The 1129765-nt window shown below is 54.7% G+C and overlaps 17 protein-coding genes and 1 long non-coding RNA gene across 45 annotated transcripts; 9 read left to right on the top strand and 9 right to left on the bottom strand.

Annotated features, from left to right (window-relative positions):
* Positions 1–18930: 18930 nt before the first annotated feature.
* Positions 18931–32988, top strand: RBBP8NL (RBBP8 N-terminal like). The gene is made up of 14 exons (XM_036901786.2): positions 18931–18983; positions 24188–24332; positions 25295–25337; positions 25760–25855; positions 26161–26273; positions 26713–26785; positions 27277–27407; positions 27558–27640; positions 27728–27894; positions 28436–29141; positions 29386–29512; positions 29954–30024; positions 30123–30249; positions 31588–32988. The coding sequence occupies exons 2-14, from the start codon at positions 24239–24241 to the stop codon at positions 31710–31712; spliced, it is 1956 nt and encodes a 651-aa protein (XP_036757681.2). The 5' UTR covers positions 18931–18983; positions 24188–24238; the 3' UTR covers positions 31713–32988.
* A 1264-nt stretch (positions 32989–34252) lies between these two features.
* On the top strand, positions 34253–46838 carry CABLES2 (Cdk5 and Abl enzyme substrate 2). Of its 2 annotated transcripts, XM_036901787.2 has the most exons (11): positions 34253–34706; positions 41301–41372; positions 41478–41570; positions 42762–42839; positions 43244–43352; positions 43882–44047; positions 44424–44527; positions 44801–44907; positions 45508–45712; positions 45863–45964; positions 46448–46838. In XM_036901787.2, exons 1-11 carry the CDS (start codon positions 34279–34281, stop codon positions 46601–46603), a joined length of 1620 nt encoding a protein of 539 aa, XP_036757682.2. In that variant the 5' UTR covers positions 34253–34278; the 3' UTR covers positions 46604–46838. The 2 variants fall into 2 exon arrangements, with proteins under 2 accessions (XP_036757682.2, XP_036757684.2); XM_036901789.2 differs by lacking the exon at positions 46448–46838 and having other exon boundaries at positions 45863–46086.
* A 1228-nt stretch (positions 46839–48066) lies between these two features.
* Positions 48067–49220, bottom strand: RPS21 (ribosomal protein S21). 4 transcript variants are annotated; one of them, XR_005027991.2, is made up of 6 exons: positions 49114–49220; positions 48935–48997; positions 48786–48849; positions 48602–48673; positions 48219–48404; positions 48067–48142 (listed from the first exon to the last, which is right to left on the bottom strand). XR_005027991.2 is itself a non-coding variant. In XM_036901790.2 (6 exons), the coding sequence occupies exons 2-6, from the start codon at positions 48982–48984 to the stop codon at positions 48093–48095; spliced, it is 399 nt and encodes a 132-aa protein (XP_036757685.1). In that variant the 5' UTR covers positions 48985–48997; positions 49114–49220; the 3' UTR covers positions 48067–48092. The 4 variants fall into 4 exon arrangements, 3 of the variants coding, with proteins under 3 accessions (XP_036757685.1, XP_036757686.1, XP_057359123.1); XM_036901790.2 differs by having other exon boundaries at positions 48219–48381; XM_036901791.2 differs by having other exon boundaries at positions 48219–48274.
* A 51-nt stretch (positions 49221–49271) lies between these two features.
* LOC130684002 (basic proline-rich protein-like) lies at positions 49272–49925 on the bottom strand. Its single transcript, XM_057503293.1, has one exon. It carries the CDS (start codon positions 49923–49925, stop codon positions 49272–49274), a length of 654 nt encoding a protein of 217 aa, XP_057359276.1.
* A 15841-nt stretch (positions 49926–65766) lies between these two features.
* LAMA5 (laminin subunit alpha 5) lies at positions 65767–109550 on the top strand. 4 transcript variants are annotated; one of them, XM_036901793.2, is made up of 80 exons: positions 65767–66112; positions 70270–70422; positions 77706–77823; positions 78562–78680; positions 78765–78935; positions 79027–79124; positions 82628–82743; positions 82953–83071; positions 83209–83299; positions 83509–83643; positions 83743–83805; positions 85700–85840; positions 85923–86060; positions 86157–86291; positions 86375–86509; positions 86666–86803; positions 87282–87334; positions 87545–87650; positions 87775–87827; positions 87914–88019; positions 88394–88493; positions 88589–88745; positions 88850–88988; positions 89127–89269; positions 89342–89448; positions 89542–89695; positions 90086–90246; positions 90347–90455; positions 91705–91802; positions 91884–92085; positions 92162–92288; positions 92796–92935; positions 93492–93607; positions 93687–93898; positions 94257–94461; positions 94670–94814; positions 94965–95105; positions 95229–95390; positions 95556–95657; positions 95758–95841; positions 96497–96727; positions 97245–97358; positions 97548–97675; positions 97865–97945; positions 98042–98256; positions 98583–98683; positions 98771–98903; positions 99026–99175; positions 99643–99794; positions 99863–99973; positions 100159–100270; positions 100842–101012; positions 101185–101381; positions 101545–101661; positions 101748–101902; positions 102179–102320; positions 102425–102527; positions 103096–103206; positions 103859–104038; positions 104128–104276; positions 104359–104529; positions 104634–104770; positions 104847–105000; positions 105121–105254; positions 105331–105493; positions 105641–105763; positions 105850–105998; positions 106081–106213; positions 106291–106434; positions 106513–106643; positions 106768–106932; positions 107005–107143; positions 107231–107376; positions 107448–107640; positions 107716–107880; positions 107980–108142; positions 108243–108376; positions 108451–108544; positions 108719–108838; positions 108989–109550. In XM_036901793.2, the coding sequence occupies exons 1-80, from the start codon at positions 65819–65821 to the stop codon at positions 109150–109152; spliced, it is 11061 nt and encodes a 3686-aa protein (XP_036757688.2). In that variant the 5' UTR covers positions 65767–65818; the 3' UTR covers positions 109153–109550. The 4 variants fall into 4 exon arrangements, with proteins under 4 accessions (XP_036757688.2, XP_036757687.2, XP_036757690.2 ...); XM_036901792.2 differs by having other exon boundaries at positions 98771–98951; XM_036901795.2 differs by lacking the exon at positions 85923–86060 and having other exon boundaries at positions 98771–98951.
* A 151-nt stretch (positions 109551–109701) lies between these two features.
* ADRM1 (ADRM1 26S proteasome ubiquitin receptor) lies at positions 109702–115507 on the bottom strand. Of its 2 annotated transcripts, none has more exons than XM_036901798.2 (11): positions 115398–115507; positions 115091–115142; positions 114453–114666; positions 113720–113836; positions 112118–112241; positions 111679–111765; positions 111130–111211; positions 110702–110955; positions 110329–110486; positions 110105–110207; positions 109702–109927 (listed from the first exon to the last, which is right to left on the bottom strand). In XM_036901798.2, the coding sequence occupies exons 3-11, from the start codon at positions 114663–114665 to the stop codon at positions 109824–109826; spliced, it is 1242 nt and encodes a 413-aa protein (XP_036757693.1). In that variant the 5' UTR covers position 114666; positions 115091–115142; positions 115398–115507; the 3' UTR covers positions 109702–109823. The 2 variants fall into 2 exon arrangements, with proteins under 2 accessions (XP_036757693.1, XP_036757694.1); XM_036901799.2 differs by having other exon boundaries at positions 110702–110934; positions 115398–115505.
* A 6909-nt stretch (positions 115508–122416) lies between these two features.
* Positions 122417–167300, bottom strand: OSBPL2 (oxysterol binding protein like 2). Of its 3 annotated transcripts, none has more exons than XM_036901801.2 (14): positions 167179–167300; positions 152752–152917; positions 149437–149581; positions 147615–147690; positions 136200–136334; positions 135666–135763; positions 132215–132397; positions 130402–130509; positions 129674–129763; positions 128059–128182; positions 126463–126591; positions 124782–124905; positions 123845–123935; positions 122417–123095 (listed from the first exon to the last, which is right to left on the bottom strand). In XM_036901801.2, exons 2-14 carry the CDS (start codon positions 152786–152788, stop codon positions 122993–122995), a joined length of 1443 nt encoding a protein of 480 aa, XP_036757696.2. In that variant the 5' UTR covers positions 152789–152917; positions 167179–167300; the 3' UTR covers positions 122417–122992. The 3 variants fall into 3 exon arrangements, with proteins under 3 accessions (XP_036757696.2, XP_036757695.2, XP_036757698.2); XM_036901800.2 differs by lacking the exon at positions 167179–167300 and adding an exon at positions 161901–162089; XM_036901803.2 differs by lacking the exon at positions 167179–167300 and adding an exon at positions 153941–154086.
* A 1040-nt stretch (positions 167301–168340) lies between these two features.
* LOC118920616 (uncharacterized) lies at positions 168341–174710 on the top strand. Of its 3 annotated transcripts, none has more exons than XR_008998052.1 (2): positions 168341–169602; positions 170908–172812. XR_008998052.1 is itself a non-coding variant. In XM_057503137.1 (2 exons), exon 2 carries the CDS (start codon positions 173449–173451, stop codon positions 174409–174411), a length of 963 nt encoding a protein of 320 aa, XP_057359120.1. In that variant the 5' UTR covers positions 168341–169602; positions 172820–173448; the 3' UTR covers positions 174412–174710. The 3 variants fall into 3 exon arrangements, 1 of the variants encoding a protein (XP_057359120.1); XR_008998051.1 differs by lacking the exon at positions 170908–172812 and adding an exon at positions 169876–170898; XM_057503137.1 differs by lacking the exon at positions 170908–172812 and adding an exon at positions 172820–174710.
* Positions 174711–180638: 5928 nt separating this feature from the next.
* On the top strand, positions 180639–185399 carry HRH3 (histamine receptor H3). Of its 7 annotated transcripts, none has more exons than XM_036901809.2 (5): positions 180639–181179; positions 182236–182402; positions 183436–183839; positions 183942–184358; positions 184926–185399. In XM_036901809.2, exons 1-5 carry the CDS (start codon positions 180933–180935, stop codon positions 184954–184956), a joined length of 1266 nt encoding a protein of 421 aa, XP_036757704.1. In that variant the 5' UTR covers positions 180639–180932; the 3' UTR covers positions 184957–185399. The 7 variants fall into 7 exon arrangements, with proteins under 7 accessions (XP_036757704.1, XP_036757703.1, XP_057359115.1 ...); XM_036901808.2 differs by having other exon boundaries at positions 183436–184202; positions 184278–184358; XM_057503132.1 differs by having other exon boundaries at positions 183436–184202; positions 184278–184375; positions 184946–185399.
* An 11271-nt stretch (positions 185400–196670) lies between these two features.
* Positions 196671–210775, bottom strand: MTG2 (mitochondrial ribosome associated GTPase 2). 3 transcript variants are annotated; one of them, XM_057503136.1, is made up of 8 exons: positions 210730–210775; positions 202680–202817; positions 201717–201844; positions 200218–200277; positions 199443–199558; positions 198685–198903; positions 198312–198450; positions 196671–197553 (listed from the first exon to the last, which is right to left on the bottom strand). In XM_057503136.1, exons 2-8 carry the CDS (start codon positions 202694–202696, stop codon positions 197171–197173), a joined length of 1062 nt encoding a protein of 353 aa, XP_057359119.1. In that variant the 5' UTR covers positions 202697–202817; positions 210730–210775; the 3' UTR covers positions 196671–197170. The 3 variants fall into 3 exon arrangements, with proteins under 3 accessions (XP_057359119.1, XP_057359118.1, XP_036757712.2); XM_057503135.1 differs by having other exon boundaries at positions 200130–200277; positions 201717–201926; positions 202680–202783; positions 210730–210760; XM_036901817.2 differs by lacking the exon at positions 210730–210775 and having other exon boundaries at positions 202680–202872.
* A 2437-nt stretch (positions 210776–213212) lies between these two features.
* Positions 213213–240176, bottom strand: SS18L1 (SS18L1 subunit of BAF chromatin remodeling complex). Of its 7 annotated transcripts, XM_036901821.2 has the most exons (11): positions 239887–240168; positions 228744–228820; positions 227934–228018; positions 226433–226577; positions 225739–225936; positions 224572–224736; positions 224068–224172; positions 223031–223123; positions 216536–216655; positions 214247–214374; positions 213213–213794 (listed from the first exon to the last, which is right to left on the bottom strand). In XM_036901821.2, the coding sequence occupies exons 1-11, from the start codon at positions 239953–239955 to the stop codon at positions 213768–213770; spliced, it is 1212 nt and encodes a 403-aa protein (XP_036757716.2). In that variant the 5' UTR covers positions 239956–240168; the 3' UTR covers positions 213213–213767. The 7 variants fall into 7 exon arrangements, with proteins under 7 accessions (XP_036757716.2, XP_036757717.2, XP_036757718.2 ...); XM_036901822.2 differs by lacking the exon at positions 214247–214374 and having other exon boundaries at positions 239887–240172; XM_036901820.2 differs by lacking the exons at positions 213213–213794; positions 214247–214374 and adding an exon at positions 214391–215291 and having other exon boundaries at positions 239887–240175.
* A 132-nt stretch (positions 240177–240308) lies between these two features.
* On the top strand, positions 240309–248096 carry PSMA7 (proteasome 20S subunit alpha 7). The gene is made up of 7 exons (XM_036901826.2): positions 240309–240540; positions 242289–242415; positions 243009–243133; positions 243721–243843; positions 246707–246826; positions 247485–247547; positions 247906–248096. The coding sequence occupies exons 1-7, from the start codon at positions 240445–240447 to the stop codon at positions 247996–247998; spliced, it is 747 nt and encodes a 248-aa protein (XP_036757721.1). The 5' UTR covers positions 240309–240444; the 3' UTR covers positions 247999–248096.
* Positions 248097–249642: 1546 nt separating this feature from the next.
* LSM14B (LSM family member 14B) lies at positions 249643–260665 on the bottom strand. Of its 2 annotated transcripts, XM_036901827.2 has the most exons (10): positions 260424–260665; positions 258592–258755; positions 257327–257456; positions 256456–256572; positions 254337–254504; positions 254039–254116; positions 253673–253834; positions 253190–253340; positions 251462–251647; positions 249643–250827 (listed from the first exon to the last, which is right to left on the bottom strand). In XM_036901827.2, the coding sequence occupies exons 1-9, from the start codon at positions 260548–260550 to the stop codon at positions 251476–251478; spliced, it is 1269 nt and encodes a 422-aa protein (XP_036757722.2). In that variant the 5' UTR covers positions 260551–260665; the 3' UTR covers positions 249643–250827; positions 251462–251475. The 2 variants fall into 2 exon arrangements, with proteins under 2 accessions (XP_036757722.2, XP_036757723.2); XM_036901828.2 differs by lacking the exon at positions 254039–254116.
* LOC130683918 (atherin-like) lies at positions 260561–262309 on the top strand. The gene is made up of 2 exons (XM_057503139.1): positions 260561–261157; positions 261273–262309. The coding sequence occupies exons 1-2, from the start codon at positions 260685–260687 to the stop codon at positions 261298–261300; spliced, it is 501 nt and encodes a 166-aa protein (XP_057359122.1). The 5' UTR covers positions 260561–260684; the 3' UTR covers positions 261301–262309.
* A 22904-nt stretch (positions 262310–285213) lies between these two features.
* Positions 285214–289656, top strand: LOC130684001 (basic salivary proline-rich protein 2-like). The gene is made up of 3 exons (XM_057503292.1): positions 285214–285315; positions 286866–289457; positions 289549–289656. The coding sequence occupies exons 2-3, from the start codon at positions 287835–287837 to the stop codon at positions 289654–289656; spliced, it is 1731 nt and encodes a 576-aa protein (XP_057359275.1). The 5' UTR covers positions 285214–285315; positions 286866–287834.
* On the top strand, positions 289562–355684 carry TAF4 (TATA-box binding protein associated factor 4). The gene is made up of 15 exons (XM_036900562.2): positions 289562–290902; positions 326398–326564; positions 327874–327993; positions 330496–330591; positions 331461–331583; positions 333418–333507; positions 334132–334377; positions 336293–336440; positions 336823–336937; positions 338551–338720; positions 339056–339186; positions 340886–341011; positions 341470–341526; positions 341974–342093; positions 354224–355684. Exons 1-15 carry the CDS (start codon positions 289666–289668, stop codon positions 354389–354391), a joined length of 3114 nt encoding a protein of 1037 aa, XP_036756457.2. The 5' UTR covers positions 289562–289665; the 3' UTR covers positions 354392–355684.
* A 14992-nt stretch (positions 355685–370676) lies between these two features.
* On the bottom strand, positions 370677–841818 carry CDH4 (cadherin 4). The gene is made up of 16 exons (XM_036901831.2): positions 841580–841818; positions 839246–839357; positions 511085–511311; positions 488351–488536; positions 432235–432390; positions 425555–425699; positions 415389–415561; positions 399274–399411; positions 389633–389818; positions 381961–382214; positions 381194–381336; positions 377980–378213; positions 376848–377081; positions 376368–376507; positions 375448–375612; positions 370677–374142 (listed from the first exon to the last, which is right to left on the bottom strand). The coding sequence occupies exons 1-16, from the start codon at positions 841634–841636 to the stop codon at positions 373939–373941; spliced, it is 2754 nt and encodes a 917-aa protein (XP_036757726.1). The 5' UTR covers positions 841637–841818; the 3' UTR covers positions 370677–373938.
* LOC130683917 (uncharacterized) lies at positions 796349–800496 on the bottom strand. The gene is made up of 3 exons (XR_008998049.1): positions 800272–800496; positions 799372–799438; positions 796349–796736 (listed from the first exon to the last, which is right to left on the bottom strand). It is a non-coding gene; the product is annotated as an uncharacterized LOC130683917 (long non-coding RNA).
* Positions 841819–1129765: the final 287947 nt, after the last annotated feature.

Here is a 1129765-nt window from a genome sequence, read left to right as displayed (position 1 = left end):
TTCCCCGTCCCACCCCGCATCTGGCAACCCTTCTCCTGAGGACCCCTCCCAGGGGCCCCTCAAACAGGAGCCACTGTCCCTGGCTCTGCGTCCAGGGAGCCTGACCTGATGGGCCCCCAGGAAGGTGGAACGAAGCCCGTAGGACCCAGGGGCACAAAAGACCACTCAGGACTCGGCGTCCCCAGCACAGATGCCTCCTGGCCTGGGCTCCCAGCCCCGAGCTCTACCAGCCTCAAGCATGAGCGGGATTTGGGACCCCTGCACACTAGGTCCAGAGCTGGCTCCCAATCCCCTCCCCCACACCAGGTGATGGGCTGAATGGTGTCCCCACAGCGCTCCCATTGAAGCCCTAACCCCTGTCTCAGGACACAACTCTATTTGGAAAGAGGGTGGTTGCAGATGGAATTCGTGAAGGTGAGGTCATCGGGGTGGGCTCTGATCTGCAGGACCAGTGTCCTTGTAGGAGGGGGACACTGGGACACAGACACATGGGTTGTGTGAGGACGGACACACAGATGGGGCAGTGCTTGCAGCCTGGGGAGGTGGTCAGACAGTGCCTGCCCCCAACCCACAGATGAGGAAACAGGCCCAGAGACAGGAAGGCAGGGTCCCAAATGCAGGCCAAGGTGGGTCAGTGACTGCCCCCGGGGCTCTGCCCACCCCAGTCCAGGGAGGGTGGGGCTCTGCTCTGCATCGGAGAGAAACAAGGCTGCGCCCTGCATGCAGTCCCAGCGTGTCACTGTCATTCCATCTGGCAGTTCCTGCCACCTGAAACGTCCTTGTGACGTGTCTGCCTGCTGGTCCAGCCGGCGCTACCCAGTGCAAATGGGACTCATGCCACACATGTGATTTCAGCGTGCTAGTGGCCACATGAGAAAGGAAAAAGGAACACACAAGACACACTTTAGCATGATTTTTAACCCCCGTGTCCAAGTATTATCATTTCAGACATCACTGCAGGAAGTGCTAACGCAATCCCCGTGTCCCTGTGCTCGTGCTGGGGCTTTGCTCGTGCCGTGGGCGCTCCACACCACCGCGCCGCTCAGCTGGGACCAGCCCACGTGACCGGGGCCACCAAGCTGCACAGCGTAGCTGGAGACAGGAGGGCCCCGTCACCCTCGTTCCCCATCTTCATCCCCAAACCAAGCCAAGGGTGAGGCTGACGTGTTTGCTGACTGAGTGAGTGGCCACATGGGTGGATGTGCAGTGGCCCAAGCTGGCTGTGGTCTGTGCCTGGGAGAGGGCAGGAGGCAGGGTGTGGTTTGTGGGCAAATAGCACATACCTGCTTCAAGGTGGGACAAGACCTGGGACAGGGTCTGGGTGCAGGGAAAGGGAGCTGGCCCGTGGAGGCACGGGAGAGGAAGAGAGGAGGGGAGAGCCTGGGCCTCCTCAGTCCTCTCCGTGACAGCTGCGAGGAGCGGGGAGTGCAGCCTTGCTGATCTGAACCCAGCCAGCCGGCCTCCCGCGGTTGGTATCTGCCATAAAGAAGAAGGCCAAGCCAGCATCTGGAGGTAAGGCCTCTGAGGACAGAACTCCAGGCCCGTAGGCACTGCACCCTGTCAGTGATGGATGGGGTGGGTTTTCCATGTGGTTTCCTGGAGGACACCCTAGAGAAGTCTGGTCACCCAGGTGGGGTGGGGGTCATGCCAGTCCCTGCTGCCAGGCAGAGGTGTCTGCTGATGTCCCTGGGCAACGAAGGGGCCTGGAGGGGCGCCAGCAGGAAGGTGAGGGGAGACTCACATTTTCCGAAGAGAGTCCCATACCCAGAGCTGCCAAGGGCCTGGCTGACGAGGGGGGCCTGCCTCCGTGAGTGGTGGTCAGCTGCAGCCATAGAGGGAGGGGAGAGGGAGGGCATGCCCAGGGGTGTCCCGGACAGCAGCCAGCTTAACGAGGGTCCGAGTCCTTTGGCGGGCAGCCTCCTCAGGGCCCTGGCCAGCTCCAGCACCAGGAAGGCAGCCCTGGGAGCAGTTCTCACCACCCACGTGCACGAGGCCAAACAGAGAACATGAGTGAGGTTTGAAGGAAGGAGTAGGTGCAGACACACAGTGCCCCCAGGGAGCACCTGCTCTGGCCACACGTTGAGGCAGCAAATTCGGCATGGGCCTCACCAGAGGCCAGCAGCCGGACAGTGGTGAGCACGGACAGCTGGCCCTAGCCCCAAACAACCAGGATCCTCTGCACAACCAGGGGGAGCCCTGGATGGATGGACCCCACACCCACATGTAACATGCCATCAGAGAGGGGCAGGTACAGGCCACACCCCAGCTCCACACGTCCTAGCTGTGTGGCCTTGGGCAAGTCACTTAACCTCTCTGTGTCTCCTGCTTATTACCTCAGAGATCAGAAGCCCCCAGGGCTATCAGCGGGGGGCCTTTCAGCAACCACAGCCAAGGGGTCCGATTCATGCAAAACACGGAGCTGCTGGATGGGGCCTCTGACCAAGCACCACTTCTCACGGTACAGGGCAGACGTGCATAGGAGGCCCTGGCAGGATGCAGTTGAGGACAGCGGTGAGGCTGTAGGTCACGTCACAGCCATGTTGGGACCACGGTGCCCGAACACCTTCCCAGAGGCCACATGGTTCAACAGGCAGAGATCCCAGGGCTCAGGAGATGTGCCTGCGCCCGGCACAGGATGCCCCTACCTATCGCCTGCAGGGTTCACCCTGCCTCAAGCCCCACTCTCCCCAGGAAGGCGCACGCACATGGCAGGCTCTATGGGCAGTGTCACTCTGCCCCTGGACGGCCAGGCAGAGCCCAGGGCACCGAGAAGCAGGCCCCACCCGCCAGCAGCAGGCCTGGGCTCGTGTGGCCAGCAACCACCAGCAGGGGTCCTCCCCACAGCGGCAGGGCCAGTGGCTGGGAGGACAAAGAAGGGGCCACATTAACCAGAACATTCTCTCTGAAACCCCAAGCCAGCTGGGCTTTGTCGCTCTCCCCAAGTACAGAAGCTGGGTGTGAGGCTCCGGTCGTCAGCCCCAGGCCCTGGACCCTGAAATAGGCTGGGCCAGCTCCTCCCCTCCCCCCACATGCCCCTTGGTTCCCCTGACCCAGGTTCAAGGGGTGCAGCAGACACCCCGTCGTGGGGCAGGAGGGTCCTGGGTGTGAGGCTGTGCAGCAGGGGAAGGCCTGGCTGCCCCAGGGAGCCCCCAGGGATTCTGTGGGCTGGGGTGCGGGTGCCAGACCCCACCAGGCCAGCCCAAGGAGACCAGACTGGGCAGCCAGGTTCCCCGGCCAGCCGGCCTTGCTGTGGCTGCTGACAGCAGTTAAATGGATGCTGCGTGTCCTCAGCTGTTCCTTCACTCGGAGCCTTTATTAAATGCCTATTACGTGCTATGCTTGTTTCCCAGGGCTGCCGTAAGAAAGTACCTTAGGGCTCAGGGCGGCAGAAATTTATTCTCTCCAGAAATCAGGGCAAGAGCAGGCCAGTCTCCCTCTGGAGGCTCCGGGGCCAGCCCTTCCCAGCCCTCCTGGCCTCTGGTGCCGCCAGCGGTCCCACAGCCCTGGGCTTGTGGGTGTCTGTGCAGCCTCTGCCTCCGAGGCCACGGGCCTTCTTGACTCTGTGCCTTCAGAGGCCTCCTTATGGGGCACCACCACTGGACCCGGGCCCGCCCACCTCACATCTGCAAAGACCCTACCTCCAAGCCAAGTCACTCAGCCAGGTTCCGGGGCTTAGCACTTCAACTTTTGTGGGAGGACAGGTCACCCCACAACAGGCTCCAGTCCAGCTGGCACTGTGGAGGCGACCCCGTCTTGGAGGAGGGGTCATCCGGCAGCAGGGCAGTGCTGCCTGCCGAGGGGACGGGCCACAGCATGGCCGGTGGGGCACAAGGGAGTGGCGGGGCCCTGTCCCTCCCACCGCCCCTGGAAGGCCTGTGGAAGGACATGTCCTGGGGGGACGCGCTGTTCCCGAGGGCCTCTGCAGCTGTGAATGGGGCACCCGGAGGCAGAGTCCCGAGCCCAGGAGTGGTCAGGGGGTGACTCCCTGGAATCTCTGGGCCGAGAAGCCTGCACACAGGGCCAGGGGAGCAGGCGCTGTGGGAAGAGGCCCGGCGGCCCTGGACTGAGGGCCCCGGCTGCCTGAGCCCCTCCTGCAGGAAGGGCCTCTTTCCCATCCCTCTCTGCTCTCTGAAGAGGGTGCCTTTCATCTTCCATAAAGTGCCCCCACTTCTGCTCCATGCCGGCCATGACATTGACAATTGTTTATTAGTTCTAAAATAGCTGAAATTCATGTCAAACATTCTGCATGTTAGAAAAATGTTTATGAAGTGTTATCATGGTTTATGTAACTGTGCATGTTTGGGAAAGCAACATAGGCTGTAACAGACCACACAGGCCTCCGGCCTCAGCCCCAGGGCCACGCCTCCCCCGGTGAGGGGGGCACAGGAGCTGAAGCCGGCCTCCCCTGGCCTGCCAGGAGGCAGATGGCCCACCCTGCTCTGGGGGCTCTCGCCACCTCTCAAGGTCAGGGAACTGTCCCCTGGGCCACCTGCAGACTCCCCAGTGTCAGGTTCAGGGGAAGGAGGAGCCTACCCACCTCTGCCTATAAAGCAAAAGGCCAGGGAGGGTCCCTTCCTCCCTGAGGAGAAGGACCTTATGAAGCTTCAGAGGGTCTCCCTCTGGGCTGTCCCCATCCCAGTATTGGGGCAGCTATGCTGTCCTGCTTGTCTCCCAGATTCTGAAATGTCCACTTACAGTCCCCTTGAATGTGCCTTTCTTTGGAAGTGGACGCCTGGCTTCCTCCCTGGTACTCTGGACGGGTGATGAAGTCAGGTGGGGTGTCCCTGGAGGGTGGGTTCATACCTGGAGGGCAGATAGCCTAGCTGGTAGCACCCAAGAGGCCGCTCAGGCACTTCTGTTTCCATGATGCTGCCAGGCCCCCCAGCCAGGTGTCAGGTGCGGCCCAGGCAAGTCTCCAGGGTGACAAGACAGCCATGGTTTCTGCCCTCCTGGGTCGTCCTTTTCAGCAGGATGGGACCTTGTCAAAAGCCACTTGCTGTCATTTCAAAGGTGTTATTCGCACAAGTGCCAAGGCGGCCATAGGGCCAAGATGCATTGCTCCCAAGAAGGATTCAGCCAGGTGAGTGGACGACGGGTAATGTCTACCTGTAGGAGGGAATTCTGCTCAGCCAGAAGGAATGGCTGCTGGGAAAACAGCTGTGTTGGTGGACCTCTGACCGCATTGCTCTGAGCAGGAGAAGCTGCACATGGTATGGCTCCTTTAGAGCGGATTCTGCAGGAAGAGCTCTTCAGGGGAGTACTTGCAACCTCTAGCTGTTTGCTCAGCGTCCGGGGCGGGAGGAGTTCCTCTGCTGGGGTCTGGGGGTCACATTGCTGTCCACATTCTTCAGAACTGACAGCCTCGGACTAAGCGCGCTGTGATGTGAACTGCCTAGGGAAACACCTGGGTGCTCAGGGAAAGCCACTGGTCCGCAGCAGCCCCAAAGGATAAGCAAGCTGTGGTCCATCCACGGGAGGGAACACGTGTCAGCCATGAAATGGAGCAAAGCGCTGACACGTCCCCAAGTGGGGAGCCTCGCAAACACGAAGCTCAGCGGGAAAGCCAGACACGAAGCCTGCGTGCTCTGGAACCCATTCACAGGAAGCGCCCAGAAGGGGCAGCTCCCTGGAGGCAGCAAGCAGACAGGGGGCTGCCAGGGAGTGGGGAGGGGTGGGGGAGTTCTGCTCATGGGGGCGGGTCTCCTTCAGGAAATGATGTTTGTCAATAACACGGGAGAGGTGGCTGCACAGATTCGTGAGTGCTTTAATCTTCACTGAATTGTACTTCTTTAAATGGTTCTCAAAAAAAAACAAAACCTGAGCAGAGTTCTGGAAGATCCTAACCCTGGGTGGGGTGTCCCAGGGCACCTGGGCAGCCTCCCCACCCTGGCCTGGAGCTGTGAGCAGAGCTCACGACTGTCCCTGGCAGCCTGTGTGCGGCAAAGCCTCAGGAGGGACACAGGGTGACCAGACAGTCCCCGTCGTTTGTCCTCAAGAGTTCAGCCCCCACTGCAGGCAGCACCCTGGGGTCCCCACCATCTGCAGGACCTTCTATGTCCCCTCAGTTGTCTCCTTTGCTGTGGGTCATTCATGCTGATCCATAAAATAAAGGTTGAAACACCTTTAAATACAATTTAAAGATGTACAATCCATCCAACACTATGGTTCATTACCAATTGACAAGGAGCACATGGTAGCCAGGATTTCCTTCTGGAAATTTCTGTGCTGAAAACCAGTCCTCAGAACTTCCTGGCCGCGCCTGGAGCTGGGGGGCCACCCTTGTGGGGCCTGGTGGCGGCTGCTGGGCCCCCACCCAGGACACGCTGTGAGGTTCCCCCTCCTGAGCCTGCAGCTGCTTGAACATTCCCAGCTCCCCTCGGCCTGGATTCTTCCTTCCAAACTTCCCCGAGGAGGAGGCTCCTGCTGGCCTGCAGGGTCACAGAGGGGCTGCCAGAGGTCGGCCAAGTTCATCGGAGACTAGTGGCCACCTCCCCACCTTGGCTCCGGGACCCCAAGGCCGACTGTGACAGGTTTTCTTCATCTCCCTTCCCACGTCCTCATTTAACTTTTTTGGGGGGGGGGGGCCGTAAAATTCTGGCCTTTAATATTTTCAACTCTTGTTTCTCATAAAACAACAATATTAGTATTTCTTTAAAGACACATGTACCATTACTGGATCTTTATGATGTGTGCAGGATCCATGGTGCATGGACCGTGGCTTTCTGACATCACACTCCTGGCCACGAGGCATCGGTTGCAACATCTCGGCTGCACACAGTCTCCCCCTTCCTTACACTACAGGAAGATGTGGTTTTATTAGCTGTGATGTGCCAGCAGACAGCCCAGCTCAGGGCTGGGCTCACTCCCATCAGGGACACCTCCACGCCCCTCGTCCTCTCCTAAAATCCTGGATCAAATCATCCTGAGCGGCACTGATTTACAGTCCCCCACAGGCCCCTGTAAGTCCCGCGGCAGGAGGAGGCGGAGGCCATCCTTTGCAGACCCTCGGGGCCTGGAGAGCTGTCACGTCCAGGAACAAGGATGCAGAAAAACAAGCTTCCAGCTTCCCGGAGTCCAGCAAGGAGGCTGAGAACCGCTGGGCCGGCTCCAGGCAGGGCCTTGAGGGGAGCATCCCCCTCGGAGTGATCAGGGCATCATGTCCAGAGGCAACACAGCCCTTCTGAGACCCTCAGCCCCCTGGCCAACAGCTGAGGGGTCTGGGCCCTCCCCAGCCACTGGCCCCCAAAACGGCGAGGGAAAACAGTCTCAAGACTGCACAGTCAGGAGGCTGGGGAGGGCCGGGTACTGGCCGGACATCCCACGCCATACTTCTCCCATCCAAGCACACCAGCCAGCAGACAGCTGCAACCCCAGTCCCCCAAAAGCAGCTGGGGCACCAGAGGTGGGAAACAGCCCAAGGGGTTTGCCCCAGGCCCCTCTGCCCCCTTCCCACCGTCCCTACCCCACGGCCAGTGAAGGCTGTTTGGGGAGAGTGTGGAACCAATAAAATGCAGAACCAATAAAAACCCCATAAGTTATTTTGTGAATATGACAAACTATTGATTTTGAAGCATGTGTGGAGAGGAGACAAAGGCCCAGAACACGGAAGCAGAAGAACAAAGCCGGAGGACTGACAGTACCTGAACCTCAAGACTCACTCTGAAGCTGCAGGAACCAGGGCAGCGTGTGTTGGAGAAAGAAGAGACACACTCGTCAGTGGAACGGAAGAGCGGGCCGTTGCGTAAACACAGTCAACTGCCCTTTGACAAGGAGCAAAGGCAACTAATGGGGCAAAGACGGTCTCTTCCGCCAACGGTGCTCCAGCTGCTGGATGCGGAGAGAACGAGCCCAGACACAGACCCTGCACCCTGCACAGAGTTAACTCAAGTGGGCCACAGACCTGAATGTGAGACGCTAAACAATAAAACTAGACGGTAACACAGAGAAACCTAGGGGACCTGGATATGGTGATGACTTTTCAGATACAGCGGCAAAGGTGTGATCCCCGAAGGGCAGAACTGACAAGCTGCGTTTCGGTGAATCAAAGACATCTGCTCTGCGGAAGACACTGTCAAGAGAACAGGAAGACAGGCCTCAGACTGCAAGAAAATATTTGCACACACACATCTCATAAAGGACCATTATCCAAAATACACAGAGTTCCTAAAACCCAACAACAAGAAAGTAAACAACCTGACTTAAAATGGGCCAAAGATTTTAACAGACGCCTCACCAGAGAAGACATACAGGTGACAAACAAGCATGTGAAAACACGCTCCACGTCCCATCATCAGGGAAACGCAAAGCAAACAGCAGGGACACACTGCACACTATCAGTCTGGCCAAAATCCGGGACCCTGACGACACCACATGCGGGCAACGACGTGGGGCCGTGGGAGCTCTCACCCGGGCTGGGCCAGTGCAAGAGGCGCGGCCACGCTGGAAGGCAGGTCGGCGGTTTCTTACAAAACTGACAGCCTCTCACCGTATGATCCAGCAATCACACCCCTTGGTTTTTACCCAAAGGATCTGAAAACTTGTATCCACACAAAAACCTGCACATGGACGTTTACAGCAACTTTACTCATAATCAACCAAACTTGGGAACAACCTAGATGTCCCCAGCAGGTGATGGATAAACGGACTGGTCCGCCCAGATGGTGGGGCATTATTTGGGGCTGAAAAGAAATGAGCCGTCAGGCCAGGAAGAGACGTGGAGGAAGTTTACGCGCACACCACTGGGTGAAGGAAGCCCACCTGGGGAGCCATGCGTTGTGAGATGCCAGCCCCATGACACCCGGGAACAGGACTGTGGAGACAACTTAAAGATCTGTGATTGCAGAGGGCGAGGCAGGGGAGACGAACAGGCAGGGCACAGAGGATTTAGGGCAGTAAACCCTCCCTGAGTGAGTCCACAGTGGACACACGCCATTGCGCATTTGTCCAGGCCCATGGAATGTGCAACACCGAGAGTGATCCTAATGTGAACTTTGACTGAGCCTAATGGACTTTGATTACAATGTGTCAGTGTCAGCTCATCCTTGATAAAAAATGTGATATCTGGTAAGTGAGGTTGATAATAAGGGAAACTATGCATGGGGGGGCGGGAGTATCTGGGAAATCTCTACCTTCTCAATTTTTTTGTTAATCTGAAACTGTTGTAGAAATCATCTTTATTAAAAAAAGAAAACAGCTCTGTTCAGAAGTGAGCTATGCAATATACTAGATTTTTTTTCCTTTCTTGCACAACTTTTTGAATACCTGGAATTAATGGTTGTCTTTTTTTAATTCTATCTTCTTATCAGCAAATAACTCCCAAACCTGCCAACAATTGTCTACCTCTCTCCTCATCCGTCCAGCTCCTTCTCAGGGACCTCCTCCTGGGCCGCCTCAGTGCCCCACCCCTGCACCTGTGGCTCCCACACCTGGGTGTCTTCTTCCCACGCCCACTTCCATCCTCGGCGAGGACCCCCCTGTTCCGGAGGCCAGCCCTGCACTCCCTGCGCCCTGACTGCCCCGTTTGCTGGAACACAGACCCTGCAGCTTGTCTAGAAAGGCTGAGTCGCGCATAAGCACTTGATCCCATCCCAGTGCCTGACGGGTGAGCTGCTGGGTAGATAATTCTAGGTTGGAAATCACGGTCTTGAGGATACAGACTCGTCCACCGCCCGCCAGCCCTCAGAGTCACTGAGGACAAGTCTGAAGGCATGCTGAGTCCTCACCCCCGCCTCGGACTTCTTCCTTTCTTCCCAGAAGCTTCCAGAAGTGGTCCTGATTCCCGGTGCTTGTAAATGTTGTCCCAAGATGCCCAGACATGGGGCTTTGCCCATTCCACTGCCCTGGACCCTCGGGCATCCTTTCCTTGCAGACATGTATATCCTTCCATTTAGGGAAATTTTCACATTTCTTCTATGTTGGACAAAATCTGCTGGGGTTGGAATCTCCTCTGGAGTGCCCACCCCATGCCAGGTGGCAGGACTAGGAGATGGCATTCTGAAGTTACCCTGATAATCAAAAGCAGTCGCCACTGAGCCCTGCACTAAGCAAGCTTGGGAGAGAAGAACCTGACTGGGACTGCAGTCAAGGAGGGCTACCCTGAGGAGGTGGTCTTGGGGCAAGGCTTCAAGGATGCCTAGTAATTGGCTACAAGAAAGGTGAGAGCTGGCTACAGAGGGCTCCTGTCAGGTGGGCATCAGCGGGCCCACAGGGGATCAGACCCCGTGGCTTTGAGGAGGGCACTGGCTGGAGCCACCAGTAGCAGGTAGAGGGCAGCACATGTCCCACTGAGGGGACCACCCACCCCTGCCCAGCCCAGGGCTTTGGGGCTAAGGTACCCAATCTTTAGAGCAATCTGGTGAGTGGGAGCATGGTCAGCCCCTCTACAGATCAGTAAACAGAGGCCTGAGCCCAGCAGCTGCTCAGGGCTGCACAGGGCACCGTAGCCGATCCCACTGCGTTTGTATAGCTTGAGGGGGTGTGCCTTTCTCCCCTCGCCTTAGTCCTGGCTTCATTTAAAACTTCAGTATCTTGTTCATACTGGATTTTTTCCATTGACTTTGATCTTTTCAAATATTGCATTAAAGTATTATGGGCCATTTCTTCAAAAACTAACCATGCAGCTACCGTATGGCCCTGCAATTACACTCCTGGGCATTTGTAAGTCCGGGGAGAGGAAATCCCAGGGCAAAATACCTCTAAAAACAGATCAGTCAAACAAAGAACTAAAGTTTAAAACCCGTTTATTGCTTACAAACTGCAGTCGAGCGCCGCCTCTCTCTCCCCCTGCTCCGGAAAAAGCAAGCAAGCAAACAAGCCCCTCCCCTTAACCTTTCAGGTTCAGACACGCCCTCGGTTGCCCAGGTAATTACCCATTGATATGGAGATGACTTCTCTCCCCACCTGAGAGTATGCAATGAACCGAAGCCAGGTGAGATACTCTGGAAATGCTACAATTTTACCCACAGCATTTATCCCAGAGAGATGCAGATGGGTTCACGCGGAGCCCTGTGCATGAGGATTCACAGCCGCTGGGCCCAGCTGTCCTTCGACACGCAGTGGTCCCTTCACGCCGCAGAGCTCTGCTCAGCAACAGAAAGAAGCAGCTGTTGAACAGACATGCGGCAGCTTAGGGCTCCTCGGCTCCGTGTGCTGAGTGAGAACCAGACCCAGAGCGTATACACGCTGTGATCCCATTAATATAACATGTTCGGAATGATAATTCTAGAAGTGGAGAACAGATTAGTGACCGCCAGGGTTTAGGGAGGCGGGGTGGAGGGGGTGTGGTCATAAAGAGACAAGGGGAAAGTCCTAGAAGGCTGGTGGCCCAGGTCCCTCCAGGCCAGCCGGCTCCTCTGCCTCAGAGCCCCCCACAGCCCAGCACAGCTGGGCATGCAGCCCTGCCGGCCCTGGGGAGGGCGCTGGTGCGGAGTCTACCCCAGCACTTCGCGCCTCCACTCTCTGCAAGAATGGGCTGTCCTCCTGCTCAAGGAAGGGGGCCTCGCCGCACTTTGTCATAGGCCAACAACAAAACAAACCCCAGAAAGGGCAGCAGTCTGAACATCTATGAGCGGGGAGTGGCTAAACGCACTGAGGATATTCATATTTGAAGGGTGCCTTGGAGCCGTTACAAGGGGATGAGGGGATGGGGCTTCTAAGACATATCAGAGAACTTGCTAGCACTAGATTCCAGGCTACACCTCTGACCTGCTGATTCCCTGTCTCCAGGGCAGGGCCTGGAGACCAATCAGTGCACCCAGCTATCCATCCAGCCATCTGTCGAACTACCTACCCATCTATCCATAGTCCTGTCTGTCCATGCATCTATCTACCCAACTATCTGTCTAGCCATCTACCTGTCTCCTGTCATTCCTTGACCTGCCCTTCACGCTCTACCACAGGTACACAACTGTTGGTCTCAATAACACCAGGTGACTCCACCATCAGGGCATGCAGGGCAATGGTTCTCGTTAGCTGGGTAACCATCACCTGGAGAGTTTTACAAACTCCTGAAGCCTTTGGCAGTTCCTCAGAAAGTCAGAGCTACCGTATGACCCATCACGTCCACTCCTGGGTGGACACACCCAAGAGAACTAAAGTAGGTGTCCAAACAGAAACTCATACATAACTGTTCATAGCAGCACTGTTCACAGTAGCCAAAAAGTGGAAACAGCCCGAACGGCTGGCAACTGGTGAATAAATAAACACAGTGTGGTCTGTCCATTCAGCGGGATGTTATTCAGCCTTTAAAAAAGGAATGAAGTGTTGATATTGTACGATATGGAAGAACCTCAAAAATATTATGCTCAGTGAACGCAGCCAGACTCAAAAGATCACATGTTAAAGATTCCGCATATATGAAATGTCCCAAACAGGCAAACCTATAGAGACAGGAAGCAGTTCAGTGGTTGCCAGATGCCATGGGGAGCCGGAGCTGATAAGGATAAGACATTTCCTTTGGGGGTGAAAATGACCTGGTGTCAGACAGCAGTGCCGGGTGCACGGATCTGTGAGCGCCTCCGATGCTGATGAACTGTCGCTTTAAGACCCTTAAGATGCATAGATAGGTGGTTGCTCAGAGAAAGATCTGGAGGTAGACGGCCACCCCAAGCAGAGTTACTCTGGAAAGGGGATTAGGTGACAATAAAAGGGAACTTTGGCCTTATTTGTGATGTTTTAGTGCACAGCAAGGTGGGTCATCCCTACAGTCTGTGCGTCATCAAAAAGTAATTTTAAAAATAAGGTTTCTAGTGTGGAGGCCATGGGGAGTGAGGATTGAAGGGGTGCCTCACCCACCCCCCAGGAAATCCCTAGGCCCTTCCCATCTGTGCTGCAGTCTGCCCCAGGCTGGGCCCAGCCTGCTGTCGTCAGGAAGGCCCTCCCAAGCGGGGTTCATCAGAAGCCAGTGTGCAGGGAGGGTGGGGACAAGGGCCTCCGCCATCACAGAAGGCAGCTTTGCCCCAGCCGGCCCCCCGACAGGGCCACATTAATAGGTGATCCATTTATCTGGGGGCCAGGGCTGGCCTGGCCACAGCCCACACCCCCATCTATCAATCCGGTAACACAAACAGAGGGCAGGACAGGCCTGGCTTTTAAAGGTGCATTTGCAGAGGCCTTTGAAGCCTTATCTCCACCTCTCTCAGCCCAGGGATAAAAGCCCCAGAGAACAGCCTCACTCCTGCTGCCCCAGGAAGGAGGACTGGGGGCCCCCCAGGGAGCCCTCAGGTGTGGGGGGAGGGCTGCCGGGTCCAGAGCAGCCCTGGGCTGGGTTCTGAGAGCTGCCCCTCTCCCTGCAGCCCTGCCGCGGGCCTCTGGGCCTGCTCCAGGCTGGCCTCTAGCTGAAGAAGGGGAGCTGTGGAGCCGCCCGCAGGGTCTGACGCCTGGCCGGTTGGCTGGGTGGTGGCGTGAGGGTCTGTGGTGCCCTCGGTGTGTTTACTGTGAGGACGTGGCATCCGAGGTGGCGCTGCCTGGTCAGTGCACCGCACTCCCCGGCACCTGGCTCCTAGGGCTTCAACAAACAAACGGATGAATGGATGCCGAAGGAGGCTCTCACTCAGTCCTCACGCCTTTTTCTCTGGTTTACAGATTAGTAAATGAGCTCAGAGAGAGTCTTCTGTGTGCCCAGTTCTGACAGCCAAAATCTCCTAGGCAGGAGGGCCTGCCCCCTGCACTGCACACCAGGCCTCACCTGGGCAGGGAGGCGAGCTACACTGGCCCTTCCATTGCCTTGCCACCCCGACAGCTCTGGGAAGGGGTGGCCTGGTGTCCCTGGCAGCGGGCACACACCCAGGGGTGCAGCCAGTCCTCGGCTAGCCAAGGGCATAGCCTGGGCTGGGCCCACGCACACAGGCCTCCATGTCCCTGCAGCTCAGCTCTCCCACTGGGCCCACTACAGCATGCCTGCAGGGACACCCCCGGGCGGCATGGGGCCGCCCTGCTGAGCTGTGCCATTCTGGGGGCACTTTCTGTGCCTGTGGGCAGCTGCACTTTGATGCCCCCTGAGCTGACCCAGCCTTCCTGGGCAGGTCTGGGTGACAGCCAGCCACATGGCCAGGGAAACTGAGGCTCAGCCAGGCTGTCCCTGTGGTTCAGAGGCAGCTGGACTGAGACCCAGGGCTCCCGGCACCCAGCCTGATGGGGGGGGGCACAGCCTCCCCTGACCGCCACGGTTTGGGGCAGGATCGTGGGACTCTCCCTGATTCCAGGTCCCTGCTCCGACCTCACGGCCCTGCCCGGCCCCACACACAGTCCCCACCGCACGGCCTCACCCCCTCTGCCCGCGCCCCGTGTCACCCTCCCAGCCCTCTGCGGATCCCGCACCCCTCCTCCCTCAGGCCTCAGAATGCCACTTGCCCTGCACCCCACCTCCGGGCTCCCTCACCCTGTCGCTGGTCAACCTGCACTTGCTTTTCCCCATCGCGCTGACCTGAGGACCCGTCCAGCAGGGTGGCCACAGGAGATGCTCTGCAGACAGCTGCCAGTGAGCGCGCCCAGGTGAGATCGAAGGCTGCTGCATTTTCCATCTCACCTGCACCCCAGCTGGTCCCACAGCTCCCTGACCCACGTGGCACTCGGTGAACACGTGACTGCATGAACACACGAGTGACACGTATGCTCAGTCAGGGTACATGTCTGGGTGGAGGGGGTGAGCCGGAAGGAAACCACAGGGGGCCCAGCCCTCCCGTCGCCCCTGCCCCAGGGATGCCTGTTTCTGCCCGGTGGTGGCAGGGTAGGCAGGCAGGGTCCCCTGGGAGGCACCGAGAGACAGGCCCACGTGGCTGCCACCTAGCAGGACCACAGAATTTTACTGTCTGCCTCCCATGACTCCCACAGACCCTCAGCCCTGACCCAGCCCAAGGTCAAGGCCACTTCCCCAGAGGGGCAAGGCCAGTGGCTGTGATTTCCAACCTCCTGTCCAGTGGGGACAGTCCTGGCCTCCCGGCTCAGCCACGTGGCCTGCCAGACCCTCTGCAGCTCTCTGCAGCCTTCTACCCCGATGGTGGACACTGCCGTCGCCTCCATCTTCAGGGCTGGGAGAGGCCGCAGGGAGGGCTGGCAGAGCGCGCTGGTTGCACAGCCCAGCTCCAGAGGGCGTCTTGGCTGCTTCCAAGGACAGTCTTCCCTGCAGGGGGAACCAGGACTCGGTCACCTTGGACCCATAGGCAGGGTACATGGGTGGGTGCCAGGGACACCATGGGGGTGCTGGGAGGTTGTCCTGGGAAGGCCTCCAAGAGGGGCTCATGTGGGCATCTGAGCCAGGTGGTAGCACCTGGGACCTTATCAACAAGAAAAACAAAATTTATGGAGTGCCAACTGCATACCTGTCTGCATGAGGGCTGGCACTGACCAGGTCAGTCAGGAGGAGCTGAGCCCTGGAAGGGGGCTGGACCCCTGTAGATGGGGAGGTGACCTGATCTGACCAGCAGAGCCTTGCAAAGCAGCCCCAACGCCTCCCAGCCCCTCCTAGAACAACAGGCATACCCACTCCCTCACCCACTCTGGGGTCCCATACCCTCCACCCCACCCCATAGCCCGTCACGGACCCCAGGTCAGGAGCTCCTGGCCAGATTTGGACAAGAAGAGGTGGGGAGGGAATGTTTGACAAAGACTTGTGGGGTCTTCAGGCAGGATGGGTGGAGCCTGGGACCCCAACCAGGGGACACCCCCCACCCAGTCGCGAGGCCTGACTCCCCATCTGTTGGGAGGGCCGCCTAATGGCGGGAGCATAAATGCTGCCCTCAGACAGACCCCGGCCCAAATCCCTCGGGAGCTGCCCTGGGAAGGCAGCTCCTCCTGGCCTTCCCTCCCCACCTGAAGCCAGACAAAGGTGAAGGGGCTGGTGTGGGGAAACACTCGGCCTCTGGCAGCAGTCGAGGTCAAGGTCAAGTGTTGTCCTTGCTCTGGTGAGACCAGCTGGAACAGGGGACCCTGGGTGCAGACTGAGGCACCTACTTGTCCTCCGGCACCCACCCACCGTGCGAGCACTTGGTCCAGAGGGAGGTGACAGGGTCCTGTTGGGGGCATCCGGGCCGGCTGCTCACGGCCTCGGGGCCGCACCAGAACCCAAGAGTGGCCTGGGAGAGATCGGGCCAGGGCAGAGCAAATGGAAAACGAGGCCAGTGGCAGCTCAGCTGTCCTGCCCCAAGGCCAGGCTGGGGCTGTAGCTGACCAGCACCCAAGGGAAGAGGCAACGCCACAGGGCAGATGCCTGCGCAACAGGCAGTCACACCTCCTAACCCTGGAAAGCATTTTAGCCTTTAAAAATATTCTTACAAAACTAAACATCCTCTGAGAATGTAATCCAGTGGTCATGCTCCATGGCTTTTACCCAAAGGAAAATTTGTATCCACACAAAAACCTGCACATGGACATTTACAGCAGCTTTACTCATAATCGACCAAACTAGGAAACAACCTAGATGTTCCCCCAGCGGGTGACAGATAAACGGACTGCTCCGCCCAGACGGTGGGGCATTATTCGGGGCTGAAAAGAAATGAGCTGTCAGGCCAGGAAGAGACGCGGAGGAAGTTTACGTGCACATCACTGGGTGAAGGAAGCCCACCTGGGGAGCCACGCGCTGTGCGATGCCAGCCCCACGACACCCGGGAACGGCCCAGACACACCAACCATGGAGGCATCAGTCGCTGCCGGGGTTGGGGGTGAGCAGGTGGAGCACGGGGGGTTTAGGGCAGTGACACCCTCATGGGTGACACTGTGATGGTGGTGTCATCGTGTGTTTCCCACGCCCACGGAGAGCACAGCCCCGAGGGTGACCCTAACGCAACCCGTGGGCTCCGGGGGAGGCTCAGCTGTGACAAACATGCCATCTGGTGGGGGTGTGGACAGTGGGGAGGCTGTGCACGTGTTGGGGGTGTATGGGAATCTCCGTGCCTCCCTCTCTATGCTACTGTGAACCTGGAACTGCTCTAACAAATAGTTTATTAATTAGAACAACTTTATGGAGATACGATTTGCATAAAATAAAGTTCATGTTTTCAGTATGCATTTGATGGGCACTGTGAACAAGCACTCCCCCATAACCACCACCACAGCAAAGGTACAACCTTTCCTCGGGCTCAGAGAGTCCCTCTGCCCATTTGCCTGCCCCAGTCCCGACCTCTGACCTGGCCCTGGCTGCTAAGGGCCAGAGGGTCCTTCTGGGGTCCTGCCAATGGCCCGGATAGTGCCCTCTGCTGCGCAGCCGCTCTCCCCAGCGGAATGCTCCCGCCTGCCAGGCATGGCTGGGCGTACTGGACGCTGGTGTGCCGAGCCCACCGACTGCTCCTCCCCGTCTTCATGGTGCAGTTGGGATGACAGCGAACACCGCAGCTGTGAGCCTCATGGGCCACCGGGTCATGGGGCAAGCGTATCTACCTGTGAGGAGCTTACAGCTTTTGTTCAATCACCAGTGCGGTCTGCACAGAGCTGCGGCCTATCAGCTGGCCAGCGCCTTGAGCCCTCCTGCAGCAGACCCGGCTCAGCCGCCACCGTAAAGCTCACCGTGCAGATGAGGCCCTGGCCCAGCACTCAAGGGGCAGTCAGGACTCAAACCTGGCTGAGGTCAGGGGGCAGGGCACAGTTAGGCCCACCCTGGCCGGTCTGAGGGTCAGCAGTATGGAGGGAGGGTCTGAAGCTGTCCCTACCTCTGTGCAAAACCACAGCTGTGCACACACCATCCCTGACACCCTGTGCACACAGTGCGCCCAGCTGCACACAGTAAGCACACGCTTGAACACACAGGAGCTGACCCGCGTCCAAACAGTGGCAAAGGCGGGCCTCATGCAGGAGGCATCCACAAAGCATCAGGGCCTGGCAGAGCCTGGCACAACCCTGGCTGGCTGCTTCCTCCATCTGAGAGCCATGGGCTAGGCCACGGCCGCTGGCAGGGGCCTCACCAGGGAGGAGGAAGTACCTCCCGGGACCTCACCAGGCCTGCTGGCCTGCAGCCCAGGTCCTCGTCTGAGCCCTGGGCACTCCCTGGGATTCACTCAGGTGCCCTCGGGGGAGCCTGATGGCTGAGGAGGGGGATGTGGGGAAGGGGGCCTGGGGAGGGGTGCTCCAGGCAGTGAGGGGGACGCGGGGTGGCTGGGAGCACAGGATGGGGGCACGTGGAGAAGGTGTGGGGCAGGGGTAGGGGCGGGCAGGCACGTGGGCAGCCACAGCTCTCAGAGGCCAGCTCCTCCCTGCCTGAGCTCAGCCACAATGTCACCGTGCGGAGAACAGACACGGAAAACCGCAGCCCCGCGCCTTGGGGTACCCTGTCTCCTCCAGCACCTGGGTGGCCCCCGGACCCAGCCCCAGTGGGTGCCCCAGCCTGCCCTGGGACCCAGAGACGCCCACCCACCTTGGCCACGCTGCCTGCTCTGCTCTGGGGTGGGGGGTGGGCAGTGTTGGGCAGGGTTCCCTGGGACCCTGCATGACCACTTCCAGGAGCAACTCAGGGTTCCTGCCCACTGAGCCCCAAGAAGGAAGACCGACGCTCGTGACCCCCCAGTTCATGGACAAGGAAACCGAGGCCGGAAAGGCCAGCCCTCCCTGAGCAGGGCCACGAGGCAAGAGAGGACACTGCGAGCCAGGGCCCCTCCGCCGCCTCCGCCCCAAGGCGCAGGAGCAAGTCTGCTCACCGCCCCCCACCCCGCCCCCTTGTGCCAGAGCCCCTTCCCAGCCTGTGCTGGAGGCCCGATTCTCCTCGTCAGCTGGCCCCCCAGCCAGAGGCACAGCCCAGCCCGCAGTAACTATGGGGAAACAATCCCATCTCTATGTGGGTTCCGACCCGACCTGTTTGGCCACTTTCTGTGCTGCGGCAGAACCCGCCCGGTGGCTTTGGGCAGCCTCTGCCTCCTTTCTGCTCCCGGCCGGGAGAATCGAGAACCCGTCAGGCAGGTTTGGCCGAACATGTCTTGTCGTCTGGGCAAGTTCACACGCTGCTGGGGAGCATTCCAGCGCGGCATGGAGGTGGACGGAGGGCAGTGTGGGCGAGGGAGCGTGTGAGTACCTGGGACCCCGGGGCTGGGCAGCCCGGGCGGGGCTGGGGTCGCCATGGGGGTCATCACTGCAGAGGCAGGGACCCCAGGCCCTGCTCACTGGGCAGGAGGCCTGGGCGGCAGGGCTGCAGGAGGGGGGATGGCCACCTGTTCTGGGGCATCTGTCCAGGGCCCAGCCGGGCAGGGGGCTCCGTGGGCTTCCTAGGAAGAGGGGCTGGGTGCAGAGAGGCGAGGCCACGTCTGACACCGCTGCACCAGGAAGGCCTGTTGCCTGGTGAGTGCCTGGGGACCCCAGGAGTGGGTGGCAACCAGGCCTTCCCACCCTGGACTGGCTTCACTTCCTAGACCCTCAAAGGGCAGAAGCGGTACAGCCATGGGTTGAGGGGTAGGGTCCAGGGTAGCCACCTGCAGCTCAGTGCTGGGCACTGTGGGACCCCTCGGTACTCCCAACTTGAAGTCCCCTGGGAGGCAGCGACGAGCAGCTCCTGAGGGATACAGGTCTTGCTCCCCCCAACGCACCCCAGCCCGGGCTCAGGGAGGCAGCCTGCAGAGGCCCAGCGGTCAGCAGCCACCCATCCTCAAGGGGTCAGGTTGCAGGGCCCACTGTTACCTGAGCAGCAAAACAACACCTCCTCCCACCGAGGGAGCACACCCCTGCCCTTTCCTCTGTGCATGCATGCATGTGCACGTGGGCCTTAGAAGCAAGTGTGCACACAGGCATGTGTGCTTGTGCATGCCTAGCTGTCCCTGGGTCTGGGCAGTGCTGTGTACCAGCTGGGAGCAACCTGGAGGAGGCACACGTGGGCACAGCTTTGTGTGTTGAGGTGCACACAAATGCGGGTTACAATACTGTTAGGATCCTGCTGCATCCATATGTGTGAGTGTGGTGTCACACATGTGCATATGTGCCATGGGCTTGTGTGTCTGGCCAATGTGCCATGCCGTGACACCTCTTTGCGCGAGACCTGCCGCTCAGAACTGGTCCGGGAGGTTGTAAGGAGGCTAGTTTTCTACTTAGGCTATGCCCTTTGCGAGCCAGTGGCCATGGATAGGTGCCTCAGCTGCCCAGCTATGAACCAGGTTGCTGTCACTGCTTCATGCTGAGTGCCAGGCCCAGGGAGTCCATGCCATGAAGCTTCGCTCAGTGCTGCCACCCGGGGACCCCCAGGCTGGCCCCTGGCCACCTGCCAGGCCCTGGAATGCCCACCCTAACCCTAACCCTAGCCCTAGCCCTAACCACATTTGAGAAGTACCCACAGCCCAAGGTCACAGACTCCCCCCTGCTTTCAGGAGCCCATCTTTGTGGACAGGGACACAGGCATGGCCAGGCAAGTGACTCGGCCAAAGTTGCCCTGGAGAGGCCCTGTGCATCACCACAGAGGCAGCTGGGAGGCCGGGCAGGCACCCCGGAGCCTTGGTCTGCTCCGAGCCTCAGTGCCTGAACCTGCGGAATGGGACAAGCTCGAGTCACATGTGCACGCCAAGCCTAGCACACAGTAGGTGCTCCATAAATACTCATGCCAAGAACATTTAATGGGCTCTCATGGTGTGCCTGGCCCCATACAGGCTGGGCAGCAGTGGGGGGCGGTCACTCGCGGGGGCAGGTGGAGTACAGAAGGCGCCTCAGGCAGCCTCCACACTCTGCTTCCCCAGAGGAGCTCTGGGGTAGCTTCAGCAGCCCTGCGGCAGACACTGGGCCCCTGCGGGTGCGGAACACCCGGCGCAGCGCCCAACACAAAGCACACTCGGGAAGGAGCAGCCACTGCTGTTGTCACTCTGCGCTGTCGTCGTGTATGTGGGGAGGTAGACAGACTGATGGCAGAGGAGCAGAACCGGGGGGCCTGCTGGAGCAGGGGTGGCCCCACAGGGGGGTGGCCAGGGGGCGAGGGGCCCTGCTCAGACCAAAGCAGCCTGGGGCCCCCGCTGGCCCAGGAGCAGCTCGAGAGCCCACGCCACCACTGCCCACGGGGAGCTGCCTGACGGGGGTGCCGGTGGGCCCGCAGGGGTGCACACGGGGTCCTCATCTGGTCAGGCGAGTGCTCGACCTGCGAGCTCGGGGCTGAGTAATCACCACCTGGACAGGGGTTGCTCGGTGGGAGCCTCACAACAAGCAGGTGGGGGAGGGTTGTATTACCCCCAGATGAGGGAACTGAGGCTCAGAGAGGTAAAACCACGGCCCAGGCCATGTGGGGATGCACCCCACATTGTCAGCCTGGACACCCGTGCTGTTAGCCCTCTGCCCAGTGAGAGAGGCAGGGGGCAGGGTCAGCAGTGTGGCTGACCCACGTGCCCTTCCCTCCCACCTGCTCTTCCAGGGGCCCAGTCCCAGCAGAGGCCTTCCAGCCGGGGCATGTGGAGGGGAGGGCGGGGGTGCCCCTGGGCCTGTCTGGGAGCCCTGAGGAGCAGAACTCAGGCCTCTGCCTCCACCTACCCAGCAGACAGCTCAGGCCGCTGCCCTGGGCACCGCACCGCCACAGCCTCCACCCCAGGCCCTGGCATCTGTGCCCAGATGTATGTACCCAGGCCTGGGGCAGAGCCACCCCACCTTAAGTTCCCTGAGCCTAGCAAACAGCAGCCCCAGGGAGGGCTGGGCTGCAGACCCCCTGGCAGGAGGCCAGGTGCGTGAGTCCCACCCACCGCCGCCAACTTCTTCCCCAAAACACGAAAGCTTATGACTCACCCACCCATCGCCTGGACCCTCCCCACACTCCAGGGGGGTGGAGGCCAGATAGGGTGCCACCCCAGGGAACTGACTCTGTCCACCTCACCTTGGCAGATGCCTTTGCCTCCTCAGGAAGTCGCATTGTCCCCACTAGCTGTTGCTCACAGCTGGGCGGCCCTGGGCCTCCTGAGCAAACGAGGGGCTCCCAGCAGGAGGTGTCCCTTCCAGCTCTGCCTCCAGCCACAGGTGCATCCTGCCCAGAGCCCATGTCTGTGCCACTCCCCTTCCCTTGCCAACATGTAGTAGGCTGTCTCCTCCTGTCCTTCAGAGACCCCGAGAGGATCAGGCAGGTGGGGCCATAGGGTTTGGGAGGCAGAGAGGAGCCTGGGGGTGCGGGGACAGGGCCTCCAAACCTCAGAGATGTCATAGGGAGCAATGCCCGCCTCTTACTGCACCCAGAGCCAGCACAGGCCTCTCCCGGCCCACTGGCCCTGCAGGTTCCCTCGGGCAGCTCCTTGACAGGCTTTGGGCAAGACCTGCCCGTTGGGCGGGTCTGGGTAGAATCTCGGGTGCTGAGGCTCCGCCCCTCCCTGGCCCCCCTCAGCTCCCCAGCTCTCGCCCCTGGCCCCTGGCCGGCGCAGGGGGCCCAGCAGGGCCGCAGGGAGCACGTCCCTGGTCCGCCTAGGGCGAACTCCAGCTACCACTTCCCCGGGTCAGGAGCCCATGGGGCCTCACCTCCCCATCTGCAGGGTGGCTCCTTGCGGTGTGGCCGGGGTTAGACAGGCTGTCGTGAAAGAGACCACGAGTGCCGTGCTCAGGAAATGGGGCCGGGTCGTCATTCCTGTCCCGCCCAACCCTGGCCTCACCGGATTCTGGATTCAGAGTCTTGTCTCCCAAACTGCAAGGACATCCCTCAGTGGGGAAGCTCCATCTCCCAGCCTCGAGGTGGGGTCCTCCCACCCTCCCTCATTCCCAAAGCCCTCACCCACCCAACACACAGCCACCCAACAGACACCCCCTGCCCTGATCGCCCAGGAGCATCCCCTAGCACAGGCGGGTCTTCCAAACGAGTTTGGGGAGCCCCACCTTCCTGCTTCCAGCCCTCCACCACACCCTGGCCGCCCTGCCCAGCAGGCTCTGTGGCCACACGGGACACTGGTCAGAGCTCTGTCCTCCAGGAAGTCGAGGCTTCTGAGTTGACCCTGGGTGTGAGGACCCGCTGAGAGCCAGACTCCACTGTAAAGTGGCAGACTTTGAAATGCAGATGATCCCTCCGGTGTGGTGAGGACTCAGGCAGGGGGCCCTGGGCAGATCCTAGCAGTGGTTTGGAGGGCACACTGCCGCAGGGCATAAAGACGCAGACTGGGGGGGCGGGGGGGCGGGGAGGCCAGTGCAGTGGTCCGGGAGCTGCATCAGCTCTCCAGGGGTGGGGTGGGCCTGGGTACAGCAGAGGAGGGAAAAGGGAATTCTGGGTGTTTGCAGAAGGCAAGGCCAGAGGTACTGCCGATTCATCAGGGTGGGATGTCAGGAGAGGCATCAGGATTGCCTAGAGCCCAGCCACCTGTTTGTGGGTCCCAGTGGACCCCAAGGGCTCTGTGGCTGAGGACCAGGAGGAGCCACCGCCCCTGGCCCGGAGGTGAGATGCAGAAAGGAAGAAGGTAGGCTCTGGCCCCGGGTGTGCCCGGGGTGGGACCCACTGATCTTCTGAGACTCAGGGAGCTGAGCCGACGTTCAGGGCACAGGGCTCTTGGTCCATACGGCTGGGAGGGGACCCCAGCCCTGCCGCAGTGACGGAGCAGCAAGGCTCAGCAGGCGCAGACGCAGGCCAGTGTCAAAATGAGCATCATGGGGCTCACCCCGAGGTGGGGCCCCGGAGAAGGACGGCTGGGCCTCGGCAGCAACACACACACACACACACACACACACAGAGCACCTGCCTGGCCCGGGACAGAGCACAGCCTGGTGAAGTGAACTCGAGCCCGTGCAGAAGTCTGAGCTGGGGCAGCTGGCCATGTCCCCCTGCCAGAAAGACCTGCAAGAGAGACTTCCCCAGTGGGCTCTGCATGTTGCACCCAGCTAATGGGTTCACAGAGAGTGTAATGGGTGCCCCTAGCCACTCCTGTCCTGTGACCCAGCCTCCCAGGCCTGGGGCCAATCTGCAGCCGCTGGGGTGGGGGAGGGGGGAACCACAGCCCCGTGAGTTCACTCCTCCCAGCGGCCACCGACCAGGGACCTCTCCAGAAGCAGGGTCTTGGAAGGGTGTTAGGATGAATGTGCCCAGGCCCCAGGCTCCTTAATTCTGGCCTCAGGAGACAGCCCTGGAGGTGGGTACTTCCCCACCAGGTGCCTCTGAGGATCCCTGTGGGGGACCCCTGCCCCTCTTTGGTACCCTGTGGCCTCTCAATATAGGGCCACTTGCCTGGTCACATGGGGCTGGTGTGCGTGTATTTCTGTGTGTCTGTGTCTGCATGTATGCATAGGGACCCTGCAGCCCACAGGCCCTCCCTAAACCAGTGAGACCCTCTCCTCACCTCCTCCTCCACAGGCTGGTAACAGAGGCACAGTAGAGGCCGAGGGTGGTACCCGCTCCCTGTGCATGGGGAGGCCTGGGCCAGGGCTGTTGGGAGCCATGGAGACCTTCATGGAATCGCTCAACAGGCTGAAGGACGCTCATGACAGCGAGGTCCAGGGTGAGCAGGCCTCCACCACCCTCACCTGGGCTAGGCCTGGGCACCCCCACTGTTACCTCCAATTCTCACCAAACCTGAGGCCCTTGCCTTCCAGACCCAGAGTCCAGAGCTGGGAAGTGGCCAGGTGCCCAGCCTCAGACCTGGGCCTGGAGCATGGCCCTGGAGGGGTGTTGCCCAAAGGGGTCAGCCCACAGCAGAGCAGAAATAAAAAAAGCTGGGCCCATCAAAAATCTCTGGCAGAGATGGTCCCTCAGCATTCTCCAGAAGGAAGGCTGCCCACTTCTGAAAATGGGAGCTCATGGTTCCGGAAGCCCATGTGTAATGTTCTGGGCCATTCTGGTGTGTGGACTGAAATCCCTCTGCTTCCCTCCAAGACACCCAGACCAAGCTCTGCCCAGCCCGCCTGCGTGTTCCATCCCCCAGTTCCCTGACTCCAGTGCCCGGCAGACTTTCCTGAGACCGTTCCCACAGTTCTCACACACACCCCTGAGGGCCCAAAGGGCTTGGGGCGCTTCCCCAGTGACCAAGAGAGGCAGGGACTATGTGGGCCAGTGGGCCAAGCCGCACCCCGACAAGATGGCGGGAGAGGGTCCACTGGAGTTTCCCCACGAGCCCATTTTATTTCAACACTGGCTGTGCCCCCAAAATATCCCTTCCAGGACTTGGTCAGGTGGCTGGTCACTCCCAGCATCAGGCTCCCTCCAACGTCCAGACAGAAGCCAGAGCCAGAGACCCCATGAGAGGCGTTACTGGGCCCAGGCCTGGGGTCCCAGGCAGCCTCGAGACCAGGAAGATGGGCGCCCACTGGGTGGAGCTGTTCTGGGGAGTCAGCGAGTGGCCCGGGCAGGTGGCAGGAGTCTGCAGGGGCCCCGATGACAACCAGAGACAGGAGGCACCTGGGCTCTGCCGCAGGGGTGGCAGTGGGGCCGGGCCTGATCCCTGCCCCCTCTTTGCCCCTCCAGCCCTGCAGAACAAGCTTCTGGAGCTGAACTCGGAGAGATGCCGGTGAGTCTCCACAGGCCCTGGCCCAGTGGGAAGAGAAGAGAAAGCCAGTGGCCCATTCCCCTGCAGCCCAGGGCACAGGTGCCACCACCACCCCGCAGTGCTCGGCATGGGGGGTGGGGGTGAGTCATCTCAGGCCCACCTGAGTGAACAGGGACCCTCCGGGGCTGGGCAAGCTGTGCCTGCAGTAGTTATCAGTAAGAAGCCCTCAAGCCCTGCAGGGCAGGCTCCCCATGTCCCCATTTCACAGAAGGGGCTGCAGTTCTGTGTCTCCACATGGCACACAGACACAGCAGAAGTCACCAAGGTGCTGTGGACTGTGGCACTTGGGCAGCTGCGTTAAGCGCTGCCCTGGTAAGGCTCTGCTTTGAATGGAAGGCCCCCCAGGCAGGGCAGTGCCTCTACCTTGGCCTGTCTCTGCACAGGGACGCCCAGAGGGTGGAGGAGCTCTGTGCCAAGAACCATCAGCTCCGGGAGCAGCAGAAGTCACTGAAGGAGAACGTGCGTGTGCTGGAAAACAGGTGGGCTTCTGCAGCGGGGGAGGGGAAGGCGCGGCGGGTTCTGGGGAGGACGTGGGAAGCTCTGCAGCAAACTAAACCAGGCAGGTCTCTCCACTGCAGGACTTCTCAGAGCCTTAAGTAAACTGCCTTGCCAAGTGTCCTTCCCAAACTCAGCGGAACACCGACCTTAGTCCACAGGGTAGGGGAGGGAGCGGGGCTCCAGGGAACACAGTTTGGGAAAGGCAGGGCACATCCTGGAACCAGGGCAGCGGGGCTCCAGGCCGGTGTGCCACCCCCAGAGCAGCCTCTCGCCCCCACCCCCGCAGGCTGCGGGCCGGCCTGTGTGACCGCTGCATGGTCACCCAGGAGCTGGCCCGGAAGAGGCGGCAAGAGTTCGAGAGCTCCCTCCTGCAGAGCCTGCGGCACGTCTTCATCCTCAGTGAGCCTGGGGGGGTGGGGGGCTTTCAGGGAAGGGCGCGAAGGCAGCCCTGCCCCAGGCCCCTGTGTACAGACAAATGGTGCCAGCCCTCGGCCGATGGTGGCTCACCCCTCACTCACCTAGGCTGGGGGCCTTCCCACCCTGCAGGGCCCTGGCCCTCCGGTCCTGCCAGTGAGGACGAGCCCCTATCCCTTGGGGGTGCCCCAGGGACAAGCTTGGTATTGGGGCCCCCATCACTTTTCACAGTCTCAAGGTGGTGCTGTTTACTCAACACCACCCCCCACTCACGCAGCATTTGTGGGCACCTGCCTTAGGCCAGGCCTGGGGCCAAGTGCTGGAGCCACAGCTGGGGACAGGAGGGACTCACCTGGTGCTGTGAAGACCCTGCCCTGCCCAGCCTCCCCTCCTCCAGGCCTTCACTAATCAGTGCCTCTTGCAGCCAACGAGCTGAACCGGCTGCAGGGGGAAAACGAGGCCTTGAAGGAGGAGGTGAAGCGGCTTCGGGGCCTACGGTGAGTGGGGTACCGGCCCCAACACCCCAGTCCATGAGACGCCACCCACAGCAGGTGCCCAGCGCATGTCCACAGGGCACCAGGACACACGGTGCAGAGGGGAGGGGTGCAGACCCCCAAGCAGGACCTGGGCTGGGGGCGGGGCTCCTGCAGGCCACTAGCGCAGCAGGCTTCCGACCTCCCGTAGTCTGCAAGCTACCCCAGCTTGGAACAGGAGCCCCCACGGACACCCTGGACACGGAGCTGGCCACCCAGCACCCTGGCAGCTGACACTTGAGGCTGCCCCGGGGGCACCAAGCAGGCGCTGCTTAGCCCTGCAGCATGGCTGCTGACGGTGGGTCCCAGGCAGTGTCAAGCAAGCTGTTTTTCCTGGTCACCTGGGTGTCCCCAAGCAGAAGCCTGCCCCCTAGGAGGGTGCCCTGGCCTTTCTGGTCATCCAGGGGCACTGCCCTCCCTCATCCTCCCTGTCTTTGCCTTCCCCCTGGAGACAGGCCCAAGTCCCAGTGCAGAGAGGGCACCTCAGACCCACCCTCACCCCTGCTGCTCCCCTCCCCGGGCACCCGGAAGGCTGTGACCGAGAAGCTACCAGGAGCCCACGAGGAGCCTGAGGACAACCACCCAGGTGGGGGCCCGTGGGCAGAAGGCGGGCAACCGGAGAGGCCAGGGGCTGAGCACAGTGGGACCACACCATGGGGCCCTCTGCCCAGGGGCTGGCTGCCTGCCCTTCCGAGCACCTCCCAGCCTGCCCTGCCCTCTGCTCCTCCTCCCACAGGAAAGCCAACAGGGTACAAGACACCTCCAGTGGCCAAAATCTCCCCAGGAGCCAGCCTGCCTGAGTCACGGACCCTGGACACGGTGAGGGCTACAGGGACCCAAGCCCACTCCTGTGAGGTCAGGAGACCAAGGGCAGAGGGCAGCAGCTGACCTGTCCACCCTGTGCAGAGCCCTCAGCGCATTTCCAACCAGCTGCATGGGACCATTGCCGTGGTGCGGCCAGGGTCCCGGGCCTGCTCCACTGATCGTGGCTCTGCTGGTGGGACACCCCCACTGCCACCCGCCAGGAGCAGCCCACCCAGCCCGCCCTATGCACACAGCCTCTCCCTGGACAGGTAAGGCGCCACCCACAGCCCCCACTGCAGTGGCCCCACTCTGCGGGGAGGGGCAGGAGCCCGGGGTCCCTGTGATCAGCCCTCCGGAGCCCGTCTTCTCCAGGTACCCTGCCTGGAGCAAGTTCCCCTGTGGACACGTACTGAAGGCCAGGACGGTATGGGGTCAAGGGGTAGGAGATGGGGACTGCTCCTGGGCACCCCACAAAAGTTCCCATAGTGTCTGGGAGGAGTGTGGGTGGCCTTAAGGCGGGTACACAGGGGGGCTGGGGCACTGTGGGTGACAGGGCAGGTAACTGACTCCCAGAAGGGAGACAGGCCTCAGTGTCCAGGTCCCCACAGAGCCCCAGACCCAGGTCACCTCTGGGCAGGTCCAGGGCTGCTCACTTGGCTTGGCCTCCAGACCCAGGGCCAAGGAGCCTACCCCTCTCTGCCACTGGCCCTGTGCCCTAGGGCTGCTCCCTCACCTCCCTGGGCCCAGGCCCTCCCCTGTGAAACGGGGGCCACCCTTGGGCCATGGTCCTGGACTTCTCCTCACCCACAGCGTCCTGCGGGCCTCCCGGCCCTCTGCCATGGCCTGCCAGCCCCTGAAGCACTCCCTGCAGGCTGACAACCTCTGCCTCCTGAACCGCCGCCTGCCCCTGCACCTTCGGAGCCCCCATAGCAGCCCACAGGGCCCTGCCATAGGCCCTGGCAGCCCCCAGCCACAGGGCCTGAAGGCCAGGGAGACAGAGGCCTGGGTGGAGCCCACAGGCCTGCTAGGCCTTCCTGGCGCCCTGGTGGACCTGCAGGACCCACGGCTGGAGGGGGCACTGCACCTGCTCCTGGCCCAGCAGCTGCGGGCACAGGGACGGGCAAGCAGTGCGAGGCAGAAGGGCCCAACCACCCTGGGGGAGACACCACCCTCCCCACCAGCCGGCTCGGACTCTGAGGCTGAGGTGACCCGAGCAGACTTGACCGGAGGACAACACCCATGGCCCACAGGCCCAGGCGGCCCCCCGGGGACAGAGGTCACAACTGCACAGGACTGTGTCCCGGACAAGCCACTGGACCTCTCAGAGTGGGGCCGGGGCCGGGATGCCCCCAGGCCCTCTGGCCAGCCAGGGTCACTCAGTCCCCCAGCTGCCTGTGCCCCCAGCCCCAAGCCTCCCCAGGGAGTGGAGTCACCTGCCCAATCTGGACCCTGGGGACTCAGCCATGACAGCAAGGGGGCCAGAGTGCCAGGCCTGGAGGATGCCCTTACTCTGCTGGTAAGGGGCCTGGCCCTGTTCTTGGTCTCCACGTACCCCCACCCACCCCCAGCCAGTGGCCAACTTTCCCTCTGCCCCACCAAGCCAGTCCCCAGTGGGAGAGCCTGGCTGCCTGATTCTCACTAGAGAGGAGATGGCTGACCCTCCCACTGCAGCCCCAGCCAGGGTCACCCAGGCTGCGCCCAAGGCTGGGTTGGCGAGGGGGCAGACGCAGCAGATGGACTCCAGCCACCTGTTTCCCCAGGACCCCACACACACTGTTCCAGGGCCCTACCGCAGCCTGCCTTCTCCAAGCAGGATGGGAGATGAGGTCAGCGGGAGGCCAGAACCACACCCCTGCCCACAGAGGCCTGATGCCGATGGCCGCCCAGGTAAGGGTGAGCTCCCGGGGTCACGAGAAGCAAGCAGGGCCCTAAGAGGGAGGGAAGTGCAGTGGTCAGTGTCCAGTCAGGGGACCTATCCCACCTGGGCCTGACTGGCCAAACCTGGGTCTAGGTCTTAGATCCCCCCAGCTGCAGACCCAGAAAGGGGGTGCGGGCCCAGGGCAGCACATCTGTGACCACAGGCAGTGAAGAGCTTCCTGGCAGTCAGGGCTTGAGGACAGAGAGTCCAGTTCCCTGTCACACAGCAACATCCCAGCTGGTGGGGTCATATGGGCACAGGAGACCTGGGCCTAGGTTTGACCGTAGGGCAGGTCGTTTGGCAGTCTCCTTATCTGCAGAGTTGTCTAGTCTGGCAGGCCAGGGAGGCCTGGACTTCTGCTAGACTCCCGGGCCACAGACCTGGCCTCACCCTCACCCTGAATCCTGCAGAGCTCAGCAAGGCTGAAGCACAGCAGCAAGAGTCAGACGAGGTGGACGAGCCAGGCACCCCGGACAGTGAGGTGGGACCCACACACACGTTGGGAGGGGTCCATTGTCCCAGGGCTGCCACAGCCTGGGGGGAGGGTCCTCACCCTGACCATACCCCCACACCCCTCAGGTGGCCCTGAGCTCGGAGGAGGCAGGGTCCGCTCAGCGCACACCAGGGGACAGGCCCAGGTGCTTCTGCACCAAGGAGCAGGGCCTGCAATGGAAGAGGAAGCAGGCCTCAGACCTGAGGGGCAAAGGTGAGCCCTCCAGGCAGGCAGGGATGGAGTGGGGTGGGGGGCACAGCACCCCCCACCTCACCTTTCTGGCTGCTTGGAGCTCAGAAACCAGCCCTCCAATCTCTCCTGGCACAGGCCCCATAAGAGGGTACCCCAGAGTCAGGCATGCATGCACCCTGACCCTACAACCTCTCTGTGAAGCCAGGCAAGCCCCTTCAACCAGAGCCAGGGTCTCCCCCAAGAAAGGGGGTGACAACAGAGCTGCTGACAGATTTCAGTGGGATGGGACTGGGCAGTCACCATCTTCTCCCTGGGGGACAAGGGATGTCCTGGCCTGCAAGCAGGCCCCAGGCCCGGTGGTCCTAAACCCCTGCCTCTCTCCCAGTCCCACCAGGGAGTAGAGAGCGGGGACTCCTGAACCCCCTTGTCCACCTTCAAAGAGGAGCAGCGGAGAGGGTGCAGCCCTCGGGGTGTGGGGTGTGCTTGCTCCTGCTGGGGCAGTTAGGGGCTGCTCAACTGTTTGCCAAGGGTAGGGCCTGTGGTCACCCCCCAGTAGGGCCACGGGGCATCGGGCCCTGGCCTGAGGATATCAGGGTGACCCCCGCATTTCCTGCTCTGGCCACAATGGCAGCTCAGCCAGCCAGGCCTCCAGGTGCCATAAAAGCCTTTGAACGCCTGAGCTAATAATGGATGCCACCCTGGTGTTTGTCCAAGCAGGCCCACAACATGGCAGGCTGGGCTGTGGCTGCCGCAGTACGCCATTGCAGCTGGGAAGGTGACCACGGACTGTGTTTGCTCGGGTGAGGGGGAGGAGGCCAGCACACCTGCCTCATTGCGAGGCACTTCCTCTGGGGCATATTTGGAAAGTGACTAGTAGGCACAGTCCACAGGGTGCCAGTGTCCACCCCACCCCCCAGCTAAACCAAGCCTGCCCCCCACATCCCCATCCTCCCACTCAGGCCAGGCCAGTGGGAACAAGGCCCAGGAAGGCCCACCACCAGTGTCTGGGGGATTCTGAGGGTGGCTGCCCAAAAGCCTGGTTTATCCAGAATGTCCCGTGTCCTCTGCAGCGAGGGAGGCGCCAGGGCCAGGCTGTCTTCAGGCTGGGGAGAGGGTCCTCCCTTCCATCAAATTCCCACGGCTCACCCTCCAGCTGGGCCACCCCTGCTGCAACGTCCACTGCTGTCAGCAACAAGCCGACTTTGCCAGTGTGGTGCTCAAGCGCCCAGCTCCCTATGCCCAGAGACTGCCCTCGAGGCCTGGGTGAGAGCCCAGTGCCACCGAGGTGGAGGACACACAAGCACCCCCAGCCCACCGCAGAGCCGCCCTCCCAGCCTAACCGCAGCCCACTTTCCACAGCCTCCAAGAAGCTCTCCCAAGGGAGAAGGAACCCCGGGGAGCCCCCGATGGTGGGGCCTGGGAGCCCAGGAGACCCTGAGGACAGCAGCCCCTCACCCAGCAGCAGCAGCTGGGAGGAGACCTAGCAGGCCCTGCTCAGGGGGAACAGACTGCCCAGACGTGGCTCCCCACCCGAGTGCCCACAGCCACAACAAACCATGCCAGCAGCAGCATAGGGCAGGAGGGGACTGGGTCCTGGCCCACATCCAGAGGGCCTGGGAAGGCTGAGACAGGGTCTTTGGCTGGTCTTTCGAACCCTTCTATCTCCACCCATCTCAGAAATGACCCACTGGCCCTGCCACCTGATCCTCACTCCAGCATCTGCTCCCTTGGAAGAACTAGGGGTCTGGGGGCACGGGTTGCTCAGGCCCCAGCCCAGCCCAGCCCGATCCCTGCTGCACCCAGACAGCCCCTCCTGCGCGGAGTCCCCACCTTTGACCATCCCAGACTCCACCTGTGTCCGAGATCCTCCTGGGATCCTGCCCACCTGGCCACCCCTTCCCTGATGGGGCATGGAGCCCCAGTGGCGGTCTTGGGCGCCCTCTCGTGGAGTCCCACGAATAGGCGCCAGGGGCGAGAGCAGAGGAAGGCTGGTGGGCTCGCGCCCTCAGAGAGGGTCTCCAAGAACAGGCAGGTGCAGCCTATACCTGCCTGGCCAGGCCACTCAAGAGGCTCTTGAATGCATCCAGGAACGGGGATGTCACTCTCAGAAGGGCAGGAACAAAACCAGGCCCGTTTGCTGTGGGTTACAAGGAGCAGGGCACACTGGGAGGGCCACAGGGAACAGAACCGAGAATGGGCACCAGCCGGCACACAGCCCCCTCCTCACTGACACTCCTGAGTCCCTTGCCCCATATCTGCCCTCACCAGCCAGCCAGCCATCTGCAAGACCCCAGGGCAGCTCACTCCGGATTCCACCCTCCGCACTCAGGGACCTGCTCCCCCAGCCACTGTCACTTTAGGAGCGCCTCCATGGGAGGACCTTACACAGGTCCCTGGGCCCCACCCCGGCCCACTGAATCCGGATCTTCAGGTAGGACTGGGGATCTCCCAACGGTAACTCCTAGGCACGTGAGGCTTAAGAACCGGCCCTCCAGAACAAAGGCAGGGCGTAGGGCAGTGACTGGGCCGGCAGAAGCCTGCAACAGACTGGGGTAGGGCCCCCACCTTGTTCCCCACAGCCCACCTGCACTGCCTCAACAGGCCAGAGGGACTAAATTCCCAAGAAGGCAAGTCCAGGGGCGCATGTATGTGTGCGCACACGAGTGCGTGTGAAAAATCTTTCCGTTGTTAAAGGTTGCTTTCATTTTCCTGAAATCAAATAAAACAAAGCTTGTGTGCTCCGTTCACATCTGGCTTGCAGGCCAGGTTTGGCCCCTGAGCATCCATCTCCAACATGGGTGGTAGGGAAGCCACGTGGGACAGAAGCCCAACGACAGAGGGCACAGACAGGGATGACGACCACAGTCCTCCCCAGGGGAACCCACAGAGCTTCACAGTGCCAGCTGGCAAAGGAGAAGCAGCTGCAGGACCAGCTCCGTCATCGCACAGCAGACAGCACGGTGCAGGGCTGAGAGCCCCAACTGACCACAACAGTTCGCTGCGCTTGCGATGGGAAACGCTCACCCATTGTCATATTGCACGTCAATACCCATTAAGCAGGAGCTTGCAGGCCTGGGCTGTGTGCCCACCCCATCCCCTGTCCACCCCTGCACATAAGAGATGCAGGATGAGTGAGAACAATAAGTAGCTACACACCGAAGCAGTGTGTGGGCAGCCTACCGGCTAGTGCCGGGTCTCTGGCACACAGTGCCCCTGGCACTGGTGACGTCCCCTTCCTGAGAGTAAACCTGACAGTACCCTGCGGTCCGAATCACTGTCCCAGGCAGAAGGCTGGAGAGCAGACAAGTGGCACAGAGGTGGCTGCAGGACCCTGTCCCCCAAAGATACAGATGGGCTCCAGAAAGTGGCACCTAACCTTCATGCCACCAGCTCTGAAGTCAGGGGGACCTGGGTACAGAAGAGGAAACAGGCCTAGGCCCCACTCCAGCTCAGGGTCACTTTGCTGCAGAGGGACGAGCAGGCCTCTGCCTGGAGCTGAAGCCCAGCACTGTCCCAAGCTTCCTGCGACCCCAGGCAGGTGCCCTCTCCCCTCAGATCCTCGTCCCTTCTTCAGCCAGCGAGGGAGGCCAGGTGGCCCGCCGGCCATTTTCGGGAGCCCGGGGCTCCTCGAGCGAACTGCCCTTTGTAAACCAAAGGGCCACCCAGCTTCAGCCCCCGCACCCCAGCCCCGCAAGACACACCCCGAGGAGAAGTGTGCTGGGGCCCAAAGACGGGTCGACGGGGCTGCGGGCCAGCGGGGGGAACAGAGACTCGAACCCGGGCGCCGCCGCCGCCGCCACTCGGCCCCGGCCAGTCCTCGGCCAGGCTGGCGGGGGAAAGCGCGGACGGCGGCGGCTCTCCCGGGCCGCGTCCAAACCTCCTCCAGGACTCAGGGCGCCGTCCGCGAGCCGGAGGCCCGCCCACAGCGCCGCGCTGGCCAATGGGCGGGCGCGACGGCGCAGCATCTACGGGTGGGCGCGCCGCGGCCAATGGGCGGTGCGCGCGTGCGCGTGCGCGTGCGGCGGCGGCGGCGGCGGGCTCAGTTGGAGGATGGCCGCGGCCGCGGCGGGTGGAGCCACGGGCCCGGCCCCCGGCCCCACCAAGGCCCCGCCGCCCTCCGGTCCATGCTCCGGGCCGGCCGTCAGGGCCCCGCCGCAGGCGCTGCGGAGGCGCGGAGACTCGCGGCGCCGCCAGGCCGCGCTCTTCTTTCTCAATAACATCTCCCTGGACGGACGGCCCCCCAGCCTGGGCCTGGGCGGCGAGAAGCCCCCCGCGCCGCCGCCGCCGCCCGCCGAGGCCCGTGAGCTGCCGCCGCCGCCGCCGCCGGGGCCCCCGGGGCCCGAACCCGCGCCCCCGGCCGGCCTGCCCGGGCTGCCCGCTGGCCGGGCCTCGGCGCCCCAGGGTCTGCTCAGTCCCGCGCCCGCGCCCGCCAGCCTGGGGCTGGGGCTGGGACTGGGGCTGGAAGGGCAGCGCCAGAGGTGAGTGGGGCCGAGGGCGGCCTGGGCCGGGTTAGGGCAGGGACGGGATGACGCTGGACGTCAGCCCAGGGCCAGGGCAAGGCGGCCTGAGGAGAAGAGAGCCCAGGACCCAGGGGTTAGGGTGACGTGGGGGGGCTGGGGAACGGCAGCCCAGAGCCTAGGCAAGGTGGCCGGGGGGGCAGACAGCCCGGGACTGGGGTCGCGGTGACCTAGGAACGCCAGTGCCATGGACAGCAGGCAGGTGTCCCTGGGCTGGGTCAGCTCATAACATGGGGTTGGGATGGCCTACATAGGGTCCGGGTGACCTGGGAGTCATCAGCCCAGGGGACGGCAGGGTGGGTCAGGGCCCCATCTGCACAGACTTGGGGATCAGGGACACCTGGGTCAGCCCAGGGGATGGGGTGGGAGTGGCCTGTCAGAATAAGACCTGGGGGTCAGAAGGTGACCCTCTCCCTGTAAGCCCCAGACACAAGGTTGGGATGCCCTCAAAGAACCCTGACAGCCCTGTCAGCTCTGGACACACCTCTCCCCAGCCCACTTCTGTCAGTCTCCTAGACACAGGACTTGCACATACACCTTACACATCTCCCTGTATCCCCTGAGCCGGGTGACTCCCCCGTGTGACATCTAGGCTCGGAGTCTTCTGCACCAGGCCAGACTTCCCAGTGCACTGCACCAAGGCTGCTGGCACTGGTACCCCCCTGATGCCCTTTCTCAGCCACCTCCGAGCTGCAGCTTCCAGTGCCCGTGAGCAGTGGCCGCCAGGTGACCCTGCCTCCTTGACCCGTTCCTCTGGCCCCTGGGGCTGTTCCCCATCCTGGGTCCCCGGGCCCAGGAGCCAGGACTGGCTGCTCAGTGCGGTCCCTTCTCAAAGGCCACTGCTTGCCCTTTTGTGAGCAGTCAGAGCCGAGGGCTAGGCTCACTCGGAGGCAGGCCTGATGGGTGTGCAGGGAAGGGCTGCATGCAGAGCCCTGCCACTCAGGCGCCCTGGTGTCAAAGGCGACTCTTCCTACCTGAGGTCATCTCAGGGGCACTGGCTGCAGTTGCCTCATACCCCTGCCCTCGGTCCTTCCGGGGGTCTCTGGTTAGGGGAGCTGAGTCTAGAACATGGCGCTTTGTTGCCAGAGTTCTTGACATTGTGTTCAGAGGTGTGAGCAGCATGAGGATTAGGCCACTGTTACACTCCCAACTGTGGGTCAGGCCAGGAGGGCCTGTGGGCCTGACTCTGGACACACCAGGCCTGGCTGAGGCCCCAGAGATGGTTGTGGGTGGATTGGGGCCAAGGGCTCCGTCTGCCTAGAATGTGGCTGCCAGGCATCACGCTCCTGGAGAGGTGGAACTGCTTAGAGAAGAAAAGACTGATATTAAGAAAAAACAATTCTGTGGATGGAAATCAGCCCATTTTAAAAACAGAGCCCCAAAGCCTGCTTGTGTTTGGCTGACAGCCATCTGACACACACGGCCTCCTCTCCCTCAGGCAGGTGTGAGCGCTGGGCAGAATGCGCGTCCCTTTAGGCTGCCCACTCAGCAGACGGTGGGGCATCCGGCTGTGGGCCAGGCCCCATGAGCAAGACGGGCCGGCAGCCTGCTGCGGAGCTGTGCCAGCGGGGGCACTGGGGCGTGGGTGCCATGAAGACCCCTGCCCGGAGCCCTGTGTGGCCATGGTGTACATGGGTGCCCCACCACTGTCAGTTTCTGAGGAGCGCGTGTGCTGCAGCCTGGGCTCGGGAGGGCCCTGGGGCAGGACAGGATGCCGTGTGAGTCGGGCCCTAGGGTCCCCCCGGCTTGGCCTGTTTTTAGGAATGGAGAGAATTCATGGGGTCTCTGCCCAGGTATGTATTGTGAGTGCAGTGATCTGACCCAGGCTTTGGGAAGAACAGGCCTGGCTGTAGCCTAGCCTCATCACTCAGCAGCTCTGTGACAGGTGGCGCGGCCCCTCGAGCCTCGGATTGCTCCTCTGTGAAATGGTTTGCGTTGGTCACTATCTGCCTGAGGGGCTCTTGTCAGGGGCTGGGGTCAGAGGGAGTTGGGGGCTCCACGAGGGGCAGCAAGGGCCAGGGTCGGGTGAGTAGAGACTCTTGGCTACGGCCCAGTTGCCCGGAGTGCTTGCCCATGGCTCAGTCCACATCCGGGAATCAGGGCTCCATCCGCCGAGGCATTTTCTGCTTAGCCAACGAGCACATTGTCAGAATCTTGATTTTTTTCCTGGTACTTCTAACAGTGTTTATTTTCATTTCAACATCGTGGTCACATGATGCTTACCAGCAGGCTAGGTTTCTGAGCTTCTCCGCCTGGTGGACCTTGCCAGGCTGCTGCCCTGCTCCACCGTCACCTTGGTGCTTCTGTCCTCTCCTGGAAGGCCTGTGGGAGGCCCGGCAGATTCCCTTGCAGTCCTGGAGAGTTTGCGTGGGGACAGTCTGAGAAAGAACCTGGGATTTCAGCTGCGCCCTTGGCCAGGAGCCACCTACGGTTCTGAAGCCGCTGAGCGCCTGGCCCAGTTAACCAAGTAGTGCAGCGTAGCATCTGGCCATCTGTTCACAGCTCTTGACTGGGGATCTGTTGCCTTCCAGGTGGGAAGCAGCTGCAGGTGGTTGGATGGTTGGTGGCTAGAGGTTCATTGCCAAGTCATGGCCCAGAGCCCTTGCTGAGACCGAGGCCGGGCCCCCGGGGACCACACGTTGGGTCCCAGCACTGGAGTTGCTGAGGGCCTCTCGGAGGAGTCGGCTGGAATCTGGGGTTGTGCTTTGCCTGGCAGGGACTTGGCATGCAGGGGATCTAGGACCACCCACTCATTGGACAGGCCTGTGCCAGGCACTCTGCTCAAGTGCGGGCAGAGGTCAGCCCAAGGGGACCCTCGCCACACCATGCTGCAGCCAGCGGACACAGACAGGAGGCCGCTCGCTGGGGCTGGCCCGCCCTCAGGGCGTCTGATCCGTGGGTAGCAGGCCCTTCACCCAGCCCCTTACTTGGTTTGGGCGGCCTCCAGACCTCAGACAGGAGCTCCTCCTCCGAGATGCTGCAGGTAAAAAGTGAAGGAAGCCTATCAGACACTGGAAACAATGTTTATGAAATAGCAACTTTTCTTCCTGTCTGCATGAGCTTTTCTGGAGGGGAGGGAAGTGGGTTGCTGTGCCAGAGAGGGGCAGTGCTGAGAGGGAGCCAGGGGGGCGAGCAGTAAATGCAGGGATCACCTGTGCCCTCTTGACAGCCACGCCAGGCCTCTGGCCCTTTCTTCCCAAAGAGTGCAATGCAGGCAGCCTTGGGCCAGTGGCTGTCACACGGGGGGCACAACATGGCCAGAAGACGCCATCCTGTGCAACTTGGATGTGGCCCAGCAGCAGAGGCTTCCTGGACTCAGGGGTGACTCTTTGCCCAGACACCCAGAGCTGGGGCAGGGGAGACTAGCTGAGGTGATGGAGAGCTCGGTTTGTTCCTTGTAGTTGTGTGTCCAGCATGTTTAACCTGAGTGTCTGGTGCACTGCATTCATGGGGTACACACACCAGGGGCCACCAGTCCAGGATACACACCCCTCCCCAGGCCTTCTGGCAGCACCCCACACTGAGACGCCCAGCTCCATCAGTGGGTAGAAGGGAGCCACCCCGAGCACTCTGCAGCTGGACGCATGCTGGGGGCCCTGCTGCTGCAAGCGGAGCGTCCACTGCTTGCCTTCCAGTGGGGGCTGTTCCAGGTACAGCTGCTGGATGCATTTCTGGGAGGCCTGGGCGGGTGCGTGGTCAGCATTAGGATTCTGGCTGTGTCTGGAGTGGCTGAGCAGGGCACCAGGCAGGAAGAGGAGAGGGCCGAGAGCAGCACCGCCTCACCAGGACAGCCTGCTCTGCAGCCCAGAACTCAGGTGCTGTGGCCAGCGCTGTGACGGGCTTTGCATCCAAACCCAACGGCATCACTGGGAACAGAGGTCGCGTGGAGACAAGGAGCACCTGAGAAAACGGTGCATGAGCGGCCTTGATTCCCGCCCCCCTGACGTCAGGAGGGCAGCAGGGAGGCTGGTGACAGAACCCGGTGCAGGCCCCAGCTCCACCTCTTACCTGCTCTGTGAGTCACCTCTGTGCCTCAGTTTGGCCACCTGTGAATGGAAGGTGACTGTCCTGCCCTCCTGCAGAGCTGTGAGGATCGATTTTACACATAAACATCTACCGAGGAGGGGCAGGCAGAAGGAAACCACGTGGAGGGCCCGGCTAGTCATAGGCTCAGTGAGCTCAGGGTGTTGCTCTTCGGCAGCCCGAAATGAATGGGGAGAGTGGACCAGGCCGCAGGCCAGCGTCCTGCCAGGTGGGCCACCCCACTGGGTGCCAAGCCACTGGGCAGTGTGCGTGCTGCCTTGGCCATGGCCTGGGCCCTGTGGATGAGGTGCCAGGCCTGCAGGAGCCATCGGGCATCACCTGGGAGGTCACCTGAGGACATGAGCCTGAGCGAGCCACTGGGGCTCTGCCACGGGCCTCAGCCCAGCCCTGTGGGGCAGTACACAGGCACCTCCAGCTGGCTGTCCTCTCAGAGCAAGGCCTGCTGCGTCAGCCAGCCTCCGGCCTGGGCCTCTTAGAACTCAGGGAATCTGCCCAGCGTGCCCGCCTGCCGCCCTCTGAGCAGATAGGGGCCCCTGATCGCCCCCTTGGCCTCTACCGCCACCATCCTGGCCATTCCCTGGGCCCCCTTACCTGACCCACCTGCCCACTCCCATCATCTCCAAGTGTACCCCCTCTGGCCCAGTTGTGCCCCCCATTACAAGCCGTGGTGGGTGGGCAGACAGCTCCTCTTGGGAGATGGGGCCACTGCGGGACACCCAGTATTTCACTGGAGTTAGTCCTGTGTTCAGTTCTACTTTCAACCAGTTCTTGTTGCTTTTGTCATGGAAAGACCTAAACAGAGCATGGACTTGGGCGTCAAGGTGCCAGCGTTGGGAGCCCCCGGGTCGGCCGCAGCTGTGGGGCTTGGGCAGGTGCTGAGCCTCTCGGGGGCATGTGTGCAGTCAGCACCGGCACAGGTGGCCTCGGCCCCCAGGAGCCTCCTCCTCGGGGAAGTGTGGGGATAGCAGGGCCCGGCCTCACGGCTCTGTCGTAAGCAGCCCCCGCGGTGAGGCACGACTGTTGACCCTCAGGACCAGGAGGCTGACAAGTGACCAGAGGTGGCCTTGGTGCCGCTCACCTGGCTTTGTGATCTTGACCTGAGGGTGCAACCCGCCAGGGTTTCTAAGCCTTCAGGCTTGAGAAGCCCCCAGCGTGGGGTGGGAGGCCGCTGTCCTGAGCTCCCCAGGGCTGCTGGCTCGGGTGTGTCCTTCTCGGGCTGGTTTCTAATCAGCCCCAAACAGCTCATCCTTGAATTCAGTTTGTTTTTAGGACAAGCACAGCACTGTGATCACACCTCCAAAGACCAGTAGGAACCCCTTAATGTCATCAAATGGCCAGTCCTTGGTCATCTTCTGTGGGCACCAAGGACCCACACCCACCGGGCTGTCAGCACGTTTGGGGCTTCTAGGCTCCGCCCCCAGGCCTGAGCCGAGGCCATGTGTGCCCCTCCCAGGGAGCTGCTGACTCCGTCACCACAGCCACAGGCCTTCCACATAGACTCTCACACCCCTGACTGTGCAGCCATAACACCCCTCTTTGGGAAGAGCATTTATTCAGACCCTGCTCAGTGCTGGTGCCTAATTCAGACCTACTAAAAGTGTTTGCTGATAAGCCACGAGTCAGGAAACATCTTCTCCCTGTCACTGGATGACGAGCAGCAGTCCAAGGGGAGCGTCCCGGCCGGTCCGGAGGCGGGGCTGTTGGTGGGAGGGGGTCCGCCGGCTCCTCTGATGCCCAGGAGGTGGGAGGGCAGGTGAGTACGAGTGGGCGGCAGGCACACGCACAGCGGTGCACACACGCCCCGAGCACTGTCACAGCACAGCTGGTGTGTGCCCCAGGGGGAGCGTGGGCAGCCCAGGGACGGGACCCGAGTCGGGAGGACGCTGCCGCAGGAAGGCTGGAGAGAGTGTTTCAGACGGAGGGAGCAGCCCCCGCGAGGGCCACAACGGGGAGCAGGGCCCAGGCCAGGAGGAGGCCGTGCGTGCTGGGCACCCCTGCCCATCTTGGCCATCCCAGGCCACACCCCCAGCTGCTCCTGCCACGGGTGGTGTGGCCACCATCAGCGTGGGCAGGACGGGGAAGGGTTGGCAGACTTGGGCCAGTCTCCGGAGCTGCAGAGCCACGACTGGACCTGTCTGGCCCACCACACCCCTTCCAGGGCCTTCAACCAGGTCTCTCCAGCCTGCAAGGGACCTTCCAGAAGCCTCATCGCGCCCACAGCCTGCTGCACTGGTCCTGGGCCTGAGAGGGCTCGGGACCCACAGGGCTGGGCTCTGGGGTGCCACCAACCACCCCTCCCAGCTCCAGGGCTCCACTCAGATTGTTTTGGCAAACTCTTCTATTGGGTGGCTGCCTGAGGATGACCTGGCCGTAGGCCAGTGAGGACCACGTTGCCTGAGAGGCCCAGGAGTGTGGCTGTGGGTCCAAGCGTGGCCCCACGGTCTGGGCTCGGAGCAAGGGCCCTCCCAGGCACCCTGGGTCTGCTCTGAGGCCTCGGTGTCTCCTTCACAGAAGGCGTGTCACCTCCCAGCGCTGCTCCCTGGAGTTTCTGGAAGACACGGTGGGATGTGCCTCGGTTCAAAGGTAAGAGGCCTGCCGGTCCAACGTCTTGTGCCCCTCCCGTGCCACCCTTCCCCTTGGGGGCCAGAAGGGCCCAGCAGGGAAGAGTGGCCTGTTTCTGCCTTGCAGAGCTAAACACATATCCGGATCCCCAAGACACAAGGGCCTGAAGAAGACGCACTTCATCCGGAACATGAGGCAGTATGACACCAGGAGCAGCAGGTAGCCGGTGGGCGCTGCAAGCACACGGCCACCGGAGGCCTGGGGTCGGTCCGGGGCCCGCGCCCCTGCACCCCAAGGCCTCCCACAAACCTGGCAGGGCCAGGGCTCCCCCTTGTCCATGGCTCTCCCTCTCAGTACACCAGGCTCAGGGCCACAGCCCATCCCGCATCCCTTCAGAAGTGGACCCACCTTCCCCATATTCACCCAGCACTGGTCCCTCCCTGGCACCTGGGGGAAAAGCCCAGGTGTCACTGGCCTTGACTGGAGTGCTGCCGTGATGGGTGGTGTCCAGGAGGGAAGGGCTTGGTTTTATTTGGGAAGCACAGGGTGGAGGCTGCACTAATGGCCAAGATGTGGCAGCCCCCCAGGGAGTGCCCTCCCAGGCTCTGTGTCTGTAGGTGCTGGATGGGGGCCTCAAGGCAGGACCACCTCCACTGTCCCCCATACCCGGCCCTGAAGCGTCTGACCCAGAGGGTCCCCAGACTGGGCCCCTTCCCGCTGGAGGCTGTGCTCCGGTCTACCCACAGCCCTGCTCGGGGGCTCTGTCTTCCTAGCAGCAGCCAGTCCCAGAACCCCCACTGCCCGGGCACGGCTGTTCGCATGAGGGGTCTGCCTGCTGCCAGGGACCAGGCCCCAGGCAGGCCTGAGTGTGGGGCTTGTGCAGTGGCCCCCACCAGAGAAAGGGTGTCCACCACTGTTCCTGCTGGACCAGGGCTCCAGTCCGGTGGGGGAGAGGCCATCCCTGCTGCATGCTCCCACGCAGGGGCACCTCAGGGGCCACTTAGGCTCAGGACACAGAACTGGACACCTTTTGAGGCTATGAGGCCCCCACCTCTCCAGGATGGCAGAGGACAGGCCCCCTGACCCGATTGTTCCTCTGGGTACATGCCTCTGTGTCCTCCAAGCCTGGCCGGTCTGGTGACCTACAACCCCAACTGCTGGCCTTCACCTGGCCTGCCTTTGTGTGCAGCACATTGCAGAGAGGGGGACACACTCACCAACAGGACGGCACACCCTTATGGGCACCTGGGGGGAGCCGGCGAGAGCTGGGGTGGCCAGCTGACAGGACCCAGCCACCGGGCTGCAACCCCAGAGTCCCCTGAACACCTGGAGCCATTCCCACCCGAGTCCAGGCAGGAGGGATCCGCCCTGGAGCGCCTGCGCCCTGTTCTGACCCCACCCTTTCCACAGAATTGTGCTGATTTGCGCCAAGCGGTCCCTGTGTGCAGCCTTCTCTGTCCTGCCCTATGGAGATGGCCTGCGGGTCAGGTGCGGACCTAGCAAGCTCACAGAGGTGGGGAGGTGGGGGGTATCAGTAAGCCTACCCCCACTGAAGCTCGCTGGGGGCTTTGAGGACCCCGGGCGTGGTTCTCAGGTGGGAGCGGTGGCACCTGGGTTGGTCCTCCTGGGGCACTGCTGTGCATCCTGGGCCAGTCCAGGCAACTGTGCCCCATGCCTAGCTATAAATAAGAAGAACGGCCATCAGGGTGGGGACATAAAGTCAGGAGGGAAACCTGCCCAGTGTGGCCTGAACCAAGTTGGCCCAGCACGTGGCCACAGGCTTGAGGCAGGAACCCCCCAGGGCATCCCTCTGGCAGAGCACGTCCTCAAGCGGGCAGGCATGGGGGTGCCAGCCCCAGAGGCTCTGCTCCCAACAGCCCTGTCCGTTGCAGTGACCTGAGGGTGGACAGCCAGAAGCAGAGGCACCCATCTGGTGGCGTTTCCGTCTCTTCAGAGATGGTCTTTGAGCTGGAAGGCGTAGAGCTGGGAGCTGATGGAAAGGCAAGAGCCCGGGCTGTACGCGGTCGGGACGGGGGTGGGCACAGAGCTCACGGTTACCGAGGCAGCAGCACGTGAAGTTGTTTCGCTGTCATCTAAAATGCGAGGTGTGCGTGAGAGGAAGACACGCCGCCTGCAAAATCAGGCCTGATGGGCTGCCCAGCAGCTGGGGAGCAGAGCCACCTGAGCTGTGAGGGCGTCCTGGGGCTTCCTCTGCCCTGGTGGTCACAGGGCAGGGCTTCAGAGGCAGGGAGGGCATTCCTGTGCCAGAGATCCCAGACCAGGGGTGTGTTCTGGAATGATGATGTTACTGGGGCACTAGGTTCCGTGAGCAGCACCAGCCTGGGGCTGTGAGGGACGTCAGTTCACAGGGGCTCCAGCTGCAGTGGCTTCTTCCTGCCCAAGTAGGGGGAGCTTCTAGGGGCCGCCCTGCACCAGCAAGGAGTGAAGCAGTTTGCTTTGCTCCTGGTCTGGCACAGGGGCCGTGGGGCCTGGACGAGCAGGACTGAGGTCCCCGTGCTTGCCTCTCCAGGTTGTGTCCTATGCCAAGTTCCTGTACCCTACCAACGCCCTGGTCGCACACAAGACCGACGGCCACAGCCTGCCGCCCCAGCCCCGGCCCAGCGTCCCCCGGGCTCTGCTAGGGCCAAGACACAAACCTGCCCCCACGAAGCCAGCACCAGCCGGCCCAGAGCTAGGTAGCCCACACGCCCTGACCACATGGAGGGGTCCAGAGTCACCACATGGCAGGCAGACCAGAGTCACGTTCGAGCCCAAGGTCCTCAGTGCACATGGAGTGGGGCTCAGGGAGCGGCGTCAGGGCGGGGGCCAGCCTCTCAGGAGAGAAGGGGGGCCTCGACAGCCCCCAGCCTCTGCCTCACCTGAGCAGGCAGTGGAGAGAACCTGTGTCCACAGGCGACCCTGGGGGCCCCTCCCAGACCCCAGGGGTGCCAGGGCCCTTGTTTTGAGATGACCCCTGGGTGCCCGATGGGTTCTGGCTAAGGCTTGGGTCAGCAAAACCAGGTGAGTGGAGCTCAGGGCTTGTGATGAGCCGGGGCTGTGCTCTGCCCACAGGGAGCGACGGGGGAGATGCCCTGGAGTATGACCCTAACCTCCTGGACGACCCCCAGTGGCCCTGCGGCAAGCACAAGCGGGTCCTCATCTTTGCGTCCTACATGGTATGGTGGCCCCGCCAAGTGTCTAGGGTTGGGCTGTGGGCAAGCTGCCAGGGCAGGACCGACATGCCCACCCTGGGGCCCCAACCACACAGCCCTGGGTCAGTCCTGCCCTCGGCCCAGTGCTTGGCAGCCCCAGTCTTAGCCTTGTGTCTCCGGCACACTGTCCTGGCAGATCTGGGGCCTCTTGGCAGCCCCCATGCGCCCACCTTTGCCTAGGCCAACGTGGAGCTGCCCCCAGTGGCGGCTCCCAGCCTGCGGCCTTATGACTCACAGACCACGGTGATAGAGTACGTGAAGCCCTCTGACCTCAAGAAGGACATGAATGAGACCTTCCGGGAGAAGCTCCCGCACATCAAGCTGACGCTGAGCAAGATCAGGAGGTGAGGAGGGCCGCGGTATACCAGTCCCTCCGCCATGACGGGTCATCCCCAAGGCCGTGGGCTTCTCGTCTCCCATTTCCAGTGATTCCTGGGCTAGACAGATCCAGGCCCTCCCAGCCCCTGCCATCTGACCACACCTACTGGGCCCCTCCCACCGATGGACGGGGCAGCCCTGGCTGACAGATGAGGAGGTGGAGGGCTGAGGCAGCCAGCTCAGGGCCCCAGCAGGGACTCTAGGCAGCCTGGCCCAGTGGAGGCTGGCCATCGCTGCCCTGCTCTGGGGTCCTGCCCTGCTGTGTCCTGCTAACCACCCCCCAGTGGCAACAGGGCTTTGCTGACAGCCCAGGCACCACCGCAGTCCGCCCACACTGTCCCCTGGCGCTGCCACAGGAGAGCAGGAACTCTGTCCTTGAGGACAGTGGGGACCACCCAGGACGGTCGGAGGGTTGCCACGGGCCCCAGCTGCGGGGCAAGGGAGGCCAAGAGCAGCCTGCCTGCCCACCCACCCAGTGCAGGCCCAGGCCCTGGGCCCTGCCAGCCTGGAGGAAACGGTGCCTGCTGCTCAGTCCCAGAGCGCGAGGCCTCCGTGTGAACCCGCAGTCTGAAGCGGGAGATGCGGAACCTGTCTGAGGAGTGCGGCCTGGAGCCTGTGACGGTGTCCATGGCCTACGTGTACTTCGAGAAGCTTGTCCTCCAGGGCAAGCTCACCAAGCAGAACCGCAAGCTGTGCGCCGGCGCCTGCGTGCTTCTCGCCGCCAAGATCAGCAGCGACCTCCGCAGGGGCGAAGTGAAGCAGCTCATTGACGTGAGTACGTGCGTCCCAGCCGGAGGCCCCCCGCGCTGCCCCAGGGCTAGGGCCCCGGGCTGGCCTCGGCCGGCAGCGCCGGTGGGGTGGCAGGCTTATCCCAGGTGGGAGGCAGGGCGGGGCGCCACTTACCTTCTATTTTCAACGCAGAAGTTAGAAGAAAGGTTTCGGTTCAACAGACGGGACCTCATCGGGTTCGAGTTCACGGTGCTCGTGGCCTTGGAGCTTGCGCTCTACCTTCCTGAGAACCAGGTGTTACCTCACTACAGACGCCTCACGCAGCAGTTCTAGCCGAGGCTGGCCTCTGCTCAGCGGGCAGGGGCCACGCTGCCAGGCTGCCCAGCGCACCCACGTGCATCTGTGAGCCCGAGGGGTGTTCCCGGGCACGGAGGTGCACAGCACTAGGCATTGCTTCCGAGGAGGGCGCTGCTTTCATCCCACACCGCAGACACCGCCACAGTATTTCTGAGAACCTTCCTGCATCCTTAACGTGAAGAGAACGGGGGGTTGTCGTTCCTCCTCCGCGTGCCTGAGACTGGCCCGGCCAGCAGGACTCCGGTGCGTGCAGGGGTGAGCCCGACCACACAGCTCCCTCTCCCTCCTGGCTTCACCTTGTCTCCCCAAACCCTCACAACCACTGTGTGAAATTCGAGACAGAGATCAGGGTTCCACGTCTTACTGAACACCTGAAACTGCTGAAGTGAACATACTGAAGCATTAATCTTGGCTTTTCAGATGGGGAAACTCAGCACTGTGGAGTGCATGCCCCCAGCCTGCCCCTTGGCTCCCTCCCAGCCCAGCCAGACCCCTGGGTTGCCACCGCAGCACCCCCACGGGCCGTCCACAGGCAGGGCACTGGCACCAGGTTCAGCTGAGTCAACTCCGGGTTGATTCTCTTCGTTCTTGGACCTCTGTACCGCGTATCGTGTCACTGTGAAATCCTGATGCCGCCATGCACACCAACAGGCTCCTCAGCAGGGCACCAGCCTGCCCAAGAGGCCTGTCCTTCACCCCTCCCACAGGAAAGCCGCCTTCCTGCAACACTGGACTGTAGGCATGACTGGATTGCTTGCTCTTGATCTCTATAAGCAATACTTGGAGAAAAACAGCATATTGTCATTTGGGATTTGATTCTGTGGGTTTTTTAAGGGTATGAAACCTGGTCAAATCAGGTCTGAAGTTGTGGCTTGAAACCACTTTACCCGAGCAGGGAGACTGACCACAGCCGCCACACCAACCGTCTGCCTAGGAGACTCAGTGTCCACGCCTTTTCCTTCCTAGGCAAGTAGAAGCTGGCAGCCGGTCTGGCCACTACAGCCTGTAGCCATCACTTCTGTGCCCAGCCCATCAGGCTTGCTCAGCTTTCCCAGGTTTGTGTCCTTCCTGCACGAATTGTGTTGTGCAGTTGTCCAGCTTGTCACCCCATCAGAACACTTAGCCACCAAGGACTGTTTCCTGTTAGATGATCTTGAAAATGACCATGTCAGTTAGGCCATGAAGCTGCTTCCCTACCACTGTCCTGCAATCACCGCAGGGCTCTGGGACCACCTCGCCCTGTACTGTCCATGCAGACTGGTGTCGTTACAGAAAGGAGCCCCCAGTCCTGCTCACCACAGCCGACACACCAGCACACTGCCTGGGCTGCAGGATGAAGGGCAAAGCCCACGCTGAGCTGACCTTATTGTGGGATACTTCCCTGTCCACTCCTAGATGGCCCCTCACCCCATGCGCATCTGCGGTGGAACACATGCTGCTAGAGCCCCAGGCAATTCTTGAAAGCCACCTGTCCTGCCCCCACAGCATCTCAAGGATTCTTCTCGTTAAAAACACTGCAAGGGACTGACTGCCAGGATATCCTGGTTTCCAGCTTAGCTTCAAGTCACCTCTCCTTAGGGAATTCCGTAGGTGTTGGAGGGACAGCTGATAGTGACTTAAGTGTGCATGCTTAGTTCATATTTACCAAACTTATTTGTAACCTTCCCACATCCTTTTAAAAGATGTCAAGACTGCCACTGTGGTGCTCCAGTCACTGCAGCGAAGCCAGTATTTAAGCCAATTTCAGCCAAACCTCATCCTCTAGAATAGGCCCAGACAACAGGGGCATCCAGGGCCCAGTGCCACCCACTCAGTACCACAGTTGTGGATTTACGTGTGTGAGCCACTCTGACCTCAATGTCAGTCGTTTGTATCATGTGTCTGCAGTACTGTGTGCTTTTAAGTAAAATGTGGTTTTGCAACAAATATCTTCAGTTTGCCTCCTTTTGGGGGGCCAGCCCCTCCCTCTCAACCACTCACAGCAAAATGTCAGCCCTGACCTTCCTCATCCCAGAGCAACATGCTGTAGGCACACAATAAGCAAACCAACACGGGTAGGCTTTATTTATTTATGACAGATCTTCCATATATGTGGGCATCTTTCATCAGAAGTTCCTAGAACGAAAGGACAATGTTCACACTGTACTTCTAGAGAAGCCCCAGGCCTCTGCCCAAATACAAGCCCTCTTACTTTGAGACGATGCCATCAGCCTTGGCCAATCGAAGGATGGAGTCATCTGACTCACCCTAGAAAAGATCACGTTGGGGCTCTCTCCCTGCCGCCCCGAGCTGGCAGAGGTCCAGCCGCGAGGCAGTCCCAACTGAGCGGAGGTGGGCTGGCCACGGGCAGACGTCTGTAACACAGCCTCACACCTGACTATGGGACCCGACACACCTGCAACCCCAAGGTAAAGGCCCCCCAAGCACCCCCTTTTCACCCCCACCATGGGGCAGGCAGCCAGCACTGTCCAGTCCAGTTTGTCTGCCAACAGATCCACGCAGGCCTGAGGAAAGGGGGGCAGGCACCGCTCCGCTCGAACACCCGCCTGGGGGACACAGCGCAGGGGCACTCACCATCCTGCGAATGGCCCCACAGATGGCGTAGGTTTTAAACTGGCCGTTGAACCTGCCTGTTGCTTTGTCAACCTAGGAATCCAGAGTGAGGAGTCAGAGCGCCCAAGCGCCCTCAGCGCCAAACCCGGGCTTTGGAACCCGCCACCCGGCGAACCCAGGCCTCGCGCCCTCCCGCCCGGCTCACCTCGGCCACGTTCATCTGGATGGACGCGTGGTCCTTGGCGCCGATGATGCGGTTGCTGGCGGAGCTGCGGGGGAGCGCAGTGAGCGGGGAGGGCGCGGGAACGGGAACGGGAACGGGGCCGGGGCGGGGGCGGGCGGAGCGGGGCTCACCATTTCCGCGGCACGTACAGGTCCACGAACTCGCCGGCGTCGTTCTGCATGTCGAGGGCGGGCCTGCGGGACCCGCGGGCCGTGAGGACGGCCGCGTCCTCCTCGACGCTCCCCAAGCGCGCGCCGCGTCCCCTCCGCACCCTGACCCCGCGCCCCTGACCCGCCCGCCGCGCACCCACCTGGAGAAACCACGACGAGCGCGAGGGCAGAAAGGAAATACCGCCCCCCCCGGCAGCGATTTTGCCGGGCGGGGCGGGGCCTCCGCGAGTGCTTCCGGGTCCCGGCGAGCCGCGCAGGTCGGTTTGGATCCCTCCCGCCCCGCGCCGCTCCTTCCGACTCACTTCCGCTTCCGGCGGGGCCGCGGGCCGGGATGCGGTGCCGGGAGGGGCTGCGGGGGCGGGGCTCCGGGTGGGCACGGGCCCGGGGGCGGGGCTTGGACGGTGTTTGGGGGAAGGGGCTGCGGCGCCGGAACCGGCGGCTGCTTGGTCTCGCGGCGCGGACTCGCGAGGCGCCCGGGTCCGCGTCCCCGCAAACGTGAGGTCCCGCCCAGGGCCGAGGGGGCGAGGCCGCAGCTCGGCGCAGGGCGGCCCCGGGCGCTGGGAAGGCGTTCGCTCCGGCCCAGGGAGAGGCTCGAAGCGCCGGCGGGAGAGCGGCGCGGGCCCACGTGGTGCGGGCCCAGACCACCTTGGAGACGAGCAGAGGGGTCTGCCACCGCGCTGCGGCGCAGACCCCGGCCCGGACCCACCCCGAGGACACAGCGGAGAGGCGCAGAGACCAAGGCCCGGGGGCAAGGCAGAGCCCCAGGGGGAGCCACAGCACCGGCGCTGGGGTACAGAAACCAGCCCACGGGCAGGGATGACCGTGGCCAAGGCAGCCGGCCGAACCAAGCCAAACCCGGCCTTTGCCCCGCATCACCCGCCCGCCACCCAGGAGCCTCTTCCCCCTTCCTCTCCCAATCACCCGCCCCATTCCTCCACATTGCCAGGCGCATTCTCAGTGCCAAGGGTCCATTACTGAAGATAATGGGAAAATCCCTGACTGCAGAGGGCCTTAGAGTCCCCCGCCCCACATTTCTGGACTGCAAGGCAGGCCCTCAGCTTAAACGTCTGGCTGGGCTTCGTCCAGATGAGACACCAGCCCTTTGATCATGGGCTTGAGACCAGGTACATCCTGCCTTCTGCACAGGGGCTGGGCCTTCAGAAACAGGAGCCTGGGAAACCCGACTGCCCCTTTGCCTGGCAAGCCTTCCTCATCCACCAAGTCTACACTCCGACGTCACTTCCTGACCCAAGTCTGCGTCAGGCTGCGCAGGTAAGGACTCTCCTAGGGCTCAGTCCACTCACACTGTGGGACTGCACGTAGGTGCCCAAAGTTGAGTGCCTGTGCAAACAATGCCTGTTAGCCTGGCCACATGGCGCCCTGTTCAAGTCACTGCCAACTTCATAACAGCTCTGGGGCCTGGCTGGAGCTGAAGCTGCAAGTCCCCTCATCCCTGGAAACCAGTGTTGGAGTGGGCAGTGTGTCTGCTACTGATTCCACTGTGTTCTAGAAGCTAGGCATCAGGAGTGAGGTCACTGAGGCCAGAGCCTTCCAGAAGGTCATTCCTTGTTTGTGCAGGCCCTGGGAGGTGCGTGCTTGCTCCAGGATCCCCAGCAGTCATGACCTGTTTATGTTTGTGGTTGGGGATTTGCACAGCTGGCCTGCCGGCCTGCCTCCAGCAAAGCCTGGTGACCAAGAGATCTTTCTGTAGCTGGAAGGCAGGAGACAGAAGCAGCTAGACTATCAGAACACCAGGAAGAGGAGAGTGGCAAAGAGAGGTCTGCAGACCGTCTTTCGTGAGTATGCAGCAGAATCAAGAGCCCAGAAATAGACACTCACCTACGTGGTCAGATGATTTTTTGACAAGGGTGCCAAGACCATCTAAGGGGCAAAGGACTGTCTTCAACAAATGGCGCTAGAAAAACTACATATCCACGTGCAGAAGGACAAAGTTAGATGCTTACCCAAAACCATATACAAAAATTAAATGGATCAAGGACCTAAATGCAAGGCCTAAAACTATAAAGCTCTTAGAAGAAAACATAGAGCACAGACCCTATGACATTGGACTTGGCAGTGACTTCTTGGGTGTGACACCAGAGGTACAGACAACAACAGGAAAACAAACTGGGCTTCATGAAAATTTTTTAAATTGTGTACACCAGACGCTATCACCAGAGTACAAGGGCAGCCCACACAATGGCAGCAAATATTTGCAAATGATACATCTGCTAAGGGATCAATATACAGAATGGAGAACTAAAATTCAACAAAGAAGAAAGAACCCAATTCAAAAAGGGGCAAAGGGCTGCCTAGACATTTCTCCAGAGAAGATACAGATGGCCAAGAAGCCCGTGACAAGATGTTCCACATCGCTAGTCAGGGAGATGCAAATCACAACCACAGTGAGATGCCACCTCACACCCAGTAGGAAGGCTACTGTCAATACATGTATACGGGTATATATGTGTGTGTGTGTGTGTAAAAACAAAATAATAAATGGTGAGGATGTGAAGTAATCAGAACCTTTGTTCATTTTTGGTAGGAATGTAAGATGGTACAGCTGTGGTTGAAAACAGTACAGTGACTCCTCAAATAATTAAAAACAGCATATGATCCAGCAATTCCACCTCTGGGTATGAACCTGAGAGAACTGAAAGCAGGGTCTCCGGGGGTATTTGTGCGCCATGCTCACGGCAGCAGCCAGCAGGCAGAGACAACCCGAGCGTCTGCTGGCGAATGGACACATGAGCCAGGTGGGGCGTATCCATTGGGAGTATTATTCACCTTTAAAAAGGAAGGAAACTGACACGTGCCTACAGGTGAACCTTAAGGACTTGTTACGTGAAATAAGCTAGTCACAAAAAGACAAATACTGTGTAAGCCCACTTCTATGGTGTACTTTGAACAGTTAAGGTCAGAGTAGAACGGTGGTCGCCAGGGTCGGAGAGGATGAAGGGTCTAGCGTTTTAATGGGGGCAGTTTCAGTTTCACCAGATGAAAAAGTTCTGGAGATGGATGGTGGTGACGGTACATAGTATATTTAATGCTATTGAACTGTACACTTACAAATGATTAAAATGGTAGATTTTATGTGTATCACAATAAAAACACTTCTTTATAGGGCACGTGGGCACACACACATGGTGTCACGGTCCTTTCCCTTAGGGTGGAGTCCCAAAGCCAAGTTCTTCAAATGGGAACTTGGTGCCCCACCCCCTTGAGCCCATGAAATCTGCATGAGTCCCTCAAGAAATGCTGTCCAAAGTCTCAGATCCCACAAGTAGAGGAACGAGTGGTCCCTCGGGGACCCCCTGGGGGTCCTGACATCTGTAGGTCGTGGGGCAGCCACTCAGGCTGGAGCGGCAGGCTGCCAGGTGTTGGAGCCTAGGGAGAGATGTCCCCTCGTGCCACCTCCAGTGTCCCCAGGAGCTACTACAGGGGCTCCAAGAGTGGCGTCTGGCTCTGCATACCGCCCTTGGAGGGTCCCAAAGCAGGGCTCGCCTGTCTGCTCCTTGCCCGTGGCCCTGTTCTCTGGCCCCTCACCTGTGGGACGAATTGTTGGTTGAGCTTACTGTGGGGGCTCCAGATTGGGAAAAGGCCAGAGAGGGTGGGCTGAAGGGGGTACGGGGCAGGAGGACCTAGCATTTGAAGACACTGTCAAGCTGAGACATTCTTCCAGATCCAGGGGCCCAGAACAGCAGCTGTTGGTCTCAGTCATGGTCTCCGAGTGCCCCTGTGTCTACACCAGCACATAATGCTTATTCCTGAGGCCACTCCACTCCCCAAGTGCTCTAGATAACCTTGAATGCCAGTATCACGTTAGGGTTGTAGGCAGTGTGTCCTGTCTCTCTGCCTCTTAGATGTATGACCTTGGACAAATTACTTAGCTGCCTCTTCCTCCCAGGTACAAAGGGGACGATGGTAATAGAGCCACACTGCAGGGCTGGGGCGGTCTGCGTTCAACGGGCTGACGTGAATGCAGTGCTCAGGATGTGTGGCACTCGGGAGACCCTCAGCGTGCCAGCTATCTCCGTCACCGTCACCACCATCGTTGTTTGTATGTTGTGGCCCCACGTCAAATGGCTTGATTTGATTTCCAGGGTTGGTGACTCTGAAAACTGTACTGTAACCACACCAGTCTTGTCCAGGGCCCCGTTCTGGCTGCCAAGCCAGTAACAGAGGCCACGGTGTTTGGTCAGTGTCTGTGTGCAGCAGCCCCTGCCCGTTCCCCAGCACCATCCTGCAGGCCCACCTCACAGACGGGTAACAGGTAAAAGAGGCTGTCAGACACGTGGTAGGGCAGCCTTTGAGGGGAGCCTCCCTCCTCCCAGAGCAGCAGCTTCTGGACTAGGCAGGGCCAGGCCAGCCCGAAGTGCATTGTGTGTGGAAGGGAACCAGCCCCAAACCAGGAAACCCTCCTTCCGGGCCTGGGCGGGGGCCCAGGGTGAGCAGCAGGTCAGGGCCAAGGGACAGGCTTTGCCCCAGCAGACCTGACCTGGAGCTTCGGCCACCAGCCCCTCCCAGCCACCAGACGCTCTTCCAGGAGAAGGCCTAGCTCAGGACATAGTGCTGCTTCCGAGGGACTCCTGGGGGCAGGGAGCATGCAGGCTTCGGGAGCCACTGTGGGCCCGGCCCTCTACCTCCCAGCTGTGACTCAGCGCCATGCCCTGGGCTATGGTCAGCAGCCCTCTCCCGTCACAGGGAGGCTCACAGGAGGCCATGGGGGCGTGCGGCCTGCTGCTCCAGCCCGAGTGGCTGCCCCCCCCACCTACAGATGTCAGGACCCCCAGGGGGTCCTCGAGGAACCACTCTTTCCTCTACTTGTGGGATCTGAAACTCACTGGTGTTGGGTCAGGGTCTGGGTGGCCCAGTCCCCTTCCCCACCCGGCTCCCAGCAGGCTCCCACTGACCCCTCCCCAGGTTATAGGTGAGGGTACTTGGAGCCAGCGAGGGGACTGGCTGGGCGCTGCGGGCCGGGCCTGTGCACCTGGAGAGCTGGCCGACAGTGACTCTTACTGGGCCCCACCCAGGGAGAGACTCTGTGAGGTCAGAAACACCCAAGTCTGCCCATCTTCTGCCCACCTCTCCTGGAAGCTGTCTGCGGAGGACTGGGCGAGCAGGAAGAGGTGCTTCCAAGCACTCACAGCGTCCCCCTGCTCATCCAGGCCGGCAGGGGGGAGTTGCAGGTTCCCAGGGAAAAGGCGCAGTAAGGCCCACCTCCACCCCAGGGCCAGGCCCCCCTGCAGGAGCCAGTTAGGCCCCCAAGCTGACCTCTGACCTGGGCCGTCCACCAGGAGGCGGGGCAGCGAAGTAATGGGCAGAGCCAGGGACCTCCACCCCGGCTTTGTCCTCTCAGCCTCAATTCACCCACCAGGAGGTTGACTATGTCCTGCCCAGTTCCGGGGGGTTGGGGGTGGAAGTGGGGGCCCACAGGACGGGGGCCGCTGGGGCCTGTGACTTCAGGGGGAAAATGTGTTTCCAGCCCAGGGCGAATAAATCACCACTGACACCAAAATCAGCCGAAGGAAAAACTAGATGGGGAGAAGGCCTTTTACCATTTACAAGAGTCCTGGTTCTTCCCCTGCAGGCCCGTTTCTCTCCCTTCCCGGCGGGGAAGACTCCCAAGCCTCTGGGGCCCAGCGTGCGCTCACCTCTTTGCCCGCCCCTTGTAAGCACCTATTGATACAGAGATCGATTAAGGCCAGGCAAGAGATTCTGGAAATACTGCCATTTTACCCACAGGGCCTCACGAAGGGCAGGGAGCTGTGCAAAGGCTGCACTGCATCTGCAGCAGCAGCGGGTAGGAGGGCACCCTTAGGCCACCCCTTTTCTGCAGCCTTTGGGCACCACCATCATGCCCCTGGAGGGCCGAGCCGTGTGTAAGGCCCAGCAGGCTCCGTGGAGCCGTGACTCCAGCCAGCACGTCCTCAGCAGTCTCGCTGAGGGTCACCACCTCTCTGGGGGGGTCCTGACCCCAGGCCAGGCATGGCGAGGCCCCATGGAGGCCACATGGCAACCTGTGAGGAGGCCCAGTGTGAGCCCATTTTACAGAGCAGACTTGCAAGGCGGTCCCCCAGAGACTGTGAGGGTGTGGGGGGTTTCAGAACCCAGGAGTGCAGGGCTGAGATGCACAGCCAGGTCAGGCCTTTGGGCTGGGGGGGAGCCCCATGCCGAGGGCTGATGGTGGTCTTCAGGCATGGGCACATTCAGAAGCTCTGGTTTGGAGGTTCCTCGTCTCCCCTCCCCACTGCTGACACCCACAGGGGCTGAGATGGGTGGGGAGAGGCCCTGCTCCCAGCACAGCCTGGCTGTCTAAGCACCAGGCCAACTGGGTATGCCAGCGGCTGCCAAAACATGCCCAGTGGCAAGGCCTTGTTTGGCCTTGAAAGCAGAGGGGGAGAGTGACGGGATCCACATTCCTGTCCCAGGCCTGGCCCAGGCTTGTCTGGCTCAGCCCGGCCCCAGTTCCTCTCGGCTCCGGGCAGCCTCTCCCCCCTGCCGGACTCTGCAGTGCTCTGGGACTCTGAGGTCCCAGCATGTCCAGGAGTGCCCTCCACCTGCTACAGTCTCATGCAGGTGACTCTGGGCAGGCGGCTATGCAGGGCAGAGGCTGTCCTGGACCCCAGGTGGGCACTAGGCCCTGCAGGGTGCAGCATGGATGGTCCCTGTCCCCAGGGGACAGGGGGCAATACGCATCTCATCTCAGGAGGGTCCAGGGCAGGCCTCACCCGGGGGCATTCCCCCCAGGACATGGGTCAGTGCCAGTCTGTCACAACCAGGGGAGAGCTGGGACGCTGCTCAGCACCCCATGGTGCCTGCTGTAGGGTTTTGAAGGGTGGTGGCTTCGCTGAGAGCTTGTAGGCTGGGTGGTCCCCCCAAGGAGGTGTCCCAGAGGTCCTTTCACCTCACACTGGGCAGCCCAGCGCCCCTGCAGCCAGAAGAGAGAGCGGGACGGGGAGAGGCAGGCAGGGAGTCCAGAGGCAGAGGCCAGGGCACCGTCCCTCCCTCCAGGCCCTCAGCTCCACAGCCCTGCCACATTCCTCCCCAGTAGGGCAGGGGTCGGGGGTCGGGCGCATTCCTGGTGGAGATACGGGAGGCCTGGGAGACAGTCTGCATCAGCTTCCCTCACCAGGGGACCCAGATAACACCCTGCAGGCTCCGCCCCTCTGGCTCGTGGGTGGGGAGGGCACGTTGGGGGGCCTTCAGAGAGCATGTGGGCGCTCAGCCAGGAGTGAGCCTTCCAGGACGGGGAGTGAGCGCCTTGCAGGTACCGTCAGGACTTACCAGCCCGAGGTGGCCAGCTGGCAGCCGCCCGACCGGCTGGGGCAGAGCCACACAGGGCCACAATAAGGCAAGAAAACACCATCAGCCCCATTTGCTCAGGGGTCCGTGGCCTGAGGGTGCGTGGCAAGCCAAGATGGTGCCGGGAACCTGGGGAAGCAGGGGAGCTGGGCTCCGAGGGGCAGCTGCCGGCCCCTGGCCTTCCCTCCATCACACCATCCCAGGTTCTTGGAAGGAGCTCCAGGGAGACCAGGCACAGACCGCCAGGCCCCTCTCAAGAAGGAAGCTGGGTTCCCAGTAGACCCCACCACCACTGGTGGCCTGGGGGGGGACTTGGTGTGTTTACATTCCCCCAGGAAATGCTTCCCCAGAAGAGCCTCAGGACAAATGTTTTATAAATGTTGGAATTTTCAGCCTAAAGCGGAGTCCAGCCACCAACCTCTCCCCACAGGCCCAGGGAGGGCCCAGGGGGGGAGTCCTGGAGGGGAACCTCATCACCCACCCGCCACCTCCCTCCTAGCCAGCCGAACTGAGCTGGTGGCTCCCAGGACTGACCGGGAGCAGGCCTGGGCAGGCAGCATGCGGCCCAGGGCCCACGGGGTGCAGCCAGGATGTTCCCTCCCATGGGGCCTCCCTGTCCTGGTATTCCATAGTCCTCCCTCTATGAGATGGGGATGACAGCAGATGGATGGGGTTGAGTGTCACCTGTGTTTGATAGGGGAGCCCCCAGCCAGGCCCCCTGTGCTCAGGCAGATTCAAATTCAGGCCCCTGAGGCACAAGCCTACAGGCTGACCTTTACTGTGACCAGGGGCCTGGTGGGGAACTTGCTGAGAAGGGGGAGGGAAGGGCCACGACCCAGCTAATGCAGACAGACCATGAGGTGTCTCATGCACCAGGCTGAGTCAGTCTCCCGTTCAGGGCTGGGCCTTGGGTTCACTGCAGCCCTAAACACAGGTCCACACCTCGGGCGTGTAGGTGGTCCACGGGCACCCTAGGCAACTCTGCCTCCACCTGCTGCACCTGAAGGCCTGTGGGCACACATTCCACCCCAGCTGCACCTCCACTGCCCTCCAGGGGTCTCCATCCAGCTGAGCCTCCCAGACACTTGGAGAGGCCAGTGGCCAGGCCATCCCACACTCGCTCCTGGTCCCTGGGTGTCCTGCTCAAAGAGCCCACCGCCTGAGGCTTGGTGTGTTAGGGCAGGTATGGGGACCTTGAGCCTTTTTTATGGCTGGACTGCGTGCACTTATTTATCCACTTGTCCACTGGTGGGCCTTTGGGCTGTTATGCACTGAGTGACCACAAGGCTCGTGGACAAGACTTTGTGTGGACACATGTTCACCTCTGTCTCAAGTATGTGCTCAGAGTGGAAGTGACTGGGTATTTACTCTCTGCAGAAGCACCAGGCTGGTCCCCACACGGGTGCCCCACTGGCATCCCACCTGCAGGGGAGGGGCCCTGCTCCTCGGCCTGCGTGCACACCTCTGCTTGTCTGCTGTCGATCTGCTCAGTGGCTGCAGTGGCAACAGGATACACCTGCTCAGCCCAGAACTCCCATGCAAAACAAAGAGTAAAACAATAAAATTAAAGGAAATAAATAAAAAATTTTAATAGTTGTTGAATAAATGAAGGAAGAACATATCACAGACTGTACACTCTGTAGGGTGGGCTCAGAGCAGTGGGGAAAGGTCCCTGCTGCCACGGAAGGACACGAAGCCTTTCCGAAGGTGGCAGGGAGGCTGGAGCTCTGGCAGCCGGAGGCCAGCTTGAGATGGGCTGCGGGGCGGAGAGGTGAGGGCCTCGGAGGATGTGGGACTGAAGCTTGGGCAGAAAGTAGGGCTGAAGGGTGACAGGGCAGCTTGCCTCAGAAAAGTCACCTGACATGGCAGGCAGAGAGCAGCAGAGGAGGGACCCCTTGTCACTGCTGGGGACTGTAGGACAGTAGGTCTCGGTGAGGCAGGAGCCTGGCAGTGAGTTCCAACCAGAGCCTGGGGCAGGTCAGACCTCCCGGCCTGTTCCAAGGTGGGGCTGGTGCCAGGCCAGGCCAGCCCAGGAGGAGGAGCCCCTTGCTGAGGGCTGGTGGCCTGGCTGGGCAGGCACAGAGCAGGGACTGCAGGACCCAGGCCCTCCTGGCAGGGGGCGGGTGTTTGCATGGTTTGCGTGTTGCCATTAGGGACAGGCTGACTTGATTGCACCCTTGCCAGGAGGCAGACCCAGCAGTGTTCAGTGAGCCTGCTCCTCCTGCTGCAGGGGACCCCCAACCAGGTGACCCAGCACCGGGGAGGAGTCTGAGCAGAGCTGGCTCCCCGCGGGAGGCTGGGGTGCAGGGCCATTCCAGGCACTCCCATGCTCACAGCAGCCTGGGTCCCTGCCCTTCTCTGGGGGATCAGATTCCTTCTGGGCGCAAGGCCTCCAGGCCATATAAGGCCAGCTGTGGGCACTCCTGGAGAAGCTGCAGGGCCCTCACCCGCCCCATCCCCCATGGGAACCAGAGCCTGGCCAGGCCCCCAAGTACTGGGGCGGGGGGAAGGGGCTGATAGAGCTTCGGTCCATGAGGGAGGGCAGGCTAGCCTGTCCCTGGGTGCCACCCCGTCCTCCGTGCTGGAGCCCCCACCCCTTGCTGTTTTCCCCAGGGCTGTGCAGCCTGGGGTACAAGCAGAGGGGTGGTGAGCGTGGGGCAGGGGAGTCCTGGGGCCAAAAATCAAATAGAATAAAAAAGACTTTAGCCAACTGGGCATCAGGTGTGGGTGCTGGAGAGGAATGTGGTCGGTGCCTCCTGCACCCTGATGAAGTCCACACGAGGGAGGCGCTGGGGCTGGGGTCCTAGGAGCAGTCCCAACCTTTGCCCTCCCAGACTATGGCACCAGAGAGACTTGGGTTTCTGGAGAGGCCCCAGGGGTGGTCCCTCCCTCTGGGTTCTCAGGGCTGCCACCCAGCCCAATCCCCACTTGAGGCTGGAGCCTGCAATGAGCTGCTGAGGCTTCTTCACCGAGTCCAGGGAGGGGCCTCTAGTGAGCCAGCGTTGAGGGGTGTTGTTTAGAAAGGATGCAGACGCATAGGCCCAGCACAGGCAGTGCCCCTCCACATACCCCCACTCCCAGCAGGGGCAGCTTTTTCCAAGCAAGCCACCCTTCCAGCTCACAGACCCCATGCCTAGAAGGGGCACAGGCCATTGGGGCACAGAACTGAGGGGCTCTTCCTGGGAGCCTAAAGCTCCCTCTAAGCCCCCCAGGGTTCAGGGCCTGGGGAGATGAAGCCAAGAGGCCATACCTTCATGTGGGGGGCACTGTCTGGCCCCTACTCTTTGTCAGGCAAGGACATACATACAGCAAGGCAGATAGGCAGGGTTTAATTTAGTTAGACAAAATGGATGTATCCTAGATATCAGGCCAGGGGAACACTGATGGCTCTCTGGGGTGGTACCTGCAGGCCTAGACCTGAGACAGGTGGCCAGAGGGCATAGGGGCTTATGTGTCCTGGGGCCTGGGGCTGGGGGAGTAACAAAGCCAAAAAGTCCTGTATGAGAGAGAGGACAGGTTGCTGGCACACAGGCATAGCCGGGAGGCGCCCAGCTCTGCAGGACCTGGAGGATGAGTGGGGGGGTCTGGCTTTCATCCTGAGCCTGGAAGATGGGTGAGGTGCAGCACCAGCTCAGAGCCCAGGGCCCAGCAGGTGCTCAGTACCTGGAGCTGTTATTATAAAGGTTCCTGCCCTCAAGGGAGAATCTCTGACAATGGTGACCTTTCCAATAATTCCTCTAGCTCATGGGCCACTGCACAGAACCAGGCATCACAATGTCAGCCGAGGGAGGGGCTCTCACACACTGAGCAGAAGCCCCTGCGGCTGAGGACAGGGCCTGTCCAGCCAGAGCCTGGGCTCTGCATTCCTGACCCAGGGTCATCTGCACTTTGACAGCATGTTGGTCACTCCACGGAGAGTCATGAAGCCCCATTATTCCTGAGCATCCTGGGCTTGTGGGCTTTTGATAGGGTCATGCCTGCCCATCCAGGGTGCCAGCTGGGAAGAAGGCAAGCCAAGTGGGGAACAGGAGCTTTGGGGAACCTCTTCAGAGGGCCCAGGACCTGGGGATGCTGGCCAGCCAGGTGTCCTGGCACCTGGGCCACCTAAGCCAGTCTGTGCCCCCTCTGGTGTGCAGACCCACCTTCCCCCATCAGGATGCCTATAGGCAGACCTGCAGTAGGCACCCTGGGGAGTATGGCCTGCGAGTTGGGCATGTAACAGGCAGATGGGGACCCTCCTGGAACTCTGACGTCAGAAGGCTCCCACAGAAGCGCTTTGGCTGGGCGATTCATAGGTCGAAACCATCTTTCCTGGTTGCGGTCACCCCGGAGCCTGGTGGCCTCTGAGGTTTCCCAGAACCACATGCCCTAGAGGCGGGGAAGAGCCCTGTGGTGGCCCAGCTGGGGCTGCAGGAAGCATGTCAGAGCAACAGCAGGACCTGTCCCTGTCTCCCCATGCCAGAAATGCCAGGAGCTCCCTGGCACCACCCTCTGAAGGCAGCAGTCCTCAGTGGGGTGGAGACAGGCAGTGGCCTGGGAAGGGAAGGGGCACTCCTGGCCCAGGAGAGGGGCCAGCCAGTCCCCAGCCCATGGCCTCCTTTCCTTGCGCCAGCCCTCCAGGCTCCCAGGCTCTGAGCTATCTCAGCAGCTGTGCCGGCCAAGGGCCCCGGGAGGCTCCTGGCTGAGCAATGGGCATAGAAACCTGGGTGCTTGCCTGGCCCTGTTGGGTGTGCAACCTCCAAATGAGGCCTTCTCCCAACTGTGAGTCCTCAGGGCACCCAGCCAGGCTGTGCCCCCTCCTCAGGACCCAGCTCAACCAGGGCTGAGCGTAGCCACCAGAATCTACCTTGCGCCATGTCCCAGGTTTCTCTGCCCTGTGGATAGAAGCACATTCTTGCCAGCTGGGTCCCTGAGAAAGGAATCAGAGCAGTCCTGAGAAAGGGAATGTGGCCTCTGCTATTCCAAACCACAGTGCCAGCTTCTCCTGAAACCCTCTTTCTGCTGAAACCAATATTCCCATAAGGGAGAAGAAAGCCACCTGGCCTCACTCACCCTGAGCCACGGGGCCACCTCATACAGAGCCACATGGCCCTGCTTCCTCTGTGCAGCTTCCTTAGGGCTGCAGGCCCAGGGTGCAAGCTGGCTCTGGGGACAGGAGGTCCGGCACAGTCATCTGTTGCCAACTGGCTGTGACGACACAGTACAAGGGGCCAGAGCCTGGCTGGTCAGGGAGGAAGGCTGCCTCTGCGCCCCTCCCCCGTGAGCCGACTCCTTTGACTGCCAGCCCAGGACTGGGTGTCCTGCTCCTGTGGGTTCAGGACAGAGCGCTGTGGCTGCAGGGCTGGCTGGGGAAGGGGGCACATTAGGGACTAGTGCCCAAAGCATGCTCAAGAAATGCTGGGGAGAAAACGATTCACGGGTCAATCCCTTCCCTTTCCTAGCTCTGTACTCTGGACCGGCCCTTGGACCTTTCGGCCTCGGTTGCCCCATTGGCAAGTAGGGAAGGTGGCTGGTTGACCCAGAAGTGGGGGGAAGATGGGAGACACCCTTGCTGGGCCATGTGGGGATGGCTTGCTGGAAATGTGACATGGGCAGCAGGGTGGAGGTGGGAAGAGATAGGCCTCCCCTCCCTGGCCCCCTAGAGGCCCCGTGTGCAGCCCACTGGGTTAACACCTCGGATCTCCTGGCTGCCCCAGGGGGTCTCTCCCCATTGGGGCCACCAGTTGGCACAGGCTGGGGGTGCAGAGTAGTAGACTTACCCAGCCCCTTTCACCACACTCCCCTCTGCCCATTTCACCCCCTCTTCCCCACTGGCCGTGTCCTGGCCCCACCTTGCCACCACTTGTGCTGGGGGCAGCTGTCTGCCAGGAAGCCGCGGGCCAGGGATTAACTCTCCCTGTCCCTCTGCTGTCTCTTTGCCCTTGGACAGCGGAGGCCTGGCGGCTATGGGGCTCAGAGGCCTCCCACCTGACATCTCTACAGGTGGGCCTCTCCAGCGATATTGGGAAGCAGACATTCAGTGCAGGGTGGGGAGGGTGGAGGTGGGAGGGAGGGTTCCCAGCCCAGCACCCAGGCCGCCAGGGTCCCCAGCTATCAGAGGGTTGCCAGGGTATCTGCTGTGCTGTGATGTGAGGATGGGGGCCCTCTGGGCAGTAGGGAGGGCAGGGCAGGGGCAGGGCAAACCCCCATCTGGGAGCCCTGCTACTGCCCAGACTCGTCTGACACTGGAACGATCGTAAATTAGCTCGTGAGCCTGTGTGAGACTTCAGTTCAGACAGGGAGGTTCTTGACGCTGATCCAGAACAGATTGGACAGTTTTAAGTAAGGAAGGAATTTATTAAAGCGAGAGTAGCAGCAGGGAAGAGCAGAGGGAGGAAGGGGCAGCTCACTGAGCTCCTGCCCGGCCCAGGGCAGGTCCCTTGCCGACCCCTAAAGCCACCTGGTGTTCAGTGTCTGTGTGGATCTGCACGGGGTGGGAACTAAGCCACTACCACCCCAGGATGTGGGGGAGCCGCAGAGCCCTGGATGGAGCGAGTTTGCGTTCTGAGAACTTCCTAAGCGCCAAGGAAGGAGATCTCAGGCAGGCTGCTAAAGAGCAGGATCGTCCGGCTGCAGTCCTGCCTGGGCCACCCAGGAGACGGGAACTCGCAGGCCCAACCCAGAGCTCTCAGCCCTGTCCTGCTTGTCTGAAGGAGAACAGAGAGAAGACCTGTGCTTAAGACTAGAATATTGAATGAAACAGCAAAGTAACAAAAGATGATTACTACTAGAGAAGCTGGAAGACAAGATGCAGTAAGTTGGGCAGCAAGAAGGCTTTATTTTTTATTAATTTATTTTTTTTTTGAGAGGGCATCTCTCATATTTATTGATCAAATGGTTGTTAACAACAATAAAATTCTGTATAGGGGACTCAATGCACAATTATTAATCAACCCCAAGCCTAATTCTCAACAGTCTCCAATCTTCTGAAGCATAACGAACAAGTTCTTACATGGTGAACAAGTTCTTACATAGTGAATAAGTTCTTACATGGTGAACAGTGCAAGGGCAGCCATCGCAGAAACTTTCGGTTTTGATCACACATCATGAACTATAAACAATCAAGTCAGATATGATTATCCATTTGATTTTTATACTTGATTTATATGTGAATCCCACATTTCTCCCATATTTTTTTTTAATAAAATGCTGAAGTGGTAGGTAGATGCAAGATAAAGGTAGAAAACATAGTTTAGTGCTGTAAGAGGGCAAATGTAGATGATCAGGTGTGTGCCTGTAGACTAAGTATTAATCCAAGCTAGACAAGGGCAACAAAACATCTACGGATGCAGAAGATTGCGAGAAGGCTTTATTTAAGGTAAAGTACACACTCTAAGAAAAGGGAGAGTTGTGGGCAGCCTCAGATAAGAGGTGTGCTTAAAGTTTAGGATTCATGTCTTTTAAGAATCTCAAGAATGGGGCGAAGGGCCAGGGAAGGTGCACAGGCCAACTCAGGGCGTCCGTCTCCAGGGAGACACTACACTGCCATCCAGTCAGCCCTCTAGAGATTCCGTGAGATAAACTTAACACAGGAATTTATTGATCCTGCTCTTCTCCAAGATAGTGGTCACCCTCAAGCAGTGGGGACATACCATTTAGGACTGCTTGTACTGCCTTAAGATAAGGTCGGTTGGTTATTGGCTGGTTACCGTAAAATATGTTAGGATTTACCTCCTAATTCCCTGGCTACTAAAAGGGAACGTTAGCCTTAAGATGGGGTCCCTCCTGTTCTTACCGTACTGTTTATATCTCAGCATTTTTCATCCTAGGCAGGAAACATTAACCCTGACGCTTACCCCAGGTCCCCGCCCACCTCAAGCCAGCCCGCCTGTGAGGAGCCTCGGATTCCTCCTCTCCCTGCCGCCCTCCGGGTCGGCCCCTCCCCACCCGGAGGCGTCCTACAAAGGGGGCCTATCTCCTCTTCCTCTAGGTGGAGAGGCTAAAGGTGAGGCCTCCGAACTGTGAGGGGGGTAGGGGGGTAGGGGGGGCTACGGGAGCGGAGGGTCATCCCACTGCCCTATTTCCCAACCCCAAAGAGAAGGGGCAGCTCAGCCTGGAGGGGTTCACGATTCGCAGGAGGCCAGGGGCAGCCAGGAAGATGTGGTGCAAACTTCAGGAACAGCTTCAGGCCAGGACCCCTGCCAGGACCAGCTGGCCGTTGCTTTGCACACTCACCCAGCCACCCAGGACTGTCTAGGGGGGTCCCATGTGGGACACACACCCGCTGTCCTGGCTCGGAGAACAGGGGAGCTGCCAGTCCGGCAGCTGCGTTCCCCTGCCATCCCCCACGGACTTCCCTCCAGGCCGATTAGGGCCATGAGCCTGAGGGGAGGAGATCCAGTGGCCAGAGCCATCCAAACGCAGAAACAGCTGAGACACAACCCTTAGCTCTGGCCTCTGGGTCCGGACCCATTTCATGGGCGACCTTGGGAGCCCCGTGCAGGGGAGTGGCCCTGAGCCAGAGGGCTCCTGGACAGAGATGGTGGAGTCCACACTGACCCAGAGCAAGGTGTTCGCAGGCAGAAGGGCTGGCTCATTACCCTCCACCCCCAACCCCCAAGACAAACGTGCACACAGCAGGTGCTCAACAGATGTCCTTTTGGCCATCGCCATCGTCCTGGCCCTCAGGAGGCCATCAGCATCCTCCCTTTGCCACAGGGGCCCCATAGGTGGGCACGCAGGGTCCAGCCCCCCCTGGTCCATTTCCCTATTTTAGAGTATTTTTAAGGCCAACCCAGGGCAGGCAGGAGCCAGGCAGGGGTGAATCTGGCCTGGCTGCCCCAGGGAAGCACGGGGGCTCCCGGTCCCTTTGCAGATCATATTCCCTCCAGGCCCCCACCCGCGACCACTCACAGCTAGCCGCGTGCTCATGTGGTACACCTGCAGGATGCGGCTCTGGCCGTCTGAAGGGGAGAAAAGCCCAAAACTGGCCCAAGGAGAAGGGTGGGCCTGCGCGGGGCCTGCGGGAGTCCCTCGTCAGGCCAGGGGGACCCAAGCGTCCAGGCTCCCGTGCGCTCGGGGCGCTGTGCCGGTTTTGGCCGAGGGTGGGACGGGCTGGGCGTTAATAGGGCAGATGTCCAGGCTGGACCCAGGGAGAGCGTGCCCTGGTTGGGGCCACAGCGTCGGCGCCAAGGCCGCCGGGCACGCTCGGCCCACAAGAGGTGCCCAAAGTTAGGGAAACAAAGAGTGGAGCCGGGGGGGCTGGGAAAAGCCAGTCGGGCGCGCGGGGCCGGGCGCTGCCGGGCCCGGAGCCACGCCCTGGGGCCCCGCGGCGCCGCGTTCCCAGGGCCTGGCCCGGGGCCAGCAGGTGTCCCTTCCGGGAGGCCGGCCGGGGCAGGAAGGGTTAAGGCCCCAACTGCCCCTCCCGTCCCCTCCCCCTCCGGGGCGCGGGGCTCGGGCCCGGGCGGGCCGGGGCGGGGCCTAACATTCGCGGGCGGGGCGAGCTGGCCGCCGCGCCGCACTCCCGCCGGGCTCCCCCACGCCGCGGTCCGGAGCTGGAAGATGGCGAGGCCGGGAGCGCGGCTGTGCGTGCGGAGCGCGACCCGGGGCCCCACGCCGCTGCTGCTGCTGGGCGGGCTGGCGCTGCTGGGCGCGGCGCGGGCGCGGGCGGCGGCGGGCGGCGGCTTCAGCCTGCACCCACCCTACTTCAACCTGGCCGAGGGCGCCCGCATCGCCGCCTCGGCCACCTGCGGCGAGGAGGCCCCGGCGCGCGGCGCCCCGCGCCCCACCGAGGACCTCTACTGCAAGCTGGTGGGCGGCCCGGTGGCCGGCGGGGACCCCAACCAGACCATCCAGGTGAGCGCGGCCGGGGCGCCGGGGCCGGAGCGGGCTCGGGCTCGGCGGGGCACGCCCAGGTGCGGACCGAAGTCCCAGCGTCTCGGCCGGCAAGGCGGCTCGGCATTCCGGCGGACGGAAGGGACCCGGCTCGGCCAGAGAACCGCGCGTCCCTTCGGGAGGGCAGGACGCAGCGTCCCCACCGCGGGCCTGGGGCGGCCGAACGCCCGTCGAGTTCGGCGGCGGTGGCACGGCGGGGGAGGGGGCTGGTGCCCAGTCCCTGGCGGCCCCAAGCCCCGGGATTCCGGGAGGGCGGGACTTGGCTGCCGCCGCCTGCAGCCCGAGGGGAGGGGGCGGACCCGTTCAGCCTTCCCGCGGGACAGGCTGGAACCTGCTGGCGTTGATGGGACAGGGGTGGGGGTGGGAGCAGCTAGGGTCCCTCGCCTTAGGGGCCATGCACTGGAGGTCCGCACTGGCCCGCGGCAGAGGGTTAAAGCCCTCCCCACTGGGCGTCTAGGGACTCAGTGGGACCCTGAAGGGGGCAAACATCGGCATTGTTAACTGGGGATGGGAATGTGGAGCTCCAGGTCAGCATCTCTGCCCTGAAGGTGGTGAGGTCCCTGGGCTTCGGTCTCCCTGGGAACATGTAGTTTCAATCTCCTGAAGACCCTCTCCGGGGCATGTCCACCCAAGCCCCGAGCCTGTAAACGGGGAATGGGTTAGGTGGCCCCATGCACAGAATCCCGACCAGGAAAGCAGGGCTGTTGAGAGGCTGTGGACTTAGGTTGGGAGCGGGGGTCCTGGGAGGCTCCTTGGTGGGCAAAGCCTCCAGGGGCCTCCTCCATGCCAAGCCCGTCTCCCCACCCCTGCCGAGCCTTAGGAAGAGTCTGGGGGTCCCAAGGCTGATGTAACCTGAGCTGCCACCTTCATGGTCCGCATAGCTGGGGAAGTGGGGTTGGGGAGGGTGTTGCTCACATGGGTGATGGATGAAGGCCCCCTTCACTGTCTGCCCACCAGCTTGCTGCCTTGACCCTCCAGTGGAGGGAGGGACTGAGAGGAGCCTTCATACAGCAGAGCCATCCTGGGTCGTAGTGGCACTGCCCGCAGGCTCCTAGGTTGCCCGCATGCCCTCAACCACACCCAGCGCAGCTGGGACAGGAAATCTCAAAGCCCGTATTTTAGGTGGGGAAACGGAGGCCTGGAAAGGCACAGACACCTGCTGAAAGCCCGATAGTCAGACCCAGATCAGACCCAGATCCGGAGGGTGAACAGTGGAAACCTGTATCCCTGCTGCATGCCTTTGGGGCATCTGGTTGACATCAAGGTGCCAGGGGCAGGGTCTCCAGAAGGAGCTTGTGTGGGGGTTTTGGAAGCTGCCCCAGAGGGCCTGGCTGAGCCCCTGCTGCCCCTCCTCCCTGCCCACCCGTGCTGCCCGGCCTGGGACCAGAGACCCTTAAGAAGGCGTGGCATCCTGGAAGGGCCCTTTATTGCCCCCTTATAGTGCTTAAAGGAGCCGCCTGGGGCCACATCCCCTCTCCTCTCCCTGAGGTTCAGGCTCTGGTCTGTAAGGTGGGCACAGTGTGAGGACCTGCCTCACCTGGGGTTGTGAGCCTGGCCTCAGGAGCCTGGGAAGCCACCTGTTGGCAGCTGGAGTGTCACATGAGAAGCAGCTGCCCTGAATTCGAACCGTCAGGCCTGCCCTTCCAGCTCGTGGTCTGGCGAGGGAGAGGTGAGAGCTTCCCTTGGAAAGGCTGGAGCACCTAGCAGGGCATGGCAGACAGACAGACATGTGCTGACTGGCTGGGTGGCCTTGGGGGAGTCGCTGGACCAGCTGGCCCCCACCTTGGCTGGGGCTGGTGCCTGAGCTGAGTGACTGGCACAGGAGGTGCCAGGGACGTGGAGCCTACCTTCTCCATCCCAGGAGCCCAGTCTTATGCTGGCATAGGGGACAGATCTTGGAGGATGTGGGGCCTAATGCTAGAGGCCCTCAGCTCCCAGGGTCCCCCTAGAGGAAATGAGACAAAAGTTGGCTGGGGGGGGTCTCCCAGCTGGGGCTGGGGGTGAGGTGTGCTGGGCAGCCGGAGCAAGCAGGCGGCCACTTGGGATCCCGGCCTTCCCAGCCTCAGGTGGGCATCAGAGGAGTTCCGGCTGGCCTGGGCCCCACAGGGGAAGTTGGGGGCTCAGCTGCCAGCATGGTGACTCACTGGGAGGGGAAGTCCTTATCGCTGCCCCGTGTTTCCTTGCTGTTCCCAGTATAGGACCCTCTGCAGCAAAGGGGTGGAGGGAGCCCGGCTTCCCCAGTCCAGCCCACTATGAGCCAACACTGGGAGGGAGGCCCTGGTACCCGGCCCCTGCTGCAGCACATGGGGCCTGGAGTCGCCTCTCCCTGACTCTCTGGGGGAGCCTGAGCAGAAACTTCCCTGGTGCCCCTTACCCCAGCCTTGCCCTAGTGCTCACGGGCATGGGAGGGTCTTGACCACAGGCAACCTTCTCTGGAAGGCCTGCCACCCTGGCCAGATGGCACTGCCCGCCTCCTTCAAGAAACCTCCTGACTACCCCCACCCACTCCAGACCCCTGGCGACCTGCACCCATGTGCACGGGGCTTTCAGTGCCCCTCTTGAGCTCCCTCCCCCGCTCACCCCTGTGAGGTCCTGCAGACCAGGGGGCCAGAGCCCAGGGTTTCAGTTTGGAGGTCGCCATCTAAGCTTGGGGGTACAGCCCATGCAGGTCATGCCTCTTCCTGGGTGTCCTCTGTCGCTCCTGCCCATCAGTATGGCAGCTCCAGACGTAGCTGAGAACCAAGCAGATGTGGCCCCCACACCGCCTAGCTATAGCCCCTGGGGACGGAGGGGGGAAGCTAATAGCCAGAGAGTTTCAGGGCCCTCTTGGCAGAATGAATAAAGCAGGTGATGCCTGGGCGCCTCATCAGGTTCGCGCCATGGGTGGTCTAAGCCCTGGAGCCCTGCTGAGGGTGTGATGTCTGAGCCAGAACAGAGCGCATGAGATCTGGGTGCACAGGCTCCAGGCAGAACAAAGTCTGAGATGGGGCAACCCAGAGCACCCCACACAGGGCTCCTGGGAGCCCGTGGGATGGGAGGCTGGGTGCCAGGATGCACGGTGGGGGCCGGGGGCAGACATACCCAGGGGAGGCAGGGGCACGTCATCTACCGAGGGCTTCGCGGCTGCCAGGCCTGGGCTCCTACCTCCAAATCCTAGCACAGAGCCCGCCCACCAGCACCAGGGGGCTGGGAGGGGTGGGGCCCAGCTCTGCCCCCGTGTACACCCCAGGCTCTCAGCACCTGCTGGTCCTCAACAGGGACCTCCTCTGTCCTCCCAGAAGACAGGCCCCAGCAGGTGGCTGGACCGTGACAGAAGCAGCTGTCAGGCCCCGTGTGGGAGCCGTTAATCCTGTGGTGGCTGAGGCAGGTGCCAGCATTGCCCCACTCTTCGGATGGGGACACTAAGGCTCAGTGGCTGCCATGCCTTGGCCCCGGCCACAGGGCTCGGAAGTGGCAGAGCCAGGAGGGCCAGGCATCGCCTGCCAGCTGCCCACATGCCTTCACTGTGGGGCCTGTTCCGACAGGCTGCTGTTCTGGCGTGGCTTTATTCTCTGGAACCCTAATCCAGACAGCCCTGGGTGGGAGCCTGGCAGGGGGTTTGTGAGGGACGGGCCAGTGGAAGAGGAGAGGGGGCCTGGTTCTCATGACCATTCTGGCTACCTGGACCGCTCACCTCCGGGTGACCCCCACTTGCGTGTCTGTACCGGGTGTGTGACTCGCCTCTGGACCAGCCCATTTTCCTCCTCAACTCCAACCACACTGGCCTTCTTGCTGTCCGGCCCGTGGCTCTTTCTGCCACAGGGTCTTTGCACAAAAAGCCAGACTGCCTGGAGCACAACCCCCTTACCGTGCTGGCTATAGATGCTACTTCCTCAGAGAGGCCTGCCTTGATTTCCCCCACCCAAATAGGGGGCCCCTCTCCCTTGCTCTTCTGTTTCCTCTGTAATGGGTGTGACCATTGCTCACACGGGCCATAGGCACTCAGTACGCGTTTGCCAAGAGAATGCATGAATGGTGGGTGAGAGCATCGGGGTGAGACCAGTGTGATGGGGTGAGAGGGTGATGGAAGGGGGCAAGCGGTCCCAGCCCTTCTCACCCACCAACCACACCCCCTGCAGGGCCAGTACTGTGACATCTGCACGGCTGCAAACAGCAACAGGGCACATCCTGTGAGCAACGCGATTGACGGCACAGAGCGCTGGTGGCAGAGCCCGCCGCTGTCCCGCGGCCTGGAGTACAATGAGGTCAACGTCACCCTGGACCTGGGCCAGGTAGAGTCCCTCTTTCTCCTGCCACAGCGCTCACCCCTGTGCCTCTGGCTGTAGGGCTCACCTTGGCGCATGGACCGAAGGTGGGGTCTCCGCCCAGAGTGAGGTCTCGGGGGGCTGGGCTCAGACGGGCTGCCAGGGGCAGGCCTAGCACCTGCTCTTTCAACATCCCTGTGGCCGTGGGGAGAGGGGGCTGGGTGGGGGCTCACTGGAGGTCACCAGAGCTGAGGGGTGGGCTGCCCGGTGCCAGGCCAGGCCTGGTGTTTACTCTGAGGAATTCCTGTGCAGGGAGCCAGGCCCTGGTGGTGTGGGAGGGGCCCCAGGAATGCAGAGGCACCGGAAGTGGACATTCCTAGGATACCTGTGCTGCAGAGAGGACACCGTGCAGGCAGGAGGGCAGGCATTTCCCAGTGGTGGGCCTGGGCTGTGTCCCACCTCCTGTGTGGCTTTGTGAGATGCCTGGCCTTGGTGTCCTGGCTTGTGAAATGGGCCAGCAGACCCCGTGCCTCCTGGGCCGAGGTGGGGGAGGGCAGAGAGATGAGGCAGAGCCTGGAAGAAGCCAGCCTGGGGTTCGGGGCTACAGGATCGCTCCTGCCTGAGCTGCATCCTGTTCATGGGCGACAGGTCAGGCGCCTGAGTCTCGGCCGGCCTCGCCACTGTCTGGGAGGGTCCTGGGGGTCTCTGCCCCTTTTGAGACTACCTTGCTGTAATCCTGTCAGTTGAGGAGGGGTGAAGTGGCTAGGAGGGTAAGTTACCTCTTGCTCCTGGCCAGGAGGCCTATAGGCCTGGCCCACTGGGCATGTGGGCAGTGGGTGCCAGTCCCAGCAAGTGGCCTGGAATTCCCAGGGCTGTGGATTAGCTGCTGTGCCCCAGAGAGAAACGGCCGAAGTGGTAGGGGCAAGGGGCTGGGCTGGAGGAGGGGGCTGCCCATAATGGGCTCCCTGCCTGGGGCTCCCCAGGGCTGTGGGGCCTCACCAAAGGTCACCTGGAGCTGGGGGGCCTAGGTCTGCATGGGGCTTCGGCTCACTGGGTTTCTCCATGTCTCTGCCCGCCGCCCCTAGAAGCCTGGGAGGGGCCCTGAAGCCCTGTGGGACCCTGGGGTCCCCTCCTCCCTGGCACTGCTGTGGGGGTGCCCTTCCCTACCCAGGGCCAGTCAGAGGGAACTTGTGCTGAGCTGGCGGGTTCTTGTCCCTCCTGCCCCTCGTGCAGTGCGGCAGGCCCTGTCTCCATGGCAACCCCAGGGTGGCTGACTGCGCGGAGGTGCAGTGGGCGACCCGAGGAGGCGCCTGAAGCCCTGCCCCTTCTAGCCCTGCAGCCTGAGCCCCGTCTCCTCATCTGAAATGGGCGGAATGTCCAGGCAGGTGGCCTGTTTGCTCTGTAGGCTGGTCCCAGGCCAGGGAGCAGGCCTCACTGGCTGAGCACCCTGCCTCTCCAGGCCCGGGTTCCCCAACTAAAATGTGACGAAGAGGAAGGGGACCTTTTCTAGCACTGTCTGGGGGGGGGGGCTGACTCACCGTTCACCTGTCACACTCCCCTCTCCCTCCACCCTTCCTTCCTTTTTTCCACCCACCCATCCCTCCCTCCCTTTTTCCGTCTACTCTTTCCTCCCCGCTCCCCTTACTGACTGCGGACGGACCCACCAAAGCCCCTGCCTCGTCTGAGCTAGGGGGCCGCCAGCCTTGACCGGGTTTGGGGCAGGGCGCATAGGGACTGCCCACCAAAGTGCTCTGGAGTTGGGTCGGGTGGATGGACCCAGTTTCCAACTCCGTGGGTGAGAGAAATCTCTTTCCTGGGGATGTTTCCCAGCCAGGATGGAACTCCGGAGGAATTCCTGCATGTACTACCATCCCTTTCAGGAAAGGAGCCCGCTGCCCTTTCTGTGAGCCACTGAGCCGTGCCCAGGTCCCTTCTGATTGGATGGGAGCCCTACGTCTTGAGGTCCTGCCATTGGTGCCCCACCTGGGGGCAGAGGAGCTCCCCTTCGGGCAGGAAGAGAATAAAGATGGGTGCAGGTGGCATGGGCTGGAGGTAGGGGGAGGCTTTTGGAAGAGAGGGCCTGGAGCTTCTGATTGGCCCTCGATGTGACCCTGGGGTCTGTGCTCCCAAGCCTCCCCCCATTCTGGTGATGGGAGCAGCTAGTGCCCACAGACTGGAGAGACCCTGGGGCAGGACCCCCCAAGTGTATTTGCTGGAGCAGATGGGGTGACAGGCCTAGCACGAGGGACCTGGCTATGCGGGCAGAGCCCACGGTCCTGACCCAATTGGGATCCTCCTGCTTTGGGGCCAGGCAGTCCTTCAAAGCTGGGTGGGGCTAGTGCTTCGCCAGGAAGTCAAGCCAAGTGGGCAGTGGGTCTGGGTACTCCCCCAGTGGCAAGCTGCCAGTGCCCTTTGTTCTAGGATCAGGAGTGGATGCCCTGGGAACGGGGGTGGGGCAGCTGGCACTGGGCATCACGAAGCCTTCTTGCCCTGGAATGGCCTGGAAAGGAGCCGGTGGGCTGTGACTCAGCTCCCAGCTCACGCTTGGTGGTGGGCCTGGGGCTGGAGGGGTCTGGTCCCTGGGGTATCTGTCTGGGGGCAGCACGTCCTGCGGTCACATGTCCTGTTCTAACCTTTCTCATCGCAGGGGAAGGTGGGGGGCCATTAGACCCTCTTCTTTCCCATTTTGCAGATGGAGAAACAGGCTCCAGGCGCAAGGTCCTGGTTGGGAACAGGATGGATGGTTTGCTGGGTGGCCCTCAGCCAGGAACCCCCTGAGCTGAGGGGCCGGAGCCCATGGCGTGAGCCTTGGAGAGGGCCCTCCTGCAGGGCGGGGCGCAGGAGGGCTCTGTGGCTGGGACTGAGGAGCAGCTGTCTGTGTCCTGCAGCGGCCTGCCGGCGCACCCCATGCCGGGGGCTGGAGGCTCTTATTTCTCTGCTGTCTCCTCCAGGGCCTCCGGTGGCTTGAGGCCCCCCCTTCCCTGCACCCCAGTTGGGGGGATACCACTTCTGACGGCCTGGGTTCCGGCTGCACGGCAGGATGGGACCTGACATGAGTGTCCTGACCCCAGCAGGGGCCTTGCTGTGGGGTCCCAGGTCCTGTTCCGCTAGGCCCAGTGGTCTTAAGAAGCAGGGCAAAGGGGGTTGGGACTGACTCTGGCGGGCACAGGCCCGAGGACCCACTGGCTGCTTTGGCGGTAGGACCCTGTGTAGCCTGCCTGCCCGCCCACCTCCAGGCGGCTCACCCTCAGAGGCGGCCAGCTTGGGACTCGCAGGGCAGGCTTCCACGTCCTGGTGTGCCTGCCGGCTGCCGGGTTACAAGGCTGCAGCTGCTGGCCTGGCTGTCCAGGTTCAGCTGGGCGCTCGGCCATGCCAGTGCCCTGGGAGGGTCAGTGGGGTTGCTGGAAGGAAGCGTAAGTGCCAGCCAGGCTCTGGTTGCACAACCCAGTGGCCCAGACAGGTGCGGGGCTGGGCTCTCTGGGGGAGGACAGCAAGGCAGGCCCAGTGGCTGGGTCAGGCACCCTCCCCGGCTCAGGCCCATCGCCTCAGGAGCCCTGAGACTGTGTCTGCTCTTCCTTTGCCCGGAGGACAGGGCCAGAGGGCTGCCCGTGCTAGGGCAGAGGGCCATGCGCCCCCGCCCTGCGCAGCCTTGGGCAGCCTCATGTCTGCTCACTCTGGGCACACACAGACCCACCACCTCACGCTGAAAGCCCAGGCCCTGGCAGCCTCCAGGGGCTCCCGTTTTCCCTCTGTTTTGAGGCAAATCCCGCAGCACTGGCCTCTAGCAATACTGTTCACCACTGGAGACTAAATTGTTTGGGTTTCAGGATCCCCTTGGGATAAACTCTACTTCCTGTGGCCTGGGGCTGACCATCTGGCTGGACCTGGGCAGGGCTACCCGGAGGAGGGGACAGAGTCAGGGATCTCAGGCCTAGGGGCCTGAAACAACCCTTGGGTGGGTGGGAGTCCGTTGAGGTGTGGGCCGCTCCGGGCATTTGCCCCCCTTAGCCGGTGAGGCCTTCCCCTCCCCTCCCTGAGGGCCCTGCCTGCTCCGGACCCCTGTGTGAGTCAAGTCATCCCCCTTCCCCGGCTCCATCCTCCGCATTTCCGCTGTCTAATGTTCTGCTCCTATCTCCTCTCCGTGATCCCAGTGTGTGAAAATCTATGCTTATTTACCCAGTTGGGGGCCTGGGTAGACACACCCGCCCTGCCCCACCCTGGCCCAGATGGCCTCTGCTGCCGCGTTTATCTCCTTATCGGGGCTTCTGGATGGGGTCTCTGCTGAGAGGCCGGCACATTCCGGAGAGGGCAGACCTGGGGGCCTGGGCTGGGGGGTCCAGCACTCCCCATCAGCCAGGGTGTCCGGGAGGTCCGCGTGCACCCGCTCACTCCGCGGAGACCAGCCAGGGAGCCTACCCGAACGCCTGGGCTAGGAAGGGCTTCCTGCCTCCACCCGCCGTGGCCTGGGACCCTGGTCCGTCCACACGAATCTAAGCAGGGCCCTGCTTCCTGTGGGGCCGGGGCTGAGTCACAGCCTGCCCGGTGATTCACGCTGCCCAGCTCCGGTGTGTGGGGGCAGGGCCCTGTACTCCCTGAGGATGGGGCGCAAGGGCCCCACCAGGGTCTCCGCGGCCCCACGGTGGGCCAGGGCAGAGGTGGGGCATGCTGGTCCTACCACCCTGGGCTCCTGCAGGTTCCAGCCCTATCTCTGTCCTTGGTGACCTGGGTACCTGAGTCCAGAAGGCTGCCAACCCTCTGCCCCCCACCTTTCCCAGGGGCTTCAGAGACTCTGGTGGGGTCTGTGGCACCGAATTTCTCTCTAGCTGGACCCCAGCTCTGGCCCCTGTGCACTTGTCCTTCTGGACAGCAGAGGGCATGGCATTAGGTGCCCTCTGCCGCAGCCTGCCAGGTGGTGCCGACTTCTCGCGCACCTCAAGGGATGGTGGCATCTTCCTAGTGGAGGCTCTCGGAGCTGTCACGCTGTCCTGAAAGTCACTGTGCCCTGCCCCACACCTTTGCTGCGTTTGCCTTCCCACTGCCCCATGTCCAAGGAAGTGACCATGCTTCCACTGTGGCCCAGGGCCCACCCTGGGCCCTCTGGGCTCTTAGGACCCCCATCAGGCAGTGGTCACCAGGGCAGATTCTCTCCAGGGAGCCCTGGCCCTCTGTGGTCAGGCTGGGTGTGGGGGCCCGGGGGTGCCTTGGCCAAGGGGTGGGCCCGGCTGCTGTCCTGGAGACGTGCCTGCCCTAAAATAGCCAGATTTTTAAAAATAACTCGGGAGGCTTTTGTTTGGCTTTTGCTTTAAAAGACATTTTTTTCCTTCTGTACAGAACTCTAGCAGCGGGAAAGGTCAGCCTGAGTTGGCAGCGAGCAGAGCTCAGCGGGCAGGGGGAGATCTGCGTCCAGGGAGGCCAGGGGTCTGCACCCTGTCTCGGGGCAGGCCCAGGGTGTCTCCTGGCCCAGGGAGCCGGGGCCAGCTCAGGGGCAGCTGGGGAGAGCTGGGTGTGTGCCTGTCTCCCCTCCAGCCTGGGCCAGGGCCTCTGTGTGACAGACAGATGGCCAGTGGGCAGACGGACAGAAAGCAGGGGTCTTAAGTGCATCCCAGCGTGCCAGGCGTGGGGTCCCAAGTCTCCATGCTGTCCCTGTCCCGGCTGCTCAGTGCCGTCCAGTGAATGTTTGTGCAAGTGCTATCAGCTGGGAAAAATGCAGCTGGCCCCCCACCTTGGGGAGGGACAGAGCCGGCCAGCCGAGGGTGCAGCCTGGTGGTCTCGCTCAGGGAAAGGCGGGGGTGGGTCCCAGGGGCTTGGAGGGAGGGAGCCTTTAATCTCCTTGGGGCCGTTGGTGGGGGCAGTGCCGCTGGCCCCCCAGGGTAGCTACCACGTATCTTGTGCACACCCAGGCCCCCCTTCCTCTTCCTCATGAAGACCCCTCCGGGCACGGGGGCCATCCGAGGACTCCTGGTGCCCCTGGAACGCCTGGCGGGTGGCCAGGATGCCAGGCTGGTTGTAGGTCTGTCCCCACAGGGGCTCAAGCCCTTTCCCTGACTGGTTGGGGTGGAGCCAGAGATGACTTCAGAGCCTGGCAGTGGGTGAGCAGGCCTGTGCCCTCCCACCCTGGGGAAAGGCCGCTCTTGGCTGACCAGGGCCAGGCCTCCTAGGAAGGGACTCCGAACAGGCATGTCCCGGGGCTCTGGGACCTTCCCCTCTGCCTGGGTTCTGAGCAGCCTGTGCCTTCTGAGGGCTGGGCATGAGGGGCCCGTGGGCCCCCCGCCATCCCTCCAAAGGGTTTCCACAGCAGCCCCAGGCTCACGAGGCGGTGGGGGCAGCTGTGGGCCTCGGGCAGCCCTAGAGGGGACCCCCGGCCCTGCTCCCTGCGGCCCCTATGCTCTGGGCCTGGGTGGCCAGTAGAAGCCCAGCCAGTCTGGGGCAGAAAATCCAGCCGACAGCAAAAGGGGCTGCTCCCCAAGGCCAGGCAGGCACGTTCCCCAGACCCGCTCTGCCCTTTGTCGAGGGCCTCGCACCCCTCCCGAGTGCCTGGCCCACCCCTGCAGGCCGGGGGTTCCATGTCCCCCTGCCTGCTGCGAGCCCAAACGCACCTGCACGGCGCCTGACCTGCATGGTGGCCCCATCCCTCTGTGTTCCCTCGGCTTTGGGGCAGTGGGGAGGGCAGGGGAGGCTCTCAGTGGTCTTCAGGGTGTGGAAACCATAGTTCCTGCCCTGTGGTCAGCATGTAGGGGAGGCCAAGGTCAGGGTGGGCACCGGGGAGCCACGCCCAGGGGCGTGAGGGTGGAGCCGGTTCAGGTGCCGGTCCTCTGGGGTCGTGGTGGCCCAGCCTTGTCATTGAGGCCCAGGCGGGCAGGTGCTTCTGTGTGAGCCCCCAGGCTGTTCTTGGGGCAGAGCCGTTTCCTGGGGCCGTGGCCCAGGGCCATGAACTCTGGGCACTAACACCGGGACCCCCACCACCTCCAGGCTGTCTGCCGCCTCAGAGCCCAAAGGACCGGTGTGACTCTCTGACCTCCTGGGGCAGGGATGGGGGAGGCCGATGGGTCTGGGCCCTGGACCAAGGCACCCCCAGGACCAGGAGGGGAGCCCTTCAGAAATACTGGGTTCCTTTATTCATCGGTCACTGACATGGGTCTCCGTGGCCATGAGCTGCTCCCCAAGCCAGCTGGCCCTCCTACCCACCCTTGCATGTGCACCCACAGATGTCCTCTGTGGGAAAGGGAGCCCTACCTCACAGGGTGGGGGTGGCCCTTGAGGCCAAGCAGCGTGGAAGGAGCCTCAGGCTGATGTCCTCACTGCCCTCCCAGGTTTTCCACGTGGCCTACGTGCTCATCAAGTTCGCCAACTCCCCGAGGCCGGACCTCTGGGTACTGGAGCGGTCCACAGACTTCGGCCACACCTACCAGCCATGGCAGTTCTTCGCCTGTGAGTCCCCTGGAGCCAGGGGCTGGCCTGGGTGTCCCCTGGGAGGGGCCTTGCACTCTCCAGGTGTCTGGACACCAGGCCTGCCCTCCTGCCAGCTTCTGCCTACGTCAGCACTGTGGGGGACACGTTTGTGAAGGCAGGTGTGGGGGCTCTCTCCTGCCGTTTCTTGGCAGCCTCTGGCTTCACAGTCTGGCAACTCCTGAGGGGGCAAAGGCAGCCAGCTTAGTTGCCCGGTCAGGAGGCACAGAGCACTGCCCCCACGCTCACTGGCTGGCCGTGTCCCGGGCCAGCCTGCCCAGCACGTTGATGGCATGGTCCGATTGGGGAGTCTGGCCCAGGTGTCCTGCCCCAAACTTCACAGCCCAGGACTGGTGGCTGGGCAGTCCTGTAAGGGGCAGTTGGGAATGGTCCCCCAAGGATGGGGTTGAGGAGGTCATCTAGGGGGACGTGCATTCTGCAGAGACAGGGACAAATGGACAGACACAGCAAAGGCCCGGAGGGGCCGGTTCATGTGTGTGAGCGAGTTCAAAGTCAACGCGCTGGCGGCCTGGGCAGGGGCCAGCTCGGGCTGGTGGCCGGCATGCCACTCTTTCTAAAATGAAACCCTGCAGGCTTGGCAGGGTGACCCGTAGAGGCAGGCGCTGTTCCCATGTCGGGGCTGAGGTGTGCAGGGCCCTGCCATGGGGGCCAAGGCCTCTCCCAGGCCCTGCGCCCTCACTGTCCGCCGGTGTCCCACAGCATCCAAGAGGGACTGCCTCGAGCGATTCGGGCCCCAGACACTGGAGCGCATCACATGGGACGGCGATGTCATCTGTGCCACGGAGTACTCTCGGATAGTGCCCCTGGAGAATGGCGAGGTGAGCCCCCAGTGGATGCACAGCGGCGGTCCGTGGTCCGATGGAGGCAGCCGGGTCCAGCCTGACCCTCCACCCCATCCACAGATCGTGGTGTCTCTGGTGAATGGGCGCCCTGGAGCCACGAACTTCTCCTACTCGCCCCTGTTGCGTGACTTCACGAAGGCCACCAACATCCGCCTGCGCTTCCTGCGCACCAATACGCTGCTGGGCCACCTCATGGGCAAGGCTCTGCGGGACCCCACGGTCACCCGCCGGGTGAGCACCAGGCGGGGCTGTCGCGGGGTAGGGGTTGGGGGGCGCACAGGGTTGGGGCACGGGGCCGGCTGCTCATGGCCCGCGGGGACAGTACTATTACAGCATCAAAGACATCAGCATCGGTGGCCGCTGTGTCTGCCATGGCCACGCGGATGTCTGTGACGCCAAAGACCCCACAGACCCCTTCAGGTGAGGCCTGCCCCTGCCCAGTCCAGTGGGGAGGAGCCTGGCCCCATGGCCTCCCATGCCTGCACTGGCCAACCCCCCCTCCCGTGGCCTCAGTTCCCCCATGTGTAGGGTGGGTGGAGGGGCAGCACCACGTGCGGCCTCCCTGGGGCACCCTGCGCCTGGGTCGGGCTGTTTGCTGGCGGAGATGGGGTTCTCGCCGGACCTCGGCCCAGAGGAAGCCCAGGGCCTGCGTACCGGAGCTGGTGAGACAGGTAGTTGGCCCCCAGCTGGCACGCGCCTGTCCTCCAGCTTCCCCGCCTTCCCTCAGGACACAAGGGCCACATTGCAGCGTCCACCCCGAGAGCCCCACCCAGCTCGGCACAGACTCCAGGCTCCCTCCCCCGGTCCTGCCAGGGGGGAGCCCAGGAACCTGCATCTGTGACCGCCTGCTGGTGGATGTGTGCCCAGGGGGCTCCAGGCTCCCTGAGTGCAGCAGCACGTGCTCACCTGAGCCGTCAGCTGGAGCCTGGCACTGGGCCACGGCTGTTCGGCCTGGTGCAGCCTGGACACCAGCTGTCCCACGCCTCCCTCTGTCAGCAGCTGTGTGGTGCTCACACCCGCCAGGCTCTGCTCCTGCTCCGGGGGCTGGGGTGGGCATCCCACCCCGCCCCAGGAGCACCTGTTCTGGGGAGACGGGGCACGTGTAGACCTGTGCCCACTCAGTGGTCCCTACAGGCTGAGTGCAGTGGGGCCACAAGGCATGGGCTGGACTGAGGTGCCACGGGAGGCCTGGCAGAGCCAGTGATGGGGAGCCTATGTTGAGCTTTGACCCCCACCCACTGCCAGGCTCCCCAGCAGGGAGCTCGTGAGGTCCCCTGCTATTTCCCTGGCCTCAAAGTCACACTGGCTCCGGTTTGTGCTTCTGGATTCTGGGCCCATGCCCACCACGTGCTAGGGTTCCATTGCTCTGCCCGTGCCCCAACTTACAGGAGAGGCAAATGAAGCCCGGACAGCGCAGGAGCCCATCCCCATTCTCACTGTCAAAGCCACACCACAGGGTGAACCCCAAATCTGATGGGTCTGGAGGGGCTGTGCTGTCACCTGGCAGTGGGCTTCCACCCACGGCTCATGACTTGGGGGGATTAAGTGCGGAGGGGTCCTGTGCTGGCTGGGCGGGGGCCCACGGGGAAGCCAGATTGGCCCCGAGGAAAGGCGGCCTGTCCTCGCTGGTGGGAAGGCACCAGCAGGGCCCCTGGGCGTTGGGCACAAAGGACGGCTAGGGCTGGCCCCTCCCCTCACCCCGGCACACCCCAGCGTCTCCCAATGCCAGCTGTGTGCGCTCCCTGCACACGCGGCTTCTCCAGAGGCCCTGCCCCTCCAGCTAGCTGGGCTGTGCCCCTGCACCCTGACCTCCCCCACCTCCACCTGACCAGCTGCAGCCCCACCCCATCACCTGCCCACCTGGCTGCGTGCTGAACCCCTCACTCCCCTGTCCCCTTTCCCTTGATTTGGGCATTATGGGGTTGTTTCTGTGGGTGCTGTGACAGGACACAGGCCAAGGGGCTCGTGGGTGACAAGCGTGCTCTCACAGTCTGGAGGCTGGTGCCGCCCCTCCCCTGGGTCCGAATCTGCGGAGGGGCAGGGAGCTTGCTGGGGTCCGTTTATGAGGACACCAATCCCATTCGTGGGGGCTCGCCCGTGGCCGTCACTCTGCGTGCTGTTGCCGTGGGGCTGGGGCTGCACGTGGGTTTTGGGGCCGCATTTGGTCCAGCAGCTGCTTGTCTGTTGCGCTCTGTCCTAAGGTAGCCCTTGGTCTGCCCAGCCTACCTGGCTCGGCCATGCCTGGGGGCAGCCGGCTGCTCTGATAGCCCAGGGCCCGAGAGGCTGCACGCACACACGGCGTCTGTGCGTGGCGGAGCCGCCCACTGGCCTGTTCTCCTTCCCCGGCTCCGGTCGCATCCCTGGGCCTCCTGTGGCTGGAAGAGCCTGTGAGCCGTGGTCTGCGGTGGCTGCTGGGCGCTCACCCTTGGGCGATGGGTTAGCTGGCAGTGGCATCCTGGTTGATGGCCACGTCTCGGCCCTTCAGAGCGGTCACCTCGCCATCTCTTGGCATCTCTCTGTGGCCGGGAGTCGGCGGCACCTGAATGGTCGGCCCGCATGGGCTGTCTGCCTCTTCGGGATGTCTCTGGCCCCTTGGGAGTCTGGGACTGACCCTGGCAGGAGGAGTGAACCTACCTTCTGTCCTCACGCGTTCCAGGCTGCCAAGGCCGTTAGCTGTCTGGCTGCCAGCTCGCCCCTCCGCCTACTCCTTCTGGAGCCCGTTGCCCAGCCGGGAGCTTCTGACAATCTCCTTCTGTCTCAGAACTTTCCACATGCCCACCTCCGCCTTCTGGGTAGTTTTTCAGCTTGTGTCTCTCCAGCTGCATCTGAGCCGTGTGCCTGTCACCGCCTGCTCTGCTCTAGGTTCCCCTGGCCAAGCCCTTCGCAGCCTCTGCCCTGCTCCACCAGAGAGGTTACTAGGGCCAAGCTGTGTCTGTCATGTTTCCCTGCAAGTTCTTAGGCCAGGCTTCCCCGGGACAGTGCCCAGTGCCCCGGGTCAGAAAGAATCCCTGCAGAATGGTTTAGTGAGGGCTTTTGCGCAGCACTTTTTGTGTTAGTTTCTTGGCTTAGGGGTGCCCTGACTGTGGAGATTGTCAGAAGGTCAAACACCAGCCGCAGGCCCTTGGTTACGGAGCCTCGGGCTGAGGTGGAGGCGGCGGGCTTGCTGGGGTCATCCATCTAGGGCAGGTTTTCCCTACCTGCTCTTCCACAAAGGCCCTCCGGATGTCCCCGGACCCTGAGGGCAGCAGTGCTGACTCCCAAGTTCCTGTGGACCCTGGGGTGGGAGGAACCAAGGGCACGTGATTTGGGGCTCCATCTCACCTTCATGGACTGGCTTCTGGGGTCCTATTCAGCACATGTACAGCCCTGCAGCCACGAGGCCAGGCCAGGACCTTGGGTCAAACTCCCAGAGATGGGGCTGTGACCCCAGTCAGCCTTGGCTGAGGTGTGGAGATGTGTGTGGGGGCAGGACTTTGGCGCGGGTGTCCTGGGGCCACTGCCTCCGTCCTCAGCTACGGCCAGCTGTCCCCCTGCCCACTGAGCCAACAGGAGCCGTTCCCAGGACAGCAGACAGGATTCCAGCCCCTGACTGGTGCCCACCCACTGGAAGAGGAAGCAGTTCTTGGCCGCTGCCCTGGGGGAGATGCTCTGGGTGCATGGGGCGTCTGGCTGAGCTCACACATGCCTGCTGCGTGGGACCTGGGCCTCAGAGGGGGCCCAGAGGCCGTGGGCTGGCCATTGGAGCCTGGCCATGGCGGGGAGGGCATAGCTTGGTCCTGAAGGACCCAGGGCTCCAGGCTGGCCTGCAGGCAGGGACCACCTGCACTGATTGCTCCATGCCCTGCCTCAGCTTGCCATCCACGGAGGCCTCTGCCTCCTGTGTCTGGGCACACTGAGCCCCTGCTGCACCATTATACCCCCAGGCTTCAGTGCGCCTGCCAGCACAACACATGTGGGGCCTCCTGTGACCAGTGCTGCCCCGGCTTCCACCAGCAGCCATGGAAGCCGGCGACCATTGATAGCGCCAATGAGTGCCAGTGTGAGTGTCGCCCCCATGCCTGTACCCACATGTTCTGACATGTCACATACAAATGCATGCCCGCATGCATGCCCTTCCTCAGGTGGCTGGCATGTACTACCACCCAAGCTGGGCCTCATCTGGGTCACCTCTGGCCTGGGGGACGTTCCCCCAGGGGTCCCAGCCAGAGGGGTTCATGGGCCTGCTCACCTGGGCCCCCTTTTCTCCAGCCTGCAACTGCCACGGCCATGCCCACGACTGCTACTATGACCCTGAGGTGGACAGACGCAACGCCAGCCAGAACCAGGACAACGTGTTCCAGGGAGGGGGCGTGTGCATCGACTGCCAGGTGGGACAGCGTGGCTGCCAGGCCTGCGAGGGGGGCACTGGCTGACCCGGTGCCCTTGGGGTGGGCGGGCCTCGTGCACAGGTTGGGTGCAGGGCAGGGCGGGAATGGCCCTGGACTCTGGCCCTGCTCCACTGCAGCACCACACCACTGGTATCAACTGTGAACGCTGCCTGCCTGGCTTCTACCGCACCCCCGACCACCCCCTGGACTCGCCCCGGGCCTGCCGCCGTGAGTGCACCCGCCGGCTGTGGCATCCCGGGGACGGGTGCCCCAGGACCAGGCTCTGCCAGGGAAGGGGGTGTCCCAGGGTCCCCGGCTCCCCGCATCCCTGAGGCCCTCAAGTTGCTCTGGGTGGCCTGGCCGCGGCTCTCATCCCGCACTGTGTCCTGGAGCTATTGGCCCCGCCACGGGATCCCAACGCTCCCGGCCCCGCCCAGGCTGCTCCTGCGAGTCGGACTTCACCGATGGGACGTGTGAGGACCTAAGCGGCCGCTGCTACTGCAGGCCCAACTTCTCCGGGGAGCAGTGTGACTCGTGCGCCGAGGGCTTCCTGGGCTTCCCCAGCTGCTACCGTGAGGGCCCAGGCTGCCTGTGGGGCGGGGGTGTGGGCGCCCCTTGGTCCCGCCCACGGCCGCAGCTGTGCACCTGGCTGATGCCATCTCCTCCTCTAGCGGTGCGCCCCCTTGCCCCCAACGACACCGGGGAGCAGGTGCTGCCGGCCGGACAGATTGTGAGTGAGTGTCCCAAGGGCCCCAATTGGGAAGGAGGTTTTCGTTTGGGTCCCCATGGTTCTGGTTCTTTCATTGTTTTGCAAATAATACGCTGCTGTGCTAGAAAACCTTCAAAATACAGGTAAGCTTAAAGTGAAAGAAAACCATCATCTGGGCCCCCACCACCTGCACCCCGCTGCCTCCCGGGGGAGCCTTTCTGAGTACACAGTTCACAAACGTTGACGTGCTGTGTGCACCCGCTGGACTCCTGTAAACGTGGCATTCGTGTTCTGCTCTACAGGACAGACGGAGCATTTATTTACCAAACCCCAGTTGTTGGACATTTAGGTTCTTTCCAATTTGTTTAAAAATACTGCTACGATAAACATCCTGGCAGTTAAAACTTTCCATAAATTCTTAATTATTTCTGTAGGACAGTTTCCTGGAAGAAGGTTCTGTGTCACTAGACATGCATGTTTGGGGACAGTTTTGGCTGGAAGTTGCCAAATCGCTCTCTTAAAATATTCTGCTGCCGGGAGTGGAGGCGTGTGGGCCGCATTCACATGCTAAGTCACTGCCGTGGCTCCATAGTGACACCTGTGGCCATCGAAATGTTCTCACCCCTTGGAGGCAGCCGCCCCGGGGCCTTAGCGTCTACTGCGTGCTGGGTTGGTGCTGGCACCCCTCTCTAAATAGTGCATCATCTCAGGTTCCGCCTTCCCCTCGACCTGATTTATTTGGAAGACTCTTCGTTCTGGGTGGTGAGGTTTCCTATCTGCCTTTGTTTGATGGGCCAGTCCTAGTTTCACAGCACTGTGTTCAGATCTGGTAGCCTGATAATTTCTGCTTTTTGTCTTTGGAACGTGAGGTTTTCTTTGTCTCTCGTGTGGAATATGATCCCTTTTAGATCATCCCATGCACGTTTAATGAGAGGGTGTGTTCTTCGGGACAGGTTTCTGTGTATGCACCTATTAAACGCATGGTTTAATTAAGCTATTGAAATTCACTCTGTCTTTGCTTAATTCTTGCTACCTCGTGAGAATGGCGTGTCAGTCTTTCTCTCTGGGCTGCGGTTCTGCCGGATGCTCCTTGGGCAGTGTCCTCAGCTGTGGCATCAGCACCTGGAGACCAGGCATGCCTCTCCAGGCTGCCCTTGGTGCTGCCCACTTGCCCTCTTGCATCTCTGGGCCTGCTGCCCCTTTGTGAAGATCTTTGTTTTGAGACATATCTGTTCAAGAGGAGGCAGCCGGGTTTTCCTTCAGGAGGCAGATGGCCACCTTTGGGTTTTATCTTGGAAAAGGGATGTGGCCTGACAAGGTCTGGCTCCTGGCCTCATGCGTCATTCTGCATTTCTGCTTTCTTGCTGGGCTGAGCAACAAAACATGGTGGTTTTTTAGTTTGGGCTGGTTCGTGTCTCCCACTCAGGCCTGCGAGCTCTTGTCTGTCCTCTGGCTGGCCCATGGTTACCCTTACTCTCTTGACAAATATCCAGTCGATATTTTCCATCAGTGATGAATTAAATACTATGTATGGCCTTCTCTTCATGCATTAAGTTAAGATGTTTAGTGTCCTCTTCCTTATTCCAAACCCCGAGTTATTTACAAAGACTAGAATCTTCTTGGCGCCTTGTTATGATTCTGGCTTTACATTTTCTCCGGTTGCATTAATGCCTGCAGTTGACTTGGCATCTACGTAATAAATGACATATTGTATGTATTTACAGTCATCATAATCTCATTACCTGCCACGGCTTTCCCAAAACATCGTTTTTCCTTTCTTGGGATTTTTATTGTCTTTTGGTTTTGGGTGATGCAGTGTGAAAGCATAAGCAGTTGAGTTTGTAGGGGGGGAGCCTTCCAGCGGGAAGCGCGGTGGTCCGCAGGGCATCTGAGATCCCCTCTCGCCTACCACTCTGTAGATTGTGACTGCAGTGCCGCGGGGACGCAGGGCAATGCCTGCCGGAAGGACCCACGGGTGGGACGCTGCGTGTGCAAACCCAACTTCCAGGGCACCCACTGCGAGCTCTGTGCCCCAGGGTTCTATGGCCCAGGCTGCCAGCGTAAGTCCATCCCCACCCTACCTTGCACTGACTCTGGGAGCCTGGCCCCCGTCTGACCAAGCGTGGCCACCTCTCCCTGCAGCGTGCCAGTGTTCCAGCCCCGGAGTGGCAGATGGTGCCTGTGACCATGAGTCGGGCCAGTGCACATGTCGGGTGGGCTTCGAGGGGGCTGCATGTGACCGCTGTGCCCCCGGCTACTTCCACTTCCCTCTCTGCCAACGTGAGCGAGCCTCACCCAGTGTACACGGGTGGGCCTGGGCCGGGGGGTGGCCTGCCTGTGCACCTCAGGGCCCCTGTGCTCCCCTCCGCTATGCAGTGTGTGGCTGCAGCTCGGCCGGGACCCTGCCTGACGGCTGTGACGAAGCTGGTCACTGCCTGTGCCGGCCTGGCTTTGATGGCCCTCGCTGCGACCGCTGCCGGCCTGGCCACCACAGCTACCCCCATTGCCATGGTGAGCGGGGGCTGGAGCAGAGCCCGGCCGGGGCGGGAGGGCCACCTGCAGGCGCCCAGGACCTGACCCTACATCCCTCGCAGCCTGTGCCTGTGATCCTCGGGGCGCCTTGGACCAGCCCTGTGCCGCGGGTGGGGCATGCCACTGCCGACCTGGCTACGCGGGCACCGCCTGCCAGGAATGCAGTCCCGGCTTCCACAGCTTCCCCCACTGCACCCGTGAGTGCTCCTGTGGGTGGCAGGGGCATCCCCGCTGCACCCCTGCCCCGCCCCCTCCCGTCCTGCTGTGCGCCCAGGTGCCCGCGTCCACCCTTACCCTCTCCAGTCCCCACCCCCTCCCGTCCCTGCGGCGTGCCCACACCCACCTCTCCCCAGCCTGCCACTGCTCCTCTGATGGCTCTCTGCACACGACCTGCGACCCCCACAGCGGGCAGTGCAGCTGCCGGCCCCGTGTGACAGGGCTGCGGTGTGACACGTGTGTGCCTGGTGCCTACAATTTTCCCTACTGCGAAGGTGAGGCTGGTGTTGTGCACACGCCATGTGTTCTGTGTCCACGTGTCATGTGTTCCTGCAGCTGTGAGCTCTGTGTTCATGCATATGCTGAGTAGCCACTTTTCTTGTGCCTCTCTGTGCATATCGCATAGTTCTTGGATAAGCTTGTCACCTGCATGTGTTCACATACTGTGCGTGGCCCATGTGTGTTTGTGAGCTTTGTGCATTTGCTCACGTGACTCATCACATGCTTGTCCACACACGTGGTTGTGTGGTGTATGTGCTTGTTGCATAACCATGGGCTGTGTGGTGGGTGTGCACCAACTCCATGGCTGTAGGGCCGAGAGCATGGAGGCACACGTGTTTCCATGCCTGTTCATGCGTATGGGAGGTGTGTGCTCTCTCCCATAGAGCCATGGGTCCTGGTCAGGCCTGGGAAGCCCTCGGCCTCCAGAGCCGGTGAGCGAGGAATGACCTTGGCCTGGGCATCTCTTCACAGCTGGCTCCTGCCACCCTGCCGGCCTGGCCCCCGCTGGTCACAGCCCTTCTGAGGTGAGCCCAGGCCAGCACTTCCAGCAAGACCATCATTTTTCCTGCTGCTCGGTTGCCCTGGCACCCTCAGGGCCAATTTGTTCCCCAGGCTGGTCTTCTGTCCCCGCTCCAGGGGCACCAGGGATGGGGCAGGGGCAGGACTCCAGGGCTGAAGATTTGTGGGTAGAAGGGCAGGGACCCACTCTGAACCTCACTCTCATCCTCTCCCAGGCACAGGTCCCTTGTATGTGCCGTGCTCATGTGGAGGGGCCAAGCTGTGATCGCTGTAAACCTGGATTTTGGGGACTGAGTCCCAGCAACCCTGAAGGCTGCACCCGTGAGTCTGCCCAGAGGGGCTACTGGGGGTGCCGGGAGGTGAGGCCAGCCCCACGGAGTCCCGCTGGGGATGGAGACCAGGCCCCCTGCCCCTCCCTGCTCTCAGGCCCACTGCCCCTCCTCAGGCTGCAGCTGCGACCCTGGGGGCACACTGGGTGGAGTTGCTGAGTGCCAGCAGGTAAGTCTGGGCTGCGGTGCTGTGACTGTGGGGGAGGCGGTCAGGACCCTCCTTGGCCTGCCCCCACCTTCTCCCTTGGCCCCCAGGGCACCGGCCAGTGCTTCTGCAAGCCTCACGTGTGCGGGCGGACCTGCGAGGCATGTAAGGATGGCTTCTTTGGACTGGACCAGGCTGACTACTTCGGCTGCCGCAGTGAGTGCCCGCGTAGCCCTCGGGTCTGGGCATGTAAGGCCCAGTGTCGGACTGGCTGTTTCCAGATGCCTGGCCAGGCCTGTGCTGGGTGTCGGGGAGGAGGCACAATTTTTGCCCTCTATCCTCCTCCACCCTGAGCCCCCGGCAGACATCACTAATCAATCTCCGTGCTCCTGCCCCAAGCCTAGACTCAGACCCCATCATCCAGAGCCCTGGGCAGCCCCTAGAGGTAGGGGAGGGGTTGGCTCCTCAGCCCGTCGCTCTCAGAGCCGGAGGCCTGTGTGTGAGGCCCAACAGGGTCCTGAGGCAGCCGGGGGAAGAGCCCGAGGCAGGGCGGGGGCCGGGCAGCGCTGACCTCGCTCCTCCCACTGCAGGCTGCCGGTGTGACGTCGGGGGTGCCCTGGGACAGGGCTGTGAGCCGCAGACGGGCACCTGCCGGTGCCGCCCCAAGACCCAGGGTCCCACCTGCAGCGAGTGGGTGCCCCTCCCCGACGGGGCTGTGTGAGCTGGTGCACTGGGCTTCCCCTGGGGCCCGGCGGGCTGCCCCTGACCACCCCTTCCGTGGCCAGGCCAGCGCGGGACCACTACCTCCCTGACCTGCACCATCTGCGCGTGGAGCTGGAGGAGGCAGCCACACCCGAGGGCCATGCCGTGCGCTTCGGCTTCAACCCCCTCGAGTTCGAGAACTTCAGCTGGAGGGGCTACGCGCAGATGGCACCCATCCAGGTGGGCGGCCCTGCACACCCCAGGGCTCCCCGTGGAGCGGCCTGTGTGGCTGGCCCCTGAGGTGGTGTCACCAGGACCGACCCTGATCTTCCATGGCCCCCCAGCCCCGGATCGTGGCGAGGCTGAACGTGACGTCCCCTGACCTCTTCCGGCTCGTCTTCCGATACGTCAACCGTGGGCCCACAGGCGTGAGCGGGCGGGTGTCTGTGCGGGAAGAGGGCAAGTCTGCGGCCTGTGCCGGCTGTGAGTGTAGGGCTGCTGCCCGCCACGCGCCCCTCCCTGCGCCCCTGCCTGGGCGGGGAGGCCTGTCTGCTGGTTCTGGGCCAGTGCAGCCCGGGGTGGCCTGTGGGCTGTGTCCTGTCTCACTGTCCCCACCCCCAGGCGCTGAGCAGAGCCAGCCCGTGGCCTTCCCGCCCAGCACGGAGCCTGCCTTCATCACTGTACCCCAGAGGGGCTTCGGGGAGCCCTTTGTGCTGAACCCCGGCACCTGGGACCTGCTCGTGGAGGCCGAAGGCGTGCTCCTGGTGAGGCAGGGGCTGAGCGGGATGGGGCACGGCCTGGGCAAGCCACAGCACCCACCTCCTGCCCTCCGCCAGGACTACGCGGTTCCGCTGCCCAGCGCCTACTATGAGGCCGCCCTCCTGCAGATGCCGGTGACCGAGGCCTGCGTGCTCCGGCCTGCTGCCCGGCACTCCGGGGAGAAGTGAGGGCCGGCCCAGCGGGGGTGGGGCCCGACTCCCACTGTGCCCAGGCCCCCTGCCCCATGCCGACCTCAGTGCGTGTCTCCCCCTGCCAGCTGCCTCCTCTACACCCACCTGCCCCTGGACGGCTTCCCCTCGGCCTCTGCGCGAGAGGCCCTGTGTCGCCATGACAACAGCCTGCCCCGGCCCTGCCCCACGGAGCAGCTCAGCCCCTCACACCCACCGCTGGCCGCTTGCCGAGGCAGTGACGTGGGTGTTCCCGGAACCCCGTGGAGGGCGGGAGGGGTCGAGGCGTCGGGGGAGGGCCCACACTGCAGGGACAGGACGGGGGTGCGGGACAGGAGCGGCTTGGGCAAGGCCGCGGGTTTGGACTTGGGAGGTGACACCCTCAAGCCTCAAATACGCACGGGAAGTTGGTGGCCCCAGCTCTCCAGCTACCCCTGGGGGGCAGCATGTCTGCTGTGCACAAAGGCCTGGCACTCAGCAGTGAAGAGCCAGAGGCCTCCAGTGGGCAGGGGCACAAGGGGCGGGGGCTGGGAGTGGAGGGCAGTAAGGCTGTGTCCCAGGGTGTCCGGAGAGCCCGTGGGGTCCTGTGCAGGGGGTGCTGGGGCGAGGCCTCTGATGAGCCCGTCCCCCCAGGTGGATGTCCAGCTCCGGGTGGTGGCGCTGCAGCCCGGCCGCTACACCCTGGTGGCGGAGTATGCAAATGAGGACTCCCGCCAGGAGGTGGGCGTGGCCGTGCACACCCCCCGGAGGGCCCCCCAGGAGGGGGCGCTTACCCTCCACCCCTGCCCGTACAGGTGCGGGCGAGTGGGAGGGAGGAGTTGGGGGGGCAGATGGGGGGCTCGGGCCCCGGGGCGGCCCCCCCACCCGCCCCTGCTGACCACCCCTGCCCGCCAGCACCCTGTGCCGGGGTGCTGCCCTGGATGCCCAGCGCCACCTGGCGGTCTTCCACCTGGACACGGAGGCCAGCGTCCGGCTCATGGCCCAGCAGGCGCACTTCTTCCTGGTAGGCCCTGACCTCTCACCTGCTCAGGTGTGGGACCCCGCTGGGTTCAGGGTTTTCGGGAGATTTTAAACACACACAAAAGTAAAGAGAAGCATGAGAGGCCCGGTGCGCCTGCTCAGCGCCACCGCCGGCGTGTGCCCGGCCCCCTCACCTGCAGGTGTTCTCCTCTGAGTCCAGGACGTGTATTAGGTGACGCCCATGCCGCGTGAGGGGGCATGTGCTGCCCTGGAGTCGTAGTGGAAAGAAACGGTGGTCCTAACCAAAGGCTGCTGTGTGGTGTGATTTGCAGAACATGTCCCCGTGTGAGCAGAGCCGCCCCGGGGTCCTGAGGCTGTGCTTCATCAGCCTCGTGGTGCTTGTTCTGTGTCCGCTCCACAGTGGGAGCGTCACGTCACAAGCCTGCGGCTCTGCAGGCCTGTTTTGTGATTGTTGGACTCCGCACGTGCGTGGTTGCTCGGTGAAGGACTCGGGCATTGTGAGTGTGCACCAGAGCGTGCTGTCCCTGTGCCGGCGCCCTGGGCCCTTCAAAACCTACCAGAATACTTCAGGCACATACCTTTCTAAAAGCTTCCATTACTGATAAGAGACCCCGCGCCCCCAGCACGTCTCCTAGTGCCACCGCCCAGCGTTTCTGAGTTACCAGAGAGGAGGGACGTGGCTCTTCCCTGCTCAGCGATGGCCCACGGCACGTGACCATGGCCGAGCTTATCTGAAACTTTTGTGGAGCTAATTCATGCAGGAAGGGCCCGTGGTACCCCGCCCGGGGCATCGTTCCTGGGCCCCCAGGCCCCAGGCCAGGAAGCAACACCACCCACCCAGGCACCCCGCAGGCCCCCACGGCAGCCACCTCTGACAGGGACAGCTCCCTTCATCTGCCTGTTCTGGAACTTTCTGTAACAAATCACACAGGGCTCTCCCGCGCTGCGTCTTTGGCCGACCCTGTCGGTGGCAGATCATGGTGTTGCTTCAGTCCTGTGGTCTGCGCTATAGGGGTTTTCTAGACAAACTGCGATGTCCAGTGCCCTATTTGTCACGTGTGCATTACATCTTAGTCGATGGCGCGGCAGAAACGTCTGCTCACAGGCCCACAGCCTGGGTGCCTGCCGTCCGGAGCATTCCTGGGGCAGGGGGCTCACCCTGCAGGGGAGCAACTACAGATGACGCTGGGCTTGGGCAGCAGGGGCAGGGCCTTGGTGCAAAGAGCAGGCCTCGGGTGGCCTCACGCCCCTGCCTGGCCCTCTGCCCACAGCACAGCATCACCCTGCTGCCCACGGACACGTTCAGCTCGGAGTTCGTGGCGCCCCGGGTCCGCTGCATCAGCAGCCACGGCGCCTTCAGCCCCAGCAGGTAGCGGGGCCAGGAGGGGTCAGAGTGGCTGGCTGGGCTCGCCGGCCAGCACACAGGCCTTCACCTCCACACTCTCCCCAGTGCCGCCTGCCTGCCCTCCCGCTTCCCGAAGCCGCCCCAGTCCATCGTCCTCAGGGACTGCCGGATGCTACCGCTGCCCCCCGACCTCCCGCTGATCCACTCGCAGGACCTCACGCCGGGCGCACCCCCATCCGGGCCCCAGCCCCGGGTCCCCACTGCCGTGGACCCTGACGCGGACCCCACCCTGCTGCGCCACCCCCAGGTGAGGGCCCTGGCCAGGAGGGATGAGGGCTTGGGTCCCCCCCTCCCCGCCTGCTCACTGGAGCCTCTCCCTGCAGGGCACCGTGGTCTTCACCACTCACGTGCCCACCCTGGGCCGCTATGCCTTCCTGCTGCACGGCTACCAGCCAGCCCACCCTGCCTTCTCTGTGGAGATCCTCATCAACGGAGGCCGTGTCTGGCAGGGTGAGTGGCTGGGCTGGGCAGCGGGGGGCCGATCCCAGACTAGGAGCCTGCTGAGGGGCTCATCCACATGACCCCTCATGAGGTCATCACACACAAGGACCGACCACATGTGGCTCGTGTGGACCATGGTGCCTGTTCTCTGGCGTGAGCGACAGGCCCACCCATCCCCGTTCCAGCACCAGTTCTCAGACAAGCCGCCCGGGGCCCACGCAGGCAGCAGTCCCGGCCTCCTGGCCCCTTCTAGGCGGCTCCTCGATCGGTTTCACAGACCAGGGTTCACCTGTCCCACGAGTAACCGCGGTTCACTGCTCCTGGCAGTGTCCCTGGGCCTGGGCCTCTGCGTGCGTCCACGCCTCGTATGTCACAGGTGCACGTGCCTTGGTTGACAGGGTGCCGCTCCCAGGCCCTTGCCTTCTGGAGACTCCGGGCCTGCCGTGGCCCGGGATGAGCCCGTGGGGCCAGGGCGCTCAGTGTGCGGGGTGCTGACCCGCCCTTCGCCCCCTTCAGGCCATGCCAATGCCAGCTTCTGCCCGCACGGCTATGGCTGCCGCACACTGGTGGTGTGTGAGGGCCGGGCCGTCCTGGACGTGACCGACAGTGAGCTCACAGTGACTGTGCGTGTGCCTGAGGGCCGGTGGCTCTGGCTGGTGAGTCCGGAGGCTGGCACCTGCATGTGGAGGTCCTGAAGCTGCTCAGGGACCAGCCGTCTTCACGCCTGTCGCGTCCCATTGGTCAGTCAGGGTGGGCCCTGCCTGGCTCAGCCCAGTGCCGTGCTGGATGCCAGGGCAGCAGCCTCTGGGGACCTCCTGGCCTACCACGTGAGGTTCCCGGGGGCTCCGAGAGCCAAGGTGTCGCCCACCAGCCTCCAGGGCCCTGATAGCCAGGGCAGCCTCCCCGGGGGATGTCTGGGGCCTGGAGGCTGGAGAGGGAGGCTGAGGGCCGCCTCCTCGCACCCCCTGTGCTCTGTGGGGCCTCCGCAGCCAGCCTCCCTCCTGAGCAACCCAGCTGGGCACCCGGCGCCCGCCAGTCTTGCTGGGGCCAGGGCTGTTGTGTGATGCCACACCCCAGTCTTAGCTGCCCGGCTGACCCTGGTCAGTTGCAGAGAGCCCCTGCTGCCGTGGCCCTGATGTGAGGCTCAGGCACACTCCCCGACCCGGGCCCTCTCCTGGGCCCACGGGGAGGTGACAGGCCCCGATGCCCTAGGATTACGTGCTCGTGGTCCCTGAGGACACCTATAGCCCCAGCTACCTCCGGGAGGAGCCGCTGGACAAATCCTACGACTTCATCAGCCACTGTGCCACCCACGGGTACCACATCAGGTGGGCGGGGCTCGGGGCCGGGGCGGGGCGGGGCTGGGGCGGGCGGGCAGCCACTCTCACCTCCCGGCCCTCGCCGCAGCCCTTCCAGCTCGTCGCTGTTCTGCCGCAAGGCCGCCGCTTCCCTCTCCCTCTTCTATAACAACGGGGCTCGGCCTTGTGGCTGCCACGAAATGGGTGCCGCGGGCCCCACGTGTGAGCCCTTCGGGGGCCAGTGTCCCTGCCGTGCTCACGTCATTGGCCGTGACTGCTCTCGCTGCGCTACTGGCTACTGGGGCTTCCCGAACTGCAGGCGTGAGTACCTCGGTCTGTGGGCGCCTCGGAGGGGGGGGGCGCCTCATCCCAAGGCGTCTTCCTGGCGGAGGAGGGCCCACCGGCTCAGAAGAGTCATCTGGAGCCCGGTGGACCAGCCCTTACGTCTCGTCCACAGGGCCTTGGGCATCTGTGGCCCAGGCTCAAAGATTGTCCAGAAGGTTCTGGGGCCTGGACAGTGCTTCTGGCAGCTGGCCCCACATCAGAGGACCTGCCTCGGCCTCAGGGCCCGGAGCTGGGTGGAGTGGGGTGCCCCTGGCCTTGCCCCTGAGCCACGTTCCCCAGGCCACAGCGTGGTCTTACAGGGGCCACGGCCGTCAGCCTGTGCACGCTCCTGCAGCCTGCGACTGCAGCGGCCGCCTGTGCGAGGAGCTCACCGGCCAGTGTGTCTGCCCACCGCGCACCGTCCTGCCCGACTGCGTCGTCTGCCAGCCCCAGACCTTCGGCTGCCACCCTCTGGTCGGCTGTGAGGAGTGTAACTGCTCAGGGCCTGGGGTCCAGGAGCTCACGGACCCCACCTGTGACATGGACAGCGGCCAGTGCCAGTGAGAGCTGGGGGTGGGGTGTCCCCATAGCCACAGGCCGGCCTGGCTCAGGGGCGGCGTTTCCACCTGCTGCGAGTCCAGAGCCCATGCCCACCCATGCGGGTGCCCTGTGTTCAGGGATGCTCTCCCCTTCAGTTCTCAGGGTGGGGGGCCACTGCAGAGTGAGGGCTCCAGGTGGAGGGGGCAGCCTGCTCTGATTGCCTCACAGGTGTAGACCCAACGTGGCTGGGCGCCGCTGTGACACCTGTGCTGCTGGCTTCTACGGCTACCCCAGCTGCCACCCCTGTGACTGCCACCAGGCGGGCTCTGCGCCTGGCGTGTGCGACCCCCTCACAGGCCAGTGCCGCTGCAAGGTGAGGCCTCCCTAGCTGAAGTCCGTCTTCCCGTGTGGTTGGGCTTCCTGGAAGCGTTGGGGCAGGTCAGCCGCTGGCGAGGGGGTCATGGTGAGCGGGGCTGGTCAGGCGCCGTGGCACATGGCCAGCTGCCCTGCCCCCCTTCCCCAGGAGAACGTGCAGGGCCCAAGGTGCGACCAGTGCCGCCTTGGAACCTTCTCCCTCGATGCTGCCAACCCCAAAGGCTGCACCCGCTGCTTCTGCTTTGGAGCCACGGAGCACTGCAGGAGCTCAGCCCACGCCCGCCGGCAGGTGTGCGGTGGGGCCGGCCTGAGGGTGGCAGGACGGAGACACGTTGGCCCCAGCTGGTGGGGTCTGGGACGCAGGATGGGGCTCTGACACTCGTGTGCCCCGCTTTCGCCATGTGCCCTGCAGCTCGTGGACATGGAGGGCTGGGTGCTGCTGAGCAGCGACCGGCAGGCGGTGCCCCACGAGCTGCGGGTGGAGGAGGAGCTGCTGCGCGCAGACCTACGGCACGGGCCCGAGGCCTTCCCTGAGCTGTACTGGCAGGCGCCCCCCTCCTACCTGGGGGACCGAGTGAGCAGGCCCAGCAGCCTTCAGCAGGGTGCCATGAGGGCCAGGGAGGGGTGGGGGCTCTGAGGTGCCCGGGCCAGCCCAGCTCCCAGCCTGGAGCACCCAAGACCGTTGCTTTTGATGGGCCTGTGGCCGGGTCTGGTCAGGTCCCCCCGTCTCTGCCTCCAGGTTTCTTCCTACGGCGGGACCCTCCGCTATGAGCTGCACTCGGAGACCCAGCGGGGAGATGTGTTCATCCCCACGGAGGGCAGGCCGGACGTGGTGCTGCAGGTGGGGGGCTCGGTGGTCCCAGGGTGGCCAGGTGTTGTGCCGAGCCGGGACCAGCGGGCAGCCTGTTCGCTGGCCCTCATCTGCCCACATGCCTCCCCAGGGCAACCAGATGAGTGTCACGTTCCTGGAGCCGGCGTACCCAGCACCTGGCCACGTCCACCGGGGGCAGCTGCAGCTGGTGGAGGTGAGTGCGGTCCATCCTGGACCCCGGCACGAGCCAGGGAGGGCGAGAAAGGCAGTGGGTGGAAAGGGGTCCGAGAGAAGGGCAGCACCATCTTCTCCACACTGGTGTTGCCACAGTGCTTTTCCGGCTGCCCCTTGGGTAACGTGCATGGCTGCGTCCTGGCTCGTGAATCCCCAGTGGGCGGGTGGCTCCCCCTGTGAGCCTCCTGACTGTCTTGGCCCACTTCTTTCTCGGCTTGTGGTCTTACCTTCTCAGAGGAGTGGTGTGTCCCTCCTGGTATTTGCCCCGTGCCCAGCGTGGGAGCAGTAGCCACCCGTCTGCCCTCTCTAAGATGGCTTTTGGTGACCAGGGGCTCTCACACTCAAGCTTACCGTCTCCTCATCTGCATTAGTGCTCTGGGTCTTGTTCAGGGACGTGCTTGTCTCCCCGTGATCTGAAGGGTGCCCCCGTATATTTTTCTAAAAGCTCAAACTCTCTTTGTATCTGGAGTTGGTTTTGTACGTGCTGTGAGGTAGGGAACCAGATGCTGGTTTTCCCCCTAGATTCGGGGTTTTTCCTGCCCCATGTGATCTCAGCACTTTGGTCCCTGTGGGAGGGTCTGGGCCCGTTGTGCCCATTGCATGGGGCCCACTGAGGACCTGTCATGGCACCACAGGAGAACTTCCGGCACACGGAGACCCACAGCGCGGTGTCTCGCGAGGAGCTCATGATGGTGCTGGCTGGCCTGGAGCAGCTGCATATCCGTGCCCTCTTCCCCCAGATCTCCTCGGCCATCTCCCTGCGCAGGGTGGCCCTGGAGGTGGCTGATGAGGTGGGCGGGGGGCCTCCGGCCAGCAATGTGGAGCTGTGCATGTGCCCTGCCAGTTACCGTGGGGACTCATGCCAGGTGAGGCGGTGGGGTGGGCACCTCCAGGGTCAGCCTGTCCCCCGCAACCAAATCTGTCCTTCCCTGGCCCCCCATCCCTGTCTCACCCCCATTCATCTCCCCTCCTGCCCGCTGGGGTCCCCCTCCCAGCAACCCTACCTGCCTGCCCCAGGCTGAGCCTGCCCGCTGAGCATCTCTGTCCATCCGCTGTTACCACGGTCCTTGCCCGGCCCCTGGGCACATGCTGCTTTATCTGCTCCCTGCCTGGCCTGCCCTGGTCCTCTGGCTTGCCCAGGCACGGTCCCCTCGCCACCATCCCCTCGCTCCCTCACCAGCATCATCGGCACACCTGCTAACCTGAGGCATTTTGAGGTCGAACACCCACTCCCAGGTGTCCATGGGGCTTTGGCTGTGCATGCCAGCCCCCGGGCAGGATCAGGCCCCGAGGGTCTGACCTGTGAACGTGGCCTCCGGCCTGTGCCCACGTGGAGCTGGCTCTGCCTCCTCTCCTGACCCCCAGTGCCCCCCTCACTCCCAGGAATGTGCCCCTGGCTATTACCGGGATGTCAAAGGTCTGTTCTTGGGTCGCTGCATCCCCTGTCAGTGCCACAGCCACTCCGACCGCTGCCTGCCTGGCTCCGGGGTCTGCGTGGTGAGTGGGGCTCCAGCAGAGGTGGGGCAGGCACCCCAGGCTTGGACGAGGGAGACCCAGGGGCCTTTGGGGCTGGAGGCCTGGGGAAGGGAGCTGTGCTGGGTGGGGCACCACTGGCCTTGGTCCCCGGGTCTCTGGCAGGCCCACCCCCTCACCCCTGCTGGCGTTGACTTGCCCCTTCCGCCTCAGGGCTGCCAGCACAACACCGAGGGCGACCACTGCGAGCGCTGTCGGGCCGGCTCTGTGCGCAGTGGGTCCGAGGACCCTGGAGCCCCCTGCGTCAGCTGCCCCTGTCCCCTTGCCGTGCCTTCCAACAAGTACGCTGGGCCGGCTCCGCAGAGCCCCGAGTAGGGGCCATGCTTCATGGTCCTGGTCTAGGGCATGGTCCCCACCCACCCTTGCCGTTGGGTCGGTGCTGCCGTCCTTGGGGCCCAGGGCGGGCCCATGCGGTGGGACCCCAGCACCTGGCGCTGGCCCAGCCGAGCCCAACCACCCCATCTCTGCAGCTTCGCCACAGGCTGTGTCCTGAGGGGTGGCCGTGCCCAGTGTCTCTGCAAACCTGGCTACGCAGGGGCCTCCTGTGAGCGGTGAGCCAGGCCAAGTGGCCCCAGTGGCCATGCGCGTGGGCCCTAGGCTGCTGGGCATAGATGGGCAAAGACTACTGACTCCCCCACCCCCACCAGGTGTGCACCCGGCTTCTTCGGGAACCCACAGGTGCTGGGCAGCTCATGCCAGCCCTGCGACTGCAGCGGCAACGGGGACCCCAACATGCTGTTCAGTGACTGCGACCCCCTGACGGGCACCTGCCGTGGGTGCCTGCGCCACACCACAGGGCCCCGCTGTGAGGCCTGCGCCCCCGGCTTCTACGGCAACGCGCTGCTGCCTGGCAACTGCACCCGTAGGCAGGGATGGGGGCACTGGGTGCCTGGGGGGCGGGCTGTGGGCATACCGCCTAGCAGGGGCTGCTCTGGGACTCTGGCTGCTGAGTGAGGGGTCCCTGGGGGGCTCTGACCAGCCCTCTGGCTGAGCGTGGGCTGCAGGGAGGAGGGCAAGGTGGGACCAAGGGCAGGCAGCTGTGGGTCCAGGCCAGGACACAGCAGGGGTGGTGGTGAGAAGTGAGGCTGGGGGCTCTGCTTGGGGCAGGATGACACCGGCATGGAGAGGTGCTGTCAGGAGGGAGGAGGCTGGGGGTCTGGGCTCTTGCCGCAGCCCCTTTGTCTGCAGGGTGTGACTGCTCCCCATGCGGGATGGAGGCCTGCGACCCCCACAGCGGGCATTGCCTGTGCAAGGCGGGTGTGATGGGCCCGCGCTGCGACCGCTGTCAGGTAGGGCTGCCTGGGGCGGGGCCTCAGGGCTGGAAGAAGCCCCGGGTGAAGGCTGGGCAGAGCCGTGACTGAAGCCTGTGCCCGCAGGAAGGACACTTCGGCTTCGAGGGCTGTGGGGGTTGCCGTCCGTGCGCGTGTGGACCAGCCGCCCGGGGCTCCGAGTGCCACCCCCAGAGTGGGCAGTGCCACTGCCAGCCGGGGGCTGGGGGGCTCCAGTGCCGCGAGTGTGCTCCTGGGCATTGGGGGCTCCCAGAGCAGGGCTGCAGGCGTGAGTGTGGGGCCCTGTGGGGCAGGGGGCACCCTGGGACCCCTCTCAGGTCCTGACTCCGCCTCCCCCTCCAGGGTGCCAGTGCCAGGGGGGCCGCTGTGACCCACACACGGGCCACTGCACTTGCCCCTCCGGGCTCAGCGGGGAGCGCTGTGACTCCTGCAGCCTCCAGCACCAGGTGCCTGTGCCGGGCGGCCCCGGGGGCCACAGCGTCCACTGCCAAGGTACTGTCCCGCCCGCCCCCGCCTGCTCCCCACGCCCTCCCAGCTCTACTCAGGGGAGCAGGGGTCCCAGCCCACACTGACCTGGGGACCCTAGGTTAACCTCAACCTCCGGAGGAGCCCTGGGGACCCAACTCTCCTTGGTTTTCTGAGGAACCCCGCCCCACGCCTCTCTTAGCATTGGCCCCAGGACCCCATGCTCACCTCAGTCGCCCTCTGACCCCAAGTCCTGGACTCCCACACTGACCCCCACCACACCTGGACCCTGCCCAACTGTGGACTCACCCCAACCGTGTGCTGACTTCGTGGTGCCTGCCCCATTCCCTGTTGGTCTCCTGACCCCGTGCTGACCTCTGACCTCCGCTAACCTCATCACCTTCAGCCTGGCTCAGTACCCATGTGCCAACGTCACAGTTCTTGGCTGACTGTCCTGACTGCACTGACCCCATGACCCTCCCCCTGGCTTGCAGTGTGCGACCACTGCGTGGTCCTGCTCTTGGACGACCTGGAGGGGGCTGGCGCCCTCCTCCCCGCCATCAGGGAACAGCTGCACAGCGTCAACACCAGCTCCATGGCCTGGGCCCAGCTGTTCAGGCTGAACACCTCCATCGCTGACCTGCAGGTGCTGCATGGCCCGGGCACCCCGCCTCTGCCCCCGGGCTGCAGGCCCTCACCATCTCCTCCCCACAGAGCCAGCTCCGGAGCCCCCTGGGGCCCCGCCACAAGACAGCACAGCAGCTGGAGGCGCTGGAGGGGCAAAGCAGGAGCCTCGGGCAGGACATGCAGCAGCTGGACCGCCAGGCAGGACCCCGGGGTCTGAGGCCCTCTCCCCCAGAGCCCCTCCCAAGGCTCCTGAGCTGCTGCTCCCCCAGGGCCCAGACCAGCTGCTGCCACCCCTGACCTTGACTCAGGCCTGTGGTCCCTTCTGAGGCCCCAGCTTTCCCCATTGGCGGAGGCTGGGTGCCAACGGGGTTCTGTGTCCACAGGCCACAGGGGCCCTAGCACAGGCCAGCCAGCTGCTGGACAGCACAGAGGCCTCGCTGGACCGGGCACGGACGCTGCTGGTGGCCATCCGGACCGTGGACAGTGGCCTGAGTGGTAGGGGCTGGTCCAGTGGGTGGGGATGTGGGGTCAAGCAGAAGGGTGCTCAGGGCCTGGGAAAGCTGGGCTGCCCCAGGGGCTTGGCCTTGAAGAACTGGCAGGTCTGGAGGCTCAGACAGGGAGATGGTGCCTTGACAGAGTGGGCGAGGTAAGAGAGGTGGTGAGCGTGGCCAGAGCCAGGGCAGGGGTGCCTTGGGAGATGAACCAGTGACCCCTTGTGGGCACCCTGCCTCCCTGGGAAGACTTGCTGGTGAATGGCTGAATTACACACTGAGATGCGTCCCTGCAAAGAGATGGAGGGGCACCTGGCCCAGCGACCGGGTCCAGGAGGAAGTGAGGTCTGAGCTGAACACTAGTCCTGGAGGAGAGGAGGCCAGGGAAGCTGACTGAGCAGAGGGGTTGTGGGGCGGGGCTGTGGGGCAAGGGGTGTGGGCAGCCATGGCCTTGAGCAGGAGCTCTGGGAACTGTTCGGGTGGGAGGGTCGTGTCAGGCTTGGAAGGTAGTGAGCAATCCGCCTGGGCGGCAGGCTGGCCCTGAGCCCTGCTGGCCCCCTCCCCACCCCCTCCAGAGCTGGAGTCCCAGACAGGCCGCTTGTCACCCACCAATGACTCAGCCCCTTCGGGCGAGCAGCTGCGCCGGACGCTGGCTGAGGTGGAGCGGCTGCTCAGGGAGATGCGAGCCCGCGACCTGGGGGCCCCGAGGGCGGTGGCTGAGGCCGAGCTGGGCGAGGCCCAGAGACGTGAGTGGTGGTGTCCGGCAGGGCAGGGATGGGGAGTGGGGCGGACTGGGGTCAGCATGGAGCATGACGTGGCGGCCCGGCGGCCTCAGAGGGCAGGTGGGGGCTGGCTGTGCCCCAGGCGGGAGTGGGAGTCACTGTCCAAGCAGCTGCCCCCATGCTGGGTCTTGGCCAGTGCTGGCCCGCGTGCAGGAGCAGCTGACCAGCCACTGGGAGGGGAACCAGGCACTGGCCTCAGGCATCCGAGACCAGCTGGCCCAGCACGAGGCCGGCCTCATGGACCTTCGGGAGGCGCTGAACCAGGCAGTGGGTACCACGCGGGAGGCCGAGGAGCTCAATAGCCATAACCAGGAACGCCTGGAGGAGGCCCTGGTGAGGGGCCCCTCCCAGCCCCCCTCTCCCCCTTCCCCCCTTCCCCTTCTGCTCCCCACCTTCTCCCTTCCTGCCTGCCCCCTCCCCTCCTCAGCCTGCGGCCCCACAGCCCCGCGCACCTCTGGGTTGCTGTCACTCACTCCTCACTCCCCATCGCCTCTAGCAACGGAAGCAGGAGCTATCCAGGGATAACGCTGCTCTAAGGGCCACTCTGCAGGCTGCCAGGGACGCCCTGGCCCGGCTCTCTGAGCTTCTGCACGGCATGGACCGGGCCAAGGAGGTGAGTGCGGCCCCTGGGGTCCCAGATCAAGTGGGAGCGAGAAAGGGATCGGTTTGAGGGGCTCACCTGAGCTCGCCTGCCCCCAGGAGTACGAGCACCTCGCTGCCAGTCTGGATGGGGCCCGGATGCCGCTGCTCGAGAAGATGCAGGCCTTCTCCCCAGCGAGCAGCAAGGTGGACCTGGTGGAGGCGGCAGAGGCCCACGCGTGGCGGCTGGATCAGCTGGCACTCAACCTGTCCAGGTGCGGGTGGGCCGAAGCGGAGTGCCCTAGGGACTCAGCCAGGTCCCTGGAGGACCATGGCTGGTCTGGGAGGGATCCTGGAGGGAGAGGCCCTTGTCCCCACAGAGGCCAGGCAGAAGTCTGGGCCCAGATTGGCAGAAAACAGCAGGAAAGGCACCCCTGGCAGGTGGCAGGGCAAAAGCAAAGCCAGGAGGCTGGCGCGGGCAGGCAGGCCGGCCTGGCAGCTGTGGGCTCCCTGTCCCCGTGCGCTCTGATGCTCCCCTGCCTCCCCCACAGCATCATCCACGGAGTCAACCAGGACCGCTTCATCCAGCGGGCCATCGAGGCCGCCAGCGCTTACAGCAGCATCCTCCGCGCTGTGCAGGCTGCCGAGGGCGCCGCCGGCCAGGCGCTGCAGCAGGCGAGCCACACGTGGGCGGTGAGGCCTGACCCTGCCCTTGGCCCCAGCAAGAGCCCTTGGCCCCGCTGCCAGCTCCCAGCAGGCAGGTATGAACTGTGTCCTGCCTGCCCCCGTGTCTGCAGATGGTGGTGCAGCAGGGCCTGGCGCCGAGAGCCCAGGAGCTGCTGGCCAACAGCACCGGCCTGGTGGAGGCCATCCTCGGGGAGCGGCAGAGGCTGGGCCGCGGTGAGTGCTGGGGGTCCATCTGGGGTCTAGGCTCCCCAGCTACGTGCCAGCCAGGGTGATGGCTCCCCTTTGTGGGACTCCTGCCACCCACCATCTTGGCCCTAGGAGGCCTGCCGAGGCCCACTACTCGCTCAGGCCCTGTGACAGGACCCTGGGCTGTGGACACCCCGGGGGAGGAGGACCCAGGACTGGCTGGCGGGGTTCCCTGCGGTCCTGGCTGGAGGGCTGTATGCGTGCCAGGCTGTTAGTTTATGGGGGTGCACAGCACACACCCTCTGCCACCAGGACTGGGCTGCTGGCAGCTGTGGGCGGCAGCTTGGTCCTTCAGAGCCTTCATTATTTCATTCCTGACATGGGAATGAGTATATTTGCTGTGGGACCAGGCAGCTGCTCTGAGACTCCGAGACTCCGAGACTGAGTGCCCCAGTGCCTCCCCTGTGCCGGGGGCCCTCGTGTCGGGATGTTTCCATCTGCCTGTGCCTGTTGGCCCTGGCCAGGAGGGCCGAGGTGGGCTGCCCTGTGCCCTGGGGCGGGGGGCTCCCCGGGGCTGACGCTGCCTCCCCTGCAGCCTGGGCTGCACTTCAGGGCACTGGGGCTCAGCTCCAAGATGCCCGGACCAGGAAGGAGCAGCTGGCAGCCCGAGTCCGGGAGGCACAGGCCATGCTGGCCATGGACTCAGGTAGGCTGGGCCCTGCCCTTGTCTTGGGTGCTCGTCCTGGAGGGGAAGGGGTGCTTGTCCTTCACTCCAGCCTGTCTGGAAGGGCTCTGACGGGGACTCGCTCAGACCCGAACCGTCCAGAGGGCGGCCAGGGCAGCCGAGAGGCTCCACGGTGGATACTGCCAAACATTAGCCCCAGAGCAACTGAGGAAATGGAAGGGACAGGAAGACCTTTGGAGAGAAACGGGAGGGTGGTGTGTGGCAGGGACGTGGGGGCAGGGCCTGTCAGCGGGAGGTCCTGGGAGGGTATACCTGGTTGGTGAGCACACAGTCCGGTGCGGCTGGAGCCGAGGGCTGGGGGAGGGCCTCGGGACAGCAAGTGATGCATGTCTACCCAGGTTTGCAGGGCCCCTGTGGCTGCAGGCCCCAGAGTAGCATGCCCCAGCAAGCCTGGGCATGGGGGCCTCAGGGGCTTGGGCTGGGCCCTGGGACCGGAGAGAGTGACCCCGGGGATGCCGGGAGAGAGGACTGAGCTGACTGGGGAGGCAGATGGGCAGCATTCATGGGGCTGGTCCTGGGGTAGGTGGGTGACGTGGTGCCCCCACCAGATGGGAGGTGAGGCCAGGATGGTCCTCGCCTGCACCCTGCTGAGTCTGCCCACTGCCTGCCACAGGTGAGACGCGTGAGAAGATCACACATGCCAAGGCTGTGACCGCTGAAGCCCAGGACACCGTCGGCCGCGTGCAGGCCCGGGTGCAGGCCATGCAGGAGACCCTGCAGCAGTGGCAGGGCCAGTATGGAGGCCTGCAGAGCCAGGACCTGGGCCGGATGATGCTGGATGCGGGCCACTCAGGTGGGCGCCTGGGCCGGTGCCTCAGCAGAGGGTGGCCCAGAGTGGAGAGGTAAGGCGCTCAGGCTGCCCTCTCCTCCTGCTCCCTGCAGTGTCCACCCTGGAGAAGACGCTGCCGCAGCTGCTGGCCAAGCTGAGCCTCCTGGAAAACCGTGGGGCACACAACACCAGCCTGGCCCTGTCTGCCAGCATTGGGCGGGTGCGGGAGCTCATTGCCCAGGCCCGAGGAGCTGCCAGCAAGGTGGGCATGAGTGCCAGGGAAGATGGACACCTGGGAGACCAGGCAGTGGATGCTGATGGGCTGTGCACCCACATCCCCACAGGTCAAGGTACCCATGAAGTTCAACGGGCAATCAGGGGTGCAGCTGCGTGCCCCTCGGGACCTCACAGACCTCGCTGCCTACACCGCCCTCAAATTCTACCTGCAGAGCCCAGGGCCAGTGCCTGGCCAGGTTGCTGGGGACCACTTTGTGCTGTACATGGGCAGCCGCCAGGTACTGGGTGGGCTCAGCAGGCTGGCAGGGGCTGGCACCAGGTTGGAGGTTGGAGCAGTGGGTGGTGCTGGCTCCCTATCCCACTGGGTCTCCTTCCACCACAGGCCACTGGTGACTACATGGGCGTGGCTCTGCGTGAGCAGAAGGTACACTGGGTGTACCGCCTGGGGGGTGCCGGCCCTGCAGCCCTCAGCATCGATGAAGACATCAGGGAGCAATTTGCAGCAGTCAGCATTGACAGGTGGGAGGCCTGGCCCTGCGCTCTCCCTCCCCTGCCTGGTGGGGTCCGGTCCTCACCCCCTCACCTTTGCCGTCAGGACCCTCCAGTTTGGCCACATGTCCGTCACAGTGGAGAAGCCACAAGTCCAGGAGACCAAGGGTGACATCGTGGCCCCTGGGGCTGAGGGGCTGCTCAGCCTGCAGCCCGATGACTTTGTCTTCTATGTGGGGGGCTACCCCAGCAGCTTCACGGTAAGCCTGGGCGGGCCTGCGGGCCTGCTTGGTGTCTGTTCGGTGCCCCCCACAGCCTGAGCTCTGCCCCTTGAGGCTGTCCTGGGTGGGGAGGTGCCCTGATGTGCGCTGTGCCCGCAGCCCCCCGAGCCCCTCCGCTTCTCTGGCTACCGGGGCTGCATTGAGATGGGCACGCTCAATGAGGAGGTGGTCAGTCTCTACAACTTTGAGAAGACCTTCCAGCTGGATACAGCGGTGGACAAGCCCTGCGCCCGGTAGGTGTGGCCTGGGGCCGGAGCCTTTCCTTCCCTCTCGGCCCAGCCGGCTGACGCCACACCCTCTGACCTGCAGCTCCAAGGCCACTGGGGACCCGTGGCTCACGGATGGCTCCTACCTGGACGGCTCTGGCTTCGCCCGCATCAGCGTGGAGAGTCAGATCGGCACCACCAAGCGCTTTGAGCAGGAGCTGCGCCTCGTGTCCTCCAGCGGGATCGTCTTCTTCCTGCAGCACCAGGCGCGTGGCTACCCGCCCCGCCCACCGGTCCCCATCCTGTCCCATCCCCGTGCTACCCCGCCCCACGCCAGCCCCTGTGCCCCGCTGCCCCGCCCACCCAGCGTCCCCGCCCCACCCTGCGCTGAGCTGACCTCCCTGTCCCCTCAGGGTCAGTTTCTGTGCCTGGCCTTGAAGGAGGGCCGCCTCCTGCTCCTCTACAACTTTGGCTCAGGCCTGAAGGAGGCCATCCCGATGCAGCCCCCGCCGCCCCTGACCGCGGCCAGCAAGGCGGTAGGCCGGGGCTGGGGAGGGCCGCCGGGGGCTGGGGGCTGCGGGAGCACAGCTCGCCCTGAAGCCCCTGCACCGGCGCCTTCCAGGTCCAGGTGTTCCTGCTGCGGAGCAACCGAAAGCGCGTGCTGGTGCGCGTGGAGAGGGCCACGGTATTCAGCGTGGAGGAGGACAACATGCTGGAGCTGGCCGATGCCTACTACCTGGGGGGGGTGCCGCCCACCCAGCTACCCCCGAGGTGGGAACGCCGGGTGCGCAGCGGGCGGCGGGCCGGGGAGGGGGCGCGGGGGACGGCGGCCCTGACACCAGGCCCCCCACAGCCTACGGCGGCTCTTCCCCTTCGGAGGCTCGGTGCGCGGCTGCGTCAAGGGCATCAAAGCCCTGGGCAAGTACGTGGACCTCAAGAGGCTGAACACGACGGGCATCAGCTCCGGCTGCACCGCAGACCTGCTGGTGGGTGACCGCGGTCGCCCCCAGCCCCGCCCCTGTCCCCGGCGGCGCCGCTGGCTCTCACGGTCGCCCTCCCTCAGGTGGGACGCGCCGTCACGCTGCATGGCCACGGATTCCTGCCGCTGTCGCTGCCCGACGTGCCGCCCCTCACGGGGACCGTCTACTCCGGCTTTGGCTTCCGCAGCACCCAGGACAGCGGTCTCCTCTACCACCGGGCCTCCCCAGTGCGTTAGTGGAGGGCTTGGGGCTGGAGCGGGGAGTCTGGGCCCCTGGCTGGCCTCTGACCTGGCTGCTGTCCACAGGATGGGCCATGCCAGGTGTCCCTGCAGCAGGGCCATGTGACACTCCGGCTTATGAGGACAGAGGTGAAAACACGAGGAGGCTTTGCCGACGGTGCCCCCCATTACGTGGCTTTCTTCAGCAATGCCTCGGGGTGAGCCCCCCCCACCTGGCCTCTCCATGCGTCTCCAGGGCTAGGGGTGGCGACAGAGCTGGGGGGGGCGTTGGGTGCAGCGGGTGGTTGGAGACCAAGTGGGGTAACACTGCTTTCCCCCCAGGGTCTGGCTCTACTTGGATGACCAGCTTCAACAGATGAAGCCACACCGGGGACCACTCCTGGGGCCCCAGCCTGAGGGACCCCCACAGCTCCTCCTGGGAGGTTTGCCAGGGTCCAGCGACTTCCGGAACTTCAGGGGCTGCATCAGCAATGTTTTCGTGCTGCGGTGAGCTGGGTGGGCGTGGAGGGGGCGGGCCAGCCCCCCCCTCCACTGCTGACCTGGCCCCTCCCTCTGTAGACTCCTGGGGCCTCAGCGAGTGTTTGACCTGCAGCAGAGCGTGGGCGGCGTCAACGTGAGCTCAGGCTGCGCCCCGGCCCCCGACACGCAGACTCTGGGACCAGCGTCACGAGGACTGCGTGCTGCAGCAGCTCGGAAGGTGGGGCCCCGGGTGGTTTGCAGGCCAAACCGGGGGTAGGCAGGTGGTGGCTTCCACACACCCTCCATCCCTATCTGCTGCCCCCAGGCTTTCCGCCGCAGCCGCCAGCCCACCCGGGACCCTGCCTGCACACTACCCCGGACCCTCAGGACCATCCAAGATGCCTACCAGTTTGGTGGGGCCCTGTCCAGTCACCTGGAGTTTACAGGCCTCCCGGCACCCCCAGGGGACCGGTAAGGCCAGGTCAGGTGGGGAGGGTGGGGAGGGGCTGCCCCCCTGGCTGACAGCCCTGCTTGGCCTCCAGGTCACACTTCTCTCTGCTCATCCGCCCTCACGCCCCGCGAGGACTCCTGCTCCTTGCAGTCCCCCTGGCGGCTGGCAGCCCCTCACTGGCTCTCCTCCTGAGCCGCGGACACTTGGTCGCTCAGACAGAAGGCCCTGGGCCCCAGGTCCACGTCCGGAGCCACCAACGTCTACGGGCTGGCCAGTGGCACACGGTGAGGGGTTGGGAGAGGGGACACGGGCAGGGCCCCGGGAACAGCAACCCTGACGTGCCTCTCCCCTGCCGGCAGGTGTCTGTGCGCTGGGAGAGGACGCGGATCCAGCTGGTGACAGATGGGGTCCGGGCCCAGGGCCAGGAGGGGCCTGGCCAGCAGCATCAGGAGGCAGACGGCCCTTGGCCCCACACTCTCTTTGTTGGGGGCCTCCCTCCTGGCAGCCGCAGCCCCAAGCTCCGGGTGAGAACTGCCCGACACCAGCTCCCGTCTGGCCGCAGGCAGCCCGCCTCCTCAGCACCCTGGGACCTGACCCCTTGCCCACCCATCTGTGCTCCACAGGCAGCCCTGAGCAGCTCCAGGTTCAGCGGTTGCGTGAAGAGACTGAGGCTGGATGGGCGGCCCCTGGGGGAACCCTCGAGGATGGTGGGGGTCACACCCTGCTCCTCAGGCCCCTTGGAGAAGGGCCTGCTCTTCACAGGCAGTGGGGGAGCTGTCACTCTAGGTCAGTCAGAGGCTGGTGTGCCCTCAGTGTGTGCCCCTGGTGTGGGGGGGCCCAGAGGGAGGGGCCAGGGCCTTCCTCCCTTCGTGGCCTCTCCCCACAGACACCCTGGGGGTCACTCTCTCTGACGTGGGCCTGGAGCTGGAGGTGCGGCCCCAGACAAGCAGCAGCCTCATCTTCCACATGGGTAGGGTCCAGGCACCCCCCTACCTACAGCTGCAGGTGCTGGACAAGCAGGTAAGCTGTGTGGGGGCTGTGCCCTGGGGTGGGTCTGGGCTCCGCAGGGCACTCCTGACCACCCCCTGCCCCAGGTCCTGCTGCAGGCCAACGACGGTGCTGGTGAGTTCGCCACATGGGTGACATGCCCTGCGGCACTGTGTGATGGACAGTGGCACCGGCTGGCAGGTGAGCTGGGCCCTCTCACCTTCTGCAGAGGGCTTGGGAGGAACCCTGAAGGGGGCAGCTGCAGGCCCGAGGCAGGGGGCTTGAGGGGCTGAGCAACACAGCCAGCCAGGAGCCCTCCCCACACGGCTGGTGAGGGGTCCCCTCCGCCCATCCACAAGGAGCCTGTATCTGCAGTGACTAAAGGTGGGAACGTGCTCCGGCTGGAGGTGGACACCCAGAGCAACCACACCCTGGGCCCTGAGCCAGCGGCCTTGGCTGACACCCTGGTCTCTCTGCACCTTGGGGGCCTGCCTGGTGAGTACGGCCTCAGCCCCTCGAGGACCAGGCTCTGGGGCCACCCCACCCTCCTGTAATGGGATAGTTGGGAACCCCACAGCTTGGTGGTGGTGGAGGGGGAATGGGGCACTGGTCTCTGCTCCAACCTGTCTCCTCCCACACCCCCAGAACCCATGGATGCACAGGCTGGGCCCCCCACTTGGATGCGCTCTCGGCCTCAAGCCTATCTTGGCTGCATGAGAAATCTGGGAGTGAACCAGTCCCCGGTCACCCTGCCTCACTCTGCACGTGTTCAGGGGGCAGTGGGGGCCAGTGGCTGCCCAGCCACATAGCACAGCTGCCCATGGAGCCCAGGCTGCCCCTCCAAAAGCCATGCAGGAGAGTCTTCAAGGTTCCCTGGAGCCCGGAGCCCATGGGTGGGCTGCCCTAGGCCGGCAGGGTCTCGCCTCTCAGACCCACAGCCCCTTCACTGTACCCTCAGCCCCTCTCCCAGATGTGTGTATTCATCTAGATTCCAGGTTCTACCGGTGATAAATCTTCCTTCTGGAAATGGTTTAAGTTATGTCTGACTTACCAAACGAATGGGCAAAATACTGTAAAATGGGTTTTTTATACTTTTTATCTATCAGCTTAATTATGAGGTTTTCCTTCTACCATTTTTCACAGGAGAGAGCTGTAAATCACTGGCCCCTGCTGCTTAAAACAAAAATTAAAAAGTATCTTTTATTAACTGAGTGTTGATTTAAATGTGAGACAGGTCTACGTCTGGCACTGGGAACCAGCCAAGGGCTCCTGCAGGAGGTGAATGCCCGGGGAGGGGGCTCCCTGAACCATGGGCACCTCCCGCCTGTGCCAGGCACACACAAGCTGGAGTTGGCACATACAGGAAAAGACTTTTATTTCTTCGAAACTTGGAAGAGAGGTGTGAGAGTACGCAACGGATCACGAATGTCACTACTAAAATCACACAGCCGAGCCCCTTGCCCCGGAAAGGAGCAGTCGCTCAGTCTAAGCTCATGTCCTCCTCTTCATCCTTCTTGTCCTTCCCGTCGCCCTCCTGCTCAGGGCTGGCACTGTTCTGCATTGCTTTGGCAAATGCTTCCACATCTAAAACGCATTTAAAAGTGTGGGGTGACCTTTCTAGACCCTGGCCCGGGACTGCTGAGCAGAGGGGACAGGAGGCAAGCAGCAGCCCACAGCCTGGGGCTGCCAGGACGGCCAGCCCTGCTTTGCGAACGGACAGGCTTGTTTTCGCACGAGGAGAGCAGATGAGCAGGTACTCACCGCCCTTGTTGGCAGCCTCCACGGCCTCAGCAGGAAGGCCAAACTGGCACATGAGGGGGCCCAGCTGCCCCGAGGCCAAGGCGGCGCTGAACATGCCCAGGGCCTGCGAGGAAGAGCCAGGACCCCTAAGTGTGCCTTCGGCAGAGTCACTCGGACAGCTACAGCGCGGGGACACCGGGTGACAGGCACTGAGGGCAGGCGGGGCGCCCAGCCCCTGAGGCTACCTGCTGGAACTGGGGTGAGGTCAGCGTGTTCTGGATCTCCTCTGCGGTCTGCGGCAGTGACTCCCCGGAGGGCAGGTAGGGCAGCAGACGCTCCTGGACGTCTGCGTTGGCAAGGATAGGCGCCATGATCTCGGGCGTCAGCACACTGGCCAGGTCAACTAGGGTGCGAGCATGGCCATCAGCGGCTGGAGGCCACTCGGATGCCCACGTGGGAGGACATCCGCAGGCTCCCGGGCCATGGAGCTGCTGGGGGGGTGCGGTGATGCGCAGGCAGGGCAGCCCAGGGACGTGCCCGACACGCCTCGGAGAGCCAGCAGGCAGGCGGGGCGGCAGGCACCTTCACGCCCGCCTGGAGCTGAGGGGCTCCTGTTACCTTGTTGGCCGCCTCCGGGCCCGGCCGGCACGCTCATCGTGGCTAGAATGCTCTGGAGGTCGCTCAGCTGGATGGGCTGGGCTGGACTGGCTGCTGTGCCGGTTCCATTACCTGAACTGGGCGCGGGGCTAGGGCTGGTGGCCGAGGCAGCTGCTGGAGCAGAAGGGGCTGGGGTGGTGCGGGCAGAAGAGGTGGTGGAGGACGGGGTGACTGCGGCGGACTGGCTCCGGGAGCTGGGGAGAGCGGGGGCAGCGCTGGAGTGGCCACGCGCCCACAAAGGTGCCCGTGACACGTCAGTCCTGCCCCAGAGGCCAGGGAGAGTCTAGACCACAAAGGGGACCCTCCCGGGTACCCTCTTATGTCCGGTCTCCTTGAGGCAGAGGACCCTGGGGGCATGTGAAGGTGGGTGGGGGCCGGGTGAGGCTCACCTGGAGGAGGAGCTGCTTGCCGGAGGCCCTCCACTCCCCAGTAAGCTGGCCAGGCCTGGCCCGGTCAGGGCCCCCAGTCCACCTATGAGGGACAAGGAGACAGGAGCGCAGATGTCACACGCACCTGGAGAGCCCACCTTCCCCTGCCTAACGAGCAGAAACACCCCACACCAAAGCCAAGGGACGAGCAGGGAGTGGCGACCACAATGGCGGGGTGAGGGCAGCAACTACTCAGATGGTAGTAACAGATCACTTCTGTTCATCCTGTTACATTATGAATGCATTTAGGTTCAAGGTGACGTGTAGTCTAAATCTGGTACATAGAGTATTTCTTAAATGTCCACAAAGCACACCCAACCCAGCCCAACCAGTGCACGCTGAAATTCAGGGCTGGGTCCAGCTCCCGGCTCCAGTGGTTGGCACCAGGCCCTTCCCTAGGGAGGCCAGTGCTCAGACAGAGCCAATCAGAAGACAGAGACTTGATCAAAAGCAGCCACTGCTGAAGGCTGCCTGATGCGTGACCAAGGCCCCTGACGGTGGGCGCCTTACCCAGCCCCCCGAGGCCGGCAGGTCCAATGAGCTGCATCAACTGGCTGTGGCTCATGTTCCCCAGCAGGCTCTGCAGGCCGCCCTCACCTGGAAGACAAGGTGCTCAGACGTGGGGCCTGCCTGTGGCCGGGGCGACCCACAGTGCCACGGGCTGGGGCTCCTGGAAGGGGCCTGAGGTGCCAGGGGCCTCCAGCACAGGCAGTCGACATCCCCCATGGTAACGTCCCTACCTCCAGCAACCCCGACTTGTACAGTGAACAGGGCAAAGCTCAAATACTGCTTTGTCACAGGAGGATGGCAGTGGGGACTGACTTGGAACCTGTAAGGGGGGCTCTTAATTTGGAATCCTCCATTTGCACTTGCAAATAAGCAGCCTATCCTGTCAAGACCCATTCACAGACTCCCCATGGACCTCGCAGCACCCCGAGGGTGGCCGTACCGCCCAGCGCAGACAGCTCATGGCCTCCGCTCCCACTTGTCCCCAGTGCTCCGGGCATTGGGGGGTTGTTCAGGTACTCGTTGACCTTCCGGCAGTGCTCCTCGTCCTGGTCTGTCTTGGGTTCCTGCAGGGAAGGACAGACACCTGCAACAGAGCCACTGCCCCGACTTATAGGGGAGGGACCAGAGGCTCAGGTGAGTCACCTGTCCATGGCCAACCTGAAGGACCAAGCAGGACTGACAACAGTAGTCGCAGTGACAGTGCCCATCTTACAGGCAGGGAGACGGAAGCCCCACGAGCAGGCCACATGCACAGGGCCAGGCCCTCTGATCCCTTGAAAGTCAGTTCTACATTTGATGGTCTACAAACCATAAACCCTTTCTCCAACCCAGGTGATGCAATGGAACGACCCTTTGGCCACATCACTGCCCACGGAACACCATGGCCTCAGGATTACTTGGGAACTACACAAGGCAGGAGGCCAGCACGCAACATTAGCAGCGGCAAGGCAGGGGTAGAGTGCGCTGTCAGAGCCACTCAGGGACAGATGCTGAGGTGTGCTGTGGCCCTGCAGGGTGCTGGCGACATAGGAGAAGGACAAGATAGACACTGTCCCAGCCTCAGGGCAAAGCGGAGGAGAGGCGCCAACCAGGCAGCATCAGGAAGAACAGAAAAGGTTGGGCACTGTGAGCCTAGTAGCTCCTAGCAGAACCGTGGAAGAACAAGTTCTGCGCCAGTGGTTAGCAGCCACAGCCCCGCCTGTGTTTGGAAATAAAGCTTCACTGGAACAGGGCCGTTCTCACTCATCCACTCACTGTCCACAGCTGCTTTCCCACTACATGGCAGAGGGGAGCAGCGGCGACACAGGCCATCAGGCTCACGAAGAGGACTTTCCGCCCTGCTCCAGACAGGGCTCCAGGCCCTACCTCTGGGGAGGGGCCATGGCAACATCTGTGTCAACTGCACATGCACACGTGTACCCCCTGGCCCAGCAAGCCCCCTGGGCACCCAGATTACCCTTCTTACAACAGAGACAAGCCCCTGGCCTACAGAGGGTAGAAGGAATGCCGGATGCTCGGCTCAGGCAACACTGCAGCTTGGAGAGAGGCCGCACTGGGGCACACGGACACCCACAGATCCCAGAGCACACATCCAAGAGCCAGGGGCAGGGCTCAGCAGAGCTGAGAGGGGGCCCTGTTTCTATAAAACAGAGCAGGGAGACTACTGTGGTCCTCCTTGCTTCTGCTCTAGGGCCCTCACGACCCCTGAGGGTCACTGGGAGAAAAAGGCAACCAGAGGCCAAGGGCCCATCAATGGGGTGAGACAGGCCCAACCCAGGAGGCACTCTTGTCAGTCTGCCGGGGAATCCCATACCTGGAATCCCTTACTGGGAGCCCAGCCACAAGTGTTTGGGCCCTAGAAAAGCACCCCACCCCAACGCCCCCTCCAGGAAGTGCACCATAATTCTTAGGTTCTGTGGCAATCATATTCGGTCGAGCCAGCTGGTTTGTCAAAGCGCACTCTACCATCCAGCAAGCCAGTGTCTAATCTAATTTCGTGAAGGTGATAAAAAGATGTAGTGCAACCAAACCTTCTGCATACCTGCATCCAAAAGAAGAGCCGTTTGGACCCTGCCTTAAACTTGAGCACGTAGACCCTCCCGCTGGGGCATTGCGGCACACGCTTGAACTCACAGTCATCGGGGAAGATAATCAGATCCTACAGAGAGCCACAGAAACATGCATGCTGGGGTCCTGGTACCTCCCGGGAGTAGATGCTGAGCCCCAAGTCTGAGTGTGTGGGTTGGGGACACAGGGCAGAGATGAGCAAGCCGCCAAGAGCCTCACCAGCAGGGCCTCCCCCGAGCAGGTTCAGACACACCCCAGAGAGGGCCTCAGAGCAGCGAGACGGACTTGGCACTGAAAAGGGGAAGGTGGGCTTTTGGCTTTTGAAGGGTTTTTAATAGAGACATTTGGGGAACATTCCAAGTTGAGTAAAAAAAAAGTCAACCCTGAACTGCTAAAAGAACAAGTCAGTCTGAGGAACAAAGAACCCTACGTAGAGTGGCCACCGCAGGCTCTCTGGGGTGCTGGGACAGAGGCCAGGGTTTGTGCGCGGCTCCTGCAGTTGCAGACACCTAGTTTTCTGCTCAGAGCATACCGAGTGACGGCAGGAATCCACAGTCATCGAGAGGAGGACCCACAGGCAACGCCAAACGTACAGCGCCAACCGGGCACCGGTGATTCCCACCGATCCCACCGACCGTGCTCCATGGGGGAGCAGTGGCCGCGCGCCGGGACCGCAGTGACGCAGGTCCAGGCGAACAGACACTTACGTCCTCCACGTTCCCAGATGTCCTGTCCTTCCAGCAAAAGTGAATGAGGGAGTCATCCGTCTGCTGAATGTACACAAGCCCTTTCCGTTTATCTGGGGTGACGGTGGTTCCTTTTAACGACATTTTTCCTGCCCGAAACTCCACCAAATACTTGTTGGAGGACCCACGGGAGCCTGGCACCAGGCTGGGGAACAGAGCGCCGGAAGTCGTCATCCTGGAAGAGGGGCCAGCACGCAGGCCCGGTCACTACCGTGGAGAACCTGACTTCCTCCTCAAATGTTACGCTGAACCCGCAGAGTGAAAGCGTCCCCCCTCAGCCTCCCGGCCCCTACCACGCACGGGGCACCGGAGCCCCCAGGCCAGGCTGCTCAACGCCCCGCAGAAAACTCCCCCTGGGCGGCCCAGAGCCGGGCCGCACCTGGGCAAACGGGGCCAGGTGCCAAGGCCCGTACGGCAGCTGCTCTCGCGTTTCACGGAGCGAACTTAACCTCTGCCCCCAAACTGCACCACTGCCCGGGCGGGGGCCCCTCCTCAGCCTCCCCTTCGGCGCTTGCGGGCTGGGGCTCTTGGGGCGCAAACGCTCGAGCAGGCTGCAGACCCAGCTGCCCCATCAGAGGGGACCCAGGCCCGGCCGGTACCTGCTTTCCGTCGGACGCGGCCCGGTAAACGGCAGCACGGCAGGTCGGCTCCCTTAAAAAAGAAAAACCGAGCTCTTGGGGACGCGCGGCAAGCCCACGGCCGGGTCCAGCCGCCCCCCGGCGAGCAGCCTCGGCGCGGCGTGAAAGGGCCCCCGCATCCCGCAGGCCTCACAGCGCGGCTTGGTGCTGGGCGGGGGCCGGGGCAGCTCGGCGGCCGGGCCGGCCCGGACGGCGAGGGCTGCGAGACCTCCGCCCGCGCGCGGCCGCGGCGCCCCCGTAACCGTCCCCGCCCCGGTGTCCCCCGCACCTGGCCCGCGCCGACACTCGGCCGAGAGTCGCCGTCCGAGTTCGCTCTTCCTCCTCAGCGCCTGCCGGGCCCCGCCGGAAGCTCCCTCTCGCCCCGCCCCTCCCGCCGGTCCTGCCGCCGATTGGGCCTCGTCAGGGGCGGAGCTGGAGCTGAGCTGTGAGCGATTGGTAAGAGAGGCCGTCCATCGTCCCTTTCCAGGCCGCCCCTGCGCCGGCGGCTCCCTTCCGGCGGAAGCGCGGGCGGGCGCCGCGCGGGCCAGAGCGGCCCCTATTGTTGCTGTGTCATGGGGGTGCGGCGGCGGCCCCTGGAGGCGGCGCCGGGAACGACGGCCCAGGCGGCGCGAGACCGTGTGCGTACTGGGGGCGCGGGGCGGCAGCTCTCGGGGTCACGGTCAGTGCGAGCCTCCTCGTCCCGAGACGCGGGGCAAATGGAACCGAGTCGGGGAGGGGGGTCTTAGGACGGAGGCTGGGGAGGATCGGCTTCGCGTCCCTCAGGGAAAGATGACGCAACCACAGACAGGACTAGGGTTCGTGAGCGCAGCGTCCCCCCATTCTCCCGGGGTCCCCCAGGCCCGCCGCATGGCCGCTGACACGGCCGCCCCCCATTCTCCACAAGGCCGGTCAGAGCAGAGTGGAGGCAGCCGACCTCCCTCAGGTCAGGCCGGTACAGACGGGAACGTCAGCGGGGCCGAGCCCCTCCCCTTGGCCCCCGTTCGGCCCGGGGCTCGGAGCCGGGAGCTGCCCCGCCGGGCGGCCCCCCAGCCCTCGCCACCCCTCCCTGCCCCACAGCGGGCGCCCTGACTCACGTCGCCACCCTGCTTGACGGCTTACGTGTACGTGAAATTTGTTTTCAAGCTTTTTATATACATAAGTGAAAAATACGTTTTATCGAATGTTGGTTTTAAGATTGATCTGCGTTGGTGTGCGCGGCTCTGACCCATTCATTCCAGCGCCTGCCGCATCCACTGTCTTGTGAGCTAAAGATTCCCTATTTTTGTTTTGGGAAATAGAGCTGTTTTTTATTTAAAATGTTATTTATGTTAATAAGTAATGGGTTTATTTTCTAATTAGTTAATGAATATTCCTAAGTTTCTTCATTTTAATTTCTAATATGGTAAATATCAATCAGTAGATAAAACCCACATACAAAGGCTCTCGGGCTCCGGGTACGTTCTGAAGTCTGAACGGTTCCAGAGACGCGAGGAGAGGAGGGGGCTGGGGGACGGCAGGGAACCTGGGGGTTGTGACCCTCCTGGTGGTGCCACGGAACCAGGGGGGAGCCCGGAGAGGAAACCCGGCCTGGCTTCCCTGAGGAGGCGCCAGAGACGGGCGTCCTTCGTTCAAAGTCATGGGAAGTTAAAAGGCTGCCACCAGTGCCCGCAGGGCACCCAGCCCCCCAGGGCCTGAAGGCTGGGCTCCCTTCCCGCAGTGACCTGGGCGGGGCTCTCCGCCAGCACCCCCTCCCCGCAGGCCCGGGAGCCTGTATCCTGGGGTGGCCCCCAAACCCCAGCTTTATCCACTTCCAGCACTTCCCGTGAAAAACCTACAGTAAGGAACACGCCCCAGGTGGACGTGCGCTGTGGGGCCGACTGCGGGCTGCGTGGATGGGCAGCTGCGGCGGCCCCGCCAGCGCCCGCTGCCCGCGGTGGGCGCCCCACGCCAGCTCCCCGGCGGCGCCCGCAAACAGCGCGCCCGACAGCCCCCGGGGCCGCGCGACAGGCGGGCCGCCAGCGACCGCAGCACAGGCTGTCCCGGGACGCGTCGGCGCGGGGTGCACGGAGGGCCCTGCGCGCGGGAAGAGGCGGCCGCGCCGTCGTTCCCGGGGGAGACGCGCGCCCGGAGGCACCTGCTCCGGTAGTTGACACGGAAAAGAACCCGCCAATCCCGAGGGCCGACCGGGGAGTCCCCGGTGCGAAGATGAGAGGCAAGGCCGCGTGAGAAGAGCCGTTTGCCGGGTGGTTTTGTTGTTGTTTTTTCTGCTTTTAATGATAGGCTTGCTTTTGTAGAGCAATTTTAGGTCCCCACCAAAACTTAGCGCAGGGCTCACCTGCCCCCCACACACCAGCAGCCTCCCCCGCTGCTGACTCTGCGGTTTGGGGTTCAGACAAACGCCCAAGGCCGTGCCCGCCAGCAGCACATCAGCCGGGCGGTTTCATCTGCGTCAGCCTGACCAGCCCCCCTTCCTACTCAACCCCCGATGACTTTTCCACTGTTTTTAAAATTGTGGTAAAATACACATAAAATTTACCGTTTTAGCCATTTTTAAGCATACAGTTCAGTGGTATTAAATACGTTTGTAATGTTTGAAACCATCACAACCACCTTCAGACTCTTCATTCTGCAACTGGAACTGTCCTGTCCCCCCCCACCCCCGCCCGGCCTCTGGCCCCCACCGTTCTGCTTTCTGGGTGGCTCTGGCCGCTCTGGGCGACTCAGTAAATGGAACTTCGTAGCAATGTTTGTCTTCCCCTGACGGCCTCATTTCACTTAGCGTAAGGCCCTCAGGGCTCACCGTGTGGTGGGTGTGTCGCAGCTCCCTGCCCTCCCGAGGCTGATACTGCGTGTGTGTGTGTGTGTGTGTGTGTGTGTGCGCGCCCCGCACCTGGCTCATGCGTCCATCCGCCAGGGACGCTCGGGTTGCCTCCGCCTGCTGGCTGCTGGCTGCTGCCGTGAGCATGGCGCACAAATACCCCCGGAGACCCTGCTTTCAGTTCTCTCGGGTTCATACCCAGAGGTGGAATTGCTGGATCATATGGTAACTTTTTGTAATTGAGTAAATGCCATACTGTTTTCAATGGCGGCTGCACCATCTTACATTCCTACCAACAATGCACAAAGGTTCCGATTTCTTCACATCCTCACCATTGGTTGTGATTTGCATCTCCCTGACTAGTGGGAGCATCTTGTCACGGGCTTCTTGGCCATCTGTATCTTCTCTGGAGAAATGTCTAGGCAGCCCTTTGCCCCTTTTGAATTGGGTTGTTTCTTTTTTGTTGAGTTTTAGGAGTTCTCTATTCTGGATATTCATCCCATAGCAGATGTATATCATTTGCAAATATTTTCTCTCTGTGGGCTGCCCTTTTTTGTACTCTGATGACAGATAGTGTCTGACACGCAACATTTATAAAATTTTCACGAAGCCCAGTTTGTCTGTTTTTTTCTATTGTCTGTGCCTTTAGTGTCACACCCAAGAATCACTGCCAAGTCCAGTGTCATGAAATTTGTGCTCCATGTTTTCTTCTAGGAGTTTTATTGTTTTAGATCTTTCATTTAGGTCTTTGATCCATCTTGTGTCAATGTTGTACGTGGTGTTGGATAAGAATTAATTTCATTCGTATGTGTGTGGATGTCCAGTTTCCCAGCACCATGTTGACAAGACTGTCCTTTCCCCACTGAATGGCCGTGACATCCTGTCAGTTGACTGCATATGCTGATTGTGGTGTTACAAGATGGTAGGTGCACATCTTGTGTGCACACAAGGGTGAGCTCCACTGTAAGGTTTTGAGTCCCACTTCCTCCACTTCCCTGCCACCGGAAAACCTCTGGCAAGCCCACCTCTTCCTGCCTGCACCTCCTCTCCCTCCTGTGTGGGTCTGGCTGGATGGTAACTGTGGGAATTAAGCACCCAGGAGACAGTGCCTGACAAGGGCTCTGGCGGGGCTCAGTGTTCTGTGGTCCCCATCATCACACATGGAGGCCCACGGGGGATCTCCGCATCTGCAGCTGGGGCATTCTGGGAGCATTAAAATCTTGTGGACCATTTGTCCCTCTGCTCAGAGCCACTATGGCTGCTGGGATGGCCACCTCCATTCCTGAGACATCTGCAGCTGCTGGCCGCACAGGGCAGCAGGGACCCTTGAGTCAAACTAACACTGTGTTCAGGGCCTTTCAATGCTCCCAGCCAAGAGCTCCAATCCCCAGGAGAGAAGAGAGATGGCCAGTCGGAGCTGCTCCCTGCTCGGCAAGCCCACCCAGCGGCGGTGCAAGTGTCCCCAAGTCCCTGCTCTCACATGACAAGCAGTTTTCCAACACAGTCCACTTGCTGGGCCAGTCCTACAGAGCACACCGTCCGAACACTGGACACCCAGGCCTGGGACTTGTCCACAGCCCATCTGCAGCCCTTTCCAGGGAGGCCAGAGCAGCCGAGTGATGGTCAGTCAGTGCAAAATGTGCTACTACGAGCATTGCCAGACCGTCTTCATTCAGAGCTGGGGCTTGACATTCATCCCCACATATCTGTACCAGCCTCCAAGACTAATCTAGAATGGTTGACTGTGGACAGGCACCGACCCTGCTTACAGGGGTGGGCACCGACCCCGTTTCCATGGACGAATACCGACCTGGCTTATAGAGACGGGCACTGACGGGCACTACAAGGCACACCCATTCACTAGCATGCTTTGTGCTGCACTGGTGGGACAGGGATGTTGCTGAGGCCAGCCAGGTACGCGTGGCCATGGAGGAGGGGCCCTCATCTGTGTCGTCACCCTCTGCAGGGACCAAACAGCCTTCCCTCAACATCCGATCTGGCTCAGGACAGTCTGGCTCTCAAAGAGGAAAAGGAGTGGCATGCCCAGCGCAGGCCTGACTGCCCAGTAAACTACTATCGAGAGACCCCGAGGCGCTGGCTTCCCTTTGAGAAACGCTCACACTGACGGAGGGGCACAGCGAGGCCCCAAGTCCGCACATAGAGGACCGCCATGTGACACGCTGCAGGTCTGCCTGCACGCTCTTTACCAGGGATCCTGATCCCTGTACCCACTTTGGACACAGAAGAGGCCTTGGAAGATGTTAGAAAGTCCCAACATTGAGGAGAAACCAGGACTAGTACGAACTTGCCACCGACCGAGCTCTGTTCCAGTCCAGCCGTTCTCCGCGCGCCCCACCCCAGCCCTCATGACCCAAGGGTGGACAGGGAAAGGGCGACGGGGGCTTCTGGACTGTCGGAGCTTCGTAGCATTCTGTTTCTTGATGTGACCTCTCCTCACGGGTGCGCAAGACTCATGGGGCTGTGAATCACCATCTCTGTCAGGGAACGTTTTCCCAGAGGATGGGTGTCCTGACAGGGGGCTCACAGCTGGGGCTGCCTGGGGGGCTGCCTCTCAGGGATCCTCCTGGCATTTCCCATCCTGCCCCGATTTCCTGACCTTGTGTTCCGATGAGGACCAGGGAGCAGATGGCATGTCCCCCACATGTGCAGTATATGGTTTCCCAGCTGGACAGCTCCAAGCGCATGGGACAAGGGGCAGGGTGTCAGCCGGGCCCCTGCCTGTGGCTCCTGGAGGCCGCAGGGCCGCACCTGGTTCTTCCCCAGGTGCCAGGCCAAGGGGTCTGACGTGTGCTTCCCTGCTGCAGATCGATATGTCCGCAGATGTGCAGGCGGTTCCTTCCACGAGCACAAGCCTTGGGGATAGAGTCCCGAGGGGGCAGTGGTCAAGAACACCAATGGCCCTGCCCTCCCAGGCCACTTCCTGCCCTCCCTTGCATCTCGTTGTGGGGCTTCAACAGTCTGCTAAGAGCATGGGGCATCTGTGAAATCGGTTCCATTTACTCCCTTTACAGGCAGCGTTTTGGAGGGTTCTGGCCCTCGGGGCAGCCTACATCTCCACTCCCTCAGGACGGGAAGTCACACCCAGGTGATGCCCTGGCCACTTCTAGGACAGGCCCACACCAGTCGCGCCACCGAGGCACGACTTCATTCCCAGTATGAGGCAGCTTAGGAGACATACTGAACCAGCATTGGTGTGCCCCATAACACTAATGTACACTTTACACAAAACATACTCCAGGCTGTCCTCGGCAAATCTCCAGTGGCTCTGGATAAATGTTCACTGGCTCTGGACGCGTACCTGACCCCTAACTGCAAGGGGAGCAGACGAAAACGTGTGGTTCTTGGGGAGCATGCCCTACTTTTCACTCCGCAGGGACACTGAGTTCCAAGATCACAAAGCACCTGGGCCCTTATGCCACAGGCACACCACACCAGTGTGGCCACAGGAAGGCTGGGCATGTGAGCACAGCAGCAGCACACTGAGCAAAATGGCCAGCCTGCAGACGCGCTGTGCCTCGGGGCCACGGCCTCACCCCTTCTTCTTCGGCTCCTGAGCTGGAGTGAACTTGCACAGCAATCAGCTGTGGGGCCGCCACTGTGCGGAGCAGGCCACGGACACCTGGCCTTCGGGGAGGACTGAGCAAGGCCAGCCTTGTTGGCCCAGCTCTGGAGGCGGCAGGAAACGTGGTCCCCGAGAACCTGCAGCCTGCCCTGAACACAGTGGCCTAAATGCGTCCTAGTTCCGCCCCCAGGCTCTCTGCTTGCCTCCTCCCTGGAGGGTGGGCTGGTAACGTGCACGGTCCTCCGCCAGAGGTTCCCCATCCTAACGGCCCAATACTTCAAAATCTCTCTGAAATAATGTCAAAATAGTAAATCCTCAGATGCCTCTGCATGTAGCCAGTGGCTCCGTGTGGGTCCCTGTCAAGCAGACACCGCACTCAACTTCAACACCACAGCCTCCTGTTTCCAACACAAAATCAAGCCTGCAGAACCAGTATTCGCTTTTAAAAGTGCTTTAATTACAAATGTGGTTTTGAGCCTGGACACAGTGACAAACAACTCTCACTGAGAACCTGCCACTCCTTTAACTGCATGTGTGCATGTATGCACGCGTGAGAACCCTCCATCCATACAACTGTGTGTGTGCATGCGTGTGCCCAGCAGCCTGTCTTCCATTCAAACAGCTCCACCGTGATCTACGGTGTTGACATTCCTAGAGAGAGAGCAGTCACTTGATAAGGACGTGTGCTAACGTGCACGTATGCCTGCTTTTGTTAAATGACTTTAATTACACAGGGGCTCCTGTCAGGCCTGAGCCCCCAAGGTTGGTAGCAGTCTGGGGCCTTGGCTCTGCCAGCGACCCTCACTGCCCTGGCCACCGTCGGTCGCCGTGGTGAAGCTTCACTTTGGACAGTATATATTTCATGATTAATGCATACCTTGCTCTTCAGCAAATTACTATTCAAGTCGTTTAACTTAAATATTTTAAAAGTAATCTTTACATTATTGAAGAGTGGTAAAAAATACAGAATCTGACAACTTTTCATTTCATTCAATATGCTGCTTCACAGATCTTCCCTTGGGCACCGCCACGGTTCGGGAAGTTCCCAGCCTGTGTGAAGCTCTTCGCAGGATTATTTTCAAGATTCACCCTTTACCTCTGACACCCTTGCCACTGCATGATAAGGAGAAAACAAACCCCTTCCTACTCTTCCTTTAGTTATAAATTTTATAATTAAGAGGGCACTGTAAGCTAACCAAGCCCCCACTCATTTTCACCCCATAAAGGGAGCTGTAAAAACGATTCCTTTCCAAACCTTAATGAAAACATGATGACCCCATGTGAAGCTGTATGAAGAGACTGCAACAGTAGTAAAATGTTTGGCAATCAAACGTTAATCAGAATTAAATCCTAGACCAGGGATGGCGCTAGCTCCACGAACACGGTCGCTGGAAAAGCTGGCTTCTGGCACGGCCAGGCTCAGAGCAGCCACTTGACGGAGTCCAGCCTTTCAGTGTCCAGGTCCCGGGGCCACTCCTGTCCCTCAGTAGATATCTGGGCAGCCTGAGAAATCCCGCTCAAAGTAACACCCTGTGTACAACCAGTCGGGTGTCCCGGTGTGCGGGTTACTGCCTGGGCGGAACCACCTGCAACACAGAGCGGCAGTCAGGAGAGGCTGGCTGCGGGTGCTGCCATCCGCCTGCCCTTGGGCTCAGGGCTGCATCCCCGACGAGGCGGCGTCACATCCAAACAGGCCCCGGCCCTGCAGCCCAGGGTGACAACTCAGTGGAGAGGTGCCAGTCACGTTTTCACTCCGCCACTGTGCCCTGAACAGCGCCTGTGCCTCGCACGGGAAGGGGCAGCGCCCACGCCTCCCTCAGTGACAGCAGCGCCTTTTGTTGGGTCGGCCGGGGAGGAGGAGAGATTCGGGGTAGAGAGGAGATGGGTGGCATCCCACCCCGCTTCCGGCAGCCTCGCCGGGTGGCAGCGGCTGCTACCCACCAGCTCCCAGCTCCAGCGCGGGGCCACCATAGGCATCCTTGGCACAGTGACGGCGGCGTGGCACGCTGTGACATGAAGACAGCCACGGACGCTTGCAGTTTGCCACAGAGTGAATTTTGGGGGACCATAAAGTATTTATTTTCTTTGGACAAAATATCATTACTTTCAGAACGTATTCTTCAAAAGGGCCACTTTAGAACATCAACAAAGGCTGGTTACTTTCCAGCTGTCTTTTTCCAGAAGAAGCCAATTCCAAATATCAAACTACTAAAAAAAGGCACGACATGAAGTAGAATTGGAAGCCCAAGCACCCACACCTGATTTTAAAAACATCAGTGGCATCAGAGTCACCAGAGGTCACGCTGAAGGCCCGCCCACCCCCGCAGCGCCTCACCTCGCCTGCCACTCGGCCTCGTCGCGGGCGCGCTCCCGCCGGGCCTCCCTCTGCTTCTCCTCCAGCCGCTCCTTCTCCTGGCTCGCCAGATCTAGGGGCCGCATAAGGCAGTGAGGTGGGGCAGCAGCCCCAGGGCCACGGCCACACTTCGCCTGGGAAACCGTGCCCTGTCAGAGCCGGGCATAAGAGCCGGGCATAAGCGCCGGGCCGGCTGCCCACCGCCAGGCGCCTGAGGCAGGGGTGGGAGCACACGCTCTGGAATGGAAACCGGTTCCAGGGCGGCCCCCAGGGCGTGTGCACACCCACCAGGCGTTCGCAAAAGACACACTGTGTTCCTGCCCGACCTGCCGGGTGGGCACAGGTGGCTCCCGCACTGAGGTGCCCCTGCAGGTGTGTGTGGGGCTGAGGTGCCCCACCCTGCCTGCAGCGCTGCCCTGAGAGGGTTCTCACTGAACACCAGCTGCTGAAGCAAGACTCACCATGGGCAGACGTCAGTGAGCAGTGTTGGTGCTGAGCTGACCCAGAGCCGTGAGTGAGTGGGCGAGAGGACAGTGCCCTGGCGTGCCACACGCTCACCCACTGTGCACACCTGGCTGGACACGGACTCTTAACAAACATGTCCAGTGTGTGAACTGTAACAGCACTGTCTGTCGAAGCTAATAATAAAAATCGGGGCCTGTATTCTGCATTCATTCTTTCATTTTGTTTTCTTAGTAAATTTTATTGTATTTATAAAAGGATTGGTCTGCAACAGGCTAGAAATTTTTGAAAAGCTTTCACCACAGCAACCTTGGGAAGTGCCATTCTGGGAGCCCAACAGCTTGTTTAATCAGAGGAGCTGGCATTGCCCCTGTGCCAGTCCCCAGCCACCCACAGCAGCACCCAGGCCTCCAGCCGGCGGGCACCCACACTAGGCCCCCCACCATGAGGCACGCACCCATGTCACCGTTCTCCATGCCTCGGATGTCAGGGCGCAGGCGGCAGTCTGTGGGCGCCAGGACCGCCTCCATGCCGTCCTCCAGCTCGTTGAGGCTGACGGTGAAGCTGGTGAAGTTATACATCTGGAGGAGCAGGCACAGGACCATCATTCCATGGCCCTCTTCTCTGTGTGCAGGTCAGTTCTGAAGCCAGACATTCCTTCCAAACCCCCCATCACCCGCTCACCAGAGAGTTCATCAGGGCCGCCCAGCACAGGGGCTCCTTCCCGCCGAGATGCACTTGTGCAGCCCCTCCTGCCTCAGTCTCCCCTGGGGGCTCCACCTCCCCTGCCCCTACAGGTGCAGCCCCAGGGCCTGGGCCTGGGCCCTCTCCCTTCTCAGGGTGCCTGACCCTCATCTGGACCCCCGACTTGCATAGCCGTCCCCTCAGCACCCCAGGAGGTCTGAGAGCCTCCATCTGCAGCCAGCCCACTGCCTCGCCGGACCTCTATACTCGCCTCCTACCTGCCTCCCATTTCTGCTCCTGCCCCTCCTGTGGTTTGTCTCCACAAGCAGCCAGAGGGGCCCACTGGGTCCCTGGTGCTCAAAGGCCTCCAGGGCACCCCATGTCAGGGGCTCCTGCCCCAGCCCATCGCCCCTCTACCCTCACTCCCAGGGCCCTCGTGCTAGCCACCCCTGGGCGCTCTGCCTGAGTGGCTTGCCCACACCTGCCTCAGCTCCCACGGAGGCCCACCACCCTCCCTCTGCAGCACTGAGACCAGCCCCCCGGCCATGCTGGCTTGTCCCCAGCACCTCCTGACGCACAGGCAGGCCAGTGGGGGTGCGGAGCCCTCACCCACCCTGTCCTCCAGTCCTGCTCCTGGGACCCGGCCCGCCCAGGGCCTGGCAGGCAGGGGGACTCATGGAGGCTTACTGAACAAAGGCTGGAGGCACGAGTGTTATTTTAAAAGGAATTCTCTGAAAAATGTAAGCTGTCTATTCATTAGACTATTTCACGCTCTGCTAAAATTGTAACAGGCTGAGTGGAGGCAATGGGTCTCTAGGTGGGTGTTCTGTCCCCTTTTCACACATGCTCCGCTATGTTTATAGGGCTAACAACACAGTGTTATATGTGTTGTTTATGTCATATATAATTTACAATATTAAAACCAATGGTTACATGTTATTATATAATTATTTTTATATTACATGTTTATGTATGTAATAAGCTTATTATATTAATATAAACTATAAGTGCACTTTTCAAAAGTATCAAATTGCATTTAAGCATCAGAATTGACAAGTCAGAAAAATGACCCCTCCAGCCTGGTCTGGAAGTCCCTGTGAGCAGGCTGCAGTCGGCACAGACCTGTGAGGGTGTGCAGGGGGGCACCCAGCGGCGGCTGCGTTCCGTGCTGTGTGCACAGACACATGAGTGTGAACGTGTCATGTCGACAGGGTACTGCCTTTGCTGCAGAGGAGGCCAGGTGGAGGTCAGTGCTGGGATGTCACTCTGGTTGGGCCTGAAGCCCTCAGAGGCTCAGTCTGATCAGGTGGCGGCGGGCCCCTCCATCTGCTGGGACAGCAGGCTGAGGTGGCATGGATGCGTGGCCAGGGTACAGCCGAGGGGCCTGGCCAGGATGGATGCACAGAGAGGTGGGACTTACAGAGGGCTGGGAGTCAGGGGTGGGGAGCACGGACCTGCGCAGAGTTGGGAGGCCGGGTGTTGACTCTCCAGAGCAGCTTGCTGCCCGGAATGACCTGCACAGTGTCTTGAACCTCAGGCATGGCATCCATCGCGTGGCCATCAGCCTTCTCGGTGCCATCGTCCTGAAACAGAACCCCAGGCAGGTCAGCCCGTGGCCGAGCTACTCTCGGAGCTGCGTCCGCACTGGGCACGGCTCCCGGGCAGAGTGAGATGGCCTCTCAGTAAAGGAGCATAGGCTCCTCTCCCAGTCTGTGGCTGCCTGTCCCTCAGGACGAGCAGAGGGCTGGGCCCCTGCCTCTGGGTGCCCATGTTCTCTTAGGGGCTCCTTGAGCTGGGTCCCCAAGAGGTTGGGAAGTCAGCAGAGGACACGGCTCTCCTCTTGGGAGAAGCACACACAACAGAAATGGAGCTCCACTGAGTCTGACCACAGTCTGATGGGCAACACCTTCTAAAAGACACTTTTTCTGAGCTGACCTCCCAAAGGGTGTGCTTCTCAGATGAGGAGACTTTCCCACATGCTGTTATTCTGCCCTCAACAAAAGGTGGTTCATCCCAGGTGATTTCACGGTATTTTGCATTTCTAGACTAAACCCCAACTGGAAATCACATCTTCATGAAGAGAAACTGCTACATTTAGTTTTCAAAATCAGTGGGACCTGGAGAAAAAAAAGCGATTCTTCATGCAGCTGCTCCAGAGGACACTTACGATGAGGCAAAGCCAGCCGTGGCTCCCCTACCTGACTCCATAACAGGGCTCCCTACTGCCAGCGGGACGGGCAGTTTGGTGCAGAAGCCAAACAAAGGCAGCTCAGGGTGAGCACCACAGGCCTCTCTCCTGTCTCAGTCACCCAGGGGAGAGCTGAGCTGACTCATTAAAAGACATCACTGAGTGGAGTTAACATTCCTGTTTGGCCGTTCAATGGACGTTTACTTTTTTGTAGTGAAAGAGCATTACCAGAGAAGATGTCCAACAGCACACACAGAACGTCACACTGCAGAGACACTGAAAACCCTAGCAGAGGTCGCAGACTTTTGCTAAGTGAACACGGAACCCCTCGGGGCTGGCACATTCTGATTCAGTGTCTAGGAGAACAGAACACCCCTGAAGGGCGACTTCCGGTTTCTTCAGAGTAACTGCACAGCCCCAGGCACACTTTCCGGCTATTGAACATCTTTCCTGGTACTCAGAACTAAAAACACAGAAGTGACATTTGCTTGATTTTTTAATAGTTTCAAGCTAACAAGGTGCAGGAAGACAGATTTATTAGATGCACCCAGAACAAGGGGTTTCCAGAAAGAAATGGAGGTGTACTCCAACTGTGCCAGGCTGGAGGAGGGGGCAGACACTGCACCACCAGGAAACCCTGCCCTGCGCTTCCTGACAGCAGCCCCTGTGCTCGGCATGCAGATAAACCCCCCACCAAGCAAGACCCAGAGGGACAACAGAGGCTTTCTCACACTGCCCTTCCCAGCTGGGGCCGGGGAGGGGCACCGACGTCCCGGTGCCCGTCCCTAGCAGCCTGGGAGTCCCAGGCCGCCGCTGGGCGCTCAGCATCCTCGTGGGGCGCCTGCCGGGGAGCAGCACCTACCGGCTTTGCCCTCTTTGGGTGCTCGCCCCGCCTCTCCTGCTTCCTGAAGGACTCATACGCCGCCGGCTCTATGCCCCACAAGCACTCCGTCCATTTGCCGTAGATCATAAAGAGCTTCTTTTTGCTGTCGTCAAAGGGATTTTTAAAACCAAGTGAACAATTGCGAAAAAACTCATATAAACATACAGCACCTTGATTCTGACCATGGAATGACTTCCTGCTCTGGTTTGTCTTCTTAGGAACTTTAGGGAAACTCTGGACATAAATGTGAAGATGAAAACGTGCATTTTAGGGTCTCTACTCAAGTCACTTGAGACTATTCGTATTGCCAACAAGCAAAGCAGAAAAGATGAAAGCCTAAAACCTCAAAGGGCGGACCTGGGCTGTGGAGACAAAAAGGGGCAGAGGGAGTGAGTGTCCGTCTAGCTTGAGCCCAGTGTGCCTGTGTGGTCACCTTCTCTAAACCCGCAGAACTGCCCTGCGCTGCCTCCTTCGGGCCTTCCCTGGCACTGCGAGCAGCCCCCATCAGCTGACACTGGGGGCTCTATCTCCACAACCACCATCAGACCACAGAGCCATGACCCGCCTGCTTCTTTCATTTGCTAACACCTCCGGGATTCTTTCCACACCAGCCACCAGAGCCCTCTGCCTGATTCCCAGTCAGTGACGCCAAGTGTTGCACCTTTTCTTCCTTTCTTTGCATCCTCCTGCAGGGATGGCACACAGCGGCCACATGCTCCTGGCGTGCTGCTCTGCCAGCCCCGCGGCATCCTGGGAGGCTCAGCCTGGAGGGCTCCCTGAGGGCTGGTCGCCGTGAAGGGGCCTAGGCGGTGCAGCTTGGCCCCGCCCCCAGCCCGGCTGCGGACAGCTGCCCACGGTGCCCCTGGGTCCCCCTCACCTGCTGGCAGGGCCCTCCTCAGGGACAGGGCTGCCGCCCTGTGCAGCCCACACACCCATTCTAACTTACTTCAGTGGGCAAAGCAGTCAGCGTCTTAGGCCTAAAGGTATCTTACAGGTTTGAACAGGTGAATCTCCAGGCCCCAGTGGGAAGGGATGGGAGCCACGCTCCCAACTGCCCTGTGCTGGGAACTTCTTTCTAATGGGGACGTATAGCTTTTGGGAGCTGGAAGGGACCTCATGACATGATAAGGTCCAAATTCCCTTTGAAAGAAAAGAAATTTGAGACCCAAAACATAAGGTACCCAAGGGGGTTAAAAGATAAAAAAAACTGTTAAAAACTACAGACCATTTCTCTGCTCATGGAAGCTTTAAAAGTCCCTAATGTACAGACTGGAATGACCCAGTTGCATGCAAATGACACCCACGCAGCTGCCCTGTGAGCCTTGCCTGAGCCCGGGCAGTGGGTGCTCCTGGCAGACAGAAGGCAACGCATGGCCACGACTTTGAAACCTCAGTTCTGCTTGGAAACTGCAGTCACTCACCCCCTAGAAATGACACTTGGCACTTATCCTTCACCCCCTCGCAGGCTCAGCAGGGGGAGGTCTTCTCGAAACAGAAAGTCCCGACTGTCCCCACCGAGAGCAGACACCCCTGCAGCTACACCTGGCTGGCAGGCCACGAGAGCGCGCGGGAACGAGTCTGGATGGGGACCTACTTTTTGTCTTGAATGTGCCCCTCCACCTTGTGAAGCTCTTTTCCAAACAGTCCACACGGCCGGAAGTGAAGCACACACTTATCTCCAGTCCTGCGGGGACACAAGACGGCAGCGGGCAGGGTGAACGAGGGGAGGGCGGGCAGGAGGCCGCCTGGGGCGGGGGCCTGGGAGAGGCTGCCAGCAGGCGGCGGCCCTCATGCCGCCTTGTGCTCAGGGTTGCACAATTGCGTGAATTTATTAAAAATCAGTTAAGTGCCCACTTTAAATGGGTGGATTTAGGATATGCAAATTATATCTCAATGAAGTTCCAGGAATAAGACTCCACAGCTGGGGACGGGCAGGACTTAGGGGTGGGCACTGTTTTCACATCTTGCAATCTCAACTGTAGTGTTTAAAATACCAAAGTCAGTCAGCAACTGGGGCTGAAACAAAACTCACATCGACGGGGCACTGATGCTGACCAGAGCCGGGCCCAGCCCCCATCAGGCCGGGTCTCCCTGCGGGTGAGGCCTGCCTGGACGCCAAGGAGCACGAGGGGCCAGGAAGTGGGCCCTGCCTGCCCAGGGGGTGCGTGGAGGCCAGCAAGGGGTGGGGCGGCACACAGCAAACGCTCACGGAGTGCAGAGTGAGACGTGTCCTCAAGTACCTGGCAGGCACCCTGGACACTGTGGTTTGCCTCACCCATCGCCTCCCATCTTTGATTATTACATGACAACCAGGCCTGTTACCTGTGGTTTAAAATCTCCACCGTCCCGTACTGCTCTATCCACAGCTTCCCAATAATCACATTGTGGACACAGCAGGTGGGGTTCGTCCAAGTGTAGGCCTCATTATGTCTGCGAAAGATGCCAGAAAGCAAGCAAATCAGACGCAGCAAAGATGCTGTGTGGCTTACACGCAAACCAGACACGCCCAGCCCAGCCACCATGACCCACTGCACAGCTGGGAACCAGACACGCCCAGCCCGGCCACCACAACTTGCCGCACAGCTTGGTATCCTTTGAAGTCCCTCAATCAGTGGCTGGTTGCTTAGCATTTGTTTGAAATTTATTTCTTCTTCCCTTTGTATCATCAACAAAGCTTTCTACTTAATGTCAAGACAAGTTAATAAGTGATAAAAGACTGAAAGAGTGGCTTCCCTCTGATGCTGTCAATGGAGAGGCAACTTCAGCAAACAGGCAGAGTGCAGGCCCGGCGGCCATGGGCCGAGGTGGGCAGGAAAGCTGGGGCGCGCTCTGCAGCGCAGAACAACCTCCACACTACTTCCCTTTCACGCCTCACCCTCCCTGCAGGGCCTCACCCAAGGAGGAAGGAAACCCCACAAATGTGAAGCGAGCAGATCACCAGGCCTGTCTTGAAGGAGGCTGCATCAAGAGCCATAATCAAGGGCAAAAATCAGCTCAGTGCCAAGCGTTTCTCGGCAAATGTCTGGAATGCCTTCAGTTCCCAGGTGGAACCTAAATGTACGAATCAGTGAGGCCTTGCCCCGAGAAAGCCACGACCGCGGGAAACAGGCCAGTTCCCACCCAGGGGCAGCCCCCGGGCCCGGTGCCCTCGCCAGCCCCGGGAGGCGTGTGCTGGGGAGACAGTGCTCCTCCTGCTCCTCGTGGTACGCTCTGCACCCAGCCAGGCTGGACGCACAAGAAGCAAAAGCACATGGAATGCCTCACTGTGGCAGGCCGCACTCCGCGAGGCTCCCGCCCGAGACCCGGCTGCGTGCCAGGGCCTGGGTGGGCGCAACGGCCAGGCAGCCCCCGGGGATGTGGTTCATGCTCTGAGGTGTCTGGGCAGCACGGACTGGGGAGCACTGAGGCTTAGAATATGCCCCTGATGTTCCTCGCCTCCTGGAGTCCAAACCCTCCGTCGTCCCCTCCCACGTCGACCGCAGCTGGCCTGTGTGGCCAACAGCACAAGCGTGCGGCAGGAGGTCCTGAGATTAGGTCACAAGACACTGTGGCTTCTGTCTTGGTGGTGCCTCCCCGCCTCAGGTCCCCGGCTCTGAGCGATGCTAGTGCCACGTTGTGAGCAGCCCCACGGGAGGCCACGAGGCAGGGAAGCAGTAAGGCCCTTGCCAAGTGCCACGGATGTGAGCCGAAGGTCATGCCCGCCCAGCCATCTTCAGGACACAGCCTAGCCCAGGTCCTGACGTCCTGAGTACAGCCTCCTGGGACCCTGAGCCACAACCACCCCGCACGGCTCCCGAGGCCCCGCCCCCAGCAAGTGCAGGAGCCAGCGGCGCCCGCTCTCAGCTGCCAGGCTCGGTGTGCCGCCGACGCGGCCACTCGACCAGAGGCTGGACGTGTGAAGGCCCAGGGGGAGGGGCGCGCAGGCCCAGCAGCAACTGCGAGAGGAGTCCCTCGGGGTCGCCGCGGCCCCGCCAGCAGCCCGGGGGGCCTCACTCAGGACAACCTGCCGCGGGGAGGCTGCGGCCTCGGCAGGGAAGGCCTGCCGGGAGGGGGGGAAAGAGCCTCGCCCTCGTGGGGGGACCCCCGCCCGCACAGCAGCGCCCCGGCCTCCGAGGCGGCCCCCCGGCCCGCTCACCCGAGGAGCTCCAGCGTGATGGTGCCCCGGGGCTCCGCCTCCACACTCTTCCCCCAGAACCTCAGCTTCGGGTAGATGGAGCCGTGGAACAGGAAGTCCTGACTGAGGCCTTCCGAGTAAAACGCGCTGATGGGGGGGTGGTGGCTGACCTGTTCGGATATAAATCTGAATCCTAAATCTTCCCTAGGTACAAAGAGAAAAAAGAGAAAAAGGGGACGTGGGGACAGAGAGCCACGTCAGTGACTCGGAGTCCCGTACAAGGCGCCGCCTCCCTCCGGGTGGGGCCACACAGCTCCGGGCTCCCAGGGCCCACGCGACCCTCGAGTCCGGAAGGGGCACCGGGAGACGGAATCACTCCACACCGGGACAGCTGGCACTCGCCCTGCAGTGTCACACTCACACACACCTGTGCCTCCAGGGCAAATCTGACCACCACACAGAACAAGCGGCAGCAGGGAGGGGCCCTCCGCCCCGACCTCCGCTGGGCCACCCTGACCCCCTCCGCCAGTGACTCTATCACAGCGGTTCCCCAGGGAAAGGCCGTGCCCGGCAGGCGCGGCAGGCGCAGCCCTACAGCGTTTCTGAAGGGAGTGCTTCTGGCTTCCTTCTAAGGCTCCTGAAGTTTTGTGATGGAATGTCTTCAGCCCCAAGATATTCCTGGCCAGGAAACAGGATTTTTAGTACACTTTCCTTTTCAATAAAAACGTCAGTTTTTAATTGTTCCGGAACTGTGAATACACCTACAGTTGTATTCATTAAAAATTATAAAAGCCAAACCACATAATTACTAACTTAACTGGAATCAGAATTTCCAATCATTCCAGAGGAAGGAAAGTTGAAAAATTAGATTTTAAAAGGTTGCCTACCAAGGTATGTAATTTACAAAATGAATACTTGTCTAAGAAAAGAAAGTGTTATTTTCAGCTCCGCAAGAGCGATCTGAGGGTGCGGCCCTGGAGAGCGACTCGGTTCAGAGACGCGGCTCCTCAAGCTGGGAGGCTGCTGGGGGCTCGCCGCACACCGTGCGGCAGACCCGGGGCCTGGGCGCCGCAGTGTGCCGGGGTGCGGGAGGAATGCCAGCATCCGCCACTGGCCTGTGGGACTCCAGTTCAACCCCGGCTTAAGTTCCTGGAAAAGACTCATGAACAGGCGTCACACTGCATTCCACATCCTGGGCGGGTCACACTCCTTTAATTCATGCTGCTTATTGCACATTGTCTAGAACTTTTTCCCATTGTGCTTTCATTTCTCTTTTCAAGATACTTTAATGATGCTTCTTAATAAGCTAAAATGCTGATACTTTTTAACAGCTACATAAGGCCAGAATCCCAAACACGGGCACTGACATATGTTGACTGGAGTGGGGTAAGTGTTGCTCAAGAGTAATACCGAGGAAAGGAAGAACACTGCACGTGAACTCAAAGATTCCCTCAGAGAAACCCTGTGGGCAAGGCGCTCCCTCGTCTGGGCCTCAGTTTCTCTGTTTCTAACCTGGGGAAGCAGGGCTGTTCCCTGCAGTCGCTCTTGCTGTGACGTGCTGCAGCCCACGGTCGCCTGCTGGACCTCTGCCACTTACAGTGGAGGCCCACGGAGCGCACATGCTCTCCCCTGCTGGCTCCAGCTTCCGTTAAGGTAACGAGACCTCAGTACCACGGCCCCACCCTGCAGAGCCAGGCAGCATCTGGACCATGGTGAAAGCCTGCAGGTGGCACTCCCACACCAGCCATGCCAGCTGACCTCACTGTACTGCGTTTGCTTCATTGCACTTTGCACATGTTGTGTTTTTTTACCAATTCAAAGTTTGAAGCAGGTCAATTGGCACCATTTTTCCAACAGCATCTGCTCACTTCACATTTCTGTGTCTGTTTTGGTGGTTCTCACAAGGATTTGAAGCTTATTATTATTATTTTATTGTGATGGTGCCTGTGGTCAGTGTTTATGACTCACTGAGAGGTCAGACGATGGCTAGTATTTTTTAGCAGCATTTTATATGCACTGGAAACCAAAAAATTCATTTGGCTAACTTTCTGGCAGTATTCACTGTATCGTGGTGGTTTGGAACTGAACCTGAGACACCTCCAAGGTGTGCATGTGGGGAAGGGGCCAGAGGCTGGACCATCAGGATGAACCAGAAACAGATCAGAATTTGAAACCAAAACACAAGTGATTCTGCACAGACATGCAGCCAGCCTGGGTTCCTGGAGATGACACCCTTTCAAACCCCATGGCCCCCAGGACTGCTGACTTTGGCAGTGTCTCCAAGCTCCACAATCACTTACTCACCTTTGAAAAACTCTTAATCACTAGTAACACCCATTCAGTAAGGGCCCAAGAACTACCATCTAAACGATTCTGTGAATCCAGAATTCCACTGATTGCACAACACACCAGAGAAAGAAAAAATGCTGCAAGTGAAGCAAGGCCATCCAGAAACGCTAGAACACAAAGCAGGCATCCTGGCATCTGTGAAGTACTATAGTTCAGAAAAGCTTTTCATATTGTAGGGAAATGAATATGGCATAATGTTAACTGAAAAAGGATACAGTTAAAAGATCACATTAAGTAAACACACATGCAGGGAAATCTACCCAAGCGCTCACACTGATTATGCTTCACAGGGTCATGTCCCACCCGTCTCCTCACTTCTCTCAATTTTACACTTTCAAAAAGAGCTCTTGTAATTAGAAACAAATGCTCTTAAGTAAAATACCCAGCAGACTCTCAACAGGACCCGAGGGCAGGTATAGCAAGCTACCCCAGACGTCCTCAAAGGGGCTGTGCACATTTGCACCCCAGGATGCCCGGCCCGGCCGACTACGCTGGGGCCTGGGGAGCTGCGTCGCACAGGTCCCTGTGGGCGGCCACCAAGGTGCACAGGCCCACAGACAACTTTCTAAGTGTACAGCCTGTGAGGCAGTGAGGCCAGGGAGGGAGGCCCACGTGAGCTCCCAGGACCCACGGAGCACACCCGCGCCCCCGCCCTTTGGCCCTTCTCAGGCCTGCGTGCTGGGGGACAGGCTGAAAGCAGGAGATGCTCAGAAGAAAGGAATTTCAGTGGCATTTAAAATTGGCCAGTGCCGCAGGCCCCACCTCAGACCTCCGTGGAGGCTGCAGAGGCCTCTTAGCAACGACTGTCCTCCTTCAGCTGCGCTCTCCGAGCACTAGGGCAAGGACGCTAGGGCAAGGTGGCTGGTCCCCTATGAGCAGGTTTCCATCCAGCTCAGAACGAGCGCCCTGCCCGCCCACCCCCCGCGCCACACGGGCACCTCGTGCCTCCTCTCGCGGTCTGATACCCAGTCCACCTGCGGCCGGCCCGTGCAGTACTAAGGCACCGCTCCCCGCACGCCCCACCTGCAGGGGGCACCCCGGTGGCAGCCCGTCCCGCCCACAGGGCAGAGAAGTCAGCGGCGGGAGGAGTTCGCACCCCAAGCTCGGGCACCTGTGCTCTTACCTGATCAGCTCGAACGTCTCCCCCAAGAGCGGATTGAACGGCTTGCCGGTCCTCTCCCACTGGGAAGCCACGGCCGAGACCGCGAAGGCAGCTACACACTGCGAACGGCGCAGGGGCGGGGTCAGACCTCAGCCCCTGCGCCATCTTTCACGGTCGCTGACCCGCCGCCGCTTCTGACAGGCCGCACGACGAGGGGACCTGGGGACGCCGCCATCAGCACCACTGCCCCGGAGCCCGGAGCGGGCGCCTGCTGCTCCCCACCCCCGCTGGGCCGCCGGGCAGGCCCCGTGGTGCGGGCGCTGCCATTCTGAGGGTTGCGCTCACACACCGCGGGGGGCAGCGGAGGGGCCCCGAGGCGAGTGGAGGCGCACAGGCGCGTGACGAGGGCCTCAGGCGCCGGGAGGGCTGTGCCGGCTCTCCTCCGGGCCTCCCCCCGCGAGGCGCCCGGTCCCCACTGGACTTGGCCGGATGGTGCGGAGGCATCACGCGCATCGCCTACCGCCCGGAGCGCCCCCCCCCCCCCCCCCCGCCCACCTGCATCCTCCCCAGGGCCTGGGGCTGGCGGGAGGCTGCACGGATCAGCCGAACGTGCTCCATGTACTCTGTGATCCGCTGCAGGAAGCTGAGCGGCTCATTGAAGGCGATCGGCATCGTGATCTTGGACAGCTCCTAGGAGACGCCAAGAGACCCGTTACCAGTCAGCTCTCCCCAGAAACTGGAGCCCCCACACCCGCCCCTACTCTGAGGATCACCTCGTGGGGCCGCAGACACCTGCCCTGGACAAGGTCTGAACGCTCTGCGGGTGGGCCCAGCCCGCCCCGCTTCCTGCATGGAGGCGCCCAGGACCCCTCTGCCTCCCCACACCCCATCCCCCTCCCAGGCCGGCATCACAAGCTGAGACCGCAGGGGCTCCAAACCGCACGCCAGCACGCTCGTAGAGCTGCGTCCAGGGCCGGGTCCCAAAGCGCCATCCACAACAGCCGGAAAAGCGCCACCAGCTTCTCATCACCGCCCGGGGCATGTGGACACTCCTTAACCCCCGTGGGCTTTGCCCAAAGGCCTTCCGAAGCCAGCAAAGGTGTCTCGAGTACCCGCTGTCAGGCACGGTACAGGCCCAGCGCTGTGAAGGTGCTAAGGGGACACACGTGCAGGGGGCACTCTGTGCTCTGTGTCCAGGGAAGAGGCTTTGGCAGACTTAGATGAGGCAGAGGCTCTTTCAGGAGAAGGTCTGGCTGAGCAGGGCAGTAAGGCCTCCTCAAGGAAGGACCAGAACGGGGGCTGGGCTCCGGGGGCTGGTCAGCAGGGAGGGGAGGCAGGCGGCAGAGGGACACAGCTCGCCTTCAGTGCAGGGAAGATGCCGGCCTGATACACATCAGAAGGAAGGAAATCAAACCCTGTGGCGGTCCCACTGCTCACCCGCTCGCGTGGAGGAGCCCTCCGCCTTCCCCATCCTGCTGGCAGGGATGCAAAACAGTGCCCCGCACCGGGGATGTGCCCTGTCGGCCAGTCTACGCCTGCTCTGATCCTCTGGCCAGCGGCCCCAGCTCCAGGGGCCTGCCCCACAGACCCCCAAACATAGCAAAGGGCCAGAAATGATACAACCATCCACCAGGGCCGTCAGCACACTGCTGGTGGCAACACAGTGACCAAAGGACAGGAGGGGCCCTGTGGCTATGGCTGCACGATGGTGGAAAAAGGTAGAGGAGAGCCTTGCTTCCTCTGCAGAAATGGGGAGGAGATGCAGCCGGCTCGTGGGACCTGGAAACACAGACTGGAGCGTGTTCTGAGGGCTGCCCTAGGGGAAGGCAGACAGCAGGGAGAGGACAGGCACAGGAAGCTGAACTCTGGGACTATCTCTTGTTTGAGAGGTTTGGCTTTGGATTTATAAACTTAAAACAAAATTAAATTTAGAAAAGCTATCTCTGAACATCAAGAATAAAATGAAATAAATGAACCCATACAATCCCTTTAGGACACAATCACTCAAAGACCCACTGCAGGGACTTTAAGGTGCAGTGACCTGAGACGCAGCCCAGGACGAATGCCAGAAGGCACGTGCTGCCTCACTAAACATGTAGTTGGCGGCAGAGTTGATCCTGTCCTCAGAACTGCTGGTGTGAGATAAAGCAAGTGAGTCATTAATTATGTGCTAGTCTAAATCCGTCAGCGCTGTCGGTGTGGGAGAAGAGACCCAGACACCACAGAGGAGCGGCTGGATAAACCCTGCACCCCCGATCTGAAGCACTGCTGGAACAAACTGAAACAGTTCCTAACGCTCTCCCCAAAAAGGCCTAGAAACAAGACTGCTCCACAGGCTCCCTGGGGCCCAGCTGTGGTCCCGAGCTCCCTCAAGCCCAGGACAAGTGGCTCATCCCAGATCCTGGACCATGAAGGCTCCAGATGAGCCAGAAGCATCTTTTGTAAAGGACTTTGGGACAACTGGAAGAAGCCATTACCTGCCAAAGATGGAACGCCTTGAGGACCAGAGCACATCAGAGGCTTAACTACCTGACTTAAAAAAAAAAAGACAAACTAGTTGGTTTTATTGGTCATGCTGGGTGATGCTAGTGACCCAAACACATAATTTGGAAGTGGATAAAGAGAAAGGACTACTCATTGACCCTGACTTTCATACGCAAACTGCATTCACAACAGAGGAGAGGAGCTCTCTCATCACAGAAATGCTAGTTATAAATGAGAGTAATATTATTGGCATAGCTCCAATTCGCAGCTCAAACACTGGGCATCAGTAGCCCTTAAATTCTGAAGAAAAGCAACAAAAAGGTCTCCCGATGGAAGGATCAAAACAAGTTCCACATACATAGCTGCAAAAATACGAACAAGAGAACGATGCTTCAGACGGCTGGAAACTTGAAAACAGAGTGGACATTTGATGATACTGAAGAATTATATTATTCTTAAAAGAGGATAATAGTACTGTGGTTGTTAAAAAAGAATCCTTACCCCTTAGCAATGTATAAGAAATATTTACAAATGAAAAGATATCTGGAATTTGGTTCAAAATTCCCAGGGAGGAGGTGCAGTGGGCCCTGGTGGGTCTGGTGGGCCCTGACAGCCAGGGGTGCTGGTGAGGGGCACAGTCGCATGATCTTGTCTCTCCTGTGAGTGTCTGACATTGTTCACACTAGTCTGTTGCTGTTTCAGTGAGCTGGTGAGTAGGAAGAAGGGAGGAGAGTCACCTCTTTGGAGGCATGTCTAAAGAGATAAGCCTCTCAAGGGGTGAATCCAGCATATCCGTGGAGTGGCAGAGTGAGACGGCCTCCATTCTGAGAACACTGCGCATGTGCCAGCACTGTGTGCTCAGGTGCAGCTGTGGTCTGCATGCCGCCCACAGCCGCTGCCATGACATCACCTTGCTGATGAGAGGCCTCTGGCGTCAGACTTCTCAAGAGTCCAGATCAAGTTGCTTTTCGTGTTCACCTCATATCCCAGGTAGACACTTCCATCCAGACCTGAGTGTTCAGTTAAAAATGTAGGAGATAATATGCTAACAAATCCTGAGAAAAGTCCTGAATGTGTTATTTTAAAACACAACAGGAGACTGTACAGAAATATGTGTATGCGCAGGCAGAGATGAGTATGCACATTGGGGTCTCCAGCCCTGCCCGCTGAGGGGCCTGGAGCAGCGATGCCCCAGCAGCGACGAGCACGCCGAGTGTCCAGGTCTTGGTCTCTAGACGCATCCTCTTCAGAGAACAAAGTGAGAACCAGGGAGAGCCATGGCAGCCGTGCGGGTCAGGTACCCACCATGCTCCAGTGCGAGCCCTGGTGCGTCCACTGGACTGCGGGTACCACACGAGACGGGAACATTACAGGAGGCTGGGGGAAGGGCATGCAGGACTCACTGTACCGCTTTGCAACTGTCTGTACGTCTAAAATTATTTCAAAATAAGAATTTGAAAAAAAGATGAAGATTCCTTTGGGAAAAAAGAACTGAAATGGGTAAGGGCAAAAAATAAGTGGCATTTCAGATGACATAATACTGTACATAGGAGACCCTAAAGACCTGACCAAAAAACAATTAGAACTAAAAAATAATTCAATAAAGTTGCAGGATACCAAATCAATATACAGAAATGTGTTGTATTTCTATATACTAAAAACAAACTAGCAGAAAGAGAAATTAAGAAAACAATCCCATTTACAACTGCATCACAAAAAAAAATCTAGGAATAAATTTAACCACAGAGGTGAATGACCTGGACTCTGAAAACTATAAGATACTGATGAAAGAAACTGACAAAGACACATGTAAAAGGAAAGATATTCCATACTCATAAACTGGAAGAATTAGTATTATTTAAATGGCCATGCCACCCAAAGTAATCTACAGATTGAACATCATCTTTATCAAAATACCAAGGGCATTTTTTACAGAACTAGAACAAATAATCCTAAAATTCATATGGAACCATAAAAGCCCCTGAATAGCCAAAGCAATCATGAGGAAATACAAAACTAGAGGTAACACAATCCCTGATTTCAAGCTATACTACAAAGTTACAGCAATCAAAACAGTACAGTACTAGCACAAGAACAGACACAGATCGACAGAGCAGAACAGAGAAGAGCCCAGATATAAACCCGTGCATATATGGTCAGTTAATATACGATAAAGGAGCCATGGGTATATGATGGGGAAAAGAGAGCCTCTTCAACAACTGGTATTGGCAAAACTGAACACCTATGTGCAAGACGATTAAACTGGACTGCTTTCTTGCACCATACATACAAGTGAACTCAAAATGGATTAAAGACCTAAATGTAAAACATGAAACCACAAAACTCCTAGAAGAAAACATAGGCAGTAAACTCCTGAACACTGGCATTAGTAACTTTTCTCAGGACATGTCTCCCAGGCAAGGGAAACAAAAGTAAAAGTGAACAAGTAGGACTACATCAAACTAAAAAGCTTCTGCACAGCAAAATAAACCATGAGCAGAACAAAAAGGCAACCTAGGGAATGGGAGAAAATATTAGTACTGAGATTAAAGATGGCAGCATGAGAGGTGAGACAGAGAACGCCTCCCAAAACCACATATAATACAAAAATACAGGTAATACAACTAATCCTAAAAGAGCAACAGGAAAGAAGTTTGCGCCAGACTGCACACACCTGGAGAAAAGAGCAGAACTTACGAAACGGTAACATACCAAAGCCTTGACTTGGCGGGACCCATGCCCTTCCCACAGCTCACTGGTAGGGGGAAGAGAAACGAGGCGGGGAGGGGGTGGAGGCCTGGGACTGCTGAACACCCAGCCCTGGAGATCTGCTCTGGGAGCAGGAACCTACATTGCATGGTGCTCTGGAGATTGGTGGGGTTGGAAAGCTAAGACAGGGGGAATGCTTGGAAAGACTGAGATTCCAGCTGTTTGTGGAAAACAAGGATCCACATCCAGCCGCTCTGGGACAAAAGAAAGGCGGGCAGACTGAGAGACTTCCTAACAGTGAGAGGGCTGCTAAAGGGGCAAGGATTGAACAGAGCTTGCTGCTCAGGAGAAAGGACAGGTGGATAAGGTTGTCCAGGCACGCTCTGCCCAGCAGGTTGGGAACTTTCAGGAGCTTCAGGTGCTCCGTCCCCCTGGCTGGATACTCAGCTCCAAGGCCCCCCACCGTGATACGCAGCCTGCTGTGCCTTCCTCCGGGCCTGCTGCCACCAGCTCACAAACCAGCAGTCCCTGCCCTGGCGTCAGGCCAGCCAGAGGGAGGCTCCGCCTATGGCAGCTACACATGCAAAGCATAGAGGCTACTCCCTGTGTGCTCGGCCCACTGGTTCTGGCAGTGGAGGCAGGCGCTGCAGCCAGGAAGCAGGAAACAGCTCTTTCCTCCCCCCAGGCACCAGCTCTGCTCCCCTGCGACCCCCGACATCACTCCAGGGGCTGAGCAGCTCCAGAGACCAGAGCTTCTGGGCACTAGAGGGCACCACATACAAACTGAAATGTCAAAGGAACCTGGTTCAAATTAAATCCCACAAACACCAGAAAAAGGGGCAAGTGAAACTGAACTCACCAATCTTCCTGAAAGAGAGTTCAAAATAAAAATCATAAACACGCTCATGGAGGTACAGAAAAATATTCAAGAACTCAGGAACAAATTTAGGATAGAGATTCAATCATTGAGAAATTCTATATCTGAAATGAAACATACAATGGAGGGACTTGAAAGCAGATTAGATGTAGTTGAAGAGATGGGAAATGGAACAGAAATTAGAGAAGAGGAATACAAAGAAGCTGAGGCACAGAGAGAAAAAAGGATCTCTAGGAATGAAAGAATATTGAGAGAACTGTGTGACCAATCCAAGTGGAACAATATTCACATTATAGGGATACCAGAAGAAGAAGAGAGAGAAATAGGGATAGAAAGTGTCTTTGAGGAGTAATTGCTGAAAACTTCCCCAATCTGGGAAGGAGACAGTCTCTCAGGCCATGGAGGTGCACAGATCTCCCAACACAAGGGACCCAAGGAAGACAACACCAAGACATATAATAATTAAAGTGGCAAAGATCAAGGATAAGGACAGACTTTTAAAAGCAGCTAGAGAGAGAGAAAAGATCACATACAAAGGAAAACCCATCAGGCTATCATCAGACTTCTCAACAGAAACCTTAAGGGCCAGTAGAGAGTGGCATGATGTATTTAATGCAATGAAACAGAAGGGCCTCAAACCAAGAATACTCTACGTGGCAAGATTATCATTTAAATTTGAAGGAGGGACTAAACAATTTCCAGACAAGCAAAAGCTCAGTGAATCTATCTCCCACAAACCACCTCTACAGTGTATTTTGGAGGGACTGCTATAGATGGAAGTGTTCCTAAGGCTAAATAGCTGTCACCAGAGGAAATAAAACCACAGTAAAGAAAGTAGAACAATTAATTACTAAGGAGATGCAAAATCAAATAAACTAGCCCCAAAGTCAGTCAAGGGATAGACAAAGAGTACAGAATATGATACCTAATATATAAAGAACGGAGGAGGAGAAAAAAAAAGAACCTTTAGGTTGTGTTTGTAATAGCATACTAAGTGAGTTAGATAGATAGTAAGGGAATTACTCTTGAACCTTTGGTAACCACGAATCTAAAGCCTGCAATGGCAGTAAGTACATACCTACCGATAATCACCCTAAATGTAAATGGTCTGAATGCACCAATCAAAAGACACAGCATCACTGAATGGATAAAAAAACAAGACCCATCTATATGCTGCCTACAAGAGACTCACTTCAAACCCAAAGACATACACACTAAAAGTGAAGGGATGGAAAAAGATATTTCATGCAACTAATAGGGAGAAAAAAGCTGGAGTTGCAGCATTTGTATCAGACAAAATAGACTTCAAAACAAAGAAAGTAACAAGAGACAAAGAAGAACATTACATAATGATAAAGGGGGGTCAGTCCAACAAGAGGATATAACCATTCTAAATATCTATGCACCCAACACAGGAGCACCTACATATGTGAAACAAATACTAACGGAGTTAAAGGAGGAAATAGAATGCAATGCATTCATTTTAGGAGACTTCAACACACCACTCACTCCAAAGGACAGATCAACCAGACAGAAAATAAGTAAGGACACAGAGGCACTGAACAACACATTAGAACAGATGGACCTAACTGACATGTATAGAACACTTCACCCAAAAGTAACAGGATACACATTCTTTTCAAGTGCACATGGAACATTTTCAAGACTAGATCATATACTAGGCCACAAAAAGAGGCTCAGTAAATTAAAAAAGATTGAAATTGTACCAACCAGCTTCTCAGACCACAAAGGTATGAAATTAGAAATAAATTACATAAAGAAAATGAAAAAGACCACAAACACATGGAGGCTTAACAACATGCTCCTAAATAATCAATGGATCAATGACCAAATAAAAAGAGATCAAGCAATATATGGAGACAAATGACAATAACAATTCAACCCCGCAAAATCTGTGGGATGCAGCAAAGGCCGTGCTAAGAGGGAAGTATATTGCAGTACAGGCCTATCTCAGGAAAGAAGAAAAATCCCATATGAACAGTCTTAAACTCACAATTAACAAAACTACAAAAAGAAGAACAAATGAGGCCCAAAGTTAATAGAAGGAGGGACATAATAAAGATTAGAGCAGAAATTTTTTAAATCGAGAAGAATAAAACAATAGAGAGAATCAATGAAAGTAGGAGCTGGTTCTTTGAGAAAATAAACAAAATAGATAAACCCCTAGCCAGACTTATCAAGAAAAAAAGAGAGTCTACACACATAAACAGAATCAGAAATGAGAAAGGAAAAATCACTATGGACACCACAGAAATACAAAGAATTATGAGAGAATAGTATGAAAAATTATATGCTCACAAACTGGATAACCTAGAAGAAATGGAAAACTCTCTAGAAAAATATAACCTTCCAAGACTGACCCAGGAAAAAACAGAAAATCTGAATAGACCAATTACAAGCAACGAAATTGGACTGGTAATCAAAAAACTACCTAAGAACAAAATTTTCGCTGGACCAGGTGGTTTCACTGCTGAATTTTATCAAACATTTAGTGAAGACCTAATACCCTTCCTCCTTAAAGTTTTCCAAAAAGTAGAAGAGGAGGGAATACTCCCAAACTCATTCTATGAGGCCAGCATCACTCTAATACCAAAACCAGGCAAAGACACCACAAAAAAAGAAAATTACAGACCAATATCCCTGATGAACATAGATGCAAAAATACTCAACAAAATATTAGCAAACCGAATTCAAACATATATCAAAAAGATCATCCATCACGATCAAGTAGGATTTATTACAAGGATCAAGGATGGTACAACATTCGAAAATCCATCAACATCATCCACCACCACATCAACAAAAAGGACAAAAACCACATGATCATCTCCACAGATGCTGAAAAAGCATTTGCCAAAATTCAACATCCATTCATGATAAAAACTCTCAACAAAACGGGTATAGAGGGGAAGTACCTCAACATAATAAAGACCATATATGACAAACCCACAGCCAACATCATACTGAATAGCGAGAAGCTGAAAGCTTTTCACCTAAGATCGGGAACAAGACAGGGATGCCCACTCTCCCCACTTTTATTCAAACATAATTCTGGAGGTCCTAGCCACAGCAATCAGACAACACAAAGAAATAAAAGGCATCCAGATTGGCAAGGAAGAAGTTAACTGTCCCTATTTGCAGATGACATGATATTGTACATAAAAAACCCTAGACTCCACTCCAAAACTACTAGAACTAATATCTGAATTCAGCAAAGTTCCAGGATACAAAATTAATACACAGAAATCTGTTGCATTCCTATAGACTAATGATGAACTAGCAGAAAGAGAAATCAGGAAAACAATTCCATTCACAATTGCATCAAAAATAAAATACCTAGGAATAAACCTAACCAAGGAAGTGAAAGACCTATACCCTGAAAACTATAAGACACTCTTGAGAGAAATTAAAGAAGATACCAATAAATGGAAATCCTGTGCTCATGGATACGAAGAATTAATATTGTCAAAATGGCTATCCTGCCTCAAGCTAGGCCATTAAAAGAGCCTCAGTAAATTCAAAAAGATAGAAATTGTACCAACTAGCTTCTCAGACCACAAAGGTATGAAACTAGTATGAAACTGCCTAAAGCAATCTATAGATTCAATGTAATCCCTATCAAATACCAACAGCATTCTTCAACAAACTAGAGCAAATAGTTCTAAAATTCATATGGAACCACAAAAGACCTGGAATAGCCAAAGCAATCCTGAGAAGGAAGAATAAAGTGACGGAGAGATTATGCTCCCCATCTTCAAGCTCTACTACAAAGCCACAGTAATTAAGACAATTTGGTACTGGCACAAGAACAGGCCCATAGACCAATGGAACAGACTAGAGAGCCCAGATATAAACCCAAGCATATATGGTCAATTAATATATGATATGGATATACAATGGGGAAATGACAGCCACTTCAACACCTGGTGTTGGCAAAACTGGACAGCTACATGCAAGAGAATGAAACTGGATTACTGCCTAACCCCACACACAAAAGTAAACTTAAAATGGATCAAGATCTGAATGTAAGTTATGAAACCATAAAACTCTTAGAAGAAAACATAGGCAAAAATGTCTTGAATATAAACATGAGCAACTTTTTCCTGAACGCATCTCCTCGGGCAAGGGAAACAAAATAAAAAATGAACAAATGGGACTATATCAAGCTAAAAAGCTTCTGTACAGCAAAGGACATCATCAGCAGAACAAAAAGGCATCCTACAATAAGGGAGAACATATTTGTAAATGACATATCCGACAAGGGGCTGACATCCAAAATATATGAAGAACTCACAAGCCTCAACACCCAAAAGGCAAATAACCCTATTAAAAAATGGACGGAGGATATGAACAGACACTTCTCCAAAGAAGAAATTCAGATGGCCAATAGGCACATGAAAAGATGCTCCACACTGCTAATTATCAGGGAAATGCAAATCAACACCACAATGAGATATCACCTCACACCAGTCAGAATGGCCACCATCCAAAAGACAAGAAATAACAAATGTCAGCGAGGATGCAGAGAAATGGGAACCCTCCCAGACTGCTGGTGGGAATGTAAACTGGTGCAGCCACTGTGGAAAGCAGTATGAAGGTTCCTCAAAATACTAAAAGTAGAAATACCTAATGACCCAGTAACTCCACTTCTAGGAATTTACCCAAAGAAAACAAAATCCCTGATTCGAAAAGATATATGCACCCATGTTTACTGCTGCATTATTCACAATAGCTAAGATATGGAAGCAACCTAAGTGTCCATCGATAAGATGAATGGATAACGGTAATGTGGTATATATGCAAATGGAATATTATTTAACCTTAAAAAAGAAGGAAATCCTGGCATTTGTGACAACATGGTTGGACTGAGAGGGGATTATCCTCAGCGAAGCAAGTCAGACAAAGGAGACAAATACCACGTGATCTCACTTACATGTGGATTCTGAGGAAAACAAAACAAACAAAACACAGAAACAGGCTCATAAATAGAGAACAAACTGGTGGTTGCTGGGGTGGGGAGGTGGGTGAAGGGGATCAGGAGGGACAAACTCCCAGCTTTAAAATAAGTAAGTCAAGGGGATAAAAGGTACAGCACGGGGAACATAGTCAATGATGTCGTAGTAACTGTGTGGTGACAGATGGCAACTACACTTAATATGGTGAGCATTCCGTGACATACACAACTGTCAAGTCACTATGCTGTACCCCTGAAACTAAGGATGTTAACTATACATCAATACAAATTTAAAAATAAATCAATGGCATAAGAAGACTGGGTGAAGAACCTCTAAGAAACTGTGAACAGTGACCCTCTGAGAACTGGTGCTTCCTCGTACATCATTCAGCCTGAGTCTGAGTCACCAAATGCCAGCCCTGGATGGGCACACTGCAGACTGTGCACGGGGGCTCCCTGCCTGCCTGAGAGGGGCAGCCAGCAGGGCCCTCACAGGCAGTGAGGCCAAAAGAGGAAAAGCCAAGGGCTCCTGAACACTAATCATCCTACAAGTTCTTCTGGCACAAACTCTGTGCAACTGAGCTCCACCTGCAGCCCAGCCTGAGGGTCAGTCAGGAACCCCGCTGAAGCCCCCATTTCACACAGGTCACCCAAAGGTGGCTGGCTACGAGCACATCTCAGAACCCCAAGGTAAATGGGAACCCATGTGATGAGTCTGATGTCAAGAGTCTGTAGAACTATTTCCTAACCATCTATAAATAATTGAGCTTCTCCACCTCTTGCCCTCACATACTGGCCCTTTACTATTTGATTATCTTTACTGCATGGTGTTTATAAATATGCAAAGCGCATTTTCCTAAACGACCAGCAGTGCAATACACTCACAGGACTCAAAGATGTTTATGCTTCAAGTTTCTAAACTTACCAAGCCGATGCACTTTTTTAAGATACTCCACACACTGAAGTCACTTCTCGTAAACATTGGGGCAGGTAGTGATGTCCTGCAGGAAGCAACCAGAGACGTGTATTTACTCTTCCAACATGAGATTCACTTATGACTGGTGACTTTGCTCAAAGACCAATGTTTCCTTTAATTTTCATATCTAAACTTTAGCATTCTCTGTGCTGCATGCCTAGGGAGAAAAAAAACACTAGACTGCTGTTTAAGTCCCAAAGAGAAGTTTCTGCATTGATTTTTTGGAGGACCTCCCGGGAAACGATCATGCCACACAGACGACCTTCCTTCCACAGGGCTGCATCCAAGGTGCAGAGACAGGTGCTTGGAGCAACCTCAGGACCACGGACAGAGACCAGGCCATCAGGCCACCTAGAGGGAGCCAGGCTGAGGAAAACTTGGCAGAAAACAGCTGTCAACCCTTTTAACACATGTTTGAAGAGGCTTGGTCCTTCTCAGGCTACCCTCCCACCAGCTACAGGGGAGCCCAGCAATCATTCTGCCCCATGAGGTCCTGTCCACAGACGACGGGGTGAGGGGACCCTGGTCTCCATCCTGGAACTCTGGAGCTGGGATGAGAAGCTGTGCCTGTCTGGGGAGGAAGGGCCTGAGTGGGATGGAAATCTGGTGGGGGAAGCGTGCTGGACCCATGCGCACGGAAGTCAGAGCCCCGGCGGTGGGGCACTGGCTGGGGCGCCACCTGGCCGCTGGCCCACGGCTGCCCAGGCTTCCCTGAAGCTGGCTCCACATCTGCGGTTCCTGTGCTCACAGCAGGGCCACCTCCCTCCGGTGTCCACACCTGCTCCCGCCCAGCCGGGACCTGGTCCTTCCTCCTGGAGCACATTAGGGCAGCTGGTCAGGGCATGCTGCTTATTTCAGGAGCAAGAGGGAGAGGAGAACAGGCAGCTGGGGAGAGAGAGGGGAAAAAACCACCCAACTGGGAGCTCAGTGCCAGGCTCGTGGGTGCCTGTGAGGGGGCGTGGCTCTGCAGGCCAAGTGCACATGGACATGAGAGGCAACACAGGGGAGCCGGATCGTGGGGAGGGCTGGGGCCGGAGGAGGGGGCAGGGCCGGCCCAGGGCCAGATTCAGGGCACTGACGTCCAGTCAGCAGAGCCTGGTCTGCTCCCGGACTGGCACCTGAGCAGGAGGCATGGGAGGACCATCTGAGGGCATGAGGGGCACCTGAGCCCAGAGGTGGGCACATCCTCTACACTGAAGCTCAGAGCAGGGTGGGGAAAATCAGAGACAGATGAAGATGGCATGGGGTAGAGGGAGGCCCGCCTGCCCCACCCTCCTGGGGCTCCACTGACAGATGCTCATCCCACCTGTGTCCCTGTCACCAGAATCTACTTGCACAGAAACCAAATGCTATAGGGAGAGAATGGAAGGATGTCTTCTGTGTAAACAGCCCTCCCTGTGCTCAGGGCTGAGGGGCCAACACCTCGCAACACAGCACAAGGGGATCTGTGTGAAACGAATCAACAACTCAGGTGGGCCCTGCCATGTGCCAGGCCCTGCATGCGCCAGTCCCTGTGTAAAGTGCCAGGCCGCCACGTACCAGGCCCCCAGCAGCCCTGGGGGCAGGTGGCCAGGTGACAGGCACAGCAATTGAAGAAGGGCAATCGCTGATCCCCAGGAACCACACAGAGAGGCACTGAGTCTCAAAATCTCTGGCTGAACAGGGCGCCTGAGGAGCCACCCCAGGTGACTCTGAGTGGGTGCTCCTGCATGTTTGGGGGTGATCAGAGATACCCAGGAGGGCCCTGAAACACACGTGTGGGCCAACATACCTGTGCTTCTGAATTCCATTCTCTCGCAGGGGCTTCTCCCGAACTCGTCCAATCCCATTGCTTTTGTGGGTGTCCACATGAGTCACTCCAGGGTGTCTCTGATTTGCCTCTGAAAACTCCCCAGAAGAGTTATCAGAGTCAAAGCCTGCACGAGACAAGCAGAAAGGTAACTTGCACAGGACCTGGGAGCTCTGAGGCCCTCCAAGAACTGGCTATGTGAGCACAGCACCTGACACTCTATCATTCTGATCAGCACGTTTCAGAGTAATTCACCCTGCTTCCCAGGAGAATGTGGGTGCCTCCAGGAGCTCCAGGTGAGAACATCCACTCTGCCCCTGCCGGGTGTGCTGCACACTAGCTGGGTCCAGCCTTCAGTCCAGAACATGGGTGTCCAGTGTCTCAGTCGGTGCCTCCTGCCCTTCGGGCAGCCGCCTCTCATCGTGCAAGCCAATCTCAAGGCTGCTACCTGCTCTGTCTTGGCATGAGGTTGGCGGCCCTGCTCTGCACTTGTCCTAGATACAGCCCACCAGAGCGGTTTCTAAGGACCAGCAGCCACGCCATGCAAGCGCCCTGCTGGGATAGACCGGGCCAACGAGCAGCAGCGGAGGACTTAATGACGGGCCTGAACCAGAGAGCACGCCATGCCAGCAGAGCTGGGAAATGGACCCTTGGGAGCTTGTGTGAAATATGTTGTGTGTCCTGGATGGCTGTGCCTGTGGCCTTTCTCCACTAGGAAGACTTTCTCCTCAAGAAACAGGTAACTAGCAGGAAAAGGAAAGGGTGCTTCCTTCCACGTCAGCAGCACAATTCACTGAGGCACTCAAGTTCTGCTCAGAGCGGTCTGGGACAGGAGCTGGGCTGCTGGGCTGAGCCCCGCCCAGCCAGCGGGGCAGGACACAGGCTCACGTGGAGTGTAGGGCTTGCCTGACAGCCCCTGACCTCACAGAAAGGAAGGCCGGGCCCAGGGCGAAGGCCAAGAGGGTAACTGTGTCAGACTCAAATGTAAAACAAACTGCTGGCAGGCTTCCCTGAGAACAAGCAAAAATACCTTCTTTCAGATTCTTCTGTATTGACAGGTTCACAAATGTAGTACTGAGGTCATATCACACAATGATTTTGGAAGGATGTATTAAAAACAAAGCTCTTAAGTGATCAATATTTTCTGAAATAGCCCGTCACCTCTCATTTTCCCTACCTATCCCAAAAGAAACATCTACTTACTCCCCAGCCTAAACTTAGCTTGAAAACATTCTCACCGTGGAGAAACTGCGTCCTGCAGAATCTGCCCTGGGCCCTGCACCGTGTGGCCCTGTCTCCACAGACCTCCGCCAATGCCAAGAGACCCCAACAAGAAGGACGCTTATTTAAATTACAACCCAGACACATGCCTGGGAAAACGAGGCAGCACAGCACACTTGCGTTGAAGTCTTGTCTCAAATTAAGCCAATGCTATGTAAGCAATTTAAACATTTTAATATAAACACATATTTATTGTAGAAAAAAAGAAAATACAGAGAGCAAGGAGGGACTTGAGATCCCTGTAATTGTATCCCTCACAGAGTCCCTTTTACCTGGGCAATGTGAATTTCTTAGGCCTCAATCTGCACATGTGTGTCATGGACTTAAACCTTTCACTCTAACAGTACTGATTCTTAGAGGAAGTGATTCCTACTCAAGCCACTCATTTAGTAACCACTGGGTTTAAGTACTTCCTGAGTTAGAGCTATAAAGTAAGACTGAGTCTACAGACAGTGAGGCAGCCGGGATCCTGCACTTTATGCGGGTATTTCACTGCCTTGGAAGCCTCAGCACTTTTCTTCTTTCTGTTAAATTACTTGTTTTCAAACCAAAGGGCTGGGGTGAGAAGTTACTCCCACTGAGACAGTCGCCTCCTGTACCCCCACCTCAGGGAAGTGCTCCCATGCACAGAAGCAGAGATGGGGGTCGTCCAAACACCGCGGTGCATAAAGAGCAAGTGATGTCAGGACAGTGGGGCACACAGGTTCCATGTGGCAGGGGACTGGACATGAGACGCAGGAGAGGCCCATGCCCTGGCTGGCTCCCCTGGCCAGACAAGGTCAGCCAGCAAGGGCCAGGTGGCACAAGGACATGATTCCCTGATGCCCACTCCAGCTGGTGGGGCTCCAGCTGCAAACATTACTGGTGAGTGTGAGGTTAAGGAGACAAGCCTGTCTCCCAGGGGCACAGAGCAGCTCTGAGCTCATGAAAGACAACTTCATAATTCAGCCTTGGAGAACCTAAGCAGATCACAGCCTCCTGCTCCTTGTGTCTCAGACAAGCATAAGCTGATCATCTTGGGCTGCCGGTCCATCAACCTGCTACAATTCTGTCTTGGGAGAAGCATGGTGGCTGTCCATCAGCCCACCACACGGTCACAGCGAGCGGGAAAGGCCCTTTCACAGGGCCGGGCGCCACTCCGTTGGGGCAATCTAACAGAAGTGGCTCTGACTACACTCGGAGAGATCATCAGTAAGAACCAGGGAAACATTTCAAAGTTACTGTTTTTCTAGTCTTACACCTAAGGAGGAAGGAATGGACTTAGATGGTCTCATGAAATTCCTTTTCACCAAGAAACATCCTCTACAGAAAAAAAAAAAGTGACATTCCAGATGCTGTCACGGGGGATGGAGAGTGGGCAGCACGGCCACCTTGAGCTCCAAGGGTCTTCGGGCCACCTGGGGTCACTGCACGTGTGTTCCTTCGAGTGTTCAGGGCTTCCTCCCAGTGATGTTCTGAGTGAGTGCGCTGACCCAGCTCCACCGGCCCCCAGCCCCCGCCGCACACATGGCCCCGCAACATGCTATGTGCGGTCAGACAAACACTCCTGTCTCCCCAACTACAGGCTGTGACCACTACATGAACCGGCCATGTGAAAGCGAGAATAGCTGAACTCGAGGCGGTAAAGGCTGTCGTGAAGCACATACAGCCACTTAATCTTGGTGCACTTTAAGTGGTGCAAACACACCTTATTATGGGACAATAATGTTTTGATTATTATGTATCAATACTATAAGATTATATCTTACTTAGGACCCAAATATTTATACCCCAGGGTAACCCTTTTAAAGACCAAACCCCAGAGGCCCTTTCTTGTTATCTCCTATCGTCCAAAGTAAGGCCTTGGACCCAAACCTTGGATAGGCCATATGCTTTTACTAAAAGTCAGTACCTGGGGACACGTCCCATCTCTCGCTGTGTGGCTCTCCTGAGCCACCCTCACATCCCAAGGGCTAAGCCTGAGACCCGGACCTGGAGTTGCACTGTGTCCCCAAATCATCCCCTCTTCCCACTCACCTGTGACCGCATCGAAGAACTCCTCCTCGCCGTTCATCCTTCGGTAGCCAGGCTCCTCTGCCGCCTGGCCTTTCACGGAGTCATTGTACTGGATCTACATTGAAAGTGTAAGTAACTCTAGGCTATGCGCTTTGTTTTAGGTAAAAATCCAACAGGCACTGGAGATCTAAAGGGAAAGAAAACATTTTGGCCTACTTAGCCTCCAGAATCTTAGGGTTTAAACACATCTTTTAAATGCCCATTCACCATTCTTGAAATCAATCTCAACTATATCTGAACAAAGAAACAAAATGATCTCATAACAAAGGCATGATTTCACCAACATCAGTGAACCACCCACAATACAGACATCCACCAGAGAGCAACAGGCACACAGGGCATCATTATTTGAAGAGTTGTTTAAAAATCATCATCTACAGTTGTATGAGAAAACAACAAAATGATCAGTCAGGGGCAAGCTGTGGGCAGGCTGACAGGCAAGGCGGTCTCAGGGAGGCACTCGGACGTCAGGGGCCGGACACATCTCCGCGAGCTCTGCCAAAGGTCACAGTGAATCTTTACCAGACTCTTCAATAGGTGATTATAAATAAATACAAAATTACATTAAGATATTTATTTCACATCAACCTTAAACCAGTTTTCAATCCTAGAGAATTAAGACTGCTGTGTAAGCTACTCTCAGCATGAACAGAAATCAGCTTGAATTTTCCCAAAATTCTTCTGGTGCACTGTTTTGGAGGAGCTCACATCAACTCCAGCTGTGACAGAGAGCGGCTATTTCATAAACGGCGGGAGACTGAAACAAAAGGCCAGCCTGGTCCCCACAGGTCTGACTTTGTGAAAATAAGCAGAGCCCTGTATTTATTATGTCAGCGACACAGGGATGGAGGCCCAGACTTCTCCGCCCAGTCCTGAGGGCAGGAAGGAGAATGTGGTCCTCAGGCAGGGGCCTGGCCTCGGAATGGCTATGTGGTGCTTGCTGACACCGCCAAGTGGCTCAGCCCCGGACTCCGCCCAAGGGTCTGCGAGCTTCTGCGCTCAAGACAGACTGGCAGACAAAGTCGCCGAGCCGGGCACCGTGCAGCTTTGGGAAGCACGCTCCAGCTTGCTCACTAGGCCATGCCCCGTCTTCCTGTGCAAAGCAGAGAAGTTGCTACTCCTAACTCCTCTCTGCCCCTGCGTGTCCCACCTCTAACATCCAGCAGTTGGCTCTGCCCTCTAGATGCCACTGAAAGGAAGCGGGGTTCCCTGCAGGAGAAACAGCCGAGTCCGGGACTGAGGTCTCCCTACAGCAGCGAGGAGCTGCTGTTGAACAGCACAGGGTGGATCCCAGGGGCTCCAGCTGCAAGAACGGGGGTGATTTAAGCTCTGGTAAACTGCAAGGGGCTGAAACACATCCAATCCACTGAAGTCCCCGAGGTCACAGAGACGCTGAAGAAGAAATTACTTGGTCACCACTAGGTGATGCCAACACATTGTTCTGAAGACTAGTAAACACGGGGGAAGCACCAGCCTTGATATGCCTGCCCTGTGCAGGCTGCCTGAACCTGAGGGCAGGTTGTGTTGCTTTACAGAAGTGTCCCCGCAATTCGCGAAGAAGGTGTGTGAGCAGCACACAGCACAACACCGACCCCCACGGCCGCCGCCATCCTGGGACTGGGCGCCTCCCAGCGGACGAGTGTGCCGTCACCTCTGGGGTGGTTTTGCCAAGAAAATCAGGCCAAACATGACCCAGCCTTCAGCTTCAGCCACCAGGGTAAGGAGCAGAGAACAGAGGGACACGCTGGACTCACTGGGGCAGCCAGCACATCCCAGCCACAGGGAGTCCGCTGGGCAAAACCCCTCTCTCTGACCAATAAAGCACAAAGGAAACAGCTGGGGGGGACGCCTACGGCAGCTGGCGAACACGTGGGTGTGCACGTCACGTCAACCACCCGTCAAACTAGTCCTGGGGAACCATCAGCAAGACCAAGACGGGACAAAAGAGGCGAGTTTCATGGTGTACACGGACACAAAACTTGCTCTACACCTTAAATATGTGCAGTTGTGCCTGTCAGTTACACCTCAAAAACGGGCATTAAGAAGGGCACAGGGTCAGGATAGCAATTTTTAAAAGAAGCCTTATCTTTATATCTACACATGGAAATACATGTGGATGAGATGCTATCACATCTGGGATTTTCTTCAAAATAACTCGGGAGGAGTGGGTGGGCTGAGTCATGAACAAGACGGACAGCGGTGGCCGACTCGTCCCCAGGCCCACAGGGCTGTTGTGGTGTTATTCTGTCTGCTTCTCTGTATGCTTAAAATCTCCCGTAACAAGAGGCATCGAGAGCCATGGCGTTTCCTTTACATGCGTCCTGACCCACAGCGGGCGTCCTGATACTAAGAGGAAATGAAGCAACCCGTGATAAGTCTCTGGAATGAGAGTGTAAGGGACCAGGCCGGCTGATGCCAGGGACCGTGAGGGACTGAAGCCCTGCCTGGATGCCACGCGGACCATGAGGTCCCGCCACCACCTCAGACCTGCGCCTGCCCGGGGAGGCCTTTCCCGTAAATGCCACACAAGCCCCCCACCCGGTCACTGCCGACACAGCTGCAGCAGCGGCCAGGCTCGCTCACATAGGGCCACACTCAGAACTGATTTCAACACGGTCTCTGGGCAATTCCTGAAAGGCCCGCCTGGCAAGGCCACACACTTTGTCTTCCTCAGTTGCTGGGTGACAGCTACCCTCTGCGGCAGACTGCCAGCATAAAACCACAGTGGTCACCTTCATTCCTCCGACAAACATCTGCCAAGTAACCCTCGGTGCCAGGCCTCGGGCTGGGGCTCCGAGGACGGCCCCTGCTGGGCAGGCGTCCAGGGGAGTGGCTGTGATCGTGGCAGGGCAGTGTGCTCCCCTGCGGCACAGCAGATGCCCATGTGGGAGAGCGTTGGCCCGGCCTGTTCCCTGGTCCTTCCTCACATTCGCCTGCCCACTTGATGCCTCCTGGGAAGCCAGGCCCAGAACCCTGGGCCCAGCTGCCGGGAGCCGGGTGGCACTTCACAGCCCCCAAGTCCAGCCAGCACCACCTGGAGGGGAGCATGGGGCTGAGCGTGGGGAGCCCTCCTGGGTAAGAGCGCCATGAAAACAGGGAATCAGGCTGTGTGACTCAGCATCTCACCCAGGTGTGGGAACATAGAGAGCAACTGTTACGGAAACAGCATCAACAAAAGGCAGAATTTAGCACTTTCTGAATATGTTCTTCTTCACGCGTATTTTACTGTGCACTCAGAAGAGAGGCGGGGCCCACTCCCCCCACACGGGGACCCCCTCCTTGCAGGCTGGGTGAGCGCTCGCCCCCAGCCTCCTCAGCGAGCAGCAGCACAGGACGCCCGGGCACCCCCAGGCCCCATGGGGCTGTGGCCCACTCCCCACAGAGGGCCCCACACAGCTCTCCTGGAGCCCCCTTCCTGCCGGTCCCGTCAGGCACTCTGAGGACGGTGGCTCAGAACAGAACATCCCGCAGCCGCGTATGAATGACTGCACTCAGGTCTTGAAAACCTATCCTTACATTTTTCTTAGAAAACAGATCCGGTTGCTTAGGAATAAGTGGCTGGCTAAGGGGCCTGGGCTAATCTCCATGGTCTGCTCACAGGAGGGTCAAATGGGGCATCATTTCTCTTCTCTGTGAAAACCAGGCAAGGCAACCAGACGTGACCTTCACACAGAAAGAAAACTCAGGCACACCTCCTCTGACTGCACATTGCTTTACCGCGCTTCACAGACACTGTGTTTTTTATACACTGAAGGTTCAGGCCTACCCTACATCAAGCAAGTCACTGATTTAACAGCATTTGTTCTGGGTCTCTGGGTCACATTTTGGTAATTCTCACAATATTTCAAACTTTTTCATTATGTATTTATGGTGATTTGTGGTACTGTAGTGATCATTTAATGTTATTACTGCAATTGTTTTGTGGTGCCGTGAACGAAACCCAGATAAGACAGTGAACTTGATTGACAAAAACGTCTGTTCTGACGGTTCTGTCTCTCTGCCTCCCGCTGGTGGGTGTCCCCCCCTGAGGCACAGCAGCACTGAAGCCAGGCCCATTCGTGACCCTGCAGTGGCCTCCATGTGCTCAGGTGAAAGGAAGAGCCACACATCTGTCACTTTAAACCAAAAGCTGGAAATGATTCAGCTCAGTGAGGAAGGCATGCCGAAAGTCAAGAGACGCTGGAAGCCGGGCCTCTTGCATGGAGCAGTCAGCCAAGTTGTGAATGCAAAGGAAAAGTTCTTGGAGGAAATTAAATGCATTCCTCCAGTGAACACACAAATGATAAGAAAGCAAAACAGCCTTAATGCTGATACAGAGAAAGTTTTAGTGGTCTGGATAGATCAAACCAGCCACAATATTCTCTTAAAGCAAAGCCTAATCTAGAACAAGGCTCGCACTATCTTCAATTCTGTGAAGGCTGAAAGAGTAAGGAAGCTGCACAAGAAAAGTCTGAGGCCAGCAGAGGTTGTTCATGAGGTTTAGGGAAAGAAGTCATTTCCATAACATAAAACCACAAGGTGAAGAAGTAACTGATGTAGAAGCTGAAGCAAATAATCCAGAAGATCTAAGATAATTAATGCAGGTGGCTGCCCAAAACAACAGATTTTCAATGTAGATGAAACAGCATTATGCTGGAAGAAGATGCTGTCCAGGACTTTCAGAGCTGCAGAGAGTCAGTGTCTGGTTTCAAAGCTTCAAAGGACATGCTGACTTATTAGGGGCTGTAACTGGTGACTTTAAGTTGAAGCCAATTCACATCACTTGCCCTTCTGAACACAGATGCAAAAATCTCAACAAAATATTAGGAAGCTGAACACATTAAAACATTGTTGGCAACATATTAAAAGGATTATACACAATAACCAAATGAGATTTATTTTTGGAATGCAAGGATGGTTCAGCACATGAACCTTGATGTTATATATCACATTAACAGAATGAAGAAAATAAACGACCATCTCACTTGGTGCAGAAAAATGATTTGACAAAATTGAACACCTTTCATAATAAAAATACTTGACAAACTAGCAACAGAAGGACACTACCACAACATGTAAGAGCTATATATGAAAATCCAACAGCCAAAATCATACTCAGTGATGAAAGCTTTTCTTCTAAGATCAGGAATAAGGCAAGGATGACTCCTTTCACCAACTCTACTCATCATAGTACTGAAAATTCTAGCCAGAGTAATTAGGCAAGAAAAAGAAATAAAAGACATTCAATTGGGAATGGAAGAAGTAAAATTATGTTTGCAGATGATATGCTCTTACATACAGAAACTCTAAAGACCCACAAAAAACTGTTAGAATTAACAAATTCAGCAATGAAGTGGAATACAAAGTCAACATACAAAAATCAGTTGCCTTTCTCTACATTAACAATGAACTATCTGAAAAGGAAATTATAAAAACAATTCCATTTATGATAGCATCTAAAAGAATAAATACTTAGGGATTAATCAAAGAGATGACAGACTTGTGAAATGAAAACTTGTACAATAAAACATTGCTGAGAGAAATTAAAGGAGACATAAGTAAATGGAAACATCCTGTGTTGAGGGATTAGGAGACTTCATATTGTTCAGATGCCTATGCTATGTACATATGCCAAAGCAATGTACAGATTCGGTACAATTCCTATCAACATCCCAATGATGTTTTCTTTTGTGGAAATAGGGAAAAAAATCCCACAATTCATACATAACCTTGAGGGACCCTGAATAGCCAAAACAATCTTGAAGAAGAAGAACAAAGCTAAAAGACTCATACTTCCTGATTTCAAAACTCACTACAAAACTATAGTAATCAAAACAGAGTAGTACTGGCATACAGACATAAAAGCCAATGGAATTGAATAAAAAGCCCAGAAGTAAACCCTCACATACATGATCAAATTGATTTTTGACAAGGGTGTCAAGCCATTCAAGGAGGGGAAGGACTGTCTTTTCAATAAGTGGTCTGGGAAAACTGCACATCCATACGCAAAGGAATGGAGTTAGATCCCTACCTCACATCATAATGCAAAAATTAACTCACAATGGACGAATATAAGATCTAAAACTATGGAACTCTTAGAAAAAAACATAAGTGCAAAAGTTGCACAACACTGGATTTGGCAATGATTTATTGGGTAAGATGGCAGAGGCAATTAAGAGTAAAAAAGCAAACTGGACTTACTTTATGAAAATTTTAGAAATATGTGCATCAGACACTATCATCAGAGTACAAAGGCAGCCCACAGAATGGAAGAAAAAAATTTGTAAATCATACATCTGATAAGGGATTAGTATCCACAAGGGAGAACTCCTAAAACTCAACAGCAACAACAAAAACCTGGCTCAAAAAGGGTCAAAGGGCTGCACAGACATTTCTTCAGAGAACGCAAAGGTGGCCAAGCCTGTGACGAGATGCTCGACACCTGTGAGCATCAGGAAAATGAGAAGTCAAAGATACAATGAGACCCCACCTCACACCGAGGATGGCTACTATCAAAAATAAGTCAGTGCTGATAAGTACATGAAGCCAGCACCCTTGGGCATTGTTGGTAGGAAAGTAAGACGGTGCAGCCACCTTTGAAAACAGTATGGCATTTACTCAATTAAAAATAGTTACCATATGATCCAGCAATTCCACCTCTGGGTATGAACCCGAGAGAACTGAAAGCAGGGTCTCTGGGGGAAATTTGTGCGCCATGGTCACAGCAGCAGTCAGCAGCCAGCAGGCGGAGGCAACCCGAGCGTCCGCTGGCGAATGGACGCATGAGCCAGGTGCGGGGCGCGCGTGATCAGCCTCGGGAAGGCAGGGAGCTGCGACACACCCACCACACGGCGAGCCCTGAGGGCTCTGTGCTCAGTGAGCCGAGACACCCACCACAGGGCAAACACTGTGCGATCCCACCCCGGGAGGCGCCTAGAGCCGAACCCACAGAGACAGAGGAGAGTGGTGGTGGCCCGGGGCTGGGGAAGGGGGCGTGGCGTTCAAGGGGGACAGAGCTCAGTTTGGGAAGATGGTCAGAGGGAGATGGTAGATGGTGGTGGTGGCCGCACAAGTGTGAATGTATTTGACACCACAAAATGGCATGTTATATGCATTTTACCACAATGTTTTAAAATGGAAAAAAATAATCAGCAAGCAGTACAAAGAAGAAACCATCCATGATGCACAGACCCGAAACGCATTGGGCACTGAGCTGACACCGTGCTGGAGGGAAAGCTGTGCTGTCCCCGGTGACAGGACGCTCCCGCGAGGAGCCCCAGGCCCCACAGAGCACGGGGGGTTCCGGGGGGCATCTTCCCATCAGAAGGCGCAAAGGGATGCACGCCGACTTTCCAGCTCTTTCCCACCGCGAGTCACAGCCGGCTGGGCAAGACAGGCCGCTGCACGGCCGTGCGGGGCACCGACTCAGGAAGGGAGGCGGACTGTGGACCAAGTAGGGGTTGAGGAAGAACTGACCAGGGAGCTCACAGAGAAAGGACTCCACGAGGCCTGGGCCCTCGCCCCTGAGAGGTCATGCTCAGAGGGCCATCACCCCAAGAGGAACCGCAGGTATGGCCTCGTGAGGGTCTAGGCTGCAAGGCAAGCTTCACTCACTGGGTACTTGCTCAAGCCACAAACACAGAATTGGGTCTCCATCACGAACAAGTCAGAAACAGGGCACGGCACGTGGCGCCTGCTGTCTTCGGGTACACCACCACCGTACCCTTGGGAGAGCGATGCTCTGTAGGGCTCTCGCCACCCTGCAGCTCTCAAGGTCAAACCCAAACACTTCCAGAAACAGAGCAGAGAACCCTGATGGGCCTGAGACCAGGGACGGCACCAGCCAAAGCTGCAGCCACAAGCCCACGGAATCCCCCCAGGGCTTGGGGGCTGCTCCCTGGGATACCCACTGAGAGTGTGAAACTAGTGTCACCTATGAGCATGAAAGCCTCAGAATCTGACACCTGATGGACACCCTTAACTCTCACCAGGAATGAAGGGACAGAGGTGGGATGGGAGAAAGGAACCCAGCTGCTCGGGGACACTGACATGTCCCGAGGACAGCGCCAGCCTTGGAGGGCAGCTCGGGGGCTCTCTCAACCTGGCCCCTGCTAAGGAAGGTGGAGGGGCCCACAGCCACGGGGCCTGGGGCCTCACTGAGCAGCACCCCTTCCATGACAGCAGGGCCCTGAGGGTGCGCGGTGCTTCTCAGCCGAGCGGCCTTGGTGGACACCAGGCTTCAGATGTCCACATGCAACAGCAGCCCCCGCCACCTGGGTGCCTGATGGCCCTGCCCTAGTGGGACCCTCTATGCCACCATTCCCAGTTTCTTTCCTGCACACAAAAAACAAAATCAGTGGGAGCAAAGACTCGGCCTGGACAGGCTCCAGAGCATGCGGCAGGGCCTCGCCGCCTTGGCAACGCTCTGATGTGCTCAGTCCAACAGAGCAGCCGCCGGCCGCAGGTGAGTCTGGGCACTGGAGACGTGGCTGGGGTGGGAAAGGAGGGGAATGCTTGCCTTTAAGTAATGCTTACTAACTGAATTCGGTCCTCGCCAGCTGCCATGTGTGGCGGTGGTTTCTGGAAGAATGGGCTGAGACACCACAGGGACTTCCACACTGATGACCCGGTGGCCATGCCAGGTGGCAGTAGGAACATGGGAAGGAGGCAGCAGTCGAGCAGGCAGGTGCTCCTGGCCTCCCTTCCGAGCCCAGGCGCGTGTGGCCTGGGGCGGCCGCCATCCAGAAACCGTGCTGCTGGGCTCAGTACCAGCTGTCAGGCCCAGACCTATCGGTTATCCTCACTCCTCAGACCAACACTCAGCCCTTTGCTCACTGCTGAGGAAGCATGGAGCCTAGGATGCCTGCGGCGAGGCTGCTTTGCGGCAGGATCACCGTACAAGCCCAACTCACCCACAACACACCACTCGGAAAGGCTAGCGTGCGGCTGTCTCCGGCCGGCCCCCTACAGCGCCCCCTCACACACTCACGTCTCAGTGACACAGGAAACAGAGAGGGGCCCTTGGACACTGGCTCCCTGTGCTTGGGAGGAATGCACTGATGCCCAGCTGTCCATGGCTTGGAGGGCGCAGGCCCTGTGCCTTCCTCCCCGCAGCTCCCGCCATGTCTCACCTTCCCCTCACCTGTGTGACCTTGCTGGGTTCGGGCTTCATCACAAAATCAGCTGCCTGATACTCTACAGAATTTAGAGCTGCTTCACGGACGGCAATCTCAGCTCTTCATTCTGGCGAGTACACAGATCGGACTTAAGACGTTGCGTGACACACACACCAGCCGAGCACACTCACCGGTCACCGCACAGGGCTGTGACTTCGCTAGGGGCTCAGCAAGATATCTAGAATTAAGGAAGGTAAACGAACCTATCACACTACATAAACAACCGCATTAATCACTGGCTGTTTACCACTGGCCAGGCCAACAGGGTGGCCCTGAAAGGCGGGCAGAGGCAAACCAACCAGGCCCAGGGAGCAGCCACAGGAGCCACACTTCCTGCTGGGATCTGACAAGTGGGAGCCTGGAGCCTGGAGCCCACCGTCCACGGGCAAGCCCCTCCATGCCCCTTCCCTCCACTTCACTCTCCAGGGAACATGATCTTACACTCTGACACCAAGTATCTCCAGATACACAGGAGAGGAATGGAAGCCTTTCCTACAAACACTTTTGTTTCAATCAACCTTGTCGAACTGTAACACAGGAGGAAGTGGCCCAGATGCAGCCTAAAGCGCAGGAAAGCTCTGCACAGGGAGCCCTTCACACCGCCGCCGCACAGGGTGGCAGAAATCCCACAGTCAGGAGGGCCACCTGCTGGGTACTTGTCCATCTTGATGAGCAGAAGCAAGGGCCCTGGGCAGCAAGGGGGCAAGGGTGGCAGCCGGAGCAGTGAGTGCTGCCCCTCCAGGGCCGGCTGGACAGGCTCGCCCCTTGCCTGCGTCCCTCCCCCGCGGCGGGTGCTGCGGGTTGCCTCCTCCTAAGTCCAGCCTGCTCAGCCCCTAACTGGTTCCTCTGCACTGAGAGCTGCACCACCTCACATCACCCTGCCCCAGTCACTCCCACTACACTTCCCGGGGGGGGGGGGGGGGGTATTTAAACTAAGGTCACGGAAATCCACAAATTTCTAACCGGACCCTGCCAAAAGAGAAAGCAACGAAAAGGGAAAATCTGCCAAATTCTGTCTGTACTCATTTCATTTTCCCAGGAAGATGTGACTCAGATTCTTCTTTAAGTTACCAAAAGGGTCCGTGATTCACAGCCGGGCTATGACCCCACAGTGGACGCACAGTAATGCTGGTGTGCACGCCTGCCGCCTCAGACTCGGGGTGCACAGACACCTCGTGGGCCCCTCTCGGGGAAGCCCAGGTCCAGATCTGGGGCTGGGCCTTGAACCTGTACTTTTTACAAAGTTCTCCAAGTTTTTCTCATGAGAAGTCAGGGCTGAAAACCCTTTGATGTTAACCAAGGAGCTTCTGCCCTCGCAAGCCTCAGCACGCAGCCCAAAGCACATCCTCTGAGACAGGACCCTCGGCCACACCTGGGGAGTGACAGGGACCCCACCTGCTGCCTCCTCCCCCTCAGCACCTGTGCCTCTGTCCTGCTCTACCACCCCCCACAGCTACCATTTCTTTGAAAGACAGGTGTTCAGGGCCTGACTTCCTGAGGCAGAGACAAGAGAGCCTGGTCGTTCCCCTCCCTCCCCCGTGTCTGGTCAGGTGACCCCATGCCCTGTTTACGTCCGTCACTGCTTAATCCTTAATGGGGCTCCTTTCCATGCTCCAAAGGGTCCCGGTTTGGGCAGCAGATCCCATGGTCCCCCTGGTTTAAGGTGACAGTGGAGGTCACTTTCCAGCCAGGCACCATGGCACAAGGTGCCGGGTTACAAGTGACCTTGCTCATGGCTGGCCTTTGATCAGCCTCTGATTGTTCAGAGAAACACACAAACAAACAACAGCTGGATTGGGTACAACTTCCCTACAACCATTCTCATGCCACACTCTCCCCCAACCAGCCTGGGCACCTTTTAAGGCTGGTGGTCCTGCCCCTCTGGTAAAGGTATGAGCTCAGAGGTCAGACAGGTCTGCCAACCCAAAAGCCACCCAGACCGTACCCACTGCTGACCACCCGCACCAGCAACAGGGTGGTTTACCAAGCAGAAGATGAGGGACAGCAGAATGCTGCCTGGGAGACAGTGCTGGGTCCACAAGCCTCCACAGGTGTGCAACCTCCCCGCTGCCCCTCATTCTCCAGGCCCCAGGCCATGCAGCCGGAGCAAGCTCAGGACTGATCCCAGAGTTCATATCTCAAAATAAACCTGCAAGTATTTGACCAGCAAAGGGAGAAAACAAGCACAGAGACACATATACATAAGGCAAAAGTCTCTGAACATCCGTGTTCTCAAAACACGCCCTTCCTAAAGTCTTATTTCCAGAGATGACACCTCGGCACAGAGCTGACAGTGTTTGCACCACCAGAAGATCCAGGGAAAGGATGGTGATGCTTTGAAATTCTGCCAAATAACCCTAAGGTTTTTCTGGATTTCGAAAGAAAAGGAAAGGAGCTCCATAAATGTCACAGGCAGGTCTAAGTGACCACATTATCACTGGTTTATCAAGGATGCTGCACAACGGGTGGTACGCCACACCATACTTCTAAGGCAGGGCTTGACCCCAATGAGAGTGTGACGCATCTGTACCCCAACACCTGAGATTTATGAGCAAGACACTTTGAAAAGGTGAAATTACAGCAGGGACACAAATTAACCACTGTATGTGGAAACTGCATTTACAGTGTCAAACTAGAACCTAAAATATTCTGAGGATTTAAGTATATTTTAATAGCCAATTGTATTCAGATACTAACTTCCTTTCCCTCTCAATAAGCTATAAATCACCCACAAATACACCATGCTTTGGAACTGAGTCTGAGAATTACTGCTAAACTAAATAAAATGACAACCTGCCACGGTGGCACAGTGACCAGGGATGAGCACAGCGCCCCCACCGTCCAGGGCACTCCTCAGAGTCACAGGGACCATCTTGGGTCCAGGGGTCTTTTTCTAAGTACAACCTAACCTGAACAGTCATAATTTGAAAGTATTACTGGAACCCATTTCAACAGAATGAAAACCTGCCTGCCAAAGATCTCCTGGGCTTCACTTCTAAACTGCGCCTAAACCGGACACTCTCTGTTACACTTCCACATACACTCCTCACAATGACCCATTTTCCTGGCAAAGACCCTGGGGGCAGGAATAGATAAGTAACTTTCCTCCCATCAAAGTCAGAGAGACAGAGTCACCCAGACTGTGCCCTCCTCACTTACTCCAAGCCTCCTTCAGAAAGAGTCTTAAACTCTTGAAAGAAGAGGTTGCCACTGTGGACCATGACCACTGTTTCTGCTCAAAGACGTGAGCTCCACATGCCTCATATCCATTGCAGCCAAACCCTTAGGAAAACACAGGCCATGGCTTTCACAGGAATGCCAGAGAAAACGTTTTCAAGAGACAGCTAACACCCTGCCTCAAAATGGTAGAAGAGTACATAAAAAGTCAAAAAAAATTTTTCCCTACAAAAAGAAAAACACCACTTTTGTAATTAGATGAGTGTAATAAAATGTCAACAGTAGAGCAAGCTTTCAGTTCATATCCAACTCATTTGCTAGCATTTCCTGAAGGCATGGTTAAGAGATGGTAGGTTGCAAGTCAAGGGGCACTTTCCAAATATTAAATAACTCTGCCCATCAGGTGTTAAGAGTAAGAGTCGGCCCTCTACATGCACTCGAGTGGAGCAGAGGCTGCCCTGTGCGTACGCTGCATGGCTAACTGCACAGTGAGGGCTCGCTCAGCACTGAGCCCAAAACTGCCACCTCACATTTCAAATTCAAAACACACCTCACACTCCGGCTTCACCCCTGCTCCTCAAGCTTACCCTTTTCACACACCGAACACCAGCCACTTCACTACTAACCCAGGAACTGGGTGGCGGGCAGAGTATTCTGACAAAATCTTGGATAATCAGGTGAAGAACTACTTTATTTTGGGAGAAATAAAATGGTTTTATAAACATTCATGCTCAGAGAAAATGAGAATCTATTAGTTATATTTGCTGCAAGAAACACAGCTGGCGCATGGTAATGCTGCACAATTAGAACGTTCTAAGGAAAAACATTAAGAGGACGTTGTAAATGAAAACTTTGGTTTTAAGAGGCACTATAGAGGGGTATTTAAGAGGGTGAGCTCCCGAGCCACACTTACTACTGTGTGATTTAGAGTCAGTTAGTTAGTCTCTGGTCCTCAGCCTCCGCATGAATAAAGATGATGCCAGGTGGGTCTCGTAGGCTGCTGGGAAGACTCCACGAAAAAAGCGAAAATATAACGTGCTTACAGCTGACCCGGAACAATCGTTGCGTACATACTATCATCGTTTAGGTAAGAGCTGTTGTTGACAGAAGGAAGTGTGAGGCAAACAGGAAAGGCACATTCTAAGGCAGATTCGGTCATCCATGTCCCGTGGTCCTGTTTCAAATGACAACACCCGTGCCAGGCGCCGCGCTGGACAAGGAGGAAGTGCCGCAGCGGGCTCCTGCCCTCACCCCGGCAAGGGAGCTACCGACGGCGCGGAGCCCCTGCGTGCCGGGCGCTGGCGGGCCTATGGTGCGCGCGCCCCCCGCGAGTCCGTGTCCAGGGCGAGGGAGGCAGGCAGGGCGCCCCCCACCCGCCACCTCCGCCTCTGGCCGAGTCCTCCACATCGCGCGCAGCCGGGCACACGGGGCGTTCCAGAAAGTCTGTTGAACCAGAGTGAACGAGCCCATGTCTCCAGATGCGCGCGGCCGCCCCGAGGAGGCACTGGGCACGAGCCGTCGGCTCGGCCAGGCTGGTCCCCGGCGACGTTCAGGACGGGGCCCGGAGCGCGAGCCCCTCCCTGGGAGGTGGCGGCGCGGGGACGGTAACACCACCGGCTTCCTGCCGCGCCGGGAAGCCTCGTCCGCCCGGGAGTCTGACGCCTGCTCCGCGCGGGGAGACGCGACCCTCCGGCTCACCAGGCGCGGCCGGCCGCGAGCCAGACAAAGCGCCCCGGGCGGGCACCACACGCAGGAAGCGGCCCCGCGCCCCCGACCCAGGGCCGGCCCGCCCCTATCCGCTTCCAGGCCGGCAGGCGGCCCGGGCGCAGCTGCCCAGGGACGCGGGGTCTTGGCGCCCACCGGGACCCCGTCCGCGCCGCCAACTTTCCTCCTGAGTTTCCTCGCGGCTGGGCTGGGGCCGAAGCCTGGCCGGCGGGCGGTGGACGCGAAGCACCGGCGCGCCCCGGGCCCGGCCCGGCCTCCCCGCCGCCCGCCGCCGAGGCCGGGGCCGCTCCCCGCCGACGCCGGGTCAGGGTCGAGGCCGGCGGCCACTCACCTGGACGATCTCTCCGGCGCCAGAGGAGCCTCGGGGCCCACCCCGCCCCCGCCCCTTCCCCGCAGGCGCGCGACCCGCTGACACCGAGGCGGAAGTGTGACCGGCCGCCCAGCCGACTGACAGCCTGCTCCTGCCACTCGCTGCTCTCGGCGCCGTTGCGTCAGCCACCGCCCACCCAATCAGCGCCAAGCCCGAGTTCCGCGCCGGGAGGCGGAACTATGCTAATCACTTCGCCAAAGGTACACCTCCCCCCGCCCCCTGGAGTCCCGCCCATGCCTAAGAGTGACGATGCAGTCAGCCGATCACAGCATGAGAGGCGGGGTTATGCAGATGTTGACCCGAAAGGGGCGGAAGACTGGGAGGAAGGGGCGTGGCTGGGCGAGCTGAGTTTACAAACAGCGAGTCAGGTGGCTCCGGCGCGACGCAGAGCGGGGCCGTGGCTCAGCGCCCGCGGCGCCCAGCCCACCCTCCCAAACATCCTCCCGAAGCCGCCTCCCTCAGATCAAGCATCTTGCGGGGCTTCACGCCGTCCACTTTCCTTGGCATGCCATTCACCCGCTCACTAAAACCCGGCGCCAATTTACTCTCCGGCTGCATCCCAAACCGTTCACTCCCCCGTTTAGAACCCTTGGATTCTCCCACTGACTAGTGATCCGTGGCTAAATTCAGAAGCCTGGAGTCAGGTCCAGAGCCTGCAACCCTTACCGGCTGTGTGGCCTTGGGCAAGTTATCTTACGTCTCTGAGCGTGTGAGCACCCTGATTTTCCTTTGCAAACCAGGTTTCTCCTGTTCTCATCCCATTTGAATCATGGGTCTGGTTTTGTCTGGGTGGAGGAGCATGAACCATGCTGGCTGCTCAGAGCCACAGCGGGTGGTTCACGGGCCAGCAGATGACTCGCCCTGGCCAGTGAGGGCCAGCCTGAGACTTTTGCTGGGGGTCAGAGCCCTCGGGCCACAGGGAAGGCTGAGGGCAAATGGCTCTCCCATCTGCCCACAGACCTCCCCACAAATGGGCTGGGTGATAGATGACTGTCTGGGGCTACCAACAGGCATCTTGCCACCCTGAGTGGAGGGGGCATATGTGAATGAAGCTGACTCAGGGGAAAGCAAGAGCCGACCCCTGTGGGGCACCTGGAACCAGCTGCACCTCAAGCAAGCGCCACCCTAGACTTTTCATTTTATTTTCTGCTTAAGCCAACTGAGGTGGAACCAAAGAGTACAAGGCCCCTGCAACCCCAGGAGTGCTGGCAGATTACCGGGGACCATGTGGCACTCATTGCTACCTCTTCTGCAGAGCCAGAGCCACCTGGGCCTCTGCATTCCCTCCTCAGAAGATGTTTCCCTTTTTCCAGCAAGGGGGCAGGGGGGGTGACACACAGGTCAGCGGGTACAGGCCTTGGCTGCCCCTGTAGCCCCCGTAGCCTCTGTACACGCTTGTGCCCTGTAAGTATGAGGCTGAGAGGACAGGGTCTCTGTGGCAGGGGCTGGCCCCAGCTCACTGGCGAGCCTGCTGTTGCTGGGGCTGCAGACGTGCCGGGACTGAGAAGGAGCTCTCCCAGCCTCTGCTGAAGAGGAACCGGGAGGGAGACGGGAGACAGGGCCAGGCCTCAGAAACAAAGGCGTTGCCATGGTAACCTCTAAAAAAACCGACTCCAGCAGGCAAGGGAGGGGTGCAGCGTGCAGGCCCCCAATCCAGGACAAGGACAAGGCCAGTTGCCACGGAGATGCTCCAAAGCTTCCCTTGTGGACCTGGCTGGCGTCCAGCTCTGGGTCGGGAAACCCACCACCACCCTCCATGCCTCTCACCCCCATAAGTCTCTAAGACTCTGACCTCTGTGCAGAGCACATGCCCCTAAGGGGTTCAACCTACCTGCCCACCCCTTGGCCATGAACTCTGGGTAAGCGCAGCATCAGAAAACGAGCCAGGGGAGAGGCCACATTGGAATGAGCTTCCTGTCTGCCAATAGGCCACTGCAGCTCTGAGTGTGGCCTCCTGCACCCCAGCCTCAGGAGGGGGTAGGTCTGATCCCGAAGGGGCCCTGCAGCTGGGAAACTGGTTTACCTGCTTTTAACAGATGCAATAAGCTGGGCTCCAAGGGCTTCCTGGTCCCTGAGGCTGGGACTGGGCGGGAATCCCTCTCAGCTGGAAGGAGGGTGACTTTGGACCAACTCAAGAGGGCTTTTCATGATTTTCACTGAGGTCAAGAGGCCAATTCCAAAGGCAACATTCTCCAGGAATGGAATGGAAGACAAGAGCAGAAAGGGAGGCAGAGGGTCCAGGGCCATGCGGTCACCATGATGAGGAGCAGGAAGAGGGTGGCGGCCGGCGTTATCCGGTGCCTGGCAACCTGCGTGCCTCACCCAGTTTCACTTTTGCAACAGCCGCTGAAGCAGATACTATGTGTCATCATTCCCACTTTACAGGTGAGCAGACTGAGCCTTGAGTAGGCAGTGACTCGCCCCAGCCTGCAGCGAGGAAGTGGCCCGGGCACAGTGCCGCCTTGAGGACCAGGGGCTGGGCAGGGCCGAGGAGCTCATCAGAAAGGCAGGGCCCCCTGGGCAGCGGCCAGCTGTCCCTGCGGACAGGAAGCCTGGTGGGCTGGGGTCTGGAGGTGCCGGCTGTGCGGGAGCACATGCCCTGGCTTTATCCTCAGGAAGCACATTCACATGCACTGGCCCTTCCTTCCATCTCACCAGGAAGCAGAGACGACCCGCCCCCTTCAGATGGGGAAACTGAGGCTCAGAGAGCAGAGTGGCTTGCCCGTGGCCTCGCTGCCAGGAGGGGCAATGCTCTTTGCCCGGCTGCATTCTCACCTCTCCCCAGGGTTTCTCTGCCCAGGCTGACCTCTTTATCCAGGTCTGCGGCCAGTTGCCCACTTAGCTCCAGCAGGGCCAGATGTGCAGCAGTGCAGATGCCCAGCCTTGCTGACCTGGCCTTTGCCGCTGGGGAGGCCCTGCCTGAGGCTCACTCCTTGCTGTCTGCACCCCAGGCCTTGCTGAAGGACAGTCCCTTCCGTGGAAGGTTGGGACTCTTCTATATGGATACAGCCTGGGCACCCGGAGGGTGGCGGACCCCTGCAGCCCGGCCCTGGCCCTCACGTGGCCTGAGCCTGCCCTTCCCCTGCAACTTTCAAGGCTTCTCTGCAACGTGACATTTGGCTTCCCTATCTTCGGAAGGAAGTATTTTTAGTTTTGAACCCACCACGTGAAGAGACAAGTTATCAATAGCAGCCGCAAAAGGGCTTTTTCTTTTTTTTCCCCGTGGCTTTGGGACCTGAGCAATCTGCACCCGTTAAATTCTGCCAAAAGAAAGACCTGTACCCCTCATATAAACTTGTTACCCCACAGCTTTCTCACTGCTGCAACTTTGCAAACCAGCTTTTCCGGTGTTGACTCTGCCCGACTCAGGCCCACAGCCCCCTGGCTTCTGCGGGAGGAGATGGGCAGGGAAGACTGGTCTGCCCCACGAAGGGCTGGGCAGAGAGTGGGCTGCGGCCCAGCAGCAGAGGGCAAGGGTGGGGCAGCGACAGCCCGGCGCAGGCAGGAACGGGGAATGGGAGGCCGGTGGGCCACACTCCCATGCTCAGAGTTGGCCTGGGCCCACTTCTAGCTTCGGCCCAAGCACTTACTGAGCGCTTGTGCGTGACCAGCACTGGGCTGAGTGCCTCTGAGCATCTGTCACAGCTGCATGGCTCCATCACCCTCTGAAGGAAGGTTTTCCCAAACCAGGTGCCATGGAAGCCTGAGGTTGGTCCGGCTTCCACCTTCCTGCAGCCCAGGCTTGAGACATGGACAACACTTGAAGGGCGAATTTCCCATGACTGCCTGGGAGGAAGGGGCAGCCCCAGATGTCAGGAAAGGCTCCCAGGTCATAGCCTCTGACCCCATGCCGCACACAGCCTGTGCCCCTACTGCGCTCCCCAGCATGGTGCCATGCAGGGAGCCTCAGCCCTGTGCATCCCTCTCAGCTGTACCCCAGCTGCTGGCACCCCAACTTGCTTCTTTCTGTGCCTATTGGGTGCCTGCTGCTCTGCTGACCCTGGGCTGGGCACCAGGGTTCTGCCCTGAGTGGGCATGGGCCCAGGGGGCTACAGGAACCCCAGGACAAGTGGGGTGGGGTGCTGGTCCTTCTCTCTCAGCCTGCTGCAGGGGCTCATGTGCAGTGGGAGGGGTGTGGGCATAGGCACCGCAGTGCAGTGTGGGGACCAGACACGGAGGAAAGACAGCTTGGGCTGGTTAAATTTAAGTGCTGGAGCCACTGGCTAAGCTGTAACACCAGGGAGGCTGCCAGGCACAGGTGAGAGGGAGGCAAAGTTTAAACATGCCAGGGAGCGGCAACAGTGGGCACGGGTGCCGAGGTAGCAGGGAGGGGCTGGCCTCAGGGGCCGCCAGCCTTTCTGTAGGGGCACTCTCGCTCCAGCAGGCAGGGTCAGGAGGCCAGGGAAGTCAGCCCGGCATTTGGGTTCTTGCAGAGGACGCATGCTGCTCCCTTTCCATCCCTGGGAGAGGAAGGCAGGGGAGGGGACAGCGAGCCATCACGAGCCAGGCCTGCCCCAAGGTCACTGTGCAGAGGGCGCCAGGCGGCCCCGAGGGCTGCACTGTGCCCAGGCCGGGAGTGTCACACTCAGAAGCACAAGTGGGCCACCTGTGCAGTCCCGTGAGGCTCAGTTCACCGCTCTGTAGTGCTGCCTTGAAACTCTTAATAATTCCCAGGGAGGAGCCCACTTTCATTTTGCCCCGGCCCACACATGTCCTGAGAGAGGGGGCCGGTTGGCTCGGGAAGGATGAGAGGCCCTGTGCGGGGCACTGCTCATGCCACTCCTGCTGACGGAAGCAGGCTTCCCAGGGTTCTCCGAGGCACCCGTCGGAGACAAAGCTAGCCTGGCACCTCCACCCATTCCTTGACTTTGGGAACTATGCAGATTTCTGGACTCCTAGCCAAGCTGCACATAGTAGGTGCTCAGTAAATGAAATGCCCCTGGGTGCTGGCAGCAGGTGGGTGCAGGTGGTCTGGGCAGATGGCCCAGAGCCAGGATGGATCCTGGAGCTCCACGTGAGTCCAGGCCCCACCACTTGCTAACAGGTCGCTCCAAGCCTCAGATTCCCCAGAGCTGTGCGAGGAGACAAGGCATGTGAACACCCTGCAGGGGGAGCTGTGCAGATAGGCTCCGAGGGCAGACAGCATGCACGTGGCCCCCTGGTGAACCTCTGGTGCTCTGCCCAGCCGCCACCCCTGTCTTCCAGAAACAGCTTGAATCCTCCTACAGGGACCCTCACCCACAGACTGACCCCAGCCCTGGGCCCAGGCAGTGGCACATGCCCGGGACCCAGGACATCACTACATCACTTTGGGATAATCAGTGAGCCCATGCTTGGGCTTGGGCATGAGGCCTTGCATTCACTCCTGGGGCTGTGAGCTGTGGGATGTCTGCCTGGCCGTGCTAGGCAGTGGGGAGCCTTGAACGGGGAGACACAGGCTCTGATGAGAGCGTCCGGACTCCTTGACCCAGCCATGCCTGAAGGAGGTGCTGCAGCCAGAGGACCCTCAGATACATGTCCTGTGAGCCAGGGTTTCCATGCCCCCTTATTCATGCACTGGGAGGACAGGACAGGCCTCTAGACCCCTCCTCTCTCCAGCAAGGCTGGGACCACCCTTCTGGACGACACACAGGTGACTCACTCAAGGACAGACTCCAAGGAGACCCAGGACAGGAGTCTCCCAGTGAACTTCACGTCACATGGGGGCTTTCAACTCTGCCTGAATCAGAGAAAATTTAGATAATGTGAGAGGATTATGCAATGCACAGAAAAGGTAGGTCCAGGTGAGGTCCGGCAGGGGCTGGGAGAGCATGGGGGTCACCCTGGGATAACAGGCGCCTCTTCCCCAAAGCCGTGGGGAATCCCGGTGGCTGTGCTGTGCCCCTGCAGACGGCAGGTCTCTGGTCTGGGGCTGGGGGCTGGGACTCCATGGTCCTTAGTCAGAACCCAGCACTGCCGCTCTTGGCTCACAGCCCTGGTCCAGCCCCTGGTGCAGCTTCTCTTAAGGACTGAGGTGATGTCCCCATGAATCAGAGCCAGAGGCCCCAGCCCCAAGCCAGCTGCTCATTTGCTAGTTTCATGACAGGAATGGGCTCCCCAAGGAGCCACCCTGAGCCTTAGGGACTTGGAATAAACAGAAGTGCCAAGTTGGGGCCACGCTCTGTCCTATGTGCAGGAAGCAGCCCCCTGGGTAACCCCGAAGGGCACAGGCTCCGCCCACAGGGCACACACATGGGGACATGTATGTGCACACACTCCTGTTCTCAGCCCCAGCGTTGGGTTCTGAGAAGAGTCCAGGCAAGGGCGGGAAGGCCTGAACTAACCCCACGGCTTCTGGGAAGGGAGGGTGGCATGGAGCCCCGTGGGGGGATGTGCCAGGTGGGCTTGATGGGCAAGTGTCTGGGCAGGGGTGTGGGGGGAGGGGCATGTGGCCAGGCTTCAGTTTCCAAGGCTCTGGGGGCCCTGACGAGGCCCAGGCCTGACCCCCAGAGCAGAGCGGGGCAGCAGCCACACAGGGGAACAGCCCGCACAGCAGTCAGACCCCCAGGGAAGCCCCCAGCATGGGCCTGTCCCCTGCCCCAGAGAGACTACCACCCTGTGCTGACCCCACTGTGCCATCCGAGGGGAGGGTGTCACCCGCCCATGTGTGGAAGCACACAGGCCCCAGCCCAACCTGCCCACATCGAACCCCCAGCCTGGGGTCTGCAAAATGGACTGGGTGACCAGGCCCACTCCCCTGGCCACCACAGGAGAGTCCCAGTGGGGGACCGGAGCCCTGAAGTGAGGGCAAGGCAGGAGACGGTCAGGCCAGGAGGACACGTTTCAGCTTCAAGGTGCTGTGAGGGTGACACTGCTGGGTGGGGACAGCAGGGCAGGAACACACAGGCAGCAGTGGGCGAGCTGCTAGCCGGGGCTCCAGACAAGGGAGCGGCTCAGGCCCCCTCCCAGCCAAGGCCGAAGGCAGGGAGGGCCCCAGTCCACAGCACAGAGCTCAGGGTCAGGGTGCCCAGGCTCACGGTCCCCCCAGGACCCCGCCTGGGCCCCTCAGGCACTGCCAACAAGAGCACTGTTGGGAGAAGGGCGAGGTGCCTCTGGGGACCCCCAGCTGCAGCTGCAGGGGACTGCCATTTTACTGACCCGCTGGCCATCCCTTCCATCCTTCCCCCACTCTCCACAGGGCTGGGACTTAAATGACGTCAGCCCATGCTGGTGTGAGCTCAGCCACCATGACTGTCTGAGCCAGGCCATGGTGCTAGTCCTGGGGGCCTGTTGGCCACCCCCTTTTCCTCTAGGGAGTAGACGAGAGCACAGGAGAGCAGCCTGGACTGCAGGGGGAGATCTTAGGGAGACATTTCCTGCAGGAATAAAGTGAACGCAGGGAAAAGACAGATGGAAAAAAGCAGCTGTTTTTTGAGCACCTGGATACAGCTCTGTCTGAAACCCACCCCCTGGAATCTTTGGTCATGGACAACAATAAATAATCTTTTCCCTTATGGCTTTTTGAGTTGGATTTTGTCATTTGCAGCCAAACTACAGCAGCTATATCCCTGGTTCTCCTGTCCCTTCTCCTTCCTGCCACCTGGGTCCTGGACGCAATTTAGCCCTGTCCCTGAAGGCAAGGAAATCAGAGTTGGCTTTTATTCCAAATTGGTGGCCTTGGAGCCATTCAGATTATACCCAAGCCCGGAGCTCATCAGGATGCACCCAGAGCTGGCTCAGAATGTCACCAGGAAAAAAAAGACAAGGAACAAAAAAAGAAAAATCTGCATTCCAATATTCAAATGAGCTCCTGCAGAAAGAGAGAAAGCAAAGAGCGGTTCCTTTGAAGAAGTGTCGCAGCGCTGGGCCCAGAATCCTGCTAGGTGCCCCAGCAAACACTCCGTGGCTGTACCTGGCAGGACAGTCACCTTGCAGCCAGCCCTGGGGCCGCAGTCCCTCACTATCATGAGTGGGCCACGTCCCTGTGCAGGCGGGGCTGAGTTCTGCTGGCGACAGCACTGGGCATGAAGTTGGTGGAAGGAGAAACATTTTTCTAGCACAGTGAGTAGGGCTGGAGGCAGAGCCTGCCACCCTGTGACAGCCCAGGTTGGGGTCATTCTGGTCTGAGGCAGGACACACCCAGCTTTGTTTCTTGGGTCCAGAGCTCCCTTTGCCCCAGATCCAGAAGGCTGTGGGTGGGCTGCTGCTGGGCCGGGCTTCAGATTCCAGGGCTGGGCTGGGCTGGGCCCATGGGGCCTGACAACCTTCTCCAGAACACCCACCAGGCAGTTCGATTCCAGCGCGCTCAAATCAGCACCCATCATCACTCGACCGCAGACATCCTGGCTCTCTGTATCACGCCATCCTCCGAGACGTTCGAGACAGAACCCTGGAGTCAGCCTTGACCTGTCTTTTCCCCACACACCTGGTGCGTCAGCCTGGAGGACGCCCAGAATCCAGCCAGGTCTCATGCCTCCACTGCCACGTCTGGCCCAGCCACCATCATCCTCACCTGGGGCAATGCGACAGTTGCCCCACGGATCTCTCTGCCTCGGCCCTCACCCACCAGAGACTTCTGCACTGAAGCAGGGGATCCTGCCACTGTGTCTCCCAGAACCCTCCTGGGGTACCCCCTCAGCATCCCTACCTCTCCCTGCACCCTGCTCCCTTCTTTGGGCTCCAGCCACGGGCAAGCTCCCACCTATCCTTTGCCCCTGCAGTTCCCTCTGCCTGGCCCACTGTTCTTCCAGATACCCACCTGCCTGCATGCCCCCCACCCCCATAGGTCTTTGCTCCAGAAGCCCCTTCTCAGAGGATTCTCCTGACCATCCTCAGAAACTCAGAGCCTGGCCTGTGTGCACTTGGGTCGTCCGGGGGGCAGAGGTCAAGGCAGGGCTCACGGCTCAGAAGTCAGTGGGGCTGCCTGTGAATGATAAAGGGGCAGGAGAGGAGACTTCACCTGCGCAGAGGCAGCCAGAAGGAAGGTGGGTCGGAAGGGCAGGCTCCTTGAAGGAAGGGGCAGCCGGCGGCACAGGAGCCTGAGCCCATACTGCCTGCAGAGGGGTCCCATACAGCGACCAGGCCCCGTCCCCACGTGCTCAGCCCCAGGGGAGTTGCCTGGGAAGAAGCCACTGTCAGCGGTGGCCCAAGGTGGCAGAGGCCATCACACTGCCCTTCTCAGGGCAAGTTCTACCTGGAAAGGACATCCATACAGCACTTCCTTCTTCCGAGGCAGCTCCTCTCCCAGCACGTGGGGCTCCTCCAGGGCCCCCACCTCGGTTCCTGGGGGGAGACTGACAGGAAGAGGTGGGCGGGTGAGCTCAGCCCCCAGCTGCCTCCTCTGCAGGTCTTGGGGGCCTGCCTGAGGGTGTGACCACCCACATTCCTGGGGGTCTGAGTCCCGGGACTGTTCCTGCTCAGGTTGGGGTGGCTGAGCTGTACAGTCGCAGTAACTGTCACACAGGGGGCATCATGGCGCCAGGGGGTCCTGCGTGCCAGCAGCCTGCCTCCTGCTGACAGAACGCTGGTCTCTCCACCTGAAAGCTGCTCCCTAGGTCTGGGGGGCTCACGGTGCTGGGGAGGCAGCCACAGCTGACAGGTCCAATGGGACTCTTCCCACGTCCCCTGGTGAGAGTGTGCACACTGGGGAGGGGACTGTAACCCTGCAGAGCCCAGAGTATGCCACTGGGTCGACTCCTGTACTCTTCCTGTTGGAAAGGCAGTGCCATATAAAGGCCTCTGGTTAGTTACACTGCACCCTGCACCGTGCAGCATGGCAGCCGTCCTGACACTGGGAAACCTTTGGCAGGGTCCCTTGCCAGGAAGCGGGCCCAAGGCTGGGATTCTGGGCCTGTGGATCTGGCCTCCATGAAGCCCTGGATTGTGGTGCAGCCTCTGTGAGCAGGGAGGCCAGGGCACAGCTGGGCAGGCACACGAGGACCGCCTGGCGTGGAAGGGCCCAGTGCGGTTACCTCACCACCAGGGGGCGATTTGTTCTCCTTGAAGAGCATGCTTTGCGGGCGCTCAGGGCTGCTCTTTTGCTGGCAGGTCAGACACTGAGATGAAGCAGCAGCCAGATTGGCCTCAGCAGGTGTGGGGCACGCTCCTGGCCCACCTGGCCTCTGGCATGACCACTCCGTCTGTGCTAGCATGTCAGCTCTGGGGTGGCCTATGACAGGGCTCGCTAAGCCACCTCTCCCTAGTGGATGCTTCCTGGCGGGTGTTTGCTGGGACACAGAGCCCTCGCGCCGGTGCCCACGTGTGCAGCCACTGGTTCCAGCCCCAAGCTCTTGTCTCCACCTCAATCCCTTTCTTTCCAGGCCCTGGCCAGCCCACCAGGACACTGACCACAGATGTTCATATCAAATCCACAAATAGTCTCACCTGGGCCACATCCCTGTCCACACAACAGTAAGACCAGGTGCTTGACGCTCCCCACCCCTGGGAAGATGTGTCCATCAACTCAGCTCTCACTCAGCAGACCCCAAAGGTGATGCCACTGGGGGCTGTCAGCTCACAGCCCCTCACACAGCAGGTTCTCTCGTGAAGGGAAGCTGAGTGGCACTCCACAGGCACCACAGCCCTGGGCCTGGCACTCTGCCATCCCTTCCTCGTGTCGTTGCTCTCCCCAAACTTACGAACATCTGGCATATGCGTTACTGATGGCCTGCGTGCGTCTGCCTCCCCACGCTAGAGCCACTGGCCATAGTACCTGACGTTTTGTAGGCGCTTGATGAGACCTTGTCGAATGGATGGTCCACCCATGGCTGAGCCATTTCCTATGTGAGGGCTTGCAAGGGATCCAGTTCTGTTGACCTGGCTAGGGCTTGTGTGAATGGGACATTTGCCCAATGGCCATCTTGTTGGACTAGACATTTTGCACCCCAAATGCCATCTGTTTCAACAAATGGATAAACTGGGGCCCCAGGTCTGCGTGAGTCAAGAGCAGGGGCCTGGCCTTGTCCCCAACCCTTAGTCAGCCTTTCCCAGGGTCTTAGGTTCTCTGGCTTCCCAGAGATGGGATACCCACTTCTTGGGGCAGCCCTGAGCACAAGATGTCCTGAGGTCAGCCACAGGAGGGTCTGCCTCATGCACCCCAAACTCACCTTGGCCGAGTTGGTGTCCTAGAGGACACCAGGCTTCTGTCTGGCCAAGGTCAAGGTTTGGTACTTTTGCTGGCCATTAAGAGAGGGTCCTCTGGCCTTGTGTGACCTTGGGCAGGTGGCTTCCCCACTCTGTAAAGGAGCCACTGGTCCTATCCACCTTGCTGGGTGCAAGGGGTCTAATGAGGTCATGTGTGTAAGTGCTCACCCTTGGCCATGGCTGCCCTCAAGCCTCTGGGCCAGCCCTGAGGGCCTCAGTTAACAGAGGAGGGTATCCCTGCTCAGGGACATCTGGTAACGCCCCTGAGTCATACGGCTGGCCCCCAACCCTGGGTCTGAACTGATTCCATGCCCCCTCCAGCTGCTGTGGGGCAAGGGACCACCAAGGAAGCTCCAGAGGACTGACAGCCCCCAGGATGGCCATGGCTCGGCCTCGCTGAGACTTCAAAGGGGCCGCCCTCTCCAAAGACTCCTCCTTGCTTCAGCCTTCCACCCTGGACAATGAGCAACATATATTCCCCATTCCAAGGTGGGGACACCGAGGCTGGGGTGGGGGGGGCTCCCAGACAGTGAGTGAGAGAGCCAGAGACCTCTCAGCCCCCAACCAACTCCAGCTCCAGAAGCCAGGTGGAGGGCGCACACGCAGCCATGCTTGTCGGGGCCCTGCTGGGTCCACTCAACCCAAAGCTGCCGGCTGAGCATAGGAGACAGTGGGACCTGACTCAACACCGAAGGCACAGGATGAGGGGAGCAATGGGGCCCAGTGGCACCCCGCTGCTCACTCCAGGAGCTCTTCATCTTGGGCTGGTCTCATCACCAGCTAGCTGCCTAGCCCCTGGCACAGCCTCACCAGCCAGGTGCGTTGGGGTGGCGAGGGGAGGCTTGCTGGTGGAGGAGAAGGATACCCAGGCATCAGAAACAGCTTGGCCAGCAAGGGCTGGAGCCACACCCCTTCCCCAGCGCAGAAGCCAGAAACCAGGGAATACTGGTCTGCTGGGAGAGGGGCTGGGCTCTCCCCCCTGCAACCAGCCCTCAGGAGGTGGTGGAGCCCAACCCCCAACGCCCCAAAGTTCTTAAAGGGCCTTGTGTGTCTAGGGGGAGGGTGATCGGGGAACTACTGTAGGGATGGGGTGCCTGTTTGTGCCAGGGCCTGGAGTCCCGTTCGCAGCTCCTCCCCACCTAGCCTGACGGTCCCCACACCCCCCACACAGACGCGCGCACTTCTGTCCTCCCTGAGGCTTCCACAGCTGTGCGCCGCTGGCGACTGAGCGGAGAGTCGCTGCTTCCCTCCCCCTCGGGCATGTTCCCTCGCTGTCTGCTGTCTGATGTGTGTGTGTCTGACTGCGGCTCGTGGGTCTCCAGCCCGACGCTGGGTGGCGTTCCCCTGGTCTGTGGGTGTCTGTGTGCGCGTGCGGGCGTGTCTGTCTGTCTGGCTGTGAGTGTCTCCGGCTGAATCTGCCCTTGACCTGTCTATCTGAGCGCGTGTGCCTGGGGGGAGGGGGTGCTCCCCCCCCTCCTCCCCCCCCTCCCGCTAGGCGCTAACGCAGACGCTGCAACCTTGGCTGCGCCAGGAGCGCAGTGACCTCGTCTGTCCCTGCAGCAGTGACCACCGCACAGCGGTGCCCGCCGGGGGTACCCGTGGCCAGGCTGCGAGCCGCTGGGCCCTTGGCCCTCAACCTGGGGCCGCCTGAGCCCCGGGTGGGCGCGCTCCCCTTCCGGCTGTGCCCGCTGGGTCCCCATCTTCCCTTATGTAACTCCACATCTGTCTGCGCCTTGCGGGTCACCCTGGACCCTATGCTGGGCCCTGCCACGGGGAGATTGAGACCCGGAGTCCCACGCATATGGGGGGGTGGAGCGGACCACTGACCAGGACACCCGCTCTCGCAAACCCCTCCCATCCTTCCTCTTCGGGACGTTCCTTCCCGCGAGACCCGCTTGTCCAAAGCAAGAAACAAGGGGGTCCCGGGGGCAAGTTCCTCTGAGCGCCGGTGCGGGTGCTTACCCCCACCCTCACTCCAAGTGCCTGCAGGCGCCCCCACTGTCCACGCGGGCTGACCAGGGGTCACCGGGGCGGGTCACCGCCCAGAGACCAGCTCCTGTGAGTGCGAGCCGGCGGACAGCGGCGAGCCCCCAGCCCTGGCGTCCGCCTCGCCGGCCGGGCTCCCCGCCAGCCGCCGTGCACACCCGACTGGGGCTCGGGCGGCCGGCGGGCACGCGGCGCTGTCCGTGGTGCTGCTGGCGCCGGGCGGGGCGGGGGCGGGGCGAGGGCGGCAGCCAATGGCGGGGGTGCTGCGCGGGGCGCGGGGGGCGGCGGGCTGCGCGCGGGGCGCACTCGGCTGCGCGCTGCACTCCGAGCGCACAGACGCTCCGGTGGCGGCCCGGGCTCCCGCGCTGCTCCGGGTCCGCTCGGGCTGCCCGCGTCGCGCTGCTGCTCGCATTCGGCTGGGACTCCGCCGGGCCCCTCGGCGCCGCGCTCCCCGACCCCGGCCTCTGCGCCCGCGGACCATGCGCCGGGCACCCCTGGGGGAGCCCAGCCGGGCCGAGAGCCCGCAAAGACCAGGTTCCCGCGCCGGGGCCCCTCCCGGCCGCCCGGCCTGCGGTCCGCGCCCTGGTGCCGCGTGAGCCTGGGGGGCCATGGAGCGCTCACCGCCCGACGGGCCGCTGAACGCGTCGGGGGCGCTGGCGGGCGAGGCAGCGGCAGGAGGGGCGCGCGGCTTCTCTGCCGCCTGGACCGCGGTGCTGGCGGCGCTCATGGCGCTGCTTATCGTGGCCACGGTGCTGGGCAACGCGCTGGTCATGCTCGCCTTCGTGGCCGACTCGAGCCTCCGCACCCAGAACAACTTCTTTCTGCTCAACCTGGCCATCTCCGACTTCCTCGTCGGTAAAGCCCCCAGCCCCGGCCCGAGCCCAGGAGCGCCCAGTCCAGCGTGGCCAGCGGGGATTGGAGGCGCACCTAGGGTGCCTTTTGCTCAGGCACACGCCCCGCTGGGGGCCCGACCTGGGGAGGGGGCGTCCGGGACTCGTGGGGCGGTGGGTGCAGGCGAAGTTCTTTGGCTCCCCGGCTGCGGGACCCGGAAAGGATGTCCCCGGGGAAGGGGTCGCACCGCAGCTGGCGGACACGCTCAGCGTGGCGCGAGGCGCAGCGGCCGCGGGTGCAGCGCTGGCTCCTGCGCCGCCGTAGCCAAACAAAGGCTGCGGCGGACTCAGAACGCGCGGGGTGGGGGTTGGGGGGAGAGCTGGGGGAGAGCTTGGGGAGTCTTGGGGGAGGGGACATGGAAGGGGGTTTTAGAGCCTTCTTGCAGGAGGAGTGGGGGGTAGGGGAGAGGCTCCGAGGAGCGCGCTCTCACGTGTCTGTGCGCTGCTGCGGGCAGGGGGGCGGGGCGCGGAGGGGGCCGGAGTGCCAGACACCTGTTGGGGCTGCGAGGTGCTTCTGCCAGACGCTTGGCGGTGGGAGCGGCTGGCTCGGCCCGGCCAAGTGCCCTCTGAGTCAGGAGAAAGGCTTTCTCCGGTTCCGAGCTGCTGAGGAAGAGCTGTCCAAAGGCCAGGCCAGGGGCCGGGGTCTGCGGGCAGCAGCGGGTGGGGGAGGAGGAAATCCCCTCTCTTCCTCCCTTTGGGGGCTGGGAGTGGCGGACACCCGGGAGTCTCAAATCAAGGCTGGGGCTCTCCTTGTGCCCATAGGTCCCCAGCCTGGATCTTCCCTCCTGCCCTCAAGTCCAGGGACACCAGTGGGGCTGAAGGCTGGGCAGGGGTTGAAGGCCAGCCACAGGGTAGAGGGTGTGCCTAGGCAATTTGGGTGGATTGGGAGGGTAAGGCGAGGTCTGCTGACCCTAGTAAAGTAGCCACTGTGTGATCCCCAGGTCCTACTGTCTCTACTGTGGTGGGTCTGAGCCCAGGTCCCTGTCCAGCTGTGGCCCAGCATGGCCCTCCTCTCCCACAGGGGCCTTCTGCATCCCCCTCTACGTGCCCTATGTGCTGACAGGCCGCTGGCCCTTTGGCCGGGGCCTCTGCAAACTGTGGCTGGTGGCGGATTACCTGCTCTGTACCTCCTCTGTCTTCAACATTGTGCTTATCAGCTATGACCGCTTCCTGTCTGTCACCCGTGCTGTGAGTCTGGGGTGCAGGTGCCCGTGGTCACTCTTGGGGGGGTGGCAGGAGTGGCCACAGGAGGCACCAGGCAGGGGACAGCCGGTCAGGTTGTGGCAAGCTGCCCACTTAACAGCCATTTGCTGCCCAAAGAACGGGTCTGGGGATAGGCAAAAGGCACAGTCTGAACCTGGCACCAGATATTCCTAAGGAAGGGGGGGTCACTTCAGCCTCCACCCTGAGCAGACCCAAAGTCCCTGGAGCTCCTGGAGGGACCATCTGGGCCAGAGGTCCTTGGTGGTACCTGCACAGGTGTGTGTGTGCACATGTGTGTCCCGGGAATACACGCACAGCTCCTGGTTCCACAAGCTTCCCTTGGGGTGACTGGCTTCCAGGAGCCGGGGACCCTGGCCCCCCTGGGCTTCCTGTGTTGGCGCCGGACACACAGCCAGCAACTGGAGCAGAGGTCCCTCCTTTGGCCTCTTGTCTTCTTCCCGAGGAGCTTTGTCAGGCACACCCAGGGCCCTCTGCTGAGGTGGGGGTGGGGGACACTTGTGTCCCAGTCTGGAGAGGCCATGGGCCTGCTCTATGGGCCGGCCATCTTGAGCTGGGAGCACCTGTCAGGGTCAGACAGACTTGGGTCTAGCCCAGCTCTGTTCCTTGAACTGATGTACCTGGGCCACCAGGAAGGTGGGGGTCGTGAAGGAATTGTGTGGGGGGTACACGAGATGTCCAAAGGCTCTGAGCATGGAGCCTGGCACGGGGCAGGCACTCAGTAGATGGGGACAATTGCAAGACCCCCAAGGGGAGCCCACAGCTGGAGGGGGTGGTAAACAGGCAGCCTGGCACAAGGTCAGCATTCGGATTGATCTGGGGGACTTTCTGAGGCTGTAGACAGGGCACCACCAGCCCTCATTCGTCGGGCAGAGAAGGAAAAAGCGCTGCTGTGAGGGAGCTGTGCACGTCGGCCCGGAGGCTGCTGGGAGCTCCGCGTCCAGTGCTGCCGCGGGCCCGGCTGGCCTGCACCCTCCTGACCGAGCTCATCTCCCCGCAGGTCTCCTACCGGGCCCAGCAGGGCGACACTCGGCGGGCAGTGCAGAAGATGGTGCTGGTATGGGTGCTGGCCTTCCTGCTCTACGGGCCGGCCATCTTGAGCTGGGAGCACCTGTCGGGCGGCAGCTCCATCCCCGAGGGCCACTGCTATGCCGAGTTCTTCTACAACTGGTACTTCCTCATCACGGCCTCCACGTTGGAGTTCTTCACGCCCTTCCTCAGCGTCACCTTCTTCAACCTCAGCATCTACCTGAACATCCAGAGGCGCACCCGGGTCCGGCTGGACGGGGCGCGAGAAGCAGCTGGCCCCGAGCCTCCCCCTGAGGCCCAGGCCTCCCCGCCGGCAGTGCCTGGCTGCTGGGGCTGCTGGCAGAAGGGGCGTGGGGAGGCCATGCCGCTGCACAGGTACGGGGTTGGGGTCGGCGAGGTGGCCCCTGGCACAGAAGCCGGGGAGGCGGCCCTTGGGGGTGGCAGCGGTGGGGGCGCCGCAGCCTCACCCACCTCCAGCTCAGGCAGCTCCTCTCGGGGTGCTGAGCGGCCGCGCCCGCTCAAGAGGGGCTCCAAGCCGTCGGCGTCGTCAGCGTCGCTGGAGCAGCGCATGAAGATGGTGTCTCAGAGCATCACCCAGCGCTTCCGGCTGTCCCGGGACAAGAAGGTGGCCAAGTCGCTGGCCGTCATCGTGAGCACCTTCGGGCTCTGCTGGGCGCCCTACACGCTCCTGATGATCATCCGGGCCGCCTGCCACGGCCGCTGCGTCCCCGACTACTGGTACGAGACGTCCTTCTGGCTGCTGTGGGCTAACTCAGCTGTCAACCCTGTCCTCTACCCGCTGTGCCACTACAGCTTCCGCCGAGCCTTCACCAAGCTGCTCTGCCCCCAGAAGCTGAAGATCCAGCCCCACAGCTCCCTGGAGCACTGCTGGAAGTGAGCTGGCACCAGGGGTGCCGGGGTAGGGCCTCCCCACTGCACCCTGTTCGAGGCCCTGGTTTCCTGGGCATCTGGGCCACGCCATTCCACACCTGGCTGCCCCCCGTGGGTGAGCCACACCCTGTCTCCGGCCCACCCTCACTTAGACCATCCGACAGCACTGGAAGCAGCTTGGCAGGATGGCCAGAGGGGCCCTCACTGCGGGCACTACCACCCAAATCCCAGCTCCGCCCGGGGTCCCAGCCCCGCTGTCCACCCATGTGGACAGTACGATGGCCAGCGGTATCCCCCCTTGCGCAGTTACTGCTTGGTGTTCTTCCCATAGCAAGCACGTGGCGTGTGCTCTGTGCCTCCTGCCCGGCGGTCAGCCTGCACGTGCATATAGCCGCACACACCTGCCCACCTCCCTGCCCCTGATGAGCCCAGGCCACCAGCTTTGCTCCCCTGCTTGAGCCTTGGGCCCAGCTCCTTCATCTGTCTGCCCCCCAACCCTCTCAGCCCCCAAAGTGCCAAGTCCCCCGGGAGCCTCGGGCCATTCTCTGCTTTTCATTCTGGATGTTTCAGGAAGACAAAGAAGAAGAAAGCACGTCCATGAACCCTGTGTTCCTTGGATGTTTAATCAAGAGACAAAATTGCTGAGGAGCTCAGGGCTGGATTGGCAGGTGTGGGCTCCCACGCCCTCCCTCTCGGCTGCCGCTTCCGGCTGAGCGGCGCCAGCTGCCTCAGCCCACCCCACCCCCGGGCTCGGGGTGCTGGGCCCCAGCCGGCGGACTGGCAGCTCTGACTCCAGCCGGCCGGGCAGGACGCCTGCTTCCCAGAGGCTGCCCCTCCCGCTCTGCGGCCCCACTGGGGTCCTGGGGTTGGTGGGGAGGAGGGGCCCCGGCTGAGCCCTGAGGTCCCGAGGCTGGTGGGGGTGCCCCGTGGAGGGGCTGCTTTGCTGCTCCCCGTGCCCGGTCGGCACTCTGCATGCCCTGCTCCCTGAGCCCGCTGTGCTGCCCTGCAGACCCTGAGCCCGCAGTAAAGCCTATTTTTTTATTGGTGCTGATTCCTGAGGACTTTATGGGGTTGGGCTGAGCTCTGGGGCCTGGAACACACATCGCGGGTTCACTCGTCACCCCCCGTGCACCTGTTCAGATGGGTGGTGTGGCGCTGGACTTGCCAGGGGGCATGGGGGCCGGAGCTGAGCTCTGGACTGAAGGGGAGGGGAGGGGCGTCATCTCAGGTACAGGGACCATGCTGGGCGAAGGCCTGAGATGCACTGAGGGTGACAGATGGGGACGTGGAGAGGCCTGGCAGAGGATGGTGCAGGTGAGCCTGTGCCCAGCAATCAGTCCTGCGGGCCCCACAGTTGGCGTGGACACAGCCCTCACCCAGGTGCTCAGAGTCCACTTAGAAAGACCATAAGACTAGCCCAACTGAGGGGAGATGTCACCTCAGGTGGGTTACGTGAGGCCTCCTCCGGGAAGCCGCCTCTCCTCTCTGGCGCTGCGGCCCTCCCTGCCCTGCCCTGTTCCCTCTGCCTGTGTTGGCCCTGCCCCCACACCCTGTCTTCCCGTGGGTGCAGGTATACGCCCACCCGTGCAGTCTCACACCTCATGGCATGCACAGCCAGATGCAGGGGGTCCTGTCTGCAGGTGCGTGACTTAGGTCACCTGTGCAGGCGAGGGGCTCACTGTCACATTGATGCCATGAGCCTCCCGCCTCCAGACATCTCACCCCATGGCTCACCAGCACCACAAGTCTCTAGGGCCCCAAGAAACCTCCTCCAGACCCCCAGCTAGTACCCCTTCCCCTCTGCTCTCACCCTCTGCCATGAGGGACTCCTCTGGCCAAGGCAGGGCCTCCTCTCAAGCGCCCTCTGTAGTGACCTGACATGGCCAGCTGGGGTCCCCACAGGGGGCTGAGGGCTGTAAAGAGCAGAGTTTGAACCTTGGGGCAGCAAGGCTGGGTGGTAGCAGGCACCCCAGGCACCACTGCCTGGGGGCTCAGAGCTCAAGGAAGCTGGTGTAGTTCTGTGTGCCCTGCGGTGCCACCAGCAGGATAACCATTGTCACCCGCTGCCCTGCATGACCCGGCCCAGCGTCGGCTGAGCCCAGAGCTGCTCTGGGAAGGACAAAGGGTCGCGTCCCCACAGCGGCAGGCACTCCCGTGCCAGGAGCACAGCCGGAGCCGCGGCAGTGCCTCTGCTTGGCCCTGCCGAATGGCCACAAACTGGAGGGTCAACACACAGGCTTCCAAACAGTTCTGCCTCCAGCCTCGGAACTGCAGCTCCCAGGCTGCTGCAAGGGCACTGAGGAGACGACAGCATCGACTGGGCCCTTCTTTCAGCAAACAGAATGCCAAGGGGCTTTCCCCTTGAATCACCACGCTGGGAGGAGACAAAGCCGGCAGGCACAGGGCAGGAGCTGAGGCTCAGCTGCCGTCACCGAGCGCCCACTGTGTGCCAGGCACTGTGCTGAGCAGCAGACAGCAGAGCAGTGAGCACGGCCATTTCTGCAGGTGTGCGGACTGCAGGGGGGTAATTGGGACCAAGGGGGGTGGCCCGGCTCCTTCGCCAGGGATGGGGAGCCTGTCTGAGGAGGTGGAATTTCATTCATTCTTTCCACAGCATTCAGGCCTGAGGGCTGGAGAGAGTGTGCAGGCAAAGGGGGTGGGGGTGGAGGAGCCTCAAGGCAGGAAGGGCCAGGGATGGGCAGGAGTGGGGCCGGGGGCCAGGCCAGCCTTGCTTCTGAGGAAACGAGGCATCCGGGGAGGAAGGCTTGGGCCTGGAGTTGCGTATCACCTGGTGACCTGCCTGTAAGTGGTGGTTCAGCTGTGCTGTGCTGTCAGCCTGGACCTGCGGGCAGGACCAGCTGAGGAAAGGAGTGGAGACTGGCAGAGGCACGAGGCTCAGGAGGAGGTGGTTCTGAGGCACCCGGCGACGCCTGGAAGCAGGGTTCTGCCCTGGGCACGTGTGCATGGCCTGGCCCCCATCAGGGCTCTGTCGGCCCTTCTGGTGCGTGGGAGTCTGCAGCCAGGCTGGCAGCGTGGGGGACCAGCTCTCGAGGCTTAGGGGTTCAGGGTCAGCAGAGCTAGTGGGTCTTCTCAACTGGGCCTCTCGGGCTGGCACTGGCCGCACGTGCTCAGCCACCTCACCTGCCCTGGCGCTGACTCTGGCGGTGCCCTCGGGAACATACCCTGGGTGTGGCCCGGGTGAGGGTCCCTCCCAGGCTGGAATGGAGACTGTTCTCAAGGAGCCTAACGGGCAGCCCCCGATCCATCTGCCAAAGTCATCCAATGGTTCCTGTGGGGAGCCGAGGCTGTGCGGGGGTCAGCGGGGGCTCCCGGGCAGGGCCTCTGGGGCCCCGCCATGTGCGGGAGCCGTCACCTCCTGCTAGCCAGCCCTGACATTCGTGGCTGGCCTTGGGGGTGCAGAGAACCTTTCCACCAATGTTTACTGAAGCGCCCTCTGTCCTCACAGTCACCCCGAGGCGTGCTCACACCCTCCCTCAGCAGGCAGTGGAGCCAGGACCCCACTTCCCCCTCCAGGGGCCCTCCCCGGGGCACCACAGGGGCTGCAGCATGTGAGCTGGTCCCCACAGCACTGAGCCTTCTGGGGTGCTGTCTCTGCCCCAGGACAGAGAGCACAGTGGGGAGACACATCAGGAAGGACCTCAGCTCTGCAGATCCTAAGGGAGCCATGTTGGGTGCCTGCCGTGTGCTCTCCGCTGTGCTGTACCCAGGGAGCTTGGAAAAGCGGCCCCAGCTGAGCCAGGAAAGTGAAGGAGCAGAAGGGAGAAGAGGAAGGGTGGGACTCCGAAGTCCCAGTGTCCAGCTGCCAGACTGGCAGACTGGGCGGACACCCAGGCATCTGAAGGGGAACCCAGCCCTCTGCCCTTCCTGTTCCAGGGGCCTAAGGGGTCAGGCAGGGTCTCCTAGGCCTCCGTCTCTACCTCCACATTATAGGCTCAGCCCAGCTCGGTGGGGGCTGGAGCTGCGTCACCGAGGGACCAAGGGGCATGGCTCCCTCTCTTCATGCAGCACCAAAGCTGCCTGGTGTTGGTGGCGCTGCCCCGCACCCAGTGACAACCCTGCCCTAGCCTGTCAGGCAGCACCTGGGCCTCCTGTGTCCTGGTAGGCATGGCTGGCATGAGGGGGGTGGCTGGAGGGGGCGGAGACAGTCCCCACTGCGCCCACCCCTAGAGGGGCCACCTCTGCACCCCCACCCGTCTTTCCCTTCTCACGGGGTGGGACAAGCACAGACCTGGAGTCAGCTAGGTGCAAGGTCATGTGAGCTGTGCCGCTTCCTGGCTTGGCAGGTTCCTCAGCCCCTGCAGGTCAAACAGTCCCTCACCACCAGGGCTGGGGCAGTCAGAGGGACGTCTCTCCGATGCCTCAGACCCCTCCTGGCACATCGGCGACCAGCACAGGGTGGAGCCGTTGAGGAGCTGGGGACCCCAGAGGAGGGGTCACGGTCAAGCCCCCGAGGGGCCTGGGTTTCCGCTGGAGGACGCACAGGAGCCAGCTGTGGGGTGGAAGGGGCAGTAAGGCTGGGTCTGCAGGTGCAGGTAGGAGGCAGGGGGGGGGGGGGGAGGTGGAGCCGGGCAGGCCCGAGGCCCCCAGGGCCACCGAGGGATGTGCTCAGACCCTGATCATAATTAACGAAACAGCTCCTGGTGTCACCAGTGGTTCCAGGCACCACTCCCAGTGCCCTGGCTCTCGGAGGTCACCTGCTCTTCCCTCTCTGAGCCGGACACCCCGGGCCCCTGGCTGGGAAAGCGCGTGCTCCTGAGTGGCCCACGGCCTCTCTCCACGCTGCCCTTCTCTGGTGACAGCAGCCCCTGCTCGTTCTTTGGGGCCCATTCTCCCTTCACCCCAGTGGGCCATGCAGGGCCAACCCTACCATCGGGCTCCAAGTCAAGCGTGGGTCCCAGGCATGGCCAGTCAGAATCACTGTGATAGGCTGGGGTGGTGCATGCCGAGCCCAGCCAGAGCCAGCAGTCCTGGGGCCTTGGCTGGGACCCTGGGCAGCGGGCACGCTCCTCCAGCAGGGGTTGCTGGCCCAGCAGCCTCTTGCGCTGTCCGCACCAAGGCCATCCTGTGCAGGAGCGCTCCTGCTGTAGCCCAGGCAGGGCAAAGGCACCCGGGAACGCAGGGAGGCCGCCCCCCACATGCTGTCTGAGCACCTGGATCCAGCTTTGCCTGAAGCTGTCCCTGGATCGCTTTGTTCCAAGAGTCACCACACACCCCTTCCTTCCCAAAGCCAACACAATGGAAGATTCTGTGATGTGATGGGAAGTGTCTGGCCCAGAGCTGCTGGGCCCAGGCTGGCCCTCTCTTCCAGGGTCGGGGGCAGCAGATCACTTTTGCCCACAGGAGGCCTGTGTCTTTGGTTAATAAACAATGCGGAGATGAATTAATTATTCAGTAAATAATAGTTGTAGTGGTTGCTGGTAGGAAAGCAATATTTCAACACACTGGGCTCTGAGGTTAGAAAGGTCAGGAAGCCAAGGCCATAGGCCTGTGACATCCTTCCTGGCCACAGGGTGCTACCCAGGGCCCTCAGCCAGCCACTCTGCTTGGACTTAGACTCTTTACCCATTAAACGGGGCATCCCAGAGGGCACTTGGCACTGGCCCCCAGGGAGGCAGGCATTGTGTCCAGAGGCGGTGCCTCACACAAGTTAGTGAGACACAAATCTCAGAGAGGCACAAAAACACCACAGAGTCCCCTTACCTGCAGGGCACGTGTTCTAAGAACCCAGTGGAAGCCAGAAACTATCCGTGGTTAGTCCTCGGCCCCTGTATATACTATGCTTCTTCCTATTCATACATGCCTGTGGTAAAGTTTAATTTATAAATTGGGCACAGGAAGAGATTCACAACCACAGTAATGATAAAATAGAATAATTTTATAACCAGATCCTGTGATAACAGTTCCGTGAACATGGCCTCTGCCTACGTCCCTCACTGCCCCGCACTCACCCCTGTGTGGTGATGTGAGATGATAAAGGGCCTGGAGCGGGGGTGGCCTGAGGTGAGAGACGCAGGCGCTGACGCAGCGCCCGGCTCGGGCTGGCCTGCTGACCACACCCAGGAGGAGCATCTGCTTCTGACCGTGGTGACTGGAGCTGAGGATCAGGGGGCCCGCTGCAGCCTTCAGAAGAGGAATGAGAAAGAGAGAGAAGGGTGGAAGGAGAAGGTGTAAGGAGAGGAGGAGGTGGCGAGCATTTGGAAACGGCTCTGGGCTAAAAGCACATCTGTGACACTCCCAAGTCACACCAGTTTCCAAATTCAAACATGACAAATTTGATGATCTTTAAATGCCTCCACTTTAAATGCTGGGTGCTCTTTAAGGAGCCCAGCAAACCCTTGCTCGGAGCTGAGGCCTAGGGGGCACGTGGTGCAGCGAACGGGGAAGGTCCTGCCCCCTGCTGCCCTTCCGGGACGGGACCCCCGGCTGGGAAGAATCACAGATTCCCAAGAAGCCAGGACGGTGGGCAGGTGGGTGGGCTGCTTCCTCACTGGCCACTCCCTGGTGTCCCTCAGGGCCCGCAGGCTTCCTTTTCCTTGGCTGAGGCTCTGCTCCGGCCTGCTCTGGCCCCAGGAACCACTTGTCCCTGTCCTAGTCTCTCCAACCCACTAATTCATACCAAAGTGTGGTGGACTGCCTATTACAGGAGAGGTGGAGATGTAGATTTTAATAGAGGGCGATCTTTAAGTCCGGATGAGTCAAATTCTAATGCAGGTATTTCAGGCATGAAGAGTGGAGGAGGGGACAGTATCGGCAAACTCTTGAGTTCCTGCCTGGCCCAGAGGCAGACGCGGCCTTCACCAGGGATTCCAGATCTGTCCTGCTAAGGGGTCAGAGCCCCACAGTCCTAATTCCTGGGCGGAACCCCCCTGGTGTGACAGTGGCTCTGTGGGGGCCACTGGGCCATGGGGACCTATGGGGGCCACATAGATGCTTCTTGGGACCAGAATTTCTAGATGGCTCCTTTAATCAGCTGTGGCCCCAGACATTCTGTGGCAGTCCCAGTGCGCCGCCCCGGGCTGGCTCCTCAGAGTCACTTGGGAAGGTGTCCACTATCTTAGGGGGGGGTTGCTACTGCTGGGATCACCCCAGAAACACCAGAGGGGCAGCTGATTCCAAGTGAGCAGCCTGGAGCTGTTCTGGCATGGCTGGGCAGGTGCAGCCATTGGGCGTTTCTGACTATCCCTTCCCCACTTGGGGCCTCCGTTGGCCTTTGTTAGCAAGGGCCTGTCCCTTGGGCTGCAAGGGACCTCCCTGAGGGACATGGCAGGCAGAGGTGTGGGAGGGGGCCTTCCTGGCCCCATGGCTGAACTTGGCATGGCCAGGGTGGTCAGTGTGAAGGCCAGCAGTTAGGGAGTGAGGTGGGGAGTCTTGGGCAGGTGAGTGCCACCCTCAGGACACCCAGGAGAGGGCACCTGCCCTGGGCCCAAGGCCACCCCTCTGCTGCCCCAAGGGCCCCCCTGCAGGCGGGGCATCAGTGATGGTGGTGGCCTCCATCCGGCTTTTGTCCCCTCCTCCTCCCCCCTGCCTTACGCCTGACTTGGGGCTGTCAGATAAAACCCAGGAGTCCTGTGCAATCTGGATTTCAGGTGGCAACAAAGTTTCCGCATAGGCAGGTCCCTGTACTGTGCCCTTTGTTGTGAATCTGAAATTTGAATCAATGTACCTGGAGACCTTCCCTGTCCGTCTCACAGACAGGGATGCTGTCGGGGTGGGCGCTCGGCTCTAAGGAGCCATCCAGCTCTTCATGAAGGACAAGAAGGTACTAGTGCTGGGCAGGCCAGGACACCAGTGGCACTGCTCTGCTGGGCCTTACTGTCCCAACCGCACAGAGGAGGGCATGGGGCTGGGGGGTGATGCCCCCTCCCCCTCCAGAGCTGAGCGTCTGGGAACAGTGACCGAGGCAAAAATCGGGAGGACTTCCTGGTTCTGGGGAAAATATGGACCTGCTGGCGCCCACTGATTTTTTTTTTTTTACAAAGAAAGGCTTTTTCTCTGAAACCAAATGATTACAAGGCAGAAGATTACCTAGATGCCCCATCCTGGGCACTCCCCAGGCAGCCCTGGCTCAGCCCCATCCGTTCGGAGGCCTGTGGGGGGCATGGGGACACTAGGTACAGGTGGTAAGGTCACCACAACTCCTCCAGACTGTGTGGCACTTGTGTGTGATGGACCAGGTGACCTGAAGGTCCCTCTGCCCCCTTCGGCCTTTCTCAGCATGGCCCTTTTCAGAAGAGGCCCATTGGGTCACACCAACCACCAGCCAGGCCTGGCAAGAATGAGCACATGAGCAGTGTTGGTAAAGGACAGTGCCTGGAGCGCTCTGGGTATCCCATGTGGGCTCCTTGACCCTCGTGGCGCCGACGGGCATCTGCACATTCCAGGAGGGGCAGGCCCCTGCAGAGGCCTGACACCGAGGCCTGTTGGCAGCAAGCAGATGGATTTATTATGTGCTCATTTAACTTCATGTGTGCATTCTTTCAACAAACATTCATCAAGTGTCAGTTACGGGGACACAGAGGGGCCAGTGTAGGCCTGACCCCTCCGTCTCGCCAGCGTCATTTCTGGTTTTCTTTTCCTTTCGAGGTGCTGTAGACTCACAGGCAGTGGTGAGAAGTGACACACCAAGACCCCGAGAGCCTCGCCCACCGGGACTGCCCCATGGAACCGGGATCTCCCCAGGACATCGAGACGTGCATCCACTGGCCTCACTCAGGTTTCCGTCTGGCCTGCACGCCAATGTGTGACTGTGTAATTGTGTGTGTATGTGTGTATGAGTGTGTGTGAGTTTGGCTGATTAATTTTATGTACATAAAATCTAGCCTTCTACCTATTGTAAACATGCAGCCCGAAGCACGAGCACAACCAGCCGAGCAGCCGCCCCCGCCACGGTCCCCAGAGACCTCCACCCTCCCAAACTGAAGGTCATTTTCCATCAAACACGAATTCTGTGAGATCTTATCACACGGGCCCACTCACGCGACACAGGGCGGCTCCATCACAGCCCCTTGTGCCGCCCTGGCCACCATGGATCCGCCTCCATCTCTGCACTGCTGTCCCAGCGCCATCTGCCGGAGGCCCCGCATGCGGCCCGAGTAGCGCTCTCCTCCCCACTGGCGGTCTTGGCTTTCCTCTCCGTCAGCAAACACGCTGGCATGCACCTCAGCATATGTGTCCGCACTTATACAAGCAGATCCACCCCACACGTATGTCCTCCCACCTCCTGGGACACCCCGCACCCGTGAAGTGCCTGTCCTCAGGAGCTCTGTGGGGGCGGAGGTGGTGCACATTGTCCAGCAGTCTCGTGAGCTGACAGGGCTGGCAAGGCCTGGGGCGGGCCTGCGTCGGTGCAGCTGGCTTTGATTAGGGGTGGGGGCATCAGGGAGGCCTCCCCGTTGGAGGGCATTTCCCAGGGCATCTGGGGAAGAGTATTTGGGTCCCAGGGATCAGCAGCACAAAGCTGGGTGTCAGGAATGTCCTCTGTATGGCCAAGCGGCAGCTGGAGCAAAGGAAGGGGCAGGCTGGGCCAGGTGGGGACTGGGTTTTGCTCCAAGGGAGGGCAGCCCAGAAGGGGTGGAAAGAGGGTATGTGACCCAGGCACCATGCCATGTGAGCTGCCGTGTGGGGAGGATGAACGGGCCTGGGCACATTATAAGTGTATGCATCAGACATAAAATAGGGTGCCACACTAGTTTGCACAGCATCTCCTGAAAGCCCATGTCCCCAGAACCTCAGCATATAACCTTATTTGGAAATAGGGTCTTTGCAGATGGGATTAAAGTCCTCAGTGAGGTCATCCTGGATTAAAGGTGGCTGTGAATCCAATGACTTGTGTCCTTGCAAGGCGAGGGGACATACAGAAAGGAAGCCCTTCGACCACAGAGGCAGGGCCGGCCCCTGCAGGGGTGCAGCTACAAGCCCAGGATCTCGGGGGACCACCAGGAGCTGGCAGAGGCAGGAAGGGCCCTCCCCTCGGGCCTCGGAGGGAACATGGCCCGGTCTGTACGCTGATTTTAGACTTCAGGTCTCTAGAGTTGGGGAAGAATACAGTTCTGTTGTTTTAAGCCCCCCGTTTGTGGAACTTTGATATGGCGACCTGAACAGACTAACAGAGATTTGATAAAACTTAATACAGAACAAACACCCTGCTCCTCCTGGGGTCACTGGCCTGTCCCTGGGGTGGTGCTGGGCCTCTGAAGGCAAAGCTCGTCTCCAGGTGGGGTGGCACTTGGCGCCAGGGCTGCAGGGCCTCAGGGGGTGCCTTCGGGATCCTCCACTGGGCTGCCCGACAAGGAGCCCCAGGCCATCAGTCCTGGGATGGCTGAGCTGGGGGTCATGGGGGGCCAGACCCGACCAGGCCATCGGGGGGTCCAGCGTCACAAAGCGCTGGTGGGAGAGCCCCACCCTGAGGCTCCTCCTGCACCTAAGCCAACGATGTGAACTACAGCCCACAGGCCGCTCCACGCCTCTGGCTTGAAGCAACCAGCGGCTCAGATTCCGCAGGCGGCCGTTACGGATGGCTTGTCTTCATCTCAGCAGGGCCCACCACGGCCAGCAGGACCGCCTGGGCTTAGTCACATGCCGGGTCCCGGCAGGGACCAGGAGGGCAGAGGGAAGCCGCAAGGCCCGGGGGCCTTGGCGGAAGCCGGGCAGATCCTTCCCCAGGTTACACGTGGGCCCGAGCTGAAGTGGGGCAGGCGGCACCGGCTGCAGGCGGGCACCACGGAGCTGTGGCCTCTGCGGCTCATGATTGGGCTGCCTGCTTGTGTTTGTGTTTAGTTACACGTGCTCCCGGGCTAGGATTCCACTTTGGATGAGTGCGTCAGCCTGCCACAGCTTTACTAGGCCTTTACCACACCTGTGCACAGGTGAGGCCCCCTGGCTCCTACCTGAAGCCAGCCCCACTACGATGACAGGAGAGCAGGAAGGAGGGAGGAACCTGGGAAGAGGGGAGGGCAGACAGCTTTTCCTGGAGGCACAGGGCAGGGCCAGGCGGGGACCGGGCTGCACCCTTAGAGCCCACGGAAGCCTGGAGGGGTATTCCTCGGGCAAGCGCACACCAGAGCTCAGAAACTGGGGTGCCAGTCTTAGGGCTGGAAACTGGGGAAGCTTGCACCCTGAAGCTTAGGCCCGTGAGCGGCCAGGCGACAGCCTGAGACAGCTACTCAGAGAGAGCCATCGAAGGGTGACACCACGCGCAGGGGAGCGTGAAGCGAGAGGGGAGACGAGGGAGGCAGCCCCTGCTGTACCGTCCCTGCAGGCTCCGGCAGCCGGCCACGTGGGACAGGAGACCGTGGGAGAGGCCATCTCCACCGCAGGAAGCCGGCCCGCTGGGGAGTCTGGGAGACGGCGGGACCCGTAGGGAGGGCCAGAAACAGACATCCAGAGGTAGAGAGAGAACAAGGCAAGTAACCATGGTGGACATCAGTTCCAGGAAGAGCCGGGGGCTGGACACCAGCGGTGTGGCCTGCCCACAGTGCCGCCCCATCAGCCCGACATACAGGCCCCAGGCCTCCCGGAGCTCCAGAAAGCGGGCTCCCTGTCCACGGTGAGATGCCAATGGGTGGTGCCCTGGCCTGAGAGTGAAGCGCAGCCGAGTGATTCTCAGAGTGGACAACCGCTGAAGGAGACGGCTAGAGGCGGTGGCCTGGTGTGCTGCTGGGACTGAAGGGAGGCAGTGCAAGGAGAGCCTCTTGGAAGCGTTTTCAAGCTAAGAGACCTGAATCCCTGCGCTACCAGCCACCGCACCTTCTCATTCCACAGTATTCATCGCAAGTCTTCTCTGGGTGGGGTCCGAGGAGGCTGCTGGCACAGGGCCGAGCAGACGCAGCCTGCCCTCCAGGGCTCTCCGCCACCCCCCAGGTGCTCCGTGACGGGGCCAGACACAGGGAGGCATCGAGTGTGCCCCCTCCACAGAGTGCTGTATGGCAGGGCCACAGCGACGGAGATGAAAGGCCATGGGTAATTAAGGCTACTCAGACCTGGCTTTGCTTACGGAATCCTTTGTGGTGGCCTGAGAGAGAGCAAACAGATGCAAAACCCATCTCTGGTTTCTAGAACACGAGGCCTGAAATTATAAGACATTAAAATACAGCTTCGGGTAAAGGGCTCTTGTTCTACAGCAGCTCTGATGTCGTCAGATCAGAGCGAAGCGGCTCTCAAAGGCTCAGCCACTGGCTCAGAGCGCAGCGGGGCCCAGCCCCCGCGCAGAGGCACACGGCAGGCGGAGGACGTCCATGGTTTCCCGATGGCCTTTGTCCCCTCCACTTTATCCCATTAAGGGCCCTCAGGGACAAGTCAGAAGCAAAAGACTTTATTTGGGGAAAACAGAAGTCTCTGCCTCAGCTAATAACCGGCGTGCATGCTGGCAGTCAGTGCTGTGGCCTGGGGGTGCAGGCAGTCTGGGCACAGTGGGAGGTGGCACCCTCTGCCCCACAATGGCCTTGAGCAGCATTGCCTGGGGCAGTGGGGCAGAGCCCTGCAGAATGCCCCTCTTTAAGGGTGAGCATGTCCCTGGAGGTCAAAGGTCGGCCTCTGGCAGCTGCATGTACAGGTGAGTGTCCTCAATGCCCAGTGGCACTGGATGCCAGTCTGCAGTGTGGCCGCTGACGAGGGGTGCTCACGGTCACAAGCCAGCCTGTTGCACACATGGAAGTGCTGGGAGCAGGCTGTTGGGGCAGAGGGTCAGCTACCAGGTGACCGGCGAGGATGCGCCCCACATGGGCTGAATGCAGAAGCCTGACTCGCGGCTCTGGGAGCGGCCCTCTGGTCTCTGTGCAGAGCTGGTGGCGGCCAAGCTACCAGCGCAGCATCTGGGGCTCGGCGGCCGCATGCAGATCATGGAGCTCCTTCAGGCGCCACAGCAGCGCCTCCAGGTTCTCCCCGGTGACTGCAGACAGGGCAATGGCCTTCCCGCCCAGGCGAGCCTGCAGCCGTGGCAGATTGGCTCTGGCGCGAGGGAGATCGACCTTATTGGCGACGACGGCGTGGGGCCGCTCAGCCAGGCCTGCTGAGTACTGCTCCAGCTCGAACTTCAGGTCGTCGACCTGAGTCCAGGGCTCTGGTGCCGAGAGGTCCACCACGAACAGGAGGACACAGCAGCGCTCGATGTGCCTGAGAAAGGACGCCCCCAGGCCCCTGTTCTGGTGTGCGCCCCGGATAAGGCCCGGGATGTCGGCCACTGCGGACACAGAGCAGACAGTCTGCAAGGGGACACCCGGGCTGCCTCTGTGGCCTGGCTCCCCGCGCCCCAAGACTTTCCTTTCAAGGAACACCTGGAAACAGAGGTCCTTCAATTCCCTGCCTCAGGCCACCAGGCCTCTGCCCCCGAGGCACGTCAGTTTCCAGTTTTGCAAAGGGCTTTGAAATAAATGGCTTACAGCCATGATGTCAGATCATCTAATAAGGAGTATGTAACACACGGCACTCTTTCTGGCTTCAGAAATGATTCAAAAAAGGGGAAGATGGCTTCCTGTAATCTACTAATAATTTGATTACCTATAGAAATTGTTACAGAGTACTGTGCAAATATAAAGTGCCACACAAATGACATTACCAGCAGGCTTACTATTTTTAATGGGTACATTATCTTCTGGGAAAAAGTTTTCTCCTCTCAAAATGGCACAGGGGAAGCTTTTTAAATCACACCTTGTCTACATGACTGATGCTGCCGAGTTCCCCACAGATGGGAACAGAGGTGGCGAGGACTTAACCTCCTCAGGTCTGAAGGTGAAATGCAAATTCCTGAGCTGTGGCTAACAGATGCCTGGGGATGAGGTGGGGAGCAGACCTAAGCCCTGATTTTGATGGAGGACTACAAGGGTTTACACTGGGAAGAACGGTGCCACACCGTGAACGGCACCTGCACGTGAGGGACATATCACGGTTCTCAGTGACATCCGTTGCACCTGACCTCTTGAGATACTCCTGCAGTTCTACCTGCTATTTGCTTGTGGTCCTCGTAATGAACGATCCCGACGTGGGGGTTTAAGGTGGTGAACGGGTAGGAAGCCACAGCGGGTTTCGCATTGGAAATGGCCCGGAGCAGAGAGGACTTCCCTGCATTGGGGTGCCCGACCTGGAAGAAAGGTGGAAGTGGTCTGTCCCCTCGGTGCCTGGAACTGCCCGAGACCGGAGCTTGAGGACCAAGAGCACAGGACCCTGATAGGTTCACAGCAACAGGACAAGGTGAGCTGCCGAGCTGCTGTGCTCAGCTAGGCCAGGCACGTGCCCTCTCAGGGACCACAGACCTCCCGCAGCCCGGTGTATGAACAGTGCCCCCGCCCCCCATGAAGCCTCAGGTGACACCCACCAGCCCTGCGTGGGCCACTGTCTTGAGCTCCAGGAAGAGGACCCGCTCCTGGCCAGGCTGGCCGGGTGTGCAAGTCACGGGGGCACGGCTGTTGTTGGCCAGGAAAAAGCGGTTGCCCTTGCCCCCGGCCCCGCCCACAGCGGCGACATACTCCTCTCCTGGGTGCGACAGGTCGGCCACAACTTCACTCCCCTCCTTCACCAAAGTGCCCACGGGGACCTGAAAGATAGTGACGTGTGTGCAGGTCTGAAGGGAAACCACAAGGAGGGCAGCCCAAGGACCCCCAGGGCCGCAAAGTGCCAGGACAAGGTCCCTCGTGGGGCTTGGGGCTGGTTATGCACCTGCACCCCGTGGGAGTGGCTCTTTCAAACAGTTTCTACAACATTGGGGTGACCCAGAGCACCTGGAAAACGCTGAGACAATCTGAGAGAAGAGCAAATGGTCCACTCACAGGGGAGTCCCCCCAGGGGTAAGGACAGAGGCGCTCTCAGAGACGGGGGCAGGGCGGGGAGAGGAAGGGAAGACCCTTGGATCACCTCTTTTTAAATATAATTAAATATAAATATAAATAAATAAATAAATAAAATAATTGAATGGCTCAGGCATGCACAGTATAAAATCAGCACAGAGGCCCAGTCCCGGCTGAGCCTCATAGAAGGCGCTGCGTGCTCTGCGCTGGGTGCCCTGTGGACGCCACCAAGAAGCAGAGTGGGGGGCTTGGCAGCCCGGGCCTGGGGGCCACGTGGCCCTCGGCTTACCCGGATGTAGAGGGGAGAGCCACTTCGCCCGAAGCAGTTTTTCCTGCCGCCGTCTTCCCCATCAAAGCCCTGATACCGGGACAGGACGGAGGACAGTGACTTGACTTGCTGGTCAGCTGAAAGGGAGGGCAAGACCGTCATCTTCCTCGCGCTGAAAACAATCGCTGCCCATTGTTAACTTCCTTCTGATCAATTTGAGAGTGTCAGGAGGGCATGTGGAAGCAAGCCACGAAGCCATGGCAAATGTGATTAAGCGAGCAATGTGATTATTTAGAAAGCCAGATTCTCATTTTCCTTCAAAAAATACGATGACTTCTGAAGAGCTCACAATTACCCATAATGCCACCAGCTTTACTTCCCGGTGGTGTGACTGTGACGTTCACCAGTTTACTGAGCTGCGTGCCCAGCACGTGCGGAAGGTGACCAGCATCGTCCCAGCACCTACTGGGACAGTGACCTGGGTTCACCTCTGATGTGCGTGTGACATGAGCCAGAATGTGAGATTCCCAGACAGGGACTGACTGGTTTGGGCGCTTGCTGTGAAAGTGAACATGTACATAATTTAACGAAAATGACATCCACACATCAATTTTTGGATTCAAATACCTGTAAGGATAACAAGGTGGAAACTCCCACCCCAGAGACTTGGGGCCAGGCCAACCCCCTGAGCCCCCCAAGGACACGTGCCTTGCAGGAGGACGTGGCCGCCGTTGCCTCCGTCACCACCATCGGGGCCTCCAAACTCCTTGCGGGGCTCACTGTGGAAGCAGCTCACCCCGTTGCCCCCGCGTCCCGCTTGGACAAGCACTCGGCGATGGTCCACAAAATGCCTCTTCTGCAGAGAGCACAGGGGCCCGGGTCAGTACCTGCAATGCCCTCTGGGGCCATGCAGCCCTGCGGTGCACCTTTTCTACCTGGGACGGGCCTTGGAATGAGAAGCTAGGGATGTTAATATTGCTCATCTCTCCTAAAACACAAACCTAAGAACGTTCCCTCATGTCACACTATCTGCAGGCTGTACACCAACAGTGCGGGTGTCAGAGGTGGTCAGTGTGGGACACACACCAGTGACAGCTCCCATCTCCACCCTAAAGAAAACAGGGATGGCTTAGCAAATGTTCCTGGACTAAAGGGTCTTTCCAGCTCTTTTCAAATAGACACACATTATGGAAATCAAGGTTTTTACTGATGAAAAGCTCCCCTTCCTTAAGATGCAGTAATAAAGCGAGAAGAGTACTTGGTGGCGGTCGGGCCGCCAACTCTTAAGAAAGGACATTTTCTGCAGCCTCCCTGAAGAGGGCTTATTTTCTAAACGTGGCAATGGGAAGAGAACCCCTTAACAGAGAGTGTTTTTTTCCAGGCCCCTGAGGGAGACAAACTGTAGTTAAAGAATTGGAACTAACTAACCAACTTAATGTTTAATCAACACCACCTCATACTACCAGAAGTTTGGCTCGGACGTGCCAGGGTGCAGTGTGGAGACGCCACCCGTACCCGAGGAGCTCGCCTGTCCACAGACGCGGTGCCCTGCGCAGCCCCACCAGGACCCAGGGCACTGCATGTCCATCCACTACTCCATTCCCAGATTTTTTTAAGAAATATTTTTTAAAGAAATATACACAAATATTTTAAGGTTCTTAGGCACCACCACATGGAGAAACCATGAATTACTATTTGAAAACCTCAGCGTTTAATTCTGCTGTGAGCCGACACAGTCAGACCAGCCTGATGGGTGAGCATGGCCTGGCAGGGGAGACAGGCCCCAACCCCACCCCTGGGGAGACACGGCCCCAGGGAAAGCGGGGGTGTCTGAGTGCACACCGGCTGCCAAGGTGTGTTCCACGGGAAATACCATCTGCCCTCGTGATGCTTACCTGGGACCTGCCCCCCTGTGCTTAGGGGGGAAGGAAGTGGGCCATAAACACTATTTTTCTTGAATTTAAAGATCATTCACGTTTTAAATAGGAGGTTTTGGTAAACAAAAAAACAAACTTACAGGCTTACAGAATTACAAAACTAAAGGTCTGTCAGCCCTCCTCCCACAACGTTGAGGATTAAGAGAGACTCGTGCATGCTCAGCACATCACCCGATGCCAGACACGCAGGCTGGTGACAGCCCGGCACTCGGCAGTCCCCCCACAGAAGCGGAGGGAGCCCCGGCAGGATGCACGGCCCGCAGCACGGGCCTGCATCCTCACTCCCATGGTGCCACACGTGTCCCTTTGGTACCACAGTCAGGACGGCCGAGGGGAGCCGCGGGTTCAGGAGTCTCACCAGTTTCTTCTCGGAGAGCAGTCTCTTCCTGGGGGGCTCGGGGTTCTTGGCGCGGCCTGCGCAGCCCATGGAGAGCGGCCTGGGAGCTGCCCGCTGCGGGAGGAGCTGGCTGGGCCCGGAGGCCAGGCCTGCAGGCAGAGTCCAGTGCCGCACGCCCTCCAATGCAGTCCGCCCGCCCGCTGAGAAAAGCCTGGAGGGCATCATGGCTCCCTGACAAAAGTCAGGTGGGCGACATCAGAGGCCTGGTTTAAACCTCAACATCACCCGAAACTAAGGCAGAGTGCCTGGCTCACAGTCTAGGTTTGTGTTCTTGGGCAAATAAATGAACCAAGGCACACAACCTTCTTTCTCCCTGTCCATATTCAACCCCAGGTCAGGAAGGGTCACCTGCCCCATCAGCTTATATGCTACTCAGGGGCAAGATCTGTGCACAAAGGACGTCGTAAGTCACTCCATATCCTGCAACCCTGGACAAACTCCCTTCACAATATCAGCATCTCCTAAGTGGAAATGTTGGAAAAGAAGCCTGAGCATCAAATAAAAATGTCTTAAAAACAAAAACACCCATTTACTCAAATGCTGTGAAGGAGTCAGTTTAAAAACATCCAGACCCAAACAGGGAGGCCCCAGCGGAGTGCAGCGCTGCCCCCGCCCCCAGGTGCCCGGGACAGCTCCCTCCCCTGTGCACACGGGCAGCCTTCCACCACCAGCCAGCAGCCGCTCACCCGGCCTCATGCTTAGGTGGCTGGGACAGCGACGTGCCTGCAGGTGCCAAGGATGGAGGCGACGCGGCCTGGGACCCGGCCCTCCTCCCTTTGCCGTGGGCACTGACCCCCGCCTGCTCCCAGATGCCCCTGCTGTGGACACTTCACTTGTGCATCACATAAAAGAAACCTGAGAGGCTTTCCTCCCACTTTTAAGTACGAAATATGTACACAGAAAGGGATATAAATGTGCACGTACTGTTTAAAAGCCACCATGAGCAGACACAGCAGGCGATGAAGCGGAAGTCGCCTTGTCCTGGAGGGTCCCTCTCTGTGCCTCCTGCTCCGCACCCCTTGCTTCTCCTGAAAGGGGACAGTTTCTTCGCGAGAATTCTTCCTTCGCAAGGCAACAGGAGTTTTGCTTTTCATTTGGAAACAAAGTTATGGCCAAGCTGGAGTGCAGTATAAAGAGCCCCCATCTCCCTGCCCACCCCACCCCTCCCCATGAGCCCTGTGGACATGCATCCTGGGCAGCACCAGGGGTCACAGCTGTGCCCAGGCCCCCTGGAGTCTGGCTGCCCATCCCAACGGCATCCAGCTCAGTACCCCCGCCGCGACCCCGTCTCCCGGGCCTCTCCCTGACACCAGAGCTGGTTCGCAGAGCGTCCTCACGCCAGTCCTGCTACTGTCCTTGTACGAGTTGAGCTGCAGCGCACGTCTAAGCAGGAACTTCACCCAAGTCCCGAGGCCTCGCTCGCCGCTGCCCACAAGGCCTGGGTCTCGTTGGTCCCTTAGTGACGTGCACTCTGAGTCCAGCCTGGGGTCCCTGCCCGGCTCCCCCATAGTCAGGGTGCCTTCCCCAGTGTGGTGAGAAGACCTCAGGAGGTACCCTGAAATTGCACACCCTTCCCTCAGAAACTGTCCATGTACTCACTTCTGTGGGCTCACGGTTCCCTAACCTATCAACAAGCTACTCTGTTACTACCCTTGAGATGCTCAAATTGTCTCGTTGGGCCAGTGGACGCCCAGCAGATTGGCTCCCGGGCCCGCCTGACACGTGCCCATCCGTCTCTGCGTACCCCCCTGCTTGCCGGCACAGAATGGCTCACCCTGTACTCTCTCCCTGGCCGTGAAACCAGCCTTTCTCAGGAAGCCCTAGCTCCCTGCAGTGGGGATGTGGGCGAGCTCAGGGCTGGGTGCGGCTGCTCACCGGCGCTCAGCGGACAGAGCTGCGGAACAAATGGGGGCGCACACATCCACATGTACAACATTCACTCCGCGGCCCGCCCGCACCTCCCCACCCGCCGCCTGACAGCAGAGCCACAGGGCACGGCTCGCTCCGGCTGCCCTCACCGTGGGACTCCGCGCTGACGGTGGGGTCCTGGGCTCTGTGGCCCTCAGCACGCTCCCTGCCTACCGCTCCGCCTGCACGGGGACGGAGCAGCCGCCCCCTCCACACTGGTGCCCCACCGCCCCCGCTGGCTGGCTGCCCCTCCATGGCCACACCCTGCTCTTGCTATCTTTCTGTAGATGTATGTTCTTAAATAAACCTTTATTTTGGAATGACTTCAGATTTACAAAAATGTGAAGGATATTCCCATATGCCTCCTATCCAGTGTCCCCTAATAATAGCATCTCACATGACCAGTACAGTTGTCAGTATGAAGAAACCAACATTGGGACATTATTATTAAGTAAACTCCAGATGGTATTCAGATTTCACCAGCTTTTCCCCAAGCCATTTTTCTCTTCCAGGACCCAATCCAGGCTCAGTCTTGGAATATGTCTTAAGTCGTGAAAGAAAGATGCTGCGGCGCAGGGCTGCACACTCCGGTGAGCTTCAGGAGGGGCGGGGCAGCGAGCACGTGGGACGGCGGGGAGCTGGGGGGCTCTTGGCCCCGCCTGCGCTACGAGGAACACTCAGCAAAGTCTTCAGGGTGGAGGAGAACAGAACCAGAGGGAGCCCTGACCTTTAGGAGTGGAGGACAGCAACAGAAACGGTAAATACAAGACCATCATCCTTTAAGGGTTTGTAACGTGTGTGACTGCAGAGAAACGACTTACTTGTAACTCTGCCCATTGGGTTTCCTGGGCACCTGAAGGAATGAGGTCGGGCGGGCGCTGAAGGGACCCAGAGAGCTGCAAGGTTTCCAGACTGCTGCCAAGAGCGTGACCTGGACCCTAAGCCGACTAGGAAAGGTTAGCAACATGTACTGTCGCCTCTACAGCAACCACTAGAGCATAACACGAGACGGAGCCCCAAAGTCAACAAACAGGTGATCTAGAGGGCTGAAAAGCACCCCAACAATTCAAAAGGAAAGGGGTAATGGTGCAGAGAGTGCAGAACAAAAACCAGGAAACAAACAAAATGGTGTATCTGACCCTAATAGTACATGTAATCCAGATAAAACCAACTTCCTGAAGAAGAGTATTACTAAGATGAAGACAGGTGTATTTGATACAGACAAAAGGAATAATTCAGCAGGAAGCCCCAACAACCGGTGTGCTGGGCCTAGTAAGAGCTTCGAAACACACAAGGCAAAATTTGAAGAATAAAGGGAAACAGACCATTCCATAGTGATGGGGGGGATGGGGGAGGGGCGGCAGTTAACTCTTTTAGGAAGTGATAAAAAGTCACTGAAAAAAAAATAGTCAAAAACAGTAAAGATGTAGAAAATCTGAACAATACTACCAACAATACTGATCCAACTGACAGAACAGTATATCTGACAGCTGCAGAATACACATTACGTTCAGGTGTCTGTGGGACAATCTGGGTCATGAATGAAGTCTCGATGAGTTTAAAAGGGCAGAAATCAGTTTCACCTAGGAAAAACCCAACTTCCTGGAAATTAAACACTCTTCTACATAATCCAACAGGTAAAGAAGAAATTAAAAGAGGAATCAAGGAATATTTTGAGCTGAATGGTAGACAATATACAAAAATGTATGGGATGGAGCTAAGCAGTGTTTCGAGGGAATCTCATAGCTCTACATGCTTATAGTAGTAAAGAAGGAAGACCTAAAATCAATGACCTAAGGCTCCAAATTAGAAAGAAAAGAGCAAAGTAAGGGGAAGAGAGGAATGAAGAGCAGAAATAAATGACATGGAGAACCGACAAACCACAGAAAGCAAGCACAGCTGGAGAACTGGCTCCCTGACAAGCAGAGCTGACCGCCCTCCACTCCAGCCAGACTCCCTGGAAGAGGACCCGGATCACCAAGGTCAGGAACTCAAGCCGGGTCCCCAGTACCAATCCTGCACACATCAAAAGGCAATGAGAACACGAGGAACAACTTTTTGCCCACAGATTCAACAACTTATGTGAAATAGATACATTTCTTGAAAAATGTAACTTACTGAAGGAACAGAAAACCTAAATAGTCCTTTACCCACTGAAGAAACTGAATTAGTTATAAAAGAACATTCCCAAAGAGAAGACTCCAGACTCAAACTGTTCTACTGGTAGAGTATGAAACATTCTCTGAAGAGGTAAGAGCGGTCTTTCACAAACTTTCTCAGAAGACAGAAGTGAGATCATTACCCTATTCACTTTTTTTTTTACTACGACTCATTCTTACCTACTTATTTCTGCATGCATCTCCCTTTTCCTTCCTATTACAATGGAGGGCTAATTTCTTTTTGTTTTTGCATTTTTCTTTTTCTTTTTTATTAAGGTATCATTGATATACACTTTTATGAAGTTTTCACAAGAAAAACAATGTGGTTATTACATTCACCCTTATCATCGAGTCCCCCCCCATACCCCATTGCAGTCACTATCCATCAGTGTAGCAAGATGTCAGAGTCCCTACTTGTCTCCTCTGAGCTACACTGTCTTCCCCGTGACCCCCCCACACCATGTGCACCAATCATGATACCCCACAATCCCCTTCTCCCTCCCTCCCCACCTGCCCTCCCCCACCTCTCCCCTTTGGTAACCACTAGTCCCTTCTTGGAGTCTGTGAGTCTGCTGCTGTTTTGTTCCTTCAGTTTTGCTTCGTTGTTATATATACTCCACAAATGAGGGAAGTCATTTGGTATTTGCCTTTTTTCTGCCTGACTTACTTCACTGAGCATAATACCCTCTAGCTCCATCCACGTTGTTGCAAATGGTAGGATTTGTTTCTTTCTTATGGCCGAATAGTATTCCATTGTGTATATGTACCACCTCTTATTTATCCATTCATCTGCTGATGGACACTTAGGTTGCTTCCATATCTTGGCTATTGTAAATAGTGCTGCGATAAACATAGGGGTGCATATGTCTTTTTGAATCTGAGAAGTTGTATTCTTTGGGTAAATTCCAAGGAGTGGGATTCCTGGGTCAAATGGTATTTCTATATTTAGTTTTTTGAGGAACCTCCAGACTGCTTTCCGCAATGGTTGAACTAGCTTATATTCCCACCAGCAGTGTAGGAGGGTTCCCTTTTCTCTGCATCCTCGCCAGCATTTGTTGTTCCTGGTCTTTTCTTTTTTCTTTCTTTCTTTATTTTTATTTTGTTATCATTAATCTACAATTACATGAAGAACATTATGTTTTCTAGGCTCCCCCCTTCACCAAGTCCACCCCCCACACCCCATTACAGCGTAGTAAGATGCTGTAGAATCACTACTTGTCTTCTCTGTGTTGCACAGCCCTCCCCATGCCCCCCCCTCCACATTATACATGCTATTTGTAATGCCCCCTTTCTTTTTCCCCCACCCTTATCCCTCCCTTCCTGGTCTTTTCCATGTTGGCCATCCTGACTGGTGTGAGGTGATATCTCATTGTGGTTTTAATTTGCATTTTCCTAATAATTAGTGATGTGGAGCAACTCCCTTATTCATTTTATGAGGCCAGTGAAACCCCAGCACCAAACCTGACCCTCATGAATTTAGATGCAAAGAATCCTGAACAAGAGTGTCCCACTGAGTCCAGCGATAGAACTGGGCCTGCACCTCACCCAGCAGGAGGGCTGGTGGGCACTCGCCCACCTCACACCACCCATCACATGCCTGACCAAGTCAGCGCCTATTCATCCGTAGGAAAATACAAGGTCCCAGCAAACCAGAAACGGAAGGGCACATCCCCAGCCTGACAGAGGGAATCTACAAAAGGCGACTGCTGACACACTGACAGGAGATGACCTAACTGTTACCCCCAACAGGGAGCAAAAGGCGGTGCACACTTCCAGCACGTGGTACAGCCTTCCAGACACTGCAGCAAAGAACTGGAAAAGAAATGGAGAGGTAACACTGCGGGAAGATACGGTTGTTTCCATAGAAAAATCTCAGGAAATCTATGAAAAGATGGTATGGATTAATAATGGATTGAGTGAGGTTATAGGTTACAAGGTTAATACATACTGTATTCTTACTACTAGCAGCAAACAACTGGAAAATGAAGACAAGCTCGTTTACAGCAGCGCCGAACACAACAAATACCTCCAAGCACGTGACAATGAACTTCGGTCTCCGCCTCTTACTGCCTGGTGCTGTTCTCAGGGTCTGCCGGGGGCCAGCTCACGCCCCAGCTCACGCCCTCATAACGACTCTGCGAAGTACTTTTATTATTCCCACTTTACAGAAGAAGCACCTGAGGGGAAGCACCACTCTCGAGGTCACAGTGCCATCAGATGAGGGGCAGGGCTGCAGTGTGACACCATTTTGCCCTTTGGTTTGGAAGAACAAGCCGGACACATGCCTGAATGATGTGGCTGTCCCTTGCTAGTGAACAAATTCAACTTGGTTTCACATTTCTGTCTGCTCTTGATTTTCCTTCTGCTATACCTGCACTGCCCAATGAGGGAGCCACTAGCCACATGAGCCAATAAGTCTAAATTAATTAAAAATTTAAAAAATATAAAAATGCAGTCCCTTGGTCCCACAAGCAACATTTCGAGTGCCCACAGCCATGTGCGGCCACTGGGTAGCATCTTGGACAGCTCAGATCAGAATATTTCCACCATTACAGAAAGTTCTACTGGACAGCACTGGTCTATACTGCCCAGTGGGAATCCTGAAAAGTGAACCTAAATTCCTCCTAGGAGCATGTTTCCTGAGCCCCACTCAACAACTACAAAGGGAAAGACAACGGTGATGTGGAGCTGGTGGACGTCATGATCCCAGGGTGGGCCTGAAAAGTGCTGGGAAGGCCCTTAACACACGGCAAGCCTCCACCACAGCTGGCACTACCGTTCTACAATGTGTGAAGCTCAGTTCTACTGGCCCACAGAAGTTACTACTTGCCAGGAACCTCTTCTAAACCTTCACCAGAAATTTAAACTTCTCCCTTACAACAACCCCATGAGGGGTAATATTGCCCGCTGGGCATCTATGTTCGCTTCTCCAGACCCACCTTCCATCAAGCTCTATTTCAAGAGCCTGCCCTGTATGCCTACCTTCTGGCTGCCCTGCCCTCTGCCAGAGACTGGAGCACAGGACACTGACTTCCCTGCTCCCCTCAGACCCCTGGACTGAACACCACACTTTGGTCAAGGAAGCCCTGTCTACCCTGCTCTCCTCCGGTTCTGGTTCCTGCCCCTGTCCTGTTTCTTTGGCACCAGGGGCAGAGGCCACGTCACTGACCAGCTCTAGGGTGCAGCTGCAGCACTGTCGTCCTCCCACATGCTCTTTCTTAAGCAGTCCCTTTAAAAATTCTCCTTGAGAGAAATCTTCTGCATACGTGGATGTTTTGTTGCCCTGGTCTGGCTTGGATTAACACATAGTCTACAGGCACACACCTGATCATCTACATTTGCTCTCTTACAACACTAAACTATGTTTTCTACCTTTATCTTGTATCTGCCTACCACTTCAGCATTTTATTAAAAATAATAACAATAAAGAGAGAAATGTGGTATCCACATATAAATCAAGTATAAAAACCAAATGAGTATTCATATTTGAACTGACTGTTTAGAGTTCATAATGCATGAGCAAAACCGAAAGTTTCTGTGATGACTGCCCTTGTACTGTTCACTATGAAACTTATTCATTATGTAAGAATTTGTTCTACATGTAAGAACTTGTTTGTTATGCCTCAGAAGATTGGAGACTGACGAAAATTGGGCTTGGGGTGGATTAATGATTGTGCATTGAGCATTGACTCCCCTATACAGAATTTTGTTGTCGTTAGCAACCATTTGATCAATAAATATGAGAGATGCCCTCACAAAAAAAAAAAAAAAAAAAAGGACAGACTTCCAATGGTAAAATAAATAAGTAACCGGGATGTAATGTATAGCATAAGGAATATAGTCAAGATATTGTAACAGCTTGGTAGGGTGATAGCTGGAACCTAGAATTATGTATATAAATGTTCTACCACTGTGTTGTACACTTGAAACTAATGTAATGTAATACTGTGCGTCAACTACCCTTCAATAAAAAATAATAATTAAAAAAAAAAAAAATTCTCCTTGAAATACCCGAATGTGAAGGTGCCATCTGATTTCTGACCTGACATTCTTTACGTTCAGTTTAAAACCGGAGGCTGAGTCTCTGAGAGCCACCTGCCCAAAGTCACACAGTATCCTCTGGCCTCTCTGACGCATTGCTGCCCCTGTCGTAGCAGGAATATTCAAACGGAGGTAAGAGACAATGACCTTTAGGGGCAACCAAGGCAAGGATAATTCTAAAGAAATCAATTTTCTGCTTCTGAACTTTTTATATGTTCTCTTTGCTAAAGCAGAGGGGCCAGAGAGCAAACCTGCATTTAAAAGAATTGAGTTCTCCATTCTCCTAAGAAGGGTCCTCTCCTTTCCAAAAAGACATACACTAATGATGTGGCCAAGTAAAATGCCGTAATTCCCACCCCGCATCCGTGTGAACAAGATTCCTCAGTGTCCACAGCCTCGAAAACAAACAGGAATGGTAGTGCTGACAACCCTGCGTTCCTCCGCAAATTCCACCTTGGGGAAGACAGCTAAGAGGGAAGCAATCTCTCTCGAGGGTATATCCACACCAAACTTTCCTGTTTAATGAGATGTTTATTAAAATGCACGTATTTCCGCTGTTTTGTGCAACTATGTACTACTAACAGTTACAAAGAAACAGCCAGAAGGAAACGTCTTAACTTAGGACGTCGGGCCAGAGAGGTTTCTCGACGCCTCACGTGGGCGCTCACACGCGTGCCCGCAGCAGAGCGCCGGGAGCGCCGGAGGCTCTGCGCGCGCCCGCCCCGGACCGGGAGTCAGGCCCAAGAGCCGGAGGCGCCGAGCCAGCAAGCCCGCGGCGCGGCCAGAGCCCGGCGGCAGGTACTCTGACCGCCGCGGCTGCGCCCTGCTTCCCGCAACGACCCCCGCGCCCCCACGCCAGCACTCACCCTCGCAGTCGGGCACTCCACTTCCGGGCCTGGACCGCAGAGGACTACTTCCGGGGTCGGCCCGCCCCACCCCTCCTGACCCCGGCCCCGGCGCGCATGTGCAGAAGGCGCAGTCGAGCGCGGCTGCGCCCGGGGTCTGCGCCGCGGCCGGGGTCCCCGCTGCCGCTCCGGCCCGGTCGGGGTCGGGCCGTCCCCCCCGCCCCCCCGCCCCCCCGCGGAGACAGGACTCAGACCTGCCACCTCGCCCGTCAGCCGCGTCCGAGAACCCAGCACTCACTTCTAGGCTGACTTCTGCAGAATCAGTTTATTGATAGATTACACCAAATCATGAACAATTTACACGCCAAATGCCGACTGAAAAAATTGAACTGATCGGATGTCTTGCAAGAAATGTACTGTGCTCCCAAATAAGACGCATCTGACCCGCTCAGTAAAGAGAAATGAATGGCTAAAGATTTTAAATGATAAGGGGTCTTCCTCTGTACGATTCTGAATGGATGCCCAAGCTCAAATCTATTTATTACAAAAACTGACAAAATCAGAGGCTCAGGCTCCAACTACGTGGACGCGTTAAGGCAGTCCAGAGGTCCCAGGGCCCGTGTCGCCGAGCACCGTGTACTCGGCCGTGGCTGCAGTGCAAACTTAACACTGGTTCCACAGCAAGCCCTGCGGGCGCGGAGCTCTACAGTCCCAGGAGCAATCTGTCGGCACTCCTCACCGAGGTCATCGTCTTCCAGACTGATGACCCGCCTGGTGTCAGGGACACGGGGGAAGGATGCGCATGGACTTCCACCTTCCTCGGCATCTTTACCGGCCTCCTGTAGAAGCAGTCCTAAGAAAGCAGAGCACCGTCACCACATCACACAGTTTAGCCTAAGCCTTTGCAAACGTTATAGAGAAGATACCATACAGGTAATGAAAAAGAACTGCTGGCATCACTTTTCCCCCACGAATAAGTAATAACATAAAAATGAGCAACACGTTAAACATTCTGTTATTAATCATTAAATATATTAACACCAAAAATCATGTATAAATTAGGAAATAAATGTACAAACTATCTCACAAAGTGCTTTTTAAAATATATACACAACATTCAAGAAATTCTTAATGTAAGACATTTCAGATTGAAGTTTTGGGATAGTTAAGTATCCTTTTCTTTCAAAAAGTATTAACAAAGCACTTAAAAAAACATATGCACACACAAAAGGCATATTTCCTTCTGGCAAAGAATAAAAATAAACTATTTTCACAGTTATCTGAAATGTTTAACATTTTCAATGGGGTATTTTAGTCCCCAGTGGAGTTTGCAAATTAGTACTATGAAAACTGTCAGCAAAAAATGTACAGAACAAAATCAAAGGTGATGACTCTAAATAAAATTGCTAATGTCTGCATGGTTTAGTAGTCAAGAACTCTCACATCAGTAATTCAATATAGGTAAGTATTTTTAAGCCCTTACCAGCGTTAAGGGTTTTTAAAACCCATATGCGTACAAAATAAATACTTGTATCCCAATGTAGGTGTGATTTTTGTCTCCACAGAAGAGGGGAGAGCATCCTAGAACTGGTACTTGACTAGGGCAGTACTTTGAGCCTCGGTTGCTCATCTGTAGAATGGGAACAGTAATTGCCTCCATGTTGACCAGTGTGGACTGTCAGGATTCATTCAAGCAAAAAAGAAAAAAAATCAAAGTATCTTATAAACTTGGGATAAATAACTACTTTAAAATTTTTAAACATAAAACTTCTCAACTAAAAACATCATCTTCTACAGGCCTGATGTCAAGAATTGGGTATTTGTGTTGTATCTTCTTGGATGTTTTCAGAAACATGTCAGCATTTATCCAAAGATGTTTTTAAAGAACTTGTAGTGAATATGAACATTATTTTTCAGAGATAAAGGCTGATAAAATGTATTAGTTGTTAGTGAAACAGAGGATTTTTCCTTTGACCATACTTTTCCAAGGGAGCTTTCTTTTGTTTGCAGAGTTTAAATGGAATTTATTATACTGGGGATGTAAAATTAACTCAAATTTCTCTATGTAAAACCTTCCCTTTCTATTAAGAAAACAGTAAAGTTAGTGGGGCTGTTTTTAAAAAAATTTCAGATACTCCTAAAAGAAAAGGAACTCTTTGCTTGGAGATCTGAGTTGGCAGGTCCTGGAGGAAATAATATAAAACTTGCCAACTGTTTGAAAATCTGGTATCAGTATCTAAAATTATAAATTTAGAATTGGGCATATTAAATATTCAAATCCCAGAAGTGACCATCAGATAAACAAGGGCAAAGCCAAAGTAACCCCAGAGAAGTACCCTCTCTCCCTGGACAATGTGATCATACACTGCCTTCGTGGATTCATATATATTCAGAGTATTGATCCCTCTTTACTTTTTAATACAAAAACATAACATGTCAGGTATATGGCATTAGCAAGAGACACAGGTAACAAGTGAGCTCTGGAAATGACGTTTCACAGCCTCTCCAAATGAAGCAGATTTTATCCTTTTCATCGTGTAACAGAAACCGACCCAAAACACAGATGCTGCCTCTCACCACCATGTCGAGGCACAGGGACAGGCTGCCATCCAGGCGGCGCGTGTGCATCCAGCTGAGGTGTAGCCAGTGAAAGACAAGTCACAAAAGCACATTACAACAGACCTGAGGCTTGCTTCTATGAACACAGAGACTCTGGCATTTTGTAGATATGTCCCATCACTGGGCACAGAATACTCTGGTGATAAAAGGACCCCTAAAGCTAGCTAGAAACATGGGGGAAGGGGGCAATAAAGGGACAATCTCTCCGTTGTATGGAACACAACACTATACACAGCACCAAATAAGTCACACCATCAGAGCGCTGTCTCGCGCCAGCAGTGCACGCCTGGCATCATCCCTAGCATGCAATGTGCACGCTTCACATGCAGATGCTGCGCGGGGCAGAGGGCAACCAACAGGTCACAGGTCATCTGAACTGCCACTGCCCGCCTGCCTGGACGGACATGCCACTGGAAGGCTCCACCAAGAAGGCTTGTCCCTCACTGCTGGTAGTTTCCATACTGGCCCTGCAAGAGACCAAGACAAAGATGATACTTTGTAGTCCTGAGTAAAAGGGTCCACACCCAGAGGCAGGGCAGACCCCGCCCAACACACATCCAGGGTGAGATGCGAAGAGGCACAAAAAGCCAGCCATCAGCCTTCTGCCCAGTTCCACATGGCAGGGAGGTCGCTGGCTTTCTGAAGGCCACCCTCCAAGCCTGTGGCTAATGACTGAGATCAGAGGGTCAGCAAGGCTCTACCAGCTCCCCCACCGCCAGCCCCCCACTCTGGCCCGATGAAGTCACTCAGCCAGCTGTGTCTGACCAAGGTGAGCACACAGAGGCGACTTTTAAAAACCTCACAGGCTCAGAGAGTTAACATTCTGGAAGGGGCTGGAAGCCAGTTAGTTCGTCATCATTCCTCGTGACCGCAAGAGGCTTTGGTGTGTTCGGACAGACACGGTCTGGGACCGTCTTGCCTGTTCGTAGCCGTAGGGCCGCTGCTGCTGGGCGGACGGGCCCGTCTGTGAGGCTCTGTAGCTCCCGTACTGCTGGCCTTGTCCCTGCTGGTAGCTGGAGTACTGCGAGGGGGCTCCCTGGGCAGGCCCTGGGGACACACAGCAGCACCCATGAGACCACCCCACATGCTCCAGGCCGCTGGTGGTACCCGTTCTCTCATGGCACAAGTCCCCCACAGCCAGGGTGCTCAACCCGAACCGAGCTCTCGGGCCCACCTGCTTCCTGGAAGCAGCTTCTGTCAGGTAAGGTGGTGGCTGTAAGCACGTGAGTTAAATGTCACAGCAGTTGGTGAAGACGCACATGCAAGAGACAGTGATCGTTCCCGTGGAAACCAGGTTGAAGGTTTTGGAAAGAACTGATCAGGGCTGAGTAATTTTTCAAGAAATGCTATTTAATTAGTCCTGGCTGCAAAATGGCTATCCCTCCTTACCAAGCATCAGAACCACCTGTGAGTTCAATGACACCATCCACCTGGGCACCTTGTTTTTTTCAGTTTCCCAGGTGATTCTAGGGTGTAGCAAAGGGGGAGGACCACCAGCCTGGATGTGTGTCCACAGAGGTCAAAGCCACCATCAGGGGTCCTGGGGCGTGTGGTCTTTGGAAGATCAGGGCCCGCTCTGGGCGCTGAGGGAACGCAGGACTATGTCTAAGTCAAACCAAGATGCTTCAGGTGTGGATGGCTGGATGCTACATGAAGACTCACTGAACCCAGTCCCTTAATGAGCTGATCACTTACCCATGCAGGTCGCATCAGCAGGACGGCCCTTTCTGTGATTTTAAGTGGGAACAATTTGCAAGGCCATCACATGGTGGGAACACTAGCAAGCTGCCTCCTGACAGCAGCGCCATGAAAGCGCAGGCGTGGTGCCCGGTTCTGGACAGCAGGGCCCAGGTGCCATCCTGGGAGTGGGTTTGGACCTTGGAAGAGGTTTGGTTCATGTGGTCTTGGGCTCTTGGCAGACACAACCCACAGGCAAGGGGTCAGGGCCGCAGTTTCAGGCAGACCTGCGGGGGGGGGGGGACGAGCCTGTAGGGACTGGGCAGATGCGAGGGAGGGTCACCATCCTGGGGCAACCTGCTCTGGGAGGCGGCCGGCCTCAGGGACACTGCGCCTGCCTTCTGCTGCTCTTCTCTGGGAGGCAGGACCTCTCCCTCTGGTGTCCTGCAGCTCACAAAGCTCCCTCCACCCACCTGCCTGTCTCCTGGGCTCCCCTGGATGGTCTGGCAGAACCACCGCCCCTTTACACTTTTGTGGGTCCTCGCGGGGTGAACAAAAGCCTACGAAAGGGCAAGCACTTCTAGATGCTGCTGCCAGCCTGACCCACACGTGGACTGTCTCAGGTGAAAACAAAGTGGAAATGGGCTTAGGGAACCCCCACCCACCCAGGGAACCCCCACCCACCCCTAGACCTCGGTTGCTAATGCCGTTCTCCTGTGAAGGAACCAGGCCTCCTTGGGGAAATGGCTGCTTCTGCAGCTGGGGCTTCCAGAGCCTGAAATGAGGGAATGTTCAAAAACAAAAGGGCGGGGCGGGGCAGGGGGACACAGGGGCCGATGGGAAGCTCCTGGGGGCAAGGCTGGGGTGACATGACCAGACAGAGAGCTCTTTGACCAGTGGTACCGCTGCTACTCCTTACCGGTGCCCAAGTCTGTGTCAGCACAGTGATTAACTACTAGGTAAACGGGGGGGAAGAGCCCGGGTGTCCTTACAGAAGAATACCAACCTGTGTAGATAGTCCCAGCATTAGAGCTGCTATAACCGGGCCCAGACCTGGACGATGCCCCTGGTCAAGTGACCAAGGTCAACATCTGAGGACACCCACATTGGCACAGGCCAGTCATAGGGCACTTCACCATGGTCTCCTTTCCAAACCCATAACCCAGAGCCCCGAGGAAAGCCTGAAGGACGGTCCAGGTACCCGCGACTCCAGTCCTCCGTGACAGCCAAGGCCCAGGGGGACGGGGATTCTGGAGCAGCTGTCCTGGCCCAGAGGAGCCGAAACCAGATGTCTCCTGGACAGAGAAGGTCACCGGGAACCAGTGCCATGGGGCTGACGTGAGATCAGACCGCAGTCGGGCCCCAGTGTAAGCTCTAGTTGCAACACTGCACCCCGATAATGCAGGCTGCGACAGTGGGGGACACTGCACTACCCTGGCAGCCCTTCCGGGAGTCAGACCACACCAAACCCAGAGGGCATGGTGTGCCCCCCCACTCGACTGGCAGTGTCACCAGGCGCCGCGCTCCTTACCATAGCCTGGCTGCTGCCCGGCGTAGCTCTGCTGGCTGGGGTACTGCTGCTGGGGGTAGGTCTGCGGCGGGGCTGTGCCTGGCTGGTACCCCGCCTGCTGCTGGCTGTACTGCGAGTTCCCTGCGGAGGGAGGACACGGAGCTCAGTCCCAGAGCCTGGGCACTCCTTCATGGCACGGGCACACTGACCGCATCTCTGCTGACCACATCCCTGCACCCGCCTACTGCCTCGGTGCCCGTGCTTCACGAGTCAAACCTTCCATTACACTTCTCCTGAAACACAGGTGCAAGCCCAAAGCAAACAGTCACTGCAACCAAGACAAATACCGGTGTTGTGGGTTGGACTGTGTCCCCCAAAAGATGATGGCAGCCTGACCCCAGGTGCCTGTAGACATGGCCTCATGTGGGAACAGGGTCTTTGCAGACGTGATTATTAAGGTGAGGTCTTACGGATAAGGGTGGGCCCTAAATCTGATGCCTGGCATCCTCCCAGGAGGGCAATCTGGGCACAAACACAGGGAGACAGACATGTGATGGCGCAGGCAGACTGGGGCCCTTTCCCTACCTGGAGCCGGGAAAGGCCCCCAGAAGGAACCAGCCCTGGGACAGCTTGCCCTGGGGCCTCTGGTCCAGGTCAGTTCCTGCCGCTCTGCACCCGGTCACAACAGCCCCTGGAGACTGACAGCCAGGAAGCTGAAGCAGCCAAAGTGGAGACGCGGGAGGGCACATGAGCAGCTGGTCGACGGGCCCAGTCGCGAAGGAAAAGAACAAAGGAGGAGCGCACCCACAGAGCCACAAGCCCAGCCCAAGGCAGCAGTGATGGAGGACATGGTGAACCCTTGCCATCTGCACCGAGCCTCCGTGCGGACAGCGCACGTCAATGTGTTTTATACACCAACACACAGAACGCTTGGTGTTTATGCCCACAAATTTATTTCAAGAAAAATCTAGTAGGTCAATTACTGAGAAATATTTTCTCACTGATCAGGAAATACTTTGCAACAATGTCCGGTGCCCACAATGTCCCAGGCAGGCGACACAAAGTGTCTGTAAGCACTACCACATGCCCACTTTACAGACAGGGACACTGAGGCACACGCAGAAGCCAGCAGCCCGGAGCTGGGGAGACAGGAGCAGGAAGGACATGAGCCCACCGAGGAGGCCCAGAGAGCCACAGCAGCAAGACGGTGCTCTCTCAGATGGCAACCCCTGAGGAAGTACTCCAAGGTCACTTTCAAGAGGATCCCTAAGTCTCAGGACACTTATTTTACTGGCAAATGTGCGGCCAAGGGCATGTGATTCAGCTCGGACCAGTGATGGGCTGTTCTCTGACTTCATGAAACTAGCGCCTCAGAGGATAAAAAAGGCAGGTGTTTACCTATTGCTCTTTATCTGTGTGTTGGGAAGCCCAAGAGATATTGTAGATTCATTTATTCTTTTTTTCAGAGAATGCCAACTCTTATGTTCAAAAATCTAACTTGCTGAACAGCACCCATGCCAAAAGCCTCATCATTTTGGAAGAAAGCTTGCAGTAGGAAAAGTAATTTAGGAGAGCAATGTATGTATCACCAAATAACCACCCAGAGTTAAGAGGGGATATTAACAACCATTTAACAATCTTCCTACGAGGTCTTGTCCAATGGTGGCCTCAGGAGCTGCCACTCACATTCAGCACAGAGACTAAATTCCATTCATGGTTTTCAAACACCTTTATAGAAAGACCACTTTAAAGTCTCATTTCATCTTTTGAACAGAGCTTTGCTCTTCAAAACCATACAAAGTACATGGCCTTTAACTGGCGATGTGCTGGGTCCTGAGTGTGCATAAGAGCCAATTCTCCAGCAGAAGGGAAGAGGGGATGGATGGGACCCAAGAGCGCATCCCCTTGTGGCACCGGACAGGGAACGGAAAGGGTGCCTCCCCCTTTCCATGGGGGATGTGACCCACCCCAGGGGATGCCTCGAGCCACAGGTAGTATCAAACCCCATATATAATGGTTTTCCTTCTATAGACACCTAACCATTACAAAGTTTAATTTAAAGTTCAATTTATTATGCTTAAATTTAAATCAGGCAGTGAGGGATTCACAAGTGACTCATGATGAAGTAGGACTGTTACAATGACGTGCTGTCGTAACAGTTCCATGAATGTGGTCTCTCCCTACATACCTCACTGCCCTGCCCTCACCTCCTTGTGACGTGAGATGATAAAGGGCCTGGTGCGGGGGTGACCCGAGGTGAGAGACGCAGACGCTGACGCAGCGCCCGGCTGCTGTGGTCCTTCTGACAATTTGGCAGGAGGAGCACCTGATCCCAGACTGGGGTTAACACTGGGTAACCGGAACCGCAGACAGAGACCCCGCAGATGAGGGGGACCACTGTAGTTGTTCTTGTTTTAATCAAAACATGTCCCAGAAATAAGCAAGTGGAGGCCAGATTATGCAAACTGGTAGCAAAAGAATCCATTTTTCTACTTTATTTTTCCAGTTGTAAGTAACTTTCCTTTCTGGGAGCTGTAAAATACAAGTGTTTAAAAACTGGGTCCTGGTTAGGGATTTTCTTAAGTAACAGCTTTACTGAGATCTAATTCACATTGGAAAAGCTTAAAACCCTATTAAGGAAATTCAATTTGCAGTTTGAAAGAACAATGAGTGAACATGTGCTCTGATCAAAAGGTGGCTGCCTCTCTATGTGGACTGTTGAGATCCTGTAGCATCTCCCATCGTTTGCCCCCTAAGGGAACAACCTTGAGCTCCTTCCTCGCAACTGACGCCGGGTCCAGCAACAACGATAGAGGCCCAGCTTTGCCATTTCAGAAACGGGGCGGGTTTTCTCCAGGGCTTCGGGCGCTTTGGTCAGCCTGCCCATTCCCACATTTCAAGGCCCTATTTACTCTCCACGTGACGACAGCTAGAGAGCTAATTCACGTGCAAGTGGCTGGCTGTGGCCGGCACCAGCAATAGGAGGACCTTGCCGACAACACCTCAGCTCAGCCCCCCTTCTGCCCAATGTCCAGTCCTAGTAGAAAAGGGACCCGGGTGAGGAATGTGGTGGCAAAGCAGCTATGGAACAAATGAGGGATCACCTCACTGTCGTGTCCCACACAAACCACAGTGATGGAACTCGGGGACACTGCAGGCCGTTCTGACCTCAGCTACGGGTGGGGGCTCTGACTTTCAAAGACAGCCCATGCTTGGTACCTTCAGGCTCAACTTCTGAGTAGCACATACATTCATCTGATCTGGTATCATGAAAACTAACCAAGCCCGCCTTCAAGACGTACAGGGAGGTGGGTCCCCATCACAGCCATTCCTGTAGTGTCCTGGGTGTTTTTCCAGAGTGTTACATGGTGTGCATGTGTATGCATGGATGTGAGTGGCATCCTGCTTCCCTTTGTTTTTACAGAGGGCAACACTCAGACACCCTGAGCCTCCACACGACCACTGCGGCCACAGTGCCCACTGGACATGTCACAGTGGACGCTGGTTCTGTCCAGTCGGACAGCAAACCTCATGGCAACAAAATGTGACAGGACCTCAAGGCTCCCAGGTCATGCCTGGCGGGGGCCCTGATGGTGACCTGTGCCCCACCTGCCTCCGTGGGCCACATCCCCTCATCCTGCCCAACTCGGTCATCTGTGCCCAGGCCACTTCCCAGCACTGGTTCTCTGTATACTAGTGCTCTCTTGTCCTCTGGGACACCGCTTCTTCTGACAACCCCATGACCCGCCACCTGCGCCCCACAGGGTTCCTCATCCCGTGTGGGACAGATCCACTTACTGCAAAGTTTTCTATATTGGTTTTGATCTGTGCCCTTATGGCTTCTGCTCAACATCCCCCATCCTCGGGGGCCACAGGCCACTTATCCACACCCCAGCTTCTCAAAGCAAACACCCATGCCTCACTATACACGAGACCTTAAGTCTAGAAGACAAGGCCATGCACCCCAAACAAGGGCACAAGTGCGCACCTCCAGCAGCAAGTCCTGAGCGGGCCGTGGGTGGTCACTTCTGCCCGAACGCCCTATTCTCTTAGGACCCTCCCTCGGACATGGTAGAGCTGGCGTGAGCAGAGCCCCCGAGGACGAAGCTGAACCCCAGCAGCCCAGGAGTGCAGGGGGCGGGGCAGGAGGAGAGTGGTTTCCCGAGAAACGGCCAAGGTGTCAGACACATGGCACAGAGTGCTCATCGACGCCGATCTTAGCAGCGAGGACAATGGTGGAAATGAGCCTGGGTTCCCCCAAGAAGACAGTGTTTGCGGTGTCCGTAAGCGGTTCCCTGCAGGCATCAGGGGCGGGGGCAGGGAGGGGTGCTGAGGAGGTCATGGCAGACTATGGGGGGATGGAGGGGGAGGTCATAGGCAGGTCACAGGCTGGGGGGCTGAGGTCATGGGTGGGTCACGGCAGGGCCCAAGGAGGTCATGGGCAAGTCACAGAGGAGAGCCTGAGGTCACTGGCAGGTCACACACAAGTTCTCTGTGTGGAAGGGGGGAAGCTGAGGTCATGGGCACATCATGAGGGGGCTCAGGAGGTCACGGGCAGATCACAGGGCAGCCAAGGTCACGGTGGATCACGGCAAGAGCCCAAGAATGTCAAGGAAAGGTCACAGTGGGGAGGCCAAGGTCATGTGTAGATGGTGGGAGGAGGCTGAGGAGGTCACGGGCAGGTCACATACAGCCATAGTCCTGACAAGAGGCAAGGCCGGCTGCCTGCAGCCTGACAGCTGCCCAAGTCGCAGTGAGGGAAACAGCACAGAAGCCACCTGCTCATGAAGGCAGGCGTCACCTGATGGTCAGTTTGTGAATGCATGGGGAGAACAGCTGCTCAGAGGTGGATGGGAGGCTGCTTCTTGCCGCCTGGTCACCATCAGTTCTGATCCACCAGGGCCATGGCCAGGTCCCTGCAGCTGCTCAGGGCTGGCTGCACGGGCAGGGACCCCCAGGGCCCAGACCCCAGGGCTGGGAGGCTGGGTCTGAGCCCACTTTAGTGAGCCAGTCCCCAAACATGTGAGCAGAGAAGCTACTGCAGGGACACTGGCAGTGACTGCAGCACAGCCTTCTGGGTCACTTCCTATATTTTCCAAATTGTCTATGAGCTCATATCCTGCATAACTACAAAGCTTACCTGCACTAAGGAAGCAGGGTGGTGGCTCTTCAAACATTGTAAACAGCAACAGCCCTTCTGGTGTGAGCCCAGAAGAAATGAAGGAAGGACACAGATCGGTACACGGCCTTCACAGCAGCCAAAGGGTGGCAGCAGCCATGTCCACCAGCGGACGGATATGCAAAATATAGTCTACAAGGCCACGGAGTGCCCTTCAGCCTTAAGGAGGACAGTCTGATCGCGGTGTTGGTTGATAAACACGCATACCCTCCCCTGGGGGTCCGCAGCTCTCAGTGGGTGTCAGCTCCCGCTGCCCAAGTAGGAGAGGGACTGGGACTGAGAGTGGGCCACTTGCAGCCACAGGGCTCAGACACGGGCAGGCCTGCAGATGTGTGCGCGCGGGAAGGCCGGGCACAAGGACTGTGCAGGTCCCTGTAGCTCCCTTGAAGCAGATTCATAGAGAGCGAAGGGATCTGGGGGCTGGGGGTGGCGGTGAGCGTTTAATGGGGTCGATCTCAGTTCAGGACCAAATCGCCCTGGGGACAGTGGCGATGCTGCAGTGTGATGTGGGGATGCCCACCACAGAGCCACGCCCTGAGAGACTGTCAGACAGTGGATTTTGTTACGTGTTTCTACCAGTTTTTAAAAATGCTACCAAAAAGCCCTGTGATTACACATCACATGTTCCACATTTATTGTTTGTCTCCTCCCTCGGGGCTTTCCAGCACCACCCCACCTTCTCCATGGCTGTTTTCCAGACAGGAGCCAGAGTTGGGGTGCCTGCTGGCCTGCAAGTCACCCTTTTCCCTCAGGGCCCCCAGGAAGGACCAGGACCTCTGCCTGCAGCTGGGCAGCGGTCACCCACTCAAGAGCCCACTGCATACTCCTGCCCAATGCCATATTTGGTGGCATTGAACTGTCAGCCAGGGTGGGAGAATTTGCTGCAGAGAAACGGGCGGGTGCTCCAGACGTAGGCTTTGTTTGGAGGGCCAGCCCCTAGCAGGTCTCAGCTGCAGCCCCTGTCTGCTGGGCAGCCCTGGTGAGGCCCCATGGAGAGCGCTGTACAGGGACCCAAAGGTGCACTCTGTGTGGCCAGCTGGTGTTTGAAGAAATGCCCAGGCCATACCCTACAAAGCCACGTGCCCCATGTGCATTACCAGCCTGGACCCCTGCTGGCCAACCTGGTTTGGACGACTGCCCACTGAGGAGGCTCTGCCACCAGCTCACAGGCCCCAAGCAGGTCAGCTGGACCAGGTAGTGGGGACTGAGGCCAGCCAAACCCTCTCCTGTTCCATGAACCCACACGAGGCAGGCGGGGACCCAGTGGCCAGCCTACACCACATAAAGCCCCATGAGCACCCAGTGGCAGCGAGGCAAGGCTGAGGCAGGCTCCTTACCTCCCTCATAGTAGTGTTGCGTGGACTCCTCAAATGACCGGTCATAGCCCTGCTCTGTGTACGATGGCTGCTGGTATGTGTAATCACCATGTCCTGCAGGCAAACAGAGGCGACCTGCAGTCAGCAGAGACCTGGCCACCCAGACCCTGGATACACGGCCGTGAATGAACAGGCAACGCTGTCAGGTTGGGGGAGTCCAGACCTGGGTGAGGTTCTGGCTTCCCCAGGATGACCAGCTCCTGCGGGAGCTCTGCAGGCCTCTTGCCTCCACCCCTTCCCTCAAAGTGCAGGCTACTGTCCTGCTTTCAGCGGGGTGAGTGGTGAGCGGATTCTGGCCGAGGGGATAAAGAGGAGGGAGGATAGCTGGTGCCTGAACACAGGCCCCCGTGGCCATGAGCCACCAGCACCGCTGCGTGACTGCCATCCTGCACCTGCTCTGGGGGCATCTGGCCCCACAGGAGGTGTGTCGGCAGCATGCAGGGCGCACAGTGTGCCTGCACCTGCCTTGGCCAGCCCACCCCATGCTTGCTCACGCAGGTTCCCTGCCCAGGGTCATCCTCCTCCCGAGATCCCACCCATCCTCTATGACCATTCTGAAGGCCACTTCCTCAAACCTGGACTATTTAAAAATGACTGAAAGGTGGTAATTTAAAGGAAAATCCTTGGCAGAAATGATAATGAGCAGCTGGGACATGAGTGTTACACAGACGAACAGCAGGGTCTAGCAGCTTCCCGGAGGCACCTCACAATAAAGCGTGTGTCTTTTAACATTTAAATCCACCTATTCGCAGGATTGCACAGCTCAGCCTTGAACTGCTACTGCCTCCCAGGAAGGGACAAGAGCAGCCTGAGGGAGGCAAGGGGCTGGGCCAAGACCGGCCCTCACCCCTGCCCCCAAACAAATGCAGGTACAGGGACCCTGGACACCCTGCTGGCGGACAGCAGCCATGACTGGTCTGAACTGGGAGTGGCTGGGAGCAGTGGTCAGTGACTGCGGTGACATGCTGCCACCGTGACAGCGCGGGGACAGGCCTCACCGTCGGGGTAGTACTGCTGGCCCATGGGCTCCGAGGCCGCCTGGCTGTGGCCGTACTGGTCACCACCGTAGTACTCCTCCTGGCCCAGGTACTGCTGGGACGGACCTGGGGGCAGACAGTGCACACAGGCGTTAACTCAGGAGGCTCTCCCCTTATGTGGGGACCCCTCAAGGACCTCAGATCGGAGAATACCCCAGGATACCAGGGGACTCTCCCCCACATCCAGCCCCCAATACCCTGGACTTTGTTCTACAGCACAGCCTCCCCCTGGCCCCCTATGCCTGACCCCGACCCTGACCCCACACAGTGGGGCAAGGAGGACACTTCCTTGTCCTCCAGGAAGGCACCGCTTCCAACATCCATGCTTCGTTAGTCCCACTGGCTTGACCCCAACACCCCTGCTTGACCCTCACGGACAGGCAGAGCTTCATGCCCTGCTCCAGGGCAGCTGGGCGAGACCACCCTCCGGCCGCAGGACCGGGGGCAGTGCGGGCCTGGTGTTACCTTGCTGGGAGGGCCGGTAGGGCGCCATGGGCCGCTGCCCCATCATGCTGCTCCCCTGCCCACTCTGGCCCATCATGGCGATGGACGACTGGCCCTGGTAGTGCTGGCTCCCGCCCTGCGCCGAGGTGTAGTGGGACGAGGCTGCCTGCTGGTGCATCAGGGACACTGGGCGACACGACAGACCCCGAATAACCCTGAGAAGCTCGCAGGGCAGGCCCCGGCCCCTCACCACAGGCCCCGTGGCACCCTTCTCTGGTCTCCTGCAGCTCCTCCAACGGATCGCCCTTCGACTCCAAGTTACCCCTCCCACCACCGAAGCTGGGCCGTGTTCAGAAAACGTCAGCAAGCAAGTCGTATGGCTCCCAGAACCCTCTCACGCACAGAAACACGAGTCCTGTCCTCGCTGCCCCTAATTCCCCAAGGCTGGTGACAGAAGAGCTCTGCCTTGCCCACCCGAGACCTGACCTCTAAGGCTCCTGGTGGCCCCCACCCCGACCCTTCTGCTCACGGCAGCCTGCTCGGAACCCCCTCGAGCAAGCGCTGTCCGACAGTGGGATGTGAGCCACATCAATCAAGTAAAAAGAAACAGGTGGAATCTATTTTAGTAACACATTTTATTTGATGGAATATGTCCAAAATAGATTATTTTCCATATGTAACTAATATCAAAAAAATCAAAGAGCTCCTTCACATCCTCTTTCTGTACTAAGACCTTCCACTCCAGTGTGTCTGGCACCCACGGGGCCTCTCGCTTTGGACCCAATGCCTCCCCAGTGCTCACTGGGACACGAGCCAGCAGGGACCCTTGGCTCGGCATGTGCAGCCCACATCCTACCCGCTTCTGTGCCCGAGGCTGCCACCCCAGCCTCATCCTGTGAGCCTAGCCTTACCCTCCCAGCAGGGCACAGGCCACTACCCCTCAGGTTTCCCTGAAGCCCCTCAAAGCTGGCCCCACTTGGTGTGTGCCCCATGCCCTGCCCTTCTGGAGGCTCTGGGAGGAGGGTGGCCTTCAGATTTACCCTGCCCTCCTGCCAGCAGCAGCCCAGCGCCCAGCAGTAGGAGGGCAGCCCCTTGGGACCAGGTGGGTGGACTGCACACATTTCAGAGGGTTCGGGGGACAGGCCCAGGGTCAGGTGGGGGCGGTCCCAGGGCCAAGCAGGGTGGTACCTGGGTTGGACTGCATGTTGATATTGGCCCGAGACACGTAGTTGCCGATGGCACCTTGCCCCTGCAAGGGCACGCTCTGCGAGGTAGGTCCCGAGTGGCTGTAGCCAGGCCCCGAGCCGTGGCCGCTGCCCGACATGCTCATGGAAGTGGTGGGCAGCGTGCTCTGAGCAGTCTGCTGCATGGACACGTGGTTTGGACCTGCCAGGAGGGACAAGGAGGGGGGCCTTAAACCCATCTGAAACCTCTGGGTGGAAGGCCTGGCCTCATTGCCAGACACTGTTTCCTGGTGGCACAGGCCAAGTGACAGTGGGGAGGGAGGCTAGCTGATGGCCAACAGCACTTGGGAGTGAAGTGCACGGTTAAGTGATTAAAAAAGTAATAAACACACATGCCGCCAAAGTGGACGAGCTGCCTGCTTACTGTCACATTGTTAACTAGCTCCCAATGGCCATTTCCATCCAAAGGCCAAGCACTTTGCTCGTTAGAAAATCCACATGGAGCCCCCGACTGAATGGTCCCTAATTTGAGTGTCAAAGTAGAATAATGGCTTTATTCCCTCTACATGTTTTGCCCTGCACAGGACCTCTGGGTCTCCCATGCTCGGCCCCACAGGGCCTGGGCTACACTGTGGTGACAGCCGGCCGCCTGGGAGCCTGCCGAGAACCAGCCCCACTCCGGTGCTCAGCCTGCTCACCGTTGCTGATCTGGCCCTGCATGAGAGAGGGCGGGGGCAGGCCTGAGCCGATGGCATCGCTGAGGCTGCCCTGGGAGTGCAGGCCTTGGCTGGAGCCACTCTGGGACAGCGCTCCGGGGCCCAGGTTCATGCTCTGAGTTGGCGGCTGTGGAGACAGGAAGGTTACAGAGGACGGTCAACCACCAGGAGCCATCCAGGACTCGGCAGCCCGTGGGATCTGCAGCTACATTCCATGGTCACCTGGCAAATGTCTGTGATCAACTGCTGCTCTCACACTCGGCTGGATGCCACAGGTTATCAGGCCTGAGCACCTCAGGCCATGATGGAGATGAGACACCGAGTTTTCTATGTAAATCCTCAGAACTTAAGACAAGTACCAAGTATATCAATATGCACGTGAGGGTCCAAAGCTGGGTTCCCTACTCCTGGGGGACAGGGAACCACTGCACAAGGCCCAGCAGGCTGCGTCCACCTCGTCTTGCTCCACACGCCCCCCAGCCCCCTCAGGCTCAGAAGGCCAGGCATCTCTGCTCCTCATCCACACCCCCATGGGGTCCCCCATGCCCCAGGGCCTTTGCACAGGCTGTTCTGTGCCTCAGCAGCTGCATTCCCAGGATACTCCACCTGGGCAGATGCTCTGCCCCCTCCCCACCCCTGCAAGCCCACCTCTGATCACAGGACACAGAAGGGAGACCAGGATTACAAGTGACCCTTCCCACCCTCATCTCCCAGATCTACATCAAGCGGTAGCTCCAAAGGCTTGGACACAGATGCCTCTACACCTAACCAAGAAAACGAAGTTTCTAGCAAGATCTGCTGGGATCTCCAAGGTACAGAATCCCAATTTGATAGGTCAGTTAAGGCTGGTTTAACATGTTCAACAACAAAACACATTCTGACATTCATTATGTCACCACTTTCCAGGGGACAAGGGGGCATCAGGACGTCAGCCATTCTGGTGACACTTTTGTCCTGGCACCTCCCTGCCCACCACAGTCAACAAAGGCCACCAGGCTCACCATGAAGGAGGCCTGAGGCAGCAGTCGCTGAACCCTGCCTTTGGACCCGTAATCAAATTTTAGGAAAACATGTTTGCAGAAAATGAAATATCAACATTTGAGTTGTATGGTGTACTGGGTCAGACGCGCTCTGGACCCAGCGGAACACACTCGTGGCCCATTCTACAGGTCGCTCAGAAGGCTCCACAGTGATGACCCCAAGCCACTCGTCATTCTCCCCAGGACCTGCCTCCCGTCGTTTCTGAGTTTGGTCCCTCAGGGGTCACCTTCCTTTGCTAAAGAGGCTGAGGCCACGGTCTGACCAGTCCATGCCCCACACCGCCTGGCCGACCGCCCCTGTGACGAGGGCACTCCCTCGTCCCACTCCTGTCACCTTGGACACCCCAGGGGAGGCTCAGACCTCTGCTGCGCCCTGGCGCTTGCAGGCAGTGCCTGACTGTCCTGGGCGGGGATGGGAAGCCCTCCCACCCCGAGGCACTCACTGCAGGGAGCAGGGACTGCATGTTCTGGTTGGAGTCCGCGATGGTGGCCAGGTAGACGAGGTTCCGGTGCAGAATCTGCTGGTACCTGCAGGCAAGGGGTGTGCGGTGAGACTGCAGCCAACCCAAAGTGGAAGTAAGGTTTACCCAACAGCCTTGCCCTGCAGCCAAGCCCCAGGGGGAAGCTGACCCCAGGTGATGCCCAGGGACAAGGCGGGCCTCACAGCGGGTGGTGGCGCAGGATGAGGCCAGGCAGGGAGCAGGATCCTGTCTGACGACAAATGCCACGAAGACCCCATGGTGGTGGCTAAGGGGGAGGTGACACAGGGTCTTTTCAGATGGTGGAATAGAGAGTGGGTCAGAGGAGGCGGGGCCAAGGGAGACACCAGAGGGGAGGCCAGAGGACAAGCCCTCCTCCAGCTGGCCTGGCACCAGGCTGGCTCCATGTCTCCAGCCCCCTGAAGGGGCCTAGAAGGAAACGGGGAGCTCAGTCCCACGTGGGAAAGCCTCCGGGCTGGGGGTGGGGAGTGGCCCCTCACACCTCTCTGGAGGGTGTGACATCCTCTCACACACCCGTGCCTCTGATGCCAGCTCGTGCACCTACTCTGTGTCCAGCCCCAGACGTCACTCCAAGCCCGACCCACAGGAGCTCGCTGCTGCGTCTGTCCGCCCGCTGCCCGGAGCCGCCAGCTGAGCCCTCGCCTCCCACACTCCCCTTTCCTGCAGAGCCTCTCCACACCGTCTTCCTGGGGAACACCTTAGTGGGGGGGGGGGCCTGGCGCCCGGACACCCAGGTGCCGACGCGACGCTTACTGGGCGCACTCTGCTGTCTTGCCCTTGCTCTGGTGGTCCAGGATGCACTGTATCAGGTGGTGGTTCTCGTCCAGCATCTGAAGGAGAAGCAGAGTGAATGAGGGAGTGGGAGCCGTCGGCTGGTCCCCTGCGCGGGGTTCCAGGGAGCCAGCTGGAGTTGCACATCAGATGCGCAACGGCAGCTGTCATCGGCGTGGTTTGTGTACATGCTGCCATTCTTACATATGGCCTCAGTCCCTGTGCAGAGCGCGTGGCCCTCCACGTGCCAGGTCGATCCCCTGCAGCCCCAGGGCAGGTCCCAGGTTCTCAGCCACCCATGGAAACCCACAGCCCGCAGGTGCCCCTCTTCTAGTGCCCTTGGCCACAGTGCGCCTGTCAAGCTCGTGTGGCCGATGGTCTACAGCTGGGGTCCTGGGCCCCTAAGGCCCTGTCTGGGGGATGTGAGACCCCCAGGTCATGGCCACACAGGCGGGCGCACTCCTGGGGGAAGCAGCTCACATCCCTTCAGGGCGTCACAAGAACTTCATGGACCAGCTCTTGAGGACGGCCACTTGGGCACCTGGGATGGCTGCCAGAGACCCAGAAGGTGATGGAAGGCGCGGGAGGGGGAGGAAACCTAGTGGGGACGCCGAGGGGGCAGTGTGTAAGTGTGCACACACAGCAGAGGGCAAGGGCAACCAGCCTCAGCTGGCCCACCCGGCGGCCCGTCCACACGGAGGCCAGCCTGCTGAGGCAGAGGACGCTGGCTTACCCGCCACCTGTCCGTACAACTGGCCTGCCCGCTCTGGATGCAGGGGAGAACCAAGCCCCAGCAAATGCTGCTTTCCATAGAAAGGCCTTTGCCTGGTGACTCACTGAAGCAGCATCTATGCCTTTTGTCTGCGAGCCGCCTCGGCCCGGGAGGCTGCTGAGTGGGCTCAGCCTGCAGGCCTGCGCCAACACAGGGGCGCATCAGCCTGCCACCGTCCCAGTGATGCAACATGCGGGGCCGAGGGCCACCCACCTTCCCCTCCCTGTGCAACACGGGCCCAGAGCTGTGCTCTGACCCTGGGATCCCGAGGAGGGGACAACAGGGCGCAGAGGGCCTGGCCCCGACACCCTGCGGGGCCTGGGCCACCGGAGGCCCTGCAGATCAACCACCCTAGCTCAGCTTCTCCCTCTGCCACCTCACGGCTGGCTTCTCTTGCTCCGTTTTTTTAAGTTACAGCTTCCTCCTCTCTACTCTCTGATTTCTCCTCGCTATGGAGGTGATGCCCCAAACGGAGCACCTCCTTTGAGCTGAGGAGCCGGCCCAAGGCAGGGGGCCACCAGGGGGCGCTGTGGGCCCGGAGCGCGGCCAGGGGTGGGGGCCTAAACATCAGGAGAGGGCGAATCCCACCATCCCCACGTTAGGACTCTTTCTCCAGGTAGATTAAGGAATCAAAGCAGCTGAAAACTGTCTTTCTTTCCCTGTGAATGCCGCCCTTCAAAGGCTTCAGAGCCTCAACTTCCCTGACCCATGATTTCCAGCAGGAATTCTCTCCTAAGGACACATACTACATACATTTGCACAGGATGCTCATTTCAGGACCACTCTTAATACTCAGAAAAGACAGGAAAGTTAATAGTCAATAACAGAACCACTGGAGCCTGTGATGGCACAGCCATCCACCGCCAACCAGCGCCAGACACGTTTTCGTAGCTTTGTAAGTGTGAGAAAATGTTACACTGTTAGGTTGTTAAGAGAAAAAACCATGGTACAGAGCACTTTCTCAGCTGAGTCAAAACAGGCCAGAAAGAGGCCAGGGCACATCAGGTGGACGTGCAGAGGGACACACAGCGTCCCAAATCCTGCAGATGTGCAGTAAGTTAAGGACGAAGAAGGTAAAAAACACACGTAAGAACAGGAGGACTGGGCTGGGAGGGCAGCGCCAGCAGGGGAGCTACGGGGCACGAGTGGTCAAGGTGTGGGTGTGACACTGGGCCGCCTGTGAACCCTCGGGCTCCAGAAGGCTGAGACTCCTGGACCTTCCCCCCTGCTAACCTGGCAGGACCACGATGGGGAATGTGGAGGCACGGGGGTGGCGACCAGCCTGGGCAGAAGGTGCCAGCATATGGAAGGCTGGCCAGCACCTCCACTGAAGCCACAGATCAACCCACCTGAGCGCCCAGCGTCCCCCAGCCGCCCCAGTGCTCGTGGGAATCCGTGACTTAGACAAACAGACAAACCAAAGCCAGCTACCGAGGCCAACCTGGGGGAGATGAAGAAATAAAGAGGGAAACTTGAAAAACAAGCCACCAGCATCACTGATCTCCAGGAGGCAAGAAAGATCGTTACGCCCACAGAGATCCTGTGATGCGGCGACGACCTGGGGACAGCTGTGGGGCCTCGGAGCACCGACGGAGGCAGAAAGCCAACAGAAGAGCTGCGATGTGAAGCTGAGGGCAATTCCTAGAAAGCATATCGGAAAACCAACAGAGAAAATAGGAAAGATAATGAAAACAGAACACTCCAAGCGGCCAAAACCAATTCTTTCAGGACAACGAGGTGTGCGAGTTGATGAGGGAGGCCCCCTGACCAGGAGTGGGGTGCCTCCCAGGAGAGAGCATGGGAGACTCTGGGGAGAGGCGACCTCGCCCGGAAGGAGACATCTCAGGACATCCTCCTTCCGGGGAGTCTCCCACAGGGAAAAACCAACCCTGAGGGAGCCCCGAATTCTAGTCGGCCAGACGCAGACCTGGTGTGAAGGCAGAATGATGCACCTTCTGAAACACAGCTTGGGAAGATGCTCTTCCACCTGCACTGGCCCCCGTGACTGACTAATACTCTTCAGAAGGCCAACGTCTTAAAGACAAAGAAGACGGAAGTAACCCTTCCTTACCCTGTGACCGGGGACACTAGTGGGACACACAGGTAACTGCGTTCAGGGCTGCAGGTCAGCGAGCAGTGCTATACCAACGCCGGCCCCCGATGGTGGTTCCTGCATGTGGTGATGACTACGTCACGCTTGAGGGTCTGTGAGTAAAAGGGCATCGTGGCTGCAGCCTCCTCTCAGTGGCTCAGGGAAAAGCGACCCGCTCACACAGGGCGGGGGGCGGGGGGCAACTGAGTGGTGAGCAGCTAATGCTGGGGGACCTGGGGGAGGGAGTGTGGGGGTTCTCTCCCAAGGTCCGTGTCCCATCCCCCTTTCCTCAGGAAGCTACAAAAGGATGCAGCTCACCACAAGGGAGCAAATGCCAGAGTGGGGACACCTGAGACCCCACACAGGCGCAGGGAGAGACTGTGGGGTGATGGTGGAGGGTCACCCAGGGAGGCCCAAGAAGAGCGGCCCAGAGACTAAGAACCTGACAAACACCGGAGCTAAGGAGGCTTCCGTGGCTGGAAGGGGTCTGGTATAAACTGGCAAGACAGGACTAGAGAGATTACCGCCTCCAGGGAAAATAAAAGGCTAGGCAGGAAGGCCGATGAGGTGAGCCTGCCCTCCTGTCCCCGCCTCTGCACCCAGCAGCCCTGTGGACCCCATCCTGACGAAGCCCTCTGGGTGGGGGAGCAGGAGTGCAGCATGTGGCCGGGGACGGGTGTGAGGAAATCCCTGCTTGCCGTCATCACGTGAAACCAACAGGTGTTACAGACCGAACATCTGTGTGTCCCCCAACTCCTATGGAGCCCTAACCCCAATGGGACAGTTCAGGAAGAGGGGCCTTGGAGAGGTAGTTAGGGTCAGACGAGGTCACGAGGGTGGGATCAGTGCCCTGGCAGAAACACGGGTTTGTTCTCCTGCACGCGAGGACACTGCGGCAAGGTGGTCGTCTGTAAGGCAGGAGGCAGGCCCCCACAGGAACCATGCCTGCCGGCACCTCACCTCAGACGTCCAGCCTCCAGAACAGTGAAACGGGGCTGCTGCCGCAGCTGCCTGGACTGCGGTGTTCTGTTACAGCAGCTGGAGCTAAGGCAACTGACAAAGCCTAGAACTAAAAACATTTAAGGAGTCACTTAGTGTGCAATGAGGACAGCAAGAGGGTGCTGCTGGGAAGTGGGAAAGAGTGGGGCTGGATGAATTCATCTTGGTTAACATGCGCCCCACAGTGCCGTGTCTTGCCCAGGACGTGTGTGCCGATGAGTGTGAACTCTGACCTGCAAACCAGCAGGTAAGTGAGAGAAGGAAACCCGGGCCCTCTCCGGGTCGGAGATCAGCGATGTAGATTTTATTCCGTTTATGCATTTGTGTTTATGCACATTTGTAGGACAGGCATTTGTTAATGTCATCATTTGAAGACTGACTTTAAAGAAGCCTAAAATAGGTCTGGGATTGGCTGAGTCAGGAAGGCCCAGGGCCTCATGTGACTCTTCTACACAGTACGTGTCTCCAAAAACGTGTGCCCATGACACAAAGCTGAAACCAGAGCCACTTACACCGACTGGAGGACCCAAGATGCACTTTGGTGCTCATCACCGTCCCACAGGCAGTTCTATTTCCCGTCGGAGCCACACCCTCACACTTGCTCTCTTGGGAAGACTGATTTTCTGCAGTTTAGGGATGCCCTGGGCGGGTGCCATCTGAGGAAGGGGTCTGAGGCTCCTGAGGCGTGCAGCCTGGATCCCGAGGGCCAGGTGTGGCCTGCGCCTCCTGAGGAAGGGGTGCTGGGGTAGAGAGCTGAGTAGCGGGCAGTGCTGCCTGGAGGAGCTGCGGTCATCGTCGAGGCCCACGGCTGGCGGGTGTTGGGGAGACCCCATCGCCCGAGGCCCATCCCAGCCCGAGGCAAGTACACAGGGAGGAGCACGGGCCCAGCTCCTGCTCACGATGGGGCCGGCAGCAGGTGGCTGGGGTCTGGCAGAGACGGAGCAGCAGAGGGCTGAATGTAATCTTGGCGGCAGGGGCCTGGGAGGTGCCCAGGAATGACAGCTTTGCTGGAGCTGGAAGGCAGAGACCAGGAGTGTACAGGAGAGGACGGGAGAAAGGGCACGGCAGGGAGCGGCATGGGAAAAGCACGGCAGAGCAGGACACAGCCAGGAGTGGAGACAAGTCCCAGGAAGCTGGATACGAGGTGCAGCGCATCGGAGCGGCAGGACCCGGGGGTGAGAGGTAGGGCCCCTGTGCCCAGAAGAGTGAGGGTGACTTTCTCAACTGCAGCCTGGTCTGATTGCAGAGGCCAGTGGGACCAAGGTCATAACATAGGCGGGGGCATCTGTTGCCCCTGCTGCATAACAAACATCCCAACGCACTGTGATTAAGGCAAAAATTGTAGTTCTCAGGGTGCTGGGCTGGCTGGGCAGATCTGCCGCTGGTCTCCCGTGGGCTCACCACCGAGGCCAGCCGGGACGCCGATGCTTCCTTTTCCAGGTGGTCATCCTGGTGACCTCGTGCACAAGCACATATCGAGCCTCTGCTGTGTCAGGCTGGCTGATGTCCCAGGGGTCAGAGTGCCATGGGGCCGAGCCCCACATCCACATGGGAGAAGAAACGTCGGGGTAGGAGCTAGGGAATGCCGCTCCTTCGCTGCTGCTTCTGTAACAGCCTACCACGCGGGCTCACAAGGGACTGGAGTTGGCGCGGAGACCTGCTGGCCAGGGCAGGGCTCGGAAGGCCCAGAGCAGCCCTTCTCACCAGCACCACTGGCAGTGAGGACACGAGGTGTGTGGGGCGGGCCCAGGCTGAGGAGCTGCAAGTGGGTCCTGACAGGGTGAGTGTGGGGGCAAGGATGGCGATGGGGAAGGGGAGGACACGCATCCCAGAGCCACAGACAGTGGGTGCCAGGGGCGGCCACCAGGGGAGGCCTGTGTGAGGATCTCTGAAGGGGGAGTGCCTCCCTACCCCCGACAGCCTGGTGTGGCCCCGGAAGGCCTGGGATCCCTGAGGCTGACTGCTGGGGGTTCATAGGTCACCCTATGATGGACGGGAAGACCCCTCACGTCATCCTGGTGGCCACTCTTCTAATTAGTAGGTTTGTGGCCTTCTGTACAATGGGAAGAGGTTCACAGATGTGCCAAGGTACAGACAGCCCCAAGTGGGGGGCAGGCCCGTGCCTCCCACCCAAGGCCGCCAGGCCAGCCAGCTCCGCTCCTTCTGGAGGTACAACAAGCCCGAAAAGTTCCCCCAACAGGTGCATGTCCATCCCTTCCCTCTCTGATGTCTCGGAGGTTGTCCTGTGTCAGCACATGAAGACCTCACCTCACTGTCTTCTAAGCTCCAGAGAATCCTGTGTGGTATTGTCAGCTTGCTGTCTTCTATGCTACAAACAGGGCTGCCACACATGCCCCACCCTTGGGGGGATGTGCACAGGAGCTGAATTACTGGGAGTCACCCTGCTGGCTCACCAGCTGCTGGCTAAGCCCTGCCAGGCAGTTGATGTAGTGCTTGGCACTCTAACCCCTCTGCCCACTCTGTCCTCAGGGCAGACACTGCTAATCCATCAGGGCTCCTGCCCCAGGCCCTGGGGGCAGCCACTGGAGGACAGGAGGTCTGCAAGCGGCACCACTGACTCCTCTGATGCAAGCTAGTGGGGCCCAAGAACCAGGAGCCTCCAGCCCCATGAAGTGTCCCAGGGAGGGGCTGGGCCCTGCCTTGTAGTCCTCTCTCTGCATCTGATACACGTGTCCTATTTCCAAAGACTCTAAGGACATGGTAACACGCTTCCTCTTCCTTAGGCCACACGGGGGTCGATTCCTGTCTTCGGCGCGTGGGGTCACCTACAAAGGCCAGTCACCACGTGCAGCACAAGTGTCTGCCTCCATGGTGCTTAAGAGGTGCTCATGTATTCAACACCCCTCAGCTGGCCGCGCCTCACCCACGCCCCAGCAGCTCCCTTTCCTCCTCCACACACCCCGGGACTTGGGCCGGTTTCCCACGGTCACCTCCCTGCCTGTCCTGATGCCAGTGGCAATTCCAGCCAAGCATCTCATGAAAGGCAGCAGACCTTTGGTCCCTCCGCCCGGCACTGTCCTATGCAAGGCAGACTCGTTTAACTGCAAGCACAGCCTGGAAGGAGCTCACAGCACCCTCCTCATCACAAACAGGAAACTGAGGCACAGAGCAGCTTCTACCAGTAGAGTAAGAATCTGAGCCCAGGTAGCCACCCCGCCCATCTGCAGCTGTGAGGTCCCATCCGCGCCCTTCACCCCAGCAATCTCGAGGTGAAAAGGAATGGAGACAGCCCACTGCCCCTGGCAAAGTGGATGGGCCACCTCACAGGGGCCCAAGTGGCAAGCACCCAGCCCTTCTCCCCGGAGCCTGCCGCCTCCAGAGCCACACACAGGGCAGGGTGGGCAGTCGAGTGTCTGCTGGGGATCAGGTGGAGGAGAGTGGCCGACCACCTCCCAGGTCCCCTGGGCATGCTGGGGACCCTAGTGCTGGTGGGCGTGGCAGCTTCCCACTCACAGTGGGGCACCTGAGTGAGCCGCCCTCTGGCTCCAAGCACACAGAGGCAGGTGCCGAGGCCTGGGCCCACTGGCCCATGGGACACCTGTGAGCAAGTCACGCTAGAGCCCATTGCTGTCCCCCCCTTGGCCTCCAGGCTGCACCCCCAGCTACTGCGAGGACAGATGTACGTGGGAGGAGGCGGGAGACGGCTTTAGGAAGGACAGCGTAGGAGGGAGGTGAGGTGGGTGCTGCCCTGTACCCAAATGCTTCCCTGTCCTCCAGGCCTGAGGGCTTCCGAGGGCCCAGGGTTCAGGCTGGGAGGACATCTTCTTTGGAGGGGCACCCAGCAGGGGGGCTTACTGCCAGGTTTTACTGGGCCATTTACTGCCAGGCCTGGCCACGGCTGTTCTCTCCTGGAGAACAGAGGACACGCTTCCTCAAGCATCCCCACCCACAGGGGCTCGGGGCCCACTGCCCAGGTTAAGGGCACTCAGTGCCTCGCAGGACAGTACCTTCCCTGGGGTAGCCACAAAACACAGAGAGCCCAACCAACAGCCGCCAGCCTGCAGCGCCCCAGGCCCGGCCCCACCAGGATCTGAGTGATGGAACACTGCCCCTCCTGTCCCTGGGGATGGAAAGACGGGCACTGAGCGCCCCTTCCCTGGGGCCCCACTCACTGGAGGCAAAGAGCTTTCGGCAACAACTGCCTGAAGCTGTCAATTAGCCAAGCTAAGGGGAGGCACGGTGTCTCCATGCCATTTGCAGATGTGAGGACAACTCTACCTTTAAAACAACCAGACCCCTGTGCACCCACCCCCTTGGGTGTGCAGGGTCACGGCCCCCCAGCTCTCAGACCCTGGGCTTAGCAGTTGCCCATGCTGGCCTCGCCTTCCTGTTCCAGACCCGCTCCGGCGACCCCGCCCACCCAGCTACTGGCTCTGTCCCATTCCCGTGGGGCTGTGTCTCCCCCACACGAAGCGCTGGGGGATCAGACAGACAACACACTATCCCCGCCCTCTGGCCAATGAAACAAATCAAGAAAACTGATACAAACAGTAACAAAAGAACTTACTTTTATTAGGCAAGTACTGTGTGCAAAGCACCTGTATGCCCGCTGAGGCCTGGCACCCAGGGGCCCCTCCAGTGTGCCCAAGCCAGCCACAGCCACGAAGCTGTCCTGCCAGCAGCACTGGGGGTGCAGCACTGGACAGGGGTCGCCCTGGTCCCAGACCAGGGGAAAGCAGTGTGGGGCAGGTCACAGCCTTTGGGCCAACTGGTCTGTCACAGACGGGGGTCACTGGTCTGCTGGGACACTGCCCATCTCCACCCCAGGTCCCTAGCAACATCATGTCCTGTGGTCCCCACAGAAGTGCAGTCCCATCTGTCTCCCCGGCTCTGAGGGGCTTTGGGTCCCACACGCCAAGGCTCCTCAGCAGTGGCTGGGCTCCCCAGAGCAAGCTGGCTCTCCCTGCCCCGCCAGCAATGGCCGCCGTGCCTCCACACAGACCATGGGCAGGGCCCCCTGGGACTGCTTCAGTCTTCCGCACCCCTTTATGCAGGCCACGTATGGACCCCCTGTGACTCCCTGACCCTTCCTACATCTGCTCCTTGGTTCTCCTTGTCTGTAATACCCCCCCACACCTTCATGTCCTGCTAACAGGTTAAAACATATCCCTCAAAATGACCCATTAGAGTTCTAATCCCCGATGCTTGTGAATGTGCCCTGATTTGGAAACAGGGTCACTGTAGATGCAATCAAGTTAAGATGAGGTCACACTTTAATATGGGGCCCAATCTAGTGACTGTGTCCTACTGAGGAGGGAGATGTGGACGCAGACACACATGCAGAGAATCTACACCAGACGGGTGATGTGTCTGCAAGTCAGCAACAGCAAAGCTCGGAAAAAAACCTGGAACAGACCCTCCCCTGGAGCTCCAGGAAGTAACAACCCTGCCAACACCTTGTCTTCTGGCCTCCAGAACTGTGAGAAAATAAAACTGCTGCCGTTTTCAACCACCAAGTTTGCGGTAATCTCTTACGGCAGCCCCAGGAAAGGAACACATCTACCTACCCTAAACACTTCCATGGACAGAACTGGTGCCACACGTGCTCCAGTGTGCACGGGCGCTGACTGTGCCAGGCACCGGGCCACAGCAAAGAACAGGTCAACGACACACTGACTGGGACCCAAGTAATGTGTCCAAGCGCTATGCTTATCACATGACCGCCAAGGGAGCACAGGATGGGGACATCTGAGTGGGGCCTTGAAGGCCGAGTAGGACTCTGCAGGGCAGACCCCTGCCCAATACTCTGAGGGCACGTGTGTACCCCTGCTCTCTTGCTTCTGAGGCACCTTTTCTCAACGCTGTGAATGTGAGTGACATGCACCTCATGCCCTTCTCAGGCTGCCAATGAAATAGCCCCAAACGCATGTTCACTGTCAAAACACAAGGTGAGTACACAGACTGCTGGCCCCACCAGGTCAGACGGAGGACCGCCTCCACCGAAGACCCTCTTTCAATGGTCAGCAGGTTGACTTTCTGCCCTGGCATGCAGCCGGCACGTGTCCCTTTCTGATCTGATGTTTGGGAGTGTGGCTCTAACACATGCCATTGCCTGGAGAATTGGGGAGCTTTAACAGGGAGTAGGTGCAGAGTGCAAATACCCGGATGAATGTCGAAGTCAAAGGTGCCTCTCAGAACAGTAAGTGTGCTCGTCACACTTAAGCTTCAAAAATGTCAGGAGACCCTTTGGATTGCCGACGTGTGCCTCTGAGGCAAACACCTGACCCTCTGCCTAGACAAGTGTTCTCGGATCAAGTGTCACGGTCACCGCAGACCCCTGGCTTCCACTCCTGCCTCCACCACTCCCACAAAGCACTTAGCCTCCACATGCCTGTTTCCATATCAATAACTACCCGAGAATTAAATGAGTTAAGATCTGCAAAGTCCTTAGAACAGTATCTGGCATGCAGTAAACACCACATAAATAGGCCACAATATTAAGTCTGTATTTAATTCTTTTCTCAAATTGCCTCTTCCCTGGTAAGCGTTTGCTGGGGGCTCCTCACTGGTCAAAACCAGAGATGACGGCAGTCTGGAAAGAGGCACGAAGCTGAGGACAAGGTCCACAGGGTCCTGGTGCATCAACATGGAAAACCCCGCGGGGAAAATGAGGCTCGTGGGCACCGAGCGACACAGCTGCCGAGCCCAGGAGCCTAAGGTCAGAAGGGGAACCACGCAGCTACCAGACATCCAGAAAATTCAAGCGGGAGTGGTTAAAACCGATTTTCTTCTGAACTTCTAAAGAGAGACAGCGGAAAGCCTACCATCTCAATCCCGAAACTCGAGCTTTTGTCAAAGGTGCCCCAACCCGTACAAACGTTACCGCGAGGAAACCATGTGGCCAAACCTGCAGGGCGCTGAGGAAAGGCCGCCAGGCGGCTCCGTGAAGTTTGTCGGGTGAGGAGCCGGCCGCTGTCACCGCAAAGACGCCCGGACACTAGGGGCAGCGGAGCGTGGTCGGCAGGCCTGGCCCGAGGAGCCGCGCGTCCGCTCAGGGCTCCGGGCCGCCGGGACCCACGCCCCCTGGGCCGTGCGCGGGCCTGCGCGGCGGGCGTGGCGGCCGGGTACGGTGCCGGGGCTCGCTCCTCGGGCCTCCTCGCCGCGCCGCCCCGGGCAGCCGCTGCCCCTGCCGCCGCCGCCGAGCGCGCGCGGGGCCCGGCGGGTGGCGGCCGTCATGCGCCCGCTTTGTTCGCACCCCGCGCCCGGGCGCCCGCCCCGGCCCCGCGCGCCCGCCGGCCCACCTTCTGGATGGTCTGCTGTGTGACCTCCCCTTTGCCGCGCGGCCGGGCGGACGCGAAGGCCACCGACATGGTCGCGGCGCGGGCTCAGCCCGAGATCATCGGGGCTCCCGCTCCCGCGACGCGCAGCGGCCCGAGGCGCTCATTCTCCGCAGTCGCTGGGGGGCGGCGGCGCGGGGGACACCGCGCCATGGGCTCGCCCGCCCCGCTGCCGCCGCCACGCCACCCCTGCGCCCGCCGCGCTTCCGCCCCGCGCGCCGCCAGGCCGCGAAGGCGAGCCCCGCGCGCCCCCCCTGGGTGGCAGCCCCGCGCCCCGCGCCCGGCCCCGCGCCGCCGCGCCGCCCCCGCGCCCGGTCGCCGGTGGTTCGGCCCGGCCCCGCCCCCACCGCGCGCACGTCTCCCGGCGCTGCCCGACGCTGCCGACGCCGCCTTACGCCGACAGCGCGGTCGGCGGAGCCGGGGGTGGGCGGGCTTGGCGCTGGCGCAGCGGCGGCGTAAGGCGCGAGCCGCCCCTGCAGTGAGTGTGCGCTTTTCCCGGACCAGCCGCGCCGCGCTGCCGGCATGAGCTACGACCGCGCCATCACCGTCTTCTCGCCCGACGGCCACCTCTTCCAGGTGGAGTACGCGCAGGAGGCCGTGAAGAAGGGCTCCACCGCGGTGAGCGGCGGCCGCGGGCCCGGTCCAGAGGGCGGGGGGCGAGCAGCGGGCCTCCCGGCGGCGGCGGCGGCGGCGGCGGAAGCCGCAGCGGAGCCGGGCCCTGGCGCGAGGCCCCCTGGCTCCGCCCGAGCAGCCGCGCGCCCAGCCCCGGCCGAGGGGCGCCTTTGTCGCGTTAGCCGAACGCGGAAGTCGCGGCAGGAGGGCGGGTCGGGGCGGAGGGCTGGTAGTTTTGCTCCCCCGCAGCTGGGTTTTCGCTCCAGGCAGCGGCGCTAGGTGTGCCCGGGGTTTCCGGCAGGTGCCCCGAGGCGGAGCGTGCGCGGGGAGCCCCCGAGGCCCGGCGCCCGCGGGGTGCCCGCTGCTCCAAGCGGCGGCCATGTTGGCGGGCCACCCGCGCGGGCGCCGGAATGCGGGGCTGGCCGGGGACTGGCTGGGTGAACGTGCTCGGAGGAGGTGCCGTGGGCACACTGCGCCCGGCCCGGTTAGGGGACCTCGTGGTCCAGGTGGGCTTGGGGAACAAAGGGCAGCGTGCTCGGCGCACCAGCCTTGCAGCTCCCGGGCGCAGGCCGCACCTGCTGCCCGTGCTCCTGCTGGTGTCTGAGCACCTCTCTCTCCCTTTGACCACCATTTGAAATTTAAGCTCGTGACCTCTTTGAGGCACCTATTAGCTTATCAAAAACCGTGATGGTTTGATCATTTGGTATTTCAGAGGTTTGAATGGGCAGACCACACACAGATTCTGTGAATTCTTAAGTTTTCATTTCCTGAATTTTCTAATGAAATTAAGGTCTAAAGTCCGTCTTGTGACCTACCTGAGCACAGCACTGGAAGAGGACTTGGCTGCCACACACACCCGTACTGCCCCAGGCCAGCCACTTTGCTTAATCCACCTGGCGTCTCTGGCCTGGCCTTCTTTCCCTCAGGGAGGGCTTTGAACTCAAGTAAGGCAGTACCTGGAAAAGGTCCTTGAAATCTGAAACACCGCAGACCAGTGCTTTCAACCAGGGGGCATTTGGCAACGTGTGGGGCACCTTTCCTTGTTGGAGACCATAGAGAGTGCTGCTGGCATCTAGGGGTAGACAGGCCAGGGAAACTGTAAACACCCTACAGTGCATGGGACAGCCTGCAGTCGAAGAGTTAGCAGCCCAAATGCCACCGTGCTGAGAATAAGTTTTTTGAGTTGTCGTTGAGCCGTTTCTCTGCTCCTGCATTGATTGGGGCAGGAGGCGGGTACCTGCCTACAGGTGATCTCCCATGGTTTTAACTCTCCCCTCTCCACAATCAGCCCTAACAGAGCAGTTGGCCTGGTGGTAGTTGAGCAGCTGTCCTCCCCACACTGCTGTTCCTGGGTGCAGGACAGAACAGGTGGGTTCTAGGGCAGGTTCACAACTGCACAAACGCTGCTATCATAACAGGGAGCTTGGATGTTAAAGGCCTTGGGTTTGACCCTTAGAATCACTGGGTTGAAGTGAGGGTACATACACACCTGCTACACTAGTTGCTACTTAGTTGGGTTGTAATTGAAACTATGTCACTACTTTAAAAGCATTGCAGTGGGCACCCAGGACGTGACACCTGGACCAGCTCTGCCAGCAGCCAAACCTGTGGTTTGTGGGGGGTGGTGCCCACAGCAGTGGAGGGGAGAGGTGTGCCTGGTCTGCTACTCCAGGGTGTTTGCAAGGTGTTAACAGTCGCTCCTAGTGCTCTACCTGGTGACAGAACCCCTCTCTCTCTGAATACTGTTAATGAAGGTTGGTGTTCGAGGAAAAGACATCGTCGTTCTTGGTGTGGAGAAGAAGTCGGTGGCCAAACTGCAGGATGAAAGAACGGTGCGGAAGATCTGTGCGCTGGATGACAATGTCTGCATGGCATTCGCAGGTCAGTCTGCGGGGACTCCACGGAGACCACCACCTTCAAGGTTAACCCAGTGGGCTGCGGGGAGACAAACTAGGTCAACTAGTCCTTTAAAAGCAATAGCTTTGGGCTTTTTTAAGAAAAGGATGGGTCACTGATTCTTGGCGGGGGGCTCTCTGCTCAGTGGTGAAGCACAGAGGCTGAGAGAGTGGACACCCCAGGACTAGGGGCTCGTACTGTTGTACAGGCCAGAAAGGCCGGGCTTGCCGCAGCTCACCGTGCTGGTGGGCTGCCCTGCTGTTGGGAGTGCTGTGTACTTCTGCACTCTGATGGCTGTAGCACTCCCTTGGGGTCCGGTTCAAGAAGGTCCAGTTTGCCTGAGCTAAACTTGGGGTTGATGGGCCGCCTCATGAGATTAGTGCGCTAGGCGTGGTCTGGAATGCATTTGTAGCACGCCAGCCTTCTTGGGAGCTCAGAACGATCTGGGGGCTGGGTGTAGGGGGACAGGTTTTGGAGTCCACCAAAGGCTGACTGCTCCCTGCCTGTGTGATGTGCTGTCCTCAGTCGGAGCAGGCAAGGTGTGGCTCAGGTGGAACTTCCGCTTCACTCTGTTGCAGGCCTCACTGCCGACGCTAGAATAGTCATCAACAGGGCCCGGGTAGAGTGCCAGAGCCACCGGCTGACCGTGGAGGACCCTGTCACTGTGGAGTACATCACTCGCTACATTGCCAGTCTGAAGCAGGTGGGTATCCACCTGCCTGTGGCTCAGCTCTCATTGTGGAGTGGTCCTGCTCCGTTGTGGAAGGTGCCCTGCTGCGGGACTTCACGTAGGTGTTTGCGTGTCACTTCAAGAAAATCAACCACGCTTACTGCATGTGTGGCCCTGGTCTTTACTTCGTACATGTGTGACTCACTATAGTATATCTGTTTCTGTGGCATTGTTCTCATAGTGGCCTGGAGCAGTCCCATTTCTGATTTCTGGAGGGAAGTGACCCCTTTTTGTTGTCCTGCTGTTCTGAATACTGCTCACCAAGCACATGGGGGGGAGCTGAAAACCACCGCCATTCCATGGTGGAATCTTAGAAACCAGCTGTGTAGCCAGAGTGCATGTCTGAGAAAGCAAAAAGGGAAGGGGGTGCTGAAAACTGTTGTCTGAGGTTATTTATTGTTTGAATTGCAAATAACCTCAAAGTGGGCTGAGCGACAGATTTTCATCCCATCACTGAACGCACAGTGGTTTGGATTGTTGTGCATTTCGCTCGGGGTGGGCTCTGGGGAGCTGCTCGGCTCTGGGAATGCTGACGGCATTCATGTTCCTTTTCCCCACAGCGCTACACGCAGAGCAACGGGCGCAGACCGTTCGGCATCTCCGCCCTTATTGTGGGTTTTGACTTTGATGGCACCCCCAGGCTCTATCAGACTGACCCCTCAGGCACCTACCATGCCTGGAAGGTGAGTCGCAGCTAGTCCTGTGGAACCTTAAGTGTGTTCCGTGACGCTTCTGGAGTGGGAACACAGATGTTTACGTTGCCATTTAGAAAAAGGCCACACAGCAAAAAGTGAAATCGCCCATGTGTTTTTCAATGAAACAGAAGTAGAATCCCATTCGTGTTAAGAATCATCGACTCCAAATTCCCTTTGCAAAAGGAAGCCATAAGGATGTGAACAGTTCCCAGGAATGTGTTGTTTTAATTTGTCTGATTTTTCTCAAACTATTCAAATTCAGTTGGACAATATCCATCATATCATTGATAAGTTTTCACAAATGCCTAGGGTGCCTAACTGGTTTTCTTGGTTTCACTGAAGATGGCTGGTAATTGTAGGTCTGCTTTGGTTATGTAGCTGTATTCCTATTATGTTAATGTGTGCGCACAATTTAATTAGTAGTTTAAAACCTATACATGCTTATGTTACTCTACAAGATGATATGTCAAAGAAATAATCAATCTTCCCATGTTTTCTTCCATGTGCTACCTCTACAGCTTTTCTTCTTCCTTCCTAATTACAACCCTTAAGTAGAATTCGTGCCTCATAACGAAATTACCCAGTATCATAATTCTTCCAAGTGGTAAAGATACCTCAAGACAAATGCTGGGCATAAAAGCCACAGGGCATAAATATGCAAAGAAGTAAAAAGCTAACCTTTTCAAACAATAAGGCTTCTCTCTCACTTACCAACTTTACATTTCCCTGTATGGCCCCAGAAGATGACTGGTTAGCCAGAGACGGGTAAGATTCCTCAAGGGAGGAACAACCTAAGACAGGCACAGTCGCAGGGGGGCCATCAGGTGAGAAACTGGGGATCAACAGAGGTGAGGCTTAGAACCTCACCCCCCTGTTCTGAGAGAAATCTTCTGCATCCGTGGATGTTTTGTTGCCCTTGTCTAGCTTGGATTAACACATAGTCTACAGGCACACGCCTGATCATCTACATTTGCTCTCTTATAGCACTAAACTATGTTTTCTACCTTTATCTTGCATCTACCTACCACTTCAGCATTTTATTTAAAAAAATAATAATAAGGGAGAAATGTGGGATTCACATATAAATCAAGTATAAAAATCAAACAGATATTCACATTTGACCTGATTGTTTATAGTTCATGATGCGTGATCAAAACCAAAAGTTTCTGTGATGACTGCCCTTGTACTGTTCACCACGTAAGAACTTATTCACCATGTAAGAACTTGTTCATTATGCTTCAGAAGATTGGAGACTGTTGAGAATTAGGCTTGGGGTTGATTAATGATTGTGCATTGACTCCCCTATACAGAATTTTATTGTTGTTAACAACCATTTGATCAATAAATATGAGAGACACCCTCTCAATAAATAAATAAATAAATAAATAAACAGAAATACTCTAAAAAAAAAATCATTTTCATTATAGCAAAGCCCTAGGCACATGTTTAACTGTCAATAGGTATTTTAAAGTATTCTAAACACATATATAACATAGTAAATGACAGTTATTATTTCTGTATTATTTTTAGTTACTTTATGTAATCGGCAAGTTTGGAGAAACTTTGTGCTAGGCATTTTTTTAATATTACACATTTAAGCTAACATTCACAATCTCAACAGATAAGTAAAAATATTCAAATTTTGATAAAAGAAAAAATACAGGTAATACATGTCAGGAAGCAAATCAGGCTCACAGTCTTTTACTTTAAAAACAAATAATTTGTCCCTTGTTCCATCATACTGGATACTAGTAGAACAGTTTACTCAGGACATTTTCATCATTTTATCACACAAAAGGACTTTTCAGAACAAGATTAGGGTACATGAAATGGCCACTGAGTGTTGGCCTTACTGTTGGTGGGACAGCTGCATTTTCCAGGGAGAGCAGCAGGTGACCTGGGACACTTGCAAATTTTTCTTTGTGGCCTGACATCACTGGAATTTTGCTGGCAGTCTTTGAGGTAATAATATAGCCACCATTACCAAGTGATTCATACTTAACTTGTTTATTAAAAGGCACACAGAAAAAAATATTTTCCTTATTATTATCAAATACAGCAGTTCCCATAAAAAGACTAGATCCTTTTACGTAAAATGACAGGGCTAATGAAAGCAAGATGCTACACCCAAATAAGTTGTTCAAATAATAACAACAAGTAGGGTAGAGAAATTCAAAGTCCATGTAAAATATTTCCTGAGATAATATTTAAAAAACCATCTTTGAAAATCAATTAAATCAAATTATAGGCACCAATTCTCAATTAAGATTTCTTAATGCATGGAATAGCTCATAGCATTTTGATATTCAACAGTACATTTGATTTATTTTTTCTTTGGCATAGAATGGTTTATCATTTAACATTTTTTCTATGATTCATGGAATCACACTAAAACATCCTTTGGGAGTGGATTTAATGAAAAAGAAAGCAATTTACTAGATTTTCTTCATCAAATGTTTAAAAAAAAGGAATGACAGAATTCAGCTTCAAATAAAAATGTTAAAAAGTAGTGTTACAGAAAATAGAACTGGACTCTGATCTTGCACAAAAAAAATCTAACATTAGAAAATATTTTCACTTTTCAATTTGAAGGATATTATGATGTTTGAGTACTATATGGAAATGAATAGAAGCATGACACTAAGTTACTTCTGTCTTTAATTCAATAAAATATTTTCCAGTTAAAAAAAAAAAAAAAAGGAAGCCATAAGGCAAGGCCTCGGTGCCAGGCTACCTCGTACCACAGCACAGGGAGGGGGAGCAGGTAATGGCTGGCCCACACAGGAGGGCTATGTCCTCGGGAAGGCTCTGGGTTGTTACACCCTGTCCTGTAAACACACGTCTGTTTTAGGCCAATGCCATAGGGCGGGGTGCCAAGTCAGTGCGCGAATTTCTAGAGAAGAACTATACTGATGAAGCCATCGAGACGGATGACCTGACCATTAAACTGGTTATCAAGGCCCTTCTGGAAGTAAGTCTGCATCTGAAATCTGGGGATGGTGTGGTGTAGGGCTTGGGCTGGGTGGGCAGGGCAGCGCAGCCAGTGACTGCTGTACCGGCAGAAGGCCATGGGGCTGGTGCTATGCAGGCACACGGCCCCCTCCTTCCCACGGGGAGCCCCACTGGGGTGCAGAGTCCCACGTTGCTTGCCCGAGAGCACCCAGGCAAGCAGCAGAGGCAGGCCAGGCATGGCCAGGCATGGGATCTATTCCACTCACAGCCATCACTTTTCTGAGGCTTCAGCTGCTGATAAAGTCGGGGAATTAAAAGAAGTGGCAATAGTGGATGCGTAGCGTGAGGTCTCGGGCCTTGTCAGGACTGTGGAGGCACTGGTATTGAAGGCCATCCTGGAGGCCAGCTGTCAGGGCAGAGCCGTTGGGGAGGAACACATGGCCAGCTGCCCAGCCCAGGCCCAAGTGCCAGAACACAGGAGGGAGCCCATGTGCCCACAACGACTTCACGGGTTGCCAGGCTGTTAGGACACAGCTGCAGGTGCTGGGACTTCGCTGTGTCCTGCCCTCTCCCCAAGTGGCAGTACTGGGTTTGGGTGCACACAGTATCATGAGGCCCTTGCTGGCGTTGGGTCTCAAGGTGGGAGTGGTGTCTGATGCTATTCTCTTCCCTTCTAGGTGGTTCAGTCAGGTGGCAAAAACATTGAGCTTGCAGTCATGCGGCGAGATCAGCCCCTCAAGGTAGTGGCTGGGTTTGCTAGCTCTGACACGGAGCCCGGGTGGGCAGGGGTTGAGGACCACCCAACTGTGGCTCTGTTAGCACGAGGAAAGGGGTCCTTTTGTGGCTCCCCCAAAATGAGCCCCTGGTGAAAAGTGGAGTCCTTTGGCTGAAGCGCCATCGAGACAACTATGCAGATGTGCTTGTTGCACAATCACTACCCACAGGGAGGTGCCGCCTTTTGTCACCTGACCAGGCACACGAGGCCTTGTTTTCCTATAAAACAGCCCGACTGGCAGTCCGGGCAGAGTCCCAGCGCTTCCCTTCCCAGACGGGCTCCTCGGTTGGCTTGGGGGCTAACCATGACTCTTCCTTTGGTAGATCTTAAATCCTGAAGAAATTGAGAAATACGTTGCTGAAATTGAAAAAGAAAAAGAAGAAAACGAAAAGAAGAAACAGAAGAAAGCATCGTGATGGATAAACTCTTGGCTTGTGATGATTTTTTAAATTCAAGTCATGGTTGAGTCTCTGTCCAGGATTCCTACAATAAACTTCCCTATTTTTTAACCTTCTTTTAGAGAATGTGTATTTTGGATGTAGTCACGAGGACTCTTAGAAAGCAGATCCCTTCCGTCTCTGGTCTCTCGTGTCCCTCGCGTGATCTTCACTTTCCCTACGGGTTGCCAGGCCCTAAGACAGCAGGCCCGACCCCCTGAGGGGTTCCTTCTTGCAGGGTGGAAGGGCTTAAGGATGCCAGCAACTAAAGCAGCACATGGAGTGCCAGGTAGATGTGGACACTGTTTCTTCAGCCTCCGTTCAAGTTCCTAGTTAACATGACACCAAGGACACAACTAAGTGGCTTAAAAATTTTGCAGGGCAGCAGCTGTGTTCAGAACCAGTCTTAGTCTGATTTAGTAGACCAGGTCATACTGTTTCCCATATTTCTACCTGAAGACTTCTGGTACTGGCTCTCCCCTGACCTCTCAGTTTTCAGCCAGAAAGATTGCCCATAGGTTCCAGTCCAGCATAGTCCTAAGTTTTGCCTAAACAGAAAAATCGTTACCAACCACTCCCTATGCCTGCACAGCCTTGCTGTATCCCATAAGGTCCTGCCACCGGGGCAAGGGATGGAACAGCCTGCTGGCAACATACGTCCCAAAGGCTTTTTGGGTCTGTGGCAAGTTGCCCCTTCCAACCAACCACGTGGTCATGATTTCCAGGGGTCTGTTCTCCACCTTCTCTTGCTGAGTCTACAGCTTCTCTGGCTCACGAGATGCATAATTGAGGCCGATACATTTTCAGCTGAGCATAAAATGTGACTCAAAATGTTAATAGCATGGCTGGCCACAGGTAGTTAAGCTGTGCCCTGACTAATGTGGATTCTCCAGCAGAAACACCTGTTTGACTCAGCAGTCGAACCACTCACCTGGCTTTTAGTTCCCTGGCAGGTGACTACATTTCCCATTTATACTATGCTTAAGTTTTTTTATTGGTCAAGGACATTGGCCACCAAAAGGTATTTTTCTATGAAAAAAAATGCCAAGAATTTCTTCGAATTCTGAAACTCAGTGGGGCACAGGCATTAGAGACTGGCTCTGCCTGGTCCTGCCCAAGTCATGGGGGGCACTAAAGGAGGGAGTGATGGCTGACAGCAGCCTTCGTCCTCTGGAGGTTGCTTTTAAAGAAGTTATCCAGAAGTGCATCACAGTGAAAGGGAGTGCGCCAAGCCTGAGACCAGCCAAGTGCTTCCCTGCGGTTCCGGGGCCCAGCCCTGTCACGGATCCTTCAGCCCCAAGAACGCAGTAGCTCCAGGGAGCTTGGAGGCTCTGGTAAGGTGGCAGTGGGGCCACTTCTGAAGCAGGTTTATCTGTGAAGTGAGTGTTTAAAACTAGTGTGTCCAGTGTCTGGAAAGCAGAGCCCTTATTTCACAAGGGTGACCCAGTGCAGGCTCACTGCAGACTCGGGCCTGGCTCTGCCCTTCACCCAGACTAGCCACGTCTCTCTCAAGAGCACCACGTCCCCCACCCCTATCCTACCAGTGCGAGGCCTGAACAGCTCCCACCTTCATGGGTGAGGACTGGTTCAGGCTGCAGACAACAGGACTACTTTCAGAGCAAAGAAGTTTTAAAGGTTTGAATGTTTATTTATAATTACAATTTACATTATTCCAACAGAGCAGCCCCACTGCTATGCTCTAATTCTGGGTCATTAAGACCTACAAAAATAAACCCAAGCTTTTACAGAAAGGTAATCAACACAGAACTAAAATTTTTGTAGCTACTTAGAGGGGCTTAGTTACCAAGGTGCTTAGGTTTAACACAATGCCCTGTCAACCAGAGGGACGCATGCTTATACTAAAGGTCTGACCCACTTACTCATGCAACAAATTTATATTCCCCACCCACCCTCTACCCACCTGTAAAACAAAAAACACAGAACTATTTACAGTTGAGAGGAAATATGCTCTCGGTCAACCGACCTTGCAGAAAAAAGACTGGCTCATTTCCAAGTGGATGAGACACTGAACAGTGTTCAGCCAGAGTCCAACACTGACTTGTCGCCAGTTGGGCTGGCAGGGACAAGGCAGGGAGGACAGGAGAACGCCACGGGGCTTGTCCTGGGCTTCAGCTCCCTCCCAATCCCAATCCCAATCCCTATGGAAACCAGGCTCTTAGTGACAGCCCCTAGCTCACTTTCAGGGCCCATTCCTGTATCTCCAGGAGCACCCCCGCCCACCCCCAACCTTGACATCACCACTCTGGACATCAGGGTTGTCTGGTTTGCCTATACATGATCTGTGGAGCACCCCACTTGACCTGCCCTAGGCCCGGTCCTACAGGCCCCCATGTTGGCCCTGCCTGGCTCCTGAGACCCCCCAATCTGGCAGCAGGGGTACCAGGCCAGCAGCACCCGGGCCAGCTGGGTTAGAGATGCGCTTGACTGCAGCATTTGCCAAATGAGGTCCGGTTCCACTTTAAAAGTCAAAGCTGTCAAAAAAAAGTCACCAAGTGAGGAACAAGCTTTCCTTCTAGAAACTTCTTTGCAAAATACCAAGACCTTAGAATTAGGCTGTGTGCAGCAAAGGAAAGATAGGCCCAGACATCTCCAATAGGTTACCCATGAATATTTCCCCAAAACAAGTGGCTCTAAGTCAGACCACGTCCAAGCTCAGTTAAGTCCAAAGCCTAAGCAGTAGCATGGATTCGCAAATGCAGTCGACAGCGGCTGGCGTCTCCCTGAGGAAGTGCAGGGCCCTCTGACACCCTCAGACGCAAGTCCATTTCTATGCCGCTCTAGCAGGGGCTGCAAGGAATGGACATGACATCTGGTGAACACACTTGGCCCACCTGGGCTGGCAACTCCCCGAAGCCAGCCAGGCACCTCAGCCTCCCTCCCACCCCACGTTCAGGCCAGGGCTCACCAGACTCCCCACGACAACCCACCACGGAAAGTACATACAGGGACAGGGAGGCAGCACTACCCCGCCCTCAACACACTGAACTGAGTGAACACCTGGCACGCCAGTAACCAACTCAGTGCCCAGGCCTAAGGGCAAATGAGGCAGTGGGGACGCGTCAGAAATGCAGACCCCGTCAGTGCGGGCTGGCTAACGAGCCCTTTGCCGACTGCACTCAGGTAACAAGCACACAGCCATCCTGCACCTGGAGCCCATGGTGACAGCACTGGGGCCAGGGTCCCTCCCCAGAGACTCGAGTTCAGGGGCCTGGGTCCCACCGCTGTGCCCAAGCGCCCCCTGGGCGATTCAGAGGGCCTAGGCCCACAGTTTGGCCAACTGCCTTGGTACCTGGAGGCCTGTCTTCTTCCTGGAAGCCAGAGCCAGCTGCCCCGGCTCCTGAGCACTTCCTGAAGGGGCCTCCTGGAAGTGCTCCTGTCCAGTGCCCTCCCACCAAAGGATCCAGAAGCTTTCCCCACTCACCTCCGGCTGCATCCTCACACCCTTCCGGTCCCAGCTCTGTGGGAAGTCGGGTTGCGACGGGTTGTACCGTTGCCCCTGCCCCCTCGAAATCCACCCCGGAAACTACGGCCCCGAAGAAACCTTCCTGACACCCCGAAGGTCTCTGTGTTGAGCTTCCGCTCTTCAGCCCACGTAGTCCGCCTGGAACTGAACCAGACGGGTGAGTGAGACAAGCTGCAGCAGGCATCCACGCCCAGCTTTCTGAGCCAGGCGCCAACCTCATACAGCCGGGGAGAGAGGAAAGAGGCGTGACTGTGTTACCGGAGCCGCTAGACGGCACAACCCAGTCAGGGCTCTGCAGCCTGAGACCCGACTCGGCAGGTGCTCCCAGCCACACTGCAACCAGGCCATCTTCCACTGGACTGGGTTGATCAACACGAAACCCTCACCCCTACACCACCGAAGGGAGCACAGGACCCCAGTGTGCTCTACAGGAAGGCCTGCTGGCTAGGCGCCATGACCCGGGCAGGTCACAGACCCCTGCAGACACCTTTCTCCTAAATGAGGGGGCAGGCTAGATGCAGTGGGGTCCCCAAGAGCATGATGCTCATGCTTTGCTGGGAGGCGCACGACACCAATACCCCACACTGCCCAGCAGCCTTCATGCTACCTAGGTATGTTGCCAACGCCTGCCTGTCTCTCTAGTGAGAACCCCAGGTCTGTTCACAGGCCCCTCATAAAAAAACCAGCAACCGCACCCTTCGGCTGCCCCAGCCAACAAGCTCTCCCTGCACCCTGCCAGCAAACCCCACCAGCGCCACACTCGAAGCACGCTCAGGCGCCTAGCTGCTCTCCACCCCTGCCAGCGCTGCCCTGCTCAGACAGCCGGCCTGCGGCAGAAGCCTCCCAAGAGGTCACGCAGCTCCCTTGCCTGCCTGTCGCCAGCCTGCTCTCAACAAAGACGCAGTGAAAGGCCAGATGGCACCACTACCCATCCCCCATCCCATCTCAGGATGTCTGTCCCATGTGGATGCCTACACCTCCACGCTCCTCCCTGACCCGCCCTTGGGCTCAGCTCCAGCCCCACAGCCGAGGCACCCTGCTGTCCTGTCCGGGACATGGAAAGCCATGTCCACAGCCACACGCAGCCCTGAACTCACCCTTCTGAGCCAGCAGCACTTGCCCTCACAGCCGCCGCATGCCCACCTCCCTCCCCTCACAGCTTGGTTTCTCCCTGAAGTGGTTTTATCCTGCACATGCACACATACTTCCCCTGATCATGGTCCCCCTCCCAGAAGCTGAATGTGGCAGCTCTTTTCCCGCTTTTCCTCAGTGCCCAGCAGCACGCCTGGTGCCACTGCAGGACAAATGGCACTGGCAGCCGCGGGCCCCACTAGTTACTGCCTGGCTTGTTCCCGGGCCGCTTGTGAGCACTGGCTGTCAGTCACATGCTAAGAACAAAGGATGCGACCAGATCCCTGGTCCCAAGCAACAGGGAAAGCACAGCCTGGACAGAACACTTGGGCCCGAAACCTTGGGTAACAAGCGCCTCAGGCCACCATGGTCGCCTGAGGATGGAAGCAGGCCAAGAAGGAAGTGGTGGCTGGACTGTGTCGGACCCTCAGGCACCGTCCCCTGCCGTCCCCTGCTGCACCAGCACCACTGGGACCGCTGTGTCCGTGTGCTGAGAGCCCAGAAGCTCTCAGGCCCCAGCCCTGGCAGCCCTCCCAGCCATGCCAGCCCACTGACCTGGTCTTGAGCTCAGAGGAGATGTTGTCAAAGAAGGACTTGGATTTGTCGTAGTAGCAGTTGGGCCCCAGGTGGTCATCCTCAGCAGGGGCCTCATCACTGGGGGTCACCACTGCCGGGTCCTTCTCCTCCCCCTTCTCGGCTCTGTCATCTGCATGGAGAAGCAGGCCCTGGGATCCTGGGCAGCAGCCCAAGCACCCTCCTGCCCCAGCAAGGCCCATGCCCTATGCCGGCGCCACCGCTCTGGGCTCCGCCAGTCACTTCTCCCTCCAAGCCACGCCTGGCCGCCCTGGGCCGTGCAGTCACCTCTGCTCCAGAGCACCACTTCCACACACCACCACCCTCAACATCCCCACAGCCCCCCGACTCATCCGGTGTTCCTCGACACGGCTTTCCACACTGAGCACCCCTCATCCCAGCTGTCCTCCCCACCTGCTCCATGGACACTCCCCTAGGTGGAGGCCATTTTCACACAACAAAGACCTTTAAAGTTGAGTTTCTTCTTAAATTCTTTGTCCAGCTCCTCTCGGTTGAACTGGGCATTTGCACTCTCAAAATCAAAGTCGCCTTCAAACTTGATTGTGTTTTCCTTAACATTAGCTGGACGGTTTTGTCCTCTGGAGCGATTCCTTGTTCGTCTGTTCCCTAAGAAGGGACAGCCATGGCTGATAAGCCACTGACCCAACTGGACTCATAGCCAGATGACAAAGAGGGGGCAGGGCACACTGAGGCAGCCGCGGAGCCCAGCACCCCAGAAACCGTCCCCCACACAGAAGCAGGAAGGAGAGGCAAGCAGAGTGCACCTGGGCTGCTCACGACTCCCCAGGACTCAAGTGGCAACCCTGTTACCTGATCTTCTCCTCTGAGGTCTTCTGTTCTCGTCATTCACCTGCCCTTGAGTTTGCACATCTGTCGGCTGAGCTACATCTGAGGCGCAAAAGGGAGTGTAAGGCAAGCACCCGCGAAAGCAGAGCCCGGAGCTGGAAGCAGGTGGCACTGCCACAGGGGACAGGCAGCAAGGGGCGGCCCTGCAGAGCACACGGGGCTGAGGATGGGGAGCGCGGCTGGTGTTTAAGAGAAGGAACCCAGGAAGCAGTGCACCACTAGAGAACACGGGGTGAAGTCCCAGGGAGGAGTGTTTAAATACCGTTGGTGGTCCTGCAGGTTGGCTGGGCCGGACGCCCGTTGAGCTGCAGCCCCACAGGGCCCTTTCCAGGTAACAGCTTTTTGGCATTCAGGTTATCAACAGAACCAGTCTGGACAGCCTGCTCTACCATCGGGCTCTTGCCGGCTGGGACGGATGGAAAAGCAGCTCCTAGGTTGGAGAAGGGAGTAGGGTTTACGAACAGGGAAAAGAAGAAAGCCTCCCAACCCCTCCCTCCAGCCACCTTTCTTCTGGCTGGCACGTTAGGCAAGAGAAGGCAACCTGTGGCAGAGGCCCCGCTGATCCCAGCGAACTACACGCACCTCTCCGCCCTGCAGCTCTAGCCCTTGGGGGTAACAAGGCCCCGTCCATCCGGAAGCCCCGCGCCCCGGGCTCCCCGGGCTAGGGAGTCGCGAGGGGAAACGTCCTGCATGAAGGAGAGCCTCCCGGGTGGCTCGGAACAGGCTTTCCAAAACCACACGCACTCGAACCCTGAAGGGGCTCAGTGGTCCCAGGACGCTGGGAAGTTCAGTCTGAGAATTTGTTTCACTCTGGTCCACGCTGGGCAAGAACCATCCCAGCCTGGAGTTTTGTAGTAAGTGCAATGGTTAGCCTTTGGTGTTAAATTCTAGAGCGGTCGTTTCTGCTTAAGACATTAAAACCAAAAAGGATGCCGCAGGGAGAGCCAGTGGCGGAGAAACAGCACCTCGCTCTCCTCTCAGGAGTGAAGGCTCACTGTGAAGACACAGAGGGTTCCCAGGCTGCCCCAGTAACGGGGCTGTGAAGTCTGCTCCTACAGTCCTGCAATCCCTGCCGAGCACAAATGTTCAGACACTGAGCCTCAGCCAGGATCCAGCTCCAAGACAGTCCTCAGAAGCAGGCAGGGGCGGGAGCACACACCCATCAGCCCATCCCTGCCCGCCTCCGGAGCTGTGGGCACCGCTTATACAGGGCAACGTTGGACTGGGTGGAGGCACACAGGGTCTGAGACAGAAAACAAATCCTAATCATAGAATAACATTAACAGGAAGGCCCAACAAGGGAAGACTGAGTATTTCACCCTTTCCTCACATGGGACAGAAACTAGAGCAATTACCATGAAAAGTCCCTTGGAATCACATCAGCAGAAGTGTTCACAGGGCAAACTGAGCAGCCTGGTGCCTGTAAGTGGCCCCCCGGATAGACGTGACCCCCCCGCACCCTCTGGCCGACCACTCACCCAGCACAGCCTGCCCTGGGAGGGCTCCTACGGCTGCTGCTCACACTCCAACTGGATGAGGCCACGATCAGGCTCATCTGCTTGTCCCAAAACCAACCCAGCTGAAACAAACTAGCTTCCTCAGGAGCAGTTGTATGTAAATAACCTAAGAACGACGAACTAGCTGGTGTAACTTCTAAGTGAAAGAAACATTAAGACTTCTGTAACTTTGATACCCTGGCATCCCAGCGGAGTACAGAAAGTGATACATGCGAAGTAATAGCCTGACAGCTGCTGCACGAGGTGAAGGAGGGCTACCTGGGCGTCTCTGCAGCCCTAAGGGCTGAGCACACAGAGCTCCTACCCTGCTGAAACGACATCAGGAACCCGAGGAACCCCACTGCCACCACAGCTGCCACACAGGTGGTGCCTACCAGTCCTGACAAGCTGGCTGGCAGGCCCCCACTCTGCCTCTGGCTCCAGTGAGCCACCGACTTTCAAGGGAGCTTTACTTCATGAAGATGCCTCCCTGGAGAGGTGGAGCAGCACTCGAGGTATGTGGGGGTGCTGCCCTGCAGGATCACCAAGAAATCTAGAATATGCATAGTACCAGCAGAAGCCCCAGGGGAACTGCATTCTGTGCAGCACGGTTTCCCATGTGTGCTAGTCACAGTACAGATCTAAACAGACCGGGACCCAGGAAGAGAGCACAAGTGCTTTTTTGCTTCTTTCTAATCCCTTCTTTAAAACTGTGGGTGTCAATAAACCACGACTATGTACTGAACCAAAGGCAAGCAGCCCAACGGTCCACAGGCTACAAGCGAATCATCTGCTACAGCTTTGTCACTCGGCTCCACTGGTTTTACCCCCTTGCTCTTAGCATGGCTTGCAAGACAGCATGCAGTTCTCCCAAACTGCTGTTACCCTTGGAAGTGAGCTGATGTGGCTCTGAGGACATGTCAAGCTCTGAAACAGGCTGTGGAGATGGAGAAGAGCTAGGGCTGGAAGCGGCGGCTGAGGCTGGCGGGCTTACCAACTTCTCTAAAAGAAGATAAAGGAGAAAAGAGCAAAAAAGAAAGCATACGAATAAGTAATGAGAAGCTTACCTGGCATCCAGCAAGCCTGGAAAGAGCCAAGCAGTCTCGTCGCATACCTGGATCACATAAGCCTGCCCTAGAAACAGCGAGCAGGCTGGGAAGGGCACCGCCACACCAGGAGCAGCAACGGGACATGGTTTCAGAAGCAAGCAGCCCTCGGGACCAGTCACAGCCCCACTGCCTCGGAATGAGCCTGCCAACTCCACGGTTTGAGTACATCACAAAGCGAGGTAGACACTCAGTCTACATGTGCAGAACAGAACCTATTTCTAGGCTGCTCAACCTCAGGGAAGCCATTTGTGGGCAAGGCCCTGACAGTGGAATGACAAAGACTACAACAGGTGGAGGCCGCACTGAGCTTTAAGTTCATAAGCTGACAAATGTGCGAATGGCTAAAACTTATCTGTAATTACACACCCTTTCTTCTTTGAAGCAGACAGACCATGTCTCCCACCCAGACCCAGGCCGACGTGACACTCCACATGAATTCTGATTCGATTCGTCTTTTCCCAGACTCAGACTGCTGCCTTTTCCACTCTCAGCTGAGGCGTCACGAGGGCCTAACTAGCTGAAGCCACTAACGTACTAAGCCCGTGCTATGAGATGAACACAACCAAGTGTCCCCTTCATCGGGGTCTGTGGCCCTGCTTCCTGGAGGTCACAGCACGAACAGCTCGTCGGATCAAAAGGTTACTCACCTAGGCCCAAGGAGGCGGCGTACTGCTGGGTAAGCAGGGAGCTGGCAGCCAGCTGGCTGTAGGGCGGCATCCCTCTGAAGGGGCTGTAAGGCACGTGTGGCTGGAAGGAGGCGGCCGAGCCCAGGGAAGACTGGGCAATGAGACACACAGGTGAGAGCAGAGCAGGGCCGTCCTATCACCCTGCCTGGAGAGTGCTGTTTATATGGGGAAGGCAGCCAGCTTGGCCAGTGTGGGACTGTCCTGTAGGCCTGGCTGCATTCAGGGGATGAGCTTCCAAGATGGTCTAAGGGAGCTCCAAGCTGCCTTTTGCACACCGCACTCCCAGCTCCGCCTGTCTGGGTCATTCTAACACGAATTTCTCCTAACTCATCAGCCCCACTAAAGCGCCACTATCAGGTAGTCCAGCCTCTCTCTGATAAGGCAACAAAAATGCCATCCTTGATTTGGCCCTGACACGCAGGAGCACAGCGGCATAGCTGGGAAATTGTGTATGGATCCCCAGATGGCCATCCTCTTTCTGGCCCCCATGCCTTCAGGTGCCTGTGCTCCAGAAGGCCTCTCTGCCCCCAAGGCCTGGGTTAGGTCCTCTCCTCTTCTCAAGTCCCTGAGGATCCTACCTCCACACCCTTCAGACCCAAGGCTTCTCCACATGTCTCTAGAGCCCACTGTTCATGCCCCTGTCTCCCAAGGAGCCACTTAGTCCCAGAGCCTCCCTCAGTAGGAACCCCAGAAGACCCAGTGGATATTTAAGTTTGCAGGTCAAGGAAGTATTAACCTGGGCTCCCTGGTAATCCTGGACGAAATATGCTGTACACAGCAGGCAGGCACGTGGCCTGAAACTTGCAAATTCAATGCCCCACAACACCGGAATTTAACACCTGGACAGTGTTAAGAGAGCAAGCCCTGCTGTCTCCATTAGCACCTAATACCACTCACACCATGCCACTGGGGCTTGAGACTTACCCGGCCAGAAGCTAAGGACAAACCCAATTCCCCAAGCACCTGGCAAGACTAGAAGCACCACCCTGCTCTCTCACACACACACGTGCCCAGCAAGTCTCCCTCTACAGCAAATGCCAGTGCTACTGCAAGCTGCAGAAATTAAAACCTCCCATAACAACACCAACAGCCTAGACAAAAACGAGACCACTTTTCATGAAAAGGCTATTACTTGAGTTGAGCACTCTGGCCAGATGACACCAAGTTCCACTTGAAGCCCACATCTCTTAGAAACTGTGCCCGTTAGAGAAGAGCAACACACTTACCTGAACGATGGCAGGGTCCTGAGGGAGTGTATGCTGAGCTTTCGGAGGTTCACACACAGTAATGTCTTTGATATCACTTCCCCGGAAAATGATGTACTCATAAATTTCCTCTCTGGGAGGGGCGGGCCTATCTGTGGGACGGTCTTCAGTGCCAAAGGATCTCACTTAGGAGTTGAGAAAAATCAGTGTTAAGTCATCGTCCTCAGCCAAGTGCATTCAATCAATCCTTACACCCTGCAGCCTCTCACACAGCACCCAGTTTCCACATTTCGGCCACTCCACCCCTCAATTTTCAGTGGCCAACACTTACAAGATCCCAGCTGGCAGAGCTCAAAAACAAGCAACGGCCTCAGAGCCTGATGGCTCGCGAAGATAGATATTATCAACACAGAAGGCCAAGCACCCCAGCCAGAGAAGGTCTGCTGTGCAGAACGCCCGTTCGCGTCTGACTTGGCCAAGTCAACAGCCAGCTGCCTGCTCACCGAAACCTCCCCACCCCTCACACCTGTGGAGGCCACTTTGTCAGGAGAGAATGTCATCCCCACTTTTCTACCCACAACCAGCCTGGGAGCAGGGGTCCAGGATGTTGGACCCCCACCACCAGCTTGCTGAGGGGCTTCTTGGGGTGCTGACCCCTACTGACAAGGTTCAAGGAGCCCAACCAAGTCTCTCCTTCTTAGGTGTCAGAGGCAGAGCTGGGACAGAAGCAAGCTCTACCTCAACGGGGCACAGCTCCTGCTGAGGACCGTGGACTACTCTGGGCCTCAGTTTCTCCAATTAGGGTCTCATGCCAAACACAGTCAAGTGCCAAAAATACAGGTGAGCACATAACCTTATAGTGGGGAGCCACTCGTGGAGCGGTGGGGCCTGTCTGTCCAAGAACTGGAGCACTAGGCTCTAAAAGGGAGTATTCCCAGTTTGGGGCCACTGCACAGCAAACCCCTGGAGCTCCCTCTGCCATACGGAGTGTGTACGCTGCACCTTAACACTTAAAAGCCAAGAAAGCCAGTAAGACCCATCAGTTTCCGCAGACATGACTGCCCTTAGCACTTCTTCCTAACAGGCGACGAAAGGACACTTGCCGTCTTCCCTAGAGAATGAAGACAAAGGAATTTGGGGGCCACCTCCTGCCTCAACAAGTTCAGTAGAGAGTCTGGAAAATAGAACTATCTTTCTCTAAATCTCCCTGGAGCTTCGGCGTGGTTACCAGCACCCACAAGGCGTGTTCTATCTTAAAAGAATGAATGCAGACTGAAAGTCCGGGTTAGAGGAGGAAAGTGCTTTAAACGGGGGCACCCAGCCGCCGGCCGATGCTCGTATCCTGGAAGGAGTTTCCATTAAGCCGTTCAGGCGAGAAGCCCCAGCTGCTTAATAGGTTCCAGAAGGCCTTGCAGGAATCATGTTCTCTCACCCCCCAGCCTTCCGGGGAGGTCGGGGAGACTCGAGCCCCCTCGCAGCGACCGGGGGCTCCGCGCCGGCTGCCCCTCCGCCCCGCGGGCAGGTAAGGGGGCAGCGGCCCGGCTACACGACGGCCCAGCTGCAGAGACGGGCTGCGCCCTGGGACACGGACCCGCCCCCGCCTCCCCGCCCCAACCCAGGCTGGGCGGGCCGCGCACAATAAGCCGCCGCGGGAGCCAGGGGGGGACTATTGTGCCGGCCGAGGGCAAGGGGCGGGGCGGAGGCCGGGGACGCGGGCGGAGGGGGCGCCCCCGGGGGGGGGGAAACGGCGGAGCGGGGGCGCCCGGCGAGGGGCGGCGGCTCGAGCTGGGATGCGGGCGCCCGGGGGGAGGGGCGGGCCGGCTCTTGGCGGGCGGTTGGACGGCCGGGGCTACCTTTGGCGAGCGCGACGGTGGAGTTGTCGGTGTCGATGGTGTAGAGGATGCCCTCGTAGCGGATCTGCGCCTTGGAGATGAGGCTGATCTTGCTGCCCAGGTACGGGGTGCCCGAAGAGCCGCTCATGGCGGCGGCCGCCCGGCCGGGGCTGCCCCTCGCCGCCGCGCGACGCCCCGCCGCCCCGCCCGCTCCTGCGCTCAGTGTCGCCTCGCCACCGCCCCAGGGGCCTGCACGGCGAGCAGGGGCGCGCGGCCGGGGCTATGAGGAGAGCGCGGGGGAGGAGGGGCGGCCGCAACCACATCCGGGACCTCGCGCCGCCCCGCCCCGCCCCGCCCCGCCCCCCCTTCCCCACGCTCGCTTGCTGTCCATTGGCTCGCCGCGCAGGCCTTCCTTTAAATATGGCCGCGCCGCTGGCCCGGGGGCGGTCCGTGCCCTGCGCCTGCGCAATGAGCTCCCTCGGCCCGGACGGGCTTTCCCCGGCGGTCCTCGCCGCCCCTCCCCTCAGCCGGCTCCCGGCGGGCCCCACGCGGGTGGGAGCACGAGACCGGGGAGGGCGGGCCAGGCGAGGGTGGGAATCGGGAGGGCGGAGCGCGTGCGCCGGCCTCGCCCAGCCGAGCCCGCCCCGCAGCCTCAGTTTCCCGTCTGCAGAAGAGTGCCTGGCCGGCTGTCCCTGTCCTGGGCCGGAGGCCGCTGGCCGGAAGCCGCCCCGGGCCGAGGAGCGCCTGCTCGCGGGGTGAGGGCGCGGGGGTGGGGTGGGTTGCAGCAGTAGCTGCGAGTAAGGAGCGCTTCCTCCGCGTCGGCCGCTACATACGGCGCGCCCTCCTCCTTTAATCCTGCCCGTCCCGCAGGCCTGTGGGGCCGTTCCGCGGCCCCTAAAACAGATGCCCGGCGGCCCCCGGGCCTCAGAGCCCCGCCCGGCCGCCTGCCCGCTGCCCCGGCTCCCGCGCGGAGGCCCAGGTGACCTCCGCGTGCTCAGACCCGCGCTGCGTGTTCCGCTCGGGCAGGGCTGGCAGAGCAGGCACGCGCCTGCCCTTTGTCTCCCTCGCCCTCTTGACCGGGCATCTCAGGTCAGGGACCAAGATTGGCTGGGTCCTAGAAAAACTTGGTGGGTCGTGTACAACCTTTTATAAAAATGAAACAGATTAAGATAGAAAATATCTGAGGGCTTTCCACGTATTTACCCTGTGAAACATTTTACCTACCGAAGGGTATATTTAAGGCTCTGCGTGTGTGTATATATGTATTTTTTTTTTAATCGGGTATGTGGTCAAGACGTAAAATGTGTTTCTTACTGTAAATGCCAGACAAAAAAGTGAAAGCCACTGCAGAGAGAACTTACCCACCATGCAAAACAGGCGTTCTGGTTCCTGCCGGTCCTGCAGAGGAGGAAGAGCCTGTGCGTTGGCAGGCCAGTGGCAGGCTGGGCAGACTCCTGCCCTTAGTGAAACCCCCGGTTCCACCAGCACCCAGCAACATCCAGTAAGAGAACAATACTGGGTTTGAGAAAAAGGAGCAGGAAAGAAGCAGAAAAGATGGGAAGGTCTTTCAAGTCTGTCTGCCAAGGTTTATCTGTACCGTTCAGGACTGCTCTTCGGCTCCTGGAGAACGGTGCTGGGGAGAGCAGGACAGCACAGCCTTTGAATTAGCCCAACACCGCTGAAAGGCACTCCAGGAACGAGGACATTCTGCCCCTAGAAGTGACATGGGCTGTCCCTTAGCACAGCACAACCTTCCCCAGGGGCGCAGCTGTCTCCAGTCGGTGCCGCCCTGTGTCTCCCGGGCACCTCGGTAATCATCTGACCTGCTGGTCCCCCAGTGAAGCCGAGGTCCTCTTCCCCCCACTTTCCATGTGACTTTCCCAAACCTGGTTTCTGAGCTACCAGACTGTGTGTGCGTGCTGGAGGCAGGTAGCGGAGGGAGGAAGGACGCACTCTTCACTAGTAGGAGCTGGTTCTAGACAAAGGGAGCCGGATCCCAGGGTGGGTTGCAGTTCCCAGAGACCTCAAGCCCCCAGGCTCCTGGGTGTGCAGCTAGGTGGCTTCTTGAGGACATTAGCCTTGGTGCCAGTGCCCAGGCAGGGCAAAGGCTAAAAATATATGCAGTGCACAGGTCCAGGAGCAATTGCCCTGCCATTTGTTCCTTGGAGTCCTGCCTAAAGTGGAGGGCACTCGTGCAAGCTCTGTGGTGGGATGGAGACCTGACCCAGGAGCCCGCTGGTGGTGTTTGTTTTTCAGGTGGGGCATGCCCACGGAGTACATCCACCCTAAACAGCCCTTCACAGTGCCCACCTACTCAGTAGTCACCAAGCCTTAAGCTGACCCGAGGTATGTAGAGAGATGAGCTGAGAAGCTGGGAAACCCGGTGTCTTGCCAGTGTGTTTCAGCCCTGGGCAAGTTCACTATGGGTTCAATGTGACCAAAGAAATGACAGTAGAACGTTCTTGGGGTGAAAGGGTTATACCCAACTTTATTTCCATGGTGTCAGGTCAATCACTAGAATCCTGTCCACTCAGAGCAAGTATGCATACAGCAAGCTGGTCTTTGCCTCTGGGCCTCTCTACCTGCCGCAGCCGTCTTAGTCTCTGTGCCCAGTTCGGCCACCACTCCAGCCTCTTCTCTCCTCTCCTGCAGCCGTGCCACCGTGTCTCCCAGAGTATTGGGCGGAGCTCTTTATATAGAGTCAATAATGATATATTGCCCACACGTGTGCAGTGAGCTCGCCAACCAGCGCCAGGTGAGAATCCTGGCCACAGGAACCTTCTTCACTTTATCCACACCTGGACAGCTCGAATTTGCTGCCTGTTTCTCCATTTGCCAGATGGAGATTATAGCTGCCCTGCATATCTCACTAGTGGTGTTGAGGAGTCCTGAAGAAAATGGTGGTGAAGGGCTTTAGATGGGCCAGGGCCCACGTGTGTGCAGAGGACCACAGGCAGCTGACGCTTACTGAGCACCTACAGTGTGTGTAGATGTCTTGCCAATGGGTTTCAGCCCCGGGCAAGTTCGCTATGGATTCAGTGTGACCAAAGAAATTGACAGCAAAACGTTCTTGGGGTGAAAGGGTTATACCCAAGATTTTTTCCAGGTGGCAGGTCAGTCGCTAGAATCCCGTTCACTCAGAGTGAGTCTGCAGGCAGCAAGCCAGTCTCTCCCTCTGGGCCCCTCTGTCTGCACAGCCGTCCTCTGGGTCTCTCTGCACAGTTGTCCTGCACAGCCGTCCTCTGGGCCTCTGTCCTCGGCGCTGCCACCGCTCCAGCCTCTGCTCTCCTGCAACCTTGCAGCCCTACCACCGTGTTGAGCCTAGAGCGCTGGGCGGAGCTCTTTTTATAGAGTCAACAGCCATGTATTGCCCACAGGTGTGCAGTAAGCTGGTCAACCACGGCCTGGTGAGAATCCTGGCCACAGGAACTCTCACTTTATCCACAGTAGAGGACAGGTCCCTAACAAGGGTGGGTGTGGACATGTAGACATGGGGTCCTGCCCTGGGCCCCAGCACCCATCAAGCTGGGGTCCTAAAGCCAGTGTCCTGCAGCAGATGAGGCACATCACCACAGAATGCCGTTGTGTGGTTCTAACCTGCACCTGAGAAAGAATAATGGGCACCACCATTGGTTTCCCAGGCATCATCCTGATTAGCAGGAGCAAAACAGAACAGGTGAGCTGATTTAGAGATATTAATACTAGCAAGGTGGTCCGCAGATAAAGAAAAACCTGCCAGAGGTGTGAAGTGTGGGAACATGCTGGTGAGGTGAGGTCTCACCTGTCCCCTTTCTGCCCCACCTGGCACATGGGAGGGGCAGACAGCCACTCCTTTGGGAGAGCCTTTGCCTACAGATGGCAAGGAGCCTGGAGGGAGCTGAAGGGTTGCAGGGGGCTGGGTCAGAGCTGGCTTTGAAGGCCCACTAGGAGGTCTGACCAGGGAGAGGAGCTGAGGGGCCCAGGAGGGCATGTTCAATGCGGTGCCTGCTCATGGCCAGGGAGAAAAGACGGGAGGGCGCGGCCGATGTGCACGGTAAGGAGCTCTGCCGTCTTTCCTGCTTGGCTGGAATCCTGTTGGAAGATGTTTCCCCCTGCCCAGGGCCCTCGGGCTGTCTATCCTGAGGCTCCCCTCCTCTTTTAACCCCTTCCTCCCTTTTCCATCTCCACCGCCACCATCCCCACCCCTGCAGCTAAGCCTTGTGCATGAAGGAAGGTGAGCTGTGGGAAGAGAAATAAGGTAGGATCTAGACCCACCTAGCAGCTCGGCCCTCCTTTCCAAGTCCAGCTTGTGGGAAAACTGAGCAGAGTTGGTGAGAATCTGGCAGACCCAGACATTAAACCCCCAAGTGTCATGTCCTAGAAGCCTGGCCCTGAGTGCCGATCAGAAATGATGGGCAGGACTCAGAGATCCTGGGAGCAGAAAGTGGGCCACCAGGACTGGCCGCTGGGCTCCTCCTCCCCTGACACAACCAAGGGCCTTCAGGGTTCTGGGACAGCTTATAGGGGACACATTCCCAGGACCCTTAGCTTCCCACCCTCCTGCCCCCCACCCAGGGCCAGTCTGGTCCTGCAGAACAGGCTGATGTCTGGGCCCCTGGGCCTCCCTGACTTCTCTGACCTCAGCTTGCTATTCCAAAAACGGAGAGGAGATCCCCCCTGACATGACGTGTGACAACGGAAGGTGCAGGCGAGCACCACGAGAACCCATGTCCCATCCTGGGTCACCAGTCTCGAGAGTGACACGTACAGGGCACTCATGGGGTGGTAGGGAAGGGAGCAAGGGACCGAGGGTAGCTCAGGGCATGGGGAGGGTTGACGGGGCTGCGGGTCCCCTGCCCTATGATCACCAACTGGGCCTCCTTCCCCACCTCTCCCCTCTGCCTGGGGCTCCCTCACAGCCTCATTCAGGCCGAGGGGCGATAGGAGGGGGCAGCTTCACACGCAGGTGCCTCTGATGTGACTCCCCCACCCCAACCGCCGCAGGATTCGCAGGGACCAGGTAAATTGAATGGCCAAGCAAACTGCCTAGAGGTGGGCCAAGGGCGCCTCGCCTGTCCTCCACCCCCTCCCTGTGCCTCCCTCCCACACAGCACGGCACTACTGGCAGGGCCACCTCGCTTCTGGCGCAGGATGCCACCAGGGATAGTGATAGTGGAGGCCGGCAGCTCGGTGCTTCCAACCTGCCCGCCAACCTTAAGAGCTCCCCCAGCCCTGCCTTGGGGAACAGCACAGTGGATGCACCACTGTATTTTCATGGGGCTCAGCCGTCCAGGGGCCATGAGCTAGTGAGCCCTGGGCAGGGAGGGCAAAAGGCCAGGGTGAAGAAATGGGATGTGAGAAGTGGGGAGGGGGAACGTAGGGACCATGTATTCCCCAGCACACCTACCTATGCCCCTGAGGTGGTTTTTATTTCTCAATTAAAGACAGTTCTGATGACTCAATGGTGGTGCACATGTGTTCACCAGTAGACATACACTGGAACGTTTTCACAGCTCAACCAGAAACCCCCCGCCCACTGGAGGAGGTTGGATTGTTGTGGCAGTGTGTGCCCGCATGGAAGATTCTGTGGCACCTTGCATGAGCAGACCTCACTGCACAGACAGGGTGACGAGAGAAATGACCTGGAGAACCAGGAGCCTGTTGCCCTGCCCAGTCACAGGCAGGCTGTGAGCTGCCTGGATGGTGGTTACCTGGGGCCCAGGGGCTGCAGGGCCAGCCATAGGCACTGGTTCCACAGGTGCATTCCATTTGTGAGAGTTCATCTAGCCTGCCACTCATGGCCTGACCACTTAAGTGCATGTGTATGTTATACTTGGAAAGAAAATTAACACCAATGGTCTTGTTCGGGGCCCATTCATCATGCCTTGTGCAGCCCCGGTGTCTGCCCAGCCGTGCGTCCTCCTCCCTGGCCCCCTCCCTGTCCTGGGAGGTGTGAGGCAGCACCTTCAGAACTTAGGAAACCAGTCTAGGCTGGGTGCCTGGCTAGGGACACATGGCCAGCAAGCAGCAGGGCGGGGATGCTGTGGATAAAGGGAAGGTTCCTGTGGCCAGGATTCTCACCTGGCCCTGGTCAGCTAGCTCACTGCACACGTGTGGGCAATGCATCGTTACTGACTCTAGAAAGAGCCCTGCCCAGTGCTCTGTGCAGCACGGTGGCTTAGCTGCTGGAGAGCAGAGCAGAGGACAGAGGCCCAGAGGCAGAGACCGGCTTGCTGCATGCAGACTCGCTCTGAGTGAATGGGGTTTTAGTGATTGACCTGCCACCATTGAAATAAAGTTGGATATAACCCTTTCGCCCCAAGAATGTTCTGCTGTCATTTCTTTGGTCACATTGAATCCACAGTGAACTTGCCCGGGGCTGAATCCCATTGGCAAGACAGGTGCCCATCCAGGCCTTGGACTGCTGACCTGGACACCTTGCCTCACAGCACTCGACCCCAGGGGCCAGAAACTAGATGCAGTTTCTGTGCTCCATGCACCCAGCTGCTGGCCGGCACTGCTGGAACAGCTACTTTCTCATATTTTATGCGCTCTCTCCCAGGCAAAAGGTTCAGGATGTGTGGGGGTGGGCGGTAGTTTGCCATGTGACCAAGGGGCCTACCGGGGGAGCATCCTCGAATGTCAACTCGAAGTCAGCTCTAAGGCTGGGTACTCGTCTTTGCACCTGCCTGTGGGACAGGAGCACCAGTGGCACAGAACCACAGCCCCAAAAATGAGTCATGAATAGAGAAGCGGTAACAGAGGCCGGGAGAGACGGTCCAGGCCTCTCAAAGCCTGTACTCACCTGACAGCGCTCTACAAGCCAACCTGAGGGCCCCTCATCAGTGTACTGAGACATTCACACTGCCCAGTGGAAGGCTGAAGTGTGCAGATGAAAAGCATTCTGCCAGAAACAACAAATGCTGGTGAGGGTGTGGAGAAATAGGAGCCCTCCTACACTGTTGGTGGGAATGCAAATTGGTGCAACAGCTGTGCAAAGCAGTATGGAGGTTCCTCAAAAACTAAAAGTAGAAATACCATTTGACCCAGTAATTCCACTCCTAGGGATTTACCCAAAGAAAACAAAAACCCCTACGTTTATCGCTGCACTGTTTGCAGTAGCCAAGATATGGAAGCAACCTAAGTGTCCGTCAATAGATGAATGGATAAGGAAGATGTGGTACATGTACACAATGGAATATTATTCAGCCATAAAAAGAAAAGAAATCTGCCATTTGCAACGACATGGATGGATCTAGAGGGTATTATGCTCAGTGAAATAAGCCAGGCAGGAAGACAAATACCATATTATTTCACTTATTCGTAGAATATAAAAACAAAGCAAAACAGAAGGAACAAAACAGCATTAGACTCATAGACACTGAGAAGTGACTGGTGGTTATCAAGGGGTAGGGGTTGGACCTGGGGAGGGGGATAAAGGGGCACAATTTGCAATCACAATATAAGCTGATGACAGGTGTTGCAGGAACTGCAGGAACTATGAACAAGGAGTCAGGACGTGGAGATGTTCAGCGACAAGCAGTTTATTAGCGCTGCCCTGGCTCAGCAGAGTCATATCCAAGGGCTGAGCCCCGAGCGCAGTGGGGCTATGCCTGTTATACAGTCACTACAAGGGTAAGGAGAGTCGGCCCCCCGGAATGTTGCAGTGGGAGCTGTTAGTGTGCCACAGGTTCAGCCAGAATGCTAGTTATGTATTAACTCATCTCAGTAAAGGTTACCGGATACCCTATTGTAAACGATTGGGCCTACAAGGCTGTAATCCACAAGCTGCTCCATATCACTGGGTCCCGGTGGGGGGGGTACATTGTTACACTGCTTCAAACTCAAGCATCCTGGTATTCCTCTATGCCCTTAAAGCCTTAAAGAAGCATTGTCCCTTTTCTAGGCTTGTATTCCTACCACAGGGGGACTGTTGAACCACTGTGATGTACATTTGAAACCAACATAAGATTGTATATTAACGATACTTTAATAAAAAGATAATAACTAAAAAATAAATAGTAAAAAAAAAAAAAAGGCAATCTGCCAGACACATGGGTGTTTTTAGTCATGTTAAGGTCCAACTTGTTAATACCATAAACCTTCCCTGCCGCCCTGAACACAAAAGCTGGATTAACTTGCGGGTGGTAAGAAATGATGTGTATCGGGAGCCTGCGGGCACCCACACAGGCACACAGGGGCCCTGGACAGTGCGTGGGTGGGGCTGAGAAGGGCTGCTCCGGGAAGTGCAGGGCTGTGCCCAGGCTTCCCAGGAAGCACCAGCTACTGGATGGGCAGGACGGTGCCCGAAACATGCCCCTCGGCTGGTCTGGTTCACAGAGGCCACTGCAGACATGCGGAAGTACATGCCTGTCTTTCCCAAGCACTGGAGAGTGAGAGCCACATTGGAGTCTTCCTGGCTTTGGGGCAGACATGCGTCCTGGAACCTCAAGGTGAGCACCCTGAGCTCTTTCCATAATGGCCTGGACTAGAATTGATGCCTTATTCATTCATTTAGAAAAAAACTTCATTGAGGAATCAATATCATCCCTAATTCCAGAACATTTTCATTGCCCCAGAAAACCTGTGCCCATTAGCACTGTCCACCCCCTTCTCCACTCAAACCTCAGCAACCACTGTGGGCCTGCCTGTCCTGGATATGTCACTGCAGTGGACTCCTGCACCACGTGGGTTTTCGTGACTGGCTTCTTCACCTAGCAGATATTTATACATATTTTCAAGGGTCCTCCACACTGCAGTTTGTCGGCACTGTGTCTTCTGTGGCTGAACGGTAGCTGGTGTGGATGTCATGTGTTCATTAGTTGATGGGCATTTGGGTTGTTTCCCCTTTTCAGCTGCTGTGAATACTGCTGTTATAAACATCTCTGTGCAAGTTTCTGTGTTTCTGTGTGTATTTTTCCCCAGGCATATACCTGGGAGTTGAATTGCCTGGCCATATGGAGATTCTGTTTAATGTCATGAGACACTGCCAGACCATCTGCAAAGTGGATGCGTCACTATATGTCCCCACAGCAACACGTGACATGATCCTGGTCCTGGCTTGACATCTAGGGACATGGTGTTTGTGTCTCGGCGATGCTTTTCCTCCCCCAGGATGAGGGTCATTTCCCTGCTCAGAGGAGCACCTCAGCACTGCCTGTCCCCTCTCCCTGTCGGCAATTCCCCGAGGGGCATGTTTCATTCTCAGTTGAGCAGGGCAGATGGAGGTTTCTTATGTGGTAGGCATTGGGGGAGAACCGGAGACCCCTGTCCCACCCAGAGAAAAACTGCACTGGGGCTGCTGCACATGCAGCCCACCTTTACCCTAGCTGGTCACGTGATACAGGCATGCCATCCAGGAAGCTCAGATCTTACAACTCCAAGTGTTCAGGCCCTTTTACTGCCCCTGCATTGTAATTTCTGAGTAGAAAACATCTCGCAGTGAGCAAAGAAAAAAAACAACAGCTGAAATTCATAATTGTTGAATGAATGCTGGGCATTGTGCTAAGCAGTTTACATGTCTGAGGTTCTCAGCAATGCCCCAAAGTGGGCTCTAGAATGATTCCATTTTAAAGACAGGAGACTGAGGCTGGGGGCAGCTACAGACCCATGCCCACAGTCCCCGCAGAGCCAGGGTGCAGACCCAGGCTGGGGAAGCCTTGGGCTCCCATGTGCTATGACCTGGCCTCCCCAGATATTCGTGAGTGAGTAGAGCCCTTTCTGGCTGTCCTGCCTGTCATCACAAAGCCCAAGTGAGAGGGTCCTACCCAGATGCCCAGATGAGTGGGAGGTGCAGATGGTTCAGGGGTAGCACCCATGGGGGGAAGTGGAGGAAATTAAGTGGGGCCAGGAGCTATTGGGCACCACGCAGACCTAAGTCCCTGCCCATGCTGAGGGAGCCCCAGAAGGAACAGTGTCCATGGGGCACGCCCACGCTGGGCAGACACAGCTAGGCCCCAGCACCTGTGGGCCGCTCAGTCGCTGGCCGGGGCCCCCCAGGAAGAGCGCTACCTCTGACAGCCTGGAGTAGACCCTAGGCTCCCCTGACAGCAGGTGGGCCGCTCCTTCCCTCTCACTGTCAGCCCGGGAGTCCTCCTGGAAGGGAGACCTGTGGTCACAGTCCACCCGTGGCTGCAGCCCCTCTCCCCGGACGTGGGGCTCCTCCAGGGACCCCTCCTCACTTCCTTGCGGGAGACTGGCAGGGTGGGGTGGGCAGATGAGCTCAGCCCCCACTGCCACCTCTGCAGGTCTGGGGGGTCTGAGCCCTGGGCCTGCTCCTGCTCAGGCTGGGTAGCTGCACTGTCCATCTGCAGTAACCGTCACACAGGGGGCACCATGGCACCAGGAGGGCCCTGAGCCCCTCAGAATCCAGTAGCAAAGGTACCCCTCCCCCCATCTTGGCAGTATGTGGCGGCTGAGCCTTGCAGCTCCTCTGGGGGTTCAGCATTGAGCCCCTCTCCCCAGCCATTCTGTGACTTAACTCTGGATACTGGCCTGGAGAAGATGTAGGGACAGCTCTGCAGAGAGGCACCTCTTGTCTTGTCCGGGGAGAATTCTGCACTGTCTCCCGCGGGGCTCAGGCTGGCTGTCATGGGGAGGGCGGGCCGTCCTGCAGGCTCACATGGCCCAGGGTGTCTGAGGACCCCTGGGTCCCCGCTCTCTGGAGGGCCCCCGGGCTCCCGCTGGGCCCTGACTTCGGCGTGACGCGTCTCAGCTGGGCGCTCAGCCGTCTCTGGGGCTCGTTGGCAGCTCTGCACCGAGGCTCTCACACCTGGGCTGAGCTTGCACTTGGTCTGCTCTCCTCTCGACACGAGCGCCTCTCTGGAGGAGCAGCTGAGACTTCATTTCCAATCGTTTGCTAATTGTCCTGAGCTGTCATTTTCTGTCTGCGTCAGTGAGCCCAGTTCACAGCTTCCGTGTGCAAACGTGAGAATCTTTGAATCCTGGCACCGGGCAGGCCACTGGCCCTGCAGCCCCGCATGCAGCCTCCTGCACCGGCTCCTACTCCCAGTCCTTGCTGAAGTCACTGACTACTTCTGACAGATTTAGTGGCGCCCTAGGATTTTCTGTGCACAAGACCACGTCATCTGCAGGGGCAGCGTTCCTTCCTTCCCGATCGACGTCTTCTGCTTCATTTTCCCACCTGCCTGCCCACCCCTCTCTTTACAGATGGGGCTCAGAGAAGAAAAGTGACTTGCTGGCTTGCAGAGTTGGGGTGCAGTTGAAACTGAAGGCCTGCCCCATGGAACCCAGGGCTGCCCCTGGTCCTTCCCACTCCACTGACCCGTGGCCTCTCACTGCCACGCCTCTCCCTAGAGTCCTGCAGAAAAGTCCTGGTGTGGCCATGGGGATGGGACAGCTCCAGGAAAGCCTGTAGGGACCCCCTTTCCTGCAGGGGGACCCCTTGGAGCCTTCCCAACCTCAGTGGCTTCCTGCAGGGGGAGGTCAGCCCTCCCTTGTCAGCACATGGCAGGTCAGCCCCCAGCGACTGATGGCAAAATCAGAGCCTCCTCAGATAGCAGTCTGCCAGGTGTAGCTCTCGGGGTGCCGGCCGTTTCTGTGCCTGAGCCATGCACCTGTGCCCTAGAGGCCAAGCCAGGGTCAGGAGCTGACTGGCTCAGCCTGAGTGGGCAGAAACCAGGGCGCATGTGACAGCCGGATGCACACTCCCACTTCAGGGTCGCTGATGGCAGTAGAGGCCAGCCCAGCACCCCTCTGCCTTCCCAGTAAACTCTTCCCTGGGGTCCCTCTGACTCCTCACCCTCTCTCAGCACATTCTGCCCCCTTAGTCCAGGGCAGAAACCCCACTGGCCCCCGAGGAGGTGCCCGGTCAGCAGGATTGAAGTGCATGGTGGTGGGGAGGGTGTAGGGGGGTCAGGAGAGCCCGGGGGTGCGTCTCCCCATGTGCAGCCTGAGTCCCTTCCTGCACTGAAGCAGTGCCCTTCACCGCACAGGCTTCAGAGGCAGCACACACCCGTCAGCGTCGGACTCTACCAGCTGGGGTGTGTGGTGGCGCCGTGAGCGTGGGGGCCTCCAGCTCCTCTTCTGCAGCCCTCGCTTCTGCCGGTGACGCCTGCCTGTGGGTGCCAACGCTGCGGCTGCCGCCGTGATCCTGTGCCCTGGCGCTGTGAGCTCCTTTCCAGAAATCTGGGTGACGGGGCACAGCCCAGGCCCAGTCTCCCCTGCAGTTTGTCCCCAGTGGGCTTGCTGAGGGCAGATGAGGAAGCCAAGGTGACAGTGGCCACTGTGTGTCCTGCCTGGGGCAGCCCAGGGCCCACAGAGTGACCTGAGCTGCCGCCACAGCCCCAAGCCTGGCTCCAGGGGGTCAGCTCTGTGGCTCTGTGTGGGAGGGGATGGGATGCCCGGTCAGGCAGGGGGGCACTGTCCTGGTGGAGAAGCCCCTTTGACCTCCTGAGCCTGGGCCAGGGGACCCTCCGCCAGCAGCCCCGGCAGGAGCCTCTGGCCGTTCTCTGCCCTGCCCACCGACGCCTGGGTCACGCCTCCCCACCGACCTTCCAGGTCTTCCTGTTCAGTGGGGGTCAGCATGTCCTCACTCTCCTGCCCCAAACTGGGGACCCTCCTCTTACCATGGAGACGACTCTCCGCCTGTCTTGTGCCTCCCTCCTCCCCCTTGCACCTCATTGCCCCTCACTTCCTTATCCCCCCACACACCACCCCGTGGCCGCTCCCCACTGCTTCTTGGCTGCATTTGTCACCCAAGCCTCACCAACCTCTTTCACTCTGCAGGTCTCAGCTCAAACATCACCCCATCAGAGGGCCTTCTTTGACCCAGCCCTCGCTAGGCTGGTTCTCCTTGGTGTCTGCCCAGGGCTTATGGCCACTACTCCCCCTGGGGGTGCCTGTATCTGTCCTCCCCCTCCCCCGCCCCCAAAAGCTGACTAAGGAAGGCAGAGGGCCTCTGGTCTTGCTCCTGTTTGGTGTTTGGTTCAGCAGGTATTTGCCGAGCAGTTACTCTGTGCCAGGCCCTGACGTGGGCTGGGAGAGGAACCAGGCTGGGGCTGCACTCCTGACATACAGAGTATCCAGGGGAGAGAGGGAAGGAGAGGGGAGCCACATGGCACCCAAGTATTTGATGATACTCTGCAAGAGCAGAGAGCAGAGGTAGCAAGGAGAGTATGAGAGGCCAGAGGCTGATGGTGGCAGAGATGAAGGTCACATGTGCCAACACGTAGGCATTTGGTTACCGGGAGTAAGATCACCTGAAGGGAAGATGCAGCCGCCAAGGAGAGGGGAGATGCCGGGAGGGCATCCCGCTGCATGTGGGAGGGAGAGGCCTTCCTGAGGAAGTAACAGGAGTCTTAGGGCTTTTCTGACTACTTCTCTGGAGACACTGGACCTTGGAAACCAGGCACCTGCTGTGACCAGGCCCCCCAAGAAAGAGCAGGGGAGAGGCGCTGAGGCCTCCCAGCTAACAGCCAGCACCAGCCACCAGGCATGAGTGACCGAGCCTTTGGGTGACTCTGGTCCCAGCTTTCCATGTCTTCTAGCTGAAGCCCCAGACAGGGTGGAGCAGAGACAAACTGCTCACCATGCTCTGTGAGTTCTTGATTTAGAACTCAAGACCCTAATAAACCACTGTGACTTGGGATAATTTATCATGCAGCTATGTGAGGGGCTTGGCACTTACCCATGTGTACAGATGACCCTGCACCCCGAGGAATCCTGGGTAGGGTGCAGCAGGTAATCTTTGAGAGGAGGAATCTCATCCCCCTGCCGTGGCCTGTGTGGTCTGCTGGCCTCCAGAGTGTGCAATAGCTTTGCCTCCCAGGACTGAGGGGGGCCCTGGGTCCACCTTAGCTCAGCTCCCACAGGCCAGCTGCAGATGCAAACCCCCCCAGTACACGTATACCAACCAGAAGGGCCATCCCTATCCTCTCCCACTTGGGGCCTTTGCTCAGACCATGGTGCAGCCTGGAAAGCCTGCCCCTGCTCTCTGCCTGGCTGATCCTGCCTTCCCTTCCGGGCTGATCCCTTTTCTCATCTCCCCACCTGTTCCAGGAAGCCCTCCCTGACGGGAGTCCACAGTGACTTGTGTTTCTGAGAGACTGAGAGAATCCACTGGATGAGGAAAGTGATATCTTTCCCCCTCACATGCATTGCATGACTTCACTGTGTTTACTCTGTCTTTGGTTTTGTTCCAAATTGGTTTGGCTCGGTTAGGTTGCAAAAAATAGCGTCTGAGTGTGTGACTGCATCGCTGCCCGGTTGCTGACTGCATTTCCCGCCCTCTTCCTCCCCAAACCCCCATGGTGGAGGGGAGAAGAAAGGGCCTGGGTCCTGCCCACAGCTGTCCTGATTAGAGACGGGCAGGGGGTGGGGGTGGGATCAGGACACCATGTTTCTGGGGAAGGGGGCAGCTGTCGCCCCTGACTGTTTTTTTTTTAATTAAAAATAAATTTTTATTTTACAGACAAACATATAGAGAATCAGAAAAGTTAAGTGTCTTGTCAAGAAGACATGGCTTTAAATGACCTAGGCAATGCCAGGTCCAGAGCTGCCAGGCTCACTGCTTCTGAAGGGGAGATAAAAATCTGGATTCCATGAAAAATCCCCTGGGTGTACTTTTTGGCAACTCATACAACTGTCCCTGGGTTCTTTCTGGGGCGGGGTCGGCGGGGCACCCTCCCCCTTCACCACAGCCCCCAGGTCATGGCTCTCGGGTCAGACGTGCACGGCTCTTCTCTTTCTCCGCTGCCGGTGGGCATTCAGGTGACATTTCTTCATGTTTCTAGAAGACTCTCCACCCTCTGGCCCCTACTTCTGCTTCGTGGTCGGAGGGGTGTAGGTTGGCAGGACCTCATCAGAAGGAGGTGTGCTGAGGCCTCCCTACACTGCAGACAAATGCAGATGTAAGGGGCAACTTCCAGCTCAACCTAATGCAGCGGGCACATGCACCCCTGCCCCTCCTGGGGCCCACGGAAGGACTGAAACGGAACACTGAGCTGGAAGACAGGTGGCTGGGTGGCACCGACAGCCAGGCAGGAGAAGCCAGAGAGGCTCCAAAACCCAGGGGCCAGGCAGCTGTAAAGGCCACAGCAGGGCGTGGAGAGCAGGGTGGGGGGCCGGGCCCAGGTGCACTCCGGGAGCACGCTCGTCCCAGCACCGGCAGAAGCCTGGAGGCCCCAGGTCTCCCCTCGGGGTCAGGGCCAGGGACCCTGGGTTTGGGGGCCCAGGTGCACCCAAGAGGCGGGCAGGGAGATGAATTCCCAGGCACATCCTGAAAGGGGGCCTTGGCCCTGACCCTGGTCACTCCCCCACGAGGGAGACCTGAGGGTTCTGCAGAATTGGCTGGCCCCCAAGACCTCCAGCCAAGTGCCCAGACACCGCGGCTTCACCTTACAGGCCCCACTCACCCTGCCCACCCACACCGCTTCATGTCGGGATTTTTGTGCCCCTCACAAGGGGCAGTGGGCCTCTGGGACCAGCACCCTTTGAGGTAAGAGCGTGGAGTGGGAACGATAGGTTCTATAGCAGCCAGAGGAGAGGAGCCTGGGGCAGATGGAAACAACACGAAGAGCAGAAGGTAATATAAAAGCGAAAAAGCCCTCGTAGGGATGAGACGGTGTCACACCCACAACCCGAGAACAGGATGCTGTATGACAGGAACAGGCAGAGACTAAGAATGAGCTCTTTTTTATTAAAAAAAAAACAATAAATCAAAGATAAACTTCCCATAAAGTAGAAAAAAATAAATAAATAAAGGAGAGAAAATGTAAAGTTAGACCACTAGCGCAGGCACTCTAACATGCAATTAATGAGGTCCAGAAAGAGAAAATGGCAGGGAAAGCAAATAATCACCAGTTTACCAGGAAATGCCCTAAAGCAGCAGGACGTGAGGCTCCAGGGGGAAGGAAGACCCGACTGGGCTGGGCCTGGTGAAGTTGCCAGAACTGGGGACATGAAGCTGACCCTTAAGGCTTCCCAAGAGCAGGCCGGGTATCACGTGAACAGCCAGGGGCCTGCTGGCACGCACCGCGGCACAGGCCTCGCTGTTCTCAGGAGGCTGCTCTTCTTCCTAGAATCTCAGTGGTGAACATCACGGGCGGGCTGTGTAGAGCCATGTGCAGCCAGCCAGGGGCTCCAAGCACCTTTCTCAAGAAGCTGCCGGAGGACCACAAGAGTGAGCAGGGGCAGGGAGCCTGATGCCCCCAGGCGGCAGGCCCTGGAGCCCAGCAGTCTGTGTGCTAGTGGCTGCGAGGGGCAGTATGAGGCCAGGGGAGGGCGGGCTGCGCTGTCTAGACAGAAGCAGGTGGTGAGGACGCCTGTCCCAGCCGATGCCCGTACCCCCAGGTCATGGAGTCACTGAGGGGGTCACGGAGTCACTGAGTGATCCCCTGACGGCTGATTGATGAAAGCCTGGTCACTGGTGCACTGACCCTGCGGATGCCCTCTGTGTACCTCCCCGTGGGCTCCCCACTAGATGCTGGGGAGGAGCCAGGAAGCTCCCAGACCCTGAGGTTGCTGTGCTGACATGGGGCGTGGGTGAGCTGAACATTGGGGTGGCAGCCAGGAGGGGGCCCAGCACAGGGACAGGTGAGAACCCACACCACAGTCAGGGATGGTCCAGCAGCGTCCTTGTTGATGGGACATTGTCATTCCCCTGATGGGAGGGCTGAGGAGCGGGCACCCTGCCTGTCACTTGTGGGGTGTGGAGCTGGGGCCCAGCAAGGTACACACTCAGCCTTGGAAGCTCCCATTCTGCACATCAAGGGGACTGTGTGCCCTGAGGCACCTTGTCCTTGGCCCACCATGCTTGACTAGGTCTGCTCCCATGACACTGCCTCCAGGAAGCCCTCCTGGCCCCCTTTCCAAAATGGCACTGCTGTAACCCTGCTGATTGTCCTTGTATGGCTCCAGCACAAGCTGCCCGACCTATGGGCTTGTTTCCTGGCACCCTCCCCTGCTGGCATGTGTCTGCAGAGCCTAGCAGAGGCCTGGGCCACAGTGGCACCCAGCAGGCATCTGCTGAAAGCAACAGGGAGTGTGCCCCTCTTGTGGAGGGTGGGACCCACTGGGGAACTCTGCCCCACAGCCTGTTCCTGGACCCATCTTTCTTTGCCCAGCATCTGCCTGGGAAGAATAAGGGTCCACAGGGGAGGGGCTGGTGAGCTCAGGGGCTGGGGGAGGCTGGAGCCAGGGAGGCAGGGCCTGGCTCCTAAGGTCTGAGGGTGACTGAGGCAGGGGAAGGAGGTAGGTGCATGCACGTGAAGGTGCATGGGAGTGCCAAGGAGAGTGGGTGTGAATGTCCCATTGACTGTTCCCCAGAGAAGCACAGAAGTGCCACCAAAAGCCTGGCGAGGAGTGTTCAGGGCATTGTCCTTACGAACAGCCCCTGTCTGGGGTCCCCGGTACCCACCCAGTGAAGAGTGGACACTGAGCTGCACACGGTTTCTGAGGGACGCCGGCAGTGAGCATGAATCACCCGTGAGCTCGCAACAACCAGACGAGCCCTGCCTACAGCTGAGTCTGACACAAAGGAGAACTCAGTTCCCCTGTAAGTCAAACCCAGTGTCACTGAATCTGACCCATAATTCCACTTGGGGGACATGCCCAAGAGAGATGACAACATTTGTCCACACAAAACCCAGTCCACGAATGTGTGGAATGGCACTATTCCAAAAATGGAAACAACCCAAATGTTCACCAGTGGATGAATGGATAAACACAAGGGGTCCATCCATGCGCTGGGATATTACTCAGCCATGAAAAGGAATGAAGCACAGGCTTGCACACAACGTGGTTGCACCTCACCAACACACAGCAGAGTGTCAGAAGCCAGATGCAGAGGACAGCTGTCTGAACCCATTTGCAGATGCCCAGAACTGGTGCTTCCCGGGGACAGAAGACAGATGAGTGCCTTCCAGCGACTTGCCGGACAGTCTCCTCTTGAATGATGTGAAGTTCTTTGGGTGATGAACGTTGCACAACATTCTGAATGTACCAAATGCCACTGAATTGTTCACTGTAATATGGTTAAAACGGTGAGTCCCACGCCTGGCCTCAGGAATCCATGATATTAGAAGTCGGGGTGGCCACCTTTGGGGAAGGTGGCTGGAGTCCCAAGGGCCTCTGGGCACGGGGCATGTTCTGCCTCTTGGTCCCACCCCACGTGGCTCACCAGGGGGGCACATTTGTGACTGTGAAAATCCCAAGCCATGTACTTTCCAGTGGGTGTATTTTACTTCAAGATCAAGTTAAAAGATGGGCAATCATGCAATGCTTCTCTTTTATTAATCATGAAAGGATGTCACATACATTGAAGGAAATTTGGACATTACAGAGATAGCATGAAGGACAAGGCATCCGTGCTGGCCCCAAGGCCTGTCATCTCCTGGCCTCTGCCTCTTGTCTTTCCCTTGAGAGCCTGGGTCCAGGTCAGTGGCCAGCACCAAGGTCTGAAGCTGCTGAAAACCCATACTCTACAGTTTCTGGCAGATAAACTCAACTTGGTCCTGGGGATCTGAGTCCAGAGCCCTAGGTAGGTGTCCCCTCGTGGTGTCCAGGACATCTGGTTCATGTTCCAGGCATATGCTTTGGTCCCTTCTCGTGTTCCTTCCAGAGGGCCAGTGGGGTGCTGGGCTCCTAATCAGAGGACTTGGGGTTTATCCACTCCAGAGCTGGGTTACCTTCCTGCTTTACAAGCTTTAAAAGCACGGCATGTGGGTTCTTAGGGCAGGATGTTAATTTTGTGAACTGCGTCTGAACTACACAGCCCGCTCCGATAACATATGAATGTCAGAATGCATATTGGCATGAATTTGGGGAGGGTTTTAAAGTGTGAGGAGAAACATTTTTGTCCCCAAAGATGGGTTCCCCGGCTCGCTCCTGGCAGCCTCCCCCCTCCCCCCCCCAACTGCACGTGCTGCTCACTTCGCTTCCCAAGCGAGAGCAAATGACTCATTTCAGTTCCTCCCCCTTTAGGAAACCTGAGAGAAAGATCGTGAGCATGGGCCTCTATTGTGTTAGAGTGGCCGGTCTTCACCTCAGTGGGTGGCAGAATCATCAGAAAGAGCTTTCCAGAATGCATGGACTGGGTGCCCCTGAAACCTGCGGACGGAACCCAGAGAGGCCAGGTGCACCTGAGCTCACCTGTGCAGTGCATGCACTGTGTGTGTGTTTCTGCTTTACTTTTTAAATGCTGGGTGTCTCATGCATATAAAAGAGCGTATGTATCACAATGCATCTTTTAACTAATAGTAAGAAGGTGAGTAGCCACATACCCACCACCCAACCTAAGAAGTAGCGTACAGCCAGCTGCTCTGAGCCCAGAATCTTCCTCAGTGGTCCTTCCATGCAGAGACCCTCACTCATCCCCCCCGCCTTGCTGGGCTCTTGCCTCTGAGTCTAGGGAATCTTCAGTTTCAGTTTGAAAAGATGAAAAAGTTCTGGGGATCAGTTGCACAACAATGTGAATATTCTTAATGGTACTGAGTTGAACACTTAGAAATGGTCACAGTGGTAACTTTTATGTTCTTCACAACTAGAAAAAAAGGATGCTGGTGGGAGCAGATGCTGTACTGGGGAGGGCCCTGGCTGGGGGTTTGGGAGACTTGGTTTTGGTCCATGTCCTCCCATTTCCTTCCTGGTGGTCTTAGGCAGTCACTGGCCATCTCTGGTCCCCGGTTCCTTCTCTTACAGAATAAGGGGGTGCATGTGGAGGCTTCAGCACAGAAAGCTGCGTTTGCACGGATGAGCCTGGCTCATGCCCTCATTGACATTCACTCAAGTGTGACACTGACAAAAAAACACACGTCAACACATTCTCTCAAACCGCACATACCCATTTAATGCGTGGCATGAATAGACTGCCGCTTACTTATCCAGTTTACTGTCGGTGGATATCGGGTTGTGTCCAGTTTGGGGTGATCACGAGCAGTCCTGCCCCGACCACTGTAGCACCTGCCCTGATGCACATGGAGGAGCGCCGGCCCAGCCTGAGCAGTTATGCAGCTGTAGCAGAGGCTGCCAGACTGTCCCCAAGGTGGATGAACCATTGCCGGCTCTCATGGGCATGCCCCCCTCCTTGCCAACTAGGTAGTGCCCGTCTCTGTCAGCTGGGTCTTTCTGGTGGGTGTGCAGTGGGTTTACGTTGCACTTCCCTGCTGACGCATGAGGCTGCGTACCTCCCCTCACCCCAGGTGTCTTCCTAGCCATCAGGAGAGATGTCCTGTTCCAGTCGAACCCATTTTCCTGTGCTGCAGGACTTCCTCCCACTCTCTGAGCTACCTTACCATTCTTTTAATCGTGTGTTTTGATGAGTTCTTAAAGTAGTTCTTATCTATTATCAAAAAACTTATCATTTCCTTTTAAGGTTTAAGCACTTTTCGTGCTCATTTTAAAAAACTGTTCCCTACTCCAAGATTATCAACACGATTCCTTCTAAAAGTTTTGTTTTACCTCATTTAGATCCAGCTGGCACTGATTTTTCTGCACTGTGTGAGGTTCGGGTCAAGCTCCATTTTCCACCCTCATGGGCAGCCAATTGGCCAAGCACCAGTTTTTTTTGGGGAAAAATCCTTTTCCCACTCAAGGTATTACCCATTGTGCCATAACTAGGTAGACTGTGTATATGTGAATCTTTCGGGACTTTTCTATTCAGTTGGCCTATTTATCTGTTCTTGCACCCACACCCCATTGTCTTAATCATGATGGTCCTGACACCTGACCATGTAAGTCCTCCAGTTTTGATTTTCAGATACTCTCTTAGCTATAGCTGACCTTTTGTGTTTCCGAATCTGCATGTCGATTTCTGATGTAAGAACTACAGGCTAAAATCCCCTCAATGCATTCATTGCTTTACCTGCAACTCACTCATTCTGATAGGTTGTATTTTTAGTAACATTCAGTTCAAAACATTTTCAAACTTCCCTTGTGGTATTTTTGACACAAGAGGTTTTTTTGACGTAAGATTTTTCCAAATATTTGGGGTTTACATAGCTATCTTATTTTTTGTTTTAATTCCAGTGTAATCAGAGAACATAATCTGTATGATTTTAATCCTTTTAAATGTATTGGGACTGGTGTTATGGCTCACCATTTGGTTTGTCTTGCTGAATGTACTATATATAATAGAAAAGAATGTGTTGAGTGTAGTGTTTGACAAATATTAGTTTTAGTAATTGACAAACCATTAGTATTGTTCAGATCATTTGTGTCCGTACTGAATTTTTTGCCCATTTGTTTCATCCATTTTTGAGAAATGGGTGTTGAAATCTCTGACAATGATTGCTGCATTATCTACTTGGGTTTCATTCTGTCAATTTTTGCTCCATGTAATTTGAAGCTGTTACAAAGCACAAACTTAATGATTTTTTTCTTCTTGATGAATTAACCATTGTTCATTGCAGTGTCCCTTTATCTGACAGTACTCTGTTGAAGCCCATTTAATCTAATGTTAATATAGCCTCTCCAGCTTTAAGCCTATTGTTTATATGATATATATTTTTTAAGTGTCTCTTTTTTTATTTTTTTATTTTTGAGAGGGCACCTCTCATATTTATTGATTAAATGGTTGTTTACAATAAAATTCTGTATAGGGGACTCAATGCACAATCTAGCCTAACTCAACAGTCTCCAATTAAAGTGCCTCTTTTTAAAAACAAAAGAGCATATGGCAGAGTCTTGCTTTACTATCCTTTTAATTGAAGTGCTTGATACTTAACATTAAATATGACGATTAATTTGGTGATATTTTTATCTGTTTTATGTTCCTTCTACAATGTCCTCTCTTTTCTTTTGCATTATTTGAATATTTTTTAGCATTCCATTTAAGTTTATGTGTTGGATTTTTAGCTATGCCTCCTCCTCATGTTATATTTTTGATGTTTGCTTTAGGGATTACAATAAATATGCTTAACTATCACAGTCTTCTTTGAGTTAATAGTGTACTGATTCACTTAAGATATAAGACACTTTCAATTTCACAGGTCCATTTTTTGCTACAGTTGTTTGTATTACATCTATGTACAATAAAACCCCCCACAAGTCAATGTTATAGTTTTTGCTTTAGATAGATATAGGTATTTTTGAGAAAGTAAGACAGGAAAAATTAGTCTTTTAGATTTATTCAGTATTTACCATTTCTGATGCTCTTCATTCTTCCCTGATGCTCAAGTTTCTACCTGTATTATTTTCCTTTGGCCTGAAGGTTTCCTTCAGCATTTCTTGTAATACATGTCTGCTGGTGATGAATTCTTTTAATTTTCTTTTATATTAAAATACACTTACCCTCATTCTCTTTTTTTTATTTTGGTATCATTAATATACAATTACATGAACATGTGGTTACTAGATTCCCCCCATCATCAAGTACCCACCACATATTACAGTCACTGTCCATCAGTGTAGTAAGATGCTATAGAATCACTACTTGTCCTCTCTGTGCTATACTGCCTTCCCCGTGCCCCCCACTCCATTATGTGTGCTAATTGTAATGCCCCCTTTTCCCCTTATCCCTCCCTTCCCACCCATCCTCCCCAGTCCCTTTCCCTTTGGTAACTGTTAGTCCATTCTTGACTTACCCTCATTTTTGAAAGATAGTTTGCTATTCTACAAATGGGCTGACAGGCTTTCTTTAGATACTTGAAAGATGTTGTTCCACTCTCTTCTGGACTCCATAGTTTTGGGTGAAAGTCAGTGGTTAGCAATTCATTGTTTCCTGCCTGAGATGTGTTGTTCCTCTATGGTAAGTTTAAGATTTTTCTCTTTATATTTGGCTTCCAGTAATCTGACTATGACATACCTATGCATGGTTTCCTTGGAGTTTATCCGAGTTGGGGATCATGGAACTTCAAGTATATGAATTTATGCCTTTCACTAAATATAGACAATTCCAGAAATTATTACTTCAGATACTTTTTCCTGCCCCATTATTTTTCTCCTTTTTGTGATTTCAACTACACATATGTAGACATTTTTATATTGTCCTAGAGATGCTTTAGGCCATTTTATTTGTTCCCTGCTCTTCCTTTTTCACATTGAATGAGTTCTATTGATATATCAAGCTGACTGATTTTCCTCTGTGATTCTACTCTTTTGTTAGGCCCATTTCATTTATTATTTTTTTTTAATTTTGAAGAATTTATTTGAGCAAGGTCGGGGCTAGGGTGCCCCATAAGAGGTCCTTGTGGAGAAGATGTGGAAGCAAAGCAATCGGCTATAGCTTCATTGGTTGCCTTCACTGAGAAAATCTAGTTCTGTGGCTGAAACAATAGTTTTTTTTCATTTACTTCTTATTGAAGTAGTGAATACTAACATACAATATTAGTTTCAAGCATACAGCACAGTGATTGGACAATTGTATACATTATAAAATGCTCACCATGGTAAGTGTAGTTACCATCTGTCACCATACAAACTTATTGCAATATTATTGACTATATTCCCCATGCTGTACTTTTCATTCCCATAACTTATTTTATAATTGGAAGATTCTACCTCTTAATCCTCTTCACTTGCTTCATTCATTGCCCTCCCCCTTCCCCTCTGGCAACCACCAGTTTGTTCTCTGTATTTATGAGTCCATTTCTGTTTATTTATTCATTAAAAAAAATAGTTTACATATAGAGGTGAAACCATATGGTATTTGTCTTTCTCTAAGCATAATATCCCCTAAGTCCATTTATGTTGTTACACATGGAAGGATCTTATTCTTTTTTTTATGGCTATTTTATTCTTTTTTTAATGGAATAATAATCCATTGTATATATCTACCACATCTTCTTTATCCATTCATCTTCAGTGGACACTATGCTGCTTCTGTATCTTGGCTATTGTAAATAATGTGACAATAAACATAGGGGTGCATATGTCTTTTCGAATTAGTGTTTTTGTTTTCTTTGGGTACATACTTAGAAGTGAAATTACCGGGTTTTATGGTCTTTCTACTTTTAACTTGTGGTATGTCCATACTGCTTTCCACCATGGCTGCACCAATTTGCAATCCTACCAGCAGTGTTCCATTTTTTTACATCTTTGCCAACATTTGTTCCTTCTCTTTTTGATACTAGCCATTCTGAGGGATGTGAGGTGTTATCTCGTTGTGGTTTTGATTTGCATTTCCCTGATGATTAGTGATATGGAACATCTTTTCATGTGTCTGTTGGTCACTGTATGTCTTCTTTAGAAAAATACCTAGTTTTCTGCCCATTTTTAAATCAGACTATTTTTTGTTTTTGGTGTTCAGTTAATTTTATAGTCATATTTTCAGTTATTGAATTTCCATTTTTAAATAGTTTCTAGTTCTTCACTGTGACTTTAAAAAATTCTTTACTTGTTAAAACATATCTTCCTTGATATCAGTGATTATAGTTATAATAGTTACTTTGTTGACTGCTAATTCCATCATCTGGGTCATATCAGGAATCAATCTCTTTTACTTTTTTTTTTTCTGGAGAATGGGCAACAGTCTCCTTTCTTTGTATATTGAGTAATTTGGGATTGTATCCTGGACATTGTATTATTTTGTGTTGACTTTGGAGTTTTCTATATTAACTCAAAGGGCACTGATTTCATTATTTTTGCACTTGTGTTGGCCTCGAGTTCAGACTGCAAACACTGCCCCTTGGACAGCAGCTTGGACCTCATCTCAGTCTTTTGTTCATAGCCCCGCTGCTCCGGTGTCACCTGAAGATTTAGTCCCAGTTTATAATCAGAATTTGGGTCTCCCCTTCTCTGCTCCTTTTCCAGGATACTCCTATACTTCCCAGAGGTCATCGCCCCAGATCTGTCTCTGACCTCTTCAGGCTGGGACTGCTGGTGTCACGTTGGTGCTTTATATGCTCCGCATCACCCTCGGCCTGCGGCCCGCTCTCAGGCTATGTGCTGTGAAAACAGGCCGCTTACCAAGGCGCTCTCTTCTCCAAGTGTGGACTCCTCTCCAGCATGTGCTTCCTGTGCTCACTGGTGACTCTAGGTACGTGTCATGTGTTTCGTCCAGGGTTCAGTGCTGTCTGTGGGAGGGTTAGTTCAGTAGGAGTGTGCTGTCATACTGGAAATGGAAGCCCACCTTGTCAGTGTCTGCAAAAAAACCCTGCTGGGATCTTAAAATCCATTTTGCATTGCATCTGTAAATCATGCTGGGGAGAAATGGTATTTTTGCAATATTGAGTCTCCTGAGTCTTGAACTTAGTATACTCCTTGTATTTATTTTTTCTGTGATTTATCTCAGTCATGTTTTACAGTTTTCTGTCTATAGATCTTGAGCTCTTTTGGTTAGTTTTATATAGAAGCATTTGGTTTTTTGATGCTTTAGTAAATAGTGTCATTTTAAGTTTAGTTTTTATATCCTGACATTTAGTGGTCAGTCTAATGCCTTAACTCCGTATATCCTGTCCAAACCATTAGTACTTACTAAATGAACATTACCTATGACAAAACCTATGTATGGTTGGTGCATCTCCCAGGGCACCTGCAGTGAAGCTAAAGTTTTTCAAGAAGGTGGGTTTTCAGAGATCTGTGCTTGGGCTTTATAAACTGAGCATTGGAGCTGAATGAGAGGCAAGTTATATTAGGATTTAACCAAAGCAACAAGCAATTCTAAGGAACCACTGGAAGGACATTGTGCTTAGAAAATGGAGGCTGGCAGCATCACACCTTTCTAGTTAAGGGGGACTCAAGATGCCAGTGGCTCGTCCCATTTGATAGTGAGGGTTGCTTGCTTGCATTTTGGGGGTTGAAGGAGATGTCACAGGAAGGTTGAAGTGGTGTCAAGAAAGGGAAGTTCCCACCTGAACTTTGAAATAAGCTCCCCTCTGAGCTAAGCTAGTAAACACCCTTCCGCAACGCTACAGTTAGCCATTTGTGGTAGTCAGTCAAGACACTTGTAAATGAGTGACTCGAGAGTTTGCAGACACCCCCATCGAAGAGCTCTGCATCAGTCTTGGAGAAAAAGCAGGCCTGGCTCTGATTCTAATTTAGGAGGAGGTATCTAATCCATGGTGTCCTAGTGTCCAGAGGTGGTGCGGATGGAGGGGTTGGTTAGCTGTGGCAGCACTGGTATACGTGGGCTTTATAGCCCAAGTCTTGGGTTTGTGTCCCCACCAGGAGAGACCTTGAGCTATTATTGACTTAACCTTCACAAGCTCTGCAGCCCAGGCTCAGCCTGGCCTGGCCTGAGGGCTCCATGCATCCGTGTGGTTACCACTGGTGGTCTCCTGGCCAGATCTGAGCATCAGCACTTTCTTGGCAAGGCTGAAGAGGAAGGAGACTGCCTTGGCCACTGAGCTCTACTCCAGACCCAAGTCTGGGGCAAGGGGACTGGTCAGGCCGATGAGTGCCCTCTGACTTATCTGAAAGGTCTTCTTTCCTTATGTGGACAAACTGGTCATCTGATGTATTGGGTTGAAGTGTCACCCCCAAAATTCATGTCCACCCAAAACCTCAACATGTAACATTATTTGGAAATAGGATCTTTGCATATTTAATTAGTTAAGGATCCTGAGATGAAATAAATTTTGGATTTAGGGTGGGTCCTAATCCAATGACTGGTGCCTTCCTGAGAGGACACAGAGGGACACATGGAGGAGGAGGAGGCCATGTGACTACAGAGGCAGAGACTGGACAGATGCCAGGGGCAGCCAGAAGCTGGAAGAGGCTGGGACGCTCTCCTAGGGCCTCTAAAGGGAGCACAACTCTGTCCACACTTTGACTTTGGACTTCTGAACTGTGAGACAATAAATCCCTATTGTTTTAAGTCCTTGTTTGTGATAACATGACGGCCCTAAGAAACGAGCGTCTGTGTTTACAGGTCAGTTGTGTTCTGAGCTTGTTCCTGGGATGTGCGCTCATTCTTCACCACGGGCACACCTTGCAGCAGTTTGCAGGCCTGAGCACTGCCCGCCGGGGTGGGGAAGTCACCCGGGTGAAAAGGGCTCTGGGAACTGGCCAGGGCCGCAGGCTGCCATCTAGTCACATGTCTTTTTTAAAAAGATTCGTTATGCAGTATTTAAGGCAGGCAAATAAAACATAGGTAATATAACAAACACTGCATATTTTTCACAAAGCCAGAGCAACATTTAAATCATTGACTCTTGGTTATGTTTATTCTGTATCAATGACCCTGTGTCACACTTCCTCTGTTTCATTGAAAAGACAGTATGCTGCTTAATAAACTTAAATGCCGACTGGCCTGGTAAGCTGCCTTTTGCCCACGGCCTTGCGCAGCTAGTGCTGCAGGTGGCCAGGACATACTGTTTTTGGGTTCTGCCATTCTCCCATAAGGCAAACGTTTAAACAGGGTGCTTATTTTCACTCGCCCCCTTTTTCTTTTTATGCTAGGTAGGACTTCTCTTTCAAGCTGTGAAAGTCACAACTACTGGTGGCAATAAGTAAAAGTACACAGAGCTGTTCAAAGAAAATAGCCAGGGTGGCTGCCTCCCCAGTCCCAAGGGGGAGGAGGGGAGGGCCCCTAGCTTCTCACTCTCCAGGCGGGCAATGCTCCGGAGCACCAGCTGCGGCAGCGCAGCCCAAGCTGTCTGTGGCCCTCACCTTCCCCGGGGGTGTACAAGGACCCTCCGGAAAGGGAGCTGGACAGCGGGGGTGGGCTGGGGCGCAGACTGTTTCCCTCCCACACTCTGCGCTGGACTGGAGGGGGCCTGGGAGGGCTCTGGGGGCGATGTGAGCACCGGTGCCGGGAGGAGGCCACTACGCAGGGCTGGAGGGTCCCGGGCCGGCGGGGCAGCGGGACTCGACCGAGATGGCACGCGACCCTGCCCTCCTGAAGACCTCAGATGTGCGTGGGGACCCACCCGCAGCCCCTTGGCCCTGCGTTTCGCTTTCGTCTACATCCAGCACTCTGCCCCGTGGCCGCTCGCACTTCCGCCCCGACTCCATCAGTGTTTGGAGGGCCTGGGCCGCCGCGCCCACCTGCCTCCCACTAGCGATTCCGCGACCCGGCTGCGGGCAGCCTGCTGCCGCGCTTGCGGGGCCTGCTTTAAGGTTCCGTGGTGGCTGTCAACACGTAAGGGCTGCGACAACGCACACAGCTGCACGTTTCCGAGCCTGCTTAGAGGCCGGAGGGCGGCCGCGCTCCGCTGCGGAGCCGCGGGAAGGCCCGGGGTCCCGGCCCGGCGCTGCCTTCCTGCCGCCGGGTCGGGTTACTGTGAGCAGGGGCCCCACACCCCGGAGGCGCTGCGCGGGCCCAGCCGGGAGAGGGCGGCCGGGGCTCCGCGTTCGCGGCGGCGCCTCGGCCGCGCCGGGGCTCCTCTCGGGGCTTTCCCGAACACGGAAGAGGGAGCCCCGGGAAATGTCCCCAAACACCATCCTCTGATTGAAAAAAAAAAAAAAAGGTCGCACAGAGAACTTTACCTGACATATGCCTACAGAGAGGGTGCTCGGAGCCTTACGTTAGGGAACTGCCTTCGCCACGAGACGAAGAGCAGACCCGGGCACAAAAGGGCCTCGCGGGGGACGCCCCGCTCGCAGCGCGGCCCGCGGCGCTGCCGCCTCCCAGTGATTTATGGGCCCGCGCGCCGGCCGCCGGTCGCTCGGGAGCCGCGGCCCGGCTGCACCGCGAGGCACTACAGGCCTTTCCCGGGCCGGCCGGGGAGCCAGGCCTCCCGCCAATGGCAGGCGGCAGACCCGCGCCCGCTCAGCGCGCCCAGCTCCCCGCACCTTCCGCCCGGCCCCGGCTTCGCGGGTGGCAGCGCCGAGGGGCGAGGGCGCCTCGGGTCCCGGGAGTACAGCGCCCTCCTTGCCTCCCGCCTCGCGCGACCGGCGCACCGTCAGCTCCAACCGCAGCCATTTTGGAGCAAGCCGAGACAAAGGGCGAGCCCCGCCACTACCCACCAGAGCTCCGGTCACGACCCCCGCCCGCCGCCAGCCGTGCTCGCCAGCCCCGGGCCCACCCAACCGCACGCCCGGCCGCATGCACCCCCGCGCCCCCGCGAGCCCACCGCCCGCTACACCCCGAGTGCCCGCCCGCGCCTCGGCCTCTGCCGCTCGCAGCCATTGGCCGCGCCTTTTAAGCGCAAGCCACAGCCAATGGCGGCGCGCTGGGAGACCGGGCGGGGGGCGCGGGCAACCAATGGCGGGGCGCCGAGCGGCGGGCGGGGGCGGGCGCGCTGCCGCGCCTGCGCACCGCGCCGCCGCCGCCCTCCCCCCCGCCGGCCGCCCGCGCCCCCCGCCCGGCCGCCGCCCCCGCCCGCAGGCGCGCGCCGCCCCCCGCCCGCCCGCCGGCCGCCCGCCCGCCCGCCCGCCCGTCCGCGCGGACCTCCTCCCCGCCCAGCGCCGGCGAGCGGCGGCGGCGGCGGGCTGAGGAGGAAAGATGGCGGCGGGCTCGGATCTGCTGGACGAGGTCTTCTTCAACAGCGAGGTGGACGAGAAAGTGGTGAGCGACCTGGTGGGCTCGCTCGAGTCGCAGCTGGCGGCCAGCGCGGCCCACCACCACCACCTCGCGCCCCGCGCGCCCGAGGCGCGGGCCGCGGCCGCCGGCGCGCTCGGGAACCATGTCGGAGCCGCAGCCGCGCCGGCCGAGGGCGCGCCCGCAGCGGCGCCGGAGCCGCCCCCCGCAGGTAGAGCGCGGCGCGGCCTGAGCGCGGGCGGGCGCCGGCCGGGCCCGCGTCCTCACCGCGCCGCCCCGCCTGTCCCCGCAGGGCCCGCCGCGAAGCTGAGCGCGCTCGAGGCCGGCGCGGGCGCGGCGGCGGCGGCGCCGGGGCCCGGGGCCTGCGCTCCGGGGGCCGCGGCCGCGCCCGAGCCCGCCGCCAAGCCCGCCCGTCCCGGCCCGCCCGGCGGCCCCGGCGCCGCGCAAACTTTGAATGGGAGCGCCGCGCTGGGGAACTCGCTCCGCGCCGCCGCCGCACCTGCTGTCAGCCTGCTCCACAACGGGCCCGCGCCCGCGCCGCCGCAGCCCAAGCCCGCTGCCGCCACTGTCATCCAGACGCCGCCCTTCCTCGGCGCCCCCGCCGCGCCCGCGCCCCGCGCCCCCTCGCCCCCCGCGCCCGCCGCGCCCGCCGCCGCCGCCGCCCCGCCGCCGCCGCCGCCGCCCGCCGCCGCCAGCCTGGCCCGGCCGCCCGGCCACCCGGCCGGACCCCCGGCGGCCGCGCAGAACGGGGGCAGCGCCGCGCCCGCTCCCGCGCCCGCCCCTGCCCCCGCGCCCGCGTCCGCCCCGGTCCCGGCGCCGGCGCCCGCCGCCAACAGTCAGCCCGGGTCCGCCGCCGCGCCCGCGCAGGGGCCCAAGGCCGACTCGCCCAAGACGGCGGTGCCGCCGGCGCCCCCGCCGCCGCAGACCCTGGCGGCCGGCGCGGGGGCCGGCATGATCCTCGGGCCAACTATGCAAGGGGCGCTGCCCGCAGCCGCCGCCGCCGGACTCCCGCCGCCCGCGCCCGGCACCCCCACCGGGCTGCCCAAGGGTCCGGCGGGCGCCGCGACCCAGAGCCTGCCCCGGGCGCCCTCGGCCGCCGCCGGCGGGATCCGCGCCACGCTGACGCCCACGGTCCTAGCCCCCCGCCTGCCGCAGCCGCCTCCGAACCCGACCAACATCCAGAACTTCCAGCTGCCCCCAGGTGAGTGCCGCGCCGGCGGGGGGTGGCAGAGAGCGAGTGCGGGCGAGCCCCGCGTGTATGTGTGCGTGCGTGTGTGCGGGTACACGCCCGCTCGTCTGTGGCAGCAGGTCGCTTACCCTGTGCGGAGCTCGGCCTCGGTTCGCGCGCCGGTTTGCAAAGTTTCTCTGCGGGGCTCCCAGTTGAGTGGGTCCTTTGCTCTCCTCGGCTTGTGCGCGCCCGCTCGCGCTGGACGGCCGCAGACTCCGGGGTTATCGGGCCTCGGTCCACCGCTTTCCTACGTTTGGCACCTTGTTCTCCAGGCTCTGGGGTCAGGTGTGTGGCCTGTGTCCCCGCTGAACCCTCCTGCTCATTTACAATGCTGGGCTGGGATAAGTGTCCGCTCCTGGTGGGCTCGGGGCACCCTCTTTTGCCGTGAGGTCAGGCAGAGTGAGGCCCCCTCCTTGAGGCCAGGCAAGTGTGCGTGGAAGCTTCTGCCCCGCTGCTAACTCCAGGGTGGCGGAGATCCCAGGTGTGCCGGGGAGGAATCCTCCCCACACATCCTTTCCGGCCATCCTTGCTGTCTCAGCAGCCACAGTGTCCACTTAAGAGGATGCCCAGGTATTGTTGTGTCACCTCCTGCAATGTTGGCTGGGCACGTGTGCCCCATCAGTGGGACTCTGAGTGGTACAGAGGGTGCTGGGGTCAGAGTCCAGCATGTGCCAGCCTCTGCCTTTCCACCTCATCTCCACGGTCATCTCAGCCCTTAGGGCTCTCAGGCTTGACAGTGGGAGAAACCGACAGATGATGCTTCATACTTTGTTTTGGGATTCATTCTTGGGCAGAGGGAAACTTCAGCCCTTGAGGCGTCCTGTCTTCTCCCTCCCCTTCGTCTTCCAGCAGCCTGCCAGCAGGCTTCTGGAGAGCTCCTCCCCCTGTTGGGTAGTGCCCTGCTGGTGGAGCTGCGGGTGGCCGTGTCCCCTGGTGCCTCCTGTGTCCCCTCGTGCTCTCTGCAAAGGGCCCTCGGTCACTTTTAAAGAATCCCCATGTGTTAAGAGGGAAAGGTTTTTCCTGTCAAAATGTGTGAGGTTCAGAGCAGTGGTGAACACCAAAGGCTTTTGCATGGGGGTAGGAAGGAGAGGTGACAGGAGAGAGCAGTGCCCTCGGGGTGGTGGTGGGTCGCCGTGCTCTGAGGAGGAGGTGATGCAAGCTAAGCGACTGAAGAGGTACTGAGTTGCCCCCTTACAATACATTCTGTTTGAGTTTGTAGGGGTGTTTTATTAAAGGTTGTTTTGTTCATTGTGTGTATTTTGACTTAGTGGAAAATCTGGCTGATGTTTGTAACATTCGTAAAAGGGAATTTGTAGTTGTAGCGTATTTCATAAGCCATGAGATACATCTTGTCTGTCTGCAAGCGTCCCCTTTTAGGAGTCCTTCTTGTTTTGGCATTTGCCTTCCTCCTACAAGGTCGGGTCCCCATGCTGTGCTCTTGTCATTCAAAACTGGAGTGAACCAATCAGCAAAGTTTTCCAATGGCGCTTGGCCGGGCTTTCAGGGGCAGAGATGAGCCCTGGGGCGCCTGTGGGATGCCTGCAGGTGCTTGCTGCTCTGGGGTGGCCTGGGTCTCCAGGGTCTGAGCCTCAGCATAGGTGAAGCCCTCTCCTGTTTCTGCTGTGGGGAGGAAGCTGTGGTTAGAAGGGGCATCACTGCCATCCTTGTCATGAGTGACCCTGGACTCACTTTAACCTTCTGTTCTAATGTCAGTGTTGGGGAAGTCTTCATATGACAAGCAGACAGCTCCTTGCAAAAAGCTGTCCAAATGCTGACTCCGTGCGGCTTCTCAGGAGTCTATGATTTCCCATGCGTGTGTGCGAGCAGAGAACAGCTAACGTTGTGACAAATGCGGGGAGCTGTGCTTTAAAGGGGCCAAATGCTTTCTAGAAAATAAAAGATGTGCATCCTATTCCCCCCAGTCTACCTGCTTCTTAGGAACTCTGATTAATTACATCACTTCCTTTTAAAAACAGAAGCACAAAAAGTGTTCTTAAAACTACTGCCAAGGCCCCAAAACAAAATACCCTTTTGTAAATAGTATGTTTTAATTCTGTAGATCAAAATGACAGATGATGAGTGTTCCAGTTATGTCATATAACTGATCAGAAAATACTAAATTCTCCTACTTGATGTTTCCTCTTTGTTGAAATCTTCCATCATAAAAATGTATAAAGTGGAGGTGGAAGTAAGAAAAATAACTATTGCTTGGCTAATAATTCATTCTTGTTATAACACAGTGATACAAACGCGGGGAAGGGATTAGGGGCAGGCAGGGTTTTCCAAGCTGCACATAGGTGTCAAGTGGAGTAACAAGTGTCAGCAGTGGGGGAGTGTGTGTGAGAGGCAGGCCCCTGCCCGTGCCTTCTCTTCTTGTAGGGCAGAGCTGCAGAGACACGGCCAGCCTTAGGCCTGGCGGGTTTCACTCTCCTGCCCACCCAGAGCACATGTGGAATGTGGCTTTATCAAACTCCATCTTTGTCAGGGCGGTTTTGTAGAGAGACGTTCTATTATTGTAATTAATTTGTTCATTTGAAGGCACCAGAGTCTAAATTGTACCTTCTGTGGGGTAAGGCGAACACACGTCTTTAGAGGGGTTGTTGTGGCTGAGGCAGTTGTCCTGAGAACAGTGAAAGGCTCCCCAGTTACATATGCTTAGACTAGTCATAACACCACAGTAGTGTCATGATGACTGTTGGAAGAAGAAAAAAGTGATGTGACACCAAAATTAGCATGTGTGTAAATGGTTTTAAAAGATCTTTTCAGATAGGTGTTACGTTAAAGATGCTTGTTTCTAAAGGTTACCTTTTGGCTGGCAAATTAGCATTTTCCATAGCATTTGTCTTTTTGTTCTGCCTTTACAGAGAATTTGGTCTCCTGTTTGGCCAAAGTGTGGGTTCTCATTCCAGAATAGAATATGATTGGCTCACTGTTGGCCTAGGTACCTTGGCCTGGGGACCATCTGGATGCTACTTACTTAAAATGAACTTGCAAGGTCACCATGCTTGCTGATAAAGACAGGTGCCGAGGGCACTGGCTCCCATCCACCGGGAGTTGAGCTGCTTGTCCAGAGCTGGCTGTGGTGTTTGGGCCACTGTGAGTTCCAGTTGGGGTGTAACCCCGACCTGCAAGTTCTGGCACCAAGTACTTTGGCACAAGGGTCATTCTTAGAAGTTTAAATTTTGTTACTTGAGGGCATTCTTGCCGATTGACCTAGGAGAGAATGTGTGGTTCTGGGAGCCTTGGCTGCGCTGGCTGGAAGGTGGGGCAGGCTGTGTGCAGCGCCGTGGCATTCCTGCACAGCGAGTGGCACATGCTGTCGAGCAGCGCTGCTTGTTCGTGCGCTGTCTGTGTTCCATTCTTCACTGGTTCTCCAGCATTATGTGGCTGTAGAAGTAGAGAAGGCTAAAGACTAAAGCTTTATTCCCACCAAAACCACCTCCAACTGCATGTGTCCTCAGTGACTGGGGAGCCTGGTGAGGAGGCTGGCACTGCTCTGTGGGAAAGGTGCCCAGGTTGTCCCAGGTGGGTCATGAGCAGGGGGTCACTTCCTGCAGACATGGAGGGCAGGGGGCGTGGGGCTTGCTTTAGGCCAAAGGCCTTAACTGAGTTTTCCTCTTGGTATATAGCCACATTGTCAAAGAAAAAAGGAAGTAACTTCTTGGGAGCTATACAGAGCCAGCATGGACATAGCCAGCACTAGACAGCTCTCCCTAGTGTGCGGAGGGCAGGGGTGGCTTCTGTGAGCACTGATGCGCAGGAAGGCCCCGGGGGCAAGCAGGCAGGCACTCTTCCTTGCCCCTGTGTCTGGGCTGTGCCTCTGCCTGGACCAAGTCATCTTGGTGACTGGGGTTGGGATGGTATTTCACAGATATGTGGGTGTCTTTTGGAGCTGGTGGTCCTTACATTTTAGCCACAACCAAGAAAGGTGGTTCCTTAACTCCTGGGGTCTCTGTTCTTACTGCCTCCAAGGGCACTGAGCGCTTGGTGCTTATGGCAGAATTACTGGATTTGAAAAGACAGTGGCTTTCCAAGCTCCTTATGTTTTCTGCAGGAGCGCTAGATCCCTATTTGTTGGGGCCCCACAGGGAAGCGGTTAGGGAAGTGGTATCCTGGCTTCATAGGTGGTCGCTGAACCTCAGGGGGCCTCAGGGCCCCAGCTTCCAGGGCTGAGGGTCTGGGTTCTCAGTTGTGCTGAGGGAGTTGCCCTTAAATTCCTGCCTTGAATTTCTGACAGGTGGGCACTTGGGCCCCCTCTGGCAGTGTTGTTTGATCAGAACGGACTGACCCAGTTTAGACCTGTCCTAGAAATGAAGCAGCTCAGTGGGACGGAGCAGCAGGGGCCCAAGCATGTCCGCTTCCTTGAAATCATAGTAAAATAAAGGTAGTCCCTATATTCTTCCAAAGCCCATTCCAGTATACAAATGGGAGCTTTCCTCCTCTTAAGTCATGCATTTGAAGAAAGCTTTTTTATAAATAGCTGATCACATATGAGTTGGTCAAAACATAATTAACAATTGTTTTTGAACATCTTGAAGCAGAGATTTAAAAGGACTCTGGAGAAGTTTGCCTGGGATTTGGGGTAATTTGCAGTTCTCAGAAGCGCTTCTGCCATTCCCCCTGTTGTTGATAAGCAGTAGTAGTCTCAGCTTTGCTTGATCTTCCTGTGAAACGGCTACTCTTTAGGGCCCTCACCTCTGAAACTTGTCTAGGCAGGGGGTCAGCAGATTTTTATTTAATCATATGTTTGATAGCCATAAAACAGTTAATGTTAAAAAGAAAGCCAAAGGAGAGGGGCGTTTTTGGCAGCAGAACTCTGTTGGGGTGCTGTGCACCTGGCAGGCCACCGTCATGATTCTGTCTCCAGCTTGGCCTCAGGTTGCCATGGCGTGGTGGTGTTATAAATTTAAAAATGTGGACTTCAGAACTAACTTAGAATCTTTAACATCCCTGTGAAGTGGATCAAGTGGTATAAAGTTATGTTTGAAAATTGGGAACTTTATATTTCTATGGTAGGGCCATGAATGCTTAGAATTAAAATTTTTTATATTTACATGTCCTTGAATATCTGCACCAGGGAATTAAAACCTTCAAGAAACAAAGACGTAAAAAAATTGCCCACAATTTGGGACCCTCCCTACCCAAGTTTGAAGAGTGCGCAGATGTTGTCCCCATTTGTCTTTCTCCCCTGGCTGCACATCTGTCCATGCGCTGCTGTGTGTGAGTGGATGGAACCAGTGGGTGGAGGCGATGGAGCAGGGTGGGCATTGTGAGCGGGGTGTAAAGCTGGGCACGTGAGCTCAGAGCCCCTGTGCAGCTCTGCAGACCTGTGGACCAAGTTGGTCTGCGTTCTTCTGCTGTAGAGGCTGGAACGGGACCATTCTCCTCAACATGGCCCAAGAGGAAAGGAAATGCATGCTTCTCTTTACCCCGAAACTCGTGAGAAGTGTGACCAGGTGAAGGGCAGGCTGGTACAGGATATATATCCATGCTGACATTGGGAACTTGTATCCCCGGTGGTCTATTTCTGAAGGTTTTCCTGCTCCAGAGGCTGGGAAAATCCCAAAGCAGTTCTTTATGACCACATCAAGTGAGATATCAGATTTTAGGACCAAGGGGCAAGCGGTCAGGAGGTTTGTAGCTCTGAAGTGATGTGTCGTGGGGTCAGTGGTGTCAGTGGATAGCGCAGGACTGCGAAGCCCTCTTCCCCAGTGCTGAGCGTGGCCCACTCGTGTGCGCCCCAGTCGGCAGAGTGATGGGTGTTGGCCTGGATGCTCTGCAAAGGATGGAGTAAAGCCTTGCGGGGTCAGTGGGGAGACTGAGGGCTTTGGGAAGAGGAGGAGCTGGGGTGGCCATAGTGTGGAGACAGTCACGCCTCACCTTCGTGGGTGAGAGGGGGCGGAGGACTGCTTTTTCCATTTTTAAATTTTTTGCTAAAGTATGAGGGACAACTTCTCAAGAGAAGTTTTTAAAGGAATTTTTGTGCCTTTCACAGGGAGCACGGACTGCATGGTTTTTTAACATAAACCATGTACAGATTTATGTAGACAGCTGGGGGTCAGTGACAATAACTGGACAGGCCTACTTGTGTCCAGGTGGATCTTGTAAAAGTGCTAAAATGGCAGCATCTTCAGGTTGAGCCCATTATTGAGGAGTTAGAAAGGACAGTGTCTGATGGGGGATTTCTAATGGACTCTGAGCAGCAGAGAGATTAGTAGTCACACGAAAATGACTTCTGGTCCCACCTGTTTTTTCTTATTATAAGATTAGTTTTATTCATTATAGGAAGTTTGGAAGGAAAAGGAAACTATGGAAAAGAAAATAAAATCACTTGCAGTCTCACTGTGCCTGCCCTGTTCACGTCTTGGCGTGTATCATTCCAGCCTCTGATTGGTGCAGACGAATGAGTGAGTTTTACAAAGTGAGGACCCCCATGGGGCTGCCTGTTTGTGGAGTGCGCCCTACCCCTCAGGGGTCTCTGAAGTGTCCTTCCCATGTCTGGTTTTCCACTGTTTCAGGGTGACATTTGTCACAGGCTCCTGTGACAGGCTGCTGTGGCTGATGTCCCTGTGTCTGTTATAAATGACCCTTAGGTGAGTGTCTTTGTGCATGGCTGTGTGCATCTGATGGGCTGAGCATTTTCAAGTCTTTGATACAAATTGCTTTCCAGAGGCCTTGGCCATTTACACTTTAAAAACTGTGGTGTTTAGAACCATGGCCTTAGAAAGGGTAGCATGTGAAAGGCCTCCTTTGGAAAGCTCATCTAGGTTTAAGTCACCTTTTTTGACTCAGTGAGGGTCGTCAGCCTCTTTGCACGGATGTCGACGGAGACTGGGCTGATCTGTGTGCGTTCATTCTAGGGCACATGTTGAGCCAGTGAGCAAGGCTGTGTGGCTGTTGGGGTCTGGCCTGGATGCCACAGCCGACAGGGCCCCTGCCCAGGGCCCAGGTTGTGGGACCAGGTGTCAGCAGGTGAGTGGGGCCCCAGTGTGTGCGCTCAGCATGAGGAGCTGGTGAAGGAACAGATGGCATGTTGTGACCCAGGGCACTTCCAGGCAGCTTGGCAAGGCCTTTCTGAGCCGGTGGGTGACCTTGGGGCCAATAGCAGACGAGAAGGAAGCCAATTGCTTGTAGCTGGGACGGGGGTCTTAGGCACAGGAGGGCAAGCGTATGGGCCCCAGAGAAGGCCCCGCTGCACGGAGTCATGGGAGATGGGAGGGGCCGGGCCACAGAGCTGCTGTGCCCAGGTGTACCACAGGCTGGTTTATTCCCAGTGCCTGGGGAGCTGCTGGTGGAATCCGAACTGTGTGTTGAGATCACGTCCGTGTGGTGTGGTGTGGAATGCAGGGGTTGGTGGTCTTAGGCAGCATCTGGGCCGGAGCACGTGGCCAGGCCAGGCACCAGCACGCAGCTGGAAGTTGTGGCCATCCTCACAGGCCTCACAGATAGATCAAGGCGGGGCAAGGATGGGGCGCCCTGGGTAACTGAGACTGGAGACTGCAGTGACATGGGAAAAAGGGCGCCTTCCTGCATGGGGGTCGGGTACGGAGGAGGACACACACACACGTTTGGACATGCTGAGTTTGAGATGCCGTTTCCAAGAGGAAACACATCAGAGGTAGTGGAATATAAGGCAGGAGCTCCGGGAGAAGTTAGGAGAGGTCAGAGAGTCATGGCGTTTGATGGGATTTTTGGTCATGGGGGTTGAGGCCCCAGGCGAGTCCCCGAGCCTGGAAGAGCTGGTGAAGGCTGCCCTTCTGCTCCTGCACCCTCTCCCCCACCCCGGCATGCTGTCCAGTGCTGTAGAGGATGGGCGGAGGGTAGCATCATGGAGCCGGGCAGAGTTGGTGTTTTAAGAAGGTGCCAGTGGGCAACCCTCTGCTGGAGGTGGGAGGGGGTCTGGGAGCGGCTCAGGAGGAGGGATGACACTGAATGCTACCAGCCCTTTGAGGGGGAAGGTCATGGGGCAGTCATTCTAAGAGCTTTCCATCAGGTAGGAGTGTTTCATTAAGTAGGAGTATCTACGGGCCTCCTTGTGTTTTTACTTATGAAAATGGTCTGGAATGGACGCAGGACTAGCGCTAATAAACTCAGGTGGGCTTGCAGCGTTCTCTGGGCAGGCCAAGACTTGCTACCCTGCACTAACGAATAGAGAGAGTCATGAGGCTGTAGGTTTCTAGGGCCATATGGTTCTGTGACGGTAACCTCCTTTGATGAAGATACCGAGGCTGGTAGAGGCGAGGGGCCTTTCAAAGACCCTTGGCCACTCTGTGGAGGGACTGGGCCCAGAGGGAGGCCAGCCAGGCTGGGACCCCGGGGCCCCCTTGCTCCTTCCTGCTGTGCCTTGCAGGGGGGCCTGCCTGAAGCCACTGACGCCCAGGGACCAGGCTGTTTAAAGAGTGAGGTGTTTGGAGTCCCCGGCAGGGGAGGCTGGCTGTGCCACGAGCTAGCGCGCGTTCACCGTCTCTTAGGGAGACTCTGGTGTGGAGGGTGCGGATGTGTTCCGGTGGCCACTGGGCCTCTTAGGCTAGCAGGGACTGTGCTTTGTGGCCCCAGCTTTGAAAAGTGCTACATGGCTCCCTGGGCTCTGCTTGCCTGGGTTGAGGTGACCCCACCGGCTGGAAGGGGTGAGTGGTCAGGAGGCCGGGCCCTTTCCCCTGGTGGTAGAGGCCACTGGGTCCTTCAGCCTGTGCCTGGGGGCTGACTTGTTGGGCGACTGTCTGTGCCCTCGCAGCCAGGGCAACACCTTGTGAGTTCGGTAGCCAGGCAGTCAGCAGACATTAATTGAGCACCAACTTCAGGCCAGATTTTGTGCTGGAGGAGGGCAGATCTGCCCTCAAGGAGGTACCTTCTGGGGGGGGATGTTGGTGGACACAGTAGGGCAGTTTGTAAGGAATGGGGAGGGGGCAGGCGTCATGCCATTTTTGAAATGGAGTTGTTGGCCCCTCCCGACCCTGGGGTAATTCCTCAAAATAGTCACTGTCTGTTATGCTTGGTTCTGGACACCCAGAGTTTTCTCGCTGCTGTGGCCTGATTAGATGACGAGGCAGGTGTGGTGCCGCTTGGTTATGTGTTTAGCAGCTCAGAACCTCCCTTCAGATGCTGCCTTCTAAAGCGTCACTGTGTCACAGCAAACAGCCTGCAGATGGGTGCAGCCAGCAAGGGAGGCCAGGACAGAGCCCGGACCTGAGCTCGGCAGTGGCATGCGAGTCCAGGCGAGGTCCCTGACCACTCCGGTCCTTGCTGGCCTCGCCTGGGTACTCAGTGGGCTGGCCTGGCTTTCACTGTACCAGAGCAGTTTGGAAACCGTTGACAGGTGCTCTCTGGGGTCCTGACGTGGAACTGGGGGTGCAGGCTGCCCCCGTCCAACATGGGGGCTTTGCAGTCCCGACACAGCTCTGCATGGGTCTCAGACTGTGCCTGGGATGACCTCGGGGGGCTGCCGGCAGGGTCTCCGGCATGGGTGGGGCTGCTGACCGGCTGGCCGGGACCTAGTGCTCCCCTCCTGGAGGACATGCTCATGCGTGGATGAAGCTGCTGGACTCTGCTTTTGGTATCAGCACGGCTGGATGGCAGAAAGCAGGTTGGGGATGGTACAGTGGGGGGCCGTTTCTGCGGCCGAGGGGACACACGCGAATGATTTGGACCTGTTGCCCTATGCCTGTGTGTCGTTCGTGCGTGTGTTTGTGGAGGTGTGGGGACCAGGGGATGTGCCCCAGCTGCAGGAGGTGGCTGTCCTGAGGAGCCTGGGCCCAGGGTGGGACCTTTACTGTGTCTGTAACATTGTTTTTCTTAAAGGGGTCTGAAGCCATTAGGCTAATTCCTAACAGTCATTTGCTCTGGACGGTAGATCCCTAGCATGTCTGTGTGTATCTTAAAGCTTTTTCAAGCCAGCTCCTGGGCATGATCGTCAGTGCAGGTTGTGGGAGGTGTGGTCATGGTCACTCGGGTGCCCCGCTGGCCCTGCTGCTCACCTGTCACTCCTCGTTGGTCCCCTCTGCTGGGGGCAGCTCCACCTCAGCACCTCCACGGGTTCCTCACAGCTTCTGGAACAGAGCCTGGACTCCCAACAGTAGCCTGACCACAGGGTTCCCAGTCTCCAGCACACACCTGCCCTGTTCCTCGTTGGTCAGCACACCAGGTTCCAGCTGCGTGTTGCAACGGCTTCTTCCCTTTGCCAAGAATGCCATTTTCTGTACGTTTCTGCTCAGTGTCCCTTCTGGACACTGGCCTTTGTGGCCCCTATAGCAGACCGGGAGCTTCCTCAGGTCTGGTGGTGGATCCGGGGGTTCTAAGTCCACACAGGTGGGGCCAGTAGGGGTTAATTGTTGGTCTCCTAGGAGGGCTTGCCAGAAAAGCAGGAGACCTGAGGGCAGAGCGGAGCTTGCGCTGCGCCTGTTCTGAGCTCAGTGTCAGCATGGCACCACATGGCAGGGCGTCTTCCTGGAAGCATTCGTGGTCTGTCCTCCTGGTAGACAGGCCATGACTTTGGAAGTCCATCAAGTAAGAAGGAAGACTGGTGGAGGACGGGGCATATGTTTTTGGACATCAGGTTGTAGACTTAAATTAGCACAGTCTTTAGTCCCTGTGTGGCCTGCTTTACTTATGTGGCCACTTTAACAGTTGAATAAGTACCTGCAAACACCACCCACAGGAGCGCTGGGGCCCTACCAGCTTCCCATTTGACCCCCGACCAGCAGCCGCTGTCCGGACCCTGTGGTCACCAGCCTTCGTGTCCCTTTACCTCCGTGCTCCTGGCCTCTTCTTAAATGTTGTTAAACACGTGCTTCCTTTTAGCTTCAATCACGTGGAAAGAGCACCACGCAGAGGGCCACTTTTTGGGACCTTTATCACTTAAATGTCACAGAGCCAGGATCCTTCCATCCTGCTCGGGTGGTATCTTGTCGTGTGGAGGTGCCACAGCCTCTTCACCCTGTCCCCTGAGGTTTGTGGCACGGGCCCTTGCCCTTGGTCAGCTCTCCTGCACTGGGGCAGGGAGAACCGTGGGCCTGGCGTGGGAGGGATGGTTGGCTCTGGAGACTCTGCCAGCCTGCTGTCCACAGGGCCATGCGGATTTCCACTTCCCAGCCGTGGGTGAGGAATTCTGAGAACAGACTACTTGTTTATCAGAATTCAAGTGCTTGGTTCTCGACTTGTAGGTTTGGGTTGTCCACCAGACGTCCAGGTGGTAGCCAGGGAGAATTGGGGTGAAGATGTGAAGTTCAGAGGAGGCTCCAGGGCTGGGTGGGGACTCAGGTAGTGGGGGTCCTTGAAAGACTAATGATATTTTAAGCCAGGGAGATGGCGAGCTCCCCTGGTGTCAGGGAGGGACAGTATAGCCAGTGAGAAAAGGGCCCAGAGCCCTGGCCTGGGGCATTCTGACCCAGAGGTGGACAGACAAGCCTGCAGAGGGCTGTGAGAAGGAGAGCAGGTTGGGGGGATGCAGGGAGCCTATGGGGTGCACAGGTGGGCGCACAGGGTGGGCATGGAGGGGGGTACGGGGTAGCACATGGGGAGCCCACAGGGGCCCAGGGGGGTACCAGGTTATGGGATCAGGAGTGTCAGGGAGGTGAGCATCCTCACCTGCGGTGTATGGGTGGCTGGTTGGGGTGCTGAAGATGCAGCTAATTTTGGGTTTGGTCCTAGAGGCTGGAGGCTGGAGGCCAGAGGCTGGAACGGGCCAGTCCCGAGTGGGAGGCGAGGAAGTGGCCTCAGGGTGTTAATTAAGTGTTTTGTCGACATGTGTTTCAGAAGGGACTGGAGGCATGGGAATGGGGTCTGAGGACAATTTCTTGTGTTGTTTCTGGGCTTGTTTCCTGAAGATTGGAGATTTAATTTTGGAGCAGTGCTCTGCAGTAGAGATGCAATGCGGCCACACAAGTAGTTTGAAGTTTCTAGTAGTATGTTAAAAAGCACAAAAAATGTGAAAGTACAAAAAGGTGGAATTAAATTTAATATACTTTATTTGACACACTGTGTCCAGAGCATTACCTTGTCAACATGCCCCACATCCAGGCGCTCCTGAGCCAGGCCACCCTGGTCTCTTCGTGCGCACCTGCAGAATCCCGCGTGTTTGTGCTTTCTGCGCAGCTGCACAGGTGCTTGGTTCCATTTGTGCCTGTGGGATGAGCCAGGGATTGCTGCAGGGGGCTGAGAGTGGGAGAAGGTGGGGAACAGGGCCCAGGCTTCTCCAAGATCACAGAACAGGGCAGCCAGCAGGCCGCAGGGAGGAGGGGTGGTCCCAGCTGCTGTGGGACAGTCAGGCCCCTCAGAGGAGGGTTGTCTGGGGGAAGGGCAGGGGCTGCAGCAGAAGGGATGCCAAGCCAGGGGAGGGTGGTGCCACCAGGCGGAGGCCGGTCGGCTTTCCTGGAGCTGCCTCTTGGACAAGGGAGGCCGAGGGTCAACAGCAGGTGCACTGCCCCCACGGTGCCGGCAGGTGGCTCTGCAGTGGGAGCTTCCTGGGAGTGAGGCAGGGTGCTGCTGGTAGTGGGTTCCTGGTGGAGTGGGCACTGCTGCCCCTGCAGGCTTGCAGCTTCCTCTGCAGCCCCTCACCTTGCCTCAGTGCTGACGTCTCCTGGAGCCGTTCTTGAGTGCCCAGTGCCTGGGACACCTGCATCTACCCTGCACTGGCTGGAGAGGGCCGCCTGAGGAGCTGGCCTTGAGCCCTGTGTGGCTGGCGTTAGCCCCTTTTGGGGGTCCTAACCACTGTCCCTGCTCGTGGGCTCTAGGAGTGCATGCCCTTGCTGGCTTTGCCGGGGCCCCTGGATGCTCCAGTTCTCGGGGTTGATGACTGTGGGTGCCATTATTTCTGTGGGAATTCCCTCCCTTCTAAATAATCCCCTGCCTGTTCTCTCTCTCTCAAACTCCTTTTAGTTTGTCAGGAACGTCATCTCACGGCACCCCGTCTTCCCAGCTCTCTCAAGCTGCTTGGTGAGAGAAAGAGCTCACCAGTCCCCAGCACCTGGGACAGCGCCTGGCAGGTGGCTGATGAGGCTGGGGAGATATGCTGTTGCCCTGGCGCCCCTCCCCTCCCCTCTGGGTGGTCAGCGGGGACTAGATGGGGGGGCCACTTGTCAGAATGTCCTCAGTTTCTTAAGAAAGGGTCTTCCAGCTGTTCGTTTTTCAGTTTAGAGCCTGGACACGCAGCTGCTGTGTGCTGACATCCCGGTTCTGTCCATGGTCACTGTGTGTGGCAGGCACACCCCCTCCCCAAGCCCCTGGGGGTGCAGGGCGAACCCCCTCCTGCTCTTCCTGGTGCCAGCTTTCCCTCTTCTGTTCATTTGTTGGAATCTCTTGTCTGTCCCTTCTCTCCTGTTGCGAGCTGGGCACCATTTAGGTCCTTTTGTCCTGGTTTAGTGATGGGCAGACAGGAGATCATTCCACTGGTCAGCCAGATACCCAGGGGTTGCTGCCTGGGTGGGTTTGGGGCATCTCCTCAGAGTTTCCCAAGTATTAGGCAAAGCAGATGTCATGGTTCATTCATTGTATTTTAATAAAGACTTAATTTTTTAAGAGTAGTTTTAGGTTCATAGCAACATTGAGAAGGGAGGTCCAGAGTTTCCTGTAGAGCTCCTCCCCCCCACATACATGGCCTCCCTCATTATCAGCATCCCCGCCAGGTGGTGTGTTTGTTACCACTGATGAATCTACATGGATGTGGCTTCTCATCCAGAGCCACAGTTCTCATTAGGGTCACTCTTGTCGGTGTGCATTCCAGGGTGTGGACAGACGTATAATGACAGTGTCCACCACCACAGAGCCATGCAGAGTGCTCTTACTGTCCTGACAGTCCTCTGTGCTCTGCCTTCTCATCCATCCCCGGCTCTCTGAATCCCCGGCAGCGACTGATGCCTCCACTGCTGGTGTGTCTGGGCCGTTCCCGGGTGTCGTGGGGCTGGCATTGCAGTGCGTGGCTCCCCAGGTGGGCTTCCTTCACCCAGTGGTGTGCGCGTAAGCTTCCTCCACGTCTCTTCCTGGCCTGACGGCTCGTTTCTTTTCAGCCCTGAATAATGCCCCACCGTCTGGGCGGAGCAGTCCATTTATCCATCACCTGCTGGGGACATCTAGGTTGTTTCCAAGTTTGGTCGATTATGAGTAAAGCCGCTGTAAATGTCCATGTGCAGGTTTTTGTGTGGGTATAAGTTTGCAGCTCCTTTGGGTAAAAACCAAGGGGTGTGTTTGCTGGATCGTACGGTGAGAGGCTGTCAGTTTTGTAAGAAACCGCCGACATGCCTTCCAGCGTGGCCGCGCCTCTTGCACTGGCCCAGCCCGGGTGAGAGCTCCCACAGCCCCACGTCCTCGCCCGCATGTGGTGTCGTCAGGGTCCCGGATTTTGGCCAGGCTGATAGTGTGCAGTGTGTCCCTGCTGTTTGCTTTGCGTTTCCCTGGTGACAGGACGTGGAGCGTGTTTTCCACCTGCTCGTTTGTCACCTGTATGTCTTCTCTGGTGAGGTGTCTGTTAAAATCTTTGGCCCATTTTAAATCAGGTTGTTTACTTTCTTGTTGTTGGGTTTTGGGAACTCTGTGTATTTTGGATAATGGTCCTTTATGAGATGTGTGTGTGCAAATATTTTCTTGCAGTCTGAGTGAGGCCTGTCTTCTGCTAATTGTCTTGACAGTCTTTTGTAGAGCAGACGTCTTTAATTGTAATGAAATTCAGTTTATTAGTTTTCTCTCTTACACACCTTTGGTGTTGTGTCTAAGTGTCGTCTCCTGTGCTCTGCCCTCTGCTGAGTGGGAACTGAGGCTTGGTGGGCGAGGTGCTCTGGGCAGGTCCTCTTGCTGTAAGAGACCCCAGGTCCGCCTCCTGGCCCCTCCCCGGCCTCTGGGCTGTTGTGATGGTGGCCTGGCTGGGCAGGCATGAGCCCTGCTGTGTCTGGAGAAGCAGCAGCTGTGACAGGGCAGCTGGGTGGCATAGGTGAGGCAGGCGCGCGAGCTGAAATTGCTGCACCTGTTGCTGGGAGCAGGTGGGCTCTGCCAGTGCAGGGGGTGCTGGCCGCTTGGGTTGGGGTGCCTGGCAGGCAGGAGGGGGCGGGTGCTGGGAGGTCGGAGGTGGGGAAAGTCCACTCAGGGTTCTGTCTGTCACTGGCTCAGGAGGAGGCCCAGGGGGTGCCCCTTGCTGGTGGGGCTCCTCCTGCGAGAGCCAGGTACCATGCCTGACCAGGTGGGTAGGTCCTTTCAGCCCTCGGAGTCCCAGCTGTCCCAGCCAGCAGGGGCAGGTGGCAGGACTGGCAGGTGTGTGCCGGGGGTGCAGTGCTGGGGTAGACTTGCTGTTCCCAGTCCCCGAGCGGGAGTCCAGTGTTTGTAGAAAGTCATTTTTGGTACACCAGACTCTCCAAGGCAAGCCCCCCTCTTTGGTCTGGGGTTCAGGTGGCCAAGCGCCAATGGGTTCGGGTGCTGGGTGGGAGCAGCCGTGTCACTGCTGGAGGGAACTAGCTTAGCCCCAGTCCTGGGGGCTCAAGGGACCTCAGGGTGATTTTTGGTAGTTGTGTTAGAAAGCGGCCCTCCCTGATGCGAGGTGTCCTGGTGATGGGACAGTAGGCGGGCTTGGTAGCCAAACACGGTTGGTGGTGAGGAGGGAAGTGCATGCTGGGTGGCTTATGGGGGGCATTTGTGGGAGGAGAAGGGTCTGGGGCCGCTGCTGACATGGGCCCCCAGGGAACAGGGTCCTGGAGGTGCTTGTTACTCAGGCAGCCCCTGTGTTTGAGGGCTCGGTGAGGGTCTGGTGCTGGTGCTGATGGCGCCTCTGGCTCCCTTGACCATCTCCCATGTGACTGGACTTTGGTAAAGCACTTTATATCCCAGCATGCTTGTAGCAAGCTCCAGAGCCACGTTTCTCATGGCACAGCCCGCATGGCTCCAGAGCAGGCCGTGCTTCGGTGCCGGATGGGTTTCCAGCAGAGGATGGGGGCTGAGTATTTAAGCGTCTTGGGCCCGTGTCCCTGTGACAAGATTTTCTGTCCTGCCTTTAAGCCAGGGTCTCTGCGGTGAGGCTGTGCCCACCCCATCTCTGAGCATACTCTCCTGCTTGGGGTTGGGTAGGGTCTTCGCTGCCTCACACGTGAACCTAGTTTCTCTTTGACATGCGTTTTAGGGGGAGCACAGGAAGGCCAGCAGAATGGGCCTGTTCCTGTCATCTCGTAGGCTTGGGTGAGAGCAGCCTAGTGCTCCTGGGAGGGAGCTGGTGGGTGTCCATCAGCTCCGAGAGAAGGCTGTGCTCTCTGTGCCTCGGAATCAGACTGGTGTGTCTCCAGAGGAAAGGCTGCTTCCAGAGGGTGCATTTCAGGGTCGTCGCACAGACTGCTGGGGGGCCTCCCGCGGAGATGAGAGCCCCTTTCCCCTTTGGGACTGCAGACACTGGCTGCAGAGCCCCCAGAAGTGAAAGTGTGTCCCACTTGCAGTGGCATTGAGGTCGCCATTCTAAATAGAAAGAACAGTGGTGATGGTGGTCTTTGACCTCAGGTTAGAAAAAGATTTCCTAGGATACAAGTAGCATGAACCATGGAGGAAAAGGTGGACGAGTTGGCCTTTAGAATTCAGAGAACTTTCGCTAGTTGGCGGATGTTGTCGAGAAGATGAAAGGCCAGCCTTAGAGTGGAGTGGACAGCCAGCAGAACCGTTGGAGCACAGAAAGAGCCCCGCAGCTCCGTGGATTGGCTCTGCCGAGAATGGGCACAAGATTTGAGTGGACATGAAGGAAGGCAAAACAGCGGCAGCCAGCCCTGTAAGACATGCCTACGCCTTGAGTCATCAGAGAGCCGGTGGCTACCCCAGCCCCTCCACCTCCATTAGCACGGCCAGAATGGGAAGGACCGGCTGTTGTCCTGTCACTGCTGGGCGAGTGCCAACGGGGACAGCCAGGTGGGGGGCGAGTGCATCACATGCTAGCTGTGCCCAGCAGGTCCACACTCAGCAGCTGACTCGTGGTAGCCCACGTCGGAACTGACCTAACTGCCTGCCCGGGGGAGTGGTACACGCCACGTGCTCCGTCCACCTGGCGGTCTGTGCGCAGCTACAGAGGTGTGGACTGATACCTGTGCCAGTGCAAGGAGCCTCCTGCATGGCTCTGGCTGTGTGGGATTCCGGCCAGAGCCAAGCGCCAGCAGCAGGAGGGGCCTGCTCCTGGGGTGACCATGCCTGGTGCCAGGGTCTTTTAATTGGTAGAAATGTTTTACATCTCGATTGGGGGAGTGATTCCACAACTATGTACATTTGCCCAAACTCATCGGATTGTACACTTAAAATGGATGGATTTTATTCTTTGTAAACTGTATTCAGTAAGGCTGTACAAAAAAAGTTCAGTGTGCCTCTTTTTCTCCGTGCCTTCCTGTTGCGTAATGTTTCAGGAGTAGCAACGGTAGTTGGCTGTAGTTAGAGTCGTAGTTTGTGTTTTCAGTGTCGTCAACTCCCAGGACAAGGGCGCGGTAGGCGGAGAAGCTGGGACTGGCTTTTAGGGGCTTACCTGAGATGACTGCATTAATTGCCTCTCACATACTGGCTACTTAATCTTATTTTTAAAATAGAGCACTTGGAGGTCTTGGTGGGGGATAAATTGAGTAGTTGTGTGGGTGAGAAGGGTCACTGCTGTGGCCCCAGGGCCTTGTGAGCAGTATGTGTCAGGGACACTAGATGCCACCTGAATCCATTCCACCCTGGTTTTCTTCAAGTGGAGGCTTGTGTCTGGTCTTTTTTGGAGAAAGTTGGGTGCCCTTCAGAGGCTGCTGTGGCCTTAACCCTGCTGATCTCTTGAGTTTCTGCTGGGCCTGTGGCTCAGTTCAGTGGTGGCCCTTACAAGGTATGGCTTATGTAGTCTGCTTACCATCAAATAAAATAATGCCTAATTTTTAAATAATTACTTTCCTTGCAAGTAAGTACAATCGTCCCCCCCTTATCTGTGGGGGCTGCTTTCCAAGACCCTTAGTGGGTGCCTGAAACTATGGATAGTAGTGAACCCTATACATACTATGTTTATTCCTATATACACACCTGTGATAAAGATTAATTAAAAGTCAGGCACAGTGAGGGATTCACAACAGTGACTAATGATGAAGTAGGACCATTATAGTGACGTGCTGTCGTAACAGTTCCGTGAACGTGGTCTCTCCCTACATACCTCACTGCCCTGCCCTCAACTCCTTGTGATGTAGATGATAAAGGGCCTGGTGCGGGGGTGACCCGAGGTGAGAGACGCAGGCGCTGACGCAGCGCCAGCTGCTGTGGCCCTTCTGAAGATTCAGCAGGCGGAGGAGCACCTGCTTCTGGATGTAGGTGCCACAGGTAACCAGAACTGTGGACAGAGACCCTGTGGCTGAGTGGGGACCACTACCGTACATGTTCATCATAGAAAACTTAATAAAGACAGAAAAATACAGGGAAGGAATGAAGAATAATCTGTATTCTCATCATCAAGAGGTCATTCTAATGACCTCCGACACATGGTTCCCTGATTGCTAACATTTCCAGGTCCTTAGCAGTCCTTTGGTAGAGGTGATGCTTGTGGAGGGCGACTGAGTCATGTTCGTTCATTCGTCCTGCAGTGCCTCTGCGTCTGTGCACTGTTGTGTGATGTGCCATCGGGCAGACGATCCCGTTGTGCAGAGCTCACACCACACGCAGCACGGACTGGATGCCCAGCCTGACCTGTCCCACAGAGTAAGACAGGGCGAAGCGTGGAGTGGAATGAAGTGCTTTGTAAATGGGGTGTCAGGGAGGCCTCCAAAGAGGAGCCGGACAGTGAGCCCAGGAGGGCTGACAGGATGTCCCAGACAGTAGGCCAAGCCTGTGTTCTGGGAGCAGCCAATGGGGAGAGAGGTGGGGGTCTGAGTGTGATGGGTGGGCATGACGGTGGAGGGTCGTCGTTGGCCCCTGTCTCCTGCCTGGGGTGTCTGCACTTGCCCAAGTGTACCCTGTCTTGGTCTGCATGTGTCTTCTGTCCTCTTCCTCTTCACCTTCACTGCACCTGGGTTAGTTTTTGTGTGTCATAATGCGAGTCAACAATTCAGGTTTCTGGTGGTGATCTCCTTCCTCCCCGCCAGCCTTGGTGTGCTGGAGGCCATGGGGGCCTGGCACTGGGGGCATGCCCCCCCAACTCCCCCACTGGGCTTGTCCTGACCCATGCCTGCAGGGAGCCTGGGAATGGGCTTCAGAGGAAGCCGGACTCTGGAGAAACCCAGGGCTGGGCCAGGGGTGGGGGTGTGGGGAGTGTGGTGAGGAACAGACACCTCAGTCAGTAAGCCCAGTGGTATTTGATTCCAATTGCTAACATAGCTGGTTTCCCTTAAATTCTTTGAAATTACATTGTAGCTCTTGCACAAAAAATCTTGGATCCTGATAACAAACATAATTTATTTACTTGGCTTGTCCTATCATACACTTAAAAATAGTTGCAAAATTACCACAATAAAACTAAAGCCTAAGGTGTGCTCAGGGCCCTCTCCAGCCACTCTCCTCTCTGTGCCTCATGTCGCTGATTTGACATACAGGCCGGTTCTGTTTTACTTTGTTTTCAGCTCTAGTCTCTATTTCTCCTTTTAATTTTTGTCTTGCATGCTTTGTGAAGCCTTTCCCTGGTGCACAAGCCTACTGTCCTGGGCACTGTCATCTCTAGCCCCTTTCTCCTCCCCTCCTCTAGAGATCATTTAAAAAATTTAATTTATATTAGTTTCCAGGCCATTTGTTCAGTGTTTCTTTTTGTAAAAGTAAGCATGTACATACAGATAGGCCCACCCCCTCTTACACCAAAGGTGGTGTGCATGCTGATTTGTATGTTCACTTTTTTCTTAATGATATAACCAGGAGATCATCTTCTGGTGGCATTTTATTTGAATTGAAAACTTCAAATTTTATATCTAGTACACTCAGAGAAGAAATTACTTTTAATGGTGACACCTTCCTGCATAATTCAAGCACTAAAACTTAAAAAATACTTTTGGAAGAGAATGGTTCAAAACGACATGGTGAAAAGCACGTAGTCCCTTGTATAAGCCCACTGGGCCAGGGGCCGTTGGGCTGGGGATGCCCGTGGCCTGTCTTTGAGGAGGAGGGGCCTGGGCACTTGGCGTGCAGGCCGCCGTGCACTGGGGACTGGGAGCTGGGCACTCAGCTTCCAGGGCTGATGTGAAAACCAAGTACATGGTGCCTCAGGGTTTGAGGGGCTCACCTTTAAATTCAGTCCAGCACACGTAAAACATTTTTTTGGGTGGGCACATGCTTTACATACAAACAAAACATACATATTTTGATTGACTTTTGAGAAGTGTATTCACTTCTCAAAATACTGTCTACTCATCGCGATTAAGGCAGGAACATTCTGTGCTTCCGTGAACCCCCAGAGGCCTCTCCTGCCCCTTGCCAGTGGCTCCCTCTCTGTGCTCCCACAGGCAGACATTACTGTGCCTATTGCCACTGCGTGTTGTTTTGCCCTTCTAGCATTTCATACCAGTTATGACTCTCAGGCTTGCTGTCTTCACTGTGTTGCTTGAATTCATCCATGTTGCTGCATGTATCAGTGAAGGGCTTTTTTATGCTGAGCAGCATCGCACTTTTGGATGCACAGTATAGTGATCCAGTCACCAGTGGACGGGCAGCAGGGTGGTGTCCCGTCTTTGCTGTGATGAATGATGGTTCTGTGAACATGTGTGCACATACTTTCTGATGTTGTTTCTCTGGGTAAATATTAGGAGTGGAATTGCTGAGTCATATGGAAAGTGTATATTCAGGCTCGTTAGAAACTGCCAGACTGTTTTCCTCAGTGCTTGTGTGCATTTAGTGCTCGTCCAGCAGTGCAGGAGAGCTCCTGCTGCCTTGTGGCGGTGCCAGCCAGCACGTGGCTTCTTAGAAGTTGGGCTTTTCCAAACCCACCTAGTGCGTGTGCAGTGGCAGCCATTGTGATTATTTCTTAGTCCTGTTTATTGAGGCATAGATTACATATTGTAAAATTTTACCCTTTTTAGTGTATATAGTCTGTGAGTTTTAACAAACACATAAATCATGGTAAGTGAATAACTTTTTAAACTGCTGAGCTCTTGTCCCACGTGGCTGTTCTATTTGGCATTCCTTCCAGCAGTATGTGATGATTGTTTCAGGTCCTTGCAGAAAGTTAACATGGTCATTCTTTTTAATTTTAGCCATTTTCCTGGTTGTGTAATGCTGTCACATTGTGTTTTTCATTTGCATTTCCCTAATGACTAAAGATGACTATCTTTTCATGTGTTTATTTTTCATTTGCATGTTTTTTGTGAAGTGTCTATTCAAATCTGTGCCTGTGCTTTTTAATTAGGTTGTTCATTTTCTTATTGATTTTGTTAAACAGTTTTAAAAAAGTATTCTAGATGCAAGTCCTTTATTAGGTGGAATTGTTCCATAAGCATTTTTCGTGGTCTGTTTGCCTTTTCATATACCTAAGAGTCTGTTTCAAAGAGAAAGTTTTCAATTTTCGTGTGTCCAGTTCATCCTTTTCTTCCAGAATTCATGTGTCTCATCAAATAAATGTTTTCCTAACCCAGGGCACAATAATTTTCTCCTGTGTTTCCTTCTAGAAATTTTATGGTTTTAGCTTTTATTCATCCAATTGAATTAATTTTGGGATAGTTGTAAGGTAGGGGTTTAAAATTTGCTTTTTTCCCCATAGGATATCGAAATGTTCCAGCCCCATCTGTTGAAAAGATCTTCCTTTCTTTATTGAATTATTCTGCCACTTTTATTGAAAATCAGTTGACCACGTATGTGTGGACTTTGTTTTGGACTGTATTCTGTCCATCAGTGCACACGTCCATCCTTAAACAGCAGAACATCGCTTGATCACTGTGCTCCCTTGTAAGTCTTGAACTTAGGTAGTATGTATGAATCCTCTAACTGCTCTATTTTTTTTTTCAAAAAATGTTTGGTGCTATTGTCCTTTGTATTTCCATAAAGGTTTTAGAATCAGTTTGTCCAGTTATGCAAAAAGAGTCTTCTGATACCTCGCCTGGGATTGTGTTGAATCTGTAAATCAGATTTATGGTAAATGACATTTTAACAATATCGACTGTTCTCATCCATGAACGTGGTACACCTTTCAATTTATTTAGGTCTTTCAAAATTTTTGTCAGCATTGCTTTATAGTTTTCAGAGTTTAGATCCTTAACATTTTGTTTAAAATATTCCTAAATATTCATATTTTTATGTCATGTAAATGGTATTTTAAAAAATTATGATTTTTCAATTATTTGTTAATAGTGTTTGGAAATAGTCACTTTTTAAGTATTGACCTTATATCCTGTGACCTTGCTTAACTCATCTATTAGTTCTTGCAGTGATTTTGTAGATTTCTTAGGAATTTTACAAGAGACACCCTATTGTCTGCAATAAAGAGAGGTTTAAGTTTCTCCTTCCTGATGTGTATAGTTTTTGCTTCTTGTTTTTGACATATTGCACAGGCTAGAACCTCCAGTGTAATGTTGAATAGAAGCAATGAGAAGGGACATTTTTTGCCTTGTTTCTGATCTTGGGGAGATTGCATTTAGTCTTTTTCCACTACAGGTATGATACTAGCTATAGGATTTTTATAGATGCCTTTTATTAAGTTGAGGAATTTCCTTCTATTCCTAGTTCGGTGAGAATTTTTGTTATGAATGGATGTTTAATTTTGTCAGCGCCTTTCTTCATGTATTGAGATGCTCATGTGGTTTTTCTTTTCCAGTCTGTGAATATTGTGAGCTACATTGATTTAGTTTTGAATGTTAAATTGGTTTCCTAGGATTAACCCCACTTGTTTATGGTGTAGTTCATGGTATAGTCTTTTTGTGTAGTGTTGCATTTGATTTGCTAAAATTTGTGCGAGTTTAGGAGGGCTATGGTATGTGAGTAATAGTGCTTGCAGCAGTTTACCTGCCTACTAGACTTTCTGTTGTTGTTTTACATCCCTAACAGGACTTGGTATGGTCAGGTTTTCAATTCTTTAAAACTAGTGGGTGTGAAATGCTATCACAGTATTGTTTTAGTTTTCATTTCCTTTTCCTTTTCCTTTAATATTGAGGAAGTTGCGTCATTTTGTAAGCTTACTGCTGTTTATGGGTGTCCTTCCGTGAAATGTCTGTCTTTTTACCAGTTTTTTTTTTAATTGTCTCATTAATTTGTAGGGATTCTCTCTGTATTCTGATTATGATTCTTTAAGTGTCATGTATGTGACCATTCTCCTCTTCCACTTTATGACTGGTCTTTTCATTTTCTTAATGGTATCTTGTGATAAATGGGAGTTCTTGATTTTAGTTGGACTTGTCTTTTCCTTTATGGCAGACACCTTTTTGAGTCATGTTTAAGTTCTTTCTAACCCCAAGGTCATTGGGATATTCTCCTGTATTTTCTTCTAAAATTTCAGTATTTGCTTCCATTTTTATGTCTTTAATTTTCTTGGAGTTGGACTTTGTGTATGACACGTTAGCATTCTGTTTTCATTTTCTGCCATTTGGACAGAGTTGTCCCGACACTGTTTACTCGAATATTTTATCCTTACCTCACACATCGGTATGTCCTGTCTTTAATATTTCAGGTTTGATGTTACATAGGAATCTGTTTCTGAGCTCTCAGTAGTTTGACTTTGGTTTGTCTTTTCATCAGTACCATCTTGTTCTTTAAACAGTATAGCTTTCTGCTGACTCCTGGTATCTGCTGGGGCCAGCATCCCACCTGGTTCTTTGTGAGAATTGTCTGTGCTGCTCTGGGAATTCTGATCTTGCTTATAAATTTTAGAATCAACTCTTTGAGGCCCATGAATATCCCTGTAGGTTATTTTAATTGGAACTCTATTGTCCTGTCAAGTCATTTGGGGACAACTGCTATTTATACTATAGTCAGTTTATTCCACGAGTATGTATGTCACTCTGTTAGATCTTCTGTGGTATCTTTCAGTCAAGTCCCATATATATTTTTTCCATACATGTCTTGCACATATTTTGTTAGAGTCATTCTGGGACACTGAGTTCATTGCTGTTGTTGTAAATAGTAGTTTTTTTTTAAATTGCATTTTCTAATTCTTTGTTGATACTGTGTTGAACTGCAGTTGAGTTTTGGCTGTTGATCTTATGTCTAGCACTCTTATCAAACTTTCATTTAAAAATGTGCAGAATTTTTGGTGTGTTATATGTAGAGAATCCTACTCTGTGCATAATGACAGACAGTGTTACTCATTCAGTCCTTACGCTCCCCTCTCTCACCTCTCCTGTGGTTTTATGGGCTTGCTGGGATCTTTGGATGGTGTGCGTAGAGGGGGGATGACTGGCATCCTTGACTTGTTCCTGGTATCAAAGGAGGTACTTCTAGGACTTACCATTGGAGAGAACAGCTGTGGATTCATCAAGTTAAGGAAGTTCCTTCCCACTCCCAAATTTCTGAAGTGGTTTGCTTTATTTGGTGGGGACTGGTTATTTTTTAGTCATGAGTGGATGTTGAGTTTATCAAAAGCTTTTACCTGCCAGCTGTGGGGTTCACCTTCACATTATCTAAAACCCAGCTCACCTTCCCTCTCCCTGTTGTCCCCTGGTTCTTCCTGCCACACCCCTGTCCTTCCAGGAGAGCTGAGAGCCCCCAGCGTCCTCTTTCTAAATGCCCTGGCTGGCCTGTGCCCACCCTGCCTGGTGCCCACTACTCCTTGTTGGAACGCGGCCCGTCCTCCCTCACCCTTTCAACAGCTGAGCCCCCTCCCGCCTCCTGAGGCATTTCTGAGCCGCTTCCTTTGGGGCACCAGTCCTTTGGGGCACCAGTCCAGCCCTCAGATGAGGCCAGTGGGCCCCCTGGTTTCATGCTCTCCTTTGTAGTGTTGATTGATCATATTGATCGGTTGCAGTGTTGATTGGACATGGTGTGCTATTGGTCTGTGCCTGCCTCCCCCACCATGTCAGACGCTTCTGCAGGACGCTCGGTGCCAGTGTGTGTTTCTGGTTTTGTTGGTGTCTGGCACGTGGCAGGTCCTCGGGTGAGAATCTGCAGGCTGGCTGAAGGGAGGCCGAGTGCAATCTGTTGCTCGGAGTCCCTGGCTTTGCCTCTTACAGGGGTATGCTGATGATGAGATCGTCAGATTGTCCTGGAGAGCTAAGGCACGTTCTACGTTCAGAGGAGTGTAGTCCATGTCGTCTGACCTCTATTCCCTTGAAATCGTGCAGTTACGCATGTGAAAACTTTTTCAAAACGAGCAGACTGCTCTGGGGTGAGACGTTCACCCCCAACCTGCCTCTGGAGCCACCTCCCTCCTCAGCACGGGCCGGCTCTCCCTGGGGCAGTGAGCCACTCGTTCCTGCTTGGACATGGTCAGAGCAGCCCCTCTCTCTGCCTCTGACTGGGTGCTGATCGCTAGCCAGCTGAACATATGAGAGATGGTGAGGTGCTGGTCTGCCTGGGCAGAGCGGGTTTCAGGTCGGAGGGGACACTGCCGGCCACCTGAGGAAGTGGGAGCTGCCGAGCAGTCGGCCACTGCGGGTGGCTTGGGGCAGGGCGGGGGGGTGCTTTTCTCTTTGCTTGTTGGCCTTGAAAAGGCCCAGGATGTTCTGCAGGCCACCCTGTGCCTTGGTGCTCATGCAGAGCCTCCCGTCCCGTTTCCAGCTGCTCGCGGGGCTCGTGAGCCCAGCTCTCTGGGGAGAGGCTGCTGCTAAGCTCTTGTCTCCGGCACCTCCCCGAGCTTTTGTGGGAGTGTTGGCTTGTTTACTCTTCTGTTTGTTTACACATAATCTTATTCTAGAAAGAAATACGGTGAATGACAGAAATGCCCAGTGCAAGAAGAGAAAGACAGGCAGGCAAAGGGAGGAGTAAAGGTGAAACTGGGGCCGTGTGGGGAGGTGTCCACCCGGGCTCTGTTCACCTCCTGTGGGGCTCAGACTGGGGAAAAGCTTGGCTTCTGCCGGTCAGGGCGAAGGGAGCACCAGAGCATCACCTGAGCGGAGTGCAGGGTCTATAAATGAAGGGCACGCGCAGACATTGTGCGCAGAGAAAGGTTCTCTGGTAGTGCAGAGGCTGTTTGTTAGGATTTCAGGCATAAGCACAAGAGCTCAATCCTGAGAGCTCAGGAAGGCTGCACGGAGCTCCCCCCAGGCCCAGCCCGTGGGTGCTCTGTCCTCCTGGGAAGGCCGCCCTGCCTGATTTGAAGACCCTGGGCCCCGACTCTGGTGCTGGGAGGGTGTGGATTTGGATGCCCCAAACCTCACGCTGGGCCACCTTGGTCAGGGGGAAAAGGACACAGGAAGCCTCTGAAGCCCGTGGATTTCAGGGGTTTTGAAGATGTGAGAAAATGAGAAACGGTGTTGGCAGATTAAAGCTGAAGACATCAGCGGAGGCAGAAGTGGTAGCAGGCCCTGAGGCATGTTCAGCAGAGGTGCTCCGCCGAGGGCTGCCAGAGGGCACAGAGGTCACTTCCTCGTGCTGTACGCTTGCAGACAGGGACAGGGCATGAGGCGAAGTGCGCATGGCCGAAACCATGGGCACTGCTAAGTAAGCTGCCGACGCCGCGTGCGAGACAGTGTCCCCCGTCACGCCCTCCCTCACGCCCTCCCTCGTGTCCTCTGTTGTGTCCTTTGTCGTGCCCTCTTGCCGGGGAGCCAGCTGCTGCTTTTCCAGGGATGGTGTTTTCCCTGACCTTCAGAAAAGCAGTGAGAAGTATGCTGGCACTTAGTGCCACGGAGCCCTACACTTAAGAGCAGGGCCACCTAGACCTGACTCGTGGCATCTGTTAAGTGCCAGGCCCTGGCTGCCACAAGACATTTGAGGCAGAACAGAGTGTCTGGGGCTGGGGGCGGGCAGGTGTCCATGCAGGAGCACCTCTGCTGAAGGGTCTGGGCGAGATAGCCACGGGATGGGGGTGGCCTGGGCACGGGGGCCTGCAGCCTCAGGCCAGGAGACGGCGCCCCTGGTGGAGGGCCGTGGGGAGGAGGCAGAGGTGGCTGCCTCACGAGGGTTTAGAGGGCCACGGGGTCTGTGGACCATGACCTTCCTGGCATCCTGTCATCCCAGCACTTGTTAAAGCTATTTTTCTTTTTGTGGCTTCATTTAAGTGACAGAGTGACTCTAATGCTGATTTAAAGGACTGTAATTGCACTGCTTCTTCTGAGACACAGACGCCCTGACGGGCACCCTGAACCACATGCTGAGCTGAACACATGCATGTGGCTTCCACGTGTGGGTCGTGTGTTCTTCTGCAGTGGTCCTTTCACACTGACATCGAGGACATTGGCCCCGCCGGCACACAGGTAGCCTGTGCTCTTTCTGATGGTGTGTGATGTCTGTGGTATGATGTGGTAGGTTGGCCCCACTTGCCCTGCTGGCCAGTGTCCACCCCACAGGTGGCAGTCACTGGGGCAGGGAGCATGCATAGTGATTCTCCCGAGGTGGGCGCCGGCACCTTGGCTGTACCACTGCTGGGTGGTAGGAGCTAAGCGAAATTTATGCTTGTCTGGGAGGTGAGGGTTGTCATCTTTTAATCTTTGCCGGCTACCAAGGCTGAGCGTCTTTGCTGTTCGGTCCTCTGGGTTGCTTTTGAGAAAGACTTGACACATTTTTTTTGCCAATTTTTAAAGTAGATGAAACAGTTGTGGTTACTGACAACTTAGTCAAGTTTTGGGGCAAAACTTCGTTTTCAGAAATTGTACTCTAAACATGTTCATTACAAAATTTCAACCTGTGTGGCAGTGGAAATGTTTGATGCACAGAAAGACCTCCCCTTCCTGCTAATCCTCATCTCGTTTGCCAGCCCACCCTGTGGGTTACAGCTTTGCTGGGTGTGTGCCTGCATGTGTGCATGTATACATTAGTGAGGCTCTTAAACACAGCACTTAGTTCTAGGAGACACGATACTTTAAACCGTTACTGTGCTAAGTTTCAGAAGACTTGGAAAGTTGCTACATGAAGTGAGGAGATCTAAAAGTAATGTGTAGGGTCCTCACTGAGTCAGGCCATTCTCTGCTTTGACCCCTGACCTGGTGTTTGTGTGGGGGACAGTTGGCCAGGTACGGGCTGGGTGACCTGACCTAAAGGCCAGAGGAAGAATCTGTGTGCCGTAGGGCTTTTTAGTTTTTGTTTTTATCAAACATTTCAGATGTTTTTTCTAATCTTTAGCATTTGCAAGTATTGATAGCACGGAAAAACTAAACTTTATATTTGCATCAGCCGCGTTAACACTGGCCACTTACTATTTTCCTTGGCAGTTTGCCCTCACCTCACTTGGACTTGTTTGTAGCTGGCCTGAGCTGTGTGGTTTGCAATTATTTTCTCTTCTTTGAACATCAGATAAAAAGACAGTTATGCCATTGATTAATTGGGGTGCTTTTCCGTTAAGAAGGCTGTGCTGACGCCTACTGAGGTGCTAGCAGAGCGTCAGGGGTGGCCCCCAGTGTCCCAGGGGGAGGGGACTCCAGGCCGCCCCCACGGAGCTGGGGCACAAGTGAGCCACAGAACGGTGGTGTCACAGAAGAGTGCCTTGAACCAAGCTCGTTTCAGCTAGGTTTTTGCCGCTAGATAGCAAAGCAATTCCACCTCCCGTTCTTACTTTGAAAAATCCCAAACTTATAGAACAGACAGTTGCAGTGAGCACCCATGTACTCCCCTCAGGCTCACACCTGTCCTGGTAGCTTTGTCAGAGCAGGTCTGCTCTGCAGCTCACGTGGCATTGGTGTTTACAGTGACCACCTATGCCTTTGTTACATACCAGTGGAGCCATTAGGCAAAGCTGGGTCACCTGGGTGGCCTGGGTGGCTCATGGCCTGGATGCCGTGGGGAAGGATGTCTGTGGGTGGACATCCAGAGCTCTGCCTCCAGCATAAGCTGGCCTTACAGAAATACACACATGCAAGCACAAGTAAATTGTATCTTATATGTAAATACATTCACATATTAATAATTTCTTAATTTTACCAAGGCATATTAATTATTTGAAGTTAACTTGTACTTAAAGAGAATTTAAGGAGAAAGTCCTCAGGGGGTGTACTGGGCTGCAAGCAGCTCTGGCAACACAGGGGCCGGCAGTCAGGACCCCAGGGCTCTGCCCGTGCGTGGGCTCTGGGTGCTGTCTGCCTAGCAGGTGCGGGTGGCTGCAGCCGGGGCATCCTGGGAGCCCAGGCCTCGGGTCCAGGGCTCTGCCCAGTGCTTCAGGGAGCCCCTGCCGCAGGAGCTGAGCACAGGGCACTGCACGCTGTGGGGAGGGGTCTGCACTTGGAGCAGCGGCAGTGACAAAGGCTCCGAGGCCTGCCCACTGGCTCCCAGCATGCTGAGTGTGGGGCTCCCGCCTGAGCTCCCAGAGCGCCGTGTGCAGGAGCTCCCGCCTGAGCATGTGATGGACGCTGACTGTGTTGGGAGCACATGGCCATCCCGGTGGGAGGTGTGGGCAGGGGGCGGCAAGTGGTGCTTAGTGGAGCCGTGATGCAATGCTGGCAAAGACAAAGCCAGTGCTTTCTCAGTAAGCCTGCGTGTGAAGTTTATTGGCCAAACATCTTATCCTGCTCTGAAGACACAGTCACAAGTGAGATGCGGTCCGGTAGTAAGGGTTCTGGGGTCTGAGGGGAGAAATGGAGTACACACAGGGAATGCCGGCCTGGGTGGGCACAGGGCACACCCCCTGGCACTTCGCAGGCTCTCCAAACGGTTCTCGGATTCCTTCCTCAGGCAATGTGTGAGTCCTCCTGGGAGGTGTAGTGCTGCCCCCAGCAAGCTTGTCCTGAGAGGGGAGCCCTAGAACGATTGTGAGGTTGCAGCTGGCAAACACCAGAGGTCTGGAGGCGTCTTCCGAGGGTGTGGGGCTTGAGCTGTGGGGGACGAGGGCCTGGCGGGGAGCAGGATGCTGTAGGCCTGGGCTGGTGGCAGACAGGGGTCCACGGCTAGCCTGCCAGCTGAGACTGCAGAGAGAGCTGGCAGCTGCCCTGCTGGGCGCAGGGGTGAGAGGGGGCATCACCTTGTCCCAAGAACTGGGAAGCCTGCCAAAGCTTTTGGGCAGCAGGGTTCCCGGAAGACTGGCCCACCAGGATGGGGACTCATCTGTGCTGTGGCTCTGCGGCGCATCCCTGGCTGTCTGTGAGGGCCACCTCAGGAGCTGTCCGTTCACCTCTGACGTGCTCGTGGGCTGTTGCCCATTCTGGGCTTGGACCCAGGAAGCCGCTCGAATCACTCGCCTATCAGTTGTGAGGGCACATTCCTGCTCTTGCCTCGGGTAAGTGCCCAGGCATGGATGGGCTGGATCATAGGAGCATGTTGGGCTTTTCAAGAAACCGCGGGAACGTTTCCAGCCTCAGTGCAGGGAAGTCCGGCCCCTGCTCGCCCTCCCGGCTCCTGGGCTGGTCAGCTTTTTCCTTTCGGCCGCTGAGTGGGTGCATAGTGAGATGGCCTCGTGGCCGTCGTCCGCACTGCCCTGGTGACTGAAGATGACGAGCATCTTTCCATGTGTTTATTTGCCATCTGTGTGTCTGGTGAAGTGTCAGTTCATATCTGTTGCCCATTTTTTTTGTTTTAGGTTATTTTCTTGTTACTGAGTTTTGGGAATTCTGTGTATGTTCTGATGCAAACCCTTTAATAGACACATAGCTTACGAAGACCATATCTCATCCTGTGGCTTGTTTTTCATTCTTTTAGTGTCTTTGAAGAGCAGAAGTTTTTAATTTTGATGAAGTTCTGTTTGTCAGTTTGTTATTTCATGGATTGTGTTTCCGTTGTAGTTAGAATATTTTTGCCCAACCGACGGTCACAAAAATTTTTTCCTGTGGTTTCTTCTGGGAGTTTTAGGGTTTCAGACCCAGGACCCAGTTTGAGCTGACAGTGTGCACAGCGTGAGGTGTGGATCCGAGTCCGTGGGGCTGCCGCCCGTTCCTTGTGTGTTGATAAGTCTTCCTTTGTCTGCTGAACTGTCTTTGCCCCAGATCAGTAGCCTGGGGGCACAGAGATTGTTTCTGGGCTCTGCTCTGTCCCGTGGATCGGTGTGCCGCTGTATGCCGGGGATGCACTGCCTGGTGGCCACTTCCTAGTATGTTTGGGGATGGGCAGTGCCAGTCCCCCAGCTTTGTTGTCCTTCATGGTTTCTCTAGGACCTTTGCATTTCTATGCAAATTTTAGAATTAGCTTGTCCATCTCTGCACAAAATGCTTCTGGGATTTTGGTGGATCGCATTACATCTGCACATCAGTGTGGGGAGAGTCAGCATCTTGATGATACTGAGCTCCCGGCCGTCTGCTGAGATGCGAGACCTCTTCACTCACTCATGTGCTCCGGGTCTCAGCGGCGCGCTGCAGTTCTCCAGGTGCTAGGGTGAGTGAAAGTTCTCGGTGCTGGGTGCTGCACATGCAGGGCCCTGAATTGGGTGGGAAGCTTCATTTGCACTGCATTTCAGAAGTGCAGTCACGTCCATGCTCCTGGAGCTAGAGCGACAGCATTTCCACCACTGGTGGCACTAAAGGGGTCAGGAGGGAGAACTTCCCAGAAACAACAGAATCGTATGGTTCCTGGTCAGGAGTCAAGAGGAGTGTTCCTGAAGCGGGCTGTGACCCGGACCAACTCCTCTGAAAGGAGGGCATCTGTAGGGCCAGTCGGGCTGGGGCCCCCCTGTGAGTCATGCGTGAGTCCATGTGGGCAGCACCTCAGTGGGGGCACACTTGCTTCGGGTGTGCACTGTCCCCTCTGTGCTCAGATCTTGTGAGGTTGAGTGTGGTGCCCAGAGCCCTCCCTCAATTGACCCTGCCCCCCCAGCTTTTCTGGGGTCTCAGCTCTGCACGTTTAAGTACTTTTTTGTATTTTGTTTTTTGGTTTTTTTTTTTGGCAACTTTAAAGACAGAGTCATAAAAGGAACACTTAAGCCATAGTTGAAGTTGGCTTTATCAGTATGCACGTGCACCTTGGCACCTTGCAGAGTCTGTCGCCTTTGGAGTAGCTGGGGGGCCCCGTCTGGTGGGAACCTGCTGGAGGGGAGCCCTGGTGTGCAGGGGGACTGCTGTGGCCGTTCCCATGGATCTCGGGTCCCGGGCGTGCGCCCCCCATCCAGGCTGCCCCTCCTTTCACAGCTGCGGCTTGGGGTGGGCAACAGGTCCCTGCCTGTGCACCCGGGGGCAGTCCTCCTCAAAGCCTGCCAAGCTCTTCATGCAGTTAGGAAACAACGTGCAGTATATGGCACTCAGAAATGAAGTCCCCAGCTGTGCGTCTGCGTGTGTCTCTTCTCCTACCCTGATTCTGGCTTCTTAGCATCCACATCGGGGTTTTGCACATGTTTAATTGTTGAGGGCTTTGCCTTTTGTGCCACTGTCTTTGTGGACTTGCGACACAGTCTGATGGGTGGCAGCCCTGGGGACCCTCAAGGAGGTGAGGGCAGAGGTCTGGTCCCTGTGACCTGAGCTGCCATTCCCCATTGTCATCCCCAGGCGCAGGCGGGGCCTCTGAGCTGAGCGGGAAGGGAGGTGTGTGTGGGGGTCTGCCGCCTGCCAGGGCTCCCAAAGCAGTGTTTGCTGAGGGGAGGTTCCCAGGCGAGTCCAGAAATGCCTGTTCAGTTTGTAGTGCAGCTTTGGCTGACCTACATTTTGGTTGAAAATACAGCAAAAAATGTTGACATAAAAGGGATCAGGAAAACTAACACTGGGTGAGAACATTTGAGTCTGTCTTGGACTCGTGCTTGGGGCAGGACGGGGGTTCATCTGCCTTAGAGAAGTGCTGGGGTGCTGGTGCCAGTTGCAGGCTGTAGGGGTGGCAGGCTGGGGTGGCTCCATCAGGAGGCACAGAGGTCCAGTCTGTGCCTCTGAACTTACTGCTTAGTGCCTGTGGGAGTTGACCTTTTTGACTGGACAGTGAGTCTGAAGGGGTTTTTGAAATGAAAGTGTCCTTATTGAGTCAAGTCTGACATCTCCTCCCTGATTTAAGCGTCAGGTGAGGATGACTCACTGTGTGCAGCCCTCCTTCAATCAGCACTGAAACCAGCCTGCCATGGGTCCCAGGCGCGTTGCTGAGGTGCACCAGGTGGCTTCTTCTGGCACCACAGCCTCTCGATCCCCACTGTTGGGTGGCGAGGGGGCCGTGCCTGGGGAGCCCTGCCCTGAGCCCTGCAAGCACAGGAGGGGATGGTGAGTGGCAGCGAGGGAGGGAGCGGACGTGTCCCCAGACTGGATGCTGCCTGTGGATGCAGGGGTACTTCTTAGGACCTGTCATCTAAAATTAATTTAAGTTACATTTTGAGACAGAGTTGTGTTTCTTGGTGTGAACAGATACTGCACAGCCGTTTTTCTGTCCAACCATGGTTAATGAGACCCCGAGCTGCGGTAACTGTGGACATGCGGTGTGTGGCTCCATTCCTGCTCGGCCCTCACGTGTGTCTCACTCTCGTTTTTGTCAGTTGGTGACGTAGTCCCTGTAACCTGGGAAACTGACAGGCAAGGGTCCCAACACCTCCCGCCCCATGCACCTGCGGGGTGCTGCTGAGGCTGCCCCGTTGGCGTGCAGGGTGCTGTGGCTGAGCAGTTGGTTTTCAAGCCGCCCTCGTGGCCTTCAGACCCAGGCGCCTGCTGCTCCTCGCTTATCTGTTGTATATGCACCCAGAGACACTTTAGTGCCTCAGAGAGGTTTGGTCACCTGTGTAGGCCACGTGGTCACTTCCTGGCAGGGCTTTGCTTCCTTCTGCAACTTCTGTTCCGACCGTGGCCACATTGCCCAGTGGACAGTGTCCAAAACACCACTTTTCTTCATCACTATTTTAAACGTATTGCTGTTGCGTGAATATTTATTATTTAAATATTCCTTTAAATTTCCGTAGATACAAGTTTTTAAGTAAAAAAGCATCTGATCATTGAGGTATGTATGTCAGCTGCCATATTAACAAAAGAATGGACTTGGGTGTGAGCCCTAGGACCTTGTTGCCTGGCCATCATGGGCTCTTCAGCCAGCATTGATATTGGCTTCCTAGAGTTCTCAGGAGGAAGGAGCAGGGGTTGTGGATGGGTGGGTGGGCCCGTGTGATGAGGGGAAGGGTCAGGGTAAGAGGATGACCCCAGTGTTGACCATGTTCTTCTTTTGGGGTCCCCAGCACCTGCGTGCGCCTGGGGGTGGCTGTGCAGTCTCCCTGCTGGCTCACACCCAACTCTGGAGGCGTGTGGCCCACTGACCAGAGCTGGCTCCTGGTCTGCCAGCCTTTCCTGAGCCTTGTGCACCTGTTAGATGGGACAGTAGCCTCAGCTTCAGTGGGGAACCTTCTAGGCCTTTCCCTGCAATGTGTTAACAAGTTCCTGGGTCTTGGAGATTTTAGCAGAGTGCTCCAGCTAGGTTTCTGATACTGTCTTTTTAAAAAAATTTCAGTATTTACTTTCAAAGGGATGTTTTGGAGGGACACTCTCTTAATGGGCATAAATGTGGTTCTTTTGGATCAAGAACTGTGGCTGTGAAACCAGGGAGAGGCCTGGTATTTGCTGGTGTCGTGTTGAGGACCCGCCACTCCAAAGGCTCCTCTGGGACAAAGGCCGCGCAGCCCCCGACTCCAGTGGGCAGGGAGCTGACGCTGCCTTTTCCCTCTGGGGAACTTTACCAGTGCATGAGGGAGCGGCTGTGGGGCGGCGGGCAGGGAGGCTCCGGGTGGCTCCAGCCTTGCCCCCTGTCCGCTTTCCTTTTCCAAGGCACTGGGCCCCTGGGCCTTGGCGAGGAGAGGGGAGCCGGTGTCGGGTCTTCCTCCGCAGCCAGGAGGGGAAGTGAGTTGTAAGGCAGACAGGCGTGTTGCTGTTTCTAATGGAATCTATGGCACCTAATTGGTTGTTGGTTTTTGAGGCCTAAAAGTCATGCTGAACCCTATGAAAGAGTGCCTTCCAGTGACCCAGCTCAAGCGCCATGAAGTGTGCGAGGTCCCATCTCTGTGTCTCTGCTGTGGGTGTCCCAGTCCCTGTGGATGTAGCACTGCCCCCGCCCCAAGCCAGGCCTTGGGGCATGGCGGCAGTCATGTGCAGGAGGCGGGCTTGGCCTGGGCTTCACGGAGCCGGGCGTGCGGGCCGCACGGTGCTGTGTCTTAGGCCCCCCTGCCAGCCCATGTGGACAGGAGAGGTGGGATGCAGAGGCCCTGCTGCCCACCCCCAGAGACAGGACCTGGGGCAGGGGTGGAGTGCTGTGCTCCAGGTCAGTGCTCGGGTCTGAGGCTCTAGCTGTGGCACCTGCTGCCTTGTGAATGTGGCCAGGCCCAGAGTGTGTGGCCCAGGGGCTCAACTGAAAAGTGCGTGCGTGGCCCTCCCTGTGGGCCAACGTGGGTGGCTGTGGGGCAGACAGTGTGGCAGAAGCTTTGCTTTTGGCTTGTTTATAAAAGCAAGACTCAATTGCTAGTTGAATTCCATGAAGAAACCATACAGGTTTTCACCCTGTGTGCCATCTTTACGGGCAGGTGTGTTTAGAGGTCAGTGGCTCTGTGTGTTTACACTCTCCTTTCTTCTCAGCATTCCCAGGCCCCTCTGGTGGGGTCCCGCCTCCTTGGCTCCCTGGGAGGGGGCGCATTCCTGACGCCAGCTCTCTTCTCCCCCCAGGGATGGTCCTTGTGCGGAGTGAGAACGGGCAGCTGCTGATGATCCCTCAGCAGGCCTTGGCCCAGATGCAGGCCCAGGCCCACGTCCAGACCCAGCCTCAGACCACCATGGCCCCCCGCCCTGCCACCCCCACAAGTGCCCCTCCTGTCCAGATCTCCACCGTGCAGGTGAGTAGCCTGTGAGGGCTGAGGGGTGGTGCTGTGCCCTCCACCTGCTGTGGTGCCAAGGACTGCCCTGCTGTGAGCAGGCAGTGAAAACTCTGGGTCAGTTGCCTGGACCCCGTCCTGGCCCCTTCCCTTCTCTCCCGTGACTTCAGCGTCCAGTGCCTCAAGTTCCCCTTTCTGCACAGGGGTGATTCTCCCTGCATGTACCTCTAGGGCTGATAGGATGACTGAGGACATGTGGAGAGCTAAGGACAGGTGACTAGAGGAAACCCCGAGCATTAGCTGTGATACCCGGGGAGACACATAAGAACTTTACCAGGATTTGTGAAGTAGTGCCCCTGCCCACTCCCCGCCCTGTCACAAATACTTAAACCTTAAGTGGTTACCGCCCTGCCTTGAGATTGTGGCTGGAGGATGGGTTCTGATGCTAAAGCCAAATGCCAGGATGTGCCCCTCCCACTGCCTCTGGTGTTTCTGGTCCTACCATGGCTTCACTTGGGCACAGCCCCACATTGCCTGTCTCACCGTCTCTGAGGCATCTGCCCAGGGCTGGACTGCTGTTCGGAGCTGGCTGGGTGGGCAGTAACTAGAGTGGAGACTAGAAGGATCTTGGAAACTCCTCTTTCTCCTGTGATGTCAGCCACGTTCCCTTGGAAGGTGGTGCCCCTGCTGTGGACAGAGGGCATGGGTGTGCTGGGAGACTCAGCAAGGGCCCCTTTACTGAGTGTGTGAAACAGGTGGAAAGGTGTGTTCAGGGTCTGCACGCCCTGTGGGGTGAGGTGCCCTGTGAGGCACTGCGGCCCCCGGCCTTTCCCTGGCTGTCGGCACCTGTGCCGGCTGCTGCTGCTCAGCCCTGGAGCCCTCTTTCCTTCTGGGCTTAACCCAGATGTGCCAGGGGCCACCTGGGCCCCTTCTCCTTTACCTTCTCTTCTGGAGCGCTGCAGCCAGTCTTTACACTGAAGGGACATGTGTGTCCTCTTGCTTTGTCGCTTTTTTAGTGCTTGTGAACAAGATCCCAAGAACTCCACACAAGGGCTGGGTCCCAGATGCATGCGTTCTCTTAAGGCTGTGCTTGGTGGACTTTGTCAGGGAAGCCTAGTGACACTGTGTCACCATGTTGAAGATTGAGTCATATGCCTTGACTTGTGTAAGAAAAGTTAGGGTGGCTTCCCTGAAAATTGTGAATAAACCTGTAGACGGGCACACTTGATGGTACTAGTTCTGGGCTGAAGGACTGGTTTTTGGGTGAGATGTGTGGTGGGGAGTTAGTTCACTTGTTGCTCCTTTTAGATGACTCTTACTTATGTTTCAGGCACCTGGGACCCCTATTATTGCACGGCAGGTGACCCCAACGACCATAATTAAGCAAGTGTCTCAGGCCCAGACGACGGTGCAGCCTGCCACGGCAGCACAGCGCTCGCCCGGCATACAGGTGAGGCGGTGTGGCACCCCTGGTGCAGGGGGCGGGCCTTGCCAGTCTGGATGTGGGATGCTGAGTTGAATTTTGGCAGGAAGGCCCTTCAGAAGAAAGTGTTTTTCCTCTGATCACCAGCACAGGATAGGTGAGGGTTCCTTTTCTTTAAAGCCACACAGTTCAACAACAGCAGCACCTTAAAGGCTTCCCACTGTGTGAAGAAGGGTAATTAAAAATATACCTTGTAAGTGTTTGATTGTAAGATATTCCTGAAGCACAGAACACCTGTGTGCTCACAGTGTGTGTGGTCCCACCTGACCGTGAACACACTGGCACTGAGAGTAGCTCTTGTTTGGGAACCAGGCCCTGGACGCCATGCTTCCTGTGCATGTGCATTAATTTCCGCATTGCTGCTGACACCTGCTCCTGATGAGGCATTGGCAAGTGAGGTGGGGGAGGTCCTGGAACTTGCTCCTGGTCTCCGCCAGCATGACCTCCGACCTGTGCTCTGGCCATGAGGCTGCACTGTCTCCCTGCAGCCTGTGTCCTTTGCAGTGACCAAGCAGAGTTCCAGAAATATCCCCCATCTGCCCTGCTGGGTGTCTGTGTGTTTTGTCAGTAGTGTTCCAAGCTAGGGGAGGGAGTGCAGTGTGTTCTGGACAGGTGCTGACCCTGCTTGGGGGGTTTCAGTTCTCCTGAGAGCTCAGCCTCCCTGGTCTATAAAGCCAAGGAGAGGCCATGCACCAGGTAGGTGAGCCCCTTTATTATGGGGGAGGAGATGCACCTCATCAGGGAAGCAGCCTGCTTCAGGCAGCCAGCTGGTGCCCCTGCAAGCAAGTGGTTCAAAGCTGTTCTGTCCTTAAGGGGTTTGAGTGTCCCTCATAAATGCAGGCTTTATAGCATTGGCCACTTTTTATTAGGCATCTGCTGTGTGCCAGAACTGTGCTTCAATGCAATGCTAATTTATGGGTGATTTCCCACTGTAGTGGCGTGGCTGGTATGTGCTGTTCCCATTTTTTGAATGCAGAAACCCAGGCTGAGAGGTGGATGTGATGGTTGGTGGGTGGAGTCCCTGGGCTCTTCCTGTCTTCCTCATCTTCATCCACCTTTAGGCGTCTGCAGTGGGTGATGCTGTGTAGAACAGCTGGAGGATCAGTTCAGCCCCGAGCAAGTGGGGACGGCAGCAGCCTGTCCCTGGCAGGGGCGGCACTGGGCATGGGCGTGTCCTTAGGTTCAGTCTGGTTGGTGCGGCCGAACTTCAGTTATAGTGAAAGGTGATTTCCTGGGAGGGTAGTAAAGCTCATAGTCAGTTTTTGCATCAAATTTAGTGTAAGGTAAACTTATCCAAATAGGTGGCACTCTGAGTACCATCAAGGTGGAATCTGCATTCATTGGGCCAGTGAAGTAAAGGTAAGGAGCAAATTTTGGTGTAAAGGAAGCTCCCAGAGGAGGAGGATCTTGAGCGACTCGGGGCCCAGAAGCAGCCCCCTGCCCCTCGCTGCCAGAGCAGCTGCCTAGTTCTGTTTCTGTCCTTTGAAGTGTCCTAGCTAAAGTCTTCTAGTTACAGAGGGATATGTGCTAACGTTATAAGTGAAAGAACACACAGGATACAAGGGAAAAGCCAGCACCCCCTCCAGCTCCTATGCCCACAGCCTGGGGCTGCTTTGGGACCCCAAGGCTCCGGGAGCGTGGTGCCTGTGGTGGCTATATGCCCGCACACCCAGGTACCATGCCGCACCTGATCTGGCAGCTCCACGCCAGCATAAATCATGCTCAGACTGCCCTTTGCTTTCAGAAGTTGAAAGAAACTAATGTCTAAAAAATTGGAGAAAAGATGTTGAAGGCTAGGTCTAGAAATTGGAAAAGTTCTCATTAAAAAAGCCAGATTTGTGCTGTGATTGTAGGTGCAGACAAGAAATCTCAGGACTGTCCCAAGGCCAGAGGTGCCTGAGGTGTTGTTGTTTGAGTCCTGGCTGTTCTGTTCTTAAATATGCTTGTTTAGCAAAGTAGCCACCCAACACTGACCACCATTGATTTCCCAAATCTGCTCTGAACTCCCCTTTTCATGATAAGACTCACTTTTGGAGAGCAAAGAGACTGGTCTGGCTGGAGGTGGGGGCCAGGGAAGCCGCCCCCACGGGAGGCCTGACCAGGAAGCCCGGCCTCCCATATCACTGGCCTCCTGTGCGAATCAGACGACAAGGCCTTTAGTTGTCGTTCCTCTGTCCTGTTTCATTTCTGAGAATGACCAGCTCTGGGTCACTAAAAGGTAGTATACTGGCCACCATGCCACCATGTGACCTTTAAGATTGACTCTGACAACCAGGTTTTTTCCCAGCGACTGGCTTCATTATTCTCAGTTTATGCCGCAGGAGCAAAATACCACGTCCTCAGGTGCCCGGGCCATCAGCTCGCACTTGTCCATCGGGCACCCTGCTGCAGGGAGCCTCATCTCCTTTGGCAGGGCATGAAGGCGTCCTCACACAGCCTCTCTTTACCTGGTGTTTTGGATTCTCGTAGCCTCAGCTTGTTCTGGGTGGTGCTGCCCAGACCTCCCTCGGGACGGCGACACCTCAGCGAACGGTCCCAGGGGCCACCACCTCCACAGCGGCCACGGTGAGTGCCGCCCTGCCTTGCCCCCAGGACATTTCCGGGCAGCCCAGGCTACCACACCGTGGTCAGAAAGCATGCCATGAGGCGCCCTGGCCAGCATCTGCCTGCAGGCTGTCGCCTCCCTTTCCTCCCAAGCCCCTGGGGGCCGTTTGGGTCTGGTGTGTCCTTCCTGGCCCCAGAGCTCTGGCTGGCATGGGCAGCTCTGGCTGCAGACATGCCATAGCATTGGGCTCTGCTGTGGCCTCTGTGGGGGGGGTCTGAGGGTGGCGGCCTGTGTGGGGTGGCTGGCAGGGGCACATTGGAAACAGGCGGTGCTGCAAGTCCAGCCTTTGCCCCAGAAGCAGCACAGTGTGAGCCGGACAGATGCCGCCATGTGCGGAGCAGCAGTGCCGTCCACCATGCATCCTGATCGAAGCTTTATCACATGTGCGAATCTTTAAGCCAGTGGGGTCATGCTTCATGTGTGACTTAACTTTTTTCATGTTTCTTTGCTAAGTATTTTCCCTCATCTTCATAATTTAATTCCTTTTATTATACATTTATGTAGATACCAATTTATGATAAGAAACATTCTGGTGAACATGGTAAAGATTTGTTCCTTTTACATTTATGGTCACTTTTAGTCATATTCCTGAAAGTAGAGTTGCTGGGCTGAGTGGGGTACACTCCAGAGCACCTCCCGCTTTGCATTCAGACGGTCCTTCTGATCACATGTCCCGGTGACACTCCTGTCAGTGAGCCGTAAGGGACTCTGCATTTTCTTAAAAGAGGGTTGGAGAAGAAATACACACACACCTCAGTTAACCCAAAAGTCGGGATGAAAACCTGCCTTCTAAGACGTTTTTATTTACCTCTTTTTAATTTGAATCCAGGAAACTATGGAAAACGTGAAGAAATGTAAAAATTTTCTATCTACGTTAATAAAACTGGCTTCATCTGGAAAACAGTCTACAGAGACAGCTGCTAATGTGAAAGAGCTAGTGCAGAATCTGCTGGTAAGAGACGTCCTGGGGTCCTGGCCCTGAAGTGTGTGTGGCGGATACTGGGCCCCAAGTCCAGGTGCTCTGGGGACTGTGTAGTCCTGTGGTGGAGGCTGGGGCCCGGGCCTCTCCTCAGCCTGTGTGCTGACCAGTCACGCTCCCCAGAGCCGGTGCAGGAAGGGGGCGTCCCAGTGTGCCAGCGTGTTTTGGAATCTCCTCTTCCACGCCGTCTGTTCGCCCCTGGAAAATGGCACACTGGCCTCACAGGAGCCATTGCTAAGTACACCTGAGAGAGGGTAATTTAAAGGCTTTTCCTCTCTTCTATCTGTCTTGGCTTTTTTTGTGGAGACTTTAAACCCGTGTACAAGTGGGAAGCACGTGTGGTGAGCTCCTGTGTGCCCATCTCCAGGCTCCAGTGACCAGTCCATGCCCGTTTTGTGTCTGTGCACCCCACCCTTGCCATGCATACCCCAGGCCCCAATCCTGTCATCACAGCAGCACAGATCGCGAAACAGTGGGGGCACTCTTAGGAACATGACTGCCACACCACGGTCAGCCTCAAGGCGCTGGCAGTGCTCGAGTCCCTGGCTGCCCCCTGTGTGGTTCTCAGCATGTTCCCATTGGGACGCAGATGGCCTGTCCAGTGTGCAGTTGACTCCATTTCTTACCCTGGGGTTCCTTTCCTTCTTGTTCTTTCTCCTTTCCTTTCGATTTCTTTGTTGAGGAAACCTGGTGGTTTAACATTGGGGTTTTTGAATATTCCTGTCTTTGTACTGGTGGGGTTCGTGGGGTCAGGCTCTCTGCTTCTGAGCACAGCCTGCCCAGAGTGGGGGGGCAGAGGGAGGCTTCCATGTGCTGAGTGGCAGGCGAGGGAGAGCCATGCTCCAAGACAGCAGCTCCTCCACCGAGCGCTGGCTCTGTGCCACATGTGCGGACACGTTGGTTTTAGTCCAGAAGTCAAACTCTGGCAAGCAGATGATTGCAGTAGACCGTGCTCTTTAATGTCTTCAGGAAACTTAGAGACTGAGAAATGGTCTCACCCCTCAAGCCAGACTATCCCATGGTGACCCCCATCCCACCCTTCTGACTGACCCCTGAGAGCCCTGGCCTCTGCTGGCTGCCCCTTCCCTGCAAGGGCGTTAGCACTGGGCTTGGCTGCTGGTGATAGGTGACCCCGATGAGAGGGCATGGTGGGGACAGAGGCTTGTTCTTCGGTAGGATTCCTGGGTGTCAGCAGGTGAGGCTGGAAGGGCGCTGTCCCCTCCCAGATGCCCATCTCGAGGGTGCCCTGTTCCTGCCCACCTCTCTTACCTCGCTGCCCTCACACCAAACTGGATTTGGTTTCCAGAACAAAATTGTGCCCCAGTTGTCTGGACTCGCTTCCCTCTGCATGGGACACGACACTTCCCTGCCCTGGGCCACCTGGGGGCTTGGAGGTCTCAGTAGAGCGTCGGCTCTTCGTGGTCCGCCCTACCCTTGGCACCTGTGTTTGCAGCTCTGAGTTTGAGAATGAGTTTCTTTTAGGCTAGTTTGTCTTGTTGTAAAATGCCTGACACATGGTAGGTGCTTGATCAAAGTTGAGTGGGAGCTGGAGTCAAGAAGGAAACTCGTGAAGGAGATAGGAGATGAGATGTAGACCATAAGCCACCCAGCCGGAGACGGAGCCCCAGCCTCACTGCACTGGGTTGTGCGGGCGGGAGCCGCAGGGCCAGGGGGAGCAGGCAGTGCCCCGGGGCTGCCATGGTCCACCACGGGCCTGGCAGCAGGGACAGCTGCTCTAAGACATGAGACCAGAGCTGGGTGTTAACTCTACATGCACAGGGATTTCAATGTGAATTCTCTTTTTAAGGATGGAAAAATCGAGGCAGAGGATTTCACCAGTAGATTATACCGAGAACTTAATTCTTCACCTCAACCTTACCTTGTGCCTTTCCTGAAGGTAACGTCAAAGACCCCTGCCCAGCACTGGGCACCTGCAGGTGGCAGTAGGTGGCGGGTATGTTCCAGGGGAGGGGGCTTCACAGGGGCCACTGCATTCGTAGGCTTACAGTGCCTGTGACGATGTGAAGTCTTCCCTTAGAGGCTTTTCTGTAAGTTATGGGACCACTGACACTGTAGATCTGTTTTGTTGTGCTGCGTGGCACCAGAGGGGCTGCAGAGGGCCTGCACCCCCTAAGCAGAGGGTGAGGGTGAAGGCTGGCAGGGCGCTCACCCAGTTAGGACCCAGGGTTCAGCAGTGTCACATCACCTGTTTGGTAGCTTCTGCTGCCATGACGTTCGGGAGAGCACGTCAGGAAGGCTGCTCTTCTGTTATGTGTTTTTAGGCAAGTTTGGCTAGTTCTTACTGGGCATGATTCTGCTCAGTGACAGCGGAGGCTCAGTGGGTGTGGGGTGTTGACCCCAGCATCCAGCCATGTCTCCTCAGGGCTCCAACACGTGTGCTGGTTAGCTGGGAACTTCTTAGAGTTGGGTGTTTCTGAGCTCATGGTGTTTCTTACCATGTGTAAGAAAGCAGCCTGGTGCTGGTGCCACCTGCCGACCCTGTGTCTGTCTTTCTGCCCAGAGGAGCTTGCCCGCCTTGAGACAGCTGACCCCCGACTCGGCAGCCTTCATCCACCAGAGCCAGCAGCAGCCACCACCCGCCTCCCAGGCCACCACTGCGCTCACAGCTGTGGTGCTGAGCAGCTCAGTCCAGCGCGCCGCGGGGAAGACGGCAGCCACCGTGACCAGCGCCCTGCAGCCCCCTGTCATTAGCCTCGCACAGCCTGCACAGGTTGGCGTTGGCAAGCAGGGCCAGCCCACGCCGCTGGTACGGAGGCCAGGGTCCACCGTCACTCCATTGCCCGCCTACCCACCTCTTCAGTAAACTGCTGCAGCCCAGAGACTTGTGCAGGCAGGCAAGAAAGCTCTGCAGGAGGCGGCTGGGTGTCACCTCCAGGCCTAGAGTGCCCGCTGCGGCCTGGGCTTACCTCCGGGTGCAGCAAGCGCGTGTGCTCCTGCCCAGCAGCGCATCAACTGCCCGTGTGGTTTGGGGCTGTTCCTGGCTTGCTGAGCGTGGTGCGCTTGTAGTGGATCTTTCATCTGGTGTCATGCTTGACAGGAGCAACAGAGCAGATACGGCCCAGACATATACTTGGTGTTGGCGCACTAGGCCCGGGGTCAGGTGCAGACCCAGCTCTGCAGCTGCAGTGGGGCCTCAGCGACTTCTCGGTGAGAGCTGCAGGGTGCTGAGCATTCGCTCCTGTGCGGCTGGGCACAGTTGTCCGAGCCCCACAGTTTTAAGAGCCACATCTCGAATGTGCTCCTATAGGCAGGTCGGGTTTGCAAAGTGCAGAGGCAGGTGGCCTTTTTTTAGTTTCAAAGGGATTTTGTTGCTTTAAAGGCAGTTGAGACGTAAGTGAAACAGTGCAGTTTCCCTTGTCGCGCAGTAGTTGTGGAGTGTATTTTATGCGGGCTCTCAGACAATAACCGGGGCAGATCAGAGCCTGTTGGAGCGTGCCCTCCACTGCCAAGGTCTGCTCGGTGTTTGCCTAGATGGTGGTGAGGTGGAAGCAGGCCGGCGGCTGGGAGAGAGTCCTTGTGCCTGCGTTCGCGGGGCTGGGGGCAGTGCCAAGCCCTGCTGTGACGTGCACGATGTGAGTTCAGAAGCAGCCCGTACCATGGTCACTGGGCTGATTCCCACAGAAGGAGATCTCTTGAGGAACTTGAAGGGTAGTCAGTTTTTCTGGAATCGGGGGCCTGGGAGCATGGCCGTTTCATCCTAAGTGTCCTTTGGTTTATGGACAAGGCTGTCTCAACTGGCAGGGCCACATCGGCGTCCTGCTTCCTGGCTTCTCTTGGGCTTGCTGGGGGCACAAGTGTAGGCAGCGCCATGCAGTCCCACTGGAATCTGAGTCTCTCCCTGCCTTCCGGAATCCTGTGGAGACACAGACAGAGGGTTCTCCCCAGGGAGCCGCCTGGGGGCAGTCCAGCCCTCATGCCTCCAGTGCAGCATGGATCCCACTGGTTTTGTTGCAAAGAGAGTTGGTGCACTGGGCACTACCCCACCCCCTTGAGCATCCCATGATGTCAGCTGTGCCCACCAGGTCTCCTTCGCAAAAGTCAGAAGCATCTGGCCTCAGAGGCTCTGGGGTTGGCAGTGTGACGGTAGCTGTGTGGCTTCAAAGGATCTCGGTGTCTCTGGGCCCCTAGCACAGGGAGCCCCACTGTCGTCCCAGGTGGGAGAGCTGGGCTGGACTCCAGGAGGGGCCGGCCAGTGAAGGAAGGCCGGTAGCACCGTGAGCAGAGGCGGGGGGATGAGTGCGGTCCAGCTGGCCTGAGCCAAAGAGCAGGCCACCGGCAGGAACACAGGGGGGCAGACTCCGCCCCAGGGGCGCTCCCCAGAGCTTGGCCTCAGGGCTCAGGCTGGGGGTGGAGAGTGCAGGTGGGCTATACCTGGGGACAGGAGGAGTAGCCCTTCTTAGAGGGCCAAGTTCAGGGCAGAACTCAAGAAGTCAATCCCTCTTCCCCCTAGCTTCTTAGAGACAGTTTGGAGGAAGAAAAAAATGACCTGTAGCTCCAGGCCACCATTGTCAGCGCCGTTCGCATTCTGCTCTGGACCCGGAGCTCAGCACCGGACCTCCAGGCGCTGACCTCAGACCCCGTAGGCCCTCTGTACTGGCTGGGCTGTGGCCCCGCCCTGGCCAGTGGCCTCGCTGGGCCGACAAGTCTGTGCTCTGCCTCAGGTCATCCAGCAGCCGCCCAAGCCAGGGGCGCTGATCCGCCCCCCGCAGGTGACGTTGACGCAGACGCCCATGGTCGCCCTGCGGCAGCCTCACAGCCGCATCGTGCTCACCGCGCCGCAGCAGATTCAGCTGAACCAGCTGCAGCCAGGTGAGGTCTGCACGCCCGCGGGTCCCAGGGCCGCTCTCCGCACCGTCCTGTCTCCCGTTTTCTTTTTTATGTGGAGAAATGCAGATCACGAAGCTGACCATTTTAACCACTTTAAGTGCAGGATCAGCGGCCCTGATCACGTTCACAGTGCTTGTGGCCTGGGCCCTGGCAGTATGATTTCCGGGTGTTTGAGGGCCGCCCTTATGTCTTCCTGTGTGACTTAGGGTTAGTAGTCCAGCTTGTATGGCCTCCACCAGAGCGGGTGAGGGGGGACAGTCCTTCCCGCAGCTGTCAAACCGCAGAGCAGGCGGCCCCTCTAGCATGGCCTGGGGCCTCAGCACGACCCTGCTCAAGGCGCGTATGTCCGTCTCTTGTCCTGCAGTCCCCGTGGTGAAGCCCGCTGCGCTACCTGGAACCAAAGCCCTTTCCGCCGTCTCAGCCCAGGCAGCTGCTGTGCAGAAGAACAAGCTCAAGGAGCAGGGGGGAGGCTCGTTCCGGTAAGGCCCATGTGGAGCGGTGGGGCTGCGGAGGGGGTGGCAGCGCCGGGCTCTGTCCCGTGGCCGGGCCTGCCCGTGTTCCCCCCACGCTTAGCTTTGACTGTCTTGTGCGCGTCTTCCCCCAGAGGTAGGCCTGCGTGGTTTGCTACAGCTGCAGGGTGGTGAGCCACCGACGCTGTGTGTGGACTAATGCGGTCGGTGGGCAGCATCACGGTGGTGTAGGTGCGGCACGGCCTGACGGAGGCAGTGTGGCTCACCCTTGTTTCTGCCTCAGATGTTGAGAAATGCTGCACTTTGGGCTCCTGGCGGGCGGCCAGGCTGAGTGCCATGTGGGTGAGGGGTTGTGTGTGGGAGTGTGCGCCACTGACCACGACTGCCATCAGGCAGTGGGCGGGGTGCGAGCTCAGGAGGCTGTCATGGGACCTTCCCTCTGGCACACTCGGTCCCTAAAGCTGTCCCTTTGGGTGGAGCAGGGCTGTCGTCACCAAGCCGGGGTCAGTGCCCAAGCAGGGTGGAGAGGGTGGTGTGCCTGGATCACCTGGTACGGAGAGAGAGCCAGCACCTGGTGGGGTGGGAAGGGCGTCTACATGGAAGAGGGGCAGGAGAGGGCTGGAGGTAGGAGATAAGTCCTCTGTAGATGAGAAAAGTGGATGAAGGCTGCTGGGGGCCCAGGGTCCTTCTGTCAGGGAAGGAGTGAGAAATACACAGAGGGAACCGGCATGGACCCTGTGGGTTGCTTAGGACTGGACACAGTCATGCAGGCTGGTGGCTTCTGTGTGGGAGATAATTTCAATAACCACAGGTGGGAAACCCTTGCTGTGTCCACTGAAGGTACCCTGATGGTGGGGAAGCCAGGCAGGGACCCGAGGCCAGGCTTGGGGTGCACGTCACTAAGGGACCAATGAGACCCAGGCCCTGCGGGTGGCAGCAAGCGAGGCTGCAGGACTTGGGTGAAGTTCCTGCTGAGACATGTGTCACAACTTCTCACGAGGGACATCAGCCGGATGGACATGAGGACACACTGCAAACCAGTGGGCCTGTGGCCTCTCCGTGTCAGGGAGAGGCCGGGGAGACAGGGTCGCAGCAGGGGGTGCTGAGCTGGACACCGTTGGGATGGGCAGCCAGACTTGGGGGTCCTGGGCACGGCTGTGACCCCTGGTGCTGCCCAGGATGCATGTCCACAGGGCTCATGGGGAGGGGTGGGGTGGGCAGGGAGATGGAGGTTCTTTATACTGCACTCCAGCTTTTCTGAGAGTTTGTGATTGTTTTAAAAATGAATCATGCTCTGATTTTTTAGAAAAGGTTTCACTTGGAATGCCTCCTTGGAGCAGCAAGTAGAGTGTGGTTGGGTTTTACCCCCTCTGAACTTAGCGCTGACCTCCATGTGCAGAGACTCACGCTGGGCTTAGCTCCACACATTCTTCCTTTGAAAGAGCAGAGTCGCTTGGAGAGGAGACCGCTGGCTTCCTCGCTGAGCGCGGAGCCCATGCGGAGGGAGCTGGTGGGGCACATGCCTGCTGCAGACCTCAGCTGTGCTTTCCGCCCCCAAGGCAGGACCCCGAACGCCTCCTATACGTTCCTCCTGCAGTCAGAGGTTCTGTTCTTTCACAAAGGGACGACGATGACATTAACGATGTCGCCTCGATGGCGGGGGTAAACCTGTCAGAAGAAAGTGCGAGAATATTAGCCACAAACTCTGAGTTGGTGGGCACCCTGACACGGTCCTGTAAAGATGAAACCTTCCTCCTCCCAGCGCCTTTGCAGAGAAGAATACTAGAAATAGGTAGGTTGTGTTCCCTGCTGTTCCCAGGCCGTCAGGGGCTGCTGGCAGGCTTGGTGTGCCCCGCAGTGTTGCCCCAGTGCCAGCTGCCCCGAGTGCGTGGCTCCCGGCGAATGTGGCTTGTGCCCTGTCATGGCATATGCCGTGTCGTCCTCCCACAGGATTACGGCACTGGTTCTCAGGTGCTTGAGGGGTATCGGCCACCTTCTGCCAGCCCACGGGCCTCTGTGGGCTGCCCTTAGGTTGCATAAAGCAATAATTGGTGGCAAAGAGAAAAACGGTGAAGTGATGAGGAAAGAAAGAGGTTAAGTGATTGTCAAATATTGTCTCTCCTGCAGGTAAAAAACACGGCATAACGGAGCTCCATCCAGATGTAGTGAGTTATGTGTCCCATGCCACGCAACAGAGGCTACAGAACCTTGTAGAGAAAATATCAGAAACAGCTCAGCAGAAGAACTTCTCTTACAAGGTAATGAGCTGTTTTCCCGAGCAGGCCTCCTGCTGTGGGTTCCCGGCCTGGTGCTGCTTGGAAGCCTCCTTCCTGCATCAGGCACAGGGCAGCAACTGTTGGTTGAACTTGTTCTGAATTTTCTGCAGAAGTAAATTTGTGAAGACCCACATTTTTTTTAACTGTATATAGTTAAGTTTATTTAAAATTTTGTCATTTCCATTTTATAAATGAGAAAACAATCAAGGGAATTGCTCAAAGTAACAGCTTTTCAAATGGCAGAGCTGGGATGAGAACTCAGTACCTTTTACCTTCATGCCGGAAACTTTTTTTTTTTAAAGTTTCATTAATATACAGTCTTATGTTGGTTTCAAATGTACATCACAGTGGTTCAACAGTCCCTGTCATCAGCTTATATTGTGATGGCAAGTTTTTGTGTTCCTTTATCCGTCCCCCCTTGGTAACCACTAGTCACTTCTCAGTGTCTGTGAGTCTACTTGCTGTTTTGCTTTGTTTTTATATTCCACAAATAAGTGAAATCTTATGGTATTTGTCTTTCTCTGCCTGACTTATTTCACTGGACATAACATCCTCTAGATCCATCCATGTGCTGCACATGGCAGGATTTCTTTTCTTTTAACAGCTGAATAATATTCCATTGTGTAAATGTATCACATCTTTATCTATTCATCTGTTGACAGACACTTTGATTGCTTCTGTATCTTGGCTATTGTAAATAATGCAGCAATAAACATAGGGGTGCATATATCTTTTCGGATCAGGGATTTGTTTTCTTTAGATAACTTCTTAGGAGTGGAATTACTTGATTGAATGATATTTTTACTTTTAGTTTTTTGAGAAACCACCATATTGCTTTCCACAGTGGTCACACCAATTTGTATTCCTACCAGCAGTATAGGAGGGCTCCCTTTTCTCCAAGTCCTTGCCAGCACTTGCTGTTTCTTACCTTTTGGACAGTGGCCATTCTAAGTGGTGTGAGGTGACATCCCATCGAAGACCCACCTCTTTCTGCCTCACGGTGTTGGGCGCTCCGCCCCAGGGCCCGTGTGGGGTGCACTGGGGGGTCAGCTTGGCTGGTCTGAGGTGAAGGCCTTGCTCCAGCGCAGGGGCCACAGAGTCTTCTGTTGCATTGCACCCTCCGGTCCCCAACACTGTGGCCCTGGCTGAGCCTGCAGGCCCAGGGGGCTCCGGCCACTCGTGCTCCTGTGACTCAGAGCGGTGCCCTGTTTTGCTCTGTGGAGAGTCACCCGAACCAGAGTGCAGGCCGCCTGCAGCAGAACCTGCCTTCGGAGCAGGACCTGTCTCCGCCGCGAGTCGTGAGGGCTGCGCAGCAGCTGGTAGTGGGCCCTGCTTGCCAGGCGACGTCCTCAGAGCAGCGGTTAAGATAAAAGCATGTGGCCATTTTGCTTTGAAAATAGCTATGTTGCTATAAAAAAAAATAAGATGTTACTTAAAAAGTCAAGCACTACCAGAGTGTGTAAAATGGAACCTCCCCCATGAGCCCCAAGGTAACTCACCTGAGACTTCTTTCTCTGCGTGTTAACGTGAGAGCACTTCAGATACAGAATGGTCTGCAGGTGAGAGGGTTCGGCTCTGCATGGCAGGATGAGGAGCTGGCCAAGGGCAAGAGGGGTGGTACACGGGCTGTCGAGCTGGGTTCCCAAGTTTATGACAAATGCTAATTTTACCTTTTCTATAGGATGATGACAGATACGAGCAGGCAAGTGATGTCCGGGCTCAGCTCAAATTTTTTGAACAGCTTGATCAAATTGAAAAGCAGAGGAAAGATGAGCAGGAAAGAGAAATCTTAATGCGAGCAGCAAAGGCAAGTGCTTGCGGTTTCCATCTGTCCGTCCCGGGACTCACGGCACGCTCAGGGTTTCTGAGAGGCCAGGGTGGTGTGCGTGGCCAGCCTTGAGGAGGACGGGATGCACATGGTTAGGAGCTGAGCTGCTGGGGAGCCCCTGGACTGAGCCTGGAGCCCTGTAGCCTTGTCCTGGGACCAGATCAGATTCTTGCGCTGGTAGATGTGTCAAAGACCACATCTTACTAGTTTTTTTATCCAGATAGGATTGATGTTTCTTAAGAATAATGTTTGTTTTTTTCCATGAGGTGCAAGCTAAATTTTAATCTTTTGGCTGTAAATATGAATTTTTAAAATTTAACATGCATTGTGTCATATGACCTTGATGTTATTATATCATATCATGGATCTAACATTTGTTTAGATGATAGAAATTTAGGTGATAACTTATTTTTATCTTTTATTTCTTTGAAAAATAGTCTCGATCCAGACAAGAAGATCCAGAACAATTAAGGTTGAAACAAAAGGCAAAAGAGGTGAGCTGTTCAGTCATAGTGTCTTTACTCTGCACTTGAAAATAAGTCCATATTCAACTCAAACGTCCAACAAAATAGAGAAAACTTAAGGTGACGGTTTTTCTATACAACAGGCATTTATGTAGCTGTTTAAAATGTTTGCAGAGATATTTTCCAGGGCAAGCAGTTTGCGTCCTACTTTTAAATGTAATGGTGATTTCTCATTGGATGAATTTAGTCTCTATACTTTAAAATTTTATTCATATTTTCTGAGCTTTTTACAATGAACATCTATTGCTTTATTATTTTTCTGATTGTAGAATATGCTTACTCTTTAAAAAAAAAGTCAAAACTGAAGAAATTTTAATTTAGAAAATATCAGAAAACTCTTTGGGGTCTCTATTACTGTTACACAAGCAGAAAGCATGTGCGTGAAATTACAGTCCTTATTTCCTTTTCAAAACAAAGATGCAGCAGCAAGAACTGGCACAAATGAGGCAACGCGATGCCAACCTCACAGCCCTCGCCGCGATCGGGCCCAGAAAGAAGAGGAAGGTGGACTCTCCGGGGCCAGGATCAGGAACAGAGGTGCAGTAGTGTAATGGGGGACCGAGGCCAGAAGGGACTTGGGGGGCCTCTCTCAGCCCTGGCACAGGGGTCAGACCCATGTAGGAGAGCTGGCTTTCCCATGTACTCTACCCACGCCCTTGGGATATCTGCTTGACGTTTGATCCTTCAGATTCAAAGCAGCTTTGTGGTATCACATGAACTAGAAGTTCTCTCCGTAAGGAAGTTTGATCACCATGGTGAGATTTGGACTGACTTTGGAAAGAACCTGAGAGTCTAACTGTTGGAGAGTGGCTGTCGGAGTAGCTGTCCCTCCTGAGCAGTGGATGTGAGGCCCGCCCAAAGGGCAGTGGAAAATTCCTAGCGTGAAGAAGGGGAGTTGTAACTGTTTATGTTTGTCTAGGTTTTGTTAGTTTCTTGTTTTCTTTGTTGTCTTATCTTTCCGTAGAGGTATAAACAAACCCAACCTTAAAGTATTGGTATTTTTGCTTTAAACTGTCAGTTTTTTAATGAAAATTACAGGAAGAAAGAGGAGCCGGTCATTTCTGTTTACCTGTTTGCCTTCCTCGAGGCCCCGGCCTCCGTCAGCAGCACGGTCCTGGGGCCTGTGGCTCAGAGGACAGCGTTCAGCCCTTTCTGTGGTGCAGTCTGCTGGGAATGGATTCTCAGCTTTTGTTTACTTGAAAATAGTTGTATTTCTGCTTCAGTTTTGAATGATATTTTCCCTGAATATAACATTCCGGGTTGACAGTTTATTTCTTTCAATTTTTTTTAAAATTTAAGGTTTAATTTCTCTTGCACTCTTGAATAAGCCAGGAAATCCAGATATATATCATTTCATTTTCAGGATGACAGACTAAAAGGGATCAGTGAACCGAATTAGCCAGCCTTCACACTTTTTCCTCTATTCCTTGAACCCTCTGTCAGACTCTTCCAACGAAATTCCTTTTCTGATCACAAAAAAAAGACAGGTGGTTGGTTTCCCAGTGTGTTTTTCAGAATTATGAAACACTTACTCTTTTAACCTGGTGAACAGCTGTGAGTGTGACCCTTTCTCTCCTTACAGCTGTGGTTCCATTGCTTTCTGGGGTCCCACCTAGGTAATTTTTATCCTTGTTTCCTCCATGTAAAATGTCTTCCTTTTCTGGCTGTCTGGGATGATCATCTTAATTTTTAAAAGTAGGTCTCTGTTCTGTGTAGACTTGGCTGTCTTGATATTTAGCCTCTTTGGGATCCTAGATCAGTAGGTCAGTGTTTTTCCTCAAATCTGGGATATTTTGGCCTTTATTACGTCAAAAATTCTTTTCCTTTCCAGTCTTAACTTTTTTCAGCTGAGACTCCCAATTTGCCATTTGTTAGACCTTTTGGTGCTGCCCTGTGGGTGTCTGAGACTGTGTTTATTTCCTGAGATCTTCTTCTCTCTGTCCTCAGACTGCTGGCCCGTCTCCAGGCTCCCTGACACCATGGGCTCTGTCCCCTGTGGTCAGCCATTACACCTGCCCAGGAGGGTACTTTGTTGGTGTATTTTGCGGTCTTAGGGTTTTCATTCCCGTCCTCTTTATGGTTCCCAGTTCTTCACCGTGATTCCTTGTCTGCCCACTTGCTGAGACCAAGGTTTGCTCTCACCTACTGAACCCGTTTATAAAAGTTGCTTCTGCGTCTTTGTCAAGACCGGCACCTGGGCCATCTCCAGTTCTGTCTCTGGACTGCTTTTTCTCCTGAACCGAGGGGTCACGTTGTCCTGTTCCTTTTCATGCCTGGCCATCGTTGCCCCACTGCTGGATGTCGTGGTGCCGTGTTGGGAGACTGGGCTTCTCCCTCTGGAGAGTGATCCTCGTGGCAGGCGGTTCAGCTGTTGGTTGCTTGCTTTCAACCCGTGTGCTTTGTTTCTCACTTCGCTGTCAGTAGGCGACTGTGGAGAGCCCACCGTGTTCCGGAAGCCCAGTGGCCGCAGGACTCCCCCAGCCCAGGCTGGTGTTAGGCCTGTTAGGGTGTGATCCTTGCCCTTCGGGGAAGACCCTGTGGCATCTCAGCTGGATGCCGGGAGTGTGAGCAGGGTCTTGCTGCCAGGCAGGCTGGCCTCCCACGAGTTCTGTCATGTCATGCACACATGTTGTGCTTGGCTCAGAAGTAGTGCATTAGATAGCTGTTATGTATTCTTACCTTCCCTCAGGCCTCTTTTAATCTTAGTTCCGGAGTAACTGTGTACCTAATACTAATGACTGGTCGTTGAGTTGATGTCTGCTTAGTTGTTTTGGTTTTCTGAATCTCATTCTCTACCAGATTCTTTTGGAAAGGTTCATGGGACAACCTTTTCGAAGTTCTTGCATGTTGACAGCACTCTGTGCCCTTTATATGTGAAGGTCAGTTTTGACAGCTATAAAATCCTTGACTTGCATTTTCTTTCCTTGAGGGTCGTAAATGTGTCACTCCGTGTATTTCTTTGTGGTTTGAAGTATGACTATGAAAGTATGATGATAAGCTGATTTTATTTCTCTTGTGTATCATGTTCTTTTTGCCTAGAGATGCCTAGAGAGTTCTTTTCTTTATAGCCTTTACTTTTCCTTGGTTTTTTGGTTAAATATAAACCAGCCAGGACTTGGTTATTCTGGGTGGCTCCCAGGTCTATGCTGTGCTCTCTCAGCATGCAGTTTCAAATACTGTCTTACTCAGGAACATTTTCTTTAGTGAGATTCTAAAGCTTGTTTTCCTCCTCAGTGATCCCCGTCATTCACGTGCTGTCCTCTTTCCTGCTGCCAGTGTCTGTCCCTTCCTCCTGAACCCTTCTCTAGAAGGTGTTGCTCTTCACCCAGTCTTACCTTTTCCAGGCATCACCAGCTGTGTGTATTCACTTCCAGTTTAGTGTTTGTTTTGCCAGTGAGCTTTTCTTTTATTACTAATTTTTCTTGACTTTGTCAAGAAAAGGTTTTCTTTGATTTCTGATTTTTCTTCACTTTGTCACCGCGTTTCTTAGTTGGCTAATCCTGGCTTACATTGTTCTTTGATGTCATCAGTCGTTTTCATAATGTCCCCCTTGTCTTGAAAGGGAACAGGGTGGTGCTGCCCTGCTTTGCCTCTGCCCTTCGGTGTTTCTCGCTGTCTGGGAATGCGGCTGCTCCTCGTGCTCTCGCGCGCGTGGGATTTGGCCTTGACGCTCTTCTGTCGCTCACTTTTATGTGGATTCAGTTTCTTCAGCGGTTGAGAGGAGGTGTGGTGTGAGGCACTTGCTGGGTGCACTGACTCCTCTTGCGTGGTTTCTGTGTGGTGATAAAAACGTGGCGATACGCTTTTTGAGATTTCACGGCTCTTCGGTCCCCCTCTCCTTTGCCTGCATCGCCCCTATCCTGCCGCACCTGATTCCAGCCCTCGCAGGCCCTCCTCAGGAGCCCCGTGCCGATGGGGAGCCCTCGCGGGGCTGGGGAGAGTCCCAGCGGCTGGGCTGTGGCTGAGTGGTGAGCACCCTCCCCCTCCCAGGCTCAGCTGCTGCCTGCAGAGGAAGCGGCCTCTCTGCATCAGGCGCCTGGCTCTCGGGGATTTTTGGGCCTGGCAGCTGCCTGGCAGCCTTTCCCTGATCTGACCTCACCGCTCTGCGATGCCCTTCTGGCCCGTGTTGTTCTAAGTATCGTGTCCCAGCTTTTGGTTTTGCTGTCTTGGTGCTGTGTGTTTTATATGGGCCTTTGGGAAGATGAAAAAACTGCTCTCCCCATTGCTGTCTTCCCAGAGTGTGCCAATTAGCTTCTCTCAAAATGTTTTTCTTCTAATTGAAAGTAGTTTCAAGCCTATGGAAAACTTGCAGGAATAATATCAAGAACTAGTTTCAGTTTCTCAGTTCTGAACATTTTAGTGCATTTGATTCATCCCTCTATACACACATGTGCGCACGCCTGTGTAGGTGTGTTTGTGTACTCTGTACCATCTTTTTCTGATGTGGTATCCTGTGACTCGGTGCTCACACAGCCTGCACACCGCTCTTGGTCAGGCAGTTGGTGCCAACACTGCCACCAGGCTGTCCTCAGGCCTGGTCACCTTTCAGCAAGTGTCCTGGCAGCATGTGTTACTCTTTGTTCAGGCATCTGTGATATCCAGAGAGCCTGCCACGTTAGTTCTTTCGAAATCTCCCTTTCTGGAAGCATTGAGGTTGTGGATGACGCCCCCCCGCCCCCCCCCCCGGCCTGCCTGATTTGGGCAGAAGTGCCTCAGTCTCCGTGGGGGCTGCTGCACAGCTCGCCATGGCGGGGCTTGCGGTGTTGGCCTTCTTACCACCCAGGCTCAGCCTTGATCAGCTGGTTAAGTGGGGTCCCCCAGTTGTCCACTGCACAGTTACCATCCCTCCCTTGGCATTGTGGGTACTTAGTAGGAGTGCTCAGGAGTGTGCAGGTCCTCAGTCCCTCACCAGACCCTGCCTCTGACCATTCACAATGCCCACAGGACAGGTGTAGTGATGGTCGTCTGTTTCTGCTGCACCTTCCGTGCTGATTAGTTGCCTTCTGCTGTGAAGAGGAGCCCTTCCTTCTCCCTTACCCGTCCTTCCATCCTTCCTCACAGTGGTCTGGACTCGTGGATCCCTGTTATGCTCAATGGGTTGTAATCAGCACTCCTGTTGTTTCCAGATCGGGTCGGCGGAAGCTTCCTTGAGCTGGCTTCTATATCCTTTTGAAACATTGCCCTTATTCCTTTCATGTTGCATTCGTGCTGGCACGGGAGGTGTCCTGGTGCCCTATACCCCCTGCCCGCCCCAGGAGCCCTGGTTCCTTTCAGGGGAGGATGGTGCTTAGAGATCAGGATCTGAGAACGGTGAATGCTGATGTCTCCTCGGCAGGCAGAGCGCGGGGAGCGTGTGTGCAAACACGCAGGTTCTCGCCTGGCACCCCTGTGTTCTTCCCGGCCTCCGCCCTTTCCTCCCTCGTGAGTCCTGTCTCTGGGAAACCTGCTTCACTTCTCAGTGGCTTTGCTTCTTCTGCTCAACAATAAGCACTTTTCTGGCCACTTTGGCTGCTAGGGTCCCCGAGCTATGAGGGGAGGACAGATCAGAAACGCAGTATCGGTGAACGTCTGACTTAGGTGTTAGGACATGCAGTCATGCCCAAAGAACAGAAAACGAGTGCGTGCTCCCCACGGGGGGGGGGTGGGGGGGCAGCAGCACAGAGAGAGACCCTGGTGAAACTGGGCGAAGAGTGTATCACCAAAGATGAGTTTGGGGAGAGCTTCCATATGTTGTTGGTTTTTGCCTAATTTTGAACTTTAGCAGGATACTTGAGTGTTATTTATGTAATGATTAACACAAAGTCCATGGCTTTTAAAGTTCTTCATATGTCTTCCTTCATCAGAGATAATGCTCAATTTGTTTATTTTTTCTACTTTTAATTAAGGATTACTTCCTTGGTATATGTCTTTTTTAGAAACACTTTTTATTTTTAATAAGTGTGTGTGCACATTTGTGGGGCAGGTGTGCCCGTGGGAACATTTGTGGGTGCACGTATACCCCAAGTGTGCATGCATGTGGAGGCACATGTACCCTGAGTGTGAATGTTTGTGGAGGCACGTATACCTTGTGTGTGTGCACATTGTGGGGCACGTTTACCCAGAGCATTTGCATGCACGTGGAGGCATGTGTACCCTGTGTGTGTGTGCATGTTTGCAGGGCATGTGTGACCCTCTTTCTCTCAGTACACAGGTGGGTATTTTCTCTCATCTCTGTCTTCCTCGGAGGGTGCCATAAGCCGGCACAGAACATTACGCAATATGCTGTTCTCCTGAATATATTCTGGAACGCACTTGACATCATTTCAGAGCGACCACCTCATTCTTTTCCGTGGCGGCGTGGGGCTTCATTCAGTCATGTGCTACATCTTAGTTGGACTTTCTTCCTGCGTGCAAGCCGTGCTGTAGTGGGTGGCCCTGTGCACCAGCGTGTTTGTGATGTCAGGGGTGAAGGGAGGTGCGGAGGTGGCTTTGTTAGGCATCGCCTTCCCTTCCCGACCCTGGAAGATTGTGCTCATTTGTATTCCAAATCCTGGCTTTTAGGGGAGAGGGCCTGACCAGCAGAACGTGTTGTCATAACTTTTAACTTTGCCAATGTGATGGGTGATACGGTTGATCAGTTGGGTGAATATGCTTGAGAACAAGGCATATTGATATCCACAAGACGTACCTTGTCGATCATGCCAATCAGTCTTTCCCGTGCTTTGTCCTCTTGGTGTGTTTTGTGTTGGGTGCATGTCCTAAAACCTTCTGTGCCATCCTGAATTGACCTGTGTGCATCTCCTGCAGTTTGTGCCTTGTAATGAGGGTTACCATGTTATTTGGTACATAAATATCCATGAGTGTTATGCTTTCATTGTGGATTGGAACATTTAGCATTAAATATATCCATCTTTGCCTCATGGGCTTGTTTTGCTCTGTCCTAAATCAGGACTGCTTCCCCTGCGCTCTGTTCCCATCATCCTGGAACGCCTCTGTTCCTCCCTTCATTTTAGCCTTGTGGATTCACTGTGTTTTAGGCATGTCTCTCATATATAGCACTTCTTGTTTTCTGAGCTGAGCTGAAAACCTTTTTATTTTAATAGGTAAGTTAAGCCTTTCATTTTTATTATTACCAACATGCTTGGTCTTTTCTTTAGCATAATATTTTAGAATTAAGCGTATTTTTTATATTTGGTGTGTGTTCCTTCCTGTATGAGTATTCTTTGTTCTTTTTAATTAAAATTTTGTTTTCATTTAGGAAGGTTTATAAATTATATTCTAGTGGTTACTTTTTTGCTTAAACCTTTTAAAATGTCTTTCATCTGTGGTTTTACTGAATGGTTCCTGTCCAGCTTATTAGTTTGTGTTGGTCTTGTTCAGCCCCATCTGCTGACCACACACTTTCCCATGAGCCTGGTCTGCGTTCTCCTTTCCTGGGCGCTTGTCTCCTTTCATTATGTCACTTCTTTGTTAGAAATATATGCGTTCTGTTCTTAGTCGTCACCCTCTTCCTCCTCACCTGCATTAGGATTGGATGCACATTTATGTATCACAGACGCGCATGTCCACCTGCCTTTATTCCGTTGTGTGGATGACCCCACCCTGTGGCAGAGCCTGCTGGAAGGCCTTTGGGGTACAGAACCCCCTGAAGTTTTGTGTGTTGGAAATAGTTTTTCTTTGGCTTTGATACGGAGGACAGTTTGGGTGTAAAATCCTTGTTTCTTGTTTCATGTAACTTTAAATTCTGTCCTATGGTTGCTGTGCTTCATATGTTGGTTTTGAAAAGGCTGATGCCAGGTTAATTCTCTTGCCTTTATAATATGTTCTCTCTTTTTACCTGGAAGCTTTGTCTTTATCTTTGAAAACTAATAGTTTTATGAGGATACATCAGAACAGATTTTTATGGGTTAATTTCCCCAGGTACCCAGTGGGCCCTTCGGTATGTAGATTGTGGTCTTTTCTATTTCTCATAAGTTTTCCTGGATTATAGCGTGTTAGTCCTGCTTTTCTTCTTCAGGGGCTGTGGTAACACAGTATGAGCCCCTCTTTGCTTGTCTCCCATGTCCACTGGCTTTTCCTGACCCTTTCTGTTTTTTCTGGTCTTGTTTTCTTGTTACCCTGCCTTTATCCAGCTTACTACATTTTCATTTGAGTCTTCTCCCCGAGACACCTGAAAATTCATTCATTCATTCCTGAGATAGTCTTCTCATTTTTTTCTTGCATATTAAGTCAACTTTCATTTCTTTCTGTTTTTTAATCTGTTTCTTTCCTTCTTTTGGGGGTTTTGATTCATGGTGATTTTCATATCCTCAAATCCTTGTAATTTCTTGTTGCTGGAAGTGGTGTACAGTTTCCAGACTGAATTTGTCTTTGATTGTGGAATTTCACTTTCTGATTCTTTTGCAGTGGTTGTTTATGGCCTTGCTGATCTCTAGTTGCTTTTTGTGGTATTTGGTGTTTTACAAGACGTGTGGTCCTAAGTGCCCTCTTCTGACAGCACTGCTGAGTGTGGGCGGCCCAGCAGGTCGCGTCTGGCTTGGTTGGGAGGGTGCCGTGTGTCCTCTGGGGGCGGGGACCTTCCTCTTTACTCGCTGCCCCTCTCCACCCAATTTTTGGAGAGCTTCTCTTGGAAGCTGTGCGTTTCAAGGCTCCCCTTCCCAGCTGTCTCTCCCCAGGTCTGTGCTCTGGGTGCCTGGTGCTCATGTAGGGTGCTCACTGCTGGGTCAGCCTCGAGGCAGTGTCCTTCTGTAGCGCTAGCCCCCGCTTTCTTGGGGAACAGGGACCCCTGCTCAGGGCGCTTGCTCTCCTCTCCCTGGTCCTTCCGAAGTCTGGGCACTCCTGTCTCCACCTTACGCAGGTGGAGAGACCTCATTTGGGTTTGTGTTTCCCTTCTGGGTTGTTCTGGGGGAGAAAGTGGGGTCGTTGGGAGACTAGGCAGCCATGTTGTCTCTGTTCTCCTGAGCCGACCTCCTGGGCGTCTTTGTCACTGCTGCCATTCTTCAGGATGGCCTCTGATTGCCTGTGCCCCTGCGTGGCAAGGACACGAGCTGGGGTGTAAACAGGTCTGGGAGTGATGCCGTCTGAAGGGGCTCAGAGCTGGCTGGTCAGAGCCTGTACTGTCCAGTGCTGCTGGAACTGCCGGCTCCTGTCATTGCTCAGCTGGACACTGGGACACTGGAGAAGATCGGGGTGCCCCTCACCCAAGAGCCACTGCACTGTGCTCCCAGGTGCTTGTGGGCAGGAACAGAGTGGCGCGGATGAGGCCTGGACCTTCATTCCCTGAGGTGCCGATGGCTCCACGTGAGCTTCTCAGCCATTCGTGGTACTCACGGAAGCGTGGAGGCCCACGGGAGCTTCTGCTCCACGAACATTGCAGGGGCCTCCTGCTGGGGTGCCAGCCGTGGGCTCCGCATGGAGCGACCCTATGAGCCAGGAGGGATTTGGGCAGAAAATGATTTTCTCCATTTGGTTTTTATGTGAGTGTTTGCTGCCTGTCAGATTGACGGTGGCATTTTTGACAATGGAAAGATTGCCTTCAAAAGAAATAGCCTCCTTCTACTAATCCGTCAGCAGCTTGTCTCTGGACAGGGCAGATGGGCCTTCCCATCACCATTCCAGAGGAGGAATCTTGTGCTCGGCAGATGCCAGTGCAAAGTCCGAGGTCCCTCTGTGTCCAGCCCCAGTGCGTGTGAGTAGGAAGTGGAACGCAGCAGCCCCTTGGATGGAGCGTGTGCACCGGTGAGGCCGTTGGTGGTGCCCACTGCCTCCCAGGCTGATGCTGCACTTGCCCTCGGGGGTTTTCTGTTACCCCAGGTCACTGTTGGGGACGGTGGGCTGTAGTGCGCAGAGCTTCCCTGCTCGGGTCTGGGGCCTCTTCCTCGGTGTCCCACAGGGGCTCCAAAAGCAGACTGCCCCCTGCAGGTGGGGCACTGGATTCCTTGGACCCCCTTCGGTAGCCAGGATGCCCACAGAGAACCCGAGGGAAGACAGTGAATGCTCATCCTCCGACTGGGAGGGAATGGAAAAGCCAGCATGTAATTACAAGTAATTTGAGTATTGAGTTGACTGTTTTTGAGCTGGGAGGACTCATGGCCTCTGGTTAACGTGTGGCAGTGTGGCCCCGCAGAGCCTGATGGATAGAGCTGGGGCTGTGCTGCCCACTCCAGGCACCCCAACTGCCCATCAGGAAGGTTTGGCATTAATTCTGATTTCTAAAAGATAGTGAATTAAAACATTATCTTGACTTTTGACCTTCAGCACCCTTTGCATTCTGCACCTGAAGAGACTGCCTCCCCCTTGTCCCACTGGTTTTGGCTGTGGAACTGTTCACAGGTGGCCCCGTGGAGGTGGTGGTGGGGGCCCTATCTGTTACTCAGGTGGTGCCTTTGGTTCTCTGAGTAACACTCTCCTGTCCCCTCCTGTCTCATGGGCTCCAAGGTCAGGCGTGGCCAGAAGGTGGGAGCAGGTAGGAGAGGCCCCACTCCCTCCCCAGCTTTCTTTCCAGAAACTGGCCTCTGCCTTTGATGCCGGGGTTCTTGTTTGCTGAGTCGAAGGATGGACTTAGCAAACAGTCAAGGTAGGAGAGCCAGGGAGACTTCTATTGAGAGATACAGTGAGAGGACAGACAGAGCTCCTGGTGCGAGCCCGGAGGGGACAGGAGAGCCCGGGCGGTGCGCTGTCTTAGGGGGTTTATAGGTGGTTGAGATACAAAGAGCTAGGGGTGCAGACCCACCAGATGGTCTCTAAATGTTTATCTTTAAAGAGACACTAAGTTTCTTATCAGTTTTCCGGACTATTTTGCAGAGTTAACATAAGAAATTTACTGCTTTGATCCTTTCTCAGAGTAGCAGTTTCTTGGTCTGGGAGCATATCAGTCAAGGCTGCTTGTCTTGCTTTCAAGGTGAGCTGAGTTACTGACTTGATTAGGGCTGGAGGAGGAAAGCAGCATCTGGGTAAAGTTAAAGATAAACTGGGCCTTTTAGCGGCTAAAGTAAATCCTACAATAGCCTCATTTAATTGACACAGTGAAGACACGGGCTATGCTGCAGTCTTTTCTTATGTGGGGGATGTTCAAACATCCCAGGCCAGGTTACTCCTGGCTTTTTAGTTTTAACTAATCTTTACTAAAGAATGCTTATACTCCTACTTTGATATTTTACTTTAGAGAATTAATGTGACTTTGATTTTGCTGAATTGTTTAATACGGAGTTTTTGCAGGGATTCTTTTTCCAGAGGCCCCCACCCTGCTCTGACCACACCCATGATCCCCGTCCCACCTCGGCCTGCCGGGCTCCGGTTGGTGTTGGGGTTGGACCAGCAGGCCCCCGGGCAGACCGCAGTGCTCCCGCTGTGCCGGGTGGCGGAGGCTGACTTCCATTTTCCTCCTTGGCCCCCTGAACCGCTTATTTTCATCACACTGCTGTCGCCTCTTACATGAGACACTCCTCTAGGGCTGTTACAGAGACTCAGAACAGCTCCAGGGAAACCTAAGTAGTTCTTCAAAACAAGGAAAAGGGGCCACCGGAGGGACAGGTCTGCAGGGGGGACCCTGGAGGTCAAGGGTGTGGGAAGGGGCGGGAAAGGGAAGGAAAGGCTGAAGACACGCCTGCAGCCTGAGGTGCCCGAGGGGCTCCACAGGGGAGGGACCGGGTGCCCGAGGGTCCTCACCTGCTCCCTGCTAGCTGCTCTGCCACTCTGTGGCCTGGGAACGGCTCGGCTCTTCCCAAGATCATAAAGTTTGAGGAAATGCTGTAAAAATACCATTAAGTTTTGCGTTTGAAATATACTGAGCAACTTTAACCATCAGAAAACAGACACTTAGTGTTCATTCCGAATGGGAAAACGAGAGCCGTGCAGTGGGAGGTGTGTGGTTTGCGCCTCCGAGTGTCGGATGGAGCGGTGATGTGCTTGAAACCACAGGATACTGCTGTTAAGTGGCCACGTGACGCTTCCAGGAAAACCGCCTCAGCATCTCCGTCTCTGTGAGCAGGTGTCAGAGACTCAGAAACAGCAGCGGTCCCGCAGCCCTGGGCCGAATCACTGCTGTCAGTCCAAGGACAGCAGCATCTCGCTCACACTGGCCTGGGAGCAGGGAGTCCCCTCTTGGCCACAGATGATCCTGGTCACTGTGGAGTTGGCGCCCAACCAGCTGCCCGCCCACCCTGTCTAGGAACTTAGATCTTGTGGCCTTGGGAATGTGCATTTGTCAGCAAAGTGGGGATGACACAGCTGGCCCCAGTGTGGCATCAGCCCCCCACCTGAGCTCCCTGGACATGTGGTGGTTGGGGACACCAGCTACCAGCCCTGGAACCTTTCTGCCATCCTCCTGGGGCAGGAGCCGCAACCTTCTCCCTCCTTACACCCCAGGGGCCAGAGTCTGAGCTCCGTGGGGAGTTGTGGGCCTAGTGTTCTCGGGCGTGTGCCCGATAGCGCCAGTCCTGGAGCACGGGTCTGTGTCCCCTGCTCTCACCTCCGCCCCGTGAGGGAGCAGCTCATGGAGTAGGCCTGTGGGGGAGGCCCTGTCCCAAGCCTGGCTTCCTCCGTCGTCATGGTTCCCTGGGACACCTGTGGGGGAGACTTGAGCTGCCCCCAGCATGCCGTCCCAGGGCAGCACCTGGCCCCGCTCCCTCCTTGCAGGTGCAGCGGGTCCTCTGCGCACCACTAACCCCGCTGTCTTCTTTCATCACAGGGGTTGGGCCCCGGCTCAGCGGTCCCAGGCAGCTCCGGCGTCGGAACCCCCCGACAGTTCACGCGACAAAGGATCACGCGGGTCAACCTCAGGGACCTCATATTTTGCTTAGAAAATGAGCGTGAGACAAGCCATTCACTGTTGCTCTACAAAGCATTCCTTAAGTAGCACAGGCGCGGCATCTTCGATGGAGACGCCTGGGGACGTTTTTATATATTTGCAGATTACGCCTTTTTGTAACAAGCAAATGGGATATTGTTTAAAAAACAGCCACCTCTTTACAATGGAGCAGTTTTATATTCCTGTTTCTAAGTCACCTCTTCAGTGCGGAAGAAAACGCGTTTCTGTAACAGAGAACACAGGGGCCTGTGGGCACTCTTAAAGGACAATTAAATCTTAACTCATCTTTGATTGAGTGGCCTTCTTGCCAAACAAGCCATAATATAAAAACTGATGGAATCGTTTAGCAAATAATTAGCTGCCCTCTGTCGCCCCCTAGCGGTTTCTATATTATTTGCGCATTTGGTTTAAGTTCAACCCAACTTACTTGCATAGGTGTGTCTCTCCAGCAGTGACCTCATTTCATTTATTTTATTTTTGTATTAGTCAGTTGGCAAAGCAAACTGATTTTTTAGACTATTTATCTTTCTCCCTGTCCCCTGCCCTCCGTTCAGAGTTCTCGAGGGGCACACAGCTCGCCTCGGAGTTAAATCACTTTTCTGCGGGGCCCTCCTGAATGTCTGTCTCCATCTGTACACGTGCATTTTATTTGCTGTAGTTTGTAAAGCTGTAAAGTTACAAGAAATGAAAACCTTTTCAGCATAAATCTATTTTACTTGCACTGTGTTTTTTAGCTAAAAGTGAAAACTTAGATGAAATAAAATCAAAGTTGAGAAGAATCATCAAAAGACTGTTTCTCAGTGTGAATCAAGTGTTGAAAAATGGTTGGTGTATTTTGTCAGTAATTGTACATAATTTTTGGCACATAACATAAAAATGGCTATGTAAACTATAATTATTTTGCTAAGAGACTGTATGCAAGCTGTGGGCCAACTTTACAGATGTCCAGAGCAAAGCCCCTTCTTTGTACCTATTTTTTTATTACAAATATACTAATTGGTTCTTTATATTTTCAGAGGTTATTGTATTAAATTGTCTATTGATAGTACTTTTACGACTGTAAATATCTGGCTCTCCCCGTGTGAGTTGCTCTTGTTAGACTCGAATTCGGGTGAGTCAACTGAATGCTGAGCAGTATTTTTTATCAACACCTGAAAACTGTTACACCTTTTATTTTGTCTTTTAGGAAATCCCTGTCTTTCCATTTTTTCATGTAAATTTTGCACAGTTACTTGTTCATATGTAAATATTTTACTTTCAGAAATAAAGTTTTTAATTGCTATTGTTTTATATAGGATTGAAAGAAAATTAACTCCTTTATTAAAAACAAATTTATCTGTATTTGTTTTGCCTGTTTTTCCCAGTTTTCCAGTTGTAGTTTCTGCTGCCAGGGGCTCAGCTCTGGCTCTGCGCAGGTGTTTGGTTATGAGCCACTTGTTAGAGTCCAGCGGGTCCGGTAGAAATGGCTTCCCCTCCACAGACAGACCTCCACACCGAGAGTGAGACCAGGTGCGCGTCCTGTCCGAGGGCCGGAGCCGAGCTGTCGCCTTGTGTGCTCTCATGACCCGGGCCACCACCTGCCCTGTGCTGTTGGGGCTGCCCGCCTGGGGCACAGACAGACTGGTGCTCTGTGGAGGCCCAGGCTCCTGTGTGTGCAGATGAGCTGGGTCACAGCGGGGAGAGTCCAGGTAAGGCCCCAGATTGGTCCTGGGGGTCCACACACACAAACACAGGCTCCCTGGCAGGCGTGGCATGGAAGCTGGCACAGCCCCAGCCCTGATGTGGACCCACAGTGAAGCAGAAGAAGGAGAAACGTGGGGCTTCCGGGGGCCTTGCCTCATCCTTGTCCCTAGTGTGGCAGGCTGGCTTCCATGAGCTGCCACTCCCGAGAGCCACGTCAGCGGCTCGGAGCCTGAATTCACCCCCGCACACCGCCTACCTTTCGAACTCTGTAACTGGCTGGCCCATTCTCGGCCAGTTGGAGTTGGTGGTTCTGGAGTTGGTGGTTCAACTTGGTCAGGTGAACTTGAGTTTGACTGGTTGGACGGGTTCCCAGCTGTCTGTGGGTCACTGACAAGTCAGCCTGGAAAGCACCGCCCTCAGTGTGGCTCCTGGGCCCCCAAGCCGGGCACCGCAGACAGGGCCTCTTAACAGGCTTCTTGTCTTGGTCCTGGAGGCCAGGGTCTGAGGTGAGGGCCCGCAGGGTCAGGTCCCTTTGAGCTTCGCGAGGGAGAATGTGCTCTAGCTGTACCCCCTCCCCACCGACCTTAGGGTTTGCTGGCATTTTGGATGTTTGCTCACCTTTATGTGGCATTTTCTCTGTGTGCATGTCTGCTTTTGTGTCTAAATGTCACCTTTTTGTAGGATACCAGTCCTATTGGATTAGGGCCCAACCAGTGACCTCATTTTAATGTCTCAGCTGTGAAGACCCTGTCCCAGTGAGGTCACTTCCTGAAGTCCTGGGGGTCACTTTTTGTGGGGACACAGTTTTGATGTTGGGTGTTGAACGTGACTTTCAGTGTGACTTTTTAAAGGCTTAGCAGGAAGTCCTGGAGGCACAGTGTCCAATCTCCCCAACCCAGAGTGAAGTACCCAAGGGCACCTGCCCCTCAGGCCACATTTGTACGCTGAGCCTCACCGAGGTCTTGTCCTGCTGTAAGTGATGTCAGTCGGTAAAGGGCGGTTGCTCCTGGACCTCTGCAGGTGGCTGATTCGACGTCAGCTCCTCTGTGTGTCCTGCTGGGCCCAGTGGGTCTGCCGAGGACAGTCAGGTCTGCGTAGACCCCGACCTCCTGGCAGGAGCTTCCTCAGCAGACGTGAAGCCCGGGTCTGGTTGCATGTTTTCCCCTGCGAGAACGTTAGCTGCTGTTCAGTGTCACACTGCAGCATGGCTACTGCTACGTCTTTCATTGTCCAAAGTCCTACTTGGATCCTCGTGTGGGGTTGGGGGCAGAGGCCAGCATGGTAGGCATGCTGTCGAGGGTGGATGGGGAGTGCGGCAGGGGCGTGAGCTCCCCGTGTCCCTCCCCGGTGACCTGCGGTTCCAGATAGGCAGAGGGCAAGAAGAAATAGGGCCTGAGGTTGGAAAGGAAGCGCGGGGCATGGGACACGTACACGGAACATCCGACAGGGCCCGCAGCACATTGCTGAGGCAGCGTGGATTTCGTGAGCTCGCAGGGTGGAAGGTCAGTGTTCAGAATCACACGGGCTCTGTTTTCCAGCCACAAATAGCTAGAAAGTGAAAGAATGGCCACTAATGATGCCACTGAAAGCACCGGACACCAGGAATATGGGTACAGGAAGACGCCAGAGCTTTACACCGAACCTGGAGGATGAAAGGAGCCCCAAGTGGAAAAATACGCCCCCTCTGTGGGGTGGACTCAGTGCTGTGAAGATGGTGGTTCTGCCTGAACTGACTCTGTGCTGTCCCACCCCATGGCCCTGTGGGATCGCCATAGAGGCTGACAGTCTGATTGCAGACATTTATATGAAACTGCAGAGGACTTAGAACAGCCAAAACAATCTAGAATGAAATTGGAGTATTTACACCCCAAGATTTCAAGACTTACTGTAAATCCACAGTGATTAGGACCTCATGGCATCGGCCTGAGGATGGACACGGCCAGGGAACAGGATAGAGTCCAGGAATCATCTGTTTGTTGTGGCCACCAGATTTTTGGACAAGGACATTAGTACAGTGAAGAAAGGAAGGTTCTGGTGTATCTGGGCGCCCTACGAGAGGAAATGAACCGTGACCCCTTCTTCACATCACACGCAGGTTAACTTGAGATAGATTCTAGGCCTGAAAATGGGCGCTAAAAATACAAAGCTTCTACAAGAAAAATTAGAGATCTTCATGGCCTCGGAGTGGGCAGTTATTTTTCTAAGGACATAGAAGGCACAAACCACAAAGAAAAAATCAGCAAGTTGGACTTCCAAGTTATGAACATATGTGCATCAAAAGATATCCTTCTGGGAGCAGAAGGAGCAGCACAGACTTGGAGAAATACTTGCAGAGCATTCACCAGACAGGACGCCCAAACAATGAAGAATTCTCCCTCTCTAACATGTGCAAGACACTTCACAGGTGTTTTATAAGTGATCTCAAAATGGCCGGCTGATAAGGAAGTGAAAAGGTGCCCGTCCTTACTGGTCATCAGAAAAATGCAGCCTGAGCCGTGGTGGGCTCGCACTGACGCCTCCACGTCGGCTTGTGCTGACCGGCAGCACTGAGTGGTGGGAGCCGTGCGGTGTCTGGAGCTCCCACATACCGCTGGCCGATGTGTGACATGGTGCGACAGTTTCACCCTTTGTGATAAACATACATCTACCCTCTGACCCAACAGGCCCTCCCTCCTGTGGATCCACTCAAGGGAAGTGGGTGCCCTTGCCCATCCAAGAGATGGCACAGAAATGTTCCCTGGGGCCATATTCGTGGATGGAACAGAATGGAAATGACCCATGTGTCCATCAGGAGGTGATGGATACAAACTGCAGTTTGTGTTTTAACGGAAAACCACCCCGGTACAGAGGAACCAACTGCTCACACCCTCGTGACGTGGAGAATCTTGGAGAGCTATGCTGCCAGAAGGCGGGCACGTAGCTCCATGCCCTCCGGTCCCACTGGCCCAAAGAGCAGGCAGAACCCGGGGTGACAGGAGTCCCAGTGGGGTCACCGGCCGGAGGGGCACCAGGCCCCTCCGGGCTGATGGAGATGATCTGTCTTGATGGGGTGGTGGCCACACAGGCGTGTTCAAATGTAAAATGTTAGGCTGACGGGTAAGATCGTGCATTTTGCCGTATGTAAAGTGTGCCTCGGCAAAGCTTGAGGGCAAGGCCGAAGCACCCCTGGGCCTAGTGACCTGGTGCCAAATGAGGGCTGGCAGTGGATGTCTCAGGTAGATAACAGCTTGTGACCTTTCGTTGGAATTTTACTACTACAAATCTTGTGATTACCCACAGTCACTGCTTAACTAGTTAATTGTTAACTAGTTTCTATCAGACTGTGGTCTCTAAATGTACATTTTATTTAAAAAAAGGAAAAAAGAAAGAAGAGTCCACCCAGCCTCCCCCAGCCCTGCCCTCCAGACACTGGCCTACTCCCTGCCCAGCCCTGCCCAGCCGTGGAGGCTGCAGGGCACCTGCGCACAGAGCCAGGACGTGTTCTCGCAGCGCAGCTTACGCAGTCAGACCCCAGTCCATAGGCAGCCTTTCTAGACCCTCCTGTCCTAGCCGCAGGCTGGCAGCCTCTTCTCCTCTGGACCATCTGGGCTGCACCCAGCGCACGCTTGCCCAGAAAGACTGGCCCAGGGGAACTTACCTAGTTTCCTTGAGAGACTTGCCAGGGAGACAGGTCACACTCCTAGTTCCAAACAAATCTAGTTGCCTGTTCAGGCTGCTTCATCAGGCTTCAAGTCCAAATTGTCAGAACTTCTGTCTTTTTGAGAAAAGTTCGCATGCAAGTATTTTTTCCCCCTCTAAAATGTATTTATTCAGCAAGGGCCAATGAGCACCTGTCACATGCACGGTGCCTTTTCAGGGGTGGGAGGATGTGGGCAAGGCGCAGTCCCCAGAGGAGGTCAGACAGGGTTCAGGCTGGGAGAAGTGGCCAGGAGCCCACCCCCAGGCCAGGCAGGGGGGGCGGGAGGCGGGAGCGGAGGGGGTCGAGTGGGGCTTTCTCCTGCTGGCGTGTCTGAGGAGGAGGTTATCAACCGCGCGTGCTTGTCTGGAAGTGAAGGCAGAGCACTTAGCACGGCTCCGTGTGGGGGACCCTTGGCCTTGCGCATGCTGGGAGGAGGGGTGCGGGCCCTGCGCGGCGAGGGGCGACCCCTGGGTCATTCCTCCAGAAGTGGCATGTGCCCGCACCCTGCCAGTGCGCTCCTAGGTCCTAACCCAGGAACTGAGATTTGTCCGTGCGGAACATGTGCAGAAACATTCAGAGCCTCTTACAAAAGCTAAGAACTAGAAAATCCTGATCGTCTGGCTGCAGGTGAGTGGGGAGCCTGGCCTGTTCACACTGCAAACCACTGGGCGGTGGGCTGGGGTGGAACTTCGGGCCGCCCAGCCCCTCGGAGTCTGGGTGGTGAGGTGTGGAGGGGCCTGAGAACAGCCCTCACTTAGGGCAGGATGGGGAGGAGCCAGGTGGTCTGAGAACTGAAGGAGGCCAGGCCGCTAAGAGCGGCCTTCCCCGGGCACTGGGAAGCTTCCCGGTGCTGGGAAGTCTGTGATTTTGGTGCTGGCAATGGTTTCATGGGTACATACAAGTGCCAAGACTTTTCAAATTGCACACTGAATATGCCAACAGTTTTACTGCACTGAAAAAAATCTCAGTAAAAATGCAAAAATAAGTGAACAGGAATAAATAAAGCTATGTTACGAGGTGGGGACTAGCTTCAGTGCAGGCACAGTCCTGGCGTTGACTGGATGTGAGGGGAGGGGAGGTGGAGTGGGACCCCAGTTCCGGCATTAGTGCAGGGCTGCCCAAGGGCTGAGGTGGGGGGTCCCACTGTGCTCTGCGAGTGGCACCCATGACTGGGGAGTGTGGCTGCAGAATCTCCTGGGGGTGCCATGGGGTGGGGTGGCAGGTGTGGCCAGGACACCAGAGAGGGTGAGGAAAGCTGGGGGAGCGGCTGCCGGGAAGCCAAGGTCACGCAGCCAGCTAGGGGCATGGACAGCGCTGCCAGGGCCCTGCAGTTACTGGCTGGAGTGTCATGACCTTGGGGAAGGCTGGTTGGGAAGGCGCCGTGGGTGGCTTATGGGTGGGCTTCTTAATGGTGGGGTAGTGGGGCATGTTTGTGTCCCTGGGGATGGATCTTGGAGATGGGGAGGTAGTCAGAGGTGGGTGGAGGTACGGGAGGGAATGGGAGGGGTGTGGCACTCCACAAGAGGAGCTCTACATGCTTGGGGGCAGGTGGGCAGTAGCTCACCCACCCAGGGCCACCTTGGCTGCCGCTCCTCAGGAACCTGGTTGAAATGGGCCACATAGAGGCCAAGAGCCCAGAGAGTCTAGATGGCGTTCTAGGAGCACCAAGATCCAGCTGTGCCTGAAGACCCCACACTGTGCCCTTTCTGGAGGTGTTGGGGCAGGGTGGTGACAGGAATCTCACCTGTTGATTCAACGAGGCCTGCAGACCCAGCCCGGCCCTGAGAACTGGCTCCCAGCACCTGGGGAAGGGCAGAAACCCCCTGACACTGCAGACAGTGCCCTGGAAAGAGAACCTGTCCGGGACTCACTGCCATCCCCGGAAGTCCCTCTTTTGCTTCTCAGGGCAGGTTCCGCAGGGAAGGCAAGCAGAGCCCCCAGCCCTGCCTGGGCTAGGGACCCCCACTGTGCGGGAGGGAGGGGCTGCCCCCTGAGAGGGACGAGAGGGTGTCAGGATCAGCGGTGAGGGACCGGAGGGGAAGGAGATGCGGGTGGTACCGAGAGCTGAGGCTGGGTCTGGGGGGCCCTGGGGGGACGGGCCTGGGAGAGGACATCACCGGACTGAGGTCCCCCGTCAGGCACCAGCAGGATGGGTGGGGTCCCAGGCCTGAGCCCCACGCCCGTCCCTACACGCATCTCCACACCCTTTCCTAGGGTGCCCACTTGCTGGTTTCCGGGTCCAGGGCACCCTGTGTCCCCAGAGCTCAGCAGCAGTCCCACTAGCTCCGTGGTGGTCAAGCGGCTGGTGGAACAGTCCTAAATGCAGCCCCCTGGGCCGACCCCCTGGTGCACGACTCAGGGGTCCAGGCGAGACTGTGCTGGAGGCCACGACCACGGGGGCGCTGGAAGGAGAGTGTTGGGGGGCCGAGGAAGCAGGCTGCGGAGGGGACGGGCGCACCCAGGACCGCCGCCTGGCGGAGCACTGCGGGACGCAGGAGCCCGGGGCGACCCTTCGGGTGACACGCGGGGGCACATTCCGTGCGCGTCGCCGCGGGCCGCCAGGTGGCAGCGCGGGAGCGCGGGGACGCGAGAGCCCGGTCAGTACCCGCGTCTGGGTGCCGGCGAGGGGCGGGGCTCCTGGCGGAGCGGGGCCGGCGTGAGGGGAGGGGCCTCTGGCGGGGCGGGGCCCCTGGTCGATGAGGGGCGGGGCCAGGGAGTGGGGCAGGGCCGTGGGCTTAAGAGGAACGGGGCGGAGCCCCGGGCGCGGGGTTGCGGGGAGAGGGCGGGGCAAGCGGGGTCGCGGGGTGGGCGTGCACGGGCGGGAGCACCGGGAGCGCGGCGGGGCCCGGGCGCGTTACTCCAGTCGTTGGCAGGTGGGGCGCCTCAGGCTAACCCGCGGCCCGCGGCCCATCCACCCTCGCCCAACTTTGGGCCCAGGCGCTCAGTCCACCTGCCACGATTGCGGGGCCCTCCCGCGTCTCCCGAGGGGCGGAAGCTGGCCCGGGTTGGAGCCGGAGCCGTCCGATTGCCGCGGCTGCTTCCCGTTGGGGGCGCCTGTGCCCCCGCCCGGGCAGGCCCGGCGGGGGTGGGGGACGTGTCCTTGTCGCCGGAGCACCGGAGCGAAGCGGCCGAGGTGTCAGCAGCGTGCGCTGTGCTGATGTTTTCCGGACAGCAACAACCTTGGGCAGAAAATATGAAGGGAAACCCCAGAACCTCACAAAGCTGTTCCCACTGCGGCAGGAAAGAAAGGACCCCAGACGCCCCGGCTCCCGCCTGGAGAGCCCTGCGCGGGCCCTAGCTGAGCAGGCAGGGCAAACACACCGCCAGCAGAGGGGCGGCCGGCCTGACCAGTCCCTGTCCCAGGGATCACGCCCACCACTTGGAGCTGACCAGCTGACCTAGCCACCGGGACCCCTTTCCGCTACGGAAGAATCTTGTGGCGTAAGAGACGGCACCCTGCTTCCCGGGAGACGGCCTGGGCCTGCCCGCCTGCCAGGCCGCCGAGGCCCTTCCCTCGTGATTCCTCTGCGAGGGTCCTGGTGGCTGCTGAGGGCTCATCAGTCTTGTGTGCTGGATGGGGGAGACCAGGTCACTCTCCGTAAGGGGTGTTGGGGGCGCACTGGGTGCCTTGGTGACCAAATGAAGAGAGACAGTGTGGGTGGGTGTGGAGCCAGAAGTCACCACCACCCTGGACTCTCCTGAGCCAACAAATGCCTTTTCCGTTCAAGCCCGTGGATGTGGGTGCTCTGAAAACGCCGGGACGCTGTCCTGTCGGAGCCAGTTTCTGCATCTCAAGAGTGCGGATGAGCTGGAGGTCCCAGCCCCTTTGCAGATGCCTTCCATGGCCCCAGGAGTCAAGTGCTCACGGGCTGCCTGGGTGTCCGGTGGAGGAAGACAGTGTACGTCCTGTGCACACACACCCTATGCCCTGTGTGCACACACACACACACACCCTGTGCACACACACCCCTGTGCATATACACACTATGTTCTGTGCACACACCCATGCCCTATGCATACACCCCATGCCCTGTGCCCACACACCCTGTGCACACACACCCTGCCCTGTGCACACACACACCCTGCGCACACACACACACCCCTGTGCATATACACACTATGTACACACCCCCATGCCCTATACACATACTACATGCCCTGTGCACACACACACCCTATGCCCTGTGCACACATACCCTGCCCTGTGCACACACACATCCTGTGCACACACTACATGCCATGCGCGCACACCCCCCGTGCATATACACACTATGCTCTGTGCACACCCCCATGCCCTATGCACATACTAAATGCCCTGTGCATACACACACTACACGCCATGTGCGCACCCCCCGTGCATATACACACTATGCTCTGTGCACACACCCATGCCCTATGCACATACTACATGCCCTGTGCACACACACACTACATGCCATGTGCGCACACCCCCCCCGTGCATATACACACTATGTTCTGTGCACACACCCATGCCCTATGCATACACCCCATGCCCTGTGCCCACACACCCCATGCCCTGTGCACACACACCCTGCCCTATGCACACACACACCCTGCACACACACACACCCCTGTGTATATACACACTATGCTCTGTATACACCCCCATGCCCTATGCACATACTACATGCCCTGTGCACACATACCCTGCCCTGTGCACACACACACACATCCTGTGCACACACTACATGCCATGCGCGCATCCCCATGCATATACACACTATGCTCTGTGCACACCCCCATGCCCTATGCACATACTACATGCCCTGTGCACACACACACTACATGCCATGTGTGCACACACACCCCCTGTGCATATACACACTATGCCCTGTGCACGCTGCCCCATGCCCTATGGATATACTACATGCCCTGTGCACACACACTCCATACCCTGTGTGCACACACCCTGCCCTGTGCACACACTACATGCCATGTGTGCATACACTCCCTGTGCATATACACACTATGCTCTGTGCACACCCCCATGCCCCATGCACATACTACATGCCCTGTGCACACACTCTATGCCCTGTGCGCACACATCACATGCCCTGTGCACACACCCTGCCCTGTGCACACACACATCCCATGCACACACACACTATGCCCTGTGCACACACTTCATACCTTGTGCACACACTTCATGCCTTGTGCACACACACACCCTGTGCACACACACACACACCCTGTGCATACACACACTATGCTCTGTGCACACACTACATGCCCTGTGCGCACACACACTACACCCTGTGCACACATACCCATGCTTTGGGTATATACACCCATGCTCTGTGCATACACATGCACCCTTGGGGTACACACCCCATGCCTTGTGTACACAGACACTGCATGCTTGGTAATAATAGCACAAGGCCCTGGAGGGCTGGCCATGCAGCCCAGGCCCCTGGGTGCCCGCACACTCTCTGGGGCATCAGGAAGTGCTCTGGGGCAGTTAGCCTTTGTCTCCTCTCAGTTTATGTTCCCAGTTGTCTCCTGGGAAGGTAGTGATGGTCCTGACACCTTGAGGGGACTTGCCCAAGGCCGTGAGCTTTGAGAGGAGTTGGACTCCACCCCAAGATTTGATTATGGCCATGTAAACATTAAATAATTAAGTTGTTTTAAGGAATCAAATAAAGATGATGAGGACACACCATGAGGACCACAGGAGGGCACTGGGCAGGAACTTTTCCCTCAGAGAAATGTGTCAGGATTCAGGGCTACGAGGGCCTTCTGGCCTTGACGGAAGGCTGCTCAAGTGCCCTACCTTCCCCACTGCCAGCTGGCAGCAAAGGATGGGAGCAGTGATGCCCAGTGGCTAGAGGTCGGGGGGGCCAGTTGTGTACCCCCCCATGGGCCCCGTGCCATCGCTCATCTTTGAGGTAAATTTTCAAGGGCCGGTTATTCCTAAGCAGGCTCATATCCCTGTGGGCATTTCCTGAAGCTGCACAGGAGCAGGGCCAGGCAGCTGAGAGGTCAGCACTGTGGACAGCACCCTGCCAGCCTCTGAGCTGCATGGCAGTGTGAGCACGTGTGCATGTGCCTGTTCCTGAGTGTGAGCACGTGGGGGAGGGTTGGAGTGATCTATGAGGGGGCTGGTGGGCATTTGGGCGTGTGGGATGCAGCCGGTGGGTGGGAGAGAGGATGAAGGGGGAACCAGCCTGAAGGGTGGGGTCTGCCAGACTCAGGTCCTGTGTGGGTGTGTGCGCACGTGCGCATGACATCTTTATAGGATATTTTTTCCTGCTTTTGATAAAATACACTAGAAAATCTGTAATCCAATTCAAAATTTTAAAGGAGGACCAGAAATATGTGACCATGCGTGTTACCCTTCCTCTCTGTATGCTGTGCCTCAGCCTCTTCAGGTGACGCTTTAGGTATTGTAACATCTGACCCCAAATGTGATTCCCACTCTTTCAGCACCAAAGGCAGTGGTGTATTTCCTCCGTGCATACGTGTATGACTTTAACAACATCATACACAGCAGTAATAGTAGTGTGACTTCATTCGGGTACAGGGACCCAACTCCAATGTGTCTAAGTGTGTGGGAGGTGATCTTCCCACACGTAACACCAAGCAATTCTTGAACACCAGCAGGGTGTTGGAGAACTCAACTCTCATGCTATCTGCCTGGAGGCACCAGATTACCCAGGTTAAGGGCTCAGTCCTACAAGATTGCCCTCCACCCACCACTCCAGATGCCAGCGGCAAGCTCCAGGCAGTTACCTGTGCTTCTGACCTACCGGCTACAGATCGGAAGTTCCCACAATCTAATCTCCCCCTTAGGTTCGATTAATTTGCTGCAGCAGCTCACAGAACTCAGGGAAACACTTAGGTTTTCCAGTTTAGTAGACGATGTCATGAAGGATACAGGTTAACAGCCAGATGAAGAGAGACATGGGGCAGGGTCCCAGATGAAGGAGCGTCTGTCCTGGTGGAGCCTGGGGCCCGGCTCGGTGGCACGTGGAGGTGTTGTGGTTCCCCAGGCACAGAAGCCCTCCCCGACCAGGAAGCAGGCTCCAGCTGAGCAGAGCAGGCGGGGCAGAGGGAAACCCAGCGAGCTTCTCCGGGGCTTTGTGTGGGTGTCTTTGCAGAGTCATGACCAACTGAATCGTTGGCCACTGGCTGTTCAGCCTCCAGCCCCTGCCCTTGGGTGGGGGTCCAAAAGTCTCTCCTTAACATGGCAGAACACCTGTTTCACCTTTAAGACTCTGCAGTGTTTTCAGGAATTGGGAATGAAGACCAAATATACCTGAGAAATACAAACCTGCTCATAAGAACGACAAAGTATATATTTCTTATAACTCATTATTTCACAGTGTGTGTGTGTGTGTCTGTAGGTGCGTACATGTCTGTGTGAGTGTGCATTTGTGTATATGTGTGTGTGTGCATCTTTGTGTCTATGTGTATACATGTCTGCATCTGTCCATGTGTGTGTGCATGCACATGTCTGTGTGTGTGTGCATTTCTGTGTGTGCATGTCTGTGTGTAAGTGCATCTCTGTGTGTGCATGTCTCTGCGTGTGTGCACATGCCTCTGTGTGTGTGCACACGTCTGCATGTCATGCTTGTCTCTGTGTGTGTGCGCAAGTCCCTGTGTGTTGTATTGTGCATCTGTGTGTTTATGCATCTCTGTATCTGTATGTGTGTCTGGTGCTAGTGCATTTGTATATGTGTGTGTGCATTAGTGTATATGTGTGTCTGTGTGTCAGCACATCTCTGCCTATGTGTGTGTGTGTGTGTGTGTGTGTGTGAGGCCCCTGGCCACATGCCACTTGCGCCATCCAGTTGACTCAGTGATATGAAGCCATTGGTCCCCTAAGTTCCCTCCCGTTCCCACAGCTCCTGAGGGTCAGGGGTTCATGGCCAGGGCAGCAAGTGCAAGGGAGTGTGGGAGTGGTTTCAGGCATTTCAGGATGGGCCCTGTCTGGGAGCCTGTGGGCCTGGGTCCTGCTCACAGAAGGGGCTGGCAGGATCACTCACTCTGCCCCACCCACAGACCAGGGACCGACCGAGCCCCTTCCCTCTCCTATGAGGTCCCTTAAAACTGCAGGCTAGAGGATTAAGGCTTGGTGCCTGTGCACCACCCATGGGGCTGAGGTCCTGAGGGCTGGGAAGACACCAGCCTGGGTGCTGGGGGGCCAGGTTAGCAGCCAGCACTCCTGCTCCAGGGGATGGGCCTGCCAAGGCAGGCGATGGAGCCCAGTCTCGTGTGTGGGAATGGGGCTCACACATGTGCCCCCTCAGGGCGGCTGTGAGGGCCCAGTGAGCTCAACCAATGCCCAGCTTGTTCCTGGGGCAGCAATGAGATCAGAACAGCTCCGACAGTTGGCACTGTGGCGCCCCATGCTGCGGGGGTCGGCGTGCCCCATAGCGCCCGTGCCACAGGGGTCATGTGTCCCGCAACTGCGTCATGAGGTGTGCAAAGGCACCCAGTGTGCTGTGGGCTCTCCGTAGCTGGATGTGCCCCTCGCCCCCACCATTGGTAGCTCTGCCCAGGGACATTTTCCACAGCGGGGTCCTGCCTCCTGCACCATCTTCCCAGCCTGGCTGCGGGCTGCCAAGGGACAGGGCAACTCCTGGGGACATGTGAGCAGCATGCTGGTGGGCAGGGGGACTTGTGGGAGGGGCACTGAGGGTCTGGGCACGATGGGAGCAGTGCCCAGGCTGTGCCTGTCCATTATAGGGTCAGAGTGGACGTTCTTTCCTCTCTTTAGTGAGAACAACTCTGCGTGGACATTCCAGGGCCGGTGTGACAGTGCCACATCCCGCTGGCCCACCCGTCAGCAGCAGCCACCAGCCTGTCCTGAAGGGGCATTCGTGGCGCCTGGCCTGAAACAGGAGTTTCTCACTTGGCCCCTCTTATGCTCTCCCTTGTAACACCTCCCAGGACAGCACAGCTGCCCCTCCCTTCGCGCCCACTCCGACCACGCCCTGGTCACACCCATAACTGTCCCCATCCAGCCTCTCCCTTAGCTCCAGACCCTTCTGCGGCCGTCCCAGGCATCTGCACCTGCATGTGTCATGGGTACGACTGACAAAGTGCCCAGAGCCAAGTGCAGATGCCCCCCACGCCAGGGTTGGGTGCCACAGGGGCCTCTGTGAGCCCGCCCTCCCCCGGGCCCACCCCAGCCACCTCCACCCCGGCCCTGCTGCCCGAGCCTGCCCTCACCCCACAAGTGTCTCATCTTCCCTCTGGCCCAGCTCCCCGCGCCGCCGGAGCCCTGGTCCCTTCTAATGTGCTCAGTTCTCCTGGGCCAGAATTCCCCGGGGCTGCTGCCCTCCCCCAGGTCCTGGGCGGGGCTGGCCTTGACCTCCTGCCAGGACAGGCCTCATTCTCAGGGCTGGGGGCTGCCCCTGGAGCCGTGGCACTGTGGCCCACAGGCCTGTGTTACTGGGTCCTGGGGGCCTTGCACACGCATCTGCGTGGCTGCCCACCCTCCAAGGGGCTGGACCAGGCCTTGCCTGGCAGGGTGGCTGTCACACCTGGGGGAGAGGCCAAGGCTCTGGGGGCGCTGCCAGTGCCCACTGTGAACTGACCACTCTGAGCGCCCTCCCAGGCCTGCTGTCCCACACGGAGGGAAGGGTTGGTGACTTCTGTCTACAGAAAGCCCCTGTCCCCAGGAAGGGGCTGCCCAGCCTCCCAGAGGCCCTGTGCTGGACACTGTGGCTATTCTGGCCAGGCCTCGGCCTCTGGGGCAGAGAGGCCCCTGCTGTGGAGCGGAGGTGAGGGGCTGGGGTGGCATCGCCTTAGGCAGACTCCTGCCTCTCCCCTAACGCCTGGCCACCCTAGGGGTCTGATTACAAAGAGTTTGTGCCCCTCCCCCTCAACGGATGGCCTGTCCCAGGCCCGCAGCAGTTGCTTAATTGTGAATGTAATTAGCTGCTCTGCACCCTCAAAATTAGCAAGTGGCTAATTGTGTCTGTAATCATCAGCTGCACCCGTAGTTAATGTGTGAGCAACTTCCTGTTTCTGCAAGGCATTGTGGGTGTAAATCTGTGCCCAGAGAAAGGCCAGGAGGGAAGTGGGAAGAACCAGTCGGTCCCGGGCTGGGGGTAGGGAGTCAGAGGCCTGGACGGGGCTGGTGGCCTGGGGCTCAGGTCCAGCTGTGCTGCTTACGAGTGGGGTGAGCTGGGCTCAGCCTCTCTGAACTCAGGCTCCCTGAGAAGCTCAGGGCATCTGTGGGAGCAGCCCGTCGGGCTTGGGTGTGTGGCCTCTGCCAGTGGGGAGGCTGTGAGCCCCTTTGTGGCGGGGAAGCTGTGGGCCCCCTGCTGGGGCCTCTCCAGCTCTGTTCAGGCAGGCGGTCAAGGGCAGGCTGGGGCTCGGGGCGAGCTGGGCCTGTCCGAGAGCTCCCGAGGACGGCCGGGCTTGGTGGGGTGGGCCTGTCGGTTTTGGGCTCATGCCTGGGGCTGTGACTCTGCTGGGGCTGCCTCCCCACCAGAGGGAGGAGCCTGCTTGGGGGGAGGCGCGGCAGGGGCGTGAGGATGCCAGCTGGGGGCCCAGGCCTCCGGTGGCCCATTGGAGGTGCTCTTGCCAAGGCGGGAGGAGAACACCCCGCTCAATGGCGTGATTCATAACTTGGGAGGACACTGGAATGTTTGCACATTTGGTGCGCGGGCCTCCATCGTGCATCGTCCCTGGGCCTCACAGGCATGATGGGGAGGCCTGGTTTTCTTCTCGTCTGGGTCCCTAGAACCTAGACTGGTGCCCGTGCTCAAGAAAGGTTGCTGCACAAACGAATCCCTCTGGACAGCAGCCCTGCCCACCCTCTGCCTCCAGGCGCCGCGGGCTTCGGGCTTGCGCGGACAAGAACCAGGCAGGTCGAGTCCACCTACTGAAAGGGGGACTTTATTCGCTGCTCTGGGGCATGGCAGCCCTGCAAAGCTGCTACCCCGTTTGGAGCCGAGACCACCTGGCACTAAAAACACACGGAAGATGTCGACGCTCTTCCCTTTTTTTTTTTTTTTTTTGGTACAAAATGATACAAACAACAATACAAAATAGTTGTGCTGTTGACGATTACAAAACCAGTTGGAACGTCTGTCTAACCACACAATGCTCCGAGTTGCAGTGTGAATACATCATACTCCTGTTATCTTTCCCCAAAACAACCACGGTCATGCGGGCTGCTGCACATTGTGTCCATCTTCAAAAAGAAACATGCAAAAAAAAAAAAAAAAGACCCAGAATGGAAAAAGGAGAAAAAGAAAAAGCAAAACGCGTTCCAATTGTACACAGACGTGGGTCCCCCGCCGGGCCTGACCACCGAGCGGCGCCTGTACCGTGTGCGCCGCGTTGCCATGAGCTCCTGCGCATGACACCGTGTGTGGGAGGCTCTGACGAAAACCAAGCCTCCCCTCCCGCAGCTTTTTACTCTGGGGAGGGCAAAGCTGTTGTTTCAAAGGACGGTGTGTGTCGGCCGGTGTGTTGGGGAAACCGAGGCGTCTCTGCGGGCCTGACACTGGTGGTAGTGGGGGCCTAGCACTTTGGACATGCTGTGAATCAGGAGAACAGAAGACCAGCTTGGCCGAGAACAGAAGACGCAGTGGCCCTCGGCGGGGGTGCCTGCTGGGCCGAGGCTGGGCGCTCTTGCCACTCCCCCTACAGGGCAGGTTCTCCTGTTTGCAGGACAAAAATTCCCTAAAGAAACTAAACTGCGCCCACATGCTCTGCCAGCACGGGGTCCGGGCCTCCACAGGCCGCTGCCCGGCCCTGGACGCGTATCTATGGGCTACAGCAGGGAGATGTTTGACACTGTAAGCTTAGCTAATGCTAACGTGCTGGCTTCGGAGCGGTGCACCGAGGTGATCTGGGAGGGTGTGGGAACCCCATCTTTCTCTGGCCCCCAGGAACACCCCCGGCAGGAGTGAGATCTGGGAGCAGGGACCGCAGAAGCCCTGCTGCATCCCCAGGCCGCACACTGAGGCAAAGGCAGGGGAGGGTGAGGAGCCGGAGGCAGGTGGTTGGGACCCTGTGGCCACAGAGGCCACCTGGTCACCCGAGGGCCCGGCGCCATCGGTGTTCAGGAGACTGAGTCCCGGGCGGCCTGGCACATCTGTCCCTGAGGAGAGTGCAGGGCCGGGCACCCAAGGAGGCCTTGGGATTTCAGACAGGAGTCCGTAGCCACCTCAACTCCCGGACCACAGCACACTTAGGAGCTCGGCTGCAGGGTGAACTTCCGCAAAATGGACCAAACCAAAGGCCACACCTCACCAGCCCAACCCCATGGGAAAGTCTGGGGTGGAGGTGCCCCCAGACACTGGGGCAGTCCTCACTGGCTCCTGGTGCTGGGCGGTTTGCATAGCAAGGCTCTGCAGGGAGGTCCTGGCCCCTCCGCTTGGCAGCCCCCAGTCCGTGAGATGGTCCTCTGGACGGGGTCAGAACGGACAGAGCCCAAGGGGCCACGCGGAGCTGTAACGCCAGCTCAGCTCCGGGAGAATGCAGGGGGTGGGGATGCGTCTCTCTGGGGGAAGAACCCTGACGTCCAGCGGGGACTCACCCACACACTGCACATGCACGTGCACACCCAAGTTCACCCTGGAGGCCAGAGCTGTTCAGGAGAGGGTGAGCACAGCCCAGGGACAGGCCGCTGGTGGGATGTGTCACAGCTCCCCGTGGAGTCGGGGGACATGCTGCTCCCCGGGCCCTCTGGAGGCCTCCCCAGCTGCAGGCGTGGGGAGGGGAGCGGGGCAGGGCTCCAAAGCAGGGGTGCTGCCTCGTCCTTCCCCGGCCCCAGGCTCCTCTCCCCCAAGGGGGCTCCAGCGCCAAGTCCCACACCCTCGCCCTCTTCCTGCGGGAGCCTGAGAGCCGACAAGGACTCCTCAGGAGGTGCCTCTCCTGCTGAGGCCAGGATGCCTTCATGCTCCGAAACAGCTGTCCTGGGGGCAGTGGGGAGAGAAGCGTCCACAGTGCCTTTCCCTCGGACAGACGCCAGTGGGGTCCTGGGGGCACAGTCCCTTCGCTGTCCTGTGGCACCGACTCGCTGGAGGCCGGCTTCAGAGTCCAACTGCCCATCAGAGCGGCGACTGTGGCTCGGAGTTTGAGCAGCTCTCCAGCCTGGTGGCCTTTGGCGCTCAAGCGGGTCCAGGGGAGTGGAAATGGGCCCCCATTTCTGCCAGGTACAGTCCAAACACGTCTGCACAGAAGCGGCGGCACCCTCCCTGGGGGGCAGTGAGCCCACATCAGGCGTCAGGCTTCCCTTGGGGCTGGGCAGAGAAAGGAGGCTGCAGCCTCCACGCCTGGAAACGCGAGTGGGGCCCCTGCGTAGCTGTCTCCACACCCCCGGTGGGGGCCAGAGGTGTCGAGCGCTGCAGGGTTTGGACTGGTGTGCACTCACCAGGCCTCTGATGGGGCCCGCGGGTCCCATCGCAAGGGTGGGGGCTCATGCCAGGGCTTCTAGGATGCTGGCTGGTTTGGGCAGCAGCTTCTTGGGACACCATGCTCTCCTGGACCGAAGGCTGTGGGACCTGGGGGGTGTTTGGGTGATGGGCAGACCTCAGAGAGGCCCAGTGGTTGGCAGGGAGGAGCAGGGGGACGGTCAAGGCAGAGATGGGGCATCAGTACGGCCCTGGGAAGCCTGCCCGCCCCAGCGATTTACAGCATCTGGGACCAGGACCCAGCGGAAAACTCGTTGAATGCCACATCCAGCTGCTGCACCTCTGGATGGCTGGGGGCCCAGGGGGGCTTCCTGCTTCCGGGGCTGTAGGCCAGCCTTCCTGCCTCCACTGGCTGGAGGAGCCCCAGGGGCCAGGAGACCCTGACTGCGTGCAGCAAAGTGAAAGCTCAGAAGGGCCGTTGGGATGTGGCCCAGATTATATTTTCTTTGTAAAATTTGCCAAGTGAGTTACCCACTTTTTTTCTTAATGAAAGATTGAGAAAAAGAAAAAAGACGCACTCTCCCCGGTTCCTTAATGGGTGCCTTCAGAGCTGGGCCAGCAGGGTTGGGGTGCTCAGGACTGGGTTGGGGGCTTGGTCTCTCTGCTTGCGTTTAGTCACTCCTGAGTTTGAGGGAATCTGATACATGTACCAAAAGGCACTTTCATTTTTTTTTTTTTTAAAAACAGTGCTTCTGTTCTAAGAAATTCAAGTTAAGACAGCGTGCCTCTCGCTCGCCTTCAACGCCACCTTGGCCGCTGCAGCGGGCGGGGCGGCCAGACAGCTGGGTGCTGGGGGGCAGGGGGTGGAGGGGCCCCTAACGCCTGGGGGACGCCTAGTCCTCGCCCCCTCCGTACATGTCGGCCAGCTTCTTGAAGCGGGGCCCCCAGTCGTTCAGGTAGTCGTAGTCCTGGTCCCCCGAGCTGGACGAGTCGAGGGAGCTGACGGAGCCCGCGGTGGAGCCGCTCCCCTCGTAGTCGAAGACCAGCAGGGAGTCGTAGGGGGGCGCAGTGGGGTCATTGTCAGCTGCCCGGAGTCCCTGCGGGTCACGAAGGCCTGGGGTCAGGGGGAGCACAGAGGGGGGCCCCGGGGAGGAGGCAGGAGGCAGGGCAGGAAGGGGACGTGAGCGGCCTTGCGCACAGTACGGAGGGCATCTCAGGGGGCCGCAGGGCAGAGTGTATGGAAATGGACTGTGGGCGAGCCGGAGGGAGCCGACTAGAATGCAGGCCGCCACGCAGAGACCCCGAGGCCTGCGGGCTGGGCGGGGCCTGCGGCTAATCACCGCCCCAGGGAATGGGCCCCACGCGGTTCCAAGTCCAAACTGAGGTGGTTCCTTGTCTACATCCCTGAGAAAAAGTGGTCGAGTCACAAGGCTGCTGGAGCCCTGATATGTGCCTGGCCTCTCTCCTCCAGGCGCCTCACGGTGGACCTGGGACAGAGACACGCTCCCTGCTCCCTGCCTGGGGGCGGGACAGCTCTTAGGTGCAGGCTTCACGCTGGGCGTGGAGGGTGCCCGTGGGATGCCCTGCTGCCCCGTGGTCGCCAGCTGGATGGCCCGCCTCACTGCCCACCCTGCCCTGGGAGGGGCCCTATTCAGCCCTGAACAGTTTGGAGCTTCTATCTTTACTTTCCTCTAAATGTTGTTTAAAAGTGGGCTTTTAATTGTAGGTTGGTGAGGAGTACTTTTTGGGGTTCTAACATTTTATTACACTGTAGACGGTAAATGTCTGAGCTGAATCAGCTTTGGGGCTGTTGTGGATGATTTGGGGCCCAGGACATGATCTTATTAGGTGAAGGTTCTGAGAAGACTCAGTGTCTCTGCTGAACCGTTCCCCGGTTCTAATTCTGTTTAAAGAAGTTCTTTTCAAGTCAGATTCTGACAGGTGCAGGAGTCCGTGTTGCCAAGCCTCTTAAACACAGCTGGGGTTAGGGGCCAGGTGGTAAAACCACAGGGCCCTGTGTCAGGTAAGAGGCACCACGGACGTGGCCATCTCTGGGGGCTGAGCAGGAGCTGAGCACCAGGGACACGGCCCCAGAAGGACGCCCCCCTCTCCCGGCCGTTCCCTGGGTGTCAGAAGGCCACTCCCAGTGGCCCAGGGCGCTGCCTGCAACGGCTCTGCTGCCCTGGCTCCTGCAGGGGCCAAGCTCCGGGATTCCTCTGGCGCACCTGCTGTGAGCCACGCCCTGGCCTGGTGCTGGGGGTTCGGCCTTCCACAGAGCAGGATGCTTATGGGATGTGCTTGGCCGGTGCCTCACTGCCTGCAGGGTCTGCATCTGCCTCCTCGCCCCGCATGCCGCCCAGGTGCAGCATGTCAGCAGGGTCCCTTGTGCCCGCAGTGCCCACCTCGTTGATGAAGTCACCGATGTCTCCTGGGTGGGGCACCACAGGCCTGACTGGGTACTGGGGCTCGGCACCCACAGGCCTCTCGTCTACCCGCCGCACCCCAGGGGCCTTGCTCAGCACATGCTCCATGGCCTCCGGTTGCTGCAGTTGGCTGAGGTCGTAGTCCTGGGGAGGGGCCAAGGGGTCAGAGGGTACTGGTGGGGGCACCAGGTAAGGGCACCAGAAAAACCCACTGGCGCACCCACGTCCTGTCCTGTGACCCCAGCTCCGAGCGCTCCCGCCGTCCTACTCGGTTGCCTGGGCCCCAGAGTGTCCACTGCTCCTCCACCTGTCCAAACCCTGCCTGGATCCTCAAGGCACATGTGGGGTCTGTGCCCCAGGCGGCCTCCGCTGGCCTGACGTTCCCCCAGGAGCTGTGCCGCTGCTCCCAGGCACGCGGATGGCTCATCTGTTCCCAGAAGCAACCTGGAGTTGGGGCTGCTGGCACCCCTGTTGTGCGGGGGTCACAAGCTTTACTGGGGTAAGAACTCGCTCCAAGTCCCCCTGTGGTCAATGGCAGACTCAAGTCCAACCGGGCGGCCCTGGAGTCCCTCCCAGGTGCCCCACACTCTCCCCTGCTTGGCTGATAGCCCCTGGCATGTGGCAGTGTTGTGTCCACCCGCCCCCCCCAGCAACTGGGGGTGGGCAGGCACTGGGCCCGGGTCTCTGGCTGAGGGGAGGAAGCAGGGAGAGGGGGACACAGCCAAGGATGTGGACAGTTCACTTGGGTCCAGCTGGAAATGCAAATGCCAGCCAGTGTTCCCATTCCCCAGGTCTGGCCTTCACGATATGACAAAGGACAAAGCGGCTTCCTGGCAGCAGGGCCCTCAGGAGCCACAGCTGGGGGAGCCCGCAGGGCCCAGAGGCAGCTGCCGTCTCACCTGGTCCTCCTCGCCGCCCCCTTCCTCGTCGTACTTGAGGATGTTGTCGCGGACGTCATCCTCGGGGTCAATGAGCAGCTGCTTGGTGTGGCGTTCTTTCTCCCGCCGCTTCATCCACATGACGAACAGCAGGACCATGGCTGCGGGGGCAGGCGGGGCCGTGAGCAGGTGTGTGCATGCACGCACCTGTGTGTGCCGTGTGAGCACGTGTACATGTGCATCCATGCATGTATATGCACATGTGCACGTCTGTGTGTGGGAACGTACACCTCTGCACATGGATAGCTCGTGAGTGCACAAGTGCATGTATGTACGTGCCGGGGGCCCATGTCTGTACCGAACGGACCAGTGCAGTCGGGTTTCTGAAAGGTTCTAGAGGGTGAGGCCTGGGGACACAGGCTGTGGAGCAGACCTGGGCTCACCTCCCCGCCATCTGGGAGGCAGCGCTCTCGCCGGCCCTGGGCCCTCGGCCATACTCACTGAGCAGGATGATTATGCAGATGAGGATGGCCACGATGGCACTGGTGCCCAGGCCAGCCGCTGCCACCGCCCCGATGGTGGTGCAGTCACCATTCTCGTCGCACGGGCACACCTTGACTTTGATGATGGACGTGTTGGACAGAGGGGGGTTCCCAGAGTCTGTGACGATGATGGGGACATCGTACACCCCGGCTTCCAGGTACAGGATGCGCAAGCTGAGCTGTGCATGGTCCCCTGGCACAAAGCAGGAGAACAGGCCCCGTTCAGTGAACGGCTGGCCCTCCCTCCCAGGCAGGACCCCCAAAGGCAGAGACTGATGAAATGAGAACCTAAGATTCCCGTTTGGTTAACACACACACACTACATCATCCGTAAAGTCAGAAGACGCTGGTAATTCAAGAAAAGAACAATTGCAACATGTAGGATGAAGAAATGGCATCCTCAGTATATAAAGAGTTTTACCAAATCAATTAGAAAAAAACCTTCTCAAAGAAAAATAGGTAAGGGTGATTCACAGGAGACACAGACATGGCCAGTGAAATAGGACAAAAGGCCACTGGTAGTGAGGAGATGGGAGCAATGGTTTTGGCTAAAAAATTGGAAAAAGGCTTTTTAATACAGTAATGTTGAGTGTGGGTGCAGGCTCGGGGGACAGGTGCCTGTGATTCTGCTGAAACTGGACTTGGCACGGCCTTTCTAGGAGTGTCTGCTAGTGAACCTTCAGATCCCAGTGCCCTTGACACAAGTCAGCGTCTGGGAAGGTAGGAATTCAGTTCCCAGGAAGTACACGTCCAGGGGCCCATTGGCCAGTAATGGGCCAGGAAGGAGTTGTGGGCACAGTTCAGCTGTAGGGATGTTTTTGGCTGTGCGTGTTGATGGCGAGAGATTGGGACTGTGTTGGTGGCCTCCTCGGGGATGGACTGGCTGAGGCTGGGCACCGGAGCACAGCCGGGGTCCTGGCCCCAGAGGGCATCCAGGGGGAGCGGGCAGCACGGGCCCCTTGGGCCTGGCTGTCCTCTCCACCGCTCACTCTTCCAGGGCAGCGGGGCCCCAGGGGGGGCTGCACCCCAGACTCGGCCTGGTTCCCTCAGGGGCTGTGCCTCCACCAGGCTCGTGCCTGAAGTGGTCTCACCGTTTAAGCGTGTGATGGTCCAGTTCTTCCGCACGGTGGCTGGGAGCAGCGGCAGCTCGAAAACGTAGGGGCCGACATTGGGGTCCACGTCGGCGTCGGCTGCTGTGATGTTGATGGCGTTCAGGCTGGGCTTCTCACAGGCCTGCGCCTCCTTGGGCAGCAGCTCCGGGGTGTTGTCATTGATGTCGATGAGATAGATCTGGAGGGTCCCGGTGCCACTGGCCGGGGGCATCCCTGTGGGGCAGACACAGGGTGCCCACACGGGGTCACTCCTGACACTCCATGGCCCAGGCACATGACATGGTGCGTGGCAGCAGCCCTCAGCCCCACAGCCCTGAACCTGCTGATGCTCTGCTGTCCGACACACGCAGTCAGTCAGCGGCACACGACTTCCAGAGACCCCACCAGAGCACACAGCTGCACGGATGGGCGGCCGCACCTGGGCCCAGCTGTGCACACACACGCACACGGCACTCACACAGAGCTTGCTGATGCACAGTGGCAGGAGATGGTGCCCGTGAAGCTCAGAGCCACACTCAGGGCCCCATACCCGCCTGGGACCCTGGGGAGGGGCTTAGAGGCTGCTGGGCCCATGGGGCTGGCACCTGCTTCTCACATCGTCCCTCAGCACCTTGGGGCAAAGCCTCCCCTGCCCTCCGCGTTTCCTGGCCCCACCCAGGCCCTGTGGTAGGCTGCTTTCAGTCAAGACAGACATGGCAGCTTTTGGGACTGTCTGTGGGGAAGACAGGGTGGCTCCGAGGTGCGTTTGGATCGAGGGCCTCCCTGCCCCAGCAAGCCAGCTCGGCGGCAGGCTCTGCTTCTGCTAGTGTCACTGTGGGGACAGGTGCACTGCTGAGCCCCAGAGCTCCTCAGGGGCCGCCCCCCCCCCGAGCCCCCACTGCACCCCGTCCCTGCTTCAGCCCAAGCTGACAGTGCAGGCAGACATGTGCCGGTCGGCCAGAGAGAGACACTAGGTGGTTCTGGGACTCATTTGCATGCCAGGCTTGGCGGGGGCAGCATCAACAGCCTCGTGTCTGGCTGAAGCAGGCAGAGCAGGTAAAGGACGCCCCACAGCATGTCTCTTTAATCTTCCAGAAGATGCATCACAGCCCAGTCAAGGTGCTGCAGCTCGGCGCCTGCCTTTGGTAAGTAGATGATGGCACAGCACCGTCTGGAGAAGCAGGGATGTGGACCCTGGTGGCTGGGAGGGCTCGCCCCCTGTCTGGGCTGTCTTCCCCGGCTGTGCCACTGCTCCAGCGCTCTGACCACCTTCTAATCAAATCTCAGTGCTTGAGCTGCTGGAGAAGAAGGGCATGTCCAGCACAGAAGCTTCCCCGGGCCTTTCCGGAGGAATGTGGGAGGCCAGCAGGCTGGTCCCCAGGCCCCGGCTTCACCTGCTGCGGAACAAGCCTCCGTGCAGTGGCTACTCTTGCTCCTGAAGCTTTAGCTGCACCGCTGCTCCTGGAACCCACCAGGCACAGGCCTGCCTCAGGGCCTTTGCACATGCTCTTTCCTAACCCTGGGACTCCGCCTCCTGTGCCTCCGTTCCCTGGTTTGTTCCTTCCAGCTCACAGCCAGGAGCCCTGCCGGCAACTCCCGTGCTATTTTGTTTTCTCCAGTGCCTCTCATTCCCCAGAATCATCTGTTGATTCGTTTCTCATCTGTCTCCTGGGGCAGAGACTACCGGGTTGTCCCTCAATATCCATTTCCCTTTCTCCCTTAATTAAAGAACGGGAGTCCCAGGTTTTATCTGGGATCGCCACTGCCCAATGAGAAGACTGTATTTCTCAGCATCCCTCTCAGTGATTTGTGGCTTCATGAGTGAGTTCTGGCTTTCATGAGCTGGAGGCGGAAGTCCTTAGATGGGCAGGGTGGGCCTTGCCTTCCACACTCCTTTATTTGCCAGAATGTGGTTGTGATGGCTGGAGCAGCAGCGGTCATTCTGGACCATGCTGCAGCTCACCAAGGACGCTGGAGTGGCCAGAGTAAGCCTAGCTTCTCAGACCTAAAGATTCAGGGCCGCCTGCTTCAAGTCTTCATTTATTTGGGAAAAAAGAAACCTCAATGTTGTTGAAATTACTATAATTATTATGCAGCCATACGTTGTTCTAGCTCACACACTGGCCTCTGGAATGTCAGCCGTGCGTGGGGGATTTGCTGTTGTGTTCACTGATGGGGGATGCCTGGCGCATGGCAGGAGCTCAATGAGTAAGAATAGCAGCAATAATGGTGCTCACTTGGGCCAGGCCCACCACAGTGCTTAGGTGAAACTAACGCACTGAACTCTGGCAGACCCGAGTGGAGGGAGAAACTGAGGCACCGAGAGGTCAAGTCTCTTCCCATCACTAAGTGGAAGTGCTGGGCTGATCTCTGGTTCCAGAACCTTCACTCTTGCCACTCTTATCACTGCTTTGCACAGGGGGCCGGGTGCCCTGAGGACTGTGGGCTGTGCTGCTCCTGGAGACCCTGGAGCTCCAGGGAGGGGTGGCCTCCAGCATGAGTTCCAGGACCACCTCCTGCAGACACAGGCCACGTCCCTCAGAAGGCCCAGCGCTCCTGAACCTTCCTCCAGCCACCCGCCCAGCCCACCCTCAGCTCTGCACCCCAAACTTGTGGCTTCTCTCATGGGTGCCCGCCCTGCCTCTGGGGCCCCTCCTGGGGACCTGTGGCCCTCCTCTGAGGGCCACAGGGATCTGAGCCATGCGTGGTCAGAGCTTTGGGGGGCGCCATCCCAGGGGCTGGCTGAGTGGTGGTGCGGGCCCCCCACCCTGTTGTTGGCACGATGGGGCCCTCTGCAGGGCTGCTCAGCTAAAAACAGGTGTGGTTCAGAAACCTCAAGGTGACGGGACAGGAATCCAAGAGGCTGCTGAGGTCCTGAAGTTAAGCAGGGCTGCACAAGCCTCGGCCGCCTGCTGCTGTCCCTGGCAGGAGGGCAGCGACCGAGTCAGTGAGCGTGTGGGAGAGTGTCCGGCAGATGTGTGAGCCGGTGGTCAGGCACGGTGACCGATACTTTGAATGAATGTAGGGACGGGGATGCTGCCGCCGAGGGCCCAGCTCATGGCCCTGCCCAGGGCACCTGGCACCCTGACGCCACCACCCTTCCCTCCTCCAGCCCCTCTGGGTGCCGGGCAGGACCCCTCGGTCTCCCTGCCACGGAGACCGCAGCACGGCTGAGCACCCCACAGCCTCCCCCACTGCCCGGAGCGAGGCGCACCATTGTCTGCCGCCAGAAAGGTGGCCTCATAGACATTGTTTTTGATGTAGAGGGACTCGCGGTCGAGGACGGCGGCCGTGGTGATCTGACCATTGGTGGCGTTAATGTGCAGCCAGTTCGCTGGGTCCGACAGCTTTGAGTATCTGCACAGGGAGAGGAGGGGAAGGTGAGCCAGGGACGCAGAGAAGGAGCCCAGGGCCCGGCCTCCCGGCCTCCTGCCCGCACTTCCAGGGCTCAGCCTGGAAGCTGTGCTCACCGGAGCCTTCCCTGCGGCCTGCACAGCGTCCTCTGACCACAGCGGCTCAGAGGTGGAGAGGCTACCGACCCTCACAAGGGGTCCAGGGGACAGACCCTCACTGTCCGTTTTACAGACAGGGACAGTGATCTTGGCAGTCACTCAGCTGGTGAGCGCAAAGCCGGCGGCAGGGCCCACCTGCCCCTGGGTGCTGCTGGGGTCAAGGGCCTTGCCTCCTCCTGTGGAGACCCTGACAGTGCTCACAGCTTGTTGAGCACTTGTGGCATCGCACCGTGGCCTGTAGCAGGAAGGGTCGGTGAGCCCGGCTGTCCCCTGACTGGGGACCCTGTCACTCTCTGCCTGGGGAGACACCATGCCTCTGGGGTGTCCCTAAATACCCACCAGGGACTTTCTGCATTGCAGGTTTCACTGGGCATATTGGGATCTTCTGTATGGAAATGGAGAGCCTGAGGGTGGGGGTTCCTTTCTGAGGGCCTGAGGTTGGGAGGGAGGCCCTGCTCTGGGGACCCACCTCACGGCCTGCTGCATGAACCGGTCAGGGTCCACTGCTGAAAATGTGGTCAGCATGGTGCCGGTGGGCACGCCTTCCTCTAGGCGGATCAGCTTGCGGTTGGAGGGGAAGTAGGGGGCCTCGTTGACGTCCACGACTGAGATGGTCACCCCTGCTGTGGACTGGAAGGACATCTGGATCCCACTGGCCAGGGGCGCCTGGTTGGACACCATCACAGTCAGCATGAATGCTCTGTTCAGCTCATAGTCGACCGCCTGGAATGAGAGAGGCCCGTGGGGCTCAGCTGGCACCAGCGTCCATGGAGGTGGCACGGAGGGTGGTGCCCGGGGGCCCGTCTGTCTGCCCCGCCACCCGGTCTGTTCCTGCTCTTCCTGCTCTGCTCAGGTGTCCCCCGGGCTCCCTTCTCTGGCTTCCCCCCAGCCTTGGCCAATGGGAGGAACAAGGGCTTGGGGTGAAGCACCCCACACCCTGCCCTCCTGTCCCCCACCCCATGGCGTGCAGGCATCTGGGCTCCTTGGGGGCTGCAGCTCCTGCCAGGTGCCCCCCGCCCACAGCTCCAGCTCTCATCAGGTGCTGGGAAAGCTGTGCCCCGGCCTGCGCCCTCCAGTCAGGCAATGTCAAGGCCCCCACTGTTTGTCCAGGTGCCTCGCAGTGGGTAGGAGGGGGGCCCCCAAAGATGTTCCACCGGGAACCTGTGAGTGGGACCTTATCTGAAAATGGGGTCTTTGCAGATGCAATTAAGCTAAACGTCTCGAGATGAAGGTGGTCCTTTACCTGAGTCATCCTGGATTGAGGGCTGACCCCAGATCCAAGGACAGGTGCCCTCATGAGAGTGCAGAGAGGGACAGCTGAGACAGGGGGGAAGGCCACGGGAAGACAGGCAGGGACAAGCATGCAGCCCGAGCCAAGGGACACCAAAGACTGCTGGCTGCCACCGGAATCTAGGAGAGGCAGGGCGGCCCCTCCCCAGAGCCCCCGAGGGGAGCGCCGCCCTGCTGACCCCTTGTTTGGGCCGCAGGCCTCCAGAAACCATGAGAGAATATACTTGTGTTGTTTTGACCCATCCAGTTTGTGGTCACACAGGACACTCACACATCAGGTCTCTCGGAGTCCCTTCACCCTTGAGCATGGGCCTTGAATTAACATTATTTCCGGTTATACCCTTTTGGGGGTTCCGGGATATTTCAAGTTTAATATACTAAAGTATACAGATTCCAAATACTAAAATGGTCCCATAGTCTACAGTTCTAGGTCTATGGGGTATTGCCAGTCTATAGGGGTATTCCTTGCATTTTGGGGAGGGAGGAAGGGATGTTGCACAGAAGCACCTGGGGCCCTGAGACTTGTCAATTTTCAGTGGCAAAGCTTGTCACAGTCACAGGAAGAAACACAACACACTGCAATCGCATTTAAAACATTCTCCTTAGACACATGCCAGTCACATAAGCACAAGATTATTTATGGCAGAACTGCTCTCACTGGTAGAGGATGTGAACTGGAGACCACCCTGGGCGTCCCCAGCACTGGCCTGTGCGTGTGCCGCCTCGACCCGGCAGAGCTCTTTGCAACTGTAAGAAGGACTGAGCTCTGCCTGGAGGGAGGGCACCAGGGAGAGCAGGACACCACTTATGCTGCCTTTTGTGTGAAGGGGGCGGGAATCTGAATCTGGGTATGGATTTGCTCCTATTTGCAGAAAGGAACTCTCCAAGGATAAACCAAAAAACTTGAAAAATGGTCACCCATAAGCAGAGAGGAGGTGTGGGGTGGAGGGATATAGCTCTGATTTTGGAGCCATGCAATACCTTACATTCTCACAGTTTAGGCATTACAAATAAAATTATATAGATAAAGCGATCTCTAAAAATTGCAAACAAACTGAATTAAAAGAAACTAAGTATATATCTGGTAGCATAACTCCCAAGAAAACTGGTTTCGGGCAACCAGGACAGTATTTAGATGGTAGCCCTTAATGGGATTTGTTCTAAGGACAACCATCATTGTGAAGAAATCGTAAACTCATTGATCTTCTTGTTGGCAGTGATTTTGGATTAGTTATTTTTTAAGCTTTTTATGTATATTGTAGGATAAAGTAAATAAGCAATTATAATAGTATTGTTAGGAACCAAGATTTCCAGTGAACGAGAAGATATAAGAATCAAATCAATGAAGTCAAGTAAAAACTTCCGCTGTTAAACTTGAATAAAATGACCGTTTGACTCAGTGAATTACATGGAGATAGTCAGTACGAGCATGTGCTTTGAAATGTGGCAACCTCCTCTGCCCCATGAAAGCACTGGCAGTTGGCAGCGATGAGCACCCCTTTTGTCCTGATGTTGGTTCTTAAATACCACTCCCTAGAGGAAGGGCTGGTCCCGGCGAGGCAGGGGATCGACAAGGTGAGCCCTGGGTGTCTGGCTGGGCCACAGTGCCAGGAAGCGCCAGGCACAGCCGGGCTGTGGTGGAAGGACCGGGGACCAGCCGTAAGAGGTCTCCGCTAGCCAGGGGTCAAGACCAGCAACGACTGCAGCTGGCCAAAGCACACTGCACGTGGGAGAATCCACACATTCTTCGTAGTAATGAGAACGTGAACACACACACGCACATGCACACACATACACACTCTCATTTGTCACCCTAGTTGGCTGGTTAATGGCCCCCAAAGATACGCAGGTCCTGTCTCTGGAACCTGTGAATATGTCACCTTCCATGGCAGAAGGGACTTTGCAGACTTGGTGTTAAGGATCCTGAGATGGGGATGGCCCTGGATTATCTAGGTGGGCCCTAAATGCAACCTCAAGGGTCTTTAGAACAGGGAGCTAGAGGGACATCTGATGCAGCAGATGGCATGTGGGGACTGAGGTGAAGATGGCTCTGGGTCTGAAGGTGGAGCAAAGCGCCACAGGCCTTGGAGTGCAAATCTCTAAGTGGGAAAAACAAGCTGGGGTGTCCCGGAGAGCCTCCGGAGGGGGTGCAGCCTTGCTGACACCTGACTCGGGCTCAGGGAAGCTCATTTTGGACTTCTGACGTCCACAAGTGTGAGGGAATCAACGTTCTGTGTTGAGCCTGCCCTCCTGACGCGGTTCCTTACAGCAGCCACGGGACACAGAGACAACGGCCACTGGCAGCTGCCCGCGCACCAGCTCTGCTCCGAGGATGGGTGGTTAAAGGCAGAGAACGAAGCTGCCATCTCACGCTCCCTGTGGGACTCTGTATTAGCTTTGTGCTCCTATTTAGGGGCTTAAAACAAAGCCAACTTGTTAGGTCACAGCTCCAGAGGCCAGAGTCCAAAATCAGTGTCGCTGGGCCAAGGTCAGGGCATGGGTGGGCTTGTGCCCCCAAGGCCCCGAGCCGGTCTCCTGGCCTTCCCCAGCTCCTGGGGGCGCGGTGCTCGGCCCCTCCCCGTCTTCCGGAGCGGCAAGCAGCCTCTCCCCGGCCTCGGCTTCATCCTGCTGGCTCCTCGGCCTCTGGCCTCCTGCCTTCCCCCGGGGCCCTGTATTCCACTCAGGCCCGACGGCACCACCCACGGTCGAGGTCCTCGGCCCCATCACGTCTGCCGAGGCCTTTCTGCGTTGTGTTCATGCGTTCCAGAGGCCAGGATGGGGGTCTCTTTGGGGGCTGCTGTCCGGATCCTCTAGACCAGCATTTCAGCGTAATCGCAGGACCCTTGCTGACGGAAGAAAGCGCTTCTGTACAGAAGCCTGCCAGCCAGGGAACGAGAGCATTTTAAAAGCACCGTTTTCTGTCCCTGAAGGAGAAATTGACCATCCACAGATGACAAGACCGGCAGACCGAGGTTGGCGGGGACATGTGATCTGCGGGGGCGGAGCACCACACCGCAGGCTGCTTGCTGGTCGCAGGGGCACAGGCTGTCGCCACCCGAGCCCACTGGTCAGGCTTCCATGACGTGAGCGGGACAGCCAGGCACCGGGGCCTTCCTGATGTGACTCAGCCCCGAGGCTCCCCCCAGCTCCCCTTCGGGTCTACATCCCAGGTTACAGGAAACTCAGAGAGCGAGGAACAGACCCACTGAGGCAGCGACTAGACAGATGCAGCACTCGGGGCTCCAAGCCCAACTGACCCTGTGTCCAGGGCAGGTCAGAGGCGGGTGGAACGTCCTAGATTGTGGGAGATGCAAGAGACGTTACAACCAAATGCAATGTGGCAACCCTGTTCAGATCCAGATTTGAAAACCTGCTGCAAAGAATTTTAGAAAGATTAAGGGAAATCAAATGTAGCCTTGTACCGGAGGCTGTGCAGGAAACAGGGCTGGTTGGTTTCGTCAGGTGTGGTAACAGTATGTGGCTGTGTAAGCAAAATGTATTTCTGAGGGTGATTTATGTGGACACACTCAGGGATGGAAATCATGAGGTCTAAGAGTTAAAACATATTTCAGCAAAAAATACAGACGATGCAACATGGCAACATGCTAATCACTGTGACATTTAAGCGGCAGGTGAGGCCGTGGCTGCCTCTCTTTCTCCCAGGCACGCTTGGAGATTTTCGTGATAAATAGTGCGCCACTTCTGCTTGGAGAGGATCTTATCTGCCTGTGCTGCCCGTTTCCGCCGTGAAACCAGGGTTGCCGGGCCCACCTGCAGAGCCCGCCAGCGCCCTGACCCGGCCTCCTCCACAGCTGACTTCATCGGAGCCCAGACCTGTGTGTGGGCTCCTGCAGCTGCCCGCACACCTGGCGCATCAGACCCACGACTCCTCAGTTACTGCTACTCGAGAAGGTGTCACGTACAAGGAGGAACATAAAACTGAGTGAGCGGTAGTGCCAGGTGGGCACCGGAGCCAGTGGGAGGTGGTTCATGAAAGCCGGATGCCTGCCCTACAGGGGCTGGGGGCAGTGGCGGAGATCGGGGTTCTGGGCTGATGCCACATTATCTTCCCCATTGTTCCCCCACTGTCCTGGGTGACTGTGAGGAGGTCATCCATGTCTCCAGGCATGGTCTCCTAGTCCACTGAGAAAGGGGTGGTCCCTGCAGGCCCCCTGGAGCCCCCAGTGAGATGCCACATCCCTCCATGTGCACCTTGTCACAGCTGATGTCTCCTCTGCCACTGCCGGCCCCTGGGGTGGGGGCTGCACGCTGTATTTTCGCCTCCTCAGTGCCCAGCACGGGGCCTGGTGCTTAGCCTGGTGTCAGGGGGATGTGGGGACAGCCCGCCATTCCCCTCGTCTACCACCACTGCTCAGGTGGGTGCTGCACACACTGCTGTCACGTCAGCAGGACCCTCCATGGCCTGGCTGGTGGCCATGGTGGCCAGTCTGACAAAGTAGTCAGTACAGGACAACCTGGCACCTCGGCTGAAGACCCTGCCTGGGACCTCAGGCCGGAAACGGAGAACTTTCCCCAGGCACAGGCTCGGCTCCTCCACCCCGGATGTTGGGTGCCTCTGAGCACACAGCATGCACCACACCCACACTGGGTCCGGGTGCCCCCAAGCCCAGCAGGGCCAATACCTCCAGCCCCTCCCTGAGGCCCTCGGAGAGGTGGCGGGGCTGGGGGGCTACTGTGCTTCTATGGATTCATGGGATCACAGTGGCTTTGTCTGGGAACAAACCACCCGAGGAAGCCATCCTTCCCACATTTACTGGCTGGAGCCCCTGGTGGACATGGAATAATGGTGCATGTCATGCATTAAAAACTGTGTCACAGTCTGAGGAGGATGCCTTCCAGAAAGACTATTATGACCACTGAAGTCCAAAGGAGGGTAAGATAAGACATATTTGTAATGGAGAAATCAATAGGTAATCTGCTCCAACAATTTCAATCACGATGGCTGGATATGTTCACGGTCGTGGCCCGGCTGTGGCCTCCAGATGTGGTGACGACCCTTTGCTCCAAGGTCTGGCTCTGCACCCTGAGGCACGGGGTGGGGCAGGGCTGGAGGGCCCCAGGGTGCATCCCTGCGCCCGTGGGACAGGAGCCTCAGAGGGAAGAGCTGCCATTCACGACCTTGCCCTGGGAGCCATTACTTGAACTGCGGGGCTGCAGGGAAGAAGGGGCCGGGGCCACCAAGGGATTCCCACCCGGCGCACATGTCCTGAAGAGCCCTGGAGGCCCCCCGCCCCACCTCGCACCAGCCCTGAATGCGTGCACAGCGGCGGGATGAGGCGCAGAGGCGGTCCTCTCCAGGGGTCCCCACCACGGGGGGCCTGGTCTAGACACGGAAGTTGTGCTGTTTCAGGGAAGGAAAGGCACTCCCCGTGTGCGGCCTCTGGCGCGGACCTGCCAGGAGGACACCTTGAAATCCCTGCTCCACACGCCCTCTGCAGACAGGCTTTCCTGCAGGGCTGGGCCAGGGCTGGGGTTGGGTCTGCGGTGTATGCATGCGGCCTGGCACCTGATGCTTCTAAGGACTCGGGGACACTGTGGAATTGAAGTGACCTTCCTCATGCCCTGGGGAATGAGCCGGCGAGAAGAGCAGTCCATGATGAGGGTGACTGTGGTGATCAGGATGTCAGGTGCTCAGTCTGACTATTGGCTGAGTCCCTGTTACATGCCAGGCGACATACCAAGTCTTATATCCAGGATCTATTCTGATGTTAGCAGTAACCCTGCATGTATGTTCCCCAGTTAGGCTTATTTTATGTATGAAGAACAGGCACAGAGAGAGTGACTGGCCCATGCCAAGGGTAAGTGAGCAAAGGGCCAGCAGGGAATCCAAGAACGTATGCCCTCCAGGCACCAGACACCCCCCGCAGGCTGGGCTGCTGGGTCCCCTACCTGCCCCTCTACCTCCCAGGCCCCCCACCACTTCCCAGCCGTCTCCTGGAGGAGGATGTCTGAAACGGTGGTCTCTCTACCAAGGAATGTAAAACCAGTTTGAACATACTTTCTAGGTTGAAACATTTAAACAGTTTAAATTGAAATATAGAGAAAAGCACCGTATGGAATACAAACAAAAATGAAAGAAAAACAGGTGAAGTGTGGTGCCAGCTGCTGAATTCTGTCCAGGACACGTGGCCCTTGGCTCTGGGACGGCACAGCTGTGCTTGCTGTCAGCTCGGAGAGCATCGACACTTATTCTTAAATTTACATACAGTAGGATTCACTTGTGAATTGTGACAAGTGCGTAGAGTCATATACCCACCCACCGAGATCAAGATGTAGAAACCCCCCCAGTTCCCTCCTGCTGCCCCTTCACGTGAAACTCTTCCCATCCCCAGCGCATTTCGTGACATTAGTCTATTATCTTGACACAAGTCCTAGATAAAGAAAGCATGGGAAAGGGAAAGTGTAGGTTTAAACTGCTCAGAAAAACACATGAAAAGCCTCCAGATACTAGCAACAAAACAAGTCCTGCAATGATTCAAAAAAATACTTCACAACTAAGCTGGGTTTAATCTCAGGAATGCAAGGATGGTTTAGCATTAGAAAAATCTCTTAACGGCATTTACCTGTTAATAGGGGAAAAGTGACCTTCAGGGAGGGGTTGGGACTGTAATCTTTTTTTGGGGGGTGGTGGCCCAGGCCTGCCAAGCCCTGGGAGGTCATGGGACCAGGTCCCTATGAAGGCTGCCTCTACTAGCAGGTTGGGTACAGTCCTTTGCCCTGGATGTTAGGGTACACACCTAACCCAGGTGTCATTTCTGTTAAGTGTGTCCCAGTGTATGTAGTGGGGGTAGAACTTGGGATGCCTGGCAGGAGGTCAGGAGTGCACCCACCTTCACCACGGTGACCATGCCCTCATTGGTGACAGGGTCAGTGCGGATGCTGAAATGCCCCGAGGGATCCCCGCTGATGATGCGGTAAAACGCATTCCAGTTTGGTGAATGGGGCTGATCTCGGTCCATCACGGTGAGGTTTGCAACCACCACCTCCACCTGGTTTTCGGGGACTTCCCCTGCATACTGCAAAACGTAAGAAAAGAGGATGTTACAGACCCGTGGGGAAGCCCGGAGAGGGCGGAAGAGATTCTCCGCCAAGCTCCAGAGGCGCCTCTGCCTCCAGCTGCTCCTGGACGTGGTGATTCCCGCGGGTGGGTGCACCCACATGTCGAGTGGCAAGGAAGCACCCCGAGAGGAAGCCCGAGGCTCATATCTGCACATGTCCCCCCCAGCCACACCTTGCATGCCAGGCCTCTCTCCGAAATTCCCTTCAAACCTTTCAAGGCAACAGAAGACCCATGCCAGGGGCTGGGCACACGGGAGACTGTAAGGATGTGGCTGTAGGGTTGGGGTGGGCAGGAGTGCAGGGGCAGAGCAGGGAGCTGCCTGCAGAATCGCTTCTGGGTGCCTGCCATCCTGCCAGTCCCTGCCACAGGCTTGAGGCTCGAGGTCATGAGCTGAGGATAACCAAACATGGTGCCTCAACCCTTCGTTCCTGTCACAGAATGAGGGCTGCAAGCCACTCAATGGTAAGTCTGGTTTACGTGGCAGTGTTGGTTATGTGCAGGGACAGACACTGTGTGCGCATGTGCATGCATGCTGTACATGCATGTGTGCACGGCTGTTGGTGTCAGGGTGGTGGTGGACACCCGAGCACCTGCTGCCAGGTGAGAACCACAGCTCGGGGCTGGTTTCCAGGGCCCGTGGCCCGTGTAGGTGTGGCGTGGCTCAGCAGGGCCCTGGGCTTGGTTTAATGCTCGCTGTTCCTGTCTTGAAGTTCATAGTCATTTGTGAACAAGAGGCCCACATTCGACTTTGCAAGTTGCATGGCCATTCCTGTCACTGTGGAGTATGCTTTTGAGCCACAAAACCCAGAGACAAAAAGTTTGGACAAATGTCCAGGGATTTCTGGTTGGATTCACAGCAGTGTGGTCCCAGCGGCGATCGCCAAGTGTCTGTATGTGCCAGCGCTGTGCCAAGGGCTACCTGGGCTGTATTTCCCCAGTTCTCAGGATGACTCTGTTCTTCACCCCATTTTACAGAGGAAGAAACCAAAGCAAGATTGCTTAAGAGACTCTGGGCCTCCAAGGGAGGCCTGGAGTGTCAGTCCTAAGGGTCAGGCCCATGCTGGTGCTGTGCCGGGCCTGGGCTCTCCAAGAAGGGTGACCCCCAGGCCCAGGCACTGTAGGGGGGCTCACGGGTGGGGCAGGAAGGAATCCAGAGGCGGGTGTGGCTGCAGCCCACCCACTCCTGCGTCTCCTTGCATCCGTCTGATTTCAGTCAGAAGCAGCGCTCAAGTCCCAGATACCTGCCGTGGCACAGTGCCTCGTGGTTACAGCTGAGATGACAGCCCTACTTCATGCCCACATGGGGGCCGCACCCAAATACACCCTTTTCCCCCCTAGAACAGGCACGTCAGTGCATGCCAACAGGAAGGCTTCCGTTTGCTCGAGGCACGGCCCTGGGCCCCTGCCCATCCCAGACCCAGCTCACCATCCTGAGTGAGCCTCAAAGACCCAGGGTGCCTGGCAGAGTGTGTTGGGCAGCCAGCCGCTCATCCTCTGTGTCCAAGCGCTCTTGTGGCTCTGAGTTGGCAGCCACCACCTGGCATTCTTCCCACTCTGCAACCAGCATGGACTCCAGCTCATGGGCACTGCCCGGTCCAGTCTGCAGGGACCTGTGCCTCCTCGGGTGAGATGGGCATGGGGCTGCCTTGGATGCCAGCTGATGGGCAATGTGTCCTGGCTTCTGGAGCTTTCCATTGGGAGCTTCGTACCCCCTTGCAGACCCCTGGCACTTCAAGCCTGGCTCTGGGTCCTAGATTATTGCAGCAGTCTTCTGCCCTGTGCATTTTAAAATGTGAGCCTCAGCTGGTGGTTGGGGTGGGGCTCTGGGGTGCAAGGAGCAGAAAACTGGGTGACAGGTGCTTGACTCTCCTGGAACACAGGCAGACTGAAGGCCACCGAAGGCTGTTGGTGGTTCTGTGTCCCAGTGATGTCAGGGCTGGTGGCTCTGCCCTTCTCTGGCCTCCTTGAGGTCTGAATGCTGCAGCTCAGCCTGCCGTGTCCATATCGTGGCCACGCTGGCACGTCTTCCAATTGGTAGTATCTGCCTTAGGCAGACTGTCCATGGACAGACAAGGACGCCGAGACCCAGAGGTTCTGTTCCCAGGCATGCTGCTGATGAGGAGACAATGCCGTCTGCTGAGCAAGCTGTGCTGAGTGAGAGTACAGCGAGGGGGATGCGGGGGGTGTGGGGGGCGTGGGGGGACATGGGGACATGGAGGACATAGGTGGACATGGGGAGATGTGAACACCCCAGCAGTGGGGAGCTGCATTTGGGTACACGTGGTGCTGGCCAGCGAATGAACGAACACACAGGTGAGTGAGCCATCAGCTGTTGTGCAAATGTGCAACAGGGCCGTGCCTGCGTTCCAGAAAAGGCAGAAATGCCATGGGGCCAGAACCCAAGGCCAGGCCAGTGGCCACATCCAGGCCAACCCCAGACAAGTGCATGGTCTTTGCCGGGTTCAGAGGCTCAGAAGTCCTTTAATCGGCCACCTGAACTCTGGGACACCCACACTTGGCCGAGAACCTGGTGGCCGGCACGCAGGCCTCCAAATCCTGATGCTGTCACCCTGTTAGCGAGACAGGCTGTGGACTTATCCTGAGCGGGATGGATGCCCGGCAGCCGGCGGCCGTCTGTGGCAGCACGAGAGCCTTTCACGGGACCTGGAGGCGCAGGCGTGGGAGCAGCAGGGGCGGCTGCTGCGGCTGCTCCCATGCCCTGTGCTGCTGGTCCTCGCAGCAGCCAGGCGCCCGGGCCGGGCTTTTCAGAGGCGCCTTGGGCAGCTCCTTCTTTCCCTTCGTCAAATGCTTGTTGCATGTTCCCCGCCAGGCGCTGGGGACTCATGGGGAGCGAGGTGGACAGGGACCTGCCCTGGGAGCTGATTGCTCATGGGACTTCAGGGTGCCACGTTGGCCAGTGTCGTGGTGCCCACCAGAGGGCCACTAGGGCTCTTCAGCCTGATGGCCAGAGACCCAGAGTGGGAGTCTCAGGGAGGGGTCATGCTGGCAGTGGGGGGCAAGGAGGGCCCTGCCTGACGGTCCTGCAAGACTCGGGGTGGGAGAGAGAGCAGCCCTGCAAGGCTGCAGCCAGGCCTCTGGCAGACGACCGTGGGCAGGGGGCATTCAGAGGGGACTTTGCTGAGGCCTGGCCGTGGGATCAGGGGCTGAGGGAAGGGTTGGGGCCAGGGAGCGGGTCGTGCTGGGGAGGCACAGGGCTGCACCAGGCTGCAGCTTGTGCGGGCGACCTGGCCCCTGGGAGCTCTCAGAGGACCAGAGCTGTGGGGTGGCTGGTAGCCCTTCCGTGGTCCTCAGAGAGAGGGGAGCTGGGCAGACGTGGTGGTGGGAGGGCCTTGGGGGGGCGCTCTGCAGGCCTCCACAGTCGTCCCTCAAGTGGTCTGGAGGCAGGAAGGTGCTTGCACAGCACCCCCTCGCCATCAGTGTGAGCAAGGCCAGCAGGGGCTCAAGGCCGATGACCCCCCTTTCCCCAGGGCCATTCCCTCTGCCAGGACATCACCACGTCCCCAGAGCAGCCTGCCTGGGGTTGCCTGTGACCCTGGCAGGGTCCCTTCACCTCAGAGGTGGGACGTTATTGCAGGCTCTGGTTTACCTCTGTTGCCACCTGCCAGCTGTGTGACCATGGCTGAAGGGCTGGTCTTGTCATCAAAATGGGTGGGGAGGGATGGCAGAGAACGCACCCTAGGCGTCTGGCATGCTCAGGGCTTCGGGGAGGCGGTGCACTGTGCCCGGCCAGGCACTGGCCCAGAGTCCAGCCTCTTCACTGCAAGGAAGGGATGCGCCTGCCCAGGGCCCAGCTCACCATGGGCGAGAGGTGGCGGTGCCCAGGGGCCCCTCCCACGCTGGGCCAAGCTGCCTGCCTGGGAGCCCATCAAGGTGAGCTCAGCGTTGGCTTGGCTCTGAGCGGCTGTGTGGCCTCCGTGCAGCTCCTCGGCCCTCTGGGCCTGTTTCTCAATGGAGGACCTGGGCCAGGTGCTTGCTGCCCACTTCCCCGGTTGTCAGGAGGAGCCTGTGAGCAGGGTCAGAGCTCCTCGCACCTTCTGAGGGAGGGACAACCAGGATCTCCCCCGTCCTGGGCACGGCACCCTGACTTTCCTTAAGGGCTTGGTGGGCGTGGAGGACTACCACAGGGGCTGGCAAACAGGGCTGAGTTCAGCCCACAGTCTGTTTGGTCAATAAAGTTTTATTGGCACACATCTATTCATTTACTGTTGTGGCAGGGTTGAGTAGTTGTGACGAAGAATGTATGTTCTCCAAGTAAAAAATATTTAGGTTTTGTGAGATGAGTTGTCTTTTGGCTTAGGTTGCCAGGGTCAGTGCAGTGGCCATCTGGGAAGCCGCCTGGCTCCCGAGCGCCTTCCGAATTCCCTTATTTTCCAGAAACTTGCTTCCTCAGCCTCCTCTACAGCCACACCTTGATCAGGGGACCTAGGACTGGCCTGCCGAGGGATTCAGAAGTGAGGCAGAGGCCTGTGCCTCAGTGCCTGAAGTGGCAGGAGGCGGGTGGTCACGCTGTGGACCCCATGCCTGGTGGGTGACAGGTGTGGGGGCCCTCCTGGAGAAGCCTCCATGCGTGACACACGTGGTCCTCAGGTTTCATGCCCACTCACATCCCCTGGCAGCTTCCCTCTGCTTGAATGACTGGGGTGGATTCTGGTGTTACCTCCTGAGATCCCCCCAGTCCTGGCCCCTCCCTGGCACCATCCAAGGGGCACTGCACCTGGCAAGGGTCCCACTGGGCCCCTCTGCCTGCTCTGTTGAGGTCCCCTGGAGCGGGGTTCCCATCCCTGAGAATCACGGGCCTCTGGTTTCATGGCATGGGGGACAGCCATGTGTCTCTGAGTGTGATTCCTTCCAGACTTCTGGGTGAAGTTTATTCGAAAAGTCTATTTTAATTCATGCAAGTTTAATAAAGGTTCACAAAGAAGGGCCTTAAGCTAATAAATCTGGTTTAGGATTTTCTTATTAACCTTGCCCTAGCCATAATGACTTTTTAATTTAATTTTTCAGGTTCTCAGGCACAGGGAAAGCCTCCCCAGGCCCCATGGGATGCCAAGGAGATATTTAGCAAAGGAGGAATTTTAAGAGCATTGGAACTGAATTTCTCGCCTAGATGGCAAGCCAGAACTCAAACGTGGCCCTGTCCCAAGGCAGGACAGGCTCCATTGTTGCTCACTAGCCTTCTAGCACCGTCCCAGCTAGGCGGCACCAATGTGCCTGCTCCGGGGAGAAGTCAGGTCAGCATAGAGGGGGTTTCGGGTGAGGACCGACGCCCGGCCAGCCCTCAGGGGAGACCCTCAGCTGGGCCAAGGGGACACGGTGGAAGAGCCCGTCCGCACGCCAGACCCTTGGACCCTCAAGGCACCTGCGTCATGTGGGACACCGAGACCCACTTAGTGCTTTTGTTCCTAATGAGGACTTGACCCTCCCCCAGCCACCCCTTGGGGTCAGCACCTTCTCCCCCCCCCTGGGCCCTGGTATTGATGAGCGTGTCTAACTGGGAGGGGGTGCTTTGAAAGTTTTTTGCATTTGACCTCATTTTATTGGTGCTCACCACCTCCTGCCCCTGTGATGGAAGTCAGGGGACCCGCCAGCTGTGGCATTTTCAGAGCAGAGCATGTCATCGTTCAAGGCGGGACCGTTTGTGGAGACCAGCAGACAATGCCTCCAGGGGGTGTTACCCTTCATGGTGGACTGGTGACGTGGTTCTGATGTTCACAGCCCGAGGTTGCACAGCCCAAAGTCACACATCCGGGGCTGCATGGAGTCGGGCTTCCTGGGCAGGAGGGCCTCCTGTGGGCATGTGCATGGAACTCAGGGTCTTCAGGCTTCCCTCCAGGACCCTGGGGCTTGGGGCGCGCTCTGCAGATCGTGCCCTGGGGGCCGCCAGCCCCCACCCCGGCAGACGCGGTTCCCACCCTCCAGGGGGTGCTGAGTGCCGCGTGGGCCGGCTGAGTGACCCAACGGCCTGCAGTGGTCAGCAAGCACCCCTTGTGCTCAGTGGAGGCAGGAGGAAAATAACTTTTAATTAACATTTAAGAATAGGAATCAGATCATGCAAATCCCCTGATGCCTCTTCAGCTCTGCTGATTGTTCTTGATTAAGCTCGATAAAAATAGCTGGGCTGTGTGTGTGTGTGTGTGTGTGTGTGTGTGTGTGTGCTGGGGGTGGGGTGGTAGCCAGCTCTCGGCCCCACCCACCCCTCTTTGCCAAGCACAGTGTCCTGGGGCCCTGCTGGCACCATCTCAAGGGGCACATGCCACGGTCTGCCCCGATGCTGGGTATTTACAGGCACCTCATGTTTGCCATGTGACCCAGGTGTGGGGATATTAGCACTTGGATGGGGGATGCAGCGTCCCCGGCTGGCCTGTGCTGGCAGGTGCAGAGGACACAGGCTGGGGATGGGAAGGAGGCTCCGTTATAGAGGGGGTGGAAGACACACCTGTCTTGGAAGCAAGGTGTGGTACAGAGGTGCGGCCCAAGATTCCAGGAGACCCGGGTTCACCTCCGTCTCACCTTGTGACCTCGGGCAGCCCAGGCCTAACCCCCTGGGTGGCCTCTGAGGGAGAAAGAGGTGATGGGTGTTCCTCGACGACCCCACGGCCCTGTCAGAGACATGCCCTAGAAAACACTGTGAAGCTGTTAGATGTGAGGGCCGGGACGTATGTGCAAACCTCTCAGAAGGAATTATGTGGCCAGGGCGTGAGCAGGCACGTGGCGACAGAGCCAGCAGGGTGGTGTGCCCGGATGCCCCTTCTCCTATTCCTATTCTTGCCACTTTTCTGGGAGCTTGAAATTATTTCTAAATAAGGCCTGAAAAATATTCCAAGGTGTTCAGAATCTACGGATGTGGGAAGGTCTCCCAAGACATGTTGTGAGTGAGAAAAACACCACAGCACACGGCGTAGAGGGAAAGCCCCAGGTCTGGGGTGGGAGGGTCTCTTTCTTCACGGCGAGTCACTGTATTCCTTTCATGCGGTTGTACCGTGTCCATGTGTGTGAACTACCCGAGAACTCTGTGATTAGATGAAGTGTGCGGTATGGAGGGTTTTGCTCACAGAAGGTCCCGAGGTTGAGGCTGAAGATGGAGAAGCTCAGGAAGGGCGGGAGTGCCCCTGACAGCCTGGACACGAACTTGGGTCCCAGAGGCATCGTGCTGGAGGAAAGAGGCCAGCTTCCGGGACGTGGGTGCTGCGTGACTCCACGTCGGTGGTGTTCCAGGACAGGCGAGCGAGCTCAGCGATGGTCCTGGGCTGGGGCACGGGGCTGCTGCTGGTAGGTTGGAACTTTCCCTCCAGATTTGCACGTTACTCTGTAGGCAGATCACACCTCCACCCAAAAGCTCCCTCTGACTCGGAGCAGGAGGCCAGCAGGTCCTCTCTGGGAGCCTGCGTCATGGAGTTGGTGGGACGTGCCCGCGTTGCTCCTGGTAAATCAGATGGAATAGGCCCTTGTGGGGTGGGAGGGTGCCTGAGGGTCCTGATGGCCCCATGTGGAGGTCCGCTGCTTCTCCATCCATCACGGTGGCCCCTGGCGTCTGTTGGGTCACCCACCCTCCCAGGTGGGCTGCAAACTTCTCCAGAGCACCTTGGTGCAAGCATGGAGGCACGAACCCCATTTGGAGATGGGGGTGCTGAGGCTTGGGCAGGATGGGGAGGTGGGCGGGGCTCTAAGCCCCCTTTCTAGTCTCTAGGGTGCTTGCAGGTCCCAGCTCCCTGCGATGTCTCCACTGGTGTGCTTTTCATCAAACCTCGTGTGACCAGAGGTGACCAGGAGGGATGGGCTGAGCCCTCCCCTTCTTGGGTCACCACAGCGCCCCATGCCCTGAAGCACATTTACTCCCATCAGGGACAGTCGGCTTGGCCTCCTTCTGCCCTGGTTTCCATGGTGACCATGCCACTCCTGGTGCTGATTCCTGGGGGCACTTGGCGACTGACCCTGCTGCCCACCGCAGGCTGGCACCAGAACAAGACTGTGGCCCTGGGAACGTTGCCCTCACACCTGGACACCTGCCCTGGACCATCTGAGACCCCTGCCTCAGCAGGTGGGTCCTGGGCACCGTGGTGCCCACCCACAGCCCCATGACGGCACAGATGCCTGGTCTGGTGCCAGCTCCCCTCCTCACTGGAAGGTTTACCTTGGGCAAGGCTGCCCTGCAGAAAGGGGGCTAAACGGTGCCCACCTGGGATCAGCTGGCCTAGGCCATACACCAGCGTGGCCTGGATGTCCTACAGATGGCGTATGTTCCTGTCATTGTCACAGAAGGTGGCACACGGTGGAAGGAGGAAGGACAGCCTGTCTGCCTCTCCAGGTGTGCGTGAGGCCCCGCTGGGGCCTGGGGCCTGGGCACCTGCATTCTCCCAGGACCCCTAGTGAGCTGCCTCCCCCACGTCCAAACTCCCGGGACGCTTTCCCGCCATCGCCCACAGGGGCACCTAGAGACGGAGGCCACCGCCCCGCATGTGCTGCCGGTGCGTGAGCAGCTCCTCCGCGCGGCGACCTGCCATGTGCCCACCAGATGGCGCTGTGCCCCCACGGCCGCCGCCGCCGCACTGCCTCCCGGGGCCGCCCTCTGCGGCCTGTCCAGATGCGGGATGTAGGGGAAGCCGGGGTGCAGGAGGGGGGCTCGGACCCCGCAGTGGGAGGGATGCCGGCCTGTGAGGTGCCCTCGAGGCCCGCTGATCGGCCCACCGGGAGGAGGGGGGCGTCTCCTCTGCTCCCCAACCTCCCTTCCCCTCCAACCCCGCCTCTGCACAATGACAGCATGGCTGCTGGGGGCCAGTCCCAGCGGCCCCCGCTTCCCGGCTGTGTGGGTTTGGGCGAGTGACAGCCTCTCTGAGCCTTGGTGACCTTCCCACAACTGGGTCCCGACCCTCACAGCTGGGGGATTCCGACCGGGACGCCCTGGCCAGTGCCTGCCGGGGGGCGGGGGTGGCGCGGGCACCTTATTACTGGTCCTATCGCCGCCGTTCCGCCCTCATCCACTGCGCCCTCGGGTGGCCTGGCCCCCGGGAGGGGTGGCTCCCAGAAGGCGACCTGACGTCCTCGGGGCACCCTCAGCCTCCGCGCAGCGCTCTGGGAGCCCGTGCCGCCCCTGCCGCCCGCCTGTCCTGGCCCAAGCCTGCGGCCGTGCTGACGGGCAGCTGCGGGGAGGGCGCCTGTGCTCATCCCGTCGCGCCTGGGGCTCGCTGCCCAGGTGCCTCTCGACGCGCCGACCACGGCGGGGCCTCTGGCCTCTCCCACCGCGGCCTCCCCGGCGGCCGCCCCACGCCGCTCCCGGCCCCGGGCCTCTGCTCCCGTTATCGCCAAGCGCCGCCATCCGCAGCAAGGAGAGAGGCACTGCGGCCACACCGAGCGGCGGCCACGGCCACCGTCGCGGGCGGTGAAGGCACTCACCGTGCTCGCGGCGAACTCTGGCGGGTTGTCGTTCACGTCTGTCACCGTCACGATGGCCGTGGCTGTGTTCGAGAGGCCGTAGTTGAGGTTCCCTTCCATGTCCGTGGCCTGAACGATGACCGTGTACTGCTGGACTTTCTAGGAGGGAGTCGGAAAAAACGGGGCATCAGTTTGGGGGGCAGTTTCAGGCTGTTTATATCTTTATCAAGGAGATCGACTCCAAGTATGGGGCTCCTGCCGCCGGTCCCCCTCCTGCGGGCGGTGCGCGGGCGCAGGGCCCTCTGGGAGCCGCCGGCTGACCGCCCGATGGGAGGGCCTCGTCGCCGCCTGCTGTGGGAGCGGCGCGGCGTGACCGGGTCTGCCTGTTCCACCCTGGCGGCCTGGCTTCCGTGGGCACAGATCACATGTGGTGCTGGCCAGAAAGGGGAGAACGGGGCCCCACGGAGCACGCACTGCGTTCGGTCTGGAAACCAGGGATGGACCGTCAGCCAAGAGAGGGACAAGCCCACAGACGTGTCCGCAGGCACCTCAGTTCTTCAGCACGTTCGGGGGCCAGCTCACCCGTCTCTGCCTCCATCACTGGCCTTCTGTGCCTGCACAGCCCAGCCACTGACCCTGAACCACTCAGTTTTCTGTGCTCTGCGGCTGCTGCCACCGTGCCCTGGCCCTGCCCTCCCGCTGTCGGGAGCCCGCTCTGGCGGTACCTCCGAGGGGGAGTCTCAGGCCCCTGTCCTGGGGAGCTGCCTCGGGGCATTCACTCCACAAGTGGGACCCACCTCTCCGGGGAGCCCCAGAGCGCCCGAGGACAGCGTCTCACTCAGCTGCGTGCCGGGGACCCAGCCCAGGACCTGCCACAGTGTCTGCTAAGGGAATCAGGCACGTGTCTAACACAGCGGACATCTGTGAAAATGGGGGCAACTTGCAACCACAGAGACATGAGAAAAACAGAAATGGCTCGTTTATGCGGGCACTGCCTCATACTGCAGTTCTTCACAAGGATGAACACTTCCTTCCCTCTTCCTCTGCCCCCTCCAAGCGTCCCACATGCCCACCCATCATCCCACCTGTCATCTATGGAGACCTCTTCTTGTGTCAGGTGGGTCACAGCCACCCCGTCAGGTGGCTGAGGTCCCCTCGTCTGTTCAGGCGGTAAGGGAACCTGGGGGCAGGGAGAGAGGCTTCCCTTGGGAGGTGTCTTGGGGGCGGTTCCTGACCCAAGAGCGTGGGGCTCACCACACAGGCTGTGGGAGCGCCGAGCATGTGCCCCTGCCCATCACACAGATGGGACACGGTCACACGATCTGCCAGCACCCACGGCAAATTCAGGCCGGTTGGGCGGGGTGCCTCGTGGCTTCCAGTTTCCGCACGGCGAGGGCCTACCTGAAGACACCACCAGTGGGGGAAACGGAGCTGAGATGAGGGCCAGGCGGTGAATCCCCACGGAGTGCCTGGATCTAGCCGGGCCTGAAGCTGCACTTTGTGTGTTCAATCACACAAGCCAGTGATTCCCCTTTTGTCTGAACAGCTGGAGGTGGCTTCTGTCCTTTGCCACAGAAGGGAGCTCCACCTCCTGCTTGTTTCCGTCACTCCGTTTGTGTGGGGCCTTATCAGGGGAAGAACAGCAGGATGATGCGGTGCCCGATGCAGGAAAATACAGGATTCTGCTGATGTCCTCCACGCACCCCAGAGCACCACGTCCCCTGAGCCCCCCAGGCCCTGACTCTCCAGACCTCCCAACCCAGGCCCCCTGGAGTCACCCTCCTCAGCGGCCAACTCCGTGCCCTCAGCGGGTTCTTACCCTGTGAGGAGGACTTGCTTGTGCTTCAATAAATACATTTCAGAGCAAATTTCATGCCACCACTATAAATGGCAAACCAGCGGCACCTGTCGTAAGTAGCAATCAGTCCTAACTTATATGCATGCTTTTAAAGGTCCGTCTGTGAATGTCTGAGCGCTGCCCACAACGCGCCTTCGGGCTCAGCTGCCGGGGCCGAGACCCTGCTCCCTGCAGGGGCCTCCGCGGCGCCACGCCGATTGCAGCGGAGCCTGCAGCCCAGAGGCACACAGAGAGCCGCGCCGAGCGCCTGCCCCGGCCGCCTGGCTGGCACCGCCAAAACCACTAGTCAGCGGCTCCTGTGCTAGAATGTGGCTCTGCTCCTGGGGCGGAAGCAGGGCCCTGGGGGCCACTAGCCCCGCGGAGGACGGCGCCCCACTGGCCCTCCTCCTCCTCGCCCACTGGGCCGCAGCCTCAGGGCCTCCTTGCTGCTCCTCAAGGGCGCTGACTGTTCCCACCCAGGGCCCGCGAGGGCTGCGCCCAGGCCGACACTGCGGAGCACCCTCCCGCCACCTCGGGTGAACCAGCAGCTCCGTGCACGCCGGCTCGCCCCGCCCACACCCAGCCCCGCCCACCCTGCTCACTATGCCACGCCTTCCCTCGCCTGCTCACCACGCCCACCCTGCTCACCACGCCCACTCCGCCCCGACCGGCCCTTACCCGCCAGCCCCGCCCACGCCCACCACCCATGCCCACCCTGCTCACTATGCCACGCCTCCCCTCGCCTGCTCACCCCGCCCACCCTGCTCACTATGCCACCCTAGCCCCGCCCCCGTCAGCTCGCCCCGCCCACCCCGCTCCCCGCGGCCCAGCGTTTCTCGAGCAGCGCCGCCTGCCCTCAGCCTGCTGACACCCGCGTTGCGGGGCCTCCAGCGCCCAGGACTCGTGTTCACCGCTCCCTCCCGGGTCTAGAGCGCACCTGCACACTGCCGGGGTTCTGTGGGGCTTCTGCCCGGCCCCCACCAGCGCTAACGGCCGGGCACAGCCTGGTGCTGCCCGTGCGTGTAGATCGTTTCCAGCTGCCTGGGTTGAGGACAGTGGTGAGGACGGGGAAGCAGCTTGGACAGGCCGGTCCTGGAGGGGCAGGACACGGGAGGGGTGGGCACTGGGGGCGCCCCTCCGGCGGACCCACACCTTGGGTCTGGCCACAGACGTGTTTGCAGAGCTCCTGGAGGACCAACCACAGAGGGCAGAATGGGCAGAGGGCCCTGCCAACTCCTTGATCTTGGACCTCTGGCCTCCCGAACGTGAGAGAATCCATTTCTGGGGTTTGAGGACACCCGGCTCGTGGCACTTGGCTAGGGTCGTTCCAGGAACCTAGTGTCGGCCTTGGGGTGGGCCCCTTCCTGGAGCTGCGGGAGGGAACGAAAGCGTCTGTCGTGGCCCCTCTCCCCAGCTCAGTGAGGCTTCCTGTGTGACCCCGGGGGCCCTGCCCGCGGGGCTCTGCTCCTCTGACCACCTGGTGGGAAGGAGCCCCGGGTCTGGCACATGTGGACAGGAACCATCGAACCTCACGCCCAGCCTGGCTTTTCAGGCCCAGCAACCGCTCCAAGGGCCCAGAGCAGAAAACACAGGACACAGGCGCACAGCGGAGGGAGGGCTTTAGCCAGAGAGGAAGGTCAGCCCTGGGAACCGCTGTGGCGGCAGGAAGTCCCTTCCCCAGACTTTGCCATCTCCCTATTCATTGAATCAGTCTCTCGTTGGGACCACCATGGACTACGGCCCTCTGGAGGCACTGAAGAGACCTCATCTCAGAGACACAGGGACCTGGGTGTGAATGTGCATGTATATGCGTGTGTGACACCGAGCGCATGCACACGTATGCGTGTGGGTATATGTTCACATGCGCGTGTGCAGGGTGTATAAATTACACGTGTGCCTGTGTGTGTTTGCAGCCGGCTGCCACTAGAGGGCGAGCCGGCCCTGCTTTTGGGAGCAGGTTGGGAGCGGGGTGTTGGGGGGTCTTTCTCCCTTCGCCATCGGTTGGGTGGGGGCAGCAAGAAAATCCCGCAAGGACGAAAAAGCGAGGGCAGGAACCAGCAGGCCCTGGTCGTCCCGTGGCAGGGCCCGAGACCCAGCCCAGCTTGCCTGCTTGTGGGATGGGTGGGGTTGCAGGAGCCCTTGGTGGGGCGGCTGGTCAGACTCCCCAGCTGTGGCTTTTGTTTGAAAAAGTACCCTTTTCAGACCCAATAATGGCCACCATTTTCTTTTTCACCAAATGCCCTCTGGAATGGTATTCAGAGGCAGCTGGTGGGTGGCAGGCCCTGCACGGTCCCCAGAGAGTGGGCGGTTCCCCCTTGCAAGGTTGTCCAGTCTTAGCGCGACTGGGCTGGCGTGGGTTGGGGTTTGATGTATCTATTAAAAAGCTGTCCCCGGGGCCTTGTTCTGGGCCTACAGTGCATGTCACCATCTGTGTGAGGCCCGGGGAGGGAGCCCTGAGTGAGCGGGTGGTGGGGGCTGCTTTCCGTGCTGTCCCAGCACCTCCTCCAGGTGGCCTTGCAGACCACGCTGGCAGCAGGTGCACCTGCCCCCCCTCAGCATCCCCACCCCTTCTCTGACCAGCCCTGGGGATCAGGGCTGCAACATCACCCTCCCTACATTGCAGCGCACCAAACTGAGGAGGTTGATGGCTCCCCAAGGCCAGGGCTTGTGATCAGGGTGCCTGGGCCTGGCCTTTGGGGTCTGGGGTCCCAGCAACTGCTTCCTGGGCCCTCCTGGGACAGAGATGCCTCTGGACCCAGCTCTGGCCTGGTGTTCCTTCCACAGGCTGAGTTAGGCTGCCTCTGTTATCCGTGTCAACCCGATGGAGCTGGGTGGAGGCGGCTGGGTGGGGGTGGGTGGCCCTGCATCTCTGGAATCTCCCCTGCCGGAGGTCAGTTGGTGACAGTGGCTTGCCACCAGCGAGCTGACTGAGCAAGTGACCCCCACTGGCCAGCCCCGGGCTGCTGCCCAGTGGTTCCTCAGTTCCTGCCGTGTGCTGAGAAGCGTGCCAGGCCAGGTGCCCCTGAAGCTGGTCAGTAGTGGTGCTGCAGTGAATTCATTAAAATGTGATTTGACCATTTTCAAGTTCAAGAGGAGGAAGAAAACCGCAAGCCATCCATCCCTGGGGTTTTCGTCTACTTCCCCATAGCTCAGCATTTAAATTTTGCAGAACATCCATCAATAATGCATCCGGCCGGCCTGCCCTAGAAAAGCATCAAAGCTTCCTGAGTTCCCTCCCAATTACCAGCCCTCCCCGCACCGGCACCCTAGCTGCTGACCCCCAAGTTCCTGGGGAGCCCAGGCTGCCACCTGTCTGAGGAGGACCCTGCTCCCAGGCCTGTCTCACCGACTAGGTGTGAACACGCCTTCCCCAGCCCCAGTGGGACTCAGCAGAGGCTGGTGGGTGTGCGGATGTGAACAGGCTGAGGGCCGGTGGTCCATTCTCAGACTCACGGACCCTCCTGCATGAGACTGGGCCGTGACCCCCTACTTGCTGGCTTGGTTTGGCTTCCCCATGGCCCCACCCAGGACCACGTGCCCCTCTGGCTTTCCGCGGCTGTCCCTGCTGGAGTGGCCCCTCGAATGCAGGCAGAGGGGGCAGATGGAGTCTGGCTTGCACGGGGCTCAGCGCTCGGGTGTCTGCTGGGTGCCTGAGACTGACAGATGGACGCAGGGCACAGGGTCACTCATGGGCTTCCAGACGCGTCCCAGGGGGCGTGAGGAGCAAGGCCTTGTGGCAGACAGGCTGCAGGTGCTCACGGGCTGTGGTCCCTGCGTGACTGCGATCTCACGCTGCAGCGCATGCCCGAGAGGATGGGACAGGTGTCCACACAGGAAGCTACGTTCACAGCCTCACCAGTTATGGTGGCCACGGGCGGAAATGACCAAATGCCCACCCGCTGACGGACGAACAAGCCAAATGCGGTCCAGCCGCCCAGTGACCGCCACTCAGCCGTGTGAAGGGAATGAACTCTGACACACAATGACGCGGGCAGACACCGAAGACTTCCACACGCTGAGTGAAAGAAGCCACACAGAAAAGGCCACAGGTTCTATGAAAAGCCTAGAGCAGGCTGGTCCATGCAGACAGAACGACGCTAGTGCTGCTGGGGACTGGGGTGTGGGGTGGCGGCCGGGAAGTGACTGCTGATGCGGAAGGGCTTCCTCTGGGGGGATGGAAACGTCCTGGAACTGCACAGAGGTGGTGGGCGCACCATGATGCCCGTGTGATAAGGCCCCTGAGCTGAGCGCGCTCAGAGGGCGACCTCGATGGCACGAGCACTACAGCTCAGGGGGCTGGCCCTAAAGCACACGTATCCCCCTGAGTCCACTGCCTCCTGGGGCCCCGGGAGACCCAGTACCCCTGGCGTGCCCAGGGCAGCTCATCAAGCTGACGGGGGCTGGGTCTGGCTGCCGTCGGCCCAGCACAGGCTCCACACTCGTCTGTGGGCAGGCCCCAGGCTGAGCAGGCCCTAGGAGCTCTCGTCCACACCCACCCCTGTGCCCAGGGCCTGAGCCGTGCGTCTCCACCCCCAACCTTTCCACCCACAGGCTGACACCCTCCTCTGAGCACCCCATTCCTCCAAGCCCTGCAGACCCCGGGGGCTGTGCATGCTGCTGCTCTGCAGGGAAGGTGCTCCCTGGGCAGCATGGTCCCCAGGCACCCCTTGAGTCCAGCGGCCACCCTGTGGTGAGGCCCTCAGGCCTTCCTGCTGCTGGTCACCCAGAGATCCCATCTGTGTCCAGGGCCACATGGCTCTGAGTCACAGCACAGGTGTGATGCCTTCTGGGAAGGACAGGGGCTATCTGAGGGCCCCAGACTTTGCCAGGGCACAGCATGGGGGCCAGAGGGCCTGGGTGAGGATGGAGCCTAGAGGCCATGTTAGAGGTTCTGGATCCAAGATCAAGGGGAAGCTGAGTTTTATTGGGTCATTTTGGGGGTGGGTGGTGACAGGATGTTATCCCCACCTGCAGCTGGTGAGCGGTACCCTGTCCTGCACTGGTCTTAGAGGTCCCCAGGTCAGAAAACCCTTTAATTGCCACACAGAGGGAATGCTCTCGACCTGACCAGGCCGGCACTTGGAAATGACCGAGGCCTGGGGTCTGGTTTAGAACTGCTAAGTGGGTGCAGGCGGCCCGAGGAGATCCTTCTAGACACTGAGCCCAGGGCCTGCATGCTTAACTTTGCTGTGTCCCTCGAGGTCCCCCCGGTGCTGGAACTCTGCAGATCCTCTGAGCCCTCAGCTTGCACAGAGGGGACCCTCTTTTCTGACTGCCTCGGTCTTGTCTGTGCTGTGTGCTCAGGCATGGAAGCCCAAGTGGGGAAGCGAGGCAGGCACCGCTGGGGGTGCTCCCTGCCCCGCCCAGCTGAGGGTGGACAGTCCTCCCTGCTCTCTGCCCCCAGAGGTGAGAGGAGCTGTCAGACTCTGGGAAATGTGTGCACACACATGTGCAGTACGCACATGTACACACAAACACATCCCTGGGTGCACACGTGCACCATCAGCTCTGGCCCAGGGAGGGAGCCGCTGCAGACGCAGTGGTCCCGTGCCGCACACGGCAGCCTCTGTCTCATCTGTCTGCAGGGCGCTTTTGGGACCACAGAAATTCCAGGTAAGAAAGCATCAAGTCAGGGTTAATTGGCAGCTTTTCTTTTAGCTGCATGTGAAATAAATGTTTCCCAGAGAACTTGGCGTCGTAGGTGCAGTGAACACAATCAATAGTTAAAATACTGCTTCCAGGACCAGCCCCTTACTCCCTCTGGCGCTGCAGGCCTCCCCTGGGCCAGAAACCCCATCCCCTATCCCCGGCCTGAACCACCCCTTCCTAACCTGCTCTCCCCGTCAGGGAGGGACCAGGTGCCCATGGAGAGTAGAGAGGGGCGAGCAGATGCCCGGTGTCAGCTGCTTATCTTCCAGATTTAGGGCGGGAGGGCCGTTTTTTCTTCTTTGTGCTTATTTGTGTTTCCTACCACAAATGTGTTGCTTTTGTGATAAGAAAAAAAATCAATAGCATTATTGTATAAAAAAGGTTGTGCTCCAACTTGGGCAGAGAGGGGCCTAACGTCTGGGGTGGACTCTGTGTGGCCAGAAACGTGGCTCTGGGGATTCCCAAAGAGGCGCCTGCATAGAGTGGATGGACTGCCCCCCGGGTCCCGGGTCCCAGGGCGGGCACGCTGCCCATAGCGGGGCCCGAGCCAGTGTGACAGCCTTGTGGGTCGGGGCTTTTGCAGATGGCAAAGCCGAGGCCCCCAGACAGGCGCGTCTGGCCGGTTTCCACCTCTCCTCCCTTTGGGGAGAGTGATAAGGCCTCAGGGGTGCTATGCATCTGGGGTGCTCGGTGACATATTTGCCTGAATTGCTCATTTTTTTTCTCTGAGACCACAAAGCAGCATTCGGTGTCTTTAAGACAGGTTTCTGCAAAATGACTCAAGTGTCAGCCAGTGAGGTGGGCAGAACCCTGCTCCCCCCAGACCACCACCGCAGTGGCGGCATCCTGGGGGGCTTACAGGGAGCCCATTTTCTAGTGAGACACATGTTCGGAATTTCCATGTGGCCTATAATGCCACTTTTCATAAAGCAAAGGGGAGATGCGGGTCTTGTCACCACAGGACAGCTCCTGAATTTGAGTAACGTGGCCATAGTAACTAAAGTCTATCAAGGATAACGGTCATTTATCACCCTCCGTGAAATCTTCTCATCTGGGACAACACAGGGTAGAGAATCTTGAAAGAAAAAAGGAAGCTGTTGGCATTGCCTTCCTAAAATTCCTGTAAGACCAGGAGAGAATTAACTGGCCCCCGCTTGTGAGGGAGGAAATTTCTGGTTGGTGAAGGTGACCTGCGGACGGTAGCACCCACGAAGACGGAGGCAGGGTGGAATGGGGCTCCTGATGACCGAAGAGACTCCCGCCAGGAGTCAGCAGGAGCGTCTGAGAACAACGGTGGAAGCCCCACCCAGCAGTCAGAGCCCAGGTCCGCTGTCACCTGCAGGATGGACCCGTGTCAAGCTCATCATCTTATCAGGCCATAAACATTCTAACTGGGAAGCAGGCCGATGAATAGGATTGGCAAGAGGGGCGTCTCCAGCTGGTGGAGGAGACACGCCTGAGCCGCTCCTGTGGTGCAGAAGCCTCCTGACATTTAATCATGGAGAAATGCTCAATTTACATAGTGCCGCCTAATTGGACATAGTGGCAGTTACGCGCGTGGATTCCCCCCCTTCCTGAAGATGACTTAGTCTGCCAAACAGGAAGCGGTTCTGGAAAGAAGTATCTGCAGTGTTTCCCCCACAGACGGTGCTGTTCACAGGGCAGGACATAAACGTTCCTTCCAGATTTGGTGGTACAGGTGTCCAGCCAGCCAGGCAGGCAGAGGCTCCCGGGGAAACCACCCCTATGTGTGACCTTCCTGACAGGCTGAAGCTCTGGCCCGGGGCGGCGAGTGGGCACCCGGCTGGGCAGGAGGCAGCCACCTGCTTCGGGGCTCCAACCCCTGCCCACGGCCACCTGCTGATTTTACAAATGCCTGGAAACAGAGGCGGGTGTCGTTTTGTTTGCCGCTGACTGGTCCAGACCAGGGTGTCCGTCTGAGATGACACTTCGCTCCAAAAGCGGTAAACTTTGGGCCACTATTCAGACTTTCCCTGGGGGGTGGCAGGGGAGGAGCACAGACCCCGCCCGGAGGCAGTGGCACCAGCTGGAGGTGCTCCCTCACCCCCAGCGACCTCCCGGCGACTTCCGGCAACGTCCAGTCTGAAGGCAAAGGCAGGGGCTGCAGAGAGCGCCCACGCGTCAAGGGGACGAGGCCCCAGCCCAAACCACGGGGAGCAGAGGTGGGCCGCCCGCCACCAGTCCTCAGGAGCCCTAAGTCCCCTGCCACCTGCCAGGGCGCACAGTCACAGATTCAGAGGTCACATGACCCCCAGAATGGTCGCCATCTAGGGCCCCGGTGAACACCAAGGGCAGCAGGAATCTCGTGCCTGGGGCGAGAGCTCTCTGCCTGTGCGGCGTAAGTGCCACAAGGGAGGAGACGGCACCTCAAATCCTGACAGCGAGCTGGTGTCTCACAGTCATCCTGGGGCGTCTCTCTGCAGGATCTACTCTCTGATAAAGTGCAAACGCCACCTTATCCAGCCTCTAACAGTCACTCATGCTTTAGTATAAAATTTTGGATATGATCTTTCCTGGATGACGGCAGTCCAGTAAAAAAGTCACTGAAGAGTCAGGAGGCCTGGTTGGCGCCCTTTCTGGCTGTGAAGTGAAGAGACGAGGCCAAACGCCTGGCCTCACCGGGCTTCCGTTCGGGGTGACAGCACCTCTCCTCGACAGGACCCCGTGGGATCGACAGCCTCCGGGTCTGGGGGCTGGCAGAGGGCTGGGCTGGCCGCGGTTCTGAGGGGGTGAGGGGCACGGTGCAGGGCTCGGGCAGGACGGCGCCCCTTGGCTGCATTTCCCACCCCACCATGGGTCTGTCCCTTTACTTCCTCACGCCCACCCACCCGACCTTTCAACACATTTCTTGAGCAGCTATTATGCACCAGGAACGAGTGGATTGCTGGGCAGTGATGCCAGAATAGGCCCCACCTGCCCTTGTGTGGGGATGGGGGGCTGGCAGTGGCGCAGCCAAGTGGGCACGCAGGCTCCCCTGCACTGAGCCCAGCAGGAACGGGCCAGTTCAGCGAGATGAGGAGAGAGGGCGCAGGCCCTGCTCTGAGTGGCCTGGGAGGCCTCCCCAAGGAGGCAGTGTCTGGGGAGAGGCCAGGAAGCCCCGGGGCCCCAAGGACCTGGGGACAGGAGGGCCCTGTGTGTCAGAGGCTGGGAAGAGGATGCAGAAGTCCCTATGGGTGGGGGAGGCTGGAGAAGGTGGTGGGAAGGGCAGGTCGTCTCAGCGCATCCAACAGGATGCAGGATGCGGCAGGGACCCGGGTGCTGGGTGCATCCTCTCTTCCTGCCACTCACCCAGGTCTCCAGACCCCCCACACCCTGGGGGCGTGAGTCTCTCCAGTGACCATCCCTTTTCTGAGACAGGCCCATCACCAAACACAGGGCCTCGCCACGCAACGGCAGCCGCGGCAGGGAGTGTCACCAGCTGTCGCGGGGTACTTGTGGCCCATGGTCTGCAGACGCACTAATCAGCGCAGACAGCTTGTGCTTAATTATTTCACTTGACCTGCTTAAGACTCAAAACCACCTGCTCAGGGGGTGGCTGGGGTGGGGTAGCTGGCGAGGGGCCTGGCCTGACTCAGCAGCAAGCTGGCCTCTCTGATGGGCAGAGCTGAGAGGCAGAGGGGGCCCAGCACGTGCAGAGGCCAGGCCAAGGTCAGGGTGGGCTCTCGGGGAATGCTCTGGGCTTTGGGTCAAGGAGGGCCTGGAGGGCATTACCAGGGACTGGGGGTCGGGGCAGGTTCATTGGCGGCAAGAGGTTGGTGGGCTTCAGGAGGAGGGTCGTCAGTCGCACTGTTGCCAGCCCAGGACAATCAAGCCCCCGGTGCAGAGGGTGGGCAGGGCTGGGCAGGCAGGGCCTGTGGGCCTGGTGGGGGCCGAGGCACCATGTTTCAAGATGCATCGGCAGGTTGTCCCTTCCAGAAGGGCACATGGACAGCCACTAGCCTGGCAGGATATTACTGGTCCTCCAGGCGGCCGTGGAACCGAGGTGCCAGAGGACTCCTCAGGGGCAGGTGCTCCAGGACACGCAGCCGGCAGAGCCACGCCCGGTTCACTGCCAGGATGGCCAGCACATCCTGAGGCAGGTGACAGCCGGCAGCTCAGGGCCAGTCGCACTGATCTGGCCTGAGGGCTGCTGGCAGGGCGGGGCCCTCGGATGTCACGTCCTGCCCGGCCTGCCTCCCTTCACCTGCAAAGCTCGGCTGCTGGGGACCTTGTTGCCTGTCAGCGCCATTCCGGTGCCACACCGGCAGGTGTCACGGTGGCACCCATGGAGGAGGCACATGCAGGGGCAGGCTTCTCGGAGAGGTGTAAATGATCACCCATCCCAACCTGCTCTGCACCCGTGGGCCCAGAACAGGAGTCCTGGGTGGGTGGCTGCCCTCAGGGCAGGGGTGCCAGACAGAGCAAGTGAAAACCAGTACCACTGTTAACTCGGAACTTCAGACAAAAGACACACGGTTTTCCATTCAGCAGGCCCCATGCAACGTTTGGGACAGGCCTACACTAAAACGTGTCTTTTGTTTGGAGCTCCAATCCAGATGGGTGTTCTGTGCTTCACCTGTCGGGGTGCAGCATGGCTGCCCCATGTGGCTGGGGCGCCCCAGAAAGGGCTGGGTGGGCAGGCTTCGCACTGATCCACGCACTTCAGTGACACCTTCCTCCAGCCTCAGGGAACACACGTCCCACCCCAGGCAACCCCCGTTTCCATTTCCGGAATGAGAACCGCTCCCTCAGGACTAAAGTCTCTGGCCACCGTGGAAGGAGCTGGGGCGCCCACGGTCGCCTAGGAGGGACGTGGCCCACAGGGTGGTCATTTGCCTTCCCGGGATTTTTAAGCGTTGAACCAGAGACCTTAACCGCTCGGCTCCTGCAAGGCCTGGGGTGGGGAGACCCTCCCCTCATCCCCTGCATGGCTTTTGTGGTGCCCTGACGTTCACCTGGCTCTGCAGCCCTGGGACCTGCAGCCCCGGGCAGTTATGAGCCCCTGCAGCGCCCCCTTCCACTGGAGGTAAACGCCTTCCCACGGGCTCCCTGCTGCGCCCTGAGTGGGGACAGCAGGACATACTCCCGTTCCCTCCCCTGCTCTTAGCGGGTGCTGGCCCGTCCGCCCTGTCCTTCCCTCCTGCCAACTCCTGCCTGTTTGCTCATGAATAAATCAAACCAGGAACAGCCCCCACCTCCCGACACAGCAAGGCTAGCTTGGGGAACCTGGGGCGCAGAACCTAGAGGCGGCCAGTGTTCTTAAGAACAGCAGCTTCTCTGAGCTTTCAAGGTTTGGGAGGCCTTTCCCTTCTCTGCAGCCTCCCCCAGCGTCCTCTGGACCCCTTCGTCCTCCAGACAGAGGCTCTGGAAAGGCCTCTTCCCTTCTAGAGGGCCAGTTCTTGGTGGCGGGGCTCCCAGCACAGCGGAGCGGCCGAGCTGTGTATCATCTCAAGTAGAGCAGGTGATGGCCAGCGGTGTGGACCCCTGCTTGCCACAGGGCACCCCCCTCCGTGCCTCCCTGCCTCCTGCACCTGAGGCTCACGCTCCTCAGGTAGTGAAGAGAGGCTCTCTTCAGAGTTGGCCACGGGGCTTTGCTGCCCTGCCAGTTGGGGAGACCAAAGCGCTGGAATAGGAGGCCTCGTCCTTCTGCTCTGCTGGGTTGGGGCACAGGGCTGCCGGGTGGGGGGAGGGGTGAGGAGAAACGGGGGCGGCAGGTGAACCCTGGACAAGCTCACGGCAGCCCGGCTGGGAGGATGCAGCCAAGGGGCTGAGATGCAGGGCTAATGGGCAGAACCTCCCTGCCCTTCAAGGGCTGAGGACGGAGGTGTCCCCGAGAACCCCAAGGCGAGGAGTGGGCCTCCCCTGGCCTTGTGCTGTGGTTTTGGGTCACCTGCTGACCACCTGTGTCTCACGGGGCAGGATGAGATGGGGAGCCCCCTTCATACATGCAGCAGACGGGCCACACCTCCTGCCCACAGATACAGCACTCAAGGGTGGCTTGAGGTTGGCTTGGGAGCTGGGCCTCTGCCTGCAGCCTGCTCGCTGGTCGGTGTCCAGCAGGCCAGGTGCTGCCCCTGCCATGACATGACCTGTGGCTCTTGGGCCACGCTCTGCACTTGCCCCCGTCACGGCACTGGGTGGGCTTCTGAGCTTGTTGCTCTGCCCTGCGCCAGCAGCTTTGGACATTGAGGCTGCAACTTTGGAGTTTCCGCCTCCCCTTGGCACCCCCACCCCTGGGGATGCGGGCTGTGCTCCCAGGCGAGCCTCTGCCCTGTCTGCGGAGCTCAAAGTCAGACCGCCCTACGCTGGCAGAACCCTGATCTTCCCGCTGGAGGAGCTGCCTGCCCAGCGGAGGCGTGTGGAGCCATGGGCCAGCCGTTGCACGCAAACCCGTCTGGATCAGCAGCTCCACCCTGCACGTAGAGCCACCAGGCAGGCGATCCGCTCCGCTCACCACGCGCCATCCCAGAACCAGACCCCGTCCCTAGCCGTAGAAGGAAGGGCCATCCCAGTGCCCGGGCTCACCTCCTGCTATGCAGCCCTGAGCAGTGGGCCCCCTCTATGGGCTTTGGGGGTGAAGAGAAGCAACAGCATCCCTGGGTGTGTGAGGACTCAGGGACCCCGTCACGGGAAGCTCTGGGAAGCCATGCAGCCCATCAGCCATGCAGCAGGCCCCAAACCCCAGAAACGCCTCTGCCATGTGACTGTTGGAGGGCCCGACCAGCATCACACGGTGGGGAGCAGGCCTGCAGGCTGGCCCAGCGGCCCCTCCCTTGCTGCCCCCCATCGGGTCCCTGAATGAGCTGCAGAGCCCCCAGGCGCTGGCCCACCTCCCCCATTTCACAACCACCAACATCAGTCTAAGAAAACACATCTAACTCGTATAATAAAGCCCCCCAGTGCACCCCCTCTGCCCATCTGCACACCACCACCCCACCCTGATCCCCCATCCCTGCATGAGCCCAGGAGGCTGACATCACCGGGCCTATTTCGGATAGAAAGCACTGTGGCTGGCACTCAGAGAGGCCCTCCAAGGTGCATGACCACACAGCTAGAGAGGGCCCTGCTCAGCTCACTGACCCCAGGGTCACCTGGCCTCCTGCCGAGCCACATGGCTGCATGAATTACCTTTCACGTGGCCCCTCCATCCTCACCCCAATACCCTGGTGCACTGCCTGGGTACAATTTAGGAATTCCAAGAAAAGCACCTCATCCCCTTCCTTCCCAGAGACAGGGTGGGATGGCATTTGCTGTGCAACAACATGGCACTCACTGATTTGGAAGGCAAAGGAGGTGCCAACGTGTTAAGACAAGTCCTGGCAGGTTTGCTGAACTGAAGTGTAGACTTGAAACATTTGGCGTCCCTACCTTCTCTGAACCTTCCCAGATCACCGGATGCGGAGACAGTCTAGGAAGGGAGCAATGCCGTATCCTTGCCAGCTTTGGCCCTGAAAATCAACACCTGGCAACACCCAGCTACCTCTCAGTGGCCCCTGCTCAAGGTGGGGTCTCAGACCTGGAGGGTGAGGCTGTGGCGCTCAGGGGGGTCGGAGGCTGCCAGGGGCAGCTGGTGAGGGCTCAGCAAACCAGGCCCCCCAGCTCCCCAGAAGGAGCAGCACCCGGCTTGCTCTGAGCTCAGTGAGGGCTCCTCATGGGTCCTGGGAGCTGAACACTGTAGCGGGTGAACTGCCCGGGTATGCTGGCCTCTGGGCACAGAGCAAATGGGAGCCAGTCAGCAAGACCCAGAGGCGGAAGCAGGGGACAAGACTTCTCTGGGGGCTGCCCGCGCGGGACTATCAGCCAGGAGCTGGTGATGAATCTTCTGGGGTCCCTGAGTCAGGTGGTCCCTGTCTAGGTGGGAGCATGTGGCCTAGCGCCTGGAGGTGCCCCTGTCCTTGGTGGGAACACACCTGCCAGGTTCTAGCCTATCCCATCCCCAACCAAGGTGGCCCCTTTCTGGGGTCTGGCTCCGGGCAGGGTGGGCACTCGGGGCCATGTGATGGGGAGAAGGAAGGTAGTATAACAGGAGCCGGCCTCATGGGGTCACAGCAGGGGCTGGTGGGGGAGTCCTAGAACCAGCACTGAGTAAGTCAGTGCAGCTCCAATTATTCCTGGCCTGACTGAGAGGGTGGATGCCCCTCTGGGCGCCCCACTTCATCATGGAGGGGTCCTCCATGTGGCGCCTGGGTCAGATGCAGGACAGGTGTTCCAGCCAGGTGTGAGTGTTCAGGTGCCCAGAAGCTGTCAACTGCCCCCAGACCCAGAGCCCTGCTGTGGCTGCGCCCTGAGAAGCACGGAGGTCCAGCCCTGCTTTTTTGAGCCCTCCAGCCCTGGCCACTGCACATGCCTTAAGGGTCTGTTCTGGAACCCTCACGCACGACCATCTCTGTGATTTGTCCCGAGGGCTGGTGGGGAAGGCTGCGAATCTGCGGAGCAGAGACTTCCTCCCTCCAGACCCAACAGCGGACGGACACCCTGGGGCTGGCTTCCGGCTGCCTCTGTAACTGCCCCATCCGAGAGGCCCACCCGGTCTCTGATACCTTTCAGGGGCCAGGGCCCTCGGGGGGACCCAGCCTGGGCCAGGGTCAGCCTATCCCACACCGGCTGCAGAGGCGAGGCCACGGTCCCCACCCCACGGCGCCCACCTCACCTCTCGGTCCAGGCCGGCCGCCACTGTCACAATGTCCCCTGTTTCACTGTTGATGGTGAACATGTTCTGGGATGGGCTTTGTGGGGTCTGGGTCACGATCCGGTACCGCACCATTCCATTGGCTGTAGTGCTGTCGTCAGCGTCGTTGGCTGTGACTGTCATCACGTAGGTGCCTGTAGCAGAGAAAGCAGCGTGGATGGAAATTTCTGCACATCTGCTGCCGTGCCCGCTCACACACCCAGGGCAGGCATCACCAGCTGGCTGCAGGTCTTTGCACACTGGCTGGAGGCGCACATCCTCCCCCCCGCAGGTGGACGCCTGCCGGTGGTGGGAGCTGGCCCTGGAAAGCAGCTCTGCTCGCCTGGCTTCCCCCTGTGGAACTGCTGGTGGATTCCTTCTAGAGCTCAACTTCCACTGAGGTCACCTGCTCTGACTTCCCTCCTTTTCAGCTGGGGAGGCAGGCCCAGGCCTGGAGCCAGCAATCCAGCCCCAAACACAGAGCCACATGGCCGGAGGCATCGACTGTTAGCATTTGCCAAAACTCAACTGATCCTGCGTGGAGGGCGGGGACTTGAGGCCACACAGTAGAGAAGCAGGGCCTGGCGTGGGGCTGGGTGTGCAGGTGTATAATAAATCCTTGAGAAGGACACACAGAGGCTACCATAGCATTTAGGGGGAGGCTGTGCATATGGGGTGCAGCGTCAGACAGGGTGAATTTGCATGTGTGTGTGTGTGTGGTGCACGACCAGGTACGTTTCGGAGCCCAGGAGTTAGGTGAGCTACCCACACTACCCCTCAGCCCTGGGCCTCCATTCCCCATCTGTGCACCAGGGCTGTGGTCTGCAGTGTACACCCGCATGTTTCCCTGCCTCCTGAGAGCAATTGTAGTTCCTTCTGACATCCATCCTTCTCTGCCTTGGGAGTCCCTGGCTGGATCTATACATCCCTCTCCTGGGTCACAGTGATGAGCTCAGTGACGGGCAGCTTGCCCAGCCAGAGCTGGTGGTAAAGGAGGAGGGTTTCTGGGAAAGCACTGTGCTTCCCTGCCGCTGGATGTGGCTGGGTCGGGGAGCGAGGTTGGGGCTGTGGTCACTTTGCAGCCACAAAGGGACGAAAGGACAGAGGCATCTTAGAGGAAACAGAACCAAGAGGGGCTCAGGTGACATTGCTGCACTGAGCAGCTCCTGGATCAAGCTACACCTGAAGCTGCTGCCTATAGACTTTTAAAAAAATTGAAACTTTCTCTTTTTTTAGAGCAGTTTTAGGGTCATAGCAGAATTAAGGGGAGGTGTCCTATAGACCTTCTGTGTACCTGAGCTCACACACTTCCCTTCCTGACTTCTGCCATTTTAGCTTGTTTCTGTCACTGCTATGCAGAGTTCTGACCAGCATGAGCTCCCAGCCCCGGCCTGCCACTCAAGTGGCAGGCGTGGGGGCCCCAGTCCCTGGCTGCACGTTCTTAGCTGAGCTCCTTGTTCACAGCTTGGGAGCAACGTGCTGTCCTAGGCCCCGAGGGGAGGAGGGGCTCTGAGCCCCCTGTGAGGTCCCTTCAGCTGGGCCTCAAGTCCGTCATGAGCTTCTTGACAGGAAGCTGCTGCTTCCAACACAGCCCCACGGCTGGAAAACCAGGAAATCAGAGCTTCAGGGGGGAAGTGTCCTCAGAACTTTACAGTCCCGGGCTCCGAGTCAAACCCCATGCTCTGCGAGAGAGCTCCGGGATGTGTTTGGGATTCTGGTGCAGCCTCTGCCTGTCTGCCCCAGGGGCTCCTCCTCGTGGGGGGTGCTGCTACGGCTCTTGCTGCCCAGAGCCCACCCCTCCCTGAGCGCCTTGGGCCGGAGCGTGGACCCGACTTGCTGACAGCGAGAACCCAGCTTTCAAGTTTTTGGCTGTCACAAGACAGCGTCAGATGCAGGCGTCTGCCTCCTCTGCCAGGCTCAGGGGTCTGCTTCTGGAAACCAAAGGATACGCTTCTGATAACTCTTTTCCGATTGCAAAAATAGAGCACGTTCATAGTGACCAGTGTGTGCTCACCGGAAAACACGAGAAGGTGCACGGTGGGGGAAGCCCGCCGGCCACCCCGCCACCCGGACATGCTCCGGGGAATCAGCCTCCAGTGAAGGAGCCTGAGCCGCACACCTTCACCACCGAGGGGCATTTTTTTTTTCTTTTTAAAAACCAACTTTATTACTGAGCAAGAAAGATGAAAGGAAGGGGCCAACACGATTTTAAAATTACGACCAGGTCCATAATGGTGGTGACATATAGGGGAGCTGGCACCTGCCCCCAGACCCCCGGGGAAGCAGGTGGCTTCAGCTTCTGGAGGCAGTTCGCATATCTGCTTGGCAAACTCTCTTCCAGGAATTTATCCTAAGGAAGAAAATCACAGATGTGCAATAGAATGATTGATGGGTGCGGCCTGCTGCTCATGCTGACATGGTCCCTGAGAGCCAAGAGAGAAATCCACAGCAAATACTCATTGAACATCCAGGGTGTGCCAAGCCCTGCTTTAGGCATTGAATGCCAGTGAAAAAGACAGATAAAACCTTGACAGACAGGTGGGTGTGGCTATTACACCCCCGGACGAGGACCCTCCTGCACTGGCGTGGGCAGTGTCTCGGCCGAATCACCCCTAGTACCCTGTGGGATGCCGTGCTGGGGTTCTGCCAACACCTGACTGAGGCTGAACGCACAGATGGACAAGGGCCAGGCCAGGGGGGAGGATGGAACGACGGCCCACAACCTGCAGGGACCAGCCCAGGAAGCCGCCTGCTCCCTGTGCACCAGGCTTGGAGGAAGGCAGACCTCTGCCTCTACTAGCAGCCCTGTAACAATAGGCCCTTGGTCAGCAGCTGCCAGCTTCCCTAAGTTTTTGTCCCTGCTTCTGACGTAGGGCCTGCCAGAGAAAGCCAAAACGCACCCCCCACCAATCAAGGGGGCGCCCCGCCTCTGGCTCCCCCAGGCTCTGCCCCCACCAGGCCCGCCAGGAGCTCTCCGCTCCTCTGCCTGATGCAGGCTGCCTGCCTTGCGCCCGCCCCCCCTGAGCACGGCCCCTGCTCCCCTTGTTCGGGTTGCCTTCGCTTATTTCCACATCACCAGCAGGGGAATTGGAGGAAGGGTACGTGGCATCTCTGTCTTCTGTTGCACGACTGTATGTGAATGCACAATGATCTCAAATAAAACTGGCCTGAGGAACCCCTGACCCACGAAGCTCACCCCTAGTGGTGCAGACAAGGGGCTCGATCAGTAAGGGACGTTAAATGTCTCACTGCAGGCGCTGGTTACGTGAATTGTGGTGTCATTATGAGCCATTTCTATGACAGGACAGGTAAAGCTGTCACAGTGTCGTAGATGAGTATTTGGTGGCATTTGAGATTTCATGGCATATGACAAAACAGAAAATAAACAGGTTTCTAAACTTATGACCCCCAGCTTTCAGGTAACTGCATGTTGATGCTGAGGGGAAAAGACCGGGGACGTGTGCCCAGAGCTCAGCGGCATCTCTGAGTGGCCGTCCCCGAGCGGCACGGGACAGGGAGGTTGTGATTTTCTCTGTATTGCCCAAGTTCCCTTCAAAGAGCACTATTTGATTATCAGAAAGTAAAATGTTACTTAAAAAAAAAAAAAAGAAGGCAACTGGGGAAACAGAAGGTGGGACTTTGTTTTTAAGCCTAAATCACAATTTGGTTTCTTTCAAAAAGAGAGATTCTAAACGCCTGGCTGGGCCCAGGGTCACTCCGCCATCAGGTGACTGACACATGTCACCTGAGTACTCTGGGCCAAAGGTCAGACCACAGCAGGGTCGCTGTGGAAACAACCAGACAAAATAGGAGCCACCAGGGCCCTGGAGCACAGCCAGGTCGGGGGAGGCAGAAAAATAATCCTTTCGAGAGCCTGGATTGCTGCCCGGCAGAGGCGGCCTCCACTCGATGCTGGGTCAAGATCTGGCTCCCACCTGCCCTTGCCCACCCAGTGGGCACTTGAGGGCATCTGGTGACCGGGTCCAGGCTCCAGCCTGGGCGGCCCCTCCTGAGCCGAGCCCTGGGTCCCCCTGCCACTAGCATGTGTCCTCTGCCTCTGTCTCCCCCTGTTCCTGCCTTGACCTTTCTTTTCCCTGATGCCTGGTGGCCCCTCACAGCCTGCAGGGGATGCTAGGGCCCCCTCTGTGCCCTGCTGCCCTGGGCTTTGGTGGGGAAAGGGCTGGCGGACGTGTACCCAGACTGGCTATGCTCAGTCCCATCAGATCCTGGCTCTGCCACTCCCAGAGCCTGGCTCTTTGCCATCACTGAGCCTCTCCAAGCCTGGGGATCCTCTTCTGGAAGGTGGATCCTTCCCGGGGTCACCGTCAGGCACAAAGGTCCCCTCCTGGCCCTCTCGCCTTCTCGGGCGGGGCCAACTCCCAGCTACTCCGATGCCACAGCCTGGCATCCTTGGAAACAGGCTGGTCAGGGTTCTGCGCTTGTGCCCTCTGCTGCGGAAACACTCACACCGGTGCACTTGCAGGGGGCGGGGGTCCAGTCGCGCCCCCTCTCCTGGGCCTAGGGAACGAGGAGACTCGCCTCCCAGGGCCATCTTCCTCGGGCCTCTGTCCCCGGGAGAAAGGCTTGAATTTTTCTTAGCAAATTACACAGAACGTCAGGATTGCGTTTTCACCTACGAGGGGATGCTGTCTGCTGCCTGAGAGTCCGGCACGTTTTTGTTAATTGCACCAACAGGAAACGGGGAGAAAGTAGACGGTCGGTTTTCCGAGAAATTCATGTACGAACGCTGCCATGCGCCTTAAAGGATTAATTTCACAAGCCTTAAATTGCAGTTTAATTTGAAAACTAATTCAGCCCCATAATTGGCTTTCTGCTCAAATCACTGAGGCTAAAGATTTAAATTCTTAATATTCATATGACTTTCGAGTATCTGGTAGCATCTGTGCATTAGTCCATGGCATTAATCTCAGGGAGGCTCTGCCGGCATAGAAATAAAATAAATAAATAAATGGGCCCACTAACAGAATAATCTATTTAAGCACAAACTGCGCTGTGTAGATGAAGGTTTCTTTGACTTCATTCACAGCATATAGATTTCTCTGCTATTTAATCTTTTAAAGTGACATTAATTTCAAGATTTATGATGTTAAGTCCTCACATAGTTACAAGGGGTCAGAGAAAGCAGGGCTTCCAATCAGAGCCTTTTTAAAAGATAATCACTGTGGAGGCATCTTTTCTTGGGAGGTTTGGGAAATGCCATGTGACTGCTCCGGTCCTGGGCTCGGGAACGGGGCAGTGATTCTGAGTTCTTGCTGGAAAATGCCATCAGAGGGAGACGGCCTGCAGTGGTGAGGGTGGTCCAGCTCTGAGGACATTGCCCTGTGGTGACTTCTGTGCCCTGGAAGCTCGTTTTCTGAAAAGCAGGGTGCTGGGCCTGTGTGTGGCAGGGAGTGTGTGACTCATTTGCTAGGACAGACATGTGGCCAGCTGTTCCCTGCGTTCCTGCCCCGGGCAGAGGCCCCCCGGCTTAGATGCTGCTGGACGGCATGCCTCGCTGCAGGCCTGGCCCCCTCTGCACAGGTCAGACCTCCAGGAGGCCCTCACAGATTCCCACCTGCCTTACAGAGCAAAGGGCCGAGCCCCCTGGGAACTCTGAGCAGCAGGACCTGGACATGTTCTAAGGTGTCCTGTGCTGCAGAGCTCCCCACTGGGTTGGGCTGAGGCTGGAGCTCTCATGGACCCCACCCTTGCTGGGGGTGCACAGTGGGGAGGACAGACGGGTCTCTGTGCTGCAGGGTGGTGGAGTAGCATGGAGACTGGTGACAGACTGAGAAATGGACAGTGAGACCCGAGTGATGAGGTATGGAGGGGCCGTGCAGGCAGGGAGGGCGGTCAGGGACGATGCCTCTCAGAGGTGACCAGGGGCCCCTCAGGGAGGACACCCAGGTGGAGGACACAGCAACGCAGTGGCCCCCTTTCCAGCCCGATGGCCTGGGACTGTGCTTCTGCCCTTGTCCAGGGGTGCATCACGCAGCGTACGTAGCACACAGATTTCCTAGTTCTTCAAACTGGATGATGACTTCCTGCGGTGGGGTTTTCCCTCCTGGGGAAAGTCCTCACACACGTGGGCTTCTCCTGTAGGAACTACCCTGGCTACATACTTTCTTCTCCCCTTGGCGCCCCCCCTTCCTCCTCCTGGTGGTGGAGGCGATGTCTGGCAGTGCAGCAACCACCTGTGACTACGCGGTGAGAACAAGAGGGGGAGGCGAATGCCACAGGGATGCCCCCCCTGACAGCTCCGAGTGCTCACTCAAGCACCCGCTTGTACACGCTGGGTTTTCTGTGACTTGTGCTCAAATACATTCCAGACAGACTGGGGAGCGGGGGCAATTTGTACCATGGTTAGAAGCCAGATTGCCTGGGTTTAAATCTCGCCTCCACTTGCTACTAGCTGCGTATTCTATGCCTTTGTTCCCTCGTTCCCAAAGTGGGGAAAATAAAAGTACCCGTCCCATAGTGTTGTGGGACTTCATTAACGGATGCGTAGGGAGGTCTTGGAACAGCCTGGCACCTGGCTGCCAGCAGCTGCATTGTTATGATGACTGCATCATCGAATCTTCAGCTGCACGCACCCCCTTCGCAGGGCTAGCTGTGGGCCTTGCCTGCAGGCCTGGTCCTCTGTGCAGAAGGGGGACCCCGGGAGGGAGCAGAGCCTCCTCCCAGCCAGGGTTGTAGCTCAGGGGGAGCAGGTGGTTCTGCACGCTGTGGCGGCTCACGGGCTTCAGGTCAGAGGTGCAGCAGTCACTATTCTGAAGCTGTTGCTTGCTCTTCTCAAAGAGACAAAGGTCAAAGGAACAGGACATGACTGTTTGAAGATGTACTTGCACACTGGAGGGCCACGTGCCCAGCCGCGGGCAGATAGGCCTGAAGGGGCTTTGCTCCTGGTGCAAACAGCTGGCTCTGGGGTGGGGGCGGCCTCTGCCCCTCGGATGGGCCTCCTAGGGCCTCAGCTCTGGGAATGTGGCTCCAGAGGGGAGAGCAGGGGCACGGCGGGCCTGAGGGGAGGAGCCCCTCAGATCCCTTTGATGGCTCTGTGATTCCTTCCAGCTCTGGCCGCTGTCGCTGCCACCTGCCTCCCGGGTGGCCAGTGGATACTGTACTGGGGAACACAGAGACGTTTCCCATCACAGAGGTCCCGGCAGACGGCACTGCTCTGGGGCCACTGCCACCCAGGGTGGCCCACGTCTCAGTACACGGCTGCTGCTGGGTCTTCCTGGTAGCCAGCCCCCTTTTCTGGGGCAATAATCTGGTTTTCCTTTGGGGGTCCATGACTGCCACGCATTCAGACCATATGATTTGAGGAGGGGTCTACAGCTGTACTCCGTTCATCCCTGAAAAATGCTCAGGGTCCATGTGGGCCATGGGGACTGGCTGGGACAGGGATCTGCCCTGGGGCCTTTCTGGGACTGCTGGCTCCTCGGGACATGCCTATAGCTCCCGAGGCACTATGGCCACTTTGAAGAGAGAGAGCACCCTTGAGACCGAGGACAGCAGTGTCCGCGGGCGGCAAGCAAGAGCCTGCCATTTCTGTTTCGGCCGCAGGCACGACCACGCCTCTGGACTCAGAGCTGCGCATCCCCTTTTCCCAGGGGCATTCAAGGAGGGTTTTGGCTGCCTGCTTCCTAAAGAGACCTCACAGCAGCAGAGTGGGGCACACTCATGACCCCAAACCACAGTGAACCCTTCTAATCCAGCCAAGTGGATCTCATAAACTGAGAGGCACTCGGGCCAGGAAAAGGACTTGGGGTGCATGTGGGATCAGCCTGGGACCCTGGCCCCAAGTCGGCCTGCTAATGTCTCCAGATGAACTACCCAGACCTTAACTTATCTGGCTGAGTCAATACTTAATATGTCTTTCTATTTGTTTTCCATTAGGATGGACATTGAAACCCTTCATTAGCCTATCATTCCAGAGAATAATGACTAATTTCTGGAGGTAGTTTTTCCGTAAGCCATGAAGGTACTATGTGAGGACCCTTCTATTATTATGATTCGCTGATGTACAAGGAGGCAGTGCGGACATGGTTCTGGGTCCTGGGAAGTCTCCCGCCTGGAGGCTGCCGCTGCATGCTTGGTTGGGACGTCGTCTCGCCCTGACCAGGGTGAGTGAGGGCGTCAAGCTGGGGCCCACAGCCCGTCGGGGCTTTGCACAAAGCTGTGGCACCCCTGCTCCCCTCCCAGGGCCGTTCAGGGTGGGAGACCGACTCTGGGGCCTCCCAGGGACTCTGAAAGGTGGTCGGCGTTTAGCACAAACACAGTCCTTGAAGAGCAGAGGAGAGGAAGGGCAAAGAGTGTCCTCCTTGGGATGGATGCCAGCCTCCCAGCCGTCCAGGCCATGCCCGCATTCCGTGTGGCCCTGTGAACCGAGGGGATCGGGGCCGTCCAGTCTCTAGGAGCTAATCAGGGTTTCAAGGAGACACAGCAACTTGGTGCTTTTGTTACATCCTTATGAGCAAAGCCAGTTACACACTTGGGAAGACTTTCCCTATTGATTTTTTTAAAAATACAACATGGAAGCTTTGATTTGTGATACGCGGGCGTCTGTGCAGCGAGCTGGGTGTTGGGGAGAGAGGCCCCGCGGCCCCTGTGTCAGCAAGGAAGCCCCTGAGCACACACACCGGCGCCCTGTCCTGGGCCCTTAAAGAGCTGGCAGTTGGCAGTCCTCATCTGTGCTCTTTGACTGCTTGTAGCTGATTTGCCCACCCACCGCCTGTGCCTGCTCCTCAAGGGACTGCGGGGACAGGCTGCCCAAGGTTCCCGCGGAAATGGTGTCACGCTCGTTCCTTCGCTGACGCTGGGCTGGCCTGAGTCTCACAATTCTGAGAGACTATCAACTGAAAACGCAGTTCACCTTGTTGAAACCGCAGCCCCTGGAGATGGCACTGTGACAACCGCCTCCGTCGGGGAAGGGTGATGAGGGTTGGCCTTTGCCGCCCTCCTCGGGGGCCTGCTCGGACCCGGTGCTTCCAGGAAGCTGGCCTCGGCTCTGGGCTCTGTGTGCTTGGGCCTCAGTTTACCCAGCACTACAGGCCTTCCTAAGGGCCTGGAAGCCCTGCCAGGACTGGGTGGGATGCCCACTAAAATACAGGACACCCAGTGACATTTGAAGTTCAGATCAATAAGGAACACTTTGCTACTAAAGGTAAGCTGCAAATGTTGCATGGGGCACACTCATGTGTAAAAATGACTCATTTCTTTCTGGTCTTCAAATGCGGTAGGGTACGCTGTATTTCACTGGCTGCTCCTGGCAGATCCCAGCAGGGGCCTCCTTAGTGGTGCTTGGCTCAGCTTCCCGTCCAACCCAGCTTCGTCATCTTCGGCAGACATGCAAATCAGCTGGGGGGCTTGTCCACGCAGACCCCTGCCCCACCTGCAGAGTCTGAGCCAGCAGGTGTAGCTGCCAGACCTGCATCTCTAACATGTTCCCAGGTGACACTACTAGCACCCCAGCCAAGGTCCCAGCACCAGCTGGGGATTCTGACCCACATATGCGTGGAAGGGACTGGGCGGCTTGCCTCACCTCCTTGGACCTTGAGCCTCATCTTTGCCAAAGGGGACAGGGAGAGTGCCCACTCCTTGTTAGTTATGGGATCCAGAGACTAGACACATCACATGCTTGGTGAGGGCCCTTGGGCATGACAATGCGGTTGTCATTCATGCTGGACTGAAGTCCGTGGGAAGACAGACTCGTGGGTCACCTTGGCCTCAGGGCTTGCCTTTTGGTGCTGGGGAGGCTGGCCTTCTCTCTGGCCTCGTCTCCTGCCCCAGCACCTTTGCACAGGCCTTTCCTCCCCAAGGCTTCCAGCACATGTGTGGGTCCCAGCCCTTCTTTGCACACTGCTTGTCTCAGGCTTCAAGCTGCTTCTGCAGACGGCCTTCCCTGACCCACAGCTGCCCCACGACTCTCAGTGCCCCGCGGGTTTCATCCAAGCCTTGTTATCAATGCAATGGCCTCACTTACTCATGTCGGCTTGATTGTGGCTGCATCCCTGCCTGCCCCCACTGATTATGTGTCAGTGGGTGGGTTCCACAGGCCATCATGGTGGTGGGGGCCGAGTGGCCCTCCCCAGAAGATGGGGCCCCCTCCTCACAGCCCGGCCCACCCTGGGGCAGGGGTGCAGGCTCACCTGGCTTGGAGCCTTCATCCACGGAACCGTTGTAGACCTGGTTGATGAACTCGGGGCGGTTGTCATTCATGTCGATGACGTAGATGTACAGGTCGATGGGGTTTTCCACCTTGTTGCCGTTCATGTCCACAGCGTGGGCTCGGAGCTGGAAGGCAACACAGACCCCGTGAGCCTCGGGGAACCGCCCAGGGCAAGTTCCCTCAGACCCTGGGCAGCGGGGCAGGGGTGCTGTAACGGACAGCCTGGGTGGGGGTCGGGGGGCTGGGGACAGCCACGGAACTTCTCTGGGCCTCGCCTCTCCCCTCCGGAAATGGGGCAATGCTGGCCGAGGAAACTCCCTGCTTGGGTATTTTTTCATTCATTCATTCACTTAGTCGATATCTATTAGGGGTCTGCCTGGCCCCAGATCATCGCTCAGTGAAGTGGACGTGGGGCTTCTCGCCCAGGAGGGAGAAGGCTGCTAAGGCACAAGGCTGTACACAACTCGGCGGCATTAGCGGCTGACTGGGGCTGGGAGGGTGGGCAGGCTCTCCGAGGGGACTTCTGGGCTGAGAGCTGACGAAGGGGACAGGAGCACAGGGCCTCCCATGGGGGACCTCCTGGGAGACATTGTGGGTGAGCCCCACGGGCAGCAGGGGGCATGGAGGGGGGCCACTGGGGGGAGTGGGAGGGGTCCACCTGACGTCTCCACCCCAAGGCTGTGACTGTCACACAGCCTTGTCCCAGCCCACACCTCTGTCAAAACCATGTCACCCCCACACTGGACACATCGGACCTCAAGGGCTTTGTGAGACGACTGCCCCAAGCCAAGGGTGCAGAGGAGGGCCTGTGCTGGAGGCCTCCAGTGGGCAGGGTTTGCAGGCGGGGACTCTATGCAGTCCCCACACTGCCCCTTGGAAAACCTCAGCACCCCGCTGTGCCAGCCTCGGGGGGTAGGGGACAAGTGGCATTCCAGGCCTTTGGATGGGAGACCCAGGCTGTCTCCGCCTGCCTCGGTGCTGTGGCGCGGTCCCAGCAGCCCTGACTGGAATTTCATCCTGGAAATGGTGAGTTTGGGGAAAAGCTTGAGGCCGGCTTTGCCCAAGGAGGTGATGTGCGGTGTTGCAAGAAGGAAAACTAGGGCTGATTCCTGGGAAGCCACAGCCCGCCATGTAAGATGCGACCGCACACACGCTCAGGTCAGTTTGATGTATCATGTTTAATAATCTCGAGAAGCCCGTTGTTGTTTTAGCCAGTCCCGCCAGGTGCCGTCAGGGCCCCTGTTCCTGGGGACCCCGTCCTGCTGCCCAAGCTCTTCCAGGGGGCGCCTGGATGATCCTTCGTCTTGTCAAATGCAGCCGTGCAATAATACTCTGAGTCAAAGGTCAAGAAGCCTTTGAAAAAAAGGAATTCTGACGTAAAGTTAAAGTCATTATCTTCTACCTAAAGGGATGTGGCCGGTGTGGCGCTGTCCCAGCAGCACGAGCAGGCCGCACGGAGATGCCCCGAGAGGGAGGGGAAGCAGGTGCAGCCCGGCTGTGGGGTCCTCCTGCCCCCCCACCCCCAGGTCTTCATTACTTGATGGCTTCTGCTGGAGCGGCTGCGACCTCCTCCCCCAAGGCTGCGGCCGCACAGCCCTCTGGGTGGGGGAGACGGGTCGTAGACGGGCCGCCCAGGCTTGCTGAGGCTAGCAGGTCTGAGCATCCGTGCAGAGCGCGTTTCCTGCGATGCTTTGAATGGGATGCTGCTCTGTTCCCATCACGGGAGGAAGGATGTGGAAATTCTGGCGTGAGGCCTTGGTCTGCAGCCGAGTGGGAATGAACGTGGGGAGGACACTGCTGGCCGCCAGCGGTCCCTCCGTGCACGCAGTGCGCTCCTCTCGCCTTTCGGTTGCTGCTCTTCTCTGTCTCTCCCCTGTGGGTCGTCGGCTGCCTCGTGGGGCCAGGCCCCGGGAGCGCTCCCAGGGTCCTGAAGGTCGCCTGCAGTGGCTCGGAGGATGGTCCACCCTGGACACCAGCACCGACACTCGGTGTGCGCTCGCCTGGGCAGTGTGTGTGCGCTGGCGCACCTCAGTTTTCACGGGACCCTGTGAGACAAGCCTTGCCTGGTCCCTATTTTATGAGGGGGAATTGCAGGCTCAGGATTAGGAAACTTGCCTTGTGGCGGGACGCCATACCATGTCTTACTTACAGAACCCTTAGAATCTTCTAGAGAATCACCTGGCAAACAGTGACCCTTGTTATTTCACACATATTGGCTGTCATAGCGTGTCATCAACTCAGCGGCCACGTGTCGCCACGCTCGCCAGCTGGCGGTGCTGGGCGGGCCGCGGAGCACAGGCATCGGCGCCTGGGGCAGGGAGAACCCCAGAGGTGAGGGCGTTCGTTCCCAGATGTGAGTGCAATGGGGGTCGCTGCCGTGACCAGGCTGTGTTTGGTGGCAGGGTGACCCTTAGACAGGGAGGACCTGGGCGGGGCTGGGTAGCCTCACGGCCCTAGAACCAGAGCGCTTCCTGTGGTGGCAGCTAGTGAGGGAGGCAGACATCTCAAGCATGAGGGGACCCAGTGCATGGCTGTGGCTTGAAAGTGGAGGGGTCCACGTGCCAAGGAATGCAGGTGCCCTTTAGGGGACGAGGAGCTGGGGACCCGGATCTGTCACAGTCTGAAGGCGCAGGAAGCAGATTCTTCCACAGCGTCTGGGGAGGCGTGCAGGCCGTCAGGCACCTTGAGTTCTGCCTTCTGAGACCCGGAGCAGAGCCCGCCTGGATTCTGACCTACGAGTGGGAGCTGACAAGTGGCTGTGTAAGCCCCTGAGTTTGTGCTGGTATGTCAGGCAGCAGGGACGGCTCACATGCCCCACTGGCTGGCACAGCTGCCCCCAAAGGCCCTGATGGGCACCCTGTAAGCTGGAAATCCTGCGAAGGGGCGTGCTGGGGCCTTGTGAGCAGCGTGGTGGCCGCTGGGAGGGGTTCCCAACTCTGGAGAGGGAGGCTGGGTTCTCGGGGTCTTCATGGCGGTGGCACAGTTTAAAATCAGAATATGATGTTTCAACGGGGAGTCCTGCAAATGGGCCTGTCGGCCCCCACTGGGGTGTGGTTGCTGGAGGCATCGCCAGGAGAGGCCCTAGGTGGCCCAGGAAGGGGCTCATGCCCGTTGCCTCCGCGGTGGGGTTGGAGGAGGTGAAGCGCCAGGCCCCTTGACATGCCCTCCTGGCTCCTGACAGTGGCATTGCTGCATATCCAGTCTCCCAGGTGGGCAGGGTGGTGAAACCCCGGAGCAGGATGGCTGAGCCAGGGGCCCTTTCTGGGGGTGGGAAATACCAGTGCTGACTTTGGGGTGACTTGCAGGGGGAAACAGTTGACCAGAACCTGTCAGAGAGGGTCTAGTTTTGAGCTCTGGTTTCCACAAAGTAATTAAAATAAAAAGAAAGGAAGAGGCCATTGCACTTTGTCCCTCCCAAACCTGGCTCCTGCCTTCCCAGAAGTGGCCTGGGGGTGGGGCAGGTGGTGTGGGGGTGCGGTGCCCCTGGATCGAGCAGCTGTGTTGCATGCGTAGGGGTGGGGGCTCCTCCAGGGATGGAAATTAACAGCTGGTGGCTCTGGGGCAGTTTGCACAAGGGGCCAGGGCACGAGGGTCCAGACAGTGGTGAGGAGTCAGACCTGCAGGCCCTCAGGCCTCAGCCTCCGGGAAATGGCCTCGTCATCAACCCCGCCTCAAGAGGGCCTGTGTGCGATCTGATACGTTTGGATGAGAGGCCCCCCTTTTCACTTTGTGCTGGGACCTGGAATTCTGTCACCATCAGGAGCTGAGCCGGGGCCTGGCCCAGAGCCGCCCCTCCCACCCGGCTCTCCCCGGCGGCTGCGGGCGCTCAGGGCAGCAAGCAGGCAGCGGCCAATTCATGGAAAAGGCTTCTTTCGGCACATAGAGTCTTGCAGATCCAGGAGAAAGGAGCCTGGGCTGTGCCTCAACCCCGCACGGGGGGTGCCTGGGGCTGCCGGAGGCTGCGGGGAGGCAGAGATGCGCCCCGCCGAGGGCTGCACCTCCCCACAGCGACTCAAGCAACTTTGGACGGAGATGCCTGGACACAGGACCGAGCAGGGCTGCCTTCCTGCAGGAAACCTCAGCTCCGGTGGGACCAGCCCCGCAGTAGAGGCTGTGGGAGAAGCAGGGTTGGGGGCTCCCCAGGCCAGGGACAGAAAGCTTTCTGTGTGTGACCATGATAACTAAAAATGTATCTTTCTGATCATGAACAATGTGAACTTGATCAGCAAGTGGCTTCCTTGTGGGCCATTTGGAGACAAAGAGCTGTGATGCCCAAAGAGACTCCAGAGGCCATCAGCCAACCAGGGGCGGGGGCTGCAGGGCAGGGGCGCCGACTGGGGGGCGAGGGAGGGGCCCCGGGGGCACTGCTCCTCTCCTTCTCATGCATCCAAATGTTCACCAGGCCCCACCACTGGCTGAGCATCCTCAAGGGCATGGGCACCGTGGACAGTGCATTCTGGGGGCCTGTGCCTCTGGGAGATGGATGGGCTGCAAGGGAGGGAGAGGGCAGGGAGGGGGGGACGGCGCACCCCGGGTGTCTGGCCCCGGCATTCCGTGTGGGAATGGCCGAAGGAGCCATGCTCGCCTTATTTCACAGGTGCCCCCAGAGTGCCACTCCCAGGGGGAGAGGCCCCGAAATCGCCACCTGGAAGCCAGCTGCCACCTGCGTGAGGGCGTCCACATCTGCGCTCTGCTTGGGGCCTTGGCCTAATGTGACCTGGCAAGCCTGACAGTGGGGTCTGTGCCCCGAGAACACCTGCTTCCTGATCGTTTCCTCTACACCCCTCAGCCCTGTGGGCAGAATCACACGGCTTCCTCTGCAGATGCAGGTGTCCAAGGGAAGCTCTTTTCCCAACCACGGACAGGACGATCTGCTTCCCTCCTCTTCCTCCTTCTCCCCGACTCCAGCCCCCACCAAGGGGCGGTCAGGAGGGACACCCAGATGGCCCTCAGACAGCGTCCCCAGGGCAGGATGCAGAGGCACCATGCTGGGGCCCAACCTGCTCTTCTCGGGGCCTGTGGGCTGGTTGCCGAGGATCCTGGGACACAGCCTCTCTTGGGGGCTTCAGGCCGAGGATACAGTGCCTCTTCACCCCACTACATGCAAGCTCCCCCACAGTGGGGCCATGCGAGCTGCATTTATCACTGCCGGCCCAGGGCCAGCACAGGGTCTGACTCGTACTAGACGCCTGGGACACATTCCCGGGATGGACAGACGGGTGTGGAAGGGTGGAAGGATTGATGGGTGGACAAAGGAGTGGATGGCTGGGCGGACGGATGGCTGGCTGGGCGCAAGCGCTGATGGACAAGTGGGGGACGAAGTGGAGCACACAAGCGGGGAGACTGGAAGTATGGGCCAAGGTTTCTATCGGAAGATGCTCTAAGGGGGATATCTGAGTCCAGTGACCTGGGGAGCTGGCTTCTGGAGCTGTGCCCCCGCCACTGGAGGAAACCACAGGGCGTGCAGGCCTCTCTGTCCACTTCAACTAGTCCCTGCGGGGCTGCAGCTGCTCGGCACTTGGACGGCTAGTCTGAGAGAGGAAACCGTTGTGGCTCAGAGGGGCCGACCAGACCCTAACCTGGGCTCCCCAGGTCCAACGAGCGCAGCACCCTGCATCTGATGGGGCACCAGGGCTCCCGTGGGGGGGCCGCCTTTGCCAACGACAGGATCAACCTCCCCACCCTGTTCTTGTGCCTGGGATATGGTGCAGACCAGCCTGATGACTCTCTGCCAGCACGGAGCCTTCCTTCTGGTGCCAGGACGTGGGCAACGAACCCCAGGTGAATACCAGTAGACGTGAGCAGTCACATTCAGCTCCGTAGGCCAAGCCACGTGAAGTTAGAGCAGATTCGTTTGTCCACGTCAGGGAAGAAAGCTGAGGTTTCAGTCGCCTCGTGAGGGTCCAGGCGGAGCTGATGTGTCGGCACTGAGATGACACAGCCCAGCTTTCCGAGCGAGGCACTGGGCTCTGTTCTCCGCTATGCAGTCAGCTCCTGGGCCTTCAGAGCTCCTGACGAGGCAGCTGCAGCCCTTCCCCGCTTGGCGGGAGAGAGAACAGGCCTGGGAGGGTACTGCCCGAGGCCTCACCTGGCGAGGGGCGGAGCCTGGGCCTCTGGCTCCAGACCCCTGGGCCTCTGCTGGTGCAGAGATGGAAGGGGGGCTGCCGGTGACATCACTGCAGCTTTTGGGTGGAGGGCGTGGGACCCAGTGCCTCCTCCTGCTTCAGGCTGTTCACCCAGGCACCCTGTCAGTGCGGCCAAGCAGCCCGCAGCCCCAGTCCTCCTGGCCAGCTGGCACCTGTCCTCTCTGCACACAGCTCTGACCTGGAGCGGGGGCAGCTTCCCCTCAGGGGCAGGAGGAACAGGAGGCTTCAGGGCACACAGTCCAGGGCTGGGGAGGATGGGGCGACACAGGCCCCAGTGCCCAGCAGCCTCAGGACCCCCCACCCATCAGGACTGGCGGGCATCTGCAGACCGTGTGGATGGAGACCCAGACCCGTCGTTCCCCCGAGGTGGTCCCAGACTTCCTGGCATTGCAGGGAATGTGTTAGAAGTACGAACGCACCTGGGCCCAGCCATGGGTTTTAGGCACCCTCCAGCCGCCCAGCACAGCCTGAGGCCTTAGCGCTGCCTAGGCGGTCAGGAGCCCCGGATACTCACGTGGTAGGAGGCCCGCTCCTCCCGGTCCATGGGCCGTGTGACGTACATCCGGCCAGACATGGAGTCGATGCTGAAAACCTCCATGGGGGGCTGGTCGGCGCCCACGCCCGTGATGCTGTACCGAATGGGAATGTCGTTGTCCTTGTCGGACCTGATCTGGGATGAGGAGCAGAGACGGCGGGTCAGCCGGTGGCCGGGTGCGGCCTTGCTTGTCCCCCCACGCTCTCCCTGCCCTGGGTCGCTTTGCAGTTGCCGCCCCGAGGGGCAGTGGGGACCACAGCTAATCTCCATCACTGTGGGAGCCAGCCCGGCAGCCAGTGGCCCCTGGCAACAGGGAGGGACAGGACACAGTGCTGCAGGTTAAAAGGCTCTACGGGGAGTGTGGGACACGCAGCAGAGCCCGCGACACCCAGAGAAAGGCACTGCTGGAAACGATGGGCTAAAACAGTGGAGGCTGATGCAGGCTCTAACGTGGGCCCTGACACCCAGGAAGAGGCGAGGCTGGAGACACAGGCAGCCGCCCCAGGGCTCCCCACACACTTACGCCCCTAAGTTCTCATCCGTGCACGAGGCCAGCGGATGGATGCACAAAGGCTGAGAAAACGTCCCACCTTCCTGCTCCCCTGACAGAGGCCCTGGCAGTCCTGGGTGGGGGCTTGAAGTAACAAATGGCCCACAGCCAGTACTGAGGCAGGAATTTAACACTGAAAATTGTCAACGTGGGCACAGAGTAAACACAACCATTGAAATATTTTCTGCAGGGAGGCTGTATGTTGGAAAACAGTATGGTTAGTTATGGCTACCTGGGTCCCAAATCCAAAGTTAATTTAGCAAAGACTGAGAATCATGGGAAGAAATGGAAAGGAGGGGAGACCAATGTGCGATTCTGGGTTTTACATGGGGTGGTGTTGGGTTTTGCAAAGGCATCGTTTTGTTTCTGACCAGATAATTAGATAAATATAAGTCCTTGGGAAACAAAAAGGACACCAGTAGAATGAAAAATAAGATGTACATATTTCATTTAGATGAAGCCAGGGCTCTTGTGATGAGAAGGGGTGGCTGACGGGCACATGGGCACTGACCCTGGAAGACAGCTGGCTTCTCTGAGCTGTGGGGTGGGAGTGAGCCACAGAGACCGAAAAGGCAGAGATGATGAAATCAAATGAACAAATTGGAATTCAACTTTGAATATACGTTAAAAAATACAACTTTTTTGTAAATCCAGGTTCAAAGGACTGTGATAACATTTTATAATAAATGGGCCACAATGAAAACGTCAAAAATAAAAAAATTCCACAAAGTAAAATTGACTAGGACCTTATTAGACTAATGCAATTAAAATTTAGTGAAACAACAACTACCAAGTTCATGGATGAAATAAATTGATGGTTTCCAGAGGCGGGGGTTGGAGAAAGGGGTGCAGGGGGTCAAAAGGTGCAAATTTCCAGTTACAAAGTAAACAAGTCCTGGGGATGCCACGCATGGTGACTGTATTGGTGATTTGTATCGAATATTTGAAAGTTGCTAAGAGAGTAGATCCTGAAAGTTCTCTTCATTAGAAAAAAATACTGTGACGATTTGTGGTGACACATGTTTACTAGACTCACTGTGATCATTTCACAATAATAAAAACATCAAATCATTTTGCTGTACAACTGAACCTAATATAGTGTTATATGTCAATCACCCCTCAATTAAAAACTAAATTAAGGAAAAAACAATGATAAAACCACAACAAAAAAGAAACTTTTAGAAACTTAAAAAAACGTTCTGAAATAACCATGGGATCAACTGGGAATCAAAATTGAATTTGGAGGTTATTTTAAAATAATAAAGACAATGAGACTCCTGAATAGTGATACCCAAGGAATGTGGGAAGAGATTGAATCAAAGCAAACCCTTAACTTTACATGTTTTCGCCATTAAAATGGAATTACAGCCAATGAACTGAGCATTCAGCTCCAGAAAGACAGGGGTGGTACAGCCAGGATGTACCAAAAGCCAGCGTGATCAATAAAGACAAGAAGAAATTTCTGAATTTTCAAACGGAATACAGAAAGATTGATAAACAGGTTCAAGAGCTGTGCTCAGAAAAATCCTCAAGAAAATAGATGCACCTTTGGCAAATTTAAGGGAAGAAAATAAGACTTTCAGATATCTTATTCTTTTTATTTTATGCTAGTACAGTTGAAAATCTGGATGAACTGTTTTTTGGGAACATATGAAATTTCAAACTCAACTAGAGAGAGCAAACTGGAAGAGGCCACTATTTCTGCAGGAAATTCCTCAGAAAAGGCAGGTGCGCTTACCTAGAGGCTGTTTCAAAGGTTCAGAGCAGAGGCTGAGAGCAAGAAAGCAACCTGCTGCTCCTACAAATCCTCCTCAGATGGTGTCGTCCTGAGCACCCCAGGCAGGGTAAATGCAAACCTCCTACACCTGTGGGTGTGAAGCTAAGACTGAAATGCCAGCACATGGGATTCAACAGTGACTGACTCCCTGAAGGGGAGAGAGGCAGAGGGGCCCAATCGGAGACCCCCCTTTAGCAGTGCCCGCAGAGCAGACTCACAAAGAGCCTACACAGTCATCACTATTTTTGCTGCACTTATGTAAATAATAAGGCAAGTTTGAGACTAGACTTATTTTGCAAATTAATCTCACTGTGACTATCTTTGTGGAAATGAGGGTGGTTGTAGAGACAAAACTTATGTTTCAGCAGAAAGCTGTAACACACCTGTGTAGACATCAGATTCTAGGGCTGTTCATTGTCTCTGAGGTTTTGTTATCTACCTGCAAACTGGACAGGATCCTAATTTGTCTAGTCCCCTCGTTTGTCTGGCTACAGTTGTCCAAACTAATGTTTGCAATTTTATCCCACTTTTCTGACTGGGAATCCCTAAGAACAAGAACTGCCCGTTTCCATAGCCCTGCACACTAACGCTGGGCAACTTGATATGAGCTGCAGGGCAATCCCCCCAGTGGCTCATGTATGGAAGCCTTCATGCCTGTTGCTGTGTGGCCCACTTGGAAAGTTCACTGGAACACTCGATGTCATCACAGAAGCATTCAACTTGCAAAAGATGGTGTGAGCTGAACATCTAGAAGTCTTTTCAGTTGGCTGCCCTCTGGACTCTGAAACCGGTTTATAGTCTGCTTCAGCATTTCATCTTTGTTTTCGTTTCTATAGAAATGCTTCTTCTTAAATACCTGACCGCTTGGATCATTTAGATCCCCCCTGCAGCACTGCCCAGCCCCATCTGCCCTTATCCGTTCCCACTGAAATAACCACAGGGTAGGCCCAGCCTCTCTGTGTCACCATGACAACCACCCTAATTTCTTTCCATCCCAGTGTTCCTTCCTAAAGGGACTTCCCCCAGGCCTGCAACATGTTTTAACTGAAATGAGACAATGTTCTTCTGAAATGACCTTTTCTCAGGATTGAGACTGGTTCAAGTTGCTGGAGCAGTTTCCCAGATTGGCTTGTAGACTGACGCTGCTGGGGAAGTGTCAAAGTGAGGAGGCGGGGGAGCAGGATCTGCCACCCCCAAACATGCCACTCTGGGGCATGGAATAGTTTGGGATGTAGCAGATGCAGGGAAAGGCTTTCTTTGAAATTCCTGATCTGCCTACAGGCAGGTCCTCCAGAGGGAACAGTTGTCACAGATCCCCTTCAGGGGCGTCATCCAGGGAGGATTGATTCTTGTCCCAGGAGGGGAGGGTCAACACCACACACCGACAACCTTCTTTGCAAGCTGTTGCACCTCTCATTACCTTCCCTAGAAGTCATGTCCCCTCCACTACGAGGCCCATATGCCCTTTCCCCTGTTGCGAACGTATCTAAGCCTGAAGTCCGAACCACCTTGGGAACTTCCTCATTCTTCCCTGGGTCTCTCCCTTGTGCACATGAGGCATACATGTTAACCAATTTCTGTTTGTTTTTCTCTTGTTAATCTTTCCTTCCAGTTTTATTGAGAAATAATTGACATAAATCACGGTGTAAGTTGAGGGTGTACAGTATGATGGTTTGATTTGCATATAATGTGAGATGGTCACCACAGATTTAGATAACATCCATCTTTTCATTTTTTTGTGTTATTAATTAGCATTCTTCCACTTCTACTTGAAGAACTCCCTTTTGCAACTCTTGTAAGGCAGGTCTGGTGAGCCTTAGCTTCTGTTTGTTCAGGAAAAGCTTTATCCCTCCTTTGTTTCTGAGGGACAGCTTTGCTGGGGATAGGACTCTTGGTTGGCAGTTATTTTCTTCCAATATTCTGAACGTGTCACCCCATTTTCTCCTGGACTGAAAAGTCTTTGTTGAGCAATTGGCTGATAGTCACATGGGGGATTCCCTTGTATGTAACTTCTCTCTTCTCTCTTGCTGCACTTTCCTTCTATCTTTGTCTTTGACTTTTGACAATTTAATTATAATATTTCATGGTGTAGCTCTATTTAGGTTCAACCTAATTGGGACCTTTTGGGTCTCATGAATCTGCACATCCATTTCTCTCCCCATGTTTGAGAAGTTTTCAGTCATTAGTGTTTTAAATATACTTTCTGGCTCCTTCTCTGTCTCTTCTCCTTCTGGAATTCCCATAATGTGGATAATATGGTATGTTTCTTTTTGTGATGTGCTATAATTCCCATAGGTTCTCTTCTTTCTTTTTCTTGCTCCTCTGATGGGGTAATTTCCAATGTCGTGTCCACCAGATGTTGGTCCTTTCTTCTGCGTGGTTGAGTTTGCTTTTGAAACTATTGAATTCTTCAGTGCAGTCATTGCATTTCTCAGCTCTAGAATTTGTCTTTTTTCATGGTTGCTATTTCCTTGTCAAAAATTCTCATTTTGTTCATGCATGGTTTTCCTAAATTCATTTAGTTGTCTGTTTTCTTATAGTTCACTAAACTTCCTTAAGAGGATTATTCTGAGTTCTTTGGCAGTTCATAGATCTCCATTTCTTTAGGGTCAGTTTTTGGAGCTTTACTAGTTTCCTTTGGCAGAGTCACATTTACCTGATTTTTTTGTGACCTTTGACTCCTTACGTTGGTATTTGCACATTTGCGTAACTGAGGTCCCCTTAGGGTTATATAGGTTTGCTTTGGCTGAGACAGTTCTTCACCAGTCAGCTCAGTTTGGGTTCCTGTGTGTGTCTGCTGGTAATGTCCTTGGGCAGGTGGGGCCTGATAATATGGTCTGTTTTTGGGTGAGGCAACTGTTTGAGGTCTGAGGATGGGGGCTGGGGGTGTGTGCCGCTGGCTGAGGACAGTCGGGCAGGACTGCTGACTCGACTCCTTACCCAGTGAGGCTGAAGGATTGGCTCCACAGTTGCCTGGATTCTCTGGTTGGGCTCTCGGCATGGTTGGGACTGGGTGCTATACTCACTAGTAGGTGGGGCTGTGAATTAGCTTTCCGGTGCTGTCAGGGCAGCAGGACTGGACCCGGGGCCTGCACAGCTCATTGTCCGGAGGCCTGAATATGGCCTGAGTGTGCCCTGGACTCCCCGGTCAGGCGGGACCACTGGTCTGCCCTGCAGCTGGAGGAAGCCGTGGGCCACGCTCCCTGCTCATGTGCAGCACCGTATGCAGGGCTGTTGAGCGTGCCTCACCGCCTGCCTTCCGCCCGGCTATCTGGGTAGCAGTGTTGGGCCTCCCGGGACATGGCTCCAACCTGCCTTCATCACGTGTCCCTCTGCTGCCACCAAGTCACAGCCTTCAGATAGAACTGTGCATCTGACCAGCCCAGGCTGAGGCAGACAAACAGGGAATTCAGGGAGACAAGCACTGAATAGATGGCGAGCTTCCTTCTGGCGGCCTGGCTCCACTCCCAGGGCTCAGTTCAGTGAGGTGGCTCTTTGTGGCTGAGACTCACCTCTCCTGGGGCACAGAGAGTCTGCACTGAGACTTGGTCACCAGGGAAATGGGCAGAAGCTCGCAATTCTAGATTAGGGAGAGAAAGAGCCCTCCTCCTTCTCCGGGGCTGGAGTTGTTGCTTGGTGCTGGGAGAATGGCTTCAAAGAGATCAGGCTCCATTGAGGAGACAAGGAACCGAGTGATTGATGTAAAAACTTCAAGGCTTACTGCTTGTAATGCACCAGTTTTGCCCTCTAAGACCACAGAAGGTTCTAGAAAGGTTGGTGAGTTCGGAAGCTTAACTTTAGGTTAAGAGAAGGGCACCTGAAGTGCACAGTAGACCCTCAAATAGCATTGGCTGAGTTGACTTAGACTGAGAAGGTCCCATGAGACAGATGGAGCCTTCCAGGGATGGGAGGCCAGGGGAGTGGTGTGGGTCTGCGCAGCCAGAGGGGTAGACATCACTGCTCCACCGAGAGTGTTTCCTCTACAGTCCTTGGGCCAGACTGCCCATCTTTCATAGAGAAATTTAATAATAAAAGTGCTGAAAAGAGCCCACCACACAGTTAAGGAGATTTTAGTTTTTGCAAAGAAATCTCATTACGTTTTGACCATTGAGCCACATTTACTGAGCTCTCCAGGTGCCAGTTAGGGGCACCCTCTGGAGTACAGGGCAGTGTGAGGCCAGGGCTCTTTGCACCAGCTCTCAGAATGCTCTGAATTCTCCCACAGTTTACCATATTAAGAAGAAATACTGTGTGAATGAATTCACCAGATCAGGGGAGAGCAGTTTTCTCCTTGATTTGTGTCTGGAAAATGAGAAAAACATCGCAGTAGCATACGAAAGGGCCATGAATAAAGAACACAGACAGGCATTTCCATCATGCATCTCACTTTTATGATGCCACGGAGAATTATGCTCTTTTGCATTTGTTATTAAAGGACAGAACAGATGGTGAAAGGTTAGTTTAAAGTGATGTCTACATTAAAATAACTTATGGTGCCCGGCGATCGTGTCCCCCCAGGGACTTCTGCTTGGAAGGCTAGCTCTTGTCCTTAGGAGGGGCTGGATGAGACGAAGGATCTGGCAGAATCTCCCCCAAGGAGGAAGCATTTGCCTAATTTCAAATGAACTTGAAACTGGAGAAAAGTCACCATGTGCAGTTTTGAATAGCAAATGCCGTAGAGGCTTATTCCCAAGGCACCGAAGCGGTGGACACTGTGGGGACAGAATCACATCCGGTCCCCACCAAGAAAGCCCACAGGAGAGGAGGAGACCCAGCCGGTTGGAGGGCCCTGGGCTTCAGGCTGAGCCCCACAGCCCTGGCCCGCCTGTCATTCTGCAGGCCCACACTCAGCCGCACAGCACTCGCTGCGTCCAGGCCCCGCACTGGACGGACACGGCCCTGCCCTCTCGAGGTTCTTGGACCAGTGGAAGCAGAGAAATCTAAGAAAGTGACACTCTCTCTCCATAATTATTAAGTGTGATAGGGACTGTTGGGGGAAGAAAAGGGTTTGTGAGACACCCTGTGGGGGGAGCCAAGTGGCAAGGGGGGTGCCCAGGAAAGTCAGGTTCCAACTGAGTGTTTGCTTCCGTCCACTGCCTTGCACAGTTCCCACCCATGTGCACACCCCCACCCACCCACAAACACACAGGGACACAAACATACACGTGCACACACATGTGCAATAAGCACACAACTGGATCCTCCCTTCCTTTTGGCACCAAGCCTCCCGGGAGGAGGTGGTCATTGGGCACCATGGTGGGTCTTGCTGTGCCGTTTACTAAGGTCTCCCTTGATTCCTGTCCTAGCATTTAAAAGATGCTTTCAAAATCCTTAGGATCAAGTTCTTCCAGGAGGATGTGATTCCTTGGTGAAGTGCTTCAGCTCTTTCTCCTCATACAATATTAAGCCTAGAGATTTTCCCAGGAAGGCAGATTGCAGACTCGACTCCATTGCTTCTTGGGAGTTGGGAGGTGCCTGCAGCGGCCCCATTTCTCCAGCAAGTGAAAAGCTCTGAATCGTGAGGCGGATGCTTTGCCCCCACCCCACCGGGACCTGGGCTGTGCGAGCCCACAGGCAGGCAGATCCACTGCAGCCGTGGCTGCAGCAGGCCAAGAGAGGCGATTTTCTCCTAAAATCTCAGTCTCACCAGAGCAGAGCAGTAAGAGGACTATTTCACCCAAATGTGCTGCAGCCTCCCCGTGGCCCGGGCCCGTCCCCATGGCCCCTCGCGATACCGGAACCTCCTGAGTATTGTGCTGATACAGGACCAGGGTTTTCTTGGGTTTTATGTGTCTTCTCCGCATGCAGAATGGCCTGCCTGCCGCCCCCCCCCCCACCTCTGAGCACTAAAGGTGTTCTGCACCCTCTTCTGGGCCCTGGAACAACATGGTGGCCGCTGTTCTGAAGGGTGACAGGTGCAGGCCCGTCACCCGGCACACTGTCGGTGCGCAGTGATTACAGGATGAGCGTTTGAAACAAGAACATACTGCCTGGGGCCGGAGGACGGGCAGGTAAACAAGCGACCAGGGTCACGTCCAACTGCCGGGAAATCCACGGCCTCTGCGGGCAGGTGGCAGGAAGGACAGCGGCCTCTCTGAGCCCCATGGGATTTGGGACGAGGAGTGAGGGTGGAGGGGAGGTGGGGAGGAAGGCCGAGGGGTGTCAGGCAGGGTGGGCGGGCAGGGCAAGGAGCCCCAGGTGGAGAAGAAAGGTCCACCCAGCTGGCCAAGGCCTCTCTCCAGGAGCCGGGCTCAGCCAGTCACTGTATGCGGCAAAAGGAAACAGATGGGAAGGGAGGAGGGCAAAGGTGGGGACAGGGAGTCAGGGAGAAGCGAGGTGTGCTCACCCCTCGCCCACCATGGGCGGAGCCCAGCCTGGCAGACGCCTGGAGCTGGAGCATAAGAGGAGGGGGTGCTCCCTGGAAACCCTACTGCAGCCTGTCCTGTCCTTGCAGACTTCTGGGGTCTGGGGCCCAGCGGAAGGAGTCAGGACAGAGGATGTGGTATCTGCAACCCCCAGGCCCCTGGCTGGAGGGGAAGGTCCTGGGGGGCTGGCCCACAGGGTGGGTTTGCTCCCTTCCTGCCCACAGCCCACGGGGTGGCCTGTCTGCAACGTACTCTTCATTGTGCTTGTTGTGGACCTCGAAAGCCTCCGTCGTTGCCTGGGATGGGCCCCGGCTCTGCTCTGGAGAGGGGCCTGGAATCCCCACCCCCAGCCCTGGGCCTGTTAAAGAAAGCTCCCTGCACGTCACCCCCACCTGACCAGCTTGTCTCCCCCATTCTGCATACAGGGAGACCGAGGCCCAGAGAGGCAGGGGGAGGTACTGGGGCAGGTCTCACCAGTTACTGGGGGTCCAGGGCAGAGTCCCCAGGTCCTGTCTTGGCCACGCTGCCTTCCTAGGGAGCCTCTGGATGCAGAAGAGAGGCTGAGGGCCCCTTGCCCACTGTGTGGATGGGAAGGCCGCCCGGGTGTCTGGCGTCTCCTGGGGCCGCTCACCAGAGACTCAGTGCCCGGCTGTCCCCCTCTGCTGGCGGGGTGCAGGGACCGCTGAAGCCCCGCACTTACAAAGCTGCTGTGACCCTAAGGTCCCAGCGGAGCTACACGTCAATCGCTTTGGAAAGAGATCATGAAATTGTACCCAAGTCCTAAGCGAGTCCCTTCCATCCAGCCGCAAAGTTTACTTTACAAGCCCTTTGCCAGGGTCCCGGGTGAACGGTAAGCAGCGGGTTTGCGATAAAACTGTTCTCATCCAGTGAATGGGACAGACCTGGGGCCGAGGGTAAGTAAGGATTCTCACTGCCGCCTCCCCCAATCTTCACGGATTCTTGAACATTACTTTAAGAGACTTGAAGATGTTTGTATTTCTTGCATTTTATGAAGTATTTTCCATGGGTAATAAAATTCAGACTTCAATTATTTTCAATTAAGCTCTTGTAATGAGCAAAAAACCCAGAATGTGATAGGAAAAGGCATTTGTTGTGTAACATTGACACTAGTATACATTATCATTCACAATTTGAGTTTTATAAATCATGAAAAATCCTCAAAGTCATATGAATATTAATGAAAGCCATGACTATGTTCCTAGAAAAATTTGCCTGGTGGGGAAAAGTGAATTAAATGCTTCTCAGACATGCCCTTCAGGTTGTACCTAATTAATAAGGACAGGCAGTGACTTAATTTTTGGTGTGGGACCCCAGGGGCCGTTGCAGCTGACAGTGGTGAGGGTGGTGACCGTTCCTGGCTCTCTGGCAACAAAGGCCTCACTTCCTTTTGGGGGGTCTTCATTCCTCCATGGTGAGTGGTCCTGGGAGATGGTCCCTAAAGATGCCTTATCCTCCCCAGCAGGCAGGCCTGTGGGCCAACCTGGCCATCGGCTTCTTTCTCCCAAACGTGAATCTTGAGTCAAGAACGAGTCAGGACAGAAACCCGGCTGGAGCCCCTCTGTTCAGTGCCATCTCCCTGTCAAGGCCCAGAGCCTGGGGCCACCTGGCCGGCCAGCCTTCCGCTCCGCTTTGTAAGCAGCTCAGGTCCCTGCTGGCATGCCCCCTTTGTACAGCTGGAGTTGTTTCCTGTTGCATTAAGTCAGACCTCTGCCTGACCCTGTGGTGGCCAAGGAGCCCTTATCACACTGCTGGGTGGGTAATGCCGCCCAGAGGGAGGGCACCGTGATGCTCAGGCCTACCCACAGCACCTTTCCACAGAGGCCCACCTCGGTCCTGGGGTCGGGGTGGGTTTCCCCACAAGCAGAGCCTGAGACAGGGGTTCTCAAGTTGAGTGAGAGAACGGGGAGAGCCCCAGGAGAAGGGGCAAGAGGGGGATGTGGTCTTGGCTGGGGTCTGACTTCAGTCTTGTGCCATGGGGGGAGCCCTGGAGGGTGAGCCGCATGCATCAGAGGAAGTCCAGCCTTGGGCTGAGGAGTCCGGTCTCTGTGGGCTGGCCCAGGGCGAGGGGCTCCTCCAGGCACCTCCCAGTGTGGTGTGACCAGTCCTCTGTGGAGGTCCAGCTGGGTGTCACTGGCAAGGCTTAGAGCAGCAAGGGACAGTGCGCGGGCTCAGGGGACAGTGCGTGGGTTCATGGGACAGTGTGCAGGCTCACAGGACAGTGTGTGGGCTCAGGGGACAGTGTGTGGGCTCACGGGACAGTGTGCAGGCTCAGGGGACAGTGTGTGGGCTCACATGGACAGTGCGTGGTCTCAGGGGACAGTGCGTGGACTCATGGGGACAGTGCGTGGGCTCATGGGACAGTGCGTGGGCTCATGGGACAGTGCGTGGGCTCATGGGACAGTGTGTGGACTCATGGGACAGTGTGCGGGCTCATAGGACAGTGTGTGGACTCATGGGACAGTGTGCAGGCTCACAGGACAGTGTGCGTGCTCATGGGACAGTGCGTGGGCTCATGGGGACAGTGTGTAGACTCATGGGACAGTGTGCGGGCTCATGGGGACAGTTTAAGGCTCACGGGGACAGTGCGTGGGCTCATGGGAGAGTGCGTGGGCTCACAGGACAGCATGTGGGCTCAGGGGACAGCATGTGGGCTCATGGGGACAGTTTACGTGCTCACAGGACAGTGCATGGGCACACGGGACAGTGCGTGGACTCACAGGGACAGTGTGTGGGCTCAGGAGACAGAGCACGGGCTCAGGGGACAGCGTGTGGGCTCAAGGGGACAGTGCGTGGGCTCAGGGGACAGTGTGTGGACTCACGGGGACAGTGTGTGTGCTCACGGGACAGTGCGTGGACTCACGGGGACAGTGCGTGGACTCACGGGGACAGCGTGTGGGCTCAGAGGACAGTGCGTGGACTCACGGGGACAGTGGTTGTGCTCACGGGACAGTGCGTGGACTCACGGGGACAGTGCGTGGACTCATGGGGACAGCGTGTGGGCTCACGGGGACAGTGCATGGACTCACGGGAACAGTGCGTGGGCTCAGGGGACAGCATGTGGACTCACGGGGGCAGTGCGTGGACTCACGGGGACAGCGTGTGGGCTCAGGAGACAGAGCACGGGCTCAGGGGACAGCGTGTGGGCTCACGGGGACAGTGCGTGGACTCACGGGGACAGCGTGTGGGCTCAGGGGACAGTGCGTGGACTCACGGGGACAGTGGTTGTGCTCACGGGACAGTGCGTGGACTCACGGGGACAGCGTGTGGGCTCAGGGGACAGTGCGTGGACTCACGGGGACAGCGTGTGGGCTCAGGGGACAGTGCATGGACTCACGGGGACAGTGGTTGTGCTCACGGGACAGTGCGTGGACTCACGGGGACAGCGTGTGGGCTCAGGGGACAGTGCGTGGACTCACGGGGACAGTGGTTGTGCTCACGGGACAGTGCGTGGACTCACGGGGACAGTGTGTGGGCTCAGGGGACAGCATGTGGACTCACGGGGGCAGTGCGTGGACTCACGGGGACAGTGCGTGGACTCACGGGGACAGCGTGTGGGCTCACGGGGACAGTGCGTGGACTCACGGGGGCAGTGTGTGGGCTCAGGGGACAGTGCGCAGGCTCAGCAGAAACCAGCCACTCCAGCTGAGTGACTGAGAGTGTGCGAGCAGCCCCCCAGCAAAACTAAGGCGAGAGGCGGAAAGGGAGGCTGGGCAGCCCCTGCAGCTCCTGGCCAGGCCGGTGGCTCCCAGGCTGGCTGTGCCTGTTGGTGGGCACCTGCACCATGTCTCAGTGACCGTCTGGAAGCTCCAGCCTCCATGGGGGTGATGGCCAGTGCCCACGGGGCCGGAGGGTTTGGAGAGAGGCACTGTATGCCCGTGACACCATGTCCACTACCAGTGAGATTGCAGCTGTCACCACGGTGCACAGGGCATAACTCTTCACGTTCCTGCTCAGCTTCAGGAGCATGGGGAGGGGCTGTGCCGGGGTCCGGCGGAGGGCGGGGAGGGTGCTGCCCTGCCAACCCTGCAGGATGCGCGCTGTTGGTGCATCCAGGTTTAATGAGCACAGGACACGCCGTGTCATTCAAGTGAAGGACGGCAGAGAGGGGGAAGCACATGAAAGCTGATATTAATAATAGATCTGTAGTGGTGCTCCCATGTCGTGCCGGCAGCCGCGTGATGCTCAGCCAACGAGGCCCAGTCCAGAGCCGCTGGGCCTGGCTGGGCGCAGAAGGACCTACTCCGTCCGGGCAGGGGGCAAGCGTTTCTAGGAGGGAGCAGCCTCCTCAGATCCAGGGACTGGAGCAGAGGCGTTGAGAACACGTCCTGGGCCGTTCGCCCGAGCTTTCCCTGCCTGCTCAGACCATCAGCCGTTAGGAGAACGGCTGCTACTCAACTGGAGCTCAGCCCCCATCTGAGGCTGGGTCTCCGTCATGACAGTGATTCATCCTTTTAAACTGAAACCCCACTTTTTATTTTTCCTTGTTTGCAGGAGGGCTTGCATATTCCTGGGGGCTGTGCGATCAGACCACAGGGAAAAAGCGGCCGCCACCTTTGTCCAGTGATGAGTGCAGAATGCATGCGTGAGGCCCTGCAGGGACCAGGGAAGATGGGTTTTAGGCAAACTGCATCCGCAGAGAGGTTGCCATAAGAGCTGGGAGTAGCGCCTCTGGACAGTGCGAGACCCGGCCATCCTCCCAGGCGGTCTTCCCCCTCCCTGCCCCAAACAGCCTTCAGAACGCCGCTCGGATGCCAGCTCCCCCTGCAGCCCTCCCTGAGTGCCCTGCCTCCAGGTTAATTTTTCAGTTGCCTCTTAAAATCATCTTTACGCCCTCATCACACGCTGGAGCGTGTGCTGGCTTATCACCCACTTCCCGTCCACAGCCTGCCTTTCTCCAGGCGTCCCCAGCACCTTGGAAAGCTCCCACGTGCAGTGGGCCATCCAGACACACCCACTGTGAGTGTGCGTGCATGCTGAGACCACACCCTGTGACGCAGAGGGGCAGGCCCCGGTCCCCGAGGCGGCATAGGCGCCACACCCGCCCAGTCCTTCCTCTTTCCTTATGGGGTGACTGCTCTGCACCAGGCCCATCACCCAGCATTAGATGTGCCTGATCTCACCGACTCCTGCAACAGCCCCAACAGAGATGGTACTAACCCCATGTTAGATGAAGAGACAGAGGGTCAGGGAGGTGGAGCTGGGGTGTAAATCTAGAACTGCCGGCCCCAAGCGCCTCTGGGCGAGGCCTCCCCTCCATACGGCCCAGGCTGCCAGGAACAGCCTCAGAGCATCCGGGAAGCACTGACTCCTGGCCTTGAGAATCCCAAGGAGGCTTCCTGGTGGCGCGGCACAAAGGGGGCTTTGTCTCCTCGGTGCCACATTTTGTTGGCAGACACTGTTACAGAAAACCGGAAAACCCGGACCGGATCGCTGACGGAAGAACCAAGCGGCACTCGGAGGTCTTGGAGGGCGGAGGTTTTTTCACACTGACGTGCTCAGAGGAGAGTGATCTCCAAAGGCCTGAGCCCCGAGTGCAGCAGGGCCGTGCCTTTCATACATTTACTACAAAGCTAAGGGGGTGTCAGCACCCCGGAACCATTGCGGTGGGAGCTATTACCCACTATAGGTGTATTCAGGATGCTAGCTACATTTTAATCCATTTCGGGAAAGGCTACCCGGACAGCGTATTATAAACCAATGGGCTTCCCTGACCTTGATCCCACACCACCGAGTCCCGGTGGGGGGATACATTGTTACATTGTTTCAATCCCACGCACCCAAGCACCCAAGCACCTTGCGATTCCTCTCTATTTCTGAAGCCTCAATAGAAACCCTGTTTCCTTGGCTTTCTAGGCTTCTCACCACACCTGCCAAGAAGGGGAGGGATTTGAGAGCTTTCTGAGTATTTCCTCATCAACATGAGGTCTCTGGAACTGTGACAGTGGGAGCGACAGTGAGGAGCCTGAGGGGCCCTGGGAGGGGGCGGGGGCCAGAGCAAGGGACACAGTGGGCCTGTGCCCAGAGGACACGCAGCAGAGTCTTTGCAGTCCTGCCCTTCCTGTTAGAAGGGGCCCCAGGAGCACCCAAGTCTGCATCCCGTGGCCCACACTGGGAGTGCACAGCACACTGCTTGCTCACGAGGGTCCCCCAGTCCTGGGGGGCGACCTCTGTCTCAGTGTTCCTGCACTGTCCCCCCATCAGGCTGCTGCGGCCTCGGGCCCCTGAGTCATATTTTGTGCCAGGCCCATGCTCCTGGCATCTTTGTGCTCGCGTCCCTATGCCGTGTGGGCTTAGACTTGAGTCTTTCAAGAGGCAGGGTGTCACTGCAGGGTTAGAATATAATTTATGCAGCAGGTCAGAGGGAACTTAGGAATCTGCTCTTGTGTTCCAGGTCTTTTTGACCTACCCAGGTGAGGAGGGATTCCGTGAGTGAGTGACAAGCCGTTCCCTGCACACGGAGCCCCGAAGGGGACAGGGGACAGAGGGGTGATGTCAGAAGTTCAAGGATTGTGCCCAGGGCTTCACTCTGGAAAGCACTTGGGTGCTTTTCCCTCAGTCGGTTTCTTCTAAGCTCTGCATGATGCCAGGAAAGCACCTACAGCGGGTGGTCAGCAGAGGGTTATTCTCACTAGCAATAACGGCCTTCATCTGAATTGGGAGAAGGAAACTAAGTTCTAGAATATAACCATCCCATTTCTGGATGGCCCCCAGAGCTGGGCGCTCAGGGTGTGCTGTGCCATCAGCACGGGAAAGGAAGAGCTGCCAGCTGCCGGGAGTTGCCCGTGCCTGCTTCCAGGGGGCCAGCACACACTCGCGACCCTCTGGCCAAGCCAAGAGGGGGCACGCCACTGGCTGCCTCCCGCCTCTGCGGCTGCAGGGCAGTGCCTGGGACTGGCCGCACCAGGCCGGCTGTGGCTCTGTGACGGGCCCCGGCCCCAGGCCATGGGAACTCGCCCCTAGGTTCCAGGCCTCTGGGGCCTCGCTGGCTGTGAGAATACGGCGCTGGCCAGGAGGGAGAGGACAGACCTGAGGTTATCAACAAAGGTCTTCTTGCTCTGACCCCGACCCCAGTGCAGGGTCCCTGCCCAGCCTAGAGCACAAAGACCTGTCCCCACCTTTTCCCAGTGCCTGACCCAGCCCTCCAGCATGCTGTCACCACACTCTTTCTCCCTTGCTTCACCCCAGACAAGCCGGCCTTCCTGAAGTTCCTCCCATACCATGCTTGCCCCTGCCTCAGGATGTTTGCCTGCAAAGGTAAAACAGCAGGACAAGCAATTGAGGCTGCCCCTCACCTGCTTTCCTTTTCTGAGTTCTCCTGTTCATGATCCAGTTCTCAGCTTAGGTGCCACCTCCACCCGTCCCTGCCAGCCTGGGCTGGGCTAACTCACATGGCACGGGTCCCTCTTAGTGCCATTTGTCAGTTTCAGTTCTATCTCGGTATCCCCGTGTGCTCCCCTGAGATGGCCACTTGGGTCCGTGAAATGACTGGACACGAAGCACTGCGGTAATGCATAGATTTTATCTTCATTTGGTTTTTGGTTATTATTTGGCTCCCCTGAGGTTGAGAGTCCTACAGGGGCAGCTGTGCCTGGCAAGGAGTCGGGGCTAAAGAGCCACTGGTTGAGAGAGTAGATGAAATGCGCAGGTGCCATGTTACAGCCAAACAAGTAGCCACAGTGTTAGTCTAGCCCAGTTTCCCAAACTGGGTTCTGTTGGCGGGGGAAGTGCCCCATGGCCAAATGCGCCTGGGAGATGTCACACATCACAGCGCATCTCCGAGAGCGCACAGGTGGGAGCACGCTAACGGCCCTTCAGGTCCTGCGGGAAGGCGACCTGTCCACTTTGGCTAACCCAGCATTTGCCAAAGTGATCCGACCGGTGAACATTCTGGGGACTGCGCCGAAACAGCCATTATCATACCATGGTTACTCCATAGGACATACCGTATTTTTTGGGGGAAAGCGTTTATGAAATGAGCTTCCCTAAAGAACGATCTATGAACCATCAGCACAATGTAGTCCTAAGTCAGATGCCTGTGTTTCTCCTAATTCACTTCGTAAAGTTATCTGATTCTCTCAGATTACTGAGAATTGCTTGTAATGCTGTTTTGCATAAACCGTTTCTATTAAAAAAAATTGAATCTTTGTGTTTGCAGTTATGCATAAAATGGGGGGTTAGACCAATTATTTTTCCTCCAGATGGTGAGAAGAAGAGCCATAGAAATGGTGCCTTGTTTCTCCTGCTATTTACTTATTATGGTGCTGGTGGTGGTGGTGGAGATGGTCATAAGGGTGATGATGGAGGTGACGGTAAGTGTGACAGCGTGACAGAGATGCCACAGGAGAAGCTGGGTAAGAGTCAACTCTGGGTTCAAATCCTGGGCCTGCTATTTTCTACCTTGTGATCTTGGGCAAGTTACTTAACTACCTATCTGCCTCAGTTTCCCCACTGATAGACCACAGACACAAATAGTGCCTACCTGTCAAGTCTGAGTGAATTTTACATAAGGTCTTGTATGTGAATCACTTAGAGCTTCGTTCAGAGTAGGTGCTCAATAAAATTCCCACGAGTGAGCCTGGTGCCGTGGCGAGAGCCGGAGTCGGGCTGTAGCTGCAGATGTCGTGGCCGTAAAGAGAGTTTGTGAAGTCACGGGTGAAGGAATGAATGAAGGAAGAAAGGAGAACAACCTCACCATTTCTAGGATCTGCAAGTCCCGTGAGAAAAATGGCCTCTATGCCCTAAACCCCAACATTGTAACTGTGACTGTGGGATAAAGGAAATGCCCATGGGCCCCAGGAGAGGGGTGGCCCCAGGAGACACCCAGCCTTTGAACATCTGCCTGTAGAAGCCTTGTGTTTATGCGGCCAGACCTCAGAAAATTTAACTTCATCTTGTAACCTTAGGAGGCTTAAGCCTGTCTTTAGTGTGTGTGGCCCCAGTGTTATTACACAATTTAATGGTTCCTTTATAGAAAAAGTGGGGACAAGGCTGTAGATGAAAAAGGCCTTCAAATTAAAGGATTCTTTTTTTCTCCCTTCTAAATATCCCTACAATTGGATTAAATTTGACCTGGATTTCTTGCTTGCCAGTAGCTTACTGTTTCTTATTAAGACCTCTTTTCTCCCAAGTTTTCACACTGGCTAATTCCAAACAAATCAAAGAGGTCAGTATTAGAAATATGAACACGTGCACAGGCTCTCAGACCAGAGGCAGGGCCCCTGGTAGTGTAGGGAGGAGGCCGTGGGATTCCGGCCGCCTTAGGTAAGGTCTACGGCCCGGTAATGACACTCCCAGGCGTCTCTCTGCTTCAATTTCTTCTTGCCTCTCTATCATCAACTCACTTAATTCACATTGCCAGGCAGTGGGGAGGACACCATTTCTGCATTCTTATTTATCTCCGTAAGATTCACAGCCATACCAGTCATCCACGAGCCAGCTGCCCACCAGCAGCCTGCACTTGGCAGGAAGCAGTAGAGATGCCTTTGAGGAATGATGTGTCAGGAGACCACTCTGGGGGCTAAGGAAAGCGGGTGTGAAATAGAGGCACCATCTTAGAGCTATGGAGGACAATGGGTCTCCTTTCCCAGGGGACCTGTTGCTCCAGACATCTGCTGGGAAATTAATGCAAAAAGAAAAAACAAGCTGATGTGTTTAACTGGGGCAAACAGAATAATGGCCCTTAGAGACTTGCCTTCCACCAGCAATTTCTTCCCTACTTTACAGACATAGTCTCTTCCAATCTTCTCAATAAAACACAGCTTTCACACCTAAGAAAGCTGCCCCACTATATGGCTTTACTGCAGAGTATTTATTGATTCAACCATGCTTTGGTGTAAAATTTACTTAGCAGAGAATGGCATGTTTTATTTCTAAAGACTTTACATGAACTGGCAGCATAAATGTCCTACATGCATTTATTCGTACACTGCCAAATGTTTAAGTGGACATCAAGGGCGTCAGCAATTGAACTGGATACAAAACACACAGATCAGTGGTGAAGACACCGTGTCAACAATGACACGCACAAGTTTGGGATGTAAACAGTTCTGGGTCCAAGCCCTCATCCTGCCACTTATTAGTGTACTTTTGGGCAAGTTTGACCTTACTAGAAAAGGACAGTGATACCTACTGCATAAAATCTGTCAAGAGGGTAAAACCAAGATGCTTGTAACTTGAAAGGCTCACAGTGTTCAAGAAACGGCAACTGAAGCTTCTGCCTGCTCTACCATCACCACCACCACCACCATCACCACCACCACCATTATCACCACCACCGTTGCTGTGGTATGAGGGCCTCTCCTAGCCAAAAGGAGGGAGGGCAACAGATAAAATAAATGTGTCTCCTACCTATGCTGAACAGACTAATGAACCCCAGAGACAGGCATATCCCAGAGTACCCGTGAGGCAACAGATCAGAGTATCTGGATATTTTCACGGCTTGAGACGCTGCCCTTCTCAAGAGAGATTCCAGATATTATGTCTGACACCACAAGGAGCAGATGTGCAACATTCCTCTGATAAATTAGGATTTTCTTTATTTGGTACTTGAGGCCAGTGTGTTTGAGCATCAGGAGACTAGGAGACCATCAGGTGGCTCAGAGGAGGAATTCCCTGGGGCGCGGGTGGGCGGGGGTGCTGAATGGATGCTGGCATCTCTTGCTCACTTTGGTGAGGGATCATGCAAGTGACAAAGAGCCTCAGGCAGCACCCTGGACCCAGCAGGAGGGACCCGGGGCCGGGGTGCTCACCCACTGACACCTGCTGTGTGACCGGGGTAAGTACCCTCACCTTGCTGGCATTTCATGTCTGTAAAGTGAAGATTTGAACCAAATAGTCCCTAAAATGCTCCTTCTGCCTCTGAATCCTGCTTTGATGATGATACAAAATGCAAGTTCAGGGAAAAAAGAAATTGATGCATCTCAGCAGCAAGAGATGTTTCAGAAGCAGGAGGTGTGAAGAGATGCTTTACTCCTCATGTCCGCGGGACAGTGCGATCGGGAGGGACCGTGACGGGGTGCTCACGGGCTCCGGCTCAGACATGACTCCTCCTGTGTTGTGGGGACAGGCTCCACTCACCTCGTGGGGAGACGGTGAGAAAACAGGCCCTCCCAGGGGGCAGAGAGGGCTCGCAGACAGGGTCGCAGGTCTGCAGAGAAAGGCCCGTGACCCTCTGGCCAGAAACTGGGCGGCCACTGGCTTCTGCCCTGGGGAGTGTCTGAGCGGACGGCAGTGCTGCGTCTCCTCCACACCTGGGTGCCCCGGCTCTGCCACAAGGAGGGCGGGGCTGTGAGGTCCGACCAGTGCCCGGGTGTCTGTGCACACCGGGAATCTCTGTCCGGCCTCCTGGCCCAGCACAGCTATAGCAGTAGAGAAAGTGCCATAGCAATGGCATGGGCTGGGGGTTGGGGGCTGGGGGGCTGTGCAAGGGGAGGCTGTGCGGGGCCTCGGGGAGCAGCTGGGCCACAGGGCCCCCCAGCCTGCACCTACGCCCCGGGACGCCATTTCCTGCCTGGGGTGGTGTCTGCCTGCTTCGGCCCAGGCTGGGAGAGAGAGGCTGTCCCCGGACATAGCCGGGCGCTTCTGCAGACAGCCTGGCCGTCAGTACCCTGCCCCCTGCTCCCCCACCTCCCGGCAGCCTGTGGGATGGTGCAGATGGCGCCCCGTGACCCCGTCTCCTTTCTCATCTGCCAATGACCCCTTCCACGGCTTGGCTTTCGCTTCCTCTCCCTCCCGCTCAGCCTCAGCTGACTGGCGAATCTGACTTGCGCGGGACTTTTGCAGAATTGAGCGGACAATGCCAGTCATGGGCTGCCAGCCAGGAGCAGGAGGGACTCTCGCCCCCCACCAGTCTGTGCCTCATGCCTTTATAAAGCCAGTCCCTGGGGATGTTGGTTTCCCCTGCACACCTCAGAGCTCAGTTTCCATCAAAATCTTATGTGTGTTTTATCTCAGGCGCTGCCCATCTGGTGACACACATCCAGGCTGATGCAGTGTTTTGGAGCGAGGTGGGATGGGTGACCTAGGGCAGACCGCTGGAGCCCGTTCCCAGGGGCCTGGGACTCTGATCCCCACCTGTGATGGTTAATTGCATGTTGAACTTATCTGGATCAGGGGGAGCCCAGATATTTGGTCAGACATTCCGGGTGTTTCCACGGGTGTGTTTTGGATGAGGTTACCATATACATCAGTGGGCTTTGAGAAAACAGACTGCCCTCCCTAACACGGGTGGGCCCCCTCTGATCAGCCGATGGCCCAAGAGCACCGAGGGACGGGCCTCCGCAGGCAGGGGGCTGTCCAGCAGAGGGCTCCAGGGCTGCTGGCCCCTCTGTGGACTGGGCACGAGTCAGGTCCTCATAACAAACCACTTTCCCCACAGACACACACCCTGATGTCTCTCTCGCGAAGCCCGGACCATGAGCGCCTCTTCCCCAGCTGCAGCGATGGGCACATGGCATGGAGGTGCCGGCTGCCGGGTGGGTGATCTGCCCCTGCTTCTCTGGCGACTTTATGTTCAAGGATCATGGCAGGGGGATGGGGAGGCAGCCTCCTACTGTGGCCAGGGTCCCAACAGGGGCGGGTGGCCCTCAGCAGTCAGGGAGAAGGACAGGGCGGGACAGCTGGCTATTTTGATGAGCCCATGGCCTCGGGTGGGCTGTGCTGGATGAAAGTGGACCTTCCCGCCAGAACTTCCATGGAGCCTGGAGTTCATGGTCATTTCCTCTGGGGGGAAGGTGGGGTTTCGGGGACATGCCCTCTGGGGCTTCTCAGAGATGTTTCTACCCACCAGCTCCACCCTCGGGCCGCGCAGGAGGAGGCACCACGGGATACCTTGGCGACTGGCTGGAGTGACCCCTCTGAAGTAGACCCCAGGAGCCACAGGTGTGTCCACCCACTTTTCCCCTTTACCAGCTTTCATTTCAGCACCACCATAAAAATGCTGATAATCTAAACATGGCAATAATTCTGTTCTCTAAAAATGACTGTCTCTTCACATTGCTGTCAGCACAGGCTCCACAAGAGCACGAGAGAAGATGGTTATTGTATTAAAATGGATAAACGACAAAGGTTTTTATTATGTGAGTGATTTTTCTAGGCATCAAGATGCTCTTTATGCTGCCCTCAAGTAATGAACACATAATTCACCAACACATTAGAGCCGACCTCACGGTCTGGAGGCACAGACACTGCAAACAAGTAAATTATTAATGAGATAGCTAAAAATAAAATTGCAAAGCCCCACCTTCCTCCCAAAGAAGGAAAAGAAATATCTAGTCACTCTTGAAGCCAGAGGAGCCGGGACAGGACCCACTGTGGGAGCTCCTTGTGAGAATGTGAGTGGGAGGGTGGCCTTCGTGCTCTCTGCCTCCACCATGGAGGAAATCACACCCTTGCTGTCACAGTCTGTGACCAGCCTCTAAAGGACGAGATGTAAGGGAAAGTCTGCAGGGTGGATTCTGGAATATTTCTGCTTTCCCCACGCCAAGCATGAAGAGGTAGTCACTTCTGCCACTTCTTGAAGTGGACAAGATGGCAGGAGCATTGGCAGCCCTCTTGCAACCATGAGGACACAAAGCCAACAGCTAAGGATGGTGGAGCCAGGAAATAAAGGGTTTGCGTCCTTGAGGGCATTGCTGAGCTCATGAACCATTGCCAACTCTCTGCGCTTCTCACAACATGAAATAAAGAGTGAGTTTTATTTCATGGAAATTGGGCACCCTGTTCCTGCAGGGAGAGTGACTTAGAGGATGCAGAGAGGAGCAGGGTGCTCCTGCCATGAGGTGGAGAGGCCTCTCGAAGGGAAAGCAGAGGCTGGCAGGCCAACCACAGGGGTCCTCCTGCCTGGAGACCCCACGGGTCTCCTCCCAGGGAAGATGTTGTTCCCTTCTTGGTGCACAGTCTGAGGCCAGTGCCTTGGTGCCATAGGCACTGGAGCGCTGGGGGCGACCGGGGACACCCAGCATGGCTGAAGATCAGCTACAGTCTCTGGGAAGCCCCACCGGCCAGCAAAGACGGCTCCCCCTGGTGCCCTGTGCCCGGAAACCCCAGGGCCGCCCCTGCCCCTGCAGGGATGAGGGCGCCTGGCTGCCAGCGGATACGGGTGGCGGAGGTGGGGTGCTGTGTGGTGTGCGCTCACGAGTGCCGTCTCTCATCTCCCTCAGGCGTGTGCGGGTCCCCGCCAGCTCATTTTTTTGTGAAAGAAATCAGAAAATGTTATGAGCAAGTGAATGGGGTGGGGGAGGTCTCTACTTTCCACTTTGTTACTTTATAGGAAATCAAAAGGACTTTCTAAGCCTGTTAGGTATTATTTCTACTTAAAATAAAAGGTCAGTGATGGTGATCTCTGTGGGGGCAGAAGCCATTTTTTCTTAGTGCATTTCTCTGTATTAAAAAACAAACTAAAAAATATAGGTATGTTTTAAAAAGCAAATCCTTGCTGACAACCTTGCCAGGGCCCCCACCCAACCCCAAGGGGCATCATGTAACATGAGCGGCCCCCATGTTGCCCCTGCACCTGCTCACAGGCTCACCTGCACACAGGTGGGGCTGCCCCTTGGGCAGGCGCCAGAGCTTCCAGGGCAGTTGTAGATGGAGGAACTGAGGCAGGTCCCCCTGGTTCACGCAAAGTAAAAGACCCAAGTCAGGATGTGTGGCCTCTATTTCCAGGGGTGTCATGAAGTGCGGCTTCACTGGTTCCAGATGGGGTGGCTTTATCTGTCCCCTTCTGGGGCTGGGACCACTCTGACCTGCCCAGCACCCACATGAGCACTTGCCCTGGGCCGTGGAACCATCCATGCACCTTGATACCCTGATCTCAGCCACCCCACAGGCAGGGCCACAGGGTCCCCATCTGGCCTAGGTGGGTGTGGAGACTGGTGTCCCTGTCTTCTGTGGTGACTGAGCAGGACAGCAGAGGGGCAGCAGCCCCCTCAGAGAGGAGGTGGGATTTCTCCTGGTGAGCGCAGGAGAGCCTGCCTTGACTGCAGCCCCAGACCCCGGCTTCAACCTTCTCCTCCTCTCTCCATTAAGGTAGCTCTTGGCTGAGTGCTGTGCTGCCTGGTATGGTGGTGACAAGTCGCAGGTGGCCACTGGGCACTTGCAGTGTAACGGAGCCATACGGAGGTGTAAGTGGAGTTCAAAGACTTAGTACAAAAAAAAAAGAATGTAAAATATTTCAGCCAATTTGTTTATGTTGATTTCAATTTGAATAGTGTTTTGGGTGTTGGATTAAATGAAATATGCCATTAAGATTAGTTTCACAGCCATGTTCACAGCAGCATTATTTACAAATGCCAAAGGGAGACCCAGACCCGGTTCCCAAGGCCTCTCAAAGTCTATACGGCTCAAGGTCATGGAGTCAAATCAGAGACACCCGACCCATCCCCCTGTTCTCTGCTCTGGCCGGTCCAGTCCCCGAGAACCCAGTGTGCCACGCATGACAGCTAAATAACTGAGCCCCCCAAATGAATATGCATCTCATCAGCACAACTAAAATAGCTCCTTTAGAAATCTTTCCTCCTCACAGTACACAAAGCTGGAAAGAACGATTGGTAATTATATGTGTATCACACGTAGTCCCAGCCTGGCAGGGGGCTTAGAGCTTTCATGTAAATTATACCAATCAGCAGCAGAGGGGAAAGCCCCCCACAAGGGCATCAGAAGTGACACTTTCTTGTAACTGATGTACACAAGCATCGGGTCACAGCAAAACTGCGCAGGGGGCGGTGTCATCATAAAGTGAATGTTGTGCTGCAGCTCTGCCGCCCTCCTAAATGCACATGATCATCTTGACGAAGTATTTGGAGGCGACATGATAAACCACAGAGTTAAGGGGGCTGCAGAATACAGATGCATTTGGAGTCTTCCTCGGGAGGTGTCAACGACGTGCTGCAAACGCCTCTGAAGGGGGTGCTGCGGCACAGAACCGGTGTGCCCCCATCCTCTGGGTCCAGGGCCAAGGCCAACGCTCTTCTGCCAGGCGGTTGTGCAGGATGCTCCTTTATGTCCACTTTCCCCAGTGCCCACTGGGCCTGGCCAGCTGCTCCCCAAGGGAAGGTCTCCTGGGAAGCCGAATGAGGTCCTTGCAGGTTCAAAGGCCCTGGACCTCAGGGCGGGGCTGAGAAAGAGGAGAGAATCCAGGGGATCCAGGCAGGGTTCTGTCTGACGAGGGTGTGGGGGCGTGTGGGCCCAGCCTTTGAAGGTTCCAGCCGGCCCCCCATGGCCCTGCCTCGCTCTTTGTAAGCAGCGCCCCCAGGCCGGACTGGGGGCATGAGGGGCCGCAGTTCACAGGAGCCCACTGCTGATCTGTGTCATTAACCAGGACAACAAGTAAGCTCCTGCTCCCTGTGAAGACTTGCAGAGAAGCTGCCCGGAGCACTGGGGCAGGGCCAGCACCACCCCCTCTCTTCCTCAGAGACACTCCCAGGCCAGGCAGGACCCAAGGAGAGTGCCCACAGCCTGTGATTCAGACCTGGAGAGCTGGAGGGCGGTCCTCAGAGGACGGAGGCCAGGAGATGGACCAGAGGGCTGGGGAAGCCACCACGAAGGGTGGGCAACCTCACAGGCCACAGCTCAGAACCAGGCAAGCCCTCCTCACCACCCGCGTGGAGCTGAAGGGTGCATGCAAAATATATAAAAAGAAGAAAGTATGAGTGTGTGGGGTAGCCTCCAAAGGTTTGAGGCTATGGGCTGATGCTGTTGGCTACAGAAGGTCACTGGGTCCTGGCTGAGAGCTCGTGTGTGTCCTCCTGCAGCTCAGGAACGCTCACGGGGTCCCCATGGCCTGAATTGTCCAGGCACTCAACGGCGCTCCCTTTGCAACCTGATCCCAGCCCAGGCCCTCCCTCTAGACCTCTGTCCTGCTGCTGAAAGTGGGCTGTGCCGACCGGCTGTCCGGCCAGGCAGCCACTGCCGGCTGGCCTTCATGCTGGGGGCCTAGGAGCTCTGTGGAGCCGCCTGTGACCTCACCATCCTGGGCAGGAGAAAGGAAAAGTGGGAGTCAGGACGCCGGGTGCTAAGTGCTGGGCCACCCACAGGCGAGGCAGGGTACCTGCCCAGAGGAGCCTGCTGACTCAGGCAGGGGCTGGAGGGCTTCCCGGAAGTGGCCCAGCCCAGCCCAGCCCAGCCCGGCTTGAGCACAGGGGGGCAGAGCTGCGGCCCAGCTGCAGGCGGGGTGGCGGGAGCAAGGCTGGGAGGGCTGCAGGGCTGGGGGCGCGGAGAGGCTGAGCCCACAGAGCGGGTCATGTCTGCCAAAGGGCTACGCTTGATTCTGGGGGAGGTGGGCTGGCACAGTTCTGCCCTTTATGGCAGCTGCCCAAAGGCAGGCCCCCCTGGAGAGGCCAACCCCTCGCCAGCCATGAAAGGCCCCGGAAACTACTGCTCTCAGCGTCTGCTCACCCACATTTCCCAGCAGACACTGAGCACAGGACCTTCTTTGGAATAACACCCATGACATGTGGGACACACTGCAGGGCCACGTGCCCTGGGCTCCTGGGCTCACTCCCCCAGAAACTTGCATGAATGAGGATTCGGGGCTCAGACTCAGGAGAGAGGCTGCCTGGTCCTCCACCACCTGCTGAATGGCCTTTCTGGGCCAGCCGCCTCGGGAAATCAGGGGGACTTGGTACTAACTGCAGAGGCCTGCTGCAAGACCAAAAGGGTGTGACGCACGGGGCATGTTGGCACAGCGCCTGGCCTGCGGACCAAGAGCAACACTATCCACCCCTTTGGTCACTGTTTTCATTTTTGTATTTGTGGTCTTGCTTTCTCCCCATCCAGACTTTACACGGCCCCTACAGCCCTCCTCCAGGAAGCCCAGGGTCTGCACTAAGCCCACCCCTTTCCAACAACTCCGGACCTGCACGGTCCTCTCCTCTGTGCTTCCACCGAGCCACCAGCTCCCAGAGGGACACGGATCAGCCTCCTCTTTCCGAGGGTCTCCGAGGGCCTGGCTGGGGAGGAGGTGGGGGCGGGGCTACGGCTGTCAACATGTCCCTCAGAAGCCCAGAGGCTGGCTGGTGAAACGGAAGTCAGACAAACGGGGGAACTGTCAGCCTGACCCACACAGACAGGGAGCATCAGGCTTTAACCGAAACAGAGGCTTTTCTTTGGCACAGCCTGCCCCGCGTGTTCTCTGGCACAAGCCGCTGCCATCATGTTGAAGTCACTAGAAGCAAGTACGGGGGCAGAAATGGCATAGGAACAAGCATAAATGGCCCCCAAAAGCCCAGGCTCAGTGGTGGGAACAGCGGGTGTGGGGGAGCTGGAGGGCGGCTGGTGGAGGGTGCGCCCCACGGCCGAGGCCACACTGCCGTGCGTCCCAGAGAGCAGCAGGTGGCGAAGGGGGTCTGTGAGGGGGACTTCTGCCCTATGGGCGGGCGGACGACCCCCACTCTCCCTGTGGTTCTTGCAGGTCCCCGACTCCCGCCTGCCTGGGGACAGCTCCTGGGCTTTCCCTAGCGGCTGACCAGCTGCAGGAAGCCGAGGGGCCATACTGGGGCTTGAGCCGCATTTGCATAAGTCCTGAGAAGCCGAGCGAATGCTTCCCGTCTGTAATGAGTAGTTGCTTTTTATAACCCATTTTTGTCTCCGGTTGACAAAAACGTGGCCTCTGTTATTATAAAAATTAACATCTCAAAGGATAAAAGAAAATAAATTTGGTGTTTAAGGAAGTGGAAAATAGAATTTTCCATCCTTTTCTTGGAAGAATCTCGGCTGAACTCTGCCATCAGAATCGTTGCTTTTGTATTTAGAAAGTCAGGAGCAGTGGAGAAAGCTGTTTGATCTTGGTGTGTGTTTTACCCACTGTGAATGTTAGGAAAATATTGTTACTGGGCCCGGAGCAGTGAAAGCAAATAGAACCATGAGGCGGACTCGTCAGGGGGAAGGCGGCTGCAGCTCCCGGAATAACCTCCCCTCGTCCCTGGTCCTTCCTCTGAGGCTGCTGTGGGGACAGGTTTCCAGACCACAGCTCAGGGACCCCCGAGCCACCCTTTCAGGGACCCTGCTCCACATGGGCCACATGAGCATCTGGGGGTATCATTCAGGGAGCCAACCCGGGACCCCCAGCTGCTCCTGGAATGGAAGCACCCGAATTCCCAGGTTTTAGGTGACTTGAAGCTCCTCTGAGCCGAGGCTGAGCGATCCTGCCTCTGGGAACCTGCTTCTGCAGGTGGAGAGAGGTGGAGGGCTTGATAAAGAAGCCCCAGTCCCGAGGCAGCCAGGACAGCCAAGGGCAGGTAACCCCCTCCTGGTGGGACCTCGGCTCTCCGGAGCTAGCCCTTTCTGTCTCGGGTGTTGTTGGCATTCGATGACCTAGGAGGAACAGTTTCAGAGACTTAGCATCAGAGAACCAGTTTCCCTGGGTGTATTTTCATTCTAGCCTGGTGTGGCGTCCCAGGCTCCGAGGACATAAATCTCTCAGCCTTTATGAGGTACCCCTGCCCCCATGCCCTTTGCAGAAAAGAAGGATTCCAGTGAAGGAGGTTTTCTGCTTTGTGGGGTTTGTCTGGGGTGTTTGGGGCTCCTGGGGACTGAGGAGTTTAAATTGCAGATGGTTCCCCCTCCAGCGATCTGAGGGGCGTCGTACTCTCCTGTCTTATCTCAGAGCCTTCAAGTGACAGGTGTGGATCAGGAGCTGGTGTTGTTCTGGAAAACAGCACCAGGCTGCGCTCCCAGCTCATGAGTACAGAAGCCAACGGGATGACCGCTGGGGACAAACACTTCATGGTCACACAGCATGGTGCACGTGATGGGCGGCTGCACTACCACTGAGTGCCTAGCACTGCAACCCGCATTGCCCCTCCTGGTGTGGGTGTCAGGCCTGGACGCGTGGCATTTGGGTTAGAAGGACCTTGTGGGTTGTGCCGTATGTACAAGCGCTTTCTGCCCCACATCCTTCCTGTTCCCCAGCATCTATGGGCACAAGCCATGTGTGCCAGACATGTCCAAGGGCGCTCCGGTGCACTCAGGCACAGAATTTTCTGGCATTCAGAGGTCCTGGGTTGCCGTGAAGCCAGGCAGGGGATCTCCGGTGTGTGGACTGGATGGAAGTCAGTTTTAGGAGCTGTGTCCCAGCAGCCACACCTTTTCTTGCACAGGAATCAGAAAGCCTCATGCACTGCAGAGTGGTGGGCCCTGGGCCGCGGGGTGCATAGGGGCAGGAAGGAGCGCTGACCGTCCCTGGGGACTTAATGCAAAGAAACAGGGGTGTTGGTACTGTCCCAGCCACCCTGGGCTGAGAATATGCCCCACAGAGCCCACTCACCAGTGTGCGCCTGGCGATGCATGGTGCCACTCACTCAGTGCTCATGACCCGCGGAGAAGCGATTTAGGTTCTGGATCAGGAATCCATGAAGGTACCAGTTACAAACATGCCGATATCTGAAATATGTATTTAGCGGATGTGTTCTTGGGCTCGTTTTCACGTCCCCACAAAGCGGGTCTAACTGCTGCGGTGTTCTGGGGACTGGAGCTCTGCCTTTAATCTGTTGCACAAGTGAGTTTTCTGCAAGTTTTTTGGGGGGTCTGCAGCGCACGGTGTGAGAGGTGAGCTCACTGGCCAGAGGCGGCAGAAACCTGACCAAAGGCTGCAGCTTCCAGGGCAGATCACCAGCCTCAGGCCCCCTGCCTCAGCTTCCAAGGATGGCTCCAATCTGCCCCCACGTCCTTGCTGTGTGACCTCAGGCTATTCACTTACAGTCTCTGTGCCTCATTTTGCTTGTCTTAAAGCGAGGGTGCCAGTATGAGGATGAGATCCGTCCTGGAACATTCTCAGGGGCTCAGTCCTCACACCGTCTGTGAGGTGGGCCTTGCTTTCCCCATTTTATGGATGAGGAAGTGGGCCCAGAAGGGGCAAGCAGGTGGCCCAGCATCACACAGTGGGGGTAGTGGGGGCCTGATTTGAATCCAGAGCTCAAGGTCCAGATGCTGAGCCCTTCTGCACACTGCAGCCCCTAAGGTGGGGGCACTTCTGGGCTGTGCAGCCTGGCCCAGGTGCTGCTTGGCTGCGAGGCACGTGGCTTCCTAGCCTCCACTGGGTCTGTGGCAACTCTAGGTTCTGCCTTCTGAGCTCAGTTAGCACACAGGCTCCTGTCTGGGGCTGAAGCTCTGGTCTGCGTCCCAGGGAGTGTGGATGGTCTTGGGGCCACCCTTTACCAGGCGGGCCCTTGGCATCCACTACGTGCTGGGAAGGGTGAGGGAGGGAGAGAGGCAGTCAGTGAGGCCGTGGGGTCCCCAGGCAGCCAGCGAGGGGCTCCCTGGGGAGGAGAGAGTCACAGCATTGTCTGGGTGGAGGAGAAAAAACGAGCAAAGGTGGGTGGGAGCTGAGAGGGGCCGAGTGCACCCATGTCACCAGCCTGGACCGCTGGCGCCCGAGGCTGAGCAGGCAGCACCAGGACGCCTCTCACTGCCCCCTGGCCAGGTGCTGGGGCGGGGCCTGGACGCCTGATGCCACACTCTCATTAGGGCTTTGGAAGCAGATGGGCCTGGGTTTGAAGGAGCTGCCTTCCGGCTGTGTGACCTTGGGCAAAGGACCTAGCCTGTCTGAGCCTCAGCTTCCTAATCTGAGAGAAGAGGAGCCCAGGGTCTGCACAGGGATGTGCACTGCATCCAACCTGGGGAGATGGCGCCAGGTCAGAGGTGCAGGTGTGGCACAGTGCCTGGCACCTGAATGCCTGGCAAAGGGCACTGCTATCACCAACAAAACCCTTTGACTGGATGAGAAGCTGTGTGGATTCCCCAGGGCACCCGGCTTGGGTGGATGGACCAGAATCCTGGCTCATTAGTGGATCGATGGGAATGGGACTGGGGGCCTCTGAAGTCCTCATAGAACATTTTGCACATTGCCTGTGCAGTGCTGTTTACTCTTAATTCTCAGAACTACCGAGGTTTGCCAGGAACTGTTTGAGATCTGCGGCAGTAGTAATGTGAGCCTCACTCTCTGGCTGAGAAGGGAGGCAGCGGTGGCCTCCAGCCCAGTGTGGTGACACCCAGGCCTCGGAGCACAGGGGCCTTGGCTCCCCTAGCATCCTGCCTCTGGGCCTGGGCCCTCGGAGGCCCGACCAGGTCAGAACATCAGGGCCCATGTGTGCCCAGGTGGTGGTGATTTTTCCCTATTTATTTCTGCAGGTGGGTTGACCTGCTCTGTCATCACCATCTGGGAGGCAAGGCTGTGCTTGGAAACGAATCACCCCCAACATATTTGGGGTGTGGTAAATGGGGAGGTGGAGGAGGCCACATGCATTCTGCACAAAACGCAAGCCCTGGTAAGTGTGATGTTCAGGTCTTAGCTCTCTTGACTCTCCCAGAGGGCCTTGGTAAGTAATGAGGCATCTTCTACAGAAATACAGTTAGTATCTGTTGGTTGCTGACGGAATTATGCACCAAGGGTGGGAAATGTTTTCATCAAATTTCGAGGCTGTTTGGGCTGGTCTGACTTAAAACACAGGCCATGTGGGGTAGGGGCGACTATCTCGGGGGTGGGTGGAGGACACGCCAAAGAGTAAGGTGGACGCCTGTGCGGCTGGGGCCCTGCCCAGACCCTTCAGGGGGCAGCAAAGCCTCCTCCGGCTGCTGGGAGGGCGGCTGTAGAGAGCTCACAGCGGCCGCACCTTTGGAGGGCTGACCCTGGCCAAGGGGAGCCCCCTCGTATAGGAAGTCATGTGTTCCACACCCAGGGAGGTGCATGGCCGGGGGCTGCTGAGGGGCACGGGTGGGCCAAGCTGGGGTGCCTGCCTCTCACTCCCCAGCCCCAGGTCAGGCTGTGCTGGCCTCCAGCTGAGACCACAGACTCTAGCCTCTTCCCCTGCCCACCTGCTGCCCCTTTGCTCTTGATCACCCCCTTCCTCATTTCATTCACTAAGTCCCAGTCTTAGTTCTGCTCCCAGGAAACCGAGGCACCATGAGACCTGTGTGGCCCCTGTGGGGGCACCCACCTTAAATGCTAAGGTGGGTGGAGGCCAAAGAGCAGGGCTTCGGATGCAAGCCCCAAGTTGGGAGTGTCCAGGACAGATGGCCGCTGCAGGCTGCCGGGAGAGCGGCCCCGCCTGGGCAGCAGTGGGGCTACTGATGCGTCAGGGGGCAGCTCACCCACAGCCACGCTGGCCAGGCCAGGACCCCGGAAATCCAGGACCTCTTGGGTGGTGCGACAACCACCTCCCGGTTTGTTCTCCGTTCCAGCCAGTGGTTGCATTGGCCTTACAGGCTATTTCCCCCGCCCGTCGTGAAGGCACACGAGCTCCTCACTGGTTCTTCCTCACTTCGGATTGTCCCAAGTACGATCTTTGTCGCAGGTGAATGACGGTCAGCACTCTCCCTTCTGGGGTGCGTCTGGGTGAGCCTCGTCCACAGCTTTGTTTAAGGCCATCCTGAGAGCCTGGCATGTGGACCCGGGTCTCTGCATTCGTGACTGGAGGCTGAGCCGTTTGGGCCTCTCTCCCCAGCAGTCTTCACTTCCACTGGGGTCTCATGCTCGGTTCCTTAGCAGAGATTGTGATTTTTTCTTCCTAAGAGTTTGGGGATGTTTCTGTTTTTTAAGAATGTGATTTCTGCTGTGTTCTTCCAGAACAGCACGGCCGCCAGGCAGCCGCAGAGGCTGCGGATGGAGCAGCTGTCAGCACGTCCAGGCTGGTTTGCAGGGGATGAGGGGCCACCGGCTCATTAGCTCATTTGATTGACTCCCTTCCAGCTCCTATTACAAAAGCAGCAGACTTGCAGAGCAGGAAAAAGTCAGGATCTCCAGCCCCTGCAAGCCCAGCCCAGAAGCTGCTGGGGCCAAACACTCCCTGGGGCTCCAGGGTGGAGAAGCCCGTGCAGGCACCCAGGCCCCTGAGGCGTCTGGGGCTTGGGAAGCTCTCAGGGATGGCGTCCCCCGCTCAGCTCTGCCCTGGCTGCAGAGGGCTGATGGTTCAGTCACATATGGTTCCAGCCTTGGGGGGCTGCTCTGGGCTTGCCAGGGTGCTGGGAAGGGGGCCTGGTGGGGAGGGAGGAGAAGGGGCCAAGGTGGGACACATAGATTCTGATCTCCAGAGGGTGTGGCTCACTTGTGATCCCTGCTCAGCCCCCCACTGAGGGAATAGAGGGCTCAAAACAGGCCAGAGAAACCCAGCCAGGAACATGCCCCCGTCAGGTTTTCATTTTTTGGGGGAGATAGTATAAAAATATTCTTCATTAAATTTCTATTTGATGACAACCACAGTTAGTGAAGTTGTGCGGTGTCATTTAATCAGTTTTGTTTACAAATAGGTTTTGAGTGAAAGTAGGAACATGATTTACAATGTCATGCAGTGCGAGGTTATGGCAGAGAATGTTCTAGAAAAACCTGCAAGTTATGGAGAGAGCTTCCAACTTAGCTCACCAGTTACTACCTGAAAGACAGCCTTTCTTTAAAAATACAGGGTTTTGAGATTTTATTTTGAGGCTAGTTAGCTTTGCACAGAAATTCTCTTTTTATTGTGGTTGAAAACACGCATGTCAGATGTGTCCCTGAGACCGTTTTTACGTGTGCGGGTCAATGTGTTAAGTGCATTTACGTTGCTGTGCAATGGACCCCTAGAACTTGCTCATTTTCCAAAACTGAAACTCTATACCCATCGAGCACTAGTCACCCCTCTCCCCCGGCCCTTGGCCAGGGCGAGGTTTGTTGGAAAAAGTTGAGGTAACTGCCTCAAAGGAAACCACTACGATACACACAGTGGGCTGGTAGCAGTGATTAATACTAATCATGACGGCTACGCCAAGTCCCCTCCTGCTCCGTGACGACGGGGAGATGGCACAGATACTGCCGCCCATGTCCGCGTGACCCCTGCCCTCCCTCCCCTCCTGGGGTCAGCCAGTGTCTTGCTCGGCTGGGGGTGGCAGAGTGACCGGCTTTGCCACCCCAATGCTTTTCTGCTCTGTCTGGAGAAAAGCCTGGGCTCCTGCTGGAGGAAGTGAGGCCCGTCCGCCCAGCCCGGCCCCAGCCGAGCCCCCACGCGTGGGCAGTAACACCTGGGTTGTGTGGACACCGTGGGCTGGTGGCTGCCAGGGAGCACTGTTGTCACGCTGGGTACAGTGATCTTTCCAAATAAACCCAGACCACCTCGCTCCCGGGATAGGACCCTCCAGCAGCCCCCACCAGACTGAGGCCCCGAGCTCTGCCACATTTCGGCCCCACCGAGAGGCCCTTGCCGCCCCGTCCCCAGATGCCTGTCCCTTCCTGGGTGCCTGTTGGTTGTAATGTTTGCGTGTGTTCAAGGTGCAAACAGGTCCCTAGCGATGAAGACCTGTGTCAGGGTTTGGGGTTGCCTGCTCTCTGTCCCGGCTCCTCAGGCACTAAGACATGCATCACCGCTTCGGTCTCCTCATCCATCATCTCCAACTGGATCCTGCAACATGGCTGCATCTACACTGATCTGTCCGGTGGCACCAGTACGTGGCTGAGCACCCTTGACCATCGGCCTGCCTGGGCTGTGACCATCAGCAAGGCGCCCCCTGTTCTCAGTCCCTCCAGCATGGGGATTGGTCTCAGGGACGCAGACTGTGGGGCGTCGGGCAAGTTTGCTTTTTGGGGGTCAGGCACAATTGGCCACAACATTTAAGATGAGCGGTTGATTTGATTTCTGAATTGCACTGAGGAGTCACACCTGTTTGGCCAGCAGGCTATCCCCGGGCCGGTTCTGCCAGCCCGCCATTCCTAGGGACACTTAAACAGTAACAGAGCTGGAGACCAGCTGGACTGGTGAAGTCAGATCATGTCTGTACTTATTCCAAGTCAAAGGCCTCAAGCCCGGGGGACCGCGCACCACGTGGCCACTGTTACAGGCATTTCCCAGGCTGTGAGAGGGCCTCCCTCCTGGGCTCTGAGAGGATTTTCGGTGGTGGATGCACTCACATTCACATTAAATAACAGCATCATTTGGCTGCTGTTTGGGGGGCTCCACTCTCTTCAGGTGTGTTTATACTAAACAATTTTTACATAAAGTGTCCTTTAAAAGAAACTTACTTACATAAAAAAGTGAGTTGATTGAAATAAGACCATCAGGGGAACAGTAGTTGCATGTGGTGTCCAACCAGAGGCAGAAAGCATGGAGGTGGGGGTGTGGAGGGCTCGTCCCCGCAGCTGACCGTGAGCAGGACGTGCGTGTGCCAACAGCTGACACACTGGAGAGGCAACCGTAGGTTGGCGACATTGGGAAGAGACATGACGGTGGAGAAGCTGCTCCGAGGTGCAGAGGCAGTTTGCTCTTCTGTTTCAAACCACATTAGGAATGGATTTTGCATGTTTTCTCCCTAATGTTCAGAGATGCAGCCAGATGTGGGAGGAGCAAAGCCGGGACTGGAGAGAAACCCTACACATCTTTAGGGTCTAGAGTTGGTCCTTAATGTGCCCACAGCCCCCAAATAAGGTACAAATGGCTTCTCCCCACAAAATATGGGTTTATAAATGGGTCATTGCACGGAGACTAAGCTGTAGTTTTTGCGGCTGATATTTGAAACAAGTACAAAAATAAACGTGTCCACTGGCTTCAAAATCAAGTTGGGATTTTGGAGGGCACATTCCTCTGGAATAGGCGGGGACATGGTGTTCTTAAACCCAGAGCTTTGGGGGCGAATGCCCTTGCAGCTTATGACAATCTTGTAGACCAACGTTCAGCCAGACGACCTCTGTGTCTCAAACGTGGCAGGAGAACGTCACACTGCATCTGGCAGCCTCAAGCTCACTTCAGGTGGGACTGGGTGGGCGGGCTCACGGGCCCCTTTCACACTGGGGACACATCCGGCACCAGATCACGCTTCTGCGGCGGGCTTGCCCGGGGCCGTCCAGCCCAGCCAGCCAGCACCGTTCTGCAGCGCACCGCACCTGCATCCCGGCCGTCCTGCCAAGCCCACCGCTGGGTGGATGTTGTTTAACACAATGACAGGTGACGTTACTGCCTGTGGGTTTTCTGGGTCTGCTCAGCAGCTCAGGGCATCCTGAGGGTTGATGAAGTACCGCATGTAGACAGGGCTGCCTGTCACCTCCTTTCCTGTCTTTCAAAAGTCCCAGTTATCTGGTCGTCCTCTTGACACAGACATATTCAGGCTGGTTTGTCCATGTCCTCGAGCCCGAGGGGCTGTAATTTCTTGGCTTGTCCTGTCCCCCTTTGTCTTGCCAATGGGTTTCAGCCCCGGGCAAGTTTGCTATGGATTCTATGTGATCAAAGAAATGAGAATAGAATGTTCTTGGGGTGAAAAGGTTTATAACCAAATTTATTTCCATGGTGGCAGGTCAATCACTAAAATACCATTCACTCAGAGCAAGTCTGCATGCAGCAAGCCCGTTTCTGACTCTGGGCCTGTCATCCTGCACAGCTGTCCTCTGGGCCCCTCTGTCCTCGGCGCTGCCACCACTCCAGCCTCTGCTCTGCTCTCCTGCAGCCTTGCAGCTCTGCCACCGTGTCGTGCCCAGAGCCCTGGGCGGAGCTCTTTTTATAGAGTCAACAGCCATGTATTGCCCACAGGTGTGCAGTGAGCTAGTCAACCAGGGCCAGGTGAGAATTCCGGCCATAGGAACTCTCATTTTATCTGCACGTACTTCTGTTGACCCTCCTGAGTGCCACTTGGTCACTACTATGTGGTTGCTTCACACAAATTTCATGGCACGCATGGCCTGCCCACAGATGCCTTCCCTCCCGGAGGGCAGGAGCTCCTGAACCTCAGCCAGGGGATAAGGGGCTGCAGAGTCCCCGGCGGGCGGGACAAGCCCACAGGAAGGGAGATCCCCGGACCCTACGAACTGAGCTTAAACAGCCTCAGACTCAGACGCCTGTGTCCGGACGCCCTGTTACCAGGTCCTGGGAGCCAGGTTACGGTCTGACCTGTTCTAAGGTCCCAGCAGAGATGCCAGCAGGGCAGAGCGAGGCGGGGCCGGCTTGGGGTGCTGGAGCACAGCTGTGGCATCTGACAACCCCCCCATTCTTTCAGCGTCACGCGTTCCTCCCCGAGGCGGCTCTCCCCACAAGCTACTGCTTAGCCTGACCCCCAACCAGGCTCCCCCTGAGCCCCTCCTGCACTTCCTCCCCAGCAGCACCTCAGTGGGGGGCAGGTGGGGGGTTGTTTGTTTCCACGGCCCTGGAAACTCGTATATTGGGAATGAACAAGACATTTTCAAAATCATCTACCCTGGTGGTTTCTGAGCAACACATTAGAGGGCCTCTGGGTAGTTAGAAAAAGACCCCTCCCACTCTCGAGTGTAGTTCTGGTTTCGGAAGCCCCAGTCCTCTCTGTACCAGGCACCCGTGTCTCCTGGAGGAAGGTGGTCCTTAACTGTGTCCTAGCCACCCCTTCCTCTCGGGGACAGGAGCAGGCACTAGATGGCTGCTGCTCGGCCCCCCACATGAAGGGACACTGGCTGCTGTAGGGACACGACAGAAAGTGAAGAACTGGATTGGACCCCTGAGGCCCCCTCCCCACTGGGGCTCTGTGCCCTTGGACCAAGTGGACCCCAGGAAGTCCACATGCAGTCCAGCCATGGACAAGACGCTCTGCACCGGGCTGGTGGGAGGAGGACCTAATCTCCAGGTCACGCCGAGGTCACCTGGGCAGTCACCGACTGCCGTGACGGTTGGGGGTCCTCTGAGGCACACAGCACATGTCCCGGGAGGGGTCTCCACAGGCACCCCCCTGCTTGGTGGACAAGTGTCCCTGGCCTGCTGTCCGTGCCCGGAGCCCTGCCACCAGGGCTGCACCAGGGTTGACACGAGGAAGTGTGGGAAATCTGCTGCCACTGTGACAGGGTCTCGCAGGCCCTCCAGGAGCGAGGCGTCCTGACGGAGCGGCTGTGGGGGGAGGGTACTCCAGGGACCCAGGGCCCCTCTGGGGAATCCAGCAGCCCCCTCCCGGGACCCCAGGCCACGGGTCCACGTCCCAGTGGGGAGGAGGGCCCCGGACGCTCCTCGTGGATGCGTACAGGGCCTCCGCCTCCCCAAACCATGAAGAGCAGCACACTAGACGGGGGGCGCAGGACAGGGCAGCCGGGCGCAGGTGCGGGCAGTGAGAGCTGAGCGCACAGAGACCCCCAGAGCCCCACATCCCCACAGGCTTGTAGTGGATTTTGACATAGAAACATTTGTAGTGTGCTCGAATTCTCCTGATATTCATGGAAACACTCACAATAATCCCAGGACATTCCGAACCATGTTTATCCCCCCCACCCGGAGTGTAACGGCCTGTGTCAACTAGCTTCTCACTGAAACCGGCTAAATTCTACAGTTCCCAGTTACAGCGATTTAAACGCAATTTCCTGACAGAAGTCATAAGGCAGTTATTTAGTGTATTAAGCTCTTCAGATATTATCTGATTCTTTAGAAACATTTATTGGGGCTAATTAGAAATAACAGTTGGTCAGAAATGAAGCAGGTATAAAATCACCCGTAATGACCACACAGCTCTGACACGTAGCTGCTATGCATTGAACATACAGGGAAGCTTTTTAAGTTTGCACTAAGAGGGCCTAGAGCTCCGTGGAGTCTCAGGAGAGCCTTGATTGCAGTGAAGTAGCTGTCACCCCTCAGCCTGTGATTCTGAATGAGACGGGGTCACGGGGGCTAATTTTTGTTGGGTTGGCTTCTCAAGGAAGAATTGAGACCAGTCAGTGAGCAGCCCAGCTGGGGCCAGCGACTGCCCGGTGCCAGCATGGTGCAGTGGCCAGACTCGGGACACGGGGCCGCCACCCTGCGAGGCTGACTGCCACCAGCCCTGGAGGCCACCTGTGCTGCCTGCCCCCCCCCCCCCCCCCCCCGTCCCTTCTTCTGCAGGGGGAGGGAGCAGGTGGTGCAGGGCTCCTGGCGACCCCGTGTCTTACTCTGGCCGCCAGCACATGTGAACACCCACCGCTGCCTGGAACGAGGGGCCTGAACGATGTGCTTTTGCCTGTGTGGCCTGCTGGCCTGATCTCAGCTGGTCCCCGCAGCACGGCTGTACCGGCGTTTATGGATGTGAGTCACTTTCTCCCTGGGGTCCCACTGGCCTCCAGAGGGATTCAGACCAGACACCAGGAGCCTCGAGCTCTGTGACTTAGTGCTGTGGAATCACACGGAAAAAGCTGGAAGGGAGACGGTGGGTCTGTAGAGATGAGGACTGCAGCCCTTCCCCGACCCAGCAGCCGGCTGTCTGCGGTGAGGGGTGTGGGGACCTGTGCGTCCAGAAGCTGAGGCTGGGGAGGGGACACCCCACACCTGCCTGTGCAGGATGAGTGTTAGGCGGGGCCCATACCCCTGGCTGCTCCTGCCCCTTGCTTCCTCAAGGTGCATGGACACAGGTGACACCAATGTGCCTCTGCAGAGCCCAGGGTGCGGACGGCTAAGTGGCCCTGGCTGCTGGCTTGGGAGTGGTGCTGCTCGAGCTGGGCTCCTGCGGGGGACATTTATTAACCATGCCCCCTGTGGGGGCAGAGGGTTGAAGGAGTGTGCCTCTCTGGGCTGCCCAGAGGGCCCAGCTGTGAAGCCCTGGCCTGCAGCCGGCTTGGGAGGAGCTGGGGGCTGCTTGGAGAGACAGCAGCCAGGAGCAGATGCTCACACGGACCTCCTGAGAGCTCTGCTCGCATCGTCCCCATCCCCATCCCCAGTCCTGCAGCCAGAGGGCCATCTCCGTCCCAGGTGGATGGGGCCAGTGCCACACTGGGTCCCAGGCTCACCAGCCTGGAATTGTGCTCTTCCATGTTGCTTTTCTTTAGCAAGACCTAAGGTAAGCCAACACCATCCTGAGGGGCCAGTGAACCCCACAGTTTGCCTTTCAGCGGCCTGTACCCTGGGGCACCCCACAAACTGGGGCCCCACCTGGGTCTTCTTATCAGAACCTAGGAGTCTGAGGGGCCTGGCACGTGCATCATTTTGCTCAAGTGTCCAGGTTTTTATTTTTTAAAAATACAGTTGACCCTTGAACAACTGGGAATTAGGGGCGCTGACCCCCATGCAGTCAAAAATCTTCGTATAACTTTTGACTCCCCAAACGTACCTACTCATAGGCTGGTGTGGACTGGGAGCCTTACCAGGAACATAAACAGTCAAAGAACACATTTTGCATGTTATATGTATTATAAGCTGTGTTCTTACCATAAAGTGAGCTAGAGAAAAGAAAATGTTCAAATTTTTGCAAATCTCTAGAAAATTTTCCACTGTATTTCTTGGAAAAAAAAAAATCTGAGTGTAAGTGGGTTCATGAAGCTCAAACCCAAGTTGTTCAGCGGCCAGCTTTACAGTCACAGCTCCTCGTAAGCCCAAACTGGGCTTGACAGTAAAACTTGGGCTGTGGAGAAACGCTGCTCGGTTGCAAGACTAACGTCTACCTTTCTGCTGAAATGGTTCAGCCTCTCTCCTGCTCACGGCCCACCTGGGCTCTGCCGCATTCCACAGGAAGGTGAGATGACATGAACTCCGCTAACTGGCGACGGCATTAGCATCCCTGCAGCGCACAGCCGTGGAGGAGGCACTAGCGCGTCCCCTGACTGAGCGGCTTCTGGCCACCAGGTCGCCCCACTTGTTGGCCGGGCCCCCATATTCTACCGTGCAGCCAGGAGGGAGGGTGTCTCGTGCCTGCTATCCTCCCACTGGGGACACAGGCGAGGGCTGCTGAAGTCTGACATCCTGTGGCGCTCTCGCAGGAGCTGCGATGGAAAGCGGCGTGGAACTGGATTCCTTGGTGAAGTGGGAGGTGTTCCCCTTTCACACGAGCTCCCACGGCAGCAGCTGCTCGGCAGCTCTATTTCCGTGGCCTCCCTGGTTCTCGCTCACTGGGGCATCCGCCTTCCCAGAGGGACAAGCTGCAGCTGACCTCTCCTGGCGGCCAGGGCCAGCCTGGAACTGAACTGGGTGGGACCGCCTGGGGGACAGGGCGTTCCCCCATGCTTCTCCCCAAGCAGGGGCTCTGCAGGGCCCAGAAGATGGCAGGGGACCTGGGGGTTTCCCTTCCTGGGAAATGGGAGACAGGAGTCTGAGCTGGGCTTGGCGGGGCGCAGGAGAGGGAGCCGAGGGGAGAACCCAGCCGGGGTTCCCCATGCAGCCCCCCAGCTCTGGGCCGCCAGCAGAACACTGGGTAGAAGTCTCTGGGCTGCTGCCAGGGCCCTGTCCACAGGCCAGGAGGGAGGGGCTCTGAGCGGTGAAGTGACCTGCATTGGGGGTAGGGGTGGGTGTGCGTCCTGGCTGTGTGACCTTGAACTAGTCACCCAGCCTCTCTGAGAGGTTCAGTCCCCATCTGTGGGGGTAAATGGTACTGGCCTTTACTGTGCAGGCTGAGGCTTATCACCAGCATTCCCTGGGGTAAAGTGGAAATCCAGGGGTGCGTGTGCGTGTGTGGGTGTGTACCTGCTACACCTCAAGGCTTTGCTGGACTTGGGGAGGCCTGGGCTTGGAGCCAGCAGGAGTGGCCAGGCCCAGGGGAGCTGGTGATCTCCTGTTTTGGGATAGTCACCAATGGTACCATGCAGCCAGATACCATACCACAGGTGGAGGAGGCCCAGATGCCAGTCACTGCAGGCTGCAGGGTGCTGGGCGCCAGGACATGCCAGGGCACTGCTTTGACCCTCCTCAGAGGCAGGAGGAAACCACGCTCATAAAAGCAGGCTGCCACCAGGGCTTGGCACTCCAGGGCTGAGCTATGATGTGATGAGGGAACCCATCACCCATCGGGCATCCGAGGGGCCCCGGTGGACCACTTAGAGCCTCAGGGCCTCCTGGAGCCGGGCGGAGGGGCAGGATGCGGGGCAGCTGGTGCTGCCTGGGCCCAAGGAGCCCCCTGAGCCCCAGTCTGGGTCTGTCTAAATGCTGGTCCTCAGGGGAGGGGAGGAGGCAGGGCCGGCCGCACAGAGCTAGGCTGGGGGTCATTAGAAGTGAGAGGCCTCGGGACCTGCATCTCCCCAGCCCAGTCAGGACAGAGGGCCTGGACATCTGCATTAGGCTCTCCCCCTCCAGTGACTGGGGTGCACCGGGGTAGTTCAGGCTGAAGGTGTCCCCTCCTCCACTTGCCCACACTTCTCCCAGCCTCTCTGGCCTCCCCTCCTGTCCGGCCCAGGCCATGCCACAGCTCCCTGGGCAAGACCCCCTCCTTCCTGGCACTTCCTCGTCCTTAACCTCCACCCCCCACACGGCAGCTGAAGGTATCTCATGGGCAACAGACGGCGTTCATGAGGCTCTGGCCTTACACGGGGCCGCAGCTGGCTGCCCTCCTGCCTCCTGGCCCCTGTCCTCTCCCCCTGCCTCTCCTCGCCAGACAGGTTCTTGCTGCACTTTCCATTCCTGGGCACCAAGCTCATTCCTGCCCCAGTGCCTTTGCATGTGCTATTTTCTGGTCTGATCCTGGCGCAGCTCCGAGTTGTGCAGGAGCGCAGCAGAGGCTCCTTGGGGAGGGCTCTGCCACACACCCCATCTGAAGCTCCCCGTCCCCAGCCCTCCTGTCCCTGCCTGTCTCATCCTGTGTTTGGTTTCTTCCACGGTTCTTTCCTGTCTGACAGTTTCTTCTCCTTGTGTCTTTCTGCACCACAGTGGATGGGACAGGACAGGACCATGACTGTGTGGCCACCACTGCACCTCAATGCTGAAACTGATGCTTGATAAATATGTCCTCAGTGACCAGGTAGGTCACTGTTTTCTTCTGTATCAAGATGGACTTTCCTCTAAAAAACTAAATTTCCTCTAAGGAGGAATCGGGATGAACAAATGCACTTCTCCCTTTTAAGTCTCATTCTTGTTGCTGTTGATGATATAGGAAAACAATAAAGATGTCCTCTCTGGTCCCAAAACTCTCCTTAGGGATGGTATCATCGTCAAGTCAAATAGTTCTGTACTGTTTGTAGTGAAGCCAAATGGGATGTTTTTCCCCCAAAGCCCTGGAAGGATTTTCCAGCACTGTTGGAAACTTACTACCTTTACCCTTGACTGGGAGTCTTCAAAGTTGGAAGGATTTTAAGGATGCCAACTAATGATTCAGGTTTTTGGCCTGTTCAATTTGTCCTTTACTTCAGAGCCTTAAACATTTAGAAAAAGTCCCAGGAGTGTGTCCCTGTGGTTATTATGCCAGAGCTCTGACGTGGATCCTTTGCTTCCAGGAGCAGTGGGGGGAGATGAGGGGGAGAGTGCAGCATGGTCAGACGGGCAGTGGGCGGGCGGACGGAGGGATGATGGACAGATGGGTGGACGGATGGGTGGATGGATGGATGGATGGGTGGGTGGACAAATGGACGGATGGATGGATGGTGGATTGATGGATGGATGGACGGATGGGTGGACAAATGGACTGATGGATAGATGGATGGACAAATGGGCAGATGGATGGATGGTGGATTGATGGATGGATGGACGGTTGGGTGGACAAATGGACAGATGGATGGATGGTGGACAAATGGACTGATGGATGGACAAATGGGCAGATGGATGGATGGTGGATTGATGGATGGATGGACGATGTGTGGACAAATGGACAGATGGATGGATGTATGGACAAATGGACTGATGGATGGATGGATGGACAAATGGATTGATGGATGGATGGATGGATGGGTGGACAAATGGATGGATGGATGGATGGTGGACAGATGGACAGATTGATGGCACTGGCCTAATAGATTATGGATGCACTATTCATCCTCTGCCATCCCTTATGAACCAGTTTCACACTGAGCTTTACGAATTTGTGCCAACCTTGTCCAAATTTAGATTCATAACCTAGATTATCTTCGGGTTCTATTATTTTTAACAGGAGACCTCTACCTTGATCTGGCCGCTTATCCCCAGAGACAAGGCACCCAGGCCTGGGCCCTCCCAGGTGGCCGCAGAGGACAGCCATGCCTCTTCCCCCTCCTCAGTTCTGCTTCCCAGAGGTAACAGGTGCGTGTCCGACCCCACCCAGGGCAGGGGCCAGGGCGATGAGGTGCCAGTGACGAAGGTGGCCTCAGAACACATCGATGGGGACAGCGGGTTTCTGCCGGAGCGTGGGGCCCACCGGCTGCGCTCCCCTAATGTGCTGGGTGTGCGCAGGCCATGCCTGAAGCCAGGCGGCCGGACAACAGCCCGCATGAAGCTGCAGAGGGACGCTCGACGGGTATGAAGGGGCAGCCGCTGGCCTCGCCCTGGCTGGCCTCTTGCACCGCGCCGCCCAGCTGTCTGCCTCATTTTGCTTTTAACAGATGCTGAGGCTCCATGGCTGTCCTTGTATCCATCACCCCACATTCTGGGAAAATGAAATCGGCTTGTTGACTTAAATAAACATTATAGCTCACAAAGCCCCAAAGCCCAAATCACACACATAACTCAGTCGGAAAGGAGGCCGACAGGCCAAAAAGCCGAGGGCAGTGCAAGCACGTCTCAGGCCAGCTCAGGGTTTGATCAACCGCTGAGGCCTCTTCCTCACAGTTGTCAGGAGGCCTCTGAGCCTGGGCCCAGTGTGGCTGAGACCCAGCCGCCATCAGACGGGACTTTCAGCCAGAAGCAAGCAAAGCACAGGGTACTCCACACACAGGTGGGGCTGCCGACATTCTTATCTCTGGCGTCATTTTACAGAGTAACTTTGAGGAGAGGAGTTTGGCTGTCCTGCGTCCATGGGAGCAGAGCCATAGAGCATTCTCTGTTGTCTTCCAGCTTAGAAGCAGCCGGATCTCCCGGCATGGCCCCCCCTGCACACTCCATTCCCAGAGCCTGCCTCCGTGTCCTTGTTTCAGTGAGTTGAAGTCAGGTCTCCAAGTTGGGAGCTCTGTGGAGGCAGATGCCCCCAGCCCACCCGGTTTTGCACAGTTCAGAAGAAAAGAGTTTGCAAAATGAAATGTCTGTCTGGAAGAAATTAACAGGAGACCTCCATAGCTGCAGAAGCACACGGGCCCGTCCACAGGACGGCAGGTGCAGGAACGAACTGCCGGCTCGGGTTCCTCATCGCCGCCCCAGGAAGACAGACGGCCTGCAGGCTGTCTCCTCCTTGGCTCCAGGGAGCACCCGCTGCGGGCACCCGGACACCTCCCGACCCATCTCGGGTGCCATCCGGGACCCCGGAGACGAACCCGGGAAATGTGTTTCCACTTGAGCCACGCTCCTCTGCCCAGCGCCCTCCCGGTGAGCAGTGAACCTGCCTGCGTGCTCTCCGCACCGCAGGCCCGGCAGGCCCCTGCTCCCTGTGCACCGCACCGCTTCCTCTCACAGCGCACGCACGGCAAATCAGGAGCCCGTGGCCGGTGGTCGGGGAGAGGACTCAGGCCACCAAGGGAGCCTCCGATCTCTGGGGGTCACAGCACGCCGGTCAAGCCCCCGAAACCAACAGCTGAAGAGCACATATGGCCTCTTGTCTGGCTCACGTCCCCAGGCACCGGCCACACCTTCATTTTCAAGGAGGCACCAGGGCCACCCCGGGGCGCCCGTGTGGAGCAGGTGTGCAGAGCTTAGCGGCTCTACACCACGAGGGCGGCTCCAGCTGGCCTGACCCCTGCACCTCCCCTCAGCAGCAGAGACCTGCCAGGGACCCTCCAAAGCCAGTCCCCCCAAGGGGCTGCTCACCCCTCCTTCCTTCCCGCCTTCGAAGCCTAAGGTGGCACAGTGCCCTCAAAGCCAGGCTGCACCATGTGACCTACGAGGGCCACTGACCCGAGGTGGCGGTGACATCACTTCCAGGTGGAAGCGAAGAGCTGGTGCTCACCTTCCCCGGGGGTGTCCCTGCCTGGAGGTGGGGGTGCGGGGTGCTGGAAGGTGGAAGCGGCCTGGACCAGCAGGACGCACCAGGAGAAGGAGCAGGGCCTTCCCGAGAGGCTGGAACGAAATCCAAACGCCCTCACCACCTAAGGCCCCACCTGCCTCTGCTCCACACACCCCCTGCGAGGCTCTGGGCCCACCAGCATGTCCTGTCTTTCCCTGCAATGTGCTGGAGGAACATCTGTGCCACTTGTTTCTGTTAGAAATACTCATGCAGTCGATGAGAGAAGTAGGCAGAGAGGGAGACGTTAGTGGGTGGTGGTGACTGGCCATCTGACCGGGCAGCAGCCTCTCAGGTCAGACCAACATTCCACGTGGGCGGACGTCCCATTGATGTCGCCACTCCCGTCCTGAGTGTACAAGGAAATCATTTTGCACGTGGGTTTTCTCTTTCAGGACTTTGAAATCTACATTTTCCGTATTTCTTGGTTTGAATACAGGGGAACAAATCCAGATTTTCTAAGAACTCTGTATAGGTCAGACTAAACACCTCTGTATGCTGGTCTAGCCCACACGTTTGCTCATCCCTGGGCCTATGTTCTAGGAGGGTAGATGCTGTCTTGTCTGCTCTCTGTGCAGCCTCTGCACCTAGCAGAGTAGACGGGCAGTCCAGTCTGTGCGGAAAGGCTTAACGAACGTGTGGTGAATGAACAAATACCCTTCACCATGACCTACTATTATCGTCTCATGCAAGCAAGGAGGAGGCCATGTCGCAGAATGAGGGGCACCCCTTGCCAGAAAGGGTCACCGATGACCCTGCTCGGACACACCCCGAGGACTCTACACCCTCCTGAAACTTGTCTGCAGGCCAGCCCCACCTTACTGTAGTCCCGGGACCCCACTCATTAGTGTGGGATCCAGAGGGGACAGGAAGTTGGTTTCCCTGAAAAGTCCAAATAGGCCTAGAGGATAGGAGCGAGGAGCAGTGACCTGGACACGCCATCCAGGTGGGATGTAGCCACTGCCTCCCACAGTCACCGGGCACTGCTCCTCGAGTTCTGGACAATTCCAAGCCCTGATCACCTGACCTTCCCTGGCTTCAACGGTGGAACTGTGGCCCATGTCCACACCCACAGAGAACACTTGGTCTGCAGCCACGAGGCCCTGTGGCCACAGCAGAAGTTGAGTTGGTGGGAAATTGTCTCCACTGTGAACCAACCATTTGTGGCAGGGGCTGGAAGCACTCCTCTTGAACACCCACCTACCAAGGGTGCTACACCGATTCAATGACTAAATTAAATCTCTGAATATTAAATGAATGATGGAAATCTAAAATATTAATATATTCTAATTGAATATTCTCCGATAAATTATCCGCACACTTGCAGCAATTTGATTTTACTTTCGTTTCTTAAAGAACTTTTAGCTGCATAAATATGGCCATTCAAGCAATTCAAGAAAGGGAACATTTTCTGCTCAGATGAGAGAACGGTAAACACAAAGGATCTGCACATTTCTTTCACATGATTGATTAAATCACAGAACCTGAGGCGGCTGAACCATTAAATGACTGCTTTCTTCCCTTCCCTCTGGCTTTAGTAAGGACAATATACATTCCCTGTAGGTCTCAGCATGATGGGTAATTATAGGGAGGCTTGAAGGCTGCTGCAGAAGACCCCAAATGGTACATCTGTGTTGGGGCTGCACTTTCAGAACCTACACTGGGCCAGGCGGTGGCTGACCCTCTCCATGGTGGGGCTGGGAAGGGGGCAGACCCAGAGCTGCATGGGACAGGCAAGGGAAAGTGCCACCCTATCTCACTGCAGAGGGCGTCACATTATTTCTATGAAAACACTACTCCAGGTAATTACGACCTTCCTCAAGGAGATATGCTTCCTCCGGGGATAAGCTGATGACCCTCAGAATTAGTTCTTTGATCATTCCTGGTGTGGTTCCTTCCATTCTGGTGATCATTAAAACAGACTGTACGGTGGAGGCAGAGGTGACAGCTCCATGATTTCTTTAGACCTCATAAATGACAACCTCACAATATGGTGCTACATTTTTGCTTTAAACAGTCAGTTGTCTTTTAAGTAAGTTAAGAGGAAAAAAAGGCAATGTTTTTATTAACCCACAAATTTATCTTTTCTTGTTGCTCCCCACCCTCTTCTGTAGATCTGAGTTTCCAACTTGCATCATTTCTTTTCAGCCTAAAGAACATCTTTACCATTTCTTGTGGATCTGCTGGCAGTGAATCCCCTCAGTTTGCTTATCAGAAGTGTCTTTATTTCATCCTCAGTTTTGATGGATATTCTTTCTGTATATAGAATTCTTGGTTGATCATTTCTTTTCATTCAGCAAGTTGAAAACGTCAGTCCATTTCCCAGGGCCTCTGTTAAGCTAAAGACAAACCAGCCCTCCTTCTCACGGTTGTCCTCGGAAGGTGCTGCATCTTTTCCACAGTTTTCAAAATTTTCTGCCTATTTTTTGAGATTCAGCACTTTGACTACAGTCAGGGTATGGCTTTCCTTGTATTTATCCTACTTGGAGTTCTCTGAATTTCTTGGATCTGTAAGTCTTTATTTCTTCATCAAATTTGGGAAAAATACAACAATTTCTTTAATGATTTTTAAATATTTTTTCTCTCTCCTCTCCTTGGATTCCCATTACACACATTGGGACACTTGACCTTGTCCCACAGAAATTCTCTGTTTCAGTCCTCTCTGCTATTTTTCAGATTAGATAACTTTTATTGACCTAACTTCAAATGCACTGACCCTTTCTTCTGAATTCTATAGTCCACTCACAACTCCATCCATTGAGTTTTTCATTAGAGGTATTGTACTTTTCAGTTTTATCATTTTCTTTTGGTTATATTTTTAGAGTTTCCATTTTTCTGCTATGATTCCAAATGTATTCATTCACTCCAACCATATTTTCTGTTAAGTCCTTGAACGTATTTATAAGTGATATTTCAAAGGCTTTGCTGCTAATTGCAATATCTGGATCATCTCAGGGTTAGATTCTATGTGAAGTTTTTTCCTTTTAAATATGGGTCACAGTTTCCTCCTTCTTTTCTTGTTTTCTTCCTTTTCTGGCATCTCTAGTAATTTTTATGTACCCATCATTGTGAATGATATGCTGTAGAGACTCATCACGTTATTATCCTCTGAAGATTGTTGATTTTTGTTTGGCAGGGAGTTAACTTGGCTGGACTGAAATCTACTGTGTCTCCTTGTCGTAGGTGGCTGCTGAGATCTCTGCTGTGTTCTTTCAGAAGCTGTTTCTTTTCCCTGGGTTCTTGGGAGTCTTCCCCTAAATGCACAGTTCAAGAAAAGCCAAGGAGTTGAGCAGGGTGTGTGAGCAGTTCTGGAGTCTCCCTCCGTGGCTCTGCATTTTGTAGGCTCTTCGTCCTCACACTGCGCTGCTTTGTCAGTTCTAAATCCCATCTCCCAGTTCCTCTGACCTACAGGACTGGTTTTCTGCACGAGACTCATCCCTCCCTGTGGTTCAGGACGAGGAGGCTCTCAGAGGAAGGGTTGTGCAGACACAGACCTCATCCAGTGCCGTTTCCTTCTTTCAGGTCCCCAACAGTTTCTGTCTACTACTGGTCACCTTCAAGCAACTTCAAATAATTAAAAAAATTTTTCCCAGAGTTTATAATTGTTATTTTAGAGGTGGTAGTCCGATAGCAAAGAATCCAATGTTACGAGAGCAGAAATTCCAATTTCATTATTTTCAAGTATTGTGTATTTAACCTAACAGTATCCAGAAAGATGATGAAAGGCTAACTAGTAAAGGTGGGCATGAGGGTTGTGTCATTCAGTCACTTAGTAAGAGCTTAATGACATCTACTTTGCCCTCAATGTTGTGTTTGACAGGTGGACTGTTCTTCAAGGACCTTTATGTTTAGTGGGAGGGACAGACCAATAATCACTAACAAAACAGTATCAAGAACTCTATCACAATGGCAGGCAGCAAGGGTGCCGTGCACCCCATGGAAGGGCCTCTGTTTGTCCTGGGAAATGGTGTCTTCCCAGAGGAGGCAAGGACTAGTCAGGCTGAGGGGTGTCAGGTGCAGTGGGAAATGCTCCAGGCTGAGAAAACAGCTTGCACACGGGTCTCTAGGTAACCAGGAGTATGATCCAATCTGGAAGCTGTGAGTAGCCCAGCATGGCCGGAGTTTGGTGTGCTAAAGTGCAGAATCAGATCATGAAGTCCTGTGTGACATGCTGAGAACATGACCTTCTCCCGGGGACAATGGGGTAACAAAGGAAGGGGAAAAACACATGCACATCATGCTTTAAAAGGTCACCTTATTTCATTGAGATGCTGAGTAATGACCAGTCACTCATACATGGATGGATGACTTCGGAGCACCAGAAAATAGGTTCCTAGGTGGGCTCAGTGATAACCACACTGCTAGTTACATGCAGCAAACATTTTGTAGGATGACACTGAGTTAAAATCCAGCCAGCTCCATAACAGGCACTCATATACCAATGAACATTCATGGAGAGTTTACCGTGGGCCAGATATGGGTTGACAATGTGTTGAGTTGCTGTCACATATCTCGTGATGCAGACTGCAGACCAGGGCATGTCTCAGTGCTTAATTAGCTCCTGAGCCCATGTCCCGAAGACCCAGCCCATTTCTGTTCACACGAAGGTCAGTAAGTATTTGGGACAGTATATGGGGCACTGTAGTGCATGTGCACAAAACGGGGACAAAGTTTGTCAAGGAAATGTGGAGAAAACCTTTGACTTCCATCGTTTCAAGCTTATTTGGGTTGTTAGATGCGAGGGGTGTATTTTAACAATCGTTACTCACCCCCTGTGGCTCTGCCCCTTGAGTTCCCTTCTCCGGATAGGGTTCCTGTTTGTTGCCGTGTGGCTGCCTGTCATGCAAGTGACTGTGCAGCAGCTTTCTTCCTGAGCCTCACATTCAGAGCTCCTCCTCCAGGCCTTCTCTGTGGACAGGTTTGCACGACTTCCTGTCTCTTACAACACTAACTTCCGAAATCAAAGCACTCGTCTCCCACAGCACTATCTTCTTCCTCATCGCCTTGAGTCAGTTCCTTTAGTTGCCCTGGACAACCTCTCAAGGTAACAAATCCTGAATTTTTATTAGATTCAGCTAAGCAATACATTATCTTTTTTAAAGTTTGATTTTATCCTCACTCTGAATCCTGCCAGAAGTCAAATCTAATACACGTGTTGGGAAAGCAAGTGGCTTTTCAAAATGCTCTCCTGATCTCCACACAAAGGCGTGACAGTGAAGGGACCACATTCTCAACAAGCAGAAGCTGATTTTGTGCTGGTTCTCCAGCCTGCAGAACTGTGTCCCCTCCCCTCTGAACCTGCAGTGCCTGCACGGTGCGTGGCACCCACAGATGGCCCCAACCCTCTCGTCCAAAGCCCAGGGCTGGAATTCAGACACAGGGAAGGTCACCTGCCAACCCTTACTGGGCGGCCCCTCCTACCATTTGCGGTGTTTCCTCCATAACGAAGAGCTTCTATCCAGCTTCTTACGGGATTAGCTTTGTGACTAAATGTCTTCCCACTCTGTTCTGAGAAGAAGGGACAGCCTGGGACTTCCGAGGGGAATCTCTACGATGGGCTGCATTTCTTACTCAACACTTAATTTAGACCGTGGTCTAATTCCAGTGGCCATGTCACGTGGCGTTCTCCCAGGCTTTGCCGTGGACGCTTGTGGCTCCCAGCAATCCAGCCAATTACAGCCGCCCTTTCCCTTTCCAGGACTTTCCTCTGCACAAGTAGGTCATTTACTCTCTCTGCAAGGCCGAACTAATGCTTACAGAGAGACAGATATTCTTTCCAAGGAAAAAGCCGGTAATTAACAGAGGTTTTTTTGGGAAGAACGTTATGCCTCCTCCTCTCCCTCCCATTTTTTCATTTAACATATTTTATCAGAATGAAATGCCTTAATGAGCACAGAATTGAAGCCGATCCCAGCTGAACCCCAGTGCTCCGCGCTCGGCTTCCCGCTCCCCATCAAGCTGTATTCATGCTGCAACGCTCTGGGCTTCTTTCAGGAGCAGCCACCCCCAGAACACTGGCAGGAAACTCATCAGCTTCCTGCAGACAGAAAGGGGGCAGCAAGGCACCCCCAAAACCCTCATGCTAGATAAGAATTTAATGAGGGAGGAAGGGGAGAGGGGAGGAGGGGGCAGAAGTGAGCATATGAGTGTGGGTGTACGTGTGTGTATATGAAGTGGGATAGTACGTGTGCACACACACATGTGTGTGTATATGTTGGGTGTGTGCATGTGTTTCTGGGCTGAGTTCTTGTGTGATAACTTGGAGTCCATTTGGAAAAGACAATCTTTTACAGAGACCAAAATGCCGTTCCACTTGCTACCTCCTGAAGATGTATCTCCCCATAAGAATCCAGCTCAGCTCGGATGCCCATGCCCGAATGGAAGCAGACATGGGCACATACTCCACATCAGACTGAGAAGCCTGGAAGCCAGGGCAAGCAGTGCTGGGGTCCCCGCCAAGTTCCGTGTGCCATGGCCTCTGCGGGGTGCAGGCCGACAGCGCCTAGCACAAGAGCACCATCTCTCACTCATTCATGCCTCCCACAAATACAGTGCCTGCTGTGTGCCAGGGGCTATCAACAGAGACACCAGCAGGGCCTCTGCCTTCACAGGGTACTCTTAGAAGAGCAAACAGTTAATATGAAGCCAGACGGTGTTGGGCTCCATGGAGGGAATGAAGCAGGGTAAGGAAGGGCAGCCAGTCAGGGGCTCACCCCTGGGGCCTTGTCGGACCATTAGAAAGGGTTGTGCATTGTTCTCCTCTCAAGAAACATGCCATGGCAGAGACCAGCTATGTAGCACACATATTTCCCTCTGTTGCTGAGCACAGGGCTAAATGGCGTTTCCCGGTGTCCCTTGCAGTTAGGCGCAGCCCTGTGACCAGGCTTTGGCTGACGGAAGTGAGGCAGAATCTAGGCACCCCACATTCAAGCACAGCCACCCCTATGGTCTTCCCCCATCTGCCCCCACAACCCTGGGGCCCTGAGGGACTGTAGCACAGAGCCTCCTTCCCCCAAATGACCTCCACAGGAGCAAGAAACAAGCCTCTATTGTGTTAGGTCTCTGAAGCTTGGGGAATGATCATTATGGCAATTAGCCAACCCTGACCCAACCCTCTTTCCACTGAGCCTGTTTGGAGCAGGTGGCATGGTGGTGGCCCTCCCTACCAGGCTGCCGGGCATGGAAGGGTGTCCCAGGAGCAGAGGACACACCCACTCCAAACCACAGCCATGTGGTGGCCGGGAAGCCCACGCGCTGCCCCTCTGCGTCCGAGCAGCTGGGGGCGGTTTCCCAGCACCGCCGTTCGCTGCTTTCTCATCCGACACCTAACAGCTCCCCGCATGTCCTTTCCCAGTGCTCTAGTCTAGAAATGTCAGTGGCAGACTGTTCAGGAACCTGCATCTTCTGGGGGATGAGGGCTCAGTTTTGTGAGGTTTGTGTTAACTGGGGGATGGGGAGGCAGGTTTCCCTGCTTCGTTGCTGCTCACAAACTGGCAGCATGCCCACATGGGGGCACACCTGTGCGGCAGGAGGAATGCCCCCCCGTCGACATGGCCACCCAGCTCTCTGTGGGTCTGGAGAAGCTGGCTCCTCCCTTAGTCCTGCCCCCAGCCAGACTCCTCTGCCCTGAGGCTGCTGCAGGTCCATCAGGCACAAAGTACAGCTCTTTTTCTCCACTGTTCAGGGAAGACGGACACACCAGGACCAAGAAGCTCAGCAACTCCTGGGAACATTTTTGGGACAAGGGCTCTGCCTGCAAAGGCCTTGTCTCCTGGCACCTTCTACAGGCCCGTGCATGGATGGGCAGGGGGGAAAGTTCCACGGGTCCATACTGGGATCAACTGGAGGAACTCCGAAGCCAGGACAAGAGAATATTCCAGCAGTGCTAAGGATCTGGCAGACTTCACATGTACGTGCTGTGTGCGTGAGCCGACGTGAGCCCTCAGTAGTCACCGTGTTCTCCCACTCACTGAGATGTGCCTGCGCAGTGCCAGCAAGGACGCCGTGGGGGGCCTTCCTGGAGCTCAGGAAGTGAGCTGGGTCTCTAGTTGGCAAATTATGACCCACGGCCAAATCCAGCCCAGTGCCGGTTTCTGTAAATAAAGTTGTATTGGAACACAGGCACACCTGTCGGGTCACGTATCGCCTAGGCAGCTTTCCACCACACAGGCAGAGGTGAGCAGCGGCAGCAGAGGCCAGGTGGCCTGCGAAGCCTGAGATATTTACTATGCGGCACTTAAAGAACAAGGTTCCCACCTCTGAGTGGGACCAACAATTTTCTACTGCAGGCGATCCTCGGGCACTATAAACAGCAGCGGCCCATGAATAAAGTCGAATCACGCGATGGGACCCTCAACTCCTTCCCAGTTTGCTCTCCTCTTGGTGCCAGCCGAGAGGAGGCCCCTGGTCCTGGCGCAGCTTTACGGCATCCTGCACTGCCTCCCCCTTAAACAAGCCCAGGGCAGCCTTCAGACAATCATACAGCCAGGCGTTCACGGGGCCACCCTGTGCTGCACGTCTGTTGCACAGTCAGCTCCGGCTGTGACAAACACCACCTGCTCTCCAACTGTGATCTAATGTGGAGTCTCCTTTTAGCAGAAATGTGCCAATATTAACAATGACTCACTAGAGAAAAACTTTAAGTAAATGACACGTGATAGACAGGCCAAGTGCTTGAAGGCGGTGCCGGCGGCACGCAGGGGATGGGGCCAGAGAACGGAGCCGTCACACCCTCGTGGCCTCAGCGGTGGGCTGGCCCGGGATACCAGGTCTCGGGAAGCATGGCTGGGTGGGGTTCCAGCCCCTGAGGGCTTCGCTCAAGTCCTTACAGGGAATCCCAAGCCAGTCGGGCCTCTCAAGGGCAGGCGATGGCAGGGAAAGCCGAGCTCCCCCGTCTGGGGGGATGTTGAAGTGGGGGTGCCGGCTTTACGAGGCGAGCTGGGAAGACTTCCCTGAATCCCCCCTGTGCCCTCATGAGACCGTCACATGCACGACACTTCTGCTACTAGATGCGGGGTTGTCTACACCGAGCGATTCTCTGCAACCCAGGCTGGTTGTCCTGCAGCTTAGCTCACTTCTGACACCGTCTGCCTTGAGATGGTGTGGACCCCACAGATGAAGGGCTCCGGCCCACCAGGCGGCCCCCGCTTCAGAGGCCGATCCAAGTCCAGGCTGTCACCCGGGCTTCTGACCGACTGGCTGGCTGTCAACCAGAGGCCCTCATGACCTCCCACCCACCCTCGGTGCATTTGCCAGAGTGGCTCACAGAACTCAGAAAAACAGTTCACTCCCTAGACCATGAGCGGGTTATCAAGGCTCTAAGTCAGGAGCAGCCAGATGGGAGCGAGGCAGAGGGCGGGGGGAGGGTGCAGGGCAGCAGCCCTCTCGGGGAGCCACTCTCCCCTGTTTCCCCAAGGGCACCAGCCGGGAAATTCTCTGAAGCCTGTCCTGCTGCGTTTTTAGGATGGTGTCGTCATGTAGGCATGATTGATTAAATCATCGGCCATTGGTAATTGTCAACTTCCCACCCCGCTCCCCTTCCTGGAGGTCAGGAACCCACTGATCACGTGGTGGGTGACCCGGGTGACCAGACCCCATCCTTGGGGTCCTTCCAAAGTCACTCATTCACCCAAACTCAGGTGTGGTTGGAAGGGCCCGTATGGTCACAGAGGGCACCCCTGCAGCTCTGCTCCTATCACCCAGGAAATTCTGAGAGTTTGAGGTGCTCTGTGCCAGAAATGGGGACCAACAGCAAATTACATGTTTCTTATTATGAGTCACAGTATCACATGCAGAGAAGGTAGGGTGACATTTGTGGACCAATCACCTTGGGTGTGGTGTGTACGACCGGGTGTCTGACTTTGGAGGTGCAAAGACTTCGGGGGGCCTGCAAGGTTTGTGCTTTGCTTCATCTCTGCATTTAAACCCCCTCCCCCACTTTCTGCTCAACAGGATGGGAAACAAAACAGAGGCTAATCACCCCCAGAATGAAAACGACCCCTTAGCAATGCTCCAGGGACCCCCATTTCCACAGAGTGGATGACTGCTCCGAAATGGATGGGGTTATGTAAGGGGATTTTCACCATCATTTCACCAAATTGTTGCTCAGATGGTGTTGCAATTTTCTTCCAAGGGAAAAAGAAAATGCTAGTTGATGGCCTTGATTATTGAAACACAGATTTGCAAAACAAACTCTTCCTTCCTCCAGGAAAGTGACCTTATGGTGGCTGCTGGGAGCACATGGATTCTGAAGGGGCCAGTGGAAGGGACACAAGCTGCCCACTCAGGCTCACAGTCTCAGTCTGGAGACTCACCAACTTTTCACCAAGACTGTCACGGCACACGTGCCACACCCACTGTTCAGTGACCCAGTCCTGACTGGAGACAAGTGTGAACCATCAGACCAAAAAACGGTGTCAGAAGTCACAGGCCATCGTCCTGAGTCCTAGCCCTCCTCCTGCCATTCAGGAATGTAGTCCAGTCCCCAGCCAGTGGCTGAGAGAGATGACCCTTCCGTGGAGGACATGCTCCCTGCCCATTTCCCTCCATGTCCTTGTCACTGAGGTGAGATCTTGATGCCTACAGAAGGAATGCAGGGCTGTCCCTTGCTCCAGGAAGAAGCCCACCAGACCCGATTAGCAAAGCCCTGCTGGAAAGGCGGGGCTAAGGCGCGACCCTTCCATCCCGTGGAGGGTCTCCACTTACCCTCACCAGCTGCTGTGGGAAGGGCCCACGGGAATTTTCTGGCACGTTGATGGGGGGAATAACCCAGTCCCGTTTCTGACGTCTCAGCCCGGTGGACCTCTGCTGCTGGGGCCATGGCAGCAGCATGTCGCTGGGAGGCTGCGAGGGGTGCAGAGCTGCACTCTTCTTCCCCTTCTGCGGTGTGATCTGGGGGCAGCGAGAGAAGAGACAAAGAAGTCTGGTCAGGTTTTGCACAGAGGAAAAGGCCTGTGTTCAGAGAATCTGTCCTATCCTAGGTCTGCAGAGACTGGAGGATGTTGGCTACATGTTAGGGGAAAAAACCAAGCAAGACACTCATCTACACAGTGAAATGAATTACAAAAGTCAATGGGTAGAAAGAAACCATAAAAGAAAATATAGTTGACTGTTTAACCAGTATGGTGGGTCAGAGCTTTTAAATCCCAAAACAAGGGGAAAAATCACAAAGGAAATGTGATTAAAATCACATTTTAATTTAAAACTCTTGTTTATGAAAACATATCCTACAGGTAACTGATGAATTTGGAAGGCATGATTTACAACACATCTGACAAAGGGTTAATAGTCTCATATATAAAGAGTTCTTACGAATCAATAAAAAATTGAGTCTTTTTTATAACGGGAAAAGGATGTGATTGGATAATTAACAGCAAAATAAAGGACCGATAAACTTGTAGAAAAGTTCCTGTCTACCAGTAATCAAATAATGTAAATGAAAGGAATGTATCTTCCCCTTCACCTATCAAGCTGACAAGATTCAACAAAACGAACCTTCTATACTGAGAGGCATGGTGTGAATTAGTCAGTAGAGGGTGATGGTTAAGGGTGTGGGCCTTGGTGTCAAACGGACCTGGTGTCTTGTATTTATGTGCATCCGAAGATTCATGTGGCCTGGGGCAAGTCCTTTAACCTCCCTACATTCCAGCTGCTTCTTGTATAAAATGGGGTGGTTGTAGCCCTGAATTCAGAGGGTTGCTATGGCAATTACACTGATAAGAGCCCAGCAGGGTGTCAGGCGACTAAACGTTGACTGCACTGTCATCAGTGGGGGTCACTGACCACTGCTGGGGCTGACCCCAGCCCCCCAGTTAGTGGTTTGCCAGCAACTATCAAGAGCCTCAAAAATGGCCCTCACTTTTGGCCCTATAACTCCACAGCTGGAAATCCATCCCAAAGAAACTATATGTGGACAAAAATGTCCTTATCAAGATGTTGATTACAGATATCTTTATAATAATATGCATATAATAATAAAAATACTAGAAAAAGATCTATGGATATCTGACAGTAGTAAATAATAGCTAAATGCATTATGCTATGTTCATATTGGGATATTATGCAGTCATGAAGCGATGTCATAAATAATAATAAGTAGACAATTGGCACCGATGTATATTGAGTCCCCGCTTTTTAAAGGACAGAGAAAAGATCAGAGGGAAATACATCAATATGTAGACTCTGGTTTTATCTCATCATTGTTGAGTTTATAATATTCCTACTTTATTCGTTTCTGTATTTCTGAATGTTACAATGTACACGGCTTTCTATAATTAAAATAGCCAGCCAGCAGAATGCCATGCATAGACACGACATCTACGCCTATGTCAACACCGTGTGGCCAGCCTTGGTGCCATTCTCATGGCTGAAGCTTGTCCACTCTGAGTCCCAGAGCCGGGAGCACGTGAGGGTCCACGCGGCCGAGACCGAAGCCAGCAGAGGAGAGGACGGAGCCGGCTGGAGGCTCCCCTGCCAATCCCGGTGCGGTCCCCACCCTCCAGCTGAGCTCCAGGTTCCTTGAGGACCCCAGGGGGCCTTTTTAAAATTAAATTTAAAATTTTTTATTAAGGTATCATTGATATACACTCTTATGAAAGTTTCACAAGAAAAACAGTGTGGTTACTACATTCACCCTTATTATCGAGTCCCCCCCAATACCCCCTTGTAGTCACTGCCCATCAGTGTAGTGAGATGCCACAGAGTCACTACTTGTCTTCTCTGAGCTACACTGTCTTCCCCGTGACCCCACACACACCATGTGCACCAATCATGATACCCCTCAATCCCCTTCTCCCTCCCTCCCCTTTGGTAACCACTAGTCCCTTCTTGGAGACTGTGAGTCTGCTGCTATTTTGTTCCTTCAGTTTTGCTTCATTATTATATTCCACAAATGAGGGAAATCATTTGGTATTTGTCTTTCTCCACCTGGCTTATTTCACTGAGCATAATACCCTCTAGCTCCATCCATGTTGTTGCAAATGGTAGGATTTGTTTCTTCTTATGGCTGAATAGTATTCCATTGTGTATATGTACCACATCTTTATCCATTCATCTACTGATGGACACTTAGGTTGCTTCCATTTCTTGGCTACTGTAAAAAGTGCTGCAATAAACATAGGAGTGCATCTGTCTTTTTGAACCCAGGTGGTTTTAGAATTGCCCTCTGTGGACAGAGACCCTTCCCATTCCCTTTTGCCAAAACACTACAGAACAGTAAGTGTTAAACGCACATAGACAAAACTGCCTAATTGATGCAAAAAAAAGTCTTAGATCTGTCCCAAATGCCCAAACTTCAAGTTAGATCAATGGAAAAATCCATCTGGACAAGCCACATTCCGGGGGAGACCCCCTGGGGTTCTCCCCCAGCTGCCTCTTTGCATTCGAGAGTTGGCAGCAATTAGAAATCCAAGGCTGACGGAGGTCACTCCCCATCCTTCACCGGAACGGAGCCATGGGAGGCGCGCGGATCCCTGGGGGCCGAGATTTCACGGAAATACGACCTTATAGCAACTCTATTCAAGTCAGACTCACGGAGGCATGCTGCCTCGGGACAAATGCTCAGTCTGAGCGATGACACAGGGAGGGCCATCCCTAGGCTCTCGATGCCTTCACAGAACGGGGTTCAGGCTGGTTCTGGCTGCTCACTGTCCCCCTCAGCCAGGGCCCAGAGAACTGCGGACCAGCCCACAGGAGCACGGGTGCCTCGCAGGTACTGAGCAGTCCGCGCAGCCTCCCCTGGACCCTCCTGCCTCCCATTCAGTAGGAAATGCCACCTCCTCACTTTACCCTGGAGGCAACAGGGTGACCTCAGAGAGGCCAAGTATCTTCTGGAGGTCATTAGGTGGAGGCAGCTCGTTAGGCGGAGGCAGGATCTGCGCCTGGATCAGAGCACCGGGCTGAGAGCCACCTTCATTTCCGGGGTCTCTGCCTGCGAGGTCGCATCCGGTTTCCCGGTCCTCATGCTAGGTGTGAGAAGGGCTGGGCAGAAACTGATATTCCCATTGAAGAGCTGGGCAGCCTGCGCCCAGGGCGTCCATGACAAACCCCAGGCTGGGGAGAGATCGCTGAGAACCCAGCAGCCTCAGCTTTGAGGGAGCTTGTTAGAAACGCAAAGTCTCAGACTCCACCAGGGGTTTATTACCTCTCAGGTGGGGCTTGCTGCCTGTTTAGGGAGCCCTCCAGGCCACTGACGTGCTCCACAACCTTGATGGGTGGGCTCTTCAGGTCCACCTGAATAATTAGGTCCACCTGTCCCCAGGTAATTAGGTCCACCTGTCCACAGATACCTGCCTCAGAAGGGGCAGGGTTAGCGTTGGTTCTCAAGCACATCCCTTGAGGGCAGCCAGCCAGGCTCTCAAACTTTGCAAAAGATGACCAAGAGCTCTGGCCATAGCATGACTTCTGGGAGGTGGGGGGCTTGCCTTGTATCTCCCCAAGTGATGGTGTCACAAGCACAGGTTTACCTCACCTGCTGATGCTTGGGCCCCAGCAGACACTCACTTGGGCCCTCTGAAATTGACTCAGAAAACTCTTTAAAGGGTTTTCATGGAGCCATTTAAAAAACTTTTATCTTCATTTGCTAAGGATGAGCTTGCATGGCATTAATTTCCCTAGTGTTGTTTAAATAAATTGCGCATATTTGCTACTATTTTAAAGCTGTGAGACAAATGTAATAACAAAATCTGGTGAAAATCAATGCCAGATCTGCATAGGCTTCCGCCTGGAAGATGCACCCACTTCTCTGAGGAGAAACGTCATTGGCGATTAGCTGCTGCTCGGATAGAGCAGGCGTGTTCTTCTGGACACACATTCTTGGGCCCATTCAGAACGTGGCATATAAACACGGATGCGTAATTATACTAGTTATAAATAATGCTTCTGGTTGCTTTCAAAAATACATCCTCACACATGACACCTGTTGATTTTCCCAGGGCATTCCCATGTTCTGTATTTCTGAGCAAATGAGAGCTGAGTGTTGGGTGATCATATGACTGACCTCTAAGCTACTGCCCCTAAAAATTGTATGTGTGCATGTGCACATACAGGTGCACACAGGCACATGCGTGCATGCATGTACACATGCACATGGAGGTATATGTGTATGGGTATGTGTGCACACAGGCATGCGTCTATGTGTGTTTCTGCATTATACACACATGCATATGCACACATATGTATGTGTGTATGGTTTTGCATATCACCGTTTTCTCAAAACCAACAGCCTGGCGCCATGATGGCTAGCCAAAACCCATCACTGGGTGATTGTAGACGGACATTTTAATGCAACCCTTAGGTCTTGTAACTGGTTGGGTCAGGGTGGGTCCTGGCTGCTGAACTGGCTTTTGGATTCCAGCCAAGCTCATACCTGCAGATTTTTGGAATGAAGAAGTCCCCTGGTTCAGCCGTGCTCTCAGTGGGCCTCTAGGAGGATCGATGCAGCTAAGAGGTTCACTTCCTGGAGCTGCAGACAGCTTGCAGGAGCCCTCCACGGGATGCCCCCCAGAGCCCCACCCTCAGCACAGCCGGGTCCGGGCTCTGCTCCCACACCCATCCCGTCTTGTGTGTTGGGGCTGTGCGCCTGGCCCTGCGGTCACACAGAGGCCAGCTGTGCCCTGGGTGGTCCAGCCCCAACTCCACATGTGGTCTGCCTGGGTTCGCCCCTCTTCCTGGTGCCCTGAGCACCTGCCAGGCTCAGACAACATTCCCACCGTGCACTGGCCACCCTGCTGGGCTCCCTGACCTCATCTGTGCCCTGTGCACATGGCGGCTGGAGCAAGCTCCCCCAAGTGCTGCCTCTAACCTCAGGCCCAGATACTGAGGGCCCCCACGTATGGGCGCCCGGTCCCTGGCTCTCTGCTCCCGCCTGTCGGGAACCCCCCATGTCCTGCCCTGGGGGCGAGGTGCTCTCTCAGTCCCACCTTGCTGGGAGTGGTCGTAGAGTCCCACGGGCCACCAGTCGGCACGGAGCAAACTCAGAGGACACTGGAGTGTGGGCTCCGCATGTTTCCTGCCTGGCAGCAGAACTAACAGCCCTCCCCACGCCCTCAGGCACTCACACGGCAGGGCAGGGGGAGCCCTGGTCAGAGCGATGGCTGCTGGATCATGGGGGTGGGGGGCGGGGCAGGCGCCATCCTAGGGGGACCACCTCTCCACGGGGCATCGATCAGTGCACAGCCCCAAATGGGTAGGGCTTCAGACGGGCACCCATCTGGGGAGGGCAGAGATGCTTCATGGAGAGCGTTATGCCTGGACAGGGTACTGAGGGGTGAAGAGGAGTCTGCCGTGGGGAGCGAGGCTGGGAAGGACTGGCCAGGAACGGGGCAGGCATGGATGTAGGACAACACAGATACCTGGACAACCAGGGGGACTACCTGGGGGATGTGTGGGTGACACAAGGTGACGTCCAGGGAGGACCAGCACATGGCTGTCAGTTCAGCTCTGCTGTCAGGTTCACGGTGGGGAGAAGCAACACTGCAGGTTGGGCCAGAGTCCCAGGGGAAGAGAGAGGAGAGGGTAGTGTGGGCTTCAGCAGGGAGACCTGGGGGTGGAGCCTGGCCTGAAACGAGGCTTGTGCTCAGAGGGGTGGGCTTGGGGAGCAGGTGGCTTAGGGGTATCCCATGACCTTCCACCGCAGGTGAGAGAATCAAGGCATGGGGAGGAGAAAGAATTCACCCAAACCCCTGGCTGCGGCGGGTGGGGGAATGGTGCCCAGGAGGGCAGCGGTGAGCACCCCTGCACTTCATTCTGGGTGCCCGAGGCGGGGCTGCATCCACCCCCTCCCTTGACTTCCTCCCAGGGCTGGCGTGGGAGCCCAGGCTGGCGATCAGAGCTCGGTGTTCCGCCGGGCCAGGGTGGCCTCCCCAGGGACACATGTGATCCCCAAGCAGGGGCCTATCCTGGCTGCTGGAGGGGGTGGGCTCCCCGCTCCCAGATTAGGGTCTCACTGGGGTCATGGTCTCTCAGGCTGTGTAGCCACAGGCCCACCTGCCTCCTGGCCCCTCGTCTCGTCCCTTCCCTCTGAATACCCAGTCATGCCCCCTGCTCAGGGCTGCATGCAAGCTGGTTTCTGCCTGGACCCGCTCCAGGGTGGCTGCTCTGGCCCTTGGGCAGTCTGGGCACCCGTGGCCTCCTGGTGGGGCCCCGGTCATGCCTCCTCTGCCTCCTCCCCTCCCACGGACTTCCCTGCAGGGCTACCTGTACCAAGAGCCTGGCGCACACTGTCAGGTGCTGGCTGTGGCCCCCACGTGGCCAGGTGGGGTTGGCCTGCATGCTATGCGAGTAGCTGGTGGATGGAGGGGTGCACGTAAGCTCAGGAGGGGAGAGCCCAGAGGTGGAGGGATGGGGGGTTCCTGACAGGCAGGAGCAGACAGCCAGGGACCGGGCGCCCAAAGATGGTGTTTGACCCGGAAACAGCCTCCCCTGGATGTTGTGTGATTACCGACACCTCCCCACCCCCCGGGGCCCTTGTCCTTGTGCAGCTGAGCCTGGGTGCGGTGTGCTGGCTTTCTGGACCCCCTGGAGCCCTGGCCAGCCAGAAAGGGTGTCAGGTGGGCTCCCATAAGGGCGTCTTTCAGGGGCCTGGACTGAGCCACAGTACCTCTGTGCCCAGTGCACACCCAGGGGTGCTTCCCCAAAGGGGCGGAAGACTGCGTTGGGACGGGGGGCCTGGGGAGACGCGTTGGGACAGACCACACAGAGGCCGGTGCTCCTGTGGAGCCCTAACTCTGCCTGCTTCTTGACCAGCTCTACTTACAAAGAGCCCCTCATTCCAGGCCGCCGCCCAACCCCGAGGCTCATCGGCTGTGCACGGAGCTGAGATGGGGGCTCCCTGAGGGGCGCTTCCCCACCTGAGTCCTCACTCCTTCTGGTCTCAGCTTCCCCACTCAATGGGCTGGATGGACTCTGTGCTTTGGGGCCACGCCACCCAGACCACTGGGCTGTGGGCGGTTTGCTGGGGCATGGCTGTGGGGCGTCGGCTCCACTCCGTATTTTGGGGAAGGTAAGCGGTCTCAGTGCTGAGTGACACAGACCCGTCACGGAGTCACTGTGCCCGCGGACCTGCCTTGGTGAAGAAAAAACCTCTGGCGCTTGGGGCCTGCTTGGGCGGGTCCCCTTCTCAGATCATGTCCTCCTCTGTGTATGGCAGGTGGCGGTCTGGGGAGGCTGGAGAGGTGGTCCCGGCCTTTCTCTCTAGGCAGGTTGTCTGGACCAATCTCGAAGGCAGGCATCCTCTCTTCCAGGGATAAAGTGACAGAGCCCTTACAACGAGGAGCACAAGGCTATTATTTTAGGGAAAGTGGTGAGAGGTGGCTGGACACAGCGAGGACAGCCTTCCGTTCCCCAGGACGGCGAGGCCCGAGATTCATGCACAGGCTGCATGTCAGAGGGCAAGCCGACACCTTCCCCGCCAGGCTGCCCCCCACGCGCCTGCTGCCCCTCCCCAGGCTCCTCAGGTGGGGGCCTCCCTGAGCTCCCGGCCCGCTTGCTCTCCCAGCGGAGGGTTGTTCTGCATCTGATCAGAGTGTAACTGCGAGTGGCTTCTGGGGAAGGTCTTCAGGGACTCCCCAGGATCGGGAAGAGCTGGGTCATCTCCCTTCCATTGTTGCTCAGCGAAAGATGAATAATACAAAATTGACCTGGGGCAGGTTTTAAATTAGTACCTTTTTTTTTTTAAAGAGAAAAAGAGGAAAATGATGTTGGGGAAGACTCTAATCATATGCACCTCCTCCAATCTATGTGCAAAAGTTATAATTTATCATATTTTTCTATTTTCTAGCCATGCATCTGTTAGGAACACAGAATTAGGCAGAGCCAGATATGAACACCAGCTTTTCAGTAAATGGGCCGACTCCTAAAATACTCTGAGGTGATGGTGAACTGGGAGCGTGACTGATGGGGTCTGCTTTCAGTGCAGAGACTCCCCAAGCCTCTCTTCCCTGGGGAGCCCTCCCTGCCTCCTCCGCCTGAGGTGGGCATGGATCGCTAGCAGGGGAACATGCAATGACTTCAAATTTCCTTGAGATAGGGGTGCAGATGACGGGTTCCCTGCACCCCTTCTTGACCTAACCAATCAGGCCCTGCAGGGCGGGGCTCAGGGGTCTGCGTGGTGGACATGCTCCTGCGTTGGCAGCCAAGTGCTAGCTCCCTGGTGGGTGCAACCATGGGTGAGGGCCAAGGTGGGTAGCAGGCAGGATGGGGAGCAGGAGCGGGTTCCCCAGCACAGGCCTTTCCACAGGGGTGTCCTGCTGTCTCTGCTAAGGGTGGTGGGGAAGGTGTGCGTCCTCTGTCCTCTGAAAGGCAGCCTAGCAGAAGTCATTTCCTTCAAGAGGAAGCTTAAATTTGGAAATTACTTCAAAACTCCCAGATGCCAGATCCTGAGCGCCTCTCTAGGGGGAGCCCAGCAGCCCCCACCTTTGAGGATGGGATCCCAGATGCAGCCTGACGTCCCCGACAGACAATCCCACACAGTCGCCCCGGGCTGATCTGGTGCTTCCGTAGCACCTTAAATCCCCCCTTTAGAGAAAACAGCGTGGGCACAAATACACCTGATTCGATAAAAGCAGTTCATGGACATGCCCAGGTTTGTCCCCTGTGGGACAAATGCCACCTGGGCTCTGTGACCTGACATTTGTGAGGCCTCTTCTTGATCAGGGGCTCGGGTCAGCTTCACGGAGCACACCCTCACCCAAAAGTGATCATTGGCTTTCCCTACCCAAGATGGGGCCTCTTTGGGAAGGTGCCCTGTGTAATCTAACGTCCCTGATGGGCGTGTGGCCCAGGGGGCCCCTAATGAGGAGAGGCGGAGCCTGTGGCTGGGATTGGCATGAACAGATGGTAAGGAGCGGGGCCGGGGAGGAGGACCTGGCAGCTTTGACCTCCCTGATCGTACCTGCCCTCCTGGCTTTCTGGCCGGGCAGCCCACGCGGCCCTTTTGTCTGTGGTCAGTGTGCGGGCACCACAGGGCTTTCCCTGCATCTGGGCGCACGGGGGAGGGGAACGTGCTCTGCCGGCCGATGTGGGGAGAAGGGGGGCTCAGGGTGGAAGGTTCTGGGGGCTCTGACACCCAATGTAAATCCATGGTCCCCTTTTGTGTCCACAGCCATAAGCCGGTCCCCTCACTGACAGCACACAGCAGCCGGCAGGGCATTCCACTGGCACCTCCCTTGCAGCCGGCCTGCCTTTGACAGCGCCTGGCCTCTGGCTCTCCAGGCACCTGGGGACTCTTACGCACAGAGTGGCCTCAGGTCTGTTTATGTACGCAGTCTCATCTGACTGTTTTTGGATGGCTTTAATGTTTGGGTAAATAGGTGGCCAATGCCAGCCATAAAAACACAACTTGGAGCCTGGTGTTCCAGGATCCCCGATTTCACAGGGCTCTGCAGCAGAAATGAAACCCTCGGGGAAGGACAGGCCGTTTCTGCCTAGTGGACTAAGACAACTCCTGTCAGAACAGGGCGGGTGGACTAAGTCCCCAAATACCAATGTTATCTACCCCTCCTTCCACGTCTCTGATTCACTGATCTTCCCACTTGCATTGCTTTCTTACAGTTTGGGTTAAACATGATTTTATAAAGGAAACAATGCTCTCCCCACCCCCCGACAACCACATGTCAGACCTGGTACTGATTTTCATGAGGATAATTATATTTCTTAAAAAAAAAAAGAGGCATGGAAACCAGCACAGACAGTTCTTTCCGCGACCTCCTACTTTCTTTTCAATATGCATTTGAAAAATGGCACGTTTTGCTTTCCTGAAAGCATGTATATTTAAAATAGTTAACCAGGGTGCTCTCTGCAGCCTTCTGGCTGGTTTCCATGGTAGCTGGGGATGGACAGAATAAAATGGTATTTAACAAACACACAAAAAAATAACAGAAAGATATGTCTGTTCTTCAACAAACAGAGCATGCGAGCCACTCTAAGGAAACCTCCGTGTGAGTTTGTCTCTGGAAAGGCGCTTTGCAGGTTCCCTCCATCCACATACTACTGGGGGGGACGTGACGCCTTCACACCCGAAGCGCTGCAGTGTTTCTTAGCTCCAATCTCTCCCAGAGGAGGGATCGCTCGGAAGATTCCCATAGAAATCATACAAGAAAGGTCTCCTGGGTCCCTTCTTCCTGTGTCTGTTTGGAGGGAGAGTCTCGGGGTTGACACTTCCGTACAGGCTGCCTGCTGTGTGAGGCGGTGACGGGACCCTGCTGCCCCGTTCACTCACGTGTGACAACTCAGAAGGCAGGGCACCATCCTGCTCACACCTGGGAGGGGTCCACCCAGAAGTGTGGTGACTGGCCTGGGGGGCTGGGGTCTGAGCTCTGGCCGTGTCCCCTGCCTGAGGTGGCCCTCGGCCCCTGCTCCTCAGCTGGGGAGGGTGAGCATTGAAATCACTGCTGCCCTGGCCCCCAGGCCCACTGTTCGCCGGGCAGATGGGCTGTGGCTCCGAGGGTGTGTGCAGCCCTGGGGACAGTTTGGATTGGGTCCTTGGGGCAGCTTTGCACAACCACAGATTGGCATCAAAACCACGTGTCTCTTGATGAATATCTTTAAGCTCACCCCCAGCACTCTTTAGCCTTGTGTCCCTGCAAATAGGTAGCACACCAAACTGCACAGCACCGGGAGTGGCAGGAGGGGGTGGAGCTGACAGGGCAGCTCGTGGGTGTGGACACTGTCGCTTTACGGGTCATCGTCAAGGTCACCAGCCACGTGCAGGAAAGTGGGGAAAGGAGGCTCCAAAATGTTTGCACAAGCCCCAGGGTGCGCACGTGTGCATGTGTGTCTCACTACCAAGTGCCCAGCCATTCTCACTGCCCTGGTGCACCACGACCCCCAGTGCCTGACTTTAGTCCGGGGTCTCCGCACCACGGCACTGCCGGCACCGGGACTGGGTCAGTCTCGGGGTGGGGCTGTTCCAGGCCCATGTAGGGAGTTGAGCAGTAGCCCTGCGGTATATCCACTTGATGCCAGCAGCAACCCCACCTCCCAGCAGCACCCCTGCCTTCCTAAAAGCACTGTCACCTCCCCACCTGCGACACCCAAGAGGTCTCCAGACTTCTCCTCTGAATATCTTGGTTGAGAACTTGCTCTCGAGAATCAAGAAAATTATGTTTAGCTAGAAACATCTTAAATGAAATTACTCTTCAGTTTATAGGAAAAAATTTCCATCACGATAAAATAAAAAAATTAAATTAAATTAGCAAATTAGAGCAAAATGTGTTACTTTTTCCCAGAGTTGTTAGTGGTCAAACTGAAGGCAATTGCTCACGCTGGTGTCAGCTAGTGTGAAAACGGCCAGTTTCATGTGGTGGATGCTTCTGGAAGGCTCCGGCCGGGATGCGTGTGGCTTTGACCGGCAGCCCTACCTCGGCTGGACCTCCAGCGACGTGTCCCAGAGGTGCCCAGGGGGCCCCCTTGCAGCCTGTTCTGCCCACAGGCTCCAGGCCGGCCATGTTGGGCCCCAGGTGTGCCTGTCCTTTTTGGGTGTCTTTCTGTGGCCAAATGTGCCCGTGATCACTTTATGTTGTTTTCACATAACATCTTCCTCAGAAATAAGAAGGATTTTATTTTTTAATGCAGTGTCCTGTGGGAGCCAGGGCCTTGGATGCAGCCAAACCCGTGTGGGTCTGGGAAATGCGGCCTCATTTGTACACGACCACAGAGGGCGGCTGGGCTCCCCACACTCCCGAGGCGGGGCCTCCGCGGGGCGCCCAGCACACGCACGGCCGTGTCCACACCAGCCCCGCCCAGGACCCTGGTGCAACCAGACTGGTGGCTGAGTCTGGACTGCTGGAGGTCCGGGTGCTGTGCCCACCGTGCACGCCTGTGCCATCCTCACGGGGCTACGCTCTCGAGGGAGGCGGTGGAGCCCGTGATGCGCCTGTGCCCCTCCCGCCATGCTCGCCCTCTCCTGGGGGCTGTGGGGGGGGTCTCACCCCGGGATGGGGAAGCCCAGGCTGGAGGAGGCCTCTGGGGCCCTGTGGCCGATGCTCGGCTTGTCGGGGCGGAGGGGAGATCAAGGCCCAGCAAGAAAGGCACCTGTGCAAGGCTGGCTGGGAGGCTGGCTGTGAACCGCAATCTCCCACCTTCGGGGGCACTGCCAGAGCTGCTCCCCACCAGCCCGGTTTCTCTCTCAGGGTCACCAGGTGCCAGGTGCTGGCATGGCGGCCCCGCAGAGAACAAGGCCGGCCGGTCGCCTGCACAGACTCAGGTCCAGCGGGAGAGGGACTGTCAGCCCCAGCTGTGCCCGAAGCTGAGGCAGGAGCCGCAGGCATCAGCTGCCCAGGGACTGCAGGAGACTCGCCACGGAAGCCAGCACCTGGAGGAACGTGTGCCGAAGCCCTGGGGCGCGAGGGAGGCAGCCAGGGCCTGCGAGGTGCCGGTGTGGGCTGGGGAGAGGCAGGAAGGGGGGCTGGTGCTGGAAGCCCGAGTACAGAGGTTCTGGGGGTCGGTCCCACCCCACAAGGGGACGAGGGTGTGGGAGGGGCGGGGAGGGGCCTCTTTCCTTTGTTCAGCGTGGCAGCACTTGGGTTTGCTCTGGGGGGAAGGTCTCTGGGGAGACCGTGTCGGAGAGACAGCAGCATGGCGCACATCCCCGAGCAGGGGCTGGCCGGCCCTGCAGCAGCCCTGCCCCGAGCCTGCGGGCAGAGTGGGTGCATGTGGTGGGTGCGGGTGGCACCCTGCCCTCCGATGGTGTTTAGATTTTCATGAACCAGATGCTGGGAGTCGGAGGTGAAGGACCCAGGAGGCGAGAGGGAGCGGGCACTGGGTGGCGAGCCCCCCAGGACGGGGCAGTGAGCGAGTACGGAGGCCTGGCTCCCAGTCCAGCCGCTCCCCTCAGCCTTTCCTGCGCTCGCCACCAGGCAGGAGAGCAGGCTGGGCGCCGTCTGCAAGGGCGCCCCATTCTCCCTCCCTGGGGCCCCAGCACACCCTTAAAGTAAATGTAAAGGCCTAACCAAGGGCTGCCTGGCTGGGGACCTGCCTGCACCTCGCCCCGTGTGCTGCCTGGGCCTTCCCTGACCCCTGGCCTGGTTCCATCCCCTCTGTCCCCAATAGTAGCTTCCTCTCCTTTCAGGTCTCAACTCAGATGTCACCTTCCTGACCCCTGGACACAGCAGAGTGGAAAGCTGTGGTTCATTTGGGGACTTTACTTATCCACTGACATCTATGGTCCACTGCCCATCACAGGGGAGGTGGCCACGACCTCAGCCTCTGGGAGGGAACAGCCTCTGCCCAGAAATTTGTGCAGGTCTTTGACGTGCAGAAACACACATAAGTATATGGACTGCACATTTCTCCTGGTCCCCAGGCGACCTGGTGCGGGCGGCTCCGTCTGAACCGGCCAAGGTGGGGGGCCGTGTCTGTGGTCGCAGCCGTGTCTCCCACGGAAAATAGGTGCCCTGCATGGCTGGCTCCATGCTCGCCGCTCACACCACGGCTGGATGGGAGCTGCGGCTTCTCGGCTGCTCGAGGCCATCTTCTGGAAGGGGCAGGAGGCTCTCTGCTGCTCTCCGAAGGTGGCATTCCGTTCCTCATGTGACCGGCTGACCTTCTGGCTGCTTTTCCAAGGTGACATTTCACATGTGATGCCCTTCAGTTAAAACTCCTGAATCTGGGGTGCTGAGGTTCAGGCATGGGACCCTCATCCCTCTGGCTGCTTGGAGAGGACTGGGGGCATCTGGAGCTCTGGGTGGGGTCCCTGGCTCGGGACTGACATCCCACCTTCAGGGATTACCTGGGGCCTGTTTGCACTCTGCTGGGGTTGGGTCCCAGCTCAGCCGGAAGGCACTGCCACACCCCTGCTGAGTGAGGGTCCCGGGGTCACCGAAGCACCGCAGAAGGGGGCCTGCCACAACCGACACTCATGGTCTCAGCTCCGGAGGCCAGAAGTCCTGCATCCAGGTGTCAGCAGGGCTGTGAGGGAGGCTGTGTCCCAGCTGGTGGCTGTCCTGGGGCTCCTCGGCTTGCAGAAGTGTGACCCATCTGTCCCCATCTGCACGCAGCACTCGGCCTGCATGCCACTGTGCCCAGTGGGCCCTTCCTGTAAGGATGCCAGTCCTATCTCACCTTAGGGAATTCCACCTGCAGACCCTACTGGCAAATACCGTCCCACCTGAGGTCCTGTAGGGTAGAGCCTCAACACAGGAACTTTACAGGGACACAGTCAGGCCCACACCCCTGGGAGGCAGGACCCCGGGGAGAGAACGCGCCTCAGCCCCTGGGCCTGGTGTCTGGGGTGTTGCTCCGCAGAATGTAATCTTTTATAAATGCTGACGTGGCCCAGGATTAATTTCATACACAACGGTTTCTTTTTTGCAAAGTATACCCGCAGGTCCTTTGCCACTTCCAAATGCTACCCAGCCAGTCTGATGACAACTGTGTGGAAAACTTTATCTTCGGTATTTACTGTTCGGCCGGAATATGGTTGCGATTCCTCAGGGGCCATTCAGCACTCCTGTGGGAAATATGTGACCTCATTTGCATTTTCTAATTGAATTGCTATCAGCTTTCTTGCAAGACTGCACAAAAAAAAGTTCCTCCAGATTCTAGCATCGCTTGAATTACCCACAAAAAGCAGCCTTTCAATAGTTGCTAGGAGAGGACGGGAAAGGGGGGGAAAAAGTCGCCAAAATTTTATGTTCATGTGACTGTAAAGCTGTCAGTTATGTTCAACTCTGCAGAGTCACTGCCACGGTGACAGGGGAGGCTGCCCTTGAAGGAACCGGGACATAAGAGGAATGAAAGCCACAGACCGGGACATTTGGGGGTCCTCCGTGGCGGGACTGGAGGGGTTTGCTTCAAAGCTCCTTGTGGCAAGGGCTTCCTGGGACTGTCAGCACTGCAAAGCACACCTGTGAAGGAGGTCGTTTGTGCCTCTAGAACCTTCTGCCAACAGTCCCGTTCTGTGTCCCTCTAAACTCCTCACTTTCTGCAGACCCGGCCAGGAAACCCTCTGCGTGCATTTAAAAAAAAAAAGTTTTAAAATTGTGAATTATGAACTACATGCAGAAAAGAGCTTGAAACAGTGAACAGCTACGTGAGGTCGCGGAGTGACCGCCTGTGCCCCCCTGCCCTGTAGCCTGTACCCTGTATTAATATAGACACTATACAACCATTTGGAAACACAGAGATCGCCGTAGCTTGCCGGCCATCACAGGCAGGCGGCAGGCCGGACTGGGCCCTGTACTCGCTGACCTCTGCCCTGCAGCGATGCTCGCACAAAATCAAGTGTCTGCACCGTGGGCGTTTGACAAAGTTTGTTAGATCACTTATGTGACAGCGGTGACTTTTGTTCTATGGAAATTGTTCCTTCATGAAGATGTTTTAAAACAAACATTTCCCGGGCTTGCTTTTCTGTCCCCTTCATTTATCTGAGCATCTTGCTCTAAACCACACCGTTTTAATTATTATAGTTCAGTGGTTCTCAGATGGAGCCATTGTGGCCCTGAGACCCTCGGCAATGACTGGGGAGCTTTTGCCTGCCGTGGGCGTGGAGGTCTGGGGCACTGTTAGACACCCTGCAATTGCAGGCCAGCCCCACTATGGAGAATGATTCAGCCCTGAATGCCCGGCTCTGGACCTCTGCTGTGGTTTCCTGAGATGTCTGGATGTCCGAAAGACCAAGTCCCCACATCTTTGTGTTGTTCTAGACCATTCTTGGCCCTTTGCTTTTCCATTTGAAAATACAAAGTCAGCTCTTTACCCTTCTATAAGCAAGCAAACAAAAAATAATGCTGGGATTTTGTTGAGCTCAGAAACCTTTGGGGGAACCGACAATCACCACAACGTTCAGCCTCTAAGGTATGATCTGGGCAGGTCCTCTGTTCTCAAGGTCTTTAACTGCTCTCAGTGCGCAATGGGAGGGCCTAGAATGTTCTAATAAATCATTAGATTTATTTCTAGGTATGTGATCATTTTTAATGCTACTGTAATTGGCATTTGGTTCAAATTTCCTTTTCTAACTATTCCTGGGCTTTGGAGGTACAACTGCTTTTAGACCCAGCACCCTATTAACCTCACTAATTCCAGTAAATATCTACAGATTGTTTCAGATTTTCTATAGTCACAGTCAGATAAGCCACACATAATGCTAGTTCTGTTTATTCTGACCTATTTTTCTTGTCAGTCTCATCAACTAGCTCCAGCAGGTGACGTAAGGGTGTAAGAGCATCTCTGTCCTATTTCTGATGTCAAGGAAGGCCTTGGCTATCCCAACGGACTGGATGCTTAGTGATGGCCCCCTTTGGAGATGGACAGCCCCTTCTTGGCCTAATTTGCTGAATATTTTCATGATGAATGGAAGTTAAATTTAACACTTGCTAATGAGATGATCACATGATGTGTTGATTAATTTTCAAGTGTTAAATCAGTCTCGCGTTCTTGGAACACACTGATCTGGCCAAGATCTGTCCTAGGTAAACGTGGCTGGATTTGAGTTTGTTAACATTCTGCTTAGGTTTTTTCCTACCTATTTACAAGCAGATGGTCGTATAAGACCTGCTCCCTCGCTGTTCTTCTGAGGTTCTTTCTGGTTCTGGGCATGGAGCCTGTTTGGTTAGAGGGTGAGCCCTTTTGTGCGGCTCTCTGGACAAGTTTATCCACTGAGATAAAGCTTTAACTCCTTCTCGCAGCTTGAGTAGAATTTAGCAGTGGTGCCATCACAGCGTGGGCATTTTTTTTGTGACAAGGATTTGAATTTAAATTTTGTTGTAATAATGTAACAGCTTAGATTTCCTTCTCATCTTAGCTTTGGTAAGTTGTACATTTTCTTATATATATTTTCATATCTATTGATATAAACTGTACATAACACCTCAAATGATCTTCTAATGACCGTGAGATTGGTCGTGATGTCCCCTTTTCGTTCCTGGTAGGTATTATCTGCAGTTTTTCTCTTCTTAGTCTGATCAGCTTAGTTGTTTAAAGAGCCAACTTTTGTCTTTGTTGACTCTACTAGCTTCTATTTCATTATTTCCTCTTGGTTTTACTAGTTCCTTCTTTTCACTCTGTGTTTCCTTTCCTGTTCTTTTTATAAAATTCCAAGACAAATGTGTAGATTGTTGATTTTCTGTGTTTCTTAGGTTCTGGTATCTGCATTTAAGGCTAAACATTTCCATCACATATGACCTTACCTACATTCCAGTAGTTTTGCTACTCGGTACAAAATATTGTCTAATTTCCATGTGATTTCTTTTCCACCCAAGGCTTAACGAGAAAGCTTTAACTTCTGAATCTATGAGGATTTCTCAGTTATCTCCTTTGTCATTCATTTCTAGCTTTATTGCTCTGAGGGGAGAACACAAACTGTGTTTTGATTCTAAACCTCTGAAGTATGTCGAGACTTGCTAGAAGGCTGGGCTTATGGTGAGTTCTGTAATTGTTTTGTGTATACTTGAAAATAATGTGACTTTAGCAGTGCTTGGTTTCCATGTTTTATGTACGTCTCAGGAAGGCCAGACTTACTGATTCAGTGCCTCTCATTCTCCTTCCTTAGAGATGTTCTGTCTGCGAGCTCTGTTATCTACTCAGAGATGTCTGCTAGAATTTACCACTGATTGCATATTTGTTTATTTCTCTGTTTAGTTCTAAAGATTTCTGTATAAATATTTTGAAGTCATATTGTTAAGTGCACATGGACATAGGAATCTTATATTAGCAACTTTCTTTTGATGATGATTTGCCTGTTTTTCCCCCCTATTCTGCTTTCAAATTTTGTGTATCTTCACACATTTTACACGTACCTTCGGTAAACTGCACAGAGTTGGATCTTTTTAATCTAATCTGTCAATTCATTTTCTTTTAATTACAAAAGTTAATCTATTTCATTTATTATAAAATAATACATCTGTAAATCCACAATCTTACCCAAAGAGAAATACATAGCTCATTTCTTCCTATTCTTCACTGTTTTCTCACATTTTTTAGATTGTTTTGTTATTCTGTTTTGCCATCTATTACATTAGAACTTAGATGGTCTTATGCCTCTTTCTGTTTTAAGAATGTTCATTTCAAAATTTATATTGAAATTAAAACGACAAATTATATTATTTAAAGCTCTTTTTAAAGAAAGATTGCCTAAATAGGGAGATGAGAGGAAGTGAAAATATTTAAATGAGAAATACGTCTAGGATGGAGGGAGATTTCAGCAGCCCTCTGCACAGCACCATGCCACCATCAAGTCACCCAGCTAGTAAGCTGCTGCAGAGAGAGCATATCCTTCATATACAACCTTGTCAGAATTATGTGCAAATGCCAAGAGAAAACATACATCTGTTATGGTGACAGATATACTTTTAGCAATTTAGCCCAACTTTAGGCACTCTGTAGACTTTAAGTAGCTCCTGAAGTCAAGACTTAATTCATGACCTAGAATATTGTCTGTCTTGGTCCATGTCCCATGCACACTTAAGTAACAGACCCACCCCTGTGACTCTCTCAGTGGCTTCCCAAGACCTTCCTTAAAACAAGGGTCAGTGTCTCCTCCACATATCCTATTAATTTAATACTCCCAGCATCTTCCAGGACATGAAGCATCCTGGTCCCTCTGACTCCACACACCCCATCTCAAAGTTGGGGCCATTCTCTTTGTGAATCTGAATCACCTGTTTTACATCCCACCGACCATTATAGTCATTATTCATTGGTATTTTCCCATCTACTGAATCTTTGTATGGCTTTTCATTCTAGGCTTTTACCTCCGATCATCTTATCTTTGCTTAAAGAAAACACCTTCTGACAGATTCTTTCAGTTTCTGCTTGTTTAAAAATGTCTTTACTCAATGTTAGTTCTCAGAGGATGGCTTTACTGAATAATAGAATTCTATTTTCTTTTGCCACGTTAAAAATACATCCATGGTCTTCTAACCACCAAAGCTCCTGTTGAAAAGTCAGCTGTAGTCCAGTTGTTACTCCTTCTAGGGAGTTGGTCTTTTCTCTCTGCTTTCAAACTTTTCTCCATGACTTTGTTTTTCAGCTGTTTTACCATAAAATGCCTGTTGTGGTTTGTTTGAATGTTTGTGTCACTCCCCAAACCCATATGTTGAAAGCTTAGCCTCCAACAGTGGGGTGGCATCAGGAGGCAGGGCCCTGGGAGGTGATTAGGACTGGATGAAGTCGTGAGGGTGGGGCCCCTGACGGGGTCAGTGCCCTTAGAGAGGGTCCCAGGGGGCTTGCTTCCTTTCCCTGTTTTCTGCCTTGCGAGGACACAGGGCCAAGTCCAAAGGCTGCAGTCTGGGGGGGCCCTCGTAGGGCCTTGAGCTTACTGCCTGTCCAATCTCAGCCCTCCAGGCTCTAGAGCTGTGAGAAATGAGTTCATGTTGTTTACAAGCCAGCTGGTCTCTGGTATTTTGTTAGCGAAGCCTGAACAGACTAGGACGGTGCCCCAGCACAGTTCCCTTTATATTTATCGTGCTGAGAGTTTGTATGGCTTCTTGAATTGATGGCTGAATGTCTGTTGTCAGTTTTGCCATTCTTTCCAAATACTACTTCTGCTCCATTTTATCTCTTTCCCTTCATATTCTAAACACAGGCATGTTGAAACTTCTTACTACTTCTGCAATATCTTACTTTTTTTTGTGTTTTCCTTCTGTATATCTCTTTATGCTTTAGCGTGACTATTACTTCTGATATTTTTTGCTTCATGAATTCTCTCTTCAACCACATCTAATCCGCAGGTATATCTATCCACTGAGTTAATTTTGTTCATTATATTTTTCAGTTCTAAATAGCCCGATTCATTCTTTTAAAAATAAGCATTGTTATTATAAAATCTGTGTCTGATAACTTTATTACCTAGAGGTACTGTGGTCTTTATCATTACTGTTTCTGGTATTTATTTATCGTGTCTTGTCCTTCCCATGTGCCTAGTCATTTTCAGTGGAGTGCTGGACATTGTATATAAAAGAAGATAAGTATAATTTGAGGCCTGGCGAGGTATCTTCTACTGGGAGGATTTGGCCTTGCTTCTGGCAGGTGCCTAGGAACGTCAGCAAGCTGGCATCATCCGAAGCCACTCATACAGTGTGACATTATTCAAAGGCTGGCATCAGTAAGAGCATGTGAACTAAGTGACTCAGCTGCCCCCACAGACCCTCTTCTCTGCCCCCCGCCCCACCCCAGGCACCGCCTGCTGAAGGCCCAGTGGCTGTGATGACTCCTGGACTCTGTGTGCTGCAGCCATGCCGACACAGCAATAGGAGTTACTGTTTCCACATTCATGCGGCAGGGCTCTCATCGAGCCTAGAACCTGTGTGATCTGACACGATCTCACTGACATTCCTGAGAAGCTATTACCATCCCATTTTCCGGAGCAGTACACCTCAGAGAGGCGGTGTGACTGGTCCCCAAACATCAGCCAGGAAGCTGGAGAAGGCCTGACTACAGCTCGTACCCCAGGCAGTCAGGCTCCTTAAGGGTGAGGGGCTCAGCCCTAGAAAGTCAGTTTCACTCCTTCCTGGAACACTGACCCTCCTAAGCAGCAGATGGGCTGCAGTCACATGGCTTTGCTCCCCTCTCTGCAAACTCAGACAACGACAGCACCCGCTTCCAGAGATGCGGTGAGGACTAGAGGAGTGGACACCACTGAGGGCAGGCCTAAGCGGGACCTAGGATGTCAGGACAGGGGACTTTGGTTTGAAGTGAGAGGACACAGGGAGCCACCAGCAATGGGCTGGGTGGGCTGCAGAGGGTGCCTGCCGCCTGCACCGTCCTGTGCATGCACTCAGAGCTGCAGCCCCACAGTCACCTCCCGCCAGACTCATCAGGACGGAGCCTGAGACCCGGATCTGAAGCCCCTGTCCTGCCCGCTGGTGCTTCTAAGGCCAGCCTGACGAGGGGCTCAGGTGAGCGTGTCCTGGAACTATCTGACTGCAGTCATCTCCGCGGAGGGTCAGGGATTAGCTGCACCAGAAACCACTTCATCAACATGCCTGACAAAAGGGATCATTACATTTCCAATTAGCGCCTTTTATCTGAGGCCGACCATGGGCTTTAAGGGGCTCTCCTCTCTGCTCACAGGGGGCACAGTTTCTGCATCACAATCTGGGCTGCAAGCCCTACCGCAGCTGCACAGCCTTCAGCCCACTGGCCTGCCTGGAGGGAGGGGCCCCCTAGTGGGACAGGGTCCTGGGAGCTGCGGGACCGGCCGTGCTGTTGCTTCCTCACCAGCATGTGTGTCTTGTCATGATCACCAAGGAAAGATGGAAAACCACGCCCGTGTGTGTTAGGGTCCTCAGCACACCCAAGGTGAGGCGCACGGCGTGGTGCCCTCTGCTGCTGGGAACGCGTCTCAGTGCCTGGCTCGGCAAACTCCCAGGGACACTTCCTGGGGGGCTGGTCAGTTCATCCTAAGAGGGGAAGTCTTCCACCTAAGTCGCCTCTTTCTCTTTTCCAACCTGCTACCTGTCCTTTGTTTAAAAGCAAGACGAAATGAAACACAGGTCCCTGTCTTCCCAAAGTGGGTTCTTGGAAACACCTGTCTTTGCAAGATATTCCATGAAGAGGTTCCTTGGTCAACAGGTTTGGGGAAGCTTGCAGACGCCTCCCACTGAGGTTCACAAAGCCCATCAGTGGTGTAAGGTTCTGGGCAAATCTGTAGGAAGGAATCTGATGGACTTGGTTTAACCCTTTAATCCCCATGGGCCTTTGTCTGAGGGGACACCCATGGATGCTGTGGCAGGTGGCCTGCCTGGCTTCAACTGTTGGGTTTCCTTTGCCAGCGAACCGTGCACATGGCATCATAATAATACTGGTGATCCCTAAGGCCTCACATGACCAGTGAGGGGTTTAGCATGCGTTCTGCCTCCCCACTGCCTGACCCTTCAGGCAGGTGGTCATGGGCTAGCCAACCAGGCTGGAACTTCTCTGCTAATCTGGCCACCCCCATGCCTAAGGCCACCGCAGCTCCCAAAACACAGGGTGGGAAGACAATGAACCAGACCTAATTCCCTGTTACACACCTGAAACCCGATGCTCAGGAATTTGGGACTGACCAGGGGTTGCTGGGAGTCTGGCCCTGGATCTTGGGAGCATGGATGAGGGAGTGTACAGGGCCAGGCAGAGGTGGGCCTGGCTGGGTTGTGTCCAGGGGAGCTCTCTCTCTCTCCCTGAATTAGTATTGCACTAGCTTCTCTGGCTGCTTTGCATAGGCAGCCACGGGGCCTCTGTCTTCTCTCTAGGTCTTGGGAGCGAGCCCTGGGGCTGGGGGACACGTGGATACATGGAACCTTTGTTCAAAAAAGTTATGAAGGCTGCCAAGGTGACAGCAGTGTGCTAAACCGAGTGTAGGGCCCGTGCGCCTGCCCATGCCGGCCCAGCCTCAGGAAGGTGGGGAGGCCAGAGGGTCCTCTTGGACCGGGGCAGCCCTGCCCTCAGGAGGCTCTGGCAGAGGCTCTGCTGCAGTGACCTGCAGGAGGACACTCACCAAGCCCACCACGTGCAGTCACACCTCACCTTGTGTCCAGAGTGTGAGGACGAGGCCTGGGCCACCAGTAGCCGAACCACGGCATCCCAACGTTTGGCCGTCTGGCGGTCCCACGCAGTCACAGTGAAAGCCACCTGCTCGGAGGGTATCCACAGCTCCCGTGTGGCATAGACTGTCCCGTCCGTCCCGACTTTGAAGTCCATGCTGTTGGTCTCATATTGCGTCCCCTTGGTCCCCAAACAGCTGCTGAACTTGACTGCAAGAGGACGGAGGAGAGGGTCAGGGCTGGCCCGGCAGGCACTGGGGCCACACAACTACTGTTTCAATGGCAGCTTCTAGGTCTCTAACAAGCACCAGGAAAAGAGCCATTTAACTGCGTTTTCCACCTTCAGATATTGTGTTTTATCTCTACCACCTACGGAGTTAACTAGAGACCTTAGAAAAAGAAGAAAAAAAAGCAAAGGATGCACTTTCATCACATCTAACTAAAGCACAGCTGTTCCCCACCTCTGCAAATGCGTCTCCCTCATCACTATTGTCTTTGGAGTCTGTTATTGTGTGGTAGATGTTTTCTACCTAAAAATGGTCCCCTCGCTTGTCCCCCACTCTCCTGCATGAGGACCCTCTGCCCTCAGCACACTTTAAAGCCCCAAATAGAAATGGATCTATTTCTCCAGCCCAGAAGGCTACGTCGCAGGGAAGGAGCAGGGGGAAGGTGGTATTCTGAGCAGAGCTCTCTGGCCCACTCTGTTACTCAGAGAAGCAAGCCCGACATCTGCACCCTCTCTGCCAGGGAGGGCGGGGCCAGAAGCCAGGCAGCAGGGACCTGGGCACAGCGAAGTGCTTTCTTAGTGGACTGGAGATGGAGTTTAAGGCAGAGGGTCTACTGGGCACTGCTGGGCACAGACTCTGCTTTGCTTCCCAAACATTAATAAGGCACTGGATTGCCAGCCCTCCTAATGACTCCATCAGCCTGGCCATTTGCAACTGCATTGCAGAAAAGACACCCCCGGAGCGGCATACTCACTGGCACCACATTAGCGTGTGTCTCACACAAATGTTTCTGCAGCGGCCACCTAATGCTGTGGTGACTATGAGGCACCAAGAGCCAGTATCCCATTCCGCTGATAAAAACGATGGATAAAGTTACCTAGTATTTATAAAAATGTGGGTACCTCAGCAATTATGGTGGGAGGAATGGTGTTTTAAGCCATTTCACTATCACAGCTTGCATGATTTAATTACTATTTATTCTAGAAACTAAAAAAACCGCCTCACTGTTACATTTGATAAAGTGTTTTCCCCCTGCGTTCACCTTTTATTGTTGCTTGCCTTGGAATAACAAATAATGTGTATGTTCCCTCATCTCAAATACTTCACATTAGATATCTCCCCAGTTCCCGGCACCTTCCACTTGTGGGTTTAAAACAAAAATGTTTTAAAATGTGATGAAACCAGGCATTTCCGCCCTGTCTGGCCCGAGGGAGCATGCATATGTGCACGAATTGCAGAGCCACGTGCATGTGGGTCCTTGGAGGGATACAGGCACCCAAGGTTGAGTGGGCTGCCACTCCATGAAGTACCCCTGCCCACAAGGGAATAATTACATTTTTTCCAAGGACAGAAAAATTCCAAGCTGCTTTTATAGACCTGTTTGCCCCAATGGTAAACAAATGCAAATCAGTCACAAACTGAGTGGATCAATCATTCCTGATACCCCATTGTCACTGACAAAGATAAAAATGACAGTTCTGTGATTGCTCAGAGATCAGCACAGACAAGTAAAGAAGCCGCTTTGTTCTCTGACACCAACTTTCTAATAGCACTAATGCACCCGGACAGCGGCGGGGCGGTGGGGCGGGGTCCGGATTTCTCCGGGATTAAGTGGCAAAGCCTCTGCATTTCTTCAAGGATCGACACAGAGCTTTGGTGACATAAGAAGAGGCGTTGAAGCTGCTTTCAGAACAAATCACCAGCACCGGAGCCGCCCCAGTGGGAGACTCAGAGCACCGTCCCCAGGAACCAGCCTGTCAGACGGTGGCGGTCCCCTGTGGATGAGAGACCCTCAAGGACATTAAAGATGGTGCCATCAAAGCGGCCGTCATGTCCAACTTCCCAGGAACCGTGCCTGGGGGATAAAATGAGGGCTTCTCCGCATGGGGTGTTGTGAGACCTTTGCGGGGTTTTCAAAGTTAGCATCTTTCTAGTCTGTGACCCGTCCAGTCACGATAAAGCACGGGGGGTTGTGGGGGGTGGGCTTTGTGAGAATGTGAAATCCCAACATCTGGTTTCAACGGAACCACGACCTGGCTGATCCGCTCAGCGCAACGGCGAGGTTCTCCCCACCGTGCTGAGATCCTGAGCCCCCATAGGTGGGCAGCAGGGGCTGTGACTTGCTTCACAGGAAGACGGGGGCCATCCCAAGAGCCCTGTGGTGGGGCGCCCGCTCTCCAGAAGGAAGGGAATTCAGAACAACGCCTGCTCCTGCCTGCTGCTGGGCTGTGGCCTCTTTCCGCGGAAAGATCAGTAAGGTATGTCCTTCTGAGACCCAGGGGCATCCACAAAACATTCGTGCTGGCTAAACCAACGCTCAGATTTGAAACCCTGTGGCATGTAGGTTTAAATTGCTTACCATGCAAACGCCCTCAGAATGTCACCCATGCTTTGCCTCCCCGGTAAAAGGGCGAGAGGGCACTTGGGGAAGGGCTCTCAGGAGGAATGAGGTGGTTTCCCTCTTTACTCAGGCTGCTGGGAAGCTCAGAGGCAGTGCTGGGCACTGGGCATCACCAGGCAGAGTGTCCAGTTCAGACTCTGGGCTGACCCCAGGCTCTAAGCCTGTCCTCACTGTACCCTCTCAAGGGTGCCCAGTAGCTCAGCCCTGATCTGACCTTGGACTTCTGGCCTCTGCAGACTGGCCAGGAGACCCTGGTCTTCCCGGCTGTCTGTCTTGTCCCATTGGCTTTGGAAATGCACTCAGCCCGGCCCATGATGATGTGGGAGTGGCCACACAGGCCCACAGATTTCTGATTTACTTTTCCAAGGAGAAAGACCCCATTCAGCTTCTCAGAGCTGGGCAGTTGCTGTGGGTTTTGGAGAAGCTACCCCTTCTTCTGGGGACCCTTTTGGGCACATGGAAAAGCCTGGACGTAGCCATTTGTCACTTGGCTTGCTCTGGACGGGGTCGCTCTAATATGGTGCTAAGTGAGGTCATACTGAGAGGCGCTGGGCCCTGCATGCAGCCTGGTACACATCCTGGCACCTGCACGCCCGCAGCACCTAGTTCTCACCCCTCCCTCAGGGCCGAGTGCTGCTGGGGCACAGAGGGCCCATGAGCGCCCCTGTGGGCCAGGACAGGCGGGGGCTAGCCACGGTCCCAGAACTGGGGGCCTGAGAAGGCTCCCCACCCTCGGTGGTTTCCAGGCTGGCTTGGGACAAAACTTGGGGGACCCAGGCTATTGCTGCAGTGGTGGGCGTGGCCAGGACCCCGAGGTGCTTGCGCAGGAGCAAGCCGCTGGACGCCAGTGCTGGAGCAGCCCACGGCCACTGCTTCCTCTGCCCCCACCCCGTGGGACCCCTTCTGTCTGGAATTCCCTGATTTCTGTGTTTTCTTTCCTGTGTCCTCCTGGCCTGCCGACATGAGGGGGCAGGGCCACTCCTGGCCTCCCACCATGTCCCCGGGGCCCCGGATGGTGCTGGCACAGTCCGGGCGACACACCGCGAGGCCTTCCCATGACACCCCTCCCTTGCAGGGAGGCGATGCCCGGAGTTTCCGGTCAGCGAGGGCGCTTGTCTGTTGCTCTGCACTCAGCCCGGACGTGCCCAGCGCCCCCCCTGCACCCCCCCATCCCCGGGGCAAATGGACAGTTTCGTGAGTGTGGCAGGTTCTCTGGGAACCAGTGGGAGATGCCCTGAGCCCAGCTAGATGCGAACGTCCATACCGGAGGGAGTCGCCGGAGGGGGAGCCCGCCAGCGTCCCGGCCGCGGAGGTGAGCCGCCCATGGACATTGCTGGTTAATATTTTCTCAGTGTACTTGTTTTTGATCTTCCAATTTCTCTCAGTCTTCAGGAGAAGGTAAAATCTGATGGGACTCCCTAGGAAACTTGTCCTCAGTCTACTAGATAAACCCAGCAATAGGGAAAAACCCCCCTATTCTGACTTCAATTCAGGTTTCACGACTGTCTTGGCTCAAACCAGGGCTTTCTGGGAAGCGTCCCATTTTTCAAGCGTGAGGCGCTCTGCTCCTGCTCCTGCAGGAAGGCACGGTGGGCAGGGGGTATCGCCCCCATTCTGCAGATGGGGAAACAGGCTCAGGGACACATCATGCCTTCTTGGGAGCCTGCAGGAGGAGGAGGCAGGAGCGGAACCCTTGACCTCAGGATCTCCGACACCAGCCTGCCACGCTAGGTGGGCCCCCAGGAGGCTGGCAGGGAGACCCCCCAGATGTCTGGCAATGTGCACATCTGGGTCTGCATGCCGGATCTTTCTGCTGCTTGGAAAACCCCACCCTGGGGGTGCCTGTGTCTAAGTGTGAGGCTACGGCTGAGCTGAGCGTGCCGGAAGGGTCTGCAGCACCGGCGACCTGGCAGGGAGGCACCAGCCCTTCCGGTGACGAGGACTCCCCTGTGGGAATGGGAAGGTTGCCCCTCCTCGGCCCCACGGGAGGTCTGCTTGGAAAGTGCCTCCTCTATCGCGCTCCATGACGTGGGGCCTGCCTGGCGCTCCCTACCCACGCCGGGACCTGCTGCAGGCATCTCCCCACGGTTTGCTAATTATGCCATTAGTTTTAAACAAACTTGACAAGAGACAGGAGTCCTGAGAGAAATTAAATCCAACTGTTTAAGCACATGCAGCTGCAAACCCTGCAGAGTTTGTCCCCTCGGTGGTGATGGTGGTGACAGTGGTGGCACTGGGCGAGGCCGGTGGGCCCTGCGGGTGGGATTCAGCACCGCCTGCGGCCAAGCCTCTGGCTGTACCCTGCATAGGAATCCCCGCTGGTAGCGGACATCACCCTGGCATCCTTGCCAGGTGCGCATGTGGGGCGGCACGTACTCCTGACAGGGGTCGTGGCCTGCCCAGACACACCCACACCGCCAGGCCTTTTGGGGTGGGGCTGGGACCCCAAAGCAATGGCCTGTCTGAGCATCAGTCTCCATTCCCGTAAAAATGCAGGTACCAGCCAAGCGTGGTGGCAAGGCTGGGCAGTGCCCGGACCAGGGCAGGTGTCGGGCAGATGCCTGCTTGTCTTACACTCTGGCCAGGATGCATGCTACCCATTGTGAGGAGAAGACAGGCCCAGGGGAACAAAGGAACTCGGCCAAGGTCACACAAGGTCACTTGTTCACAGCCATGTGTGGCTCCCTGCCGCCTGGTGCTGGGATCTACCAGGGGAGACAGACAGGCTTGTGGTGGGAGGAGCTGGAAATGACAATGTGGTTGGTCGGATCCTCCAGGCTTCTCTGGGGTCACCCAGGGGAGCCCAGGAGCAGGCTGAGGGCCCCCAGGGAACCTGCAGGGTGTGGGGTCAGTCAGCACTCTGGACTCCGACCCTGCTGGGATCCTGTCTCTGCACACTGGGGGCCCAGACGCCGGCCCCCCAACCCAGGGTGAGGACTTGACAGCTCTTGGGGGTGGGCTGCTGGGGCTCCCTGGCCCACACGGCACTGGTCTCTCCCTTTGGACAGACAAATTGCACGTTCGGGCAGGAGGTCTGTTCTGAGAAGATGCTCAGGAATGAAGGGAGGCTGCGCCATTCACTGCCGGCAGCATCTACCCTGCCTGAGGTGTGTCTAAACGCCGAGCAGGGGCCTTCAGCACCATCCCAGAGCTGTTCAAGAAGCCCGAGCAGAAACTGCCCGGAAGACCCTCTGCCTGGACATCACGGGAGGGGCTGAGCTCCAGAAAACTCGAGGTTCAGTACCTCACTTTCATGGTGGCCTCCCCCTCTGGTCCCCTTGCCTGGAAGTTGGTAAAGCAGAGTCTGGTCACATTGTAGGCTTGCAACCTCGGGCTGGGGTGCTTCTCCTGCAGACAAAGGGCAGGGATGAGCCTGGCCAGCCGTCTGCTATGATGCACAATTTCCTTTGCACTGCGTGAATGTCAGTCTCTGCTTTCATCTTGGTGTCCCGGCCAACGTCCACTCCAAGGGCCTATTTGAGTTATTGAAGGAATTTCCATGGCCTCCCCTGTCCCAGGTGACCCCATTGGCTCCATCTCCCAGGACTCACGTGGATTCTGCTCCCCTATGGAAGGGCCCCTTGCCCTGGGATGTGGGTAACCGCATGCACAGAGCTTGGTGGGCAGCTGGGTTCGCTTGCTCATATTTATGGATACACCCTGTTTATGGATACAAGTCAGCAAAAGCCAAACACAATCCCTGCCAGGTAGAGCTCAAAGTATGGGGTGGGCAGAAATCGCCCAAGTCACATGTTAGAAACGTGACACCCGCAGAGGCACAGGGGGAGAGGGAGGAGCCAGCCCGGTGACCTGGTGCGGGCCTGGGGTCTGAGGGGTGAGTGGTCCCGTGAGGTTTGGGTAGGAGACAGCATTTCAGGCCATGCAGGCATCACATGCAAGGGTCCTGTGGTGGAGGAAGTGTGGGGTTTTAAGGACCTGGGAGCCAGTATGACTGCAGCAGAGGCTGCTGGGACATGACAAGACTCCAGAAAAGCATGTGGCAGGGGACCCTTGGCCAGCAGGATGACCGGCACGTGTGGGGGACTGGCTGAGGCAGACATTCCGTCGGGAGGCCCAGGGCCCTGGGTACCTGCCCTCAGCAGCCCACTCAGGATTAGCGGGCCTTTCTGGCAGGAGGGGACAGCCTGGCCACTCGGGACAGTTTCTGGGGAGGTCAGGCAGCCTCTGGGTCTCAGGGGGCTGTCCTGAGTGGATGCCAAACCCCAAGTCTCCATGCCGCCTCCTCTTTGGGGCCAGTGCTAAGAGAGGGCCGTAGTCTTTTCGAGTCACGAAGCCCGTGAGCTAAGTTAAGAATCGCCACTGTGGCTGCAGAAGCCTGTCCTCGAAATCGATCTACACGGTGGATCACAGGCCCCAGCAGAAGCTCCACCACACTACAGACCCCTGTGCTAGGGACGGAGAAGCTCAGAGGCCACAAGAAGAGGGAGAAAAGGAAGAAGCAGAGCAGGGTGTGCGCGAGGCATTTCCGAGTACCTCCTTGCCCAGCTGCCCTGCAAGATGCCAGGGGCGGGGACCGGGCAGGGAGGCCCCACGGGAGAGGCCAGGCCATGTCGCCACAGAGCCGCCCTTGCTTGGTCCTGAGCCTCTCTGGGCTCACCCGTCGGGCTAGGCCCTGGTTCCTGCAGGTCTTCTCTATCCACCCTGCCGACGAGAGGCCACCTGGTGACTGTCACTGCCCTTGGGGGAGGGTGAGTGATGTGCCCACAGACCAGAGCACAGATGGGTGGTGGCTGGGCGCTGGGGAGGCAGGTGGGAGGGACGGGAGGGCCTGTTAATGGGGTTTGGGTCTGCTTCAGGGTCACAAAAAATTTGGAACTACAGAGAGGCAATGGCCACTCAGTCCCCAGGGTGTCCTGCCTGCTAGTGACGTCCACTGCGTGGGAGCTTTGCCTCCGTCCACGCAGCAGCTTCCAGGAGCTCCCTGAGTCCCCAGTTCCTGGCCTCCTCAGGCCCTGAGCCCATGAGTGCCCAGAGCCTCTCACAGCCTCCCTGGAAACGGCTGGGGACCACCCTGATTTCCTCCCCGCTGAGGCCATAGGACCAGCGGCTCTCTCCCTTCCCGGCCTGTCTCGCACTTTCCTGTCTGTGAAGGCCAAGTGCTCATGGGAGTGAACAGAGACAGAGACGCTGTGCGAAGCAATAGCCAGGTACAAAGTGCAGAACCCAGGGTCCTAAGTGAGGGGCAGGGAGAATACTCTGGGAGTCAGTGAGAGGAAGCACGGAGGGCTTCCTGAAGGAGGTTATGTCTGAGCTGGAATTCCAGAAGCTACTTGCATTGCTGCCTAAATAGATCTGTGTGTGCTGCATGTGCTGGATACCCACATGATGCAGAGAAACTGTCGTGTCTTCACCGTGTTTCTAGAATTTCCTAGGAGGGTCACACACCCATAGGATGTCAGACCGGAAAGTGCTATGGAAATGAGCTGCCCAGGCCTGTCATTTCACTGATAAAAGAGCTGAACTTCTTGAAAGAAAATGACATTTTAGAACGCATTTGCTTATTCAAGTACTCCCACAAGCCCTAACTGAGTCCTTGCAATTTGCAGGGCCCGGAGCCATTACAGATGCTGCAGTGTCACAGCTGGGGCCTGGGTGCTGTCACCACCCAGCTAACTGATGCTCAGGTGCCGGCGCGGCAAGCCCCACGCCTCTGCCCTTTTCTCAGGATGTTGAGCATTCGTAAAACCTGCTGCCTGTGCCTACCTCGTGTGAAAACCCCCCATTGCAAGTGCTGGACGCTGCTGGTCTCAGCTGGGCCTTTAAAACTTTAGATTGACAGGTATTCAAAGCAAGGTGGGACCCTTCCTCCCAGGCCTGCGGAGGCCCAGCCTGTGGCCTCAGCACCCCTCTGCCAAGAACAGCCCAAATTCCAAGCCCCAGGCCGGGACACACGTGGCCCCGCTTCCTGGATGTCCCATCTGAGCAGTCCACTCTGTGCTCTACTTACCAGGTCCCAGACAAGAGCCCTCACCCCCGCTGGAGACGACAGCCAAACGCACTCTGCTCCCCAACCCCTTTCCCTCCGTCCTGCACCTCCAAACTCCTGTTGCAGCAGCTGGTGATGTGAAGCGCAGTGAGCCCATTCTCAGGGGCCCAGCGCACGGTTCCTGTCTGGGCGTGCGTGGATTCCTGAGTGCCTTCCGCATGGAATGCGCACAAGCCTCTGCCCCCAGCAGTGCCCTGTGGCCTCTGCCTCAGAGAAGGTGGGTTCTTAGGGAGACCTGCTGAGTGGGCGCACTCAGGAGGCTGCACCTACACTCGGCGCCTGTACGGGGCTGGGTGCCCACTGGCTTCCCGTCGGATCCATGGACCAGCCAGCAGGCGTGCCCCCCATGACACCCCCTCAGTCATGTCCACACTGTGCACAGGAATGCTCTCTCCTGCCCAGCCTGGCCACCCTGCAGGCCCCCGCCCCTGGCTGATGGGGCCTCCTCCACGCACACAGGGTGGCCTCCCTGCTGGCCTGATCACTGCCCTGGTCACTGCTGCCATCGGGAAGCTCGGGGCAGCAGGTGCTGGGCCTGCTCTCCTCACCCTGGTCTCCAGCAGTGACCCCCAGGGTCATTGGCACCCAGATGTTAGTGGGAAACATGCACAAATGCCATTTCCCTTAGCTTCAAAAATGGATGTCCAATGAGCCGTCAGGCCACGACGAGACGTGGAGGAAGTTTACGTGCACACCACTGAGTGAAGGAAGCCCATCTGGGAAGCTACGCGCTGTGTGATGCCAGCCCCACGACACCCGGGAACGGCCCAGACGTGCCGACTGTGAAGGCATCCGTGGCTGCCGGGGTTAGGGGTGAGCGGGTGGAGCGTGGGGGGTTTAGGGCAGTGACACCTTGTGGGTGACGCTGTGATGGTGGCGTCCTTGTGTATTTCCCATGCCCACGGAGAGCACAGCCCCGAGGGTGACCCTAATGTGAGCTGTGGACTTTAGTTAATAATAATTATCAATCATGGCTCATCAACTGTGACAATACTCTGCCCCAACCCAGGGCGATCATAACAGGGAGCCTGACTGGGGGAACTCCTCCACTGTCTCCTCAATTTTCCCATAAATCTACAGTGTTCTAAAAAATAAAGTCTATTAAAAAATGGATAGTCACTTCCCATTAGACATACCTCTCCAGATAAAACACTCTTTTTCAGACAAAGCACCATAAGCTCTCTCATGCTGTTTGCTCTCCGGCAGGGAGCTGGAAACCTGCCCGCGCCTGGGTCTCCGTGACGGTGAGCCCCCACTGCGTTCTGACACCGCCGCTGCCTCTGTTCCTTCCGGGACCTCCTGTCCCTCTGAGAAAAATCAGCCAAAGCAGCAACAAGCTTGCATTTTCCAGCCATGTCCCTTTCACCCCAACCTTTGTCCTGATCAAGCCCTGGTGTCTATTCACTCTCCATGGCAGTGTGTGAACACTGGGCCCGGGATCAGAGCGGCAGCGCCCGCACGATGTCATGGAGGGTTTGTGCCCCCCACCCAGGACTGCGTCTCAAGGTCCAGGTGTCAGACTCATGAGCCCATGAAGAAGAGGCTTCCCCTGGCTCAGGTCCTGATGAACAGTCGTCTGTTAGGAAAACAAAGGTGCAGGTGTATTGGGAGATACAGAAATGGGGATGTAGAGAAGATTCTAGATCTAAGGAGGGTTAGTTATGCAAAAATTATTTTCTGGAGCTGTGGACTGAAGTCTGGGTTCTTCGTTAGCACATCCCAGTGAAGCCACATCAGAATGGAGTGCGGCGACACCTGTAATGAGATCCTCCCACACGCTTACCCGGGAGCGAGCAGGGGTCACGGGACAAATCCAGCCAGGGGTGCACCCACACCCCGAGACCCCCAGGCCCTGTGTAGCCAGTGCCCTGAGGATGCGGGGCTTGCCTGTCACTCCCACGCTTAGAAAGGAGGGCTGGCGGGGGAATGTTCCCGGCCAGGGGGCTGGGGTGGGACTCCACCCAGTGTCCCCGTGGGGAGAAAGGCCGCCTGGACCCCGTCTCCATCTCCGGGGATGTGGAGCCATCCAAATGTCCATGAACTTGGGGTGTGTGCTCCAGGATGCAGGGATTTCTTGAGGACCCTGGAGGGGGTGTCCCTGCCTGGACCTTTGCTTTCTCATTTAATATTTTGGGAGTCCATTTGATTCTTTGGAGAAATGGGGTGATTTTTTGACTTTGTATTCACGGAATACCTGAAGTTAACATTTCATGAAGCACCATGAACATTTTGTGGATTTTCACTCACTTGCTCGTTCATTCGTTCACTACTGACTTGGTGGTCCACTCAGGTGTGCTGCTCAGCACCTGGGGCGCGTTATCCCACTGACCCCTCACGCACCTGAGTGGGAGTCCTGTGTACATTTTCCAGAAGAGGAAATGGGGTCTTAGGTTAAGCGGCCTCTCCAAGGTCCACAGCCAGCCAGCGGCAGAGCCGGCGTGGACCAGGGGCTCCAGGCTCTGAGCCCCGTTCCTTCCCATTCCGCATGTGGCTGAGGCTGCCCCTGCCCCGGTCCCTCTTTGAAGTGACACGGAGCCCCGGGCCGAGAGACCCGTGCCTGTCTGTAAAGAAGGCAGCTCCTCCCCACAGCCACGTGACTCCCTGTTGTTCCAATGGTTTCTGCTACGAAGAGCTTCACGGATCGACTACACACAGGCATCCATTCACAGCAGACAGCCTGCTTATGCTTTAAGCCCACAGAGCAAAACACAGCAGCACGCTTACAAACAGCCTCGAGAAACCACGAGTGGTCAGGTTTTGTGGCTGTAAGTCAGCTTCAACCTGGAGAGGGTGGCGCTTGCCCGGTACGAAGGTTCCAGGCTGTCCTGATTGATGCCTAGGGATGAGGAAGGATGAGGCTGGGGCGATCCTGCCGCCTGGGGAAGGTGGTGGGCTCTGCTCTGACGCAGGTCTGCCCATTGAGAGCCGTGTCAGGCCCTGAGAGAGGATGTTCATCCCGCCCTAGCTGGCAAGCGACTGTTTGTGATTTGGGCAAGTGCATGCACAGATGGCTGTCACCAGCCTCGTGACAGAGCCCAGATGATCATCATAGCAGTGATGGCAGCTCTGGCTCAGAGCCCTTGCCACCTGCCAGGAGTGCTGCCAAACTCAACAGCAGACCGTCTTCCTCACCCCGACAACTTAGGCAAGAGAGCCCCCGTCTTACAGACAAGTGCACTGAGGGGCAAACACGGCCTGTACAGCCCCGGCCGTGCCATCAGGCCTCAGGTGGGTGCGCTTCTCCAGAGGACACCCACACCTGCAGCTCCCAGGTGGGTGGCTGTCAGGCTTTCCTGGGTAACTCGCTCCCGACCCCGGGAGGCTGTCCGGGAGCTCCTGGCTGCTCTTCAGTCTCACTCTCCTTTGGTGCCCCCGCCTGCCCAGTGGGCCCCAGACACGCCGCTGCCGGAAGAAGAGTGGGTTCCAGCGCCCTCCACGACCACAGCCGTGTCACAGGCTTCCCCTCCTGCAGGGCTGGGCGACCCCAGCCAGGCCACCGTCCTCTGTGGCTCTTGTCACACATCTGAGCATCGTACCTGCATGGCTGGCTCAGGGGACAGGCCCCAGAGGCTTCGCTGATGACCCAGGAACCTCGACTGGCTATTTTTAGAGCCGCCAGCCTCTCTCATTAGTGTCTTGTAACCAGAACTGAGCTAATGAAATCATTTGCAATTAAGGCGCAGGTAGAGAGATGGTTCTCTTTCCTGTCCCCAGGGGCCACCTTCCTCCATCCCCCCGTTCCTCCTCCACGCTGTCTCTAGCGGGTGGGGGGCGCCTACAACAGGAAGGGGCGGCTCCTGGAGGGCCTGCAGGCCTGTGTTATAATTTTACATTTTACCAAAAGGGCAGTTTGGGGCTGTTTCTTGCTCTCTGTGTTTTGGAGGTGATCCTGCTCTGGCCGACTTGCCCGTGCACAATCTTCTCCTCCCCAGGCTCTCACTGAGCTGTCCCAACATCGATGGCGGACATGCTATTTGAGGCCCTGGAGAGGTTCGGGGGTGGGGGTAGCTTCTGTGGATTGTGGGAAGGGTGTCCCTGTGCAATTCCTGGGGGGCTGGACCTGGCGGGGGGAGGCTCCAGCCCAGGGAGGGGGGATAAGTGCCCTGCCCCTGGGTGGGGAGCGCAGGGTAGCAGCACAGGGCCCCAGCGAGCTGGCTGCTACGAGGGCCTTAGGTGGGCTGGACATCAGCAGATAAAGGAGCAGACATGTGAGGCATGTCCGCCCACCTGTCCATGCAACGTACTGACCGGCCCGGCTCACCCCCACTGCTGTTCTTGGCCGGGACCACACCCACTGCCACGTTGGGAAGCCGCTGTCATCCAAAGCTGGGGGATGAGGGGGTGAGACCAGCACCTTGCTCTCAGTGGGTGGGGGAGACAGATAGGGATGTGCAGGGCGGCTCTGGTGCCCTCAGAAGGGAGAGGAGTGAGGCAGACAGGGCCTGGGGGCGAGGGCCGGCCAGGAAGGCCCAGACGTGGAGCCCTGGGACAGAGCCTGGCTCTGAGCGTGGGAGGGAAGGAGGGAGAGGGCAGGGGAGGCCCGGGCACGCGCGCACTCATGGAAGGAGCTGGTGTCCGTGCAGGAGAACACAGGCTGGCTCGCTAATCTGTCTGCACGCGAGGGACGTGCCAAGAGAGCCTCTCCTGCCCCCCCAACACTGGGACCTGCAAGTGTTCTTCAGCCCCACCCCTTTCTGAACTAAAAACAAACAAGCAAATAAAACATGCTCTTCCCTTGACTGTGGATGTACAAATCAGGAGGAAAATTTACAGGCATGAGCCTCAAAATAGAGTCCTGCAGCTGCTGACCCCAAGGTGGACGGCGCTGCCGGCCCCACATGGCCCAGGAGGATGGTTGGCTCCCTGCTCCTGGCAGATGAGACCTCAGGAGGTGCCCTGCCCACCCGCTTTTCTGTGCTTGGGGAGGACATGGGGGAGTCAGGAAGGGGCTCGGTGCCAGTGAAACCACCACTGCGATCCAGAAACCCAATTCTCAGGCTGCAGGTGTGCAAATGTGCCTGGCTTTCATGGGAGTGGAGTGGGCGCCCTGAGGCTGGGAGCCTGAGGTCTGCTCCCAGTTTCCTTGAGTTCACAAATTCCAGGGTCGTCGTGGTTCTGAGTGAGGTGGCAGACCCAGGCCACTGTCCCAGCTGCTCTGGCTCAGACCCGAGGCTGTGAGTGCCCACGAGCAGGGGTGCCTGTGCAGCTCTGGGGTGGGGACCCTGCCTGCAGGCATGAGGGGCGGCCTGATGAAGTGTCCTGCAGGCAGCAGAGCCCCGGCCTGTCCTTCCTGCGCCGCGGCCCCACTTGCCTGGCACATCTTCAGCTTCTGTTTGCTGGGGCTGGATCCCAGCACGGCCCTGCACCTCACCAGCCCGCTCGGTCCAAGCACCCTTCAGATGGCTGCCCACCATTTTGCTAAAGTAAATAGAAAGGACCCCGGCAAACACAAATACATTCACCCCCGCACCCTCCAAACCCGCTCTCTCCCTGGGTTTTCCTTCCTGTCTTTTCTGTCCCAGGGGCATCTGTGTCACACTTGGCTTTGAGATATTTAGGGACCTCTTGGGGCAAGCAGACCCCGGGGTGCCTGCAGACCAAGGATGGAAACATTGGGTGTCCTGGGTTTGGCCCTCGATGCCTGTGCCTTCCCCGGGGCAGGTGGGCCCTGAGAAGAGTTCAGACAGGCTTTCAGGAGCCTCAGGCACGGGGCAGGGAGCAGACACTGCTCAGAAAGGCGCGCACACACACACACACACATTAACATGGTCGCTTGTTGGGGACCCCAGGGTGAGGTGCTGGGAGAGGCCCAGGAGGGGCCTGATTGGTCCTGCTCGGGGCTGGGGCAGGGAGGGGCCCTAGGGAACAGGTGCCTATCAGGGATCTCAGCGATGTGGGGGCCGATCCAGTCACACTAAGATGCCTTTGGGTGGGGGTGGGTGGGGGGAGCTTGCCTAGGTTTCCCAAGGCCACCTGTCCTGGGTCTCTGTGGGGCTCCATGAGGCCCTGTGGGACATACAGAGGAATTCCTCAGAATAAACAGGGCCACACAATGTGTGCTGACCTCCTTCAAGGATGGGCCTCTGACATACACTTTTGGGCCTGGTGATGGTCTGGGACTAGGGGACATATTTACCGGGCACATGATGAGAGATTCTCGGTGGACATGAGGGAATCCTAGCCCGACATAGGAAGGAAAATCACAAGTCCTCTTTCTAGATGTTGTCAACAGCATCCTTTTCCTCCACCAAGGGCCATCCAGACGGCAGCAAAAACCCCAGACACCTGTTTGTTGTTCCTGATCCAAATCCTGTTTCTAAAGAGCATGAAGGAAGCAGAAGCACATGCTTTATGACACAGCATCGTCCAAAGGAGATGCGCACGTGGGACTCCCGAGGCTGCACTCAGCTGACGTAGCGAACAGCTCCGGAGCCCCAAGCCCTGCCGCTGAGGGCCAGCGGGGGTGCCCCGCACTAAGGATCCTCAGGGCCAGGGGCCGAGAGAGGCTTTGCCCTCCGTTTCTATCATGGCGAAGGCAGGGAGCCCTGGGGGCTGAGGCCTGGACTGCACACCGGCCCTCGGCTTCCGCCTGGGGTCGGGGGGAGGCACTGCTGTCGCTCCCTTTCACTGGCCAAAGCCGATCACCTGGCTGCCTAACCACAGAGAGGTGGGAAGCGGAGTCCCCCGAGTCTGGGAGGGGGAAGCGTGCCCCGTGGCAGCATGTCAACGGGCACGCAGCAGTTAAGTGCTAACGGCGGCGGCTCGCCTGCCTGTCACACCGAGTCACTGGTCAGCTTTCTAAGTTGCGGCACAAAGACCTGCCACAACATTTGGAGGTGTTGCTGCGCTTCCATGCTATGACTTCTTTTCTGCAAAAAATAAAACAGCACTTAGATAAATGCCCAAAGCAAGTCCTGCATCTGACGAAATGATTCCAAAGCCTCACCGTTTCCTCTCAGCCTGGGGCGCCCGAGTCTGTCTGGGTCCTGTCCCTGCAGAGGGCCCTCCATTTCCCTGGCTTTTCGGTTTGTTCTTTCTCAGGTCAGAGCCTAAGGCTCCTGCGAGTGAGGCTGTGATGTTCCCACTTCCCTCTGGTCGCGTCGTGGGCTGTTGGCCGTACACCCCTGCACCCAGGGAGGCCCGCTGTCAGGGCAGGCCTTGCGCTGCGCTGGGCCGCGCACTTCTGTCTCTGCAGGGTCCTGCCCATCTGAGCTACTTGTTGGTGACTTAACCCCTGGCAGGAAAACAGTCAGTTAAGGAAGTCATTTTGGAGGCAATGGATCCTGGCCTCCGTGGTCCTTGGCCCAATCCCCAGACCCCTCCCAGGGAGGCACAGCCATGCGGGACACTCCCCTGCAGGGAGCCGCTCAGCGGATCATTATGCAAATGGAGCATTTGTCCCGAGGTAATTATCTCTGTACAAGTTCAACATGAAATCTTGATAAAGAATTGTTTTTTAATACAGCGGCGAAGAAGCTCAGCCAGATGCATACAAATCACATGACATTTTACTCTTGGGTGTAAATTAAAATTTGCAGTGAGGCCAATGAACCAGGGATGTTTTTTTCAGATGGTTTAGGCAATGAGACCTGCGAGGCTGCGGGCAGAGGGACAGACCCCAGGCTTCCTCCATAGTCTGCGCCTGCCGAAGCCTCTCACCCGGCGAGGAGCGCCCGCCCACCCAGCCTCGGAGCCTCACTGCCAACCACGGGGATGGAGCCCCTGAGGCTCCTGAAAGTTTGGCCCCAGTGTGCCTTGCTGCTGCTGAGTGCACATTCAAATCTGTTGCAAGAAGGTTCTGGACTTCCCTTGGAGAGAAAAGACATCTCAGAGAAAGGCAGTGTTTGGACCAGCCCTTCTGGCGGCTGAAAGAAAGATGTTCACTGGCGGCCTCAGTTCCTCTCACGGGGTCCCTGCTGCACAGTCAGCTCCTACTATGAGCACGAGCATGCCAGGTGCCAAAGAGCACAGCGTGCTGCCTTGACGAGGGGAAGGCCGGGGTGCTGGCAGGATGAGCTGTGTGGTCTTGGGCAGCTTGCTAAACCTCTCTGAACAGCATATCGACCCCCGAACTAGGAGTCAGATTTGCAGACTCAGCACAAGAGGCGGGTTGCCTGGTTCATGGTGTCAACTTTCACCTTGAAGGGGGTTGGCCATAATTCCATGAGCCTGGCATTTGGAGGCTACCCGGGCTGACTGAAGCAGGTGAAGACCCCCTGTGCAGCTTCCCAACCCCCAGGGCCTGCCCTCCCTCCTGCCCTCTCCCCCAGCCTCCTCCTGTGTGACTGAGAAACAGCAAGGCAGGTTATCAGAACAAAGATGCCACATTTACCGTAACAAGATGCAAAGCGGCAACTTTATTTCCGAATTCTGCAAGTAACGGCAGCGCAAAGTCTTACCACCTTTCTGCCTTTTAGTGAAAGCCCAGTGCTTCCCCACCAGCCACATCTTTATCTCAACAGTCAGGGCTGCAACGTGTGTCTTAATTCAAAAAACAATTAGGAGCGAAATACAAACTCCCAGGGATCATCCACTCTTCAGAAGGAAAGAACAAAGGATTCAGGGAGAGACACAGCCCCTCTCGTCTTACAACAGGAGCGCGGATGTTCACGAGCACTTCAGGGAGGATTCCGGCCTCCCCAGCCTGCCGTTGTTGTTTCTCTTCTGGGGGAAATGGACCAGGCGGCTTTGTAGGGGAGCGCGGTCTACATACAGCTCTGTGCATTTTGCATCCACAACTCTGAAGGCTTTTGTGATTTAAAGCAGCAGTTACAGAGAGGAAGAGATAAAGGCTGGGAGAAACTCTCTCTCTCTGGGTTGGGAGGGGAAGAGAAGCAAATGGAGGTTAATGCTTTGGTGAAATATTTCCAGTTATTTCACGCAACCATTTCGCAATATCCCTAATGTTTTCGCACATTACATGCTCTTCCGTGGGAAAAACAGCTTGTGTTTTTGAAAGCAAGGAATAAAAACCTCACAGGCCTCTGTGGCTGGCTGACTCGTACCTTGGAAGATTCTGCAATCAGGCTACATGGCTCAGAAATGTTCTTTTACATTCAGGCACCAAACGGTGGGCTGCATCTTTCTCTATCAGGCGTGAACAAAAACAGCCAAGACTTAACAACAAAAAAAATCTCTGATTAGAACCCACTGAAGCTCACAGTTACACGTTGCTTTCAGATGCAAAGCCATTTGGCGGCAGGTAGCATCAAGAACTTGGATTCAGTTTTTTCATCTGCTTCTGCCAGCACTTCCCATTAGCACAAATATGGCAGGGAAGGCACGTGTCTACATTAGGCTTCAGCACACTTACAACGCCGGGTGACTGCTGCATGCTGCGTTCATCTGGTCCGGGGCAGAGGCGGCGGCCACACGAGTTCAGGGGGCAGCTGACACTTCATCCACTTGCCATCCCATTGGGAATGGCAGGGTTCAAAGGAACAGGGGTCAGGGACAGTGTGTCCAACCTAACAGGGTAAATAATGAACCTGGGGGTGTGCGGGCCGCTGCCTGCAGCCCGGGGCATTGCTGGCCGAGCTCGCCAGCTGGAGCACCTCGTGTTTCATGAGGCTGGAGGTGGTGTTTGGCCCGTGGTCTCCACAGCCCGAACTGGGCAGGCTGAGCTGTACAAGGCTTGTCTTGACCCTTGGTGGATGAATGGCGGTGAGCATTCTAGAAGGTGCTGGGTCACCACGCAACACCCAGAGGAGGTGGCACAGCTGATGCCTCTACCTGGCAAATAGGCCCCTGACTGAGGGTCCGGGTGGGGTGCAGCTGGCATGTCCGCAGCCAGAGGGGGCCTGCCTTTTGCCCTACCTGAGCTGAATCCTCACACACCCAGAGGGCTGCCTTTCAGGAAGGAAATGTGGACGGCTTGACCTTGAGTGGGTGGATAAGGGATTTAGTGAAATATAGGCTTTCGCGTCCCCTGGAAGGCTCTGGGGCTCCATGAGCCCGAGGGAGTTTCAGCCCCTCTCTTCTCCATCCCCACAGGGGCAGCAGGGCCCCAATGGGTCCCCAGCCCCATGCTCAGCACAGGGCGCTGCCTTCCTTCTCTGGGCCAGGCCAGCTGCCCCAGCTCGCGTTCTAAGACACGTCCTAAAACTGCACATTATATGCACCCTAAGCCCGGTGAGGTCCTGGCCAGGCCCTTTGGTGGGGCTGCTTGAAGCACATTTTAAATGCATTTTTGGAATACCTCATATGTCTGCCCAGAGGGCGGGAAATCAGGCTCATCTGAAGTGTCAGGATGAGAGAAAAGGGTGGGAGTGGCATGTAGAGAGTAACTCTGTTGAACCGACCCTGGCTTCCAGCACTTTCTGTCTCTTGCACTTAATTGCTCCATCGGAGTCAGGGAAGGTTCTGCTATTTGCTTCCACTAGCTCACTAACATTAAAAACAACAGCACTTTCTGCGTATGCAAGGCCCTGGGCAGGCTGGAGGCTCGGAGGCCCGCTCCCCTGGATACCTTTCCCTTCACTTTCAGCCTCGTGCTCTCTCCTCCTGCTGCCCTCTGGCCACACACACCCTGCCTTGTGGTCATGATGATCCTTCCCAAACCCAGGCCTGCCTCACTGCGGGGTCAAGGCCCTAGAGACTGCCAGCCTCACTGGCCTCTCCCAGCTCCCTGGCTCCGCTGTGCATGAGCAGGCCCTTTGCCTCGACCCCTGCACCTCTGTCTCTCCAAGTAGCCTCCCCAGGCTTCGCTGCCCTTGGTCTGGACACTGCCTGCCCATCGTCCTGTGGGTGAGGCCCTTGCACTGTGGGGCAGGTGTCTTTGTCATTTGCTCCCAGGGATTCATCCCAGGTGTAACTCTCCAGCGTCAGCACCCCAGGACGTTTGCACTGGCCGTACCCCATGTCTCCACAGCTGGCTCCCTCACTCCCTGCAGGCAGAACACCACTTTCGCAGAGGCACGTCTCCCGACCACCCTGTCCTCACCCTGCACCCCGTATCTTTGTGTATTTTTCAGACGAGCACGTGTCAGCATTATGTGGCATTACACAAACCTGGGTGGGCTGCTCGTGTTCCTTTGTGGTAAGCAGCACAATGGCCCCTCAAAGATGTCCAGGTCCCCATCCCAGAACCTGTAAATTGTCACCTTCTAGGTCAAAAGGGACATTGCAGATGGGATTCAGTTAAGGGTCCTGCGCTGGGAGATGACCCTGGGTGACCCTAAACAGAATCACGGGGTGCTTCTAGGAGGGAGGCAGGAGGCTGGAGGCAGAGGAGGCCTGAGGACGGCAGCAGGTCAGAGGGAGACACGATGTGTGCAGCTGGTTCTGAAGAGGGAGGAGGGGCCGCAGCCAAGGAGCGTGGGCGCCTCTAGAAGCCGGATAAGGTCAGGCAAAGCCTCTCCCCTGGAGCCTCCGGAAGGAGCCAGTCCTGCCCACCCCTTACTTCAGCCTCGTGTGGACGTCCGACCTCAGAGCTGCGGGCTGTAGACTCCTGCTGCTGTAGGCCGCCCAGTTGGTGACGCTGTTACCACAGCCGCAGGAAGCCGAAGCCCCCTCCGGGCAGGCCCCCAGCAGTGCCCAGCCGTAGGTGGTGCTTAGCAAGCATCTGTTAGCAAGTGAGGGAGCGTCCGGTGCCGTTAGCCTGGACCACATCAGCCCCCTTCTATCTGCAGCATTGTGTAAACGTTTGTCCCATAGATGAAGCTCTCTGTCTATACCCGCTCCACACGGGCCCCTGCTGTCCTCACAGCAGCCCACCAGCCCTGCCTGAGGCCCCCCTCTTTGCAGCCTGGGGGCCCCGGAGGCAGGGCTGTGGAGTTCACTAGGCAACAGCCTGCCCACTGATTTGCACTGCACTAGTTACAAAGCGCACACAGGCACACTTGAGCTTGCCGGGAGGCGTGCTCTGCCGCAGGAGAAGTGACTCAGAAGCAAAGGGCCTGCGTGCTGCAGTTCATCTTCCTGTCCGGGACGCCCCACTGAGGCTAGATCCTCACTGTCACTTCCCAAGACCCGGAGGCCTGAGTGCCCAGTGGCTTTGGACACTGAGGCTGCACGGCCAGCCGGCCAGTAGTTTTTCTGGAAAGTTCTCTGACTTCTCAGTCTAGGCTGGGGGAAACCACTAAGTCAAGGTGAGCTGAGGGCTGGGTGAGGCCCGCCCAACACAGCCTCTCGGATTCTGCACCCCAGCCCCTCCCAGGGGGCCCGCACGCAGGTGAGACTGCACCTTCTGCTGTGGCTTCAAAGTTTTAAACTCTGCTGGTGGCAAACTTTTTGCTGACTACACAGATGGTCGTGCCCGATCCTGTTAATGAGAAACTCTCACACGGTTCAGAAACAGACGTGATCATCTGTTTTCCAACAGTTTGAAAAGAATCTACAGAGGTGTAAGGTGCTACACAATGAGAATAATTAGCTTGTGCCATCTGCGAAAAAAGGACACATAAAAAAGCGCCCCCTCCCTGCCACATCCTGCTATTTTGGGCCCCAGGGAGATGATGGGATGCGCTGAGCGGGCGAGGGGGACGCGGTGCGCAGCGCGTCAGGTCATGGTGCCCCCTGGCTCCCATTTACTGAATCACCCGGAGGACCACCCCTGCCATCCTGTCTCCACCTGGTGATTAGTTGGCGATAAAATAATCATCATTAGTTAAGTACTAAGTCTGGAGACCCGCAAACCCGACTGAATTCGTGGGCAGCGACTGTTGCGGGTGAGGCCCCACCTGGCCTCAGTTCCAGGCATTTGCACCCACTCCCTGGGAAGGAGCGCAGGTGAGCTCTGGGCTCATAATTTGGACGGCTGGCCGTGCCCTCCAGGTGCAGGGGTGATGGGAGGTGGGCACAGGGACTCTGGGGTTATCTTTAAAAATTTTTAAAAAATTTTGGTATCATTAATCTACAATCACATGAGCAACATTGTGGTTGCTAGACTCCCCCCATCATCAAGTCCCCACCCCACTGCAGTCACTGTCCATCAGCGTAGTGAGATGCTGTAGAGTCACTGCTTGTCTCCTGTGTGTTGCACAGCCCTCTGGGGTTATCTGTGAGCCCATGCCTAGCTCCTGCTCACGCTCTCTGAGCACTGACTACCTGCTAGGCACAGTGCCTACCTGCCCCGTGGGGCCCGAGTCCAGGGAGAAGTCAGGCCCCGAGCAAGGCCCCCGCCTGGCTGCCCGGTCCGTCCTGCTGAAAGACCAGGCTCTGTTTCTTAATCCAGTTTCCATCACAGGCCGATACTTTTGTAAAATACAGTAAAAATGAATCACCAGGGAAAATCACAGGCAAGGTGGTGCTGTGTTTCCAGATGTTCCCTCTTGGTTTCTGGTCCTGATCTGTAGCCAGCAGCCTGGGGTGCGGGTTCACCTCTGACCCCGGTCTGAGAAAGGCCCCCAGCCAAGGCAGCACCGCCACGTGCAGGTGGGGAGAGCACAGCCGTGCAGCCGGGGCAAGAACGGGGGGGCCTCGGCCTGGGGGTCCTAGGGGGCTCCTGGAGGAGGCTCCATCTCACTAAGACCCAAGGGATGGGAGGGAGCGGGCTGCTACCACCCGCAGAAGCAGCAGCAGGCAGAGGAGGGCCTGACGCTGTGCCAGGCTGGCGTGGGAGCTGGCACAGGAGGCACCCAGGCAAGGGGCCAGACGGCCGTGAGTGCCCAGGTGTCGGGTGGGCAGACGGGCCCCTGGCTGTGGTGGGATGGTGGACACTGCCATCACCCTGGTGTGGGACAGTGGTGGCTTCAGCCCAGGCCACACCGAGGACAGAGGGGAATGGCTCCCCACCCCCGGGCGGCAGGACTGCCGGCGGGTTGGCGGTGGGGGAGGGGAGAGGGGCTCAGCTGAGCGTTCAGGTCTGGTTTGGAGTAAATATTAACCTTCCCCGAACGTGGATGCAAAAGTTGTCAACAAAATCTTAGCAAATCAAATCCAGTAATGTATAAAAAGATTATACACCACAATTATCCCAAGGCTGGTTCAACATTTGAAAATCAATTAATGTGATAATCACATCAACAGGCTAAAAAAGCAAAATCACACGGTCAGGTCAACAGATGCAGAAAAAGCAGTTGACAAAAGCTAACACCCACTTATGATAAAAACCCAGTAAATTAGGAATGAAGGGGAACTTCCTCATCTTGATAAAGACTACCTACAAAAAACCTACAGAAAACATCATATTTAATGGTGAGACCCAGAAGCTTACCAACTAAGATCAGATACAAGGAAAGGATGTCCCTTGTACCATTCCTTGTTACCGCTCTTTGTCAGCATCGTACTGGGGGTCCTTGTGAATGCCATAAGGCAAGAAAAGGAAATAAAAGGTATGACTGGGGAGGAAGAAATAAATATGGAGAGGATGCAAAGACCCAGAATAGCCAAAACTATACCAAGGAAGAACAAAGTCAAAGGACAGATACTATCTGACCTCCAGACTCGACACAGAGCTGCAGAATCAGGACAGTGTGCGCCGCCTCTCCTGGGCAGCAGCCCGTGTGAACTCCATAGTCTACCCCTGGAGCCAGGCCCCTCAGCGGAGCTGCGTGGGCCCATTACAGAGCTGGGCTACTGCACTGTGACCCCCTGGGCATCCTCTTGTGTGGTCAAGGGCCCCCATGGTGGGCATAAACACAGCAAGCATGTCCTGAACTGAGATGGAGCATGTGGAGGGCCCCGGATGCCAGGCAGAGATACTGGGTTGGGGGACCAACAAGCACGGATGGGACCCTCAGAGGAGAGCCAAGGGGACTCTCCTGCCTGACCACACCCAGGACTGCCGTGGCCGACACATCCTCTCTGCCCTCCCCTGCATCCACTGACGCAGTGTGGCGGCCAACCCCGGGTGCACCGTCCCCGCACGCTGAATAGGGCTGCCCTGTGGGACCACTAGGACGTGACAGAGGTAACTACACGTGACTCTGAGGAGGGGCCCTGGCATCGTGGGGCTTCTGCCTTGCTGTCTCTGGGATGGCCCATCCTGGGCACTGGCTACCATGTTGTGAGGGTGCCCAAGTGCCTCTACGGAGAGTCTGTGTGGTAGGGAACTGAGGCCTTGGGCCGACAGCCATACAAGTCAGACGTGCTGGAAATGCATCCCTGTGCCTGGCCAAGCCTTCTGGGCCGTGAGAGACTCTGAGCCAGCCCCACCCAGCCAAGCCACTCCTGAATTTGGGGGACACAGAATTGTACCATAAACAATGCTTATTGTTTTGGAAGCCATTACATTTGGGGGTGATTTGTTAATTTTGGTGCTGACAACATGGTGCCTTTTCCTATGTAAAGGAGGACCTCCTGGCTGCGCAGGCAGGCTCAGAGTAAGAGCCCCTCCACAGCCTCCCCCAGAAGCAAGTCCATTTCTCTTCCCAAATGCCCTAATACTCCCCCTCCACCCAGACAGCCTCCCTCCTGCCTTGGGCTGGGTGGTACCCCCATGGGCCAGCCCTGCCCACCAGCGGGGGCACTGGGGACAGGTGGGAGCTGTCTCGCTGTCCCTGTGGCTGGGCTGGGGGCCCGGTGTGCAGCAGGTGGCACAGATGCCTTGTTGGGGTGGCCTGTTGAGACGGGTTTGGCTGTCCTCTGGGAGGGCTGGGAAGGGCGGCTGACAGACACGCTCCTTCGTTCCCTCTGCAGCACAGGTCGGCAGTGCCCGGGGAGCAGCTGGCCCCCAGTGTGGTCCCCGATAGTCCTGGGGCCCACGGTGGCACCCCTCTGCCGAGGAGGAGGCCCAGCCTCCCGGAGTGTGTGGCCCTGTCAGCTTCTCCCTTGGAAGTGCTTCTGTTTAGTTTTCTATCGTTTCAGGAAAAAGAACCACGTGGTGAGGTGCCCGAGCTGGCTGTACTGGGAGAGAGCGGTGTGAAGGTCCTGTGGGGTCATGGCAAGGGGCTGTGGGGGCTGTGGGAGGGCGTACCAGGGTCAGGCCTCTCCCTCCCAGATGGGCAAACAGGCTCAGAGGGTCTGTGACCTGCGGAGCGGAGCCTCCACCCCAGCAGCATGAGGCCAGACCTCAGTCCCCGCTTCGAGCCCCAGGGCCCCGACCCCTCCAGCTCTGTGCTGCCCCAGGAGAACGCAGAGGGTGTTTGCAGACCCTGCTTTGGTTTCCCCTTTGACGTGCCACCTTCCCTCTGTCCCCAAGACAGGACACAGTGAGCGATCAGTGTGCAAGGGCACCAATTCACACTTGTCTGGCTTGTTTCTACCTCCCTGCACATGCTGCCTGGGACACCCGCATGTCACACTGCAGAAGCCACAGTGGGGTGCTGGAGGGCGAGGCCACCCAAGCTATGGGGCAGGCCAGCTGTCTTGGGTAAGACAGCCTTTCTCTTCATAAAAGGCCAGGTTCCCTTCACTGTGTGAGCACACACCTCCGCTGTGCAAATAACGTCCAGGGCTGCGGCCAGGTGATGCCGCTCTGGGATCAAGCCTCACATGAGCATCCTGCCCGAACTGTTCTGCTGAAGGTCACTGTTCACTCCCAACCCCGAGCATGGGACGCTGAGAAGTCAGCCCCCCTGTTCTCAGTGCTAGCGAGCGGCGCACTTCATGCAGAACTGGAGGAACATGGGTTCCGCTGCCGGGGCCTGCCTTCCTCCCGAGGCTGCCACCCGCGTGCCCAGCTCTCGGAAGCCCAGCTCCCATTGGGTCTTCCCGTCTGTACCGCTCCCCCAGAGTCCTCACTGTGGCCAAGCTTTCTCTGCTCCCGAGAAACCATCTCTGCCACATGCCTTTTCCTTCCTGTGTTGATAGAAACTGTCCACGTGTGTTACTGTTGGGAGGCATGCATCACCACAACCGGGGCCAACTGGTTTCTGCCAATTGTCAGTGCTGGGGGGTGGTGCCAAGGGTGGCTGGGCAGGCCTTTGGTCTCTTGCCAGCCCCCCAGCCCTCCCAAGCTTCCTCCAGTCAAGGCCAAGGGCAGCGTGCCCCTCCAGTGTTCAAGACCAGTGTGCCCAGCTCCCTGCAGTAGGGCCCGGGACCCCCGCCACGGAGGTGGGGCAGCTCCCCTGGGAAGGTTCTCCAGGGAACTGCACCTTCCACCCCCTCCCCTAGGTGTGAGCACAGGCTGGGGAGGAGGGGCTCTCAGGCCCCCGGCCACACCAGTGCCCGTGGGGAGGAGGCCGCAGGCACCTTGGAGGGGAGGAAGGGACATGGAATTTACATGAGGCTCTGGGCTCAGCACATCACATCTGGGGAAACTTGACACAACTGGGGTGTTTGATTTGGCTGTTAGTGACGTAATTTTTTATTGTTGACACAAATGTGTGCAGAAGCGTCCAGCAAACCCTTAGCAAATGGAGCCTTTTGGCCATTCTGCAGGCTTCCATCTGACTTAAAACTTCACTGAAGCGTCTGTGGAGAGAGAAGACCAGATGCCGGCTACAACGGGCAGAGTGAACCAATCTGCCTGCTGTTCATGGTCAGTACAGGCCCGCCAGGGTCAGAGCAAGCCCCGAGCGGGCGGGCCTCCCGAGGGAGGGTCCATGAACGACCCCTGGCCGTGGGCTCCAGGACTGATGGAGATGCTGTCGGGATTGTCCGCCGAGTGCCCTGGGCCCCAGCTGTACCTCAGGGTCAGCCCTGGGGCAAGATGTTATTGCACATATCCACCAACTGCGCAGGCCCAATGAGCATCCATTCTGCAGTGTGGGGGAGCCTGGTGCTGCAGACTGGCCCTGCCCATCGTGTCGCCCACTGGCCGGAGGGGGCGCAGCCTCCCCGGGTGGCTGAACATTCTGCTCATGACACTGAATTTGGAACAGCAGCCCCCCTCCGCGTCTGCAGTGAGCTCAGGCGCGGACGCCCCACAAAGCTGGGAGCCGACGTTTCTGTGGGAAACCGTTCCCAGGGCTCGCCAGCAAGCGGGTTTGCAGGCGGCTGGCCGGTGTGGGTGTGAGGCCCTGGTGGCACTGAAGACAGAGGGGACATTCTGGTGGCCGGGCTGTGACCCAGGCATGGGGCAGGGGCGTGACCCGCTGGGTTGAGAAGCCTCGGGTGCTTTCCTGGGCTCAGCTGACTGTTACGTCCTGTCTGGGCCATTGGGGACTCGAGCACGGGATGCACCAAATAGAGCCTCACAGTCTAAACCCCTAGTTCCCACCTGGGGGACAGTGGGGTGTCTGGAGACATACTGGGCTGCCACACCTGGGGGAGAGTGGGTAGGGGCCAGGGTTATTGCTGACTCCCTTCTGTGCCCAGGATGGCCCACCAGTTAGCCGGCCACAAGAGCAGCAGTGCCGAGAATGACAAAACCCTGAGCAAACACTGGCAGATTTTACATGAAAAAAATCCACATGCTCAGCTTGTCAGGAAAATACAAAAAATCTGGGCCATCCAGTCCTGTGCTTGGCAGCCGTCGCTAGAGGTGAGGTGACCACACCCAATGGAGGCACATGCCCCCCTCCCTGCACTCCCCACGCCCACCGTTTCTGACCCCAAAGCTGCACCCTTGGCCGGGTGGTCCAGTCGGGCATGCTTGACAGGAAGCTGTCCACTCATGGGGGCACCAGCCAGGCATCCAGAAAAGCTGACGCTGCTCAGAAAGTACAGTGGAGAGACGCCCTAAAGGTCGGCTTGCACACAGGCATCCCACACTGCAGGTGAGCCTCTTCCGTCCCAAACCCCCTGAATTAGCTCAGCATTCTTCCCCAGTGGTGAAGCTGGTCCTGAAAGCTGCAGGGGGAGGCAGCCGGCTCCCCAACGTTCCTGCTGGAGGGGAGTCTGCAGGGCTCGGCCCCTCCTGGCAGCAGGGAGACCCGGGCACCAAGGCGGCCGCCCAGGAGACCCAGAGCCCCGGCTGGCACTTAGACCGGCGGGGTGCCAAGGCTGGTGCTGACCCCATGGAGATTAACGTCAGCCACTGACCCCTGACCCCATCCAGTTAATTCTACTGCTTCCAGCAAGGAGGGCCCACAGCACAGCCTGGGAAGAGCCCCTGGACTCACGCCTTCCCGTGAGGGGCGTCTTTCCCCCTTGGGACAAAGGCCAGCTTCCCTAGAGTTCCACAGCACAGCCGCCTGCCCGCCAGTCCCCTGTGGCTGTCACCGCCGGCCTTTTGTCCCCACTGCATGGCCCTGCCCCTGCCCCTCTCCTGCCTGTGCAGCCCTTTCATTTCATTGGAGAAGCTGAATTGGGGGCCTGAGGGGTCACAGCTAATATTCCAACAGGGGAACACCAGGCGAAGCAGCACCAAGTCAACGGCGGGTAAAGCCACAGCCACCTGCGTGCTTAGGTTGGAACAAAAAGGACAGACCGGCAGGGGGGCCACCCAGGGCGTGGGGTCTGTGCGAGCGAAGAAGTCGCCACCTGGGGCTGAGAGGAGCCATACGTGGGACCCAAGATGGCTGTTTGCATCCGCACCCTGCCTCCCACCCCCGCCCAAGTTCCTGCAGGTTCGTGGGGATGCAGGGGAGAGGTGAGGTGGGAAGGGGTGCAGGAGGGGATTGAGGGGCACCGACCCCTCCGCCTCCCCCCGCTAGTGTGTTGGCACGGACAGACGCTGTCTTTTCGTATTAGGTTAAATACTCAGCAAATGCAAAGCCACGTCTCACTCCCATTCCCGGCCACACTGTCACTTCGGTTCTTCCTTCGTGGACGTTCCACGTGGCAGATGCCCCCATTCATGCTCAGAGATCAGCCACATGCCCCCACACCAGGCTTGCTTACTGCCCCCTCCCATTTTACCCCTGTATTTGGTTCATTGCCAGTCCCCTCAGACCAGGAGGGAAGCTCTGTGCTGCCGGGTTCCCGCATGCAGAGCGGTCCCCGGCATGAGGCTGGGCCCGGCCACACGCTGTGGGAAGGAGAGAGGGGACCAGAGGCTGGCTGTCTGGGCTCGTCCGAGGGGCCCCGCTTCTGGTCAGCGGCGTCAGCGGCCCCTGCGGGTCTGTGAGCCCTCTGCGCCGCCCGACTGTACATCCAGGAAACAGGATGCTGTCTATCCTGTTCACCTCTCTCCCCCCAAATACGGCAAAGGATTGCTGAGGAAAGGACGGGGTACCCTCTGCACAGTCCATGCACACATGTTCCCGTCCTGCACACGCCTCACGGCACCTCCCTCACGTTACAAGCAGGTTGTCAGGCTCCCCAGGCCCTGTTTGCTTTGTAGTCAAGCGACAGATGTAGATTAAGAAGCCCAAATTTCCATCAGATGGAAGAGCAGATTAGTTGCAAAATCCTTTAAAGTACTTTGGAAAAAACAACTTGTTAAATGAGACACATGCGACGGGTGCCTCTCCGCAGGGGCCACCGCCCACGGCTGGGCTCACAGAACACGTGGGAATCTGAAGCCCAGGTACCGACAACGTGCCTGTGACTTTAGGATGTGCGCTCAGGTAAGTGAGAGTGTGTGAGCTGATAGCAGCTGTTAGCCTTGCTTTGACGCCGAGGGCTCTGAACCGAGGCCCACTTGCCTTTCAGGGACTGCAGGTAATTAACTGCGTCACCACCAAAGGGCCCACAGGCACTTGCCATAAACAAAATCAAAAACATTCTCCTCCGAATTAGCTGCTTCGGCTGCAGAGGGGAGGGGGCCCCTGCTTTTCTCTTACAAAGCAAGATTGGGGGGATTTGTTTTGCACACTTCTGGAAGGCAAAGGGACCCGCTTCCTCCGCCCCTGCCTCATTGGACGGGCAGCCCCCTCTGAGCGGCTCCCCTGGGCCGCCCTGCTCCGCACGGATCACAGAATGGGGAATCACAAGCCACTCTTATTGGCCATCTTTGCATGGTTTTCGGTCAAACCCATGTTCCCAGAAATGCTCCTGCCAGAAGGCTGGCTCTGTGGCGGAAGCAGCAAAGCCCTGTCTCATGCTGCTTGGTCACCCCTCAGGTCGGGAACAGCCAGCAGAGCTAAAGAGACGTGGAGGTGGCAACGATGGTCTCTTTCTCCCCTGGTCCCACTTCTGTGTAGCAGAATTTGCTTCACTTCAGTGAAGACAGGGTTCCTCCAGAACCCCCACCCCCGTAGCCTGGCGCCTCCCGGCATCTGCTGCCCAGGCGGTCTGGGCGAGGAGGACACGGCTTCGTCTGGTTGAATGGACTTTGTCTCGCCTGAGCAACACCCCTTCCTTTGTGATACAATCAACCCTGCAGCTCAGAAAAGGTTTCTTTTCTGAAGAAAACACTGTTCCAGGTTCACCTGGATTTTTCCAAACCTGGAAATGTCTCGCCAAATGGTGGCTTGTTGGCACTGTTCAAAACTAGGCTGGTCCTGAGAACAGCGACCCCTGGGCCTGGCCTGACCCAGCAGCGTGTGCTGCCAGCCAGGCTGTGCTTGTTCTCGCTTTGTGTCCAGGTGTGCATGGCAGGAACGCGGCTGCCCGCACACCTGGCTCCCGCAGAGGCCAGGGCCCTCAGAACTGGTTCCCCTCCAGCCCGGGAGGGGTGCTCTCTGACCTCACTGGGAGGTCACAGCAACAACAAGCCATGCTCATGTTTCCACATGACCGGCGGTGGACTACAGCCGTGCAGCTTGTCGGTGCCAGAGGACTGAAATAACACCCACTGGAGGCCACAGACAGGGCCCAGACGCAATCCACTTGCCCCTTTGTCATGGGCTGAACTGTGTCCCCCAACCCAGGGCACCTTCTTTGGAATTTCAGTCACTGCAGACGTAATTAGTTAAGAAGAGGTCACTGGAGTAGGGCGGAGAGGGGGAGCCAAATCTGCATGTGGCATCCTTAGGGAAAGGGGGAGTTTGCACACAGGGATGATGTGTGCAAGGGAAGAAGTGAAGACACAGGGCACAGGCGGCCGTCTGTGAGCCTGGGAGGGAAGCAGGCCTGCCCACAGCTGGTCTGGACCTGCGGCCCCAGAGCCAGGAGACAGCGCATGGATGGTGCTTTGGCCGCCTGTTTGTGGGGCACTGTTAGGTCAGCCTCGGACATGGATGCAGCCTCTGGAAGTGTTTTAAATAAAGGGGGCTGAGGGTCACCCTGGGTAAGGCTCTGGTTCTCCACCAAGATAAAGGACTCCAGCTCTAAAGACGAGGCTTGTGCAGACCAGGCACTGGGCGTGAGCCTCGTGCTGTGCCGGGTTGGGCAACACACCTGGCCCCACCAGGCGGCGCTTGCCCAGGTTGTGCTGCTCTTATTCAACAAGCACACAGTGGGGCTGTGGAGGTGGCGGGTCCCATGCTGGTGACGGCCCTGGGCCCTCGGGCCTCACGTTCCAGCAAAGAACTCCTGTAACGGGGGAATGCGGATCTAAGTTCCTGATCTCAGTGTCAGTTTTCAAGAAAGGCCTGACCCAGGAGCCTAAGAGAAGCCTGGGGACAGGCCAAGGGGATTTCCCAGCCACAGGGAGCCCTGGCTGCCAGGTGACAAATGCTCAGAGGCACGCTTCCTACGCGGGCAGTCCAGTTACTGCCGATGAGAAGCTGCTTCCTTGGAGACGCAGTGCGCTCCACTGGAGTGCAGAGCTGGGCCACGTCTGTCTGTCTGTGAATCAATGGCAGGCAGAGCTGGGCGGGCTACGGGGCAGAGGTGGATGCTCTCAGCCCTCAAGGCCACAGCCTCACACAGCTCTTGGCGCTGGGAGAAGAAAAGCCCCCACGTCCTCTAGCCAGAAGGACCTCTTCTCCCAGGAGGGGGTTACCTGTGGGCTCAGAACACTTGCCTGACTGGGTACTGCAGGCCTGCCAGCAAGCACTGTACCCCAAAGCCATCCGGTCTCCCAAAGTGCACCGGATCTTTTCTGCCCGGAAGTGACCTGAGCCTGCCTCATTCTAGGACGCCTTCCACAATGATGTCATCTTCTCGATGCTTGGATTTTGTGACCTCATGAGAGACCCAACCCGGAACCTACCTGCCTGTTGGAGAATTAAAAGCTCAGAGAGTAATTCTCATCCACAGTGCAACAGACGCACGGACAATGGGAGCAGCCTGCTGCGGGCTCCTGGGTGGGAGACTCCCTGGGCCACTGCACGCCCTCTGCAAGGCCCGGATGCCGCAGCCGTGAGCCTTCTGAGGCTTCTTCCTCCCCTGGAACACTGCAGCCCATAAGCGTTGCCGGGCGGGAGCATACAGCCCCCAAGCTTCCTGCGTGGTCTTGTGGCATAACATTCTGTGCCCATGTGTCTGGCCACGGTTCCTCGCCATCCCCACGTCTGCACAGTTTTGCTTTTGGAGCTAAACAGGCTGCAGAGTGAAGTCCGGGTGGTGAGTGGGCTGACGGCATGAGGAACGGCCTGAGGATGGCAGCCTCACCCTCCCGGCTGCTGCCACCAGGGCTTCCTCAGGACCAGCATGGACACCGGGGGACTCCTGGGCCATGCCCACTCTGATCTTCACTCCCATTACAAGAGTTCTGAACACGAGGGGCTGGGCTGGGGCTCTCCCGGGGCTGGGCGGCTCTCTTCAGCTTGGCGTCGGCGTCTGTCCATGGGGTGGGTCCCACTGCTGCTCGGCCTCCCCTACAGTCAGATGGGTCCAAATAGGAGAGGGCTGTGGGACCTGCAAACAGGCCCGCGCAGGATGCGGGGTGCGCGGTTCTGAACGCACCTCGTGCTGGGATCTCCCTGGAACTCGGCAGGTAGGTGGGTGGGCCTCCTGACTTCTCAGCCACCAAAGGTCCCTCCTCTGACGTGCGAGGTTTTGTTTGGAGACCCCCGCGGTATTCATGAAGCCCTCCTCCTGCCCCCTCAGGCCTCGTCTGTGCTCGCCCAGCCCCTGCCGGCCCTGAGGTTTGAAATGTCCTTACTGCTTTCTCGGGGGGAAAGGTGCACTTTGGGGCGGAGGGTGAGCACAGCCCCTTCCCTGTCTTCTGCTTCTCTTTCCTGGGGTCTGGTCTGCGGCTCTGCTCATCCTGACCCCTGATGATGCGTGACCCCATTAAGCAAATGCGAAGGCCGCACAGGCAACTCAGGCGATTTCCTCGGGCCTGGGAAGTACGTGGAGGTGGCAGTGGTGACGCCGAACCTGTTGAAAATCACTTTGTACGCTGACAGCAGCTCACGGCACCTAAGAGGCTGCCTCTGTCCTGATCGGCCCAGGGCTTCTGACCAGAAGGTGAGCACTGCCCCTGGGCGGGGTGTGTGGGACCAGCACGCCACCAACCTCACCCGTCCTCCCCAGCAGGCATTCGCAGCCACAGTGACCTTTACGGGATGACGGGATGGCCAGCCAATTAGACACGGGGAGGCAGAGAAGGTCAGAGCGTCTACAGCCACTACATATTTTATATTGAGGGTCTAATAAATCATGCTGTGGCTGTGGCTGTAACGAGGATGGAAAAGCCATCTTTCTCCAGATAAAGACCACGTAAACGCACGTCCTACAGTGGCCGTGGTGGCCGTTCCCGTGTGTCTTCAGGCTCTCCGAGCCCTCTGGCTTAACCCGCATCTACTAAACACGTAGCTCGGGGCGCCAACACCATCATCGCCCAGGACACAAAAGGCTCCCACTCCGTGCCTGGTCCCCTCCCCGCGAGCTGCCCCAGGACGGGGGCTCTCGGCTCCGCTCAGCGTCTGGAGGCACTTCTGCTGCCTCTGGCCGCCACAGTTGGGGGCAGGTTGGTGCATCTAACGGGCAGACGCGAGGGCTGGCGCTGGGCACCCTGCCACACACAGCACAGCCCCCAAACGGGAGTCACCGGCCCACCGTCAGCATCACCGGGGTGAGAACCACACTCTCGGGGGTTCCAGGACACCCCAAGGCTGACCCCAGCAAACAGCGGAACCCCCACCATTCAGCTGAGCATGAACGTCCCTGTGTGGGGCCGGCCCTGACTGCCCTGTGGAAGGTGGCCCCTGTGCCGCCCCCGGGCGCCCTGTCGTGCACACAGCCCTCCCCCCGTTGGTCTCAGGCACCCTGATGTGCAGCCTTCTCCCTCTGCAGGGAGTGGGGCGGGAGCAGCAGCCATCTGCTCGCTGCCACTCCAAGTGCCGGGCACAGTTCCTTAGTATGCACCCCAAACCTCAAAATCTAAGTAAAAAGAGTGTTTGACTATACATGCAACCAGGCACCCTGGCTTGTGGCCACGCCATCCCACCTTCTGCTTCCACCTTTTCTGTGCCTGCCTCTGTGTGTCTATTTCAAGGACTCCTGTCCCTGGATTCAGGGACGCCCGTGTAATCCAGGGTGACTGCATCTCGAGATCCTTGACTTAATTACGTCTGCAAAGAGCCTTTTCCGAGGAAGGGCACGTTCACAGGTTCAGGAGGTGGGGCTTTGGGCATATCTTCTGGGGGCCTCCCTTTGGCCCCCCACCTCTAGTTCCCCCGTTCCGAGGTACTGCCTGCTTCTAGGACCTGGGCCAGGGCAGGTCCTCCTTCTGTGTCTCTGTCTTATTTTGGGGGAATGGAGGTGCATTCTTTTCTTCTGTTTCCATCAGCATGCCTGGAGACTGAAGGCGGTGGTGGCGGGGCACCCGGGGAGCAGTGAGTCACCTTGTCTTAGGCCCGACTCTCTGCCTTGGAAGCATACTTGTGCTGGGTCCGGGGCCTGGCTGCAAGCAGAGCTCAGAGGAGGAGAGTTGCACAGGCCAGCCTAAGGCTGGGGGCAGGGCTGGTGGGGGCCAGGGGAGAGCCAGATCCTTCCTCGCTCTGTGCAACTTGCGGAGATCAGGGGTCTTGAACAGGATGAGGTCAGCGGGGTTGGAGGGTGTGAGCTTCCCGGGGGGCTGGGAGAGCCGGCGGGTCGGTCCTTCCCCAAGTCAGTGTTCCTCTCCGGAGCTCCTTTCATTCCCTGTGAAGGCCATGCTCTGTTTGCTGAGTGCCCACTGTTTTCTGGACACACGCTTGCCACTACTCCTCACATCACAGGGCCCAGAGCAGACAACAGAGCCGGCAACCACCTGCCAGTCCACGTGCCCCGGGCTGTAGGCTGAGAGGGGCCGGGTGGGAAGGCAGAGCGACTGTCAACCACGAAGGTCCCCCAGCCAGTGAACCCGGGTGACTCCAGCCCTGCTGGCCCCGGGTGAGTTTGAGCAGCCTGACCCTGATGCCACAGGACAAAATCACGGCCAGTGCCCCCCGGGGCTGAGCGGTCTCCCCGCAGGGACACGGAGACCCCTGGTGGTGGGAGGGCACTAGTCCTGTCCTTGGGGGGCTTGGCCTGCACCCGCTGCGTTTCGCGCTACCCTGTCGGTGTTTGTTCTGTATCAACATTACCAACCAGAGGCGTGGCTTTGAAGCTTTAAGATTCTGCTCTCAGAACACAGGCTGTTTTGATCTTTCTATGCAGCCAAGCAGTAAGAACGTTGCACATATTTTCCGCACCTATCCAAAGAAATTTATCTTTCACACCCTACTGCATGCCATATGCTGGGAGCTGAAAGAAAGAAAGATTTAGCTGTCAGTCTCTGAAGGCCCAACAGGCCTCACTGCTGCTCCGCGGTGGCGCTCCGGATCTGCGAGGATGACATTTCACTTTCGCCCCATCAGCATTATCCGCGTGCGGCGCCCGCGTGGAGACGTCCGGTGCTGGCTCCCATGTAAGGGGGAGAACTGCCTGCTGACCTCCTTTCAGAGCTGGGGGTGGGGTCTCCTGGCCTCTGAAGGATGCAGGAGGTGCAGACCCTGTGGCTGTCCGCACGCCCAGAGGCTGTGGCCGAGTTTCAACGTGATCCCAGGGTCCGGATCAGCTTTCTTCCCAGCGAGCTCGTTATCCTGGGCGCCGGGCGCTCCTATGGAGGGAACATGGCCCCCAGAAGGCTTTCTCGTTTTCCAGTTTGAAACCCCGATTCACGCTTCATCTGGCAAGGATGAATCAAAAGCTGTGCCTCCTCATTTCCCTCAAAGGGTCACCTTTAGGCTTTCACCTTGACCTCAGTGAGAAGCTGGAAGGCCAGTCGGAGGCCCGCAGGATTGTATCAAACGAGTACCTCCAGCTCCTCCTAGAGGAGAGCAGAAACCTGCCCCGCAGTTCCTGGAGAGCGGCCGGCAGGCCAGGCCGAGGCTACCGTCTCCCCCCGACGTCCCGCTCGCCTCTCAGACATCCCGTGAGCTTGGAAAAGGGAGCCGTGTTGGTGTCTCAGAAGTATTTTCAGTTGGAGGGTAATTTGGAGCTCCTTGTGTCAATATTAGGTTCTCGACAACAGCCCCAATCCTCAGGGCAGTGATGGGGGGGGACCCGATGCCTTCCGGTTCTTCCCTGTGTAGGGGCACCGTCTATCTGTCAGCCCAGCGCCAGGTGTGGGCACGCCGGTGCGCACGACGCAAAGCCATCACTCTCAGACATTCCAGTGAGTGAGATCAGAAATCCCAAGTAAATAAACGAATGCATACATTCCAGAGGGTTTAAAAGACAAAGGATAATCGCTCACCCTACGAAAGGACACAGAAGTGGCGGGAGAGACCGGAGACCCGTGCGCCGGGCTGGGGCTGCCAGGTGGCAGGTGCTCTGAGTGGCAGAGAAGGAACATGACGGATGCCTGCTGCTCAGGGGGCCCGGGGAGCCTGCACACGGCTGCTTGCTGCCCCACCAACGGGGCCGCCTTCCTCAAAGGACCCCAGCGGCTTCGTCAGAAGTAGATGAGACAAGCCCCCACTGGACACCAGACAAGCCCACTTCCTTCAGCAGCCCCTCCTGTCCACTCTCCCCCACCGAATTTCCAACCCAATGTCTGGCGCACAGTAGGCAAAAATGAGTGAATGAATGGTGGAGAGAACTCGTGGACAAGTGGCAGGCCCGGGTGTGGCCCGTCCAACCGTCCTTACCCCTTATACTCTGCTGTGGTCAGTAAGTGACTAGATCCTCTGCTAGCTATCAGGTTAAGTAGTGACCAGTAGTTTAAGTAGTGAGCGGCACATCTGGCAATGGGTTACCAGAATTCTCCTAGATCTCCTAGATCCTACACTAGCCATTCAAAACTCCAAATGCCATTTTTCCTAAGTTTCATCCCTTGGCTGGCTGTTCTCGTAGATCATTTTAATTGGATAACTGAAAAAAAAATCCTTTCATAAACCTCCTGACACTATTAGCTTAAAGGCTTTCAGGAAAATGTGCTAACTTCTGACCAGTATCCACATGGGCATTTCTGAGGCCCTATCTGGTATTTGCAAAAAACACTCCTTGGCTGGGAGGAAGTAGAGCATTAAAATAGAATCTAAATCAATTTTTTTGATCAATTGCAGCAGAAATGTGTGTGTAAGTGGCTGCAAACAGAGCCATACGGAGCGCAGATGGGTTTTCGAGAGGGTGTAAAGTTGTTATAAATTTGCCGCTGACCCACCACAGGCCAGGGCCTGGGGATGTGCGGGCCTGGGTACATATCTGAGAAAATTTCCTGGTTGAATCAATAAATGCTTATTAGGAAATGTGGCAAAAAAACATAGCCACGGAAAGCAAATTCATGCAATTTTAGATACATGCCAAGTCTTTTTCTTTTCTTATTTTTCTCTTTTAAGCCTAAAGGGAATTTAGCATTAGGTCAGTCTATCTACTTAAAGTGGATCCTTTTAGGAGTACATTGACCAGAAAGGAAATAAAATGCCTTCAATGGCTCTGGAAATAAATAATATTCCTCTGATGAATTCCTTGATTAAACTTGAGGACATAGGTGATGAAAACAAATATAAAAAATTACACACACACATGCATATGTAGTCCCCAATAGATCTCATTTTCCATCATGCCTAGAAATTTCCTTGCACCAAGATAAGGTGAAATACTTCCTTCTTTGGCAGAAACAAAGGGTTTATTTCTTTGCAGATTCACATAATAGTTAGAAGTGCCAGGAAGGCTGTAATGGGCGCTAATTTATTTTGAGGATTCAGATATTTATATATTTATATCTATGCCTACACACACACACACATATTTATATATTTATATCTAGGCCTACACACACACACGCACACACACACACACACACACACACACACAGACACTTTCCCACTTTTTTCCTTCCTCTCGGTTCTGGACGGGGGCAGAACAAGCCTTTGTGAAGTCCCAGGGCAGGGGGAAAATGTGAAGCTGCTGAGGGAGAGGAAACCTAGGGGCGAGGCAGGCCCCTGCCGACCAGGGCTAAGTGGAGGTCCAGTGCCTCTACAGGTGCCTCCCTGCAGCTGGGGAGGCCGAGTCTCTCTGGGGGCCAGGGCCACCAGAGCTAACGATGGCTCAGCAGCTCGTCTCTGGGAGGAGCGGCTGGACCCTGGAAGCCTGAGGGGCCAGGCTGTCCCACAGCAGCCCTGCACGCCTGTGGCTGAGGTCCCAGAGCATGTCCCTGCCCAGGACCTGGGTGCACTGCCGCTCGGCCCTGGATTTCCTCTAATGCCTCATGGACCTGGAAAACCCGCAGCCACTTTCCCCATCTGTCCTGCCAGGCCAGGCCTGTTGACAGCAGAGTGCCAGGGCTCCAGCCCCACCGGACACCTCAGGAGGCGGGCAGTCCCGTGACATTGCCTGGGGACGGGTGGCAGGGGCAGCGTCAGGCCTCTGCTCTCCCAGGACCAGGGGCACCTGGAGAGTCCCTTGCTCATTTCCCCTGGAACAAGTGGGCCTGGTCAGACTCAGGAATGGACACAGGGAGATGCACTGGATCCATTCAAAAAAGAAACAGTGAGTTATTCAGAGAAAAGGCTTGGGTGGGAGGCTGTGAGCAGCTGAGAGGAGGCAAGGGCCTTTCCATGGCCCTGGGCTGTCCCCTCCCTGTCCCTGGGGCTGATGCCGTGTGCTAAGAACCAGTCTGTATGCACTAACCCACCCGCCTTGCCCAATACATGCAGCATCACCACCTCCGGGAAGCCTCCCAGGATCAGTCACTGCCAACACCTGACTTCTCATGCTTGTCACAGCCATCAGCTACCATTCTTGTCCAGTGGAGTTACTGCAATGCTCCAGGGCCCTGACCAGACGGCAGGAGGCAGTCACCCATACACAAGGTGAGGGTCTCAGCGGACACGGACTCGGGACACGGGCATCCGACCAGACACCTGGGGGCGGCAGAGCACGTGGCAAATGTGTGTCCAGTGGGATCCTAATTTAGACGCATGCCTTTACGCAGAGGATAAGACCTCAAAGGACACCACCTGGCACACGGTGGCCGAGTGGGCAGGGACATCTCCCCATTGGCGTCACACATTCCCCCGTTTGAAATTTTCTGCATCATCCACATTACATTTGTTACTGGAAAATGCGACTGAAAGATAAAACCCAAAAGGCTACTTGATTCCCTGGGAGCACCTGATCCTGTGGGTGCTCTGAGGGCATTTTTTGGGCAAAGGTGGGGTTGTGCAGGGGTTAGGACACGAGCCAGACAAAAGGGCCTCTGGGGGGTGGTGATGCCTATGGTGTGTGAGGGGCACAGGGTACCCAGAACACACAGTGCCCGTCTGCCAGCACTTTATCCCTAGCAGGATGGCGGCCGTTCCAGCTGCATTCAATACCTGCCCCGAATGACACTCATCCGAGCTCCGGGTGGTGAGATGGGGTTGCAGATGAAGGGGAAGAGGAGGGCAGGGGGTGTTTAGGAAGAGGGAGGGGGTGGGGGAGACAAGGAGCAGATCAGTTTAGCAGAGCAAATCTGGTGAGTCTGTGCAGCAGTGCACAAGCTGATGGTGGTGCGGTCAGAATGTTCCAGGTCATGAGCCAGAGAGGGTGTCAGAGCTCAGAGTGTGTTGGAGGGCAGGTCCCTGGAGGCAGAACAGACTTCTGAGGTGCAGAGCCACCCCGGTCGCAGGCCCTGCATTTTGTCCAGGCCTTGGTCTGCTGAACTGAAATGTTACCCAAGCGAAGGACTCACGACATCAAAGCTCAACAACAGGTAAACGGAAAGCCCGTCATTAATGGAAGCTAACCTTCCTCTAAGAAAGGCCTTGTACACTTAATACCAACTCCAAACCAAAAGCCCCCCACTCCCACCATGGTTACAAGGTAGGCTAAGTTTTCTTACTGGAAAATATTTCTATGTTCTAGACACATGGTAGGTAGAGACCACAGTTTAATTTTCTTTTAAATAAACGCTCGTCTCATCAGGTGCTTATTGACTAGCAGGCGCTCCCTGAGATAAATGCTACCTGCCAAGCCTTCTCCTTGATCAGGATTTAAGGGCAAAGAATTTCCAAATCATTTAGAGGGAATTTAAGAAATCTCAAGTGAGTTTGTTTGCTGGAAGGAAGTCCTCACCTATTTCACATTGTCAAATCTATTTTTAGACAGAGTTCTTCCTTGCGCTTAAAACTGCTCCTAAAAATAGCTCCCTGGCTCAGTGCACAGAATTAAAGCAAACTTGCTGATTAAAGGGATGTCCGAGTCAGCAGGTCCCCTCTGCTCGGCCAGGCTGAGCACGAGGAGCCGGTGGGGGCATCTGCGTGCAGCTGTGCCTCTGGCAGGTGCGCCGCCTTTCCTCCTGGCACCGGGCCGCTTCCAGGTACGGACGGTTCCCGGCCGAGCAGACTCTGGGTTTTGTGAGAAACTATTTGTAACAAATTCCAGCCATGGGGGAAAAGGGGGAAAAAGATCCTGTCCAGTTCTGCCCAGTGTATTATATATGGCGTCAGAAATAAAAGGAGAGGGGCTGGAGCTGGAGAGGAAGTCACCTCTGGGCTCTTGGGAAAAGGCCTCACTTCCCCATCCCAGTTAACGGGGTGGGCTGGCCAGGCGTGCAGGAGGGCCCCGTTTACCCGCCGCTGGTGTGGACCCCTCTGAGCAGTGGCTCCGGGAGACGGCACAGCCCCCTGAATATCGGGGTTGGTAGGACGGTCACCATGTGACCCCTTGTCCGTCGGGGGGACAGAGTCATGGGTGAGCTTGGACAGGAGCTGCAGTGCTGGGCGAGGGGGCTGCGGGTTGGCGGCCCTCTGCTGGCATCTGCATGTTTCTGCTTCCCTGCAGGCCTTGGGGGACATGCAGACACAGGGTTCGGGCATCCACGCTGCTGTGACAAACCGTCACAGATGGACGGCTTGTCAACTGCAGTGACATGTTTCTTGCAGGGCTGGGCGCTGGGAATCCAGCATCGAGGATTCAGTGTCTGGCAAGAGCCTGGCACAGGGGCGAGGAGCCCTCTGATCCCATTCATGGGGCTGAGCCCATGACCTCGGCTCTCCAGAGGCCCCCCGACACCATCTCCATCTCCTTGGGGGTCAGGCATCCCCATATGGATTTGGGGACGCACATTCAGGCCACGACGTGCTCACAGGTCTCCTCGGCCAGGCAGATACGGGACAGGCAAACGCTTAGCCGAGGAGACGAGGGCTCTGCAGGGAAGCCAACTGTCAACACATTCACGAACAGTTTGCAGAACTCCAGGAGTTTCATGGAAATTCTGGCTCTTCTAGGAAAAGCTGGCAAGCCCTCTATTCTCTTGGCAGAGGAACATATAAGATCATCGGTAGAGACACCAGTGGTCTATTTTCACTGGGAAAAACCCCCACCACCTCTGATGGTGCTGGAATGCATCTTACTTCTGCCTTCAGTATTTATCAGGATCTTCAAGAATTGCAAACTTTCCTCTGGTAAAAAGAGGACAGGATTTTGGAAGGAGAAGCTTTTTTTCCAGGATCTGTCATTTGAATGTCAAATGGCAGGTGGGCGCCACCGGGCAGGGACCCTGAGGGCTGGTCTGTGCCCTCTGCCATCACTTGGCGCTTTCAAGCTTCTGGAGGTGGATTCGGGGTGAGGGTGCCTTTGAGGCTGGACTCCTGGCACCTCAGGTGCCCCAAGTCAGGACTGCGGAAGGGGGTGCAGTCTGGAAGTGGGATGATGACGGGGCTCAGGGCAATGGAGCACCGGCTGCCATGCAAAGGAGATATTTGGGACCAATCCAAGGAGACACTTTTTGCCAGGGGAGCTAATGTGTCCTGTGCGTTTATTACTAGGTAGGCAGGATGTTGGGGTATTGGCTTGGGATACAGACTTCGCATTCAGTCCCTGTAACTGTCACCCCCACTTCATGCACAGGATGGCTGAAGCCTTGAGAGATTATTAAGCACAGGCAGGTTTTGAAGCCAGTGGCAACATACGGATGGCTCTCAAGAAACAACAGGAACTAAAATAGAGGTGCAAAACAGTATGCACGCAACAGAAGCCGGTGATAAAAGACCACATGCCATACGATGCCATTCAGGTGAAATATCCAGAGAAGGCCAACCCACAGGGACTGACAGACAGAAGGCAGAGTTGTGGCTGTCTGGGGCTTGGGGTTGGAGGGGAATGGGGGCAGGATTTCCTTTTGAGGTGATGGGATGCACTGTATAAATGGTATAAGAGGGTCTGCGGCGCCCGTGCCCACCCAGCTGCACCTGCTGCACACATTCCATCAGCCCTCAACCACACGAGGGACACAGGGGCACAGAGCCCTGGCTCCAAGCCCGCTCTTCCCGTGGCTGGGAAGTTCTATCGGGCAGAGGCCCATGGCCCCTCGGGGGTGACCTTCCGAGTGTCCTCCGGGCCACCCTTCCGGCAGTCCCCACCGCAGTGGGGGCCAGCCCCGCCCCATCGCTCCCCAGGCACCAGCCACCAGGACCAAGCTGTTCTGTCTTCCCACTGGTGTGAACCAGGCTAGCATCCCTGACGCCACTTTGGCAGGAGACACTGCTGAGCAAGAACAGCTTCTCACGGAAACCGGGATTTTAATCAGGATCAGTTACTGAGCACAGGCCCGGCTCAGGGCAGGAGGCCTTACCTGGGTGCTGGGATCACGTGATCAGTCTCCAAGAAGATTCATGCTGCGCATGAGCAAACGCACTGAATATCTGATGTGAGAATTTCCTTGTACACAGTGGGTGTGTCACTATATTGCAACAAGTGAGTCTCAAGCAAGGCTCTGGACTGCGGGTCTGCCTGCAGGATGCTGAGACAGCGGATGCAACTTGGCGTTCGCTGTTCCTCCAGCCCGCCCGTGGCAGGGGCCCATCCTCCCACCTGGCCTACACTCCTCGGGGGAGTCTGCCCCTGGATTCCAGGGCCCGCAGGGTTGGGGGACAGGATGTGTGGGGACAGCTCCGACAAAGCCAGCGCGTGCCACACAGCAGGGGAACGATGGAGGTGTGGCGGACACCCCCCCTTCTTCTGCAGCCGAAACAATCTCCCAACTGGATCATCTCCGGCGGCTATTGCTCCCCTTGGCCACTCTAATGTCTGTCACTTACTACTTTCAAAGATCAGGATTTTATAAGACAAACATATGGATCTCAAGATTTATCATACGCTCTGTACCGCAGAGGGAAAATACAGCTGTGTGTGCGCACCATACTCTGCACATTTATACCCGGCATATAAATTCACATAAACACATTGCAGAGAGAAAACAGTGCATCAAAATCGTATGAGGTGAGTCCCGTCGTCAGCTCTGAGTGGCATGGCAACATTATATTTATTTTAATGGACTCTGGTCTGTCATTTCCATCTTTATAAAAAGATGATGACTTTTTTAGAAAACTGGCCAAGAGAACCACTTGCAATTTGTTCTTATTCATCTTTTCACGCAATGAATTTTTCCCAAAGAAAGGGCAATGCTGGATGGGTGAGTGGCTAATTGTCTACTTTCAGGGTATTTTTATGGGCATGTTGCCCTGCAATTAACATGCCTTGGGGTGTGGGGGCTAAAATCCATACTTCCTCCAGTAATTTTTTTATCCTTAATGAACACTGAATGCCTGATTCTCTTCTCCTTTCCCTACCTTCCATTTGTCCTTCCATCCACCCACCTACCCATCCATCCATCATTTGTCCACCTCGCCATCTGTTCACGCATTTGTCTTCCTTTCCTTCCTCCCTCCCTTCCTGTGTCCTTCCTTCTCTCCATCCACCTGTCCATCTAGCCATCCACCTTATGCCCACTGAAGATGAGTGCCACAAAGGTGGGCCCTGCCCAGGTGCCAGAACCCAGAGTGGAACTATTGTGGGTTGACCAGGTGCCCCGAAGCCACCCGTCCCTGCTGGGAGCTGAAACCACCCCAACTGCTTCCTCGCTTCCTGTCCCTACGGTGCTTTCCATGTCCTGCTGCAAAACTGCCCTGGCTCCTCCTTTCCTCGGTCTTCCTGGAGTCAGTGATTGAACAGGACAGTCATGGGATCCGCTGAGGAGTCACCCCTGCACCTGAGCTGTGGCGAGGGCATCCCGAGGTCCCAGAAACCCAGGGAGGGTCGGGTCAGGGACCTGCTTGGGCAGGAAGGCTGCTGAGTGGGGCCATCAAAGGCTCGGGCTGGGGGCAGGACTGACACTTTTCCGTTCCATACTCCCTTGTCTGGCTTTGTCCTGCTGGGGGCTTGGGCATCCGACATTGCCTGCCATGTCGGGGACGTGGCTCGGAGTGTCAGGGGCTTGCTTGTGATTGTCCTTGTCATCTGGACAACCCCAGGCTGTTGCTGTCAGACAAACTCGGCCACATCCCGGAGCCTTACCCAGAGGCTAACTTGCTGTGCCCTGGTCTGGGGCATCCAGGTGGGAACACCCTGTGTCAGAGGTGGGGGCCGATCCCGAGCTGCCTCCTGGGGGAGGTGCAGGCACTGGTCTCCACGCTCCGTTCCAGTGGCGACCTGACCATGAACTGGACAGATGGTCGGACCCAGAACCAAGATGGGATGGGTGAACATCACGTCTATGGAGTGGAGCTGAATCTGGTCCCGACTTGGGGGCTACATGTGGTCCCCCAACAGCATGAGCATCGGTTGGTGTGGTTGGCAGGATGACTGCCCCCCAAAATGTCTCTTCCCCCAAACCTGCAAATATATCACTGTCCACAGAAAAGGAACTCCGTGGCTGTGATTAAGTTAGGCTCTAGAGAAGGGAGGGGGTTCTGGATCATCAGGGCAGGCCCAGCGTGCTTACAGAACTGTCACAAGCGGAGGAGGTGGTCGGAGCCCCCAGGGATGGAGAGCAGCTGTTGGGCCAGCCTGGGGGCTGGAGGTGGGGCCAGGGGCCTCTGGAGGCCCAGAGGCCAGGAAGAGGATCCTCCCCCAGGCCCTCAGAGGGGACCGGGCCTGCCCATACCTCGGCCTATTTTGCATTATAAGATGATCATTGTTTTAAAGCCACTAAGTTTGCGGTAATTTCTTACAGCAGCCTTAGGAGATTAATATACTTGTTTAAAATGAAAATTCTCAGGCTCTATCTCAGACCTGCTAACTCAGAAACCCTAGGGATGGTGCCCTGAAATCTGTTTTGATAAGCCTCCGGGTGAGCCCGATGCCCAGGGAAGTCTGGGACCCACGGCTACTTGCTCTGCACGAGGCCAGTCACGGCAGTTCCTCACCCCACGGCGCTGCCGGGCACAGTCAGCCCAGTGACTTTAACCTGAGCTCCGCCTCTTCGGCCTTTGTTTACCTATTTTCCCGAGCCCCTCAGTGGAGGTAGGTGCTGATGGGAGATTTGTGGGCCTGGTCCTCAGCGCCCACCAGCCCTGCTGGCAGGTCACTGCAGATAGCTCACACCCAGGCCGGGCAAAGCCTGGGGCACGTAGCTGCCTTACATGGTGGACACCAAAGGACTCCTGTCACCTTGGCACCACACAGGTCCACAGACTTGGCTTAAGCACCTCATTGCTTTCTGCTCAACCCACCAGCTCTAATGCACATCACACACACCCTCAGTGGACAAGCCCCTCCCTGGCCAGGGAGCTGAAGGTAACTGAGGGATGCAGCGTTTCCTACGGCAGGAGCCTGGTGCTGAGGGCGACCCCTCTCCTAATGCCCGGAGCTCTTCTTGGGGGTCTCAGGCAACCACAGCCCTACGCCTTGCCAGCGAGGGTCTGGGCTTTCTCTGGGAGGACTGTCATTTTCCTCCTGACAATTGACCAACCCCCACTTCCTCCCCACACACTGGGAGCCAGGGTGGGGGACTAACATCCCTTAGAATGTAAAGCCCCAAGGATTGTCTAATGTACTTCTTATAGCCTTTTTGGTGATTTAAGCCTCATTTTTTATGCGTGGTAGAGAATCTTAACAATTCAGGAAGAGTATTTTGTACGCTTTGGACAAAGAGAAAATTCATACTGGGCCCTGCAAAAAGCTACCTGGGCATGAAGCACTGTACATAATTTGTAGGTAATTCGCATCAAATTATGTCTCAAATTTGACTGTGTGTGGCTAAAAAAGGGGGAGAAAAGCAGTGAGGACATGAGGGTGCTGGGTCCCCTCACTGCCACTTCCCGAATGACGTTAGAGGATCTCCGTTCTCTCCCTCGGTCACACTGTCAAACCACTGGCTAGTAACGCATGGGGTGGACAGGTGTCAGAGAAGCCACCTCACGTTAAACACATTTTTCTTGCTGGTCTTCCCAAATAAGTGGGTCAAACATGGAGGGCAAGAGGGTGAAGCCTTCCCTGTCTCTCGTCCCAGGGTCGCAGCCCCTCAGCAGCGTCTGCTAGGTCTGCAGAGCGGGAAGGTCCCCTCGGGAGACAGGCGACCCTGCTGGGCCCTCCCTCCAGCCGACCCTCAGAAGGCGTGAGGGGAGGAGCCACTGAGGCCCGGGAGGCAGCCCAGCTCTTCCTGTGTGACACCCGGTGCCCCATGCAGACAGGACTGCCCGGGCAGTCAGCACCAGGGAAGCGCCCAGATGTAGGTCCCCGGAACCTCTCAAGCCCGCAGCTCACCACGGCCTTGGAAACGAGATGCCCACCCACCTCTGGTGTCCTTACTGCCACTGGCGCGGCCCCACGAGAGACGGCAGGTCTCTCCACGTCGCCTGCAGGTGTCCCAGCCCTGCTGAGGGCCAGCGCCCCTCAGTGGCCCAGGCCCGCCCTCCCACCCAGCACCCCACCACCCCTGGGCCAAGCCCCTGGAGGCACCCCTCCTGCCCTGGTTGGCCAGGCCCACCGCCCTTCCCCAAAGTCCAGGCTGAGCTCTGGCTCTTGCTGTGCCACCTGACATCATGTGTGCCCAAGGGGACAGCCAGGAGGAGGGGCTGTGACTGGGCTGGGAGGGGGGAAGCCTTCCCTCAGCCTCAGGCAGCCCTGGGGGGAGCAGAGACTCCTGGGAGGTGGTGCCAAGCTCGCTTGGGTGCCACATGCCTCACACTGACACTGCTAGTGCTCCACGTGCCCTGACCCTCAGGGGCCACCCGTCTCTCTTCTGCCTGCAGACAGGCACACACACTGCCGGGTGTCCCTCCCTTCTCTCCCTCAGGGCCCGGGGCTGCAGACGGCATTGCGCACCTCGGGTCCCCTGTCCTGCCCACCCTCCTGGCCTCAGCAGCTGCATTCTCTGGGAGTTTGGTGGAGGTGCACACACAGGACCCCCACCTTGGGGGTCCAGACCAGCAGGGGGTTCTAAGAACGGCTCTTGCAGGGACCCTGCCATCCACTTAGACTTGAGAAGGGCTGTTCTGTGGCTGCTGCAAACAAGTTGGGGGAGAGCGGGGAGGGACACGGACGTGAAGTGTTAGGACGCCGGGCGGCTCCCACTTGTGAACCCACCTGCCCCAGGGCAGCTGTTCTAGGGCAGCGAGGAGGCGACAAGCTACATGGACCCTCTCCTTGAGAATCTTCAAGGACACCTGTTAAATCCACAGGACAAAAATTAAGGAAGTCATGCTCTTCCTTGGCTGAAATGCACATCTGCTGTGCGGTCCCCTACTTCCGTCCAGACACACTTCTCCTCACACTTCTACAAGGATGGTGCCCAGGTACCCCCACCCCGTATGCCCACACCCACCCCTGCAGCCCCTTTCAGCCTCCCCCTGGCTCCTGAGCCCACACTGTGTCTGTCCCCAGTAGACCTTTATTTCTAGTCCCCTGAGGGTGGGGGCTGTGTGGCCTTGGGCCTCCTTCCCCTGTGCCAAGCTGGGAAATCTTGGGGAATGTTCCTTGAGCAGATTCACAGGCTGAAGAAGAAAACTAGAAAATAAAGTGCCTTTCACACCTTCTCCCCCAAGTCGGGCAGTCCTTCCCTGAGGCTGGAGAAACAGGTTTGTCCCTTTATCAAGCCCATACTGGGAGGCCCTCCTTTACCTCTATTAAGATACGTGTCATGTTTGAAAAAATGTGATCTTTTAACAGGTGCCAGTTTGGAGAGGATCTTCATGTGATGATTAGCACGAGGACTTTAATTTCTTGAAGGACAGCCTCCCTGATGCCTGTCCCCTTCTGTCATATTATCTAGAGGAAAGATGTGACTTCTGTTTCCCCCGGGCATTTGCTCATGTTACTGGCTCTGTGGGCACCTCCACAGACCATTTTGAATTTATTTCCTGACGTCTCTTGAACGTGCTATGAACCCAAGACAAGCTGAGTCTAACGACCTTGGTGCTGACCGGCAGCCTCTCCCTACCCACAAGAGGCTGAGCTGCAGGGGAAAGATGGATAAATATTAAAAAGTAGGCTCCCCTGGGTTCTGGCCATGTGTTCTTGAGAAGCTGAGACCCTAATGAAGGTGCTGGTGCCCACACGGAATCAGGTCTCACGAGCATTTGGCACTGGGCCTCCGGCTTCCTCTCTTCTCACCAGGTTCTGGTGGTGAGGAGACCCGATGGCTCCATCTCCGCAGCCGCGGCAGCCCTCAGGTTCCCCACCCTTCCCTTCACTGTGCAGGTTTTAAAAGGGTAGCTGAAGAAAAGGATGGTGGCTTTGGCCTCTTCATTTCTTCAAGGCTGGAGACCCCATCTGGGGCTGCGGGCCAGTGGCTTGCAGGCACCATGGCAAACGGCCACGCGCACAGCGCCTGCTCACCGCTCTGGAGGCCTGAGGTCTGGTGCGGGCCTCAGGGCTGCAGTCCGTCTGGATGCTCCGGGGGGGTCCACCACGTACCTCCCAGCTTCTAGAGGGTCACGGGCCTTCCCTGGCTCATGGTCCCTCTGTCTACTTCAAGGCCAGCCGTTGAGCATGGCCAGCCTCTCTTGCTCTGCTTCTGTCCTGGCATCTGCCTCTTGGGCTCCAGTCCCCCTGGCTCCTCGTCCCTCTAGGGACACATGTGACGGCACTCGGGCCTGCCCAGATAGTCCGGGGTCATCTCCCCTCTCGAGAGCCTGCCAGGTGGCACCGGGATGGGACTGCGGCCTCTGAGGGCTGTTATTCTGCCACCACGCGCATCTCAGGTGTGAGGAGGCGGTACGGAGGCGCCGTCTACGCTGCTGCTGGCTCCACGAGATGCCCACCGGGAGGTCCTTCCCGCCCACTCAGCCGCCCTCCGCACCCCACTCCGCTCCCCATGCTTGCATGACTGCCACAGGACCTACAGCCCCGGCCCTGCACTCCCCGGAGCCCTCCCTCTTTCCCAAGCCTGGCCCTCCTCTGCCAGGACCAACAGCGGGCCACACACTCACCTCCTTGGCGCCTACCCCCAACCCTGAGCCTCCTCACGTCCCTTCTCTGCTCCCCCATACAGCTGCCCTGCACAGGAGGAGGGGACAGCCCAGCTTAGCAGGGACTCGGGCACAGTAGGAGCCCCGGGTTCTTGGGGTGCTTGTCCCATGTTGGACCCTACCTCGCCCTGGCAGCTGGCCCTGCTGACCCCCTCCACCGGCACAGGATTCTCACCACCTCCCGTGGGCTCTTACATTGCCCTGTCAATGGCGGCCCTTCTATTTTTCTTCATTTGAGCAGTGACCCACTCTTTACAGAGCCCCTACTTTGTGGTAGGCATGGGGCTGGATGCTGTGGTGACAGCTGTCAATATGCCACAGACAGGGACCCACCCCCCACCCCCAGCACGCTGGCCTCCAGATGACCTGGGGGTGCCCACAGCCCGGCTCAGGCCACATGTGGCTCCACGGCTCCAGACCACTGCTGAGGCGGAGCCGCATGCTTCTGTTCTGCAGCCAGAGCCGCATTCTGCATGTATTTATACATTATATTTATACCAAAATGTCACATCCCCTTCTACAGCAGTCTCCTATAAACACAGCTGCCAGAAGTTATTTTCATTAGAGCCTTTTGTGGCTGAGGGGTGGAGGGAGAAGTCTGTTCCTCTGCCTTGCAAAGGGTGGGGGGGGGGGCGACAATGTTCAGCTTGGCGCAGTGCCAGGCCCGAAATTCAGGAAAGGCCTTCTCTCCGGGCACAGCACGTGCAGGGCAGCTTCTGAGGGCGACTCGGGGCCGGCTCTGGTTCTTACCCCTTCTCAGTGCCTCTGGGCTTGAGGCCGGACCAGGGGCGGTCGGGAAGGCCCCTGGAGGCCCAGTCCTGCCAGGAATGCTGGCCGGGCCCGCTGCAGCTCCTCTGGAGCCCAGGTTTAATTGTGGCAGTGAGACCTCTTGACTTCATCTCGCTGGCCCCCTTCTCTTCTCCCCCATGGCGCTGGGGGGGGGTGGCACACGTGGCCTGGTATCAGGTAGGAGCTTCCCCAGACACAGAGGCCTCAGTGCCCACAGCACCTGACCGGACCCCACACCACAGCCCACGTGCCCGGCTGCGAGCCCGGCTCCCTGACACCCTGCAGAGTGGGCAGCCGGCTTCACACGATGTTGCTTTGCTTCCAGAACCCAAAGGCTGCCCTGTGTCCTTACGGCCCGTTCCAGATGGCTTCGTACTTTCCCCTCTCAGGTGAGTCCTGGCAGCTCCGGTGGCACGTGTGCACGTCTGTCTGTCTGCCCGCACTGGGGCACACACGTGTATCTATCTGCACGTGTGTAAACTTTGCCCTCTGATGCCGACAGCTCCTCTAGATAAACACACACTCACACCCAGAGCAGAGAATCTTAGCTTCCCTGGGACATCAGCCTGACATCTTGAAGAAAAGAGGACTTTTCTTTGTACAGGGTTGGAGAATTTGTAAGATAGCAGAGGTCTGACAAATCGGGAATCCGCACTCTTCTCCATATAACAGGACTTGGCACCACTCAGGTCTCAGAAGCCTCAGGGTAAGAAAGTGCTCCCAGCCTCACATAACCCCTCCTGGGTCAACAAGTGGGCCCTGCGGGTGTTGGGGAGCTCTTGGCCAGTCCCAGGGACCTGGCTGCTCCCTGAAGCCGACTCTGGACAGCATGTGGGGTGTGAGGCAGCCCCAGCCCACCTCCCAGCTCTGCTCTCCACCGGGAGTCTCCCTCCAGAGACATGCCCCCCACCTTTTCTAGCTGTTTTGAGCACCTGCTGGGCCAGAGAATGTGCTGAGGGCTTGGGGGCTTGAGGCCTGGGGCTGAGGGCAGGGGGACAGGAACACAGAACCGGGGTTCCCACGTCCCATTCTTCACCCAGCCCATGTCCCTGCGGTGGCCACCTGCATCCCCGGTGCTCATCAGAAGGCCACCTGAGTGGACGGGCTGCTCTGGGGAGGTCACAGCACTTGGCTGGCGTGCTGCAGACGGGACTGATTTTCCCACGAGGGGCAGAAGTGTATTTCTCGGGGCTCATGAAATGGGCCCCTGGGATGTGCTGGCGGCAGTGTCTGGGGCTCAAGGAGCAGGCTTCCTTTGGATGGATTTCAGGTTGGTCCACGTCGCAGACCCCCAGCTCCCAGCCCATGGTCCTCACCAGTGCAGCAACCCTGGGGGGCAGGGGGTGGGCACAGTGCTGTTTGACTAGGTGGCAAAGACTGCCCCACTTTTTGGAGGAGGGAGTCAAGAATGGCTTGGTGGGGAGGGCAGAGGCGGTCATCTTGCCTGGCAGCTGGCCAGCCAGCCAAGGTTAAGACAGGATCTCTGGCTTCTGTCTGCAGTCCCAGAAAACTCATGTGGAACCTCCGCCCCAGTGTGCACCTCAGCTCTCGGACCCAGGCTTCTCCCACTGGGGCCTCTGCCCGGACTTGCACAAACTGGCCTTCCAGGTGGCTGGGCTAGGCAGCGGCTGGGGTCCCCTCACTCCCGACACTATTTCCTCTGCTTCTGTCATCAGCCAAGATGGCTTGGAGATCAGACAGTCCGGGGAAGTGGGGCCGCGCTCCGTGTCAGAGGACTGCATGAACTCTGCATGCAGCAGCCGCCAGCCTTGCACGTCAGACACTCAAAGGTCAGAGATAAATTTGATGTTATGTGACCCCGGTGCATCATAAGACAGCTCGGCCGCCCTTGGCTACGCACACACCTCATCAAAAATGAATAAACATGAGCCTGCCCGGGAGCGCTCGCTCACGTCTACCGTAATGTGAACTACAGCTTGCAGATCTTTCCAGACCCCGTAAGCCCTTGGAGCACACAATTTATGGGAGGCATTTATCACTCAGTAAGCGGATCCAACCGGGATCTTGCGCCTTGGGGGAGGCCGGGAAGGGACTGGCTGCTTCTGCAAAAAGCCCCCATGTGAAGTCAGCCTGCTCTGTTGTAAACAGGCTTTTCTCTCAAACCCACAGCTGAACCCCAGGCTGATTTTTAGCATCACTTAACTAATCAAGGACCGAATAGTCATGTGTGGCATTTCAGGAGGGAGTGTTACCATCCTGGCCAGGCCCTTGGGCAGCAGAAACACCTGTCGGGGTAACAGTGAGCGATTCCGTGCTGGCAGTTCCTTGGGCCTGGAATTAAGGCCACCACGGACCCGCCAGGACAGTTCTTGCCTTCTTGTTTATGACGTGTGGCAACCAAGATGTTTTTATCAGCTTAACAGGGTGTGTGCCCCTCAGGCCCTCATACTCGCTTCCAGGGCTCAGGCCCGGCCAGGGCTGTCCTTCTAAACACACCCTGCCTCCTGATGGAGTCAGGGAATAGCTACCAACACCCGGCGTCTTTGCCTTGCAATCTCCATCTCCTAGCAACCAGAGATTTTTATTTACGCAGCCCCAGACTAATGGGCTGGTAGAAATAATTTCAGTTATCAACTCATGGCTGGGCAGCCTTTTTGTTCAGATATGATGACTATTGTTAGTTTCAAGAAACTTCAGTAGATTCAAGTTGCTTCTGTCTTCCCAATAAGCATCAAAAGGTTTGTCTTGACTGTGGAATCCAGAGCTCTGTGTTGCAACAGAAAGATGCTGAATGCCTGGGTGTCTGCCTATTTCCCAGGAGCAGGAGCTGAGGTATGAGGCCCTGAGCCGACCCCTCCACGGAGCTCATGCAGGAACCCGAAGAGAAACCCCTTTTTTTGTCTGTATACTAGGGTTTGTCTCTGGGCCAGAGCACTTTGGGGAGGGGGTATGTGAGTTCTGGATGGAAAAACTGCTTTCCAGCTTCCTGACTTGATGCGTCTGGGGGCCCAACCACGTCCACGTCGGCACACTTGTCTCCCTGGGCCTGGCTCCCAGTTCATGCAGGCGGCTGTGCTTCCAGCAAGCCCGTCGGGGGAAGATGCTGCAAAGGCATGGGCACTCAGCTGGCACAGGGCTGGGATGCCAGCTCCCCCTGTGGCCCCAGCTCCCCCTGTGCTAGGCCCAGGGGCCCCCAACATGCTCACCCTGCTTCTGACTCGAAACAACAGGAAGAAAACCAGGGTCATTCCAGCGACCAAGTGCCTGCGGGATGCTAGCGGGCGTGGCCGCGGCTCCACGTTGGGGGCAGATGACTGCGGGTCCCGCCCTGGGCCCTGCTCTCCCGCCGGGTCAGTAGGGAGCACACTAGGGCTGCCTCTGCTCCAAGGGGCTCTGCTCGCCCCCTGCGGCACCCCTCCGGCCACGCCGTCATCCGGCACCAGCCTGCCTCCTAACGCTCACGGCGCGCCCCTACGGTCTGTGCTGACGGGCCTGATTCACGGTTGAGGGCTGAGGGCACTGGGGGCTCCCTGGGCCAGCAGTCCCCTTGCAGAGGCCATCCTGACTGTCATGTGGGGAGGGGCTTAAGAGAAAACATCGGGTGCAGTGTGGTCTGGCGTTTTGGTGCAGCGTCCCTGGGCCCCTGTTCTCCGTCTGCATGGCCTCCCCGGAGAGCCAGGGCCGTCCTCCTGGAAACTGGCCGCAGTGTCCTGGCAGGGCAGTGGCTCTGGAAGCGCTGCCACACCCGCGCCCCTTGCCCCGAATGCAAGCCCCTCTGCTGGGTGGGTGGGGGGGCTGGGACCCACCGCACCCAGCCCCGCGGGTGGGGAGGAGAGCGGGTCCCACCGCAGCCAGCATGGGTGCCAGGACGGGCCCCAGCATCTCTCCCTGCCGCCTGCCGCTTGCATCCTAGGGCCCACTGCGGCCCATCAGGAAGCTGGTAGATCGCGATTTCTGCCTCCAAATGCTAATTCCAGATGCAGGAGCCCCTGTGTGATGTCATACGGAAGTAAGTGCCTAATAGGGTGATCGCCGCTGTTAGGAAATTCTACCAGCAGGCTGTCACCTGGTTACAACCAGGAAGCCTGGGTGCTTCCAGGGCAGCCCCCCACTGTGAGCCCAGAGGTCCCAGCCTGGCAAGAGCCCCGGAACAAGAGTGGTCTGGCAGGACACATCCTTCCAAGAACTCCAAAGATGGCTCAAGACTTAACTTCTTAAAAAATTCTGTGATGGACTGTTTTCCATGCCTGTGTTCATGGGAACCTGAGGCAGAGTATGTGGAATGAACCAAATTAAAAGGAGCCCGAACTGAGCAGGCGTCTCCAGAATGAAACATCAAAGCCAGCCCGGGGGGAGGCGGGCACTGGATTATTTATGCTGAGGCCCCCCTGCAGATGTGAGAACCTCAGTGATTCATCGTGAGACCCGAAGGCCATGAGGGTCCCTTCGTCCGTGTGCCCCCTGCACCCTGCACGGAGCCCTCTGGTGTTTTCACACAGGCCAGAACAACCTTGCGGTCCGCCCTCCCCAGACCTGCTGCAAGGCCCTGGGGCAGGGCAGGCACAGGACGGCGGACTCGGGAGGGAAGGGCGTGGCGGGAACACCCAGCACCGCTGCCAAGCACTCGGGCACCCGGAGCACTAGGCTCAGACAAGGCCCCAGGTTACGATGGTTCAGCTTCTGATCTGCCAGCCTTACGAAGGTGGGAAAGCAACACGCATTCAGTAGAAACCACTTTGAAGGTTGATTCTTTCCTGGGCTGGCGACAGGGTCAGCGAGCCGCAGCTCCCAGGCAGCCATTTGGTCACAAGGGTCAACAACTGACACACTGAGCACCATCTTGTTTTTCACTTTCAGACGTCACACGGGAGAGTCAACACCTTGTTATAAAATAGCCTCCGCGTTAGATGATTTTGCCCAACTGTAGGCTACTTTGATGGCTTTGATGTTTCATTCTGGAGACGCTTGCTCAGTTTGGGCTCCTTTTAATTTGGTTCATTCCACATACTCTGCCTCAGGTTCCCATGAACACAGGCATGGAAAACTGTAGGTTCATGGCCCAGTGTTATACCCCAAAACCTTCTGAGCTCCACGGAGGGAAAGACCTGTAGTTACCCCCAAAGGGTCCCGGTTTGCCCTTGTCCCACTCAGGGCATGTTCCGCTCAGTGGGGCTCCGTGGCGTGACCTCCCCTCCCCTCGTGCGTGCGTGTGTTGGGGGTCACTCTGGAAGGCCAATTCTTGGAGGCAAGTCCCAGGGGAACCCAGCTTCGGAAGGCAGTTGGGATGCGACACCCCAACACACCTGGGGTTTAACCACTTTTATATTTTTTGAAAGTTTTAATGTTGGAATAATTACACACCCACAGGAAGTTGCAGAGGGAGGTCCCATGTGCCTTCGCCCAGTTTCCCACAATAGTTGATCTTAGAAAACTACAACACGGTATCAAACAAATTAAATCTTTTAAATGGAACAGAATATGGTAGATGCACCCCTTGGTGCCTTGCCAAGACCTGCTCACTTCACACACCAAGGCGAAAACTCAAGGCTCCTGAGATCAGGCTTTCCTGCCCGGCTGCCCTGGCCCTGGAGAGGAGGCCCCGCGAGATGGTGGGCGAGCCCATCCCTCAGTTCCGAGGTGGGCAGAGCCACGGGCTGGTGGGGGGCAGTGTGGCCTGCCTCCAGCCCGGGCTGTGTGCTGTGTCCTGGGCCGTGGGGCACGACCCAGGCCAACTGGCGCTGCTCTGCATCCACACAGACCCGCTGTCCCGTCGCCACCCTGCTCCCTCCAATCTCTCCATCCATGCCGACTTTTTGGCAACTGTCTTGTAAAAAACACTTTTAGAACTTTCAGAATTCAGTTTCAGAGTCTCAGAACTGCCCTCAGAGGTGCTCTGGGGGGGAACAGGATGGAGGACCTGCAGGCAGCTGGTCTGGAGGGGGCTGCAGATGCCAGCGGCCCAGAGTGGCCCCTGACAGCTGCTGGAGGACCTCCAGGCATTTCTGTGAATCCTCTGAATTTCAGCTGTAACTAGTGAAAAAACGCCACTGCCAGGCAGGCTGGGCTTACTGATTGGTGTTAACATGTCCAACGACGTTTTTGCTTAGCTCGGTTAGGAGAGGAGGCACGGGAGCTGTCACTGTCCCTCTGTCTGCTCCTCCCGTCCGGGTCTCCTCCCACAGGTTGCTCTGGCCGAGGCAGGTCTACTGGGGACGCGTCCCTCCGTGTGTCTGAGGAAGTCATTCCCTGCTCTTCTGCGGGGGCTTCGGCTGGATACAGAACCCCAGGGCGGTGGGCTGGTCCTTCCAACACCCCCGTGTCCCGCTGAGGCGGCCGGTGCACCTCTCACCGCCTCCCTCCATCAGTCAGGCGCTGGTTTTCCCTGGCTTCCTTCAAGATGCCCTTCGTGCCCGTGCTGCTCCTGATCATGGAAGGACTCCATCTGCTTCTCGGGGAGGTCCTCCCCGCCGCCGCTCTGCAGGCTCCACCTTTGGTGAACACCCCTGTGCTTGGGGCTCTGCACTGGGAGATCCCTTGGTGCCCTGGGGACTGTGCCTGGGGAAACCAGGTGTGAGAGACGCCACCCCTCAGCATGTGCGAGGGGAGGACCGTTGGCCTACAGGTGCCGTGTTCTTCTCTGCAAGGCTTTAAAGACCAGGCTCCACAGTCTCATCCAACACAGGCTGAGAGTCCGTCTCCTTACTGGCACCGGGCCTTGGGCTAGGAGCTTCCTTCTACATTATCACATTACTTATTTTTCACAGCAACCAACAGATTTACTATTTATTAAATGGTGGTTCTCAAAGTGACTTCAAGACCAGCAGCAGCCCCTGTGGACTTGTTAGATGCACATTTTTGTTCCGAGCTGGACCTACTGACTCAGAAGCTCATGGGTGTGTATGTGGGGGGTGTGTCTTCCCTCCTCAACACACCTTTAATCCACTCCCAATGCCTTCCACACATCCGTATATTTTTAAAAGGATTAGGTTCCTTCACACATGGATTTAACACTATTGATTTTTGGTCTATCACAAATCCCATCCAATGCCACATCTCACTACGAGGTGAACACTGTGTTTATGTTAAGTATTCTGCAAATACCTTCATTTGGACGCCCTCTGACCGATGTCCCTTCGGCAAAACACAAAACATCAACTAACAGGCAACAAACGAGACGCGGAAGCTCTTTCCACAACAGCGGCTCATTTTTCCTCTGTTATTGTGACCTTGAACAAGTCACAGAAACCTCTGCCCTACATTTTCTTAATCTGGGAAACTGGAAAACATCTTATCTGCCTCTCAGAGGTGCTTTATAATGGTTTTTGATGAGAAGGAATAAGGGCATAAAACTAAGTGTAAGACAGGCATTCAGAAACTGCTTTGAAAATCATCTTGTGGATTTATCTTTATAATCCCTAAACTCTAGAAATCACTCAAAAATATACCCACCAAAGATGTGCCAAGTTACCACTTGATACTTTGTGAAGTGACCTGTGTTGGGAGCCGAATGCCCTGTTCGTGATTCAGAGCACCAAGCGTCGGCCTTGCTTTGTCATACGCTCACGCGTGAGAAACCCCTCTGTGCGGGCTGGGGCAAAGGAAGGCCTGGTCCTTGGCTGACAGTGCAGAACCTCTTGGGCACTCAGCCCGGATGTGCTGGAGCCCGGTGAGACCATTTGTGGGTGAAACACCAGCCCTGTGATTTGGTTTCACTCAAACATTTGCCTGGCCCGCTTTGGTCCAAGAATGTTCTAGATGCTGGGGAGCCTCCACGGTAGCCTCCGCAGGCCCTGGCTGATGTCAGCCATGCTCGGCACATCCCCAGGAGGTGTTCTGGGTGGTGACAAGGAACACCAACCCTCGTGAAGGCCAGCGACGCAGCGTTCCTAACTGCATCCCCCCGCTATGGCCCTGTTTCTGTCCTGCACAGCAGGCAGTCCTGCCCAAGGCCACATGCCATCCGCTCAGGAGGGGGTTGTGGAGGCCCCAAGCCTTGCTGATCAAGGCTGGAGAAACATATGAACACACACAGGCCCCAGCCATGGTCAGAGAGGAAACCCTCTCCCTGCCACACCTGGCCCGGTACCCATCCCCAGAGCAACCCCCCGACCAGGCACCAAATCCCCACGGGGGCCCCACTCCAGGGGGGCCATTTCCAGCAAGCCCTCTATCACCCTTGTGCTCCCTCCCCCAACCTGGGGCAGAGTTCTCCACCGAGGCAGGCCGGGCCTCCCCTCTGCCTGTGTGACCTGCCATCCTGTGGCCACTGTCCGCTTTCCTGACTGTGCACAGGGGTGATGTTTCTCCCTGCAGCCTGCACACTTTCACAGCAGAGAGGTGGGTGCCCGGGGGCCTGTGCTGGCTGCCTCTGTGGCAAGCCGGTGCCTAGGACAGAGCCTGGCATCTGAATGAATGAATGAATGAATGGGTGAGCAAGTGGGGTCTGCTCTCAGCCAATGCTAATGGGATGGATGAGCTGCCCAATGACAAAACGCAGAGGCCTGCTTGGAGGGGCACTGCTGTCTGCCAAAGCTGGGCCAGAGAGAAGGTGGCCTCTCCTCCTGGAGGGGACGTGCCAGTGGTCCAGGAGGCCTTGTGGTGCCTGGAACAGCAGCATTTCTTTGAATGGATCCCATTTGCCATTTCACTCTCCAAAAGGCCAAAGTTTAAGAATTGTGTGAGTGGGTGTGTGTGCTTCTAAAAATGATCACACTTACATATTTCTTCTGTTAAAGAAGTACTACATCTATTAAAAAATTGGAGAGCACAAACTATTGTAAGGCAGACAAATCAGCCATAATCTCATCACCAGGAAGGAGCCGTGGCTGTTTCCATGCTGGTGCCCAGCATTTACCTGGGCTGACATGCACCCAAGTTCTTTCAAACACATATGAATCCTCTTTTAGTACAACTACAAATGTAATATTCTTGCTACGGAAATGAGCAAAACTTAAATATACGGAACAAAAAAAAAGGAAGTCCCTCCTGGTTTCCCTGTTCCCCGCCATCTCCCTGCACATCACCTGCTCCCATGGTGGCAGGGGGCGTGGCTGTGCTGGAACATGGGTTGGTTGGCTGTGCCAGGGCGGCCCACCGCTCCACGCCAGGACACCTAGAGTTCTGCCCTCTCATGGGCTGTTCTAGTCAAGGTTTCCTTTAGTGAAATCACCTCCCCTATGCTCTTAGATCTTGCTTTTATTATTTAAGCTAATCCCACACCGTTTTATGTCATTTAACTCTGTTTTGCAAGCATTTGTGTTACTGATGCCAAATGAACCTCAGAAATGGATTAAGATGCTTTTAATAAATAAAACTGTAATAGATCAAATCATTTTGCTGTATGATTGTTTTCTTTAAAAAGTTCTAATGTTTCTTATACAATATAAATATACAACGAATTACAAAGTTTCTTTAAAGTTCTTGAACTTTCTTTAGCTCAATTACAGGAAAAGAAAATGTTTTTTTTGGTAAAAAAAATCGCCTCATGAATTAATGTCTCAAGTATTATTACCCTGGGGACAATAATCAGGTAAAATTAAATTTAAGATTCCATGAATTTGAATGGATTTTTCTCAAACACTAATGGTGGTGAAACATATAATCAATTTTTTCTGAAGGACAATATGGTATTATTTAATGAAAGCATTATAAATGCCCATGCATTATGATCCAATAATTCTATTTTTAAGAATGTACCCTACAGAAATGATTGAATGCTCACCATCATATTATTTGTAACATGGAAAAATTAGAGATGACCCATGCAGCAGTCATAAAGGGCCGGATGGATTATGATTTCCCTGTAGCAGTGGATTCAGTCACTTACACTGATGATGTGACTTACAATATGGACAGGTGTGTGTGGTTCATTGAGACCCTGGCCCCTTGCTGTTTAACATGGACAGTGTGATCGCACTGCACCGAACAACCCCACCTCCGTGGCGGGGCCCACACAGGGGGAGCTACGTCAGTGTTACGGTAACTTTCCACACTTTCTGGGGTTAGAGATATTTGTCTTTTCTTTCTGTACTTTCTACGTTTTCTACCATGAATGTGTATTATGTGCTTTTAAATGAAATGGTGACATTAAATAAATGCTGGCCATGGACTCAAACCTCGTGGTACCATTTTCTTTTCTTCCTCCCTGTGGTCACAGGTGGCCGTGCCAGCAAGGTCCTCCTCTAGGCAAACACCCCGCTCCTCCCCCCTCGGTGTGGGGGTCTCCTGCCTCCTCTGAGCTTGCCCTGGGGGCAGGACGGTCACCAGGCCTGCCTGTCATCCCGCAGCTGAGGTCACTCTCCCTGGGCACACGAGCTTGGACGTTTACCAGCACAGTCTCAATGCTGAGTGAATTAAAAGAGGAACACCTTTTTGGCAACTGTGTGTAAGACCAAGGAAACAGAGAGAAGCTTGAGGAAGGTATCAAATGCATTAAACCACAGGAAAGTGAACGGGCACAGATAAAATAGTGAGACTTTTTCAATTCTGAGAACAGGTCAGTGGGATTCCAGGATTGGCCAGATGGCCCTGCTTCACCCGTGAGGTGGGCAGCCTGTCCAAGGTCCTAGGGCTCCTACGTGGTGAAGCTAGAGTTCTGGCCCAGGTGTGAATACAGACCCCACACCAACCAGTGTGCCACACGGCCTCCAGGTGAGGGCTGACTGCACCGAGGGCCCTTTGAAAACAAGTTGCCCGTCATAGGGGGCACGGTGGGGAAGCCAGCAAAGAGGAGCGGGATGTGGTGACAGACACATCCGTCTGCTCTTGTGAGGCTGGCAGCCCCCACAGGCTGGGGAGACGCACCTCTGGGGGAACAAGCAAGCCCCGCACCCATGAGCTCGGGAGATGCCCGCCGAAAGGACAGCCCCTCCTTGTGGGGCTGCTGCTGCCGAGCGCGAGTCTAATGACTGGCCATGGGGAGCCGCAGCGTCCTCTGGGCTGCGTTACTGGTTTGAAACCTTCTTCAGTAAGGGTTTGAGGTTAGCCCTGGGTGGAAATAAAGTTGAGGGCCATTTAAGAACATAATTATAGAGACAATCTATGTATGGATGTGTTGATTAAAACCCTTGCTAATGTATAAATGAAATAAATTTCACACCAGTGAGAGAGACTGAGCTAATTGTTAGCTCTTGGAAAAACTAACAAAATACTACTTATTTCTGAATTAGCAGCACTAAAGACATGTAATTATTATTACCTTTAAGTATGGAAATAAACCTTATAAAAAATGGTAGAAATACAACATATGGGTGATCATATGTTGATGCTAAAATACAATGTTTCTAAAGTCTGTCTTATTTAAGACTACATCCCAATGCTCAGCACAGTGCCTGACACATAGGAGCTGCTCAGTAAGTATTAAAAAAAAAAAGGACATGTTTACCAATAAAGCTTCCTGGCTAGCCAGTATTTACCCATGCTTCCAGATGTCCAACATGGATACTGGATATATACAGGATATACACCTTACATGTATAAATATATCAAATACATGTCACGTCCTATATAACAAACACAGTAGTCATTCAACAAGTATATCTGGATTGCCGACTACACGCAGGGCATCGCGTAAGCCTTAGGAATTCAGCTGTAAACAAACACAGCCCCGGTCCTCACGCAGCTGACAGTCACGTGGGGAAATCCACCCTGAACAAACTGGGCACTCACAGAGGGGAACGTGCACACAGGGGAGAGCGGCTGTGAGAGTAATGGGTGGTGCTGGGGGTCCAATCTGCACTGAGGGGGTCAGGGCAAGACTCTTGGAGGGGGTGGCCTCTGAAGGTGGACAGGGAGCAGCCAGGTGATGTGCATGGGAAATGGCATTCAGGTAGCCATGAGCAAGGGACCCTGGGCATGCTCAAGGACACTGGCGAAGAGCTCCTGAGGCCCCAGTGCAGGGACCCTGTGGGAAGGCAGCCCAGACAGCAGGCACCGGGGTCAGCAGCCACCAGGCCGCAGAGGACCTGCAGCGAGTGTGCTGAAGGGGTCTGACTTCACTCTCTTTGCAGTGCGAAGCTCTGGATGGAGTCTAAGCATGGTGGTGACATGATCTGATTTTGCTATGACAATATTGACTGGTCAGGCACCTGTGTGAGGAATAACCGGGAAGGGAGAGAAGAGGTGGGTGTGAGCAGGGGTGGCAGGAAGAGCAGCGCTGGAGACCCTGGGGTGCTAGGCTGCGAGCACAGACAGGTACCAGCGGCCTCCTCTGCAGCGGGTTTTCAGGGCTGTGAATAGTGAGGCGAAGAGGCTCACACCTTCCCCCGGAGCCGGACAGCCCCGTCCCTCTTCTGCAGCTGTCGGAAAGGCCAGACAGTGAACTGGGAGGGGGACAGGCCCCACTGCCTGTGGGCCGCACAAGCTCTGGTCAACTGATGTGGTGGAGGTGGCCCGTGCTCCCCGCCCCTGCACCCCTCTGTAGCTTCACCCTCTGTAGGGGCAACGCTAAGAGAGCGACAGGGCCACCTGTGCCCAGGGGCTCGGTTCCTGCTTCAGCTAATGGCTGCTGTTTAGTGGAGCACCAGGGCCTCTGCGTGCTCAGGCCAGATCGCCGAGCTGTCCCCCCCAATCCCTTGCCAGGAGCAGCCTGTCCGAGGACCTTGTGGCCGGCTCCCCGTGAGGGCCCGGGGCGGGCATCCCGCCGACACCCAGCAGCCCCGTGCACGTGTGTGTGCACGAGTGCGACTGGGACTTCTTGCTATTAAACGCTCTGTCCTTTAGGTGACAAGGCAGAGAGCACGTGGTCCTGGCATTTCTAGTTTTCATTTTATTTTGTAAATCGCCCCTTTGACCTGACCTTTTATAATTATATGTGAGTCGTGTTTCCAGAACTGTGCTCTGCGGATACAGCAGACTTGAAATAAATAATTCACATGAGGGAAGGGACGCTGCCTTGGGGCTCAGCATGAGGGACGTGTGTCCACACGGATGGCCAAGGTGCCACTTGAAGCAAGGGTGTTACAAGGGTGGCTCAGGATTCAGTCACATGTGGAATCAGACCCTGAGCCTGTGCCTCCAGGCTGAGCTGAACCGGCTGGGGGCTTGTCAGGGTACCCCTGCATGTAGGGCAGACCCCTCTGGGGCAGGGACCTGGGGCTGTCCCCACATGGGATGCTGCCCCTCTTTTCCTAGCTGTCGCATGGACAGTGAGGACAGGCTGGGTGGCAGCCTGGGGGGGCGCGTCCCCCACTCCCGCTCTGAGCAGCTCTGTGCTCAGTCTGGCCTCACGGCCTCACCGTGGGATGGCACGAGGCCCAGACGTTCAGCACAGAATCGCAGCATCACATGTGGGGCTCAGGAGGGTCTTAGGAGGAAGGGACTGGGGTGTCACCTCTGTTTCACAAAAGAGGTTTTGAGCACAGCTCAGGGCTCCCATGGCCCAGGACTGAGGGCCGGCCGGCTCCATCTCCTGCAGGTTGTATGGACTTGGGCAATGGGTCTGACCTCTCTGTGACTCAGTTGCCCCCTGGGTGTCTGTGGGCGATGAGAGCAGCGCCCTCTGCTTCAGGTTTGGGTGATGACGCGAGATGATATGTGTACAGTGATCAGAATGGTTCCCCACACTGTGGGTGTACCTCGAAAGGTTAGAGATCATTTTAAATTACGGAACTGCCGCTCAGAGAGGTAGAGAAAGAGACCCCAGTTCACACAGCAAAGCTGTGTGATAAAGGGAGAGAGAGGCTGCATACAAACGGACTGTGTTTTGGAGGTGGGCACGGACGGCAGTGATTAAGATTGACTGAGGTCATGAGCGTGGGGCCCTGTCCTGTGGGATTAGTGTCTCTACAGCACAGACCTTGTTCTCTCCCCCGACCTATACACCCCCACGTGAGTGAACCGTGGCATGGTGGCCGCCCACGAGCCGAGAAAAGAAGCCTCAGAATGAAACCTACCGGCTCCTTGATCTTCGACCTCCACCTCCAGACCATGAACAGTAGATTTCTGTGCTGAAAGCCCCAGTTTACGGTGTTTTGCAACAGCAGCCTGAGCAGCCTCAGACAGGAAGGGCTCCATTTGTAGAGTGACAAGCAAAAAAACCCTCCAATGTATTTGGTTTATAAATTTATATATTTTTGTATTGAGTCTTCTTAATGACAAGTGTACCTGAATCAATTTTTTCATGTTTTTTTATTCATTTATGTTTATTTACATTTAAAAGTAACATTGTACTTGCACACCCAGGCCCTACAGCTGGCACGTGGCTGTGATGCACGCTCAGTCTCTCTGAGGTCAGGGACACATGGGGAAGTGGTGTCCCCACTGAGTGCCCGTAATCGCCCCTCCCCGGCGAATGAACTCGGTGCCGTGGGCACAGCAGCCGTGGGTGGGCGTGTGCGCAGAGTGCTTCTGCAATCCGCCGACAAGCACAGCCACGGGAGGGGCTCCCCCTGCTCAGGCCTCCCCGGGTCTGCCCGACGGCCTCACGCGGAGGCCCCCCGCCTGCTGGACCCGCCCGGGGGACAGCCCTTCCTGCTGCCCTTGCTGGCACTCAGCCGCGCTCCGCCGGCTCCCGTCAAATGGCCTCTCATGCAACCGGGAGCTGGGGCTCGGTAACCGCTTCACTGCCGATCTGGGACCTGCACTTCCGGGGCGCATGGGGAGACTGAGACAGGACGGCAGGACCGTTCAAGGTGTGGGCGCTGGGGGCACCGGGACTCAGCTTTGAGCCTTCGCTCCCCACCCTCGAGGGCTGCGGTGACACGGTGGATGACGGCGTCTGTGATGGGGCCAAGCCCGGCCAGGACCCTCTCTTGGCCGGTGTCAGCCAGGCTCCTGTGAGGCCTCCTCCTGCTGGCTGGACGTTGGCCCACCAAGCCCGGCTTCACCGAGAACCCGCTGAGCCTGGTGCCGGCCACACCACTCACCTGCACCCTCAAGGCTCGGTGCTGGGCCTGCCAAGCTCCCCATGGCCATCCCACCCGCCGGCCCCACGCCCTGCCTCTGGCTAGACACCCTCCGTCTCTGCATTCAGACTCGAGTTCAATCTCGCCCCCACTGTGAGTCTCTGGTGCAGTCTCCTGCCTTCTCAACATGCGTCAGAATCATTTTTTTTCTTTAACTCCTTCAACTTTGCAGGGCTCGGCGTGTTGGTGCCATCACAGTGCCAGTGGAGGACATGGGGAGAGAGAGACGGGCAGGTCCCGCAGGCAAGGGCTAGTGGGGTGGCATGTCCAGAAAGCCTCATGGATGGCATGCTGGCGACGGGCCGCCTACCAGACCCTGATCCAGAGCCACCACTGCCCTCAGTGACGACGAGGGCACAGGCCACGAGTGGGGAAAAGCCTGGAGCGCCCCGGGAACCACCGGCGGCAGGCTCTTCCCACCAGCCCCCTGCCGAGCTGCCTGCTCCTTCCAGGTGCCCCTCTGATCCTGCAGGGCCTCCCCTCATGCCACAGGGCCTCCACTTACCCGCCTGCCCGGGGCATTTCTCACTCTGACAGCTTGCAAGGGGGCAAGGAGAGTGGGCTGCACACGTGGCCCAGGGCAGGAGGCATCTCAGAATCAAGCACCCCACGGGGCGGACGCGGGCTTCCTGGCACAGCCCGCAAGCCACATGTAGCAAACACAGGGCCAGCAGCGCTTTCCCCGTGGAAACGCAAAGGCAGGCGGCGCGTCCCCTGGCAGTGGCCGGGCCCAGCGCCCAGTGCGGATGGCCTCCCCTCCACCGGCCCCGGAGCCGCACCCTGCAGGATCAGGGAGCTGCAGAGGGGTCGGACGGGAGCCTCTGAGACGGGCCGACGGCACAGCCCAGACCCTGCCCCTCATCAGGCATCAGTCACCATCTCACGTTTTATGAATCTTTGCTGAGTTTTCTGGGTGATGAAAGCAGTTTTTCTATCAGTAGGAAAAACATGTATGTATTCCAGGCTCTCCTACAATTCTCTGCGGCCTCACAGATCCACCCTGAACCCATCCCCCTGGAAGCACCCCTCGGCCCCTTCCCGTGGGGCGTGGCTGGGATTCCCTCCCAGAGCCCGATTTTCATCCTTCTCAGGGAGGTGGCAGCAGTCTGTCCGTGTCACACGGGGTGGCACTTGCGTGAACTTGCTGACAGCCCCTGGACAGTGTGCCTCTGTGCCAGGCTGGGCGGCTGGAGTGCCCGCATACACCCTGGCTCAGCGTTCGCTTGTCCACTGAGTTAAAGCGGTGTCACCCAGCACGTGTCCACACTCCCTCTTGAGGAGGCCCAGGCAACCCAGAGGGCAGTCGGACCACGTGGGTCGTGGTGAACTCGGCAGCAGAGACACATGAAATCATTATTTGTGCCCTGTGACCTGCTGGCTTTGCATCTCTCCGAGCAGGAAAGCTGGCCCGGCTGACCTGTTTAGATGTCACCAGGACCAAGAAAAGCTACCGGTTCTGAGCACGCGTCCAACTAAAGAGAGATCTTGCTATTATTTTCTCTGGGATTTTCTATCAAAATCTACCACTAAACATCAAAAGCTGCGTGGTTTCACTGGACAGCCAGATCTCCCATCAGCTCTCCCGGGTGAACTCTGCACGAGATCAAGCAATGGAAGCTCCTAGGAGCAAGTAATCGCTTCCAAACTGAACAGACGGCAATCACAGCAAAGCAGAACTGTGTCCGGGCTCGGCCTCTAACAAAACGGCTCCAGGATGACGAAGACGGGCATTTTCCTGGCCAGATACCAGACCCTGCTCTGCCCACAGGCGTGTTCTCAACATAAAAAAGGACATAAAATAGTTGGCCAGCTGACCCAAAGTCCACCAGAAATGAGGTGCTGCTCACAGCTCAGAGTTCCTGAGGAGCTCCTGTCTTCAGCTCCATGTTAAGAATAAAAATCGCCAGAGGAGACAGAGATGGATCTTTAAGGAAAACACGTTCTTTCCCTTCAGAACCCTGCAGGGCGATGGCCCGTTTGTGGACAAGCACCACCTGATTCATCTCTGACTTCCAACCGTCAAGTTAAACTCCAGTTATAATCAAGGTGACCTATCGCCCGACACCTTCACCGTGTCTTTGAAGAGGTTGTGTGTTTAAATTAATATCATAAATGATTTTATTTCAGGTTGGGAACGGTAAGCGTGGAATATTGAGCAAGCATACAAAGGGAATGGCCGAGCAGCAACCTAACAGAACCTGGGAAATCAATTAATTCAGCGGCACCTGCCACCACCAGCTGCCAGCCCGACATGCTCCCACTGCAGAGGGCGGCTGTGCAGAGCGCGCTGGGAGCCTAGCATGGACCGCAGGCACTTGGTGGCACAGACCAAACCTGCAGGGATTCTCACAGGTGAAGCAGCAGGTACTCATGTCATGAATTCACACTCCTCCAGCCCTCGATTTGTCACCTTGTGTGAGCCCCGGGACAGCTGCAGAGCGTCCCCCATCCTGGGCTGATGGGCGTCCCGGGGACACTGCAGCCTTCTCTTACCTCTATCCATTCCACCAGCAGTGACGGCGGCTGACATCCCGTGAATGCTCTTAGCTGTCATGTGGTCCCCATGAGTGTTGCACTTCACTCCCAGGACTGCACCGCAGGGTATTTACTGCCATTATCATCCTGCCTGCTGGGACCCGGATTGGGAAGTCCCCCACTACGCACCCTGCCGAGTCCACGGCCTCCCTCAGATCCTTGGGAGGTTTCAGGGAGGCCACTTTCAGGGTCTCCCTGCCTCCATTCCACAGGGTACCTCTTCTAGAATGTCAGAGCAAAACCCTACACTGGCCTGTCTTGAAGCACTGCGCTCAAGGGGTGGGCAGAGAGGGAAGGTGGGAAAGGTTTGCACACACCTTGAACTGAATATGAGGCATCCTACGCTTCACCGAGTCCTCCGCCAACACCACAGCATCAACCGGAGCCCTACGGGCCTCCAGACAAACGCCATCACCCCTGATGCCTCTCGTACTCTCTCCTGTGTCCTACTTCCCACCACTGCCTGTCTTCCAAATGTCCACCCGCAGGTCAAAACACGGACTCTGTGGATCCCAGCAGTTTTCCTGTGTCCACCAGCAGGCCCGTGTGCCATGTTCAAACCTCAGGGGGCTCTGCAGGGCCCAGGCCTCCCGCTCACCAGGCACACTCTCCTTGGAGCCACGCCCCAAATCTCATTTCCCTTCGTGACTCATTCAACAAGCATTTCTCATTTCCAGAGAGTCGTGAGGAATAAGTACCGAGCACCATGCTGGGCACTGGGAGACCAGGGGCAGGGCTGGCCGAGGTGGGGTGTGCCCAGATTCACGCCTCACACGTGGAGCCTGCCCTTGCATTCACCCACCGTAGAGCCTGTTCTCTTCCCATGTATGTGGCTGTCCTGCAACTTTCCTACTGGCCTCAAGCCTCTGATGCCGCCCTCTCCTCTTTACCCAGCCATGCATCCACCCCCCACCCACCTGCCCATCCAACCATCCGTCCATCCATCCACCCACCCATCCAGCCAACCGCCCACCCCCGACTCATCCCCACGCCCACCCACCCACACGTCCACCCACCCATCTGTCTCTTTGTTCACCACCTTTGTCCAGAGGGCTATGAGCTCCGTGACAGCTGGGGCCTTGTCTGACCTCACCCTCACCCATGTCTCCCATCCATGCATCATTCATTCCTCATCCCTCCATCCATCCATCCACCCACCCATTCCTGTGCTCACTCTCTCTCTCCAGGTTCCATGGAAGGGACTTCGAGGCCATCAGGGATTGACATAAACGCCCCTCCAGCCTGGGTTCTTCCTGTAACTCTGGCCTCTCGAAAACTCTGGGCTCACTAAGCACCGCCCCCACCACCTGCGTCCTGTCATCTGACTCCTAGTCCACTTTCCACGAAGCCAGGCGCACCCCCCCGAGCCAGGGGGCAGTGAGCTGTCTTCTGGGGCTTTGGAATCTTGTCACTGCTATGCTAGCCTGAGGCCAGGCTGCCACGCACCAGTGTTCTGAGCGAAGCCTCCCTGGTGGCTGGTATGCTGGCCGTAGGTCTTGAAGACCCTGCTCAAATGTTAGCTACTAAGACACCATACAGGAGATGAGGTGGGGGGAAAGCAAACACTGCCACTGGGAGGGAGGAGGGGGCTGCTGAGGAGAACGCCCCAGGCTCTGTCTGCCTCAGCCCTGTGTGCGGCGAGCTGGACGATCAGACGCCACTGTTCACCAGGCGATCAGAGCGGTGCGTTCATGGAGCAGCTAAGTGTGTAGGAACGATGCTGTCCCTGTCGCCAGGCTGGCCCGCGGGCCTGAGCATCGGGCGGGTGCAGGGCCGTGTCCGCAGTGAGCAGAGGGCGGCATGTGCAGTGTGGACAGCATGTCAGCTGTTCCACTGGCAGCAGGCACTGACAAGGGCTGGAAAGCCACCCATTCTGCGGCCGCCAGTTTTCACACACCCAGCAGCACTGAGAAATTACAGAAGGACAAATTAGAGAATAAATCTTATGAAGCATGTGTAATTTGTGCAAAATGATTTGATCCAGAATATGTCTGAATGGTGAGCCTCAGATGAAGCCACTTAAAACTCCATGGAGAGAGGCTGGACTTAGAAACCGGGCTGGGGGTGACATGAGGTCAAGGAGGGCTGGTCTGAGCAAGACTCCGAGTTCAGAACCAGAAAGCAACTTGTCCAGACAGACGCGGGGGAACCAATTCTAAGTGAAGAGAAGTCCCCCTCAATTCAGACAGGGAGGACACAGACCCGACTGAAGTTAGCATCTGTCGGTGCTCGGCCTGACGATGTGATTCCATGTCACGCCATGTATACAGTTTAGGAGAACAGAGGCAGCACAGGAACTGGTGGGGAATTTGGGGCACCAGAGAAACGAGCAGGGAATCGTGTTGTTGGGGGGCTCCTGTGGCTTCCTGTCCCCTGGGTTTTACAACCATAATTTGTGATTCATTGCTACTACGAAGTATATCCAACATCTCCTGGCACAGGAAACCTAGATTTCAACAAAGCAGATTCAGTGAACTGTTATTTATTATGTCACTTTCCTTATAATGTCACAGATGCTTTATGCTGAGAGAGAACAAAGCCCATATTTTATAAGGTGCAGACACCTGTTAGGACATGAGAAAAGTAAGTGGAGGGAAAAGGAAGAGGTGAACACAGGTGCGTCCACACGTGGCCATGCAGGGGGCTCTGGGCTCCTGCGGGGAGCTGAGACGTCCAGGCAGAAGGAGCTAAGCTTTGGGGGCAAGCCTGCTGCGAGGGGAGGGGTTCTCAGCAGAGCCCGTGGAGTCCCGCTGTGATGCCTGGTCTCACAGGTGCTATTTGAGGCAGTCAGGGTGGGACTAAGCACCCGGATGGCCACATCAGCCTGGGGGAGGTGGGGCATGGTGGGGGCAGCAAGAGGAAGGCCACCGTGGCCTTGCGACCATCCTGTGACTTAACTGTAATGTGGCTGCACGAATCTACACGTGTGATGGATGGCAGGGAACTGGGCCAATTCCTGGTTGTGATTCTGCACGACAGTCACAGAGGATGTAACCACTGGGCGAGGCCAGGTGAGGGCACACAGGACCTCTCTGTAACATCCTTGCAACTTTCTATAATTACTTCAAAATAGAAAGTTAAAAAAGAAGTACTAGAAGAAAACCAAAAAATCAAAAAGCATGAGCAAACAAGCCCCCAAGCTGGGGCACCCACTGGATCTCCATCCTGGCTGTTCTAGGGGCCTGTGATACAGAATCCAGGTGGTCTCCACAGCTGGGGGCTGGAGGGCAGGACCCTGGTCAGACCGAAACCGGAGAGCCCTCTAAACCAGCCCTCCAGGTGGTGCAGGGGGCACGCAGGAAAGTCAGCGGCTGGCTGAGGTGCTGCTGCAACCCTGTCCCTGGTCCGGGCTAACGTCCCCTCCACAGGAGCCTGGGCCACAGACCCCGTCGTGCCCTGATGGAGCTCAGACAGCTGGTGCCCCACACTGTCAGTGACCAAGTGTCTCTGATATCTCAGCGGGCAAGGGTGGGCCCTGGGAGGGGTTGGGGGAGGCGGAGTGTGGTAGCAGGGGTGACACATCTCCTGCCTTCGAGCCTGGGCTGCAGTAAGAGCTGACAACCACGGGGAAAGCGGCAAAGGGCCCCAGGGGGTGGACGCGTGGCTGCGTCCGGGTGGCTCTGAGACGAGCAGGAGCCGACAGGGCCCTGGCGTCGCCTAACGACTGGATAGAGATGGAGATGCCATTTTAACTGGTAAATGAGAAAACTGATTATTCAAGCAAAGATCCTAGCTTGAAAAACCACACTTGGTTAATGTAATGAGGGCCCAGCAGTTCTCTTAAAATTTTTTTCTCTTATTTTAAGGGCTTGAGCCAAACTGCCCTAGATTAAACAGAAATCTGCCTTTTGTCTGGTTTTGATTTCTGCACATTCCACTTCAGGGTTTCCAGGGGCCTTTCTCAGACGATTCATGACTCGAGGTCTCGAGCGGAGCGTGCAGGCCGAGGTGAAACACCCGCCGCCTGTTGCAGGCCCAGGCGAGGGGCAGGCGGGCTCTTCCTACGGGAAACGGAGGAGAAGACGCTCACCAGGGTGACGCCAGGTAACTCCCACGCGCTGCACGCAGGGGTGCAGGAGGTGTTTGCTGAGCGAATAACTGAACTTCACTTTCTATCCCTTTCTGCCCAGTCAGTCATTTCAAATGGCCGCCAGGGAGTTCCCAGGCCTGGCCACAGAATCAGGGTGAGCAGGTTCTGGCAAACACTAACGTGGACCCTGGAGGAGGCGCGGGACCTCTGGGAATCTAAAATTGCAGTGTGAACTCATTTCCAGGAAGGCGTGAAGCTCCGCGTGAGGACAGAGGTGTTAGGGCCCCACTAAGGGCAGTGTCAGCCAGGGAGCCTGGGGACCACGGGCAGGTGCCTCAGTGCGTGGGCTGTATGGGGACTGACACTGACCCCCATCCTTCAGGGCCCCTCCTGCTTGCACGTCCTGTGTGGCACTGAGCCAGCGTCAAAATCACAGCCTTTCCTGTCATCGTCACACCAGGCCCTCCAGTGCCTTCCTTTGGCTGAAGCTCTGTTTGCCGAGCGTCCTGGAGCATGGCAGCTGGCATGGGCATGTGCTGGGCAAGCTCTCCAAGTTCCAAACTGGGCATGGCCTCAGTATGCAAGTTTGCTAGGAGAGCAGGGTGCTCGCGGCACAACACCGAGCCGTGACTGCAGCCAGGGGCGGGGCTGGGGACAGTGGCCAAGTCCTCCAAAGTCTGGGCTGAATCCCCTTCAGGGCGCAACTCTGCAGGATGTCCAGGGGCTGAGGCCACCTCCCTGGGTGTCAGGAGGTCTGCCCAAGCCCAGGGAGAGGCAGACAGCGGGGATGAGACAGACCTTATATCCCCTGGCTGTGTGTCCTCCTGGTGAAGTCCCCCAAGGTGCCCTGTGACCCTCACCCTCTGCTTCCGTCTGTCCATCCTAAGATGAGGACTGGGACTTGGGGACACGCTGGATGCTCAGCAGCCACAGGGGGACCGTCAGCCGTTCCCAACTCCTCCCCACGGCCCCGGCCACCTCTGGGTGTGACTGGAGAACCGAGCTGCCTGCAGTGATCGCTGTTGACAGGCCTCCCTGTAATTGGAAGAGAAACCTTCCAAGTTCACAGCTCTCAAATTCATCTTCAACCTAAAAGGAAGTATCAGTAATTAAAGCCAATCGCATGTGCCAGAGCAGCATGTGTGGGGCACAGATAAGGGTCTGCCATGTCTTTGGCTAACGATCATTATTTTTTTTGGGATTTAATTCCTAGGCCCTGGAGTCCAAGCTCTGAATTATTTTTTTAATTTCATTCTTGGCATGGGTGAGTCCGAGAGCATCCTGTCTCCAGCCCCACCCTCCCAGCAGGTGCTCTGAGGGACTCTGGCTGGAGGTCACAGCCTCCGTCAGATGGGTGGCCGGCAGCCAGAAAGCTCGCCTTCCAGGGCCACGGGTGTCTCTGGGCACGAGCAGAGCCAAGGCCCTGACAGTCCCTTGCTCCTGTTTACCATGTTGCTGCATGCAGGGCACCGGCCTCCAGATCTGCAGAGAAGCCTGCAGGCTCCAGTGGGTCAGAGCAGAGGCGCCCTGCACAGAGAGCCCAGCATGTTTTTAAGACGCCTCGGCTCAGGAGCGCATGCCAGCACTCACACGTTATTTATCAAGCCCACCGTGCACAGTGCGCTGCCTTAGAGGAGGCTAGAGAGACGGGGGATGTCCAGGTTGCCTGTAGGGAGGCCAGAGGAGCAGGCCCACCGTCCATGCGCACCTTCCCCACACGTCTGTGGCTGGAGGCCCCTGACAGGGTCTGTGATCCAAAGGTGTGGCCCGCCCAGCCTCTGCCAGCCGTGTCTGTGCGTCTCAGACTGGAGTGCCTTGGCTGACGGCCAGAGCTAGTGCCTCAGGAGCCCGGCAGCCTGCCCCGAAGACCCGCCTGGTGGGGTGCAGTGTGGGCTCCTGGTCCATGGGGCGGGTGGCCCTGCGGCCGATGGATGGTGTCCCCTGTGCCCAGAAGACAAACCAGGCTCCTGGCAGCAGTGCTCGCTCACAGTGGATGAATGAATGAATGGGCTGCCGACCCCAAAGCCGAGGGGGGAGCAGGCCACTGGTGAGCAATCTCCCAGTGCTGCAACAGATGAGGGACGGGCGGGAGGAAGGGGTCCAGCCCAGCATGCACGGGGCAGGGCGTGACAGCACGGGGACGACGCAGCCCATCTCCGCACAGCGTGGGCCCCATGGATATCTGCAACCAGAATAGTGGTCGGGGGTCCCAGCTTGGCCAGCGGATCCCCCAGGTGAGGGAGTGATTCCAAACCCCTTCTCTGCTCACGGCTCTGCTGGTCAAGGGCCGGTTCCTGCGCCCACCTCCAAACTTTGTCATGTCACCCCGCCCCCACCCAATCCTCTCCTCTCTGTGCCACCAGGCGTCCCGACAGCACTGGCCCACACCGTGTGGCACCTCCTTCCTCCAGCTGCTTACTGCCCCAAGCCCGATGCCCTGCCCCTCCCCTGACCTTCTGGAGCGCTCAGCCCCTGGGCCTGCCAACATCCAGCCAGTGTGGCCTGACGTGCTTATATGGGTCTATGTGGGTCCCCCAGGATCCATCAGACTTCCTGAGGAACGTCCGGGTCAGCCACAGCCCACTGTTTTTCTACCTCTTCCCTCCCCTGGAGGGACACCCGTGTGGGCACATCCTCTTGAATCGAGTCTGGGGGGGCCAGGGAGGAGGGACAGACCAGGTAAATGGCATTGCCTGTGCGCAGCTGGGCTGGGCGGTGGGCTCTCTCCCTCTGCACCCCAGGGAGATGGCATCTGGGGCACCCCCAGCCCCAACACATGTCAAGGGCAGTGGAAGAGCTGATATCCCAGGACAGAGGGGATGGAGCAGCAAAGGCCCCTGGGACAGGGCAGAGGCCATGCCAGCTGTTCATTGCTAATGGCTGGTGCCCAACAACCGGCTGCTTGAGGGGGCAAGGAGGGAGGTGGTGGGGGAGGCAGGCAGGAGGGAGGGGGCTGGCAACTCATGGACAGACTCCTGGGGCCCTGAGAAGGATCCCGAATCTAGAGCCCAGGTGTATCTTGAATTTGGGCTAAAACAGGAGGTTCAAGTGACAAACCGTGAGCCCTGCCCCTGCCCAGGAAGGGCTCTGATGCTCGCGGGAGCGGGCAGGAATCCGGAGTGGTGACTGTAGAGGGACACGGGGGTTTCCTTCAGATATCAGGTGTCAATCATGCACGTGACTTTTCTTACCTTACAGATAAATGTGTCTCTCTTTTTAAAATTCCCTCCAGCAAATGATAATTTCTAACATGGATGCTGGCATGATGGGAAATGTAAGGGAGGCTGATACCTCACCGCCATCCTTCACCTCCCCCTCAAGGTCGCCACAGCCCAGTGGAGGGTAGGGGGCCTCTGGGCACGCTGGCACAGTGGGGTGTTCCAGCACAGAGTGATTCCGGAGGTCTGCACACCGAGACGACATACCCCCCTGGGATGGGTGCGCTGTGCTAGATTCAGGCGGAATGCCACAGTGACCCTCTCCAGCCGCTTCTAGAAGCCTCTGCATTGTCAGGCATCTCCTAGGCCCTGCTAACCCTCTTCCCAAACAACAAAGTCCTTGCCCTCTGACCCTTTTCCTCCGAAGTGTGTCCAGGGGGACAAGAAAGGCTCACCTGCCGAGGCCCTTCTTGTGCCCCAGACGGCCCCTTGCTGGGCAGCGGGTGGCCACAGCACCTGGCGGGAGCACAGACACTCTTGGGCTGTTGCTGGCCCCATGCTGTACCCACGCTGTGCCCTCTGAGCCCTTGGCCACCCAGTACCGGGGGAACAGAAGTCAAAACCACACGGCTTGGGGCAGGCGGAGTTCAGCCACAGTACCTGCGCGGCCACAGCCTTTTTAAACCTGGTTTCCTATCCAGAAGGGGGGGTGAGGATGCCCCAGCTGGCTGCTGCCAGGGGCGGTGCCTCACCGGGAAAACGGGCACGCGTCCACGCACACTAGGGGTCTGTTACAACAAGCCTGTTTTTTGAAGCTTGGAGGCCATGAGCAACTGAACAGCGTCTGCCTATACAGCCAAGGCTAAAAAAAAAACCTCCTAAAAACAAACAAAATCCTTGTTTTTTTCCTCTTTGAAGTGATGTTGTTTTCACTGCTTTCAGATTTGTTTTTGTTGATCTGCTGATACTTGGTTCTCATGATAAGTAGATGATTATTTCTGACCCTAATAGAGCCTCACGGTTTTCTCGCTCCCGACACCCACACAGCCTCTTGAGAACAAACCCTCGCAGGCTGCTCCACGCTGTGGACGCCTCACATACAAACCCTTCACACAGACGCCAGACTGGTTCAGTAAATGTCAGCAATGTCTGGTGCCAGGGAGGGGAAGACGTTCTCATTCAATATTTGAATGTTGAGTGAATGTATTAATTAAAGACTCAGAGGAACACAAACTTGTTCAAAACGGCTCTTCCCTCCCCGCCCCCGAGAAGACAGGAGAGCGTCACTCCTGGGGTCCAGTGCCTCTGGGGGCCGCGGTGCCATCAGAAGACACCTGACGCAGGCCCCGGGGGCCACTCAGCAGGGAAGCTCCCCTCTGGTTCTGCTCCCGGGGGGTCCTGTCACGGGCATCCTCACCCTGCCAGTAAGGATGCCTTAGCCTCAGAGCAATCAAGGGGCCCGGGAAGATGTCCTGCCCCAGGGAACAAAAGCTCTAGGGCTCTGAGCCTAACAGCTACTCTGCATTTACAGAGAGGTGAGCTCGACTCACAGACTCATTCTTCGTGTGGACCATCAGCCCGGTCAACTGTGCGACCTCGGCCTCACATGCTGCACGCGTGCTGCAGGGCCAGTGCTGGGGGCTGTGCAGAGCTGCTCTCCGGTGACCTGCTTTGTTTGGACCTGCAGTGCTGATGGGACTCTTCCTGAGGAGCTGTCACCATAGTGAGTGAGGGTGGCTTCATGGAGCGTGTACTGGACGCCTGGGCATCTCGCTCCATTCTTCCATGCCCTCTGTTGTAGGAGCTGTGGTCACCCTCGTGTTACAGACAAGGAAATGCAGCCTCAGAAAGAATAAGCTGCTTGCCCCAGGACACAGTGTGAGATGGCGGAGCCCGGATGTGAACCCCAGCCGTCTGATTCCAGGTCCGGGGCTCTTTACTCTCAGGACTGTACTGGTGTGGGGGCGGCATCCTAAGGTGGGTGCTGCCAGGGTCAGATTTCTCCAAAGGGGTGTCTCCAGGTCTCTCTCTATGGTTCCTGCTTAGATTCTAAATAATTTTTTTTTCATTTATAAAAAGACTTCATGCTCCATGACTTGCTGAAGCAGCTTCTCCGGCTGACGGCTAGTCCCCAGGGCTGCATGGTGACGCGCCAGAACCTCCCTCAACTTCACCTGCGATGCACTCGCAACCAATGAGGCTAATGTACAGAATGACAACGGGGCCGTGGCTGCAGCCCTCCCCCAGTCTACCAGCTTCTCTTTACGTAGCTTCATTAACTGTGCAATTATGTTTTAGGTGTTCAATTTGTTCTTGAAATTGTTTCCATTATAATGGCGTTTCTGAAAGCTTTGATGAAAGGTGAATTCTATATGAGGATGACGCATGTGACACAGGCACCTTCCATGTCCGTTCCAACGGGAGCTCGGTGAAAAGGGGTTCCCTGGTGGGCAGACCAAGGCAATGGGGCGATGGAGCCAGCAGCCTCCCCGGGAAGGCGGCTGCTGATGACACGTTGCGATGCTCCCCCCGTCGGCAGGCGCTGCAGGGGCTCGAGGGACATGACCCCACTTGATCACCACATCGACTGAGTGAGGGGACTCGGCTCCACTTTGCAGAGGGGGAACCGGCTCTCAGAAGGGCAACAATCTCCGCCAGCCGCTGGCTGGCTCAGGGCAGGGGCGAAGCCTGGGATGCGCCCACTCCACTGCACAGTCCCAGCTCTTACCTGGGCACCCCACTTCTGCGTCCCCATTCAGCCTGCTATGTTATGTCATTACTGTAAGTGAAAAGGCATGTATCCCTATTTTAACTGATACCTTAAGTTGTTTGTTGTGGTCCCCCTTGGTAGCTCAGGGTCATCCCACTATCCTGAGCGGCTCCCAGGTGATGGCTTTAGGCTTCCTGGGCTGGGGAGAGCATGCGGCCCCGTAGGGAGCCCCAGGACTGTGTGGCTCCTGGCACGGGGCAATGTTTGGAGACATTTTTGGTTGTTACGATTGGATGGAGGGGTGCTCCTGGCTTCTGGAGCCCAGGGATGCTGCTGACGCCCCCAAGGGCACAGCAGGGCCCCATGGAGAATCCTCCAGTCCTGGATGGGAGGCCAGGAAGGCCCCTCTAGTGCTCCTGTTCCCGCTGTTGAGTTTCACACAGAACCTGAGGTCCGTCTTTGGTAGCAAGGGCCAAGCCCTCTGGGGAGGGAGACTCCTGGGATGGGGGCAGCTTCGGGCCCCTTCCATCCCCCGCTGGTACCTTCGGCCAGGCCACAGTGTCTGGTTTCCAGGTGGGTACAGACTGACTCCATCACACCCCAGCGTCGGCCTCTCCAATGCCAGCCGCCCAGGAAACACCTCATTCTGCACACCCAGAATGCACCAGACTGATGCCTCTTCCTGGCTTCAGCCCCAGTCGGTGGACTTCAGACGGTCTCTTCTTTTTGAGGGAAGAGAACCAGCAGAAACTTGAGGTCATTGTGTGTTTCCTCTGTGGAGACGGGCCAAGCTCTGTGGTGTGCCAAATGCTACCTGTTCTGCTCTGAATATGTGCCCCCCACCCCCAAATGCACACGTTGAAACCCCAACCCAGTTGGATGGTATTTGGAGGTGGGGTCTTCGGGAGGTGATAGGTCAACAGGGTAGAGCCCTCCTGATGGGATTAGGGTCCTTACAGGAAGAAACAGGAGAAAGCTTACTCTCTCCTCTTCCTGCCATGTGAGGACCCAGCGAGAAGCCAGGGAGAGGCTCTCACCAAGAGGCAAGTGTGCTGGCGTCCTGGCCTCGCCTGCCGGCTGCAGAAGCAGTGAACAGTACACACCTGTCTAAGCACCCATCTGGGGTATCTGTTCCACAGCTCAAGCCGACTGGGACCGTGCAGACCCCAGCGGTGACTCCCGCCCGGGACCCCTGTGCTTTGTAATCACGGGCACGGAGCACTGGAGTCCAGGTTCCCCCTGCCCCGCCTCTCCTGCTGCTTGATGCATTACTGGCTGTCAGTGAGGACGGGCAGGCCCTTTGCTCGTTCCGACAGGAAGCCTGCCAGAGAGGACAGGACCCCGACCGTGAAACTCTATACTGATCACCACGAATTAATGGCCAGCCACCAATAACTGGCAGAGGGCGCCTTCCTATGTGTGGGAACTTGGAGCTTTGACAGGGAGCCTGTTTTAATAGCAGTTTATACACTTAATCTATTTTTATTGCTAAATTAAACACCTATCTGTATTAGGCATCTTCAGAAAGCAGCACACACAGTTCTTCTCAAAGAGGTTTTCATCTGTGGCAAATTAAGTAAAATATAAGATGAACAAATGTAAGCAGTATCAGCTATCTGAATTAAATGCTAAAGCCACCTTGTATTTCAGCGACTACGTATCACTTCCAAAAGGACCTTGCAGTCCCAACCGTCCTTGCCAGTGCAGGCCCAGCTGTTAGGGCTTTTGTGTTTGAATCTCACTGTGCAGCGGCCACTCCAGGTCACTGTATTTCTGCCAACTTGTGCAGGCAGAGGACAGCAGCGATGAGAGCCCCATCTGACGGAGGTGGGCATCAACGACTTGGTTCTCTGATTGACGGCATGATACTTGAGGCAAATTAACCTTCCCCAAAAACTTCTTTATTGCTGTGCTCATGCACATATGGAAATAAGAACTTGACAGTGCTGGGTGTCAGCTTTGCAATTAGCTGAAGTATTTCAATAGGCTAATGAACTTTCATCTGAGGATGCTTCCTGTCAGCAGAGGAGGCAGGCTGTTGTCTGAGGAGCTACAAAATGCCAGTCGGGGTCCCGCAGCTGCCTTCCTGCGCTGAGGCCGGCAGGCTGCTCCAGACCTGGTGCACCGTCGAGGCGGGTGGGGTGGGGCACTGAGCGCCCAGGCGGGGACTGTGGTCCACCAGAGAGTTGCCTTCCTGCACCAAACCCCACCCAATGGCACGCTTCCTCCGTAAACCCCAGTTCACAGCGCTGACCTTTGACATAGAAATGATGCCGGTGCCATTTAAGAAATTCTGAATTGCAAATACTAACAGTGGTTGACTGTAAAACAGGAAGAAATGTTCAGTGTTCCTTGAACGCTTGCAAACGAGCACATTTAGCAGAAAACCTCCCCCAAACCCACAGACCTAATCGGTACCCCTAAAACGCCTCCTGTGGCTCCTGTGACATGTGGTGCGCCCCGCCTTGTTGGGCCCTAGGGGTCCTGTTGCCCGGTCCTTGCACCTCAGGGATGGCCCCTCCCAGCGGCCAAGCCCTCACAGACACTCACGGAGCTGCTAGCTGGTGGAGCACCCACCTCTCTGGGAGCACCCTCCTCTCGGCAGCAGCCCGGAGGGTCCCAGCCACGCTCAGGCCCCCACTCCTGTCAGGGCCCCTGTGCACCCTGCTCCCCACACTGCCCACCCAGAAGTCCCCTGCCTTCCAAGTAGACGTATATGATAGACAAGCGCCCAGGACCTGTGCATGCTGCCAACCGTGTAAAAAAGTGCTCTTTCCAGGCAGACTAGGGGGCCTGTGCACAGATACAGGGAAGTCACCCCTTTCACAGAACTGAGAAATGGTGGTACCACTGGGGACACGGGCAGAGGATGTCATCGGGTCTTTTAGACCTCATCTTCAGGGGCTGCTGGCAGCTTGATTTCAAAAAAGGAAACACAGGTGTAAAGTCCAGATACTAACATTTTTCGCTATGGAGAAATGCATCAATTTGCCAGCTCTAAGTCACACCTGGGGGCTCATCCAGCCCACAGACAAGCAGGCTCAGGTGCATGTGTGTCCATTGAAATGCCTTCACCCTGGGGTCTCCCCTGCACTTGACCCCCGTCCTCCCCAGCCCTCCAGCCGCTTCCTGTGGAACCATGGCTCAAAGAGGACAGGAGGACATGTTGAGGCCGTGCAGCAGGGTCCCCACCTGCCCCATAAATGCCAGCTGGGGCCAGACATTGGTGGGTTTTCTCTGCTGAGGGTAGCCTTTGGTGGAGTCTGAGAAGAAGCCACCCGTGGGCGGGAGCAGACACATGAGGTCCCACGTGGCTGCGACCACGTCTGGGGGCAGACATCCCATGGCAGGAGGTGCAGAGTGGGAAGAACCCTTGGTGGTGGCCACGGCGAGAGCATGCCTCGAGGATGGAAGCCTTTCTGAGGGCTTGGTCCTGGTGACAGCCAGCAGGCCTCCTGCCCATCTCTGCCCCGTGCCACCGCCCGCTCTGGCCCTCCATGTGACAGGACGTCATCTGCCGGAGGACAATGTGGCCATCGCGGTGGCCCTCTATGAATCCCTCCCCAGATCCCCACAAGGTGGGGTTCTTTGCGGGGTGGTCCAAGAACAGGAGCCACTCTCTGGTTGTCTTCTCTTTCCTCTGGCCTGGTTGGTGCTGGAGTTGCAAGACCACCCCAGATGGATACCTCCACCCTGCGGATACTGAGGGCTACAGACTTGGGGTTCAGAGGAGCTACAGAACGCCAGGGTGGGGTCAATGCTGCCAGAGCCCTCCTCCTGGTCCTACCTGATCAAAGGCTCTGGGTGACCAGCCCGCATTCTGGGGGGGGGGGGTCTCTGAAGCCGGGGGCCTAACCCCCCAAATGGGCTTCTCCCATCAGAGATGACGGTGCTGACACAGTGGTTGGGGAGAAAGTTCTTGGGCTCTGTGGTTTCTCCCACCCAGCTTTTCCTAGCTTTAGATATGGCTCTGCGGGCCTGTGGTCTAGGATCTGTAGCGTGTGGCCATGGGGTGACTCAGGATGCGCCCCCATCACCCACTGCTGGAGACGTCCTGGGCCTGTTCCAGAGGCCAGCTCCACTGCCCGGGGCCTCGGGGACGAGGCAGGCCCAACACTGGAGCCGGAGGACAGAGGGTGACACCGGGAAGGTCGCACACGGCCGGAAGCCCACAGCTTGACAAATCACCCCGGCTGCACGCCCCGTCCCCCTACATCGGGAGCTGCACGACTCGGGGGCCCTTATTCCATATGTGCTGATTTTTATAGAAATCGTTAATTCTTCTTGCTCTCAAATCCCTACATTAATAATTATAAGGTCTGTTGGGAATCAAAGCTAGCTGGGCCCAGAAACATACTTTTTCCTTAAGACACTACAAAGAGACAAGAGAAAACGCCCCCATCATGAATCATCAGAGAATGACATCAACAGACAGCCTATTTAGCATAAAAGTGTCCAACTTCCTGCCACCCATAATTTATTTTTCTTTACAATGTATTAATGCCAGAGACTTAAAAGTCCGTAAATAAGCCATGCTTGAGCGCGTGAGGTTTAACTGGTTATAAATGATTTTCATCACAGGAAGCTGCTCACTAAAAGAAAATGTGCACAATATACACAGAATTCCAGCCGAGCTACTAGTGTTATCCCCCAGGGAGGTGTGGGTCCCCGTCCAATTTCTGGAACTTTCCAGGTGGGCAGAATTCGCCATTTTCTTACTGAACTTGTTGCTGGCGGACAACAGGGGTGCAGTGAGTAGCTCCGGGCAGGTGGCCTGTGTCCCGTCCTCAGGGAAGAGCTCATGTAGTGAAGGGAGCTCCCTCGCTGGCATGCAAGAAGCAGGGGTTCAGCTCTGCTCACCCACAAAAACAGAGGTTTGTCTGTTGCTTCTTGCGCACATCCTCTGGGGTATTTTCTCTGGCGCTAATCAATTTTCTAAATCGCCCAAACTGGGTGTCCAACTCCAATCAGCTGGACACCAATTAGCCAGAGTTCCTGCAGAGCCCCCAGGTTAAGGGCTCCATCCCACAAGAAGCCCCGCACTTCAGACAGCAGCCACGGGTCTCAGATTGCCGCCTGCACTTCCAGCTGAATTCTGGGGCACCCATGACCCCCTCCTCAGGTTCACCGATTTGCTGGAACGGCTCACAGAGCTCAGGAAACTGTTGACTTACATTTACTGGTTCATAATAAAGGATACAAGTCAGGAAGAGCCAGCCGGAAGGGACACAGGGCAAGGCGGGGTGGGCGCTAGGCCTCCGGGTCCTCCCAGACGCCCGGTGTTCGCCACCCGGGAACTCGGAGTCTCATTGCTCACGAGTTCCTGCAGGTCTGGTCTGCGGCCACAGCCTCTCCTCCTGGAGACTGGCGGGTATTTTCTGGGGCATTTTCTCTGGCACCAATCAGACAATCTCTGGCTGACGGTCCCCACCCTCGAATGAGCCGGTCTCCCTGGTGCCCAGACGCCTCCTTAGGCCGTCCTGTGGCCCCTCCACGTCCCTCATCAACAGTCCCTCCACGTGCGAAGGGGAAGCGCATGCCTAGGACCCAGGAGACCCCAAGAGTTTCAGAGGCCCTGTGCTACGAGCCGGGGCCCAAGACCAAATATATTTATGATGCCGCCGCCCCGTCCGCAGCCTGCCCGCCCTGCCCAGCCCGCCTCTGCGGGACGAACAGCCGCGTCCGAGCCTGGGTGGACTCCGCCACCACAGGGACCCGCAAACCTGCGAACCCTGACGCTGCCGCCCATCTGAGAATCGAGCTCTGACCCTGCCGCAGGGAGACACTCGCTCCCGCCGCCGCGGCCCTGGCCTGGGCCTCCAGGACGCTGGGAGCGGGCCGCGGGGCCCGCACAGGCCGCGGAGCTCACTGCTCCGGGAGCGGGGCCCGCGCGCGCCAGCCCGAGGGCGAGGCCCGAGCCCGTGGCAGGAAGGGACAAAGGCAGCCACGGCGGAAGACCTCCCAGCATACAAGCTGTTCTTCCCCTTTTAATCTCTTGGAATTAATTATTTCCCTGGAGGCTTAGGTTTCCAGTTCACTAGATTTATTTTCTTTTGAAGCCTTTTTTTTCCCAGATTTTTTTTTTTTTTTTTAGTATCGCATCCTGGATTCTGCTCAGAGATGGACAGTTATAAATGACTATTTCTAACACCAATGCCTGCTCAACACAGAGGCAAGTGTGTTTCTAGGGACCATGAGGGGGCGAGACTATGGTTCGCTGCACCTGAGGTCTCTCCCAATGACCGGCGCATGCGAGTGTCTGGCCAGACCTGCGAGGAGGGGGGGAGCCACGCCTTCCAGGAGGGGCCACACTGCCTTCCCAGAGCAAAGCCTCTGGCTGGCTCAGCCTGGAGGGCCGCTGTGTCTCTCTAAGCTGACTCGGATTTTTAAACCCTCCAAAGAGGTGTTGTTTGAAATACTGGGACGAACTGGGGAGACAGGGAGTAGGGGGAGAGGGAGAAAGAAGGGAAACCCTGTTTTTTTTTCAAGGAAGCACTTGGAGGGGAGAAGAGATGGGAGAGATGCGGCAAGAACCTGCTCTAAGCGGGGGCACCTGTGCCCAGAGGCCTCCACCAGGCAGGAACCCCAGATGGCTCTGGCCGCGAGCTCTGTCCAGGTGCTGATCGGGCGCTGCCGGTTCCGTCTGGATGAGCAAGAGGCCAGCGTGCCCGCTGGGCAGGTGCTCGTTGGGTTATAGCCACTGACAGGCTCTTCGTTCTCAAAATGACAGCTGCCGCCTCCCATTGCAGAGCCCTTGGGTACATTTATCGTTGGCACTTTCTAGACATGAAGGCGATCGAGACACCTCGCTGCTGAGGTGGTTGGGGGTGGGAGAGGCAGCAGGTGAGACACGGGCTGAACCCCGTCTCCAAGCTGGCTGTGGGGTCAACATGGCGCACTGGTCACTGGCCAAAGAAAGCCCATTCTTATTCCTAAGAAAATCTCCCCAAACCAGGCTTTGCATGGCGCACTGAAAACTCAGCCAGGAGCTTGGTGGGTCTCGAGGGCGACGTGGTCCTGGTAGAGAACTCTGCTCCCAGAGAGGATCACATGCTGACCCCTCACTGCTGCAGAGAGGTTTTCCTGAGTCCGCACACCCCCAAAAGTCCTTAAAACGTCACACTTTTTACCTAATCTTACTATATCGGCACCGATTTCATGACTGCCAACCACTCTGCATGTTATCTCCCTCTGTGTTAGATTTTACAACCATTTTTTAAAAAGCCTGTAAGAAAAATAATTTATGAGAAAATCATAAATAATGGGTGTGAGACACCAAATGTGTTTTCAAAATAGTACTTTTTCTTCTTAAATGGAATCAAAAAGCTTTTTGGATTTTTAAAAATATCCTTTCGCCCATCCTCATGGTGTTAGAGCTTTTACGAAAGGGAAAAAAGAAGCAAACATTAAAAAGGAAACCATCTCCCGGCATCCTGGGGCCAGGAGAAAATTCCACCTCCATCTCTGTTTGTATTAAAAACCCATTTGGCCCTCAGATGACGGGTGTGTTTATTTTCCATCATGTTTGTGTATTTAGCTGAGCATCTGGGTTCTGGGTCTGGGTGGTAAGCAGATTAAAACAGCAACGGTGTTAAAATGAGGTTGTAAAGGTTAACAGACCAGGAAATGGGCAAATTACTGCCACCGGCCGGGCCAGCCCCCCTCGGTCCTGCCCAAGCTGCTCAGCAGACCTTTGGCCCGGGTTCCCACGGGCCAGTTAGGAAAACAATTTCTGGGCACCGTGCCCCTCCCCACAGTATCCCAGTGGGACCCCAGAGCCAATTTGGAGGCGAATGCATCTGGGTGTCGTCCCCACACGGCCTCTCCAACTGAGGTGACTGGGAGTCACTCCACTCGAGTCAAATTAGAAATTCACTTGCTTGCTATTCATGACACGCGGGGCACAGAAAGGGCACTGGACAGCAGCAATGTGTGTCCCAAGCGGCTCGGAGCGATGATGTCCCCGTGGAGGCAGCAGTCGCACGAATCCACCAATGTCCTGGCTCCTTCCTGTGTCTTCATCAGTAATAATTAAGACACAGAATCACAGGAGAATGCACCCCAGGGTGCAGGACACCGAGGGTCCTGCTCCAGCAGTGGGGAGGCGTCGGGTGTTCTAGAAGAGGGGAGCCCCAGAGACAGGTAGGCTTGTGTGCACTTCCCTGAATTGCCGCTGTGTGGCCCTGGGGGGCTACCCGGGCTCTCTGGGCCTCAGCCCTACCATCTGTGCAAGGGGACATAATGGCGCCTGTCCCCTGGAGGGCTGCCCCAGGCACGGCGCCTGGCAGAGAGCGGGATACAGGCAGCTGTGGTCACCAGTGGCCGTTATTTTAATGGTCACTGTTTGTCATGTCCCTGCCTGCTAGTCACTTAGTTTTGGGGGCTGTTTCCTCGTCTGCCAAACAGCTGTGCAGGACCTTCCTGGACAGCTCACATGGAGACGGGGTGGGGGCACTGATGTGCCCGGTGCATGGGACCCTTGAGCCACAGAGGCCCTGCGATTCATGGCTCTCTGAGGGTATCTCAGCGCCACCAAGTCACGCCGGGGGCACTGCGAGGGCGCGGCCATTCCCACCTGGGCTCTCTGGCCTCCTTGTGTTCCAAATGGTGATGCACGGTGGGCCGGCCTGTCCTCGGTGCCCTGGTACCACCAGGCCCAGACTCCCTCCCCTTATAAGGGGTGGCTGGGTTTGTTGCCGCCCTCCAGGGCCTCCGCACCCCTGCAGGCAGACCCGTCCCAGTCCTCCTGGGTGTGGCTGCTCCCTCCCTGCCTCCCCCACTTCCTGCTTTACCTCCAGGGCACGGACCCAGCTGCGGGCATTTGTTGGCACTTAGGCAATGAGGGGACTCCCATGTGTACAAGGACGGTGTGGGGACGACGCAATGATGCTTTACTGGTGTGCAGAGCCAGTATCCTGTGGATGGAAGCTGCCGGGTAACAGGTTCCGATGGCATCCTGCCTACTGACGCATGGGGCAGGGGGGCTAGAGCCGAAGGCTGGAGGGAGGTGTGTGTGTGTGTGTGTGTGTGTGTGTGTGTGTGTGTGTGACGGGACGGGAGGGGCAGGAGGGAGACGGCGCTGCCAACACCCGGCACACCCAGTGGGCAGCAGACCTGTGCCTTTCCTCACGCAGGGGCGGGGGGCACCTGCTCCCCAGGGGCTTCACCCAAAGCCGGCTCCTCGGCGGCAATCGCCTTGCTGCCTGCCCAGGCCAAGGGCAGGTGGGGCTCACCACCCAACCCGGAACTCCATCTCACAGAAAAGCGGAAATCGGCACGGGGAGCCCCAGCCTTTCACACCGTGCACACCCACATTCCCAGCACACACACTGGGGTTTCACTCAGAACCCAACAGGCCTGGGCTATGCCCGGTGCATGGAGGGGGGTGGCAGGGGCGGGATCTGTCCTTTCGGGCCAGACCTGTCTCTGCCGTCCACTCCCCCACGTCACACAAGGATCCTTGCTTATTTCCATTTCTCCCCTAGTGATGCCCACAGCGATGTTCCCCAGGAGCTTCGTAATTAGACCATTTCTGCAAGTGGCTGGATTGCTGGGCAGCCCATTTGTCAAACACTTGTCCAAAACATGGGAGTGAAAAATACCTGTGTGCGGGTGTGGGGGGACTGCATGCTCAGGTGTGTGTGGGGAGGGGGCCCGGCAGGAAGAACAAACGCCAGACAGACCCCTCCCTGCCAAGCCAGCTCCTCTCACCGCCCCCCATGCCCCTCCACCCAAGGAGGGGAGCTCCTTCTACAGGCCCTGAATTGTTGAAAACACCCGAGGGCAAACTCATTGCTCCTGGCTGGTCTCCTGCCTAGGAATATGTCGGAAGGGGAGGCCGGAGAAGCATTTCTTCAACTGCTGAATAGTTCCCCATTTTGTGCAATTATTTAAGCTGCATCAGAGCACCTGTAGTTCTCTGAAGATCAGGCCAGTGTCCAGAAGCTTCATGAGGCTCAAAGCACAGAGGCCCTGCCCCACCGGCGGGGCAGATGCCACCATTGTCTTGCGCCTCATCCCCCCTGGGGGCTCTTGGTCACCCTCTGAGGATGCTCCCTCCAGGGCTTAAAGGTGCTGTGTTCTTGGATCCAGACACAAGAGCTGATGGGAGACAGCAGGGACACGCACACACTGGGCCGGGCATTCATTCTGTAGGACGTGGGGGAGCAGGAGCATGTCGGGCTGGCGCTGCGGAGGGTGAAGATTCTGGCGGGTTTTTAACAATGTGTACCATGTGTGAACATACACACGTGCGGATGCATATGACTGTGTGCATGCACGGATACTGCAGGCTGGCACATATGTATGAACACCCCCTGGGGCTTGGTGTGGGGCTTTGCCTTCCATATCTGTCGTCTGATTTAACCCTCAAGATGGGCACCAGGCTTGGGTCCTTCGCTTCCCCATCTGGGAGCTCCTCGGTGAGCCTCCTGAACCAGCCAGAATGTCAACTTTTCTGGGAAGCCTCAGCTGTCCCACACCTCTGGGGTGCAGGCCTGGGGACCGGGAGGGTCAGGGCCAGATGCCCCTCTGCTCACAGTCCTGTGGGGCTCTCCCCCCATCCATCCCTGCAGGCACACCCGCTCCCTGTGGCCTGCCCGGCCTCCTCTCTGGCAGGCGGGCTGCTCCCAGCTCCTGCCACACCAGTGAGTTTTCCTGCCTGCCCAGCTGTGCCTCCCTCTCTGTGAGGCTCCCCGCCCAGACCTGCGTGTGGCTGGTGCCCCTGGTGACCTCTGCAGAGGGGCCATCAGGACGGCCATGGAGCTGGGCTGCCGGGTCCCGGACTTGCTCTTCCCCACTAGAAGCGCCTCTGCGACTGCAGTGTCCTCACCCACCTCCTGCCCAGCACAGAGCTCCTGGAAACCGTGTCTAACGCTGTCCTGTCCACAGCCACGCCCTAGCACCCAAACCCAAACTGCCCCATGCGCAGGGTCTCAACCCAGGTCTTGGTGGCCTCAAGAGTGAAGAGGTGGGCCGCATGGAGGTTTTAAGAATCTATCCTCGACTAGACAGAGAATGTCCAAGGGCAGGGACCACCCTGGCCTCTTGTGTGTCCTCGGCACCCACACAGTGTCTGACCCAGAGCTTCTCTGCTGTGGATCATGTGGATGTGGTGAACTGCAGGGCCTGGCCCAGCACGTCCGGGATGAGTCCAGAGCCACGTTTCTAGCGGGTCCTGCTGAGGTCCTTGCTGGTGGTCTGGGGACCCCACTTGGAGCATCAGGGGCTTCACACGTTCGCTAAGCCACTGGCCCTGCAGGCGTCTGCCCCCTGCAGCAGCTCCTGCGTGCTGGCTCAGTGTGCCAGGCATAGCTCACCAGTCACCTGCCAGAGTGGCTGCCGGCCTGGCACACGCAGCCCCGAGCACACGGCAGGCGCCCGGGTCCTCCTTGGCCAAGAGGATTGGAAAGACCTGGACAAAGCTTGCCTCTGCTCCTCCGTGTTCACAGACCGTCCATGAGGGCCGAAGCTGTAACCTACACGGCGTGGCTTCACTGCCACTGTTACTGTTACTGTTACCATTACTGTTATTACTTATTTTCCTCTTCCTCCCCAGGCAAGGCCCGTTCTCCAGGCATCTGTCCCGCCCGCCTGCCTGAGCTCCCGGCTCAAGCTTGCCCAGGCTTCCTCCTGAGGACCCGGCCTCCTCCAGGGCGCTGTCTTCCGGGCGTTTCGGAACGCGGTGGATCGGGGTCTGGGCAGCGAGCCCATCTTCAAAAGCAGCAAAAGAAAGCTTGTGGTCAAACCTGTGCTTTGATGGGTCCACAATGCTGTCGGCTGCGTCCATGGCAACACGTTTCTCCTCCTGATGCAGGAGAACTGCAGGCAGAGGGGAGTCTCAGCTGGAGCCCGGACCCGGGCCCACTGCTGTTAATTGCATTTAATCAGAAAACGCTCTTGCAGCAGAGAACCTGCGTGGGCCGAGCTGGGTGTCCGCTTCTGGGGAGGCTCATTCTCCGAAGTGTGCTGCCTGCTCCTCAGGCTGGCTCCGGGCACACCAGGGAAGCAGCGTCCTGCCGTTTTTCCCATCACGTTATGCCCCTATACCTAATAGCCAAGACTGAGTTTCTTACACATCCATGTTTCCAACTCAACGCCACTTGCCGCTACCCTTGGCTAACCCTGAAGAATGGGCATTGTGTCTGCTGTGGGCGCCAGTGAGCACCGGGCTGGTGTGGTTGAGCTTGCATATAACCCAGGCACCCACCCAAATGCAGAGCGCCAACTTCCCCTGTACTGACTTGATAGCAGAGACTGGAATGTAGACGCCAAACTGGAAAAAATCAACTGCTTCCGGAGAGATGCCCAGAAGAAGTCCGGTGTCTGCTTTCATTCCCACCCCCAACTGTGCTTTGTCTGCTGCAGGGAGAAGTGGTGGGATGCTACCTGGGGACGTACAGGGAGGTGCAGTGGCCGGGAGAGTACACATGAACAGCCACAGGGAGAGCACAGCCATGGGCCGTTCTTGAGGCTGCATAATGGGCACCTGCTGTGTGCTGGGCCTCGGTCCACGGAGCTGCCCCGGGAGGGCCAGACAGTCATCAGGGCCAGGGGTGTGTGGGCACTTGGGGCAGAAGAGGAGCTAAGTCAGGGGAGCTGTCTCAAGGAGGGACAAATGAGCAGGGGTGCTGAAGGATGAGTAGGAGTTCATCAGAGAGCAAGACTATTAAAAAAAAGGCCAGGAGGTTATATAAAATAGTTAAAATGGTTGTCCTGGCTGTGTGAGGCACCGTGCCAGGTGTTTTTTGGCATTTCTGTGTTAGATTCTCACAGCAGGTCAGTGACACGGGCACTCATGGGGTTCCGTGGCAGAGATGGGAAAATCGAGGCTCGCTCACAGCCTGGAGGCTAAGAGGTAGAGAGGCTCTGCCTGGCACCTAAGTCTGTGTCCTCCACATTACACACGTGTGCTCCTCATGAAGATGTGTGAAGCATGAAGATGCGCTCCCTGCCCTGGGGAGTGCTGTGTGCTTGAAGTTGGAAAGCAGAGCCAAACATCTGACTGTGGAACCTGCTGCCCTCCCTCTGCACCACATCTTTTCCAAAAACGAAATGACATGATCCTCGTGGTTTCACACAACAGCCATGCCTACCGCTGCACAGGTCAGCGGATCATCCCTGGACCTGGGCTAGATCTTGCCTCAGGTTCAGTCATATTTTCGATGGCATTCTGAGAGCCTGCCGATGCTGAGAAACACCCCTGAGTAGCGGACAGTCTGCTCCCACAGAAAGCACTGTTAAATTGCAATAAACCCGCACACTTTGCTAGTCGTTACAGCGGTGTACCTGCCGCTTCAGCTCACAGACTGGCACCATCTCTTCGGATAGTCTCTGCCCTGCGCCCGGGACCCCTGCCTTTCTGTATTTTTCAGGCAGTGGACAGACAGGGGAAGATTGCTCCCGTGTTGTGCCTGGTGAACGGAGGCAGGTTCAGCCTCAGCCAGGAACAGGGGAGAGGAGGTGCCACGGGCAGAGGGGAGCTGGTGGGAACAGGAGAGGGAGATGAGCCGCCCCAGGAGGGGGAGTGTGCAGCCGCCCCTGGGGTGTGCAGGCTTCCTGGTTTCTCTCACTAGCATGGGGCTCACATTCACAGGGGGCTATTATCACACAGGGAAGAGTGGCTGCCATCTTTCAGCTGTGCCTGTGGGTGCCCGCCAGTCTGCCCTGCCCGGAGGGCTGAAGGCTCAGGCAGCACTCCCCTGAACGGGCTGCAGGAGGCAGGGAGGCCTTTACAAAGTCCTTCTCTTACACCGGGGCAGAGGACAGGGTGCTGACAAATTCAGTGATTTCCACATGGCTGGAGAGAAGGGCGGTGCCAGACACTCCCCAGCGCCCCCTCTGCTACCTGCAGAGACCCCCAGGAGGAAGGGCAGCCCGTAGCCGTAGCCGCAGCTCACAGCCCAGCAGCCCCCATCCCCAGACTTGCTGACAGCCACTTCCCAGAGCCCAGGAGGCGACACAGTGATAGCCTCGCGCTGGGCCCTGGGCAGCCTCCAAACACAGAAATCATGCCTACTGCCAGGCGGGAGTCTGCCCTGAGTAATGGCACCACCCCGAGGGTCCCTTCTCCCCAGAAAGGCCATGGCTGGGCAGGCGGAGAGCAGGTCGCAGCTCTGGGGGAGCAGGTGGCCAACAGGAGGTGGGAGAGAAGCTGGTCCTCTCACCTCTCAGGGCACCCAGGGTGGGCACCCAGCCGGAGGGCAGGTGAGAAGAAAAGGAAGAAAGGGCTCCAAGTGACACTTCGCGGGGCCAACACAGTCCGTCAGGGGACAGGGACCCAGACGCTGTCCCAGCGGGGCTCCATGTGTGTGCTCAGCCGCCTCCAACACGCTCCTCAGACCTACTGGCGTGACGCCTGGGGGGTACAACTGGGGGTGCTCCTGGAGCCCCGAGAACAGCCTCAGCCAGGGGCAGCTTTAGCAGCTCATTCCTGAGACCAACATGCCAATAGGGAAGATGCTGGCCGCACATCAATATACCCCTTCCTCCGGGCCTGTGTCCCCAGCAGGGACAAAGGGGGCAGGATGGCAGAGAGCGAGGGACGACCCCTGTAGCCCCCAGTATAGGCGGTTGGGGTGAAGGGCTCTCATGCAGAAATGACCAGGCAAACCTGTGCTAATTGCAGGGCAGTGGGACCCTGAGGCTGTCTCACCCAGAGTGACCTGCGTGCAGAGGGCACCGCAGTGCCTGACGCAGGATGCTTGGAAAACCACACCCTGGAGACCCACCCCTCAGCACAGCCGGATCTTGGGCCAATGGAGAAGGAACTAAGGATTTCGTCCAGACGTCTGGCCTCTCCAGCCACCCCCCGCCCCACCCCAGAGCAACTCACATGCCCCAGACTCCCCAATTCATGGACCACATGCCTGCTTGATGGAAACTAAGGGCCAGTGCCAGGTGGGGGGCCCCCTCCGCCATCCTGCCCCCTCATCTCCCCTGGGAGCCCGGGCCCAGAGGAAGGGATGCATTGATGCTTCAGATGGGACTGGCCTCCTCTGTTGGGATCCCGGTTTGGGGAGCTTTGGGGGGTGCATGACTCAGAGCAGCTCCTGAGGGGACAGGTGCAGGGGTCCTGGGGGAGCCAGGCAGCTGGCCCAGCATGGGAGAGAGTGGCTGGTGCTGGTGGGTGAGCCGAGGTGTGGGGGTGGCCTGGAAGGGTGCCAGCCCCTGGTTTCTGGATGGCACCGAAGGAGGGTTCCAGCAACTGGGCAGGAGGGCAGCAGCGTCCCCAAGTGACGCCCTGAGGTGTGTCCCCAGCATGGAGCCATCTCCCCTCCCTTTCCTCTCCATGTGGAGCTCCCCCCGAGCACAGCAAGGCCACTCAGGTCACCAGCTCTGCACATGGAGGGCGGGTGGCCCAGGCTGTACAACCGGACATGCATTTGAACTTGAGACCTGGAGGACACAGATTCCAGGAAAGCTGAAGAACAGAAGTCCTCTGCAGCCCCCACGGGGTGTGCTCGCTCCTGCGTCCGGGGGTCTGTGTGGCCTCCGGAGGGGTGCTCACCACTCAGCGCAGTGGGGGGTGGGGGTGGGTTCTGACTGGCCGCCTGGCTTTTTTCCCCACTGGGGCCAACACTTTGAGTTAAGTGAGTAGCCACTTTTCGTGGCTGCTGGTCTCTATCCCATGAGAGCATGTGGGGTGCCCACCCCTGCCTGCCCCAGCACCCAGCCCCTCCTGGGCAGTCCCCTGCTGCAGCAGGGCCTGCCACCCGGCACGGCCACAGCTCCTGCACAGAGGTGGCCGGCCCTCCACTTGCCTAGGTGCCCCCAGGACCCTCCTACAGAGGAGGCCAGGGCCTGTGGGGAACCAGAGCCAGGCGGAGGTGGTGAGGGGTGTGGATGGTGAGGCCAGAGCCGGGGCTTGAGGAATGCCCTGCAGAAGGAGGGTGGGGGTGAATGGGTGTCAGGGAGGCGTGGAGGGGAGGGAGGGTTCTCGGGGTTCTCTGCCTGGGGGTGTATGCATGGAGTTCGGGGCTCTGCGGACTTGCAAGACGAAGAGGCACACCCCCCCTTTTCATTCCTCTCCTACCCACGGCATCCCTTTCTGCTGCACACGTGGGCACCATGCACAGAATAATGGCTCGCAATGCCTCACGCACACTTCAGTGTGGAAAGTCTGAGATTCTGTGACAGTCTGTCCTTTATGAAATGTTGGCATTTGTTAGGGCCACCGCTGGATCTTGGTACTTAACACGTTAATAAAAATGCATGCCTTGACCTCACAGATTTGTTTCCAATACTTTGATAACTACATTCCAATAGAATTAATTGCTTGCCTTTGAGATGCAACACATTTCATCTGATGCATTTGAAAACACTGCTCAGTGAGGTGGTGCCCAGGCTTCGCCAGTCTGCCCACAGGATCACAGGCACAAACAGCCTCAGACCCAGAGGCTCCGGAGCCGGGGGACAGCGAGGAGAAGCCTGGAGGCAGCCCGAGGTGGCTGCCAGGGGTCCCGGCCCCGCGGGTGCCATTGTGCAGCATCACCACTGAACAGGAGGGCTCCCAGCACCTCATCTGCCCACTCGACCCCAGACCAGGGCCAGTGCTCAGGACCCAACCACTGCTTCTGCCTTTGATGTTTTCAAGTTTAGTGTTAAATGTGTTTATTTAAGTGTTAGCTACTGTTCTTGTAACGGTCAGCACTGTTACCACCTCCACTCCTCCAAGCACCCCTTTCTGGCTGACACATGGCCACTGGGACGGCTGACGGACCCCACGGGGCTCCCCAGGTGGTCCTGCAGTCCCTCCCAGCCACCGCGCCCGGCTGCCTCTCCTGCTCACGAGCCCCAACCTCCCCGTGCACCCAGCGTCCCGCCGGCTGCCAGGCCAGGGCGCCCCTCCTTTCAGCATGCCGCACCCGGGGCCTCAGCCTGGGGCCCCCCGCGAGTGCAGCACGCACCCTGGGCAACGCTGTGTGCACTCCGTCCCCATCCCAGGCGCCCACGAGCAGCTCGCTGGCACCTGTTACAGTGGTGGGAAGGTGTCAGGGGCAGGTAGGGCACTTCTGAGGCTGAGATCAGAACCACCTTACCCGGTGCTCATGCCGTCCTGGGCCCTGGGGTTTCACGGCTCAACCTGGCCATGCCGTGCGTGCTGAGGGATGTCGTTCTGGGGCTGTCCTTGTAATGGCCAGGGCTGGGAGTCCCTGAGGGCCACTCCCCTGCGGGCTCACACATTCGGGCCGGGAATGAGTGGCCTCTGTGCCCTGAACCAGCGGAGGTCGAATTTTTATGGACAGACACTGAATAGGGGAGTTACAGGCAGCCACATGGGGGACATTCACACCACCCAGGCCATGCTGGCCGCTCCTCAAGCCCCAGGCAGAAAGCCTGGTCCCCACAAGCTCACTCTTTCCCACGGACAGGCTCTTGAAATGCAGTCCACAGAAGTAATTCACAGGGCACAGCCCATGGTGTACCACCTGCCATGTGGGCCCTGGAACCCAAACGCACCCCTTCCACTCTGCACGGTGCTGATGAACCTCGTCTAAGGTCTTCAAACACTAAGGAGAGTGGATACGACCATTTTTGTAAAGGAGAAAAGTTGACTCCTGTTGGCCCTACTGCTCATTCTGTGGGACATGCAGCTCGGCAGGGTCATCAGGACCCCCTTCCAGGGCTTCTCCGTGGGGAAGGGGACCCAGAATAGACACAGGCGACTCAGGAAGCCCTCAGGAAGGCAGCCCCCATGGGCACGTTCGGTGTCCGGGCAGCTGCTTGGCGCCTCCTGTGGCCTGGGTTCTGCCCACGAAGGCTGCCCAGCACCACGCCTTCACGCCTCCACGGGCAGAGAGCATGGCAGGCAGGGCCAGGTGGGGGCAAGCCCGGGGGCTGGCTAACTCAATGCTTTAAGGCTGATGGTGGTATGTGGGCTCCCTAATGGCGAAGAGGATGGGGTGGGAGGTCACATGGAGCCAGTGCAAGTTGTGGTTCTATGTGTGTGTGTGTGTGCTGTGTGACCTCAGACATGATACTGACCTCTCTGAGCCTGTTTCCTTTTGTGAAACATGGGGCTGATTGCAGTGTCTGTGTGCAGGGCAGGCCCATGGTCAGTTTACATCCTCAGTGAATGGCCACTGCAGGCATAAATGTTCTCCATCAATGCTGGATGAAGTATGAGTGAGCAGGGTGAGGAGTTAGGGAGATAATGTAACGTCCTCGAATACCAGCTGTTCCTTTTATTCCTTTCATCCATCTGTAAGGCCAATAGTGTGTATGGTTCAGTGATGTCTCAGCCTCTGCAGGTGTCTCTGTGCTGGGGGCTTGGCTGACCTGGGCAGTGAGCTGAGAGCCCGGCACCAGCGTCTGCATCCTTCCCTCCGGAAGCACATCACCCTCCCTGCGGGAGGCGTGCACAGAAGAGAGGTTCTTGGTCTTTGGCCTCCAGTGATGACATGGGAGCTGTTTAGAGCTCCTGCTGCTATTGGAGGCGAGCAGGTGACATTCTTTCCTCACTGGGCAGGGACAGGGCAGACCCAGCTGGGACTGTCTCCCCATGTGGATTCCAGAAACTCAGGGCAGACGACCCGGGTGCTCAATCCCCTTCTCTCCGTGTCTGTGCTATACGGGCCCCCCCAGGCTGAGGTCCCCCTACTGAAGGTGGCCCCGACTCCCTCCAACTCAGCTGCTCTTCTGACCTCTGAGCCTTCATTTGCAAGTGCCATCTGGACATTTAACCCCTTCCTTCAATAAATACCGACTGTCTGAGTGCTGGGGAGACAGCAAACAGCACACAGCCCTCGAGGTGTGTCGTTCTGAACAGGCAAACCTACAGCAAATGCCCTTCCATTCACTGTGATTTCACAGCTGCTTTCAAAGTGTGGGCCACCAAGCCCTGGGAGTCCAAGGCTCTTTCAGGGGCTCTGCGTTGTCCAATCATTTTTATAATATTAAGCCGTTGCTGCAAGACTTCTGGAATCAGGGTATGAAGAGCCTCACAGACCCTTTCCCCAGCAGAAGGAACATAACTGGCAAGAGCTATTTAAAAAAACACTTAACATCTCTGGAAATGGTCCTAAGAACATAGAGCAAATGGAAAAAGACTCATTCACGAAAATGCACCAAATCTCAGAAAGAATAGTGGGAGTCAGAGCGCTTGGGGCAAGACCTGCTCCAGCCCCTCTGCCTCCAGGGTCAGCGTGAGGGGAAGGCTTCCCCAGGTGGGTGCGGCCCAGAAGCCCCCACTCTCCAGCTCCCAGCTGAGGACAGTAGGGTCCCCCAGGAGGACAGGGCTCCGGCATCCCTCGCTGCCCCCAAGCTCCGTGTTGTGGATGTGCGATTCCAGGTCAGCGTGGCTGAGAGGTTGGGGGCTCCCCTCCTCCACCCACCAGGGGCCTGCCATGCCTGGGGAAAAGTACCTGCAAATGATATATCTGATAAGGGACTTGTATCCAAAATGTATAAAGAACTCTTACAACTCAATAATAATAAAATGATAAATAACCCAATCAAAAATGAGCAAAGGACTTGAATAGACATTTCTCCACAGAAGAGATTCAAATGGCCATTAAACACATGAAAAGATGTTCAACACTGTTAGTCATTATGGACTCATCAAAACCAAGGCAAATCAAAACCGTGAGATACCACTTCATACCTACTAGGAATGGAAACAATAATTTTGCAAAAACCCAGAAAATAACAAGTGTTGGTGACTACCTGGATGAATTAGGATCCTGATATATTGCTGGTGGGCTGTAACAGGGTGCAGCTGCTTTGGACAATAACTTGGCAGTTCTTCAAAACATTAAGCACACAGTCACTGCGTGACTCAGTAATTTACTCCTAGGTAGACAGCCCAGAGAACTGCAAATGTACGTCCACACCAAAGCTTTGTGCACAAATGCTCCTCACAGCACTATTCCTGATAGCTGAGGTTGCAGCAACCCCATGGTCTGTCAATTGATGAATGGATAAACAAAATGTGATGTATACATAAGTATCAGTTCTGTATTGCTGCTGTAACAAGGGACCACAAACTTAGTGGCTTAAAACAACACAAATTTATTAGAGTTCTGGAGGTCAGAAGTCTAAAAAAGGTCAGCAGGGCTGTGTTCTTTCTGCAGGCTCCAGGGGAGAATCTGTTGCATTTTCTACCTTCTAGAGGCCACCTGCAATCCTCAGCTTGCAAGCCCACATCACATTTATCTCTGCTTTCACAGTCACATCTTTCTCTGACTGACCAGAGAGTCCTCATTCTCTGATGGACCTGTGGGCTGACACTGGGCCCACCTGGATAATGCAGGATCATCTCCCTATCTCAAGGTTCTTAACTGAATCATATCTTCAAATTCCCCTTTGCCATGTGTGTAAGGTGTATGTGATATGTAAGGTGACATATGCACAGGTTCTGGGGATCAGAATGTGGACCTCTTTGCCTACTACACCACACCATGAAACTCTATTCAGCAACAGGAGGACTGAAATATGGACACGTGCCCCAACACGCATGATCCTTGAAAACAGTACACTGATTGAAAGAAGCCAATCATAAAAGACCACATATAACATGATTCTATTTATATGAAGCATCTAGAGGGAGTAAATCTACAGAGACAGAAAATACATTGGTGGTCTTGTAGAGTGTGTGAGTGTTTGTGTGTGTGTGTGTGAGAGCTGGTGGTTAGGAGGAGAAGGGGAGCACCTGCTAACAGGTATGGGGGTTTATTTTGGGGTGATAAAAAGGCTCTAAAATTATATTTTGGTGGTGGTTGTACAACTCTGTGACTATAATAAAAACTATGAATTTTATGTTTTGAAAGGGTGAATTGCATGGTATCTGAATTTTGTCTTAATAAAGCTGGTAAAAAAGATGTTAGTTGACTTATTCATGTAAAACAGCAGGTACAAACCAGGGCAGTGGCCCCAACTCGTCATCGTTATGTTGTTCACCACCAGCTTTACTGCGGGGGAAAAGCCCATTTCATTAAAGAATGTCCTTGATGAAACAGAAACAATAAAAATTAATCTCATTAAATTCTGACTTGTGAACATACTTCTTTTGCTATTTGGCATGATGTAGGAGAGAGACAGATAATGTACATACCAAAGCAATGCGGCTGTCTTGAAGCAAAGCGCTTGTGTGGCTGTTTGAGTTACAAGCTGAACTAGCCCCTTTTTTTTCATGGAAAATTACCTTTAACTTACAAGAAACGACGGACAAACCATAGTCATATGTGAGAGTTTGGTGACATTTTCATGAAAAACGAACACAGTGAAATCTGTCACTTCAAAGAAAACAACTAACAATATTTGTTGCCAGTGATAAAATTAGAGCTTTCAAGCAAAACTTTGGGTTTTGGAAGACTTGTGTCTGCCACTGTGAGCTTGATAGCTTCCCAATAATTAAAGACTTTTCTGATGAGACTGTTAGTGTAATTAACCAATGTGATTTTTCAAAATATTATATGATGGAAGATATACATAACTCAGAAAACCCACCATTTTAAGAGGCTACTCCATGATGTCTCTTGAATGCATAGGTTAAAAATCCTTTCAAGGTACAAGGTAGGCCAGTGGATCTTACTTTAATAGAGTTCAAGGATTCTGTTAATTTAACAGAAAAGTTTAATAATATGGTATCAGCTTCCACACTGCAACTAACTTTGGAGAAACTGACACTTTTCAACTTTTGGTGTTATAGCAAAGAAGAGTATTTACCATTCTCTGAAAAGGTGATTAAAATATGCCTCCCTTTCCATTACACATCTGAGTGAGACTGAATTTTTTAGATATTTTTCAATCCAAACAATGTATCACAACAGAGTGCAGAAATGGAGCACAGCAGTCTTTTGTCAGCCAAACATGAAAGATTTGCAAAAATGTGTATCAGTGCTATTCTTCTGACTAAATTGGTTCTTCCTTTTTTTTTTTTTTTACAAAATAGGTGATTTGTGTTAGCATGTAACCAATTTATTATTGCTATTTTTAAAATGAATTAATAACAAATTTTCAGATGTCTTGGTTTTAATGTCTACTATGTATACACAAAAGCCCTTTGTGTTTTCGGTAATTTTTAAGACTGCAAAGGAGCCCAGAGAATAAAACATGGATGTGCTGGTTCTTTCTGCAGGATGTTGGCAGGGGTGGTGCCAAGAGGAGAGGAAGCAGAATGAGGGGACCTGGGGCACTGGGGTGAGGAGATGGGCTGTCCGCTCAACAGGAGGAGAGCGTGGGCCTCAGAGGGGCTGAACTGTGTCCCCTCAAATCCATATGGTGAAGCCCTAGTCCCAGGACCACAAAACGTAGCTGTACTTGAAAATGGGGCCTCTGAAGAGGTGATTAAGATAAAATGAGGTCACAAGGGCGACTTGTATCAGCAAACTTCAGCCTGCCCACTACCAGCTGCTTTGGTGAGTGAAGTTTCTGGCATGCAGCCGCGCCCATTCATTTACGTCTCGTTGATGGGTGCTGTCACACTGCGATGGCAGAGCCAGCAGCTGCGACAGGGAGTGGTGTGGGCAGCGAAGCGGAGAGTATTTACTGTCTGGTCCTTGACAGGACGAGTTTGCTGACCGCTGGCTCTGATCGTAGGGGTGAATGTGGATCCTAAGGAGAGCTGTCGGGAGATAACTTTCTTCCTCAAACATGGGATCCAAAACTGTGCTCTTTGGGAATGGCATCAAGACGGTGGACAGGAGGCCCCAGATCCTTCTTCCCCATGGAGACAATGACGTAACAACCATATAGAGATCAACCGCTTTTGAGAAAAAAATCCAGAAATCAGTTAAGAGGTTCGTTCTTGTGCCCCAGATCAGCCAAGAAGAACCACATCGGGCCTGGCAGGGAAACTGATGACGTTCACCCGCCGCAGCCCCTCCCGCAGCACAGGGTGGTGGGGTCAGGAGGAAACTGCCAACCCTGGCTTCTCCCTGGTGAGGGGGAGAGAAGAATGTTCTGGCTTTTTCTGCTAGGGGAGGATGGCTGACCACTGGCTTCTGTCTCCCCTGCATCTAAATGCTGACAGTACAGGAGGCAAGTTGGGGCCACCGAGAACAAAAGAGATCCGGCGGCCGTCCAGCACCAGCGAGGTCAGAGCACCACAGAGGCAAACTGAGCAGGAAGGGGCAAACCTCAAGCAGGAGGCCACACATACAGGCCTGAGAAGATGCCTGCAGAAGAAAGTGGAGCGCTCCAGGATCCCTCTCCAGCCGACACGGTGCGGGTCTACCATGTACAAAACAGGTTGTAAGGCCTGGGGAAGGTGTTTTTCCAAATGCTCACATCACAACAAATGATCAGCTATACGAAGAAAGAGGGGAAAATGGCCCAAAAAAAGGAACAAACGAAATCTCCAAAAACTGACTTTCAAGAAATGGAAATATATGAATTATCAGACAAAGAATGCAAAATAACCATCACAGTCAAGGACACTCAGTAAACTGGAAGAGACGGTAAATGAAATGAGGAAAATGATGGAGGAGCAGACCGAAACCTCACCAAAAACACAGAACATGGGGAAGAAACAAATTCTGGAGCTGAAGAATATAATAACTGAAATGAAAAATTCACTGAAGGGGCTCAATATCAGACTTGACAAGGCGGAAGAATCAGTGAACTTAAAGACAGGATATTCAAAACGGTCAGGTCAGAAGAACTGAAATAAAACAGAGTGAAGAAAAGTGAACAGAGCCGAGTGACTCATGGGACAGCCCCAAGTGGAACAGCGTGGGCCTTCTGGGGGCCCCGAGGGAGAAGACAAGGGGCCGGAGAGCCTGTCTGAAGAAACGATGGCTGTGAACACTCCGACTCCGAGGAGAGAAGTGGGCACACGAATTCAAGAAGCCTGACGAACTCCGACTAGGACACATCTGAAGGGACCTACACCGAAACACATTATAATCAAACCCAAAGTCACGAAAAGAGAACTTGAAGGCAGAAAGAAAAAGGGGATTGTTACATACCAGGGAGCACCCATAAGATTATTAGTGGATTTCTCAGCAGAAACCTTGCAGACTAGAAGGGAGAGGTGTGATCAACTCCAAGAGTGGAGAGGAAAAGCAACTGCTAGCCAAGAAAACTCCTCCCAGCAAAACTGTCCTTCAAAAATGAAGGAAAAACTAAGACTATCAGATAAGAAAACCTGAGGGAGCGCACCATCACTGGACCTGCCTGGTAAGAGATGCTGACGGGAGTCCTTTGAGTTGGAATGAAAAGACGCTAAACAGTACCAGAAAAAATGAATGTAAATACTAAACTATCAGGTAAAGGTACACTTATAACCAAAACCTGTAGTATTGGATGTAGCGTAGAGTATTCTAGGGTAGAGTTTAAAAAAACAAAAGCATAGGAAGTAACTATAAATCTATGTTAATAGATATGCAATAGAAAAACAAGTAGTTTGTGTCACAATAACAGAGTGGGGGACAGAGATAAAAAGGAGTCAAATTTTTATAAGTGATTGATGTTAAATTCTTCAGTTTAAATTGGATCATCCTAACTTTACCAAGTTTTACGTAATTGTGACTCACCTATAGAATATTCACAAAGGAAGATGAAGAGGCAGTCAAAACACGTCACTGCAGAAAATCAGCCGACTGGTGGTGTCCTTAGGTCTGAAGTGCGTCTCTTAGAGACAGCATACAGCCGGGTTCTGTTGTTTTGTTTTACCCAATCAGCCTATCTATGCCTTTTAACTGGTCAGTTTGACCCATTTACAGTTAGTTACTGATGGGGAAGAACTGGCGAGTGCCATTTTGTCAACCATTTTCTGACTGTCTCATGGCTGCCTCGTCTCCCCTCTCTTGCTGCCTTCTTCTTGTGTTTGCTAACTTTTTGTAGAGACAAGTCCTTAGCTAGATTAAGAAAAAAAAAAAAGAGTGAAAAGGGTCACAAAACTAAAATTAGAAATGAGAGAGGGAATATTACCACCAATGCCACAGAAATAAAAAGGATTCTAAGAGACTATAATGAATAATTATATGCCAATGGGTAGAAGAAATGGGTATCTTTCTAGAAATATCCAACCTAGAAAATGGAATCATGAAGAGATTAAAAAAAAAAGATCGGAACAGACCTACAACTTCAGTGTCTTCTCAGAACTGTTACTTTGAAACACAAGGAGTTCTTCATTTCCCAGAGGACGGCCCTGGGGGCAAATCCATGCTTAGGCAGCAGGCATCCTGCAGCGCCAGCTTCCTGGAGGACTTGGCTGTTGCCATGCAGCTCCGTGCTGCCCGATGCATGAAAAGCACGGGGGAAGCTCACTTTAGCGGGCACATCTCTGGGACCACCTGGCCTGCTCTGGACACTGGGGCTCTGGGGCCCTGGATTACAAGGGTCAGCTCAGACACAGCTGCCCAGGAAGTTCCAGTGGGTCTGAGCACGTGGCTCCCTGTCCCCTGCCCGCCACCTCCCATCCCCCTTCTCCTGCCCAGCAGAAGGCTCCCACTTCTTGGGGCCCAGCCAGCTCCCTTCTGGCCCTTGCGGGCTTGTTCCTCAGACTGGAGCCTGGAGATGATCCCCCCAACCTTCAGTCCTCAGCCAAGGCTCAGCACACACTCATTTGTCTAAAATGCCACATATTAAAGGACCAAGTATTTGAATTGTATCCCAACATCCAGACGTGACAATGTTAGGATGGCAACTGGTGCATCCTTCAGGGCACCCAACTCAGGACCACCCTCTGGTCCCCCCTATCTGTGCTGCCAAATTTGGTGCTGGCCCCCAGCCCCATGCTTCCTCGGGTCTGCACATCTCCTTGAACAGGCGCTGACCTCTGCCCCTTCCCTCCCTCCAATCCCCCAACACCAGTGGGACCAGCAGCAGCCAGAGGGACCATAATCACTGAAACCATCACATCACCAGGTTAACTGTTCTCTTGGCATGAAACCCTCCGGCGCTGATGTCCACTCACGCCTATCCCTCACACTAGTCTGCTCACTTGGGGGGCCCCCAGTCCTCTCTACACCTCTGTATGTCCCCCAGCACCACCCCCACCACCCGAGGCTCACCCTCCTTGCTGCTCCTCCCCTGTGGGGTGCATCGCCACCTGGCCGCCTGGCTCAGGGAACACAGCCCAGCCCAGCTCTTGGTGGCGCTGATCAGTCTCTGTTGGGGGTGTCCCTCGGCCTGCTCTCTGCTGCACCCCCCCACAGGTCTGGTTGTCCCTGGGGCTGGGGGCCTTGTCTTTCTACTTCACCCCTGGTTTCCTGACAACCAGCCCTTCCCTGGCACAGAGTAGGCACTTCACAAACAACATTTGAAAAAGGAGGTAGGTTTTGGGTTGTTCGGGGCTCACCTCTGTTTCTGTATGTTACTTGTTGAATTCCATAAGCTACAGGCACATTCTATTCACTGAGAGAAATTTTCCAGCAGAAAAAAGAATCTGAGCGTTTTCACCTTAGAAATGAAGTTAAATGAATTGGATAAAACAAAGCCAGCCCAATTATTTCCCTTCTATAAACATCTAAAAACTCAGACAAAGAAGAAATCACTCTTGATTAATTTGAATCTGTCTTAAATTGAAGTTGAACCCTTTTCTTTTAACATCACTTACTGCAGAGGCAGAGAGAAGACTTGTGTTTTTTAGACAAATTCTTTGAGTCTTATTTATAAGTCTCCATGTAAGCACAGATAACTCTGGGAAGCCTGTTTGGCAAAAGTTAATCAGAAATTGGAGATTACATTTTTCCTTTACATTATGCACACACTTGAAGTCATGAAGAAAAATTCTAAGCAAATAAATCATGTTTTACAAATTACTAATACCCAAGGAACAGATTAAGACATGCAATGGAATTATGTGTAAGTCTCAGATGTACGGGAACACACACATCTCTGATCTGTTGTCAAACAGCTCTAAATAAAACAATGATAGATGTTTGCATATATTCATTTTGTGGTGTGTACTTGCGAGTGGAATGCCAAGAGTGTGCGTGGAGTGGCACAAAAGATGAAAGAGGACAAGGTCTCAGCCCTCGGGGTGTACCATCAAAGTGAGACAGATAAAACAATTCAGACATGAGATACATCAGTTGAGAAGGTTGTTAAAATTTATGAGGTGCAAGGGTTTGTGGGCTTTTCCAGGGAAAGGAGGCACTGGAAGAGGGACCAAGTTACTGAAAACGATCGTGGACTAGTGAGTTTAGGAGGAAAGTCGAATGGAAGATACAATGGCCTGAGCTGGAGGAAAGGACAGACGGGTGTCTGGTGAGGGGGGCTGCGGGATGGAAAAGCAGTGTCGCCAGGTAAGAAGCCAGAAGGCCACCTGCATCTCAGGGCCAAATGGAGGGCTCGGTTTCCCCCTGGGGGGAGCTTGCCATTGCTCAGGGTCATTAAACAGCCACTTGCATCTGAAACTGGCCACTTGGCTCGGAATTCAGGGCCTTTGCTCTTGATCTCTCCCTGCAAAGGGCCTGGAACAGCCCTGCGCACAGGGCTGTCCTGTCAGCAGAACGGCACAGAGAAAGGGTCACCTTCTCCGCCTGCCCCACCCTTGCTCTCAGCCCAGACACGCTTCTGGAAACAGGCCCATCATTTCTGCTTAGGGGGCCCAAGACCAAGACGGCCACAGGAAGTCAGTCCCCATTCTGGGTCTTGGAGTCTATGTTAACTTGATTTAACCATTTTGGAAATTTGTTAAAAAATATGGAGTTTTCCCAATTAACAAGTCCCTTACTGCTCGGGCTCCTTCCCAGTCTTGGCTTTGCTGCAATTAATAATAAGAGGTCCCACTTCTGGAGCAGCCACAGCATGCTAAGTGCTTGGCTATGCTAAGCGCTTGGCTAAGTGCCTCGTGTGCACTGTATCTCGGAAGCATCTACGAAGCGTAAAGTTAAACGAGGAAGTCAAGTTCACTCGACAGCACTATTACATCACTTATGTTTCTAAAATGGAAAACAAACCTGTGCATTTTCACAAAAATGTTAAACTGCACAGGGACGTAAGCACATGAAGTGAGACCCCAGGTGGGGGGTCAATGGAGCCCCGGTAGGTGGCTCCAGGTGGGGGTCCTGGCAGGTGGCGGGACAGACAATTAAATATAACAGGCAACAACTAAAAAATGAAGTTAAAACAATAAATGTCGGGTAAAATGGCTGCTTTCTGCTTAATTTTCCCTCGGAAAAGGCTCTAAGAGCTGTGTGGCTGTAAGGCTGTCTGCCCTAAGGTCACCCACGGCTGGGGTCTCCCACACCCGCCGGCTGGGCAGGCCCTGCTGGTGACGGGCGCGGCCTGGGGAGGACAGGAAGTGGGATAGAAACAGTGCCGTGCCCTGCCAGCCTTCACAGCCTCTGCTCTCTGCCTACAACTCACGTCTGGTTAGATCGCTTAAGACCAACAAGACCTTGACAGGAAGACGGACGTCGAGAGAAAAAGTTCTCCCCAGGCCTGGGGGTCAGTGTCACCTTGCTCAGAACGTTGGAAATCAGTACAAGAATCAAGCAGAGCTGCTGCTGTGCCCACCACGCCTGCCCCACTCAGTGAGGACAGGTGTCCCTGGGTCTCTGCAGATGAGCAAGTGAGCAGAAATAAAGGGGCCCAGTTGGCGTCCACCTGCGCAGGCTCTGCTCTGACACCGGCAGCCCGTGGTCAAGCCGCGGCTTGACCTTCCTCACCTTCCCCAGGGACTCCTCACTCCTCCCGTGCTGAGAAGCTGTGTCCACCTTTTCTAGGCCCTGTTGACCCTCCCCTGTCCCCCAATGAGCCCTGTAACCCCTCAGCACACCTCCTTCCACAGCTGGACATCACCTGGGACTCCAGCTCCATGAAGGGACACCTGCTTTGTCCACTTCTATCCCCAGGCTTATTAGCACCGAGGCACTCAGATGTTCACCAATGAATAAATTAGTGAAGCTCAGAAGATTCCAGAACTTATTGTACTGGTGTGTGTGTGTGTGTGTGTGTGTGTGTGTGTGTGTGTGTGTGTGTCCTCTCCCATGTCCCGGGGAGTCTCCAAAGGCGGGTGTGATGGGGGACGACAGCATGGCCCAGGGTCGCAGGCCACCTGGGTTCAGATTCTGGCTCTGCCACTCGCTGTTCCGCGACCCTGGAAAAGTCACTCCAACTCCTATGCCTCAGGTTCCCTGTCCACAGAAGGAAGGTGCTTCGTAGGACTCTCAGAGGCACCGAATGCGCTGACATGCGTGGCGGGCGCAGGACTGTGCCACGGAGTCCACTGGCACTGAAGAACGTTAGCTGCAGTCCTCGTCCCCATCCCCATAGTCACCACAACCATCATCTCCACCCCGTGGTCATCAAGATCACCATCCCTGATGTCCCACCAGGTTCCAGGAGAATCCCACAGACCTTCAAAAAAACCCTTTTGATTTGAATTTGATTAAATACTCAGATAGATAAAACCTCCTCTGAATATGAAGATTGAAAATTAAGAGGAAACGAAACATAAATAACACGTACTTTGCAAAACAGGAATACCTGTGTATTAAGTAAGATAAACCTGCCTGCACGAAAACCAGACCGTGATATACAGAAGCAATTTTGCTGGTGAGTTGGGAACTGACAGGACAGGAAGAGAAACCAGGGGAGCAGAAGCTTGGCAGGAATGCCCAGGGCAGGGAGTGCCTCCGCAAGGTCAGAGGGGAGACGCTGGCACGGCTCTCTGCTGCTCTGCCCGTGCCCGCCGTGCAGATGGTGTTTGCCGGCAGTCATTTTCTGGGAAGTTCCAGAGAGTGTGGCTGGGCTCCAGCTCTGCCGCGTACCATGCTGGCCGCCCTGAGCCAAGATTCCTGAGCTTTGCGCCCCGCTTTCCTTATCTGCGCTGTGCAGGCAGAATGGAGGGAGCCCAGTGCCAGCGTGGGGAGCGTTTGGTGCAGTGATAACTGCCCTCAGACCTGCAGAGGGGGCGGAGGGGGCGCGAGAGGTGCCATCAGAGGTGACCTCCAGGGAAATACTGTCACCCCATCACCCGTGTGCTTGGATCACCAAGCCTCACAGTGACCTGATGGCAGGCACGTGTCCCAGGTGAGAGCTGGACGCCTGGTAGACACCCCTGTGCCATCTGCCTCTCTGCAGCCAGCCCATGCTGCAGCCCATCTGGGGGATGGTGGCCAGTGCAGACTCGGGGTCACTGCTTCTCTGCCTCGGGGTTTTCTCACAACCCCATTCCTGCAGCTCCAGAACCCAGGGGCTTCCCCCAACCCTGCGCGTGTGCCCACAGGCATCTCTCTGGCTGGCTATCTGCTTGACGAGTATTGTCTTGGTGAAATCTGTCAGTACAGTTATTCAAACAAAATGCCCCACCACCTGCACAGTGCAGTGGCCAAGCAAGAGGCTATCACATGGGGACAGAGCCACAGTGACAAAGGACATGGCCCTCCTCGAGTGGGCATCTGGCAGGAGAGACCAGCTTATACGGACCTGCTAACAGACCAGGCAGCTACAGAGTGTGAGACGAGCCTGGAAGGATATAGGCAGAGTGATGGGGTGGGGTGGGCCGGAGGGCACGCTGGCGTGCAAGGTGGTCAGCGAGATGCCGGTAGAGCTTCTCAACCCGGCTGTGCAGGAGTAGGTGCTGCCGCGGGCACCGGAGCCCAGGACACACATTCCAGGCCAGAGGAGGCTATGGGGCCCATAGCTGCTTTTACCCCTGGAGGGGTCAGACCCTAGGCTTAGTCTCTCACGGGAACAAAGTTGGGGTGTGGACGGCCGTGGCCCACTTTCTAAGCGCCCATTAGGTGCCACCCACTGCTGATGCATGACCTCATTTTGTTCTCCTCCCACCTGTCAGACAGTGGTCTGGAAACTGATGCCAGGGTCCTCCGTAATGAGGCCTCTTGGGGGCAGCCAGCAGAAGACATAGGGGACTGCTTTTCCCTCCAGAGCACCAAGCCCAGAACCAGGGGGCTGCCTTCCCGGCACAGGCGAAGCGGCTGACATGGGCCCTGAGCACGTCTGATTAAGGCCTGGGAGGTCTGAGCCACACATGGGCCAACACGGTACTTATGAACTGGTAATAAAACACATGCAAATTTTTCTTTTTATATAGAATTGCCTTGACTTTATACAGATTTTTCTCCCTTTTTATACCAACATAAGAGTCTGTAAATCAAGGCCTTTACCCTGGGCTGCATGATAAACTGAAAGGGTAGGTACAGCAAATTAGCCATTTTCAGCTGATAAAGATGCAACGCACATGGAAGGCGCTGGATGAACCTCAAGTGCACAGATGTTTACTTTACAGTTTTCTTTAAATTCAGAAAGTGCTTGCAATTTAATTAGCCATTTCATTTTACCAAAAGAAAGTACATGTTGGCTTCAAGAGCTGCTGAATGACTCTAATATAGAGGGACATTTCCAGTCCCAATGCGCGGTCCCTGCCTTAAACTTCAACTGTGCTGAAGTTTCTATATAAAGGCAAATGGCATCGAGCGGCGAGGAGATTTGCAGTCTGCTCATCCTCATGCGTATGTATCAGGTGCCCGTTCTGTGCCGGGCATCAGGGGTGGGGAGGATGATGTGGGAAATAAACCACGTGGGCTCTGTTTTCGGAACCCAACCTGGGACCTCGCACCTTCGGATGGGTGGATGTTACGACCTCTACTGGGGGGATTCAGAGGCGGCCTCGGGTCACCCGGCTGGGTGTGGGCCTCCCGTCAGCTCCGGTGGACGGCAGTGGGGTCCTGTAAACAGGAGTCTGTGGAGTCTGGTGGGGAGTGCCTGCAATGTGCATCTGCCAGTCTGGGACCCTGCATCTCCCTCGGGACGTCCCTCATCTGGCTTTTGCACAGACCTACGGGAAGCGAGGCCCTCTCCCCTCCGGGTGGGCGGGATGGCCACTGTCCCACTGCAGACAGGAGGATCTGGACCTGCCTGGGGCCAAGCAGAACCCAAAATTAAGGACTTAAAACATGCTTTACCAGACGGAATGAGAGAAACTGTGTTTGTGGGGACGTTAGCTATCATCGGTTGCTTCTCAGTGCGGTTTTGTGTCCGTCACGACGCAGACTTCCAACGAAACAGCAGGTTTGAGGATGGCAGGGATGACAGGGAGGTGGCCTGACCCACAGTGGGGGGTCCAGGGAGGCTGCTGTCCTGCGCTGTCGCCTGAGCAGCTCCAGGGACGGGGCGCTGTCTCGTGGGGCCAGGGATGCGGGTGGGAAGCCTGAGCTTGAGAGGTGTTTCTCTTGATGGGCTGGAGGTGGTCTTTCTGGGGGTGCCTCTCACTCTCTGCTCAGGGCCCAGCCAGTGGGAAGCGGGAACATCCCCAGCTACTTGGCGTTCATTTGAAGAGAAGAAAGCCGGTAGCTACATGCCGTGAAATCACGGAACGCCACGTACAGGGCACTTCTGATCAAACGAGGAACTAAGGTTCAGAAGCCCCGGATCTGCTCATGTCCACACCACAGTGCGGCTCATTCCTCAGTGTCCGCCTGGCCTGGCACCCAGTACCACCAGGGGAACCCTCCTGTGGGGTGGCTGGGGGCCACTGTCTGCCCCAGGAGGTGGGTCGTGGACCTACGGTACTGAACTAGGAATAAATGCAGGCCCTTCCTGGGTGGCAGCCAGCAGGGCGGGCATGGGGGCTGCCCAGAGACACCCCGCGGAAGTCCTGGCCCTGCCGGTAGGCCTGGTGGGCAGGCTGGAGCTGGGAAGCAGTGAGCTGGCGGGAGGGGAAGGGAACAGAAGGGGGAGGAGGGGGAGAGACGGAGCCAAGCTTGGCCTGCCGCACAGTGTTGCCTCAGGGCACTTTGCTTCTAAGACGCTACAGAGCAGGGAAGACAGCGATCAGAAATGTTAATTATGTCGACACATGCTTCATCTCCAGCAGCAGCAGGTCCTCCCGGGGCTGCCCAGGGCCACCACTGGGCAGATCTCATCAGCCAAGGAGGGGCTGCCTCCTGCCACCCACCTCGGCATTTGGAACACGCTCGACAACGGGCCGCTTTTCAGCGCTGCCCCGCAAGGCCGGCCACCAGCTCCATCCGCTGTCCCTGGAGGCCAGACCCCAGGCCACGGTCGTGCCCAGGGAGATGCATGATTCAGCTCAGCTCCCTGAACAACGATTAAGTCTTTACACCCCACGGATCTGCCACCGTGCAAGAAGTCCGAGGGGATGACACAGGTGGACATTTCTTTCGTCTGCTTCTTGCAGCCATCAGCTGAGTTTTCCATGCTGCTTTTTAATTTCCTGCTGCACTTTATGACTCTTGCAATGATATTCTTGTCTGGTATTAAAAATAAATAAATCTCCCAAGACCCTAGAGTCCCAAGGCTTAATGGGGCTAATTGTGGATTTGTGTTTTCAATCTGCCAAATGAATGCTTAGGGGCACACTTACTGCCACAGAGAAATGAATGCACTTCACACAAGTCCAATATCATTCATCCAACATTTTGAGCATCCAGTTCTAGGGCGGCCAACAGGGTTTCTCCTGGGTGCTGGGCGATGGCAGTGCTGCTACGAGCTCGGAGCTGAGGGGCTTTAGAACCTCCTTTGGCCCCACAGGGATTGCGAGCGATGCCTGCCTCAGGTGAGGGAAGGGGATGTGGCTGTACAGGTGCCATAACTGAGCCACCCCACATCCATGCAGGCTGCTGCCCAGGTGCTGGGGGACAGCTAACCGGCTTGGTGGTCAAACAGGAGCTAGTGAAGCCAAGGACACGGGTCAGGGTAGATGCCTACTGTCTCGGGCTTGTATTCTCAGCACCAAGGGATTCTTTACCCTCTCTGGACCCTGGCCTGCCAGCCATAAACAGCACCAGCTGGGAGGCTTGAGACAGACAGGGTTAAAGACACACTGGCGTGCCACCCAGTGAGGATGAATCTGAAGTGTTGTTGTCTTGCTGCAGGAAGCAGCTTGTTTCATGTTCACACACAAACAAAATGAAAGTCAAAATAAAACTCTCACAGAGAACCCTGCTCCCAGGAGCTGCGCTCCAGATCTTTCTGCAGCTTTGATTCACAGCCCAGATCTGCCCGCTGCTGGGTGGCAGACAAGCCCTCTGGGTCCTGGCTTTCACCTCCTCCTCCACTTGTCCCTTGTGCTTCCCTCCCTCTCCTTCCACCCAGCAAGTCAAACTGAAGAGAAGCGCCCCATCTGAGAGCCAACCCCCCCTACACAAAGGGTGAGCTCCAGGGGGTGGCCCCTGCCCACCTGCCCAGCCCCGTTAACATCACCGCCCCCACTACCCACTTCTTTGCTGAGTTAAATCCTATTTATTCACGAGATACGAGTTCACATGTCCCTGGGGGTGAGGGGGCACGCACCAATCCCCCGTCGGCGTTAGGTTCCTCTATCACACGGCCTATAGGAGTCAGCTAAGGCCTCTGAAAAGGGGCAGAGAGGGATCTCAGGATTTGTGGGCCTACTGCAAGTGGTCACTACTGCAATTACTTAACCATAGTCAGTATGCAAATGAATGGGCATGGCTGTGTTCCAATAAAATTTTATTTACAAAAACAGGCAGAGAGCCATAGTTTGCAGACCTCTGCTCCAGAGAATCACACTCCTTTCTTCTTCAAAAGATTTTATTAATGTCTGTCTCTTACAGATTTAAACTCCATGAGTACACATTTATGTCTTTCTACTTCTTTTATAGCCCACTTGATAAATGCTTGTGAAATGCGGCACTGAGTCTGGCACTGGAGATGTGTGCAACCCAGAAGTGCATATCCTGGGATCTGTGTTAGCTCTACCAGAAAAAAATCATTTTCTCTCCTTTCCTCCTACTTAAACTGGGAACATGTAGGCTTGGACTGATCATTGCCAGCTTGCCTCCATGAGTGGAGAGCCTGACTAAAAAGGAACCAATCCCGAGGTGGCAGAAATAATAATGATAACAGCTTTGTCTCCTGGATCAAGCTGCATCTGAAGCTGTCACATGGATTTCTCTGTTACTTAACTTTTATGTTTAGCCACTTAGAGGTCAGTGTGGCTACTTACAACAGAAAGAGTCCTAAATGAAGAACTCGATTAATAAAACATGGAGCTGTGACCCCACTGAAACAGTTTTCCAATATCTCATTTTTAATGCGGCACGGCAGAACTTTCCACAAGTTCATTATTAGGGGCATGAGCTGCCCTATGGTCATCCTGCTCTAATCCGAGAGCATCTTCCCCGTGAAAAGGCTCCGCCCCATTAGTGGTCCCCTCACTGGAATGTTGCCCCAGCACTTAGCTGGCCACTGCTCGGGCATATGACAGCGGGCATGACTGTGGGAATCCTGGGCTCGGTCCAAAGCCTTTAGCGCGAGGCCAGAGCTCACAGAGAAGGGTGCACAATCAAGCTCCTAAAGCAGAGGTGTGTACACACCCCTCTGGGAAGAGTGGGGCTTCAATCACATGCATCTTGCCCCATGCAAACAGCTGCAGGGTGAGGATATTCTCACCTGATCAGAATTTAATGCTTCTCTGATTTGGTTCATTTGCTGGAGCTCTGAAATACTTTTTTTTACCTAAATGGAAAATTACTTTTTTCTCTATAATTAAATAAGATCCACATGATTCCAATGGCATTTACAACTGGGGGAAGGGAGGGAGGGGCAGGGGGCCGGGTGGAACCTGAAGATGTGAACTGTGTGTAAAATTTATCTCTCGGCAGCGATTAAAGGCTGTGGCTGCTGCATGGTTTTCCCCGTTACAATAAAATGCCTGCAACCATTTTCATTTTATTTCACCGCTCAAGGCTCTCTTGCTCTCCACCAGCAAATCCTCGCATGGTGGAGCACGCACACGTTTGCCGGCTCTGATGGTGAAGGCGCAAGATCCCCCATGAAAATATTAACCTTGGCTTGGTTGCGGCGAGGAGATGCTCTTCTGGAGCCACCATATGGGCTGGCTGTAGAGGCGAGGAGGAGGGGAGCACCTTCGTAGCCACTGCCAGGAGAGCACGGAGCCCACGAGCGGCTGGTGAGGGCGCCAGGCTACGGCGCCAGCTGATGAGAAATGGGTTCCCGGAGCACAGCCCAGGGCAATGGACTAATTGGCTGGAATGTCCACCGCCAAGCACGGCTGCTCAGGGCCTCCTCAGCACCCTGATCGATCAGTGGGCAGGCTGATCAGACTGGGGAGCTGCAGCAATTAAGGCTGGAGCCTGCTGCCTCTCCAGAGGGAGGGAGCCGGGAGTGCATGGAGGAGTGGGGCTCCTGGCAGAGCACAAGATGTTCTCACGCACAGTGTTCCCTGCCATCTGTCCTGGATCTGAGTTTATCAAAATTGGGTCTGTGTGCAGTTTATGTACACAACACAGTTGTGATGTGGGGGAATCGCTGCCATATGAGGCCCCGGAACACAGAGGCCGCCGCCGCCTCCTGCTTTGCTGTTAATGAAGAGTTGCATCAATGGTGGAGAATGTGGGGTGGGCAAGTGGCACGGCTCCAGGATGCTTCCTGAGGATGCAGCCAGGATGTGGGGGCCGCAGGGGTGGTGTGTGGCTCGCAGCTCTCCTGAGCCTTCCTGCCTCCTCCCCAGGGCACACAGCGGTGCCCTGTCCCCTCAGCAGATGCGCCCAGGTCAGCCTCGCCCATCGAGGGGAGCGCTCCTCCCCTGCCTGGGTCCTGCCCTCCCACCTCTTGCTAGGTCACCCAGGGAAACTCTGACCTTCACTCCAGGGAACTAAAGAAAGCACGTTCATTATAATATCATATGTAATGCCACGTGTTATATATCCAATTTATTTAGGGGATGTGCATGTATCAAAGACATAGGAAAACCCCATTTTAAAGAGAAATCGCCTTTGCATGTGGCTGGTGCAGCTGACCCAAGACCAGGAGAGGTCTACATCCGGGTCCCCCAGACCGCTGTTTCTGTCTCACCCTGCACCTGCTTCCTGGCAGCCACGGCTCAAGCCTGTTGTTTCTGTGTGACTCATTCATGCAGGGTTTAGGCTCTGAGGGCCGATCAGCAGCCTTGTACCTTTCAGCTGTGACATGGGAGGTGGCAGTGGTGCGTGCCTCAGGCTCCCCCCAGTGTGGGATGATGCCAGCATCCACTCGCGGAGCTGTGGTGGTGAGTGATTAAGGGACATGCCTCAGTGCCGCCCCTGATACTGTGCTGGAATATTCCTTGATGCAGCTGGGGCTCTCCAGGCTTCTGTGAACCAGCCCAGACCCCAAGTGTCAGCTAAGCCCCTACCTGTGCAGAGGGACCTGCATGAAGTTCCCCACAGCCACCTTTGCACGGACACACCTGTGTGTGTCCATGACTGTCACAGCCCTTGTGGCCTGGGCTCCTGTGGAAGGACTGGGGTCCATGTTTCTGTTTGGAGCACAGAGAATGCCAGGACAATGGGAACCAGCCAGCACACACACCTTCAGGGCCTTTGTTCCTGGAGCGAAGGGCTGCGCTGGGGATGTGCTCGCAGCTGCACGCTGGGAGGCTGGGCAGCCTGATGCAGAAAAGCAGCCCTGCCCAGCCCTGCTTGGAGAAGACGGGGGTAGCCGGGTTTGTGCGCCCTCATTTCGCATCCTTGCAAATGAACGTGGTGAATCTACCAGCCACGAAAGGCACTGTCTCCCAGCAACCCGCACCAGCACACAGACCCACTTGAGCACCTTTCCTGACATTTCCTCAGGAGAAGCTGTCAAACTTCTAAACAGCCACTACACATCCAAACAAACAGACTTGCAGGCGGAAGACACCCCAGCAGGCCCGCGCGGGTGGAGGAGGCAATCAGCACTTATGCCACCATCACAGGCCCCCACCGGGGCCCTCCACCCCTGCGTGGTCTCCGCCTCAACACTCATACAACACGGCACACGCCAGCTCAAAGACATGCATACAACACAGGGACACGCCAGCTCAAAGGCATGGATACAACACAGGGACACGCCAGCTCAGTCACTCATACAACACGGGACACGCCAGCTCAGACATACAACACAGGGACACACCAGCTCAAAGGCATGCATACAACATGGGGACACGCCAGCTCAAAGACAAGCATACAACACAGGGACATGCCAGCTCAAAGGCATGCATACAAGACGGGACACGCCAGCTCAAAGGCATGCATACAACACAGGGACATGCCAGCTCAAAGGCATGCATACAACATGGGACATGCCAGCTCAGTCACTCTTACAACATGGGACATGCCAGCTCAGACATACAACATGGGACACGTCAGCCCAGTCATACAACACAGGGACACGTCAGCTCAGACACTCACACAACACAGGGACACGCCAGCTCAGACATACAACACAGGGACACGCCAGCTCAGACATACAACACAGGGACACGTCAGCTCAGACACTCACACAACACAGGGACACGCCAGCTCAGACACTCACACAACACAGGGACACGCCAGCTCAGACATACAACACAGGGACACGCCAGCTCAGACACTCACACAACACAGGGACACGCCAGCTCAGACACTCACACAACACAGGGACACGCCAGCTCAGACATACAACACAGGGACACGCCAGCTCAGTCACTCATACAACACAGAACACGCCAGCTCAGACATACAACACAGGGACACACCAGCTCAGACACTCACACAACACAGTGACACGCCAGCTCAATGGCGTGCATACAACACAGGGACATGCCAGCTCAGGCACACATATAACACGGGGACACGCCAGCTCAGACATACAACACAGTGACATGCCAGCTCAATGACGTGCATACATGGGGACATGCCAGCTCAGTCACTCATACAATACGGGGACACGCCAGCTCACACATATAACACAGTGACACACCAGCTTAGACACTCACACAACACAGTGACACGCCAGCTCAATGATGTGCATACAACACAGGGACACACCAGCTCAGTCATACAACACAGTGACACGCCAGCTCAATGACATGCATACAACACAGGGACACACCAGCTCAAAGACACACATACAACATGGGGACACGCCAGCTCAGTCACTCATACAATACAGGGACACGCCAGCTCACGCATACAACACAGTGACACGCCAGCTCAATGACGTGCATACAACACAGGGACACGCCAGCTCAAAGGCATGCATACAACATGGGGACACGCCAGCTCAGTCACTCATACAACACGGGACACGCCAGCTCAGACATACAACACAGGGACACGCCAGCTCAATGACGTGCATACAACACAGGGACACACCAGCTCAGTCATACAACACAGGGACACGCCAGCTCAAAGACACACATACAACATGGGGACACGCCAGCTCAATGATGTGCATACAACACAGGGACACACCAACTCAATGACGTGCCTACAATACAGGGACACGCCAACTCAGGCACGCATATAACACGGGGACACGCCAGCTCAGACATCCCATTTTGCTCTGCCATCGCCTCCCTGCAGGACCTGAGTTCCAGGTCAGTACCTGACACCGTTGTTAAACACAGAACTGCCCCCCACATTCCCATGCACGCCACCACCCTCCGCAGGGCATAGCCTCAGTGCTGGCAGCACTGACCTCCATGCCCCATCCTTAAGATTGCCCCCCAGCCCCAAAATCCTGGCTTCCAGAAATAAGCAACACAGGTCAAGTCTGAAGTAGCATCAGGGCTGGAAGGACGCACAGGCCCACTTCTGCAGCCAGGCCCGTGTGAGCATGACTGAAGCAGTACTTCCTGTCTGGCCTGGGAAGTGGCCTTGCTGGGCATCAGTCACCCGCCTCGCTAGTAATTCTGGCACCTGAAGATTCTCCTTCCGAATTTTAAGTAAGAAACTTATACACAAGTGTATATAAATATCTTCTCTTGCTGTACCATAGGTCATATGGAGCCCAGCTATTTAAAGTAGAATTATGGTCTCACAATGCCTGTTCCAGAACCTTCTACAGGCTCCCTGTGCCACAGGCTGGCTGTCTCTCAGTGTTTCACTGTACTTGGAGGTTAGCAGCCTGGTCTTCCTATACCTCCCCATGCAACTCAGCACCACAGTAACTGCTTCCCCAACTCGAGTAAGCAACAGGATGTGCAGTGCAACACGGGGACACACTAGCTCAAAGATGCACATACAACACGGGGACATGCAAGCTCAGACATACAACACGGTGACACGCCAGCTCAGGCACTCATACAACACGGGGAAGGCCAGCTCAGACATACAACATAGTGACACGCCAGCTCAGGCACTCATACAACACGGTGACACGCCAGCTCAGGCACTCATACAACACGGGGAAGGCCAGCTCAGACATACAACATAGTGACACGCCAGCTCAGGTACTCATACAACACGGTGACACGCCAGCTCAGGCACTCATACAACACGGTGACACGCCAGCTCAGGCACTCATAGTTCACTGGAAAATCCATCTTGATCTTCTACGAGGAGACCCTCAAGTTGATGGTGCTGATGCTCATGACAGTAATAAAGCTTCATCAGGCAACATCGGAGCAACCCAAACTGAAGGCAGTCTACGTAACAGCAAGCCTATGCTCTTTAAAAGGTCAGTCAGGAGAGGCAAAGAGAGGCCCAGGAATTGTTCCAGAACAAAGGGCATGAACACCAAATGTGGGGGTGGTCTGGGTGCATTCTGATGGGGCGGGGAAGCCGCAGGGAACACCCCTGGGACCGCTGGCAACACTGTCATATGGGCTGTGTGGCGGGCATTCCTGCAGCAGGACTTACTGGCTCACAAGAGCACAGAGCCAGTCACAGTGCCATCCCGAAGACCTGGGGAAGACGAGGATCCTCGAGCCTCCACGAGGCTATGTCCCGACAGGGGAGGCTCGTCCACTCCAGAGGGACGCTGATGGCCTCTCCTGCATCTTGTATTTATTGTTAGGTTTCCATCAACAAGATCTTATTCACAAGTAAACATCAATCCCGTTACTGTGTTTCTCCTGTGACTACTCAGAATACACAGACTTGTACGTATTCTCATAGGCCTGGGGCCCACTTTCCATCTGCCCTCCTCCTGGGGGAGGGCCCGGCACAGGTGTCCCCACCGAGAAGAGCTTAGAGAGGCTGCCAGGTGCCCTCGGAGGCGATGGCAGCATGCGTTGCCGGCTCCGTGCCTTCCTGCGTGTTTGAGATGCGGCCCTCTGACAGACACACGAGTGGCCATTTCTGGACGGCAGACTGGTTGGCTTGAGGTGACTGGTGATCCCCACACACAGCTCTTCTACTCTTTCCTGATGGGCTGGGCATTTTAGTAGACTCATGTCAAACCCTGAAACCCCCCAAACTTGGGCAGGCCCAGGGAGTTATCACAGTATAGAGCTGGAACTGGTCCTGTGACCCCTTGTCTGGACAGAGTCAGACCTCCCCAGCTGTTCCCTGGGCCTTCAATCACTCAGCCTCTTGAGCCATGACTGGTAAACTGGAAAGTGATTCAGTGAGGCTGGGTAAGCATGTACCCCTGCTAAAGTCTTATGGGCCTCCCCCAGGCGCTGATGGGTCCTTGGGGCCACCTTTTCCTGCAGCAGCCAGTGCATTGTGGCCTCATACTGTGGACAGAGTGTTCCCTCCCCGCACTCACACGGCCCCCATACATCTCAGGGAAGGGGCCATGGGGGGACACGAGGTTAAAAAACAATAAAGCATCATGCTCTGGCAACAGCCAGAGTTCTATTTTCTCAGTAAAGTGGTGATGTTTACCCTGCTGGCTTACAGTCAATTTTTAATCCAGTTCTTCATCATTGGTACAGATGCTAAAAGGATCCCTAAGAAAATAAAACTGTTTTTCAATGTCTGAGTTCAAAGTCTTTGGAAGAACTAAAAATAGCTGAAGGGCAAATGCTAAATTCTAATCGCTTTCCCTGAAGGAGAGGTTCTTGGTCAAATACAGCGGATGCAGCAGGGGTGTTGTGTGTGTGGCCCAGGCTCTGCAGCCCCCAGCTGCTGGCTGGGGGGTCCTGGGCACACACCACTGGGACGGTGCACCACCTGGGCTCCCACAGCACATAGGAGGTGGCTGGGCTCCTCACAGTCATCAAAGCCATATCACAAGGGTCTGCTGGGGACAAGCGCCAGGCAGCGACTCCTCCAGGGCGACAGGGATGCACAGAGCAGCGGCCAGCCGGCAATGGTGTGGCTGGCCCCTGCTGTGAGCCGGGCCCGCTCTCAGGTGCCATGACAGCAAATGCCAACATGTGTACATCTCAGCAGGAAGCCAAATGGAGGAAGCCTGCAGTCCTACCGCTTCCCACCACCCGCTTTGCCCCCAGAGACTCTGCGATCTGGGAAAGGCGGCATCTGCCCTGGACCCGCCCTCAACGCCTTCCTGAAAGGTCAGTCCTTGCAGGCGGCAGCACAGTCACACACCTGAAGGCACGAGCGCTGTTCAGTGGTGTGGGGTGAGTGACCCAACATCCACGCTCACCTGGAGCCCTGAGCTGGTGTGGGAGAAGGGCCTTTGCATGTGGAATTGAGCTTAGGGTGTCAGGATGAGGTCATCCTGGATTGGGGGGTGCCTAACCCCAACGTCTGGAGTCCTTCAGGGAGAGGAGAGACAGCGATTTGGAGACAGACATGGTGCCCCTCCCACCCCCCCAACTCCCTTAGGCCACTGAGGGCGGATGGCCCCACAGGAGGGAGCAGGGATGAGGGCGGGAAGTGAGACTGGGTGGAGAGGCGGGAGCCAGAGCTGGGGCTCTGCGCCAGACAAGCCGGCGTCGCCTGGAACAGGTGCCCAACCTGCTTGGGCGTCAGTTCTGCACCTGGTGATGCTGAGCATGTGCACGGCGGGGGCTCTGTGAATGCGCGGGGGACTCTCGGCAGGAAAACACGCACCTGCACGCAGGCCAAGGGCAGCCAGCTGCCTGGACTGGCGTCCCAGAGAAGCCGTTTCGTGGCCGTGAGATCTGGCTGTGGCTCCTGGACCCCACGGGGCAGTGAGAGGAACCACCTCGTGGGGGACCCGTGAGCACTGGCTGCGATGGTCCTGCGGGGCCCCCAAGCGCACAGCCCTGGGCGTGCTGACCCCGGAGGCAGAGAACAGTCAGGAGCGAGTGCCTCCTAAGAGCCGACAGCAGCATCTTAGACAAGCCACCAGGCACAGAAGCGGAGCCGGCGCTCCGCGATGCTCAGCTCAGGTCCCCTTAGGCCCACGCCCGGATTTCACAGGTCAGAGAAGGCGGCGTCCTGGGCCAGGCGGGACGGGCTCTGATCAGGGCAGACGGGGCCCGGCTCCCGGGAGGACCCCACGGCTCGGATGCCGAGCGCCCGCACATGGGGTCACCGCACGGGGGCCCCTTCGGACTCAGGATGGGGGTCCCGGCAGGGGCGTGGTCTCATGTCGGCGAGCGCCCGCGTCTGTTACGGGGCCATAACTCGCTCAGCTATGATTTACATAGAAAGACAGCTTATTTAACCTTTTAAATTAAAGCTTAAAAGCCCTTAATTAAAACAATAAATCAGAGAACCATCGCGGTGGCAATGTGGGAGTAGCTGGCAGGGTCTGATTCCCCTGTTCAGCCGCACCAGGTCTGAACGCCAAGGGATGGCCTGTGCTCAGGGCCCGGCGCTCCGGGTCAGGCCTTCCACCTCCCCCCGGTGACGGCCCTGGGCATCCCGGGGTCCCTGCGGGCCGCCCTCACCAACGAGCAGACACGTCCTCCCCCTGGCAGCCGATCGGGCCACAGCACGGCCACCACCCTGGTCCCGAACGTGCCCAGGAAGGGGGTGCGTGGGCGGCGAGGGCCCAGGGGCTGGTTTCTGAGCACAGGCAAGGAAGCGTTGGTGTGGGTGTTTCTGCTTGCCCCTCTCTTCCTGCCCGTCTACTAGAGCAGGGGCTGCTGGCATTTCCTGTGAAGGGTCAGAGAGCAAATCTTTTTGGCTTGGAGGACCGTGAGGGCTCTACCACACGGTTCAACCCTGCCCTGGGTGCAGGAAAGCAGCCCCAGACGGTGTGAGAACAAGCGGGTGCACTGTGTGCCCGCCGAGGCAGCTTTACTCACAGAAACAGGCGGCACGCGGGACTGGGCTCACGGGGCGTAGTCAGAATAAAGGTGAGGCACCCCCGCCACTACCCTTTTTGTGGGAAATTCCTAAGGATGGAATCTCTGTCGTGATTCTATTGGACACATGCAGGCTGACACAGGCGGCGGGAGGGTGCCCAGGCATGGGGGCCCGATGCCGTGGGTGTGTGTGCCACGAGCCATGGGGCCTGTGGCAATCACCTGTCCTGTGCTTTAGCTTCTCATCGGTAGAATGGGGATAACACCGGGGTTCCTCGTAGGGCTTTAAGGGGGACTAAAGTGAGCTGAGCCCAGCTGAGTGGTTAGCAGAGCCTGGCTCAGTTCCCACCATATGGGTGTGGTTTATGCACAGTTGCCAGATCCAGATGGTGGGAAGAGAATTGATGCTGATTCCCCAGGTCCATCTTAACGCTGAGAAGAAATAGTTACTTGTTTGTAAGTCTGTGTGCACCCAGGGTCTCGGGGTTGGGGGAGGCAGGTGGAGGGGCAGCTGTGCCCAGAAGCAAAGGCAAACTATAATTCCTGAGATGCCCTGGTACTTTCAGGGGCTCATCCGGTGGGTGGGCGGGGGTACCACGGGGAGGGGATATACAAGCCCCTGTAAGTCCTACGGTCCTACAGGGACTTGCTGGTCACACAAGGTCCTCCCTGCTCAGAAGAGGAGAAGCCATGTTCTGTTTTCCTGTCGAGCTTCCCTCAGGTCTGCCCGCAGGAATATGGGGTTTAACCTTTAAAGCCACTTAACACGGCTGGTGACTCACCAGTGAGGGACCATGAGGCTCAGGCCAGCTGGCAACTAGCACACCCATCCAGCAGCTCCACCATGGGGACCGCCCACCCCACAGGGACACCCCCACCCCATGGGGACCCCATGACCCCCTGAGGACTGCTCCACTCCCCACAGGGACCCCCACACCCCACGGGGACCCCCTCATCACCTGGGGACTGCTCCCACCCCACGGGGACTGTCCCCCCCTATGGGGAACCCCCCACGGGGACCGCCCACCCCACGGGGACCCCCTGGGGACCGCCCCCTCCCCACGGGGACCCCCACACCCCACAGGAAACCCCTGACCTCCCGGGGACTGCCCCCCTCCCTACAGGGACTGACCCCCTGACAGGGACCCCCTCAGCCCACTGGGACCCCCTGACCTCCTGGGGACTGCCCCACCCAACAGGGACACCCCCAGCCCACGGGGACCGCCCCTCCCCACAGGACCGCCCCCCTCCCCAAGGGGACTGCCTCCCCCCACAGGGACCCTCCCACGGGGACTGACCCACCCCCCGGGGGCCACCCCACTCCCCACAGGGAACCCCCACTCCCCTCAGGGACCGCCCCCCTCCCCACAGGGCCTCCACTCCGCGCAGCTCCGGAGGTCGCCCTCTAAGGAGGCTGCTCTGGCTGCCATGGGGAACTTCTGCGGGAGGCGGGTCAGTGTGACTTTCTCTGACCTTTACAGGCTAGCGCTGACTCAGCTTTCTACACACTGGTTTGGCCCCTTATCCTCATTTGTCTTCAGTGTCCTCGTTTGTGAAAGGGGAACAGTAACAGTACCTGCTTCACAGGGTTGGGGTGAGGACTTGATGAGTTAAAGTGACACACAGACTCACAGAGATATCCAATAAATGCTGCTGCCATTTGATCCTTATGAGGACAATGAGCGTGGGCACTTGGAGGGGGAGGTACGTCACTCATGACGCCTCTGGAACCTGTGCTTGGTGCTCTCCCAGTGGCACCTCAGGGTTTCCTGGGGCTTCCCTGCTGTGACCTTCATTCATTTAACACGTTTTACTGAACCACACTGTGCAAGCCTCTGAGGGTGGAATGGAAGGACGCAGAGCTCCCAGTCCAGTGCAGGGGACGGAGGACAGTCATATAACTGCAGAGAGTTGTAAAATGCTCTTCTTTTATCCTTTAACATAAGAACAAGAGGAAGGATTTAAAAGGAAATCTAATTACTTACACTTCTGCCCCTGAAATTAACTTCTCCATGGGCACCATTTGCATTGAAAATGGGTAAGGAGAACAGAAATAGGGCTTGGGGAGCAACCCATAGCCAGTGTGAAGATCTCAAAAGGATGGTCCTAGATTTGGGGCAAACCTTTCCAGGGACAGGATTCCTGGTGGGAATTACTGAGAGCTCCTCTTTATCCTGGACCCAGAGAACAGTGTAATTTTAGCCTGAGAAACACTACCAACTAAACAGGCTGAAAAAGACACCATCTCATTATTAACCAATAATCACAGTGTGCCCTAGTATGCTATTATCAAATTGGTAGAAAATTTGCTCGGAATTTAATGAAAATGGGTAAGTAAAATGAGCCCACCAGAATTCCAACTTGAAAACATAGCTGTTCTCATTCCAACTGACAATTTCTGCACCAACCCCAACCTACTACAAGAACCATTTTATTGTCACAGCTTGAAATTTGTTTTGAATTACCTTGATAATAATACAGTCATTCATTTAGCAGTGGCGCACCACACCGCTAATGGACCTCAGAGGCCTAATTTCTAAAATCCAGTGCTGCATAGCTATCGTATAACCAGAATTAGTGATGCTCCAGGAGAACAGAATGGCCCGAGTTTGTCTTTGCATGATTAAAACACAGGTAGTCGCACATTAACGCTGATAACAAGACTTGGTGGATTCCAGCATGGCCATCCATCCAAGAAGTTTAGAACCATCCATACGAGCTCAATGGATTTCTCTACCCTGGAATCCAAGTGCATCCGAAGGGGAGGCGGTTTTGTTAAAACAAAGACTCCATTTGGAGTAAGACTGTAAATGAGTGGCAATTTTGCTCATGAATTTTCTCTCTTCTCATTCCTCTAAGCTATAGGAAAAGCAGCGACCACATTAAGAAACTCAATTGATGGGTAGAGAATTCTATCATAAGCAGATCAAGGTCTGGGTGGACATAAGATTTATTTCCACTCGAAGGCAGGCTTGGAATTGGGCTTGCTTCTGCATGACCCACTGCTGTCTTAGACAAGGCTCCCAGGACCAAGGTTCTCTTAGACCGAAGGTCGACGAGCTGTGGCCCACAAGCTGAATGGGGCTGCCGCCTGGTTTTCTAAGCAGTTCTGCAGGAGGGTGGCCACCGTGTTTATACACCTATTATCTATGGCTGCTTTTGCACTACAAATGCAGAGGAGACATTGTGACAGAGGCTCTGTGCCCAAAGCCTAAAATATTTACCATGTGGTCCTTCACAGAAAACATTCCCCGACCCTGTCCTAGACCCCAGAGGCCCCCTAAGCCAGAGTGAGTCACCCGGTGAAGGAGGGGCTGGGAAGTGGAAAGACACCTTTGCCCCCCAGTCCTCTTGCCCTCTGCCCTCCTAGGGCCAGTTCTGACCTTTACATCTATCAGCATGTGGCTTGTAGGGTGCCTGCTCACCTGGGAACATGGTGCCCAGGAACTTGCAACAGGAAGTTTAGAATTCAGAATTTTCAGTAACTCTTCAAAAGATGACCTTACATTTGGAAAGACCCAGAAACAAATTTCTCTTTTGATTAAATGGAAAATGAATTTCTGGTGCAATTTCTATTCATTAGACCCCAAACTGAGGCAGAGACCAGAGCTGTGTGCATAGGATGCAGCGCCCCGGTTGCTCTTGAAGCTGCTGCTGGGAGTACGGGCTGAGCACGGCACGCCGGCACACTACTGCTCCTGGTGTGACATCCACTGAGCACCGAGCCACCTGCCTGTCTCAAGGGCAGACACCCAGCAGGTGTGCGCCCACGAGGTCTGGGGATCTCAACCCGGGCCTGGGGAAGCAGGTGGACTGGCGTGCGTGGCCTCTGAACAGTGGCACTTTGGTGAGCAGGCTGCAGACGGCACATTTCCAGAGGATGCTTCCACAAGCAGGGATTTCAGTTCGCAGCAGTGCCGTTCGCTGGATGAGAGGGCTCCCGTGGTCCATTTGATCTCATGTGGCTCAGGTAAGAAAACATTCATGTTTACATTTGGATGCTAGCATTTCACTGGAAGGACTCTGCTCATAATTAATAAAAATCTGTGTGAAGAGTCCTGGTGGCTATTATAGCGCCGCCTCTGTGCAGGGGGGACTGGATATCCCCGCCCCCAGCTCCACAGCCTTTCTCTCCATGATTTATTTCTTCTCAATCATAAAAAGGTTCGAGTGATTCTCCACTCCTTCTGGATCCTGATGGCACACACATTGGGAGCTGAGAACAAAGCCTCCACGTGCCCAGATCATCCTGGATATAATTTCTAGAAGAGATCCAGCCTTTGAAGGCTCAGTGATGCCCCAATACACATTTTTGTCCCCAAAGTCAAGCCATCTCTGGCAAACTGTTGTCACAAGTGCTCTTCCACAGAAAGCTGGAAGAGTGTGTTTCCCCCGGGGGCGTGGACGCTGAGGGGAAGTGGTTGGGTTGCGGGGCATTGGAGCAGGGGCAGCACGGGGCCACGCCCAGAGCCACAGGCAGGAACGTACAAAGGCTGCATCTTTCTTTAATGCCTTTTTAAATGTATAATCAATCTTTACAGGCTGTCCCCATGGGGAAGGCATAATGGAATCAAGTTGTCACACAATTGCAAACTATGTGCATCCTGTTAAAAATGGGATTGTATCATATTTCCTGGAGCAATACTGATGATTCCTTGAGGTGGGTGCGAATTGTTTCTAAAAATGAATGTTCCGTGTGATTTAAATAAACTTAATGTGATAGAGGAATGCGCTGTGCCACTCTAATGAGCCCATAACTCATTGCAGGGGTCTAATTCATCCCGGATGGAACTGCTACTTACGTGGAGTTTTTGAATAAAGGGTGCGATTTTGTGATTCATCCCATCAAATCCGTTTTAGTCTCTGCACAAACGGCTCCAGAGGTGAATATAATCAGGCAGATGAAAAGCAACTGACTGCCTCCCCTCCAGGTGTGGGGCGTGGCGAGCACAGCAAACCGTGTGGACGCTGTCAGGCTCCTGCCCCCAGGCAGCAGGGCAGCCCAGCTCCTCCCGCCAAGGTCACCAGCAGGTCCTCTTTGAGGTACCTGCACCAGGACGCAGCTGTGAGGGGGGATGCCAGCCTGATGCCCACAGTTCTGGCTCCTACTGAAGTCGAAGGGGACTCGGGCCCCAGTTCTTCACCCCATATCATCTCCATAGTGAAAAGATAAATCTCCACTCACAAAACGGCCTCCATGCATTGGTGGGGGCTGCTCACCTCCCGGGGCAGCCTGGGGTCAGGAAGGAGTGGCAGAAGGGGCCGCTAACAGTGTTGTGTGGGAGGCTTCTACATGCACATGCACACACATACACATACACACACACACACAGAGCTCATCCTCGGAGGGCACCCCACATGCATGTGTCCAAGTGTGCACATATCCACATAGCTCATACCATAAGAGCACCCCACACTCCTATGTTGTGTGAAGATGAGCACACACATTCCCATGTGCACACATGCACACACATGTGAACACATGCATACATTCACAGTGCACAGCTGTGCATATACTGGCACGCAGAGACCCACACATTTGCATATTTGCACACACCACTACTGCAGGAGTACCCATGCAGGGGGGCCCGCGGTGGCTCCTCTGCTCTGCGGGGCTCAGGCTGCAGAAGCACACGGCTCCCAGGCCTGCAGCCGTCCAGGCAGCCACCTCAGAGCCCGGCTGATCATCTGTTATTAGTCTGGGCTGAGTTTCTGCAAAAGCCTCTGGTGTTTTGGCTGAGGCCCCTCTCTAGACTGCTGAGCCCACACAGAAAGGTGCTGTGCCTCTGAGGCACATCTCACTTCTGAAAACTTAACCCCAGGCGACAGTACAGACCGGGCTCCTGGAGCCCCCTGAGAGCGGTCGTGCCTGCTGACGTGCAGCGGTTGTGTGGCCCTGTCCCTCCACTGCTGGCCTCCACGGCACAGCTGCAGCACAGAACCAGTTCACCTTTGCCACTGGCTGTCGGAGGTGGGAGTTCAGTGAAGAAGGGAATCAGAAGATGGTGAAAATCAGGGCTTTGGCCACCAGAGAGCCACAGAAAGGAGTGGCTGTGTGGTTTGTAAGCAGATCACAGCTTTCTCTCCAAATTCCACCTCACACAGAAGGTCACTTAGACAGAAATAGGGACAGGCCAGGCTGCTCCGAGTGACGGGAGTGGGGTGGGGGGTGAACCTGCTCCCTTCCCTGGGGAGTCCCCTCTGCACCACAGGGCGCCTCAGAGCAGGGAAACCACTGACCACCTGTTAGGAGCCAGTACGGCCCTGCAGGCCAGAGCTGACCCACGCTGTGCATCAGCGGCTGTGTCTGAGTCTCAGCTCACAGCTGGGCCTCATCACAGAGAACGTGTCCTGGAACCCAGCCGTCCACCTGGTGCATGTTCCAGAGTGGGATACGGCAGCAGCAGGCACAGGGGCCACGCCGGGGTGGGCAGGAGAATCTGAAAGTTCACAGCACCGACCACAGTGATGAAGGCAGGAGAGGGAGGTGACGCAGAGTCCCGGTGAGGAGGTGGAGGGATGGAATGCCGGCGCGCCTGACGTCCTCTCCGGAATCTGAGCGAGGAGGCACTCTCGTTACATACAGGGTGGAGGCTCAGAGAGGCTAGGCCATGGCCCCACATCACAGCAGACATGAGGCAAAGCTGAGATTTGAGCCCAGGTCAGCCTAGTGCCAAAGTCTGGGCTCTGAGCTGCCCCCACGGGCCTCCTCTTCTTCTGGAAGATGACTCTGGGTCCCCAGTGAGTCACAGGAGGCTGGTGCACACCCTCCTGGATCTGGGCGAGACTTTTCATGTCTGAAATGCATGTTAACACAGAGTGTGTGCCTCTGGGGTTTACACCAAACCCACCTGCGTCCTGTGAGCATGTGGCACGTGCACCACACCCATGCACACACACACATCACACACTCTCACGTGCACAGACACCACACTGCACACGTTCACACACACATGCATCTGGGTGTGCAGGATAGAGTTCCATCCCTGGATGGGTGTTCATCCGTGACGGCTCTGCCAAGGGGTTCCAATATCTGGTAATGAAGCATAATAATGACTCTGGGCCACGATCATGCAAAGGAAACCCACGTTGCCAGCTGCCCTTTACAGGAAAGTGGAGGATGGGGTGGGGGCTGGGGGCACACGGACGGGTGCCCTAAGGACAGACACTAGGGTGTGGAGATGGCGAAGGTCCAGGAAGCCTGGGGTGGGAAGTGCTTGTGGGCAGTCAGCACCCTCCTACGCCCAGGGCCTTGAGGGCCCAAGAGCTGTGACCCTACGGGAAAAGAATACGATGCTGACAGGCCCTCAGAGTCCTGGTACACTTCTGGCTGCCATTTAAAATGCTAATTGGTCTTTCATGGAATTTACTGCCACTTCCCAAATGTACACCTTTTGGACGTGGCCATAATTTTAGCATTTTAAGGGTAATTTTTACCATGGAGTACTGCTTGGCCTTGTAGGAGAGCTGCGTTTGCTCCCATGTGGGTACAGTGGACGCCACCACGTTGTCCCCGAGGCTGCCTGGAGGGCACAGCTCTCATGGTGGCTTCCATGTGGCTGCACCACCTGGTGTGGAACGTGGCCCTGGGATGCTGCCTCCATCCGGGCCCTTTGAGGCCAAGGGCTCCCCTATTTTAAGACAGCCCAAAGCTGCTGTGGGGGAAGGGCTGCCCAGGAATCGTTTGCTGACTGACCTGACTCACTCACCTGCATGTATAATTCCTTCATTATGTACATTGGACTTCACCCACCACCTGTATTTGCCAAATTCCATGACCCCAGTGGCATGTCACTTCCCTAGATGTAAAGGTCAGGTTTTACAATTATAAATCTCTCCCTCCGTGGGAGCAGAGAGGCTACACAATCCTCATAAGTCGGCAGCCCACGACCCACACCTGACCCATTTGGGTTTTCTGCAGCTCTTCTCCAACATGATCCCACCTGTATCTGGCCCTTGTGGGAGAAGGTCAAAGTTCGGTCAGGTCCTGGAGTGGCATTTGGGGCGGAGCATGGTGCTTCGGGGTGGTGGATGGCTTGTTCCTACTGTGTCCCATCACTGATGGCCACAGATCCATCATCACAGGGACACTGTGCCCGCCGTCACAGTGCCATCTCTGTCAGTGGACATGGAGCCCACGTGGTGCTCCGGGAGAAGTCCCTTCCCTCTATTCTGGGCAAGCTGTACAAAGGCATGTTCTCAGCTGCAGCAAGAGGGACCCTTGGGGCTGGAGAGCCCATGGCTGGGGGCATCCCGGGCACCCTGACATATTTAGTAGCATCTGGCCTCTGCCTACTAACTGCCAGCAGTAGCCACCTGGCAGTTGTGACAAGGCTAACTGTCCCTGGATGTTGCCCATGCCCCCTGGAGCAGGGAGCAGACTGTCCCTGGCTGAGAACTGCCCATCTGAAGGACCCACTGGCCTGAGGATGGCATGCCTGCTGGACAACCTCTAAGGCCAGCTGAGGGGCTCGGAGGACGAGGTGACCACCGCGAGGCCCTCGGGTCCTCAGCTGTGAGCAGGAGGGTGGCACCGCGGCATTCCTTTCGACTCAGGGGAAGGGCACCCTGGCTGACACAGAAAGGCCCTACCTGGGACCCCGCAGCCTCCAGAAGCCTGGGAGGCAGCTCCCTGAAGCTACCCCTCCGCAGGTCCAGCCCGGGGACTCCGCAGCGCCAGCTGGGGGATCCTGCCCGCCTCCCCTCCCAGCTCTAGGTCGGGGGGCACTCGGAAGCAGACATTACAAAAGGCCAGTTTACACCTGCAGGGGGAGAGCCAGGTCACAGCTGCCCTTTGAGCTTTTCCGCAGCCTTGGCGTGAGTGGGGGGCGCTGACCCCTGCCCCAGCTCATCTCAGACACGCCATCAGCATTTATGGTTTTTAAACATTTTTATAACCAGAGTTACAAAGAAAATATTGCTGGGTTTGGTGATGTCATAAGTGACAGATGAAACCTATCAAGGTTGTGAAATCAATAGGCTTAGTGACATTCACAAATTTAGCAACAGTTTTATTGCTCAAACACACACAGCCATCTAAACTTTTCCTAACAAGCTGTCACCTTTCCGGGTACAGAGTCGTGCCGCCGTCGCGTGCCAGCTTCCATCTGCAGGGACAGCAGACGCCCTCTTGATGACCCTCCTAATGCAAAGCACTTATTAAAGGACCAGAAATGCTCTGGACAGATGTCCTGCTTATAAAATATCCCTCCTGTGTTTCCGAAATTCACTGAGTTGGTGAGGCTCCTTTTCTTACATCAACATAGAAAATTCCCTAATATTGTGAAAATATGAACTTTTCATTAAAAGGGTTGTTACTGTCATTATCACGGAAAACTAGTACTTCAGAGCCTCGTAACTTACTCTATATCCGCAACGACGGTGTCTATCCCGAACTAAAGCAATGGGATAATTAACTTCACGTTCACCCCGGTAAAGGAAACGTCTGAACCGCGCCGGAGGTAACAGGGAGGACCTTTCTCCCCATGCTGGGAGCGTAAGCCGGTGCCGCCTTTCTGGAGAACAACTTAGCAATGCCAGGGAAGTTAAAAAGGCAACTGCCCTTTGACCCGCAAATCCAGGTAGTCAGTAGGGCCAAGAGACACACGAGGCTGGGCGTCACGTACAGCGACACGCAATCGGAACCGAGCTCTTGTAGTCGGGACAGGGTGGGTTCTGCTGCCCTAACAACCGGACCCCAGACCGCCGTAGCTTCACCCAACACAGGCTCATCTCCAGCCTAGGTGACCCTCCCGGCCAGCTGCCCTGGGATGTCGGCTCAGCGTTCCCGGCTGCTTTGATGGGATGGGTTTCTGTGTGAGAAAGAGGGCCCTGAGTCCTCTTGCCCGGGCAGCTAGACGTGTGGGCACTTGGCAGCACACACCAGCCCACTCACAGTCCATCCCCCCAAATAGGCAGCATGGCCACGCCTAACTCCCCGGCGGCACGGGTGGCAATGTTCCAGGTGCCCTGGCGGGAGCAGAGGTGGACCCTGGGAGAAGCAGCAACGGCCCTACAACCAGGCATCCTCAGGAGGGAGGAGCACACCTCATGGACGTTCACTGATGGGCTGCTGCCAGGACAGACGAGCACTTATGTGCCAGCGAGGAGGGGCGGGGTCCAGGATGGTGCCATTTAGTCTAAAGTCTGCATAAAAATTTAGCATGATTTCTGTACACATACAACACAGAAAAAGTTTGACCATGCATGGCTGGAGCTTCTGGGGAAGGAAGGCGATGTCGCCTTTCCCACAATGACCTTATTTCTGGAAAAAGATCTATGAACATCTGTAAACTCTAGATGGTGGGCACCCCGGTGTTTGCTAGGTCAGTTGCACTTTTCAGGGCAGTTATCCATTTTTTTTTAAAGATACAAAACTAATCAGTATACTTATTGAAAAGAGAGATCACCCGCCCCCCCCATGGTGACGGCAGAGGGACAGTGGCCGGGCTGGCCCTGACTGAGGGGGCCCCGGGGGCTCCATTGCTGATTCGAGGTGGGCCCTCTCCAGGCCTTATTTTTCTCCCAGTTTGCTCAGTTTCATTCTCAACACATAACTCACATGCATAAAGAGTCGACTCTAGGGTACGATAGCAGATGATAAAGAATCCTACACTTTGATTAATAACCTGAGAAAATACAGATGGAATTAATGATGACTGGGGCATTTAATTATTTTCTGGAGAGGGAGGGGTGGTAAAGATGGGAACAGTTTTCCTTCTGACATTTTAGGGGCACACAGGCGAAGTGACAGTTAGTAAGCATTTTAAGTAGCAAAGGGAATTGTCAAATTTGTCTTCCCACCCATCCCCACATTCTTGAAAGGCTGTGATGAGCATGTTGAGGGAGAAAAAGCGAGGATGTGCTGGGCTTCAGGGCCGGCGGAGGGGCTGGGGGGCGCTGACCCAAGCGGCCCACTGTTTGGGAACTGCCTTTGCCCAACAGCTCAACAGCAACGGGGCCACTGGGACCCGCGGGATTCCCACCCACCAGGTGCTGCTGGAGGAATCACGATTCCTGACATTGCTCCGGCCTTGAAGAGACGAGAAATAAGCCGGTGCCCAGGGGATTCCATCAAAGTTCTGGAAAACTTTATCCCCAAATCAGACACTAGAAATGGAAAGATCTTCAGGTGGGGGTTCCTTTGGATCTCCACCCCTCACCCTCATTACTGGTGGCTCTGTGTGACCTTCCGTGGGACAGGAGACCCGCTGCCTCCCGGCACCCACAGTACTGGCTTTTCCTACAGAGCACTGACACCTGGTTAAAGGTTTAGGGGGGAGCTGGAACCCCAGGACCAGAGGCTGAAACCATGTGGTGGCGAGTGCATCTGCTTGTCCCACTGACCGGGGGAGCCAGGTTTCCGTGTGTCAGACGCCCATATCGGGGTGCTTGTTCTGCTGTGCTCAGCGTCTCCCGTTTCAGCCATGGCTCTAGGCGGCTCCATGAGTATTTTCAGCACTGTCCCAGTTTCCAGAGCACAAGCACCATAATAGCTGATATGTTTTTGGCTGGATTTTATATGTCTTTTCATGTAATATTTTGCCTTTGAGTATAGTCAATTCTTCAAATGTGCGCCCACACGCAGGACCTTTCTAACTGCAGCTTCTAAAACTGGATTGGAAGGATGTTGCTGTTCATTCACGGTCCACCATGCTTCCTGGGTGCCCTGCTGCCAAGGCTGTGCGCCAGGTGCTGGGCACTGTGGGATCCGAGATGGCATGCAGGGTCCGCTTGGCATGTGGCATCCTGCTCCAAGTGCTACCTGCCCTTCCTCTACCCCCGTGTCCACGTCTGACCACAGACCAACTGGTCTCCCTCAGCAGAGCCTTCCCCTGGAGCTGAGAAGGGGCCCGTGTGGTGGGGGTGCTGCCCCGTGGTAGGTGGAGCCCACCCCCACCTTGGCAGCCACATCCTCGAACGAATGGAGAGTGGCATGAACGATGCTCTCCTCTTTGTCCGGCATCAGCACCCATGCCCACAGGGAACTGGGCCACTTTCTGGGATGCTGCAAGGCTCTTCCAGGCTTGGGTGGGGTGGAGGCACCATCTCGAGGTGACATAAGGAGAACGTGGTGCCTGCCATGGGGGCTTTGAGGCAGGACCACCCAGAGGTGGTGAGCGTCCAGTCTTTCAGAATGTGGCTCAGGTCCTGGCTGGGATCAGCCTGCTGCCCAGAGTTAGATTCCAGGCTTCCAACCTAGAAGAGGGCCGAGGGTTGGGGGACAGTGGGCACAGGGTTGCCAGGATGTCCGCAAGGCCGAGCCCTTGCTGGGGTGTGGCCTGGGTGCCCAGAGGGGCCCGCGAGGCCCCCCACTGCCCTGCTGGGGCCGGTCTTGAAGCCGTTAGGCTTCCCGAGCCAGGGGCCCGTGTTCTCATTTTGCATGGGGCCCCACGTTCTGACTTTCCTCACATATAATTTATTTCTATTTTACTTGAAAAGCTTTCTGGACAAATTGAGTTTTTCTAAGCCTGATATTATGGCCCTTATTTTAAACCCAGTACTGTCCTTCTGCTGAGCAGCCATTTTCCACAAATGCACACACGGTCTTGTTTCAGGGGCCTGTGAATGGATCTGCGTACAAGCTCGAGCACCAGGGTCCTCTCTGGGGGTGTCCCCAGGCTGGGGCCCCCATCTGACTCAGCTCACCTCCCTGTGGGGCTGCTGGGGATCCAGGTGAGGCTGCTGAGCCATTCCTTGTCTAGCAGCCACTAATCTGCCGCTGAATTCAGTAAACCATCACACCTCCAGGCCCCACTCGTTCATCTGTGAAACAGGGATATGCAGTCATGACCAGCCTGGGCCCTAGTCTCTGGGCCGTCAACCACGGTGCCATGGGTGCCCCTGGGAGGAAGCGCTGTTGCCTAGGGCAGAAGCTCTGCATGTGAGGCTGGCTGTTTGCGGGACTGTTTGCAACGGGCTTCATGCACCCGACTGGCTGCCGCAGTCAAGCGTGGGACCATAGTTGCCTTCCTGCCATGGCCATGTGGAGGCTGCCATGGGGGTGACGAGCTCTCTCTCTGGCATCCCACCAAGCCAGGCCTGGGGACGAGGGCAGGCTCAAGTTTAGGGAAAGACCCCCAAGAAGTGAACCTGGTCAGCGCAGAAGCAGGGGGCTGCAACTGCAGCCAGACCCCAACCCAGCTCCTGGCACCCGTGGGGTCTCCCCTCACCTGCCCACCCAAGGGGGTGCCTGTGGGCAGTGGGCCTGGAGCCTGGTGGGCTGCCCGCCCCGGGTCAAGTCCAAGAGCCTGCTCATTGCGTGCAGATTTGAACAACTGTATTAAATACGCTCACGTCCACTAAGGCACACGCGGTCATGGGAACCAAGCAAGGGGACACCATCCTCCCCGTCTCATCTCCTCCAGACCCAAGTCCGGCCCACACGGTTCTTTCAGCCCAGACCCTCCCCCAGTCCCACAGTGAGGCCACTCAGTGCCCCGTCTGCACAAGATGAAAGAGTATGTGGAAAATGAGGGGAAAAAGTAGAGCAACCTCAGTAATATTTTAAGCCACAAAATAATATTTCTATAGCAGAGCGCAAATAGAATTTTACATAATGCACAGAATAAATGCCTCCGAAAATCAATATTTCCAGCTGATGTACAAATTAAATGATATTCAAGTGCAAGATTAAAACAATGATTTAAGATAGAAATTGAGTTATATTATCTCATGCCTGCCTACCGCTGAATATGTTAATAGAACAAATTTGTTAGCATTCAGTCAATTTATCTCCCTAAACAGAAGGAGGTGGGGATTCCTTTCTGAGAAGCAAAAGAATGGCGAGAAACACTTCTCAAAATACACTCTGGGCAGAAAGGCCGCAGAGCCAGATGCTTTGCTGGGAATTGGGGCCCAGGTGCTACTGGTCCTCCCCCTTCAGGGACACATGGGGTTAATTTTCCAGAAGCATCCTGGCCCCATCTGCACAGCTCTAAGTGCCTCATGAGGCTCCTGCTCTGCCAGATGTGGGGGGGCATCAGGCCTGGCCCATGCGGGCTTTGCCGCGCCGCTGCTCCCCGCAGTTCACACCCACGGTCACGTCTTCACCCAATGTACTGCCTCTGAGGAGTGGGAGACCTGCTCCGGGCTCTCCAGACGCCTGCGCAGGAGCACAGCAGGAGGCGGCAGCGAGCCTGGCCCCTGCAGGGGCGTCTCTAAGTGCAGAGGCTGGAACAGAGGTGCAAGGGGGCGGTCGGGGCCCTGGCAGGAGCTGCCCCTCCTGGGCCTCTGGGTCATCCCATGCCCGGGGTTGGCAGTACTCAGGGCCCAGCCTCTGAGCTGCCCCTGCTGCAGGGGCCTTAAGATCTCGGCTTCACTGGGGCAGGTGCACCCGCTATTGGTCTGCTCCCTCCCCAACGGCGTGTCCTCAAGGTGGGCCCACCTGTCCTACATCACCCCACCCGGGTGCCCTCCAGCTGCCTTGCAGGGTGGCTGCTGAGGCCCCTCCTCCTCCTGAAATCCACTCCGCCCCCACTGTGAGCTCAGGGACACCGAGTCCCCGCCTTCTCCCCTTCCCCTCTGACCCTGCCCCCTCGGGGCTCCCCCTCCACTGCAGCCCCCTCTCCACAGCCTCCCAGGGTCTGGGACAGCCTCTCCCTTGCCTCATCTCGTGGGTGGCCTTCTGTGCAGAAGAAGCTGCTTAGAAAGCACAGGAAAGAACCAAGTTCCCCCCAAACCCGGAGCTTGGGAGAAGCCCTGGCCCGAGATGAGGGAAGACGGCAGGCCCAGCCGGCACCGTGCCGAGGGGAGCCGGCTGCGCAGACTCTGGCCTGTAGACCCCAGACGGCAGACAAGGCCCGTCTGAGGCTGCCGTCCACGTCCGTGGAGTTCGTCACACAGCCACAGAAAACTGCCAGGCGCACGCCCTGAGCGCTCTGCCAGAGGCCCCCTCCCAGGGCCTTCTCAGCAGTGACATCAAACTTCTAGATTTGCTAATTAGATGAGCAAGCGCTGCATGTAGGTCTGTTTTTTACTGAGTGTTTCTATGCATTTTATTTGCCACTTCCTTTTGTGTTTTCCAATTCGTGACTTTGGCCACTTTTCTGTTTTATTTCCGTTAGGTATGACACACGGGGTGGGGGGTCTGAGATTTACGGGTCCACTTAATGCCTAGTCCAGGCTACATGCGTCTGTTTCGGTATCTGCCCCTCGTGTTTCAGGGCGCTGGGCCCCTCAGAACACCTGTGTGGGATGTCCTGTGTGTGTTAAGACCCAGGAAGAGCAGAGAAAGCAGCCCAGGGCTGACTGGGCCCGGCTGGCCTCGCAGGTGGCATGGAGAGAAGAGGATCACGGTGCTCACGGCATTCAGCCGCCACCTTGCGGAGCCCTCTGTGGGGTCTGTGGTCTGTGAGGACCTGGGACGGGGTAAGGGGTGCACACAGCCAAGGGAAGGAGCCCAGGTCTGCTCTGGCTCTGCTGGCATGGTTACTGGCATCCCCTCCCAGGGTGGTGGAAGGCCTCGGGGCCGGCAGCAGGGTCACCTGTGAGCCTGGCTGACACTTTGCAGCTGAAACCCCTGACCAGGCCCGAATCCTCTCAGCTCCCCACACTCGAGCAGTGCAGGAGATAAGACCAAACTTGAAAATCCTGGGTAATCCTCACTTTACTAACAAGCAGTTTTATCTAAATCCTGCTTTTAAAATTGTGCTTCCCGAAAAGGTGCTGGTACAAGTGAGTTTCCACAACTGATTTCCAGTCTGCACGCAGAGAGCATTGAGTGCCGGGCTTTGCACCCTGGCTGAAGGCCTTGGACCCCTGGGCCCAGAGCTGGGCCTCTGCCGGCTGCCTCCACGGTCTTCAAGAGGCACACCTGGGAACCAAGCGGCAGCTCGGTGCTGGTGGACGGAACTGGCTCCCTGCCTTCCATGGCCCCACTCCAAGCCCAGTCCATGAGCCCCATTCAGGAAAACCTCTTAATTTAAATTGATTTAGCAAATTTTTTGTCAATTTTTACAACACACATCATTATGTGCCAGACATTCAAGCACTTCAGTATGGACTGATTCAGTCCCTATAACAATACCAAGGGAGCTCCTTTGGCTATGACCATTTCACAGATGGGGAAACTGAGGCAGGGGACGGCCACCGAGCTGGTGAGTTCTGGAGCTTGGAGCTGAGACCTGGCAGGCTGGCAGGAGTGGTGAGCATTCCGTGGTCTCTCCTCCTCAGGCAGCAGCCCTGGGGGGTGAAGTCAAGGAGGTTAAGGACGTTCAGTCCTGTGTGGGGAGCTGGAAATGAACAATGATGTGAATATTCACTGTCCTGAATGATGTCAGAGGGCTTTGATCTTTCAAACACATCCAGGAACCCCTTGGTGGACAGCACTGGGCTGGCAGCTATGGATACAAAAGATGGAAAAGTGTGCAAGATGCTTATAATATTTGTGTCCATCCAGCTGACAGCAGGAGTCCCTTCAGGGTTCTTAGGCCAGGCACGTGGCTCCTGGGCCCTGCCTCTTGGACCTGGTGTCCACGCATGTTTGGCGGAACAGATCCGTCGATTGCATGTTAAACGTGTTCGAAGCAGCCTCTTCCCCGCCTGTTTCCAGAGAGGCTCCACACCTTTCCCTTCACCGTTCTTGCTGTCGTGCTCTGGATCTCATCCAATTCTCAGAGGTCTTTCTGGAGGTGCCAGGGTGAGGGGCTGCGCTGCCAGCTCCCAGCTGTGTGGGCCCCAGGTCGCGAACTGCTGCAGCCCGGCCGCGTGGCGTTCCCTTAGCCCTGCCCCACCTGCCCCGTGCAGCTCTCATCAACATGAGGACCCAGATGCTGTTGGAGTCAGAGTCTAGGAAAAGGGCCATGCGGGGGCAACACCCACAACTACTAAAGATGAAATATATTCCACCCAGCAGACGTTTCCTCTAATAAAAGAGTCCAGAATAAGATCAAGAAGTCCTGCAGGTAAGCTACAAATTCCCAAGGGATCACGCTATAGCTGTCCTGCAGATGGATTCCATGTCAACCTGCAACCCACTTGTATGAGATAATAAAAACCAATATTCACCTTGGGGTTGTGCCATAAATAGAATTTATTAAAGACTTGTGAAATGCCTCCAGTGAGAAATTCATCTTTGATCCAGATTTTAATAAGGATTATATAATCATAATGAGACCATAGTAAAACAGCATTACCTGAATAATCCAATTTATTACCAGTTTTATTATGGGTTTCCATTTATTACAATTCGTTGGATATTTAAAGCATATGTAAATGATGCAGTATGAACTATATGAGGAACAAGAATTATGGTATATGTCTATGTAAATTTATCTTCCTGATATCTCAGATCTCCAGACTTCCAAAGTTTATACGGTCAGAAAGGATCTCAAAAAAAGGTTAAAAATATGGCTTTGGCTCTCAGGAATCAAATATCTCACCATGAAAATGGTTGTTCCTTCCTATGGATATGAAATCCAAAGTCGGCAGGATTAGACCTTTTTAGGAATCGAGGGCTCCAGGTAACTGAAACCTGACATGCCACCACAACACCGTTTTTACTTTGGCCTCTGTTGGACGTCTTTCTAAAATGTCTATTCCCTGCATTGTGCTTGTGCACATGTGGACATATGCAATCCTTAAGAATCAAGGATCCAGATCAAGCATTTGTAAAAATAAAACAAAACCAAACAAAAGCAAGACAAGGGAAGGAAGGGGTTTGCTGAGCCAGGTTCTAGTTAACGGATGTCCTTCTGCCTAGTCCCACAACCGTCATAAAATGTCCTGTCGCGCTGATGGGGCAGGCTAGCAGCTGCGACAAGAGACAGAAGGCCGTCTGGACGGGGAGAAGCCAGAAACCACAGGGACATCTCAGCAGAGCCCTCGCTCACTGGAGACATCAGGGTAGAATCCTCTCCATCTTTTCATAGAAACACAGAGCGCAGCATGCCTGGTTCTCAAACCGCAAGGACATCAGGCAGGAGAGGAGATCTACAGGCGTCCCCGGCCATCTCCCCTCACTGCATATACCCGTCCGTCCTCTGGGAAGCTGTACAGAGATCCCTGCTTAAAAAGCACAGATTTCTTTTCTATGAGGATCTAGGAGAGTCAAAGGAATGAAAGTAGACGATAGAACGGGTGGCGGTCGCCAGGGGATGCGGAGGGGTGAGGCTTGTTTACCGGGTTCACAGTTGCAGAGGAGTGGGCTCTGGAGATCCGCGGCCGCAGTCTGTGGTTAATATAAGGGGCCACGTACTTAAACAAAAAGTAACTCTTAAGCGGGTAGACCTCATGTTGTGTGTTCTCACCACAAATGAACGGAAAACAATTAAGGGATGCAGAGGAGTTTTTGCAGGGGCTGGACGTTTTATTTCCTGGATGGTGATGGTGTAACCCACGTGCATATGTATGTCACGCTTACCACACTGCATGAAATGACTATGTGCAGTCATTTATTATACAATACAGCTGCGGGGGGAGCTCGGATCCGGTGCTTTACCAACAGCTCGTATTCATAAAGGTCATGGGGAGATAGTGACTCAGCAGGGGGACCGAGGGGGTGCCTGGGGGGCTGGCTAGGTGGCTGTGATGCTCTTGTGAACGTTCAGAACGAGCTGTCTTTCCACTTTTCTGTATGTCAGCTGCACTGCATGACAAGTTTGAGAGTATCAGCAAATACTCCGGAAGCTCGGAATACCGTGAAGGGCAAAGAGGCCCTCTGAGCGTCGGGAGGCCCCACCCGAGGGTCGCGTGTGTCGGAACAGCTGCCTTAGTGGCAGAGCGCTTGGCAGTCAAACCTGAGTCAGTGTTCAAAGAGCTTTCTGGAAGAACATAATTAGATTAGAACGTTACATTTGTTAATTTTTCAGTTGCTCATTAAAATTGACATGCCATTTGATTTTGACAGAAACCTTTTTATCTCGATGTAAGGCTGTAGGCTCTTTTTAAAAAAATTAAGCTATATTTAGGAGGTTCTGAGATATGTCAACTGCAATAATGAAACTGAAACCACTGTCTCCATCACTCACATCCGAATCACAAATCCGGCGCCTTCCTCTGTAACCCTCAAAAAGAAAAGCAACCAGGGCTACGGTCTTCCTTTAAGCTTTTAAAAAGATGAGTCGGTCATGGGAGGAGAATCCCTGATTGGGGACAGGTGTTCAGAGCACCATGGCAAGCCCTGCTCTGCAGAGGAGGGCCGGGAGTCTGTAGGGCCGAAGCTCCTTCCTTCCCGCCTCCCCGTCTGAGCCCTGCTAGGCCCTCTGTCACCGACGCCAAGCGGGCTGTGCTGGTTCCTGCACGGTGGAGAGAGAGAACCTCCTGTTTCTGACGGTGCTGTGAGCAGCGGGGCCCCTGAGAAGTCAGAACAGAACCACTGGCGTTTCAGTAAGAGGGGGCAGAGACCTCAGGAGTGGGACCCCGGGAGCTTGGGTTTCTTGGGGATGGCAGCTGATTGATAAGACCACAGGGGCTACCGTGCAAGACGGTGAGGCTCAGGTGTGGGGGTCACACAGCGTCGAGCACAGAGCAGATGCTCCACAAGTATTTGTTTCCCCCCGCTTTTTCTAAGCGTCATGCAAGTCGCTGGCCCCTGCATATGGAGGGAGTTAGGTGAAGTGCTCCCTGCCCTGGGTGTGAAGGACGTACTTTCTGGGGTCACAGCATTTCTGAGAAGCCTGCAGACTCCTCCCAAAGTACCCTTGGTATCCCTCCGATGTGCCTGCAGGAGTGACCACAGCCATGACCCGGGGCGGGTGTGTGGGCCCCTGGCCAGTGGGAACCATCTGGGGGTGCACCGTGCAAACTTGGGGATGGGGAGACACTTCCTCACACCCAGTGATTCCCTAAGGCCTCTGCAAAGGCCCTTCCGAACCTTGGCCGTTCCAGCCTGATCTCCAGGCGCCAGAAACTTCCAACCGCGCTAATCCCACAGGGATGACCGGGCATTAGGATGACGCCCGGGGACTCACACCCTGCAAGGTCCGTCCCATGTACCATCCGAGCTGAGTAAGCATGGCGTTATCATTCAGAAAACGGCCCACCCTGTCACTTCAGACCTGGAATAGAAAGCTGGCACTGAAACCAGCCTTGTGATTTCAACACATATTTCAATGTTCCCATCAGAAAGAAGGACTTTCCTCATGGAAGGGGTTGGGGGTGGGGAGGGTGAGCAGAGGGAAAGAGAAGCCACTGTGGGTGCACCACTCTGGCTTTTCCTTAAAGGACAGATCGAGAATTTGTTTCTTGTGCAGCCTGAGAAATCTGTTCTCAACGGGATTATCTAATGACTGAGAGCTGAATGCTGGACAGGGGTTTTTAAATTTAAATTTTGCAATAGTTTAAGGCTCACAGAAGGGGTGAGTTAGTGCAGAGAGTTCCCGACTGCCTGCCCTCCAGTGACCACACTTCGCTTAGCCGAACCCCGTGTTGAGGGCAGGAAATGACGTCGGCACAATACTAGGGACTGACTCAGGTCCCACCACTTCCCACGTGCCTCTTCCACGTGGATGTGTTTAACCGAGTCTATTCTGAACGTTCTCCTGCAACAGGGCAGCTTTCCAAGTGGAATTGTGGCTTTTTCAAAACAATATTCTAGCTCCAGCAGCATAAACAGTACCATAGCGATCCCGAGCTCCTGAAATTCAGGGTCTCCCAGTGCGTGAGTAGGTGGCACCAAGGATTGATGGGGTGAACGTTTAGGTGCAGCCTGTGCACTGCGCTGGGCTTGGGGCGGGGGGCCCTTCCACTCAGAATGAGAGCACATAATCCCCATGCTGGCACTTAGTGGGGTGGAACAGCCCGAGAGCCCCCAACAGCAGGGGAGCTTTCCCTGTGCCCGGTGGTCCCCCTGCCCCCCTTCTCACCTCCAGGTCTCAGCAGTGTGGCCAGATGCTGGGGTCCTCGAGTCTCCCTGGGCACACGGTAAAGCAGCCGGCCCCTCCCTAAGCTACGCCTGTCCTTCAGCCCCATCACTTCCCACCGTCTGTGATGAAAGGAGCACACACGCCACAGGATTTCCCAGCGTTAATGTGGAAAAAGACCTCTCCGTGTGCCTGAGTGTGAGAGCACTGTGTGCGTGCAAGTGCACATACGTTCATGCATGTGTGCAATACTGTGTGCACACACATGCATGCCTGCATTGTGCACACACTGCCAGCACACGTGTGCATGTCCATGACCCTGCCACATCAGGGTGCTGGGAACTCTTAGTTGACCGGCTTTGTAATGTGGGCTACTAGGGACAAGCAGAACCGATGCCAACTTTCCCTCTGTCCGGTGTCCCAGAGCCGGATCCCAGGCCCTGGTCTGCAATCACTCCAAGTACAGAGTCAAAGGCAGAGAGTCCCTCAGCTGTTCGCAGACTCCGATCACCGGACTCCTGAGATGTGTGCAGGGAAGTGCCTCCCAGTTCTGCACACAGCACCCCGAGGGAGGGCTCTTTCTGCCCTCAGGGGCCAACAGGACGGTCTGCCTGGTGTCACCTGGGGCTACCCTGTGGCCCCTCAGAGGCCGTCCCATGTAAGCGGCCTGATTAAGAGCCCCCACCCCGGGCTCGTGTGCCCCCAGCCCTGACAGCTCCTCTTTGGGGCCCACACAGCCTCTTCCTAAAGGAGGGGGAGGCCTGGCAGACGGAGCTCAGAGCGCAGTCCCAGGAAAGCAGTTCTGAGTGTTGCTGCTCTTCGTCACCCGGGTTTTCTTCCTTGGATGCTGTGAAGTGAGAAGCAGAGGCCTGGCCGAGCCAGAGTGCGGTCCTGCCTTTGGGGTCCCCGGCGCAGCTCTGCCACGAGGGAGCGGAGGGGCTGGCGAGCGGTCATGAGGAGCGGGAGACTCAAGCCGCCGGGACCGCCGGGTGAGCGCTTCGCTCTGATCCGAGTGTGAGCCCATCCCGGGGACGCCGTGGTGATCCCTGACTGGCCCTGCAGAACCTGGGCCTGTGGGGCACTTTGCAGGCCAATCAAATGCTTCAGGGTGCAGCCCCCCAGGAGCCCGTCTCAGCTGGGCACGCTCTGTCTAGCCCATCCCCACCCCAGGGGAACCGAGCACTGTCTGGAAGATGTCACAACCTCCTGGGGGGTGTGGGGAGGGAGGGCTGTTGGCATCTGGTGGCTGGAGGCCAGAGACGGTTCAATGCCCTGTGGGGCACAGGGCGGCCCCGCTGCAGAGAATGACCCACCCAGATGCCACCAGCGGCTGTGGCCCAACTCCTGGCCCCTGTATTGGACTCTCACACAAAGATTTCTTATCAGCATGGAAAAACTTCCTAATGTAAAACTTTCAGAAACATGTATTTTTGAGTATTGGTGGTGGGAAGATCAGAGAAGAGGCTAGGAAAACAATAAGCAGGCTCAGCTCAAGTATTTTATAATATTAATATGAACCTGCTTTCTTTTTTTCCATTTGAATAACAATGAAGCAGGGTGGGGTGTAGACCTCTCTCCCCCCTCAGTATTGTGTTTTTATAGGTGCACAGAAACCACCTCTGACACAGCTGTGTTTCTCACCACTCTGGCCTGCTTATCCCATAAAAGAACTGAATTTAATTAAGTTATCAATGTGTTTCTTTGTTCCAATTCAAGTTCAATTAGTTGGATTAAATGTCATAATGGGTATGAAAAAGCTTTGGAAAGAGTTTAATGGACTACACACATATGAAATGTCATCCACGGGAAACAATTTGTCCCAATTATAACTATGATATTTGCATGGCTAAGTAATAGCAGACCCCATGTTTGTACAATGTGTCAGTATTTACATATCATGTATACATGCATTATTGCATTAAGAGGGCACAGTAAGCAATATGCAGATTTCCAGAAGCATAGAGAAGGCCTGTCTAGGAATTCAAGCCCAAAGTAGCCTACTTTCTGGAACAAGTAGATTCAGCTATTACTCAGATATCTTCTCCCTTTATGTGGGAAAATCCAAGCCAAGTGCTTGGTTTCGTCCGGCACACATCCATTAGGAGCTCCTAGCTATTGTCTTAAGTAACCTTTTCCCCAGGATTAACCACTCGCAGTGTTACTTTTATTGGAAAGCAAAACTTGCACTATGATTCCATGTGGCAAACGGGTACGGATCTTCCTAGTAATGAAAGGGGCTCACTAATTACAGGTGGCAAAACCAGTGTTCACACTGATGACCCAGGGGGCAGACGGATGGTGTGGCCTCCCCAGATGGACAGCAGAAACTTGCATGTCCATGCCCCACCCCCGGCCATCTGTCCTAAACGTAAGTGGCCCCGAAGATGCCCTGGACCCACTGTCTGTCCCACGCTCTACATGACACGTGCAATCTGCCATGGTGTTTATAAAACGAATTGTAGTGAAAATTTCTGCCCTTGAGCTTGAGCCTCCTGGAGGGAGAACCACTTGTGAGGGGTCCCCACACAAGGCTGTGGACGAGAGCTGTGGGCAAGGGGGGACTTGGGATGGGCTCTGGATGGACCCTACAGCCCCCTCCACACTCTTCAGCTTCCCCAGGAACTCACCCGAGGAAAGGCCAGCCCGTGACCTTGGACGGGGCCTTGTGATGCGGCTAAAAGGCTCCAGCATGAATGAGGACACCGAGGCACAGTCAGCATGGAGTGGGCCCCACACATTTATGGTTGGAGAGATGGAGGGTGGGTGAGTGGGCAATGCTCGCTGGCTCGGAAGGCTGCATGCAGCCCTCTGCAAGCTGGTGTGTGGGGTCAACAGCAGGACAGGAAGTTCAGGCAGATTGTTACGCGGGCTGCTTGTTACGCGGCATCTCGTCTGGAGGCACGCGCAGCCGCTGGAGCCGGCACTCTGACAGCAGCCGCATAGGCGTGCCCAGGAGCCGCACTTCTGGGCGTTGTTTTCCATTCTGCTTAGAGGCCTCCAGCCCATCTCAGTACTAAGTACCTGACTAATCAATTGGCCAGGACAACCTAAAACTGAAACAGTGATGGAAGAGGGGAGGTGCTGGAGAGATACAAGACCACACGAGCACCTGGGTGCGAGCTGACACCCCCATGGAGGACAACACCTGCACCAGGTGAGTGACGGTGTGGGCTCCAGCCAGGCTCAGCCCATGTTTCGCCAGGGGGCCTGGCCACTCACCTGACCATGGGGGAAAGTGAATCAATTAATACAAACAAATTACCTTTTTACCAAGTTAAATAAAAGCTGATACAAATGAAGCCCTGTGTATATGGCAGATTTATGCTCGCTATAACCATGCCCTTCCAGGATGGAAACGTTTTAATGTGATATTAAAAAAGATCAAATTAAAGTTTAATGCATGCGACACTCCATGTGAGAAACGGCACGGTACCCCTCACATTTTCATAGACGGCCATGGCACCTGTGCCACTTGCCAGCTGTGGGGAGGCTGCTGGGGGTCTGGCCCTGCTCCCTGCTGGCCTGCCTCCCACCCCCCGTCCCACCCCCAGAGGCGCAGCTCCCAGGTCTCTCCCACTCAGCCTCACATCACAGTCATGAAGGCCCTGTGCCCGGGCTCAGGTGGCCAGGAGGTGGCGGCCTGGCCGAGCTTGGCCCGCACTTGCTGAGGACCACAGAGGGCAGAGGTGGCGGCTGGTGGGCATGCAGGCAGAACAGGAGCGCCTGTGCCTCCTGAAGTCCCCTGGCCGGGCACTTGGGAGAACAGCCTGGAATGGCTGCAGACCCCGTGTCTCCGGGGACTTAGGTCAGATTCCCCTGCAGCCTGAGGCAGCCCAGCACCTGCCACAGGACAAATGGTTTCTCTCTCTCAGGAAAAGGGTGCAAATTAATGAGCTGGCCCTAAATCAGATGTTCCAGGATCTGTGCCCACCTTGCACAGGAGAATAAACTCCACTTGACACGAGAGGGCCGAGGGTGCCCGCCATGCTCGCACAAGGCCTGCGTCAGAAATGGTCCGCGTTGCTTTCAGGGAAAGGCATGCAGTCCACCCACTGAACTGGTCAAGCAGGTAGATGTGGCTGAGAGCTGGGCCCGGGCTCTGGGCACTCCTGCATTTGGATCCTGGTCACTTCCAGCCTTGCTGAATTTACTTTTCTGTGCTTCTGTCCTCCCCCCCTGTGAAGTGGGAATGGCACTCCGTTCCCAGGAGGCCCCTGGAGGTTGATGAGGGAGCATGTGCTGTGAGCGTGTGCACAGCGCTGTCCAGCGCTCTACACAGAACCCCCACGCAAAAGACATGGTGAGGCCGGTGCCTCCTCCACCTTGTTACTACCCCTTCAGACTCATTTTCTCTTCCCTCCAAAGGGTGTTTCCTAAGAGATACCTCTGATTGAGTTTTAGAAAATAGTGCATTATTTCACTGCTAATTAACCCTTATTTCAGAGCCTGCTTTTTATCACTAATGGACGAGGCCCCGAGAAGACATGAGGGGTGGTTAGGGACCCTTCTTCGCACACTGGATTGCTCTGCTTTAAAATGGGAGCAATAATACCACCGTGCAGTCTGGCCGTGGAGACTATGTGGCTTCCTGGGCCTGGGAGCCGGGAATGACCACTGAAAAGGGTGCTGGTGGCCTGAGCACCCTGTGCCTGGGACACACACGTGAAGAATGAGCACTAGACCCTCAGCTGCTGTTCTTACCTGGATGGGAAAGTGACAGGCGCCTGAGAGGCAGGTTACTTGGGCCACAGCCTCCTCATGAAGCCCCTGCACCAGGAGACTGAGCAGAGAAGTGCCCCTGGAGCTGCTATGGTCACCCCTGTGCATGCGGAGGGCCAGCACAGGCTCCTGGAGCCACACAGACCTGAGCTGAGAACAAACAGCACGGTGGGTGACTTGCACACAGAGGGTGCCCCCTGGGCTGAGACAGCAGTGTGGGGCAGGGAGGGACATGGTCCCGCTGTGCCTGCCTGAGCCCTTCGCTGCGGCTGCCTTGCTGACCCTCCCCTGGGCTGTGAGGGTCTCACGTTATCACCCTCAGCTTGTAGCCCAAGGTTCTGAGCTGCTCGCCAAACTAAGGTCAGGTGTGTCAAAGGAATAAATCAAACTCAGAACCCATATTCTGCAGGTGGGCTGTACATTGGTTTAACTGGAGGTTTCTATACACACCTGCACGAGGCCCAGCCGCTCTGCGCCCAGTGTGTGGCACAGAAGTGCAGGCTCATGGTCACAAGTCCGAGGATCTTCCTTGTGACCCCATGGCCTGACCCTGGACATGTCCCCAGTGCCATCAGCAGGGGCGATGAACGGACGGTGGCTCTATCCCCAGTGGATACTGAGCTCACCACAGCTGCTCACAGCACCACGCATGGCCTTACAGCGTCACGTCCAGCTGAAGAAGCTAGACCAGAAAGTCCACGTATCGAGGTTCGAGGGCAGGCAAGGCTGTTCCAGAGCTTTGGAGTCTGGGAAGGCGGCCACCCTCTAGGAGGGGCCTGGGGAGCTTCTCGGGGGTGCTGGCCCCACTGGGGTCCTGTCTGAAACCTCATCTGGCCGTGCATGTGTCACTCACGTGTTTTTCAGTGTGCCTCACACCCAAAAATTTTTTAAAATTCTGGGTTACAAGAACGGGGCTTGCTGTAGGCGTCAGGAGGGTGACACCCACTGGTGTCCTGGCCAGAAGGGGGTGCTCTGGATGAGGAGACACACCGCTGAGGACAGCGACCCGTTTCCAAGCAGGGGCTGAGTGTGGGCACCGTCCCCCTCGCACGGACCCGGGAGCAGGGCCTACTCACTTTTAGGGACCTCAGCCAGCCCCGGTTTGACCTTTCCTCCCGAGGCGGCGTGGGGCCCTGTGTTATTATAGCCGGTCAGGCCCTCCACGGTCCCGCATTCTGCTTTAAGACAGTCTGGCCGCTGGCTCCCTGCCAGATGACCTCGTGGGCTGTTCTCCGCGCTTCTCTCCAACCCTGCGACCCGGGGACACAGCTGGGGGCAGATGTGGTCTCCAGGGGGCAAGGACGCAGACCCCGCCCCCGGGGGTAACGCTGCTCAGCCACTGTGCTCGGTTTCCCCCCCTGCAACACGGAAGCTGTGGTGCACCTGCCTTGCAGGGCAGCTCGAGGAGACGACGTGGCACACGGTGCAAATGGAGCATCTGACGCGGGCCTCCTAGGTCATGGCTGTTGCCACCGTGAACAGCTGCGGCTGGGAAGGAGGCAGGGTGTCAGGAGCACCAGGCAGATGGCTCTGAACAGAGTGAGCTGTGAGCCCACAGGCCTGGCCCCATCAGAGTGGGGTGTACAGGCCTGACCTGACCAGAACGGGCTGCGGGGCTGCGGGCCTTTCCCCTTTGCGCTGGGTCCCCAGGTGAGGGACCAGCAGCAGTGGCTGTCGGGGGAGGAGCCCTGTGTCCACTTTGCAGCCCCTGAGCCCAGCAGGTGGGCTGGAAGAGCGAAGCCCCCTTCCCACCAGCCTCGCTGCTGGTGCCTCTCAACACCACGCCTAGAAAATGTCCTATTTAGGACTGCCTAAGTCCTTCGACCACCATCTCAGAGCTGCTCGCAGCATGATTCACATTTGGGCCAGAATTCCATCTCTATTTCCCCAGGCAAAATAAACCTACAGCTCTCGATCCGGCTCCACTACTGAGGGTCAAGTCAGTATATTACCAGCCAACTTCAGGTCCAACAAATATTTGGTTCCTATAAAGGTCCCGTCACTCTGATACCCACAGCCCTTACACAGACCACTGACAAAGGGCAAGAACGGAAGCGGGCAGCGACCGGAGCCTGCGGAGGGAGCCCGGGAGGGTGTGGGGTGAGCAGCACAGGGACAGCCTTCCTTATAAAGGGCACATTGTGATTCTCAACTGCGGGGGCCTAGTTCCCAGTTGTGTGGACGTCCATCGGTGCCAGCTGTCAAACCCCGGTCCATCAGCCAGTCCCACCCCTGGAGAGGCCCATGTGGTACCCTAGGGCAGACTGACCCAGGAGGCCTGGACCTGGACAGCCGCAGCTGTGCTTCGAGGTGGCGAGTGACACATGGGCACAGAAAGAGGCACCCACAGCTGCTCTGAGAATTCAGCTGTGTGTGTGTAGGGGGCAGGCAGGATCGCCCGAGGCTTCCTGGAGGAGGTGACCTTTGAGGTGGGCCTTGAAGGAAGATGAAGATGTGAGTGACAGGTGACAGGGAAAGTTCTCCCCAGCCACTGAACAGGAAGGCAGGAGACCAGGAGGGAAGATGTATGAGGTCCAGGGGAAACCATTCTGTCGGGGGGCTGTGGCCAACCACAGCCAGAGGTACTGGGTGGCAACCAGGGGGCTGGGCGGGTGCGGGAGGGCGCCATCTGGAGACTGCAGAGCCTTCCTGGGCAGCACCAGACACCACAGCCAAGAGGTAACAATTCTAAGGCAAAGATGGCACATTGCTGTTCACAGATGCTGACAGACAGCAAGATTTCCACCCGCAGCTGGTATCTCAGGATGTTATGGAGCGGAGCATCATATTTTAGGGGTAAAAAAGGAGGGAGAGAGAGAAGAGGGGCGGGTTTTTTCCATATGGTGAAGGTTCTCATTAAAATCAATTGTAAACTTTGCTAATGGCTGGGTTAACATCATTTGGAAATCATTGCAAATATCAGCTGCATCTATATTCAGCATTGGGAATTTTCTTATTGAAAAAGCCCGTACAGCTTTGGGAGTGTGTTTCAGTTCAGCATTATTCACTTAAAGCTGTTTGAAAATCTGATCAGAAAGATCTTCAACCCAGAAATTTAGTGATTTGAAATACCCAACATCTACACACTCTGCTGCTCCTGAGTGACGTTAGGGAAAGGACCTAAGACTGCAGACGCTCTCTGTGAGCTGCGGTTCTGGACGGGCCTGACCCTGCCTCCTGTGGAGTTGTCCTGGAGGATCGTGACTCAGGGCGTAAGGCCGAGCCCTGCAGGGGGTGGGGACCCATGGAAGCGGGAGGCGAGCTGGAGCCCCTCTTCACTCCCGTCAGAGGGATGGATGCCACGTGTATTATCTGAATCCTCTGGTCTGCAAGGGGGGCTGATGGTTTCTGCTATGGAAGAGGGAGAGATCTTTCCTGCACACAGTTCCACTGCTGTCCGCTGCGGGAGGGAGGAATGCCCTAGGGGTGCCAAGAGGTGACTGGCCATCCCCTCACTGCTCCTGGTCATTGTTTGGTGGTCGGACATCCATAGTGGGGCTGTAGGGGGGGGTTACATGGGTGGTAAAAGTGGGAGAAACGTGTGTCCTAAATTATTTGGGGTGGGCACATCATAGGTGCGTGGGGCAAGCGTACCAGTGTGGGGCACATGATGTCCAACAGTAGGGAAGTCTCAGCTGTCTGGGACTGTCACCCACCTGCTGGCGGGTGTGTGTGCCAGAGCCCCCGGCCTACGTCACAGCACCTGGCTTCAGTTTTCAGAGGCAGAGCCTAGAGAGCCACATGTGGGGACCACTGGCCTAGAGGACACCTGAGATTTTCTTTTATTCTTCTCCCATCCCTTTAATTCCATGGCTTGTACTGTGACTCCCCTGAACACATTTCCCTGATGCAGATAATTCATGTAAAAGTCCCTCCATTAAAGCAAGTTAGCTGCCCACTCAGAAACACTCCCCTCCCTGGATGCAGAAAAAAGATTCTGAAAGAAACGTATCTTCACTTCGGCCAGACCAGCACTTTCAAACCGTTATTGAACACAGCGGGTACCTCTCTGCAAATGTGCTCATGAATCATACATTTATGCATTACATGACTTTGTGGCCATTGTACAGATGGAGAAAAAGGGGCGGAGAGAGATTTAATGTGAGGCAGGTGTCTGACAGGCATTGAAGAGAGCCAAGCTTCTTAATCAGAAATGGCGCTAGTCACTTTGGGATGAAGTCCCGGACACCCAGCATCTGCCTCAGCATTGATTTCCTGCCCAGAAGGCACTGGGACACTAACCTGCAAAACACTTTTTTCCATGGGCCTACTGCAGATTAAGTATCTGGAAAATTCCTACATTCCTGATAAGATGCCTGCAGAGGAAGAGTTCCCCTTATCTGTTCTTGGGAACTGTCAGGCTTCCCTCCCGGGATACGATATTTCCAAAGAACACCTTCGTCTGCATGGATTCTTTCTTGCTTCCACCACTGCAAAGTCTGTCATCAAGCCCACTGTTTTCCAGGATGTAGGCGAGGTGTCCGGCCTTGAGGAAGGCCCAGCAACAGATCGGAGCCAGGCTTCTGCCCTGCAGCCGGGAGCTGGGCCAGCGGGCGTTCCATGTGCCGCATCTGACAGTCCCTCTCTCGAGGGTGGCACCTGGGGTGTGGTGCCTGATCAGTGTGTGGGCTCCAAAGGCCCCCTGAGGATCCACAGCCAGACCCGCCACAGAGATCCTCAGACACAGGGGAAAGAGGCCTGGTCGCTGACACGACCATCCTCTCTCTGAGCTGCCTGTTGGCAGTTCGGGTGACGTGCTTCATCTCGTCTCCAGCCAGAAGAATGGGAGGTTCAGCGGCCGAATCTCTGAGACGGTGCAGCACTGAGGCCTCCCCACGTCGTGACCCAGTTCTCCAAGGGGGGCCTTTGAAGACCGGAAGTAGGTCTTCAGGGAGAGAGGCCGTGGCGGGGGCGGGGTCATCTCATGGGCACAATCCCTCGCAGACGTTCCGGGGCCGCCTTCGGCATACTGACTGCACAGACCGGAGTGTTTTCAGGATCCTGCATCTCCTTCGTGGTCACTGCCGAGCCTCCCACTTAGACCTCACGTCCGATGCAGCAGAGCCTGGGCGAGGGCGCCCCTCCCACCACCACCGGTGACTTAGTCAGCATCTAGTAATCACTTCAGCCTCTCTCCGTGGGTCACCCGCTGTTGTCCGCCAGTGTGGGGACTCAATGAGCAACACACGACGCCCAGCTGGACGTCACCGAGGACCAGCTTCCAACAGGGGGTGGCGGCCTCTCCAGGCCTTGGTCCCATCTTAGGGAAGTAAGACCCAACACAGGGGTCCCCCCCCAGGCCACCTGGGACTTGGAGTGCTGTGACACACAGAATCCACTCCTGAATTTACTCTGGATTTAGGAGGATACAATGGTCTCTGAGCTGCATTTATTTATGAATTGATGGCCCCACTGATTGACTGGCCACATCATTTTTAGTGACACAGGGACAATGCTTATGCTCGTGCAACGTGCAGGGGAAATAGCACGGCTGGAGCTATGAGCCCAGGGTGAGTGCTCCTGTGGGACGCCGTGCACCGTGACAGCAGGATACGCCAAAATACCGATGGTGACTTTTTTCCCCAGTGGTCAAATAATGGGTGTTCTACATCACCTTGTTTATACTTTTTAAAACAGGCCTTTTATTTTAGAATAGCTCTAAATTTACGGAAAAGTCACAAAGGCAGAGCAGCGGGAGCCGCGGTGCGCTCCGGGCCCCGGCCCCGTGGTCGGCGCGCCGCCTTAGTGTGGCTCGGCTGCTGGCGTTCACAGCGTGACGTTGCCATGCGGGTAGAAATTAAAGTCTATCCTTCGCTCCGATCTCCTTAGGGCCCTGCTCGGGACCCCACCTTTAATCCTCGCGGCCCCTTAGGCTCTGCTCGGCTGTGACAGCTGCCCAGAGTTTATTTGTTTTTGGTGACCTTGACTATTTAAGGTATTTTGTCCGAGGAACTGTTTAGTTTTAAAGGCACCACCATTTGTTTTAGTTAGAGGAGAGGATTGTCTCTGAGACACAGTGATCCAACCCATCCGGCTGGCTTTTCCTCAAACTTTCTTCCAAAAAACCCACAAACTTCTCGGAGGGGCTGCTGTGAGAGCCTCCGGCCACCTTCTCCGGGGTCTCCCCCGCCCGCTGAAACCCTTCCTCTCCATTTGGATTCCTGGCTTCCAATAAGGACTAAAAATAAACCAAATCTACTTACAAAATAGATGTTGAGTGGGCTAATTTAACATCGCATTATCTGAAGACGGTTATTATAATCAAGATGGCTCTGCCTTGTTCTACAATCTCCTAATTAGATGTGGTACCAAAAAGCTATTCTGGCTTTTAGAAAAATTACCTTTGGAGAAAATGTATGTATTTATAAAAGTCTGTGTATGTGTGTGTATATCTGTTTATTTTTAGTTGTTGCATCTGACTCACGAAACTACATTCTACTAAAGAACTCACACAATATGTTGCAAACCGATACAGCAAAATTAAAAAAAAAAAACACCGAACTCACAAAACAGGATGCTTCACTAAAACCACATTGTAGGGGAACCAGAGTAGTTACTGGCCAGTGTGTGGAGTGGTTTGAATTGTTCCAGTGGCCTGGGGCATACCCAGAGCTTTCTGGAGTTCTGCCACCTCCCGGCTGGCACTGACTGTGATCCTTTCCCACATGTGAACCCTCCCTGCCCAGCTCTCTCCAGAATTAGGAGAGCAGGCCCTGATCAACGCTCCGCCTCTCCGGACCCCAGAGGGCCTTCCTCTCACCACATATGGGTGGGGCGGCCTTACATTCAAGTCCACTGTGCCTGTTCCTTTCCCAAGTCCTGTGGGCTGGCTCACATTTATGTCATTCAGAGTCAAATGAATATTCATTGAATTAATTCTTTGAAAGGTCTATCCTAAAGGGGGAAAGGAAACAAATAATGCAGATATAATTTAATGCTTCAGCAGCTTTCCCCCCACATTTCTTCTACTAAATAAACCCCAGAAATCAGCTGCAATTGAGAACCAGACCACCAATGGTAAGAATGTTAGCCGAAGAAATATCCTATGCAAGTCAACTGTTGGAGCATTTATATTGGGTCCATAATACTCCAAGTTTAAGGCTGAGCTATTGCTATAATTGGATTTTAATAAGGACTGAGAATTGTCTAGAGTTTTATTTCCTGCTTGCATCACATATGAAAATATGATGCATAACTTCTTCAATCTCCACCGAGTGTGTAAGTTTTCTAACTTACAATTTTGGAAGTAACTCATTTCTATTGTAATGCGCCATACTGTTTACCCCCTTCCATAATCTATGTAAATATTTAACACTAATAATGAGGTCTGTTCTTGCCGTTGTTTGCATTCAGGAATATTAGTGGGGAGTAAATGCCCGTCAAATCCTATACAATAAAAGATCCATCTATGATGCTTTAACTGCGTTTGTCTTTCAAACACCATCTCCAGACTTTCAATGGACCTGGCCGACTTCTACGCATCTGATTTCCTTTATCAAGGTATCAATAGAATTTTTCAACTTCTCTTAATAGGAAAGATTTTGCAAAGAATGGAAATTAGAGCTGGAAACTCCATGGAGACCTTGCAGAGCCATGGCACAAGCGGTCAACTCCCTTAGCTGCATGCCACAGACGTGGCGCCCAGGGTTCCCTAAAACACACCAGCCCCTTGGCGTCCTGGGAGTGCAGACTTTCTCATTCACTCATTTTTCCACCTTTCTGTTTTCTGCCAGTGTGTATGGATGTCTGTCCTGTACCAGGTGCCAGGGACACAGAGAACAAACGTGGCCCCACCCAGGCCCCTGGCTCCTGGCACGGACCCTGGGAAACAGGTGCCATCTGACAAGACAGGTGAAAGCAGGCACACGTTTCATGGCCCCTGTGGCCCTGGCTAACAAGCAGCCCAACTGCACAGACCCAAAGTATCCCCCCGTGGGGGTGCTTCCCCCTCAGGACCACAGGAGCAAAGGCAGGGACAGTCTCACCAGAATCTCTCAGTCCTGGACCTCAGGCCATGTTCCTGTCCACTGGACCCCAGTGTGCTGACAGTGTGCCCCAGGCGGCCGGGACAGACAGGGAGGCCGTTTGCAGGGTGCCTCGGACTCACTCGGAGCCTCCCTCGGAAGCCCAGGGGCAGCATGTCGTGGTGCAAGTGGGCTCTGCATGTTCCGTTGGGGCACCACTGAGCTCTTCTCAGCCACTGCCTCGGGGTGAACCCTGACTGCCCGGCATCCATCAGATGAGGGCAACACCCCTCACACTACACACCTTCCTTCTAAGACATGAATGACAGCAGACGTGAATTCAAAAACCATTTCCACAAGAAAAACAGCTGCAAGCCCTACATCTTGAGCAAAATGTTAATGAGTGGAACACTGAACTCCGAGTGTGTCACGCAGGAGGCCCTCCCCAGCCAGTCAACGCGCTTCCGACGCCAGCTTTGGGTGTTTAATCTTTTCTCCCCCATTAATCAGACACTTCTTTTAAATCGAGCCCTCAGGGCAGCACCAGCGACAGTGACAGGGCCGACTGAGCCCGGCGTGGGCAGGGAGGTGGAGGCGGCGGCGGACAGAGAGCGGGAGAGCGCGGGGAGGGGCGCAGCCACCAGGGGATGCCCGCCTGGCTCTGGAGCCGGCTGAGGCCATCAGTCCATCTCTGAATGCATAGACCCCAGGGCTGCCAACGCCCAGGTTGTGCCAGGCAGGTAGGTAGGGCCAGGTGCTAAACAGAGGGGCTGGGATGGGGATGCCATGTCTCTGGAAAGCAGCCCACCCGCCTGCACTTGGGAAGGACAGAGCTGCCTTCCTCCTGGGCGCGCCCCCAGCCTACTCTCATTCTGGGGGAGACAGAGCACCGAGATACAGTGTCAACTGTGCGTGCAGAGCAGGCATCACTGCCCACGTGCCGCGTGACCTCGGGTGGCGACCTAGCTCCTGCGGGCTCAGCGTCCCCATCTGCACGGGAGCGTAAGGACTGTACATCTCCAGAGCGGATGGCCCTGCACACCACCAGTGCCAACGGCCAGCGTCAGCATCCAGAAATGAATGTTTACGTAGTATCAGCGTTAGTATTTTTAAAGTTTCTGTCACCAGTTAACTCAGGGTCTCCTAACCTCAGCCCTGTGGACACCCGGGCAGATCTGCTGTGGGGCACCCTGTGCACCGTGGGAGGATGGGCAGCACCCTGGACCTACGCCCTCTCTGCTGGATGCAGTGGGTGCCTTCCCCTAGAACTGTGATACCCCAAAATGCCAAACTTCTCCTGGGGGTCAGTTACCCATGGTTGAGAGCCACTGAGGTAAAGGAGGAGAAAGCCCAGGATGTCCCCACAAGCAACCCGGGCACAGATACGCTGTGAAGATAACATTTGAGGACCCATTCTGAGCCTCATTTCAGTAGTGAAAGAATGTGTCTCTGGAGACAGTGGGAGAAACGGGGTCTACAGGCACTGTGCCACTGTGTGTCAGAGCAGGCCCATCTCAGGCAAAATGCAGGACAAGCATCCCAGAGGGAACTGGGGGTCCCAGCCGCAGTGGGTGTCCAGCCGAGGGACTACCCCGCCGGGACAGGCCCCAGGCCACCTGCAGGACGCTGCCTGGGTCCTCGCATGCTGAGACCTGGGACCCGAGTGCCCTTGTGATGTCTGTACGTGAGCCCCTGTCCCGAGGACAGCTGTGCCCCGATCCGAGGCTGGGGCACAGGGCCACTCACGGCCTGGGCCCCACAGAGGGGCTGCAGAAACCGCAAGCCTGCCGTATCCCTCGTCTCGGCTGACCTGCGTCTCCCTCCCTCCAGGGTGAGCCACAGACAACAGAGCCCCAGCGGCCAAACACCCCTTCAGGAAGTGCCCGTTTTATCACGGACCCACCTGACGTGAGCGCCAGCAGCAAATGGCCAGTGAGAATCGGCCGTTACGCAGACTGTGACCACTTGCAACTTGGACTCCGTTAAGACCAATGCTACGCCCAGATTCAAGGGGAAGCATGACCCACGTCCTCCTGAGATGCGACCTCCATCCCTTCGACTCAGGGAGACGCGGGGCAGGGGCCGACCCCACCCTGATTTCTGGATCCGCAGACACACACACGCCCCCAACACCCATGCTCCAGCTGGCGTGCTCGTCCAAGTAAATATTGGGGTGCTTTTTCCAGATAGGGTCCCCTTTGCTTTTAGCAAAACCACTCTTTATGTTACGACCCCTTCTTCTGTTTCTCCTCATCCTCTTTTAGAAGAGAGTCCTTCACTTCTGCAGTGACATCTGTGGCCTGCAGCGCCTGGGTTCAGGCGCTGGTCAGTGCTCTCCCCATGCTCCCCTTGGCATCGGCGCCACACCCTCCCTCTGGTCTGGAAGGGGTGCCTTCCCCCAGGGCGGCCTCGCCTGTCCTCCACTGCTCTGCAGGCCAGTTACCTGCACTCTCAACGAGCACCCAGGACACCTGCAGCTGGCATCTTGCAGGACGAGGTGACCGCGAGGCGCCTCCCGCCGGGTCTCGGCCGTGTTGTACAGGGGACGGTGTTGTCCACACAATTTGTAAGTCATCTAGGTTTGCAGGTGCTCTAGGCTCTCCCTGGGATCCAGTCAAGCCATTAAAAGAATATTCGTCTGAGCCAACTCCCCTTCGGCCTACCGAAATGCTTGCCAATCACTGAATTTTAATGTCATTCCCACAGCTTTATTATGTAACATGTCCAAACAACCACCTAGACTGTCCTTTGTGTTCTGTCCAGAAATGTTAAGAATATCTTCTAATGTAATCCTCAGCATCTCCACCATAGGGGACCACCCAGTATGGAATAATTCTTTTAGAAGTTAGTCTTGGTAAGAGTATTTTCTGCCAGGAACAAACAAGGAAATTAAGAATGTTTCTCCTTTATGACATCTGCCATTATTTTAACTGTCCCTATTTCCCTCCACCCTGGGTGTCAGGAAGCTGGCAGCCAAGCGCGGTTCCCCTGGAGCACCGAGGAAGGCTTCCCAGGGTGCGGGGCTGCGTGAGCTCGGACGAGAACGTCACCTCCAGCACGATTCTATTTTATGCCTGGCTGTCTAGTTTCTCTTAGTCTCCATTTTACTTTGTTATTCCCGGAGCTCCTCCCGACTACTAACGTGCACCAGGACACAGGTGGGTACGAACACGTCTTCACTCCTGCTACCAGCTGGGCGAGTGGAGTGACTTGGCTTTGTTTGTTTGTGTGTCTTTAATGTAACAATCCAGGTAAGCGTCCATGTAAACTTAGAATAGTAAATCCTGAGTACAAGGTGGGGGTGAGATTTTCACATACAACTTGGATGCAAAGAGCACTTCCTGACCACACAAACTTCATGCTGCTCCCCAAGGTTGTCTTTCAATAAAGAAGAAATCTTTAGCTATTTACTGCTAACATTATCTTTAACGGAAACACCTCTGAACCAGATGCCACAACCCAAAAGAACCACCTTAGCCTTGGAAGAATCCAGCCCAAGGACAACCTCGGAAAGCAGAAAACAGACTCCCAGAAAACGCCTAGGTTTGAGAAATGGAGTATCCCGGTCACACTCAACCAAAAAGACAAAACGGACGGCTGGGTTGCTAAGACATGACAAAAGCCTCAGGGAGAGTGGGTTTGAAGCTCCAGGTGAAATCCTGCACCCTATTTCCCTTTGGGCCTCTCAGATGGTGCAGCGTGGAGGCCCATCCTTGTCTATGCTGGTCTCTCGGGTTAGAGAGCCCACACCAACTGCTTTTTTCTGGGTCGCTGCTTGGACACCCCATTCCCACCTCCTTTCTCATTTGCATACGTTTGGCCAAGAAAGATCAACCTTGCCATCGAGTCTCGGAAATGTGACCTGAATCGCTCACGTGGTCTGGAGAGACAGAAGTGTTTGCTGGGACCAATCAGCTCCCACGGGACCTTCACCCTGCACCACCGCGGAGCCAGGGGGAGCAGACACATTCTCACAGGCAGAACGGCTGTGTGACGCACACGCGTGTCTAATTTAGCAGTGAAATCACTTACCTAAGAGGAAGAGAACAGGAAAGTTTCATCAGCGGAGTGTAGTGGTGCTCCCCACAGGGGCCTGAATAGATGGACACGGTCAGGTACGCCACTGTATAATGGCCAGCATTCTGCACCCCTTTACATCAGCACGGCATGCCATGCTTTCCAGAACATACTCCTCCGTGGGCTCCTGGGGCCTCACGACAGCTGCTGGGCAGCCAGCGTGGCCGTGCCCGGGTCACGGAGAGACATGCACTCAAAGGAACTGATATTTAGCGGGTTGATGGGGGCCCCCGGCATCTCGGCCAGGCCTCTCAGCTGCACCTCTCACCTGATACAATGATTCCTAACTGCACTCGCAGCATCTGAACCGGTAGCCAGGGAAATCCTAGAACCAGTGGCATTTCCTAAGGAGGCTGTAATTGCACCTGTGCCCATGTCCCTGGCCCTCCTTTCCTCCCACGTCTTACGGCTCTTCTGCATGGAAGCCACGCATAATAATGCCTCCTCTGTATTACCTTAAGCTGCAACCTTAAAAGAACCACTGGCACTGGCATGACAGCTTTAAAGGTCAGCCGTGGAGAAGCAGCTTGGAAGAAGCTGGGCTGTGGGGCTCCCTGTCCCCCGCTGGCCTTATTCTCAGAGCATAAGCAGGTATGACCTATTTACATCTCTAGAAAAGACATGATTCTGGTACTAACCAGAGAAGATCTTGGAGGTCAGTGGCAGTTACAGGAAGAGGTCTTTTTCCCACCACTGCATCGGGGCTGATGTGGCGGACATGGGGTAACAGTCTCCCGGAGAGACATGCTCAGGGCGTGGCTGCACAGGGAGTCACGTGCTCCAGAAGTTTAAAAATAATCAGCTTGCCCGTCCTGTCTCCTCGCCAGGAGGACTCATATGGGCTCGGTGTGTGCACATGTCCCAGCGTGCATTCGGCCCCCAGGCTCATTTGGGGGCCTTGTGGCCATGGGACAAGGGCTTGACAGGCTGATGACTTTAAAAGGACACAACTTGTAATGATCAAATATGAACATTTATAGAAAACACCTCCACCTGCTCCTACAGAGACACTGTCAAGCCGCCATCCTCCACCATGATACCATTTTGTGACACAAGGGCCTGGCCTCCCCATGGCCTTTACCTCCCCATGTCTCTGGGGAGGAGCCCACACTGAAAAATGCAGTCACTGCCTCCTCCCACACTGTCCCCACCTCACACGCATCCAGGGCCACCTGAGTCCCTTTGAGGAAGCTTTGTCGTGGCCTGAGGAGACTCAAGGCCCGGGAGGCAGATGGCCACCAGGTGGGCATCCTACATCGATTCTCTCCAGCTTCACAGAGCAGAAGTTTAATGAGCAAGTACTGCATGCGGCGCTGGTGCCACACAGGCACTTAGCTCACTCTGCAGTTCCAAAAGCCAGTGTAATGACTTTATAATTTGTAATCATTGCACAAGGGCCTGCCTTTGTGTACCTCCTGTGTTCATTACTACTATAGATCCTATTAAAAATTTAATTTCCATTTCCGAGTGCAGCCTATCATATTTTCATTATCTGACAAACACAACGGTCATGTACAGAAATTACTGACATGCACCCCCTTGCTGAAGCCAAAGGAGGCCCCCAGGACTGGGCGACTCCTCCTCGCTGAGGAGAAGCCCTGGCAACTCCTGATGGGAGAGTGACCATTGGCATGGCAACAAGAGCCATCATAAAATTAATAGTAATAGTTAGAGTGGCCCAGGCGATGAGTCAGTGGCATGGAGATGGGCCTGGCGCCCTTCAAGGGCTTTGGCGGATTACCCATTGGCATCCCAACCACCTCGGAGCTGACGGAATTGTGACCCACAAGCTGGGCATGAGCACGAGGTTCAGGGGTGCCAGGGGAGCCAGGACCATCCGGCTAAGGGCCCAGATGCCCTGCCCATGGGGCCCCATTGCTGCCCCCAAAGTCTTGCTCAAACCACTACCCCCTGGGGAAAGCGAGGCAGGGAGACCCGAGCACAGTGCCCAGTCCCTGTGCCCCCAGGAGAGCGGGAGGGTGCGGGGCCAGGTTTGTGGGCGGTGCCTGTCATGTGGTCTGCAAGCTGCGGTCCAAATACTGGTTTTGCTCCCTCCCTACTGGGGACCGCAGGGACACTGTCTACAGAATCAGTCCCAGTGCCATAAGGAGGTGGCTCACAGACTACGGTTTCCGTGCTACCCAATGCTCCCCTCTTACAGGAAGGTAGAGAAGAGGCTCTACCACCTTCTCTCGGAGAGAAAGGTCACACCACCACCCACTGAATGCTTTTTGTGCCCAGGCACACCACACCCATGGTCTCACTAATCCCCCAGGAGTCCTTCTAGGTGGGGAGACTGAGGCACAGATGGGGGAGGTCTGTCCCACTTCTCAAGGCTGACAGTGGGTGACAAATGACAAAGCAGTCCTGCACGTCTGGGTCACCTGAGCTTCCAGGGTGGCTCCTGAGGGACTGTGTGTCGGGGCAGAGCACCTGCTGGGACTCCGTTCCCACGTGCGGGCAGAACACCCAGGCCGCACTGCAGTGGTGCCGGGTGAGCTGGAACCTTCCCCGTGCAGCCCACAGACGTGGCTCCCGGTCGCGGCCTGCTCACCCGAGTGCCGTCTCTACTCCGACGAGTCGAGAAGCCAGGGCTTTACCTCCAGGTTAACCCCCTTTCACAGCAGACAGCCAGCATAATCCCATGCCTAGAGTTTACAGATCTTGGTTAAAAACCACGTCGGCTTTTGGGAGGTCCTCCCGGCACTGTCTGCCCTCCCCTGTAAAGCAGAACGGGTGAGGAGGCTGTTGTTGTGAGCCAGCACATTTATCTAAATTCAGCAGGTTTTAAACTGAATTATTTGCAAAGAGGTGACTGGAAGCAGGGGACATGCTGTCCCTGTATTTGCTCACCTTTAATTAAGAAAACACTGGTAAATCTGCTGTAGGGAGACTTGGAACATACGTCTGTGGCCACCCAAGCCAGAACATTCTGGACTTCCACTGTGGTTAGCTGTCACTCTGCAGCTGACCTTTAGCCCCTCACCCAACCCCCACTGTGGCTCCCACCTGTCCTTGCCAAGGCTGCCGATGCTGTTCCCTGTGATAACGGACCTTGAAGTGGACGGTGGTGTGCAGTGTGACCCCCTAGAGCGCCCCGGAAACCGCACTGCAAACGGGTGGGACTAAGAACCCGATACATAAGATTCTAGAGAAGAGTCAATGTAAAGAAAGGAGGAGAAGAGAAAAGAGGTCACAAAGGACAACAAAATACAAACGTGAAGTGCACACATGACTCCAACCGCGTCGATGATGGAGAATGCGAGGGAATAAACACGCCAGCCACAAGGCGGAGGCTGCCAGAGGACAGACGGTCAGGACCAGCGCACGCTGTCCGCAGAGGCGCCCCTGAACACGGAGGTGGGTGGAAAGGAGCGAGGGGCGCACCGTGCACACGGAGGCGTCTGGAGGCCTTGGCTGCTGCACTGACATCAGACCAGAGACTCTGAGGCCGAGGGCCTTCACCAGGGAAAAGCAAAGCCCACCTGCCCACGAGGGCTGAGTGCTCGTGTTCACCACAGAGCAGCGCCTGCTGGTAGAAGGCAAAACCCTAAGCAAGCCTGTGGGCGCCATGACAGGGAGCACGGCGGCGGACACGCCAACTGCAGTGGGAAAGCGGGCTGGTGACTGCCTGCCAAAGGGCACGAGAGAACTCTCTGGAATCAAGAGAATGTTCTACGCCTCGACAGGAGTTTTGGTTGCTGATGTGCATTTGGTGGGCATTTTTCTCTTCATAAAGGTTTGCCTCAAAAATATAAGCAAATCTTGAGCTCTGCCACGAGGGGATGTGTGCTGCCAAGTTTGCGTGATGCCTGCACGTCCGTTTGAAATACGGGAGACACCGCGGAGGGGCGGGCGTGAGGTGGGCAAAGAGGGACACACACGGGCAGGCGTGCGGCTGCGCAGCGTTCAGTCCACTCGGCCTCCCTGAAGTCGGACAGGTTCCTAAACGTCCTGGGCATCTCCAGCGGCCTTGCAGAGCAGGTACCCGGAGCAGCCCCTCCTCTCCAGCTCCCGCGCTCTGCCTGGGGATCCCACGTGTCCCTTCGACCCTCTTTTAGTTTCTCAATGGCCATTCCCACCTGAGAGCCTCCACCCAGCCGTGCAGCCCACGGGGTCCCCTCGCCCTCCTTCCACACCCAGCCTTCCCCACTATCAAGTAGCGCTGGAGCCCCCCTGGGTCAGGCTGGGTCCCCGCCTCCCACCCAGCTTCTCACTGTGCTTCATAGCTAATGGTTGGGTGCAGTGTGTGTTCCCTCTTCCCCCACCCCCTTGGTGCATAAGCTCCAGGTCTGGGGCCATGTTTCTGCTGCTCACAGTTCCAGTGCAGAACCTTGCCTTGCACAGAGGAGATGCCAGTTTTGGGTGTAACAGTGAACACGTGCCTCCCTCTGTACCTCACCCTAAATGACTGGTATGGGGTCATACAGGGTCACATGCCAATTCATTAGAATAGTGGGGGCATCTCTGCTGTTGGCTTCCTCACCCCCTGTGGCCCCTGCATCTCCGCCTGTTGATCCTGCCATTCCAGGTTGCTCTTCTTGCCTCAGTTTCTGCAGTGCAGACACTGCACCTGGCAGGCAGCATGCATCCAAAGGACGTGGGTTAAGTGCATAACTACTCCCTTACTTGTGGTTAATCATGACAGGCATGCACAAAATGCTACCCACTCAGACAGTCCATACCCAAAGTGCTCAACTTCTTGAAGAAAATAATAGCTAAGAACAGGTAAGGATTCACCAAGTAGGGAACAGCACCAGTTCTCAGTAAGTGCCTTTTCTCCCATGCTCTGTTACCCCAAATTGATGTCTTTGACTAGATGTCTCTTAGAAAAATTCTTAACTGCTATGTAATAAAATCTATTAGAGAATAATTCACATTCTCCCACATACAGATTTTTGTAGATACAGAGTGTCTTAGAAAAATTATTCTCTCACGCATATTTTAGTAAAAAGTCTGGCGCTAAACATCTCTCTTCTTAAAACAAAATTACTACCTGCAAGGAAATAGCTGTTTCTGAAAGGAAGGAAGGGGTAAAAAGCCCTTCCCACTGCGTCCTTCTGTATTTCATGATGAGCTGTTTAAGTATTGAAGGGACAGTGGGTGACAATGCATTTGTTAAATGACAAACTTCACAGATAAAGATTCATTTATGGGCTTCTTTCATAGCAGCGCATGATTTTTCTAAATCTATTCAAGGTTTATAGATTTCAGCGATTTGCACCCACAGCGTGTGAGAGCTGGGATAGAGATTTCCTTACCAAGTTTAGAGAAAAGGAGGATTAAGGTGCATTTTATGCAAACTTCTCTAAACTTTCGGAATGAGCAGAAGCATTAATTTTAAAAATAATCAGAAGCTGGGATTGTAACCCCCAGGGCTTGTAAGTGGGGGCTGCCCCCGCCACAGCAGGCTCTGGGCACACTGCCATCACCGACAGGTCCCTGGATGGTACTGTGTAATAAGCTGCAATCAGATGGCCATTTCCTCCCCACCCCTCGGCTTCGCCTGGGCAATGTAGCTGGTGAACTATCTCAGAACACAAACCTGGAGATCTCTGCCGGATTTTTAGGTCTTGCTTTGGGGGAAACTCCATGGGCCCCAGTGTAGGATGGAGGTGCTGCCACCCCTCCACAGCCCAATTGATGGGGCTGCCAGGTTCTCCCAGGGGTCCACCAAGAGGAACACAAAGACACAAAGTAGATCTGCTCCCCTTCTGGGGTATGCGACCTCCCGGGATGGCCTGCGTGTCATAAACCCAGGAAGACCGGGCCAGGAGACAGGGTTACCGACCGGGCAGGGGCAGAGGTCGGGGGGACGTGCTGGGGAGGGATGCAAGACCCAACGGGATGCGACTGCCAGTCTGTCAGCATCTGCGTGGATGGAGTGGGCATCTGTGCTCTACGGTGCAGGTCATCCCACGGGAGCAGCACATGTCAGGAGGCCCCAAGGTCTCCCGGCTCCTTCACGCGTGCTGCGGCCTCTGCCAGCGCAAATGGGAAGCCATGGACGGTGCACGGGTTTTGGCAAGGAGGCATCTACTATGGTGACTCATCAGTGCTCAGTTTCTAGCTTGTTTTCCAAATATTTATGGGGCAACAGAGGCAAAGACCCGTAGAGGGGAAGACTGTTCTGGAAGGAACAGAAAAGCCAGAGAACCAGCAGGCTGCTTCTGAGGGCTGTCTGGGAGTGGGACACAGGCCTGTACGTGGGCAGGGGGCGCGGCCAGTGATCACGGGCCCCGAAGGGTCCTCATCGAGCATGTGCTGCTGTTTTGAGGGGTGGGCTTGCATTCTGCTTCTCTGAGAAAAAGATCAAGAGATGGGAAAACTGTTCTGGTGAATTTCCAGGGAAGTTCCTGAGCTGAAACTAGATGGGTTTGAATAATCTGCCTGAGCCTCAGGGTGCACGTGCGTACTTCATTCGATCCTGCGGGGCTCCGGCTCGTCTCTGCCGCGTGCATCTCCCCAGGCGGGGCCGAAATCCACGCCCTTAGATAACCAGCCCAGGCTGACAACCAGCAGCGCTCACAGCTGGGAATGACATCCCGTCCCATCCGGCGGACTCTCAGGGCTCTCTGGCCCTGTCAGACACACTTCCCTCCGCCCCCCACGCCCCCACCACTGGCCACAGTGCTCAGGCCCCTGCACCCGCGCAGTGAGCCTCCCGCATGGCTTCTGGCTGCTTCACATGGTGTCTGTGCTTCCATCCCACCAGCTTCCCTGCCATTCAGTGTAAAGTGGCCCCCGTCCATCAGTCTAACACCTAATGTTCTGACTGTGTGCACAGCACTTCCCACTCTCCGCCGCTGCCACTGTGAGCTGGCTGGCGCGCACATCCCTGCCTCGTCCCCCAACTGACCTTCCCAGTCCCAGCAGTACGGCGCAGAGTAGGCAGCTGTCCACCTGCAAGAGCCTTCTGCTAGGAGAACAAGACCTCGCAAGCAGCCCCTGCCCGGCCCCCACCCCCTCCAATATCACCACCAAGGCCACAACTGCCACCACCACCAACACCAGCACTACCTACAGAGCAGAGGACATACACGCAGATGGCTCAAAATAACAGAGAAAAAATTGCAGCCTGGTCTTAAAATTCTCCCCAAGGGAGTTCTTTGTCTACTCTTCAATACTGAATCAAATACTCCATCCGCTGTCTAAACTCCGCATAATAACACGGTCTCATCTCATTCTGCGCCGTCCCTCATTCTCATTTTCTGCTTCTCACAGCCTCTGATGGTGAAGTTTACCACGGGAGTCACACACGTGCTGCTCAGAGCGCCTGTCCTGCGGGGGGCCTGGGGGCAGGAGCTCTGGGCGGCCCACCTGGGTGTGCACGTGATGGCCGTCACCCCATGGTGGCCCACGCAGGGCCGAGCGTGCTGCACAGGAAACCCTCCTGAGCACTGATGTGCCACCTGTGGGCCCGTCCGTAAGGTGCACACGTGCGACTGGAAAACCCAGTGTGAAGATGCTTTGAGCTAATGCGCGGCCGGTCCTGTCACATGCCCTGCGCCGTACAGCAGTTGAGTCAGCAGTACGATCACATGCTATTCTTCTTCCGTAAGCAACTTTGTCGCCAAGGGTCTGAGGCAGAAGGAGTGTGGTCAACAGGCATCCAGGGCAGGTTAGGATTCCTGATTAGTCAAGTGCACCTTGAATGTGACCACACAAATCTCATATGAATTGCCCATTGTTGGGCAATTAAAGTACAATCAGCCATCCTCGTTAGCACCCTGATTACCCTGAGTGCCGTTTTATATTTCCTAGCGATTCAGGGGCTATTTTAAGATCCCTGCTTTGGAGTTGCCACGTGACAATTACATAGCCATGTGCTGTAGGCATGAAGGGCCCGCTCAGTCAAGGAGTGCGGACTCACTATTGCAGACGCACATACGTGTAGGTGCATGTAAACAGGTGCAGTAACAAAACCACAAAGAGTGTTGAATATCGAATATACCAGACTTTTCGTTGTGCTTCTCTCTGGGTGATAACATCCAGCCTGAATTGCTTCTCCCTCCCAAAGACTTGTCTCCCAGAAGGCAGTGTCCTCGGCTGTCACCTAGCAGGTGCTCCCGAGGAGTCATCAAGAGTGAGCCTACACTGGATACGCTGCGTGCGCTGAGAGGACATGGCGGGTGGGAAGCGACAGCGAGTCTGGGACTCCTTCTAAGAACTGGGCACAGAAGAGCCACGTGAGTTAAGCTGGGCCCTGGCACCCGCTGCACCCGGAGGCAGGCGTGCCATGCGGGCTGGGCACCCGATGCTGTGTGCAGTGTGCCAGGAAGGGAAACACTTACAGGAAGGGCACAGGCAGTGTGCACTGGCTGTTCCCACTTCTCAGGGACCTATCTAAATAAAATTGCTGCCATCTCGCTAGGTGTTCAAGTTGCTACAATTAAAAATGGCAGCAGCTCTCGACAGCGCCCCAGCCCTCGGAACTCAACGGACCCTGAAGGCCCTTGCAGCCACTGCTGCCTGCAGCCAGCAAACTTGAGTCTGGGGCTGATCAGCCGCCCCTGCTGCATCTCCTCTTTTTCTGTCGGACAGCTGTATTCGAGCCTCAGAAATACACCTCAGGGGAGTCCGGGTCACAGCCCGGCCCCGCGGCACTGCCTGCGAGGACTTCCATCCAGCCCCCCGGAAGAAGCTGGGGGCCTCTCCTGCGGGGCTCCAGCGGGACGGAGGAAACAGGGGCCTCCCGGGCTGTGCTGCCTGAGGCCAGCTCCCCGCACTCAGCCTGCCGCGCCCCCGTCTCCCGCGCCCGCCTTGGCTCTGGGAGAAGAGGTGATGTCAGCCTCCTCCACCTTCCTGCCTCTGCCAAAGTCTAGACCCCAAGGGGAAGACTGGTGCCCCATTTTCCAATCCCTCCTCAGGGGTCAAGTGGTTCTCTGACCCCCACCAGGCTCCAGAGTGTTAGCGGTGGCTGGCACCCCACAAGATGCCTCCCTGGTACACGAGCATCCTTCACACTCCCAACCAGCAGGTAACCCACAACGGCCGTCCGGCACGTGCAGGCAGTCCCCAGGGTCAGACCCCTTTGCCGCTGCCGCACCACAGGGCAGTCAGACGGCACTGCACCACAGCCTGCATTTGCCTTGTCACCCATCTGTCCATCCCCCCATTGCTCCATCTGTCCAGTTCTGGGATGCATCAGAGTAAGCTTCAGACTTCAGAATAATTCACCCCTAAACATTTCACCATGGATGTCATTTACAAGACCTCAGTATTCATTTGTGGATTTTTCCTTTTGATGTAAAATGTACATGGAGTGAAATGCGATCTTAGCTGTGCAAAGGCACATGCCCGTGTAAGGAGCACCTTGTCGAGAGAGAGCATCGCCACCGCCTCCAAAAGCCCCCTCGACCTCCACTCTGACCTCCCCAGCACCAGAGGCAAACACTACGATTTTCCCAAACCATTGATGGGTTTGGCTTCTTCCTGAATGTCCCACAAAGGGAGTCGCACGCTAGGTGCCCCAACGTGAGGCCGTTTCACTTCGCACGCTTCCCAGATCTGCCCACACGGCGGCACGTCAGTCGGGCTGCTGCGCAGAACCGCCTGTGTGTGAAGTCCTGCTTGTCGGCTGCCCGGGCTGCTGGCGGGGTCTGGCCCATAGTGAACGAAGCTGCTCTGAGCGCGCCGGCACACGTCTTTCCTTTCTCTCAGCTACCGCCGGAGGGTGGGGGGTGGGGGAGCTGGGCCATAGGGCGGGTATAGGCTCGATCTTCTTATTTGAAAACAAATAGTGTGACTGCTGTCGACTAGGACTTTGTGAGTTAAACAGCAATTCCCAAGCTTGGTCCACCGTCACAATCTGAAAAGGGTTAAAAAAGTGCAGATTCCTGGGCCCTCAACCTATTGACTTAGAATCTCCCTGAGAGGGGCCCCGGGAGCAGTATTTTTCAAAATTTGCCCCAAATCATGCTGATGAAGGGCCGCCCTTAGAGACCAGCTGCCGTCCCGCCGGGGTTGGGTTCTGACTCTGAGACCAGCCGGACTGGGTTCACAGGCAAGTTACCCACCCACCGTGCGTCAGCTCTTCAGCCTCCAGCCTGGGGGCCCTGGCGGCAGCCGTGTCCTGCACCCTGGGGAGACGGAGTGGCTCAGCACGCACGCAGCTCCCCAGGCTAACCCACGCAGCGCGGACACACGCTCACTGTCATTACCAGAACCAGCCCATCGGCTGACTCAAGCCGGTTGAATTCAGGTTGACCTTGGCTGTGACTTTTGACACCTGGAGCTCAGCCCTTGGGAATCAGGGAGGACAAGCCAAGCTTAGGTTCAGGTCTAGGGGTCTTTTGTCACATCTTTATGTATTAAGTAAACAGTGACGCCTGGTTCTCGCCCTAGGCCTATGCGCACACACACGGGGTGGTGGCTGCAAGCAGCCGAGACCACCAGAGGGCAGATCTGTTCCCACCACTCCTGATGAGGGGGTGCCACATTGGAAAGGCTGGAGGGGCAGGGCGAGAACTGACACTCCGGCAAAGATCTGGGAAATCCTGCTTCCATGCGGCGGACGCATCAACGGATGAATCTCAAGGTAACACATTAAAGCCTGACATGATGGAATGCGCTGTTTTCACAAACTGATGGATGAATTTAAAAAGCCAGTTTGGCCACAGACATACTGATCTCCAGGCTTCGCATCTATAAACACGATCAGCGCCTCCGGGTCATGCCAGTCCGAGGACACACTGCACGAGCCAGGCCCTCGGTGAACACCTTGCGCGCGTCCACAGGTTCTCACGATCTTTTAGACAATGCCCAAGGAATAGGGGGCAGCCAGCAGGAGAGTGGTCTCTAATTTCGACAACATTATCGAAAGCATTTTAAGCCTTCGAGGCCTGGGAGGCTGAAGAACAGGGTCATCACACACCGGCGGTGCCGGAACCCGACTTCTCTTATTCTCCACGTCTCCTCGCCGAGTCCTCCTGCTCCCCACCACTCAGGCCCTGTGACACTTTTTACAGAGCACACACGTCTTGTGCTTCAGGGCTTATCCTGCAATTCAAAATAAATCAGCCCGGTACAAATACTACCACAAATAAATTCACTCCAACGGAAACCATTGCAGAGCGGTCGCCGTGGTGGGACTGCCCTCAGCCGAAGCTGCTTAGAAGGGTCGCTCCACGGGGGCCTGTGTCAGCTCCGAGAGGCTCTCAACACATGAGTTAATTTGGAATGCTCTTCAAAGGAATTAAAAATTGCTCTGTTCTGTTAAAAAGGCACGAACCTCTGTGGCAGTGGCTTGTTACACTCACACGCCTGCCCTTTGCAGAACTATGGGAAGGAGCAAGCGCCCATTCGTTTCTCAAAAATGCCACGTCACCCTTGCCAATACTGGGTGAAGCCTAGTGGCGACCGTGCGTACCAGCTGCAAGAGGAAGGGGACCCTGAATGGCTGTCCAGCTCACACAGCCTGCTCTCCACAGAGTCCTGGAGGCAGTCACCTGCTTTTGACCTGGGCTGTAAAGAACAGCTATAGAGACACCCACGGTGGCTTGAAGACTCGTGGACACTGAGACCCTCAGGGTCCTCTTTTGGGAAAAGCTGACCTCAGCTTGTAATCGTTAAGCCCACACAGAGCTGTAGCTACAAACGCCGACTGCCTCTGTGGACAGTGCTTGCCGTTTTGAACTGCACTTCAATCACAGAGGAGACTGGCATGTTGACAAGTCCGAACGGGGTGAGCTTGGCAGCTGGGAGACCCAGATGTTGGGCTTTGATAGATGCTGTTTGAGGAGCAGTGTTTCAAGTTCGATTTCTGGCTGGAGAACCGAGGGGCCAGTGCACATCAACCTGCCGCAGGGCCCCCTCATCAGCCCGCACTCCACTTCCCTCTGAGGCTTGTTCTGGGAGGGATGGTGAAGGGCAGGCAGTCAGAAAATGACCGCAACTCAAGCTGCTTAGACGACAAGTTGAAATACACGCTCTTTGCGGCTGCTTCCCTAAGATTTTGCTCCATTTAATTGGAGGCTGAAGCCGTGGTGCTTGGAGAAGGAATAGGAAGCCTGTTGTCGAGGCCAAGGAAACAAAAACCTAAGTCCCAAGTGTGCTCAGGATTCAGTCCCTGTCCTCCGTGAAGAGTGCCAGGAGGTTCTATCCCGACCTCTCCCCCCTCTGTCCCCTAGGATCCTCTCCCTCCATGGCCTTGTGTGTCCTCCTGGCCCAGAGCAGTCAGGGGTCCCTGCTGGGGAGTCAGGAACCCGAGCGGACAGGCAGGCCTCCCCTGTGTCCTACCAGGTGGATGTCCTTGCGCTCTCCCAGCCCCGAGACAGCTCCCAGACAGGGCCTGCCTTCCTGGGGATGTGCAGGCACCTCCATGCTCACAGGCCCAAGGGTGCACTCTCCGCTTCCCAGTCCCGGCTCCCGGCAAACACCGCTCTGGCACAAACAGCTGGAAGCCAAGCTGGGGCACGAGTCCCCCAGGAACCGCGACAGGCCAGGGAGGTGCACTCCCCAAACACGACCTGCCATCTGCACCCGCGACCTGAGTGAGCACCTTAGTTGGCTACAAGCCTCCCTGGCTCACAGAGGGTGCCCAGGAGGTGGCCTCTGCCCCGCCTTTCCACCTCCTTCCCCTTTCGCTATTCAGACCTTTCTCCAAACACGACCCCTTGTGCCTCAGGGCCTTTGCACATGCTGGGCCCTCTTGAGGTCTGTCTCCTGTGCTTTGAATAAAAACCACCTAACTCCTCCTCCTTTAGGAGGCCTTCCTGATGGAGCCCCTTCCTTGGTGGGATCCCCTTCCCCAGTGAAACAACCTCCCGTTGGACGTGATCCCAGCACTGCTGTCTTCTTGCAGGGCACTGTCACAGTTCACCCATTTATTCCTGGAATTACCTGTTGGCTCTCTCCCCACCTGGTGCCTGCACTCTCTGTGAGGGCAGCGACCACGTCTTCCCTACGGCTCTGTATTCTCAGTGCCTGGCCTGCAGTGCTGCTCAAACACCTTGGCGCAGGAAGAGGTGAATCAAGCACAGGTCACGTGCCCTCCTCTGGCCAGGCGCCACTGCACACAAACAAGAGTGGGACACGGTCCCTCCCTTCAAGCTCCTACAATATTTGGGAAATAAAACCTGCATCCTAGAAACCTTAACTGAGGCAGCACCACATGAGGACTTGCTAACAGTGGTGTCAGTGGTAACATTGGCCTGTGCTAGCCACCATCCTTCCTGAGCTGGTGATCACTGGCACACAGGAGCTGGCAGCTTCACCACCCTTCAGCTGCAGTCAGACATGCCTTCTTGACTGATGGAGTGGACATGGGGGTCCCAGCAGGAATCAGTCTTGTCCTGGCAGGGGATGGTGACACTGTGTGAATGTCAGTCATGTGCAGCTCCCACCCCGCCCCTTGGCCCGCACCCGGCAGTGGGTACCCACCTCACACCCTTGGTGCTCTCGACCCTGCCAGTGGGCCCACGGGCTTCTGCTCAATATGCCTATTCATATTGTCACACACACTTCTGGGGTGCAGGACGCTTCCAGTACGGTATGAGGCGGAGGGACGGTGCAGAATTAGACATTTTGCCTTTAACTGAGTTTCTTTTATGTGTTTATGGATTTTTCTGGTTCATAATACTGCAGAAATTGGAAAAAGAAACTTTGCTCACCCACAGAGGCAAATACTACCCACTTCTCTCCTCATTTTTAAGCTGTCAAGGCCTGGCTGCCTGGCACTCCGATTCTGCAAATGTAATTATTCACGTGAGTAAGCAGCCACGTTCACTGGCTGCCTGGTCCTGCCTCAAGGAGAGGCGCAGGCAGAGGAAACGTGTGCTGACCTACTGTGCGGACTGCCTCTGGCAAGTGGGCCCAGCACATGCGTGATGGCCCCCTGGAGCCTGTGTGTTGACCCGCACTTGGCAGGGGTGGGAGAAACAGGGCCCATCTGGGCACTGAGGCGAGGACAGCTCCCTGGCCACAAGATGGGCAGTGGTCCGGTGCTAACTCGGTCCACAGGCACCCTGCTCTTTGCAAGAGGAAGGGCATCCGGGATCAGTGCCACCAAGAGGCTCCACTGAGGCCGTGGAAGTGGCCAATGCAGCCTCCCTCTAGCACCTGGCACAGGGGCCACATCCGGCGGCCCACCACGGAGGTCTGTGCCCAGGCCGCAGCCACTCTGCGAAGCCTGAGGTCAGTCTCCTGCAGCAGCCCCTCCCTGGGACTGAACGCCATCTCAGGCAGAGCATTTGTTGGCAGGATCCACAAATCTACCTGATAATCTGCATCCCCCTTGCATAACAGGATATTCTGGAAGAGAGAGTGATGCTATGATGCAAAGGAGACACCCCAGATCCAGCCAAAGAGGGGGCACACAGAGGGTGGAGGAAAAAAAGGCGGGCAGGTTTCCCTGTCACTCTGTGATTACATTTAAAAAGTAAACCAGATACAACTCTCTGTCAGGGAGATCTTCAGAAGCTCACAGGGGCCAACCACACCCTGTAACAAAATAGGGCCCTGACTTCAATTTTGAAGGATCCGACACCTTTGCCAAAATCACCTCATGGAGCGCCGCGTGCTGGTTCGGCTGTGACATGAGGCCGCCTAGTGGAAGGGGAGGTGCCCGCGTCTCTCAGCAGGAACTGGCCAACCCTGTGAATCTGTTCCTGTGAAGTATGTAGGTCTGTCCCGACAGCCTCCCTTCTGTGCCCCAGGAGGAAGCACCCATGGCGTCATGCTCTGATCTCACCTGACCTGCTCTGAATACAGATCAGATAAAAACACGCACAAAGAGGCAGTGTGGGTCACGGTCAGGAGCTGGCTCCACACCGGGATGATGTGGGTTCAAACCCCGGCTGTGCTTCTTGACCAGTCACTGAACCTCTCTGTGCCCCAGGTTACCGGGGCTATAATGGTCATTACGGTGACTTCAGCACAGCTGGCCTGAAGGAGCCGATGAAAATAGATGCCACACTTTCCCAGGGTGCCCGCCTGAGTGGGTGCACTCAGTGAATGCAGGCCGTGCACGGCACAGCAATTGAGGTTATTATGGGCTGATTATGTGCAAAGCCAGGTGAGGCTCTAAGGTGCTTATCACCTCACTGTGGTGTAAAAGGAACAAAAGCTGAGGGTGCTAAGCATCAAGATGGCAAATTAGTGGTGGGTAAAGGTGCTGATGAATTGGGGAGCATGTAGGGCAAATGTGAGAGTCTGGGGGCATGAACCCCGCCTACAACATTGCTTTCGAAGGTGCCTGGACGAGGCGGGCAAGGACACGGCCTTCAGAGTTGGCAGGATCTCGGGAAAGACGCGAGTGGGCAGTTTTGAGAAGATGAAATGAAAGGAAAAGAAAAAGCCCGGGGTCATCTATGGCATGGCGGCATTCTTTTACTCGAGGGGAGGATGCAAACGGGGACCTGTCACAAGGCAAAGGAGGACTCGGGGCCCCAACACGGTCCAGGCATTTGACCCTGTGTCCCAGAAGCCAGGACATGTGCTGAAACCCGGCCAGCAGGGCAGGACCAGGCTCAGGCTGGTTTTAGGAAGATGGGGAGAAGCCAAGAACAGGTCTGAAGTGAGGAAGAGGCCGGGGAGGGAAGGATTTGGAATTGGCCAGCCTGGAGGTGACCAAGCCAGCAGAAGGACGGGACGGGACTGAAAAGCCAAGGATAGACGCGGCAGGATAAACCCAGGCATGGACCTTCCGACGAGCTTTGGCTGCCCGGCCAGAAGGCCAGGAAGCCATCACCTGTGGGTCAGCGACACAGACTGAGCTCAGCTGGGTGGTTCTTGGGCAAGATGTGCCTGCAGTTGCCTTAGAAGCCGCTGGGCTGCGGCTGCTCGCCGTGTTTGCCCATCAGTCGGCCATGGGTGGAGTGCTGCGCTCTCCCCACTGAGGCCTGTCACTGGCTTGGGCCCCTCACACCCTGGCCTCGGGCTCCACCCATGCTCGGAGGGTGAGCTCAGCCCCAGGAGTGGCCTGTGCCTCGGCTCGCAGCATGTTTGCTGATGTCCCATCGGCCAGAGCCGGCCCCCTGGCTGAGCCCATCGCAGGGGGGGAGAAGCGCCGATGTCACACCCAAGGGCGGGCATGGGCAGGAGAGCCCCTATAACGGTCTCTGCAGGCAACGGGAAGGATGCGGGCAGACGGGCCATGATCCCACGGTTTCAAGCTTGGGGTCAGAGCAGCACGTTTGGTGGGAGAGCCACGGGTGAGGTTTAGCTGGCTCCCGCCGCGCTGTGTCTGGGGGTCCTGCTCGTTCAGGTAAGGCCGGTTCCAGGGGCTCATACTCTTTAATGAGAGGTCAGGTGCTTGGTGCCGTCTCACAGTGTGGTCTTCCCAGTCCCAGCTCTGCTCCCGCCCCCTGGGTGGACCCACACAGACAGAAGGGGCTCCTCTCCCCCCGCATTCGCGGTGACAGGGGAGCCGCTTTGGACCCATTCAGGTTGGTGGTGAAGGGCACAGACCCGGAGGCCGGGAGGTGGGTTTCAGATCCTGGCTTGTTGTCCCCTGGCTGTCCACACCCCATGCCTCGTTCTTCTCACCTGAGGAAAGGTGGGGATGGCACGGCGGATCTCACCAGGCAGCCACAGGGCCAGTGTTTGCACAGGTTAAGCACTGCAACGGGGGCTGGCCTCACATCAACCACGTGGCCACAGCCCACCTCTACACGGGGAGCTGTGGTCAGGGCAACACCACACATGGATTGGGTGGCTCTGGGTCATGCGACATGCCCCTCATCCAATCACATTTGGTGTGTGTGGGAGGGGAGTCAGCTGAGCAACACCTCCGCCACTTGCAGAAGGTTAAGGGGACCTGGGAGAGGCCCATGTGAACAGAGCTTGGGTCCTGGGAGAGGAATCAGCCACGTCACCCCGCCTGCCGCCAGAACACACTAAAGCCGCCAGACTGCGTGCGTTCTGTGCAGTTAAAATGGGCCAGTTATTTCCATAAGCATCTCCTTATGAATAAAAGAAATGAAAACTGGGGGTAGACGCAATTCAAATATTTTGAAAAATGTTGGTACGAGTGCGTTTCAGCGCCCTCCTGTTGCCAGATCTCTGATGGCACCTGGCACTTCCAGGGCCCCATGGAATCACTCCCGTCAATCTGCATTTTGCAGAAAATGTGGCAGGCAAAGAGAATTTGAGCAACCGCAGTAACGCAGGAGCAACGGGGCCAGAGGTGGGCAGAGTCCCCAAGCCGCGGCTCTGGGAGCCTCAGGGCGCATTCTCCGGGAGGAGGGGGCTGTGGGGCTCCACCTTGGCAGGGCCATCCGACTCGGGGAGGGACAAAGGGAAGAAGACAAGGAACCTTCTGGAAGAGAAACACAGTCCTGGACACGTATGGAGCTGACAAGATACATGTGGGAACATTTCATAAGTAAAAATTTATGAGTATTTTACTGTATTTGCAAACCATTGGCTGAGGCAGTTTGGTTCTGGGAAAAAAAACAACAACTCATATATTCTGACGCTCTCTTTCACACACAGACACACACAGAGCTAGAATGAGAGATGAACTATGACCTTTTGTGTTGTTATTCCCTTTTTAACACCAAATTAATACTCTCACTGCCTACGCCCACGGCCAGCACATTTCAGCGTAGACTCGGGCTTCAGAATGGAGAAGCATTCTCGGAATGATGTAATTTTTTGCTCACCTCAAGCCTTGCACACTGTCTGAAGAATTTCTACTGTATGTATGATGGCATGGCGGACAAGAACATAATCATAAGTTCACCTATGTAAGTGCACATATGACAGAGGGGTTTAGAGATGCAGTCCCCTCCAGACGTGGTGGCAGAAATAAAGCTGGGAATATAACTGCCATGTGATCCCTCCGTAATAGGGAGCGTTCCCTGGTGTGGCCCTTATGGCTTTCCGTGCACTTTCGTGGGTAAGTGTGGGCTTAGGGTTTTACCTTGACCCTGTCCTTTGACATTTGAGCACTATGGAAGGGGGGTGTCGTGGGCACTGTGGAATGTTTAGTAGCCTCCCTGGCTCCTGCCCAGCAGATCCCAGTAGCATCCTGCCCCCCACCCTGCCACCCCTGTTACAACAAAAATGGCTGTGACTTGCCAGATGTTCCTGGGGGACAAAATTTTGGTTGAGAATGACTGATGCAGAGGAAAGGGGACTCAGTTTGCTGTGGAGAGACCTGGTTGTGTGGCCTATGGCACAGCTGCTCACACTGTCACTTTGTTCTTCTGTGGAACAGACATGAAGCTGCCTGCCCCCCCTTTCATAGAAGTCGTGTGAGAACCAAGAATGAAGACGAGTGTGAACAGGCTTCAAATGAACAGCAGTATGCCAGTTGTGTTATCTTTGCTATGCAAATCCACGTGTGAACAGAGCATGCAGAATCGGCCGCCATGCACAGCTTAGCTAACTGAGGTTTAGAGGACGGAGCCGACCTTACATTCAAACAATGAGCAGGTGCAGAGACTAGATAAGCTCTTATGCTACGACCTCCTCGAGGTGGAGAAGGTGGTCAGGCACATGTCCTTATTCACTCTCACACACAGCTGGGATGCCCACGTGGAACATTCCTGGGCCCTCAGCCTGGAGCAGCCCTGCCTGCCCTGCACGGCTCTGCCCCCCTGCACCCCCACCTCACCTCCTCCACCTTCATCACCCTGGCACCTGGGGACCCCCGAGATTTGGTCACTACACAGATTTCTTGTTCTTGAGGAGGGGGATCCCCTGGCGATCATCAGCAGGTTGGCGCTAATTCTTTTGCTTCTTAGGGGCACTCTGATGGGACCCAGAGTAAGAGGGGTGAAGGAGGCTCTCACCGAGACAGGAACCAGGCTGTGGACTGACACACCACCCCTTGGATCAAACCATCTAAACAAAAATATGAACCATGTGTTCAGGCATGGGACCCTAAGGAGCACAGGGCAGGGACCCACATGGAAAATATACAAGGGGAACCCTGGGACCACCATTCCTGCCCAGAGCTTCCAGGCTGGTGCCCAGGAAGGAGACCCAGGCAGAGCTCAGGGGTCCTCTGGGCTGAAGGGATGCAGTGAGGGATGGGGGTGGGGGGAAGGGACTTAGAGATAAAAAGGCAGAATATAGGGGGGCTGCAGAGACCTGCAGGGGCTCACCTTTCAGTCTTTTGCTGAATAGGATCAGACACACCTGTGAGAAACTGCCCTCTTCTAGAAGAACTACCTGAGAGCATTGGCAAGCGTGACACCTGGAACTCACATAGGGGTGGAAGCAGTTTGTGTCCCCACCAGGCGGCATGGACAGGCTTCCCAACTCCTGAGACGCTGAGCAGAGAACAGTCTCAGTCACACAGACTTAAACGTGGGCCAATACTGCTCCAGTGCTGTCGAATAAATGGAAAAGCAACATCCCAGAGGACCAGGCTGTTTCCAAGTAACTTACCTGCATCGTAGAATAAAGACCAAGAATATTCAGAGAAACAATAAGCCCACACCCACCAAAGCCAGAGTCACAGGTTCTGGCATCCAGTACAAAATACCAGGATGTGAAGAAGCACGAAAATATAACGCATAGTGAGGAGAAAAGAAGTCTGTAAAAAAGGACCATAAAGATGGAATCAGTGGACAAGGACATTGAAAAGTCCCTATAGTCGCATTCCACGTGTCCGAGAAGCCAGTGGAAAAAGCATAGTCACGTCAGGACACAAAAATGTCCCATTTCAAACTTCTACAGATGAAAACTACAGTGTCTGAGATGGAAAATACATTGAGGGGATGAACAGCAAATTAGACAGGATAGAAGAAAAGAAAATACTGAACTTGAAGATAAACCAGTAGAAAGCATCCAAGATGAGACACATGGAGAAAGGAATCCGTGAGTCGTGGGACCACCTGGAGCAGCCAGGCAGCCGTGCGATTAGAATCTCCTCAGGAGATGGGGCAGGGGAACAAAAATACTGGCAGAAATAATGACGGCATTTTTCCAAATTTGATGAAAACTATAAATACAAAGATTCAAGAAGTTCGACCAAAGAACCCCAAACAAACAAAAATCAACAAAACTAGGCAAATGCAGTTTATGATCAAGTTGCTTAAAACCAGTAACAAAGAGAAAGCCTTAAAAAATTAACAGCAGCCAGAGTGCGCATGGGGAGTATGCATTATGTACCAAGGAGTAAAGATGAAAATGACAGCATATTTCTTCTTAGAAATGATGCAAGCCAGAAAACCCCGGTGATAAAATTTTCATATATTGAGAGATTTAAAAAAAGCCCTAAAACCTTCAGCCTAGAATTGAATACCCAGCAAAAATATCTTTCAAAAATGACAAAATAAAGACTTTCTCAGAATACAAAGCTGAGAGACTTCATCACCAGCAGACCTGCACTGTGAGGAATGTTGAGGGAGATACTCCAGCAGAAGGAAACCACCAGCAGGTGGAAGTCTGGGTCTTTACAAATGAATGACAAACTCCAGAAGTGGTCAACAGTAGAGACAGCTTTCTTATTTTATCTCTAAAAAATGGCAAATGAAACAGTTTATCTCTGTTATGCACCTATCACATGACAGTGGCTTCTTCCACGTATGCTATACTCTGGTCTTTGACCCCCACAGAGGAGAGTGATGCATATTCATTTTATATCCACAGCACAAACATGGTACGTGGCACACATATGGCACTTCATAGATGCCTGATTTATTAACACTTCTTGTAGGCTACATACACAGCCTGGTGGACAGTAACTACATATAAGTTGTGTTATCTTCGGGTAACCTGCTGGATGGCAACCAGATTCAGTCCCGGACACTCACCAGTTATATTGCTGTGGACCAGATGTTCATGCGGCCCCCAAATTCACATGTTGAGGCTCTAGCCCCCAGTGTGAGGGTATCTGGAGACAGGTCTTTGGGAGGTAATTGCAGTTAGATGAGGTCATGAGGGTGGAGCCCCCAAGATGGGATTAGTGTCCTTATCAGCAAAGGAGAAGGCACCAGAGCTGTCTCTCTCTGCCAGGCAAGGACACAGCCAGGCCTCCTGCCAGCCAGGAGGGAGCCCTCCCCAGGAACCGAATGCCAGCACCTTGATCTCAGACTTCCAGCCTCCAGAACTATGAGAAATAAATGCCTGTTGTTAAGGCTGCCCAGTCTTTGCTATTTTGTCATAGACCCTGAATAGACTAAGACACACAGGAAACCAGATCTTCTGTGGGGACCCAAATTAGGTCCCATTTAAAAGACAGAATTCTAGGTAGGCCCCCATTGCCCCAATGTGTCCATAAGTGTCCCCAGGCCAGGGGCCACTTGGTGACCAGTTTTGAGGAGTAACACCCATCCCTGGCCTGGTCACCTGCATTCCTTGTCCTGGCCTAACTGTCAGCTCCAAGGGCACTTCTGTGCACACGCATGCCCACCGCCCAGCCGTGCACGGCAGCTGGAACCTGAGCGCTCTGGGTAAGTCTCTGTTGTCTGGGGTGCCAGTTACAGTTCCCAATTTAGAGGCGTATTTTTGTACTCAGAGAGCTCCGATCCCTGCCAGTAGACTGCCGGAGATGTCACTCTTCATACAGTCACAGACAGCTTCAGTTTCTCATCTTACAGAAGTTATATTTACATCTCAGAAACTATGTTGGTGTTTTATTTTAAACAACTAACACTCTATGCCTGTGTACAAGACTGGGAGAAAGGAATTATTTCCCAGCCTATGAAACCTGCCATAGAATTGAAGGGTTCTGCTTGAGAAGACCATCTTTAAAGTGTTCCTCCAGCAACAGGGGCATAAACGATTCTGGGAGGGGTCATCCTGTCTCAGGAGCGGCTTGCCATCTTCTTCACCAGCAGTGGGCTGGCGGAGGGGAGATTCCTCCCGGGAGGTGATGCTCCTGGGGAGCCGTCTCCCCAAGAGCTATTTGGGGCATGGCTCAATGTATGTTCAGTGCAGGACAGTTCAGGGGCCCACTGAGAAACGACAGCTGGATTAGAGGGGTTCAGTACAACACATCAGTCTGTGCAAATCGCTCTGAAATCTCACCCCAAAAAGATCAGGTGAGGGTTCATTTGGAAAAGTGCTGAACTTGAAATCTTTTAATAGACTATTTTTTAGAGCAGTTTTAGGTTCACAGAAAAGTTGAGCAGAAGGTGCAGAGAATTCACATATACTTAATGCCCACCCCCACATGCACAGCCTCCCCTGTGATCGGCACCCCTGCCAGATGGGACGTTTGTTCTAATCAGTGAACCTACAGTGACATCATCACCCCAAGTCCATGCTTTGTGCGCTCTGTGGGTTTGGACAAACACGATGACACGGACCCACCACCACAGTGCCACACAGAACAGTTCCACTCCCTGAACCCCCTGGGCTCCTCCTGTTCATCCCACCCCAGTGGTTCACCCAAGCCCTGCAACCACGGATCCTTTCACTGTCGCCAGTTTTGCCTTTTCCAGGATGTTACATAGTTGGAAGGGCATCTTGGTTGCTTGAGAGTTTTGGGGATTATGAATAAAGCTGCTGTAAACATCCGTGGGCAGGTTTTCATGTGGACATAAGCTTTCAACTCCTTTGGGCAAAAACCAAGTCATGTGATTGCTGGAAATCTGGTTTTTATATTTAGAAACTTGATTGATTTCTCAAAGAGCATCAAATGTAACTGTCATCCAAAGGCATCTTTGAAATGTGGATAATGTTACTAATGAACTGACCGTCCCATTGTTATTTGTTAATTGAAACGGAAAAATCCAGAGGTGGCTGGTAGCTACCTAAGGGGCGAGCAGGTCTGGGGACTGAGAGCTCAGGTGGGAGGTGGCCCCGCCCCGGGGGAGGCACGGCTCTCGCCTCCCTGGGCAGCCCAGTGCCTGAGCACCTCGGCCACCACTCTGGCCTCCTTCCCCTTGCTGCAGCTTTGGGACAGAGCGATGCCTCCTGCTCCTCGCAGCGCCTTCCACATCTGTGTGTCTTCGGGGCCCTGACCTCGACCCTGCTTATCCCTCCAGCGGTCAGTCGGGCTTCACCTCCGCAGTGTGGCAGGTGCCAACCTCAGCCTCTTGCAGACACCCGTCCCCAGCACAGCGGCCTCCTGACCTCCCTCCTGTGTCGTCTCCCTAGTGAGCTCTGAGCACACACTCTCTTCGCTTTCACTCCCACCCCGTGGAACATGGCCCATATCCTCATCAGCATAGTTTCTGACAAGATGCGGCCAGCACTTCTGACCGCGCCTTTGCACCGCATCTGCCTGCTTGCCTTGCAGTCCCACCCCTGTCCTCTCCTGCCCTGGACAGTGTGTGCAAGGAGCTGGCCCCTCCAAGCCCTTCCCAGACCACTGGCCTGTAAGGTCCCAAGTGGCCAGCACCCCTCTCCCTTCGCTCTGGCCCTGCTGTGCGCCTGTGCTGCCAGCCTGACCCCCGCCCTGCCGGCTGCTGCTTGGGCCCTGTCCTCCTGCCCCACTCACCTCCAGCTGGCCTCCCTGCCTCCCCTGATGCTTCTCCGATCTAACATTGAATCCAGACCCTGCATCAAGCTCCTGCTGAGGAAGCCCCATGTGCAGCTCTGCTCCCCATGTTGGAGTCAACCCATGACCCTGTCCTAGTGGTCCTGACTGTGACCCTGCAGCAGTGCCCCTGTGCAGCCCTGATCCTGCCCCCAGCCCCTTCAACCACATTCTGGAATATTGTTTTGCTTCACAAAAGCTTCCAAATACATAGTAGTTAGAAATTCACTGGTGGGTCTCACCCAGGCTAATACTTAACTGCAGAGCTCCTTCAGTACAGAGCCTGAAGGGTGGTGTTTGAGCAGAGCCGGTGCCCGGGGGTTGAGGGGTTGCCCAGCAGAACCTCCCCCTGGCATGGCTGTGCGGATTAGACCTGCATGGTGCACATGTGTACACATGCTCAGGTGTGTTGTGTCTGTTTGGAAAAGACACATACACACCTGCATGCTTAGAACTTATGTTCTGCACACGCACACACACACACATGTACGCACACACTTCCAGATCAGTGGCAGGTGTTGAACACTCTGAACATCTTGACTTTGACCCCAGCCTCCCAAGGACAGGTACCAGAACTCACGCCTCCCCGCTTTCCTGGGACTTTTCCTATTTCAACACAGGACTGACATTAACAAGACGTGTAATAATGACTCAAAGAAATACCAACAAAATGTTAAGAGTTGTGTTAAAATTATATCTAACGTGAAATTGTGTGGCAGTCTTTAACGCTGGTTAATATTCCAGGAGGGAACCGTCAAGTGTCCTCATTAACCAGAGTTAAACATTCACTTTGTTTTCCTAGTACTGTTATTGTGGTAGGACGGCCCACCACCACCCCTACTTGTTAGCAGTGCCTCTGTCCTATGGTGGCAGCCTGTGGATCTCTTCTGCCACTGCCATCGCTCGCCGCGACCACGTCAGCCCGCGAGGGGACCTGGCACTACCTGGGATCGTCTGTGGCTACGACCCTCATGGGCAGATGCAAAACGGTATTTCCAAAGGAAGATGCTTGCAAATCAGTGTCCCGAAGTCTTGCAGATTTATCTCATTGAGTGGTGCTCATTTGTTGTCCACGATAATGGTGCAGTTACACAAACATTTGCAGACACTGTGAAAGCCGGAGTGAGGTTTGTGGTGAGGCAGAGAAAGCAAATGAGGGCGTTGCTGGTGGTAGGGCCTCTGACGGCTCCAATGCAGGGCGCCCGCGTCTCCATGCAAAGCTTGCATTGGAGAACAGAATTTCAGATTGGGCATTTGAAGGCGACTGAATCTGAAGGAAGCTTGGGGGTGGGGGTAGAAGGCACTTCTAAATCCCATCCCTGTGGCTCGGCTGAGTTTTCTTTCCAGATATGAGCTTGGCAGACACACCACGCTTTTTACTAGCACTTGAGTATCATGCTCAAAGTCCTGGGGGAAAGCGGTGGCCGGGCGATGTCTGACTTCATAACACACGTCCCCTTTGTGCACTGAATTTCAAAGGTAGTTTATATACTGCAGGCTTCTCGATAAAGTACCTCATTAATTATGTGGGGGCTGCGTGAACCAAAAGGCGCCACAAATCAAAAGTGAATAGGGAGACAGTGCTCGTATTTTATTTACCTTGGGTATTTTAATATTTTCAGGGATACTGGAAATAACTTTATTAGAAAGCAGGTTTCTAAAATGGCAATGAAGAACCCTAATTTTACAACCCAACCTGCAGCTTTTACTCCTGATATGACATTCCAAAACGCTCAGAAATGCTATGAAAGGGCAGGCTGCTCTAGAGTGTTTGCTGGTAGTATCTGCCACAGCAGGGATTTTCTTAATAGAACATATAAAAATGCCCCCAGGCAATCTCTAAAAAAGTAAAAAGAAAAAAAAAAAGGATATTTCCAGAAAAAGAATGCTGAAAGCAATCATAATTATATCTTAAAGAGAGGGTTTGATTGCTTCACTGTAGTCACCTAGGGCACAATGATTATAAAACTCATTTTTCTTCCCTTCTTAGGTAAGAGAAGCCTTCTTAATAATCTAAAAATATTGCAGCATCTCTCCCAACCTGTGTGTGTGTCAATGATATTTACAACCCTGAAGGTACTGTGTTTCTCTCATACTGAGGAACACCGATAATAATGTACTGCTTCTTTACAAAAGAGCATCTCACCACCTGGATGTTTTGTAAAGATCCAGAAAGGGAAGAAAGCTTGAAACCCATCCTCTGTGACCCTCGACATAACAAGCTGGCTTCCCAGAGAACCAGAATGATCGAATATTCTGAGGCGCTTTTGCAGCAGAGTCTAGAGGAAGCATCAAAACATGGACTGGTGTGCAGAGCAACAGGCAAGGGAAGAAGACGCCAGTATGTAGTTAGGCGTTCAAGGCCGATCACTGAGATCTGTTCTCTCTTCCCTGACGTGGATGTAAAAAGAGGTGTGTGCGTGTGTGTGTGTGTGTGTGTGTGTGTGTGTGTGTGTGTGTGTGTTAGCATTCTGTGCTCACTGCCTTACTGAAGTTGATTTAACAGAATTATACAGACACAGTAGACTTCCCCCCTCCCCAAAACCTATTTTAGCACAAGTACACAGAACTGAGAACAATGTACAATCTGCTAAATGGAACCAGAAATTTCAACTTTCTGCTTATGTTAAGTTATAGCACTGATTGGTTAAAATGTTAGTTCCTAAAAAATAGGTTATTTCTGGAAAGAAAGAACTGAGGTTGGAGAAAATAACATGGTGGCTGACGGAAGACGGGGAGATGCGGTTCTGCAAAGGAGAAGCTCAGGAGCTCCCTGGCCGCAGCCCTGGCAGGCGGGGCAGAGCTGCACACTCAACAGAGCCACTGTGAGACACCCAGAAAACCGGTCAGCGTGCTGTGAAACACCGCCACTGTTAAAAATTAAGCTGCATAAACTCACAATGAATACATTAAAAACAGAGGTAATGAACACTCAGATTTTCACGTTTCCTAACTATTCTACTAAGTTTTTCTGTGCTACTGAGGTTAGCTGGTCTGTTTTATCCAAAGACAGAATACTGTATGACCACGTGCAATTTTCAGCTCTACCCAGCTCCACGTTCCATCCGATGTCCTGTGGCAGCGTGAGATGGACAGAGTCACATCCCAGGGACCGGCAGCCACCAGGAGTCAGGACTCTGATCTTCCCCCTCTCATCCTGGGAGGTCAGGGCCTGCTGCCCACTATTTACCAGCACATACTGAGTACAGCCCACCAATTTTCTATCCTAAAGTCTGTGGATGTGATGTATAATACATAAGAAGTGTATCTGTTTAATTGGAAGAGCATTAAGGAAAAACAGTATCACCCTGTGACCCGATTTTGTGGGAAACTAGTTACGCCCCTCTTTTAGTGAAAGGGGAGCCGATTCCTATGTGAGCACAAAGTGCACACTCGTTTTTCAAGGTCGGTTCCGCTCCCTGGAGAATATAAGCTGGTGGTACCGTCTGGTGACGAGATCGCCAGTTGAATGCTGTAGGCTTAACCAACACGCTAATCGTGATGGCTTCTCAGGAAGGCGCACAAGTCTCAGCTACAGGAGAATCCAGACTTACTCCGGGCGTCAAGTGCGCAGCAGGGAATTTACCCTCCCCTGGCCAGCTCTGGCCTGAGCCCAGCCCCCGGGCAGTGAGCTCTAAGGCCTTGGCATCACCACCCGATGGGGGCCAGCCCCAGAGGGGCAAGGTGGTGTCGGCGGGCTGCCGGAGGCGCTGGAGGCTGGGGCCCGCACAAGGAGGCCACCCCATGGCGCTCTCCCGGGGCCCACAGTCCCACCCTTGATGGCTTTGGCTTGAGCCCTTTCGCTGCTGACACTGCGATGGTCCGTGTAACGGGTTTCATGAGCTCTGTGAATCCTTCTAGCCAGCTACCAAGCCTGAGGGGTGTCCCAGCACCCCCCAAACTCTGCAGTTGGTGTCAGCAGCAAGGGGGTCCTGTGGGCTGCCTGTCAGCTTCGTGGCCGTGGACGTCCACACAAGCCATGGACGTTTCTGGTTCAGGGCCAACACCGGGAGTCACACAGGCACGCCTCAGACACAGACTCGGCTCCATTTAGGTAAACCGGTGGTGGCTTTGAGAATCTGTGATGAGGAAATGTGACCTTGGGCAGGGCCCTCCCTCCCCCGGGGCCGGTTCCGCATCCTGAGCAGGAGGTGAGCCCAGGTCCCCGCAGGCTGTCTCGGGAATTAACTGGTGTGACCTCTGCAGTGTTTCCCGGGCACCCTGGCACCTGGGCAGCTCTCACAGAGCAGCAAATTTCACCCAAGTCGCCGAGAATGTCATTGCTGAGGTGGAAATGAGGAGGCACAGGTGGGAATTTCAAACCTGAATAAATGTTTTCAGCAACTTCTAAGAAACAACAGTTTGGCTACTTAGCCACAGGGGCATCCTGTGGGCACGGGACCAGCCGCCCACTGTGGGTACAACAGTCAGGAAGCCACAGTCCCTGGGCAGCTCTCCTGCCCCGCTGGCGGCTCTGGCCTGTCTGCACGGCTGCTTCCAGGCACGTGGGACACCTGCCTCATTACAATCCTGGCCTGGCCTGTTCCCTTCTAGCCATATTTTAAAAGAAAAAAAAAAAAGCATGGAGAGGAAACATTATCTATAGGACTGCAGCAAAATCAACTATTTTGGTAAAGGATAATCCAGCTGTATTCACATATTGTCAAACATCTGGAGAGAAGCTTAAAAAAAACCCATTTGAATCAAACTGTCTGATGCTCAGGCCCCTGTGAGTATGCACTCCGCTTGGTTCTTCGTGAATATCTCACTAAATCTCTACGCTTTCATCTGGCTGTTGCACTGGAGCTGGGGTAGCAGTGGAGAGAAAAGAAATGGAAATTCCCATCTCCTTTGGTGGACAGGACACATTATACGCAGTCCGCATGCTGAGCTGAATTTGATGCTCTCTCTCCAATATAAAGGCTGCCCCAAGGGAAGATATGATCCTATTTCCTTGCCATTCCAAACAAGATGCTTTCCTCATCAGTGAGCTCATACAGGCAAAGTAATTTGGAAACCAGCCCATGGAGAAGCCAGGAAAGTAACAATTTGTCCAAAAAAAAAAAGTGCCCTATTTTAATACCCTACAAACTAAGACACCAGGCTTGAGACTCTGTTCTCCTGGTTTATAGTTTCTAATAATTCCCTTGGGTCAAAACTGAAAGTAACCTTTGCAAGCATGAGACTTGCCCACAAATGAAAATCAAGTTCAATATCTGCAAGCATTATTGAGAAAAGCAAGAACCAGGAGATAAATACTCAAAATTAAAGCAATGCCATTTAACTTCATTATTGACAACAGTTCAAAAGAATATCCACCAAGATTTTGCTGTCAGATGCTTTTACCGTCTCTGTGCAGAACCAGCACATCCACATGATTTATAGAAAGGTGCCACGCTGTCACCAGGCAGGGCCTCGCCATGCCAAGTACACTAATTTTTAAGACAATAAGGGGATAACTTCATTATCCTGGGCAAGCACATTTTGCTGGGAACTATTTAGCATGTTTGTACAGAGAGGGCATGTAGATACAGGTAGCAGAGGTTTAAAAAACCTTGGTTTGATACCTACTCCTCCCTCCAGATTATCATAGCTCTTTGGGAAGTTTTTTTTTTTTTAATGCATAATTCCAACAGAAATCCAGTTCATCCTGGATGTTCTGATAAAAATTGGAAAGCAGCAGGTTAGCTGTTCTCATAAAATCAAAACACAGACTCTCCAGAAAATTCTTCCTTGTTCCCAGAGGGACAGAAAAACACCCAATACGCTGCCCCTGCTAGCTCTCTATATGCCTGATCAAAGTCCCCTATGATGCTCACCTGGGATGTTCACACACACCTTTTAAATGTGTAGGCACATAAGACTCGCACACACTTTTGAAGGCGTGTGTGCACTCTTAGTATCTGCTTAATAAAGGATCCAAATGTGACATTTTCAGGCTTTTAGCTTATTAAGCAGGGAAAATGTAAAATGCATGACCTGGATAAAAGAGCCATTCTTCTCACTGGACTCCTGGTTTTGAAGCTGGCTTCTTTGTTCTAGTGAAAATTAGTTTGGTAACAGCTCTGAGTCCACAGTGGACGGTGAGCTCCCTCTCCCCCCTCCACGACTAGATTCTGGCAGGAATGTCCACTCTCGCTCAGGAGGGGACTTGGGCTCAGCAAGCAAGAAGATTGAATTGCTTCTCGCCCTGAGGACAGCAGAGACATCCAAGTTAGTTATTGGGCTGTTAATAAAGCTGGATCCGTGAGGCCTGCTGGTCCAGCCGGCTGCACTAACCTCGACTTCAAGATCCAGGGAAGCCATTTGTGTCCAAAATTGCCCAAATCAATTAACCTTCTCTAGTATTATTCACTATGCAGGGACAGAATGTTGTGTGCAAGAGCAAAATGATGTCCTGGCCCATCCCCAGGCCCGGCCTCAGAGGTAATAATAAACCAGGGTATTCTGGTCCACAGCCCAATGGTGGACTATCCTTTCTTAGCTAAATCACAGAGGCAGCAGTAACTTCTCTTCTTCCACAACCTGAAAATAGCCCAGAACACACCTCAAACACTCACTCTTTCTGTTCTATCTGGATTCCAAGTGGAGGCTGGTAAAGCCACATCCATAATAACCATACCTGGACGCTAACCTGTTGGGACTTTTTAAGAAATGAGAACATCGTGCACTCATGTAACGTCACTCACCTCCATGGACTGCAGCAGGCCTCACTCACCCTGTCCTCTGGAACCTTCTTTCCCACACTGACAGGAGCTCCAACACAGTGAGTGTCCTAAGACGTGACATGCCCGGAACTTTTCGAGAAGCTGCACTGGCCCCGTGGCCTCTGATGCCTTAACCACAGGCCCACAGCCAGTAGTGGCATCCGTGTGGGAAACTAAGGGCCACCTGCTGCGGGGGCACAGACAGGCCCGAGGCCAAACCCTTGTGTCGTCGCCTCCCTATCAGCCAAAGGCCGTCCCAGTGCCCTTGGCCCGGCGCAGCTCCAGGGTCCCTTACCTCCCTGTTCTTAGACATTCTCTCCAGAGAACCTGCACTTACAAATCCCTTCCCATGCCCCTGAGATGTGCACCTTCCACAGCCAGCAACGAGCTCACCGAGGCCCCGGGGTCACCCTTTGAAGGGAGTGACTGCAGGAGATGTGGCCCCCTGCCCCTGACCTGCACTGCGTCTCTGTGGGGGGACGAGCCCAGCCCCAGGAAGTGCCAGCAGCCTCCTCAGAACACCCCCTGCCCCCAGCCCCCCAGGACCTTTAGGGGAGCCCTGAGCTCACCCCCATGCTAGCCCCACCTTCCCATACAGCGTTGCTGAGTTCAGTGTCCCCCTGAGACAAGGGTCCTGAATAAAGGTCCCCTGGCCTGCTTCACTCGCCAGTGCACCTGTCCCCTTTACGGTCCTGGTGCTGTGACACAGCGAGGATGCGGCTCATCCCTGGGCCCCGGGGCCTCTCACCCAGGAACCCCGGGACACACACTGGGAGGCACTGTTACATTCCTGGCCGATGAGCCGCATTGCTGCTGAGTCCAACCCCGATCCAGTCTCTGGTCAATAGGCTGCCTGAAGCACAGTTTGGACAATCTGATTCTTAGGGTTCTGAGTGTAAACCGGGGCTGGGCCAGGGCCCCGGGCTTCCTCGCTTGGGATGGTTGAGAGCAGGGGGAATTCTCCCTGAGCTTCTGTGGGTGAGCTGGAGCCTCCGGCTCTCTGCTGCCCTTTCTCTGCAGAGCCTGGCTTTGGCACCTCTTCTGGCTTCCTCTTATTTTGGTGTGTCCCCTCTCCCACGGGGAATTCTCACTCCTGGACTCCCCTCCTCGGGAGATGCGCTCTGCATGATGCTGCCAGCTGCCAACGTCCCTCCTCGCTGGTGTGACCTCGCTAAAGATGATCTGGAACTTCAATGGAGCAAGGGGCGTGTTCTAGCCGCCCGGAGACCCAGGCCACCCAGGTGTGTGGAAGGGCAGAGTGGTGACAGGACGGGGATGGGCCGAAGCAGGGGTCCTGGCCGGTGTGGGAGGTACCCCCCCCCGAGGGGGTGGGCGTGGGGCTGCAGCCTGGGGCTCAGCAGGGAGGACATGGGACGAGGCAGCTTCTCAGGATGCAGATCTGCTGGAGAACCCAGTGTAAGCTTAGCAAGTAGGAGAGCCAGACAGTGGTTTATTTCAGGAATGGTGCTTCTTGAGAATACAGAAGCAGGGCAAGACGAAGGGCTCCTTCGGCAAGACTGCCGGGCCCCTGACGCAACAAGTCAGGAGTGAGTTCTACTAGGACACTGATTGTTTGTCCTGGAACACTCTCCTCTGCCTGTGGGGACATGTCACCACTTCACCGCTTTGTCACAGAGGGTGCAGAGGGGACCCCAGGCAGGGGAGGGCCGGTTATGCCTGCAGTGAGGCAGGACTCTCCGGTTATTAGCAGGGGACCAGAGACACTGGTGCCCGTTCACTGGCCCCTGAGGACCTTCTGCCTTCCGGGGCATGGTGGAGAATTAAGGCCAGACTGCAGACTGTAATGAGGCTCCGGGAAGCCCGACACAGAGAGCCTTAAACCCCCTCACATCGCTTGCGTCACCGCTGGCTTTGCGAAGTCCAAACACTGCCCAGTCCTGGGTTAGCCTTGGATTTGTTCATTGATCCAGCCAGCACCTCCTCCCTGACGGCTGTCTCGTCAAAAAGCCTGACCATCGCTAACGGTTTTCAGCGAGTGCGGGTGCCTTGTGGGTGCACCGAAGTACTGCAGGTGGCCACCTTACCGTCAACCCGGTTTTAACGGGCATCCTGATGGTTCACGGGCTGCGTCACCGGCTTGTACGCTGACCCCTTCACCCTGGGAACCCACCCAGCCTCCCAGTGCTTCGGATAGCCAGGCTCTGGGTAGCATCTCACTGGCCACTTGCTCACCCAGTGTGAAGAGGCCCTGCTGGCTCAGGAGATTCCTCTGCAAAGAGCGCGCGGCTCTGGAGCGATGATTCCAGGTCAGCGCACAGGCTAAGCGAACAACCTCACAAATGCAGAAATGACACGGAGGACAAGACACCAATTCCAGAGAGCAGCCGCTGCGGAGAAAGTAATCAGCCCACGTGCCCAGTGCAGTGCCGCCCCACCTTCCCCGGCCTCGGCCCCTCGCCTCGGGAGCATCAGCCCCTCTGCCGGGAGTCGGTGGCTTCCAAGGAGCCTGTCTGGGAAGATGCCTTACCCCCAGGCCTCCGGCCTCATCCTTCCAGGAGAAGGAAGTCACTTTTAATTTCCTGCAAAGATATTCCACAGAGGCTCCTTCTCACTGCTCATGTGTCAAGTTCTGTCGGCCGGTATGTTATTTCCCGTGAACTGATGTAGTTCATTAGCCTGCACAACTGACAATCAAGAGAAGGCGCCTGAAATGGGTGCTTTCCTTAATACCCTTTGAAATGCAGGGCAAGCATTTCGGGGGCTGTATGCGGGGCTGCCTTCCTCCCCAATTTGTGTGAAGTTCCAGACTAAGGTCGTCTGCATTCTGCATCCGATTTGCTCCTGAGATTGCCAATGTTCCCTTTATAATAACTTGCATAGAACTGGGGGAGCATGGGGTGGTACACCACTTTCTCAAGTTCAGACTTAGACATGAGTTTGAAAGGCGGCCTAGTTCTACATTAGCAGATTTGGACTGGCATGTCCCTGGGAGAAGCTGCACACAGATCGGAGGGGGCCCTGCCCTTGGGCCAGTCCCGAGGCGGCTGGCAGAGCTGGGGCTGAGACATTCGGCAGCCGAGAGGGCCAGCAGGGAGAGCCCGGCCAGTCCTCATAATAACGGTGATAAAGTGGCCTCTGTCACTTACTGAGCCCACTGACCACCCCGTCCGTAACCCCAGCCCCCGAAGGTGCACTGTGACCTTGAAGCTGAGGTCAGCACCCACTACTCCCTCCCCCCTGGGGGTCCCCTCTATGCAGGAGAGCCAGCCATCTCTGCCGCCCCTCAAAGGTCCCTGGGACACCCACTTGACGTGCTCCCCTTCCGCATTTTGCATCAGGGATGCCTCTGTTCACAGGGAGCAGGGTGGCCTGAACCCCAGGTTCCCAGCTGCCTCAGTCTCACATGCAGACCCCTGGACCAAGGAGAGGGCAATAAGTCCCACCCCCAGTCTGGGCACACCTACTCTCCCGGGAGGGGCAGGGCCACACCCCCTCTGCAGGACTTGGACAGCAGGAAGGGAGGCCGCCCTTTCCGCGCTGGGCTAGCCCAGGGCTGGTGACGCACCAGGTGGGTGAGGCTCCCCCGACACCTCTTGTTCTGCAGGCTCACACCTGGGCAGCATCCACTTAGCAAACGTTTGCTGACTTCCTGCTGACGGAGGATGACGACTGACTGGCCAAGCGTGGTCTCACACTCCTTGGCACACAGAGGTGCCCGACGCTCACCACCCCCACGCTTCAGTGGTCTTGGCTGTGAGAGCCCAGGGTGGGGGCCCTGTGGGCAGCGTGGTCTGCACTGCAGTGGACCTTCAGTGGACCTTCAGTGGACCACTGAGGTGTCTGTGTCCCTGTCCCACCCCGGGTGGGAGATTCGAGGAAGTGGTTTCTGACAGGTGCATGCCACACACACAGACAAGTCCGGGAACTGCATTTCTGCCTCAAAAACAAGCAGAAAGGGAGGCTGGGGGAGCTCTCAGCTCTTCAGCGAAACAGCAGAGAGACCTGAGGGCTCAGCACACAGGGTGAAGGTGGGGCCATGTCTCAGGACACCTCCCGGTCACCTCTTCGATGACGTCTGTCCCGCCATCTGTCCCACCCCTTGGCCTCCAGCTCTCACTGTGAGCCCCCACCCACCGGTTCTCTGCCTCTGCCGATGCGGGAATCCTCTGGGAGCTGCACGGACGGTGACACCCCAGTCCTGGGCCTGGGCTCCCTGAGCCCAAGGAGAGGGGAGCAAGTCCCACCCCCAGGCACCCGGGCGCACCTGCTCCAACGTGCGCCTGATGAGGACCCGCTGCTGCGACGGGCGGGGCTCCCCGGTGGGGCTGGGGGGTGGGGCCCTCGCTCCGCTGCCCACAGGGCCGCCCCTGGCTGGGACCCTACCCAACCCACAGGGCGCAGAAGGCCGAGCCCTGGGGCTCTGGGGAGTGACTCCCCTCGGCCACCCACAAACTGGGAGCTGGGGCACAGTGACACTCCGTGCACATGCCTGCGACCCTGGGACCGACGTGCAGAGACGGTGACGGCCGAGCAGGCCAGAGACAAGCCAGGCCTGTCCGTCAGGCAAGGTCAGCCCACGGAGGCACCGAGCTGGTGAGGGTCTTTGGCGGGGCCTCCCCACGGGACACCTTGAGCTGCACACTGATGGACGGAAGGGGACAGAGCAGGCAGGTATGTGTGAAGAGCTTCCAGAGGACGGAAAACCCAGAGGCCCAGGGGCCGGCCGGAGCTCAGAGGCAGGGGGTGCGGGCCGGGGCGCGGGGAGCGGAGGTGCGTGGCTCCCGGCCGGGAAGAGCAGGACCGGACGCTGGTTTGGCTGACCCACCGGGGCCTCCGCCCTCTCCACCGCCATCACCGCCGCTTCCAAATTTCGGCTGTTTTGCTGGCCAGCTTTCTCTGCTAACACTTCTCCCTACCCCGGTGTTACCTTTACAGAATCACCAGAAGGAGGGTAACCTCAGCCCCTCTTTCACTCCCGAGACGCCCAGGGAGATGTGAAGCTCCGGGGAGCAGAGAACCAACTGGAGGCGGTTCAACCTCCACGGAAGGCGGAGGGGCCGGGCTGCAGCAGCCACGCAGCGGGTACCGGGGACAGCGGATTGCCTCCAGGCGGGCCCGTGTGGCCGCGGCAGCACGGCGGTCTGGGAACCCTGCGTGGGTCCTCGTTGTTTTCCGATGACTCTGTTCCAGCAGAGACGGTAAACATGGGCTCGCTCTTCGTAAGGAAAATTCATACTCTGAGAGGAGAACCCTGGTCCAAAGCCCCTCTTGCCCATCAGTAATTCTCTGACAAATCAAAACACCGGTTTCTCTTTGTGCAGCAAGTGCCCGTTTGACCCCACTGTGAGTCCAGGCTTCTCATTCTCTGTGTGTTAATTCGCTCTCTCCCGGGAAAAGTTTTCCCTTTATTCTCAGAAGTGTCACTGCGTTTATAGAGCAACCGAGTCTTCACGTAAGTATATACGATCACACTGCCGGCACACCCGGCACACAGGGCACGCGCTCTGCTGTAAAGGCACCTGCAGACGCTTCCCCGCAGAGCTCGTGTCCGGAGCTGCCCCCCCACGGCCCTGGGGTCCGTAGGCGGACAGCTCTCTGTGCGGCCATTTCGTTCAGGGCCATCTTTACTATTCCAAAGACCAATTAATTCACCTTGTCTTAGAAAAGAATGCAGCTGATCATCTTCGGCAGCTTCTCAGCCTCAGCACGCCGACGGGGTGGGCCCTGCTATGCATGTAGGCGTTCAGCAGCGCCCACAGTCTCTACTCCTTAGGTGAGAGCAGCACCCCCTCCCAAGTCATAACCGCCAAAAACGTCCCCCCAGATTGCTAAAAGATCCCTTGGGGCAAAACCGGCTGCTGAGAACCACTGACCTACAGTAAAGCCTCACATTCTCATATAACTTGATATTCTTACAACAGCCCAAATGATGATTTTCACTCACCAGGTTACCAACACATTCAGCGTAGGAGTGGGGAGGTCCATTCACGCCTGAAGGCCTGAGATGGTGAACAACACAAATGCTGGGCAGCAGGCTCCCGAGGGCTCTTCAGGCACAGTGATATTTAAGAGCCCTCTGCCCACCCACCCACCCACCCACTCATCCACCTGTGTTTGTTTGGCTGCTGCACACCTGCCAGGTCCCAGGCCGCAGATGACATGCAAGGGCGAGACATAGTCCACAAGAAACGCAGTCACACAGCGGCTCTCACGAGGGTGGCTCCACCCCAAGGAGCAGTTTCGGAAATATGGGGGGGAACATTTTAGTCATCACGATGTCTGAGCGCCCTTAGTATCTGTGGGCAAGGGCTGGGGATGCCAAGACATCTTGCAAAGCGTGAGAACTTCCATGTGTGTACACCTGGGGTGGCTCACTGGCTCATCCTGAAAGTTTAGAATTATTTGATCCCAGACCTTAATTTTCCTGTACATAGAAACATCATCTGCTTTTGCAGGATTTTAACCCACAGAGAATTTTCGTAAGTGAAACTGCCACAAACAGAAGAAAGGTTTTCCTTTGCATTACTCAGAACTTTCCAAGAATTCTTCACCACTTCAGAGAATCACATCCCGAGCCGCAGTGCTGATGGGAGGCTCCTGAGCCACCAATCTAACCCGTGTCCACCAGCGCCTGCCGCTGTCACCTCTGCGGAGGTTCCCTGCATGAGCCACAGGCCCCTCGCCCGGTCTCCTGGCGAAGTCCTACCCAAGGGTCACAAAAGGAGAACCCTATGCCTTGCAAATGCTTCCTTCTCGTTTTCTTTCATACTCCAGTGACACTACACACTGAATTTATTTAAGCGATGCCTGTGGAGATGGAACAATCAGGGATCTTGATTGTGGTGGTGAAGTGAATCTACAAATAAGATAAAATTTCACAGAACTTTATGGGATGATGGAAATGCTCTAAATTAGTGGTAATGGTTGTGAGTAAACTAAACACCATGGCATTGCATTAAAAGAGTGAGTTTTATGGCATATGAATTATATTTCAATAAAGCTGTTAAAAACAAGTATTTAAGTGGTTCCCAGCTGTTCCCATTGAAGTCCAAGCTTCCTACCCTGCACACAGGCCTTTCCGATGTGGACCCTGCCCACCCAGCACACTCCTGAGCCCTGCCCCCACTCACACAGGGGATCCCCACCAGCCTCGTGTAGGACCCTGACCACGCTACAGGCCTCTAACCTCCAGGTGACCATACATGCTGCTCTCATGCCTAAAGCGCCCGTGTCCAGCCAGCCCTGCTCTGCCTCCAGGGGACCTCATATACACCTGCCCATGCCCAACCTGCACACACTCCTCTGCAGGTGCCACGCTCGCCTCATAGCCTCTGGGTGAACTGCCTGTTTCCTTTGCCAACTCCTCCTCTTGGCCAAAAACTCCACGAGAACAGGAACTGTGTCCACTGTGGTCACCTTTAATCCCTGCAGCCCGCATGCAGCCTGGAAGAAGGGCGCTTGGTGAACGCTTGTTGAGTGGATGTGTGAATGCGTCTCTGACTGGCAGGAGGAAGGCGATGTGGGAGCTGTTAGGGACTCAGTATAGAAGAGGCTGCTCCTACAACACGTGGCAAACAAGTGATCAAACATGAAATACTGCATGGAAGTACAAACACACACACACACACACGTGCAAGTCCCACTGGTGACGTGTGCATGGCATTGATGCCATTCTGCTGTCAGTGATTCTCCTGTGGACAGGAAGGCGCCATGGGGGGAAAGCGGATGGGACCTCTTGTGTGTGAAGTTGCTTTGTGCAACTTTCTGTGCACCTGTGATAATGCCCAAATCAAGAATTCAGCGGTGTCTGTCCAGGTAGGTTATATGACCTGTGAATTTCCTTTCAGGTTGGCACAAGGAGTGTACAAACATTTACTCTTCAGAAGGGCACTTTTCTTACAGGGTGCAGATACACCCGTGGGGTAGAGGTTAGATCCCGAACAGCCAGGCACACCCTCATTCTCTCCACATTTGCCAAAATCCCCAGAGAGTGTCAGGCACCCACTCCCCTGTCCTCATGGGGCTCACAATCTGCATGAGTAGAAAGCATCACATGAGAAAAATCATCTAGTAAATGTGTAATTGTGCTGGGTGATGGGTGCAATCAAAACGGGGTGCTGCATCCTATGCAGACTTGGGGTGGTGGCCTAGGGCCCCGTGGCACCACGAGCAGGGCCCTCCCTGTACCCCAGGGCCCCTCCCCTCACCCGAGGGCCCCCTCCCAGCACGGCCCCACCCCACAGGCCCCTTCCCACACCCCAGGGCCCCACGCAGGCTCTTTTGGCACAGGTGACAGTGCTGTTTTGCCAAACAGGACCCTGACTCCTAGAAGGGCAGCCGAGGCATTGTCCTCCGGAGCGTGGCACAGGGCTCCCACTTGCAGACACCCCCATGTCCACGTCTGCAGGAGCAGGGGCACCAGCACTGTGTCATGCAGCATTAGTGGAGCCGTGGGAGCCGTTGGCTGCAGATTGGACAGGATGGCGGGGACGGCGTCGTGCGGGCAGAGGGCTGAGGCTGGCTGCCTGGCATGAAGGGCCCCTTGCTGAGTCCAGAGGTGTCCGGGAGAATGATGGAGCCGGCGGGCTGTATCCTAAGCCCACCCTGACCCATCATCTCCAGGATCGTAAGGCCAGCATCTCCAATACGGACAGGGCTGAAAGAGCAGCTGCCTGCGGGCAGCTCATGGGCCTGGGGTGCCGCCATCTCCCGCGCCACCCCACCAGCAGACAGCCACTCTTGCCAAACAGCCACTGTGGTGGATGCCGTGGCCTGGCTCTCAGAGCAGCTGCTTCTCCTCCCCGTGTTCCTGAGGTCCCAGTCCTCAGCTGCAGACAGAGCTCCCGTTCCGGTGCCCCTGAGGGAGGCCGCTGCTGGCTGGCACCTGGGCGACTATGCAGAACGGGGGCCTGCCGCAGGGAGGCTGGGCTCCAAGGTGCAGCCGGGCCTGAGTGCCCCGGGCCAGGGCTGCAGGCCAGTCCCTCTGCTGAGGCCCCCGGAGGCCACTTGGATGCACTTTCAGTGTCAGACTTCATCTTCTAACTCCATCAGTGAAGAAACTCAAAAGGTTTGGGTTTTCAATAAATAAAAACAAGTCTTCATCCTGCACCACCTGTCCTTGGAGGGGCTGGGTGTCTCCATGGCCTGGCTGGCATGGAGCATATTCCACATGGGCGCCCCTTCTCCCCAGGATGTATCAGCACCCTCCTCGAGTAAGAGACAGGATGGTGACCGTGGCAGCAGTGGTCCAGCCACCTGCCCAGGGCCTCAGGGTGACTGGGAGGGGATGTGTGATCCCGAGACCACAGTCCGACCCTGTGCTGGGTGCCCCCCACTGCCTGCATGTCCACAGCAACCTCCAAGTCCCTTCTGTGTGCACACTTGGGGTATAACCCCATCAGTCACTTTACCACAGCTGAGAGACAAATGCTCCCACCTGACAGTTTCAAGAACTATAAATGGCTCATGTTCCTAGATATCAAATGGTGACATTAAAATTACTTAATTTAATATCCTCCATACACCTTCCATTGCCTTTTTATTCCTTCCTCTTAAGAATCTTACTGCTTATTATAAACTGGTACAATTACTTCCCAGGAAGCTTGATTTCATGTCTTCATTTGCTTCTTAATAAAACCTTTTTCTATACAGTTAGCCTCTGAGGAGATGTGTCACTAGTTTAATGTTTAAGAAGTTGCAAGATTAACTTTAATGCCAATCTCACTTTTTCTGGTGTTATTACAGGAGGTGCATCAGTTAGAACCCTGGGCTGTGGTGGGAACAGATGGATGGGCAGGAAAGCAAGACAGAATAAATGTTTTCTCTTTTTCTTTTTCCCCCCACTCCATAGTGGCTCTGTGCGTGTTCCACCTCAGCCAGTACATGTGCAGTACAAGGCCTTTGCATGTATCAAAGAATGTATCCTGGGGATTAACTGAAGAAAAAAGAATCAAGCAACATATCTCTTGCTTTTTCTGCCTTGCTATCATACAAAATAACTAGAAAACTCAACAATCACAGAAATTTAAAGACCAAATAAGTAACAAAACTCAAACAGCAAGCCCACCAGATAAGATTCTTCAACAACCATCTCTACCTTTGAAATTCGTTAACTAGGGCAGTTTACTAAGGCTGCCCCAGAATGCATTACTCACACGAGAAGAGCCATACTTAATATGGAAACCTTGACTATTCTGCAGGGTCTGAATGCTTTTACATAAATTCCCCCTAGGATTAGCAATCTTTCCAGAAATCAAATGACATGCATAAAGCCACTTAAGGCTGCCTATTCTTCTCCATCAGGCAGTGTAAGGAAATCTTTAAATGAGGGCCTGAGATCCATTACGGGCCGGCAGAATCGGGCATCATCTCCTATAATTTTCTGACACGTGATTAATTCCAAAGACTCCTAGAACCTGGCATGTAAATCTGTCCATTTTTGGGTCCAAACTGGGAAAATGAGACACTATTACTCGATTTCAACCTGGGCACAACATCTCGACAGCCCCAGAATGCTACCACGGGGCTGACCCTCGCGATCCACAAACACACAAACGGAAGCGATGTACAAACAGCGCCGTTTTCCAAAGGACACAAATGAGTGTATGTCAGGCTGATAATCAAGTTCACATTTTACAAAATGAAGCTAAGTGTTAGTCAATGAATAATTAATTTTCAGATAGTTTCTGTCTAAATCATCTAAGTGCCCATAAACGAGGCTGAAGCGGGCGGGGAGTCTGAATTCCCTCCGAATTTGGTCTGCGCAGATGAGGTCCCTGGAAGGAACCTCAGCCTGTCATCTCTGCTGTGGGTGGGTCTGATCTGAAGATGCCTGGGTGCGGGGGCAGGTGCTCACCGTTACCGGGAGACCAAGCCCGTGCGGTGCAGGGGTGGCTCCGGGCTGGACGCTGCCTCTCGGACTGCCCTCCTCCTGCCCACCTTCCAGATCCTTCCCAGGAAGCCCCCAGCTCTCTGGGGGAAGTACATGCGGCCTCTCAGGGCTCGAGGTGACTTCCCCCTACTCAACCCCTGTTCAACCGGAGGCGGTGTTCACTCCTGGGCAAGCAGAAGCCCTCTGGACAGGCAGGAGAGACGCTCGCCATTGCTCCAGGCTTTCTACAGGCGGCTTTCCTCACTTAAACTTGTTAGCTTGTCTTTGTTCTACAAACCGTTACTGCCCCTCTTGCAGATCAGGAAGCTGAGGCTTTGAGACTTAGTGGTTTGGTTTCTACTACGTGGTCACCTGGGATTTCCAGCCCAGCGGGGTGGGGGGCAGAGTTGTGAGCGGCTCTTTAGTCGAGAGGTGCCCCTGCGTGGCGCATGCCTTACGCTGGGCAGTGCCCGGGGAGGTGCTGAGCCTTACCTTCCACTGCACAGAGCACAGGCCCATGCTCCCAGAGGTCAGAGTGCACTGAGGGATGCGAGTAGGTGGCAGGGGCAGGTGTGAAAGGCGCCTCAGAAGATGGGCCCAGATGCATCATGCAAGCCCCCCTCTTCTCCTGCCCATTCTGGTCACCTCTCCAGGGTGATCCTCATATGCGAATTTGCTCATAAAAGGGCCGGGTTGGGTTGAATACAGACACATGGCACTCTGCAACAGTCCAGCACTTCCCAGCGGCTGGACCACGGCTCCAGGGGTGACGCCAGAGAGAAGTCCACCAGGCCTCCAGTCCTGGACGAGCGGGGAGATGTTCAGACCTGCAGACTCACTCAGAAGGCAGGGAGGCGCTCACGCTGCCCAGAGGCCACTGCTGATGACAACAATGTCCAAACGACCTTCCAAAGCCACTCTGATGGCCCCTCGGTTCGGGCAGTAACGAGGGGCGGGGGTGATCACACTGCATCCTGCCCCACTGCAGGGGAGACAGGCCTAATTGAGCATCCGGGGCAGATCTGGAGAAGGCCCAGCCCCAGCCCTTTGCCCAGGGTGAGTGGGGCGGGCAAGCCGTGGGCACCAGTCTCTGGGTCTTGCCACCACCCTTAGGAGCATAGCTTCCTATCCCCAACTGGCCCATAAGCTTCTGCTTGGGGCTCAAGGCCCAATTCTAAGGGTGACCTCATGAACAGGTGCATACAGAGACCCACAGACTCAGGTTTAATGTTCACGAACAGCCCACAGAGGGTCATTCAGGAAGACTTCCAAGAGTCCACTATGGTGGTTTAAATTGTATTGGCATCACCACCAACACTGTAGAAATGAACACATCCTGATTGTTCGTTCTGAGTCAGGGTCTGGACTGGTCACAGGGCACACAGGGCAGAGACCGGCTCTGCTGCAAGTTGCCCTCAAGCAAACCTGAACAGCCCCTGCTGGAACCACGTTTCCCGTTAATGGTGGGAAAACTGACTTGGCCACGGAAACTACCGTGTAAATGGCTACAGAGCAGTACAGAACCTGTGCAGCTCTTAGAAACTGCAGAAAACTGTAACACAGACAAGTCCACAGCACAGGGATAAGCTGGGGCCAACCAAAATTATTTGGCATAATTTCACTTTTGTACATTTAACAACAAAAATGGCTAGAAAGGACATTTCTAGATGAAAACATTAACAGTAGTGATTTTATGTTAGTTCCTATTCAGTTTTATTAAAAGTTTCTATCATCAATATATACTACTATTAAAATAATTTTTAGAAAGCTAAAAAGTTGAAATCCTTTCTTCTCTCCCTTTTAGGGGACTGAACAAAATCATCATTGAAGCAAGATGGGCTACACAGTCAATTAAAAAATATCCCTCATGTCACGTGATGCAGAACGAGGCGAAGGGGGCAGGACAGAGGATTCTTATTAGCGGAGGGATTTGGGGAGCGGGCAGAGGGTGGAGGCCAGCCCCCCAGAGAGCATGAGAGAAATGGAGAATCGGAAACATGTAAATGGATGGCTTTAATTTCCCCTTTCCTTGAGTCTGGTGGCACTGGCCCGGCCATCCACGCTGACCTCACAGCCGGTCCTCCCTGAGTGGAGAAGAATGTGCCAGGCTGCAGTCCTCCAGGGACAGCCTTGGCTGGGTTAAAATGCTGCCCACTGGCATACTGGCACAGTGCCTCACACGGTGGTGAAGACGAAACCCAATGTCTCCAGCCCTGGTGCTGCGTGCCGTCGTGGGCAAATGCACCCAGTCCCCAGTCACCTCCCGGGAGGCTGTGTGTGAAGTAACAGAAGTTAATAAAAACCCAGGTTTTAGAAACTGTAGAGAAAAATATTGCCCATTCAAGACCTGGCAGCCCCTCAACGTGACCTTCTTGCATAATCAAGTCACCGTGGCTGTTTCCTAATGAAAGTTTAACTATGTCAGGCCTTTTGCTTTTATTTTACGTGTGTGCTATTATTATTAATGTTATTGCTCTTTCTTCACCTCTAAACCTGAAGACTGGCCTAAGAAAAGGCAGAATAGCCTGTTCAGAATGCCAGAAAGAAAACCTCGGATGTGCCCGGCGCCTATTTGTATAGTTGTTATTCCAAGCTGTCCATCCGTGCACGGAACAGTTCGCTATAACAAGGTTTAATGCAATTATGATCTGGGGCTTGGTCAGTTCACATCATTTCCTACCACCAAACAGTGATAACGGAACACATGGAGGCCCCTGCGCCTATCGCAGCACAGAGTGGACAGGATCTGGCTGTCTTTGTCCTTTTAAAGGCACCCATTATCTTCCCAGAAAACCCCTAACACAAATGGAAATAAAAAACACATTACAGAGGAGATTGGAGGAACGTGCGATGATGTAGGTCAACCACATTCCGCTGGGTGAGAACAGATGACGCCAGACAACCCAAATTTTTAGTATCTTTTTCTCCATTAATTTCTCCATTTTGCTCATAAAACGTGCACATGATGCCTTCCCAGCCTGGCAGAGTGCAGGTTTGTCTAATAAAGATCTCTTATGGAAACTATAAAAGTGCCTTCTTTACAGTCAGCAGAAGGTAAGACAAGTCACACCCAGGAGTCCTGGGACAAAGAAGTGATTACGTGCAAACTTCTCCCACGAATGTGGTCAAGCGAATCACACCAGCCGCTGGGAAGATCCTTTAGGGCCATTTCTAAACTATGCAGGGAAATCGATGCTCCAGGAAGGAAAGGGAGACTGAGAGGAACCGAGAACAGGAAGCCAGGAAAGCCTGTGAGATCAAAATGGTGAGTTTTCTTCTCTGGTGTCAGCAAAACAAGGGCAGGACGAGAAGGGAGGAGGAGGAAGAGGACCAAGGGAAAGAGTGACAGCAGGACGGGAGGACAGCGGGTCGCAGAAGCACGGACGGCCGGGGCCAAGAAAGGCAATGCATCAGGAAGGATGGACAGACAGGGCGGCGCAGCCCGGGTTTGTGCCAGAAAACCCCAGGAAGGAAAGTGAAAGACACGAGCAATCCTGGGCGTTGGGAGACCCACATAATGTTCACAGACAGCATTTGGGAACCTCGTACAAATCAACCGGCGGGGTAAGTATTTCAGTGGATACAAATAAGCAAACAAGCGAATAGACCCCAAAGGAGAAGTGATTTACACAGAAAAAGCAAACGGCTAGTACATTCGTGGCAATAAAAGTTCAGCTTCACTAATAATGACACATAAAAATGTAAACAACAGGCTATAGATTGTCCCCTAGCAACTGGCAAAAACGGATGCACTTACCAGCCTATATGTACACGTGTCACCCGGCCGCACACCCTGGGTTAGGGAGGGCCAGCCTCTCAGATTCCTAGGTTAGGAACGGAAAGCTGGGCTTTCTAGTGGGCAGCTTAGCACCATGTCAGAACGCCTTAAAAAGGTCCTAAGCCTTCAGTCATGTGATTCACCCACAAGGAAATGACCTGAAGTGCATGGAAGACATACGCACAAGAACGCTCACGCCACTCCCATTGTCCCCAGTGCAAAACGGGAACCAGCTAACTTACCAGGAGGTGCACTGGTTATACAATAATAATCATACAATGAAAGAGTCGTAGTTGTGAATGTTCTGAGATGAGACAAATAAAAATGTTTCCTTTTAACTACAACCACTGATTTGGTTTGAAATCATTTTAAAGTACAGGTATGATTACAGTGTAAAGTTTTTTTTAATCAGAAGGGTGACATTCATAGATGAAATAACTGATCAAATATTTACTGCATAACATTAAAGCTTGTGTTCCGTCTTCTTGTTAAGTACATACTTGAAACCAAGGTAAATTTATGGAAGTAAGTTTTGCAGAGAAATAGCAGTTGGCCATTTGGTCTAAGACATGTAATTATCCTCAATGGCCAATAGTGCCGGGGTGTGACCATGTTTCTCCTTCCCAGGCAGAATCCAGGGGTCGGGATTACCTTCTTAGGTTCTCAGCGCACTTGCTCATCTTTATGGGTGTGCATAGCATTGCAAGCTTATGTTCTGTAAGTAAATGCCTGGTTAATTGTTTTGCCCATGAAAAATGCTTTCCCAATTCATAAACCTTTATAAGGTAGCCACATTTAAGTGAGTAATATGAACTGCATCATTTTCCTGAAAACGTTGGAGAGTGGGTGTCATCATTCTTTTTAAATATCTTTATCACAGTCCAGTATGCAATGTCAAAGCCTTATTAAATTTATGTATATTTTATTGTCTCTTTCATATTTTGTTTAGACACATGGATTTCACTGTTTTTATTATTTTGGTTACATCTTCTTTAAAAATTTATGGAGGGATAAGCGCAAATAGCTGACAAACATAACTGTGTGTTTAAGGAATTAACCGTCTTTCCCGAGGTGGACGCGGGACTCAGCCCTTCAACAAGGCGACCACGAGTCCCTCTGGTTTCTGTCTCACTGCTCGTCGGCTGGTGACCAAGTGCTGGGGGCCGGCCGGGGCCAGATGCCCGGGCTGAGGAAGTCAGGGACAAGGGCAGGCCTAGTACCCTGCCCCGCGTCAAATCGGGAAGGTAGGAAGGACCCGGGTGGGCCTGACTTTGGCACAGGATGCAGGGGCAGGAGTCCGTAGGCAGAAGGTGTCCCCCACGGCGTGGCAGCTTAATTCTGCAAAGGGTCTTTCTTTCTCTCCCTGCCCCTATTCACTGAGAGCACAGCTAAATATAACACAGAACAGGTGGATTTAAAGTTGGTGAGGAAACTGCATCTCCGCAGCAAACAGCACCATCACCAGGGTCCCTTAGCTGGCTGCTGACTCCCAGGAGGTGGGAGGCAAGAGGGGTGCGGGGCACCCACCAGTTTCAGCTTTCCAGAATGCTGACCCGGTTGTTATTGGCCCTTTGCTTGGCCTTTTGTGGAGCCCTTTTTCCACTCAGTCTTGGTACGTCTGCTGCCCACTTTGAGGGGGCTGGCTCCAGGGCAACCAGACAGAGCTCAATGTGGGCTTGACAACCGGACCCTTCCTCCGAGATGGGGTCTTGAACTTGAGCACTGGTCCCTGCAGGAAGGTTGCAGCATGTGAGGCCCCAGACAGGCCAGGCCAACCCCTGCCAGCCCTCCGCAGGCCCCTGCTTCCGGCCTATGTCCAAATGGGTCCCCCAGCTCCATGTGGAAGACGTGGGATGAACTTAACGTCTCTGAACACACTCCCTGTTGGCAAGAGGTGGGTTGCGATTGCTGCAGTCAGGGCAGGGCAGGAGCAGAAAACAGTGGGTGAAGATGGGGGGGGGGCACTCCCCTGGCAAGATGGGAATGAAGAGTGTTCCCCAGCACCCGTGTGCTGTGCACGCACGCACCCCCACACCCCCAACACACCCCTCCCCCACCCCGTAAAAAAAATGAAATGAGTTGTAGCTTTCAGATCTGTTCATTTTAATGACTTAGCCAGCAGTCTTCTCTGGAAATTAATATCTGCTCCAGCGGCTTCCAGCTTTCCTTGTAAAAATAATGGCAGGTAATAGGGGAAGGCTGTCATGCGCTCCGATTCCAGGTACTGTCAGCGTGACAGCTGTGTGATCAGAGGAAAGGTGTGCTAAGACAAAAGGAATAATTAAAATGAGCCACCAGGACCAGCCCTGGATTTAAATGTTTAAATGTTTTAATTTAAAAGAACAATGGCGCCTTGAAGTGTCTCTACAACTGGTACTGACAACCTGCCATTTATTAATCAGTGTTAAATAACAGCGGCTCCGGGTTTGACACCAAACAGCAGATGATGTGATGATCCCTGAAATAGCAGCCACGTCTCAGAGCTGATTTCTAAGTGACTCTGGCATAACAACGAAGACTCTGGAATATTTACTGCACCAATTAAAGGGCATTAACAACTCCTGGGGCAAGGAAGAGTCCTGGGGGTGATATTTAAATGTGCAGAGCCTTCCAGGCAAATCGAGGTGCTCGGCACACAGTGGGTAGTAGGGAGGTGGGGTGGGGCCATTGAGGCATGGAAACCTTGGCTCCAAGAATACTGTATGTTTAACCAAAAAGCGTACTACTGAGGCAGTGGTCTCTATCAGGGACTGTTTGAGACAATTTGCCAATGTCTAGAGACATTTTTGATTGTCAAAATTGGCTGGGCAAGGAGGGAGGAGGGGTGCCCCTGACATCTATGGGTGGGAGTCGGGGTGCCGCCCAACATCCTATAGTGCCCAGGACGGCCCCACCCCACCGGCCCCAATGTCAGTGGTGCCGAGGTGGAGAAACCCCACCTGAGAAATGCCTGTGGTTCTGGGGAGCAGTGCTCAATCTCGAGAAAACGTATTCACGCAAATGTGTATTGTTTTAATCTGCAAAATGAGGGTTAAAAATCTTCTTTGCAGCTTGCTTTGTATAAGGAGCTTCCTCGGCGCATCTATGGAGCCTCCTCACATGCTTGCTTCTGTCTCGATGCCACTCACAGTGGCTGAGGCGCCAGTGACAGTGAGCATAGGCCCACGGCCCGCTTTTTCTATCTTATTCCCCAGAACACAAGTCCCTGCATGTGACTGCAGGCACCTTAACTGAAGATGAACATCTAGGACCAAACAAAGCCCTGAAACAATCCGGGGGCCAGTGAGAAACGCCACGTTCACTTAAAACGGTGGCTACTTCTGCAGTGATCTTATTGGAGTTCTCAGAATCCATTATTTTATATTTTACCATAACCATTTTCACGGCAGGGAGATAAGTATAAAGAATATAGAGATGTTTCATTGATTTGATGATGATATTTGTTTAAAAATATGTTCTGAAGGTGACGTGTTTGGGGGGTTGCCATCTCAGGCAGGCACATTCCTGGCTAAGCTGGTGCAACAAAGCTCCTGAGTTAGGACCCACTGGTTCTCACCACCCGGGCAGGCCGGCTTTCCTTGCTTACAGTGCACAAACACCCCTCTAGTGCATCTTGAATAAATCCTCAGTTACTTGCTCAATTTAGCAAAGACAGATAATCATCCATCCTGCTAACTAGCAGGAGTGGAAATACTAACGGTCTTGGAAGCCAGGCTGCATTTGCTTCTAGTGGTCTTCACGTGTGGACCACATTCATGTTTGCAACTGTCGTTGAAGAGGACACACGTGTGCATGTGAGTGTGTGCATGTGCATGTGTGCATGCACACACACACACACACACACACCCAGTATTTGAGGTCTTGCAATAGTTTCTACCTCACCAGGGCTTGAATTTTCTGAAGCCACATTTTGTGGTGTTAAGAGGATGCCAGGAAACGTGGATTAACACACCTTGTGAACCGAGCAGTCCTGAGGCTCCTGAGGCTCCTCTGTTCATGGACCAAATGGTGGTGAAATGGCAGTGCGACCAGGCAGGTTTTCTCCCAATTCAAGTGCGTGTGACTGGTGCCACCGACCAGCTGTCAGGCAGAGCCCTGGGGCCTTGCCCCCGTCTGCTCAGCTCAGGGTATGGTCCTGGCCCAGCTGCTCTGAAAATAAGGGGCTCCCTCTGCTTTCCTTTCCTCTAAAACCCCCACTTCTAGAACTCAGTCCAAACTCTTTTTACTTTCTGAGAGAATAGACACTGGCTCCTGGGAGGGCAGGGCAGCGGCAGGCGGACGCCTTGACGCTACGATTTAAATCAGATCATGTGCAGAGCCCCGTGGAAGCCTGTCACAAAGTGCAGGAGTCAGTCCCTGCTCTGAAACACACAGAACTGCATGTTTTCACCCTTAGACTGAAGCTAGACGCAGGCACCGTCTTTGAAGTTCTATCTTAGCCCAATAGAAACTTCCACCCGAGTCTCGGCGTGCAGCTCTGCCTTCCCTCGTGTGCCTGCTGCCTGCAGGGCTGCCCACCTGGGCTCTGTGCGCAGCGGGACTCGGCCTCCTGACAAGGACGCTGGACCCTCTGCTCCTCTCCCTGTGTCAGTGAAGCACCAAGGCAGTCCCGGCCGACCTCCCATCTGACAGCCAGCATTCTGGAGCCACACGTGCACCATCGTGGACGTCCAGGCATGGGATGAGTCCAGCCCCAACCGCCTGCTGACTGCAGGCCCGCAGAAACCCCAAGATGAGCCGTCCAGCTGAGCGCATCCGTGGCTCCAGAGGACCACGGAGACAGTGATGCCCTGTCGTCTTACGCCTCTGTTCTGGGGTGTTTGTTTTGCCGTGACAGACAACCGAAACGCGCAACACTCTCCCCGGGAGCTTGCTCTGAAAGACAGGCCTACATCTTCAAATAACACAGCTCCCAGCACCTAGATTGTTTTGACCATTTTGACAAAAAGTCAAATTATTTTTCAGTTAAGAGACAAGCCTTTTAAAAGTTAAAAATATATTCAGTCAGAACAGTCAACACAGAAGGCAGATGCTACACTGAGAGGAAAATTAAAAGAAGCATTGAAACACTTCATCCAGTGTTTTTCATTATGTAAATGATGGAATTTTGTTTTCTTGATTTATGTGAGTTGACTTTTTTTTTTTTTACTCATTTTTAGTATTTGTTTAGGGCCCTGAAAATAATTGGGCTTCTTTTCTCCAGTTTCTGGAGGATATGATCCATTTAAGAGGATAGTAAGATCTGCTTTTTGCCGAGAATCTATTTCAGGGCACTGTTGGGGTGCTGTCTGTGGGCCATGTTCAGAGTCAATTGCAAACTTTTACTGAAAGGTTTCTAAAGCACAGAATCTTCTTTTTCATGTATGTTTTCAAGGCGGCTTTTCCCCACCTTATCTACTTAAAGAAAGTTCTGACACTCAAATAAATTTTGTATAAGCAGAGAGATACGACACCCACAGTTAAGGACTATGGCCAACCAATTATACCCACGTGTCACAGTGCACTTTCATAAACTCCTGATGAAAGGGAAAATCTTGAAGAAGGTACTTCACACATAAAAGATTTCTTTTATAGAAAAATGTGTCCAATTGATTTATGAGGTCCTCTCAAGGAGAACAAAACACACACGGCAACACTGAAACGTACAGAAAGATTTCTTGGCTTCTTTAGAAGAAACACATGCAGGTTGTACAGGGTATAGATTTTCATATTTTTTAATGTGAATTCTTTGTGGAAGCTGCATTTCCTTGCTTGTAGCTGCATTAATTTTCATGATAGTGTAAGTTTGAAAAAATAGGAAAATTTCTCAAGTGCTGGGTCTTTCATTCAAGGCGTAACTGGTAAAGTTTGATCCATACATTAGGGAAATGTCGGGTGCATTTTACCTGTTTTGGACTTTGAATCCGGTCTTCGCAAACGACGGCCCACCCGCGCCGTGTGTGAAGTGTCGCTCACGCAGACCACGGGTGGCGGCCTTCCCCGCTGCGAGGGCAGAGCCGGGCAGCTGGGGTGGGAGTGCGGCGCTCAGAGCTCCACGGCGCTCAGGTCCAGCCCCACTAGAACATGTTTGCTGACTTCTAGACCAAACTGAAAATGGCTAGTCCCTTTGGAATTATCAGTGTGACTTGTTTTCTAAAGGGCCCAGTGGGGTTTCCCTGATTCGTGGGGTGCATCAGCACAGTGGACAATCTACCTTACTGCAGTCCTTATAGGGTCCCTGGTGGCTTTTAACTCCTCTTACAGGGAGTCCAGAGGACCCGAATCACAAAACAGAAACTGTCAGGCAGTGACACGTGGGTGCAAAAGAAACCTCTGGTGTCCCTGTTGCCTGAACACGGGGAAGATCCCTGTGTTGAGGTCAGGTGGCCGGCGTGCTCCCTTCTGGCAGCGGGGCCGCTGCTGAGGCCGATCACAGCGGCTCCTCGGTTGGAATGAGCACAGAGCCACCGGCGCCCGGCCCCCGTGCAGCGAGAGGGATGGGGCACCGTCCCCGCTCATGCTCACGGCGTGTTCGCCCGTTGTGGGGGATGGAGGAAGAGCAGCTCTTTCAGTGGCTAAATGCTCTCTCATTCCAAGGAGGGCAGGGCTCTTGCCAGAGAAAATCACATACACCAAAGAAAGAGAAAAGCACCTCAAGGTAGATACACAGACCCTCCGGCGGCCTCAGACCTGCTGGGGAGCCATTTCTCTGGGGCTAAGCAGTTAAAAAGAGCAAGAGACAGAATGCACTGCAAAGGGCCTGGGGCTTGGGGTGCACGTGGGCCGGGATGCAGGTGCGCTCCAGTGACCGGCTTGTCTCTGGTCTTCTCTCCTAACTGCTGTGGGCCTGGCCTTGCTGCCATCACTCAGACTGACTCCGTCCCTCAAATATTCACATTTTGGGAGTGCTCCTGTGATCTAGGTGCTGGGTGCCAAGAGCCCATGAGGGCAAATCAGGAAGGGCTCCCCCACTTTCTGAGCTCAATTTGGGGTGGACGGACACACTCATGTATAGGAAGGCCTGGGTCTCCGTCCCTGGCCACTGGCATGGAGCATCTAAAACCCTGGGGCTTTCCTGGACGACGGGTGTCTCTGCTATGCTAATAAGGGGCCTCACCGCTGGCCCTGGGGGTTTGGGGTGGGGACCTGTCACCAGAAAGATGGCTCACTTGCGTACAAAGTTGGGGACTTTGAGCCAGCCCGACCTCCATGGCCAAAGTGTGATCACCTTGCCTAGTAATGAAACCCCAGTAAAAATTCTGGGCACACAGAGACGGGTAAGATTCCTCAAGGGAGGAACAACCTAAGACAGGCACAGTCGCAGGGGGGCCATCAGGTGAGAAATTGGGGATCAACAGAGGTGAGGCTTATAACCTCACCCCCCCTGTTCTGAGAGAAATCTTCTGCATACGTGGATGTTTTATTGCCCTGGTCTAGCTTGGATTAACACATAGTCTACAGGCACACACCTGATCATCTACATTTGCTCTCTTACAACACTAAACTATGTTTACTACCTTTATCTTGTATCTACCTACCACTTCAGCATTTTATTAAAAATAATAATAATAAAGAGAGAAATGTGGTATCCACATATAAATCAAGTATAAAAATCAAATGAGTATTCATATTTGAATGTTTATAGTTCATAATGCATGAGCAAAACTGAAAGTTTCTGTGATGACTGCCCTTGTACTGTTCACCATGTAACTTATTCACTATGTAAGAATTTGTTCTCCATGTAAGAACTTGTTCGTTATGCTTCAGAAGATTGGAGACTGACGAAAATTAGGCTTGGGGTGGATTAATGATTGTGCATTGAGCATTGACTCCCCTATACAGAATTTTATTGTTGTTAACAACCATTTGATCAATAAATATGAGAGATGCCCTCACAAAAAAAAAAGTACACACTTCCAATTATAAAATAAATAAGTAACCGGGATGTAATGTATAGCATAAGGAATATAGTCAAAATATTGTTAACAACTTGGTATGGTGATAGCTGGTACCTAGAATTATCATGTATATAAATGTTGAATCACTGTGTTGTACACCTGAAACTAATGTAATACTGTATGTCAACTACCCTTCAATAAAAAATAATTATCTACAAAAAAAAAAAATAAATTCTGGGCACAGCAGCTCAGGGGGGCCTTCTGGTTGGGGAACACACTGATGTCTGGACTCCACGGGGGAGGGAGGGGTGCTCTGCACTGCCTCCTGGACCCCACCCAGCATGGGTCCTTCATAATAAAACTGTAATTGGAACAGCGGCCTGCCTGAGTTGTGGGGTCTTTACCAAAATACCAACTCTGAAAGGGGTCACGGGAACCCCAGACCAGCTGGTCAGAGTTTGGGTGGCCTGGGCCCCCCAGAGACCTGTGGCTGGCGTCTGAGGTGGTCCATCCTCTGGAGGAATCTGCCCGTAGCTGTGGGGTCTGAGTGAGCACCGGGTTGGCAGTGTCTCAAGGCTGGTGTGGACCAGCTGAGCCGACTCCACGCTGACCCATGTGAGCCCCAGGTGGGGGTCCTAGGTGAGACGGACGTCCTCGGAGGGCTGGGAGCCCACAGGTAAATGCCTTGGGAATGGGTTCCCTGGACCGGCCTGGCAGGAGACAGGCGTGCCCCTCGTGGATGCAGGTTTGCATCCCCTCCTCCTCCTCTCACTGCCTGGTCACCTGCCCCTCAGAACTGCTGTCTCCTGTAAACGGGACAAAATGGAACCGAACCTCCCAGGCATTCTGAGGACTCAGAGGTCATGCCGACACAGTACATTGTCGGTACCGCAAAGCTGATGATCATGAATCTGATGACTTTATGGCTTCAGAAGAAAAACCAAGCTTGCTACATGATCTGGCTTGAGCCAAGAGCCAGCCGAATCAGCTTTGTACCTGGGAGCGGGGGCACCGAGGGCATGAATTAGGTGTTTCATTTGTTTGAGGTCATGTTGGGGGGTCCAAAAGAGTAGACGGAGAATTGACAGAGTCACTAACAAGACAGAACCAGAAGGAAAGGGGAGGAAAGGGCTTCGGGGTTGCGTGGGTCAGGTGGCGGCCGTCTGCTGCGGCCCGTGGACCGCCTCCGCCAGAACGCGGTGCCTGGGGTGGTCTCCATGTGACGGTGGGGGAGGCGGGGCTGGGCCTGGGAATTAAGCATTTTGGGAGGCACTCATGTATTTATGAAGTTCCCTAATGCATTTAAAGGAGCGAGAAGCAGGTACTTGCTCCCAGGACCACTGCCCCATGCAAGCAATTTCCACTGCAGATTTTCATCCTTAGCACTCCGTAAAGCTTGCTTTCTCTCCCCAAAGGGGAGCCGGATTAGGCAGGGAAGAGTCTGAGCTTCTAATGCAAACCGATCCGGCTTCACCAGGTGCGGCAAATGTGCATCTATCTCACAAGTGCACCACAAGGCTCCACAACTCACCCGCGTCTGTCCCCCAGGACGTCTTTAACTCCGGGCTTAGAGTTACAAATGACTCCTCCTATGGACCTACTATTCTTTCAAATAGCAGAGGGAGGGGCTGGGCTGGCACCCGCTTTCACAGAACTGGGCTAAACTAGATCATGCAAAGTCTAATGGGGACCATTCAGATGAATGATGGACCCATGGCAGGGATGAGTCGCCAGCCAACCTGTAACTGGGCAGTTACCCAGGGGTCATGGGTCACTGGCGGGTTAGTTCTGTGACCTACTGGCTGATCTGACCTCTGATACTTGGAGGTGCAAGTAACCAAACCGTTTGTAAGGTCGGCCCCTAGACAGATGTTGCTGGAAGGTGGCATGTTCTACAGGGAACAACCTAACTCTCCACTAGAGACCCCACCTGCTGCAGGTCATGAGGCCTGTGGCTGGCCTCAATAGCCGCTGCAAGAAATGCTCGCTGAGACAGGTGGGCAGGGGGCTTGCGGGCTCAATTTAGGCTTAAATCCAGAAGTGTTTGCCGCTCACAGACCGGTCTCCTATTTTTAAAATCCTCTCCACAGTGGGTGTACCTGCAGGGTGCCAGGAACCCCTCCACCTGCTAGCCCCACCCAGGAGGGTGCTCCGAAGGCAGGCGGGGCACGCATGTGCAGGCATGGCAACTTCGTTTCCTCATCTTCAGCCTGGTTCTCTGGATGTCACACTTCTGCCCACGAATTAACAAACACCAAGGGTCATACACTCAGGCCCCTGCATGCTGCAATTAGAGTCAACGGCAGTGACTTGGAAATCCCAATCAAAATTTCAGCAAGGTTTTTCTTAAAGAATTAAAAAGCTGATTCTAAAATGTATATGAAAATGCAAATGTCTCTGAAGATACAAAGCAACTTTGAAAGGAATAAAGTTGGATGACTTAACACTACCAGATTTTGAGATTTCTTATAAAGGCACAGTAATCAAGGCAGGGCAGCAGGGGCAGGAGGATGGCACAGAATGGGAAACTGAGAAGCAGAACCACACACAGAGGGTCAACTGGGCTTTGATGAAACTACCACGGTAATTTAATAGGAAAAGAAATTTTTTGGACATCCCTGTGGAAAAGATACACTGGCCCTTAACCTCTGCGTCACGTAAAGATAAACTCCAAACAGATCACTGATCTGAAACTATTTCAATTTTAGAAATTGAAACTCTAAAACTTGTAGAAGAAAATGCAGGAGAACAAAATGTGAATTTGGAGTAGGAGACTATTTCTCGGAACATAAAAAGCAAGAACCATAAAATCACTTGATAAGGAGGATTCTAACAAAATTAGAGCTTTGGCTCTTTGAAAGATACTCCCAAGAAAACAAGGCAAGCCACTGAAGGGCAAAGAATATTTTCAATATATATATCTGATGAAAAATTGTAGCTGGGTATATAAAGATCATTTCCAAGTCAATGATAAGAAGACAAACCATACCACCTAAGAATGGACGAAGATTTAAATAGACATTCCTCTATCTGTGCTCATCCCAGAAAGGCAAACATGAAGGACTTGGGTACGAATATTCATAGCAACTTTATTCACAGCAGCAAAAGCCTAGAAACAACCCAAAATGTCTATCAGCAGGTAGATGATAAACAGGATGTGTATCTCCATACAATGGACTACAACACAGCGAGAGAAAGTAATGCATGATATGAACTAATCTCAGAATCATTAGATGGGGAACAAGCCAGGCACAAAGGATCATATACCTATGACTCCATCTCTATAAAGCTGCAGAGAGCGCCCACTGATCTATAGTGACAGCTGATGAGTGTTTCCAGGGACCAGCAGAGAGGACGGCTGACTGCAAAGAGGCAGGGCAAGCTCGTCGTCCGAGATGGAAAGCTCTAAGTCGTGGTTATGGTGGTTTCACAAGTGCATTGCTTTATCAGACTCATGTAGAGGTACAGTCTAAAGGGGTATGGTGTATTGGATGTCAATCTTGCCTTGACAAACTTGATTAAAAAAGTAATTTTGACCAAGTAAGATTTTCTCCTCCATGGGAACTTCAGAAGCCAAGATTTGTCACATAGATCTTCCCCATATAGCATTTTATGACCTGAAATTGTGTCTGTTTTTTGTCTGAAAGAGTCTATTTCAATGAACCTTTAAAGTCCACCCTTCCCTTACTGATAGGGTCCCGGCATGTGTCCACTCTCGCTTTGGCACCTGCAAGTAGCACGCCACAGCCAAGCAGAAACAGCTCGAGGGCACCCCGGGATGCTGGTGGCTTCATCTCCTGGAAGGAGGCATCCTGGGGCATTTTGGAGTGTAAGCAGCTCCTGTCAGCAAGCAGCCAAGACAGTTTACAACCCAGGTCCCCAGGGAACCCGGGGCCGGGGGGGGCTGCAGGCACAAATGTCTCTGTCTCTTGGCTGGTAGGAATAAAGAGCACACTTTAGCTAAATGAGAACAGAAGTGTATTGGAGGAGTGCTATAAATTATATCCAGGCCACCAAATAAAATTCAATTTTCAGGTGATGTGAAGGTGTAATGCGTCTAGAGAAGCTGCTTTGCATATCGCACCAGACAGCAGGTAATAAGGAGGCAGGACTCGCGACTGATCTGTCACCAGCCACGCTGTGATTGTTTCCTTCCTTTACCTCCTCTAATCGCATGGTTGCAGTGTTGGTTCAGAACACGGCGGCCCATGAAGAATGTCAGCGTCCTGTCGATGGTGCGGATCTGCCGGCAATTCCCACAAGCCGCCGCTGCACATAAAGGGTGATAAGGCACTATATCCTGCCATGCTCAGCAGGTTTCCCATTTCCTCCTGCAATTACACATCAAACTGCTTTAGCTCCACAGGCTTCGGCGCTATAAATGGCCTCCAGGCAGAAGGCCGCCTGCAGCGCCGATGAGAGCGCTCCGACGCTGAGTTCAGACTCACATTGGGGGGAAGCCGCTAAAAAACCTCCAGCCCCCTCTCTGCAGGCACACCCCCCTCTGCAGAGTCCTGAACATGCCCTAGGAATCACTTTCACATTATCTCTTAGTCCAACTAACAGAGTCTAGGAAACACGATAAAGTGTCCTTTCCAGACACACGGCACCAAGTTGGCACTGGGGGGCGCTCTGTGCAGGCCCCGCGAGGCTGGGCTATAGCAGGCACAGAAGCATCTTCTGGGGGCTTGTTAGAAATTCGGCGTCCCGAGACCTATCGGAGACCTGCGGACTCAGAATCTCTGGGGGTGGGCCCAGGAGTCTGTCCTAGGGAGCACCCCACGGTGGGGAGCACAGCTCCAAGCCCTGCTTTCTGACTGAAGCATGCCTGTGTCTCCTGGGCTTGTCTCAGGAATTGCTTACCTGCAGGTTCAGACGCCAGACAAGGATCAGAAGGAGGCTTCTGAGGGAACACTTCCGGAAAAGTCCCGCCCACCCATCCACCCTCCCAACTACGGCCCAGCCCAGTCCAGTCCATTCTAACCTAATCCAGTATATAGCTCACTGGGTTTTCAAAGTGAACACACCCGCCCTGCGAGCAGAACCCGGGCCAAACGAGCACCTCGCCAGGACCAGGAAGCCGCCTCACACCCCAGCCTGGTGCCCACCTCCAGAGGGGCCCGCCAGCCTGCCTCCCTCAGCACCACGGCTGTGAGGGACCCCTCGCTGTGGAGGCGGCCCATGCTCCCGAGGGCTTCAGGGCCTTCCACTGAATGGAAATACCTCGATTTACCTTCTCATTCTACTAACGATGGCGTGTGGACAGCTTCCAGTCTGGGGATTCAATGAATGCTGCTGCAGTGACTATCGTGCATGGGTCTCCTGGTGCCCACCCGTACGCACCTCTGCTGAGCCTCTATCCCCAGGCGGAATCCTGGGGTGTGGCCTGTGCACGCATCCAGCCACAGGAGCAGCCGTCGGCAGCTTTCCCGAGGCCGGGCACATTTGCACTCCTAGCGCAGCGTGTCAGGGCCAGGGGCTGCACACCGCCGCCGACAGCTGGCTGGGCCAGGGAGTCCCTGTAAGTGGACTGAGGATGAATGCCCTTCCCAGTATCGAGAGTGTTCTGGGAGAAGACCCGTCCGCGGTCCTGGCCCACAGAAAAAAGGGCCACCGGACCCACCAGGGAAGGCACACAAAACCGACGGCGCTGGGCAGAACGGGTTGGCCGCCATGGCGCAGAGCAGTCCGCCCCACGGTGCAAAGGAAATGCTGAGCAAGCCTGCGGGTTTCAGACCAAGTACCTGTGGCTTCAACCTCCGAACGAACACGCAGCGGGAAGCTGTGCGTTGGCTTCAGTGTTGTGTTTACTTGCTTGTCCAAAGGTACCAGCCGTGACACTCTGACTTTTCTCCTCCCTAATTAGACCTGGAGCTGCTGTCATACATACACTGCTCACTTCAGTACAAATGAGTGACATAAACATTACTAAAGAAAATGCCACCCACTGGGAACACGGTAACCAACAACACAAAAATTACTAACAATTAGCCAGGGCCCTACACTGGTTTTACATAAAAGATCACAAACAAGATCTTTATTTAGAAGAATATCTTTGGCTTGAAATCTGAGACACCCAAACACATCCCTGCATAAGGACAGTGCCTCTGAGACAATCTGGAAAGATGGCATAAAACGCCATGCTTCTGCCTCGATTCTCTCCAGGACATTTCCTGGCTAAAGCCTCCTTCGCCGGGGATGACCACACAGGTCACTTCAACCTCAAGGCAACGTTGCCACCCTGAAAAGCCTGGGAGGGCCGAGCCCGCCCTGCACGGTCACAGTGCCATCGGCAATTTCCATGGCAATCAGGAGCGGGATCTGTCTGAGTCACTGACACGCAGAACCTAGATGCAGGTGATGGGAAGGAATGAGCAGACGGGCTGTTGGGCCCTCTGCAGTCTCAGCAGCTCGGCACCCAGGAAGACACTAAGACGCCACCACGCCCCGCCTGGAACGCCAGAATCCACACCGCCCACAGTCCTACCAACATGACGTAATGCATGTTCTCTGAACTTTGGCCATATGACCATGGTGTGTATGAGTTACTGAGTACATCTTACAGGACACAACACCATTCATATGAATACTAAATTTTCTTCTATTCTCTTCTTTAACACATTAAGCCAGAGTATTTTCCAAGCAAAACCTCCATTCGTAATCAGCTAGATTAAAACATCCTGCTTCATTAAAAAATGAGATTATTCCTTTAACTGTCGGATTAAAAAAAAAGACAACTAGCAACATTTATTAAATATATTATGCATTCCTCTGTCCTGGTTATCTTATTGTTCCCCCCCACCCCCCCATAAAACAAGTATCTCTTCTTCACTTTTTTGACCGCAAAGAGCGTGGAGTGTATTCCCTGGTCTCACTCAGGAGGGACACGCTGCTAAGTGCTGTTTGTGATTTCCTGGCGTTATCAGACGGAGGGTGAGGACAGGCTTCTGGCTTTAAGGATGGGCCAAGGCCACCTGTGGTCAGCAGCTGACCGTCCCAGACTAGCAGCCCAGACCTGGGAGTCCACGGGGGCTTTTGTGCCGTCCCTCCATCTTCACCGGCACTGCCCACCTGGCAGGCACTGCCTCCGGCAGTCACTGCAGTGCCTCCCCTGGACATTCTGGCTCTGCTGTACCTGACCTCGTGGACCACGATCCTCTCAGGGCTGGGCCGCAGGCCTGGGCTCTGTCTGCTTCGTCCCCATCCTCGCCTCACCATTCCCTGTCCTGAGGCTCCCATAGGTGCCTTCCTCCCTCCTGGGTGCTGCGCCCCGGCCCCCACTGACCTTTCCTCAGGGTTGCCTCTCTCCTGCCACCCCACCTCCTGTGGAGGGCATGGTGCTCAGAGCAGGCAGCCCTGTGCTGGGGTGGCCAGGGCTCCACAGGCCGAGCTGCGCGAGGGGCAGGTGCAGACTGAACTGTGGCAAGGGGACACCTGCAAGTACTGCCCTGCACGAACGGCTGCCTGCGCTGGGTGGAGTGGTGCACCCGGGCTCTCCCCTGGGCAGGTGGAGAGGTTGCAGCAGCAAGCCCAGGGGCAGAGGGGGCTGCCCAGGCTGGGCCCCGGGACTTCCTAGCCCAGGCTCTGTTCTGGCTGCATTACCACTTCCTGCACCTCACCTTTCACCAGAATACCTTGCCCTCAGGATGCAGCTTCGCAGGCCCGGCCGAGAGCCCCCAGGCCCCAGGCCTCTGCCCTGGGCCCCACAACACCCCGTGTGGCTCTCCAGCCCTGCAAGGCCTTGTCCTACTTTGCAGATCTCTTTGAGCGTCTGTCTCCTCCAGAGACTTTGTTCCCGGAGAGGAGGGGTATTTATCTGATTTTGCTGCCCTGTGGCCTGGCATGGAGCAGGACCTCTGCAAATCTTCCTCCAGTGAGCTGCCTGTTAAGAGCCTGCCCGAGGCTACAGGCTCCTCTCCTCACCCCGGGGCAGGGCTGGGGTTGAGTTTCAGCCGAGTCCCAGGTGGACCAGACTTGCACGGGCCCATGCAGTTCCCTGCCCACCTGCAAGGGCACCCTGGGCCTGATGCCCGGACACAAGGAGGACAGACCTGGGGCTTCCTTGGGTGAGGGACACAGGAGACAAATACTCATAAAAAGTACACCCACGCATGGATGTCTGGGGCCTGTGTCAGGACATGGCCCGCGTCTGCCCTAGAGAAGAGGCATCAGGGAAAGGGTTTGAAAGAAGGTAGCTTGATGCTAAGATCTAGAAGAATGTGAGGTGGAGCTGGCCAGAAGGAAGCCGAGTGGCTGCAGAAGGGGCCAGGGAGGACGGGAGCCCATGTGAGGAACACAGAGAGTGCTGCAGCTGCGGGTCTGGAGACCGTCCATGAGCGCACGCATGTTTGTGTATGCTGACACACATGTGCACATGGACATACATACATTTATATGTGTTTGTGCGCTCACACAGGTGTGCATATGCATATGTGTGGCATGGGCATGTGAACGCATGTGTTCATCTGTACGTGTATCTGAGTGCATGAACACATACACACACCTGTATGTGCACATGTACTCATGTGCTTACACATACATGTGTGTGTGCCAGGAAGGGTGAGGTACAAGGCTGAGAAGCAGGCAGAGGCCAGGTGGTGGAAGGCTTCAGAAGCCACCGAAGCAGAGAAGTCTGGCTTACACTATGATGGGGCCACCCCTTTTTGAGCACCGGCTGGGATGCACTATTGAAGATGCTGAAGTCAGAGGGCTTATGTGCGTAGATTTCAAAATGAAAACAGAAAACAAGCAAATGACAAATGCACCTGCCAAGCAGACGAAGGTATGCAGGACAAGTTGTGAGTGGAGCAGCCCAGAGCCATGGCTCCCCAAATGCAGTTTCTCGAAGCAGCTCTCAGGAGTTGAGGGGAAGTTCATTGGAGTCTATTTGTGGTAAATACCAGAGCCAGAGAAAGGTGACTGGGGTTCTGCTGCGCCTGCTATTTTGGACTCATGGAAGCTTTGCCATGTGCCAACCCAGCCACGGTGGAAAGGCCCCCTTCACCGTCCAGCTCTGGGTCAGGGCTGGCAATAGAAGGGGCCTGAGTGGGATCTGGAGGGAGTCACAGGGCAGCAGCCCCTGTGTCTGTGGGTGGGTGAACCCCCTCACTTGTGACTGCGGGTCTTCTCCAGTTCAGAACTTACGTACAGATGCAGGACGTCCTCCTAGGTAAGAGGCCTCCGAACTTGGTGCTCACGTACCCCGTCAACAGAAGGAGCCTGTCAGCGTGCGCTCTTACCATATAGGAGGTTCTGTATTTATCAATGTTCTCTGGCCATGGGTTCATATTTTCAAGCACAGAAAACCCTTTAGGAGAGGTTTCGCCTTTAATGAAAATTCATACTGATTTACATTTCAAAGTCCTCTTGAGAACTTGGCATGTTTGAGGCTGACAGCTCTCAGATGTGATTAGATCATCATTTTTTGTTTGCTTTTGTTTTTTTAACCTCTGACTTTGGTGTGCAAAAAGGCCGGGCCCATGCACAGAAGGGTCATCAGCAATGTGTTTCCTTGTTCAGGGGACGCTTGCATAGTGGGGACTGTCTCAAGCCTGAGGTCTCTCTGCCGGAATATTTTAAAACCACTTGTCTATTTTGTGAAGGTGAGTTCTGTTAAAACTAGATGATAATTCACCAACCCACTAACCTAGTGTGCCCGAGAAGAGTCCAGTGTCTCCGGACAACGACAGGAGCCACTCTCTGCTCCCGCATCCCTTCCCTCTCCCCTTCCCTCCTGACACATCTCTGCACCCTGGACCCACACAAGGAGGGTCTCCTCAATCCCTACTGCAAACCTCAGTCAAGTGCAATGTCTTTCTGTTTTTCTTCTTGAAGTGTAACATCTCCAGAGAACGTATGCACGTCACAAGCCCTCAGCTGGATGGACTTTCACGACAGACTGTCATGTAAGAGCACCCATGAGCCTCCTGACTCCCTTTAAAAGCAGGTGCAGTCTCTCCCTGCGCATGGAGGCTGCACCTCCACTTCTGTGCCCCTCAGGTGTAAAGCACAATCCTTTGGGGGAAATCCTGCAGGCCCCTCACAGGCAGACAGCTCGTAGCATCCCCAGTGGTGCCTGTTGGTCTTACTGGCACAGACAGTGGGGCCAGGGTGGCCAGTGGCCCAGCACACCAGAGGGTCACACCTCCACAGGGCCATGCAGCAGAGGTCTTCTGAGCCCCACCTTGCCTGGCCCCCTCGGGCCCGAGGTCAGCACCTGAGTAGCCCTTCCTGCTGCCCAGCAGCATCAGCCTACAGCCCTCATGCAATGGTTTCAGCAGCAAGGCAAGTAATGGGGATCTGGAGAAACTGCCATTCTGAGAGGTAGGCAGCTAGAGATCTGCTCCCAAATCCACGGTGCTCATTTACAGCCCCGTTAGATATCAACGCAGAAATGTATTCCGGCCGGAGGCCGGGCTGGGTGTGTTGACAGCTGTTGATAATAATCAACGCAGAAGGAAATGTTCTGATGGCCTTCCCACTGCACCTGATGACGCTCCTCACACTGGCGATATTTTTAGAGGAAACGGCTGGCGCTTCCGTGTGTGTCCCACAGCCCACAGCTGGCTCAGGGTAGAGGAGGCAACATCAGCAGGTTTGCTGGTCGAGAGAGGGGTGAGGGGGAGTGAGAGGAGGGAGGGGGAAGGAGGGGGAGGATAGGGGGAGGGAGGGACAGAGGGGAGCACACAGACTGAGACAGCAGCTCTCCTGCAGACCTGGATTGCACGGCCCCCAACAGAGGCCTTTTCTTAAGAAGGAGGAACTAGGCCACAGAATCTGGTTCTCATCCAGAGAGCTCATGGCCAGCTCTGCAAGCCACATATTATTCTATTGAGCAGTAATGCCAGGCTGGGCCAGTCCTGCTGCATTCTGAATGAGATTTCCAAACACCCCCTGCTCCCCACAATTCAGCCTCTCCCTGGGTCCGGGTTCATTTTCATCCAACAACCGGGCCGACACCAGGATGTGTACCACCACGTCTATGTAGATGTGCAATTCTCCCCAAGAGCATGAGTTGGGAAAAAACTGTCCAAAGATTTTACCCCCTTAAAAAATTGCCTTTTATTAAAATGCATAAACCTACAGTCCCTAAAATCGTACTCAGGAAACTTTGTCCAATATCCATCCATAATAAATCCTTCAACAAACTGGGTATAGAGGGAACATACCTCTACACAATAAAGGCCATTATGACAAGTGCAGCTTGTATCTTACTCAGCAGTGAGAAGCTGAAAGCTTTTCCTTTAAGACCAGGGACGAGACAAGGAGGCCCACTCTCCCCACTTTTATTCAACACAGTACTGGAGGTCCTAGCTAGAGCAAGTGGGTGAGAAAAAGAAATTAAAGCTTCCACATCAGAAAGGAAGAGGTAAAACTGTCACTATTTGCAAATGATATACTATATAGAGAAAATCCTAAAGACTCCACCAAAAACTGTTAGAACGAATAAATTCAGTAAAGCTGTAGGAAATAAAACCAATATACAAAAAATACACTGCATTTCTATATACTAACAACAAACTGTAAGAAAGAGAAATTAAGAAAACAACCCCACTTACATGCATCAGAAATAATAAAATGCCTAGGAATAGATTTAACCAAGGAGGTAAAAGACCTGTGCTCTGAAAACTGTAAGACGCTGATCAAAGAAAGTGAAGCTACAAATAACTAGAAAGACAATCTGTGCTCATGGATTGGAAGAATGAATAGCATTAAAATGTCCATATTATCCAGAGCAATCTGCAGCTTCAACACAATCTCTATCAAAATCCCAATGGCATTTTTCACAGAAATAGGAAAAACAATCCTAAAATGTGTAAGGAACCCCCAAGGACCCAGAAGAGTCAAAACAATCTTGAGAAAGAACCAAGCTGGAGACATCACACTTCTCCACTTCAAAGTACATTACAAAGCTATAACAATCAGAACAGTATGGCACTGGCATAAAAACAGACATACAGACCAGTGGTGCCAAATGGAGCCCAGAAATAACCCCACACACATTAACCTACAACAAAGGAGCCAAGGATATACAATGGGGAAAGGGCAGTCCCCTCAGTGGATGGTGCTGGGAAAAGTGGGCAGCCCCATGCAAGAGCACGACCCTGGACACTGTGTGCCCCACTCCCAAAAACTGACTCCAAGTGGATTAAAGATTTGAGCATAAGACCTGAAACCATAAACTCCTAAAAGAAAAGACAGATGGTAAATTCCTTGACATTGTTCTTGGAGGTGATTTTTCGGATTTCACAACAAAAGCAAAAGTAAACAAGGGGCACACCACCAATGAAAAAGCTCCTGCCCAGCGGAGGAAACCACCAACAAGATGAAAAGACAACCTATAGAATGGGAGAAGATATTTGTGAATCATATGTCTGGTAAGGGGTTAACAAAAGATCCAAAATATATAAAGAACTCATGCTACTCAATAGCAAAAAAACAAAAAAAAAAAACCCAAAAAACCCCAAACAAAAACAAACAATCCAATAAAAAAATGTGCACAGCAACTAAATAGACATTTTCCCAAAGAAGACTTGTAAATTGCTAACATTTCCTGAAGAAGTGCTTGGCATCACTGCCAGCTGCACACCCCAATTTACATAAGGAGAGGAGTTAATATGAGCCACAGGAAGGGCTTCAGGAAAGTCCTCTTCCTCCCAGGGAGAGGCTCACGTGGTCCACAGAGCTCTGATCCTGAGGACTGACACTAACTTCTGCACTGTGGAAGAGACACAGGGAGGAGACGCTGTCCACACAACCAGGAGGGAGCCCGGAGAGCCAGGCCTGCCCACGCCCGGACCTGGGATGTCCCACATCCAGAACCACAGAAGAACAGATGTGTGTTGTTTGAGCTGCCTGGGCTGTGGCATGTGTGACGGTGGCCGGAGATGATGAACACAGGACCATAAAGGACCTACTGGAGCTGTCCTGGGAGCAAGTCCTTACGTGAGCATGTGTGACCAGGACAGGCCTTTCACAAATGAGTGACATTGGTGAGAATCTGCGGGAGGCAAGTTCCTGGGCCGCAGGAGGTGGTCCATCAATGACTATCTGAGCATCTACTGTGTGCTGGGCCACAACTGAACACAAACTGACAAGTGCCAACAGGGTGCTTTCGCTGGGCAGGTGTGAGCTAGGTTCCATCTGACCCCACAGCACCTATCTTCCCTGGCTTACAGATGGAGAAATTGAGGCTCATCACAGATGCAGGCCCCTGGCTAGGAACAGCTGACTTGGGATGTGAGGAGCAGCTGTCCCTCCCAGGGGCAGGCTCTGCCTCATAGCACAGATGGCATGTGCCGTGTCCCCTCTCCTGCTGACCCTCACCTGGGGGACAAACACCTGCTGGCAGCTGAAGGAGGCACAGAGGCAGGTCAGACAAACTCCCAAGGAGCATGCAGTGTGGAGGGAGGGGCCTGGTGTCTGCAGGAAGGGAAGGTGGGGAAGGTGTTCCTGGGGTGAGGGCGAGACAGAAGCACTCTCTGCACCTACCCACCGGGATTCGGGGATGAACCGCAGGGCAGCCTCTGGACAGGAAGTGGCTGGGGCCTGCAGGGAGGGTGCGCTGTGTCTGTCATCTGCTCTGCTGGGAGGAGACGCCCCCCAGGCACCTCTGCGTCAGAGCTTACTCGCCTCTTTCTAGATGAGGCTGCAGGCCCAGAGAAGGAGTGACATGCCCACGGTCACACAGAGATGTGGCCCATCATGGTCCCCTTGCAGGGCCATGCTGAGGGGTGAGCCTGCTGGCAGCCGGACCTCTGAGTGTGCTGACCAGGGCTTGGCCTGAGCTCCTGTACGCCAGCTAGCTGCCTGCTGCGGCCACCCACGGTGTGGACATACCCCGGTCCCCACCCATCCCCCAACATCCGCATGCTCCTTCCTTTCCAGGCCTGGCGCTCTGCTCATTTTATTTTTATTTTTATTATTTTGAGCTCAAAACCTGCTCTGCATCAGGGAGCACTCGCTGAAATGAGCTGCTTGATGCAGACGCAGAGCATATGGCCCGAAACATGGCTGCTGGAGGCATCTGAGAAGCAGGTGACACAGAGCAGCCCAGCCAGTGGTTGGGCCTCTGTGCTGAAGCTGAGCCGCTTGACCCCATCCGTGGCAATGCCACCTGCTGAGAACCACAGGAAAGAAGACAAGAGAGTCGCCCTGGAGGTTTGTGCCAAGGCGTTAACTGGGCCCAGTGGCCGCCCAGGCTTTCACATCTACACATACAGCCTCTCCTTGCACATGGGGTGACGGACAGCTCTGAGGTTCAGACTCACAGGTTGAAGGTGAGGGTGGACGCTCAGGGGCCCTCATGAGGACACTGCACGATTCCCCATTTTGATGGTGGCAGGTGAACCATAAGCAATAGAACCATGAAAGCAGGGACCTCACTGGTCGTGGAGTCCCCAAATCTAAGATGGGTGGGTGGATGGATGGATGGATAGTTGGGTGGGTGGATGGGAAGGTGGATGGGTGAATGGATGGTTGGGTGGGTGGGTGGGTGGGTGGATGGATGGATTGATGGATGCATGGATGGGTGGATGGGTGGATGGATAGATGGATGCATGGATGCATGGATGGGTGGATGGGTGGATGGATAGATGGATGCGTGGATGGGTGGATGGGTGGATGGATAGATGGATGCATGGATGGGTGGATGGATGGATGTGTGGATGGGTGGGTGAGTAGTCACAAGATATTCTTTCCTCTAGTAACTTATAGGAAGATATTAAAGTGTCACCAGGCTTCTGTATAGCCCAGCCTGTCCTCTCAGTGTAGGTACCAGTGCCTCTGACATGAAGCTGCCTGTTCTTGGGACTCAGATGGTCGGTACAGATCCCTCTCACCCCCAATCATGTGCCCTTGAGCAGGTCAGTCTACCCCCCTGAGAGTCCTAGGTCTCACTGGGGAGAGGGGGTGAAATTACACTCACCATGAGGTCTGGGCAAGGGCAGTGTGGGATGTAGGCCCCCACACATTAAGTATCAGTTTTTTTAACACACTGCATATTCTTAGCTACCCAATATTTTATCTTTGGTAGCTCTGATCAGTCCCCTATGAGAGCTTCCAAACTAGGGGTATTAAAAAATAAGTGACATTTTGGGGTTGCAGGGAAGTTGCAGTGTTAAAGAACAGTTGGCAAAATCTTTCTAGAATGACGTCTGGGACTTCCCTCTCTCATGCACAGCAGGTTTCACCTGCCTGATATATGCTTAGTTCTTATCCTGTTTCCTCTTTAGGATAATTCTAAAGCCCACAAAGTGAAGCAATACAGAGTGGGACCCACCTCTGGTGGGTCGGTCATGAGCCGCTTTCCAGCGTATGCTGGCTCTGATGGGTACCCAAGCCCTTCCTGGTGGCCCCAGAGAACCCCTCCCCTGTGTTTTGATCTTAATTTTCAATTTGCATCTTTAAAAAGGTAACATTTGATCGCGATGAGTAGGTCTGTCTTAACTGTTTATCTGGTTGGAACATATTTTAGCTCCTCATGAGAGGGAGGGAGCCCCTTTCAGTGCTGAAGCTATGAGAAGAGCATTACTGGGCATAGTGGGTCTTGCTCCGAGTCCCAGCTGTTTTGATGTTTATTTAACTGACTCTGGTACCAAGAGAGGGAGGAGCTCAAGGTCAGGGACATGGCTCTCTGGGCACCCATGCCCGGCTGCAGGGGCTGCGGGGCTGCCCCAAGTCACGTGATGCAGCCGCACAGGCGTTGCCTCTGTATCAGCCCGACTGCGCTGTGCAAGGCAGGAATGTTTCAAAACTGTCCATGGTGCTTTCCTTCTGACGCAGCAACCAGGCAGTTTTCTACACCACCCCATTTCTAGGACCTTAAAGAGTGCAAGAGCCTGGGACTCAGTGCCTTTGAAGGGATGTGATCTTGGGTGTGGAGCCCAGGTCCTGGCGGGCCCACGACCCCGCAGCCACCTGGCCGGGCTCCCTGGAGGCCTGGGGTATGAAGGACCACAAAGACTGTTGTCCCACAGACCTCAGTGGAAGGCCCTGTCTGCAGATCATGGGGGGCCCGTTACATAAATGAGCCCACTCTCCAGAAGCTTGTTACGTCCATGGGCATCGTATGCAAAATGGAACGGAGCCCAGAGAGGACCCAGCAGGATGCCCCGTCACCTGCCCTGTGCCCCGACCTCCATCCCTCAGGACCGTCGCACATCACCATCCTGCAGACCAGCACCAGCGCCTGGTCACTTGCTTGTTCACCCTGACAAGCTCGCGTATCCGCTCCTCACAGAACGTGAGGTATCTGCAGGAAGGTTGATGGTAACATTTTTCTTCTTTTTAAAATTGGTTGTGAGGTGCACCACACATTCAGTAAGTGCCCGGGTTTTCAGGCTGCAGCCAGGTGGGTTTTCACAAGTGCACATGGTGTGCAAACAGCATCGAGCTCCAAGCTAGAGCAGCCAGCGCCCCGGGTACTCCTGCACACCCACTGGCAGGGGCCACGCCCCAGCTGACCATGTATCAGCCAGTGTGGCTGGAGAGTAGTGGCCCCACTTGTCCACACCCAGACCCCCCAAACAGGAAGGATGTGACTACTTGACAAAGGGACTTCCAGATGCCACGAAGCTAAGGACCTTGAGATGGGACATTACCCTGGGTTCCGGGTGGGCCCAAAGTCACGAGCAGGGGCCTTAGAAGAGGGAGGCTGAAGGTCAGGGTCGGGGGACACACAAGCCGGAGCCCAGGACACAGTGAGCAATGAGCACCCCTGAACAGTATTATTTTTTATTATGGTATTTGCACTCATATCTCTTGGGAATACACCCAGAGGAGAATTTCTGGAGAAGCTTCACAAAGGAGTTTATGTTTAGCTTTGGGAAAAGATGGCAAACAGCTTTCCACTGTGGTTGCCCTGTTTGTACCACAGTTCATGGGCATCAAGAGTGACTCCATCATGATGTGTAATCACAGTTTTACCACATACTCACCAAAACCATTTCTCTGAGCAACCACCACGGGTGCAGGTGCTGGGATCCAGAGGTGAGCAGGGCAACGAGGCCCCGGCACTCAGGGGTTACCCAGCAACCAGGTGAAGGAGATGCCTACTGCCCGCATCCCGGTGCTGACGGGCCTGGTGGGGCCACAGTCAGGCTCAGTCAGAGCTCTGGGGCAAGGACGTGTGTTCACACTGGGCCGTGGGGATGGCCCATCTGGGGCTGGCGTTCCTGTGGAGTCCTGGTAAGCAGAAGTAACTGCCATGTACGGGGAAGAACTTTCCAGAAAGAGGGAGCAGCAGGCTTGTGTTCTCCCGATCTCTCCCAAGGACCTGCAGCAGCCTTGGGAGAGAGGGTGCCCTCTTGGGGAGGGTGCTGGGTAGCACCTGGCTCACTGACACTGTATCCGGGCAGCGGGGTTGGCCCAGGATCAGGAAGGACATTGGCACGTGGGCCGGCAGGCTGAGCCTGGCTGCCGAGGACTGAATGCGTCCTGTGCTGAAGCCCAGTCCCCGGTGTGGTGGTGTCTGGAGGCGGGCCCTTGGGAGGTGGTTGGGGTTAGCTGAGGTCATGGGGCTGGGGCCCCAGAGGGGCATTAGTGCCCTTATGCAGCGCTCCTTCCCCCATGAGGAGGCAGCCAGAGGCAGGAAGGCACAAGCCAGCAAGGGGCCTCACCAGGAGCCAAATGGCCGGCACCTTGATCTCAGTTTACAGCCCCTGGGCCTGTGAGACGAACCAGTCTGCTGTATTTCGTTAGGGCAGCCGGAGCCGAGCAAGGTGCCGCCCTCCCAGGGCCCGCCTGCTGCCTTTGCTGGGACGCTCCAGCCGTCTCCTGCGGGCTGACTCCTTGACAGTGTCCCGTCTCGGTTCAAATCCCTCCTGCCCAGAGAGGCTGCCCGTGACCCCCTGCATAGACCAGTGACCCCTGAGTAACCACCCGCCCCCATGTTAACTGTCTTCCGAGCTCAGCTCCTCCCAGCACACAGCACTTATCTTCCAAGAAAACAGAGGGTCCTTCCAGGGTGTGGGCTCCCCCAGGGAAGGCCCCTTGTCAGCCACAGCACCCTGGGTCCCCAGGATCGGCCCCCACAGGACCCAAAATGCACCTGCCCGTGAATGAGTCCGCAACCCAACCCACTTCCTCATCCTCTCCACTGCGGAGGGTGACCCACCCCAGGACCTGACGGACGGCTTGAAGCCCTAGAAGCAGGGTACAAGGTCTTTCCCCCAAACGAGCATGTGGGGGATCCGATGCAAACCCAGGGGCTGAACTTATGTGACAGGTGACATCCATGACCCGTGGAGAGAGGTGAGGATTCAGCAGCTCAGCCCAAATATCGTTATGGGGAAGGCCTGGCGAGGGTGCTGAGACCCTTGGGTTGAATTTGGATTCCAGCCTCAGGCTTCTGTCCCCCCGTCCCAGATGTGAGACCATTGGCTAGTGTAGTAATACGAACCCCAGCGATGAGAACTGTGGCTGAAGGGTATGTGGTCTTACCTCACGATTCTGGGAGTGGCTTTGTTTCCTATTTATTTTGCAAGACCAAGGGGAGTCCCAGCCCCGGAGACCATGTCCGGGCACCTGGTTCCACCTCGAGATGCGGCACCTCACCATGTGTGCAGAGTGCTTGAGAGGGGACGGGTGTGCCCCAGAGCGATGGCAGCAAGCTGGGGCTTCCTGGGACCATGTGGGGAGGAGGTCGCTGGCCCTGCAGCTCAGTGTTAGATGTAATCTCAAGGTCCCCAAACAAGATCAGCCTAGAAAAGTGTTTGGACTAATGTATTCACAATGTCAGCAAAAATAATACAGTTTTCTTAACAGTGTTCTTCCCAGAAAGAACAAAATATCACCCACCCCTCCAAATCCCCAAAGTCCCCGGATGTTTGCCATTTCCCTTAAGAAAGGACTCAGATTACTGGGAAGTTTGACCTAAAAGCAGAGTGCCCCAGACCCCTGACCCTGTGGTCTCTGCTCCCCCACCTGGCAGTGCCCCGGGGAGTCAAGCCCCCGCATCTGACCCCCACAGTCACAGTCACAGGTAAGCCTCAGAGCCCTGGGTCTGAGCCAGGCACCCTGGGTCCTTTCAATGCCACCAGGTATTTCAGAAAAGGCAAGAAGCATGACATTTATATGATGCCTTGACGCAAAACCACTTCACCACAATGTGAGAGTGAAAGGTGTGAAAATTACACAAATTAGCCCCACTTCCCAGAGAAGAGGGATTGTTCAGGACTTGAACAGCTGCCCCCATTGTCTTTGGGAATTAAAACAAATAGAAGAGAGTACAGGAGCCCCTTGCCTGTGGCAGGGGGAGGGGTGGGCAAGGGGCAGTGACTGGAGCCACGCCCTGGGCCCTGGCTCCCCAGTTTCACCGGCTGCCCACCACCCCCTCACCTGGCACCCGGCCCCTGGGACTCCGAGACGTACTTTCGGATCAGCAGTATGTGAAGAGGTGTGGTCCTCTCATCAGTACTTAACTGAGGTTGTCACTCACCTAATTGCTTCAGTGAAATATAATTAATTAAGAATAACATGCGGGGATATTTACATGAGCTGGGGATCACACGCTGCAATTTCTAGATTTTGCCTGTGATAAACTACCTCCTGCCAGACATTTGGTTCTATGTAGATAAAGAGGGAAGTCTTCCAAAGTCAAGAGATGTTGCCTTCCCATTTGCCCTTTGGGTTTAGTGGATAAAATTATTTGAGGGGTCTATTATCTGTACAGAAAAATGTCCCATACAAAATTAGTAGCATAAACGGAAGCTGCTAGTAGGAAGCACAGACCAGGGAACACGTGAGGTAAACACAGCCCAAGTAAGCACATGGCTGCCTGGAGAATAATTCAGAAAACAACACACTCCGAAGTCTGGACAGAATTAAGTGATGTGGAGAAGGACCCCTTCCCTTTCTCTGAAGGAAGCCAACACACCTCCCATGAGACTGTTTGAATGGATTCATTGCACCCACATGGGGTGGGTGGGGGGCTACAAAGCAGCCACTTCCCAGAGTGTCCTGACCTCCAGAGAGGTGACCACATACCTCAGAGTCTGACAACAACCTGAGATAATGAAGCAACACCTGGGGCCAGAACCACCCCACCCCACACACACTCATCATGTACAGACAAAATATAAGTTATCAGAATGAAAAGCTGCATCAGGACCCTATTCAACTGCACAGATAGATACTCCTTCAAACAGATCTGTCTTCACACAGGTATTTGCTCATGTGAAGCCCAGAGATTGGCAAGCCAGGGGGATTATAGTGGCTAGAGGATGGTCTGGACCCAGCTCCTTCTGTTTCTCTGATGTGTACGCATGCTTTCCATCTTCAAGGTCACCGCATGGTCCAAAGTGGCTGCTGGACCTCCAGCCATCTATGTCCCACACAGGAAGAAGTGCGCACACACACACACACACACACACACACACACACACACACACACACACACACACACACACACTTCCATGTAATCACATTGGCCAGAGCTTAGTCATGTGGTGGCATCCAGCTGCAAGGGAGCCTGGGAAATAAGGTGTTTTTTTTTTTTGCTGGGTAGCTTACTTGTCCCAAGTAACCTATGGATTTGTAAATAAGGAAGAAAGGGAAGAAGGATTTTCTCGAGGAGACTCCAGAATGGTGGCCAGGGGAACGCGGCTGTTTTCTCATCTGGTCTGACACTTATTTCAGGTAAAGTAAGCATGTGCGTTAGACTCAAGTTCTGTTTGAATGGTTATTATTATAAAAATCCACTCTGCACTAAGACCTAAATAACCAGGGCAGGCGGTACAGGGGGGGTTCCGGCTGCGCCCACTGCACCTGACACCTGTGGGCAGGCCTCCCAAGGCACATCGCCACCTGGGATGTGGAGAAGTCAGGGCAGCCAAGGGAGCAATGGGAGGTGGGGCTGTGTCATTGCCGGAGCCCTCGAGCCACCACCCATCCTTGGGCCCCGTGAAGATGCTCCACATCCCCACCACCTCCACCACTGCCACATACCGCCTGGCTTCAGTGTCTGTGGAAACGCCCTGTTTCCTTGGGAAGGGCAGCATGGGCGCTCACTCACCCCCAGCACATTTCCAAAGCCCCTGATGTTGGGTGTGGCCCTGAATCTAGTTTTGGCCAATGCACAGCCCGCAGAAGAGATGTTTATCACATGCCAGCCACGGGTCCCTGCCAGTGGCCGGTCCCGGGGCCAGTGACCAAGGGGCCCATGTGTTCCAGGTGGAGCCGACAAGAGGGTGGCGTCTGGATCCCCACAAGGCTGTGGGAGCAGAGCCCTGCCAATCATGGCACATGTTTGTCCTGAGACGCAGAGGGTGTCTGTCCCCCAGGCAGACCCAGGCCCCTCAGCTTGGCCAGGCTGGTGGAGGGGCTGACCTCCTCCTGCAGGCACCGCAGCCTAGCCCTGCCTCAGCCCCAGGGGCCCTGCCTCTCCTGCCTTTGAACAGACACTCTGTCCTCCTCACTGGGGCTTCTCAGGGCTGCTGCTCCGGGCAACGAAGATTTCAGCAGCCTTTACCCTAGTGCCCAACATCACACAGACCTCCATGGGTGTCTGCAAATTGAGGGGAGTTAATCTCACCCAGAAAAGCCCCCTGAAGATCAGGGTCCTTGTTTGGCTCCAGCGCCGTGAGAACCAGTGAGCACAGCCACGTCGCTGCACTCCGCAGCTGGGGTTAAGCGAAGCCCCACCTCTGGGAGAGCTGTCCCCAGACGTGCCCCCTGGTTGCAACAGGGCCGGGTGCGAAGTGGCCATAAAGAGCCCTGGGTGAGAGGGGCCCCCCCGCAAGCCCTCATGTTCACAGCCAGCCGCCTACTGGGGTTCCCAGACCTGGAGCTATGCGAGAACCGCTAGGCTCAGGGTGCAGCTCCTGGACACCAAGCGGTACAGGTCACCATGGCCCCTGGCCCTCAGCCCTCACCTGTCCCTGAGTCCCTGGATGGCAGGTTCTGAGTTCATTTCAGTCTGTCCGAGGCCCAGCATCACCCACTAAGCAGGCACTAAATAAAGATGGGTTAAAATAATACCGCCTTGCGTGCTGGGGATGCCGTGGACTTGGTAACAGGTGTCAGATCTAAGTCAGGGGCGCACTGGCCTTCCTGCCACCCCACAGCGGGCCCCCAGGTCACAAGGACCAACCCAGCAACCTGGGCTCCTTCTATGAAGAAGAGCAGCTCTGTGGGATGCAGGTGGGAAAGAGGAACCAGGAGAACCAGGCTGGCAGGCGAGTGGGGCTGGCCTGGGGGCCTGGGGTACTGCTCTACTTTCAAATTCTCCATGAAAAATCTCTTTTTAGAAACGAGTCATTCTGTTTTTCTTTTAAATGATTAAAGATCCTGTTTGGGGGCCCAGTCTGGGAAAGAGTAGTGTGAACAAAGTTTTGGGGTTTAGTGTGATGCCTCACTACCAAAGGCGTCACATTCTAGAAGAGCTGATGGCCATGGACACCCGCTTGCAGGAGGCTGCCACACCGGCTGGGTCCTGAGGATGGTGGCGCTCTGGGGTCTGCAGGTGGGGGCCCTATTCCAGGTGCTTAAAGGGGCACCAATGGCCAATGCAGTAAAATATTTTTCCAAGAAACGAGGATGTTGTGGAGGGTCGGGGAGGGGAGGTTCCTCCCTGTGTGATCCAGGCTAGCAGGACAAATTCTACCCCTTTTCCTTGTTCTAGAGACCAGGCCAGTGGGTGGGAGGGAGGGGACTGGTTGAGCCCGACTCCCAGGAGTGGGCCGTGTGGCCTCAGGTGTCCTGCGCCTCCTACTTCAGGGGCCAAGGCAGAGCCGGGAGGTCAGTGTGAGTGAGACTGATCGGCCATGTGGCACGGAGGCGTCAGCCCCACCGACCAGAACCATCTTGCTCAGGAAACGGGGCCGCAGCTCCAGGGCTTGCTGTGACCACCAGCATGTGCAGAGGGTCACGACAAGCAAACCGAACAGCAGCGGGCATGTTCCTCACTTCCCAGAGCGTGCAGGTATCTGGCAAGAGTCTCCATCAGAAAGGCGGTCTGGAACCTGTCCAGATCCAGTGTGTTCCTGGAACCGGCACCTGAGTACAGCACGACGGAATGTACCACGCCCGAGAAATATGTCAAAATAAACCCTTGCTCAGAGGATCCTACAGGCCCCCGGCATGGGTATCCATGGGCAGGCGGGTTCCTCCTGTCATGTGGGAGGTCACGGGGCCCCTGGCATGGGTATCCATGGGGAGGCATGTTCCTCCTGTCATGTGGGAGGCCACGGGGCCCCTGGCATGGGTATCCATGGGCAGGCGGGTTCCTCCTGTTAGGTGGGAGGCCGCAGGGCCCCTGGCATGGGTATCCGCAGGTAGGCATGCTCCTCCTGTCACATGGGAGGCCACAGGCTCCCCCAGCAGGCTCGGTGCCACGCCTCAGCTTGTTTGCAAGGCCAACAGCCCATCAGTCACAGAGGATGCGGGGCCAGAGGAGCGAGGCCCTCTCACTGTTCTCGTCTGCTTCCCTGGGGAAGTTCCAAGGCTGAAGTTGCCGGGTGGCGAGCCCATCCCCCTCCGTTCAGCGGGTAAGATTTACTCTTATTAACTCAAGTTCTGGTGATTCACGCAGCACCACCACCTGCGCTGCCAGAGAGGCGGGTGGCTCCCCCCACCGCACCACCCCTGCTGCCCTGGGGCCAATCCTCCGGCTTCCAGGACGTCTCTCTGCACACACATCCCCTTGGCTCCGTTTCTCCGAAGACGGCTCCCTGATGCAAGGCGCGCCCCCCGCCCCCAGCCTGCTCCCTTTATCCTTACAGGTGGAAAGTCTCAAATAGCATTTTTCTATTTTCCTGGGGTCTTTTTTTTGTGTGTGTAAATAGCACTCTTAGGAACATCAGCTCTTCTCCACATATATTGTAAAAATCTAGAATGCAAATCTATCATAATGCAAAATCCGACCTCTGTAAATATTTAAAGCTGAAAATCTTCCAAGGCACATCACCAAGTCTGGGATGAGTGAAAATGTACATCTCTGCAAATGAAAGCAGCACGTGAATCCTTCAGAAAAAAACCCTTCCCAGCTCACGCTCCGGACACCCTTGCTTCAACGTCTGTGGTACCTGGCATATAAGGCGTGTCATGCCGTCACGCTCATGGTCCAGACACCTGGCTCTACATCTCCCAGGTGAGGACTCCCCTGCAGAAAAATAGGTAGCTACTCTGTGGACTGGGTGTGCTTAAAAAATAGTGACCAAAATACAACCAGGCATTCGAGGTGAAGTCTTAGTAACATGGGTCTTAAACATCAATGCATATGTGATTCTCTTCCATCCCTGATTCCATCCTCCATCCACACAACAGCTATTTCCCATGGCGTGTGCAGACGCTCTGCTCTGCTACACACCGAGCACCGACACTGACGACCCTCGGGGTCCCTACTCAGGTGGAAGTTATTTATTTCTCTAACAAAAACTGTAGTGTAATTTAAATGTTTATATTTCAGACATCAACAGTTTAACCAAAAAGGTATACACAATGCAATGTGACTACATCATTGTGAAGAAAGGACAGGATTTATAAAAAGCATCAATCCACAACACGGGGGCCTCGCCCAGGACTGGGACACAGGTTTCAAGTTTGATCTCATCAGCATGTCAAGGTGACTCTAGGTCACACCTTGGGCCTACCCTCAAAAGCCTATTTGTTCAGGAAGGCCTATGGTCTGGGCAGAAAAGCACAGAAATCACGCGTGTGTGACATGAAGGATGTTCACAAGGTGAACCCACTGTCAGAACCACCGCCAAGGTCAGGAAAAGCCTCCTGACAGCCGCCCAGAGCGCCCCTCTGCCCAAAGGAGACGCACCCATAAGACACCACGTTTTCATCGACTTCCTACCTGTCCCTCATTTAAATAAATATCTTTATCAAAATAATTTTCACTTAAAGATTTAGGTAGTATGAATAAGAGTATCAGGAAAACCACTAGATGTCCAGCACACCCTCCCCCGCCTCGGGCATCCAGCCCAGGTACCAGGCTGACACTGACGGACAGGTGGTTACAGGTGGAGCGATCACGGAGGTAAGGGGACAAGGTACCCCTCCGGGTGCCTCCGCGGCCCTCAGGCTCTGAGCCCGAGAAAGCTGGCGTGGCTGAGGCTGCGGAGGAAGCTGGCACAGAAGGAGGCAGGTCGTTCCCAGGCTGCGTGTGGCGTGCACACGCCCACACTGTGTGGCTCAGACGTTAAAACAGCAGATCAAACAGCTGGCTGGGGGCGGTGGGGGTGGTGGGGGCGGACGTGCACGGCAGTGAGCGCCCAGGTGAGCAGGGCTGTCCCGGGCAGGGGGTCTAAGAGCAGATATGCTTGGAGAGACACTGGTCGGGTGGGCTTGACAAACAGTGCCTTGTCCCTTGTCCTGCACATGACCAGCGATTACGGTCACAAGAGAGACCACAGTGTTTTCTAGATTCTTCCTAAGCCTGCTCTTGCCCTTCACAATGACTGAGGAGCTCACTAAAATGCAGACAGCCCCCCACCTCCCCACCAGGTCTCCACAGGTAATCAGGGCCTCCAACTGGGGCCTCTGGTGGTTCTGCGATGGTGCACCTTGTGTTTGGGAATCATTACTTTTTCTGGAAAGGGCCAGCTAGTAAATATTTTAGGCTTTGAGGGCCAGATGGTCTCTGTCGCAACTACTCAACCCTGCTGTGTGAAAGCAGTCGCAGGTGATATCTGAGGGAGAGGCGTGGCTCTGAGCCAATAAAACTTTATAAAAACACGCAGAGGGCCAGATGCAACGGCCCTACCTCTGGTCCTGATCCAAGCTGTCTGTCAGCCATATTATGAGCTTAAAGACCAGGGATGACCTGAGTAGAGTTGATGAAATCATCCCAAACATCTGAAACTAATATGACTACTTGAAATATGGATTCATTCTTGCATTAGCGATGGAGCTCACCCTAAGTGTTCACTGTGCCTTGAGATAATAATACAATGATGGCAAAGTTAGCAAGGCCTTTAAAAGCTAAGGGCTCAGAATATTAGCAACATTACTTACAATGCCATATATGTATTAATAATGCCATGTATGTATCAAAAGTGTCCAATACTGTTAATAAAGTAAGTAAATACTTATTTTTTCTCATCCTTTAACATGTCAACTTATGTTGTGTGTTTTGCTAATACAGTAATATAGTAGGTCCTATAAATAACTTATAGAATAACAAATATCTATCTTTTGGGATAAGGTGATCAAACCTTTTTCTCTGGGGTTTGGGAACCCCTGAGGCAGTGATGAGTTCCCAGCGATTGTTCTTTTTAGCCTGGAGATTTCAGGCCCAGGACAGGGCAAGGGCCTAAGACATTGAAGGTGGTGCCCTGCCCCCAACCCCCGGCCGCCCTCCCAACCCAGGGCCTCCCCGGAGGCCCATCCTGCCCCGAGAGGAGGCCCGCCTTCAGATCCGAAAGCTACGATTCAATGTTCTCTGAGAGGTTCTGACCTCTGGGCTTGGGATCCACGGCTGCGGAGCCAGGCAGGTGGCTCGAGCCTGGGAGCAGTTTTTCATGATGGGCCCTGGAAAGGTTCCAGAGTGCAGCGGGTATGCGGAAGGCCAGAGGGGAGGGGCTGCAGGGTGACCACAGCCCCGTGGCTGTGCAGCCTTGTACCCAACACCAGCTTGATCTGGCTGTGTGCTTGGCTGCTGAGGTTTCTTTGGTTTTTAATAGGAAGCTTTCAACATTTAAAAGTCGAAAGATTTCACATAAGCATCTTGATTTGACTGTCTTGAGAGCTGGTAGACGTGGCAGTCCTGGGGTGGCAGGGCTGACCACTCAGAGGGGGCCACTGGCCACTTGGCTGCAGTCCTCACCCCTCCCTGGAGCCCCCCTCACTCAGAGGTGCTGCCGGTCACCCTCCTTCTCCTTACAGGTGTGTCCAGAGGAAGGGACATTCTCTCCTGAATCCCCCTGCCTCTATCAAAGTGGAAGCATGAAAGATCTTAAGAAAGGCAAGTGTCTCCAGGATGTCGAGGGCAGAGTCTTCATGGAAACAAAGTCATTCCCAGCACTGGGCTGCTTCCCGTGCTCTCTTGAGAAGCCAGGAGTAGACGTCCAAGCCAGGCCTTGGCAAGGGAAGAGGAAGATGCTAGGGGAGAGGACGCATCTCAGATGAAAGTGGACAGAAGTCAAAGGCACTGGGGGGAGGGTCAAGCGGGGACAGTGTCCTCCAGGAATGCTTGGCTCCCCCTGAGATGCAAAACCTGCATATAAATCCCTAAGGTGAGGGCAACCCGTCCCCTTTCTGATATTCTAAAGCACACAGCACGGTTCTAGATCAATAATGATGGTAATGCAATAACCATGCAAGCATTTCACATGACACGTGCTCACAGACCCATGTTATCAGGCTGTTTTAGTAACAAAACAACCATCCTTATTGTGATGGGGATGACGGTCACTCCTACTGAGTGCACACTCTCTGCCAGGCACATTGCAGGCCCGTGTACAGGAGCTGTGAGCTCTGTGAAGGTGCGTCTGCGCTTATCTCGGCAGCAAGAGTGGAGGCAGCCGACACTGTGGCATAATTAACTGCACCATCTCCAGGTCTGGACAGCCTAGGTTTGAATCCAGGCTCAGCTGCATCTTAGCTGTGTGGCTTCGGGCAAGTTACTCGACCTCTCTGGGCCTGATAGTCCCCATTTTGAATACTGCTAAGAGTATCGACAATACTCTGAACGTTGTATATGCTAAGACTGGTGAAGTGCTGCTTGGACCACTGCCTAGCAGCACGCAAGGATTTAATACCTGCTGGCTTTTGCTGCTGGTGGTGATGGTGATGGTTGTTCACTAATCACTGGGCACTTAGCCCTGGAGCGATGCTCAGCTCCATCTCTGCATTATCTCATTTAATCCTCTTGGGAACCCAGTGAGCTACACACTCGTGTTCTCCTGAGGTGATGGAGGAGTAAAGGGCCTGGAGTGACGGGGGCACACAGCCAGGAAGTCCCTCCACATCTGCGCAGGCACCCCTCAGCTGCGGGTCTTTGCTCCTGAGCAGTGCACTGCCGACCCCATACATGGGCCCAGCCACAGCAGGTGCCCAGCAAATGTGTGCCAGGTGATGGGCATGCTTGATGAAGACCTGCGGCTGGGCGGTAGTTCTGAAATACCTCCGTAATATCATCTTGTTTCAGGACATCCCTGTCTGTCACCAGTCAAAGCTCCCAGGTTCAGTTCCGCCAATGCCTGGGGGCCCTCAACACCAGAGGGCTGGTGGGCATCCATCCACGCATCAGATACCCAGTAAGGAGGGCTGCCCACAGCCCCACAGCGATGGAGACCAAAGGTGCTCCTGTTTTCCTGCCCAGGAGCACAGCGCCCCCATCAGAGCTCCTCAGGCCTAAGGGAGGACACGGTCCCGCCACCCCAGGCAGCCCATGTGAGGCCCCAGGAATCAGGGCTGTTGATGTCATCAACATTGCACTGAAGAAAGCAAGCAAAGACCCCCAGGTCAAACAGGATGACCAAAAGGACATTCCTATGGAAACTCAGTGGACACCACCTCCAAAACAAACAAGCAAAAGAAATGGCATTGATCACAGACTGGACCCAGCAAATGGCAAATGAGCCACTGTCCCCAGCCCATGATGCTCCAGGGCTGATGAGAGTGTGCCAGGCTGGTGGCTGGTCTGCACCTGCCCCCACTGGTGGGCCTTCCTGCTGGCCGACTGGTCAGCACGAAGTCGTGCCACACAGATAAAGGGCGCTGGGGAAAGCGGAGGGCGAGCGTACTTGACATTCTAGGGAACCGTGGGGGGCATGTACTTCTCCCCCCACAGCCCAGCCCATGAAATAAATGTGCAATTTTGAGTTTCCAGTGAATGCTGAGAGATGCGGTCCAAGGTTCTTTGAAAATGTCAAATTTAACAGCATGGGAAAATGTCTTTTGAATCAGAAGATGAGAACTCAGGGGAGTTGAATTAACACAGAGCACAACATTTTACCAAGTAATAGGGCCATATTTCCCCTTTATGGGACACTGCTCAGGGCAATATTTAATCTCTGGAGTTTAATGAACTTTTAAAACTACTCAGTAAATACTCCAGGCCGTGACAAGCACTGTCAGGGATAAATCCAGCCCCGCCTTCCACGGACGCTATCATTTTTGTTATTACAAAAGGTTAATTTTCATACACAAGGAACTCGGTTCTCTGGAAATTGGTGTCAGTGTCCTGCTGCCCCATGCCGGCACCCCGGGTGGGGTCTGATCCCAGGCTGTCGCAGGGGCTTCTGCTTCCACAGGACCAATGGGAGCAGGAACCCCCTCCACAGAAGCAGCGGCTCCAGCCCACGTGGCCCCGCGTGTGGATGTCAAACTGTGTGTGGAGCAAATGGAAGGCGTCCTTGCAAAGAGAGAGCTGTTGATAGGCAGCCCCGGAGTCACCTGCAGTGCGGGCGAGTCAGTCCCCACCCCCACGCCCCCAGCAAATCCACTCGGCAAAGTCCTTGGGGGGGTTGCGCAAAGGCCCGCCATGAAGTTTAAAGCTGTGCCCACCCCTACCCTGTACCGGGCACAGAGCACAGGAACGTTCGGACTGCAGCTTCCTGGCATGCCAGGCCCAGGAAAGGCCAAGCAGCTGGTCCCCTCCATCCCTGTCCGGCAGTGACCACCTCTGTGCCCTGGCCATCAGGCCTGCTCTGTAACTGTTTGTCTTTGCCTGGCAGGGAAGGAGGCCTGGCAGAAACAGACCCCCCAGTGGCGCAGCCCCGCACCCTTTCCTTGCTGCTGGCTCGGGGCACCCATGGCCGTGCCTTATGCCTTAGGAAAGCGCCTGATGCAGGCAAGTCGGACGCAGGGTGAGTGACGGGGACCAGTGTCCTCGCCTGCGACTCTCTGTCCACCAGGCTCGGCGGCCCGTGCACCCGCGCAGCACGGGTCCCATCTTTTTACCTGAGGATGGTTCTGCTGAGGTTCTGCTCACGTTCCCTGAGGGACAGGGAAGGGAAGCTGGACTGACAGGTCCTACTGTGCAGGCACCACATGTGGAACCAGGGGCCGCTGCCATGGGACAAACACAAAGCGTGTCAACACACTTCCTTGCTGTTTACCTGCTCAGGCAACCCGGAGTCCTGGTGCCGAGTGGGGGTCTTTCTGAATAGCTGAAGGAGTGGCGCTTAGAGCGGGGGGTACTCATGTCCAGCCCCGACCACATCCCTGAGCCAGTAAGGTGGTTCAGTGGGTGTACGGGGTCTGTGACAGCAAACGTCCCGGCCGGCCGGTCCCCTCGGAAAACTGGGCATCCCACGGCAGGTGTCGGGCATGGCACGTTCTGCTCGGCACCAGTCTGGGCCCCCTGCCCGTCTGCCTCCAGGCCCCACTGCAGAGAATTCAGAGCCTCTGCCCTCTCCCTCAATGATGCGGTGCTGCCCATCTGGGTCAATTACTGCTCTCCTGGCCTCACGTTCACGGCAGATCACAGAGGGAGCATAGCTTACGGGTGTCCTTGGGAATATTCTTTAAGCTGCCAAGTGCTCAGACCTGAAGGTGTGTGCAGACGTTCCACCTGGCACCAGAGACGTTCCCCATGGGACAAACACGAGCTGTCTGAAGCAGCGTGCTGGGGCCAGGCTGCTCCCGAGAGCCACGGCTTCCTTATTTTCCAGCTCATATTAAATAATAATGCCTCTATAATAACTAACTTTTAGTTAAAAATTATTTCAGAGAATTTGGAAAACCGCTACAATGAAAAGGAAGAAAAATTACCTAATTCCTCATGATCTAGGCTGGGGTTCTCAAACTTGGCACCACCAGCGTTGGGGGCCGGTCCAGGGTACTGTAGGGTGCTCAGTGGCATCCCAGGCCCCCCGCCAGATGTCACTGGCAGCCATCCCCTGAGGTGTCACAACCCAAAATGTCTCCAGATATTGCCAAGTGTCCCCTGGGCCCAGCGGGAGAGCCCTGATCCACAGAATCGCCACGACAGGCTGGCAGGCCCTCTTCCACTATTTTCTCCATACAGTCATGCATCAAACTGAGCACTCATTCTGCAAATACCTACTATGTGCAGGCCCTGGAATTGGGAGCCAGGGATACTACGGTGAAGCAGAAGACGAGCCTGCTTTCTCAAGGGGATGGACAGTCAGCCCGCAAGTTGTGCAAGGGGCTAAGATGTACTCCCTGGACACAGACGGGGCCTTGCGATGACAAGCACCGGGCACAGACCGCCCGTGACAAGGTGGAAAGTCAACCGCTGCCTGATGAGAATGAGCCAGTGACAGGGAGAGAGGAGAGGAGAGGAGGCCCAGCCGGCCTCCACTGCTCCACAGCCTCTGCGGAACGCCACGCAGGTGGGGACCCACAGACCCACAGCCTGCGCTGGACGACGCGCCGACCACTTCTGCCCTCCCGGGCGGGAATGACGGTTGGCTATTTTCTTCCTCAGGGAACAAAAATAAATGGAGAGGGCCAAAAGGAGGGGATGGCAGGGTAACACACTTGTTCCCCACTTTATTTCTTCTCTTCTAAAATAAAAAACTCACTAAGTGGATGTTTTCATTTATTGTAAACTGCTGGGTTGTGTGCAATGGACTAATTATTTCCGCACGGTCTAAAACAAGCCCGGAGTAATTGTCTACAATTTTCTGCATTTACTTTCTCCCGAAGAACGCATTTTTCTCCCTTAAATTTCAAAGCCTGAGTTCTTGATTGGGCCCCAGTGATACCATCTTTAAAATAAGCAAGAACTCATCTCAAACGTCAGTCACAGACACCCCTGTGACCTTTCAGGGTAGAACACTTGTAGCTTCTTTGAAAGACAAATGAGGGGGACCTCAGGCACCCCAAACCTCATCCTGATGGCCCCTATGCATAGGCTGGTGCAGGAGGGCCTCCCTTCCACTCCAAGTGTAAGACGCTACATCCTAAGTCCCTCCTAACCTTAAAAGTACTGTTCTGAATTGCCATCTGTGCATTCAGATGGTGACATTGTCACTAGGCATGGCTTGTACTTTTCAAATACTTGGTAGGTCATGGAGGATGGCACTCCAGTGCCCTCACTGCTTACCGCTGGCCCACAAACTTGTCAGGGTGAGCTTTTCCAAAGGCTTTTTAAGCAGGTGCAGGGCAGATTCTGGGGTAACAGCTCAGATGCCATAATTTCTTTGTAGAGCCCCCAACCTTTCCTTTTCCAAAGCTATGATAAGCCCCATGGTCCCTTTTCTCACTGTTAAAAATCTCCAAGTTGTAATAACCATGCGGGCTGCCCATACTGAGCCATTTAACAGTTCATATGGTCTTTAAAATGCATATCGCATGACAGTGGGTCTAGATTTGTGAATGACAGCTTTTTATTAGAACTGCCTTCCATCCTCCAGGAAGATATCATCTTCCTGTCTTTGCAAGTTGCCAACAACATCTTGAGGGATGTGGGGGAGCAGCGTGGGAGGGCTGTGGGCAGCTGCCAGCTGTCGGGGGAGGAGCCGTCTGCCAACAGGAGCACCTGAATTGTGTGAGTTTATGCAAAACGGGTAACGCATCTGTGCACCAACAGCGAGCCAGGGAGATGATCACAGCTCTGTCACGAAGTGGCCCAGGACGGAGATGGAATGGAGGCTATGTGATTAATCCACACACGGTGTCCATTCAACCACTGAGGCGGTAATAAAAGTATTAATTTAGCTGCTAACATTAAAATGTGTACAGTAAGATGGATTTTTTTAACAGTTCAGTATGGCATGACCTTAATGCAGTACATTAAAATCATTCATTACAATGAATAAATAGCTTAATGAGATTGGAAGCACAGCATGGTCTCCCCGTAAACGCGTGATGAAGTGAGGCAGGTGAGGACTGTCACTGAGCATAAATTATGCAGAAATAATACCCTTAATATCATCTCTCCTGGTACATTGTTGCTTTTGTTGAATATTCAAAGGGACAGCTTCCTGGGACAATATCAAATTAGTCTGTGTAATGAAAAAAAAAGTCTGCAACAAAATTATCTACACAATCCTTATCTGCATAACGCTCCACTCTAAACAAAGGCCAATTATCTTCTGATTTCCTTTGAATGATCTGTCCCAGCTCCAAGCGCAGCTACACCCTGTAGGGGACTTTTGTTTCGTGTTCCTGAAGTTGACACTTCCCTTCCAGAACTTGTGATGGGAATTTAAACAAAAAAATGTCCTAGCACAGAGGCGGTGACCAGAGTCGGTGAACAGTGACCAGCGGGAAAGAATGTTGCCACAATTTTTCTATTGCTCCTGAGAAGGTGTCTTACTAAAAAATGGTGCATTAAACGACATGTTCTGATACCCTTTTTTGTTTTTTTAAAAGAAGTAGGAACATATCTCCCCACCATTTTAGGCTGCAGAAAGTGAGAAGGGACTGTAAAGTGGGGGCGGGCAGGAAGGTGCCCCCACCGGAAGCACTGGGCAGCTGCCTCTCAGTCAGAAAGGCGAGGCTCCGGGTTTGCTTAAAGGCCTTCGGGGTCTTCCTGCGTAGATTCAAACGGATTAACCTCAGCAACTATACAAACCATGGCTCCAAGCCCCCCACCCGCTGCCTCTACAGCGAGCTCTGCGGGGGCACTTCACGCAGCCCACGGAGGCAAGTCGGGCTCGCCCACGAGTGCCGGACCCCACGGAGAGCAGCGCGGGGGCTTGCCCCCAAACCACCCACACACCCCGGATCCGATCTCTAGACGCCTCCAGGGAGCAGGTCTGGGAACGCGTCACAGTTCCACGTCCAGCTCTTAATCTGCTCACGGGAACGGCGCTCGCCACGCCTGCACGTGGAATGCTGTGCATTTCGTTCCCATGTTCTCTGCCCTTCACTACCACCCAACTGGGTTCATCCCCTTTTCTCAGGAGAACAAATCTGGGCTCAGGAGGGTGACAAACCTGTTTCCAGTCACCCAGCTAGGAAGGTGGCCTGGGGATTAAACACACATCTCTGATTGGAAATTAGCCCTCAAAAGAAAGAGACGCCTGAAACCTGTGGACCGTAGGGGTGTCAGTTGCCTGGCTGGGGCCGCGGAGAGTCAGGTGACAGGCTGCCACAAACTGGGGAATTCACTACATGCCTGTCAGCCTATTTCAAACCAGAAAGTCTGTAAATTAAGCTAAATCATCTTTTAGCCTCTCTATCCCACACCGTGTAGTGGGTTCAGTGGTGCTCCCTGAAGGTAAGTCTGGGACAGATCCCTGGAACCTGTGTGCTGATCAACCAGCTTGGAAGACGAACGTCTGCAGACATAATGAGGAATCTTGACGTAAATCTGGTGACAGGTGTCCTTACAAGTGACGCCCAGAGAAGACAGGGCCATGTAACGACAGAGGCGTAGACTCGAGGGACGCAACCACAAGCCAAGGAACGCCAGGAGCTGCCCGAGGCTGGCAGTGGTGGGGTGGGGGGGTGCTCCCTGAGGACCTCTGGGGGTGCGTGGCCCTACCTGCACCCCGACTTCAGACCCAGTTCATGGTCTCTTGTTACTGCCACCAGAGAAACCTAAGAGACCACTTTCAAACTTTTAAAGGAAGGAAATCTGCATTCCAGAGAAACGTTTAGAATCATTTTTCCTGAATGTGTTTATTCACAACAGGCAAAACCCACACAGAATTAAAAATTCTAAAAGGATGAAGTGGTCACGTTGCTGCACAGAAATGGGGGACACGTGAGGGGCCGCCTGAGCGGCCCACTGTTCAGCCTGCCCGGGGGCTGAGCCCAGAGCGGCCAGCTCGGGGACAGGGTGGGGACGCCCTCTACCCAGTGCCGGAGGGCTGCTGCCCTCGGAGATCCTGCATCACCACAGCCCGGCCACGCCTGGTCCTGAGAGGGCCCAGGGCGGGTGACTTTTCTGGGAGGCTATTGGCCCTTTGCACCGAACCGAAGCACTCGGCTGCCTCAGAGCCGGCGCCTGGCTGACCGGAGAGCGCCATCGCGGGCGGGCCTGTTCCCTGTGGAAGCCGAGAGGCCACACTCAGCTTCCCCCCATTCTGGCCGAGGCGGTCCGATCCTCTTAGAACTTGCAGGAGGTCCTATTTCCCAAACCCTCAGGGGCACCGGGGGCTTCGGGATGGGGGTGAAGCCTGCCTCTACGTGTCTCAAGCGGCACGGTGCCCACGCTGGCCAGAGGAATGCCAACGGAGTGTTCCAAATGCTCCCTTATCTCTGTGACACCTCAAGGTCACCTTGACTGTCACCCCCCTTGGTCCAAGCGTGGGTGGCAAAGTCTTGGTGCCGGAGGGTTTTGCACTCAGACTGGAGCCAAATGAGTGAGAAGCGGGCACAGGGCGAGGTGGACGGGAATCCCTTGGCTGCACAGCCCGGCCATGACCGACACTCAGACACCAGGGAGGATGCCTGGGTCTGTCACAGGCTCGGGGCCCCCAGAGCGGCATCGTGCCAGGGAAGCGGCGACTGCGGAAGCCGCTGGGCCCAGAGCGTGTCCTGAGTGCGCGGTGGGAGACGGACGGCTGCCGGCGCCTCCTCCCGAACTCCACCGCTGGAGACTGGGCCACGATGTCTTCAATAACTGCAGAGCACTGTTTGTAAAATATGTCACTCGGCCGTCCCTTCCAGATCCTCGGTCACCTTGGCAATGCGGCCTTGAAGGCCTCCCGTCATGCACTGGTGCGGGGCGCACATCGGTATTTTGATGGTCCTGCAGCGTCAAGCTTGCCTCGCCAGTGCTCACTGGGTGGGATGAAGGAGGTGGCCCTGAAGGCCCACATGGCAGCCTTTCGACTCAAGAAATATGCCCACCCACGTCAGACCTACCCAGGAGGGCTGTCGGCCAGGACGTGTGCAGGCACTGCGGGGACGAGGGGCCATGCGGGTGGCGCCTCCTGCTGAGTGTGGTCCTAGCTGTGGTGCCCTCACCTGGCGGCGGCTCTGCGTGGCCATGCCATGAACCTGAGCCTGTGGCCCTCACAGGTGAGGTGGGAACCCAGGCGACCCCTTCCAGGGCTTTCCTGAGGGTCTGTGCTGAGCCACGGGCCGGTCACGTACAAGGGGCCAGGAGGAGGCACCCATGCCATCCACATGCCATAGGGAAGGACATGTGGGACATGGCATGATCCTCGGCCAGTGGGAGCCTTCCAGGACCACAGCGTCCCATGCCCAGGCGTCCAGGCCACTCTCCCCGCTCACTCGTTGGCCTCACCAGGCTTGTCCTGCCTCCCTATCTGTGCCGCTGCCGTTTCTCTAACCTGGGAGAACTTGCCTCCCTTCCCAGGCCTGGTCTGAGCCTGGCTTTCTCCAGAACGATACCCCAGCCACTCCTGCCCACCCTCTCCTGGGCTCTTTACAAGCACTCACTTCCCCATCACTCCAGGCCGTTCACTCTGACGGCCACTTCCTTGCAGATTCTACGCCCATTGCACCAACAACTGGGGCAGACACAGGGCATCGCTACCGCCCTCCTCCACCTACCGCCCCCAACACCACCTCCATTCCCACCCCCACCTCCTCCACTCCCACCATCCCCGCCCCCACCACCACCACCATCACCACCACCACCATGACCACCTGACTTTACTAAGCACTTAGTAGGTGCCAAGCCCTCTTCTGAGCCCTGGGAGGTAGGTACTATTATCTCATTTTACAGCTGAGAAAACAGGTCCAGACAACATCAGCAACCTGCCCAAGGCCACGGGGGCAGCAAGTGGGGCCCAGGCAGTCTGGCTGGAGTTAACACGCTGACCTGCACCTCAGACTGCCCTTCCCACTTCTCAGGAACCCGGGACGCCCTCGGCCATGACATGTCATGCATCCAGGAAGGGACGCCCAGCTGACCCCATGTCTCACCCTCTGCCCACCCTGGCCATCACCTCCTCTGTGCAGCCCTCTGGTCCTGTGCTTGGAGGGGCCACACATCTCCACATACACACACGTTGCTCTGCATTCTTCTCCCTCTTAGACAGGGAGCCCCTCAGGCAGGACCACGCTCTGTGCCTGATCCATGATACGTGCCTGACAAATGTTTAAAAACTCAGAGCAGCCGATCTGTCAAAGCTCGTTGACTCACTGCCGGCAAGAAGCTCCATGATGTCTGCAGCTCTAAGCTCTCCCAAACCCACCACATGTGCCCTGGGCCCATGCACGCCTGCACCCCCACCCAGGAGCACCATCCTGCTCTGCACAGCAGCCTTCATGCCAATTTCCATCACGTTCTGAAGAGGACAGTGTGTCGCATGTGTTTGATGTGCGTCCAAAGGGTGTACACAGACACACACGACTACTTCTGCAAGTCACTGCGCATTTGAATAAATCACACTTAGTATTTACGCCGCCCTTGATGTTTTCAAGTCACTTCACTGCGTGATCAACAAGCAACTGCACAGACCCAGAGGGAAGGATCAATATTGTGATTTCCAGTGGACAAAACAGCCCGGCCATTTCACCCAACTGGACCACCAGGCACCTGTCTGGCGTAAGAGCTTCCAGTCTCTGTGCTTAACCCTGTGCTGCAGGGAGGTAGGATACAGTGACGGATTCTACAAGTCTTACCTGCTGCTTTTTGTCCATTAAGTTCAAATGGTCCTGAGAGGCCCAGGATGGTGGTCATTACAAGGAATGTAATGGGAGAAGCTCGCTGCATGATCTGCAGAGCAAAGAATGTCACTGCTTTTTCAGAACAATAAAAGGAGCCTTTGGGTGAGTCTCCAACGACTGAGGAGGGCAGTTACAGGGCACAGCCCACTGCCCGCATCCAGGGCAAACTGCTGCAGCCAGCCTTCCAGCTTGCAGACCCTCACTGGCTGTTGACTCTGAGCTGCAGGACTGTCTTGGGCCCTGGGCTTGGTTGGTATTGATGGTCACACACGCGAAGGCACACGACTCTATCCCGGGCTATGGGGCCGGACAGGAAGCAAACACATGGGTGCTGGGCCTGGGCAGGAATGGCGGTGACACAGAGGACATACCTGGCTCGGGGCCACCCCTGCCTGGTGCCAGCCCTCATCGCCAGCAGGAATGTGGGCCCCGGGCTGCCAAAGCCACCAATGTGTGAGAAAACAAGCCAGAAATCATGATTTTTGTGAAAAATATGAAGTGCTGACATCAAAGTGAAAAAGCAAAAATCTGATGTTGCATGAGACAGACAGAGGCATCTGAGGGGGGGCGGGTGGCAGGCATGACCACCAGCAGGCTGCTCACTAGCACGTCTGGTTCATTCCTAAGAATCGCCGGTGCACCTTCCCGTCTTCCCGTGCACGTGGGTTGAAGCAAGTTCGCTGCTGAACATGTCCCACTACTAACAAGGGGGCCTCTTCCTGGGCACCAGCGGGTGGGGGAGACCAGGGTGGCTCTTCCTCATCAGAGGCAAAGCTGGTACCCGGCCGGCCTGGCCCAGCTCTGTGCAGCCCCTGCTGCATGCACAGGTCAGAGCAGCCCACGAGTGCCTCCACAGTGCCAGAGGCCCAGCCAGGCTCGGGGACTGCTGGGGGCACTACCACGTTCTGGAGAGAGAAATCTGCAAATCTTCATCCTGGTAAAGCTTCTGTGGTGCATCTACAGATAGAGGTTGTGCAAAGCGTCAGACTGAACTGCATGCCCTGGTGGCTTCCCTGGGTGTGAACACTGCGCAGAAAGGGACGGGGCGCCTGGTGCTTCCCCAGCCACCTCCATGCATGTGTGTGACTTGGGCCATGCCTTCACCATGTGACTTCAGGATGGGCGGCTGAGTCACACACGCAGGAGGACATGGCATTTGGCCCTCCGGGGACAGTGGGGCAGCCACCGAGGCCACATGCTCCCTCTGGGGCCAAATCGTCTCTCCAGCAAGAAGTGGCAGAGGGGATACTGGGCCACAGATGTGGAACAAAAGCACTGAATTCAAACAGGAGAGCACAATTCCCAAAACGTGGATTCCCTTAAAGAGCATTTATTTAGCCTGAAATGGACACCATGTTTGCAAACACAAGCTGCCTGCCTGTCTCCAGATCAACCACCACCTCTGAGTCATCTTCACAGGACAGGGTTTGGCATGCATTCCCCAAAGGACAGCGACAGATGTTTGGCAGGAGGAGGCAGAGGCCGGGAGGGGGCACGAGGGTGTCAGAGTGAAAATCTGCCTCCAAGATGCACCCAACACTGCAGTGAACCCCGAATCCTTGGCTGGCTCAGCTGAGTGCTGCTCTGGGGAGACCCTGGGGTCCCCCAGGAACTTAGCAGCCCCTGTCCTCCAGGGCCAGGGCCAGACCCAGTAAAGAAGCCGGAGGCACATGCATTCTGCTGCAGGCAGCATGGGGCCCGCAGAGGGGCCTGCCCAGGCCTGTTGGGGGCGGGTCAAGTGCAGAATGGGCCGGTGCACCGAGAGGCCTCAGAAAGAACAATGCGAAGGAGTTGGGAGCCCCCCAGATGGTCTGCCTGCCAACTGCCAGCGTGCCGGCCCTTCCCGGCAGGACCGAGGGCTGCCAGGACAAAGACACTCCGCAGCGCCTCGCATCTCCTTAGTGGGAGGGAGGCCGCATTCCTCGCCTGCCGGGCACCATGGGCTGGCCCAGGGAGTGTCCATCTCTCCATCTGCCCCAAGGACTGCAGGGCCCCAAGAGGCCACCCAGGAGATGCTGCCGGACGGCAAATGGCCGCCATGACCTCCGATCCCAGAGTGGAGGCTGGCAGGTGCCAAGGCCGCCTACCTCCTCTCCCGCTTTCCCACCCTCTCCAGCCCATCACTGCCAAGCTCTGTGCAGCCCGGGGCCAAACCAATCAGGGCAGCTCAGGGGCTCCGCGGGGCTCAGAGCAGCAGGCTGCAATCAGATTACACGCTCCAGCGCCCGGCCCTGCTCGCCCCAAGCAGAACGAATCCATTCATTACCACCAAGGCCAATTAAAAAGTAGGCAGGCTCCCAAACACAAAACTCCCCAAGCCGTGTACTCCCACCCTTTCCGAAGAGGCCTGCGGATGGACAGGGCAGAGGAGAGACAGTGGACAGTTGTGGGTGCCTTTCTGCTTCCCCACAGGGACCAGAGAGGCAGGCACCTGGGCCTGGAACTCTCACAAGGTGAGCCCCAGGCCCCAAGGCCCGGCCAGCCCCTCCATACAAGTTTTACGGAGTCATTCCAATACTTTCACTAAGGAGCTTAGTATCCAAGCTACAGGGAAAATCTTCCCTCTTATTATAGACTGCAAAAACAATATTGTAAAAATTTACCATCAAGTTATTTACAAAGCAAGAAATGTAATCAGTAAACACTTGCTGGAATGGTTTGTCTTTGCTGAACACAGGCACATCCCAAGCCCTGGCTGGCAGCGTTTGTTTGAGTTTTTTCCCAGGCTTAGAACCAAGCTGATGGTCTCTGCCCTTCAAGGAGAAAAACTTGGGTCTTGGTAGAAACAGGACCCATATGAGGTCAGAAGTCTGCTGGTCAGAGGGAGGAGACACAGCCACGGGGGGAGAATGGCCCTCATGCATGTCACACGTGTCACCGTCTGTTTTTATCTCAGAGCCATGAGCCTCTTGAGGCATCGAGATGTGTCCAGCTCAGCTCCCCATCTTCATGAAACGATGAAGCCCACACCGCCCAGGTGCTCAAGGAGGAAGAACATAGTCATCTTGGAGTGGCCCAAACCCGGGTCCCACTGCACCCCTCCCAGAACATCCTGAACCATCCCCTCCTCCCCAGGCCCCACGCTGCTGCAGGCCTCCAGCATGGATGCACGCAGCCCCACATGCAGGGCAGCATGGCCTCCTTGTCTGGAGGGCCCCCGGCCTGCCCTGAGAAGCTGACCAGCTCTCCACTCAGTAACCATCACTGCACTGCTTGGCGACCTTCCCACAGGCTACCCAACACCAGGGTAGAATCTGTGCCCTCTCTTGCAGCTGGCACGGTCATGTGTTCTGGTTCCTGGCCCTTCACCACTGTCCCGAGAGCAGCTCACCGCACTGCCTCTGGGTGCCCAGGACGCTGAGAGCCCCCCACTGCGGCTCCTGCACCTTTGCATGGCCAGTGCCTCCTCTCCTCCACCCGTGGCTCAACTCTAGCGGCCCCTCTGCGGGGCTCTTCTCTGGCCACCTGACCTAAAATGCTCCCCGGATCTCCTTTGATTTGGCGCTGCTCCCTTGTTTTTTTACTCTTATTTGAATATAATTTCAGACTTAGAGAAAAATTGCAAGAAAATGAATTCCTAGATTCCCTTCATGCGGACTTCTTAACCCAATTTCTCCAATCTCTAATAAATACTCTAATGTGTATTTTCCAAAACCAAGGACATCCTGTTACATAGCCCAGTTCAAATATCAAGATCAGGATGGTAACCTGACACAACGCTTTAATCGAATCTACAGACCTTACCCGATTTCAGTCTCTGTCCCAAGAACGTCTGGCCACCCCACCTGCTTCAGCAAGAGTCCCGCCGGCTCAGTTCTCCGCTGACGGTTCCCCTGAGTGATTTCTCACCGCCCGGCCCCACTCCCTCGCTCCCTGGCCACAAGGCTCCCCTAGTCCTCATGCCCAGAGAGATCTCCGTCCAGTCTCTCCCACTGCAAAGCCCCGTCGTGGGGTCCCCCTTGAATAAAGCCTTCCTTACTGTCTCTAACAAGGGTCAGAACACTCTTTCATTCGACAGACCCAAGGCAAACGTCAAACAAGTAGGCAAGGCAGGAATTCCATGGAGGCCATGCTTCCTGACGTGCGGGCAAGCAGGGACGGCCTGGGCACAGCAAGGCGCCCTAATGCAGAATCATCTGGGTGTGCGGGCCCCGAGCACATTTCAGAGCACACGGTGGGGGGGTTTCTCACAGCTCTGGACCCAGAGAACCTGCAAAGGCTTCCCAGATGGAGCTGCAGGATGGGGGCGAAGCCGAGTCTTGGTGGCAGCCTGGGAGGGGCGGCAACTGGGGAGGAAGCCGCTCCTGGACCCCATCAGGGCCCGCATGTGCGCGTAAAGCCACGGCAGGGAGACGCAGGCCAGGGGCCCGGCCGCACTGAGGAAGGGTGTGCCCACCCCACTTCTGGAGAGACAGCTGCCAGGCTCTTGGGGTGTGGCTTTGAGAGCCATCCAAACAGACCTCAGCCCTTGGGGTTTGCAGGTGGCACCCCTTGCCTGCCCCAGGGGCCGACAGACTCTCCCGGACCAACTTCAGTTGGGCTCCTTCAGCCCTTTGTCAGCTGGCCTTGGTCCCCCAGAGCGAGAATCCAGCCACATCAGCTTGGACAGAAGCCCCTCGACACATCCTCTCATTGCACCTGGTTTGCATGTTTTCACCATCCCTCCAGCTGACAAGTGAGCAGGGAGAGCCCAGGGACTGCTGGGAGGTGACTGCGGTTCCTCCGGTTGACTGCTTGGCATTTGGGGACCAGGGTAGTGGATTTATCTAAGCTGCTGGGGAAAATGAAACTTCAGAGACCTTAGGCACAGCTCTAGGAAGGTAGGTGAGATTGTCAAACAGCATTTAGTAGTCTTGAAAATGAAACCCACACCTACACTCAGCCCACGAGTGAGCTGTGGGTCCTAGTGGACCAGCAGTTGAACTGCTCAACCTGGCAGATTTAGTTCCATGTGGTTCCCCAGGCAACCACTTGTTGCCCGGCCCCATCTGTATCCAAGACAAAGTGAATGCCCAATGCTTAGCTGACCTTTGAGCACCCAGCAGGGACTAGAGGGCCCCAAACACAGGGTGGCAGGGTATTATCAGAGCGATGAAGTCACAAACATCACCAAAGAAATGGGAAAAAAATAAAAATTTACTCCAAGATATGGATCACCCAGGACACTTGTAAAAAAGGTAAAGATTTCTCTTTAAAAAGGCATATAAATGATCAAAACCAATTTGATAATAATTAGGACATCCTACTGGTCCTCTAATCATTTAAGATGAGCCAATCATCAGTAATATTCATACATACATGTACACACATGTACTTCACATATGTGTATACATAAACACACATACATACATGGCCTGAGAGATTTACAGGTAAATTCTACCAAACAGTCAAGGGAAGATCTTACTGACGTGTAATCTCCCCCAGGGAACAGAAAAGAGGGAGCAATCTGCCCCCCCGGTCTGTTTTATGGAGCAGGTATAACTTAACACCAAGATCAAGCCAGCCCAGTACAAGAACACCACAAGTAAAAATCTCTCAAATGTGGATATAAAAATTGGTAACGTGAACATGGCAGAAGGCATGATAAAGTCTCTTGTGACCAAAGCTCATCTCATACGGTGAGTTTGCCTATCAATGCAATTTTCTATGTGAACAGACTAAAGATAAAAATTATAAGATTGTCTCAACAAAAGAAAACATCACAATAAAAATCATACAGCAAACTTAAAATGAAGGAGAACTTTCCAAACCTCACAGAGTATCTTTTAAACCTATAGCAAACATCCTATTAATGACGGACTCATTAAAGCCATTGCCTTTCAAATCAGGAACAAGACAAAGTTACCTCCTATTTACAGCTTTATGTAACACTGATGAACAAGAAAGAATCAAAGTATACAAAGATCAGAAATAATTAAAAATAACATTCTTCATAGATGATATGATTACACAGAAGAATCCCAAAGAACCTGTAATTTGTTAGAAATATGAAACTGAAGATGGCGAGATATAAGATAAATTTACATATATCTGTTGCGTTTCAATACTCCAGAAGGGGTAGGAGAAATGACTTAGGAGCCGGTATTGCTAATCACATGATGGAGAAAAGTATACAATAGTACAGAAAAAAAAATCAAAATACTTGCATCATGGAGAAGAGATCTCTAGAGTAAGTCTATCAGTTCTCACCTAATTGGGGTACAGGCTCAAGGAAATTCGAACCCAAATTCAGAATATTTTTGTGGAAGCTGATTCCCATTTATACGGAAAAAGAAAAGATTAAGAATAGGCCAGAGAATCTTGATGAGAAAAAGGTGGGAAACAGCTCAACTGACTACCAAGACTTAGAATAAGGCTGCATGGATTTAGGGTGTTCTGCTGCTGGTTTCAAAACCAGAAAACCCCGAATAGCATCTGTGCACCTATGAAAAGTTTTTTTATAACTAACTGGTATTAAAAATGTGTAGAAAATGGATAGTTGCCCAATCTATTGTCTGGAATACTCAGCTAGCCACACAGAATGAAGTTGGATTCCTAACTCACATTGTTTCCAGAATCAGTTCCCAAAGGTTGAAGCACTTAAATGTGACCTTTTAGAAAAATTCTAGAAGCAAATGTAGTAGAACATTTATATAATCCTCACCCACGTGCCAAGTGCTTCTCTCATCTGCCCATTTTCCCCAAGTTCTCCTTTCTCGTTTTTGACACATGTAGTCATGAAAGCTAAGCAATGATTCTCCTTCCAGACCCCGACCTGCTCGCAAGCTATGTGAACCATCTCTCAGCAAAGACGTCCTCTCCTGTGCCTCCGGAGGAGCCAAGGGGGTCTCAGGGATCATGGGCCCCAGCTGCAGGCAGATGTGGCGCCAGCCCGTGAAAGACAGACACCGCCAGGCCCCAGCAGCCTCAGGTCCCGTGCTGCCGCCTCCTGAGCCCTCTGAGGCTGGCGCGTCTCTGCTGCGTCCCCTGAGTCTGACCCACTGACACTGGAGTCCACAGCCCTGCTCCCGGGGCCCCCATGCTGTCCAAGCTCCTCTTCAGCACTTCAGTACGGGGTCCTTTTGCTGAGACCTCTGTGGAGATGGAAACAGCCAGTCTCCATTCTCCTTACGCGCTGGATTTAAGGTCATCGGTTCATGTGTACACAGCCCTCGCTTACCAAACCAGTCTTCCTAAAGTTGAGCTTTTAGGCCTTTGAATTTTCTGGCTGTTTTCAATAGATTCTGTATTTTTTCTTTTTTCTGTTTTGTGTTAATTCAGAAACCACAGGCCCTAATCTCTGGTCCAGAAGTGAGCTTCAAGGAGCACCTCTGTGCTCTGACTTCTCTCATCCTGGACGCGTCCCCCAGGTGGCCTCTTCCTGCCCTGTGACATCCGGACTGGACTGTCGTAGCTGTGTTCGTCACACGTGCTTTGACCCCAGCCTCTGGGAGGGGAGGTCTCCTCTCTGCCGCCCTGGGTACAGCCCTCTGCCTGGCTCTGTGAATTTGAATGGAAGCCAGCCGTCCAGGAGTGGATGGCTATGGAAGGGGCTGCTCATGACGCAGAGACAACGCTGAGATCCCCGCCTGGCGTCTTCGCTTCCTCCCACCCCACTTTGCACCCCTCTCGGAAAGTACGTCCAGGGTAAGGACCTCACCCACTCACCATCCCCATGTCTGGTTCCATCCTCTCCCTTGGGGACCCTTTAGCTCCTCATTCTTCCCAGCCAGGCCTGGGCTGTGTCCCACTTCCCCAGAGTACCGACTATCCGGGGGGTGTTGATGGCTCTGGCTGTAACTGGGCTCAGGGACAGGACAGGACAGGACTGTGGGTGGCAGCTGACTTCAGTTGAGAATCAGGATCTCACCAAGAGTTCCAGATTTTAGCTTTTGGGTGTTAATTGTTGTTTCTTCCAGAAAGGCATCATCTCCACTCACTCTCCTTCCAGAGCATTTGATCTGGTGCCTTATCTGGGCTCATTACGCTAATTACTCAATAAAGAACTTCCTTCCGAGGCTCTTCCCTTTAAAGTGCCATCTCGGGGGTGGTGGTGGGGACTGCCGCCTGCCTCTTTTGATTTCTCTCCATCACAGCCCGGCTTTCATCAAGACGTGCCGCGGACTCTGGTGGGAGCAGTTAGTGCAAAGCGAAGCCTTCAGATTTTCCGCTTTCCCTGGCCTCCCTCTAAAGCTGAAAGATGACGTGTGTGGGAAAGGAGACGATGGCTCTAAATCCCTCGCCCCCCAGAAAGGCACTGAGGGTCGGCCACTGCCAGGGACGCGGGCTGCACGCTTCATTTACTACTTTGTGGGACAGAACAAAGGCTCAGCCCGGTCCTCGGAGCCTTCTTACCCGCCACACTGGGGGTGGTGGGAACAAGCTGGCCCCGTCCGAAGGGCCATCTGTGCACTGGGGATTAGGGAGCTTTAATGGTGAATGTTCCTAGGGTGAACCTGGCCCTTGGGCCTGTGTGCACTTGACTGCAGGTTTTCCCAGGAAAGGGAAGGTGGGGAGGGCATGCACACAGGCGCACACACACCCTGGCACCCACACACAGAATTTCGGGGGGACATGCAGGACAGCAAGGCTAACACACGAGGGACGCTCCCAACAAGCCCCCGCTTCTCCACGTATGAAGTGAGCACAGACAGGGTAAACAGCTTGCCGGGCGCGAGAGGGCCTTTCCCGTCGGGGTGATGTGTGAGTTCATTGTTTCTTTATGAAAAGAAAGCTGAGATGAGAAGTCACTGACCCAGAAACTTCCCCTGGAATTAATGAACTCAGGCTGCCAGGATGTAAAATATGGGCATGTCTCTTTGCTGGCTGATCTCCGGGCACCTCTGCTTCGCTCTCCACACCCCAGCTTCCCCGCCTGACCTTGACAGGTCTGAGGGTGTCAGTGTGGTGGAGACTCGGATGAGAGCCCGCCCTGAAGCCGGGTGCGTGGCGCAGTGAAGTCTCTCCTGCCACTGGTCCTGGGCTGAGATTCACGGAGAGCTTTCGGCAGGACCACACCCTTGCAGGGCGAGTGGTCCTCTGCGGTTCCGTGGGGCTTTGTCTCCTTCGGCTCCTGCATTAGCGGGACTGCTCCCTTTGGTAGGAATCGCCGTCCTTGGCCCTAGGCCAGGCCCCACTGTCGACTAAAGCCCCTAGCACCCAGCCCTGTGTAGAGATCAAAGTAAGTATGTTCTCAAGACAGTCTGCACGCTGCCCGGGAAATCGGGCAAGGGCCACGCGCCTGACCCTGATCTGGAGAACGGCAGCGGCGTCTGTTTACAAGAGGCTGGATTTTGGTTATGCTGTTACCAGGAGCATGCTGATGATTTCAAATGTCCTTGTTTCGACAGCAAAGCAATTGGAGGGAGCTGACAGGGAGCCCATAGCTCATTCAGCCTTTATTCAACCAATATTCATGGAGTGTTCACTGGGCCTGGGGCCCTTTGGGAGCACTGGGGATACAGCAGGGAAACCGAGTAGCTGGGCAGGGCCCTGCCCTCCTGGGCTCACGGTCAGCAGGACCTACCACCAGCTGTGGGAATACAGGCTGGCTGCAGCCCCTGTGCACTGCGCACAGGGCAGGGGGGTGAAGATCCCACCGAGCTCATGGTTTGGTTGGCTGTGGAGGGGGCGGCAGACACCACCACTGATCACCCCAAAGAAGAATTTCCACGGTTTTGAGGTCTTGGTGCAGGACACACTCCTCGCAGTGTAGCTCATGGCTGGGTCTCTCCAGGGCCTCACTTCCAAGCAGAAGACAATGAGATGTTCACACTTCCCAGCACATCTTCCTGAAACTGGTGGTCAGAGCATTTATGAATGAAGCTCCAGGTAAAACTGTTCTAAATGTTGAGGATAACGAACAAATTTTAAAAAATTTATCTCTAAACAACTACCAAGTGGTCAGTTACACAGGTGTTACAGGGGTTATCAGGAAGAAAATTAAGACAACGAACTGGAGTTACTGCTCTGAGGGCCACGAGGTCAGACTCCCAGGACACTAAGTGGCTCGTGGTTCTCACGGGAGGGGGCCTGCTGTGCAGCCCACATGGGGTTCTGCAAACGCCTGAAGTAGCTGCCATTATGTGAAAATGGGGGATTTCACATCTAATTCTGGATCTCTGGCTTCTTCTGGAAAATGTGGAGATCTGACAATGCTGTGCCCGCGCACTGTGCTGCGGTGACCTCGTGTGGGTCCCTGACTACAGGTCAGAGGTCCCACAGGAATGGGGCCGTGGGGCCATGATGAATGAGGAGGAAGGGGCACAGAGGCATCCCCACCACCACAGCAGAGAGCAGCTCCTCTCACGGGAGACCCGGCAGGAATGGCTGCAGGGGTTGGAGGAGCCGAGAGCGTTCCCTACGGTCCGGGGCGGTGGCAGGAGGCAAGAGTTAGCATTAGATCCTGGTCGGCCCCGTCCTCGTCTTCCTGTCTTACCCTCTCAGAGAAAGTCAGGAGAGACACTTCACCTCCAAGGGAAGGCATAAATCAGAGCAAAGGCCTGAGAAAGGGAGGCAAGGTTTCCACCCAACACAGGAAAGAATTTCCACAGGACGTCCTGAGATGGTGCTGGCCACACCACCAGCCAGTGGAGATGTCCTCGGGGGCCATCGGTGCAGGTGGCGGGCGTGTGCTGAACAAGGTCCTAACCCTGAGACACTGAGCGGATCCGAACATCTGCAGATTTCCTTCCATTCTGGGAGCACACGCTCCTTGTAAGGACCTTCCACACAGCTGCCAAAGGCTACAGGCTTAACACCAATAACCACTTTGAACCTTTTTCCACATTTTCCAAATCTGTCCAGTCAATCCCAACTAGATCCTATCCACTGACTTTAAAGTATCCCAAACTGGCTGATTTTCAGTTGCTTTGACTTGCTTTTTTTTTAAGGGATATTTTATAATTGATGAAAAAAATTCCTTTTCATGCCTCACTAATGCAAAAACAGCTGAGCCAATTCAGCTCAGACTTTCTCAATAGCTTGTTACAATCCTAATTAAAATATTCACATACGGCACAAGCTTTGGGGAACATAATATTGCACTGTCAGTCAAATTCAGGCTGAATATTTACAACCAGCTAAACATAAAAGCAACTGCATGGATTTTACTTTGTGGGCTCTTGAAGAAAATGTAGTCAGACAATGAATGGGGAGGGACTAAAGCAAGCGGCATGGCGACTCTCCGCTCGGCTGAACTCATAAACAACAGGGCATGAAGACTGTCAGGGCTCTTGGCTGGAGCAGGGTGGGGTCCACACCAAAGACCTCGCTAACCCAGGATCTCCTGGGAAACAGTGGCTCTCCGCTCAGGGCACGGCTGCAGCGCTAGGCGGGTGGGGGTAGGCGCCATAACCAAGCAGAACAGCTTATAGTCCAGCTGTGGCACGTTGGGCCAAGACTGACCCCTCTGCACAGATGGACCCTCATCAATTTAGGGGGAGCATGGTGGTCCCAGTGAGAGACTGGCTCAAGCCCTGGGCACACGACAGATGCTCTGTAAATGTCGTTGCTGTATTTTATCAGCCCATCCCAGTGCAGCATCCAGATAAACAAAGACATATTCTTGAAGTAAAAATTAAGAAAAAAGAGCTCAGCCACTCTAGAAACAAACTTTTACCAAGTTCATGCTAAGTCTTGTGTCAGGAGGAGGCTCTCCTGATCACCTGATCACTTCTAGAATAATTCGTCAGCATCTTATCCCACAGATGCCAATGTCCATACACGCTATGAGGAAGGCTAGGAAATTCCTAATTTCTTAATGCATTTCCGTTCTCACATCAGCTGCACATGTGTGTGTACTGATAGGTGATATAGACGTGTATTAATGTATAGATAGGTAATGAGTGGATGATAGATACACACACACACACACACAATGCAGACAGATGCACAGGGATGACACATGCAGACTGCGTATGTGCTCACACCTGTGTACACACGTCTACAGGGTTCTCCCTGTCTTAGCAATCAGTTACTAGTCCTCAGTGTCCTCGGTAGGCATGCCTATCAGCCCATGTTTTTCTCTTAAGCCAGGAGGCCAGGGCTGACCATGCACGTGACAGTGTCTCAGTGAGGCCGTGCAGGTGCTCGGGACGGGCCCTGCTGTCTCCCTCTGGATGCACCTGTCCTGTCCCTGCGCTTCACTTCTGGTGTCTGTCTCTGATCCACAAGTCTCCACCAGAGTAGGAGCTATCTGCCTTGGTCCTGCGAGGTCCCTTCTGGGCCAAGGGCCACGCCAAGCCCTCTGGGTGACCACCTGCCTCACCCCCATCTAACCATGCCGTGTCAGCAAAGGTGGGCTGAGAGCGGCGTGCCCGGCCCCAGCCTCCCCAGACTTCCCCTTTCTTGGCCATCTCTGTGACTCGGAGCCCATCTCAGGGCATGCAGTTCTCCAGGGGAGGCTCAGCCCATTTTTACTGCCTGATCATTAAAGGATTGGGGGTGTCTCTGCTAAGGAACTAAAATGGAGCATTTTCCTTGCTACTTGGTGAATACTGCCACGTTTGAGGCATTTTACTCCCTCAGTGGCTGCATCAGATGTGCTGAGTGTGAAGCTGAAACCCCAAAGCCAGCAAGAATTAAGTTGGCTTTGCTTTTCTTTGTGAGAAAATGGCCTATAAAATGTTAATGCCCAGCTCTCAACACGGCCAGCAACGCCTCATTAACAGGGCGTTCTGTGGTGTGGGGGGCTGCCCGCGGCCAACCTGCTGGGGCTCTGGGCTCTGTCAGCCCCTCCAAGACCCCGTCCTCACCACCACCTGGCACAGCCCTGTCCGGCTTCCCTGAGGCAGGATTACTGGGAGTGTGGTGGTCAAATTTGGGACAAGCTGCCCGGGACCAGCAAAGCCAGGGCTGGTGTGGGACAAGGCCACCGTGCTGGGCAGGCCTCAGTCAGCCGGGCCAGAAAAGGATGTCCAGACCAGAGGCAGATGGGGCTGCAGCAGGGGTGACAGGATGGCCGGTCTCATCTAGGGCCTGGGGCAGGGAGAAGCGAAAGCACCCCCCTTTCCTCTTGCTTCTCATCTCTGACTTACATCCACAGCAGACAGTAACACCACCTGGACGCCTGCCTTCCACAAGGACTTCGCTAAACTCTAATAAGAACCCTCCTGCTGAACGTTCCCGTGGACCCAGCATAGCAGGCAGTCATCTCCAGTTAACATCAAGAAACTGGGGTTCAGAGAGGAAGGTGCTGGTCAGAGGGAGACTTGGATTCCAAGGGTAAGGTTGTGACCCTGGGTCCTGCAGAGCATCTCCTTGCCAACCTGTGTCACCCTCACTCGCATGGAGCCTGAAGAGCATGCCAGCTCCATGCAGCAGTGGTGCACGGCTCTGCTGGTGGCCTCCTGGGTGCCGGACGTGTGACGCAGCGCCCTGGCCACTAAGCATTAGACGCAGGCAATGCCCTCCCCAGTTGTGACCAGCAAAAATTTCCCCCGACATTGCCGATGTCCCTCAAAGGCAAAACCACAGCTGGTTAGAACCCGTGACATTAGAATCTTCAGGATTATCACCCTCATTGGAAATTATTTACTCTCCACATCTGAAAACAGAAAAACAATGTTTTCCAGCTAAAACTGAAAATAAGTCTCCTAACCACGAGGGAGGGCTGGGCTGAAAAACCACCATTCTCTGTTGTGCTCAAAGGTACATTTTTATCAAAGCAGCCAAGCTAAAAGAGCAACTTCCATTTTTCGATGTTTCTAAAGGGGCACATTCCAGGCTCCAGATGCCCCGTCTGCCAGAGGCTGAACTGGGACAAACCATAAATACTGCATTCTCACCAACGTTTACAGGAAAGTCAAAAAAGACTAAGACGAAGAAGGAGGGACTAACCTGGATTAAAAGCTGGGCTGCGGGCGGAGAGGTGACTTTGAACGGCGTCCACCCTCAGCGCTGCGGAGGTATAATCTGGCTTCTATGAGGTCTATATTCCGTGGGGCCTCAGCGTACTCAGGCAGTTTACAAGGTGATGAGTTAGATAACGGTGGTGAAATGAATTTACGGGCCAGAGTCACAGGCATTATGCAATCTGCGATGACTTGGCACGTCGCCTTAGAGCCTAAATTAATTTTAATGGAAGAAGCAGTGTTTGTCAGGAGACAGGCTGCTTCTGAGAGGCCTGGCGGCCGCAGGGTCCCAAGCCCAGGGGCCTCTGCATCCTCAGCACCATGTCCACAACCGTGAAATCCCCACTTCTGACCAAGTTTTTCTCCCACTGGACTAAGAAGAAAATTTGTCATGTACACGCTGTGGAAACCTGTGAGGTGTTAGAGCAGGGGAGGCAGCCTCAGGCAGGTGATGGCCAAGAAACCAGGGGGCTAGAAGAACATTCAGTCACTCAGTGTTGCAGGGGAGCAGAGGCAATAATTTGCCCCTGACGTGGTTGGAGATGAGAAAGTAGTGGCGGGTCCCCAGGGGCCTGATGTCTGCCTGAGGCCGTCGGTCCAACGGGACGCAGGCGGAAGAAACTCATCTCTTTGGCGTGTTGCACTTTGAGGTGTTGAGGTTTGCAGAGTCCCCTGACCTTCTGTGCCGGGTGAGAATGGAAAATTGGCTGTGTTTCTTGTCCTCAGCATCTCACACACTCACTGGGGCTCAGGTTACTTGCTATGCTGTTCGGAAGAGGAACTTGGAAGAGCCACAAAAAAGAAGGCCAGGGACTGCCAGAAAGTGAATGTGACATATGTAACAAATAAGGACCTGATACCCAGCATATATAAAGAGCCCCTATGAACCAATAAGGAAAAGCCAAACCATACTAAAGAATATATTCAACCAAGTACAGATATAAAACATGATCAATATAAAGCAGAAATGTTCAACCCTACTAGTTATCAGGAAAATAAAAATTAAAACAAAATACAAGGCTCTATCAGATGGTCAGAAATTACAAGGGCTGAAAATTCCAAGGGTTGGAGAGGTTGCCCACAATGAGCACACTCTTGTATTTGCGGTGGGTATTTAAATGGGTAAAGTCATTTTTAAAGGAAATTTAACAGTGTTTCTCACATTTTGAGATGTGTCCACCAAGATGCAGAAGAACGGCGGTTGAAACAACACTGGTAATGATGTCAATGTCATGGGTAGGAGTTAAATAGATTAGGGAACACCTGATCTATGGGGTACTCGGCAAGTTTTTTTTTAATGAGATAAAACTATGTTCTAACATGGCATGTATTCTAATAGAAATGAAATTTAAAAGGCAGGCTGCATAAAAAGGGTATTAATAAATACCATCTATGCTAAAGTAACATTTATGGAAGCCAGTATATCCAGGCAGATGCACTGGAAAGGTGCCAATGGCCATCCCTGCTGAGAGCAGTGGGCGAGGAGGGGTCACGGGGACCCCAGCGTGCTGACTGACTGAAGGGGTATTCACTGGGGAGCAAGGGAGAGCAAAATGATAATTGGGAGTCTGCACATATAATAATTTTATATGTAAGTTTTAAAAAATGCCAGATCATGGATAGAGGGAGAATTTGTAGAATGGCCTAGTGTTCCCTCAGCCTTTGTCCTCCTTACCCCAAAGCCCGGTTCAAACAGCACCCAGGCCGTGCGCAGCCACGTCTACACTTAACTGTATTTTCACACTGTGGGGTTTGCGCCGGCAGAGTGCCCCTCGCTGCCACGTGGCCTACCCTCCGTGGGGTACCACCCGTGGTCACTCTGACTGGAGCCCCTCCCTCCGGGACACCAGCCAGCAGGGGACAGGCAAACTCCGGCCAGAAATGGCTGATCTGAACCCTCCCCAGCTGTCCTATTTTAAATTGTGGGGTCTTTTAAAAGGAATTGTATTAAATGAAATGGAGGAGACGTCATATGTAAAAATGTCCAGAAATTTCTGACAACAGTGTTTTGTATTTGTCTGCTTCTAGAGTTATTTCTAGAAAATAAACAGAACATGTTCATGCTCATGGAATGACTTTAAGTGGAGCTTGAGTTCCCTCTCCACACCTCATAAGAAGCACAAGGTTTCCTTGCCCAAATTAGAGCCCTTCTCTCCAGGCGACCTGAAGGGGGCCCCTCGGAAGGGGCAGAGGCGCAGCGGCACGTGACGAGGTCTCCATACACGTGGCACAGGTCCCCACCAACCGTGGGCAGGGAGAGAGCTGGGCCACGTGGCTCTCGGTCCCAGGTCTCTGCCCCACGCACAGGCTGCTGGCTGCCTCGCCGGATCTGGGTGCAGGTGCCCTGGGATCTGACACGAAGCTGACCGCAGGGCGAATACTTGTGGTGATTAAATGGCCTCCCGCTCCTCAGCCTGCACTTTGTTTCAGAGGATGTCTACTTTTACTTTGCAGACAAATCGCATTATTTTTCCCAGCGAGCAGGTTATGAATGGAATTGGGCGTTTTTCTTCAAAACAAGGGCTCACCAACATAGGACTGCAGGCTGAGCTCCTGAAACTGAGCAAGACTTTGGAGAGCAGAGACCTCACCCCACAAGCCACCCAGAAGGTATGTCTGCACCCCAGCCTACAAGCCCCCACCCAGCACCCAGCTGTGGATGGTGGAAGCATGGAAAATTGCCTGGCTCAACCTCCAAGCTGCTTGGAGGGATCCCTCCTCACAGACCTTGTAAATGAACTGGCCCCCACCTCAAGGGGGTGTTATTTCCCCATGATTCAATTCCCAGCAAACCTTAGCCAGGGCTCAAGATGTCAGCCACCAGAGTGGCCACGGCAGGCCCTCCCCAGGGTGTGGAGTCCACCCGAGCTGCTCTCAGGATGGTGGGATGGATACCAGGCCAGTCTTCTTTCTCCCTAGAGCCCCACAGCCACTGGTCGGGGGCAGGGGGACACCCGCTGTGGGAGCAGTGCCCCCACCCCCACCCACAGTGATGTCAACAATGTGTCTCTCTGGGTGGCAAGCCAGTTCCAGACGCTTGGCCCATGTCCGTGCAGGGAGGCGCTCTATGGCAAGGCGGAGTGTGCTTTCCTGACCACAGACTCCTGGACGCTGGCACTACATGCCCAAGGGCATGACCGAGGTGAAGCGTGGCCCACGCTCCCCACCACCTTGCTCACAGAAGCCCAGGAGCCAAGAAAGGGTAGAGGCCACGTCCTCCCACAGAGGAGGAAAGAGGTGTGGCATCTCAAAGGCTTTTCTGCAGACACAGAGTTTGAAAACAAAAATGAAAAGCAAAAACAAGGGGTTTTAAAGACCCTGTGTCACTTATATTAAAAAACCCAGTTTTCTCTTCATTACAGGAAATGAGAAGCAGTCATTAGCTGTCATCTGATTGCTTACTTCAAAGCCAGGAAGAGTCACTTCTGAAATCACAAGTTCTTTGTATTTCCTGAAATCCTACCTTGTCATCCCACACTCATCCATCCTGGGGGCAGCTGGCACCGCCAACCATTGGGAGAGATTTGGCCCAATCACCAAAGGAAGACAACATGAAATGTGAACTGCTTCTGCAGTGTTTAAGCCCAGGAAGCAATGGGAAATTAAAGAGGATGAAAATGATGTCCTCGTGGGAGGCTGGTTTTAAGGTGAGGGCAAGTCTGGGTAGATTCCAGTCTGCCTACGTTTTGCCAAAGACGACCGGCAGTACAAGTTCCCGTCGGGGGACCAACCACTTTCCGCTCTGCCCGGTTCCCTCACCTCAAATGCAGAAACAGTTCCCCTTCCAGTGGGAAAACAGCCCAACAGGAAGCCACCATGCTTGGGACGGCTCCCCTGCATAGGGAACATGTCGTGCCTGATAAAAAACGTGCATTTCCAGGTCTCTCATCGGGTGAAGGGCCGTCTCTAGTGCTCGGGAATTGATAAGCCTCGACAGCTGCAGGATAATCTAATCGTCTGTGTAGGGTTCCAACTCCCCTGTTCACGTATCCGGGACTTCTACAGACCAAGCTCCCCATCGGCCAAATGAACTGGACCTGCTAAGACCCACGTCCTGTTTAAACCAAGGAAACACAGCCTACAGAGCAGCAGAAGGGAAGGGGAGGTGAGCTGACATTTCACAAGCATTCAGGCCGAGTTTGTTTTGCTCTGTAAGCACCTGCGGTTCCTGACTTAGCAAAACATGGTGGGCTTCCAGGTGTGAGATGAATTTGCACCACCTTCCAGTGTTCTTTAGATTCATTTTAAATAACACTGACAGCTGCCATTAATGACTCCTTCTGTGATTTGTCATAGATATTTATATTTAGTCACCACAGGAAGGCTCGTGGGAGTCAATATCCTGGTACATTTTTTTTCCTCTTCGGTTAAGTATGAAGAAAGAAAAGTGTGTTGATAGATTTTTTTCCCTTTAAGCAAAATCCAAGTGAGAACATTGAGGCTAGTCTGAAACAGAAGGCTCATCTAATCTGATTATGGGCATATTGCATAGAACAGGTGAGGGTCACACCAAGAATGGTTTACTAGCTGGTTCTTCTGCATTAAAGGTGCGGTGTTGGGGTCACGCTGGGGCTGTGGGGAGGCCTCACTAACGTCAGGTCCCAGTAACTGTAGTCAATGAGTCAAGCCTGCTGAGTTCCCATGTGAGGTCAGGATGTACGTGGGGTCCTGGAGACGAGACGTATGTAAAACATGGCTACAGACCTCAAGGACCCCCAGGCCAGTGAGCGACAGGTGTAGGACCAAAGCATTGGGCAGGGTGACATGTGGTTGATTGGAGGTATGTGCTGATTTGTAGGAGAACAAGAAAAGCTGGTGAATTTCTCTGTCCGGGGATGTGTGATGGGAAGGAGGGGACAGGCTGGCCGGCCACCTGGCTGTGGAATCATGGGACTCACCCTGTCCCGACAGCTCCCCATGGCCTCTCATCCAGACTCCCTGCTGCATCCCCCGCCATGACACTTATCGCTTGCAGTGCAGGGGTGCTGAGGACACCGCCAGATGGCACTCCCGCTGAAGACCCTTCAGCGCCTCCCCACATACTACCTATGGAACCCCAAGTCCCTGCCATGGCCCCTATGACCTCTCCACCCACCTGGCCTCTTTCCTCTGACTCGCTGCTCCCCAGCCACCAGAACCTTCTCTTTGTCCATCCTGTCTCAGCCCCTCTGCTCGGCTGTCCTTCTGCCCCAGTGCTTGGCCCCCAGGCTGGACCGAATCAAGGCCAGCTCCTGCCCCAGACCTGCCGCAGAGCACAGTGGGAAGTGGCAGGCAGCCCCTGCCATGCGGCCCTGCTGTTTCCTCGTGGCTCGCTCCCCCACGGGGTCACCTTGCTGATGTGTTTACCCATGCACTGTTTCCTCTCCCCTAGAATGGGGTCCCCACAAGGGAAGGGGAACGTACAGCCGACAGGCCTGGAAAAGGAGAGGGTCCAAAGCAGTGCTCAGCAGGCGTCTGCAGAGCAGAGAAACAAATGGTGCATAAAAAGCGGCCCCCAGGCAGCAAGTACCTTGGAGAGCGGCCCACTCCCGGCCACTCCTGCCCCACCAGCATGCCGTCACCGCAGCAAATGGGGCAGGGGCCCCACCTGGAGAGGAAGACACCTGCACATGGCCCTTGCTCTCCAAAGTCCCAGGCATGCAATGCCTGCCCGAGTTCTCTCCCTGTGGGTGCTGTGAACAGCGACCGGGAGCCTGACGGAGGGGACTGTCACAGTGAGGCGAGGTGAATGACGCATTAGCGGGGTCCCAGTCAGGACATCCATGGTTACTACAGATTCCAAACTGGAGATTCTGCAAAGGGGGGGCTGCACCCATGCAGCTGTTTTTAGCCCAGACTACATTAAGCTGAGTAAAAATTAAACACTCACTGTTCAGAGAAACATTATATTCCCCATGAAACGTGGCTAGTTAATTACAGGGAGTAACACTGCTTTTAAAAACTGGGGAGTGTGGGTTTCACTATGCCAGTAATTGGTAGGTGGTTTCCTGTGAGGTTTCAAAGCTACTTCAGGTAAGAAGTTGAGGAAGAACATGGCATGTCTTCTCTCTCCATTTCAGTGGGGTAGAAATACCACTTTAATAGAAGAGTATCTACAGATACGCAACAACGAGGGAAACGGATCAGGACAGGCACACAATGCACACACACACCTATTTATGCTTCTCAGTAGGAGAACGATGACTCCTGGTAGAATCTGATCATTTCCTAAAAGGGGCAGCTAGAAATCAAAAGGACACAGAAACCATTTCTATTCCCCACCTCCTGCCCGTTACCTGAGCACGGGTACTCCCACCCTAGTCCCTTACTACAATCTTCACAGCGGAAGTGACCTGCGTTCTATGGGTCATTGGTGAGAGTGTAAAATTCCCTTGTTCCAGCGGAGATTTACCCCATATCTTGAAATTCAGTGATTAAGTGTTACAGAGTTCTGTCAATTTCGTCCTTCATAGGGTGACTTCATAGTATCGATTTTAAACTAGGAAAGACCTTATTGTTAGTGTGTGTCTATGAATTTGCATTAGTTTTATAGATACCACCAAAAACGTAAAACGCCAAAGTTGAATACAAGATACTGGGAAACAAGGACTCAGCCAAAACCACAATGAAAAATTAACATAGGAAATGTCAATATGTGGGGAACTTTATAAATTCATGAGCAAAGGAGGAAAGCAACCGCTTCCTTCATCACGAGCAGGTAGTGTGGCCCCTGGGGTCCTGTCATGTGGAGAAACGGCAAAGCTGCAGAACTAGGGGCACCTTCCGAGCAAAGCACAGACAGTCCAGTGGGGTGCATCCCTCACTTTCCATCTTAACAATCTTAATGTGTTTTATGGCACATTACCTCAAATCCTTTTTGAATGTGGACAGAATATTGACAAATAAACAAATATGGAAAACCCAACAGACTAGCTAAGTAATCCCCAAACCTGAAGTAATTCCAGAACAAAGGTGTAAGCCGAGGGCACAGTCAGTGTACCCTCCCTCTCTGTGGCCCCAGGGGAGAGAGGCTTTAAGGACCTTCCAAGACCTCAAAACCACACACAGAGAGTGAGCATCAGGGCCGACACTGGCCAGCACGGGTGCCGTCCCACTGGTCCCGCAAGGCCGGCACGACCCTCCTCACTCCACAGGCCCCCTCTGCCTCATGCCCCAAGCTCCTGTGGAACTTCTGGGGCGCCCTCAGCACATGCTAAGAATTGCCATGTCTCCGGGGTTCTTCCTGGAATGCGCTTTCTTCGTTCTTCATGTGGATACAATCATTTAAATCCAGGCGAAGCCCATTTCTCAGGGAGCCTCTTGCTCTTCGTGTATTTTTTTCCTCTCTGCTCCTGGGGACTGTTGCCGCAGAAGGACCATTCCTAGAGGTGGCCGATCGCCGTCTCTGTGACAGGCACTCTGCTACGTGACACAGACACAAAGGCCCGTGGCTCCCTGGAGCTTAGAGCCTAATAATCAGGCATCAGGAATCAATCCATTTATACGATGAACTTTAAAAAGAGCTTCATAGAAAAGGCGTAGGTGCCCAAAGAGCAACTAGGATCCTCAGCCAGGATGCCAGGGAAGAGGCAACGCCCAGCCTCTGAACAGCGACATGCTTGGGAGCAAGACACGGGCCTTTGCACACACTGCTGAGAGGCCGGGGTCCCTCACTACTGCAACTGTCACTTACTGGTGCTTGCAGATACCAGAAGGAGCTTTTAGTGGGATTCCTACACACATATAACGGGCTCGTTGCCTGGACACATCCTGTTGGTTGAGATCTGACCTGGTTCTCACAAGGTCATACGACTTCTGCATACGCACGCATGAACATGCATTTTCCCATAGAACTGTACAAAAATCCTTGCTAATTATTGTTCCTTTTATGGTCTTGGCTCCCAGCCAATCCCTTGATATAATCTGAAGGAAAATTTTTTTTGGCAAGGCCCACTAACCTGAAGTTTCTCTTACCCTAACGCATAATTGTTGTGAGTCTCATTTTCCAGCCCAGAAGAGATACTCATCTACTTACCCACTATCCACGTTACATTTGCTGAGTGAAAAAACACCATAGGAATGTGACATATTCCCAGAGACATAAATAAATGCTCACTTCCCCAGCTATGCACTCAGGCACCCTGTACCTTTACGGCCAAGTTCTAAGGTCACACTGTGAAGTAATAAATAAGGGCGCCTGGAGAGACCAGGCGGAGAAATCTGCATTTTCAGGTCCCATTTTCCTAACCACCAGTGGGGTCACCTGCGCAGGTGAGAGGAAAAGTAGATTTGACAGCGTTAGGCCATGGTTGGATGACCTCAGATACTCAGATTTTTCAAGTCCTTGTGCTACTTTTGTTTTTGTTTTGTGAAGGCTAAATGTACAATTGGGTAAATTTCATTTAAGATGCCACCCTTACGTCTGGCCAGAACAGTCACGTGGAATTTTAAAACACGCTTTTCATTCATGAATTCACTGGCCGTCCCTAATCGGGCTCGGCGGCCTCAGGACTCCAAAGGATGTGACAGGAAGGTGGCCGTGTGCACCCTCCACCTGCCGTCGTCCATCCCCCCCCCGCAGGACAAACGGTCTGGACCACAGAGCCTCTCATCTTGTCACTCTTGCTCTCCCAGAAAGCGGAAGCCCACCATCCCTCAGCCCTGAATGCAGACTGCCAACGATCCGTAATCCTGTCACAATGTCACCACTGCCAGCGGGCCTCACAGACTGCGGCCTATGCATTTTTTTAAGAGGCCTGTGGATGAAGCAAGCGGCTTCAGGATGCACCCTGTCCATGATCGCCCTGGGAGGGGAGGGAGCAGGTGGCCCTCCTGGGCCTGCTTCTCCTGGAGCCCGGGGTGGGGGCTGGCGGGCCAGAGCCTGCAGACTTGGTCTCTGGCCTTCGCTGTTCAAGCTTTTCCCTCTTGCCTTGAAGATGTTCTGTGCCTAAAATGGTCATAAAACTGTGACAAACAGATGGGCGTACAAGACCTTCTGCTGGTCATTTCCAATTACTCAGCTCCCTATGAATAGCACGCAGCAGTTAATCCACAAGTGTGTCTGCCGTCTCAGAAAGTGTCTGCTGCGCAGAAACCTTACTCCCCACCTGCTCACTTGCTAGGTTTCAAGACAGCTGAGATTCACGATTCCATCTCCCTCCTTAGCCGTTTAAGCAAATAAACATGTAAGTGTACAAAACCAAGCGACCTTTCCCTGACAGTTCAGTCAAGCAAAGGCAATGCCATCTTTTGGCTGTTTCCCAGTTCTCAGACTGGCTGACATCAGGCCACAGGATCATCTGCCTTGTCACTGGAGCCCCTCACTTCTCCTGCGCTCACGCAGGTGAAGGGAGCGCCCCGTAAAGTAATGAGAATGGGGCACCTGCGCAGACCAGGCTGTGCCACGTTCAGCACTAAGCCCCCACCTCACCTCTTTGGAATCTCAGCCAAGCGCAAGGCCTCCCACTGAGGTCTCTTCCTGGGGAAGAGTGGGGAACTGTCCAGAGCAGCGTGGCCCCGACACACCCTCGGTGCAGTGCGTCTGCCCGGGGCTTCCTCTCAGCTCTGAGCTACGCGGAGTGCAGGCCCTGTCTTCAGGTGAGGAGACTGAGGCCCGCGGGGCTCCTCCCAAACCTCCTCCCACCCGGCAGCGGCCGCCTGCGGCTCCCATCCACGGGAAGGCTGCCAGAGGTAAGGGGGCACCTTAGCGCTCAACGTTCTGAGGCTCTGGCCAGCGCGGCCCTTCCCGAGTCACACATTAGACGGGCTGATCTGCACCTCAACACACGGGGCTGCATAAGGCAACAGAATCACACGCCCCCCAAAACCAAAGGGCTAAGGAACTGCCGCTTGTTGTGTGGACTGCTCCGAATCCTCGGTCCAGCAATTATTTTATGATGATAAACTTCAATACAAGTCATCATGGGATCAGATCTAGAAAATTCAAAACACCACCCTATGGAGAGATGCCTTCAGCAAAGTCCCGGACAGACGGACAGAGCTTCCTTACGTGGTGAGCAGAGGGGTGCCGGCAGGTGGTCCACTGCTGAGGCTCTAGTTGTGGATAATTCGCCTGCATGCTCCCAGAAAACCATCTGGAGGTCCCCTGGCTGGTCTATGGCCAGAATGAGTCTCCATCCTCAGCGACTTATCACCCTCCCACGGCCCCCTGCCCCCAGCCCTGGGCCTCCTTGTGGGGATTAGGGTGCCATATAGGCAAACAGCGTTTCCTCACCTCTCATTCAATTTGAGGTTCTAAATGATGGGATCACCCTATGTGGGTTCTTAAATGATGTCAAAGAGGTTTTCCTGGAATTATGGTTTCTTAATTAACTCATCTTCTTAAACTCGGTAATACTCTTTATATAAAATGAACTTGGAAGCAGTGAGATGGCATTTAAAATCCGCAAGCAAATAACTCTTTAAAGTTGTGACTAATTCAGAGTGCTTTTCCCTTCGGACACTCCAAACTGGCTGCTCCATATGGGGTACTGAATCCATGGCTCTGACCCAGCCTGCAGAGGGGACCCTTCCCAAAGTCCCCACAAGACAATGACACCCTCTGCGCCACGTGATGCCCAGCTATGCCCGGGGGTACTGAGCTGGAGAAACACCAGGAAGCCCATGTCATAGGGCGGGGAAAGGCGAGGAGCTGGCAAAACACACGTTACTATCCATCTGGGAACCTCCTATAAGATCCTGTCATCTCTCTCCCAGAGTTGGGCACAGCCCAGTTTTTATCCAGACCCAAGAGTTCCACTTCTTCTAAGAAATTCTCATGTTTAAAAACAATTATGTAAATTCTCAAGTCCATAACAAGTATTTATTTAACTATGAGATATTTCAAGCCTATAAAAAAGTACAAGAAATAATCACATGACCTCCACCCCTCAAATCTAACAAACGAGAACGCTCACCATATCTGCTTCAGAGCCTCAGGAACTATGAGGCATCACAGTGGAAGGCCCCCCTGCCCGCCCTCCTCCACCTGGCCTCTTCCTTCACAGCAGGGACCTTTATGTGGAAGTAGGTTTGTCTGTGTTCTCTCTCCATATTGATGTGTTCACTCCATAGGAATGTATAAACCAAATATGGTGGTATTTGAGGGTATTTTAAAACATCATACAAATGGTACCATTTAGTGAATATCACTGCAAATTTTTGTATACTATTGTTAGAGAATTATCCACAGGGATACATATACACAAATAGTTTATCACAGAATGGCACTGCTTGAGTGTGCCACAATTTACACATTTATTGTCCCATCACTGGACATTTTGGTTTTCTTTTGCTTGCTTCTGTCTGTTTGTGCCGTCATGAACAACATGGTGTGACTTCCCTATGAATTCTCCTCGGGGACATGTTCATGAACGTCCTTAGGGGATACATGGAGAAACAGCCTATTCATTTTAGGATTTCCATGTACATAAAAGGAAGGATGGGATTCTAAGATTCTCAGTCTTCCAATGATGTTATCTTGGCCCTAAGGATAGTTTAACAATTAAAAATAAATACTCTCTGGGAAACCATCAGTATAATTAAGAAGTCCCCTTTCATCTAGCTTAAATCTTTGCACTGGGCAGCTGCTTGATGTTATTAAAAACGAACAGCCACGGTCATCCCAGAGTGGCTGAGTTGAGGTTCACGGATGCTCGTGGGGAAAAGTGCAGTTCTGTTAACGGGGCCAGAGGACTGGCAGCGGGGAGGGGTGACTTCTGGGCAAAGAAAGAGCGGGAGTCCATCCTGAGCCCAGCAGGGCCTGGCCCGACCTCTGGTCCCCACGCCTCCCCAGAGCAGGTGTCCTGGCGAGGAAACCGCCTCCCGGGCTCTTCCACGTCATTCTCGCTCAAGTCTCGCTCAGAACTCCTCACTCTGAGGTGACAATGTTCTCCTTGAGGCTTTTAGGTCCAGGAAAAGCCTTTCTGTTGCCTCTAAACCCCTGATTTTCTTCTCCTCAACCTTTACACAATCTCCTTCCTTAAAATATCTTAGCAACATGAGTTTTTAAAAGCGTTTGAAGCAAAGTCTTCAGAAAGATAATGAGCTGAACAACTGGTCTACAGAACAGCTGTTATTTCTCTCCTTGCCCGAACCAAAGAGGTGAACTAGTCCTGTGGCTTTCTTGGGGACACTGAGAGGTGACCCCAAGGGCTCACATCACTCCTGCCTTGTCCCTGGCTTCTCTGCAGGCCCGGCTCCCCACCGGCCCAGCCCTGGGACTGAAACCCTGCAGAAGACCCCAGTGAGGCGCCGGAGTCCTTGGCTGTCTTCCCGGTTAGTAAGAAAACTGTAAATGCTATTGCAAAATAACCAAACTAATTAACCCCCTGTAGTTGGAGAAAAGCAGAAGCTCACACATCTTGAAGCTACTGGGAGAAGGAAGGAAGGAAGCGCCCCTCTCCCTGCAGCAGCGATGCGGCCGGGGCAGCAGGCGTTGGGGATGTGGGTGAACGTGCAAATGGGACAGGAGGCGCACGGCCCAGGGGGCTGGAAATGGCGGGGCCACCGAGGGCCACAGCCTGGGCTGTCGGCCCCTAGACGGGAAGCGATGGGCAGGCTGTCAAGGCGAGCACTGGACACCCTGAGGGGCAAGGCTTGGGAACTGACCGCTTGACTCCTGAATGTAAATCCTGAAGAAGCAGCAGGGTTGGGCCCAGGGCAACGTGCACGGGCCGCCAGGCCGCCGCCGTCTTCGCCTTGATCGCCGTCTTCGTCGGAACTGTCACCGCCTCATCTTTATCTTCAGCATCATTTTGTTGTCACCACTATCCTCGTCCTTGGTATCACCATGGCACCATCACAGTGGCTGTATTTTCCTCCTCTTCCTTCTCTTCTTCCTCATCACCACTTACGTCGCCCTCGTCACCTGGCGATGCACCCTGACAGCCACATGCAAGAAAATAACCCATTAGGCCCTCAGGCATCCCCGTGCGGTGGCTGCCTGGATTCGCCCACTTCACGGGGATGCCTGGCCGCTCAGAAACAGCAGAGCGTGACTATTCCAGGACCAGGGAGAGCTGGGCCACGACTCCACCCCAGGCCTGTTTTCCTGTTTCCTTGCTGTGAGCCTCACGGACGGAAGGATCATGGCTGTTCACCATCAGCCAGACTGAGGCCAAAATCTAACAGCCACCCAGACCGCGTGCCATCACCACTGTGCGTGGAAATGCACCTCCACTGGGTGCTGTTCTAGGGAAGAGAGACAGGAAGGGAAGAGGAGACCTCCCCCATGAGGTCCAGTGGTGAAAGGGGCAGACGGGCCCCTGCACTTCAGGGGCCCTCAACTGGTTCTCAGTCACGTGGGCCACTGGCTCTCTGCACCCAGGACAGGAGATTCTGCACTGACCACCTCGCCCACCTCTGGTTAGCAAGAGCCTGATCCCTACACGCACAGATGGCTGGACAGGAGAGGTGCCATCTTCCTGCTGTCAAACACTCAGTGAGGACCTACTGTGCACATGGGGTGGGCACCGACCCAGGGAGGCTTGAAGGGGGCCACGGGGGGAGGGGACACGGACCACACGCTGTGCCTGGCAATGGGCACCAAGAGGTAACAGGCCACTGAGGGCAATGGGCGAAACACTTGGACTGGACGATGATAATGCGGGTGGTGGGGGTGGAGGACATGCGGCTGACCCCTACTGGGCCTGGGGTGGGTCCTACACACACGCTGCTCATTTCAGCCTGTGGGTGAAGCAGGTACTCTATTATCCCCACTGTATAGATGAGAAAAACGAGGCCGTGACCTGGCGTGATTCCCTCAGACCTTGCAGCCAGAAAGCAGGTGATGCTGGGTCTCCTCGGAGTCAGACAGGCAGGGATGGGGAGAGGATGTCCTAGAAGGAGCTCCCAGCAGGGGAGTTTGTGGGAATGCTGCTTCTGGGAGGGCAGCAACTTCTTCCAAGCACACGTCGGCTGTTGGCTGGGTCCTGGGAAGGCCGAGATGCTCACGGCAGGCAGGTGGTGTAGGGCTGACCACGTGACGTGGAGGGGTGGTGTTTCTGTTCATATCAGAAGATAAGCTAAGCAGTGAGGGCCACCAGTGGGCTGCCGCACACAGGTACCTCAACGATTCATCGGGGTGGGAGGTAGAGACAGTCACTGGGGGCAGACACAGCAGGGTAAGTAGCTCCTAACAAAGCCACTCTTTGAACAACCTTGATAGCCAAGACACAAGGCAAAATCCCTTTACAACTTACCCCAAATTCCTGCTGCAAAGCGATACCCACTGTGTCCTCCAAAAACCACACCTATCACAACAGAGGCACAGTGAAATGTCTTAAGCATCAAATCCATTTGTGTGGAATCTGTAAAAGCATCCTGTGGGAACTTCTAAGTTTTTGAACCAAGTGAACGTAATTGCCTTTGACCTCCCTTGGACCAGGCAACCCGCAACTTACCCGGGCCCTTCTCGGTCTTCCTAAATCTGCTGCGCCACGAAGGAAAGAGCAATATAAATACATTGGCATTTGTCCACGGCCCGCCTCTGCTTGCCACCTTTGTGGGGGTGCCTGTGCTAACAACAGAACCACGACATTAGAGGGAATTGTCAGATATGTTTCATCTCATTACTTCCCTGCAGCCGCATTATCGCTGTCATTATGCTTATTAATGAAACACGCAATGCCTCTCGCATCTACTGAGAGGTCTTTGAGGTTTAATGGTGACTGAAGGCTCAGCCAGCTCCCATGCAGTGGCTTCAGCCGGGAGGCTCTGCTCAGGCAGGGGAAAGGGAAGCCCTTGCTCTGCCTGGGAGGGCCGGAAAGCACGTCTCGCTTCCAGACCATGAGGTAGGAGCCCTGTGCACGATGCCCATCTCAGAATGGTTTTGAGCTTCAGAGCACCCAGGCGAGACTAGTGGGGAAGCCCAGGGGGTCATGTTTCTGCTCAGTGCCTGTTCCCAGCAAGGCTGGAGCACCTCCTGTGTGCAGGCAACAGAGCAGCGAACAGCACACGGGCATTCTTGTCCCAGTGACATGTGAGCGGAGGCCCGAGAAGATGCCAGTGTGGGGAGGGCAGGGGAAAGGGAGGCCACAGGGCATGACAGAACCTGGGCAGTGTGATCGAGCTTGGGCTCACGAGGGACTTGCAGAATCGCCAGCATGGGGTGACTCACTGCGAGGGGAAGGGGAGGTGGGGAGGGGGAGGTGGTGAGGCTGTGGCCCCTGAGCAATGGGCCCAGGGCACGGCTTGGACACTGACACCAGGCTGTTTCCCCTATAGCTTAACTGAAATATAACTTATATCCCGTGAAGTTTGCTCTATCACAGGATATAACACAATGGATTTAGTGTATTCACAGAGTCGTGCAACCATTGCCAGGCTCCAAGTCCCTTGGAGATTTCGTCCCTTCATGCACGGGCCCAGCACCACTGAAGCCACTCCCAACCCCAGCCCTGGAAGCCACTAATCTCCCTCCTGTCTGTGGATCTGCCTGTTCTGGACACGTCGCACACGCGGATCTGAGTGCCGAGGGCTGCTCCCCCACCCCGCTCCCCCGTGACTGCCTTCCCTCCCCAGAGAGAATGCTTTTGGGTCCAACTTCACTGTAGCACGTGTCAGGACTTCATTTCTTTTCATGACCAAATAGTATTCCCCAGCGTGGACTTACCACACTTGTGCTCCACTGATAGGCACTGGGTGGTGTCACTTGCCAACTATGATGAACCATGTCATGAACCTGTGAGTGCAAGAGTGGTGTGCACAGAGGCTTTGCTCCCAGGGCACGCACGAGGAGTGGGGCTACATGTTTCATGGGACCCTGGGTTTAGATTGAGGAACTGCTTTGGAAATGACAGCTGGCTGCTACACGGGCAGCTGTGGAGGGTCATACCCCCGCTTAGAGGATGTGGGGTCGATTGGGGAGGGGCCAAGGGTGTGGCCTTCAGGTGCATTTTGGAGGTGATGGCATTTGCTGTGGTCTGAGGGAAAGACAGCTAGGTTCTCATGTGTAGGCCAGCGGGACCTGGAGGCCATGTAGTCTGTGGCCTCCAATCCAGATGGGCTTCTCCAGGGGAGACTGAGTGTGTGTGTGTGCATACAACACACACACGCATACGTGTACACTTGTACACACACATGCGCACATGTACCCCAGTAAGTTCTGACCCAGTGGGTCCACAGTGTCCCAGAGTCCACGTTCTTTGGCTTCTCAAACCATTTGAGGCAGGTCTTCCCTGCCTTCTGGAAGCCACAGTCACATTCGTGAGTGCGGTGGCCAGAGGGCAGTCCCCCTCTGCCATACAGCTCAGCACCCCTGCTGTACGGTGGACTGTGGCAGAGATGACCCTGAGCCCTGGCCTGTCAGGTGCAAGCCGCTGGAAGGGAGTCCATCCAGCAGAAAAATGACACAAGCCACCTGTGCAATCTAGTGTTCTGGGACCACATCAAAAATACAAAGAGCTGAAGGTGATATGCCTAAGATGTTTAACCCAACACAGCCAAAATATTATCATTCATGCATCTATACAAGATGCTGTCAGCGAGTGTTGGACACTATTCTTCCTTCATACTGAGTCTTGGAAATCTGGCGTGCTTAGCCCAGCCCCGAGCTGCCCAGCCACCCACAGCCCCACGCAGGGCAGTGATGACTGGCAGGCCTGGAGCTCCAGGAGCGTCCAGGGAGAGCGGGGCTCCCTGGCCTGGGAAGAGGAAGATTTCAAGGTCAAGTGCAAAACACAACCCATAAAGTCAAAGACGGAGAAGGCTGGGGTTTCTCAGCAAGTCCAACCACATCAATTAAGGGGTCTCCCGGGGAAGCTTGAGGAGGGAAGGCCAAGGTTATAAAGCGTGAATGCAAATTCCCTCCAGGACATTTAGAGGGTGCGTGCGATGCTTTGACTATGTAAGGGAAGTGCACAGACTGGGGCCCAGCACCTGCTCCACCACCCACCACTGTGTGCCCTTGGGTGCTGATGGACCTCTTGGAGCCCGATCCTCAGCAGTCACAGCTCTGCCTGTCTCACAGGTTGGCCAGACTTATCTGGGATTATGTGCATGGCTTGATAGCCTTGCTGGTCAGACAAACTTTTATAATAAGAGTGGTTTCAAGAAGTGGTAACAACGGGAGGAAGACTGGGCTGGTCAAGAATAGTTCAGATGGGTGCTGGGAGGGCGTGGCCTGGAGCACGCCCCAGAGTTGGTCCCCCCTTAGGGCGTCACTGAGCTCCACCCTCTTCCCCACCCCTCCCTCTGGAGCCCACGTCTGCCCCGAGCTGGGGCCAGAGACTGCTGCTCCGACCCAGGCTGCCCCGGCCCCTGGTCCCTTCTCCTGCAGCTGGGCAGAGAGAGCAGGCTCCCGCCCGCCCTGCCGACCCCCACAGGCGCCCACTCGCTGCTGACCTCCCTCCGGCAGCCCCTAGGCCCTGGGACCACCCCCGCAGAACACAGCGGGCCAGGCCTCTGCCCTGGTGCGTCCCTCCAGGGGAGGGGAACCCCAGGGAGGAAAGGGTAACCATGGCAACTGCTCTGGGGACCAAGGACAGGTGCCCGGCCTGGAGGTGCAGGGGCCTGGGAAGCCCCCTCCTGGGGGTAAGGGGGGTGTGCCGGAGGGCTGACAGCTGTGGGGAGAGTCCCAGGAGGAGGGAAGAAGGAGACCGTGTGGGTTGGGATGACAGGAAAGGCCAGAACATTCCATCTGCAAGGACGGCTGGGAGGCCTGTCCCCTTGTCGTCCCCAAACACAGACTGTGGACTGAGCGCCCCACGCACTGTAGGGGGGCACGTCCTGGAGCTGGTGAGCCCACGTCCCCATCCGGCCGGGCAGCCGACGGTCCCCTGCAGAGGCAGGTCCACGCTGCCTCCCCGTCCCGAGGGGCCGGGCTGGGGCGTCATCCTTCTAGGCCTCCCTTGACCGGATGCCCCTCCCATCAGGTCACCTTGCACTGCTCCCCGGTCCTCCTGTCCCCCCACATTGCCAAGTGCCTTCAGACCTCAGAGACGGCGTGTGCTAAATGGTGGGGAGCAGCTGCAGGGGACTTCACAGCAGGCCTCCCAGTGGCCCAGAGTCTGATTCTGAGCCACTGTGGCACTGAGGCCCTAAACCTTACATTATTGGGCGCTTGGCCTGAATGTCAACCTGGGGCTTCGGTGGAGGTGTGCAGGGGTCTGCAAACCAGGGAAGGCGGCTCTGCTCACTGCACGGCCCGGAGTGGTCCCCCTGCTTTTGTGTGGCACGGATGGGCCTCCCTCCGCACTCAGGCCGCCGCACAGAAACACTCTCATGGCTACACGGTACCACATTTACCTCCTCCCCCGGCTGTGTGCCGTGAGGCCTGGCTGTCCGGTGGCCTGTGCGGTAAGGCAGCGACCGCCGGGGTCTTGTTAAGCCATAGCCCCGGGAACGTGCCTCACACCCCGACCCTGCAGCACCCACCCAGGGACTGACAACTTGGATTTTGCCGAATGTTCAGGAGATAAACCCTGCTCCCCTCCCAGGGGAGCAGACACATGTGTGTGCGTGTGACTGCAAGGGTGCTCACATCTACTGTTGCTTCTTCTCTTTACTAGGGTTGCTGAAAATGCCTCTAAAAATAATTCCCTGCTCTCAAAAAGCCAACCCAGGCTGCCATGGCCCAGGTAGGCCTCTTTAGAGCAGAGGGGCACCACCCTTTACAAACAAATGTCTAGCTTGGTCCAAAAATAAAAACTCCCCCAGCCTGGGGGTGGAGAGGCTGAGGCCGTTCTAGGATAATCCCTCTGTGGACTGTGGACTCTGGGGAGGGAAGGGGCCTCAAGGCCCTGTGGTCTGAGGGGGGCTGAGAGGCAGCCTTGTCCTGAAACAGCTGGGCAGCCTGCAAACACGGGGTGCGGCAGGGACTGGGTCCCTCTGGGCAGGGAGGGTAGCACCCAGGAAAGTGAAGCTCTCACTGACAAAGCCAGAGCCCAGAGTGTCAACAGGTCGCTCTCACCCATGGGAGGAGCAGGGGTGGCAGGCCAGAGTCTGAGTCTAAATTAGCCAAGGATGCCGGTGTCCTGTGCAGCCACAGAACCAGCCGTGGATCAGCCCCACAGCAGAGGGAGGCAAGGCCAGAACTCGCCACGAATCCCCCATCGCCCATCAGAACTGGGAAGGGCACCCCAGCGGTGGTGTCCACAGCGAGTTTTGGGGATGGGCACTGGGCAGTCACTGTGGTAGGATGTCTGGCACTTTGCGTGTGGTCTGGGGTCGCTCTGCACTCATGAACCTGCCCAGGGCAGGGGATGGAGCATCCCTGTGGCAGCCAGGATCACGCTGGTTTCCTGGATTCCTCAGGGACACAGGCAGACCCACCTGTTCTGAACCCATAACCAGGACAAAAATGTCCTACTGCCCAGGGAGTGTGTGATCTCATCCCTCCACTCTGACAACACATGCACATTCTCCAGGCTCTTTCCAATTAACCCACCAAGATAACAGCTCTGTGAGATCAGAACTGTGGCCATGGAAAGGAGGAAGGGCACATGCAGGTGGAAGACCTTGTCCCTACTCAGTGCGGAGGGCATGACGTTCATGGGCATCTGTCATCTGGGACTGGCCTCTGCCTGTTAGCAAATTCCAGGGCCAACGTGGGCCCGGCCCTGTTCTCGGCACTGCAGACAAGGCAGGAAAGCAGACATGTGGCTGCTCTTTCCCTTGTGGGGCTTAGGGCATCACCTCTCTTAAAAGAGGTTATTTGTGCCCTGGGCAAATGTTCACAGGGTTCCTGGTGTCAAGGACTCCAGCAAGGACTTAAGTTCTGGGGGGGAGACAGAAATACTGGAGGCAATGTCTGACAGGGATCAGTGCCACAGGAAACCAGGACAGGATGAGAGGACCCAAACCTGGTTTTCTTGGGCCAGGTGGGTGGGGCGTGGGCTGAGACATGAATGGAAAGACAGCCACGGCCAGACGCAGGGAGACCCTTCCAAGCCCTGGTCTGATGGAGCCAAGCTGGGCAAGTGTGAGGCACAGCCAGGACAGGGTGGCCAGTGCCCAGAGATGGTGGGGAGGCTCGCCTGGGCCCTGCTGGGCAGTGAAGAGGGTGGGTATGTTTGCTGAGCACAGGGGGGCTGGCCAGCACAGTAACGCAACACGATTTGTGCTTTTTAAATGACCCCTCTGACCACTATGGGGAATGGACTTGGGGGGAAGTAGGGCTGTGCTGAGGGGGTGTGGATGTCCCTGGGGAGGGGAGAGGGCGAGGGGGATGGCTCTGGAGGTGGCAGAGGAGCCACAGCAGGGGATACCTAGGGCGAAGCATGGGAGGGATGGGGCTTTGGCGAGCCCCTGGGTCAGGCCCTCCCAGGGCACCTCGGGAGAGATCTCACAAGGGGCAGGAGGCTGTGGGGAGTCAGCCCCACGCATGTGTCGGTGAGAACACCTCACATGCTTTTGCTGGTCATGTGACAATATCCACCAGGAGGTAGAATGGACTTACCCTTTGACCCGGTGTTTCCAGTTCTGGGGACTTACTCTATGGACATGCTCCCAGACGTGCAGGGAGCTCACAGAGGGACTGTTTCTAGGAGCAAACAGGAGCTGACTAACCGTCCCTCAGGTGGGACGGCTTCACCAAGGACAGCCCACCTACAGACCAGGGAACTGGCGCTGATACAGAGCAAGGTGGGATTCTGTAAACGGCCATGGACCTTTGGCCATAACTTGTGTGGAAAAAGCAAATTCACAGGGCAACACATTAGGCCCCATGTGTGAGAACAGGGCACCCTGCTGGGGCACACTCATGCCACATACACGTGGGCTTGCTCAGGCTGCACACGGGGCCATGGGAACACACAGGGTCACAGGCACACTAGGGCTGGGGTCACACACAGGGTCACAGGCACACTAGGGCTGCAGGGACACAAAGGGCAGTGGGCACACATGGGGCCATGGCCACACACGGGGCAGTGGGCACACCCAGAGCCGTGGCCACACAGAGGACCCACCCCCACGGCAGGTGCCGCTGCCCAGGACAGCCAGGTGAGGCTAAGACACCGGACGCTCCTCTCCAAGAGTCTGGCTGACCGCCTGGATCCCAGGCTGCTCTGGTGAGTCACAAGTGACTGTCAAGGTCTGAGGAGCGTGAGCGGACACTTCCCAGTGGTGAGCGCACTCAACCTTCTGGAGCCACGGGACCGTCATCACAGGAGAGTGGTTACAGCAGCGAGAGGGCAAGCGAGGCCGTCCTGCTCATTGTTCAATATCAGAGCACCAGGCCGGGAACCTCTCGGGCACCTACAAATCATGACAAGTGTGAGCGTGGCATCAGGGATCCTTATGTCTGCTGGTGTGGGAGCAGCAAGCTGTTGCTCAGGCCCATGTAGGGGCGTCAAAGTGCAAAAAGGGCATATGAGCGTTTTTACTGCTTATGAAACATAATGGGAATTTTGATCACCATTTATGCCTAATAGAAAAGGTTAAGTTCCTCCTTGAGCAAACTCTTATTTAAATTAGCAGTTTTGTTGAAAAGCTAACTCAAGTTCACTGTAAATAATTCAAAGTAAGAAGTAAAAGCCTCCGTCTCTCCCACTCCCTCCCCTACTCGACAGAAGCGTGACCTCTTATTTATATTCTTCTCAATAGTCTACAAATAGCTATAAGCTCAAATATCATTAAACACAGAGTCCCCTGTTTCCCACAGAGTCCTAACATATGCATCATCTTGCAGAGTTACTTTGTTCCCATAAAATTAATCATTAATCAAAGTTGCACGGCCAGTCATAGACTTACACGTCATCCTTCATTAAGGTTACCTGGTTTCCTGTTGGGTGCTTGATTGAAACAATTCTCTACTGATAAGGATCGGTGTCATTTCCAGTTTCCTATTATAAATAATCCTTCCAGGGAACATATCTATAGAATAAGTTTCTAGAAGTAGAATTGCTGGGTGTGTCCATTTTACATCTTGGCAGATGTCAAATGACCATCTGAAATGTGGACTATGAATCTCCCACCAACCACCTATATGAGCCAATCTCCCCATAGCCTCCTAACCCTGAGTACTAACATTTTTGTATTTGCCAATCTGACTGGTGAAACGGTAGGTCAGAATTCCATTTTGCATTTCAGTGAATGTAACTTAAAATGTTTCTCGACCACATAAAGTCCTTTTCCATTAACTGCTTGTTCACATAATTTAACTATAGCTTCTTCAACAACCCTCCCATCCCCACCAGTTTGAGCTGTTAGTCTTTTTTCATTGCCTTTAAAGAGCTCTTTATATACTAAGGAAAACTGTCAAAGATATTAAGATTATTTTCTCTAGGTTACTATTTTCTTTCTGTAAAATTTAAATAGTACACTTTTGACAGTGAGGAACTTTACTATATATAGTCAAACAATTCTTTTTTCTTGTATGGCTTCTGGGCACATGAGTTTTTCAGATAAAATATGATCCTTCAAAGCAATTATTTGCTTCCGGCAGGCCACTTGGGGCAAGCCCACAGGGACCCAGGGCGCCGCCTTCCCTCGGCTCCACTGCAGACCTGCTCAGGGAGAAAGGACGGACAGGACAGCCTAGTCTCACCTGGCGGAGGTAAAGCTTAACCACATAGCCAGTAAAAATGTACCTGCCAAGCAAGTTGTTCAGAAATGACGCACAGGAAGGCAGTACCAGAAACGGTTGTGTCCTGTGCCTCACCGCCCTCCTCAGCCAGCTGTACCTTGATCCGTCCGCTGCGTAAGGATCACCACCAGGAAAGGTTGTAAGAAACAACATGTCTGGAATTTGCCTGCGCCTTCTCACCGCCTAAAACCAAGTAAATTTCTCCTCCAAGATGAGAAACAACTCATTTCTTGCTTCCAACAGACGTGACCTAATGCAGCAGGTTCGGTCCTGTGCACGCCCACCCAGAAGCGCTGCGGGGCAGCACACTGCCCACCCCACGTGCAGCCACAGGGGGTCTCCTGTGACCCACCCCCACCCCTGTGTCTTCCGGAATGTGGAGGAGTTTAATTCTATGTGCTGTAATTTTAATGCTAATTTTATTTCCTTATACCGAATCTTTGAAAAATGGCCATCTACTTTATATATCGTGACAGGCTCATGTCCCCACCCCATTTGGTAAGCCCGAATCCCACATCCTCTGACCTGGCCAGACCGCTAATGTGCATACATTTCTGTGCTGCTACAGGGCTCTGGAGCCACGGCGCACCTGAGAGAGAATCGCGTCTTTCAAAAGAATAACCCCTTTCTTGTATAGGCAGGCTTCCTGTTACGCATGCAGTTCTGTATCACTGAGCCTCTGTAGTTCAAAACATGTCACTCATTCATTTATTCCTGCAATATATATTCATGGAAACCTTCCACGTGCTCAACTTTGGGCTAAACCCTTCCTAAAACAAATCACTTAAGTGGGGAAGTCTGTGGAAAGGAACCGTTAATTACCTGCCTAAATAAAGATTCTGGGAGGCAGACTGAAGGGCGTCACCTGGTCCCCCCACTGCTCTCAGCCAAAGCCAGGGTCTGAGGAGGAGGGGCAGCCTGTCGGCAGCCGGTCCCCCAAGCCAGATCCTCTCTGGGGTCTGTCTGTGTTCACGACGGCATGTCCTTGTTTCCCGGTGGGTCTGGAGTGGTGCCATCCTTGTCAGGGAGCAGGGGGAGTGTGGGAACAGGCACTGCATGGACGGGGCCAAGTGGGCGGGCTCCTGCAGGAGAAGGAGATCAAACCCCTCAGATGAAGCGGCACACACTGTGTGGGCTTTGCAGATGATCCCCTGCCCAGACTGCCGACATCATTAGCTCACGGCCGTGGAATGCTTTTCAGAAAGCACCGCCCTGTGCTTTTTAATGAAGTGACCATGAGCCCATGGACAGAGTGGCCACTGAGCCCGCCTGAGCACTGACCAGGCTCCCAGCCAGCGCTCCAGGCTCTGCATGTGCGCCAGGGACCCACCCCATGACCCGCGCGGCAGCCCCTCTCCAGCTCCCCTCCAGCCCTGGCTGATGCGAACGCCCTTTTCAGCCTGAAGGTTCCTCTCACTCCCAAAACCCATGCCTCCCATTCCGACCTGCTCTGGAAACACAAAGCCTTACTCCTCCTTTACCCCTTTGCTGGAAGAATGAGACACTTTGAGGCCCTGCTACCTACAGGTATGGGAAATTTAATGGAATTTAAAGCAGTAACTTCACACCAGGGAGAAAGGTACCTATGGATTTGCTCTTGGCTGTGACACAAAATTGGGCGATGTTGTGTTCCTCTGAATGGCTTCAAGACATTTTCTACATGAAACAGTTTAAAAGCCAAGGCTTTTTTAGCAGCCATGTGTGACCCACCCAGGACGGTGGGCATGACGTCACAGAGGCCAGTAACAAGGCTGTCCTGCCTTGGCTGACGGTCCACTGTCCACAGGCACCGGGAGCATGACCTTGGTTAACTTCCCAGTGAGGAGTCTCCTCCGGCTGAGCTGAAGCCCCGGCAGCCCCCATCACCTGTCCGGCACCACGCGATCACGGGTGTGGGAGCCAGGAGTCCGCTGGCCCTCCAAGGGTGAGGAATGCTCCGGATGGCCAGGGCGGCCACTCTTGCAGCTCCCGTTGGACGGCTTCCCAGAGAGCCCCAGGCCCAGGCTCCTGCTGCAGGCTCAGAGCCCGCCATGGTCTCCTGCAGGCAGGGAGACACACAGCCTGGCAGCTGACGGGCCTCAGTGGCTGGCTACCTTGAGAGCCAGTGACCCTCCCTCTGCTGCTTCCTATCCGCTGTTGGTCAGCAGCCTGGGCTACATAGCATCCCCCCCAGTTCATGAGCCCTTATGTGGAAATAGGGGCTTTGCAGCGTAACCAGCTTAAGATAAGGCATACTAGGTCCCATGGGCCCTAATCCAGTGACGGGTGTCCTGTAAGAAGGTGAGTTTGGGCACAGAGATCCCGGCACACAGATATGGTCCTGTGATGATGGAGGCAGAGACTGTGCAGCAAGCCTGCCAGCCAAGGGGCGCCAGGACCTCCACAGCTCCAGGCGCCAGCAGAGGTGGGAGGAGCCTCTCCCAGGGCTGTGATTTCAGATGTCTGGCCTCCAGGCTGAGAGACAACACGTCCGTTGTCTGAAGCCATGTGATTCATGGTGTTACTATGGCCGCTCCAGAACACTGACGCAATCATTTTGAGTTTAGTGTCCAAACTCCTCCAGGAAGACTCCCTGGATCTGTGTGCCTTCAGGACCCCAGCAGACTCCCAGAAAGGCCCCACCCTACCCCCCAAGCCAGCGCTGGTGGCTCACAGGGAGACTAGGATCACGTCAGGGCATCCTAGACCCCCACCTGGCACCTTGCATGCTTTCATGCACCTGGCGGCTGACAGAGGCAGATGATTTTACGGGAAGATAAATGGGATCATTACTAGTTGCATTCCTGCTCAGGGCACTCACCCCTGTGTCCTCCCACAGTATGCACGCACCAGCGGGAACCCCCCCACCGTCTCAGGCACTGAGCTGTCGCCCACCACAGAACCTGGTGCTCATCACCTCCCCACCAGGGAGGCATCAACTGCAGTAAGCTTCCTTGAGATGCTGCAAAGACCTATGGCAAACAGTCTGCCTGTACTGACGGTCATGGCATTCGTACATGATGAGCAGACCCCCCCCATGACAGCCTCCTTTAGGGACTGGGACCCACCCAGCTGCAGTTCACGTGACCCCAAGGCATCAGCTGGGGAATCTGGCATGAGCTCCGACCACTTTACTAAAGTTGGCGACTCAACTCATCTGCACCCTTGACTAGCTCAGTGAGTCACCACCATCAGGGCAAGGGGGTGTCGGGGCCCTCAGCAACGTGAAAACATGGCCCCAAAGCCAGGTGTCACTGCCCCGGCTTCAGGTAGCCTCAGAAGGGCACATGTTGCATGCTGTTTCGTGTTTGATGCATCATTTCTTCCTGATGAATGCATTCAGCCACCTGGATAGATCTTTCCGATCCAACCCCACAGTGACGGTTTGGGGAGGGAAGTCGTTCTCTGTGAGCACGCTAAACCTCCCGCCATGCCAGGCTGCTGGAAGAGTGGCGGCGAGCGTGCAAAGCAGCCAAGCCCGGGTGGAGGATTCTTGTCAAAATTCTTGTACCCAGGCCGTCTGTTCATCTCACATACTTGGGACAGTGCAGACCAGCATCTACCAAGGCCCAGCCTGAGCAGCAGCAGGTCTCTAGGGCACCTCTGGGCAGGGGCGGTGCCCACACGACACCACAGGCATCAGCACAAGGCCCCCTGTCCCCTTCACGGGAGGCGCCACGACCACCCACTAAATGCCCAGGAGGGAGGTGAGGGCACAGTGCCTCCCGATACACTCACCCTCTATTCCTGGGACCCTGTATTCACACATGCAGGCCCACACAGTCATGCACATTCTTCAAGGAGTCTGATCATCAGGATTCCAAGGCCCACATTTTAGGAGACACGGGAGAAAAAGATAGGAAACAAAAATGCAAAGATGGTCAAGGCGGTTTCATCGAAAGGCGGCCTCACCTTCAGAGCTGCGAGACCTGCTTTCCTTCCTCCCTCGGCACTCCTAGGGTGAAGCCCCGGGTCCTGCAGATCGATGAGCGACTGTATTCACCTCCCAAGAAATTAACTGTCTAATCTGCAGAGTTAAATAAATGCCAGCACTCCCTGACCTCAATCAACTGCTAGTGAGACCTGCGGAGTCCTCTCTCTCTCCCCTTCTCTCTCTCTCTCTCTATGGAAACACACAGCGGATAGTTTTAATTTTTAACTACTGGTCAAACGGGAGACCCAGTGCCAGGACCTGTGAGCCTCAGGGCCACCCCCTCTCCAGCCACCTGGCCATTCTCTGGTTCCTGCTCAGCCACACTGCCTCAGGACCTTGTGCTGGCTGCTGTCTTTGCCCAGGACGCTGGCTTCCCTCTTCAGCTGCCTGGCTCTCGGTCACCTCTGTGATCTCAGGCTAAAGCCGGCTGTCCGGCCTCAGCGCTGGAGCGCCTCAGGTTCTGCTGAGGGGCCGTCCTGGGTACTGGGTTGCCAAGCAGCCTCTCCGGCCTCTGCCTGCTAGAGCCTCACAGCAAACCCCAGCCTCCTGTCCCCAGTCTCCACAAGCAAATGTCTCCAGGCATTGCCAGGAGTCCCTGGGGACCTCTAGGAGAGGCTCCACCCCCCAGGCGGACTCTTCCCTCTTGTCATCGTCCCAGCTCCTCCGGCCCCCTGGTGCCCCTGCCAGCTCAGGTTCTACCTCACCTGGCAGCTCCATGGTCAGTGCTCGTCCAGCCTGCCAGCTGTCAGCTGCGGGGAGGAGAACCACTCAGCCCCCGTGCCCAGCACAGCCTGGTAGATGCTCACAAATGCTGCCTGAATCAGTGAATGACCACGGCAGAAACAGGGGCAGCAAGAGCCAGAGGGACACAAGCACACAGCACCTGATGCTCAGGGGGCCCCGCTCACAGGTCCATCAGCAACACGGGAGTCCTGAATAAATCCAGGCAGTGAGCACCCCCACGCTGGAGGCGCTGCTAACATACCACACGATTTTAGGGGCAGGAGAACATGTAACCTGAGCTCGACCCACGTTCAGTAGCACTGCTGTACAGCACGCTCTGAAGCTCCATCACCCTGCACAACAGAGGCGCCATGCGCACGGAGAGTGGCCACCCCATTCCCCCGCCGCCCCCGCCCCAGCAACCGCCTACCCTCTGGCCCGAATCCCCTTCCAGGCATTTATCCAGAGGAACTGAAATCAGGATCTGAAGAGATGCCTGCCCCACGTCCACTGCAGCGTTACCCACAACAGCAGGACGCGGGGAAAGCCCCAGGGTGTCCGTGGGTGAGTGGAGAAGGGCAGTGTGACACCTGCTGGAATGACACGATGCTGTAAATGCGACCTGGCCCTGCCTCCTGAAAAGGAAGGAATTCCTTACCAGCTGAAATCTCCCACTCGGGGAGCATAAGAAATGTCAGTGCATCCTGTTGACACGACACGCATCCCCACATGCAGGCCAACCGTGGCTATGCCAGTGAAAGCAGCCTGAGGTCGAGGAAGGGTCTCCAGGTCAGCCCTCTGCCCTCGGTGTCATGCAGTGCAGGCACATGGATGAGCAGACATTTGTTTGGTGAACAAATGGATAAGAAACATTGTGTGGGGAAAAGGAACATGTACGACATCAGGTAGTGCAAACCGTTTCCTTCTCCATGCCACACGCTAGGAGTGATGACACAGAGCCAGGCAGACGGGACACACTCCCGGCCCTGGGGGAGCTTTCAATTCCCTCATCAGCGGCTCTGCACCTGGTGCATCCGGGCCTATTCATCACCGCTTCCAAATTCCTCCAGGGTTTGCAGCACATCTCCAGTAGGAATGCAGCCACATCACAGCCAGCTGATGCGCCATCTAATGGCAAAGCTATTGGGCAGGCAAGGTGTGCTCCGGGGAGAGCCGACACAATCCTGAGACGTGAGCATATGGGCAGAGGGCGGAGGAAAGAGCATCCGCTCCAGTAATTTCCACACATTTGGGCTTTGTATCCCTCAAGCAGTGTATCGGGAGAAAATCAGATGCAACGTCAGCTGCATCCCACTGGGGTGACTGCCGGTCAGCCGAGGACTGAGAGGCCTCGCTGGTGTTCTTGGCAGCGCCAGGTAACCCCACCCCAGATGGAGGGGGATGGACTATGATGCAGTCGGCAGGAAGGGGCCCCGTCCGGCTAGGAGTCGGGGTGAAACTTGGTTAGGGTGCCAAGTCCTCGTCAAGCAGAAACATTTCGCAGCCATACAGTGCAGGGTGTCGCTGTCGCCCCACCTGAGAGTCTCACGTGAAGTGTCCCCGGTGCGGACGGGAGCAGGACGCTGCCCCCCCCCCGGCAGCCCCCGGCCTGCTGAGGCTCACTGTGGACCCACCGACAAATGCACCTGCTCCAGCAAGGCGCCCGGACGCCACCGCCTGCAGAGTGGCGGGCTCACTCTACTTTTTCCCAAATGCCACAGGGCATTTTGGTTTTATCCCACTTTCTCACACAAGGACGGACCCCCTCAAGTAGACATGGAAGGGACCCCTCCCTGGTCAGCAGCTGGAGGGAGTCACTGAGAGGACATGCGAGCGGCCGCCCCTCCCCGAGCTGGCCTGGGAAATTGGGGCTCCTCTCCTCCCCGTCCTTGGAGGTGAGCTCTGCGCCTCCCCACAGTGGGGGCTGCTCCGAGGTTGCGGCCCGAGAAACGCAGTGTGGACACGGATGCTGACTGAGCCCCTTAAAGCCTGTCTACTGACCGTTAAGATCTGGCAGGAGGTGAGGGAGCCCTTCCTGGGGCCGCCCTGGACAAGCCTTGTGGGCTCCTTTGCTCGTTCACCCTGCCACCTACCCACCTGCCTCTGTCCCTGGCCTCTCCCTGCCAGCCTGCAAACCAACATCAGCCCTGCATCCGGAGCCCTGGGCTCTGGTTGGGGTTAGGCCCCGGGGGGGCATGGGGCAGCAGTTGTGGTTGTCACGCCTGGGGGTGGGGGAGGCCAGGGCTCTGCAGGGCACCCTACAGTGCACAGGACACCCTGAACAGCAGTTCATCCGAAGTGCCCAGGTTGACAAACCTGGTTTAGTGCAAAGTTGGAGGCGGCTCAGGTCATCCTCGGGCATCAGCGGGTGCACGGCAGGCACAGGTCACGCGGCTGGGGCCAAGCAACACTTCAGTTCATGACCGGACAGAATTTATGGCCCAGGCGCCTGGACCCAGCTGCTTGGGCACCTTCCTCTGCCCAGTTTAGAAATCATGGGTTATGTGGAAGGTGTCCTGTCCCACTTCAGGGTCATACAGCTGAGGTGCCGTGCCCACCGAGGGGGCCCAAGGACCTAGGCCCGGCTGCCTCCCCAGCCGGCCTGGCACCAGAGCTTTGACTGTCTCACTGAACTATGGCAGTAAGAGGAATGGGTGCTGGCTTCCGGCTCTAGAGACCCCCCCATCCGCTCATGCACACTGGGGCAAGGCCACCCTAAGGACAGGGGAGCGCCCCCCGCCCCACCCCCCATGCACAGCGCGGCGAGGCTGCCCAAGGACAGGTGAGTCCAGCACTCCCTTCAGTCCCTTTTCATATGGTCAACATTTGTTTGCTACCAACTAACCAGTGAGTCTGATCAAACCTTACTCCCAGCGCCAGCGGAATTTGTGGCCCCCTAAGTTAATCGGGCTGAAAAGCAACTACTTCCTTTAAGATGCAATGTGGCTGCCACTGCGGACGTGGCATACGGTGGATGGGCAGGGAGAGGGCAGAAGCCAGGGGACGGGGCACTGCTGGCTTCTTCTCCCTTCCAGCCAGATGCTTATTCCATCCCCGTTGGAACAACACATTTGTTTTGCTGCTGAACCTGATTTAGGGGGACAAGTGGACTTTTCAAACTCGTTAGAGCCTTCAAATTATAAACTTGGTTAAGCACGGTCTCCATCTGTCAGGAGCAGGGACTTTTCTGTCTCTGATGTTCTAGAAAATCAGGTTTCCCTTCTCTTGTTTCTCCTGATGGAATGGATTTTGAAAAATGCAGATCCATCAAAAGGCCCACCTGAAAACTTCCATTTCTTGTTTCACAGGCTTCCTCAAAACTCAAAAGAACCTGCCAGCACCCAGGAGACGCAGAGAGGAGCGTTCACGGATGTGAGGGGCGGGGAACCTGCTGTGCCCTCGCCTCTGCCCTGGACCGGGCACCCTCCCAGGCCCTTATGGAAATCCACCTTTCCCTGGAAGAGCTCCTGCCTTCCCCAAGGGCAGGGAACGGGTCCTAAACAACAGGTCCCATGACTTCTGTTCCGCAGCACGAGATGGAAACCCTGACCCCAACAGCTTTCTGCCACCGTGGGCTGGTGCGCTCCTGAGGCTGAGAACCAGGGCGCAGCTGGCTGCCCGTCCCACGACACCCGCCCAGCCCAGGGCAGCTTCCTCTCTGCTCTGAGCTGCTTGGACACCAGACTCCTGCCCGCTCCTGGCATCCAAGGAGGAGCTTCCTGCCCACGAATCCAGAATGCCACGCGTGTCTCTGGCTCTGCCCAATCACAGGGCCACCCCGTGCAGTCCCCGTGGCCTCACAAGGAGAGGCCCTGACGCGTAGGGCTGTGTTCTGTCAGCCCCCCAGCACCTGAGCCCAGGAGGACTCAAATGACGCTCAAATCGAGGCTCTGTTCCAAAGATCGGCAGCTGGTCAAGGTACAGACAAACCCAAGTGGCCTCAGGTTACCTGCGGTTCAGGAGGTGAGGTCACCGCACCCCCAGGCATCAGCCACTCATGGCTCCCCCCACTGCTGCCCTTCAAGTCAGCCTGAGGCCACTGAGGGGTCGTTACATGCTGGCAAGAGGGTCTTTGGGGGCCCCAGACGGAGGCCCTCTCCCATACACAAGTGGTCAGCTGCCACTTGTCACCCATTATATCTGGAAGGAAAAAGGCTCATCTATACTGAGATGAAACCACTTCCCAGAGGTCCCCCGGCCCTGGCGGGCCCCGTCTTTCCTCATGTCATGTAGGCTGCAATCAGGGCTGCCTTAATTTTTATACGTGAAATTCACGGCTCCCTCCGCTTGTTCCTAAAAACACGTTTATGCGGAGGGCTGTGTGCTGTGACAAGTGCCTTCCCAGCGCTATCTGTCTGTGCTGAAAACAAAGCGTGCTGAGGGCAGCTGGTGGCCGGACAGTATCAGAGGGAAGGATGCCCTCGTTGCAGGAGAAATGCAGCTTCCGGACAATGTCAGAGCCCAGCACCTGGGGCTCTCGCTTAAACCCACTCCCCAGCCTGGCCCCCTGGCTCTGGCCCCGGCCTCGGCCTCGGCTGGTGCTCTGGCTCAGGGACGGGGCCAGGAGGGTCACTGCAAAACGCCAGTGAGGGAGGCATCTTAGTGGGTCCCTTATCAGACCCTCGGCCTAAACCAGGCCCGTGCAGTACACAGGATTAAGAAGGAAGCAATAAATAGATTTTAAGCCCGACGAGGCTTCAATAAGCCACAACATGAAAGTCAGCCTGGAGCCAGCCAGCCTGTAATGGGAGTTTCCTCCCCGAGTTAATAGAATCGCATCTGTGGCCCAGAGAACCGTGTCTCCTCTCCAGGAGGCCCAGGGGGGCTGCCCTGGGGTAATGGGGGGGGAAGGCTGTGGAGCTCAGCAGTAGAAATGACTGCTCATCCCAAATCCGAAGGTGTGAGGCTGAGTATTACCTGAGGAGGCAGCGGTGGGGTGGCAGGAAGACAGACTGAACATTTAAGGGGAGACACAGCACCTGCCTGCTAAGCCCCCCAACCTTGCAGAGCCCCTGACTACACTGGGAGCAGCAGCAGGCAGAGGACAAGGGTAGGGCATGGCGTGCAGAGGCAGGCAGGAGCACTCAGGCGTGGGGGCAGCAGGCTCTTATATGGGTGCAGCGCATGGCACCCCAAAACAAGTACAACAGTGACATCAAAGATCATTGACCACAGACCCCATGACATACAGCCTACCCTGGCACAATGCAGGGCTGGGGCACCAGCTCCCCACACAGTCCAAAGTCCACACGTAACTTCTGACTGTCCCGAAACTTAACCACTAATAAGCCTATTGTTGACCAGAAACCTTACCAATAATATAAACAGTCGAATCACATGTATTTTTTATCTTGTATGTATTATACACTGTGGTCTTACAATAAAATAAGCTAGAAAAAAAGAAAACGTTAAGAAAATCGTAAGGAAGAGAGAACACATTTACAAGACTGTACAGTAAATGTGTTCTCATCCTGAAACTTGTTAAACTTTTATAACTAGGGTGCCTCAAATCATTCCTGGTGCATGAATCTGCAGCCAGTCCAGCCCCCGCCAAGGGTTGTCATGATGGGAGGGGTCCGGGCGCGTGCTCACCTGCTGGAATCCAGAGCTGGAGGGAACCATCCTCCTGCCCACCGAGGGCTGCAAGCCCTGCTCCTGTGGCCCAGCCTTAGATCACCAACCTCAGATGTACAGAGGGGCTATTTTAGGCACCCAGACAGGTTTCTGGCAGCCAAGTCTAAATAAATGTCTAGAAACCAGGGACAACCCGTCCTTCACTTGCAACCATCAGACATGCTTTTAATGCAAGACTTCGGGGAGCTGCCTGCACAGGCTCCCATCAGCCAATCAGCACCACACCCTGGAGAGCCACCTGCGCTCCATGCTGTGTGTGGACTGTGCCAAATGGCGAGCCCTGTCTCCCCGTCACCTCCTGGTCCTCAGCACAGTCAGTTATTCCAGTGAACAAAAGCAGCCGCTGTTTCAGCAGAAAAAATCCCAGAGACTGTCGGTGGGGCTGAGTTGTGCCAGGATTTGCAGGTGGACAAAGATTAATTGTCTGCACAGCTTTCTTGAATGGTGCAAACTCAAAAGAGGGTGTCCTGGCTTTTCCTGCCTCCCCCTCTACACAGGGGGGTCAGTGTGCGGAGTGGCTCCTACTAACGGGATCCACCCAGAACTGATTCCACCGGCCCAAGGCGGTTTCGTGACAGCTTTGGCTAGTGTGTGCATGCACGTAGTATTTAATATTAAAGAACTCATCTGCAGAACCCTTGAAAATCACACTGCCCCTGGTAGGGTACACGCCTCTGTGAAAATCTGCTATGTACATAAAACCAAGAGCTCACACAGCACCGGGTAAAAGATGCAACAGGTATTTGCATTTTGCCCCTGGGCGCTGAAGCTCAGCCCTGACACTCCACCACTGCAAACCTCCACTGCACTTCTAACGCTCTGGTCTTTTCACTGTGCAAGGAGGGCTCTGCTCCAAAAGGCCACGGCAGAAGCTTGGCACGTGGCCGTTCAGTGGGCTTCACAAACATCACCTGTCAGGGCACCACTGGAAAATCTTGAATGTCCATCAGCGTAGACTGGACAAATAATGTGTGGGAGTCCCAGGCCGAGAGGCTTACAGCAATGCAGAAGAGGAAAGTGCACACATGAGCCACAGTGTGGGTGACTGGCAGGCTGGACCAAAGATGCCAGATGCAAGGAAGCGAGGCTGTGGGGTCCCACTGACCTGAAGCTTGGAGCCAGCAGGGTGGGTGCAGCAGGCCTCAGAAGGGCCTGGGGGGCGGGTCCTGCTCCTTGGCGAGGGGAGGTGGGCCACAGGCTGTACTCAGCTTGACAGGCTTTGCCGTCTGGACCCTCATGAACGCTGGCACTTCTTTTTTGCATTCAGTTACATGTCAACCACGTTTTTAAAAACTTAATGGCATCTCAGCAACACAGCAAATTAACCACTTCCTATAAATGGAAGTCTTAAAGGAACCCACAATGGTTTGCCTACAATATTCTAAAGCAATTTGTGGAGCTGAGACTCCCAAGAATCAGCCTTTCCAACAGCCTTGAAAGACTCTTAAAATCAACAGATGAAACAAAGCCCCAAGCAAAGAAGGACAGGCGGGCACAGGCTTTCAAAGTTTCCGAGGTGACAGCAGGAACTGGGCAGGCACAGCCCCCTCCCGTCTTGGGCTCAGTCCTGGTAGGGTGGCCGGCTGTGAAATAAAAACACTGACAGGCCTAGAGAAACAACAGAAAGGCACTATTAGGAGGTGATAAAGTTCAATGGTAATTACAGGAGATACAAATTTATTGCCCTGACTGGGTCAGTCTGCGGATCAGACTTTCACATTTGAAGCCAAATGTACAGACACATTACAGTGCAGTTACGCTCGGGTCTGAACTCCCTGGCAAGGCGTTTGCTGAATCCATTTGGGATGCGGAGGCTCCCTTCATTTACTTGTCTTCTTTACAAGCGGAAGCGACGGCACCAGGTCTTGGCAACATGCTCTCAACCTGATGTAACAGCAGCACCGGCCCCACACGTGAGCAATAAGCTGGACGCTCTAGGCAGACGCAAGCTTGCGTCCATCCATGCGCTGGGATGCTCTCGGACTAAGGGGAGGGGAAGCCGGTGAACAGGGGCGGGAGAGTCGGGATGGAGCAGGGGGCCGCTTACAGCTGCCCAGGAATCTGTGCAGGAACTCGGAATGACGTCAGGCCTGGCAGGCGTGGGGGAGGCCGTGAAGGCTTGTGCTTCTTAGGCGTGGTCCCCTGTCTAGCACTGGGCAGCCTGTAGATGTGCAGGCCTGCAAGGCCCCAGCTCTGCCCTCTCTGAGTCAGAAACAGCATCGCGGCAGGATTCTGACGTGATCTGTGAGCACAGTAAGGGTGAAAAGCCTGAAGACAGCAAGGCTGCGGCCCTGGGTGTCCAGTCGCACCCAACACTCCACCTGCAAGGTTGCAGATGCATTGTTTCTCTCCCCTAGGGAAGGGATGAAATGGAACCCTAAAAAACCAACAAAATGAAGACAAGTTTGCATGCAAAACATGCCACACGTGTGCCAGAGTGTCAGGCTCACTCTCAGATGCTGCTGGAAAATACACACACCAGCTCACATGTCACACACCTCACACCTGCACATGTGACACACCTCACACCTGCTCACATCACACACCTCACACCTGCTCACACATCACACCTTGCACCTGCTCACATGTGACGCATCTCACACCTGCTCACACATCACATCACACACCTGCACGTGATGCACCTCACACCTACTCACACATCATACTTCACATCTGCTCATGTCACATACCTCACACCTGCTCACATGTCATGCACCTCACACCTGCTCACACATCACACCTCACACATGCTCACATGTCACATGCCTCACACCTGCTCACATGTCACACACCTCACACCTGCTAACACGTCACGTGCCTCACACCTGCACACGTCACACACCTCACACCTGCTCACACATGAGCCAGTGAAGCAGTACGATGTAAACTGGAGGTGGTAAGATGACAATGAAAACCAGGTTCAGAATGAGTTAAATGATGAATGTAGTGCAGTTCCTTCCCACCAAGGAAGTCATCCCACAGACACCGTCAAGAAAGGGTGAGTGAGCTGCTCACTATATTTCGTCTAAAATACCCAGCTTCAGGGAATCACTGGAGAAGAAGTAGAACCCCAAACGCACACTGACAGCAGTGCGGGGACACACTGGTTTCCTGACCTGCAGTTGAGGGAAGCAGGTTGGCTTCCCCCATGGCAGGACGTGGACTCCAGGTGTCCCCAACCGGGATGCATCGTCAACCTCAGACATGGGGAGCAGGGCCCTTGGCGGAAGCCCCCCAGGATGTGAGAGCCAGGATTCTCTTAAAGTTTGGAAAATGCACCAAGTCAACTCCAATCCAGAACAGCCTCTTTATCATTAAAGAGCAGGTGCGTCAGCCGCCCACGTCAGCTGACGGGAAGTGTGGCGTGTCCACCTGAACCTGTGGAACTCAGGATGTTGAAGTCCACCTGGCTGGCTCCCTGGATATCCGGACTCTCCGTCCTGGAGCCTCCCTGAACCTGGTGTCCCGTGGAGGCCCAGTGCTGCTCCGGAGGACTCCCTAGCTGCTCCACCCCTGCAGCCACCTCGGGCACCTAGGCCGAGGGAAACATGCCATGTAGACACCCTCCTGCATGTAGCTTTCCCCTGAAGTTTCACATCACTTTGGCTAGCTTAATTTTAGAGAGACCTGCTTGCAAAGTCTGGAAAAAGCAATGAATCAATGGACAGCACACACATGTGCACCAAGTGAGGATGAGGCATGAACTGCACGTGCAGGACCACGGCGGGCCGTCCCACGGTCAGGAGTCGCCCAGAGCAGGCCTTGGTTCTTAAGCTGAAACCATCCCGTGGCCACAGGGCTCAGACACCACTCCGGCCTTCACTGTCCAGCTGGGCTCCCCACACCTCTCTCCCTGACAAAAGGTGGGCTGTTTTTGGCCAGGTTTCCTATGTCTGTCAATTGGATCTTACTGAAAATTAAAGCAATCTCTTAGCTCTGCATTAACCTTGAAGCACTTATGGTTTAATTTTACCTAGGTCTACCTGAAGACGCTTTGGGAAATTCCAATACAGTACATCAGCAGCACAATACAGTGTAAAAGCACATGTAATTTCCAAGCCCCCGGTTGTTAATATCCCAAACATTCAGATTTTAATTGAACTAGATAAAGATTAAGCAGCTTAGCAGCAGCTGGCATTACAAATTAGTTCTCAGCGGAGCTTCGTGTGGTATTCTAAATCACTGCTTTTGTAATCGTCCTAAATTGTCCTTTATCTTCTGGATGCAGATACGATTCTCAGGCTCCCTGCATCCCCACCACCTGATGTATTTTGATGTGTAAAGTCTTAATAGTAATTTTAATAGTGTTGTGATCCATACGTACAATCTATATTCAATAAATTTTCACACTAATTAGAAAAATACTCAAGGTTTTTGTGGCCTGTTTTCAGAGGTGAGGTTTATCATCTGCGCATAGTCCCTGGGAGGAGCTTAAGCAGTCGCAGCCCTCGGGGGTGGCACGTGCCAGGCAGGGGCACCAGGGACCAGCAGAAGCTCAGCAGAGCCCAGATGTCAGCCGCACGCGTGCCTGGGGGCCAGCCCACTGCGATGCTCCTCACCACTGCTGTCCTCCTGGTGGACAGTCAGGCAGCTCACGCGCATGGACGCAGGTGCCCTAGAATATCTGTAAGGGCACTGCCATCCCCCAATTCCCGGGACAGATGACCTGAAAGCGTTTCTGGGCTTGACCACCCAGACGGCAGGCTGGGGTTCTGCCTTCACCTTCAGGGGTCCCCCCCAGGTCCCGGCCCCCGTGTGTAAAGTAGGCCCTTCAGTGAGACCTGTGGGGGCAGCCGTTGGCACAGACATTACAGAACTGAGGTGCTCAGGGGCCGCCATGGGGACCTCCAGGGGAAGTGAAAGGGGTTGAGGGGTGCAGGAAGTCTGTGGCTTCCCAGCGTTTTATAGGAGCAGGTGGGGGGCCCTGCCACGTCAGCCTCATGGGCAGTCAATCGCTGCAGCTTGAAAATGTCCTAAAATGAAGGACACAGGAGTGAGCTCGATTCCCGGGGGTTCCTGCCTTCCTTGAGGGGATCCTTGAGGTGCAAGGGCGGGGGGCAGGCAGCCGGGCACCCTCCCATCAGAGGGGGCCTCAATGTGGAGGGATGGCACAGGGCGGAGCCGGTTCAGGCCGGCCTCCTGGCTCCAGAAGCATGCTGAGGCCCTGTGGACGGAGGGGCGCTGGGCTGGGCTCAGACCTTCTCCCCTGCGGGGTCGGCAGCAACAGGCTGTGCCTCGCCCCTGGCGCCCTCTGTCCAGCCACCCTGGGCTTCCTTGTGGTCCGGGAAGATGCCCAGCTCTGGCCTGCCTCAGGGCCCTGCAGGGGTGATGCCCTCTGCCTGAGACGCTTCCCTTGGGTCCCCACTGGCTGGCTCCTGTCCTTAATGTCACTGCACCCTACAAGCTCCCCCGGAGCCTGGCCCTGGTCTGGCTTTGGAGCCCCAGATTCCGCCCGCACTCCCTGGAAAGTCTTTTTCCCATGTTGAGATATTTCTATTAGGGCGACTGCATGTGTGCTCTGAAACATGTTCCACTGACGTCACGGTCTGGATGCTACCCACTCATGGGACTGTGGGTCCTGCCCTCCCCAGGCCCCAGCTCCGCGAGAGCTCCCTGCAGGCAGAACAGAACATTGCTGCTCACGGACCGACACACCGCCGGGACCCAGACCAGGAAACCACATCCGGGTTCCATCATCAACCCTGGCATTTCCGGACATCCTGAAGGGAACTAGTCACAGGAAATCCCACACAGTCACTTCTGGGAGACGTTATCCTCGAGGATTAGAGCCCTGGGGCTGAGACCAGGGTATCAGGGAGGCCTCGTCTCCTCCAAACACAGTGGGGAGGGCCCTCCTGCCCCGGGAGTGCCACCTGTTGCTGCCCGGTGTGCAGACGCGCTCCCGTTTCTGTCTGTCCGCCGTGGGGCATCGACCAGTACTGGGTTAATAAGCATCTCCCCTTCCCGCAAGGATGACACTCACTGGATTTAGGGTCCACCATGATCCAGTGTGACGTCATCTTGAATGAATTGTCTGGGACCCTTTCTCCCGGAGAAAGCCACACTCACGAGTACTAGGTTAGGGTTTTAACACATCTTTTGTGGGGAGACAATTCAACCCATAACACTCAGTGATGTTCTTGCTCAAATTTCTGCCCCGAGAGGTACAACTTTGCCACGTTCAGACACCAACTCTGTTCTTTCAGAGCATTTTTAGTCTCTGAATTTAGGCAGACCATGACGTGCACCACATACACGGGAGGTGGGCAGCGACAGCAGACGGGGCGTGCGATCGCATGGCGCTCGTGAGGCCTGAGGAGGACCTGGCGGGTGACAGTGTTCTGGAAACAACCCGGGGGGAGGGAAGAGGGAGATCTGAGAGGAAGGGGCGAGGGAGACAGGCGAGCCAGGCCTTGGGCTGGGCTGCGGACGTCTAGGACGATTGGCCAGGAAGCCCGTGGACTTCAACCTCATCCTTGCGACTAACACACACTTGATTATCTTCCTGTCCATTCAGGACCGACACCAGGGAGCCTGTGGCAGCCCGGGACTGGGATACTGTGCTGGTGTGCAAGGTCAGGCCACCCGACACAGGCCAGGAACCGCTCTTGGACGGATCACCGGATGCCAAGTCACCTTCTCCGTTTCTCCAAACACCAGCAAGGGCGCTGCAGCCTGGCCAGAGCAAGAGAAGTCACGACACAGAAACCCCCTCGCAGGAGCCAAGCCTTTCCAGGCCCCTTGTGCCTGCCCTGAAGGGGAGCACTGTGCCCCCAGAGCTGGCCCGAAACCCCAAACGGGGAGGTGGAGCTGCGGCAAAGACGCCCGCACGGCAGCAGGCGCACCTCCCAGCTGTCACTCAAACCACGCGGCTGGAAGACACTCTCTGCTCTCCCCACAGACTCTGAGAGTTCAGCCAAGGGCATGTACTTATTAGATTAAAGGAAAACGTTAAAACAGTGGGAACCCCAGCAAAGCGTTTGACATGCACTAATGTCTCTATCACACATGAGACAGAGACGGAAAGCGCACCGACAGGCTTCCAGAACCAGCCTCTGCAGTGGGGTGGGGCACACAGGGTTCTCCGTGCACTGGACAGCCATGCGTCCTCTGCACAGGCACTGCCCCCGGCACCAGGAATAGCCGTGGCTGAGGCGGACAAAACCGGCCCTTGGGGGCCATGTGCATGTGCCACTGACTCGAACTCATGCTGGAATCACCGTACAGGTGATGCCTTATGGGGGCAATACCAGTAGTTCCAGGGAAACCTGCTGAGTAATAACCACTGAGAAGCTCAAGTTAATCCATCCTTCCCTCCCTCCACCCATCCCTCCACCCAGTGACCCATCCTTCTATCCATTCATCTACCTACCAACCCACCATCATCCACCCATCCATGCATCCTTCCACCCACCATCCATTCATTCATTCATTCCATCTTCCCATCCATTCACCCACCCATCCATAGATCCACTCACTCATGCATGCATCCACCCACCCACCCATCCTTCCACCTGACCTGGCCTGAAACAAGCAGCCCAGGACCTTCAGCCAAACTTATTCTCACCCAAACATTGCCCAGATGCCCACCCGGTGCTTGCCCTCCAGAACATGCTTTCAAACTGTAGGTACCAACTTAGTGGGCAGTGATGAACATTAAAAAAAAAACTAGAACAGAATGGAAAATACCCATTGTGATCATATCACATGTATAAGGAAGAGAAATGCCATTCTAAAGTTTATTTCTACTTGTATGGTGCGGTTGGCGGGGGCATTTACTGCTTTACAATTTAAAATTCATTTTTCCCTGTAGGTCATGGTCCAAAAACTTTGACAACCAGAGTCTAGGACGCACCCTGTCTGAACTGTACATGTCACATGGGCAGGACCCTAACTGCCTTTCTGCCACAGCTCTGGAGCTGGGAACTATGTCTGACAGGTCGTAGGCCACACACCCACACTCACACCCACACCCACACACACTCTCCTCTTGTTTCATACAATTTCTGAGGGTTCCAGCATGTTTAACCTCTAACGTGGTGTAGACAAGGGTCTTCTGGTCGACCCTGCTGCGTGGTGGTGTCCCTCCTCCTGACGTCCCAGCCCCCACCTCCTGGGACCTGGGTGGACCTTCCCGGACACGTTCCCACAGCCCCTGGCCAACTCTGCCCTGCAGCCCTTCCCACTCTGTAACTGTCCTGGTGTGTGTCTGCTCCCTCTGAAGGATTTGGGAGCCGGTGCCGTGGGCATTATTTCATTCCATCCATCCAGCCTAGTGCTGGCACAGCTGTGCACCAGATGCATGGACGACACACTTCAAGCAAACACTGGGGCAGGAGAGAGGGGTGGGTCTGGAAGGAGGGCCCTTCCAGCCTTGGAGGCTGGGGACAATGACCCAGTTAAGGATGAAGGGAGTCAGCTAGTCCCCCGCCCCGCTGGGGGCTGCAGGACCACCCCACTTGCGGCTCTGAGGAGTGGGTGGTGGCCATCAGGTGAGGCAGTCTGAGGAGCCAGAACGAGGAAGAGGGTCCTCCTTCCCTAGGCCAGCTGCAGGCCATCACCTCAACTGACTGCTCGTGGCCTGTTCTGCAGCCTGTGTCCTCGTAGGTGAGCACAAAAGGCCAGGATGGTACCCATGGCCCCTTCCTAGTCTGCAGCTACTGATATCAATGTACCAAGGGCCGCAGCACCAAAATCACAAAGCAAAGGCCAAATGGGCCCCTGCGCCTACTAGTAAGTCCACGCTGCAGTATTTACAGAGGCCGGCGTCTGCAGGGCGCACCTGTGTCAGTGACTGTGCCAATCATCCAACAGCCCAGGGGGCGGCGGGGACGACCACCACAACCCTCTCGTGCAGACAGCAGGGTGGGCACCTGTGCCCGAGGCCACGTGCTCAGTCTGGGCCCCTCGGCCCCATGCAGGACTTCATGACTCCTGGTCTCTATGAACACACGTGCTGATACATCAACAGGTATGTCCCCACTCCGGCAACCTGAGCACCTCAAGGCCGGGGGAGCTTCAGCTGCAGCTGGAGACAAAGTGGACCCCCTTCCTGTGTACCAGCCTAATCCCTCAGATGATCCGTTTCCCGTCATGGTATTAACTGTGCAGAAACAGTCGCGTGCATCTCCATTACATGGAGACAGGCTCTCATGCTTACTTCTTTCCTTTTTTTTTCTCCCTGAACAGCAACGAAGCCAGGACAGATGTCCGTGGGCCTGGGGCTGTGGTGGAGGCTGGGCTGGGGTAGGGAGGGCGACCCTGGGCCCAGTGCACCAGCTGAGGTCAGAGTCGCCGCCCTATGAGTGAATTACAGAGAGAGGTGGCGTCCAGGCCAGGGGCTTCTGTCCTACCCCGGGGCCCGGGCTGCTCCCTCCTGCATGAGGGGCCCAGCTCCCCCAGTGCAGCCCAGCTGAGCCCAGGCAGGCAAGCAGAGCAAGAGGAATTCCGAGGACCCCAGGGCCCTCCCTCCTCCAGAGGCTCTGCTGTGGTGGGCGCTGGCCCCTGAGAGCAACAAGGTCTCCCTCCACGTGCGGTGGCCTGGGGAGAAGGGAATGTGGGGCTGTGGCATGTGAGGCCCTCAGGCGGGTTTTGCAGGCTCCCCAGGCTGCCTTGCCCACTCCCAAAAGGCACTGGGGGAGCGGAGGTAGGAATGATGGCAGTGCTTCCTGTGGGACAGTTAGAAAGACGGCCCAAGCCAGGCCAAGAAAAGTGCTGGAACACGTGGGACCCTACTGGCTGCAGGGATATTCCAGGGTCACTTCCTGGGCCATGACATCACCACACAGGCCTCAGCCACCTATTTATTTTTTATTTTGTAGATAATTATTTTTTATTGAAGGGTAGTTGACACACAGTATTACATTACATTAGTTTCAGGTGTACAACATAGTGACTCAACATTTGTATACATGACAATTCTGGTTACCAGCTATCACCATACCAAGCTGTTACAATATCTTGACTATATTCATTACATCCCGGTTACTTATTATTTTACCATTGGAAGTGTATACTTTTTTTTTTTTTTTTTTGTGAGGGCATCTCTCATATTTATTGATCAAATGGTTGTTAACAACAATAAAATTCTGTATAGGGGAGTCAATGCTCAATGCACAATCATTAATCCACCCCAAGCCTAATTTTCATCAGTCTCCAATCTTCTGAGGCATAACAAACAAGTTCTTACATGGAGAACAAATTCTTACATAGTGAATAAGTTCTTACATGGTGAACAGTACAAGGGCAGTCATCACAGAAACTTTTGGTTTTGCTCATGCATTATGAACTATAAACAGTTCAAATATGAATACTCTTTGATTTTTATACTTGATTTATATGTGGATACCACATTTCTCTCTTTATTATTATTATTTTTAATAAAATGCTGAAGTGGTAGGTAGATACAAGATAAAGGTAGAAAACATAGTTTAGTGTTGTAAGAGAGCAAATGTAGATGATCAGGTGTGTGCCTGTAGACTATGTGTTAATCCAAGCTAGACTAGGGCAATAAAACATCCACGGATGCAGAAGATTTCTCTCAGAACAGGGGGGGTGAGGTTCTAAGCCTCACCTCTGTTGATCCCCAATTTCTCACCTGATGGCCCCCCTGCGACTGTGCCTGTCTTAGGTTGTTCCTCCCTTGAGGAATCTTACCTGTCTCTGCTCAGCCACCTATTTAATGCAGAGGCAGGGAGCCCTCTGGCCTGTGGCCATCTCCTCCCAGCACCCTCTGTCCCAGCACCACCAGCTGGCATGACTAGTGCCATCACTGTGGGGATGCACAGGTTTCAGAATCTGCCTTCCTGGGGGTGGACAGCTCAGCCCAGGGTCCCTCAGGGTTGTCCCTGCATCCCATGGGCCTGGCCATTGCATGTGGAGAGGGGCTGTGCCTCCAGCTCCCAGTGCTGTGCGGGGGATGAAAGGCAGCCCTCAGCATGCCACCCAGCATGCAGGGCCACCCCCAGGACCTGCACCCCTCGGGCCGGACAGGGCCCCCCAGGCAGGGCAGGTGGAGAAGGCCATCTCCTCCACCCCAGCCCCCCACAGCTGTGTGCGCAGAGCACCTGTGGATTCTCCATTTCACCTGGGAGCACAAACTGCACCTGCTAAAAAGGAGCACCTTTCACCAGCTGCTTTCCCAACACAATCCCTGGAGAGGAAGTGCCATGTTCCTGCCCCTTCTTACTGGGATCTGGAGAAGCCACTTTCCTCACAAGCCCATTTACTTGCAAGGATCCCAAGTCTATGACCTCAGAACATGACGGTCTTAATTGCCTGAAGACAATGAATGCCCTTGAACCTCTGTCACAGATGAAAGTTGAAACTGCTTCTGTTTTTACTGCAGGCCGCGCCGCTGCTCACACGGAGCGGCCCCTCCCAGCGGGCGCCTGGCGGGTGAGCTCAAGGCCCAGACACTTCCACTAGCGGCTCAGCCAGCGGCCAGCGCTGCTGCCTCGGCACCCTGCTCCTGACAACAGTTACCTCTCCTGCAGCACGCGGCCACCCGGGCCCCCGCTAACCTCAGCTCCGGCCTGCCAGCCATCCGGCTGGTCACGGGGGCTCATCAGTAAGATCTGCCCTGCGTCGCTCCGGCCCCAGGGGCTCTCACAACTCCAAGGGGATGATGCCATAAACAAGCAAGGCCCTGCCTGTCTGCCTCCCCAGAGCCAGGCCCCTAGGACACTCGCCTTACTGCCTGCAGGTCACCCTGGTCATCCCACAGCCCACAGCCACAACCTCCAATGTTGGCGGGCAACAGGGTTAGGCTGTCAGTCAAGAGAGACAAATGCGATTTTTCCAGCTAAAACGGGCTACACAGTTCTACTTCAGGGGCCAGAACCTAAGACAGGAAAATATGGCCATTCCATGAGAGGGGATTTTTCTGGAAATGTATAACCAGAGAACTCTACTGAGGAATGTATTCTATTTGGGGAAAAACAAAATCATGACAATAAAAATATGCCAGGGGCTTCTTTTCACACAAATGGATTTGGATAAATAAAAACGTAACAGCTGATCACTGTATTTCCAAATGCTATTGGTTGTAAGTGTTTTTCATTCTGTAGAACTCAATTTCATTGAAAAAAAATTTGAGCCCTAAATGGACTTCATCCTACCTGGACGTAGAACAAAGTGTTCATTTCCCAAAAGGCACTGCTTGGTGCCCTTACTGTCTACCCAGGCACCTGGGCCTCTCAACTTCTTTCAGTGCAACCCCAGGAAACCAGAGCCCACGTCAGGTCATGCTTTGCATGTGGGGTGCTGTGGATGGGCGCTGGGCCCAGAGTCACACCCAGGTACCTGATGCGCAGACCCTGAAAGCTGCTGGGGGGCACAGCAGGGCGATGCAGGGAGGAACTTCTCAAGTTGTGACGACTCGCCTGACCCCTGCACCCATCGTGCAGCTCCTCCTGCACCCACCATGCATCCCCTTAACTGGGCTCAAGAGCTAACACATGCTGAGAGATGAGCCCATGTGCCGGAGACCCTTCCACCTCAGGACGCAACAAGGCCACTGCGGTTCTCATCCCCAGTCTGCAGATGAAAGGACGGCCTCACAGAGGGCACTCACTCGGCATCAGGGACCCCGGGGGTGGCTAGCGGTCCACTCCGCACATGGGGGATCTGTGTTCCACCTAAAATGGCCATCTTACAACAAATCCAACGTTTCAAAAGCACCACTGAGAAGTCTGACATCAGATGCATTTAAAATACTGGCTTTCCTGGCATTAACGTCTGGGCTTCCTGGCATTAATGTCTAGGCTGCCTGGCATTAACCTTTGGGCAAATGGCAATCACAGAGTCCAAAAGATACTCAGAGGGTGCTGGGCGATCACAAAGATGTAACAGATGCAGCTCCGAAATCTGCCCATAAACGAGTAAAAATGAACCCATCAGCTATTCAGGGACTCTTCCCTGCAAGCTGGCACATGCATCCTCTCTCATTGTTTTATTTTTGGTTTTCAGTGTCTTGTGAAGCAGACCAACATGCAGGGCTGCTAAAAAGCTTTTACGCTGTCATATGTTTGTTTTCAAAAAGTTGCCGAGCAGAAGTGTTTGCTCATAATCTCTCTTCTGGAGTAAAAGCAAAGCGACCAGCTGCTCTTGGCTGCTGAACTGTGACCAGCACTCACCACCCCAACTCTTGGGAAGAGAACACGCCTGCTTTGGGTCTGCAGCAATGGCTTGAGTCCCCTGATCTGGAAGGTTCCATCAAGTCATGTTGCAGAATGGCTGGAAAAGTGGCACTTTTGGAGGGCAGCCTACACAGCTCCCAAGTCCAAGTGTGCTCGGGGGCAAGTCTCCACCCAGCTCTGATCAGACCTGAGAGTCCAGACGGCTTCCAGCTGCTGCTCTCCTTACAAGGGCACTGGAGGGGAGGCAACCTAGTCACATCTTGGTCAATTTCCCATCAGTCCCAATACTTGATCTCCCTTCTAATTCTCAATTCCTAAGATGGACAGGAATGTTCTGAGAAGCATCTAACCAGGAACGCCTTCCACAGGCTGCACAGGGCTGCCCTTGCCCTGCCATGAGGCCCCCGTGACCCAGCCTGACCCAGGATGGAGGAGCGTGGAGGACAGCCCTGCACGCCCACAGGGAGGAGTAGGGAAGTGGACAGCAGCTCCCAGCTCCAGGACGGACATGGCCTGCAGGCCCCCAGCCCCCTTCCCTCACGTCCACAGGAGCTCCAGCCGCCCCTCCGGGGTCTGGAGCAGGTGAGCTGTCACATGCCAGGAGGGCAGGGGCTTCTCAGGGGAGTCATGCCAGCTTCTCTAATGAGGCAGAACATTGACATTTGGATTCCATGTCTGTGGACTAATCCCTTCATTTCCTTATCTGGGATGAGCAGAGCAAAAAGGAAGTGAGAAATTGGCTCCTTCTTAATTCTAGATTTGCAGTTGCCAATCATTAAATTGAGAACCGAGCACCCGATCCATCAGTGGTAATGCTGTTTCATTCCCTTTATCTTTCATTATTACAGCCACCGTTATGCTGTCATTATTATCTGCCCGTCAGAAAATGCTCCAATGCAGGGCTGCAAGGGCCAGGGAGCCTCTTTGCAGTTTTCTGTGTCCTTGCTTCCTCCGAGGCCCCTCAGGCACTGCCACCTGCAGGCATGTACCTCCACCAGCTCTGAACTGCGCTCACTCGGCTGCCGTGACTGTCGGGCAGCCTGGGCTCAAAGCCCAGCTCGCCGTGCAGAAGCTATGTGACCCTGAGCTTCCTTATCTGTCAGATGGGGCTGATAGCACCAAGCTGCACTGGGTTCCTAGGAGGACTAAAAAATAAGGTGTTCAGAGCCGTGGTTCTCATTCAAGGGCCGGTTTCCTCCACGGGCACAGAAAGCAGGAAAATGAGACGGGAGGGCCTGGTAGAGAAGCAGAAAGGAGGGGTCTCTGCGTTGGGATGACCGGGCCCTGGCCTGCTGCAGGGAATGACATCCCATCGGCACACAGCTCCCTGTCCATTACCAACTGCTCGCAGATACTTGGGCTCCACTGGCGTCCGGCGTGCAAAGCCTGACAAGTGCTCTCAGGGCCCTTTACAGAAATGCTTGCAGACCCGACGTACAGGCGGCAGCCCACGCCCCAATTTAATCCTCAGTTCTGGGCCTTGGAAAGCCCTACCGCCTTTTGGAATCTGTGTTGGGGCTTCAGCCAGTCTGGAAGGGTTTTGCTTCCTTATTGATATGAACGGCCCCTGGATAAGAGATTTCATCAACCACACACAGCCAGCACCTCCAGACCACATACCTGTTAAGCACATGTTGGCACATATTAAGGTCTTAGCAACAAACTCCATCAAACCTATGGAAAAAAAGTGACAGACTTCCCCAGGGGGCTTTGGTGGTGCCTGGCCTAACAGAAACCCCAGCCCGGTGTGTAAGCTGAAGACAGATGTCGGATTTCCCGCAGATGAATCTCTGCCCTTGCACACGGGCCATTCCTATCACCCCCAACAGAAAAATTAACAAATACAAACATTCAATTTGCAAAAGAAAAAAGGGAGAGAAAGCTGACTTTTAAGTGGCCAACCTCTCAGCTATTAAACAAAGTAGATGAAATGGCCCATCTTACACCTGTCACACTGGAAAACATTTTTACCTAGAATGGCCATAGGAGGGGCCTCCCAGGCAGAGGCGTGGGGACACAGGGGTGCTGGATGACCATGCCAGGAACATAAGTCAGCACCCCCTCTCTGAAGCAACCCACAGATGCACGGATTGAGGGCTGCAGGGTGAGCAGAGACCCTGAACCAGAAATTCTGAATTCTGCTTCTAATGATGTCGTGGAGAAATAGTGAGAGGTGTGCAGTAAGATGTGTTTACACAGATTTCCACCACTGCATCTTTTCCAGTAGCAAAGAACCTTCTATCTCACTGCACTACATGCATGCCATATGCACATCACCATCACATGCCCGAGAGCACACCCCTCACGTGTGCACTCAGCCATGCCATTTACGTGTGCTTGTGCACACCACACACAGCACATAACTTGCAAACATGCCAACATCCACACACACCTTACACAGCACATGTGCACAAATCATACACCTACATGCATGTCTGCATACACACGTGCAAACACAAATGCATAGTATTATATGCACACTTACATGTATACCCAGCACATGTGTACCCACATAACACACATCGATGCCATACTTGTGCACACTATACATGTACACACATGCACACACACAAATGACATGCCGAATGACTAAAGGTAGTTTGTTCAGTACAGGGAGATGAAATTGCACTGATTTTTTTCTTTGTGTTTTTCTGTCTTTCAAGTTTTCAAGAATAATTTTTTGGCATCTTGTAGGTACAAAATATTCTATGAAAATAAGAAGGGTAGATGAAAGGTAGACTCTTTTTTAAAAAGACCCCACTAGCTCAAAGTGTGCTCCCGGAGGAACTCCTGCTCTGTCTCATCAGTCATAGCCCCCGGATCAGCTCTGCTCAGCGTCTTTCTTTTCCTCCAGAGCAGCTGGGATTTTGAGAGACGTTCAAACAGACCAGAGGCATGGACAGACCTGCTCAGTTTGCAGAGCCAGGGTGTGTTTACTGTGTCAGCAGCCATGGCTGCCAGAGAGACAGCTCTCGCGATGGACGCGGTGCTGGGTCTGTCTCTGAAGTGAGTTAGAAGCGTGTGTCCCCTTGGGCTTTGGTGTTGAATGTGGACACCCCCCACCAGGATTTGTGGCGCTGTCCTGGAGGGTGACAGGCATACACAGGGCTCGTGTTGCTGCCTAGAGCCAAGCCTGTGCGAGAGGCCTGCGCACCAAAGCTCCGGGTCAGCGCATCCCCGTCCCCCACCCCCACCCCGCTGGTCAGCTCGGAGCCGCACGTGAGGGGAGGTGGATGTACTGTCCTGGTCTAGTGCTGGCTTCTGCCCCATCTGCAGGCCATCTTTGTGTCATCCCTCTATTTCTCTTCAAAACTCATGACTTACGTGAAGGACGTTTCACACCCCAGCCGGCCCCCGCGGTCATGGCTCATGGCTCATGGCTCAGTAGCAGGGTGGGGACGTCCCTGGTCCTGCCTCGGAGGCCCCAAGTGCTGCCGGTCTCCTGGGCCCCTCCCAGGGCCACCGATGCACGTGGAGGTCTGTCCTAACAATATCATGCCCTGCCTGCTCTGTGCCTCAAGGAACGGTCCTTCCTGCTGGCAGCAGGCCGGCTAAGGTGCCCTCTTCCTTCCAGTTGTGTCTGTTCAAGAGGGCCAAACCTGCCATCAGGGACTGGCAGCCCCAGATTTGCCCAGAGGCCGGCTGTGCCAGGCTCATAGGTCACCAAGTTGCTAATGTTCACATCGAAGTGCACATCCCCTATGTTTCTTGGGAACTGAGTGCAGCCAAGTCTGCGTCCCCAGCGGAGTGCTCCCGCTCCCAGTCTCCACCACTCCCTGCAGCCCCTGGAGGCATCGTGGGGACTGGATCTAACCTGGGGGCTGGGTCCTTCTCCCATCAGGAAGCCAGCACCCACAGGAGGCTGGTCCCAGAAGACACGGGTCACCTGCTCGGCCACCAGCCCTGCCAAGTGTCCTCAGAGGGCACTGCTCCAGGCCCTGGGGCAGCGGGAAGCAGGGCCTGTGTGCTCTCAGACCATGTGACCATGTGGGGGCTGTTTCCTGGAGGTGAGCCTGTGGCCAAGGTCCTGGCCCTCCCAGCAGGAGGGGCTCCCCGGTCCAGCCAGGCAGCTGCTGCCTGAAGTCCCTGTAGAGCCATGAGAACCACCACATGCTCAGTCCAGGAACCACAGCCACTGAAACACCCCACCCCTACCTCGTTTGGGGAGGACTCTGGCTCAGCGTGCAGGGGAAGGAGATGTATCAGTAACATGTTATCAGCCCAGCAGTGTGAGTCCTGCACATTCAAGCCTGCAGGCAGGTCAGTGTAAGTTTAGAGGTGCCCGATTCTCAGCAGTGAACTGACACAGCAACAGGCTGCTGGGGAGGGCGAGGTGGCAGGGAGGGGAACATTGTTCACCAATTCAGGAGACAAAGCAGAGGGCACGGGGTGGGCCTCCCCGGCCCCTGCAGCTGCCTGCCCCGTGAATTCCAGACCAGGACGGCCCAAGTGAAGGGTCCTCAAACGGCAGCAGAGAGTTTTCAGCTGGCTGAACACAGTCCCAGAATCTGAGCAGCCCCGGGTTTGGGTGGCGAGGACCCTGTGGGCTTGACCTGCACCCACCCTGCTGCTCCCAGGCGGAGCCAGCCCTCCGGGCTATGCTGTGCCGGGCCCGCGGGTGGGGAGGTCTTCTGACCCTGACAATCCCGGCGCAGTAATTGTCATTGTTACCCAATGACACTCTGGACACCTGAAGCGAACAGCCCACAGAGGGACGATTTCATCAGACTAGGACCCACTTGTCTTCCTTTACTTGGGTAACAGCTTAATAAATTAGCCGAGTAAAACCCTAATAAAGAGGCGCACGATGAAAAGTACTATAGCTTGCCCATTTCTCGGCCAAGCCTCTCTGATCACCGTGCCGCCTTGCTCTCTGGCTTGCTGGCCCCAGCCTCCACCCTCTTCGGGAGGTGGGGGGCTCCCCTTCTCTCTGTTGTACAGGCTCCTCCGGGGGGGGGGCTTCCCGGGCGAGCTCGGGGCATCCCTCTCTCCCTCCGGGGCGCCCTGACAGCCCTCCCCCACCCCCACACTGATCCCCAGCACATGCACACTGACGCGCTCCTAATGACACAATCTGGGTAGACATGGAGGACAGTACAATAAACACACATAATTGCTATTTTAATAAAACTGTGTGACAATGGAGGTGGAAGTAATTAATTTCACTTAGCTTAGGCAGAAGGGAAAAAAGGGGAAGACAGCAAGAGAGCTCAGTGGAGAAATGACATTTGAATCAGGAGGCCCTGCAAGTTTGGCTGGGAAGGGCGGTGGCCAAAACAGAGGGACAGAGTGGGCAGAGGCTGGCGAGTGCTGGCTGCCTCAGCAGGTGATTCCGTCCTGGGGCCTGGCAGGGCAGGAGTGGCATGGGGGAAGGGAGAGGGGACAGGGACATGTCATGGAGGGCCTGAGACTCTCTGGGACCCAAAGGTAATGGGCCAAAGATAGCTACAGCTCCCAATATCCAAGACGCACAGACGCTCATGGAACCCAAGGCCAGCACCAACGGCCAAGTGAACAGCAGGTACTTGACTGAGAAGTGTGGCGTCCTGCAGGCCCCAGGCCTCTGTCTGTCCCACAGCCCTGGCCCCGGGGCCTTCACAGAGCCACTGAGATAGAGGGACATGCAGTGTCTATGGCCCAGCACCTAACGACACCCGTCCCGGGCCTCCATGAATGCCCATCCCATTGAGACATCTGACTCGGCCACCTGGGCACAGCATGTGGGACAGCAGGTCTGCAAGCCAGCCCTGTAGGGCCAGGGGACCACAGGTGCAGGCCTGTCATTTTCCTACTGGAACAGGAAGATGGCAGGAAGACGTGATGGCGTTGCTCCCCTGCTCGAGTGTGGCCTCTGATCCTCTCTTCCTCGGATGCCCAGGTAAATCACCAAGACTAGCACTTGGAACAAGAACATCCTCTCAGATCTAACTGCTTACACTGAGTCTCATCGGGTGCCTCTCATCTCAGCACGTGAAGGTGTATAGAGCAAAGGCGGCCCCCACTCGTACAGAGTCTCTGGAAATGGGTTTAGTTTGAAACCACAGATGTGCACTTCTGGTTCTACATTCTAGCTTAAGAGTTCAAACAGAAATGAGGCTTTAATTTATGCTCAGGAAAATAAAAATAGATTAATAGGATCCAGTCAAACCACTAGAAGACGATTTTCTGTGCCAAAAGATAGGCACTGTGAGTTTCCCTAAACAGGTTATCATTTGAACATTGTAAAGCACTAGACTTATTTTTTAAATAGCAAAACTGCAATTATCTCTGCACGTCCCGCACGCCGCTCCATAGCGTTCCTGCATGACGAACCAACTGTCAGCAATATGGCTGGATGAACGTGTCTGCGCCATGCTAGACAGCCAGCCTTATCAAAACCCAGCTGCATTAATCCTTTTCCTTACATCAAAAATCAAATAACTTTCTGGAGAGAGCCTACGGTCTCACGGAGAGCAGCTCCGCTGGGAGACGGCGAGTTGAGATTAACAGCGCAATATGTTAGGAAATAAATAGATAAGCGTTTGCCTCCACAGCTACTGCCTGACACTCAGAACCCGGGGCTGCTTCGGAAAAACAGACTAGTGTCCAGAGTAGCATGTGGCCTCACCGGCGGCGTCTGCCACCCTTGAGTGACCAGGCTCTTCCGCTGCAAACAATGTGCTCACCGCCAATGCCATTTTCCAACAACGGAAGTTTTAACCCGCATGGCATTTAAGCAAGAAGGAAATAATGTTATTCCTAAACGGATAAGGCGGAAATGCAGTAAGACAATTGCTAGATAACTGCATGGAGGGGAATGCCTTCCTGATAGAAGAGCCACCTTTCAAAGCGAGGAAACAATGTGATTTTCTGCCTAGGCAAGGAGCAGAGAGACAGAAGGTAGAGGCGGCCTCCTTATCTTGGGAGCAGCCCTCCTCTCCCCTGGGGTTGGAGGAAGTGATTAATTAGTGCCTTCTTGAAGCTGCAGCCTTAGAAAGCCCCTGGGAGTCTTTTTATTTGCAGCCACGGAATGACATCCTTCCAGAACCCTCCTCTTACAACCCAGCAATGGGGCATGTCTCCACCACCCCCAGGGTCAGCATCAGGGCTGCCAGGCAGACAGAGGCCTGGCTCGAAAAGAATTCCCTTCTTGGTGCTTTTGTAAAGGGAGGAAAAGCTCTTAGTGACAATTTTAAGTGAGAAAAGGAAGCGGCCAAGGGCAAGTGGCATCCTGCCCCCAAGTCCCCTGCTCTTTCTGGCGCTTCTCCATCTGCCCCGCCACCCCTCCCAGCCCATCCTCCATCAGCCGCCAGACTTAAACACAGTCCCAAACCCAAGTGCATCAGTCCCAGAGTTCCTACCTGCCCCCAAAACCAAACCTCGGCATGTTGAAGAAGACCTTAGCAACACTTTGTTTCTAATTTTTCCCCTTGGAAAAGGAAGAACTACAGATCTTGCCCCTTTCTCACATTCCCTGGACAAGCACCAGGATGATCATGCTGGAAAATCAAATTCCTGTCTGGAGCCCACGTGGCCTCAGACCCCACAAGGACAGGTGAGCATGGAAAGCTGTCAGACTTCAAAGGCAGATGCATGGCCCTCCAGGCTGGAGCCTCACAGCATTGATGCCAGCGCCCCGGCCAGCCGGGGGAATCTGCTCTCGCTTACAGGGTAGGACAGCCACGGCCCGACCCCACCCTGGGCTGCTCTGACTCAGCGAGCCTGCACGTGTGGGCTGTCTTCTGCCACTCGGGAAGGCCCGCCATTGCCACCGGGCTCACGTTAATACAGCAGACGGTGTAGACCAAAGGGCCGTGAACTTCACACCACGAGCGATTGTTTCTCAAGCCAGGCCTTCCCCGTTTCCTCTAACTGCACAAGGGGTCATCTGTGCTGCCCACTCAAACTTGCATCCCAGGTACAGTGAACAAGACCGGAGAACAGTGGAGAGGCTAAGATGGGAGGTCAACTCCAATCCCCCCCATGCGTTATCCCTGCGAAATGCCACCGAGCCCCGAATCTCTGTGTGCTGGAGTTCCAACCTAAAAGCGGAGACAAGCCCATTCTAATTTCAGGGGCTGCAACAAAAGTCTATCACTGTCATCATACTTAAAAGTCAGAGACTTTTAGAGAATACCATGCTTATAGTATTTCAAATGCAAATCCCCCCCAATAGGGCCATACAAGTACAGCTCAGGTTTACCAAGGTGGACAGATCTGCTATGATTCAGATGCACCTAGGAATCCAGGACATGTCTTAAACGTTTAAACCAAAAATACCCCAGGGAAACATCCCTACCACTTTGGAGAGGCTCCTACCTTCCCGCAAAGGTGCCATCACTCAACCACGATGGAAAAATACCTGAAGCTCACACTACGTCCCCCCACTGCCAACCATCTTCAAAAGACCCGAGACGTCAAAATGGATTTCAAAGGCCCCTGTAATTTTGGCAGCATGACATTTTATGTCTTATAAGCTATTTTTATTAGCCAGGATTGTAGAAAATTGACGTTTATCAGCCATTAACCTTTCAAATACGTAACTCGTATTATTTTTCCCACATAGAAGTATATCTTACACTTCTCTGTGGATCAATCCTTAAGCAGTTCAGCAACTTTAAGGAAAAAAAAAAAAGTCATTGTGAAACCTCTCTGTTCTCAAGAAAACATAAGTTCTACAATTTTACAGACTTCTGATCACAAATTTTAGTCGCCTTCAGCTCTTTGCTGGTATTCTGTTTTTATCTTAAAATATAAGAACTAGATAAGGCAGGTTGTATAATCCCTCTTTGTATCTGAGGGAAGGTGGGAAAGAACAATGTAGGGAAAGGGTCTGGCTCCAAGCAGCTAGGAGCCTGCAGGGCGGCCACCTTTGGAGAGGCTACTTTCTAACTCCATTCAGCCCATCACTGCGCCAGCAGTGAATACGCTGTGACACAATCCAGTCATACCAGAGCCCTATTAATAAATAACCATAGCAGATATCTAATGTTCGTGGGCTGCCTCTCTCCCCAACAAGCCTACAGAGCTTTCAATAAGCCACTCCATAATTTATTTATTCAATTTTTAAAACATGGCTTTGCCAAAAGGTCTCTAGCCGCACAGAAGCATGTAAAGGCCAAGAAGGGACCAGTCCCCAAACAAAACCATAAAAACCTAACGGATCGGCCTGCCATCTCGTGGGAAAACCACTGCCCCCAAGGCCAGCTCAGACCATCTCAGGGAGCTGGACTCTGGCACGGGGGAGGCTGGGGTCGTGCCTCGGCACCCGGCCACGGGGGAGTGAAAGCTGCCTGTGCCCCGGGGGTCCTGCTCACCCATCAGGAACACGGCGTTTTCTCTGAGAGTCGGCTTCTGCTCGGGCCTGGATGTCAGCCTCACTTCCCAAGCCTCGGGTGGGGAGAAGGAAGGGAGGAGAGCTTCTCCAGTGAGCCAGCTCTGCTCAGCCGAATGGGGGCTGCCTGGCCCCATGAGCAGACCTGGCGCAAGCTGGCAGTGGCTGCGCCCGGGGCCTGGCACCGCCTTAGGCACTGCCCGCGGGCCATCGTGCTGCGTCACCAATACCCATCTGTGCAATGGGAGGCCCCCACCTCCCACAGAGGATGCAACAGGTCCCAGCACAGGTGACAAGGGCGCAGGGTCTACATTCCCAGAAGCTGCTCAGACCTTGGACCTCGGGGTTCCCAGCCCCACTGGGGAAGCCGGGGCTGGGGTGGGCGACAGGGCTGGTGGGCTCCTCCAAGACCCACTGTGGGAGCTTAAGCAGGTGACCCCGAAGCACTGTGCAGTGGCACCCCTGCTTGGAAAAGAGGGGTCAGTGATGCGCCTACTGCATAGGGTGACTGTTCAGATTAACCCAGAGGGCATGGGTGAGGTGCCTAGTACAGAGGAGGGCTCCATCAACAGTGTCCCACCAACTCCTCAAATCGGACCAGGCACCAGGACAGGGACAGGGGCAGCCGGGGCTTCCCATGGCACTCTGGTTCTGTCCAAGGTGGCTGCATGATGCAGCTCATCTTATTAACAATGTTCATTGATTAAATGCCACGGGTGTTCCCTCCAAGTCAGCCAAGGCCCCTCTGTCAATATCTTATTGGAGACAGAGGAAGGGAAAAGGGTGTACTTCTCCTTCAAATCTTGAGTGCAAAACAGCCTGAACATCAAGACAAGGCAATGACACCCCTTACCTGGCAAGTCCCAGCGTGAGGCCCTTTATGCTCTGCTCCAGGTGCCCCAGCGCCCTCGGGGAGTGGGGCATACCATGCAACCTGGGCCCGAGACAGCCTGGGGTCCGGCTGCAGCAGTCATTCTCTGGCAGGAACAGAGCTATTCCCACTTCGGCTGCTGGCTCTTGGGTGACCCATCCCAGCCCAGAAAGAGACAGAGTGGCTGGGCTGCAAGGCACTGCAGTGGCTCACTCCCGGTAAGGCCTGGAGCCCCCCTGGGGCACCCAGGGCTCCAGGTCAACTGCAGGTCCAGCAGGCAGGGCAGCTTGGGACTGTCCCCAGGTATGCGTGAGGCTCTCTGCCAAGGAGCTGCACAGAAGGGCCAGGGCCAGGGATGGGGGGCCCTTGGAAACTGAGTTCAGCAGCTGCTCTCCTGAGCAAGCTTGCAAACCTCTGCTGCAGGGGAGCTAAGCAGCCAGGCAGCAGAAACGCGACTGCTTGAAACACAAGAAACATGACACTCTGAGCCAGAAATAATGCCTTTTTGCATTTGCACAGTAAAGCAGTTTCAGGGAGAGAAGAGGCATTTTCTACGCATGCTTCCCTCCCGGACAGCGCCCTGCTCCTCCCTCCCGTGCCTCTGTATCTCAGCAGCTGAGGGTTAAATGATTCATTGACAAATACAGACCTTTAGATTAACAAAATATTTACAATTCATCTATGTGATATTATCTGAGCTATAATCCTTGCTAAAAATTGCATTTGACAGGGGAAGATAATGGGAGGGGAACAAATTCTCTATATACATTTTAATTCTGATGAAACCGTTCTGAGTCATGCTTTATATTGTAAACACCATAGGACTGCTCTGAGGTGCCTGATCGGCCGCCCCGGTGAGCTGGAGGCGCACAGCGGGCGTTCCAACCAGCCGCCTGAGCCACACTCTCCAGTGCCACTTGCACCCGGCAGACACCCTCAGAGATACCACCTGCTCACGGGGGATGCGGACCCTTGGAATTCTGGAGCTAAACAGGCTCCAGACCCGAGGCCCTTAAACTTTAAAGAACATCAGCCTCCTGGGAGATGGATGAAACAGGCAGATTCCCAGGCCATATCCCGAGGATTTCTGATTCAGCAGGTGTGGAGTGTCCCGGGGCTGCTGTGACAAATGGCCACAAAGTTGGTGGCTTAAAATAACAAAATCTCTATTCTCTTAAAGCTCTGGAAGCCAGAAGTCTAAAATCAGGGTGTCCACAGGCTGCATGCCTTCTGTGGGCTCTAGCGGAGAACGCTTCCTGCCTCTCCCAGCTCCTGGTGGCCCCAGACACTCCTTAGCTTCTGGCCACCTCCCTCCAGTCTCTGTCTGTCTCCACATGGCTTGTCCCCTGTCTGCGTCTTCTCCTCTTCTGTCTCTTATGAAGACACCTGTGGTTGGATGTAGGGCCCACCCAGGTAATTCAGGAGGAGCTCATGAGGCCCTGCGCCTAATCATACCTGCAAAGACCCTTTCTCCAAACAAGGTCACAGTCATGGGCTCCAGCACGAGGGAGCCCACCGACCCCAACGGTAGGTCTGGAAGGGACCCCAGAGGTCTGGCGAATTAACAAGCATCCCCCAGGCAGGCAATTCCTTGACCGTGGTTTACACCCTACCTCTCTGCTTTGCAGGTAAGGAAACCGAGGCCCAGAGAAGGGAGGGTGCCCCGGCTCAGCCCCCGACTCCCAGTCAGGTGTGCTTCCCACCCCACTGTACATCTCAGCCTGCCTTTCTCCCCGAGCCCTGCTGGAAGCAGAAGCCTGGGACTGCGCTTAGCGACTGTGTCCACCAGGTGCCTCCTGGCTCTCCAGGAAGATCAACCTTGACTGTTGGGCAGTAAAAACCAATGTGAAACGAACACATCGCATTTCTCCAAGTCAGACACACAGTCACTCAAAGACAGAGAGGTCTTCCCAGACAGACGTGGGGTCTGCACGCCCACCAGGGGCTGGAACTTAAACTCTATTCCAAATGGAAGCCCATCCCAGCCAAGAACAGCCCCTCGGCACCTGCGGCTTCTCTTGGAACCTCTCGCCTGGGCAGGTGAGCACCCGTTGTTGGCATTCTCCCCTTGGCAGGGCAGGAGGGGAGGGGCTCTCCCACTGTGGGTATTTATCTGTCACTGAAGGCTCCCCCGAATCCCTCCTAAATGCCCACACACTGTCAGCAAGAAAACACAGTGCAGCCAAACAAGGGACTGTCGGCAGCAGCCAGGCTGGAAGATGCTGCGCGCTCTGTGGGTTCATCCTTCCAGGCTCCCAAGGGGCAACTCCCCACCTCAGGACCCACGGAGAAGCGGCCAGTTGAGCTCATGATGACACTCAGGACACGGGAGGGGAATGAGGACGGAAGAGGGCCGCGCGGGATGGCTGAGTGCTGGGGTGGGCTTCAGATCTGCCCTCCTGACCCTTGACTCGTCCTGGGTCAATCACCCAGGGCCTGTTTCCTCCGCTGTGAAGTGGGGCTGCCAACCTGAACCCCCGAGGACCACAGGAACTGGATGAACGCAGCACGGTGCCTGGGACATTGCAGGTCCTCAGCACAGGGCAGCAGAGATGACCACGCACACCCATGGGGCACGTGCCGTCCTACACAGGGGCGCCCAGGGCCTGGTCCCCGGCCCTGTGAGTATGTCACCTCCCAGAGTGAAAAGGCCTCACGAGGTACAGTCAAGGGCCTGGAGAGGGGAAGCCATCCTTGAGCATCCGGGTGGCCCGTTGTCATGACGCGGGTCCTCCAAGGGGCACAAGAGAGTCCGAGAAGGTGATGTGGCTGTGGGACAAAGGCGGGCACGCGACTGTGCTGCCTGTGGAGATGGAGGAGGGGCTGCAGGCCGAGGAGGGCGAGGGCCTCTGGAGGGTGCCAAGGCGAGGCCCCGGATCCCCCAGCAGCCCCCAGCAGATTTCAGCCCAGGGGCACCCGGGCCGGGCTTCTGGAACCCAGAATAGCCAGATGACAAATTTATGTTTTTTTAAGCCGCTAAATATGTGGGTCACTGGGACTACATGAGGAAATGATGACAACCCATGATCGAGCAAATCCCTCACTGGAAGAGGAGGGCAGGTCACAGACCTCTGCACACAGGCCCTGGGGCAGGACTCCCAACTGCCTGTGCCCGCAGGGGCCTGAGGACACCCGGGCAGACGGGAAGTCCCCCACTCCGCCAGCCTCCCCAGATGGAGGTCGGCAGGGAGACAGCCTCTGGTAGAACTCACTGGTCAAAAATAATTAAGGTTTGTTTTGTTCCAGTTGGTTTAAGAAGGGGTTTGGGGTGTGGTGAGCCAGAAACAGTATCAGGGGCCACCAGGAGGGGGCATCCTAGAGCTTGGGCAAAAAGTCACCCCAATTCTGAGCCTTCTGACAAAAAGCAAACGATTTTACCAGTCCAGCTTAAGACATGCCACAGGTCCCCTCTGAGGAGTAAAACGAAGGAGCAAGTGCCACAGGGTTTTACAAGAACACGTGGGAGAGCGTTACCGTCCTGATGGAAGAAACTCAGTCAGCTTACAGCGTGTTCTGTAACAGAATTCACTGGAAGTAAAAACTGCTCCTTTAAAGTCAGAATGATTGGTGCTGTAAGACAGCGAGTGCTTTCTCGCTCACCTGCTCTCAGCTGGGGCCAGTTCTGGTACCTACCTACCCAGGCTTCAAAGCCCGAGAGAGAGAATGATCTGGAAACCTCACATCTAGAACCGGAAGCCCCTGCAAACAGCCAGGACACAGGCAGTAAGCACCACCTGCTCTCTCGTGCACAGCCCCCCAAGAGGCGGTGCAGCGAGCCCGGCCCGGGCATGTCTGCAGACTCGAGTGCCGGCTTTGTGCACGGGGCCTCATTAATGTCCGCAGAGCTGGGAGCCACAGGGAATGCCTATGACAACAGTCCGGACCCCAAACACAGCTCAGACCTTGTGCGCTCCCGGCTTACAGAACTGGCTGGACTCTCCGCTAGGATCGCTCTCTGCCATTTCCCCTCCGCTGGCAGGGTCTGAAAGCCGCGTGAGAGGCCGCTCTGGAACTGCCTGCTACATGCCTAGAATTGAAAACTCCTGCTGGCTCTTCCGGTCCCCGGGCCAGTTTTGTAAACCCAAGGTGCCCGTGAGTTGGAACTCACTTCTGATGGGCCCTCACACCCGAGTGATCGCAACCCAGCCCTTCCTGACACACTGGGCTTGGTTGTTGCAAACATCCGAGATGAGAAACAATTAGCAGGTCTGAAGGCTTAATTGCTAATCTTATGGTGGTGCCCCTGCACATCTGGGGCAGAACACCTGCAGAACATCCTGTCTGCGTGCAACTCCCATGTTCTATAAAGTGTCTTCATTCACATAAATGAGCTAAACGCATGGGTCTGGACAAAGAGAGAAGATAGAGCAAATCACACGCATTTACAACTGTCTCTTGACCTTCATAGATCATCAGTTTCTGATCCATAAAGTGGGAACACTTTTATCTCCTCGGAAAGGCTTTTGTGAGGATTACACGAGGCACTGCATGCAGAGAGCTGGCACGCAGCATGGCGCAACTCAATTTACTATATTATAAGTACGGAGTCTCACATTCTTGCCTCTGAAGACTCCTTTAAAATACATATTTGTGAAATGCAAAAATCTTAATCTGTAAGCCACAGTGTTGATCAGTCCGTTAACCTCATGTCTAACTAGTGTGCGCTCCTCAGCAGTGAAGATTTTTATTTAATGGTGAGTAATTATAAAGGGAGCTGAGGTTAGAAGACTCCCGGGCTCCCTGATCCAGCACCTGATGGCCCCAGGGTGCAGTGGCCATGTGAGCACCTCCCTCCCAGGGCACAGGGAGCCACGGAAGCAGCTGCTTGGCCAGGGCAATGCCCAGGGCAAGGGCCATGGTGTCTGGCTGCCTTCTGCTCTCAGGACTGAGTGGGAACTTTGGCCTGCAGACAGTGCATAAACTGTGCCTTCCAAGTTTTATCACTGGGGCCAGTCTTACCTTCTGTCAGATAGAAACTGCTTTCTAAGTATTGATGCTTCCCTTTCAAACCTCTTCATTCTGCAGCCACACAAAATAACAACAAAGGAAGATGGCTGAGAGACCCAAAGCAACCCTGGCCCCTGAGAAGGTAAGGCCAGCCCCAGAGAGAACTGTGCGGGCATCAGGGTCCCCACAAGGCCCCCATGGTGGGCAGGGAGCTCCTCCTCAGGGTGTACGAGGCCTTTCTGCTCTGAAAGAAGCACCCCTCTGGCTTCTAGAAGGACATCCAGGCTTGGAGCAAACAGAAGCCACTCGCCTATACTTTGTTGAGACCGAGGTTGCCAGAGCCTGTCAATATTGAGATAAAGTCCCAAGGAAAATCTCCTGGCTTTTTGGAAGAGGGTGGCTTCCCAGTGGAGAGTTTATACTCTGTGATGGGTGGCCAGACAGGCAGCCCTGGCTTAATACACTTAATGATTCATTCACATACTGGCTAGAGAGAGTCTAAAGCAATTGTTCATTTCATCTGTTCAACAAGTATTTATCGATGCCCATGACACGCTCTCTGCAATCTAGTATGCTGGATGTAGATACTAATTTACAAAGGAAAAAGTAAGATCAAGGCCCAAGGAACGAAGGTGGATGCAGACAGCTGGGAAACCCTCTGAAAGGCTCAGGGCAGAGGATGAAATGTGCTCTGAGCTTCCAGAGGGAAGGACAAGTGCTTGCTAGTAACACAGCTCTTTGCCCTCCTGCATCAGGGATTGCATTTGGCTGCGGGAGACAAGAAACTCAACTGTGGCATTTTAACTCTGTTTTTTTTCACCTCTCAGGTCAACAAGTCCAGAGGTCTGCAGTTATTCATGGATGCCACCAGTTCCTGCTCTACCATCCTCATAGTGACAATATGGCTGCTCTGCCTCAGACGTCATATCTGTATTCCAGGCAAGAAAAGAAGGTATGCGCTCCCACTCATCTGCAGGTTAACCAAGGGACTCAGAAGCATTACAGTGTCAGCGTTTTCTAGCTCATTCATTGTTTCAGTCAGTACTGATGGCTCACCCACCAAACAGCAAGTCAGGCAGGACACTGAGTGTGGGATAGGCAGGAAAACCTACTAAGCTTCTTAACCAGGCACCTAGGGATGCCTCTGCCCTGCCCCCAGTTATCTGTCTGCAAACCACATGGGTAGAGAGGCTATTTTCAATATAAATATAAAGATAATGGTTCCTCTGACCATGCTGCCTACACTGTGGCAAATTCTTAGCTGCTGATTGCCGACACCTGCACTTGGTCTCCCCCCAACCATCCCTCCCTCTGAGCGCTTTGGTATACAAATGAGTTACTCATTCACAAAGCACTGTCTGTCTGTTCTGCATCAGGTAGGAGCTAGATGCTGGGGAAAACTTATATGGCGATACTGATGCCTGTCTCCTGAGCATCCATTCCTTCCCTCCTCCCACTTCTGCTCCAAGCAGCGATCTGCGCCAGGAGCTAGATCATAGCAGGTCTAAGCCAAACATGGCAAAGCAGTTCTCTGCTTCGGCTTCCTCACCCCTTTCAGCTGTGAGTGGCATGAGACCTAGGCCCAGCCAAGGAGAACCTCTGCAAGGAATCTGAGGAAGCGTTTGCTTTCCTGTATCATCAATACGTCAATACAGGGGAGAAATGCTGATGGTGCTACTACTCCCTCCTCCCTCCCGCTCTGAGTGCAAATGCAATGCCTGGAGCCACAGCAGTCAGTTTGCAATGATGAGGCAATAAACTGAAATACTAATGATAGAATGGTAAGGATAAAGGTTAGCAATGTGACGGTACCACTGATCCGATGCTCCAGCCCTTGACACCTCTTTCTACACTGATATGTGAGAAATATTAATCCCCATTTAAGATTCTGTTAATTGGGCTTTATCCTGTTGGCCCAGAACATCTGAAATGATAAATGGTAAACAGAGTGATAGGGCTGCTGCCCTTATGAATCTTAAGAGAGAGACTGACTAGATAACATAAATTCTCCAACAAGGAAGCAGAGTGTAGTTCAGGGGCAAAGATGGCCCTAAGCTAATGGGGGGGATGGGAGAGGGGAGGCTTTTCATAGGAGTCCCAGTAAATGAACTCATCAGAAAAAAGCTCCTCTTCCGTATTACCTGAACTCACAGTGTGTTCAGTGTGTGCACTGCCCTTGGGTAGACCCACTCCCTCCTGCCCCAGCAGATACCATTTCTACTCACATGCTGCACGCCCTCCTTTCCAGGAGTGAGGGGGGACAGGACCCAGACATTGTGGGTTCCCACTCTGCACCCCCACTCTCCCACCCTTGAAGGGGTTTTGCCCCAAAGCTGGTCTGGGTTTTCCCAGAACTCTGCTCGCCAGGAGGGAGCAGTGCAGGTCACTGGATCCATTGCAGCCTTGCCGTTAATTATTAACAAGGCAGAGAAAAAGACACCAGCTTTGCAGCTGCCCCACAGTGAACTGTGGCTTACGGAACGTGCCCCTTTAGCCTAAGGAACACAGCTTAACCATCCCATTTTAGATGTTGCCATGTACCAGAGATGGTGACCTAAGTGATCTACCCTGAGAACAAAACTATAGCATGTGAGCACACACTGTGATGTTCAGGCGCTCGCCAGGAAAGCAGACAGGAATCACGGCGCAGTGGGGATCTGGGACCGCTGCACATGAGCCGCACAGACACCCGCCCCGCCAAGGTTCGCGATAATGGAGTACCTGCTCCCATGTCGGGGAAAACTATTTTAAGCCTAATTAGCAAGGAATTTTTAGAATGCAAATGCTTTTCATTTAGATATAAAACAAAATGCCATGACATTTCTTCCATCCATTTATCATCAATAAGTTAATTACTGTGTAACAAGTCACTCCTTCTGGAATCTGGATGTTTGGGGCTGTTGGTAAGCTGACTTGGGCAAAGAGAAGGCACCACGAAGCAGCCGTTAGTGGCTGTGGCACGCCGACAGCAACATGGGCCCTGGTGACATTCCGCTCATCAAATTAAGGTTAAGCTCTCTCCATTGGAATAACTCCATTATAAGTAGTCATTATCTATTTAGTTCAATTCCTACCAGGAAAACAGAAATACTGTGCCTCTTATTTATTTTTGACACACACCTTGTAGTTTGCAAGGTTTGTACCTAAGTAGAGAAATAGTTCTCCGCCCCGGCTTGAGCATATGTCCACCTTGGCTTTTGCCTCCCTATGAGTGAAATTATTTCTAAGAAATAAGACATCTCTTTGTCCCTAAGAACAGTGAGAGGGTGGCACATGCAGATGTGGGAGGGAAGTGGGAACTAGCAAACCCCAGAGGAGGGGAGAGGCAGGGTCCCTAATGCCTGGGAGACACTCTGCAGGTCTCCCCTCAAGCAGGGTTGAGCTGGGCTTCATCTCAGGCACAAGCACCCAGGACATGACTTGCGCACCTGCAGAGCCTGCAAGCTGGTCCGACATCGCCTACGATGATGGGCTCTTAGGTGGAAATCCGTCTGGGCATCCTGGGCAGGCCAACACCTGGCCAGTGATCAAGGCCTCCCCACCACACCAGCTGAGAGCAAAGGCCAGTTCAGCCAGACCCACCCAGCCCACCAGGGGAGGGAGGAGATGCTCCTCAGAAATCCCACAGTTTTTTGTAAAAGGTATGAGAATCTGTGATTCTCTTCTGTAGCAGGTAGCACTTGTCACTACAAAGAAAGAGGCATTTTTTCTTAAATTCCTGAGTAAAACTGATACTCCTGTATCTTATCAGGCTTAGCTCTGTGCCCAGGGAGGCGTAAGGAGGTGTGAGCAAACAGCGGCTCTGTGACCCACTACCTATTACAACGCACTGAGTGAGCCTCCCCCGGCATCCTCTGCGGTCCCCAGGGATGCCCAGTCAACCAGTCATCCTGACGCTCCACCCTTTCTAACTCTACCCGGACACGCTGTACAGCCACCAGGGGCCCCCCTTGAAAACTCTTCCCATACAGTACTCTGCACATCACACATCCATTCTGCTCCCAGGCCAACTGCCAAGAGATCTTTTTTTGATCATCAATGAAGAGCCAATAGCCTCACACCCCTGCTTCAGCAGCCGACTTCAATGACAACAAAGTAAGCAAAATAAAAATCCTGATTCACGTAAACAGGAAGAAACAAGACAACATGCCCGTTTCCAAGGGAGAGGATCTGCAGAATCACCCCCCTGACTGCATGAGCGCCCCCCTCGCTGAGGAGCTGCGGCCAGAGGTCCAGGGAAGAGCCTGTATTCCCTGAAACACAGGACGGGGGAGCAAGTCAGCAGCCTGCGGATGAGCTGGTGTGAATGTGGAGGCTTCGCTTTGATGCGTTACCTGAGGTTCACTCCCTCCTGCACTCCGAGATCTAGGGTGCCCAGCCAGGGTGTTCAAGGTACAATTTTGAAACCTGAGCAAGGAAGAGCTGATTTACTTTCCCTGCTACGCAAATGTAAAGCTTAATTAGTTGCCTGGGAAGAGAAGCGGACCAATATGCAGAATGATCTGTGGTCATTTGAGTTTTGAAGCTGACTCTGACTTTCCCATCACAAGCGTGGATCTAATCCTGCAATTACGGTAGAGCTAATTGGTAGGTCCCTCCTGCAGGAGTGTTTTCGTGTTGTCAGTGGGGCAGTAATGAAAACGAATGCCACGTTTGCGAGCAGAACGTCTGTGGGCTTATTTACCGCACTTCCAACAACATTGTCTGCTTTACCATGCATTTCAGAGCAAGGATAATTTAAGAATCCAGAATTTCATACATAAAAATACTCAGTCAGAAAGTCTCTCTGCACATTATTTGGGTGACATTACATCTGAATTCCAATTTGCTGCCCAGGAAATGATTCACCTCACTCAAAAATGGCAGGGACTCTGAATCATTCACCTGCGATGCCAAATGCCTTTGAGGTCAACCTGCCTGCACCTCACTGACCTCACAACCAGCATTTTGCAAAGAGCCTGGTCAAAGGCAGCTGGCCTCACCATGGAAATGTTTTCCAGGTCCAGAGCATGGCAGGCAATTCATTTCCTCCCCTCCATGCACCACCCTACCTTTGAGTAGCTTCTCTCCTTCCAGAATGTTTTGGGAGATTAATGCTGTGTAATCTTCTTCGGAGAATCCAACCTTGCAGGTCTCCCTGGCTGTAAGATCCCCATTATGGGCCTGGGAATGGGAAGAAGAGAGATTGGAATAAACACGAGTTCACAGAAATTCAATCCAACCCACATTTACCCAGGGCTTGCTGCGTGCAAGGTCTCGGCCACGACAGACCCCAGTCAGCCAGAGGTACCATGGGCCCGTGTCTGTGGTCTCCGTGGACTCGTAGGAGTAGAGTTCTCCCCTCTCATGCACAGGGAACACTTCAAGAGCCCCAGAGGTTGCCTGGACCCGAGGCTAGATGGGGAGCCCATATATACTGTGTTTCCCCTATGCATTCATATCTATGTTAAAGTTTAATTTATAAATGAGGCATCGTAAGGGATTCACAGCAATAATAAAACAGGACAGTTAGAGCCACATACTGTCATAAGTTACATGAGGTCCCTCCCTAAACACCTCACTGCCCTGCACTCACCCACCTGTGATGTGAGATGATAAAGGGCCTGGTGTGGGGGTGATGCGAGGTGAGTGACGTAAGCATTGGGACACAGAATCAGGCTACTATTGACCTTCTGAACTAGGTTAGAAGAAGAGCATCTGCTTCCAAATGGGTCACTGAAACCGGAAAGACACCGCCCCTAAGCGGGGGAGGGCATCAGCCCTGGGCGCACGCAGGGCAGGCAGGCAGCCTGTCAGGGCCTCAGGGCAGGTGGCAACGGTGGCAGGCAGGACACAGAAGGTAGCCCACGAAGCCACGGAGGGGAACGGGCCCAGGCCAGCAGCCTCCCATCGGAGCCAGACTGGGTGGGGGCCCGGCGGAGGCAGAGCCAGGAGAGATTCTCCTCCGCTCCGAGCGGAACAGCGAGGGAGGCTGCCTGGAGGCGGTGAGGCGGCGCGGGTTCCACCTCCAGGCCTCTCCCCGCGCACGGACAGACGCGCGTCCACCCTTGGAGCTCCGGTCTCCGGCCCCACCAGGCGAGAGAACTCCCCTAACTGAGCCGAAAGGGCGGGGGTCCTGGTTCCTCGGGAGCCCCGGGCTTTCCTGTCCACCGGGGACCTGGAGCCCGCGGCGCGGGGAGGGCGGCGGCCCCGGGGCAGCGCGCGCGCGCGGGTGGGAGCGGCGGGGGCCGCCGCTGAGGCAGCAGGGAAGGCAGCCTGCGGCCCGCGGCCCCGACCCCGACCCCCGCCACCGGGACCTGCAGGCGCCCTCCACCCAGAAGCACTGAGGCGCGCAGAGCGGGCGCGGGCTCCCGCCCCGGTGCCACTCCCGCCCGCGGCTCCGCGCCGCGGGAACGAAGCTCCAGGTTCGAGCGGAGCCGCGGGAGCCAAGTGGCCCGGGAAAGTTTCGCCCCGGCCGGGCGCGCGCCGCGGTCTCCGGGCGCGGGCACTTGTTCACCTCCGCGGTTGCCCGGCGGGCCCGGGAGCGGCAGCGAGGCCAGGCGGCCACGAGAGGGGGTTCCTGCGACTCCCGCGGCTCCGCCGCCTCCCCCAGGGGCGCCTCCCCGCAGCCCGCGCGCTGCCCCCGCGGCCCTGCCCCCCGCAGGCGTGCGCGGGGCTGGCGCCGGCTCCCGGGCTCCGCAGCAAGGAGGCGGGCGCCCCGCCGCGCTCCCGGGGGGGGGGCCCTCACCCCGCGCCCGGCCCCGCTCCGAGAAGCCAGGGCCCCGCGGGACGCCGCAGAGACTCGGCGGCGAGAGTGCCCCGCGGTCCACACCCGCCGCCCGCCGCAGCGACGGTCCCTGTCAGCACCCAACGGGCGCGGACAGAGGCGGCGCCGCGCCGAGAGCCCCCAGCCCGGGCAGGGCGGCAGGCCTGTGCCCCCGGCACCCCCAGCCCCGGCCGCTGCCGCCAGTTCCCCGCGCCCGCAGCCCCGGCCCGGGCTGGGCTGGGCTCGCCAACTCCGGAGGCGCGCTGCTCCCGGGCGATGGAGGGCGCGCCGGCTCCGCCAGCGGGCAGCCTGCCCAGGCGCGGGCGAGCCGAGCTCCGGGCAGCGGCCGCGGACCGGGGGCGACCCGGGAGTGCTCGGCGGTCCTGCTCCGGGCAGCGCTCCCCGGGTCCCACACCCGCCCGCCCCGCCCCGCCCCGCGGCTCCCGGGTCCACCGACCGCAGGCGGCTTCGCGGAGCGGGAGAGCCGGCGGGATGCAGCGGGGCTCGCGGCGGGGACGCCCGGCGCGGGCAGGGGAAGCCCGGGAGAGCCCCTCCGGCGTGTGCGCGCCCCGCCGGCTCCGGGGGCGACTCCGCGCTGCCCGGGGCTTCCGGGCGGTCGGGGCGCGGGGCGGCAACTCACCCGGAGCGCGGCGGAGAACGCGAGCAGCACGAGGAGCACGGCCGAGCCCGCGGTCATCTTCCCCGGCGCGCCGCGCCCCGGCGCCCGCCCTGCGCCCGGAGCCCGCTCCCCGCCGCCGCCGCCGCCGCCCGGTCGTGCCGCCGCCGCTCCGGCGGGCCCCGCGCCTCCAGCCCGCTGGCCGCCGCTCTCTGCAGGCCCCGCGAGCGAGGCAAGTCCGGCCGGCGGCGCGCTCCCTCGGGCCGGTGCGTCCGCCGGCCTCGCAGCCGCCCGCGCCTCTGTTCCGCGCGCTCCGAACTGCAGGTGAAGCCGCGCGGCTGCCCCGCCGAGGCCCCGCCCCGCCGCCCGGCCCCGCGCTCGGCGGCCTGACGCGGGCCTTAAAGGCGCCGCGCCCTCGCGCCGCGCCCGCGCCCCCCGCGGCCCCGCGCCTCCCAGCTTGGGCGCGGCGTCCGGAGCCCGCGTGGGCCGCAGGGGCAGCTGGCGCTGGGTCTGCGGGGAAGCGGTCCTTGAGGACCGAGGCGAGAAGGGGGCCCCGCCACCCCGACCCTGGGCACCCCTTCTGGGTGGGGAGGCCCTGCTGCCTTAGTCTGACCCCCTGCCCCGGCCCCTGCCGTGGGGGCGCGCGCGCCTCTCCTGTCCTTCGTGTCCCAGGCCCACCGTTCGGCCTTGCACCCGCGTGGGCCGCTCAGGGGTTGACCTGGAGACCAGCTGTTAGGGGGGCGCAGAGCTCTAAGGGTGCTCCTCAGCCCGCGCAGGAAGCCCCGGGTCTGGGCCCTGGCTGGGATGCGCCCTCCAGGACTTGGGACGGGACTCATCCCCCTTTGTGCATCAGAACACACCGTTAGGCCCGAGAAGCCAAGAAACAAATGGGAGGCCCTGGCAAAGGACAGGAAGAAACTCCCCGACAGACAGAAGAGCTGTCAGGAGCGCCGGTGCCGCGGGCCGCCGGCTCCATTTGCTCTGCTTGGGTGATTTCGGAACCAGGGGGACACGTCTTTAAGGGATCATCACGTGAAAAATTGTACAGCTTGGAAAGCGAGTCGATGTTTCTGCACGTTTCCTTTTGACTTGGAAATTTCAAGAAAAGTGGTTTTGTTTGCTTAGATATTTCAGGTTCTTTGTCTTGGTTTGGAGGAGCTCTGTGTCCAGAATATATTAGTTCTGGTTTAAGAAATTCGCTGCAAAGGAGTGGGAAGAAGATTGAGTGAAACTGTCAATCTCCAAGGTCAGAGCCAACTTGGGCAGGAGAACAGGAAAGCTGGACGGCCCCACCTTCTCCCCCGAGGACCCCCCACGCTGGGAGGGCAGCCTGCTGGTGAGCCCGCTGCATTACACCTCAGGAGATCCTAGTTCAGGTAAGTTAAGGAGGCAGGGTGCGTTCAACATGCAAGAACAAGAGGCGAGTGCAGTTTCTCACCCTGGAAGTGGATCCGTGCATTGGTACCAGCCTGGCCCACCTTGCCCCATGTGTGCCCCATTCCCAGCCTGCTGGGAGAGGAGTGGGGTTACCATTTACGTGGCAGGAGGTGCCCCGCTTATGTTCACATTTGAGCAGAGGTCCTGCATAGCCAGTGAGGTTTAATGGACAGATCCATCCAAAATCCACGCTGGAGGAAGTTCCAGTCCTCAGCCTTGTGCACACATCTCTGAGAGGCCTCTTCTGCTCCCCTCTGTATCCAGGGTGCTTGGTCACTGCCTGGAGAGTGCACAGAGGCCGGCCAAGCCTCTTTGCTGTTCTCCTGAGAGGTCTGTTGCTGGGACCTGCCCTGTCTTCAGAGGCCCAAGCATGTCTGTGCTCTGTGAAAGTGCTCCAGTGCAAACAGGCATGTCAGTCTGAAGAAAGAAGTGGTGTCATGTGGGGGTCACTAGGCCTGAGCCCCGGAGGAAGCCTCCCTCCCTGTCTCCAACACCGAGTGTCTCGGGGTCCTGGCTCTGCTGACGTGCACTGTGGCTTCCAGGTGCTCCACCCTGGCACAGGGGCTTTGTGCCAACTCACAGAGTTGCCCTGACCCGGCAGTGAGAGCTGTCGCTACCCCACCGTCCAGCAGGGCAAAGGGAGGTGTGCAGAAGTCAGGCACGGCCGGGGGTGCTGTGCCAGCTCGGCTCCAGGCCCTGCGACCCTGGCCTGCAGCATTTCCCAACCTCACATGACGGAGGAAGCCATGGAACTCGCATGTTCAGGAATATGGTTTCAGAAACCCTGCAGTAACGGAGGCGAGTCCAGTAGAGAGCATCGGTCTCTCAGACTTGCTGTGAGTGAAGCGGGGAGTGTGCATTCAGAGAGGAGGGGATATCTGATCTGAAATACAGGCAGTGGATCTCAGAGGATGGTCCCCAGACCAGCAGCATGGACAGGCCTCGGGAGCTTGTTAAAAATGCAGGGCCTCGGGCCGCACCCCAGACCTCCCTAACTGCTCCCCAACCATCCCACCTCTATCCTCAGAACATCTGCTCCAGAATCCTAGAGAAGCTCCTGAAAATGCAGATTCCTGGGCCCCACCAGAGATCGCTAACATGGAACTTTGGGGAACAGGGCCCTGGCTTTGGGTCACCCTCTTTGACTGATGTCCATGCACACCAGCATTTGAGAACCACTGGCCTATTCCACAGGTAATAAATGGCTCCTAGGAGCCTCATAAAAATGCTACTTCCTGGGCCTCTCCCTGAATCTGCTGAATCCAGATGGTCAGGGTTCAGGCCTGGGAATCAGCATGAGGCAGTTGGAGGACCACTGATGAGGCCTGAGGGAGGGGCGGAGGACTCCGGCCTCTGGCCCTGCCGGGTGTCAGCCCACCTGGAGGGGGGGTGTCATGTGTGCTTGTTGCGTGAAGAGCCTTCGAAGAAAGTGTGCTTTTGTTTCTAAGAGAAAGCGTTTGGGAGGGTAGCGTGTGCGTGACTATGTCCTCTGGGCACCTGAACACTGTTGACTGTAACTGGACCGCACATGTTCACCAAGGAGGCTAACATCATCCTTCTCCCACTTGTGGTGGTGGGTCTGGGAAGGGGCTCATCTTCAGCAAACCACATGCTTGCATCAGGGCTACATTTCCCTGCTTTTCATGTGATGTTAATTTCTTCCCCTTTATGGTTATTTTTTTAGACACTTCAGCATTACACAAAAAGCTGTTCTATGGGGAAAGCAGGGAGCTGTCAGCCAAAGGTGTGTTCCTAGAGTGAAACAGAGTCTTTGCAGGTAGCTGGGGATATTCAAGGTGCTGCAGAAACCAGTGAAAGCCTCTGTCACCAGCTCAGGAAAACCTCCTTGCGTAGAACAGAGAGGGACAATCTGGACCATCTTAAAGGAAAAGGCAAGAGAGAGACAGGAGGGCTGGCGTAGCTCTCAGCCACCGATTCCCTGACGCTTACCTGCCAAGTGTGTTGGCGCCGTGGAGAGGGGACGCCATCCTAAGTACTGTTTTCATCTCACCAACACCTTGAACAGTCTTGCTCCTTGAACACCTGCTGATGTGTGGTGCGGACCAGGCCCTGCATAGAGGGTGCTCGAGTCACCCCGCACATTCCTCACCTACAAAGGAGTGGTGCTTCCACGTTCCAATGACAGAAAGCAGACTGGGGATGTAGAGCGGCCTGTCTGGGTCACCAGCTACCCCAGGCAGTGTGGCCCAGGATGTGGGGGATGCCTCTAGGCACCTGGCACAGAAGCCCTGGCTCCCCGGCTCCCTCTTTCCAGCCGCTGGCTCTTTCTGGGGCCAGGAGCACGAGGATCCTTCCAGTCCCGTGGATTCGGCCCCCTCCCCGTCCCCCTGTCAGGACACTGTCGGCCTTTCCGTGGGCCTGACCCCTCTCTAATGAGAACTGTCTTCTCCCCAGGGCAGGGCCCGGCTCTGGCTCCATGGCTCCATGCACCCTCCCTCCCCGCACTGCCCTGCTGTCCTGGAGCTTCCTTCTGGACGTCTCCCCGCTGGGCCTGAGGGCCGTGGGGGCGGGGGGACAGTGCATTCACCCCTCTCACGGGGCCCAGGCTGGTCTCCTGAATGGACGACTACAGCAGGGTCAACGACGGCCACGTCCTCCTCTGCCCCGGTACTCTGAGGAAGGAACCGAGGAGCCAGAACTGGCATCTGGCAGGTGCCTGAGCCCAGCCCCACACCCTTAACCATGTCTTTGCCCTGGAGAAGCCAGTCACAGTTACTGGGTTTTGGGGAAGAACTGAGCCCTTTGGAAACTTCTGTAGAGCAGGAGCTGCAGCTCAGAAGGGAAAAGCACCAGGACAGCATGAGCAGGGCTTGCAGCCGGCCCTGCTATGGGTACAGGATCTGCTGGAGACAGAAGGCGGGAGGGGTGGCCTCAGGACCTCGGCTCCAGATCAGTGGCTGCTTTTTGTCTGTTGCTGCTTTGCTCGTTTGCTTCCTGTGTGCTGTTGGGAGAAGGGGCAGCTCCAGGTGGGAGCAGGGAGGCACATGCCGGGGGGACAGCAGCAGTAGAGTGCTCACAGCCACACATGGTATCCGATGTTGCGTTTGCTGGTTTTTAGAAGCAGCCTCACAGGAAGAGTAAAGGAGGTCAGGATAACCTCGGCTGGCACGGGAAGACTGGTGAGTGTCAGTGAGCGAGTCATACTTGGGCCGCACACCTTGCCCCCGCTCCCTGGGGCCTCCTCGTGGGATGGCGCTGGCCCACCGTGCCTCAGTGCCCCGCGTCCCTCCACCATTAGGGTGGAGCAGAGGATTGGTGTTTTCCTCTTACATTCTTTGTCCTTTTTACTGATTCTTTCCCCAAAGCACATCCCAAGTACATTCCCTCCCCCTGGCTGGTGATCCAAGCCCCACCGACTCTCATGGGGATCCCTGTGGCCGCCACCTCCTTGCCTCTCTCTCGCAAACCAGGCCCCGCAGGGACCCACGGAAATCTGAGGCAGAGGACGCCACATCACACACCCGCTTTGTGAGCCCTCAGGTTGCACCCTCAGGCCCTCAGTGATCTCTCCGTGGTCCACAGGGACCTGTGCCTTCAGCCCCCACCCCACCTGCCCCCCAGGCCCCCAGCCCCCCACGGGCCTCTCTCCTTAGAGCTGGGCCCTGCATGTGGTCTGTGCTCCTGCTGTTTGGAACGTCTGTCCCCAGGTCTCCGCAGGCCTGACTGCTGCTTGGCAGGCAGGCTGCCATTCAGGCCCTGCAGGAGCCCCTGGCCAGCTGATGGCTTCTCCCACTCACCCCGATTCTTGGCTTGTCTGACATGTGCAGTGGGGCAGGGGCATCTCTGCCTGACCTACTGCTCTCTCCCTAGCACCCGGGGCAGTACCCGCGTGGCTCAGCAAATATCCAAGTAAATGACTGAGTGGGTGGTTGGGAAGGCTGGGAGGGAAGGCTGCATCTCCCAAGACTCCTTGGGGTGCGGGTCCCGAGATGCTGCATCTGCCTGGACCTTTGCCTCTGCCTGGAGAGAACGTGGGGAAAGAACCTGGCAGAGGGGTGAGAATCGGGGTGGGGGAGGGTGGTTCAGCGTGAACACGTCACCGAGGGAGTGTGAGGAGGGTAGTGACGAGTGTCTCCTTGTGGGGAGGACTCCATTACAGTGAAGTGGATCACATTCCATGTGAAGGAGGGAGCAAACGGGGAGGAGCGGGACATGCAAGCAGGACTGCGCTGCGAGCAGCAAGAGAACACAAGAGACCAAGAAAGCAGCACGTGGGGGAGGTCTTTGCAAGTCAGATCTGCTGCTGGAATTACGAGTCTGCACTGTAAGGACATCCTGTCGGCTCCAGCCACCCTGGGGGGCTCTGGGGACCCGGCTTCCACCTGCAGTCGGCTGGGTGGATCCTTCCAAGTTCCCATTAACCTGGTTTTATTACTGAACTTTTGAGGAGCTGCTGATCGGCTTCTCCAGAATGGCAGTCGGGCTCGTGTTCACAAAGGCTGTTGCAGGTGGCTGGATTCCTTGGGGGTGTGACAGGAGTGCCTGGCCCCGTCCATTCTGCTCAGGTGCTGTGGTCAGTGTGTGTCAAAGGCTAAGCAAAGGGGACTCAGCTAGCTCCCGAAGCAAACCCTCCCTTCACCTCCCCAAGCAGCCTGTGGTTGAAACTCTAAAGGAGAAGCAGCTGCAGAGGCAGATGGACCTGCTCAAAAATGTGGCCCCGTTAGAGTCACTTCTTTGGGATAAGACAGATTCTCAAACATTAGTGGGGCAACGGGCCACCTGACAAGTGTCTGGAAACACAGATGCTCACATGCAGCCAGCCCTGGAATCAGGCTCAGCAAATAAATGCCAGGTGGGGCCTGAGCAACTCTGTCCGTGACAATCCCCAGGTAACTTAGAATGTGCACCTGTGGTTAAGGTTAAGTCATGAAATCCCTTTGGAACATTTCCTTCTTGAACACTTTATGGTGGCTTAGTTTTTGATAGCTTTCCTGTAAGGGGTCTACCACGGGATGGGCAAATGGATGTCTGATCTAATGGAGGAAAGTGTGTTCATGGGTCCAGAAGTGACTAAGATGGGCGTGACACTGGGATTCTCTGGGGTTGGGAGGGGCCTCAAGGCTGCTGGGTGCTCTGTGTGAAATGGAGGAGCCCTGAAGAAAGAAGGGGCAAGCAGACATGATCATCCGTCTCCTCCCCCGGCAGCGGCTTCCCAGCTAACCTTCATAGAATTGATCCCTGGGAATGAGATTCCCAGCATGGAGAATGGACTACAGCTGGTTCACTGGCTGCACCCAGAAGAGGTGGGGTGGTGCGGAAGTGGGTGGGGGTGAGTACAGAATAAGCCTGTGCACGTGAGATCCTTCTTGGTCCCCAGGGCCCATAGAGGGCCCGTCCCCAGATTCACAGACGCTAGCACAGGAAGAGGAAGCACAGGGAGGTGTGCACAGTGGCAGCACTTTGCACATTCACACCTAATATTTCAGCTCATCCTCACCACCTCCCTGCTACCAAAGTGGACTGGCAGTATCAGCCTCAATTTACAAGTGAGAAAATGCAAATACTTTGGGCTCTGGGATTGGAAAGCAGGTGCTCTTCCCCTCTGGGAGGCCTTGTGATAAGGGACTCCAGGACCTGGGGCAGGTAGAATGTTGTTCCAGCCTGAAGCCACTGCCCCAAGCTGCCCCTCGGCTTTTATCCAAAAGAGTAGATGCTCCTGGGTGGTTTTCCCAGTTACAAAAATTAATGGATTTTATGTTTTAGAACAGTTTGGGTCTTTAAGCTGAATGTGCAGGCAGTTCCCTTATAGCCCTTCCGCCCACCCCCTACACCTCCCTTGCACACAGTCTCCTTTTTATTCACATCTTGCATGAGTGTGGTAAATTTGTTACAATTGACAAACCAATATTGATATGTCGTTATTAACTAAAGTCCATAATTTACATTAGGGTCGGCTCTTTGTGTTTACGCTTCTGTGGGTTTTGACAAATGGATCTACGGTTACAGCATCATACAGAAGGCTCTCACTGCCCTAAAATCCCTGCGCCCTGCCCACCCACTCTGTTTCCCTCCCTACCCCCAGGCCCACCCCTGCTGGTCTTCCTGGTGACTCCATGGCCCGGCCTTTCCCAGGGTGCTGTGCGGTCGCCGTCACATGGGCAGCCTTTTCAGACTGGCTTCTCAGGGATATGCATTTCAGGTTCCCCGTGTCTTTTTACCTGCTGGATAATACTCACTGTCTGGATGTACCACAGATTATCCTTTCACCCTTTTAAGGACATCTGCTTCCAAAATCCCTGGGATTTTTAGAGTGAAGATGAAATGCTCTTTTCTCATGTCCCCGAAATGGATTTCAGACGGCAAAGGGCTTCTGCCCTGACATACCTACCATGTGGTCCTTCCCGCAGAGCCCCCACACTGGCCTCTGGCTGCGAGCCCAGGGGTGGGGCTGGCGGTGTCGCTCATGGCCTCTCCTTCCCATCCCTGCCGCCCGCGTGACAATAACCTCCTGGCCTGGGGGAGCCAGGCTGCCAGGGGCCGCCCATGACACCCGCTGTGCCCTGACTCCTGGGGTGCACCTTTCAAGATACCAATCAACAGTCTCCCTCTCGCTCCCACTTAGGTTCTTAAGGCTCGAGATTTGGCAAGGGTGACGCACTCTGCATTTGTAAATAGGCTCCTTGTTTTGGGGATTTCACTGACTGTTAGGTTTGTTCTCTCTTTCATTTATAAATTATTGCTGGGGAAGGCACGTTCTCAACAAACACCCATTGCTCTTAAGAGATAACGATCTTCACCGAGCACCACAGCCTTCCCTATGCAGGAGCCAATTTATTGCACTTGAAATTCAGTGTTCAGAGGGTCAAGGCGCCAGAGAGAGAATGCAGGTGGGTGAGGACTGGCGCCACTGGTTGGCAGCTCCAACTCGAGGGCCCAGAAGCTTCCACTCCACAGGGGACCCAGGACAAGAGCACCTTCCCTACCCACCCCACTCGGGGGCCAAAGACTGAGGGCCTTGCAGGCCTCTCCTCTTCTGTCCCATGCCCCTTTCTGAAGCAGGGTCCTTTATTACCCCTACTTATTCAGAAGAAACTGAGCCCAGGGCAAGCAGCAGCTCCATCCCCAGTAGGTAAGGAGGGCTGGGCTCCCCACAAGGAGATGTGCTGGGGAGTACAGGGCGTGAACCCAGCCAGGGAGGTGCTCTGTCATTCTACAACTCCCTGGTTCCCCTGACATCAGAGGTGGGACACAATGACTGGCCCAACTCTCGCTGAGTGGCATCTGCATTGGAGGGTGGCCTCTGAGAGACTTGCTCTCTGATCGTCCAGGCATACGTGGAGACCCACACAGCGAGGGAGGGTGTAGGGCCAATGGAGGAGAAACCTTCCAAGTGTTACTCCGCAGATGAGGCTGTCCTGCGAGCAGTGGCAGGAAGGTCTGCCAGGCTGCCCTGCGCTATGGGCTCATCTTACAAATGACATTTGGGGTGTGCGGTTTGCTAAAGGCAGTGCAGCCCCTGGAACGGCTGAGACACCCCTATACTCCAGGCCCAGGTAATGCAGGGCCCACAGGCAGGCTGTGCACTGAAGGGTCATCCCAGTCACATCCCTAATGTGCACCAAGCACTGATGTTTGTGCACCTAATGTGCCTCAAGCCCTGGCAGTGTCCTTTTCTGCCTCCAGGGAACCCTGAAGCCCTGCACAGGCTGACCCAATAGTGTGTGTGTGTGTGTGTGTGTGTGTGTGTGTGTGTGTGTAGGGAGGTCGGGGGTACAGATCATCTCTTGGGGTTAACCTGCAGCCAGGGATGAGTGGGTGTTGCTGGGTAAGCACCCTTGCCTCCTGTTCTTTGTGAAACCAAACTCTCCATTTGTCAGAGTGCAAAGTGATCTGATTGTATGGAGGAGACACATCCCTGAGACTGAAGGGAGAACGGCGCTCCTCCGGGTGGGGGTTCCCAGTGACCCACTCCCGGTGACCAGGGAGTAAGCAGCTCAGTAACAGTCTCCACCTTCCCTGCCTTCCTACTCTTGAGATCATCTTTATTTTTTATGAATGTAAATTCATTCATTTATTTACTTTTTATTGTGGTAAGAACAGTTAACATGAGATCTACCCTCTTACATTTTTAAGTGCACAATAAATACAGTATTGGCAACTGTAGGCATCACATTGAACAGCCAACTTCTAGAACTTACTGAAACTTTTTACCTGTTGAACAGCAACTCCCCATCTCCTTCTCTCCCCCAGACCCTGAAAAACACTGTTCTACTCTCTGTATCTATGAGTTTGACTGTCTTAGACACCTCACATAAGGGGGATCCTTCTGTCTCTGGCTTTTTTAACTTGGCACAATGTCCACTAGGTTCATCTCTGTGCATACGGAGGTTTTTCCTTCTTTTTAAGGCTAAGTGGCATTCCATTGTTTATATATACCAACTTTCTTTATCCACCTAGGTTGTTACCACCTCTCAGCTGTTGTGAACAATACTGCAGTGGATATAACCGTTGCATATGCACACATCTTGTGCACTCACAGAGTATCCCCCAGGACAAATCACATATTAGGTCACAAAACTAGTTCTAACAAATTTGAGAAGATTGAGATCACATCAAGTATCTTTTCTGATAGTAACTGAATGAAGCTAGAAATAAAATAGCAGAAGGAATACTGGGATTCACAAACATGTGGAAATTAAGCAACACACTCTTGAAAAGCCAATGGGTCAAAGAAAAAATTGAAACAGATTTTAGAAAACTTCCTGAGACAAATGAAGACAGAACCACAACACAACAGAATTTATGGGATAAGAAGAAAGATCTCAAATAAACATCCCTATGTTATACCTCCAGGAACTAGAAAAAACAAACAAACTAAGCCAAAGTTAGCAAATGGAAGGAAATAAGAGAAACAGAAAATTAAACAACAATAGAAAAAAATCAGTGAAACTAAGTAGTTTTTTTGGGGAGACAAACAAAATTGATAAAACTTCAGCTACACTAAGAAAAAAACAAAGAAAAAAAAGAAGAATCAAATAAAATCAGGAGTGGAAGAGAAGACATTAACACCTGATTCCACAGAAATGCAAAGGATCATAAGAGAGTATTGTGAACAATTAGATGCCAACCAGTTGGGCAACTGAGGAGAAGTGGATAACTTCCTAAAAGCATGCAATGCACCAAGACTGAATCATGAAGAAATAGAAAATCTGAACAGAGTCAAGTAGATTGAATCAGTCATCAAAAACCTCACAACAAAGAAAACAAAGAAAAGCCAAGGACCAGATGGCTTCACTGGTGAATTCTTTCAAACATTTAAAGAAAAACTGACACCAATCCTTCTCAAATGTTTACAAAACATTGGAGAGGATAGAACACTTTCAAACTCATTTTATGAGGCCAGCATTACTCTGACACCAAAACCAGAAAAACACATGACTGTTTTCATCAGGCAATAACGCTGATGAACAAAGATACAAAAATCCTTATAAAATCCTAGCAAACTGAATACAACAGTACATGAAGGGGACTATGTTCCATGACAATGTGGGATTTATTCCTGGGCTGCTGCAACAAACAAACCAGTTAATGCAATGAACTGCATTAACAGAGCAAAGGATAAAAGTCACATGATTGTCTCATATCATATAGATTCAGAAAACGTGTTTGACTAAATGCAAGCTTATTTCATGATAAAAACTCTCAACAAACAAGGAATAGAAATAAACTACCTCAACATAGTAAAAGCCATGTTTGACAAGCCCACATACAACACCATACGCAGTGGTGAAAAACTGAAAGCTTTTCATTTAAGATCAGGATCAAGGCAAGGATGCCCACTAAAGCCACTGCCACTTGACACAGCACTAGAAGTCCTAGCCAGAGCAATTGGATAAAAAAAAAGAGATAAAATGCATCCAAACTGGAGAGGAAGAAGTAAAATTATCTGCAGATGACATGATCTTATACTAAAAGACTCCACACATACACAAAAATGTTAGAATGAATAATGCAGTAAAGTTGCAGGATAAAAAACCAACGTGAAGAACTCAACTGAGGTCATCTTTAAATAAGCTGTTTGTACCCACATCTCTGTCTCAGGCTCTACTTTCAGGAAATGCAACTGAGACCAGAGGACCCGAGATACAATCCATGTGGAATTTCAGATGGAAGCCCTCTCCTGAAGCACCCCGCATTAGGAGAGACCAGCCCCAAGTCTTGCACAACTACAGGAATAGACTCTTCAAAACCATGTGTGCTGGCTGCCCTAAAAGTCACCAAGAGTACAGCATTTGGGCAGAGGCAGGAGGAAGTCCTCAAAGGGAGACAGGTGGCCTCTACCCCAGCCAGAATTTTTCACTGTGATCAGAGTCCCAAGTATTTTCTGAGCACCAGCTGTTTTCCTGAGGTCTAGAACAAAGTCAGGACCCGAGCCACCCATGTTACAAAGTTTAGTGGCAGCCCTTCTGCACCCAGGGGCACGTGTTTTCATAGCCTCCGACATAATTCTTTGTATTCATTTACATAGATTTTCCTGTTGTGTTCAAAATGCCATTGACTCTGGCTATGTAAAATGCAGTAAAATTAATAGTTCAGCTTAAGTCAAGCGTATTCATGCAAATTATTCAGGGCCTTTGGGAGAGGGGAGCCAGTGGCAGCCAGCTGGGCAAAGGGCTCAGTTTTCTGCCGTGTTGTTTGAGTCCAGGGGCAGGAGTTGCAAAAGCTGGGAATAGACTGCATATAGAAACTGGAGAATATCTGGTGCCTATAAGGCAGGAAAGAGTGGAGTGGGGGGAAGGGAGCTGAAATTGCTAGAATAGGTGACGTGTAGTTACAAAGAAAAGATCATGGAGAAAATATGCTTTTCCCTTTTCATTTTAAAATAACACATTTGCTCCATACAATCAGATCACTTTGCACTCTGACAGCCTGAGAGATTGGTTTTGCTAAGGCTTGAAGGGACCCAAAGCTGCCACTGACCAGACTCAGTTTATAAGGAGAGAGGAGCAGTTTCGGGAAGGCTGAAGAGCCTCGGGTACTCAGGACGGGGGTTCTCAGTTGTACTATCAGGTTACAGTTTTTCGGTCAGAAGAGAGTGAGTCCCAATTCATACTGGCTTATGCTCAAAAAAAGAAAAGAAGCGGAAGACTATATATTGGCTCATAAATGGCTTCAGGCGTGGCTGGATCTAGGTCTTGACCAGAAGTCTCCTGACCTCTGGGCTTTGTCCCCTTCTGTGTTGCACATACTATCTTCATTCCGAATGAGGCTTTCTCCTTCTAGTAGCAAGACAGACCGTGGCAGCTTGCCATTCATACCCTGCCTCCTCGGTCACACAAGTAGCAGGGGAACCGACCTCATGCATCACCTCACCCAAAGTCCTGGAACGAGCCCCCCTTGAACCGACCTGGTCACCGCAGTCCAGTGAGCTGTCCACCCGGCCAGGGAGGCGGGGCGGGTTCATCAACCTGCACCTCATGGAACCTCACTGATGAGGGGGTGGACCCTCCAGTGAGAGCTGAGGATCTGTTACCAGAAGAAGGGGTGGCTGCTGGGAAGGCAGAAAACACAGCGACCCGTGGAATGGGGACCCGGGCCCTGGCCCTCTGCACATCTTGCCTTCAGGAAATGGAGCTGTGGCCAAAAGGCCCAATATTTGTAATACGCCCCCTGTATGTCTATTTTATTTTCTTTAGTTGAAGCCTTAAAAGAAAATTAAAGGGTTTGCTCTAAGCCAGCAGCCTGCCTCTTAAATCATTCAGACTGGCTGCACTGAGGGCCCTTCTCAGTGACTCCAGACCATCTTGGGGGCCGTGTGGGAGGGGGTGCACCTCGGCTTGTGCTGCTACCAGCCGCCTTCCAGGGTCGTCCTGCCTGTGTTTGCTCACCTTGTGCAGAGTGAAGGGCTTTCTCCTCCTGCCACTGAACTGGAACCGAGAAGCCAGCACACGTGCAGGCAACTCTCCTAAATCAATAGGAAAGCGACAGCGGCAGCATTTCACCTTCTAGGATGCACTCCGACAGAGCCAGGCCTGAGCAGTAAAACTGAAACAAAATGGAATTTCAGGGGGGATGGCGGTGGGGCTGGGGGTGTGTGGGGCATAAATTCATATGCATTATAAAAAATATTGCCCGAATCTAAAGAACTTGGTGCAGGTCCAGGAGACGAGCAGACACCGGATTCATGTTTACCCAGCATGCTTCAGTAGACTTTCAATCTCTTTACAGGAATGCATGACAAACTGCCTTGAATGTATGAGTTATTGGTTCTGCTATAAATGAAATTAATAGTATGAAGTGTAGGAGGTGTAGTGATGACACATTGTTGGAACCAGCTAAGCTTGGAGCCCAGAGATCAGTTTCCCAGTGAGGGAGGTTTCTAGCCAACAGCAGTGCATCTCCAGCTGACCCAGACCCTCCTGGGTTATCTACGCAGACAAGAAAGGTGGCCTCTTGCATAGGCGATTAGCGAGTAAATAAATCCAGGAGGGGAGAGGCTGAAAAACAAATCATGTCCCTGCACTACAGCAATTCAGAGGCTCCTCCAGGCCCAGTCCCCTCACCAAGGAGCCGTCACAAAGCCAGGAGGCCGCCCCTTGTTTACAGATGAGAAGACACATGTTATCATCAGGCAGGTCTCCTGTTTCTGAGACGTGATAATGGGACAGGCTGGCGGTCGCAGCTCTCGCATGGACATAACCACCTCCTGAGTGTCCGGCAGACCGTTACGAAGGGTGCTCTGACCTTGGCCCGCAGCCACAGGTGAGCTCCATGAGATTCAAGACCCTCTTCTGTCTTATTCATGTTGCAAACCTGTTTCTCAGATGGCACCACAGTGGGTACTTGCTCCCTGATGGAATGAATGGTGTGTCATTGTCTGTCCAATCCTCGGCAGCACACAGATTTTTCCCCGTATGCTTCGTGAATAATCGTCCTGCAACTCCGGACAGCACATGACCTTGTTACTATCACTGCCACTTCCAGATGAGGTGAGTGGCTCTCAGGGAGATGGGCAAGCCTCTCTGGTGAGCCCGTGGCCAGCAGGTCCTTGCTCGCCATGCGCAGAAGACTTGCAGAAATTATTTACAGAGAGAAGTGGGGATTGGAGATGTGGAAGATGATGTTTGTTTCCTGAAGCACACACAGTTCTGCATTCTCTACAGGCGGTTTTTTCTCCATTCATCAAAATATGAAACCTGAATAATTCACCCCAAACTCATATCCAATAATGTAAAACCTCACCGAGATTGACGGGGGTGGAAAGTGAGGAACAAGTCTGCTGGCGTCTGGATTTCCCATCGCTCTGGGCAAACACCAATTAGGAAGAACAGAAGCCCCGGGGGTGGGCGAGGCCCAGCGTTGACACCACTCCCCTCCTGGTTCTGCCAGCACGTGGGAAGGCTTCCCGTTCATTTGTCAGAGGCCGAAAAGCGTTGTAATCATTGTAATAAAGCAGCGGTTTGAACGGGATGCCAAGTAGCTGGCAGCATGGTGACTCGGTGGCAGGACCTGTTGTCACAGTTGAGCTACAGCAGCTGCAGGGTCTTTGTTTTGGAAGCTACCAGATGCTGATCTGTCAGACCTTTGAAAGGGCAGCATTTAACTGGGGAAGATATGCTTTTTTGAGCATTCAGAGACCCTCGGACAGGACTGACCGGGCTGAACGTGCGGCTTCCTCTGTCCCTGGAACTCAGCAGCAGCCCTGGCTACTTACTGATGACGGAACTGCTGTCGCCTCTCAGAGTGAAGTGGCCCGGGTGGCCTGGGAGGACGTGGGTGGCCTGCAGTGGCCAGGAAGGACCTGGGTGGGAGGGGTGGCCTGGTTAATCTCTGCTGACCAGGGTTGACCTCTGTCGGCCCTTCTGGCCTAGGCTGGCCTGGGTTTGGCGTGGGCCAGCCTGGCCGACCTGGGGTGACTCGGAGAGGCTGCGTTCGGCCTGGTCTTCCTGAGTTCGGCAGCTCGCACAGGCCCAGCCTCCCTGGAGAAGGCCACATGGGGCCTGAGCTTTTCTCACTGGATGAGCTGCCGTGGGGCTGAATACCCTGCTCTGAGCACACCTGGGAAAACCTCTGTGGTGGTGGTGGGGCTCCAGCAGAGCCCCTGGGCTGCATATGAATCCGATGCTGGGAGTGCAAGGTCAGGAGCCAGGGCTGGGGCCAGGGGAGGGCAGGAGGTGCCCATCGGGAGAAAGTGAGGCAGCACTGGCAGGCGGGTGAGCACAGGGTCAGGGACCACTTGCTCCGCCCTGGGCCTGGCTGGCTTGCTGACACCTGCCTCTCTACTGGTGGGGTGAGTGTGTCTCACACGTGGCGAGCCTGGTGCAGCCTTCCTGTGCCCTGTGTTTTAGGAAGCTTCCCTCTGACGGGGTGAGGACACATTCTTCCGCAGGGCAGGACCCAAGGCCCAGCCTGGCTCTCTGAGACCACGTGCCCCTCTGCCCGTTGGCCCACCTGAGCTGCAGTGACTCTCAGCATTGAGCAATCACTTTCAACCTAGACGTAGCGCATTCAGGCGGGACGTGGCTAATCCAGACCCTGGGGTTGCAACACTGAGGGCCTCAGTCAAGGTGGTATCCGTGGGGACGGAGGGAAGTAGACACCATCTGGAGACTTCCTGGGCTTGCTGGCTGTATGGCCTTGAGCAAGTGCGTTAACCTCTCTGAGCACAGCTTCCTATTTTGTAAAGAAGTAATGCTGACTCTCCTGTGGAAGATGGGGAAGAATGCAGAATTTACACTTGTAAGACAGTGACCTGCCCCAAAGGACATTCGGCAATGTCTGGTGACATTCTTCATGTCATAGTTGGGGTGATGGTGGGGTGGAGAAAGTGGTTGCCACTGGCATCTGGTGGAGGAGGCCACGGAGCTGTTAAACATCCTGCAGCCCCCAGGACAGCCCCACAACAGGGACCTTTGGGCCCCAAATGCCGATAGTGCCGAGGCTGGGAACCGGGGCAGCACCCACGGGGGTGGAGGGGGCCGTCGGCCTCAGGGGCCAAAGGGAGAAGATTTGGAGGGACTTCCTTACCCACAGCTAAGAGCCCACAGGAAAGCAGCCCTCCCTCTCCGTCTCCGGGCCTGGGCAGTGAGGACGGCATCTGTTGGGCTCACACGTGCTGGTGGGGCCCACAGTGTGCCCAGCATGTAGGGAGACAGCAGGGCAGACCAGGGCCGGGCTCGCCCTGGCTTCCACTGCAGCAGGGGATGCCCGCACAGAATGGGGACAGGTATGCCACACGACCCCAGCAGGGATGTGTGTGTGGAGGGGACAGAATTCTAGGCCGAGCTGTGTGTGTGGCAGGGAGCTCCCCCTTGCCAGGGAGTCTGGGAGGCCCCCAGGAAGGAGCTCAGAGCATCTCAATCCGAGGTGGTGGCCACGGCCAGGGCTCAGGAGGAGACGGGGTCCCCCTTCCCAGCCTTCTGAGCGGACTGTGTGGACATGTGACGTGCAGGGACACCCAGTTGGCTGGAGCAGCCTTCACGGTTTCCTTTCGGGGTCTGGAATGGAGGCCAGGCCAGGACCGGTGGCCAGTGGCTGGGAAATCAGCAGGCATGTGGTGGGCAGGGGACAGTCAAGCTTGTCCTGTCTGGACCAGGGCTGAGCTGAGGAGAGGCAGATGTGAGCCCCACGCCCCCACCTAGAGAGCCAGCCGGGGTGACGGTCACAGCTGGATGAAAGGGCGTCCCACACCTGGTGGGAAGGTGGTGGCCACATCAGCAGGGCGCTCACAACCACCCACCTCCGGGAGGATTAGGGCCCCTTGTACCCGGACAGCTGGCTCTGAAGTGGCTGGGGGACAAAGGTGAGTCCCTGTGCCCCCGGCAAAGGGACATTCCCCACTCCCAGCCTGAAGGACAGCTTTCAGCATGTCCTGTTCTCTTCAAGCATCCAGGCGCCCAGCACGCACCCTGAGAAACCACCCGTGGCGGAGAAATCCACCCACTAGGCTGTGAATACAGTACACAGCCTGGGATGCCATGTGCAGAGCCTCATCTCTCAGTTCAGGGGCGCGTAGCTCCATTACTCTTTCTCACCTGCATGATCTGAGCTGCCCTGGAATGTGCGTGTGGCTGTGCGTATAGATACATACACAGATAGGTAGGTACATCAATATGGATAGATCGATCAATTGATCAATCTTTTTGTTTTGCCAGTTCCCCCACACAAGTAATAGGTCGAACCACTAGAGCATACCGTCGTCGTGTGACTGTCGAATCCACCAGCGCTCACACGTAAGCATGCTTTAATTCCCTTTTATTCATAGCTTGCTGCTGTCTGAAACTTCCAGCATGGCTTTCAGGTCCACAGAGAGCTCCAGGGACAAAATTAAAAGGTGACTTAAAGACCCCCCGCTTCCCATCACAAGTTGCCCAGAGCTTGCGGCAGGGCGCGCCTGTGGCTCTCAGCCACTGGGTGGCGCTGTCCGCAGCTCGGCTCCAGGCCGCTGGGTTTGAGGGCAGCCCCTGGGCCGGGGGACTGGAGGGACCAGCAGGGTCGGTGCGCCTTCCCGAGGCCAGGCCAGCAAGGGGCCGCGCAGGGCGACGGGGGCCAGGATGCTGGGAAGAGGCAGGACTTACATGCGCAGGCAGGGGGCAGGGGATGAAGCATTTGAGATTGTGCCGCATAAATAAAGGCTTTTGGTTTCTCTCCGGGAAGTAAGAAAATAGGATGGTTCACATTTCAAAAAGCCCAGGCACGTGGGGATGATGCATATTCTGCCTCCTGGTACAGAACAATGCCATGATTTCCGGTGCTGGCAAGAGACTACGCGGGGCTGGCCTCTGGTTACAGGGCTGCCTCTGGTTACGGGGGGCCCAGGCAGCACTGTTTTCTCATGTGGCTTCTCTTCGCACTTTGTGCCAATGCCGTCAGCTGGGCCCCGCAGGGAGCTCCACAGGCGCATCTCCCCAGGTCCAGCCCGGGGGGCTGCGTGAGGGCCCAGTGCTCACGCATGAACGTGTGCAGGGCACAGAGGCGTCCACACAGCGAGAGCTGCACTTACACATGGAGTGACCAACCTGCAAATCCCTAACTGCGGAAACAAACTTCTGCAACCGGCATCCTCTCTACATTACTGTGATTTATGTCCCTGCCAGCGTCATGAATCCTGAACTTTGGGTCTTGTGACTTGTAGCCTCTGCCTTTTTTATTGCCCTAACTGTGCTTACACACACACACACCAAGGCCTGTAGGGGCCCGTGCCTCCCCTTGCAGGACCTCACTTTACCCTTAAAATGATCCTGTGGAGCTGGGAGCTACAGCAGCGGGCAAGCGATCTGGGGCTGTATGAACGACTTGCTGCTGTAACAAATTGCCACAAACATAGAGGCTTAAACATATAAACGTGTCATCTCACCATCCCGGAGTTCAGAAGTGTGAGGCGAGTCTTGCTGGGCTCAGATCGAGGTGTGCGAAGGGCCGTGCTCCGTCTGCAGGTTCCAGGGGAGCCCATTTGCTGGCCTCTTCTGGCTTCCAGGAGCTTTGGCTGGTGCCCCTCCCTGCACCACCAGAGCCCCTCCCTGGGGGCCAAGTCTTCTCACCCCCATCTCTCTTACCTCCCTCCCCTCTGACTTTGCCCCTCTCTGGCCGCAGCTGGGAACGGGCGTCTGGCTTTAAGGACTTGGGGGCTTGTTGGGCTCACCCACCGAGTCCAGGATCACATCCGGTCACCCAGTTCACAGCCTCGGTTACATCTGCCGCGTCAGGAGCACATTCACAGGTGAGGGGCGTCAGGAGGGCGATGTACCTTCGGCATCTCTCTGCCCGCCGCAGGGCCGTGGCTGCACCAGCCTCGCAGTCGTCAGCCAAGGCAAGTTCTCTTCTCAGAACCTGCCTCTCCACCCCTCCCATTGATTTTGCGTGTTTTCCAGTTCACAGCTGTAGAAATAGTTGCCTCCATTTTAAATGTTCCCAGAGCACAAGTATGCATTTTCACATTCTGAATAGACAATTTCCTAAACCCAACCACCCATTCAGAATTGCTTGCCCCCGCCCCACTGTTTCGGTGGGCACCTCACCTCTACCATGAATTGAAATCCAGAGCAATAAGGTGAACGGGACTTCCCAGGGCCAGGGCCGAGTGAGATGTCCAAAGGACCACCGGCGTGCCCATTGGTCTGACCCAGATAATAGGTTAAGTGTGGCTGAACTGCTCAGCGTGGCCGCTTTAAACAGGAATTTAGTCAGAATATTAACTCCCTTTAAGGCAGTTTCTGCCTGATCTGATTTAATTTGCTCTGAGTGTGTGTGAGATAGATTTTTAAACTGAAATTGATGTGTGGATCCCAAGCACACACTGAGCGGTAACCTGCACAGCCTGGGAGCTGTGGGTAGAGGGGACGATGGTGACACTTCAGTGGGGACCTGGTGCTGCTTTTGAAGGTGGAGGCTGGAAGGAGACCTTGTTCAAGGTGCTGCTGGGGGCCAAGGGCAGAGGGGCAGGAGGGAGAGTCTGGTGGGTTCTGGCTGCAGCCAGTTCAGCCACACCTGCCAGCGAGTCATGTTCCCCAAGCAGGAAAGGTTTCTTCAGGCACCGTGGGTCCGTGTCTCTGTGCAGACAGGGTGGAGATGGTTTCCTGGTGGGCACTGGTGCTGAAGCAGGCTGCCTGGATGCACATACCTGCTCTTTCTAGGTAGCTGGCCCACAGGGCATTTTGAGAAGCCACTCTGGGAAGAGCACATGAGCATTTGTTACCTTCATTAGTCACAGTGACTGAAATACCAGTGTGGCCCAGGCCCAAGGCCTCTGAGCCCCATGGGGCTCTTGTCTGCAGTGAGTGTGTCCACTGTGAACCCACACTGGGCTTTCCGTTGGGGACCAGGTATCATCCACCCAGGGAGCGGGGTTAGGTCGCTGTGGCTGAGGCCCCCCCACCCCACCCTGGGTGAGCACATAGCCAGGCCAGCCCACTGGTCACAGGGGGACTGTTAGTGACAGCTGGGGCTTTGGGGACAGAAGCAGGACCTCGTCTCTGCATGTAGTCATGTGAAATGTGCTGGGTCTGCTTTCCTATGTCCAGTTTGCACACAAGTCCACAAGATGTTCCTCTTAAGGAAAGTTGGGGAAGGATATTCCACTGCATGGAGTCCACATGTTTATCCATAAAAGGAGTGGAGCTGGCATGCTTCGGGGTGGGTGCCCCTTGAGCACATGACGCTAGTGAGAGAAGCTGGACGCAAATGGCCACATTCTCTTGGATTCCATTGCTGGGAAACGTTGGGTGCAGCTAAATCCACTGAGACAGAAAGGGGACTGGTAGGGGCCAGGGGCTGGGGGGGTGCAAGTGGCCGTTCACCGGGTTCAGGATTTCCTTTTGGGACGATAAGCAAGTTCTAGAACTAGAGAGAAGTAATGTTGCCCAGTGTCATGATGTACTTTAATGCTACTGAACTGTACACTTTAAAATGATTAAAATGGTAAATTTAAGAAAATAATGAGGAGAGCAGCCTTGTGGTTATAAAGAGTACTTTGGAAAAAATGAGGTATAGCCTCTTCTTGCATTCAAAGAGGCTGTATAATATTTTTAACCCGTGGATTTTTCACTAATACACATTATTTTCACCCCATAACACTAAACTAGTGAGATCCGGGGTCCTCTCGGGGGCCCAGTGCCCACTCTGCCCCCTAGCCTTCCTCCAGCTTCTTCCTGGGTAGCTGGCCTTGCCCCACATGCAGAGCCGCTGCAGGAAGTCCGTCCAGCGCCCGCCTCCCACCTGAGAAGCGGAGGGCCTGGCATTCACCTCCTGTCCCCGCCCCCGGGCCCAGGGAGGGGCTGGCCACATCCCCAGCGCGATCAGGCCTCTCCCTCGGAATTCTAACCATTGAGCCTGTGGCTTGAGGAGCAGAGAGGGGGACAGTCCCTGGGGTGCACCCATCCCGTGGCTCCCGGGGGCTTCCTTGTCTAGGTGTGCCTCTCGAGATGCTCCATCTGGGAAGTTCCAGACCCTGGCCGACCCTGCTGCATGTTAAAGTCCTCTGGGGAAATTAAACCAAACAGACACTGTGATCTGGATATTGGCATTTTTAACAAAGCTTCCCAGGTGATTCTTTGTACAGCCAGGGTTGAGGGTATTCCAAATAATTCCCTTTTTTTCTCTCAGTAGTTGAAATCAGAGTCTGTTGGCTTGTAGGAAACCTGCTACCGACTACAGCAGTGTGCCTGGGAATACGCGCTGGGGCCAGGATTGTACCTGAATGTGTGTGGCTGTGGCTGGGCTTTATTTCTCTGCCTTTCCTTGGGAGTGATAAATGTTGACTTATTCGTGCCAATAATTCATAGGGAGCAGTCTCCCTGCCTCGGGTGGTAGCCCCATATTGTCTCAGAAATCTCTGGGAGCGTGTGTAACAGGCCGGCGATGTTTATCCCGTGCCCTTTAACTGGCTTAAGAGCAGCCTTCACCTTAGCTGAACAAATATTTAAGAGCTGCATTCAGCGCTCAGGTAGGGCTTGCTTTGAGAGATCACGCCCAACGGGACCTCCAATCCCCAGTGATCAATAAGATAACTTCATAGCAAGTGTGTGAACTCGGGCACAGGCTCTCCAGGAGAAAAGACAATATTCCGCCATTGAGTGTGATGGAGACAGGCACGGCTAACTCCAGCGGTCCCCGAGCGGGGATGGAGGGTCTTGGGCTGTCATTTTCCTGGGAAGCCCAATCAGACAGCGCCCTAAATAACACTTGTCAAGTATATGGTTCTTAGTATGAGGATCAAAATGCTGAAACTGGCAAGTAAATCTATAAATCTCATTTTCCTCATTTAAAAATGTCATTCAATCTGGATTATGGTCTGGGTGCTCTGACGCATCAGGAGATATTTGTGAGTGCTAACGTGAAGTTGAAAAATGTGAGTTTCGAGTGGTCTTTATCATTCCAGAGTGACAGTGGCTGTGAGATTTCTTCTGCGCTGGTTCTGAGAGTGAGGCGTGAGGAAACGCCCCCCACGAGGAGGATCTGGACCCCGACATCCAGGTCCTTCCTCACCATGCCATCTGCCCAGGTGTGGTTTGGTTAACTGCAAAAGGTGCAAGTCTATTTTTTATTATGAGCCACGTTTTTAATTGATGGCTATCATTAGCCATTGCAATAATTCTGCATGTGCAATAAAAAATCACCAAGAGTGGGTCACCCCGGGGCATGGATTTCAGCTGAGGTACAACGAGTAATGTGAATCGACAGGTACAGTGTCCAAGAAGTAGATACAAGGCATGCAGACTAAAGGTCTTTTTTAAAAATGACAGGCTGATGGATGAGTGAACACGGCTTTTCAAGGAAGGATTATGCTTCCTGATTCTGGGGGTTGGGATGAGCCTGTCCACACGGCTGACCGTTCCCAGGCCAGTGGCCCATGGACTCATTTAAAGTTCACAAATGTGTCTTCAATTCTATGCTGTACAATGCAAGAGCCATTGGCCAGTGGCGGGCATTTTAAATTGAAATTCATTAAAATGAACAAAACTTAAATATTCAGTTCCTCAACCACGCTAACCCTGTTGCTGAATAGCCACATGTCCCTGTTGGACAGGCAGGTCTGGGACCTTCCAGGCAGCACAGAGTTGTCCTAACAGTCGGGGCTGTCCCCGCCCCAAGCATGGTCGTTTCTCTTTAAATCTTGGTGCCTTCATCTTCCACAGGTGTAATAAGATGGGAAAATAGCCAAGGTGTGAGAGTTTCTCCTATACAAACATCACTGTTGCCTTTTCATGCTGGGGCACACACACGTGCAACACAAGACCCGACCAAGGGCTCCCAGTGAGCTGGTGTCTGGGGGTAGTGGGCGGATCACTCCTCTGACTGCAGGTTAGACTTGGCGTCGGAAGTGGGGACCCCTCTCAGCCCCTCTCAGCGTCCCATCACCATTGACCCTTCACAACCAGGGGGCTGGTGAAGTCACGAAGTGGTCTTGTTCATCCTTCTGTTCGGGACACTGATTTTGGATGGAAATTCAAGGTCTCTCTTGGTAAGATCCCTTACCAGGGCTAATGCAAGGAGCTGACTGCCCGTTGACAGTAGATGTTTCCCAAACGGGAGGCTGGCCTTTCAATCGCCCCTAACAGATGGAGGCTTACGGAAAGCCAGTGGGACTCCAGGCGCCGTGGAAGAGTGGGCAGGGTTTGGCCTTGGGAACCAGAAAAGTTTCAAATCCTGCTGTGGAGGGTTATTGCGAGGAAGGGGTCTGAGCTTGTATTGGAGCAGCTGCGCACCCACTTCCTCAGCTCTGAAGTCGGGCAAAGCATTCCTCAAAACGAAGGCCGGGTGAGGGGAGGGAGAGGGCTTAGGCATGTGCTCGCTCCCGGGGGTGCTGGCCTCTCCTGTTCCGCCTCTGCCTCTGACCTCCCTCCTCCACTGTGAAGACCGTTGTGGTCACACTGGGGCCACCCAGATAGTCCAGGGTGATCTCTTTGTCTGAGTCAGCTGATTGGCGACCTTGACTCCACCTGTAACCTCAATTTCCCGTCGCCGTGCAACCTGGCCTATTCACAGGTTTGAGGATGACAACGTGGACACCTTTGGGGGGCATTATTCTGCTGACCACTGGTGAGAATAGGATAATAAAAGGCAAGCAAAAACCTCTATGTTTCTCTCCACAGTGATGTGGCTTTAATTGTGGAATGGATGTCCTGACGCGGGAAAGGCAGAATCCTGAGCATCCCATTGTGTTTCCCCCAGTTTCCTGCTGTTAGGAAGAGGAAAGTGGACAGGCAAATCCGTGGAAGAAGGTTTACCTGCCGCCTTCTTTCCCCAGAAGCACATCAAGGTGATGCCTCCCCCAGAATTCAGGTCCTCAGCCAGGCAGAAAGGAGCAAGACCAGAGGAGGGGGGCTGCGGTTTTCTGCATTTTCTGCTTTACTTGGTTTCTCAGTCAATGACTTGGGGGCTACAACCTCTCTGCCCTAAGGTGTTTTTCAGGCCTGTCCACTGTTGCTTTTGTACCCTTTCGGCGGCACTATATATGAAATACCTTGTTTATTAATTCCTCAGCACCAAGCCTTCTGTAACAATTGCATCATGGCCGATGACAAATCACATTTGTTTAATGATACTAGTTTTCCAGTATGATAGTTAAGGAGATGATTTAATGAGGCTGAAGTCAATGTTACTTAACATTGCATTACTTAACATAACATTACAGCATTATTTAATAAAACAAATTTTTAAATGATGCTGGGGAATTAGGTGCATAACTCTCATTATTGTTAATGGTTGTTGCATACCTAATTCCCTGCTCAGTGCGCTAAAATCTCGGCTCCAGCTCCTCCTCCTATGGAAATGAGCTTGCGAGCATCTGCACAGTACATACTGGCCCAGGTATAAATAACCGCAGTGATGTTTCTTTGTGTATGCAGAAATTAGCCCTGACCCCAATAGAGGTAGTGTCTGCATATAGATTTAGTTTGACAATCAGTGGCATGTAAGGGTCATTACCAAGGAAATGAGGTAAACATCTAATTAGTTTTTATTGACTTTCACATCAGAATGTAAATCTCGGGGATGGGTAGGACTCATCGCCTTCTGGGGTCCTAGTACTGGCATTTATGTGTTTTAACAAGATGGCTTATTTGTTCAGGAGGCAGCTGGGGAACAGGACGATTCAGGGGCATTGCTGGAAAATGTGGAGATGCTTTAACTGGGGCACCCGGGAGACACCGGGGGCTCTGCACCAACCACTCTGCTCTCTGGAGGGAGACGTTCTGATGCCCCCTGGGGAACTGGACCTCTGGGATCTGCATGTTCGGTAGGAGCTTATCTGGACCAGAGCACAGAGCACAGCCTTGTGAATGCCCCTCAGACTGAGCAACATGGCATGGCCGTGGCACGTTGAAAACTTGTCTGACCATTAACATCACCTCCGTGAGGGCAGAGGGCATGCTCCCCTTGTTCATGCGGGGTCTCTCTGCGTGTCATAGTGCCAGCATAGAGCAAGTGCTCAGTGTGTAACTGTTAAGCTCCCGGCCAGGACAGATTTCAGAAGACCGAGATTTAAACGTGCAAGTGGGTGTTCAAGACCCTTTTCCTGGCAAGCGGCAGAGATCCAACTAAACATGAGTAGAGCAAAATGAACAAATAAATTAAATGCTTTGGCTCATATGCCAGTGAAAAGTTTAGGCTTCAGGCATGGCTGGATCCAGGTATCCAGGTGCTCAAATTACTTTGTCAGGATTCACTCTTTTTTGTCTTCCTTTTATATTTTACCAAATTGGAAAGCCCCCAAAAGAAAATCCTCTTTCCCGGTAATTTCCAGCCAAGCTCCTGTGATCCTATGTCGTCTGTCTCTCCTAGGTATGTGCAATGAACTAACAGCTGTGGCCAGGGGGATGGGCTTTGAAAATTTACCATGTCTGGGTCTGGGAACAGTCTCATCCGAACACATGGGCTCAGGATGGGGCATAACTGGTACCCTGATGATAAACTAGGGTGAGCAGGCACTCTCACCTTCTTCTGTGGGTGAGGTCACCATGGAGGTAGGTAAAATAAACTCCAGAAGGCCTGGGTTTGGTAAAGGTTTTGCCACCTGACGGTACCATGGTTTTTGTTAAATACCTCCATTTTGATGCTGCTAATGACATTTGCTCTGCCCACCTCACTGGGCTTTTGTGAGGAGTATGTAGGATAATATTGTCCAAGAACAGGTTTTGTCACTGCAGAGCTCACCTGAAGCAAAATGCCCGTGTTCACGGGTTGTCACATAAATACAAAGCACTCCATTAAATATGAATTTCACATATACAACAAATGCTTTTATAGTATAAGCATGTTCCTTGCAGTATTTGGGGCATGCTAATAGTAGACATTATTTGTTGCATGAAGCATACATAACTAAAATATTTGTTTATCTGACATCAAATTTAACTACATGTCTTTTATTTTGCTAAATCTGGAACCTTGCTACGATCGTCACATAAGACCCACACATTTCACTCTTACACATAGTAGGCCTTCTCACTTAGTTCTACGGGTCCGGGAAGGCAGTGGTCTCCATACCCAGAGGCCTCCTGCAGCGGGCAGCCTGGCTCAGGGACTCCACCAGGCCATCACTCTGAGATGGAGAGGAGAGAAGGGCTTCTCCAGGAGCCAGGCCCAAAGAATGAGTCATTTTCCAAATGGGGAAGCCAAGGGCATGTGAATTAAATGTCTTTGGTCATTAAAGGGGCAGAAGGAGGGAGAAGAGTGTGTTTCCAAAATCCTGATCCGTAAATTCAGGAGACATTTTTGTGTAATGTAAAGACAATTGTCTTAGACTAAATAAAGGAAGTGTGATTTCATGCATTTGGAATTAGGCATTTCAGTTTACTCGTGTGTATATGAACACTTACTGAGCACTTGGTGTGTGTCCTGGCACAGCTGGCCTTGAGGGGGCTGGTGCTCACTGGCCGGTCAGGGACATGTGTAGGTCACAGGTGAACAAGCAGGGTGTGAAATGTCCCAGATACGAAAAAAGTGCTGATTCTGCCTGAGGTGGTTGAAGACAGCTTCCGTAGCTGACTGATGACTTGTATGTCCACATCTGCATCTATACCTACACCCACACCTACTTCAACACCCACATCAACACCTACACCCACACCTGCACCTGGCCTAAACCTATAGCTACAGCTACATCTACTCATACATCTGTATTTGTATCTTCTAAATGCAGATAAATAGATATCCAAGTGTATTGATCTTAAGGATATGACTTAAACGATTGCACGGCCACAACCACGTCTGTATCCAGATGCACAATGTGACCGGCGTCCAGAAGCCTCCCTTCTCTTGAGGTGACAATTGATGTAGACATTGAAGCATCAGTAGAAATCAGCCACTGAAGAAGAATCAGAAAGGGCAGGCTGGGCATGGAAAAATGAAATCTTAGAGCACTTATGGAACTTGAAGAAGGCCTTGCAGGTAATTCTAGGGCAGTTGGTGGCCAATTCCCGGAGTGGTGTGCTTGACCTTTGTGCTGCGCGATGTCAGCTGGGATTAGGGGTGGCCGCTGATAAGGGAAATACCTCCCTCACCCCAAAAGCAGTGGCCCACAAAGATCAAAGTCCACATCCCACAGGTAGAAGCCTGGAGGGAGGCATCCAGGATACGGTGGACAGCAGTCCACAACGCAGTCTGGGGTCCTGTCCATCAGCCCAGGACATGGCTTTCATCAGCACACGGTCCAGGATAACAGCGGGACCAGCGGCCTGCATGTCTGAGCTGCAGCTGGAGGAAGGCCGAAAGGCCCCAAGGGGTGCCTGGTTGAGTCTCAGCCTTCATCAGCGTCCCTCAGCCCACTTCTCTTGTGTCTCAGTAGAGAGAACACAGCCCGAGGGTTAGGGCGGTATGTGTGCTGACAAATACCAGGGTTTCTCCTAAGAAGAGGAGGCTGCTGACGAAAGCATGCACATGCGGTCTGATCTGTGTCAGAGAGGATAATTCTGGCATAAGAAGACAGACAAGTGGGCAGAGTAGCCAGAAAAGAGATTGTCTCAGCGAGTCAATATTTATAATCGTAGTGAGTTGGGAGAGGAAAATGCAGTGCATAAGACATTTCTGGGGTAGGTTTGGCAGAATATGGTGACTAAATAGAGAAATTGGGTGACAGAGAAAAAAGGTGACATGTTTGAGTCTGGCAGACTGGGTGGGTGCTGCGCCTTTAATTGAGATTGAAGTGAGTGGGTCTGAAATGTCTGCAGGGCACTGGGGTGACGGCTGAAGACAGTCAGGAGGCAGCCGGGAGGGGAGATGGTGACTTGGGGACTGACAGTGCACACACTGCCACTGAAGCCCTGGGAGTGGATGAAGGCTCCCAGGGAGAGACTGGGAGAGCATTGTGTTGGCACCCTGGAAAAGACCAGCACCCCACGGACGCCTACAGGACAAACTCGAAGGACAAGCATGGAGGCGGGGAGGGGAGCTGCAGGGAGCAGCGGTCAGAGGAGGGGGAGTCCCAGGGGCCAAGCACAAGCTGGGGTTGGCTTCTCAGGAACATGCCCACCAAAGACACACTGGGCCAGCCTGAGGCGGCTCCCACAGGCCAGGCCTAGGGGAACTTGAGCACTAAATTAATGTAACAGGAATGGGTTAGAACCCATCAAATAAGAAAAAAGGAAAAAGAACCCATGAATCCAGACTGATACAAATGAGTGAAAGAATGAGCATTTTAGAAGTTAGGGTACACGGGAAAGCTCTTCTATACAGACAGTCCAATTGCTAAATGTAGAGGAATAGAAGGAATAGGAAATCACCACTTTACAGCCACCATAACAATGACTGCATCAGGCAGCCAGCACCAAGGGTTGCTGAAATCACGACAGAAGGTTGTTGGTGAAGAGGTTCCACTTTGTCTAGAAGTCTGATATCGTAACTTACTCATTAATCACCATGGGCAAATGGTAACTTAATATAAGAGAAGCTGGCAGACACACCTTAAACAAATGCTCAGACTTAGCATGGCAGGTAACATGACTTTGTATAGCCCCCCCCGCCCCCCAGTGTGATGCACCAGGACGGAAACAATGCCTATGGTGTGTTCTGACCAAAAATAATTATCCTGAATCAAATCATGAGGAAATGATGAGATAAATACATTTGAGGGCTATTCTGCAAAATTACTACCCTGGATTCATCAAAAGATCAATGCCATGAAAGGCAAAAATAAAAATAAAGTCAAGTGAACTATTCCAGATTAAAAAAGGATTAAGGGAATTTGCAACTAAAGGCAATTTGTGATCCTTAATTGATCCTGGATTTTTATCCTACAGACATAAAATGTGTTATTGGGACAGCTGGAGAAATATGGATAAAGATAGTGCCTTAGATAATAAAATTAAATCGATGTTGCATTTCCTATGTATGAAAACTATATTTCATACATATATGAATGAAATATGAATGAAATGCTATGTAGTTATGTAGCAGAAGGTTGTTGTTATTAGGAAATACTCGTTGATACATTTTGTAATGGAGTGTCCTGATAGCTATGTGATTCAAATGGTTCGAGAAAATAGCATATATTATACATATATGGATCAATGCCTGTGTGTGTGTGTGTGCACATATACTAGTTTTGCAAATATTTATTTTTCAAAACAGAAAGGTAGGAAAGAAGAAGAGGCAAATGTGGACACTGTGAGATACAGCAGATATGTTTGTGAACCTTTGTATCTGCAAACACAACAGACAGGACACAGCCATTCTGATATTTTGAACTGGTCCTAAGAAATGAGAATGTACACTCATAAAGATGCATGCTTAAGGACACTTTTTCATAAAAAAAGAAACAAAAATCCAGAAACTGACTACCCATCCATCAATGATTAAAAAGTGGGACATTTATAATGTGAAATTTTATGCAGCTATTTAAAAAAATGCCTTCTGGCAGAATGGTGGGCTAGATATGAAAAACCCTCTCACTGACACCAACCCAAAATACTGGATTGAAAACAAAAAACTTTAAAATGCCTAATGTGCTGGCAACAAAATAAATTATACTTGGAGTCCAGCTAATGGTTATTACTGAGAACCTGGAGATGTGATAAGACAGGGAGGCTGGTCCTACATTGAGGGTGTCTGACAGCCAAGTGCATCTGAGTTTAGGTATCTGTAGGTACAGGCAGAGGGGGCATGCTAAGGATCTGTCCAAGGGGACACGCCTGCCAGGAGTTCCTCTCATTTAAAGTGGGCCCCCACAAATGGACCCCCATATAAGGGGAAGTGGGAACAAATTCCCCTTCAGGGGCTGCACGATAACACCACCCTCCCACACCTCAAGCCAGATTTGAGACAGGAAAAGTCTACCCTGGGATTGCTGACCCAAACATTCAGGGTCATGGGCTGAATCTACATTATCAGAGGGCTGCATACTGCTGACAGAGAATGTCGTTTAAAGCTGTCCTTCTCTGCAATGCTCTTAGAAATCTGAAGAAGCAAAAGGAAATAATTTCACCTTCAACACAGATCGCAAAGAATTCCCATAGGTGAAATTCCAAGTAAGTGTCAGTTCCTCAAAAATTGTGAGCTCACAAGGGCACCAGGCACTGGGAACAAAGGCTAAGAAGAATAATAGACAATATCATCCCTATGCGAGATTTTAGATATTGACATCACCAGGTACAGAATATAAAATGAGTATGTTTAATTTGTTTAGGGAAATAAAAGAATGGATTGCAAATATGAAGAAAGTGCCAGAGAATATAATATGACCAGCTAACTTGAAAAACAACCACTTACAGATGTAAAAAAAAACAACCAAGGATCAGAATTAAAACTCAACAGATGGGATGAACAGCTGATTACATACAGCTGAGGAGATCACTGATTTACTGAAATATATATTGGAAAACTTTATCCAAAACACAGTCCAGACAGACAAAAAAATGGAAAAATATGAGAGGAGAAGGGACAGGAAGCTTGAGCCGAACTAAACAGAATGGGCATCTATTCAGTTATGAATCTGGAAACGGGCATCCATTTCCCAGTTCAAGGAAAGAGGTGAAAAGCCAGAGATAATACGTGAATAGACAATGGACCGAATTTTTCAGAACTCATGAAAGACACCAATTCACATATTCAGGAAGTGCCATTAACCTTAAGCAGGGTAAATAAATGAAAAATAACAAATAAAGAAGCCCACACATCTGGACACGTTTTGGTGAAATTGTAGGGAACTCAAAACAAGACACAATCTTCAGACAACCAGAGAGAAAAATCCGATTGCTTACGCAAGTCAGGACAGGCGACTCGTTGGTTCATCAACAGCGATGGCGTCTGTCTTCCTCTACAGCTTCCTGTGACCGGCAAAGTGAACTGCTTTTCACATGTATGTCTTAGTCCACATGGAATCGGTCGTTGCAAATGAGGTGGTAGAGGGGTAGATATTTTTTCTTTCAGAAAAATGCAAATGTTTATCACCATTTACTGAAAACGCCATCTCTCGCCCCCCCTCTGCTCTGCGTGCCGGCTCTGTCACGGACGAAGTTCCACGGATGCCCAGGTCTGGTTTTGGGCTCTGCCTCTTTGGTCTACTGGACCCTACGTTCCTGCAGCTCTTCTCTCTGGCAAGACAGGTGCCCTCGCCTTGCTTTGTCCTCCACATGCACTGACTCTCCTTGGCCTTTTGCTCATCTGTTAAATGGTCGAAGGCAGGGCCTTGTCAGGACACACACCTGCCTATGACCTGTTGTGCTATTGATCGGAATGCTGCAGTTGGACTGGCTCTCTACCTCCATTTGGAGAGAACTGATGTATTTTTAAATATTGACTCTTCAGATCTCTTAATATATCTTTTTATTTACTTGGGTTTTCTTTATGCATAAGTAAAATTTAATAAGTTATCCCACATAGTTGTTGCACAGCTCTCACTAGATTATTCCTGGGTATCAGTATTTTGTGCCTTTGGAATTAATATGTTTTCAAGTTTTCTGGTTGCTATGGGTATAATGATACAAAATTAATTTTGTAGAGGTTCATTTTTTCCTAGATACTTTAATAACCTGTCTTATTATTTCAAACAATTTCTCTGGGAATCCTACTTAAAATTATTGACAGTTTTGTTGGTTTTTGAACCTTTCTTATATATTATTTCTTCTCATGTTAATTATTTCTGTTACGTGATAGCTTCCTCTTTTATTTATTTTATTAATTTCTGCTTTTATATGTATTATTTCTTCTTTCCTTTCACTCTTTTGTCTGAATCTTTAATCTTTTGCTAATGTGCGTACATGGCTCATTTATGTTCAACTTTCCTTCTCTTCCAAAGCAGGAATTTAAGGCTAGAGATCTCCCTTTAAATGCTGTTTTGCTTCCCACACGTTTGACCTGCAGGATCCTTATCATCATTCAGTTCTAAATGTTTTCTAATTTTTAGCATGACTTATTCTTTGAACCAAAATGAATCATAAATATGTTTTCAGAAGTACATATAAACATATGGAGTTTTAGCTATCTTTTAAAAATGGCTGATTTCTATTTTAACTGCAGTGCGATCATTTGATCTTTACAATACCCTCCTTTGAAATATGTTGAGATTATATTCTCAATGCTTATTAATATGGAATATCCTGAGCTAAGTTTATGGCTCAGTTATGTAGTCAATTTTTATAAATGTGCTCTGTGTCCTTGGAAAAGGTCTGTGTGCTCTATGATTACTGAACACGGTGTGGCCCTGGGAGGTGCACCTCAACGTGGGTGATGTCATTTCCCCTGCGGACCACAGTGGAAAAGTGCCGGGCATCATTATCATAACAATACCCCCAAACCCACCTCCGAGTAGAAGTTATTTGCAACACCTCAAACTGAAAGGCTAAGCATCCAAAACCCGTGAAAAACCCTATAGTACATTGTTCAATAAAATAGGGATAATACAATACAAAGTGGGCACCACAGCTTGGAAAGACCTTGCGAAAGAGGAATTCTGAATGGCCAGTACTACATGAAAAGTATGGGGAAATACAGATTAAAACAAAATGAGACACCCTCTATGCCCCATCAGTCTGACAAAAAAGGTCTAACCACAAAACCTCTGGAAGATGAAGTGCTGGAGAGAATCCGGGACAACAGACATTCTGTTGGAGGCAGTGTAAATGGACACTGACAACACGGACCTGTGTGGAGTTATTTAATAACTCTGGAGATGCATGCACGTGGCCTTGTGATGCCCTCCGAGGAGTTTATCCCAGAGAAACCCTCCCCACGCACAGTGTGTGTATCCCATAAACCCTGTAAGTTATCTCACTATATGATTTTTCCCTTCTGTAAAGGCGTGTGTATGATAATGTCTTTGCGGCCACACTGACCAAAGCTTGAATTTCAGCTCTGCCTCTTCCAAGTTTATGAGTCTGGCAGCCATTAGGAGCCTGGGTGAATCAGAAAAACATAAAATTTGAAAAAATGCCATTGCCTTCCTAGGCTCTGAGCCAGAGAGCCGTATATCAAAGCGGCCCATTAACAAGAGTTAAAGACATTCTAAAGACTTCCTAATTCTGCACAGGGGCTTTCTGCCTGAGTAGTCAAAGGACTGAATAAGATTCATTGTTATTTAACACCCATACCTGTAGTGCCAAAATTAACCCTGGTTCTACCTGTGCCATGTTAGTGGCTTGCCTAGACCACCTGGGGTGTTTCTAAAAAAATAGCCACACCTAGAGGCCATTCCCAGACAGTCTGGTTCATTGTCTGCAGGTCTACACCCTAAGTGGAGATCCTCTAAGTACCCATCAATGTCTGTAATTCTGCGTATGTATGTAATGATGATCAAAACTGGCTCAGTTTACAGGAGAATCTACCATGAATTATCCAATCTAAATCCATTCAGCAAGTGCTTCTTAAGTGTCTATTAGAGACACAGTTCTCAGTCCCACCGTGTGCTCAGGAGAATGAGAGAAAGAGCTCTCCAGAAAGAGGTGAGGAGAGAGGGACTTATGGATGTTTTGAAACTTGAAAAATTATATCAAGTTGTATGGAAATTACTGAATGCACATGCATTGCAGAAATGGGCCACAGTCATCACACACATTTCTACAGGACGTGGGATTTGTTTTTGCTTATTTTGCCGTGGTGGGGGAATATTATTTTACTAATTCTTCCTCGTATGAGGTGTCAGAGTGCAGTGTGGGGAGGGTTCCTACAGGTAGAGTCTCCCTTTGTCCCTTAGAGGAACTTGGCCAGTGAACTAGTAACTGGTCAGTGTCCCGTTGCATCCTGAAGGTAAACGAGAAGTTCTTATTTAAGCTGGAAGGGAGTTTTGTGGGCATGTCGCATTTTTGTTAGTACCCTGGTTCTCAGCTAAATTCACACAATGGGCCCCATTCCTGGAGGTTCTGATTTAGTGGCCCAGGGTGGTATTTTCAAGGGCTTCCAGGTGGCTTTTACATTTCCACGTCTCTGCCTAATGTTTTGAACATATGGGATATTGTTATAATAATGGTATCAACGTTTTTTTCTGCTAATTCTCACATCAGTTCTGGGTTGGTTTCAGTCAGTTGTTCTCATTATGGGTAGTGCTTTTCTGACTTTTTGTATGTCTGGTAATCTTTGATTACATGTCAGACATTGTGTGGATTTTACCTTTTTAAGTGCTGGGTATTTTGTATTATTATTTATATTCTTAAGTGTTTTTTATGTTATGAAATGCAATTATGTTACTTGGAGACCATTTAATACTTTTGGGTCTTATTTTATGATGTTCTGGGTGGGTCTAGAGATATGCTCAGTGTAGGACTAATTTTTCACTACAATTGATACAAAACTTTCCTGAATATTTTGCCAAATATTCCATAAATTGTGAGTTTCTTCTGTGTGGATGGAGATCATCAGCACTGTTTCTGGCCTTGTGTGGACATGTGGCACTGTGCCCTCTGACGCTTTCAGGTGATTCTCTCTCTAGGCGCCTGCATGTGCTGATCAGGACTCAGCTGAATACCCCAAGGGGCCCTCTGTGAATCCCTCATGGCTTGTTCTAGAGTGAAGCCAAGACTACACACCCCTAGTTCAGTGTATCAGAAATGGCCACACGGAGGCAATTTGCTTGTTTGCTTGTACAACACTACTGTGTTTCTGCACTTCTTTAACTGTCAGTGAAGATATATCTATCAAGATCTCTATTGGCATTGTTGAATGACTTTGAGATGGATAAGCAAAACAAACCAGTGACCCAAACACCAATCTTATTACACTATTCATTAAGGAGAACTCTACTAAAACATGGTACAAAATGCTCCTAAGAAAAGTCTTCATCTGAGATTGGGAGGTTAGTTGTAGTGAACTTTGATTAACTAAACTAGTTAATTGCTTCTTCTATTTGTTTTGTTGTTGAACTGAATCATAAGGTCTGTAAACAAACAAGCACAGACATATTGAATTTTTTGCCCACCTCCCCAAATATTACATTTCCTGTGTCATCCTAATCAACAGCTCTCACTAAGGTTGTCTGTGGTTCTTGACTGGAAGGGGAATAGCGACATCAGAATGTACATAAACACAGAGTCTCTTCCTGGCTTTTGGATTTCAAAAGTCTAGGCTCCTAGGCAAACAGAAAAACTCTGGGATAGTCAGTAGATTTGGGAGGAAAGAAAGAGAAGACTTTATTGCCCTCAAATAAGACACACATCATCGGGAAGATGAGGAGGCTGGGTGACCTGAGATGAAATTTAAAAATTCCAGCGGTCACCAGCTGGCTCTCTCAACTATGGCTTGTGCTTTGCTCCCTGGACTAAAAATCAGGAAAGGAAGCTGAGCCCAGAGAGGCTTGTTGGGTCCCAGAAGAGAGAGAAACAGTTGCCTTCTGCAGGGATGAGTGAAAGAAGGTACAAGGGAAGCCACAGAGTATCTCAAGTTGAAGGACAAAAGAATACCCTGTGCAGGAGGTGCGGTAGAGAGGGACTTGAGGCCCGAGGGGTCTGTGTGAGCGAGGATGCCTCCAGGGTGACCTAAGTGGCCATGACTGAGGCACATCTCAGTAACAGGCTGTCTGGACAGACGACATCAAGAACCATATTGGCCCCTGCCCTCTATCTTTGCACTTCTAGAGAAGTTAAACTTCTAGAACTTAGCTACATCTGCAGGATAAAGGGGATGTGTAGAATTAAACAGAATGATATTGAATTTCTCCCACTTCAGTGGAATTGAGCTGGGGATTAAGCTGAGTTTTGGAAAAATGAAGTGAATGCAATAGGTTAACTATATGAAACAATTGGCCAAGATTCCTACCTGCCATCCTCATTTCACCACATTAAAAACATGCTGTGGAAGGCTGTATCAGTCAGGTACTGCTGCATAACAACCAACCAGTTGCATTTATTAAAAATCTCAGTTGCATATAAAAAAAGCATTTATTTCTCATGTATTTGTGTACTGACTAGAATGGTTTTGCTGGTCTTGTCTGGACTCTGCTTGGCACTTCTAAGTTATTGTCCTAGACTTAGATTTCACTATCACTTCTACTCATATTGCACTGGTCAAAACAAATAACAGGGCCAAATCTAACGCCTGGGTCCATGCTGGCAGGCTCTATGTTTAGCAAGAAGAGCTGAAGAGCTACCTGTCAAGGGCATGGCTTTGGGAGAGGTAAAAAGGAGGTCCAGTTAGTCCACCTACCATGGAGGTCCGCAGAGAGGGAGGTTAATGCTGACATACATCTGGAAAGAAGCTTATGGGGAAGACAAGACTGTTCCTCAAGGAAAGAATAGAGTTTGTGCAGATGGCTGCTCATGTGAGGGGAGTGGGCTGAGCCCGGCACTGGTGCCAGACAAGAGAAAGGCAAGTCCGAGTAACAGCGAGTTTTGTTGTAGCCATTGCTATTCTAGCAAAGCATTGACTAAACCTGAGCTTTGTAGAACCAATTGCAATTGGTGCTTTTCCATCAGGACAAATGAAAATGGCACCTTGATCTTTAAGTAAATATAATTTCTGAGATCCCATAAGGTATTATTACTGGTTAAACAGAAGAAAGGTGTAGTAAATTTCCCAGCAGGAAATACTGTGGTTATTCTTTTCTATGAAAAATAAATACTAAGTTCTAAGTGGTATTTTTGGATGCATCCATTGAGTAGCTAAGTTAGCTACCCCTCTCCACTGTCTCATTTGGGTGATAGACAACCGCTGAATTGCTGTATGCAATGGGTAATTTTGCCATCCACAGCCCTACTCTGCTCATTTAGCATTAGGAAACCTCAATACTTTTGCAAGTGACTTAAAATATTTGACATGCATGTCTCAGTCCCTTGAATACTGTGGAGGCTGTGGGAAGAAATCTTTGTTAAAAACTTGGGTTTTGAGGAACACTGAGCAAGGCGTGCCAGTGTGAGAAGAAAAGGTGTGTGAAATAATGAATTCAAAATGCTTCAGTCCTGACTTGCCTGTCCTGTCTCAACAGATTACACATCACACACCTGGACGTATCTTTGGGAGTTAATGAAATAGAGGGAAACCGCCACCTCCTGACCCCCTCTGAGCAGATAAGACCTTGTCATTGTCGAGATCCATGAGGCCATCATTTGCATCGATGACGCCGGTGGCGGCCCGTGGATGCCTCACAGACACAGTCTGGGCAACCACAGGTGTCACCGGCCTGCACACGGGTCCCGCTCCCTGCGAGGCATCGCTCTTTGCCAACAGTGTCACCGTCTGAGAAGTGAGGCAGCACCTGCGGCCCAGTGTCCCTGGGAATCAGAAATGATGCACCCAGAGCTCGAAGGCTGAGACCCTAGATGTGTCCCCAAAGAACCCAGAGAATGGCAGATCCACCCAGGAGGCCAGTCAGAATGAGAGGGGTCCTGCCACAAGCACCCCCTTTCTGGGCAGTCCTGTGGGGGCAAGCGGGGTGGCAGGCTGGGGCGTGAAGGCCCCATGGCCCCACCGCCTGACTGCCCTGGGTGGGTTTAGTCCTGACACTGGGGGCAGGAGGGCTCCCGGAGTTTCCCCCGCTGATCGGGACAAAGGTGCAGAGCCTCCCGAGGACTCCCGGGTCGTGCGCTGGGCTCCTCAGAGACCTGCTGCTGCTTATCTGATGCCCACCGAAAACCCTGCTCAGACTAGGCTTGATCAGTGAAGGGGAGCCCGCAGGTTCCCGTGAAGGAGAAGCGGAGGGGCTGACCCACCGAGGCTTGTGCGGCCCGTCAGACACAAGCCGTCGGGGATGGTAAGTGCTGTCGCTGGGTCGCCGTGCAGGTGTCTGATCTGTGTAATCACATGCCCCTTGCCAGCAGGTCACCCTTGGGTTACAGTCTGACCCCCCACACCTCCAGCTTCCCTTCGGCCCTTCACAGGCTTTGCAAGCTGAGTACTAACCACCCCGACCTGAGGATCATCATGCACCTGAGGTTTCCCATGAGCCATGGGCCACCCAACTGTGGTCACCGTGGACCTGGTGCCCTGCTTCCTTGACCCAGAGCTCTCTCTTCTGGAAACCGCTTGGTGCCAGGCGTGGAGCTCTGCCCCGCAACAAGCGCTGAGCAAGGCATAGGCAGGGGCTGGCCCTTCCAGAGCCCAGGACTCCGACAGGCACATGCAGGCTCACTCGCGGTGAACCAGGAGGACCTCGGGCATGACGGGCAGCCGCACCCTGGCTCTGAGCGGAAATAGGAAGTCAGAAAACGTGGCCACGTCCTCGGTGCCTCGAGGACTGCACCCCTTTCCTCTGCCCGTCTTTCCCTTCCCTTGCTTCTGCAGCACCCCCAGACCCCGTGCAACACCCTCTTTCCATACAGGTACTGCTTGCTAAGCCCCGGGCCCCTCACCTGCTGAGAGAGTGGGGTTCAGCATTCTGCAGGTGCCCCTGCAAGGATGCGAACAAGTCAGAAGACCAGAGGGAGGCTCTGGAGTGGCTCATGGGAGGCTCCGGGGCTCCTGTCTGTCTCGACAGCAGGTTTCAGCCCTAGGCAAGTTTAATCTTGATTTGGTGAGACCGAAAAATGAAAATGGAGCATTGTTGGGGTGAAAGGGTTTATACCCACCTCCATTCCCATGGTGGCAGGTCAAGCGCTAGAATCCCGTCCACTCAGAGCGAGTCTGCGTGCAGCAGGCCCGGTCTCTGCCACTGGGACTCCCCATCTCGCAGCTGTCTCAGCCTCTGTCCTTGGCGCTGCCACCAGTCCAGCCTCTGCTCTCCTGCAGCCGTGCAGCCCAGAGCCCTGGGCGGAGCTCTTTATAGAGTCGGTAATAAGGTATTGCCCACACGTGTGCAGTGGGCCAGCCGACCAGGGCCAGGTGAGAATCCTGGCCACAGGAACCTTCACTTTCTCCACACTGTCCCTAGATAACTTCAGGAGAACAGTAGTTATCTCCTAGACATTTTAGGTGATGCATTAAATATGTACGTGAGTATGAAATCTATTTCCCACAGGGGACGCCATGTAACTGACTCGTGGTTCCTGAATTTTTAAAGGTCATCTTTGAACACCCAAGACTGACCAGTTTTTCCTTGAAACATATATTTTGTTAGTTAATGGACTCGTGTCAAATTCTTAGGATTTTTAATTTATTGAGATATTTAATTTTAAAACAGTTCCATTTAAAAACCAAATGTTCTTACACTATATATTAAGACTACAATAAAGAAGGAAAAGCTCTCCCCCAAAATCTCAAGAACACAACCCCCCCAAAACTAAGAGGACCAAACAACCCAGAACCACAACAAAAGGAGGGAAACAAGAAATAAATATGCCAGTGACTAGATGGTGTTCCAGCAACTGAAAAACCGCAGCTGCGGGAGGAAGAACACAAGATGTTTGTCAGGAACAATCACCCTTCAAGCAACTTGATTCTAGAGGATTAGCTCAAAAAAGAGTCAATCAGAAATGTAACAGCTGTTTTTAATGGGGGAGGGGCCGTTGTTGCCTCCAGGAATGAGCTGCGGGGGGGCCGTGGGAGGCCTCGAGGAGGGCAGGGTCAGCTGCAGGTCTGCAGGGCGCTGAGACAGGGCGGGCCCTCCGCTGGGGGCACAGCCCTGCCCTCTCTCCTGGGAAGGAGCCCAGAGCTGGCAGGCTGTGAGTTCCCTCTCCACCCTTCTGATGAGACAACTGACTTCGAAAAACAAATTTCCCTAAAGGTTTCAAGTCCAGGTTTAAGCGTTGAGCTTTTCCATGGACACCTGTGTGTCCCTCCGGCTCCTCACAGGAGCCCAGGTGCTCTGAGTTGCTGGGCATGTCTTTTAAATTGGGCAGTGGAAAGTTAAATCCCACTGAATGCATACGGTTTTGATGGAGGATGAACTATTAATTGTATTTCGGCTTCATTCCAGAAGGGCTGGAATGCTTGACATGACCTGGGCATTTGGGCACCAAGTGCCACCACGAGAATTGGGGCTGATCCTCACCTGAAAAGTGCCTGGCACTTCGCTGATCTCATTTGATCGTCAACCCAGGAGGAGCTTGTCTGTGCTCCAGAGAGGCAATCAGGGCTCAGAAATACCACGGAACTTGTTAAGATTCAAGGCAAGGCAGTGACAGTTGAGGGACGGAGGAGGTGGTCTGACCCTGAGCCACCCTCCTGCCTGCAGGCTCCCTGCCTGGCCCCAGCACCTTCCCCAGAGTGTATGGAACTCGCAGTGTTTGCCCGCACCTGGCTGGGGTCTCTGACCTGTGCCCGCTGCTGGTTCTGTGTTAGCTCACTGGGTCAGCATGCTAGAAGTCAGCCCAGATTTCTCTCCAGATAAAAACAGTCTGTGCCACATCTTGCAGAGAACTGCATTTCCTTATCTCGGTGCCCATGCCTCGGGGCTGGCTACACACACTCCCAGCAGCACCTGCAGAATTCTTTCCAGCATCGCAGAACTTGGGGGAGAAAGGTGGGCATCAGCAATGCGATTTGTATACACCAGGGTCTCCCCTGTGATCAGCAGTGGGGGTCTGTTTCCCATTCAGAGACGGCACACACGGCGGGACAAAATGACACATCTCCAAAATGTCCTTACTTGATAAATTGTGTCTTTCTCTCCTTGTGCACTTGCCAAATTTCGGTATTAATTGTGTGCAGATCCCTTTTCAGGCCACAGGTAATTATATCCATTAAGAATTTATTGCCATTGTTTCAACAATATGCTCTCCCTGTCTCTTGTTCAGTGTTTTGCTTTAAGCATAAATAAGCTAAACAATGAATTTCAAAATGTTGGCAAGAAACACCCATCTAAGAATCTATGATATGAAAAACAACACCTCTGGCTGCAGCCTTCAGCCGGGCACTCAGGCTGCTTTCCCCAGCGTGTTAGAGGGGGTCGGGTCATTTCTAGAGTCTGGCCAACAGTGACGGAAGCGCAGAAATGGGCCCCCCACCCCCACCCCTGTCTCTGGGTCTCTGCCCAGCTTCTCCCAGCAGATCTGAGGCCACTGATAAGCTCTCTGGGGACCTGGGGTCCCAGAGTGTCTTCCAGGTGATGGAAGAGGGGGTTGATGACATCCATCTGCGGGGGTGGCAGTGCCCCCAGTTAAAAGGGTGCCAGCCTCCTTTCCCACAACCTGAACACGCAGTTAATGTTCCAGAATGAGTGGCGCTGGGCAGGCAGGACTCCCGGCGGTGCCAGATTCCGGCGACTGCTGGCCTATCCTGCATACCTTCCAAGCAGTTGTTACCAGGTCACCATGGAAACATTCTTAGCTCGTGAGCAGGACCTGTTTTGGCTAGTTACTCAGACGGTAACTTGTGGGAAGGCAGAGGCATATTCTGCCCAGTAAATCAAAGTTGTGGAGTTTCATCTTAATGAGATGTCCTGCTAGGTCCTGAGCGTGGGAGCGACCAGCAAGGGACTCGGTCAGAGGGGCGGCACACTGGCAGCCCTGACGGGCCTCCTCCTCTGTCCCTGCTCCCTGCCCTCCCGAGCCTGTGCTTTGCCCTGTGCTGTTCAACGATGACAGACAGAGCCAGCCACCAAGTGACCCCAGGGCTGGGGCTGCGGGGCAGCCCAGGACATGGACGTGGACACAGAGGGCAAGACCCACGTGCTGGTGGTAGGCATGGGTGCTGGTAAGAAACACAAGTGGGGACGGCCTCACGGGAGGCAGGGAGGGGCTTTCAGTGTGTGAACGTGTGTGTCAGTGTGTGGGTGGGTGTGCGTGCTAGTGAGCGAGGTCAGTGTATGTGCATGTGTGTGGGTGTGCGACTGAGTGTGCATGGATATGTGCAAGTAGTGTGTGCTGTGTAGGCATAAGTGTGAGTCTGTGAGTGTGTGTGTTTGTGTGTGCGTGAGTGTGAGTGTGTGTGTGAACAGGTGTGTGGCTGGGGACCATTTCCGTTCAGTCCTGGCTGGAAGCAAGCTTGGCCCTGTGAGGCCAAGAGGAGGCCATGTGTGGCCGGAGGGCGGGGACCTTGTTAAACTCACTTTAGTTCTGGAAACTTCTTTGCGGTTCACTCTGATTTTCTAAGAACCACATCTTCTGTAAACGAAGACAGTTTTCTTTGTTCCTTCTTAAACTGGGTGCCCCTTAGCTCCTCAGTCTGTGGCTTCCCCAGTTTCCCTGCAGGCCTCCCAGGGTGGTGCCGGGCGGACACGCTGCAGGGACAGCACCCGGTCTTAGGGAGGAGCATCAAGTCTCTCACTGTTTGGGTTGTTGTCAGCTCTGAGTTCGTTTTCTGGAGATGCCCTTTGTTTGGGCAAAGATGTTTTCTAGTTTGTTGACACAGTTCATTAGGAATCAATGTTGAATTTTGTCTGAATAAGTTATTTTCTACATCATTAAAATGATCTTTTTCTTCTTATTCATGTTGTTAACAGGGTGAATTACACTACCGTAGTTCTGACTGTTGAACCAGCCCTGCATTCCTGGGTGAAGCCCAGTTAATCATGATGTGTTATCTTTCTTCACTATTGCTGGATTCAAAATGCTTTATTTTTTGAGAATTTTTGCCTCTCTGTTTGTGAGGGATAGTGGTAGTGGTCTGCAGTTTTCTTTTCTCCTTTTTTCCTTTTATTGGTAATATCTTTTGTGTTGATATTAGGATAAACCTGGCTTCAAAAAAAATTGAGAAGTGCCTGCTTTTCCTTTAGTTTTAGAAGATATTATGCAGGCTCAGTATTATTTCTGGATCTCATGTTTCTTAGAATTTGCAGTGAAGTGATACGGATCTGGAGGTTTCTTTTGTGGAAGGTTTTTAACTAATTTACTTTCTTTGCTACATGTGGCACTATTCCCATTACCTATTTCTCCCTAAGTCTTGGTAGTTTGTGTCTTTCAAGGAATTGGTGCATCTCATCAAAGTTGCTGAATTTACCAGCATGAACTTATTTATAATATGTCCTTATTATCCCTAATACCTGGGGATTGGCAGGTGACCAGATGACCCCTCTCTCATTCTTGATATTGATCATTTGTGACTCACTCTTTTTTCTTAGTTTGCCTGGCTAGAGAGCTATAAAGTTTATCTACCTTTTGTAAGGACCAGCTTTTGATTTCTTCAATTTTCTCTATTGTTTTTCTATTTTTCAATTTTATCAATTTCTGTCATAAGTTTTAAAAAATTTCCTTCATAATGCTTCCTTTGGAGTTAATTGATATTCCTTCTCTAATTTCTCAAAATGGAAGCTTAGGTTATTAATTTGAAATCTTCTTAGAAATATAAGCATGTAATATTACAAATTGCCCTCCAAACACTGCTTTACCTGCATTCCACACATTCTGATATGTTGTATTTTTATTGTCATTAAGTTTAGAATGTTTTAACTTCCCTGGAGAATTTCTTTTTTTAAATCCATGTCTTGTTGAGAAATATTTATTTGATTTCCATATATCTAGAGATTTCTCCAGGTATATTCCTGTTACTGGTTTCTAGTTTAACTCAGTCTCGGTCTGAGAATATACTTTCTACAACTTTTATTCTTTTAAATTAATTAAGATTTGTTTTATGCTGCAGAATATAGTCTCTCCTGGCGAATATGACATTTACCCTCTAGAAGAAAGTGGTTTGTCTCCTGTTGGGTGGAATGTTCTATGAATGTCAATCAAGTTGGAACTGTAGGCGGTGGTGTTCGGTTCTCACACCCTAATGGAGACTTACCTGCTCGTCACTGGGAGAGAAGTGTTGAAGTCTCCAGCTATAATTGTAGGTTTTTCTGTCTCCTTTCAGATCAATCAGTTTTTTGTTTCAAGTATTTTGAAGCTGTGGTGTTGGTTTACATTTAAAGCCTTCTCTCTCCTTGGAAATTGACCCTTTGTCACTATGTGATATTCCTCTTTATCTCTGATAATATTCCTCATTTTAAATTCTTCCTGGCATAAAATCAATATAGTTGCTCCAGCTTCCTACTGGTTCGTGTTTGCCTGGCATGTCATTTGTCATCCTTCTACTTTTAATACATCTAAGTCTTTATGTCAAAAATGGATTCCTTCTCGATGGTGTAGAGGTGGGTTTCCCTTTTGTTCTTAACCAAATTGACAATCTCTGTCTTTTACCTGTTGTATTTAGACCATTCACATTTAAAATATTTATTGATATAATTGGATCAAAACCTACCAGTTCATTAGCTGTTTTCTATCTGTTCCATTTTTTAAAAACTTCCCCCTATTTCTGCCTTCTTTAGGTTTAACCGACCATTTTATAATTACATTTTATTTCTTCTGTTCATTATTTATACCTCTTAATTTTTAAACTAGGATTTATAATATTCACTTTAAAAAATCAAGTTCACCTTCAAATAACATCAAACCGTTTCATTTGTAGTGTACGGGGCTTACAACAGTATGCTCCTAACCCGCCCCTCCCACCCTTCTTGCCATTGTTATCACATATTTCACTGTTACACGACACGCACAATACCTGGTGGGTCAGTAACAGGGTGCAAACCCCTGCTCACACACCTTACACTCTCATGTTTGTCCACACTTGGCTTCTATCAATTAGTTAACAGCTTATAGGTGAAGATTCTTGTGAGTGTCTGTGCTGCCAGGCAACAACTGCCCTGTGTAAGCTAGTGCTCGGGTCTCCTTTCCCCCTGCGAGAGCATCTGTCTCTCTCCAGGTTTGGGTTTTTGTGTGCTCTGCAACCTAGGTTCATTGAAGAGTTCAAGTAAAGTCAGTGGCTTGCGGTTTGTCTAGCTCCTTCCTTCCAGAATAGGTGGAAGCAATCATCTTCCCTGGTCTCCCCGTCACTGGAGCCAAGTCTGAAGTCTTCCACTCCACTTTGCTGGAGTTGTATTTCATTCTTTCAGCATACAAAAGTTCCATTATAGAAGCTTGATCTTATCTGACTATCTGGCTGGTGCATCTTCTAAGAAACTGTCAGAGTGTCTGCCATGGTTTGTGAACACCTACCAGTTGCATCTCACACTGGAAATCTGCAAGATGTTAGCTCAGCTTTTCATTACTTGCAAGATTTCTCTCTTTTAATCTCCACAGAATAATTCTCGAGAACCTTTCAAAGCACCCTTAGAATGGCAGGACTGCCTGGAATCAGGCAGGCGTGCTTTCAGATTCATGTTCCATGACTTCTGTTGAGTCAAAAAGTCGACAGTCCTGACCTAGGTTTTCTTCGAGGTGGCAATGATGTGCGATCGCGCTTTGTCCCATTCACATACATGACAACCTATGCAGCCACCATTTTCTTTATCTTGTATAGTTGCTCCTATTAAATAATCAACATTTGAATAACAGTAAAAGTCTCAAGGTCATTTGTTTTCTTAGGGGAGAGTCTTTGGCGGACATCCATGAAGCACCAGCTTCTTTCTTCCTTGGAACAGTGGGATCTTCATCACCTGCAGCCTTTCCTTTGTCCAGAGCTCCGCAGTCCAGCCAGCCACTCCACCATCCACCCAGAAGCTCAAGGTCAAAATCTAGGAGCGCTTCCAGATGCTTCTTTCTCCCCCAACCTCATATCCAGTCCACCTCCAGATCTTGCCTGGCTCCTCCATTTACTGCCTTTCTTTCCCAAACTTCCGCCCTCCTCTCCCTGGCACCGTGTAAACACCTGTAGCCTGGCTTTGTCCCCCTCTCTTCCCCCCTCTTCCACGGCCTGCTCTTTCTCAAGTGGAGTCCTGGATCTGCATGGTGCCAGGCTTTGCTAGCTTCCCGTCCGTTGAGTTTCCTGCTGCCTTCCGGGGGGGATCCCCCATGTGCCCCACAGCCCCTGCTCGTCCAGCCACACCACTCCCTGCTCCCTGACTCTGAGCTCTACTTTGTTCTCTGCAGCTAGCTGAGACCTGGCCGCTGACTCACAGTAGACCCTCAGTAAACACTGGCCGTTTGAATGAGTGAGTGAGTAAACAGGAGTCTTCACTGCAGGAAAGGGGGTCATGCTCTAGAGAGAAGCAATGTGCACACTCACCGTCAACACGGCCATAGCCCTTATCACGTGCTCAGCACTGTTCCTGATTAAGTAATTCAACACATGCCATGCCTGTAAGACAGGTGCTGTTACCTTCATTTTGCAAGTGAGAATACTGATGCCCGGAGAGACTAACCGACCATGCCGCTGCGTGCGTGCCCCAGAGGAAACGGACCACTCGGGATAAATGTTTAGGTTGTTTCCAGTTTTCTACTACCGTTTGTGATAATCATTCATGTATGTGTGTCTTTGTTCATTCGTGCTGTTATTTCTAAAGATAGATTTACAAATGGAATGGGATTAGTGTGTATGCACACTTTCATTTCTAAAAGATACTGTCCAGCTGCCCTGCAAAATTTCAGAAAAATCTAACTAAACAGATAAAAAAACAATGCAAAAATGTTCCATAGGCACACTCTCTCTTCAACAGTGAGTGAGGGGACTCTTTTCCCCATGCCCCAGGCAACACCACACTCCAGTACTAGGGCCGACAGCCCCACTATTTCGGTTAAGAGAACAGGGTGGTCGACCCTCTCACCCTAAGGGCAGTCGTCTAGGCGAGCTGCCGTGTGGACAGATCCCAGGGGACCCACGAATAGAAGGGGAGGACGGCAATAGCATGCATTTATGAAGCAGCTCAATTTGTAAAGGGACCAGTAGGAATTACTGCTGTCAGGAAGCATTCTGTTTCCAAATCACTGTGCACACCGTCAGCCAGGGCCCCACAGCTGCTCCGCCATTGCACACTGGCGCTCACACGCCACGTGTCAGAGTGACGGTGGATGGAGCTGTACGCGCACAAGAGGGCCCATCCTCCGCAGCCCCTGCCCACAGGTGCGGGCCCCCAGCCAGGGGCTGTTTTGTCTGTGTGGTACATGATTCTGCTGGCTGTGCTTGACCTTTGACTCAAACTTCTGAGATAAAAGTGTGCCTAGCCAGCTGTCTGGGGGCCTTGGTATTGCCCACATTGGATTAGAGCTCATTGGCCAAGGAAGCCGCTCTTCTCCATCCATCACTAGGACCACGTCTCTTCTGTCTCTCTCTCTGTATCTGTCTCTTTGTCTCTCTGTGTCCCTCTCTTTCTCTGCCTCTGTTCTCTCTCCCTCTTCTCTCTCTCTGACATGCTCACACCCCCCAAACAGAGCACAAGACCAAGTCTGCATGTCTTGCTGGTGACCTTCACAAGCCCAGGACCCTGTGCTCCCCCGGGAGCCAAGCCCTTCCCTCTGTTCTCCAAGGCAACACCCAGGACATCAGCGAGCTTGCTGCCCAGTGGGTGAGGGCCTCGAGGGTGTCAGGCTGTGCCAAGGCCCTGGGCTTGCAGCACCCATCACGCACCTGGTTCATGGGACACGAACAGTTGGGTTTCTACGCCAGTATTCATGACCCCTCCGTTGCCAGGGGAGGCAGGACCTGGGGGAAGCTGGGGCTTGGAATGTGAGAGGCCCCTTCCTGGGCTCTGGTTCTAGGTGAAAATCTGGGGACTTGGGGTGCTGAGACTTCCCTCTTCCAGATTTGCTCATTTCACCATAATTCTTATTTTGAGGAAATTATTTTCATCTGGATAGTCTAGAATTTTGCTTGTGTTTTGAGCTGAACTTTTGGAGCTGCCAGAACGTCTTCCATGGACTGTCTGAATCAGGTGTGCGGGTTTTGTAACCCAGCTCACTGGTGGGTGGGCAGCATTTCCCAAATACTCGCAAAGCCTTTGGGAAGAAAACGGGCGCATGAGCCCTTGGAAATGGGACTTCGTCTCGTCCTTCTTGCAGGCTCTGGTATCTGGAGGTAGAGCCGTCCTGCGCTCAGTGGAGGCTCAGACAAAGGTGCTGAGCAAACCCCCACCGGGGCTTCTTCAGCATCAGGGGCAAGGCCCTGCTCTCGGGGAGCTTATCACCACTGTGGGGGTCCAGGCCAGCAGACAGGTAAGCAGACGAGGTCCTCGCAGGTGGTGGGTCAGTGTGATGGTGAATGTGGGACGGAGGTACTTTGAGGGAGCAGGACCCAAGCTGTGGTGCCAGGGACTGGAGGTCCTATTTATGTTTAGGCTCAACAAAATTTGCAAAGTAGGGCACCAATTGATGGATTGATTCACTCCTTTATTCAATCAGAAACTTACTGAGAATGGGCTGTGTAGGCAAAATGTGCTGGGGCTAAGATAGTGAACAAATCAGATGAAGCCCCTAATTTACTGCCTACCAGGAAACAAACATTGATCGAATAATGACATAGATTATTAGATAACTACAAATTGTGGTGTGTGTGTGTGTGTGTGTGTGTGTGTGTGTGTGTGTGTGTGTGTGTGTGTGAGGTTTACAGGCAGAATACAGCAGGTGCAAAGGGCCTGAGGTTCAGCAGATCCATGCATACGAGGGTACGAGGGCCTAGAAAATTACAGACTGCCCAGGAAGCAGTGGTGACATGCTACAAGGCCAGGCGGGCCCACAGCACCCACACTGTTTCTTTCAGTCTTGGTGGTAGAGCAAAGGGAAGCCCCTGAAGGCATAAGGACAGGCCAGCAGTTGATCAGATGCTGTTCTGAAGCCCGTCCCCAGAACGCCATGTGGGGCACCGACCGGCCAGTGCAGGAGGAGAGGAGGGTGTGCCTGGTGGCTCAGAGCTTCTCCTCCCTTCTCACTCCTGACTCTGTGGCTCTGTTTTTTTCCGTGACTGGGAAGGAAACAACTGGCACCTGTTTCCTGTGCTTGCTTTTGGGTTTTATAAATGCAGATTGTAATCCTTATCTGCTCTATAGAGGCTCCGCATGTTTAAATACCCATCGTCCTGTCAGTGTATTCCGGGGCTGTGGGAGTCACCATTCTCCAGGCAGCGCTCACACTAAATCCACAGGGGGGTCACTAAGAGATGGCTCTTTTCTCTGTTTGACCCATGTGGCAGTTGTAATGTATTTGTTCAGGATTTAGAAAGTGAAATTCAATTAGAACTGAAATGGTGTTAAATTAAGTAATTCCTATTGTATTTGTCTGACAGTCAGGGCGGCCTGACCTGGGAGGGAAGGGGCACTCCCCGTACCCCGGGTCCCTCCTGCTGTCTGATGGATGTCACTAAGGGGGTGGGTTCTGTTTAACTGCTGAGTCATACTCTTTGTTCTGTTAGTGACATCTAAGAACCACATGGGTTTCTTGATAACAATTTGATGCCTTAATAGGAGGGATCTTCTTTATTCAAGTTGTCTGGTAGGGGCTCAACTTTCACAGGATGACTGTCAGACACAAGTCACGTAGCTTGATGGTGCTCCCTTTAAATGACCAGTTATAATGGGAGGGTAAAACAGGTGGATATGCCAGCTCTCTTTTTATTTTGTTTTTACAGTGATGGAGTTTGAGATTTTCATGACAAGGAGACTTCAAGCTATTTGGAAAGAAGCTGTTCTGATGCCTTTGTCCTGTTGCTATCTACTCAATAATAAGCAATTACTGTGGATCTGAAGACAGAATTGTCTAGCCAATGGGAAAGCAAAATTAAAAATAATGATTTGGAGAAATAAAACAATATAAAGAGGAAAAAAACCCCCACGGATTTTAGGTTTGGCTATCTAGACACCATGAGTACTTCCACGTCTGTTCGGTTTCTGCCGTCTGCTGCACAGCCACGCTGTAATGTGCACGTTCAGATCTTTACCGGGGCAAAAACATCCACAGACAGGCGTAAAGCTTGCACTGTTGATATGACAACCGCATGGCCAAATGCATCTTCTGAAGATGCCCACACCACCCTGGAGAGCGGACCGTACGTGTCCGTCTGGGTGGACAGCTAGAGCGCCACAGGGAAGGTCCAGTGGCAGACATCGGGCCCCGCTCTGTAAGTTAGGCAATCTTTTTGTATAGATTGAGAACCAAATGCAGTGATGTCTTCTCTGTTCTTGGAAAATAAATGGTAGTTAGTTTCGTTTTGGGGGAAAAGGAGGGAAGGTGCCGGGCTTAAAGCAACAGAGAAATGATAGGAAATGCTTGCTGTCCCTTGACAAATAACAACCTCTATACATTTTTCATACATGCAGAATGAGGACGGTAGACTGGGCAGCTTTCAAAATATTTCTGCACTCACAGAAGTGGCTAACGTGTGACAAATACCCCCATAAGATGTGGACGATACCTTTGCAGTGTCTTGAAGCAGATGGTCTGCCTTTAAAAATCCGGGAAGACACAGGAGAGCTTAGGGGCGCGGACCCTGGCGCAGTCAGCTGAGCAGGACGCTGGTCACCTAGAAACTGAGGCCACTCTTTGCTGATCAGGAGAAAACCGGTGTTCAAATGAGAGGTCATCGCCTGCAGACACACTGAAGACGCAGCGACTCATCACACGGGCTTTGGCTGCTCTAACACACAGGTTCTCGTGTTCCACTTCAAACAACTCCCAGAAAAGCTCAAAGCAGGTAGTGCTCACTCTTGAAGAATGAAATCATGGGCTGGAAAGGCAGATCAAAACCTCATGTACCAAACAACCAGAGGAGGCCTCGGCGCCTGCGCCCTGCTGAGCACACCAGGCCGGGTGTCGGGGGTCTGTCGGGTTTGCAACACAGAGTCCTGAGGGCTTGCTGCCCTCTTCTCCGGGTGTCTGGTGTAGTTAGTAAATACAGGTGGGGTGTTCAAAGGAGCGCGTATGTCATTTAATGAGATAGATGTGTCATTTAACATGTCATTTAATATGTCATTTAACATTTGGCTTCCTTGTGGACGCCGCATGCCTTGAGTCCTAAACGGAAAGCCGCAGCCCTCCGTCTCCTCCGAGTTCCCAGCAGTGCCTTTGGCTCCAAGCAAAGCCGAGCACCCTCTGGTGCCCGGCATCCCCATAGCTCCCCTGACATTCTGATTATTTGGTGCACCTGTTATTCCTATGATGGCCCATGGTTTGTTCTAGAAAACCCCACAGCTCTGATAGCAGTTCCAGTGGTGGCCGGGCTGCCTGAAGTGCGCACAAGTTCACACTGATGTCCTGAAATGGGTGTGATGACTTCGCACCATGGCAGCTGTGCGTCCCAAAGGGAACTACCACAAAAACATGCACCTTCGTTGTCCCCTGGCACAGACCCAGGTCCTGGACACATTATCCCCAAGTGGCTTTACCAACTTGGTTAAATCCTTATTTCCTTCCTCAACAGTTGGAATGATCATAATGGCAGGGTCTTGTAAAGAAAATAAAAGTTTACAATACTGCATGAATTATAAAATGCTTCACCTACCAGGAGCAAAGGGTGCATCTCCAGAGAATGTGTCCTCAGCCACTGTGTTTCCTAAACTTGTGGCAGGTGCGCACGGGGACAAGGATGGGGTTTCACGGCCCTCCTGCAGGCCTGCACCCACCTGGACGTTCCGAGTCGGCTCCGGCGGGAGGCAGGCAGTAGACATGGCTCTCCGTGGCTCGCATCTCCTGAGTCGATGTTTAAGAAGCATTCTCAGTTACTGGTACAAGTGCCAGTGCCACCCAGTTTGTTTGTCTGTTGATCCACGCCCTGTCAATTCCTGAAAGTTGGGACATAGCAAAACATCAGTCACATGTAGCAATAATAATAGCAGCTATTTGCTTGCCTTGAGCTTCATGTTACCTCATGGAATTCTTACAAAAGTAGGAGTTATTCTAATTTTGTAGATGAGGCTTAGCAATCAAATAACCTTCCCAGACAACAAATGAGGAAGCCAGGATTTGAGCCCCTCACCCCTTAATTGTTAACTTAGCAGCCTCTTGGCCCTGAGAGCCAGCACCCACCCATATCTGCTGGGTGCCAGGCACTGTGTGAAGCACGGTGTGTATGCCGCTCAACATGACCTATCGCACATCAGTAGGGTGCGTCATGTCATTGCATGTCAATAACCCGGAAAGATCATCGCTGAGTGGTAGTCTCTGGAGGCAGTTTTTTCCCCATACCTATAGACAAGCCCTCTGAGGGGGGTCCCTTTGCAACAGAGACAGGCTCCAGGCCACCTCGACCCCTCTATCTGCTCACCCTCCCATGGAAGGGACTGGCCCCTTGCTCCCTGCAGCAGCGTCTGTTCGGTGGCCAGAGAGACAGAAAGCTTGTTACTGTGACCCTGGTAAGTCCAAGTTCACTTGCTCAATTCTCAATTGCCTCACCGGCCCTGTGATGAGACAGCCCGGCTGAGGGGCAGATGCTGGGTCAGGATGCACTTTTCACAGAAAATAAATGGCCAAGAAAAAAAAAATCATGTCTTCCCAAATGCATGGCTTCAATCTTTCCCTGGTGATTTACATTTTAAAAAGCTTTTGTTATAAACCCTGACGCATGGTTCCTGCAGGGTTCATCCTGAAGCTGCCCCATAACCATCCCATTCCTGGAAAAATCCGTCAAACTTAGGCAATAATAGGAGAGTTGAAAATAGAACAATAAAGCCTTCTTCCAACACTTTTTTCACCGTTCCAGTTGGAGGACAATTTTGTTTACTTGGTTCAGGTAAAATTCTAGTCTCATTGTGAGCTTTTTAGAAGATTGAGAAATTGATTTTCTCCCTGTACAGCACGGAGCATACAAACTGTTGTAATCTCTCTATAATCTTTACAGTGATACATAAAGCAGGCCACCGCCTCATATAAACTTCCGAGGGACAGGGCAGCCTGTATTTCCCAACCCCTGAACCAAATGACATCGAACCATCTAGTAGGTCTGTTAGGGAAGAGGACAGTCCACACTCCGTGCGACAAAGCCGAACGTCACTGGGGTCAGGCGGGGTGTGTAAATCAGGGAGACGCACCGGATGTGCGGGGCAGAGGGAGAAACTCCCTTTTTCCTCCATCCCTGTAGCGATGGCACCTTCTGGTCATGTGGGGAGGTGGCCATCGTGCTGGTAGATCTTAATTTTCCATGAAAAACCAGGAATCAGACTTTTATGTGAATTCTTCCAAGTCTTCAGTATTGACAGATCATTACAGAAGAAAGTGAAAAGCATTAAAAAACCCGACAAAACACGCCGGCAGGCCGCCTGCACCGCCAGACCGCCCCCTGTGCTCACGCTTCAGGCCGAAGGTCAGGAGGGATCTAAACGTTTTCTTGAACTTCATCCTTGATGGGTTAATTACTCTGAATGCCTGTCTGGACATTTTATACTCACACATTTTTACCTTGTTTTTGTTAATGCTTCTAGTTACCCAGCGTATGGCTTAGCCTCACGATCCGTTGTCAGCCAAACGATTATTATCAGCAGCTTGACCTGACGGGTTATCTCAGTCCTGCTCACATTATTATTCTACTCACATTTTTTTCTGTTTTGCTATACTGTATACACATACAAAGAGATATCAGGGAGCTTCAAATGCATTCAGCACCAAGCAATTTATTTAATAGAGTGATTGCCTAGTGCCCTTTGCAACCGTTGTATTTAAAATGTATCGGCCTTTTATTTACTGGTCCAGCGGCACTCTCTACTTGACGCTGACATTACTTGACTTATCAATCAATCATTCCGGAGAACAATTGGTTTGCCTGAATGCTCCAGCAAATGCCCTTAATTTCCTTGCTTTAATTCCCAGAGTCATTGGTATTAACTCGCCCATCTAGTGAGGTTACGGCTTCACAGCTTCGGCTGTTGGTTGAGAAGGACCCGCATGAAACGCAAAAGGGGATTCAAACTTGTGTTTTTCAGTAGGTCTCTAGCTTCTGACTCGTGTGCCTTTCATTCTTAATTCTCCAATGCAAGCTACTTAATTTATGCTCCCTAACAGAACCTCATTTTAAATTCATATGGGTTGTCATTAAAAAAAGTAATCAAGTCACATAGGTATCTAAATGTATGATAAACTCCCATGCTGTATAGGGAATGGAAAAATTTAGAAACTATTTCCTATAAATTTTCCATGAAGATATGTGCAAGAACTAGAAACACAGAATGCCAGTGGCAATTGCTTTTTCTAGCAATTTGCTTTTACAAATAAAAGATGTGCTCTCAAAATTGGATATTAACAGTGGTACATTGGAAATTGACATGAGCAATGTTTCCACACAGTGTTGTTCGGTTTCTTGATGCCAGTGAAAAGTTGGCTCAGAGAAAATCGATGATTTTATTAATATATACAGGACCCAGGTCCTCATCCTGCTTAGAGGCTTTTTAATGAGGTCGATGCTGCAAACACGGGGTTTTGAAGAAAGTGGAATAAATGGCATGTCAGTTCTGTTAAATCATGGTTGGCTGTATGCTTTTTCCTTTTTCTCCCCCAAATGTAGCAAGGTACATAACTGTAGCACTTGGATGCCATGTGGTCTTGTTAAAATGGGCTGCTCGCTCCTGAATTAAGTGGTAAACTTAATTTCTTAAGGTCGTATCTGGATGAAGGGCATCCCACACAGAGGCCGAGACAATGTTGCACCCTAAAACCAGGCGAAGGTCCAGACCCAGGGGGCCTGTGTCATGCCGGAGGTCACGGTGCCCACCACCTTCAGAGCTACCGAGAGGTCTGACGAGATGGAATGAGTGATTTTTAAACACCTCAGGCTGTGGATGACGCTGCCTGGGCGGCAGTGGGAAGGCAGGACCGAGGGCCCCCCAGAGCCTCAGTGGGGGTGTGCCCACACCTCCATTCAGATGCCTGGCGCCTGGGCGGTGAAAGGGTGAAGTTCTGTTGTTTGAGGCTGAAAGGAAAGAGAAAGGGAGGGAGGAAAAAGAAAGAGAAGACCTGGGGTGGAGGGGACAGTGCGGACCCCTGGGGGAGCAGGAAGTCCCTTCCTGGGGTGGTGGGGTGGGAGGTGGGGTGGGAGGCGGGTGATACGAGGTGGCCCTCCCGGTGAGAGGCACTTGCTGGCCAGGCATGGAGGGTGGCAGCCACACAGAGTGCCTGGCTTCTGGGGCCACTGCAGGTACCTCAGGCCAGGTGGTGGTGGGCAGGGCGTGGGAGGGAGCTTCAGGTCCCTGGTGGTGGAGCTCGGGGTATCTACGGGAATCCCGTGGACTGCGAATGCAGCAGACAGGATCCGAACCTTGGCAGGTACCCACTGCAAACCTGGGTGAAGCATCCAGGCCTGGGTGAGGCCCACACTCGCCTTCCCTCCATGCCCAAGCTAATGGCTGACCCGGAGGCAGAGCCCCTGGTGGCAGCTCGCGGGGACCTCCCTGTCCCCACCTTTCCAGCTCAGCCCTGCAGCTTGGAACCCGCCACAGCCTCCAGGGAAGGGCTCCTTACTGGACCATGTCTGGAGCCGAGCCTGGGGTGAGAAAGCATGTGTGAGTGTGAACATGGACATGTGAGTGTGAGCACTTAGTGCACATGAGCATGACAGCATGTGCAAGTTGGGTGGGTGAGTGTGAGTGTAAGCATATGTGTGAGTATGCATGTGAATTTGTGAGTGTGCTTGCATGACTGAGATGTGTAGGGTGTGTGTGTGAGCATGTCTGAGTGTGTAAGTGTGAGTGTGAATTAGTGTATAAGTGTGTGTGTGAGTCTATGTATGTGACTGAGTGTGTGATGGCATTGTGGGATGTGGGTGGGGGCACTGCAGATGTGACAGAGTGAGCATGTGTGTGTGTGCATCTGTGTGAGCACATGTGTGTACAGATGAGTGTGTGAGAATGGGTATGTGTGCATGAGCATGTTTGTGTGCAAAAGTATATGTGTGAGCATGAGTGTGTATATGCACGTTAGCATGTGAGCATGAGCATGTGCGTGCATGTGAGTGTGGGAGCACATGTGTGCATGTGTGTGTGAGAATGTGTGTGCATGCGTGAGCATATGTGTGTGTATGAGAATTCCCATGTGTGAGCATGAGTGTGTGTGTATGAGTGTGTGCGTGTGTGCATCTGCGTGCAAGAGTGTGAGGGGGGCTTCGGTGGGTGGGCCCAGCCTGGATGCGTTCCGACACAAGGGCACTGGCTTCCCACGGGGGGCCCAGGTGCTGGGACCCCCGAGGCTGGAGTCCAAGCAGAGCGCCCAGAGTGGGGAAGGTCAGGTGCCCTCAGGCTGCATGACCTCCTGGCCTGTGGGTCTTTCTGCCTGGGGGGCGTCCCTTCCAGGCTCCCACCCTGGCTCCCACAGGCCCTGACAGGAGTGGAGCGGCAGACCAGGCCATGGGCTCCCTCCCACTGGGGGTGCGGCTCTGCCAGGGACAGCAGGGTGCTTGAAGAGCCCCTGCACACTGGTCTGGCTGAAGCACCCACTTTAGCTAGGACCCCTCCTCCTCAGTCAGGGTGGTCATCACCAGCGTGGTGACTCACTGGCTCTTCGGGGGCCTTCCTCAGCTGGTGTGACACCTGCTCCAACAGCCGGCAGGCCTGACAGGACGCTGGGCTACTGCTTCATCTTCATTGTGCAGGAAACAGTATTTCCTAAGGAGACAGCGTTGGTCCCTCCTTCAGGGTCGCGTCTGGGTGAAGGGCGCCCCACACAGAAGCGAGGGCTCTGCCCAGCACCCCGGTGCCCACAGGCCCCTGTTTCATGTGGGGAGGGGCTGGGTCTCAGGCTCGGCTCTGTGGCCTGTGCACTGGCCACGCGGGAAGACACACACCCCTGTGAGCTGCAGCCTCCTCAGCACTCAGGTGTGCATGTGGCAAGCGTGGGGTGGCACAGGGTGGGCCCGATTCCCTACAGAGGCAGTCTCTGCTTCTGCCTCCCGAACCCAGTGCCAGGCAGGTGTAGGAGCGTGCCCGTTAGGAATGGCCACTGCATAGCATAGGAGAATGCTGGAATCGGTGGGTGGAGGGCATGGTGGCCTATGTTCTGTTCAGCTGCTCCCTCCTAGGCCTGCTCAGGGCCTGCAGAGCATCTGGAAACTAAAGAGAAGCCTCTGGCCGTGTATCGGGCCAGCTCGCACCCTGCCGATAGTGATCATCAATAGGCAGAGATTCCCCAGGCAGCCGAGCGTTGTGTGTAGGACTCAGAGCAAGTGATTTATTGCCGGTGTTTTATCTCACCCCGGGCTACACAGTCCCGTTGCGGCGTTGGCTTGGTGGTTCCCAAGGAGAGGCTGTTTTTGTTACTGTTGCTTCATACCACCAGCTGAAGTGGTTCCCAGCACGTTGATTCCACAAAGGACAGACTGGAGGACAAGGAGCCAGGTGGGCACAGGGGGACAGGGTGATGACGTACATTCCACGTCCAACGACCTGGGAGGACCTGGCCGCCGACCCCACAGCCCGCCTGCTGCTGTGACAGAGCCGTCCCAGCCCGCGAAGGAGGGGGCCTAAGGTGTGGCACAGTCTGTACGGGCGATGGGTGCTGAGCTGGTCATGGGCCATCGTGTGCCCAGGCACGCGCCAAGGGTGATTCTCGTGTGTGTGTGTGTGAGAGCATTGCTGGGTGCGTGAACGTGCACACAGGTGGGCCCAGAGGGCAGATGGCCCTCCCCACGGTGGGTGGGCCGCGTTCAAGCAGTGGGGGGCCTGCCCGACCAGAAAGTCTCCTGCCAACTGCGTCCCGGATGCTGGCCTTCGGAACCACACCGCCGGCTCTCCTGGACCACCTGCTTGTCCGCTGCAGGTCTGGGGACTTTAGAGCTCCCCTAATCATGTAAGCCATATTCCCTGTAATAAACATATCTCTCTTTAAATGTCTCACTGGTTCTGTTTCTCTGGAGAACCATGAGGAATACAGCCCACATGGAGGGAGAGTCACTGGTGTCACTGTGGAGACTCCACGCTTACGCCAGGTCAGTGCTGAGGGTGTGTGTGTGTAGCGTGCAGATTGCAGGGCTCCTGGGGAGCCACTTCCTGACCTTGATCTTGACTGGCCACTGCAGACACCCCACTGCCTGGGCCATGGTCCCTTGAAGGTGGGCTCTTTGAAGCTCTCCTCCCAAGCTCAGGTGTATGAGTCTTTGCCTGCGATGGGAGCCCCACCTTCCGGGTGTCACTGTGGCCACATCTCTTGTGACAGCAGGACTTGGACCCTCCTGCCCACTGAAGACTCTGCAGGTCTCCATCCCTTCCAGCCGTGGGCCTCCCCCTCCCTCGGGTGGCCTCTGCCACCTCGCTGCAAAGACATCCCTCTCGCCCGGGATCCCCACTGAACCTAAGTGCCCCTCCCTCCAGTGACGTCCTCCTGGGAGGCTCCTGCGTCTGGATGCCCTTCAGGCAAGGGGCACACGGCCGCCCTCAGGGAGCGAGAAGGAAGCACAGCGATGCACGCACAGCCTGTCCTTCCACGGGAGCCAGGACCCCGTGACGTCGCTGCGGTGAGGGAGACAGCCACAGAGCTTGTTCAGACGCATGCCTGGCCCCCACTTTGATCGGAAGGTCTAAATTACGACTGCTTATCTTAAAACAGCCATATCACTTCCACTTCAACCTCAGCTCGAATCCAGCCAGCAGGAAGATGCCCGTCAGGACCCACTCCTTAAAACCAGGAGGGGACAGTGGAGACCCACAGCCACCATGCAGGAAGCACAATGAAAGGAATTTCATGTTTTATTTTGTATACTTTGTAACTGGTTTCTTATAAGAAGCCATACTGTTTCATAATAAAAATTAAAAAGAGGTTAATAAGGTTTATAATTAGCATGTAATAAGAATTTATAGGGACATGAATGTGCCAAACTTGCTGAGAAATAGCATGTGATCTAAAGCATGGCGTGCATGTCCCCAGGAGTTGTTTTGGACTAAGCCTTGTCTACTAAATCACATTTTTCTCATGAAGATTACAAAGATATTTTTTAAGCCAAAGCCTGCCTGTGTCACAAATTCTGAACTAGCGAAGTCCAAATTAATGACAATTTCCTACAATTAGAGCTGTTTTCCATGAGCCAATCAGTTGCTATTTGCTTGCTGTGTTCTGTGGGCTACATGCTTGGAGAAAAAAGAAATGTGGGCATTCATTTTGCTGAATAAACAGGTAAAATGGCCAAGACCACAGATATTTATTTTCTTTAGGCTCATAATATCCTGGTCTATGTCTTTGCAGAAAGGAAAAAAAATATTTCTGTCTTGTGATATGTAATTCATCTGCTTGGTGCACTAGGCCTCCTGATGATCTCAATGTTTAATGTTTTTCTTTGTAAGACAGGGTTGGAGCAAAGTCAATATTTTAATGTGGACAGTTAATGCTTGCTTGACACCATTTGTTTATTATTTTCTTTAGAAACTGCAAAGTGAAGAAAGCACCTCTCCTGAAATAAAGTTTTAGGAGATGAAGGTACCACCACATTCACTATTCAGGACCTGCTCATTTTAGGATTTTTAAGAAATATTAGAAATAATTGCAGTGGCAAGATATCACTAGAGCAGTCTGAAAGATAAATTAGAAACAATGGTATCTCGCTTTGATTTATTACACAGAAAATGTAAATGCGATCCTATGAATATTACTCTGAGTGAAAAATGCCAAGGGTAGTTTTTTTGTGATTATTCTAGACTAAAATCCTGCCCAGTTGTTCCATCAATAGACAGGTTGCTAGGAACTTTATAATCTGCATGACACCCTTCCTCCTGAAGAATGCTGGACATTTTATCCTGTGTCTCTGGCGGAGGTGAGAGGAAAGGATTGTACTTGTATCTGATTGATAAGAGAGCCAAGATTTCTGAGTTCATGGTTTTGCTGGGCAAATGATTGCTGAGGTGGTACCAATTATAATAGAATGTTGGGCACCTCACTGGAGCTCAGGCCCAATCATGGTGGTTTCCCTGCATGCTGAACTTCGTTTGCTGATGTTTCTGGGTGCGGGCCGGTCCCCTGTCACTGAGCTGGTGGTCCCTGGTGTCTGATGGGAGGACTGGGTTCCAGGACCTGCTCATAGCCACAGCATCTACTTTGTTAGTGAATTATCATGAAATTGGCTAAATAAGCCAAACAGAACTTGTGCACTGTGCACAAGAGTAAAGATTAAAAAATAAGAAAGGACTCACGTGCCCTGTTTCAGCCATGGGCCATGAAACCCTCCACTTCCCTCCAGAAAGGGGTTTCTGTGCCCACAGGTGCTGAGGGTGCCTTGCAGCGAACACAGCCATAGCCCTGTTCCTGGGAGTGTCGGGGACATTGCTGGTTGGCAGGAAAAGCCAGAAAGGTGTTTTAAAACTTGGAACCATCGTTCTGACGTCACAGTGCCAAGGTCAGTGGCTGATGCAGGGGTGGAGAGGAGGGTCAGGTTCATGTTCTGGAGCACCTGGCGTGTGATGGGCAGCTTTAAACAGGTGGCACACTCATCGGGTCCTGAATCCCACTTCTGAGAGGTAGTTTTTATTATCATCAACTCCATTTCTCAAACAAGGATTCTGAGCCCTGCGAGGTGACCCACTTGCTTGCCTAAGTGACATAACTGCTGAGGCAGAGGCCTGACCTGCACCCAACTCTGGGGGACTGACTTCTTCTGCTTTCTCGTGGTGCCTGCCTGGCCCCTCGGATCCTATCAGGCCCGTGTAGTGGGGAGATGGCCATTGGGGAGAAGTTACTTGAGGAAAATCCTCTCCTAGTGCATTGAGGTGGGTGTTCTGTGGGCCTAATTTCCCCTGCTTCCCAAAGCCGTAACCCCGCCTCCCTGGGCAGTGAGGAATCTCTGGGCTGCCCACCAGCAAGATTCATCCTCACGGACAGTGTAACTCGGCTCCTCACTGTGCACTGTCCTGAGCAGCGTGGAGCAGACGCTCGAGTTGCTAATCATGGGGTCAGATGGCAAGCTCTAGGCACGTGAGGTAGTTAAGAGCGGCTTGGTGCTGAGCTGTGGGCACCTCTCTAGAGCAGGGCTTCCCGACCTCGACGCTGTTGACTTTTGGGGCTGCCCTGTGCCCTCCAGGAGGCTGAGTGCCATCTCTGGAAATGAAATTCCCCCCAGGTGTAACAACCACGAATGCCTGCGGATATTTGCAGAGACCCGGGCGGGGGTGTGTGTGCCCTGGTCAGGTGTCCGGCGCTGGCTGATGGGCTGGGCAGGGAAGCCCCCCAGGTAGTCAGGCTTCTTCCCTCCTTCTGTCCTTTATGAGACAAGCCAGGCCTCCCCCTCCCCGGGCCTGCACGTGCTCGTCTCCCCTCTGCCCAGGTCAGCACCTCCCATCCTCCAGACAGGCCCTCCCTGCAGGTCCGAAGACCCACGGGCTCCCCCAACCCCAGTGCGTTTGTGCTGAGCAGGTGGGCGGAGTGCGGTGAGCGGTGGTGGGAGGTTCTGGGGAGCCCGTGGGCTGGTACTTGGAGGGGGGAGTCCCAGGACAGGTCAGAGGGCGCAGGAAAGGAGGCAGTCCCTGGTGCTGCGCTCCCGGGGCACAGCGCTACGCCCGCCGGCCTGGTCCACAGTGCCCAGGGTGGGGGTGAGGCTGCCAGGTGGGCGTGGAGCGCTTTGTGAGGCTGCAGCGTGGCCCTGTGGGCTTTCCCAGAGGCCGTCCTTCATCATTTGTCTGAATTTCGGTCCATCCATGTTGGAGTGTGGGGAGCATCTCAAAGCACTTGGAGACGAGCCCTAAGGAGCCAGCTTAGCCCGGAGCAGGTGGCCGGGCGCGGGGAGGGCTCCTGGGGGTGCTCTTCCTTCCCCAGGGCGGCCGAGGGCATCGCGGCGCTTGGAGACAAGCCCCAAGGAGGCTGCGAGCCTCCCCGGCCCTGCCCGGCCCTGCTGCGCTGCCGTCCCCGCAGGGCGCACAGCGCACGCCTCGGTCCGCGGGCGCACGTGGTCCCGGGCGCTGGGGTCCGTGGGACGCGCCCCGTTAGCGCGCCTGTCGGTGTCCCCGTGTCGCGGAGGCCGAGGGCCCGCCAGGGGCTCGCTCAGGACAAATGCGCTGGGCCTGCGTGTCGCGGCCCCGGGCATGTCCCTGGCCTGTGGTCTCCAGCCGGCGCGGGTCCCCGGCTCCTCCTCTCGGCGGCCTTGGGGGCCCCGGTGACATACCGAGGGGAGCCCCGAGCGCCGCGTCGTACATGGAAACAGCAGCCAGACAAGCAGCGCAGAGGCTCAGCCTTTGAAAATAAACCAAGACAAATAAGAATACAAATCTCCTAAAACAATAAACAAAACTTTGACGTTTTAGAGACAATATGGTATCAGAAATAGATTTTTTATCTCTATTTTTCACGTGCCCTTAAGTCTATAGATCACAACTGAGTAAAGCAAACGAAGGGACCGACGTGAGGGCTCGTATTTTTTGCACGGGATGGAGACATCACGGTAAAGCCCGCTGTTATGTTGGTAAATAAAAGAATACTGTTACAGGAGGTAGTCAAAGAAATAAGAAATATAAAGGCCATTGAGGAGACAGACCGCTGCTCTGGGCATTCTCTCAGTGAAGGAAGAGATACCACCGGGCAGCACGAATTTGTGTTTTCTTTCCCCAGGGCTTGTGGGTCCCTGGGACTGAGGGCTTCACAGTCACACAGCTCGGTGGGGCTTCTGCTCCGTGTGGCTCTGGGACTCAGCCAGAGCTCCCTGTGGGCCTGTGGAGAGTCCAGACCCATGCTGCCCAGCTTGTAGGCGGAGAAGGCGTCCCACCAGGACTGGTGGTAGGAGAGCTGGCGGCAGGTGGGGGTGACGACGGTGGGCGTGTGAAGGCGGTGACCTGCCTAGTGAAGTGAGCCTGTGCTGGACGCACAGATGTTAGCAGGAAGCCGCCTGCATGTCAGCACACTCCCTCCAGCATGGACACAGGGTCACTGGTTTCAGGGCCCGCTAGTGTTACCCCAGGCCTCAGCCCTGCCCACTGTGGTCTGGACACGTCAGTGAGCTGCTCTTCCATTAGTGTCTTATAACCCGCAATTCCCCCACTTTATCCCCTCCCCAAATTGATCCACCTGGTGTGGCTCCACAGGGCACATTGCCGTCTTACACCGACCACCTGCTGGGGGCTAAATCCTTAAGAACTCAGCACGTGGTGTCTGGGTCTTGCAGCCTCACTTGGAAGGAGGTTCAGGCAGAGGCTGAGTTGTGAGGCATGAGCGCTTCTGTTTCCTTTTTCTGAAATGCGCACTGGTCTCTCTTTGGGTCCTGGAATCAGCCTCTGGCAAAGTAGAGTCCAGACTGGTGGAGCACGGAACTAACCATGAGGCCAAACGAGGGGCAGCACGCATTCAACGAGATGCCACTTGAGAGGGCTTGCTTCTTGCCACGCATCTGGCAAGGTAGCCTGGGCTCAAAATGACACGTCTGGCATGACACCGAGTCCTCCTCCCTGCCCCCCCCCACGGCCTGGGTGCCAGCTAGCTCTGTCGCTCTGGGTGTGCACATGTTCTGCTGCAGCTTCCCTGCATCTCAGTATGTTTTGCAGAAGGAAAGGATGGCGTAATTTATCACAGTTGAGCATGTGCTTTGTTCAATGACAGGGTAATTAGACATTCTTTCAGCAGACACATTAAATATATACTTATGCATTAAAGCTCTGTGTCTCAGATCAGCTCTGTTGATTTATTCTTTATGCTTGGATCTTTGCCTGTTGATAGCCATATAAAACTAAACTTCCGTGCCGAAAAAATAAAAGTGACAGGAAAGAAGAAATGGCTTCCATATGCTAAGTCCAGTCAAGGGGTGGGGGTTGTTTAGTGGAATGGGACACACACACACACACACACACACATGCACACTTTGCACTCCTGGGCAGGCTGGGGCTTGATTCTCTTCTCCCTTCCCCAGCAAACATTAATTATGCAATGGTGAAAATAATTTTGCATTCATAATGCTGACCTCTTTCACTAGAGGGCAATGCCACCCCGGCTTGAGGAACTTCCCACCTTCTGCTTCTTGTGACAGGAAGCGTTAATAAGATGCCACGTGAACTTCATACTGAACGCCCTGTTAATTTTACATAAGTGTAACATTACTTTTGAAAATGCAGTTACACTCCTGAATATACATGACTTGGCCTTCCCAACAGGTGGTAAGGACCTGTTACCTAATTCTTGCCTCACCAAGATGGGCCAACGTGTCTTCATTTGGGGTGCATTCTGATAGGAGTGGAGGCTCCCCCAAGCCCACTGGAAACCCACCTGGGCTGCTCACTCCAGAACAGAACCCCACTTTGGCATATCAAAAATACACGGATTGACTGCAGAGCACGCATGAGCAACTCTTGGTTCCTGCACACGGCTTGCTTTCTGTTACATCCTCGCCTCTCATCCTGCCCTGGGAGGGGTTTGGAGGTAAGGGTTGCAGGTTCGGGGTGCAGCTTTCCTCTCAGGGAGTCATTCTCTCCCTTGCGTGGCAAGAAGCACTCTTTCTTTCAGAAGCCACAGATCTTAACTGGGAGGAGTGGACTTGATTTTTATCTTTGCCCAAAAACACTGAAGGTAATTTGTTAACCAGATCTGTATCAGCTGCGCTCATTTAATGTTTAGAAAGCCCTCCTGCTTTGACAAATGGGGCTCGTGGATCTTTCCAACTCCGTAAGGAAGTATCTACTGGCTGCCATGCTCTGCTGAGGAGGAGAATCTTTAAAAACCCTGAGAAATTGATTATACAGATTCAGCCGATTGAAAACTAATTACATAAATCTGTCTTTTGTTCCTAAATATAAAAATATTAGGAATCATTACAGAAGTGAAACAAAGCTTCACATGTCAAGAGTCTTCATACCAATTGTTACATATGCAAAGAGCGCTTTCCATTTCCTGAGTAAAAAAAAGACTTTCAGGCCAAGATGAAGAATGAGGGACTGATCTTCCTTTAGAGAAGGATGACGTTCTACAAATACCCTTACTCAGCAGTTACAGTTTTGCTTCCAAAAATAACCGTGGTCTTTTCTTTGAAGTAAGTTCTTTGAAATAGGTGCTCAGCTCTGCAGGAGGACCAGTGTGGGTGCTCTGAGTGGTGGGGGAGGATGAAGGGGTAAAAACATACGAACACATATTTTCACAATACTGCTGACAGCAGCCCTTTGGGGAACGGAGGCTGGAGAATGTGCAGCTGGGAAATAAGTGCAGAGCGGACGTCCAGGGGTGTTGTCAATGTGAATTTAGTGTCTTTATGTCCTGAGGCAGCACGGGCTGGAAAAAATCTCGAAAGGCCTCCTTGGCACTTTTCTTCCTCTTTTCTGTCTTCGCAGGAAGCCGCCGCTGTGGTCCTGCAGGGCCTGCTGGCTGCACACATAAGACATGTCGGTGATGGGCCTCTCTTTTCAATTTGCCAGGCAACGACATGGCCTGTCCGTGCTGGAGTGTCTCACAATTTCCTTTGAACTGTAACTCATTATACAAAAGCAGAACTAAATAAAAAATACTCCAGAGAGGGAGCGGGTTGTTAGCTATAGATTAGAAGCGCAGCCTAATCCTTCACAAGCATTAAATATTTAACATAATCGCACCACAGGTGCCAGGAAGATGTCGGTGTTGTTTAATTAGACTTAATTAAACATAGGGAAAAATCTAATACTAATTCAGGTCGAGGTTTTTAATCGATTACAAAACCTCCCCCTTTCAGGTCCCCTTGTATCAGCTGTATTGCCCCCACCTCCTTATTAACTAGAAAACTCTGCTTGGGTAGGGGTTGAAAAGAATGCAGATGCCATCGACAAGCCACTAGACCATATAAGTGGGCCAAGGAAAAGAGTATTTGTACACTAAACAAGTGCATGAGCCCAGGACCACTTCCAGGATCTGTAAGGTGGGCATTGGACTTCTGCCTGTCTTGCATCTCATTATAGATGTGAAACATTTTAACTGTGAATGGGCACACTTGAAACTGTAATGTGTTCATATGTACATTGGGGTGTGTGTGTGTGTGTGTAAAGGGTAGCATTCAGACTGTTCTATTTACATGGGAAAGCTAAGCAAAAATGTGACAAATCTTACTTTGACCACACACTTCCAACACCAACTGTAAGACCTGGTAAAGCTCAGGCAGATATATCGGCTACACATAAGAAATGTTTGAATGTGTCATATTTATCTTGGAAATAATAGCCTCTCTTGATACCAGGGCTAGAATGTGAAAGTATCATTCCAGGTTCCTGCACCCTATGTCTCTAAAATAAAGAAAGAAACGGAACCACAGATGCCACCATGGTGCCACGAGAAACACTATATTTAATAAGTCAGGCTTTTTAAAAAAACTTCTGCACAAAAAATTGTAGCGTTTCATGGCCAACAGGACTTTGGGTGCTATCTCTAGGTCAGCGCTGCAGGGTCTGCATACAGAACAAAAAGCCTGTAGATTTTGCAACATGGTGGGTACCGAAATTTAATGCTGAGACTTTTATCCTGAAGAAATCATCATGGCACACCCAAAGATTTAACTAGACAGATGTTCACTGCAGTGTTGTTTAAAATAATATGAATAACAACAAATAGAAACAACCTAAATGTCTCCTCTGTACCGAGTAACTTACAGCAAATGACATTGTATAAAAACACTTCCTGATGTGGGGAAAATGTTAAGTGTGCTCTGGGGTGAAGCCATGTTGGCTTCTAAGCCTGTGGACGACCCTCCTGTGTTCAGAATCCTGAGTGGGTGGGAGGCAGGGGTCTCACCCTGCAGAGGCATGAGGCCAGAGCAAGTCAGAGACTTTCACCAGCCTGGCTGACCCAGCCTGCACCCAGAGCTGGAGAAAAGCCAGGGGATGCTCGTGCCCAGAATGTGGGTCCGGGCAGAGAGGGAAGGCACGGGGCTGGTCAGAAGTTATCTGGGGCAGCTGCAGGGAGGGTGGAAGTCCCGTGTCAAAGGACGGCTGTCTGGTGTTGGCGGGATGGGGTCTCCTGATGTGAGGTTGCGGCAGCGGTCGGGGATTCTCACAGGTCCTCCTGGTAGCAAGAACCCTGCTCCTTGCTTTCCCTGCCTGGGTTAGTCTGGTTCTCCATCTTCCAGGTGATTCTGTGAGTCCTCCCAGTGAGAAGCCTATATTAATTTTCTGCTGCTGTAAAAAATTATCACAGTGTGATGCCTTGAAGCAACATAAATGTATTATCTTATAGTTCTGAAGGTCAGGAACCCCAAATGGGTGTTACAGGCCTACAGTCAAGGTGAGGGCAGGGCTGGCTCCCCCCACACGCTCTAGGAGGATCCACCTCCTGGCCTCTTCCAGCTCCCGGAGGCTCCTGCACTCATCGGCTCCTGGATCTGCATCGCTCCATCCTGTGCTTCCATCCTCATGTCTCCTTCGATGCTGACCCTCCTGTCTCTGTCTTATGGGGACCTTTGTGACTACACTGGGCCTCATGATTATCCAGTGTAATCTCCCCTCTGAAATCCTGAATGTAATCCCATCTGCAAAGTCCCTTTTACTACGTAAAGTGACATATTCACAGAATCTGGGGATTAGGACACACATGCCTCTGGGGGTACAATGCTCTGTTGACAGCAACACATTTTCTGCTCAAGTTAAACAGAAGTTGTCTTTGTGTTAACCAAGTGTCCTGACTAGCCACAGGTCACTGTGCTCAGAATGGTCCCCCTGCAGGCGGGCAGGGGTATAAATGTTCCATCTGTATATTGACGTAGGCACACAGATACCAACACAGAAACAAGAGATGGGGAGTGTATCATGTGCTTATTGCTGGTGGAGACATTACAGTGACTTAATTTTCTTCTATTTGTTCACCTCTACTTTCTTCATTTTCTACTTTTGATTACTTTTGCATCTTGTGTTACTTTTATTATAAATTCAAAAATCCTATCAATCACACAGTCAAATACAAACATAGGTCTAACCCAACAGTCTTCGCACGAAACCAGTCAATTTGGAAATGAACATAACATTCATTTTTGGCAAAATGGTCTAGATCTTTCAACTTAATAAATTACCAAAAGTCAAAACATTTTCCTACTCACAATCTCATGGAGATGCTTTATCCTACACTGGCAATGTCAGTGTTATTTGCAAAAACTGTAGAAATTATGATTTTCTGTAAAAGCTAAGAGGGTTATTTTTTTGAAAATTAAACTTTTTCTAACAATTTTAAACCCAGGTGAGCATCAGAATCTCTTGTCTGAGCATTAAGGAAACTGCAGCTCCAGGCTGCTCCTGCCCCCACCAAGCCAGCCTTGCTGGGAAAGAGGCCTGGATACCCCGTTTAAAAACCATTCTGTAGAGAAAATCTAAGTTCCACTTACATTGCCCACTGCACACGTGTGGGCAATACGTTATTACTGACTCTATAAAGAGCTCCGCCCAGGGCTCTGGGCTGCACGGCTGCGGGAGAGCAGAGGTTGGAGGGGTGGCAGTGCCGAGGACAGAGGCTGAGACGGCTGCAGAGACCAGCCTGCTGCGTGCAGACTCGCTCGGAGGCAGATGGGATTCTAGCACTTGACCTGCCACCGTGGGAATAAAGTTAGGTACAAACCCTTTCACCCCAAGAACATTCTGTTGTCATTTCTTGGTCTCACTGAATCCACAGTGAACTTGCCGGGGCTGAAACCCACTGGTAAGACAATTCCTAGGGTGGTTTCTGTCTTTAGACGGTTGTTTAGAAGCCATTGCTTAAGTCTGTGGAGATGATGCTTCCATGCGGGGCTGGGGCACTTGCCCAGTGGGAGCCATGTGTCCCCAAGCCTAGGGACTGGCATGACCACGGTCTGTATTTGGACAGTGCTGCTGGGACATGCTACAGGTGTACTTTTCCCTGGACAGGCTTCCCATTCGTCCCTTTACCTGGCTGTCTCCACCCCCATTGAGTGACTTCAGGATAGGCTTTTACAGCAGAAATTTAGAGAACTTGATGGTTGAATTTCAGAGCTGCCCTCAGATACCCATGCAGGACTCCCAGGCTGCCAGAAAACCTGTCTTGAATCCACGAAGAGAAGCTCTGGCTCGCCGAATCCACAAAGAGAAATGCATGATCAATTGGTCAAAATGCGTTTCCCCACTTGTCCAGGCTCAACAAACGCCCTCTACGCTTGGGGCTGGAGAGATCTTCGAGGAAAGCCCTGTGACGCTGCGGGCGTCCCTCGTGCGGGGTCCTGCACCCTGTGCCAACCCCTGCTGGAATGCCCCTGGGGACTGGGAGGACAGGGCCACGCCCAGTTCCCCCTTGGAGTTTGGGGTCCCACTGAGTCACCTCAGCCAGCAGGGTGTGCCAAGGGAGGCAGATGTGGGGCAGGCACCAAGCTCCTGTCAGCTCTGGGGAGCAAGGGGCACCCACTACCCAATACCCACCCAACAGGAGCCCAGGAGTAGTTGAGGTGGAGGCAGAGTGACTGATTTGTCTGGCCTCCAGGACGAAGAACACATCTGTGTTGTTTTAAGCCACTCAATTTGTGGTAATTCGTTACAGCAGCCGCGGGAAACTTACACACACCTTTAACTCATAACAATTTCTTTTTCTGAATGCTGGGTAGCTGGAGGCCATTGCCTTATCCTTCTGGGTGTGATGGTTGCAGACAAGAAGCCAAGAGTGAGGAATGAGAGGAGAGTGGGCCCTGCAGGCTCAGGAGCCGCGGGCTCCCGCTCTGGGTCTGTGGTCGGCAGGTGGGGACGCTGGCTCCCAGGCCACGGATGAAACAGAATAGGCTCCATCTCATCTTCCCCTGCCACCTCGACACTTTTTTTGAAGCTAAATTGAGGTAAAACTCAAGAAAAAGCTTTGTGATTGTTTAAGGATTTCCCCAAGATGTCCATGAAAATGTTGAAGCAACACTTTTAGGCAAATTCCTTATGGTTCAATTCAAAGATCTGAATTGTTTTCCACATTTTCCTGAAATAAGGCTGTGCCATAAACATAAAAGAGTACAACAAACATAGTGTCCCCCTGAAAGTTGATTTGAATTCATGCTGTGTAGCATACAATTCGGGAGCCAAGAGCTGAGGAAGTATAGATAGTGCTTCACCTGGACAATTTAGCAAAATAGCTGAAAAGCATTTCCACAACGGCCTTTGGCCAAGCAGGGTGGTGGGTGCAAGTGCTCAAGGGAAAATAAGGGGTTAAACCACCTGGGGTCTCATTGCTTCGGGCCAGACCAGGCCCTCTGTAAGGAGTGGAGCCTGGGAACAGGCTTAGAGGGGCCTGACCCCAAAGGCCTGTGGGAATCACGGAGAGCCCCAGACTTAGGGACCCCTTTTAGCCATTTCATTTCTTCTTGAATCTTAGTCTCAGTCACAGTTTTCTACGTGGTTTATTCAAGGGCTTGAATTCATCTCCCAAGTAAATTGCTTTGGTCTTTCTGGAAATACAGACGCTTGCAGCAATTCTATAAAATAGCTTAATCACAAGAATGAGGAGGCTGTCAGAGGGAAGCCGTCTGGGGAGACTCACACGCAAGAGCTCAGGGCCCCTCTCTGCCTCTTTGCACCAGGAGGAGGACCAGGTGTGGTGTGTGCAGCCTCTCCCCTCACCCCCGGGGACTGCAAACCTTAAGCAGCACCAGGAAGGATCCGCCGAGGCACGTGGAGAGCCGGTCACCCACCTGCTCCCTGTCCTTCACCAGCCCAGTAGCTCTCGCCTGTCAGCTCTCCCACCTGTACTTGCCCTGACGAGGGGCCCGGCCTCTCTGACAGAGTCCTGGGACCAGGGTTCCCCCTTTGCCCCAGAACGAATGTATCCTGCCCTCCTCCAAACCCCTCTGGGGTTTCTCAGCCCATGAGAAAGCACGAGTTTGGAGATGCCCATCGGGCAGCGATGTTAGGGGTGATAATGCCATAAAAGCAACTGATTCCTAGGAGCGGCTGTTCTGGGGATGGGGAAACTGCTCAGATTCTGTGGGTCTCAGCTGCTCTCCGGCGAGAGGCAGACGGCCCTGCGGACCCTCTGAAGCCGTCGGCATGCGTCTCAGGACACGAGAAGATCACACAGCTGAAGTTCCTGGTTCGCCGTTTGCGGTTTCTAAGGCCAGCTCTGCCCGGGAGTGGGCCGGCCGCAGGCAGGTGTGCAGACGCCCTGTGCTGAATGTTCTCACCCACGGGAGACGGGCAGTCACGTCTGCCTTGTACGTTGTTTTGAAGACTAAATTAAATGAGGTTCTGTAGGTGAAGCTTTTGGCATGATGCCAAGCAAACTGTGAATGACAGATAGTATGATAGTTATTTCATATGCTCCTAAGCTCCAAATGAGTTATTTTTAAGATCATCTTAAAGATGAAAAAACTGATTTGACAGATTCATTTTTACAGAAGCCTTGAGAAACATTCTCCTCCCAGCTCACCCCCCAGCCTAGAGGGTGAAATTTCTAAGTATTAAATCGGATCATGCCAACTGTCTTCCTTAAGATCTGGTGATGGATTCCCATCACCATCAGGACAGAGTTCAAGACCTTTAACCTGAGAAGAATGTGGCCCCACCACCCAAGTCCTGTACCCCCAAGTCCCAGACTAGAAAGACAGACATCCTCTGCTGGTGGGGACAGGCACCCTGACCCCTGACTTGCACAAATATCTCCTCTCGGAAAGCTCCCCACTTCCGGTGCCACCCCCGTCATTTCTCACCTGGACGATCGCAGCAGCTCCGTGCACGCCCACCCCTTCCTTGCCAGCTTACACAGTCGTCTGCTGGGAGACGCGTCTCCCACAGCCTCCCGCTGCCCCCAGGCGTTCGGGTCTCCAACCGCTTGGCATCTAGTGAGTGTCCAGGACTCTTGGCCCTGTTTGCTCGCCATTGCCCCCCGGCCAAGCCCGGCTCTGGCATGCATTACGGACGGAGCCAGTGTCCGGGGGCATGTGCTCTGAGGTGCTCCCGGTGGGGTGGGGGCAAGCCCCGAGAACCTTCCCCAGTCCTGGGATCTGTGGGTTCCCCATCTTTTGAGGGTGGTGGTTCTCCTCTGAGGAGCTGCCGAGGATGGAAGGCAGGTGGGGTCCAGGCCTGCACCCCGGAGTCACAGACCCCACTGACAGAGTTGGGAGCCAACTTACTGCTCACGGGAGCCTCTGCTCAGACTCCCTTCACCCAGGAGTGGCCCTGCAGCCCAAGGTTTTTGGGAACCATCTGCAGGAGGGTGTCCTGGGAAGCCTGACCCTGCTCATCGACATAACACTTTATTCTGGCAATGGGAGGCGAGTCTTTAAAATGTAGGCCAAGAATCACAGCACATGCACAACCGCTCAATGAGGAGTTGATGAGAGTTGATAAGAGCCAGACCCAAGACTCCCTTTTAGATCTGACACCCCAGAAGAGGAGGTCGATCCTGAAAAGTATTTTTATGTTCCCTAGGATCCTCATTTCACATGGACTCCACTTCGCAGACCAAGGGCCCGCTGAGCGTGTGCTTCCAGAAGGAACACTCAGCCCACGGCGGTTAACCGACGGCGAGCTCCTGCAGGAGGCAGGCAAGTCACAGGGCTGCAGGAGGCACGCCTGAGGGGCGAGCGCCAGCTGGCTGCCAGCACCCTGGCTCCTGGGCTCGGTGTGCACGGCGCCCCCCAGGGTCTCTCAGGCCACACAGGTCCCGGGAGACCTGACAGGGCCCCAGGCTCCGGCCGAAGGCTGGGGTTGGGCCAGGGCTGCGATGCATTTTGCTTGGCCGAGCAAGGGAGAGGTTTGTCAAGGGCCCGGTGCAGGGGAGCCAGCCCGGCTGGGCAGCTCTGCAGCTGGAGAGCCACCTCGCCCAGCCGCCTTCCACGGCGGCTCGGCTGGTGTGTGAGGTCAGACTGAACCTGTCAAATAGGCCATGTTGGAAAGTAAACTTACAGCCACCGTGTGCTCTGGAGGGAAAAGCAGAGCACACATTTGGGAGGGGGCGTTATTAAAGAAGAGTTCTTTGATGCACAAATACCTACAGCTTCCCTGCCGTCGTTAGCACAGGCCTCGCTGGGCGAGTGCTGGGCTGAGCCAGGCTCTGGGGTGAGGCTGGGGGTGTAGCGGCGGCAGGGCCGGCCGACTGCGCTCTGAGGCTGGGCTCCTCATCTCTTTGCTCTCTCGTGTATGTTTGATCTAAAACTTCTCTGCTTAAGAGGGAATGTATTAGTTTGGGCTTCTGTGACAAAACACTACAGGCTGGGTGATGTAAACAGCGGACAGTCTCGCCTGACGGATGTCCGCACGGAGCTGGCACTGTGCTGGGGGCTGAGGGCCTGGCGCCTGTGGCATCACGGGGCTCTGCACCATGGTGTGCCCGACCCAGGCCTGGCCATGGATGTTGCACGATCACCGGCTGAATTACCTGTTGCCGGCGTCAGCCAGCCGATGCTTGGTTTCTGCTTCCTTCATGGGCCAAGTTCCCAGCCATTAAGCTGGTGTCTCAGGGAAGTGGTGTGCCGGGATGATATGTGATAGTAATGCTTTTCATCTAGAGTCTGACTTCTTCTACTTTCCCCCCCATGTTGCTATTATACATAACACATCCTGGCATTACACTGTATTGTGCTCGGTGGCCTGCTTTTCATTCATCAGAATTTTGTTCTATTAAATGCTTTCTTAAATTGTTTTATAAATGGCTAGATGTTGCTCTATCATATTAATGCACCATAATTTACTTAACCAAATATTAATATTTTGCCACTATAGGCAATGCTGGGGTGGACTTCCTTAGACATGTATTTTGTGTGGTGCCTCTCTGATCATTCCCTGTGATTAAATTTCCAGAAGAGCTTCAGAGTTTTATACAATTTTTAGTATTTATGTCTACATGGACAAATTCTCTCTAGAAATCTTTACCATTCATACTCCCAGCACTAGTGCAAGGAAAGGCACATTTCTGTTGTCTCTTCTTAGACCCATGTGATCAGTTACTGAATATTTTGCTCATGTGATAAGCAAAAGAAATGAAAAGGAATCTCATTTTAGTGTGAATATAATTTATTCCTGGTGACATTAAATACTTAACTTTTTGCTTTGAGTACCTATTGGAACCTGTCTCTCATTCATTCAGAATATTTCAGTTATTTAAACCCATTGCTCTTGCACTGAAATCTGAGGGAATTTCTGGATCCTATGTTAATTCTATGTTTAACTTCTTGAGGAACCACCAAACTGTTTTCCCCACTGGCTGAGCCATCCCACATTCCTACCATCAATGTACAACGGTTCTAACTTCCCCACAGGGCATACTTTTATTAAAAAAATTATTGTTTACATGAAATTCCAAATTAACTGGGTGCCTTGTATTTTCATTTGCTAAATCTGGCAACTGCCTTTTAAATAAATGAGTTGATGACTATTCAAAGAATGGATAAGAATTATGAATGGATGAGTCACATACTATCACAATGTTGGTGATGACAGGAAAATGTGCAACTTCCCTCATGTAGAGCAAAATAATATAGAACTGTATTAAAGGCTGTTAAATTAACATATTAAAAAAACTGTAGTCTTTAATGCTGTTGGGGATATTGTGTGCCATGGCCATAAATTGCTGATGGCAGTATAAGCTGGTATGGGTCCTTGTGAAAATAATTTGACTGTATATAAAAAAAGCCCGTAAAAACCTGAGCAACCTCAGACACAGTAAATTCAGCTCCCAGGAGTGTGCCCCGAGGAAGAGCTTGCATGAGCAGCAGAGTCAGAAACTGACCCCCCTGGTCATCCTCTACCAGTGGACAGAAGACTTGATCATAACCCAAGTCTCCTTGAAGTCTTGTCTGCCCCCCCATAAAGGCAGAAAAGGAAATAGCGATGCAAACTCGAGTAGAGAATGGAGCACAGCAGCCTATCTGGGCGCAGGAGTGTGAGTATGGGCGTCCTTCACACTGACACGTAGGATCACAAGGGACCCCAAAGCATAGTAGTGGGGAGATGGCCAGTGACTGAAAATGGAAAGAACGAGGTAATGTTGTTTGATTTTGTTTGAATTATACATTTAAAAAGTAAGTAATGGAGAGCGAAAAAGACCCCAAATGGAAAGAAGTTGACAGGTGTGGACATCGTACCCTGTGGAAGCACGTGGCTGCGGCGTTGACCTGGGTGGTGCCGGAGGTCTGGGCTTAGGCCCCTCGAAGTGTTCAGGTGGGTCCTGCACCTACGTCCCCACTGCCAGCTCGTGCTGGGCTCTCGCTTACCCGCACGCCTGCCTCACGTTGGGCTCAAAGTCATGCTAGATTTGAGGCTGGCTTCCTTCCAGCCCCGTGGCTGCAGCCTCACTTACTCAGTGTAAGCACTTTATCCTTCCTGAGTATTTCACTGTTGGGATTCTCCGAGCATGAAAGGTGTCACATGAAGCCAAATTGCCTTCTTCCCGTTTTATAAAATGTCTCTGATTCCTCATCACTCCACTTTGAAGGGAACACAATGGGTGTATTCAAGCCCTCTCCACGTGGACTCCTGCGTAAATACATTGTAAACGTCTTGCTTTGTTCAAAGAGTTGACAGCTATCTTATGGTGAAAGTACCTCGGAGATATTCATGCTGACTGAGTATCCCTCAAGTCAGATTTCAAGGAGCAGAGACCCTTTCAGAGACCAGACAAGCATCGGAACCTTCTGTGAAAAGCACCGATCTAATAGCTGTTGTTCGTACTATGGGCATTTAACGCTTGCATTCGTGAATTATGCTCTGGTGAGTTTTCGCTTGGATTCTGCCTTCCTGATTCCTTTGTGGAGAAGAGGAGTGGATGGGACAGCAAGCCCTGAACCTGTGATTCCACTTAAGCTTTCCACACAACACTCCCCAGCTTCATGCAACAGCCTCCGATGAACGATGGACGTCCAGAAGGCAAAGGCCCCAGAGGAAGGCGACTGATGAGAACCAGCCCACGTGCTAACCTGAGTTCTGAGCCAAGTCTTTATTGACATGAGGACAGTTCACTAATTTTCTGTCCCCAAGAACAAACTTGGAATCAAGTTCTGATTTTTTATCTTACAAGCAAATTCAAATAAGTCAGTGAGAGAAAGCTGCCTTTGACATTTCAGCGCTGAGGCACCCCCTGGATGGCATCGCCCGGCTGTGCTGGCACCAGGGTCCGGTGTGAGCACCAGCACGATTCACCGGCAGAGGCTCCGTTATTGGGTAAGAGTGTGCAGCGAGTAGGCAAAGAGGCCGTTGGCTCTTTCCTAAGGTGGGTAAGGAAACCTCAAAGGCAGCTCCCAGGGCCCCCCCAGTGAGGCGAAGCTCTCGGAGAGAAAAGACCCATCCAAGCACCGGCAGCTCTCCGCTGGCAAGGCAGAAGCCACCTTCACGGCCCGCTGCCTCCGTGCCCAGCACAGCCACGCACAGGTTGCTCTCGAAGGCCAGTTGTGCACTAAGCTGGGCCCAAGTTTTACTTTTATTGGGGAGTGTAATTTCAAGGAGGAGAGAATTTAAATAAACAGCCATAATTCGCTTTATGATTACAGCCCTAATGAGCAGCAGGCTTCAGGCGCCTGCGTGTGGAGGAGGGTAGCCAGTGCTGGCTGGCTGACCCCTCAGTCAGTGCATGTGACAGTCTAACTGTGTATATGCAGCAGTACTTGGCTGCCAACTCATGGACCCCACGTCAGAGTCTCCAAGCTTAAATCTCGTAAAACTGGGGTAAGTCGTAGGGAGAGAGGGGGGTGGGGGAGCCTCTAGAAGTCAAAATGAAGCAGCTGTAGGACTAGAAGAGAGCATCTGTGACCGTGGCAGCCACACCAGCCACATGCATCCCCACGTGGACGTCTGAGCACACGTGGAACTCCCCCGCTCACACCTCTCCCAGCTCCAGGGAGGTGGCCAGGTGCTTCCTGTCCAGGACGAGGCGAGTGTCCTTCTCATTTACAAATTATGAGAGTCCTTATGTTTTTGCTCAGGCATGTATAATCAAAGCCCCAAATTACAGTAGCTTGTCTGGGTAACAACAGCCGTAGGACAGGCAGGTATAGAGAAACAGTGGATTTGCTCCCGAGAGCTTGGCCCGGGGCTTTACCTCAGGGCCTGAGGGTCCCTGTGCCAAATGATCAAATCTGTCCGGGGCTGCGCAGAGTGGGTGGGGAAGCCCTGGGGAGCACGGACAACTTAGAAGGATGGTGGCTGACTGTAACTCCCCAGGCATTTGAGCAGCAGACCGATACCCAGGGGGCAGTCACAGGGAAGAGCACAGAGTCTCCCATGACTGCCCAGCTGCTGTCATTCAGGAGGAAACGGCTCACTTGAGGGGGAACTGCAGGAAAGACACTAAGTGACAGACTCTGTGCTGGAAATGGGAGAGAGGTGACTTCCAGATCGTGTTGGGAGCAGGAACTACACACGCCCCTCAGATGCCTGCAGAGGAAAGGGGGTGTGTCAGCCCCACACGGAACATTCTGGAGTTAGGAGGGATGCACCTGTGGCATAAGTGGGCCTCTGGATGGGCCCTCTGGACACCTCCGTGTGAGCTGGCTCCCCTCCTGGACTCAACGTGGCTGCCACGGCACCGGCCACACTCTGTGCACACCAGGTGAGGGCCTGATCCTTAGGCCAACTCAGGTCCCGGGCAGGGTGCCTGTTGGGCACAGTCTTCCTGGAACAATGCATACTATGCAGGGTTAATTAGAATCCAGTCCCTTCCACCCTTAAAGTGTCTAGGTTGTGTGCTCCAGCCCTGACCAGTCATGGAGCGGGCACATGCCATGAGGCTGACGGGCTCAGGGTCACTTAAAACCTGGAAGAGGGGTCTACCCCCTTCATGTCACAAGGCGTTGAACTTTGAGGCCTGTTGTGGGGGTAGACAGAGGTCGAGGATGTCCCCTTGTGAGCCCGTGGGAAGGCTCTGCACCTCCTTGCACCTCCGCCCCTTTGAGGGTTGGGTCAGCTGGGCCTCAGTCTCGGTGATAGTCCAGGATGGTTCTGAAGGTCACTGCCAGGTTCCTCTTCCTGATTTCACATGCGCTTCAGTTGTTCTTCAACATGTAAGTTTCAGGAACACAACACTTGTGAGCATGGTACATGCATTAGATTTAAAAACCTTTACTTATTGAGCATTTCTAACACAAAAAGAGAGAAGTGAAATGAACACCCCACAGGCATCCCCCAAATTCAGTGATGACCAGCACAGGACCGATCTTTTTCCATGCCCCACCCGTCTACCAGCCGGACCCGCCCTAGGTTAGTTTAAGGCACATCTTAGACAGTGGGTTTTGTTTGACTTTTATAAACATCAGCATTTTAGCCTCTGAGAAATAGTGGGTATTATTTTCTTCTTGGTCTCTCAGCTTTCAAATTTAACCTGCTGAGCATTATAGCTTAAGCCTCATATTTAAGCTAATTAATAGGTACTGGTTTGTTTTCTCATTAGGCAGCTGATTAGTTTCTCTGTAGGAATAGAATGTTGATGTATGGGAAGCAGACCTTGTCTGTAACATGGCCCATTTGGACTGAGTGCCCAGAACCAGCCAGCCGTTCCCTCCTTATAACGGGGCCGGGCGCTGCCCAACCTGGGTGCAGCTGGCTGCTCAGTCTCGGGTCCCTCACTCCAGGGACCTGGGGCATGCTGTCAAGATGTCAGGTGAGGTCCAGGGGGTCTCCAGCAAGGCCTGAGGTGCTGTCACCAGCTGAGGGGCTCCTGACACTGTGGACGTGGTCTCTGCCCCTGTGTGGTGAACCAGGCCTGCCCCCACTCTGAGGGAAAGATGCTGTGAGCACGGTCCCCGGCGCGGCGAGGGGAGGCCGGGCCCCAGGGGGTGAGGTGTCCTCGGTGTGCAGGTGCGAGCAGAAGCCTGGCGCTCACTGCCTTTCCCTCCGGTCAGCACGCTGCGGCAAGTGTCTTCCGCGGAATTACTTCTGCACCTGCTGCTGGTTAAGCTCCCGAGCAACACGGATCCCCACCTGGCTGCCGCGGAGGGAGCCTGCCCCTGGGTCCCGCCTGACATCCCCCTGGCCCCTAGGCTTAGGGGCTTGGGGTGTGCGGGGCTCCTCCACGCCTGATGCCCGTGTTCCCTGGCCGGTCTTCTTGTTTGGACGTGCGAGGGGAGGATCGCGGTGACTGTGCTTCCCTCTGGGTGGCGGTTTCTGTTTACCTCCCGTCTGTGGGGACTGTGGTGGTCTCAAGGCACAGAAACATATTTAAAGGGGAAAACAGCTACTGGGGAGAAGCAGCTGCAGAGGAAGAATGTGGGCTGGACGCTTGCTCGTGGAGGATGGCCTTGTCCGCCCAGCCAAGTGCTTTCCCAGCACAGGAAGCGTCCAGAAGGCAAGGCGTTTGACCTTTTAGTTGTTCTGAATCATTTCCAACCTTGTATTTATCACTATGGGGGGCTGGCAAAGAAGGCTGGGAGTCTTATCCCAGGTAACCAGGTACAGACCTATGGATCTGACTTTCATAGAATTGCCTGTATTCCACGCCTGGAGGAAATTCCACCCCCGCCCTGAGACATGATCAGTGACAGGACAGGGACTGGCTTATATTGGGGTCCTTTAATCCAGTCAAAGGCCCATTAGGCCCATCATCCCATCAGCTATTTGCAAAATCCCAAAAAAGAGGGGGAGCTGCTCTGTCCCTACTTCATGGAAGGGGAAACTGAATCCCAGAAGAGTGAGGCTTCCTCACGCCACGTGCAAGTCAGCGCAGCCCTGGGCTTGATTCCCGCACACTTATCACTGCTCCCACCTGGGTCTCGTCTTACGACAAGTCCCTTAGCATCATGTGACCAGGGATCATGCTGGAAGGGGTCCAGCCAAAAACTACTTTCAAGTTTGTTCTTTCTTGCTTTCAAAACAGCTTTAAAACCCTTGATCATCTTTCAGAAGGAATCGGTGGTCACGATCGCGTTCATTCCAAAGCATTTTCAAAAGCGGCTGTTTATTAAAATGGCAACAGCAGTGATCAATTTCCGATGCTCCGCAGTGCATCTGCCTGCTGCCTGGAGACACCCCACCTCCGGCTGAAGTCTGCGGCAGTGAGCTTGGCCTGGGGACGCCCCTTGTGCTTGTTACACGAGATGCATTTATTTTATTCAAGGAAGACCTGTCTATAAGTCCCGTGTCCAAATAACATTCATGCCATTTGGCATCTTCACAGACAACTGGCACTTCTTAAAAAAAAAAAAAGCCAAAGAAATCTATGGGTTCAGTTTGCATCAGGAACTGTGAAGGGGACATCTGTTAGCTGAGATTCCCAAAGTGGTGATTGACTCACGCTGCCCAAACCCACGTCTGCATGGAGACGGAGGGCAGATGGCCGTGAACTTGGGGGAAAATCATCTGCCCGCAGCCAAGTGCTGGTCCGAGTGCAGAGCGAACAGTCTCTGAGAGGGTCTCGTGGTGCACGGGGGTAGGACAGCACCCAGGCACTCACGTCTCAGGGAGTAAGAGCCAGCTTCTTGGCCCCATCTTTCTAAACCCCAGGGTGTTGGAAACAGTGCTCAACAGAGCCCTTTGCGTGGCCATCCCGCCACTGGCAAAGTCAAACCAAGGAAATGAAGTTCAAAATGGGACATGTGCTGGTCCGGGGACAGCAGAAGGCAAGCGCCTCGGAGGAGGAGAGAAGTGTGGCTGGCGCTGCGGCTGAGGAGGGAGGTGAATCTTCAGACCCAAAACACTGGTCGGCAGAACTAACTTGTGGTCATTTGGTTCACCAAATGAATGCTTTGCGGCAGGACCAAATTCCTGAAATCGAACATAATTCAATTCACTGAGTTCAGTTTGCAAATGTATCAATTGGGTGAATTACCTACAGTCTTAACTGTGTTTCTCATAACTGTTAATAGAATATATAGCAATTCTGGTCGTGGTTTCAACAGCCTTTGAGGGTATTTCCAGGTGACTTAGGAGAATAAAGAGAATAAGAACATCTTGGGCGCTTCAACTTTTCGGTGTGGCGCACATTATGGATGCACACATTGTAAATTTTCTCCCAGTGGATTTTTCATCCGATTTTATCTGAACTCGTGGATTTGGTTGTGAGAATGGAAGAGAAAGGGTTGGCTTGCGGCCTGGAAATGCAGCCTGGGAAACATCACATGACCGGAAGGCGCATGCATGTTTGGCTGGTGCGTCCAAGGGGTCAAGTGAGGTGGTTGCAGAGGGCCCAGTGTGTAATGAGGACTCCAAGTCTGTGCACCCCTCCTTCAGCTGCGGGCCCAGCACCACCACCCAGGTTCTCTGGCTTCGCTACTAAGATTGTTATGAATTTCCCAGGCAACACATTTGCCCTTCACAGGGGATGCTCAGGCTGTTACTCATCACCGTCCCTTTAGAACACGGATGGCCGCAGGAGTCCTGAGGGCTAGCGTATGGACTGGAGAACTGGGGCCTTTTGACCCCTAAGCCTTGGCCTCCACGTCAGCATGCATTGTGGGGGGGTTCCTGGGGCTTCCGCCTGCTCCTGGACACCGGACCGACCACGGCTGGGGCCAGGCCACTGGCAGTGAGACCAGTGCTCGCCCAGGAAGGTGTCTGTCTTACTGCTGTCTCCTGGAGATTGGGGTCAGCGCCCGCCGCTGCTCACCAGGGGATGAAGCAGCCCCCGTCATCCCTTTTCTCGGCACCTTTGAACCCACACCACTGTGGTCTTTGCCTCTTGACAGAATCTCCCCTGGGTGGCCCCCTCCATCACCCTGCCTCCCTTGTAGCACATACCTGTGCCAGCCGAACAGTCTGCATTCTCCCTCCTGCACCCAAACTTCTGAGTATTTCTGGAGAAAGCTGCAGCAGGCAGGTTGTTACCGCTGTGAACTCATGGCTTCTCCCTGGGCCCTCCAAACGGCCAAGGGCTGTTTCTCAGTTTCTTGCATGAAAAACCTCTCCCTTTTACCCCCAGTGACTTTCCAGCCTTGTTTTTCTGCACTGGCCTTGCCTTTTAAATGCAAGAGAGGAAAATAGATGCAATCAGAGGCGAATCCCTCAATGCCCCTGATGCAAAGCAGGACAGAAAGCAGAGCAGACCTCATTGTCTGCCCTCCTGGGGACTGTGTTCCAGTGAAGGAGGCAGGGGGGAAATAGAGACATAGAATCAGGTTGCAGGGGGATAGAGGGGGCCAGGGTAGGTTTGGCGTTAAGGAAGGTGTGCAGAACGGGTTCCTGGGAAGGGATGGTGAAACTCCTGGGGGGAAGTTTGTGTTGGGTGTGGGGACAGTCTCCAGGGGCAGGTCTGCTGTCTAACACCAGAGAGCCCAGGTGTGGCCTCAGCCAGTTCCCCTGCCATGCCTCCCACCCTGCCCCGACCCCCTGCCTTCTGTGTCACCCCCTACACCACACGTAGGTCAAGTCCCCTCTGCTAAGTTCTCATAGGGCCCATTGACAGTCTTGCCAAGCGCTATCAAAGGCTGTTAACTGTGCAGTTCTCTGGGAGGCCAGCTAATGGACATTTGCTGTGTGATCCGTGGGGTCCAGAGCAGTGGGTGGCCCAGGGGCACCCCTCTGAGCAGACTTCAGGGAGGGGCGGCTGCTGTGGCGGGACACCCAGTGAGGTGTCCTGTGTCGCTGGCCTTGGGCTGAGGGGGGCCAGCCACAAGAGACGGGTGTAGGCAGGGAGAACCGTGGATCAGGGCGGTTACAAAGCCGGGCAAGGGCGGGCCCTGTGGGACCTTCCAGGCAAGCCTTTAATCGGGTCTTAAGGCAAGATTTGTCAGTGGACACGAAGGGGAGCCACCCAAGGCCTGTCCTCTCCAGCATGCATTCATTCCCAGGGGACGTCACAGCAGCCGGGCTGTCCCTCGCAGCACCGGAGACGGGGGCCAAGAACTGGTGTGTGTGGCAGGGGAGGGTCTTGAGCTGGGGGCTGGCAGCCCACAGCCCAGGGAGGTGGGGGTATTGCTGGAGGGGCGGGAGGCACAAAATGAGGAGATGCCCCTGCCCAAAGTCAAATGCAGGGACCCTTCCTCTTCTCCAGGGGGCAGCAGTGAGAGCAGGGGCCGGGCCCTGGGAAGTCTTGTGATCTGGTTCCCTGGTCTCGCTGCTGCCTTCCCCTGGGGTTCTCTTTAGACCCAGTTACGTCCTGCAGAGCCACGTGGCGCTGACTTAGAGCACTAGGCACAGGAAACAGAAACTCCGGAAGAGGTGCCTTGTCTAAGGAAAGTCTCCTTCTAGCATCTGGCTGTCTTCACAGTTGTACATATTTTAGTGAAACTTTTTGTTTTGAAGATGAATGAGCATGCACGCAGCAGATTTTGTATCGGTAATCTGTGAATCTGCTCGGGAAACTAGAATAAATAGGAGTGAACCAGGCAACTAGGTAGGTAGAATTCGGAACTCGCCTTTGGGGGGAACATATCAGACACCATTTGGGGGTGGAGACCTGGCAATACATGATAAGGCACCAATATGAATATATCATTCATCCGGACTGTGGCGGGGGGGTCCCCAGGAACACTTGCGGTCCCTAACATCTAAGCTGTTCCTTTAATATCACAGCAGGAAGGGGAGAAGGTGTCATTTACAGATGTCCTTGGGCGCTTTTACATTTTGCAGTTTTATTACCTCATTAGGAGAGTGTCCTCTGATGCCATAGGAAGATGGCATAGGCAGAGTTGAGAAATGCCAACATGCTCCCTTCCTGCCCTGACATATTTTCAATATGCAGGTTATGCACTTCCAAGATAATGAGGCTGACTGGGTTTGGGGTCTGCCTGTACCGTCCCGGTGGGCCCCCGTTCATCTCTGCAGGGCTGGACCGCGGTGCAGGGGCCTCGGGCCCGGTCGGGAGACAGGAGTGGGGGGAGCACCCAGACTTTGGAACCTTCATTGCTAGTTTTTGAAAGTCATGGAAAGGCTGTTCTTCTGGACTGTTCTTGGTTGGAGATTGTCCTCCACTTTCTGGAGGCCAGAAGTCCTAAATCAAGGCAGCGGGAGCGGCATGCCCATGTGGCAGGATGACAGGGAAGTCTGGGTGAAGAGGCTCAGCTTACCCGACATGTGGGGGTGAACTCCGGGCCCAGCACGTGGGGGGACCCAGCTCACCTCCTGGGTCAAGGCGCCCTTCATCCACATGGAACTAGGCATCTGGGAAGGTGTGGCAGCGTGGTTTTACTAAGTGCGTTCCCCTGTTACCTCATCTACTGTACACGGATGACCAATTTTCAAGGAATTAGAATAAAGTGTGCTTAACGCTAAAGCTGTTTTAAACTTAATTTCAATTAAGTCCCTTATGAATATCAATTATCACTGTATGGTGTGATTGCTAGCTAATAAGGCTTTCCAGGTGATAGAATGATGCGTGAAGCAGCTTATTGTCTCAGCGCTGGGCCACCTGAAAGGCACAGGGCTCCAGGAAACCATGCACATGAGAACATTGGCCACGAATCCCGGCATGGCTTCCCGGAACAGGTGGGGTGCAGCTCTGCCTGTGGGACCCGGGCAAACATTCACCTTTTCTGAGCCTCGTGTTCCTCACCTGTAAATAGGTGTGACGGTGACAGTTCCACCGAACAGTTTGCTGTGACAATAACAAAAGATTCTGGAGTAACGTTAGCTAAGGCTTGTGCAGTACTTACCACAAGCTATCAGAAGAATATGCTGTAATTATTCCCATTTTATAGACACAGCACCACCTCACAGATGGGGCTCGAAGGGGCGGGGGACTTGCCCAAAGCACTCTGCAGATGGAAGTGTTCATGTGGATCTTGTACATATTTTTTTAGAATTATACCAAAGTATTTCATTTTGGGGGGGATGCTAATGTAAATGGTATTACGTTTTTAATTTCAAATTCCACTTCATAGGAAACCAATTGACTTTTGTATATTAACTTGGTGTCCTGCAACCTTGCTGTAATTGCTTATTAGCTCCAGGAGGTTCATTTTTGTTATCAGTTCTTTATGGATTTTCTTCATAGATGATCAGGTCATCTGTGAATATAGATAGTTTTATGACTTCATTCTCAATCTGTATACGTTTTATTTCCTTTTCTTTAAAATCTTTAAATTGCATTAGCAAGGATTTCCAGTATGATGTTGAAAAGCAGTGGTAGGAGAGGGGACATCCTTCCCTGGGACCTAATCTTAGTGAGAAAGCTTCAAGTTTCTCACCATTAAGTATGATGTTAGCTGTGGGATTTTTGTAGATACTCTTTATCAAGTTGAGAAGGTTCCCCTCCATTCCTAATTTATTGAGAGTTTTTATCACAAATAAATGTTGGGTTTTGTCAAATGTTTTTTCTGCATCTATTGACATGACCAGGTGATTTTCCTTCTTTAATCTCTTGGTGTGATGAATCATATTAATTGATTCTTGAATGTTAAACCAGCCTTGCATACATGGGATAAATGCCAGTTGGTCGTGGTATATACTTCTTCTTAAACTTTTTTGGATTCAGTTTCCTAATATTGTGTGGAGCATTATTGCATCTATGTTCATGAGAGGTATTGGTCTGTAGTTTTATTTTCTGGTGATACTTAGTTTTGGTTATGGGGACTGCTGGCCTCATAGGATGGGTTAGGAAGTATTCCTTCTGCTTCTTTCCTCTGAAAGAGACTGCAGAGTCTTGGTATCATTTCTTCCCTAACTGTTTGGTAGAATTCACCAGTGAACCCATCTGGGTCTATTGCCTTCTGTTTTAAAAAGTTATTAATCATTGATTCAATTTCTTTAACAGACATACACCAAACTAGATATTCTGTTTCTTCTTGTGTGAGTTTTGGCAGATGGCGCTTTTCAAGGAACTGGTCCATTTCATGTAGGCTGTCAAATCTGTGGACATACAGTTGTTGACGTCATTCTTTTGATTTCCTTGCTATCTATAGTGATGTCCTCTCTTTCTTCTCTGATATCGGTGGTTTGCGCCCTCTATCTCTCCTTTTCTTAGCCCAGAAAGCAGCTTATTGATTTTAATGATCTTTTCAAAGTATCAGCTTGGTTTTTATTGATTTTCCCTACTGATTCCCTGTTTTCACCTTCACCGATTTCTGCTTTAAATCTTATGGTTTCTTTTCTTCTGTTTACTGTGGATTTAATTTTCTCCTTTTCTAGGTTCCTAAAGTAGAAAGTTTGAATATTGATTTTAGATCTTCTTTTCTAATATATGCACTCAATGCTGTAAATTTCCCTCTAAGCACTGCTTTCACTACATCCCACAAATTTTGATAAGTTGTGTTTATATTTTCCTTTAGATAAAAATATTTAAATTTCTTTTAAGGTTTCTTCTTTGACCCATGTGTTATTTAGCAGTGTGTTGTTCAGTTTCCACGGGTGTTGGGATTTTCCAGTTATTGTTCTGTTACGGATTTCTTACTTAATTAAGCTGTGGTCTGAGAACAGACATTGTATGATTTCTATCCTTTTAAATGTGTTATAGAGTGTTTTATGTCCCAGCATGTGGTCTGTCTTGGTGAATGTTCTTGGTGACTGTGAGCTGGAGAAAAATGTGTCTTCTGGTATTGGATGAAGTAGTCTACGGACATCAATTTCCAGGGAGCAATCTGAGCCTCAAGCAGTTTTGGGACTCCTCACGGTCACCCAGACAACAAGTGGTCACCTGGAGTTCACACCAGGCTCTGCAGGACTCCACAGTCTGTGCCCCAAAGGCCCCTTTCCCACAGGAGCCACGGGCAGGGCACGGGGGCTCCCAGCAAAAAGGACCTGGGAAGAGGGACTCTGACCCCACTAGTGGGGAAGCTCAGGAGAAATACTCAAGGATATTCTTACTGTGCATTCCACTATCTAATGTGTGAAGGGTTCCGTATGCAAGTTTCCAGAGGAACAGTTTAGATGTCTTGTTTGGAATTAATACCTTGCAGCTCTTAAAGCCCTGGAAAAATTGAATATTAGTCAGGTATTTAGTTGCTAAGAAACCAGCAGAGAAGCAGGCAGCCTGCTTAGAGCAGACCGTGGAAACGCCGTGCGCCATGGAGTTTGAAACGCTTGATTTGTGGAGAGCGTGGCTCTTTCTTCCCCAACCTTCAGTTTATATTTTAAACAAAGAAGGTGTCTTCAGTTTCTATCATGGTTCCTGAAGAAATGAAAAACAAGCCAAGATGTTGCTGTGTAGGCCCACGGAAAGGAAGGCTCTTGGTGGGGGGCTTTGCTTAGTGCGCACCATCAGTTCCCTCAGCCCCGGCCCCAGGGTTGGACTGGCCTCCGTGTCTGCACCTCATGATCTCACACCTGGCCAAGTGGGGTGGGCTGTGACGTGGACGCATGACCAGTCAGCACAATCCGGTTTTGTGTCCTAGGAATTTGGACCTGGGTCTGAGATTCTTGAGTGTCTCCTCAATGCAAGGGGGGCGCCCAGGGCTATGGTGTGCTGCTGTTGACAGAGAGAGCGCTGGGCTCAGGGCGTGGTGCGCCGGTCGTCCCCTCCGCCCTCCCTGGGCTTCCCTGCACCTCTGACCTGGGCCTGGGGAGGTACCATACAATGAGCTCTGCCTCTCCTGGCTTATGCTGGATAAAGCTGTTCTCTACTTCTTGCAACGAAAAATCCTAATTAACTCCCATTATTGGAGCACATTCAGAAACACATCTATGTTTCCTGCCATTGCCCTGGGGACTTTGATATCTGAATCTCTGTTTTCAACCAGTCTCTGAGTCTTAAATCCTGGACATGTGGCCCCCATGCGGCTGCCCTCCAGGGGTCTCAGATACCCAGGTCAATCCCCTTCCGTTTGGTTACCTGGCCCACTTATCTCGGCCTCCCCAGGTGGGATACACTCTCACTATCTCACCAAAGCTGGGATCACCCGCTAGTTTACAGAGATGCAGGTTGATTATAACTCGGCGTATTCTGGTGTCAAGGCAGAGACCAGGGATGTGTGAGGATACGTAGGCTTGGAGCTCCCTGGGTCGGAGGTCTGCCTCCATTATTTACAGAGTATGTGGCCTTGGGCACATAATTTTATAAGCCTCACTTTCTATACCTGTAAGTTGGGAAAAAAATACTACTTGTTGTGAGAATTAAACGAAGACTCTCTTGAGTTGAATTGTGTCCCCTCTGACTACTATGTTGGAGTCCTAACCCCCCATCCCACAGAATGTGACTTTATCTGGAGATGGCGTCTTTATAGAGGTAATCAAGTTAACATGAGGTAACTAGGGTCAGTGTGTCCTTATCGAAAGGGGGAGTTTGGACACAGACACGCACCCAGAGAGAATGCCATGTGCAGATGGGGGCAGAGATCCAGGAGATGATCTGCAGGCCAAGGAGCATCTGGGGTCACCCGCAAACCACCAGCCTGGGGGTGAGGCCCGGATCAGATTCTCTGCTGTGGCCTCTGCAGGTACCAGCCCTTGACCTTGGACTTACAGCCTCCAGGTGATGAGGGGATCAGTCTCTGTGCTTTGAGCCCCAGGGTGTGGTGCTTTGCTACGGCGGGCTGAGCGTGACCACTGAGGCCTCATATTTGGCTGGCAGAGGACAGACTGGGCCAGAGGCCAGAAGAATAAGAATCAGGACCTCAGGGCGGAGCACAGGTCACCTCTAGAGGTGGCAGGACTGGAGGCAGTGGGAAAGGCCACCCTGACCACCCAGTGACCACAGAGAAACAAACAATAAAACCCCTTCTTGGCCCAACCTCTGGACTCCGTGCCAGGCCTGATCATCGAGGCCTAAGACTTACTTTTATTTTGTCTGGCAATCGATTAGCTGTCCCGACTTTCCAAAATTTGGGCAGCTACAGGGAGGAGGGCTGTGGGAAGAACCGGTTTCCAGCCTAGGGGGTTTTGGGTCCACGGGGACGGAAGGCCAGGGAGGAGGCAGCTGTGCTGGGGCCGGACATGCCCTTTGGAAGCCACGAGGCATTTTTGGCTGGGTGTGTCTTTCCCAGAAGCTTGGAGGCTTGGTACGAGCAGAGACTTGGTCTATCTGCACTGTCCACCTCCGCTGACCCCCGAGCATCTGTGCACTGACTGCTCAGTGCCTTGACTGAGTGGCAGCGTCCTGTAGTGAGGGCAGGGTCTCTGAGGAGAGCCAGGCTCTCGGCCATACTGGGTCAGTGACTCTGTTTGCATCCAGGTCAAAAGCCTCCCCCACCCCCATGCCATGAGACCCCCGCCCCAGGATGCCAGGCTCCTGCTCACCTCTTCTCACCCCGCATTTCCCCTGCAGTCTGGGACCTGGGGCTGTTCTGGGGAAGGGCTTTCCTGCAGGTGCCCAGTGGAATCCGATATCCTAAACCTTTTCTCTAAGGGTGTTCTTTGAGGTATGCATTATCACCTCTGGTAGCAAGTGTCAGGTTCCAGGGACTCAATTACTGTGGTTAGCTCACAGGATCGCTGTGGCCCAGTGTATAGTTCAAATCATTTCAGACACTTGGAGAGAAACGGGCCTTTTGGAATCGGCTGGGGCTGTGATGTGAGGGACAGCAACCTGCTCAGGGGTGGGGACATGGCTCCACAGAACTGGCTGAAACAGTGTCTTTGGGGGCAGGTTGGATTTTGCAGTGAGGGTGGCTGTCCTAAACTCCCACAGGCAAGTGTCTGTGTCTGGCTGTAGAAGGGTCAGGAACTGGCAGAAGGGTGTTAATGCTCATGCGTGGGGTCTAGTGCCTGGTGCCAGACTACGGCAGAGTCATCTGTTCTTTCCTCAGACCCCGATTCTAGGTGAGGAACGGCCCTCTCGGTGCTCAGCTGGGACTGGGCCTAACTGGCCCCACCTCTGTCTCAGGAGTGGCCCCCGTGTGCAGACTCCACCCCCGTGGGCACTAGAGTAGGAGTACGTGTTACACAGAGTACGCGTGCTGCGTGCCCAGGGCCGGGCATGTCCTGAGGCAGAGCCCCAGTGTTTAGGGCGCGCTCCCCCTGCCAGAACCCAAAGGAGCTGTTTTTTCCTCCCAAGCTTACTCTGCAAAATCAAACACCCAGCGAAACTGCTGGCCAACGTGGGTGACCCTGTGATTCCGACAGGCAGCATGGGTTTTCTGACCCGCATGTGGGAGAAGCCAGGGCCGGGAGAGGGGGGATGGGAGGTGGTGCAGACGCCTCACACAAGTAATTTCTTAAGCACATTTAGGGAGAAAAACACAGCTTGCTCAAACTCTCAGTGTTCTGGTATCCTTCCCTTTGAAAGGTGAGCAATAGGAGCCCGTTCTTAACAGTGGCTGGCACTCCCCGTGACAGTGGGGGGCTCTCGGGAAAGCCCCTGGCATAGACCGGGCACTGGACAAATAAGAGCTGCTAATATTAATTTGTGATTGTTTCATATTTAAATATGTTTGAAAACAAGCTCTCTGGAATTTGAGCTGCAGGGGAAACAAAATTCCATGGATCAAAATTACTTTCCAAGTGCCCGTCCCTTTCGATTACCAGCCCAGCGCTGGGGCGAGGGCGCCGGCGGGCCTTGGGCAGACAGCTCGTCCGTCTGCAGCGGTCGTCGATATCCTCAGGCCGAGCTGTCTGGCTCCAGGCTGCTCTTGGCTAAGCCACCCTGGCCAGAGCCGCCCTCCGACAGGGAGAGATTCTGTTCTCTGCAGATCAGGGCAGTTAGGGGCCATGCGACTGGATCTGTGACAGACCCCGCAAGAGAGGCCAGGCTGACAGAGAGGCCCAGGAGAGCCTGGGAAGGCAGGAATCGGAGGGCGGCATGACTGTCGAGAACAGGGTAGTGGAAGCATGGCAGCCTGGTTGAAATACTTCTGGGAAGTCGTTCCTTGGCTTGGGAAGTGTCGAGGGAATGACCTCCGCTGGGTAGCGCACCAGGACCGCCCACCTGCAAGCCTGCCTGCATTCATCAAGCTCATGTTTAGTGAGCCCTGCTCTGTGTCCGGGACTCTGGCACCCAGTGAACAGGAGAAATTCATGTCCTTTGCCAGGACTTATGACAATGACCAGAGTAACTGATAAAATACAGATTTTGTTGGTTGTCACATTAAAAACAATGCTCCTGGGAACAGGAAAGCCAAAAGCCATCCTGGCACCTTACCTGAGGTTGCTCCACCTCCGCGTCTCTGTGTTCTTACCTGTGAACGTGGGGTAATGAAGTGACTGTTGTGTGGCATCTCTGAGAGGGCAGTGGGGGTGCCACATGGGCGGCTGGTGCCTGGCATGCAGTGGACACCACACTCAGCAGCTGGTTATTGTCCAGCTGCAGAAACGGCCGCCTCACCTGTTTTCTGTCCCTGCCACAGGGACACATATGCACACATGCAGACATTTTACCCTGAATGCTCATAAAGTGGTGAAGCTCAGAGGTTTCTCTGCAGAAGGCACAGCCAGACCCCTCGACCAGGTACTCTTTCCTCTGCCTGCCATAGCATCTGGTGGGCAGTTCTGAACATATTCCATCTTTCCTTGTTGCCTACAGACAAAGGACCTGCTTCTGTCTTTCTAACACCTTGCGGGAGGCTGACTTGTGTCTCAGGTTCCCCTGATGTTGAGGAGGAGTCAGCTCAGTTGCCTGAAGATCCTGACCTGCGTCCAGTGGCTGGTGGGCACTGCACACAAGGATAAACGTAAATGGTCGCTTTTGGGAATGGGCAATCAGACGGGGCTGTTTTATAAATATCCAGTTAGTGTTTCCTCAGCCCGAGCAAAGTGCACGTGTAACTCCAAGACGGAAGCAGGGACGTGAACAAGGAGATACGTTGCTTGGCCCGCAAGCACCCACTGCTGTGTGTACATGTTTGCAAAGATTCCGCCTCACTGAGCTTTCCTGGCACCCATCACTTCCTGTATCCTGCGAGTTCCCCAGAGGAACCCTTGGGGGTCACTGCTTAAATGAGGAGAAAATTGGTTATAAATCAACTTAATTTTCAAAGATAGGCTAAGGACAATCCAATTTTGTGTGACACGGTGACTCCATTCAGAAGTACCCGGACTCATAAGAAAAAAGGAATAAATGTGTCTCTTAAGTCAGAGTCATAGGAACATTTAAAATTGTGGCAATATTACATTCTAGAAATGTTTCTCCAACCCCTCTTGGTTTTTATTTATTTCCTTGGCTGGCGTAGCAAGGAAATACTGCACGCAGGAGGAAAAGGCCAGGGCAGTGTCTCTGGGCTGCCGAATGCTTAGAGACTCTCTGATCTCTGTTCCCTTCCCCTCCCTGCGGCCTGGAGAGCCTCCCTCCCAGGGCGGGCTCTCTGGGCAGAGGACGCGTGATGGGTCATGGCCACTGAGAGCGTGTCCGGACCGTGCTCTTACCTCTGACCTTCACTTGTGGCGGGACACCGAGGCCGCCCGGCTCCTCCTCCAGGGAGCAGCAGAGTGGACCCTGGCACCTGTTCGCCTGGTGGACAAGCCCTTCCTGGGGGCCAGGGGTGACTACAGGTAGCAACCACATGCAGTGGCAAAGCAAGAATCACGTTTGGGAAATGAGCAGTGGCCATAGACTTTATTGCTTTTGAAACATGTTAATTATGTACATGGATCTCCAAGATGTGGTTTGGTGCCCAGGGTAGAACCAGACATCCACCTGAGCTCTTCTTGGCGATGGTAACATGGGTCTGAATCTCTTGAAAGAACAGCCTGTCGTACAGAATTTCCTGGGCCTGAATGTTGAAGGTGCATTTCCCCAAGACGGGTGGGCTGGCCAGAAGCCGTGGATGTCACGGGGATGGGGTGTGTTTTCAGGAGCCGCAGGAAAAAGGGCGAATTTAGGATACGGACCCAAGGAGATGCGGTGGAGCCCAGAACAGAAGACAGCAGTGTCTTGGGGGCCTGTGGGGCTGGGAGTGTTGCAAAGCTCTCTTTTCACCGGCCATGGAGTAAGCCAAGGGAGGGATGGGCTACTTCCTCTCTGACTCAATGCCGTGCTCTGCAGGGGGACCTGTGGGCGGGCTCTGCTTGGAAGACATGACCTCCTGTGCTGCCAGCGCCTTGGCCAGGGCCACACACTGGCTCCCATGCTCCTCCTGAGCTCCTCAGGCCTTTACGCTGCAGAGGCATACAAGGCATGCACAGGGGAATTCCTAAGAGGACGGCTGGCCTGCCACTGGGGCACACGTCACTGTCCTCCGATGTCCACTGGCAGACAGTAGGCAGCGCCATGTGTCAAACCCGGAACTGACCTGGTGCGCCGGCAGCGACAGCCCCTGGCCTGTTAGGGCTCTCACGGAGAGACATGGTGCCACTTTTCTTCAAACTGTGCCTAAAAATACTGCCCACTCTCCCCTTGGCCCCCTCCCCACCTTTGTCCTTCCATCTGTAATGGCCTATTTCAACATGGCCTGTATGGATGCTGGCTACACACAAGGTGTCATTAAGCATGATTGAAAATCAAACTGCTATTTCATTAATGGTCCTGTTACCAGGAAATACAGTGGTTCGCACACACCTGCCTGCCATTAACTGTAGATACTCTTCTCGGCGGTTGTACTTCAAAACAAATAGTGGGCATGGCATCCCCTGGGCTTTGTGCGCCAGTGAGCGTTCTTTGATAGATGTAATTATCACAGGTATGCTAGATGATCTTTATTTGAATGCTTTGAATTGATGAAAAATGCTGCAAATGCAGATTGTAGAGGCAAAAAAAGAACAGTGTAATTCATATCCCACCTGGCATTGTTGTTCCTTAAAAAAATGAAAGTGAGCCAGTATATAACCCGCCCCTGACTCTCGGAGGTGGCCCAGCCTCTTCTGGAATGAGTGACACAGAGAAGAACACACTAGGCACCCCTGAAAATACCAGGACTCATGGTTCCCAGAAAGGAGGCCTGACACCCTGGGATGGGGCCCTGATGATGCTGAGGGTAAAACTGGGCACAAAATCCCCCAAACCAGGAGCTGCAGCTCTACAGAGCTGGACCGATGTAAGATATTTTTGGAATCATTTACTTCTTAATGTTGCCCCTTTCCAGCTCTGCAGAGAAGAAGCCATATCATGCCCAGAAGGGTAGGTGATGGGGTGTCGCAGAAATGGGCCAGGAAGGCAGTTAGCAGCGGAGGAGGGCTGCAGGGGCCAGCCTGCTGGGCCCGCACTCCCTCCCCCGGGGGCTCTGCTCCCCCAGCCGGGCAGGAGCGCTGGGCCACCCCAAGTGGGGAGCAGGGGGGGTCCTCCTCTCTATTGCGCTGTAAAGGCTGAGCCACGTGGTCTGTGAAGGAGCTTGCGCCTTGGCTCAGGGGCTTCCTCTCGGGCGACAGGTGGTTCCCACAGGAAGTGAGGAGGGTCCTCATCAAGCCAACGAGATGAGCGCTCAGGAGGCTGCTCCCCTGCCGGCGGTCTACCAGCCGTGACTTCTGACCTGGGCGGGTGGAGCACAGGTGAAGGCGTGGTGTCCCCGTGTCCATCAGAGAGCACTGGGGCACAGCCCTGAAACCGTGTTAGATGTGCTTTGACACCCCAAAGTTTAACATGAATTGTTGCCTCATTCCACAACAAGGAGGCCAGCAACCAGCCAAACACTGAACCCAGTGATGCTGAATGTGGTGTTTCTTCTGGGTTATACAACCAATTGGGACCATCTCAATCATTTACTCAGCAAATATTTGCTTAATGCCTGTGCTGCACTAAGCCCTGAGGACATCAGGCAAACAGGGCATCAGGCGAGGCCACTCCGGGGGGAGGTGTGGCTGCCAGCTCTGCAGAGACCCACGTAGGTGAATTCTCTCCAGTGGTGAAAACTGAGTGTCCCCCTCAAATGGGGTTTGAGGGAGCTTCCTCCAAACCATGGGATCGGATCGTGGCACTCCCTTTCTCCAAACTCCTCTCTGGTGCCTGCCCTGGTTATGGGAACCTCCCGCCATCTGGCCTTGGCAGCAGAGGTTCTAAGCTCCTGTGGGTTTCTGGCCTCACCCTCTAGTATATTCCCTGTGGGTCCATCCCCCTGGCCAGCTCCTATCCACCTACCCAGGCTCAGCCTGGATGCCCCTTCCCTCACTAGGAAGCCTGCCCTCTTCCCCGAGGCTGGGGCAGATGCCTCAGTGCTGACTCCAGGGCACCCCAATTCCTGATCTACCTTGCAGGCTGCAATGGACGCTGTCGGCTCTGTGCCCACATTTCCTCCATGCCTTGTAGCCTGTGTAGAGCCTTCCTCTACCACACCTCCATCTCTTCTGTGGCTCCATGGCCCTCTCTGCCCTGCACAGCTCCTGCCTTTGTGCCCAGCAGATCAGAAGTGCCAGAGAATTAATGCTGCCCAAGAGCAGCCCTCAGTCAGTCTTGGGAGACTGTGTAGAAACATTCTAGCTCCCTCTGCCCTCAAGTGGGATGGCTCTGAGGTGTGTGTTCTTGGCTGGCTCTCAGAGGTCCCCAGGGGGACTAATCCTGGTGCCCCACAATGGCAGCTGGCTCACTGACTCATCTTTATTATCTCACTTTCCTTTTCTGGTTCACTTCTCTTCCCTCCCAAATAATCTTCGTGCATGTGAATCCTTGCCTCAGGATCTGCTTGTGGGGGCCCAGATATGGCCGACTGACTGGGAGAAGCCGCAGACAGTCCCTGCTGCGGGGTGCAGGGGGGCTGTTATTTTCTCTGCCTTTATGACTGGGGATGTGCTGAGCTTTCACAGGACTTACAAAGGAGTGGGGTGGGTGGGGGAGAGGTGGGTCCTTTGCTTTAAACACATGGGGGATCTTTCCGCTTGTCTCGTTAGAGAAATTCACAGGCTCCGTGACATTGGGATCCCTGCCAGAAATACAGTCCTGTCATTACTCCTTGTGACTTTAATTAAATTGAGAATGACATCGCACTTACAAGATAAGCCAAAAAAACAAAAGTCAGGGTGGCGGGGGAGACAGCATGAGATGCCTTCTACTTGTTTCTTTCTGCAATTTGTCTCTATTGTGAGTGTTTTTTAAATGAGAAAAAATGTAAGGCTATTTATGAACTGAAATCCCTAGCACAACTTTTTTCCTTTATTAATAATTACTCTTATTTCTATAGAAATGGTACCCAAACAAACAGAAATTACCCACCATTTTCTACTGTCAAAGTTCACTCACAGGCTTGGGCAGCTGAAGTGAATCCCCAGGAACACTTGAAAACCTGTGTAATTATCTACAAAGTGGACTCATGTAAATGGCTTTCCATTCCCCGTGCCGTCCTTGACCTCTTAGCACGAATAATTCCAGAGAGGGACAGTGAAGCCGCTTCTCACTCTGGGAAGGAGCAACTGCTGTGAAGGGTGAGGTTCTTTCTGGCGATTCCAGATAATTCTCTGAGATAGAGAAGAGCAGAAGGATGGGTGGACAGACAGAAGCACAACGGAGAGGGACATCTGCCGTGTGCGCTCAGCTCAGGGACATGGCGATGGGGGCCGAGGGGCGGGCCCCCCTTCCTGTCCCCGGGAAGCTGGCTGAGGCATGGGCCGAGCAGGTGACCACCGAGACGGGCCAGCCGGACTCTGCCCCGCGGCTGTGCGCTTGGATGAAGCCCAGAGGTACCAGCATCCAGCCGGGCACCCTGAGGTGGCAACACCATTCCAGGGGGCGTGAGGTTAGGGAGCAGGGGCCAAGCGGGCTTCATGCATGCTGGGAAATGTAAAGCGGAGGCCAGAACTCCCCTGGGGTTCCCAGCACCTTCCTGCCCGCGGCTCTGTCTGCGGCTCAGACTGTCCTGGGTGACTGCCGTGGTCGGCTGGGTGAGCACAACCAATAGTGCGGACACGTTGGAGGGCAGGTTGATGTATCCTCTCGCGGGAACGTTTCTTTAGATGGGAGGGTCTCCCCTTTTCTTCACCCCACCAAGAAATTGTGGGGAGCAGGAGGGGGCCGGCCTCTGTCGTGGGCCACACGGTGGGCTCCTCGGAGCCGGAGCAACTGGAGCAGGTGGGATGCTAGCTGTGCTTTACCTTCCACTTGGCTGGCTCAGAATTCTGGGGCCTTCGTGGGAGCGCTGGGATTCTGTGGGGCGCTTAGTGCAGGAGGGAAATGGGCTGCGGTCGGGGGGAGGCTGGGCCTGTCTGTCCCTGGGAGCAGGCCGGCCTCTGGGGGGAGGGGGAGCCGCACCGGCTCGTGGGGGGCACGGGGTGCCACGTAGACCCCGAGGGATCCGGTGCCGCTCAGAAAACCCTGGGCTTGAATTCCTCCTCCGGTGTTACCAGCAGTGTGGCCTTCGGGCAGCTGTTTATACCCTCTGCTTCCCCTCATCTGATAAACCAGAGTCGGCCCCCCAGGGGCCTCGTGATACTGAATCGGAAGATGCCCCCGACTTGCTGCCCTTGACGTGGGCCCAGAGGCAGGGCTGACTGCGCCGTTTCCCGTGTCAGGGGTTCCTTCCCCGGGTCACAGGCACACGGGAGCTGCGGCCTCCGTAGGCGCTGCAGGACTGGGGCTGGGTCCCGGGGACACGCGGGTGAGGACGGGAAGATGCCTCGCCCTCTCCCGGGCCCCTCAGCCTCCCGGCCGCACCGCATGTGTCCATCACTGCTTCTCATTTTGAACGCAAATCATCAGACCCTGCTCCAGACCTGTTGAGTCACTAACTCTGGGGAGGCGCCCACCGGCGTCTGGGTTCCCAGGGGCCTCCTGCTGAGGTGGACACTCGCTGAGGCTGGGACTCTCTGCTCTGGGTCCCTCTGTGCCTGGGAGCCTGATGAACAGGTGCCTGGGACTGTGGGTAGGTGATGGCGCCAGAGGATGGGGCAACCTGCACGTCACACCCGAGGGGGCATCTTTAGCTGTGTAAGAGTGGTGTGGCCCCACGGGGTGGGGAACCGGGAGCCCCCCTCAGCCCCTCCCTGGGTTCCGTGCAATGCGAGTCAACGGCAGGTGGCTGCCTGGCTGGGGCAGGGGTGACGTGGGGAGATGGGGGGCTGAGTGCACAGCGCTGGGGGCCCAGGGGCCACGCCCTGCAGACACAGTGATTTTCTTTTTGCCTTTCTCTCCCTTCCTTTGTGCATTTTTCTTTCTTCTTCTTCTTCCTTTTTTTTTTTTTTTTTTTAACTCTGCTGGCTGCTTACCTTTCTTTTTGCTGAATTAAAGAATGGGAGATCACGGCAGTAATGGATTTGTTAATTTTCAGACTCGTACCTTTGTAAAGTATCCCCCCATCCAACACAAAGATTAATACGTAAAACGTGTATCTGTGAAGATTATTTCATCATCCTCAGATACGCTGTTTGGGGAGATAAAAAGCAAAGCCCTTGCTAGACACATTCGTCCCACTGTCTAGTGCCTGTTCCTGGGGGTGAGGGGTGGGCAGTGAGGGGCAGCAGGTGCATGGGGTGATCTCACCGGTGCTCAGAGGTCAGGGAGCAGATGAAGGACACTCTGCCGTACTAGGACTCAGGGAGATGCGATGTGGAGAGCCACTTCATGCCAGTCAGACCTGCAAGAAGCCAAAGAAGAGTCTGACAGCTCCCTGGGGCAGCAGGAATGGGGGGCAGCAGGGATGGGGGCGCAGGAAGTCACCCAGTGAGAGGGTTCCCTCCTGGAGAGCAATTTGCATTTGAGGCGCCTAAGCAAACAGCAAAAACGACTACACCCAGCAACCTCACACCCGGTTCTGATCCTAGAGAAAACTCATGTGCCGTCCATTGAAACACTGCTAGTAAGAGGGAGATAGTGGGAGAGACCAAGTAGTCATCGATAGGGGAGGGGACAAAGTCTCGGGTACCAGGCAACAGTTGACAGGAACAGACCAGACAGTGGAAAGCAGCAGGGAACAGAACTAAAAACTTAGCATCTCCTGGATACTTGAGATGCAAACAGACTCCTGCAGTACAGGACACTCTGTGAGTCACATGCACTCACACCCAGGCTACGAAAGCAGCACCGCTTCAACAGCATTCTGCTCCAGCCTTCCCAGCTCAAGGTGATGGCATGAAAAGTCAGCATGGGAATTGGGTGGGGAATTTTTGAATATTCAGCTGAGCACACCCAGGTCTTTCTGCAAGCTAGATTCTGCTGTCCAAACATCCCATTTTACAGCTTGAAATTAACCAAAGTTATGACCTCCCTCTGTGCAGAAGAACCGGCTGATCATGAACAGCGGATGCAGTTGCTGAGATTGTTTATGGGACAAGGACCTCCCTGGGCTTCGTGGAGGAGCAGACAGTTCACGTGGGGCCACCCGGAAGGGGTCGCGGTTTGGCTCAGGACAGGCAGGTCCATCAGTCAGCAGTCCAGTGGTTGCTTGTTTTGACCCACAGGGAAAAGGCGCCGTGGTTGTGGGAGGGGTTCTGGAGCCGGTGGGGCTCGGTCAGCCCTTGCTGGCGCTGAGATCCAGGTGGATGCCTGCCTCCCCTGCTCCCTACAAGCAGGCCAAGAAGTCAAGGCGGGTTAGAAGGAAGCTGGTCTCTGCAGAGACTGCCATCCCTTCCCCGGGGCTCGGGCAGGGTATGGAGTTAGTGTTGGCACAAAGCCGGCTTCAAGCAGAGCGGGGAGCTGTTTGGATAGTAATAAACTGCTGCCTGGCTCGGAAGGCCCATTTGTGGGTTGGTTTCTGAAATGAAAGAAGTGGCCTGCCTTCTCGGTAATTGCTGTCAGGTTTTAAGGAATCCTCTTTTCTGAACTTGCCTTTTAATGCAGCCGTGGAAATTGTTACCAAGCAACAAAGCAGGTCTTCAGTGGTGAGGGTTCAGGAGTCTGACGTGGGGCCCTTCCAGCCAGAGGCCACCTGTGGTGCCCAGCCCGCCAAGGTGCATGCTGCTCCCTGCTTGGAGGGCACGGCATGCAGGTGGCCGAGTGTGGGCAGCCATGGGGTCAAAACTAAATGAATAGACAGAAGAGCCCTCACACACCGCAGAGCAGCACTTTGTCACTTTTTATGACGGTGAGGAGGGGTGGTCATCTCTGTGTCTGGGAAGTTGTGTCCATTTCTAGGCCACCAGAAACATAGAGAAGTCCTACCATAGGGCCCCCCAGAGGCATTTGGACCCCACAGACCTAAAATCCCAGTCCAGGCCCCTCAGTGAGCCAACCATTAGGGGGCCTTGACCCACTAACCTTCCTCTGCCCATTTCTGGGAGTGGGGTCAGCCAGGTCCTGCCCATGTCAGCTTGACCATCTCCCTGGGGCCTGGAGGTGGGGGTCCCTCTCCCGCTCAGCAGTGGGGTCGGTTTTGGGGAGTTTATGACAGCTTCTCATTATTTCTCAGTCATCATTCCTTTTTTATACCAACACGGTTTTATTTGTGTTTACACCAACACATTTGTTAAAAATTTTACATATATATAGGATATATATGTAAATGCATATAAAATATGTATGCAAAATTTTCAATGATTGTGTTTATATATATATGATATATAAAGTATATCATATATGTAAAATATTTTAGTGGCTGTTTTATGTATGTGATATAGACTGACATATATAGATGTAAAATTTTTAATGACTGTGTTTTATATATATGATATAGATAAACACAGATAATACATAGATGGATGATGGATGATAGATGGACAGATAGACAGATGCTGCAGAGATAACCAGATGGAAGAGGGAGAGAGAGAACTGAACAATGGCCCGTGAAGGCAGACAGGACTGATGGGGCCCATGGAAGTCCTCCCACATCTCTGACGGCCAGTGGCCAGGCCGCAGGGGGTGGTGGCCTAGACCCGACCACGGACAGTGCAGGTGGGGAGAAGTGTCAGATTGTGCACGTGTGGCACAGAGAGTGCTGATGGGATTCACTGATAGGGTGGAGTGCGTGTGGAGAGAGACTGAGTGCTGAGTTTGGGGAGCTCTGCTCTGGGGGACACCTGCTCCCCCTTCTCCTGCATCCTGCCCACTGGCCTCAGGGTCCAAGCCCTGCTGAACATGGCTCTCCCCAGACAGGATGCCCGTAGTCATGCAGAGGCAGGCGGGGGGCCGGCTCACATTCCTAAGAGGAACTGTCACAACCAGAATGTCCCTGGGGATCACTGGGGATGCAGACAGTGACCCCTGGGCGCTGCTAATGTTCAGAGGCAGCCCTGCTGGCACGGGTTCGCTGCACCCACGCTGGGGTGTCTTCCCTGGTGTCAGCCTCTCAGGGTGTTGGCACCAGGGCTCTCCTCACCCAGCTCCTTGATTGAGATCAAAGTGTATATGCGCCATGTTATCCGTGGCCTGTTCCCCTCCTGCCACTTCTGCTGAGATTTCTGAGCCGCTCCGGGCACCTTCAGAGGAAGCCGACCTGGCTCGGTGCCGAGCAGCTCGAGGAGATGTTACTGAAAAGCTTCCTCGCCCGTGCGCTACCCCTGAGGGCCTCCTGCTTTCCTGGGCTCCTGGCTCTGGCCTGTGGCTCCAATCTGATCTCCCTTCCAAGCCTTTGTGGAGAGTTCTAGAACCAGCTCGAATGGGAGCAGAGAGCTCCACAGGTGCTCAGGCTTGGCTGGCATTGGCTTGGGCTCTGGGGCACAGCTGGAGAGGTTTGTTCCAGCCCATTCTGTGGGCCTTCTCCAGGTCTGAATAAGACGGTAAGGTGTTTAGCAAACCCAGTTGCATTCCACTGACTTCTCAAGGTTCACGGTATGTTCCAGTGTGGTGCATTGCCATTTAGTTTAACAATGAATCTCTTTCCCATCTCTGCTAGTCAGCATTTGCCTGGTTGTAAGCAAAAGACGTCTCTTGGTCTGTCCCTATCATGGGGCAGCTTCAAGATGGCGCAGTCCAGGACCGTGGCCTCCCAATCCTGAGTGCTACCCCTTGGCAGTGGACTGAGAGTGGAGGTGAGGGTCATAGTCTTAGAATGTGTTCTCCACCCACTGGGCACTGGACTGGCACTGAAGGGTGGGCTTGTGGTGTAGAAAGAGGGGCTCAGGGGGAGTCCCACGATGTCACTTGTTAGGATCCTGCTTCGTACAGAGGCCACAGCTCTCCCTCCTGAACTGGCAGGTGGTTGTCCTGGCTCTGCCTGGTCACCGTCGGAGGTGGGGGGGCCCTCTTGGATTTGGAGGAGGGGCTTTGCAGAGAGCTTGGAAATCCAGGCATCCCCCATCCCTCTCTCCCAGATGTTTCCACTCATTGTTCTTGGCCCTGATCTCTACAACACTCAGCCTAGGAATAAACTTTCTATCAGAACAAGAGTCTTTGAATCTGTTGCCTGCATTTGACCTCGACCTTCATGACCTTGGGAAGTCTTCCTGTTGCCAGAGACACACCCCTAAGACCTCTGAAAGATCTGGTTCACCCCAGCTTGGACAGGGCCGCCACTGGCTGTAACAGTGTCTGTGCGAAGCAGAGGAAAGCATCCATCCAGGTACCTGACGGTGCAGGGCAGATGCATAAAGAACAGCGCCGCCTTGGGGTGAGCACAGCCCAGGCACAGGGCTGAGTGAAAGGAAGACATCTTTGTGCAAAGGACGAGGGTGACCTCGAGAGTGCAGCTCCCTCACCTGCTGGTCAGGCCTCTGGACAGTGTCCTGATGCTGCCAGTTGTAGGCACTCATTTCTGGGAAATTAACAAATGGGTGAGTGGATCAGAGCTTGACCCATGGGACAGGCAAACAGGCCTTGTGGGAATGGATTTGAGGAAATACCATCTAATGGCTGTTTTCACCTTGTAGTCAATATTTGTATAAATTGGAGGCTTTAAGTGCAGCATGATTTAGGAAGTCCCAAGAACAGCAAATCTTAAGAAATGCCATCATTTGAGGGAAGGACTAAAGCTGGCTCAGGGGCGGGGGGTTCGGGGGGGCTCCTGGCTCCATTCTTTCTGCGCTGGCTGGCGCACATGCCGCCTTGGGGCTTGGCGTCCTCTTCTGGAAAGTGGGAAGTATGCCCACTTCAGAGAGCTGCTGTGGGGTGTCAAGGACACGATTTCTACGGCACTGCTTGGCAAACTGCAATACCCCACATGTACTTGAGGTAAGATTATGTCGTCTAATTTGTGTTTGGCAAAGATTCAAAGGGTCTTGAGTTCTCACAGAGGAAGAACACTCAGGTACACGGTGAGGAAATTGAAGGGCTGTCGTCCCTTTCAGAAGCACTCCAGGTGCCACATGGATCTGCTGGGCTAGGTGGGGACGCAAGCCACCTAAGGCACGGAGAGCAGAAGGTGACTCCTTGTGGGGAGTTAGGAGCTTGTGGGATCTCAGGACGCTGGAGACCCCAGACCTGCCGGCTTGCAGACCCAGCACGACCTGCAGAAACAGCCTGCCAGGCAGCTCCTCCTTCTGTGCCATCAGGAAGGTGGGAAAACGGGGGCCTCCAAGCTACCGACCCAGCAACACAGGGCACCAACCTCCCGGTTGGGCACCTGGGCTCAGGAATCTCCTGCTGTCTTAACTATGAAGGCACTTGGACTGTGTTCCAGCCACTGCTGTTGCTGGCAACCTGGCACAGCGCTGGCTGAAGTCAGCCAAAGGAAGCCAGAAGACAGCTTCTGTTCTGCCCTCCACATCTCAACGGGAGCATCTGATCAACAGCACTGAATTTCATCTCTAACCCTGGAAGCAGGACGCATTCGTTACCTGTTGCTGCTTAACGAATGTCCGTAAGTGTAGCACACGTTAACTATCTCAGCTTCTCTGGGCCAGGAGTCCAGGCGGGCTCAGCCTGGCTTCCCCGTGGGGCTTCTCACGAGGCTGTGGTCAGGTTGCCAGGCCAGGACCGCATCTGAAAGCTCAGTGGAGGGCCTGCTTCTATCCCGCTTGGTGGGGCTCACTCCTCCAGGGCTGCTGGGCCGAGGCCTCAGGTCCTTGCAGGCTGACGGCTGGAGACCTCCCTCAAGCCATCCCTGGGGACCCCCTTAGCATCCGCTCTGTGCACAAGGGATTCTGGACAATGTCATTTTCAGCTTATCAACATTGGCAGGACAGGAGGCACTCGAAAAGGAGGAGCAAATGGGCCCTAAGTGCCAGCTGACCGCATCCAGCAGGCAAAGGAAATTTAGAATATGCAGCACAAGAAAGACCCAGGATATAATGGAGCAAGTGGCAGTCCCCGCATGCATGTCTGGTGGCAGGCAGGCCGCTGCGGGCTGGGGGCGCGGCTCAGATGCTGTCTTCACAGGCTATAAAATAAGGATGAGCAGCTATAAAATGACAGGTTGCCAACTGCAGTCCTCCGCTGGAGGGATGGAGGCAGAATATGGAGTCAGTGATCTGGAGTCTGGGTCAGGTCCCTCCTGCAGGCCTGGGGTCCCCACGTCTGTGTTGTGTGGCTCATCTCCCTGACCCTGTGTCCCAATCTAATAAATGGGATGAAGAGAGTCTAGACATCTCAGTGTTGTGAAGAGTTGATAAATTGCTGGTAAATTTTTAATGTTTTAAAAATAACTAAGCACTTAGCACATTGCCCAGAATGTGATAAATACTCAAAAGTGTGGGTTATTTTTATTTTGTAGTCCAATGCCCCCTTTTCTCACATGGGACAACTGGGCCATATGGTCCTGCAGCTAGTTAGTGGTGAAGGTGGACCCAGAGGCCAGGGCTACATGGCGCCCCAAGAGAGAGCTTTCCAGTTAGAGGACACTCCTGCCCCTGCTTAGGCTGAGGCCTGAAGCTGTTGAGTAGCACGCTGACTGGGTCACGGGGTGTAGGACCCAAACCCCCTCTTGCATGCTGACTGTGGGGCACAGGCCGGGCTCTCCAGCCCGCAACTGCACAGGTGTCTGGCCCCTTGGTCAGGGACACAGCTTATACCTCTGCGTGGGCTACAGGTGGCCCTAGATCTGATGCAAATGGCCCCAAAGCTCCGGTCGAGAGTTGGATGATTTTGTGGCATGAGCCCGCGCCCGAGATGCCCACTACTTATCGTTGCCCGATTTACATGAAGTTCATTCTTCACAACAGGGTCCGGCTGGTCTCTCCACCCTGCTTGCTGGTGCTTATCTAACAGATTAAAGCTGGTGTGATGCGTATGCTTCATTAACTGGGCTGAAAGGGACAATATTCATAATCAGCATGCTGGCAGCGGCAGATAAGCCCCCAGCTGTGGCTCCATCCAGGACTGCGAGGTCTGCGAGCTCACTCACTGAGCCGCCAGGCGGGGCAGCTGCCCTGGTGCACAGGAGGCCATGATCCAGCCCTGGGGGTGCTCTCTGGAGCTGGGGAGATGCTGAGCCAATGCATAGCCCCCCAGGGGGAATGTCCCCCAGCTGAGAAGTGAGTCAGGAAGCCCCTTCTGCAAGCAACATCTAAGAGGTTCTGACCCACCGCCACTCAAAGTCATTGCATGTGTGCACAGCTGCAGGGCATTAGCTACCCGGGCAGTCGGCAGGCATGGGGAGGGTGGTTCACTTCCACTCACAGGATGTTTTGCTGAGGACACTACACAAAACCTCCCTGGGGACGTGACCTCACACCATGAATGTTAGAAAGGAGTTGGCTTAATTCTGTGTTCAAACTGGAATTTGGGGGAGATAGAGGGGCAGGAGTCAACTCCGGCTGCACATTCAGTTTTCTCAGAGAATAGAAGGACAAAACCATAGCCAGGCATCACCCAGAGCCTCTGTTCAATTGGTCCTGAGTACAGCCTGGTCTTTTGTGTTTTCCAGAGCCACTTGAATGATTCTAACATGCAGCCAAAGTTGAGAAGCATGGATATGTGCAAACAAGCTTGTGCATCTCCCTGTGTGTACACTTTCTTATTCATTCTTCAACAGATATTTACTTATCATATTTATTACCACGCTCAATACAGTAACAAAGAAGAATGACAAGCTGCTGGTGCTCCACGGCTTCCAGGCCAGAGGCACATGGGAGAATGCGGTGGAATGGCCGTCTTCATATTCAGCTAAAAGCGGCCACCTCTGCCTAGGAGGCTATTTAGAACAAGGGTTGCTGGGTGAATTTGACTATTAGAGGCATGTTCCCTTTATGCCACCAGGTGAGGGACTTCAGATGGAGACTTGCAAGGGGGAGTGACAGCCAGTCTCCCTGTGGGGAATCCATAATCCATAATCCTGAAAGATGGACATGGCGGATTTGGCATTTGATGGGCGGGGTGGTTTTGAGTGACCCCATTACACAAGATAAGGGGAAGGTGAGAGAGGATGATAAATACGGATGGGCAGCTGCAAATGGAACTCCGAGCCGGGCACCTGCCTTTAGACACTGAAGGTGCATTTTGTTCATAGAGCACTTCCCGGGGACACTTCCAGGGCATGTGTGCTGATAATCCAGAGGCGTGGTCCAGGGCCTATGGCGCCAGGTGGATGGAGACGGACCAGCCTGTTTATGCTCAGAGCGTGCGCCTGGCAGTGTGCAGGCCGCTGGCTTGGGGGAAGAGGAGGGCCTTGGGTGACCGACTGCTGTGGGTTCAAACCCAGCTTCTCCTACCTACGAATTCTCCTGTGTATGACACACGCCCTCGTCTGTAAAACTAGGAGTAATGCTGACAGCACCTCGGGCAGACGGGAGCTGGGCCTGCACAGGACCAGGTGCTGTGGCCGACACACAGAGGTGCCCAGTGAATGGTGAATGTGCTCCACTTGTCTTGGCTACCTCCCGCCTCGACGCTGCGTCACAAACCATCCCAGACCCCGGTGGCCCGAGGGCGCTGCTCTGCGTTATTTTCTGGGGAGTGTGCGGGCCGTTCTGCTGATCCGAGGCAGGCTCAGCCGGCCCCTTCTGTGTGAGATCAGCTGCAGGTGGCAGGGAGGGAAGGGTCCCTGCGGATTCTGCTGGCCCGTCGTTCCCTTGTTGCCCCAGGCGACTCTCAGGTCTCCTCTCCCAGCCGGCTGCCCTGACTGGGTGCTCAGGGAGCGAGGGAAGTGCCCTGAGTGCCTTCCCAAGTTTTGGCTTGAGCCACAGTTGTGAACACTCCACTGGCCAAAGCAGGCCACCAGGCTGAGCTCAGATTCAGCTGGGGGAACACAGGATCATGGGAAGAGGGTGGGTGGGTCACAAGGAGGCCACGGAGTGGGATTTCCATGCGGCCATTCACCACAGCATTTATGGGAGAAAGAACTCTGAAGCAGCACAAATTTCATGTCCTTTCTCCTTATCCTGACCTGAGGGGCTCCGCTACCTTATTTGGTGACAGTGTGGCAAGACATTGCAAGGCTGAATATGAAATGACTCCCTAGGCCAGCAGACCAGGAGGCTGGGAGGGTTTGGGGAGGGAGGCGAGAATCTAACAGCGTGTCCAGCAGGTTGGAGAGACGAACAAAGAAACCAAATGGTAGGGCTTGGCCTTAGAAAAGGCAGCAAAGCCTCATTTTTTCTAAGACCTTTCAGAACGTGTCTATTGAATGAACATTTTCTTTTGCAGTTTTCTTAACAGTAAACATTGAAATAATTGAATGTTAGCCATTCAGAGATGCCCTTTGTGTGAACTACTAAGTGTCTTGTATTTGGGGCAGAAGTTAAATAAAAATGGTCGTGCAATTAGTTCCGCCCACGGCCAGGATGTTAATTGCTTCTTTTCCCTTCAGAGTCTGAACAATTGGTTTGCAGGGGCCGCCACCCCTCCCTGGGAATGCAGGCTATGGAGAGGCATTCAGAGGCTGAGTGGAGGCTCGAAGGGGTCCGAGGTCCTGCTACCAAGAACAGGGACATCTGGGGGGGCTTCTCAGAGCTGGTCTGAACCAGAGCACCCCTCCCTGTCTTCATCTTCCTCCCTGCCCCTCCCAGGGGCCCCTAACCCGCAGGTCATTTTGGGGGACAAGGTATGTTTGCATTTGCCCATGAATCAGTCTCATTGATCCCGTCAGGAAATTGTTCAGTTCACGGTCGCACTGCTGCCGCGAGAATAACTGCCCTGTTTGGCTGACATGAGACCTGCTCCCCCATCTTTATTTCCTCTCTGGGGATGCCCTAATTAATATTTACTTTCACTTAAAAGAGAGAAATTTCTTCTGATGAAATCAACAATTTTCTCTGCATGCCAGGCTTGTTTTATGATATTAAGCATGTAAATATTATAAACGTATTCTGAAATGCCAGTGGGAGAGATTACTTTTTATTTTGCATGTTTTAAGGCTGTGGGGACTACTGTTTTGAAGCAGTCCCAATTATAGTCCTTGAATTCTGTGAAGAGCCGACAGAATTAGTGGCCCACAGTTGCTGGGAGTGGGCGAGGATGGAAAGCCTCCCACCGTCTGGGTCCCTGTGCCCCAAGAGGGCGAGGACCAATGCTGGCCGTGGCGGGGGCTGCAGTCCTTTCTAGGACTTCTTTTCCTCGTCCCCTCTTTCCCTCAGCCAGCGAGACCTCCAGTGCGGCTCAGCTCCCACCGTGCCCAGCAGCACACCCTGCAGGCTCAGCAGAGCTCTGGCCAGGCTGGTGTACGAGGTGGGAGGCCTGTGTCTAAGCCATTACCCCACCACTGCTAGCTGAGTGACCCGGGGCTCCATGGAAACTCCTTAAGGCTCGGTTTTGACATACGTGGAAGGGGTATTTGCCTTGCCTAACCTGCTGGGGTTGCCTGGAAGACCAGAGGGTTCCTGAGATCCCAGAGGGTGTCTGCGGGTCCATCAGTTCTGTGCTGGTGGGCACCCGCCCACACCAACGTCCCTGCCCTGGGGCTCCCCTTGCAGGCCGCCTGAATATGCTGAGCAGATCGATCCAGAATAAAAAAATAGTAGTGTACAATCATTCCTTCATGAGGCCAGCAGTGACGCTCCACACAGTCATGTAAGTCCTCAAAGGCCTGAAGCAGGAGTTGAAAGCCAGAGGGTCGAATGCCTGAGCTCAGGCTCCTAACGCAGACGTTGACCCCACGCCGTGCCCGTGGAGCCTGGTGGAGCACTGCTCTGGGCCTCTGGCTCCCTTGTCCAGTCCCCTACACAATGCCCACCCCTGCTTTCGGAGCCTCTCCTCACTGGTGGGAGGGGTGGGGCGGGACGACCCGACCAAACTGTGCTGTGTGCGTGTGTCGGAGCTGATGGGGCAACATGCACGCAGAGTCCCTGGTGGTCGTTCCCGGCTTGGGTGCCCATCGTGGGTGCCCCCAGGACACCTGGCACACAGGGCTGGGGATGGGGAACACAAGCGCGGGGCTTCTGTCCTGGGTAAAAGATGCAATCTGAGCCCTTGGAGTCATAATCCTGCTGTGACATTGCCTCGGGTCACCACGGCAATGATCATGTCATCAGAGGATTAGCATTTCACGTGATGAGAGGGCCCAGAGACCAGGCCTCCTCGAAGAAATGGAAGACCTTGTTTATGAATAATCATTCTGAAAAATTAAAACAAAGCACGAGAAGTAATGCATCAGCTGGCAAATGTGTGACATTTCTTTTATTCCAAAGAACATGTTTTTCAGGTTTTTAAGTTCAAAGCTTGTGTTGGGGGAAAAAAAATAAGCCATTGTAACAAAGAACAAAAAAGGGAAATTTAATGAGAAACATGACAGAATTGCAAAGAAAATACAGAAGTCGAAATGTAGCAGATAACAGAGCAGAAGAACATTAAATGGCTTTTAATAAAAGGATTACCCTGAACACTTCCTGCCACTGGAAGAGCAAAAATATTTTAATTATTTTATTACAAGGAGAAAGCAGATTAGCTGTCACCCCTAAACAAAATTCAACTGCACATTAGACCTGGATTTGGGAAGGGAGCTTTCAATGGAGAACTGGATTTGAATGCCCTGTTTGTAAATTGATTACAGGGAAATTGAGTATTCTTCATTGACCATAAATCAGAAGGTCGATTGATATGAACAATCTCACATCAGTTAAGCTCTAGATATAAACAGACTCCTTGAAAAAGTTACATAAGAGAATAAATATGCTTGCAGCCAACCTGGCACCACAAACCGCCCAAAAGACCGTGTTTCATCCCTTTCCCATAAGCTTCGACTTTCCCTTTGAATCGTACAGAGCCAGCTTGAGTATCGATTTCCAGTCTGCACAGAGCCATCTATTTGGGATCTTACACTATGCTTGCTTTCTGGATCGGGGAATGTTCCAGGGATGTTATTCTTGAGGTATATTCCGTATTTGCAAACCATCCAAGCTTGGTCCCATCTGTCAGTCAGCAGCTGCTCTAATGGTGCCGGGGAGCGAACCTCCCTCAAAGCCACAGGCTTGAGACTAGTGTTTGTTTTCTTGCTCCTGGGCCAGTGGGTCAGTGGCGTGGATCCTCTGCTGCATGAGGCTGGGCTGTCTGCCAGCTCCCGGCTCCAGGCTCCAGGCTGCAGCTCGGGCTGAGTTCTGCTTATGGGCCTCTTGCCATCCTTGAGCTAGTGGTTTCGGGGGAAACAGCGGACGTACAACGGGCGTGAGAAAGTGCCAGATGCCTCCAAGCTTGACTCAGGATGGTATCTTGTCTCCGTTCGTGTTCCTTCAGCATAAACGAACCACGCGTCTGAGCCCTGCATCAGTGGGACCAGGCAACACGCTGGCCCCAGTGGGGAGGGGAGGGAATATTTGCTCAAATGTGACTTGGCATTTGGGGCCCCAGAGGCAGCAGCCGGTGGTCAGCAGGGCCCGGATGTGAAGCAGTGGGACTTCAGCCTGTCTGGATGCTGGGTGGACGTCCGCTCCTCTGCAGAGGCAGTTCCGGCAGGGGATGCAGGCCCGCGGCCTGGGGAGCCAGACTGGGATCTGAATTCTTCCCTCTTCACGACCCACATGTGATACTTGTTCAGATAAATGCAACAAAAAGAACCCCTTCAATGACACCCAGGAGAAATGGCCTCCCTGGTTTGTCGGCACTTCTTGCCACTCCAGGAAACCAGCCGCCCGGCTGAGAGAAGAGTGGGTCGCAGCCCAGTGCCTGTCCCCATGTCCACCGCTGTCAGCCGAACAGGGCCCCAGGCCCCTCTCTGTCCCCAGGCCCCACAGTCCGTCCTGCAGGGCTGTGCACACAGCAGGTGCTCACTGAACACTTGCCAAGAGAATAAATCCTCGGGGAGCTTTCAGTGGAGCCCCTCATTTCATTTCAAAGGAATAGTCCTGGATTGTGGGACGGAGCTGCATCCCGGGACACATCACACAGGACCCACGACTGAGGCAGAAATGGCTCCAGAAAATCCAGGGCCTGGATGTCCCACCTCTCGTCCTCTGCCTGCCCGGCCAGCAGCTGGGCTTCACTCCCTCCCTTCCTCAGGGCCCAGAAACTATCCCACGAATGGAGAGAAATGTGCAAAGTGCACAACCTGCTATGTGACCTTCATCTGCTAAAACTAAGTGACACAAAGGACACACACATCCAGAAACCAGGCTCTGCCAGCGCCATGCGAGGGTCTCTTGTCACTATTTGAACACCTGGGGAGATGCCCCGGGGCCCCTGTTCCCTCTTGTCCAAGGTGTCCGCCAGCAGAAAGCGAATCTTGCAGACCCGACCTGCTATGACGCTGCTCTGAAACAGCCCCCCGGAGGGAGGGCGCCTCGGGTGCCCTGTGAAAGTCATCTAGCTCATTGTCTAATTGACTGTAATTAATTGAGGACAAAAAAATGGGCCCAGAGAAAGGAGGACCACAGAGGACAGGAAGACAGATTGTTAAACCAGGCGCTCCGGGAGCGGATGGGAGCATCATATTTTCCTTTTCTAATAACCATGGTTAATATGCCGCGATCAATCACGCCATTGCCGGCATTTTTAGCTCACCAGCTTATCAATACTAGCTGGTTTCATGCCGACGGTTCTGACGTGTTCCCAATACAGACTAGAATGGCGGCGGACGATATTCATCTCTGAGCGCCTGGGACTGTGATGGCAGATCAATGCGTGTCAAAATATCCTTGTCCTTCTTGAAACCACACTTTGATGACAGTAATTAAGCTGTGGGAGCTGGTCTGGCTGAACCCAGCATTATTCTGCCGCAGACAAATTCCTCATTGATCAAACGTATTTTATTTTTAATATTCATGGATCGGCCGCACTCTCAAACACCCCGTTGCTCTGTGCATGCGAGATGAGCCCTTCGCCAAGATCCAAGGAGTGTGCTTCCTCGGATCCACCACTGGCTGGGAGCAGAAAGGACGGCTGGAGGGACGCAGGCACTGGCCAGCCTGTGGTGCAGCCCTGTAGGAGCCAGAGGGCCTTGGGGTGCCCGGGGGGAGCCCCACTGGGAAGCTGGCTCCTGGCTGTGGTCCTGTGAGTGGGGCTGCTCTGCCGAGCTAGGCCGAGGGTGGAGGAAGGCTGCCTCCATGGGAGCAGACTGGGAGGCCTCATCACTGCTGGGGGCCCCGCCTGCCCTGAGCCCACGGCAGACCAGGGGAGCAGACTGTCCAAGGGAGGATGGGGCAGTGCCCTGGGCGCCCCTCCCTAACGCCTCCCCCTTGCTGTGGAACAGATTCCTCGGGATTGACGCCTCCTACTGTCCACCAGTGGGCAGGTGGCCAGGCCTGGTGACTGGTCAGGGCAGCCACGGGACCTTGCCTGAGCCAGTAAGATGCCATTAGGGCTGCTGGGTCACGGAGGAGAGGCACTTGCTTGGTGTCCTTAGGTGGGGCTTCCCTGGGGCAGGGTGGTCTAGAGCAGCCAGGCCACCAGGTGTGCCTGAGGATGAAGCCCACCTGTGAGGAGGTGGAGACAAGGGCACTGCTGGCATCTGTGAGCTGAGGGGCAGCCTCCCTGGCTGGGCTGGGTGAGCCGTCCTCCAGCGCCTCTGTGACTCCGGCCGGTAGTGCCTACCTTCCTGCTGCTTTTTAACTTAAACCATCTGATGTAAGGCTTCCTTTTGCGGGCAGCCAGATGATTTCTGATGCAGCCAAGGCTACCGGGCTGCGAGCTGAGCAGAGGGACTTGGCGGCTGCCCGGGCCCCTGGGGTCCGGGTTTTCTTGGGGGCTGGCCCCGACGTCTCAGGCAAGGCCCGCGGGGCTTGATGTCAGGCCCCAGCTTCGGAGGTGCACAGGGAGCCTGTGTGCACTGGGCTCAGGTCTGGCTGTGGCCCAGAGTCAGTCATTGCTTCCTGGACTGCAGGATTCCCAGTCTGGGCAGAGATTCTGACAAACCATTACCACTGTTCCCCAGGAAGGATGCTGCCACTTTACGTGGAGTGCGTTGTGCTCCGTTTCCTTAGACATTGTGTCATCAGTTGGGAGGCACTGGGTGACTCCGACGCCTCCGTTACCACCGGTGATGCATTCTGAGGCCGGGGTGTGGGCTCTCCAGTCAGCAAGGTATGCAGGTCCTTGGAGACTCACGGCAGAGCCCCCTCCCAGCCTGGACCCTGGACACCTGGGCCCCAGCTTCAGGGACCTGGACCCCTGGGAGCCCGGGCGCTGGCATCAAGGACCAGTGCTGGTGGCCAGCGGCACCCCGGGTGACGGTCTGTCCTCCCTGCACACCTGTGGGCCACGGCGGGCTTGCTGGGATTAGGACCCCCACTCTGCGCAGGCTGGGCGGCGGGAGGTCTGGCGGCAGCCAGCAGGGGCTCCCGGTGTCGGGCTTTAGTGTCAGATCCATGAGCCGTCTGCAGGGCTCGGGGTGCGGGTGCAGGGGCTCCATAAAGCCTGATCCTTGTGCTGAGCGATCTGTGCCTGCCGCCCTGCTGGCGGAAAAGGCCCCCTGGACCAGAAAGCTCTGTGCCTCCTGCAGAGCTGACACGGGCACCCGTCCGCCTCCACTCCCCCTCCAGACCAGTGGCCAGGCTGCCGTCAGGCTCCATGATCTGAACGCGAGGAAGGACGTGTGCCGCTTGCTGATGCCCAAAGGGACAAGCAGTCTCTGCAGCCCCACGTGGTCCATGCAGACAGCGGGTCCGAGGCCACTGGGCCCAGGTGCTCCAGCCCCAGCCCCCTTCATCAGATCAACCTGATGGTGCAGAACTGAGTGCCTTACAAACATGCCTGCTTTCCTAAAATACGAATTATAATGAGAGCATTTTATTTCAAAGAAATGCTTCTTTCCCATTCGATCTACCTTTGAGCTCCCCCACAGCACACCCGGCGTCATTTCTGACAGCTCTCTCCCGGCGAAGTACGCAGACGCTGTGCTGTGCCCGCACGCGCCACGAACCATGCTGGATTAGCAAGGCTGTGGACGGATGCCGAGTAATGGTGTCCTTTCCGTTCAGAGGAGAGAATGGCATTGCGGTGTGGGGTGTGTGCATGTGCGTGTGTATATGTGTATGCACATGTTTATTTATATGTGTGTCCATCTGTGTGTTTGTGAGTGTGTATGTCTCAATTTGTGTGTATGTCTTGATGTGTGCATGCATGTGCAATTATATATGTGCACATGCACACATGTGTATTTGTACATGTATGTGTGTGTGTGTTGGGGGTGGGCAATGAGTTAGGCTTTGTTAGAGCCTCCAGCTCCCTGGCTCCCCACCCTGAGCACACTGCCTCCCCAGTCCCTGAGTACCCCAGGATCCCCAGGCCCCCAACCACTGAACACCCATAAGCTCCTGTTCTTCTGCCCCTCAAGGTGCCATCCCCTAAAGTCCCCTTCCCCTGTCCGTGTGCTCCCTAGTACCTCCATCCCTGAGGCCCCTGGTCCCTGGTCCCTGGTCCCCTTGTCCCACTAGCACCCTGGCTGCCCATCCCTCAGTTTCCCCGTTCCCCAACCCCCAAGCCCCCAGGCACACCCTCCCACCCCTCCATTCCCAGCACTCCTGTTCCCCAAGCCCCTGCCCAGCCCCCACCTCCCATCTGGGCCCCAGGACAAACCCAGGAGCTCTCGGTCCCCAGCTCCTTTCCCTGAACTCCTGGCCCCCTTTGCTGTCCCAGCTTGTGTCCTCCCGACAATGAAGAGGACAGAGGACTTGGAGCCAGACCACTTAGCCTGTGTCCTGGCACTGCCCCCTCTGGGCTCTGTGAGGTGGGGCACGGGCTTATCTCCCTGCCCCTGGCCTCTCAGGTGTGACCTGGAGCCCAGGGACCTGCCAGCTTCCCAGAGGCCTGTGGGGGCCACAGCAGGGGCTCTGGGGCAAGTGTCTGTCCAGTGATGGGCACAAGTACTCCGCTGCCCCTGAGAAGGGGTGTGGCCGCAAAGGCCAGGATCGGGCATGGTTACTGACAGTGCTCCTTCATTCACCAGAGGGTCCTTGGGGGGAGAAGCTAGTGGCTCCTGGGGAAACTGGGGTGTGGGGTGTGGGGAGGACCCAGATGTGGCTGGCGTGCAGACTTGGGGACACTGATCAAGGTGCCGACCACCATGGAGAGGTGCCCGGGCCCCTGTTCTCTGCAGCCACCCTTCCTTTTAACACCCAGGATGCACTGCAGCCTCTACCTGCAGAGCCCCCTCCTGCCTCACACCTGCTGGGAAGACCAGTGTCCCTGAGAATCCCTAAGTGAGGTTGGCCAGCAGCCCTGCGTCCTCCTGGCCTCTGCCCCGTCCTGGGGGCCCCCTCTCCCCTGCTCTCCTGCCACCGTGGTGCTGCCGTGATCATGCTTCCTGAGTGGGAGCGCTGACCCTGCTCATTCATTCTTGAACCACCATAACCAAAGCCACTTAGTCGAGGCCTGCAGGAAAATTTAGAGACTGCAGCCCACGGCTCGGAGCGTGTTATTGGCACATGGCACATTTCCTGGCACGAACTCCCCACGTGCCCTCGCCATCCCTCCCTCAGACCTCTCCGGCCTCCGTGTTTCTGGGGTGCCCTTTACTCTCTCCATCAAGGCCTTTTGCCTGCCTGCTCCCCGTTTTCTTGAGTTCTGGAACACCTCCACCCCATTCCTTCTAGGCTGCCGACCAATGTTAGTCCCTGAATATCTGATGACATTTTAGGCAGTGATTTGATTCCCATTTTTCTCAACCTCTCCCATTGAGAACATGCTGCGTCTTTTCCTTTAACAGCTAGAAGGTCCATTTACAATTTTTCCTAAATTAAAAAAATATATACAGCAGAGATTAATTTATCCACTTTCCTTATGAATAAGTAGATGTCATCAGTTTTATTATTATTTCTGTAGATTGCATTTTTTCCCCATTACTCAGAGAATTCACTCCCCTCAAGCCAAAACAGTTTGGCAAAACCATATGCAGGTTGAAAAAATATAAAACTCCTCAGTGACCTTTCCACAGTGGCCTCCCAGGGCAGGGTTTCCCATCACCAGGGCAGCCTCCCCCTGTGCTCCATGACCTGTGGGAGCTGCATGGCGCGGGGGTGAGGCTGGCCTTTCCCTGCAGTTTGGGGATGTTCACTTTTGCCGATTCACCTGTGATCTTCCTCCCTCCCTGTGGTCTCTCAACATCTTCTCAGTGACAGCACCTGCCGCAACACTGTAGGGATTTCCAGAGATCTTTTCCACTGAACCAGAGTTTATCATCGGGGATCTACACGTGTCGCCTCCAGTACCCAACCATCGAACAGATAAATGGAACATTTACAGAAATCCTACTTGTGCATTTGGGAAAATCTCTAGGATAAAAGAGAATCCGGATCACCACCAGGGACTTTTGCTCCAGGGCATTCAAGGAAGATAAGAAGGTCTAAGTTCCTGCAGGCCATTTGAACAGACACTTCAGCAGAGTAAAAAGCAGAGGACAAGATGATCAATATCCTCAGCCAGCAGGGAAATGCAAATCACAGCCATGATGAGACACCATTACTAACACCTGTTAGGACAGACAAAATGAAAAATACTGACAATGTTAAGTGTTGACAGGGATGAAGAGCAATAGGAAGACTCACTGATGGTGGGCTGCACGAAGGTACAGCCACTCTGGAAGCAGTTTGGCAGTTTTATTCAAAATGGCACATACGCTCCTCCTATTTCTTGGTTTTGCCCTAGACAAATAAAAATTACTGTTTGCATAAAACCTGCACATGAATGTTTATAGCAGTATTATTTATGATTGCCCCAAACGAGAAACCGACCAAGTATCCCTCTCGAGTGACCGGGTGACCATGCTTCATCCACACTATGGAATACTACTCAGCAATGAAAAGGAGTGAACTACTGGCATACCTAACACTGTGCATGCAGCTCACAACTGAGGGATGGGCATCCAGGGTGCTAGTGGGACAAGGGGTCCAGGGACCAGGGACCAGGGACCTCAGGGATGGAGGTACTAGGGAGCACATAGACAGGGCAAGTGAAAGAAGCCACACACAGGCTCTGTACTTATAACACTACTTACATGGTGTCCTTGGAAGGTGAAACTATAGGAACAGAGAAGATGGGTGGTTGTCACAGAATGGGGTGGGGAGGGTCTGCAGGTAAATGGGACTGAGAGCTGAAATCGCTCTGTGTCCCAACTGTGAAGGCAGTTGTGAGAAGCCATGCATGGGGGAAAGCTCACAGAATCATACATCAAAAAATGTAAATTTTACTGTGCATAATTTTTTTTAAATTTAGAACTAGAGGACACAGGGGAAGAAGATATTTCTTATGATCAGTTGGACTTCCAACCCCTTCCCTTTAATCAAAGCAACCAGCACAGACTTCAGCAGCTGGGCAGGAGGCTCCCTGGACATGGGCTGTACGCGTCATCTGCGCTGTCTTGCCGCCTCTGAGATGGTTCAGGTGTTCACAGTCAGCAAGGAGTCACCACCTTGGGATGAGAACAGAGGTCAGGGCACACAGGTGAGCTTGTACAGGATCCGGCACTTTCAGCATGCAGTTCCTAGGATGACGCAAACAGGCCAGGCACGCGTGCAGCCAGGCAGAAGCCCAGGGCAGCGTGGGAGAGTTCCTGCAGGTTAGAAACCATGGCTGTAGAACTTCCCTAGAAAATAAAATGTTAAAAATGTAAGTCCAAATTATAATTAACCAGAACCAGGCCATGTAGAATATTTAATGAACCAGACTGTGTTTTTCTCTTTTTTCCCACTGTCTTCTGCTTGGAGACTAGGAGGAAGTAGGAGTTCTTCATGTCACTTAAGACTTCAGCTTTAATCACAGAAAGCCTACTTTAATAGCCAAAACCAAGATGGAAAATTCTGGAGATTCCAGGATGGCTAATCCAGTGATCAGTGATGTATTTGGGGACAAGACTCTCATCTTTCTGTTCTGCCATCATGTTGGCTTGAGTTCCAGGCCTGCCCCTCATGGTTACAAAGTGGCTGCTATAGCACTAGAGCATCTCAGTCCTGGACAACATCACTCCAGGGCAGGAGAAGAGGACAGTCTTGTGTCTCCTTTTAAGAAGTAGAAAACCTTCTCTGGGAGCCCCTCAGCAGACTGCCCATCATACCTCAACCCCCATCTGGGGGCCACATGCCGGTCGTTTTAAGAACTCCAGAACTGACCACATATAAGAGGATTGCTTAACTAATCAAGATTTTTACCCTCCTGGGGCTGGGGAGTGGTTCACCAGCTCCTCTAAATTACGTGACCACCTGATGCATGAACAAAATAGGTCATCTCTAACATAAACTTCATAGAATATTTTTTGGCATTTAACGGGGCACATCCTACTCCATATTCTCACAGAGCTTTGGGTTAAAATGGGAACCCAACTGTTGACTTCCATTTAGGTGAGGAGCCCCTGACAGCCCTCCAGTCCTTTAGAAGTTGGTAGGAGGTGGGGCAGCCTGGAGTCCCACTAGCCTCAAGAAATGCCGATCATAGAGCAATCTGTCACCAACAGGGAGAAGCTGGGTTATGTTCATTACATTGCTGTCCCTGGCACAGATGGGTGCTTCTATATTTAGAAATATGTTCAACAATGGGGATTTTCACAGCGAGCAGAAGAATACCGACTGATTATTCTTCAGATAACTTTAATCATTCATTCGTTTACTTAACTGGAGCATCTCACCTGCATCCAGCAGTAAATGGAGACCCTCCATGGAGGTTCTTGCAAAGCAAGTAAAGAAAGTGAGAAAGGAAAGGGGGAGAAGGAAGCCACACGACACGGCTCCAAAGGGCCAGACGAGGACCAGGGCTGGGTCCACGCCGGGAGTGACAGGAAGTCACTGTCTGGTTCTTTCAACAAGTTGTCGAATTTTTCCTTGTTTAAGGCTCTGTGCTGGCACTTCTGGGAGACAGAAAAATAACAAGCTAGATTCTGAATAAAGGTCTTGCAATGTAGCAGAAGAGATAATACAAATACATACAGAATTAGAATGCATGATATTTGCGATAAGTAGCTGAAGAAAATTGGGAAGAGGGGACCAGCAGATTCCAAGGGCTGAGGGATCATCCCTACCTGGGGGCCAAGCAAGGCTTCTGGAGGGGCTGGGATGCCAGCCAGGCTCGGCTCACGCACAGTAGTTCCGGTGAACATCCAGTGAGTGGATGTGTGAGCGTCCCTTTTCCCGGGCATCCCCTGGGCCTGAGGGGAACGGCGGGCCAGATTCACTACAAACAGGAACAAGAACCTGTTGTGAGCTTCTCTAACTCAGGCTGGGTTCTGTAACTAAAAAGGCCATCGGCAGATTTGATCAGTGGCTGGCTACCGGCTGGTTCTCATTTAAGCCCCTGTCCCCTCCTTATCCCACAAACGCACCCCTGAGCTCTCTGTTCCACAGGGAAGTCATTATAACGATGGCTTCGCCATCACAGAGGGGGCGAGGTCTGCGGTGAAGCCTAGTGATGGAGGGGGGCTCATCCCGGAGGAGGACTCCGTGGGTCTGGAAAAGGCGTTTGCCGTGAGGACACTGCACCCTGAATCCTCACCTGACCCCACACCAGGCGAGGTGGCCCGGCTCAGCCAGAACCAGCAGGGCGGGAAGAGGGGCCCATTCATCCGCCTCGGCCTGGCTTACATGCTTCCCGGGCCCATTGAGTAGCCAGGCGCATCAGCCTCTCACATCCTTGAATTTCACCCTGGATTTAATTAAAAACACCAAGGTCATTCTCTGACTATTCCAGCTAGTTCTGAGGTCTGTTCAATTTTTATGGAATCCCATTAAAGTTCACTGCAGATATGTTAAAAATGTTAATTGTTCTACAGGAAGTTTTAAACCACTTTACATGACTGTCACTGTGTAGAGCAAAGGCTTTGGGGTGCTGCTCACCCCAAAGTGAGATCAGAGGACAGATCCTCACGGTGGAGCCCACGGACTCCCGTGAGGCTGACCCTCAGGAACTGATGCTTCCTGCACAGAACCAGCTCCTCAGCCTTCTGCAGCCCCGGCCCCGAGTGCAGCCTGGCCCCTTCCCATGGCGTGCAGGTGGGCAGGGGGCCCTGGGTACACCTGCACTGCCCAAGACGGTGGCCGGTGTGCAAGGCAGTGGGAGCCTTGAGGTGCAGCTCACCTCGATCGGGATGTGCTGTGTGCAAAGCACACACCAGATTTTGAAGACAATACAGAAAAAGTATGTAAAATATCTCATTAATATTTTTTATAGTAATTGCATGTTGATGTGATAGCATTTTGGATATATTGGGTCAGATAAAATGCATTGTTAAAATTAAAATTGTTTCTTTTTAGTGTGGCTGCTAGGAAGTTTATCTCCCATTGTCCCCAGTTCTGCCTGGCACTGCTCGTGGCCTCCACGAGCCCGGGGATCCTGTCCTGGGAGTGAGGTGGAAGCCTGGCCCTCTCCCGGGACACTTTTGGACAACGCTGTCCCCAGAGCAGGGGTTTGGGGATGATGGATGGGAGGTCCCATCCACAACCCTGGCGGCCTGAAGCAGGGGCAGGGTCGGCCCTCCCGTGAACGGAGGGGCCATCCTGTCAGCACCGTGAATTCCACTGTGCAGATAAAGACGGGGAGACTCAGGGACGAGGCGGGTCGCCCCAAGCCCTCTGGGATAGCGCGGATCTGAGTAAGGTCTGTCTGACCCCGAGCTTGGTGTCTCTGATTTTTAGAAATTGGTGTTTTAAGACTCATTCATAAGCCCAGCTGATCTGTAATTTCCTGCATTCTCAACTAATTCTGAGCACCCCGGGGAAGGGCCGAGCTCCACAGTGTCCTCTGAGCCCCACAGGGAGGCAGCAGCAGCTGTTTTGGTGTCCAGTGTGCCCTCCTCCCTTTCTTTCCTTACGTGTCTTTTCGAGGTGGCAGGGAAGCGTGGCCACACCTGTTTCCTGCAGACTCTGCAGGGATTCGAGGGGCCCAGACCTCCTCAGTGTGGGGGTCGGGTGTCTCTGTCCCTCCGGGCCGCTGTCCTCAGCACTCCAGGCACAGTGAGTCCTGGTGCCCCGTTGCCTCCCGTGGGTGGCGTCCCTTGGAGCCCAGCCCACTGCCAAGGAGGGAAGCCGACCTGGGCCACTGGGGGCCGTCTGCCTGGCGGGTAGAGGATGAGATGAACACTGACTGCTGGTTAGCTGAGTACTGAGCGCTTCCTGTGTCCTAGGGCAGGACTCCCGATCTCTGCCACATCGCGGCACATACGGACCAGGATGGCTTCTGTTTGGATTGAGAGGATGAACCAGCCCGGGAGCCCCACTGCCTCCGCCCTCTCTCGCCGCGTGAGGACCCTGCTGGTCACCCACTGGGAGGCTCCGCTGAGGGCTGTGCACCCCAGGCAGGCATCCCCCACCTCGGCACAATTGGCACTGGGGTCCGGACAGTTCTGCACCGTGGGGGCTCGCCCTTGCACACTGTAGGGTGTTCACAGCAGCCCCCGCCTCCACCTAGCAGCACCATCCAGGTGTCTGGATGTCCCTGGATAGTGGCACGAGTGCCCCGGGAAAAGCTGCTCCTGGAAGAGGCCCTGGTCTGCATGGCTTACCTGGTCGGCCTCCATCTGCCAGCGCGCTGCAAGTCCCGGCTCTGTCTGTGCGCACCGGGCCCGCAGGGCAGTCAGGGCTGCTGGTGCAGGCTGCACCTCCCTCCGGGCACATCTGGGGGTGTGAGGATAGATCTCGGCCTCCTCGTCTGCCTGCAGATGGATGCCTCGATCCCCGGCACAGGAGACAGCTCTCATCGTTTCCCGGCGTGTGAGCCATGCTATCATTCAGCGCAGGTACAACCAAGCTGCCGACACAGGCTCCCCCCTTGAGCCGTGGCCGCGGGACCAGGAGCCGGGCAGGAGCGCAGGGAGACGCAGGCCAGCTCCAGCCACATCGTGTGTCCCCAGTCCTTCCCGTCTGGATTTGCTTTTAATTCCACTTCAGTCTGGGGGCCAAAGTAAAACATTTTGCTTCCCTAAAAATAACTAAGGCTTGGTAAGACTGAAAAGAGCCATTTGCGTGTTTACTGTTGAAACCACATGGAAATTAAAGTTCTATCAATTATAACATAGAAACTCTCCTTCAGTGTAAACACCCACATGCAATTTACTCTGTCTGGGAGTGTGTACACACGACGGTACCAGTACCAGACAGCATTAAATGATCATTAGCAACAGACCACTGAGGCTTTCCGGCTGGTGCCTCTTCAGGCTGACGATGCGCCAAACTGTCAAAATACCTGGCCGGCTTCCCACGCCCGCTTGCGCTGGTTCTGGAGCTGCAGGGCTGCGCCGACGGTCCCTGGCTGTGAATCTGAGCGATGGGGAGGAAGGCGGTGTGATCTGCGCAGCCTGGCATGAAGGTGTCAGAGACTCTCACACTCGCCGTGAGCAGCATCGGGCTCCCTCCCACCTTTTCCTGCTGCTTCTCAAAACCTGGCTGAACATTCTGAGCCCCCAGACCAGGCTCCCCCTGTGCCTGACCGGGACTGGAGGTACCCCTTCATCACCTACTCCAGGTTCACAGGTGTGGTGAGCAAGCGTTCCCAGCATGTGGTCTGCCCCTGGTGGGCCTTCCTTTGACAAAGGCTGCTAATACACCTGTTATTGATCCGCCAGCTTCCTTCATTCATGACAATTGAAATCAGGGGTGGGGTGGGGTGATAGACAATGAATAGTGGAAAATGAACATATTTGTGAAAAGCACCCTGAAGTAGAAGAATAGAGGCCATGGTGTTTGGTTCCAGCTAAGGGCTGGGCCTGGGTCCCCCGTGAGCACGGCAGTAAAGGCCTGTCTGAGCAGTGGACGAGACCAGGCCCTGGCGAGAGCACCACGCGTCAGCACAGTCACCGACTGCCCGCACGGCCTGAGGTCCTTCGCCTACTCGATCTCAGCGCCTACTCTCGCTGACTTTCCTCGCAGTCGGGAAACGGAGGCGACGCAGCTGCAGACACCCAGCTGTCATGGGAGGAGGCAGGGTCCCAGAGCAAGACGGCTCGAATCTGAAGTCCAGGCTCCCAGCAGGCTTCCACAGGGCTTGGCACCAAAGGACTTGGTCCAGGTTTCTGCTTCGAAACCCCCACCCCACAATGTCCTGGGGGAAGTGGATCGCTGCAGGGTGCTGTTCCCACCAGTGAGCACCCGTGATGGGCTGGAGAGGTTTCCTGGTGGCACTTGCGGTCTCAGCTTCCTTATTTGTCAAATGGGTGTCGTGCTATCATCTCAACCAATTTCTGTGAAGATTCAATGAAGTAATGATGTGAAAAATTTGGGAACGTAGCCAAGGACAGAGTCCCAGATGGTTGCTTAAGAAAGCGAGTGCATGTTTTTGTTTTGTTTTTGCAAACTCCCGGAGGGCACCTTCCTGATCTGTGGCATATCCACAGGTTGATGTAATGTCCCGGCCCCACGGGGCCAGTCCCCCAAGTGCAGGTCCCTCTTCTGGCTTCCCCCTGTAGGCTGAGGGCTGGTGGAACACTCCCTTCCTGTGGGTGAGTGGCACCCACTTTCCGTGCTTCCTCAGCCTATTAGGCACCTTCCCGGACCTGCCTTCTAGGAGGCCAGCGTGCTTTTTTGAGCATTATTTTGATAAAAAAACAAAAACAATAAAAAAAGCCATTCCGGACAAGCAATCTCCTTGTTTATTGATTTGCCCTGTCAGGTTCTTTTATGCAGACATACATTTTATGATAAAGCTTCGGTCTCCCCTTTTATGACAATAAATAATGCATCGTGGTTTTGGAGTGTTTTGAGTCCGCAGGAGGTCGGCACTGGCTCCGGCCTCGCGGTTCCCAGCAGGCCCCACTCCTCCAAGTAGCATGCTTCCAAGCTCCAATCAATCAATTTTCTCTTTAGGAAAGATGATATCAGGATGGCCAGCTGGAAACCACCATCTCTAATTGCCAATTAAATGCCACTGTGTGCTTTTTCAGATTATCTTTTCTCTGGGTTTAAGGATCTCTGTCGGTGGGCGAATGAATAGCTGATGCCCTGACCAGAAGTTTTCCCATTATTTCTCCCTCAAAGTCCCTCCCTTCCTCCTGTCCCTGACATCCCCCACAAAATGAAAAGATAAATCCCGGCTGAGCGGCTGACAGACATGCGTCCCTCCCGTGGGGCTGGCTGTTGGGGAATGGAGGGCTTCCCCCCTTACTGAGCCTGCCAGCACCTTGGGCGGGGCCCCGGCTCCTTCCTGCTAAGACATGAAATCCAATGTGTGCATCTCTTGCGAAGCAGGAAGTCGAGGTTCCTGGGGTTCGAGATGATGGTCATTGAGAGCTGGGCCCACCCACCTGGAACCAGTACCCCTGCCCAGACTGAGAGGACGATGGTGAGGAAGATGGGTGGACAGGGGAGGGATATGCAAAACTGGATCAGACAGCTTTCATTCCTAAGCCACCCCCTTCCTCTGAAAATCATTCACACTTAACCACGAGGGATTACAGAGCCCGATCCATCTCCATTACGGCCAGACACCATTGCCAGTGACGCAATTAAGGCTAATTGATGACTTCCTGGAGCAGCCAGCCTCTCCCTGAGGCCAGGGAAGACCTGGCTGGGTTTTGAGCTCTCTGTGGACCCCTGGGCAGGGATTGGGGTCACTGCTGCACTACCTGGCTGTGCAGCCCCCCAACACTTCTCTTGGCTGCTGCATGTTAGGCAGGAAAAGTAGAAGTTCCTTGGCAAGGATAGCAAACTTAGTGGCTCCCTGGACGAGCCGATCGCTTCCTGTGGTAGTAAAATGAACAATTCATTGCAGATTATTTGAAGGCAAGTCACTTTAAGTGTAAGGAATAAAAAGACAAATTGGCAATTGGATTTTGTGTGAGAACATAAGTGGATGATTTGCACTGGCGGGTGTGCTAGGAAGACTTAAATATACTGGGGGAGAAAACGACAGAACGGGGTCAGGCGGAGACTGTCATTTTGGGATGTCTGCATGGAGCTCCGGGAGAGTCCCGGGGCTTGGCCCCTTGCAGGGCTCTTGGTTGTGAGGTTTGCCAGAGAAAGCTAGCATTTCATAACTGGACTTGCCTGGGAGGACCTGCCCAGCCCAGTCCACAATGTAACTGATCTTTATACCACACTTTTTAATGGGACAAATATTGATGTCCAGAATAAGTCTGTCTTGGATTGTATCCAGTTCCCCAGAGCTCCTGTGACGGAGACTGTAGCTCTGTTACTTCTGATTTTGCAGTGTGAGCCCAAGAAGCAATTGCCTTTTAAAATTGCCGAGGTCTCCTGGGACAGAAAGCTGCACGCCAGAGCTCTGTGGGAAGCATTCCCTCATACCAGCCCCACCCGCCATGAAGCCCCCTTCCTGGGATTCTCTGCTGTGTGACAGAGGCTCTGGGACCCTCTCTGATGGAGTTCTGGCTGGTCTCACTGATAACAAACAGTATCATGGGGACTGGTACCAGTGCATCTTTTGAGCGCCCAGCACAGAACTATGCCCCCTCTCCTGCCCTCTGATTTTTATACTCAGCTTGGTGTAGGGGGCTCACTGTGCTCACCAGCCTCGTGCAGTTCACAGTCTGGCAGGACGGAGGTGTGGTCATGGGATCTGCAGGTGGACAGGGGCCAAGGTGCTTGCGGTGCAGCAGGTGGCCTGCTGCTCTGATGGGCTCCCCCGTGCTGACTGTGCGTTGGCCGGCTGCCGGCAGAGTGCACGGGGCTCCTGGTACGCTGTGTTGTCTGCCTCTCCCCAGTGTGCCTGCCACACCTCTGAGTGATCGGGGCTGCTCCTCTCCTTCAGGATGCCTTAGATTCCCAGGCTGAGTATGGAACCCCTTAGACTGGGAGGGGCTTTCTGATCACACTGTGTGATTGCAGGAGCAGAGAAGGGGGTTCAGCGTGCACAGAGGCACCTGAGAGGCTGGGGACAGCCTGGGCCTGCAGTGGGTTGGGGGTCTGCTCCTGGACACCTGGTTTCCTTCCGCCAGGCACCAGGGATTGTGACAGTTCTGGGCTCCTTGCTGCCCTCCAGGACCCCGCTTTGTCACCTGCCACTTCAGAAGCCTTCTGGGAGAAAGTTTTTTGATCAGATCCTGTGTGAGCTTCACTTAGAAGCAAGGAGGAGCCCTCGGGGCCCCCAGACCTTGGGCAAAGCAGCAAATTCACGTCTGGTGTCATCTCTGTGATCTGGGGCCAGGGAGGAAACACCGAATCCCTGTCGGTCTGGGAGTGAAAGCTGCAGTGAAACCCCCAGAAGAAGTGAAGTGTCACGTCCTGGCCTCGTTCTTGTTCTGGGCAGCGACTCCCGACAAACGTCTATGGGGCCTCGTGTATGCAGCCCCTGCCCACAGTTCCACAGGCAGGTTCAAACCCACTGGCCTCCACCCTGCACCTCATCCTCTGGAGGGGGCATGCGTTTCTCCTGGGGGTGTCTTGTGAGCCCCAGAACCTGCATGGGGGCCCCTGCTCCTGGCTCCCCAGCCCCCAGGGCCCCCGGCCTAGCACTGGCCATGTCCCCTGTAGCTGCCCCCCTCCCTCAGTTGGCAGCGAACTTCAGGCGGCTGGCGAGCACCTGTCCTGGTTCCCTCTGCATTTCTGTTGGAAGGCTGGCTGGTCGGAGTTGCTCAGTGGACGTAAGTGCAGTGAACAAGTGCAGCCAACTGACGCAGGGAATCCAGCCAGTGCACAAACAGAGCCGGCCTCCGGCGCTTCCTCCCAGCTCACACAGCCACGTGAGCCAGTCCCTGGGCCGGGGCCACTTGGAAAGACAGGTGTTCACCTCCCCCCACCCCCAACACAACCCCGTGGCCAAGGGTGTGGTGTTCACGCGATTCACACTCCTCACCCACTTCTGAAAGGCCTGGAGCAGGTGATAACTTAAACCCAAGGCAGGAAAAGGGGACACGGAGCAGAGCCACTTGAGGGGGTGCAGGAGAGGATGCAGGCTGCACTGAGCCTAACAACCGGCTGTGTTTTCAGAACATCTCCGAGTTCCCTGGCAGCTACAGGACATGCATAGTTTTTGTTTTCAGACAAGAGAAGGCATTTGTGGAGACGAAGTATTTCTGGGAACCAAACTCAAACAAGAAAGACTTCTCCTGTTTGTGCAGGATCAGCGCGGTGCTGGAGAGCCGGCGGCCCCGGCAGATGGACGCTCAGCTACGGGGCTGCTGTCGGAAATGACCCCGCTGGCCCCACCCAGCTGCACAGGGCGCATCTAGCAGGCTGTGTGCATTTTGTGGGTAGTGTGTTGGTTCCTGCAAAGCGGTGGTGTCGTGGGGCCCCCAACACTGCTTGGCGCTTGTTAGGTGCTCCTGAGCGAATAAAACAAGTGGTTCCATCACAGCCAAGGGGCATCTGTGACCCTGAGAACTAAGCCCATGACTTTGTGCATAGGGGTTGGTCAGTAAATACGGACGACCCTAAATCGCCGTGGCTTGTTAAGTGAGCATTCCGCACCAGGCACTATGCCATGCTAATAAGTGCCCGCCTGAGTCAGCTGGGGCCGCCAGAGCCACCACCCAGCCCGGGCAGCGTAAACAACAGATGTCTGTTCCCTCGTGGTTGGGAGCTGGGTGTCTGCAATCTAGGTGTGGGCAGGCTGGGTTCTTTCTGAGCCCCTCTCCTTGGCGTGTAGATGTCCTCACGTGGACACACATGGCCACCCTTCCTGCAAACCTCCCTGGTATCTCTGTCTCTTCCTATAAAGTGGATTAGGTCCCACCCTTGTGACCTCATTACCTTAATTAGCTCCCTAGAGACCCCCATCCCCAAGTACAGTCACAGCCTCTAGTCCTGAGGACAGGACTTTGCACATTGATTTGGGAGTGCAGAGCAGCTCAGAACTGTGCCCCGTGTGAACCATCACACTTGGTTTTCCCACCAACACTCCCAGGCCATCCTGCTATGGAAGACTGGACTAAGGTGTGTGTGCATGTGAGGTGTCCCTGTCCTTGGTCACACACAGAACAGGGTCAGTCTGAGGCCCAAACTGCAGTGTGCAGACCTCGGTTGCAGAAGATGAGCAAAAATGAGCACATATCTGAACCAGCTCGCTCACCAGCAATAGGACCACCCGCCCCTCCTCCCTCTGCATTGCTGTCCTACCTTCAGGACAAGGGTCACCCAGCCGGGGTGAGGGGGGCTGTGGGCTCCGGAGGAGGCTACCCCTCCCCAGACTCCCTCCGACTTGCTGGACTTGCTGCGAAGGTGTGGTCTGAGCTCCTGGCAGGCCCTTCACGGGATGCTGCAGCCTGGCGTGGGGGCAGCGAGGACAAACAGACTCCTTTCAGCATGTGTGAAGGCTGCATCTGCGCCAGGCACCGCGATAGGCTTGCGGGGGGTGGGGGGGACGTTTGAGTGCCGAGATAGGGGTCCCAGGTGCTGCCTCTGGGGATGAGCACAGTCCACCAGGGCGGTTGTCTCCTCCTCTGTGCACACATTTTCTCATTCAGGTTCTGGGTCTGCTTTATTGACCCAGAGCTTGCCGAGCAGGGAGGAATGTGTACGTACAGATGTGCTGGCTGGACGCGGTCTCTTACTGTCAGAGAATAAGTCAACTCTGACTTGGCCTTTCCCTGGCCAGGTTTAAACAAACAACCTCACAGTTCAATCCTGGTATTTTCAACACATGTCTGCAAACTGACGCTGGGTGGATGTGTGTCCCAGCGGGTGTCATGCTATCCTGAGGAGTCTGGGTCGCTGTGGTGTCTTTGGATGGGGGGCACTCAGTCTGGACTTGTCCTGTCACTGCTGGGAAAGGGCACAGACGGGGAGGTGCCTCCCCGGAGGACTTGGGGTCAACATGGGAAGAGGCTGGGGTGCACCTGGCAGTTGTGCTTTGCCGTTGAGGCCCAGGTCACAAGTAGAGTCTGAAAATGGGGTCCCAGGTGAGGAAAGGGATGGAGATTGCTCCTGAGCCATCAGAGCCGTGGCTGGTGTCCATGGGCTGCAGCCCTGGTGGGCAGGGCGGACTCACTGAGGGCTCGGGGGCTCTGGGAAATGGTGGCCTGACCACTGTGCTGATGGAGCAGCCAGAGGACCCAGATAGACACTAGCAGTGTGTGGCCCACAAGGAGGACTGCCCGGAGAGACCCCAATGATTCAGAGACTAAACAACGCACTTCTAAATAACACGTGGGTCAAAGGTGGGCTCTCACGAGAAATTTTTCAAATGTTCTTAAACAAATGAAAGTGAAAATATAACTTATCAAACTGTGGAATACAGAGAAAGCACCTATTTAAAGGGAAATTTGTAGCCATGAATGCATATGTTGGAAAAGAAGAAAGATTGAAAATCAATCATCTAAGCTTCTTAAAGGCACACAAGGATAGATAGGTAACATGAATAAACCTATAGCTTATAAGAGAAATTGGATCAATAATTAACAACTTTCCAAAAAACTAAGCACAGGTTCATGAGTGAACACTACCAAATGTTTAAGGGAGAAATGATATCAGTTCTCCACCATCTCTTCTAGAAACAGAGGGAACACTTTCTAACTCATTCTCCATGGCCAGCATGATCCTAATACCAAAATCACATGAAGGCATTACAAGAAAGGAAAACTACAGGCCAGTATCTCTGGTGAATGCAGATGCAGCAATTTCTAACAAAATTTCAGCAAATTGAATCTGACGATGTATGAAAAGAATTATACACCATGACCAAGTGGGATTTGTTCCAGGAACGCAAGGCCAGTTCAACATTCAAAACCAATTAATGTGACCCATCGTGCCAACAGGCTAAAGAAGAAAAATCATAAGATCATATCAATAGATGCAGAAAAGGCATTTGGCAAAATCCAGCATCCACTGATAATACACAAAGGCTGGCCTAGAGTAATCACTCAATCACCATTTAGGATTGTGGTTAAATGGCCTCTTATAATTTAAAATTCCACTGTGCACCTACCCAGTTAATATTCCTACAGATTTAGAAGCTGAGTGTGTGATGAGTAGATTGCTGTTTAAATGGCCGTTCCTTATTGAATCCCAGAACATTCCGGAACTCCAGGGAGGGGGAGAGAGGGGTGAAGATGTACGTTCCAGGGCTCGCCTCTGCAGACTAATGTAGGGGGTGGGGGGCAAGTTTTTAATGTGAGTTTTAAATCAGGGGAGTGTTGTGACTTCTAATGATCAGTCACACTTTGAAGCGCAAGGACATGGAAGGAATCAGAATGAAAGCACGTCATTATGGCAGTTACGACTACAGATCGCTGCGCATCATCACAAGGCTGTCATCGTGCGTCCCTGTTGGACACCACAGAGCATGGGCCACATGAAACGTAGAAGCTAGGCTCCAGTCGGGAACTTCCCAGGCCAGTTGTTTGGAGACACACGGATTCCTGGGTGCCTTGGATCTTCAGACCAGAGGTGGCGCGGCCCATGGGGTCAGGAAGGATGGCACTGGCCTGTGGGAATGACAGTGTCTCGGCCAGTACTGTGCATAGACCCCTCCCCCTGTGAGGGCCCCGCGGTGAGCAGTCTGGGTGGCTTCTCAGCTGCCTGGGGAGCTGGCAGCTGAGACGCCAGGGAGGCCGCCCCCCAGATCACTTCTGGCTGATGCAGTTGGCTGAAATGACCCCCTCCCTCCCGTCCTCTCGCTTTCTCTTCCCTGGCATCACTACCGGCATTTTCAACAGAACCGTCTAGAGTGGGAGGTCAGCAGAGTTGCCGGTCAGGGTCACGGCTGTCCCAGCTCCGCCTTCCTCTCCTGGGTGGCTGCTGCCCCTGGGTTCCTGGTGTCTCAGGCTGAAGGTGGTGATGGCAGTGCAGGGCTTGGGGCTCTGTCAGGGTGGCCCAGAGAGGAGGGGAGGGGGCAAGGAGAGGAGGGGAGAAAGATGTGGGGAGAGTGACTCAGAGGGAGGGAGTGATAGCCACTCGCCTTACCCGGGCCAGGGGCACAGGCCTGGGGGCTGGACCCTAGCCTGGGGGCGGCTGTGGCAGGTGGGCCTGGCATGGAGGCTTCCATCCCCTCCTGGGCCAACTCAGGCCCCTGTGTGGTATGGAAGCAGTGGTACCTGGGATCTCATCTGCCAGCTTGGACAGAGAACACATCCGCCACAGCCGGCAGAGACTGAAGATCAAGGGGGTCTCTCCAATGTCTGCTTCTAATAGGATCCTGTGTTCTTTGCAGGACCCTGAGGATGAGAGGGAGGCCTGCACATGGCTGAGCTTTAACCCGGTCACAGTCCACGCACACCTGTGTTTGTGCTTGCACAGTGTCCCTGCTGCCGCAGGCCGTGCCTTGCAGAGCAGCCTTCCCAGGCGATGGGTCCAGTCACCCGCACGGCTGCCACCTTACAGAAGAGAAACCCTGGCTTTCTCTTGAAGAGTGAGAAAGACTGCACTCTTTTCCCAACCTGTTGAAACTGCTTTGACTCAGTCATTAAATCTCACAATGAATCCATCTCCCAAGCAAACACTTTGTAGCAGCTGAAATGTTTGAATGTAGCCGGGAGCAGGAATCCCCCATCTGCAGCCGGGCTGGCTGTGCCCCCTCTTGATACAAAAGGAAGGCAGTCAATCCGTGTGCACTCAATAAACCTCTTTTGTTAACAGGATACCTGCCTCTTTAAAAAGAGGCACACATACCCCCAAGCCAAGGTGTAGCTGGCTCTCACACCCCCAAACCCTTTGAAGGCTGCAAATTCGTAAGTAAAGCCCAAAATAGAATTTGAACATGAACTGCCTTCCCCAAGGTGTGAAACACTTAGCACTAAACAAATCCTCTCTCTCACAACTGTTACATAAACAATGGGATTAAATATAATAAGGGATATATAAAGAACTGGAAAACAGCCGAGGAAGGAACACACAGATTTGTTAACACAAAGCACTTATGGTCTCTGCTCAACAATTACCTCAATGGAAAATCGTCTTTAGGATTTTCCGTGTGAGTTTTCTTCTCTTTGCTTGAGTTCAGAAAACAGTAACGGCAAACGCGGTTTGACAGGGGAGTTCCTAGGGCCCAGTCTAAGCCTACTGCCTTAATGTGAAAGAGAGAAAGGGCACGGGGCCAGGTGTGTCGCAGTGAGTTTGAGAGATGCCCCCCACACCACCTGAGGTGCTGTCCACGGCCCACGGATGCAGAGGTTCAGAGGGGTTTGATCACAGGTGCTCTGTAACACCAGCGGCAAATTTGATTCTTGGGAGAGTTAAACGTTATGCCTGAAAAGCACATGTGCACTTATATTTTGGGGGGACAGGGAAGAAAGAGATAAAGAGATGTCAGCTGAGATCCAAAGTCCTAACTCAGAATTTTTTTATTCCCCATAAATAACTTATATGTAAATTGTTTTTTATAGCAAAGGAATAAATTTACCCTTCTGCTTTTTAACACATTGGTTCTCTCTGAAAATTCCTCTCCATAAAAAAGTAGGCATGTGTGTAATATTAAAACACGTCGCTAAAAGGTAATTAGAATTGCCGTTTTAATTCCAAAGGCTTGCCGGAATACACTGCTTGTGCTCCGCCTCACCGATGCCCCCCAAATATGCTTCCCTTTGCCTCCACGGGCCCTCCTGCCACTGGGTGCCAGGCCCATTGAGAATTTTATCACATGCCAAGTTAGAAAGCATAATTTGCTAACATTCAGTTCTTTTGTGTTGCATCCAAGTTTCACATTAAGGAGTTTGCACCTCAGAAAGCATTATTGGGTTTATGTGTCTGGAAGTATTTTTCATTTTTCATATTTAAATTATCTTCCTCTGAGAACCAGACAAAGGCTGGGAATTTTTATCAAGAGACAAATGATGTAGGTGGTGAAAAATCTCAGCCTTTTATTATTGGCGGTATAAAACATTCCAACAGTAATCAAAATACTTAACATAAGGTCTGAATCTAACATATTTTATGATGGAAGTAATGGGAGGAATTATATAAGAAACTGATTATTTTAAAACTTTCTTAGTTAGTCAGGTTGACCAGACGGCTGTCTCTGAGTCTAAAGGTGTCAACCTGTTTTGCTCCAGGCCTTTGGAGAGCGAGGTTGCTCCGCACACCGCTGACTCACCTGCTCAGCACACATGCGTAGCAAGGGTAGGATTTTCCTCAAGGAAGGTATTTCCCTGGGGGAAAGGGAGCTAGGCACTGTTACTGAGAAGATGCTTTCAATTTGGAAAGTACTTGATTAGAAATAAGAGCAAATAAATGAATAAGAAAGTATCTTTAAAAATTCTTATAAAAGGGATAAGTCAGGATAAATTCTTTTTAAAGAGAATTTTAAAAAGTGGTTGAGTTTGTTACCACAAAAATATGTGGAAAATTGCAAGAGAATCCATCTGGGAGCTTCATGTCCGGACGGTGGACACACCCATCTTTGATTCTATTGAGAGGCTCCAGGAAGGATCTAGAATCCTTTATGGAACCATCACAAGGGCAGAAGCTACTGATTTGAGTGCTGACTAGGTGCCAGGCGCTCTGTCACAGCGGCCTGTAGCCCTTAGGCGTCTGGGCACCTTGCCTCGTTGAAATACGGTCCTGACTCACACGTGCACTGCCGAGGGCTAACGAGCTCCCACGTGACCAGAGCCTGCTTGTCTTCTAAGCACCTTGGAGAGCAGCGCTCTGGGGCTTTACAAATACGAGGTCTTACAAACCTCCTGACTGTGTGAGGAGGGGACCACTTTTGAAATGCAGAAACTGAGGCACTGAGCAGTAAAGGAGCCCTCTGCCCGGGGTGGCATGACGCCCCTCCCCAGAAGGGTGTGTTACCTGGAGCCTGTGAACGTGACCTTATTTAGAAGAAAGGTCTTTGGGGAGGTAGCCACATTAAGGATCTCAAGATGAGATCACTCTGGGTTAACCAGGTGGACCTTAAATCCAAACTGTGTCCTTGCAAAGTCAGAAGAGGACAGACACGCAGGGGAGGCCACAGGATGACAGAGGCAGAGACTGGAGGGATGTGGTCACGAGCCAGTGAACACCTGCAGCCACTGGAAGCTGGGAGAGGCGGGGGACCCTTCCTGGAGCCTTCGGGGTGAGCAAGGCCCTGTGACAGCTTGACTTCTGACTTCTGCCCTCCAGGCTGCGAGAGAATAAATTTCCGTCTCTGTAAGCCAGCCAGTTTGTGAGGCTTTGTTCCCAGCCCTTGGAGACTGTCACAGCCCCAGAGGTGACAGGTTAGCGAATGATGCCCCAGGACCTGCCCTCCTTCCTGTGCAGACGGAGCCCACCTGACTCACCCGGGTCTGGCCAGGAGTCACCCCACGTCCTCACTGAGGCTTCTGTGGGCAGGGTTCCTGGGTCCTCCGCTGAAGAGATGCAGGGTGGCAGCCTCCTCGGCCTATCCTGTGTCGGGGGAGCCCTGGGGCTGGGTGGAAGGGGAGAGAGACGGGCTTAACAGGTTTATCTTCGCACTCGTAGTGACGTTACTGCCTGCTATGATTTCTGAGATCCTGCTGCCTTCGTTCTAAAAGGCTGTGCCCCTTGGATTTGAATCTTTGGGAGATCAGGTGGAAATGAAAGCATTTCCCTAGCCCTGAGCCTTATTGTGCTGCTCTGGCAGTGGCTGCTGCAGTCTGGGGGCCTGGGGGAGGCCACAAGCCCAGCACTTGTGCCTGAGGCTCTGCCCTGCAGTCTCCTCGACCATCGCGGCTCCCAGCCAGGAGCCTGCAAAGGGCCCAGATTTCAGAGTGTACCCGAGGTCTTCTCTCCGCCTGGTGGGGTTCCTTCCATGGGCAAATACCACCGCGCAATATAAAGATTCAGGGGCTCACAGGACCCCCTGACTGATCGTCCTTATTTCCTGTCGCCCACTGTGCTGCAGAGCCGCACGGCAGTCCTGTGGGGCCAGGTGCCCAGTGACTCCTGCTCCGGCAGTGCTGCCACCCACCCGTGTCACAGCCGCAGACAGAGGCGCAGGTGGGCGAGGTCAGCCTGGGGAGTGCCTTGCAGCTGTCAAGTGGAGGCCTCAGGATTCAAGCCCATGTTGGCCCCCCACCCAGCCCACTGTCGGACCGCACACGCCGAGGTCCCCAGAGTCCGCGTGGGTGTGTGAGGCTTGCATGTGCTGGGCGCACGCAGCTCTCTGGGGCTTGGTTCCCAGCGGACCCTCAGGGACTGCTCACCAGTGATGATGCGGTGAGCTGCAGGTGAGGAAAGAAGTCCCTTAGTGGATAAATAGGCAAGTGCCTGTCAGAGGCTTAGGGAAGAGCCCCTCAAAGGGGTCCGCTGACCACCTGCTCACCTGCCCCGCCCCACCAGCTGCCCCACAAGCTGGCTGACGTCACTGGTTCTGGCCCCACCACAGACTCACCAGAGCAGCGCTTCTCCACCGGGAATGGGGCCCCGGAGCCCCCATTTAGCAAGGCCCCCAGGGCACTAGCACCACCCCCTGCTCTTCTTCATGGCCTGGACGTAGGGTGTGGCTCTGTTGCCACCTGGAAAGGAATTATATCCTGTGCACTCCGAAGCTGGGGGACAGAGCGAACCGTAAGATGAGTGATCCCTCAGGAGACAAAATGCGAGAAGCTCACGTTTTTATGGAACCGCATTTAGCTGCAGGGTGAAAGATAAAGGAAACACAAATTGGTTGGGGCTGCGGGAGGGAAGTGGGGCAGGTGGGATACAGGCAGTTCCGTCTCTTTGGGCTGTTCTTTCCTACAAGGAGCTATGGTGTCAGATAAATAGCCCCTCTAAGGTAACAGATCAAAAGCACTTAAGTGCAGATAAAAGGATGAAATGCGGCTGCAATTCTTTGTTATGGGATTTTGCAGGGAGACTAAGAACACAAGGTTAAATTTAAAAAAAAATGCAAGAGGAAAAGAAAAAGAAAGAAATAGATGGTGTATGGCTCCTGAAAATAGATGCTGTCCTGGGATCTGGTGTTTTCCTGGTTTTTAAAACAAAGCCAGGAACAGCATTCAGGTTAGTCAGGGAGGGTGTGACTTCACACTCGACTGAGAACACGAAGGTCCATGGAATCGTCATGCAAAATGTCCTACTTTAGAGCATGCACCGTCAGAGAGCATGGACTCCTGGCGAAACCTAGGACCCCCAGGTGAGGGATGCTGGGGCCTCTGGCCTAATGCACGGAAAGAGATGCCAAATGGAAATCAGGGCGCTCCTTTTTAGGTGACCAACTTCACCTTGATATCACAGTCCATCTCCACCAGCCGTGTGGCTCAACATCTGTCCGCCAGAAGCCCCTCTGTGCTCTGGGGTGAGAGTGAGAAGGGCCATCAGTTAGTTACCCTGTTCCCTGTGCCAGGATGTACAGGCAAGTGTGCCATCATTTTTTAAATGTAAAGTTCATGCTAATTCTATGTTTTCTTTTCTCCTGTATACACTTCTGCAGAGCCACCAAATAGATATTGGAAATTGGACAAAGATGGTGCCCACTTGAGGCCCATCCATCAGAGCAGGTACCAGCCAAGGAGCGAATCAATGAAAAGTCCTGAGTCTTTGTGAGACAAACCTAATCCAACAGCACTTGCCTTCCATCCAAAGGGAGGCAGCCCAGACACCCCCGGGGCGCTGCCCTGCCGCGTTCCACCTACGGGCGCTTCGATTTTTGCTTCCTCAGAACGCACCCTCCTTGAGAACAGGCACGTGTGAGAGACCAGCCAATGGCTCTCTGGAGGGAGGGAGGCATGCCCCGTGTCAACACACGGGGTTGATCTGTGAGGGTATTCAGCACAGCTCTGCTTGTAATGGAGACAAACAGAAAGCAGAGTGGAGTGGGTAAGGGAAGGACGCCCTGATTCTATGATTCCAAAAGAGTGCGTGCAGTTTTTTATTTAAAAAAAGTCCATCTATCTTTCTGAGAGATGGAAAGGAAGCATGCAGGAGGCTTACAGTGATAAACTTCTGGGTGACATTTCATGTTTTCATTTAACTTAATTTTGAAATAATCGTAAACTTACATGTAGTTGTGAGAAATAATGCACAGAGATCCCACACACCCTTTACCAGTTTCTGCAATGGCCACATGTTGCAAAGATCAGATCACGCCAAGATATTGACATCGATACAGACTATTGACCTTACTCAGATTTCACCATTTTTGGATGCACTCGTGTGTGTGAGTGTGTGTTTACTTCTGTGCAATTTTATCCTGTGTGTAAATCCCTGTGATCACCTGTAGTCAAGATGTAGAACAGTCCATCACAGGGCCCCTGGGGCTACCCATCTATAGCCAGGGCCTCGTCTCCCCACCCCCGCTCCATAAGCCTTCGCGACCATGGTCTGTTCTTCAGCTCTACAGTTTGTCATTTCGGGAATTCAGTATAAATAGAAACACACACTAGGTAACTCTGGGACTGACACGTCTCCACATGGTGTAATTCTCTTGAGATCCATCCAAACTGTTGCATGCACCGCCTTCCGTTCCTTCTCTGCTGAGTGGCGTTCTGTGGTACGCATCTGCCTACTCGGTTTGTCCGACCGTTCCCTCAAGAAGGATGCGCAAGTTGTTTCCAGTTTGGGGCTGTTGTGTCTAACGCTTCTTTGAAAATTGGTGTGCAGATTTCGTGTGAGCTTAAATTTTCACTTCTCTGGGACAATTGTAATTGTTGGAGGATACTGTAACCACATGCTTAATTTTATTAAACAAACAAAAACAAAAACCCTATTTTCCAGAGAAGTGTGCCATTTTACACTCCCACCAGCAATAGATGTCAGCTTCTCCACATGTACCTCAGCGTTTGATGTTGTCACCTTATTTAAAAAAAAAATTAACCCTTCTGCATGTAGTGATAGCTCACTGTGATTTTAACATGCATTTCCTCGAGGGTCAGTAATATCGGACATTGTTTCACAGGCTCATCTCCACCTGACTATCTCCAGGGAAATGTCCTTTCATGCCTTGTGCCTATTTTCTAACTGGGTTGTTTTTTTCTGCTCCTGAACATTGAGAATTACTAGTCTGGTCTAGACGTGAGCCACGTGGTCGGTGAACATGAACCTCCCTGTTTGCACTTCGTCATTTCGTCCTCTTAGCGGTGTTTTCCTCAGAGCAAAAGTTTCAAATTTTGTTGAGGTCCAGTTTATAAGTTCATGCTTTTGTGCAATGTGCTTTTGGTGACAAGTCTAAAAATGCTTCACTTAGCCCTGGGCCCTGAAGATTTTCTCCCATGTTTGTTTGTTTTTTCCCAAAAACATCATAATTTGATGTTTTAATGTTTTAAATTTAAGTCCACGATCCATTTGAAATTGATTTCTGTATAAGGTGTGAGGCTTAGGTGGAGGTTCACTTTTGCCCGCGGAGTGCAGGTGCTGTAGCCCCATTTCACCCCCACCCCATTGCTTCGTTTTCGCGCCTTTCCCGAAAGCCCTTAGGACATGTTTCTGTGGCGTTAATGGCCGGGTGCCTTTTTCTGTCCCACCGATGGTGCGGCTACCCTCCCCAAACCATAGTCTCCATTACAGAACCTCTGTGAGTCTTAATACTGAATAGCACGATTCCTCCCACCTTATGAGTCTATCAAGACTGTTTTGCGCTCTTTAACGTCCTGCATTTCATGTTTTTTAAGTCACGAAAAGCTTTTGGTAACATGAAAAAGGTGTTATGAAAAAAAATCGAAGAAAATTCCTCCATATCAAAAACATGTCTTCAGGGTGGAGTGGTATTAGCGGGAAAATCAAGGAAATCCTTGATGGCTAGATCAATTCTGAGAGGTATGGGAGCCCCCACCTGGCGTGAACTACAGGGGCCCCAGATGGGCGGAGCCCGGGTGGGCGGGGCCGGATGGGAGGAGCCCTGGGGAAGAGTCCCAGTAGGAGGGGCCCTGGTGGGAGGAGACTGAGTGGGAGGGGCCTGATGGGAGGAGCCCGGGTGGGAGTCCCGGTGGGAGGGGCCCTGGTGGGAAGAGTCCCGGTGGGAGGGGCCTGATGGGAGGAGCCCTGGTGGGAGGGGCCTGATGGGAGGAGCCCTGGTGGGAGGGGCCCTGGTGGGAAGAGTCCCGGTGGGAGGGGCCTGATGGGAGGAGCCCTGGGGAGGAGTCCTGGTGGGAGGGGCTTTGAACTTATAGTTCTAGTTCCTTCTCCTATTTAAGTCATTAATGCTAGTATCATCAGTGATTTTGTCCTATTCCTTTTTTTATCAGTCTTGCTCTGTCTTTTCATAGAACAAAGTCAAAAAATTTTTGTTTGAAATTTTAAAACATGGTAAAACGCCTAGAAGAAATATATTATTAAACACAAGTCAAAAGAAATGCACGGTAAGCCTGCAGTGAAATCTAACTTCCATCCTCTTCGCAGCTGCTGGCGGCAGGGCCAGATGGCCGGGCCGGGCGGGCCATGGCTGCTTTCCTTGCCCCGTGCTGGCGGGGGTGCAGGCTGGGGCCGCCCCTGGAGACCCACCACTGCTGCTCCATAGAGTAGAAGCACGCAGCGTATGGCTCAGGATTTCTACTAGTGGACAGGAAGGTAGAGAACCTCTTGCTTCCGTCCAGCAGGAGCGCTCCAACCACCTCGATGCCGCACTGCTGGTACCAGCAGAGACCGGGGGACGCCCCAAGCGTGCATCCACGTCAGCACGGGCAGAGGGACTGCGGTGCCTGCGGGGCAGACGCACGAACCCCGTCTGTACCCGTAACACACTGGCTGTCAGAAAGAGACGCGAGTGCAAAACGTTACAGAGAAAACAACCACATGCTTTGTCAACGGAAAGTTCCACTGAGCGTCCGTCTAGAGGTGCGCAGTTACAGAGTGAGGGAAGAAAGAGCCCAAATATTACACTGGTGGCTCCTGCCTCCTGCTGAGGGCGGACGGGGGCACGTAGGGGGTTGCAAGCAGCCCCGGCTTCCTCAGAAGGCACCCGGGGAGGTGCCCTTGGGTGCTTTATTATTATTACTACTATGATTTATCATACATACCCTTGGACATTAGGGAGAAATAAAGCCTTCTCTCTCTCTTTGGAGGGGGCGCTGGGAGGGCGGTAGCCAGAAGCGGCTCTGGCGGGCGCTCTGCCTGTGCGTGAAGGCCCCAGGGTGTCTGCTTCAGCGGTTCCGCAGCTGGGACGGACCATCTCGGAAAAAGCCTTTGCTGTCCACCTGGAATTCAGATTCCACTGGGCGTCCTGTATTTTAACTTGCTAATCTGGTGAGCCTCGCCCGAGGTGGTTTTAACGAGCCCTGGCCGTCAGATGCCAGGCCGGGGAGGCACCTTGTTGCTTCCTCCAAGGATGAGCCCCTCCGCAGCCTGGCATTCCCACAGGGCACAGGGGCTGCTCTCAAGATGATGGGTAGTAACTTCAAAGAAAATCAGGCTGATGTAGGACCGTTTGAGCCAACTTTGTGGCTGCCCAGTGGCCAACAGTCCCCTGACTGAGATAGATACACAGCGAATCCGTTAGGGACAGTGTCTGCTGAGCGAGCCCTGGGCACGGAGGTGGGCTGTCAGGATTGTAAAGTATTTAAAAGGCAGAGGTGATTCAAGCTTATCTCTCTGATAAGGAACATAGCTCATGGAAGACACATCACTAAATCCTCATAAAAATGACAGCCAGAGGGACATCTTTGCATTCCTGCTTAGCTGACCTGCAGGAAGCGTGGGGTGCCTGGCACCTTGGAGGCACCACCGGGCAGCAGAGCTGGACTACAGAGTGCTGGGAGGGGATAATGAGCTGCAGGAAGCCACTCAGCCTGCACCAACTGGGGACAAATCCAGGGCCAGGGGCCAGGTTTGCACTGGGCACATGTAGCCTGTGTCCAAGCAATCCCTTCTTTGGAAGACTGCACCTGCTTCCCTCACAGAGGTGTGCTAACAGGGAGACTGCTTCTCCGGGGCCTCGGGGGGCAGCTTCGGAGGCTGTGCCAGGTGGTGGGCAGACGTCCACACTCGGGGGTGCTGGAAAGTAAGTGTGCATCATGCCACACAGCAGGCTTAGTTACAGGACCCTTCTCCTCGCTGCCGCCCTGCCCTGCGCCATCATCTGGGTTCCAGGGAAGGAGACTCACCACTGGCTGCCTGGGCCTTTCTGGGCGCCTGCATTTGCATTGCTCTCCGGGGCTGGCCTGGAGGCCTGCAAGACTGAATATTTACCCCAAAGAATACAGCTGTTGTGAGTGTGTGGGGCGGCGGGGGAGGGCTTAGGGGCAAGGAAATGGATTCACTGCATAGGTCATATTTTCAGAGCATACATGAAATAATTAGTTCCCGCCTCAAAGACAAATGGCAAGACTGAGAAAAGTGGCATAGTAAGGATGAGGGGGAGCTGTCAAAAAGAAAAGCAGGTTTGCCCTCAGAAGAGACCAATATTGCCCTGTGGTTCTCACCAGGAGGGGTGGAGCTTCCTCCCTCAAGGGTGCTTGGAAGCACCATCACGGTGGCCTGGGGGGTTTTTTAAGCCGTGATTGGTGACAGCATGGATGCCAAGCCTTCTGCAAAGCACCCAAGGGACAGCTGTCCCCCTCACTCCCAGATGCCCATAGGGTCCTCACTGGAAAGTGTGGAGAGCCGAGGAGAAGCACGCTCAGTGGCTTTGCTGAGCTTCCTTCAGTCCCAGCAAACTCCCTAAGGAAGAGCTGTAGCCTCAATCACAGATGGCTAGTCAATTAAAACATGCTTGACTTTCTGATGTGTATTCCCCACTTATTGACCCATATTTTACAACTGGGAGGCAGGCTCTCTGGAGAGGCAGGAAATTTCATGTAAAGAGTAGCACACAAGAAATCCAGGTGTAAAGAGGAATGTTTGTTGATCACTTTCCCACGGGGCCTCTGGGAAGGTGAAAGGACTGGAGTCCTGGGCTTTGGCCAGTCCCTGGCTTTTAGTCCAGCAGATCTGAATGTCTTCTCTTCAGTGAGTCAGTTGGCCACCTGTCCTGTCAATCAAAGGAGCTGTTAAGGACAAATTAGACAATAAATGCAAGCCATCTTGAGCAATGCAAGGAAGTACGTAAGCATAAGGTGGGAGTAATAGGGCTAGTAGGCATCCCAAGGCAGACCACCCGCATCCCCTAGTCAAAGGGACTTCAGGAGAAGGAACAATGTGATCCTGGCAGGGGACTTCAGTGCCTACCTGGTGGTAAGTAACAATAACAATGACAGCCCAAACTACCACTCACTGAGAGCCTGATGTATTTGCCATGTGATTTTCTTTTTTAAACGAAAGTAATGTCATTTAATCCCTACAGAAAGCCACCAAGGTAGGAGATAGCCCGCATTGTGTGATAAGGAAGCTGAGTCTCAGAGAAGTCCAGTAAGTTGCACAAGGTCAGCCAACACGGAGGTGCCGCAGCGGGACTCAAACCCAGAACTTCAGGAAGGCGTATCTCCTACTCCTGCCCCCACAGTTGGCTGCCGCCCTCCTGATGTGCTTCAGGAGGAAAGAGCCCAGGCCCAGCCGGCCGCTGCCCGGGCAGGACTTCCTGTGCCCACTCAACAGGGATCTCAGGGGGCTTGGTGAACCAGGGACGAGCTATGCTTCAAGCAAATGAACAGAAAGAAAAGGTCTCATGCCCAGGAATCTCCACCTGCTAAGACGAGTATCTTCCTCCACATGGTGGCAGGTGTAAAGCCATTTACCTCCACAGCAGAGGGAGGTCCTCTGAGGTTGATGATGAGACATAGCAGAATCGGTTGCAGCATTTACAACCCTCAGCAGTAGGTCGTAGCATGGGAAAAATTCTCCGTGTCTTTTTTCAAGTGGGAAAAAAAAAACAGAACCTTTGGGAATGTGTATATTTCTTTTTAATTTTTGTGCTACAGAGACACATACTATCAAAGTCCCTAGTTTATAGATTTAAAAAATCCCCAAACTTCAAACTGAGAGTTAAATCATTTGAATAGCACTCAATATTATGCTAAATTAACAATAAAAAGGGTGTTCAACATCATTAGTTATCAGAAAAAGTCACATTAAAACCACATCAAGATACCATTTCACATTCATCAGAATGGTTGAAGTTAAAGCAAAACAAAACAAACCAACACCAAACATCGGAGGGGATGCGGAGCAAACGGGACTCTCCGCACTACTGGCAGAGGGATGGCACCTGGGAGAACAGTTCAACAGTTTCCTGTAAAGTTCAACATGTGTCAGCCCTATGACCCAGCAAGTCTACTTTTAGATATTTACCCCGAAGGAGGGAAAACATAGTTCCACAAAATGACTTTAACGACAATCTCCATCGTAGCCGGGACCCGGGAAGAGCCGCGTCCATCCGTGGGAGGCAGAGCGTGTGAGCTGTGCTGCCTTGATGCCTTTGTCCACAAAGGTGGACAAAGAGGAGTGTCTGCCACGTGGTTCCAGTTACATAAAGTTGGAGAATAGGTAACACAGATCCGTGGTGGCGGATGAGAATATTAGCTGCTTCTAGGGGAAGGGCTTGTCTGGAAAGAGGTGTGAGGAGACTTTCTAGGCAGCAAAAGCAGTCAAGGACTTGTTTGGGGTGGCGGCTTTATGGGTGAATATAATGATCAAAACTCATTGAAGGGAACACTCCAGATCTGTGCACTGCAGTGCATATAAATTATACTCCGATTTAAAAGACAGTCACACCAGTGAATGCACACTGGTGGTGTTCTGGGGGAAAGGAATAGGGCTCTGCAGACGTCCCCACAGAGGCCTATGACCCTGTGTTCCCTGAGCAGAGGCCACTGTGCTGAGATGGGGGCAGGGTGAGGCAGTCATCCCGGGGTGCAGTGGGGGCGCAGCTGCCTCAGCAGCAGGAGCAGTGAGGCCATTTTCCGTCCAGGGAAGCTTCGTGTGCTTGGTGGGGGAACGGATGCCAGCCTTGGTGGAGGACTTTGCCATCCGGGGTTTTCATGAAGAGTCTGTTCTTAAGAGCAGGGGGAAGGTGTAAACAGGTCTGGCACAGGGGGGACGGGTCGGGTTTGCAGTTTTAAGACAGTCCTGGCTGCTGAGAGCAGACGGCATGGGGAGGCTTAGGTGGACGCAGGAGACTCATCGGGGTGTGGGGGGTTTCCTGCAGCTGCCCAGGTGAGAGGGGATGGGTGACCCCAAGCTGGAGAGGTGGAAGTGGACACGTGGACACATGGACACATGGAGAGGATGCGCGGGGTTTACTGGGATTTGCAACAGGGACTGACTGAGGGAGAGGGGGACAGATGGCCTTTGAGTTTCTGGCTTATAGAAAGGAGGACAATTTCTCAGAAAGAGGAGACAGCATATCCAGGACCAGGCTTGGGGAGAAACACCCAAAAGCTAAATCCATACAATCAAGGAAAGTGGAGGATAAAGATCAATTTTTGAATGTGTGTCTAATTTAGTTATTTTTGGGAAAATGTCTGCATTTCCCTGCAGTTTTAAAAAATAATGTCAGTTCTATCTTATTGAAGAGTTTATATTTTGCCCAAAAATGTCCACTCCTTTATGTTCTTTTTAAACAATGTATTCACATGCTGTTGTAGGAAATGACACAGGCCCACGTCCCTCACCAGTTTCCCGCTGAAGGCACGGTTTTACCTGCCGCCCGTACAAGGTCACGACCGAGATACAGATACGGATAAAATCCACCGTCTTCCCTGAACTCTCCTGGTTTGCTTGTACACTCTCATTTGTATGTATTTAATTCTGTACGATTTTATTCTTTATATTTTTAAATGTTCTATCTCTATTTGAATTTTACTTTTTTCTGATAATGTTACAAATTAAAGGAAAGGGAATTGACAAAGCAATTGCAAGCTCAGATAAACATTCCCATTAAATTAATGATGTGGCACCTATCCATCGATCTATTGTAAAACTTGAAATTTCTTAACTGAAATAGGGACCAGTAGAAAAAAGTATAAAAATCCACTATAAAAGCTAGTGGTATAAATGGATTTCTAACATCCAAATGATTTAGAACTATAATTAAATGAACTGTGGAACTATGAACCTTTCCCTCTGGATACGGAGCCACCAGGAAAATGGATTCCCTTCAGTGGGAGGATCAGGGCCCAAATTTGTTGTCTTAGAAAAGCCATTAATGTCAGTGATGTCTCGGGCACTGGGAGAGGGCAAGGGCCATTCCATGCCTATTATTTTAAGAAGAATACTTTTCCTCTGTGGGCATCTTCCTGAATATACATTTTCCAAGGAGTAAACTTTAAATGATGATGTTGATGAAGGTGGTTATCCTTGTTTCCCTCTACTGAGCACTCATTATGCAATGAATTCTTTATGTAAGGAATCTCACATAATGTCAGAACCACCACCTAGGGTGGGAAACCGAGGCACCGTGTGTTTAAGGAATTTCCCAAGTGCCCTGTAGATGAGCGTTAGTGCCATGTCTCAAACTCAAATCCATCCAACACTTGAGCCCTGCTATTAAATAATGACAGCATTTGCCTCTATTCTGTTAATGCAATGGATACACAAATTAAGGCAAGATTGTTTGACCGCTGACCGTATGATTGAGGTTACAATAATATCCTGAATTGAAGGTGGGTAGTTCATCAACCTGAATAAAACTTCCAATGAAAATTGGGAATCTAGAGATGCTCCTTCTCTCACACAGATGTTTAATCCATAAATACATTGGTAGATATCGAGCTGGCCACATTTCCTACCTCTGCTGCTTCTGGGCACCATCCTCTCCCTCCTGGATTGCTGGGCGAGTCTCCACTGGGCCTGGTGACGCCCGCTCACCCTGTGGTTCCCTCTCCATGGATGCCAGAGGATGCTTCCCAGAGGCAGGTCAAGTCACTCTATTCTATGAACCCTCCAGTGGCCCCCCAACTCATTCAGAGTCAGAGCTGGAGTACCCAACTGATCTGGCGCCTGCCACTCCCTGTCCCTCTGTCCCTCTCCTCTACGAGCAGCACCCAGCCTCCTGGCTGACGCTGCAGAGGCAGGAGAGATGGGGCCCACTTCAGCATCTGTCTGCCCTTCCCCACGAGGACTTGCCTTCCTGGGGTCCCTGGGCTTGCTCCTTCACTTGCTGCAGGTCTCCACCTCAATGTCACTTCCTCAACGCCCCTCAACGCCCAGTCTAACAGCTCCGTCTCACCAGTCCTGTCCCTGGTGACCCCCTCACCGTGCTGGCTGCACAGCCCTCAGCACACCTGACACGTGCATTCACGTGAAAAATCCTGCCAGGGCCACAGGCCTGTCTGCTTTGCTCTCTGCTTCATCCCAGCCCCGGGACAGTGCCAGCTGCCGAGCAGGTGCTCACTGGGAGTCATGTCCAAGGTGTGGGGATTCAGGTGAACCAAACAGGCTAAACAATGTAAAACAGAAGCAAGTGATGGGGGAGGTTTTGCACCTGATTTAAATCTCTTATTTATAACCTGTCTGCTAGTTTCACAGTCTCTGAGGAATAGACTTTCTGCCGCAGTTAGGTCCATAGAAACATCCCCAGGACAGCTGCCCCCACAGACACTGCTGTGACTTCCTGCAAACTCTGAGCTGACCGGGTCCGTGCTTGCCTTCTGACACTAATATTAGAGCAGAGGTTCCAACACTTTGGTCTCAAGACCCGTGTGCACTCTAAGAAATTATTTAAGACCCAAAGAGATTCTATGGGGGTTTTATCTTTTTTCATTTTATGTGGATTATATATTTGGATATTTATCATAAAATAAAACTGTGGCATTTAAAAGTATTTATTTATTAAAAAAAAAAACCAGTACAATTTAACATATTTTTTCATGAAAAAACAAAAGCCAATTTCCAAGATAAAATGAGGATGTGTACTTAAGATTGAGGTTTAATAAAACTCACATTTTCTGCTGCATCAGGACCTTTTAAAGTGAAACTGGCCTTTCTGCTTGAATGGCAGGCGTGTGTGCTTACAGCGAGGTGCTAGCGTGTCAGTAGCCGTGCCCACCATCGCTTTTGCTCCGTCCGTGCCAAGAGCACTCTTATTTGGAAGGGCAAATCATGAAAAGGCAAATAAGTGGTCTTAGGTTGCTGGGCAGGTAGTTTTGACTTTGGGGTTCAGGGTTCATATTTAAGAATTGTATTTGGGAACTGCTGACCTAGAATGATGAAGTCTAAGCTGCTAAACGGCACTCAAGGCATTTCCGGCCTCACCCTGCAGGGCTCCCCGCTGACCCCGGTCCATGGCCGGGAACACGGCAGCCCGCCTGCCCCGCGAGTGTGTGGCCGCTGTGTCCCGGGGTCGCGGCTATTCGGCCGGGGGGCGGCTTCCGGTCCCGGCCCCCTCCAGCTGCTGGTCCGCCCCTCCCAAGGTCTGGCGCGGGCATCACCCTGCCTCCCGGCCACCCGGTGCTGCGTAACAAGCCACCCACGTCTTAGGGGCTTCAGAGGGGGCCAGTCTTTCACTTGCTCGTGAATCTTCAGTCTGGGAGGGCCTTGGAGGGGCAGCTCACCCGGGCTGCACACAGCGTGGGCCGAGGGCGCTTACCGCAGGCGGGAGGGTTCCCTTCGGAGATGACCGCCATGTCACAGGAGGGCTGGTTCTGCCACCGCTCCCTCACCACCGGGCCCCCTCGGGGTGACCGGGGCCTCCTCGCAGCATGGTGGCCGGGTCCCAAGAAAGGGGCCTCAAGAGAACTCAGTGAAAACTGTCATTTTCTACGGCCTGGCTCGGAAGTCACACAGCGTCCCTTCTCTGCCCAATGTGCCCGGATGCAAAGGGAGGAACTGCAGGCCCTCCTCCTCCCTGGGAGGAGCCTTGGGGCCAGCTTATGAGACGAGCACGTGGAGACATCCTTGCAGCTGCCACGTGCCACACTCCTGCAGGCAGCCTCACCTGCTTCCACAGCCAGAGCGTTCCCAGGAGACCCAGGGCGCGCCTTTGCACGACATCCACCTCACGCCCCAAGACCATCTCTGGGGGTCAGTCTCACCCCCGCCCTGCCCCCTCTCCCGGACTGTAAGCTGCTTCATTTCAGACTCTGCAGGTAACCAAGTCATCTCCAAGCCCCCGCTTACTAGCTCTGCACCTGACAGAACAGGTTAAGCAATGTATTTTTGATCAGTGAATGAATACCTACATAAATGAGTGAAACATCTTTTACTTTTTTTAATTGCCCGACTGTAAAAAAGTCATTCAATGGTTTTGTCTGGCTCTTTCCCTGGGGGGGCCGTCAACACCGCGACCTGTGGAAAAGCACATAGCATGGACCAGGTAGGTACTCGATGGAGGTGATCTGAATTCGAGAAGCCGTGATGGGGGCGCAGGTGGCTGGGGAACAGGTACAAAGCTCGAGATGAGCAGGAAAGGCACTCCATGGCGCTTCCCAGAGGAGAGACCTGGGATTGCACCTTCAGGAACAGACACTCTCCAAACAATAATCGCTTAGAAACAACAGGAACTACTTGATCTAAAATCTGTATGTGCTTCCCATAATTAGTTCTCCACTTAGCTCGATAAATTCCCCTGTAAGCATATACTTCATTATAAATAAATATTACCATGGAGATGCGATGATTATAATAACTTTAGAGTGTTTACTCTATAAGAATGCTTTGTGACCGTATGCATTTACCATTGTGTGCAAATCCCTAAGTTCTTCTAATGAGCAGATCTTTTGATGTTTATATTCTGATTGTTATCTTCATAAGCAAAAATGTGCAGAGTTGGGAAACAACGTGAGCTCTTGGGAATATCTGTGACAGTGGTCCAGCTGATCCTTATAGTCAGCCTAGGTCACAGGTTCCCAGGGGTCTGTGAGGACGGACTTATTTTCATAGCAGCACTGAAGGTTGTCTGCTTTTTCCACTCATTTTGTGCGAGTGTGCAGCAGAGTTCCAGCGGCCATGTCACCTGTGATGATGTCATTTCCCAGGGGCCATGCTATCTGTGATGATGTCATTCCCCAGGGGCCATGTCACCTGCGATGATCTCATTCCCCAAGGGCCATGCCATCTGCAATAACGTCATTCCCCTGATGGGTAAGGGCAGGTGTGCTTACATTTTCTTGAGTTTCAAAGCTTTCTCAGCTTTAATTTTTAATACTATAAATATGGGTAGATATAAGCAGAAAGTCTTTGGGGTTCTCACTAATTTTAAGGGTGAGAACAGACTCTGAAACCATGCAGTTTGATAAACAGGACCTCAGTTGTACTGCTCACCTGGTGCCCAGATATGGCCATTTTCTCCCCAGAGGTGCAACAGCAGATTAGGGACCCCTCAGCTGGGCCTGGGAGATTGGAGAGAGATGGAGAAAGAGAGAGCGAGGCTTGTGTGGGGTCTCTTCTAGCCAACTGAGGCTGTGTAACAAACCCCTCTAAAACTCAGTGGCCTCAGACAGTTGCCTCAGAGGCTCAAAACCGTTCACCTCTTGGCCACCTGGCCAGGCTGAGCTGGGGTCCACCGTCTCAGAGGGGCTCTGTCTCCTCTCTGAGGCCCACAGCAGCGCCGTCCCAGGGCTTGGCTGGCTGGCTGCGCTACTCGGCTCCCTTCATACAGTTTCTCCTCCTCCAGCAGGCCAGCCAGGCTTGCTCTTTGTCAAGGGCAGCTTCCAGAAGGGCGAGCAGTCTGTCAAGGCTTTTGGAGGCTTTGGATCAGAACCGCTGTTGGCCCCGCCAACCACAGTCCCAGTCCTCTTCCAAGGGCCGAGGACATCGGCTCTCCCCACTGGAGGGGCTGCGAAGCCACACTGCAGAAGCAGGGCTCTTTGTGCGAAGTGTCCACCCCGGCCTCGCCCTGGCACTGACACGCTGGCCCTTCCATTGCTCTCTCAGGGTCTCAACGGCTCTCCTCCCAAGAGGCGCACACTGATGCTTACCCCCACTGACGTCTGTTTTCTGTGTATAGCATTTGTTTTAGGGAAGAACATCAGATTCCATCTTCAGAATGTGAACTCTGTACTTCTTGTTTAAGTGGCGTTATTTGTAAGAAGCAGATGTGTGGAATTATAACCTATTTTTCTTGGAATCAAGGACCATTCAGGTGCCTTAGATTGCGCTCCAAAATGTGCATTGTGTTGATGGAATTTGGACATCACCCAGATGTGTGCACCTGTGTGCTCCGATGCACAGCATTCGACGGGAGGGTCCACAGAGTCTCATCAGCATTAAATTTGACTCACATCAGTCATTTTCAAATAATTTTTAATACTTAAATGCAGCTGTAAAAGTAGTTAGGGAGATGTAAAACCTTTGAGAAGCAAGATGGTTCTTTTCTCAGTGATAAAGTGGGCATTTCAAGGTAAGGTCCACGTGGCAAGTGGTATTTGTTCTAAACCACACGATAAAGGGCCTGTGATACTGCAGCCAGAGAATGCAGAATCTCAAGGAAAGAAAGAAAATGATTTAATCGTCATTATTTCCATGCATCCCTTTTTGAAATTGCAGTGTTTGAGTTGAAAATAACTGTAAACGTTTGCATAAGTACAGTCCCATCAGCCTTCAGCAAATCCCCTTTTCCAGTTGCAGAATTACCAGAAGTCTAAACCCAAGAGCTGCTCTGTGTAGTCAAGTCAGCCCCAATAACCACCCAATGTGCCAAGGATGGCAACCGGGGGGCCTACTGCTAGAGTATCACCAGGAAATTCCATAAAAATGCCCTGAAAACAAACCACTTCTCAAATCCCTAACTCCAAGAACAGTCCCCAAAGGATTTTAGTGCACAGAAATCACGAGCCTCTTTACGAGGGCCATCCTACCTCTGCCTTGCAGAAGGCTCTCCTAGATGTGTGAGTTATGCTGAGATTAAGACTGATTAGCTGCATCAAGCTGTAAGTGGGATGAAATATGCTTTGCATCTTGAAAAACCATCCATTTGAGTTCCCACCTGTCTGATCCGTGGCTGGGGGCGAATTCATCACAGCAGCGTGAGATCCGGAGGCGGCTGTGGCCCACCGCCTGACTTGTCATCAACAACCCACTCTTGGAGATTTTCGGCTGCCTCACCTGGTTATGCCAATAAATCTGAGTGAATAGCTGCTTGATTTGGTATTGATTTCCCCACAGACAAATCTGAGGCCATGTTTTCAGTGATGGGTCTTCAGAGTGGGAATGCGGTGCAAGGGAAACCCTTTGCTGTGCCAGGAGACGTGCACAGGGTCCCTCCTCGCACCCTCTTCATGACAGAAAAACTTGCTACCAGAGTTGACCGGATTTTGCTGGGGCAAAGGAGGCCGGAAAGAGAGTGTGGAGTGCAGGGCAGACGGCTGGCCCTACACAGCAGCAAAGTCCTGCCTGATGTTAGAAGCCTTGGACACCAATGAAGGACAACATTCATAGAACTTTCTCTATCTTACAATTACATTCATTTTGCGTAAGCTTACCTTTTGCAAACCAAAGTCCATTAGTGAAAAATTCCAACATACAAACACTTCATGGTGTATGTGGCTTTGCTGTTGGGCAGCTGCATCTGGGGCCGGGTGGGTGTCTCTCCCTGAGCACCAGGTGAAAGCTCAGCCTGGATGGGGGAGGGTTCTTGACCCTGAATGAGAAAGAGAAAGAATTCTGAGCAGGTCAGAGAGGGTAGGTGAGGAAAGAATTCATTAAAGTGAGAGTGGTAGCAAATGGCAGTTGCTGTGCAGGCCGCAGAGAGCAGGGGAGCTGAAGCAGGACAGAAAGAGAGAAGACCTCTGCTGAAGTCTGGAAAATAGAATGAAATAATGAAGTAAGAAAGACGCTTACCGCTGGAAGAGCTCAGGCACAAAGCGCAGTAAGTTGAGCAGTGAGAATTTTTTATTTAAGGCAGAAGGTACACATTTGAAGAAAGAGGAGTGTGGGCATCCTCAGAGAGGAGACGCACTTCAGGGCTTAGGATTCTGTCTTTTAAGACTTTCAAGAATGGGGCAAAGAGGGGGTTGCTGGGCAAAGGCTTGACCTGAGGTCTCGTGATGTCTGTCTCTCATAGTGTCTCTGTGCTATGTCCTCATTCACAGTCACCCCTCTAGATAACTCTGTAAGCCAAACTCAACACAGGGAATTCACTGACAGTAGTTTCCTTCAAGCACTGGGAACATATCAGTTAAGACTGCTTGCCCTGCCTTAAGATTGGGTGAGTTATTGTCTGATTACCAAGCAATATGTTAGGAATTGTAACTCCTAACTCCCTGGTTTTTAAAATGGAATCTTAGCCTTAAGATGAGGTCCCTCCTGTTCTTACTATACTGTTTATATCTCAGCATGTTTCATCATAGGCAGGAAAAGTTAATCATGATGCTTGTCCCAGGTCCCTGCCTTATATCACTTTGAGTCCGGAGAAAAACTGGAACAGCTCCAGGGAACCTAAGGGGTTGATTCAGTGGTTCTAGGATGCTGGCCTTGAAAAACATCCCAGTTGGAATTCTTAGAGTGCTGTCAGAGGGTAATAGTCTTTGGATCCTGTTTGGAAATGGGTTGTGTGAAAATACCGGAGAAGAATGAGACAGATCTGCCACCGAGACTAAGAAGTCGAAACCGTGTCTCGTCTGACCACCTGCAGGAGGATGGTTATGTCGTCAAAGTGAAGCTCCCCTTTTACAAGGAACACTCAGCCTGGCACCTCTCGCTTGCTTTGCTCACCAAAGGTTTGCTTTCCACTCGCAACCATAAAAATCTTGCCATTTTCTAATTTCTAATTGTAACAGAAAACCCTATTCATTGGAAGAATTTTGCAAATTTGAACTAAGGATTGAAGAATTAAAAAAAAATTTCTTTCGAGCAGGGATATTGGAATTTTATGCCTGATTGCCCGGCCAGCATGAGACTCCATGTTTATGGGATCCACATGATGTGCTTCAGCTTCCCGAGGCCCCCAAGGCAGCCTCCTCCTCCTTGGTACCCACAGCTTGCACCCTGCATTTCTGAGAGGCCCATCTGTAGATGGAGCCGAGTGGGTGATCTAGCTGGGTGCGCTTGTAAGTGGCTGCCAGATCTCAAAGGAGACGCTCAGATATTTGGAATTTTTCCTATCTACTATTAAGTACCGTGGGAAATTCTGGGAACATATATTTAAAACATTCATTTATCAGGCATCAGGGTTTCAGACGCGAATTCCTAAGATGTGGCAGTATGGAAGAAATGGAATTTTGAAACTCAATCGCACACTTAGTGCATGCAGACAAAAAGAGGCTGTAACCCAATTCTCGGAGCTATTGAGCTTTTATCATGTAGCATTCGCCTTCAGAGAAACTGCTCTACAAATCTCTCTCTGCAAAGCAGCCTTGCCTAGAAGAACTTGAAGGAAGAGCCCTTGTAAGCCTTAATTCACCTGGTGGCAATTTCCATGATTTCCCCGTTTATCAAGGCGCCTCCAGGACGTGCCCTTTGAAGGAAAGGATTGAAGAGGGGGAGGGACACACATTTATTTGCATATTCAAGGAGACCTCAGGAAGATCCATCATTTTTGCAAATCCCTCATTAGCGTTCGGTTTATAAATAGTGAAGATGGTCTGGGCCTTTGATTCTGGTTGTTCGCATAGCCTGAAAACCCCTGTACTTTTGGGAGATAAAGCCCTCAGTTCTATTTATTTACAGATCGTTTCTGCCAGGCACAGAGGGGAGGTGTGAAAACATCACTCCTTGCCTCTCAGGGTAGAATTGTCGCCGTTTCCATTGCCAATCCTTTCTTCTGCAGAAATAACCGAGCTCTGTCAGAATGTGATGAAAATCAATATTAAAAGTGCTTTTTAAACTTTAAAAGAAAAAGTTTTAGTATGTTTCCTTCTCCTTTCTTCTCACAGACAAAATGGCAGGAAGAGCATGGTTTTGAGATTAAAACAAATTTCGTTTTTAATGCAATAACTCCGTGACTGTCAGCCGCTGCTTCGAGCTCCGTGAGCAGGCGGAGCGTGGCTTTCCCGGTGGGAGCAGGGGGGGCTGTGGCTCAGGTTAAAATGAGGTACATCTTCCCAACAAGCCAATGGCGTGGATAAAAAGGCACGGGCTTCTCTCAATCAAAAACTCAACTGCCATAACAACCACATGTAATTTGTGCATGTCACCTGGATTTGATTTGAACACACCGATTATAAGAGGACATTTCGGGGGCCACTGGGAACATTTGAATATGGATAGGTGATATTAAGGAAGGACGCTTACTTGGTTAAGTCTAAAAATGGTATTGTGGTTTATAAATAGATGTTTTTTCTTTAAGAGATTTGCCCTATGGAAGTGTTGAGCTGGAGATTAGGAATGCCAGCTTGTCAGTGATTCATTTTTAAAATGCTTCAGCAAAAAGCAGATGTAGGAAATAATGCTAAATAGTAATAATCATTCAATGCAAGTGATGTATGGAGGTTTATTAGGCTATCCCCGCATCTTTAGTGCTTGTTAAAATTTTCACATTGAAAGGTTTAAAAATGCTGTTGTGGGTGGGCCCAGAAACGGCAGGTGCTCCGGGCTGCAGCACAGATGTCTGACGTCCCTCCTGAAGGGAGTGAGCAGGTGGGCAGGGTTAGGAGTTCGTTCTCCCCGGGAAGGCAGGGATTTGAGTTGCAGCTAAAGAGGGGAACGAAGAGAACCATCTCCTGGCTACAGTCTTATTGCCCGAAAGGCAGAGTGGGCGTGGGCCTGCGCACACAAGACGCGGATTCTAAGTCAGTGCGGGTCTGACTGTGCACCACTGTGGTCAGAGTGGAGGACACGTGGCCTCTGACTCCTCCTCCCTCCCGTGGACAGGCGGGACCTCAGCCTCACCTGGGACAGGTCACCTTGCAGTGCCCGACCGGACTCGGGCCGAGTGACACGCTGGCGGGTGCGGGGGCACGTTCCAAGCTGAAGCTGGCGCGCATGCAGACGACGGGGCGTGTTTGTTGCGCCTCCCCTGCCTGAGCCGGGGGGACACCCGATGAGGACTCAGACGTATGGGGGGCCCTAAGCCCCCCACCCGTGCCTCTGAAGCCAGCCTCCACCGCTGACAGCAGCCCGGCTGTGCGTGAGCCCGATTCCTGCTGGGGCGCAAGCCTCTGGTCTCCAGGCCGTCTGTCCAGGACAGATCGCAGGGTGGGAGGCCGGGGGAACGGCCGCCCGGCGCTGCCCCTCCGCAGCTTCCTGCCCGCCTGCGGCCCCGGGGAGCTGGTTCTCGAAACCCCGCGTGTAAGTGCGCCTGCCAGGGCCTCTGCCCCGCGTGCGTCCGGAACGGATCGGCGCCTCGCCGCGCAGTTTCTCGCCTTCCTTGGAGCCACGTAAGTAAAGGGCCCACCCCGCTGGCCCGTGGGGGGCGACTGAGTCCACCCCAGGGGGCTGCGCCCGCAGGACATGCCTCTCCTCGCTGCCCCACCCCGGAGGTGGAGTCCTCCCCCCCCCCCACCGGGCGAGGCCTCGCTCTGGAGGCCCTGCTGCTGTAACAGGCCCCGCCGCCTGGGGGCGGCCTGGAGATGCAGCTCCTCTGGAGAGCCTGCTGCAGCGCCGCCTTGGGGTGGGCATCGGGGTGCGCCCCTTCCAGCAGCTCCCGGCCTGTCCTTCTGGTGACAGTGCCCACGTGTCCAAGCCCTGACCTCAAGGTGGTCACAGCACTGGGACGGGTTGGCATGGGGACGTGGCCTTCATCAGCATGACCGAAACTCCAGAGAGGTTTCTGCGGGCCTTCTGGAGCACGGGGCCTGGCTCTGTGGGTGCCATCTCGTGAAGCCGGGTGCTCAGGGCCTGAGAAAAGGTCCACCTGGGGCAGGTGGTGTGGGGCAGCCTCGAGGGGAGGGCAGGAGGGTTGCTAGGCTCCAGGCCGTTGGCAGCACAGCCCCGCACCCTCGGGCCAGGCAATGCGCCCGTCCATTGCTGAGTGGTCTGCGTGTGGTCTCGGTCCCAGGCTGCAGAAAGCAGCCGACTCACACAGGCTTTCCTCCGCCACGGAGGGGTCGGCTCGGCTCCCTGGGGGTCTGGCAGGGGAGCTGTCCAGACCAGGACAGCCCGTGGTGTCCCTCGGCTGAGGCCATGCAGCCAGTGGCCACCAGTGCCTACGGGCCAGCGCCCTGGCGATCACTCGGTCTGTTTAGTGACCTCCTCCTGGGGAGAGGCAGACTCTTGTTTGCCTCTCCTGCACGCTGGTGAGGCGCTGGGCAGAGAGGCTGAACGTCCTCTGGTCCCTGGGTGACCCGGGCAGATCTCAGGACGCCCTGGACTTCAGTATCCCTGCCTGTCATCACGTACCCCTCCATTTGCCTGTATTTATGGAGGGGTGACCACGTCCCGGGGCTGCCCAAGTGAGCAGAGTCAACCTCTCCTGGGCCCTTGTGGAATTCATAGCCCAAGAACAAGTGTAACAAGGCACTGAGCAGGCCCGCAGGGGATGGGTGGTGACAGCCATGCCGGTGCAGGGAGGTGGGGGGTTGGAAGGTTGGGGGGCTGCTTCCTGTTGGTGGGTGGGAGGAGCATGCAGGGGGGCGGCCTGAGTGGTAGAGGGGCCTTGTGAGGCCGTGGGGCAGGCAGGGGAGGCAGCAGCTTATGCAAAGATCCGGGCCCCCAGCCTCATCGAGGAACTAGAAGAGCAGTGTGGCCGGGGCACAGGGAGCAGGCAGGGCTGAGGGCTACCTGAGGGAGGGCAGTGGGCAGGCCCAGGCCTTAGTGCCTCGCAGGTGCGGCTGGATTTAGGCTGTGCACAGCTGGAAGCTCTGGAGGCCTATGGGAAATGAAGTGTGTGTGTGTGTGTGTGTATGTGTGCACGTGTGCACACACACGTGTGCAGGCATGTAATATTCCGAGGGCCCCTCTCAGCTCTGAATCCTGGGCTCGTCTTTTCTGTGAATGCATTTGCCATTTCGCTGATGCCGAGTGGTTCGGAGCAGTTCCCTGGATGTGTGCGAAGGGGAAAGCACCCCCGGGGACGCGGGCAGCTGAGCGGGGAGCCCGAGAGCTTCTGTGTGTGTGTGTGTGTGTGTGTGTGTGTGCGCATGTGCACGTACATGTGTAAGACATATGTCTTAAGGAAATAGTCATTATGTTTATCAAGTGCTACCTACATGCCAGTTCAATGCCTTACATAGATTTTCTCAATCTCCCAAAAGTATCCCTAAAACGATCAGCATGCCCCCCCAAAATTTGCACCTGTGGAAACAGGTTCACACACAGGAAGGAGCCTCTTCCAGGCTGCCCAGAGTGTGAGCAGCAGAGCCGAACCGCACCCGGATGCTGGCAGCTGCTCATCTTGTCACGCCTCCCGATCTGGGCCTCAAATCTTTAGGCATTAAAATATTTAAATTAAATGGACACAGACTTAACCATGCTTCCTTCCCGTCTTGGAGAACTTTGTGAGGGGGCTTAGTTACCACTGTATGGCGACACGTGAGTGGCCGGCCAGGAACTATGCGGGGCCCGGCCGCCCACGAACCCTGCCGTCCCGGGAGCGGCCGTGAGGGCGCCCCTGCTGCCCAAGCTGACCAGAGGCCTCGGCCGGGAGGGTCACCCGGGGTGCAGTGAGTCCTGCGCGGGGCTGGCATCTCCCCTTGTGCGCCGGTTGGAGAAGGCCGCTTCCCTCCTTCCAAATCCTCCCTGAGCGACAGAAACCACAACTTGTGGAAGAGAAGGAGAAGCCCCCAGGAGGCTCAGCCGCAGCGCCAGGGCTGGTATCGGGCCAGCGCTCCTGGTTCCTTAGGAGGCACGGTCCCCCAGCGTGATGCCACCCTCTGTGTCAGTGAGAAAAAAGAAAGAGAAGGAGAAACAAATCATTCTCAACTGCCCATGCCTGGACAAGGAAGACTTCTTAGGGAGCGAATTTTCTTCATGTGTCAAGGGAGGTGCACATGGACACTGAAACCCTCCCGGTACTCTGGCGGGAGCTGGGCCTGGGAGAACTGCAGGGTCTACCCGTCCTTAGGTCTTGAGCTAATAATAGCACCAAAAAAACCCCCTTTTTATTATGAAAAATTTCAAACATACAGAGAAGTAGAGAGAATAGTATCGTAAACTGCCACATACAGGTCCCCAAATCATTGACAGGTCCCCGTATCCACGTCCCATTTCCCCCCTGCAGTGTATTGGGGGGCACTGCAAACATTGTGATATTCTGCCCTTAGATACTTTAAAACACAGGACACTTTCTCAAGTAAGTGGACCAGTGTCTCTGCAGTGTGTGCATAGGCATCGCTGGGTGATTGATGAAAACGCTGCTGCCGGGGCCCTCTGCTGAACCTGAGCAGAACCCCAGGGACGCGGTACCTGGAATACGCATGTAACACCCACCCCCCTGGAATCTGGGGCACAGCAGTGTCAAGACCCTGGCAGCCGCTTCCTCTCAGCCCCTGGTGGGTGGAGCGCAGGCCCCGTCCAGGGCGGGATGAGCCCAGCCCCGTGCAGCCCACAGCTCTGAGCCGCGCGTCCTTGCTGTGGCTGAGGGACCCGACATCTGTGCCCCTCCAGGAATAACCTCCTGCCTCTCTTCAGCGTGTTCCCAGGACCGGGCCACTCCCCTGGGAGTGAGGCCACAGCATGCATCTCCACAGCTCCGCCGTGTCAGCCTGGTGGTGTTGACAGAAGCTGGGCCACGCCACGGGGTGGATTTGGACAGAGCAAGCCCAGCCTGACACATGAAAATGGCACGGGGACCGGCAGGCTTGTGGTCTCATCCCTCCCCCGGGGGCTGCCGAGCACCTCGTGGGAGCAGCTCTGTGAGGAAGACATGCGACATGCAGAAAACTACATCGCAGCAGCCAGCGGAGTGATGGGCTTCAGATTCAAAGCTGTCATGTTGTCGGTGCTCCGTTATTGCTGTTAATAAAGGGCGGGACTCGGGAAGACCGGGGCTTGCTGTTTACTTAGCACTTCATGATCGTTAGACTCGAAGCTCAGCTTTCATGTGCTTTATGCCATTCAGTCCTTCCAGCAGCCCTCTGCGGCAGAACATTATAAATGCTGATTTCCAGATGGAGAGACTGAGGTCTGGGAGGGTTCAGGATCCATCAGCTGGGAAGCAGGGAGGTGCTGGTAGCCTTGTCTGTGCCCATCAGCATGAAACGTCTGCTGATGGGGCAAAAGGGGGGCAGTTTTCAGCCTGACATTATTTTTTCTTTTCTAAAAATTGTACCTCATGTGCACGACACAGCCACTGACTTCAGAAAGTGCAGCGTTAGCTTCTGCAGCACACGGTAAAGAATCTAAATCAGATTAGGAAGCTCGGTTGCTATGGTACCAGGGAAGTACACTTTCATGCAAAGCAATTTAATAGATGTAAAAATGTGTACCTTCTACCAGGAACACTATATTTTAGAGATAAAATCCTCCAACAAGCAGTGGGCTAACAGACAGCCTCTCATTGGAGGCTGGGTCCTCACTGCCATCCCGCCCTGCCTCCTGCCAGGGTGGGTCTGATGTCAGTGGGATCGCCTGCCTGGGCAGCCTCAGGCTGCTTCCCAACAGGAAGGAAGGCTAAGCCACGCCACCCCACCCCTCTGCTCTAGGTGCTTGGAGTGGCCTCAGCCCAGCTCCCTGGAGCCCGAGGGGCACAGCATTCCATGGTGGGAGCTTGCCTGACTCCCTGTCGCCCTTTCCCGCCCTGCTCTGCCTGTGCAGCAGCCCTGGAAGGCCATGGGAGGGAGCCCCGTCTTTCCTCTCCCTGACACACCCAGGTGCCCAGGGATGTGGTCTTGCCAGGCATTTGGGGCACCCCCTCTTTCCTGGAGGGCCTTCATGTGCCCAGAGTCAGCCATAGTCTATCTGTGGAACCCAAGTCTCACTTTCCTCATCTGTAAAATGGACTAAAAAATCAATCTTCTTTTCCCCCTAGCTTTATCGGGATGTAAATGACACATAACATTGCAATAGTTTTTGGTGTACAACATGACAGTTTGGTGTATGCATCTATTTCAAAATGATCACCACAGTAAATCTAGTTAACATCTAAGACCTCACAGTCACAATTTTTGTTTCTAGTGATGAGAACTGTCAAGATCTCCTTGTGTGTGTCGAACAGACAGTGCAGTGCTGGGCACTCGGCACCATGCTGCATGCTAACCTCCATCTGAGGTGGTTCGACCATGACAAAGTCTGGCCTTGGGTGCTGGGGCCCAGGGAGGATCTGGTCGCAGGTTGAGCACTGGGCGTGTTTGCTGAGCAAATGCAGCCCCGTCTTCCTCCCTGCCTGGCCGCAGTCCCTTCGGCTGCCTGGTCACTCCACGACACACCTGCAGCTTTCTTCTGCTGGAGCCCCCTGCCCACAGGGGCACACGCCTGTCTCCCGCTCCTTCTCCAAATTTGTGCTCAGCTATCATTTTCTAAAAGAGCCTCCTTTCCCACCCTTTAACAAAATGTCGACCCACCACCCACCTCACACCCTCCTGTGCTCTGTGCTGCGTCCACCGCATGGGTCTCCGTACGTCACAGGGGTCACTGATTCTGTGCATTGCTCAGCGTCTGTCCTTCCACATGGTAATAGAAGCTCGAAGACTCTGGCATCTTTACTTTGTTCACTGATGGATCTTAAGTGACCATGGCTACTTTCTAATGGACAGATGGGAGGCTGGACAGATGGATAGAGGGAAAGATGGGAGGATGGACAGATGGACAGAGGGAAGGATGAATGGATAATGGATGAAGATGGACAGATAGGTAGATGGACACATGGATAGGTGGACAGATGTATGAGTGGATGGATAGTTGGGCAGACAGATGGTTGGACAGATGGATGCACAGACACGTAGAGGGATGGACAGAAGGGAAGCCGAATGTGAGCTGAGGGCTGCATCAGTCAGGCTCTCCAGAGACAGACCGGTGGGACACAGACACCACCATACCTATGTGTCGTCTATCTAGACAGGTTTGTTGTGACGAACTGGCTCACGGGATCATGGAAGCTGAGAAGTCCCATGGCCTGCTGCCACGACGGGAGCCCCAGGACAGCCACTGGTGCGGCTGCAATCAGAGTCCCCAGGACAGCCAGCGGGTGCGACTGCAATCAGTCCGGGAGGCCCGGGACTGGAGGGCTGTGGGGTGTGTTCCAGCCTGAGGGCAGGAGGAGGCTGGTGCCCGCTCAGCCAGGCAGAGGGACCCTTCTCCCTCCCTCCGCCTCCTGTGACAGGCTCTCAGCAGACGGATGGAGCCGCCCCCACTGGGGAGGGACCTCCTGCACTGAGTCCACCAAAGGAAATGGAAACCTTCCGGGGAAGCACCTTCCCTCCCAGGCACACCCAATGTAATGTTTGACCTGTGCACCCACAGTGAGTCAGGGTGACATAAAATCAGCTCTCAGGGGGCGGGGTCAGCAAGCTGTCTGCCAGTCTGCTTGGCTCCGAGCGTGGGCAACATTAGCGCACATCAGTCTGAGCACTGACCCGGGTGGAGAGCAGGTTAGTCCCCGTGTGCACGGACCTGAGGAGGCAGTTGGGGCTGGTCTTTACAGGGTTGCCCACAGGACTTCAGCCATTCCGGCTCCATCCCTGCCCCTCACCAGCCTTTCCCACTAACCAGGCTGCAGACCCACCTGTCTGACAGCAAGCTCCAGGTGCTCGGGGACGGCGGGCATCCGGGGCCTGGGCAGCCAGCTTCCCGGGGCCCCCTGGGGAGGGTGCGCACCTCCTCCGCTGTCCCTGCAGGTGGGGAGAGACCCTGGAGGAACCCTGCGGCGTGCTTTCTCTGCCGTCACCGTGGGGAGCGTCACAGCTCCAGCAGAAGCCAAGGGGCACAATGAAAAGGGAGGCACCCCCAGTGGGGAGCGTTTGATGCTCAGGCCGGTGGCGCCGGGCCGGGAGGGGAGCCCGGGGGTCACCCCCTGGGAGTGTGCCAGCTGTGCCTTCCCAGCTCAGGACCCCATTCCCGGGTCTGTCGGCCTCTTTACGAGCCGGATTCCCTCTCTGGACTTGCTGCCCGGGCTCCCACATGCAGAGGAGGATACTCCTCTCTGAAGGGGGCACCCCGAAGGGGCTGAACCTAAGGGACACTTGCTCCGAGTGGAGCCACCACAGGCGTCGCCTCTTCGTTTCTATCCCAGCCACCCGAGAGGCGGCTTCTGTGACCTTTTCCATGTTATAGACAAGGAGATGGGGCTTCAGAGGGGTGCTATGCCCGGCCCAAGGTCACCCTGTGGGATGCATGACTGCCACATCCCTGGGTCCCAGGTGGGTGCTGTCAGTCAGGAAGGTTTTCAGACTGGAGAGTGAGGAGCTGCCTACAGGAGAGCGCCGGGCTGGCAGGGGCCTGTGGCCACAGGCAGAACGGCGGAGGGAAGACCCCCGGTGTGCGGGGCATGGAGCCCAGTTTCTCTGGGGCCAGGCGGGCAGAGGGAGGTGTGCGCCCGGGGGGGACCTGCCTTCCCTGCGCTGCACAGCCAGCTTGGAAATCCACTCTCACTGCTACTGAAATCACACATTGGTTTGCGTGCCTAGGAGGTCAGGAGTGGTGGTGCTGGTGTCCCTCACTTCTCAGGACATGTGCCATATAGTGTGAACACTTGGGGGGATGGAGGGATGGACTATGGATGGATGGGTGGGCACATGGACAGATGGCAATGGAAGGGCAGCGTGTGCCGGGTCTGGAAGGCCATGTGAAGGGGCGTGGACTCCGGGGCTCATTCCAGTGTATCCTGCGACTCTAGGCTGTGAAATGAGATGGGTCTGGGAGACCAGCTGGGGATCCAGATGGCAGAACTAAACTTCAGCGTAAATGGGAGGCTGTTCTTTTGGCTTTTTGCAAGTCCCCAAGTCTTCCAGGTCGTTTCTCCTCATCCCTCCTGATCCCTCCACCACTCCCCAGCCCCGCCAAGCCTGCTCTCGACCTCCCTGGCTCTGCGCGGTGCTCCCCTCCCGTGGGCTGCAGCTGCCCCACTGGCCTCTGGGAATATGTGTCCCCTGGCAGTTCTTCTCTGGGGCTCAGGGCCCGAGTTCCCCACCCTCTCTGGGCGCAGGGCCCCATTGCTCTCAGCACGGTCCCCTGAGAGCCGTCTGCCCCTCCCGCCTGCTGAGCTTTGCCTGGTTTCTGGCACTTTGCAGGTGCTGTGCCCCTGCCTGGACAGCCCTTTGCTCCCTTCCTCCCCGAACACCAGCGCTTATAGGCAGCTCTGCTGTGACTCCTGTCACGTGTCCTCAGACCACCAGGGTGACCCTCCCATGGCTGTCATCACATGGTGTCATGATGAGGTTTGAAGGACTTGTTTCCCTGCTCAGCTGTGGTGTGCACGCAGCCTTGGACAGCACAGGCCTGCCCACCAGGTGTCCCTGGAAGCATGCCCAGCTCTTATGCGGAACTGGGGAATGGGTGCTGAGTGCACGGGTGCTGGTAAGAGGGGTGCCATGCTCCCTGGAGTGATTTGGCTGTTTAATGAGGTGACTGGGGGCCTCACCCTTGATTCGAAGCTCCTGGTTCAGACTGCTGGTTCTCCACTGACCACTGAGTTTTGATTTTCTCCTCGTGGTAGGGGGTGCACTGATTTCAGGGCACTGGCATGGGGGAGTGCACAGCCCCCGGCCGGAGACCCTCCCGGTGAACATCGGTGCGTGGCAGCCTGGGCAGCATAAGAGGCAGGGGCGCCAGGTTTGCGTTGGACGTGCTCTGTGCTGTGGGGCTGGTTCACGCGTGTACCGCTGCGTGAATGCACGTGTATGGTGTAGTGACAGCGGTCTGTCCAACGTGGTATTTATTTTATATGTGTACTTCTAATCAAGATTAGAGAAGAATCTAAGCGAAAAATGACTTTCTGGCAAAAGCCAACAGTTCCTGTTTGGCGGGAGTGAGACCACCAGCCTGTGGATTTTTGGAGTGTGCACGGGACTCCAGTTGGTAGCAAGGTCTGTAGGCTTCTGTCTGCAGAAGGGATACCTGGGAGTAGGAGCCCGGGGTGGTGTAAGGCTGGGGGTTCCGGGCTGGCACGGCTGGTCTTTGGACCGTGGTTTCACCACTCTAAAGCTGTGTGACTTTGGGTAAATTCCTTAATCTCTCTGGGCCTTGGTCTCTCCATCTGTTAAATGGGACAAATGCTGGAAGCTCTCTCGCAGAGTCACTGCAGCGTCAGGGTGGAAATGAACACGGTGCTTCAAGTAGCGTGTGGCACACAATCCACAGAAATAGTTTTTTCCTTGCCATTTCTATTTATCAGAGGGGCTTCGATTTATTTGAGGCTGAGGACACGTCCCCGTGTGTCTGGGGTTCATGTTTCCAGGCTCAAGGAGGCATTTTGGCGGGGCTCCTGCCTCAGGTTCCTTCCTCCCACTGCCTTTTGGTCAGCAACATTGAGTGTATTTCAGATGTTAAATTTTAAGGTCTAAGTGCATCTATCTCTCTCTCTTTTTTTTTTTTTTATGAAGTATTGTTTTTGACACTTAAATAGAGGTTGGAATTCAGTTACTTAAAGTTGAAAAAAAAAAAAAAGGCAAAGAAAAACAGGGAGCCAGGCACCCCGGCCACAGGCAGAGCGTCGGGGAAAGGCCGCGGAGACAATCACACTTTCCTTTGACTGCATCTTACAGAGCGTGAGGTGGGGATGAGCAAGGGGAGGGGGTGAGTGGAGAGTGACAGCGGGGTGACAAGTGACAGAGCAGCTCCTGATGGAGGGACCCAGGAGAGCCCGGAGCCCGTGGCCTCCGGTCGGAGCGGGGCTGGCGCAGCAGAGGCACGGGGCGGGGGGCAAGGAGCGGGGGGCGCACGTGGGGCCTCCAAAGGCACGAGCGTGAGAGGCAGGCCCCTCCCAGGCAGTGGGGGGCTCCTGCTGGAGGGCCAACAGGCCCTGGCTGGGAAGCCTGCCTCCCCCCCTGGGGTCTGCAGGTGCACCTGGGTCTCAGGCAGTATCTTCCTCCCCCTTCCCTGTCCTTCCTGCAGTCACCCTCCCACCTCCACCCCCACCCAGTGGGTTGTCTTGATGGGCATCATGCGTCAGGCGCTCCTGGGGGTCAGACAGGGTTGGTGCACCTGCTTCCTCCTACTCACTCTCCACGGTGAACCCGAGGCCAGGGGCCTTTATCTCCCCTGTTACAGAGGAGGATCCCGAGGTCTGGAGGGTGCACATGCCTCCCTTGAGCTGACACTTGCTTGGGCACGGCAGAGCCAGGACACCCCTTCAGGCTTGGGCTCGGATGTGTGCACACCGCACAGACTTCCAGGCCTCAGGCGCCGCGGCCTTGTGCTGTGTGACTGGCAGCCACCCTCCCAGCGTCCACTCACCAGAAGGGAAAGCATGTGTCTGCAGGGCCTTGCTCACAGCTGTGTAATAACCCCACGCTGGAAACGGCTCAGATGTACCCCAGCTGGTGCATGTGCAGACAGCCTGTGGCACATCCCCACAAATATCCCCATTCTTCCCCAGACAGCAGGGGTGCTCGATGCCCGCTGCACCACAGATGGGCCCTGGGAACATCAAGGTGAGGGACAGAAGCCAGACACCCAGACGTCACACTGCACGATCCCAGTGTGCGGAAAGTCCAGAAGAGGCGAATGCACGAGGCCGAGCGTAGGCGAGTGGAGCGAGGTGGGGGTGGGGTCCACGGCAAAGCGCGAGGGGCTCGCTGGGGGCTGAGAGCTCCGAAACCGGCTTGTGTGAGGGCCGTGCCCCCGTTGGAGCCAGTGCCATCGCTGTGTCGTATGCTGAAAGGGAAAATGCCACGAAATGTAAGACCCGCCTTGATAAGTGAGGAGAATGGAAAGCAACCTGTTTTGCTGTATTGGGAGATTCGCCTTCAGAGCTGGCAGCTCACTGATAACAGGCTCAGCCCTGGGGCGGGGGGCCAGGTGCATCGCTGCCCAGATGGCAGGTGCTCTAGTCCGGGCCTCAGGTTGCTCGTAAGGGGTCAGAGGCACTCATTTCTGGCAGGATCTGGCTCGTGGGGTCCAATTGCGGCTGGACTCCTGTACGGTCATCCCACCCACACGGTCCACATGCAGCTCCCGTGATGCTGTGGTCTCTGGGGCAGGAGGGCACGCAGAGTGCTCCTGGGCACCTCGGAGGGCAGCTGTGCTGTCGACACGATCTTGTCCCCATGTGAGAAGGGCCCAGACCGCTGACATCCACCTCCTCTACTCTCCCAGGCAGACAGCTGGCAGGTCGCCATGCGGAGACCACTTAGCACACCTGTGGGACAGCCGGGCCAGATGTCAGCTCCTGGGGACTGAGCCGCACGGGCCCTGTCAGTGCCTGTGACGGGGGGTGGGGGGTGGGGAGGAATCACAGGAGTCTGCAGGTGCAGAGAGCCTGGCTGTCTCAGTCGTCCAGACCCCAGGGCTCTGTTTCCCATGGGGGTTTCATCCGCAGGCACGTTCTCCCCACAGGGTGACAGGGATGACCCCTGGGCAACAGGCAGCCACAGTCCGCAGTGTCAGACAGCCTGGAAAGATGCAGAGTCTTCTGAGACGCCTTACCAGGAAAAGTCCCAGGGCGGCCCCTGTTGGAAGCAAGGGGCTGCCGTGCCCCAGAGGCCAGGCCGCACAGGGCCCACTGGTGGGGCCGGGGCGGGGCATCTGAGGGGCTCCCCCAGAAGTAACAGGGACCAACAGAGGCAGAGAGCAGCTCCCATGGGGCCCTGCTGAAAGCCACTGGGACACAGGGCAGTCAGATGCCGGCAGCCCCACGCGCATCCTGCAGGGACGGATGTGGAGACTCATCTGGGCCCATCTACAGGGCACCCCAGGCTGCCGCTGCCCCCAGAGAAGGTGGCATTCTCCCCAGCACCCGTGTCAGAACAGGACTCGCTTTGGCCTGGAGGGGCCCTGCCATCCTGGGGATTCACTGTGGCCTGGGGGCTGGGATCTGTGTTTGTCAGCAAGATGGGCTTACAGATTAAAAAGCTTTGGTCCTCCGGGAAGCAAAGTATGTGGGGGCAGCTCAGGACTTCTGGGAATGTCTGCTGCATGGAAACGAAGCCAGCAGTCTGTGCTCCGGGACCAGAAAGCAGCCTGGAGTGGACCACATGCTGTGGCTCCCTCCCTGGCCCTGTGTCCCCATGTCATGTCTCCATCCCACTCCGTCACTTCTTGGCCAACTCTACACCACCACCTGCGTCCTGGAACCTCCCTTGTGGCTGGCAAACAGCCTCTGCCCTAAGACCCCGCATGTCCATGCCACCGCCTGCTGCTCCCCTCCCCAGGACCCAGCCACCCCGAAGCCACAACAAAGCGTCTGAGATTCGACCCTGCTCCGAGTCCTAACAGGGCCAGTGTGACCTGTGTTTCATCCCCATCCTGGGCATGAGCACACGTGGGTCCCGTGGTCCATGAGCCGAGTGCACATGGAGCTCACGGCCCCTCTGGGGCTCTTTCTGTGGAAACCACACTCACCCTGGAAAAGACAGACCTGTGAGCACGCGTTCCAGCCACCAGGCAGGAGGTGAGTCAAACGCCCGGGCTGGGTGACACAGAGACAGGCAAGTGGAGGGCCGGCTGGGACATCCAGGGAGTCTGAGCTCCAGCTCTGACTTGGGAAAGGCCGGAGGGACACATTTTTCAGGTGTTTGTTTCAACAAAGTATCTTTGGGCAGCCAGCTCCTTTTCTTTTTTAAATTAAAAGTTCTGGTAATGCCATGATTTGACTGTGACTGTACGAGAGAAGGCGGCAAACAGTTGGACGGGTGCCCTTCTGTTTCTGCCCACTTCCACGGGCCCGGGGGCTGCCGTCAGTCAGTATCTGTGCCCTCTCTGTGCATCACTGTAGGGTCAGCAGGGTCTGAGAAGTCATCTGCCTCGTGCCCCCTTTGTCAGAGGAAGTCAGATTCAAAGTGTACTTCTGTCTAGTACGATTTTAACCACTGGCAGCCCTCGGTGGGCAACCCCCTTAGGAGGGTGGGGCCACCAACGGTGTAGAGGTGGCGACCGGTGCTGCATTTGGGGGTCATAGAGGAGCTAAGAGAAATGGCCCTATGACTGTTAGTCTGCAGGATTGAAAAGGATGTCATATGTCACGGAGAGATATTTCATGGAGCGCCGGCCGCAAACTGGGGGTGGGGATGCAAAGAGAGCCGTGTTCCAGGAGCTCTCGGCGGCGGGCTGGAAACAGTTGGTGCCGGAAATGGGTCCAGCCGCACATGTCAGGAAGCAAGGCTCACCGTGACCCAGGCAGGGGTCCTTGTCCCTTTGTCAGGGGCCCATTAGCAAACTCGTCAAGGACCCTAACCTGGGAGGAGTGGGTCCATCTGCAGGAAGTGGCCTCCCTTGGGGTGCCCCATCGTTAACACCACATGTGGTTGCCCGGGCCAGGCCCGCCTTCACCTGGCGCACAGCCATGCCCACCGTCTGCGTGTTATCCGCGGCTGCTCTCTTGTGTTGCAAGGGCGGAGATGAGTGGCTGTGACAGGCACCACATGGCCGGCAAAGACGAAAATCTTTACTTTCTGGCTTTTTGCAGAAAGTCTGCCAGTCCCCACAAAATGATCCTGCCCTCACCCACTTCTCTGGCCTCACGTCCTGCCGTTCTCCTCGCTGTCAGGCATACCTAAAAGTTTACAAACGGCCCAGAGAGGTTCCGACGTGGTGGGAGGAGGTGCGCATGTCTCCAGGCAAGCGTGTTTAATCTGGAAGGAGCGTCTGCCTCTCATGGTGAACATGACCCCTGTGTGCTTTTGGCTTATGAGAAGTGGGGCCTCTGTGACACAGAGACAAAGCAAGTGCCACGCCATGTACCTCAGGGCACAGCTGGGGCGTGGCTCTTACAACAGTGCAGCTTCCTTAATAGCTGCCGGCTCTGACCACTATTCACGAGCTAAGTCAAGTCCCCAGTTGAGACCGCTGCCACTTTTTCCCAGTGGAAATATCAAGCAATGCTAGACAATATCCTGGTGGGGAGAACAGGCCCCAGCAGGAAGTCTGTGCGGACTGTTTCTCCTCCTCCCTGTGTGTCCCTAGCCGCCTCCTGATCTCCCGCGGAGCCCCCATCCTCATTGCCGTGCAGACACTGGACACCCTGACCCTCATCACCTCGCACGTACCCTGGGGGGCCCGTGGCTGGCCTCTCTTTCCTCACACGCCGAAGCTGGGGGTCTCCTAGCAATGCTGTCTGCACTGCGTGTGCCTCAAGCAGGAGAGAGCTCGCGCAGCACCCATCCCTGTCCCTCTGGATGTGCGTGCACCAGCAGCACGCAAGACGGTTTTAGGGAGCCCAGGCACAGATATTTGCTGTTTTTTAACAATCAAACAGCTCCATCAATGTATTTTAGGAAAACACTTAATTAACAAATCAAACCCTTACTTTAATTATAGCTTAGGATGAAGCTAGATGTAATTAATTTTAAAAAGCAAGTTGATTTAAAGGAAAATATTCAGTAAAATATAAAATAAATATAAAATGCCTGTTCTATGGACAAGGCAAAAATGGAGAAAGTGGTCCACAAAGGGTTGCAGTTTGAAAACCTTGATGGAGTCTGACTTCCTTTGGCAGGTGGGGAGGAGAGCCACAGCTTGGAGCTCCCCTAAACCCACCGCCCACCTGACTGCGAGCAGAACTGAGGGTAAAGCCACATCTCCTGCCCCAAGTTCACTGCTGTTTGCTTGGACCCCACTGATATTCTACTAGAACAGCCCCCTTACCAGAGCCGGCACGGAATGGGCCCTGGAGCGTGGAGTGTGCCTGGTGCTGTCGAAAGTGCTTTACAAGGTTTAACTCTTTGAATCCTTCAAGCAGCCCTCCATGAAGAGGTGTCCTCATCACCCTGCTCTGCAGATGAGCAAACTGAGGTAGAAAGAAGTTGGGTGACAAACCCACAGTTGCTCTTCCCACAGCGTGTTATTGATGACAGCTTTCGGCTGCAAGTACCAAAGGCTGGCGTCCTGCTATTGACGAGCCATGTTCCATGTGTCATGCATTCACCTGCTGGTGATATGTGGGTTGTTTCCAGTTTGGGGCAATGAGGAAACAGGTCCTTTTCATGGGAGTAAGTTTTCATTTCTCTTGAGTAAAATCAGAGTTGAGCTGCAGGGTGATGGGATAGTCTAAGAGACTGCCAACCTGTCTCCCAGGTGGGTCTGCCATTTTTTATTTCTATCCGCAGCATATGGGGTTCCCGGTGCTCCACCGGCCACCACAGAGAACACCATTCCAGTGGGTGTGAAAACGGCATTTCTTTGTGGATTTAAACCTGTATTTCTCTGATCACTGAAGACACTGGGCACAACTTCATGTACTTATTGTACTGCTTACGTATTTGTATATATTCTTTTGTAAAATGCCTATAAGTCTTTACCTATCTTAAGAATTGAGCTGTTTGTCTTTTTATTATGGATTCATATAAAATTTTTTTCTGCATAGGCTTTTTGTCATGCAGGTAGTGTGACTATTTCTGAACCAGTCTGTGGCTTATCTTCTCATTTTCTTAATGATCTTTTTAAAAAGCAGAAGTTTTTCACCTTGATGAAGTCCAATTTGTTAAGTAGTTTAATGCTTTTTGGTGCTGTTTCGGAAATATTTCTTCCAAGTTCATAAAGTTAATCTCCTCTGTTTTCTTCTAGAAATTTTATAGTTTTAGCTTTTATGATTAGTCTGTGATCCATCTCAAATTTATTTTTGTGTGTGGGGTGAGGCAGGGTTTGAGGTGATGGTGAGGAGATGAGTCTGAATATCTAATTATTCTGGTAGTGGTGGTGGAGAAGACAAATTTTCCCCAGTGAATTACTTTGACATCTTTATAAAAAAATAAGTCAGATATCTATATATGGGTGGGTCTATTGCTGGTCTTTATTCTCTTCCATTGGTCAGTTTGTCTATCTTCATGCAAATACCACTGTCTGGATACTTGCAGGGTAGCAGACCGTGAAGCTGGATGGGCTAAGACCTCCAGATACATTTCTTCTCTTCAGTATTACTTTAGATGTTCCCGGTTCTTTGCATTTCCATGTACATTTTAGAATCAGCTCATCAGTTTCTACAGAAAGGCATGCTAGGAGTCTTACAGGGTGCATGGCTGTATGAATCACTTCAGAGGAAAGCTGACGTCTTAACAGCATGGAGTCCTCTTCATGACCACCAGGCATACAGTTTCTACCGGAACTTCTGTCTGCAGTACTTTTTAGTTTTGGAGGCAGAAGTCTTGCACTTTCATTCAGTTTATGCCAAAGTATTTTATGTTTTCTGATGCTACTATAAATAGTACTTTTTTAGTATTTTGTAATGCATGATTTGTTGTTAAGACATAAAACTACAATTGATTTCTGTATATTGTCAATAGTGGACACTGAAATGTGCCACCTCGTTCTTCCCCTGCCAGAGGGAGGCACTAATTCTCTTGTGTGCTTGGAGCATCTGTGGCCATTAGCTTTCAGCTGAGTTCCTTGTCTACACCTTCCCTGGGCAGCACGCACCCAGTGACCGGTCCCTGCCGGGGAGCGGTGTCCTCACCTTCACACGGGGGGTCTGGCAGGGCCTGGCTGGCCCCCGGGCGCGGCTGCCTCCCAGCTTAGTTGCTAGTTCTGCTAATCCTGCTGCCTTTGCTCTGCCACGGTGGTCAAGCCTGAGAGGACTTCCCAGTCCCTCTCCTGCAGGTCTCCTACCTTGGGACACTTGCCTGTGACAACTGCTGGCAGGAATGACCCAGCAGGCTCACTCCACAGTAGGATTTTGAAGTCATCTGCTGTCTGGCAGTGACAGCCTCACTGGTGATGGACAGAGTGCTAACAGCCTGACACTCAAATTTGAGTGTGACACTCAAATTTAACAATTTCATCAGTGAGAGGGAAGGCAGCAGTGGGTGCCTGGAGGCGGGGGAAGTGAAAGTCCAGCCTGGAGTCTCTTTTGTAGGAAACTTTTTGAATAACAGATTCAATTTCTTTCAGAGATATAGGACTTTTAGGCTATGTATTTCTTCTCCAGTCGCTTTTATACCTCTTCTTGTGTGAATTTTGACAAGTTACATATTTTAAGCATTTGTCATTTCATCTATGTTTACAATTTACTGACATCAGTTCACTCATAGTATTCCCTTATCATTTCACCACTGCAGAATCTTAGTGATGGCCCTCCTTTTATTCCTAATACTGGTAATTTTAAATGTCTTTCTTTTCTTCATCGTAGCTGGGTGTTTGTTAATATTATTAGCCTTTTAGAAACGTGTTTATATTTTTTATTGTTTTATTGTTTGCTTTCTACTTCATTGATTTCCACTTTGTCATTCCCTTTATCCTAATCATGTTGGGTTTAATTTGTTCTTTTTCTGGTTTTCCACAGTGGACCCTTGGGCTCCGTCCCACACTGATATTTTATGGTAAATGCTCGAGAGTTCTGAGCAGGCGCATGGTGCCACGTGCTTTATGTCTTAGGAGACAGAGTAAGTCGCATCCGTAGGGATGCAGACACCACACCTGGGAGATGATAGGCCCTTGGATGCCAAACTGAGGTTTGGTCTTAGGGCAGCACATTCATGACGGTAATGCGAGCCGCCTCCCACTGTGGACACCTGCAGACAAGCAGCGAGGCGTGGGGAGCAGAGCGCGTGTGGCCAGGTCGCTCTGGCAGATGGGCGAGGCCTGCTCCAGGTCGGTGTCCTGCTGCTTCGGTCACTCTGATTGTTTTGTCCATTGGCGTCTTCCCTGTATCCTTCAAGCCCAACTTGGGGGAACTATCCGTTGCCTGTCAGAGGCGCTTTCAGCCTGTGGTGGGAGCTTCACATCCAAGAGAGACAAAAGGAGGGGTGACCGTGCCTTGGAGGAAATTCTGCTTTTCCGTCTCTGCTGGACTCTTTTGAATGTAAAGGTCTTTAAAGATATGTTTGAATCTAATTTTGTGTTAATCTTTAATATGATCCAATTTAATCATGGTCTTGATTCTCTCATACTGAATGTGTGAGCACCCATCAAACTTTGCTCTTTGAAACATCTGTAGGAAGTTTAAAAAGAGACACTCGCTGGTGCTCTGAAAAGCTGAGCTCGCCAACCAGCTTTCTCCCTGCTCACCCCCCAGCGGCAAGCCGGGGTGTGGAGACAGGAGCTCACCCGCACCCACAGAGCCAGCACCTGCCTGCACGGGAAGGGCACGCCAATGCCATTCCGACACCCTCACGGCGACACACAGGATGGCTGTCTTGGCCTGGCTCTCTGCAGAGATGCTTTTTGAAAGCCTTTCGGATGTGGAACTCAGGAGTGCCCCCGGCGGGGAACCCACGCACACCAGCTTGTCCCTCACGGCACTGGGATGGCCCACGGTCCCTATTAAATTCAAACAAAATTGTCAGCCAGGACTGAGAGGTTTCCTGTGCTCTTTCCTTTACAACCCTTGGTCTCAGCTCAGCAGGGGCAGTTTGTCCCCAGGGCACATGTGGCAGTGTCTGGACACATTGGTGGCCGTCACAGCTGTGGGGGTGGGGTTGTACCACTGGCATCTGTGAGGCCAGGGATGCTGCTAAACAGCCTATATGTCCCAGATCCACCCCGCAACTGAGAATCATCTGCTCCAAGATGTCAATACTGCCGAGGAGGAGAAACCCTGGCTTATAGTAATTCACTAATTTCTAATGTAAGAGGTGTGATTCTGAGAACATCCATCCTGATAGGTAAAATCAGGCTTCAGAATCACTTTATTAAGAGACTGTTTCCTTGGCACCTTTAAGCCTTAAAAAGTAAACTCCAGGAAAATTTCCTGTAAAGCCTCATTTGAGAATCACATTCCTAGATGATGCAACAGTGGGCCTTGTTGTTAAGATGCATAGATGCTTATAAAGAGAACCTTTCTCTCCCCCATCTGTACCTTCTGGGACTCCAGTTATGTATGTGGTGATAATGTGATCATTAATCTTATGTGTCAATGTGATTGGGTCGGGAAGGGCCTAGATATTTGGTCAGACATCACCATCCTGGGTGTGTCTATGAGGGTGTCTCTGGGTGAGATTAATATCTGGCCAGTAGACTGAGTAAAGCAGATGGCCCTCCCAGGCTGGGTGGGCCTCCCCCAATCCGAGGAAGACCCAAATAGAACAGGAAGGTCTACCTTACGTCTGGTAGGAGGGAGCTCCTCCTGCCTGTCTGCCTTCACACCAGGACAGCAGGCCTTCTCTGCCCTGGGTCTTCAAGAGAAGTATCAGGTCTTGGGGGCCACGCCAGCTGGCTTTCAGCCTGGGACCCCACCATGGGCTCTCCTGGGCCTCCAGCCTGTTGGCTGCAGATCCTGGGACTTCTTGGCCCGAGGTTATGGGAGCCAATTATTTATAATAATACATCTCTTTCTATCTATATTTACATCCAATTGGTTCTGTTTCTGGAGACCCCTGACTGATACAAATGTACTGATATTTAAGTCTATATTTTTGCATATGCTTCTATTTTTTTTTCATTGCATTTTATCTATGACCATGTAGACGTCATGTGGTATCAGGGTTTGTTTTTGACAGCCTGGATCCCTTCTGAGGAGGGTGTGAGCACCCTCCATTCACTGTGGTTTGGGAGGGAGACTCAATCATCCCCCCACCCCATCCCCCATCTGTACCATCACATGGTCATTCATTAAGGTTATGTGCTACCCCCAAAATAAAATAGCAGAACTTACCTACACACGTAATTTAATAAGAAATTGATTTTATGCCCTAACTGTAATATAAAGTCAATGGAATGCAAGGCAATTTATAATAAAATACATATTTCTAAATGTAAATGTTCGGGAGTGCCCACCCTGGAAGACACAGTGAGCAGTCAGGGCTCCTCCCATGGGTGAGTGTGGCACCTGGAAAGCAGGTCTGAGGCAGACTGGCTAGTTGGCAGCTCCCGCGCACCAGTGGTATGGCTGTCAGTGACGTGACTTTCCATAATGAAGCCCCCACCCCACAAACAATTGCAGTCATCCCTAGACTCACAGAGGTTATGCTTCTGGAAAATTCTGTGTGTATTACGAATGTTTTGTGTTACTTGCAAACCAGCATTCAGACCTGAGGCTCAGATAATTGTTAGCAAGCTTCTTCCTATATAAGGTCTAAGCCTCACGGAGCATGAGCCCAGGGCTTCACTGCACAGGGCGGTCGAGCAGCCTGCACGTCGCAGGATGTCAGGCATCCCCACGGCTCCACTCGCCTTGTCAGTGTCAGAAGCATCCTCCCCCAGTCACTGTGTTGCCAAAGGCGCACAATGCCTCCTGGGGGCTTGCCGCCCTTCTGAGGACCCCTGAGTGGGCACGTTCCCTCAGGTGGAAGCAGAGGCTACACTTCCTGCTGGGGCCAATACGGGGAGAGATTGTGGGGCTCGGGCTGCGGTCGCTCGCTTTGTCTCCCACGTGCAGGCAGCCTGAGAGCCTGCAGCTGTAATGACAGCAGGCTGAGGGGAAGGCAGCTGAGGATGCAGAGGGGAGAGCATACTTCCGCTGCAGCCCCTGGATCCAGCTGTACCTGAAGGTAGTCCTACCCCCCTACCTAGAGCCACATGAGCCCATGATTCCTTCAGTTTCTGTCACTGCAACCAAAGGAGTTATGTAGTAGCAGTGTTATAACGAGGCTTCTACCAGAACAAAGACCGTTAGGATGTACGGATTTAGACCTTTGAACAAAAGTTTCCTCTCCGAGATCCCTATTGTGTAAAAGCCTCCCGTCCACTACACATGCACATTTTAAATACAACTACCTGGCCACATTGAAAAAAATCTCACTTTGATTTCATTAGTGATCCATTCCTTGGACCGTATTTTCACCCCCAATATCAATTAACCTTAATACTTATTTTCACAAAAACTTAAATAAATGAAGAGTTGGTATGATCCAGGATCAGTCAATTATTTTTGAAGGCATAAAGAATACCCATTTCATTCCAGAGTCTAAACTTCATCAACTATTCCTTCAGGGGATGTGTGTTAATATTTTAATGCAGAGAAAATGACAAGAAGACAAAAGACCTGTTGTCACTGCCTTGGAGTGAAAACATCATCACCACATGCAAATGGGCTCTGGAATAGGGTGACAGATGTTGTCAGGATAAAAAGGAGTCGGGAGAAATGAAGCAGCTCAGAGGAGGGCCTGCGGAGTGCTAACGTCCCCCGTCTCTGTTTGTACAGTATTTGTGTTTATTTCTCAGGAAGATTATTCTAAATCCCCGGTAGTCAATGCATCTCTGCTTTGGTAGAAGGTAAATTCATCTTTAAAGAAAATCAGCATTACTGGTTTAACCTTCTAGCATGATGTGTGTGCAGAAGCCACATGTGTGCTTCTCCGGAGAAGTCGGCCTGCTCCCCAGAATGCGGCCATGAGAGGGCATGCCAAAGAGCTGCTGGAAGCTACGGGCGTGAACACTCCAATTTTTAATCCTTCCACAAGAACCAGGGAAAAGATTATGAGGAGTTTCCCCAGGTTTCCTCTGCTGATAATTAACCATGGTGCAGAAAACTGGGGCCAAGCAAGCATTTTGTAATTTTTGTTTGAAATGAAAAGCAACTTTCAAAACTGCTCATGAGGAATTGGAGGTGTTAGTGTCTACACATCATGCTGTGTGTAAAATCTGAATCCTGAAGGAATACTAGAACCAGACTGCTTGTGTGTGTGTGTGTGTGTGTGTGTTTTGAAACTGGACTGAGAAGAGCTGCATTTTCTTAGGAAATTTTCTGACATTTGAGAATCACAGCAGCAAATCTCCTACACACAAGGGCCACAATAATGTGCCTGAAACTTACCAGCCTTTTTTCAGCAATATGAATAGTACTTAGGAATTTGTGTGCATTGCTTGGCAATAAAAATACAGTGAGTATTTTAATTCTGTAATGAATGTCTTCACATGAGAAGATTTCTCAATAAGGAGTAATTCTCTTTGGAGGACCAGACTCCAAACATCACCAGAACTAGGTAGAAAATGTTCACATTCTCAAAAAATTGGGGGCTGGGGTCGGGGGGGTGGGGAGAAACAAACAGATGAAACTGATTCTGGCTTTTCTGGAGAAGTTTAAACATAAGCATTTGAATCAGATGGTAACTTTTCTAATGGAAATTCGGGCCGTGCCTCTTACAGGTAGGTCTAACTCAGTATTTCCCCAGGTGTGTTCAGACCTGTCTGCTTGGGGCAGAGCTCTCATTTGACTTATTGCTTTAAAGGTGTTTTCATCGCGTTTATCATGAGACAGTTGCTTGTCTCCACACTCCCGCTTCCCCAGCGCGGTCTGACGTGTAAAAATATGCGGGACTCTTTGTATCTGTCTTGGGTATGTTTTGTTTTTTCTAATTGAGCCACTAGGTGCGTTTCTGGGAAGAGGGAACCTAGGAAAATCTTCTTTCTTTGTCACTGGCCTTTAGAAAATGGTTTCATCTGTAGAGAATCTGAGACCAAGAGAGGAAAAGTTCTTCTCTTACCTTAAATTAGATCCTTTATCTTAACAAGTTGGCCAGAATTTGCTGATGTTTCCGTTTGGGGCCCGTGTAGCGTTAATTGGCTCTGGTTCTCACACTGGAAGGGAGCCTTCATTCAGTTCCTTGCCCAGATCCCCTCTGCACCCATTCCTACAGAGCAGCCTCCTCCAAGTCTGCTTGGGAACCTCTGCATCATGGAAACCGGTCCCTTCATCAGGACCCTCCCGTCATAGCCTGGGCTGGCTGGGGCCGGGGGAATGGAGGTGACTGACCCAGGAGGGCACTGCTGGCTTGGAAAGGGCACCACAGCCCCTGCTGTGACTCCACAGGTTCAGATGCAGGAGCGCGCCACCTCGGAGGCGGCGGTGGGCAGCCCTGACAGCATGTGGTTGTGATCAGTGGGACAATGTCCTCGGGACCCGTGAGCTACGGGTCAGGCGGGTGATGGAAGAGGCTCGGCCTGCAATTGGGTGAGGGTGGGGAGACTGGGCACTCCCTTCCTGAGCTGTAGCTCTTCATTTACATGGTGTGGGGGCTGGGCCAGGGCATATGGAAGCCCCCTCCTCCCCACACAGACTTGGTCATTCCAGAGCACATCCTCGGTAACCAAGAGTGCCCGATTCAGAACCATCTGTAGCACGTTTGCGCCCCTGCTCGCACACCCCTCCGGGGAGCAGAGGCCCATTTCCTCATGTCTGCAGGCCGGAGTTTGCTCGTCTGAGAAGTGGGGTGACGTACGGTTAGCTGCGGAGGGATGCCGGCAATGTCTGTCCGCCTCTTTCCTGTTGCTATCCTCTCTTCTTCCTGGCTGTGGTTTCTCCCTGATGCATCCCACCTCCCTCCTCTCCGTCCACAGGGATCCTAGGAAGCACGTGACCTTGGTCTGGCCAATCAGAGTCAATGAACAGCATTGAGCTCCTGGATCCAGCTGAGCCTGAAGCCAAATACCCTCTGCATTTTACTATTAGTCAAGCTGATGACCTCTCTGTTTGGGTTCGGGTTTGTTTCCATCACGTGCAAGTTTAAAGAGAGGCTCTTGCGCTTAAGCATGCCTCAGGGTCACCTGGAGGGCTTGCTTAAATGCAGGTTGCAGGCCCAAAACCCAGGGGTCCTGATTCAGCAGCTCTGGGGGGCGGTGCTTGAGAACATGAGTTTCTCCCAAGTTTCCAGGAAATGCTGCTGGTCTGAGGACACTTCATGACCTGATCTTGATGGCTGTGGGGAGGATTAGATGAGACAGGGTCCATCACCCACTGCCCTGTGGTCAGAACTCCACTGCCCTCGGGGGGCATGGGGAAGGTCCGGGGTGCACTCTGCGTCAGATGGTAACACAGGTAAATAACTGGTGCCGCTAACATGAATTCATTTGGCAATAAAATCATTCTAAGGGTTTGATGTTCAGGAAAGGTGAGCGCAGACAGCAGGGGGAGGGTCATAGGGCAGCCCCACCTTCTTGCAGGTGCACTCAGGGGCACAGCAGTGAAGGCCCTCGCCTACTGTATCAGTCCAGGTTCTCTGGAGAACAGGACCAACAGGAGGGACACACACACACACACACACACACACACACACACACGCTTTGCAAGGCTGGAGGCCCAGTGATATGAGGCCCAGCGCAGGACAGGAGGCTCCAACAGTGAGGCAGAAGGGGTCAGCCCTCACTTCCTCCGCCTTCCTCCGTGCTCTGCTCAGGCCGTCAGTGGATGGGGAGAGGCCCACCCCATCGCTGAGCCCATGTGCTGCACTCTGTCTGCAGATTCGAATGCGTCTTCCCAGACCACCCTCTGTGGACACCCTGGAAGCAGTGTCTGACCACTTACCTCGGCACCGGCGGCCCTCTCACATTGACACGTGATGCTTGCCATTGCACTTAGGGAAGGGTCCTGGCTGCCTTGTGCCCAGAGAGAGTGGCCTTCCAGAGCAGAGCCCGGGGCTGGCCCAGGGAAGCCCACTGGGTGAGCGCAGAGCCCGATGTGACAGGACCACGATGGCCCGGACACGGCAGCTGAGAGAGGACGGACAAAAGATGGATTTCTCTGATGATGCTTCACTTGAGGCACAGTGAGGACGCTTGATAAGAGAATGCACGATGTGGGGAAGATGGGATGAGGCACTGGTCTCTCCTCTACACCAGCAAGACCTCAGACATTACGAATCAGAGAGCAAGCCAGGGCCACGTGCAGGTCCTGAGTGATTTCTGAGGACTTAGGAACTGGAGGGACCCTTGTCTGTCTTTCCCTCTGCCCTTTGGAGACAGCGGTTCACTAAAATGCCAGGGGGTTGTTATTTCCCCCCAGAAGAGCCGGTGGCTTAAAGGGTGCAGGCTTTAAAAGCTGGGGTGCAGCTCGAGGTTCAGATGGGTTGTGCTCTTGATGCCCCGAGACTGGGGCTGCTCCTCCAGCCGGCGGCCCCCAGGCTGCGCAGGCTTGGTGGTGTTCACACCTGCAGGTTAGAACGCTCAACTTGGTCTCGTTCTTCTGGGTATTTCCAACCTGGTCAGAGACTACTGAGAGAGGCCAAGGGCCTTACTAATGAGCCGGCCACGACAACCCCTCCCGGTGACGTGGCTTCAGGGCCTTAGGACAGTTTGACATGCTGAGGCTTCCTGATAGCATGGTGGTGTTCCACCTGAATGTCACTCAATTTCATGAGTGGGTAACTGTGAATGATGCTAGCGTTCAGTAGTCTGCAGCTATCAGTCCATCCATCGAATGCAATCTATCACCAATAAGCTTTCAACTCGTAAAGCACTTTATTAGGATATAAAGATCTCTTTGGTGAGGTATCTCCTCCTCTACCTTACCTGCTGTTGTTCAAAGCTCCCCTTCTAGGCACTGAGCTGAGCCCTCCCTGTACCCCCAGCAATGCTGTGAATCTGTTTGAAGTGTTCTCTCCTGTAAGGAAAGGGTCTCTGCTTCTTCGTACTGTGTATCTTTCTTCAAAATGCTCAGCGCCATCCTGTCTGCGTATCTGTTGGTGTAGCCCAAGAATGGCAGTGAGTAAATACAGTCTCTTTTTGTAGCGTGGGATTGATGAAAGTGATAAAATTTCAGAAATAGCATGGATTTCAGGGGCCTCTGGCCTAATGTCCATGCAAATGAGTCTCTCATTTTCCCCATTAACATTCTGAGGACGAGGAAGGGTGGTGACTCCAGGACCTGGGCTGGAATCTTGGCCTGTGATGGAGGATCCCTCGGTTTCCCAGGGACGCTTTCATCTGTTAGACGGACCTGAGAGACGTGCCTCCGCTCCCAGGGAGGGCGGATGTGCGCCGACCTGGGCGCAGCTCGGGACAGCCAGCCCGCCGAGCTAACGCCGCCCCGGGAAGTGGCCTCCTGACTAACAAAGGCCCGTATTGTTGGGCCTCCCCATGGCCCCTGCTGCCCCCTCCCCAGATCGGGAAACCCCACACTTGTTCAGGCAGCTGCTGGCTCGGGCACTCCCATTGTGATGCCACCGTTTTCCATTTGCCCCAGGCTGGGTTGGTAGTGGCGTGAAACTCTGGCCAGTGGCACGTAACGGGGAGACTGTCGGGGAGAATCAAAAGGAGTTTGCTGCCCGATTGAAGGAAAACAGGAGCCGGCCTTTCTCCCCATCTAGAATGTGGGTGGGTCACTCGAAGCTGGTCACACAGAGCAGCAAACCCCAGAACTAACTTCCAACCTGCCAAAGATGGCAGAGAAAGAGCAGAGGAAGAGGCTGTGTCCTTGGGGGACCACTGCACCACCTCTGAGACGCTCTCCTTCCCAACTTGTTGTTAAGGGAGGCAACTCCACATCTTTCGTGTTTGATGGACTCTTAGCTGTGAGTCTTGTTTCCTGCAACTGCAGAAATCCTAATGGGCAGAGTCCCAAGCTGGGGCTTCCTTCTACCCAGGCCGCTCCATCCCTCCATCCCCTCCATCCCCTCCATCCCCTCCATCCCTCCATCCCTCCATCCCCTCCATCCCTCCATCCCTCCATCCCTCCATCCCTCCATCCCCTCCATCCCTCCATCCCTCCATCCCATCCCTCCATCCCCTCCATCCCTCCATCCCTCCATCTCTCCATCCCTCATCCCATCCCTCCATCCCCTCCATCCCTCCATCCCTCCATCCCATCCCTCCATCCCTCCATCCCCTCCATCCCTCCATCCCTCCATCCCTCCATCCCCTCCATCCCTCCATCCCTCCATCCCCTGGAATCACTTCTGGGCTCAGAACCAGAGAGACCTGACTAAGATCCCCTCAGAGCTGGCTGCTCCCTGACCACAGCAACTGGGGTTCAGAACAGGTGAAGGTGAGAGTCAAGGGTGAGAGCTAATTAAGAAAACCCGGCCACCAGCTTCCCCTGGCCATTCCTTCTCCCTGTGGAGCTCTGCATTCTTTCAGCTTTTGTGTTGGTTCTTAACCAAGTACTTAACTAGGCAAACTGCCTAGGAACTTCAGATGGGCACTTGACCCGGGAAAACCCCCTAATTAGAAATAGTGTGATTAGAACTAGGCTTATATAAGCAAATAAGTAAACTCTGGCTTAAATTTTTAATTTTTGCGATTGGGGGGAAAGGGTAAACTTTCTGCTTGCCTGGGAAGATGAGGTGCACCTTCTCTGCTCTAAAGAAGAAGGCGCTAGAGATAAGTAGCCTGGGGACTCACTCATGAGAAGACTGATTAAATGTTTCATGGATTAATAAATAGCAAAACAGATAAACTTTCAAAATATGGGAGCAATAGAAAACGAAGCCAAGGGGAGGCCTTGGGAACTGGAGAGTGGCACCCGGGCTCACACAGTGTCATTTCCCATATTGACCTGTTGCTGCAGGACGGGGAGGCGTCAGCATGGGGACAGCGGGCGCAGGGTCCAAGCGGTGAGAATCGGCAGGGCTGGTGTGCCTACTTGCGTTAAAAACATGCTCTCAGAATAAAGCGCTTCTCCCACCACCAGAGGGTGGACCCGCCAACCGCACTTCCCATGCTCACTGCCTTCTGCTGCCGCATAACCCTGGCTGTGCAGCACAGCACAGGGGCCGCCTCCGCCAGGGGCCGTGGGGAGGCAGCAGGGCTCACGTGGGCGTGGAGCACAGGAAAGACAGCTCTCTGCAGGGCCTGGCGATTTTGTGCATGACCCATCACGTCCCTGCTGTGGCCCCCTGATTAACTCTCATTTTGATCTATCACCTAACTGTGTAGGGTGCTGTGGATGCAAAGTCACCCCTCCTCAGACTGACCAGGAGATGCAGTCATACATGTGTGTGCTCCCTGCACAGTTGTCTGTGTGTGGTGCTGTGTGCACAGAGGTGTGTCTGCGTGTGGTGCTGTGTGCATGGAGGTGTGTCTTGTGTGGTGCTGTGTGCACGGAGGTGCGTCTGCATGTGGGGCTGTGTGCACGCAGGTGTGTCTGCGTGTGGTGCTGTGTGCATGCAGGTGTGTCTGCGTGTGGTGCTGTGTGCACGGAGGTGCATCTGCATGTGGGGCTGTGTGCACGGAGGTGTGTCTGTGTGGTGCTGTGTGCACGGAAGTGTGTCTGTGTGTGGCGCTGTGTGCACGCAGGTGTGTCTGCATGTGGTGCTGTGTGCATGCAGGTGTGTCTGCATCCGGGCTGGGGGGAGTGTGGACCCCCTGTGATGTCTATGAGCTGGCACGCCTTGCCAAGGTCACAGAGGTGGGGCTCAGATGTGGCCTGGAAGCAACTACTTGTGGCTGGGCATATGTGGGGAGATGACCTCATCCCCCCAGAGCCAAATTTACTCACACCTGTGCAGGCGGGGTCTCCACCTGAGGAAGGCCTCCGCCTGCCCTTCTAGCTCAGCGGGGTCACGATCCCAGGCTTCCTCCTCATGTGTGTTCGTTTCCTCTTTCCAACAAGCACAAGTCTGGACTCAGGTGAGGAGAGGGTTTGTTTGGAAAGACCACTGCAGTAGGGGAGGGGATAGCTGTGACAGACAAGTTCAGCTCATCTTTTATGTGGAAAGAACGGCCATTTGGAGGGTCTGCCTCTGACCTGGTCGTAGGTATACAAAGGGGGCATCCAGGAGCCTTAACGAAGTTGTACTGCAGCAACTCTTCCCTGGAACACAAAGGCTGGGGATCTCTCTTACTGTTGCTCTTTTTCCAGAGCACAGGTCGAATTGAATGTTGTAATCTCAAGGCCAAAGTCCGCTCTGAACTCTGTCCTGTGGGGGCCCAGAGGCCACCCACCAGTGGACCTGAGCACTGACAATTCCCAGGAGACTTGGATGCTAGGGCTGGCTTAAAGGTCAAAGGGAAACGTCACTGTTGTACCTTCTGTTCTGGAGGGAGAATCAGGAGTTCACATTTAGGGTCACACTCACCTCTCAGTGATGGAAAATTCTACCATAGTGTCTGAACCAGGTAAAGGGTTCACTTCTCTCAAACTATCACATGTCAGAGTGGACGGTCTTGGGAAGGTGCTGGGCCAGTGATGTCCATCTAGGACCAAGGGTCTTTCTAGCTTCCTGCTTCTCCATCAGTGTACATGACCTTCATTATCATGGTGGAAAGACAGGTTTTGCAATGTAGACACCATCTCTGTGTTCCAGGCTGGGGATGGCTTTGTCATTTCATTCAAGAAATGACTTCTTTCCTACAGACCTCTGGGCAAAACGCCGTGGCAAAAATTAAGTCATATGGTCACGCCTAGCTGCATGGATTTCTGGAAAGGTAAAAATAGCATAAAAGTGACCCACCTCATGGTGAAATTCCTTGAATATCAAAGCCTCATATTAAAAATCTACTGAATTTACTAGTCTGCATTTGTCTTAATATGATAATATTTTTAATCTTACCAATTAAACAAGCTTCATATTCTCCTTCTGATACTGGATTAAAATGAAGGCCAGGTTTTATCCATTTGGTGACCTTGAGTTGAGCTGGGCACAGCCAGACCCCTTAGAGAAGCACTTTCCTGGACCCTCCCAAAAGGTGCCACATAATTATCACTTTATAAACCATGAGTCATCAGACTTTGTGGAGTTGAAAACATGGAACCTGGGAGATTTGAATTTAGAAACACTATGGATTTTCCATCCAGAGAAAATGCATGTTTAGAGAAAATAGCTTAAAATATAGTCATAGCTAAAACAGCCCTAAAGAGAGATATTGGCTATTGTTTGATGTATCAAATAATAACAAAATTGCCAGAAATCTCAGGATTTTCAAAAACAAAAGCTATGATTGAAACGAACCCCAGTGAGCTTGTGAACCTTGTGGGCTGGGGAAACAGCTTGGGCTCGGGGCTGTGGCGGGGGCTGGCTGTCTCCTGTGAGCGGGGCCTGTCCTCAGGCAAACCCACACGTTACTTGCCCAGAGTGATAAACACCAAGACTTAAAAACAAAAAAATGGGGGAGTTATTACATCAGAGTGATTCTGGGAGTCAGCGTCAGCTAGGGGGTCAGGGACAACTTCTCTGATTAAATGATAAACTGGACACAACCCCGGGAAGGGCCACACTTCATGTCAGGAAGACAAATGCAAATGTCCTGTGGTGCTGAAGACGTGGCGTTGGAGGAAGCTCTGCTCAGATAAGGGGCAGAGGGACCCAGGGGAGGGCAGGAGAGGACGTCACTGAGGCAGTGGGGCCCTGGCGGGCAGGGCTACGCGGGCCGCGCTTGTAAATCTGCATTCTCGTTTGTCCCTCTATGGAATTTGTATCAATTCATCTGAGTTCTATTCTCTGACATCACACAGAACTATTCTTGATCATGAAAACAGACCCTTGGCCCTGTCACGTGAGTCTAGAGTCTGTCCTTTCAGTATTTCCTGCTAGTGTTCTCAGCTTCTTGCTACCCTAAGAGGAGCTCCCTTCCAACTGGGGACCCCGAACCCTTAGGATAACTGAAGTCACCTGAGCCCAATGTTGCTGCCTGGGTGTATGCCCACCCCCCAGAACCTTCTCGGTCATCACCAAATCCGTGGCTTCGTCAAGCACCACTTCTGTGGGTTAACCTCGGCTTCCCCAAAGATGCTCCCGTGGTGGTTCAAGCCTACGTGTATGATCAGGCCCTGGGGATGCCGCCCGCCTTAGGCTTTGTTCACGCAGAGCATTCAGATTTACACAGTTATTCTCAGCCTTTGTGATTCTGCTGAATTCAAAAAAGAACCAAACTCATAAAAAAAATCATTGCAATAAAAAAAAGAGTGAAGGAAGACAGTATGTGCGTGCCAAGCCGCGGAGCTCCGGTTCAGCGCGGTTGCCGTCTGGGAGAGGCTCGGGTAAGATCCCATTTTATCCAAACTAGGTCAGTCTTTGCTTTTCTCTTCTTGCTTAAACAGCCACTTGCTCGCCCCTGGTTTCTCCTGGTGCCTGTAATGAGAAAGGTGCCCCGGTGTAATTACAGAGATGAAAACTCGGTGGGCACAGGCGGTGAGAGCGGAGAGAGCAGATGTTGGGAATGACCTTGCTGCCCTGGGGCTGCTCTCCCTGCTCAGCTCCAGGTGTCCGAACGAACTGGGGGGAACCCTGTTCCAGCAACCCGCCTGCGGGGTCTTCATATGGGACACTAAGGACGGCCTTTCCCCCGTAACGCTGAGATCCTGTGTGTGACACAAAATGGACCTGCGTTCCCTGGGGTGGCTGGCAGCGCGACAGCTTTGGGGCATTTTTACCTGGAAGATAAAGGCACTAGGTGAGAGCATCTGCCTCCTTCTGACCACGACACCGACCCAGCCATCCATCTGCCCGTCAGCCTACCTGCCCATCTATTAATCCAGGCCCCTGCCCACCCACTCGTCCCCACCCGCCTGCCCCTCACCATCCTTCCAGCCGCCACATGTGCATGCCCACCGGGCTGCTTCCATCCGCCTGTCACCTCCCCTAGGGTCCCTCATCCCACCCATCTGGGTATCCAAGGTGCACTGCGTCCTGGGGAAGGCAGTGTGGGCGGTGGTATGGATGGACCTGGGGCACAGATGTACGGTTCGTCATAACCACCACTGAGTTCTCGCTGCGGGGCCGGCAGGCCCCAAGTGCTGTACTCACATCCTGTGGAATCATTTGGGCACATCAAGCTGTAGGTGCTGCGATCCACACCTTACTGAGAAGAGCTCAGTGGGGCTAAGGGCTTGCACAGCGTCCCACAGCAGCACGCAGGACACCAGGAGTCAAACTCATGCAGCCTCGCCTGGGGCTTGGGGTTGCAGGGCCGCCCAGATCTGCGAGTGAGGTCCCACTAACCCTGCCTCAGGGACCCAGAGCCTGTTACAGGCTCTCCAATTAGCTGTGTGAACAACAGCCCCGGCTCCTCCCGGGCCGCAGTGTGCGAGGCGCTGCCATCTCTGTATGCTGTTACCATAGATACCGCTCCCTCCCCAGGTGGGGATGATTCTAGGTGCCGCCTGGGAAGCAGAGATTCTGCTCTATCAGTGATGACTTTAAAGACAAAGCCATCTTTATTTGAGAGAAAAGAAAATCTTAAAAAACCCACAAATTCCAAGGTGGCATACTCATTTGGCTTTTTGTTTTGTATTTAGTATTTATTTTTATTTTAAGGCAGCTCAATTGTGGAGAAAGCCACGGGCTCTGACCTGAACCAGGGTGACACATGAGTAATGCCATCCCTGCCTCCACCTGGGGACTGGGGTCCCCTGGCCAAGAGGCAGCTGACGGTGGTCCCACAAGCAGCTGGGGCAGGGTGTCCCCCAAGGAGACCCAGCCAGCTGGGGAGAGGCAGGTGGACACACACACTGCTGGGGACAAGTTTTGCTGATGAAAATAACGGCATTCAAAAGCAGGACTTCAGAGAATCTGCTCATTCACCTACTGTGAGTGTCCAGGAGACGACCGAGCATCAGAGGGCAGGAGCCCAGGCAGAGCCCAGCTCGTGGAGTCCAAGCCGTGGTCGGTGGGAGCGAGTGAGCCTTCATGGTGGTGATTTGAACCCTCCCGAGCAGCTCAGGGACGCCTGGGCAGGACCAGTTCCAAACCCAACTGAAATCGGACCTGCTGGCTTAAAAACAACTTTTTAAAGCTATCATTTAGATACAGTGAAGTTGTGCCTTTTCAGTGTGCACTTCTGTGAGTCGGGGCACGGGCACGCAGTCCTGGGCCACCACCACAGGGATGTAGGACATTCCATCCCTGCCCCCCCCGGCCCCCAGCCCCCCGCAACCACTGACCTGTTTTCTGTCCCTGTAGTTTTGCCTTTGTGGGATGTCACGTGCATCGAGTCGAACAGCGTGTGCTGTTTCGAGGCTGGCTTCTTGCGTCATGCATTTGAGATTCATTTGTGTGAGCATGCGGACCGTTCTTTCCTTTTATTTCTTTATTATTATTTATTGATGGTTGGAATTTCATCAGTTCGCCTACCCCTTCCCTAGTTAGGGGACACTTGGGTTGTTTCCATTTCTTGGTGATTTTTAAAATAAATCTGCTATCGATATTCGCATGCAGGTTTTGTGACACCGATTTTCATGTTTACTCTGCTAAGTGCCTAGGGTTGGGGTGGTTTGGTAAGTTTAAATTCCTAGGAAACTCCCAAATGTCGTCCAGAGCGGGGTGCCCCGTTTCAGCCCCTGGTACTGAAGGAGAGCCTCTGCCGTACCACATTCTCGCCAGCGTTTATACTGCCAGCTTGTGTGGGGGGCGCCGGCCGCCCCAACAGGAGGAGGAAGCAGCCCCTTGTGAGTTGCACTCACGTTTCCCTCATGACTGGCGATGTGGAGTGTTTTTCAAGGCCTTCTTTGTAGATTTTCTTTGGTGACGTGAACCATGTAAACTTCAGTTTTGCTGGCTTTTGTTTGTCCTATGTATTGAAGTACCTCCAAAGATTTTTATTATGGGGAAAAGGAAAAATCACAGATCCTGATAAAACAGTACAATAAAAACGTGACTTTCCAATGACGCATCTGGTATTTTTTTCCAAAATTCCAGATTGATGTGTACATGCCGTGCCTTAGGGCGATGGCAACGGGGTGGCAGCACCTCCCAGAACAGAGCCCTGGATGGTGGCCACTTCCCACCCCGTTCCTTGTATTTGGAGTGAGCCGTCAGGAGCTGGCCGTGAAGGCACTTGCGTGACACCCGCTGATTCCGCATGACTTACTTTACCAAGTAGTGAGTAACTCAAGTTGGTTACTTAACAAACACTGTTGAATACATTTAAAATTCACTCAGTGCCTCCTAGGTCCTGTATTAGGTTTGGAAAGCCGAGATCTATGTAGTCAGAGAGAGAATGGAAACATAGACTGTGATGCTAGCTATTGAGAATGGGCACAGTGACAGGCTCTACAGAAATTGGGTTTTAGGGAGCTTGGGAGGGTCTACTCGGACAGGCGAGCACAGAATGAGGCCGGCAGAGATGAGCAAAGGGTGTCCAGGCCAGGAAGGGCAGGGGGGAGCCAGGCAGGATGGCGCCGTGTGGTGGGGGAAGCCAGGCCGGCCAGAGCAGGAGTTCTCCCTCCAGCGAAGCTGGCAGTGGTGCGGTGAGGGGTCGGGGCTGACATCACGCAGGCCAGGGAGGGAGGGCCCAGCGATGGAGGGGCCCGTCTTGTGAAGTGGGAAATGGGCCTTGTTTTGACCGGGGTCTGCATCCCCAGGTCCTGCACCCGTTCAGGTGATAGACTGGCTGAGGTCACAGGGTCAACCTGCCAGATACACCTGCCGAGTGACATGCTTATGTGCCGTCACTCCAGCGGGAGATGTCTGACTTCTCATCAGATGAGCCAAGACTTGAGGCCTGGGCGGCAGAGGGGCTCCTCGTGGAAGTCTCTTAGTGGACATGGTCATTGTAGAGTTCTCCCTTAATTGCACGCCTCAAGAACTACATACCAGTGGGTCACCGTGAAATTATTTTTGCTCTGTATTTTCGGCCACTTCTCTAGTTCCTTAAATATCCTACTTAGTTCCTTTTATTGAACGAGCGATCTATATGCACATTGATCAGACTGCAACCGAAAGGGTGCTTTTTTTCAGCTGGGTGTGGAAACAAAATCTATTTGCTCAGACTAAATCTGTGGTCTACCTCCACCAGGACTCCCAGAAGGCCCCAGTGTGGGAGGCAGAGACAAGTCCACGGCTGGGTGTTCATACCTCCATTTGTCACCTATCCAGCTCAAACTGTGCACCAAGGAAGATGGAGCAACAGAGGCATGAATGAAGAACAGAATGCTTGGGCTTGCTCTCGGCCCCACTAGCAGAGCGGCTGGCACCTCATTCCCCTGCCCTGTGGGTCAGGCTGTCCCTCGGGGCTGTCACCATGTAGTTGCAGCAAAATTTGCCTTCCACCTTGATTGCCCCTGTGTACACTGGGCTCCCAGTCTCTACGCACTCACTGTGACGTTACCATGAAAGGTTTGCTTGCTGAGATCCATGAGGCATAAGGAAGAGACAGGCCGAGGTGGCTTTGGGGACCCTAGCTTGAAGGATAGTCCTGTAGATGAATATTCATTCTGTCCCCCAGAAATTAAAACCTAGGCACACAGCAGGTTCATGCATGCCACGACTGCGGAGTGCAGTTTCTGGGGATCTGTCTACAGCTCTCGGAACCCCTGTAGGGGAGCTCTCAGTGTTTACACTTCCAGAGGGGCCCCCATTCGCTGCCGCGTCGTGTGGCCTGCCGTGTCCGTGTAGCTGTGGAGCTGGCTGGCTGGACCCCCGAGCTAGCCCCACTGATCTGCTGGGGTCCTGTTTGGAATGTCACGGGTTTTCGGTTTTTGGAGGGTCAGTGGGACCCAGCCCCTCCCTCTGTGCTCACCCTGTGTGGCCTCAACAGCAGGTCTGAGTTGTGTCAACAGAGACATCTGGCCAGCAAAGCCTACCATACACACTATCTGTCCCTTTGAAGAACTAGCTTGCTGACCCTGCCTTGGATGGCAGATGCTCAACTGTTCTACCCCCAGGGGCACCGTTGGTGCTACATAAATGCTTGTGGGGGGCTGGGGTGAATGGCTGGGGAGCCGCTCTGTGGGGGCTCTGAGAATCAGGTGGGGTTTTCCTCCATCTCATCTCCACGATGCCTCTGGGCCCTGGGTCACTGGGTTCTAAATGCCTCTCCCTGATCCCTCCTGCTGCATTCGCTGGCTGGCAGAGGCGGGGGCTGAGCGCCTCTGGCAGGGAACCTGTGGTTTATGGTAGCTTTGGAAGAACCGGAGGCCTCCTGGCCTTCTGCTGCCCTCCCCCATAACTCACCCCTTAGGCTCCTGGCTTCTCTTTATTTGCATCCTTGTGAGATTCATAATTGTGTGAAATTGCATAAAATGTGCAGTGCATTTGATTAGCTCTGCCTGCGGCTATCAGTAGGTACAATATATATATATATACAGTGGTTTTGAATTTAATGATTTTTGCAGTTAAGCCAGCTAGAGCTGCAGGGAATGTGCGATCACCAAGGTGAGGGCAGCAATTTACCGGGCAGCCTGCTTCTGCTCCATCTCATTCTGGTGATCCAGCAACCTCCTCGTAGGGATGCTTAATTGGGAAAGAAAGAGGAGGTTTGGAGGAACTCATTTCTTTTCTGAAGGCAGGCCTCATTTTTGTTCACTCTAGCTATTTCCTGTCCTCTGTTCCACTGAGCTAAGTGAAGGGCACACAGATTGGGAAGACCTCTGGGCCGCCCCAATCATGGGCAGTTTCTGGGCCCAGAACCCATCTTCCAAATGGTTTTGAGCTTTCAAGAGCTCGGTCAGTGCATCCCAGTGTTGCCTTATGAGGATTGTTTGCGATGCAGGTGAAGCGTACACCCCTTGGACCCCTCTCTGGAGATCCTGATTCCGGGGCCTGGGGTGGAGTAGAGAGCTTGCATTTTATTTGGAGTTTCTGGGAATTCTTAATGTTGGCAGATTGGGGGAGCACTGGATTTGCCTGAAAGCAAATGTTAATAGCAGCTGGCTTATTTGCCTCATTCAGGGGCTCCTCATTAGGGTGCAGCATGCACATTTCAGAGAGGAGGGAAGCAGGGCTCCTGAGAGGGTCACTCATGTACAGTGGCCCTGCTGGCATGGATGGAGGGGAAGTGTGGGAGCAGGTGCATTCTCAGGAGTGTCCTCTCACCCAGCCACTTGCCCCAGGACGTCTGCGCCTGTGTGTGTCTGTGCCCGGATCCATGCCCAGGTCTGTATCTCCCTCCAAGGCCAGTGTCCATATCTGTGTCTGCACCCACATCAGCTCTGCTGGTCACTATTGATGTCTGCCTCCATGTCCATTCCCATATCCATCATACCCGCCTCTGCACCCACATCTGTGTCTCCCTGTTTATAAGGCGCACCTATCTGCCAGGTACTGGGGATCCCCATTTACAAGTTGCAAAGGTTCTGATTTCAGAGCCTGCAGGCTCCCAGGAAGTCGGACAGTCAACATTCAATGGTCCAGACAAGTGTCCGGTCCCGATCCTCATAGGCGCCACGGGGAGAATACGTGGGAGCTGACATGGTGACAGGGCTGACCTGGCGGAGGTGGCCTGAGAAGGCTTTGGGGTGAGCAGGGTTTGTGCTTCTGGGGGACTAGAGGCTGCCTCATGGGGGTCCCTGCAGGGTGGGTGACCTCGGAAGACGGGGGGCTGCCTGGTGCGGATCAGGGCTCTCTGCTGAAGGGGCCTCAGCAAAGTGACAGGGATGGTTCTTCAGAGTGTCATCTTCAGAGAGAGAAAACATTTGCAATTATATTTATTTTCCCAAAACTATCCAAGCTCCTCAAACCTGCATCAGGCCCCTGTTCTTTACTCTTCCTTGCTGCGTGAATCTGAAACCAAACCTCTATAGTCTCATCACTCTAAGCCCTTTGGGATTTCAGGTCCCTGAAGAGCTGCCGGGCTGTGCAACTTTATCTGCAGGAAGAAACCCTTCCTGCTGAGGCCCCTCCCCTGGAGTTATTAGGTGAAGCTGGTGCTGACAGCACGCCACCCGGTCAGTGTGCAGTTATGCAAAGTCTCAATCAACATCTCCAGCCTACAAAGCACATTTAATCAAGGGGCTGTGTTTTAATCAGTAAACTGAATGATGCAAAGCCTTTACGACGGGGTATTAGTGCCTAACACCCTTTTCCTTTGCGTGTCCCCATGGTCCCCTGTGGGACTTGCACAAGGAGCTGTGGGCCCGGTTCATCTGAGACGTCCTTGGGGGCCCCGGACACAGGGATGGAGCCTGGGAGACGATGGGACAGAGGGCGTCTGGCTGTGGGACAGAGCCTGTTCCCCAGGCAGTGCCAGCTGAGGTCAAAGGCTCAACAAGAATGAGCACTGGTCTAAAGTCAAAAATGAAGAAAATAACTGTATGAGGCTAGTTTACTGCTGTTTTGCAGTGACAGAAAAAAATAACGAATTCCTAATCCTGTTGCCCTACTTGTTGTAAGGCAGTAAAGGAGGCGCTGGGTGAGAACTGATAGATGTGCACAGAGGACCACGCAGAGCTAACGCCCCTCCCGATCAAACCCCCGGAAGAGTGCTTTTTGTCTGTTTATTTGAGTGATTCCTTCTAGAAATGTATGTACGTGTATGTATCTATTTACCTATATGTATGTATGTACGTGTATATATACATACATATATATACTTTTCCCAAAAAGTCCCTTGCCTGGGTCGCTTCCCATGTCAACACCTGATCCATTTGCAAGGGCTGCATGGAGGCACAGTGCCCACAGCTGCCCGACCCCTGAGTGCCCAGCAAAGCAGTGTTAGCCAGAGTCTGCTCCTGTGGGAACGCTGCGGGGACCATGCCTGCGGACTGTCACCAGGATGGCGTCCTCGCACAGGGCTGGCCGGGTCAAAGGGTTTGGGTGGATCAGCACCGTGACCACACGGGGACGCGTGTGCATGTGGCGAAGACACAGGGGCTCTTGGCAGGTTTGCACAATGGCTGGAGTGGACGGTGTTCCGGCCGCCCACTGCCGTCACCAGCCTTCCTCCAGCCCGGCCATGTTGTGAATCGTTTCCCTTTCCTGGGACCAGGCCAGGGCCACACTCTCCCCATCATGATGGGTGGATTCCAGCAGTTGCAAAATTATGCACTCGGCTCGGTTTGGGGACCAAGTTTGAATTTAGCCTCGTCCACGTAGTGGGTGTGCGTGACCTGCGCAGTGGATCATATGCACAATAGATACAATTAAATCAACAATACAGGATGATTGGGTGACTGAGTACGGCTCCAAGTAGAAGTACAGTAACATTGGATGATGGCGACAGGGACGTGGAAGAAGGCAGTGGCGCTGCAGGGGGAGGACGGGAGGAGGGGTGCCCAGGCTTTCTCGCTCTGAAGCCCACGGCCAAGCCGCGAGTGAGCTGTCTGCCTGTGGCCTCTTTACAGTCATGCTCTGTGAACCTCATTAGGACCAGACCAGGTAGAAACTGGGATGGAGCAGCGCAAAGGCGCCCGGAGTGGGGGTCCCAGGGGCAGAGCAGTCCTGACCCACCCGCCTTGGCCCTTCTGCAAGTGAGAGGCGGCTATGCCAGAGGGTGCCCTTGGCTTCTTGGGCATCACCCACATGTGCATCTCTTTGCCTTGCGGTGGTTTTTTTCCAGGAGCTCTGAGAGCAGCAAGTGCCGACGCTGTTCCCATCGCCGGCAAGCTGGCCACATGTTAAGCTTTCAGCAGCATTCCTCTGTGCAGGCGTGCGGAGGTTCCTCGGGGTGGGGTTGGGGGATGAGGGCACTCTGGGGAGGAGAATGCAGAAAACACAGCCTGTGGCTTCCTGTTCTCTTCGTGTCAACAGGGTCCTTACAAGCTCGTTGTATCGTTTGTGTTTTTGCTTCTGCTCTCGTTACTGCACATTCAAAATGAGGCACCAACGTGCCCCACATATTGTGTTTTCCTAGGTTGATGTTGGCATGTCTGGGACACTCGCAGCCGCCTCGAAGCAGGATGCTCGGCCCTGGGCTCGTGGTCGGAGGGCGGCGTCAGGTCCTCAGCTCTGCAGAGGACTAGCCTGCTGTCCCTTGGCCTCTCTATTGGGCTGTGTTTCCTGCTTCACTTACCCCATAGGGCAGTAACCAGGGTGAAACCAGGGAGCCAGGATTGCGAGTTCGGAATCTAGAAAGCATTATGCAAATGGGAAAAAGATACTTGACAGTTTGGTTGAGATCACAGAGCCACGGAATGCTAGCGTTGGGCCCAGATTCCAGATCTGTCTGTCTTTGACCCTCTTCTCAGGGCACAGCAGAGGAAATGGTGGGAGTTGGAAGCCCCTGGTAGGAAGCTGCCATATGGCCAAGGTTGATTCTCCAGCGAAGGGGGCGTCTGGGGCCATTAGCAGCCAGCAGCCCCCACAGCTGGTAGTGCCTAGGCAATTCTACTCCAGACCTACTGAGTCAAAGCCTCCCAAGGGGGTAGGGGGACCTCTATTTCTCAGGGCTCCTCAGAAGGCCCTGTGCTGCAGTCCTGAACGTGGAACGATGTCCCAGGGGATGCCCAGGGAAGGTGCAGATTTGCAAGACTCCAGTCATGCACACATTTTGGGATGCTCCTTCAGAAAAGTAAGATAAGTATATGAGTACAAAACTAGGGAAAGGCCTGGGAAGGGCCATTTCCATAAAAATTCATATGTTAAATCTGCTCTGACCTTATAGAAGAGGTGCTTTCACTACCTGAAGAACCTAAAGTCTGGTTGGCCACGTGTGGAAAGTATCTCCTAGATGGTGTGGGGAGGCCTTAGATTCTCTGGGGCCCCCATGAGGGGGTATGTAGTTATTCCTATGCAGGTTAGTGAAACCTGAGTTGGGCCTCGGGTCAGGGTGCAGAAGTGAGCACCATGTGACAGGGATGCACACCAGCACCTAAGGGCGTCTTGTGGCACTCGCTGCTTTCTCCTTCCTCTGACGTCTCCAGCTCGGCTGCAAGAACCTCCCTGCTTGCTGTTTTCCTGCTGAGTTTCCGGCTGAAGGATTGTCCTGTCCCATCGGGAAGCCCAGGAGTCACAGTTCTTTTGGGAATATGAGCAAGAAATACAATCTGATTAAAGACAAAACCAAAGCCACATGCTGCCTGCAGCAGTTAGCTTGCAGGTGGCCCCACATGCACGCAGGTATGTGGCCGAGGCCGACCGGGCCTGCTCCCCATGTCCTTGCACACCTTTCTGTGTAGTAAGATTTGTGGGACCTAAGAGAAGAAGGGAGTTTGTGGAGAGGCACATCTGACCCTCCAGGCCTCACCCTGCCCTTGGCACCTGGGTGGACCAGAGAACCAGGAGGAGCAGAGAAAGCTGTCTGGCTGTGCTTCATGATCAGCTCCTGATCACTTCCAGCATCCTTGATCAGGAGGAGTGGGGTGACAGGGGCCCCGCCACTCTCCAGGGGCTCCAATGGCATCACCTCCCCAGCAGGCACGCCTCCCACCCGCTCGGTGCTGTGCACATGTGCTGTCTGAGGAGCAGGTGTGGACCGTGGTGGGCAGGGGCTGATGTGTGGACGCATTGCTGGGTCCTTGTGCTCGTGAAAATAGTGGCAGACACTCCCACACCACCGATGATGTGTCAGGCACTACTTTAAGTTGCACTTAAGGCTCATAAAACCCTTCCAAGCAGGAATCACTGTGACCCCCAGACCGTACGGTCGGGGAACTCGAGTGTGCACCACTCACCCTGGGTGTCAGCTAATAAGAGGCAAAGCAAAACTGGGACCTAGACAGCTGGTCCTGGGGCCTGCAATCAGTATGATACACTGCGACGGGAAGGACGAGGGGGCTCCTAGCGCAGCATTCTGTTCTTAAACAGAACCAAACCAAACCAAACCAAACCAAACCAAACCAAGTGGCATTTTCAGGCTCCTGGAAGTGGGCCAGCTCCTCATCTGCATTCAATCCTGTCCTGGGCACGCGGAGGCAGCAAGTCCTTCTGCTGCAGAAGACCCAGCAGAGCATCAGGACAGTCGGGGGGTGGGGGGTGCCAGACCAGCAGACCCCAAGGCCCTAGGACGGCCGGCTGCGTGCAGAGGCAGGCGGCAGGGACAGGGAGGGCTTTGGGGCTGTGCGGAGCCACACACTCCTGCTCAGGCCAAGGAGGGGTTCAGCCTGCCCCCGCCTCATCCCTCTTGCTTCACCCTAGGGCTGCCTGCACCCCTCTTCCTGCCGCTCTCCCACTGCGCCACAGTGGCCCAACCCAGCCTCTCCCTGCAGGGCCCTCCCACTGACCGCCATGGCCACATGCAGACCTCGGCCCCTTCATTCTTCCAGATCAGACACTGTCACTCCAGGCTGCCCCACCTTCTCCATCACTCTGGACCTGCTTCCCAGTCTGGCCACCCTCCCGCCCCTGGGGGTCAGGCGTTTCCCCTGGACCCTGAGCCCATCAGAGTTCACTGCAAACATGCCCTTATGTCCTCGACACCTTCTCCGTCCTCACAGGAAGTGCAGGGCTGTGTGTTGGCAGATGTCCCAGGACCGTCCCGTGCCAGCCCAGGGAGGGAGCTCAATACATGTGGACGGACAGGAGAGAGTGAGTGAGTGAGTGGAGCCCCAGGGTCTCCTCCCGTGGGATGCCCACCCTCCAGGCCTCCACTGCCCGTGGGACCTGGGGGCCGGAGAACCAGGTGGGAGCCCAGGCCCTGGGAGGGGGTGCGCCGGCTCACTTCTGTCTGTGTCCACCTGCCTCCAGGTCTTGCATGAAGCCCTCCTGCCGTGTCCTCTCCTGCCGTGTCCTCTCCTGCCGTGTCCTCTAGGTCCTCTGAATTAAGTGGTCTGAGGTGGACCCAGCAACGATTATTCTTAAAAATCTCCTGTGGTCCTACATGCGTCCTACATGTGGTCCTACATGTGGTCCTACAGGCCTAGGATGCCTGCTGTGTGCTGTGAGCCGAGTGGGGCCCCAGTGTTGCCACCCTGCTCCCCAACTCCCTATCTCTGTCCCAGCCCCTACTGGGAGCCCTGGAAGGAGGGGAGATGCTATCTCCTTTGCTCTTCCCTTCGTCCACGCAACAGAAACATGCCTGGTGCCTGACATCTGCCGGGTACTATGCTGAGCACTGGGGATGCCCCAGGGATGGAAGTGCCAACCATCGCACCCCAACTCCATAGACCCTCCCTGGCTGGCTGGTGATGCCCCCGTTCACTCAGCAGTTTCCCAAAGACATGCTCAGCCAGGGTTTGCCAAGGGGTCCCAGCTCTGCAATCCCCCATCCTGGTCAGCAACTCCCGGGAACCCTCCCCCGGCAGCTTCTGTCGAGGTCCTCCAGGCCGACTCCTGGGCTGGAACCCCTCAGCCGGGGAGCCCCCTCCCTTCCTAATAAGAGGAAGACGTCCAGTGAACATCGTCGGCAAATTCCCTGGCAGAGACACCCCTGAGATTGTGCCTCTCTCTCCCACCCACCTGGGAACACGATGAATGGACCCGCCATGGGAAAAATGCAAAATTAAGCTGAATTTAGAAGCAACACAGTTCATTAGTAGAGGCAAGAGTCTTGAAGACGCCTGAGGAAGGAGGCTAAATTCTCGTCTCCCTGACGTCATTCATTTGCGTATCCTGAGGAACACGCCCTTGGTGGGAACTTGGGTTGCCACAGACCTGTTCAAGGTCAAGGCAAACCCAGAATCTGCCTCTTGAAAAACGTTCCAGCTTCTGACCTTGAGCCCATAACGCCATGACAGCATCACACGGTAGCTGAAAGGAAGAAGGGAAGGAAGAAAAGGGGCACAAATCTAGGGAGAATTCAGCCCGGCAAGCTCAGCTATGATCCCCACTGGGTGAAACAGTTGGAGGATGTGGGTGCTGTTTTATTATTTATGCAGTGTGCTAAAAGTTATCTGTAAAGGAAATTATGTAATAGACAGTGAATCAAACAAAGCTGCCCTATAAATTTGGGTTAAATATTACATTGATTTTAATATTTAATACACTGTCATGAACCACATTTTCACAGACCACAGGAGAAGTTCAGGAGAGGCTTTAAGAATGTTAGATGATAGTTATTTCAATTATTATTATTGTTATTTTTCTCCCACTAAAATTTTCCTGTAAATAAACATGGAATCAGCCACCTTTTATTCTACTCTCTATATAAAAAAATCAAATGTCATTGACCACTGATGGTGCTGGATTGAGTCTCATGCACAAAGGACAACTTCAAATTCCCATGTTACTAGAAGAGCTCAAGTCATAGCCCCAAAGAGTCACATGCATGTGCTCACTCCCTCTTGATTTATTTTGTGATTTTAAAGAAAAGTGGCTGGAAGGTTGAGGCTAAAATGTGATACGGCCCCAGAGGAAGGCTTGGACAGCAGCGTGCTCAGGGACCAGGACAGAAAGGAGCGTGAAGCCCTGCACACCTGACCACACGCCCGTCTGTGAGCACGCCTTCAGCTGACGGAGCGTGCCTAGTGGTGTTGGTTCACGAGCTCCCAAAATACGTATGGACTTGAACTTCGTAATCCAGCTTTAAGTTCAGATTAGTGAATCTAAATTTAGATTGACGAGTCAGACACCATGGAGAAAAAAATACGTACCACAGAATGGTCAACCAAGGAGCTCCTAATTTCAAGAGGGGGGGTCAAGGTCAAATGGCACATGAAACAATTTGAGCAGAGTTGCAATAATACCTACCATTTAGGTGCTTCTCAGCAAGTAGCTGATCATCTAACTGATGCCAGCAAGCTCAAGGGCAACCCAGAATTCACAACACCGTCACCTCCACCGGGTCAAAGAAACACTCATGGGTTAGAAGACCGCTGGGCACCAAGACCGTGGGTGCGGAGTCAGTTCCATGGCTTGTGGGGAGGATGGCGGGGCCGAGGAGGCTGGAGCTGAGGCTGGAGTGGCAGGAGGGTTTGGACGGTGGGGAGGGTGGAGTTTTCTGCAGGGAGGGCTGATGGGAGCAACGTCATGGGGGCAGGAGAAAGCGCACGCGGAGCCGGCAGAGGATGCCCAAGTGCATCTTGCCCTGTGACTCAGCGAGACAACTTGTGAATTTGGACCTGATAAGTGGGAGCTCAGCGGAAGGGCCACAGCACAGCAAGGAAATCAGGAGCCGCTTTTGGGTGATCGAGGGCCGAAGTGACACCTGTGTGTCATTGCTGTCACCTGCTGCGTGACCAGCAGAGAGCCAGAGACTGCTGCCCTGCCACAGCCAGGGAACCTGGCCACCTTCCTGGAGCCCCGCCCGGCCCAGCCTGCAGGGTCGGGAGCAGGACCCAGACCCAGATGTCAGCTCATCCTCGGGAATGGAAGACGGCTGGAAGCTGTCCCAGGCCTGCAGCGGTGCCATTTTTGGGTGGCTTCCTCTGGGACCAGACCCCGGGATGAGGGTTCCGTGCAGGGTTACTTCGGGGGGATGGAGGTGATCCTAGGAAGCACCGACAGGCGAATGGAGGTGTGAGAAGAGGAGGGAGGCAGGCGGCACAGTATGGGGCAGCCATTCCGTGCATGCCGCCCAGAACCGAGTGCCCACCCAAGTGGGTCCAGGTGCTGGAGCCAGGTTGCTCAGTGCTGGGCTGGAGATAACAGGTAGGCAAGCGCGGAGGCTGACCTGATCCACATGTGACGGACCAGAGGTGGGTGCGTCAGCGTGGACTCAGGTTAGTACGGACACAGAGGGTTCCATACGGGAATCCTGGTGGCATGTGCACACAGACTCATGGACACCCAAAAGCTCTGTTGGCTGCGGGGCCTGGGCACCACGACAGCCCAGTAAGTGAGCCCATGGGGTGCCTATTACCGGTTTCTATTCCCATCCTCCAAAAACAGGAACCAGGATTCCTTGGGAGAAATGCCTCTAGGACCAGGACAGGGAATATTCAGGATGAGCCGGGATCGTGTAATGCTGGAAGGGAGGAAAATGCTGGGCGAACCACACTGAAGGGCGCGTCAAAGGGCACAGGTGCCAGCTTCAGGGTGCAGTCCGGAGAGCGCGGCCGCTTGAAGGAGGGGCTCGGTGAGCGGAGACCTGCGGCCTCGGAGCAGAAATTATGAGCGAGTTTGAGGGACGTCAGGACGACTAGACGGGGCTAGAAAGAGGCCGTTTTGGGGGACACTGCTTGGCGTGGCCGGACACCAGCCCTGGGTATCATTTCGCTCCGTACACAGATCAGGTAGGCGTTTCCGAGGGAAAGGCTCGCCTACTCTGAAGGACATGGCACTGGGATCCCTAATTTCTCATTGTCCTGAGAATTCAAATCTGCTTCCATTTTCCTTTCAAAATGGTCACCTGAGATTTTCCTGAGAACGAGGCTGTTCTTCCCTCCACAACTGTGTTCCGCGAAGAGTCGAACGCTGCCCTTTTACCCGCAGCCTTGCTGTGATTTGCTCTGAAACAAGCCAGTCCGTCCTTTCCGCCGTGTCAGACAACCACAGGAATGACACTTCAGCCGCCCTACACGCTGCAAGGTGCCCGCCGGGATCGGGGGCCAATGAGTCTGGGAGGCCCGGGGCCTCTCCTGCCTGAGCAGCTAAATGCACCAGGTGGCCTCAGGGATGGGAGCCCAGCTCCTCTCGGGGACGCCCACGTGCTGGAAGGCGCCCCTTCCCCAGCCCTGAGCTGGCGGACGTGCCCGTCATCTAAGGGGCACTAGAGCTATTTCAAATTCCTAGGAGAAGTGAACAGTATGGGTTTGAAATTAACATGACAATAAGGTTTCCACAAGATATAAACTAGATGTAATTTGGGTCACCTTTTCTCAGTGGATATGCTGCTCAGAGAAAATGTAAAAAGCAGTTATATTCAGAAAGTTCTTCCTTGGAGAGATTTCAGAAAGGGCAGGGCGTCCCCGTACCTGGCAAGGGAGGAGAGGGAACTCAGAGAGCCCAGGGCCCTTCCCCGTGAGGGTGCACTGGGCCCTTCCCCCGCCGCGGGCCCCTGGCGCTCTGCTCCTGAACAGGTGGGCTGCTCGGAGGTGCCACCGGCCAGGAGCAAGAGTGGGCCTGGAGGTGACTCTCCCAGCTTCCCAGCCCTCAGGTGAGGTCAGCGGGTGCTGTTTGCTACTGCCTCCTGGAGTTCTCAGTGGAATGGAGCCCCAGATGCTCACACACTTATTTTTGAATAAACTCCATTTTAGGGCACCTTTATATTTACAGAGAAATGACAAGGACAGTAGAAAGCCCCCATATGTCCTACACTTGGCAAGCATTTTACATTGGTGTGTTACATTTTTCACAACTAACAGACCAATATTGATGATTATTACCTAAAATCCATATTTTATTCATATCTCTTTCCTTCTTAGCCAACGTCTTTCTTTCTGTCTCAAGAAACCATCCTTAGATTCCTCCAGACGGATCATTTCTCAGACTTAAATACTTTTTATTAATGTCACCATTCTGAGAAGTCCTGGTCAGGCATTTCATAGGCTGCCCCTCAGTGTGGGTCTGTCTGCAGGTGTGTTTTCACAGGGCTAGACTGGGGTTATGCTCTGGGGAGGAAGACCCCATGGGTGAAGTGAGGTTCTCATCACATCCCAGCAAGTGTGCATGCCGTCCACCTGATGCATCGCTGCCTGTGTTCCCCTGGGTCACCTGCTGAGGTCGTGTTTGTCAGGCTCCTCCATGTAAAGTCACCTGTCCTCCAACTTCCTGTAGTCTTGGAAGGGTCGCTCTACACAGCTCCCACCTAAGCAGTGGGGGGTTATAACAGTTATGATCTGCTCATCTGAGGCTGGAACATATACATACATATTTTTTAAACTCTTCTGCACAGGGCATTTGTCTCTTTCTTCCCTTCTTCAACCATTAATTTCTACTTTATTGTTTTGTAAAAATTGACAAGCTGATTTTGAAGATTTTATAGAAAGCAAATGACCTATATGCAAAAGAATATTGCCAACACAACATAAAGGCCAGCAAAGCTGGAGGACCGACGTACCCAGCTTCAAGACTTGCCGTGAAGCTTCAATAGTCAGGAGGGAAGAGACAGATGGGAGAATGGATGCATGGGTCAGTGGATCGGAGCAGAGAGCCTAGAGGCACACCCACAAAATGTGGTTGACTGATCCTTGGCCAAGACACAAAGGCGATTGAGTAGAGGAAGGATAGTTTTTCCAGCAAATGTTGCTGGAACAACTGGATGCCCAAATGCAAAAATGAATCAGTAAATCCAGAGACAGACCTCACATCTTTCATAAAAATTAACTCGAGACGGATCCTGGATCTAAACATAAAATGGATTAAAGAATAAAACGGATTACTATAAAACTTCTAAAAGTGGACAAAAACAAGAGAAAACCTAAGTGATCTTGGGTTTGGCGATGAGTTCTTTAATGAAGCAACAACTTCCTTTAAACTAAAACCACGTGCTCTGTGAAAGCAACTAGTGAGATAATAAAAAGATGAGCCACATTTGGGAGCAGTATCTGCAAACCACATGTCTGATAAAGGACTCATACCCCAAATATGTAACAAACTCTTAAAATAACAGGAAAATAATCCAGTTTAAAAATGGGTAGAAGATTGTAACAGACACCTCACAAATAAAGATATTGAGATGGCAAATAAGCACATAAACATCTGGCTCAACAACACGTTTCATCAGGGATCGCAGGTTAGAACGATGGCTTTGTGCCAGGTGCCTCTGGCGTGACGTGTACGCAGACAGTTTCCATGGCTTTCAGCACCTGCTAGGCCCACAGATGTGGTGAATTGTTTGGGAAATGACTGGTTTTATACAACTCACGCTAATACAAAAAGAGCTTGCTCTAAATTATTGAAGATGCTCATAGCATAGGAAGTAGAGGAGAAATCCCACAAATTAACCTTTTTCTGCTCCTCCTAGTTAAGAAAGGGCTGTAGCTAAATGCCGAGAACTGTGATATTTAGAACTATGATATTTAGGGAAGTTTTATTCCTGTGTGATTCCCCCCCACCACCACTTTTCCCATTAATCAGCCCGCATGTCTTAATTGTGTGATTGTCCTGTTTACCAGAAATCATTTTGTCTTCAAGATATACTCATATACTCACTGTTTACATTTCCTCACTTGATAAGCATTTCCTGGGGGGGCCTTGCACCTGTTCTGCCCCAGGGACGGTGGATACGTGGGGCTTGGGCTTGCCTCCCTTCTCGGGGCCGCAGTCTACTGGGAAAGAAAATGAGTAAGCAAATGGAAGAGTTTTTTGCAAATAGGTATATATGTTAATATCAGACCTCTTCCTGTGACCACCAAGTCAGCATCTTTGACTGAGTATGGCTCCTTCTCTGCGGGTATCCCTCCCTGAGGGTCATCATATGCCCCGGGCTATCCTACCCGTTCATCTCCATCATCCACTTTTCTACTGCCCCCTGGAATCTAAGCCCCCCGGGTCCTTGTACATCTTGAATGTACCCTCCCCCCCTGCAGCGTCCTCACTGCTGCCTGAATCACCTTCAGCAGCCTGGCCCCTCCTATTCTTCTGGTGTGGGGTCAGATGGTGCCCTTCGGGGAAGGCTTCCCTGACGTTCTCCGGGGAGGCACTGATTCCTCTCCATCCATTGAGAAGCCCAGGCTTCTGGTCATCGAGCTGGGGACAGTGGTGGCCGTAGTGCCGAGATGTTCCCAGGGATATTAGAACTGTGTGTGACTTAGTTGTTTGCAGCAGCTTCTGTGGGGTTTGCATTTTGTTTGGCAAAGAATCGTGACACTGAGTTGAGGCCAGAAAAACGTGTGTGGAGAGCACGTCTCAGTCTGGACAAGAGCAGGGTAGGTGGCTGGACCCAGACTATATAGTTCATTCAGTCAGCCAGCCTCAGGCCAAGCAGAGGTGGGAGCAGGCGGCTGGATCTGCAGAGGTGAAGCCAGAAGGGCCGCGTGCACAGCAGCAGAAGCTCAGCAAGGGCATTGTTCTCCGACCTCCGTGGAACTCCGAGCAGTGGCACCACTGAGTCCCCCGGGAAGCAACTGGGAGCCAGAGCCTGGCCATGGAGGAAAGGAGAGCTCTCTGCACTCCTAAAGGAGTTGTGCCCAGTGGCGGGGTAAAATGCCGACTCGAGGAGCAACGATCTCCAGGCCATGCTGAGCCCTTGGCTTCTGACACAGATAAAGCGATCACCCCTTCACACACATTCCAGGAAGGACGTGAGTGGTCCGGGGCCCTCGTGCACTGTCACACGGCAGGGCTCCCCCCACGCCTGAATCTGCAGCGGGGCACGGGGCGTCCGCCGACTGACGCAGGTGGATTCCCCTGCTTGAGGTGATGCTTCACTGTGGAGGGATCTTCTGGGTCCCAGGGATGTGGGCTCATCAGCCAATTCTGCCTCTCACAAGCTGTGTGGCTTTGAGGCAAAAATAAAATAATAATTAATAGGAACACACAGTTTAACAAAAATGACTCCTCCAGTGTCAAGCGCGTCATCCATCTAAGTTGTTGGGTCATAGATGACACTCATGAAGGTGTCTAGCTGTGGCCCTAGATGCCCCCCCATATGTGTCTGAGTATGAGAACCAGAGTGGGGTCCTCGGCTTCAGAAACCCCCTGCCCAGCCTGTTGTGCTGAGACCACGGCACATGTCACATCTGGGTGCTGCACAAAAGGCGAATCCTGGCTCTATTTTGTTGCATGGGTGGTGCCCACGGGATGTGTCTGCCTCCAAACACAGAAACAAAGCCCGCTGTTTCCTAACCTGCTGCACTGAACTCTGGGCAGCCCCCATGTGGGAAGCGACTGGTCAAGCTGGCCTCCCTTATCAACACCACGTAATTAATATACAAAACCCATCACGCGACATTGCCTTCCTAGGGCTCTGTCCACCTTGGTAAAGGAAAGGCTGGCAGCCTCCCTGTGGTGAGCCCCTCAGAGCTGCTCGCTGGGCGGCTATTCCGCCTCCCCTCGCGGTCGGCAGCAAGCAAGAAGCTGCCTTCTGCAGAGCCACTATTCTGTTTCCTTTCATTTCCCTGTCACTGTTGAGTTTGCATGGGGGCCATTGTGAAGTACTCGAATTGTTTCCATGAATGGGTGAGGTTGCCTTAGAAAGCTAAAAGCCCCACCATGTCCCCTTTGAGAACACGTGTGGCTCCTTCCCCTTAAAATATGTAAATATGCCACAGCCTCTGTGCAGAATGCACAGCCTGGAGCTCTCAGGCTGATCACTCAGATTTGAGGACTTTCTGACAGTCTGAGCCCTGGAAAGAAGGAGAGAGAGAGAGAGAGTAAAAGGGAGAGAGGGAGAGGTGGGGGTGGGCAGGCAGCACAGAGCACCGCGTTTCTCTTCCTTAAACGAGGCACCAAAGTTGACAGAACCATCTTTTTATTTCTGTATTAGGATCCCCAGAGCATTCTTATTTAGGTAGCAATCTTTTAGAAAAGATACAGTTTTCAGCAAAACACACAAACACCTAATTCACTAGGGTGATATTTGCCATGGCGATTTTGTAGATGAAGAGCTGTTTTGTGGTGTTTTTAGGAACAGGCCATTTTTAATAGGCGTAGCCTGATCCTTTCTTAGTGGAAACAATCCCATGGCTCCCAGCAGATTCCCGAGCTTTTGTTTCTACTTCCTGTATCGCACTGGGACCAGGACTCATCCCTTAACATCCAAAAGGGGAGGTATTGGGTGGTGGTGGTCAAATCCTTCAGGATATCTGACTTTCCTGGGATGGCATGGGATGTCAGGTCTCAGTGGCATGCAGGGGAGGTGCATCTGAATATAGCAAGACTAGGTAACATTTATAAATATTTACACACCAAATAACAGACCAGCAAAATATATGAAGGGAGATCTGAAGGAATGGAAGGGAGAAATAGTTCTACAATAATAGTTGGAGCTGTTAATACTACATTCTCAGTAACTAATAGAATACCAGACAGAAGATGGTAAGGAAATGGAGAGGGCTTAATAAAACCCTAGATCCAAGAGACATCTATAGAACACTCCACCCAACAGCATGTGCCTTCTCCAGTGCACATCAGACATTCTCTAGGATGGATCATATGTTAGGTCACAGATTCAGTTTAAATATATTCTAAAAGATAGGTCTTGTACAAAGTATCATTTTTTACCATGATGTTAGACATTAACAAAAGTAAAACTGGAAAATAGACAAATTTCTGGATATTAAACAACATTCTAACACAGCAAATCAGTGAAAGAAGAGATCACAAGATGAATTATAAAATACCTAGGAACAAAGGAAAATGAAAACAATATACTGAAACTTAAGGGGTTGCAACAAAGCAGTGTTAAGTGGGAAATTTATAGCTATAAATGCTCACATTAAAAAAAACGAAAGACCTCAAATCAACAAACTAACTTTACAATTTAAGGACCTAGAGAAAGAACACACTAAACCCAGAGCTATCAGAAGGAAGAAAATAATAAACATCAGACAAGAGATAAATGAAATACAGAATAGAAAGCAATAGAGAATAAATGAAACTGAAAGTTGATTCTGAAAAGATTAAAAGTTGAAAAACCTTTATCTAGATGGACTAATATTGAAAAGAGAAAAGATTTAATTTAGTAAAAGCAGAAATAAAAGTGGAGACATTATTATCAATTCTACAGAAATGAAAGCATTATAACAGAGTGTTATGAACACTGTTAGACCAACAATTGGTTGTTGGTGAAATGGACAAATTCCTAGAAACACAAGACCTACTAATACTGAATCACAAAAAATAGAAAATCTAAATAGACCTATAACTAGTAAGGAGATTGAATTAGTAATAAGAATATCCCAACAAAAAATTTCTGGGCCCAGTGGCTTCACTGGTGGATTCTACAAAACATTTAAAGAATTTCCCAAACTTTTCACAAAAATGGAAGATGAAGGAATACTGTCTAACTCACCCTATGAGACCAACATTATCCTGTTATCAAAACCAGGCAAAGACACTATAAGAAAAAAACTACAGACCGATGTTTCTTATGGACATTGATGCAAAAATTCTCAATGCAACACTGGCAAACCTAATTCAGCATCATATTAAAAGCATTATACATCATGACAAAATGGGATTTATTCCTACAATGCAAGGATGATTTAACATATTAAAGTCACTCAATGTAATATAGTGCATTAAAAGATCAATGAAAAATGGCCATCAGAACTGATGTAGAAAAGTATTTGGCAAAAATTCAACACCCTTTCATGATAAAAAGCACTCAACAAACTAGGGTTAGAAGTCAACTACTTCAACATAATAAAAGCTATAGAGGAAAAGCCCACAGCAAACCTCATATCCAAAGGTCAAAGGCTGATCTCTGATGTCAGGGACAAGGCCAGAGCTCCTACTTGTACTACTTCTATTCAACATTGTACAGGAAGTACTAGCCAGAATAATTAGGTAATCAAAATAAATAGAAGGCGTACAAATTAAAAAGGAAGAAATAAAATTATCTGTTTGTGGATGATATGATTTATATGTAGAAAATCTTAAAGATTCCACACCAAAAAAAAAAAATGTTAGAACTAATAACTGAATTCAGCAAAGTAATGGATACAAAGTCAACAAACAAAAATCAGTTTTATTTCTATACATTAACAATGAACAAGCTGAAAAGGAAATTATGAAAACAATTCCATTTACAAGAGCATCAGAAAGAATACAACAGTTAGGAATTAACTAAGGAGGTGAAAGATTTGTATAACAAAAATGACAAAACATTGCTGAAAGAAATGAAAGAAGACATAAATAAATGAAAATACACCCCACGTTCATGGATCGGAAGACTTGATATTGTTAAAATGTCAATATTACCCAAACTGATCTACAGATTCAATGCAATTCCCAACAAAATTCCAGTGATTTTTTTTTTTTACAGAAATAGAAAAACCCATCCTAAAATTCATATGGAATCTCAACGGACCCTGAATGCTAAAACAATCCTGAAAAAGAACAAAACTGGAGATCTCACACTTCCTGATTTCAAAACTTACTACAAAGCTACAATAATCAAAAGAGTGGTATTGTCATAAAGACACATGTATGGACTTTGGAATAGAATAGAGATCACAGAAATAAACAATTACATACATGGTCAAATGATTTATAACAAGGATGCCAAGACCATGCAGTGGGGAAAGGATGGTATTCCCAACAAATTGTGCTGGGAAAATGGATACCCACAGGCAAAAGGATGGAGTTGGATATTTACTTTACACCATATGTAAAAATTTACTCAAAACAGATCAGGGACCTAAATGTGGGACCTAAAACTCTAAAACTCTTAGAAAAAAATATAGGACAAAATTTTGTGACATTGGATTTGGCAATAATTTCTTGGATATGACACCAAAGGCACAGATAACAAAAGAAAAAATAGACAAATTTGACTTCATGAAAAATTTAAAAAATTTTGTGCATCAAAAGACACTATCAACTGGGTAAAACAGAATCTCACAGAATGGGGAAAAAAAGACTTGCAAATCATATATCTGATGTGATGTCAATATCCAGAATATATAGAGTACTCTGAAAACTCAATAAACAAAGGAATAACCTTTTCAGAAATGGGCAAAGAATGTGAGTAGATATTTCCCAAAGAATATATATGTGATCAATAAGCACATGGACAGAGGTTCAACATCATTAATCATCAGGGAAATACAAATCAAAAGTACTAACAAGATGCCACTCATATCCATTAGGATGGCCACTAGTAAGAAAAAAGACACAAACAGAAAAGAGCAAGTATTTGTGAGAATGTGGAGAAATTAGACTCTTGTGCACTGTTGGTAGGAATATAAAATAAAACAGCCTTGTGGAAAGTAGTATAGCTGTTCCTCAAAAAAATAAAAATAGAATCTATCAATTCCACTGCTGAGATGCCCAAAATAATTGAAAGTAGGGTTTCAAAGAGACATTTGTACACCCATGTTGATAGCAGTGTATTCATAACAGCTAAAAAGTGGAAGCAACCCCAGTGGCCACGGAAGGATAAATGGGTAAGTAAATCTATACAATGGAATATTATTCAGTCTTAAAAATCAAATTCTGACAGGCTACAATATGGGTGAACTTTGAGGACATTTTGCTAAGGGAATTAAGCCGGTCACACAAAGGCAAACCCTGTAAGATTCTACCTGTAGGAGTTAGAACAGGCAAGATCACGGAAACAGGAAGTAGAAGGTGGTTTCCAGAGGCTTGTGGGGATGGGGAGTTATTATTTAATGGGCATAGAATTTCATCTTCAGGAATGAAAAGAGTTATGAGGATGGATGGTGGTGATGGTTACACAACACCATGAATGAGCTTAATGCTACTGAACTGTAGACTTAAGAATGGTCAAGATGGTAAATTTCATGTTGTATATATTTTACCACAATAAAAAAATTAGAAAAAAAATAAGATATTCTCAATAAGACCATTAGATGATTTCTCATCAAAAGCCATGTAGGCCAGAACACAGTGGGTTGGCAACATCAAAGTGCTGAGAGGAAAAGATTGTCAACCCGGAACCTTATACCCAATAAAACTATTCTTCAAAAATGCAGGATAAACTGGGACATTCCCAGATAAATTAAACTATGGAGAATTCATCCCAGAAGACCCACTGTACAAGAAATACTAATGGAAATCCTTTAGCCTGAAAGGGCAGGACAGGAATGTGAATCTGTATGAAGGGACAAAGAGCAGTATAGATAACTGTATGGGTAAATATGAAATGCAGTGTAAGTATGAAACACAATACAAATGTACTTTTTGTAACTGTTTTCTTCTCCTATCTAATTTAAAGGATAACTTAAAAGAGCAACAATTATAAAACCATACGGATGGATATAGTGTTCACAAATTTAATTTGCATGACGATAATAATAGCACAAAGGAGGGGACGGGAATAAAGCTATACTGGAGCAAAGTTTCTAGGTACCATTGAAATTAACTCATATTAATCCAAAATAGATTACTTTAATTTAAGATGCCAATTATAATCCCCAAGGAAACTGCCAAGAAAATAATTCGAAAATATAGTAGAAGAAATAACAAGGAATTAAAATATCACAGTAGGAAATACATGTTTAGCTCTGGGGAAGGCAGTAATGATAGGACAGAGGAATAAAAAGGGAGAAGACATATAGAAACGGAAAGCTAAGTGGCAGGAGTAAATTCTACCTTACCAGTACTTAGATTAATTTAAATGGATTGAATGCTCCAACCCAAATCAAATGGCTGAAAAGACAAAGATCTATAAAAAATATGATCCAGTACATGCTGTCCACAAGAGGCACTTTAAAATCAGACAAAAAATGATGGAAAAGGAAAGGATGGCAAATTATAGAATATGCGTCCACATCAAAGGAAAGCTGCAGCGGCTGTGTTCATATCAGACAGAATTCACTTTAATGCACCAAATTGTTGCTAGAGACGAAGAAGTATATTTTATAATGCAGAAAGGATCAGTCCACCAGAAAGACACAGTGATTATAAACACCTATCCATGTAACAATAGAGCCTCAAAATACATGAAGGACAGACAGCCTTGAAATAGGAAATAGACAATTTAATAATAGTTGGAGACTGTCAACAATGGACAGTACAAGTAGGCCAAAGGTCAGTGAGGAAATAGGCTTTAAGCGCTACGAACCAACTAGACCTCACATAAATCCGCAGAGCACTTCACCCCAAAGAAGCAGAATGCACATTCTTTACAAGCTCACGCGGAATTCTCTCCAAGATAGATCACGTGGAAGGTCATAGAGCAAGATTTAATACATTTAAAAAGATTGAAATCATTCAAAGTAGTTTCTCTGACCACAGGGGAGTTAAAGAAAACTAATAACAAAAAGAACTTCGGGAAATTCACAAATATGTGGAAATTAAACCACTTACTTCTGTATAACCATCGCATCAAAAGAGAATTGTAGGAGGATCAGAAAATACTTTGAAATGAGTGAAACAAAAACACAATATGCCAAAACTACTGGATACAGTGAAAGCAGTTCCTAGACATTTTTAAAAGAGAAAGATCTTCAATCAATAAGCTAACCTTCCACCTTGAGAAACTAGAAGAACACAAAGCAAACTAACCCCAAAGCAGGCAGAAGGAAGGACCTGATCCACATCAGAGCAGAAGTAAGTGAAACAGAGAACAGAAAACCAACAAGCAAAACGGAATGATTCCTCTGGAAATCCTATGGTGATGGCGCAGCATGTAATTTAGGTTGGTTTCAGGGAAATCAGTCTGAGGATGCGGCAGGGGAGAGCGTGTGTACGCAGGGCAGTCTTCAGGGGGGCATATGCCTCGAATGAAGTCTACAAATAGGAAGCACAGAAGGGGTCCCCTCTGCTCCTTATGCTCATGCTCAGAGAACAAGCAGGTGTTTGTGGAGACAGGCTGAGTGCAGGAAAGGAATTTTCTCTTGGGAAAAAAACTCTTCAGACAATCAGAAACTTTGGATCAAATGCCATATGTTCTTTTGAATTGTTTTCACTCATCACTTTTATTTTTGTACCTATCCATGACTATGGACAGTGTAATTATTTCAGTAAATGCAGGTTTTAAAATTTAGATAGCATTCTACCTAATTACACTCAAGGAAGTTTGTCAGCTTATTTTCATTCATTTAAAATTTTTCCAATCCGATGAGTGAAAAGGGTTTCCTTACTTTGTTTGAAGTTACATTTCCTAGCTTGATTTTGATTGATAGGTTATATTTATTTCCTCTCTTGTAAGACAAATGTTTGAGTCTGTTGCCCATTTTTCTGTTGGACAGCATATGTGGAGGATAATTTTATGCTAAGGTTTATAACCTTTTGCCATATATGATGTAAATATGTTCTAAATTCATCTTTTAACTTTTAAAACTTCATATGTGTATGCGTGTGATACAATGCTTTTATTTGGTCAAATCTATCGATATTTTGCAGTTAGCATTTCTAATCTCATTCTTAGAAAAATGACCCCTTTCAGTAAGATTACATCATCTCCAAAACCTTTCTCATCTTGCAAGACCTTTCCCAGAGCTTTTGCACTGCGTTAGAACATGCCTGATAATACACTTCTATTGTTCTATTTTTTCCATTTCTGATGTTTATTCTTCCCAGTGAAATTTTCAAAAAATATGTTAGGTTTTTCCCTCAAAACACTTTTCTTAGAGTAGAATTTATACTTCAAAAATATTTGGTGTTCCCACTCCAAGATATGGTATCCTAAAGTTTTCAGTACCGGGTCATTGATTATAGATATTTATTTAATGATTATTTTCTCCATTTGCTCAAAGCTCCCAGGGGATGTGGAAAACAGCCATTCTGTTCTTGGTTGTGTTCTTAGCATCGATTCTGGCTGACACATAAGAACTCAGTAGATGCCTAATACATTCACGAATGATAGATGGCATATTTTTATGCAAGATTTGTGTTTATTATTTTATTTAATGGGTATTTGGTGCAAGCTACTGGTATTACTATGGTGAATAGAGCCTGTTTTAATGGAGATTATATTCCACCAAACCTCTTAGGACTCTGCAAGGCCATGTGTTATGGGTTGAATTATGTCCCCTGGAATTTGTATGCTGAAATCCTAGCCTCCAGGGTCTCAGAATGTGACATTATTTGGGAACAGGGCCATTGCAGGTGTAATGAGGGTGAGGTTACACTGGGCTAGAGTGGGCCCCTCATCTGACATGCCTGGGGTTCTTTTAGAAAGGGGACAGTTGGATGCAGCAGCATGCACACAAGGAGAACTCTACGTGCAGGTGAAGGCACAGGCTTCTACAAGCCAGGGGACACCAAAGATGGCCAGCAAACCCCGGCAGCCAGGGAGGGGCATATGGACCGATTCTCCTGCACAACCTCAAGAGGAAGCTGCACCTTGATCTTGGACTCCCAGCCTCCAGGACTGAGAGACAGTAAAGCCTCCCAGTCTGTGGTGCCTTGTTATGGAGCCTCAGCAGACAGCTCCGGGTTCCGCAGGTCTGGTGTCTCCCGCGGCGCCGCTCCACGGTGTGCAGGTGGCCTCCCCTCCCTGCGTCCTCAGGCAGCTGTTCCTCGGTGCCCAAGCATCCCTGGTGTCTTTCTCTTTTCTTATAAGGGCATCAGTCCTGTTGGATCAGGCCCCCACCTTTACAACCTGATGTAACCTTCATCACCTCCTTAAAGGCCTGCCTGTCTCCAAACACAAGTCCTTTTGGGGCTTGGGGCTTCAACCCTGAATTTTGGGGAGGATGTAATTCAGTTTCAAACATACACCATCCATCAAACTGTAAATATGTGTCTGAAAAGCATCCTGGAAGGCAGTGCTATTTCAGGTAGCACTCTCAATGACAAACTTCTTAGAGGGCTGAAAGTGGAAGGTCCCCTTTAGAGTGAATGTGGGACAACAGCAGAGGTGGGGGCTGGGACTCAGAGTCCAGGGTCTCTGCTTGGGGCGGGGGGCATTAGGGACATTAGGGACATTTTCCCACTCGCCCTGTGTCACTTGCAGCCGCTTGTTGGCTTTCTCCTCCTCCCTGGATGGTGGTCTCTCTCTCATGCGTGTCTGGTCATCCCACTGACCGTCCCCCGTGACGAAGCCACATCACACACCTGAACAGGCAAGACCCCCTTTTCACAACTTGTCAAGAGGAACCAAGTCACAGAAGAGGATCGTTTTCTAAGATATTTCTTTGAGCTTCAAGTCTGGTACTTTAAAAAATTAATTACATGAGTTTGCTGTGAATAAATTACCCTGCAAATACATATATAGAGAGAGCCCTCCAAATAAAACTAAAGTGTGTGCGTTTTTCTAAGCTTTAAAAAAAACCTTCATATACATTTATATATTCCTACAAAACAATTCGTACTTTATTAATCTTAATCGATCTGAAAATCACCCCCTCTTTACTCTGTGTGATGTTTAGAGGCCTCGCCAGGCTGTTGTACTTCCACATCGAATAACGTGCGCTTCCTTTGAAAACAAAATAGACCAGCTTTGATTCAGCCATTTTCCTATTGATACATTGTCTCCTATATTTCCCCTCTCCCAACAATGATGTGTATGTTTCGGGCAATATTTAGCCACTAATGCGATTACATAGCTGTAACACACCCTGACCTTGCTTTGCTGTGACCCTCAGGTGAGAGGTTTTGGGGTCATGTAGTCGTTTTTGTGCTATTTCTTTAATTTTCACTTCCATACAAGAACTGCATTTCTTCTTTAATTCAAAAGTGTGCTTAGCTGGAATAAAACAGAGCCGAACTCCAGAAAACCCCCGCACTCGTTACGTAATGCCGAGATCTCTAGGAAGATCATTTCTTCGGGGTCACGAGCAGCAGGAAAGCCTGACTGTTCCCCCTGAGTCGGAAGGGAGGCCTGCTGTGAGGTGACTTCGGTGACCAAGAAGAGCAAATAACCTTCCATAAATCAGCTCCAAGAGCCAAACCGATAAATCAACCTCAGCAGCGCTGCAGAGAAACTTCCGGCTCCTCCCCTCCCTCCGCGGCTCTGGCGCTGGGCTTCCTTCTGCGGGGCCGCAGGAAGGACACTGAGCTCCGACCCGGTGCACGTGCAATGTCAGCCTTTTGTGTGCAGTCAACCAACCAGAGGGGGCAGGGGTCGCAACGGTGTATCCTGAAGAATCACACGCTGCAGGTGTAGCACCCAAACCCTGGCCTCTCGCACGTCTGTGCGTTTGCACACACTTCCCTCTGCCCTGACTGATCCCTTTGCTCCGTGTCTCTGTCTGGTGTGCCCTGCGTTTCTCTCCAGGCCGACTTCTGTGATACAGTGAGGGGCTCACCCACTCCTCTCTGGTCACACACCACTTGTGACTGAACAGATACAGGATCACCGTAATCACCGTATGTCCACGATCATCTTTGTGGCCATCATAACCCTCGCTGCCGTCTCCTCCTCACCATGACCTTCCCCGTCAGCGCTCATCCTGTTGGTGAGCACTTGCTGTGTGCTTGTTCTGTGTGTGACGTTCTGCTTGGTGCTTACATGTAGTATGTCATTTAAACATCGTAATTATGGTAGCTGGTAAATGCTATCATCCCCATTTTACAGATGAGGAAACTAAGGGACAGGAAAGAAAAGTAACTTGTTCAGGGTTATATGAAGATCTTCGTTTCTTGATTCTTATTACTGTACATCCGCTGGATAAGGAACAAATTTGTTTAGCTCATGACTCAGTTTGAGTATCTTCACCTCACTTGGACTGTGTTTTCGTAGACAGACCAGCTACGGTATGATCTGTGCTCTCGGCACTGGAAGTGTGGTCCCCGAGGCAGCAGCAGCCGTGTCACCTGAGAGCTCAGCTTGCATACTGAGGCCTGGGCCTCGTTCTGGGTGCGCAGAATCAGAATCCGCATGTGACAAGCCCCCTGGGATCCGCATGTGTCAAGCCCCCTGGGGTCCGCATGTGACAAGCCCCCTGGGGTCTGGTGGCACTGGGTCTGAGGACATGCTGCCTTCCCTTGTGCAGGTGCAGATCTGAAACAGGGTTGCGGTTTGGTCCCGCGGGGCCTGGGATGGTCTGCAAGGCTGACCTTGCGTTGTCGCAGTCTCGCAGGCCGTCTCCAGGGCATGTGGGGAGGGGTGTTGCCAATTACTTGAATCTGTAAAGCACTGGGGCCCCCCCCGCCATTGCCTCTGGATCAGCCAGGTGGGCCGGAGGGTGAGGGTTCTCCCTGACCTGGAATTGGGAGTAAGTGACCCTCGCACAGGTGGGAGGGTCTTTCTCAGCTGGTTCTCTCTGTGGGCGCGAGCTGGCCGGCCAGGCTCCTGCCCTGTGCTGCTGCGTCCGTGTGGGCACGCTGGGTCTATTACCTGCGTCTAAGGAGGTTGATCACTGGCTCTCTTTGTTGGGCTCTTTGGGGCCTTGGAATTAATGCATAAATTGGGATAATAGGATAGAGTCTGCCTTCATAACAGGTGGATGGAAGGACTAAAACACCAGTCAGAGTTCGTGTACCAACTGGCGACAACTGAACAGAACAAGGTCTGTGATACAGCGAATGACCTACTAGGGCCGATTTTGGTTTGGATGCTGTGTTACAGTCACATAAGATACCAGCATGTGGGGAAGAGTCCAAGGGGAGCTCATCGTCCTGTGTTTGCAACTTCTCATGAGCCTGAAATCACACGCAGGCAACGGTACCATGGAGAGACCTCGGCTTGCCAACACCTCGCCTCCTTCTGGCTGAGTCAAACGAGGAAGGAAACTTGCAAAAACAAAGGAGAAAACAGAAGGGGCATGGAAGGACAGCAACCTTCTGTCCCAGAGCATCTTGCTGGCGGAAGATGATCATCTGCTCTGTCTCGGAGACCTGCGGCACCTTTCCTGTCACTTCATTTCTGTGCTCGTTAGCTCAGATTCTAGGCTAGCAGCACACGACTGGCCCAGCACTGGCGTCCTGGTGGACCCGGGCCCAGAGAGGGCAGGGCATCTGGGTAATAGTCCCACTCGGCTGAACTCAGGAGGCCCTCAGCAGAATCTGGAGGTGTTGTCCCAGATCTGACAGGCAGCCATACACACGCCCGGCCCTTGTGCCCACAGAAGTCACCATCAGAACAACCACACTTCCGTGTAGGACGGTGCCTGGCCTGGCCCGGCTGCTGCTGCTCGGCTCAAGGACGTCCTGGAGGAGGCAGAGAGGGGATCCCACCCCACTTGGTCTGCCTGAAGACATCTGTTTATATATGTGCATGTTTACACCCGTCATTCTTTGGAAAGTACTACAGCGAATGTTAGTATCACAGATTGTTTTCTTAGAGGGGAAAAGACAATAGCTACCTGTAATTCCCCAATGCTGATATTAACATGGTTGCATATATACTCTCCTACCTCTTTTTTCATGCATTACAAGTGGTATTTTCTCAAACATTTAAAGGAGATCCTAGGATTCAGACCCGGGAAGTGTCCTCTCGGCCAATCATTTTACTGTGAGTTTTAAACTCCTGATGAAAATGTTGCTGCTCTCATCTTCCAGCCCAGCGGGTCTGGGGTGGGTGTGGACGGGTGCCTCTGTCATCTACACCCACACAGTGACAGCCTCCAGAAAACCTGGATGCTTCTCTCATAAATAAAGTCTAATGGACTGTGACACTCAGCCTTCCTGCTGTCCGGGTGTCTCATTTTTGAAGAGTCGAAGGAAAACAAAACCCCCAGACAGCAGTGAGAAGTCTTGTCCCTTGCCCCTCCCGACGTCCTGATGCCGGTTGCAGATGGCAGTTGGGGTGGTGGAGGCGGGCAGTGCTGACACAGGGGTGACACAGTGCCATCACGCAGGTCATCAGAGCTGGGCAAACTGCCGCGGGCAAGTCCCCTGGCGCCCAGCTCTGGCAGTGATTCCCTTCCGCTCAGCTCCGGAGCCCAGCTGTTGAGCTCTGGGAAGAATTAATACACTTGATCAGGGCAGTCCACTCTCGGGCCACTTGTATTCCAGTTCTCAAAGTAACACGCCCTTTCGAGGCTTTCTGGAGGGCCGCTCCAGGCCTTGGCAGTAGGCACAGGGTGCTGGAGGCTGCTGACCCCACACGTGCCCTGGGGTCTGGGCTCTGGGTGGGCGATGCCGGCGCCTTTCGCTCAGAACAGGGTCACCTGCCCACCCCCCACCTCAGAGCCCATCGAGGAGCCAGCCTCTGTGTCTGAGTCCTGGTGGCTGCCTAGTGACCTTGCTGCGCCCTGGATTCCTGTCTGCAGGATGCGGGGATTAAGACTCTGCCCCTTGTAGGGTCGTCACAAGGACTCAAGGGCCCTGTGCACTGAAGTCCATGCACGTGCCCAACGGCGCTGCTGCCCTGGCCATTGGGCCCCACTGGCCATGGGAGATAATGAGGAGATGCTCCCCACCCGGGGGGCTGCCATATCAGGTGGACACTTCCAGCTGATCACGTGTGTGAGCAGAATGCCAAAATGTCTCCCTGTTGTGTTCCCAGAGATCTTTAAATTCTCACCAGTTCTCAGCTCAAACGTCCCCCGGTCCCTACCCTGTCCCCAGCCCCCCCCCCACCCAGTGACTCCCTGTTGCATTCATGTATTTTATTACTTTACAGTGCTTACTGTCACCCGAAATTGTCTCATTCACGTATTTCTTTGTTGACAACTTTTCTGCTCCTGCTGGACCATGTGCCCCAGGAGGGCAGCTTTTCTGTCTCTCTCATTCATTCTTCGTGCAGGACAGAATCTGCTTACAGTGGGAGGCCAAGAAATATTTGTTAATATTTGATTGAATGCAGCTTGCTGAGCCTCAGGTTCCTCATCTGTAGCAGGGGATGAATCACAGTCCTTGAGACCTGGGGTTCCCGTGAGCACGGACCCAGGCAGAGCACACGAGGTGTCAGCATGATCACACTGAGGGCTCCGTCTGCCAGCTTCCTCGCCATGGATGTGGGTCAGGGAAGTCCACATGAAACATGATACATGGCGAAATGAGAAAAGTGGCAAAGAGGGACACAGTACAATTGGGGGCCCAAAGCAGGAGGGACAGAACAAGAGAGGGACGGGTAGGGGGATGACGGCTGGGGCAGCGGTCAGGAGGCTTTCCAGAGGCAGCATGCATGTGCACCGCCCCTTGGAGATGTAGAGAGAGGCCACGGAGACCCTGGTGGGCATGGGTGGGGAATGGCTGCGTTTTGGAAGGCGCTGGTGAGCAATGCACAGGAACCACCAGAGGATGTGCTGAGATTCAGGAAGGCCAGGGCCAGAGGCGACATACCCAGGGAAGCCCGAGGGACCAGCCCAGCTTCTCTCTTTGGAGACATGCTTAACACAACTGCCGTGAAACGAATATTCCTCCCCTGCTCATTCTGGCAGGAGAAAGGGATGTAAGCCACAGAAATGATCCCGAGAAGGGCTTGGAATTTCCCGGCACTGAAGAGTGTCCCCTGGATGAAGAAAGCACAGTAAAGTGCGGGAAAAGGTCATGAATGAGTTTCTCCCACAGTGTCTCCTCTTGGCAGCCTCTCTTCTCCAGCAGGAACCACCAGCCTACTGGGAGACTATGATTTAAAGGACTGTGTTTAGACGCTAGGATTTTGCACCTGTGGATTTGGTGTATGGGGCGAGCTGCAGGTGCATAGACAGAACTGCATGTCAGATGCTGGTGCCTGGTTGACGATCCTTCTCACTTGCGGATGAAAATGCCTCATCATATAGCATGCCGGGGAGGGCTGCTCCCCTCCTTCCACACGTGTCTCTTTCCCACCTCCCCTCCAAATGCAGGTGCACATTTGACGACCATATTTGGAACAACTGGGGGGTGCAGTGGCATATTTCCAGCATGAAATCTGGGATGGGATCCTCTGTGAGTGGGTACCGAGAACCACACACCTTCGGGAAAGTCGGAGCCTGGCAGCGCTGAGGCTGTCGGTCAATAAGCACAGAGGGCGGACAGACAGCGGGCGCCCTCAGCCCCCCCTCAGCCTCCACCTTCTCAGTTTCCAGCTGCATCGAGACGAGAGCTGCCCGATGTGCCGACAGCATCTCGTTACGCGGCCCTGAAGTGGCCGTGTTGACCTCTGAAGTGGCCCTCCTGACCCTGAGTGGAACCACAGCAATCCAACTTGGATCCATCTTTCAGGAAATTCCAGGACTGGGCGGGAGCAACAGCGTGGAGAGGCCAGCCAGGAGGTTCCCCTGTGCTTGCTCTGCTCAGACTGTCGCAACTGGAACTCTTTGTGAGCCTCAGTGAAGCTATGGTGAACTTGCTGTAAATCAGGAGCATTTTAATGGCCTCAGTGTAAAAATAGCTTGCAAGGAAGGAAACTGCCTGCTGGCCAGGGGTGCTGGGGCCTCTCGAGGAGGGAACACCTGTGTTTCTGGGCTGCATCCATCTCCCTTCTCTCTTCCCTCCTTGTCCCTGGCTTCATCTAGGATTCCAAAGGGAAAATTTCTCCCCACCTTTCTAGGAAACATGACGGACTGGAGAACTCAGTTCCCTGGGCGGGGGCAGAACAGACTCACCCTTCCGAGTGACACTCACCCTCGGGAAAAGGAAAATAGGACTTACAATAAAACTTGTAAACAATTAGTGGTGGAATCAGGACAGAAATGAAGGCTCATATGTTTTAAGATACTTGAAACCCTGTGTGTGTGTGTGTGTGTGTGTGTGTGTGTGTTAAGTAAAATTGTTCTTAAACCCATCAGGGTGCTCATGTTCTCATAGCTAAGTTTATTTGGATTATTGCTTTTTGGTTCACTTTATACCATGGACATTTTCAAACATACAAAAAATTGAGACAATAGTTTAATGATCCCTGTGTGCCCAGCACCCAGTCTCCATGATTGTGTATGGATCACATGAGAAGTTCTTAATTTTGAAGTTCTCAATTCACCTTCTAACATCAAGTCAAACAGAGCTGCTGGCGTGTGCTGCTTGCAAATCTCTGTTTTTCCTAAATGTGAGTGCGTGCCACGGACCAAAGCCCCAGTCACCACTAGTCTATAGACTGAAAACAGAAAGGAGAGCCGCCGTCCCTGAGCGCCCCACGGCAGCTCCTTGCGGAATGGGGCGCAGTTTGGAGGGAACGCAGGAGATCTGGCGGCCAGGAGAGGAGCGGCCCACGGCCTCCCGCCCCAGGCTCCCGGCTGGCAGCCAGGCGTTGCCTGCTCTGCTTCAGGAAGAACTCACAGGACACACCTCAGCAGGGGTTCAGGAGCCGGAGAACAAGCTTGCACCTGCCGGAGTCCAGTTGTACCTATAAAAGGTGTGGCCTCAGGAAGCCACATGCTCCTTCACCTGCAGAAGGGCAGGCCTGCCTGTCTGTCCGAGTTGTGGAGTGATCTTGGGTCTCAAGTGTGAGACATTTCTCCTGAAACATACAGACAGGGTCAGATGGGAGGAGGAGGCTCCCAGCACCCCCATGTGCCTTGAGTTAGAGGTGTGTGTGCTGATCACAGGGGCGAGCCGGAGGGGACAGGATTGGGCTGCTCGGGGTCCCCTCGTGGTGCCTGAGCAGCGACCTGCGCTGCAGGCGTGCAGCCGGGAGGGGACGCAGGTGGCTGCGCTCTCCTAGTCGCTGTGTGTTTATAGGGAGAGGCCTGGGCGCAGAGTCCGAGCGGCGTGTGCCGGGGGGCTAAGATCCTGGGAACATCTTAAATGTCTCGATAAGCAATCATGATGATAGGAATTAGCATTTGTCTACATAATATGTCATGTCGCCAAACCAAAAATGAATGTGAAAGTCTATACTTGGTGATTAGAAAGTGTTTCCATGAAGTCTCGTTCAGATAAAAAGGTAGTTGCTAAGGAGCACAAAGTCTAATTTTGTGATCAATGCACACCCCTATACATAGCTATTTGTACATAGGAAACAGCAAAGGGGACATAGAAAGAGAGACGTTCACACGGTTGTGTCTGTGTTTCAGGGATTGGGATAATTTCCTTTCTTTCCTATGACTTTCTGTCTTCTCTGGGTAAAGGGGCACATGCATGCCCCCCCCACACACAATAAACACATGCTAATTTTATACATAGAAACAGCATGTTTCAAATGAAAATGTCTCTCTAAATATTATTAGAAAGAGTAGGGGCGACAAGACACTCAGACGCGCCCCTTACCAGGAAGCAGAGTGGTGGGCACTCCGGGAAGCCGTTTCCCATGGGTGGCACTGGGTTTCCCTCCCAAGGACTGGCATTGTTTCCCAGAAAGCTCTTTTCCAAATCGAGGTAGTTTTCCCCAAGTATGGCTGCCATTTTTCAGCACCTGTTAATACTGTTATAAGTAACAAAACCAACTCTTCCTGGTCTTACACAGGTCTCACTATCCCAGCGTTTATAGTCAACTAATCCAAAAATGATCTCTCCCCCAGCCTGTGGATTCAGTGGGAACAGAAGCCATGAAAGTAGAGTTGGTCTAGTCTTTGTGGCCCAAACCCCTCTGTTCCAGAGAATGGCTAGGGATCTCTGCCCAACACCCTCCGTCTCATTTCAAATGCCCATCTGAAGCCATTGCAGGGGGCTGGCACTAGCGCCTAGCATCTGCCTCACTCCACCAACAGCTCAGAATTCAGCAGCATTATTTGGGAATCGGTAATATCTGTTTCAAGGGGAGCCTATATCTTTCTCTGGCACTGGAAGAAATTCAGATCATAGCAGAGCAGATTCTGAAGCAAAGGAATCTGTTACCTAAATTAAGCCCTTCTAGACCATTTTTAATGGTGATAAATTGGGAACGTTGCTAAATGAGACTGAGGCCATAACTCATGTTGGATCGTATGAAGAAGAATTTAATTTAGCTTTATCTTCTTAGAAAAATCCCAGAAAAAAACCCACAAACTGAAAATAGCAGTTCTTTGAGAGAAAGAGTTTCAGAATTGGAGAATTAACTGCCCTGAGACAATAGCAAGTACTTAAGCTCTCCTCAAAATCACAGCAATAAATCACTTAAAGACCAAGTAAAATTTTCTCCAGTGGGTCTACTTAACGATTGACAAGCTTAAAAGACTATATCCTGGTCAGAGCAAGAAGCCTGCAGATGTTTATTTGTTAAGGAGGATTGAACTGGCTTAATTTTGCTCAAATTTATGTAATGTTGAACCTTTATATTTCTCATTGGTTGAGTTTTCCAATACCTCCAGATCGAATATAATCCTCACTTAATAGACTAGAGGATTAGAGACACTTTAAGCTGTCTTAAAATAAAATGTCTGGTTTTGAAAGGCCCGTATGTGGACCCCATGAAGTGTTGACCAATGAATTGTCCACAGACTACCTGCTCAGGATTCTAACCATAAGAAGCCCTCTAAGTGGTTCTTAAATGCACTAAATCAGGGATATCAGGGCCGGTGGATACATGGAGTCTGACCTTCCATCCCCTCTAGTACAAATTTTCATAGAGTCAAATAGTAAATATTTTTTAAAAGGCTCTGTGGGCCATATAGGCTCTGTTGCAACTACTGAACTTTGCTGTTGTGGTGTGAAAACAATATATAAATGAAGGGGCATGGCTGTGTGTGCTAATAAAGCTTTATTTACAAAAGAAGGGGTTGGCAGCTTTGGCCCATGTGCCACAGTTTGCCAACACCTGCTCTGTAGGCAGCCTCCCACAGACTGTAGCCTCTCATCGTCTCCGTCGCCGTCGCCATCATGGCTACAGCCGTCTCTGTAATCACGATCGCCACGCTCAGCAACAGCCACTGGGGCGAGTGGAGTCAGCAGGCCCTTGGAGCCCGGTGCTGCTCGTCCTTAAAACATACGCTAGCTCTTTCGGAATGTCGCCAACATTTTTTTTAATAGTATTTAAATTTTTTGTCCTTCATTGCTAACCCTTGTCAGCCTCTCTGAGTAAATCAGAAGATCCTCTTCTAAGATTACGGAAGATCCTCTTCATGAGATTTAATCTAGAAACTATAGATCGGTCTGGCACAGAAATGCTTAAAGGAATTGTCGTCAGGTGGGGTGAGTTTGGAGCCTGCCTGTGCAAGTCCTTCTGACCGGGTCGTTCGGAGGGTCTCCCTGTGCATGGCCGTCCTGCCACTCCTTTATGAACTCCAGACCCAGTGCCCGCCCCTTGCCAGGGGTTATTCCAACCTTAGTTTTGAATGAACAGAGGAACATTTAACGCAGGCAGCCCATTTAGTGCCTCTAGGAGGGTCACTGCCTATCCCCCGTCTGGGACAGCAGGTCAGAGTGTTTCCACATCTCCTGGCAGCACATGGCTGACATAAAACCTCCCTCAGCTCAGAGGACACACAGCCTAGGTTAGAGGTTTTCAAAGGGTTTCCTCTCAGGAATAATTTTTGAGGGCTAGAGTTTTTGGTATCAACTGAAAAAATTGAAACCTCAAAGCATCACTAAAGAAGTCAACAAGTATTCAATGCAGTCTCCACTATGACATTAAATAGGATCTCCATCATTACATAACAGTGCCTTACTTGTCTATAACAGACTGACTGCCTTACAGTATTAGCACTGTTTTAATAGAATTATTAGCTTCCATGGCTATGCTCTTACATGCTCACCAAAGTTTTCCAAATCCCATCTTTCTGTGGCACCTGCTATGGTTCTCCTGTGATTACTCACAGCAATCTTAACATCACTTTGCAGACAGAGCCTGACACCTCAGCTCGGTATTGTTCCAATGGATGTGGCTTAAAAAAGTGCATCTGGTTAATTTTACATATTCACCAAAGTTTGCTAGTGCATCTGTGAGAAAACATGGTACTCTAGGTTGCTATGACAACTGGATAAGAGTCAATGATCTAGGGTTTATTGGATCTTTGTTCCCAGGAGATTTCCCCCATCACCTACACATGATTTCAGGAATCAAAGCTAGTCACTTTTTAATAGACACAGTTCCCTTAAAAATTCGATAAAAAATGTAAATGACATTCACTGGATTCCCGGGAAGTCCAGGAGAGACAAGAAACCGATGCTTCTTAATGACCTTGACGTATTTTCACCTGCTCTCTCATAAAAAGCACACCCAGGCTGGCGCACACATCACTAACCTTCCCATTCTGTCAAGGCTGATGGGAAGCGGGTTGCGCAGCCGAGCAGTGGGGTGGGGGTGGGAGTCGTCCCACCCCTCCCTCACCCCAGGCCCATGCTTCCCTCTGACCCGTGCTTCTGTTCCTTCCCTGGGGACTCTGGCTCAGCAGAGGGGATGGTGGGCCAGCGAAGCCTAGAAGGCCCCTTAATGTTTACCTGATAGTGTCCCCAGACACCCACAATATTGATGAAGCAGTTGCTGAGACTTTTTTCGGATATGACTCCTGGCCAGGCAAGAAAAAGTCCAAGAGACAGAGGCATTTGATTAGAAGAGGGAGGAGAAGTTGATAGATGTAGCCATCTCTACCCTCTTCTCCCAGGTCTGCAGGAGGCATTTCTAGAGCATTCCTGTCCCATTTGGCTCCATGTTAGCCCCTTGGACCAAGTAGGACGCGCACTGGGGATGAGGGGGTCAGCCCAAGGGGTGACCTGGGTGCAGGTTCTCCTAACCCCATGCTGGAGACCCACTAGGACCTACCGCGGACACAAAGATCTAGTGATGGGGTTACGGCGGGGGGTTTGGAGAGAGAGGCCAACTGAGACTTGAGTTCTGATGCTGCCACTTGCTATGTGATCTTGAGCAACTCATCCAACCTTCCGGAGCTTCGGTTTCCTCAGCTGTGAAGGGGGTCTGCTACTAGTCACACTGAGAAGGTTAAATGCAATTGTGTATGCAAATAGGGCCACTCTCAGCACAGCCACGAACAATGGTCATATCGATACATGGATTGACTGGATGATTATAATTTTTTATCTTTTTTTGAGGGGAGAGGGGCTACTGTAATAAATTATCATGAACTGGGTGGCTTGAAACCACAGACTGGGAGGCTGGGGGTCTAAATCAAGGCGTCAGCCGGGCTGCGCTGCTGAAGGCTCTTGGGGAGCACCCTCCTGCCTCTTCTGCTTCCAGCGCCTGCGGGTGCTCCTCGCTAGAGTCACATCACTCTCAGTCTTTGCCTCTGTCTTCAGAGGGCTCCTCCCTGTGTGTTTATCTTATAGGGAGACATTTGATCACATTTAGAATCCAACCCTGTAATCCAGGATAACATCCTTCTCTCAGCATCACGTAAGTCCGTGTTCACAGGTTCTAGGGATTAGGACATGGACTTACCTGTAATGGGGGTTGGGCATTGGGAAATAGAGAAGAAAGAGACAGTGAAGCCATAGCTACATGCTTTGCAGAAAACTTAAAATACCTTAAAACAAGAAGCTGCAGGTCTTGGACATAGGAATTCTGGAGCAGGGTCCCACCTCTGCAGAGCTGAGCTGGGACAGGCGTGAGAATGACTTAGCCCAGGAGTCCTAGGGCAGAGGCCCCAGGTGGACCCAGTCCATGAAGGCAGGATGCACGCATCACCCCCCGCAGCCCCCACCTTGCCTGCCTGTACCCAGCCCCTCACATCCTCCCCAGGCTCCTCGCTACCCTGGCATTCGAGTGGGTGCAAACTGCTCAGCTGTCTTCTGGGGCTTGAGTCGGAGAATGAGGAAAATGATGGATCTCCTGAAGTCTGGTTGGCTTTTGCTTACGGAAGCGTATTTCCTACCTGAGGCGCACTGGGTGTCCCCCTGGGACTATCAGTTACTTCTTAAGCCAGGAGACATATTTATGGCCGGTGGAAATGGTCCCACATCGTCACACGATCTTCCCTGCTGGCTCCCTGGGCGCTCATTAGTTTGGGGTATCAGCAACTCCCCAGCCTTTTGCAGAAATGAACAGTTCAGCAAAAACCACACTCATTTAATTCAAATTTAATTAAAGTTGGAGCAATGTTTTTTACCCCGTCGTCCTTATTATAATAATGTTGCTGCATATGATAACCCTGAAAAATACGGGCTGAGTTTTAGAGGAGGGAGCCTACAGGGTGGCATCGACTGACGCAGGACGAAGCAGAGGCTCATTTCCTAAGTTTCAAAAGCCATGAATGTGATTTCTCGCAGTGCAGGTGTCTGGAAGGCGCATTGCCCTGGGTGACTCAGGAGGGCAGGATCCCTCCATGACATGGTGGCGGGCTGGGGCCTGTGCACCAAGGTGTGCTGGAATAGGGTCGCTCACACTCACTGGTGATTGTCTGTGACGGCTTTCATGCAACACCAGCAGAGGCGCATAGTTGCCGTGGAGCTTGAACGGCCTGCAAAGTCTAAAGTGTTTACTGTTTGGCTCTTTACAGCAGGGCAACAGGGAGGACCTGGTGTGGGTGGGGGTGGGGAGCGAGCATGGCCGTGGGGGCAGGGCCAGGTGCAGGGCACCAGACCCAGCCTGTAGCCCTGGCCAGCTTGAGAGGGAAGGGCTGGTGGGAAGTGACTCGAGGCAGGCCTGGAGCAGAGCCCTCGACACAGAGTGCACGACACAAATTCCAACAGTGCCCTGCTCTGCCACCAAGATGGAAGGCAGCAGGCTTTCCCTGGAGGCCGTGTGCCCAGTTTGCCCGAAGGGCCCAGGGCCTGGTGTTTCTCAGGGTCCGCCTCACACAGGACACAGACCGTGTGTGCCAGGAGCCCAGTTCAAGTCAGCTACTCACAGATGCCAGGAGGCCAGCTGAGCCTCCCTCCCTCCCCTACAGGAGTCCTGGTGCTGTTCCCGGCTCCCTCCCTGGCAGCCTGGGCTCTCCTCATGGGGCACGGGTGCTCGGGGGTGCAGGGCCTGGGGTTAGGCACACGGGTGTAGGAGTCCGGAAAGGGATTCACGTCCAGACCCCAGGCCTTGGCAGCGGTGTGACCTTGGGCCGACGGGATGGTGATATGAGGATTAAATCAGAGCAGTATTAGGGGTACCGTGTCTGCACACAACAGGTGCTCCTCAAGTGTTTGAGATTTTTATTAGCCTCAGCAAACCATGCCGCAGGAGTGCCGCTCAAGCCAGAACCCGAGGCTGGGAAGTGTCGGGACGCCTAGGGGTTTCCCCTCTGCTGTGCTCAGGACACCACAGCTGTGCTGGCGTCTCGCTTCTTGAGCACGCCAAGCGGGCCTGCCTCCGGACCTTTGCGCTTGCTGTTTGCACTGCCTGAGTCCACTTTCCCCCACGTTTTCCCAAGTCCAGTTTCTGATTATCCTTGAGGCTCCGGTCCAAATACCTCTTGCTAAGAGAGGCCCAGCCCGACCACCTGAGCGTGTCCTCACTTCCGGCTGCATTTCTCCCTGTCGCTGTGGCACACGGCCTTCTTTACCCTCTTCGTAGCCCTTACTGCCAATGGCGTTCTCTCTTCTGTTTGCCGCGTGCTTCTCCGGGGTCTCTCACGGCTGTGAAGCACAGGAGCGCAGAGCCCTGGAAGGCTGCCGCCCCGCAGCTGAGGGTTGGCCTGGAGAAAGGGCCCCGTAGTCCTGAGCGGGCCAGGCCTGGGGGTGAGGCCATCGGGAGGGGCGGCTGCAGTTACAGGAACCGCGTCCGTGAGGCTCACGGAGTGCACAGCACGCGAGGGGCAGGCATGGAGGGTGAAGGTCACCACTCTGCTCCCCGTGGGAGGCGAGTGACTGCGGGCTGCGTGGCGCCGGCCACGAGCCCTGCATTTTCTTTTCAAAACTGACTCAGTGGATGTTCTCATGAGTTCTGTCCTCCGCCACCCTGAGCCGTTTGGAGCAGAAATGCTCCCATTTCTGTCAGGGCTGCATGAAGCCCGGATGATGGGCAAACTCGGAGAGGACATTCAGGGACAAGACGTCAGATTTAAGAGGTCACGAGGACTCCTCAGAGGTCGCAGAATCAGGGAGAGGACTTCATCCTTTATCATGTAGAAAGGCAGCATGGATAATGGAATAGCAGATGTGTGAGGCTCAAGCCCCTTTTCTGCTGTGTGGTTTTTAAGCAGCAAACAAACACGTCTTTAGCGCTTTCTCTGAGTGATTTAAAAACCAGATGGAAGCCAGCAGACAGACTGCATCTGTCCCAGTAATGCTGTCATTTATTTCTCTGGTAAGTGAGGAGAAACGGTGGCCCATGCTCCTCGCTGGGTGCGGAGCGCAGAGCCCTCGGCCTCCAGCGAAAGCGCAAATCACTTCTATGCATGATGAATCCTTCCAATAACAAGGCCCTGCAGACGCAGGATCGAATCACAGTCACTAGCTCGGCGCTCTTCAAACGGATGTCCCCACGTCTCTGCAGCAAGCGCCCAGACAGGCACCGAGCAAGCTGCCTGCGATTGACTCTGCCGTTTGTTATTCTTTTTTGTTCTTCTGGAAACATAATAGGTGAAGTCAAAACTTCAAATATGCTTGAGAGAGGCAGAAAAATGTCAGTCGGGCAGAATTCATCACCCGGGGACGCGCGATGGATTGGGACATCCCGCCCCCTCACCCAGCACATGGGCTTCCGTAGCTGCAGGCAAGGAAAGAGCCACAAATTCATATCAGGTATTTATCCCCTTCCCGATCCTCAGATGTGCAGAACTGGGTTGATTACACCGCTCAGTCAGCGACACAGTTCTGCCTTTGCAAGGACGAGTTTTTATTTATCTGTCTTCCCGAGAGGCACGTCCCCTTGCGGGTTTAGGGCCACCACGCACAGCTGCCGTGTGATTCTTCTGTTTCTCCGGTTTGCACCCCTGGTGTCTGAGATGCACGCAGACTCACACCTCGTGCTCATTCCTTTTAACTGGTACAGATTGACTGTTCCCACAGTCCACTGTTCTTCCAGCCTCTCCTGTTCATTAGGCAGTGAAATTCCAGGGCACGAGGAAGGGCGTGCTCCATGTCGCCGTCCACAGCTGCTCTCCCAGGGCGCCCGGGGGAGGGCTCCTCACAGCCCTTACCGTGGCTCGACTCCTTCGCTTCTGCCCAGGGGCCACACGTGCATCTCCTGTCACGTCCAATCACCTGCTCAGCGCTGCGTCTGTGCGGCGCTTCGGTTCTTGGCTGAGCGGACTTACTCTCCACCGACATACCTTCTCTGAGTGTTTGTTCACTTCCCTTTCCTGCTCATTAGCTGGAGTTTCTGCTATAATGTAGATAGTAATACTTGATCGGTGATTTACATAGTAAATTTCGACGTCAAGTATTCATTCACCAGAAGGTAAGATAAAAATGACTTGTAGACGAGGCCTGACGTGCAAGTATTGTTCATTACATTCTGAGTGTGGAACACACAGCAAATGCCCTGCACGTTTTCCTTCCGTGAACAAACCGAGTGACTCTAAGGGTAAATGGGGAGGCAGAGGATCCATGGGGAGGACAGGGTGTGGAAACCAAACGTGCCTTTTGAATAAATCGACTGCAGTGTGGCCGCTGCCAGGTCATGGGACCCGGGGCCGGCCCTCTGTGCTGGCCTCAGATGTCAGGTATCGTATCTGTGTCACGGGGGTGTGCGCTGGGGACACCCTGAAGGCAAAGGGCCGGTTTCCCAGGCCCTCCCGGCTTCCACGTAGCAGGTGGGCTCTGTCCTCTACCTCTACAATGAGGTGGCACAGAACCAATATTTAAAATAAAAATGCTGGAGCCTGAAATAATTTAGATGGATGATAGGTAGAGACGTGATAGATTGATGATAGATGATATATCTGCATAGATAACTAGACAGAGCAAATGAGCCCCTCCCTAATGGCAACATGCTTTTGTCTTTCCCTGATGAAATGGAAGTGAACTTAGCCATTAAAGAAAAATCAGCACTTAATGGCGTTTTAATAGGATAAAGATGGCATATGGCTAATGATTTCATTTTGCCTATGTACCAAATGCATGCGATATGTGAGCCCATCTCTGTACCTATGGCCGTGGGTGTATGTGTATATTTGCCCCTCTTAAATGCATGCAGAAGTGATTTAAGTGCTGAGATTATAATTCAATTTTAGTTTTTCCTTTTGCTGAACATATTCCTACTTTCTCTAGTGTTAATATGCAATTATGGGCATAATAATGAAAAGATGGAATGTACTAAAATAGTATTTATGGAGAATATAACAACTTAGAAAATGCAATATGTTAATGAAAGAAACCTGTGGCAAAGCTGTATATTCATTCTGATTACAACTGTTGTCAAACCGAACTACACAGAAAATAGACAAATAGACGGGGAAGCGCCGTCGCCTGGGGTGCTCGGGCCGCGTGCCGCCGTCACGCCGCTCTCTTCTGTTTTTCTGCCTCTTGTTCTTCCTTCTCGTCTGCATTCCTGTCTTGCTCCTCATCTGTTCTTCTGAAATATGTTTATTAACCATATATTACTTTGCTTTGCTTAAAACACCATAAAAGCCTGGAAAACTTTCAATAGTATTTCAAACGTTTTTGAAGTGAATTCTTTACCAGAAATTGCACATCCTACCCCTCAAACTCCAGGTAAGTCAGGGATATCCAAGGAATTTTGTTGACCATTTGCTGGGCCCATGTAGAAGCTCCCTGCATTGAGCCCATTTGGGGAGCTGCGTGTGTATGTGTGCCCGGGCACAGTGCACGTTCACAACACACACATGTGCACACACACCAGCGCCTCCTCTAGTTCTGGCCACGGGCACCAGGTTGTCACCTGGAGATTCGCCCAGGCAGGCGCCCAGGTGTGTTCTCTCGGCCTCGGTCAGCTCTGTGATTAGGCCAGATGCTGCTGCCATGACCCCCCTCGTGTTTGCCCCGCTCTCGGAGCATGCCAGAGTGTGGGCTCCGCCACCTCCACAGGGGTGAGCGGACTGGGGCCCCAGAGGAGCTCACCTGGCCCGCCCGGGCCCTGCTGCCTCTGTCCCACAGCTGGTGTGGCCACAGCCCAGCCCTTAGGCACAGCATGCACTGGCTGGCCGGAGGCCCTGAGGGCATAACACCTGGTTTGGGCCTGTGGCCAGAGCCACATTCGGAGGAGGAAGGGAAGCCTCCTCCCTGTCTCCCAGCCTTCCTGTCCTCCTATGTTGGGCCAAGAGCTCTTTATAGGCTGTCGTCAAGACTCCAGCATCTCCGGGCCTTGCATTAATGGTGGAAAGAGTGCCTCTCGAGAGAAGCCATTGTTTCATCCCTTCACATGTTATCAGGATTTTTAAAGACTGAGATATAATTGACATAGAACATCATAGAAATTTAAGATGTACAGCATGTTGATTTAATGTATTTATATATTGCAACATAATTACCACCGTGGCATTAGCTAACACCCTGTCATGTCACTGAATTACCATTCTATTTTTGTCGAGAAAATAATTAAGATCTAGGCTTTCAGCAACTTTGAGGTTTATAATACAGTATTGATGACTATGATCATTATGCTGTGCATTCGCTCTATAGAATGTACTCACTGTCTCATTCCAAGTTTGGACCCTTCAACAGAATCTCTGATTTCTCCCACCCACCAGTCACTAGTAACCGCACTCCACTCTCTGCTTCCATGAGCTCAGCTTTTATAGATCCCACACGTAAGTGATACCCTACCATATTTGTCTTTCTCTGTCTGATTTATCTCACTGGTATAAACCCCCCAACGTCCATCCATGTTGTCACAAATGGCAGGATTTTCTTCTTTCTCATGGCTGCATAATATTCTATTATATGTATACAGTTGACCCCTGAACAATGTGGAGATTAAGGGCACCAACCCTCTATATAGTAGAAAATCCACATAAAACTTTTGACTCTCCAAAACTTAACTACTAATAAATCACCTACTGTGGACCAGAAGGCTTACCAATAACATAAACAGTTGAGTAAGACTTACTGTACGTAGTATGTACTATATACTTATTGTATTCCTACAATAAAGTAAGCTAGAGGAAATATTCTTTTCAAATTGTAGCAAATCTCTAAGTAATTTTCCAATACAGCTGTTGAAAAAAAATCCATGTGTAAGTGGATCGGTGCATTTCAAACCCATGTTGTGCAAGTACCGACTGTGTGCTGTGCCTCCTGCACCCCTTTACCCTCAGCACTCAGGCTGTTTCCCTGCCTCAGCCACTGTGAATGAAGCCTCAGTAAGCATGGGGGTGCAGATGGCCTCTCAAAACCCTGTTTTCATTCCCTTTGGCTGTATACCCAGCATTGCTGGATCATATGATATTTCTATTTTTTTATTTTTTGAGGCACCTCCGTGCTGTTTTTCCACAGTGGCTGCACCAATGTACATTCCCACCAACAGCACACAAGGATTTCCTTTTCTTCACATCCTCCCCAGCACTTGTTATTTCTTGCCTGTGGATGGCGGTCTCTCTAACAGGTGTGAGGTGATGTCCCATTGTGGTTTTGATTTGCATTTCCCTGATGATCAGTGACGGGAGCACCTTCACCATCTATCACCACCGCCATTACACTGGCCATGGTGTGATTAAAAGTCTGGGCTTTGAACTACAACAGAGTCTGGCTTGAATTTCAGGTTCACTACATAGGCTGAAATCTTAGGCGCATCACCTGATCTCTCTGACCCTCAGTTTCTGCCTTAAAATAGTATATAACACCTTTCTGATGAGGGTTGTTATGATTAAATGAAATAATTAAATATTAAATGAAATATTGACTCTTATGTGCTGATCATGGTACCCGCAAGATCGACACCCCAACGCCTGTTCCTGGTGCTCAGCAGCAGGGCAGTGTTCCCCCATTTTATCATGGGAGAGTTACACCTGTTTCTCTTTCTTTTTCTGCTTAGACACCTGGGCATTCTTGAAAGCACAGAAAACATAACTCTCTTGAATGCTGGTTATTCTTTTCTCTCACTGCATCACCTGCGTGGGTCACTTAGCCAGTCTCCAGAACAGATCCTGGAAAACTGGGCACAGGGACGAGCTGACTGGGCGCTGTCATGGTTCCCACCGCGGGTGTGTGCATGTCGGCTGGGCACCGACCTCGTGCTGGGTACCGAGCTAGCTGCTGAGGGCGGAAAGGTGAGGAAGCGGTTCCTGTCCTGAGGAAGCTCATTTTAAGGGGAAATGTCACATAAATAGAAACACATACCTGGTAAGCAGAGAGACAGCTTAATGGACCCCTGATGATCGGTAAGTGCATCATCTGAGAAGAGCAGGAGTGACCCAAGCCTGTGTGATAGGAATGGGTGGGATACAGGCGACAAAAGGGAAGTGTGGAGATAAACCAAACCAGCATTATGGGTGTGAGAATGGATCAGTGTTGCCAGGCCATTCGTTGTGATTCATTCATTCATTCCCTCATCAAGCACCTGTCTGCACACCTGCTGTCTGCAGGGGGTCCGAGGAACTGGAGGCGACGCAGACGCAGAGAAGGGGAATGAACGCGGGTCACCGCCTCCACCCTGCACTCACTATGTACTTTCTTAAACTGCACAGTTGTGAATTACCTGGGGCAGGGTGAAGACTCGGATTCCCACACACCGTCCCTGGAGATTCAGATTCCGTAGGTCTGTGTTGAGACCAAAGAATTGGAACTGTTAGTGAGCAGCCTGGGGGATTTTCATTACCCAGAAAGTCTGGAAGCGTCCTCAGCTGGTGGTGACAAGGGCTGGTACATTTTCAGCTGATGTGACACATGGTCTCTGGGGTGGGACAGGGTGAGGAGGCATACAAGCAGCTGGTGAACGTACCCAAAGCAGAATGGGCAGGGAGGGAGGCCGCCGGGGAGGCCGCCCGAGGAAGGGGCTGGCGCTAACTGAGCGGGATGCGGGAGTGGCCAGGAGGGCGTCTGTGAGGGTCGCTGTGGGGCCGGCTGCTGCGACAGGGAGGTGGGGACGAGGAACGGTGTGCGGGAGCCCCGGGGGTGGTCGCTTGTGTGTGCCGATCTTCAGGTGAGCTTTCGATCTACCCAAATCAGAGGTGACCCCCCGCTACTCTGTAGGCCACTCTAATTATTTTAAATGCAATGACATAAAAATTTCAGGGCGTCAAGAATTGAAGGTCCATAAAGAGTACGTACCCTATTTGACTCCCCCCCAAATGACCATCTGGCAATCAGAGTCCACCCACACTGCCTGCACCCTCTGTCCGAAGGTGGGTACTTCAATCCTGTGAGGGGTCCTGAGCCCCGGCAGGTGGGAGGCCCCCATGTCAAGGGCTTTCCACAGAGCTGGAGGCCCTCATTCTCAGCTGAACGCATCTCCGTGTATCCATAATCTCCAAGGGTGTGTGGAGACAGGTCATCTCTCAGCTTGCGCAGTGTTCTCTGTCACGGAGATGGCCGTGGGTCTCAGCCCCTCGACCCCTGAGGGACGGAAGACACAAATGCGCAGACCCTGCCTGGAGAGTTGCGAGCTTCACGTTCCGGAACGCGTCCTTGGCATGGATTCCTGGTGATTATATTTATTTTTTATTATTTTTAAGTTATAAGAGCCTTATTGAAGTATAATTTACATGCCCTAAAATGCACGTCGATTTTTTTAAAAGATGGTTGACATACAATATTATATTGGTTTCAAGTATACAATATAGTGATTTGACAGTTATCCACGTGATCAGATGCTCACCACATTAGTGCAGGTACTGTCTGTCAACAGGGAAGGATGTTGCAGAGTCATTGCCTCTATTTTCTATGCTGTACTTTTACCCCCGTGACCAATTTTAACGTGCAGCCAGGCTAGAGAGCTGGCAAGTCAGACCTGCCCTGCCAGTGTCCTCCCCGCAGCCAACCCCACGAGCCCAGGCAAGGGTACGGCGCCCTCTTGAAGTAAGGATGACCCCTGGGCTGACCTGGAAGTGTTCCCCAACAAAAACAGGGGCCTTACCTGTGTTTCCTTTCTCCTTCCTGCGAGCATGGCCTCACGGAGGGTGCACTGACCTGTGCAGCACTTGGCTGGGAACCGAAAGGCGTATGGGTGTCTTGCATGTTTCTCACTATTAAGAGGAAAGAAGTCCCTGTGCTGCTGGCACACTTAGGCCCCTGGGGGATCGTTGTGAGACTTTCCTGTAACCCACTTTCTTTGAGACAACCAAGCAGAGAAACCCAGTGGGACCTGAGACTCAGCATTATCACTAGTTCTTAATTCTTAGTTTCTGTTCAGCAGAAAAGAGATTGGCTCATCTGTCGCCCTTTGTGGGTTTACATTTTTTGAGGATTTTCTGATGCTCAAACTGCTTAATAATGGTGGCAGCTCACTGCCTCGAGAGGGGCTGAGGATGCCGTCCTGCAGAGGGAGGAGGGCGTCTCTGCCTGTCCACATCCACCCACCCAGCAGGTCCTCGCCAGGCCCTGCCCGAGCTTGGGGAGACATGGCTGTGGCACTCATGGCCCTGGGCGAATGGACCCAGACTCCGTGGTAACAGCAGCCTGCATGGGGGAGACCAGTGTCGGAGAAGCATGCTTGCAACGTGGATGTCACAGTGTCCCAGAATCACCCCTGCCTTTCCTTCTGAGCTGGGTCCACCCACTGAGCCTCCCTCCATACTGGAGCCCCTGCTGGAATCCACACAGCTCTGGGAAGCCACACCACAGTCGTGGGGCTGTGTCCTCACTATGGAAAATGTACGGGTTCCTTACGACACACATTGCTGGCTTCTCTCCTCTCTGATCCCCAGCAAGGCAGGGTGCCACTTGTTCCTAGTGTGTGCACAAAGCGTACAAGCCAGATGGTCTCCAACCCTAAAGCTTTACAGGTACATGTAGGGAATAGTGGTCAAGATTGGGGAGGAAGTGACCCAGGTTGTTGCCTGTGGTCAAGGATGACCCGGTCCTGAGCCGGTATTTCATATTGTTCCTCCAGAGATGGTGCTCCCCTGTGACCTGTTCACTCCCTGAGCAAGTTGTGGGTGGCCGGCGAGGCCCCATGTGATATTCATGGGACACTGCACCCCCCGCCTTGACTGGTCCTCTGTCAGTCTGTAGAGCCCGTGTGAGCCGGGGGGGGGGGCATTCTGACTTGGGGGGCCTCCAGTTCTGCTCCTGTGCCATGTGTCAACAGGAAAACTTCACGACAGTGTCTGCGAGTCACACCCAAACTAGTCTCCAGGCCTCTAACCCTCGCCTGAGCTCAGTCTCATGTTTCTGTTCCTGCTGCTAATGCTTTGTGCACTTCGTTTATGAAACAGAGACTTCAGATGCAATGAGGGGTCAGCGGAGAGGGAGAGCTTGCCCGCATCATCTCGCTCTTACCGGGGCTGTGGCTGGCAGTGCACCCTCGCCTCGCCTGTGTTCCGAGGGTGTCAGGGAGCCCTCGGCTGCCTGCGCACGGCCGGGTTCAGAGCGAGCCCTGAACACTGGGGCTCAGGAAGGGTCCCCCCATCACTGAAATAAGACGCAGAATATTTAAAATCACAAGTTCTTACAGAAACATGTGGACCTCTGCCAGGCCCTGGTTCTGATGGCTTCTGCAGAGCCTCCTGCTTTCGGGAAAGACGCTGCCTTCCCTGGGGCTGTCACCAGCCTCCCCTTCCAGGTGGCCTGTTCTTGAGCAAGTCTGTTGCCATGTCAGAAAGCACTTGGAGGCCACACTAGCTTGTGATCGCCATTTATCCTCACTGCTACAGGCCCTTCGCCAGCGTGTGCTTCCCAGGGCTGCAAAGGCAGCCCTGGACACCGAACCCTTGGGACCAGGCTGAAGGCCAGGCGTGGCACGGATGTGAGCTTTTCCTCTAGGGCTCTGGACCTGTGCTCTCAGGTTTCAACTGGACTCAAATTCCCACGTGTTGGGGAATCAATCATTTGAAAAGAGCACCTGTCAGCTTCAGGGTAACTCCCAGAAAAGGGAGATTCAGCACCTCCAGCCCCCTGGCAGCGAGCTCCCTCCGAGGCACAGCGCCGGCACCTCTTCCGTGGGGAGACTCGGTCTAAGAGAAGAAATGCTTTGCTTTCATCTCTGGGGGGACCGTCACTTTCCTGGAGCCCTCGCATTCAGGCACCTCAGGCCCAGGGCTCGTGAAAATGTGCCCTTCTGTGTGTGTCGTGGAGATGAATCTCACAGTCAAAAACTTTATAAATCGTGGGTGTGCAAATGGGTGACTTTATTACATTTTCCATAACTCAATTTGAGTCTCTCACAAGCCCACATTTTCCTAATAACAGAAAATTGATGAAGTCACCTGTAGGTTGGTTCTATCTGATAATGTAACATCTCAGTTAATTTGGGTTAAAATGTAGTCGCATCACAGGGCAGCCATCTTCCTCACCTCCTCTGGGTTAATTTTCCCTGGGGGCCACGGGATGTGTCCACCCTGGCCACCTCCCATTTCAAGTGTGACTTGCCCGCTGTGAGTGTCTCGGTGCCTCCGCCGCATTGCCTGCGGCTCCCTGGCCAGGTATCCCTGCACCCTCTGCACACAAGCCTCTGTGCTCCCTGGGCTCAGGCGGCTTCCCCTTCTGTGGGCACTGCAGGGATTTGTCTCTTCCCTGGAAGCTGTGTGCTAAGGAGAACAAGGGCATATTAGTTAGTTTGCTGCAGTAACAAACAGTCCCAAACAATAATCGCGTTATTTCTCCGTCGAGTTCCATTCCACGGGCCGTGGTTTGGCTGCGGCTCGGCTCTGTGTGTTTTCTCGTCCTGAGGGCAGGCTGAAGAGGCAGCTCCCGATGGCGATGCACATTCATGTGCCATGTACCAGCTTCTGTGCTGGCAGTGTGCAGGGCAGAAAGGTGGTTTGGCGCTGTCGCTGGCAGCCGGTCATATTCACTGTAGCTGACACAATACTGTACTAGCGGCCCACGCGCGTGCACACCCTTCCTGTAGCGCAGACCCGAGGCGGTGCCTTTAGCTGCCATTGTCCTGCCCTGATGCAGGAAGGGTAAGACGCATGCCCTGGAATCAGCACCCTTATGCTGCGGTTAGCCAGTAATAGCACAGTAGAATCAGGTTTTGGGAAAGGCTGAGAGGGTTGATGTGCACTCCTTGGAATGTTGTGATGGAGGAGAGGAGAGGGTGCCAGGGGTCAGTCACCCACACTCCACATCCAAAGGGGGGGGCTTAGGAGCAGCAGTGCAGCGGGACCTGGGACACTGTATATGCGCAGGGCCCATGCTCACCCCTGGCTTCCTGGAACAGAATCTGCTTTTTTTGCAAGGTCCCTGGGGGCTCGCAGGGCATTAAATTTGGAGAAGCAGTGTGGGCCACTCTATGCTGATGCTGTTCTAAGTGGGGTCTGGGCCGAAGCAATACCACCACTGGGGAGCTGGTTAGAAATGCAAATTCTCAAGCTGCACCCTGAGCCTGGCAAAGCGGAATCCCCTAACTTTGGAGAGTCTTGGGCCCCAGGATCTTTAATGGGCTCTCAGATGATTCTTCCGCACACTGCAGCCCAGGCCTGCCCCAAGGTCGCCCCAGCCAGAGGCGGCTGTGCTGAATGGAAGTGGAGGTACCTGCAAGAGCTGCTGAGGATGCAGACAAGGCTCTGAGTTGATGTCAGGCAGCAGTGCATGGCCTTAAGGCAACTGTTTCTGTCACGTCATGTCCCGTTCCCCAGGAATGTCAGACCACCTGGAGCCAGGATGGTGGGTTACCCGGCCTAGGGATGGGGGCCCCGTGAGAGAACAAGGTTCTCAAGGAACCGGTGGGCTGTCGCTGCTCAGAGGGCCCTGGCTGGGAGGGAGGCCTGTGCGCCTGAGCAGTGCCGCGTTAGGGCCAGTCTGCCTTGGCACTGGGGCCTGAAGGCAGAGCCCACGGTGGGTGCAAGCCCAGGGTGGACGGGCCGTTTCTGATGGCCAAGACGAGACCTCAGATGGAAAGCCCTGGCCTCTGAACGCGTCTGTTTGTTCCTCAGAAGGCGGATAAGCCATCAGGTGCTTGCTCCGGCCCCAGCCCCACCATTTGACCTAATTTCATTGCTGAAATATTTAAACTAGGTTTTAAAATGTATTTCTGGGATTGGGAGACTCATTTGCAGAAACAGTGAAAAATGTGTATATGATGAAAGTGGGGGATGCTGTCAGTTACAGAAAGTGGCTGTGAATATTAGATGCTGTCACATCTTGTTGTGTACGGATCCTACTCTAAAAGTTACCCGGGGAGCTTCCTGCCAGGCTTGCTGGTGTCACGTAGCTCAGACAGCCCTCGGGATGCACTGGAGGTAGTGGGGTCAACACTGCTGTGCTGTCACGTCTGTAGGGCCCACGCCAGGAGCCCCCACCCCGCCGTGTCTCACTGTGGTTAAGTTCAAACTGGACCAGCTGGACATTAACTGCATAACAGAATTCCTACTGCTAAAACATTATTTTAAATGAATATTTTAATGAAATTATGCAAATGATGTTGGTTGATTGGAGTTTGCACTGAATCAGCAATACTCTTGGCAGTATCTCACTGAAGGACGTGTAAGAATCAGTTTACAGCAGTGTTTGCATGATTATTCTCAGAAAGAGAGTCTTTCTCTCTCTCCTTTCCACAGCCTGGGAATTAACGTTTGAGCTTCGGATACTGACAGACTCCTTTTGAACGATTTAAATGTGAATTCTTTGACAACAGAAAGGATGGTCTTTATTTAATCCCTGGGAAACTACAACAGTGTATTCTTAGAAAGAAAAAAGTTTTGAAAAGAACAGGGGTCAGAAGTTATTGTATTACTGTTTGCCTCAGTCCACAATGATCTCAACAACCATTCTTACAAGAAGCATTAAAGAATATGCTTAAGTATAAAAGTGATAGACTACCCAAAACAATTATGGGAAATGAGCACAAAAGGAGCTACTTGAATCACATTAAGTGTCATAAAAATATTAAAAGAAGAAACGTTTCATTGGATCAGGAGTGAAAATTGCTATAAGTGTCCAGGAAGCGGGGATGATGTCGTGCAAATTTATTTCCATGGTAATTGGCACAGTTTCTGGCTCTGAACGTTACTTGCTAAGAGTTTATGAGATGAACCCGTGACTGGCCGGCTGGACGGCATGTGAGACACACTGGGCTCCTCCCCCAAGGGATGCTCCTTCCCACTTTACTGAGGAGTAAAGGGCACGGAGGAATCCCATCGACAGATCAGTAAAGGGAGCGGTGGGCCTCCCGGAGGCCGCCATCCCCTTTCCCCAGGCTGCTCAGGTGTGGGTGCACCCTGAGCAAAGTGTGGCGAAGGGCCAGGTGCCAAGGAGGATGGGCACCTCTAAGGCTGAGAGAGGTGAGGAATCGGATTCTCCCCTGGAGCCGAAAACACAGCTGGATCTGAGTCCAGAGAGGCCCGTTTCAGACTCTGCCCTCAAAGCTGTCAGAGGAAACCTGTGTGGTTCAAGCCACCACTTCTGTGGTAATTTGTTAGAGCAGCCACGGGACACTAATAGTCACCCTGGAAAGGAAGGTAGTCCGGGAGCAGTCGGCCTTTAGGTGGGGCCTGCGGGGGCAATGCTCTGGGGGCTGCGAGAGGCTGGATGGGGGCCACCTCAAGGGAGCTGCTGGACCCCCACGGGTGTATCTGGGCACTTGGCTTTGTCATTCTCTGCAAGAGATTTAACTGGTCTTAGTGACTAACGAGGCTTCAGCCAGGGTCCTTCTGTGGGACCTTGTAAATTCATATTCACAGGGAACATTTTAGGACCACAATATCCTCAGGGCTCAAAAGGACAAAGCTATCATACTGGGGTGGCAGGTGTTTGGCCAAAACTTCTGCAAAGGCGATTCTGGGGCCTCGAATTGCACAGGGCCCTTCTGCTCCCTGCTGCTGGGTCTGAGCTTCTCGGATTGAGGAATGGCTGGTCTGAGGCACGGTGTTATGTTGATCTTGTCTTTCAGACCAAGCAATAGAACACCAGGTTCAACCATGGCACGACACGTTACTTCAGAGCCATCTGTAACTCACAGTCACTTTGCAGAAATTTGAGGTTGATAAACTCTATCTTCAATGCCCCCCACCGCCTATGTCCTGTTTGCTTTCAGAGGCACATTGTGTGTCACCCTGGGCTTTCATGTCCAGAGCACCTGGCTCAAACTACCCTGGTATGACCCTGGCCTAGGCCAGGAATCCCTCTAAGCCCCCGTTTCCTTATCTATAGACAATGGGGGTGAGAGTGCTGGCGTGCTGGACATGCATGGATTAGATAGTTAGCAAACGTGAGTGCCCGCACAGCACTCACCGGTAGGAGCACGGTGTTGTGCAAGCTCATCCTGCCGGTTTTCCAGAGAGTTCTCTTCCACGGCATCCGGTGATGACTGTACAGGGCCAGGCTCCAGGGAGTCTCCCTCTGTCGAGGGCACTCCTGTCCTGCACACCTGCTCCTGACAAGCTCACCTGTCCTTTGAGGCCTTGCTTGCTGTGAATGTCGCAAAAGAACTCACAGGTATTTTGCCTGAAGCTGTATTTGGCTTTAATCTGGTGCCAGTGGAAGGGACGGGTACTGACTGCTGCCAGGGAGTGCTGGCTCTCCGACAGACCAGGGGGGCCCCTCTCAGGCAGGTGAGCCCCCTGAAAGCCTGGTGGTCATCTCCGCCAGGCTTCTTGCTGCGCTTCTGTCTCTGGAACCTATTCTTCCTGAGGAAACAAACCTGGGCTTTTACACAAGCTGAAAACAGTGGCTGCACGCTGTGAAAATCCTTCTGAGATACTGTCTCCTGGAGTTTCTATGGCGACGCCTGTAGAGAAGACGAGCTCCTGACCGGGGGCTGGAGGGGGCCAAACGCAGGGCAGGGCCGGCGGAAGGGGCTGCAGGTCAACCATCCGGACCTTCTTGTTTCTACGCAGGCGCCATACGAGGAAGACAGGGACGATTCTTAAAAACAAGGCCTGTGCAGCAGCCTGCCCCGTGCTTACCACGAGCCTCCGCCGGCCTTCCTAGAGCTGGTTACAGCCTCGCAGGCTCGTGGCACGTACAGTAAGCTGCGAATCCCCCTGGCAGCCCCCCGGCAGCGGGCTAGTCGGCGCACAACGGATCCATGGTCTTGAGGACTTCACAGCATCCTTCAGGGGTCCTGAGTCTTCCACCTACCAGGGAACTTGGCCGATTTTGGGTAACAGAATCTCCTAAATGAGGATCCTGGCAGCAACGTCCAGGCCTTCACTAGGACAGATTTCGCACCTGCTCTCCAAACTCGGGCGCTTGCCGATCCCAGGAGGCCTCTCAGCCGTGACAGCGGGGTGTGCGCCGGGCCTGCAGACGGGAGCACGTCACATGTGCTGGAAGCAGGCTCAGGCCGGCTGCTCTGCTCTCTGTCCTCATTGGCAATGACCTCCCGTTTTTGGACTGTGAGGAGTGTGCCCGCCTGCAGAATCCAGGGGGTGGGGGAGATGGGGGAACGAGAAGGTGCCAACGGCCTGCTGGCCCCGGTTTGAGGCCTTTCCATTGAGGACCTCTGTGTGCTCAGGCAGGCCAGGCCTTCTCCGGGGGGCCAGGAGGCCGAGGCGGCTCTGCACCCCGTGGCAGTCTGAGGCCCAGACCCAGCACCGCCAGGGCGCTCTCTGCCCCTCCCGCTGGCCCCCATGCCCTGCTCCGCCGTCACTGGTGCCTGCAAAGTGCTTAGGCTTCAGGACAAGGTGAGATCTTCTGACTCTTCACAGCCAGCCTCGCCGGCCCGTGGGTTTTGAAGCTGGCTGGGGTGCAGGGCCCTCCCGTGGGGGCCTGGGCTGCTCGGGGTCTAGCCTGCTGGGTGGTGTCAGCGTGTGGGGCAGGGTCTATGGACATCCTTAAAAACCACTCCAAAGCTCTTTGTATCCCACGAAAAAATGAATACATTTACTTCTAGCTACACAACAGTGGTCAGCTGGTCAGCGGGAGCTCGTGCCCCGTCAGCAATGAAAGAGGGCGTGTGGGGTCGGGAGAGGCCGGAGGGACAGCAGCGCATGGAGGAGGGGGGTGGCGGGCGAGCTTCCGGTGGGGAGGACACCCCTTCAGGACTGAGCTGATGACTGCTGGGGGCGCCCACATGCCTCCCTCCCTAGGGACGCGTGGCATCTAGGGCGGTCACTGGTGTCAGTCAGGTATGATGTGGTGCAGACCACGGTGACTAGGTTTTGGGGGTGGGAAGGAGCCGCTGATACTGGGGCACGTACTTGGCCCATCTGCTGCCCTCTGCCACTCTCCTGCACTCCCACGGGGCAGGCGAGCCAGGCGAGGGTTGCTCCTGGGGATGGCCTGAACGGGCCGCTGGTGACCGTCCTCGCCTCTCCCGCCTGCGGCACCCCGCGTTTGGGGGTCGTGCCTTCCACACCCCCAGCCCTGCTCGGTGTCCACTCTGGTGGATGGGATGTGGCCCTGTGTGCTGAGTCCCTCGCCGTGGGCCCTGCAGCGTCCCCGAAGGGAAGCTGCCTGGAGCACGTGGTGTTTGGCTTCTGCGGAGGACGGGAGGCTCCCACAGCTCCACAGCACCCCACCTGACCCTTGGCAAGTATCACCGGCGATGCTCATGTCACCGGGCAGCCTTTCCATTTGTAGGGCCACCCCCACCACTCCGTGGGACGCCTGGGGTCCGCTGGCCTGCCCAGGAAGGGCTCACCTGGCCTGACACGGGGAGGTGGCCCAGGATGCGTTGGCTGAATCTAAATCAAAGTGTGCTTGTCGACACAGCGCTGGGCGCCGCCTGTCCCTCCAGATCAGGGCTCTGCCAGACGGCTGTCAATCAGCCTGAGGTGGCAGCCTCGGGCGAGTGATTCTGGATGAATGCCGTGAGCTCCTGCGCAGTACGGAATCCCTGTCAGAGGCTGAGAGGAGAAACTGAATAATTCACCTCCAATTTTGTCACCTTCTGTTCTCTGTTACCAACGGGGGCGATTCCTGGGAACGTGGCATGTGGCAGGCCTCCTTTGTGATGCACACAGAGCTTCAGAACAGCCAGCTTGGACCTTCTGTGGCTGGGGCACCCATCCTGCTGTTTCCTGATGCCCTGCCCTGGGGCGACAGTCCCGCATAGCTGAGGATGCAGGGAGGTGTGCGGCTTCCAGGGTCGGCCTGAATCCTCGACGATGTGATGGGAGAGAGGGCGCTGGGCCCTGCAGAGGGAGGGTGGTGGGGTTTCCCTTGCACCTGGGGGAGAGATTCGGGAAGCGACGCCTCTGGGGCCATGTCTCCCGAGGTGACCTTCACTGTGATGGGCGTGGCCATGCTGAGATGGGGCGGGGCTAGGCCTCTGAGAAGGCCCCGCCTCCACAGTGCCGGCACAACCCCAAGGCACTGACTGTGATGGGTCTGAGCTCCCGACCTCACCACTTCCCTTGGTTTCTGAGCCCCAAATTCTTTCTCCTTAAAGCTATGGCACATGAGCGACTGTCCCTCCGTCAAGCCAGAAGGATGTGGTCAAGCCTGGTTTACGGCTTCAGGGCATGCGTCCTGTGGGGCAGTGGGTGCCCCGATTCCCTCCTCGAGGCCCAGCGCAGACCCCTGCTCTCTGACCTGGCTCTGCACCCACATGTGAGCAGAGCAGTGCTCTTTCCATGCCCTCCTCTGCCAGGCGCTCTAGCCCTGGACAACCGCCTCCCCGAGGACAGTTACCCTTGAAATCTGGCCCTGGGCCCTCCTTCTCCTCCACCCTCGGGAGCCCCTGGCAGACACACAGCACTGGTCTGGATTCCAGCAGTTCTAGAACATAGGTGATTCGACCCATTTCCAACCCAACGCAGCCAGAAATGCAGGAGGGTCAGGCGCAAAACGTGTTTACCGGAAAGGTGGCAGGTGCGCACAGCTATTCAAGGCCGCCTTTGTCGACTTAGGTGAGCGGCTGGAAGCCTATTATTTGTCCTTATGAATTATTTTCTTCTCATTTGCAGCATATATAAGAGTAGGAGTCTTATTTTTTCCTGGTGTGATTACCTGTTGATGTCTGTATTTCCCACGAGTCTGTATGATCCTCCAGGGCAGGGCCATCTGTTTTTATTCAGCCTATATACCTGTGCCAAAAAGTGCCAGGCACAGAATAGGTGCTAAGTAAATATTTACTGAAAGAACGTCTATTATAAAAGCCTTTATTTCTGGAATTATCTTATCCACCATAAACATCTATACTGATGTTGTGCAGATTCACAGTCACTGTACGACCATGGAGAGTAATGAGAAATGGTGTTCTACCTGCAGGGTGTCTTGCCAATGGGTTTCAGCCCCGGGCAAGTTCACTAGGGATTCAGTGAGACTGGGGAATGGCAGTGGAACGTTCTTGGGGTGAAAGGGTTATACCCAACTTTATACCCACGGTGGCAGGTTGATCACTAGAATCCTGTCCACTCAGAGTGAGTCTGCATGCAGTGAGCTGGTCCCTGCCTCTGGGCCTCTCTGCCCGCACAGCCATCGCAGTCTCTGTCCTTGGCACTGCCACCACTCCAGTCTTGTCTATGCTCTCCTGCAGCCATGCAGCAGCCATGCCACCGTGTCACCCAGAGCACTGGGCAGAGCTTTTATATAGAGTCAATAACAACATATTGCCCATACGTGTGCAGTGGGCCACTGACCAGGGCCAGGTGAGAATCCAGGCCATAGGAACCTTTACTTTATCCAAAAGGGCTGCTCAAAGTTTACTTTTAAAAACTCATTTTTCCAAACAGAAGTTGGGATGGGTGCATTTTTCTTTCAGGTTATGAGGACAGTTTATTTCCGAAGGTAAAGCCCACGAATCATAATGATGTTTTTGTTTTCTTTACCCTGATTTAGTCTCTTTAAAAATATTTTTCTTTTTCCTGATTATCAGTGCAATATTATTGTAGAAATGAGGAGAAAAAAACATAGGAGAGTTTACAAAGAAAAAATAACGACAGATTGTTTCTAAGACTGTGTCGATAAAGTGAAGGTTCTTACGGTCAGGATTCTCACCAGGCCCCTGGTCGGCTAGCCCACTGCCCATGTATGGGCAATATGTTGTTACTGACTCTGTATAAAGAGCTCTGCCCAGTGCTCTGGGTGACACAGTGGGATAGCTGCAAGGCTGCAGGAGAGCAGAGCAGAGGCTGGAGTGGTGGCAGCATGGAGGACAGAGACTGAGAGGGCTGTGGGGGCAAGGGGGCCCAGAGGCAGAGACTGGCTTGCTGCATGCAGACTCGCTCTGAGTGGACGGGATTCTAGTGACTGACCTGCCTCTGTGCAATAAAATTGGGTATAAACCCTTTCACCCCAAGAACATTCCACTGTCATTTTTTTTGGTCTCATTGAATCCATAGTGAACTTGTTCAGAGCTGAAACCCATTGGCAAGAGTCTATAACTCAGACATAGCCACAGTTAACACTTCGGTGTTTTTATCCCACTTGTGTGCATGTGCATTTATTTCTACACTGCCTTTTTACTTAGCATCACAGTGCAAGAATTTCCCCATATGATTAAATCTCTTTAATAATATCATTTCTAATAGAAGTACAATATCCTCTTTTATGTATATACTGCAATTTATTTAATAATACTCAAGTTTGGGAACATTTGTATTGCTTCCAATTTTTGCTGTTTTATTTGATGTTGAAATATTACTGTTTATGTAAAGCATGGTGAGCACCTCCGATTGCGTTTCCATGGCGGTCGCTTGGTAACAGAACAGAGGCATCTTTCCTTTGCAATTCTTCCTGTTCTGGGCTTATAAAGCCTGCTTCTAGTACACAGACTAACAGATATACCCACAATTTCTGTGTTGAGCCTTTTAACTGAAGTTAAATATGCATGCAATAAAATATACAGACTGTATATTTATCATTAACCAATTTGTGCAAATGAACACGCCTGTGTAGCCACCACTCAGCTCAGACCATGAGCCACTGCTGTCACCCAGAAGCCTGTCTCGTGCACCCCTGCTAAGTGATAAGCTCTCGGGGCCTCCCTCTTCCTCCTCCTGTCACCACAGCTTCTCCTGCCTGCCTTGAACTTCATGTACACGGAGTCATACACACAGGCTTTTGCATCTGGCATCTTTCCTTCAAGGTCGTGTCTGTATGGCCCAGGGGCAAATCTGGCCTACCATCTCTTTCCATACAGCCCACCAGCTAAAAGTGTTTTTGTATTATTAAATGATTATCTTAATGCCTATATTATCCTTTGTTTTGCTTCTCTGCTTACCAAACAGTAAATATTCACTATTTGGACATTTGCTGACAGCTTGTGGCCCTGCTTTGTGGAATCCTGTGATATGCCCGCACTGCATAGTGTGAACCTCTCGCTGGGGACAAGTATTTAGAGGGCGACAGTGTTTGCTGTAATGAGCAGTACTGACCTGAACATCCTTTTGTGTGCATATTGTGGGGTAAACCCTTATTGATGTTGGTTAGGACCCCAGGCCGATGCCTGTGTTTGGCTTTAGTAGATGCTTCCAGTTTTCAAAGTGTTTGTACCAATTTATACTCTTAACTTTAATGCATTTCTAGGAAGGTCAGTGCAAGGTGAATAATAATGACATTAGTGGGCATTCTTATCTTGTTCCTGATTCTGGTATCGCACCACCAAATGTGATTTTTAGATAGTTTTTAAAAAGACACCCTTTACCAGATTAAGGAAGTTCTGTAGTGTGCTGAGATTTTCATTATGAATGGATGATGAATTGTTTTGAATACTTTTTCAACATTGATTGAAATGACAACATACCCTCCCACCCCTTCTGCTAGTAATTGATTTTTGAATGTTAAGCCAATCTTTTTATTGCTGAAATAAACCCTGGATTCAATAAGCTAATGATTTGTTTAGAATGTTGCTTTTATGTTCCTGAAGTTAATTAGTGTGTGATTTCCCTTTCTTGCAATGTCCTTGTCAGGTTCTGTATCAAGCCATAATGAGTCATCAAGAATTATTATGACTCATGTGATTCCTTCCTTAAATATTTAGAAGAATTAACCCGTGAAGACACTTGCTTTTATAGTTTACTTTTTAGGGAGGGGTGTAGATTATAGGTTGTATTTATTTAATGTATTAAGGATTATTCAGATTTTCCATTTCTTCTTGTGTCAATTTGGTTAAGTTGTGGTTTCTAAGGATTTTTCATGTGAGTTTTCAAATTTATTATCAGGAAGTTGTTCAAAAATCTTACCATCTTTATGGTGTCCATAAATGCTCTAATGATGCCCCTTTTTTCCAACTGTGATTATTTTATTTTTTCATGAACTGTTTTGGTAATGATATATTAGTTTTATCTGTCTTTGCAATTAATCAACTTTTGGCTTTTCAAGATTTTCTCTAACTTTTGCTCTCCATTCCATTAGCAGCAACTCCTATTTTCACTTTTTCTTTCTACCTTTTTTTAAATTGGTGGGTGGGTTTTTTCCCCTAGCTTCTTCAGATAGAAAAATTCTTAATTCCCAGCCTTTCTTCTTCTAATACATATGCATTCTCCTCTATGCATGGCTTTGGTTGCATTTTAGATGTGGCACTGCCATGTTTTCATTAACATTCTGGTCAAAATATTTTAAAATCTCCTCTGTGCTATCTTCTTGAACATATGACTTATTCAAACTATTTAGAGTAATTTTTCCCCAGATGTTTATTCATTGTCATTGCCTTGTTGTTGACTTAATTACCTTAATTTGCGTTAACACTGGGGTATCACACTCTCCTTACAATGTCTTGGACCTTCTCTTGGCGGTGCCATTTTAGTGTGTGGGGCAGAGGCCGCGGGGGGCTGGCGCCACTGGCTAATCTTCTTTTGCCATCTAGGTAAGTAATCTGTTGCCTAAATATACAAGTGGGTCATTGTATGTTTACCAGACCCATCAGTCAGGCCTTGGTCTGCCTGTATGTACGTACATGCAAATGTCATGTATTCACATATATATGCATCACATTTGCGTCTGATGTATGAACTCCGCCTGCTTTGGCAGGGTGTCCAATCTACGGGGCCCATGCTTCCGCCTCTGAGACCATCAGAAGCTCTGCCCAGCTTACAGCCTCCGAGCTGCTGATCTGTCCGGGTTCTGGGTTTCCAGAAGGAACGGGTAAGCACCCTGCAGACAATGGCGTGCAGAGGCCCCAGGCACACCTCTCTGGGGCTCCCTCTCCTCCCTGACCTGGGCCTGGAGCTTCAGCTGACTTGGGAGCAGCAGACCTCCGCCTCTGCTCCCCAGCCAGCGAGCTTCTGCAGCCCCAGGCCCCTGCTTGGTACTCAGCCCTGATTTGCCCAGACGGGCTTGCAGACCCTCTGAGGAGAAGCAGGGGCCTGTGTGGGGCGCCGGGGGCCTTCAGGCCTCGCGGTGTCTCCAGGCCTGGTTTCCTCTGTTGCATTCAAGTTTTCCCCCTCACGCCCTCCCTCCCTCCCTTCCTTCCTTCCATCCATTCAAAAACTATCCAGTGTTCCCAGTTGCTCCCAGTGGGAGGGCTAGTCTGCCTGGGGGCATTCTGTGATGGCCCAAGTGCATCTGTTGCTCATTTCTACAGTTGTCTAATGGTTTTCTGCCTTTACTTTTAGGTCCACCTGGGATATCTTTGGTGAAAAAGAAGCTATGCCACACTTTGCCCCGATCATTAGCCTCTTGTTCTAGACCATCCTTTTCTGTAGATTGGCAGTTGCCTACGTCAAATATCTAGGGTTTATTCATAAGCTAGTCACATTTCCCACTGTTCTCCTTATGCCGGGATCAACTGTTATAATCATTGCAGGTTTACGGTATGTAATCTTATGTCTATTTGTTTATTGGGTACCCGCCCAGGGCAGGGCATTCTACTGGGTGCTTTTCATGGATTATATTTGCAATTTTTATGTCAGGCATTAAGCATTGTTTTAATTATAAAAGTGAGACAGAAAGGCTGCACAGCATGCTAAGGTCACCTGGCTGGCAGGTCACAGAAACGGGGCCCTTGCGGCCGATGCCAGCCTCAAGAATGTAACTGTCATGTCTGTTCCACCCCCAGTATTAGTGGCCACTGAGTCTGAAAAGCAGTTCATTAGTGCAGCTGTAACTTCCTCAGGTGGGTTGAGTGTTACCTGTCACATCAGGCTCCTGGGCTCCTTGGCAGTAGTGACTGAGGTCCGTGCAGGTGTTGGGAACTGCTCCAGAGGTCAGCTGGTAGTGGGATGAGCAGGCACGGAAGGCACTGTTTCAGTTCTCTGACTGGTGTGCCCAGCAATCAGTGAGCTTCCAACAGGGGGCATCGCTCCTAGAGACTCGATTCAGGAACTCCGAGTGGGGCCCGGAAATCTGCATTTTAACCCCCTGCCTGGGGGATTCTGACCCAGGAGGTCCGGAGAGGACTGTCCTCTTGGCAGCCTGTCCCTGATGCCCGAGCACCTGGGAGATCGGGCTGGGTGGCGGGGGAGCCCAGAGACCCTGGATGGAAGGCAGTCGAAAGGAGGCATCGGTTTGTGCGGCTGCCACGGCGGAACACCACGGCCTGGGGCTTCAAGCAGAAATGGACTTTCTCACGGTTCCGGAGGCTGGTAGCCCAAGACCACAGCACTGGGGCCTGGTGTCTTCTGGGGTCTCTCCTTGGCTAACAGACAGCTGCCTTCTCGCCATCCCTCACGTGGCTTTTCCCAGCCCTGATGTGTGTGTCCTAATCTCCTCTCCTTATAAGGACACCAGTTCGATTGGATTAGGGCCCACCCTAAAGGGCTTGTTTTGATGTAATTACCTCACTAGAGGCCCAGCTCCAAATACTGTCACATTCTGAGGTACTGGGGGTCCAGCCTTCAACACATGAATTTGGGGGGATGCAATTCAGACCATAGGAAAGGGCTGGATGGAGGCAGCAAATAGCTGGACAGGAAATTTTAAATCTCTTACCGTCCCCAAAGATGAGCCTGGCATTGCGGTGAGGAGAGCAGTGGACCTGGGGAAACGACTGTGCAGGTGGACAGCTGAGCCCAGTGGCCGGGGAAGTTGCCAGCGAGCCACGCCAGTGCACAGCAGGCCCAGCAGCTCTTCAGGTGTCACGCCTGTGGTGCCAGTCACAGGTGGAGGGGCAGCTGGAGGCAGGGTCCCCACCCACCTGATCTGCCAGGTGGCCACGGCTCTCCTTGGTCCACACACAGAGGCCCCCCCGAATGCCCGCTGCTGGCAGCCCGCCCTGACCGTGCCCAGCTCCGCTGTTTCCTCCGGCAAAAGCGTCTGTGTCACAAGACTCATTTGTGTCTGTTCCCAAGTCAGTTTATGCACTCGTACATCTTACCGTTAATTTTGTAATTTCACAAAACACCGTGAGAACCAACGGAATGAGAGAGAGCAAACGGAGGCTTGGTGTGGAAACCAAGCCAAATGTTTTGGACAGTGAGTTGCCAGAGAGAAAGTGCTGCCAAATCAGGCCTGAGAGCAAACGGTGTGCGAGATAGGGGTGGAGGGGGAGTTGGAGAGGAGTCAGTGGGCGTGTCAGGGGACTCGGCGGGGCGTGACCTCCACTCCGCTGAAGGGAAACTGGGGTTGTGCAGCCTTAGCCATGCACTCAGATGGTGGCCGAGGCTTACAGAGGTAAAGCGTCGGGAAGTGCCATCAGGGTACCAGGCTTACAGAAAAGCCTTTGGTTTCAATTTCAAAAGATTGGTGAATAAGTGTGCATTTGCATGTTTCAAGCTAAAATAAATATTTTTAGATGATGTAATTTTTAATGAGTTCTCTTTTTTACCTGGTTTTCCAATTAACCTACCTGCAACTGTTCCTTCCAGAGTCAGATAAGAGGCCGAGGTCAGATGATACGTCCTTCTCTGAGCTTTTGGGAGAATTAAATAAGAACGTGTGAGGAGCACTTCACCCAGTGCCTGGCAGAGGGACCCTGAACAACTGGCGATGACGACCGTGTGGCTGTCACCTGCAGACTCCGCATGTCCGTGTGGCACACCCCTTCGAGCCCCAGACGAGGCCGGGCTTCTGTGGAGGCAGGCTCCGGGTGGGGGTCCTGCCGCCTTGCTAAATAAGAGCGTCACCCACGGGCTGATGCTCTTCCTCCCAGCTGGTACAACTGGCTTCATGCGTGCTCTGCTTACGGTAAGACACGTGCTAGTAAAGCCAAACCCAGAACACCAAGGAAAGGTAAAACCCACCGGGAAGAGGACAGAAAGCCTGGTGACTGAGTAGAATCAAATGATCGGTTGTGTGACACGCATTGTGGGCTTTCAGAGAGGGGCTGATTTTTTCCCCCATGAAAATTGGGTTTTGTGTACTTCTTAGAAGCAAAGAACCAGGAGCCACACTCCTCCAGGGGCACACTTCCATCCTGGGTGCTCTGAGTTTCCTGCTGGGACGGGCTGTGTCCAATCCCTCACCTGATGGGCGTGTGCCAGCATCCTGGCACGAGGAGTCTGGGAAGCACCTTTGCCCCATGTCCTGTACACTCACCCAGAGGCATGTGCCCCTCCAAGTCCATCCCAGTGTCAGCTGTCTGGACGCTCGAACTCTCTGTTTGAAAGGGGGGCAGGTCAGCCTTTCTTCCTCTTGTTTCCATGGAACCGAGCTGAGATTTCAGGGCTCTGGCTTCACAGAATGAAGAAAGCATCGCTCCTCAGACCTTGATCTGTTACCTGCAGACAGCTGAGATTTTCTGATTCCCGGAAATACTTCCTTCGCCTGCACCCCCAGCCTCTCTCCTTCAGAGTGACCACCGGTTTGCAGCCCTTTGCAGATGAAAAGGTGCATCCTGAATAGCACTCACACGTATGATGGGTTTTAAGAAAACTGTAACACCCTTTGCAGTATTCCCTTTTCAAGCTTTACCAGAATAAATTTGAAAAAAAAAAAAGCACACCCAATCTCTCATAACAATATTGCAGAAACCCAACTGTTTCATTTCATGGTTAATTTATTTTGTAATTATAGATCTGTTGGTAAACAGAACAGTAATATTTTTTTCATTTTGCTTATTTATGCCATTTATGCTCTAAATGTTTTCACTATGGTGTGATAGCTGTTTGTGAAAGAAGCTTCCTGACTACATTAATTCAAATAAAATTTTCTGCATTTCACATGTACACACACACACTTTATACCTAATCTGAACTCCTAGGAAGGCTTTTACTTGAAGACGGGACAAAATGCATATCATCCATTTTTACTTTTAATTAAAAATACACATGAAAGAGCAATATTGAATCTCCTATTACCAATTTTAAAAACATTACGTTAGCACAATTATTTTCATTTCCAGTCTTGGAATTTATGTGCATGCATATTTTAAAAGATAAACAGCTTCAACATTTTTCTCATGACAGTTATTTTTTATAATGTTTTTATAATCACGGGCTTGATTCAGAGATAATTGAACAAGAAAAGAAGACACACAGGAGAAAGAGAAGAAGCACAAGGTAGCACGTGTCAACAGCTCTCAACCCGGGGAGGGAGAAGTGCAGCTCTGCATGTGTATGCACACGTGTGCTTGTGTGCATGTGTACACACGTGTGTGGGTATTTTCTTTTCTTACAAAGGGGTATACACAGTGTTTTATGGCCTGTTTTTTTTCATTAGTGACATGTAGAAAAACTATGCCAGATCAGAACTGTTCCTGATGGATACTTACAAGTTGTCTATTGTCTGCTTGCCCATCCAGGCCTAATTCACTGCCCAGACTCTACCCAACACCCTTTGCTTTTAATTCTGACTGTGGCAAACTGGAAGCGTGTCTTCAGAGCCACAATCTTTCCAGAACTCCCATCTTGCATTTTTGCTTTACGGTAGCTTTTCTGATCATCATGCTATCAGATAGATTACATTCTCTCATTTTGATGGATATACTTTATGAACGTCTTTTCCTAATGATCTCAATTATTTATAGTGGTTTTGTTTTAAAGACAATGCTGCAGTTAATCATTTTGTGTAAACATACATTTTGTTTTTTCTGTTGAAACACTTATTGTGCATAATTATCCAGGAGTGGAATTTCTGCACCAAAACCTCGGATAATCTGGAGAGGACTGGTTTGGAGAGTCTGTTCTTCCCAAAGGGCTTATTCCACGTTTACCAGGAAGAGGAAACTCATTTCATTGCTGCCTTACGGCTCTGGGGAGTACCACTTCATTTTTTAAAAATATGAGCTCTTGTTAAATGATCGGCTTTAAATTCAGTTATTTAGAACTAAACTGACTTCAGTACAGAGGCTGGCGTCAAACAATTTGCCTGGGTGGTGAGCTGAGCGGCCCTACTGGGCTCACTCCCTCTAAGGAGGCCTTCTTTGACTCTTTCCTCACCGCCTGAAGGTTCTGTCTGCAAATGCTACTTTAAAACTATTTCGAGTTTGAGGCAAGGCACTTACCTTAAGGTGAACAAGGAAGAGGGGTGTCGTCTGTGCTGGGATGGTACTTCAGGCAAGGACGCTGCCGAGTCTCTTCTGGCTAACGGTGCCCACGTCTTGCTGGGACCCCAGGAGCTCAGAGGACAGTAGCGGGGTTGACACACCCCCACGCTGGGGTGTCTGAAGGACACAGCTTGGGTCTGGAGCCCTGGGGTGCTGGGGTCAGCAAGGAGGACAAGGCTGTCGCAGTCCAGGGTGTACTCTCATCCAAGACACAGAAGTGAACAAGGTCATTTCTAGAAGTGGTGAAACCACGAGGGAAGTCTGATTTTCTCCACTGCAGTGTACACATTTGACTTTTCACCCCAGTAGACACTAAAAAGACACAGGGGAACTCCGGCTGCGGCCCTGGGGCTCCCCGTGCCTGGGATTCGGATTGCCAGTGGTCCTGCGCTGGTTTTCCTTTTTGTCTTTTGGGGGAGGGGTGGCCAATGAGAAAATAATTTTTAATGGAGAAATGGAGAGTTACATATTGATGAACTATCATTTTACCTATTATGATCAAGTTCACAATTTTATGTATATCATTAACAAGACAAGGCTATTTTAAAAAACATCTTCAAATAGTAAATATTTCTTTTAAAAATACTCAGTGTGAGGTTGATTGGAAGGAAATTTTTCACTAAATAAGAATCAGCCTGGCCTGGTGGCCTGGGGAGGTGTGAAGGGGATGCGGCCACCTGGGGGGACTGTCCTGCAGAGCTCTGGTGTCCCTACGGCTGGTGGCGCCCCAGCCCACGCACTGCAGTCACCTGCTGTCTCTGCTGTTAAATGTCAGCGCCTGGTCATGAAATCCAAGCAATGGGTAGGACTGCGTGAGCACATGTCCCACTGAAGGGGCCTCTTTGACCTTGCATCTTGGACTGGAAACCATCTGGGGACCAAGTCCCCACTTGCACTTTGTCTGTACATCCCTGATGTCTGTCTTCTGCCTCACCTGGCTGCTCCCACCTGTGGTCAGCCTGCCTGCACGGCCGTGTCATTTCAGTGGCCTCCGCCTGGTCTCGCTGCCGCCGAGTTCCTTGCCTGTTTCCCATCCCTGCTGCCCGCCTGCGTGTCCCCTCCTCCCTGAGCCCGTGAGCCCTCCCATGACCTGAGAGTTAGACTGGAACTGGGTCATCAGATGCAAGGCAGTGAAAAGGCTCCCGGGTCACCCACTCAACTCTGCCTTTGGTACCATCTGCTGGGATGGGTCCCTTTCCCATTGGTGAGGTGGGACCTTCTATCCCTGCTTCTCCCTCTCCAGCAGGATTGGGGTGAAACTGTGGAGACGTGGGTCTTCCCCTGTGAACACAGAAATGTCAGAAGGTGGGGCACCATCTAGGGGAAGGGGCCATATTCCTCCCAAGCCTACGGAGGGTGGGTGCTGGGGACTCCAAGGGCCAGTCCTAGGAACACAAAGCCCCCATGACGGCCCAAGGTGATGCCCAGCCCGCCGTCTTGGCTGGCCCTCCGCTCTTCATCTTTGCCCATCTCATTCCCACCCGTAAATAGCACTTACTCCTCCCCACGAGTTGAGGGAGGTACACTCTCCTCCTGCTCCTCGTGCAGGGCTCAGGCCCTGCCCACTCACTGCTGCCCCTCCCACCTGCAGGAGCATTGCCTGCATCCTTCATTGGGTAGTTATTCATACCCTCTTTGTGCCATTTTCATGTTTTTCTATGTTTACTTGTCTTTAAAAAAAAAAATCATGTGTCTACTTCCCGAAGCTGGAGACCACGTCATAAATATCTGTGTCGCAGAGCTCAGCACCCGGTGAGCGAGCACTTCCCCAGGGATGCACTCACCATGGCCGTGGGAGGATGACAGCACAGGCGCTGCGATCCCATTGGTCATGGTTGCATCTTCCTGGGAAGCCATTTAACCCTCACAGGAGCTGGAAGAGGAGGGTCCTACCATCATTTGTTGTTGTCTAATCTGACTGGTCTTCCAGAAAATCACCGATGTAAATAAAGGCTTTGCTGAAACTTCTTTTTGACCTTGGACAAGATTTCTGATCTTCTTTACTGGCAACACAAGAGGGACGTCGTAAAGCCGTCCAACCTGCAAGAATGTGGCCGTGAGCCGCCGTACTGCCCAGCTCTTTGTCCCCCCGCGGTTTGCACGCCTCCTTCCTCTGCCGTCTGAGCCCAGGGCCACTGCATCCCAGGTGGACCCCAGAAGTCAGCTTCCCTCCCACCCAGGGACCCCTATTCTGGGCTGGTACAAGTCAAGGGAACAGTGCCATCTGTTTGCCCTGTGACTCGGGAATGTTCTGGAAGCTCACTTGGGGGACAGGAGTGCCTCCAGGGCACAAGGGAAGATGTGCCACAGGGCAGCGGGCAAGGCTAGGGTTCCCTGCTAGAGGAACCACCTGAACCTCCTCCTCAGAAGCCTAGTTCTCAAGGGCTCGTCCAAGAATGGGATGGAACACACTCTTTTAAAGGAACACATGTCCTCTCGCTCAGCCAACATTTAAGCACCCCTCCCCCACCTGATGGAAACCTCTTTATCAAGAAAGAATAGAAGATGTGGGATTGTTTTAGAGCACCTGTTTAAGGCAAGTGGGAGCTTGCCTCCGGCCTCACAACACATTCTAGTCTTCATGAGTCATTTGTTTGTTACATGGTTTATTAACGGTTGTGTTCACAGTTTACATAAGACGAGAAGGACATGGAGTCGGGATGTCCTTCTATTAAAATACCTAAAGCATTTCACCAACGTTCATCTCTTGTACTGCCCAAAGAAAACGTAATAAACATGTTATAATGACTAACTTGGGAGCTTCTCATTGAGCAGTTTGACTTCTTCCTCTTGACATAATATCATTGTTAGGGAAAAACAGCCCTGGACCTTCTGATGCAAACATGGGCTCTGATCGTCCAGTCATTTCCAGGAAAAGGGAAGTGAAGCCAAAACTCCCTTTCCCCCGTTTGGCGCTGGGGTAAGGCTGCCTGAGCCCGGGGAGCTGAGTGCCAGCCCCCGGGGGTGCAGGTGCACTGTGGGCGGACCACGATCGCTTCTGTCCTGCACGGTGGTGTCATGACGATAAGAAGGTGGCTCTGCTCTGGCCACTGGAATGACCTCCTGGTTTTGCCTCCACGGATAGAAGAAAACGCCACACCTGCGCTTTTTGCTAACAAACCAGCTTTACTAGGGCGTCACTTTTCTGCAAAGTAAGCACTGTGTGAGGCCTGGCTGACCCACATTCAGTGCACAGAGCTTTCAGGTCGGGCTGCTCTGAGAGAGTACCCCGTGCAGGCTGGTCTCTGGGTCACCTGCCTCCCTTTCCTTTCCTGTGTTGGGACTGGGTTTTGGGCCACAGGAATGGGGCAGCCTGACTTCTGATTTCCTGCATTTGACAGGGTCCTGCCTACTGAAAAATCTTACCCTGACTTTCCTGCCCATGTCAGGGACTCGGGAATTCCTGTCCTGACTCTACCCACTCAGTTAATTCTCTGCATTTTACTGAGTTTGTCTTTCAAAGCCTTTCATAATGATGATGGTCATCAACAGCTATTGGACACCCACCTTATGCTGGGCACTGCGCTCAGCTCTTTGTCTAAGACTCAGCAGCCCTAGAGAATGGGCCTCTCAGCTAAGGCAGTGGCGCTCCTCCGTGGCGCATGAGTCTTCGGAGCAGCTGTGTCGCGGGGTCACCACACCCGCATCACTAGCAGCGAAGAGCAGGGGCTTCAGCTGGCAACAGACTTGAGTCCTGGCTCTAGTCTGATCTTGGGCCCGGATTTTCTCACCTGGGTACTGGGGATTTTAGTACCTAATGCCCAGAGTTAGTGGGGGGTTGAAATAACTTTATGTATGAAAGTCCAGAGCAGGACCTTTGCTCAATAGATCGAGTGCCCAGGATCATATTGCTCCCATTACACAGATTCAAAAAAAGTGTTTTTGGCTCAGAAAGGGGGAGTAACCTTTCCAAGGTCATATTAAAAACATCAGTATAGAGGGCTAGGATTTGAGCCAGGGGTGGTTTAGCTCCAAACTCCTAAGCGTGCAAGCCTCTGTAGGACCTCTCAGGATGCCCCTCGTGGCCAGACGGCATGTCCGAGGCCTGGACCGACGTCTCCATCACACCTTCTCTTGTGCATTCAGTATCCCTCCACATGCTGAGGGCTCTCTAATTTTACCACCAGCCCCATACAGTCTTCTGTTTAAAGGCTAAAATGTCTCAGACTCAGTGCTTCCAACTGAGCTGGGGCCTCCACCCCCCTTCTTTCCTCCCCTCACCAGAAACCAAGTCGTCTGGAAGGTGCCATGGTGCCTGGCACTGAGCGAGCGCTCAAGAGATACTAGCTGTGGACGGAGGCAATGAGGAGGCTGGGGACGGCTGCTCTCACCGCGGCCGTCTCTGCTGGGCCCGCTCTGGATCGGCTGTTCTCCCCCCTCGCTCCGCCGCCATACCACCTCCCTGGGCCAACGTCCTAACCACCTGACATCTCATGCACTGGTTTTCATGCGTTCATCCTCATTTCTCACAGCCTTTTCTTCATATTCCAGCAAAATCATTTTTGAAATAAATACACGATCATATTGCTTTTTTGCCCACACTCTTTGTGGGCCCCAGTGACGTCAGGATAGACCCCAGAGTCTTTCTATGGCCCTGGGGCTCTGCGGACTCTGGTCCTTGCCTGTGGGCCCAGGGGCATCTCCTGAAAGGAGACCCTACGGTCTTCTCGCTCGCAGATTTCAGTTCCTCCAAGGTCTTCACTTCCTCACTCACCAAACCATTTTCCTGGAACATTCCTTTCACTGTGAACTGTCCCCACACCCTCACTTGGTCATTCAGGAGCCCGAGTGTTGGGGATCACCCAGCAGGCTGCCCCGTGGGTTCCCAGCGTTGGCCCCCATGCATTAGAGGATGCTCCGGTGATGGAGCAGAGAGATAATAAAATCACACTTGCTGCTATGTAAACAGAAAGCACCTGGGTAAACAATGAGCTATAAAATCATGAGATTGAACTCTCCACTCCCGTGTGAAGGAGGAGCCTGGGAGGATTTTCAGGCTGAAGACTTAACAGGTTTCAGCAGGTGGAATGAAAAAGGCTCAGAGTGGCCTCACACGAGGACTTGGGGGGATGCCAGCGCGGTGGCTGGAGGCAGACATATCCGGGCCACGATGCAGTTTCAACTCCTTTGGTGGTTCCTGTTTGTAAATTAGTATGTTTCCCTAAGTACCTGTAGGCTATCTTTGGATGAGAAAACATCTTTTTTTTCTTCTCTTTCTTATGTGCCCACTGTCTCTTCAAATGGTGACCTGTTGTTTATATAGCTCATCCTTGGTGGATTTCAAGTTATTCTGAACATGTATTTGGGCCAACAACAGAATTTCAGCAGAAGTCCAATAAAGTGTTTGTGATCATCTGGATTCCGGTGAGGCTGTTTCACCAGCGGGGGAGCGGCAGAGGCCAGCTAAGGTGCGTGCACTGAGGACCCCTCGTGAATGCCTTCAGCACATACCAGGCCTGCCCCGGGCCGGACCGCCCAGCTTTGAACAGCGGCCACTGCAGCTGGCCTTGTGGAGCTGCCACTGCAGAGGGCAGACGCGGTGTAAGCGTCCCGCGGGGGGCCTCCAGGTGCTCAGGACAGGGATGCTAAGTGCTTTGAAGAAGACCTGCCTCGCCGGGGAACGGTGGCTGCTCTGGGACCTGAGGAATGCGTAGGAATGACGGGAGACTCAGGCCGTGGGGTGCCCAGCAGGAGGGACTGCACGCATGGCTCCCTGGAGGGGCTGGAAGAAGTGTCACATGAGTCCAGAAAGCAGGCGGATCAGCAGGATTTCAAGCTCTGAGCGATCATTAAGGGGACTTACAGGGCAATGTCTTTATCAGACTGACACTTGTAAAGGATGATTGAGGTATTCAGGGTGGATAAAGAACGGGCCGGAGGAGCCGAGGCCAGCCCAAGGAGGGGGCTGGAGAGGAATGGCGCGGCGGCGGGATGCCCAGGAAGGAGACTGTCCGAAAGGCTCTCGGTGATGGGAGGTCAAGGGTCAGGAGGCATGAATGGTGAGAGGCAGCTATTTGCTATGTTCTCAGGTAAACACTGAAAGCCGTCGGATTATGCTGGTGATTTCCTTGCCTGGATAATTGCCAAGAGGAGAGCAGACTTGGAACTTGGCATTGTGTCCTGTGCGTAGGGCTGGCCACTGAGCTAAATAATACCGTGCACTCAAAAGGGCCCAACGACACTAACCAGGCCTCCCCCCATTCTGCGCGGAAGGCGAGTCCAGAGCTGTACACGCACGGGTCAGGAGCTACTGTTCATGCCGGGCTCCCAGGGAAGCACACAGGGCTGGGGGGACCTGATCACTGAGGGCACCTCTCAGGGGTGCCCCAAGAATCCAGGGAGGCGTGTCTGCAGAGAGCAGCTGGCAGAGGAGCAGTGACTGCAGGGCCTCGGGTGGCATTTCAGTCCTTTTACTAGAGATTCACTCTCTACGAAGTGAAAACCCAGAGTGTGGGAGAAAGAGCGTCAGAGTTTTCTGGAGAGGAAAACAACAAAATCCAAGCACAGCCACCTACTGTGTTTTGGAGAGCTGGGGTATCTGTCATCTGAGGATGTGTTTTCTTTGGTTTGAAGTAAAAGAAAAACCCACTGAATTTGGGTTTCTGAAGGAACTTCATGAAATGAAAGCCACACTAACAGTGTCTTCTTGGGAGGGTCTGCATTTTGCTCCGACCAGGATCGGCCCACCCCGGGCCCCAGTGCCACTCAGCTGAGGGGGCTTACGTCTCCCACCGTATCTCTGTCTCCGTTATCTCTGAGTTTAAAAGACAAAAAGTACTACTAATAAACATCCACCACAATTGGCAATCCTAAAAATCTTTTAAAAAATAGGTTCTTAATCATCCATACCCAAAGAATGTACATAGCATCCATTCAGGGATTTAAGGTTGTGTCTTTCCCACTCTCAGCTCTGATAAATGAGACGCTGGGCTGGATAGGTAAATAAGACTGGGTGCAGGATATGGGCTTGCGATATATAATTCATTATTGGTACCACCAAATACTGCTGCTGAGAGGAGACAGATCACTGACCCTTCCTGCTGGAGCTCAGAAAATGATCAATATTTCACTATGTGGTGCTCTTTGGACATCTGAGTAGCTCATCTGTCCTATTTATGCCGGTAAAAATGAATTCAACCCATCAGGGCCAAATGCATTTTTAATGTTTCTCGTTACCTTGCAGGGAAGTGGCAGTAGAAAGTCCATCTCCCTCTCGGCTGTATCTTTCATTCCATTATACGCTGTACATAAACTGTTTATGTGCAAGTGGCCTTTCCTTATTGGAAACAAACTTGCTTATGTTAAAGAATAAACACACGAGGGGGCAGAGGTGTCCCTTGGGCAGGGGGGGAAATGGCTGTTTTGAGGGCTGCTCTGGAGTAGAAGGCAGCGTCTCCTAGAGAAGCAAGGCCTCCCAAAGGGCCCTAGGACATGGGGAGGGACAAAGGGCACGGGCGGTGGCAGCCAGCCCAGAGCACCTACTGCGTGCCAAGACACGGGCTGAGGGATTGTGTGCATCTGCTCATTCAGCCCCGCGGTGACATGACTACTAAGCTTGACTTTGGGCTTGACTATCCCAGCAAGGTCACAGCGCGTCCCACTTTCCATACCAGGCGCCGCAGAGGGACTAGACAGAGGCAGCATCTTCCAGGCAAGGGCTCGCCTGATCCGCCATTAGCCTCAGGGAACGGTCACTATTAGCAGAGAGCTTGCGAGCTCTGATTAATTCCTGCAGGAATGGCGAGTCCTGGACGATGAGCTTCTTCGCAGAGAGGATTTTGTCTTCATCGGAATGATCGAAAGGCAGGGAAAGGTGGGGATCAGCAGCCGGGGGGCTGCTCCCAGGCCCAGCCTTCATTCTAGCTCGAACCTAAGGACAGGCAGCTGCTTCCCTGAAACTCCCCCCTCCTCCCACCACACTTGCTCCTCTGCCCCGCAAACCTGCGTCTGTTCCTGAGTGTCCAGCTGACAGCGTGGATGCTACTGCATCACATCCCATGCCCAGGTCTCTCTGACTGTGGGCACTGTAGGCGAATTTTGAAGACTTCAGAACTTTGTGTAAAGATGGCAGAAACACAGTTACTTACTAAGGTTATTCTTCCCTGTGAATGGAAAAGAGACTCACAAATGCAGGCGGGAAGAGGAGAAGGGGGGCTACCTTACATGGGGATTTTTCTATGTTCCTCTGAGCTATAAATACAGACTTAAATGTCCCCGCTGCTTTACCTACTCATACCTGGGAGAGGTTTTACTCCCCGCTAGCTGTGGGAAATCAAGACTTTGCATCTCACTTCATGGTCCAGGTGTGCCCTTATTTATTTGGAAGGCTGTTTACAGTTTGTCAACAGAAAGACATGATTTGGTAGATGAGACTTAGAACTGCTGCACGTCAGCGTCCAGAGAAATCTCAGATCACTCACCTTTTCAGCAAACGTGCGAAAGGCAGCTCCTCTGAAGACCGAGGAGCAGTCCATGAGAGCGTGTCCATGACAGCGTGAGCCCGACTGCATCACCTGGAGCAGAGCGCTTGCCGGCACCTTGGGACACGCAGCCCGCGGCCCCAGGAGAGGGACTAGACAGAGGCAGCGTTCACAGGTGCTGGCCATCGCCGTGGGCACTCTCGCCACGAGGGCCGCGCTGGATCCGAGGCTGCCGCCCTCCTGCCACGCACGCGCTTGGGGCTCTGCTTCAGGCTCAGTGGAAGGGGCAGGGCTACCGAGTCAGGACCTAGAGAAGGAACCGGCCTCAGCCCGCCTGGGCTGTGCTCAGGACTAAACCACACTGTGTGGAGGCACATAGTCTGTGGGGGGTGTCGGGCATCTTCTGACACAGCACAGGTGGGATGCTCGGCCTCATGCTGACCATTTGGGGCAAGCCCAGGACCATCAGAGGTGACGCTGGCCCTGAGCTTCCTGCCTGCGCTAACCAGGACCGCCACCCCACTGCTGCTTGGCTACCTGCCTGTGTAAAAACCACACATTTAAATTCCCCATTTTAACCAGGTTTAAGTGTATATTTGAGGGTGTTGACTAGATTCCCAGAACTGTTCATCTTGCAGCACTGAGACCCTGCCCCTGCCGAATGCTGACCCCCACACCCCTCCCCAGGCCTGGGCAGCCACGGCCCGACTTCCCGTCCCGATGAACGTGACTGTTCTGGATACTTCACGTGAAGGGAACCATACAGTGTTTGACCTTGCTAAGCATCATGTCCTTGAGGTGCATCCACGCTGCAGCACGTGACAGGATTTCATTCTTTATAAAGGCTGCATAGTATTCCACCCTATGGATGGGCCACGTCTCCTTTATCCATCCATCTATCTCTGGACGTTTGGGTCATTCCCACCCCTTGGCTGTTATCATAATGCTCCGTGAACATGGGTGCACAGGTACCTTCTCAAATCTCTGCTTTCACTCCTTTGGGTATATACCCAGAAGAGGGATCACATAGTAATGCTATTTTTATTATTTGAGGGACCTGCATACTGTTTCCATGATGGCTGCACCATGTGACATTCCCACTAACAAGGGCTCCAGCTCCTCTGCCTCCCCACCAAAACGTGTTTTCCCCTTGTCTGGTAGAGGCCATCCCTAATGGATATGAGGTGTGCAATACACCTTTTAAGTGAATTTTTGTTTATTGCATTTGGCCACAACTCAAATCAGGCTGAGGTACAGAGAGGCAGCTACTCCCAGCACAGCTTGGCATCCAGAGAAACCCCAGCTTCTGGTCATGTGTGCGGTGTCCTGGAGCTGTGCCTTCAGATCAGAGCCCGGCTGCGGCCGCCAGCACTAACTGAGGGTGGGTGGGGACAGGGTCGCCTGCTGGGCTCGGCAATGGGTGGGCTCGCTGCCCTTCCACCCCTGTCTCTACCAGTCGGGGCTCATTGTTTTTGTCAGTGTTAGGGATATTCCTATAAGGGTTCTTTTTTCTCAGCTAAACATCCTTTTTTTTTTTTTGGCCAGAGAATATAATGACTGCAATGCTGTCGTCCTATCTCTTTAGTGCTCTAAGGACACAACAATCATAAGAGCAGAGAGGGAGAGAGTGGACAGATGGCCACACCACACAGAGGAGCGAAGCCAGTTCCTGAGATTCTAAAGAAATTATTTTCTAAGTCACAGTATATAGCCTGTGTTGGGGACACTGTAAAGCACATTCCCCGACGTGGACGCAGAGGAACCGTGAACAGGATTCCGCCACAATTACCTTTAGTTTCTTCTCATAAACCAAAACATGGAAAATAATGGAGAGAACTTGGACCATTTTCATGTTTAATCAGTGCTTCAGAAACACATTCATCTCGGGAATTGGAGACAACCAGAAAAATAAAATTGAGGCATAGGCCAAGGAAAGGGGTATCTCTGTGTGTGTCCTCTTTTTCTCCCCACTTCAAACTTCTCTTTAGTTTTGTTCTTTATTTCTTTTTGAAACTTGAGGCTTTGAGGGGGCCCAACACAGAATATAATCATAGTACACACCAGCTCAGGGAATTTCCTCTCCTAACCACAACCCATGCTGATTTATTTTCTCTGCGTATTAAAGTTGTGTGTTATGAATAATTAATTGATAATTTTATTTGGAGCTGAAACTTTCAAATGGTTCAAGCCAAATGTGACTTTATTGGGCAAGTTGAGTTTGCAAAACAAAGGAGGCTCGCTGAACACCTGTTCTCAAATGCTCCCTGGCACAAAAGGCTGTGGCCCCGGATGCCACCGCTTTAGTGGGTGCTATCAATTGCTGGTTCATTTGGTTACACAAAATTGCCAAATGCAATGGCTGGGGAATAACTGGAGGGGGGAAATTCTGGGGGAGCAGATTTAGGCATTGTGTTTTGTTATAAGACCTCTTTTCCATGCACATACTTCATTTTATGTCTTATTTTCATATTTTATAGTGAGGGTATTGATGTTCCTTATAAAAAAGGAAAACTGCTATTCTTATGCTCAAGCCAGCTCACGCTGTCACTAGTCCTATTCTTTGTGCAGGTGGCTGGTTTTAAGCCAGGTAAGAAAACACAAAATCACTGGGACACATTTTCCCCTCTGCCAGCACCACGGCCATCAGCACAGAGGCACAGCCAATGAGGACTGGCTGGGGGTGTGCCGACGGTCAGCGACCCTGAGGCCGGCTGTTCTCCTGTCTAGGAGCCTCCACCGGCCCTCACACAGCAGAGGGAAGGAGCAGTTCCTCTCTCACTGGTGGTTTCTCGCTGTCTTCTCTGTACAAATAATAGGAGAGCCCCTCTCCCCCGCCGCCCCCCCAGAACCACCAAGGTCTATTCTTGTCCTTCTGAATGACGATGATGCCTCCACACTCAGGGCCAGGCCGAGGGCATCATGTTTGTTTTACTTACTAAGATGCTTTGCCAGAGACGAGTCTCTGCCTCCTTACTTGTTTTCCCATCTCGGTATTCAAGGTCAGCCAGCCCTGGTGGTTACCCCATCCTCGGTCTTTGGGGTTTGCAGATGACGTGACCCTCTGGCTGTGCTGTTCAGAACGATGCACCTGCCTTCCCAGTGGAGCTGTCACTGATTCGTGTGCCCTTATTTCACATTCTTATCAAAGCCACAAGCAAATGTGGGGTGAGCCTAAAGGTCACCCATGGGCTTTCCCTGGAGAAAGTGAGTCTGAACTAATTGCCAGACAAACCGAGGTCAGGCAGCAGGTAGGAAGAGAGCAAGTATGTCCCTGGGTCCAAGGAGAGGGGACTCCAGAGATGGGGCCTGCAGGGAAGGTTGCGCTGTTCCTCCCAGGACACATCCTGACCTCTGCCCTCCTTCCTCCGACTCAGGGACCATCCATCCTGACCCGTCCTTCCCCTGCCTCTCCCCTGCCTGTTTGCTTTGGCCTCTGCCTTTGGTATTTCACCTTCCCAGTGGCTGAAAATAAAGATGTGCACAGGGCCACTGTTTGCTTTGTGGGAGGACTGTGGCCACCATGACACCTCAGAGCATCGAGCCCGGTCCACACTCCTAGAAACTCCAGACCTGCCCTTTTCAAACTGCAGTGTGCACACCAACACCACGGGGAGCCGGTCAAAATGCAGATTCTGACGCAGCAGGTCCGGGGTTCTGCATTCCTCACCAGGTGATGCCAAGTCGCTGGGCCTCAGCTGTGCCTTGAGGCCACTGACTCAGCTGCACTGACACCAAATAAGAACAGATTGGGCCTCCTTGTGGAGAGCGCCTCTGATCCCCACATTTATTACTGTCCTGCCCAGCACCACTCTGGGAAACAACTTACTCAGCAGGGAGAAGATGCTTCCTGTATTTGAGAGCATATCCATCATGATGAATCATGGCCCACACCATGGACCTAATTCTTGGTACCAGGTCCATTGTCCCTACAAATGATTCCAAGAGGGAGGTGCGATGACCATCCCCGTTTACAGAGGTGGACACTGAGGTTCACAGCAGTTGAGCATCTTGCCAACTCACGGCAGAGCTTGTCATGTTTTGGGCGTATCTCACTGCATTGCTTCACTGAGTGTGATGAGCATAATCATGCTCCTGCTTCTGGAGAGAAGGACTGGATGTACTGCTTCCTATTCCCTTGGCTGTTTTATATAATATAGATAATATAATCTCAAACATAAGAAAACTGAAGGAGGCAGACTACCTAGGGACGTCCAAGAACAACACAGTTAAGTGATTCTTTTTTGGGCCTCCTATACCCCAAATCGGGTGCTTGAGGAAACAGCACCTGAAAATGCTAATGAGTGCAAACAAAAATCCCCCCCAAAGCCTGTTCTTTCTGGATAGAGGATTGGGAAAGCAGAAGCCTAACAAGTCAAGAGACCTTTTAGGAAACGACTGCTTGCCTACAGGCCATTTTTCTTACAATTATTTCCTCTGCAAATATAAGCAATTTAATTCATGTTTCATATCTGTGTGTGTTTTATTGTATTTTATTGCCTTATTGCAAGGAAAGCATTTGATGGCACTTCCACCCACACCTGGAAAGGCTGGATGAGGCCTAGGCTTCGCCCTCAGGGGGCTGGGATGGGGCACCTTAAGACTGGGCTGACCTTTGAGAACCACTCAGTGTGATCCAGCAGACGGTAGGCTGAAGGAGAAAAACCACATGGTGATAACAATTGGTCCTGAAAAAGCATTTGGCAAAAGTCAACACCTAATCATCATTTCTAAAAAAACTAAACTAAATATAGCAATAGAGGAAAACTTTTTCAACATGAAAAAGGTGATCTACAAAAAAATCCCACAGCAAACATACTTGATGGTGAAAGACTGAATGTTTTCCCCTAATATTTGGAATAAGGCAAATATATCTGCTCTTACCGCTCTTACTCAACTATTGCTGGAGACTGTATCCCACGCAATAAGGCAAGAAAATAAAATACACACAGATATGAAAAATGAATTAAATTGCTTGTATTTGCAGAGAAAATGATTGTTTACTTAGAAAACTCCAAAGAATCTAAAAAAGACTCCTAAAAATAATAAGGGAGTTCACTGTGGTTACAGGATACTTGGGAAAGATACAAAACCCAATAATATTTCTATATATGATACATACAGAATAGAATATTAGCAATGCACACATGGACATAAAAATTAAAATACAATATCATTTGCAATTGCTAAATAAATAGGTATAAATGTAACAATATACATACAGGACTTGTATGCTGAAAACTGTAAACACTTGAAGTAAATCAAGGAGATCTAAGTCATGGAAAGACATGTCATGTTTGTGAGCAGGAAGACTCACATTGCCAATAGGTGATTTCTCCTCTGACGCGCAGGTCTAACACAATTCCTATTAAAATCATAGCAAGGTTTTTGTAGATACAGGCAATATTATTCAAAAATGCATATGGAGTGGCAAAGGGAATAGAATAACTAAAACAATTTTGGAAACAAAGTGGGAGGAGTCAGTTGACCTGATTTCGAGATATATTATAAAGCTGCAATAGATCAATAGAACAGAAGAGAAAACTTGGAAATAGATCCTCATAAATATGCCTGATTTTTTACATAGACGGAGAAGCATGAGAAACCATTAGGAAAATGCAAATCAAAAACCACAGCAATATCCCTGCAATGAGATACCAGTATTTACCTATCAGAATCATTTTACTGAAATACAGTGATGACACCAAATGCAAAGAAACTGGATTCCTCACACACTGCTGGTGGGAATATGAAATGTTAGACACACTCTGAAGAGCAGTTTGGCAGTTATTAAATCAAAACTAAGTATGCAATTACCATTTGACCCAGAAGTTGCACTTGGGCATTTATCCCAGAAAATAAAAACGTATGTTCACACAAATCCTTTAGGTGAATGCTCATAACAGCTTTACTCACAATAGCCCCAAACTAGAAAAAACCCACATGTGCTTTAATGGGTGAAGAGTTAAACTGTGGTGCATCCATACCGTGGAATATCATTCAGCAATAAAAATAATGAACCATTGAACACTTAATAATAGAGAAGAATCTCCAGAGAATCTGCTGAATGAAAAAAAAAAACCCAAAAGTTTACATACTAAATTATTCCATTTATATAAGCTTCTTGAAATGGCAACAATTATAGAAATGGAAAACAGATTAGTAGTCTCCACGGGCTGAGGGGAGGTGAGTGGTAGGCAGGAAGATGGTGGCCGGAAGGGGGCAACAGGAGAGATTCTTGTGGTCACCCACATGCTGTGTATCTTGTCTGTATCAGTGTCAGTGTCCTAGATGTGCAACTGTCCTCAAAGATGTCACCATTATAAGAAAGCAGGCAAAAAGTCCAGGGGATCTCTCTCGGTTATTTTATGCAACTCCATGCAGATCTATAATTATTGAAATAAAACAGTCATTTAAAAAAATTCAGTGCTATAATGCATTTTTACATAGCTGATATCAACATCACTTCTGAACCCCACCCATCCTTACTTGGATTGAGTTGTAGGCAGAGGGTTTTCAGTAACAGAACCCAAGAAAAAATCAAATTTGGTTTTTATATGTGACCAACTGATATTTAAAAGGGATACAAGGTCAGGCTAAAATAAATTAAATGTGTCTTCAGTGAACTGGAGAATGTAAATTCTGTTTTCCAAATTGTTTTGGGATTTTGAGTAAAAAGAAAGGAAGAGCAGGACAGTGGAAAAAGCTATATACCAAATGGGGTATAAAAGTGAAAGAAAAAATACCTTATGGAGAAAGTGCTTTCGGAATGTGTTAACCCAGATACATGTGATGGAAATAAGAAAACCTAATTTGCCTTGCTTATGGTGAGAAAGTTTGACCTAAAACACAGTTCATATCACCTGGATTGAAGTTCTCTCATTTATCATGAAAATGGTGAAATGTTCTGAGTCAAAACCTCTCTATTTTATTAACTAAGACATCTCGGTGTGTAAGCATTTGTGTGGCGGGGAGGGAGAATCAATTTTCTCCCACCAGCCAAGGAGGAGCTTTTGTGATCACCACATTAAAGGATTCACTGTTTGCCCTTAGGCTTCTCCTCAGTCCAGTCCCCCCAGGAGCAGCGGTGTGTGGGTGGGCTCCCCTCCCGGGCTCCCTGTCCAGGGGGCAGCTGGCCTCATTCATTTCCTTAACAAGGAGCTACCCTGGTGATTCGCAGATTGGTGGCTCTCAACCGCAAGTGACTGGGGCCTCGGCGGTGCATGTGGCTGCGCCCGCAGACACTTTTGGTTGTCTTGACTGTAGGGGTGCTGCTGGCACCTAGTGGGTGGAGTCCAGGGTGATGGGAAGCAGCCCCACTCAGAGGACAGCCCCCAGCAGGGCATGATCCAGCCCAGCGTTGACTGTGCCAGGACTGAGAAGCCCTGTGACAGTGGAGGAAACAGCTGCCGAGCCGTCGTTACTTGCTGGCAGGGAGCCAGTCTCCTGTGCGGTGCAGCAGAGATCCGCAGCCAGGTCTGCCTGCCGTGTCTCACCGTGTTCTGCCCCGTGGGGCTGCGGTGCCCGCCCCAGACTCCGACCCGCCGGCCCCTGGCAGAGCACCTGCCTCTCAGGAGGGGCCTCCAGTTGCTACGGAGCTGCCAGAACCTGGGGCCTAGAGCTGAATGCCTGAGGAGGCGCCTTGGTACTCAGCACCCGTGACATTCGTGTAGACCTGTCCTGACACCTGACATGGACCCTCACCGGGATCTTCCGGTCTGGCTTTGGGAGACCTCAAGGGACACACGTGGGGGTGACCTCACTCTGGCCCCAAGAAGGCAGTGGCTCACTCACAATATAAGGTATTTCCCTCCCCTCTCAACCTGCCTCCATCATTCCATATTTTTTTCTCTGAGTGTGAGCAAAAAGATGAGACTTAGGGAACAAATTTAAAACTAATGTCATCAGAAAAAACAGAGGTCACCACCGCCTCCCCTCAGCAAACAGCATGTTATTACTTCTGTCTGCGTCCGCTGTTGAGCCTGAGATTAGTTCCGAGGAAACACGGGGTGCGTGCCCGTCTTCCTCTCTTGCTTAAACCAACAGTGGTGCTCCCAGAGGAGAACGCGCACTACTGCGAGCTACGTTATTTCCAATCAGTTCCAGCAATGCTGCTATAGTAACTGTCTGAGCCGTGATTAATGGAGGAAACATCAGGAAAGCATGTTATTATTATTCTGAATTAGGTTTTGCTTGAGTTAATTTTTATGCATGGTTACTAAGATGTAAAAGAGTTTCTGAATCACTAATTGTAACATTCCTCCTTTGGAGATAACATGAGATTGGGAGCACAAGGGCTCCCCACTGAAGGATTTTTAGTTTGGGTATTTGCCTAAGGGCCAACCTGTTACTCGGTCAGCAGCCCGCTAAGGAACTGTAGCTTGACACTGGCAAAGTCTAGTTCAGATTTCCCTTAGCCTCGTCCACCTGAATCCAGGTGGGAAATGCACAGGGGTTATTAATAGCATATCGCTTTCCCAGGGTGGGGGGGGACGAAGGGAGGGAGGCAGCCCCCACAGAGCTGACGGCATCCTCTCCTTTCTCTTCTCAAGTCTCCTCCTTACCAATGGTGATGGGAATAATGAAAAGAATAATATCAAGAAATGTTGACGGAATGCTCGGCACGAGCCAGGCGCGTGCCAGTGCACGTTCATCATTTCACGAAGGCTGACCGAGTGTCCACCTCGCTCAGAGCACGGCCGCCGCTGCTGATGGGTCAGCGAACCCTGGCTTCCATCCTCATGGACCTTACGTTTTGGGGAGACAGACAGTAAGGGTCTGGGATGAAGTGGGCCCAGGGGAAGTGACTGGAGGTGAGCCAGGGCTAGTAGGTGCATGGCCAGACATTGCAGGGCCCTGGGGGAGCTGGAGGCTTCAGACAAAGGAGGGCCTGATCGGACTTGTCTTTACAGGGAAGTGGGAGACCTTTCTGGGGCAGCTGTCATGTGAGTGGATTATGGAGCTGTGGACCTCAGTTCAGCAGAGATGAAGATAATTGCCTGCGTCCTGGGTGGATTTTAAAGAGTTGGCAAGATTTGCTGATGGGCAGTAAAGAGAGACGGCAAGGGGACACCAAGTTATGGGCCTTTGTATCTGAAAGAGGGGATTTCTTTGTCCCAAGGTAGGAGAGGGTACAGAAGTAATAGGTTTCGGGGAAAAGGTCAGGAATCTGATCTGGGTGTGGTGAATTCTGCATGCCGACTGGTCTAGGGAAAAGGGGATTCGGGTACTTGGACACGGCACCATGGGGTGGGGCGGCCCAGGCTGGAAACGGAATCTTAGCAGTTACCGCAGTAGGGTGGTATTTAAAGACAGGTGGTCAGCCTTTTGCTGGGGAGCCGGTGTAACCGCCTCTAGTGGGAAGGGAGATTTGCGCCTTTGAGCCCCATGCTGAGTGGTTTAGAGCCTTGGAGATGGAGGAGAAAACTAACGGGAGTGGGGGTCCCAGAGGGAGAGCGGTGCCTGCTCACCGTCCGCGCGGTGCGCTGATCACCGAGTGTAGACGGCCACGTTGGCTGTATGTGGGCAGTGCTGGGCAGCGCAGGGTCTCCACGAATCCAAACGTGAGTGCCAAGGTCCCTCACTACATGGGCTTTTTCCATGGTTCTAGAAAGGACCCCAGTGACGCGTTCACACATTTTCATGAAATTTGCAAAAGGAAGGTATTTTAACCACAATTACGCCCCCAGTTCCTTCCCATTTTGACTTTGCTCTGCCATACTTCCCATCCTTTTGGTGATACTTGAGCAGGTGCATGGGCCATTGTGGTCACAGGCCATCTAGCCTCAGGGAGGGTGACTTGAGAAAGCATCTAGCTGGAGCTCAGTGGGGTATAGTTACTCGGCCCAGCCACTGCCACGGGGAGTTGTTATTTCTGGCCCTCTGGGGTAGGAATGGCTTCCAGGAACACCTCTTCCCACCACGCACCCCCCTCCCCCCAACCATGACTGTCTGAGCAGCAGGACCAAAGGACCTACATAAATAGAACACGTCCATGGGGCCCACACCCAGGGTGGGGGCTGCATAACAGCTGAGCATCTGGAGAGGGAAGCCACACAGAATGTACTAGAATATTCCAGAGCAGGCACAGAGCTTAGGGACAGGCCCGCGTGTGCATGGAAACTCGATGTATAATGAAGGTGACTGTATGAGTCCATGGGAACGGATGCTTTACTTTGTGGATGGTGTTGAGAAAAGTAGCTCACATTATGGAGAATCCAAAACAAAAAGGGACCCCTACCTAACGTCACATTAGAAAGCTGATGCCAGATGGGTTAAAGCCCTAAGTCTGAAAAGTAAACTATAAAGCTCTACAAGCAATGTTGGATAATATCTTTGTGACTTTGGGAAAGAAAAGTACTTTCTAAAGTAAAGTTAAGTCCACAAATGGTAAGAGAAAACAAACAGAGATGAGGTTTACCATATAAAATAGGGGAAAGAGGGATCACCTGTTGAGTGAAGACACCCCAGATAAAGTTAACAGGAAAAGTGATGCAAGATGCTTGCAGTGTCTACAAACAAAAGCTTCACACGCAGAATAAAAAGACCCTCCTGAGAATAAACCTGAAATGAAAAGCAACTCTGTTAGGAAAACGGGCAAAGGTTTTGGAAAGATGATTTACAAGAGAGGAGCACCAGTCACCCAAGGATGGGAAGAGGTCTCATTATTTAGTAACTAGAGATGTAAAAAATAAACGAGATGACTGTATTAGAGGGGGAAAATTAAACACTGGTGATACCAAGTGTTGGTAAGGATGTGGGGAGGGCGGATGCCGTCAGGAGGTGCTGAGGCACAGGGAGCCATTCCTTAGCCCAACTGATCACACGAATGTGCTCCGAGCCGGCCCTTCTGTCCAGTCACACTGCCAGCAGACCCTCACGTGGGTGGGTGGTAGGGCCCAGCAGTGGACAGGCAGAGTGTGGCGGTCACACAGCACGGCTTCCAGACCGCGGTTACAGATCACACGCACATTTTGCTACACGGATGGATCTGTAAATACAGGTGCTGAGTAGATAATGTCAGAAAGGGACAAGTGGCAACATAACAATGTACTTTCTGCAGGAACACGGGAGGGAGCTGAGGGGGTGCAGGGACGGTCTGGGTGATCATGTGCCAAACACCGTGACCGACTCCCTACTCTTCGCATGAATGTTTTGAAGCATCTTCTTGCAAGATTCTACCCGGCCAAGAAATAAGTGGCCTAGACTTTGTCACTGGAGAGCTTGAAACCAGAATATGGGTTCCACAGGGCTGCCTGTGGCCTGCTGAGGCACAGGATCCACAACAGCGCCTGGAAAATAAAAGTTAATCAACATTTGGAAAAATAATTCATAAAATGAATGGAAGAGCAAATCCTTCTCTTAATGATGTGTTCTTAAAGTCCAAGATGGTCCCCCCAGCCTTTCCGGCCTGTGGCCCTGTTAAGAGCATGTGCGCGGGGCTCCCTGTGGCGGGGCCGCGTTCTGGCTTTGGAGGGGCCCTCGGCCTCCCCCAGCCCTGGGCTGATGTCCACACACCCATTAGCTCTCTGCTCACCTGCCGCTGCTCTACCCTCTGAAGTGGGCTAAGTTCCCTGCGCAGCACCTTCTTTTCCCATGATGTATTCTCTTCTGGTGACCTCTCCCTATGATAATCAGGTAACTATTATCTAATCATTTTTTAATATCTGTCTCTCCTGTTAGACCCTTGAGCCCAGAGATTCATTCTGATGTTATTGAATCCCTTGTACCAGACACCTAATCAGCAATTTAGAAATTTTATTGGTGGAATAATGAACTGCTTGAATAAAGGAAAAAAGGGGATTAGATAATTTTTCTTCTTTGAGCAGCTTAAAGTAAAGCCTTTAAAAGGGCAGAGAGTTGAAACCGACTCTGTGGACCTCAGCTGGCAGGCCAGCCCTTAGCCTGATTAACACACCCAGTGGGAGGCTTATCGGTGCACCCCTTGGAGTTAACACCGAAGCACCTTCTCCCCCGAAGATTTCCATCATCTAGATGAAGAAGCCAGGTAAGTCTCACTCCTAGATATTAGGGTCTGTTTTCTTAAAACTCATATCTGATATTTTTGATCATATACCTTATCCAAAATAAAACAATTTGGTGAACGTAAGTTTAAAATCAGACAGAAGAAAATGAGATATTTATTTCTCATTAACTGGCAGCTTATTTTTAATATTTGCTGTGGAATGATGATTTTAACTGTGTGTGGTATATGTGCTGTGTCTGTGTTTTTCTTGAATCCCAAGTAAATATTTTTTCATTCGTCATTTGGCCTTCAGAGCACAGCCATTTGCATGCTTTCTATGGGGTCAGGGGTCACTCCCTAGTGGGTGGGAGAGTCCACAGGGGCAGGAGAAACATAAACCACCCGGTTCTAGGTTTGCTGAGTTCTGTTGTGATTCTCCATCCTCTTTCCAGGCTTCACTTTGAGACAGGGGACAGGAGAAAGATCTTTTGTTCATTATTGCCTTTTTTTGTCTGTTGGTTAATTGCTTTTTATTGAATGGAATAATTATGTTCACAATCTACAAATACTGCTATTTATTAATATTTTATTTAGGAATGTTTTCTGTTGAAGGAGTTTTATGAGCGACTGTGTGTGTGTGTGTCTAGCAGTCACTGATCCATTGTGAGCAATTAAGAATCATAAATTTGGGGATTGAGAACATCCATTTTTCCATACAAAACCCAATGACCTTCCTCACCCTTCCAGTCTTACAATGTTTCCTTTTACATGTCCTCAGGGAAATTCTGTCACGTTGAAAAGATATTTTAAATTGAGCAATATTTTGGCAGTATGCAAACTATGTCTCACATACTCAGTATATCTGCTCTCGTTCACATCGTTATGTTCAGAGCTGGGTGGAAGGTCTAATGACCAAAAGATCTTCCTGGAGGACACATTGAGGGATGGATACCTTCCTCTGCTTTTCTAAGCAGACATGATCTGGATATTAGCCTTCCTCAGAAAAGACAGATCCAGCTAATGTTTTTCTTTTTTAAAACTTCTTTCAATAAAAAAATACAGTTATCACTTAATTGCATTTATCAAATTTTCTTTATATCTTTTCACCCTGGAAGCATATTGATCGTGTAGATCTTGGGGTATTAAAATAACTCTGTATTTTATTTTTTAAGACCTAAGTTAGAAAGCAAGTTTCACAAAGGATGTCTATTCTCACCAGTATGATTCAACATTATACTGGAAAACCTGGCTAGTGCAATAAAAGGAGAAAAGGAAATAAAATATGTACAGATGAATAAAGACATAAAACTGTTTGTTCACAGATGCCATGATTGTCTTTGTGGAACTCCTTAATAAACAGACCAAAACCCTCAAACCCGGAAACTAGCAAGTGCACATGGAAAGGTCACAGGACATAAAATGAAAATACTAAAGTCAAATATATATTTAACAGCAATGAAAAATTGGAATTTGAAATTTAAAAGCAGTAACATTTATATATACCACCACACACACACACACACAAAGTACATTGTCATAAATCTAAGAAAATAGGGACAGAATTTATACATGAAAAACCTGCAAATTTCTAAATGAATCAAAGAAGATGTAAATAAATGAAGAATATAATTAACTGATTGCTGATAAAGAAAAAAGGCAATTCAATAGAGAAAGTATAGTCTTTTCAACAAAAAGTGCTGGAATAATTAATTGAGCATCCACTGCAAAATAGTGAACCTGGATACAGATGAACACCTTTCAAAAAAACTGACTGAAAATGAATCATAGACCTAAATGTCCGACACAAAGCTATAAAACTTTGAGAGAAAAACATAGGAGAAAATATAGGTTGCCTTTGGTTTGGTGATGAAGTTTTTGTTTTTAGACATTCTACCAAAAGAATAATTCATGAAAGAAAAATTTGATAGGAAGGACTTTACTGAATTTCAAAGTTTCTGTTCTGTGAATGACATTGTTAAGAAAATGGAAAGACAACCTACAACCTGGGAGAAAACTATCTGCCAAGCATGCATCTGATGAAGGATTTGCATCTAAAATATAGTGTAACCTACATTAATGTAAACATGTATGTACACTCATGCATATGCATGTACATATGTATATAAACATATATATGTATGTATACACAGGCATATATTATATTTATTTCCTATCTCTGCAGAGCAGTTAAATCCCGGAAGTGATGAGCACAGTCAGCATCTAGCTCTTGGTTTCTAAGTACCATTCTTCAAGTACAAGGACCAGGATAAATGGCTGATTCTAAGGGTTGAATCAGGGAAAACACAAGATGAGCCTGGAGTATTTTATAGTGCCGGAAATTAAGATAATGCTCCTCCCCAATATACAGGGCATGCTAAAGGTCACAGGAGAATCTGAAAGAGCTCTCAATAGCCAAAGATGGGACAATTTAAGCCACAAAATAAATAATAACACTATAGGTTTCTAACCTCAAAAATAAAATTCTTATCCATCAATCCATACTGATATAAATACATGATTAAGTCAATCAATCACTAAATGGGGAAAATAGGACAAGATCTCCATACTGAAGAATTACAAATAACAAATGTAGATGGGATGTGGGAAACAGAAAATCACCATTAGAACACCACAGTAATAATTGTTGCAGGGAATGTCCATTCATGAATGCCAGTGTTAGTGGAAGGATTTTAAGAAGAAACAGGGTATTTGCATAGCTTCAAAGCTTTCCCCACAAAATATTTATTGGTTTCCTCAGTGGTTTTCACTCATTCTTTGTTAGTTATCCTCCCAGAAGAGGGATGTACATTCTACCTATCTTGAGTCCTGGCTGCATTTAGTGACCTCACTGCTTCTGTAGAGAGCGTGGGATTGCCGAGCTATGGTGCCTGGGTCCAAACCAGTCAGCCTGTATTTTTACTGACTGTGAACTAAGACCTAATTATTTATTTATTAAATAAATATTTTCAAATGGCTACATTTTAAATGCCATAGAAGTACTTACATAATCTCAGTTTTGCCTCTTGATTTGTAAAGCCTGAAATATTTACTGTCTGGCCCTTTAAGAAAATGTCTGCATGCCCTGTTATAGTTTGGAAAGTGGGGAAAATGGGAACCCACATGTAAGGCAGCATCTCTAGTTGTGCCCTCACATGCAGCTAGGTAGAGGGTTCTTCATCTCTAGGGTCTCCCTGCCCCTAATTTTTAACTCCAGTCTCATCATGAGAAAGAATCGGATAAACCTAACTGGAGAGACACAGAAAACACAGAAAGTCTGAGAAGCACCCACTGACTAGAGATGACTTAGGAGTATGTGGTCATCCAACTACTAGAGGTAAAGTCTTATCTCGAGTGGGATTCTGGAACAGAAAGAGGGAATTAGTGGAAAAACTGGTGAAAGTGAATAGCACTTGTAGTTTAGTTAACAGTGTTGTGTCAGTGTTAATTCCCCTGTTTTGATAAATGTGCGGTGGTTACGTAAGATGCCCCCACTGGAGGAGCTGGGCTAAGTGGGTACGGTAAAGGGATGCTCTGCACTGTCGCTGCCACACTTGTGTGAATCTGAAATGCTTTCAAACTAAAATGTTAGAACAACAACAAAAGAACCGAAATCCCTTCAAAGGCAGCACCCAGGAGCAAAGGGTAGGGTGTGGGGGTCATTGGATCTCTCATCATGGTTACCATTTATCTCCTAGTTACTCCAAAAAAAAAATTAATAATAATAGTCTTTGATTGTACAATGATAGTTTTCGATCTTATGTAAGTGCAAATAGAAGCACTTTTAGAACACAAGGCCATCCTAACACGTTCAGTGTAAATCTTACAAAGTCATGCATTTGCACTGCAGTTGCCACTTTTCCTGCAAATCCTCTTTCACACCCTACCCCCCACCCCCAGATTCCTAACCCTAAATTCCTTTGAAATTCCAGAGCCTCTGGCAAGATCTTTGTGGCTTCATCTCATTGAATTCTCAGCCCACGAGGTAGACGTCATTGTCACCATTACACAGATGAAGAAGCCAAGACCACTTTTTAGAAAATGTTTTATGTTGTTGTGGTGAGAACACTTAACATGTGATTTCCTCTCTGACCGAAAGTTAAAATGGACTGTGCGGTACTGTAAACTATAAGCACAATATCATAAAGCAGATCTCTAGAATTTATTCATTTTACGTGGTTGAAACTTTACACCCATTGATTAGCAATTTTCCATTCCTCCCCCCCGCAGGCCCCTGGTTGCCACCATTCTCCTCCCTGATCCTGTGAGTTTGACTGTTGTAGATACTCACATGGGTGGGAACATGCAGTGTTTGTTCTTCTGTCACTGGCTTATTTCACTTAGCACGATGTCGTCAAGGATCATCTCCAGCTCTCACATATCGCAGGATTTCCCATTTTTTAAGGCTGAGTATTATTCCATTGAATATATATATACATATATACCACATTTCCTTTGTCCACTCACCTGTTGACGGACATTCAGGTTGTTTCTACATGTTGGCTATTGTGAGTAGAGCTTCAGTGAGCACTGGTGTGCTCATGTCCCTTTGAGATCCTGATCGCAACCTTTTTGGATAAAGAATCTGAAGGAGGGTTGCTGGACGATACAGTAGTTCTATTTCTAATCCTCTGAGGAACCCCCATACTGGTTTCCGTAGCATCTGTTCCCTTGCCTTTCCACCAGCAGGGCCCAAGGGCTCCAGTTTCTCCACATCCTCACCAACACTTGCTGCCCATTGGGTTTTTAGGAAGAGCCATCCTCGAAGATGTGTGGTGGCATCTCACGTGGCTTTGATTTGCATTTTCCTGATGAATAGGGACATTGAGCATCTTTTCACATACATTTTGGCCATTGGAATGTCTTCTTTGCAGAAACACCTATTCAGAACTTTAGCTTGTTATTATTGTTATTACTATTTTGTTTTTGCAACTGAGTTATAGAAATCTTTTGCATATTTTGGAAAGTAGGCCCATCTCTGATTTGTGACTTACAAATATGTCTCCTGTTCTGTGTGCCGCCTTTCACTCTCCTGATGGTGTCCTTTGTGGTGGGTGCGGAACCCTTTGAGTTTTATGGGGTCCCACTGACTGTTTTTGCTTTTGCTGTCTGTGGACGATATGACTGGTGTCATTTCCATGAAATTTTCACTGAAATCACTGTCATGAAGCTCCCCCTCCCTGCCCCACTTTTTAAACAACCCAGTTATCAAAAGGACTTGGCAAACCACAAAACGTGGGGAAGGGGTGATGTGGAATCAGCAAGCCTTGTATGGGAGAAGTGAGAGGTAGTGTCCAAACAATCCACAGGAGCTGTGGGGGCCACAGGGGCTCAGAGTCCCCCTGTCCGCGTTTGCTCTTGAACAGCCCTTGTGCAGGCGAGTAGGCCCATCTGCTCAATGTGCTGCGGAGGGTGGCCCTGGTCGGGGGCAAGGGCAAGGGGCTGGCATTTACAGTACCTGCCTGACTGATGCCGACGCGGAGGCCATCAGTGAAAATAAATACTGGAATACAGCCTGAATCTCCACCCTCCCAAGTGGTCCATGAATTTAAAAAAATGAAAATCTTGCCGTTGCAAGTAATCAGAAGTCATCTCACTCACTTTTATCATAGCACGGGGGGGATCAGATCTGGTGATGTCCCTGGCATGTGGTGTGTTTAAAAGTGGACCTCTGAGGCAAACATGTTTGAATGTTTAATAATCTTTTTTTCTCTCACTGTGGGCCAGGGAGCTGGGCTTGAGTCCAGAAACAAACAGGGTATTTCTGTCCAAGCAGAGCCCAGAGCAGGTTACCTGCTCGGCATGGACCACACCCCGCAAACCTTCTTCATGCTTTGCAGAGAAGAGCCCTTCTCCATGGGCCCCAGGCAGGCCGCAGTCTAGAAGGAGCAAGTGCACTTCCATCCAACACAAAGGCGGGAGGAAGGCAGAAGAGAGGCGGTGAAATCCTTGGGATAGGATTTCTGTTCAAAGCCCTGTGACTTCAGCTCCATTTCCCTAAATTAATCTGCGCCAGTCAGTGATCACTATTTCAAAGGAAACCTTAGTGAAACAAAACGCCACTTCGCTTGAGCTCACCTGGCTTTTATCCTTTCCAGAGAGTGACTTTTATCTAGAAAATGCTAATGGGAGCCACCAATACCTGGAATGCCAGGCAGGAAGGGATGAGCTTTGCATCAGGGCGTGCGGATCGAAGCTCACCGAGAAGTTCAATCCAAGTCTCTATGTGGCCAATATCTGCTATACCTATAATTGCTGCTAAAAGTTCAGGATGGCATTTTGCTGATGTGCCTATTTTGCTGAAATAATCTTTGTGGGGCTGTTGGTTGCGATTTGACAGTAGTTAAGGAGTGAGGGTCAATGATCCAGATGAAATCGTGTCTAAGCCATTTTGGTAAGTGAACTGCCTTGCTCCTAATTGCTCCCACACTTCAATTGTTCCATTTATCCGGGTCCTTTAAAAGGCCATTAATCAATCACTAAAGATGTGAAGGTTTTATATTTTTGCTTAACAAAACACGGCCCTGACAGAGTATCTCCTATTTAATTTCAGATTAGCTGATACCAGGGTGCCTTCTGCTAATAGGCAGTCAAGCTCTGTAATTGTGCATTAGAGAATGAACCTGTTCAGCTCAGGGTCAATGCACAGGGGGCCTGAAGTTTAGGGGCTGGGAAGGAAGGAGGTCTTTTGCCAGGGCCCTGGAAGAATCGTTGAGTATCTAGACTTTAAAGTATGAAGGTACAAGCAGCCTATTTACTCCTTTCCCCTCAAGTTTGATGAGGGAAAAACTCAATGCAAAAGTGGAAAGGCCAACCGTGGATATGGGCCTATACACAGCAGGCAGGGACATGAGCCACTCATTTCTGCCACATCGTGACAATATCCAACGAGGTCCACCCCAAAATAAATGAACGACTAATTCCTGTTGGGTTTATGAGTATCTAACTCTCAAACTCATAGACTCACAACTCATGGTTTCTCACCCTCAGCACTACTGGCGTGTGGACCTCTGTGCTGTGCGGGGCCTGCTCCAGTCGCAGGTCATTCAGCGGCATCCCTGTGTCTCCCCAGCCCGGTCATGACGGCCGTTGAGGGTCTGCAGACATTGGCGAACATCTCCGGGGAGGCAAGGCTGGCCCCACTGACTGAGGACCATGAGTCTAGATCACGGAATTAAACTTTATCTACATGTTACTGGAAGCAGTTGCTTTATCAAGATAAAAATATATATCCTTCCCTTCAGAGCCATCACAGGCATATTTAGGTGTGGGCACCTTTACCTCACGGCAGCCTGTCTCTGGACAGGCTCTTCATATATTAAAGTACAACCTCAACAAGAAAAAAGCAGCAGGGTAGTCGTATGACTAACAGAGAAGAAAACTTACTGGGGCGACTCTGCCTCCCAGGTGCCCCCCCGACAGCACAGTACCCGGGGAAGAAAGCCCCGGGCAAGCTCCCGTGCTCAGACACTGGCAGATGCGACTTCAGGAACGGGCTTTCCCACCGTGTCCGGCGGGACCAGGGAGAGCCTCCTCGGCTCCCTGTGCTCGGCATCGTCTTCTCTGCAAGAGCAGACGCCCTGCCTCCGAGGCGGCGATGCCCTGACACGCGGTCGCTGTGCTACAGTCACCCCCGCTGCCACCCCACCGAGGCGCCGTGTGTTCAGTCCCTCATCTGACCCCTGAGTCCCTCTGTGCGTCTCTGGAGAGCAAGGCCCCCGGGTTACCTCGCTGGTATGTCCGGGGCCTCGCTCAGTGCCTGGCACACAGGGGACGCTCCACAGATGCTTGTGGAGTAAATGCCCACCAAACAGAAGGAGGAGGAGGAACAGGAGCGGGCGAGGAAGTCACAGTTGCGCAGGAGGCGGTTTCTGGCTGAACTCAGTACCTGCGCGAGCGTTTGAGCCCAGCGACACCCCTCAAGCTCCAAACCAGGCCCCTGTAGGTCACCCACACAGCTGCCGAACCTCCCCCTTCCTGGACCAGAACCACCTCCACAAGAAAATCTTAATCAGCCACCTAGGGTGCCCACCTGCTTATGCGCACACTTTCCCTTGGAGAGCAACAATTCTTGGAAACATATGGGGAACTTTCACGACTTGCTCTAAAAATAACAAATAGTAGGTTGATATTCCAGGGGGACCTTCAAAAAGTGATTTCCTTTCAGATTAACAAGCAGATAGGGAGCAAAGTAAATATTTTTCTGTAATGGTGTTCATAAAAAAATAAAGGTAGAGATAGGCCTGAGTGAGATTTTGTAGTTCATTTTTTTGTTCCTCACAAGTGGAAATTACAGTTATGGGGATTTTGCATGCACTAGTTTGTATCTTGTAGAATTGCAAAGAACATGGGGAAAGCCAGTGAGATACTACAGGTTTTGCTCTGTTCTCTGAATCAAACACAAAACGGAATTTTTGATGTGAAGGCTTCAGCCAGGAGCGAGGCAGGAGGGAGGCAGGGAGGATGCACGGCAGCCCTGACCCGGGGAGCCAACTGATGGCGGCCCCTGCCCTCCCAAGTGTGTCCCTGCCTTCCTCTCCTGAAGAGGGGACGGAAGGTGGGCCATGTCCTGGGGCGTTCACAGCTCGAGGTCGTCTCTGACAACATAAACACTCCAGCAAGCTCCTGCTCCTGGTTTCCCTGGCTCTCTCTGCACGCAGCCCATGCCACGGAAAGCCAACACCCAGCGGTGGGCATCGCGGGGTTCTTGCCGCTCTTGAAAACAAGTGATTGCCGGGGAGTGAGACTCCCTTTCCTGATGTTTGATCATGAATAAACGAACAGTCTCAGGCTCACAGAGGGATAAGACGGTGGTTTCTGTTTGGAAAATGGGAGAGAGTTTGAATCCTTTATCTGCCTGTGTGTATACGTGGGGGATGGGGGTGCAAGAACTGCACATTAATAATTTTTAAGACTTCTCTGCTTTCAATTTCAGATCCATTATTATCCAGCAATTAAAGTGAAGTTGACAAGCATTATTGACAGTAAAAGACTTTCTAAAACCTAACAATAGAACAGGCAGTCACGTTCCCAAACAGACCTGTACACGATACATCAGAGACACATAAAATTAAAGCAGGAGGGGTTTTAATCATCAGCATCAGCTCTTGGGCCCCATGGCACAGGTGGCCTCCTGACCTACATCGGGGCTCAAAGTCCACTTTCAGGAATAAATACCAGAAATCTTTTTGTGTAGTTACCTAAGGTGGACTAGATATTAACACTTAAGGGTAAACAGTGTAGTATTGTTTTTCTTTTTAATATATATTTTCATATAAAGGTAGTTAATCTGAGAATGTAATAGAACAATTCTTTCCTATGAATCAATGAACATATTTTCATTCTAAGTTAAATAGTAACACTGTTTTGGTGCATATACAGGAAATTGTTCTGTACTTTGCTGATAAGAATTCAGCACAATTAAGTGACTTGCTGCTTCTGGACAGCCAGCTATTTATAGATAGACGCAGGTTTAGGATTCAGGTCTCCTGAGACCTTGTCTAATTTTTTTTTCTCTTGATCAAGAGAAGAGTTTTATATCCATGAGGATAAAAGGAAAATAGAAATGACTCCACTATTTTCTTTTTGTTTGTCATTTTCCAGATTACATGCCTGCCACGCGGTAGTGGCTAAACACACAAAGGGCAACTGCGCACACCGCAGCAACACACACACACACACACACACACACACACACATGTTTAAAGCAAATACGTATTTTCTTTTGAAAGAAAATCTCTATGTTTCACCGGCTACAGTGGATTTCTTTGTTTTCCAGCGTATCCATCCTCACTGTACCGTCCTCCAGAGCAAAATAAGCTGATGGAAGAGAAGAACATTTTAATACAGCCGAAGAGCACAAGACCAGGTAATTTGATCACTGGGGGCCACCGTGCTTCTTCCCAGCAAACTTTAAGGAAAAATGACATGAATGAGCTGGAATTTGATTTTATTAGTCATGCCCTGAAGGATGAACCTGGGTGCTTCAGCACTTTATTGCACACCCTGAGGTGGATCAAAAATGAGTTTATCGTTCTCTCATTGGAGCCGTGATGTATGGACGGGAGTGTCCGCGTCTCTCTCCCCGAGCTCTGTGTGCTGCCTCGTGTGCCAGCAGCGCCTGTCTGCTGGGAGCTCATGTGACTCCTGAAACGAGATCTAGTCTGCCTGGTATCGGGGGGCCCAGTAAACAGCGGGAGGGTGTGGACTGCTCCTCAGAAATCAGACTGGGCAGCTCAGGGCGCCCCATGTGCTGGGTGTAGTAATCAATCTATGAGCATCGCTCCGAGTGCTTAAGCCTGGCCATTTCCGTCTCTTGGTCTTTTACTTCTCTGGGAAAGAAAAGCAGCAGGACCACCTTTGTTAGCTTCTCTCCCAGATGCAAGGCCTATATCCACCTGCCATGCATATGCCTAAATGACGGTGACTTCACTGTTACTCATTTATTTCGCATGTCTGTACTGAGCGTCTGCTCTGAGCCTGGTTTTGGGTTAAGCCCTGGAATCGGCTATGGTCAAGGCGTGGAGACTCACCCAGACAATGGATAGAAAACCAGAACTCAGGTGGAGCGGGAGGGAAGAGGATGTCAGGCAGGAGGTGTCAGAACAAGGGAACTCCTGGGATGAGCGGACGTGGGCACCGAGGCAGGACATGGGGTCACGGCCAGCTGCTGCACAGGGCCAGGGGCCAGGGTGGATGGTGGGGGACAGGAAGCCAGCCCCTCTTGAACACTCCTGTGACTTCCTGCTGATCTCCTGTGAGACAGACCGGGGGCAGCAGGCTTGGGGTTCCACTGGCTGTAGCATCAAGTGAGTTTGTAAGAACACTTTTTTGTTTTCATTGTTTTTATTTGTAGAGTTACCTTCCTATTATAAGGGAAAATGATTTAACTTAGAGTTGATAAATATTTGTCTTTAAAGCAAGTTTTATAGGCTGTCCCCCGAGGTTTTGTTTTTGTTTTGATCTCTATGTAGGGGGGCCCCAGACAATGCTGGAGACAGCACCCTGGCTTTGCCCCAGTGGACAGGGAGTGGGGAGGCAAGGCGACCCTGTCCATATGTGACATGGGGGCAGGCAGAGATGCCACATCAATGCCATCTCCGGCCTGAGAGCAGAGCAGCTGCAGGAAGAAGTGCCCACTGCCGAGGCCAAGGGAAGGACTTGGGGTTCCTGGGAGAGTTCACCTGGGGCACATGTCCAAGATACAGCAGCCACCTAGTTCTCAGTGGCGTTTAAACTACACTGCAACCCCTGTGAAATGCCTCATTAGTAATATAAATATCGGCTCACATTTCTTTTAATTTGAATGACAAATATCAGAGTATCAAACACCGCATTGTTTTTCCTGTGTGTTTTACACATAGCTCTCTCTAGGGGTAGAAAGGAAGGGAGGAGAAATTGAGAGGAAGAGAGAGACAGGGAGAAGGAGGGAGAGGGAGAGAAGTCAGTGTGAGGGACGGGCAGGGGGCAGAAATAGGGAGAGAGACAGTGGGATGGGAGGGCCTCTGGGGGAGGTCTGGGCAGGGGACACAGCCTCCAGCACCCTGCCCACTTCCCCCTGCGCAGAGCTGTCAGATTTGTGCACTTCCTCGGTCAGGGACCTTCTAGGGATGCCAAAGGACATGCCCTCCTCTGCACCAGGCTCGGGAGTGGCACGGGGCGGGTCAGCACAGCTCCGGCTTCAGGGACAGTTTTTGGCATTGTAAATCAACAGCTCTTAAACCATTCAAACCATTTGACACATTTCCATTTATGGCAATTTTCCCCTTGGACAGTAATCAACTAAGCACAGAAAAGCTTATGTAGGGAGGTAGGTGTCCTCCCAGTGTTTTTATAACACAAAGAAAAAGGAAACAATCTGAAACCTGCTGAGAGGTAAATAGTTAAGTAAATTTTATTTCTCTATTTTAAACTTTGATCACTTGAGGTGCTGTTTTTTAAAGTCATTTTTGTGGAATCTGAAAAACCTCCCAAGTTATTATTTACTTAGGACTTTTCCTTTAAATCTTAAATAGGCTTAGATCTAATCCTAAACAAATAAAATTCTATGAAATCATTGGCTTGCTATGCTACTTATATAATTTTTTCAAGTACAAATTAAAATACATAAAGATTAAGATAAAGACGTTTTTATCCATGCACTACCTAAGATTCCCTTGGAAACAGCCAGTGGTAACATGTCACATTTAAGGAAATACTGAATTAGGCGCCCCCCAGTAAGGCACATCCCCAATCACTGACACATGCTGCTAGCAGCTTATTAGTAGGGACGGGTTTATTCCACAGACACTACTGACGCATGGCTACATGTTTTGTTTTGCAAACATAGGAAAAAATTTCTGAAAGGTTCCTGATGGAATAAAAATAGCAGATTACAAAATAATGTGTAACTTATTATTTGATAATTATAAAAATATATGCTCTCCCTCTCTCTCCACCCTCCCCATGCCCCTGACATGCGAGCACATGCCCAGGCATGCATATGCACACATGTATGCATAAACACAGAAAAAGGCCCAAGTGTTTAACCGTGGTTATATGTGCACATTAGGATTGCATGTGATTTTTTTTGCATATCTAAATATTCCACTTTACCTAAAATAAAGATGGGTGACTGGTGCTAATAACATGTAAAACTGTTGAACATAATAAAATAGCCCCACGCATCTCTTTCCCTGAGGGGAATTAGGTACAGCCCCCACTTCTGAGTATCTATTATGTTGGTTGATGGCATACAGGGGACTCTCCGTGATGGGTTTAGAAACACTAGTGTGTCTGCAGTCCCCAGTCACCAGAATTTTCCTACCTGCAAGATACAGCTGGAGAAACACGTTAACTGAGGATTTTTTAGGTTGTATTCTTGGTTGCCACAAATTTTAGTGTCTACACAGTGAGTAAGAGAAAGCTCTGGCATGGAGGGCCCTGAGGTTTGGGGCACTGCTGGGTTGTAACTGGGCTCTGCATCTCATTGCCTGACAGCCTCCTGAAAATGCCCAGGGTACCCTTATGCTGCTTTCTTTGCTAAATAGCACAAAGAGGGGGAAATAGACTCTTTCAGGCCTCCTTCAATTCTCACCAGGACATCTGAAAACTGCCAAGAGCCTCTAATATGTATTTCATGTTTTGTAAAGAAATTACAAAGGGGACTCCAGGAGCTAAAGGACTTGGGGAGGATGTGACAGTGACTTTTCCTCTTGGTCCTAGAGAGCCATCCTCATCTTCCCACGTCACTCACAGCCCGTTAGCACCTGGGGATTTTTAGGTGGACATGGGCATGGGCAGGCCTGTGATTTTGCTGCACCCCTGAGTGCGTCTCTGCAGCTCTGGTCCTCGGGGATGCCTGTGCTGGGTGCTGCTTCTCAGGAGGGGCATTTTTATGCCTTAGCAAGGACCTCAGATGCTGGTCGTGCTTAGGCAGCTGCGGTGGACAGACTCCTGAGATGCCTGAAGGGCTCCACCCCTGGGGCCTGTGCCCTGTCTAGTCCCCTCCTTCTGAGAGGGCACGGGACCTGTTGGTATGAAAGGATGTCACTCTCAGGATTGGGTTACGTCAACCTGGTCAAGCTGAAGGAATTTTGCAGATGATGAAGTCAGTTTGTAATCAAGTGACTTTGAGTTAATCAAAACAGCTTATCCTGGTGGGCTGGATATGATCAGAGAAGGCTTTTGAGGGTCTAGAGGTCTGAGATGGAAAATACCAAAGAGATTCGAAGCAGCAGAGACGGTTTCCTGCCGTCCTGGAAGAAGCCAGCCGCTGAGATGTCTGCAGCCGGAAGGAAGGGAGTTCTGCCAGCCTTCACCTGGGTCTGGAAGTGAACCTTGAGCCTCAGGTGAGAACCCAGGCCCAGCCGGACGAGACCCTGAGTGTGAGGTCTAGACAAACAGCGCTTCACATTCTGAGCCACAGAAACCAGGAATGACTGAGAGTTGCTTCAAGCCGCCAGATGTGGGGCAGCTTGTTACACGTCGTAGACAGCTAATAGCGGGGTGCTCACATTCTCAGCAGGAGAGCAGTGTGGCCATGGAGGCCTTCTCAGCCCAGCTGGCCAGAAACATATCCCCAGCTCAGCCGGCTCTGGGTTCCAGTCTCCTGGGAACCTGGCATTGTCAGCAATGTCTCCGCTTTCGGCTGTCGGGATTAGCCGCCTGTGGGCCAGCCCACCAGGAAAGCCACTTGGTAAGGGCTCAGCGTGCAGACGACTCTGCAGGGCCTTCCTTCTCAGGCTCTCCCTGTTGACCAACCGTCCGTTCCGTCGTCTTTCTCCCTGCACATCTGGAGAGACTGACACCCAGAAATCCAGTATTACTATGTGTCAGAGGTTTCCCTGTTTCTGGGGTGGTCTTCCAATTTTTGAGGTTTTCAAATCATGGTTGACTCTTCACACCTCAAGGCTTATGCAGTTGCCACATTTATTTACGTCAAGAATGTGTGGCATTTTTTATGTAGTTTGTCACTCTCTCTCTTTACTTTTGGTTACATCTTCTTTCTATTTGTTTTCTGCTCGTCTTCCTCAGTTCTAAACTTCTGCTTCAATATGAACAAACAGCAGAAAAACAAAAATGAACTGCTTTTTATTGTCTTCAAAATCCCAAATGGTACATGTGTCACAGAGAAGTTATTTACACAAATGAGGAGCTCCTATAGCTCGCTCGGCCTTCCCCAAGCAAATTCAGGGGCCGCCTTTTCCTTTACTTCAAGGGAAGCAAAGAAGAAAGAAATGGCTCCATTTCACAACGAAGTAGGGGACACCCCCACCGCCGCACTGCACATTTATGACAAAGAA

Source organism: Manis pentadactyla, chromosome 5 (assembly GCF_030020395.1).
Source record: "Manis pentadactyla isolate mManPen7 chromosome 5, mManPen7.hap1, whole genome shotgun sequence".
Taxonomy (NCBI): domain Eukaryota; kingdom Metazoa; phylum Chordata; class Mammalia; order Pholidota; family Manidae; genus Manis; species Manis pentadactyla.
Note: the sequence above shows the minus strand (reverse complement) of the source record. Positions and strands in the feature narration are given on the sequence as shown.

What these genes read in the sequence shown, in the direction of transcription:
- RBBP8NL (XM_036901786.2), top strand. Translation starts at nt 24,239, where the DNA reads ATGGGGAGGCCTGGGCCAGGGCTGTTGGGAGCCATGGAGACCTTCATG. An exon ending in TCATGACAGCGAGGTCCAGG is followed by an intron (nt 24,333 to 25,294) that starts GTGAGCAGGCCT and finishes TTGCCCCTCCAG; the next exon opens with CCCTGCAGAACAAGCTTCTG. An exon ending in GCCTGAGGACAACCACCCAG is followed by an intron (nt 27,408 to 27,557) that starts GTGGGGGCCCGT and finishes CTCCTCCCACAG; the next exon opens with GAAAGCCAACAGGGTACAAG.
- CABLES2 (XM_036901787.2), top strand. Translation starts at nt 34,279, where the DNA reads ATGGCCGCGGCCGCGGCGGGTGGAGCCACGGGCCCGGCCCCCGGCCCC. An exon ending in CTGGAAGGGCAGCGCCAGAG is followed by an intron (nt 34,707 to 41,300) that starts GTGAGTGGGGCC and finishes TCTCCTTCACAG; the next exon opens with AAGGCGTGTCACCTCCCAGC. An exon ending in TATGACACCAGGAGCAGCAG is followed by an intron (nt 41,571 to 42,761) that starts GTAGCCGGTGGG and finishes CCCTTTCCACAG; the next exon opens with AATTGTGCTGATTTGCGCCA.
- RPS21 (XM_036901790.2), bottom strand. Translation starts at nt 48,984, where the DNA reads ATGCAGAACGACGCCGGCGAGTTCGTGGACCTGTACGTGCCGCGGAAA. An exon ending in CTGTACGTGCCGCGGAAATG is followed by an intron (nt 48,850 to 48,934) that starts GTGAGCCCCGCT and finishes GCTCCCCCGCAG; the next exon opens with CTCCGCCAGCAACCGCATCA. An exon ending in GTGGGGCCATTCGCAGGATG is followed by an intron (nt 48,382 to 48,601) that starts GTGAGTGCCCCT and finishes GCTGTGTTACAG; the next exon opens with ACGTCTGCCCGTGGCCAGCC.
- LOC130684002 (XM_057503293.1), bottom strand. Translation starts at nt 49,925, where the DNA reads ATGCGCCTGGCAATGTGGAGGAATGGGGCGGGTGATTGGGAGAGGAAG.
- LAMA5 (XM_036901792.2), top strand. Translation starts at nt 65,819, where the DNA reads ATGGCGAGGCCGGGAGCGCGGCTGTGCGTGCGGAGCGCGACCCGGGGC. An exon ending in GGGCTTCCCGAACTGCAGGC is followed by an intron (nt 93,899 to 94,256) that starts GTGAGTACCTCG and finishes ACGCTCCTGCAG; the next exon opens with CCTGCGACTGCAGCGGCCGC. An exon ending in TTCTTCAGCAATGCCTCGGG is followed by an intron (nt 106,644 to 106,767) that starts GTGAGCCCCCCC and finishes CTTTCCCCCCAG; the next exon opens with GGTCTGGCTCTACTTGGATG.
- ADRM1 (XM_036901798.2), bottom strand. Translation starts at nt 114,665, where the DNA reads ATGACGACTTCCGGCGCTCTGTTCCCCAGCCTGGTGCCAGGCTCCCGT. An exon ending in GCCCGGAGGCGGCCAACAAG is followed by an intron (nt 110,487 to 110,701) that starts GTAACAGGAGCC and finishes CTCGCACCCTAG; the next exon opens with TTGACCTGGCCAGTGTGCTG. An exon ending in GGAGGCTGCCAACAAGGGCG is followed by an intron (nt 109,928 to 110,104) that starts GTGAGTACCTGC and finishes AATGCGTTTTAG; the next exon opens with ATGTGGAAGCATTTGCCAAA.
- OSBPL2 (XM_036901801.2), bottom strand. Translation starts at nt 152,788, where the DNA reads ATGAACGGCGAGGAGGAGTTCTTCGATGCGGTCACAG. An exon ending in ATCACGCTGGAGCTCCTCGG is followed by an intron (nt 130,510 to 132,214) that starts GTGAGCGGGCCG and finishes CATCTTTCGCAG; the next exon opens with ACATAATGAGGCCTACACTT. An exon ending in ACCCAAAGAGGGCAAAGCCG is followed by an intron (nt 126,592 to 128,058) that starts GTAGGTGCTGCT and finishes GTTCTGTTTCAG; the next exon opens with GACGATGGCACCGAGAAGGC.
- LOC118920616 (XM_057503137.1), top strand. Translation starts at nt 173,449, where the DNA reads ATGGGGACATGTATGTGCACACACTCCTGTTCTCAGCCCCAGCGTTGG.
- HRH3 (XM_036901805.2), top strand. Translation starts at nt 180,933, where the DNA reads ATGGAGCGCTCACCGCCCGACGGGCCGCTGAACGCGTCGGGGGCGCTG. An exon ending in TCCTGTCTGTCACCCGTGCT is followed by an intron (nt 182,403 to 183,435) that starts GTGAGTCTGGGG and finishes ATCTCCCCGCAG; the next exon opens with GTCTCCTACCGGGCCCAGCA. An exon ending in TCCCTGGAGCACTGCTGGAA is followed by an intron (nt 184,359 to 184,925) that starts GTGAGCTGGCAC and finishes TGGATGTTTCAG; the next exon opens with GAAGACAAAGAAGAAGAAAG.
- MTG2 (XM_036901817.2), bottom strand. Translation starts at nt 202,849, where the DNA reads ATGAAAAGCAAAACTCCTGTTGCCTTGCGAAGGAAGAATTCTCGCGAA. An exon ending in CTCATGGTGGCTTTTAAACA is followed by an intron (nt 201,845 to 202,679) that starts GTACGTGCACAT and finishes CTCTGCCTGCAG; the next exon opens with GCCTGGCCTCCGGGCCCAGC. An exon ending in GGACCACAAGCAAATAGCAG is followed by an intron (nt 197,554 to 198,311) that starts GTAGAACTGCAG and finishes CTGTGTCCGCAG; the next exon opens with TGGCCGACATCCCGGGCCTT.
- SS18L1 (XM_036901820.2), bottom strand. Translation starts at nt 239,955, where the DNA reads ATGTCGGTGGCCTTCGCGTCCGCCCGGCCGCGCGGCAAAGGGGAGGTC. An exon ending in AAGACAGCAGAGTGCGCCCA is followed by an intron (nt 228,019 to 228,743) that starts GTAAGCGTCGCG and finishes CCTTGCCTGCAG; the next exon opens with GTACCAGCAGATTCTGCACC. An exon ending in GCAGGGCCAGATCAGCAACG is followed by an intron (nt 225,937 to 226,432) that starts GTGAGCAGGCTG and finishes CCCTCCTGGCAG; the next exon opens with GTCCAAACCACGTGTCCATG.
- PSMA7 (XM_036901826.2), top strand. Translation starts at nt 240,445, where the DNA reads ATGAGCTACGACCGCGCCATCACCGTCTTCTCGCCCGACGGCCACCTC. An exon ending in ACATTGCCAGTCTGAAGCAG is followed by an intron (nt 243,134 to 243,720) that starts GTGGGTATCCAC and finishes TTTTCCCCACAG; the next exon opens with CGCTACACGCAGAGCAACGG. An exon ending in GGCGAGATCAGCCCCTCAAG is followed by an intron (nt 247,548 to 247,905) that starts GTAGTGGCTGGG and finishes TTCCTTTGGTAG; the next exon opens with ATCTTAAATCCTGAAGAAAT.
- LSM14B (XM_036901827.2), bottom strand. Translation starts at nt 260,550, where the DNA reads ATGAGCGGCTCTTCGGGCACCCCGTACCTGGGCAGCAAGATCAGCCTC. An exon ending in AGGACCCTGCCATCGTTCAG is followed by an intron (nt 257,457 to 258,591) that starts GTAAGTGTGTTG and finishes CTCATTGCCCAG; the next exon opens with TCTTCCCTGGGCTCGGCCGC. An exon ending in AACCTGCAGGACCACCAACG is followed by an intron (nt 254,117 to 254,336) that starts GTATTTAAACAC and finishes TTTGCGCCTCAG; the next exon opens with ATGTAGCTCAGCCGACAGAT.
- LOC130683918 (XM_057503139.1), top strand. Translation starts at nt 260,685, where the DNA reads ATGAGGAGAGCGCGGGGGAGGAGGGGCGGCCGCAACCACATCCGGGAC. An exon ending in GAGGAGCGCCTGCTCGCGGG is followed by an intron (nt 261,158 to 261,272) that starts GTGAGGGCGCGG and finishes CCCGTCCCGCAG; the next exon opens with GCCTGTGGGGCCGTTCCGCG.
- LOC130684001 (XM_057503292.1), top strand. Translation starts at nt 287,835, where the DNA reads ATGCTCCGGAGCACCAGCTGCGGCAGCGCAGCCCAAGCTGTCTGTGGC. An exon ending in CGAGCGGCGGGCGGGGGCGG is followed by an intron (nt 289,458 to 289,548) that starts GCGCGCTGCCGC and finishes CCCCGCCCGCAG; the next exon opens with GCGCGCGCCGCCCCCCGCCC.
- TAF4 (XM_036900562.2), top strand. Translation starts at nt 289,666, where the DNA reads ATGGCGGCGGGCTCGGATCTGCTGGACGAGGTCTTCTTCAACAGCGAG. An exon ending in TCCAGATCTCCACCGTGCAG is followed by an intron (nt 326,565 to 327,873) that starts GTGAGTAGCCTG and finishes CTTATGTTTCAG; the next exon opens with GCACCTGGGACCCCTATTAT. An exon ending in CCACCTCCACAGCGGCCACG is followed by an intron (nt 330,592 to 331,460) that starts GTGAGTGCCGCC and finishes ATTTGAATCCAG; the next exon opens with GAAACTATGGAAAACGTGAA.
- CDH4 (XM_036901831.2), bottom strand. Translation starts at nt 841,636, where the DNA reads ATGACCGCGGGCTCGGCCGTGCTCCTCGTGCTGCTCGCGTTCTCCGCC. An exon ending in CGGCCGGCCTGGACCGAGAG is followed by an intron (nt 399,412 to 415,388) that starts GTGAGGTGGGCG and finishes ACTCCCTCCTAG; the next exon opens with AAAGTCCAGCAGTACACGGT. An exon ending in TCGGTGACTTCATCAACGAG is followed by an intron (nt 374,143 to 375,447) that starts GTGGGCACTGCG and finishes CGTGACCCGCAG; the next exon opens with GGACTCCGGGCAGCTGACAA.